Here is a 1,153,433-nt window from a genome sequence, read left to right on the forward strand (position 1 = left end):
CCCCAGGAAGACGTATCAGAATATTTCTCCCGATTTGAAACGGTGTTCTCCGACTACAGTGGCCAAGACATGACCACCGCGACCGGACAACACCTATTCGTACAAAACTACGTAAAGGGGCTATCGCAAGAGGTCTCCCAAAAGTTACAGACGAGCGAGAGTAGTTGGGGAGCCTCCAAACCTGCAGCTATCCTTCAGATGGCTCAGTATTACGAACACCAAAAGAACGAGAACGAGAGGGCGACTGAGAGAAAGAAAAAGGACTTAAAGGAACGAGTAATGATTGCTCAATTGCAGGGAGTGACTACAGGAAGGGAACGGTATAGGGGAAACTACCAGTCGAATGCCCCTAGGAATCCACCCCCTAGAGACCGCAACCCCACATCCGGTGCTCCACGAACTGACCTCGATGAGAACCAGTGTGCATTTTGTAAAGAATTTGGACATTGGAAGTCTCAATGCCTGGCCCTTCGGGAAATGATTAAAAATAAAGAGACAAGGGACATGACAAATGGCCTCAAAACTGGAGGGCATGGACGAGGACAGACCCACGACACCACCAATGACCGATCTGGCAGACCAAACACATTTGACCGCCCCCGACAGAATCAGTGCCAACAGTCCGACTGCAACAATGCTCACGACTCTGCATAGGACTGCCAGGGGCAAGGGAGGGATCCAGTCGAGCTCTGTGTTGACCAGCAAGGCCCTTACGTCACAGCTAAGGTCCTGGGTACAAAGTCTCCATTCTTGGTAGACACTGGAGCGACACGTAGTGTATTATCAAAGCGACTGATTCCAAGGGCACCCTTGTCTGGCTCACACATTACATCGATAGGTTTCGATGGAACGCCCTCCACTAATCCCCTGTCTGTACCTATCTCCTTTGACCTAGGAAACAATCCCACTGACACAACATTTCTGCTCTCCTCCAACTCCCCTGACGCCATTATGGGTATTGATTTACTGAAACATTTCCGAGCTACTATTAGGTGTTCCCCGGATGGAGTCCGAGTCATCCTGTACGACAACCCGAGCATGTCCAGACCCTACCCCGCACGACATATGTACACCATAACAGATGCTGACCTATCCTTGCTCGATACCCTAACCCTGTACCTATGGGCCAGAAACGACTCGGATGTAGGACGAATGATGATCGATCCTGTACACATAACTGTTCGACCAGATGCAATACTCCCGAAACTCCCACAGTACCGGATATCGCCCGAAGGCGAGAAGGCATTGGTAGCGATTATTCAGTCCTTGGTAGATGCAGGAGTGGTAGAGGAAGTGGTTAGTAATGTCTGCAATAGCCCTATCCTACCCATTATTAAAAAGCAAGGTGAGGGAGATGAGAAAGCATACCGCTTCATCATCGACCTGCGAGAAGTCAACAAAGTGGTGGTACCACAGTACCCCGTAGTCTCAGACATCGCCACCATTCTGACTCTCATCCCGTCCACTGCCACCACCTTCACCGTTATTGATCTTAAAAATGCATTTTTCTCTATCCCCATCCATCCAGACAGCCGTTATCTCTTCGGCTTCACTTTAAAAAACCGTTCGTACCGATTTTGTAGAGCTCCTCAGGGCTACACTGAAAGTCCCAGCATTTACAGCCAGGCCCTCAAAAGACAGCTGGACGCCGTCCAGCTACCAGATGGAGTGGTGTTGATCCAATATGTCGATGATATCCTTTTGGCGGCCGACACCACTCCACTTGCAATCACGGCCACTATCCAACTCTTGGACTTTCTTGCAGAGAACGGCCACAAAGTCTCCAAAAAGAAACTGCAGTTCTGCCAGCCTCAAGTGACTTACCTAGGCCATCTCCTGTCCAAAGAAGGGAGGAAACTCACGCCTGACCGAATCCAAACCATCCTAGACACCCCCATCCCAAAAACACAGAAACAAGTCAGTTCATTGGTAGGCCTTACCTCTTTTTGCCGACAATGGTTACCAAATTTCAGTCTCATCATAAAACCCCTGCTTTCCCTGCTGGCCGAAGATGTCCCTTTCCCCCTCCCTTGGACCCCCGAATGCCAAACGTCCTTTAAGGAGTTACGGGATGCCCTTTGCTCGGCACCCGTCCTAGGAACAACAGATTACTCCAAGCCCTTCTCCCTTTTCACTCACGAAAGGGAGGGATGCGCATTGTCTGTCCTAACTCAGCCCATCGGTGTCAAACAACGCCCTTGTGCCTACTTCTCTGCCACTCTTGATCCAGTCGCCAGAGCACTACCTGCCTGCCTTCGAGCAGTAGCCGCTGCTGCTGTCTCTATCCGCCAGAGTGAGGGAATTGTACTTTCGAACTCTCTCACAGTATTAGTACCCCATGCAGTTGACACCCTCCTGAACCAGACCAAGACTCAACACCTGACTAGTGCACGACTGACAGGGTACGAATTGACTCTACTTGCACCCCACATCACTCTGAAGAGATGCACGACATTGAATCCTGCTACACTGTTACCCTTGCTTGAAAATGACCCCGATGTGCCCCCTATGCACAACTGTGTGATCCTCACGGACGAACAGACCAGGAGTAGAATTGACCTCCGAGACATTGCTTTTACAGATCCTGATGGGGAGCTATGGGTAGATGGCTCTTGTATCAAACTCCCAGACGGCACTACTTCAGCTGCCTATGCGGTGACAACAGCTCGATCAGTAGTTGAAACAGCTCGCATCACACAACGATCCGCACAGGCGGCAGAACTGATTGCCCTCACACGAGCATGTATCATAGCAGCAGGAACCACGGCAAACATTTACACGGACAGCCAGTATGCCTTCGGGGTGGTTCACCATTTTGGGCTCCTGTGGAGGGAAAGGGGATTCTTGACGTCCCACGGCACGCCCATCCTTCACGGAGATCTAGTCTCCGCCCTAATTGAAGCAGTTCTTCTCCCCAAACGATTAGCAGTAATCAAATGCCAGGCACACAAGAAGGTGACAGACTTAGTCGGACAGGGAAACGCACTAGCCGACATCACTGCCCGAACCACAGCTGAGAATAGGACAACGACACGCATGTATGTGACCAGGTCACAAGCAGAAAAATGGACTGACGCTAGGGAAACAATTAGGGACATCCAGTCGGCCAGCACACCTCTCGAACTGACTGAATGGGCACGGGTGGGTCTAAGGGACGATGAAGGCTGCTGGCGGACAAAAGACACGAACAAATGGTTGCTGCCCGACTCATACTTGATCCCCATACTGACAATGGCACACTCCCCTGCACACATAGGTTCTGCCCCCATGATTGAACTTATTTCCAAAGTCTGGCACAACAACAAGATCCCCGACTCGGCCAAACGCCTGGTCCAGCAGTGCCTTATCTGCCTACAACACAACCCCGGGAAAGGAACTGTGGTACCCCGGGGAGGGTTTGGGATCCCCGACCACCCCTTTGAGGTCCTCCAGATGGATTACATCCAACTGGAGAGGTGCCAAAGCTTGAAGTACGTATTGGTCATTGTATGTGCCTTCAGCAAATGGGTGGAAGCCTATCCGACCCGTGATAACACTGCCATGACTACTGCCAAAGTACTACTGAAAGAGTTTTTCCCTCGCTACGGCCTCTGTCGAATTTTATGGAGCGACAATGGCCCCCACTTCATAGCTGAAGTTATCCAACTAATCCTGAAGGGGTTGGGGGTAAAACAGAGGTTCCATGCAGTCTTCCACCCCCAATCCGCTGGCCTGGTTGAACGACACAACGCTACACTGAAACTGAAACTGTCAAAAATAGTGGCCACCACAGGACTTAAGTGGCCAGATGCCCTTCCACTGGCATTACTATCGATGCGCTCCACTTCCACTAAGCACCACTTGACCCCCTACGAGGTTGTGTTTGGGCGACCAATGAACCTCTGGACTGCCCCCAAACAGACCTCCATTCACGACGTTCCTGATGTCCTGCTGTCAGATTATTTATACAAGTTAACTAAAACGTTGTCTGTCATTCATCAACAGGTGCAGCAGGCAATCCCCGATGCTTCCAGGGGTCCCGGTCACGATATCCAACCGGGAGAGTATGTCCTAGTCCGGAATTTTCAACGGGCAAAGAGTCTGGAACCCCGGTGGACGGGCCCCTGGCAAGTACTGATCACCACTCGGACGGCTCTTCGAGTGGAGGGGAAGAAGCACTGGCTGCACGCCCACCACTGCAAGAAGGTCTCCTCGACCCTGGCCACGACAGACAACGTCAGCACCCAAGAAGAGCTCCTGAACAAAGACCGACCATCACTGAACTGCTATCCTGACACCGAGGCACTTGAACTTGCAAAACACTCTGATCCCACTGTGCCATCCCGAGAAGGGTATTTCCTGCGTCGAAAGGAGGGAGCTTCGGCTAAGTAGGCCACTGACTAAGTTAAAAATCTCAGAACGGTGACCCAAAGCAACCAAGGGTTACCTGGAGAGAAGCTAAACAAAGTCTGTGGTTCTGCCCACTACCGAGCACCTTGAAGATGAAGATGATGGAAGCGCCAGATAAGAAGATGATGGAAGCGCCAGATAAGAAGACGTCGGAAGCAACAGGAAATACCCACTACAGGAACCCAAAGACTGACAATTTGCACAAATCAAAGACAATCGCTTTCTTCATTGTCCTCCTCTTTTGCCTCCTCCTCATGACTTCCTTCTGGATCTTGGAAGAAAGCACACCCGCTCACCAGATGTTGCCGACCACTGTCCAGCCAACCACCATGAAAGAGCACCACCTGATTACCCTTTAACCTCAGCTCCGAGAAAGGCGTAAGGAGTTCTGGAACAATTCCTTCGTACAGCTGTTGCACCAGCACAACCTTGCTGCAATTGCCACGAACTGCTGGATCTGTGGGTTGCTCCCACATGCTACCGGACACTCGATCCCCTTCATCCCTTCTCCTTTCTCAGTTCACGGCTCCTGCCTCGCCTGGTTGATCCTCATGCAGGAAAGCCACAAGGACAACGCCGCTTCTGGTCAAACAGTGTCACACTTCTACTATGGGTTCTGGCTGAACAAAACAGGAAAGACATCTGCCCCCTTTTGTCCTGCGATTTCAGGTTCAGCCTTCCTTACGAACATCCCTGCCAAAGAAAGGGTCGAAATGCAAGTGCTCCACAATCCAGCCAGACCCACCTTCTCCCACCTACGGAAACAAACGGCTGCCACCCTGACCGTGGCCCTGTCTGTCATCAATGTCACAGGACTCGTATGCCTTGAAGGACAGGGAACGCAGCTGGTGGGTCACAGTTCCTGTCGCATCACTAAAACATTGGTCTCAGCTGACCCCCCCTCCTTTGTTGCCTCCCCGAATATGTACTTTGTTTGTGGCACCAAAGCTTACACTTGGCTCCCGAAAGGCTGGAGGGGTACGTGCTACATCGCCTTCATTCTTCCTCCCACATATGTGGCCCCAGCCAACCATCACCGGCAAAAGCGCGCCGGGGACATTGGACAAGCCGACTCCACCGGAGCACAGTTCCTGGATGCGGCAAAGGGACTTGTTCCTTTGTGGGGCCCAATGGCAAATAGCCGCGCTATCCGACACCTGACTCAGTAGAAACAACCATTAACATCACCGCTGGCATCCTTGCTAACAACACGGCTGAGCTTCAGGCAGTCCGCCTGGTGGCTCTTCAAAAACCGCCTTGTCCTAGATGTAGTTCTGGCCGACCGTGGAGGTGCATGCCGCATCATCGGCTCCAGCTGTTGCACCTACGTGCCAGATAACTCACCTTCAGTCTACAAAGCAATCGAACACCTCCACAGACTGTCTTCAGAGGTTCACCAGGAGCAGGAAGGATGGTCGCTTGGAGGCTGGTTCTGGGACACTTTGAAGAACTGGGGATGGAGATTGTTCACGTTTATATTGATACCAATCATGATACTGTGTGGGTGTTGCTTAGGTATTCAATGTTTACCACCTTTATGTGCACTCATTTCCAACTGTATGTGCCCTAAGACTTTGGACTTTAAAAATGAGCGTATGAGTCCCCTATACGAGATAGAGGTGCGTGGTCTCATGGGGATCGATCTGAACTGACAAGCTGGCGAGACATGTTAAAGGGAGGACTGTGGAATTTTAGTTCGTGTACTGAACATCATCTACGCCATCTTGCAGACTCACGTACGAACATACACGACAGCCATTTTAGGTACCATGGTCTCCCTGTTCACGATCGCCCGCCAGCGCGCTTCCTTGAACCTTGCAAGCCTTCCCCGCGCACCCTGGCTGCCCCCGCACTCACATGCACAAGTCATGAACCCCCCCCTCCCATGGCTCTGTCTCAGGAAATCACACCCCGCGCCTGACCAACACCTCCTTTCCGTCCATGAATACCCCTCCTTTGATGACCCCTTCCTCTGAGCCCAATTGCCTGTATGAACCGCTGGTCATCCCTTAGCCTGAAGATACAGTTTATTGCCCACTACTGTATGCACTCGCCTCTCTTGACAGGAGCCACTATTGATCATCATGACCTCCCCGCCCCTGAGATCCGATCAGGCGCACACATTCCAAAGGAATCGGCAGAACACTCAGCTGCGTGATAGCCCCCTCCCATTGTATGAGGGGAAAGGGCCTCTACTGTTGTCATGTGTTGGAATGGGCCGGAGCTGGGGGGGGGGGTGCCGGGGATGTCATCCTCATACTTCACAATGTCTTTGTTGTAGTAAAGAGCGTTCACATGTCTTAAACCAGTGTATAAAAGACCAGGTCTCAGAGAGGCTGGGAGAGCACCTCGAGACGATACCTTTTTGTCCGATCTGATGTGTTCTACTCCGTCGGAATAAACTTGTTTCCTGTCTTCCTGTCTCCAGCGCCTGCCTCTTTATTGGATAACTTCGTATGGTATTAGAGGCGTCTAACGCCGGGCAAATTTAACTTAGGAAACATCAACTAAATCGCCTGACCATTTTGAATTGATCTTTATCACCATCACTGTGGAGCTTCTGCAGTTCTCAGCTTACTCACCTTTCACCGATGAAGTTGGCAGTAAGGTAGTTCAAGCACAGGTGCAGCAGCCTCTTGGCCCGCATGTTTGCGGATCTAGGCCAACTGCAAGGTCAGACTAGGACAGAAAAAGGCCTGAACACCAAAATAAAAGTTGCCCCCATTAGTGAATAAGATAGCTAAGAAAGTGTCCCATGTTTGCAAATTGGGGCGGTTTTGAACTTGTAAATATTGCAATGCCGTATAAGTGTTTTGTGAGGTATGGAAGACTGCATGGATTTGCGCTTGCTACAGACAATGTTTGTTTTATTGTCAGGGAAATCCACAAAAATATCTAGCCAGCAGACCTTAAAATTGACCCAACACATCCAATAAAATGACCCACTTCCTGACCTGTCAGACCAGTGTTGTAAATAAAAAGTCCATTAACCAGGTGGATAAAACAGCATAGGTTTATTCTGGCTTATTTCCAAGAGTAAGTTTAGTAAGTTTAGTAGAAGAAGATAGGTAGATGGAAGTATAGCCCCACCAGGAGAAGCCTCCCTGCTATTCAGCCTGCATCCACCAACTGACTCTCCACACGTATCCAGGCAACCAAGCATTCCGTGACATCATCACACATTCCAGCACTCATCCTGGCTGAGCTGTAGGGAAGACACAGATAGGGAAAATGAATGGCAATAAGTAATTTATAATACAGCCCCCTTACTTAGGAAAACTAAAAGCAAATTTGATTTCTCCCCCCTCACCCGCCACCCACACCCCCCTCCCCCCCTCCCTGCCCCACCCCCTGACCCCCCCCTCCTGCCACCCTTTGAGGCAACCTGGGTTTGGACTCACCCAGTTGAAGAGAGTTCGTACTGGTAATGTGATCATAAATGTAAGAGTAAATTTGAAACTAAGGATATGTTCCCATCATGTATGTACTAGCTACTTGGATAGGTTGATGAACTGGCAATATTTGATAACCAGGTATGCCTAAGTTAAGGATTGGATCTCTTAATATAGGAGAATTAAATGATTGGAAAAAGAGGGGGAAGTTTGAACAATATTTAAATATGGTGAGCCTAGACATAATATGTCTACAAGAGACCCACTTACCCTGGAAGAAAAAACATTGGTTAAACTTTAAAGGTTATGAACTGCTGTCATGCACATCCCAGACCTCCATGATAAGAGGGGTGGCCATAATTGGCAAAGTTGGGCTGGGGGGCCAAAAGGTGTAAGGCAGATTCACTAGGCAGATGGGCCATATGTGAAATGAATTTAGGTATTACTATCTGCTCGGTATATGGGTCTAACACAGATGAGTCTGAGGTCTTTAGTCGCATCGAAAATGAACTAACTGACTGGCATACCCCCATAGTATTATGTGGGGATTTTAACATCTCAGCTAATTTCTCGGATGGTAGCCCATACACAGGTAGGAAGCCGAGGGTGTTTAGAGCGATAACATCAATCATGCATTCACACGGTTTAGTGGATGTGTGGGGAAATCTAGTGATGGGTGACCCAGGGTTTACTTATTTTTCGCATCCCTTCAATAAATACTCGAAACTGGATTATTTCATGATCTCGACCACCCAGTTGAAGAGTGTCCAAATAAACAAGCTTCCTAAAATTTTGTCAGATCACAATCCCCTAGTCTTAATCATGGACATCAATAACCCATATAAGGTTCCTAGGCCTTGGACATTTGATAAAAAATTATTAGCAGATATGGATTATATTAAACATATGAAAATATGGTCACAGGCCTTTTTTGATGCCAATAGGTACAGTGCATCAAGGGGAGTGGTTTGGGACAGCTTCAAGGCAGGACTAAGAGGAGAGACCATAAGTTATACTACTCGGTTATGGAAAAAGATTAACAGGGAAAGGGAAGCATTGATGGGAAAGTTGAGTGAGGCAGAGACACAACACAGACAAGATATAATCTTAGGGATTCAATCTGTCGAGAGTCTACATAGAGTAAACTCCCTAAAAGCAGAGATCCAGAAACAACTAGCTATAAAGGCGGCAGCAAATTATCAGTCACATAGACACAACACAGACAAGATATAATCTTAGGGGTTCAATCTGTCAAGAGTCTACATAGAGTAAACTCCCTAAAAGCAGAGATCCAGAAACAACTAGCTATAAAGGCGGCAGCAAATTATCAGTCACATAGATCACGCATCTACGAAACTGGGGAGCAAGCAGGCAGAGCACTTGCACTACGAATTAGGCAGGTAACCACGAAGAACATAGTGACACAAATTGAATATCAGGGCCAAACATAAGACAAATCAGGTGAAATTTTGGAGGCTTTTAGGAAATTTTTTCAAGAATTATATCAGGAGGAGGCGGGTGTAGAGGTTCCTAATATAAGTTGGCTAGACATGGGTAGCAAGCTAAAACAGGCCCACATCGAATCTTTGGAACAAGATATTACTATGTCCGAGTTATTGGAAGCCCTGCAGGATCTGGCAAGCGGAAAGGCTGCGGGCCCGGATGCTATATCGCTAGAGTTGTATAAAAGCTTAAGGGAGGAAACAACACCGATGCTTTTAGATTTATTCAAAGGTGTCATGAATACAGGCATAATACCCGAGTCCTGGCAAGAAACCAATATAGCGATCTTTCACAAAAAAGGAAAACCAAAGACTAACCCTGGTTCCTACAGACCAATATCGTTGATTAACAGCGATAACAAGTTATATGCAAAAATTATGGCCGCACGCATGGGGAGGATCATTGCGTCCTTGGTTTCCCCCTGGCAGCATGGGTTTATCCCAGGAAGGGGTACTACCGACCACATTAGGAGAGCTATCACCCTATTTGACATCGGCGCTGCTAGGGGGGAGGGGGTCGCAATGATCCTCCTCGACGCGGAGAAGGCATTTGATCGCGTTAGATGGGGCTTTCTTTGGAAGGTCCTGGAGGCAAGGGGGTTTGGTCCAAGATTCTGCCAAGCCATTCAGGCTATGTATTCATCACCTATGGCAAGAATCCAATTAATGGGTGAAAGATCGGGTAAGATCAACATAACAAGGGGTACGAGACAGGGCTGTCCATGTTCACCAATCCTTTTTGCGCTTTATATAGACCCCTTAATTACACAAATAATGAACAGTGTGGCCATTAAACCAGTACTCACTAATGGGTATCAGACCAAACTTCTCGCATATGCGGATGATTTAGCAGTTATCACCAAAGACCCAGAGTCAGCTATGAGGGAAGTAGTTAATATAACTGGTCGGTTTGGAGATGTGTCGGGTTACCGATTAAATGTGGACAAAACACAAGTACTATGCTCTAAAAAAATAGCCAAGTTGGATGTTAGATATGTGGACTCTGTAGTTTACTTGGGTATAATAATAAATGCAGAACCGGGTAAAATAATTAATGATAATTACACACCGCTCTTGCATTCGATGGAAACAGAATTAAAAAGAATGGACTCACTACAGCTGTCGTTAATTGGGAGGGCTAACGTTATAAAAATTACAATGTTTCCCAAGGTTCTTTAGAAATTAAGGTCAATCCCATTCAAAATTGAAGAGAAGATTATTAAGAAGATCGAGGCTATATTCATGAAATTCCTGTGGCAATATGGCAAAACAAGGCGATCAAATAGATATATGTCACTACCACAAGAAAGAGGAGGGCTGGGATTGCCAGATGTAAAGAGCTATCATTTCGCATGTCTCCTTACAGATATGGCAATCCTATTCCATCCAGGGGGCCCAACCCTCAGGCAGGCGGTGATACCATCAATTTTTCAGTTATTATTGGAAAGTGAAGCAGCAGGGGTCTTATTGAGGAGAACCCAGAGGAGTTATTACAAGAAATTTGGGTATAGGACGCTTGAAGATGTATGGTATATGTGGAAAACTGTTAAAAAAAACCTAGATATACCCACTTTTCATCATAGCACACCCCTCTGGAATTCAACACTTTTTCCAAACCTTAGCAGGGATGGATTGTGGCGTCACTGGGAGAGTCAGGGTATTGTAGAGTTGGGGCAAATAATGATTAGAGATCAATGTAGAACAATTGAAGAACTTACGCAACATTATTCATTACAAGGTTATCAAGAGTTTAAATACTTACAGCTTGTCAATAGAATTAAATCAATTAGGCCACGTATCACTTTGACAGGGAGATATGAATTATTCGAGTATTTGAAGTCGGGGGGTCATAGAATTAGGGATTTATATAAAATATTTAGTGAAGCATCAATGGATGATATGGGTAAAATGGAAGCTGCCTGGTCCAAAAAACTGGGGGATCCGGAAGTAGATCTTGATAAGGCTCTAGCTATGGATAAAAGATTTCTGCGATCCTCGAATCTCAGGGCACAACACTATAAAACTTTATTCAATCTATACTATACGCCGGAAAAATTATTCTCTTGGGGGAAAGCGGCAGATAGCAATTGTCCCAGATGTGGAAATGGCCCAGCTGACATCATACACATGTTCTATGGCTGCGAAAAACTAAAAAGCATCAAAACTGAAATAGAGCAGTTTTTAGAGGGGCTGCTTGATGTCAAAATTAATCTATCCCCAACCCTGATAATAACTGGATGCAATGTGAAACTAAATATGTGCACTGAGGCCGAAGCTTTAGTTTTTATCTCTGTAGCAATCCTTAGGATTTTAATTAGTGCAGCTTGGAAGGATATGGAAGCACCTACGTTTCAAATGTGGATGTGTAGAATGTAGGATATCCATAATATTGAGGAAGCACTATATGAACTAAAGGGAGCAAAGATAAGGGAAATGGGTATGCGACTTTGGGCCCCAGTAGCTGCCTGGAGGGCAGCAAGAGTGTAAAATGAATGACTCATTGGTATTGTAGCTATTTAACCTGTCTATTATCCTTTTTATTAATGGTATATTTATATGTATGTATGTATGTATTTGTGAATTTGTAATTTACTGGCATGAACTCTCAATAAAAATATAAAAATAAAAAAAAAGGAAAACTAAAAGCAAAAGTGAACAAAACTAATGGAAACATCATCATATACATTACATCAGAAAAGATGGTAGGAATATTCCAAACTACAAATGCATGAAAAGGAACACTCCAACCAAACATGCATGAAATGTACATATATCATTACGTCAGGAAATATGAAAGGAACATTCCAAAATATACATGTAAAAACACATTCCAAAATATACATGCATAAACACGCCCCAGCCCCCTCCCTTAGGGAAAAATAAAGGAAACCTCAACATAATAGGGTACACACATCCCTAAAAATAGAACTAGGGCACTAACCACCCCACAACCTCACCATAATAGAGTACAAAACACCCTTGAAAACAGAACTGGGACACTCAGCTCCCACAACTTCACTGTAGTAGGGTACACACAACTCTAGAAAACTGGTCTGGGGTACTCAGCTCCCACAACTACACCGTAGTAGGGTACACACTGTTAGACCCGGGGTCACCGGTCCGTCTAGGGTAGCCTGGCACAAAGTGGGAAGGCTAAACTCCAAGGCTTTTGTGTTGCACTTGCGTCACTCTCAGCACAGCAACTCAGCGGCCCTCCACTCAAAAATGACACCACACTGTCTTTTAGAAAAGTAGAAAAGCTTTATCTTTCCTTTCAATTAGGTTCTCAGTTGCATCACATTTTTACGAATCAAAGTTCTAGACAGTACCATTAGATCTTCTATAGTGGTAAATACATGTCATGGGTTAAGGCACCATTACTTAAGCATTTCTTATTCAATCACAACTCTAAGAAGCAGGTTAAATGTAAGGATACGTTACTAATATGAGTTCATTATAATACCCCACTGGGAGAAAGCAGATCTGGGTCACAGTCCTGCAGCATTTGTACTTGGTAAAAGATTTTGACGGTTGAATACTTTGAGTGAGAAAAGCGAGCTGAGAAGAAAAATAACCATTTGATCAATTATGCCCTGGCTCGCACAGTAATCACTTCCTGAGTAAGCAGTTCAAAATAACATTAGATCAGGTATACCCTGGCTCGCACAGTAATCACTTCTTGAGAAGATGGTTCAACAAAACATTTGATCATGTATGCCCTGGTTTGCACAGTAATCACTTCTCCTGGGCCCAGCAGTCACTTTTTCACTTGGGGCCAAGGAGACTACTGAATGTCAGGGCCCCGCGAGGGTCTCCGGATGCAGGCCTTCCCTCCCTTCAGCCCCAATCCCGCTTACTTAGAGGGGAAGCTACGTTAATGTTCCGGTCGGCGCTACCAGTACTGGGCCTAAGCCTCTCCCCGACTCACTCCCGGAAGGCAGTTGCACGGAGACCGGCTCCTAGGCGTGAATCACGTCGTCTGCCAATTTCAGCCTCTCCGGCTGCTTCCGCGCCTCTTCACACCAGCCCACATCGCAGTCAGTCTCCTCCCTCGGCCCACTGCCAGCCCGCCTACCGCTTTATGGCGCTCTTTCCTGACAGCGCTGGGTCGGGACTTCACTCGGCCACGCACCAGCTTCCTCACCTCGGAAGCGGCACCTTCCTTCTTCACGCCGCTACCCCGGATTCCTCCCGGCAGGGTTCCGGCGACACAGCCACATGTTCTCCACTTCCTCTACTCCCCCTTGTCAGGGCTCCGGGCAGGCCAGCAGCGAACAGGTAAGATTCGCACCGGGGGTGCCGGTCAAGCCAGGGGGAGTCTAGCAGTCCGCACTGGGAGAAGGGGCAGGTTCCAGGGAATGCTGACAGAGTCAAGAGTCCGGGCCACCCAGAACTACAGGTGGCAGTCTAGCAAGGATGGGGGTGATGGCAGGAACCTTAGTCCCCTCCAGAAGATAGCAGCACTCACCCCTCACCTCTGCTAATTAGGATGCCCAAGTCAGCCCAAAGTTCCACCCACAAAAGATACCAGTGGGGTGATGAAGTCTCTCAGAGAAAAGGCTGGCAGGGCGAGGTCAACACATAGGGGGTAGCGTCAACAGAGAGGGGTTGCAGTCCCAAAGGGCAATCAAATCCCCCTCTTCAGTGTACCAACCTTCCCACTCAGTAGCCTCAACTCCTGACTGAGCTCTCTTCACACAATACCCCCACAAAATGGCCGCTCCACATTCTACCTTTTATAGCCTGTGCCCAGAGTGTCCAGAGTGGACCAGAAGGTTCTGGAACCCCTCATGTCACACTATGGCACCAAGCTATGAGGCAAAACTTGACAGGTGGCAGGCCACCATTTTGTAGATGACCTTCTACACTTCCTCCATTTTAAAGAAGCATCTGCGCCTCATTATCAATTAGTAACAATAGGGCGCCCAGAGACCTAAGGTCAATACCAAAAAATTTAGTGGACACGAAAATAGAAGGTAAAAAGGAAAAAAATTAAGGAGGGACCACCCAAAGGGCTGACAGGTCTAACACGCGTCCCCCCCAGCTGAAAGTGGGGAGAGCTACCCAACCCCTTGGGAGTTCTCGTCACTAAGGCGGAAGTACCTCGAGAGACCATCTGCGTTGGCGTGGTCCACTCCAGGTCGATGTTCCACCCTGAAGTCCATCCCCTGTAGAGAGATGGACCACCTTAGCAACTTGGGATTCTCACCCCTCATTTGCATCAGCCAACGAAGGGGCCGGTGGTCAGTCTGAACAAGGAAGTGCGAGCTAAACAGGTATGGCCGCAACTTCTTCAGAGCCCATACCACTGCAAAAGCCTCCCGCTCAATTGCACTCCACCTCTGTTCCCGGGGGAGCAGTCTCCTAGAAAGGAAAACCACAGGTTGATCCAGACCCTCCTCATTGAGTTGCGATAGCACCGCCCCAATGCCATGCTCCGATGCGTCTGTTTGGACGATAAACTCCTTGGAGAAGTCAGGGGCCGTTAGGACAGGAGCCACGCACATAGCTTGTTTTAGGGTGTCAAAAGCACGTTGACACACCTCAGTCCAGACTACCCGTCGAGGTTGTTTCTTGGATGTGAGCTCAGTCAAGGGAGCCACAACGGTACCATATCCTTTGACAAAGCAACGGTAATATCCTGTGAGGCCCAGGTACACTACCGACCCCTGCCCAATCGGCATTTGCTGGCCTTGATCGTCAAGCCAGCCTGCTTCAGGGCTTGAAGAACGGCATGCAGGTGACACAAATGGTCCTCCCAACTGTTGCTGAAGACACCGATGTCATCAAGATAGGCAGCGGAGAAGGCCTCCATACCGGAGAGGACCTGGTTCACCAGCCGCTGAAGAAGTGGCGGGGCGTTCTTGAGCCCAAAGGGCATCACACAGAACTGGTAGTGGCCCTCAGAAGTGGAGAAGGCTGACCTTTCCTTTGCTCCATCTGTAAGGGAGATCTGCCAGTACCCTGATGTGAGGTCAAAGGTACTTAGATATTGGGCAGCTCCCAACCGGTCAATGAGCTCATCCGCCCTAGGGATAGGATGGGCATCAGTCTTTGTCACAGAGTTCAGGCCCCCGTAATCCACACAGAACCTGAGTTCTGGAGTGGTGCCCGGCGGGGCAGCTTTTGGTACCAGAACCACCGGACTGGACCAGGGGCTGCTTGAACGTTCAATCACTCCCAGCTCCAGCATCTTAGTGACTTTACTGTGGATGCTGGCCTTCACCTTATCTGACAGCCGGTAGGACCTGGACTTCACAGGTGGGCTGTCCCCTGTGTCCACATCATGGGTACACAATTGAGTCCTTCCCGGGATAAGGGAGAACCGTGAGGAGTACTGCTCCAGGACTTGACGGCAGTCTCTCTGCTGTTCGGGAGTCAGGGATGGTGAGAGGATCACCCCCTCCACCGACCCATCCTTCTCTTGTGACGCAAAGAGATCAGGGAGAGGCTCACTTTCCTCTTCCTCTGTCCCATCAGTCACCATCATCAAGATGACCTCGGGCCTCTCATGGTGGGGCTTGAGGCGGTTGACATGGAGCACCCGATGGGGCTGCCTGGGGGTCTTGAGATCCACTAAATAAGTGACCGTGCCCTTCTTTTCAACCACTTCAAAGGGGCCTGTCCGGCGATCCTGGAGGGCACTAAGCTCTCCAGGCTCCATGACCCACACCTTCTGTCCAGGCTCCAACTCCACAGGGTGAGCGTTGTGGTCATACCACTCTTTCATGACTGCCTGGCTGGCTTCAAGGTTGTCAGAAGCTTGCTTCCACAACTTAGCCATTTGGCTACGGAAAGCCAGCATGTAACTCACCACATCCTGGGGAAGCCTCCTGGGAGTCTTTTCCCATTCATCTTTCACCAGGCTGAGAGGTCCTCTAACAGGGTGCCCATAAAGAAGCTCAAAGGGGCTGAAGCCCACTCCTTTCTGTGGCACTTCCCTGTATGAGAACAGCAAACAGGGTAGGAGGATGTCCCATTTCCTCCGCAGGCTCTCAGGCAGACTCCTGATCATGCCCTTCAAGGTTTTGTTATACCTTTCCATCAGACCATTGGTCTGGGGGTGGTAAGGGGTGGAGAATCTGTAAGTAACTCCACATTCCTTCCACATAGCCCGCATGTATGCTGACATGAAGTTGGCACCTCTGTCAGACACAACTTCCTTGGGGAAACCCACTCGGGTAAAAATCCGCATCAGGGCCCGAGCCACCGCAGGTGCAGTAACGGTCCTCAAAGGAATAGCCTCTGGGTACCGGGTGGCATGATCCACCAGAACCAGGATAAACCTGTGACGGGCTGAAGTAGGTGGATCTAATGGCCCAACAATGTCGATGCCCACCCTTTCAAAGGGGGTGCTAACGACGGGTAGTGGTTCCAGGAGAGCCTTCAGCTAAACCCGTTTTCCCACTTGCTTGGCAGGACACACACATCCTACAAAAAGTGTCGGACGCAACCCTCATCTGAGGCCAATAGAAATGGGGGACAAGCTGGGCAAAGGTCTTGTCCTGAACCAGATGTCCTGCCAAAGGAATCTCGTGAGCCAACTCCAAGAGGAAGGCTCGGTAACGCTGGGGAACTACCAAGGCCCGTGACGAAACATGCACCGGAGCCTTGGGTTCGCTGTAGAGGAGGCCATCCTCCCAGTAAATGTGAAAGTTCCCGGAAATTTTACCTGCTGCCTGGGCTTCTGCCAGTCGCCTCAGTCCCTCAAGGGTAGGGAACTCCTTCTGCCCTTGACAAAACTCTTCTCTGGTAGGTCCTCCCTCCACATGCCACTCTGTAGGGATAGGTAAGTCCTCCAGGGAGACAACATCCCCCTCCGTGGACTCCGGGACCCCTATCTCAGGGGCCCCATCCATCTCACGGGGTTTGGACGCCGAGGCAGGTTTCCCCCGTCCCCGGATCTTCCCTTTGTTGGCAGCTGGCTGTGCCTTTGTTCCAGGCTCCAGCCCTTGCGAACTCCCCCTCCGGGCAGTCGTGGACCGTGTGCTTGCACAGGTCCAATCAGGTGAAACCAGCATTTCTGTATGTGTCTGGAATTCCACCTCTTTCCAAGCATTGTGCTCCAGGTCATTAACCAACAGACAATCGACCGGCACGGCAAGGCTCACTGCAACTCGTAGAAGACCCGCGACCCCTCCCCACTCAAAGGGAACTTCGGCCACAGGGTAGTGACCTTTTCTGCCGTCAGCCATCACAGCTGGGTGGAGTACGTTTGGAATCACCTGCTCAGGGGACACCAGCTGACTCCTTACCATGGTCATACTGGCACCTGTGTCCCTCAGAGCCTCCCCTCTCTGTCCGTTGATGGTGACCCACTGCCCATACTTGGTGGTATTTGGGGGCACATGGATCTTAGGAACCATCTCGCTGTCTCCCAGGGACACTAGGGTTACCCCTGCCCACTCACCTCCCTTATCCAGGGACAATTCCTCCCCGAGCACTACACTTGCCACTCCAGGGATTTTTCCTCCAGTAGGAGGGTGTGGTCTCTTGGGGCACTTGGTATCCCCCTTATAGTGCCCAATCTCACCACACTCGTAATATCGGACAACCCTAGGCTGCTGACTACGGTCAGGATAAGGGGGTTTTTGTTGGGTAACCTTGGGAGTGAATCCTGACCCCTTCCCCTGCAAGCTATTTTGGGGGCCTCTCGAGAACTCCTTCTTTTTGTCCCCCCCATCTTTCTTCTGGGGAGCTCCCTGACCAGTCCTTTGGGAATCCCCTCCAGTTCCTTTTGAGGACACCCGGGTACTAGCCCAAATGTCCGCCTCCTCTGCAAGCTTCCTAGGATTTGTCAGCTTGCTATCCACCAGGTGTTGACGCAGCTCCGGAAAACATTTCTCGAGGAGATGCTCCTTCAGGAACAGATCGTACAACCCCTCGTAATCAGTAACCTCACTGCCTTGCACCCAGCCCTCTAATGCCTTCTTAGTGTACTCCAGAAAGTCCACCCAGTTTTGTGTAGTTAGTTTGTGGCTGTTCTGAAATTTCTGCCGATACTTTTCAGGAGTCAGCCCAAACTTTCTAAACAAAGCAATATTCATTGCGGAGTAATTTGTCTGTTCCTCCTGTTCCAGGGCTAAGAGAGCATCCCTCCCCACTGGAGGCATGTACTTATACAGGCCACCCCCCCAATGACTCTCTGAAATCCCATGGGCTCTTAGTGAGACCTCATAGGCAGCCAACCATTTGGCAATGTCATCTCCTACACTAAAACTGGCGACTACATGTTTGGGCAAGTAAGGTCTGGGTTCCCTGGTAACTTCCTTAGGTACACTGCCACCAATAGGATTACTGGAGGTCCCTATCTGTAGAGCTTTGAGGTCTAACTCCCTTAAAGTAAGTTCATGGAGAAACCTCCTTTCCTCCCACTCCTTCTCCAATCGGGCCAACTCCAATTTTAGTTGTCTCTTCTCCCTCCTGTCCGCTAACTCTGCTGAAGACAGGCTCCTTCCAGACACACTACTGATCGCCCTTGAAGGTGTCCCAGGGCCTGGTAACAGATTCCCCTCTCCGGTTTGGTACAGCATGTCCAAATCTGTGATGGTGTTAGGCTCCCCTTCTTCCTCACCCCTCCGCCCTTCTGGGTGAGCTGCTACCCATGCTCTCAAGCTGGTTTTGAGATCTGCTTTCTTCGCACCACGCTTAAAGAACACCCCTTTTTCCTGGCAAAATTCCCTAAGTCGCGCCACGGAGTAAGTTTCTAACTCATTCAGCTCAAACTCCATTTTGCCAGACGGGCCCTCAGATATTTGTTTGGGTTACTCAAGAGAGAGGTGTCAAATAAGAACTATTTATAACCACCACCAGAAAGGATTTTGGAAAAAACTAAAATATCCAATTAGGGAGACCAACTAGGAGAAAACTCCAATCAGGAAAAGAAAACAAAAAAAAAATTCAGGTGTAAGGTGCGTGGTGCACACTGGGTCGCTGTCAAGTAAACGTAAGCACAAGACCCGATCCCACCGCTGAACACCAATATGTTGGACCCGGGGTCACCGGTCCGTCTAGGGTAGCCTGGCACAAAGTGGGAGGCTAAACTCCAAGGCTTTTGTGTTGCACATGAGTCACTCTCACAACAGCAACTCAGCGTCCCTTCACTCAAAAATGACACCACACCGTCTTTTAGAAAAGTAGAAAAGCGTTATCTTTCCTTTCAATTAGGTTCTCAGTTGCATCACATTACCATTAGATCTTCTATAGTGGTAAATACATGTCATGGGTTAAGGCTCCATTACTTAAGCATTTCTTATTCAATCAAAACTCTAAGAAGCAGGTTAAATGTAAGGATACGTTACTAATATGAGTTCATTATAATACCCCACATAGAGAAAGCAGATCTGGGTCACAGTCCTGCAGCATTTGTACTAGGTAAAAGATTTTGACAGTTGAATACTTTGAGTGAGAAAAGCGAGCTAAGAAGAAAAATAACCATTAGATCAAGTATGCCCTGGCTCGCACAGTAATCACTTCCTGAGTAAGCAGTTCAAAATAACATTAGATCAGGTATACCCTGGCTCGCACAGTAATCACTTCTTGACATGGGCGTCCGCAGAAATTTTTCCAGGGGGGGGCAACATTTTTACTTCATCACCATCCTCCGACATGATTGAGCACAAGTATTAAATAAACAAATGAAAAAATCTAATAGGACAAAGAGCTTAAATAAACAAAGAAACCCATGGGGTGGGAGAAAAATCATGTGAGGCTTCACAGCAGATTACCTGGCAACCACAATGAAACAGAGGAAAAAACAAACAAGAATTGGCATAGCCAATAGGTCTCGCCTTTGGGACCTTATAAGTGTTTAGCCATGCATCACTTGAAGTTGTTGCACCAAGGATATTGTACTAGACAACTAAACACTTATAAGGTCCCAAAGGGGAGACCTATTGGCTACGTCAATGCTGTTTTTGTTTTTTAAAATGACAAGCTCCGGCTGCCACTTAGTCCACCACATCCCAAGTAGATGCTGCAGCCATCTTTGAATGGTTTTAAAGCCAATTCAAAAGCTGTCACCAGTGTATGTGAATCCCTATCTCAACTGTGAGACTGCTCTCCTGCTTCCCAATTCTCTTAAATACAAATGATGTAAAAAGAACATCCCTTTCTGAGCTGCACGGCTCATCCTACCCACGTTTCATGCACAGATTTGAAATACTGATGGTTTGGGCTTCCCGGAATTCAACTGGTTGAGAGGTAGACAGGTGTAGAGAGGTAGAGAGAGGTAGAGAGAGAGAGGTGTAGAGAGGTAGAGAGACAGAGGTAGAGAGAAGTAGAGAGAGAGGTAGAGAGAGAGGTAGAGAGAGAGAGGTAGAGGTAGAAAAAGGTAGAAAGAGGTAGAGGTAGAGGTAGAGGTAGGGAGAGAGGGAGAGGTAGAGAGAGAGGTAGAGGTGTACAGGTAGAGAGAGAGGTATAGAGATAGAGGGAGAGGTAGTGAGAGAGACAGGTAGAGAGAGGGAGAGAGAGAGGTAGAGGGAGAGAGGGAGAGAGAGAGAGGTAGAGAGAGAGAGAGAGAGAGAGAGAGAGGTAGAGAGGAAGAGGGAGAGGAAGAGAGAGAGGTAGAGAGAGAGAGGTAGAGAGAGAGGTAGAGGTAGAGTGGTAGAGAGAGAGAGAGGTGGAGAGAGAGAGGTAGAGTGAGAGGTAGAGAGAGAGGTAGAGGTAGAGAGAGAGAGGTAGAGAGAGACAGAGGTAGAGAGAGAGAGAGAGATAGCGAGAGGTAGAGAGGTGTAGAGAGGCAGGTAGAGGTAGAGGTAAAGAGAGACAGAGATAGAGACGTAGAGAGAGGTACAGAGAGGTAGAGAGAGAGAGGTAGAGAGGTAGAGAGAGAGGTAGAGAGAGAGAGGTAGAGAGAGAGGTAGAGGTAGAGAGGTAGTGGTAGAGAGGTAGGGAGAGAGAGAGAGGTGGAGAGAGAGAGGTAGAGAGAGAAAGAGAGAGAGAGAGAGGGAGAGGTAGAGAGAGAGGTAGAGAGAGAGAGGTAGAGAGAGAGGTAGAGGTAGAGAGAGAGAGGTAGAGAGAGAGAGAGAGATAGCAAGAGGTAGAGAGGTGTAGAGAGAGAGGTAGAGGTAAAGAGAGACATAGAGAGGGACGTAGAGAGAGAGGTAGAGGTAGAGAGGTAGAGAGAGAGGTAGAGAGAGAGAGGTAGAGGGGGAGAGGGAGAGAGGGAGAGGTAGAGAGAGAGTGGTAGAGGGAGAGGGAGCCAGGGAGAGAGAGAGAGGTAGAGAGAGAGGTAGAGAGAGAGAGAGGTAGAGAGGGAGAGGAAGAGGGAGAGGAAGAGAGAGAGGTAGAGAGAGAGAGGTAGAGAGAGAGGTAGAGGTTGAGTGGTAGAGAGAGAGAGAGAGGTGGAGAGAGAGAGGTAGAGTGAGAGGTAGAGAGAGAGGTAGAAGAGAGGAGGTAGAGAGGTAGAGGTAGAGAGAGACGTACAGGTAGAGCGAGAGAGAGAGAGAGAGTGGTAGACAGAGAGAGAGAGAGGTAGAGAGAGAGGTAGAGTAATAGAGGTAGAGAGAGAGAGAGAGAGAGAGAGAGAGAGAGGTAGAGAGGTAGAGGTAGGGAGAGAGAGAGAGAGGTAGAGGGGGAGAGGGAGAGAGGTAGAGGTAGAGAGAGAGTGGTAGAGGGAGAAGTAGAGAGGGAGAGAGAGAGAGGTAGAGAGAGAGGTAGAGAGAGAGAGGGAGAGGAAGAGGGAGAGGAAGAGAGACAGGTAGAGAGAGAGAGGTAGAGAGGTAGATTGGAGATCCTAGCATTTCCAGAGCATTAAAGGCACTACTCATTTGTAACGTCATTCCTTTCACAGCACATAACTAGGGCCCTCAAATACAAAAGGATGTTGTGGTCATAAAGCTTACAATTTGCAGCATCACAGTGGTTGCTACTGCAAAACCCCTTTTTAGAGTTGTGTATAACCTTCATGATTGACAAAAGGGGTTCTGCATCTTACTTCATATTGGAATTTGGAGGGGCAGTGGAAAGGGTGCTATCTTCAAATTGCAATTTACAATGACATATATCAATGGTTTTCAAACGCAATGGCAGTTGCAAACCGTTGATCTGATACCAACACTGAACTGCAGTTGGTACATGATTCAGAAAAGAAAAGTTGGGACAGTGGGACAGCTTTCCCTTCGTGAATCATATCAGGCGACAGTATAGACAGTGGTGCAGGGGCTACACTCGATACTGCAATGAACATGAGGGACTGCCCCTTTGGAGCTCAAGGCGTAAACTCTTTAATCCATCTCATATGCAGACCCTTCTGTAATACTAGTGCTTATGGTGCAAACAAGCATATTGTGTGTGGTGCAGACACTTCTGTTCAGTTTTAACTCTTTTTCAGTTGTCAACAAAATATTTTAATTCATATTTTGGTTTCCATTGTTAACTGTTTTTTAATATATCCATTATTTTATTTTATTTTAGAAATAATGGATATATTAAAAAACGTATAACAACAGTTAACAATGGAAACAAAAATATGAATTAAAACTGATTATTACCATGGAAAAGAAATTGATGAAACTTTAATGTTCGCTAAAAAGTGCACACATCCATCGGAACAGAAGTGTCTGCACCACACACAATAGGGTATACAAAAGGGCACCTAAAGAGTAGGTACCAGGATGTAGTAGCACCAACAAAAGAAAGGAATATAGCTTGAGTACGATTAAATCACGAGTGCACAGAAGGACTTTCTTAATTGATCTCGCAAAAAACAGGCAGACACACACATTACATCTCTGGGCGAATTGTGTAATTCGATGCTGGTGTTAATGACGCTTTGATGGTTTTCACCCCTTCCTAGGGCCCCTGGCTGCAGCTCCACTCTTCCTTAGCTTGAAAAATGTGACCCCCCCCCCGAAATTTGACTCTAGGTGCGCCTCTGCTTCAAGCTGTGGGAGCAGCCAGGCCTGGACCTTCCCTCTTGCCCATCAGCAGGACCGTCATTGCAAGCGCTTTCTCTCGCTTTTAAAAGTGACGACCCTGCAGACAAACACCACTGTGGGGGCTGTCAATAGTGGCGGACTGGTGTTCCAGGGGGGGGCAAGTGCCCCCCCTTGCCCTCCCCTGCGGACGCCCATGCTTCTTGAGAAGATGGTTCAACAAAACATTTGATCATGTATGCCCTGGTTCGCACAGTAATCACTTCTTGAGAAGATGGTTCAACAAGACATTTGATCATGTATGCCCTGGTTCGCACAGTAATCACTTCTCCTGGGCCCAGCAGTCATTTTTTCACTTGGGGCCAAGGAGACTACTGAATGTCAGGGCCCCGCGAGGGTCTCCGGATGCAGGCCTTCCCTCCCTTCAGCCCCAATCCCGGCTTACTTAGAGGGGAAGCTCCGTTAATATTCCGGTCGGCGCTACCAGTACTGGGCCTAAGCCTCTCCCAGACTCACTCCCGGAAGGCAGTTGCACAGAGGCCGGCTCCTCAGCATGAATCACGTCGTCTGCCAATTTCAGCCTCTCCGGCTGCTTCCGCGCCTCTTCACACCCGCCCACATCGCAGTCAGTCTCCTCCCTCGTCCCGCTACCAGCCCGCCTACCGCTTTCCGGCGCTCTTTCCTGACAGCGCTGGGGGGGACTTCACTCGGCCACGCACCAGCTTCCTCACCTCGGAAGCGGCACCTTCCTTCTTCACGCCGGCACCCCGGATTCCTCCCAGCAGGGTTCCGGCGACACAGCCACACGTTCTCTGCTTCCTCTACTCCCCCCTGTTAGGGCTCCGGGCAGGCCAGCAGCGAACAGGTAAGATTTGCACCGGGGGTGCCGGTCAAGCCAAGGACAGCGGCGGAGTCTAGCAGTCCGCACTGGAAGAAGGGGCAGGTTCCAGGGAATGCTGACAGAGAGTTAAGAGTCCGGGCCACCCAGAACCACAGGCGGCAGTCTAGCAAGGATGGGGGTGATGGCAGGAGCCTTAGTCCCTCCAGAAGATAGCAGCACTCACCTCTCTCCTCTGCTAATTAGGATGCCCAAGTCAGCCCAAAGTTCCACCCACAAAAGATACCAGTGGGGTGATGAAGTCTCTCAGAGAAAAGGCTGGCAGGGCGAGGTCAACACGTAGGGGGTAACGTCAACAGAGAGGGGTTGCAGTCCCAAAGGGCAATCAAATCCCCCTCTTCAGTGCACCAACCTCCCCACTCAGTAGCCTCAACTCCTGACTGAGCTCTCTTCACACAATACCCCCACAAAATGGCCACTCCACATTCTACCTTTTATAGCCTGTGCCCAGAGTGTCCAGAGTGGACCAGAAGGATCTGGAACCCCTCATGTCGCCCTATGGCACCAAGCTACGAGGTAAAACTTGACAGTTGGCAGGCCACCATTTTGTAGATGACCTTCTACACTTCCTCCATTTTAAAGGAGCATCTGTGCCTCATTATTAATTAGTAACAATAGGGCGCCCAGAGACCTAAGGTCAATACCAAAAAATGTAGTGGACACAAAAATAGAAGGTAAAAAGGGAAAAAATGAAGGAGGGACCACCCAAAGGGTTGACAGGTCTAACACACACCACCCTAGAAAGCTGAACTGGGGCACTAAGCACCCATATCCTCACTATAGTAGGGTACACACCACCCTAGAAAACTGCACTGGGGCACTCATCATCCCACAACCTCAAAGTAGTAGGGTACACACCACATTAGAAAACTGGATTGGGGCACTCACCATTCCCCAACCTCACCGTGACAGGGAACACACCACCCTGTAAAACAGAACTGGGGTACGGCACTCACCCGCCCCACAACCTCACCGCAAAAGGGTACACCCCACCCCAGGAACAGAACTGGGGGCACTCCCCTCCCCACAACCTCAACGTAATAGGGTACACACCTCACTATAAAACAGAACATCTTACGTCCCAGACCGAAAATACAAGACTGTACTACAAGCACACAAAAAGGAGCATACTAGAAAGGCACAGAATAAAACTGAACAAACCCATGGTAAGATAAAGGACTCTACAACCACTCATGAAAAATGCACACACCATTACACAACATGTCAAGGATTACAATAAATAGCAGAATGAAAGTCTTAAACTCCGCTGAGCGAACTCTCACCCGAATACGTCAACCAAAGTGAACACTAGACCAAAAGCTCCATGTAGCTACTGCGTCATCGCACTGTGGCGTGGCGAATTCCTTACAACGAGTGTGAAAAGTAATTAAAGATATACTGTGTCCTGCAGTCTAGATAAAAAAGGTTAACATTCCTTACACCTCCAAAATGCACATCACTCTCCATCCGACCGGCGTCCCCAGACGCACATGAAATGCCCAGGCAATCTTCCTTTTGTAAAGGAAACAAATTTTGTGCTGCCTTGATGCATTACGAGTTCTCCACAGATGCGGGTGACAATAAGCCATCTCCAACCTTAATATGGCTGCACGTAGTTGAAGCTGAGCCGGATGGCTCACTGTGCATCAACGCAGGAGAGCATCCCTCAGCAGCAATGAGAAGCGACGAAGAAAAGACGTCATGAAGGATTCCAGTGCCTCTCCGCGCGACATCAATTATCACCGCAAAGGCATGCAACGGCACAGGAAAGGTAATGTGTGCGTGAGTGCAAACGAAATGTTGCAGCCTTTTTAAAGTCGCGCATTTCAACGGCCAAAAATCTCCTCAAGATATTATGTGGCCACATTTCCCAAATCGTACACCTCAAAAGAACCGATGTGCCCAAGGTTTACACTTTTTACAACGACGTGCTGGCTTCATCTCATTGCCCAATTCCGTCAGTAGCAGCAACTCCGGGGACTCCTCACCCATGTTGTACACTGAGCCGGACACAGGAAAGTCAAGTGATGACACCCCTTTCCAAGCACTTGACTGTTGCTCCTCTTTATGTCAGACTGACACACAGGAAAAGCAGTCTTCTCTCTCACAATGGTCCTTAAGTAAAGAAGGTTGCGTTATCATGCGGACCCATTCGCCTGTTTTTAGCCCTTAGATATTCTGTGGCCTGGCTTTCCCTACTTGAATACAGAACTTGCTCGTATTGACACCATTCCTCTACTCGTGAATGGTGTCTCACCTACACTTTTTGTCGGGGCTTATATTATTCAATTCTTCTAGTCTTAACAATATACAGCGCCCACTTAGACTTTGATTACTTGATATGTTTGTGGATCACGACCAGTCCACTACAATAGCTTAGTTGTTTCCATTGGACGTGTTGGAACTGTCTTCTTTCAACACATTTGTTTTTGCGTCTATACTACCTCTTAGAAGACAGCTTTCCAGTGCTCATCGTCAATAACGGATTTGTTGTACCGACGAAACACGTGTTGGCTGTTTCTGTTGATGCTCTGATTATTTTCTATGGCGCTTTTTGAATAAATGGAACAACAAACATATATGAATTTCTTGTTGCGTTATCCTGTCCAAGAATGAAGACTCAAATTCAAATTCAAAATCTTCTTTATTCAATTTTCGTAGAAAACCATAAAAGTACAATAAAAACATGTTTTCATTATTATTAAAATTAATTAAAAAAGAAAAGGGATTCATCAATTTAACACGGGGTTCAATAAATCACAGAAACAAAATAACAATCAATCTGTTTCTGTGATTTATTGAACCCCGTGTTAAATTGATGAATCCCTTTTCTTTTTTAATCAATCACAGTTAAGATTGGGGCGGTGGTTAACACAGAATATTTCAAAACAAACAATGGATTTGGCATACAATTCATTTTACAGCATTTGCAAGGCTAATTAGGCTGGGCGGCAGGTTCGAAGCCCCATTATTCTCAGTATTGGAATTATCCAACGTCTGCGTGGCATTACATCGAACTCACAGAACAATACTATATGTATTGTGGATCGGTTGGCAATGGAGTCACAGGGGCAAGATGGCAAGGTCCTCGACCAGTCGTTCTGTATTGGGAACGAGATTTGCCGGTAAAAATTATCTAGTCTGAATCTAGTAAGTAGAAATTTTTCATATTGGTTCAGATTATATTTTAAATATGGCTGTTGCGAGAAAGTAGTTTGAATAGCCAAAAGATATTGTACTGAACTTTTCCCCGCTTCTTGAACCATACGGAGGTCTCCCAGATGGAGGAGACACAACTTTTTTAGCTCCCTTTTTGAAATTTTGGCGATTGTAGCTGGGTGGGTGTAAAAGCTCAGAAGACCCAGGTCTGTAAAAAAAGATTTTACATAGTCGAGCCATGTAAGTGTTGTCTAATGCCATACAGTCCTCAATGAGAGCGCGAGTTAGTAAACACTGCTCATTGGTCCAAATGCGTCTCCACATCATTATCGGTTGGGTCTTTAAGATGTCCAAAATATAGTCCAGGCCTAGTTCTAAGTGACACCCATATGTCGTGGTGGTTTTGGGGACAAAGAGGAGATAACGGAGAAAGGAATTCTCAACTTTCTGTAAATCATCTGTATTAGAATACCCCCATACACCCGAGCCATAACTGGCAACATTGACGCATTTCGCTTGGAAGATCTTAAGCATTTCCTCAGGAGGTCTCTTTCCTAGTTTTTGCGCAAACGCCGTCAGTTCTGATGTGGCCCTAAGGAAAGACAATATTTCTAGTTTGCTATCTACCATAATCCCTAAATAGGGATAAGATGTTGTGGTCTCTAGAATAGAGTTATTAACGAATATGTCCTTGTTTTTCCTTTTTTGTTTTGGGCGAACATGCATAGTAAAAGTCTTTTTTATATTTACTTTTAAATTCAGGGAGGATATATAATTGCAATATCTATTTACCGAGTGCTGGAGTTGGACCGGGGTTCTTGCCAGGATGACAGCGTCATCGGCGTACAGTAATGCCGGTATTGGTCGATGACGGATCGCTGGCAAATCTTGACTGTCTGTTACCATTTCTACTTCGAGCCCGTTGGTGTATAGAGTGAATAAGAAGGGGGCCAGAACACACCCCTGTCTGACCCCCCTCTCTATCTTAAAGGGCTTGGTAAGGTCCCCGTTGACACCATATCTCACCCTCGCTGATGCATTAGAGTAGAGTTCTCGCAGAAAGTTTACCACTGAAGGTTCAACTCCCATATCTGAAATTTTTGCCCAAAGTTTAGAATGACGGACGCAGTCGAATGCTGCAGTCAAGTCAACATACACCATATACAATGACCCTCCCTTCGCTGAAACATATTTCTCCGTTAACAGGGAGAGATTTAAAACTTGGTCAACTGTGCCCAGCCCGTCGCTAAAGCCGTATTGTAAATCTGATACAATACTATTTTCTATGGCCCAGCCTTGGAGGCGGTCTTAAAGAATACGGCCAGCAACCTTACCGAGAGCATCCAAAAGAGAAATGGGCCGATAGCAAGTAGGACTGTTACGGTCGCCTTTTTTAAAGATTGGGACCAGAATTGACGTGCACCAAGACTCGACAAGAACTCTCGTCAGAATGGGGGACCATAAATCTAGATTGTATTTGAACAGGTCCACCGGAACCCCATCTGGGCCAGGGGCTTTGCCAAGTTTTGACTTTTTGAGGGCAGTGATAACTTCGTTATGGGTAAAGTTTATCTGTATGGGGTAGCTTGATTGCTTTGAAGTCTCAACCGTGCCCAAAGTTAATTCTTCTTCTTGTCTAAAAATGGTTGAGAAGTGATCAACCCAAGGGTCAGCGTCTACAGCTACTTCTAGTTTTGGGAGGTCGGATTCTGCGCTGAGAAAATTGTTCTCCAGAAAGTAGTATAGTCTTTCGTGGAGAAGCTTTGATGTAATTGCTTCCATAGGGACTCTTTAATCTGGGTTTTGCGATTCATTTGCGCTAAGTAGTAGGCCTTCCTTAGTTCTATAACCTCATGTCTGTCCCTTACTTTCTTAGTTAATGCTACCTTTAGTCTAGTATAAGCTTTGGTGCATTCAGTTTTAAACCATCCCCGCGTGTTAGACTTTTTTAGTTTCTTAGAGCAGAATAATTCCTCTCTAATTATTTAGTAATGGCCTCATAACTAGAGAGAACTTGCTCGGGACTGGCATTCAGATCTAGGCAAATGTACAAAGCAGGCAATGTCTTTTTTAGTACGTTGGCAGATACTAATTCTTGGTCTACCTTGCCCCATTTTAGTGTGAAGCCATTGAGCCTTTCTAGAGTAAGGGATTGCTGGTCTAGAAGGCTCCAGTAGGCTTTTTCTATCCCTGAAGAAGGAATACTTAATTGAACACTGTTAGGGAAGTGGTCACTATGTGCATTTACAGTTGTTTCAAATTTGCGTATACTAGGTGTGATGCAGTTGAAAACTAATATATAATCGATTACGCTATTTGCACCTCGCCCATTGAAGGTACTTGAAAAGGAGACTGGGGGACTGACCTGTTCATTCGCAAATCCCAGATCTGCCATGATCATTATTTCGTTCATGCGGTCACCCACTACCGTGTGTATAAAGTGCGTTTGATTGTTTGCCTGCTCATCATGTATGCCACAGTTATTAGGGGTACTGTTTTTGCACAGATATAAGTTAAAATCACCGCCCCATATTAAATTTACAAACTTATTAGTGTGCCTAGCAGATTTTGAAAAAGTTCAAGGATAATATTTAAAACAACAATTAAATCAGCTGTGACCAAGTTGTTATATAAATTAATCACTATATAGATAAAAATCTCATTACAGGTTATCATAAGTGCCTGATAATTAGGTTCTAATCTCAGAACTCCAATATTATTGAGTTGAAGAACATTAAATAGATTGTAAGGCCTCCTCTTGATCTACCTGAGGGGGAAGGAACTGCTTCTGAGAAAAAGGTTTTATACCCCAAAATATGGAGTGGGGTGTGGAGCCAAGTTTCCTGTAGGGCTATGATATTATATGATGTTACTAGTGCTCTCCAATTGTTGTCTTTAATTTTGGTTTGTAGCCCTGCCACATTCCAAAAAATGATATCTAACATTATTGAGTTACTGCTTATATTGGGTGTTAAGTTGGTATTCTGCGGGGAATGGTCCATCTGGCGTTCTAATCCTGAATTTGGCTGTTCTTTTTTTCTAGTCTTATAAGTCAGCACTAAATCTAGTGCAGGTGTTACACTGGTCATATCTGATGCCGTGGGAAGGGGCTGAATAGGTAGAGCTTGAGTATCATCTTTCGCCTCTGCTATCGGTTTCATAGGAACGTTACTTTGGATATCTAGTGATGGGAGCACTAAAGCTGTAGTCAGTCATTCGTTTTCATCCAGAGTTGACAGTGCACTGAATCTGTTATAGGTGGGGATTGTATGCAGTAGGCGAGATGAATTGTAGGGCTTTTGCAGGAGCATGGGACCATATTTCGTATTTATCGGGGGGTAGAAATAGCCTAGTGGGAGAGCAATTATCCTGTTCATAGTTGGAATACGAATTCGCTCTATGTTTAAAATCTCCCTTACTAGGCGTGGTGATCTAAATGTACTAACTATACATTCCCCGTTCAGGTCCTTCTCCCTTGCCCCTACCCATTGGACTCTTCTGACCATCTTGAATTCATTGAATAGTTGACTATGAAGCCCTGTCCTGTTGCTAAGCCAGTGTAATGTCTTGTTTTTGAGAGCTGTCCAGGGTTCTTCTTGGGGAGAGTGGTTAGGTGGAACATTTCCAAGTATTACCACATAAGGGGAAGCCTCTGGTGGTAGGTGTAAATGTGAGTCTACAGGCCTTTGTTCCACAGGAGTCGGGGTGGTTCTATGATCTTGACTATACTTCTGCGGGGGTGGTGGCATTTGTGAGGCGAATCCCTGTGTAGGAGGGTTCAAATAATTGTTGGTATTCCTTGGTGGCATGAGTATTGGCGTTTTTCCAATTTGATTTGTGTGGGTCGTGGCTATGTTAACTGGGGGAAAAGTTGCAGGAATTATTGGTGCTGTTTTGTTTATCTCATGCCTTACGTTTTTTATTGCATTCTGATCTATCGGCTGGATGTTTGTAACCGTATTTAAACACGTATCGCTATTTGTACCTAAGTTCGATACGTTGGGTTTAGTCAGTAAAAAGTGTCTATACTGGTTACCCTGGTAGTTAATTGATCCAACCTGACTCAAGAACGATTCAAGTCTTTCGACTAATGCTGTTAGCTTCTGAATGTCTGAACGTGGCTGACTAATTCTGTTATCCTGCCTACTTGGTTTTTGTTTAGTATGTTGTTTAGTGGATACTACGTGTTTCATTTTAAGTGATGTGTTTGGTTGAGTTCTTGGCTCATCTGGGACCGGGGGAACTGTGATTAGATCAGAATCTTTGAGAGTTACGAGAATCAAAGATTCTTAATCTAGGTTTGCATTGCTTTTTCTGTGGGGGTTGGGTTGGCGAGTCACTACCTACTGACTGAATCTCGTCAATAGATGTTTGAATACATCCATTGGCTGGGATGGTATTCTCTTCCTCTGGATTTGATTTAACGGAATCATCGCTCAGGAGTGGTGGCTGACTTATCCCAGAGGAGGAACCCGCGATAAGAGAGAATATGAGAGAATCTGTTTGTCCAGAACGTCCACCGCCCCGGTTAAATAGCTTAGTAGGGTTTGCTGTTTTTCTATCGTTGGTCTGATTCCATTGGGGCTAGATAGTTTCCTTTTTCCCATTCTTCACAGTGAGAGGTGTCTGGATGATCGTAACAACAGAGGACTTACCCTCTCCAGCAGTCACGGTGGAATACAGACCAGTTTTAGAAACCTACTTTATATTAATAAAAAGGGGACGGGACCAAGAGACTGGGCCCAGCCCGGCCTCCTCCGGCCACTGACGGGCAAGGTTGGGCTCGCCCTTGGCCCGGGCTTCGCCCGGGGAAGCCCGCACATGTCCCGCGACGCGTTGGCCCGATCTGGGTTTAAAGATCCTTGGGGGGCGGGGCTGCTGCCTAGCACCTCTCGCGAGACCGCGCTGCCTGCTGGGTGTTGTGGTCAGGCAGCGCGCGGTCCCCGGGTGATTTGAGGCACGTTTGGCAGCTGGTCGCCCTAGGCAGTCGAACAGTCCCCCAGCAATGGATAGAACAATGGGCTGCAGCTCAGTCCAGAGCGCAGCAGGATTCGTAGCTCCACAACCTCACAGGTATTTACAGCATCCTGCGACGGGGGGGCGTGGCTGCTGCCTTGCACCACTTGCGAGACCACGCTGCCTGCTGGATGTTGTGGTCAGGCAGCGCACAGTCTGCGGGTGATTTCAGGCGCGTTTGGCAGCTGGTCGCCCTAGGCACTCGAACAGTCCCCCAGCAATGGAGAAAACAACGGGCAGCAGCTCAGTCCAGGGCGCAGCAGGATTTGTAGCTCCACAACCTCACAGGTATTTACAGCGTCCCGCGATGCATTGGCCCGGTCTGGGTTTAAAGATCCCTGGGGGGCGGGGCGGCTGCCTAGCACCTCTCGCGAGACCGCGCTGCCTGCTGGATGTTGTGGTCAGGCAACGCGCGGTCCGCGTGTGATTTGAGGCGCGTTTGGCAGCTGGTCGCCTTAGGCACTCGAACAGTCCCCCAGCAATGGAGAGAACAACGGGCAGCAGCTCAGTCCAGGGCGCAGCAGGATTCGTAGCTCCACAACCTCACAGGTATTTACAGTGTCCCGCGACGCGTTGGCCCAGTCTGGGTTTAAAGATCCCTGGGGGGCGGGGCTGCTGTCTAGCACCTCTCGCGAGACCGTGCTGCCTGCTGGATGTTATGGTCAGGCAGCGCGCGGTCCGCGGGTGATTTGAGGCGCGTTTGGCATCTGGTCACCCTAGGCACTCGAACAGTCCCCCAGCAATGGAGAGAACAACGGGCAGCAGCTCAGTCCAGCGCGCAGCAGGATTCGTAGCTCCACAACTCACAGGTATTTACAGTGTCCCGCGACGCGTTGGCCCGGTCTGGGTTTAAAGATCCCTGGGGGGCAGGGCTGCAGCCTAGCACCTCTCGCGAGACCGCGCTGCCTGCTGGATGTTGTGGTCAGGCAGCGCGCGGTCCGCGGGTGATTTGAGGCGCATTTGGCAGCTGGTCGCCCTAGGCACTCGAACAGTCCCCCAGCAATGGAGAGAACAACGGGCAGCAGCTCAGTCCAGGGCGCAGCAGGATTCGTAGCTCCACAACCTCGCAGGTATTTACAGTGTCCCGCGACGCGTTGGCCCAGTCTGGGTTTAAAGATCCCTGGGGGCGGGGCTGCTGCCTAGCACCTCTCGCGAGACCGCGCTGCCTGCTGAATGTTGTGGTCAGGCAGCGCGCGGTCCGCGGGTGATTTGAGGCGCGCTTGGCAGCTGGTCGCCCTAGGCACTCGAACAGTCCCCCAGCAATGGAGAGAACAACGGGCAGCAGCTCAGTCCAGGGTGCAGCAGGATTCGTAGCTCCACAACCTCACAGGTATTTACAGCGAATGAAGACTCTATGATGCTTGGAATTGGACTTGTGTTATTTCTTGCTACACAAATTGTTGTGATTTATAAGTCATTTGCTTCTATTTGTGCTTAGGATTGTGCTTCTCTTGACCCTTTTGTTTAGATGTATAGATTTGCCAACCTTTTAGATTGGCAAGAGTCACCCCTGGTAGTGAGTGACAGTGGTCCATGGAGCACTCCGTCTAAACTTGATGTTCCAACTCATATTATAAGCCCAGTATCACTTCTCTTTATACATAATAATTGAAGGTGCGGTTATTCCCATATGGGAAGCACCACTACCAAATTGTTCTATTAAGTAAAGAAGTACTTGTCAGTGGCACTTCAACCTTTAAACTCTGGGCTGAGACACTCTCCCAAGGCAACAGGACAGTGACTCCCCTTTCCCAAGGCAACAGGACTTGGACAACTCTCCCAATGCAGCAGGGTGATAGCAGGCTCTGCAGTAACCTGTTAGTAGACCAGTAGTAGAAAGTTAAACGCCCTAGGCTGCAGGCTGTCCAGGTGATGAGGGACACTGGTGGGGCTGACCAGGGAGTTGATTCTCAGTTGCGTTTCCTTTTCCTTACAAGTTTCAGTTCTTATGTTCCAATCTCTTTAGTAGGCTCCTTAGTTCCAATATCTTCAATAGGGCATTCACAGTCTTCCTTGCACAACGTGCAAGTTCTTTTCAAATCATCGCCAAAAATGTAGTAAATAGAAAGTTCATTAACCAGGTGTATAAAACAGGATAGGTTTATTCAGGCTTATTTCCAAGAACAAATTTAGTAGAAGAAGATAGGTAGATGGAAGTAGCCCCACCAGGAGAAGCCTCCCTGCTGCTCAGCCTGCATCCACCAACTGACTCTCCACACGTATCCAGGCAACCACGCATTCCGTGACATCATCACACATTTCAGCACTCATCCTGCCTGAGCAGTAGGGAAGACACAGCTAGGGAAGAGGAATGGCAACAAGTAATTTATACCAAACAGCCCATCGGGCACTGCCTGAATTCACTATAGACCAGTCCAACTCTTTGAAAATATAGTTTGTATATTTCAAAATGATACTATTTTTGTTGAAAAGAGGTAAAATGGTGATAGTGGTATATTGGTGGTGGGCATTTTTGCTTCTAACATCACAGCCACTTTAGATTCATTGTTGATTAGTTTCTTTCTACAGGGTGGCAGTGTAGTTTTTGCAAAATCAACAAAAATCAACACTGTTGTAGCCTCCTAGTGAGGCTGCTATCATGTAAAACCTGGAAGCCATGATATGTCCCCAAAGAGTTGCCCCAGCGTGAACAAACCCCTTTTATCTGTGGTGGTGATCTTTCCTGCACCAAATTAGAGTGACTCTCTGCAGGCCTCAGAAGCAACTAGAAACTATGGAGACTGCTCAGACAGTCATGCTCATTACAAAGATGCACCAGAAAAGAGATCCAAATGGATAACCCTTGATGGTGCAGAAATGGTCCCCCAAAGTATTTCTGTCTTGAAGAGAATAGTGCAAAAAACCTTAGGCATTTTGCCCTGTATGTCTTGAACACTTTGGAGATGTAGCTTGGTGCTTACCCATGGAGTTATTTGTATATCAGGTCCAAGGTTTTGAAACCAATCCTTATTTCAAAGACAACAAGCGGAGTTTTCTCGGAGCTGAAGTGATATGGCCCAAACCTTTCACGCCAAAATTATGGAGGACAGTAAATGTTTGTGCTCATTGCCGCTTGTTTAAGGTTTTGGCTGGTAATCAATACGAGATAGGATGCTTGCTGTGACTGAGGTGATGAGATCTTGAGTAGAAAGCAAACTGAGAATACCATGGAATTAATTTGACTATGGAAGGAAGGTTCTATGTTGAAGAGCACTTCTATATTTCCAAGAGAGTTAGTGGAAGGGGGAAGAGTGCCAAAGAGAGAAGCCTGATTCTGATGAGAATCACAGGATTCCTCAGGCCAAAGAGTAGGATTTTATTTGTTGGGGCTTCATTAAAGGGACATATCTTAGTGGGAGTGAGGTATCTCCCACAAAAAGAGTAAAGCTGAACTGCATCCGAAGGAACCCTGGCAAAACTGTTCAAACCAGACCCACATTGTATAATGTAAGCGAGTGGTCAAGCGAGGTACAACATTTATTTATTTATTTATTTGTTAAGCTTGTTAAGCTTATATTCTATAAGGCGCACAGCTACCCAAGAAGGGTTTTCCGGCGCCAAGACGGAGCATTCAGCAGAGCAGGACCTTCCGTAGATGTTACTGATCGAACAACCAGGTTTTTTGAGGTTTTTTCGGAAACGCGTATAGTTAGTTTCTTTTCGGATGGAAGTAGGAAGAGTATTCCAGATGGAGGGGCCTAGATAGGAGAACGACCTCCCACCCACTCTTGAAAGTTTAAACCTGGGCACACAAAAGTTTGCAGTGGTTTGAGATCGTAGATGACAAGCAGGTACATAGGGACGCACTAGCGCTTGAAGATATTTGGGAGCAGTGCCAGCTTTTATCCTAAACATATAGCTCAGGGCTTTGAATTTAATACGATTCTCCACCCTGAGCCAATGTAGGTCACGCAGGTAACCAGAGATGCTGGAAGTTTTTGGAACCCTACAAAGCAGCCTGACGGCAGAGTTCTGGATTAGCTGCAGTCTACGCACCACGGCCTTATTTGAACCAAGATAAAGAATGTTGCCGTAGTCAAGTCGCGATGTAATAAGAGCATTGACTACGGTCTTTTGGGTGGGAACAGGCAGCATCCATAAGATTTTCTTGAGCCATTTTAACATGGTGAAACATAGAGCAGCTACTTTACCAGTTTGTTGGTTCATAGACAAAGTACTGTCTACAATGACACCCAGGTTACGAACATGGCTGGTCGGGAGAGGGAGATTGCCCATTTGAGTAGGCCAGTGGGAGAACTTCCAAAGATCTTTATGTTGTCCTAGGATGAGAACCTCTGTCTTATCGCCATTTAGTTTTAACTGGTTGTTGGTCATCCAGTTAGAAATATTGGTAAGGCCCTGTTTGTGATGGGAAGGAGCTAATGGACTGGAGTCAGAGAGGGAGAAGATGATTTGGGAATCATCTGCATAAGTCATAAGAGTGAGTCCAGCTTGGTCTGCTATATCCGCTAAAGGTTTAACATACAGATTAAATAGCAGCGGGCTAAGAATTGAACCCTGGGGTACTCCATGGAGTGAGGTAAAGATTTTAGAGCAAGCTGAAGCTGACATGATAGAAAGGAACAAATCCATTCAAGTGCTGCACCACGTATACCAGCGTTTTTCAGTGTATTTATCAGTCTTTTGTGCGAGATGGTGTCAAAGGCTGCACTAAGGTCTAATAAAATGAGTGCAACTGTTTGGCCTTCCTCAAGAAGCCTACGGATCTTTTCCGTAACTCCCAGTAGTGCTTTTTCCGTGGAGTAACCGGCCCGGAAGCCAGATTGTGACGGATGGAGAAAATTATTGGTTTCAGTGAAATGTGTTAAGAGTGAGTGGACATGTCTTTCTAGGATTTTCGAAAAGACTGGTAAGAGAGAGATGGGTCTATAATTGGATAGTACCTCAGGATCAGCTATTGTTTTTTTTGATAAGGGAGTCACCATTGCATGTTTCCAAACAGCAGGTACAGTAGATTGTAAGAAAGAAGTATTAAGAGTATTGAGAATCACCTCCAGATGAGAAAATTCAAGTTGTTTCAGGATATTAATGGGAACTGGGTCCATTGGTGATCCCGATTTGATACTATTGAGGATGGTCTTAAAGTCATCCATAGTAATGGGAGGCCAACAGTCTAAGGTGCCCATAGGGGCGGGAACAGTTTCAGTGGTTTCTTGACTTAAGGATGTGGTGGTGTCAGGATTTGAGCTATTCATTTCCCGGATTAAATTATCAATTTTCCCTGTGAAAAATTGAGCGAGATTGTCGCACTGTAGCTCATTAAGAGGCCGAGGAGTTGCAACTGTTTGGGAACCTGCCAATTCTTTGACCATATTAAACAGAGTTTTAGAGCGGTTGGTAGCTTCTGTAATAGGTTTGGAAACATAAGAGGCTTTTGTTTTTATACAGGAAGTGTGATAATTATTTCTAGCTTTAGTATATATAATTTTTTTCTCAGGTGAGTAGTGTTTGCGCCATTGTCTCTCTAGTGCTTTGCAATTTGTCTTTTTTTCCATTGTCTATTTTGTCAATTTTAAGTAAGTCATTATACCATGGGGCTGGGGGACAATGGTTATTGAATTTTATGTGTGGTGTAGGCAGACATGAGTCAACGGCTTCAGAAAGCCAGATTTGAGTGGCCTTAGCTGCACTTTCCATTACGAGGCCATTTGGGGGGGAATTGCCACAGAGAGCTTTATTAAGAGCCGAAAGGTCCAGTTTTTTCCAGTTCTTCCTCGAAGTAATCTGGGAAGAGGGAGGAAGAGCAAATGGGACTGGTAGTTCAAGAGTGAATTTAGCTAAAAATGGTCTGACCAGCATATAGGGATTGCAGGGTAACATACCAACTCTGATAGACTCGAAAAAATAGGGACTAGTAAATGTCCCGCTTTGTGAGTGGGGCCAGAATTAAGAAGCTTAATATTCAGGGCTGCTAGGTCATCTATCAGGTTGTTACAAATATTGTTGGAAAGGTCTTCTAAATGAAGATTAAAATCCCCAATAAGAGAGAAATTTTTGGAACCCAGGTGGAGCGGGGTAATGTAGTTGGTGAAGGTGGTAGCCCACTGAGTTGGATTTCCTGGAGCCCGATAAATCAGCATGCCTGATAAAGTGAAATTAGGGGTCAAAGTTAGTTTGAAAGCGGCTGCTTCACAATCAGGGATGTTCAAGGGGTCGAAACTACATTTCAGGAGGTTTTAAAAAATAATGGCAATACCACCTCCTAATTTCAATGCTCTATCTCTCCGCATAATAGCATAGTTAGTGGGAAGAGCTGTCGCTATGTCAGGGCCGGCGCTGTCGTGTAGCCACGTTTCAATCAGAAAGAAAGCATCTGGCTGTTCTTCCCATAGAAGGTTAAAGATGTCCAGTTTATGTTTGGGCAGTGAGCGACAGTTTAAGCTAAAAAAACGAAAGTTATCGGCGGTAGGGGCAGTGTGAGGGGCATGCAGCATGTAATTTACTTTAGTGGGAGGATAAGGTTGTAAATTCAAGAGTGAAAATGTGCAGTTAGGGCAAATAGTGCTACCTGCGTGTTGAGCCCATAGTGTTGTACAGCCTTTTTGTTTAGGGGGCAGAAAAGCCAACAGTTGTTCAGATGACAATAGAGGAATGGTAGGCCTGGGCAGAATAATTTATTCTGCTGGCATAATCGGAGGATTTGTGTAATTCCGTGTTACTCTTGTAACGCAGAACTACTTATAAATTTTGTTGCTCCGCCGACAGAATTAATCCGTAGTGATTATTTGCTTCTTAGATGGTTGCAAGAGGGAGCAGTCCCTCTATTTTTTTTAATATTTCAGATTAAAGTTTAATCTGCAGTGGCTCTTAGACATAGATGGAATGCTCCCTCTTGTGGCTCTGTTTAGAAACAATAAACCACTGGAAACACACCACTTGGCACCCTTCCATACTCTGCAGTAATTATGGTGCACACCCCTAAGCACCCTTAAATACTCTGCAGTAATTACTGCGGAGTATGTGAGGGTGCTGAGGGGTATGCGTTTAAAAATATCTGCTGTGCATACCCCTCGTCGTCCTTACATACTCAGCAGTAATTACTGCAGAGTGTGTAATAGTGCTGAGGGGTATTCACTGCAGAGCGATATGCAGTGTTTTTTTAATGTTTAGAAACCACTGCATACCCCTTGGTGGCAGCACTCTTATATACTCTGCAGTAATCACTGCAGAGTATGTAAAGGAGCTGAGTGGTGTTTGCCTGCCCTCTTATCTTAGTGCAAAATGCATCCTCACATCCATTTTTGGATGCAAGTGTGCATTTTGCACTAAGAAACTAGCACAAAAGCCCACTCCGCACCGCTGTGGAATTTTGCCGAATTTTTATTGCAAAGAATTCCACAAAAGCAAATTGTGACAAAATGGGTCCAAGAGATACATTTTACAACACACCATTTCTGATATGGTCCAAAAAGCCACATACATTTGGACAATCATGACGGTGGAACTAATTAAATATGACAATACAGAGATACAGGCCAATATGTTATTGCCCGTATCTCTGTAATGGCCCATATCTACTTGTCTGCTGTCCTTTTTCATACTCTGTGTACCTTTTTCCTGTCTGCTGTCTTTTTCATACCTTGTGTGCCTTTTTCTGCCATTTCTTTTCATTCTTCTGCCTTCTACCACTTCCCGCTGCTGTGTTCCCTGCGGGCCCCCCTCGCTCGCCCATTCACCCCACACCCACCTCCCAGCAGCTCCTCCCTCCCACCTCCCCTTCTTAATGGCGGGCGCGCCGCACCGAAGGCGCGCCTAAGGTAAGCCCGTCAGCGCCTGGACCGCTCCAAGCGCCATACCCCCTGGTCGCCACGAGCGCATGACGCCGCTACGACAACAACACCCCCCACAAACTCAATGCTGGCCGATCTTCCACCTGCTACCAGGCCACCTCGAAGCTCACCCACGGACCCTTCTCCAGCCGAAGCTCCAGCTTCACCAGCCACCGAACACCTACGTGTCCTGCCCCTCCCGCATACTACTCAACACCCGCACCGTCCACAAGCACACCATCGAACTCTGGGACTACTCGACTCATACTCCGCGGACGTTGCCATCCTGATGGAGACCTGGATGAACCCCTCCTCAGCGCCCGAAACTGCCATAGCCAAACCGGACGGCTACAAGATCACCCACAGGTACCGCACCAACAGAACAGGAGGCGGAATGGCCATCATCCACTGGAATACCCTCAGAATTTCGACCAGCACTGAAGACACCCTCAGCGCTACTGAACACCCGGACTTCCAGATCCACATCAATCCCAACACCACCCTCAGAGGAAACCTCATCCTTGGACCCCGGCCACAGTTCATCAACTCGATCACCGACGTCATCAGCATGCACACCCTCGCATCCACAGACTACATCCTCCTCGGAGACCAGAACTTCCACCTCGAGAATGCCAATGACAGCAACTCCACCACCCTGCTTGACAACCTCGCCAACCTCGAACTCAAACAGCTCATCACGACACCCACCCACTCTGCTGACACACGTTTGACCCCATCGTTTACGCCAGCAACCACGTCACCTTCAGCCACACCACCGAACTTCACTGGACCGACCACCGCTGCATCCACTTCTCCTTCGGGAAACACACCACAACAACAACCCGCAACGAATCCCCCACTACAGCTGGAACAAGGCAACCGAAGACCAGCTAATCACCACCCTCGCCTGAGAACCACCAATTGACTACACCGGCACAGCCACCCGCAACCTCTGGCAATGGAACCCTCAAACAGACACACCAAAAGAAGGGCCATCTGGTTCACCACCGAGCTTCAGGCATCCATGCAGACTTGTCGAAGACTCTAGAAGAAGTGGCACCACAAACAGACACCGGACAACCACACAGCCCTCAAGAATGCCAACAGCAGGCACCACCAACTCATTCGAACTGCCAAAAGGACCTCCTTCAAGGAACGCATCAACAACGCACACAACAGCAGAGAGCTCTTCAACATCGTGAAGGAACTCACCTAACCCAGCTCCAGCTCTAACGACATCCCGCCGTCACAAGACCTCTGCGACTCTCTGGCCACCTTCTTCCACCGCAAGATCATAGACATCCACAACAGCTTCAACAGCCAGATCCCCCCCGGACAGGCGCCGACACCTCAGACTCACCGCTCCTCAGTCACACCGGCCTCCTGGAACCACGTCAACGACGACGACACCATCAAAATCATGAACACCATTCACTCCGGATCACCGTCCGACCCCTACCCTCACTACATCTTCAACAAAGCGAGCTCCATCATCGCATTCCAACTCCAGAAGATCTTCTACAGCTCCTTCGAAACCGTCACCTTCCTGGAGAGCTAGAAACACGCCGAGATCAACGCCCTACTCAAGAAACCCAAGGCAGACCCAAAGGACCTCAAGAACTTCCCGCCCGTCTTACTGCTCCCGTTCCCTGAGAAAATCATTCAGCAGATCATCTACAGGCGACTGACCCGCTTCCTCGAACAGAACAACACCCTGGACTCATCCCAATCGGGATTCCGCAGGAACCACAGCACCGACACTGCCATCATCGCCGCCATTGACGACATCTGGACCCTGCTGGACAACTGCGAAACCGCGACCCTCATCCTCTTAGACCTCTTTGCCGCCTTCAACACCATCTGCTACCACACCCTACGCACACGCCTCCACAACGCAGGGCTCCACGACAAAGCCCTGTACTGGATCACCTCCTTCCTCACCGGCAGAACCCAGAGAGTCCGCCTCCCTCTATTCCGATCCGAAGCCACCAAGATCACCTGCTGCATGCCCCAAGGATCATCCCTCAGCCCGACCCTTTTTAATGTCTACATGACACCGCTCACCAACATCGTCAGATGTCACAACCTCAACATCGTCTCATATGACGACACCCAGCTGATCCTCTCCCTCACCAAGGACTCAGCCAGTGCCAAAACCAACTTCCACGAAGGAATGCAGGCCGCTGCCGAATGGATGAAGAACAGTCACCCGAAACTGAACTCGAACAATACAGAGGTCTTCATCCTCGGCTCTACCCCCTACACCTGGAATGACTCCTGGTGGCCAGCCACGCTGGTAGCTGTGTCGACACCCACCAACAACGCACGCAACCTGAGGTTCATCCTGGACTCATCACTGTCAATGACCCAGCAAGTCAACACCGTCTCCTCCTCTTCCTGCTTCAACACCCTACGCATGCTTTGCAAGAGCTACAGATGGATCCCCACCAAAACCAGAAGGACGGTCACCCAGGCCCTCGTCAGCAGCAGGCTGGACTACAGCAATGCCCTCTATGCATCTATGCAGAAACCACGGCCAAACTCCAGAAAAGACTTCAACGCATACAGAACGCCTCAACACGCCTTAACCTCGACATCCCCCGCCACAGCCACATCACTGCCCACCTGAGAAACCTGCACTGGCTGCCCGTGATGTGTTTGTTCAGTTGGGCCCGATTCTTAGGATATACACGGGTCGAATGTATTTACAAGGGGTTCTCTTAAAGTAGCATTGATATATTGGATACATTAAGACAACATTATATAATATCGACTTTATATTCCTTCAGACCGCCCTTTTGGCGTGATGTAGCCAATATATAATATAACAGGTCTCCTAATCTAAGAACACACCTTCATCTATTTGCATGAGGTCGGTAACCTCCTTTTGCACTAACTGCTTCTCAATTTTCACCTGTCGTGAAACGGTCAATGAGGAAGCAAGCTTGGTACCACAATAAGAGCAGCATGCCAGCCCACAATGAAGGCACAGGCAACAAACAAATACCACTCCAAGTGCTCCAGCCAGAATCATAAACATTTTCCAGCCCCAAGTAGAGAGGAGGTCCCAGAACCACCCAGTTAAGGACCAAGTACCAGTGTCAGCATGGACTTCCGCAGCAAAGCGATGTAATTTCTGAATGGCCAAATGTATGGTTGGAGCAGAATCAGGAATATATACACAGCAGGAGCTGCCGATCACGCAGCATGCTCCTCCTCGGTCAGCTAGGATGACGTCAAGCACCATCCGATTTTGAAGTGATACAAGCCTCGTAGCCTGAAGCTCTACCATTAGGTTAGTCAAAATCCCAGTAGTGGTTTGAACTACATTTTCCACTACTCTAGAGAGACGTCTAACGTCCCTACTAGTAAAAATAGGACCCCATATTGGAAAGAGACCCTTTGCTATATCTACAAACTGCTGAGAAGCGGTGTCAGTCTGATCAGTGCCTTCAGTATCAATACTTCTGCTAACTCGGTAAGGACCTGAACTTCGTTTAGTCAGCTGGTGTGTCTTGTGATAATTAGAAGGAGCTATATACACCGGGGGCTAAAGGAAGGACAGGTAACATCGCCCAGCCCATCCTCTGGGGAGCCAAGTGTAAGCGTTCTCACCACATACAAAATATACATTAGGTGGAGTTATTAAAGGCGGGGTGCTGTTGGTATGCATAGTGTAGGTGTAGTTACATCTACTATCTCCTACTTTAACATGACCTTGCCCTTGTATACAAAAAGAAGCAGTACTATTCAGGATAGGAACTGGCATTGCCTTATCATCAGTAACATTACGGTCCTGGAAATGCTGAAAATATTGCGTGGAGTTAAATTGTTCAAAATCTAACATTTCTTCTTTTATCCAAGTAGTATTTTCATAAGTGGTATACACATTCATACAGGCATCTGAATGGATCTAAAGATCCCTCCCTTTGGTTCCCCTGAGCATCAAATTCCTGATGTTGTTCTATATACCTTAAAACAGCTTCATAATCATTTTCAGTGTATCTTTTGGCATCGGCTACAAAATGCAGATACATAAGAGATAATAACTGAACCCAGGCTTCACAGCTCGCTAAGTGTGATAATGGCAAAGAAATGAATAAATCATGGCGATGCATTACAGATGGCAAAAGGCCACATACCCAACAGTTAGTCTTATTCGTAGTGCTATGAGCCTTGTGTAAGATTTCTATGAACACATTTTTAGCATACGTTTCTCTATGTCTCTCTTTGTGGGGAGGCAAGGTACAAAAGAAATGCTCAGGTGGGGCTGCGGTGGTACCTAATACCTTATGCATAGGTTATTGAAATTCCAAATACATAAACACACTCATTAATATTATCATAAGTACTGCAATAGTTATTACAAAGGCTATCTTCACTCTGGTAGCCCAACCGGAAAACATGGGGACATTTTCGAGAAAAGGTCTGGGAGCAAGAGGTCTCTCGTCTTCAAGGGCAAATCGGGCAAAGGGATACATTCTAACTAAAAGTCCAAACTGAACTCGGGAAAAGGGTGCAAGCCAACTGCCAGAGGGTTTCTTCTCCCTGTGCCCATCTAGAGCCTCACAGGCAGACTCTTATTATTCATCCACAAAAACAATCTTCACTGTAATTTCACAGTTGCAATTTAGGCCCTTGATATAACACAGTCTTTCTTTCTGAACAGAGCAATATAACAATTCCAAGCTCTCAACAGGTTCAGTCCAGTGTCTTGCTCAATACCCCAGAAAGGAGCTTTCTTCAACCCTACAGCTCAAGTCTTTCCCTGTCTTCTACAATCCGAAACTGGGGTATAGCGTTGTTGTCAGGCCATAAATTGTATCGAAGATGGCCAGGTTGCTCCTGGTCATGGAACAACACAGCAGCAGGGACATTCGGTACAACACGTTTTTCAGAAGCCTCTGGGGGATCAGCCTTATCACGAGTTTCAGAAACTGAGGCTGATTCATCTCCTTGCGGCGTCAACAAGCCTTATGCTCTTGCACGATTTCAATGGCATCAGAGAAAGGCATGAAATTCAACCTCCGCTCTCCCTCTTGTGTTAGAACTCCGTCTCGGTTCTGCTGATCAAGAGGAAGCGGTAGGGGTAGTTTCTTCACATGTGAAACATGAATCCAGTTCTTTTTCCCTTCTACTTTCACTGCTGTTCGAGTGGCCAAAAGAATCTGATAGGGACGGCTCCACCTGGGATCCAAACTCGATTTTCGTTGATAATTTCGAACGGGGACCCACTGTCCTGGTTCCAAACGATGTCCTGGACCCTCCGTTAGCGGCTGCAGTACTGCTGACACCTGTTGATGAATGGAACGCAGATCTTTAGTTAAAGTGTACAAATAGCCAGTCATCATAGGATAATCAAGATCGTGGAAAGATCTAGGCCTTGGGACACCCCACACATTGGCTGGTCGACCAAAAACAACCTCATAAGGTGACAATCCAGCCCGAGAATGGGGGGTTACTATTATGGACATTAATGCTAGGGGCAGCACATCAGGCCAACTCAAACCCGTGCTTTCCTGAATCTTTGCCATTTCTAATTTTAATATGCCATTATATTTCTCAACCAGTCCTGCAGATTGTGGGTGTCGTGCTGCATGAGATTTCTGTTTTATCTGTAACCCTTTACAAATATATTTAACAAGTTCTGCATTGAAATGTACCCCATTATCTGTCCATATAATTCGGGGCAAACCAAATCGAGGCAGGAACTCTTTAATCAGGGCTTTTGCAGTCGCCAATGCAGTATTGTCTTTGATGGGGTATGCTTCAACCCATTTGCTAAAAGCACAAACTACCACCAGCACATACTTAAGGTTGTTTACCCTTTCAAGTTGTATATAGTCCATTTGTATTACTTCAAATGGTAAAGAAGGAAGCGCAACATTTCCACTAAGAACTGTCTCCCTCCCACCGGGGTTATGCTGTAAACAGACCATGCAATATTTAACCACATGGGCAGCAGTCTTCCACATTTCCACACTGGGTCTAATAATGCACAAATGCCCTTTGCTCCAATATGAGCAGGGCCATGGGCCATCACTACTACTGCGTACACCAGGGCATTGGGCAATAGCCATCTCTGTTTTTCAGTCAAATCAGTCCAACAATTGTTTTTGTCTAACCGCCCTATTTCCTGTTCCCATTTTGATAGTTTGTCAGGAGTGGCTTCTTTCTGCAATTCTCTAGCACTTTCAATGGTGTTATCAAATACTGTGGTCTCCGCCACGCATCGGGCTGATACACTGGGGAACATAGTGGATGTTTTAGTTTGTGCTGTTTCTTTCGCTACTTGATCAGCAAAGGCATTTCCCTCTCCTGTAGTATCAATGATTTTCTTGTGGGCACTACACTTAATAATGGCCACCTTCTCTGGCAAGGTTAAGGTATTCAACAATCTTTCAATCAAAGGGCCATGTTGTATTCTTTGACCATGGGAGGTAAGAAACCCTCATTCCCTCCACAGCCGCCCAAAACTATGGGCCACGCCAAAGGCGTACTGGCTGTCTGTAAAATTATTTACTCTTAAACCATCGCTTAGTTCACATGCTCTTAGTAATGCTATTAGTTCAGCTGCTTGTGCTGACTGCTGGGAAACCCGAGCAATCTCTAGTACTGTTCTAAGGGTAGTTATAGCATACGCAGCTGTTGTCGTGCCATCTGGTAACTTAAAACAAGAGCCATCCACATACAAATCACCTTGTGGTTCTGATAAAGGGGAGTCAGTGAGGTCTACGCATCCCTTCGTTTCTTCCTCAGTCCGAAATATACAATCATGGACATCGTCCTTTTGATCACTTGAAGGGAGGGGTAGTAACGTGGCTGGATTCAGAGTGGCACATCGTTTAATAATGATGTGGGGTGCAAATAAAGTTAATTCATATCCAGTCAATCGTGCACTTGTGAGGTGCTGAGTTTTTGTTCGATTCAATAATATGTCCACAGCATGCAGTACCATCACTGTGAGGCCAGTATTCAAAACGATCCCCTCCGACTGTCGAATGGCCAGCGCCACAGCAGCAGTGGCCCTTAAACAGCTAGGAAGGGCTCTGGCAACATTATCCAATACTGCCGAAAAATATGCACAAGGTCGTCGTTTTCCGCCAAAACCTTGAGTTAACACTGAAAGGGAGCAACCGTCCACCTCATGCATGTAGAGTACAAAAGGTTTTTGGTAGTTCGGAGTACCCAAGACGGGTGCAGAGCAGAGAGCAGATTTCAAAGAATCAAAAGCATTCTGACATTCATCCGTCCATGGCAAGGGTTCATGCACGTCTTTGGTAACCAAATGCAACAAAGGTTTAGCCAGAAGAGAAAAATTAGGAATCCATTAGCGACAGTAAGAGGTTATGCCTAGAAAAGTACGAACATCATGTTGAGTACGGGGCACAGACATATTAGTAATGACAGTTATTCGTTCCGGAGTTAATCTTCTCCCCGCTTTCGACAGTAAATGACCAAGGTTGGTCACTTCCTGTCGACAATACTGAAATTTGGATAAGGATACTTTATTACCATTAGCTGCCAAATGGGTCAATAATTTAACAGTGGCCATTTTACAACCATCCTCCGTATCCGACGCCACAAGGATATCATCCACATATTGGACAAGAACATTACCAGGAGTTAGGACTAATTCATCTAATACTGCTTTCAGAGCCTGGCTATAAATACTAGGACTCTCAGTATAGCCTTGAGGTGCGCGGCAAAATCTGAAGCTGCGGCCAGATAATGAGAATCCGAAAATATGACGGCTGTCAGGATGTGTCGGGATGCTAAAGAAAGCATTTTTCAAATCTATCACTGAGAAATACTGTGCAGTAGGGGGAATCATAGTCAGGATTGCAGTTATATCCGGAACCACAGGGTATTGAGAATCACTATTTTATTACCCTCTCCAAGGTCAATTACAAAACGATAAGTGTCCTTATAATCAGGGTCATCATCTAGAGGGGCCTTTTTTAAAATCGGTAAAATGGGGCTATTACAAACATTCACAGCTGTTTCTTCTACCACTCCCTTCTTAATCAAATCACGAATGACATGCAAGGAAGCCTGTTCTCATTCTGGCGAAATTCGATATTGGGGAATTTGTGGCAAGTGTGCGTTTGGCTTTAACGTTATTGATACGGGGGCATTTTCAACAATCCTACATCTGTGTCCCACTTTGCCCAAAGAGTCTGGGGAATTTCAGAAAGCAGGTGGGAGAGGTGCATCTTTGACTAAACATTGAGACATGCGTTCAGCAGGAGGCTGCAAGGTTAGATACACTCCATCAGGAGAACAATAAATACGAGCATGCAATTTCTTCAGTATATCCAATCCTAACAAATTATCGCCACAACTAGAAGTAAGCAAGAATGCTGAGTCCACAGTAACAGGGCCAATAGTAAAGGGAAGTGGCTTCGAAATGGGGCTTACCACGGGGATTCCTGAAAATCCCACCAATACGTTATTTTGCCCAGACAGAGCAGCCCCTGGGACCAATGTATGAGCAACAGAACTATTCATTCCTCCAGTATCCACCAAAAACCTCTCAGATGTCCCCATCAATTGCCCCTTTACATAAGGCCCCTGCTGGTCAACTGGTACTGATATGTGGCCCCTGCTCTGTCCGTGGCTGTCTCATGCATAACCGTTTCTGTCATAGCACTCTTCCCGATAATCCTCATTATAATACTGTCTTCCCTGAGGGTCATCAAAGTAGTTCTTACCTGACTCATCACTGGACCTGTCCCCACGTCTCATACTATTCCGATCAGTACCTCCTCGCCCTCGTCCTCTGTTGAAACCACCCCGTCCATATAATAATGGGCACTGGGCTCGCCAGTGTCCCTCCTGTCTACAATCGGAAGACTGATTTATTCCTATATTAGGAACCAGGCCCCCTCCTCCTCTCATCATTGCTCCTCTTGGGAATGAGCCCCTTCCTCCTCTCCTACCACTTTGTCCTCTACTAACCTGTTGCAGCAGTCGGGTTTTCAGCTCCTTAACCTTTTTATCTGACTTATCCTTGCTCTCGTTTTCTCTATGTTCATAGTACTGGGCCATGCTAAGAATAACTGAGGGGGTCGAAGTGGTCCATGTACTTTCAGCAGCCTGTAATCGTGCCTTTATTTCTGGCAACAAATTAGTAACAAATCTACTTACAAATAATCGTATGCCACCTTCCATGGACAGGTCTTGTCCGCTAAAGTCAATAAATACTTTCTCAAACCGAGTGAAGAATTCAGACACATTCTCATCTTTCTTCTGTTTACAGGCTGTTAATTTATCCCAATCCACCTTTTGCGGGGTAATAAGAGTTTGCATGCATGTAATGATTCGAGCGGGTATAGCTAAAATCTTGTCTTTAGGCTTATTCTCCGGTTTCCGCTCTTTGTCCCATGTCCTAATCTGATCCTAGGTCCCTCCAAGTTCTGCAGCGTGGTCTGAATCATGCACCTGTCTCCATATATCTACTGGGATCAAGAGGCCGAAAAATAACTCAATGTCAGCTAAAGTCATAACGGCCGAATTTGCGGCTTCTGTTAATTCTTTATATTAAGCCGTGTGATTTTTGCGAGGGTCAGGAAGTTGGGCTTTTAAAGTAAGAACCTAACTTCGCTTCCAAGGGGTATAAACCCACTGCTCTTGGAAACGTGCCTCTACACGATTTCTGGTCACTTGACCACCCCCATCTTCTACTTTGGGAATCTCTGGGTGGAAAAGAGGGTGCACTTCTCTGATGGGATACTGTGCCACTAAATCAGGACATTTCCTATTCATTCGGTCCCGATATTGTATCAGAGTTTCGACATTCTGAAATACTTCTTCAATCTGTAGTTCGAATTTAAAAGCTCAGTCCCTGATATCACATAATATCTGAGGGGTCAGCCCTTCCTGGAAACATTGTTCCCACACGGAAATCAATCTTATTGCCATGTATTCTAATGCTAATTGTTGCGTAACTGGTTCAAAATCTTTCATAGTACTCCAAATGTCTTCCAAAGTATAAATCGGATTTCTCATCCATTGGGACGCCCGTCTTTCTTCAGTTCCTAAAGATGATCGAGTAAAAACTCGTCGGCCTTCCAATCCTCCTACAGGGCGTCGTGGCGTGACATCTGTAGAGGCAGCGGTCATTCCCATAGGGGTAACCGTCGTTCCTCTAATTGGGGGCGTTAAAAGTATCTGGGACAAGGGAGAGGCACCAACCAGCCCAGGTAACAAAGTAATCAAATCTGAGGTAGTCGAACGAAGGGTAGGAGGGGCAGACAATGGAGCCGGAGGGTGCATGGCCACCGGTGCGGTAGCAACTGAAGGCACTAACGCTCCAGCTTTCCCTGTCCGATCCACTGGGACCGCCGGATATAAGCCTTGGGGGCATATGGAGGTGGAGGGCGAACCTCTAATAATTCCTCTATTTCGTCTTCTGCTCGGTTCGGGTCGCATAACTTTTATCTGTCTGTAATTGAAACTGCCTATCCAGTTGTTCAATATTCTTTTCTACTTTTTCTTTTTCATATGCCACTGCCTTTTGAGAAACAGTTTGTCCTGCTTTAGTCTTTCCCAACTTTTCTTCTCTTATTCAGCGACGTTTTGCCTCCTTCAAACATAAGTTCAAGGAGTCAAACATAGTCTGACGGCTTCTCTTCAAAAGCAATTTATTCTGTAAATAATTAATTTTTCTCTCATCAAAAGACCCTGTTAAAGGCCATTGTAATTCTGAGTTATCTTTAGTATATTTGTTCCACAGTGTATTAAACAAAATGGGAGAAATACCATGTTTAACATACATATCAAAACTAGGACTGCCTTCCGGGGGAGCAGGTTGTCTTTCTTCCAGCCGTCCACTCCATCGACGGCAGCATCCAAAACACAATTTACTAAAACAGGACATTTTTATGACTTCAATAACTCATACCATGCCAGCCAAAGTCACTCACATGGACGCGTCCACTCACCACATACTTTCTTTTACTTTTAACTCATACAGTTCCACTCACTTAACATACATAAAGTGCATAAGTTTCGATCGATGAAAAAATGCTCCGGTCATGCCTTTGCAATACCATATGACATGTCTTATACTCGAACAAAGCCCGTCGACTCCTGTTCTGGGAATCGATCTCCCTGGATTCCAGACCACTAAAAGAATTCACAAAAAGAGACAGTCCAAAGACTGCCCTGGGATCATCAGACAGGCGAACCACGAACCCTCTTACAGACTATCCCGTAGTCCTGTGCTGGTCGGGCCAGGCGTCTGGGCGTGTAGCTCAAGACCCCGCGCTTACCCAGTTGCTACTAGGACTTTCCCGAAGAGGATTCGGCCGAGTGAGCACCCCCCGTGCAACACTAAGGCGTCCGATGTTGTCCCAAAAAATCACCGAACAAGTCTGTGGGGCATCTGCCCGTGCAGTCACACCTCTGCCACGTCAGACCCCCAGATTCCCTGTGGTTCACTAACCACAACACTCCATACTCAGTTAACTGTTCTTCTGAGACACTTCTTCAAAGTGCTCGTTCCAAAGTCAACAAAAGACTTACAATACAATTCACTCACCTGGTGCACTCAGGTCTGATTGCGTGTTCTCCACTGCCGACTTCTTTTATAGACCAATACGGTCAGCTGTTCCCGGGTTAAGCCCGCAGGACTCCGGCGAAGTGTTATTTAGCAGCTGGGAAGGTCACTTGGCCAGAGAGTGGAATTTTCCTTTTCTACCACAAACTGGTTTCTCAATTAGGATCCTTTTTCAAACCACCCTCTCGACCAGAACCCTCCCAGTCCCTCTTCTCCTGCTTACAGGAGGTGACAACCCTATTGCGGAGTCCCGGCGGAGTCGCCAACTGAAGTACCCAAAAAATATACCATAGAGCTATACTTACCAATAGCCTATATACCTTATTTAACATGAATAAGTCAGTCGGCAATGGAGAAGGTTCAATCGTTTATTTTGCAAAAGCGCCCTATATAGGGGAGCCTCCCTCTCGCCACAGCTCTCAAAGGTGTGCAGAGGAGACTACTGGATTACATTCAAGACAGTGCATATATACTTTCGGCATACCTCATAGAAACCCCGTACATGGAAAAGTACCAGTTCTCGTGAAGCCAACAGGAAAACCCATATAAGGCACAATTGATTGATTCGAAACTCAGCTCAAGTTATTCCGGAGGTAGGTCAGTAAAGGTGCCCCCCTTTCATTCTGGTGCATGGGAGTACAGGCATAGCGCCTGCAAGAATGTGCTCATCCTACAAGAAAGACAGATGCGACCTTGAGTTTCCAAAGTTAGAATCAATGGTCTGTTCATAGCCCAGGCCGACCTTTCAGGCTCTCCTCTCGGCAGTATGTCACGTGTTTTCCTAACTAATGAAAGAGGCCCCGAGAAATGAAACCAAGATGGTGTTTGTTCAGTTGGGCCCGATTCTTAGGATATACATGGGTTGAGTGTATTTACAAGGGGTTCTCTTAAAGTAGCACTGATATATTGGATACATTAAGACAACATTATATAATATCGACTTCATATTCCTTCAGGGGATTGAAAGGACTTAGCAGCAAAGGAGAATTGACCAGAATCTACTTGGTCACCAACCTCCCAAGAATGGCACAGATGAAAGGAGCTTTTTGAACTTGCCATTTATGCTATGGTTGCATTAGCTGCCAGCTGCACACCCATTAATATATGGCAGAGTATTGTAGTCAGTAGCGGTCGGTGTCAGAGGAGAGTGGTGCGGCGGGGGAGGGGGAGGAGACGACAACAAAAAAAGGGGAAAAATAAAAGAACTTACTTGCCACCTGCAGCACGCCGTATCTACGGTCTTCTACTACTCTTGTGACTCCACTGCAGACACAAGCTCCCAGACTCTCCTGCGGCCAATCCTGAAGCTGCTCTCATGCATGAGAGCAGTTTCAATATTGGTCTGAGCGCCCTCGATTTGTGCTCCCAGGGAGCCTGGGAGCCTGTGCTTTACTGTCACCAACCCAGCAATGCTGCTGAGTTGGAGACAAAGCGATACAAAAGGGGATGATGGACGGAGTGTTTGAACAAATCAAACACTCACCCCCAGTCAACTGATCTGGGTTTAATCCATCACCATTCTTTAGTTCACTCAGCCACCCCAGTTCAGACATGGCTATATGCAAATCAGTCTGACCCTGTGCCTCCTGGGAACAGTCCAGCCCGAACTGCCAAGCCATGTCTTCACTGGACCGGAAACAAGCATCCGGGGACCGGTTTCGGATTCATAATCCTCATCAGCCAGGCTATCTTGAATCCAGTGGCCAAGTGAACAAGGGACTCACGTCTGAGCATACCCTGCCACACTTAGGGCGAACAAAGCGATACAAAAGGGGATGATGGACAGAGTGTTTGAACAAATCAAACACTCACCCCCAGTCAACTGATCTGGGTTTAATCCATCACCATTCTTTAGTTCACTCAGCCACCCCAGTTCAGACATGGCTATATGCAAATCAGTCTGACCCTGTGCCTCCTGGGAACAGTCCAGCCCGAACTGCCAAGCCATGTCTTCACTGGACCGGAAACAAGCATCCTGGGACTGGTTTCGGATTCATAATCCTCATCAGCCAGGCTATCTTGAATCCAGTGGCCAAGTGAACAAGGGACTCACGTCTGAGCATACCCTGCCACACTTAGGGCGAACAAAGCGATACAAAAGGGGATGATGGACGGAGTGTTTGAACAAATCAAACACTCACCCCCAGTCAACTGATCTGGGTTTAATCCATCACCATTCTTTAGTTCACTCAGCCACCCCAGTTCAGACATGGCTATATGCAAATCAGTCTGACCCTGTGCCTCCTGGGAACAGTCCAGCCCGAACTGCCAAGCCATGTCTTCACTGGACCGGAAACAAGCATCCTGGGACCGGTTTCGGATTCATAATCCTCATCAGCCAGGCTATCTTGAATTCAGTGGCCAAGTGAACAAGGGACTCACGTCTGAGCATACCCTGCCACACTTAGGGCGAACAAAGCGATACAAAAGGGGATGATGGACGGAGTGTTTGAACAAATCAAACACTCACCCCCAGTCAACTGATCTGGGTTCAATCCATCACCATTCTTTAGTTCACTCAGCCACCCCAGTTCAGACATGGCTATATGCAAATCAGTCTGACCCTGTGCCTCCTGGGAACAGTCCAGCCCGAACTGCCAAGCCATGTCTTCACTGGACCGGAAACAAGCATCCTGGGACCGGTTTCGGATTCATAATCCTCATCAGCCAGGCTATCTTGAATCCAGTGGCCAAGTGAACAAGGGACTCACGTCTGAGCATACCCTGCCACACTTAGGGCGAACAAAGCGATACAAAAGGGGATGATGGACGGATTGTTTGAACAAATCAAACACTCACCCCCAGTCAACTGATCTGGGTTTAATCCATCATCATTCTTTAGTTCACTCAGCCACCCCAGTTCAGACATGGCTATATGCAAATCAGTCTGACCCTGTGCCTCCTGGGAACAGTCCAGCCCAAACTGCCAAGCCATGTCTTCACTGGACTGGAAAAAAGCATCCTGGGACCGGTTTCGGATTCATAATCCTCATCAGCCAGACTATCTTGAATCCAGTGGCCAAGTGAACAAAGGACTCACGTCTGAGCATACCCTGCCACACTTAGGGCGAACAAAGCGATACAAAAGGGGATGATGGACGGAGTGTTTGAACAAATCAAACACTCACCCCCAGTCAACTGATCTGGGTTTAATCCATCACCATTCTTTAGTTCACTCAGCCACCCCAGTTCAGACATGGCTATATGCAAATCAGTCTGACCCTGTGCCTCCTGGGAACAGTCCAGCCCGAACTGCCAAGCCATGTCTTCACTGGACCGGAAACAAGCATCCAGGGACCGGTTTCGGATTCATAATCCTTATCAGCCAGGCTATCTTCAATCCAGTGGCCAAGTGAACAAGGGACTCACGTCTGAGCATACCCTGCCACACTTAGGGCGAACAAAGCGATACAAAAGGGGAAGATGGACGGAGTGTTTGAACAAATCAAACACTCACCCCCAGTCAACTGATCTGGGTTTAATCCATCACCATTCTTTAGTTCACTCAGCCACCCCAGTTCAGACATGGCTGAATGCAGAGTGGCAGAGTGGGCTAAAGAACGGTGATGGATTAAACCCAGATCTTTTGACTGGGTGTGAGTGCTTGATTGATTCAGATGCTCCGTCCATCACCACCCCCTTTTGTACCGCTTTTGGCCGCCATAAGTGTGGCAGGGTATGCTCAGACGTGAGTCCCTTGCTCACTTTGCCACTGGATTCAAGCAAGCCGGGCTGAAGACGGCTGGAATGCCAGAAACCGGTCCTCGGAAGCTTGTTTCCGGTCCAGGGAAGACATGGCTTGGCAGTTCGTGCTGGACTGTTCCCACTAGGCACAGGGTCAGACTGATTTGCATATAGCCATGTCTGAACTGGGGTGGCAGAGTGGGCTAAAGAACGGTGATGGATTAAACCCAGATCTTTTGACTGGGTGTGAGTGCTTGATTGATTCAGTTGCTCCGTAAATCACCACCGTCTTTTGTACCACTTTTGGCCGCCATAAGTGTGGCAGGGTATTCTCAGACGTGAGTCCCTTGCTCACTTTGCCACTGGATTCAAGCAAGCCGGGCTGAAGACGGCTGGAATGCCAGAAACCGGTCCTCGGAAGCTTGTTTCCGGTCCAGGGAAGACATGGCTTGGCAGTTCGTGCTGGACTGTTCCCATGAGGCACAGGGTCAGACTGATTTGCATATAGCCATGTCTGCACTGGGGTGGCAGAGTGGGCTAAAGAACGGTGATGGATTAAACCCAGATCTTTTGACTGGGTGTGAGTGCTTGATTGATTCAGATGCTCCGTCCATCACCACCCCCTTTTGTACCGCTTTTGGCCGCCATAAGTGTGGCAGGGTATGCTCAGACGTGAGTCCCTTGCTCACTTTGCCACTGGATTCAAGCAAGCCGGGCTGAAGACGGCTGGAATGCCAGAAACCGGTCCACGGAAGCTTGTTTCCGGTCCAGGGAAGACATGGCTTGGCAGTTCGTACTGGACTGTTCCCATGAGGCACAGGGTCAGACTGATTTGCATATAGCCATGTCTGAACTGGGGTGGCAGAGTGGGCTAAAGAACGGTGATGGATTAAACCCAGATCTTTTGACTGGGTGTGAGTGCTTGATTGATTCAGATGCTCCGTGAATCACCACCCCCTTTTGTACCGCTTTTGGCCGCCATAAGTGTGGCAGGGTATGCTCAGACGTGAGTCCCTTGCTCACTTTGCCACTGGATTCAAGCAAGCCGGGCTGAAGACGGCTGGAATTCCAGACACCGGTCCTTGGAAGCTTGTTTCCGGTCCAGGGAAGACATGGCTTGGCAGTTCGTGCTGGACTGTTCCCATGAGGCACAGGGTCAGACTGATTTGCATATAGCCATGTCTGAACTGGGGTGGCAGAGTGGGCTAAAGAACGGTGATGGATTAAACCCAGATCTTTTGACTGGGTGTGAGTGCTTGATTGATTCAGATGCTCCGTCCATCACCACCCCCTTTTGTACCGCTTTTGGCCGCCATAAGTGTGGCAGGGTATGCTCAGACGTGAGTCCCTTGCTCACTTTGCCACTGAATTCAAGCAAGCCGGGCAGAAGACGGCTGGAATGCCAGAAACCGGTCCTCGGAAGCTTGTTTCCGGTCCAGGGAAGACATGGCTTGGCAGTTCGTGCTGGACTGTTCCCATGAGGCACAGGGTCAGACTGATTTGCATATAGCCATGTCTGAACTGGGGTGGCAGAGTGGGCTAAAGAACGGTGATGGATTAAACCCAGATCTTTTGACTGGGTGTGAGTGCTTGATTGATTCAGATGCTCTGTCCATCACCACCCCCTTTTGTACCGCTTTTGGCCGCCATAAGTGTGGCAGGGTATGCTCAGACGTGAGTCCCTTGCTCACTTTGCCACTGGATTCAAGCAAGCCGGGCTGAAGACGGCTGGAATGCAAGAAACCGGTCCTCGGAAGCTTGTTTCCGGTCCAGGGAAGACATGGCTTGGCAGTTCGTGCTGGACTGTTCCCATGAGGCACAGGGTCAGACTGATTTGCATATAGCCATGTCTGAACTGGGGTGGCAGAGTGGGCTAAAGAACGGTGATGGATTAAACCCAGATCTTTTGACTGGGTGTGAGTGCTTGATTGATTCAGATGCTCCGTCCATCACCACCCCCTTTTGTACCGCTTTTGGCCGCCATAAGTGTGGCAGGGTATGCTCAGACGTGAGTCCCTTGCTCACTTTGCCACTGGATTCAAGCAAGCCGGGCTGAAGACGGCTGGAATGTCAGAAACCGGTCCTCGGAAGCTTGTTTCCGGTCCAGGGAAGACATGGCTTGGCAGTTCGTGCTGGACTGTTCCCATGAGGCACGGGGTCAGACTGATTTGCATATAGCCATGTCTGAACTGGGGTGGCAGAGTGGGCTAAAGAACGGTGATGGATTAAACCCAGATCTTTTGACTGGGTGTGAGTGCTTGATTGATTCAGATGCTCCGTCCATCACCACCCCCTTTTGTACCGCTTTTGGCCGCCATAAGTGTGGCAGGGTATGCTCAGACGTGAGTCCCTTGCTCACTTTGCCACTGGATTCAAGCAAGCCGGGCTGAAGACGGCTGGAATGCCAGAAACCGGTCCTCAGAAGCTTGTTTCCGGTCCAGGGAAGACATGGCTTGGCAGTTCGTGCTGGACTGTTCCCATGAGGCACAGGGTCAGACTGATTTGCATATAGCCATGTCTGAACTGGGGTGGCAGAGTGGGCTAAAGAACGGTGATGGATTAAACCCAGATCTTTTGACTGGGTGTGAGTGCTTGATTGATTCAGATGCTCCGTCCATCACCACCCCCTTTTGTACCGCTTTTGGCCGCCATAAGTGTGGCAGGGTATGCTCAGACGTGAGTCCCTTGCTCACTTTGCCACTGGATTCAAGCAAGCCGGGCTGAAGACGGCTGGAATGCCAGAAACCGGTCCTCGGAAGCTTGTTTCCGGTCCAGGGAAGACATGGCTTGGCAGTTCGTGCTGGACTGTTCCCATGAGGCACAGGGTCAGACTGATTTGCATATAGCCATGTCTGAACTGGGGTGGCAGAGTGGGCTAAAGAACGGTGATGGATTAAACCCAGATCTTTTGACTGGGTGTGAGTGCTTGATTGATTCAGATGCTCCGTCCATCACCACCCCCTTTTGTACCGCTGAGTTGGAGACAGCTTTAGTGCGCATGACCATTTGGTTGGCCTCAGACGGATGTCCAAACCGTGATGTGCACCACTTCCCATTGGTGCCTGTCATCACCCTAGCCACGCCCCAGCCGGAAACAAAATAAAAGGATAATAAACCTAGGTTTATTATAGTTTTTATGCTGCTGGCAGGAGGGGACGAGGCTCCTCCACCACAGCGAACGAGCCATCGCTGATTGTAGTGGCATCAGAAGGAGGTGCCGGACAGAAAGCAAGATCTCTTTCAGATTTATTTGGGGAGGTCTATGAAGCAGAGGGCTGGAACTGGTAGGATTACTTTAGGGGTGGACTTAGGTGGGAGTATGGTCAAGGTTGATGTGCAGCACCGCCTCTTTTGGCAAGGCATCCCAGCAGAACTGGAGCAGGGAGAGAAGTTTTAGATGATAGGCAGGCAGCGAAGGGGCTATTGGGGTAAGGTAGGAGAACATACAGTGGGAAATATGATTAGAGTGGCTAGAGGGAGGGAGGCCCTGAGGATTCTTCAGTAGGGGTGTGGAGAAGGCCTGGTTAATCCAGGGTTTGTGGTGTAAGCCTGGTTTGGCATCGGTTACAGAGGACGTTTTGACCTGTCCTTCACTGAAAGAAAAGATAAAATTGCTATATAGGTCTGTAATGACTAGGGAGATAGTTGGGACAACTATGGGTAGATCTCTGGGTTAGTGGCAAGAAGCGGGGTACACAAAACAGCGAGCAGGGACAAGGAGACTGAGGGGCATATATTTACTAATCTTTCATGCAATGCAGGGTAGCAAGAAAAGTTGTTGTGTTGCATTTCGTGAAAGGGAGAGAGCAATGATTCTCCATATGGTTGTATGACCATCCATCGCCGACAATTATCTCGCGGGCGTTTACATCGCGGCACTTACATCGTATGGGCGATCACAGCGGCATCTTTTTTCATCGAACGTTGTTGCAACGCAAATGCGGCCATGTAATTGGCCAGCATTTCACATCGCCGACTTTACATCGCGCCACATTTACATCGATGTAATGATGGATTTACCTTGCTTGCATTGGGTCTGAGCTCGCTAATGATTAAGGCGCTCTGAGAGGCAGTCCAGCTATTTCTGTGTTATGTGATGGGTGTTTCCCGTACTTGACAGAGAAATTTTGAAAACCATTATTTTTTTCAAATGTAAAGAGTCAGTCATATGTTTCATGACATTTGTTGCCTGATTTACATCTTTTGATGTCTCGGCTCGAGCTTTGGCTCTTGGAGCCAAGTCCTGCCCTGGCTCGGCTCTCCACAAGGCCTTCTGTCCGCGCCAGAAATGTAGTAAATCTTACACCTTTGTGCAGGTGTGAGAGGCCGCAGAGACATGGAGATAGAGGTGAGCGGAGACAGGGGAGGGCTGCTATGAGCAGAGACAGCGAGGGAGGGGGCAAAATCAGGCCGGGGGCTGAGGGAAGTGACGCAGCCATGAGACTGCTCTATAGGGGAAGAGAGGCCCAGGCGACAAGAGCGAGGGAGGCCAGAGATGAATAGTGACAACACGCGGAGAGCAGCCAGTGGGTGGAGGGTGGACAACGGCCGGGGCAGGGCACCAGAGATGACATGGGAGAGAGAGGACGTGTAGAGGTGATCCGACAGGGCAGCAGTGTGAGATGGGGCAGAGGTGTGACAGACAGTGAAAGGTGGGTTCAGATGCAAGAGGGGTCTACAGGGGGATGAACAGAAGAGACACAGGGTTATGAGGGAAGAGGGAACAAGAGGTGGGACAAGAAGATGTGGGTGGGGTCAGAAGTGAGAGGAGACAGCCGAGGAGGGGTGGTCAGAAGGCTATAGGTGAGATGGGACAGCGGGTGGAGGTGGACTACAGGAGGCTGTGAGGGAGAGAGGTGAGACAGGCCAGTGAGGAGGAACAGAGGATAACCTGGACTGAAGGGAAGGCGGTCAGATCACAAGGTGAGATGGGGCAGTGGGAGTACTGGGCGTGGGGTGAGGAGAACTACCGTGTAAGAGGAGTCCGAGGAGACACACTCTGTGAGGAAGGGGTCAGAGGTGCCACTAATCTTCAGGAGGGCTGTGCCAGGAGGTGGGATAGGATTGGGGTGAGGTGGGTCACAGGAGCAAGAGAGTGGGGGAGTGGGACTAGAGGTGAGGAGGACAGTGGTGGAAGGCAGCCGTAGGAGAGTCAGGGAAAGTGGGCAGCTTGCAATGTACACCTCTAAGGGAGAGGGTGTCTCTCTGTGACATGTGGTAACTGGGGAGGGGGGGGGGAGAGGAGAGAAAATGCTGAGGGGAGGAGTGGAGTCGGAGATAGGGCAGTTGGGATGGTGGTGCATAGCAGCTACAGAGGAAAGATGGCCAGACGTGAGGTAGGACAGCAGGGGGCGGGGGACAGATGACAAGGGACTTAGTGGGGATGGGGGCCAGAGGTGAGATGAGACAGCGAGGTAAGAGGGGCAGAGGTGTGGTGGGACCGTCGGGATAGAGGTGAGCTGGGGATGCAGGTGGAGAGGGGCCCATAGGTGAGACATGACATTGGCTAAGTGGGATCAAAAGTGACACTAGATAGTAGAAACATTTGAAGAACACCGATACACCCATCCATCCATCCATAAATCTTTTGTATGTCCACCCATACACCCATCCATCCATCCATCCATCCCCCAGCACCCATCCATGCATCCATCCACCCATACACCCATCCATCCATCCGCCAGCTCCCATACACCCATACATCCATCCATCCATCCGCCAGCTCCCATACACCCATACACCCATCCATCCGACAGCTCCCATACACCCATACACCCATCCATCCATTCATCCATCCATCCATCCATCCCCCAGCACCCATCCATGCATCCATCCATCCATCCATCCATCCCCCAGCACCCATCCATGCATCCATCCACCCATACACCCATCCATCCATCCATCCGCCAGCTCCCATACACCCATACACCCATCCATCCATCCATCCATCCATCCATCCCCCAGCACCCATCCATGCATCCATCCACCCATACACCTATCCATCCATCCATCCGCCAGCTCCCATACACCCATACACCCATCCATCCATTCATCCATCCATCCATCCCCCAGCACCCATCCATGCATCCATCCACCCATACACCCATCCATCCATACATCCTTCCATCCGCCAGCTCCCATACACCCATACACCCATCCATCCATCCATCCATCCGCCAGCTCCCATACACCCATACACCCATCCATCCATTCATCCATCCATCCATCCATCCCCCAGCACCCATCCATGCATCCATCCATCCATCCCCCAGCACCCATCCATGCATCCATCCACCCATACACCCATCCATCCATCCATCCATCCGCCAGCTCCCATACACCCATACACCCATCCATCCATTCATCCATCCATCCATCCATCCCCCAGCACCCATCCATGCATCCATCCATCCACCCATCCATCCATCCGCCAGCTCCCATACACCCATACACCCATCCATCCATCCATTCATCCATCCATCCATCCCCCAGCACCCATCCATGCATCCATCCACCCATACACCCATCCATCCATCCATCCATCCGCCAGCTCCCATACACCCATACACCCATCCATCCATTCATCCATCCATCCATCCATCCCCCAGCACCCATCCATGCATCCATCCATCCATCCATCCATCCCCCAGCACCCATCCATGCATCCATCCACCCATACACCCATCCATCCATCCGCCAGCTCCCATACACCCATACACCCATCCATCAATTCATCCCTCCATCCAGCATCCCCCAGCACCCATCCATGCATCCATCCACCCATCCATCCATCCGCCAGCTCCCATACACCCGTACACCCATCCATCCATTCATCCATCCATCCCCCAGCACCCATACATGCATCCATCCACCCATACACCCATCCATCCATCCATCCATCCGCCAGCTCCCATACACCCAGACACCCATCCATCCATTCATCCATTCATCCATCCATCCCCCAGCACCCATCCATGCATCCATCCACCCATACACCCATCCATCCATCCATTCATCCTAAGTGCTGGCTTTCAGTATGCATTTTGGAATGGCATTCGACTGTCTGATTTTTTTTTTAATGGTCTGCATAATAATATCTCGTCTTGGAAATAATATCCGCTGCATTTTCCCGTTTCCCGTTGTAATACCGCTTTAAAATATGAAACCGCTGCATTTAGCATCGCTAACATCATTTTGGAAATAATATCCGCTGCATTTCATTTTGGAAATTATATCCGCTGCATTCTCCCATTTCCCGTTCTATAAATGCATTTTCCTAAGGTAACATCGCTAACACATCGCTGCATTACTGAGGTAACATCGCTAACATCGCATGCGTTGTAATGGCATGCGATGTTAATGACATCGCGCAGTCCTAGCATGCGATGTGAACGACTATGCGATTTCAAAGTCGCGGTGCGATAGCACCGCGATGTTTTGACACCGATGCTCTGGGTGCTTCCCCTCCATATTGACAAAGATATTGAGCATTTCTGCTCTCGCCTTGCACTGGCGCACTGAGGGCCTCATTTATGAGGATTCAGCATAGGGCAGCGCAGCAGGTCATCTTGCTGTGTTGCCCTACGCCAAAGTGAAAGGGCAGGAATGCACCGTATTTATGCAATTCAGTGCATTTTTGTCCTTTCCCGCAGCGCTGGTGCCATTTCGGCATCCTAGCACCAATGCAGGCTCCCTTGTACCATGGTGCAAGGGGGCTTGAGTTGTTGGCAGGATTGATTTTGTATGTGTGCTGCATAATGCAGGACACATAGAAAGAGGGGGGGGGAATAAAGAAAGGTATTTCTCCTTGCTACGCCTCACTTCGGGAGGTGTAAGTATTGGCACTTCCCCAGGTTTACATAATCTTGTAAATCTGGGGCAGCTTCAAAATCCATGGAATGCTTCCCAAGCGCAGAATAAGGCAAAACAGTGATGCGCTGCCCTGCTTTACTCCATATCTATGATGCCATCCAAAGCCACGCATAGTGGCATTGTGTGGCCTCTTTGAGATGAATTTGAAATTTGCGCTGCAGGTGCGTCACAAAAAGTGATGCTCCGGAGGGGCAAAGGACTCGTAAATATGCCCCTGAGTAGGACGTAGTGCCAACGCACAAACCTTTGCACCATAGGGACACCTACCTGCATGAAACAATCCTTAGAGGCATTTTCCTCTTTGTGTGGTGCGGAATGTATCACACATAGAAAGAGGAAGTAACACTGCGCAAACCACTGTGTTGCGTGACATTCTTTACAAAGCCACGCAATATAGTTCAAATTGTCCCTGGCATGGATTTGTAAATATTACTGATGCATTCCATTGTCTTGTGCGACGCAAATATGTGCCTAAGTGTGAGGCTATGGCTAGAAGAGTGGCCCTGGTCAGCACATGCATGAGCAGTGGCGGCTGGCTTGCACTGAAGGTGGGTGGAGCGTTGCATAAAATAAATGCACTTACCTTCGTAGCGTGACCTCTTCCTCCCTTGGGTGTCTTCCAGGAAGTTCTCAATGAAGGAAACTGCACTGCCCAATCCTGGTGCAACTTCTCACAGCATGAAAGCAGCACCAGGATTGGAAAGATCTGCCTCTTCCAGTGCTCCTAGGAGCACTAGCGGCCTGCTCTTTCTCTAACCCAGCTGTCTAAGCTGTTCAACACTTAGTGCAGGAAAGGTTGCTGACAAATAAAACGTTAATAAATAAACTTTATCACCTTTTTATTTTTCAGCTCTGGGGATTGTGGGGGGACGCTCCTCCACTCAAATGGAGAAGCTGCCTCTGGCGGGCTGGATGAGGCATGTACTTAGCCGGCAGCAGTAGTGGTAGCCTGTCAGCTTCTTACCAATAACATGTTCCTCTGATGTGGAGTGTCAGATGCGGTTCGGGATGGTTCAGGGGCTAGTTGGGAGACTCGGTGGAGAAAAGACACACTCACAAGAAGGGAGGCAGGATAAAACATTTCCAAGCACAGTAAGGAAGGTGGGCGACTTATTGCCTCAACAAGAGCAGGGCTAGCAAAGAAGGAGGTTGTGGTAGTAGCTCGACCTGGGCAGCGCCGCATGAGTTTGTTGTGACAGTTGCAGGGTGCTGGGGCCTGGTAGCACTTATACAACACACCCTAAATGCTAAAAGATTTTGTTGTCAGATACACATGCTGAATACACATGCTCCTTCAACCTTATAAGATACAGATTTTAATTTTATAGTACATTTCTAGTGTGTTTTGGCTCCAAAATAGTTGCTTTGTGACATTCTTTTGCATTTACAAGCTTATTAACACGGCGTTCAGCCCACACTACATCCGGCAGTAAATATAAAACAGCAGATTGCTAGTTTATTAGTTTATCTAGGTGCCCTTAGCAAGTCCAGTTCCAGATCCATTTATTTTTGTAAATATATTTATTCAATTTAAAACGAAACCATCTGATATATAAAGAATATAAACATCCTCAGTCATCATTTTGGCATTTAAACAAGACCAAAGCCTCTAGCACGTTACATAGTCATGGGCTGCAATTGAAAATATCAGTTCAATCAATCAGCACATAATGGTGCCCACCCGCTCCGGAGTGACAGATGGTCAGAAATAACCGCTCAAATGCAATAAGGCCCACAATAGTGACGACTGAAGAACATATTTGAAAAATAACCAACCAAAAAGAGACCCCTCCCCCCCACAGAACACCCCTTCCCTACCCCTCAGCGTGGCACATAGAGCAGATAAAGCTAATAACAACAGCAATTGGGCACAGTGCATCCTTCCACTGGACAATAGTCATACATTACACTGGATGGCAGTTTGGCCTACAGTAAAACAATGAGTGACTACAGGAGACACCCGTACCCCAATGCGTGTGTTAACCAAGCAGTCATCAGTTCTGAACTTCCAGATCGCTAGTGGTGGAGTCCATATCCGAGTCTGTCTCTGACGTCTTCAACAATAGTGTTAGTGCTTCCCAAGCCCGTGCAGCTTCTAAAACTTTTTCACTATGCGCGTGTCCAGCCGCTTGCAGCCTAGCAGTATCCTCGCACTCCCCCCATCTGAGAAAGACAATCCTCCACCTCCGGAAACTTGGACACCACTTAGATTTCCAGTGTGCTGTAATCTCTTGTTTGGCTGACAAAAGGCCCAAATCCAAAAACTTGTTTGTGATCTTGGTTTTGGAGGTGTATGGAAACCAGTGGAGTAAGCAGGGGCCTGGTGCTGGTTCAACATTCCTCTCAGTGATATCACATACCAGCACTACCACTTCTCCCCAGTAAGTCGTCAGCTTGGGACAATCCCAGAGCATGTGGCGAAGATCCGCCCCTTCCTTGCTGCATCTTGGGCAGAGAAATGTGGTCACTTTAAAATATGTGTTCATTTTTGCTGGAGTCAGGTACGCCCTTTGCAAAATAAAAAATGGAACCAGCTGGAGTCGAGCATTTCTAGTGCATTTCCAAGGTTGTTGAATCAACTCAGCCCACACCTTCTCAGGGATCTCTCCGCTCAAGTCCTCCTCCCATTTCTGCTTCAGCTCCACCAGTGGAGCAAGCCTCTCTTGCGTCATCCGCTGATATAAACACGTGACTACCTTGATGGTACCCGCCTCTAATACTACATATTGGCAAACCATGGAAGTCTGTAGCTCAGAAAGACCCTCCCCCCATTGCTTTTGAATGGCCGCTATTAGGGCCGAATGGAGCACATAGTCCCCGCAAGGTAGATCATGTCGATCCCTCAGTGTCGCAAACAGTAAAAGGGCATTATCATCATACAGGTCGCCTAATGCTGTCAGGCCCAGGTCGCTCCACTGGCTAAGCGCTGACCAATTACCCCCGTGTGAAAGTATGATGCACATGGTGATGGGGATCTCGGGGGCATGGGCCGCTCAATCTGCGCCGTCTACTTGCTTCTATTCCAACACAACTGAAATGTTTTGAATTCAGTGGGGAGTGTTTTGAGACACAGCGGTTGCTGTAGGATAATGCAGGACAAAATTTGTCAGGGCACCCGTCCATCTTCCCTCTCACACACTCCCCGAAATTCCCGAGCCACCGCTTGGGTAAGCCATTGCAATTGGGCGGCCAAATAATAAGTCTCGAAGTCCGGTACCGCCAGTCCACCCTCCCCTCTCGTACACAATAGGGTCTTCAGGGCCACTCGTCCCCTAACAGCGAGCCAAAGAAAACCCATGATCATCGTTTGAAGTCGCTTAAAAATCGTCGCCGGGAGCCAGATGGGAAGGGTCCTGAAATAATAATACAGGAGCCTAGGTAGTGCCACCATCTTAAGCAGGGCCACTCGGCCCGCCACAGACAGCAGGAGTGTTCCCCAGAACTCTATGCTGCCCTGAAGCTCCCGGATAGCTCTACCCACATTGCCCTCTAACAGATCTGCCTGCGTATGATAAATACGGGTCCCCAGGTAAGTAAAACAATTGTATTCCCAGTGCACATCATTAGTAATCATAGGACCCTCCCTCACAGGGCCTATGGGAAACAGGCACGACTTCTCCCAATTCACCTTAAGGCCCGCCACCAGTTTGAGGTCTTGGAGCAAGCGTCTCGCCCGAGGAGTGCAACTCCCATATCCGCTAAAAACATGAGAAGATCATCTGCATGGAGCGCGATGTACTGAATACCGCCATGTACATCAAGGCCACTGTACCGACGTCTCTTCCTGGCATGGCTAGGGCTCAATAGCCAAAGCAAATAACAGAGGGGATAGTGGGCATCCCCGACGCGTCCCTCTGCTCACCGCACACGTGTCCGAGATCAAACCCCCGTCTTAACGCGTGCCGCAGAGAACCTATATAACAAAGCCATCCAGCTTACAAAGTTCTCCCCGTCCCAAATGTGCGCATAACCTGAAATAAATAAGGACATTCTAAGCTATCAAAGCCTTTTCTATGTCCACCGAAAAAATGGCAGCGGGTGTCTTCGAGTATGTGTCAGCTTCCAAAATGCGGAGTATCCATCTCACATTAACAGCCGTGTTCCGCTTCGGGATGAATCCCGCTTGGTCTTTGCGGACCAAATGGGGGAGCAACTGGGTCGCCAGTATCCGACTCAGGATCTTGCAGTCGGTAGGAAGCAGAGACAGTTGCCGGTATGCAGTTCTATCTGTGGGCAACTTCCCCGGTTTCAATAATTATTATTATTAATTAGCATTTATAAAGCGCATGGCTACCCCGAGCCATCCCAGAGCTAGCGGCAGTTAGAGCTGAAAAGAAAAAGCCAGCAGTGACTATTCTGGAAGAGCTTGCCCACATACCTGATTTCTGTTTTTTCTCCGTTCCGTTTAAGACAGGAGGGTTGCATCCAGGTGGCTACTTTTTCCAGGCAGATCTCCAGGTCTGCAGGGTCAGTTCGCGGATGACTTCGAGATATCACCAGCTTGGTGTCATCCACTTAGGTGGCCACTTTGATCCCATACGGCTGGATGACCTCAGCCAGTGGCCTCATATATACTTTAAAAACCGTAGGACTCAGGGAGGATCCCTGGGGCACTCCATAGTTCAGAGGAAGAGGGTTGGAGGTGGATTCCCCCACGAAGACATGAAAAGTTCTGCCACTAGCATTTCGTGCTACCCCGGCCCTCTTTAGCCGTTCAATAAGAACATAACATAATAAGGGGATTATTATCACTTCACGGGTAGTGCCAGGAAGATATCCTGTCTTCTTTGACTCGCTGTAGAGGGTCATTCATTTAGGTGCTATCAGATCAATATAGGTTAGATAGAACTCAACCGGCAACCCAACTGCTCCAGGGTCTTCTTACATGCCATATGTTTAATCGCATCTCTCACTTCTCCCAATGTAATGTCTTGGCCTAGTTGTTCAGCCTCTGAGTTATCAAGCTCTGGGAGATCAGCCACCGCTAGAAACTCCCAGAGGACTGCCTCTCTTGCTTCCAGCAATTCCCTGTGTCTTTGAGGTTGACCAGGTCTAGCACGTTCCTGGTCGCGTAAGAATTGATCTGCAATATCTATGTCCTAGATTAGAGTCTTCCGGACCCCAGCCACATTGGAAATGCTCAGACCCCTCACTACCACTTTAAAGGCCTCCCAATTCCACAGCGATCGAATATGCCATGCCCGCATTCTCTAGGAAATATTGAGTCACTCCAGTTCCCATTGTCTACCGAAAAAAGAAATCTTCCAAGAGCTCCGGGTTTAAACGCCAATTTGTGATTGCTGGGCACACCTGAGACCACTTAACCCTAACCAGCAATGGGTTCTGCTCTGAAAGTGTCCTGGTGAGATATTCGCTTTGCGTGATCGTAGTGTGTAGTTCTAGGGAGAAAAGTATAGCATCAATCCGAACATGAAGTTTGTGAAGTTCAGAGAAAAAAGAATAGTCTAGTTCAGTCGGGTGATGTGCCCACCATGTGTTCACCAGTCCCCAGTGTGCCTGCCAGTTCCTCTTAGCCCTAGCTATCTTTTGTGTAGGGCGGTAGAGTGGGGTGGATGAGATCTATCTAGTAGGACATCAGTGACCAAAATAAAATCCCCGCCTATTATTACAGCGCCGTTCAAGTAAGGCGCTAGTTTCGCAACATCCCTGCCATTAAGCCTACCCATCACCATCACATATCTACCCTCCGGGTCTGTGATCTGCTGTACAAGCTGGAAAGGGACCCCCGCTCTAACCCATATTAATACTTCACGTGCAAAAGCAGAATAAGCAGTATGAAGAACTTGGCCTCTCAATGCAAAGCAATACCCTCTTGGCCTTTGATATGTGTTTCTTGGAGGAAGGCTATTTGAATCCCCCTTTGCACCAAATAAGCATGTGAATTATAGCGGCGGTCCATTGTATGCAGGCCGCTGACATTCCATGATATATATTTTAAATCCAACAACGATCGTATGGTGAAATCTGTGACCAACAGTGGTACAGAATTCTAGCAGTGTCACGCTCGGGCCCCCACAGAATATCCCCAAAACCCCAACTCCCCCTCCCAAGGACAGTAACTAATAAATGAGCTCCCATCCAACCGTAATAAACTAAAACAAAGAGAAACCTCCTACTAATTCAGAGGCAGTAGTGGACTAGGTACGTGTACCCAGCTCGTAGGGCACCAGCTGCAAAGAATCAAAGCTAGCTCAGGGACCTTATACATAATGTGACAAATATGACGTGAAATAGAAAACAGCTATCAAGAGCTAATACCTTTTTCATACAATATCATCTACGCTTTGGGGTGTTACCACAGGTAGTTTCATACTGCTACCATTTGACGTGTCCGAGTCATTGTCTGCTAATTTCTTATCAGATCCTGCGTCATCATCTGGGATAGGGACACCACAGTTTGTAATGCCGTGGCCCGCTCCTTCGTAACCTGTGTTGTGTTGTGCTTCACCTGGCTCTCCTCCCTGACCTTCGTAGACCACGTGCTCCGGGAGTTCAGTTCTGCAAGCTTATCCCCTCACAGTTCACATCATTCGTCAGCCCACCTTTGTAGCTCACTAGCCAGTCCCACGCTTCAGAGGGAGAATCAAAATAACGAGTGGTGTTGTTGAGCGCAATGCGCAGCCAGGCCGGGAACATTAGGGAGTACTGCAGCACTTTGTCTCTCACTGCTTTCTTGACTTCCAGATAGGAAACTCGCTTCCGCAGAACCTCCAGAGTATAATCTGGAAACAGAGTGACCCTACTATTGCCCACCAGAAAGGGACCCTCCGCCCATGCTCTCTGTAGCAGCATGTCGCTGTCCCGGAAATGAAGCAAGCGGGCCACTATCGGTCTCGGGGGCCTTCCTGGAGCCAAGGGTCTAGCAGGCACTCTATGAGCTCGTTCCAGATTATAAAAGGAGGTCGGCCCCTTGGAGCCACTACTGATTTGAACCAGTGTTCTAGATAGAAACAATATCACTCCCTTCAGCTCCCTCCAGTAACCCAACCAGTCAGACGTTGTTCCGCCGATTGCGGCCTTCTGCATCCTCAGCCCTACATTCCAGAGCACTGACTCTGTCTGTGAGGGCTCCCATCTGTTGGTCTGTTGCTTTCTGTGCCGGTAACAGTTATGCCAGAGTGGTCTCATTATGTCTGTCTCTTTCCGATAGTTTCTTATGTTCTTCGCGTAGGAGACCCGGGCCCGGCTGCGAGTGCTCGGTCTCGCTGTCATCAGGATCCTGCACAGCCCCAGTGGTTTTATTCCTGGGCTTGCCCATGATGGGAGTGCAGCCCGCAGTGGGGGAAGCTTCGATCCCTATGCAGGTGTGAGCAGATGTGCCCCAAAACACCTCTGGTTGCAGCCTCCCATGTGGAGGTAGTCGGGGGCAACTGTACCAGGGGACCACCCAGGATAGGTTCTTAAACGTCAGGCGCCCCCCTTCAAGATTTGCCAACAGGCATGTAGTACGTGCCCCTCCAACCAACAGTCCATGTAAAAGGCAAAATATCAGGCTGAACAGTCAGTGTGCCTTTCAGGTGTATGTTGCAGCAATCAGGCGAAATCAGGGCATTGTCCAGTATTAGACTCTGCGAAGGAGAGAGCAGTCGACACCTCTCTCCAGTCCCAAACGATGTCAGGGTGCTGAAGTCTGATTGATTGCTTATAGAGCCTACACCCCCACCAGGAAAACAAGCAAGCCCAGTCCAGGAGTCAAGGCCCGTCCACAAGATGGCGGCCAGGGCGCGTTGTGCACTTTAATACAGTTCCTGAATACACACCGCTCTCCAGAGCCCAGGATCGTGTCCCTCCATTGCAGTCTTCCTCAATGATAAGGTCACTGCTACATCAAAAGCAGACGTCAGGCTTCTCCGAACGGAGCCTACATCCCCTCAAACCTCACCTCCGGGCAACACAGTCCTCAGCGCCCTGATCTCCTCCTCCGGCACACAGCGTGTCATCCCCTCGCTCAAGTACGTCTGATCTCTGCCCAGCAGGACGCCTCCGCAGAGCACCAGGTGGAAGTCTCTGGGGGTCGTTCAGCAGCATAGTCTGGGGCCTGCACGCAGTTGTGAGCCGGGGCATCAGGTAGATGCGGGGCCGCCTCGGTCATCCAGGAAAGCAGGCTCCTCCCCTCAAAGGCCACACCGGGAAGCGCCGCTCTCGAATCATGGCGCCAGGGATCACCGTGATCAGCTCCGTGGTACCCTACCACAGGTGTTGTGGCAGCAGCAAGGTGTATCGATACAGCCCCAATTAGCTCGGGCAACTGGATCTCCTTGTGTTTGCTTTGTTAGCACTAAGTTGGCAGAGTATGCCCAGATGTGGGTCCCTTGCTCACTTTGCCTCTAGATTCAAGCTAGTGTGGCTGATGGGGGGTGGTATCCCAAAACCGGTCCCAGGATGCTTGTTTCCGGTTCAGGGAAGACCTGGCTTGGCAGTTCTGGTTTGACTTTTCCCATGAGGCACAGGGTCAAGACTGATTTGCATATAGCTAGGTCTGAACTGAGGTGGCTAAGTGAGCTAAAGGACGATGATGGATTGAACCCAGATCTGTGACTGAGGGTGAGTGTCTGAAAAGTTTTAGTGTTCCATCCATCATCTCTTTGAGTTTGCTTTAAGATACCCTAGCTCAGTGATTCTTAAACGTTTGACTTCTGTGGACCCCCACTAATTCATTACTGTAATCAGGAGACCACCACTGAGTCATTATTGGAAGCCTGGGACCCCCGCTCTAGGCAATTTCTAGGAATTGAGTCTCAAAATAATACACAAAGATACAAAAACAAGTATACACTAAACACACGCTCCAATATTGAAATATTTTGCTGAAATTACAATCAAATATACAAAAAGTTTTCACGTTTTTGATTTTGTGTCTATATTTGTACATGCATTATTTATAAAAAATGTAGGTTTAAAGTTATTTAATTTATTAAAGACCTCACGGACACTAGGGGTTCTTGGACCACAGGTTAAGAACTCCTAACTGTCTGGGGCTGTAAGATGTTTGTGAAGTGATGATAGCCTTTATATTTGAGACTGTAGCCTTTAAAATACTTTTTACACTAAGGTGGAGCAATGTTGTCAGTAGCCTTAGCCTCGAAGTTCTGAGACATGAGGCACAGTTCTACTGATCAAGGCCTGGGGCTCTAAAATCTGAATAATCAAAGGAATAACTGTACTGCAAGATATATCAACTTGTAACATCTCTTGCCCTTTCGTTTCAGTCCTGAGCCTGTTGGATTTGTGGAATCCAATGGACAGTTTAGTTGTTAGATAGTGGACTAGGCCACAAGTAAAGCAGGAGAGTTCCCAGAGGGTCGCCGGAGTGGCAGGGCGGGAGGATAAAAAAACGAAAATAAAACACTTACCTGATAACGACTGCAGCTTCTCCTCCATCTGCTTCTCTTCATGGCTCTTGCAGCACACAGCGTCCCCCAAGCAAATCATGACGCTGCTGTCACCAGCATGACAGCAGCGGTGTGATTGGCCTGAGCGGCCTTTTTGGCAGCCTAAACATTGCCTGGAAGCCTTGAGACTGACATCCACCAGGCTGTTAAACACAACCAGGTGGAGAAATGCTCAGTGCACATGACTGTTTGGCCAGCCCAAGATGACCACCTAAACTTTCCTGTGACCCGAGCCCCGCCTGCCCTAACTCAGCCCGTAACCGGATTGAAAAATAAAATGATAAGAATGTTGCTATTATCATTTTATTTTTTATTTTTCCACTGCTCTGAGAGCCGTGGGGTGACACTCCTCCGCCTTAGTGGAGGAGCTGCCGCTGAGCTAGGGCCAGTTTTTTATCTTCACAGCAATAGTGCTCCAGGATACAAGGGAAGGTCCTGATCCAAGCTCACTGCTGAATTCTATGAAAGGATTTTACTCACTCTGTTTACATTGGGGTAGGTATTACTACTTTGTTCGGGATACCTTTGATTGACCCTCTAATCCTCCTAGCAAATGCCCGATCATATAAGATGTGCAAATCCATATAATAGATTTCCTGTTCCGCGCTTCGGCCTGCATGGTTTTTGTAAGCTGAATGAGAATGCCTCTCTAGCAGATCTTGAATTTGAAGATCTTTGCAACGTAGAGCAGTAGGTTGTTGTCCAAATTCTGTACCTGTAAGGCACTGTCTCATGATGAATAGCTTCGCTGTTACATGCCTTTGCCCGTAAGATCTATGTAACCTTCTGAGAGTTAGATCTCTTGTGATAAACTTGGACTTGTAGAATCTGAGTGACCCAACAGGTAGCATTGCTCTCTGGAGCCGCAAGCTGTACGAGCATGATAACCTGAAGAACAGCATTGATGTTAGATGCTAGTGCCTATAAAAAATGTGTAAAACAATGGATAGTTGTACCGTTGACATGCAATAAGGAATGAAATGCAGTACATGAAACCATGGAAAAATGTCAAAACGAGAATTCCCCTTTGGGTAGATATTCCTCAAGATACACAATCACACACACTACATTCACATCAAACAGGAGCAAAGAGGAAAATATAAAAATTATAATGACTTCATAAAAAGTATGCAGTTTATTCAGATGTCAATTAAAAACAAGTTATACAGTACAATTTGATAAAAAGTACAATAATGCACAAAATAATACATCAGTGGGAAACAAAAAAGGAAGGAAGATATGATTCCTATTTGGCTGAGATAGATACAATCATCCAAAGAAAGGTACAATCCCACTCTAACACATGTAATACTATCTTGGTTAGAGTTGTTGCTTCAAGGATTTAGCGTATAGCTACTCAGAGATTGCATTGACGCGTTTCGGTGGGCATATTTTTGCGGTGTTACTTTTGTTGTAATGGTGTTTTTCAGTAAAATTACAAGGGGAAGGCGATATACAATGGTAAAATATAGACAAGCATCAGGGTACAAAGAAGCCTTTAGCTCAATGGAGTTTGTGGTGACAAGGCACTAACTTGAAAGAGAATCAGGGAGGAAGAAGAGCAACTTCTATCACTTGTTTCTTTTGTTTTTAATTTTTTTTTATCAGAGGTCTGGATTTAAAACAAGATTAAACTACCCCAAAAGGACAAGGTAATTTCATGCAATTATGCCATTTCATACAATCTCATACCAGTCCAAACAATTTCACACAAATTCATACATTTTCATAAGGGGTATTCTAACAAAACAGGTTGTTTTACACTGTCCAGTATCTTTAGCACCAGTAATTACTTAACTCCATGAAGACCTGTAATCCCTTTCCCACCCCCCCACCCTCCACCAAAGCCTTTAATCATCCAAAAATTGGGCTCGAATTTTATTAAACCTTACACTCCATTCACATCAAGTGGCATATAATACCTCTTTCACTAGCATTTGCTTCATTTTCCCAATTTACTCTCCAATGAAAAATTGTGTTCCAGAAATCTTGAAGAGCTACACAGCACCAGATTACATGAGACCAATTTGCTACTTTAGTCATTTCACATCTAAAACATTGGCCCTGATTAAATCTCTTACAGAAATTGCAGGGTTCGATAAATCAGCCACTTCGCGTCGAACTGCATTCTTCTACAGTTGGCTCCTCTGAGTACTATGAAATTCAATGTATTCACTTTACTCCAGACTACTCTTTACAATGTAAGACCTTCATATTTTCCCCACTTCTTTACTGCTTTTTGGTAGATAGCAGTCTCTCTACTTAATGCAAGCAATTACTTCCACCCACCCTGTCATTTTGTGGTCAAGGTCTCTATTAAATTAATAACCAAATATTTGCCGTTCAATAATGAACTTATATTATAGATTGTCTATAGTTTTGTAATTCTGATATTATAAGTGCACTACTCTCAATAGTTTTCCCTGTTTGTGCCTTTATTTCAAGCCAGGTTTTCCACCTATCTTCTATAATAAAATTGATCACCATGGTGAAACCCTGTGCCACCCGTTTAGATACAATGATTAATCAACTCCCTTGCACCCCAGATTGGCTAGACATGTAGCAGCATTAATATAGGGAATCAAATAGCAACTATAAAAGTCCCTCTGCTTTTTAAGAAACCAATGAAAAAGTCTTATAGCAAAATATCAGTTATATTATATCCTTTTTAAACTTTTATCACTTGTTTGAAGGCAGAATGTAACTGATGATGGAACAAGTATTTGTAAAGCCAATAGGTTTGGCTGGCCACCTGCCTCTTGGCTTTGTCAATGTTTGGTTTGGTTTGTAATGGTTTTTGTATTTTGTTTATAGTTTTAGGTCAATATATTTAAAAAAATGGCATAAAGCAAAACAATTTATGGTCTCAGAAAATACATTAACATAGTACTCCCTGGCACTAAAAAGAATACTTTGTGCATGGATGTGCTCTTTGTGAAATAGCAGAATGCTGTCACTCACAGTGAGTGTACTCACTGGGTAAAGTGGGCTGACCCACAGCTCCATACAATAGTGGACAGATGTAAAAAGTGAATGAGGCAAGAACAGGATCAAGAGGGCTAGCTGACAGAACAGACTGTTTCTCTGTACCACACCAGAAAGCACCTCCATTTGAATTCATGGCCTCTTGTAGTGTTCACACATTCTGTATTACAGAAGGAATCATCAAAGTGTGGGACCAGCAGGCCAATGAACAGTCTTTTTCCTAGACCCTACAGGTTTAATAATATGGCCCCTGGAAAGGAGCAAATCACACTTATAGAGAACATGTGGACTATGAATTTGATTTTCCTTGATGTTATTCTCCATTTTCTAGGCTGCTGAGATGGTTCACCAAGCAAGGCGCTAATTACTGACATCCGCTGTTAGCCAGCAATCAGGGACTAATACATTTTATTACCTGGACCCAATTCAATACCCTACAAGTCCCTTTCACGCTGGGTGAGTGTAAACCAAACTTACCAAATTCTCATTATCATATCATATCATATCATTCTCGTATTATCCTCTGTGGTGATGCACATTTCTCACGAGAAATGCCTTTGCGCGGGCGGCCGCGCATGCGCATTGGTACCCAAGATGGCGGCGACGGCTACGGCGGCACAAACGAGCAGAAGGAGCCCTGGGACGCAGCGGACAAGGTAAGAGCCTTTTTATTTACTTTTATTTCAAAATTTACAAACATTAGGTATGTAGGGGAGGGGGGCAGGCGGCGCGTAGTGGGGCTACGCAAAGTGCGTAGGTGGAGAACAACAAGGACCGCAACACCGCTGCCCTGCTGGACAACCTCGCCAACCTCGGACTCAAGCAGCTGGTCAACACCCCCACCCACTACGCCGGCCACACGCTTGATCCCGTCTTCTCTTCCAGCAAGCACATCACCTTCAGCCACGCCACCGGACTCCACTGGACCGACCACAGCTGCGTCCACTCCAGCTTCAGAAGAACAACGAGCCACCACCACCCGCAACAGGTCCCTCACAGGAGCTGGAGCAAGATCACCACCGAGCAGCTCACCACTTCCCTCAGCCAGAACCCACCCGCCAGCACAACGGACCCCAACAAAGCAGCCCACAACTTCACGCAGTGGCTGACCGCCTGCGCCAACGACCTCGCGCCACTAAAGAACCCTCCCAGCAGACCAAGAAGCAAGAAGGCCTCCTGGTTCACAGACGAACTCAAGGACTCCAAGAAGAACTGCCGCACCCTCGAGAAAGCCTGGCTCCACGACCAGACCACAGACAACATGACCGCCCTCAAACACGCCATCCGCAAGCACCACCAGCTCATCCGCACCACCAAGAAGAAATCACTGAAGGAATGACTGGACAACAACACCCACGACAGCCAGGAACTCTTCAACATCGTCAAGGAGTTCTCCAACCCCAGCACCGGCAACAACGACATCACTCCTTCACAAGATCTCTGCGACTCTCTCGCCTCGTTCTTCCACCGCAAGATCACCGACATCCACAACAGCTTCGACGCACCATCCACGCACCCCACCGTCAAACCAACACCCCCACCACCGCCCTCCGCACCTGCACCACGGTGACCACCAAAGACACAGCCCGCACAATGAGCACCATCCACTCCGGATCTCCAACGGACCCCTGCCCCCACCACATCTTCAACAAGGCCAAATCCACCATCGGACCCCAACTCCGGGACATCATCAACACCTCCTTCAACACCGCCACCTTCCCAGAGAGCTGGAAGCATGCCGAGCTCAGCGCCCTTCTAAAGAAACCAACAGCGGACCCCACCAACCTCAAGAACTTCCGCCCCATCTCGCTCCTCCCTTTTCCTGCCAAAGTCATCGAGACGACCGTCAACAGACAGCTTGCCGCCTTCCCCGAGACGAACGGATCCCTCGACCCCTCGCAGTCCGGTTTCAGAGCCAACCACAGCACCGAGACCGCCCTCATCGCAGCCACCGACGACATCCGAGCACTGCTCGACAACGGGGAAACAGCGGCACTCATCCTCCTGGACCTCTCTGCCGCGTTCGACACTGTCTGCCACCGCACCCTAGCTCAACGCCCAAGCAACATCGGTATCCAAGAGAAGGCACTGGAGTGGATCACCTTGTTCCTCGCCGGAAGAACACAGAGGATCCGCCTCCCCCCGTTCCGATCCGAGGCCACCGAAGTCATCTGCGGCGTCCCGCAAGGATCATCACTCAGCCCCACCCTCTTCAACGTCTACATGAGACCTCTTGCAGCCATCGCACGCCAGCACAACCTCAACATCATCTCCTACGCCGACGACACACAGCTGATCCTCTCCCTCACCAGAGACCCCGACACCGCCAGAACTAACCTACAGGAAGGGATGAAAGACGTCGCCGAATGGATGAAGAACAGCTGCCTGAAACTTAACTCAGACAAGACGGAAGTCCTCATCCTGGGATCTTCGCCCTCTGCCTGGGGCGACTCCTGGTGGCCCCCCGCCCTGGGCACCACTCCCAAGCCAACAGACCACGCACGCAACCTGGGCTTCATCCTAGACTCCCCCCTCTCGATGTCCAGACAAGTCAACGCCGTCTCCTCATCGTGCTTCAACACCCTTCGCATGCTCCGCAAGATCTTCCGCTGGATCCCGACCGAAACCAGGAAGACGGTCACCCAGGCACTCGTCACCAGCAGATTGGATTACGGAAACACCCTCTACGCCGGAACCACAGCCAAGCTACAGAAAAGACTCCAACGCATCCAGAACGCCTCCGCCCGACTCATCCTGGACATACCCCGACGCAACCACATCTCCGTCCACCTGAGGGACCTGCACTGGCTCCCCATCAGCAAGAGGATCACGTTCAGGCTCCTCACCCACGCTCACAAGTCTCTCCACGACCTGGGCCCCAAATACCTCAACGACTGCCTGACCTTCTACACGCCCACCCGCCAGCTACGCTCTACTAGCCTCACCCTCGCCGCCGTACCACGCATCCGAAGAGCCACCGCCGGAGGCAGATCCTTCTCCTACCTGGCGGCCAAGACATGGAACTCCCTCCCCATCCACCTTCGGCTGACCCAGGACCATCTCGCCTTCAGGAGACTACTCAAGACCTGGCTGTTCGAGCAATAGCAGACCCCTTCCCCCTAGCGCCTTGAGACCCTTCCGGGTGAGTAGTGCGCTATACAAATACTATGATTGATTGATTGATTGATCGCCCACTTTGCGTAGCTTCGCGTAGCCCCACTACGCATACTACGCCCAGGGTTAGTTCTATGACATGCTATACAAGAAGCTTGTGAGTAGTGATGCTTGCTGTGGTGAGCTTATTTATACCCATTTAAGTTGCCTTTCTCTTGCTATCTGCTTATCTCACATCTCACTCCGTCACCCAATCACAAACACCCTAGGCCAAAACATATATCGTCTCTCCAAACATTACCCCTACAAGAAGGCAGTGAATGAAAGGGTCAAATACACATTTTTTGAAAAATCGTATCGGGTTTTGGGCAAACATTGACATCATGGGTGAGAACTCATTCTACTCCCTCATGGAACTAAGTGAATCCCACATACACTGACATCTGTTAAGCACTGGTACACATATTGTCCACTCATTGAAGTAAATAACATTGTGTCACACATCTTAATTCAAACACTAGAGCCACCCATCATTTATGCATGGGCTGATGGGATAGTACCTGGCCTGACTTATGTGAAGACATCCGCTGGGATAACCCATAGCTTGCAGGAATCAACCCTATGCAAGTCGATATTATGGATATGCAGGTAGAGAGTACAAACCATTTAACAACTACATAAATGAAGGGTACAGGAATAAATCAACACTGAGATGACAAACTCCTCACATATACACAGGGCTCTGACCCTGCTGGGTGGACATACTCCAGTTGGATAAATGCAAGATCACAGGAGTGCCTCCCACCAAAGGAGCATGTTTCATGGGATAATCTACAATCCACCCCTCCGCCGCACACAAAAGCTCCAAAAGAACTTCAACACAGCCTACGTCATAATAGTGTACATAAATAAGATAAATGAGGAAATCGTATGAAGTTTGCATGATTATGTTACTATGTTCTTGGAGAAATGTGGGGAAATATTGTGAACAGAATTGTTCTAAGACAAACAAAATTAACTCCTCTAGCTGCGGACAATGGTAGCATAGTATTGATGGTTGCTTTGGTGGGGCACACAGTCCTACTCTTAAGATGACAGAACATTGAGGCCCTGCCCTGATTAGTGAGTGAGTTATTGAAACAAAACATATCCCTTAATAAAACTATATTATTAGATCATTAGAATGGGCTCTCCATTGAAGAGGAGGAAGTGGCTAAGAACTAATAAAGCCTAGTGACGATCTTCTGCTCGAAGATTCTGATGCATGTCTTTGTTTTTCCTCTTATATTTTAGACTATTCTGCCCTTAGTATGTTGCATGTTCTCATAGCATTATAGCCCTTCTGCCTCTGGCTATAACGGTTGTCAAAGGTCCTATCCTGTGTTAATGGAATAGGACCTTTGACAACTGTTATAACCCTCACAAAAGGGCTATAATTCTCGGAATATGTGATCTTTTTCTTCTTTATCTTATTCAGCCCCTTTGTATTGGAATAAACTTCTGCTCTACTTACGTCATTGCACAAATCATTGTACATTTAGAAAACCTCATAAAACAGGGCAGTTTGTGGCTTAGTAGTTTTGATTCTGTTTATGCTGGGGGCTGCGCCGAGATACCCCTCCCGGGGTGATTTGTGCGCTAAACTCTGCACACTCCTTTACTTGTTCTCCCACATACTCTAAATCGCATGCTCACTCACTCTTGCACTCGCTCTCACTCCCCTACTCATTCACATATTTAATCTTTTCATCAACTAAAAATGTTTCTGTTTGATTTTAGAATATCACTTCCCATTTCTATTGCTTACATTCATAGAGGATACAACTGACAATGTATAATTCTACTCTCTTTGCAAAAGCTCTTGGGGCATATTTATCAAAGAGTTGCATCGCCCTTGCTCCACGCAAGGGGGGCAAGGGCGACGTAGCCACTAAATCGGATTTATCAAGCCTCGCAAACCCACCATCTGTGGCCCTGCATGGCCTGATAAAAATAGAGTAACGCAGTGCAAACCCTTGTGTTACATCACTCTGCCCATGGGAAGCATTCCATGGGGGGAGTGTGGGTGTTCACACACATCCACCTATGGATTTTGGTGCAATCCCAGATTTACCATTATTGGTAGCCCGAGGAATGCATCAAAATGCTACTCCTCCCCAGGTGAGGCTTGACAGGGGAAATATCTTCATTTCTATTCGGTTTTTCCTCTTTCTATGTGTGCTGCAGAACGCTGCGCACATAGAGGAAAATGCCTGACAGGGTTGTTTTTGTGCAGGAAGGTTTCCCTTTCTTCGCATAAACAATCCTGCTAACAATGCAGACATCCTTGCATCATAGTGCAAGGGTTTCTGCATTTGCACTAGGCAGTCAAACGAGCACTAGCACAAGGAAAGGACAGGAATGCACCGTAAAATGTTAAATATGGGCAATTCCTGCCCTTTCCTTTCACATGGTGCAACAAGGTGGCTTGCTGCGCTGCTTTGTTTGAAAGTTTGATATATGTGGCCCTATGTTTCTTGCTAGGGACTACTACTTTTCTATCATTTCCATTCCCAGAATAATCTGGCAAGGATTTACAAAGGTTTTGTGTTGGATTTGCATTACTTTTTTAGCGTAACTAAAATGTCCATTTACATTGTTTTGCAAAAAAGAAATGGAACACAGCGCATTGCCCTGCCTTGTGTTACTTTGTGTCAGGGAGGCATTTCATCTGTGGTTCAAAGATTTTTAGACATCGATTTGTGCCAAAGGCTGATTTTTTTTTAAGAGGAGAAACGTCTTTATTTCTCCTTATTATTTCCTCTTTGCATGTCTGCTGCACTCAGCATCTCACGTAAAAAATAGTATTTGTATAGGAAGATAGCCTTTCCTGTGCATACACTATCCTGCCCACAATGCAAACACCCTTGCACTATGGTGCAAAGGTGACTGCGTTTTTTTTGTTGCAGATTTATATAGCGCAAACTCGACCTGAAGGTATTGGAGCGCTTTACATGAGCGCCAGTTACTTTGCACAAGAATACATTAATTTTTTTGGTAGGCACGGGGAGATTAAGTGATTTGCCCATAATCACAGGATTTGGAGTCAACCCGAGGCTCGAACCTTGGTTTACCTGCTCCAAGGTCGACAGTCTAGCCATGAGCCACATCCTCTCCTCTCCTCTGGCACTAGGCAGCACAAAGTGTGCAAGTGGATGGAAAGATCAGAACTCCACCATTTCTTTGACGATATGGCGCACTTCTGTTCTCTCCAGATGAGGCAACGCAGCACAGAAGCTTTGCTTGCTGCCATGAGCCACTGGTTAGTAAATCTGGCCCTCTATTTCTAGGCATTTTGGAAAACTCAGAGCTTAGGTATTTTCCCAGTTTGTATTTAACTTAATTTCCTCTGCAGACAAACCTTTCCAAAATACAGAAATAACTGAGTGGGGCGACTCTGAAACAGATGTGACCTTTGGGAAATTAAGTCAGATCACAAGTTGCAAGGGCAATGAAAAATTGTGATCGATTTGACAAGATTTAATACGGTTTCCAGGAATTGCTCGTTGTGAATACATCATTGAATAATTTGAAGGTAAGGTTGATGAGCAGCCGAAAGACTCTGCAAGGCGCGGAGATCAAATGTTTAATAAATCAGCCGGGCCAACAGTTATGAGACAGAATCTGTTGGGACAGTTTTGTGGGTTCCTCCATTTCGTACAACTCTTTGATTAAAAATAAAAAAAATAAAACCTCAGGGCCTCTGTATCCTTGCCCAACCTCTCCAATGGAAACTTTAAATTACGAAATCTAGACAATTTTTACTTCAATGGAGGAATTATTAGGACATCCTGTTACAGGGCGTCTATAAACTCACCAACATGGTGTCATAATTCACACAGCCCTCCTGGTAAAATGATCTGATATCCTTTCCAAGCACGGCTCTTCCTGTTTCTATCTGCTGAGGGAGTGATTCATGGTTTGTTTTATGGGTTTAGTTTCTCTGCTCTCCCCTCCCGCTCCCTCTGCCGTCCTTCTTGCCCAGGGAATGGTTGCCTGAGTAAACTTTCTATGGTTTTGCTTTCATGAACAAAATGCAGTTCGACTGTATTCTATCTTAGGTATGTCAGGGCTCGTTGCATTGGCAGGTGCCTTCAAGTTGTACTTTGGTAAATAGTATTGCTGCCTTTTTCAGAGAACAATACTTGTCAGGAATTCACGTTTTCACATTTTGTGATTTGGGAATCGCCAGGAGCTGGTATACTTGAATCCGATTTTGTATAAAATCATATATATTTATTTTAACATCATAATGCGGCCTCTGTGTACTTACGAATCTTTTATGAATAATTTAAACAGCTCTAACTACGTGCTTTAAGTATTTTTTTCTTGTATCCACTTTTTATGATTACACGTTTAATTAGAAGAATAAATGCTTTTGTTTACATTTTAAAAATGTCCACTAATCCTGAAATGAAAATACCAGCTTTCATGTCCTTGTTTGAAGAAGGAATGAAGTCAGGTAATTGTTTTTCTGTGATTCTTTTCTTGTATCCAGTTTTTATGATTACACGTTTAATGAGAAGAATAAATGCTTTTGTTTACATTTTAAAAATGTCCACTAATCCTGAAATGAAAATACCAGCTTTCATGTCCTTGTTTGAAGAAGGAATGAAGTCAGGTAATTGTACCTCTGTGATTCTTTACTAGTTGTTCACTCTCTACCACTTGTTCCTCTACTTCTGGGGAGCTTATATCCACCCATGCTGTCCATACACTACCCCTTTCTAGAGTGCCCTGCCCCTTCCCAAACTTCCTGTCCAGGTGATGGAGCAGCAGATACCATTTTCGTGGCTATGGATCTGGGAGGACTCTGTTTTGTAGGGCCTCTGACTGTCCCTATGCCATGAAATCTCCTATCCCACCTAAAGATAAACAATACATATCTGATGTGACAAATTCCCCTTTTTTAAGAAGGGTGGCACAAAATCTCCCCCACTTGAGGAAAAAGACCTTCAGTGTCTTTCATGCCCCTGATCTTTCCAACTTGGTGTACGTTGAGTGAGTCAAGCTGCTCTTTTTGATGGGGATCATGTGATGTCAATGTTTCTGTGATGCTCAACCTGAGGTGGATCTTTGCATTCTGTAGGTGGTGGTTGAATTAAGTAATCAGAATCTGGTGTGCTGTTCTGTAACTGTTTGACAACCCTGTCCTGATAAAATGGCCTTTATGCAATATGGTGGTATGGCATGTGATTATTTTACGATGAAGGGACCCGGGCAAATTCGCGAAGAGCAGGACAGGACAGGGGATAGGTAGGGTTTAGGGGAAGGGGCGAGTGTTAGGGATAGTATAAAAGGAGTCAGGAGAGGCGGTCCAGCCTCTTCCTGACTCCTAAGCACCGCTGGGGGCTAGGAGAATAAAGCAGGGCCACACACCCAATCTACATAAGTTGGAGAATTGGTGGGAGGATTGCTTGGCACAGCGACTGCCTTCATAGGACAGGTTGCAGGGATATAGGTGGTATGTGGGAGGGTGGAGAGACACATGCAGACGTATCCACCCCTCAAGGGGGAGGAAAGAGCACAGGTGAAGGAAGACGGTGTCTGGAATTCTTTGAACAGGAAAACGAGGTTTAATTGGCGGATGTTTGGTAGGGGAAGTGAGAGAAAGATTGGGGTATGGAAGGAGGCCAGTGAGTGAAGGGGGAAAGAATGAAGCAAGGTATGGGGAATTGGGTTAAAAGTTTGGTGAGAATTGTTCAGTGTAGAAGGGCATGGTGTGTAGAGATGTTTTGATGTTGTGTTAATGTTGTGTTAAAGTTGAATTAGCTGTTTTGCAACCCTGTTCTAATACAACGGCATTTTATGCTGTATGGTGGTATGATGAGTGATTATTTCACAATGCCTTATGGCAGATGACAGACAAAAAAAGCATTTCTCACAGAGAAATAATATTGACCAATCTCAGGAGTCAACAGAAAAATTGCCAAAGTATACTGAAAATGTTTAGATGATATGAAAACAATATTTAAAATGGCATAAAAAGCAGCAGGCAAGATACAAGTGCCCCAATTACAAACAGTTCAGTAAATTGGAGGAAAAAGCCCTACTTGATAAATCCTTACCCTATAGAGCTGGGAATATTGCACAATTGTGCTTTTTTTACACTTGCCCTCTGAATCGTTATTCACAGGTAAGGAAAGCAATCATACACGGTGAATACTGCATGTGGAAGTTTTACTGGATGCGATATCCACCACATGTTAACTATTGTGTGCCGTATAAAACGTGACTGTGCAGTCCACCAGGAAATCGGCATTGTTAGTGTGTCAGAGTCCTGCATGCCCCTGTTCTCATTCCATTAAATCTATACCAGTCAGAAAAGAACAGCAATAAAGACAAACAGCAGGCCAAAGAACACATATAACAGTGGAGATCCACTGAAGCAAGGGGGTAGCCATATTGTGGGCTAGAACCAACCCCACACTCTGCTCACAGGATCCTTTGCTGTCCTCCCACAACATCCTTTCTGTTGCTTGCCTGCACACTGCACACTTTGTGAATGTGTGAGTTTAGAGCGGATGTGGCGTTACGGCCTGCGCGGCAACTTTGGAACATCCTGTGATTCTACCGACGAGATAAGGCCAAGGGAGGTAGCTTGCTGGTAGAGGAGATAACAATGCAGCAATCAGAGGAGCAATCATCCAACCTCATAATAACTGATGATTTTAATTTCTATATGCTAGGAACAACAGAGGACAATAACGTTGTAGCAAATCAGTCACTTACATGGCAGATCCCACCACATGTAGCAAATAAATGGGGAAAACAATCCAAGACAGCCAAGAAACGACTGGGGGATTGGAAACACCTCCCCTTTCAAGCATAAAAAAGGATGGTTACTGGAATGCCTCCCAGCAGTTGAGAGAGCGCAAACTGACCTAAATGTATGAGTGCATCACACTTACCCGTAGTAAGCACAAATCATGAGGAGAAATGCCATGAGTGCTAGTAGTATCTGCAATTATATTCTGAATGTATAGCTAATGTAGAGATTTAAGTAGAAGTGGAACTAATACAGAAATGTGTGACACTATATGATTTTATTAGATGTGATTATTCCTGAATCCATGTCGTGTAGCTGCTAAAATGTAAGATGGCATGTGGTTAAACGCAGAATGTGGTAGGCCTCAGGGCCAGAGCTAGAAGGGAAGGGGAAGGTGTTTCTTTTCACGATATGGATTGCACTAATGTTTTGGTCATTGCATTAATGGGCCATGATTTATAGATGTGTTTACTGAATAATAGAATAAAAGTATTAACATGCTTTAATTAATGAAGAAGTTGAATGCTATAATCATTATGAGAAATGCTGTAGGCCTGAAATGTTTTAACATTGATTTACACGTACTGGTCTGGGCCGAGAAATGTTGCGAACCTTTTTGGAAGTCTATGAGAGTTGGGATCTTGGCTGCAGATGTCTGTCTGCAAGAGAAAAGGGGGGGATCCAATTATAAATAATATGAATAGAGGTCTGTTCAGAAGACGGCCCAGACATGGAGGAGGGTTCCGGAATGTTTTAAGGGGTATCAGCGGGCCGGAGAAGAGTCTGAGAAGCAAGGTCAACTCCAACGTATGAGGCCCAACACAAAGCAGCATGGAAAAAGCCAGAAGCTACACCACGTGAGGGGCGTCTCACGAGGGGCGTCTCAAATGTTGTTGACTGTTTTGTATTAGGGACAGCACCCCTGGGTGGAGTTAGAGCAGATGCCTGAGGACCCTTTAGAGAGCGGATGGGTAGGCAGAGAGGGGTCATGACTGGAGAATTATAGGTTTTCACCAAGAGACTAAGAGTGAGTGACCTCCCTTGGGGGTCATTCACTGCTGACACCTTTTGTTAGGTTGAGACTTGGTTAAGTAGGGATACCATCTAGAGCAGGGTAGGGACAGCCTAACCTGTGTGTTTTTCCTCCAACTTAAATGAAGGAGAGATCTCAATATGCGTCAATGCTGATAGCTTTATTATTCTTAGAACTTGTGCTGGTAATTTCCGTTGCTCGTCTGAGGGCTTTCAGAGAGCACATGTATGTAGTTGGACCTGTGTATCTCGTGAATCTCATTCTGAGATGCCTGTATTTGCAGCTTATCCTAACCTTACAATAAACTTTTGAAAGCTAGAAGTTGTTTGTGATCTTTTGGAGCGGAGTCCTTTATTGGGTGAACTAACTTGGTAAGAGATGCACTTTCTTCCCTCAATGACAGGCAACAAAGGTTCAGTCGACCAGATCGGGGTTTAGATCAATAGTGATAAGGTATCGATCAAAATCTCGCCCTTCCAGTTGGTAGCTATAGAGGATGGTTGCCTTCTTGAGGACGGTGACCTAGGCCAGGTTAGCTTACCCCAAGGCCCCTAGAGATCGATGATCGGAAGAATCGCCCGCCGAAGAAGATCCGGATGACGTGAGACAGAAAAAGCAGCAGTATCGGTCGAGAGTGAGTATAAAGGGTCATGCGTGTTAGATTGCGGTGTTTTTGTATTGTATCTATGTTGTAATGTCTGGCGGAGTTGAATGTCTGTAGAGTGACTGTGGAACAGGTTGTGAGCGCGCGCAACCGGTGGAAATCTTAAGTTCAAGGAGAGCTTAAGTGGTTCGGGTGTATCGGACACCCAGAGTAATTGTCAACTAGTGTGAAGGGGGTCATGAGGTACCATTGATCACCCGAAAGACCGAGATAGGGGGAACGTAAGAGTGAGTGCGTGAGTAACGGACGCTGGTCGGAGGTTACTGTGTGTGTAAGCAACCTATCAGAGAGACGATAGACATTTCGTCAGTTGTGTTGACAATTACATATAGACTGTGGACGTACAGTCGAGGGAAGTGACCGCTTGGTCGGAAGTAGTCATTTTTCGGTGTATGAATGAGACGCATGCATGACCGGGAGACGAGTTGAGAAAGGAGGGGTGCTGCTGCGAAGCGGAGAAAAGTGACGTCAGGAAGTGTCGCGCTGTGATTGGCCGACCGGAGAAAGACCGCGCTGTGATAGGCCAGCTAGCAAAGACGTCAGAAAGTGTCGCGCTGTGATTGGCCGACCGGAGAAAGACCGCGCTGCGATAGGCCAAGTTAGCAAAGCCGCGCTAGGATTGGTGGATTGTCATCAGGAAGTAAACAGAGTAGCGAGGCTGGATATTGTGCGTATAATTATGAAGTGTTTTAAATGGCTGAGAGCGGCGTTTAAAAAAGAGAGGCGGGGATCGGATGAAGGGGAAGAAGCCCCGCCGGAGGGTACGCCGGCTCGTTACATGGCAGTGAATGTTGGGCTGCATACGATCCTTTGGATAACAGAGTGGAGTAAGATTACGGAAGGAAATGAGGAACTGACGTTCCCGAAGTACGGGACGTTCAGATTAGAGGTGTTACATCGATTAAAATCAGTCATGACCTCAATGAGACCCTTGCCTAGACCGACCCAGTTTGAAGCCCTTGATGCATGGATTAGGGCAGCGCATGAAAAGAATATGAACAGACGACAAGAAAGGGTGAAACGATCGGTAAGGGCAGTACAGGATGCCAGATGGGATGCGGATGCTAAAAGATGGAGAGTGCATAACATGGAAGTCAATAAACTGTACCCAGTGTTAGAGGTGCCCGGAAATAAAAGCCCCCTAGAAGAAGATGATGAGAGCGAAACAGAGGACAGCCTGATAAACAGATTATTGACAGACAGGCCACCCCCGTATAATAGAGCAGGGGGAGAGGTCGAGCATAGTGAAAGAGAAAAGGGGGGCAATGCAGGAGAGCATGGACCGCTTCCCAGTTCAGAGTGGGATCCTGAGGCAAAGAAAGAGCTGTCCCAGCCTAGTCAGGTGCAACAGGTAGTCGGGAGGTTTGTGGTACAAAGAGCGCCGGAAACGGAGTGCGCCACATCCTACGTATTACCAGATGCACTACAGGTACCTGTTACCATAGGTCCTATAATATCGATATATGACCCAGAGAGAGCAAGAGGGGAAGAACGGGTACGGAAGGACGGAGAAAGAGCAGAGACGGCAAGGAGGAACGATACGATCAATTTCCCAAGTCAGATGCCGATACCAAGAGAGTGGAGCACCCCGGTGCACACAGCAGGGGATCCAGGAGGGGATCCTGGGGGCCATAGATGGCCAGTGGATATGAGGGGATCTGGACGAAAATCCTTTCAAGAGCTAAATGAGTACATGAAGAAGTGGGATGAGGCAGTGGAGGCTCACAAGAGCATCGTAGCTGCGGAAGCTGAAAGGGAAAGCCAGGACAGCAGAGCTCGGACTCACTGCGGGGCTGGGGAGAGCAGCCCGGAGTGGGACTGGAGAGAGAGAGATAGTAGGGGAGTCACCCATTGGGCCCGGAGTGGTGATAGAACGGACCTGGAAAACGGGGGCCCCGGGAGTGGAGGGGTGTCGCGCCCAATACTCAGTGAAGGGGAGAGGAGAACGCAAGAGTATAGAAACAGCTTTAAGTGTACCCACTGTGTGCCCGGCACCAAAGAACTGAATGGGAGTTGTGAGAGGTCGCACCATAGTCCCTGTGATGACGGACACGAGCGCAGCCCAGGGAATATGGGGAACCAGGAAGGATCGTATCGGATACTGAGCGATACTAGGCAAAGGGAGAGTAGCGACCAAAGGGAAAATAACAGAGAGGCGTACGGTGAAAGGAGAGAAGAAGGAGAGAGTGGGCAGAGCAAGAGTGGGGGTAACAGGCCCGTGTTCCATCACCTTCCAAGATCGGATGGCCGAGCATGGGACCTGGAGAGATGGGAGCAAGGGAGAGCACTCATTAACTCTCCCGAGCCCAAACGTAGAGCTCGGAGTTGGGATGGTAGGGAGACCAGTGAGCCCCCTTCGAAAGACATATTGCGAGCTGAGATAAAAGCCAAGAGACTCGATGTCGCCAGCTTAAGGTCAGACCTGGATGACATGGTAGATGGTACCCTGCCTTTAGAAAGAATGGAAATGTATGAGCAGGATGAAATACTGTATATGGCAAAGGACATCACTCGAAAGGCGAGAGCAATCCATGAGAAGTTAGTCGAACTAGCAGGCAAATATATGGTGGACCTGTCAAGAACCAAAGCATTACAGGGTAACCACAGGCTACATTACACAGATCGAGACCTAGATGAGAGGAGAACGATCGGGCTGAAAACGCACATAAGGGAACTGATCACTGGAATAAGGACATGGAGGGCACTAGATAAGTGGGAAGAGAGGTGGTCCAAGAAAGGGACCGTCAGGAGAAGCACGCTTGGTACGACACCAGGAAGGCTGCAGGGAATAGGAGCATACCCTTTGCGTGAAGTCGCAAATGGGAACTATGTGCATGTCCCTTGGAGTAGGGGAGATTTAGCTGCTTTTACCACCTCCTTCCCCAAATTGCGGGAAAACCCAGTGGAGTGGTACAAGCAAGTTGAGAGATTTGTAAAAATCTCAAAGGTCCTATGGATAGATCTGAACACGCTGTTTGACATTGTAGTACCAGGAGATCTGTGGACAGCATGCAAGGTTAGCGCTGAGTGGCCCACAACGGAGCCGGAGAGAGATGCTAAGACTAATGGGCCGTCCGAGATTGTGATGGCAAAATTCGAGAGAGTGATGACTTGGCTGAAAGAGAAAGTGCCAATGCAAGACATAGATTGGGTCAGAATAGACCGAACTAGACAGGAACCCAAAGAGACAGTCCACGAATATTACGAGAGATTGCTGAAGGCGTTTAAACAGTATAGCGGCCTGGATGTAATGGATCCAAAAGACATAGGGCAATTTGTGTCCAAGTTCGTCCTGGGACTGAGACCGGATATTAGTTTAATGATTCAGCAACACTTGATTTGTTGGCAAAATAAACCCCTAGACGAAATACTGAGATATGCCAGGTACTGCTGTGATGAGATAGACTCCAAGGCTAAGAAACTAAAAGAAAAATTGATGGTGGTACAGATGCAGGCAGCAGGGAAGGGGGGACAGCAGCAACAGCAGCAAGGAACAGGTACAGGAGGAAAGAAGCAGTACAGTCAGAACAAGGGCAATGAGGAGAGTTCCACCTTTAGACCCAGAATAGACATAGCTGCCTTGAAGAAAACGACTAGGTGCCACCAGTGTAACGAGGTGGGACATTGGAAACGCGAGTGTCCCTACAATGTGGAGATAGGAGAACAAGAGGTAGAGGAGGAAGAGGTCCAGAGCGCGCCTACAAGAGGGGTGACGCCATACCAGGGAAAGGTGCTCAAAGGGGGGGGGTTTCCTCCCCGAGCCCAGTTCCCGCAACCTCCCCGAGTAGGGACTATGGGTAAGACCTATAGACAGATGCCCCTGTTTGTAGGAGGAGAAGAGTGCTATTATGTGGACCCATTAACCGGACAGAGAGTGGAAAGAGAAGACTGCACCCTCGGGGCAGCCTTGGAGGTGGACCAGAGGGGACCCTATGTCGAAGCAGAAGTAGCAGGGTGCCCCACGACATTTCTGGTGGACACAGGAGCCACTAGATCCACGATCAGATCAGCTGCAGTTCCAGACCTGCCCATGTCTGGAGAGACCATACAAGTGGTGGGGGTCGCAAACAGGAGAATAACCAGCCAATTGACAGAACCGGTACAGGTGAAAATAGGGAAGTACAGCGATGAGCACCAGTTTGTGGTTTGCGATTCAAGTCCTGTGTGTCTGCTAGGCAGAGACCTGTTGTGTAAATTGAATTGTACAATATACTGTACACCTCAGGGAGTGGAGGTATTGACCAATGATGATGACGCAGACTTCAAAGTTGCAAACTCAAGAATATGCGTGGAGCTGTACCCTACTTTGACAGTAGATGAGCTCCCCTGGGACTTGAGAGAGACAGTGGCACCAGAAGTATGGGACTTCACTGGGGAAGAGATTGGATTGGTCAAAGGGGTGGACCCAGTGAAAATTGTAGTGAAACCGCATGCTGAGTTCCCAAGAACACCCCAATATAAATTGACTCCAGAAACGATTGCAGGCATAAAACCCGTGATCGAGTCCATGATTAAACAGGGAATACTGAAAGAAATCGTGGGTAGTCCATGCAACTCCCCGATTATGGGTCTGCAGAAACCAAATGGGAAATTCCGGATAGTGCAGGACCTCCGAAAGATTAATAACATAGTCGTTTCGTGTTGTCCAGTGGTACCGAATCCATCAGTGATACTGTTTCAGATTCCATTCCAAGCTGAGTGGTTCACTGTGATTGATCTTTGTCAGGCTTTCTTTTCGATCCCTCTGGACGAAGAAAGCCATTTTCTTTTCGCATTTAAGCTGGAAGGTCGCGTCCTAACATGGTGTCGTATTCCTCAGGGGTATACAGAGAGCCCATCGATCTTCAACCAGCTTTTGAAGAAAAATCTTGAAAGTCTAGTGCTGCCCCAGAAGTCAGTTCTGGTCCAGTACATAGACGACCTCCTCGTGGCGTCAGAAACAGAAGAAGCTTGCAGGGAGGACTCCATTGCTTTGTTAAATCACCTAGCTGCCAATGGGCACAAGGTGTCCCCGGGAAAGTTGCAGTACTGCCTGACAGAAGTGCAGTACTTGGGACACCGAATAGAGAAAGGCAAACGAAAGGTGTCACCAGACAGGATAGAGGCGATCATGAAAATGAATGCGCCTAAGACACAGAGAGAGGTCAGGATGTTCCTAGGGATGGTGGGTTATTGCCGACAGTGGATCGCGAACTTTTCACTGAAAGCAAAGCCCTTGCAAAAACTGACGCATAAGGAGGTGAGCGATCCGGTACCATGGGACAAAGACTGTTTGATGGCATTCCTACAGCTGCGAGAGGACCTGTGTCGTGCTCCGGCATTGGGAATGCCTGATTACAATAAACCATTCTTGCTTTACTGTTGTGAGAGAGAAGGTTGCGCGTTGTCTGTGTTAGTCCAAATCCATGGGAATGCCCGTAGACCAGTTGCTTATTTCTCGGCTACTTTAGACCCAGTAGCCGCAGCGTTGCCCGGATGTCTCAAATCCGTTGCTGCAACGGGTGTCAGCATTGAGAGATGTGAAAATATCGTCATGGGGCACCCGTTAGAGGTGTACGTGCCCCATTCTGTTGAACTGTTGATGACCAGGACCAAAACACAGCATCTGACCAACAGCAGGCTCACGCGCTATGAGCAAGTTATTCTTGCGGCAGAGAATGTGACCCTCAGGAGATGCTCTGTTTTGAACCCTGCCACCTTGATGCCACTCCCAAATGATATCGAGGATGATGATGAATGTACAGACCATGACTGCCTCGATGTGACTGAACTATGCACCAAACCCAGACCCGACATCGTAGATGAGCCACTGACCGACCCAGACGAAATTTTCTTTGTCGATGGCTCATGTGTAAGAGACGAAGTTGGGCAGTTGAGAGCAGCTTACGCTGTTTGTACAATTACTGGAGTTGTAGAAGCTGGGTGCCTGGAAGGAGTACACTCCGCTCAGGTAGCCGAGATTATTGCCTTGACACGTGCTTGCTTGGCAAGCAATCAAATTCGAGTCACCATATACACCGACAGCCAATATGGTTATGGGGTGGTTCATGATTACGGGCAGTTATGGTCTCAAAGAGGGTTCATGACCTCTTCACGCTCTCCCATTCGCAATGGAGAGTTTGTGCGCCTGTTGTTAGAGGCGTTGCAATGTCCAGCAGGTATCGCAGTTGTAAAGTGCACCGCACATACCAGAAATGTGGACTTCGTCTCGCAAGGCAATAGATATGCCGACGAAGTCGCGCGGTATTGCGCGGAACAAGGGTACTCTTTCACAGAGGTGGAAGTGGGTGGAATAAATGTAAGGACTGAATTAGCCATGATATTGGAAACTGTTGATACTTGGGACGAACTGACAAACATGCAAGAAAATGCTCCTGATTTTGAAAAAGAAACATGGGAAAAGGCAGGATGTGTAGTGGGTGAGTCCCATTTTTGGGTCTCAGCAGACGGCAGAGCAGTGTTGCCCAATGAGATGGTGAGCCCAATGGCCAGACACATACATGGTCCCGTACACCTAGGGAGAGACGCTATGCTGAGAGTGTTTAGACAGACCTGGTACAATCCTAAGTTTAGAATAGCAGCAGAAGCAGTGTGCCAGCGTTGTGTGACCTGTCAGCAGCTGAACGTAGGGAAAAGAACACCAGTTGCACTGAGCCACATAGGAAGGTCTGGAGGTCCATTCAATCGAATGCAGATAGATTTCATTGAAATGCCGAGGTGCAACCGCCTCCGCTATGTCCTGGTGGTTGTTTGTGTATTCTCTAGATGGGTTGAGGCATACCCTACACGTAGGTGCGACACCCTCACAGTGGCCAAGTTACTGCTTAGGGAGCTCATTCCGCGCTTCGGGGTGCCGGCCTCTTTGGAATCAGATAGGGGAACGCATTTCAACAGCGAGCTTGTGAAGATGATTTGTGCGGCTCTGAACATAGATCAGAAATTGCATTGCAGTTACCGACCAGAAGCCTCAGGAATTGTGGAGCAGATCAATGGCACGATCAAAGCCAGAATTGCAAAAGTGTGTTCCTCAACGACCCTGAGTTGGCCTGACGCCCTGCCATTGGTCCTCATGAGCCTTCGTAGTACCCCAGACAGAAGAACGGGGTTGTCACCACATGAGGTGTTAATGGGAAGAGCAATGAGGCTGCCATCTGTCCCAACTACTGCACTGTTAAATATCACAGATGATATGATCCTGGACTATTGTAAGGGGCTGTCTGACGCCATTCATTCTGTGTCCCTTCAGGTGCAGGCTGCCGAGGTTCCATCGTGCCAGGGCCCGTGCCATGACCTGTATCCTGGGGACTGGGTCCTGGTGAAAAAACATGTGAGAAGAAGCTGCCTGGATGTTCGTTGGCGTGGGCCCTTCCAGATCATCCTGATCGCGAACACGGCTGTGAAGGTGGGAGGCCTGCCCAATTGGATCCACGCGTCACATACGCGAAGGGTTCCAGCACCTCTGGAAGAAACAGCTCCTCTCTCGGATAGACGTCCAGCAGAGGACCGAGAAGCCATAGAGGGGGCTAGCCAAGCTGTAGAGGTGCCAGCGGAAGCAGGGAACGAGTCTGACCAAGCTGAGGACGGTCAGTACAACAGCGAAACGGACGACGCTACAGAAGGAGAAAGTAGCTGGGAGTACGAGTCAGACACTGACAGGTCTGACAGAGAGCGAGAACAGACAAGAAGAAGAAGGAGTGGAAGGGCACGTGGAGAAGCTAATTGGCCGCAAAGAAGGAGCTCTAGCCTGAGGTCAACTCCAGAGATAACCCTTCCTCCGATATCAGAAGACTCAGACCCGGAAGAAGTTGCTCAGGGCGCTGAAGCACCGGACCGAAGAAGGTCAAGAAGAGTGCGTGTGCCTAGCAGAAGATACTCCACCCCTGAGTGGACATATCTGGCGACAAATGTCTTTGAAACAGGAGACAGGGAGGATCCGAGCGGTGGTGGTGTCCAGTTCTGAGCCCATCGTCACCGTGGAAATACGACTGTTGGTACCCGGAGTCGAACAAGAAGGGTCACTAACATTCATGCTCCCCAGACCTCCCCGCCTCAGCAAGTTAAAACACATGTTTCTCTCAGAATTGCAATTCCCCGACTTTGGTACAACGATAACAGCCCATGAAGAGCACAATCTTCGTTTGGAAATACTGAACTTTGCTATCGAAGCTGCAGGCACAAACCTGATAGTAGATGCTTAAAGGACTTTGTAAATAAAGCGAGCAGAAAAAGAAGATTACCTAGCGCCCAGGAAGCAGAGAATATTAGGGACCTTCCCTTGAGTTGATGGAGAAGGGCTAGGGTTGTCTTTATTGAACTGTTAAAGGACCTTTGCGAAGAAGGTTGTCAGCTTCCAGTTGTGTGGATTCTAAAGACAAAAGGAGTAAAAAGAGACTGTAAAGGAACGAGAAGAAAAGAACTTTGTGCCAAGATAAGAGAGAGCTATATTGTCTGACGAAATGGAAGCCGGCACCCAGAACCGCAGAGCTAAATGTATAATAGGTACACTAATAATAGGAGTGATAATATTAATAGCTTTAGTGGTAACAATTTCTTATGTAAAGGGACATGAGGAAGAGGCGAAGGTAACTGATGTGAAATCTGTAGAAACGCTTACACCCACTGTTGCTGGTGAGAAAAGGGAAAACACTCAAGAGAAAGCGTTATTAGCTGCAGAAGCCCGCAGGTTACACGTAGATGAGTCCCAAGGAGACTTTAGGTCAAATGCTTATGCTAAACTCTTATATGAATACGTGGATGCCATGGAGGTTAAGGACTGTTACGTCTGCATGCAGTTGCCGGCGTCTGTAGATGAAGGCATTAGATATCATCACCTCCCGCTGACATATGGCATTACATGTAGCTTATTGCTTAGTATATTTTATGGGAGAGATAGTTTTGAATACTATTTCTCCAACTATGATTCAGTGTTGCCAGAAGTCCCAAATTATAAGCAGATGAACAAATGGGACTACTGGAAGAGTGAAGACAGATTGGCCAAGTTCTTCATTCCTTGGATTACCTTAGATACTTCACATGCCCGTAGAAATAACCTGACATGCAAAGTGTCAGAAGTCGAGAAGAAGTTCATAGGGCAGGTGGATGATCGTTACAGGAGACAAAAGATTTTGAAAAAATCAGGACAATGGAAAACAGATTGGACCGAGGAAGAGAAGGCACACAAGAGAAAGGGTAGTAGTGGTCCAATAGCTTTAGATAAGACGCAGAGAGGAAAGCTATGTCTTCACCGAGCCAAAACGTATTACGAAAATGTATACGTGGGAGAAGTCAGCTGTGAACATGCTTTCAATATAGAGTACTATACTAAAGATTTCCTGAAGGGAATGCAAGTGATTCCAAATGTGTATTTTGTATGTGGAAGAAATGCCTACGTGAGACTACCTGACAACTGGTATGGATCATGTTACCTAGCAATTGTCTTCCCCAAAATATATCATGCACAAGACTTAGAGATCATCGAGGGCAAGACATCATCGAGGGGAAGGAGAGATATAGGAGAGGCAGAAATGGTTGGAGATGTCTTTGGAGCTGTGTTCCCTCTTTTGGGACTAATCCTTAATGATGTTAAAATTAGACGACTGGCAACAGTCGTCGACAGGTTGTCTGCCAGCACTGCTCAGTCCTTAATGCTGGTAGAAGGAGAGATGCAATCGATAAGGGCTATGGTTCTTCAGAACCGTCTTGCGTTAGACGTCCTACTAGCAAAAGAGGGCGGAGTCTGTAAGGCTTTGAAGGTCCAGGAATGTTGTACCTACATTCCAGACAATTCAAAGCCCCTTGAGAAAGTTATTAGGAACATAACTGATATTCACAAGGAGGTCGAAGACTTGAGTAGAGAAAATGTCTGGGAAAGGGTGGGCCACGGAATGAGTGAAGCTGGAGGGTGGATCTCCACCCTAGGCAAAAGCTTTGTGTGGTATATACTAAAACCTATCATCATAATATTGATCTGTGGGATCATATTGTGGGGATTGGTGAGGGTATTCAAATGGTACAGAGCAAAAAGGTCAGAAAGGGCCCAAAGAGAGCAGCTGCAGAGATTGGCTGCCATACAAGATAATCAGTACAGGAGTCTGAGGGCTCTGGAAGCGCAGAGACAAGTTATGCTAGCAATAACTGCAGTTTAAATGTTAGTGATGACCCCGAGAGGTCATCAAAGGGGGGAACTGAGAGAGCGCAAACTGACCTAAATGTATGAGTGCATCACACTTACCCGTAGTAAGCACAAATCATGAGGAGAAATGCCATGAGTGCTAGTAGTATCTGCAATTATATTCTGAATGTATAGCTAATGTAGAGATTTAAGTAGAAGTGGAACTAATACAGAAATGTGTGACACTATATGATTTTATTAGATGTGATTATTCCTGAATCCATGTCGTGTAGCTGCTAAAATGTAAGATGGCATGTGGTTAAACGCAGAATGTGGTAGGCCTCAGGGCCAGAGCTAGAAGGGAAGGGGAAGGTGTTTCTTTTCACGATATGGATTGCACTAATGTTTTGGTCATTGCATTAATGGGCCATGATTTATAGATGTGTTTACTGAATAATAGAATAAAAGTATTAACATGCTTTAATTAATGAAGAAGTTGAATGCTATAATCATTATGAGAAATGCTGTAGGCCTGAAATGTTTTAACATTGATTTACACGTACTGGTCTGGGCCGAGAAATGTTGCGAACCTTTTTGGAAGTCTATGAGAGTTGGGATCTTGGCTGCAGATGTCTGTCTGCAAGAGAAAAGGGGGGGATCCAATTATAAATAATATGAATAGAGGTCTGTTCAGAAGACGGCCCAGACATGGAGGAGGGTTCCGGAATGTTTTAAGGGGTATCAGCGGGCCGGAGAAGAGTCTGAGAAGCAAGGTCAACTCCAACGTATGAGGCCCAACACAAAGCAGCATGGAAAAAGCCAGAAGCTACACCACGTGAGGGGCGTCTCACGAGGGGCGTCTCAAATGTTGTTGACTGTTTTGTATTAGGGACAGCACCCCTGGGTGGAGTTAGAGCAGATGCCTGAGGACCCTTTAGAGAGCGGATGGGTAGGCAGAGAGGGGTCATGACTGGAGAATTATAGGTTTTCACCAAGAGACTAAGAGTGAGTGACCTCCCTTGGGGGTCATTCACTGCTGACACCTTTTGTTAGGTTGAGACTTGGTTAAGTAGGGATACCATCTAGAGCAGGGTAGGGACAGCCTAACCTGTGTGTTTTTCCTCCAACTTAAATGAAGGAGAGATCTCAATATGCGTCAATGCTGATAGCTTTATTATTCTTAGAACTTGTGCTGGTAATTTCCGTTGCTCGTCTGAGGGCTTTCAGAGAGCACATGTATGTAGTTGGACCTGTGTATCTCGTGAATCTCATTCTGAGATGCCTGTATTTGCAGCTTATCCTAACCTTACAATAAACTTTTGAAAGCTAGAAGTTGTTTGTGATCTTTTGGAGCGGAGTCCTTTATTGGGTGAACTAACTTGGTAAGAGATGCACTTTCTTCCCTCAATGACAGGCAACAAAGGTTCAGTCGACCAGATCGGGGTTTAGATCAATAGTGATAAGGTATCGATCAAAATCTCGCCCTTCCACAGTCATCTTTCACACAACAATAACAAGTACAGCAATAGAATGCACCTTTGCAACACTTTTTGTAAAATCACTGCTTATCATCTAGGAGTAAAGGACAATAGTGATCATCTCCCACAAGAAATCAAACTAACCGTGCAAGTTAAATTGCCAATTCAGGCAGTAGAAGCGCCCAATTCTATATATACAGTAAACAACAGAAGAATTACATAAAAAAATAGGCAACCAGAAAAACTGTTAGCTTTGGCGAAAAGCCTTCTGCAAGAACAGCATACAACAGGAATAAATGTGCTGTAAAAGCTTTACAAAAGAATTAGGGGAACTCCATTTAATCAATGGAGAGCCGTGACCAAGACAAAAAGACGGTGTTATGTCATGAGAGGTGTTCCAGCTCACAGAACGCGTAAAACAGGTTGCTCAAGAAAGCACTAAATAAAGCTCCGTGGAAGCTTCGCTATCATTGGCCCAGACAACAACCTGCAAAGGGAACTGAGGCAACTTAAAGCAGAATGAAAAAAGTTACACTGGCAAATAAAAAAAAAAGAGGCTGAAGAGAAGCTTTGTGTCAGGCTTCTATATGATGTGAAGAGTAACAACAGCACGTGATTTTAGAGCATGATTTATTTGTTCCAAAATCACACCAACCATGGAGTAAGCTCTCATCTAACAAAAATGGCTTGGGCAAGTTTCCTCTTGGAACACTTCAACAGCAAGCCAAAAGTAAAACCCGGTGCAGGGCCTTTAGAAGAGATAAGCAGAATGTCTGTAGAGTCCACAATTACGTTTTCACCTCAACAAATTATTAAGTAAATATCCAGAGGAAGACGAGAGGGAGCACCTGGCCCAAATGGCCTACCTCCAGTTTTATTGAAACTGGACCCGGATTGGTATTCAGACAAAATATAGACATTTTTATATCGAGTTGGAAATATCGTCGGACAGAAATATGGTCAGCAATAATATCATTGACAAGAATATCGATTTTAAGGTAAGTAATAACGATGCTAGAAAAATAGAAAGTGTTAAAACAGAATACAAAAATATCTATGGACCCAATTACGAGTTTGGCAGTCTGTTGACTGCCCTGCCGGTGGTGGCAGATTGACGGTGGTCCTCCCCCCACCCTATTACAAGTTGTAATATATGGCTCAGTGAAGCGCCGATGCCGTTCCGCCGGCACCACCTGCGCCGTCTGAGCTTGGTGGAGCAGAAGTGCAAAGAGGCTGTGGGAAGCAAAGCACGCCATGAAAATTACCAGGCCAATTATGACTTACCTCACAGCCGGCACAAGCTTGGAAGAAGAAGTGCCAGAGCACAGGGGGTGGAAAAGGAGGGATATAAGGATAAAATTCACCTTTACTGATCAACACACGTCCCCATGCTGCCATGAAGCCAATCTTACCCGTCCTGCCACTGCTTTACTTGATGGATCACTTCCAAAACAAAGCACGTGGCGGGCGCCATCTCCAGTAAGTCACAAAAACACATTTTTCCATTGCCTCGCTTGCAAAACGAAGTGTCACCAAGAACTAGTCAATGGAGTAGAATTCCCCAAGTGTGTGAATCTCATACAGGCAGGTGCGTAGCACTGGGGAGGGTGCTTGGGCTGTAACCCGACCACCCATAAAAAAATGTATCCTCTGTGAAATATCTGGGTCCAGGTGCCTCCAGGCGGAGCATGTTCTTGGCAGGAAAATGTACTGAAATATGGGTAATGCCACACTATATCGTCTCTTCCCTTCCAGTACACCTACCTATCACATACCTCCCTGTTTCCACGGATGTATGACATTACAATGCATGCTTTTACATCGCATGCCTTTACAACGCGTTTTTTACAACGCATGCCTTTACAACGCATAGTGCTTTGGGGCGCTGGATAGTGAATTGTTTAATTTACTATTCCAACTCCAGTCCCCGTGGATAGTAGGGAAGGTGTTGGATAGTACATTAAACCTATTCCCTATCCTAGAGCGCCCCCCAGCGCAATGTGTTGTAATGGTTTGCGTTGTAAAAGTTGAGTCGTAAAGGCACTGCGTGGTAAAAGTTGCGTTGTAAAGGTTGTTTACTGTTTCCACTGTCCTTTAGGTTTCTCTCTGGCACCCTGATTGTCTTTTCATGTATCACAATCTGTAAGGCAGATGTATTGTTGGAAATTCAGCCCCCCCCCCCTAATTTCAATGGCCTAACAACGACCCTGTAGACAGGGGGCCCTGCATGTTGATAGTATCCCAATGTCATGCCCAATCGAAGCCGAAGGGTGCTCTCACAGCCCCAAACATAGCCACAAGACATCCAACACAAACAGAAATGTGTCAGTCACTTATAAAATGTGAAAGTGTTGGCTGCAGTAAACAGCCATCCACACCACCACAACCAAGACATTTCAACTTGCAATGTTTCACACACATAACTTCACAACTAACACCACTAAGCCAGGTCCACATTGATAGTCACAAGTCCTGCACCTCACCAATACACCACACAGCACCAAGTCAGAATGACATCAACACACCTATCATGAGGCATTGCAACCATTAACCAGAACAAGATCCCATAGTCCCTATAGCCCGAGTACAATAGACAGGTCCCATCCCCTGTCCTCAGTACAGACCAACCACCAGTATGCATGTGTCCTCAAACTCTGAAGAAAGTAAATCGGATAGATGCACAGCTGTTTGAAAGTCGGTTTGTCTGTTCCGGGTTCACCGCAGGTGGCGTTATTACCCCTAAAAACGCCCTTATTCGATAATATAAACGTGATTCCAGCGGTTCACTGGGACCATCCCCGTGGGAACACCACTTTTTCCTCCTATGATATCAGAGGATTCCACACAATTTTTTTCATGATATTAATCAATTTATTTATATGATTTATGTATTCTTTTCAAAAAAGTTCATTAGTGATTTCATTGTTCATAAGGATAAGGCATCATCATTATAATTTGTATCCAATGCATTTCGGACTAACAAGTAGTCCTTCATCAGGGAATAATACTGTTAAAGAAAATAAAATAAAACGATATAACTTACATGCCTGTGACGTCACAGGCATGTAAGTTATTTTTATGACATAGTATTCCGTTTTTCCAATTGCATCCGTTTTTTCTGGTTTTCGTTATTAGATTTCACATGTACTCATTGTTCAAACCAATATGTTGTTATGTTTTACAAAACTGCATATATATCTGATGTGCTTGATACTTCACATCGTATACTTACAAATATGTGATATCGTTTTATTTTATTTTCTTTTTCTTTATTTTCTTTAACTATGTGATATCGTTTTATTTTCTTTTCTTTAACAGTATTATACAAAATATAATGATGATGCCTTATCCTTATGAACAATGAAATCACTAATGAACTTTTTTGAAAAGAATACATAAATCATATAAATAAATTGATTAATATCATGAAAAAAATTGTGTGGAATCCTCTGATATCATAGGAGGAAAAAGTGGTGTTCCCACTGGGATGGTCCCAGTGACCCGCTGGAATCACGTTTATATCCTCAAACTCTGAACCACCTACACAGCCACAAAGCAGTATCTGACTCACACACACATCCCACATAAAAGCCAATGTCACCTAAAGGGACAGCATAGAAGCAGCGGCATATACATCCAAGGGCACATCTGAAACACTTCATGCTGGATATCAATCCCACCATATAGCGTACAAATATCAGAGTTGGGGACAGTGAGACACAACGCAAGTAGTACATGCCTAAAAACAACATTTGCACCTGATATGGCGACTGAAGCATATCAGGGACAACAAATTGCATCACATACTACCACCCCTGTGTAGCCAATGGCCAGCAGCAAGTTAGGATAGCAAACCTACCTATAACAGCTACAGGTAGTAGCAAAAATGTACACACTCTCAGATGGACTCACTCTAGGCCAACCCATTTAACAAATAGATCACAGGAACTGGGAGATGGCCCAGCTCCAATTGGCAGACATCGGTCACGGTGAAATACTTACCCAAAACTCACACAATGCAATATTTCAACCAGTAGGCATATCTCCCACACCTCAGGTTCATGAAAATGTCTACTTATCCACTACAACTCTGAACAGGTGCAAAGATCAGGTCAAAAATACCACTGATAGAGGATCACCTATTCCTTTCTCAAAGGTATACTAATGTAGTAGAACCAACTGAAGTTTTGCATCACATCAGATTGCATGATAAACAATGGCTGAACCAATGCACAATTCAATTGCCAAACTTTGTTGTAACAAAATACCAAATCAGAGATAGGCCAATGACCAGTCCAAATTGTAAATGTCGTCAGCACATTGCTGCACCACTTAACTTGCCAATCATTACACTGCCAGTCAGATCTCCCTAGGAAGAGCATCAAGTGGGCAGTTCAGGCACCTCAGAAAAACAAATCAGGGAAGACTGGGGTCAGTACTGGGAGGAACTGGCTCAACCATGGAAGGAGGGGCAGCGGTTGGGGCAGAGGGAAAGACAGAGGTAACCTTAGGGACTTCCACTGGAGCCTGGGAAGGGTGCGTGGGAAGGGGTGGGCTTAGGGAGGAAAAGGTAGTGTCTGTCTGTGCCATGGATGTACCTGTTGCTGGTTTCTGTGGGTCAGAAGGTGGTGCGATTGGGCTGTGTCTCATGGTGGGTGCTCTGTGGGTATGTGTGTTGTGGAGCTGCTGACGGAGGCAAGTGTCTATTCGGTGATTACATGCATGCAAGTCACTGCGTTTTGGCTCCCGTGAGCCCCCGTAGCTGACGAGCTATTGGAGATGCACCTTCGCGCCCGAGAGGCAACGAAGCCTGTGACTGTTGTTTGGCAGCCTTCTCAGCCACCCCAGATCTGATCTCTACTGATGAGGGATATTATCCCGAAACATGAGCCATGTCTAGAGATACTGGAAATACCAAGTACTTACTTGCACCAACCTTGGTGAAACACTTACGAACTTTTTCCTAACTCTTCAAGTCATACGAACTGCATGTACCAGAATGCAAAGGGGTGATTCGGCGGAGAGGTTAGGAGTGTGCTCCCATCTTTGAATACTTTTAAGGGCTCCCGTAAGCCCCCGTAGCTGACGAGCTATTGGAGATGCACCTTCGCGCCCAAGAGGCAACGAAGCCTGTGACTGTTGTTTGGCAGCCTTCTCAGCCACCCCAGATCTGATCTCTACTGATGAGGGATATTATCCCGAAACACGAGCCGTGTCTAGAGATACTGGAAATACCAAGTACTTACTTGCACCAACCTTGGTGAAACACTTATGAACTTTTTCCTAAATCTTCAAGTCATACGAACTGCATTTACCAGAATGCAAAGGGGCGATCCGGCGGAGAGGTTAGGAGTGTGCTCCCATCTTTGAATACTTTTAAGGGCTCCCGTGAGCCCCCGTAGCTGACGAGCTATTGGAGATGCACCTTCGCGCCCGAGAGGCAACGAAGCCTTTGACTGGTGTTTGGCAGCCTTCTCAGCCACCCCAGATCTGATATATACTGATGAGGGATATTATCCTGAAACACGAGCCGTGTGTAGAGATACTGGAAATACCAAGTACTTACTTGCACTAACCTTGGTGAAACACTTACGAACTTTTTCCTAACTCTTCAAGTCATACGAACTGCATGTACCAGAATGCAAAGGGGCGATCCGGCGGAGAGGTTAGGAGTGTGCTCCCATCTTTGAATACTTTTAAGGGCTCCCGTGAGCCCCCGTAGCTGATGAGCTATTGGAGATGCACCTTCGCGCCCGAGAGGCAACGAAGCCTGTTACTGTTGTTTGGCAGCCTTCTCAGCCACCCCAGATCTGATCTCTACTGATGAGGGATATTATCCTGAAACACGAGCCGTGTCTAGAGATACTGGAAATACCAAGTACTTACTTGCACCAACCTTGGTGAAACACTTACAAACTTTTTCCTAACTCTTCAAGTCATACGAACTGCATGTACCAGAATGCAAAGGGGCGATCCGGCGGTGAGGTTAGGAGTGTGCTCCCATCTTTGAATGCGTTTTGGTTCTGTTGTGGTGCGTGTGGATGTTGGTGTCTGCGTGTGCCCATGTTTGCGTTTTTTGGGACAGGTATGGGTAAAGGGAAGTGGGATGTGGAATAAGCAAGTGGAGGGGTTGAAGGATGGCCTTGGTGGAAGGCTGCCGTCTGTGAGGAGGCCATTGCCTGAACAGATCTATATAGGGCAGACAGGCTACTATGAATGCCCTATAGGAACTCCAGCATCTGTGTCATGATGTTGGAATGGCCCTGGAGGGCACTCAGCAGTGCAGTCTGCCCTACAGAGATCTGCCTTAGGAGGGAAATAACCTACTCACCCAGGGCAGCTGAGGGCACCAGGCTGGAGATGAGGTGCCTGGGGCAAAGGAGACATCACGCCCCTTACAGGAGCGGATGCGGACAACTTGGTGGGGAGCCGCAGGGAGGGTGGATCTTGATCGGGACTTGGTGGACAAGGGTGGTGTAGACACAGTTCCTGTGGGGTCCATCACAGAGCTGTCACTGGAGCCTGACTCCGCAGAAGATGAAAACGATAAGTCTTTATCCTCCAGGGCACGCCCTTCACCCTCCCAAGACTGTGGCTCAGCCACTGTCAGTCACCTGACTGGAGCCACTCTGTTCAGCTTCCTCATAAACGCCATCTGCACGGTCTACTCTGCCTTGCTTAGTAGATGCTGAAGAAACTGTAAAAACAGGTATGAGACTACTGGACACAATCAACTCACTCACATTTCAACAATAACATCATCAATTTGGAATACACAAATGCACCTACATGGCCCACTACAATGTGTGGGCACAAAGAGGCTACCAGATGATTAACATAAATCCATTGTAAGAGACCCCTACCAAAGCCAGGGACATCCCCAGTACACATTGATCTTCTGGCAACACGATCACCACGTTCTTGCTCCGCATCACTGTCCAGTATTGCAAGGCCTAGAATGTACATCTACGCACACGTCCTTGAAACAGACGGACATTTGTGACCAACATAACAGGCACGTGTCAACCTCAGTGATTTGCACACACTAAAACTAGGCCACAACAGTTTCCAAAAACATACAGATAACCACACCACATTATCATGTCACATCCCACATGAATGTCAGCTCTATGTAAGCGCACCCTCTATATTGGACACATATACCTCACATAACTACACACTACGCTGATTCTTGACATGGTTAAAAACGTCTTCATGACGGAAACTATGCTAGAATCAGATGGGGAACTCAAGGCCAAATGACAGAGAGAATCGCGGTGGATAGGGGGGTCCGCCAGGGTTGCGTGTTGGCCCCCACCCTGTTTTCGTTATTCATTAACGGGGTGGTGGATTATCTTGGACAGGAACCAGCAGACGCCCCCACCCTGGCGGGCGAGAAGACACCAACCCTCCTGTTCACCGACGATACTCTTCTGTTATCTAAGTCACCGGGCGGCCTCCAGAGGCTCCTGAACAGGTTTGACCTTTTCTGTAAAAATCAAGGGTTGACAATCAATACTGATAAAACCAAGCTGATGGCAATCAACCCCTGCAAACGTTTCAGAAATGGCATCACCTTGAATGGCTCCCCTCTAGACTGCGTGGATTCCTTTGACTATCTGGGGATCCGCATCTCTAACACCATGAAGTGGGGTCCCCATTTAGCCAAAATGCACCTGAACCACAAGCGGGTCTCGGGGGCAATTGCTAGGGAACAGCGCAAGTCTGTGAGTAGGTTAGTAGCCCCGACCCTAAAGGTTTACAATGGGAAGGCGCTCCCTTCGGCCTTATATGGGGCTGAACTCTGGGGTTCTGAAAACGTAGGTGAGCTTGCCAAATTTGAAAACAAGTTTCTGAGAGACCTCACTTCCCTCCCTCCATCCACCCCGCTGAAACCCCTACTCTATGATATGGGGAAACGCTCCATACATGATATTGCCCTACTTCGCCCCCTACTATTCTGGGTTCGCCTAAGAAAGACCCCAGAGCTTTCTAATTATGTGGCGGCCCTTGAGGAATTAATACTTGCAGTCTCTGGAGGACGGATCAAATGGCTGGTTGACCTTCGTCATCTTTTGTCTGTCTTAGGGTTCAAGGAAGCTTGGGCCACCCAGATGCCTCCTACAAAGCAAGATCTGAAAAGAGCCTATTGGGACTGGGTGCAGACTCAAGAGCTTATGAACCCTAAGATGGGGAAATTGACTGAGGGGTTCTTTGACCATAAAATCACCTGTGTCCTGGAACCATATCTTGACCTCATCCAGACCTAATGAGACAGGACTCTGTACCTCAAGTTGAGATTTGGGACCCTTCCCGTTAACAGCGTGACAGCAAATTGGAAGGGGTCAAATCTATCATCGCCATCTTGCCCAGGTTGTAGTTACCACAATGAGACCATTGCCCATCTTTTCTTTGCCTGCCCGGCCTAGAGAAGAGCTAGATTCAAATGGCTGAAACCAGTGTGCAAATTGCTGGGCCCTATGAATCATTGTGCAGCCCTCCGCATCTTAAGAACTGACGCCTCATCTTCATTGATGATCTGTGGAGTGGCAAAGTTCTTGGGCATAGCCTGGTTGATACGGAGAAAGATGGCAGAAAAGGCGCGCCAGCCCAGATAATCCAGAGGCTTCCGATTAGGCTCCTTCGATTATGTCGGACCACCCAATTTAAACAACCGGTGTACAATAGCCTTTTGGGTCTGAAGTGACATTGTAAATATGAGCCACGGGTCACTTCCCCCTCCGTTTCCCTTTATTATCCTGCAGCTTACCTCTGAATTAAATGTTTTTATTCTGTGAATGTCTGGGCATCATTCTCTTTTTATATTCTGGTTTTAAAGTTGTTAGGCTAGTTGCTAACTTTTTTAAATGTTTAATAGGTGCTTAAGTATCATTCTTCTGTAATTTTATACTGTACAATTTTCCTCTTTTTTTATCATGGCACTGTTTCTTTTATTTTGCAAATGCTTTGATGATATCTTTTTATATCGAATAAAGCTAATAATAATAACTACACACTACCATGTCTTTGGCATTGATGACCTTGATGTAAGACACAACTGTGACTCCACATTCCATGACAAATATAGCCCAACAGTATGCCAGTATGAATGGAAGAGGACATTGTGACAATGTTGGTCACACAAACTCACACATGCCACACACTGTTTGGGTGCACACAACAGCCCACATACCCACAATATAGTAACATTTGCCTTTGCACATTGGCCAGCACATGCTAAGGCTAATCACTGTCATCATCAACATACATGCACATGTGCTTATCATTGAGCATGTTCTTGGCCAGAAGAAAGCAAACTTAAAATCACATGGTACACATGCCATCATGTAAACAGCAATACACATCTCACAGTGTTACAATGTCAAACATAACCACCATCACAAGCCCAAATCAGGAAATATGTCTGCTTCCACTGGATATGGTCAGCCATGGCACATGTAAGAACTTTCACTTGAAACAGCCCTCATCATTTGGGGAACAACTCTCATTACACAAAGGATTAAAGTGTCCTTAGTGGGGCATCTGTTACACACAACTTCACACATGTGTAGGCATCATGCTACATCACCAACCCATGTGTCTGTTACGAATCACTGACATATTATCGAAAGACACAATATTGTCCTACAAAAATATCGACAAAAATATCGGAAACAATAATATCGACATCCTATACATAACTAAAAACATACAAAAATATCGGATACACAATATCGACCTACATAAACATTGATCTCACTAAAATCGACAACATACATATCGAAATATTTAAATATCGACTACTAAAAAATATACACACTAAGTAAAAAATATCGAGAGTAAAATTATCGACAACAATAATATCGTTAATTTATTAAAATTGAAAACAATTAGGAATATATAATATTACTTTTTAACATTTAAAAATAAAATTAACACAAAAATACACATCTCTCATAACAAACTATAAATAGAATTACATTTCACAATTAAAATACATTAAAAACTATAGAAATGTAACTAAAACAATTTAAATAAATAATATAAAATTATTGCACCAAAATATTATTTAGCGTTTGCCTTATATGGAAAGTAAATACCCAAACATATTTCCAAAAATACAAACTAACCAATAAAAACACCGCAAATATAAATTGACCAATAGCAAACTAATTACTAACTCCAAACCACTATATAAACAATTAAACACTAAACACAACCCACATAAAAAAATAAACGACAGGAGAAAATACTGTGGATAAATTCGACTACACCTACAAGAACATCAAGATTCAACCTAAAATTCAGGATTAAAAGTAAGTAACTAAAATAAACTAAATTAAACTAACTGCTAAAATGTAAAAAATAACAAACATGATCCAATTACTAATGCATATCTACTTTTTATTTTCTCCTACCACTACAGAATACTCTACTGACAAAGAACTGAGAACAGAACTCAGAAAACCAATATACAACTGACAAAGTAAGTATGTCCAAAGATTTTTATAACAACATAAAATAAGTCTAAGCTAAAACTTATAGCACAAAATGTAACTGCAACCTAAAAAATATATCAGAACAATTAACGAAAATAGATGCATTTTTTTTCCAGCTGAAGAAAACACAGAAAATACAGACCACAACTAAACAGTGGATAAATTCGACTACACCTACAAGAACATCAAGATTCAACCTAAAAATCAGTGAATTAAAAGTAAGTAACTAAAATAAACTAAATGAAACGAACTGCTAAAATTTAAAAAATAACAAACATGAACCAATTACTAATGCATATCTACTTTTTATTTTCTCCTACCACTACAGAATACTCTACTGACAAAGAACTGAGAACAGAACTCAGAAAACCAATATACAACTAACAAAGTAAGTATGTCCAAAGATTTTTATAAAAACATAAAATAGGTCTAAGCTAAAACGTATAGCAAAAACTGTAACTGCAACCTAAAAAATATATCTGAACAATTAACACAAATAAATGCTTTTTTTTTTTCAGATAAAGAAAACACAGAAAATACAGGCCACAACTAAACAGTAAAGGACATCCAAATCAAAGACTGAATTTCCAAAAATGTAAGTATGTACAATAGAAATGTTTTTAAATTTAACTTAAAATACATACATCTATATTTTAAATAACTATAAAATATATTTCTTATAGAATAACAAACAACAAAATGACAGAAGGAGCTGAATTTGTTACCAGCCAGAAAGGAAAACTATTACTCTGCTACATGGGTTACACTTATACCCAAGAGAAACAATTTGGGAGAAAAGTTAATTAGAAATGTTGCAAATATTACTCCAACAAATGTTACGGAAGGGCAACAACTAGGGAAGCAACAGTACTTTATACTAGGGAACAAACCACCGACCAAACATAACAGAAATCGAAGTTAGAACAGCATTAGAAAACATAAAAGAAGCAAGTACAGGTTCCCAAAAACCAACAAGCGTCATCTTAAAAGAACAGATTCTCCAAATACCCAAAATAGCCACTACCCAAATGCCAAATATAGTTTCCCTAAAAAGAACAATATCACGTACCAAAAGAACAACTACCACTACCACTCCGCTTCCTAGAACATATAGCGATATAAATTTAAATCCTGACCAAACTATAACTTTAAACAAACGACCATTTGTCATTTACCACAACGAAAACAATGACAAAAGACTGATGATTTTTGGCACAGCTATTAATCTCATAAAACTCCAGCAAAGCCAATATTGGATGATGGATGGGACTTTTAACATCTGTCCCAAACCTTTTTACCAATTATACACGATACATGGCCTATATCAAAACTGCAATATACCTCTACTTTATGCACTGCTACCAAATAAAACTAATTCCACATATATGGAAATATTAAACACTATCAAACAAAAAACTAATGACTATTCCCCTGAAAAAATAATACTTGATTTTGAACAAGCAATGCTTTCAAGTATTTTAAAAATACACCCCCATACCTGTATCCAAGGCTGCTATTATCACTTTAACCAGTGTCTATGGAGACATTTACAAAAGACAACCCTAAGCATAGAATATTCAACAAATTCATCTTTTGCATATCAAATAAAAAAACTAACAGCACTGGCTTACGTTCCAGAAACAGACGTGGCAGAACACTACAGCATTTTAATTGATAGCACCTTTTACAAACAAAATGAAGCTAAATTAAGTCCACTCTTAAACTACTTTGAGGACACATGGGTAGGTAGACTCCATAGATCTGGCCACAGGAGAAATCCTAAATTCTTAATACCCTGGTGGAACGTTTACCGAAGCACCTTAAATGGGGAATCAAAAACAAACAACGCTGTTGAAGGCTGGCACAATGCCTTCCTCCAATCAACAGGCAGAACTAAACCAAGTTTAGAAAAATTTATTAAATGCCTACAAAAAGAACAAAGCTATCAAGAGTTCCGAATGGAACAATCCATTACTGAACTAACTCCAAAAACATCTAAACAAACCAAGCAAATGCACAAATACCTAACACAACAAGTATAGTTGTACCCTAGCACAAAAGGCATTCAATACCTCAACATAATAGCCAAAACACTACTCTAAATTACTCTAAATAACAAAGCAGTACTAAAAAAATACCAACAATACAATGTAAATCACAATAATATATTTTATCTAAAAAATAATTAATGTGTGTAATATATGTAATATTTTATAAAATATATATACACACAATAATAATATTTGAAATAAATAAAACATAATCATAATAACATTACCCACCCACAATAAATACAATTTAAAAAACTTAGCAAGCATATCCCAAAGGCTGTAGAATCCATTTTCACCAAAATAATCCAGTTTAGAAAATGTTTGCCCAAAAAAAAATGAAAAAATACAACTGTCCCAAAACTGAATAATCCACTCAACGAAGGTCCTTCGAAAAACCATAAAAAACCCGAAAAAATATAAAATATAGAACAAACGCTCCAGGAAAACCGAAAAATTTAAAGAAGTGTTAAAAATCCATTAGTTAATAAAACTAACAAACACTTCTTTAAAAAAAACGACTCGTTCGGATATCACGAACTCCTGCAACAAAAATACATAAAACATACATTCCCACCCACACAAAACAACACATAAACACCTACTAACAGTAATACTAACATTAGATGTCAACTAAATATACTTTAAACATCGAAACACTAACTCTACAAACAAGCCTAAACAACGCTAAAAATACGTACATCCACCATACGTAAATACAACATATCAAAACGTCTAATACAACTAATTTACTTCTAACCACACTAAATAGTACCAAACTACTATCAAAATTAATTTAAAACACACTTAAAACATATAAAACAAACCTTACCTTCAGCGACGTGAAGTGTCTCCCAACCGCGAGCTCGTCTTCATCCAAATAACACAAAATGACCTTAAGCTGTTACAAAATAAATGACCCAAAACTAAAGAAAAAGATTAACATTACAAACATATTATTTAATCTATTAAAATATTCCTTTACCGAATAAAAACGAAATACTATGTCAAAAAATGTGTTATTTTTTACTTGTATTAAAATACTTAACAAAATCTATATATTTTGTGAAATTATAAAAATAAATATTATAAAATACATAATATTTATTATTATAATTCTTAAAATCAGGAAAAATTGTACAAAATCCTGTAAAAATGTTTTTCAAAATGTATATAAATAAACCTGTGTTAAAATGTTTTCTTCATTTAAATATATCGTTGAAAAAAGTAATATTAATAGTTTTTGTATTAATATTAATTTAAAAATACTATGTACAACCAACATGTATAACAATATAAAAATTGTATATAATATGTGAAACTATTTAACTTTTTTGTTATAATTTCAAACAATACTTACATCTATATTTAATATGTTTTTTAATGAAATTTACTATTTCAATAAAAATTTAAAAATGTAAATTGACCATAAAATATTTTGACAAATATATGACTAAATATATTTGCATGGAATAAAAATGTAATACTAATGTTTTTTGTTCATTTTTTGTCATGTTAATGAAAGAAAAATATTCCAACTGTACAAAAATGGTATGAAATGTATTTATTATCAATTTCAAAAGCTTTATTCAACAGTGTGTCATAAAAGCACGCACTCTAAATATGTCACAAAACAGAATAAATAGTACATAACCATACACAAGATAAAAAGTTATTCAATTCCAATGATTACTGTCGATAAAAATCAAGTTAAAATACGTATAAGATCCAATAAAAATTATTCATAATAAAGGAACAACATTAATAGCATCATTCATCGTACTAATAAGCAGCGGGTGGCAGTAAAGAACGTGTACGGATAATCCAGGCCCACCTTAAAAATTTGACTACAGCAACAACTATGCAAGGGGTACAGTCTGACTCTAATATCCTTAAGGCTTCTATGTGAAGCCGGGTGCCCAGGTTTGAGCAAGTGGGTTTCAGCCATTTACCTCGTGGAACAACATAAAGGGGACATACAAAGAAAAGGTGGGCTGTTGTCTCAACCATGTCTAAACACTTATGACATTTGTCATCAGGGGGATGCACCCATTTATAAGTAAATGTAAAAAACAACAGGAGTATAACCCATAGACCAAAGTGGGATCAGGGTACAAGCATATATAGAACAATATCCCACAAGGTAATATTTAGAAAGACAATTAGATGCGCATGCTCACAGCATTACCAGCAAAGACAACAAGGAGACTCAATTAAATTGCATGAATGTGCATATAGCATCTTATAATAAAAGCTCACAATGTACAATTAATATAGTTAAAGCAGCACTGTATTGACATAAATGTGAAAAGCAACCTCAATTGCACTTGGTGCTCAGTGTGAGTGGGTGACACAAATGCGACGCAAGTGACAATTGTGCACAGCAGGGGACGGCACAGGTGAAGTGAGTGACAAAATATATACAGTGTAGTGAAATCCAATGGCTAACGAGTTAATTTCTAAACTGATTGATGGTTCAACATTGATAGTTCAGCTGGGCCATTGTTGAGAAAGCGCGCCGTAAGTTGCGCTGTGGGTAGTCAGCGACTGTTTCGATCCTCTTTAAATAGGGATCGTCTTCAGGACAGGGTTGCTTGGAATTGGAGCAGTGCTGCAGGGATAAAAAGGAAGGATGAGGGGGGAGAAGCAACAATCATCTAATGGATACAGGTAGGGTGCCTCCCGAGAACCTGATTCGCCATAGATCTACTCAAGTTGCACCCACATCCAGGTAACAGTTGGTACCTTGTCTGCCTGCCCCCGTTTTACGTATCCCTGTATGCTTCCTGATGTAATTCTCCTCCTTTCCCCAGTGCCACTTCACATCAGTTGAAAGCTACGGACCACTACCCGCTCCTTGTCATTGGCCCCCTTCAACCTGAAGTGTTCTGGCCAAGGTATTTGTAGTTCTCTTTCACCCAGTTCTCCCCCCTTCCCGCACGCCGCCTTCCACCCCTTCCACCGCCCTCCGCTTTCCCTCGCTGTAGTCCTTGTTTCCCTCCCTTAATTGTTTTAAAGTGACACTTCTCTGAGTAATTACCACGCTCCCCCACCCTGTATCCATTAGATGATTGTTGCTTCTCCCCCCTCATCCTTCCTTTTTATCCCTGCAGCACTGCTCCAATTCCAAGCAACCCTGTCCTGAAGACGATCCCTATTTAAAGAGGATCGAAGCGGTCGTCGACTACCCACAGCGCAACTTACGGCGCGCTCTCTCAACAATGGCCCAGCTGAACTATCAATGTTGAACCATCAATCAGTTTAGAAATTAACTTGTTAGCCATTGGATTTCACTACACTGTATATATTTTGTCACTCACTTCACCTGCGCCGTCCCCTGCTGTGCACAATTGTCACTTGCGTCGCATTTGTGTCACCCACTCACACTGAGCACCAAGTGCAATTGAGGTTGCTTTTCACAATTATGTTAATACAGTGTTGCTTTAACTGTATTAATTGTACATTGTAAGCTTTTAATATAAGATGCTATATGCACATTCATGCAATTTAATTTTGTCCGCTTGTTGTATTTGCTGGTAATGCTGTGAGCATGCGCATCTAATGGTCTTTCTAAATATTACCTTGTGGGATATTGTTCTATTTACATTTATAAGTAAAAGCTTTAACTGGAAGTGATCCTACCCTAAACTGAAAAAACAGTTTACGATCTAGTGGGCTCTCGATAATATCCCAATAAGCTTCACAAAAAGGCCGTGATTTATAGTTTAGAAAACGTCCAGTTAAGTTACTGTTCATGCAAGCTCTATGGGATGAAGTCAGAGCGGTTTCCCAGTATATGACTTTCAATTGATCTTTTGAGGGGAAGGTTGATGTGTCCGGTTCATCCTATAAAGGGGTTAGATCTAGCTTTATCAAAAGCTTCCTGAGCTCTTTGAGCCAGTGGATCTACCGAGATCACATCCTTCAGGGCCTGGACATAGTGTGTGAGTTCAGGGGTGGTCCAGATTCGTCTCCAGTACAAAAGTGGGCGTAACCTCCCTATGTCTACAACATTTTTCCTGCCTAAGTCAAGCAAAAGCGGAACAGTCGGGGTGCTTTGGGGAACACCGACTAAACTACGTAAAGTTTTATTCTCTGCTTTTGCTAATTGACTCAGGTTGGTTAGACCCCGTAGCTCTGATCCATACAGGGTAGCACTTAACACTTTCATGTTGTATATCTCCAAAGCTGGTGTGATTGGCTTTGTGAGAGAGGATTTGTGTTTAGACAATAGGGCACCTGCAAGCTGGTGAAATTTTAAAGTGGCCATGTCTGTGTGACGTTTCCAATGCATGTTACTCTGGAGTAGAATACCTAGGTAGGTGAAAGCCTCCACCTGCTCTAGGGGTGTGTTGTTCAGAAAAATTCTACCTTTAAAAGATTTATGCTGATTAAGGGACATGAACTTGGTTTTTGTTGTATTAATCTCAAGTCCACGCAGTTGGCAAAAGTCCCCGAAGGCGTTAACAGCCTTCTGTAGCCCACTCGGAGTCCGCGAGATTATCAGCATGTCATCCGCGAACATGAGAACAGGAACATGAACCCCAGCTATTACAGGGGCATCAGTGGGGGAAATACAAAGATGGTCAACTATTCCATTAATGTATAACGAAAACAGGATAGGGGCCAAGACACAACCCTGCCGAACACCACGCTCGACTGGGAATGTGTCAGTGACCTCACCCTGTGCCCCCCATCTGATTCTTGCAAAGTTGCTCTCATGTAAGCGGACGAGGATGGTCAGTTGCTCCGGGGCCATTCCCAACTCAGCAAGAACTTTCCAAAGTTTACAGCGAGGGACCAAATCGAAAGCCGATTTCAATTTGACAAAAACTGCGTAAAGTGACCCTTCAGTCAGGACCACGTTCCTCCAATATAGTGTAATAAAATAGAAGACTTGGTCTATAGAGCTAGTGCAGGGGCGGAAGCCGGCTTGAAAAGGGGATAAAATATTATGTTCCTCTATCCAAGTCTGGACTTTGTTTTGTACTAGTCGCCCAATATGTTTTTGTGCTGAGTCGATAAGACTAATGGGCCTGTAATCATTTGGGAGGGATTTATCACCCTTCTTAAAAACAGGAATTATTTCGGCTCCCTTCCACGAAGCTGGAATGGGAGCACCACTGGCCACTGAGTTCGCTAACAGTGCGAAATACTGGCACCAGGACGATCTGTCACTTAAAAAGACGTCGGCCGGGATACCATCCATGCCTGGAGCTCTACCACCGGACGCACAATCTAATGCTGTACTAACATCTTTAGTGGTAAAAATCTGGCTTTGGTAAAAGATGACAGGAGGTGGAGGGCACTCCTCCTCTACTAAACTTCGAGCATATTGGGGCTTAAAAAATTCTACCCCCTGGGACTGAGCAACATTATTTTGTGGAGGTTCTGCTAATCCTCCCCTATCCCATTTTATAATGTTCCAAAATTGCTTGGAATCATTCGCCTCACAAGCATGTTTCAAGTCCCGCCACCTATCCTCATCCCACTGTCTTTTTGCCACCTTCTGGGCATGTCTATATAGATCTCTAGCCTCTCTCACTCTGGTGGGATTCTTTGTCCTTAATTCCACACTCAGGTATTGGCGTGCAGATTTACATGACTCATTATACCATTTGGCCATTGACGACTTTGTGCCTCTATTTCCTGGGTTCCAAGCCCTCAAAAAGAAGGGTTAAAGCCTAGAAAAGAGGTGGGAATGTGCCTCTAGCATAATTAGAGGGAAATACAGGCTACTAATTTGGGGATTGAGTCGGGCCAATTCACTCACGACCTCTGCTTTAAGCGCGACCAGATTTGCAGGGTTCTCGATAAGTTTTTTCCATTTGACATGGCGCATGTTATTAGAAACAACGATCTCTAATGTAGTTAGCCCTACTCTTGGAGGCTCGTCTCTGACCCCCTTTTGGTCTTGGAATATCGAACAGAGAGGGTTATGGTCGCTTTCCAACCGGGTTTTAATGACCATATCTACTAGACAATGCCATAGTCTAATATCCACCAGAAGATAATCAATACAGCTGCTGTTCCGTCCATTGTCAAATGTGTTAGCACCCTGCAGGTCTGAAGGGGTTCTCTCGTTTGCTGCTCTAAGGCCTCTTTCTAGGCATAAGGCTTTTAATTGAATAGCTGTAGCTGTCCATCTTTTTATAGCAGGCAGTTCAAGTTTGGGGATACCCCATCTAAGATCCTGGTCTGCTGAGAGATCCTGATCCTCTTGGCCAAGTGGTTCATAAGTGGTGTTAAAATCTCTACCCACTATCGGGAGAATCTGCTCCGGGAGAGCCTCAAGCTGATTGTCGAGAGCGTACTATTACCTCAGAAGTATACCCCCCTGTTAGCCCCCTGGCATAGACATTAAAATGGCCATCCTTTGACCATGGGACCATTCAAGTCTATCATAAATAATGTACTATTCCCACTCCAATCTACATTAATTTGGGGTAGGTGCTGGACAATAATTAAATATAATGTACTATTCCCACTCCAGTCTACATTAATTCGGGGTAGGTGCTGGACACTAATTAAATATAATTTACTATTCCCACTCCAGTCTACATTAATTTGGGGTAGATGCTGTACACTAATTAAATATAATTTACTATTCCCACTCCAGTCTACATTAATTTTGGGTAGGAGCTAGACACTAATTAAAAATAATTTACTATTCCCACTCCAGTCTACATTAATTTAGGGTAGGTGCTGGACACTAATTAAATATAATTTACTATTCCCACTCCAGTCTACATTAATTTGTGGTAAATGCTGGAAACTAATTAAATATAATTTACTATTCCCACTCCACTACATTAATTTGGGGTAGGTGCCAGACACAAAATAAAAATAATTTACTATTCCCACTCCAGTCTACATTAGTTTGGGGTAGTTGCTGGACACTAATTAAATATAATGTATTATTCCCACTGCAGTCTACATTATTTTGGGTAGGTGCTGGACACTAATTTAACATAATTTACTATTCCCACTCCAGTCTCCATTAATTTTGGGTAGGTGCTGGACACTAATTAAATATAATTTACTATTCCCACTCCAGTCTACATTGATTTGGGGTAGGTGCTTGACACTAATTAAAAATAATTTACTATTCCCACTACAGTCTACATTAATTTAGGGTAGGTGCCGGACACTAATTAAATATAATTTACTATTCCCACTCCAGTCTACATTAATTTGAGGTAGGTGCTGGACACTAATTAAATATAATTTACTATTCCCACTCCAGTCTACATTAATTTGTGGTAGGTGCTGGATACTAATTTAACATAATTTACTATTCCCACTCCAGTCTACATTAATTTTGGGTAGGTGCTGGACACTAATTAAATATAATTTACTATTCCCACTCCAGTCTACATTGATTTGGGGTAGGTGCTGGACACTAATTAAAAATAATTTACTATTCCCTCTACAGTCTACATTAATTTAGGGTAGGTGCCGGACACTAATTAAATATAATTTACTATTCCCACTCCAGTCTACATTAATTTGAGGTAGGTGCTGGACACTAATTAAATATAATTTACTATTCCCACTCCAGTCTACATTAATTTGGGGTAGATGCTGGACACTAATTAAATATAATTTACTATTCCCACTCCAGTCTACATTAATTTAGGGTAGGTGCTGGACACTAATTAAAAATAATTTACTATTCCCACTCCAGTCTACATTAATTTAGGGTAGGTGCTGGACACTAAATAAATATAATTTACTATTCCCACTCCAGTCTACATTAATTTGAGGTAGGTGCTGGACACTAATTAAATATAATTTACTATTCCCACTGCAGTCTACATTATAATTTGTGGTAAATGCTGGACACTAAATATAATTTACTATTCCCACTCCAATCTACATTAATTTAGGGTAGGTGATGGACACTAATTAAATGTGATTCACTATTCCAACTTCAGTCTACATTAATTTGGGGTAGGTGCTGGACAGTAATAAAATATTTCTAATAATTTCAAATCCAATTTATACATTAAAATTAAATAATATACTAAAATAATATATAACTTTTTTAAAAATCTTTTTTTTTCTAATTTTTTAATCAATTTTCAAAAAATATTTAAAATATTTTAAAATTTGAATATTTAAATACATTATACATGTTTCCCAAAAATGTGCCACCATTATCCCTTATACCTACCACAACTCACTCCTAAATTATAATATATTTATTTTAATTTTAAAAAATTTACAAATAATTGATAAAATAAAATTTTAAATAAATTATATAATTTTTTACAATATTGGATAAAAATGTTAAATTATAAAATAAATCCCCACCCTTATCCACTATAAAAAATACAAATCAATAAAAATTATTACAAAAATTATTTCCAAATTTTAAAAAACTTTTTAAATAGGTCACCTTTTGACCAACAGTTCATGTAAGTTTTGAATAAACGATCTCACACTATTTGAGTAGATATGCTAAAATGAACAACTATTAGGTATATTAGGAATACCGCTGCAGGTCAATTGGACCTCAAGTATGATTGCAAAAAAACACCTCTAGGTGATGCACCTAAAGGATTGCCCGAATAGTAAATATGATGTACCATCTTTTACCTAGATTTGAAGAATCAAAAATTATTTTGTGACGATTGAACAAACACGACCATCTCTGTAGTAGCCTGGCTATCTATAAACAGGTAATGACAACCTCGTGTTTTGATTTTAAATGTGACAATATTTAATTTAGATTGGTCACTCATGATTTGCATCGACTTTGAATCTTAGAAACACCAGGAACCACTATAGAAACTTTCCTCTACACAGGTGGAGACCAACAAAATCATATTTGGACTTCTCTGTGAAGTAAGCCATTTACCACATGTATCAATAGGAAAGCCATAAATGATTTAAATGTTATGTAGGAAATGTCAAGTAATAAACATGATGGAATGATTGTTTGTTTTTTAACAGAACTTACCATAATTTTGTTGCTTTTGCACAATAGAACAACCGTAGAAATTGAAGATGTTTATAGACAAGGAGATTTTGATAATGTTGAAGAAGCTGTTTAAATTGAGCAACTAATTTACATGATATATGAGTAATTTCCTGTATTCATGTTTTTATGGGTCACAACCGTTGACATACTTTACTGTCCTGAAGAAGGTCTTACGGATTAACTCTACTGAAGACAGAAACGTTGACTAGATAGTCCATCTCCTTATTCTTTTGATTAATACACATTGATGATTATCTTATTCTAATGTAATAGATGTAATCCTTCTGATTTTTTTCGGATTGGACTTTTCTACAAATGAATTATAGTTTGATTGAACAATTCTCTTTTTTCATTTGTGTAATACTGTGTTTCTACCAGTAATTGTTGATCTGTACCCTATTTTTGACTTGAATAAGCAACACATAAACTAGAGAACTTTTTATCAAAAGATTTACTACTCAGTGTCGTTCTCATTTTCATGTCTGAGTATTTATACATTTAAGTTGGTTGAATGCTCTTTCCACTATATTTATTTTGAAAAGAAATCGTCACAGTTTCTGATCAGTCAGACAAGATTAAATGAATGTTGTAACATAGAATCTTGAACTGGAAAGCAATTTATTGAAACAAAGTCCCTTGCTGGCATTATTAACCTTATACAGCTTTCCCTCAATGACTGAATGGCTGTTAATGTTGTATGCCCCTTCCTAATGTGACTTATGCTAATGTGGTGATCCTAGTGCATTTATGCTAATGTGTCAATGCTAACACTTTTATGCTTATTGCAGTGCTGCTAAGGTTTATGCTTATGTCCAATGCAGTGAGGCGGATCTATGCACATTGTGATTAATGCCTAGTGACAGTATTGCCCCAGATTGGCTACCTAGAGGGTTCCTGCCATTTAGCCTATTGACATGCACTGATGTTCTATTCCAGGCCTCCCACACCCATGCATTGATGATAATGAGGGTTATGCCTATTGGAATGCCCCCTGCTTATGTCAGGGCCTACTGAGAGCCCACCCTATGATTATTACCCAATGAGATGCCCCAGGATTTATGCAAATAGGTAGATGCCCTTACACAGAAGGTTGTTGTGCATAATAAGCCCCTATGCTCACATGTTTATGCCGTTGTATTTTTCATGCAAATGCAGGAGGTGACTGATGCCCATCATTGTGCCCAATGATAAGGCACGATGTTCCAAGTGCTACTGTGTCTGCCCTGCTGTTACGGTGCATAATGTGATGTTTATGCTAATGGTATGACCAATGTCCTGCTAATGCGGGTATGCATAATGTAAGTGATGTCTAAGGATGGTTGATTCATGCTTATGTGATTTTCCCTGATGGACACGTTTTGGTGCTCACCCGTTTATACCTAATATTAAGAAGGTTTAATGCATAAGGTGCCTGATTTAAAGTGTCGGTGGCCAATGAGTCTACAAAGCTTGTGTCTCTATGTCTAAGGAGGTGTTCAGGCCTGCTCACACAGAGATTGAGGCCTATCGTGAGACACGGCTAAGTTCCTGACTTTGCTAGTAGGTACGGGCTGCTCTACGTTCATTATTGATGCTAATGGGATGTTCTTGCCTAATGCGTCATGCTAATGTGATTTATGCCACAGGTTTAGGCCTTATGACAATACTGTGGTGTTAATGTTGTTACAGCCATGCTAAAAGTTTGTTTCCCCTAAAGCTACAGCTGCTGGACTCTACATCTATTCCTTGCACCTACCTTTATTCCACATACTCTTGTGATGGTTCTGGCAGCGGCCCGAGTGTCCCTGCCCTTGTAAATAGTCCCCTCTGTACATGACTACCGAATCCCAGTTGGCACCGTGTTCACCCCTGTGATTACTTCTTGCTGTGTTGTGCATAATACATATTCTGTTTTTCACCTAAACTGGTGTGGTCTCTTTTTGTAGTGTGCCTTGTGTGTCGCCTGTGTGTACTGCATGGATGCTTTACACATTTCCTCTGGAGTTTGGTCCACCCGCTCTGCACCATCCTACCCTATTACTAACAGCTTGTTAAGAGTGTGCCCCCTTACATGTGTTCCCATCACCCACGTGGACAATGGTTAGGTACCAAGTCAAGACAGTGAATCCCAGCTCTTCACCAAAGTGCTAGAGATAATGCATAACCAGGCATTAGACATATTCACATACTTTGAAAAGCCTAGAGGGTGCGCCTCGTGCAGGAAGTACCCACACTGAGCAAACATGCTGGACAGAACGTTTCCGACATGCATTAATTAAAATGAAACAAACCGGACTTTGCCAGTTTCTCCAGCTTGTTTACAATAATCGAGAACCTAGACAAACAATATTCACTGTAAATATTTGTGCTTGCGTACGACGTCTGCTCACCAATGTAAATATGTAATAGGTTTGTGTTGTAGTAACAAGTTGTTCTTGTTCCTTTAAGAAAAACTTGTCTTCTCTGTGCATCTGTTCTTGGGCGCTGTTTATCTTCAATGTCCACTCCACATTATGGCGTTCTCGCCTTCCCTGCTGAAACTGTTTACTTCAGCAGTTACGACAGGAGCACTAGAATGAGCGGTTGTGGGTTGCTTACTCTCCCACGCATTTTGCTTAAATAAACAGATGTTACAAACATCTTCTGTCTCTGAACTTCACCTCAACATTTGGCGACAATTTGTTACCTTTTTCACCGCAAATCACAAACCGTCTCCAACCATTTTCGAAGTCCTTCACAGTTTCCTTCGACGTGCCTCTTCTTGTTTGAATCTCCTGTTGCGAGCTGCGCTACCCCTGCTGTGAGCTGTGCCTTCGTCGATGTAACGACGCACCGCGTACACAGAGGAGGGATTTCCGCATATTTGGGAACGAATTGCATACCCCGCTCATCTAGGAGTAACGGCGTTCATGGTTGCCTAGCAACCTGGCTTCACTTTGCCGCTTCAACGTTGGAGAGCATTTCATTGTGTGTTTATTAAACTTTGTTTTGAGTCTGGTAATCATTTGCCTGCGCTTCGGTGATAGGCACACCCTTTTATTAGACTTTAAGACTTTGTTTGAGTCCAATTCAAGTACAGGCACATATTTGCTCAATCTTTACTGTGTGATCTGTGTTTTTAAACCTACCAAACCTGCCTGCACATTCAGTGACAGGCACACTAAAAACTGTGGTATTAAACCTACCAAACCTGCCTGCACATTCAGTGACATGCACACTAAAAACTGTGTTATTAAACCTTCCAAACCTTCTTGCACATTCAGTGACAGGCATACTAACTACTTGATAATAAACATCCATTTGGTTATACTGCTCTCTTTTACTTGGCATCATTACTTTATTTCAATGGCTTCTAACAATCAGTTACTTACCATACCTAATTTCTTGGCTACACCAGGGAAACTAGCCATACCTTGGAAATATGGGCTCAATATGTTCCAGAACTATCTTGCTGCCAAATATGCAGTTCAATATGATGCCAAAAGAAAGTTTGCTTAACTATATGGTCATTTGGGGTTTTAAGGTCAACAAGTCTTTAACAATTTACCGCAGATTCAAGCACCATCAGACGCACAGGAAGGATGGAATGTATTTTCAGAAGGATTAGGTAGACTTACCAGAAAATGTGCAGAAGAACCTAGTTTTCTATTAGTACGCTTCAACTTCATGAAAAGGAAACAAAATATAGATGAGACTGTGGAGGATTACATATCTGCGTTGAGACAATTAGCCTCAACTTGTAACTTTGTTACTGTGTTAGATACTTGTTTAAGAGACCAATGTGTTTACAGTTGTTCTTCAAAGAAAATACAGGAAAGATTATTGAGATGTACGGATCCCACATTAAGTGAAACAATTGAAATAGCTAAAGGTATAGAGAGATCTATAACCTCTTCTAAAGCAATGTCTAATAATTTTTATTTTAGCAGTACTTCAGTATCAGTCATTTCAGATGAAGCTGATCATTTATCCACAATTGATACAAGGTGTAAACAAAATAGAGTGCCTTTTAAAAAACCTAACACTTTTTGTTACAGGTGTGCTTCTCGCAACCACATGGACAATAATACGAATTGTCCTGCCACTTTCAAGCGATGCACAAAATGTGGTAAGATGGGGCATTTTATGTCAGTTTGCAAAAGTTCAAGAAACACTGTTCGAATCAGCTTGGTAGAAACTAATCCTGATACTTGTGCATCAGATTTAGCTTAAGTTGTACCTACAATCTCTGACGATAACTCAGATAAGATTAGTATCAAAGGTCCATTCCGTCAGGCAATGGTAGCTCATGTTACCATAGAAACGATGGAGGACTCAGGTGCACCAATTACTATTATTGTAGATTGGTTATTTGCAGACAAGTGGAAAGAAAGACAGTTGTCTCAAACAGACATTCACCCGAAAGCTTTTGGTGATCAGGATATTAATATGTTAGGATATTTTATTGATTTTCTGTCTTGTTTGGGTAGACAAATTACAACCGAAATCTATGTGGCCAGGAAGGGTAAAAATATCATTGGATGGAAAGATTTGGCAAGGTTGGGAATCATTCTAATTCCCGGTGCAGAAAATCCCATTGTTCTTGCTGAACATTCAATTAATTTAATTGAAAGTGATGTGGAAATGAATGTACTCAATGTTGTTAACAAGCTCAAAAAAAAAATTTCTGAAAAAATTGATAACATTAATCAGTGTGAACATTTCATCAAGCTTAAAGAGAATGCCACCCCAGTTGTTCACAAGGTGAGGTCAGTCCCACTTAACGTCAGGCATGATCTCACACTTTTACTGGACAAACCTTGCAATGAAGGTGTCATTAAAGCGACAGACTCCTCTGAATAGGTTAGTCTGGTCATCATATTTAAAAACAAAACAGGCGAGATCCGCCTCTGTGTGGACTTACGCACCCTTATCAAAAACATAATCATCGACTGTCACCCCTTACCTAAAGTAAAGGACCTTTTAGCCAATTTGGCAAAAGCAAAAGTCTTTTCTTTGCTGGATATTAGTTCTGCCTACCATCAGATACCACTTGCTGCAGAGAGTCAAGACCTCACCACCTTCATAACACCTTTTGGTGCCTTCAAATTCTTGTGTACGGCTTTTGGTCTTGCCTCTGCAGCAAGCGTGTTCCAAAAATGTATGGACACCGTTCTCAGAGATATATCTGGTGTGCAAGCTTTCCAAGACGATGTCCTTATTTTTGCAGAGTGTTCAAGAGAACACAATCTCATTTTGGAACGAGTGTTATCTGTGTTTGAGAAAGTGGGCATTACACTCAGAAAGGAGAAATGTAAATTTATGGTGGATCAACTAGATTATCTTGGTCACTGCATTTCCAATCAAGGTATTAGCCCAAAGATGTCTATCATCTCTGCCATCAAAGACACTACACCTCCCACAAACAAAGTCACTCTTCGTTCATTCCTTGGATTGTGTGAGTACTACTCTGGCTTCATTCATGGGTATGTTTTAATTGTATAGCCTTTAAGGGACCTATTACGCACAGGGGACATTTTTGTTTGGTCTGATGTTGTGCAGAAATTATTTTCTGAGATTAAAACTTTAATCACCTCTGTACCTATTGAATCACCTTTTACTGCAGGTCAGTTGTGTTGTCTAACAGTTGATGCTAGTCAATTGGGATTAGGGACTGTTCTGTCGCAACGTGTTGGGATCAATGAACATACAATTGGTTATGCCTCACCCTCCTTAATGTCCTCAGAAACAAATTTCAGCACGATTGACAAAGAGGCACTTGCCTGAGCATGGGCAGTTGAAAAATTCAAAACCTATTTATGGGGTACTCAGTTCAAAGTTTTCACTGACCACAAGCCTCTCATCTACATGCTTTGCGGAAATGACACTGGTAAAGCTTCGTCTAGACAAGTGCGCATTCTTTCTAGACTACAGGAGTACAATTTTTCTATTCACTATGATGGAGCAAGGATTCGCACGTAACGCGACTTGCTTGTACTCAGTCCTCTCGACATAATGTTAATGTACTAATCAACATGTTTGTCTTATTAATATCGCATTACATGACATCTGAGGGAAGCTTGCATATGTGCTTTTACTAACAATAATCCGCTTGCAACAATATGGCTGCTGCTACGTGGGATTTCTTACTGCACATGCTTCTGTCACACTCACGTGACATGACGTATCTTTCGCTTGGAGGGAAACTTTTGCCTCTGCGCATTAAAACTAAGATGGCTGCTCTGTGTTACAGCATGCATGAAGCTTGCGTTGCTGCTTTTGCTAAGCTGTTCGTTCTGCCTAATTTGTAATGCAATAGTTAAAATAAAGTAATGGGAATAGAGTAGAGATAAGTGGTATACAGCGCATTCGTTTATTCTTTGTCCTAAAACTGTTTCTTTTCTGGTTTACTATCAGCTTTGCTTTTAATCTATGCATGCGTTTGCTATCAGGATTGCTTTTAATTTCCTCCTGAGGCTTGAGCCGGGAGGCTGCTTTTACTTTGTGTGCTGAATCTCTATTTTCTTCCCGTGTGTCCGCTCCCTCCCCCTCGCACTACATTTTAAAATTGAATAAGAATTTCCTACTACATTAGCGCTGCTTGCCTAACTGCGCTAGGACCATTTTCTTTAGTTAGATTCCTCTCCTTCCTGTCCTGGGAAGCGGTCGACTGTTAGACCGGCTCCTGGTGGGACACCAGATTGGCAGGGAAGTCAGGCAGCGGCCATCTTTGTGAGGGCTCGCGCTGCACGTCGCGCTTCGAGCGCTTAAAAGCAGGAAACACGAGCAGGAACCTTGATTGCTTTTAATTTCCTCCTGAGGCTTGAGCCGGGAGGCTGCTTTTACTTTGTGTGCTGAATCTCTATTTTCTTCCCGTGTGTCCGCTCCCTCCCCCTCGCACTACATTTTAAAATTGAATAAGAATTTCCTACTACATTAGCGCTGCTTGCCTAACTGCGCTAGGACCATTTTCTTTAGTTAGATTCCTCTCCTGCCTGTCCTGGGAAGCGGTCGACTGTTAGACCGGCTCCTGGTGGGACACCAGATTGGCAGGGAAGTCAGGCAGTGGCCATCTTTGTGAGGGCTCGCGCTGCACGTCGCGCTTCGAGCGCTTAAAAACATACGTCCATGGCTCCGCGCAGCGGACGCGCACTGCGTGCGCGCCGATCGCGCGCCGGAGTCAAGCCAGAGTCCTGCCCGTCTGCGCCCGTCCGCGACCAGACGGGACGAGGGGCAGGGGACTCTGGTCATACTGTCATCACGCAGGCATCCGAGATATCGCTCTCACACCAGCAATTCTGCTATACTCGCGAGACGCTACTTGAAATCGGTAAGATTCCCACTTACTCATGCCATCACTCCATAGACCCCAATGCGCTGCTATCTCAATGCAATTCTTGCAACTTTCGCTTTGTTAATGTTCCCAACGCTAACCATCCTGCACCTAGTCTTAAATTGATGCTACTTAACTGTAGATCCATGGTCAAACACAAACTGGAACTTCACGACCTATTACTACATCATGACTCTGATGTTTTGTTTTTAACTGAAACTTGGCTAGAAGAATTCTCATCCCCAGAAATACTTGAGGCAGTCCCGCTGAATTACAGCTTACTGAGAATTGATAGGCCTAAACAACGCGGTGGAGGTCTTGCCATGATCTTTAAAAAAGAACTGGAATGTACCCTCACTAACAAAGGCATCACTAATAGTGAAAGCGGCACTTTCACCATTAAAGTGACCCCTTACATGACCATTACTGGGCTTCTCATTTATCGGCCCCCTGGCAATGCCACTCCTTTTTGCAACCAGCTAATAGAAACGGCGACGCAGCTAGCTATCAAATATAACAATTTTATGATACTAGGTGACCTTAATCTTCATTTTGAAGATTTATATGCAAAGGAAGCTCAACTTCTAAAGACTGCCCTACATGCCCTGGGGATTACCCTGCTCTCCACTTCTCCTACACATAAACATGGCCATCTTCTCGATCCTATCTTTGCGACTTGGGAAGGCATTGACATACAACCTCCGGTCCCTATCATTTGGTCAGACCACCATATGATCATGTTCAACATACCCGAGATCAGGACCAAGAATAATGTCCACAAACCCTTGTATGCCAAGCGGCGCAACTGGAAAAACTATACCCCAGAACGTCTGATTGACGAATTAAAAATCCACCCTCCTCCCCAAGGTCAGTCTCTTCAAGACACCTGGAATTCTTATGAATTATGGTTAAGCAAGGCACTTGATAAAATTGCTCCTTGGACTTGTAAGCCCCCAGCTAGGAGAACAAAATCTGAACCGTGGTTCTCAGAAAAATTAAAGGTAGCCAAAGCCCGATGCAAAGCGATTGAAAGGAAATGGAGAAAGAACTACTCCACGGAACTGAAGGAGAGCTACAAACAAGAACTAAAGGCTTATCAGAGACTTATAAGAGAGGAAAAAAGTCTCTTTTACCAAAACAGAATTGAAGAGGCTATAAATCCATCTAAAGAATTATTTCGGATTTACAAAGAACTAACAGACACATCGAGCCTGGACACGCAGGACACGTACTCTAATGAGTTATGCGAAAAAATTGCAGACTTCTTTATTAATAAAGTGGAGAAAATTCATGCCACTTTCTCCACCCCCCCCACAGCTGGTAAGATAATACCCCCTCTTCATAAAACCACTCTCACACATTTTCACACTCCCGATAAAGAAAAACTGTCCAGCATAATTAACAGTATCCACTCTGGCTCCCCTAATGATGTGTGTCCATTAGATAAATGCAAAGACATCATGGACAATACTCTTATGGATCAAATAAGCCAACTCATTACCCTCTCTTTCAAAGAATGCCACGTCCCGGAGGCTTGGAAAAACGCCCAAGTCATTCCCCTGAAAAAAAAACCTAATGTTCCGATCACCCAATTCCAAAATCTCAGGCCAATATCTCTATTGCCTCAATGCGCCAAAATAATAGAAAAAATAGTGAACATCCAACTTATGGCGTTTTTGGAGGAAGAAAACATTCTCCACCCCACTCAATCCGGTTTCAGACCTAATTACTCCACGGAAACAGCTGTCTTGTATTCCACGGAACTTATCCGCAAGATGGTGGACGAGGGTGAAACAGCAGCGTTGGTCATGCTTGACTTAAGCGCCGCTTTCGATACGGTGCTACATGCCACGCTGCTGTCCCGTCTTTCAGATATCGGAGTGAAAGACTGTGCATTGGAATGGATTAAATCTTTCCTCACCAATAGAACTTTCCAGCTTCATTGCCCGCCCTTTAAATCATCTTCTCGGGTCGTGAGCTATGGGGTTCCACAGGGCTCTAGCTTGAGCCCTACTTTGTTCAACATCTATATGGAACCCCTGGCTCAGATCATAGAGAACTTTGGGGTTGGCATTGTTAGCTACGCCGATGACACTCAGCTTATGTTTAAGCTTACTCCTGATACCGAGAAGTATGCCTCAAACTTCTCGGAGTGTATGGCTGCTGTTGCCGGGTGGATGGACAGTAATTGCCTCCAGCTCAATGGAGACAAAACAGAGGTGTTAGTGATAGGGAACAAAACCTCCCTATGGTCTCAAGCGTGGTGGCCCACATCGCTTGGCGAATGCCCGCAACCTGTCGAGAAAGTCAAGAACCTTGGGATCATGATCGACTCGGATCTTTCAGGAAAATCCCAAGTTAACAAGATCATTGGTAAATGCATCGGCACTTTAAGAATTCTTAGAAAAATCATTGACCTGATACCTATCAAAGCCAGGAAAACCATCGTACATGCTCTTATTACACCTCACCTGGACTACGGGAATGCCCTCCTTCTAGGCATCAACCAAAAACATCTTCACCAGCTGCAATGTGTACAAAATGCAGCAGCCCGATTGGTATTAGGCCTTCCGAAAAGAACTTCTGCCAAGACAGCGCTGTCCAAACTGCACTGGCTCCCCGTTAGGGAAAGAATAAAATTCAAGAGCCTCTGCTATGCCCACAGGATAGCCCACAACAAGGGTCCTACCTACTTAAGAAGCCTCATGACCATTCACCGCCCTACTCGACACCTGAGGTCCTCAGGAATGTCCCTCTTCAAACTCCCCCGTGTCCACAGAGCAAAAATCGGTGGCCGCTCCTTTCGTTATCTAGGAGTGAAACATTGGAATGCTCTCCCGATTCATTTAAGAATGGAACCCTCTGAAACTCTTTTCAGAGCTAACTTGAAAACCCACCTCTTTCCTCAATAATTTCTGCTTCCCACTTCCCTTTGACTTGATTCTCGGATGAGAGTTTTCAGCAATCAGCGCGGGGATACATAGTTGTGCAGCCATGCGCTTAATAAATGTTTTATTATTATTATTATTATTAGCTCGTGTTAGGGCCTGAAATGTATCTGTGACTCCATTTTGAAACCCACTGCACTTCATATTGAAACCTTTGAGCCTGCGCACCAGAGTCTGAAATCCATCGAGCCATGTCATTGAATGAGTGCCAGGGCCAGTTTTGACCAAGATGCGCCTGGGAACTTCACCTCCTGTACTCTACGGAGGAAGCAGAATTCTCATATGAACTAAAATGTAACCAATATTGGAACGTTCATTGTCGGGTGGAATAAAATATACATGGGAAAATAAAATTTGATGGGCGGGAACGTTAATAGAATATTCAAAAGAAAAAGTGTCATTTTGGTATAGTGTGATGACCTCTCCTCATTCCTTGTCCAATCAAAATTGGGGATCCTTACACTTACAACATTGGGGGTGGTACACTGACCTGAAAATAGTATAACTAGGGTAGGCTTAGCAAGTTAATTTGCCCGACTTGTCTGAATAGCTAACGTGTCACTGACCCAACACACTCAACAGGGATCGAGAGCAGAGGTGCTGGCGGAGCACTCTGTCAGAAGGTTCGAAACCCAGATCGGGGTTTGCAAGCTGAAGTGCTGGCGAAGCACTTTGTCAGAGAAATCAACAACTCTTACCGGGTTCTGGCTGTTAGCTGCAGAGAGGGAGTAACGCAGGCGTTGCAACTTTACCTGCGGGTGCCGGTCTTAGCCTGTTGTGGTCCTGTCCTGATCCAATTTGGCTTTACCTGTCCTGATTCTGATCTACACCTGTTTGCCTTCATGGTGCCTGCACTTTCGGGGTTCTGTCCTTTAAACTGACCCGTGGCCAGGGTTAGTTCTTCACACCATTCTAGGTAAATATTCCATGCGGGAATGTCATTGATCTGATTCCTTCTGTCTTCCCACCCTAATGTTAAATGATAAAAGTTTTGCATATTGTCTTATGTCATTGCTCTGACTTTTTTTTTCCTCCCTACCCTAAATGACAAATGCGTAAAGACTGCCTTATAAAATCTATACATATTTTTATTCTAATCGCTATTTTCCTGATTGAGAATATTCTATTACTTAATGCTTGGATTAAGACATTTAAACAATTTTAGATAAAGAGTTTAAATACTACCTGAGTTTGTGGTTATTAAAGTGAGTACAACTGTTATTTTCCTATTATTCTAACACCCTTGATCCCTTTAGGGCTTTAGGTACCGACTACAAGGATTGGTAAGTCAATGGTATAGGTCCTAAATGAAATTCATAAATCACTGATTAGAGTAAAAGTGCACAGGTTACCTGGTTAGACTCACATACAAGTTTATGTTGTTTTATGGGCCCAGGTGAGTATGGTAAACCGAGTCGGGTGACCTGCGCGCTCTATCAGTATTTCTATTGGTAGCAGTAGTATGGTTAGGGTTTAGTTAAGATAGGTATTTAGTTATAGTTAGTTAGTTAAGGAAAAATATTTTTGCATATGTGAAATCGTATTATTGATTGTATTGATTTATGAATTAACCAAAATTGTTCATACCTGTTATATGTTTTGTCCGGAATCCCCAGGGGCAGAATAGCGGGTGGTAAATGGAAGCCACACTGCAGTGAGGTCACTTCCCTGAAGGGAATAAGTGCATAGTTAGGTAAAATCGGAAGCACTATTTAGGGATTTTCTGTATAAATGTGTGAATAAATGATAGCAAAGAGTTTGCTAGCAAAATTTTTTGTGTGATATCACCTAGAAAGAGTCACACGGAAGGAGTAGCAGGTTCGTCTGAACTTGATTGATAGCAAACGGGTGAAACTTTGGCCTTAGTACATCCCAGAAGGGATAAGTCTGAAGGAGTAGCAGGTTCTCTAATGCTTGCGTGAAGGGTAGACGGAAGGGATCTACTGGTAGTATTTGAAGAGTAAGCGGAAGGGATTTACTCGTAGGGAGTGAAATATATCTTTCCTTTGATTTAGTCACTCAGGTACAGTGGCGAATGTTTTTACGTTGTTGAATAATAAAATCTGAATTAAAAGTAAAAGAAATTAAGTTTCGTATTACCTTGCAAAGGAGGGAGTCAGTCGCGGAGCTGCGCTGACGTCACTCAGAGCCGCGCTGGTATTGGTTGAGACAGCGTGTGTGTAACTGAGGTAATAATTGTAAAAGAGGAGTGAGTACAGGAGCGTGAGAACTAGTCTAGCGAGAGAAGCCGCACAATTATTGGTTGGATTCTTTTGAATTTTAAATTTTGAATGGTCACTGAGAAATAAAAGACGCGCTGGTATTGGAATTAATTTTGTAAACAAATTTGAGAACATCCAGAAGATTTACGTTTAAAACATATGTAGCATATAGGTCCGCTTGTAGGAAATAGACCCGATTGGAGATATTTAGGGTTTACACAAGAACAGCATATAAGAGGAAGACTTTTTATCATGTACGGAGTAAAGAGGAAAATGTCATTCATTAAAAGAATTAAGAATTATTTCAAGAAAGATAAAGCAATTAAAACAAGAGAAGGGATTATTATTCCACCACCAAATACGCCCGCATCATACAGGATGGTAGAAAGGGGCTATCACACTTGTGTGTGGTTTGAAAATTGGAGGGAGTACACAAAAGATGATGGTGTTTTAGCATTTCCAGAAAATTGTACATTTAATGGCAGAGTTTTGCACATTTTGAGAACTCGCATGAATGAATTAGATCCCAGACCTAGATTAACGCAGTATGAGGCGTTGGAGGAATGGGAAACTGAGGCTTTTGAGCAAGACAGACCCAGAAGTAATGGTAATTGGAGTAAGTTTTATCCCGATTTCCAAACGAGACAAGAGACAAATAAATGAAACAATGGAGACAGTCTATGTTAGTGGAAGGATTGTATCCTGTATTAACTTTAGAAGAACCCACTGGAAGTAAAAAGAATGAGAAAACGAAACATTTAATGACTAGTGGTGAATCAGAGGATGAATATTTGGAAGATGTGTTATTGGAAAATCCACCACCTTATAATGAGGAACCAAGCACAGTTAATCCAAATGCTCCGTTTCTGAAACTACCTTTGATTCCGCAAGTTGTACATGAGACTTCGTTAGAAAAAGTATTATAAGACAGGGAAAGAGACGCATTAAATAAACAAAGAAGTGAGTTGATTCAGAAAATTTCCCAATTAAATACAAGTCCTGAAGCCCTAACAATCTCTGTAACTATTGGCCCAGTTGTCCCTTTGTACGGAGATAAGCAGGCTTAATAGTGGATGATCAAGCGAGCGAATGTGAGTCAGTGATTTCCCTGATGGATTTGCCAATAAGAGAACCAGTGAGTGACTCGGTCAGGAAAACCACTCCTATGAATTCTAGAGAAGTACAGATGGAAACATCTTCAGGTACAAGAAGTGCCACAGTAGTAACCCCAGAAGAAATAGAAAGATGGACATGAGAAATAGAGAAACCAAAGTCACAGTCAAAAGTATTGGATATATTTAAATTAAGAGTCGAATTAGAGGAAATGATGGCTGGAAATGTGGAATTGGACAGATTAAATACATTCAGTGAAGATGAGTTATTGTTCATATTTAAAAGCATTACTAGAAATACAAGAGTATTTCATGAAAAATTAATCGATATGGCAGTTACTATGGGAATTGACATTGGCAAATCTAAAGTGTTACAGAAACCATATCGAACTGAATTTTCTGACAAAGATTTGGAAAATATGAATGTGTCAGGTAGAAAAGTACAAATCAAGGAGCTTATCACATTATTGCAGAAATGGGGTGACCTAGAAAAATGGAAAACTAGATGGGCAAAGAAAAAAGAAGAGGCTCGATCAAAACAAACTGCTTCTGAATATGTATTAAAAGAGACAGAAAGGGTGGAAAGGTTATGTCCCATGAGAGAGGTACCAGGTGGAGGTTATGTACATGTCCCATGGTCCAGACAGGATATTTTGTCATTCACAAATGATTTCCCAAAACTTCGAGAAAAACCTGTAGAATGGTAGAGACAAGTTGAGAGATTTGTAAAGGTTTTGAAATGTCTTTTGAAAGATTTAGATGGGTTATTTGATATTGTTGTTCCTGTAGATTTGTGGAAAGAATGTAAAATTGCTATTTATTGGCCTAGTGATGAGTACCATAGAGACCCAAAGACGGGCACCTTCTGATGAGGTTATGAATAAGTACAACCAGGTAATACTCTACCTTAAAGGGAAAGTGCCTGCAAAAGAGACTGATTGGACTAGAATAGATAGAACCACTCAGAATAAAGATGAATCTGTGCATGCATATTATGAACGCCTATTACAAGTATTCAAACAGTATAGTGGTCTAGATAATATCGATATGAAAGACATGACACATTTCATCTATCAGTTTGTGTCAGGATTAAGGCCAGAAATTTCGCAATGGACTAAAGACCATAACATTTGCTGGCAGGCGAAGCCGATTGACGAATTTCTTAAATATGCAAAATATTGTGAAGATGAACTCGACAATAAATGGAAAGAATTAAAGGAAAAAGTAATGTGGGCACAAGTGAAATTAGCAGAGCAACAAGAGCTTCATTTGAGCCAAGTAAACAATAACCAGACTCAGGGTGATGGTAATTGGGGTAAGCCAAGGGGAAAATTCAATAGAGAGAAAGCCAAAAAGAAATTCCCTTGTCACAGGTGCGGCAAGTTGGGGCACTGGAAGAACGAGTGTAAGGCTGTGCAAAACGGTAACATGCAAAATAATGATTTGAATCCACAGACACAGAATGAGGTGCCACGGAAGCAACAGCAACAGGTAATACAAAACCAGTTACCCCTTGCACCTATGCCAAATTTTAGGAGCAAAGCACATCAGAGTGTGGATGCCACAAATTGGGAGGGAAGTGAAGGGAGAGACACAGCAACCTCACAATTTCTTTTGAGTGATACGTTTTTCAGTGAGGAAACCTACTGACGGTGCCTGAGAGGGGAGGACGAGGAGTGCGTACTTGGCGCCTCCTTGCCGGTAGATCAGTCAGGTCTATACATTGAAGGAAAGGTTGAAGGGAATTATGTCACCTTTCTATTGGACACTGGTGCTACCCGTTCTACTGTGAGAACAGCAGACGTTCCAAACCTACTCCTCTCGGGAGAAGCGATCCAAGTAGTGGCGTTTCTAATAAACAAATTAGTACCCCAGTTCCAGAACCAATGGAAATTACAATAGGCAATTTTAAAGAAATACACAGATTTGTTGTATGTGATTCAGGTCCAGTAAACCTGTAAGGCCGAGACTTATTGTGCAAAATGAATTGCACTATCTTTTGCACCCCAAATGGTGTTGGAATTCAAACCCCGGATCAAGACGGAGTTTATAAATTAATGTTAGCAAAACAGGAAACTGAAAATAAAACATTGACCATAGAAGATATACCAAAAGAGTTACAAGACACTGTAAATCCTAAAGTGTGGGATTTTACTGGAAAAGACGTAGGATTAATGGCAAATGTCGATCCAATAAAAGTAACAGTAAAAGAAGGTGAAGTTTACCCAAATATTCGACAGTACAAAATGAGCCCAGAGATAAAAGCAGGTGTTGCAGCAGAAATAAGGCGTTTGATTGATACAGGTATTTTACAAGAAATAATGAGCAGTCCATGTAACTCCCCCATAAGTGGCATAAGGAAACCGAGTGGCAAGTATAGGGTCGTACAAGACCTCCGCAAAATTAATAAAATTGTTGTCCCATGCTGTCCAGTTGTGCCAAATCCTGCAGTGATTCTGTATCAGATACTGTGGGAGGCTGGATGGTTCACCGTAATCGATTTGTGTCACGCATTTTTCTCGATTCCATTGCATCCAGACAGTAAATTTATTTTTTCTTTTGAATTCGACAGTCATGTGTATGTCTGGAACCGCGTTCCTCAGGGATATACAGAGAATCTATCGATTTTTAATCAGATTTTGAAAAAGTGCCTTGAGTCTTTGGTGCTGCCCGGGCAGTCAGTCCTGGTCCAGTATATAGACGACCTATTGGTGGTGTCTAAAACTCGAAATGACTGTGTTGTTGATACCATTGCTTTACTGAATCATTTGGGTGAAGGAGGACATGAAGTGTCACCTGAGAAATTACAGTTTTGTACCACATCAGTGAAATATCTGGGGCACCAGATAGAAAGAGGTGTCAGAAGGGTTACCTCAGAAAGAATCAGAATAATCAAAAATATGAATTTACCACAAACTCAGAAAGAGAATATTTCTTGGAGTTGTAGGTTACTGCAGGCAATGGATTGTGGGGTTTGCAGTCCTAGTAAAACCATTGATACAAATGACAAAGAAAAGAGCAAAAGACCCAGTAGAATGGGATGACGAAAGCATGACTGCTTTCTTGAAATTACCAGAATGTCTGTGTACAGCTCCAGCATTAGGGATGCCTGACTATTTGAAAGATTTTGCATTATTCTGTGACACACAAGATAATTGTGCACTTTCGGTTTTGACCCAAACTCACGGTCTGATGAGACGTCCTGTGGCATATTTTTCTTCCACACTAGACCCAGAAGCATCTGCATTTCCAGGATGCCTGAAAGCATTAGCTGCAACCTGCATGAGCCTTGAGCAAAGTGAGTCCATTGTTATGGAACATCCAGTGACAGTGTATGTTCCACATGCAGTTGTGATTCTGTTAACCCGGACTAAGACCCAGTATCTCACTCCTAGTCGGCTGACTAAGTATGAGCGAATCCTTGTGGGTGCAGGGAATGTACCCATTGCTATGTGTAATATTCTGAACCCAGCAACACTGCTACCTAATTCACACTTTGTCGAAGTGAAGGGAGAAGTCGAACATGATTGTATGGACTTGACTGAATACAGTACAAAACCACGTCCCGACATAAGGGAAGAGCCACTAATTGATTCTGAATATGAGCTTTTTTGTAGATGGCTCATGTATGAGACATGAGGAAGGAGGTTTGAGTGCTGCATATGCAGTGTGCACGTTGGGGGGGTCCAATTGAAGCATCCTATTTACCTGGAGTCAAGTCTGCACAAGTAGCCGAATTGATTGCATTAACAAAAGCCTGCAAATTTGGGAAAAATTAGAAAGTTACCATTTACACTGATAGCCAGTATGGTTAAGGGGTTGTGCATGACTATGGCCAGCTCTGGATGCAAAGGGAGTTTCTGACTCCTTCAGCTACTCCTATTAAAAATGGTCACTATGTAAAAGATTTGCTGGAAGCGATTCAATTGCCAAAAGAAGTGGCTGTGGTCAAATGTGCTGCTCACAAATCTGGAAATGGCAAAGTGACAGCTGGTAACCGATATGCTGATCAGTTAGCCCAACATTGCGCCAGATTTTGAATGGCCGTAAACAAGAAAATTAGAGTAGGCGGAAACAGCTGCCAACGTATGTTGCTTGAATGTGTGAGAACGTGGGAAGAAGTGATGGACTTTCAAAATGAAGCAGAATCAAAAGAAAGGGAAGAATGGAGAAAAATAGGTTGTCAGAGAAGGGTTGAAGATGGTGTCATTGTTTACCTCGATGGTAGGCCTGTGTTACCAGAGTGTTTGCTTGCTCCTTTGGCTAGGATGTTCCACTGAGATTTCCATTTAGGGCTAGATGCCACGATTAGGTTGTTCAGACAGAGTTGGTTCAATGTGAGGTTCAGGAATGTAGCAGAGAGTCTTTGCCAGAATTGTTTAGTTTGCCAACAAATGAATCCTGGAAAGAAAACTGTAGTGCTACCAGGAAAGATTGGGAAGGCAGAAGGTCCCTTCATACGATTGCAAATTGATTTCATTCAGCTACCCCCTTGTCGAAGACTAAAATACATTCTTGTCGTTGTCTGCCTATTTTCAAAATGGGTGGAAGCTTACCTCACACGTAGGAATGATAGCATCACTGTAGCCAAACTCCTACTCAGAAAACTCATACCACGTTTCGGTTTTCCAGTAACGATTGAATCAGACTGAGGAAAACATGTTAATAGTGAAATAATTAGTCTAATTTGTGAAGCAGTCAATGTTAAACAAAAGCTGCACTGTGCATACCGCCCAGAGGCTTCTGGAGTGGTAGAACAACTGAATGGCACAATCAAGTCGAGATTGGGAAAGATGTATGAATCTACCCGATTAGAGTGGCCTGATGCTTTACATCTTGTTCTGATGGGACTCAGAAGCATTCCAGACCGGAACACAGGCTTGAGTCCTCATGAAATACTAATGGGAAGAGCAATGAGGCAGGCATGGGTGCCAGGACACAAGCTGATAAATATAATCTGATGATTTAGTACTGGAGTACTGCAAAGAACTGGCTGACCAAGTGCGTTCTATCTCTCACCGGGTTGGGGTTGGGGAAGACACTGTCGCCAGACAAGCAACTCCAGCACATGACTGGAACCCAGGTGATTGGGTAGTGTTAAAGAAACACACTGGAAAATCTTGCCTTGCACCAAGGTGGGGAAAACCACGTCAAGTAATTTTGGTTACCACCACAGCTGTAAAGTGCAAAGGAGTTCCACACTGAATCCATGCCAGTCACACAAAAAAGAGTGACTGAACCTGAGGAAACTGAAGCTGAAGGTTGTGCAGCTGGGGGGTCTCATGATGTTGATCCTGAAGTAGCTAAAGAGGAACAACGGAGCCCCAGTCAAGATGATTGGATTCCAGTAGTTGAGATACCTGCCGAATACGTAAAAACCAGAAGTCAAACTTATCTAGACAGTCACAGTGATAGTGAGGATGAGACAGGTCTAGAAGAACGTACTCAGATTACAGAAATTCAAGCCAATGGTAATCTTGAGGAGGATCAGATAAGGGAAAATAAATATACTCCGACATTCCAGATACCTCACAGCTCCAGAGTCTGAGGAGGGACAGATAGATAATACGGCGGAAGCTCAGGCAGAAGGAAATCAAGGGTTCGAAGAGCTTGAGCAGGACCAGATAGGAAAAGAAAAATGTTTTCAGGAAAAGAAGGTGAATCAAATCAAAGTCAAATTCAGCAAACACCTGAACAAGGCCAGTTTAGTAACCAAGCAGAAGAAACAGAAATAAGACCTGGACCTTGTCAGATAGAGAGGGATACAGAAGACAGCATTGAAATAGATGTGCCACAACTGAATGAAAATTAAAGAGCCCTGGAAGAAGGCCAGAGCACAGTGCCAGCTAAAAGACTCAGGCCTAGGTTTGTCAAAAGACTGAGATTTCATCTAAAGACCATAAATGAAGAACTAGAACAAGTAAATGAAATAACAAGTCAAACTGAACAGTCTGCAGTACAACCAAGAAGGAGAAGTCCACGATTGAAAAGGCCGAATAACAAATTCCGAGGCCCTGAATGGACTTACATTGTACTTGAAGATTTAGAAAACTTAGAAATAAGTGATGAAAGTGATGACGAATTAGTTGTTGATCAGACTGACAGAGAAGTGAGACCCACTTGAAAATTTAACAGATTAAAAGACTGTGTAAAAGCTACAAAGAGGGGTTAAGTCTCCTTGGTTAGAAATGCCTGATCATACTGAAATTGAAGACCGAAAAGAAATTGTCTAAGAACATGCTGTAGAATATGCACATGTAGTATAGCGATAGTACTCATAGTATGGTTAGGACTGACAATAGCTATTCCTTACATAATGAGTAGAGACATTGAGAATAATACTAATGAGCTACAAGCGATAGATACACCTAGAAGAATACATACACAAGAGAAAGCACTTAGCATTAAACAACAGGAGGTAGATTCAGAAGCATCAGATGAGGAAGGACTATATTATACTGGAATTAAAAACAGAACTCACTTAAATGTATTTGCAAACCTATTAGTACACTATGTAGAAGCTATGGAAATAGAAAATTGCTATGTTTGTATGAAGTTTCCTACTCAGTAGCCGAAGGTGTGACATACCACCATTTACCACTAACATATGGTATTTCATGTAGTATTTTAGCTAGTTTATTCTATAGGAAAGGACCTTTGCAGTATTACTATTCTAATTCAGATGTGATATTTTCTGAACTTCCTATACGTAGTAACCTGAATCCTGTACATACTAAGAGTGATGTAACACATTATATGGGTGAATACTTTCTAACTATAGGTACAATAGATATAGCTGAAGCACACAAGAATAATTTACCATGCTTATTACAAGAAAAAGAGAAAATATTTTTGAATATGGTTGAGAAAAGGAGAGAGAATTTCCAAAGAAAGGCAAATGATAAGAATCATAAAATTCCTAAATGGGCTGAAAATATAGGGTTCATCCCAAATGGCAAGACTCATGCTGCTATGTTGCTGGATTTCGAAAAGAAAGGGAAACTCTGTCTCCACAGGGAAAGAACTAGTTATTATAACAATATAGTCATTGGTTCCAGTGAATGTGAACACAATTATAAGGTAATTGGGGTTTGGGGTTTCAAGGATGGAACTGAACCTCTGTTTTTTGCGGAAACAAAGCTTATTACAAACTGCCAGATCGTTGGTATGGAAGCTGTTATTTTGGAATAGTATTCCCAAAGATATATCATGTAAACAAAATCACTGGAAACAATGAAGAAACTAATGGATTAATACGTAGCAAAAGAGCTAGTTTTGGATAAATAGTAGGTGATATATTTAGTGCATTGATACCTACAGTGGGGCTGGCTCTGAATACGCAAAGAATTTGCAAATTGTCAACAGTAGTGGGTTGGTTATCAACTGATACTGCTGGAGGGTTCTTGATGCTCAATACTGAATTGGTTGCGATCAGATCAATGGTTTTACAAAATCGGCTTGCTCTTGATACATTATTAGCAAAAGAGGGCGGAGTCTGTAGAATGTTGAAAGCGATACATTGTTGCACTCACATACCTGACAGAAGTGTTGAAATTAAAGGGTATGTAAAAAATATTACACATTTGGAAAAAGAGCTCAAACCACTGGAGGTTAATAGTGCTTGGAAGAGACTTACCAATGGCCTCTCCTCTATAGGTAGTTGGCTTTCTAATATAGGAAAAAGTTTTGTAGGTAGAATACTGATGCCAATGGTGGGAATAGGCTTATTAATTTTAGGGTTAATAATTTTTGCAAATGCCGAAAGCACAAAAAGACATATACAGTAAACAAGAGAGGGAAAAAGAGAAATATTGATGAACTTGAATTAGAAGAGTTGAATGGAAATATATACAAGAAAGTGAAAAACGTTCACACAAACAATGAAAAGAAACAAAATAGAAAGTTTGAAGAGATTTGAGTTGGGTGAAATATGAAAAGTTGGCATGTGTTTCATTAATTGGTGATGATATAAAATATCATGAAAGAGGGGATTGATGGAGCAAGGATTTGCACGTAACGCGACTTGCTTGTACTCAGTCCTCTCAAAATAATGTTAATGTACTCATCAAAATGTTTGTCTTATTAATATCGCATTACACGACATATGTGCTTTTACTAACGATAATCCACTTGCAATAATATGGCTGCTGCTACGCGGGATTTCTTACTGCGCATGCGTCTGTCACACTCACGTGACATGACGTATCTTCCGCTTGGAGGGAAACTTTTGCTTCTGCGCATTAAAACTAAGATGGCTGCTCTGTGTTACAGCATGCATGAAGCTTGCATTGCTGCTTTTGCTAAGCTGTTCGTTCTGCCTAATTTCTAATGCAATAGTTAAAATAAAGTAATGGGAATAGAGTAGAGATAAGTGGTATACAGTGCATTCATTTATTCTTTGTCCTAAAACTGTTTCTTTTCTGCTTTACTATCAGCTCGTGTTTGGGCCTGAAATGTATCTGTGACTCCATTTTGAAACCCACTGCACTTCATATTGAAACCTTTGAGCCTGCGCACCAAAGTCTGAAAACCATCGAGTTATGGCATTGAATGAGTGCCAGGGACCGTTTTGACCAAGATGCCCCTGGGAACCTCACCTCCTGAACTCTACTGAGGAAGCAGAATTCTCATATGAACTAAAATATAACCAATTTTGGAACATTCATTGTCGGGTGGAATACAATATACATGGGAAAATAAAAATAGATGGGCGGGAACGATAATAGAATATTCAAAAGAAAAAGTGTCATTTTGGTATGGTGTGATGACCTCTCCTCTTTCCTTGTCCAATCAAAATTGGGGATCCTTACACTTGCAACATTGGGGGGTGGTACACTGACCTGAAAATAGTATAACAAGGGTAGGCTTAGCTAGTTAATTTGTCCGACTTGTCCGAATAGCTGACCTGTCACTGACCCAACGCACTCAACATGGATCGAGAGCAGAGGTGCTGGCGGAGCACTAATGTCAGAAGGTTCGAAACCCAGATCGGGGTTTGCAAGCTGAGGTGCTGGCGAAGCACTTTGTCGGAGAAATCGACAACTCTTACCGGGTTCTGGCTGTTAGCTGCAGAGAGGGAGTAACGCAGGCGTTACTCCCTCTCTAAATGACAAATACGCAAAGACTGCCTTATAAAATCTATACATATTTTTATTCTAATAGCTATTTTCCTGATTGAGAATTTTCTATTGCTTTTTTTAAAAATTGTTTATTTATTTTATTATCACAGTTCAGCGAGAAAAAACATAAGACCACAGCAAAAATTCACAAAAATAGATTACATACAAAAAATCAAATGTTTAACAGCCTACAGTTGTAAATTCGGAGAATAATCCCCATATAAGTTCTCCTAATTTTCGTTTTCTAATACCTTTTATGGAATACAGACTTGTTTCTAAATTTGCCAAATTAAACATTTTGATACGACAAGAATCAAAACTTGGAGCTTCTGGGGAAAGCCACTCAGAGGCTATAACTAATCGAGCCGCAGTCATTGCAACAAATAGAAAATAGTGCTGTTCATAAAAAACATTTCCCAAATTGACCTCTTGGCCAACCCCTAAGATCATCAAAGCTGGTGTAATAACAAAAGGTGTTTTGAACATCTTTGATAGATATCTTTCAATATCCTGCAAAAACGTATTTAATTTGATACAACTAAAAATATGTGCAAGGTATCTGCATCATCTCCCCCACAACAAAAACATTTACCGTCATATCTATCTCCCCATTTGTGTATTCGTGCAGGAGTATAGTACAGATTGAAAGCAGTTTTGAAAAATTGTACTTTCAGATTTGCAGATAAAAAAACTTCTTTGGACATATCAATTGCGTCTTCCAATGACATTTCCTCTCCCAATTTAGCAGTCGTTTCATAAACTTTTATTCGATTATAGAATCATATAATCATAAAAAGTACATTTTTTTTAAGAAAAGGAGAATTTTTTTTTTTTTTAACTTAAATCAGAGAATAAAAACAGTATGCAGATAAGATCACAAAGATGGAGTTTCGGGATGGTAATATAGTCTCTCTAAATTGAAAATAATACAAGTTTAGTGAGAAACTTTGCGACGTGTTAATATAACTACTTTAAGAAAGGTCGCTATCAGTTTCGCTTCTTGTGGGGATTTCGGGGATTGTAAATGGGAAAGTGCTGGATACGATTGTCTAAGTCCATTGGATCGGAGAATAGGAATGATCCATGTTTTTCTTGCTGATCTGTAATATTTACAAAAAAGGACTACATGGATCGTGGATTGTGCAGAAACTCCATCGCAGGGACAGCTCATCAGATTACGGGACCAGTTCTTCGTTTCCGGAAATGAGACCAGTCGGTAAAAAAGGTCAAACCGGAGCCTTGTGATTAGGAGCTTTTCATAGTTCGATAAGAGATATGTCAAATAGGGCTGAATGAGTTTCCCTGTCTGTAGTTTACAGATTTTTTCGTTTTGTATTTTAGTGATCTCTGCTTGGTTGCGAAGTTCCCTTAGATGGCCCATACATATTTGTTTCAACTGCTTCTTCGAGATGTCTTCAATTGAGGGTGGTTCAAGGAAGTAATGCTCACAGTCAAGATCTACAAAGAATTTATAGATATAGTTCAGCCACGGAATTTTCCGCCAGTGCGCTAGGCCAAGACAGTCGGAAATAAGGGAACGGGTAATGTGACTTTCAGGATTACACCATATTCGCTGCCACAATAAGATGGGCTGGCTTCTTATGGTGTCGACTATATATTCCATCCCAAGCTCCCGATGCGAGGCTAAAATCGGGGAACTTTGGGGGAGAGATAGGATGTATTTAATAAAGTCGTTTTCGGTGACCTGGAATTGATCGATACATCCATAGCCCCAGATACCTGCTCCATAGGTGGCCACACTGTGGCATTTTGCATAGTATATAGTTAGCAATTCCGCTGGGGCTGGTTTGCCTAGTTTTCTTGAAAAAGCGGTTAGTGCTGAGGTAGCGCGGCGAAAATTAAGATTTCTAGCTTCCACTGCCTTGCGCCAGGTCATTGTGTCGTCCACTAGGATGCCCAAGTATGGGTACACAGGTGCTTTTTCTAATCTGGTGTTGTTTATAAGTATGGGCTTGGAGACTCTTGGCCTTGGGCCAATGTTCATTGTAAAAGTCTTTTTAATATTAACTTTAAGGCCAAGTGAATCCATGAAACTCACATACTTATTAAGCTGCAGCTGGAGTTGGTTAGAAGTCCGTGCCAGAATTACAGAGTCGTCGGCATACAGGAGAATAGGTATCGGGCGGTGGTCTATCTGCGGGAGGTCCTGGCTCCCTTCCAGCATAGCCTGCTCGAGCCCATTTGTATATAGGTTGAACAGGAAGGGAGCCAGTACACATCCTTGCCTTACTCCTCTCGAGATTTTGAAGGGTCGTGAAAGTTCACCGCCGGTGCCAAATCGAACTCGACCTTCTGCATTGGTGTATAGTTCTCTTAGGAAGGCTAATAGAGGTGGGTCCACTCCGAGGTGTGCTAGGATCTGCCAGAGCTTAGCGTGTTGTACGCAGTCGAACGCCGCGCTTAAGTCTACATAGACCAGGAAGATGTTGCCTCCTTTAGCGCGCGCGTACTTTCCAGCCAGGAGGACGAGATTTAGGGCCTGCTCAACCGTTCCGAGCCCCTTCTGGAAACCATATTGCAGGTCGGTGATGATGTTATTCTCCCGGGCCCAAGACTGTAGTCGGTCCAGGAGTATTCGGCCTGCAATCTTGCCAGTGGAGTCCAGAAGGGAGATTGGCCTGTAGCACGCGGGGTCATTTCGGTCCCCTTTCTTGAAAATAGGCAGTAGTGTTGATGTTGACCATGAGGGGAAGAGACCGATTGAAACTACTGCAGCCATGACCCGTGTAATTATTTTCGACCAATAGTCGACGTCATATAGAAACAGGTCCATGGGGACCCCATCTGGACCAGGGGCCTTGCCTGTTTTTGAATCCTTAATTGCCTTCCTAACCTCATTTAGACTAAAACGTAGGTTGATTGGATAGATGTTTCTCTTAACCGGATCGGGTTTATGCATATGGGTTGTTGGTACGACATCTGATGCTATTTCAAAGATTTTTGAAAAATGGGAGACCCAGTCGTTCTCGGTTATTGCCACGTCGAGATGGTCAAGATCGCTGATTTTGGCCAAGAATGGTGATCTTATGGTCTGCCAGAAGGCAGTACTGTCTTTCCTTAGTGCAGTCTCATGTAATCGAAGCCATAGGTCTTGCTTAATCTGTTTTTTACAGTTTTTTCGAGCAGTGTTGTACTTTTTCCTCAATTGGGAAATTTTTTGAGGATCTCTCGGTTGCTGGTGTAAGGCTTCTTTGAGAAATGTAAGGGCCTTCCGACAGGCGGTATCAAACCATCTCGTGGTGTGAAGTCTGGGCTTATTTTTTGGATTAATGAATAGCTCGTCCCTTATTACAACCTGGATGTTTTGAAAAGAGGTGACAATTAGTTCTGGGGGTGTCTCGGGGGACAAACAATTGGTTAGCCAGATGTGTGTTTTTTCGAGAATCCTTTGAGTCATCTCTTTCGGGTCGATCTTGGTCCATTTAATTGCATACCCGTTCAGCTTCTTCAACGCCAGCGACTGTTGATCGAGGGAACTAGCTTTTGTGGGGAGTATCTCGACTTGTTTCATATGTATTTCCACACTAAGTGGGTAGTGGTCGCTGATTGGATTAGACCCAATCTTGTAGTTGCTTAGTTGCCCTTTATATGAGTTTGAGGCTAAAAGGTAGTCAATGGTAGACAAACATCCTCGCCCATGAAAGGTGGGTAGAAAAGCCTGTTCCGGGTTCACTAGTTCGTTTACAAAGTCAAGATCTAGAGTAAAGAGAGTTTCGTTTAATTTGTTACCACCTAGGGTGTGCACAAAGTGTGCAATGGGATTTCCAAGTTCGTTGTAAAGCCCGCAGTTCCCATTTTTGTGGTTTGGGCACAGTGCGAGATTAAAATCTCCACCCCAGATGAAGTAGATTGTGCGATTATTGTTGATTTTTTGGAATAAAGATAAGTATGTGACTATTTCGTCTAGATGTAAGCAACATTCCAGAGGGCATGAGTTATTGTAGTAGTTTATAAGGAGATAAAGGTTTCCTTTCAATGCTGTTGACTGTGTGATTTGTATGATTTGAAAAATGGGTGTTTCCTTTAACAGTTTCACAGTAAGGGGAAGGGTATTGGAAATGTAGGTCGTGAGACCACCTTTGGGTCTGCCCATGGTACCTGATAGTGCTTGAGTGAAGAAAGTTTTGTAGCCAGCTAAATGGAGTGGTGTTGTACACCAGGTCTCTTGTAGGCACAGAATTTGGTGACTCTTTGCTGTATCCAGCCATGAGGAAGAAGTTATTTTTGTGTTTAGACCTGCAACATTCCAGTAAGCGATGGCAAATCTCAAGGTTGAGAGTTCCGTCATGGTGTGTGCTGGTCTTATCGGGTTGTTAGCAGTCGTGCTGCCTGGTGTTTGTCGTGTTTTAACACAGGAATATTCGGATGTAACTTCAATGGCTGTGACTTGCTGCTGGCACGTTTTGTCCCTGAATGGTCAATCGACCATTTTGAGACAATCAAAACGGTTTCGGGTTGGGAGGCCCTGCCAACCTTCGTAGGTTTGATAGGGTCTTTCTTGCCAGTAGGGCCTCTGGTGTTCTCTAGGCCTATTTCTCGGTCCACCCCTACCTTCATAATCATATGGGTATTCCCTCTGTTTCCATGGCACTTGATACCATGGCTCTTGGTTCCAAGGTTCTTTAGGGAACTGGTGCCATGACCAAGGTGGGGGGTTGCGTTGTTGTTTAGCTGGGGGATAGAAGAAGGAGAGATGACGAGCGTCAATCCCCCCTTTTTTTTCAAGCTGAGGCCAGGCACAGATGTAGTCCACTGTTGAGGGATCTCTACATGTTACAATGATGCAGTCTCCGCGGATTGTTTTTGTAGTTTTGCCTATCCAGGCTACCCTGCGGGCTGTAGTGACCCCTCCGGATAGGTGGGATTCGAGAGGTCTATTGATGCTTAACCACTGCATGGCCTTGTTTTTAAGTGACCATGCCGTTTCAGGTGCATCATCTGTTAGCTCGGGTACACCTGTGAGAACTATTGTGTATGGAGTGGCTTCCGGAGGCAAGTGGGCAGGGCGTCTAGCTGCTACCGGTTTTTTGGATGTATCTTTAGGAGTCGGTTGAGAGGGCAGTGGTTTCGAAGGAAAAGTTTCAGCCCTATTTTCTGGGCAGGCTCTACTGGTGTCTGTATTTGTCGACGGACCTGGGGTATCTATCATGTCTGGGTCTACATTTACTGTTTGCTGGATGGATATAGGAGAAGGTTTCTCTCTCTGGAGTTGGGGCGCTTTGACTGCCGCCTTTGGGAGTGAAGTGCTTTGTTTGTGATTTTTCTGTGCTAGGGGCGTTGGGTTTACATGTTTCACTATTTTCTGTAAGTGTTCTTGATGTTGTTTTTTAGGTGGCTGTAGGGCATTCCGCTGACCCTTTGTTTCTATACGGGTGTTTGTATCTAGAAGGGTCGCCGAGATTATGGATAACTGAGCTTCAAGATTCCTAATGCTGAGTTGGATAGGCTTTAGGTATTGGTATAATAGATCTTTCGTTGTGGTAAGGACTTGCGAGGTAATTCTGCAAGTTTTACATTGGTTTTCGAGATGGTCGGTTGAAATTGCCTTGTGTGGTTGATCGGTTACTGGGAGAAGTAGTATGCTATGTGACGTAGTGAGATTTGAATGAGTTATCAGGCGTTCTGAGCTCGAGATATTAGTTCCTAATTCTTCAGTGATTTGTGGATGTGTATTTGGGATTGCTCCTTCCCTTTCATCTTGTTGGAGCGAGTTTTCATTTAGCTGGGCGGCCCCCTGAGTATGGCAACCGGCTAGGTCAGGAATGGTTTCCAGGTCGTCAAATGTTATGGAGAGATCTGACTCAGACTGTGTGACGGAGAGATTTACTACCGACGGTACTGTGTTTGAATCTGGTGCTAATAAAGTCATTGGAAGAGAACAGTTCTGTGTGCTGAGATGAATGGGAGAAGTAGCGTTTGCTATAGCACCCAGAGAGGAACGCTTCGCATTAGCGCTCATGAGATCTAGTGATACTCTCTTTTCCATTAGGGCTATACTCTGGTTTATTGTCTCATGGACCCGCGAAATGAATAGGTCGATTGGACCTGTTACTTGTGCTACCTCCTGTGCGTGTTTGGATTTTGGCTTAGTGGTGCTCCTTGTTTTTGGTGGCATGATGTTACCTGGTTTCGGGTTCAGTGATGGAAAAGAGATAGCCCGGTCCGGTCTCTATCGGGCACTAACGGGCAACAACGGGCCCGCCCTTGGCCCGGGCTTCGCCCGGGCTGCGACCCGCGCGCGTCCCGCGTTGCGTAAGGCGATCTTTCTTTTATAGCTGTGAGGTTGAGGGGGGGCGTGGCACTGGGAGGGGGCGCGGCTCCCTCGGGAAGAGGACCAGCTGTTGATGTTGCTTGCTGGTCCTCGCAGTCCCGGGGCCGCACCTCTCACCTCCTCTGCGGCCTCACTCTCGCGCTGCTCCTAGCGTCGGTGGAATGTCCTGGAAATCGGCAGGTATGGAAATGAGCTGCTCCTGCAGCAAGTAACAGAGTTCTGGGCACCAGGAAACTTGAAACCTCTTTGCGAGCGGCACCCGCGAAGCGGGGGCCGCGAGAGGTTATGGACGATGCAGGGGGCGTGGCACTGGGAGGGGGCGCGGCTCCCTCGGGAAGAGGACCAGCTGTTGATGTTGCTTGCTGGTCCTCGCAGTCCCGGGGCCGCACCTCTCACCTCCTCTGCGGCCTCACTCTCGCGCTGCTCCTAGCGTCGGTGGAATGTCCTGGAAAGCGGCAGGTATGGAAATGAGCTGCTCCTGCAGCAAGTAACAGAGTTCTGGGCACCAGGAAACTTGAAACCTCTTTGCGAGCGGCTCCCGCGAAGCGGGGGCCGCGAGAGGTTATGGACGATGCAGGGGGCGTGGCACTGGGAGGGGGCGCGGCTCCCTCGGGAAGAGGACCAGCTGTTGATGTTACTTGCTGGTCCTCGCAGTCCCGGGGCCGCACCTCTCACCTCCTCTGCGGCCTCACTCTCGCGCTGCTCCTAGCGTCGGTGGAATGTCCTGGAAAGCGGCAGGTATGGAAATGAGCTGCTCCTGCAGCAAGTAACAGAGTTCTGGGCACCAGGAAACTTGAAACCTCTTTGCGAGCTGCACTTTAGCAGTCAATTGTACATTGTGTTTCTCTAGATCATCCAGTCTATAAAAAAAAAAAATTATACAAAACACCAATCTTCCCACCAGCTCTAACAGCGTCAATTAATAAATTAGGCCTCAATTCCAGCTTCCTACGATTTAAAAATTCACGGATTTGGAGATATTTGAAAAACTGTAAATGGGATACTTGAAATTGCTTGACCAAATCTTCATACTGAATTACAAGTCCCTCATCCCCATATAGGTCACCTAACTGCCTAATACCCTTGTCTCTCCAACCCTTAACCACCCTATCGCTGAATATTGTAGACAGTAATTTCCACGCATTCAATGGGGTATAAATGTCAGGCTTTCCAAATGAATTAATTTGCGTATTCTCCTCCACATTTTAAAGGCTGCTTCCAAGACCTTGAACCTGGTCCTCTTGTAGTAGCTCCCATCAATTTCTCTAAATAAACAATAGTTTGCCTCAGATCCTAAGATTAACTGAAAAATTGATGGAGCTACCACCAAATTATGCTCTTTTTCTTTACACAATAACACCTGCATTTTTTGCAAAAAACAAACGTAATAATTAAACGTAAAATCAGGTATTGCTAGGCCGCCTCTTATAATAGGAAGCGTCAGAAATTTATACGCTCTCCGGGGTTTCCCTGGGGCCCAAAGAAACTTAGAGCAAAGCGATTGTAACCTTTGCAATTGAGTTGTTGTTACTTCAAGCGGTATGGACCTAAATAAATATAAAACCCTAGGTAATATACTCATTTTTAACACATTCCCTCTGCCTATTAATGTTAAATGTAACCGTCCCCATCTGTCCAATGAATTTTTAATATTATAATTTAACGCTCCCCAGTTGGATTCTACTAATGCTGTCATTGAAGTCCTAATTTTAATACCTAAATATGTAGCCTCAGCCACCACCCTGGAGTCTTGTATATCAACATTGTCTGTACAGACAAGTTGCGTCTTTGTAATGTTTAATTTAGCCCGACACCAGGCCAAATTCATAAGCCACCCGTTCAATTTCTGATAAAGCAGTGGCCGGATCTTCAGACATCACCGCAATATCATCTGCATACGCAAATACGAATAGGGGACTTAATGAACTATGAATGGAAGTATCACTCTACTCTTACAAAGCATTTCAACAAAAGGGTTAATATATAAAGCAAAAAGTAAGGGGGAACAGGGACAGCCCTGCCACGTCCCTCTAGTAATTCTTACTACCTCTGAGGTTCTACCCATTAGCGAAATTCTGGCAATCGGCGAAGCGTACAGAACCTGCAGAGCTGTCATAAATCCTTTCCGAAATCCAATGATTTCCATCAAGCTCCACAGGTACTCCCACTCCACCCGATCGAACGTTTTTTCTGCGTCTAATAAAATTAACCCTAATTGTCTCTTCTCTACTTGAGCAATATCAAAAAGGGTGATCACCTTGTTAATATGCGCTACTCTCCCCCTTCCAGGAATAAATCCATGTTGATTCTGTGAAACTATAGTAGATATAACCTTAGAAAGACAATTGGCCAGTATTTTGGAATGTATTTTCCCATCACAATTTAATCATGAAATGGGCCGATATGAGCTAGGTAACTCAGGGTCTTTTCCTTTTTTGCTAAAAACTGATATGGTAGCTTCCTCCCAAGATTGTGGCGCCCGCCCGCTTTGAGCCTCTCTAAACAATGCCAGCGTCACATCTTTAAGTAAACTGAAGAAAAGTTTATATATCTCTCCGGGTATATTAACAGGGCCGGCGGCTTTTCCTGATGCTAAAGTTTTAACCGCAGATTGCAATTCTTCCATAGTAATTGGATTATCGAGTTGAGCTGCCACCTCTGGATCTAGCTCTGGGACAACCCCAGCCAACAGCCTGTCTAATTCTAATTCTACATTCCCGCTCTGCTTTGTGTATAGCTCAGAATAAAATTGATGAAGAACAGTCAAAATCCCTTGCTCATCAGATATTAATGTTCCTAAATTATCTTTTTTTTCTTTGTAACTTTTTATTATAATAAAAGAAACATAGAAAAAACAGACAAGGCAATACAACAGTAGTACATCAGTCGGGCGAGTGCTCAAGGAGGACGGGAGTTACACAGTAGTATGATATTGGAGTTGTTGTACACAGATGAGGGGGGAGGGAGCAGGAAACTCAAATCAAAAAATAAAATACGCTATATTATACCAGGAATGTCAGGTCAGGGAGACGGGGGGACTCAAGATCCCTGTGAGAGGGGGCGTACATATATTCCCCCGGTACGAGTTCCATTGATTCCAAATTTTCCCCCATTTTCTAGGTCTGCCTCTCGCCACATATACAGTCTTCTCTCTAAACATGCACCAGTCCATGTTCTCTTTCCAGGCCGCCACAGTGGGAGGCCTTTGGGATCCCCAGAGCTGTGCAATGTCTCTCTTAGCAATCATATTACCAAGGGACGTCCATCGTAACTGCGACACATCATAGTCATTTGGCCCCCATACATTCAGCAAACATCGTCGGGCCTCTGGCAACATCATAACACCTGTTAAGTCATTTGTCACCGCATGTACACGGTTCCAGAAAAGCACCATCTCAGGACATTCCCATATTATGTGGAGAAAGGTACCAAGCAGACCACAACCACGCCTACACAAGCCATCGTCGAATAGCCCATATGGATCAGGCGGGGGCCGGTAACATAGATCCGATGAAGGATTTTGAGCTGGACAATGCGGAGACGGCCGGGATTGCGACCTCCCTGGGAGAGGAGATCGCAGATTGCCAGTCCTCGTCATCTAATTCAATACCATCCGCAGTCCAGGTCGCCCTGAGATGCTCGAGCAAGCCCGAGCGATCATTGATCATCCTTTTGTAGATCAAAGAAATAGTGCTATCCGGCACATGACCATCTAATATACGATCTTCGAGGGGGGAGGATTCCGGAATGTTGCTGCCCACTGGGAAAGCCGATTTCAACGCGTGGCGGACTTGAGCATAGCGGAAGAATTCCCTATCACTTAGCTTGTATTCCGCCTGTAGTTCTGTGAAAGTCTTTATCCTGCCTTTAACCCAGAGATCACGCACTTTACTGATGCCAATCATGTCCCACTTCTCGAACCCTTTCGTTCTCCACAGGCAACCCAGTCTCGCAGAGCCGTAGAGCGGAGTCGCGTGGGTCAATAGCTCCCTCCAGCCCATGGCCACGGTCGCACTATGCCACACTCGTACAGCTATCCCCGTGGGAACCGAAAGCTGTAAGCGAGAGGATCCAGAATAGAGCGCTCTGTTATAGTCACCACCCGGTAACAGCCATCTATCCATTTCAAACGCCGGATTCAATGCCGGGCCATCATCCTGTGGTTAATTGCAGCAAGCTGGGAAGCCCAATAATACCGCTTGATATCCGGAAGTGCTATACCACCGTCATACCAGGGAAGCGTTAACTTTGGGAGAGCGATACGCGAATGCCCGCCCCATGTCAATTGCCTCTGTAAGGATTCTACCTCTCGGAAGTACCTCGACGGAATCACATCAAGTGTATTCTGGAGTGCATATAAAAACCTCGGTAAGGACATCATTTTAAAGAGAGCCGCTCGCCCTAGTGGAGACAACGGTAATTTATGCCAACTCACTACGTCCGACCGTAAACGTTGAAGTGGGGGAAGTAGATTACACTCGTAGCGGACCGCAGGGTCCAATGTTATAAAAATACCCAGATATTTAAAACCAGACTGCGACACCTGGATAGGACAGCCAAGCGGTAGGAGAGGGACACCACCAGCGAGCACGTATATATGAGACTTGGTCCAGTTAATAACGAGGCCAGAGTTTTTCCGGAACGAGTTAAGCACATCGAACAATACATTTAACGATTTTTGAGGCGACGTGAGGTACAACAAAATATCGTCCGCATACAATGAAATACAGTCCTCAAAGTTCGGAGTCTAGCGTATACCTCTCATCGAGGGCTCCCATCGTAGCCAGGCAGCAAGAGGTTCCAGAGCGAGGGCAAAGAGAAGCAGAGACAGAGAGCAGCCTTGCCGCGTGCCTCTCCCAAGAACAAAGGGCTCGGAGACCCGGCCATTTACCACAACCTGTGCCAGTGGTGTCTCATACAGAAGTTTTACCCAACCAATAAATCCAGCGCCAAAACCAAACTTTGCAAGTGCGGCCCAAAGATACGGCCACTCGATTGTATCAAAGGCCATTGTGGCATCCAGGGACGCCAAGATGGCCGGTTCACGAAGTGACGCCGCCCTCGCGAGAACACCATGTAAGGGCCGCAAATTCAAGGCTGTGTTACGATTTGGGATGAAGCCCGACTGATCCGGATGGATCAGCTCACTGACTACTTTTATCAGGCGGTTTGCGAGCAGTTTAGCAAGAATTTTGGGTTCAGCATTTAGGAGTGAGATAGGCCTGTAGGATGCACAGCGGTCCCATGGCTTCCCCTCCTTATGGATCACCACAATGGTCGCAAGACGCTGATCACGAGGAAGGAAGCCAGTTTCCCGCGCAAACATATCTCGGAAATATGGCGCTAACGTGTCAGGGCACAGCTTATACAATTTGATGGGAAGTCCATTAGGGCCCAGAGCTTTTCCGGAGCGAAGAGAGTGCACTGCGAGAGCTACCTCGTCAATTGAGGGTGCAGCATCCAACCATTCCCTATCGGACTCAGACAAACAAGGTAACGCAATATCCCTCAGCAACAAGTGAGAATCTTCCTCGGGCCTATCAGATACCGGAGAATAAACTCCTCGGAAATAATCTGCAAAGCATTCAACAATGTCAACCGGGTCGGTCACTCGCACACCATCAGATCTCTCAATCACTGGGATCACATGGCTTGCCCTCTCCCTCCTATCTAGCCAAGCAATCAATTTTCTCGCCTTATCGCCCACATCATACAATCGTCCCTGCTGTTCCCTACTCATCATCTTAGCTGCATCGGTAACCAAATTCTTATATTCAAGTTGCTTGAGACTGAGGACGTGAAGCGTGTCTCGGGTAACATTCCGTTCCAAGGCACTCTCCAACTCAGTAATATCAGTCTCAAGACGGACAACTGCCTCATTTCTACTTTTCTTAGCACACCCAATTAACGACAATGCTTGTCCCCGGATGACCGTCTTAAACGCCTCCCACAACGAAACAGGCGAAGACACAGACCCCACATTTTCTGCAAAGTACAAATCCAACGATTTAATCAGTTCAGTACGGGTTTTGGGGTCATGGAGACACCATGGGTTAATCAGGGCCACCCTCCCTTCAGCGCCTATCTTCATATTGATTTGAAACCATAGAGGGGAGTGGTCCGATATACCCCAAGCTGGATGTCTAATCTCCCCAATTGACGAGGACTGGGACGCCGGTATTAGGATATAATCCAACCTAGAAAGACTACCATGTGCGCCTGAGTGGAAAGTGTACTGCGCCTGTTCTGGATGCATCAACCTCCAACAATCCAGGAGCCTCAACGCTTCTATAAAGTCACCCAACCAAGATTGTGCACTCTGGGGGGATAGCGATCCTCCCTCCCGGAGACAACTGAATTAAAGTCACCACCCAGTATCAGGACACCATCTGGGAGACCCAAAACAACTCGACCCAAGTCTGCAAATGTAGTGGTTTGTAAGCCAGGGGGGACGTATACCGATATCAGTGAGACAGTTTTCCCCTCCCACCTGCCTGTGAGTGCAACATATCGCCCCCTAGCGTCCAGAACTATGTCATCGATCTCCAGGGGAAGAGAAGTCCTGACCAAAATACCCACCCCTCTAGAACTAGAGGTGAACCTAGAATGAGCAGCAAGACGATATCCCCGCCTGTTCAGAGCGTAGCAAGCATTTCCAACCAAATGAGTCTCTTGCAGTAGCACAACATCGGGGGAAAGGCGTCGCAACATTTGCAAGACTACCCCCCGCTTTATCCGTTCTCCCAAGCCATTCACATTCCAGCACAATAGTTTTAGACCCCTACCCCCCATTCAAACCCACGATGGTCTCCCACCTCATAGCGAGCACCACACCAAAGTCCAAAGTCAGAATAGTTTGTTGCCTTGAAGAAGAGAGAAAATAAAACGTTCCCAACATACTTACCCCCCTCCCCCCACTATACCCCAGCACAACTCCCCCCACCCGGCACCCCTGCGTAGCCTCAACAGCCATCCCAACTTGCAGTGTGCCTGTCGCCCTAGCAAAAAACTAATCTACACAAAGAAACCCAGAGGAGGAAAGGGTCGCTCTGTCCCCGCCGCCTCCGGGAATGTACTCAAAAGCAGACGATCACAGAAGGCAGCAAGCCACAGTTGTCCATTGTGTTCATTGTCTGGGACTCGGGCGCCATTGTCATTCTTGTTCCAATAGTCCCCCTTCAGCACCACCTGTTTGGTCCTCGCGATCACGACGGGCAGGTAACTTATCCATCCAGTCACTCACTCCCTCTGGGCGATCAAAAAAGAGTGTCCGATCCTCATACTCCACACGCAGCCGGGCAGGGAACAGCATCGCATACTTCCATATCCCTGAGGTGCCTTTTCACCCCCTGAAATCCCATCCTTTGCTTCTGGACGGACTGGGAAAAATCCAGATAAAAGTTCACTGTGGTGTTTTCGAACTGCGTAGGTCCACTGGACCGCGCAGCCTGCAAAATGGCGTCCCGGTCTCTGAAATTAAAAATCCTGGCGATGATCGGCCGCGGGGGGAAACCTGGCTTCGCTTGTCCTCCCAGCACTCTATGTGCGCGCTCCACCGCAAAGAATTTACTCAGTCCCTTGGGGGCGAGGTGATTGAGGATGAGGTCCTCGACACGTAGATCGGTGGATAGTGATCCAGAGTTCTCCGGGACCCCAATAATACGCACGTTATTGCGCTGTGCACGGCCTTCAAAATCCTCCAGACGACGAGCAAAGAAGTCGTTGGCGGATCTCAAGTTGCGTACCTCCGTTTGCAAGTCCGACATGTCCGTCGTGAGGCTGGAGGTCTTCAAATCTAGAGATTTGACCTTCTCATTTGTCTTCGCCAAATCCGTTCTGATAAGATTAACGTCGATGGCCACCGTGTCTAGCTTCAGGGCCAAGGCCTCATATTGCTGGCCAATAGATTTCTTGATGCCAGCAATGGCGCCCATGATGGCTTGCAACGTTGGATCCGCCGACACAGTAGGGTCATCAGTCGTCTCGTCCCGGACCTTCGGTATGCCACTGGGGGATCCTTTAGGATGGGTGTAACATTCGTTTGGGATGCACCTCCTCGGAAGGTGGTCTTGGCTTTCCTTTTGTCACCCTCGGGCTTGCCTGTCATGGCGGACTGGGTGCCCCGGAGGGGCGCCCGATATCTGGTCCAAATGGATCCTCAAAAGTCACCCACGGGATCAGCAAAGGCAAATAAAAGCCAATGTAGTATCAAAGCCAAGCACTCGCCGGCCCCAGGTCCAAGCGATGAGCACTGGAGCCAGCTGCGCCCAGTGTCTGTCTCGGTGAGGAGGAACGCCAGGCAGCAAAAACGAAACCGAAAGTGAATTCGGGCCGTGGTTTGGACCCCTTTAGCCGGTGTTGTTGAATTACTGCCCGGGTACAGCCGCGACTCAAGGTCCAGGTAGCTCCACGGGGTAGGCCACAAAAGTGCAGGACAACATATCTCAGGAACCCGAAGTCCAACTCGATCCCTGAAAGCAGCTAGTACATCAGCTGGGCTGTGCCTTCAATAACCCATCTTCGTAATCAGGATATTATACAGGAGAGATGCGGGAGGCGGCGAGGGTCTCGGGAGCCCTGTGCTCACGTGGCCATCTCGGATGCGCGCGATGCTCCTCCCCTCCCTAAATTATCTTTTAAAGATGATATGCGTCGGTTAGCTTCCTTCATGCGTAATTTCAGAGCGAGACACCTCCCAACTGTTTCCCCATATTCCTGGCATTGCTTTCTATATGTCAAAAATCTCCTTGCGTTCTCCTTGTCCCACATACCCCTTATTTTAGCCCGTTTCCTAGCTACGTCCTCCTCTAACTCATGTATATTACCCTGTTGTACAATGCCTTGGGTCAATTGTTTCACTGCTTCTTGCAGATCCACATATAAACCCTGCAGCTCAATTTTAAGTTTTTTTTGATGGAACATTCCAAAGCTCAATGCTTCGCCCCTGAAACAGGCCTTAAATGTATCCCAAACGATGTCAATTCTGGCGGAATTCCTGTTGTTGTCAAAAAACTACTTCAACCACTTGGTGATGTGTTCTCTAAAATGATCATTAACACATAATTTCCGGTCAAAAGAAAACTTTATAGATCTCAAAACCTCTCCCCACCCAACTATCTCTAATACAATATGAGCGTGATCTGACGAGATTCTAGGATAAATTTGCATTCTCCCTCGTGCCAAAAGAGTGGAAGATAAAAAGAAATAGTCTAATCTTACCATTTGTTTATGGGGAAAGGAGTAAAATGTGTATCCTGGATCTGTTGGGGATAATTTACCCCAGGCGTCCACCAGGCCATGATCTTTTAACAAATTATACAAGGCCCTAAAAACTCGAGGTTTCCTACCCTTAAAGCCCTGAACACCCACCATAAGATCCTGATTAGTTAGATTAATATTAATATCTCTGCAGATAATCAACGGGGCTGGCCAAGTCGCTAACTCTAAGTTCAATTCATCCAAAATTAAAGCCTCATCTAAATTAGACCCGTAGATGGTACATAAGGTAAAAGTACAATTATTTCCTCTACATTTAGTTATAGCCCAGCGGCCAAACTTGTCGGCTGAGCTACGAATAAACTTGTATGTGTAAGATTCAGCTAAAATCGCTACCCCCCGAACCATTACTGATTGCTGAGAAGCAACGACAATTGAATATCCTAAGTCTTTTAGTAAAAAACGCTTGTCCCAAGGTAGATGCATTTCTTGCACACATACAAGATCTGGTTGGATATTACGGAGCTCTGCAGCTATTCTTTTCCTTTTATTGATATTATTAAGGCCAGAGACATTTAGAGAACAGATTTTACACCCACTAGCAGCCATCAACACGCAAACTTATAAACAATGACTGACAACCAAATGTCTCTTTGCCAAATAGATTAAAGAATGATTGTTTTAATATGTTAGTTTCTTTTATGTCGTTCTTTCTCGCTGAATCTGTGAAATGTTTTCCTTTTTACCCGACCTCCCACCCCAGCACCCCCACACCCCCCACAAAGCCCACCACCTCCCCCCCCCCACCATTAACAAGGTTTTAGGACTTATCGTCCTGCAGATGTCAGCTGCCCGGCGCCCCTACCCTTGCCTGTATATAATCCATATGCTCCTCTAACCCGAACAGAAAAATGCATCTCTCTCTCTGCTCACCCGACAAATATTCATTCAGTAAATAATATTCTTCCAAGAGGAGTGAAAGTGAGTGAATAACAAAGGAAGAAGAGAAGAAGAGAAAAGAAGAGAAAACCCAAAAATCAAACAATTGCTGAATGATTTGAACCAAATCCAACCCCACACCAAATGTACCCACTTGATACAAAAAAAATTACAGTATCACATTGCCTTATTCACTCGAAATATTATTCAAGTATTCTTTGGCCTAGCCCTCTGAGGTAAAAAACAGAGTACGTTCATGAAATATGGTCTTCAACTTTGCAGGATTCATCGAGTATGCCTGCGCCCCTTTGGCTTGAAATTGACTAATCAATTGTTGTAACTTCCAACGAGTTTCCATAGTATGTTTACAAAAATCGGGACGAACAAAAAATTCAAAAACAGGGCCAGCTCTCTTCTTATCCGGACGTTCCAACTTGAATACATCCTCTCTAGCTAAAAAACTGGTAAATGAAATTATAAATACCCTTGATCTAGCTTGAGATTGTCCAGCACAACTACAAGGATTGGTAAGTCAATGGTATAGGTCCTAAATTAAATTCATAAATCACTGATTAGAGTAAAAGTGCACAGGTTACCTGGTTAGACTCACATACAAGTTTATGTTGTTTTATGGGCCCAGGTGAGAATGGTAAACCGAGTTGGGTGACCTGCGCGCTCTATCAACTATTTACCTGGTGGCAAAAATGGACGTGCGGATTTTCTTTCATGAATGCCCATCAAAGATTCTTTTCTTCCTGAAGCAGATGAAGTAGAGTGTATTGTAGCTCTTATTGAGGATACTGTTCGGGAGAATGCTTCTTTTTTCAAAAGAGTCACGGTTATCAGCACTTGGTAAGGATGATCATCTCCAGCAGGTTAATACTTACATTAAACAAGGTTGGCCTCATGAAAGAAATCTTTCTCCTGATGTCAAACCTTTTGCACAAGTTTCAGATGATTTGTCAGTTGTGAATGGGTTTTTGCTTCGTCATGACTCTTTAGTCCCTCCCTCTAATTTTAGAGAATTGTCATTCAAGAAGAGTCATGAAGGTCACATGGGTGTTTCAGCTACCATTCGTAATTTAAAACAGTTCTACTGGTAGCCTGGTCTTGATTCTCAAGTAAAAAATAGGATTTCAGATTGCAGCACATTTTTAATTTCCGATAAACTTTGGAAAGTATCTGAACCCAATCTACACATGGTTCCCTTACCTGATTCGCCATGGAACAAAGTTGCCCTTGACTTTGCGTGGCCTTTCGAACTACTTCCAAGTAACAAAAGGCACCTATTAGTTTTGATTGATTACATGTCTAAATGGGTATACTTTGATTTCGTTGCATCACCAGATACCAATTATGTGATTACATTTTTTAAAGGTATTTTTGAAATTGAAAGTCCACCCAGAGAACTGGTAACTGACAATGGAACACAATTTAAATCTCACCAGATGCTGAAGTTTGTGCACGATTTGAGAATTAAACAGCTTACAGTTGTGTTGTATTCCCCTTCTTCCAAGGCCAGGTAGAACGAATCGACACATTTTTGAAGGAGGGAATCCAAACTGCTCTGTCTGGTGGTTTTCATGCGGAAGAATTTCTAAAACAGAAGATGTGGAATTACCATACAACTCCTCACAGCACCACCTGTGTTTCTCCTTTTAGATTATTACATAACAGAGTTTCTAGTTCACTTTTATGTCCTGTTCGGGTGAAACATTTAACTACTTCTCCTTGTGGTTTTCAGAGTAGTTTGGAAACACTAAAGGATTCTGTCAAACAGAAACATGCAGCAATTTCTAGTTATTATCAGAATTCAAGGAACACAAAATATGTCTTATTTACAAATGGTGACTTGGTTTTAATAAAGAACCACAAGGATTAAAAAAGAAGAATCCAAGTTCATACTACCTGTCAAAGTTAACAGAGATTCTAAAAGGGCAGTTCTTTTGGATGGTGGAGGGTGGTGGAACAGAAGGAATCGTGTGAGAGTTACACCTGAACAAGCTTCAAAAATCACATTTGCAAAGAAAGAGGTCTTTGCATGTCAGTGTGTTATGGGGAAAACTCTGGTTTGGACTTTTGTTTTGACAAAACCATTTCTCCTTCATAAGACTGTAATGTTCATGTTAATGGAAGTACGTGCACTAATGTTGTTACTCATGTTGCTTCCCCAAATATTGATTCCAGACAAAATGGTTCCAACAATTTGCAGTTGTTACCTGAAGATTGTTTAACTCCGGTGACTTCTCATAGATTGCCCCGAGATTAAGTGATTATTATTTAATGTAATGTTACAGCTCAACACATTGTTTTTATTCTTGACTTTATTCATATGTTACGTTCTTGTAATTTATGCTGTTACTTGTATTTTGCAACAAAATGACATGTTATTCTTTTCTGCTAAAACAAAGGGGATGATTTTGTAGGGACAAGTTGTTCTTGTTCCTTTAAGAACAACTTGTCTTCCCCGTGCGTCTGTTGTCGGGCGCCGTTTATCTTCAATGTCCACTCCACATTCTGGCGTTCTCGTCTTCCCTGCTGAAACTGTTTACTTCAGCAGTTACAATGGGAGGACCAGAATGAGCGGTTGTGGGTTGCTTACTCTCCCACGCATTTTACTTAAATAAATGGATGCTACAAACGTCTTATGCCTCTGAACTTCACCTCAACAGTTTGTCAACAACTTGTTTTCAGGCCCTATTTTATTTACCATTGACCTTTCATTGCTTTCGAACAAACAGCTTTTAGCAGAAAGAACTACATACATCAAACCAGAAGAGCAAGACTAGACATACAACTACTTCTCAAAGGCATGCAAGGAGGGGGCACTTCGGCAAGAACATCAGATAATATTTTACTGGTAGAGCTCATAACATGGGCAGCCATGTTGTCAACAGTGGTGTAGCAGGGATGCTAGGCGCTTTATTGCAAGCAAGCAAAATGGCCAGAATATCGTTGTTGGGTACAGATTGGCATGCATATAGAGCTCCTCATGCACCTGTGTGCTGGTGCCCCTGCACCTGCTCCACCATTAAGAGCCACACTTCAGGTTTTCCAATTGAGATACACTTTGCTTGGGATGTACGTCGTTACAACGTATGCTTTTACAACGCATGCCTTTACGACACAAGTTTTACAACGCAAGTCGTTACAACGACTTGCGTTGGGGGGCGCTGGATAGTGAATAGTTAAATTTACTATTCCAACTCCAGTCCCCGTGGATAGTAGGGAAGGTGTTGGATAGTAAATTAAAACTATTCCCTATCCTAGAGCGCCCCCAAGCGCAAGTCGTTGAAAAAGTTGCGTTGTAATGGTTGCGTCGTAAAGGTACTTCGTTGTAAAAGTTGCGTTGTAAACGCTGTTCCCTCTTTGCTTGCACTACATTTTGCACAGCATTGTATTGAATGAAATTATGAACAGCTCCTTAGATATGTTGTCAAGGATACTCAGTAAATAAAAATGTACCTTCAACTGATCTCGACAGCGATATTTTGATCAATCCATTGTGAATTATGAAAAAAACACACCATGTAAACATCAAAGACAGATTGTTCTATATACAATGTAATAAAATGAATCAGAAAAAAAATGCTAAATACAATTGATTCAAAACAAAAGAAATTAAAGGCAGGTAGGAATACATATATTTCCTTGCTTATCATTAGTAGTTGGGAATAAGATATCGCTTTATCAAAAACTGAAATTTATGCATTCTTATCCATTTTTTTATTCAATCTTCCTTGTCCTACTTCACCACAGGTAAGTTATTCAGGTGCACATGAATACAGGCACATGCTGAGTGGTACAATTTGAAACCATCCCTTTAGTTTTTCTTGAACCGATTTAAGTATTATCTGTAATTTTCTATCCCTTGAAACTATATAGCCAATGGAACCCAAGGGGACCTCGGTGCGAGACGGTGTCCTCCTGGGAGGTTTCACGCGGTGGAACAATCCACCTAGCGCGATTGGGCAAGGCTGTGGTTGGGGGCGGGATTAGGGAAAGGCATTTTTGGAAGCCGGTGGGCGGGAATGACGTCACTAGGGAAGGCGTCTTGAGGAGTGTGGCGACGTTTGTTTATGGTGACGGAGTTTTCTTCTGTCAAGAGGAGGCGTTTTGTACTCGGTTCCCATGGAGGGCGACCGAGTAGTTAGGGACGCAGTCAGAGCGCTCATGGAGGCGGGGCGAGGCGACTTGTTGCGTCTGGGCGTTCCTCTGGAGGTAGAGGCAGGCTCCAAGCACCTGAGGCGGTCTGCAGCTTTGGGGGTGAGTCAGGCGGTGGCGGCGTGTCTGCCTTCATCGAGCCACGACCCGCCGCCTGCTTTTGTTGCCCATAGTTTGCAGGTTGTAACACGGAGAACGCGCTCCTCAGGGGGGGCCCGCGTTAAGCAGGCGAAACCTCGCTCTTCTTCTGTGCCTGCTATGCCTCAGGGGCGGCTGGGGGCCTTAGTGTCACAGCGTCTGGGGCGGTCTGGCAGGAATGGGGGCAGGAGAGCCACCGGGGGTTTCAACAGTGTACCGGCTCCTTCCACTCGAGTTGGGAGTGTGTTAGGGGCAAGCCACGTGGGGGATGTGCATAATGTAAATGAGTCAGAGGCTGGTTTTATGCATAAAGATGGACAATTCACCGGCAATGTGCCTCAAAACTGTTTTAATTTTCCCAGAGATGCAACTATTATAAATATAGCCCCTCCTGTCATAGATGTGGGTCGCTGTGCTGCCCTGATGGACTACTCTACAGATAGTGAAGGGGAGGAGGAGGGCCATTCTGAGGAGGCAAAGGGTGCATTAACACACCAGGCCGAGGCTATTTTTCATAGGGGGGTGAGGACAATAGGGGTGTGGTTAGTTTTGAGCCTGTATTGACTCCCAGGCCTAGAGCCCCCCCCCCCCAGGACAAAAGCCACTGTTGAGCATTCGCAACTGTCTTTCACTGCAGAAATGTTTTTTCCAGATGCTGTTGCGGAGGATGATGTTATTTTGGGGCAGGATATAGAGGTATGGCCTATAAGGGAACATGCTCAGGAGCAGGTAGTAGACTGGGCATTATGCAGACAATGCTTCTATTTTCCCAGAATCTCGTCCCCCACCCTGCCACCCTCAGGTGGACTTTGACTCTTCGTTTGGGCCTTAGCGTGGACAATGGGTTTGGGAGGAGCATTCCGATATTTCAGCGGTGGAGGCTGCGGGTTCCATCCGGGATCCTTTTTTGGGTACGTTTTCTGCGACTTCTGGCAGGAGCGGTAAGAAGTTTGTAGCGGACCCAGCCCCTAGGTCAGGTTCTAGTGCTTCCATTTCAGCTTATGCGAAGCAGAGTGCAGCTTTTGGCAGGTCTATTTCTTCTCGAGGCGGATCCAGTGCGGATTTTGAGGCATCGGCTGGGCTCTCTCAGCGGAGACCTGTGACCTCTTGGACAGATTATGATGGTGGAGTTGGGGATGGTGAAATGCCGAGCACGAGTACTAGTATTCGGAATATATCCATGGTTCATGGTGATACAGTCTATGGGAATGATAATGACAATGAAGAGAATTTTATAGATGGTTTGGTCAACAATGCGACTCCTTCAATTTCTCATCAGGAGTTGGGTAACGGGGATCGGGGTACAATCACTTCTTCTAGTATTTTACAGAGATCAAGAGCGGATTTCTCGGCGGATCGAGGTCAAGCGATGATCCTCAGGAATTTCAGAAGCGTGCTACTAAACTAACGTCAGGTATGCCTAATTGGTGGACTGCTTGGTCACGACATTTGGCGAACAGCAATACTGTCGTTCCGGGGGGTGTCAATGTGGGGAGCGCAAAGCAACCAACGGGGTTAGAGTCTGTTACTGAGTTGACACCTGTTTCATGTAATGTTACAAAGGTAAATGATTTGTGTGAAGCCAGTCAAACGGCTGCTAAGAACGTCCCTACTGTTAGTCAAGTTCCAAGTACTAGTAAAATTAGGACAAAACTTCCTTATATGGGCTTGGCTATGCCTCTGGGTATGCATCTCTCGGAAAAGACTAAACAAAAGATTTGGAAACATGAATTTGTTGATGTATTTAAGTTACTGCATAGAGATATTCAAGCCAGAGAGGGTTCCAAGGAGGAGGAATGGGAATTTTCTCAACGCCCCAGAGTTCCCAAAAACATTCAGAATTGGACAGCTGCCTTTCTCATCTACGCTAGTGTGTACTGTGAAAGACATCCGGAAAGGGCTGTGGCAATGTTTAAATATATAGATATTATTCGAAGAGCACACTTACAAGTGGGTGGTTACGCTTGGCTCAATTATGATGAGGAATTTCGGGCCAGAGTCAGCATATTTAATGACAAACCTTGGGGGGGAGGTTGATCAAGAACTCTGGTTACAATGGATGTCGGCTAACCAGGCGCCGGCAACGATACATACTGCCAGCAGTCTGACCATATCTTATCAGCCCTTTCTACAGCGTCCCACCCAAATGGGGACGGGTGGATTGGGCAGAGCACAGTTGCCTGCGGCAGGCGCATCTTGGAATTTCAACCGCGGCGCCTGCACCAGACAATTTTGCAGATTTAAACATGAATGCTCGCAATGTGGAGGTAGGCATCCCATTACCCAGTGTTTCCCCAACCATGCTTTTGGTGACCAAGGGAGAGCACAGAGAGGCAGAGGGACCATTCCACCAGTTATTCCAAAAAGCTCATACCCCGGTTAATTTGCAGGCGATGTTGGCATGGTTGGATAAGTATCCCGATGCGGACGCCGCCTCTAAATTATTTGGGGGTTCTACGGTGGGATTCAGAATAGGTTATCAAGGGCCAAGCTGTCATCGTTGGGCTGATAACTTAAAGTCTGCTAAGGAGTTGCCTCATATTGTGCAACTGAAACTGGACAAGGAATTGCAAGCGGGAAGGATAGCGTGGCCATTTAGTCAGTATCCTTTACAAAACTTGATTGTGTCTCCTTTGGGTGTAGTTCCCAAGAAGGTAGCAGGTGAGTTTCGGCTAATACATCATTTATCGTGGCCGGAGGGCCAATCAGTTAATGATTTCATCTCCCCGACTGATGCCAATGTTTCCTATACTTCTGTGGATGACGCTTTGCGCTTGGTGCGTTTGGCTGGCACTGGTGCGGAGCTTGCAAAATGTGATGTGCAGTCTGCTTTTCGTTTGTTGCCTATTCACCCATTAGATTTTGAGCTGTTTGGCATGTTCTTTGATGGTGCATTTTACGTTGATAGAGTGCTACCTATGGGATGTTCCATTTCTTGTGCCCTGTTTGAAACCTTTAGCACTTTTTTGCAGTGGTGCCTGGTACAGAAATGTGGGCACACCTCTGTGTGTCATTATCTGGATGATTTCTTGTTCATTGGTCAGGCAAAGTTGAATCAATTTTGCAGTGTTTTAGACTGTTTCCAGGACATGGCGAGAGATTTTAGTGTGCCTTTAGCTCCTGAAAAGACTGAGGGTCCCTCTCCCAAGCTTACCTTCCTGGGTATCGAGATTGACACGGAAGTGATGATGGCTCGTTTATCAGCTGCTAAGGTGGATGAAATTAGGTCCTTTCTACTGGAAGTTCTGGGCAGACAAAAAATTTAACTCAGACAGGTGCAGCGTTTGCTGGGTTTTTTGAATTTCGCTTGTAGGGTGGTTAGGGCCGGCAGAACTTTTTGTAGAAGGCTGGGTTTGGCCATGTAAGGAGCTTCCCTTCCTCACCATTGGATAAGACTTACTAAAGCCATCAAGGACGATCTTTTGATTTGGCTACAGTTTCTGGAAGAATTTAATGGTGTTTCCATCTTTTTTTGTTGAAGATAACACAATCTGGCAGATACAAATATTTTCAGATGCGTCCGGGGCCCAAGGTTTTGGCCTTTTCTGGGAAGGACGTTGGTGTGCAGAGAGATGGCCCCACCATTGGGTTCAACAAGGCAGAAGTATTGCTTTCCTTGAGTTTTTTCCTCTCCTTGTAGCTTTACCGGTTTGGGGTGAAGATTTCAGAGACAGGTGTGTTCTATTTCATATTGACAACATATCTGTTGTGGATTTGGTCAATAAACAACGAGCACGGGATGTACGTGTTTTGCATCTTTTGAGATCTTTCATGTTGCAGTGTCTTAGACTGAATATTGTCTTTAGAGCAAGACACATTCCAGGCATTAATAATACAATCGCAGATGCTTTATCTCGCTTCAATTGGCAGAAATTTCGCTCTTTGGCGCCAGGGGCGGACAGCTGCAAAACTGCGATTCCTCAAGACATCTAGGTACTGGGGGAATGAGGATCATCGAGCTGGTTGAGCAATCAATTGCTCCTTCCACCAGACGCAGGTATCTCCAGGCTAAGGGGCAGATTATGATGGAGGATGTTCCGCATCCTCCGGGCTGGCGGATGCCACCGCCAGCCCGGAGGATGCGGAAAATCCTCTGCGTAGCCTCACAAGACCCACCGCCATCCTAATATGGCGGTGGGTCTAGAAATCTGTCCGCAGCTTTTCCGCCGCGGACGCCTTAAGAGCTGCAGCTCAGCGGGTAATTGGGGTCCTCGGGGGAGGGGGGCTGCAGAGCGCTAAGCAGTCTCCCCCGAGGATTTTCACCCGAATAGGACAGGCCAATGTTTCTGATTGGCTAATAGGCAGGGAGCAGCGCGAGCCAGGTAGGTACGGCAGTTGGGGCTAGGCGGCAAGCGCCATATTGGCTATTACTGTGAGGAGAATAGGCGGGCTTTTGCGCGAGGCAAAACAGCGGCCGCCGAAGTATACCATTTTTATAAAAATAAGCCTGGTGTCATGGTGTCACAAGAAGCGCTGAGAGAAGCGATTCGCGCTATTGCGGAGGCAGGGCAAAGTGACCTGCTGGTTGCCGGTATGGATGTCGTAGCGGCCCCGCAAGTAAGGCCGCCGAGGAGGACTGCAGCAAGAGGCGTCCAGTGCGCAGTGGAGGCTTGCCGGCAGGAGTCAGCATTTGGGAGAGGTCTGAGGAGGGCGCGCTCGGCGAGAGGCCAAAGGACGTCCGCAGTGTGAGGCGGCCAGCTTCCGTCTTCAGGAGGAAGGAAGACACATTCGCTTTCCCCGGCGTTGTTGAGGGGGAGCGGCCGGCGTGCAGGACTGCTGGGTGAGTCGAGCAAGAGCACTGGTAGGAGGGCGGCCTTCAAAGTGAGCCGAGTAATATAGTAGGAGGGAGGGCCGAGGAGCAGCAACAGGCTCTGTGAGGCTGACAAGACCCAGTCCTGTGGCGGTTTTTAGCGTGCCTTTGAACTCAGGCAGTGCACAAGAGCATGATGCTGGCAAGCAGGTCTCTGATAGCTGCATCCCAGAAGCAGAAGAGGTACATTCCCTGGCACTAGTGGATTATTCAAGTGGCAGCGAGGAGGACCTTTCAGAGCAGCGGCAGCAGATGGAGCCTTTTAGAATGCAAAAGACTACTGTCCCAACATTCTTCCTTAGTAAGGAGACAAAGGAAACAGGGGGTCTGGACAGAGTGGGTCAATTTAAAATTGTCAAGAATGCCAAAGACATTCCACAAGTCAGGCAGGCATATGACCAGGAGAGTTTGGGGGCACAGGATAGGGGTCACAGGGAGCAGGTGAGGGAGGGTTTATCCCAAGGGAGTCAACAAGAGGATTTCTTGGATTTCATGTACGACAATGGTTCGGAGCATACTCGTTTTAACATGGAAAACATTTTTCCTGTTGCGCGAGAGGCGCCTATGGGTTTTGGAGCGGAGGGGCAAGAGCTTGCGGAAAAGTTTAGATGGACAATGGGTGTGGGTGGAACATACTCCAGCGGTGGACAAGTCTCGCCGTAAGAACAGCAAAGGAGGCACTCGCGGAGGCATTTGTTTAGTAGGGAGACAGGAGGTTAGGTTGCTGTACAGTATACAGATCACTCTAAGGCTCAGTCAAAGACTGGCATGGACGGAGGATATAGCAGAGCAGCTGTGCACACAAGGGCGGCCACTGAACAAAGTGGTTCCAATGTTGGATTTTCAGCGGATTCAGCACAGGCGGGCAGGCTTTTAGAGCGAGGGCCTGCTTTGAATTGGAAAACATATGATGGGGGAGTAGGAGATGGAGAGCGACCAGGAAGAAGTCAACAAGTGAATTTTTCTCAGAGTTCGTGGGTAAGGGGTGATGATTTTGAGGTGGATTTGGGGGAGGGGGTTTGGGAAGAAGATGTTTGGGGTACTAGGGAGGTTATCCAGAATAAGGGAAAAGATAAGGGGAGGGGGAGTGGGACAACAAAATCTGCTAAATCATTTCAGGTTGCACAGGAAGACGCGGCACCCCTAGAACAACAGGAGAATCACAAGCGGATATCTCAAACGGAATTCCAGAGGAGAGAAGAACAACTACCAAAGTTTAAGCCGCAGTGGTGGGGGGCATGGGATGTGGAAGCAAAAAGGGGGGAGGGACACGAACAGGGCAACAACGAGCAGGGCATACTGCTGCAGAAACAGGTGGCGTGCCCACCAACAGATGAGGAGGTTGGTGGGGAAGGTCAGCAAAAGCAAGAGGTCTCTAAAGAGGGGGCAAACTTACCAAAGAGATTGCCTTATATGGGTCTGGCAATGCCTTTAGGTTCGCATTTGTCAATTAAAACTAAGCAGAATATATGGCAGCATGAGTATGTCGATGTTTTTCGTTTGCTGCATCGTGATGTGCAGGCAAAAGAAGGTTCAAAAGAGGAAGAAATGGAACTAGCAAGGCGTCCCAGAGTGCCTCGCAGAAAAGATAATTGGACATCGGCCTTTTTGATATTTGCCAGCATTTATTGTGAGCGATACCATGAGAGGGCGGTATCATTATTTAAAAACATGGATGTAGTGAGGAAAGCACACATGAATTTTGGAGGTTTCTCATGGTTAGATTATGATGAGGAGTTTAGGGCAAGGATGGGAATGGCTGGAGAAAGACCATGGGGAGACATAGACGCTGAGCTGTGGCTTCAGTGGATGTCGTCTTCTCGCACGCAGGGAACAACACACACGGCTAGTGGGCTGCCACTGACGTACCGGCCCTTTCTTGGGCGCCCCGCCCAGGGAGGGGCGGGAACGATGGCTAGAGGACACACAAGTGGATTGGGAGCATGCTGGAACTACAACAGGGGTTATTGCAACAGGCCATACTGCCGCTTTAAACACAAATGTTCACAATGTGGCGGTAGGCACACGCTCTCTCAATGTTTTACAGCAGCACCAGGTGCGATGGACCTAAGATTTCAAGAACAAGGACAACCAGCTAGGGGGAGAGGGGCATCACTTCATCCTTTATCAAAAGGCTTTTAGCCCAATTAAGTGGGAATTGTTTATCCCTTGGCTTAATACTTACCCAGACAGATTGGCGGCAGCCAAATTATATTGGGGATTTAAAGAATGTTTTAGAATAAGCTATCAAGGCCCTAGAGTAAAAAGATGGGCAGACAACCTGAGGTCTGCAAAAGAATTCCCAGAAGTGGTAACAAACAAATTGGAAGAAGAAGTAAGGTTAGGCAGGGTGGCAGGCCCCTTTCCTCAGATGCCTTTTGCAAATTTGATAGTTTCACCGTTAGGGGTCATTCCCAAGAAAAGACCGGGGGAGTACCGAATGATACAGCATCTCTCCTGGCCGGAGGGCATGTCTATTAATGATTTCATTGCGGCAGAAGATACCTCAGTTTCCTACACCACAGTGGACGAGGCAATGAGAATGGTCAGAGACTTAGGAGAGAATGCGGAGCTCGCAAAATGTGACATCCAGTCAGCATTCCGATTGATTCCGATACATCCGGCAGATTTCGAGTTAATGGGAATGCATTTTGAGGGATGTTTCTATTTTGACAACGTTCTCCCAATGGGATGTGCAGTCTCTTGTGCACTTTTTGAATTGTTTAGTTCATTTTTGCAGTGGATTTTCCAACAGTTATGTAGGACAGGTAAAATTTGTCATTACTTGGATGATTTTTTATTCATGGGGAAGGCACAGTCCAGGCATTGTGAACTCGCCTTGAATACTTTTCAGAACATGGCAAAGGAATTTGGGGTACCTCTGGCACCAGACAAAACAGAAGGTCCAGATACGCAGATTACATTTCTGGGCATTGAAATTGATACAACGAAGATGATGGCAAGGCTTCCACAGAACAAGTTGGCGGAGATTAGAGCATGTGTCACACAGGCGTTGCAGGTGGACAAGTTGCAGCTACGGCAGGTGCAGCGTATGTTAGGCTATTTAAACTTTGCGTGCAGAGTAGTCAGAGCAGGTAGGACGTTCTGTAGACAACTAGGTATGGCCATGTCGGGGGCGACTATACCTCATCACAGGATTCGACTGACAAAAAGCATGAAAGAGGATTTGAGAATATGGCTTTTGTTCCTCGAAGATTTTTATGGAGTTTCATTGTATTTCATTGAGGAAGGTATGATTTGGCAGGTACAGCTTTATTCAGACGTATCAGGTGCACATGGATTTGGGATTTTTTGGGATGGGCGTTGGTGCGCGGAAGAGTGGCCGGACCTGTGGAAGACACAGGGTCGTAGTATTGTGTTCCTTGAGCTGTTCCCTCTCTTGGTAGCACTGATGGTATGGGGCTCTGAATTTAGTAACAGGACGATACTGTTCCACGTGGATAATATGTCGGTGGTTAACTTAGTCAATAACCAAAAAGCAAAAGACCTGAGAGTTCTGAGTTTACTGAGAGCTTTTATGTTGTTGAGTCTCAGACTGAATATAGTTTTCAAGGCAAAGCACATCTTGGGAGTCAATAACACAATCGCTGATGCGCTTTCTCGTTCCCAGTGGGAAAGATTTCGGTTGCTGGCCCCTGGAGCAGCAGTCACGAAAACACCTATTCCTCCCAGCGTCTGGGCCCCAGGGGATTGAGGATCGTGCAGCTTGTGGAACAGTCCATAGCGCCGGCTACTCAACGGAGTTGCATGCTGGGATGGCACGAGTTTATAAGTTATGGCAAGACTTTCTACCATGTATCCAAAAATGAGATGTCCACCTCTTTTCTTTTAGACTTTGTCCTAGAGTTAGTCAACAGGGGGCTTTCTCATACGACGATAGCAGGAACATTAGCGGGGGTCTCTTTTTATGGGCAGCTGTACTGGGGGTTTGATCCAATTAACAATGTATTAGCAAAAAAATTTTTTTAAATGTTTGCAGAGGGAGAATTCAGCACGGCCAACTGTAAGAGCTCCGATATCGTTTGAGTTATTGCAGCAAGTGCTGCTAAAATTACCAGGAGCCTGTTATGATTTTCATGAAGTTAGAATGTTTAGGTTATGCATGATATGGCTGTTCTTTGGGGCATTTAGAGTCTCCGAATCATTGGGTTTAAGGGCGGAAATTGGTTTAGATAGCTCGGAAGTGTTTTTGGAGGGGAATGTTTTAAGAATCTGGTTAAGAAAATCTAAAACTGATCAGATGGGGCAGGGAGTGTGGATACATCTAACTTCAAGTCACACAAAAGGGTGTTGTCCTGTGGGTGAGTGCAGGGAGTTTAGGTCTGCAAGGGATTTTTCAGAAGGGCCAATCTTTGTACACAAGTCAGGGGAGAAACTATTGAGTCATCAGCTGCTGGCAGTTCTGCGGATGGCTTTGTTATTACTCGGGGAGGATCCCACGAAATTTGCAACACATTCATTTCGGATAGGGGCAGCGTCAGAGGCAGCAAGATTGGGGCTGGGTTGGGGAGTGATCAAAAAGATAGGTAGATGGTGTTCAGCTTGCTGTGCGCGCTATGTGCGGAAATTAAAAAAAAAAAGAAAGAAAACACAGTGATACATGGTTAAAATTTTCTGGTTTTAATAAGTTTTTTCTTTCATCTAGGTGATTTTCGGGGTTTGTGTCCGAGTAAAAGCAAATATGGATCATAGGTCATTCGTTCCTCAAGTGGGCCGCGATTTTTGCCGAACACCAGATATATGGACGAAATCTGGGCATCCCCAGCGCTGGACATGAACTTTACTGGTGCGGTAAAGGGGGGATGAGATCGGAAAGTTTATTTCCATTGCTTGCAAAAATCAGGTATGATAGAGGCGGCCCAGATCTGTTGCTACTCCATTTAGGAGAAAATGATTTAGTGGCATTGTCTGGGTAGGTTTTAATAAAGAAAATGCAACTAGACTTAGCGGTGATCAAAAACAACTGGTTGGGAACTAGGCTCATATGGACTGAATTTGTTTTCAGGAAACATTGGAGGAATGCTCGGAATCAAACAGCAATGGAGAAGGCAAGAAAAAAACTAAACAGAGCAATGAAAATGTTTTGTGTCTCCATGGGTATTCGGACTGTAGCTCATGATAACATCACTGGTAGTGAAGGCAAATTTTGTTCGAGAAGATGGAGTACATCTAACTCAATTGGGAATGGCATACTATATTCTAGAAATACGAGACATGTTGTCTAAAGAGTTGAATGTAGTTTTTTGTGGGTCTCTTCAGGAGTTGGGGAGAAAGCATAACATTTTTTTTTTTTTAAAACAACCACACTTCATAGCGAGCATATGACAAGACATTTTTGGGTGGCAGAAGAGGGGGAGGTCAATGTCTAGAGCGGACTTGGCCATCCTTCATGAGAGAGGGTGGGGGAGGATCAGGATGGGGAAAAGGAAAGGAAAAAGGAAAATTGAAATATGTTGGAAATATGGGGTGATTTCATGAAATGAAACTTATGGATGGTTTTGGTCAAAACAGTTACAATGGAATAAAGTTTGAAATGAAATATAAGGTTTTGGTTTAAAGTTCTAAATTGTACGGTTTCGAAGAAAGTGTAAAAACATGAGTTTAGATTTATGATATTAGAAAAATTGCCTGATCTTATTATTAAAGTGGCCTTTATGCTATCAGTGATGTTGTTTTGTTTTGTTGTGGTCTGGATTATTTTGGGCGATAATTTATGTGATCAGGGTTATAGGTTTAATGCAATTCCCGTGGGTGCTATTTTAAAATAAATCTATTGTGGTATTTCTCTTCTTGCTCATGAATCACAAACTTTTGCTGTTGATGCCTCAAAATTTTTTGGGATAGGACAAGTCATTGAAGACCCTTCACCAAGTCAGTCGGTCTTCCAGAGCAGTGAGAAGGCAGACACAGCCTGCAAAATGGACTGTCATGTGTTTAACACAACCACGCCGGCAAAAATTCCAACCACTCCAATGCCTTCAAACAATCGAGGCTTAATTCAGTTATGTTTTCTGTTCTCAAGTTAAAACAAATCGAATTTCTACATATCTTTTAAACAATCCGTGGTAGAAAGGAAGTTTCCGTGAAGAAAACAAAATCCAGTCACATTCTCCGTACCGTGCCAGTTGCAACATACAAGCCAACAGTGAGCACATGCACAGGAAGGAAACTTGTACTTCCATCTGCTACTTCGACCCCGGGGCCTAATTAATTTAACAAGGAGTCACGCGATCTCTTCCGTAAGGCTGCCGTACCACGCAGTGCACACGCTCTGCACGCTGCCCGCGTCATCGCAGATTTTGAAGAGTTCGGCAGGGGCTGGCAATACAATTGTGCAGGGCCATCATCGGTAGCGCTTTCGCGGGCTACTAGATTGAGGTCCCGGGGAACCAGTTCACTGCACGTCAACTACATGAACAACAGATGTGCTTGCAGTACACAAACTTGCTGCAAGCTTCAGTCAGTCCATTGCCCAAACATGCCCAGTCATTCTGCGCGCGCTGTACAGGATTGGAGGTAACCGCTAGTGTCTGTTTATCCAACGTGACAGCTCGCTCTGGTGAGTATGCTGAAATTAAATTTGGGGGAATATGTGAGGTCCTGAGGAGGTATTGGAGCACTTCATGGACGGGGCAGGGATCGTAAAAGCGATACCCTTCAGCAACATGTAACTCTCAGCCCATAATCCTCACACTCTCTCTTAGTGATAAGCAAACGATTTTACAATAGTTTAGAATCACGTACTTGGTTCTAGAGGAGCGATGCGAGAGCAGCAGGTGGACAGAAAGGGTATACAGTATAGAGGCATGGGCATAGCCTGACGTCAGGACTATTAATTAGCCCAAGTAAAGAGAAATGTGCTTATGGGGTGATGTTTACTTTTTGCTTCCTAACAGTCAAGACCATTGAAAAAAAAGCAATAATACTTCATTTTTTGGTGAATTTTCTAAGAAACTTTCAGTGTTTTTTCATTACATTTTCTCTGGTTTAAACTTGATGATTTTAGCACGTACATATCCACATATTTCTCTCAGATTTGAATAGCCTATAATTACAAGGCATCAATATAGGTCAGCATGTTAATAGACCAAATATATGAAGCTGTGCAGAGGTCAAATTGTAAAAAAACTTCCTAATGCCTTGAAGGCATAGCAGTGCCCGGTGCGACAAGCTTGGTGCCCCTCCACGTACATTTATTTATGTTTAGTTGAATCGTTTATTGGCCATATTAAAAATATACAGTGATGGGTATTCTCATATGCTATATAACAGATATATGGTATTTAAATGGGGAATGGATATTAAACACCATCACAAATATACTTGTTTTATTTCAGAGCCTAAATAACATTTTGCTTATAACGTAACACATTTTGCTTATATGAATACAACTGCAATTCAACTGCATTAAGTTATTTAACCATGGTATATCTTGTAGCAGTAGTACTGCTTGCAAGAACCTGTTGCCCGTCTTTTTCATTTATTGTCAGTGTTTAATATTTACATAATTTAACTTAAAAGTGTCATCATTAAACCGCCGATCTTCTGAATCCCCAAGATTGCCCTTATGAAGAACATTATAATTGTGAAAATAACATGTATTGGCTTCAGTTCTGCATATGACCAACCATAAAAAAAATGTCAATCTCGCAAAAAGTCTTTCTGTTTCATCACATATTGTTTACTCGCCTGTGAAAAGAACCTATGAACCTGTTTTTTAACATTTTAATTGACTAATAGTCTGAAAGGGGATTTATAATTCCAGTGGTCAACTGTGTTTTCGTCTATTTTTTGGTTGGTTACAGCATGTATGTTTTTATGTGTTTACAGCAGAGGTTGATGGTCGATAGCGCTGCAGAGTGTCATGGACCTTTAATTTGCCGCTGCCCACCCCCCATGGAGGTAGTCTGATGACTTACTCTGCCCTGGCCCTGACTGGTCTTCCAAAGCACATCATCTACCGATCATTTTGCACTATTTGTTTTGCAGGTTTACATAGCTCAAATTTGACCCAAAGGTATAGTTACTGCTGTTTAGATAGAGAACAGCCTCATAAACTATTTGAGACTTCATCCCTCTCGAGCCATGGTCCCTTGTCGCACACCACATCAGTAATAAATACAGTGTTATACTTGGTGGATCTTGCTTCATGATATTGTTAACAGATTGGCACTGTTTTCTATGGTTTCAATGACATTTGACAGCATCTCAGTTGAGTCTCAGATGTTGGGCCATAACCATCACCATCGCTGGTCCTGGTTCTTTTATCCATAGCTTGCCCTAGTTCTGATGATCGCTTGTGTGGGCATTCCTTTTTAGACTAAATGCTTCTCATAACGTGCGCCTCCCTCTGCACTTACCTGGAGGTTCCCCTTCTAATTACAGGATTATGCTTCTTGCAAGATATACCAGCTGCAAATTAGATATGCCGCAGCAGGCAGGCCTGACTTTACACCGTGCGCCACATTTGTTGTGACTCTTGATGTTTACACACCTTCTGAAACAAAGCTACAATTGCCTGATTAGCACAGGTTAGGTTAGACATGGTCTTGTCACACTTCCATTATAATGCATTGAAGTGACTCATTAAGAGGGGTAGGTAATATTTACTGATATAAACAAGGGGGCGAAGATACCTCCATTGACACCTATCAGGAATTCACAGGTAGGAGTAAATTGAATACTACTGAAAAAATAGAAAGTTGTAAATTCCACTCATCATGTGGTAAGTTAGTATACCAAGGAGTGGCTAGCCTAGTAAATCTGGGAACGATCTAAAACATGTATGTTTCTGGATAATACTCCATTCTGACCTTTTGCACCCTGCAAATGCTCTGACATTTTCTTCAGCCATGGCCTGGAGCCATAACTCCCCTCCAGGATTGGAAGTGTAGGAAATGACCATCTTTTGCTTAGTATGATCCTAGATGTGTGCCTTCAAACCCCTATTTTTGCTGAACCCATTTTTGTTGGCTTTATGACTCTGCACACTTCACTCCTGCTAACCAGTGGCAAAGTGCTTGTGCTCTCCTTTCCAAATATGGTATAATTGACATACACCTAATTGGCTCATTTAATTTACTTATAAGGGCATAGTGTATGATACTATGTGTCGAGAGACTGAAGAAGGTAGTAGCACTTATTTGTGCCACCCACTAGAGTAGCACTGCAAAACATGTCTACAGGCCTGCCCTTGCAGCCTCTGTGAACAGTTTTAAACTGGCATTTCTGCCTGAAAAAATAAACCTTTTGCCAGGCTTAATACTTCCTTTTTAATACTTAAAGGTCACCCTTAAGGTAGGACCTTACAGCTCATAGGCCAGAGTGCATGATATTTAAAAAGTACTACAATTATATTTCATGTTTTACATGCCCTGACAGTGAAAACATTGCAAAGTTGTGTTTCACTGCAGCAAAGCTAGCTCTTCTATAGATTTACACGGGTTTACCTTATTGTGTTTAATAAGTGCTAAATTCTGTTTGGAAACAGCTAGAGAGATACTTCTTCCAATCATTTTAATCATTGTTTAAAATCCTCTTTAGTGGTGAATTTGGATTTCAAAGATATTGCTTTGGAGGTGCCGCAAAGTTGGCATCTTAACAGACTGAAGTTTCTATGGCCTTTCTGTGAGTGGTCAATTGCTCTGGGCTGACAGCAGACAAACAGGCCTAGGTGTAGAGCGGAGTGGGTCTTTCTGACAAAATGGCTGGGAATGGGCTGGGCCCTGCCTTTATTACAATTCATAGGGTGGCCTGGGCCTGCAACCAGCCCCTTCCTGTCTTCAGATTTCTTAATCTGTTGGCGTAGCTCACATCTTTGTTCACTAGACAAACTGGAGCCAAACCCAGAGGAAAGGGAAGAACCAACTAAAACCAGTTTAGAGTTAGACAAAGTGGGTGCCCCTTGCACACAGGCAGGCACTGGTTAAAGTGGTAACCCCAGAACCTCTCCTGGACCTGAAAAGATTCAGAAAAAAGACTGCCCTGCTGTCTGAAGCATGAAGATTGGACTTGCTTGACTTGAGCCAATGACCCCTTAAGTGACTGGAAGGGACAATTGGCTGACTTCCTGTTTGATTTTGTGGGATGTAGAGAAAGGCCTTTCCACAAAAGGAAAAAATATTTTAGCAAATTGCGAAGTAAGAGAGAAAAATCTGTGTTTTTGCAGGGGACTCCGTTGTCACAAGATGATAAATCAGGATACAGTAGATGAGACTGGCTACCAGGGAGAAAGGAATTTCTCATAAAAATCACTTAGAAAGACAACACAGAACAGAATATATAGTATCAAACCTGGGTTGGATTGGAAGACATAGAGGACGTTCCTGTGGAGGCTGGGCTAAGAGTGAATTACAGGCAGTACGACTTGCCAACCAATCAGGGCTAGGTCAGGATAGGCAACAGGATAGGTCAGGTTCTTCATGTGACTTTAACAAGTGGCAGCAGTCTGTACCTTGCAACTTACAATTTTGCAAGGTTCCTGCTCTGCTCTGTTCGTTCACCATTAGTGTTTCTGCACCTTGGTAGTTTTCTCCCCTCCTCTTTGTGTCTCCTACCTCAAGGATTTGTGACTTGGTCACTGTGCCTAAGTTCAGTTATTGAGTCGGTTTCTGGCCTTTACACTACTGTCGCTTGTGCTCCCAAATTCAAAGAGGGTCTTCTGGTACATTTTGAGTTTGCCAATGACCTGATATCTGAAGCATTGGTTATGTCTATACACTGAACTATCAATATGCTGGCCTTGCCTAAAATAAAAGATGCTGAAGTTGTCTCTTTGCTCTATCATTTCAACTTTCTACTAAAAGCTGTATGTTGATGCATTGTTAAGAACTACCAGTAATTCAGGAGACGTGGTACCACAGCAGTGTTTTTCTCTTTCTGTGTCTATTCCTTTGCTTCGCTTTCCCCCTGTTGAGATCCTGATAGTGAACTGTTATATAAGTGTTTTGTTGCCTGCCCTTTTAGGGATGATATTGATGTGTTATCATGAGATCACTTTTTGACCTAGCCCTTTTGGCCGAATCCTCACATCGAGTCCACCTGTGCTTAAATCTACGCTGCGTAGATTGGCACACATAAGACATAGAAGGCAGTGGGATATGCCACATGACATTCCTAGTTGTACGCCTGAAAACCTGGGTCTGGCTAAGTGTTTCTAACATACTATTGGGAATGTTGGTGAAATAAGTAGTAAGTCTGCACCTGTACATAAGCATTTTCGAGGGGTGCTGATTTACAAAACATTTTGTGAATATGGACTAATTTTTAAAACGCGCTGTTTTGAGTACAAATGAATGTACTTCACCTCAGAAAGAGGGCACATTTATAGAATAACGTCATTCTGTCTCAATTCCTCCCTTTTTTCCTCCATTCATGATGGTGCATCAGTGCAAAATAGGTTAGTCATTTATCTTGATTCCAGCAAGATTATCCCATATTTGTGTTGTATGTTTTGTGTCCCACACTGAGCTAGTGTGGGATGCCAAATGGGCTGTTTTCAGCGCTGCTTTTCAAGCACAGCGGTGCATGTCAGTGTAATTGTTAATGCTATGTAGCCTGAGCTCCTAGTGCGCCTCAGGAGGTTGGGAAGCACTATAATTTGAGTGACTAATTCATTTTTGTGCAGTGATCCGGACAACCAGCACTAAAATGCCTTTGTCTAACCCCTGATGCATGGTACTGGCAAAGCTGCTAGTGGCCGAGTTGTGGTAATAAGTTTATTGTTGATTAAATAAAATCTTACAATATAAAAACCATAAAACACCATTTTATTAAACAATCAGATATACAGTTAAGCCAAGATTCTAAAATCACAGTAAAAAAAAAGATTCAAAAGGGATTATTAAATAATAAAAAATTATCAAGACACCGAGCAAGGTAATTGTCTCACATATATCTAAACAATTGCCTGATGTTCAAATACTCAGAAGCACCGCTAACAGTTGTTTCCACTCTACAACAATTATTCCTCAACTGCTAGCCCTTACCGAAGTTGAATAATACACATAGTGGTTAACCGGTCTTTTTTATAGCAGTTGAAGACTGTTTCATGCCAATTATAGTATTCAGCGGTATTCTTTTTCGAAATGCAAGTGTATGAAGACTACTATGTGAGTGATACTTCTTGAACAATAACAGAATACTAAGCAAACACATATTTGCTAATAATGTAGTCTTCATTTACAATGCATAACATTTAGTAAATACAAACAATATGAATACTACTTGACTTTAACCAAACTGCTAATAACATTCTACTCAAGTGCATGCTGATCGTTACAATGAATATGAACCTATTTATTGTGTTTACTGTTGAAATATTAAAAAGATGTTTATGCAAAGCATTTTTGTCCAATCTCTTAAAGTTAAACCGAATGGTATGGCTAGGTGAATAATATATCACAATATTAACAAATAAACGGGTACACTTGTGAATGCTTCCCAATTACACAATAGCATAGGTGGACGGGAACCAAGCTCACAACTTCTTCAATTAATATATTAGTATGAATTAATAGTCACAGTGTTATTCCAGCACTTATGTCCATTTGTTCATATGACTATTTAGTTTATCTTCAACAGTGAGAGGCAAAGTTTACAATAAAGTTAAAGAATACATGGGTTTTTAGCAGTAACACAATGAATAATCTCCACATACAATGACTGAGGCGCATAGAAGCCCACCTTAATTTTTCAATGGAAACTTTTTAGGCTTAAATCTTTTTTATTATGGAGCAACGCAAAAAAGAAGTGCAATACGATCGGGCCACGCAGGGCTAGGCAGATCCAATGTTAAATGTGATAAGGTATGTGAGCTCCATTGTAAAAAATACGTACCCACCACCAGCCCAAATAGAAAAGAGAAGATAAAACTAAAGGAAGAAAATACCAAAAGGAGAAAGAAAAAAGAAAACCACCCTTCACCCTCCCGAAGATAATTGTCTCTGAATAGCGCAGCATGGGACGGCGTGTTCGAGATAAGGCTGAGATGACTCATGTATGGGTGCCCAGAGTAGTGAGGTGCAGAAAGCGTAGATATTTGGGCAGCACAGTTCCCTAAATTCTGGAGCTAGTAGGGCTAAAAAGGGTTGCCAAAGGTCACTAAAGGAGGTGCCTTTGCCAGCCAAGGTGAGAAAGATCTTTTCCATGCCCAACACGTGCCGCAGACGCTGGTACCATCCTGTGTGAGTGGGAACCCGGTAATCTTCCAATGTATGAGTATGGTCTGGATGGCCGTGCCGAGGGCGATGGCTATCTGTTTCCCCCTCTTGGATTTCAGGGGGTAAGTGAGCGGATTTGGCAACCCCAACAGCACGTATGCAGGGAACCTGTGGAGTTCTGTGTCCAAATACTTATCAATCTCATCAAGTATGTGGGTCCAGTAAGTCTGAATGTGTGTGCAGTCTCATAGGAGATGAACCAACAAGCCCCTCTGTCCACAGCCCCTCCAACAATTGGGACTATTTGTGGGTTCAGCCTGGTGCAGCCTCTCTGGGGTGTAGTACCAGTGGTATACGAATTTAGTGAAGGTTTCGGTCAGGCCTACATCGGTTGCTGTGTGGCGTGCCCTGTAACATGCACCTTGCCATTCCTTGGAGCTAAGGTCAAGCCCCAGGTCTCTCTCCCATCGTGCCCATCCGGCGTGATAAGTGTGAGTAGATCTGGACAGGAGCAATTTGTAGAGATCCAAGGTCAGTTTCTTGGCTGAGGGACGCATAATGAGCCATTGCTCATATTGGGTAAGGAGCCGCGACGCCTGCGCCCGGTTACCGGGGTGCATGGCCCAGTGACAGACCTGAAGATAGCGCATGCCTTCCGATTCAGAGAGACCATTGTCAGCTCGGAGTTACGAGAAAGGAACAATCTCGCCTTTGTAGAATAGTTACCCTAGGGCGCGACAACCCGCTTCTCTTCACAGCGGGAAGGCCTGTGGGCCTATGCCAGGTCCGAAATCTGGGTTGTCAAAGAGGTGCATGGCCCAGTGACAGACCTGAAGATAGCGCATGCCTTCCAATTCAGGGAGACCATGGTCAGCTCGGAGTTGCGAGAAAGGAACGATCTGGCCTTTGTAAAATAGTTGGCCTAGGGCGCGACAACCTGCTTCTCTTCACAGCGGGAAGGCCTGTGGGCCTATGCCAGGTCCGAAATCTGGGTTGTCTAAGAGGGAGGTGAGTGGGGAGGGGAATGCAGTGAGGGCATGCCGTATGTTAGTCCGGTCCCAGACCTTAAGGGTGGATCGCATTACCTGAGAAACATACAAGTTGGGAGGGCGATGAGGTTTTGGCAAAAAGAGGATCTTCATAAGAGATGTGCCAGCGACAGCCCGGTCTTGAAAGAGCCAGTGTTTCTCAGATTCCGCTCTGCTCCATTCGACCAGGTACCGGAGTTGCAGGGCGTTTTAATAAAGCGTGAGGTCTGGGACTCCAAGGTCTCCCTCGTGCAGTGCAAGGGAGCTCACCAACCGCTTCATTCTCGGTTTACATCCCCGCCAGATGAAAGAAGAGAGGTCAGATTGGACCCTCTGTGTCCATCAGGTCGGGGGAGAAAGGGGTAGGGTCTTGAATAGGTACAGAATCTTGGGAAGAAGTTTCATTTTAACAGCTGCGATTCGTCCCAACCACGATATTGGGTAGTGTTGCCATTTCAGCAACGCAGCGCAGACGTGTGCCTGCATGAGGGAGTAGTTAACTTGTCTCTTGGCCTGCAGAGTCGGGCCAGCTATATGCCCAGATAGGGAACCGCCTCATCGGACCATGAAGAGGGGATCGGGCCTGCAGGCCCGCCAGGACGGTTGGCGGCAAAGACAGGTTTGGTGCCATGGATTTTGTCAAGTAGATCGTAACACTGGAGGCTCTCCCAAAAGCCTCTAGCTCCTCTAAGAAGCTCCCCAGGGCAATCGTAGGATTTGTGAGAGTGGCCAGCACGTCATCCGCATAGAGGCTTATTGTATGTGTGTCCCCTACAAAGCGGATACCGGTGATCTGGGGGTGGTCCCGGACTCTCTGAGCCAAAGGCTCCATGTAGAGTGCGAAAAGCAGGGGCGACAGAGGGCACCCCTGTCTAGTGCCTCTACGGATAGGGAATGGCACAGATGTGTGGCCATTTACTGGGACAGTACAGATAGGAGAGCGATAACAATTAAAAATGTGCATCGGCATCTTGTCTCAGACACCATCTCGTATCAGTGCCTGTTCGAGATATGGCCAGTGGACGTGATTGAAGGCTTTCTCTGCATCTACTGTTAAAAGCATGTATTCTACAGAAATGCGGGAAGCCTTTTTGATCTGGTGCGTGAAATGTTTGGCGTTATCGCTGGTTTGCTGCTGCTGTATGAATCCTGCCTGGTCAGGATCTACCAGCCCCTGCATGTAAGGGCCCAGTCGGGTGGCCAGGATCCCGGTATATACTATCAGGTTAATATTTCAAAATGAAATGGGTCGTTTGGATCCGCAGGATGTTTTATCTTTCCTAGGCTTGGGGATAAAGGCCACTGCCACCTCTAGCATGGGCGCAGGGATCGCTCCAGGCTTGGTGAAGTAGTTAAAGAGCCGGGCGACAAAGGGGGCCAGTGTTGCGCAGAATTGCTTATAAAATGCTGCGGTGGTCCAGGCGATTTACCCAATTTCAAGCGGGCTATAGCAGTTATGACCTCTTCCACTCTAATCTCTCTCTCTATGTGGGCCGCCTGGTCAGGCTTTAAGCTAGGAAGGTGTACCTGAGCTCAGTACAAATCGGTGTCCGCTGCCTCTAAGGGCTGTTCATCATAGAGCTACGTATAAAATTTGTGGAATGTCTCGGCAATGGCCGTGTTGTCTGAGCAAAGTGTTCCTGAGCAATCCCTGATCTCCCGAACCTCTTCTCTTTGATGGACTTGCCGCGATTTGTGCGCAAGTAGCCGCCCACACTTATCCACTCCCACATAGAAGAAATGTTGCAAGTGCATCGCAGCGTATTCTGCCCTGTCATGATCCAGGGCAGCCGGTTGCATCCTGGCTGCTGTTAATTGTCTCCAAGCCTGTGGAGCCCCTGTGCGTTGGTGCATCTGCTCCAGTTCTCGCACTTTAAGGGTAAGTTCCTCCCTCTTCCGTTTGTGCTCTATATTGTCAGCCATGGATATAGCTATGACTTCACCCCTAATTACCACTTTGAGGGCTTCCCACCTAGTGGAGAGGACAGTATCTGAGTTATCATTGTGTAGCAAATAATCGTCTAGCGCTCGCTGTAGCCACGTGACCGTGTCTGGCAGGTGTAGGAGAGTATCTCTGAATCACCAATGTCTAGTTGGGGCCTGCGCCTGCGGGAAGGCTAAGGTGATCCCCATGGGGGAATGGTCGGAAAGGGTCGCCACCAGTATGTTAGCTGAGAGTGTGTTGTCTAGGATGGGTTTAGTGCCCAAAACATAATCTAATCTGGCGTAGGTTTTATGTGCGTTGGAGTAAAATGAGAAGTCTCTTGTGCTGGGGTGGATGTGTCGCTACAAGTCTGTAAGGCCTAGGTCATGTAATTTGGCGTGTCCGGTCGGGGAAAGGGCACCGACCTGACTAGTGCGCTGCGCAGAGCGGTCCATGTCATTATCGAATACCAAATTGAGGTCACCCCCAATCCATATGTGGCGATCCTGAGTGGCCATTGCTTCTATCAATGCCTCATCCAGAAAGCGTTCCAGGCAGTCATTGGGTGCGTAAATGGATCCTACCGTGAAAGTGCGTCCCTCTGCAGTGAATTGGTAAGTATTTTAAACCCTTTTTGTGCCACCGTCCCCTGAAAACTTTTCGAAACTAATATGGCCACCCCAGCTTTCTTCACAGTCCAGAGGAGTAAAATTGGGTTGGGAAGGAGCCGGACCAGAGTATGTGGCAGTCCTTAGATAGGAGATGTGTCTCCTGGAGGAGACAATATCTGCCCGTGTTTTCAAGATAAGAGAGGAGTGCCCTCCGTTTGATCGGATTATTAAGGACCCTCACATTGAGAGGGAGGATCCTAATGGAGGAAGGTGGCATTCAGACCTGAGAAGGGTAAGGGTGCCACGCAAGAGTCCCTGCATGGCCCGGACCCGGGACTAGCTGGGGAAAGGCTATACACAGTAGTGGCCTTGCGGCTAAGAGGCGGGAGCGCCATGTGGGCCAGACGAAACCCTGTGCTAGAAAGAAGGTAAAGAGGGTGAAGAGTGCATAGAATAAAAGGAAACCCCAACTATAAAAGGAAAAAAATAAAGAAAAAAGAACCCCATAAGGCGCAACAGGCGCCAGAAATAGTTCAATGTTCGAACATTGTCCGTCATCCAGGGATGAACAGAGAGGAAGTCTATTGGGCGGTTGCGTGGCCATTGTCAGCTCTTCTACCTCCCTCCTCCACCCAAAACATGACAAAGAAAGCATACATGAAAGTTACTAGGATTGGTCAGTCAGTAAACGCCCTGGCCAAGGCCCCTGGCAAGACCTCTAGATCCGCTTGTTGTTCCATCTTGATCACTGTAGGATCCGGTCGGCGGGAAAGATGTTGTCGCCTCTGCTGTCTCCACTGTGGTCTGCCATTGTTGGACCCTTAGTCTGACCGACCCCCATCGTCTGTTTCCTCCGGGAGAGTGATCCCAAGGAGCTTGCTAGATTCAGACAAAGAGCGGAGTTGGAACAGTTTGCCATCGTGTCGGAACACCAGGCTGAACGGATGTCCCCAGGAGTAGGGGATGTTGCGTTGACGGAGGACTTCTGTGAAAGGCCAGAAGGTTCTGCGTGTCTGGAGAGCGATTACTGCAAGATCCTAATAAAGGGTGGGCGTCTGGTTGCGAAAGGTGATTTTTTGTAGGGAGCAGGCTTTGCGCAAGATCTCTTCCTTGGTATGGAAGTCCTGGACACATACCAGTATGTCAGCGGGGGGTGCTGTTGCTGCTCTGGGCAGGCCCACCCTGTGGGCGCGGTCCAACTACAACGGGGTGTCCAAGGGGTTACCCAGAATGGGGTTGAAAAATTCTCGTATATATTCAAAAATGTCCCCCGCTTCCTTATTAGTGCCTACTCCTCGGATCCTGATGTTATGACGCCGGGAGCGGTTCTCTAGGTCCTCCAAGTGGGACTGTACATCCACCTGTTGTTCGTGAATGCGGAGTACCTCCTGTTGAGGCGCCGCCATCTCAGTGTCCAGGGAGTCACTTTTGTCTTCTAGAGTCACCAATTTTTCCCCTATGTCTTCCACATCCTTCAGAAGTCTTTAAGTTCTCCTGTTAGATCGTGTTTCACAGTTTGGAGGTCCTCGCGCAGTGTGGCAAACAGAGATTCCAAAACGGCCCGCGTCACAGGCGCCTCCGTCGAGGCCGCCATCTGAGATGTTGGGCTCAGTCGACCCGTGTCGCCAGGCCCCCCACTTTGTGCTTTGGCAAACAGGTCCTTCAGCGAGTTCTTTTCTCTGGTGGCAGGCTTGCCCCTCCTACCCCTGGCCGCTGTCATGGTCAGAGTCTCATTTACTCCAGCTGTGGCGGCCACGGGAGGGATGGAACTGGGCCCTTTCAATGTCGTGACCAATGGGCCGGTGGAGAACTGGCAAGGATCCAAACAAACTGGAGCTAGGGATGTCCCAGGGCAGCCGGGAAGGGATCTTGAGGGCCGTCCAGTGCCTGCGCTTGTATAGCTGAGAGGAAGGCGCTGTCTCGATGTGGAAACAGGGCCTAGGTCGTATGAGGAGGCAGACCGCGTCCAATTGATATCAGGCTATCAACGATATCACACAACAAGCTCTGAAATCGCAGCACCGTGATCGGGCTGGCTGGTAACTCCTGGAGAGCCCACTATGGATATGACCCACCGGCAATGGTAGCGGGGGCCGGGTTCAACTGCGTCCCACAGAAGCGTCAGACCCGAGGCAGCCAAGATCCCAGAGTTGTGTTGCTGTCAACCTCTAGTCCCAGTCCGACCCGGGAGCCGCAAGGAGGCAGCGCAGCTCACCTAGGTAGGCTGCTAACAAGGGCTACAGTGCCGCACGCTGAAGTGCCTCCCGATTGGCTGCCCCACGATGCACCGGTTCCACCTCTGCACAGGGAAGGACGTGCGTCGCAGTCGAGCAAGTGGGGTGAGAAGTAGTCCAAGATGGCGCCCAGCGCGTGATCAATCGGCTTCCCTTTGCCGGGTTGAGTTAAGGGTCAGACGGCGCCCGGGGCTGGCCAGGTCCTGGGTATCAAATGAGGGCGAAGGACAGAAACTCAGGGATCAGGAGGGTTCCCGGTGTTATTCTGCACGTTAGATTCCGTGGGGGTGAGGCTCGGCAAGGTGCGGGGAGATCATCAGGACTCACCATCCAGGCCCTGGTGATTCCTTCCGCAGCGTCGAAGCTCTAAAGGCCTGCCTCACTCTCCAGCAACTGCAAACACAACAATGATGGACAGAATGTGGATCAATGTCACACATTCACCCCAGTCCAAAGATCTGGGCCCAAATCCATCGTTTTTCCACTCCAAACCACCCTGGGTTAGACAATGGCGATATGCAAATCAGTGCTGACCCTGTGCCCCATGGGAACAGTCCAGTCCGAACTACAAAAGCCATGTCCTTCCCAGAACGGAAACAAGCATCCGAGGACCGGCCCGGTTTCGAGGTAACACCTCTCTTCAGCCCGGCTAGCTTGATTCCAGTGGTGTGGAGTGCCTGGGACTCACGTCTGAGCATCCCCAGTACACTTACAGCCTGATTCATGTACGGGCCGTTTTGCGTGGCCCTAATAGCGAATCATAGCGACTCGCTATTGAGGACACGCAAAACGGCATTCATGTAGGAATTGCTAAATAAATAGCGATTCCTACATGTTCTCTATTTGCGAGTAGAAATATGCTACTCGCAAAAAAAGGAATAACTCCCCATTCATTCCTATGGGCCTTTTGGCCCATAGGAATGAATGGGGAGTATCCCTCATTTGCGAGTAGCAATTTGCTACTCGCAAATCAGATAGCGATTTTAAGGGTGCCAGGGGTGTCCAAAGGACACCCTGTAGCACCCCTAAAATGCACATTTGAACAGGTGTTGCGCACACACATGTCCAAAGGACATGTGTGTGTGTAACATGCAACTTAGAAAAATGCTTTTAACCCCTTCCACGCTCATGACGAGCTGGGCTCGTCATGAGGTAGCCTCCTCGCACGCTCATGACGAGCCCAGCTCGTCATGGGACATGTGTTTTTGCATTTTCCAGCACACAGCGGGAAAATGCACAGCATTGATGTGGTTAAAAGCATTTTTATGAGTTTTTGCTATTTACCGAGAGGTCTGACCTCTCGGTAAATAGCGGCCCAAAAGTGCAAAATCGCAATTATTTATTGTGTCATGAATAGCATTTGAGGAATCTCTATTAGAGATTCCTTAAATGCCATTCCTCGCAAATATGCGAATTCTTATATAGCGATTTTTGCATTTGGGATGATGAATACCAAATGCAAAAATCGCACTCGCAAAGGGCCAGATTCTCAGAATCTGGCCCTTTTGCGAGCGCTTTTAGCTACATGAATCAGGCTGTTAGAGCGGTAACTGCAAACACAACAATGATGGACAGAATGTGGATCAATGTCACACATTCACCCCAGTCCAAAGATCTGGGCCCAAATCCATCGTTTTTCCACTCCACACCACCCTGGGTTAGACAATGGCGATATGCAAATCAGCGCTGACCCTGTGCCCCATGGGAACAGTCCAGTCCGAACTACAAAAGCCATGTCCTTCCCAGAACGGAAACAAGCATCCGAGGACCAGCCCGGTTTCGAGGTAACACCTCTCTTCAGCCCGGCTAGCTTGATTCCAGTGGTGTGGAGTGCCTGGGACTCACGTCTGAGCATCCCCAGTACACTTAGAGCGGTAACTGCAAACACAACAATGATGGACAGAATGTGGATCAATGTCACACATTCACCCCAGTCCAAAGTCCTGGGCCCAAATCCATCGTTTTTCCACTCCACACCACCCTGGGTTAGACAATGGCGATATGCAAATCAGCGCTGACCCTGTGCCCCATGGGAACAGTCCAGTCCGAACTACAAAAGCCATGTCCTTCCCAGAACGGAAACAAGCATCCGAGGACCGGCCCGGTTTCGAGGTAACACCTCTCTTCAGCCCGGCTAGCTTGATTCCAGTGGTGTGGAGTGCCTGGGACTCACGTCTGAGCATCCCCAGTACACTTAGAGCGGTAACTGCAAACACAACAATGATGGACAGAATGTGGATCAATGTCACACATTCACCCCAGTCCAAAGATCTGGGCCCAAATCCATCGTTTTTCCACTCCACACCACCCAGGGTTAGACAATGGCGATATGCAAATCAGCGCTGACCCTGTGCCCCATGGGAACAGTCCAGTCCGAACTACAAAAGCCATGTCCTTCCCAGAACGGAAACAAGCATCCGAGGACCGGCCCAGTTTCGAGGTAACACCTCTCTTCAGCCCGGCTAGCTTGATTCCAGTGGTGTGGAGTGCCTGGGACTCACGTCTGAGCATCCCCAGTACACTTAGAGCGGTAACTGCAAACACAACAATGATGGACAGAATGTGGATCAATGTCACACATTCACCCCAGTCCAAAGATCTGGGCCCAAATCCATCGTTTTTCCACTCCACACCACCCTGGGTTAGACAATGGCGATATGCAAATCAGCGCTGACCCTGTGCCCCATGGGAACAGTCCAGTCCGAACTACAAAAGCCATGTCCTTCCCAGAACGGAAACAAGCATCCGAGGACCGGCCCGGTTTCGAGGTAACACCTCTCTTCAGCCCGGCTAGCTTGATTCCAGTGGTGTGGAGTGCCTGGGACTCACGTCTGAGCATCCCCAGTACACTTAGAGCGGTAACTGCAAACACAACAATGATGGACAGAATGTGGATCAATGTCACACATTCACCCCAGTCCAAAGATCTGGGCCCAAATCCATAGTTTTTCCACTCCACACCACCCTGGGTTAGACAATGGCGATATGCAAATCAGCGCTGACCCTGTGCCCCATGGGAACAGTCCAGTCCGAACTACAAAAGCCATGTCCTTCCCAGAACGGAAACAAGCATCCGAGGACCGGCCCGGTTTCGAGGTAACACCTCTCTTCAGCCCGGATAGCTTGATTCCAGTGGTGTGGAGTGCCTGGGACTCACGTCTGAGCATCCCCAGTACACTTAGAGCGGTAACTGCAAACACAACAATGATGGACAGAATGTGGGTGGTGGTGGTGTGGAGTGGAAAAACGATGGATTTGGGCCCAGATCTTTGGACTGGGGTGAATGTGTGACATTGATCCACATTCTGTCCATCATTGTTGTGTTTGCAGTTACCGCTCTAAGTGTACTGGGGATGCTCAGACATGAGTCCCAGTCACTCCACACCACTGGAATCAAGCTAGCCGGGCTGAAGAGAGGTGTTACCTCGAAACCGGGCCGGTCCTCGGATGCTTGTTTCCGTTCTGGGAAGGACATGGCTTTTGTAGTTCGGACTGGACTGTTTCCATGGGGCACAGGGTCAGCGCTGATTTGCATATCGCCATTGTCTAACCCAGGGTGGTGTGGAGTGGAAAAACGATGGATTTGGGCCCAGATCTTTGGACTGGGGTGAATGTGTGACATTGATCCACATTCTGTCCATCATTGTTGTGTTTGCAGTTACCGCTCTAAGTGTACTGGGGATGCTCAGACGTGAGTCCCAGTCACTCCACACCACTGGAATCAAGCTAGCCGGGCTGAAGAGAGGTGTTACCTCGAAACCGGGCCGGTCCTCGGATGCTTGTTTCCGTTCTGGGAAGGACATGGCTTTTGTAGTTCGGACTGGACTGTTCCCATGGGGCACAGGGTCAGCGCTGATTTGCATATCGCCATTGTCTAACCCAGGGTGGTGTGGAGTGGAAAAACGATGGATTTGGGCCCAGATCTTTGGACTGGGGTGAATGTGTGACATTGATCCACATTCTGTCCATCATTGTTGTGTTTGCAGTTACCGCTCTAAGTGTACTGGGGATGCTCAGACGTGAGTCCCAGTCACTCCACACCACTGGAATCAAGCTAGCCGGGCTGAAGAGAGGTGTTACCTCGAAACCGGGCCGGTCCTCGGATGCTTGTTTCCGTTCTGGGAAGGACATGGCTTTTGTAGTTCGGACTGGACTGTTCCCATGAGGCACAGGGTCAGCGCTGATTTGCATATCGCCATTGTCTAACCCAGGGTGGTGTGGAGTGGAAAAACGATGGATTTGGGCCCAGATCTTTGGACTGGGGTGAATGTGTGACATTGATCCACATTCTGTCCATCATTGTTGTGTTTGCAGTTACTGCTCTAAGTGTACTGGGGATGCTCAGACGTGAGTCCCAGTCACTCCACACCACTGGAATCAAGCTAGCCGGGCTGAAGAGAGGTGTTACCTCGAAACCGGGCCGGTCCTCGGATGCTTGTTTCCGTTCTGGGAAGGACATGGCTTTTGTAGTTCGGACTGGACTGTTCCCATGGGGCACAGGGTCAGCGCTGATTTGCATATCGCCATTGTCTAACCCAGGGTGGTGTGGAGTGGAAAAACGATGGATTTGGGCCCAGATCTTTGGACTGGGGTGAATGTGTGACATTGATCCACATTCTGTCCATCATTGTTGTGTTTGCAGTTACCGCTCTAAGTGTACTGGGGATGCTCAGACGTGAGTCCCAGTCACTCCACACCACTGGAATCAAGCTAGCCGGGCTGAAGAGAGGTGTTACCTCGAAACCGGGCCGGTCCTCGGATGCTTGTTTCCGTTCTGGGAAGGACATGGCTTTTGTAGTTCGGACTGGACTGTTCCCATGGGGCACAGGGTCAGCGCTGATTTGCATATCGCCATTGTCTAACCCAGGGTGGTGTGGAGTGGAAAAACGATGGATTTGGGCCCAGATCTTTGGACTGGGGTGAATGTGTGACATTGATCCACATTCTGTCCATCATTGTTGTGTTTGCAGTTACCGCTCTAAGTGTACTGGGGATGCTCAGACGTGAGTCCCAGTCACTCCACACCACTGGAATCAAGCTAGCCGGGCTGAAGAGAGGTGTTACCTCGAAACCGGGCCGGTCCTTGGATGCTTGTTTCCGTTCTGGGAAGGACATGGCTTTTGTAGTTTGGACTGGACTGTTCCCATGGGGCACAGGGTCAGCGCTGATTTGCATATCGCCATTGTCTAACCCAGGGTGGTGTGGAGTGGAAAAACGATGGATTTGGGCCCAGATCTTTGGACTGGGGTGAATGTGTGACATTGATCCACATTCTGTCCATCATTGTTGCGTTTGCAGTTACCGCTCTAAGTGTACTGGGGATGCTCAGACGTGAGTCCCAGTCACTCCACACCACTGGAATCAAGCTAGCCGGGCTGAAGAGAGGTGTTACCTCGAAACCGGGCCGGTCCTCGGATGCTTGTTTCTGTTCTGGGAAGGACATGGCTTTTGTAGTTCGGACTGGACTGTTCCCATGGGGCACAGGGTCAGCGCTGATTTGCATATTGCCATTGTCTAACCCAGGGTGGTGTGGAGTGGAAAAACGATGGATTTGGGCCCAGATCTTTGGACTGGGGTGAATGTGTGACATTGATCCACATTCTGTCCATCATTGTTGTGTTTGCAGTTACCGCTCTAAGTGTACTGGGGATGCTCAGGCGTGAGTCCCAGGCACTCCACACCACTGGAATCAAGCTAGCCGGGTTGAAGAGAGGTGTTACCTCGAAACCGGGCCTGTCCTCGGATGCTTGTTTCCGTTCTGGGAAGGACATGGCTTTTGTAGTTCGGACTGGACTGTTCCCATGGGGCACAGGGTCAGCACTGATTTGCATATCGCCATTGTCTAACCCAGGGTGGTGTGGAGTGGAAAAACGATGGATTTGGGCCCAGATCTTTGGACTGGGGTGAATGTGTGACATTGATCCACATTCTGTCCATCATTGTTGTGTTTGCAGTTACCACTCTCCAGCAACGCCACAAATCCCGCAGGAGCGCTCAAGTCACTAAGGCTCAATGGAAACTCTTTAAACTAAATGGTTAGCAGAAATATAATTTAATTAAGAATGTATCTGAATTTGATAATTGCACACAACTGTGTGAATTCCTAAGGATATAGGTGGTAAAATCTAGCTTTTAAACAACATTTAAAATGTACTTATAAAACCATTTTGTAAACGTAAACACATAATGCGGGTGTCCTGGTTGTTAACAATGGCGGAGAGGGTTGCAGTTAAAAGAGATGTATATTTAACATTTCCTAGTAATTACAGGGTGGAATAATACAATCCCAGATCAGTTTTCAAACCTGCCAAAATGTAACTATGGAATAGACCCTATAAAGATCTGGGCATGTAGATTTTGGTGTAGGTTATCACAAGAGCAACACGGATCAAGACCATTCAAAGTAAAAAAAATTGCAAGGCTGGGAACAGTGATTACTTTAATGTAGAGCATTATTTTTTAGAATCAAGTACATTGAAATAACTTTCTATTAAACAATTGCAAACATCCAGGTGACCACATACTGTGTTACAAAACAGACAATGTAGTTCAATCCACTATGAGCAGAAAGTGGCTCCAATTTCATGTTGTGGAACTGCTAATACAACAGTATCCACTAATCTCTCATAGTGATTTGGGAATTCACATACAAATTACCCTTTTGCGGTATAAACAAAGCAGCAACTTCCTACTATTTCTGAAATAAACACTGCTATTATCTGGTTCCAACTTTGATTAACTGGATGGACACTGCAGCCACCGGAATATGTGTTTATAGAAGGCATCGGATTTATTAGTGCCAGGTTGTGGGTTTTTCTATTTATGTCTCGGACCTGGATAAAGTTCAACACTCTTCCAAACTGCATCTCTGATTTTTCTAAATATTTTATTGTACTTTGGTCCCATCTGACTAGTTTGTTGTAGTTTACTACATACTCATAGCAATAACCCGTCCTTAAACTAATTTTATCATATGATGCTACTTTCCTTTTGAAGTATGCAGATACTTTCATCTTTGAGCTGCCAGGAACTCATCATCTGTTAAAACGTTTATAGTCGCTGTCTCCATTTGAAAGAATCCATCTGTTATCTCCATTCTTTCCACATGTATCGATGGATCCATAAGTCTGTTGATTGCATTTTCTATCTCGCCATCAATATTACAGGTTGCTTTTAGTGATGGTATCATTTGAATTGATGTCACAGTATTTACAATTTGCATTTCTACATTGTGTGTTCCAGAGATGTGGGACACTATGTAACCATTTAGGTCTTCAAAATGAAAGCAGTTATTTGAAGAGTGGGCCATTATGGCGTACACAGACTGAAAGATGCACTAAATGATGAATATTCATGGTCATAAACCTCTGATCATACAGGTCTCCAAAACATTTGACAAAAGTGAGCAAGCAAGACTCTGCTAGGTCGATTTCTGAAAATGTTAGACTTTCTTTATCAAGTAAATATATTCCTTTTAAACAGAGGCACAAATGTATAAAAAACTGGGTAATACATCATCTAGTACTGGAATTCCCCAGAAGAGCAAAATGTTTCTGTAATCAGAGGATTTCCATAAATGTTCTTCTCCAAGGCTACGAGGAGGTCTTGATATGTTAACTGGGGGTCTGATAGCCTGTAATCTCTTGCTAACAAGGCCTCTGCAAGAATGTGCTGAAAAGCATGTCTTCTCATATTGCTTCCCGAACCATAAGGTGAGCATTAATTTTATTACACCAGCGCAGACCCCATGCATATAATCTAAATGAAATCCCTTAATACATGGGCAGAGGGAAAGGAATAGAAACCGGAAAGGGCCTTTCACACCATGAACTGAATATTCATGTTCACCCTATTGTATTTTAGCTAATGTTTCATTTATATCATTCTTCAAATTTTCTGTTCTTTGTGGTGGTTCTTTAGGATCATCATCATTGTAAGGAAAACCATGACACTGCCCCATTCCCGACCTTGAAGTCATACCTGGCAGTAAACAGAACCAACAGCTAAATTATCCATTGAACTGCTTACTGTTGGTAACCAAACAATGAGCTGGTAGATCACAAGTGCATGAAAGTAGTGCAGCACGACATACAAAAACAGAGCCTGTGTGATCTGTGAACATAATTCAATTTTCCAACTGAGTCAATTCTTCTGTTAAAGGATGTAGGTATGTCCACATATATGGCTTTATTTGCCCAATCTACATTCCATAAAAAAGCATGTTTTCTTTTGCTTTGCATTTAGTTCTGGAGAGCTCATTAATCATCAAATACACAGGCCACATACTTAGCTTACTACTTTTAAAAATGTTCACTCCACCTGTGTTCAGAACAAAAGAGATATTTTTCTTCATACTTAAAATCCCCTTATCAAACAGGTTTTATATCTCATTCCATCATAAACATCACCTATTATAGTTTCCATTCTGTTTGTAGTGTTCATATCTGTGTGTTCGCACTTCCTCCTTTAACTCTCTCCACTTAAACAAAGTATTTAGCTGTTCAATTATGGCATGCTGGACAAAAAATGCAACAGCACCAGGATTTGATTTGATTTGATTTATTGACTTATAGAGCGCGCGAATGCCCAGGGGCGTCTTGGCGCTAGACCGAAAAAGGAGTTCTGAACGAATCAAGACCTCTAAGAGGCGGCCGTGAAGAGCCAGGTTTTCACTGCCTTTCTGAACGAGAGCAGTGAAGGACTGTTTTTTATGGAAATGGGGAGCAGGTTCCAGATCTTTGCTGTATGTAAGATGAAACTTCTGCCTCCCCATCTGGCTCTTTTAAATCTGGGCACCACGATCAGTTTGGCTTGACTAGATCTAAGAAGCCTGAAGGGTTCATATTGTTTCAGGCGGGTCTTTAAGAACTGAGCGCCCGACCCCTGGAGCGCCTTATAGGCCAGGCACAATGATTTAAATGGAATCCTTTTGGCAATGGGGAGCCAGTGCAGGGATTTTAGTTTATGGGTGATTGGCTCGTGTTTAGGAATATCTAACACCAGCCTTGCAGCCGCATTCTGCAAACGCTGAATTTTTTAAAGGACTTGCTGCTTGGCTCCGGCATATAGGGCATTCCCGTAATCCATCCTAGACAGAGCAAGGGCAGTTACCACCGTTTTCCTAGCGTCTGTTGGGATGAAGGGCAATAATTTTTTGATCATTTTCAGAACAGACCAAACTGCCGAAACTAGTTTACTGGCCTGGGCGAAGAAAGAGAGGTTAACGTCTAAGGTCATGCCCAGATTTCTAACCTTCTCTACAGGAACAGGACAGCTGCTCAGGCTATCCGGCCACCACTCAGGGGACCAGATAATCGGGTCACCCCCTAGCACTAAAACCTCGCTTTTGTCCCCATTCAATTTTAGACAATTGAAGAGCATCCATTGTCTGACCTGTACCATGCAGGATCTGAATTTCTCCGCCGTCTCTTTGACATGCTGGCTAATCAACACCACTATCTGGGTGTCGTCGGCATAAGACACCGGTGTGAACCCGGCTGCCCTAATGATTTCAGCTAGTGGGGCTACATACAAATTAAAAAGGGTCGGACTTAAAGATGACCCCTGGGGCACTCCGCAAGGGGAACAGAAAGTTTTTGATCTGGCTTCTCCTACCTCGACCGAAAAAATTCTGTTACACAGATACGAGGCTAGCAGGGCCCGTGCCGAGCTATGGACCCCAGCTTCGGCCAGCCAGATCAGGAGTGTCTCGTGATTGACCGTAGCGAAGGCCGCCGATAGGTCCAGAAGTACCAAGGCGGCCTTCCCTCCATCGTCCAAGACACCCCTGAGTTCTTCCACGGCTGTTAGCAGTGCCGTTTCAGTCCCATGACCTTCTCGGAAGCCAAACTGTGAGTGATCGAGTGTGTTTGCCTCCGAGAGGAAACATGCCAGCTGTTTATTTAAGAGTTTCTCCAAAATTTTGCCGGCGAAGGGTATCCTGGCAATAGGTCTGTCATTGCCCGGCTCATCGCCGTCTAAGTTAGATTTTTTTAATAGTGGCATCACTGAGGTAACTTTCCACGCGTCTGGGAAGGTTTCTGATTTTAATATTTGCGTAAACAATTTCTCCAATTGAGAGCTTAGCAGTTCCGGAAAGAGCTGCATAATTTTCGGCGGACAACGGTCCATAGGACTGTCTGACCTAGTAGACATCACTTCTTTCAGTATCTGCTCAGCAGTTGGAGGTCTAAATTGGAACCTTGGGTTCTGTGGCAATCCCTCAACTTCCCTAGTGAGTTCCAAAGCTGTCTGTGCAGGTGTAGCTAGAAGGAAGCTTTTAAAAGATTCGTATAATGATGCTACTTTATTAACAAAGAATTCGCCAAGCAGATTGCAGAAATCGGACGTCATTGCTATTGCGCTCTTGTTGTCTATTTTTGTTAGCTTCTTTACTGTAGCTAAGAGGGCTTTGCTCGAGTTTTTAGTCTCATTAATCTTTTTCGTAAAATAGCTGCTTTTTTCCGCCAATATCAAGTTTTTATACGTGGTCAATGCAGCTTTATAGTCTTCTCTTGGCCCTGCTTCATAGGTGGATCTCCACCTTTTCTCAGCTCTTCTGCATTTCTGCTTTTGAGCCCCAAGGGTTTCCGAAAACAATGGCTGGGAAGGAGACTTCCGCTTAAGGATGACCTGTTTTAATGGGACTGCGGCGCAAACTGCATCTTTAATCCAATCCCCGATTTGGTCATATGCAGCATTGCTGTCCGGGATCAGGGCTGGGCAGGATGACTGAAGATTATCTACCAGCTCCTGAGTGTTGATTTTTGACCAGTCCCGAAAGGAGACCTTCCTAGGGGGCTCCAGTGACCTGCCCGTATCTTCCTTAACTTCCAATAGAAAGGGGACCACCTTTTGTTCAGACCAGGGGACCTGAAGGATGGCCACTTTATTTAGACCTAGACAGGAAGAAAAGATTCCGTCAAGGGTGTGTCCTGCACAATGCGTGCCTTGGAGGACTCTTTGTTTTAAGTCAAAGTTGGCCAGTGAGTCTTTGAAAGCCGCAACCATAGGGTCCAGGCTTTTCCCTAAATGTATATTAAAATCCCCCAGAATGGTATAGTCAGAGCCTTTCACACTCGATTCTAGAAATGGACTAAGAGAGTTGATCAGAGGTGTTTTGGCTTTAGGAGGCCTGTAAATTAAGAGCCCGTTAAAGGTGTAGTTATTGGTGATTTCAATCTGAAAGGAGAGTGCCTCGCAGTCTCGATGGCTGCCTTTCTCCGAGCTTTTAACCTTAATACTGTCTCTAGAGATGATCGCCAAACCGCCTCCCCGTTTCCCTTTTCTGTCTGATCTACAAATGGCGAACCCTTCTGGAATAGCCAAAGCTAAATCAATATCCGAGGCCTCATCAGCCCAGGTTTCAGTAACAAACAACATATCTAGGTTTTGGCTCTCAATCAGCTCAGCCGTATGGGTATTGTGTTTGACTAATGATCTAGCGTTGATCAGTCCCGCATTTACAGTGTGGAGATTAGGTCCTGTTCTATTCGTCGTGGGTTAAAGGTGGACAGTTGAGCAATAGGGGAGAAAATGAAAGGATGTGAACATGTTGGACAGTTATTAGTTTCCAGGTGCATCTCCATAGTAGGGCATCTGGCCGGAGTTCTTAGGGATCGTAACTGTGGACCGGAATAGCTAATCCTCACCTGAGCTGGTTGAATTTGCCCAGGGGTTGTGGCCCTAGGCCCGGTCCCGGCGCGATGGGCGCAGACGGGCTTGCCTTTGGCGCGCCGCCGGCGCGCCCGCTGCACGGTCGGGTGAAAGCCGTCATTTATGCTCGGTAAGGGCGGGGTCTCCTGAACAGCTAGTGCACGCCGCAAATTCCTCTCAATATGGCCGATCCGCCCAATGCGTGTCCCGGCAGCACCTACTCGGCTGCGGGACCAGGGTTCGAGCGCGCTATGGTGTCAGGTGGCAGAAGGAGCGGAGGGTATAGATTTGACTTAAAAGGTGGAATAATGTCCAGAGCTGCCTAATTGGGAGGGGGAACATTGTGCAAGTCTGGGCGTCGGCACAATCCTGTGATTCTGGGCAAAAATCACTTAATATCCCTGTGCCTACCAAAAATGAATGTGTCATTGTGTAATGACACATTAAATCTTTAGGTGGGGTGCTGCGTTGCCCCCCTCCTCAGGCCTCTTATGGGCCCTAGGGACTCCATCCCCGGGGCCGTCTTTTTTTTTTTAAATGCCTTTTTAAAAAAATATATATTTTGTGTAGGGGGGCCTTGCGGCCTCCCTCCCGGGCCACTAATGGCCCCGGGGACCCCATCCCCAGGGGCCTGGCCTCTCGTTGGGGAGCGTAGGGGGTCCCCCAATCCCCCACGATTGGCGTCCCACCTTCTGAGGTAGCTGGCATTGCTTTTCCACATGGGGAGCTGCTAAGATGCAGCTCCCTGGGTGGAAAAGCAATTTGGTTTGCATTTTGAAAGAGGGAGCAGGTTTCCCTGCTCTCTCCTTCAAAATGCAAACTACAGTGTCCCGGGGGTGGGCACCCCGGGACGCTGCAGGAGCCGGCTATGTGGGGTGGCGGACGCGAGGGCCACGACAAGGCTCCAAGAGGCCCCACTCCCATCATTTTCAAATCCCTAGGGTTGGTGGTCCTCAGGGCTTGAGGGTCCATAACGGACCCGCAAATTTAAACTCTTAGTGCCCCGAGGAGGTGGCGGTCCCCTGGGTGTGTCGGGGGGCTCAAGCCCCCCACACAGGTTTATTTAAAAAAAAACCCTGGGGGTGGCGGTCCCCGGGGCTGCGGGGGGGGGCCGTGAGCCCCCACATATATTCTAATGAATCCCGGTGTGGCGGTCCCTGGGGCTTTGGGGGCCTTTGAGCCCCCCCTCACTTATATTGAAGCCCCAGGGGGTGGCGGTCCCCAGGGCTGGGGGGCTGTGAGCCCCCCGCACATCATTTTTGAAAGCCCCGGGGGGTGGCAGTCCCCGGGGCTTCACATAAAAACATTGCCCCCGGGACTTGCCCCCCCCCCCCCCGGGGCTAATTACCAACGATTTTTTTTATCAGCAGGATCTGTGCATTCTGCGTGGATTTTGCCGATTTAAAAAAAAAATAATAATACGTTTGGCCCTGGGGGTCCTTGTGAGACCTCCTAAGCAGGCCTAGGGGGTCAGGGTGTTCCTTTCCTGCCCCCTTTTTGCGTTTTGCGCGGTTTTCTTTCTGCTTTCTTGTGCCTCGGCTCTACAGAGGCACAAGATGGCTGCCAACACTTCCTGATTTGGAGTGTTGACAGCCAATTAGCATGAAGCTCGTGCTTGGGATGTTTTGCGCGGAGGGTGCGTGGATCCTCCGTGGCCATAGATATATATATGAGTTTACTTTTGATTTTCTCAGGAACTAATGAATGGATTTACACCATTTAACAAAAAGGCATGGCTCTGAGCCAAGGGCTACCTTTTTGCCAAATTTGGTGTAATTCCGTTCAGCAGTTCGGGCTGTAGCTGTGACTAAAGGTTTCTATGGAAAATTGCATGGGGAAAACACGTTTTGGGGCCCCCCTTTTTACTCGGCCCGCGCTTAACAAATCACCCCAAGACTTTCAGGATAGGAGCGGACCGGAGCGCCCCACGAGTTTAAAAAATTTCGTTAAGATTCCTCAACCGGCGCCAAAGTTATTGGGAATAGAATGTTGCAGATTTCCTGTGGGAAATAGGTCCTAACTAAAACTACCAACTGGCGACCGCCAGTAGGTAATATATATATATATATATCCCAAATGAAGTTTAATGAAGTACTCTCTCAGGATAAAAGGCAGGACACCAGTCTTGTTATTCCAAGTTTATTCCACAAAATTGTCCTTTTATCCTGAGAGCGTACTTCATTGGACTTAGCATTTGGGATAGTACTGCCGGTATGCTCTGCCGGCGTGTACGCCACCCTTCTCGGGTCCCTGCACTCCGGAAGGGGCTAAGTGTGTTATATATATATATATATATATATATCAGCTCCAACAACACCAGAGCGATGCACTCGCAGGCGGGTGCATTTAATGCGGGGGTGCACCCGCAAATCAATTACCGCTTCACTCTCCTATCTCAGATTTCCATCCACATGGAAAAAGCACTCGCAGGGGCTGTTTGAGTCTTTATTGACACCAAACCAACACAGCAAACAGACGCGTTTCGGTAAAAAACCTTTTTCTATGAACATAGAAAAAGGTTTTTTACCGAAACGCGTCTGTTTGCTGTGTTGGTTTGGTGTCAATAAAGACTCAAACAGCCCCCCGAGTGCTCTTTCCTTGTGGATGGAAATCTGAGATAGGAGAGTGAAGCGGTAAATATATATATATATATATATATTACCTACTGGCGATAGCCAGTAGGTATATATAGTTAGGATTGATTTCCATAGGGAAATCGCAACATTCTATTTGGAATAACTTTGGCGCCGGTTGAGGAATCAGCCTGAATTTTTCAGCAACTTTGCCTAGCGGCTCTCCGCTCCTTCCCTGAAAGTTTGGGGGGGGATTCGTCAAGCGGGGGCCGAGATAAAAGGGGGGTCCCAAAACGTGTTTTCCCCATGTTAATTTCCATGGGGCGGTCGGTCGCACTTTTAGCTCGAACGGCTGAATGGATTTTCACCAAACTTGGCAAAATTGTAGGGACTGGTAGCCCGATGTACCTTTGCTATGTCTCAAGATATGCGCTCCAGAGGATTTTGAGTAATTTAGGTTCAAAAAAATGTATATATCTAGAGCAGCTTACCCGTGAGCTTACCGGTACGCTTACGGTACGCGTACGTGCGCGTACGGTACGCGTACCTCTAGAGCGCGAGCTGCATTCTGATTGGCTGCCAATGTCTGTCAACACTCCAAAACAGAAACTGTTGGCAGCCATCTTGTGCCTTGGTAGACTGAGGCACAGGAAAGCAGAAAAACAAACGTGTAGAACTCAAAAAAGGGGCAGGGTAGAAGCACCCCGACCCCCTAGACCTGCTCAGGGGGTCCCACAAGGACCCCCAAGGCAAAAAATAAATTGTTTTTTTTTTAAATCGCGGGGTACGCGTACCGTACGCGCACAGTAAGCGTACCCCGACATTTACAAAAAAAAAAAAAATTTTTTTTGCCTTTGGGGTCTTTGTGGGACCCCCTGAGCAGGCCTAGGGGGTCAGGGTGATCCTACTCTGGCCCCTTTGCGAGTTTCACACCTTTGTTTCACTGCTTTCTTGTGCCTTGGTTCTAACAAGATACAATTATCACACAGTGTCCTGAAAGGTAAAAGTCAGTAGGCAGTTATAAATAGCATGCACATAGCATTACTAAGGTGAACAGGAAGGAGATTACTCATTTTTTGAATCAAAAGATAATTATTCATCTTTATGTTATAACATTCATTTTATGGTTGGAAGTACACAGATAAGAACAGCACTGCATAGAATGTAATGACAACCACAGGGAACTTGGTGCAACAAACGTGAATAAATAGTGCAAGTGGCGACGCAAGTGAGAGAGAACAGAGAACAGCGTGGTCGGCGCACTGTGTTTAACGTGCAAATTATGTACAGTGAGTGGCTAAAAACGGCACGTGTGACATAGTGATATCACGGAGGGCACAATTAATTTAATAGATTTGAAGCCACTAGAAAGAAGTGCGCCTGTTAATTAGGCTGTTGGGTCGACGGCGTTTCGATCCCGACCATTTCGGATCATCATCAGGACTGGTTGTCTGAATTGCCTAATTAACAGGCGCACTTCTTCCTAGTGGCTTCAAATCTATTAAATTAATTGTGCCCTCCGTGATATCACTATGTCACACGTGCCGTTTTCAGGACACTGTGTGATAATTGTATCTTACCTACCCAGTCCTGGCTTAGTCTATGGGTTATACTCCTGTCTTCTCTACATTGGGTCTAACAAGGCACAAGATGGCTGCCAACACTTCCTGGTTTTGAGTGTCGACAGACAGTGGCAGCCAATCAGTCATTTGAGATGTCATCAGTGATGTCATCAGTGATGTCACTGACCATGTCATGAATGATGTAATATGTGACATCATCAGCAGTGGATTGCGGGTGCGCGAAATATAGTTAGTCCAACTTACTATATAGGAGCAATTTCAATGGTTTTGTATGAGTAAAATGTCCAGCTAACTATAACACCACTAAAACTTATAGTTTTTTGAGTGAATTTCAATGGTTTTTTAATGCTAATACCTAACTATATATGACCTGAAACCTATGGTTTTTTCAGTGAATATATATATATATACAACAGCGGTGGTGGTTCTGGCTCTTTGGATTAAGTTAGCAGTTAAAATGCAATGGACTGCATGGATCAAGTCAGCGTGCAAGTAAAAGAAAAAAGTCCTTTGTTGCTGGCTATGATTTTATCCACCAATGAAATTGCCATTAAAACGCATTATAAACACAAGCAATGTGTTTTGCCAAAATGAATTTACTCTTTTAATCAGCGGCGTCCAGTGAGTGCTTCATGCCTCTGTTGTTCATATACTTACCGTGATTTCACCCTCAAGTTTATGGAGAAAAGCACCCATCTAGAGTTCAACAGGTTAGGTGACATCTGTGCATGTATTTGGGATGTATGACATTACAACGCATGCTTTTACCACGCATGCCTTTACAACGCTGTTTTTACAACGCATGCCTTTACAACGCATAGTGCTGTGGGGCGCTGGATAGTGAATAGTTTAATTTACTATTCCAACTCCAGTCCCCGTGGATAGTAGGGAAGGTGTTGGATAGTAAATTAAACCTATTCCCTATCCTAGAGCGCCCCCAGCACAATGCGTTGTAATGGTTTACGTTGTAAAAGTTGCGTCGTAAAGGCACTGCGTGGTAAAAGTTGCGTTGTAAAGGAGGTTAACCATGTATTTGTATTACTGCCAGAACCACCGCAGTTAAAATGGAAGCACTACTCTGTCGACCATGAAGGTTGTCAATTATTGAATTGATGGGGCAGTCATACAGTCTTAAACCTGCGGGGTAGGTGCCAAAATGAAATCTGCAGCAGTGACGAGGGACAGAGAGACTGTGGATTTGGCACCCTGCTCTTTGGATAAAGATAGCAGTTAAAACGAAAAGGACTGCATGGATAAAGTCAGCGTGCCAGTGAAGTTATTTTCAATTTTCCTTTTATAAGAAATACCATGAGTGTGTTCATTTGTGACCTGTATAACCTTTAATAATGGAGAAAAGAACTGCCTGCCATTAGCTTTTAACCAAACAAAGTGCACACAAATATGGCAGCCAGAGTTTCGGACATTCAGAAAGAACATTGGGGACAGTCCTCTGTTGCTGGCTATGATTTTATCCACCAATGAAATTGCCATTGAAACGCATTTTAAACACAAGCAATTTGTTGGGTATTCTGTTGAGTACTGAAGAAGGCATTGCTCCGAAATTTATTTACACTTTTAATCAGCGGCGTCCCATGAGTGCTCCATGCCTTTGTTGTTCCTATACTTACTGTGATCTTACCCTCACGTTTATGGAGAAAGGCACCCGTCCAGAATCCGGCAGGTTGAGTGATACCTGTGCGTGTATTCAAATTCCTGCCACAACCATCTCAGTTAAAATGGAAGTACTACTCTGTCGACCATGAAGGTTGTCAATTATTGAATTGATGGGGCAGTCATACCGACTTAAACCTGTGGGGTAAGTGCCAAAATTAAATCTGCAGCAGTGTGGGGGACAGAGAGACTGTTGATTTGGCACCCTGCTCTTCAGATAAAGATAGCTGTTAAAACGCAAAGGACTACATGGATAAAGTCAGCGTGCAAGTACAAACGCATTTTAAACACAAGCAATTTGTGGTGCATTCTGTTGAGTACTGAAGAAGGCTTGCGCCTAAATGCATTTACTCTTTTAATCAGCAGCGTCCCGTGAGTGCTCCATACCTTTGTTGTTCCTATACATACCGTGATTTCACCCTCACGTTTATGAAGAAAAGCACCTGTCCAGAGTTTGGCAGGTTGGGTGACACCTGGATGAAGAAACATTGCAGAGACTGCAGGTACAGTGCTAACGTCTGCTCCTACATTTTTAAAGAAGCTGTGAAAAAAATACATTTTCAAGATGTTTCTTCTTTCACAGGCTGATAAGTTATGGGCAAGTAATACAAGGGAAAGGAAACACTCAGGCTGACATTCTAGTAATTCCGATTGTTGGATTATTCTTCTCCAGAGTTACACATCTCTCAAAAACTGAATACCCAAGGTCATTGAGACCTATGAACAATCTGCTGAAATATCTTTTTCTGTTTTAGTATCCCTATTATAACTTTCACATATCTGCAGAGACAAGTTTCGACAAAATAATTTTTTTGCACTGGCAATAATATGAGATTTCATGAGTTAGACATTTTTTGTAATCCTCAGAAGTGAGAGTGCTGCAAGCAGAAAATACATGAGAGAACAGAAAAACCACAGCAGAGCAACATATCTCATTAAACCAGTCTACAGTCAGTATTTTACACAATTTTCACCTGAGAAACATATCCTTCAGGTCAACTGTCGAGTAGATACCTTTAAGAACATTTTGAGAAATTGCTCATCATTTTTGTGATTTCAATCAGCCCTAGTTGAGACATCGGTTCTGAGCTGCAAATCACATGCTTTGAAAATCCCTTAAGCCCAGGCACCCTGAGGTGTATTTCTACCAATACTGATGACCTGAAATAGCAATGAGCATACACCTGATTATTTTCCAAACGATTTATCTTTGCACCCCTCCTCATGTTTCTATTAATAACAAGTTTTTCTTATAGCTTCATACACTAGTGGGTTTCTAAGCAAATAAATAAAAGATGTTCCTACTAGTAAGGTAGCTTAGTTTTAGAATTGTGCAAAATGTGAAACCAACATGAAACTTTGCACAGGGCTTAATAATAAGGTAAACAGTAAGTGATGATATAGACCCCCAAAATCGTATTGCTACTTTGCCAGTATAAAATCATAAGAAAATGCTGCTATTATTTGTGTAGCGATTATTAATCTAATGTTAGGCATCCATCACATAATTTCACACATTTTTCTGGTTGGGAATGGCCAAAGTGTACAAATCTGAATTTTAGTTGACTCCTGATGAAGTATGTGAAAATGTTAACCCCTTGGGTGCTTCGGACAGCCCCCAGCCATCCGATGTCACGGTGGGCGTGTGCGGAGGACGGCCGAGGGCCGTCCGAACTCCGCCCACTTATTAATTCACCCGCACTGGGGGGGAATGTGCGCAGCGCGCAAGGGGTTAATGGATCCAGTAAGTAAATACCTTATGATGTAAATACAAAAGTATGTTTTCCTGCCCTTGTAAACTAAAAACATTATTTTCTTTGTTGCAGTTTCTGAAATTGTGAAAAGATTATCGGCTGCCAATGAGTAAAAATTTCTACCAAAAGAAGATATGAATTTGTAAATATTAATGAAGCGTTTATATCTAGTACACAAAATGATAGAACTGAGATCAATTGGGATCTGTGTGTATTGTGCAACAACATTTACCAGATGTTTTAGAGTGTCCAGTAAACGTTCTGATAAAGGAATTGGGTACAAAAGTGTGCTTGACGATCTGCTCACTTTTGACAAAATAAAAGGACTTCCATCAATTATCAAGACAAAATTGTTAAAAGATCATGACGTAGTTGAACAACTGTTAAATGAAAACTGTGGACAAATTCCATAAAACGTGTAGAAACAAATTTGACAAACACAAACTTGCAAGGTAATCCAAAAACCTAAATTGAGTTCAATACAGTTTTCAATAGACCACTTCAAAGTGAATTGAAAGATATGTGTTATCTTTGGGACAAAGAGTCAGGGGCAGAGCTTATAAATGTGCATATACTTGAGTTGAGTAATCGAGTTTGGGATGCTGCAGTTGCATTAAGTGACTCAAAAGTACTTGCCAAGTTAAGTGGTGGTGATATGGTTGCGAGCAATGCGAGGTACCACAAAAAATGTCTTGTTAGTTTTGATAACCGTTCAAATAAGGAACAAAGAAAAAAGCGAAGACAACAATTTTGAAAATTTGACAGTAATCTATGGCATGGTATTAGGTGAAATTCTAAACTATCTCAAAGTTCTGAAGTATTGCCAGTATTTACTTTATCTAACATCTAATCACGCATAGATTGTCGTATGACAGAATTAGGTGTAGAAAATACACACAAATATGTACATGCAACACAATTGAAAGAAAAGATTCTTGTGTTCATACTAGAATTACAGCTGAATCAAAAGGTAGAGATATTCTTCTAATACGCTTATAGGGCAAAATATATTCAGTATCTTCCTGGCCAATGCAGCTGCTATTATTAGAAAATAATTGTTTCAACTTGAAGTAGATGGATTTAGTGGACAGTTTGAGCAAAATTTTCAAGAAAAGTTAGAAGGGACTGCTTTGCTAAATCTAATACAAACGATTATGGAAGGTTGTAACATTTCAAATAACAGCACAATAAATGATAAGAGAACTGCAGCTTTGTCAGTCTCACAGCTTGCTCGGTATCATACCAGTAAGTGTAAGAAGGCAAATCTTAATAGAAACATTTGCCGGAAAAAAATAAACTCCATTACCTCTTTTTATTGGATTAATGGTGCATGCTAAAACTCAAAAATGAGAATTAGTTGACAAACTGCCCACATTTGGTGTATTTGTGTCATAAGAGCATGTTTCAAAAAGTGACAACAACAATAACTAACAAACAATATAAGCTATTTTGCAATGACAGGGTTGTGCGTCCAAAAGGCCTTCAACTCTCCACTTTCACTTGTGCTGCAATAGACAACATTGATCACAATCCCTCGTCATCATCATCCATTCAGTCATTCCACAGAACAGCCAGATCTCTGATGCAGAGAAAATCAGATGTACAGGTTATATTATCCCTCTTAAAAATTGAAAAATATGAGTGGACCAAGAAATGTACTTAATCCCTACCAGAGTGGTATTTGCAGTTACCATGTATGACAAGAAAAAAACAGTCAAATGTAACTGTAAGTAATATCACTGTCTTCCAGCCTTCTTGTATTCATATTGAACGCAAGTCAGAGGAATGGCTTCAGATGATTCAAACTCTTGATCGCCATAATCTAACCAATGTAAGCCACACCAGTTGGGTTGCTTTCCACTTCAACAGAAGTGGTTCTGTCACATAGTGTGTTGTTACCTTTAATAAATGAGTCAATACATATGGCCGGGATGCCCGCCACCCCCTCCCAACACATATCCCCAAGGATGGGAACTCGGACAATAGTTAAACTTTTGGAAGGCGGGAGGGAGTCACCCTCCCGGACGTATTTATTAAAATATGAAACAAAATTAAAAACATTAAATAAAAGTTTCATCATTATGCATTATGTACAATTTGTCATTTATTACATTTCGATGCAGTCATGTACTTTTGGCTAACATCCTGAAAATGCATACACTCTAACTCAAATTGTACATCCTAGCATTAAGGGCCAACGGCAAGGTCTTAACCGGTGTCAGATCCCTACTACCAGACTCCCGCCCTCACTGTGTGAGCGGCGCATGCGCAGAGGGCTCTACCCTCATTGCCAACTGTAACTTCCCTTGTCGTGGTGGGGGCCCCCTTACTACTCGACGCCATCTTAAGGGTCGTCCGAGTTCCCGTATGAGGTCTCTGTAGGAAGGACAGCGTGGACTCTCCCCCCATCCCCACACTCTCTATCCGCCGTCGCGGATATCCGGCCCCCGGGAAATTAGTAGGAGGGGCATCTAACCGCCTCCCCCCCTGGGAGGGGCCCATGGCCATCTCCCCATAGGCGCCCCATCCTTAGTGGGTGCCGCCTCCCCGTGGAAGGGGCCAATGGCCGTCTTCCCCCGGGCGCTCCCATCCATTGTGGGTGGCGCCCCACTCTAGGGACCTTGAAATTACTGCTCACCGATCATGACCTTACCGCCAGACAAATAAATACGACAGTTGTTTACCTACTAAGGAAAGAAAAATTCCACATCATCTTACTGTGTTATCAACTGCTCTTTCCTGCAAGAAGACATTTCTGCGATGCAAAAATCAAATCTTTATTCTCAACGTTCCTTCATACTCTCACCAAGGAAAAGAGGCCTATACTTTCATCACTCATAAAACTTTATTTCCTCCAAACACTTGCTATAAGGGGCTGGTGGGTGGGTCAAAATTGCTGCTTGTTCCGTCGAGGGCTCACGAGCAACGAGTGGGTGCAGCCTTCCGATCCGAGGAACAAGAGGACGATCTTCTGGATTCCCGCTCCTTTATTCTTCTGCGGGAGGGCGTGTACTCCTCCCCGATACGCCTACGGGGCGTGGTCTTCCATCGAGGTGTCTAGGACAACCCCTCTCGGGCGGGGGAAGGCGCGCCCCGGCTACGCCGCTTCGGGCATACCAGCCGGGCTACGCCCACCCCGCCCAAAATGGTTTCCCAGGAGGTTCGGGGCACCCATCCATACGTTCGGGGGGACCGAGCGGTCGCCCCTTTTCCATATGGCCGGGATGCCCGCCACCCCCTCCCAACACATATCCCCAAGGATGGGAAGTCGGACAATAGTTGAACTTTTGGAAGGCGGGAGGGAGTCACCCTCCCGGCCGTATTTATTAAAATATGAAACAAAATTTAAAACATTAAATAAAAGTTTCATCATTATGCATTATGTAAAATTTGTTATTTATTACATTTCGATGCAGTCATGTACTTTTGGCTAACATCCTGAAAATGAATACACTCTAACTCAAATTGTACATCCTAGCATTAAGGGCCAACGGCAAGGTCTTAACCGGTGTCAGATCCCTACTACCAGACTCCCGCCCTCACTGTGTGAGCGGCGCATGCGCAGAGGGCTCTACCCTCATTGCCAACTGTAACTTCCCTTGTCGTGGTGGGGGCCCCCTTACTACTCGACGCCATCTTAAGGGTCGTCCGAGTTCCGGTATGAGGTCTCTGTAGGAAGGACAGCGTGGACTCTTCCCCCCATCCCCACACTCTCTATCCGCCGTCGCGGATATCCGGCCCCCGGGAAATTAGTAGGAGGGGCATCTAACCGCCTCCCCCCTGGGAGGGGCCCATGGCCATCTCCCCATAGGCGCCCCATCCTTAGTGGGTGCCGCCTCCCCGTGGAAGGGGCCAATGGCCGTCTTCCCCCGGGCGCTCCCATCCATTGTGGGTGGCGCCCCACTCTAGGGACCTTGAAATTACTGCTCACCGATCATGACCTTACCGCCACAGACCGGATAGTTGACCGACTATCCGGTCCCCCCAACTCCTCCTAAAGGTCATGCTTCCTCAAACCCCTTAGCCATGCAATGAAGTCTCCTATGAGTAAGTCATTCCCCTCCCTGGACAGGTGAACCCCATCGTTCAGATACATATGATCACCACGAATACACCCATGAGGAATGTTATGCAACTGTGCGGAACGGAACAATCTACCAATTTTATTATTGACCCGTTTAACTGAATGGTTCAGTGCTGACACCGAAAGGCCCCCCTGCCACCTCCTTCTAGGAATCATGTGGGACCAGGCAATCGTGCACCCCGGGACTCTTTTAGCCAACCAGCTAACAGCCGACAAAACTCGTTCAAGTAATACTCGTCTACCCAGTGTCACCAAGTCGTTGCCTCCCAGGTGTACTATGACTACAGATGACGGTGACCTATGCCGCCCCAGAAGTCCCTCGAAAAATGGCTCAAAGTTGTCAAAATTGAGCCCACCCTTCCCATGGAAGGCCACTCTGAACCCGTATTCCCCAGGTGCGTGAATCGCGTCACCTTCCTTGAATACGTCACCGGCGCGCCTCACGTATGAGTGGCCCACGACCCATACCATCCTCTCTCCAGTCGGTGGCCTCTGACCGCTGGTCTCCTGATGCTGGGTCGACCTCCAATTCCGCCCCGCGTGGCAGGCTCGCGAAACTGTAAAGTAAACAAAAGACAGAAAACATGAGTGCAAGTCAATTGATCACTCACAACATGTGCAATCGCACATACCTCTTGAAGCAATTCGAGGACCAACGGCCCAATCGTTTCACTTCCTCAGCACTCTGACCCCCGGCTGTAGCCTCTGTAGCAGCCCCTATTCTAAAGGAGTGGGTCCCAAAATCGCACGGGTCCATGCCCGCGTCAGCGATTGCCAGTGCTAGCACCCTCTGAAACTGAAATCTCGTCAGTGGGGTGCCGTCCTCATGTCGGAGCAAACTCCCCCCCCATGCGGCCGCTCTTAGCGCCAAATAGTCTTCCACACACTTCAACGGGCAGATGGGGGACCCACGTTTGCGCTGTACGACAACACTATTTCCCATAGCTCCCTGGTCAGTCTTGGACATGGCTATCACGATTACCATCGAATCACCCCTTATTTGGATGTGATCCCTGCACAAGCCTCCCTCCATATCTTTCTTGTTCCTTGCGACAAGTTCGCTCACCCTCATAGCCCCATGGAATGCCAATGTGAACGCTGCCCGGAACAGAACTGCTTCAAAATGGGAGGAACACGTCTCATCCAGCTTTGCTAAAAGCAGAGACAGTCTGTCTAAGCCAATCGGGTGCCTCGTATCTTGCTTGCAACCCTCAAGGCGCTTCCAGCCGCGAAGGGCTTTCTTCACCAAAAAGGAACCTGTAGGGTCCCTTATTCCGTGTACCTGGGCCATGAAGGAAATGGCCGCCCTATGCCTACTGGCCGTCGCCACTGATCGGCCCTCTCTGTGCAGTGCAATCAGGTACCCCAGGAAGGATTCCTCCTGACCCCAGTTCCGACTCTCTGTGGGACCCAAATATGTGCAATAGGAACGAAACGCTCCTTCGTATGCTTTCCTTGTCCTGGGGGCTAGACTCGCTGCCACGAGGTCTTGTAATCCGGGGCACCGATTAGCCACATTGCTTCGGGGAATGGTGCTGCCTCAAGGTCCGCAGTGGGCAGATAACCCCTGAATGCCTGCATATGTGAACGAGAGAGTGCGTCAGCCGCATGATTCAGTACACCTGGCACATGTTTCGCCCTGAACTGTACATTCCATCTCATGCAAAGCAGCACAATTTCTTTCAACAATCTTAGGATCAATTTGCAGCGTGCTGCCTGTTGGTTAATACACTCGACAACAGTCATATTATCAGACCAAAACACAACCTAGCGGTCCCTGAAGTCGTCAGTCCATGTCATCAAAGCCACCCAGATGGGGAATAACTCCAAGAACCCAATGTTACCTGTGAGACCGTTGGAGTGCCACCATGTTGGCCATGTTTGTGCCGACCATCGATTACCCAAGATGGCGCCAAAACCCACGCTCCCAGCCGAGTCGGTCCATAGACCTAGTTCCTCCGAAGACTCTGGCGGGGAGTTCCACACGACTCGACCGTTGAAGTCCGCCAGAAATGCCAACCAAATACGCATATCCTGGCGAACCTCCCTCGATAGTCTCGTACGGTGGTGACCCTCCTTGAGACCTACCATTGCTTGCGCGATAGAGCGCGAAAAGGGGCGGGCCATAGGCATCACCCTTAAGGCAAAATTAAGCTGACCCACCGTTTGTTGTAACTGGTGCAGGGTCACTTTCTCCCCATCCATGCATCGCATCAAGGAAGCCCGGAACTTGACCACCTTTTCCATTGGTAATCGGAAACACCCCTCCACAGAATCGAGTTCAATTCCCAGAAACTCCAGTGAAGTAGATGGTCCAACCGTCTTACCTGGTGCCAATGGGACCCCAAATTTACTCATAAGAATGCAGAAATCATACAGCGCCTGTGCGCAGTTCGTATCACCAGCTGCCCCCAAGAAAAGGAAGTCATCCAGATAATGCATAACATGTCTATGCCCTGTAGCCTCGGTGAAGGCCCATTCCAAAAAACAGCTAAACATTTCAAAATAAGCACAAGAAATGGAGCAACCCATGGGCATGCATTTATCCATGTAATAACTTCCCTGAAATGCAAAACCTAGCAGGCGCTGATCCTGCGGGTGCACCGGAAGCAACCGGAACGCTGATTCGATATCACATTTCGCCATCAGCGCCCCAGGGCCTAGGTGGTTCAACATGGCCACGGCATCGTCGAACGATGCATATCGTACTGAACAAACTTCTGGGTCAATGGCATCATTCACCGAGGAACCCCTAGGAGCAGAAAGGTTATGTATGAGTCTAAACTCCCCGGGATCTTTCTTCGGGACAACCCCTAACGGGGAACAGACGAACTCGGCCACCGGCGGGCGATGAAAGGGCCCAGCCACTCTCCCTAAACTGACTTCTTTTGCTATTTTCTTTTCTGCCACAACTGGGTTGTGCTGTACCGATAACTGGTTTCTACAAAAGGAGTTCCCCCGAAAATCCCCCACTGGGATGTGGAAGCCATGTAAGAATCCCTTCCTCAATACCCCAGCGGATACATGATCAGGGTATTTGTTTAACCACAGAATCATAACCATGAGATCAACGGGTGTGGGCAATCGGTCACAAAGGTCTACCTCACTCCTGCTTAGACCCACCTTTTCCCCCCGTCCCGCCATTTTTTGATCTACATGCACTTTCCGGGTGTGAGGAATTCCCACAGCCGGCACACACATGCTTAAACTTGCATGTCCCCTGTGGTCTGTTACAGTTGCCTCGATTGAAGCCCCAACAGACCCCCCCTTTTCCACCATTCCCGCCAACTCTAGGCTGGTAGCCCCCACTTGTGCCTGCTCGAAAGGGCACCCCGGGCTTTTGGCGGACCACACCGGACCCGCTCCCGCCTGGCGAGGACGTACCTGTCGCCCCTGGCAGGAGTTGCTTGTGCCATGACACCGAGTCCAAACAATCCCAAGACAAAGAAGCATCATATTCTTTTGCTTTACGGAACTTCATGTCATAGCCTTTCCATTCTTCCCCCTCATACATTGAATAAAAATCCATAATACGATTCTGATAGCAAACCAACTCAGTCATAACCTCGGGTTTACGTTCCCCCATGACTGCGGTAAATATAGAGAAGGCCTTAACCCAGTTTGTCACTGTCTCGTCCACCCTGAACTCGGCCATCTTGGCGCGCCAAACACTCGGGTGCCACAAATCTTTCTGCGTTTTAGCATACTCCATCTCGCGATGGTCAGTTAACAATGAAAACATGTTGACATACTTGTCTCCCCACATTAACTCTTTCGTGGCCATGGGAATGTGCTGTGCAACCTTTTCCCGCCTTGAGGGTATTGAGCCCTCCCCCACCATCGGCAATGCGAGCTTACCCGGATCGGCCGTTGCTGCCGCCATCTTTTCTTGACCAGCTGCTGGTACTCCAGGTGCCACCTGTGGGGGAACAAGAGGAACACTCGCCTTTGCGACATCTCTCGATTGCCGTAACTGCTTCATTAGTACTCTGGCTTCTTTGGCCGGATCTCCCTGGGTCACTGTGCCCCCCACCTTCGATTTGAGCCATGCCGTCAACTGTGCGGCCAATTCTGGGGGCATCTCATCATCCTCGGCCGGGGTTATCACCACCGGGATCGGCTGGCCTAAATCTGGGTTCTCAGCCGGTACGAGGGAGGTGATAGGGGGTACCTCTGAGACTGGGACCCCCCCCGAAACAGCCCTCTCCTTTACCCGCTTCCCTCTAACCCCGGGGACGACTCCCGGCAAGGCCGGGCCTATTACCTTTTTCGGCTGACTTGGGTCAATGAATGCGGCCAATTGCTTCTTCACCTCCGCCAAACCTCTACCGAGTGATTGGACCTGACCGAGCTTTCGGTCCATACAAGCCATCCGGTTCGACAACAGGCGTAACATTCTTTCCGTCTCGGAACCCTTTCCTGCCTTCTTGCTAGGCATGGTTTCGAGTCCTCCGCCCTTGGTCGATCCACAAGGTCCTTCGAATACTGAAAGAGAAAAAACAGGATTACCACGTTCAAAATTGCTGCTTGTTCCGTCGAGGGCTCACGAGCAACGAGTGGGTGCAGCCTTCCGATCCGAGGAACAAGAGAACGATCTTCTGGATTCCCGCTCCTTTATTCTTCTGCGGGAGGGTGTGTACCTGTCCCCGATACGCCTACGGGGCGTGGTCTTCCATCGAGGTGTCTAGGACAACCCCTCTCGGGCGGGGGAAGGCGCGCCCCGGCTACGCCGCTTCGGGCATACCAGCCGGGCTACGCCCACCCCGCCCAAAATGGTTTCCCGGGAGGTTCGGGGCACCCATCCATACGTTCGGGGGGACCGAGCGGTCGCCCCTTTTCCATTCTCCTTCTATGGTACGCCCCTGCTTGATATACTAAAGCGTACAATTGCCCACAAGAAATCCTAGCCAGACTCTTGTGGTGACATGTGATCAACCAGTCTATGCAACATCGAAACAATTGCAGTGGTTACTTCCAGAATTGTATGGGGACGACAAATGGTAGTCATGATGGGAGCATTACACATTGAAATGTCATTCCTTGCAGTTTCAGGAGATTGGCTTAATGGTCAAGCTGAAAACAAGAATTCCAGATGTTCATGAAGAATTTTTATACAGATATTTTTGTTGCTTTTAAAAAGTGGTAGACCTTATTCCGGATGATCATCCTCATGATCAGATACATGAGCACTGTAACAAGAATATAAAATCAGTTGCATGGAAGTTGGTATTCTTGATAATCTTAGTGCATTGATTAAATTGATGGTGTCTGGACCTCTAGTTGCCAACTTACCAGGACAATTCAATTAAGAAATGGACTCTATGAAGAAGAAAATAGCTGTGTTCACCATGAAGACAACGTCTCTTGCAACACTCGATTTGTAAATGATGGTAAGGATCTTGCACAGGTGTTTTTGCATGATAACAGAAATTCTGATGCCTGTATTATTAGTGAAAATCTTATGAAAATTGCACCCACCTTAATCATGAGTGATAGTGCAAATAAATGTGTGTTTTGTTGATGACATGGGGAGTACTCCATAGGGAACGTTTGTGCAAGTACATCTGGTACTCTGCGAACAATCTATTTTTTAACCTATTCCTAGGAAAAAGCTATGTTTATTTCATAGGGGAGTCCCAAAATCAGTGAACCACAAAGCCTCCATCTTAAAAAGTGACTGCCCAACAGCCTATATATTGCTTGCAAAGATAGTGAAGGAGATTTAAAGGAATTTTTTGCACAAGAGAATCTTGACTAGCCCCCATCACTTTCTGAGGGAGGATTGCGAAGGAAAGGGACAAAGTCTGACATCATCTCTTGTTTGGAAACGCCTAATGGGACTGTAGATAACATGAATGACATTCCAGACACTGCAAGTGTGTTATTATGGATGGATCAGCAAAAATCTATTTCTTAAAACCCGACAACATACGCAATTTTCAAGAATACAGCCCCTCTATAGTCCAGCCTTATGTAATGAACATACTTAGCAAACCAAAACTAGTAGACATAGTATTTGACTGTTACACAGAAGGGTTTCTGAAAAAGGAAGAAAGAAATTGGCGAGGTTTTAGTCCATGCTATTGGGTAAATGGTTCAAAATATATACCCAAAAAACTGGGTGACCTTTCTACAAAATGAAGATAACAAAAATGATTTGTTTAAATTCTTGGCTTCAATTTTTTCGAGTCCTGAGATACCTGAGTGTAAAATTGCCGGACTGACAAAGGATGATACTGTTGTGAATATTCCTGAAAACCTGAATGAAACTGAACTCAGACCATGTTGTCAAGAAGAAGGTGATACCAGAATACTATCACATGCAAAACATGCTAGTGAAAATGGCCAAAAGTCTATAACTATACGTATAGTTGATTCTGAGGTAGCAGTTATTGCTCTTTATGCATTTATCAGCTTAAATCTTTCAAATTTGTGGATTGATTTTGGTATTAGGAAGTATCAAATGCTACTGCCTATTCATGAGTATGCTAATAAACTTTGCAAAATTGTTTGTGATGGTACTTTATTTTTCCATGTACTTACAGTTTGCTTCACTGTATCTGCATTTGCAGGTCATGGAAAGAAAGCCAGTTGGGAAACGAGGCTACTTTTTCAGGCTGTCAAGGAAATATTTATATTGCTCTCTCATTGCCCCAACATATTTTAAATGCCAGTTTCAGTCAGCTTCAGCTAAGTGCAGTAAGAACATTAAAACAGATTTGGTTAATGAGTATCAAAGAATGATGGTGGCCAAACTTAATCGCTCTCTAGAAAATGTGCCACAAGGTAAGGCTGCTCTTTTACAACACAAAAGAGAGCTATTTCCCAAGCGGGTTATGTTTGGTCTCAGTGGTGGAATATGTATCCTGATATACCTGATCCAGCTCAGTAGAGATGGCAGAGGGAAGATTCTGGTATGAACCTCTGCTGTCACTTTTGCCTGATGCTTCAAAATACTGCAAGGAACTAGTTAAGTTTGGATGTAAAACATTGAGTACCAATGCTTGTAATCAAAATAATTGTCTCTTTAGTGTATTATTCTTTGTGTTTGCGATAGACAATGCAATCAGGAGAACATGTTTTAGATGACTGTCCAAATGTAACTTTAAAAAAAAACTGTTGACTAAAATAACAATAAACATTAGTAACAATATCATTTTATTTTAATGTTTAAATGTTACAAATGCTTTTATATTAAAACAGCAAATGTAGCAAAAACAGGCAGGATGTAATTTAAAAATGTGTAATAGACTTTTAGTACACCCTGTATATGTTGCCCAAGTATCCCTAAAATAGCTACATCATAAACTAGACATTTTTTGACGAACCGTGATTTTTGTTTAGAATTTCCATCTTTAGCCGTTCAAAAGTTAAGGGGGGTGAGCACGCTTTGTGGAACACCCTATATATATATATATATATATATATATATATATATATATTCACTGAAAAAAACATAGGTTTCAGGCCTTATATGGTTAGGAATTAGCATTTAAAAAACCTTTGAAATTCACTCAAAAAACGATAAGTTTTAGGGGTGTTATAGTTAGCTGGACATTTCACTCATACAAAACCATTGAAATTGCTCCTATATAGTTAGTTGTACTAACTATATTTCGCGCACTCGCAATCCACTGCTGATGATGTCACATATTACCTCATTCATGACATGGTCAGTGACATCACTGATGACATCTCAAAAGACATCACTGATGACATCATCCAGTGAATGTGGTTTGCTTCGTTATTTAAATATGCATTATATATATAGCAATTTGCATTGAGGAATGAGTGGATATATAAAATAAATATTTGGATGGAGGATTTAGTAGCAGTGTAATTGACTGCTTACTTGACCAATTTATAGTGTCTCACTAAATATAGTGGATAGTGACTAAACTGTGTGAATATCTGTATCACTTTGTCGGTTGTTGTGTAAACTGGTTCTGCAGTTGGTTACTAGCTATGTGAAAGTCTTTATTAGTTATTGATTAGTTAACTGAGTATTTGTATCTGAGAGTGAATGTGTGTGTGGTTCGGTGGGGGGGGTGTGACTGCCCAAAGATGTGTGAATAGTTGATTCAGTAGATATATGAAGTTAAAACTACATATTCTAAAAGTTGGCAGTGTATGTGACAGTATAAGTATACATAAGACTCAATGATTGTGTGAGTGACTGTATACTTGTAATAATGATTTTATAATACACTAAGTATGACTTACTATGAAGTGGTGTTTGTATAAGTGTGTAGCTAAGTAAGTATGTAAGTATGATCGATTGTTTGCATAAGTGAGTAGGATAACTTCATATGTGAATAGGTTGTGTGCTGGTGTGTAATGTCGATATAGGTGTATAAGTATTTTTGATAGTGTTCTATTGTTCATTGACAGCATGTATGAGTGAATCTACAGGTAAGTGATTAGATGTGTGTATACATCTAGGAATCACTGAGTGGGTTTTTAGATACTTGTATTGCTGTGTCAATTTATTTCAAATATGATACTCTGTATTTTACAAAGAGTGATGAAAGATTTTACTAGAGAAGGTAAAGTTGTATATGATTGTCACGTGGATGATGTCATCAGCGATGTCATCAGTGATGTCATTTCAGATGTCATCAGTGATGTCACTGACCATGTCATGAATGATGTAATATGTGACATCATCAGCAGTGGATTGCGGGTGCGCGAAATATAGTTAGTACAACTAACTATATAGGAGCAATTTCAATGGTTTTGTATGAATGAAATGTCCAGCTAACTATAACACCCCTAAAACTTATCGTTTTTTGAGTGAATTTCAAAGGTTTTTTAAATGCTAATTCCTAACTATATAAGGCCTGAAACCTATGTTTTTTTCAGTGAATTTGCAAGGTTTTTTAAATGCCAATTCCTAAGTATATAAGGCCTGAAACCTATGGTTTTTTCAGTGAATTTCAAAGGTTTTTTAAATGCTAATTCCTAACTATATAAGGCCTGAAACCTATGGTTTTTTCTGTGAATTTCAAAGGTTTTTTAAATGCTAATTCCTAACTATATAAGGCCTGAAACCTAAGTTTTTTTCAGTGAATTTGCAAGGTTTTTTAAATGCTAATTCCTAACTATATAAGGCCTGAAACCCATGGTTTTTTCAGTGAATTTCAAAGGTTTTTTAAATGCTAATTCCTAACTATATGAGGCCTGAAACCTATGGTTTTCTCAGTGAATTTGCAAGGTTTTTTAAATGCTAATTCTATTAGCGGATAACGTTTAAATATATTAATATCCTAGTGGGACCACCTGAGCAGCCCTAGGGGGTCAGGGTGTTTCTACCCTGCCCCCTTTTTGTGTTCTACACGCTTTTTTTTCTGCTTTCTTGTGCCTCGGTCTACCGAGCACAAGATGGATGCCAACACTTCCTGGTTAGAAGTGTTGACAGCCAATGAGCATGCAGCTTTCTCGGGAAGGCATGCTGATTGGCTGCCACTGTCTGTCAACACTCCAAACCAGGAAGTGTTGGCAGCCATCTTGTGCCTCGGTAGAACCAAGGCACAAGAAAGCAGTGAAACAAAGGTGGAAAACTCGCAAACGGGGCAGGGTAGAAGCACCCTGACCCCGTAGGCATGCTCAGGGGGTCCCACAAGGACCCCCCAGGCCCAAAAAATATATATATTTTTTTTAAATCGCGGGGTACGCGTACCGTGCGCGTACGTACGCGTACCCTGCAACTTTTTAAAAAAAATAATTATTTTTTTGCCTTGAGGGTCCTTGTGGGACCCCCTGAGCAGGCCTAGGGGGTCAGGGGGCTTCTACCCTGCCCCCTTTTTGAGTTCTACATGTCAGTTTTTCTGCTTTCCTGTGCCTCAGTCTACCGAGGCACAAGATGGCTGCCCACAATTTCTGTTTTGGAGTGTTGACAGACAGTGGCAGCCAATCAGCATTCAGCTCGTGCACGGAGTGGTACGCGCACGTACGGATACGGATGCGCGTACGGTGCGCATATAGATATATATATTGTTTTTTAAGGTAATTTTCGTAAAAACCACTGGAGCAACTTTCACCAAATATAGAAAAGGCACTTCTGCGTACCAGTCCCTACAATTTTGCAAAGTTTGGTGTAATTCCATTCAGCGGTTCGGGCTGTAGCCTTGTCTATTCGTCCTATGGAAATTAACATGGGGAAAACACGTTTTGGGACCCCCCTTTTTTCTCGGCCCCCGCATGACTAATCTCCCCGAAACTTCAAGAGAAGAAGCGGAGCGGAGCTGGCGTAAATTTTGGAAAATTACACGCAAATTCCTCAACCGGCGCCAGTTATTCCCAATAGAATGTTGCGGATTTCCTATGGTAGCTAGGTCCTAACTATATATACCTACTGGCTATCGCCAGTAGGTTATATATATATATATGTGTGTATATATATATATATATATATATATATATATATATATATATATATATATTCACTGAAAAAACCATAGGTTTCACACCAGTTAGAGTTAGCTGAACATTTTACTCATACAAAACCATTGAAATTCCCACATTATAGTTAGTTGGACTCACTATAACTCGCGCGCCCGCAATCCACTGCTGATGATGTCACATATTACATCATTCATGACATGGTCAGTGACATCACTGATGACATCACTGATGACATCTCAAATGACATCACTGATGACATCATCCAGAAAATGTGTGTTCCTGAAAATTAAAAATGTGTTTAACATATTGTAGAATGAGTGTATGTATGAGTGTTTGGATAATGGATTTAGTAGGTGTATGACTGACTGTATGAGTGGGAGATTAAATGTGTCTTACTGTATGCATGGGTTAGTGACTAAACTGTCTGAATGTGTGCATCATTATGTCTGTTGTTGTGTAAGCTGCTGCATGTGTTGATCAGTAGCTATATGAGTGGCTATATGGGTTATTGATTGGTTGTCCAAGTATTTGTATATGAGAGTGAGTGTGTGTGGGTGGCTGGGAGGTGTGTGACTCTGTGCATATATGTGTGAGCAGTGGATTCACTTGGTATATGTGTTCAACAGTGCATGTGGAAAGAGCTGTATGGGTGGTTGACTGTCTGCATGGGTGTGTTGGTGAGTGAATAGCTAAATCAGTGCTCCATGTCCAAGTAAGTGCATATGTAAAACACAGTGCATGGGAGAGTTGGCATATATAAATGACTATACATGAGAGCCTGTGATTGCGTATGTGACTGTATGGATCAATGTGTACTTGTATCAGTGATTGTGAAAGAGAGTAAGTATGTGTTAGTATATGTTTGAATAAGTAAGGTTTAGTGTGTATAACTGTAGTTGAGGAAATGGGAATGTGATTGATTCTTTGCATAACTGACTAGGTGTGTGAGTAACTCTGTGGATGAGTGTCAGCGTGTGAGTGTCTGTATAGGTGTATCAGTGCATATGATAGTGTTCTATTGATGAGTGACTGTATATATGAGTGATTGTATGGGTGAATGAGTGGATGTGTGTGTAGACCTAGAAATCAGTGAGTGCGTATGTAGTTACGGGTATTGGTGTGTCAATAATTTCAGGAATGGTAGTTTGTATTTAACACTGGGTGTATCAAATGTTAGATTAGAGTGTGAGGAGGTGCATCGTATTTTCACATGGATGATGTCATCAGTGATGTCATCAGTGATGTCATTTGAGATGTCATCAGTGATGTCACTGACCATGTCATGAATGATGTAATATGTGACATCATCAGCAGTGGACTGCGGGCGCGCGAGTTATAGTGAGTCCAACTAACTATAACGTGGAAATTTCAATGGTTTTGTATGAGTAAAATGTTCAGCTAACTATAACTGGTGTGAAACCTATGTTTTTTTCAGTGAATTTTAAAGGTTTTTAAAATGCTAATTCCTAACTATAACGAGTGTGAAACGTATGGTTTTTTCAGTGAATTTCAAAGGTTTTTTAAATGCTAATTGCTAACTATAACGATTGTGAAACCTATGGTTTTTTCAGTGAATTTCAAAGCTTTTTTAAATGCTAATTCCTAACTATAACGATCGTGAAACCTATGTTTTTTTTTGTGAATATATATATATATATATGATATATCTACATACTCATCACAGTGTACTATGAGTCAATTAAATTGAAACATTTTTTTAATCCCTGACTAAAAAATATTACAATTATTTGCTGAAAAACTAATATTACATTTATAATAATTTACTGGCCCTTTCAATGGTTATTTTGCATTATGATATCACACGCCTAAAATAAGTGGTCAGATTTTCGGGGTCAATATCAAAAATAAATTTTTATATGACTACCTAACACTGTGCCAAGGCCATATTAGTATCACATTTTGCATGATTCTGGTGGTTTTTTACTCTAAGCTACCTCACTTTAATACCCACTCAAAATACACAATTATCAAACCTTCAGAAGGATGGAAGGCACAAAAGGTCTTGCTAGGATTTGAACTTGTGCTCTGCTATCCATGGCATTGTTGCAGCGGCAAACTTGCAATTTATTGAGCTATTCCTCCAGCTTATTACAGCTTTTTAAATCTCACGATGACAGTTTTTTAGATACAGTATTTTTACCTTACCAAAAAAATCATTTAATGGCACTCATCAATCAATGACCCCCTCCCAATATCCCTATTTTGACAAACCTGTATTGAGCCTAAATATCAGCCAAATTAATCAATATTGTACCCCTATTCTTGGTCTTACTGATAACTTGTCTTTAGAACTGATTTATTATAATCATAGGCAATTATTCTACAAGTCTTAGTAGCAAAGGGTGTATAGCTAGGAAAGTGTCCACCCATCAATAGTGTGGCTGCCTAGATACATTCTAAATGTAAACACAGAAAACCACATCACTCTAGTTCTGAAGCCTGCTCACTGGTTCCGAATAGCAAAAAAGATACTCTTCCAAACTACTGTGCACTACACACAGAGCAATTAATCACAATGGAACACAATTAATTCAGGGAGAAATCACAAAATACTACCAACATAACAACATACATTTCAGATTGGCACTACACCTACTAATACCTGCTTGCTGGGCGAAAAACATTGGTTGCATTACTTTCTTCATTCAAGCAGAAAAACTATGGAATTCTCTAACAGCAAAGTTCAGAGCTACTAAAAACCACTTAGGGCCTAATTACAAGTCCAGCGGTCCTAGGACCGCCAGACCCATGGTGGCGCGACGGTGGTGGTCCAGCCACAACCGCACTGGCAGTCCGACCGCCCTATCATGACTTGGGCCATCGGACCATATTTGAACTGCCGGCTCCGCCAGGGAACATGTGCCCCCTGTGTGCATGCACCTAGATTCCTGCACACCATGGACATTCGAGTCCATGCCCTGCAGGAACCCGGTGTGGCGTTCCCATAGCGGCGCCTCTTTCAAAGGCACTGCAGCCTGACAACAAAATTGGTCATAATCTGGTGGGCAGGCGGCAGTGACCTTCGGCGGAGCAGTGGCCACCAAAAGTCCTAATTAGGACCCTAGCTTTCAGGAGAATTTTTAAGACCTGGTTATTCCCAATGTGATCTAACACAGAATCCTAACAATTTCATTTTTTCCTAACGAAACATACCCCTCTTCACTTTATAAGATTAAGAAAGTGCTAAATCTGTAGAATCTTCCTTACAAACAACCTCTAATATCAGTTAGTACCATATCACCCTAGAAAAGTACCACCATGCATCTGTCTCTAACAAACATAATCCAAATATCAGTGCACACTTTAGGATTTGCATATTCCTCAAAATCTCACCAGATAAACCTAAACTACCAGCTATCTGAATATTCCACATAAGCCAGTACACCATATTATAAAAACAAGTACAAAGTCCATTTAAATAGTGTTCACTATCTATGTTTGAAACAAATGGGCAAACTGTATCAACACCATAAACAGTCAAACACTGTTAATACTGTTCACTATATATGTTTAAACAAAACGAACAAACTGTATCAACACCATAAACAGTCAAAGAGAGCAAACTAGGACTAAGCACCGATATCACCTGTCCACAGGTAATCAACGTTCAAATATTATTTTCTACTCTTTATAAGTCCCCAATTTGCATCCTATTTCAATACTACAAAATACCCTGCATGAAATTTAAACTGATTAAAAGCTAGGGATTATTCTATCTCCTACCTTTCTATTCGAATGATGTCATCCGCCCCCTGCCTACCTTAGATCCTCTGAGAGTAATCTACTCTAGCACTTCTGCCAACTTACCCTCTACCATACTTCAGTAACCTAACCATACCTTTCCTTCCTAATCATGCATTCTTCTTCTGAGTAATTGTTCCTCCAATACCTTCCGTCTTCTAACCTAGCTACTCAACCCACTCCCATAAATCACCATTGTTCCCTTTAGCGTAACCTCTCTTTTCAATCTCACAATATCTAACCTGCTCCACCATATTAAGCACACTCAAATAAGTATGCCTAACTCCTATTAACTTAATCCACCACTAGAAACCGATGTATCCACTAACCTTGGGTTATTGATTAGTATACTACCTGCCATAGAGTGCTTCAGTGCCTTTTCAAGGGTAGTAAGCTCTGTATAAATGTAATTACAATACAATACAATAAAGAAAAAGAAATACAAAAGACCTCATTAACAGACTATGGTTTAAAATGTGTCTTGTTACTTAACTGTTTTGCTGAAAAAGGCCCATGGAATGGCATGTTTCCCTCTACGATCCTCCAAATATTACCCTGAATTGACAACTCTTACAAAACCAAAGCTAAGCTTATGTAATCAAAAAAGCACTCAAAGTGTTAAAACTCTTCGAGATTTGCCCAAGATAAATATTGAACTACAAATAATAAAATTAAAAAATGAAAACGCTCTCAAATAATGTTGTTATAATATTTATTTATGTTGACTTGGGCTGAAATTCTTTTTCTTTCGATGTCTCATCTGGGCAGGACAAGCATATCTTCTGAGTGTACAGGGAAATGTAACCTGCAAAATATGTCAATAAAAAGGTATTATTTGCAGATTTACATATTTCAAAATGCCTCATGTTTTAATGCTAAAACAAAATTTTGACTATGACCTATCTGAGGAGAAAATGTTCCTTTGTGGTTTGGGGATGTACTGATGATGTCCTAAAGGGGCACAGGTTTTGTCAATATTTTAACAGCATAGACCTTAAAATGCACCAGACAAAATAAGTTTGACTCTACAGTTATTCAATAATTGCAAGGTCCAGGTGCCTCAATGGTTTTGGCATTAGGCTGTATTTTAAGAACCCACATTCACTGCCAAATATGTAATCATGCTTCATATCAATTCAACCTCTTCCTTGGGAATGAAACCTGGATGACAGTGGTCTATAAAAGGGAACACAGGATGTTGTCACTTTGTAAATGATGGTCCTATAGTCACATGGCAAGCATAAATTCAAGGCAATATGCGTGGTGCATAATGGCCATAGGGTATCCTCAGAAAGATAATGACAATGTTGTACAGACTGGAACACAAAAAAAACTGGCAAGAGTTTGCCCAAGAACTTTGTGATTAGTGGTTATTTGAATACTACACCGTGTTATGTGTATTATTGGCAAAATATGAAGTTTAAAAAAATACATAGGGTAGAAATAAATATGAAACTTCTAAATTCTACATGGCAACTTGAACTGAGCAGACATAAATGATGTGTGTGCTTGTGTATAGAGTCAATTTGATAGCAATCATTTTTCAATTTATTGTTCCGACTACAATTGGGTGTTTTTCATCTAATGCTACCTTTTCTTACATGACAGGTATACTACCAGGCCTAGCAAAATAATGTTGTTTCATTCTGCTAATTACACGACAGTTATATGTCTAAGTTAGATGTATTCTGTTTCTAACTAGTTGGCCAAAAGACTGCACTAAAATTAAATTTTCCCATTTTAAAAAATACCGCACCAAGCATACTGTACCACGGCCAGGCTCTTCCACGTGGTGAAAACAGACTTTGACAAATGCCTGCGAGGATGTGGACACTGTTACACAACCTGTGAGATTGCCCTTTGTTTCAGTCACACTAGACCTATGTGGCCCAATGCATCTTGGAGGTTGCGGAAGAAAACCTGGCCAGAGTAGGAATATGGGGGAGGGGGCAGAGCCTACCCAATTATACACTGATGTTCAGTAATGTGGATCTTATGGTAGCACGGAGAGATGCTGCCTAACTGTGGAAGAGTGTGAAACTTCCGAGCCTAACACTTTAGACAGTCGGAATGGATTGGTGAGTGCAAGGTGATCGCACTGTGTATAAAGCCTGTGGGTGTTCCCAGAAATTTGATATGTTGTGGGGCCCGTGGCGGGAATTTCACAATATGGACTAAGATCCCTGGGGCAGTGGTTGAGCCCATGGGGATTGCTGCTGTGGGTTCCTGATCATGGATTTGGCAAGAGGGAGAAGGGCTATGCAGGATGCTGGTAAAGACTGCTGAGCAGTTTTCAGAGAAGAGAACTCTGCCTTATCAACTGCCATATATATGAACAATGAGCAAACACGATGGTGAATGTGTGTTGTAATATTGTCAAACGTTTCATGCTAATGTTGAAGTTGTAACCATATGTGGTGTAAAATCACAATAAAAAGATGTAAAAGTTCAACATACGCATTTTGTTGGACGTAAGTTGAGTACCATTATCAGTGATCGAAACTGAGGGATACCCTTCATCATGAAATAGATCTTTCAAAAATAGGATCGTGCAATCAGTGGTAATTTCCTTAACAACCTTGATAGTAAGCCATTTTGAAAACATGTCAACCACAACTATGGCAAAAGGTTGCATAAGAGGCAACTCATCCATTGGTCCTATAAAATCAAGACAAACTCTATGCCAAGGCTGAATCACCTCTCATGAGAATACTGTTACCATAAACTGAAAGCTCATCTAACACTTTAATAATAGGGCGAACAGATGGTTGGACACAACTATCATGTTTTGTACACAATTTGATGAGTTCTATAACCTTACTGAGCACTACGTCTTCTCCCATGGCAACACACCATTCGTCCTTGGTAAATTTACCAACACTCAAGGCAAGACATCCTGAATAAAAGCCACAGCCCCCTCATCTTGAACATCTGAACAATCACAATTAGGATCTTCACTCTTTACTGAAAGTCTAGATAGACAATCCACCTGTACATTGCGCTAGCCTATATATAAGAAATATTATTATTATTATTATTATTATTATTATTATTATTATTATTATTATTGGATTTTATAAAGCGCGTAGTCACCCGTAAGTATCCCAGCGCTAAGATCCATACATCTGAGGGTCACTGGGGCGAAGGGGAAGTCAGATCAGAGGAAAAGGTGCGTTTTCAGCCGCTTCCTGAATCGGAGATAATCTGGTTCCGTTCTAAGGTCGCGGGGTAGTGAGTTCCAAAGGCGGGCAGTGTTGACAGAGAAGCGCCGTCCACCCGTACGCACCTTCTTAACTCTGGGGATGGTGATAAGGTATTCCTGATCGGATCGGAGGGATCTAGGGGCTTTGTAGGGCCTGATAAACTTTCTTAAGATAGGGGGGCCTTTGTCTTGTAGAAGTCTGTGAGACAGACAGAGAGCCTTGAACTTCACTCGCTCTCTCACTGGAAGCCAGTGGAGGAGCTTAAGGGCTGGTTTGGCCGAAGCTCTGGCCGGAGTATTGGTAAGGATCCGAGCCGCGGCATTCTGGATCCTTTGTAATTTGTCCAGGGTTGCCTCGGGAGCGCCTGGGTAGATGGTGTTACTGTAATCCAACCTTGATAAAATAAGGCCTTGGATTAACAGTTTCTGGGAGGCAGGAGGAAGTAATGGCAGAATCTTCCTGATCGATTTAAGGAGCCCAAAGCAAGTCCCCGCGATTTTTTTATCATCCTGATATTCTTGCAGCTTTGAAGCAAGTCTCGCTAATCTAGGAGAACCCTTGCCAGCACCACCTGGGGATAAAACTCGAACCAAAGATTTATGATCAGTCTTTAAATGAAACTTGTTACACCACAAGTATGTCCTGAAATATTGTACACCCCAAGCAGCAGCCAGAGCTTCTTTTTCTATTACCGAATATTTCTGCTCAGATTGAGAAAGAGTGCGAGAAGCAAAGGCGATTGTTTTTTTACCATCAGGATATTTCTGTAGGAGTACCGCACCCAAACCAGTGGCGCTCACATCCACCATTATTACAGAGGTATGTTTGATGTCAAAAGGAGCCAAGACTTTAGCCTCACATAACTCTTTCTTAATGGCATTGAAACAAGCATAATGGCTATCATTCCAAGAAAACTTAGCACCTTTTTTAAGTAAATGTTTTGTCTGAGAAGTTCTTCACAAATTTAAAGTAGAACTCTATGAGGCCCATAAAAGAACGTAGTTGGTCCTTATCGGAGGGACACGGAGCTAATTGTATGGACTCTGGAAGATTTTTCTTTGGTTTACCACCTTGGGCTGAAATCTCATAGCCTAAGTATTCTAAATGTTGAACAAGAAAGGCACATTTTTCTTTACGTAGGGTCAAACCCGCTTCTACAACTCTATGAAAAACAGATTTGAGAACTTGGTTATGATCAGCGATGGTGTCCCCAAAGACAAGAATATCGTCTGGAAAAAACACTACCTTTTTAATACCTTTGAAGATCTCTGTTACCATACGCTGAAAAACACTAGCAGCAGAAATGAGTCCAAAAGGGAGCCTATTAAACTGAAACGTACCCTCCGTAGTTATGAACGCAGTCAGATGTTTAGACTCATCATGCAGATGAATCTGATGATACGCGCTCTTAAGATCTAATTTTGTGAAGAACTTCGCACCTTTCAAGGTGGATACCAACTCTCCAATGTTTTGGAGAGGAAAAGTGTTTGCTACAACATTTTTGTTAAGTGATCATAAGTCCACACAGAATCTAATCTTGCCGTCCGCCTTCTGTGTAATAACAATCGGAGACACCCATGTGGAGGCCTCCACAGGCTCAATAACACCCGCTTGTAGCATTTCATTTATAACATTTTTAACTTCTTCTCTAACAGCAAGGGGAACTCTTCTCACTTTGTGTTGAACAGGGATAGCACCATTTTTAAACTGGATCTTATGTACATACCCTTTTATTTCTCCCAATTCATCCCTGAAAACTCTGTTTGCATCATGTAAAATATTGTTGAGTGTAATTCATCAATAAACATAACATGGTTAGGAACCCTGGGATTAACTATAATATGTAAGTCATATTGATGGATCCATCCAAGAATTGGGGTCAATCAACTGAAACATAGACGTTTCCTTTGGTAGACCTAGAAGATATTTCTATGTGCTCATCTTCAATAACCGCTACCTTGGACCGGCCTTTGTTTCTGCACATTCTTGAAAAATTACCTAACTTACTACACCTAAGACATTCTTATTATTAGCAAAACAAAAGTTTGCATTGGAAGAATGTGTATCACTACCACATCTTGAACAAAATCTAGTAGAAGATTTGCCAAAATTATTTTTCTTTTGAATACTTTTCCGTTTAGCTTTTATGATAGCTATGGCTTCATCATCACCAGGTTCACCCTCAAGAATGGTCTTTTCAGACACCTCTGAAATTTGGTGTTGTGAACTACACTTCTGCAACTCTTTCATACATCTTTCAGATTCTTTGACCACTTAAGCTAAATCTATAGCTAATTTTAAGGAAGGAGTCTTTGCCGCCCACAACCTCTCTTGTATCTTCCTATTATAACATTGAACAATGAGTTGATCACGGATCAACTCATCTGTCATTGTCCCAAAATTACATTTGACAGATAATTCTTGTAAAGGAGCAATAAAATCATCAATAGATTCTTCCTGACGTTGCTTGTGAGTGTAAAACTTATATCTATTCATTACTAAATTTTCATCTTTGGCAAACCTAACTTCAAGTCTAGAACAGCTTCTTTGTACTCATCAAGACTGGACTGCCCACTGGATTGCAACACCTGAGGAAGATATTTGAAGACTCGTTGACCTTCCTTCCCCAAAGCACTTAACAATAGTGCTTTTTTACGTTTGTAAGAAAAGTCTTGTCCATTGAGTGCGTCTAGATAGTTTTCAAACATAAGTATCCAATCTTCCCATGAAATTGAAAGTGTACCAGGTTCACTAAGAAACTGTGGAGGTAGAGCTACTATAACCTGTTGAGCCATAACAAATCACAAATTGCCAGCTTCCTTAAGTAGAAGTTAAAATTAAAATACTTGAAAACAAAATTACTTCCAAATGGCTGTAACTTATAAGCAAATAATTGCCAACAAATATTAAAGTGATAACACCATAAAAATGTGTACACAAGGAAATGTGGTTACACAACAGAAGTTCTACTTTGTGAGAAAACAAAATGATGACACTGAGTGTATCCTCGTGTAACAGAAGTACTCGAACATGTATTCTTCCAAACAAATGTTCCACAGCTGTTATTGCTAATAAAATAGTGTAAAATCCAAAGTGAATTAAAGAAGTGATGAGCGTATCCCAGTTTGCAATTACCCTCCTTGCAACTTTTGCAGGCAGTGATGAGATGCCAAACGTCAGAAAAGACTCCAGCGCATCCAGAATGCCTCCGCATGACTCGTCCTGAACATCCCCCGACACAGCCACATCTCCGGCCACCTGAGATACCTGCACTGGCTCCCCGTCAGCAAGAGGATCACGTTCAGGCTCCTCACCCACGCACACAAGGCCCTCCATGACCTGGGCCCCAAGTACCTCAACAACCGCCTGACCTTCTATGCGCCCACCCGCCAGCTACGATCGACCAGCCACGCCCTCGCCGCCGTACCACGCATCCGCAAGGACACCGCCGGGGGAAGATCCTTCTCCTACCTGGCAGCCAAGACATGGAACTCCCTCCCCATCCACCTTCGACTGACCCAGGATCACCTCCCCTTCAGGAAGCTCCTCAAGACCTGGCTCTTCGAGCAGTAGCGGACCCCTCCCCCCAGCGCCTTGAGACCCTACCGGGTGAGTAGCGCGCTATACAAAATACCATGATTGATTGATTGATTGAGATGCCAAAATAAATGTAAGTAATGTATTGGTGAGCGTATCACCGCCTGCAGTTACGTTTGTTAGTTTCTGTTGCTAAGAAATCGAGCACAGAAACAACACGGGTGCAGTCATTGTAAACGACGATATATTCTACTTAACCAAGATGGCCGTTGGACTTTGAGGTACAACGTCAGGACACTAGGCATGAAGTACTACAACAGCGCGATAAAGAACACGCTAGAGACAATTCCCGCTCCAGCCTGGAAACGTTCTACACGTCGCGTTGGAGTCTGCCGTGCAGGAACAACGCTGCTGCTTGGCCACACTTGACGTTACAGCTTATCTGCGCTGCCTAGCAACGTTCGACGTGTCGAGGGATAGTGTGTGGAATTCAGCAAGTGCGGGTTGACTCACAGTTTGCCTGCTGACGTCATCACCTTCTGAACTTCTCCCAAAATTGTCTCAAATGCTGACAAAAAGGAATCACAGTCCAGGTGGAATGGCGATCGCTCTGCACGCAGTAGATTCTTGTTGGGGAGGAGTCGCTTGTCCGTAAAACGCCCAGAAGCGTCTGCTCTGTCGGAAGCTCAAGCTCTTGTCTGGTCAGCACCAGGAATCATTGCCAAATTGAAGTAAACCTTTGTAAGGATAACGCTGGAGCCTCTTCACGATCAGGTAAGGATTTATTAGCAGAGAATAGACAAGACGTACTCCTCACCAGCTGACCCAACACCAACTAACAAGTCTGCAATCAGCTTGGCTCAGAGATAAACATGCAGAACATTGCTAGTATTCTAGAAGGCATGAAGGAAAGGACACAAAGGAAGGGCTATACATGATGACCATATTAAAAGAAGAACAAGTTTACAAAACACTGCCTGCCCCAAACATGTCTCATAGTACTGCCTAGGTGGGTGAACGGTTAGGTCCTCTCCATCCACTTTGATCGGTGAAGGGTTTGCTATGTTGCAATGCGTGACTTCTGATTTCTTCATGGTGATTTTAAGGCCCACTTGCTGTGCATATATTGTGAGGTGACATCTTTTCCTGGTGTGTGTGAGAGAGCATAGCTAAGTCATCTGCGTAGTCAGTTTTCTCCAATGTAGAGAATTAGGCCCATCTGATGTCTCTGGGTTGATGTTCATCTTGTAGGTCACATTAGCCAGTTCACGACTAGGTTGAAGAGCAATGCTGACATCACAAATTCCAGTCTTGACTTCAAAGCTATAAGCATTTTCTCCCAGGTAAAATGTAAAATTTTCATAGAAGCTCTTGATGAGGAGAATATCTACTGTGGTATGCCACAGGCTCTTTCTTAGTATATGGCAGAGGCTAGAGGCTAGCATGGTAGATACTGTCAGAGGCTTTTGCAAAATGAATGAAGTTGCTGTATAGTTGTTTATGCCAATCGGTGCACTGTTCTATGATGTTGTGTATACTAAGGATCTGATCAATACACCTCATGTCCTTGCAGAACTGAGCATGTTCTTCTCTTAACTGCTTCCCCATAGCATCAGAAATGCACTATATATTTATTTCCACAGGAACTTGTTACAGTTGGTTAATATGCCCTTCTTTGGAATCTTGATAATGATACCTTGGTTCCAGTCATCTGGAACCAAAGCGCCATCATCAATATTCCAAAGAAAGGTGAAAAAACAACATTAAATACAGCAAAAATGTATTCATATCTTCTATATTATCTCCCAAAATATTTTCAACAACACATTATTGTTTCCTCAGCCTTCCATCTAATACCTGCCCCAACTGTGATTTACAAATTCTCAGATCTTCTTTACTGTTATCTCCATCTGCAAGACGGGGATCAGATACAGCTCGTTCGAGGACCTTAATTCTTGCTTCGATCTGTGAGATTTGCGCCTTATATGCTTTATGTTTTGCAACCTGAAAAGCTAATAGCCGCCCTCTCAAAAAAGCTTTATATGTATCCCAGACAACCGGAAGTGTAGCTGTACCTAGATTAAGTTTAAAAAACTCATTCGATTCCTCGAGCAGTTTTTCTGTTACTTCTTCCTCCAACAGAATACTCCTGTCTATAGTCCATCTCTTGACCAACTGTGGACCTGACAATTTTAAAGTTAAAGTAACCGCAGAGTGATCAGAAATGTGAGCACCGAGGTGTTTCATCCCCTCCACTTGCTGACCTAAGTGTTCTGCAATTAAGAAAAAATCTAATCTAGATTTATGTCGTAATTTCTTGTTGTGGAATGTAAATTCTCTTTTTGTGGTATTTTTTTGTCGCCAAATATCCTTCCAACCAAACTGGTTGATCGCAATAAGTAATACTGCTCTGGTTTTATGGTTGTGAGAGAACCTTACAGAGGATGACTTATCCATCCGTGGGTCAAGTACTAAATTAAAATCCCCTGCAAAAATCACCGGGTCCTCAAAATCCAAAAGCTCAACGAAAAGTTCTTGAAGGGGAAGTGTATCATCCAAATTTGGACCGTAGTACCCTATGATCGTAAATTTATACGAGTAGTACTTTATATTTGCAATAGCCCATCTCCCTTTTTTATCAGACTTTGACTGTAACAACGTAATCTCAGAATTAGATTTAATCAATACAGCCAATCCAGCAACCGCCAAAATATCAAAACCCTATTTTTGGCAGTAATTGGGATAATTGGGATAATTCTCAATCGTATAACCCCAAGGATACCTGGAGCATACCTCTGGCCAATCTTTTTCACCCTTTTTCACAACTGGATGAAAATGAATGACTTCACGAGCAAGTTACAAGAAAAAAGCGACCGGAGGTGCCCCAGAAACATCTGTTTTCAACTATCCAATATCCTCTGGTAAGCCCATTGAAGGTGACTAGAGTTTATACGTGGCCAAGGGAAAACTCATCTGGAGATAGCCCGACGTTTAGTGTTGCTCCTTCCCACCTTCAAATAAATACCCTGAATTATTCCAGTGTCACTTCTAGGACCCCTTCTCTCACCACAAATACATCACCCCTGCGATCGCAAACTTCCCCATTTAGTGAAGGCAGTTCACTTGTGGTTGATAGCAGAGTACCTCATTTAAACACCCTTCTATCATGGAATGTGGCAGGGTTAGCAAGTAAAACCACTAACTCAGTTTGGCTGGATGTGATACATAAGCATGATATCCTGTGCTTTCAGGAGACATGGTGTAATGAAGAGCTACACTTGTTAGGGTATCAGACTTTTCATTCTCCGGCCAAGCTCTCAACATTGGGTCACAATAAGGGTGGGCTATGTATATATGTCTCAACATCTGCAGAGGTAAAGGTTAACAAAGTGCTTTCTAGCACGTTTTTCCAAATGTTATCTCTTACCTGGGGCTATAGAGGGAACATTGTATTGGTGAATTTTTACAACAATATCCCCAATGGCGAATTGGAGGTCACTATGACTAATATGTGCCGGCACATTGCTATAGCTGTTGACCTATCCAAGGGGGCAAGAATAATCTGGGTCGGTGATTTTAATTGTACCATCTGTCCACACACCGACTCGGGTTTATGCGGCTTGGATGACTATGGGGGGGAGGAACCGACACATTTTGTCCATACAAAGTTGGGGACATTGTTAAACGATATCGTCTTCAATTTTGATTTTTCCTTTGCCAATCAGAACTGTGTCCTGCCTGCATCCTTTGAGCCAACCTTTTTTGGAAGGGGTTGTAAATCAACCATCGATTTCATATTAATAGCACGTGCTAACCAAGGTTTTGTAACCTCGTGGGAAGTCGGACAAGATGTATCCAGCGACCACTATCCCCTGATAATCAGTTTAAATATAAAAGGACGTACTGAAAATAAGGGAAATACCTACTCGTACCCATATAGGGTCAATCTATCTAAAACTAATGGCTACGTGCTAAAATGGGAAAAAATTATTCCTAGTACGTTCTTACAGAAGCTAATCACTAATTGTGCAGCGGACGTGAACGTATGTCTGGATCAACCTGGGGCGCCAACCACTGTTATGGCAGCTTTTGCCAATATCGCTAATTATATTAAAAAAATGTTGACCCGTCCTCCCAAAAATAATCCCACTAAGTCCGAAGGATGGTTCACCGGAAAGTGCACAAAAGCTTTAAAAGCTTTAAAAGAGGCACTAGCCCTGAAACCAAGATCCCCCTGCAAAATTCGGGAGGCCAGGAAACTATATAAATCTGCAATGAATGCAAGAAGACTGGCCTTAAAAAATCAGGCCTGGGAAACACTGAGAGTTGCTTCAACACAGAAAAACAGCACTCAGTTTTGGAGGCTGGTCAAAACCCTTTACCAACCAAGGGATGACGGAAACAAAATAGACCTTGCTATAACTGCCGAAAGATGGTTTACCCACTTTAGACAGCTATACAACCAATCTAGCATAGTAGATATTCCCTTATCCCCGGGGCATAAATTAATAGTGGATAAAAGTATAATCAGCAGCAGAGGCTCTAACTCCACGCCCCACCCATTTCCGATAGACTTAACCTTCACATTAGGAGAAGTCCAAGAAGCCATTAGGGAAAGCGCACCAGGCAAAGCAGCTGGTCCCGATTGCACCCCAGTAGATGTTTACAAGGCCGAACCAGATTTCTGGGCCCCTTTGCTCACTAACGTTTTGAATTCGGGAAACCGTAATGGGTTCATTGAATCCTGGTCGGATGCCATAGTGGTACCTATTTTTAAAAAGGGCAGGCGAGATGACCCGACCTGCTATAGGCCAATATCCCTGCTGGATGGCCTAATGAAAATAGCAGGAAGGATCTTATTAAAAAGACTCCAAGTATGGGAGGAAGATAATAATGTTGTGTCACATTTGCAGTATGGGTTCAGGAAAGGTTTGGGGACACTTGAGCAGTGCCTAAACCTTTCTCTCCTCACCTCCAAGTATACTCAGGCTAGAGGGGAGCACTTTTTATAACTTTTGTGGACCTAAGCTCCGCTTTCGACTGCGTCGACCACACTCTTTTGTGGTCTACGCTGGTCGACCTGGGTATTGATGACCGAATAATCATCTTCATCAAGGAGCTGTACCGCAACTCGGGGGCAAGAGTTAGATATGGCAAAAAGGGGGAGTGTACGGACAAATTTGCACTGTCAAGAGGGGTAAGACAAGGATGCATCTTGGCGCCGCTGCTTTTCACGTACTACATAAACTCTGTGGGGCAATATCTTTCCCTCTTCCCAAATGACTACCCCACCGTGAAAGGCTCACCAACACCCATTCTCCTTTATGCCGATGACGCGGCAATAATGTCCCAAACGCAAGTGGGCCTACAGAGGGCGGTTACCAGGTTTGCAGGTTACATGCAGGAGAGAAACCTTAAAGTAAATATAACTAAAACATTCACCATGCCATGCACTAGTAAGTTTAATAGGGCCCCTTGCACCATATTCCTGGATAAACAAAAACTAGCTACCATCGATAGGTTTTGCTACCTAGGGGTCGTGCTCGACAGGAGGTGTGGCTGGAAGCCGGCGATTGCAGCCAGAAAGCTGGCTTTCACCCGTTCCATAGGTGCCTTGCGCGCCTTTTCTGACAGGCTAGGTGGTAAACCAATCAGGGAGCTGATCCAAATTTACCGGGCCAAATGCGTCTCCACAGCCACTTATGGCGCTGGCCTATGGGGCATTGAGAAGGACTCCACCCTGCAGACCAGTGAAAATCAATACATCTGCTATTTGCTAGGAGTGCCTAAAAGCACTTCTACGTTTTTGACGCATATTGAGACAGGTGTGAGACACCTGAGTGACATCATTAAGATGTCACCAATTCTTTTATGGCATAAGGTGTGGACAACACAGGAAGCTGGGTTCAACAGGGACCTCCTAGAAGATTGCTTAGCCCTAGACGGGGTTGCTAATTTTAGATGGCTATCCTACGTAAGATCATTTCTAACAGAGTTAGGACTACGGGAATACTTTGAAAATCCAAGTTCAATGGAGGATGTCTCTAGATCAACCCTCAAAAAAATAATAACTACACACCTGGATAATATGAGATGGAACCGTGAAAAACTTAAATCCACTGTTTTAAACTTTCAGGAAATTACCCCCAACGAAGGTTTGCAAACTTATTTGAAGGTCGATCCCAGTCCATTTAACCGAATGCTTTTGTCCCGCCTGCGCCTGGGGATCTTCTTCCGTATGGTAACCCTACCTGAAGCCAATAACTGGTCGCATACTAAGCTGATCTGCCCTTGTGATAACATCGCGGTGCAATCTAATATCCATATATTGTTCTTCTGCACGCTGTACTCTAACCCTAGAAAAGTATATCTGATACCTTTACTCAAACGGTGGGGTCTAAGAAACTGTAGGCCAGCTTTTTTGAAAATGTTAAGATTAGAAAATGACCATGTGATATTTTCTGTCTCATGCTTTTTAAGATTAGTCATAAAGTATCGCAAATCTATGTGATATAACATCTCTATCCTGGGTCTTATATAGATCCCTGCTGTTGTGTGTTGATATTTTATTGTAAATTTTTTAACGATGTTTCTTGCTGTGTTTTTGTGCTTTTATGATTTTATGTTTAAAATCGAATAAAGCTTACTTATTATTATTATTATTAATATAGCCACCCCCTTAGTAGAGGTTTGTTGCGAGGTAGTAATCACCTGCTGGATCCATTTTTCCTTAGTACAAATGTCTCTTAACTCTTGTTCGGTGGAGTGGGTCTCTTGTAAAATAAAAATTTTCTCAGGTGTATCCTTTAAATACTGAAGTATTCTCTCTCTTCTATGCTTAACCATTCACATTCCACGACAAATCTTAATATATGATGTGAGAGCTATCCTACCTTGCGCATTTTCTCCTTCCAGAGATATGAACAGCTAAATATCAGATATGGCGATTTGGACATTTTTTTTTGTTTTTTTTCCCCCAATGCACCCCACCCAGTGCCCTTACCTCCCCCTCCCCCCCCTGTCCTAACCCTCCCGTGCTCCCCCGGAGAACCCCCCTCCTTTTTCTTGGCCTAACTTAGGCCATTGAGACTCCTCCCCGGGCGTCTAATCAGTATATGCTAGGAGAGCCAGGAATATGTGACTGAAAATGTTAGTAGTGAATAGTAAATAAGCTATAATCACTAGTATCCTTAATGTTTATTGCCTTGCTCTCTTTTGTTATCATCAGTGAGTAATTGAAGATATTCTTCTGCCTCATCCAGCCTTTTTAGGACTCTCATTTTATTTATATACATCACTTTTAGTATGTATGTATGTATGTATGTATGTATTTATGGTGTATTTGTATAGCGCAATGACTGTCACCCGTCGGGTATCCTGGCGCTTCGACTTGATGCCGGAAACTTGAGCTGGGCAGTAGCACCCAGTTGTTTCAAAGGCTCAAGCAGCTTGCCAAGTTCCCACTGCCTAGACGCAGTGATTGGGGAAACATCAGATCTAATCTGATAAGAAAAGCCGTCTACCGACAGATCACTGCTTCTTAAAGCTCTATTAAGTATCTCCTCTTTTAAGGTGTAGGTTAGAAAATGCACTAAGATCTTCCTGGGTCTTCTTTTATTTGGGTTCAACCTAAATGGATCCCTGTAAACTCGTTGGATGTCTTTTGTTATTTCTTCTTCTGAGACATCAAGCTCAATGGTTTGTTTAATTAGTTTAGCCACAAACCCTTCAATATTTCCCCCCTCGGCCCCTTCCGGGACTTTCAAGAGGCGTAGAATATTTCTCCTTTGGGCATTTTCTAAAGACTCAATTTTTTCTTGAAGTCCTTGTTCCCGCTGTCTGAGATCCTCAAGCTTCCTAGTGTGTTGAGAGTCTAACACTTTTAAATCTTCTACTGAGGACTCCAGTTCGGCGGTTCTGGCAGCTAATGAATCAAATTTTTCCTTTATCTCTTGCTGATTGATTAGTGTCGCTTCAAAACCACTTTTTACCTCATGACTAAGGGCTTGTAGCATTAATATGACGGACTGATCTGTGGCTGATATATTCGAGGGAGTTACAGGTACATCATCCTCTCTATTAGTATTCATTGTTGTAGTTAATACTTCCCCTTCCAACTCAGATTCCTTAGTCTTAGAACTTTGCATTGTGTTATTTTTTAAAGTTTCTACCAGCTCAGGACCTTGCTCCACCTCAAAGTCCGCCTTTAAACCCACCAGGGGCTGATATTTATTGGCAGTGTGTACCCCCCTTAAAGACACCCCTGCAGAGGCCACCTCCGACAATTTAAGTTCCAAAACTGAAGGCACGGTTTTAACATAAGCCTTCAGAGATGGAGGTGGTTTAGCCTTTACAACTGGCTCCTGTGCTTTAGTGTTTTTTTTGCTGATTTTCTTTTGAGACTTTGCCTTAGATTTAGCTGAAGAGGGGGTATCTATGGAACCATTTAATGCAGGTTGCTTTCCTCCCTTGCTCCTGAGCGTATACCCGGAAGCCTGGGCCCCTTGAATCTCTCTTTCTGACATACGCAATGAAGGGATTGAGGGTACTGTTTCAACAGAAGTCTTAGCTAGCCCTTTGCATTGTGGTCTAGGTAGTTTTGGTTGCGTAATTTCTAAATCTCCCCTTAAAGAAAACAACCTGTATCCGGTTCTTCTCCCTTTCCTAAGCTCATACGCTGCTTTTGACCATCGATTCAACCCCTGTCCTGAGACATTTTGCAATCCTACCTTAGAAATGCAGAGAGAGGTTCATGAAAAAAGAGGAGTTACGGCTTTCGCCGTCTCTATGCAGGTAATCTTCTCCAGACTGCCTTGGCCACAGGATACCAGTACGAAAAAAAAATAATATGGGGCACCATAACAGCCGAGACCTGTCTCCCCCGTCCTCACACCGTGATGCTGGCGCTCAGCCCGCTGCCGCTGCCTCAACCGCCATGAACTGCTTGTACTGCGGGCTTACAGCCCCACCTTCCTTCCTCCTCCTCGAGTTGTTTGCGGGAGCCGGCTACACTGTAAGTCAACCACGTAAAGGCGAACAGATATCTATTCATTATCTCTTCGGTATCTGCTCGTGCACTTCGTACAATTCTCCTGCCCTCAAAAGTGAAAGAATCCAGGGCTTTCCGAGGCTTATTCTGCTTTGCCGCTGCACTCGCATCCCACGAAGTCGACCAGCCACCCGAGTCTCCGGAGACTCCCGACTAGCCACACCTGCTAGCCGCCATGTTCTCCCAGCTATTGTTCCAGGGGGGATATGTTATGAAGACCTGTGCACAAACTATTCCAATTATGAAAAACAGAACTCACCACTGGGAAATGGAGGACCAATATTACTTATGGGATTAATAGACTTCACCTTATTTGTGAGTTTAACAAGATGCTCTACTGAACCAAAGCTTAAGTCTGAAAGTTTAGAATTCTAATGTGATCAATTGGAATTTTATGAAAACCATCATCAGGTAGGGCTTATAGATAGTTTTATGCAGCATGTTGTTATTTTGTGAAGAGGGGAAGACCAACAGATTCTTGACGCAAAAAAATTACACAGTTCACTGTTATGATTGATTCTGTGTTTGTTCATTATCATAAAATGTTAACAAATAGGGGTGTAGCTATCATTTGCATAGCAGGAGCAGTGGCACCATAGGTGCCCAATATTGAATGCATTTTATTTAAATGCTGTCAAAGATGGCCACTCTGGATGCATTTACATTCAACTTGACCAAACTTGAAAGCATTTTGATTTATTTAAAAAAAAAATCCATTCAAAGACTGCAGCTGGGCACATCTTTGAAATTCATTTTTTACTGCTAAAACAAAACTCATTCTTAGATGCCCCCACACATGTGTGTGCATACGTGCTTACACTTTATCAGGGGAAGTGTATCTTGGAATGGTCAGGGAACCATTTTAAGATGGTGGCCTGCTCATAGTTCAGTGCCTGGTAAGGAAGGTAACACAATAGATAAAAAAAGAAAGAAAGAAACAATGGAGCTCAGAGGGCAAGAGGATCCTGGTTGTGAGTAAGGAAAGGGAGGAAGTGTGGGGGATATTGGAGGAGTGGGCAGGTTAAGAGAGAGAGAGAAAATAGTCGCTCTCAAAACACAAGGCTAGACATCAGCAGTAGAAAGATACATCATTCAATCAATATACTGAAATGTTGATGGTAGGGACAAACACAATAATATGCAAGAAAGGAATCCAATCAGAAGCAGACAGCATAGCTATTTACTCTTGAGCAAGGGGCTGGCCCAAATCCCAGTCTTTTTGTGTGAGATGTACTTCAAATAATAGATCTTGCCATCAGACCTAAAAACACAAGCTAGTCAAGGTGAAATGAGCTTGTTTTATGCAGATCCCTGCTGGTGGTAGACGTCAGCAATAATTGTTGACCCAGAGTAACATAGAAAGAAAGGTAGAAAATAAAATAAAAAATAATAATACAAAGATTGGGAAATAGTGACAAGAGGAAAAATTTGAAATGACTAAGAACTTGAAAGAATTAGATAAAAGCACAGAAAGTGTGGGGTGGTAGAAAAAACAGTCACAAAGTGGAATCAACCGTGGCTGATTTGGTGTCTGTTTAGCCATCCAAGCATTAGGCAACAACTCTTCAAGTATTTCCCAAAGAAAAACGCTGATTATCTCGTACGTGTTTCACTTGCGCTGTTTGAAACACTTTTGTGTTCACCCTGCACTTTAGTAAACAATTTTAAAAGCATGGTGGATGTTGCCTTTCATTCTATGTAAATTGTATATTGATACCTTTCTTTTCTTTTTTTCAATACAATTGCGCTGACATTTAAAAGTGGGTTGCATTGGGCAACTACTGTGGCGAGCGCCTAACGAAAACCTCAGGCCTTTAGTTTTGAGTTTGTTTCATTACAAATTAAGCACCTTGTGAAATGACTCCCTCAAATAAAATAATTCACATACAAAAAGGTATGACTTTAACAGAGTGACTCAGATAAAAAAAAAGAAACAGACCAATCACGTTGTACAGAGAGTTTGTTTTCTTTGTACTAAAAACGAGGATGGAAAACGACTTTAGTTGAGACCAGTTGTTGTTCTTTTGGCAAGAGATCAATCATTTTTTAGATCATAACCATGCAAGTTGAGTCTTTACCTAGTGTCCTTCTGAGAAACTTTGGCTGTCTTGAGGGAGGGAGGTGAACACAGAAGTAGTACACTGGAGCGCCAGATAGAACTACAGCTAACCCAACCAACGAATCAATGGTGTCGCTGTAGAGGGGGACCACAACCAAGACCACGCTGCAAGCACAGTACACAATCGGGAAGAAAAGACTCAGCTGCAAAGTAAATACAGGACACAGCTTCAGTCAGCATGAACGCTGGTTAAGTCACTCAAAACAAACACCTGAAATGCTAACCGACTATAAAATATAAAATGTACTACTAGTTAAACAATATTAATAATAAACTGAATGAAAAGAAAAGTGCATATTATTAAAAAATCAAACATATACGAATCATCTCTACATAAAAATAGTGTCCGACATCTCCATTTGCGTGATCGATTCATAATTACTGAGTGATCAAGGCTGGGCCTGTAAGAGGAATTTCTCACTTGTGCATCAATTTTCATGAATACTTAACAGTAAAGAAAGTAGGATCATGCAATGCAGAGGGTGATTATACTTGGGACACTCTGATGACCTCTAGGTTTCACTCTGTTGAGCAGTTCTTAGAATTAACCAGGATGATTTTTTAGTCAGGCTTCATTTAGAAGAACCTTCATTTTGAAAGATTGTTTTGTAGCCTTTCACATTTTGTATTTTATAAATTTGCTCTTTCTTAGATATACTCCTAACTTACAATTCCATCTTTGGGGTGGGGTACTAAAAGCTCATTCTCAGAATATCATCTGATATAAATATTGTGTCCTAAAAAACAAGTACAAAAATATTGTAACATTGGAGTTAATAATAAAATAACTTCACCTAATGGATTGATATTTTTGTAAATGATTAGAACGCAATTCTTATGATAGATAATATTTCTATATATACTATCCTCCCATACTACCCTTCTTTGGTGTTTGCATCATCCCTGTTGGCAAGTGATCCAGGAGAGCAGTAGAGAAAATCCAGGAGAGCAAAGGGATGGGTATGTGTAGGGGTGCTTGAATCTTTAGCTTACAGCTCAATCTGGAACCACCAAGTGGATCTGGGATGCTTCTTTGCTCATCTAACCCTTTCTATAGACTCCATTCAACCATCAAATGCCCTCTCTTCTCTCTTCCTCTCTTCACCTTCTCCAGGAACACTCCTGTGACCCTTAATCCTAGGTATCACTGTTCAGGCCCGAGCCCTCCAGATCTGGGACTGGACAGTCTGCAACCAGTAACATAAAACATTGATGTTAGTGATACAGCTGAGGGGGCCAACAGTGTTGAAGTTAGTTTGTGCATTTTTAACAACGTGCAGAATATGTATTCACTTTAGAATTTACAGGTTTACAGTGACATGGTACTATTGCCTTTGAAACTAATTTTATATGATATATAAAAGTCTCTTTTCCTGGCCTATGTTAACTAGAACTCAATTAGGTCTTGACACCATCTTGTTTAAAATGGATGTCTCTTCCTGTATTTTCACTCTTCATTATTTCTGCAGCACGCAGCTAAAGCTGCGTCATAATTTGTTTATTTCCATTGACGTTGTTCCTGCTTTTCTTGAAGAAACGTTTTCTAAATTAGACATAGGGTCTGATTTAGATCTCAGAAGAGGGGTTACTCTGCCACAATGGTGACAGATATCCAGTACGCCGAAATATGAATCCAATATTGTATAATGGGATTTATATTTCGACGGATAGGATATCCATCACCGTTGTGACGAAGTAACCTGTCCACCAAGATCTAAATCACGCTCACAGTAATGTATAATTTCCAATGTCCTTCCACTAGCACAATGTACTTAATTCATTCACAATAGTTTGCTGCAGTATTTCTAACTAGTTTGTCCTGCCATCTCTGGATGACATTATCATAGAGTTGGCAGTATCAATATTCATGTAGTGGGATAGTACTTAAATTGCAAGGCAATGTGATAGAACCGTATTCTGATTTGTAATTCATTTGCTCACACCATGACGAGTTTGCTGAATTAATGGTTTCCTATGCAAGAGAACTTTCCGAAAGACTCTTTGATGCTACTAAGGATGCTGACCGTTATCTTATTGATTTTGCTGATCACTTGGGACTAAGACTTTTTTCTGATTTCTATATTCTATAATTATTCTGTTTTACTGAGAGCCATCATAGCATTAATTCTTTGTGCATTTGCCCCTTATAATTTCTGTACAGCACCTTTTGCATTTTTGTAATCAATCTTCAAAATTTGTATTCGTGCCCTAGAACTCAGTTATTGAGTCTGTCCTTACCTAATTGACTGTATTTGATATATTCCAAGATGACTTATCTTGTGGACACATTGGCTCATGAAATTGAGGTTTTAGCACAGTCTCTGATTCATCAACCCATGGGTGTGCTATTGAGGTAATAATTTGGTGTTTACATTTTTAGGGGTTCCTCGCTCCTACAACAGTGAACAGAAGAAGAAGAGTTCTATTTGTCTATATACAGACATTTGAGACATGGATATTTTAAGATGGAGACGGTAACACAAATATGACGGAAAAGTATACAGGACAAAATGTGGACAGTACCACGTGGAGTTGTTATTTTCAACTTTATATTTTACCCAAATACATATATTTACAATGATTTACAGGGAAAAAAGTGATTCTCCCAAAATCACATTGTTATCAAGTCACAAAACCAAAATACCCAGCATCTCTCATGCATAAAGTTATAACCAAACAATGTATTTTAAAAGTAACATTTCCCACTCCTTTTTTCAAAAGAATCTTTACAATTTGCAGCATTTTTACAAACATTTTCTGTATATTGATAGCGCCTAACTCCCCCTGCACTCCCCACACATCAGGAAATCAGGAACTACCATGGACACACATATTCCCATGCATTCCTATGGGAGTGCAGGCCACTCTCACTACACATACACAGAGAGCGCACGCACTTTACACTGGTCCACAGTGAAAAAGTGCGCAGAGGCCTAAAATCACCAACACCAGGTTACAGAAACAGGCTAGGAAAATGCAAATAAGTTTCGAGGTGAACCTGCCAAAAGGGCAAGGTCCAACACCACCTATGTTTCTTTCTTTATTTATTTATAAAGAGCCTGAATCACCCCAACAGGGGTATCTCCACGCTATTACTGCCATTACCAACCAAGGAGAGATGAATCAGGACAGTGTGGTTTTCAGCAGCTTTCTAAACCCCAGGAAGTTAGTGCATTGATGCAAGTGAATAGGGAGTTGGTTCCAATAGAGTGGAGCAAGGTGGGGGATAGCTTTACCGCCCATGCAAGCCTGTTTAAAGCGAGGGATATGGAGGAGCGCTTTGGACCCTGACTGGAGGGGCCTAGATGGCATATATCTGGCCAACTTATCTGTCAGATAGCTAGGACCCAGGTTGTTTTTAGAGATTTTTAAACCATACAACAGATCTTAAATTTTATCCTCTTCTGCACCGGAAGCCAGTGTAGTTTTTGGAGTAGAGGAAGAGAGGCTGTTCTAGGAGGGGCAATGGCCACCAAGTGGGCAACCGTGTTCTGGACCACCTGCAATTTGTTTAAGGAGGTTTCCTTGGCTGAAATCAGCAAAGCATTGCAGTAGTCCAGGCAGCTTAAGACCAATGCCTGGATCAAGGTTTTCCCTGTGGAAAGTGGCAGGAGAGGAAAGACTCTTCGAAGGAGACTGAATATGATAAAGCAGGCTGCAGCAGTAGTGGTGGAATACTCCACCAATGTTAATTTATGATCTATCCGGACTCCTAGGTTCTTTACCGCCTGTTTTGGGGTTGGGACAGAACCTAGTTTCTCTGGCCACCAACTAGGAGACCACCTCACTGGTGATTCTCCAAACAACATTATTTCTGCTTGTTCTGCATTAAGCTGAAGAAGGTTATCTCTCATCCAATCCGCAATGACTTTCATACCCTCCGAAAAGGTGGTCTGAATGTTGGTGTTGGTTTTGTCAAAGTAGGGAAGACGTTGAGTGTCATCGGCATGACTTTTTTCAGTCTGGAAATTGAGAGAGTACCACGCTGTCTGAAGGCGTCTAGTGAACAGTGGGTACTGTTTCAGGGGGGGCTAGGAGGTCGACAGTGGATTTCATACTAGCATTGAAGGAGGCTAATTTCCTCCACACCATCAGAATCAGAATTCTGTGGTGGTATGAAAGTATCTTGAAACTGAGTAGGCGCGAGTCTGTGCCACTGTTTATACCTCTTTATAAGGTGTGTTTTGGAAGCTATATATTCTTTAGGGCCGCTAATTCGGAATTCGATCAATGAATGATCTGACCATGTCAAAGGACAGGTTGCTCCACAAAGAATGTTGGGGGAGTTGGTTAGAATTAGATCCAACATATGCCCTGCCAGGTTAGTGGATTCATTGTTTATCTTAGTTAGTTCAAGTGTGGACAGGTCGGTCAATAGTGAGGAAGCTTCTGGGTTAGCAAGATTTTCACTGTGCACATTGAAATCTCCGAGAAGTAAGAAGTTTCTGGTCGAAATAACATAAGGGGAGATGAGATCCATGAGTTGGGGGGCAAAGTTGGTAAGTGGTCCCGGGTATCGGTATACGAGAGCTCCTTTCCAACTAAGTTGTGAGTGGTGTAGGTCAATTCTGAAGACTAAAATTTCCAATATGTTTAATTTGCAATCTTCCACTGTCCATTTTCCCCTATTATTTTCTTCCCTACTCGACTTTAAAAGCATAAGATATTTTGTAGAAATGCAAGGCAATTTTCCCTTTTCTCTCTCTCTGCCTCTCATTCAAACTGATCAGGGATGCATAGACGCTATCTCTGACACCAAGCAGTGCTGGGGCTTGACGCGATGCTCTATTTCTCTCTCCTCCCTGTCTCTCTCTTTACACCCCACCGTCCATTTTCCACTGCCCACCAGTCTTCTTTAATGGCTTTGTGAATGCTAGATATTTTTAAAGTTACGCTGGCACTTCATAGGCACTGCCATAGCCAATAGCAACGGCAGCCATCTTGGAAATGTTTTCATACCTGCAAGTGGGCTACTAAGTAGTATGAAGCAATGTGACACAACTGGGTGGCCATCTTGGAATTGTTTTTTCATACATTCAAGATGGCACAAATATTGGCAGATGCAGTTTAGCATGACAACCAAATGTGATTTTGATATACTTAGGAGTATAAAAAATGCCAATCCAAGGTAACTGACTGCTGCTATTGGCTTCACCAATGTCAAGTGATTCTGACAAACAATGGCAAAGCAAAAAGTGGCTTTATGAATGCATTTTATTGCAAACTAGCTTACCCGTCGCGCGTTGCTGCGATCTCCGAAGAAAGGAAATTCAAGAAAACTCGTTATGATAACATTCAATTTACATTGTGTCATTTTTATTGAAACTTATTCATTTTAATATGGAAAACATTTCAAAGTGTTGTTTTAATTCTATTTATTTATTCGAGTGCTTGTGGATACACGATTTTTTGTTTTTCCGTCTGGTGCGTACATCAGTATTCGAAAGATTATGAGGGCCCTGGGGGGCCGATATTTAAAAACAATTATGCCAGAAATCTTTGCGGGAGTGTACTCAACAACTTCCCAAAGTTTCCTGGCGATCGGATAAATGCTGTTTTATTTCTATTAATTTATTTGAGTGCTTGTGGATACATGATTTTTTGTTTTTCCGTCTTGTGCATACATCAGTATTTGAAAGATTATGAGGGCCCTGGGGGGCCGATATTTAAAACAATCATGTCAGAAACCTTCGCGGGAGTGTACTCAACAACTTCCCAAAGTTTCATGGCGATCTGATGAATGGTGTTTTAATTCTGTTTATTTATTCAAGTGCTTGTGGAAACACGATTTGTTGTTTTTCCGTCTGGTGCGTACATCAGTATTCGAAAGATTATGAGGGCCCTGGGGGCCGATATTTTAAAAAAATGTATGCCAGAAACCTTCGCGGGAGTGTACTCAACAACTTCTCAAAGTTTCCTGGCGATCAGATGAATGGTGTTTTAATTCTATTTATTTATTCGAGTGCTTGTGGATACACGATTTGTTGTTTTTCCGTCTGGTGCGTACATCAGTATTCAAAAGAATATGAGGGCTCTGGGGGGCCGATATTTAAAAGAAATTTATGCCATAAACCTTCGCGGGAGTGTACTCAACAACTTCCCAAAGTTTCATGGCAATCGGATGAATGGTGTAGTAATGCATAAAGGACAGACAGACAGACATACTTTTGTTTTTATATATATAGATAATACACATGGGGTTGCATGGCACTTGAAAAAGAAGAGCTGCATTGCATGTGTCTGCAATTTCTGATTCCATGTTGAGATAGGGTGTGTTGTCCTCACTGTACAGAGTGGAGTAGTTGTACAGTTGTTTAGATAAACCATTGACAAATCCAGTGTGTGATAGCTATGTATTATAGATAAAAAAGACTGCTTTAGTTTCATAACATTGCAAAATGACCTACCTCTCTGTATCCCTCTTTAGAGTATTTACTATCTCTTTCATAATCTGTGAAATGTTCAAACCTTCAAAGAAAAACAATCCCTAGTTAATTTCCCAATTTCTTGTCGATCTCCTATTGTATGTGTGCACTGTAACGGAACCATGCCATTGCAAATCTGCCTTTAGTGAGAAACGTGGAATTCTGTAAAAAAGAGGAAACAACTTTTCTTATTGATGTAGCAGGGGGTACAAAATAGGATCATGTATGAATTTGCCTCGTGATCTATTTGTGATCTCTGATTCAGCTGGAGGCTGAAAGGATCCAGCCAAGCTAAGATTCGGGTTCTGCCTGATCGCATGATGCAGTGAGTATAATATGGGAGATACCTCAGCTCATGATGCCAATAACTGGGAAATGTGGGATTGTGGGCACATGACATTCACAGTATATAATGGGGAGTGGCTCATGTATGAAACTGGCTGGCATGTGATGGGACATTCTGTGCACATTAAAGCATTGGCTGGAAAATGGGAGCTACATGCCAGATTATGTCAATGATTTACATGATTTACATGTGCTGGAATTACTTGGATCATGATGACAATGACTACAAATATACATTTGTTCTTAAAATGAAACAATGGTATTGGGGCAACATTAATGTGCCTTTTTTAACTGAAAAGTTGTCACTTGTAGAAGACTTATATGCATTAAAAAGGAAGGTTTGGGCCTGGCAAAATGTTTATAGTGCACACACGGGCCCTGCAATGGCAGGCCTGAGACCTATTTAAATGGCTACTTAAGTGGGTGGCACAATCAGTGCAGCAGGCCCACTAATAGCATTTAATCAACATGGACTAGGGACATGTAGTGCAATTTACTAGGAACGTATAAGGAAACTAAATATGCCAATTGTATATAAGCCAGATAGCATGGTTTAAGCATATAGCACAAGCACTTAAGCACCAGTTAGTATTGGTAAAGTGTGCAGAGTTTTAAAGTCAGCAAAAACTGGAGGTCTGAAGGCAAAACGTTAGGGGGAACCATGCCAAGGATGCTACATCTAATAACTGCTATATGCCAATTACTATTTTCTTTTTAAACATCACTCATTTTTCCCTGCTCATACTGGAACACTTGATGGCATGGAGCAGCTATCAAGTCCCAACCTCCACACTTTATTTTGGATGGGGGAGAACCATTATTGCCCTGAGAAAGACGGAAGAAAATTTTTCATTCTTATCTGGTGGTAATTGGTGGTGAAATGTTTTCAGCTGCCAGAGAGCAAGTTGTCCTATTACACAATCTAGGTGTTGAAGGCAGCAAAATATATGACAGTTAGGAACCCTTACCCTTAGGAGAAAGGGAAGCGGAACCTATTGATGACTTTGAAATATCTGTGCCAATGCTAGAAAACCATTTCAACACTAAAATAAATGTAGTATTGGAACATCACAGATTATTTTCAAGAACTCAAGGAAAGACCGAAAGCATTTGTAACTATGCGGCATGTTTGATAACATTAGCATGCACCTGTGATTTACGTCCCTTAACAGACTCATTGCTTAGGGACCAATTGGTAAGGTGCACACATAATATAGAAGTTTAGGAGAAGATACTAGTGGAAAAACCGGATCCGAAGAAAACAGCTGCTAATATTGAGACTATGGAGAGCATAGACATGTGGGTATGGTAGATGTGTGATAATGGACCAGCAGTATCTGACAACCCTGTTGCTGAGATTGTTTGCGAGAACCCTGAGAGTGTGAACGAGAGAGCTTGGCTACATAAAGTAAAGACGATTGTTAAGTAGTAACAGAGACTTGAGTGACTAAAGTAAAATGCTATCGGTATGGTAATCATGGTCACTCTTCGAACAGTGTGAATTGTTATGCTAGAAATTCCTTTTACAGGAAGTGTGGGAAGAAAGGACACTATACTTGTATCTGTAAAAGTGACAAGTCCCACAATGTCAAGAATATTACAGAGATTGTGAACAAGTTCGTTTTCAATGTGAAGCCTAGTCTGAGTGAGGTGGATACTGATTCAATAATTAGCCCTTAATGTTTAATCAAGTTGGATATAAATATGTGATGGACCAAGCACAACGGTTGGAGATAAAAATTGGGAAAGGGGGCCCTAACGGGATGCCAGATGTATGATTTTAATGTACAGGTAATCGAAGGTAGCTGAAGAAGTTAAGGTTATATTTTCCCTCGCTCCCCAGGACTCCTTTACACCAGAAGATCAGATGAGATCGTGAAGAGGATTAGGGAGAGTCATGCACAAAATAATATGTAGATGGGAATTGTCAATGAAGTTTTTTCCCAAATTTGGGTTACAAGTGGCGTTATAAACAACTTGAGCATCACTCGTTTTCTGTTTGATGTCACTTAGAATCCCTCAGTGGAAAACAAACCCGTTTAAAAAAGCGGCTCACCTATAATTCAATATGTTTTTTGTTTTCTGAATTAGCAAATTATATTTTGGAATATATTCCCGCAATGGCGCTCTTGTAAAATTACAATTTTTCAATATTCGGATCATATAACTTTACAGTTTCAACTCTATAATCTCACGCTTTATTGCCACAAGCTCATAGTACAAATATTAAAAAGTAAATAAAATGCAGGGGAGGTTACTCACTGGCGGAATAAATTGCTCATGCGCTGATGAAAATATATATGCAGTTTTTTGCAATGATTATGTCGTTGTCACTTAGGCGCATTTTGTGCATGCAGATATATTTTATGGGTGCGGATCCTTTTGTGTCCGGAAAAATCTTTGCAGAACTACAATCCTTTCCCATGCAATATCTGTTTGTCCATGACAAAACAAACCTCTTCTTTGGGAAATCTTTTCATTTGAATCATGTTGCAGTAGTTTGTTGACCAATCTCATCACAACTGTGATCACCTTACAGAACATTTGTAGATTATAAGAAAGACCAAAGAAAAATGGCAATAAAAGGAAACGTCAATCAACAAAGTGAGACATCCATACCTTTATGGGCCTGTGGATACCAGGACGCTTCCATCGTAGGTAAATCTGACCAGCAACGGACAACCCAATAAAGAGCCAGTAAGTAAAGCTGAAGTAATCAATGAGTGTGTATATATCTTTCACACACAGGAAGACCATTGTTATGAACCCCTGTTAACAAAATAAATAGTGAGTCACAATATACGACAAACATTTGTATGAAGGAAGCAGTATAAATCTGCACTCATCAGTTTTCTTTACAAGTGAATTGGAATAAGTATTTAACATGAAAAAAGACTATCAAGAACACATGAAAATACACAGAAACAAGCATTTTGCTAATTTAAAAAAATGGACAACTTTGAGCACACATACACAAACATACACACACGCACCTGCATATGTGCACATAGGCACATTAGAGGAAGTGTACAAGTCACGCATGTATTACTACCGTGCAAACGCTAAATTCCATGTTACTACCACAGTACAGTGTAAATGAAGTGAAAACTGCTTACTGCCTCCATGAATATAATGCCTTTGTGAACGACTATTACACTATAACACACAATGCACAAACATGGTAGCATATAGTAATCTGTAGGGATTTATTGCCATTGATGAGGGAGAGGAAGGGCAGCAAAACAGATCCGAGGCTTTGAATCTTGTGAGTCATCAGAGTCAGATCAGGAAGGTGGGCAATGGGGTATTGGGCAGTGGTCTGCTGCCTAGGGTTTATGGGTGGTCCAGTTTTTTAGGGCCTCCGCTTCATTCCTTCCCTGCCAGGCCATCGCACTGAGTCTGTGGTAGGTGAGGATGTAGTGTTTCTGAGAATTGAGATTCTAATAGGTTTACTGTTCTTAGAATCGGGATTTTATTAAAGACAAGGAGGCTAGCATTATGCATATAACTTTTATTTCCCACTTCTGAGCAGGTCCTTTAAAGCTCATGGAATCTTTAAACATCACAATCCAAAAGAACTGTAACCAACATAAGTAACACGAGGCCACCATCTTCCTCCTCTTTTCGTTTGCTTCTTCCAATTCTTCTTCAAACAATCTCCTTAAATATCCATATGAAAAATATCCAACATTCAATTCTCTACAAAAGAAAAAATTCAATTCAATACAAATTCTAAATAAACACAACACTCTTGACTTAAATATAAAACTTTTTTTTTTTTAACCAAGAACAAAATAACTCAACTCTAAATAAACAAATTTACACCCAGGGAAGGGTGGGAGGGATAATGCTAGCCTCCTTGTCTTTAATAAAATCCCGATTCTAAGAACAGTAAACCTATTAGAATCGCAATTTTATGTCAAGACAGGAGGCTAGCATTATGCATGTTTAAAGCTTTTCTAAAACACATTTAGAAACATGATCCACTGATTTAAAATAGAATCTTTTAAAAGTAGAAGCAGACGACCAGTCCGCTGCCTTCATAATATCTTCCAACCTACCACCCAACATGCTTACCTTACTAGCCATAGCTCCGCGAACCGAATGCGCAGTAAACTTACTCACATCCACACCTGCCTCACTCATAACACATTTAACCCATCATGCAATAGTTGCATTTGAAACTGCCTTAAAAGTTTTCACATAAGAAATCAACACTTAATCTATCCCATCAGCCCTATTCTCCAACATTCTACCCTCATATTCTTTTAAACATCTACCCACACACAAACAGGAACAATCATCAAACGATGAGTAGAACACAGAGGGCGACATAGTCTTTGTCCTTTTACAAATTTCAAACAACACACCATTTGGCTGGTAAAACCTATGAGAAATCTCCAATGCTCGAACATCAGAAACCCTTCTAAAAGAAATGAGGCCCAATAAAGTTGCTAATTTCCAAGACAACTGCCTAGAATCCAAAAAAGCATTACTTGGCCAAGCCATGAATAACCTAAGAACCAAATCCACATCCCAGAGTGATTTATATTTTGATTCAGGTGGTCTCCTTACATGAATACCTTTCATAACCCTACAAACTAAAGGACTCTTACCAATAGTGGATCCATGAATTAAAGAATGGCCGGCCGAAATTGCTGACCTATAACAATTAACCGTCCTATAAGACATACCTTTTTCGAATAGACTTGCTAAAAAAAATTGCTATTTGTACATCATCGGCTTCCAAAGGGATCCAAACCCCTTTCCATGCACCAACACAGCCATACCTTCCATGATCCTCTATACCTTCTTCTTGTTCCTGGAGCCCAGGACTCGAATAATAACCCTGCAGCCGTTCCAGAAAGGTCTCTGAATGCTCTTGAACCCCTGATATCTTCCAAACCAGAAGGTTGAGAGAACCTGACTCCACCAAAGGATGTTCTTCCCCTTCCACATTCTTCAAAAGACCTCTGAAAGCCCAAATTACTAAAGGCTCCGACACGGCTAGTTCCATCCCCGAAGGAAACCATGCCTGACTCTTCCAAAAAGGAGTAACTAACACTAGCTGACATTTCTGTTTCCTTACCTGAACTAAAACTCTCTGAATCATTGAAAACGGGGGAAATGCATAACATCTCCACCTTCTCCAATCTTGTTGAAACGCATCCACTGCTATTGCTCCTGGATCCGGTCTCCAACTCACATACTTCTCTAGCTGATTGGTCAATCTCGATGCAAATAGATCCACTTCCAATGGACCCATCCTCTTCATCAACTGTGCAAAGATCTCCCCTCTCAGCTTCCAATCGCTGTAATCCATGATATTCCTTGAATTCCAATCTGCCATCACATTCCAGACACCTGGTAAATATTCGGCTTTCAATCCAATCTTGTACTCTAAACAAAACTCCCAAATTTCCCTTGCTAAATCTGCAAGATCCCTCGACCGGGTACCACCCAGTCTGTTTATATAAGAAACAGCAGATACATTGTCTCTTCAACGCAAATAACCCTGCCTTCATCTCCAAAGTATTGATATGAGCTACCTTCTCTGCTTGAGACCAAACTCCACCAGTCTCTTTCCCAAGACCAAAAGCGCCCCAACCTAAGTTGCTCGCATCAGTCTCTAAAACAAAATCCAGCCAATCACCAAAGATCGCCCTTCCATTCCATGCCTCCATGTTTTCCTTCCACCAAGACAACTCCTCTCTTGCTTCCTCTGAAACATCCACTATGTCTCCATACTATAAACCTCTTAACAACCCTTTTGTCTTTAATCTCTGTAAAGCTCTGTAATGAAGCGGACCTGGAAAAATTGCCTGAATCGATGAACTCAACAAACCAATTATCCTTGCCAAATTCCTCAAAGACAACTTTTCTTGTAATAACACTTTCTGCAACTCTTGTTTTATCTTCCTTACCTTCTTCTCTGGAAGACATAACTGACATAAAACAGTGTCTACCATGAAACACAAAAATTCCAAATTCTTCTTAGGCTCCAAAACTGATTTCTCTAAATGTATTAAAAAACCTCAATCCTGAAGAAAAAACATCACAAAATTCAACTCCTCCTTCAATATCATTAAATCCTGATTCATTATCAAAATATCGTCTAAGTAAACAATCATCCTTATTCCTCTCTCTCTTAAAAAACCCACAACAGTCCTCATTAACTTAGTAAAACACCAAGGCGCAGAAGAAAGACCAAAAGGAAGACTCTTGAATTGATATAACCGACCCTTCCATCTGAACTGAAGAAATCTCTGACTTCCCTTTGCAATCGGAATTGTGAAGTAAGCATCCTTCAGATCCAACTTCACCAACCAATCTCCTTCCTGTAAAACATCCCTCAACAAATGAATTCCTTCCATTTTGAAATGTCGGTACGTCACAAATTGGTTTAGACTTTGCAAATTTATCACAGATCTCCAACCCTTTCTTTTTTTCTCTACTAAAAAAAGAGTACTTACAAACCCTTTTACTTCCTCTCCTACTTCTACAATCATATTTTTCTCTAACATCATACAAACCTCATTCTCCACTATCAACATTAGCTCCTCTTGAAACCTCAGCTCCATAGGCTCTTTTTCCTTGAATTGGAACAGAAACAAACTCTACCTGAAAACCTTCTACTGTCTCTAGGACCCAAGCATCTTTTGTTACCTCTTTCCATTTTTCTTTGAAATATTTCAACCTTCCTCCTACTTCATTCGGGATAGAAAAAATACCAGTCCTCGTACTCACCCTGGTTTTGATTTTGTGACTGTCCTTGTCCTCTTCCTCTACTTCCACGTGACCTGCTTCTTCCTCTTTGCGAAAGAAGTTGTAATTATTCTGTCCTCTACCGTAACTTCCTCCTTGGCTTTGGTAATGGGCTCTGTTGTTTCCACGGCCGGCAGTTTGGCCCCTTCTACCGGCCCGTCCATAAAAACTTTTGTTGTGACTGAAAACTCTACGCATATTAAATTGCGCTCTGTCTAAACTTGTGAAAGTATTCACAAACTTCGATAATGACTTAACCATTCCATCTCCAAAAAGAAGGCCCTTAGCCTCTTCACCTGATTCTCTATAAGCCAGATTTCCCAATCTTGGATTAATCCTCATAAGGATCGTCTTCCTTCTTTCAGAAATGATGCCTGCGTTTGCATTTCCTAAAAAACATATTGCCCTTTGGCACCAGCCTCGCAATAAAGAAAGATCCAGATCAATCTTTCAAATATGCCTCCTCAACTGCATACATTTTTTTTGCCAAAGGACCTAATACGTCAAGAACCTTATCTTGACATTGTTTCAAAGAACGGTCCAAACCCTTTCTAGGGTCCTTCCCCATCTTAAAAAGATAAGTTATCAAATCAGGATCTATGTTTGGCGTCATCGTTATTTTATCCTCAATATTTGGTCTTGAACACTCCGCTCTCATAATATTTCTCTCCTCTATTTCTAGAGGCTTCCGCAATCTTGCCTTAATGTAATCAGCCACATGCTCAAGGGGCCACCAATCCTTACCCCTTGGGTGCCTGATCTCTTTCGGATTAAACATCATTTCACCATAAGGGTCAACCACAGCATTTTTTTACACTTTCCTTCACATACCCTTCTTTTTTATCTTCTAAATCATCTTTGTAATCCAAACCTAAGATATATTCATCTAATTCATCATCACTCTCTGCATCTCCCGATGCACACCCTCTCCTTCCAGTGAAAAACTGGCTCTCCATTGTACCGCTCAGGATACCCTTCTTCCTTGAGCCGCTTTGAACGCCACTCAAATTCTTTTTCTTTTCCAAATGCTTCTTTTTAGCCAAACATTTCCCCCCTGGTCCTCTTTCAACTTCCTCCTCAGAAATTGAAAAATACTCCTCTTCTTCAACATTCCTTCTCTTCCCTAATACTTGCTTCACTGATTCCTGAATTGACTCCTTTAATTCCTTACTTATCATATCCCTAATCATTTTTTCTTGCTCTCCGCCTGATGACTCAATACCAAAATACCTCAGTCACACTTAAAAAGGGGGAAACCTTTACTGAAAAACCTCTTAAAATAATTTTTCTCACCAAAAACACCACTTTCTTCTCAAAAACAGTCTCTTTCACTGATCTTTCCTACCACTCGGGAAAAAAACGATCTCCGTTTCTATGGAAACCTGCAAAAATGCCAAATTCCATTAGAAACAACCTCCGTCTGCTCAAGCAAGCTCCAATCCCTTTAGAAAACTGCCCAAGCGTAAGCCAATCAGCGTTCACGCCTCTTGCGTGAACGCGTCATAAATCATTCTACTCCTCTCGAGCCCACGGAAGAATTACCGGTAAGCGCGAGCTCGAATTCAAAGTAACTGCCTCCTTTACTAAGTGTGCAGCGACACCAATTTAATTAAATAAACATCCCGATTTCGATGAAACTCGCTTACATCCCAAAACAATCAATCGAAATACCGATGCCTGTAAAATAGAAAAACGATAAAAATAGACGCGACAATAAACACACTACAAATATCAAAACATTACCATCGTACCCATGAATAATCAAAAACGATGTTCTCTGATAATAAGCAGTTTCATCCATTAAACCCATGATTAATTTAAATAAATAATTTCAAAGACTTCCCTTTTAATAAATGAACAACACCAAATAAGAAACTCTTTAAAAACACAACATTTAAAAAAAAGTCAAACCATTACATAACTCATACACCCATAAATTGGTTATCAACCATTCCTTCCAATCATCCAAACATATACTTAAGTATACATAGCTAAAACCCAAGAATACTTATCTGCTCAGAAGCAGCAAACAAAAGAGGAGGAAGATGGTGGCCTCGTATTACTTATGTTGGTTAAAGTTCTTTTGGATTGTGATCTTTAAAGATTCCATGAGCTTTAAAGGAGCTGCTCAGAAGTGGGAAATAAAAGTTATATGCATAATGCTAGCCTCCTGTCTTGACATAAAATCAGCCTCAGTAGGTTTTTTTCTGGCAGTTCGGCCATCTTCAGTTCACCTGGGCCACAGTGGTGTAACGAACCTTGAGGGGGCCCCCCTGCAGGGTACGTGAAGGGGCCCCCTCCGGACTCAATCAAGACCTCCCTAGCAGAAGTGCGGTTCTGACAGGGCCCCCTGGAGGGCGAGGGCCCCCCCGCACCGCGGTCACTGCAGGGGCCTGTGTTACGCCCCTGCTGGGCCAGACTGTGGTCATTCTCCCCTTTCCTCCCCATTGGCCGACTGCCATGACGCAGGTTTTTTTTCAGACCCTACTCCCACTGAGCCATCACATTCAGGTCATAGTGGGGGAGGGTGAAAGTATGCAGGGGCAGGTGATGTTTTGCCCATGGGACACCTTCACCCCAGCCCCACACCCCTGAAGTCGCGGCATCTCTGAGCTTTTCTTGACCAGTCCCCTGCCAGGCCTTTGATCTAAGGCTATGGGTGATGAGGAGGGACTGAGAAAGCGAATCAACCTCGACTTTGCTGGGGGTCATGTGCTGTCCCATTGGCCCCCATGTTTCAGGCCTTGGTGGAGGGAGTGTGTGTATTTGTAAAGACCTCTCTTTGAGGCCATCTTGCCCAGGGAAAAAAACAGAGAGTATGTATGGTTAGGGCCAAAGCAGCTGACTTTGGAACTGGGGAACATGGTTCGGGTTCCAGCCATGACTGACTATCCTGTTATTCTGGGGAAATAATTTAGTCTCCCAAGGCCTCTGGTAAAAATTAAGTTAGTCTTCTGTAGGTAACTGGTGCATATGCAAATCGCTCCAATGCCATTGGGCTGAGTTCACCCAATATAAAGCTGCCAAACAAAACGCAGCCATTTGTCATATTTTAAGAATCTGCAAAGGCCCGCCCAATAATTAAGGAGGACCTTCGATATTCCAACATCCATATTCTTTTTTAACCCTTTCGGGGCCGTCCGAAGTCACGGTGGGCGTGTGCGTCGGACGGCCGTCAAAACCGCACACGCGTGGAATTCGCCTGCACCGCGGGAATTCCAGACGCGTTCAAGAGGTTAATATGGCATTTCTGCCTTTGTGTAGTTTAACTATCAGCCACGGATCAATAAGACACCTTTAGAACACATTTTAAAGTGCTTTCGCCTTATGTAGGGATTTAAGTACCCTGTTTCCCAGACCCAATAGTAATTATTATTGAAATGGGTCTCCATTGGGCCTTGTGTTTTTGTGTTTAACTGCTAAAAACAGTAATCAAATTCTGAAAAATGAATGTAAAATATAATCCATGTATGCAATTTAATTTCTATTTATATTTCACAAATGTAATACTCTTAGAGATGCAAGAATAAGACCAGGATGTTGTATTTCTGTAAATCTTGCAGTGTAGAAGATTACTCTTGTGTGGTGCATACTCTGAACTGAGTCACCACCAAGTGTTATAATGGGCCATGATCGAAAGCTCAGGAGTTGAGGCAGAAGGCAGTGAAATTTTCTCCCTGTGCCTGTCATTGGGTACAAAAGGTGTTCAGACTGCATGGTCGTCTAATCTTTGCCTTCTCTGCAGAGTGCAAGGGTCAATGTTCACGAATTCTCATTGCAATTGTGATTGTGTGTAAGTATGTGTGACGGAGGTACCCAGCTAACACCCATTGACAAAGCAAATAGTGCTGGCTGGCTTTAGATGAATGGCAGCTGTTATGTTATATATCTGGATGCCCTAGCAAAAAGCTCAGAGAGGAGCCAAAATAGTAGTTGTGTGGCACACTATGGAAATCACAGCTTTAGTTTAGGTGTTTAAGCCGATCCCTTAATTACATAGGCCACTCCCCCATTAGAGATCCTTCCTCTTTTTTTATCCCACTTAAAGCCCTGGCCTTACCTTTACTGTTTAAAATACATATTGATCAGATTGAAAAGTACCAACTTTTGGTGATATAATAACAGGCCAGGTGACACCCTTCCCGGATCAGATGTTGTGGCTCTTGAGTCCTTTTATTTTTCCACACGCACCTAGCCAAAATGCAATGCTTCTAGTTTTGATCAACATTACTGCTTTTATAGGTTTCAAAATGCTTAAGTTACAAAACATTTCTATAAAAATGAGTCCATTGAGACTAACTAAATGATGTTGCACGATACAGGAGTGTGGTACACTTTTTTAGGAGTGCCTGGGCCTAATTGTGATCCCAATCTGACTCAGTCAGTCCAGGCCACTGTAAACAATAGTAAAACTTCACATATCACACTATGTGCATCTGCATATGTACTACTCATACATGTATATAAAGTTTACATCTCACTTCAAAAGAAACATAACATTTTGCCGTCATTAATGTTTCTCAGCTGTTAACCAATCTGCACCAAAGTTGGAGGGAAAAATATATTGGAGGTCATCGAAGAGCATGCTAAATTTGGTGCAAATTGGAGAAATGGTTCAAATTTATATATACCCTCTTCCCGTAATTTGCCCAAGGACAAGGTTGGATTACACGAATGAATGAATGAATGAATTTAGGATTTATAGAGCGCCTAGTTACCACAAAGGAGGAATGAAGGCCGTCGTCGAATGGATGAAGAACAGTTGCCTGAAACTGAACTCGGACAAGACGGAGGTCCTCATCCTCGGCTCCACCCCTTCCGTCTTTGAAGACTCCTGGTGGCCGGCCACGCTGGGAGTTGCATCGACGCCCACCGACCACGCACGCAACCTGGGGTTCATCCTGGATTCATCACTATCAATGACCCAGTAAGTCAACGCCGTCTGCTCCTCCTGCTTCAACACCCTCTGCATGCTCCGCAATATCTACAGATGGAACCCCACCAGAAGGACAGTCACCCAGACCCTCGTCAGCAGCAGGCTGGACTACGGCAACACCCTCTACGCGGGAACCGTGGCCAAACTCCAGAAAAGACTTTCAACTCATACAGAACACCTCCGCACGCCTCATGGTCGACATTCCCCGCCACATCACTGCCCACCTGAGAGACCCACACAGGCTCCCCGTCAACAAGAGGATCATCTTCAAGCTCCTCACACACGCTCGCAAAGCATTCCACGATGCCGGACCAAAATACCTCAACAAACAACTCGCCTTCTACACTCCCAACCACCAGCTTCACTCCTTTGACCTCGCCCTCGCCACCGTTCCACGCATCCACCGAATGACCACCGGTGGAAGATCATTCTCCCACCTCGCTGCCAAGACATGGGACACCCTCCCCATCCACCTGCGACAGACCCAGGACCTGCTGACTTTCAGGAGACTTCTCAAGACCTGGCTGTTCGAGCAGTAGCAGCACCCCCCTCCCCCCCTTTAGCGCCTTGAGACCTTCATGGGTGAGTAGTGCGCTCCACACACATGTTTGATTGATTGATTGATGATTGAAAAGAGTGTCCCCGTGCTAAGGAATAGTCACAGATCAGGTCAGAAATAGTCAGAAGCAAGTAGGCACAAAGCTCCTTCTAACTCTGTCTAAAGAGCTAGGTCTTCAGATTGTTCAGACTGTTAAAGTCTTAGATTGAGTAGCATTGAGTTCCATAGCTTGGCTGCAGGGAGACCAAAAGAGCAACCCCCAGGCATGCACAACGCACTCTGGGAATCACTGCACAAGCTGCTTCACTAGATCTAAGTACTCTAGAGGGGGTGTGAGCACTGATCGAGGGGAAGAGATAGCTGGGACCCCTCTGATTCATTATCCTGTGCGTGAAACACAGAGCTTTAAAAGATATTCTGAGTTTTACTGGGAGCCAGTGAAGTTCAGCCAAACCAGCACTAATGGTGGTCCATTTTGGAATTCCTAATAGCATCCTGGCTGCTGCATTTTGTACTCTTTGTAGCATTGCCAGTCTACCTTTAGAAATCCCTAAGTAGAGCAAATTGCAGTAATCAAGCTGGGACACCAGCAAGGCAGTTATGTAAAGTCTGGTATTTGCCTTAAAAACATCCTTAACAGCCTCAGTACCCCCAAACAGGTACCCACAGTGGCCCTGATCAGACTTTCAAAAGATATCTGAGAATCAAAGAGGATGCCTAGATTTTTCACCTTGAGTTTTGGAATAGGGGTGGGGCCCAGATCAGCAGGCCACCACGCCAAGGACCAGCTTGGGGGCTGTGTCCCAACCACCAGCACCTCTGTTTTATCTGCATTTAACTTCAGGCAGCTAGTCTGCATCCTAGTCACTAGATCAGAAAGACAAGATTTAAAATTTACTGCAGCCCTATCGTCATCATTAGCTAGTGGGATAACTAGCTGAGTGCCATCAGCATATGACACCATTCTCACTCCATGGCCCTCGATAACGTCTGCCAGTGGGCGACGATATAGGTTAAAAAGTGTAGGGCTCAGCGGCGATCCCTGAGACACTCCCCGCTCTAAAGGGATAATATCAGAGATATATGGCTTCTGAATTACCTGGAAAGAGCGCTTATGGAGAAAATCTGCAATCCAATCAAAAGCTCTACCCTTTATGCCCTGAGTCCACAGTCTTTCCAGTAGCACAGTGTGCAATACTGTATCAAACGCTGCGTTAAGATCCAGCATAATGAGAGACACCATTTTCCCTTCGTTGGCCAACCTGCGTAGCATCTCTGAGGCCAAAAGCAAGGCAGATTCTGTGCTATACTATGGTCTGAAACCGAGTGAGTCTCATGAAGGAGATTGTTCTCTGTGATAAACTCCATCAATTGAGAATTGTCATGCTTTTCAGACAATTTTGCCATGAAAGGAAACAGGGAGATGGGGCAAAAATTCCCAGGTTTCAAGAGATGGTTTTTTGAGGAGAGGAATCACCATTGCTTGTTTCCACTCAGTCGGAAGTAAGCGGCCTTCGAGCGATAGATTTAGCAGAGAGCATAATCTGGCAGCAGGTGCAGTTAGCCCCAGTTTCAAAAGAGCCAGAGGCACAGGGTCCAGCAGTGAGCCAGATTTGATTTTAGCCACTGGGGAACATAGATTTTCCACTGAGATGTTCTCAATCTTAAAGGAGCCATCTGGGAAAGGATCGAACTTCCTATTTAAGGAAGGAAGATCATAACTATTCGCAGTTTCAGGAAAACATGCATATATCAATGAGATTTTATCACAGAAGATGTGGGCAATCTCATTACAACTTCTCATACCGTGTCCAGGGAAGGAAGAGATTCAACAATTTTAAAAATCTCTTGAGTAGCATTCTTAGCCTCATCAATCTTTTGTGAGTAAAATACCTTCCAAGCCACCTTAATCTTGTTATGTTATTCTTTTAACGCAAGCAGGTAAGTCTCTTTGTCTAGAGAACAGTAGGTCTTCCACCAATTTCGTTCTAGACGTTTGCAGGTCTTCCGTGAACCATCCTGCCGAAGGTCTGGAATGAGAGAAATTTTGCATTTTTCAGCTATCAGATCTAATTCTTCCTCTAATCCTGCCCAGACTTGCAGGTTAGCGGTCTGTGGGCAATTTTCTAGGCATGGAGGACGGCTGCTCAGAGCAGATAGAAAAGCCTCCTGACTTACCTTAGTCCAATTCCGAGTTTTATTGGATTGGGCCTGTAAAGGTTTCGGTAGGGGATTGGTGTCCAGAGTCTGAAAGGGGATAGTATAGTGATCGGACCAAGTAATGGGAATCGGGGACGCAACTATCCCCAATCACACGATTAGCAAAAATTGGGTCAAGAATATGCCCCTGAATATGTGTGGGTTCTTGTACCAAGTGTTGGAGCTGGAATGACTTTAAGTCCTCCATTAAGTCTACATTTGTAAGAGAGGCTGGATCATCAAAATGTAGATTGAGGTCCCCTAATATTAGGAGATTAGAATGTTGTAAAGCAAAAGCCGGAATAGCATCAAGGAAGACCCAAATGAAGGAAGCAGCCGCCCCAGGAGGCCTATAAATCAGCAGGCCATTGAGAGAACAGCAGCCTGTGATAGTTAAGGAGAAAATTGCAGCTTTGGTGCCACTAATCTGGATTCCGATAGATTGCAGTGCAGCTGTTGTTTATGTATTACCGCCAGCCTGTCTCCCCTCCCCTGAGGTCTATCCACCCTAGTAATTGCATACCCTGTAGGAATGACATCTAAAATGTCCAAGGAGGACTGAGCATGAAGCCAATTTTTCACCAAGAAGAGAGCAGTCATTTGTATAGCCACTATGAGGTCAGCAATTTCGAATCTCTGCTTGGAAAGAGAGCGACAATTTAGTAGAAAATATTGGGCAACCTTTGGACCACATGAAGAGCTAGAAAGACTCAGGTGTAACACAAACGAACACCCCAAGCAGGCGCTTTGCCCCAAATCAACCTTTACCGAGTGCTGACAGGTACTTTTATACTCGTAGTTCAGGGAGTGTAACTCATCTGATGAAAATTGCACCAAACCTGTGCTAAAAGAGGAAGGGTGTCTGGCCCCTGGAACCGTCCAGGCATGGATAGGCGCAGACAGGCTTGCCTTAGGTGTGCCTTTGGCATGCCAACGGCGCTGTCGCACCAGGGTTATATTTTTATAGCCTGTGCGACTAGAATGGACAAGCCCAAGATGGCGGCCCTGCTCCACCCTACGGGAGCCTTGAAGGACCCCACCACAGCCTCCCAGGTAAACCGGAAGATTTTGCTAGACAGACAATTCTAATTCAAAGGTACCAACATTACTCAAATAGTTTTAAAATATGCAAGTTAGAACAGTTTAAAAGTTTTCCAATTCAGTTTCATAAAAAGCGATCAGTCAGCCCCTGCCACTGACTTCCTGACAAATAATGCTTCACGATCGCGCCAGGCTTCTATTTGTAGCCTGGGCTAGAACGCCAAGCCTAAGATTTTGGCCCGCTCCACCCTACGGGAGCCTTGAAGGACCCCACCACAGCCTCCCAAGTAAACTGGAAGGTTTAGCTAGATGGGCTATTTGTGTAATGTTGGTACCTTTGAATTTGAATTACATATAACTGTCTTCAACTTACTGATGGCTGAAGTAAGAATAACACCTTCACCCCACCTAGGCTGAGGGCACATAAGAATGTCTCTTTGCCCCCTGAATTGCCCAAGTGTGGGGCGCTGTAAAATCAACACCCTCATCTTGGCTACCTTAAGAGTCCAGTGTCCTTCAAACTCGCCTGACCGAGATTACAGGCCCACCCGTCACTCCACGCACACTCCTCGTGGATCGCTATAGTTTTTTTCTTCCTGGCTTTCTACTACCACCAATTACCGGCGTTCTTACCCCGCCTCCCGCTCAGACACTGGACCCACACTTACTCAGCCTTGGGTGCCACACTCCCACCTGTCGTCACGGCGTACCCGCCTTGGCCTATCTTACTGATGCCTCAGCCCACAAGTTTATACTAGTACGGGGCCCCCATGGTCCACCCGCATCTTCTACTCGACGTGGGACATTCTAGTAGTATTCCCGACTCAGCGCCACCCCCACCGTCCATCTGTTCTTGCACACCTCACACCCCAGACCGGGTTGGAAGTGTCACCGGTTACATGGGGCCTGCTCTCATTTTGCTTCCAAACACGGAACAGCCGTGAAGAGTCACAGGATCACTCCTTGTGACGAAACACGTGTCGGCTGGTTGTTTGGTTTAATACAGTTGTTGCCTTGTGATAAAAAAAACTTTTGAAACCTACACTGGTGTCGACCGTCACTTTGTCAAATCGTGAAAACATTTATACTAACTCTGTAATATCCTCACCACGCGTGCCCAGGACTGTGCTTATTTTCCAGTGTGAATCCTTCGACTCAAACGAATCCGGGGGTTATCAGGTAAATCTCCCGACCTGGTAGCACCGTACTTACTCAGATCCATATAAAACACCACACGCATTAGTCTGAGCACCATTTTTCCTGTCTTTACTAAAAACCCCACCCCTAGCATTAAAAATAACAACTTGTCTGCTCCTTTTTGAGCTAGATGAAGCTTCATGTTTCTGCTGGTAAGGCTTCCGCTGGCTCTGTCAGTGGAAACCATAAACCTACTTAGGGTCGACGTCCTTACATTCTTTTCTTACAATTGGACACCACCAGAAAAAAGTGTGATGGTCTGAACAGAAAATATTAAAAATGACCCTTACTCCCTGTATCAGGGTCAATATTTTTAGTTTTTCAAACACAAACTCCTGTTCAGCGAGTTTGTTTTTGGGAAACAAAAAAGTTTGCTCAGCGGCCTTATGAAACATATCGGCCACTCAGCAAATTTAGAATGCATTCTGAGACACCACCATAGCAGCAGCTCCGCTGAAGGCACAGGGATCTCTGCTGGGCATTTCTAAATATGGCGAGTAGAAATCAGCTAGACTGGCAGAGGTTATGACCTCCGCCGCCCTGGAAGAAAGTGACCAGGAGGCATACCTCTAAATAACCCCCTAAATAATTAACTCAAATACTAAACACTAGCACTTACTCTAAATAAACACTGTACACCCTAAGCTTTTGGGAATGTAAACATCTGTGTACTCATTCTTGTACTTGCTTCTTGCAGTTAGTTCCCTAGCTTCACAGTGTTTCTTGAAGCCATTACCTTTGAGAAACACAAAGTATGATGTCATCAAATCTTCATATTTTCATCTTCACGGGTCAGGACCAGGGGGTTTCTAAGGTGATTAATCCTTGGTTGTTGCACTTTTCATGCTTCATATCTGGCATCACTGTGGTGTGCGCGACTTGGTATTACTGCTTGCTGTGGCCCATATAGCTATCATTAGTGGCTTTGTGGGCTGCCTTCTCTTTCATGTCCTATTTTCAGATGTTTCCTTTAGCATGATGTTGGTATAAAACAAATAATGTTTGCTGGTATGATTAGGCCATCACACCTTCCCCATTTTTTAAATGGTCCACAGGTCCTAGACCTACTGCCAATCCTTGGTGATTTCCTTAGTCTCTATGGCAGTTTAATATCCAGGATCTCATGAAGGAGCAATATTTCTTGCGACATGTGAATATATAATCTGAAGATCTGTGGCCCTATCTTGAACATGTGTGCCTGTCCTGGGCACAGTTGTTCACCTCTTTTTTATGTGATTGTACTGTTTAAAGGGCATACTTTTAATTTGGAATTTCTCTGAGAGAGTGTAGGAGAGACAAAAGACTAATAAGTGTTTCCGAGTTGTTCTGTGGGTAACTGAAGTACATTTTGAGTTAAATATATGTACTTTAGACAGTTCAATGGAATAGAAATAGGAGCCCAGCTGTGCCCTTTGCAAGCTCACAAATATATGACTTGGCTCCTTGGCTAATCCTCTTGATACCAGAAGAAACAATGTTCTATTTCTCTTATTTATTCTTTTTACTATGTTGGGAGTGAAATCCTTCCTTTTCAGGTCAATAGACCACAGTTGAATACAACTAAATTGAAGTGCTTTATTATGTCTACTATTGAGGTGTTATTGTTCATCACATTTTGGGAATGTAAGAACCTATAACCTTCTTCTACTGTTTCTTGTGGTTCCTTAACTTCATGATACTTCTTTGGTCTAAGTATGCGCAGTGTTTGATAGAAGTTCATCTCCACATTTCCCTCTTAAAGAGATAGCATTCCTGGCTCTTATTCCTCCTTATCACCATGCAACAGGAGGGTATTCTTCCTCTTCCAGACAGGTGCCCGGCTCAGTTTTGTTGCTTTTTGGTATATTCCATATGTTCTGTGGCACACTTTGTAAATACCTCTGTGTTTTGATGTTTTTCATCCATTTACAATAATAAAGGGGGATGAGATAGGAACAAACAATGTCCATGGATACTGCCTCCCTAGCCTAATCGATAAACCATAACAGTACCCTCAGACCAATGATTTACAACCTAATTATATGATTCTCCTAGCATCCTCGTTGTCAACATGTTTCAGTCATCTACTGCAGTGACTGAGGGTCTACAGCTTTCATCAGGACTAGTAAAAAACTCTATTGCTGTGTTGTTATCATCCCATCTCTACTAGTTCAGTGTACTTATAGAATATAGGAAATTTGTAATATGTATGCCACTGTAGTCACACACTGAAAATAACACAGTTTGTTAGAGAACCCCCCCCCCAGTCCTTAGGTATTATTTCGTTAAGGTGAAATGAGCCCTGGTGGTTTGGCCATTTCCCCTCCTGCTATAGCCTGGATGTTGATAAAATTGACTTTAATAATGAATCAAGGGGGAATCAACCATGTGTCATGGAATGCCAGTGTCAATGAGTGTTGTACAAAGGCCCTCATACACTCTAACTAGTTGGTAGCAGTATATCTTCATTGGGTCCTTTTCTGTCTGAGTTTCCCGTTCTCCAGGCAGTCAACTTTATCCTCCTGGAGGGAGATTATCTGGTTCTGTGACGGTCGTGATTATTACGTGAAAATTAGCGGAAAAAAGTGAGACGTGGTTCATTCCCCCTTGATTTATTACTATTATGCATGGAAGCTGAATGAATCACTACTTCTTTCTCCCCACCCTGATTTTTAGAGAAAAATTGACTGACATCTCTAAATGTACCTGGCGTCTGAAATAATCAGGTGTGTATGACAGTATGCATCCCATGCGTCATGCAAGTGGTGACGTGTCGAATGTGCCCCCTGTGTTGCTGTGAGGTGTAGTTTCAATCCACAAAAACAGCTAATTCATCAAAATTGCACACTATGTTACATGTCCCAAAATATCTTCCATTGCAAGCAAATATATGCAGAAAAATATGAATTCTTACTGTTAATATCCAAGACAATGTGCCAATAAATCCCACTTACATTGAAAAGTAGTGCAGGTATAGGAGTGAATCTGTAAATATGGACCAGGCATAAACAGTCTGGAAGATGACCTTCACGCGAGCCGACAAAAATCAATCTGAAATAAAATGATCATTTAATAGTCTTAAAGTACTTAATCTGTAGAATGAACGTTATGAAACGTTACTGCTTTTTTTCTTTGCAGTACAGGTAATTGTACTGGCAACAACAACAGGATTACATTGTGAAAAAGTGCAGTGTACACATTAATGTAATCTTATTTAAAGATGATAAAAGAAAAATATACAATTTACATATGAAAAAAAGTGACAATCTAGGCACTCGGTCAAACACTGTCCAAAATCTAGCTGACTTCACAGTGGCTGGTTTACCAAATGTCTTTAGAATTCGGCATTTCAATTATTCTTGTAATTAGACAGAAGCAGAAAGTGTGAATTTGATAGCCCATGTCTTTGCAAAATTTATTATTGCCACTGACATTGACAAAAACATAAACGCAGTGAACTTGAGCCTAATATCATCCTCTTGCAATGGTAGATGGTGCATCAAGACTTGGTAGGGTGGGCCCTCTGCTTTTCAGCCACTGCTCATGCAGACATTCAATGCATGTGGTCGGAGGGTGGCTCAGCCTTGGCCTTCCTACTTGATCAAATAACCTGCAGCTTTACCTGCTTATAGGGGTGTTTGTGCACCAGTCCTGGACGGACAAGTGCAAGCTGTCAATCATGAAATCTTCTACTCATTCTGCTGCTGTGATGTCTCAGGGTCTGAGTGGAGATGTTAAACTCCGACAACCAGAGGCTGAACACTGCCTGAATTACAGTGCCAATGAGTAGTAGGGTGGTTGTGAAAAACCTGAGTGTGTCAGTGTCCATTCCATATATGCATATTGTTAGACCTGGCATATCTTGGCGTGTTTACCCGAGCCTTTTTGCCTCTTCCCCCTTTGTTTTTAGATGCTTTGGGTACTTTCCCACTGCTGATCAGAGTCAAAGTACAAGTGTGCCCTATGTAAAGTGTAATATCAATTGGTTGGCTATGATTGGTATGTTTGCCTTACAAGTAAAGTCCCTAGTGATGTGCACTGTGTGGGCCAGGGCGAATAATGCAAAGGCGTGCAGAGAAGGGAACTCAGGCCTGCAGTGTAGGGCCTGCGCGCAGTTTGCTTAGTTAGCATGTTGTCCTGACAAGTGCAAGCACTTATCGGGCCATACTTTCCCTTTTGCATACACATTGGGCAACCCTGTAGTAGGTCCCGGGTAACCCCTGAGCAGGGCGCAGTGTAAGTAAAAGGCAGGACATATACTGAGGTTTGGGCTATGTCCTGACAGTGAAAAACACTCCATTTCGTTTTCGCTGGTGAAAGGCCATCCTACCCAAAGTACAGAATGGGGTAGGCTGGGTATTGCGTTTTGGTAGCCTAGTTTCCTATAAGTTTAAAATGGAGAGGTGAATTTTCGTATGTATGAACTCACAGTGTCATAACACATCTTTCTATGGAAGTGGTTTTGTCACTGTGTGTTCAGAAACCACTCTTTTAGTAAGTGGCTGAGTTTTAGGCTTTAAGCATTTCTGTGTGTCCCTGCTGAATGTGGATTGACTGTCTGGATCTGAGAGGTGAGAGGAGCTGGGGGAGGCCTTGACCCAAGGGAGAAGTTGAGATGGCACCAGGCTGATCTGCATCTAGTGAGTAGGTGAGGAGAAGCCCCGGGAGGTGAAGATTCCTGGGTTGCTGCTATAAAACAATTGACCCGTCTTCTGCTGAGTGATTAAGTATCCAGACCCCTAGTATCAATGGAAGAAAGGTGACACTGGGAGGGAGACACCCAGAACTGATTTAGGCAGGGGTCAGAGACCCCTGAGCACAACAAACTTCAAATACATGTAAGGGTATAACTATGAGAGCTGAGACCCCTGAACGTTGGAATGGAAAAGAAATGGATTAGGACTGAAAAGGCTTGGGCCCATTTCGTGGTCAAGCGGAACCTCGGCTAAGGAAGGAATAACTAAAGAGACTGCTGGGGAAGGACCAACCCTTGCTTTGTAATCTGGAACTGGTATGCAGTTTGCTTTTTTAAGCAAGGAAGAGGCTGTTGGGACTGTGCTTTGGGCACTGGATCCCCCTGCTTGACAAAGACTGTGCTTTGTGCTGTGTCTTGTTACCCCAAGGACCAGAGGTGAGCTGGCTCCCTGTTTGGAAACACAGGAACATAAAAGTTTCTAAAGAAGTACAAGCGACGCGGTGGGTAATTTTTGTGGCAGCTTGAGACCCTCAGAAGGTGTGCCCTGTGATCTTGGACACACAGGGGAAAAGTGAGACTTAGATGCGCTGGGTGCGTGTCGTGGTGCACAGGAGGCATGGGTGAAGAGTGCCTGGTCAACGTGGACATCGCAGGTGAAGTGAGTCTCGGACCCGCTGGGTGCGTGTCATGGGGCACCGCAGGCATTAGTGAATAGCGCCTGGTCAGCATGTGCACCGAAGCTGAAGTGAGACTCGGATGCGCAGGATGCGTGTCGTGGTGCATCGCAGGCGTTAGTGAAGAGCGACTGGTCGGCGTGTGCATCGGAGGTGGAGTGAGTCTCAAACGCGCAGGGTGCGAGTCATGGTGCACAGGAGGCGTTGGTGAGGAGTGCCTGACCAACTTGTGCGTCGGAAGTGGAGTGAGTCTCAGACGCACAGGATGTGTGTCGGGGGCATCAAGGCGTAGGTGAAGAGCGTCTGGTCATCGAGTGCACCTGAGGAGAAGTGAGGCTCAGACACGGTGAGCGTGTCGTGGTGCGGCCGAAGGCGTTGGTGAAGAGCGCCTGGATATAGGGGCACCGGAGTTGGAGTAAGTCTCAGTGAAACAGTGTGCGTGCTTTGGTGCAACCTGGGACTGTGGAGGTGATCGGCTGATCATCGTGTGCACCGGAAGACAGCGAGTCTCTGCAGAGTGGTGTGCATGTCTTGGTGCCAACTGAGACCGCAGGAAAAAGTGCCGGGTGAGCGTGCACTTGGAGTCGATGTGGAGTCCCATCAGCTTTGTGTGTGCGGCTGCGTGCCAGAGGAGACCCGGAGAGTGCTGTGGTGAACGTGTACCGAGAGTAAAGTAATCTCAGTGGTGTGGGGTACATGTGCAGTTGCGGCTATGACCGGCAGCCCTGGAGGAGCTGAGCTGCCAGGCCGAGACGCTGAGGCCCATTGAGAAAGTTCTGTACAGAAGGCCCAGTTCGTGGTAGGAGGAGAAGAGAGTGTGGTCGCGCCCCTAGGTTGTTGGATCACTACCTGGGTGGGGTGCTGGCTCGAAGGGACACTCTCTTGGCCTCCCAGTCCTTCTGACGACGTGAGCCTTTGCTTCGGCTCAGATTGGGGCCCATACTGACGAAAGGAGTGGCAGTACTGGGACCGAGTAAGAAGCTGTACTTTATGTCATTGTTGATATCGCAAATATCTGACCATAAAAACTGAGACATTAACTGAGCCTTATCTTACGGGGATTTTGTCCACCTACGAGCGTTTTCTTCTGTCTAGGTTCCGCCTTGACTATTTCCATCTTTTAATTGCGGTGCCGAAGGGGTTCAATAGAGGTCAGGTGTTAGCACCCTGTAGCTGCGACAATCTGTTTCCACAAGATCTGCTTCACTTCATGTTCTTCTGTAAACATTATGATGTGCCCCGGAGACATTTCTTACTCCCCCTTCTGAAGAGGCTTAACTTTAGCCAGGTGTGCCCAGCCCTTTTGTACCTACTGTTGTTGAAACCGGAGTGCATTATTTTTATTGTAGGGTACCTGAAATCATTGATGAGAACTAGGGCCTGTCTAGATCAATAGACAACTGTGGGAGAAGTGGTACCTACGGCTTTAAGCATGTTAGTATGTGGCTATTGTTTGAAATTATGACATACAAACTTTTAGTAATTGCACTGGTAGTACCTTTTTATGTCTTAAAGATATGAATTTTACACTTTTAATGTTTGTATTTAAGGACGGTGTACCTTTTTTATTGTGACTTTTATGGTTTACTTGATGTAAAACAGAAATAAAGTTTATTATGATGATGATGATGATGATGAATTGTGATGCAAAATTAGAATTTTGATTTGCAGCTTCATATTAATTCTTTACCTATGTCCAATGTCTAGGGACCAAGGGCCCAGTAAGAGCAGGGACTTTATATTCAGGTATGCTGGGACACAAATTCTGAATCATAAACCAAATATTTATTAAGGTCCCATGCTCCCCAAAAGTCTTCAGTACTAAGCCTTTCTGCTACAACTCATTGATATCAAGAGTATTTGTCGAATTTGTTCAATAGAAGCAAAACAGGTCTACAACATCCAGAATGCATTAGGCTACTAAACAAACATCCAAGTCTGGAAATAGTGTCTGTAATAAGCTGGAGGGAAGTCGTCACCCTTTCTACCCTCGTGTGTTGTTCTATTCATAGGAATGCATCATTTCCTTCTCCCTTTCTTAGACATATATTTATGTCTCTTATTCCCACCTTCTTGATTTGTAGCTTCTTTTCCTTGCCCACTACTTGCTATGATTATGGCCACCATATCTCTTACTCCTCACGTTTTTTAACTTCTGAGTTGTGCTGCCTTTTTTCTCTCCCTCTTCTCGTGTGGCAAGGCATCCATTCAGAAAGGTCACACTTGGCTACGTCGCAATCTCATTTCACTGTGAGTTCAGCGGCGATGTTTGTAATGAGGCAGGAAGGTGGCATGTGCTTCACTGTCTCCACAAGTCTGTGTGCAGTGCTGAGGTCGGAGAAGAAAAACATACTATCAACCTTTGAATGTTTTTGTAAAATGTTGCAGCAGGTAGGTCTTCAAGTACAAAACAATCTGTTGGAAGTTTCTATCTTAAAGAAACCTCATAACCCCAAATTTCTAATTATTTAAACCGTTTGTTTGCATAGATTTTTACCATGTTTTTAAAACAATGAGGCATGTCTGTATAGCTTGCAAACCTGGCTATTTAAGAGAATGGTTCCTAAGTATTAATTTCGGATTGGTTTTTGAGGTATTTAAAGTTTAGGATGAGAAACATAGATATTCTGTTCACAGTGGCTTTGAGAAAACAGTACATCGGTTTCATCGACTTCACAAGTGAAAGTGAATGAAAACCTTGTGCAATTCTCTTTAGAAACTCCTTGATATTTTGTAGATAACACCATCCAAGTAATCAGAATGTGAAAGTGTCCTTTGGGCAATATATAGGACTACAAAGCAATTGCAAATTGAGAAGACATTCTGATTGGACGTACAATAAATGAACACAGGCATTTAAACAAACAAGAAAGAGAGAAATGCGAGAAGGTGTTTGTACGAAAAGAAAAAAATACATTTGAAGGCAAACATAGTTGTGTGATTACTTTATCCCAAGAGGAACCGGGTTGGAGATTGTTTTGGTTCTGGTTTTAACATGCAAATTTGATTAAGGAGAATATACAGTTTCTGCTCCACCTTTATTTTTAGGCTTGCCCTGGAGAACCAAGTATTAAATGGTGCAAATTTAAAAAAGTATTTGTACAATAGCCTTGTGTGTGGTTCCTCACTTAGGGCCTGATTATGATGTCGGGCGGATTAACATCCGAATGACACTGACACGGAAGCAGGACTGCCCAACTAGCAGTTGGAGGGCCCACTGGCCGCATTATGGTACAACCACCTTCATAGCAGTCGCAATGTGTATTCACTTACCACAATATAAAAAAAACGCATCTGACATATTCCTGCACTATGTTGCAGGCACCATGCGGGCAGGGATATGTAGGGGGCCCCATAGGTGCCTTCTAGGACACATATCAGAGTGCCAGGGTGGAAGGGGGCCCACTACGTGCCCCTACGTCACCGCCATGAAACAGTTGGCGGAAATGGACATTGTAATCCCTACTGCCACTTTTGGAGGGATCGCAGTCCCTCCGACGGTCCGAAAACGAGTGGCCGTGGGTCTCTCCACCCGCCCTCCATCCACCCGCCATCATAATGCAGTGGGCGGTCCAGCAGGGTCCCTTGGCAGAGGGACAGCCACCAACGGCCTGGCAATGGCTGCCCCACTACCATCGTAATGATGCCTTTAGTTCCAAAAGGAAAGGAAAATAGGTCTTTTATTACATTGTTTGGGTCCCAAAGGCCAAGATGTTTTTGATCACCTCGCAGATGTGTCAGAGGAGGATGAAGTACATTTAAATGAATAAGAGCTATGTTTAAGGATTTTAGACAAGCATTACCTACCAAAAGTCAGCACTATTTTTCACAGGTACCATTTTGTGAAAAGAGTGCAGAGAGAAGAGGAGTCGGTAGAAGGCTACATCACTGATTTGAGGAAACTTGTTTCTTCTTGCAAATGTTTCGGTACTATTGAGGAAAGGATTAAGGATGAATTCATGTTGGGTTGCAACATTGATAACGTTTGGGATGAACTATGGCAAAGAGACGAAGTTTTAATAACTGAAAAGAAAATTGAACATTCAATCTAGTGCGTGGTAGATTCTATTAGAGAGGAGAGAATCAATGTTATTAAACAGAAAAATATTGTGCAGGAAAAAAAGCTGAATTAAAAAAAACTATGTTATCGCGTTGGGAGTAAAAAATCACTTGGCGTATCACAAAGAATGTCTGCTGTAAAAGCTCAACGTAATTGTAACAGTTTTTCTATATATATACCACTTTCTAACCCATTTAAGGCATTGAAGTGCTTTTCGGTGAGTAGCACGCTACTCCGGAACCCAAAAGTTTGGTGGTGAATTAGTATAGGGCAATATGAGTTAATTTGATTGGTCGACATGAGAGTCTGTTAGTTGACTTGAAAAGGATAATGGAGAGATAGAAGAAGGAAAATTCTAGAAAGTGTTTATTGGGAGATCAAAGTAGTAGTAGGAGGAGGTTTTGGATGAGTAAAGGAGAGATAAAGGAGGGAATGGATTAGGGAAATCCTAGTAGTAAAATAGATGAGACTAAGGAGGGATACATTAGGTAGAATTTAGAAGGGGCTGTTTGGGAGATCGTAGTGTTAGGAATCGGGTTAGTCCCTTTTTTATGATCATGCCTTGACATCACATGACAAAGGAAGTAGGATAAAAGGTGGTCCTACCTTTACTTCGATGCTTGATATTGCCAGTGTTTGGATTCCTACCCTGGTTGTTGGCTGCTGTTTGTTGCTGTGCTGAGACATTTCCTGCGATTTCGAAGTCCCTTTTTTGCCTTACTTTTACTCACGGGCTCGTGAGAAGGGTTTGCTTTTCCCTTTCCCCTCGTTTCTCCTATTAGTCAGTTAGGCTGTGTTGGGTTCCCGGGTTTCCCTTCCCTCATCCCTGTTCCTTTTTTTTGCCCCAGCAATTTTTCCCTTGTTTTAGTGTGTTCGGGGGCCCCCGTTCTCACTCGCGTTGCACGGAGATATTTTTCTCTCGTGTTGATGAAATAAGCAACGCGGAGGTCATACGAAGCTTCGGCGGTTTCAGCGCGTCTTTGCTGGGACTGCTCTTTGCTTCGTTTTGTGCGGAAGTGACGTTTTGGGTCACTCCGCGAAGGCATTGCTGGTTTAGTTTTGGGGCTTACGATAGGTTTCCCTCTGTCCCGGTCCCTCGGGTTAAAGACGAAGGGTTTTTTTTTAGGCGGTGGCAAATACCATAGTAAGACCTTTTTCCCCTCATTAGATATTATACTTTTTTCTGGACATTGTTACAAAAGCTCCCTCCACTTCCATACTACAGGTACTAAGTGCAGTTGCCGGAGTGTTACTTTCTCTAGGTTTAACTCCTTACCTTTACGAAGCAAAGCCTGCACATCACATCGGTAAGAGGGGTTTTGTATGTTTTGCAAGGCATGGTCATTGAGGGTTGGTGTTGATCTTACCAGTAGCGATACATGAAGGGATTGTTTTGTTCCCCCTTGTACATAGGTGCAGAAGCGTAAAGAAGGAGGGAGCTGTGTCCTATTCATCACAAAGGGTGGAAGACTTGGTGTCTCCTCAACATTACCACCCTCTTTTCGGGTCCGTTGGTTCCCTCATAGAGTTTAACCTGTGGGGGTCCAAGGGGCAAGTTAAGGGGATTGGTGCATGCTACGTTCCTGCAGTGCTTGGGCTGGTTGGAGTCTAACAGAATATCAAGCCCACGATATAACAGCACTGCCCGGACTAGCATGGATGAGGATGGCAATCCGTTAGGTGGGGGAACGGGTGGTCCTACAATGCAGGATATTATGGGAGCTGTACATACCCTCCAAGCACAGGTGCAAGAGCTGCAACAGGAGAATGTAGGATTGAAACAGGAGTTGGTGGCGTAAGAGCCCGAGAACAAGCATCGAGCAGGGGAACAGGCCCTGTCATACAGCCTGCTACATTTCAATATACAGGAGGGGCGGGAGCAAGTACTACGAGTGGCAGTAATCCCATAGCAGTAACAGTAACGGCCCCCGTGGCAGTACCCTTGGCCCCCCCTGAGAGATTTACAGGAGAGAGCGATAAATTCGGCACATTTCTGAATCAGTGTCATCTGCACTTTATGTGTAGAACGAATGCCTTTCCCGACGACTCTGCTAAGATTGCTTTTATACTGTCGTACCTGGCTGGCAACGCGGCCCAATGGGCGATTCCTTTGGTAGAAAGCAACGACCGTGTGCTGTACAATTATCAGGCATTTAAGGAATTGTTGCGGGGTCTGTTTGATAAGCACGCGTTTATGCAGGCTAGTGATGCTGAATTGTTGAAACTACGGCAGGGCAGGCAGGACTTATTGTCTTATATAGCCAACTTTAATCGATTAGTAGCCGAGACGCATTGGCCAACCGAGAAAAGGACGTCCCTGTTTTATCAGGGACTTTGTGAGGAATTGCTATGTTGTGGCAGCGGAACAGATCAACCCCTTGTCTTGTGCCATGATTGAAAAGAGTGTTATTCCTCCCCAGTACTCAGTTTATGGGGATGTGTTTGATACGGTGTGTGCCCAAGGCCTTCCACCGCATAGGTCGTATGACTGTAAGATCGATCTAATACCAGGAGCACCATTGCCGTGCAGTCGGGTTTACGCATTGTCTGAGCCTGAGGAGGCCCATTTGAAATCGTATATAGATGAGATGTTGCTTTTGGGTTACATTCGTCCTTCCTCCTCGCCAGTGTCATCGGCTATATTTTTCATACCGAAGAAGGAGGGGTCTTTGAGGGCATGCGTTGACTACAGAACGTTGAACTCGGCCACCATCAAAAACCGGTACCCTCTTCTGCTCATCTCCGTGTTGTTAGACCAGCTCCGCAAGGCGACGGTATTTACCAAGTTAGACCTGCGGGGCGCATACCATCTCATACGGGTCCGGCCAGGAGATGAGTGGAAGACGGCTTTTAAAACAAAGTACGGACTGTTTGAGTACACAGTAATGCCGTTTGGCTTGTGTAATGCGCCAGCGGCATTTCAGTTCTTTATCAACGAAGTCCTAGGCCAGTATCTGGATCAGACAGTCATAGTATACTTGGATGACATACTAATATATTCAGAGAAAGGGCTCGACCACACCAAGCATGTGTTACAGGTCTTGCAGACTTTGCAGGAACATCATTTATATGCTAAGTTGGAGAAGTGCCAGTTTAGTACTCCCGAAGTAGAGTTTTTGGGGTTTGTAATATCTGCAGCAGGCATCCGAATGGACCCGAAAAAGATTCAGGCTATAGAGACCTGGCCAGTACCAACAAATGTGAAGCAAATACAGGTGCTTCTAGGTTTCGCCAATTTTTATCGGCGATTTATACAGCATTTCTCTGACATTGTGGCTCCGATGACTCGCCTTTTGAGGAAGGACGTCCTTTTTGATTGGTCAAGTGAGACTCAGGAGGCTTTTCGTACGTTGCTAAGACAGTTCGTGTCTGCACCGGTATTGGTGCATCCTGACCCTGCCATGCCGTATTTTGTAGAAACCGATGCTTCTTCGTGTGCTGTAGGTGGGGTATTGTCACAGCGGGATGAAGCCACTGGTCACATGCATCCAATTGCGTTCTTTTCTAAAACCTTGTTGCCAGCGGAACGTAATTATACTGTGGCAGAACGAGAGCTGCTAGCGATCAAACTGGCGTTTGAGGAATGGCGACATTATTTATGGGGTGTCAGACATGTCATCACCATCTACACCGATCATAAGAACCTAGAATTCTTTCGTTCTGCCAGGGCCTTGACTCCTCGCCAGATGAGATGGGTTCTATTCTTTAATGAATATGACTTCATCATAACGTACAGGCCTGCAGCCCAACAGGCGAAATCTGATGCTCTTTCCCGAATACATGTGGAGGCAAAGGAAGAAGGTGTAGTGAAGGAGAACAGGGCGATGATAGCGGGGGAAAGGATAATAGGGGCTTTGGTTGTGGAAGACTTTCCTGCCCTCGTGAAAGAACGGTTGAACCAAGTAGATCTGGCGCCTTGGTTGTCTATACCCCAGATATCTATGAAAGATGGGCTTTTGTATAATGAGAATAGGTTGTTTGTTCCACCTGTGCTGAGAGAAGAGGTATTGGAGTGGTGTCATTCCTCTGCCTTGGCCGCCCATCCAGGAATAAGGAAGACCAAGGAGAAGTGTATGAGGTGGTTCTGGTGGGAGTCCATGACTAGGGATGTTCAGGGATATGTGAGTGCTTGCCCTGTGTGTGCGATCAGCAAGCCCTCGCATTGTAAACCCTCAGGACTCTTACAGCCGTTGGAGGTACCACCTGGTCCATGGCATACTTTAAGTATGGATTTTGTAACAGATCTACCCTTAGTTGCTGGTTGCACCGCCATATTGGTGGTGGTAGGTTTATTTACCAAAATGGCCCACTTCATACCGCTTCCTAAAATCCCTTCTGCGAAGGAGATGGCGGTGGTGTTTATGTCTTCGGTTGTGCGGTTACATGGGTTGCCGGTGGTGATTGTATCGGACAGGGGGGCGCAGTTCGTCTCACACTTTTGGACTGAACTGTGTCAGGTGCTTAAAACCGAGATACGTTTATCCTCGGCTTACCATCCTCAGTCCGACGGTCAGACTGAGCGCACTAATCAGACGATGGAACAATACCTACGGTGTCTGATAGCTTCCTTGTCCTGTGATTGGGTAACTGCTCTGCCCATTGCGGAATTCGCTTATAACAACAGTGTGCATTCCGCCTTGGGCATGACACCCTTTTACTGTTCACTTGGGTATCATCCTAGAGCAGTAGCTATACAGCCCACGGGTCGCGTGCCAGCCATCGATGACGTGTGTGAGCAATTGAGAGGCATATGGGAGTTAGCCAGGGACAGCCTCATAGAAGCAAAGGGGGCGAAGAAAGCACAGGCGGATAAGCATCGAGTCGATGCTCCGGCATACAAGATAGGGGATCTTGTATGGCTGTCTTCACACAACCTGAGATTGCAGGGATCTCGTAAATTGCAGCCCCGATTCGTGGGCCCTTTTTCCATACTACAGGTTGTTAACCCCGTAGCAATGAAGCTCAGTTTACCACAAGAATATAGGGTACACCCCGTTTTTCATACCTCCTTGCTTAAACCCTACATACCATCAGTCCAAGTCTTACCGCCTCCACCTCCTGTTTTGGTGGATGGGCAGGAGGAATTCGTAGTTCAGGCTATTCTAGATTCGAAGCGGGTCAGAGGGCGCCTTTTGTACCTGGTGGATTGGAAAGGGTACACTAAGGAGGACAGGACATGGGAACCAGCAGGGGGGGTGCACGCCCCGCGATTGGTTAGATTGTTCCACAGACAACACCCCTCGAAGCCCCGACCTGTGGGGAGGATCATTGGGGGGGGGTACTGTTAGGAATCGGGTTAGTCCCTTTTTTATGATCATGCCTTGACATCACATGACAAAGGAAGTAGGATAAAAGGTGGTCCTACCTTTACTTCGATGCTTGATATTGCCAGTGTTTGGATTCCTACCCTGGTTGTTGGCTGCTGTTTGTTGCTGTGCTGAGACATTTCCTGCGATTTCGAAGTCCCTTTTTTGCCTTACTTTTACTCACGGGCTCGTGAGAAGGGTTTGCTTTTCCCTTTCCCCTCGTTTCTCCTATTAGTCAGTTAGGCTGTGTTGGGTTCCCGGGTTTCCCTTCCCTCATCCCTGTTCCTTTTTTTTGCCCCAGCAATTTTTCCCTTGTTTTAGTGTGTTCGGGGGCCCCCGTTCTCACTCGCGTTGCACGGAGATATTTTTCTCTCGTGTTGATGAAAGAAGCAACACGGAGGTCATACGAAGCTTCGGCGGTTTCAGCGCGTCTTTGCTGGGACTGCTCTTTGCTTCGTTTTGTGCGGAAGTGACGTTTTGGGTCACTCCGCGAAGGCATTGCTGGTTTAGTTTTGGGGCTTACGATAGGTTTCCCTCTGTCCCGGTCCCTCGGGTTAAAGACGAAGGTTTTTTTTTTAGGCGGTGGCAAATACCATAGTAAGACCTTTTTCCCCTCATTAGATATTATACTTTTTTCTGGACATTGTTACAAAAGCTCCCTCCACTTCCATACTACCGGTACTAAGTGCAGTTGCCGGAGTGTTACTTTCTCTAGGTTTAACTCCTTACCTTTACGAAGCAAAGCCTGCACATCACATCGGTAAGAGGGGTTTTGTATGTTTTGCAAGGCATGGTCATTGAGGGTTGGTGTTGATCTTACCAGTAGCGATACATGAAGGGATTGTTTTGTTCCCCCTTGTACATAGGTGCAGAAGCGTAAAGAAGGAGGGAGCTGTGTCCTATTCATCACAAAGGGTGGAAGACTTGGTGTCTCCTCAACATTACCACCCTCTTTTCGGGTCCGTTGGTTCCCTCATAGAGTTTAACCTGTGGGGGTCCAAGGGGCAAGTTAAGGGGATTGGTGCATGCTACGTTCCTGCAGTGCTTGGGCTGGTTGGAGTCTAACACGTAGTAGTAAAATTAGGTTTTAGGTGATCCAAGGAGGGACAGAGGAGGGAAGAGTCTAGAAAGGATTATTTTGGAGATCACTATAGTAGAATGTGATTTGGGATAAGTCAGAGAGTAGAGGTAGAGGCTATATTGAGAGAGGTATAGAATTCTAAATTACATTCCAGACTGGACCTATTTGTTTGTTCTACGTCCCTCCATCATGACCTCCATTCACAATAATCCCTGAGTGTTTTCTGATCAAACTCTTGAGGTATGATAGTAGTCTGGGGTGCTCAACCCCCACCGATTCCCACTTAGAAACTGTCAGTTATGATGTTAGATGACCCAGTGTTCCGCCAACAGTGTTTGAACACATTGAAACCTTTTTTGAAGAGAATGCAAGAACCTCCTCCCCACCTTTGGTGGAGTGAGAAACATTTAAGATGTTCACAAGGGGTTTTGCTTTAAAATCCCAGATGGGTGCCGGCAGTGTGCTTATGTGAGATATCCAACAAGTCGAGCAACCCTGGCGGAGCTCGAATGAGCAGTGGTGCTCTCCTCTGACACAGTGGGTGAGCTGCACAAAGCACGAGCTAAGTACTTTGACACTGTTTAACTACTTCAAGATTGTGCTGCCTACCTGGCTAGAACCCGCGATGAGGGAGACAAGTCTAGGTGCTTAAGGGCCTTACACCTATCAACGCCACTTTTTACAGTTAGTTCAGGGACTTATAAGCTGTTCCACTGCTACAGTCTGAGTGTCGGTTGAACCATTTTGTTGCCCAACTTCCATTTCATTGTTTAACCCCAGAGGCCTGAATGTCTCTTGACATGCCCATTAAGGCACCTGAGATTCTCTTGACTCTGAAAGCTGTGCCTCGAGGGAAGATCCCAGGTACAGATGGCCTACCGGCTAAATTGTGTACAGTTTGCCCAGCAATTGGCACCACAATTACTGATATTATATTGGGCCATGTTTTCTAAAGGTTCCCTTCCCTCAACCCTTAGTACCGCATTCATCTCCACATTATTAAAACACCACAAGGATCCAACAGACTTGAGGCTGTATGGTCCGTACTCTATTTTAAATATAGACTGTAACAATGTAACCATATTTCTTATATGTCTATTGTTGCCGAAACTGCTGGACTTAATTCACAATGATCATGCGGGCTTTATATTAGGTCGAAACACCTATTTTTTTTATAACAATTCTTTTTATTAAAGCAAGCATCAGTAAAGGACACAGTACAGAAGAGTCTTGTCATAGCCAATATAACACCTTCGGGGGTACAGGAATCAAGAATACATACATGTCAGAAACCATTACGGGGATGGGGGTTCATCAAAAAAAGCATCTCTGGGTGGCACACAGATCTCACCTCTATATTTATTCCAAGGTCCCCATATTGAAGCCCACTATTGAGGGTGGCCTCTTGCCATGAAAACAGTCTTCTCTTGGAACATACACCAATCTAAGTTATTTCTCCAGGTCTCAAGGGTGGGAGGCTGCTTGGACCCCCACTGCTGGGCAATATTCCTTTTCTCTATAATGAAGCTTAATGTGGCCCACTGTGTCTGTGCAGCTTTAAAGTCAGTAGGTTCCCATATGCTAAGGAGGCATCTCCTCGCCTCTGGCAGCAAGGAGACCCTCAAGACCTCCTGTAAAGTGTTATGAACCTTACGCCAGTACTCAGTAATATATTGACACTCCCAGATGATATGGAGGAACGTACCCACAAGACCACATTTCCGTCTCCACAATCCATCATCAGACAAACCCATCTGTACAAGGCGGGCCCCGTGACATAGACCCTATGTAGTTTTTTTAACTGAACGAGGCGCAGACATGCAGGAATGGCAACCACTTTAGGAGAGGACACAGCCGACAGCCAGTCCTCGTCATCCACTTCTATTCCGTCTTGCACCCACTTATCCCTCAACTCCCGAAGTAGATCCGCCCTGTGATTAATTAATTTCTTATAGATCAGGGAGATAGTTTTTTCGGGGAGGTGACCATCTAAAATCCTATCCTCGAGAGGCGAGGCCTCCGGAAGGTCTGCGTCCACCGGCAGGGCCCCCTGTAGAGAGTGTTGAATTTGTGCTTAGCGAAAATACTCGGATCTCGTCAGCTCAAATTCAGCCTGCATTCCCTCGAATTATTTAATCCTCCCCATGCCCCAGATGTCTTTAATGGTGGAGATCCCTATCAGGTCCCACTTATCAAACCCTCTCGTCTTCCAAAGCCTACCCAGCCGCTCCGAATCAAAAAGAGGGGTAGCTAGTGTCAGTATGCCCCTCAATCCCAAAGAACTCGTAGCATCATGCCAGATCCGAACAGCATGTTTAGTCGGCCCGTCAAGTCCAACTTCGTTAGCTTAGAGTACAAAACCCTATTATAACTGCCTCCAGGGAGGAGACATTTATCCATGGCATAGCCGGGATCTGCGACAGGGCCATATGTTCCATGATTGATCGCGGCCAGCTGGGAAGCCCAATAGTACCGTTTAATGTCTGAGTGGGCAATGCCTCCATCATACCAGGAGAGCTTCAGCTTAGCCAAAGCAACACGAGGTCTGCCCTCCCATAGAAGACTACGCTGCAACCCTTCCACCTCACGGAGAAACACCTCTTTAAGCTTTCAGAGGGTGTGGCGTATTAACAGTAAATCGGAAGCTTCCTCTCCCAATGCTGTGTCCATTTCATTTGATTTGGAGAAAACACTTGATTCCCTGCACAGGGACTATATGCACAAAGTGCTGGGTTTACTCGGAGTAGGTCAGTACTGGCGGAAATGTATACAAATCCTTATACTCTGCCCCTTTCAGCTCAGGTTAAAATTAGGAAGGGTACCTCAACACCATGGCCTGCATGTAGAGGCATCAGACACTGTTGTCCCCTGGGGTCGAGCAGAAAGTCTCTTGCTTCACAGGCAAGAGCAAGCAGGTCTCAGGAAATATGCTTTTGCCCAGACCTGGGATTTGATCCTGGAGAAATTCAAGGCTGTTGCCAAAGATGATACTCAACCATCTTGACGCCCCCCTGACACGTTAGTAACACATTGTTATCTAAAAGTCAGAAGCAACGTCAAAGGTTTGGGAAGTAATGCAGGGATGTGAGATTCAGTTGTTTTGTGAGGTTGGGCCCAGAGTGGGCCGATAAGTCGCAATTTACATTTAAATTTACATGTATGACTCAGACAATGGCGGGGGGGAGTGTGGGTGAGTTATTATCTTGTTGTTTTGTTTAGAAAGTTAGGTTTTAAAGATCAAAATGTAAATGTACATAGCAAAAATTATTATTCAAGGCTTGAATAATATGTAGGAGTTGTGCACTATATGTTTTGTCATGCTCTGAACCTGTCTCTGTATCTGTGCCATTGCTTTAGACATCAATATAAACAGTCTAAAAAATCACAGGGAAAATAAGGAAATGTTACACATAAGGAAAATAAAAACGTGGCAGCTATGGGGCATACCTGCTCTGCATTTAACAGATGTTACTGCCCCTACTGAATTCAATACTATCAAATATATTATAGTAGGTCCCAGATATAAAGAGAAAGTGCTCATTAACAAAGCTTTGACTTTAATAAACTCTTTGGTAAGTGTCTCATCCTTCCTGTCACTAGAAATGCTTTTGCTCTTTGCAACAGTACTGAAGCCTTTCAGAGAAAAAAATATCTTTAGATGAATTGTTAATTTAACTCAACAAAACTTTCCACTTCTTGAAGTTATCCCACTGTGGATGCCATGTAGCTGTAAGGGTAAAGGCTATCTGTGAACCCTGTAGAGACAGACGGTGAAAACAGTGGGTGATAATTACAACAAAATGTCGGAATGCATTGTTACGCCAACACTGCATTTTTAAAAGCAAGAATGCACCGTATTTACAAAAATATCCTAGTGTTTCCCACAACGCTGGTGCTAATAAAGCTGCAGGGGCTATTGCTTTAGTGCAGGAAGGCACAATTTTGAAAGGCAATTTGCTCTTTCTATGTGTTATTCTGCAGCACACATGGAATGAGCAAAAAACAAGGAGACATTAATAATTTCTCCTCATATCACCAGGCTAAGACCAGGTATTACCTGGGTTTAGATTTTGATGCTGCCTCAGCCTTGTAAATATGGGGTAGCGTCAAAAAGCAATGGGTGTTGCAGCAGAATGCCCACAGTAACACCCATTGCACATCCCTTTCATGCTAAGTGAAGCATGAAAGGGGCCTTACTTACAAGGTGGAGTTAAGGGGAGAGGAGTTGGCCTAACAGCTATGGCGGTCCACCTTGAGTCTGGGGAACTGGGTTCCAGTCTCGGCAATGACGCTGAACATTCTGTGATTTGGGACAAATCACTTAATCTCCCTATGCCTAACAAAAATGAATGTGTCCTCATGTAATGCAACTGGTGCTATGTAAAGCGCTCTGATACCCGATTTGGGTCAAGTTTGCGCTATATAAAACTCTGTAAAAAAAAAGCCATTTAAGTGGCTTAAAGCCGCTTTGTAAATAAGGAGAAGGAGATATCGCCACCAGAATGTTGCTAAAAGTGACGTTCTGGTGGTGATATGCGCCTGTGTTTCTTCTGCTTCCCAACCACACTGTAAACTCATGTTTCAAAATAAAGTCAATTGTGTGTCTTTTGCTTTCTTGCTCAAATTAAAGATAGAGCATTAACATTTGATGAATATTGGGATAAATAGATAGCAATCTAGTGGCTGAATTGCACAGTGTGAAGCCTGAAAAACTGGTTATCAATCATGGCTTCCCAGCTTGACCAATTTGTGTTACCCTAGGCCAATAGTCTTCAAACTTTATAACCCTAACCTCGTCTGTGCAAACCGTTTTTGCATTGGGCCTCCCCGCAAGCTTCAGTGTGTGTGGAGTTACATTTTTGGTAGCACATATGTATAAATGGGGGGAGGGGGAGGTTCTGTCTACTGTATTGCACAGTGGGGATTGTACTGAGACATGAGGGGTATAGGAGTGAGTCTGTGCTCTTTTCACCTCTTTTATGATTTCTGCAGTCCTTTCTCACTGCTGACTCTTGCAATATTTCTGCCAACTCTGTGCAGTATCCTGCCTACACTCCTACACTTCATCTCCTGCAGCTTTCCCTCCCTACCTCGAGCCATTTTTCTAACCCTGCAGAATCCTGCAACACACCCTCCCCCATGACATACTGCTCAACTCACCCTCATCAAAGCATGTCTTTTGCAAGGGCTAATTTTAACCTTGAAACAACCAAAATATGTTGTATTAATCTGAATGGGATAATCCATCCTAAAAACCTTCCTCAACCCAAAAAAATGCTTTATCAACATCGATATTGATGGAATCTCCCTGCAAAACCTCTCAGACTCGCCAAACTCAGAGATGTATAAGGTTACGAGGTATGCTCCAAGATCCTGCAGCACTGACTGCTATATGTATCAAGCTATATAGCATTCGCAAAGGCCGAAATTCTGCGAATTTCGGCCTTTGCGAATGCTAAATAGACAAATGGAATGTATCAAACAAGTTTGATGCAAAATAAGGATTAGCAAAATTTGCTAATCCTTATTTTGCGATTGCACTTAAGGAATTGCAAATTTTGCGATTCCTTAAATGCAATGTATCAAACAAATATTATGGAAAAAATGCCATTAAGAATTAGCAAATTACCACCAACTTCTAGTTGGTGGTAATTTGCGAATTCTTATCAAAAAGCTTTTTTGAAAAAAAAACACAGGTGCCATATGACGCCCATACATGCCCTTAGGGCATGTATGTGCGCCATATGCCCCCAAATGTCTTTTTCAGGGGTGCAGCAGGGTGTTCTTGAGACACCCCTGCACCCTTGAAAAAATTCCTAATTTGCGATTAGCTAATTGCTAATGCAAATTGCACTTTCATTCCTATGGGCCTCCTGGCCCATGGAAATGAATGGGTAATTTGCGATTAGCAAATTGCTAATCGCAAATTAGGAATGCTAAGGAATCGCTATTGAAAAGCGATTTTGTACATACATACCATTTTGCATTTCCTAAATAGCGATTCCTTAAAATTCGCTATTTAGGAAATGCAAAATGGTTTGTTGATACATATAGCGGTTAGTCCTTTCATGCTCCTACAGCTTCTTTGCCCCATGCTCCCTCGGTCCATGTTCTAGCGGACCCCTCTTCCACCAAGATTTTGGAACTCTCTCTTGCTACTGAATCACGCACTTCACAATCCCTCCATGCTCTCCACCTACAGAACAAGGACATATCCATCAAATTACAATACCCCCCACTTTGAACCTAATCTTTTACAGTTACATCCTTCCATTCACACAATCATCATCTATGAATGCAGCCACACATATATCCATCTACCATCAATCCATCCTTTGAATTACACATCCATTAATAAAGCCTTTCATCCATAATTAATCCTTTTTGCCATTCCTCCATCCAATCACATTACCGTTTACTCTGTCATCCTTTCACCTGCCCATTGAGCCCCGCATCCACTCATTCATCCACCCACCTATCATTTTTCCTACCTTTTTTTCACGCTTCCTTATTTTCACCTTTCCTTCCATTCAGCCTTCCAGCCTTCTTTCCCTTTTCTATCAACCCATGTTTCTTTCTTTCTTTCTTACAGTGTTATTAATGACCTTTTGTCTGCAGAGGTGCAGGCAAAAGGGGCCTATAAAAAACGTCATCTCCACTGTAGCTGTTAAAGCAAGGTGGTTCGGGACTTCCTTGCTACAGAATTTACCACTACATTTGCACTAGCTCCTGCAGGGCCCCCTTCTTCGCAGTGCCCCATCCCTTAAGGTTCCTAAAGCTCTTCCTTCCTGCCCTGCCTGCTCCCTATGCGTTCCATTCTGCTCATTCCCACCAGCCCCCACAATGTTCCTTTACTCCAGAACACTGCACAACCCTAACCATGGGCGTTTTCCCTGCTACAACCACAACTGCACGCCCCCAAAAAAAGAACAACACTAACCCACAAAATGACACTGATAAACATATCAACATCACTGTGTAGTCTTTTTTCCTTAGGCAGTGATGCTAATTTGCATGTCCATTGTTGTTTATTAGAAAAGGAGAGCCATGATCCAATGTCTTTGATGTAGTTGCACACCCTACTTCAGACGAAGTTAGGCCCTCCAAGGGGGCGGCGGTGCCTCATAGTTAGGAGACCTATGCGAAGCATGTTTCTCAGCCCTGAAGCATGCGACTAGATTATGACACACTAGAGCTGCAGTTAAGCATTACTCTTCTCTAGTATTCACTCACGCACTGCGCATTACATCATACTTCCCATAACCCACCCCTGACACCTCCCCACATATCACGTTGTTCCTTTTCAGGGTTTGCTCCGGAAACACGAGGGTCCTAGTCCATATAACATCAATATGCTGGATCTCCCCTTTGATAAATAAAAAGTGGCAGGCATTAATAAAAATCACATTTCCTCAATTAGTCGGCGAGGTCCTCGCACTTGTCTGCTGGCTTGGGTATTCTGACGTAATCGAGGTACACCCTGATCGGGCAACAGGGACACAGGCTCAGGCGCTTGAGCCAGACCTACAGGTGGGTCACCTCAATCATGGTTTCAAGAGTCGATAAGTGTTGACATGGATGTTTAAAGATGGATGTGTCCAAAGTGAGGGATTTTCCAGGGCAATGTGCTGTCACTGTGTGTCCCTTGAACACCACAACCTGCAGTGGGTCAGGGGCATAAAGGGTGCCTAGAGGAATAAAGAAAAATGTTTGCAGGCCCACACCACTTCCAGACTCTCCTTCTCCAGCTAAGTGTAGATATGTTCTGTTTCAGACAGGCTTTGACAGGCATAGGCCCCAATATGTCTCTGAGCATTCGAGAGGCAGTTGTGATGAGCAAGAATCGCACCCAGCCCCACCAGGCTTGAATCAACTGTTATTTTGGTATGTAATTTGGAGTTAAAGTAGGCCATTTCAGTTGCATTCTCTATCGCATTTTTTTTTACGAAGTTTTATATAGCGCAAACTTGACCCGAAGGTATTGGGTCTCAGAGCGCTTTACACAAGCACCAGTTGCATTACATGAGGACACATTAATTTTATTTTTGTAAGGCACGGGGAGATTAAGTGTTCTCGAACCCGCTCCCCCAGATTCAAGATCAACCACCCTAGCCATTAGGCCAACTCCGCTCCCCAATGTTTTATTTCTTTGAAACTCTAGTCACCTTCAGGAGGCCACTGAAACGGGACATTTTGCTTTGTCAGGTCTCTGAAATGGACACTCACTGTAGCAAAGTTACGAATGTATCTTTAGCAGTAGCTGACCATACCTAGAAAGGATCCAGCATGGCAGCATCCTGGAGAGGGGAAGCTAGGGGGGGGGAGTGAATGACAGTGCTTGCATCTTGTCGGGGTCTGGAGTCATTCCTCTATCAGAGAATATGTGCCCAAAAACGTAAGTTTGGCTTTGTGAAACACATGTTGCTGCATTTAGAGTGAGACCTGCATCAACAAGTTGCTGGCACACTTGTATAAGGGCTTTGTCATGTTCTTTCTGTGCTTTCCCAAAAACCAGTATGTCGTCACTGTAATTGAAAACATGGTTGGATTATTCAGCTCATTAAATTGTAAAATATCTTAGAAGATACTCCACAACTCATTCTCTTATATCTGAACAAACCAAGTTGAAGTTAGAAGTTGAAGTTAAGGGAATTTATAGAGCGCACTTGTTGGACCTGGGGTAACCAGTCCACATAGGGTAGCCTGGCACAGAGTAGGAAGACCAATCCCAGAAGCTAACGTGTTTTGCTTGCGTCACACTTAACCCGTTAATGCAGCGCCCATCCACTAAAAGAAGACACCACACCTTTTTGGAAAAATAGATGCACTTTATAAAAATAATCTTTGGTTATGTTTCCTTTCAATTATGTTGTCATCTACATCACAATCCAGTAAATCAAGGTTTTAGACATTACCATTGGTTCACTTGTAAAAACATGTCAGGACATGAGATTTCATTACTTGAGCAAACCTTATTTAGTCATAGCATTAATAAGCAGGAAAATTGTGAAAAATCCTTCTCAATCAAGGACTCATTCCCATATCACAGTAATAGAGATAGGCTGTATAGGCAGCTCTGTAGCAATTCACAGTACAGAATCAAGCAGCTGAATGTATTAATAACAAGCAGATGAATGCCTAGGAGGAAAAGGCATGCCAATTCATTAACTCATATAAGCATTAAGTTATCACTCGCTTAATGAAGGCAATTCGGAATTAATTCAGCCATGTAGTGTGATTTACACTTTTAAACAAGTATAGCTTTACCCTAATTTGAGCCACCCCACATGCCCTCAGCTTGCTGTCTCGCCATGCGCTAACTCTAGGACAGCTGCAGACAACCAGTATCAGTCTCTCGGCATGTAGATCCCTCATAACAATCGAATCCCTGCAGTGTAACCCTGCTGGTCTCTTTTCCCTGGGCCCACCAGTCACTCTCTCTCCTTCCGGGGCCAAAGGGTCTGTTCAGTGAAGGTCCGGCCGAGGACTCTGTGTGCTGTGCTTCCCCTCCCACTGAGCCCAACACTCCGCTTACTTCAACTGCGAGATTCTGACAGACGAACAGCCGATCCCAGCAATCCGAGGGATCAGGGTTCTTCAATGACGGCTGTCACCTGAATCAATGGGGGCAAGTCGCGGTCTGTTTACAGCCTCTCCGGCTGTCTCCGCGTAATTCCCTCACACGCCCACACCAGAGGTTAACTCCTCCCTTGGCCTCCTCCAACCCCGCCTCACACCTTCCGGCGCACTCTTTCAATGCCGGGAGGGGGCTCTATTCCGGCCTCTGTAACCTGGCAACCAGACCTGAGGCAGCGCTCACTCTCTGTCAACGTCGGTTCCCGGATCCTTCACAGCAAGGGGAACCAGCGCACAAATGACACCCACAGTGCGCACTCCTCAGAGGCACGAACCAGGCTGGCAGTGGTGAGTTCAAGGAGACGTAGAGAGCGCGAGGGCTCCAAGCGTCAGCAAGGGTGAAGGCGGTATGGTGGAAGTCTTGGTCCCATATGGAGGGGGGGGAAAGGGGCAAATTCAGGCTAGTCTCTCGGACGCTGTGGGGAATCTCACTGCTCGGTCACTAAAGACTACCAGTAAGAGAGTTGACCCCACGGGAGTTCTTGTCTTCTTGGCAGTAATCCCCGATATAGGACAGTCCCTGCCACTCTTACTTGTAGGTTCTACCGGTCTTGTCCAGCGTTACTGGCTGGAGGAAAGGACACTCTCCACCGGTACCTCACAAAAGGCGTAAGGAGTCAGCTTCGCCGGGTCAGATCTACGGAGGAGGGGAGGCGTCAATCGGTGAAGGGAAAGCAGCCCCCAGAGGCTGTCAGATCTTCTTCCGCGCGCCCACCTCCTCACACCTCAGCCTGGACTCCAGCTCGCTCTTGACTCGTGTGTCTCCTTCCTTCGCTCTCTCCCCACAAAATGGCCACCCAACATTCCATTACTTATAGCCCAGGTCCAGAGGGTCTAGAGTGGACCAGAAGGTTCTGGAACTCCTCATATTACCCAATGGCACCAGGTTCTAAAGTAACAGTTGTGGCAGTTGTAAGCCACCATTTTGTGGGTCTTGTAAATTCAGTCAGAAAGGCATCCAGGGCTCAGGAACCTTATAGGGTCAAGGAGTACCTAACCCCTAGGACAACACATAAAAAGTCAAGTGGACATTAAAAAAACAAAGGCTAGGAGGCAAAAAGGGAACAAAAACAAATAAATGACAGGAGGGAACACCCAAAGGGCAGACAGGTCTAACACGCGTCCCCCCCAGCTGAAAGTGGGGAGAGCTACCCAACCCCTTGGGAGTCCTCATCACTAAGGCGGAAATACCTAGAGAGACCGTCTGCATTGGCGTGGTCCACTCCAGGCCGATGTTCGACCCGGAAGTCCATTCCCTGTAGGGAGATGGACCATCTCAACAGCTTGGGATTCTCCTCCTTCATTTGCATCAGCCAACGAAGGGGTCGATGGTCGGTCTGAACCAGGAAGTGCGAGCCAAACAGGTATGGCTGCAACTTCTTCAGAGCCCATACCACTGCAAAAGCTTCCCGCTCAATTGCACTCCACTTCTGTTCCCGGGGAAGCAGTCTCCTAGACAGAAAGACAACAGGTTGATCCAGACCCTCTTCGTTGAGTTGCGATAACACTGCCCCAATACCATGCTCTGATGCATCTGTCTGGACAATGAACTCCTTGGAGAAATCTGGGGCCCTCAAGACCGGTGCTGCACACATTGCCTGTTTCAACTTTTCAAAGGCTTGCTGACAAGCCTCCGTCCAGACTACCCGTCGAGGTTGTTTCTTAGATGTGAGCTCAGTGAGGGGCGCTACAATAGTGCCATACCCCTTCACAAAGCGATGGTAGTAACCTGTGAGGCCCAGGAAAGCTCGGACCTCAGTTTGGGTCTTGGGGGGCTCCCAGGCCATGATTGCCTCAATCTTTGCCTGGAGGGGCTGCACTGCTCCCCTGCCCACCAAGTGGCCTAGGTACACAACCGACCCCTGCCCGATCTGACATTTACTGGCCTTGATTGTCAAGCCAGCCTGTTTCAGGGCCTGGAGAACAGCTTGTAATTGACACAAATGGTCCTCCCAACTGCTGCTGAAGACGGCAATGTCATCCAGATAAGCAGCGGAGAAAGCCTCCAATCCAGAGAGGACCTGGTTCACCAGCCGCTGAAAAGTGGCAGGGGCGTTCTTGAGCCCAAAGGGCATCACCCAGAACTGGTAGTGGCCATCAGGCGTGGAGAAGGCTGACCTTTCCTTTGTTCCATCTGTAAGGGAGATCTGCCAGTACCCTGAAGTAAGGTCAAATGTACTCAAGTATTGGGTAGCTCCCAGCCGGTCAATCAATTCATCCGCCCTAGGGATCGGATGCGCATCAGTCTTGGTCACTGAGTTCAGTCCCCGGTAATCCACACAGAACCTCAGTTCTGGAGTGGTGCCCGGTGGGGCAGCTTTTGGTACCAGAACCACCGGACTGGACCAGGGGCTACTAGAAGGTTCAATGACTCCTAGCTCCAGCATCTTGGTAACTTCACTGTGGATGCTGGCCTTCACCTTGTCTGATAGCCGGTAGGTCTTAGACTTCACTGGTGGGCTGTATCCTGTGTCCACATCATGGGTACACAGGTGGGTCCTTCCCGGGACAAGGGAGAACAACGAGGAGTACTGCTCCAAGACCTGGCGGCAGTCCTCTCGCTGCTCAGGAGTTAGGGATGGGGAGAGAATCACTCCCTCCACCGACCCATCCTTTTCCTGAGACGAAAAGAGATCAGGGAGAGGCTCGCTTTCCGCTTCCTCTGCTCCATCAGTCACCATCATCAAGATGACCTCGGGCCTCTCATGGTGGGGTTTGAGGCGATTGGCATGCAGCACCCGTAGGGGCTGTCGAGGGCCTTACCCTTCTTCTCCATCACCTCAAATGGGCCTCTCCAGCAATCCTGGAGGGCAATTAGCTCTCCAGGTTCCATCACCCACACTTTCTGGCCAGGCTCCAACTCCACAGGGTGAGCGTTGTGGTCATACCACTCTTTCATCACTGCTTGGCTGGCTTCCAAGTTGTCTGAAGCTTGCTTCCACAACTTAGCCATTTGGCTCCGGAAAGCCAGCATGTAGCTCACCACATCCTGGGGAGGCTTCCTGGGAGACTTTTCCCATCCGTCCTTCACCAGGCTGAGAGGTCCACGCACAGGGTTCCCATACAGTAGTTCGAAGGGGCTGAAGCCCACTCCCTTCTGTGGCACTTCCCTGTAGGAAAACAGCAAACAGAGTAGGAGGATGTCCCATTTCCTCCGCAGGCTCTCAGGCAGACTTCTTATCATGCCTTTCAAGGTCTTGTTGAACCTTTCCACCAGTCCATTGGACTGTGGGTGATATGGAGTGGTAAACCGGTGGGTAACTCCACACTCCTTCCACATAGCCCGCATATATGCTGACATGAAGTTGGTCCCCCAGTCGGACACAACCTCCTTGGGGAAACCCACTCGGGTAAAGATCCCCATCAGGGCCCTAGCCACCACAGGTGCAGTAATGGTCCTCAGAGGAATTGCCTCGGGGTACCGTGTGGCATGATCCACCAGAACCAGGATAAACCTGTGACCAACTGTAGTTGGTGGATCCAATGGCCCCACAATATCGATGCCCACCCTTTCAAAGGGGGTGCTAACGACAGGAAGTGGTTCCAGGGGAGCTTTCAGCTTCACCCCTGTTTTCCCACTGGCTTGGCAGGATACACATGTCCGGCAGTATCTGTCGGATGCCACTTTCATCTGAGGCCAGTAAAAGTGGGGGACAAGCTGGGCAAAGGTCTTGTCCTGTCCTAAGTGTCCTGCCAAGGGAATTTCATGAGCCAGTTCCAAAAGAAAGGCTCGGTGACGTTGAGGGACTACCAAGGCCCGTGATGAACCTGGCAAAGGCACCTTAGGTTCACTGTAGAGGAGTCCGTCCTCCCAGTAAATATGGTAGTTCCCAGCAACGTTCCCTGCTGCCTGGGCTTCGGCCTGTCGCCTCAGTCCCTCAAGGGTAGGGCACTCCCTCTGGCCCTTACAAAACTCCTCCCTGGTAGGCCCTCCTTCCACATGCCACTCAGCAGGGATAGGTAAGTCCTCCAGGGAGACTACTTCCCCCTCCATGGACTCCTGGTCCACCACCGCGGGTGGCCAATCTGTCTCATGGGGCTTGGAAGCCGAAGCAGGCTTCTCCTGTCCTCGGTTCTTTCCCTTCCTGGCAGCGGGCTGGGCCATTGTTCCAGGCTCCAGCCCAGGCGAACTCCCGCTCCGGGTAGTTGCGGACCTTGTGCTAGCACAGGCCCAGTCAGGTGTACCCAGCATCTCCGAATGAGTCCGGTATTCCACCTTCTTCCAAGCATTGTGCTCCATGTCATTTCCCAACAGACAATCGACTGGCACGGTAGGGCTTACGGCAACTCGAAGTGAACCTGCAACCCCTTCCCACTCAAAGGGAACCTAGGCCACAGGGTAGTGGCCCAATCTGCCGTCAGCCATCGCGGCGGGGTGGAGTACATGTGGAATCACCTGCTCTGGAGACACCAGTTGACTCCTTACCATAGTCATACTGGCTCCCGATCTCCCAGGGACACTAAGGTGACACCCGCCCACTCACCCCCCTTATCTAAGGGCAACTCCTCCCCGAGCACTACACTAGCTACTCCCGGGGCTTTTCCTCCGGTGGGAGGGGGTGGTCTTTTTGGGCATTTGACATCTCCCTTGTAATGTCCAACACCACCACACTCAAAGCAGTGGACAACCCTTGGCTGCTGACTTTGGCCAGGATGAGGGTTTCTGGGTGGGTTAGCCTTAGGGGTGAATCCTGTTCTCTTTCCCTGGAAAATGTTTTGGGGGCCTTTTGAGAACTCCCTCTTTTTATCTCCCCCCTCTTTCTTCTGGGGGCGCCCTGTCCGGTCCTTTGGGAATCCCCTCCAGTCCCCTTTGAGGACACCCGGGTACTTGCCCAGATGTCCGCCTCCTCAGCAAGCTTCCGGGGGTTGGTCAGCTTGCTGTCCACCAGGTGTTGACACAGCTCGGGAAAACATTTCTGAAAACACATTGCTTGGACAATATTGTTGAAAGTTTTCTAAGGGATAGTGAACTGCAGACAGTCCTAAGGCAGACCATGAAAGTATTGCAATATTTGATTAATGTCTCTTCAGAACCTCTGGATTTTAAAATAATTTCTGTGGGAATTGTGCTGTAAAATGTGTCATATGCTGATGTCTTTGGGCATTTTGGTGAGATATGTTCTTTGACTTGCAAAAAACAATAGAATTGTTTATGAACAAAATGTGCCATTTGAACCTATATTTTCAAAATGTTGTAGGGGTAAAGAGCCTCTATTTCTGTAGCCAGACCTAAATATAGGAAGTAGGAGGACTTTGCAATTCCATAACCTAATTGATGACTACCATTGTTTTGTCATGGAACTACTTTACAGCAACAGAATTTAGACTTTCAAAAAAATATTAAAAACCTATATATTTTTAGGCTTTAAGTTTTTTATTTTCGTCACAAAAAGTTAATTTAAGTAATGCGCAAACTGCAACACTATCGGGCTTATTTATAAGAGCCCTGCGTCCCTTTTGCACTACGTAAAATGATAGATGTGTGACACAGGGCTCTCAATCAGATTTATGAAGCCACGAAAAGCCACCCTGTGTGGCTTTGAGTGGCCTCACAAATCTGGAGTAAGGCAACACTGCGATGCCTTACTGTGCACCCGAAAGGGGTTCCATGGGCGTTGTGTTGGGTTTTCCCATGCAACACCCATGCATTTTGAAGCTGCCCCAGATTTGCAAAATCATGTAAACACGGGGAAGCGCCACATCGGTACGCCTCCCGAGGTGAGACATAAGGAGGAGACATAGGTTTATTTCCCCTCGTTTTTTCCTCTTCCCTTAGAGAGAGGAAAACGCCTCTTAGGATTGTTTTTGTGCAGGAATTTGTCCCTTCCTGCACATAAACAATCCTGGATGCAACGGAGGCACCCTTGCACCATGGTGCAAAGGTGCATCTGTAGGCATTAGACTGCAGAAACGGTGTCAGCACACGGAGAAAGGACAGGAATGCTCCATATTGCAAAAATACGATGCCTTCCTGACCTTTCACTTTGGTGTGAGGGCAGCACAGCAAGGTGGGTTGCTATGCTGCTTTATGCCAAAATCCTGGAACTGAGGGTCTAGTTTTCCATTTTCGTAGTCTGAAGAAGCTAGCTTTTTTTCTATTGCCAGGCCCTAATTTCTTACTTTTTATTTACATGTAGATTTAACTATTGAGTATCGAAACAATACCACTTGTTGCAAATGGCAGATCCTGACACTCAAAATCTAGGTCTGAAAACATTTAAGACCATCAATAGAACATAATGTCAAAAATAAAAAAAAACAATCTGTACATTTAATCTTCGTTTCTTTGTTTACAGGCAGAGAGAACTTAGATGTTTCCATAACATGAACAGTGCAGTTGCTATTGCAAAGTCAATGAACACACAAAATCTTATCATTGTGCTGGCATTCACAAACGACTCCTATGGTTTTTACACTCAATGTGTGCACCTAGACTATGCCCAAAATGGCTGCCATGTGTTTGCAAACTAGCTGCAAAATAACCCAAACATCCCTTGTTTAATGGGGTTCTGGGAGTTGTTATTTTTCAAACAAGAAGAATATTTTTTCTGGTGGATACAAAAATAGAAAACATTTTTAATGTGATAATGTACATATCATCACACATGCACTCACGATTTGTTTGTCTTGCAGGCAATTCACAGAAGTTAGCGCAAAAGCGTAGTTGCGAAATTCTTTGGCCCCTACAGACCTGTTCAAATCATAGGAGGAATCCTACAATGACATTTCTGAATGTAAAATAAAGTTTGTGCATCAGCCCCATAAAGATAGGCTCTGACAATCACTTCTCTGTATTAATGCCAGTACTGTCCTACAAAACAACATTTTAGGTAACATTTTATGTCAATATAGAACACAACCTTGAAACTTTTTTCGTTTTACCTTGAGGCAGAAATAATGTAGGAATTCAGCCCACCGAGACAAGAAACTGCCACCGACAAGGGAATAATCCATTTAATAAATCCAAAAACAGTGTCCGCGAAGGTCTGAAAAAATATATATAATTAATTAAGGTACATAAAATTGAGGGCGACAATCAGACCGCATTTGCTTTCATGGTGATTGTTTAAACAGTAGAATTAATATCCTGTGACCTTTTTTTTCCCCAAAGATTATGCATATTCCCGAATGAGACATTGGTAATATTTGGAAGCCCTAAGAGTTATTTGCATTCCTAAAATCCGCTCCTGCAATTTGTAAAACGAACATTTGTTCTCATTCTATAATTTAGACCTTCATTACGAGTGGTCAGAAGTAATCAATTCACCATTTATCTCCCTTTACCAGCTGAATCATTAATAAAAACCAATGCGGTAAATCTGAATTCCTAATTTTTCTATCTGCGGACATTTGGCACTAAAAAGTTGCTGAAAGAGCGTGTCAAATGACACAAACTTAATTAGATACCACTTAACTGACTGCCATGTTCACCAATTCCCACTCCAATTCCCTCATTTCTTAGGGGACAACCAGGGCCTATGACATTCTGAATGCTGAAAATAGTAATTCTTGTGCCACTTGCAAATTCAACACCAAAACTATAGATGTAAAGATTACCGCATTACAATGATCTCAAAATGTTAGTGGCTACATGATTACAAATAGGATCGTGTTCTAACTGGTGTTGAACACTATTTAAGATTGTGCAAATGTATTGAGGTCCTGAAATTATGATGGGCCACTGGAATTATGCGTTGTTGCAAATGCTGTGTTGTCCACATAATTATTGACTTGTCACATATGCCACAAGATCCATCATCTGCTGCATAATCTATAGATTTAACAAATACAAATGTTCCCAGCGCGTATAGGTGAGGAAGTTGAAAAATGTAGACATAAATTAACTTCATGTCAATGTAGAAATGCGCCTCTGCAATAATGTAGAAAATGCGTAAGGAAATAGAAGTTAGACAAAATGTGCTTTTATTAAACGTGCAAAAGTGAAAATGCTGCTTATTTCAACAGAAAGCTCCCATTTCTGTTGTTTATTCACTGCTAGACTACATAATATAACTTTGTTATTTCCTGTCCCTTTAAATAAAATAAATGCCTTTTAGAAAATGCAGATTTAAAGTTAGAATTGAATTGCAGAACTTGTCCTCTTTGTGAAATGTGCTGCTTGCAGCAAACTTTATTTCTTTCCTTCCTCACACTGTATGATTTCATTATTGTTTAGATAGTTTCATCTGCCACATGCTTAAAATAAAAAAGTATAATAGAGAAAGAAAATGTTTGCTATAGATTTGAGTCTCATGATCTAACTAGGAGATGCTAGATATTAATGTTTCATTTAATATCAGCCCACTGTAACACAATAGAACACTGAACAGCTAATAGCATAGGCTTGCAAAGAATCTCATGAGAACCTTCCTAGATGTAACTTTTGTAAAACATTTTAGCAACATTTAGATAACAACATATCGATACGAGCGTTTACCGTGGGAATTGAGGGAGTAGACCATGGACCATCAGAAGATCCCTTTCCATTGGCTCTAGATGATCTAACATTCGGAGTTTGCAACATGTTTTGTACCTTTCCTATATAGTATGTGTTCCTAGTTAGAGAGTTAATGCATTCTATGCAAATTTCTCCAGCAATGCCCTTTAGCACTTGCCTGTGCTACGCTTAATCAAATTGCTGTAAGCTATTGATAACAGTGATTTTCTGATTCCTGATGCTCTTTAGGGGACTTACTCTCAATGCTGATCACAGCCCCTGCTGTGATTGCTTCCTTTAACCTACTGCAACTGTTAGGACACTTGGCTAAAACCAGAGATCCAGGACTTGACCCAGGAAGACTAGGGAACATTGGAGGATGAGAATTATGGCTAGTTATACCATGGAACCAGAATAAACAAGCATTTGCAATGCAATAGGTCTCGCATTAGGAAAGTTTGAGCCATTGGTATTGTGAATTACATTTTTTTTATTTATGTGTTGGTTGTGAAAATAGCTATAGTAATAGCTAAAGTAACAGCTTTGTCATTTACAATGCCAATAGTTTTAACTTTCACAAATGTGACACCTATAGCATTTGTAATGCAATATGTGTTGTATTTTCACGAAAATCCAAGAACAGAAGTGAAATATTAACATTTTTTGTGACATTTATAAGACAGACGTCATTGTTGTTCGTGTACTTTACGCTGGTGTTTGGATTCCTGTAAATCCCCAGTGTTGCAGGGTGTTTAAGAATTTTGTGATCACAGTGGTACTGTATTCCGGGCTACCTTTGATACTTGCACAAGTGCCAACTTGCCCATGTAACGCTTGTTCCTGAGCCTGAGTGTCTAGCACTTATTGCAGGACTATACCTCTAATCATACTCTGTTTTCTCTTATAACTGCACACTTGTCACTTTCATTTCCTCTGGTGCACTTTTGACTACCTCATGTATTTTGTTTGCTCACAATTGTCACTATTACCTTATGTAAGTAACGTATGTTTTTGCAACCTGTTCTTTTGTAATGTTTCTCATTATGTTTCATTTCTGTTCCTGTTGTGAAGCCTCCGACGCCTTCGGGTAAAGTCCGCGCTATATAAAAATGCATAAATACATAAATAAATAAATACCGCCTTCGGGTAAAGTCTGCGCTATATAAAAATGCATAATTAAATAAATAAATAAATACCGCAAAACATCCTCGTTACTCTGCCGGCCTGCGACCAGGAAGTCAGGCAGGCCGGCGCGACAACAGGAAACAGGAAGTAGGAGGGCGGGAGCCTACCCCGCCTCCCACGGAAGAGCCGCGATTGGAGCCGTGTTTGGAGGGGAGCACCAGAGCAGGCAGGAGCCTAGCCTGCGCCCCGGTGCCGAAGGAGGGAAGAAGAGTCCTGCTGCCGGGCCCTGCAGCTGAGGAGAGGAAGCCGGTGAGTGCGTTGCTGAGCTGCGGGCGGGCGGGTGAAGGGGGAAGCATGTACGCGCGCGCGTGCGCGTGCGGGGGGAGGCCTGTGTATGTGTGTGTGTGCGTGCGTGCGTGTGTGTGTGTGTGTGTATGTGTCTTGGAGTGCGTGCGTGTGACTGTGGGGGAGGGGGTGTGTGTGTGTGAGCGAGTGTCTGTCTGCGATGTGTACGGCGCGGGACGCGACGTGCGCGTTCGCGCACACCAATCCAGCTAGAAAAGCTCGCACACCCTCTGGTCCGTCCTTCCCCCCAGAGTGATCGCTATTGGTCTCCAGCTGGATGCATCCTTACGGATGCATTTCCAGCGAGACCCAAAAAGGAAGATGAGGGGATTATTAACAAGAATACCAGGAGGCCTGGAGCCAGAATGGACAGAATCAGAGCAACTAGGACTAGAGGGATAAAGACCAAGATGACCAAGAACAGTCCAAGGAGTGCCAGGGGACTATGACCTTAGGGCTTGCATGTCAATTTACCAAAATGCCACTGGTAGTGGTAGTGTGCTTTTTTCATTAAATAAATTGTCCTTTAGCATCACTATACCTATTTTAGGACACTTTCAATCACCACACCACACAATCCACACAACCACGCTTCACCTTACGGCATTGAAAAAAAGATCTCCGGCAAAGACCCCCTAGTCGGTGCCCATCGGGCATTGCAGCTCCGGCCCGACGAGGAGCATTTCCAAATGACGAAGCATGACACCTCTCGGTTGTGTGTGAGGGCACTTGCTACTATATGGAGCTCTTTTCTCTTTGACCTGGTACTCTCTTTTCTTTGCTGTCGGAGAGGAACTGCACTCCCTCATATAAAATTCACTGTAGGAGCAATTGTGCTGGACCTTTATAAGCTCCTGATTCCTCTTTTTTGAAAGATCAAGTCACAGAGGCCACAGAGATCAAGACCTGGCATACTATGACAAGGAAGACCTGGATGAGGAGAAAAAAGATGACCAGGACAAGGGGGCAGGATGACAGAAGTCAGAATGGCCAAGCCTCGTGGTAGGATGGCCTAAACAAGGAGGATGAGGATTAAGGGAGCAAGTTAGTACAGAACCAGGATTACAAGGAGTGGCTGGACCAGATCTGAGGTACTGGGTTTTTAAGAACCGGCACAGAACCGGAAACCCAGCGGTGCCAGGGGATCAACACCCAGAGACCTCGGGTTCTTCCTGATCCAGACCTACAGAAACTCGGAGTCTTCTAGGTGAAGTCAAAGATTAGTTTATTGGCTATAACCAAGGTAACAGGTGTCCTAGAAGTACAACACGGGTATATTCTCAGGAGACTGCACACTTTCATGAAATCAGGCTTCTCTTCTTATACACAGTTTTGGGCCTTGGGCAAAACATTCTTGGTTGTAAAGTAAATAGTTAACATATTTCCAATACAAAGAAAAAGCAGAGTCATGATGACATGTCCATATTTCACCTCGTGCTGCCTACAACAAATCATTTGGCAAGGCCCAACATTTCATCAGATAACACTGGACCCCTAATAAAAACGGGCACCTCCCCGTCATAAAGTAAGTGAAGCGAAGGAGTGGAGATAGATGCGAGCGAGATATGGCAGGTGTGCGTGCTGAAATGGTTTTATGGTTTGTTGAGCCTAGATGCTATCTTGCTTCGGCCACTGGGAGGGAGCTGACCTAACGCGTTCGGCCTGGGGCAATGGTTCTAACTTGTACTGAGGTCAGGAAGAAGTCGATTAAGGAGTATGTGTCCTTGTGGAATCAAATTCAACTGGATTAAGGCCTATGTAAAGGGCAACATATAAATGAAGCCAAGGGTCAGAACGCAAATGGCGATTTCGAGGTGAAATCGCCACTCAAATATGCTGAAAATATATGTACATGATGTACTCGTCATTCTCGGTCTTTTGATACCAACTTCGTCATATTTCGACGAAGTTTTAATTCTCGAGTAATTATACGAAATCCAGTTTTTCAGAACCTCAAACCCTCCTTTTGCCCTTACATAGACAATTAATCTATCCTCATGTTAGTCTGAGTCCAGATCGATATTCGTGAAGTCATTGAGATGTTGCTGTAACATCATTCTAGTGCTAAGTTCATCTCTTGACACAGGCTTCCTTACACATGATGTAGCACAGAGGCCACATATTGCAGGAGCGCACTCTATGCACAGACAGAACAGGAAAAGAATGGCTAAGACCATCCCAATGACCATTAGAATTTTCCATCCCCAGGCAGATATCAGTTCCCAGAACCATCCCATTAAGGACCAATCTCCTTTATCCACATGAATAGATTCAGAAATCTTATGTAGTTTGGAGATGGCCTTGTACACGGTTGGAGCATTATCTGGGATGAAAATGCAACAACTAGATTGGATCAATTTGCATACTCCACCTCGGTCTGCAAGTATTACATCCAAAGCGACCCGGTTCTGAAGGGTCATAAGTCGATCCGACTGGAGCTCAGCAGTCAAGTTACTAAGGGCACCCGCAGTTTCAATCACGGTGGACTCAACTACCCTTGTTAATTGCCTTATGTTTCTACTGTTAGCCATGGATCCCCAGAACGGCAGAAACCCCTTTGCAAAGTCCCCAAATTCTTGACCTGCAGTGTCTTCTTTACTCAAGACACCTCTAACTACCCTTGTCCGGTGGTAATCCGCCGCTGCTGTGTAGGTGGGAGGTAACAGGAATGAAACAAAACATGAGCCCGAGAAGTCAGGGGGCAACCATGTATAGGCTCTATCATGGCAGATGAAATAAGTACCCTTAGCGGCTAAAAACGCAGGGGAAGTCTGAGATCCAAAAACATAAGTTTCTGTACAGACACTCTTTCCTAGCTGAGCTCTGGGATTCTTGCCAATACCTTGCAGACACAGGTGACCTTGGTGGGGTACGATCCAGATAGGGGATGGTCTTTTGGCTTGCTGTTTCTCACTTAAGGTAGTGCTATACCCGGTCACGTTCCAACCTACATATGCCAGTATCTCATCATCCGGAGTATCTTCATACGAAGTTACTTCCTTGATCATGTCAACTATACCTTTGACTAGGGCGCTAGTTTTGAGGTTGTCTTTTACAGAACGTAGGGGTTGGATTTCTCGTGCATATATGAACATTGTTCTATATGCCCATACTGAACCATTGTGACTAAATGGCAGGACCAAATAGGGGATACCTTTATCCGTTGTGTGAGGCATGAGACCACACACCCAACAGTTAGTTGTGTTTATTACAAGTTGGTGTTGGTGTAATAACTGAACAAAGGAGTTATTAATGAACTCTAGTCTCCTATTCGATTCGTGGTCAGGCAGAGGGTGGAAAGAATGAGAGGAAGCAGTAGGAGGGGGTATGGGTGATGCTGTGGGCACAAATGTTACATGGAAAGAGAATAAAGCATAACTTATCAAAAAGATCATTACGCCAGATAGCATAAAAATACACAATATTATAAAACTTTTCTTTGTCATCGTTTTACACAGTCTCTGCTTAAAGTTTGTTTGTTTGGCAGGTCTCTCCACATCAGGAAACTCCATCCTCTCTAAGGTGCTGCCCGTGGTGGTAGGTTGCCTCTGCTAAAGGATGCTTCCGTCAATCTAGGGCAACTCCCTTGGACCAACCAGAACTACCGACCTAACGTCGTCAGCTGCACCCAAAAGACTTTAATCAACCGCGGCCCTAGCAGCGGAACCCGGATGGCGGTTCGAAAAACAAAAATAAGCAAGTTACCTAGATGGGAGATCTGCACTTTCAAAAATAGTACTTGGGAGGAAAAAGAAATACTTTTGCTTGTCCATAGGTCTTGGTCTCAAATCATACAAAGGAATCACTTTACTAGTCTGTTTTTCTCGGTCTTAGATTGTAGCGTCTTCTTCCTGGTATTGTCTGGTCCTGAAACAGCAGTTCAGGTTCAAAAGAGTTCGATTGTTCTGGTGGTGGCACAGTTCCTTGAAAAATGTTCTCGTTTCCACAATCAGGGTTAGTCTCTTTTACACGGTCATCGCTGACAGGTATGATACGTGGCACAGCGGCAGGCTCTGAGTCAGTGCCACCTTTCTGGACCCATTGGTCATAGGGCAGAGGGAAGGGTATTTTTTTACAATGGATCCCGTGGACCCAGTTGGCCTTCCCCTCCACCCGAACCGCTGACCTCATAGACAGAAGGACAAGGTGAGGCCCGGTCCACCTGGGCTGGTCGTTCTTTGTTCTTTGAAAGTTGCGGACGAGAACCCAGGAACCGGGGTCAATGGCGTGACCCGGAGTCTCAGAGACCGTAGGCAGGGTGTTGTGAACCTGTTGATGCAAAACACGCAATTTAGCCGTCAATTCATACAGGTAATCAAGCAAAATAGGGTGTTGTAGCTCGCTGAACTTTGTGGGCCTAGGCACTCCCCATATGTTGGCTGGCCGGCCAAAGACAATTTCATAAGGGCTGAGTTTCATTCGCGAATGCACCGTGTTAGACCTGGCATCATTGGCATGAGTCTCTCCTCCATTTTTTCTGTTTGCCTCCTCTGTTTACGATGTTTTTGCTGGTATATGCTTTGGGCACTGTGCCACTGCTGATCAGTGCCACAGTGCAAGTGCTCCCTATGTGAAATTGCTGTATTGATTGACTTCCATGTTTGGCTTATTTGGTTTACTATCAGTCCCTAGTCGAGTGCACCAGGAGTGCCAGGGCTTGTAAATACAAATGCTGCTAGTGGGCCTGCAGCACATGTTGTGCCACCCACAAGAGCGGCCTAGTAAAAGTATGTCTGAAGGTCTGCCATTGCCAGACCACGTGCAGTCTGACTGTCACGAGGACTGCGCAAGTACACCTACTTGCCAGTCCCTAAACCTTCCCTTAACTTCATGTTAGTCACCCCTATGGTAGGCCCACGGGCAGGGTGCATTGTAAGCATAAGGTAGGACAAGCCTGACAAGGTTGGCATGTCCTAATAGTGAATTACATCCATAGTCGTTTTTCACTATTGTAAGGTAGCCTGCTCTCCCTCAGTTAGAATGGGCTGCCAGGATTATTAATGTTATAATCCTAGCGGGCTCGGGGAGCATGGTGCAATGTCGAGTTTGATATCCCTGAACTCAGGGTTTAATAACGCATCCGTTTGTGTGGATGGTTTTTGGACTCTGTGTTTGAAAATAGCACTTTTAGAAAGTAGCTATTTTCTTGTCTAACTGTCTACCGGTCTCTGCTGGTTCTGGTGTGTGTGTGACAGGAGCTGGGTGGCTCCAGAGAGTCTGAATGAGTCAGTGTGGGATGAGTGGGGCATTTGCATTGAGAGTAGGGGAAGAGTAGCTCTTGATAGCCTGCCCTGCCTGATACAATGTTGGCTCCGCCCCCCTGCCAGGCGACTGATGACTCTGTGCTTGCCTGGGACTTTCCTGGCCCGCCTCCTGCCGGGCAGCTGATGGCCCTGCCCCTGCCAGTAACAATGCTGGCTCCGCTCCTGCTGAGCGGCTGAGGACTCTGCCCTGCCCAGTGAATAGGCCAGGTGCTCTGGCCTGGCAACACCCACAACAAACCCAGGATGGGGGGAATTTCCCCTGCATGGACAAAGGGATCAAAGCCAAAAAGGGGTATAAGAGAAGGACCCCTGAACCAAGAAATCAGATCACTTCTGACAAGGAAACCTGAACCAAGGACAAGAAGCCTGCTGATCTAAGGACTGCCTACCCCTTCTGCCAGAGTGCTGTTTGTTGGGGGAATCCTGCATTGCTTCTTTATTTTTGCCAAGGAACCAGGAGAGAGGAACTGTGTGTGTACTCTCACTCTTTGCTGAGAAAATCTCCAAGGGCTGGAAGAGTGCCAGTCTCCTGTTGAAGTCACAGGGCTAAAGGACTTCATCTGCTTAAAGTGCTATTTGCTGGGATTTGTGAATCCAGCACCTCTGAAAGAATCCAGCAATCTCGACGCCGACGGACGCCGCCGAATCCAGCTCGACATCGTGAGTAACGGCTCCAGTGTCCCGCTTCCTCGACGCCGGCCGCCGGGCCCGATCGACGCCAGCAGCAACGCCAGTGAGTAGTGAGTTCGGCTCCAGCTCCAAGTGACCCCGTGTCTGCACCGCCGCTGATCGCATCGACTTCGAGCCCTCTCGACGCCGTGAGCGCTGCTCACTCTTGCAACATCGACATCGACGACGTCGTATCCTGCTTCATCCCGTGAGCGCTGCTCCCGCCTGACTTCGGTCGACGCCGCTGCAGATCGCCCCGACTCCGAGGCCCGATCGACGCCGAAGACGCGACGCCGGACATCTCGACGCCGCTGATCATCGAGTGCTTCACTTTTCCAAGGTACTGTGTTGTTGGGGTCAGTGCGACTCCGGGCTCGACGTAGCGCTCCTCGCGGTCGACGCCGAACCTTTGGATTAACTTTGCCTCGACGTCGTGTGACTCCCGTGTGGGTTACATTGTTGCCAAGAACTTTGTTTTAGAGAAGAAGAGTTGCTTTTGATACTAAAGACTTTTGTGCTAAGAAGAAACCGTGCTTGAATTATTATTTTTCCTCCCAACAGTATTTATTAAGATTGTGGTATATTTTTGTCGTTATTTGGTCTTGTGCTAAGCCTTATATAAAAATACTTATTTTTATAATACTACTGTGTCGTGTCCATTTGTAGTGTATTCACTTTATTACTGTATGTGGTCATAAATGCTTAACGCACTGCCTCTGAGATAAGCCTGTCTGCTTTGCCAAGCTACCAAGGGGGTGAGCAGGGGTTATCTAAGTGTGTGATCTCCTTGCCCTGACTAGAAAAGGTGTGTCCCTATTTGTCAGAAGTGTATACCTCTGCCAACTAGAGACAGCCGCTTCTAACATTGGTGGGTCAGCGGTGGGATTTGAACTTTGCATTTATGACCCATGTGCAGTGATTAGTGTGCGCTACATAGTGAAAGCAGACCATAGCGCAGCCACAATCTGTTTTGGTTGGATATTCTATTTTTGTTCTCCGCTTTTCCTGAAGCTTGATTTTTGAAACTGCCAGTTTTGACCATGAGTACTGCTGGAAGCACTACACCTGTTGTTGAGGAGGAGTTTGATAGGAGTAAGATAAACGACTATCCAGTAAGGAAGCTGAAATCCTTTTGCAAGCAGTTGAAAGTTCCTACCACAGGCATTTCCAAGAGAGCAGATTATCTCAAAGCATTGGAGGCCTGGTTAGCGGCCAGAGACCCCTCTGCCCCGGTGGTGGTACCGACAGAGGAAGGGGAGGAGGAAGTGCCCGTGACTGGGCCTGTATCCCCTCCTGGCAGCAGTGTTTCCTCCAAAGGTCTTTCCCCTGAAGAAAGGGAAGAAAGGGCGAAGGAGCGAGCCTACAACGTGGAAATGGCAAAACTTAAGATAAATGGGCAGTTGGAGATAGAGAATGCAAGAGGCAGGAGAGAAGCTGATTTGGAGATCAAAAGATTAGAGTTTGAGAGAGAGAAGTTAGCTTTTGAGCATGAGAAAATGGTGAGGGACATGGAGCTCAAAGCTAAGGAGTTAGAATTGAATCCCTCTGGTGGCAGCGTCCCATCTGTGCCTGCAGAAAGTAGGTTTTATTTTCCCAAAGATGTGATCAAAGATTTTCAGAAGAATGAGGATATTGGTCAGTGGTTTAAAGCATATGAGTTAGCATTGTTGGCCCACCGGGTCCCTGAGAAGGATTGGGGAGCGGGGTTGTGGGGTCGCTTTGTGAATGAGGGAAGAGATACCCTGTTAGACATGCCTGTTGAGAATAGGACGTCTTATGCTCATATGAAGGATGCTTTAATGTTAAGGTATGGCCTAACCCCAGAAAAGTACAGACAGGCCTTTAGAGAATGTAAGAAGTTGCCTGGTACCACGTGGGTGGAGTATGTGTCATATTTTTGCAGAGCCATGGATGGTTGGGTAAAGGGCAGCAAAGTGGAAAGTTATGATGCTCTTTATGATTTGTTTGCTTGGGAGCACTTGTCTAATAACTGTTTTCCAGAGCTGCGCCAGCACCTTATTGATAGCAAGATATCTAACCCTAGAAAACTTGCTGAAGAGGCGGACCGCTGGGTCAGTACCAGGGTCCACAAGGGTCCAGTGGGAGACTCAGCCAAAGGTGGGCAGGGTCCCCAGCAGAAGAGTGGGGGGGACAAGGGTAAACAGAAGGAGTCCCAGAAAGGGCCCCAAAGTAATCCCCAAGGGAACCAAGGGAAAGGTTCCCAGCCTCCCCCTGTGAAGAAATCAGAGGCCCCGCCAGGTAAACCTGGTCATAGGGGCCCACTGACCTGCTTCGTTTGTAAGCAGGTAGGACACCGTTTTTATGACCCTCAGTGTCCCTTGAAGAAGTCTGGTGCACTACCCAGTGCACCACCCCGTCAGTTGGCTAGTGTAGCTCTGGGAGGGGAGGAGATGGTTGCCCATGGTGGGGAGGGTCCCGCAGAGATGTCCCTGGTCTCTCTAGGAGACATGGAATTGGTCCCGCCACCCCCTCTGCCTAGTAACACTAAAAAATATAGGCAGTGGGTGACCATTAATGGCCATAGAGTGGAAGCTCTCAGAGACACCGGAGCGAGTGTGACAGCTGTCAAGTGTCACTTGGTGTCCAGAGAGCAGGTTGTTCCCCGCGCATTCTACCCTGTGATAGCTGCTGACAACTCCCAGAAAGAGTGTGAGGTAGCTCAAGTTTCCTTTGAATGGGGGGGAGTTTCGGGTACTCTTCAGGTTGCTGTGAGGCCCGCCATGCCTGTTGATTGTCTCCTGGGCAACGATTTAGAAGACTCCCCTTGGGCTAAGGTGGAGAGGGAGACACATTTGAAAATGTTGGGTGTGCCAGAGTGGGTGTGTGCAACCACTCGATCCATGACAGCAAGTAAGGGGGTTGATGGGGTTCTGGAGCCTGAAAGTATGGCCCAGGACCCAGCTGTGAAGAGAAGAGGCAGGGGGCGCGGGAAACTGTCCCCCGTAGTTCCCGTGGTCCAGGAGGAGGCAGACCTCGAGGGGGATGCCCTGGAACCCACAGGTGAACAAGTTGCCGAACTGGGAGATCTGCCCGAGCTGACCCATTGGCAGCAGGATGGTGGTCCCTCCAGGGAGGAATTCTGTGCAGAACAGAAAGTGTGCCCTTCTCTTGTGGGTATGAGGCAGCAGGCCTCAGCCCAAACCTCAGGTGATCAGTCAGGGTCACATTTTGTGTACTGGGAGAACGACCTCCTGTATAGCGAGCCTAAGGCTGCTGAGCCTGGGTCAGCCCGTGTGCTGGTGGTACCCCAGCGCTTCAGAGCCTTCCTACTGGGTTTGGCTCATGACGTTCCTTTAGCTGGACATCTGGGGCAGGACAAGACCTATGACAGGCTTGTCACCCATTTCTATTGGCCTCAGATGCGAAGGGATGTAGACATCCAGTGCAAGACCTGTCAGACTTGCCAGGCAAGTGGGAAAAGCGGGCGGAAGCAGAAGGCTCCCCTCCAACCTTTTCCCGTGGTCAGTACCCCCTTTGACCGGGTGGGGATTGACATTGTTGGGCCACTGGACCCCAAGACAGCCCTGGGCAACAGGTTCATCCTGGTCTTGGTGGACCATGCCACACGGTACCCGGAAGCCATCCCTCTCAGAACAGTGACTGCCCCCGTGGTGGGACGGGCACTGATGGGTGTTTTCTCCCGAATGGGGTTCCCCAGAGAGGTGGTGTCAGACCGGGGCACCAACTTCATTTCCAACTATATGAAGTCTCTGTGGAAGGAGTGTGGGGTAACTTATAAGTTCACCACTCCTTACCACCCTCAAGGTAATGGGTTGGTTGAAAGATTCAACCGTACCCTTAAAGGCATGATCATGGGTCTTGAAGAACCAATGAGGCGTAAATGGGACGTCCTCTTGCCATGCCTGTTGTTTGCTTACCGTGAGGTGCCACAGAAGTCTCTAGGGTTCAGCCCCTTTGAGCTTTTGTATGGTCACCCGGTAAGAGGACCTTTGAGTCTGGTCAAAGAAGGCTGGGAGCAATCTCCCAGGAAACCTCCCCAGGATGTATACAGTTACATGCTGGCCTTTAGGAACCAGACTAGGCGCTTCAGGGATCTTGCTCAGGCAAATCTGGAGGCCAGCCAGGAGGAGATGAAGCGGTGGTACGACCAGAGGGCCACTCTGGTAGAGCTTCAGTCTGGACAGAAAGTTTGGGTCATGTCCCCTGTGGAACCTTGTGCGCTCAAGGACAGGTGGACTGGACCATTCGAGGTTGTGGAGAAGAAGAGCGATGTCACCTACCTGGTGGATTTAAAGTCTCCCAGGAACCCCTTGCGGGTCCTGCATGTCAACCGTTTGAAGCCCCACTTAGAAAGGTCCGAAGTGGGCATGCTCCTAGCTACAGATGCTGGAATGGAGGAGGAGAGTGAGCCTCTTCCTGACCTCCTGTATGCAAAAGAGCAAGATGGGTCAGTGGATGGTGTTGTCCTCTCTGAAACACTGACCCCTGAACAGCAGCAGGATTGTCGCCATTTGTTGGGGCAATTCCCTGATCTGTTTTCCTTGATTCCTGGTGTTACTCAGTGGTGTGTCCATGATGTAGACACCGGGGACAGCACTCCTGTCAAGCACAAGGCTTACAGAGTGACTGACAAGGTCAGAGCATACATCAAGGAGGAGGTCTCCAAGATGTTTGCCCTAGGGGTGGTTGAGTCCTCTAGCAGTCCTTGGGCCAGCCCCGTGGTCTTGGTTCCAAAGGCTGCAGCGCCTGGTGCTTCACCGGAACTTCGGTTCTGTGTGGACTACCGAGGACTCAATTCAGTCACCAAGACTGACGCGCACCCCATCCCCAGAGCTGATGAGCTCATCGATCGGTTAGGGGCTGCCCAGTACCTTAGTACGTTTGATCTAACGTCTGGGTACTGGCAGATCGCCTTGACCGATGGGGCAAAAGAGAGGTCAGCATTCTCCACCCCAGATGGGCACTACCAGTTCCGGGTTATGCCCTTTGGGATGAAGAATGCCCCTGCCACCTTCCAGAGGTTGGTCAACCAGGTCTTGGCTGGACTGGAGGATTTCAGTGCCGCCTACCTGGACGACATCGCAGTGTTCAGCGCCAGCTGGGAGGAACACTTGTGCCACCTCCAGGAAGTGTTGTTGGCCCTGCGCAGAGCAGGCCTCACAATCAAAGCCAGTAAGTGCCAGATTGGGCAGGGTTCAGTGGTGTACTTGGGGCACCAAGTAGGGAGCGGCAAGGTGGCCCCCCTGCAACCCAAGATTGATACCATCCTGGCATGGGCACCGCCCAAAACCCAGACTCAGGTGAGAGCCTTCCTGGGTCTCACGGGTTACTACAGGAGGTTTGTCAAGGATTATGGTAACATTGTGCACCCCTTGACTTCGCTGACTTCCAGGAAGCAGCCACGACTTGTGAACTGGACTGACGCCTGTCAGACGGCCTTTGACACCCTGAAAACTGCAATGTGCACAGCACCCATACTCCAGGCACCCGACTTTTCTAAAGAATTTGTTGTTCAGACGGACGCTTCAGAGCATGGCGTGGGGGCTGTTCTAGCTCAGGTGAATGAAGAGGGCCGAGACTTACCGGTAGCCTTCATCAGCAGGAGGTTACTTCCCAGGGAACAGAGGTGGAGTGCGATAGAAAGAGAAGCATTTGCTGTGGTCTGGGCACTGAAAAAGCTGAGACCCTACCTGTTTGGGACTCACTTCCGGGTGCAGACAGACCACAGGCCCCTCAGATGGTTGATGCAGATGAGGGGTGAGAATCCAAAGCTGTTGAGGTGGTCCATTTCCCTACAGGGGATGGACTTCACGGTGGAACACCGCCCTGGCACAGATCACGCCAATGCTGATGGTCTGTCCAGATTTTTCCGCCTTAGTGATGAGGACTCCCTAGGGTAAGGGTAGTTCTCCCCACATTTCAGCTGGAGGGGACACGTGTTAGACCTGGCATCATTGGCATGAGTCTCTCCTCCATTTTTTCTGTTTGCCTCCTCTGTTTACGATGTTTTTGCTGGTATATGCTTTGGGCACTGTGCCACTGCTGATCAGTGCCACAGTGCAAGTGCTCCCTATGTGAAATTGCTGTATTGATTGACTTCCATGTTTGGCTTATTTGGTTTACTATCAGTCCCTAGTCGAGTGCACCAGGAGTGCCAGGGCTTGTAAATACAAATGCTGCTAGTGGGCCTGCAGCACATGTTGTGCCACCCACAAGAGCGGCCTAGTAAAAGTATGTCTGAAGGTCTGCCATTGCCAGACCACGTGCAGTCTGACTGTCACGAGGACTGCGCAAGTACACCTACTTGCCAGTCCCTAAACCTTCCCTTAACTTCATGTTAGTCACCCCTATGGTAGGCCCACGGGCAGGGTGCATTGTAAGCATAAGGTAGGACAAGCCTGACAAGGTTGGCATGTCCTAATAGTGAATTACATCCATAGTCGTTTTTCACTATTGTAAGGTAGCCTGCTCTCCCTCAGTTAGAATGGGCTGCCAGGATTATTAATGTTATAATCCTAGCGGGCTCGGGGAGCATGGTGCAATGTCGAGTTTGGTATCCCTGAACTCAGGGTTTAATAACGCATCCGTTTGTGTGGATGGTTTTTGGACTCTGTGTTTGAAAATAGCACTTTTAGAAAGTAGCTATTTTCTTGTCTAACTGTCTACCGGTCTCTGCTGGTTCTGGTGTGTGTGTGACAGGAGCTGGGTGGCTCCAGAGAGTCTGAATGAGTCAGTGTGGGATGAGTGGGGCATTTGCATTGAGAGTAGGGGAAGAGTAGCTCTTGATAGCCTGCCCTGCCTGATACAATGTTGGCTCCGCCCCCCTGCCAGGCGACTGATGACTCTGTGCTTGCCTGGGACTTTCCTGGCCCGCCTCCTGCCGGGCAGCTGATGGCCCTGCCCCTGCCAGTAACAATGCTGGCTCCGCTCCTGCTGAGCGGCTGAGGACTCTGCCCTGCCCAGTGAATAGGCCAGGTGCTCTGGCCTGGCAACACCCACAACAAACCCAGGATGGGGGGAATTTCCCCTGCATGGACAAAGGGATCAAAGCCAAAAAGGGGTATAAGAGAAGGACCCCTGAACCAAGAAATCAGATCACTTCTGACAAGGAAACCTGAACCAAGGACAAGAAGCCTGCTGATCTAAGGACTGCCTACCCCTTCTGCCAGAGTGCTGTTTGTTGGGGGAATCCTGCATTGCTTCTTTATTTTTGCCAAGGAACCAGGAGAGAGGAACTGTGTGTGTACTCTCACTCTTTGCTGAGAAAATCTCCAAGGGCTGGAAGAGTGCCAGTCTCCTGTTGAAGTCACAGGGCTAAAGGACTTCATCTGCTTAAAGTGCTATTTGCTGGGATTTGTGAATCCAGCACCTCTGAAAGAATCCAGCAATCTCGACGCCGACGGACGCCGCCGAATCCAGCTCGACATCGTGAGTAACGGCTCCAGTGTCCCGCTTCCTCGACGCCGGCCGCCGGGCCCGATCGACGCCAGCAGCAACGCCAGTGAGTAGTGAGTTCGGCTCCAGCTCCAAGTGACCCCGTGTCTGCACCGCCGCTGATCGCATCGACTTCGAGCCCTCTCGACGCCGTGAGCGCTGCTCACTCTTGCAACATCGACATCGACGACGTCGTATCCTGCTTCATCCCGTGAGCGCTGCTCCCGCCTGACTTCGGTCGACGCCGCTGCAGATCGCCCCAACTCCGAGGCCCGATCGACGCCGAAGACGCGACGCCGGACATCTCGACGCCGCTGATCATCGAGTGCTTCACTTTTCCAAGGTACTGTGTTGTTGGGGTCAGTGCGACTCCGGGCTCGACGTAGCGCTCCTCGCGGTCGACGCCGAACCTTTGGATTAACTTTGCCTCGACGTCGTGTGACTCCCGTGTGGGTTACATTGTTGCCAAGAACTTTGTTTTAGAGAAGAAGAGTTGCTTTTGATACTAAAGACTTTTGTGCTAAGAAGAAACCGTGCTTGAATTATTATTTTTCCTCCCAACAGTATTTATTAAGATTGTGGTATATTTTTGTCGTTATTTGGTCTTGTGCTAAGCCTTATATAAAAATACTTATTTTTATAATACTACTGTGTCGTGTCCATTTGTAGTGTATTCACTTTATTACTGTATGTGGTCATAAATGCTTAACGCACTGCCTCTGAGATAAGCCTGTCTGCTTTGCCAAGCTACCAAGGGGGTGAGCAGGGGTTATCTAAGTGTGTGATCTCCTTGCCCTGACTAGAAAAGGTGTGTCCCTATTTGTCAGAAGTGTATACCTCTGCCAACTAGAGACAGCCGCTTCTAACACACAGTCATTCTGGTGGATAGGAGTGCTAAAGGTAGAGCATCTGGCCATTTAAGACCTGTGCTCGCTTGGATTTTGGCCAATTTAAGTTTAAGTGTGCCATTGTAACATTCTACTAATCCAGCTGATTGGGGGTGATTTGCAGCGTGGAACTTCTGCCTAATCCCAAGCCCTTCACACACTCTTTTCATCACACGACCTACAAACTCACTTCCGTTGTCAGACCAGACCATTCTAGGCATTCCGAACCTGGGGAAGTACTCTTTAACAAGGGCTTTTGCTGTGGACAAGGCAGTATTGTCCTTTAGGGGATAGGCTTCTACCCATCTTGAGAAAGCACAAACAACCACAAGCACGTATTTTAAGTTGTTGCACCTCTCCATGTGTATGAAATCTAGCTGCAAAACCTCGAACGGATACGTAGGAGGTGCAAAATGACCAGCTGGAGTTGGGGTTCCCCTACCAGGATTGTGCTTCAGACATACCATGCAATTCTTGACAACATTCTCTGCACACTTGGGAATCCCTGAATTCTTCCATACTGGGGCCAACAACTCGCAAATCCCTTTCACGCCGATATGAGCCATTCCATGAGCCATTATAACCACTGCAAGCACGTATGCATCGGGTAACAACCATCTCTGATGCTCTGCCAATTCAATCCAACAACCATTTGCATCCATTCTTCCTGTACTCTCTCTCCACGTGTTCAACTCTTTCTCTGTAGCCTCAGCTTGGATGGACTTCACACTTTCTATCGTGTCCTCGCATATTCCAACATCGCCAGTCCATCTTTCAGGGCCTGCAACATACATTCGGCTCATCACATTCTTCGCCGTCTCTTTAGCGGTCTCATCAGCGAATGCATTCCCACGACCAACATCATCAGTCACCTTCTTGTGAGCACTACATTTCACAATCGCCATTTGCAGGGGTAAGGTCAGTGATTCAAGAAGCTCATTCACCAACTGACCATGCTGAATCTTAGCTCCATGCGAAGTCAGAAATCCACGTTCTCTCCACAATCATCCAAAACTATGAGCCACTCCAAATGCATACTGGCTGTCGGTATAGACAGTCACTTTCATTCCTTTAGACAACACACATGCTCTCGTGAGCGCAATCAGTTCTGCAGCTTGAGCTGAACCATGTGGTATTCGTGCAGTTTCAACAACTGTGCGCAAAGTTGTGACAGCATATGCTGCGGTCACGTTGCCATTTGGGAGCTTGAAGCATGAACCATCCACCCATAATGTACCATCACATTCAGTAAGAGGAGTGTCAAATAAATCTATTCTCCCTTTTGTGTCTTCCTCTGTTGTGAGAAAACAATCGTGCTGTTCTAAAGCATCTGATTCTTCTGTAATTGGTAACAATGTGGCTAGATGTAAGGTACTGCACCTTTTTATGTGCACATGGCTCGCTAGCAGTGTCAATTCGTAGCTTGACAGTCGAGCACTAGTTAAGTGCTGTGTCTTGGTCCTATTTAACAATGTGTCCACTGCATGCGGAACCATCACGATTAGTGTATTATTCATTACTAGACCAGCAGACTGTCGAATAGAAACAGCTGCTGCTGCTGTGGCCCTCAAACAACTTGGCAATGCCTTAGCTACCGGATCCAAAGTCGACGAAAAATAGGCGCATGGCCGCTGTCTACCTCCAAATAATTGAGTCAGCACAGACAATGCACAGCCCTCCTTCTCGTGGACATACAATGTGAAAGGTTTACTGTAGTTGGGGGTACCTAACACTGGAGCTGAACATAATGCTGTGCGTAATTCGAGAAAACTTTTCTGACACTCTTCAGACCAAGGAATGGGATTGGGTGTATTTTTACACGTTAATGCCACCAAGGGTTTGGCCAATAATGAAAAATTTGGAATCCACTGTCTACAGTATGATGTAATGCCCAAGAAAGCACGCACTTCTCTCTGCGTTTTTGGCACACTCAATTTCGCTATTGCCTGGATTCTTTCTGGTGTCAGTTTCCTTCCCTCCTTCGATAAGAGGTGACCTAAGTAGGTCACTTCTTTTCGGCAATATTGGAGCTTGGAAAGTGACACCTTGTGATGCAGATCACACAGATGACGCAGTAATGTCAATGTGGCCTCTTTACAAATTTTCTCAGTATCTGCAGCAATGAGCAAATCGTCCACGTACTGTACAAGAGTGGCACCTTTTGGCAAAACAATCGTGTCAAGCTGTCTTTTCAGAGCCTGACTGTATATTGAGGGGCTTTCACAGTAGCCTTGAGGAGCGCGTTTAAAGCGGAAACTTCGACCTCCTAAACTGAAGGAAAAAATATCCCTGCTCTCCTCAGCAATTGGAATGCTGAAGAAAGCATTCTTTAGGTCTATTACCGAAAACCACGAAGCAGAAGCTGGAATCATCGTTAATAATGTGGTAATGTCGGGGACAACTGGAAATTGTGGCACAACTATTTTATTTACTTCCCTGAGATCAATCACGGATCTGTACACAGGTGGTTGAGAAGGGTCAGTTCGTTTTAAAACAGGCAGAACAGGACTATTGCACACGTTGCCTCGTGTCTCCTCGATCACATCTTTTTCAATCAATTCGTAAACAATCGTTAGCAAAGCTTTTTCACCCTCATTAGATATTCTGTATTGGGGAATTCGTGGCATTTTGACATTGGACTTCAATGTTACAACATATGGTGGAATTTCTAGAAGACCTACATCATTGGATCCAGTGGCCCAAAGAATATTTGGGAGAAGTGACAATTCTGCTGGAAGTGCATCTCTCGACAAATACATGGGAGAAACCACTTTCTTACCTAAAGTGAGTTGTACTCCTGAAGGAGAACAGTACAAAGTCGCATACAGTCTTTTTAGCAAGTCTAATCCTAGCAAATTTTCACCACAACCTGTTGTCAGAATAAGGGGTGCTTCGAATTCACAAGGACCAACAGAAAGAGATAAAGGGTCAGAAATCGGATTCCTAACTGGGGCGCCAGAAAAACCTACGGAAACGTTCATTTCGCCAGACAAAGGTGCGCCAGGGAGTTTGGAGTGCATAATAGAACTCTTTGTAGCACCAGTATCCAACAGAAAAGGTTCTGACACACCTGATGTAATCACCTCAACGTAAGGTCCACTCTGATCTACTGGAACTGAAAAAACTCCCTCTCTTTGTCTATGGCTGTCCTAGCAATCATTATTCTCCCACTGCTCATTTTCTGTGTAATAATCTTCAACATAGTATTGAGCTGTCCTGTCAGATACGTTATTTTGCTGATCAAACCTGTTCATAGAGTTGTGTGGTTGAAGGGGACGTGTGTCCTGTGGGGCGTTTCCATGCCCTCTACCTCTAGGTGCTTGCTGACTGCCACGACCTCTAACACCAGAAACTCCATTTGCACGCTGTGATAGGGCAGGGCAAGTATATTTGTAATGACCCTCTTGTTTGCAATATAAACACTGGTTGGGACCTAAACGGGGTTGAGTGTAATCGAATCTTTGCAAGTTTCTCTGACATTGTTGAGGCTGCTGAAAAGCATTTTGGTAGTGATTTTGACCATTATTATATTGATTACCACCACCACGTGGCGGATAGGCTTGCTGTAGCAAAACTTTCGTTTTTAATTCTCTAGTTTTCTTTTCTACTTTATCTTTTTCATCTTTGTCTCTATTCTCGTAATATTGTGCGGTAGCCAATATCTGGGCTGAAGATGAGACTGCCCAAGAACTTTCTGAATCTTGTAACTTTTTGTACAATTCTGGAAGCAGATTGTGCACGAATTTATCAACAAACAATCTCTGACCACCTTCTGTGGTCATATCTTGACCGCTGTGGTCAACGAATGTTTCTTCAAATCTGGTGAAGAAATCTGAGACTGTTTCTTCTTTCTTCTGTTTGCATGCAGACAACTTATCCCAATGTACGCGTATTGCAGGCATTATCGTTTTCATGTAATCTATTATTTTACCAGGGAGTTCTGCTATCAAAGGCTCAGGCTTGGCACCACCAACTTGTCGGGCATCTACAGCAGTGATATTAGCCCATGTGTCACCTAATTCCTGGTCATGATCTACATGACGAAATTTTCCCCATAAAGGCTGTGGAACAACGTTCCCAAATAACATATCGATATCGGCTAGATTCATTATACATGACCCAGCAGTTTGTGACAACTCTTTATAGTACCCTGCAGGATTTTTACGCGGATCTTGTAGTGTTTGCTTGAGTGCTAAAACTTCAGCTCGCTTCCATGGGACATGTACCCATACACGCTGGAAATGTGGCAGAATAGGTGGGACAGCAGTTGTGTCACCCTCTCTCCATTGTGGGGGAACTTCTCTCATAGGGTATTGTCGTGCCTTTTTCCTACTGGATGTATTAGATTCAGATGGCGACCCAGAACTACTTCCCTTACTTCGATATGATAACAACATTTCAACTGCTTTTTCCACATCTGGACCTACAATCATACCCTGTCCAAACTTAAACCGTACACAACACATCTCTTGTGGGAGGCAATCCTGATCATTGTCTTCTAAATCCTCGCAAAGGAAAACACACATCTGTTCGAAAACATATCTCTGTGTAGCTGTTTCCCATTGTTGGAAAACTTCCATGACCGACTGTACATCATATTTTACAGTGTCCATGACCCATTTCCGTGCTAAACTATTCAGTGAATCTCTCTCTTGATAATCAGGCAGTTGACTTCGCAACTGTCTTCTTCCAGTGTTAGGGGTCGTAGTAGGCGACCCGAAAAGAGGTAAAAGAAGATTAGTAACAGTGCTGGCCATTTTCTGCCGAATGGAAGGTGAAACTGAAGGACAAACAGATGGAAAAACGGGGTGAGATAAGACAGGGGTAGAGATAGTAGAAGAGGTATCAGGGAAAATAGAGGGGGCGCTAGGCAAAATCGTAGAGGGAGAACTATGAGCCGAAAAGAATACAGCAGGTAAAACCGTAGAAAACACAGGCGAAACAGAGGTGGTCGGTGGGCCTGGAGGAGGCTGCACCGAAGAAGTAGGAGCCAGCTGAAGGACAGCTGGTGGGTGCTGTGTAGGAGCAGGAGGCGCAGTTTGTGCAACTAAAGGTTGCTGGGGTGCTGTGGCATTCTGCGCATAGGGGGGTGGTGAGTTTAGTAACTGCGACATTAATGAGTCTTTTTCATGCTCTTTTGCTGCCTCTCGCTGAAGAGACGGTAGAACTGGATAACACTTATCTATTGCCATTTTACGTTGCCTGTGCAACTGCTCATTCATCTGCTCTTCCTCATTATCTTTTAAACTGCACAGCAGCTTGCATTACTGAAAGTCCCCCTTCTCTCTTATTTTTCTTAGCTAATTTAATTTCTTTTTGTTTGGCTTCTTTGCGCCATAGGCGGAAAGAGTCAAACATTGCCGGCCGGGCTTTCTTTTTAAAGAGCTTTACTTCGAGGTTGTCTAAGATTTCGGAGTCAAAGCTACCATATTGGGGCCATTTTAGAACACCATCTTTCCTGGTGTATTTAATCCATACTTCGTTGTAAGTGATGGGGCCTGCCCCATGTTTCACATATAGCTCGTAAGTCGGAGTTCCAACTGGAGGAACCGGACATGAGTCCTCCAATCGGGAGTCCCTATTATTACTACCAAGACAAAACAAATTCCCAAGTCTAAGACTAGGCATCCTCGCTCTCTAGTCTAGTTCCAAACTTCAAAGGATTATCGATTACGATATTTCTTGTGAATACACGAGTCCTTCGGTTTTGGTGCTTGCAAGTACCAATACAAAACCTTTGTATCCCAAGGATACCCAAAACTAGGTCCAACTAAGGACTGGGAGACGCTCCACTTATACTTAACTGAAATATCGATGACGTCACCAGGAGACTCGTCTCAGTGTTTCGCTCTACCAAAAACTTCAAGGGTCCAAATCAGGGCGATAGCCAGGGCAGCAGTCCTTGTAGCCGTCGGGAAGCGGGGAACCTCGCAGCAAAGACCTTCGGACCACGTCGACATGCAGGGGTCGATGAGGTGGTTGGCCGTCCTCTGGAATTTCCACACGAAGCTCCTCACGATCTTCTGGCTGACTGGTACCACTGGAATCGCCCCAAACGTTGGGCGCCAACTGAGGTACTGGGTTTTTAAGAACCGGCACAGAACCGGAAACCCAGCGGTGCCAGGGGATCAACACCCAGAGACCTCGGGTTCTTCCTGATCCAGACCTACAGAAACTCGGAGTCTTCTAGGTGAAGTCAAAGATTAGTTTATTGGCTATAACCAAGGTAACAGGTGTCCTAGAAGTACAACACGGGTATATTCTCAGGAGAGTGCACATTTTCATGAAATCAGGCTTCTCTTCTTATACACAGTTTTGGGCCTTGGGCAAAACATTCTTGGTTGTAAAGTAAATAGTTAACATATTTCCAATACAAAGAAAAAGCAGAGTCATGATGACATGTCCATATTTCACCTCGTGCTGCCTACAACAAATCATTTGGCAAGGCCCAACATTTCATCAGATAACACTGGACCCCTAATAAAAATGGGCACCTCCCCGTCATAAAGTAAGTGAAGCGAAGGAGTGGAGATAGATGCGAGCGAGATATGGCAGGTGTGCGTGCTGAAATGATTTTATGGTTTGTTGAGCCTAGATGCTATCTTGCTTCGGCCACTGGGAGGGAGCTGACCTAACGAGTTCGGCCTGGGGCAATGGTTCTAACTTGTACTGAGGTCAGGAAGAAGTCGATTAAGGAGTATGTGTCCTTGTGGAATCAAATTCAACTGGATTAAGGCCTATGTAAAGGGCAACATATAAATGAAGCCAAGGGTCAGAACGCAAATGGCGATTTCGAGGTGAAATCGCCACTCAAATATGCTGAAAATATATGTACATGATGTACTCGTCATTCTCGGTCTTTTGATACCAACTTCGTCATATTTCGACGAAGTTTTAATTCTCGAGTAATTATACGAAATCCAGTTTTTCAGAACCTCAGATCCAAGAGTAGTATGACAAGATAGAGGAGACCCAGGGGAACCAGTCAGATTAAGAGCATGAGTACAAGGGCCATAAGAACTAGGAACCAGATGGATGAGGATTGGGTGGAATAGATGGATTCGGATAAGTGTGATCCTGAACAAGGCTAGCAGGACCAGGGTGATCAGACCCAAGGGGACCAATACCTGAAGTAGCAACTGGAGCAGGAAGACTTTCAACTGAGATAGCAAGGCCATGGACCAGGGCAAAACAAGCCTCAAGGGCCAGTCGATCAAGACCAGGATTACAATGACCAGTCCCAGCCCAAGAAGACCTAATAAGAAGGACCAATGTCGATGGATGCAGTAAACTTAAAAAAGTATGAGCTTTTGTGGAGCACGAGACAGCTCCATAAAGGGCCTCTCAAGTCAGTGTCTTGGCTCATGGTGTAGTGGAGTTGCATTCTTTGTCATGTCTGTCAAAATATTTTGGAAACACTCAAACATTTGGGACCTTTGGACTAATGTCCTAGTTTTTAGGGTGCAGATTGCATGTAAGCCCGTTTTAAGGGTGTCATGTAATTAATCACAGAACTTGTGACCACAAAAGTGCTTATCATTATATACAAATGCCTTTTTTTAAGTTGGAAAATTCTTTTGACTCATAAAAGGACCTTTGCCATCCTTATTGCAAATAGGAGGGGTTTTAACAGGGGCATACCTTCACCCATTTCTTATTTGGAAATAAATGTAAACTATAGATTGCTACCTCAATTGCAGTTATAAACCACTGATGAGCTACTGAATAATGTTGGCAGCGTCAGATTCAATGGATCACTGCCTTCACCCCTGAAGTTTTCTAGAACAAAAATCTTTTTCTATTTTAAAAGCAACACTGGTTCTATCAAGGAACACAGGCTCCTTAAAAAAATAAGTTCTCAGTTTTGGAATGTAGTCATAGGGATGGTGGGTACTGTCCTAGCGATCCACCAACCCTGTGATTGCACCCAATCCCAGAGGGCTGCAAATTACCACCTGCCTAATGAACCTTAATTAAGCATGTTGTTCTCTGATACCCTGCTTCTTGGTATTTTGAGAACTGACCTAATAGTACATAAGTTGGTTTTAAAAATACTATTCCATTCACAAAACCTCTAAGCACAAATTACAGCCCCTTTTTGTGGATGGAATAATGATTCATCAAGATTCTAATTTGCAGAAGGAGATGGATTCCACCTGTGTTCACTTCTTGTTTGCAGTCCTACCTGATGGTAAGTGTCTGTTGAAATCTGCATAATGCATAATAATACAACATTGAAGTTGTTTAGAAAGCAAACGGGGAAGTAGTTAGATTTCTCTGCTATTTGAATGGCCACTGGCCATGTTTTGCATACTATCTTCTATTTTGTTAGCCACCATGTGAAAAATGAAGGTTCTTTTCTATTTGCAGAGCTGCTGGCCAAATAGTATGTAATTTCTCCCATTTAGTTAGTGACCAGGTATATCTTCGCTATTTTCATGGCAACATGGTTCATAATGTCTTCTATTTAGCCATTTACTGAGACAATAGTGAAAAGTCATTGCTATGTGCAAGGCCAGCAGTTGGCTATTTTGCCAGCATCTGGGTGATTAGTGAAATGTATTTGCTATTTGAAAGGTCACTGCCAAATGGTACTATTATTTACCCAGCAGCCAGGTAGATAAAGGCGTTTTATCGCTATTTGCATGACTGCTGGCCAAGATCTACATAATGTCTGCTCTTTTTTCAGCAACTGGGTAAAGACTGATGTTTCTTTGCTATTTGCTTTACGTCTGAACAAAATATACATCATGTCTATCAGTTAGCCACAGACCAAGAAAATAGCAAGGTTTATTTGCTGTTTGCATGGCTGCTGACCACATAGTGCTTAAACTCTGCTATTTAGACATTTGCCGGGTAAATAGTGAAGTTTTTGTGTTATTTGCACAGCTGCTGACAAAATGGGGCAAAATTTCAACTATTTAGCCAGTGGCCGGGTAAATAATGAAGTTTCTCTGCTCGTTGTAAGACCGCCGGCCAAACAGTAAATAATCTCTACTACTTAGCCAGTGGTCGGGTACATTGCAGAGAAAATTCACTATTTACACAGCAGCAGGCTAAATAGTCACCACATTTATAGACAACCACCTAATGCATCTTGTATCATAGGCAGAATTCTTACTGACTCATCACATGCCATCTCAATATCCCCAAAGCATGCATAAGTGAAGGCGAATGTTGGACACTTACAACAGCTACAGCACTGCTCTCCAGGATAGTTTCCATATCCAGCATTGTGTAATATGCCACATTGGTCATGATGTAGATTATAGTAACAACTGGCATGGAAATAATGACAGCTAATGGCAGATTCCTATGCAAAAGACAAATATAACACAACAAGCAATGCAAAGATTAATAATATGTTTGTTTAGTATTCTAGAAAACTCCAAGAAAAAAAGACTTTCACATCCAGCAATTTTGCTATTTTTTACTGATCAGTGCACAAATCTGGACAGGAAAGTATGTGTGTAGTAAAGGTGTTGTAGTCTATCGTAAATCGCCAGATCCTCTTCAGAAACTATGGGTTGCTGACCACAGCCAACTTCTGAATCCGAGGCCCGTGCAGGTAAGAGAGATGCGGCCGGATGGAGAGGATTTCGACAGACTACGAAGGACAATGAATGAATTATTTGATTTTCCCTTGTGGTCATCTGTCGAATACCCCCCCACCCCCAACCCGGCCCCACCGCTCTTACCTGTACAGGCCTCAGCTGTCTGTTCCATGTGCACACATTCATGTGTAACTGGCTACGTGAGATGGTCTGCTCAGCCTGGCAACTTTTATGTATCTGGCTAAGTATCTTGAACTTCAGCATGCATGCCCAATTTCCATTTCTACCAAGTGCTCAAATTGTTTTAAAGAAACACAGAAAAAGCAAAACCAGGGCAAATCATTCAGCCCCAATCAAAAGGGAAGGCGGTCAGTCTAAGTTGTGTTGATGCCTGAGGCACCAATGGAGGCTTTCAAATTTTTATGAAATCTTAAACGTTGGGGCAAATCAATGTGCATATGTATATTTATTTGTCTGCTTATGATGTTTTATATCATATGATTTATATCTTCCACACAGGATGTCAGGAAATCTGTATTTCTGCTTGTTCCATGGACCATGACACAGAGAGAAATCCGAATAAACAATTGTTAGATGACACCATTTAATTTGCACCTTTTTCTGATCCCTGGTTAGGAGAGCCTTATTAAAAAAGATGACATCTCTTTGAAAAGTCCCAGCTGGGCGAGGGGGGGGGGCGACAGAGATACATAATCAATACAGCACTAATTCCTAACCTGTGGTCCAGGGATCCCTGGTGGTCTGAAAAACCTACTCAGGGGGTCCACCACAGCTTTGAAAATTAAATAATATTATAAGATTGATAGAGTGTATATAGAAAAAGAAGGAAAATGTGCAATTACATTCTTTAAAACATTCTGTAAATGTGAAGAAATTTGAAATTGAAAGCTAAAAAGCAAGGAAGTATCCGCGTATTGATTCCTGGAAGCAGTGCAAGTTCAATTGGATTTGGAAAAGCAAGCTTCAACCTTCCTATTTAAATTTAGATTTTTTTAAACTATTTTTGAATTAAATTAAATATTTCATAATTTGTATATTTGTTTGATGAATGCTTGTTCCTGTATTGTTTTAACAACTTTATTTAAGTTTATTGTTATTGCCCATAGAAGTCTAAAGGTTAAGAATCCCTGCACTACACCATTCTTTTACAATTTGCTGGTCTTACTAAGACTGGTAAAAGAATACAACAAAGTTGTTGAATGTAAATGTCTTTGTTCTCATATATGTTGAAAATACTATTTTGATGGATTATACCAAACTAAGTTTCCATGGAGTATCACCATTTATCTGCCGGGCATACACGCTGCCGCAAAAAGGAAGGCTCATGAGACTAATTTGGCTGAAGTCTACTATTACTTCATCCGCATTGTGGGATCACTATCTCTATACGCTTGGATCCCTTTGTATATCACTCTCTGATTACTTTGCCGGGAATCTACTGTTACTGTTTACCATTATTTTCATACGTTTGGATCCCTTTGTATACCACTTTCTGATTATTTTGGCCGGATTCTACTATTACTTTACCCTTACTGTGGGACCGTCTACTATTCTTATACAGTTGCATCCCTTCACTGATAATATTTAGATTTCTTTGGCCGGAATGTACTGTTACTCTACCCGCATTGTGGGACCGCCTATTTCTTCTTTTTACACAGTTGGATCTTTTCGCTTACAATATTGTGCCCTGATGAAGTTCCTTTAAAAGGAACGAAACGCGTTGACTTTTTTCCTGTCATTCACTATATAAAACAAGAATAAAAGATATTGAAAAGACTATATTGAACAGAGTGTGACCTCATCCTTGGTGCTCCCTCCATTTCTCTTCAATCTAGGTTTCCATAGAGTACTTGGCACTGCCTCTTTATATTGGGAGAGAAATTGTATTTCTATTAGACTGACAAAGTCAAAGATCATTGTCACAATTCACGACGGCACGGTAAAGAATTAGTGAAATTATATTCTTACGTTTCCTCACCACCTCTTAATCATGAGCATGAGGGGGTGAGAGTGCCTAATTTAGAGTTAGAGTCGGACCTGGACAGAAAATAGGCCCGTACACCAAAATAAAAGGGTCCCTGCTAGAGAATCAGTTAGCTAAAAAAAGGCGTCCCCATTTGCACATCTGGGCAGTTTTTAACTTGTAATAATGCACCTTATAAATGTTTTTCAGGTATTGGAGACTGCATTCATTTGTGTGTGCTGCAGGCAGAGTTTGTGATAATATCACAGAAACCAACAGTAAAAGCTGAAGCTGCAGATCATATAACAGGACAACAAACAGCAAAAACTAGTAGCTACACTAATCTGTGAGACCAGTCTTTCAGGCAATTGCCCTATAGGCCAGTCTCACTGTGTTTAGAATTTGACGGCTGGGTTACTCCATCACAAACGTGACATTAGCTTTATTTCAAGTGCATTAAATCCTATTATGCTTGTGTTGTATTCACATATTACTTATGTTGTGCCTTTCTGTTGTATTCTCTGCACTTATGTTTCTCTGTACCTCTTTAAGTCCTACATTCCATTTTCCCTGATGTCATCTTCTCCTGTGTTCTGCCCTGTCAGTTAGCTCCCTGCTTTCTGATGGGAACACCAGTTGTTCTCTGTGGTGCTTAATAAATACCCTTTAAGCCTATTATATACCTCTTAACTTCATTTACTACACATGGCGACGATGAGCAAGGAGAGCTAAACAACCACAGAGGGAGGAGAACTCCACTGGTGAAAAGAACCACGCAAGTTTTCTAGAAAAGAAGAACCACGCATTTCAAGACAAGTAAAAGAAGAAACACGCACTTCAAGACAAGTAAGCACCTTTTAAGCTATGAGGAACTGAGAACAAGCAAAAGAAAAGTCCCTACAACTTTAAAAAAAAAACGGGAAGAAACTTTAAAAGGAAATCTGCTTATCTCTCAAACACCTAAAAAAAGAATTTGAAAGAATATTCGCCCGTTCATACCGTAAACTAGAATCGAACTGTGATCTGGTGTGTTTTAGGACTGTGCAAGGTGTAATTCATGTAGAAGAAACCAAGTGATTGCCAAATGGAGTAAACCGTTTCAGAGATGGTGCGCATCTTTCACAATTCTTGGATGTGAAAAGAATTCAAACGTGTCGTTTTGGAAATTGAGGTGAGCGCAAGGAGTAGCGGTGTGAATTTTGTGCGCTTGAATCACATTGACTGTTTGTATCCTTTAAAGTTGACCGGCATCTCCGGTACAAACGGAAACATTTTCAACATCGCGCAGCATTTTCAACAACGCGCATTTTTTAAATTTCTCTCGAGCAGAGAAACACGAGCTCACTCACCGTGGAATCCGAACGGAGTCATTGTGCTTATAATGGCCAGCGTCTAGAAGGAAGCATTGAGCACAAGAAAGGAAAAAGCGTCACAAGCTGTAGTGACGTAGCGGCAGTGATGCACTGACGCAACGTAACGTACGTAGTGGCCATTTTAAGAGTTTACATGGTAACTAGGCAACCGGTACTGATCAACGCGGAGAACAAACTTCGTGACAACTAAGAAAGGACGCTTTCTGTAGTGGATTTCTTCAAAAACGAGTGACTGAGAATATCAAAGAAGGCGATTCAAACGGTGAGGAAATAGTTTGGAAGTCGAGTTAGAAAAAGCTTAACTCTAACCAAAACGATAAGTTTCCTCTGACACAAGCAATATTACAGTAAGATTGATGGAATAATATGGTGATATATTGATATATTGAACAGTGGGATTGAAGGAAATATTCATTTCTTTTTAGTAGTTGCACGTGTGGATGAGTGAATACATCAATAAAAAAACTGACCACCTCTGTGTTTGGGAAAATAGTACCCTTACTATTTTCATTTAGAAAATAAGCAGTTAATTGAAAGACTGCAATTTGTTTTTAAGGAATTTTAAGATGGAGAATCTCAATGTCATAGTACCTCCTATGTTTCTACAAACTACTGGAGAACCACCCGTCGAGTGGGATGAATGGATAGACATTTTCGAGAACTACATTGAAGCACTTGATGGGAAGGATTTCAGTGCAACTAGGAAAAAAGCCCTCTTGCTAAGCGCATTAGGCAAAGAAGGTCAACGTTCTTTCAAATACCTTCCAGTAGGAATGAACCAAGATGGTAGGGCAATAACCAATGTATACACTGATGCTAAAGCTCGCATGAAAAAACAATACGCAAAGGAAGTAAACATCGTCATGGCGAGGCACAAATTTTACACTCAACCCCAAAGGAATGAAGAATCAGTAGACCAATTTGTGGCTAGGTTACGCGAGCTGTCAATTAAATGTAATTTTGGAGAGATAAGAGACGAAATGATACGAGACCAGCTGATAGTACAATGCCGGAATAAAAAGATGCAGGAAAAACTGTGGGCCGCAAAAAATCCTACCCTGCAAATGGCCATTGACATTGCAAAAGTTGTTGAAGAATCGAATGCATGCATGAGAGAGATGGAAAAGAAAGATAACACAAAGGAAAATGTTCAAGGGAATGGAGTTTCTTGTGTTGATCATGACGAAGTTGCTGCTGTGAACAGGAAAAGTGTAGATATGGGAGGAAGTAGTCAGAGGAGATTTAACAATGGGTTCTCAGGCAATGACAAGAGTAGATTTCAAGGAAGAATGTGTAGTAGGTGTGGGAGTACTTTTCATAGTTCGGACTTCAGGAGATGCTTTGCAATTGATAAGATGTGTAGGAAGTGTGGGAGGAAAGGACATTTTGCAAAGATGTGTAGAGGTGCAAACGCTGATAAAGTAGCTGTTGTAGAGACCAGGGAAGTAGTAAGTGACATTGTCAGGGTTGAGGGTGCCAACAAAATATTGTGTTTAGGTGGGGATGGTGTGAATGAAGGTGTACCTGGTAGAAGATTTAGACCAAAAGCTCTTTTTCTAATTGATAAAATTGAGGTCCAGTTGATGGTTGATCCTGGATCTTTGTGGACCATTATCCCCAAAGATATGTATTTAGCAAATTGGAAGGATGTACAATTGTTTGCTAGTGATATTAATGCCTGTGGTTTTCAGGGTGAAAGCATAGATGTGATTGGGTTTATGGTATGCGTAATATCATTCAAGGATCGTACTGCTGAAGGAAAGGTGTATGTAGCCAGGTCTGGTCCTGCAATCTTAGGATGGGGGCAACAGTATGACCTCGGAATAATAATAAATCCAAGGGCAGCACAACAAGTGATGGTGGTAGATAGTATAACCACGGATTCAATTGTGGAAGGGATGAATGGTTTGTTTGATGAGCATATTGGAGAGTTGAGAGGTTATGTTCATAAAATTGTCCTGCGGGATGATGCCATACCCATGCAACACAGGGTGAGAAAGGTTCCATTCATTGCACGGGATGAAGTGAGGAAGATGCTGAAGGAGATGCTAGATCAGGGGGTGATAGAGCAGATCGAAACGTCACCCTGGATTTCTCCCGTAGTTATTACGACCAAATCTGATGGTAAATTTCGTTTTTGTGTGGACCTTCGCACCCTGAACCAGAACATTGTGGTAGACAACTTCCCCTTACCGAACATCAACGAGTTAGTCCTATCACTAAAAGGGGGAAAGTATTTTTCTAAGTTAGACCTTCGCAGCGCCTATCATCAAATAAAACTACACCAAGACTCAAAGGCATTGACCGCGTTCATAACAACTGAGGGAATATACCAATTTACACGAATGCCTTTCGGACTTGCCTCTGCAGCGGGGGTGTTTCAAAGAATGATAGGGGCTGTACTGAAGGGTGTGAACAATGTTGTGTATTTCCAGGATGACGTTCTGATATTTGGAGCGACTGTTGAAGAACACAATGTCATTCTGAAGACTGTTTTGGAGAGGATGGAACAAGCAGGATTGACTCTTAAGAAAGAGAAATGTAAATTTGCGGTGGAGGAGGTTGAATATCTAGGGTATACTTTGTCTGTTGACGGGGTGAAACCCAAGAGAGACTTATTGGAATCCATTAGAAATGCACCAGCTCCGTGTGACAAAGATCAGTTGAGGTCTTTCCTCGGCCTCATCGAATACTATGCTAAATTTGTCAGAGATTTTGCAGAGAAAACTGAAAAGATCAAGGTGTTGCTGAGGAATGGATGCAAGTTTGTGTGGGGTGTGGAACAGGACGAGTGTTTTAAAAAAATCAAGGTTGAAATTTGTGAGGCAGGCATCTTGACACCGTTCGACACCAACCGCAAGTCAGTCTTGACAGTGGACGCGAGTGCTGTAGGTGTTGGTGCCGTTTTAGCTCAGGTACACGAATCTGGTCTTAAGACTGTGGCGTTTGCTTCAAGGACACTCACTACGGCCGAGAGGAATTACTCTATAATCGAGCGTGAAGCCCTAGCTGCAGCATGGGGTTGCGAGTATTATAGGATGTACCTGTGGGGGTTCAAATTCAGGTTATTGACGGATCACAAACCCTTAGTTAAAATTCTTTCACCTGGTGGTGCTGGCAAGGGTTCCGCCAGGTTAGCTAGACTCGCTGCTAGGATCCAAGAGTATTTGTACACTGTTGAGTATATTCCTGGTTGGAGGAATTGCCAAGCGGATGGACTCTCTAGGCTTCCACTACCTTGGGAGATGGTAGACAAGCTAGGAGTGGAATCTCTCAACTCGGAGGGCTCTGTGGCCGCTGTGGATGAAGTTGTAGATATGTGTGCTGGAGCAATTAGTAGGAGCTTATGGAATACCTCTATGGCTAAAGATGTGGTGTTGGGTGAGGTCAAAGACCTGATTGCGAAGGGTCCAAGGAGAGAGAGTTGCTTATCCCCCGCACTTCGTCCTTATTTGAAGGTCCTAGAACAATTGTCTGTCTTAGACAAAGATGGGTTCATGATTTTAATGGATGACAAATTCATTCCTCCACAAGAAGTGAGATTTACTATTTTTAAGTTAGCCCATGAGGGTCACCTAGGGCAGTCCCTCACCAAGAGGAGAGTCAGAGAGAATTTTTGGTGGCCCGGAATGGACTCCGAAATCTCTCAGTGGGTGGAAAGATGTACAGATTGCTTGGAAAGCGAGAAAAGACTTAAAGTGGGTAGTCATACTGGTTGTGGCTCAATAGAAGATCCAGGATGTCCATGGCACACCATATGTCTCGATTTTATTGGCCCGTTCTACCAGTTAGGTCAAGATATGAGGTTTGGATTAGTAGTAGTTGATGTCTCTTCCAAGTGGTTAGTAGTCAAATTCATGAAAGAGATCACTACTAACAGCACTATTGCTGTGCTGAGTGAGATCTTTAGAGAAGAAGGTTTTCCCACAAGGATCATTACCGATAATGGAACGCAACTCACCTCCCTGGAGATGGCAAATTTCTTGGGAAGGTGCGGTATTGCACACTCAAGGACCTCACTTTACAACCCCCAGGGGAATGGCATAGTTGAGAGGGCAAACCGGATGGTTAAAGGTGCCATTCAGATGGCGATTTCTTCTAGGACGGATGTGAGGTGTCTGGTTAATGACCTGGTTTGGGCCTACAGAACTACTGAAAATAGTGTGACCGGTATGATTCCATTTTCTGTTATGAGGGGACGTTCAGCGGGCACTAAGCTTGTTGCAGCATGGATGAAAGAGTATCTGAACGCTGACGTTCCTGTTGATTCTGGTAAGCTTGACACGGAGTGTGATCCAGATGGAGCGTGTAAATTTGCAGTGAATGATTGGGTGAAAGTCAAACCTGGTCGAGTCGGTGTTGGTTTGACGAAATTCAGGGGACCATTTAAGGTCAAGTCTGTCCATAAAAGATACGTGACTCTATTTAACGGCGAGAGTTGGAATTTGAGGCGCGTAGCACTGTATAAAAAAGCTGAGCGTGAAGGTGATGTGTCCTCCAATGAGACTAGTGCCAGTGGAACTAACCAAACTTGTGCCAGTAGAACCCCGAGAGTGAGAAAACCTCCGGGTCACTTACGTGACTTTGTTTGTAAGTAAGTTTTTTTTTTTTTTCCTGTAACAAAGAGCATGTGCTTAGCATTTTCTTTGTTTTAATTAGTTTTTTTTCTTTGATTTTCTATATGAAGGGAAGAGGATATGTTGTATTCTCTGCACTTATGTTTCTCTGTACCTCTTTAAGTCCTACATTCCATTTTCCCTGATGTCATCTTCTCCTGTGTTCTGCCCTGTCAGTTAGCTCCCTGCTTTCTGATGGGAACACCAGTTGTTCTCTGTGGTGCTTAATAAATACCCTTTAAGCCTATTATATACCTCTTAACTTCATTTACTACACTTTCCCTTTAACTTGTATGTTCTATTTAGATTCTTGTGTCATCTGTATTCTATATCTGTTGTAGGGGAAGATAGACTGCCACAAACGATTTGTGGCTTAATCATATATGTATTTAATAAGAGCTACAGAGATAAGTTGATGCTCCCATGAAGGCTAGCAGGAAACTGATCTTACAAACTGCAGACATAGAATACAGATGACACAAGAATCTAAATAGAACATACAAGTTAAAGGGAAAGGCACAACATAAGTAATATGTGAATACAACATATCCTCTTCCCTTCACTCATTAACTATACAAACTTTATGTAAGTAAGGATAAAAAAACAAAATGAACAAAGTACACAATGTACAAAGTCGAGCAGTTACGATAAAACCAAACCATTAATAAATAAGAATCTCATGGATGATAACACGAATAATCTTTTAAATAACTAGGAGGACGCCTGCATCTCTGATTAATATGATCTCTCCTCTTATCTTTATGCACCATGGTATTATCATCGGTACCATTTTGAAGATGTTTTGAACCTCTGTGTACCCCTCTATCATTTGAAGACACCATGGTATTACCTTTGTTATGAATTTGAGGATACTTTGGACCTACATTCACCTCACAATCCTTTTCTATTGTCTTATTATTTTGATATAATGCAACTCTTCTTAAGTTCCAATGTTCCCCATTGTATAAGGTTACAAATCCATTGTGCAGTGATTTAACTTTAAATGGACCCCTGAATTTTGTCAAACCACAACCAATTCGTCCAGGTTTAACCTTCACTAAATCATTCACAGATATGTTCCTAATCCTTAATTTGTTTTCATCTCTTTATGGTCTATCATTGCTTAAATTCTCTAAACCAATGCAATCTTTCATCCATGCCGGTATAAGTTTTGTACCAGCAGAACGTCCTCTCATCATTCTGAAAGGAACATCCCCAGAAATAATTTTCTCAGTGGTACGGTAAGCCCACACCAGGTCCTCCACCATTTCTTTAACAACACCACCAGTTGACACAGCCATTTGTATCGCACCTTTCACCATGCGATTAGCCCTCTCCACAATACCGTTTCATTGTGGGTTATACAAGGATGTTCTACAATGAACAATCCCACAAGAATTCAGATACCTGACCATCTCATCTGATGTCAATTGTGTTCCATTGTCAGTTATTAGCTTCACTGGAAAACCTTCTTCCCTGAAAATTTCTGACATTATTCTAATGGTACACCTGGTGGTTATCTCTCTACAAAACTTCACAGTTAACCACTTTGAAGTAACATCAATCATCGCAAGAGCACATTTTAAATCCAAACCCAAACTATTAAATGGTCCAATAAAATCCATGCACACCATATGCCAAGTTGATTCTGGATCCTCTATCTTCCCAAATGTCACTTGACTGCCTACCTTCAACCTCTTTTCACTCTCAAAACACTCAGCACACCTTTCAAGCCAGTCTGAAATCTGTTGGTCCATTGTTGGCCACCAAAAATATTCCCTCACACGCTTCTTTGTAAGAAACTGACCAAGATGCCCTTCGTGTGCTAACTTGAACAAAGCAAATCTTAAATCATGTGGTGGAATAAACGTATCCTCTTCGATCACTATGTTTTCTTCTTTTTCAAAAATAGACGAGTCATCCAAAACCTTTAAATATGGCCTAACAGCAACCGGAAGCGTGCTCTCGCGTCTTGTGCCCTTAACAATTAGTTCTTTTACATACTTCATAACCTCATCTTTAGCCATACTCTCATTCCATTGTGCATTCGCTATTGCACCACAACACAATCCCACAATTTCATCATTAGCTGCAACAGAGCCTTCACACTAAGATAGCTCCATGCCAGATTTATCTACCTCATACCACGGCAATGGAAGTCTTGACAAACCATCCGCTTGTGCATTCTTCCATCCAGGAACATAATCCATTTTGTAAATAAATTCTTGCATCCTAGCTGCCAATCTTGCCAATCTTGCCGAACCTTTTCCTGCGCCACCCGGTGAAAAAATTCTTAACAATGTTTTATGATCAGTTTGAAGCTTGAACTGAAATCCCCATAAAAAAATTCTGAAGTAATCGCAGCCCCAAGCAGCTGCCAATGCCTCCCTTTCAATAATTGAATAATTCCTCTAAGAACTAGTAAGAGACCTCGATGCAAATGCTACTGTCTTAATTCCAGAACCATGTTCTTGTGCCAAAACTGCACCTATCCCGACTGCACTGGCATCAACAGTCAATACTGATTTAAATTTTGTGTCGAACGGAGTAAGTATGTTTGCCTCACATATTTATTTTTTTATATTTTCAAAAACCTTTTCTTGCTCCGCTGCCCACTCAAATTTACAACCCCTCCTTAACAGTTTTCTTATATTCTCAGTTTTATCAGCAAAGTTTCGCACAAATTTTGCATGATATTCTATTAGTCCTAGAAACTATCTTAATTAATCTTTATCAACAGATGTAGGAGCTTTTCTTATAGATTCCAATAGGTCTCTCTTTGGTTTCACACCTTCTGCAGAAAGTGTGTAACCCAGGTATTTTACTTCCTCGACACCAAATTTGCATTTTTCTTTCTTTAAAGTTAAACCTGCACTTTCCATTTTGTTTAGTACTTCATTCAAGATCATATTGTGACGCTCCATTGTTTCTCCAAATAACAAAATGGAACCTCAGGTCTGCTACTGCAGTCTGTGTAAGCTGGTGCTTGCACCACTTATGAGAGATATAGGTCCACTATATCTATATATATCACTTCACTTAAAACCTTATAAGTCACCCCTAAAGCAGGCCTTAACAATCCTGAAGTGAGGTTGCTGGGTTTTATGTGAGAGGGTGCTCCTGCATGAGCAAGGTCCCTTTCCAGAGACCATTCTCCCGGGCTGTATGTGATACTACAAGACATATAGGTAGAGGTGCATTATAACCTTGCGGTAAATGCTATCTCGGAAACAACTGCAATGAAGTATGTCGTGTTTGGTGTCAAACACCTTGGAATCATACCTCCAAACCAGTAACTGGTGTGGGAGGCATGATTCCTCCTCTTGGCACTGCGGTCCTGCGGGTACCTAAGTCTACTGGTACCAACTTTCTCAAGCCTTACAGCACAAAATGAATGCTGCCAGCCATAGACACAAGTCTGCCCTCCTGCTGCTGAGCCAAGCTCAAGCAGGGGAAGGCAGCACAATAGGCATCCTGTCATAGGGAGGAGTGACCACCTCCCAGACAGGATTTAGTGTATTTGGGCTGGGTGGGTGCACTTTCTCAGTGCCAGAAACTTTAGCCCTGGGGCACATTTGGTGTCCCTATGCATAGTCCAGCTCAAACCAGTGCTGGGAGTCATTTGCTTTTGCTCTGGTGCGAAACTGGACAAAGGACATGGGAGTAGCCTCCCCCTTGTTCTGCCCCTACCCTAGGAGGGTCCCTAGAATCTTTCCAACCCTCTCCTGTGACTATAAAATGGGTTACCTGGCTACAGGGCATTAGATTTTATGTGGACAAGATTCTGAAAGAAGATACCACTAAAGTTTGACCATCTGGACACGCTGGACTTCGCTGGACCTCCCTTGGGTTCGACTTCATCTTCCTTTGCCGTCCCCAGTCTTGTCACTGTCCGTGATCCACACAGGCTCCGTGCAGGACCCTGTGGACATCCAAGTCAACAGAAAAGTCTACCTTGGGGTGAAGGAGTCACTCCCCTGCAAACACAGGCACCATAATGCATCTGACTGTTTGCTGATCTTGAGCTTCTGCGGACTCCAAAGGCTCCAACAACACAGGAGGTAGGTTTCTGAAGGTCTCCGAGGTTGATCTGACCTCTTACTGAGTTTGAGGCAGATATTCCTCTTGGGGACTGCATAACCTGTACCCCTGTGTACCGAGTCCATTCACAGCTGTACATGCTTGTTTTCATGCAACAATTTTGTGCATTGGGCCATTTGTAGCCCTGACCCCAGCACATCTTTTCTGACAAGGACTATGGCAGCTTCGCTCTCTGTGCCCTGCTAGATGGTATCCTGTGAAATTGCCTAAGGTGCCCTTGCGACTCGTGTGCCTTCGGCCTGTGGGCCAACTTGATGGTCAACTTTGCTTTATTTGGGCTCCCCTGGTTGCTCCAGGCCTGCCCTGACTTCCCTTGCTGTGGTGAGTCTCCTGGTCATTGCTGGGCCAGATCGACACTGAATTTGATCGTTTACGTTGTTTACCGCTGCCAAGGTTTGTTGGTGCTCCTGCCGGACACCGACCCCACAGCACTCGACATGCTTTGTAGGACAGCTCGTATACGGCTACTGGTTGTCCAAGACATCTCCTGGTCCGCACAGCTGAAGAGTGAAGATCACTGTCAACACACCTGAAGCACCCAACATCTGTGGACATTCGTCTACCGAGCCCCTGGTCACTCCAAAGTCACCCAGACTCTGTCCCTTCTGCTTTCAGATTCTTCTCATCTAGAATACATGTGTGTATTCCACTGGCCACTTTTTGTACTTCCAGCAGCAGCATTTCTTTGTCGACATCCATAGAGAACAACATGGGTTTCCTAAGCCACTTCCTGCCTATGCATCCGGCTCCTCTGGGATAGGTAACTCTGGTACAAAGGTATCCATGGGTGTGGTGGCTCTCCAACCTCTTAAGCTCCAAGGGTTGGCTTCGTAATCCGCTGGGAAAGGTCCTTAATCTCTAATTTTTCAACAGCGACTTTCCCATTGAATTTTACAGAGCACGCTGTCATGTCCTCACACTGCAGCCATCCTCTGTGGCGTCCCTATTCACTCACCTTGGGTGGTTCCTTGGGGTCCCAGCAATTCAACACCTTCTAGACTAGGTCTAGTCCCAAATTGTGGTTCTTATACCACTTATTTAGTATATTGTTTGGTCTCCCCCGGGATCCCACTGTGTATTGTGCTACTTACGTTTTATTCTTTGCAACTGTATTATTTGATTTGTGTTCTATCCTCGTGTAGGGGATGCTACAGAGTGTTATATAATAAATACATATTTTTATAACCACTGTGCGGTTTCCCTTTCATTTAACCAATACTATAAGGTTGTATTCTGGTAAAACAGGGTGCTTAACATTCCTTTAAGACTTAGCCTGAAGGCTGCTCTCCATAGCTACCACTAGGATAGCTTTCTATAAAGGTTATCTTTGACCGAATCACCATTAGGGTTGTTTAGACTGGTACAAGGTGTCCACTTTAATTAGTGGACAGCATATACCAGGCCAACTTCTCTCACTCTCCCACAGTAAAAACGTCAAAACTAGGTCATCGAAAAGTGATGAATCCAGGCGGATAAGATGGTCAGAACCTCCTCTTCACAGAAAGCATCAAAATCTGCATCCTATGCCTCTTTTTGTGTGTTGAACTTCTAATGGCTCATAATTATTGCAAATATTTTATCATGTGTGATAATTATTACAGAGGACTCTGGGGCACTCTTAATGAGACCCCAACTCTTTCTGTGACTTTTATGTAGTCTGCTTCCACTAATAATGGCTCTGCACCAGCACTTATGAGAGTCTGCCACAAGTTGGCGCTGTCTGACTACTTTAGAGACGACCAACCAGTTTTTTTTATTATTAAATATACAATAAAAATGACTATTTATTGCCATCCAAGTTATTCTTTGGGGACCTGGAATAGTCTGAATTGTCACACAAATTTGCATTTTTCTTTCTTTAAAGTTAAACCTGCACTTTCCATTTTGTTTAGTACTTCATTCAAGATCATATTGTGACGCTCCATTGTTTCTCCAAATAACAAAATGGAACCTCAGGTCTGCTACTGCAGTCTGTGTAAGCTGGTGCTTGCACCACTTATGAGAGATATAGGTTCACTATATCTATATATATCACTACACTTAAAACCTTATAAGTCACCCCTAAAGCAGGCCTTAACAATCCTGAAGAGAGGTTGCTGGGTTTTATGTGAGAGGGTGCTCCTGCATGAGCAGGGTCCCTTTCCAGAGACCATTCTCCCGGGCTGTACGTGATACTACAAGACATAGGTAGAGGTGCATTATAACCTTGCGGTAAATGCTATCTCGAAAACAACTGCAATGAAGTATGTCGTGTTTGGTGTCAAACACCTTGAAATCATACCTCCACACCAGTAACTGGTGTGGGATGCATGCTTCCTCCTCTTGGCACCGCGGTCCTGGGGGTACCTAAGTCTACCGGTACCAACTTTATCGAGCCTTACAGCACAAAATTAATGCTGCCAGCCATAGACACAAGTCTGCCCTCCTGCTGCTGAGCCAAGCTCAAGCAGGGGAAGGCAGCACAATAGGCATCCTGTCATAGGGAGGAGTGACCACCTCCCAGACAGGATTTAGTGTATTTGGGCTGGGTAGGTGCACTTTCTCAGTGCCAGAAACTTTAGCTCCGGGGCACATTTGGTGTCCCTATGCATAGTCCAGCTCAAACCAGTGCTGGGAGCCATTTGCTTTTGCTCTGGTGCGAAACTGGATAAAGGACATGGGAGTAGCCTCCCCCTTGTTCTGCCCCTACCCTAGGAGGGTCACTAGAATCTTTGCAACCCTCTCCTGTGAGTATAAAATGGGTTACCTGGCTACAGGGCATTAGATTTTATGTGGACAAGATTCTGCAAGAAGATACCACTACAGTTTGACCATCTGGACACGCTGGACTTCGCTGGACCTCCCTTGGGCTCGACTTCATCTTCCTTTGCCGTCCCCAGTCTTGCCACTGTCCGTGGTCCATACAGGCTTCGTGCAGGACGCAGTGGACATCCAAGACAACAGAAAAGCCTACCTTGGGGTGAAGGAGTCATTCCTCTGCAAACGCAGGCACTATAACGCATCTGACTGTTTGCTGATCTTGAGCTCCTGCGGACTCCAAAGGCTCCAACAACACAGGAGGTAGGTTTCTGATGGTCTCCGAGGTTGATCTGACCGCTTACTGAGTTTGAGGCAGATATTCCTCTTGGGGACTGCGTAACCTGTACCCCTGTGTACCGAGTCCATTCACAGCTGTACATGCTTGTTTTCAGTCAACAATTACGTGCATTGGGCCATTTGTAGCCCTGACCCCAGCACATCTTTTCTGAAAAGGACTATGGCTTCGCTCTCTGTGCCCTGCTAGATGGTATTCTGTGAAATCGCCTAAGGTGCCCTTGCGACTCGTGTGCCTTTGGCCTGTGGGTCAACTTGATGGTCAACTTTGCTTTATTTGGGCTCCCCTGGTTGCTCCAGGCCTGCCCTGACTTCCCTTGCTATGGTGAGTCTCCTGGTTATTGCTGGGCCAGATCGACACTGAATTTGATCGTCTACGTTGTTCACCGCTGCCAAGGTTTGTTGGTGCTCCTGCCGGACACCGACCCCACAGCACTCGACATGCTTTGTGGGACAGCTCGTATATGGCTACTGGTTGTTCAAGACTTCTCCTGGTCCGCACAGCTGAGGAGTCACGATCACTGTCAACACACCTGAAGCACCCAACATCTGTGGACATTCGTCTACCGAGCCCCTGGTCACTCCAAAGTCACCCAGACTCTGTCCCTTCTGCTTTCAGATTATTCTCATCTAGAATACATGTGTGTATTCCACTGGCCGCTTTTTGTACTTCCAGCAGCAGCATTTCTTTGTCGACATCCATAGAGAACAACATGGGTGTCCTAGGCCACTTCGTGCCTATTCATCCGGCTCCTCTGGGATAGGTAACTCTGGTACAAAGGTATCCATGGGTGTGGTGGCTCTCCAACCTCTTAAGCTCCAAGGGTTGGCTTCGTAATCCGCTGGGAAAGGTCCTTAATCTCTAATTTTTCAACAGCGACTTTCCCATTGAATTTTACAGAGCACGCTGTCATGTCCTCACACTGCAGCCATCCTCTGTGGCGTCCGTATTCACTCACCTTGGGTGGTTCCTTGGGGTCCCAGCAATTCAACACCTTCTAGACTAGGTCTAGTCCCAAATTGTGGTTCTTATACCACCTATTTAGTATATGGTTTGGTCTCCCCCGGGATCCCACTGTGTATTGTGCTACTTACGTTTTATTCTTTGAAACTGTATTATTTGATTTGTGTTCTATCCTCGTTTAGGGAATGCTACAGAGTGTTATATAATAAATACATATTTTTATAACCACTGTGCGGTTTCCCTTTCATTTAACCAATACTATAAGGTTGTATTCTGGTAAAACAGGGTGCTTAACATTCCTTTAACCCCTCCCCTGCTGATGACGGAACCGCTCCGTCATCAGCTGCGGTCGCGCTGTGCTGATGACGGAGCGGTTCCGTCATGGCCCGCTCGGCACGCCTGCGCGGCGCGGTTCCCGCGCCTGCGCTGAGCGTTCTATTGAGCGGGGCGGGCCATGACGGAACCGCTCCGTCATAAGCACAGCGCAACCGACGCTGGTGACAGAGCGGTTCCGTCACCAGCATGCGCCCGCCACTCTTCCGCCCCGCCCCCTTAGCACTGCGGCGGAATAGCCGCCGCAGTGAAGGGGTTAAGACTTAGCCTGAAGGCTGCTCTCCATCGCTACCACTAGGATAGCTTTCTATAAAGGTTATCTTTGACCGAATCACCATTAGGGTTGTTTGGACTGGTACAAGGTGTACACTTTAATTAGTGGACAGCATGTACCAGGCCAACTTCTCTCACTCTCCCACAGTAAAAACGTCAAAACTAGGTCATCGAAAAGTGATGAATCCAGGCGGATAAGATGGTCAGAACCTCCTCCTCACAGAAAGCATCAAAATCTGCATGATATGCCTCTTTCTGTGTGTTGAACTTCTAATGGCTCATAATTATTGCAAATATTTTATCATGTGTGATAATTATTACAGAGGACTCTGGGGCACTCTTAATGAGACCCCAACTCTTTCTGTGACTTTTAGGTAGTCTGCTTCCACTAATGATGGCTCTGCACCAGCACTTATGAGAGTCTTCCACAAGATGGCGCTGTCTGACTACTTTAGAGATGACCAACACACCAGTTTTTTATTAATTAAATATAGCTTAAAAATTACTTTTTACTGCCATCCAAGTTATTCTTTGGGGACCTGGAATAGTCTGAATTGTCACACTTGTGGGTGCTGGTTAGTAGTTGTGTTTTTTCTAATATTGCCAGCATAGCAGGGGCAATGTGTGGTGCAAGCTGCTGTGGCCTTCCGACGAGAACCCTGGTCCATGTTTCTTTTTATTTTTTTGTACAAATTATGTGCTTGTGTGGTGTATACATTTAATCAAAGATCTTATGCAGTTTTTGTGGCAGGACAATTGTTAACATTATAAAGTACATAGAACAGGTTACCTCTCAGGATTTTTCATTTCCTCAGTAACGAAGTTCAAAACATCCCAGCCAGCGAACGAATACAAAGCCGAGTACAGAGCCATAGACACTGCTCCTGCATTCAGCTGCGAGCCCTCAAAAGGTTTCTCAAAGTTCTGGACATTACCTGCAAAAGCCATAGAAACATAATTTGACTTGGCTGCATTCGATACTACATGGCAGGCTAGGGAAAAGCTCCATTACTCAAAACACCGCACTAAACAATAGAGTATTTTATTCAAACATATTTTAAACCATTCAGTATTATCTGCAAGATGAGGGCTGATTTCTGTGACATCGAAAAGAAACCATTTGGGGAATATCCAAGCAGAATACAAATATGGTGAATCTAGTCGTGGGTACTGGCTCCTGTAGATGTGAAATGAATGTACATATGTCACCAATGTGCATCAATACACCAGTAAGATATTTAAGGATGCCCAATGAAAATAAAGAAGGTATGTTAACTCCCTTAACTCCATTTCTGCCTTCCAGAAACTTGAGGAAGTGCCTTAAGAAATGTCGGAGTACAACCTTCCTCTTAGTACATATCTCTTGTACAAAATCCTGACAAAAGAATTGTGGAAGCAGCGTCAACCATTGAAATACCACTGTTATAGGTGCAGGCTATCTCCAGCATAGTGGCACTGTATAGTAGTTGGGCCTATAAAACAGCAGATATTTAGGGGCAGATTTACAATAAGTGGCGCATCCCTGCATATCAGCAGGTATGCGCCACTTATTGTGCGCCGCAGCTCCGCCACCATTGATGCACTGCATTTACAATGCGGCGCACCAATGGGCAAAAACGTGACGCATCTGTGCCGTAAAAGCGGCGCATTGCTGGAGTTGCGTCGCAAGTGCGGCGCAGCTCCAGCAAAGCTCTGGGGCCCTATCTTGTTAATGCTGCATCAATTCTTACGCCTGTTTCAAGCAGGTGCAGGGTTTAGACGCAGCATGGGTCCCAAAGTGACTGAGTGAAATCTTGTAGATTTCACTCAGTCACTTTTAGGAGGTGTTCCTGCGCCGGAACGTCCCCCCTGCGCAGGAATGCCTCCTTCTGGCGCAGGGCTTTCCAACGTGACGCATCTCTCAGATGCGTAACGTTGTAAGTACCCCGCACCATGGTGCTTCTTTTGCGTCGCAGCTGCATCACAAAAGTGACGAAACTGCGGCGTAAAAGGGGCGCAAGGGGCTTGTAAATCTGCCCCACATTATCTATAAGATCTGCGGAATCATTTAGCATTTTTCAATGGAATTTGTTATCCAGTTCCACAGCAGCTCCTTCCTTGAAATGTTTGGGTGATCTGTGAAAAGGGGGACAAGAAAAAAGGGGGGGTCCCAAAGCTAAATCTACCCATGCAATTTCCATAAGGATTTCTGGAACGCGCAACAGGCAAAACCGCTGAAAGAAATGATACCAAATTAGGCAGCGAGCTAGCTCAGAAAGCATGCTTTTGTGATTTGGTGTAAATTCATTCAGCATTTCAATATGTTTGCATATCTGGAGGTTTGGATTCCCGAGAGTTTTGCAAGAGTCCTGCAGTAATGCAAATACAAAAATAGAGTCATGGGATTGGTGAGAGGACATTTTTTCCATCTGCCAACTTGCTCTTGTGGGAGTGAGGTGTTTCCACATGTCCCATGGGAGCTCGCACTCTGATTGGCTGACTCATCGAGAAACAGAAATGAAATGGCTGCCATTACTGAATATGCATGAAAATTCCTGGTGTTATAAAAATAATCAGAAAAGGCTATATAAGTGGGCATGTTAAAGGCATCATGAGCCCTAAGTAATTGAGAACAGGTCTATGAGGCATTAATAGTGTGATGAAATAAACTGTAAATTCTTTTAAAAAACAAAACCACTGACTTTCCCCAGTTATAGTTATCTCAAGTAACTATAGCTCGTTCTACGTTGTGCAGCTCAGAAAGTTCCTTCTCTACTTCCAATTAATTTTTGGCCCATTCCTATGGCCACCCCATTGGTACCCTCAGAGACAGTGTGTAACCTGGGAGTTAGGTTTGACCATAAACTGAGCCTAGAAACTCAAGTGAACACAACAGTTGGGAGTTGTTTCTCCCTAATTAGAGTACTCTGGAAGATTCTTCCGATGCTACCAAAAGAGGCTAGAGCATTGATAGTAAGAAGTATTATCTTGAGCCGGCTGGATTATTGTAATGCTTTGCTGCTGGAGTCTCCAAGGTATTCGTTTGAGAGACTCCAGAGAATCCAGCTCTGCGCCATTCCGTGGGTGAAATGTATTTGTCCTTCTTCTATTTTCCCAAATATCCCATTTTTTTATCTCAAGATCTGGTCACCCTATCAGTAGGGCCCCGACTGCTCACCCGTGCACACCCACTCCGCCGTACCTCCACCGCCACCTCCTTCCGGCTCACTGCTTGCTGTGTTGCATCACGTCGCGTCTTGTTCTCTCGCTACTGCCTGGCCAGGGAATGCTCCTGAGGTAATATTAATGTAAATTTTACATTTATGTTTTAAAGTTATTGCACACCTGTACTGTTAAATGGTTACATTTAATGTATGTTCTGTAATCTATTTTTTTTCCTTTCTATGTTCCCACATTCCTGTCCTTTCTGCCGGCGTACAAACTGCAGTCCAGTGTAGACACAGGCACCCTGACTTTGTGTTGTTGGCATGATTGTTTTTGCACAGGAAGGGATGCCTTCCTGCACAAAAACAAAAACAATCAAAGGAGATATTTTCCTCATTCTATGTGTGCTGCAGAAAGTAACACACATGGAAAGAGGAAAAACGAGGAGAAATGTATTAATTTCTCCTCATTACACCTGCATAGGGAAGGCATTAGTTTTGGATCACTGACATAATATAGAATGCCAAAATATCGACCTACCAAAATATCAAGGTAAAAATAGAGAATACCAAAATATCGACCTCCTATCTCCAAACAGGTAAGTACAAAAATATCGAATCAAAAATATCGATGTAAAAAATATAGTTAGTCAAAATATCGAATTTTTTAAAAAGCTTTAAATTAATTAAAAAGTAATGAAATAATAAATGTAATTAACTTAAACATACTTAAAATACTTAAATATCCTTAAAATTAATAAATATTTAATGTAAGTTAAAAAAATACAAATTGATTTGTTAATATATATATATATATATATATATGTAAATGTAATATTATTAAAAAATGTACAATATTTTTACCGTAGTATAGCGAAAAGGTTAAAATTTACTACTACCACTCCAGTAAGTGCAACAGTAGGGAAAGCGTTGGATAGCGTAGGGGTAAAAAGTTTCTATTCCCACTCCAGAGAGTGCAACAGTAGGGAAAGCGTTGGATAGCGTAGGGGTAAAAATTACTATTTCCACTCCAGAGAGTGCAACGATAGGGAAAGCGTTGGATAGCGTAGGGGTAAAAAGTACTATTCCCACTCCAGAGAGTGCAACAGTAGGGAAAGCGTTGGATAGCGTAGGGGTAAAAACTAGCAATTAATTCAAAATAAATATCAACAAATAAATTAACATATTTAATTATTTATAATTAAATAACTTCCCACCCTATTCCCCTATAAACCCACAACCCGCTACAGAAAATAAATTACTAAAATTAACATATTTATCAATTAATCTATTAATAAAAATTAATTACCAATTATATTTTAATTAATACCAATTAATAATTCATTAACAATTAATTCAAAATAAATACCAATAAATAAATTAACATATTTAATTAATTATAATTAAATTACTTCCCACCCTATTCCCCTATAAACCCACAACCCGCTACAGAAAATAAATTACTAAAATTAACATATTTATCAATTAATCAATTAATTAAAATTAATTACCAATTATATTTTAATTAATTACCAATTAATAATTAATTAACAATCAATTCAAAATAAATACCAATAAATACATTAACATATTTAATTAATTATAATTAAATTACTTCCAACCCTATTCCCTTATAAACCCACAACCCGCTACAGAATTATATTACGCAAAAATTAAATACCATAAAAATAATTAATTAATATAAATAATAAAATAAATATACACTTTTCAAACACATACTAACATAAAAAACACTTTAAAATTTGATATTAACTTACTTACCTCAAATTCGATATTTTTGTAGTCTATATTCGGTCTAATCTATATTTTTGTTGTCTATATTCTGTCCATTCGATATTATGTCCATTCTATATTTTTAATTCGATAATAATGCTATCCTATTCGATATTTTCGTAGTCTATATTCTGTCCAGTCGATATTGTGTCCATTCTATATTTTTTAATCGATATCGATGCAAATCGATATTAAAAACTCGATATTTTGACTGTATACCATTAGTTTTGGCACTGTCCCAGATTTACGCTATGTGGTAAAACTGGGGCAGCGTCAAAATCACTGGCTGTTGCATGGGAACACTCACAGAAACACCCATGGAACACCCCTTCCATGCAGAGTAAGGCATTTCATTACGCCATCTTTACAAGGCCCTGAAAAGCCATGCACTGCAAATATTCCCCTTATTGACACAATAGCAACATATGGTCACTTATTGCAGCCGCTGTTCTATCATCTTTGTCTCTGGAGAGATGAGTGTCTCAGCACATAGAAAACTTGTGATGGAACAGTGCCAGCCACACCCGTAGTTTATTTTAGTGATCAGATGCCCCGTTTCTGGCTAAATTCGGCCCCCCAAAAACATTAAAAAAAGAAAACATGCTTTTTAGAGAGACGCTTAGACTGGTTTAACCCCTTCGCTGTAGCGGCAATTCCGCCGCAGCGCTAGGGGGGTGGGGTGGCCGCGCGGCGCTCCCATGCTTGTGACGGAAACGCTCCGTCACGAGCCTCAGGTGCGCTGTGCTGATGACGGAGCGCTTCCGTCACGGCCCCGCCCGCTCAACAGAACGTCCAGCGCAGGCGCGGAATCCGCGGCGAGCACAGCGCACCGAGCGGGCCGTGACGGAATCGCTCCGGCATCATCACAGCACGTCTGTGGCTGGTGACGGAGCGGTTCCGTCACCAGCATGGGAGGGGTTAAAATGACAAAAATGCCATTTTGTTTGTCATGCAGCTGTGTTAGAGAGTATGTCTGTGTGTATGTGTGTGTGAGAGTATCTGTCTGAGTGTGTGTATGTGTATCTGTGTGTGTGTGTATTTCAAAGTTTGAGTTTGTGACTGTGTGAGTGCATGATTATATGAGTGTGTGTGCATGTACGTGTGTGATTGTTTATGTATATATGTACGAGTGTGAAAGTGTGAGTGTGCATATGGGAGAGTCTGTGTGAAGATGTGTGTGTGTATTCGTTGTACGACAAAGCATCCTTGCACTGGCATCAGAGATAATTATTGGCATAAGAGAGGGCACCAATGGCAAAATGAAAACCATGGCACACTTGAGGTACACTTGGGGCATTGCATCTGAGGCAAAAGGCAGGCCCCTGGCATAATTAATGGAGGTGATTCTAGACACATGGGGGGGGGCATGGCATATTGGAGGCTCCCATGACAAAATGCTGGCGCTGACATACTGAGGAAAGTTATATTGCCATAATAACCCTTTGCATATTTTTGCAAGCTTTATTGGCACAGCATGGAAGTCCTTGAATATTCTGTGTATAGAGCTTTTCAGCATAGAACTAAGCGTTAAAATGCAGTACTTGACCCCAGTATTTAAAAAATGTTCCTAGTGGTGAAGGTGGGATGGGGTGGGGGCGAGGGGAGAACCTCCCCGAGCTTCCTTAGAAGATAATTACACTACCTTCACAAGCTGCTGGAAATCCGAGGCAACATATTATGCCACACCACATTCAGTGTTCAGAAATGTGTACAAAGGGACAGTGCCTTTATGATAAAAGGACACTCGCACAAGTTACTTGTCTGATCTATTTCGCGAACTCTTTATCACAAACATCTTGTATATCTTTTTTTGCTGTATAAAGGTGTTGCCACATATTTTCTATGGAGCAAGGGTGTCATCTAGTGGTTTCTAAAATAATAGCACGCTGTAGGAGAAACGTAATGAGCAGGGAAGCCTGAATGAAATTCGTCTGACATCTTGGATTGGTGCTTGGCCTCCCTTTTTCAAAGAAACAATTTACGCATATAATAAAAGATCATCCTGATTAGCAATATATTAAATCCTTTCCACCGGGTTTGCACTCTGATTTTAGAAGCAAGCCACATTTTACAGGATAAGTCTATCAGAACCAGGTATGGATGCCATAAACTTGAAAAATAACTTTTTCCAAAAGTTGATCAGACTAATAATCTGAGCCCCAAAAAGAGAATGAAGTAACAACAGTTGCAAACAGGCCGATTTTTCGAGATCAAAATCCTTAGCTGCCAATATTTCGGAAAGCATATGTGTGATATTTCCATGGTTTCTGCGTACTTATGAATGGACCAAATGTGTGCCACTTAGGCCCAGATTCTAAAGAAAACCACGGAATGAAGCGAAGCCGCCAAAAATACTGCGCTGCATTGCATGACAAGGAGGGAACAGGAGATATGGCTCTCTCGTCCCCTCTCCCTAGCGCCGTCACAGATTTAAGCTGCTGTGCGCTAGGCACACACCTTAGCACCATAGTGCTAGGGTGCATGCCTGAGTCTACCATAGGCATTGCACTGGAAAGGGTACCCTTCCAGTACCAAATACTATGCTTAGACACACTTTCAATCTTTTTCTACTTTGTATGTGTGCTGCACAGTGCAGCACACATGCAAAGTTGGAAAAGAAAGGAGAAATAAAAAAATGTCTCCATTTAATGTCTCCTTTCGAATGGCGTTAACTTTTGGCGCTAAACCCTGTCTACTATTATTTGTGGATAGGGTTTTGTGTCAAAAGGCATGGGTGGTTGCATGGGAATGTCCATGTAACTCCCCCATGGGGCTAAGTAACACAAAGTAGTACTTCACGCTGATTTGCATTACTTTTAGGGAACTTTCCAGAGCAAAACAAGTTTTGCACTGGACAGTGAATTAGGAAAAAAACTGTTTGTGCTGGTTAGTGTTACTTTTATGCAGCTAACCCAACGTATAATGTTTGAAAACCTACCCTTAGACTGACACTTTCTTGTGAGTAAAATCAAGCAATGAAGTGGATGGAAACATACATTTCAGAAATGACACGCGCTTGAGCAAATATTACTCTAAAAAGATTGTAAAACTGCTGAAAGAAACTTTGAAACTTACTATCCTCCTAGCCAAGCATGGCTCAAATGTGACAGAATTTGTCAAAAAGGCTCTGCAATAGCCCAGCACTGCACGGTGCACTGTACTACAAGTCAAAAGTGCAATGTCATCTTTTATGAAATGCAGCCATTTAGCCTTGAGAAGCTCATGGTAGCAGTGGTGCTACAATACATGATGGGTGATGCAGACATCAGCATTAAAATGAGTTAGTCTAACCCCTGGTAGAGTGGTAGTTGGTAGGCTGCAGGGAAATTAATAAGTCTCATTAAATTGCAATGCATTACATCGCATGCTTTTATAACGCCGTCATTACAACGACCGCGTTGTTAGTACGCAATGTATTTACATCGCAAGTCATTACAATGACTTACACTAGGAGGTGCACTGGACTTAGGAATAATATTAATTACTATTCCTGCTCCAGCTTGCGCAACAGTAGGGAAGGTGTTAGAATTCACCTTCCCTTATGCACTCCTTCGGCGAGAGACGAGCAACGACGTGGACCCTGCACTACAAGGATCCACTCCATACGGACGTACCCGCCCGTTTTAAATTCTTCATTCCCATACGGCCATACTACGGCTGTCTCGAAACCCGCTAACCGGGTTGGAATTATCACCGGTCCTTCAATACCCGCACTACGCGCTTTAAGCCCTGAAGAGTCACAGGCATTGACCTGTTGACGAAACATGTGTCGGCTGGCGTTTTGTTTTCCTCATGAACATCTTCACATAAACATCCCTTAAGAAAACCACCGGTGTCAACTGTATTACTTTTCAAAAATTGTATTAACTTTTGAGTCTATACGTGTGCCCAGGATTTGTTCATGTGGTGTAGCATACGTTTAGTATTCTTTTGCCAAGAATATATCCAAGATTTCTCTTAGGGTCTAAACAGCTCCGTACCTTGGTTTAGAATGAAAGAGGTCTGGTATATCTCTGTCTCAGGACTCGATTTCCCAACACCCCGCAAGGGAAGCTTGGAAACACTGGAGCTCAGTGGCTCCCCTACGTCGCATTTCAATCCGTCGACTTAAGGACTCCAATAGATGGTTTAATGACCACCTAAAAGATCTCAAACTGAGCACCCGACGGGCGGAGAGGCAGTGGAGGAAAGATTATAGCCTTTCATCTAAAACTCACTTCCTGGCATCACTGGCTAAATATAAATCAGCAATCCTGGCTGCAAAAACCGACCACTTCTCTACGAAAATAGCGTCTGCCGATAACAAACCCAGGGTAATCTTTGGCATTGTGAATGACCTGGCATTCTCGGACCGAACCTCGTCCCAAATCCCTCCCTCCCAGCCCCTCTGTGATCAACTCAATCACTATTTCTTGGACAAAATCACAACTATCAAGGCCAATATCCCTTCACCCTCGTCTGCTTTTGTTGATCCCCCCCCCCCCACTGTCCTAAACCCCCTCACCTTCATCCCTCCCTTCACTCAGGAATCTTTTCTGGCAATACTCCCTAAAGTTAAGTCGGGGTCTCCGGCGGACGTCTGCCCCGCACGCATCCTACAGCAAATATACTCTAGCTGCCCTGATCCCCCTATCGCCTTTCTCAATAGCTCTTTGGCTCAGGGTGTCGTGACCCCTGCACTCAAGGCCGCCACCATAGTGCCTCTGCTGAAGAAACCCGGAGCGGACCCGTCCATTTCGGCTAACTTTCGCCCCATCTCCCTGCTGCCCTTCCTGGGCAAGGTGATGGAACGCCATGTCACCGCGGTACTGAGCGCTCACACCGAGGCGAATGGGGGGCTGGCCTCTCGCCAGGCAGGTTTCCGCCCTAGGCACTCGACCGTATCGGTCGTAGTTTCAGTCCTAGACAACCTCAGAAAGGGCATGGATGACAACAACCACCAGGCACTGGTCCTCCTCGATCTCTCCGCCGCCTTTGACACGGTGGACCACACCATCCTACTTGCCCGTGTCAAGGCGGCCGGTATCGGGGGGTCAGCTCTGGTCTGGCTCTCCTCCTTTCTGAGGGACCGCACTCAGGCGGTCCGTCTGGGCGATTTCACCTCCACCCCTCTCCCTGTCACCTGTGGTGTTCCCCAGGGTTCCTCTCTCTCTCCCTTACTCTTTAATCTCTATATCTTTCCTCTTATCTACGCACTCCAGCAGCTGGAGGTCACTGTTTATAACTATGCGGACGACCTCCAGCTCATCTTTGATCTGTCCCCCTCTCCTCTCTCGGTCTCTAATTTTCAGTCGACTATGACATTTATCAGGGACTGGATGAACCACAACCACCTTAAACTGAACCCCGACAAGACCGAGTTGGTTCTTACTGGTGGTTCATCCAGCCCCTGGAATTCTCTTTTCTGGCCCCCCTCTCTTGGCCCGGCACCATCCCCCTCCACTGTGGTCAAGACACTGGGTGTTAAAATGAATAATCAGCTCACTCTTCACTCACAAATTAGTTCCGTGGTTTCCTCCTGTTTCCTCACTCTCCGAACTATCCGCTCTGTCTCCCGCTTTTTCTCTCCCCAGGCACTTAAGATCATCATAGCCGCCCTGGTAATCTCACGATTGGACTACGCCAACGCCCTCTATCATGGCATTCCAGCGTATAGCCTGCGTAGACTCCAAACCATCCAGAACCAGGCGGCCAGGCTGATATACGGCCTTCCACGCTATCACCACTCCACCCCCCTTCTAAAAGAGCTTCACTGGCTCCCCGTGAAACAACGCTCCCTGTTTAAGATAGGATGCATGGTTTTTCAGGCCCGCCAGGGCACTGCCCCCGCCTTCATCGCCTCACTAATTAAACCCTACGTCCCCGCTAGAAATCTTCGGTCTTCCTCCAAGTCCCTTCTTCAGATCCCCCGCTTCTCACGCAAAAAATGGGGCGGTTCTAACTTCTCAACTCTGGCTCCTACCTTCTGGAACTCACTTCCAGACAATCTCCGTTCTGCTACCCAGTATCTCTCTTTCCGTAGAGACCTGAAAACGTTCCTCTTCAGCCAGGCTTTCCCCGCCTAATACTTATCCCATCCTTCCTTGGTCTTTCTCCCTCAGTTCTGAACCTCCAGCGCCAAGAAACCGCAAGGTGTACGCCGCGCTCTACAAGTGTTTTAAATTAGAAATTAGAAATTAGCTGGATTTCTCGGCAAGAGAAAAGACAGCATCTCTCTCAGTGTGTCTACTGGAGGGTCGGCTTCCTTTGGCACTTGCTGTAGCAGGATGCGTCGGGCAAGTAGATAGTCGAACTGCTCCAAACCACCGTGTGTTTGCTATGGCAAGTGTGGGCATATTTATACATTGAAGGTGTCGAGTTTGATGTAAAGGTGGACATAATAACGTCATCAAAGAGTCTCAGTTCTTTGAAAACTCCATGAGTTTTTGGACAAATCAATATTCAAGCAAGGGGAAGTCCCTAGCTGCTGAAGCCGAGTTTTCCAAGAAATCGTTGTGGATTTTCGGAACTAGTGGAATTAGCCATGCTGTATTTGGACTGCATGAGCTATGTCTAAATATGGTTATGATTTCTATGCCTACACAAGGATATGGTGATTTATACATATATGAGGACATGAATCGGGAAAATAACACTAGGGTCCTAAAATGCTATACAACACCCACTCCACTTTTATTATGTTTAACATTACTAAGTCTCAGCACTAAAAACATATCTAAAGTATGTGTTTACAATCCCACCCAAAAATATATAAAATGCATTTAAAACCGGTTGTACACCAATTAGTGAGCATTTATACTGAACGCATTTGAAAAGCAATGATTTCATTTCAATCATGTAGCATGTTGTTAGTATTGCTAACTGAATGAATCATAAAAATTAAATATATGAAATGGCTCTAAATACAGAAAAAACGTCGAGACCATCCCATAGCAGAATATATAAACTGTTTTGGTTTCTGGATATGGTCAATATTATTTCTAAGAAGTTTTTAAAGAATTTTTGTTCCCTAAGAATAGTTCTACTTTAAGCAGATTGTTTTGTACCCAAGTTCATCATTTTTGGAAAAAGGTCAAATCAAATCATAGAAAAATAGAGTTCCAAAGTTAGAAGTGTTTGTTTTAAAAAAGCGAAGGTCGAATTTCAGAGTTGAAAGAACACTGTGTGCTAGCTTCAAAAGTTATTCTCGGTGTCAGGAGAAAACATTAAATCATCTAGGCTGGCAAAGAAACCGTCTACCAAAGTAGATGAAAGTTGAACCCCTTCATTAAGTAGATCAATCCTACACAGATGAGAAGCGTTGCCGTCAGCGTCAGTCACATTAGCAATGTTCGTAGTAGATGGTACCTGTGTGCCTGGTAGTCCGCGTATCTCACCCTCAGCTGGAATTGCTGGTGAATTGCTGGTGAATTGCCGGTGAGATCTCAATGAATGCTGTCATCAGGATTGGCAGCCGTTGGGGACAACACAATGCATGAGCCGTTACCAAACCAAGCAAAGCGTCAACATCCTTTGGCAGTGCTGATGGAAATGTTAGAAAGATATCCAACACGCATTCCTCTCCACAAGGCAGGCATCGTAGAACAGGTAAGATGCAAACTTGCCAGATTGGTCGGAATGACAGGAACCATGTGTTATTCACATATCTCAAATGAGCCAAGCCAAGAATCTATGTTATGCGTTCACGATACTGAATTGCCAGAAGAGCGTTCTCCATGGTAATCTGGGTATTACTGGTGAGCGGACTTGCCATAACGGAGCCGGAGGAATACAAATAGTATCCCTGCTACGAGTCCCAAGATGAGAGTCAGGCCGCTGAACACAGTGTGCACGAAGTTAGGAAAAATGCCTAGGACTGCTTCAAAGGGTGCTAACAGACCCGAAAAAATCGCTTAAATACATGTACAATACCATGTTTAAGATACAATCTAACATTTCTGCATAATGTATGGGGCAGTTTGTTGATAATAAGGCATGTATCTCCGCAGAGGACCTTCCAACTTGCACATCATAAGTCTCTCTGGACGAAGTCAGTGGCACAGTTTTTTGTAAAAGAATGGCTTTCATTCTGCTTAAAGTATCAATTCGTATAGAAGAGATGTTCAGTGAAGGCCGTAGTGGCGACTCCCCGTCTGTTTTCGTTTTCGGGAACAATACTTGCATTCAGCAATAGACCCTGCCTGACACACTAACGAGATAGGCTATTCCTGGCATCATTCCACAACAGCTGTGATCATTCAGCATTACGTAGCTCCCATTGGAAAGCTGCCTAAAAATTGGATCTATCAGTGCTGCCGGGGAACCCTGCAGGTGGCATGATAAGTTGTTTGAAGAACCATCGCAGGTTCCATGTAAATTAATGCCTTGACATAGAAGTGTACCGCTTACCTCCTTTTCCCCACTCCAACATTTGTGTGTGTATGGTAAATCCCAGGTCGACTTCATGTATTCTTTACCCAACCTTTCATACAGGCCGGCTGGTATGTGTTTTAAGCAATATTGAAACTGGAAAATACTGGTATCGTGATGGTGCCATGTATTATCCATTCAACGGCTGGTTTCTCAGAAACGGTTAATGGTAATCTTTCCAGTTTTTCTATGCTCAGCACCGTATAGTCTGCTCCCCTCTGTTCCAAAGAGATTTGTTTATCTGTAAGGTTAAATCCAGTAAACAATGACATGGTGTTGATTAGACGCCAAGGAACATAGCCTGAACGAAGGTTTTGTAACGTCCAGCCTAGCAGCATTATAGAACGTAACTGAGACTGGCCATGTTGTAACATTAGCAAGTCCTGTTCCATTATGTCTATGGCAGAGGATACAATGCTGTGCAAAGAATAAATTCTCGACGACAGAGTTGTTAACAATTGTCAACTACAGAGAGAGCTTTCTCCAAATTAATACAATCAATTTCTCATATTTGTTCTACAGTTTCCATTTGTGTGACTTTTCATGCTTCATTATAAGCAGCGTAAACACCAGCTTATATGAAATGTTTAAGACGTTGTTTGCAAGGTCCAAGTAAGAATTCTCTCAAATCAATACCATCTTTAACCCCTTCGCTGCGGGGCCAATTCCTCCGGGAGGGAGGAGGGGGGGAGCGCACAGTGCCCCGGTACTCATGACGAGCTCAGCTCGTCATGAGCCACGTTTCTCATGTGCTCATGACGAGCTGAGTTCGTCATGACCACGCCTGTTCCTTAGAACGCCCAGCACAGCAGGGGAATTAGCCCCGTGTGTGACGGTTCTAACGGTCATGACGAGCTCAGCTCGTCATGAGCACACGAGAACTGTGGGAGGTTAAGTAAAGTTAAGTGTTGTTTTATATCTGGGAGTGCAGATTTTTGTAGCCACTCAAGGCACAGTTTTCCTACACTGTAAGTTGTTATTATCCCTGGATGTTGTCTCTGGACATATCTTGGATCTGGCCTAGTTACTTTAAATCCTTGTGTCTTGTTCAGGAATCTATCTTGACAGTTATTCGTGTCTGTGGGCCAGATTTACCATTTTTTCCAATCAGGATTAGTTCTGTTTTGTTGTAAAATGTAATTTACGTCTACCTCCTCATCTGTAGTTCTATTACTAACAGGTGTGGGCTTAGGTATGGACGGTTTGTTTAAATCTTTTATCTTAGCCAGGCCAAGACAAGATGTCTGTTGTACAGTTTCCTTTAAGAACATTATTTGTTCTGGGATGATGCATGCTCTGAATAATGCTTCTGAACATTGTACCTGCCAGTCTTTTGTGCCCCAGACAGTTTTTGTCTCAATGTTGTCTTTCTAAAAGTCAAAACCTAATGTGGACAATTGAGCATAAAAGGCCGCAGAATAAATTTGCTTAGTATCAATGAACATACTTTTCATGCCTGCCTTACTAAATTTTTTAAAGTAAAATGTTTCTGGATTTGTGACATTAAAACCTAAAAAGTATGGAAATTTTTCATAAAATGTTTTTGAGCTACCCTTTGGTGGCGTTGGACAATGTTCCCATTGATTATAAGTTAAAACATTTCTAGGGTTTGCAGATTTGTGCAAATATTGATGACCAACATGATTGAAACAATACATTTCTTCATAATTTGATGAACCATCTAAGTATTCATGTTTTGCAAATTTTGCTTACATTTCTAAGTCTGCCATCATGTTATTAATATTTTCAAAGTCCCAATCATCAGAAAATGTACTCGGTGACACAAAATCACTCAAGGAAACCTTAAATTGGTGTGGAATCTTCAGCAGCTCAACAGGGCCACAAATGTCATAATCAGTTCTGTCCCATGCTATACCACCAGGTAGAGGAACGGCTGTGATGTTTACTGATGACAGGTCTCCTTGTTCATGATGAGATGATTTATGTGGCTTCAGGCGCAAGTTGATGTTCTTACTTGCTGTGTCCATTTTACTATATTTTCCATCTATCAGCTTTCCCAAACTTAAAACAAGAATGAGCCATAGTAGGAGAAAAAGTACACCTAACACAATCCAAAATTCAACCCATGGTGAAACCAGATATATATTTGCAAGCTGGTAAAAAAGTTCTGTTACTTGTTCCTTGAAAGTTTTGTTTGTTGGTGTCGTTTCTGGCTCACTTGGATAGTCAGAAAATGTATCAAAGTTGATGAAATAGCGAGAGGCAGTTTTGTCAATTTTTGGTATTGCATCCAGATTATTTGAAATCACTGGAGCTGCTTGTTCCCTTGACATATTAGTATAGTCAGATGCTACATCATTGTAGACAGGAGTTTCTTGACAAACTGATATTTGGGTTTCAAGAGGCACAAGTTCCATGACTTTATTGCATAGTACTTCTTTTCTCACTGCAGATTCTTCAAAGGTGATGAGTCTTTCAGTTTGAACCTCTTGGATGGTAGCAAGATTTGGTCGCCTGCTACATCTTTGGAGACTCGGCCTACTACCTATTATCGACCACATGGTGTGGTTTTACCAGGTCAATTGATACAGACCGGTTCTCCTTTCTTCCAGCAAGGGGCGGCAGTAACACTGTTCTTGATCCGTGGACTGCTAGTACAGGTACTGGTTTTCTGTAAGAAGGCCCAAATTCCTTCTTATCCGCTATTTTCTCTCTGACCAGATCCCCAATCTTTGGAATCCAGACAGGTCTTGCTGGGACAGGTGGTTTTTCTTCAGTGGTTGTTGGCTTTTGTACTGTGTTGCTTAGACTTCTTCTTGTTTCATTTAAGTCCTGCAAAACAGCCAAACGGTCTTTGATATCAAATGGTTTTTGTTCTACCACTGAAGTATGACGATTGAGGTCTTCGACCATCATTCTAGTACCAAAAAGGATTTCATATGGAGTGATTCCACCCAGAGAATTTCTTGGCAGGTTATTAAGACTACGTTCGGCACTGACCCACCCGTCACCCGAACCTAATACCCTCGCTGCTATAGATTGCTTTATGTCACTTTTTTTTTCTTTCCACAACTGAATTTCCCTCATGATGGAATGGACTTGAGTACCGCAATGCAATGCCCAAGCTGGCCATGGCCTCTTTGTAAGCTCTAGAGCTAAACGCAGGACCCTGGTCAGAATGTATGTGTCGATAAAGACTCGCAAATCTTTTATAACAGTCGGATGTCAGCCGAGCGCTGAGGCCACATCCAAATGAATCTTATCCTAATAGTTGTGGGACCGCTTTTGTCCATAGGGACGACTGGGACGACTGAGCGTGGATAGTCTAATGCTATCTAACAATGGTGTCTGTACTGGGCTGGCTACACTGTAGTCAGGAATCTGGCGGCGCTCTAAGCTGTGATATCTGTAACAGACATCGTAATTATTTCCAAATTTTGAGTAAATAGTTTAGAGGTAACGCTGCTCTGCTGCCATTGCTTGTGGCATTGACAGCTAGCATTGTTTTGGCGTCTATTATTGTTTTTGAACAAGTGATTGCAGCTACTAAATCCGTTTGCACAGCCGCCTTTGCGGCTTCATCAGCCAATTAATTCCCTGCAACGTGAACACCATCACGTTGATGGCTCAGTGAGTCTTCTGTAGTTCTTTCTGTAAAAGAACTACTTCTTTCCAAAGCATTTTATGCTTGATTGTGCCACCTTATGCATCTTTGAAACGTTTTGAACCCAATTCTGCAAGTATTCATTGTAAGATTGGACGCAGTAATACGAATTGCACACTATGAGTGTGGGGAATTTGCGATCGGTATTTTCAAGCGCCATCTTGAAAGCCAGTAGTTCAGCTCGCTGAGCTGTACAGTCTCCTAGTGATTGAGTTTTTGTGACCATCGGTCTGAATTTACCCTCGCACCAGCGACCTTTAACAATCGCGCATGGAGCACTATAAGCTTGTTTACCCCCAATTGCGGGCTGTGCTGATGCCTCTGTATAAATTATACATCCGTAAGGTTCTAGAGGTAGAATCTCAGTGGGCAGAGGAAATTCTTGTTCATATTGGAGAAATTCTTGAGTCTTCAAGTTGGGGTCAAAAACGCATTTAACGTCTGTTGCAGCAAGAGAATTAACCCATTGTATCCATCTTGGATGTAAGGCTTTCACATTTGGAATGCTTGCCTTCGTCAGGTACAGGCGTAATGATTTCTATGCATTTTCCGTGCACGGGGGCTCTCTGTTTTGCTACTGCAGTTTGAACCGCTGTCAGAATTCTTTCTGTTGAAGTGAATTTAATTTCAGCTTGTGTGTACAAGTGTTATTTGTAAGCTATTGGTACCTTTTCACCTTCATTAAAGGTTAGGTACGTGAATCCGCATCTCCCTGGGATGATTCGGATTACAAAGTTGCGTTCATTTACACATTTCTGTAAATGGGTTGTTGCTAACATGTCTGTTTGCACTGAACACAAAATTTCTGTGTGTTTTTGAGTCCAATTAGTAGGTTTGAAATCAGGTTTGATTAATTCGTAGAGAGGTTTAACCCTTTCTGCGTAATTTAGAATGTAAGTTCTTCTGAAATTCAGGAAGCCTAGAATTGACTGTAAGTTTTTCAGCGTTTTTGGAGGTTGGAGCAGCGCACATTTCGCAAAACGTTTGCTGCCAGGCTTTTGCCTTCACCCGAAAGTTCGTATCCCAAGAATAGGACGTTGAGGTGGGCAATTCTTGATTTTTTAAAGTTGAATTCATACCCTTCAAAGGCGAATCCAAGTATTATGGTTTTCACCCTGGTTAAGTGCCTGTCCAAGTCATCATCCGTAAGATAGATGTCATCTACATAAGATAATGCCTCATCATCATACGTTTGCAGTAACTCTGTTACTCTGGCTGAAAATAACTCAGGACTGTTCTTGAATCCCTGTGGGAGACGACAGAGTGAATCTGTGTCCCCATAATTGAGAAAGCTGTCAAGTACCTGCTTGCAGGTGTGATATTTTGACAGAAGAAACCGTTTGAAATATCTAATGTTGTTTTATATTCTTTGCAAACAATGTTAATAATCAGTGCTGCACTGTGTGCATTTTGTACTGCAAAGGTTTTGCAACAAAAATTTAAATGTCTGTAGTCCAAAACTAGACGATAAGTATTGTCTGGTTTGGAGACAGGAAACAAAGGATTGTTCATGGACGAGGTGCATGTTTCAATCACCCCTTGGTATTCAAGTTGATCTAGGATCTCCCTGACCTGCTTTTTAGATTCATGTTTAACCGGATACTGCTTCTGAGCAGTTGGTTGATTTTTTAACTGGATCTTATGGTGAGGAGAATCCTCATCCCATCCCACATGATTTTTATATAATGCTGGAGCCTGGGCCACAGCCCATTTTCTGGCATAGGTGTATTTTTTATGAAGAGGAATATGATTTGAGAAGGCTGGCATAAGGATTTCTTCGTCATGTGGGCACCCCCTGACAAATTCAGGTGGCCAGTCTTTTTCAGCCAGAAGAATGTCATAACCCTTAGATAGTTTTTCCCAAAATAGTGCTTTTATTTTCCTAGTTATGTCCCCCTCTATTCGGAGTGTTACTTCATATAACTTATGTGGTACACTAACCCTGGTATCTGCAGTTTCAACCTGAATGTATTCATTCAGGTCCACTGTCTCCAGATGATCCTTCAGGATCCTTCCAGCTATGGTAACCTCTGCTGCGCTGTCCAGCATTGTCTGGGCCCACTCCCTGTTCTTGAGTTGTGTCCTCAAAATCCTCGGCATGTCTGATTTTAAGACTTGCTACCTTCTTTTTGCTGAATTGAGTTTTTTTATTTTTCGGAACGTTTTGATCGTCTTTGGACTTTATGCGTTCTTCCTTGTGTTCTGATCGTCCTCTTCTTTTGGATTTCTGTGAGGAAGTCTGAAAGGTACGAGAGGAATGTGTATCAGTATCTTGATATCTATCAAGTTTTCTCAAATTATCCCTATTCCTGAGGTTATACCTCTTTTCAGAGAGCTCCTTTTTTAGGAGACATTCCTCTTGATTGAGAATGCTTCTCTTTAGGAAGTGTCTATCTAGTATTTTCCCACTTCTTTTTAGGAGTAGCGAGTGTGTTTTTAATTAAATTCTTTTTAGGATTTTTTGTCAGTTCGGGCTTTATTGGTTTCCCTCCCAAACTATCTCTTCCTAGTTCTTCATAGGATTTTTCTATTATTCTGGCCAGTTCATATGGTTGCTCAGTTACATCAAGTTCTTTTAGTTTTTGGTGGATTGCCACAGATGCTGCTTCACCTTTAATATTAGCTATTATAGCTAAGACCTGTTTGAAATCCTTCAGTAACTTCATACCGAGATTTAAAGCAGGCTCTGCCTCGTATTCATTTTAAATCTGATTCACGACATCTGGTATTACCGCCATAGACGGTACACCATGAGTTTTAGTGTAGATTGCAGCAAAGACTGTACCCCAAGTGTCACAGTCCTCCAGGTGTGGTGCGATCCCCATTGGTAAAAAGATTGTTAGAATCCTGTGTTTCTCATGAGGTGTACTATCGGGAAATACTGCCTTGATCTGAGTAATTTTTTGAGCTAACCAGAATGGAATTTGTTCCCTTTTTGTCGGTAATTTACCAATGACTGATTGTAGAGTAGTTTTGTTTGTGTTCCCTTGATGTTTGAATATATTTTGTTGCATTTCTTATTTGGATTGCATAACATATCAAAGAAATTTCAATGTAGACATATCTCAACAAGTCGCGATCATACAAAGGTATATAATTTAGCAACAACAGTTTGCTGTGATGACATTACTTGCTTTACGTCATTTGCGAGTCAAGCGTGTAGCCTAAGGCACTTATACCTATAAATCAGTTGGCCAAGAAATGGCGGCGTTACATAAAAGTAATAGGGAAAAACACCATCCAAAGTAAATCAATGCCACATTATCGAAGGTGCCGGAAGGCTCTAAGGTCACATGAAACAAGAAAAGTGCAGGGTATATATGACATCGCGATTCATCTAGTCATGTGTGCCAATAGCCGGTGATTCCGTTACAAAGGCGTGCTCTCTATCTTGTGCCTCTAAGAATGTACATCTCCATCTGGCCATAGCAACAATACTACTGAATCCACTCATATAGTTATCGGGACAGGCCCAAAGGAGTGTTCGTGTTATACGATATTCAGAACATTATAACCGTTCTTCAAAACTTTTTAACAATAACATGATAAACAATGACATCATAAAATGTGGAAAATCGAAAGAAAATAAACAAAAGAGAGGCTGATTGTTTGTGCAGTGCTATCGCTAATGTAGGATATCTAATACGCAGTGTGGCTGTTCTGGGAGACAGGGGGATACGCAGTCGGCGCGGGAAGGGGGGTGTGGCAGGGGGGCCGGCGGGAAGGCGCAAAGGATAAAATACGGCCTCCACTCCAGCACGGCAGGAGCCATGCCATCGGGTTGCACTGTGTGGGTATGTCCAGTTTGCTCCGACAGGGCCTCTCCCCTTGCTGTGATTCAAATGCAGGATGATAGTGCTGAACCACGTCTAATGCTAGTGTCACAGTCAAGGGCTAAGTCGGGGGGGGGGTGCGCCTAGGTGATTCCGCATTGAAGGCATGCCTGGTGAAAAGCGGCCAAGGTGTTATCCTATGCCTGTGCTATGGGATATGCGCGGAGTCCCGCCGATTCTTCCCTAACAAAAGGCTATGCTCTCTGCTCTTGCCCAATTATCAAAGGAGCTGCGCCAATGTGCCGCCTGCGGAGGTTCGCTATTCTTCCAACGTTTAGTGATTAGCCTTTTCACCGTTATCAAACCAAGGTCCCAACATCTAGTGGGAACTTTCGTCAGCTTTGTCCGTTTGTAGAGACCTAGTATACATGTTTCCCATGTGCGCTGCAGTTCCGTACCCACACCCGCAGCCAACGAGGCCGACACTGCGCGCCAGTAGTCGTGTAGTGAGGGGCAGGACCAGAGCATGTGCAAAAAGTCTGCATTGACTAGTCCACATCTCGGGCATGCAGAAGTGGTAAGCCCGAAGTAGCGCTTGATCTTGTCCGGGGACAAGTATGCACGGTGTATGATGTAGAATTGAATAATTTTAAAGCGGGAGTTGCGTGGTATATTTGTTGCGCCAGCCAATAGCACCGCCCATGTCCTGTCAGTCCATTCCATTTCCCTGTCCTCCGCCCACCTGTCCCGCAAGCGCTGGGAAGAAAATTGTGTATGGATGTGGAGGGCCTGCGCTAGCCAGTGCACCACATGGGACCCGTTCCCTATTACATGTAAGTATTGTACCAGGAAATGGGTTGGCAGCTCTTCAGAAAGGTCACCCCAGGCCTGTGTCAAGGTGCGTATGAGTGTTGCATGTAGCAGAAACTATCCCGCGGGGAGGCCCTTGTCAGCAGCCAGCATTTCAAATGGGACCAATACCACCTCTGCATATAGATCTCCTACAGTGTCCACCCCAGCTTGCGCCCAGCCACTCAGTGCTGCCTCTGTGAGCACACCATTGTCCCTGGGCATCCCTAACAGCGGTAGGTTCGGAGCGCGCGGTCTCGTGGAGCTAGTGAGCTTCAAACTTCTCACATAGCACTTACGCGCTACTGCTAAGTGCAACTGTGTTGGGCAGCGGATTTTGGCCAAAGGGTGGAACAGTGTATGTATTTGTGTGAGCGTCATGATAGTGGTGTCTGTGGCTGTATCTCCCAGGTTTTTCCCGCTCAACCAACTGGTGCCCACTGCAGCTGCGCTGCTAGATAGTAAAGCTCCTGATTGGGGACCGCCAGGCCCCCAGCCTCCGTAGAGGCATAAAGCGTCCTCAGAGACACCCGGGGCCTTCCCGCGTTCCAGATCAGGTTCCGAATTGAGGTCTCTAGTTTGCGAAATACACGCGTGGGGACATAGACCGGGAGGTTAGCATAGAAATACAATAATCTGAGCAACGCTATTATCTTTGTCAAAGTGATTCGGCTGGGCACGTTCAGAGGAAGAGTCTCCCAGAAAGACATCTGTGCTTGCAGGGAGGAGAGTGCCCGTATGAGATTACCCTCCAACACATCCTTGAGGTTTCGATACACATATATTCCAAGGTAGCTGAACGTGGTTGGATACCAGTCAAGCCTTTCGCCCTGGACGGTGATTGCACATTCCGGTGTGGCAGCATCAAAGGAATACATGCCAGACTTAGCCCAATTGGCCTTGAGCCCCGACATCGCCCCGAAGGTGCGGAAGATAGCAGTGAGCGCCAATGGGAAGCGAGTTAAGTCCCTGATATAGAGCAATAGGTCGTCAGCATACAGCGAATCTGCATGTACGCCATCGGCTAGGGGGATACCCCAATCCGCGCCAGAGGCCCGCAACTGTGCCGCCAGCGGCTCCAACACCAGTGAGAAAATTAAAGGGGACAGGGGGCATCCCTGCTGGGTCCCTCTGCGCACTCGAATAGTGTCCGAGAACAGCTTACCCGTGCGGACCCGTAGAGTGGGCCGCTGGTACAGAAGCTCCACCATTTGGATATAATCATCACCCAAGCCATACTTCTGCAACACCGACACCAGATAAGGCCATTATACGGAATTAAATGCCTTCTAAGGGTCAAGCACCAGACATCCGGAATGGGGCCATCGATTTGTGGCGAAACTCTGCACACTAAACAATCGCCGGATGTTGTGCGAGGTGCTATGAGCTGGCATGAAAACATTTTGGTCGGTGTGGACAAGATTAGGCACCAGGGGAGCTAAACGTTGGGCCAGCGTGGAAGCCAGGATCTTGTAATCTGTGTTGAGGAGGGCTAGTGGGCGGTATGATCCCAGTTGGGCCACGTCTCTGCCAGGCTTTGGAAGAGAGATCAAGTTTGCTTCGTTCAGTGTGGGCGGAAAGGCAGAATCGGCATTAGCCGCCTCGTATATCCGCAATAGTTCTGGAATCAAAATAATAGAGTAAGCTTTGTAAAACTCGGCGGGTAGCCCATCGGGCCCCGGGGATTTACCATTATAGAGGGAAAAAATGGCTACTCGTAGTTCCTCGGACGTTAGCAGCGCGCCCAGTTCGTCGCGTTGCGCATCGTCTATCTGAGGCAAGGGTAGAGCAGATAGGTATTCTGTTATATCAGCAATGGAAGCCTGCAGTCAGGACTGATAAAGGTCTGTGTAATGATCCACAAAGGCATCATGAATGGTTTTCTGCGTGTACACAGTGGTGCCCTGTTTAGTGCAAATTGATGTCACTGGAGTGGTCTGGGCGTCTTGCCTGATCAGCCACGTCAACAGTTTGCCTGGGTTGTCCCCAAGGTGATGGGTGCGCGCTGAATGGACTGCGTAATTCAAATTCTTTAGCCTGTCAAGCAGTCCCGCGTGTGCCTCTCTGGCCACTGATAGTGGCCCCTCATCACCCTCCATCGCCTCTCGTTCCTCCTGCAGTAGATCAGCCTCAGTACGCATCAACTCTCCGTCTATTTGCTTCTGCATGCCTGCCCGTGTGCCCAGACAGTGGCCCCTTGTGACAACCTTGAATGCGTCCCATTTGAGTTGTGGGGTGGAGGCAGTGTCGTTATTTTCCTCAAAGTATTGTAAAAGACGCATCGAGAGCGCGTCATGGAATGGGGCATCCAAAAGCCAATCAGGTTGGAGCCTCCAGGTGGGCACGGGCGGGTGTGGGCGCTCCCATGCCAGTTCTAGAATATGAGTGTTATGATCAGAGTGGGTGCGACCCATGTAATAGGTGTCAGTGACATGGGGGAGCAGGTCACTCATCAGCATGTATCTGTCCAGCCTAACATGTAGTGTGTGTGCGCCTGAGTAGTAAGAGTATATCTTAGTGTGTGGGTTGCGACTCCGCCAGGCATCATGCAAATCCCACTGTAGCGCCCAATTCCTGAGTGCCTTCATGGCACCAATTACCGGTGCGCTGGCTAGGGGCGGGAAGGAACGATCAAGGGCAACATCTAGGACACAGTTATAGTCACCCCCCAGCACCAAGGGAACTCCATGCCAGGGCGCCAGCACCGTCGACAGCCGTGTAAAGAAGTCTCCCTGCTCGGTGTTAGGGGCGTAAAGGGATGCAAGGACGATCAATTGGCCATCGAGCTTGCCGTGGATGACTACATACCTACCCTCCGTGTCTACCCTGCAATGGGAAAGTGCAAATGGAACCCCGGGGCGCACCCAAATGAACGTCCCTTGGGCATAGGCCGAATATCCAGTGGCGTACAATTGCCCCCGCCATCTACGGTGTAGCATCTTTGTTTCCAGGCCAGTTAAATGAGTTTCCTGCAAGAGGGCTATGTGTACACGGTGTCGTTTAAGGTACGAGTAAATTTGATAACGGCGCGACGGCGTGTGCATGCCGCGCACGTTCCATGTGCATAGTTTAACCACCGACATAACACATCCAGGCATTCCCCATCCCGCCGCCCCCCCCACCCACCCCCCACCGACAGCCAACACAGCACCCCGCCAAGCCACACACCCACAGCCACCATAAAAAAAATTGCGTGCACTCTCTGAGTGTGCGTGAGAGAAGTAAAAGGGAGAAACAAATCAACCAGCACTGAGAACAGAGAAAACAAAAGAACAATGCCAAAAGGTCGACAGCAGAACATGTTGTCGTCAAAACTCTCTAGTGAGCCAATAAAGTCTTAAGTTCAGGGGGGTTGCTGAGCACTAGGCGTGACTGTCACAGGAGCGTTTAACAGGCAAGTAGAGGATGCCTCCCCATACACAGGCGTCTCATGTCAGTCGGCTCAGTCAAATCAGATTCACGTCCGATCATGGGGCTTGGACCCTCTAGGTGCAGTGCTCCGCAGCCAAGCATCGCCCAAGGGCAGATCTTGCATCATCCCCCACTCCCAAAGTCAGGTCCATCTCCATCACTTGACTCCCCATCCACCAAACTGATCCAGAGTTTTCCCAGTGCCTCAGCATCCAGAACAGTACTCACTGCACCATTCCGGTCGAAGGCAAGGTTCACCCCGGGGTCAAAGTCCAGCTGTCTGCATCCAGCACGTGCCCTGGCATGGCATTAGGGGCGCACAGAGACAGGCAAAGCACTCCGGGTAGTCTGTCTCACCATCAGTGGATTAGATCAGCAGTCTGTGGGGTGACATCCGGTAGTTCCGTCGACACTTGTAAGTCCGGCAGCCCATAGATGTTTTCGTCATCGCTGGGCATCTTTGCGTGGACTGGCTTCCAAGGCGGCTTCTGTGTCCAGGGAGCCGCTGATCTCCGCTACCATCCAAAGGGCCTCCTGTTGCTCACTGTGAATGAGATCAGCCGGGGGGCCAACCTCCGTCTCCATATGCAGCTGCCTTGTCGGCAAGGACCTGTGCCTACGCCGGCGCCGGGGCCCCCGGAAGTGCGGCAGGGGCGACGCCGATGGCGCCGCGCTGGGATCCGCACCCGTCCCAGAGTCCAGCCATGCCTCAACCGGCTCAAAGGTGTTGAAGAAGTGAGTATTTTCCTGGGCCACCACTCGCAGCCGTGCCGGGAAAAGAAGGGAATACTTCAAGGCCAGCTGACGGAGCTGTTGTTTCACCGCCAAGAAGGAGTGTCTCTGGCGCTGTACCTGGATTGTGTAATCAGGGAAAAGTATGATCTTAGCATTTTCAACCCGTATCTCCTGCAGGTTCCTGGACTCCCGCAAGATGGCATCGCGGTCGCGATAATTCAGGATGCGGATGAGCATGGGCCTGGGGTTGGATCCCGCCGTGGGAGGCCGGGTCGGCACTCGGTGTGCCCGCTCCACCATGAAATGTTGTGAGAGTGCGCCATCCGGCAGCAGGCTCAGCAGCCAGTTCTCCATGTGTGCCTCGGATTCCCTGCCTTCCCATCGTTCCGGCAGCCCTACGATGCAGACATTATTTCTCCTCGCTCTCCCTTCCGCATCCTCCGCGCGATCTTCTAGGAATTCGACACGGATGAGGAGGTCCTGCACGTGTCTGTCCGTTTGTGCGACCTTGGACGCAATGTCACTTAGGGTGGCCTCCAGGGTGGTGGTGCGGTCCGACAGTTATCTGTGGACGGCCCGCAGGTGCGTGAGATCTATGGCGACGCTATCAATCTTAGTTTCCAGGGAGGTGCGGGTCAGCTGCATCGACTCCTCCAACCGCTCCATCGCCGCCAGCATCGTGTCCAATTTGGAGGCGGTCTGATCCTGGTCAGCCGATTTTGCCGCTTTCTCCATCTTCCCTTTTACCTGTGTACCACCAGCACCGGTGCTCGTTCTAGTTCCCCCAGACATGGGCAATGCGGCGTGTGTCGAGGTGGGAGCACACACAGTGGTCTCCTCGGGTCTTGGGGGGGCTAATCCATCCCGGGGTCAGGAGTACCAGGGCACGCAGGGGGCGCAGGACAGTGTCACCGCCAATCCATGTGGGCAGGTCCTGTCTCATGTTAGGCCAAAAAGCAGTAATGAGGCAGGAGCGGGGTAGGGCAGTGGGCGCCCTCTCCCAGCGCGGCTGGTATCTTCCGGCGGGTTTGGGCATATAACCTCCACCGTCAGCCCCGGGGGCAGGAGCGTGAAGTGGCAAGAAGGTGTACCCCATCTCAGCCGGCAGCTTCCCGGTCACCAACAGTCGCAGAGACCCCCCGGTCTGCCCCAGCGGATCAGCAACAGCGAATGGCGGCTGCGCCCAGGTCCCACAGCGCAGAGAGCGGCCCTCCCGCTCCGGGAAACATCCGCTGCAAACTCCGGGAAATGAGCCCCTCTCACCACAGGGCGAAGGATGCAGGGCTCGGGGCGCCGTTCCCCCTTCCTGGGGAGGTGCCGAAAGGCGGGCCCACCCGCAGCAGGGCAAAGAATGCGTGGCCCGGACTGCAGCCCCCCTCCCCAGGGGGAGTCCGTTGCAGATGCCAGGAGGTGGGCTCTCCTTAGAGCAGGATAATGGATGTCTTCTCGGTGGGCCCGTGTGAGGCTCTGTAGGTCCGCCCCAGGGGCTCTCAGGTTTGGGCCTCGGCGTCAGGGCCCCGCGGCTACAGTCCGTCCCCGGCCTCGCGTAGGTGTGTGCGCGGCCGGGGAACCAGCGAAGAAGGCAGCCAACCCACGTCGCGGCCGGAGCGGTCAGAAACGGTTCCGCAGCCCCAGATTTGGCAGGGCAGTAGACATCGTCCCCACGCAGCTCTGCTGCTATTTTGGGCCGGTTCCGGATAAACGAGCCGTAGTAATGGCCTGTGGAAGGGGAGCTCAGCTCGGAGCTCTACACAGGCACGTCCTCCGCCATTGCGTGCTCAGCCACGCCCCCTTTTGTTTTCCCTTGATGAAGGATTTATTGTGGAATTCTGATAGTCGGTTGGACCGTTAGAGTCCGCATGACATACTGAACCATTTGTCTATGTATTTTAATTAATTGTTTTAGCTGAGCTAACAGTTCTACATCTGTCTTTCTTTCAATGTATGGATGTGGTGTATAGCTGGCTAGTAACTGTAAATAGCAAGGACCCCCTGGGTAGTAACAATCTATAGACTCCTAGGGCAGGGTAACAACATATGCGAAAAAATTCTAGGACGTCTAGGTATATAGGTGTACAGATAAGACAGGCCAGTTATCAAGAAGGAACAGTAGGGGAGGATGAACGAAGTTGTATAAAAAGTATATTTTTATTTTGTATATTTAAAAATCATATTAGAAATGACTGGGGGTCAAACCAATATGACGGGTATTAAAATAGCTTTGTCAAAATTCCATACAATAATCATAACGAGTTAACATAAAATTCATAGTACAAAAAATAGAGAAATATATTAACAAAAGCATACAGATAATCACATCAATAATAAAACAAGCATATTGTAATCGTTATTGTAATAAACCAAGGTACGGGAGCCTTGAATGAGTCAGATACTGTACAATTGACAAAATATATTGCCCATCAAAGGCTTTAAGTGTACATAACAATAGTCAAGGTCAGTCCTCAAGTCAGGAATGGAGGCTTTTAAATTTATTTGTAATGATACCTGTATATGTTGTCATTATAAATCCTATGGATGTTTAGATAACATAGATTTTCTTTTAAATTGTGTTTCAGGAATTAAAATTGTGTCTCCTGAAGAAGGCGGTCCCCTGCCGAAACGCGCGTCGAGTTCCTATGCTTGTTTTATTATTGATGTGATTATCTGTATGCTTTTGTTAATATATTTCTCTATTTTTTGTACTATGAATTTTATGTTAACTCGTTATGATTATTGTATGGAATTTTGACAAAGCTATTTTAATACCCGTCATATTGTTTTGACCCCCAGTCATTTCTAATATGATTTTTAAATATACAAAATAAAAATATACTTTTTATACAACTTCGTTCATCCTCCCCTACTGTTCCTTCTTGATAACTGGCCTGTCTTATCTGTACACCTATATACCTAGACGTCCTAGAATTTTTTCGCATATGTATAGCTGGCTAGTACCGGCCATGTTGCTCCTGGTCTATCTAGTGGACCGAGCCTGGTAATGTGATTTTGATGTTGTAGGGCACCTTTAACCCAGAGCTGATGCTCTTTGGTAAGTTAGTGGAATTTCAATGTCCTCGAAAGGAGCGTATTCTTCTAGATGTTCCTCTATCGTGTAGAAGTGGAACACATGTGTTGTTGGATTTGCTTGTGGAAAGATAATCCATGAATAGAATACCTCTGTCTGCAGATATTCGTGTGCCTCTATGACAAATATAACCCTACCACCTCTCGGTGATAGGCCATTTTCTATGAGCTTTATAGCTATTGTTTTCCTTACGTTTTCCGGGATGATTATAGCATCTAGGTCATCTTGTTGGAGACCTGTAACGTCTGAACCTGGTCGGGCATTATTGCCTGCGGATCTACAGTTCTCTTCGCCGGCATCCGACATTTTGTTGAAAGTCTTGCAGAGCAAGTTTCAAGGAAACAAAGATAAGGTGCACAATATTTTGGAACACTGTATCCTTCAATGTTGAACAAAACCAAAGCAAATACATAGGATTTTTGTCCTACTTAGTTATGGCGGATATTTTATCCTTTAACCCACTCCAGACGTCTATTGGAGTATTTTACAGGAAAAAGGGGTCTCTGTGAAAAGCACGACTGAGTTACTCTAGTATCTAGCGTTACATTTGTGCCTTACCAAACGTTGGGCACCATGTAGTGTAGTACCATATTCCCAATAGGCTTTGCGCATTGGAATATTATATCCTATAGATGTGATGTAGGACTTATATCTACTAGGTCTCTATCGAATGTATTAAACTTAATTGTGAGTGCCAGCTAGCTCAGAGGTCACAAGAAACTTTCTCGAATTCACAAGAAGGGATTTAGTTTCTGACAACTACATAAACATGACAACTTTGTTTCCCCAAGATAAAACTGATCTTCAGAGTCGTGGAAACAATAGATAGATATTTTACTCAGTCATTCGTGCATGCTTCGTTTCACCAGAGGTGCAGAGAAATAGAGAGATGGGACAGTCTTCTTTCTCATGCAGAAGAAATTAACTGCTACAATCGTGATACTGGATGCAAAGTATAATGCGTACAGTAAGAAGAGTATTATAAAGTAATACTGTAAAAGCATTGTATGGTTCCTAGACCATAAATAAATAACAAAGGCTAAAAAGTACTCAACTGGTACCTAACCTAAGTCTAGTAGGAGGGAAGAAGTAAGTGTGGTGTAGCATAAGTTTAGTATTCTTTTGCCAAGAATCTATCCAAGATTTCTCCTAGGATCTAATCAGCTCCGTACCTTGTTTTAGAATGAAAGAGGTCTGGTATCTCTCTGTCTCAGGACTTGATTTTCCAACACACTGCAATGGGAGCTTGGAAACACTGGAGCTGGATTTCTCGGCAACAGAAAAGACAGCGTCTCTCTCAGTGCGTCTGCTGGAGGGTCGGCTTCCTTCGGCACTTGCTGAAGCCAGATGCGTCGGGCAAGTAGATAGTCTAACTGCTCCAAACCACCATGTGTTTGCTATGGCAAGTGTGGGCAAATTTATACCTTGAAGGTGCCGAGTTTGAAGTAAAGGTGGACATAATAACATCTTCAAAGAGTCTCAGTTCTTTGAAAATGCCTTGAGTTCTTGGACAAATCAATATTGAAGCAAGGGGAAGTCCCTAGCTGCTGAAGACGAGTTTTCCAAGAAATTGTTGTGGATTTTCAGAACTAGTAGAAGTAGCCATGCCGTATTTGGACTGCATGAGCTATGTCTAAATATGGTTATGATTTCTATGCCTATATAAGGATATGGTGACTTATACCTGTTAGATTTGGGGGTCTCTAGTTGGCACAGGTAGGTACTTGTGACAAGTAGGGACCCTCTCCTCTAGTCAGGACAAGGAGATTACACTCCTAAAATAACCCCTGCTCACCCTCTAGGTTGCGTGGTGCAAGCAGTCAAGGCTTATTCCAGAGGCGTTGTAAGTTAAGCTGTTGGGACCACATACAGTAACCCAGTGACAACACTACAAATGGACACCACACAGGTTTTATATAAAAAATAAGTAAATATATAGAGTTACCACAAGACCATAAACGACAAAAATACACACTATGATTACTTTAAGATGGTAGATTTAAGCTTAGTTCAGTTCAGTTCTTAGATGCAACACTCTGCGTCAATGTACCTTAAATTGCGTTGTGCTTCCACGACAAGCAACGTCGCAGCGATAGGAAATGCGGCAAAGTCAGGTGCAAAGAAATAAAGACGTGAAGATCTTCCAGATGCGGCACGCTTCTCGGGACTGCGAGAAGTCCGCGGTTCGATGCGTAGACTACAGCGGTGACACCCTCACAATGCGACGGCAACAGCTCCAGCGACTACGCTTTTCTCTCACGATGCATGATGCTTCCGCTCAATGCGATAACTACAGCGGCGACATCCAAGATGCGATGACAGCAGCTCCAGACTGTGGCCCGCTTCTCGGGGATGCGAGGTGCTCTTGGTCGATGCGGTGCAATGCGACAGTTCCAGCGGCAACACCCTCTTTCGGAGTTGCGTCGGCAGGCACAGCATCGGCGACACGCTTCGACCTCGTTGCGAGATTCTTCTCTTGATGCGGTGCAGTGCGACAGCTCCAGCGGCGACACCCTTCTTCTTCGGAGTTACGACGGCAGCAGCAGCGACGGCGACACGCTTCCTCTTCGTTGCGGCACGCTTCTCTCTGATGCGGTGCAGTACAGCAGTTCCAGCGGCGACAACCTCCTTTGGAGTTGCGACGGCAGGCACAGCGACGGCGACACGCTTCTTCTCGTTGAGTCGCGCTTCCAGCTCCTTGCGACACACAGTTCCTCAGAAGGCCCAAAATAGCATCAGGCACTTCCAAAAGAACTCTGGGGAGCTGGGGGGGGTTAAGTCTGTTGCCCCTGAGACCTCAGCAGTAGGCAAGCTCTTTTCCGAGCCCTTGGAGATCCTTCACAAGTTGAAAGCAAAGTACACAAAGTTCCTTTCTCCTTCCTTTGGCAGTAAGGCAACCACTGCAGGCCAATCACCCAAGCAGCACTTCAGCTTGGGAATAGTCTCTCCTCAGTTTCTTCAGGTTCCTCTCCTCAGTAAAGGTTTCTTCTTGTTTTCTAAAGTGATCTAATTTCATGGGATCAGGGTCCCAATATTTATACCCAGAAATCCTTTGTTCTCTGAGGTTAGAGGGGCCTTTGCCCAGTCCAAACCAGTTGTGAAGCACTCTGTTTACCAGACTTCTCCTTTCCTTTCACAGTGCAGGGCATGCACATCAGACGCCCCACAGGAGGTGGAGCCAGCATTGTGGAAGGCAAGTACAGTCCAGGAGCACTTTGTTTACAGGACTCCTTCTCTTCTTTCAGTGTGCAGGGCAGATACATCTGCCGCTCTCCAGGGGGTGGAGCCAGCATTGTGGAATGCAGGCACAGACCGATTCAAGGTTCAGGTGTAACTCCTCCCTCCCATCTAGATGCAGATCTCTCTATTCATCACTAGGTGACTCAGCCTGTCTCCTGGAATTCCCCAGCCCTGTCACTCACAAAACCAGACATAGGAATACACAAACAAGCAGAGGCAGGTTTGAATGGTTAGACAAGCAAATACCTACTTTCTAAAAGTGGTATTTGCAAACACAGAATATTAAAATAAACTTTACTAAAAATGTATTTTATTATTCTGAGTTCAGGTATACTAAACTCGAATTTCTACCATGTTCTCTGAGACAGTTAGGATTATAAAATGTAATAACTGTAACAGCCCATTCTGGCCTATAGAGAACAGGTAGCCTTGCAATAGTGAAAAACGAAAATGGCTGTATTTCACTATTAGGACATGCCACACACATCAGGGCTTGTCCTACCTTATACTTGCAATGCACCCTGCCCTTGGGCCTACCATAGGGGTCACTGATATGAAGAAAAGGGAAGGTTTAGGGACTGGGAAGTGGGTGCACTTGCCCAGTCAGCATGGCAACTATCAGACTGCACGAAGGCTCTGCAATGGCAGACCTTATACTCATTTTACTATGCTGCATCTGTGGGTGGCACAACTAGTGCCTCAGGCCCACCAGCAGCATTTGGATTACACGCCCTGGCACACTCAGTGACCTAGACTAGGGTCTGACAAGTAAACCAAATCCCCAAACATGGAACCACTGATTAGTACATCAATTTACAGTAGGGAGCACTTGCACTGTGGCACTGAATAACAGTGGCACAGTGCCCAAAGCATATAACACCAGCAAGAATACATGAGGCAACAGCAAAAATGGAAGGGAGACCCACGCCAATGGTGCCCGGTCTAACAATACCTATATAAGGACATGAATCGGGAAAATTACACCTGGTTCCTAAAATGGTATACAACACCCTGATGCAAGGTACTAAAAATCTGCAGTAGGAAAAATCTTATTTGAAATGGCTGATTTCAGGTTAACAGTGGATAATATAAATACTAGAACTTCAGAAACCCGAACATAATTAAAAAGACTGAGAGAAGAGCTTTTCAATTCATGGAGGGTAAATATCAGTAACAGCAGAAAGAAAGTCTAACATGGAAGATCAAGCAGTGGGACTAGAACATGTGCAAACAAGACTGTGTGACAATGTAGATGCCAATGATGAATAAGGTCAATGATGAAAGTTGGAGCCTGATTACCACAGTGCATTATGATGTATTGTTTGACTCATATCAGTTAGATCCAACAAAAATAGAGGGCGAAGAACCTTTTGGAAGAAGTACTTTGTAAGGATATTGCAAGACACTGGGAATATGGCTGAAAATCAGAGTTTCTATATTAGGTTAAAACATTAGGGTGCCATGCAATATCCTTATCTTGTACAGCAGGAGGTACTGTATTCCTTATAATACATGGTCACATCACCTCTTTTAGCACAAACCACTTAAATCCTTGGTGCATAGCTTTTTCATATAAAAGGGAGAGAGCATGTTTGCAAACATGAAGAATAAAAAATAAATAAAAATAGAATCTGTACTACAAAATTAAATACACAAAAACATCTGTTAGATGTTTTTTGCCAGAAGATATTACAATCAGTCTAAAAGGAGTAGCTACAAATATGTTAACACATGAAGAAAGGTTCTAACTTTTCTATCATTACCTAAGGAGTTAAAAAAAACATGTTGCTGTAAATATCTCCTTTCTGCATGTCAATGTAGATGCAAGTAATACAGAGCAGAATAAAGAAAAGCATGTTTTGTTTTTATTCTTTAAACAGCTGCTTTAAATATGCTGTGACCAGAGGGCGGAGCTAGCCGGCGTCAATGGTGGACGCTTAAGAGCGGAGCTCCGAGCCAGCGCCGACAACTATCCGGCATAGATCCTCGCACAGTGGTGCAAACTACGCAACAACAGCGGATATCGCCGCCCCTGCCCTTAACGAATCTCCGGCTGCAGTTTGGGCGGAAAACGGGCTGCGGAAACCTCACTTTGCCCGACTACCCTGCGGACGCCGGACCAGGCCCCAATCACCGGTCTTTCCTAGCTGGCGACGCCGGGCGACGTCACCCGACGTGCGGCAGCGACGAGCGGTCGCCTGGGGGTCTGACGGAGACCGGCGGAGGCTGACCCCCCAGCTGTCCCACGCGGTGGAATCACGCACTGGGGGTGCTACACGACTCATGAGAGCTGCGGAGGGCTGCGGGGGAGACACCGGCACAACAACGGAGCCGATTGCGATCCACGTGGCTATGGCGGAGCACCCCCGAAGGTAGGATCGGCCTGGGCGCCTGATAGACGGGCACGTCTGAGGCGAGAGGGGCTTTGACGTGGTGGCGAGTAAACACCGGAGGGCGGAGGATACTCCCCACGTGCACGGACATCCGTTACCGTCCTAGGCCGATCCGGGGGGTCTGGAGGGTGAATTACCGGGCATACCCAAAGGAGCCTGTGGACCCAAGTGGTGTCGACGGACCCTAGCAGGACACACGCACTACGTTGCCCCGTCTACAGCACCCCTGAAGTCACTTGCAGCCAGAGCGAGTGCACGCGCGGTGCTTCGGTCTCCTGTGGGGCCTCCGCCGGGGCAGGACACAGCCTCCCCCGAGAAGATTGTTCAAAATGGGCAAGGGGGACCGCACACAGCCGAAGCTGACGTTCGAGCAGCGAAGGAATAAGGACTCGGAGCAACAGGCTGCCCAGTCTTCCAGCACGGCTACTGACCCGGGTCCCTCCCTGTGTGCCGAAATCAAGGAAATGCTTAACACCATGGAGAAAGGCCTTCAGGAGGGCATGTCGGCCATTGGAACCAAGATTGATGCGTTGTCCTATCGGATGGATCGTATGTCAGAAAGGGTGGACAAGCACTCGGAAAGGCTGGATATGGCGGAACGCAGACTGACAGAGGCGGAGGAGGCGCAGACTGAATGGGACACTGACCGTAAACAATTTGGTAGACTGCTTCAGGTAATCCAGGAGAAGTCGGAGGACTTGGAGGCGCGGTCCCGGCGATCCAACATCCGCGTCACGGGTGTGGCCGAGTCAACCCAAACAGGCAAGATGGAACTGTTTATTGAGAAGCTCCTGAAGACGATGCTGGGGGATGACACCTTCTCGCCAATGTTTATAGTGGAACGCGCTCACCGCACCCTCGGACCAAGACCTCCCCCGGGCGCTAACCCTAGACCGATTATAGCGAAATTGTTAAATTACAGGGATAGGGACGCAGCCCTCAGAGTAGCCCGTGAGAAGGGCAAACTGCAGTACGAGGGAATGGACATATCGCTATACCCTGATTTCACGTCGAAAGTCCAGGAGGAGAGACGAAGATTTGTCCCGTACAAACAGCAACTTAGAACCCTGGGCCTGGACTATGCCATGTTATACCCAGCGAGGCTACGCGTCAACAGGCAGGGACACTCGCATTTCTTCACTGATCCCAAAGAACTGCAAAAATCCCTAAAGGTCTGGATGAAAGATTCCCGGGGAAGTCCAGCACCAAACACGGAGGAGCGGACCGGTAACGGGGACCTAGAGGAACAAGACTGAGGAGTAGAGGGCGGAATGCAGGACTCTAAGGACCTTTGTTCGCTTCAGCGCCACCGAATCCCCTCATTGGACTGAAGGGGAATGGCCTCTCGGAGTATCCTGCCACAGGCCCTGGGCTATTATAAGCGGAACTGGGGGTGAGATCTGTATGTTTTTGAATTAGGGCCGCTGGGGAGTTGCGCTTTCACTCCTGGAAATCCCCTAGGCGAGTCTTGGCTCTCAACTGCACGTTATGGGAGAGGACTACAGAAATTGAGGGCGGGGGAGTGGAGGGGTGAGACCTCACACACAAAGGTGAACTATTGCGTTTAGCGGACACTGCTGCATTCTATAAACGGGGCGCAGGCGTAGGGGCAAGCTAAAGGACTCTGTTTGGTAGTCCCAGAAGGGAAGTGGTCGGCTAAAGGATTACACAGGCTACCTCTGCCCCAGCGCTCACTGCGGCTTTGGCTCGGATAGAGCTGGTATGGGGAATTGTTGCATGGGTTTAAATGTGGGTGGGAGGGAGGGCCACGGGGACTTCGGTCATACCAGGTTGGGGTTGGTTGACTGTGGGAGGCGGGGGGAAGTGGGATTTTGGGGTTCCGATATGTTTGAGGGGGGGTTCTTAGCGTGCTCCACAATGTTACTACCCACTGTGATGTTTGGCAGTTGCTGTTTGCGACGAGAGGCAGGGAATACATTTGCTACGCATATGCAATGTTGCTGCACTACATATGGCAGACTCACCACATGATGATTCACTGACTGACACAGAGACACTGAGGGCCCTGACATGGAATGTGAGGGGCTTAAACGACTATCGGAAACTCCGCAAGGTGTTACACTATCTCCAAAGGCATCATATAGACTTAGCGCTGCTGCAAGAAACTCACTTACCCAACAACAGCAGGATGCTCACGCATAGGGGCCTTCAGGGTAATTCTACTTATGCTGGCTTCACCACACACGCAAGGGGGGTGCTCACTTGGGTCAACCCAAAGTCTAAATTGTCCCTCACACTGTTGAGAGCTGACCCGGAAGGGAGGTTCGTACTCAGCAAGTGTGCGGGTAAGGGGCATACTCTGCTGGTCATGAACGTGTACGGCCCGAATTACGACTCCCCGGACTTCTACGCAGCACTCGCGGGACACTGCACTGAGTGGCCCTCAGATAGACTGCTGTGGGGGGGAGACTTTAACTTTGTTTTTAGCCCGGAGCTGGATAGGTCGGCGGGGCCGCCTCGTCGTCCGGCCGCAGCTGCGCAGCAAATGCAAGCTGAAATGATGAGACTGGGGCTGGTGGATGTCTGGAGGGATAGACACCGAGATAGAGGGGGATACACACATTACTCTGCATACCATGACATACACACCAGAATAGATTATTGGTTGTCCACTCCCCCGTTGCTGGCGCAGGTGAAGGGCTGTAAGGTGCTCCCCCGTACGCTATCGGACCACTCCCCTATATTGTTGGAGTTTAGCACTCCCAGGCGGAGGATACCCCCGTTCACGTGGCGCTTCCCACCTTATTCCTTGCTGGATGACACGTTCAGGGCCGAGCTCGGGGAGGAAATAGATGTGTTCTTCGATACTAACCTAGGCACGGTAGACGTCTTCGGGACGATATGGGAGACTTTTAAGGTGTATGTCAGGGGGATAGTCATGGCTAAGCACTCTAGTGTCCTGAAGGACATCAGGCGCAGGCTGACACATCTGGAGGGGCAATTGGCAGAGTGCGAGCGACAACAGCTGACGGGTCAGACCCCCACAGGGGATGGGACACTGCAGGAGCTCCTGAAAGAGTACCACGAGGAAGCAGACAGAGAAGTTAAGCACCTAGGAAAGTATGCGGCGGCGCGCGCTTATGGTGAGGGAGATCGACCGGGCTCGCTGTTAGCTAGAATAATGAAGGGCGCCAGGCGTAAGCAGGTGATTACAGAGTTGCAATCAGCGGAGGGAACGCTGCTAACGGCGGAGGAGGACATTCTAGCGGAATTCAGGGGCTTTTACGAGGAGCTGTACACTAACAAGGTTTCCGGGGTAGAGGATCGAATTGACGACTATTTAAGCTATATTAAAATGCCGTTTCTCGAGAACTGGCAGCGGGACTTCTTGATGTCTCCCATCCTCCGGGAGGAGATATCGGACGCCCTGGATGACATGAGGTCTGAGAGCGCCCCCGGGACAGATGGGTTGACTGTGACCTTTTACAAGGCATACAAAGAGAAGTTATTGCCCTACCTCTCCACCCTATTTGATGAAATTGGTGAGACTGGCGCAATGCCGCCTTCTCTGAGAGAGGCCCTCATCGTTACGATATTGAAGCCGGGCAAACCACATGATCTTCCAGGCTCGTACCGCCCTCTGTCCCTTCTCAATGTGGACGCCAAGCTCTATGCTAAGGTGCTGGCGACCAGGTTGGCACTCGTGGCCCCTGAATTGGTGGCCCCAGAGCAAGCGGGATTTATTCCTGCTCGGAACCTCACGTACAACATTCGCACAGTGATGGGAGCCATCCAGCACACCAAACATGACACCAAGGCTATAGCAGTCTTTCTAGACATGGAGAAGGCGTTCGACTCTGTGGAGTGGGCATTCATGCGTAGGGTGCTTGTGAAGATGGGACTAGGAGACCCCTTTCTCCAGCTCCTGAGTGCGCTTTACCACAAACCCACTGCACGAGTTAGGCTGGGCGATGCAGTTTCGGAGCCGTTTTTCATCAGCAGAGGCACGAGACAGGGATGCCCCCTCTCGCCGCTACTCTACGCTCTTGTTGCGGAGCCTCTGGCGTGCGCGATCCGGGAGTATCACTCTTATGAGGCCATCAATTACCCCACGTACAAGATCGGCATCTCCACATATGCAGACGACACTCTGCTGTATGTCAGGGATCCCGGTAACAACCTTGCGTCGGTGCTGAGGGAGGTGGTCCGTTTTGGAGCCCTCTCGGGGTTGAAAGTCAACTGGTCCAAGTCGGTGGCCTTTCCCCTGACCCCTGTTACCGAACCCTTCGAGATGGAGTATCCGCTTCAATGGTCCACGGAGCCGATACGGTATCTGGGCATTTGGATACATACGGATCCCGAAACTCTGCTGAGGGAGAATTACGGTACTGCCTATAGCAAACTCGCAGATGACGTGGAACTCTGGATTAAGCTCCCGCTGTCATTGATGGGACGAATTGCTTTGATAAAAATGGTGGTTCTGCCGAGGTTTTTGTTCCTCTTTAATAATATCCCGATTGTCCTCTCCAGAACCTTCTTTAAAACCTTAGACAAGCTTCTAGTGCGTCTGGCCTGGGCCGGGAAGCAACCTAGAGTGCAGTGGAAGGTCCTCCAGCTGCCGTACGAGCAAGGGGGGCTGGCGGCGCCAGATATGGAGCGCTATTACAGGATAGCGCAGGCCTCGCATCTCCACACTTGGATTCATGGAAAACAGGATATACCGCATGTGATACTGGAGAGGTTATTTGCTGACCCCACCCCGCTCCCAGCGACGATCTGCGGCCCTAGGGACCGTAGGGTGGGAACACTGGACTCCCTACTGTCTACTAACCATGCCTGGCACTCCATAATGCAGAGGCAAGATAAAGAGCTGATGTACGCACCTAATATGCCGATACATTGGGCGCTGTGGCTCCCCACGCTGGCGGAACCAGGCGTTCACAGGGCCCTTAGTGAACTAGGCGCACATACTCTGGGGGACCTCTTCCAGGATGGCGCGGTTAAGACATGGGATCAACTGTCACAAGGGAGAGAGAATCTCTCGTTACTACAGCGCTTTCAGTATCATAGGGTGCGTAGCGCCTTTCTAGACCTTCTGGGCCCCGATATGGCAGAACCCCCTGAGATCCCAGAACTGGTATATGTAATCGCCACCGAGGCGCCGCAGAAAATGGTATCTAAACTTCATAAGATAGGGCACGGACACACGGCGCTACAATACACGAGGGCACGCTTGGCCTGGCAAGCCGACCTGGATACCCACATAGATGACGATATGTGGGCATACTGCTGTGCGGCCTCACGGCGGATATCGCTGAACGGGCGACACCGCCTGGTCCACTTTAAATTTTTACAGCGAGTGTATTATACGCCGGAAAGGCTACACAGGTACGGTCTTCGAGATACACCGGGCTGCGAAAGGTGCCGCGCCCCAGTGGCTGACTTCTTACATTTAGCATGGTTGTGCCCGGGCATTCAAAGATTTTGGTCCGGGATCTTTGCGGAAATGAGCACTATTGTGGAAATGGACCTAACCATGGACCCGGCACTCGCCCTGCTAGGATACACAAAGAAGGTGCCGGTGTCAGTGAGAAAAATGGTCAGCATGGGCATGTTACTTGCCAAACGTGTAATAGCATGTTGCTGGATGAGGGGCCCCCTCCCGACATTGCAGCGTTGGGTGCATAGCATGACATTTTGCAACACACAAGCAGAGATTTATAGTGAGCTGCTACCGCCCCGGAGTCGACCCAAGAACTTCTGGGGACTGTACCAAATTTACTTGACTTCTAGGACGGTCAATGATGACCCGACAGAGGAGGGTGGGGAGGAGCAGGGGCGCGACCCGCACATAGACCCGGGGTGAGGCAGTCAGGGTAGTCACTTACACAGCAGCGCGTCTTAGCCAGGTGGGAAGAGCGGTATCCCTGGGTGAGTGGGGACCTGGGAGGGATCGCTTGAAGCCATGAAAGGTAGCACGCAACGAACGCCACAACACCCCCTTAGCCTATACACTGCCACACTTGAGGAGCACTGATTGGGGAACTGTTGGGGAGGAGTGGGGAGTTTCGGGTAGGGGGGTAGGTTGGGGGAAAAAGTTAAAATTGTTTAAAATTGTCCATGTATCAGTAACGCACGACACACTGTCGAAAGTATTGGCTAGCCGGAAAGGGCCTGACCCTGGTTGGACACCTGGTTGATATGCCGTCGGATTTATTCTGTTGTTCCTGGCCAGGATTCGCTGATGAGATACTTTGTACTACTGCCGGCCCGAGAAGGGATGTAGGCGAACGGCTGTTTACGATATGTACTTTGCTGTTTTGTGGTAAATAAAATAAAAAAAAAAAATAAAAAAAAATATGCTGTGACCAGACCTGCCTTTCCCCTTGGCTGATGGCTCTGGCAGCAGCCATTGTGAAATCAAAACTCAACAGTAATAAGTTATTACAGTTGAGCGGTTGCATCATTTCTTTATATCAAGTGACTGTCACATGCCGTCTATTATAAAGAATTTAGAGACAGGTTTTTGTACAGGGATTGCAGAATCTCATCTATTGTATGTCTATAGTATATAGTTTTAATAGTAACTCTGTACTGAGAATTAGGAGAGCTGAATGAACTCCTTTTGAAGAAGTGAAAACTGTGGAAAATTGGTCTCCGATGCTATGGAAGAAACAAAATAGTCACCATCACATAACCATGTCATTTCATTTCATATTTATTTGAGTCAGACCTCAACTGAGCGCAACAAATACTTACATAAGATTATTATTAGTGAATTAAGATACAATTTTTAAAACTCTTTCTAAGATGGAGAAATAACAATGTATTGTGGTCCGCTTATACAGCATTTGATTGTATAAATGTATTAAAATTATTCACTTTGCCTTTAAAACAGCTTTAAAAAACTTTTCAAAAACTTAAACAGATTATAGCATACAAATTCATTAACTGGAGAATTACACTGCAAGATTAAATCATTTGATAAAATAGCATTGTACTTTAATTGAATTGGGATATGTATCGTCGTCGAGCCTCTACCATACTTGAATTAGGACAAAATAATAGAACATGAAGCAAATCTTGTTGTCTACTGTGACACAATTCAGATATGCCTTTAGGGTTGTTTGTACCTTCCCAACTGGCTAAAACTGTTGCTAAGGGGAGTATGCCCATACGTAAGAGTAGTATACAGTGCCTTATCCCATGTTCTAATTGGAATCGTAGCTAGGGTGCATGGTTTTAAATTCTTTATTTTCTGCGAACGCTTTGCAATGCTTTATCTGGCTGCAATATTCTTTATCCTTTGCATTACTGATTCTAGGGGCCAGATGTTTTAATAAGAGCTTCAGGTGTGCTAGTGACCACTCCTGTAACAGTGCTACAGTGCACTGTAAACCTCAGAAGCTTTTATCAAATTCCTATTAAAAGTATACCCAGATGATTCCTCTCTAACAGTTTCCAATTTTAATAAGTTTCTTAATGTATTTGGTTATGCATGTAGGAGGTTATACGCCCAGCTTATGATGATAGAGATTACACGGGCGAAAATTCCCATTAGAGATAACTCAAGGCGAAGATCTTGAACTGGTACCGAATGAGACACGTTTACCAGTTTTCAGAGTACGGTGCACTCCTTTACTTTTATGGCTTGCCATGTCTTAATTTGTGTGTATTCCATGGCATATGATAGAATATGTTGAATTTTCATACCATAGACTTCCAGCATTGGTATAAAATGTCACATAAACATGTGCTTGCAGGCAGGCTGTTGTCGGGGCAGGGGGTGATGAGTGAGCTTGGCAGGGTAAGAGAGTTGTGTCACAATTGTCTGTAGCAGAGGCATTCAAAAGATATCAGGGGACCCCTGAAGTACATGCCCAGAGTTCTGGAAGTCCATAATGTGTTCCAATGATGTGAGCACTCCAGTGACAAACACTCTGGGGTCTACGAGATGCATTATCCTGACATTGGCCAAGACCTAAACCTCTATGACTCCGGGTAGAGAAACTGTTGGAAATGGCCCCTTTTGCAGGGTTATCCCCAAACATTTTGCTTTTTCCTCCCTTGTTTTTCTGACCTGTGGCTGTTGGCTATAGGACTCTGGGCACTTTACCACTGCTGATCGGTGCTAAAGTGCATATGCTCTCCCTGTAAATTGTTCTTGTGATTGTTTATCCATGATTGGCATATTTGTTTTACCAGTAGGTGCCTAGTAAAGTGCACTGAGTGTGTCGTGACTGGTGACTCAAATGCTACTAGTTTGCAGTTGCTAACTGCCATGTTGTCCTGGCCAGTGTACACACTGGCCAGGCCTGACCCTTCCCTTTTCTTACACATTGGACAACCCTATGGTATGCCCTAGGTACCCCCCTGGGCACGGTGCAGTGTATGTGAAAGGTAAGACATGTACTAGTGTGGTTAACATGTCCTGATAGTGAAATACTGCTAATTTCGTTTTTCACTATTGAAAGGCTATCTTGCCCATAGGTTAACATGGGGAATGCTGTGTAACGCTGTTTACCTGCATATCTTCCGATAACGGCAAGTTAGACATATGGAATCTGGTACTGAACTCAGAATTTATAACTCATCTTTTGCTGAAGATCGTTTTCAAATTCTAAGTTTGGAAATAGCACTTTTAAAAGTAGCTATTTTCTTGTTCAGCCTTTCTCTGCCTGTTTGTGGATTGACTGTCTGGTTTGTGAGTGACAGGGGCTGGGGGTGGCTCCAGAAGGCTGGGGAAGTCAGCACTAGGCTTAATAGCACCATCTGCATGTAGAATGGTTGGGAGGAGTAGCACCTGAGTCTGAATAGGGCTGTGCCTGCCTGCCACAATGCTGGCTCCACCTCCTGCGGTGCGTCTGATGGCCATGGTCCATACTCACAAAGGAAGAAGAGGTGCACTGGCAGAGTGCACCCAGAACTGGCTTGGACAGGGTCTAGGACTCCTCACACAAGAAGAACAAAGACTTTTTTGTAAAATTAGATTAGAAAACTTCATGATCAAGAAGGAATCCCTGCCAAAGAAGAACAGCCAGGAAGACTGAGGAAAAGTGCTGCCATTGCTGAGTGTCTGGAAGCTGACCTACAGTCACTGTTACTACTGAGGAGAAGAACTAAGGGACTCTCTGCTGTGTGCAATTTCCCCCTTGCTTGAAGAGGAGCTGTGCTGTGTGCTTTGCCCCCATCTGAAGTGCATCTATCTCCAAGGGCCTGAGGAGAGCTGGCCTCTTGTTGCAACTCAGGGACATTAAAGTTGCCAAGAACCCCTACAAAACTCGCCCTACATCGTGCTCTGCTGTCCCTGCTGTCTCTGGGGCTGACCGTGTGTCCCCAGGAAGTTGTTTGTTCCGCCCGGCTTGCTGGCACACTTGGCTGCTCTCTACCCATGCTGAGAGCACAATGTGCCTCACTGCCACTGGCCCGAGATCAAGATAGAAGTCGAGGGCCGGTATACCTTCACCTCCTGCCCCCAATTGCCAGAGCTGTTGTTGGGCACTTACATTCACCGCCGCACCTCGAGCTGTGTGCCCGAGAACAGGTCCGCTGAAGAGCAAGAACCACGAAAGTATACCGTTGAGATTCCGGGAGTCCGTGCCGCGTCACTGCCGAGCCGTGCTGGGATTGGCATCCAGGGAAATACAGCACGAGGTGTCCCCTAGCAACCGGGGCTTCCTCACCCTCAACGTCGAGGGCCGAGCTGGACCAGAAGCCAGGGAGCACCGACGAGGAGAGGCTGCCCCCGCCGGAGATCTACATGGACTGCGGAGTCCCTCTTCACGTTCCACAAGTAACCAGTTCCGACCTGAGACCGAAGCCGGATCAGGGAATCGGGTGTGCTGACGCGACGTTGCCGGCCGCGCAAGGAAGCAAGGGGCATTTAAGAGACGGACGCCCCTTTTGAGATTAGTGCAGCACGGGCCGTTTTAAAGGACAGCACTCTTTTAGTGATTTGAACAGCGATATTTGGGGTGATTTGAAAAGCGCTCTCTTGGTGATGTGAACAGCGATCTTTGGGGTGATCTGAAAAGCGCTCTTTTGGCGATATGAACAGCGATCTTTGGTGATTTGAATACAGCGCTCTTTGGGTGATTCGCTGACTTCACGTAACATCCATATTCTAGAAAGAGAGGCGCACAGCCATACTGAGCCCACAGGTGTTTTGGTGTGTACCCATACATTCCTTTTTGCCATAAGAGAACAGTACTAAAATGAACATTCTATTTTTGCTCCAGAGAACCTTTATTTTTACAAAAAACACTTTTATTGTGTATGTGAATTGTATGTTGTTTTTGATCTGCCTAATCTATTTAAAGATAACTTTCTTTTTATAAATAACTTGTGTAGTGTCCTTTTGTGGTGTTGCATGATATCACTTTGAGTGTTGGTACAAATACTTTACACATTGCCTTGGGGATAAGCCTGTCTGTTCGTGCCAAGCTACCAAGGGGGTGAGCAGGGGTTATCAACAGTGTGATTCCCCCTTGCCCTGACTAGAGTGGTGGTTTCTGCCTGGCTTTGGTGCAAGCCTTAACCAACCAGAATTCCCATTTCTAACAGAAACTCACTGGGTTAGGACAAGATGCATGTCAGGCACTGGGAGACACCAGGGTCGACATTTCATACTGACCCACTGTGGCTCCTACACTTCCCTTGAAGACTTTCAGCTGATGGTGCTGCGTCAGGATCTTCTATTGTGTCTTGGTCATAGGGTCCCCATAGAGAAAGCAGATAAGTGGTGCGACATTCAAAGAAGGATAATGCCGTGGGCTCTCAAAAGCCACTCATCACCAAAATTGCAGTAAGGACTCACCCGAAAGGTAAGAAAAAACTCTATTAGCGAGAATACACACTGTACAGGTAGTAGAAAGAACAGGAACATATCTAAGAAGAATCAGAACACAATTTGAAAGTAAACAGAATATGAAACAGAGAATCAACTTGGAACAGAAGAACACTCATGTACTCAGTGCTAAACAGTAAACACAAACATAGTACACACAGCACTACAGTTTGCTTCGACTCCATCACATTGGGAAGAATTTACATGGAGCAAAGAAAGGAAGTCAATATTATTTGGAAGGAAATTCAAACGCAGTCAATGTTTTATTGCAATCTGCCTATGGGACTATAGCGGCGTTTCAACCCTTGCAGTTTGCGGTTGATGGAGCAAGGTGATGAACAAGATTTTGTTCAAACTTGCAAAGTTAGTCTCCCATAATAATAATAATTGAATTAATAAGCATGTGGTGTAATTACTAATCAACTTAGTATAAGAATTTATTCATCAGTACACACGGGATTAATTAAAGTGCTTTATGTTGCAAACGCAAAGAAAAATAATAAAATAACTTTGTCTATTCTCTTTGTCAGTATTAAATGCGGCTGTTTAACTAATGGCATGTGCTTATTTTGTGTGCTTATGTTATGTCTTTTCTGTGACAAAATGCTTGCGGAGATTCGTCCAGTTCAAAAGAAGAAAAGTAAATATAATGCTGCCTTTGCTAGGTAACATAATTAACGGGTTTAATTAGTATTGGGGGTGGGTAACAGAATGGGTTTCAATTCTTTAATTAATTGATGTCTTGTGTTTGTTTAATAATAGTTTCCAAAGTGAGGCCTAAAGATCGTTTAGAAAATGGCTGACAGAGTTGCAGATACGAAAGCTTGTCCAGAGTGGAGCCTTGCACATACGCAGTTGTGAAGATTTTTACCACGCTGTCATCAATATTTGAAAAAGCAGTTCTTTTGTTGTGCTGAACGTGCTCTCGGAGGAAAGGCTCAAGAACAGGAACCTGATGTGTCTGCCAAGGCTAGGAAGTTATAGATTGAAACTCGAGGAGAAAGTATAATTCTTGAGGAAGCCGAAAGTCATGGAAATGAGAGACAATAGGGCTTAAGAAAAGCCTGGACTTGGTCAAGAAACGGTAGTGACCTAATGCTTTTATCATGGACTGACATGGGACAGCCAATGAGAAGCTTGGATTTCTATGAAAGAATGTAAAATGTAGAAAGATTAGTCAAAAAGAAAGGTATAAAAACTGACATTATGAGCAGGAGCGCGCTGCTTCTCGCTTTCCGATTCCTGAATGACGTGACGTGCTGTTGGACTCTTTGGCGCACATAAGGACAGCAGACTTTAAATGATTTTTCCTTTCTAGGTGGAGTGAGAATTAGACAGGGAAATAGATATAGGGAATAGAAACTGTTATTCTGCTAATAATTCATGCTTTCTGATTTTGCTTTGAGAGTGTCAGTCTAATATGTCATTTCCTTATTAAAATGCAGCTTTCTTTTTTGTTAATAAAAAAAAGATTCTAAACGAAAATGCTCTTTCTTTGAAAAATAAAGCTAATAAAATTAAATTTGAAATGACAAGCTGGTCTTGTTTATTCATTGTCTAGTTTCCATCAGTTGATCCAATCGCCTTAGTGGCCTAATTATTAATGATATAAGATTAAAACCATGGTGAGAATTGATAAACTGCAGTTGTATATAATTATGTAAATAGTTTGTGAATAGATTTGAATAATTAGGTCACATGATTCAGTTGCTCAAAAATTGTCTTGTTGGTTTATGGGCCTTTATATGAGTTTTATGATTAATGGTAAGTTCTGAGGTGATAGATAGTATTTGTGAGACCGTGTTTCATTAGAAGCGCTGGATCAATTACTTGGTAGCAGAGTTCGGTCACTATGGTAACTGGCATGTTACTTGGTAAATACATAGGATTGATGACTAAAACATGTTAAAAGTCTGTTCAGTTGTTATATGTAGTCGAAAGGTTTTTTCCAGCAGTATGAAAATTCCTGGTTTGCCGGCGAGAGAAGTGTGACAGGTGAAGTTACACAGTGCATTTGTTCTGTTTCAAAATAGTGGAATCGCCGTATATCACTAGTGTTGTGGACGTACAGCACAAGTTTAGGAATTTTAGGTATGTAAGGTAAAATGTATAGTGAGGATTGTCTATGAAATCGTAGCTTTTGAGTATAGGGACCTATGTCCTGTTCTAAAACTCACTGTGAAAAGAGTAGTAGAATTTATCCAAGCTTTAGTGAAGGGTAAGGAAGCGTCGTCTATCTTACTGGCGAGTGAGTATTTCTATTGGTGGGTTAGAGTCCTACTAAAGATTCATGAATGCATGGTTAGGGATTTTTTCCGTTTGAATGTGCATAAATGAATTTGTAATATTCGATCAAGTGAAACTCTGAATTGTTTCTATTTGTGCATTCAGAGGGAAACGAGTTTATTAATACCTGCTAGAAAGGTAAAGTAGCCTTACTTTATCGACGAATTTAAATATTCTGTGAAAATAGCGTCGTCTATTTCACGCAAAAGAATACTTGAATGTTTGAGAAAGCTATCACTTTATTTTAGAGAAACAGACAAATGGTTTGTTTTTTGTGGAGTTACTAACTGAATTCAATTGAAAGATTTGTAAATATGGCGCTGTGAAAATATTTAGTAAAGGAGGTGTTAGAGCGGAGCGAGGGACAGAGAAGCTGCAGCGGCAGTATACGTCACAGGTGTCGTGCTGTGATTGGCTAACATATGTCACAGTATTTGTGCACTGATTGGCTCTTTCTGAAAAGCAGTAATTTTATTGGTTGAGCAAAATAGTGACGAGGCTTGACCTGATTGGCTTGTTGGTGAGTTTCGCGCATGGATTGGTTGAAATCGCGGAACAACAAGGAAGTAGTTACGATCTTTTCCGAAGTAAGGGAAATTGTTAAAAAACATGGATTATTATTACATAAAGGAGAAAAAGAAACTTTCATGGTTTCAGAAATTGAAAAATAAAATTAAACCTGACAAGAAAATTGAAACGCGAGGTGGAAGATTACTTCATAAGTACAAAACACCTGGAGCTTATATGTTAGGTGAATATGGCTATCATACTTGTCTTTGGATTGAGAATTGGATGAAGTATACCGAGAATGATGGTGCATTAGCATGGCCAGAAGGTGGATCATTTAACATAGGGGTTTTGAAAAATCTAAGAGAAAGGATGACAAACCTTGTACCAAAGCCTAGACCTACTCAATTTGAGGCTTTAGCTGAATGGGAGGATGAAATGTTTGAATTAGAACGAGAGAATAGAGGAATACCAAGAGGTACTGGATTAGGTTATAATAGGGAAACACATGAGGATAGAATGCGTCGATGGAGACGTGGAAACACATGTGAGGGTTTGTACCCAGCGAGAATGATTAATGAGGTGACTGGTCAAAAGAATGCCCAAAAGAAAAACAAAAATAGTGAAGAAAGTGATGTAGAAGATGTGGTTTTAGAAGAAATTTATACTAGAAAACCACCTTATCAACCAGTTTGTTCATGGCCTTCCCCAAGTACCACTCGAAGAGAAATTATTGATGAGACATCTCCTAAATCAAATTCGAATAATAGAAAAACACGTGAAAGAGTAGAAACAAGATGTAATTCAAGTATATTAGGTGAAAATAGAAATTATGCTGAAACCCCAGTTCAGAGAAATGAAACCCCAAGAAATGGAATGAGAACAGAAAGGTGTGAGGAGTTACCAAATACCTCAGAATATTTTCGTTCAAAAGATGAATTAATACAGCAGTTAACTAAAAACATGGAAGCAGTAACGGTACCTGTAACTATTGGACCTGTTCTTCCAGTATTTGATCAAAGAGAAGTTAGACATTCAGCTTTAACTGCTCCATTAAATGCAGAAATACAGAAAGTGGCTGAAAATTTTTATTCAGACTTATCTGAAATACATCGAGAGAAAACAATGATGACTGATTTAACTTTTAATCAAAGCCTGTCATGTAAAACTCCATCTGGTGCAGAATCTGATTCTGGAACTCCAGAAAAGAGCTTGAATAAAATAGATTTAGCACAAAGCCCTGAATCTAAACTACTTGATGTTGCAAAACTGAAAGCAGATATAGAAGAACTAATAATTGGAACAATTGGAACTGACAGTTTGAAAGCATATCAGGATGATGAATTACTATTTATTTGCAAAAGCATAACATGGAAAACGAAAAACAAATATGGCCAATTAGAAGAAATAGCTTTTGAATTAGAAGTAGATTTAAGTAAGCAGAAGGGTTTGCAGGAACCATATAGAGTGGATTTCTCTGAAAAAGACATTGAAAATTTGAATACCACAGGAAGAATAACTCACATTAAAGAATTGATCGTAATTCTGAGAAAATGGGGTGAATTAAGCAAATGGAGAATAAAATGGTAAAAGAAAAGAGAGGAAGACAGAACAAGCTTAGCTTTTCCTGCCAGAGAAAAGGAAGCAGTAGCAAATGAGTTTCCAATGAGAGAAATACCGGGAGGAGGGTATGTGCATGTTCCATGGACCAGACAAGACTTACTGTTTACAAATGATTTTCCTCGATTAAGAGAAAAACCTGTAGAATGGTATCAACAGGTAGACAGATTTGTGAAAGTTTCAAAAGTTTTGTGGGTTGATCTTGATGGATTCTTTGACATAGTTGTCCCATCAGATCTATGGACAGAATGCAAAATTTCTATAGATTGGCCTACAGAAGAACCTGCTCGACATAAAGTAACAGGTGCTCCTTCATCAGACGTAATGAAAGTGTACGAAAAGGTAATTGTGTGGTTCAAAAACAAGATTCCCCCAAAAGAGGTAGATTGGGTTAAAATAGATAGAACAACTCAAGAGCCAAAAGAATCAGTACATTCATTTTATGAAAGATTACTGCTAGTATTTAAACAATACAGTGGTTATGAAAATTTAAGTGAAAAGGATATGAGCCATTTTATATACAGATTTGTATATGGCTTGAGACCTGAAATTGGTGAAATGATAAGATCTGGAATAGTTGGTTGGCAATCACTCACAGTGGATGAAATTTTGAGAAAAGCAAAATACTGTAGTGATGAAATTGATGCTAAACAAAAGAAGCTAAAAGAAAAGGCTATGTGGGCACAGGTAAAAGTGGCTGAACAACAAATAGCAACTTTAGGAAATAAAAATGTTGATCAGAATCAAGGGAAATTTAAAGGTAATTATAATAAGCCAAAATTGATGGGTAATATTGAAGAGTTGAGACAGAAACTGCCATGTTTTAATTGTGGCGAAATTGGACACTGGAAGCGCGAATGTAAGAATCCGCCCAGAAATATGTTAAAAAATGCATCATTCAATCCACAGATGCAGAATGAGATAAATCAGCAGCAACAGCTACAGCGACAGGTAGTGATTCAGCGAAGTCAGATTCCACAGCCACCACTTCCAAACTGTGTAAATGTGCAGAGATACAGTGCAGAAACAGGATTCAGCGGAGGTGAACAGTTAAACAGATCATCAAGAGTGAATGTGCCAAATGTTTCTCAACAGTATTGGTTGAAAGAAGATGGAGGGAGTGAATCTGAGGATTACTTCTGACGGTGCCTGAGAGAGGAGGAAGAGTGTGTGCTTGGAGCCACTCTTGAGGTAGATCAATCTGGTCCATTTGTTAATGGTAAAGTGAATGATGTAGAAATTACTTTCCTAGTGGGTACAGGTGCTACCCGTTCCACTGTTAGATCAGTGGAAATAGAAAACCTTCCTCTCTCTGGTGACAAGATCCAAGCAGTAGTTGTAGCTAATCAGCAAATTAAAACAGATTTAACTGAACCAGTTGAAGTTGAAATTGGCAAATTTAAGGACATGCATAGATTTGTAGTTTGTGACAGCAGTCCTGTAAATCTGTTAGGTAGGGATATTCTTTGCAAGATGAATTGTAAAATATATTGTTCACCGGATGGTATTGAACTACAAACTCCAGAAGATGGGCTTTACAAATTAACAATGGTAATGGTTGAGGCAGAAGAAAGAAAATTATATCCTGTGTTTGATAAAAGTAATTTACCTGAAGAATTAAAAGAGACAGTGAATGTAAAAATTTGGGATTTCACTGGAGATGAAATGGGTTTGATGAGAAATGTAGACCCAGTTAAAATATCAGTAAAACAAGGAGCAGATTATCCAAACATTCCTCAGTATAAAATGAAAGCAGAAGTGATTGAAGGTGTGACTCCTGTAATAGACAAATTCATAAAACAAGGTGTTCTAAAAGAAATTGAAAGCAGTCCATGTAATTCACCGATTATGGGAATTAAAAAGCCAAATGGAACTTTCAGGATTGTTCAAGACCTGAGAAAGATTAATCAAATTGTTGTTCCATGTTGCCCAGTTGTACCAAACCCAGCGGTAATTTTATATCAGATTCCGCATGATGCAGAATGGTATACAGTTATTGATTTATGTAACACATTCTTTACTGTTCCATTGCATCCAGAGAGCCAGCAAATCTTTGCGTTCCGGTTCTAAGAGCATATCCTAGCATGGTGTCGAATCCCTCAAGGGTACACCAAAAGTCCATCTATTTTTAATCAGTTGCTAAAGAAATCCTTGGAAAATCTAAATTTACCTGGAAAATCTACGTTAGTGCAGTATTTTGATGATTTCCTTGTAGCTGCGAAAACGAGAGATAATTGTGTGACAGATACCATTATTCTTTTGAATCATCTGGCAGATGAGGGACATAAAGTGTCTCCTGCAAAATTACAGTTTTGTAAACAAGAAGTAAAATATCTTGGTCACAGAATTGCAAAGGGAGTCGGACAAGTGACAACAGAAAGAATAAAAAAGATTCAAGCAATGCAACCTCCAAAAACACAGAGACAGGTTAGAATGTTTCTAGGAATGGTAGGTTATTGTCGTCAATGGATCAGTGGATTTTCAGTAATTGCAAAGCCACTGCAGACACTGACAAAAGCAGACATAAAAGACCCAATTTGTTTAACAGATACTGAATTAGAAGCTTTTGAACAGTTAAAGAAAAGTTTGTGTGAAGCTTCAGCTTTGGGAATGCCTGATTATGAAAAATACTTTGAGCTGTATTGCAGTGAAAGAGAAGGATGTGCTTTATCAGTTCTGATTCAAAGACGTGGAAGACTGAGAAAGCCAATAGCATATTTCTCAGCTGTTCTTGACCCTGTTGCAAAAGCATTAGCAGGTTGCTTAAAAGCAGTAGCTGCAACAAGTGTAAGTCTGGAACAAAGCGAAGGAATAATAATGGGATTTCCTGTAAAAGTATATGTACCACACTCAGTTGAAATTCTTCTCACTAGAAGCAAAACACAGCATTTGACAAATAACAGGCTAACTAAATATGAAAAGACTATCCTTGGATCAGATAATGTCTCTATTGCAAGATGTGTGAATTTAAATCCTTCCACACTACTACCTGATGGTACTGAAACAGAAGTCAGGAATGAGGTTGATCATGAATGCCTGGATGTATTAGAATATTGCACAAAACCAAGGAAAGACATAAAACATGTCCCATTAGAAGAATCAGATTATGTTTTATTTGTTGATGGTTCATGCTTAAGAACAGATGAAGGTGTTCTGAGTGCAGCATATTCTGTATGCACAGTTGCAGTTGTAATTGAAGCTCCTGTCTCAAAGGAATTCGTTCAGCTCAAGTAGCAGAATTGATTGCTTTGATTCGTGCATGTGAAATGGGAAAAGAGCTAAAAGTTATCATAGTGACTGATAGTCAGTATGGTTATGTGGTAGTCCATGACTATGGCCAGCTCTGGTCTCAAAGAGGTTATTTAACTTCTGCGGGAACGCCAATCAGAAATGCAAAATTGATTAAGAGGCTGATTGATGGAATTCAATTGCCAGAGAAAATTGCAGTTGTGAAATGCACAGCACACCAAAAAGGTGAAGATTATATTACAAAAGGAAACTCATATGCGGACACAATAGCAAAATTCTGTGCAAAGAATAATATGTCCATTAATCGGGAAAAAGACAATGAACATGTTTTGAACTCACTTATGCTAACATTTGTAGTTGAAACTTGGCAAGGAGTAAAAGATTTGCAAGATGAGGCAGATGATGAGGAAAAAGACACATGGTTAAAAGCAGGATGCAGACAGAGAGGAGAAGATGAGATTTTGGTTTACAAAGATGAGAGACCAGTTGTGCCGGACAGCATGATTTCTGACATGGCTCGCATGTATCATGGTCCAGGACATATAGGTAGAGATTAGGGATCCATACGACGGGAGGGTGGTCCATTTACCAGATTACAGCTTGACTTCATTGACATGCCACCTCATAACAAGCTCAGATATGTCTTGGTGATAATCTGTCTGTTTTCGAGATGGGTGGAAGTGTTCCCAACACGTCACAATGATTCAGTTACTGTGCCAAAATTGCTTTTGAGAGAAATCATACCAAGGTATGGATTTCCGGTGATGGTCGAGACTGATCGTGGCACACATTTTGAAAACAGATTGCTAAAATTGATTTGTGAAGCACTGGATATAAAACAAAAGCTACATTGTGCATATAGACCAGAAGCATCAGGTGTTGTTGAGCAAGTGAATGGTACAATAAAGAACAGAATAGCAAAAATGTGTTTAGCGACAGGTATGAAGTGGACTGATGCACTTCCACTTGTTCTGATGTCTTTGAGAAGCATTCCAGATAGAAAAACAGGTTTGTGCCCTCATGACATCCTTATGGGCAGGGTCATGAGGCAAGCATTTGTTCCAGTTGACAAACTGTTGAGCATTAATGATAGTGTCATTATGGATTACTGCAAAAATCTATCTGATGTGGTAACTTCTGTGTTCCATCAGGTGGGAACTGAAGTGATTACAAAAGAGAAAGAACAAGCTCATGATCTGTTACCAGGAGACTGGGTGAGGACAAAAGTACACCGAAGAAGAAACTGCCTAGTACCAAGGTGGCAGAAGGCAAGACAGGTGATATTGTTCACAACAAATGCAGTACAGTGTAGAGGATTGAAGAGATGGGTTCATGCTAGCCATACCACACGAGTGCCAGCACCTGAAAATCCTGACGAAGGTGATACAACAGCTGGTTCAGATTCTGAAGAGGAACCTGAAAGAAATCCAGATACTGAAGATCGACAAGAAGGTCGACATCTTGAAAATTCTAATGCAAATGAGGCATTGAATGAAGAAAATTAAGACATTGTGATACAAGATTCTGAAAATGAAGAAGACGTGCTAGATCAAGTAGCAGAAAAAGAAAATGAACAAGTGGTGATTCAAGATCAAGATCAGGAGAGTATTGAAAAGCAGATTGGAAGCTCTGGAAGAAGGAACGAAAATTCTGAAACTGGTGAATTGGAAGTAATTGAAGAAGAAGAAGAAGACGAAATTCCAAGTACTAGCTATAAGGATGATGTTCCTAACAGAGTGAAACTGCCGAGTAAAGAAGTACCTGGATCTATAGCTGATAACACAGAAAGTGAAACAGATGAAAGTGGAGATGAAACAAAAGTGAAAAGTTCAAGAAAAAGAGCTTGGAGAGTGGAGTATAATCTAGCTGAACCGAAAAAGAAATTATCAAGAAAAGGAGATAATTGGCCAAATGGAAATGAAGACCTAAAATTTAAATTAAAGAATAAAACAAAAGAGCAGATTAATGAGATTTCAAGTCAAAAGGAAGAAAATTCAAACAAGATAAAACAAGCAGAAAAGAAAATTGAAGTGATAAATAGAAGAGCAAAAAGAGCAATAAAGCCAAATCAAAAGTATAAGTCACCTGAGTTGACTTATATAATTATTCCTCCAGTAGTAGAAGTAAATAATAGTCAAGACGATTTTGATGATGCAAGTGATAATGATTGATTTTGTTCTGACACAAGGTTGAAGAAATTGTGTTAGGTGACACAAGGTCGAAGAGAGTGTGTTAGGTGACACAAGGTCGAAGAGAGTGTGTTAGGTGACACAAGGTCGAAGAGAGTGTGTTAGCTGGAAAACACATTGATGTATGACATAAGGTCGAAGAAAAACTGTTCGACTAAAAAAAAAAATTTTTTTTAAAAGAGGGGTGTATATTTAGTAATTTTTAATTTTTAATTTTTATTTTTAAAAGTAAAGATGCCTTCTACTAATAATAATTCGAGATGCTCAATTTTCATAAGATGTTCCAAATTGTCTTCAATATGTGTAATCCTGATAATTCTAGTTTGGTTGATTTTAGCTGTCATTTTTCCTTTTGGAATAGATGAAGAGATGTATAAAACAAACATGACTAGTAAAGTTGTGGTTAATCATGATAATTATGATAAAGTTGACAGGACAAATACAATTATTGTACATAAACCAGAGATTCACCAAGATAGATCTGTAGGAGATTTTTCTAGTAATACTTTCTCAAGGCTTTTATCTGAATATGTAAAGGTGATGGATGCAAAAGATTGCTACATGTGTGTGAAATTGCCTACATCTGTTTCTGAAGGTGTAACGTATAATATGCTTCCTCTTACTTATGGCATAACCTGTAGTGTAATAGCTAGTTTGTTTTATCAAACAGGTCGTTTAGAGAACTATTACTCAGACTTTGATGAGATTTTTGCAAATCTAAAAGTTGAAAATAGCTTGAATAAAGTGAAACATGCTAAACAGATGAGGGAATTTTTCCTAGTGACCAGTGAACTAACTTATGAGTATGCTTTCAGAAATAATTTAATGTGTAAATTGAGAACGGAAGAGAAAACATTTTTAAATATGGTGGAAGAGAGAAGGGCAATTTACAAGCGAAATGAGATGTTGAAACAAACTAAATCTAAATTTTGGCAGAAGTAAGATGAAAAGCTTAATGGTAGAAATGAAAATGTTGCAATTCATATAGATGAACCTGTTAGTGGAAAACTTTGTATAAGAAGAGATAATACTTTGTTTGATAATTACTTTGTAGGTGCACGTCAATGGGAAGATACTTATCGTATATTAGGGGGATGGGGATTTAAAGGTAGGCAAAGATCCAATATTTCCTGGAATTTATTTTGTTTGTGGGAATAAAGCTTATTACAATCTTCCTGACCACTGGTATGGGACCTGTTACGTGGGATTAGTTTTTCCAAAGATTTTTCATGTAGATAGAAATGCAAAGGGGTCATTTGAAATTGGCAAACACCTGAATAGATTCAGGAGGGAAAGTTTTTCAGAAATGTTGGGAGATATATTTGGTGCAGTAATACCCATGGTAGGAATAACCTTGAATGCAAATAAAATCAGAAAAATGTCTACAATTGTTGATAGATTGTCTACGGATACTGCTAGTGGATTTCAATTAGTGAACACAGAGCTTATTGCTATGAGAACTTTGGTAATGCAGAATCGTCTTGCTTTAGACATTTTGCTAGCAAAAGAAGGAGGAGTCTGCGGAATTTTACATGTCCAGCATTGCTGTACATATATTCCAGACAAGAGTCAGAATATAGAAATGTATATTAAGAATATTACCGAGATACATAATGAGGTTGAACCTTTAGAAGATGATAGTTTTTCAGAACGTTTAGGCAAAAGAATTACAGCAATCAAACATTGGTTTCAAGAGATTGGTAGTTCAATTATAGGTAAAATAGTCTTTCCTTTAATAGTTATAGCTATAGTAATACTTTTGTTAAAAAATAGTTGCATGATACACAAGAGAAGAAAACATGTTTTAGAGGATTTACAATTTGAGAAAAGAAAAAGAAAAAGAAATAGAATTAGAAGAGTTTCGGAGAATTCAATATGAGAGTTGCAGAAAAACAGATGAATCTAAACTTTAGAAATACTAATATTAAGAAAGTCCAAAACATGTTCAAGGGTTGAAAATGTATACATTTTTGGGTATTGTTTGGTGATTTTGAAATCACCAGATGAGGGAGTTGATGGAGCAAGGTGATGAACAAGATTTTGTTCAAACTTACAAAGTTAGTCTCCCATAATAATAATAATTGAATTAATAAGCATGTGGGTTAATTACTAATCAACTTAGTATAAGAATTTATTCATCAGTAGATGCGGGATTAATTAAAGTGCTTTATGTTGCAAACGCAAAGAAAAATAATAAACTAACTTTGTCTATTGTCTTTGTCAGTATTAAATACGGCTGTTTAACTAATGGCATGTGCTTATTTTGTGTGCTTATGTTATGTCTTTTCTGTGACAAAATGCTCGCGGAGATTGGTCCAGTTCAAAAGAAGAAAAGTAAATATAATGCTGCCTGTGTGTGCTTTGCTAGGTAACATAATTAACAGGTTTAATTAGTATTGGGGGTGGGTAACAGAATGGGTTTCAATTCTTTAATTAATTGATGTCTTGTGTTTGTTTAATAATAGTTTCCAAAGTGAGGCCTAAAGATCGTTTAGAAAATGGCTGACAGAGTTGCAGATACGAAAGCTTGTCCAGAGTGGAGCCTTGCACATACGCAGTTGTGAAGATTTTTACCACACTGTCATCAATATTTGAAAAAGCAGTTCTTTTGTTGTGCTGAACGTGCTCTCGGAGGAAAGGCTCAAGGACAGGAACCTGATGTGTCTGCCAAGGCTAGGAAGTTATAGATTGAAACTCGAGGAGAAAGTATCATTCTTGAGGAAGCCGAAAGTCATGGAAATGGGAGACAATAGGGCTTAAGAAAAGCCTGGACTTGGTCAAAAAACGGTAGTGACCTAATGCTTTTATCATGGACTGACACGGGACAGCCAATGAGAAGCTTGGATTTCTATGAAAGAATGTAAAATTTAGAAAGTTTAGTCAGAAAGAAAGGTATAAAAACTGACATTATGAGCAGGAGCGCGCTGCTTCTCGCTTTCCGATTCCTGAATGACGTGACGTGCTGTTGGACTCTTTGGCGCACGTAAGGACAGCAGACTTTAAATGATTTTTCCTTTCTAGGTGGAGTGAGAATTAGACAGGGAAATAGATATAGGGAATGGAAACTGTTATTCTGCTAATAATTCATGCTTTCTGATTTTGCTTTGAGAGTGTCAGTCTAATATGTCATTTCCTTATTAAAATGCTGCTTTCTTATTTGCTAGTAAAATAAAGATTCTAAACGAAAATGCTCTTTCTTTGAAAAATAAAGCTAATAAAATTAGATTTGAAATGACAAGCTGGTCTTGTTTATTCATTGTCTAGTTTCCATCAGTTGATCCAATCGCCTTGGTGGCCTAATTATTAATGATATAAGATTAAAACCATGGTGAGAATTGATAAACTGCAGTTGTATATAATTATGTAAATAGTTTGTGAATAGATTTGATTAATTAGGTCACATGATTCAGTTGCTCAAAAATTGTCTCGTTGGTTTATGGGCCTTTATATGATTTTTATGATTAATGGTAAGTTCTGAGGTGATAGATAGTATTTGTGAGACAGTTTTTCATTAGGAGCGCTGGAGCACGGTCTACACGCTGATTGTGATTTCCACTGCGGCGGATTCCAGGAGAGTACATTTGTGCTCCCTGGACTATTATCTTTCGTACTTTGTGGAATTTTTTCTAAACGTGGTCCTGAGTAACCCTAGGAGTTTGGGCCTTGGGCCTGTGACCTTTCTTATTATAAACTGATAAAATATTTCATGGGTTGGGTTCTCATTATTAGTACTGATTCCCATGTAAATTTTTGCGTTTTCCATGCGGCCAGCAACATTAGTGTTTTTTGTGCTCCAATTTTGTTTGTCCTGAAGATGACCCATCAAAATATTAGGGTCGAAAAGCCATTGATGCCCCATTGGCAGATTAGGATAAAACAGGTTCTGCTATTTGTGGATCAACTAATTGATTTTGACACCCTCTGCCTCTGTTTCTTTGTTTAAACTGTACTTTGTCTGTGTATGTTTGCCTAGTGTAAAGTGGGGAGTCTTTATTGTATATTTGTAGTATATCATGAATCATAATTTTGATTCCTTTGCACATTTTGTGTTTTGGCACCGTTTCTAACATTTGTTTCTGTTAATTTATTTTATATTTGAAAATTTTCTACGGGAACCATTGTTGTCACTACATGTTTTTTTTTATATTTCTTTTTATTAATGAAAATAATAGCAAACAATACAGTGGCAGACGCCTTACATCGCAGTATAAGCAAGTCTCATGCAGAAAAATGGTGAGCAATAAACGGGGGATCCATACGGTGAAAGCAGATCTCAAGTTAAAATGGCGTACTATCTTACAATACACAATAATTAGCGATCTGACTCATCGTCATCATTGACCAGACCACTACTCATTAAAACAGGATTTTAAGAATACAAGAAAAGCAAGCTGTTGTCAAAGGCAATATGATAGAAACAATGAACGGATCTTCGATCATTATCAATAAGCAGCAATTAAAGACGCAACATTGCGAAGAGTCTAAAGGAACGCCAACACCCCAGGACCCGTCTGCCCACCAATCAGGATATTTCCACTGAAAGGCGTCTACTATCAGGATTTAAATAGGAGGTTGAGACATGAAAACACTAACTAAGACAGTAGAACAAACACCCCTCCCCCCTCCCTGCACCCCTGCATAAGGCTTCCGCCCAACCCCAACTAGCAGTGTGCCTGTCGCCCCATCTAACTAAATACCAAACAAGGAAAAGTGGAGGAGGAAAATGTCATATATGCTCCCGGTCTCCCCCCCCCCCGCCAAAAGCAACGACCCCTACAGTCAAAAAGAATGTTTATAAAAAGAGAAATTACTAGCAAACTAATAGGGGAAGTTATAATGACTACCCAGACCCCCGCTTCGGCAAAGTTAGTAGAATCCAGTGTCCAGTAAAGCCTTTTATATCAAACCCAGACAGTCAAGCTCATCCCTGGCCCTTACGATCTTTCATGCGAGCTCCCACCATTAGAACCACTGTGCTAGCTGCAGAATCAAAGTGTCGAAGGAAGTTCCCAGAAGTGCAGGAGAAACAAGTCAAAAATAGAAAGTCATGAAATGCTGCAGTCGCACTGAAATGTTCCCCCACCGACAATAAGTCTCGGCAATATTCCCTCGGGAAACGTGGTGAAGCTATACGGGGGGAAAAAGATAAAGGGTCAATCCAGGTGATAGTAGAGAAGTCTTCCAAACTGGAAAAGTCAAGTAGGTCCATATCAAGCAGCGATATCGTTGGGAGTAAGAAACTCGAAGAAATCTCGAGCTTGCAAGTTGTTGCTCGAAGGTCGATCAAGGGCTTCGGTTCTATTGTCTGCACGGGGCCATCTTCCTCATTGGAGCCTAGTTGTGCGGAAAAATCAGCTTGTTTCAGGGCTGGCAAAGGGTCAGAGTCCGGTCTCAGATAACTAGTCTCAACCATAGCGATCATTTTGTGGATGATGGAGTCCACTTGATGGGGAAGTGCTCCGATGGCGGCCATTACAATTCTGAACGACAACGGACTCTCCATCCGAGCCATCTCCTTACCCTCGATCTCAATCAAAGTTTTCTATCCTGGAGGTCCGGACAACTCCGGGGAAACAGACAAGAGAGGGGCGGACGGCAAGCGGGGACCCCAGCCCGTCAGACCCAGGGGCCGCAAGGTCTCCAGGAAAAGGACCCCCACCCACAGCCACATATGATCTTTGTCGCCATTCCTTCATGTCACTACATGGTTAATTACCCAGGCTCTGGGCTAGCAGGGTTGCTTCTGTTGTTGTCAAACCCCTACAAAATGATGAGTATGGCCGTGTCAAAGACTTTTTTATTATTCTTTAGCCATGCTGCACAGCATCAGGGATGCTATACAGCACTGCTAAAAACCAATGGCTAAGCCAATAGGTTGTAAAGGCGAGACCTTTTGGCTTTGCTAATATTCTCATTTATTGCTGTTTTGCTTTTGCTAAACTGTTTTTCGCTATTTATCGCTATAGGGTGGCTACTTATGCTTATACCGGGGTGAATCAGTGGGTGAAGACATTCTTTAATTTAAGTAATGTGCAAAACTAATATTGAAAAGTCGTTGCACCGTTAAGAAGAAATTAATGCTTTTAGTTTAGTGCTTAGATCCATATTATGAAGATTTGGTTTTGGTCGTTTCTGATTAGAATTCCATTTTCCACCCTGTTTACTGATGTACACTACTACCACGCTGATTGATATCTATTCATAACGTGTGCCCTGTTTCTCTCCATATCTATGTATCGTTATTTTTTTTAATAAAAATAAAGGATTGCTTATTCAGATGTAATCACTTAAACACCTTGGACAGAAGAGTTTGCTAACAAAAAGTTTATCGAGAAGAAATAAAAAAATAATAAGAAACAAAGCACATACCTTGAAAAAGCTTGACGACTCCAGCAATTATGATAAGTACAAGGGCTATAACTTTGGCAAAAGTTGCTCCCTCTTGTACTAAAACTCCCCATCTTACTTTTGCGCAGTTCACAGCTGTTAATAAACCTAGGACAAGAGAACACAACGTTTAAGATGGATTAGCATAAATGTACTGATAGTCAGACCTTATTTAGCGCCATACCTAAAGTCTTATCCATTTTCATTTTTTCTTTCTGTACCAGCATATTCAGTTAAGCAATTCTTAAAGAAAATAAGTTTTGATTAATTGATTGGCATGTTTGTGTGTATGAGTGGATGGGTGAGTAAGTTGATGTGAAAATGAGAAAGACTTGGGATGAATATGTGAGTGAGTTCATTTTTTTTACGGGTAAGTACATGGATTGCAGAGTGATGAGCGCTCGGGTGTGTGGGTGAATGATTAAAAGCATATATGGATGGATCAATAAGTGGTTGCATGGAGATATGACTGGAGTAATAAGAGGGTTCATCAACGGATGAACGGGTGAGTAATTTCACGGATTGATACAGATGTTTTCCCAGACTTACATGCTGAGGTCTCAGAGAGTACTAGTGATAATATCGTACAGCCATTACGCCAGTGCATAGCTCACACCAATTGTGGGTACCACCACATGAATAATGCCCACAACACATCAAGCATCATTTGCAATGGGCAACTGGAAGCAATTCACCATAGTTAAGCACCATTGGCTAAGAGTTTACACATCATGTCAATAGCTACCACCAGTACCCATGTTTTGATTTACAACGCATGTCTAAATTGTAACTCATAAATCTCAAGTGATGTCTTAGAGTTCCACCAGCACTTAGAGGACTTGGCTGCCACTCAGTAATGCTCTATTACTTACCGGTAATCTTCATTACTCTGGGTCCCGTTGTCCTCGTTCCATTGAGTAACAAAGTGGAGATAACCATCTCCAGAAAGAAAAAAACAAGAGGAATACTGGGACCCTAATACTGCCCCTCCATTCGGGAGTACATAAGCAGTACTTACCCAGCATCCCGCCTATACAACCAAGCCCACACAGGAAGGCTGGCCGTCCGGGAGGGAGGGAGCGGCATATGAATGGGACGAGGACAAGGGGACCCGGAGTAATGAAGATTACCAGTAAGTAATAGATCCTTACCCCCAGGTCCCTTATGTCCTCGTCCCATTCAGTAGCGGTACAAAAGGGGGTGGTGATGGACGGAGCATCTGAATAAATCAAACACTCACACCCAGTCAAAAGATCTGGGTTTAATCCATCACCGTTCTTTAGCCCACCCTGCCACCCCAGTTCAGACATGGCTATATGCAAATCAGTCTGACCCTGTGCCTCATGGGAACAGTCCAGCCCGAACTGCCAAGCCATATCTTCCCTGGACCGGAAACAAGCTTCCGAGGACCGGTTTCTGGCATTCCAGCCGTCTTCAGCCCGGCTTGCTTGAATCCAGTGGCAAAGTGAGCAAGGGACTCACGTCTGAGCATACCCTGCCACACTCATGGCGGCCAAAAGCGGTACAAAAGGGGGTGGTGATGGACGGAGCATCTGAATAAATCAAACACTCACACCCAGTCAAAAGATCTGGGTTTAATCCATCACCGTTTTTAGCCCACCCTGCCACCCCAGTTCAGACCTGGCTATATGCAAATCAGTCTGACCCTGTGCCTCATGGGAACAGTCCAGCCCGAACTGCCAAGCCATCTCTTCCCTGGACCGGAAACAAGCTTCCGAGGACCGGTTTCTGGCATTCCAGCCGTCTTCAGCCCGGCTTGCTTGAATCCAGTGACAAAGTGAGCAAGGGACTCACGTCTGAGCATACCCTGCCACACTCATGGCGGCCAAAAGCGGTACAAAAGGGGGTGGTGATGGACGGAGCATCTGAATAAATCAAACACTCACACCCAGTCAAAAGATCTGGGTTTAATCCATCTCCCATTCAGTAACAAAGTAGAGAATACCAAAGCAGAACACCGGTCTTACGAACCCACAATCACACCCAGGAAAACACACCAAACGCAGCAACCCAAGGGAGCACAGAAAAGGGGGGAACAACAGGAAGCAACAGGACAGCATTCCAGTACAGGACCGCAGGGACACAAACAAGGACCGACACAACTAAGGAAAAAACAGAAGGCCAGAGCCATGAAAAGGAAGCTCCCAACCAGGAAAAATTTAACCACCAGGAAGGCCCACAGGACCCGGCAGCCGCACAGACAATGAGCAAACCCCGACCACCAGGGAAAAGAGCAAAGAAAGAAGCCAAGGCCAGACAACAGTGTGCAGACACAAGCACCCAGACAAACAAGGAGGGAGGGAAGCATAGACCCGACACAGGTCCACTGCACCAAACTGAATGAACCAACCCACAGAGAGACCAGAGGATAAACCCAACCACGCAGAGGAGGCCCAGGTCCCATGAAAGAAAGGACTGCACCAATAGGACTTTCAAAGACCACCCCAGTCCAGAAAGAGGAGCCACAGCGAGAGCCCATGAGCCGCCACATCAACAGGGGCAGAGGAGTCAAACCCAAAAACCATAGTCCATAGACACCCCAGGAAAACCCCACAGACAGCCGACCAAACAACTGAGGCCAGCAATGACCTGGAACCAACCACCCAGACTTGAACTGGCACAACAAGGGCGGGGGCAGGGGCAACAGCCACAACCCGAAACTCCAATGGGAAGGAAAAACATGGCAGGGCGTAACCCAAGGTCAACTGGGAAACCCCGGCAGACCCCAAAGCAGGAACCAACCCGGTACAAACCTGCCGAACCCCAGAGGTCAGACAAGAACAGAAGCCAACAGGGCTGAGTACCAGAGAGGACCAAAGCCGGGGAAGAAGCAAAAGGACCGCACAGGCACCCAACACCCAGGCCCACACTCGGAAAGGGCAGGAGCAACAGAAAGGCCCCAGGGTGCACAGCCCCGGACCGGAACTCAGCAGGCCAGACCCCAGCCAACTCCGTAAAGGAGACAAAAAAGACGTTCAGATCCAGGGCAACAAAGCAAAAGGAACCAGGAAGCCATGACTGAAGCCAAGCAACTCACCAATGCAGGAGGACCCCCATGCCCAATGAGCACCAGAAGGAGCCCATGCCGCGTCCAGGCTGAAGCCAAGGACAGGGAGGCCATACAGGACCACCAGCACCCCACCGCTAGACCACACAAGGGGCCAGAAAAAAAAAAAAACAAACAGAGGAAACCGCCAAAGCGGAAACCAGAGGCAGCAGAGAAGCCAGAGGGCCAGGCAGCAGCAGACCCCGGACAACCGACAGCCAGGAGGGCAGACCCCACAGAGGCCGAACCGGACCCGAACCACGGAGGGGGGGAACCGCAACCCAAACAGACACATCGGGGGCAGAGCCCAGGGAACAAGGGAAGACAAGAGCGAGCCAGGACACCAGAACCAGCAAAGAACCAGGAATGCTTCACAAAATACACACCAGAGCCGTCAGAGAAGCAACAGCAGAGCCAGAAAACCAAGGAGGCACAGCCAGAGGCTACGCCGAACCAACACGAAGCCGGCAGACCAGGAGCAACAAGAGGCAACCACGGACACACCAACCCAGAAGCACCGAACACCAGGACCCCCACCGGCCCGAACAAGGCAGCCGCAGCCCAGGGGAAACAGGGAAGATGTCCAACGAAGAAGGAGCCCCGGGGCAATGAGGGAAACCCGAAGCCCAACAGTACCCAATGGAAACCCAGGACCAGGCAGAAACAGGGACACCCAAACAGAGGTTAACCAAGCCTAGGTACAGAACCGTCGGGAGGAGCAGGCCCAGAAGGACACAACAGGACACGGCCGGATAACAATGGAGCACCTACGACCCACAGGACAGCCCAAGGGGCACAGACAAGAACGCTGGGCCGAAGAAGGCAACCAACAGGCGCCAAAAACCGCAGGAGCCAGAAAGCCCCAGCGGACCCCCAGCCAGACACCCATGACGGAGAACAGACGAGACCAGTACCCCGCAGGAAGCAACAACCCTCGGTGCCCAGACAGACCCCCATCCAGGAGAACCGCAGGGCAGAAGAGAGGAAAAACAGGCACCAACGCCAAGGACACTGCAGCAGCGAACACAGCCAGGGCCAAACAGCAGCGGCACAAACCCCAGGGGTCAAACCGGCGAACCCCCACAGGGAAGCAAGGAAAGGAAGAGCCGGAGCCCAACCACACCGGCCAAGCACCAGAGAACAGGCGAGAGCACGAGCCGCCAGGGAGGGGAAGGCCAGACAATAAGCAAGCCACAGCACCCAGCAGGCCTGCCAGACACCCAACCAAACCAACCAGAACCGGCGGTAGAACCAGGAGGGGCGGCGAGGACCCACCAAAGCAAGCCCAAAGGCAAGCACCTTAAAACAGCAGGGGGTAGCAGAAGCAGGGGAACACAAGGACAACGCTAAGTAAACCCCAGAAGGCAGGAACAGCGCAAAGAGAGCACCAGAGCCAGAAGCAACCAAAGACCACAGCATCCAGCATGGAAGACAGCCTGAGACAGCAACATCCAGCCAGTCCCAATGAATCAAACCAAGCACACAGGAGGACCCTGGACAAACACCAGCAGCCCCAGACAGGCGTAAGGAGAACAGAACAGCCACAAAGGAGGCAGCACCAGGGAAAGACACAGTCCAGCAAACGTCAACCCAGGAAACACAGGGAGGCCAGCCCACAGGATGGGACGATGGCAGGGAAAGAGCCCCACACCCAACCGAAGGCAACAGGGGTAAAGCACAGCACAGAGCACCAGGCACGACACCCGGAAGCCCAGAGAGGAACCAGGCGCAGCCCACGGGAACCAGGAGGAAGTGACACCGCACCCCACCACGGGCCTAGTCTACCCAAGGCCAGACCACAGCACCCGCACCTGCAACACCCCAAGGACGCAGACTAGTAGACACAAAAGAAAAAGAGCGAGACAGACCCTGGCAGGACCAGAAGCCCAGGAGAGGGCAAGCACCAGCAAGGGGGATAAGATCAGCCGCAGCCGAAGAAAAACCCCCACCAGACAAAGGGCAAGGCGGACGGCAGCCACGCAGGCCCAAGAGGACCAAGGACCCAACTGCATCACCCAGGGAGGCCACCAACCTGCAAGCGCAGGGAAACCCAGGAGGACCCAAGTAAAGTGCCGCGGCCCCCGCGCAAATAGGGCAGGCACGAATACAGCACCAAGGGCAGGGAAAACAAGAAAGAACTGACAGTAGGGCAGGGGCAGGCGGGACGGAGCAAGGAAGCACCATGAAGCAAAGAGGCGCCAGGAACCAGGAGCAGAAAACACACACCACCAGGCACCCAGCACCCCACAACACATCGAGAGAGAGAGTGAGGTCGGGGAAAGAAGTGAGACGGGCCCAGGGGACCATACGGACACTCACCGACGCCGCAGCGCAGCACCACCCACCCCAGCCCTGTTCCGTCAAAGGCACAACCACCCCAGGAACTAAGAGCATCGAGCCACCAGTACCGGGCACGAAACAGCCAGCGACCTGCATAGGAGACGTAAAAAAAGAAACTGCATCATGAAACCCACAGCCCAGGCATACCAAGACGGAACCCCAACCAGGCATTAACAATGTCCGATGCACCACAACCAAAGAGAATAGAGGAGGACAGGGGAAGGCAGGCTGGAAAGGCTGAAGGCCACATACAACTGGACCGCCGCCCGAGCACCACCTGAGCACAACAAAGTCAGAGGAGCGGGCGAGCCGGGCACAGCTACAGAGCACCAGGAGGAAAAAACAGAGCGAAGCAAGAGAAGGCACCAACTCATACAGTGGAGACCCTCCGCGCGTCAGCTACCTCACTGCAGTGCATGCCCTCGCAGCATCGGCTTCCGCCAACGTCCCACACCACCACAACAGCAACCGAAAGCAGGAATCCAAGGGAAACGGCAGAAAAAACGCAAGCGAGGCAGATTCCAACCGGCCAGGCTCGGGAAGAAGAGCCCGCGACCAGGAAGACACCGGAAACCAAAGACCTAGCCGCAAAGGGTAGGGCGGGCAGGCAGAATTCCGGCACAAACAGAAACTGACTCCCAGCAAGTCCAGGAAATCCCGCGCCCGCACAGCCAGGCAGACGGGCGGAGGAAGGAGAGAAGCACCGCCACTTCAGTCCAGCAGGAGTAGCACCAGCATATCCATGTGCAACCTGTCGACAGACAGAAAAAAGAACAGGCGGGATGCTGGGTAAGTACTACTTATGTACTCTCGGTGGGAGGGGCAGTATTAGGGTCCCAGCATTCTTTTTGTTTTTTTCTGTCGGGAAATGGTTATCTCCACTTTGTTACTGAGTGGGACGAGGACATAAGGGACCTGGGGGTAATACTAGTGTATCCTAAGAGTTTCATAATCGCTCCGCATTTCTTGTGCATGTTAACATCTTTCCCATGATTTATTACTAGTACATGTTGATATTCACACTATCTCTCCCTAATCCTTTGTATGTGTGCGGATTTGCAGCATCACCCAATACTATGTGCAGATTTGCATAATCAACCATAATTGTCAGGAAGCGATATTTGCACCATGACATCACATCATAAATGCTTGCCGACATCTCCACCACTGCCTAGTAATCCTTCTTTCGAGTTCAATTTACAAATTTACCCAGTACTCGTTATTGCGCATTCAGATTTTACAGATTTCTCAGCACCCCTTTCATCGTGTTTATTTTTGCACCATCACACAGTGATCTTAGCACCGTTCCAGATTTGCTCCATCACTTTTTAACCCCTGCTTTCAGTTCAGATTTGCACAGGTACTCATGAATCCAAAATTTGCGTATGGATGTGCATCACCAGTTTATACGTGTTCAAATTTGCACCATCACTCATTAATGCGCAGTAGATCCCCAGGTTTTTACTTTCACCAAATAATGAGGGCCGGGATCTGGCCCTTCTTCCCATAATTGAGGGACAAGAGAATGTACCTAGAGTAATAACTGAAGTATAATTCATTCTTAATAAAGGTCTCTCCGCACAAGCACTCCTAAAGGACTAAAAATACATAGGGGCATATTATCAACAACTAGCAATATTTATCGCTAAATAAGCTTAGCAAATTTTTTTTTAGCGCCGCACATCGGCGGATTTTATCGCAGAGATAATGTGCTATTAGCAACGTTTATCTCCAAAGCGATAAAATATCGGCGATAGCGGCGAAATGCGTGAATATCGCTGGAAATCCAGCGATATTCAGGCATTATCGTTAATAGGGACTTAGCCTAATTATCCAACTCCCATTGGATATACAGGCTAAGAACTGGTGTGAGCAGGCGTTAGTTTTCAGCATATTCGCGCTAAAAAAAATGTTGTCGCTACGCCTGCGTTGATAATAGGCGATAGCGATGTTAGCGACTGCTTTCAGTGGCTAACAGGTTGGGTACGGCCACTTTGCATGTCATTAGCGATAAAAATCACTGACGTGCAAAGCGGGCCCCAAAACGCTCGCTATCATCTAAAAGCTGTCGCTAACTGATGTTACCGACAGCTTTCTAATAGGGCGATGAAATTATTGCCGCTTTGCGGACTAAAACGGCCGCAAAAGCGGACATAATTTCATTTCGCCTGCCTTGGTAATATGCCCCATAGGGAGCAGGAGATGAAGATGCGTGTGATGGGACTACCCAAGCGGTTTCTCTGTGGGTGGCAGCTTTCCTCCATGTTTATGCATTGTTTTACAAAAAACAGATGTTTGTAATCATCTAAAGGTAACCCTAGCCAAAGGAGCACCATAGACGGTTAGGTACCATTCCCCAGGCACACAGCTTCTGAGGTTTGGGATACATATTGCAAAACCTGTGCACATAAGATCACAAACAACCACCTTCATTGAAGAGGAATCCATGTGAAAGAACCATTTGCCACAGGCCACTGCACTTAACTGAGAGGAGCAGTCAGAACACATAAACTCTGGGTCCTGCTTCTACACCACATTCAACTTCTACTGTAACCAATGGTTGTAACTTGGACAAAGGGGTCCCTGAGAATCATCAGATCTGCAGTTTGAGGGGTCTCATGGAATTAGGGGCCCTGAAAAATGTGTTGAAACTAACAAATGCGGAAACCTCAAGAAAAATACAACATGGCATCTCTACAGCTGTAGTTCATGCATAGCTGATATCACAAATATTTAAGTAAAAAAAGTGGGGCATATTACCAACAAGTAGCGATAATTATCACTAAATAGGCTTAGCGACTATTTTTTTTCCGCTGCCTATCGCTGTATGTGTTAGTGGAGAAAACATGCTATTAGCAACGTTTTCCTCCATTGTGCTAAAATATCCAGCGATAGCGGCGAAATGCGTGAATATTGCTGAGAATACAGCGATATTCACGCATTAGCGATGAAATGCTCTTAGCCATGTTATCCACCTCCCATTGGATAACATGGCTAAGAACTGGTCTGAGCAGGCATTGGTTTTTGGCGATAGCGGTAATATTTCCATCGCTACGCCTGCCTTGCTAATAGGCGATAGCGACATTAGCGACTGCTTTCAGTCGCTAACAGGTTGAGTACACCCACTTTGCATGTCATTAGCGATAAATATCGCTGATATGCAGAGCGGGCCCCATACAGCTCGCTATCGCCTAAAAGTTGTTGCTAACATCAGTAAGCGACAGCTTGGTAATAGAGAGATAGAATTATCGCCGCTTAGCGGCCGAAAACGGCCGCTAAACCGGCGATAATTGGATCTATGACATAATATCGACAGACAAACAGAATAGAGACATACAAAAATATTGAAGCAAAAATATCGACGTCAAAAATATCGAAGTTCTATCTACATAAAGCTAAAAAATATCTAAAAAAAATATCGTAGTACAAAAATATCAAAGTAAAAAATATCGTTTTTTAAATGTATTAATAATAATGTAAAAATAATTTAAAAATACATATAATTTAACAAATTATAGATAGAAACATTAAAACATATTTAAAAAATAATAACTAATACATATACATTTAAAATAAATTTAAAACTCTACATATAAATTAATATATATAATTACTCTACATATTGCATCAGTAGTGAAAGCGTTGGATAGCGTAGGGGAAAAAATTACTATTCCCACTCCAGAGGGTGCAACAGTAGGGAAAGCGTTGGATAGCGTAGGGGTAAAAATTACTATTCCCACTCCATAGGGTGCAACAGTAGGGAAAGCGTTGGATAGCGTAAAGGAAAACATTACTATTCCCACTCCAAAGGGTGCAACAGTAGGGAAAGCGTTGAATAGTGTAGGGGTTAAAATTACTATTCCCACTCCAGAGGGTGCAACAGTAGGGAAAGCGTTGAATAGCGTAGGGGAAAAAATACTATTCCCACTCCAAAGGGTGCAACAGTAGGGAAAGCGTTGGCTAGCGTAGGGGTAAAAATTACTATTCCCACTCCAGAGGGTGCAACAGTAGGGAAAGCGTTGGATAGCGTAGGGGTAAAAATTACTATTCCCACTCCAAAGGGTGCAACAGTAGGGAAAGCGTTGGATACCGTAGGAGTAAAAATTACTATTCCCACTCCAGAAGGTGCAACAGTAGGGAAAGCGTTGGATAGCGGAGGGGTAAAAATTACTATTCCTACTCCAGAGGGTGCAATAGTAGCAAAAGCGCAGGATAACGTAAGCTTTATATTAACATACTTATCAATTAGATATTTTTTTTAACAAAAAAATATAATATTTTATTTACAAAAATATATTACTAAATACCAAATATTTATAATTAATATTTACTCAAATAACAAAAAATTACTTCCCACACTACTCCCCCTTTAACACACAACACACTACACATACAAAAAAACACAATTAATATAAATATCAATTAATCAATTAATAACAATTAATATTATTACATTGATATAATTATAAATGAACTAATTGACAAATATTAATTACCAATTAATAATTAATTACCAGTTAATAAGTAATTAACAAGATATTTACAAGAATAAACAAAATGTATTAATAGATTATTTATGATTAATATTCTAAAATAATTTTAAAAAACTAATGACCAATTAATTAATTAACAATTAATTAATAATAAATACCAATCAATAAATACAATCTCTTTAATTAATTTAATTTATTTATTTCACACCCTATTCCCCTATAAACACACAACCCACTACACATAAATAAATCACATAACAAATTTAATTATCATTTAATCCCTTAATAATAATTAATTACCAATTAATTATTAATTAACAATAACAAAAAATAAAAAATATTACTACATTAACTCTAATTAATGTAATTAACTAATTAATAATAATTAATTACCAATTAATTATTAATTAACAATTAATTATTAATCAAAAATATTAAGAAAATAATGATGAATTAATTATAATTAAATTACTTCCCACCCTATTCCCTTATAAACCCACAACCTGCTCTGATACTAAAACGCAAAATGTAAACAAAATTACTAATTTCTAAACATACATTAAAAACATGTTTAACAAACATATAAAATACATAATGAAATACATAACAGTAAACAAAATTTCGATATTAGTAACATAGATACCTTAAAATCGATATTCTGACCATCGATATTATTGCACTTTGATATTCTAAAACCATTTAAATTAAAGCATCGATATTATTGTATATCGATATTTTAATTTCGATATTTTGTCTCCCTACCAAGGGGCATATCACGCGTGAGATTGCATATCGCCGATATCTCTGGAAATAACGCCCTGCTAGCGCTGTATCAACAATGCATAGCGCAATGGCGATAATTAGTCCAGTGATAGCGGTGTTTTCCATGGAACATCGCTGGTTTTCCAGCGATGTTCCATGGAAAACAGCGATATCCTTGGTAATAGGGCCTGTGGTCTTAGTCGCACAATCCACCCCCCCCATGTTAGGTATGCCTTAGTCAGGAATTTAACAGATGTTAAATTCCTGCGTTAAGGCATACTTAACATGATTTTATATATCGCTAACCCTCGTTGTGAATATGATGAAGCTGGGTTAGCGATATTGTTCCATAGTGTTTTGTCAGGGGCGCTTCCTTTCCATCTCATTAGCAATGCGATGGGAGGCGTGCTGACAAGGGGTGCTAATGCAAGGAAACGCGCTAGCGTGTCCGTGTTGATAATGCAATAATATTATTGCCTCCTTTCACCCAAAAACGGGCTCTAAGGCAGCGATATTATTATCACTGCCCCTTGTTGATAGGCCCCTATATTCTTCTATTTTAATGAATTATCATGAATGCTCATCAGTACAATATATTTTCTCTATTAAATCGATCATTTGGAAAATCCAGACGATTCTTACTTGATCTTCAAAAAAGAATAGACAGTATCTGGCTCTTGTCTATGGATTGTTATATTCCCCCTTTTTAATATGATGATCTGTGCTTTTATGGATAAAATGCATCCGAAGAAAGATCTGAAACGGAATAGATGGTATGGCTCAGATTTATGAATGAATTGACCCAACGCAGCATCTAAAGTTATTGTGCTTCTGTGCATGAAAGGGTAAGAGCAGAACAGCACCCTAGATACAAAAATATGGGCCTCATTTATGGGGTTTTGCTGTGAGGCAGCACCACAGGTCTTCCTGCTGTGCTGCTCTACGCCAAAAGAAAAGGGCAGGAATGCGCAGTATCTACCAGATACGGCTCATTCCCGTCCTTTCCCTCTGAGCCGGCGCAGAATGAGCTGCTCTGCACCAACGCAAGCACTCTTGCACCGTGGTGCAAGGGTGCCTGCGTTTAGAGGCTGTTGGATTTTGTGTGGGAAGGGAAACCTTCCTGCACAAACTCAATCACAAGAAGCGTTTCCCACTTTCTATGTGTGCTGGGGAATGCAGCACACATAGAAAAAGGAAAAACAAGGAAAAATAAATATATTTGTCCTCCCCTACGCCTCCCCTGAGGAGGCGACCGTTTTTGGCACTGCCTCAGAGTTACGATTTCTTGTAAATCTGGGGCAGTGTCAAAAAAACATGGATGTTGCTGGGAAGGCCCCCAGCAACACCCATTGCACGCCCCTTTAACACAGAAAACTGTGTTGCACGGGCTGCTGGGCAATGTCGGGGGAGGCAGGGGTAGGGGAAGCCTGAATGCTCCCGGACAAGGTCGGGACGGGCTGCTAGTATATATATATATATATATATATATATATATATATATATATATATATATGTTTACCACAAATGCCCCTTGCATCAGAGACGCACACACGATGTCCTGCCCTCCGGCCTGGTTCATGCAGTCAGGTTTGCCAATGCGCGTTTATTTACAGCGAGCCTACGCGTTTCGGGGTCACCGCCCCCTCTTCTTGGGCAGTAAGAAAACACATGTGAGCACTGCTTGCTTTGTTCACGAACTTTATTAACAAGCTCAGCATGGGTGTGTCCGTTTGGCGCCCATGGAATTGTGGAGCTTGTAGTTCTAATGCAGGCAATTATTCTTCTTTTCAGATAGTTCAATTGGGTTTTCTCACAATTAAATTTGTTTTCCATCTCTAAGTGAGTGCGCATTGGAAGCGCTGACTAATTTGCATTTTGGGACAACGTACCGCTTGGCAGTTCTGAAGGTTCAGTTCTAGCGGCTTTCTCCTGCTGAGACATCCTTTCCTCTCGGCTGGTGACGGTGCCATCTCCCGCGGCTGGGACCGCCGCGTAGCTTATTTACCACAAATGCCCCTTGCATCAGAGACGCACACACGATGTCCTGCCCTCCGGCCTGGTTCATGCAGTCAGGTTTGCCAATGCGCGTTTATTTACAGCGAGCCTACGCGTTTCGGGGTCACCGCCCCCTCTTCTTGGGCAGTAAGAAAACACATGTGAGCACTGCTTGCTTTGTTCACGAACTTTATTAACAAGCTCAGCATGGGTGTGTCCGTTTGGCGCCCATGGAATTGTGGAGCTTGTAGTTCTAATGCAGGCAATTATTCTTCTTTTCAGATAGTTCAATTGGGTTTTCTCACAATTAAATTTGTTTTCCATCTCTAAGTGAGTGCGCATTGGAAGCGCTGACTAATTTGCATTTTGGGACAACGTACCGCTTGGCAGTTCTGAAGGTTCAGTTCTAGCGGCTTTCTCCTGCTGAGACATCCTTTCCTCTCGGCTGGTGACGGTGCCATCTCCCACGGCTGGGACCGCCGCGTAGCTTATTTACCACAAATGCCCCTTGCATCAGAGACGCACACATGATGTCCTGCCCTCCGGCCTGGTTCATGCAGTCAGGTTTGCCAATGCGCGTTTATTTACAGCGAGCCTACGCGTTTTGGGGTCACCGCCCCCTCTTCTTGGGCAGTAAGAAAACACATGTGAGCACTGCTTGCTTTGTTCACGAACTTTATTAACAAGCTCAGCATGGGTGTGTCCGTTTGGCGCCCATGGAATTGTGGAGCTTGTAGTTCTAATGCAGGCAATTATTCTTCTTTTCAGATAGTTCAATTGGGTTTTCTCACAATTAAATTTGTTTTCCATCTCTAAGTGAGTGCGCATTGGAAGCGCTGACTAATTTGCATTTTGGGACAACGTACCGCTTGGCAGTTCTGAAGGTTCAGTTCTAGCGGCTTTCTCCTGCTGAGACATCCTTTCCTCTCGGCTGGTGACGGTGCCATCTCCCGCGGCTGGGACCGCCGCGTAGCTTATTTACCACAAATGCCCCTTGCATCAGAGACGCACACACGATGTCCTGCCCTCCGGCCTGGTTCATGCAGTCAGGTTTGCCAATGCGCGTTTATTTACAGCGAGCCTACGCGTTTTGGGGTCACCGCCCCCTCTTCTTGGGCAGTAAGAAAACACATGTGAGCACTGCTTGCTTTGTTCACGAACTTTATTAACAAGCTCAGCATGGGTGTGTCCGTTTGGCGCCCATGGAATTGTGGAGCTTGTAGTTCTAATGCAGGCAGTTATTCTTCTTTTCAGATAGTTCAATTGGGTTTTCTCACAATTAAATTTGTTTTCCATCTCTAAGTGAGTGCGCATTGGAAGCGCTGACTAATTTGCATTTTGGGACAACTTACCGCTTGGCAGTTCTGAAGGTTCAGTTCTAGCGGCTTTCTCCTGCTGAGACATCCTTTCCTCTCGGCTGGTGACGGTGCCATCTCCCGCGGCTGGGACCGCCGCGTAGCTTATTTACCACAAATGCCCCTTGCATCAGAGACGCACACACGATGTCCTGCCCTCCGGCCTGGTTCATGCAGTCAGGTTTGCCAATGCGCGTTTATTTACAGCGAGCCTACGCGTTTCGGGGTCACCGCCCCCTCTTCTTGGGCAGTAAGAAAACACATGTGAGCACTGCTTGCTTTGTTCACGAACTTTATTAACAAGCTCAGCATGGGTGTGTCCGTTTGGCGCCCATGGAATTGTGGAGCTTGTAGTTCTAATGCAGGCAATTATTCTTCTTTTCAGATAGTTCAATTGGGTTTTCTCACAATTAAATTTGTTTTCCATCTCTAAGTGAGTGCGCATTGGAAGCGCTGACTAATTTGCATTTTGGGACAACGTACCGCTTGGCAGTTCTGAAGGTTCAGTTCTAGCGGCTTTCTCCTGCTGAGACATCCTTTCCTCTCGGCTGGTGACGGTGCCATCTCCCGCGGCTGGGACCGCCGCGTAGCTTATTTACCACAAATGCCCCTTGCATCAGAGACGCACACACGATGTCCTGCCCTCCGGCCTGGTTCATGCAGTCAGGTTTGCCAATGCACGTTTATTTACAGCGAGCCTACGCGTTTCGGGGTCACCGCCCCCTCTTCTTGGGCAGTAAGAAAACACATGTGAGCACTGCTTGCTTTGTTCACGAACTTTATTAACAAGCTCAGCATGGGTGTGTCCGTTTGGCGCCCATGGAATTGTGGAGCTTGTAGTTCTAATGCAGGCAATTATTCTTCTTTTCAGATAGTTCAATTGGGTTTTCTCACAATTAAATTTGTTTTCCATCTCTAAGTGAGTGCGCATTGGAAGCGCTGACTAATTTGCATTTTGGGACAACATACCGCTTGGCAGTTCTGAAGGTTCAGTTCTAGCGGCTTTCTCCTGCTGAGACATCCTTTCCTCTCGGCTGGTGACGGTGCCATCTCCCGCGGCTGGGACCGCCGCGTAGCTTATTTACCACAAATGCCCCTTGCATCAGAGACGTACACACGATGTCCTGCCCTCCGGCCTGGTTCATGCAGTCAGGTTTGCCAATGCGCGTTTATTTACAGCGAGCCTACGCGTTTCGGGGTCACCGCCCCCTCTTCTTGGGCAGTAAGAAAACACATGTGAGCACTGCTTGCTTTGTTCACGAACTTTATTAACAAGCTCAGCATGGGTGTGTCCGTTTGGCGCCCATGGAATTGTGGAGCTTGTAGTTCTAATGCAGGCAATTATTCTTCTTTTCAGATAGTTCAATTGGGTTTTCTCACAATTAAATTTGTTTTCCATCTCTAAGTGAGTGCGCATTGGAAGCGCTGACTAATTTGCATTTTGGGACAACGTACCGCTTGGCAGTTCTGAAGGTTCAGTTCTAGCGGCTTTCTCCTGCTGAGACATCCTTTCCTCTCGGCTGGTGACGGTGCCATCTCCCGCGGCTGGGACCGCCGCGTAGCTTATTTACCACAAATGCCCCTTGCATCAGAGACGCACACACGATGTCCTGCCCTCCGGCCTGGTTCATGCAGTCAGGTTTGCCAATGCGCGTTTATTTACAGCGAGCCTACGCGTTTCTTTTCAGATAGTTCAATTGGGTTTTCTCACAATTAAATTTGTTTTAAAAAGAAGAAGAATTGCCTGCATTAGAACTACAAGCTCCACAATTCCATGGGCGCCAAACGGACACACCCATGCTGAGCTTGTTAATAAAGTTCGTGAACAAAGCAAGCAGTGCTCACATGTGTTTTCTTACTGCCCAAGAAGAGGGGGCGGTGACCCCGAAACGCGTAGGCTCGCTGTAAATAAACGCGCATTGGCAAACCTGACTGCATGAACCAGGCCGGAGGGCAGGACATCGTGTGTGCGTCTCTGATGCAAGGGGCATTTGTGGTAAATATATATATATGTATATATAATATACATGTATACTGAAATCTATACTAATATTATAAAGAGAGAGCCCAAACCTTTGAGGCGGGTTAATCTCAGGAACCACAGCACCAATCACAACACCCAATACAGCATTGGAAAGGGCAGTTGCAGCAGAAGGACATAGGCTATACAGATGCCCACCATATACATTTGAAAGGTGAAAGAACCTTACCAGCAAAGTAGTCCCTTGTGGGCGTGGGCGGGGCGCGGCATGACGACAAAAAAAAAGCGTCCCTTAAACGTGTGCGTTGTGCTGGGGCGTATGCTGGGGGCGTGAAAAAGGCCAATGGGCGTGGCAATTGCAGCAAGGGGTGTGGCCAATGGGCGTGACAACCGGCAACAATCGCGCAGCACATCCCCCCTCCAAAAAAGTGTGCCTTGAGGGCGTGTGGAAAACAAACGTGTGCGTTGGGCCGGGGGCGTAGTCAAGGCCAATGGGTGCGGCAATTGCGTGGGAGCAAGGGGCGTGGCCAATGGGTACGGCAATTGCCGGGGCTTAGGCGGGGGCAGACGCGACTGATCGTGCCTGCGGGGACAATAACTGCACAGTATCCTGCGCGCTGTCAGCCAGTCAACTCTCTTCATAAAGGACCGTGCCTGCAGGGACACTAACTGCAGCGTCTCCTGCACGCTGTCACACACTCAACTCTCTGCATAAACAAATTGACACCAGGCGCACAACATCAACCAGGGCTGGAGCCGGGCTCAGGCGGCGGATGACGCGACTAAGCACGCCTGCTGGGACACTAACCTTTGAACTGACTGCACTTTCCCACACGCGCAGTGTCTCCAGCGCGCGCTGTCACCCACTCAACTCTCTGCATCAACGACTTTACACCACAAGCACAACATCAAACAAAACTGGAGCCGGGTCTCAAGCGGGGGATGACACGATTCAGCGTGCCTGCGGGGACACGAAATTTACAACTGAATGCACTTTCACACACGCCTACCTACGGAAGTAGAGTACATACACACTAGAGACATCTGCTAATACTTCCTACTCCGAGGTACACACAGTATCTGCACACACATGCCTAACTATTGTGACACTTCATGCTAAAAATGTTCTCTACCGCGAGATTTTAAAATACATTTCCCTTGCCTATTACACACATTCTATTTCATACCCGTACAACGTCGGGACGGGCTGCTCGTACATATATATAGATAGACATTGTTATATTTGTGGGTCTCTAGTTGGCACAGGTAGGTACTTGTGACAAATAGGGACAATCTCCTCTAGTCATGACAAGGGGATTACACTCCCAAAATAATCCCTGCTCACCCTCTAGGCTGCGTGGCGCGAACAGTCAAGGCTTATTTCAGAGGTGTTGTAAGTTAAGCAGTTGTGACCACATACAGTAACCCAGTGACAACACTACAAATGGACACCACACAGGTTTTATATAAAAAATAAGTAGACTTTATATAGAGTTACCACAAGACCATAAACAACAAAAAATACACACTATGATTACTTTAAGATGGTAGATTTAAGATTAGTTCAGTTCAGTTCTTAAATGCGACACTCTGCGTCAATGTACCTTAAGTTGCGTTGTGCTTCCACGGCAGGCAATGTCGCAGCGATGGGAAATGAGGCAAAGTTCAGATACAAAGAAATAAAGACGTGAAGATCATCCAGATGCGCACGCTTCTCGGGGATGCGAGAAGTCCTCGGTTCGATGCGACGACAACAGCTCCAGCGGCGACGCTCTTCTCCACGATGCGTGAAGCTTCCGCTCAATGCGACAACTACAGCGGCGACATCCAAGATGCGACGAGAGCAGCCCTGACGGCGGCGCGCTTCTCAGGGATGCGAGGTGTTCTTGGTCGATGCGGTGCAATGCGACAGTTCCAGCGGCGACACCCTCCTGCTTCGGAGTGGCGACGGCAGGCACAGCGACAGTGACACTTCGTTGCGAGATTCGTCTCCTGATACGGTGCAGTTCGACAACTACGGCGGCGACACCCTCCTTCCTCGGAGTTGCGACGGAAGCAGCAGCGACAGCGACACGCTTCCTCTTCGTTGAGGCACGCTTCTCTCCGTTGCGGTGCAGTGCGATAGTTCCAGCGGCGACACCCTCCTTTGGAGTTGCAACGGCAGGCACAGCGACAGCGACACGCTTCTTCTGGTTGAGTCACACTTCAAGCTCCTTCCGACACGCAGTTCCTCAGAAGGCCCAAAACAACAGCAGGCACTTCCACAAAAACTCGGGGGAGCTGGGGGGTGAAGTCTGTTGTCCCTGAGACATCAGCAGGGGGCAAGCTCTTTTCCAAGCCCTTGGAGATACATCACAAGTTGAAAGCAAATACACAAAGTTCCTTTCTCCTTCCTTTGGCAGTAAGGCAACCACTGCAGGCCAATCCCCCAAGCAGCACTTCAGCTTGGGATTAGTCTCTCCTCAGTTTCTTCAGGTTCCTCTCCTCAGTAAAGGTTTCTTCTTGTAGTCCAAAGTGATCTAATTTCATAGGATCACGGTCCCAATATTTTTACCCCTGTCCAAACGAGTTCTGAAGCACTCTGTTTACCAGACTTCTCCTTTCCTTTCACAGAGCAGGGCAGAAACATCAGACGCCACACTAGAGTTGGAGCCAGCATTGTGGAAGGCAAAGTACAGTCCTGAAGCACTTCGTTGACATGATTCCTTCTCTTCTTTCACAGTGCAGGGCAGAGACATCAGACACACCACAGGGGGTGGAGCCAGCACCGTGGTGGGCAGGCACAATCCTATTCAGGTTCCAGGTGCAACTCCTCCCTCCCATCTAGATGCAGATCTCTCTATTCACCACTGGGCTGACTCATTCTGTCTCCTGGAATCCCCCAGTCCTGTCACTCAAACTCAAGACAAGGAATACACAACTTAGCGAAGGCAGGCTTTGGATAGTTAGACAAGAAAATACCTACCTAAAAGTGGTATTTTCAAACACAGAATGTTAAAACCAACTTCACTAAAAGATGTATTTTATCATTCTGAGTCCAGGCATACTAAACCCGAATTTCTACCATGTTCCCTGAGTAAGTTAGGATTCTAAAATGTAATAATTCTAACAGCCCATTCTGGCCTATGGAGAACAGGTAGCCTTGCAATAGTGAAACACGAAAATTGTAAATCACTATTAGGACATGCCATACACACCAGGGCATGTCCTACCTTATACTTACAATGCACCCTGCCCTTGGGCCTACCATAAGGGGTGTCTGATATGACCAAAAGGAAAGGTTTAGGGCCTGGCAAGTGGGTGCACTTGCCCAGTCAACATGGCAGTACCAGACTGCACACAGGCTCTGCAATGGCAGTCCTTAGACACATTTTACAAGGCTGCTTCTGTGGGTGGCAGAACCAGTGCTGCAAGCCCACCAGCAGCATTTGTATTTACAAGCCCTGGGCACACTCAGTGCACTGTACTAGGGTCTGACAAGTAAACCAAACCAGCCAATCATGGATTCACTAATCCATTAATTAATTTACAATAGGGAGAGCATATGCACTTTAGCACTGATCAGCAGTGGTAAAGTGCCCAGAGTCATAAAACAGCCAACAACAGGTCAGAACAAATAGAGGAGGAAGGCCAAAAGTTTAGGGATGACCCTGCAAAAAGGGCCACGTCCAGCAGACATTAAATATGTGTATACTGAATATATATATATATATATATTTCAGCTGTAGGGATCGAATTTTATATAATTATGTATTATTGGCCTAATATGTCCAATATTGGTCTGTAACCCTATATCGACTAATTAACAAAATATATATTCATTCAGCAATTCAAAATTCACTTCTCGAAGTTGATAATCATTGTCACAACAGAAACCATCTTGTTTCGTTTCTCTATGGACCAAGGCTGTTTCACTAAAACTACGTGATTATGTCTTTTCCCCGAAACCCAGACGTCAGCCAAACTGCTTACAATGTCTGCTAACTGGTAGCTCAAGGGAAATTATTGCCGCTTTGCGGACTAAAACGGCCACAAAAGCGGCCATAATTTCATTTCGCCTGCCTTGGTAATATGCCCAATAGGGAGCAGGAGATGAAGATGCGTGTGATGGGACTACCCAAGCGGTTTCTTCTACTTCTACTGTAACCAATGGTTGTAACTTGGACAAAGGGGTCCCTGAGAATCATCAGATCTGCAGTTTGAGGGGTCTCATGGAATTAGGGGCCCTGAAAAATGTGTTGAAACTAACAAATGCGGAAACCTCAAGAAAAATACAACATGGCATCTCTACAGCTGTAGTTCATGCATAGCTGATATCACAAATATTTAAGTAAAAAAAGTGGGGCATATTACCAACAAGTAGCGATAATTATCACTAAATAGGCTTAGCGACGATTCTTTTTCCGCTGCCTATCGCTGGATGTGTTAGTGGAGAAAACATGCTATTAGCAACGTTTTCCTCCATTGTGCTAAAATATCCAGCGATAGCGGCGAAATGCGTGAATATTGCTGAGAATACAGCGATATTCACGCATTAGCGATGAAATGCTCTTAGCCATGTTATCCACCTCCCATTGGATAACATGGCTAAGAACTGGTCTGAGCAGGCATTGGTTTTTGGCGATAGCGGTAATATTTCCATCACTACGCCTGCCTTGCTAATAGGCGATAGCGACATTAGCGACTGCTTTCAGTCGCTAACAGGTTGAGTACACCCACTTCGCATGTCATTAGCGATAAATATCGCTGATATGCAGAGCGGGCCCCATACGGCTCGCTATCGCCTAAAAGTTGTTGCTAACATCAGTAAGCGACAGCTTGGTAATAGAGAGATAGAATTATCGCCGCTTAGCGGCCGAAAACGGCCGCTAAACCGGCGATAATTGGATCTATAACATAATATCGACAGACAGACAGAATAGAGACATACAAAAATATTGAAGCAAAAATATCGACGTCAAAAATATCGAAGTTCTATCTACATAAAGCTAAAAAATATCTAAAAAAAATATCGTAGTACAAAAATATCAAAGTAAAAAATATCGTTTTTTAAATGTATTAATAATAATGTAAAAATAATTTAAAAATACATATAATTTAACAAATTATAGATAGAAACATTAAAACATATTTAAAAAATAATAACTAATACATATACATTCAAAATAAATTTAACACTCTACATATAAATTAATATATATAATTACTCTACATATTGCATCAGTAGTGAAAGCGTTGGATAGCGTAGGGGAAAAAATTACTATTCCCACTCCAGAGGGTGCAACAGTAGGGAAAGCGTTGGATAGCGTAGGGGTAAAAATTACTATTCCCACTCCATAGGGTGCAACAGTAGGGAAAGCGTTGGATAGCGTAAAGGAAAACATTACTATTCCCACTCCAAAGGGTGCAACAGTAGGGAAAGCGTTGAATAGTGTAGGGGTTAAAATTACTATTCCCACTCCAGAGGGTGCAACAGTAGGGAAAGCGTTGAATAGCGTAGGGGAAAAAATACTATTCCCACTCCAAAGGGTGCAACAGTAGGGAAAGCGTTGGCTAGCGTAGGGGTAAAAATTACTATTCCCACTCCAGAGGGTGCAACAGTAGGGAAAGCGTTGGATAGCGTAGGGGTAAAAATTACTATTCCCACTCCAAAGGGTGCAACAGTAGGGAAAGCGTTGGATACCGTAGGGGTAAAAATTACTATTCCCACTCCAGAGGGTGCAACAGTAGGGAAAGCGTTGGATAGCGGAGGGGTAAAAATTACTATTCCTACTCCAGAGGGTGCAATAGTAGCAAAAGCGCAGGATAACGTAAGCTTTATATTAACATACTTATCAATTAGATATTTGTTTTAACAAAAAAATATAATATTTTATTTACAAAAATATATTACTAAATACCAAATATTTATAATTAATATTTACTTAAATAACAAAAAATTACTTCCCACACTACTCCCCCTTTAACACACAACACACTACACATACAAAAAAACACAATTAATATAAATATCAATTAATCAATTAATAACAATTAATATTATTAAATTGATATAATTATAAATTAACTAATTGACAAATATTAATTACCAATTAATAATTAATTACCAATTAATAAGTAATTAAGATATTTACAAGAATAAACAAAATGTATTAATAGATTATTTATGATTAATATTCTAAAATAATTTTAAAAAACTAATGACCAATTAATTAATTAACAATTAATTAATAATAAATACCAATCAATAAATACAATCTCTTTAATTAATTTAATTTATTTATTTCACACCCTATTCCCCTATAAACACATAACCCACTACACATAAATAAATCACATAAAAAATTTAATTATCATTTAATCACTTAATAATTAATTACCAATTAATTATTAATTAACAATAACAAAAAATAAAAAATATTACTACATTAACTCTAATTAATGTAATTAACTAATTAATAATAATTAATTACCAATTAATTATTAATTAACAATTAATTATTAATCAAAAATATTAAGAAAATAATGATTAATTAATTATAATTAAATTACTTCCCACCCTATCCCCCTATAAACCCACAACCTGCTCTGATACTAAAACGCAAAATGTAAACAAAATTACTAATTTCTAAACATACATTAAAAACATGTTTAACAAACATATAAAATACATAATGAAATACATAACACTAAACAAAATTTCGATATTAGTAACATAGATACCTTAAAATCGATATTCTGACCATCGATATTATTGCACTTCGATATTCTATACCATTTAAATTAAAGCATCGATATTATTGTATATCGATATTTTAATTTCGATATTTTGTCTCCCTACCAAGGGGCATATCAACAAGCGGCAGCGATAATTATCGCTGGCCGCTCTTAGCGTGAGATTGCATATCGCCGATATCTCTGGAAATAGCGCCCTGCTAGCGCTGTATCAACAATGCATAGCGCAATGGCGATAATTAGTCCAGTGATAGCGGTGTTTTCCATGGAACATCGCTGGTTTTCCAGCGATGTTCCATGGAAAACAGCGATATCCTTGGTAATAGGGCCTGTGGTCTTAGTCGCACAATCCACCACCCCATGTTAGGTATGCCTTAGTCAGGAATTTAACAGATGTTAAATTCCTGCGTTAAGGCATACTTAACATGATTTTATATATCGCTAACCCTCGTTGTGAATATGATGAAGCTGGGTTAGCGATATTGTTCCATAGTGTTTTGTCAGGGGCGCTTCCTTTCCATCTCATTAGCAATGCGATGGGAGGCGTGCTGACAAGGGGTGCTAATGCAAGGAAACACGCGCTAGCGTGTCCGTGTTGATAATGCAATAATATTATTGCCTCTTTTCACCCAAAAACGGGCTCTAAGGCAGCGATATTATTATCACTGCCCCTTGTTGATAGGCCCCTATATTCTTCTATTTTAATGAATTATCATGAATGCTCATCAGTACAATATATTTTCTCTATTAAAGCGATCATTTGGAAAATCCAGATGATTCTTACTTGATCTTCAAAAAAGAATAGACAGTATCTAGCTCTTGTCTATCGATTGTTATATTCCCCCTTTTTAATATGATGATCTGTGCTTTTATGGATAAAATGCATCCGAAGAAAGATCTGAAACGGAATAGACGGTATGGCACAGATTTATGAATGAATTGACCCAACGCAGCATCTAAAGTTATTGTGCTTCTGTGCATGAAAGGGTAAGAGCAGAACAGCACCCTAGATACAAAAATATGGGCCTCATTTATGGGGTTTTGCTGTGAGGCAGCACCACAGGTCTTCCTGCTGTGCTGCTCTACGCCAAAAGAAAAGGGCAGGAATGCGCAGTATCTACCAGATACGGCTCATTCCCGTCCTTTCCCTCTGAGCCGGCGCAGAATGAGCTGCTCTGCACCAACTCAAGCACTCTTGCACCATGGTGCAAGGGTGCCTGCGTTTAGAGGCTGTTGGATTTTGTGTGGGAAGGGAAACCTTCCTGCACAAACTCAATCACAAGAAGCGTTTCCCACTTTCTATGTGTGCTGGGGAATGCAGCACACATAGAAAAAGGAAAAACAAGGAAAAATAAATATATTTGTCCTCCCCTACGCCTCCCCTGAGGAGGCGACCGTTTTTGGCACAGCCTCAGAGTTACGATTTCTTGTAAATCTGGGGCAGTGTCAAAAAACCATGGATGTTGCTGGGAAAGCCCCCAGCAACACCCATTGCACGCCCCTTTAACACAGAAAACTGTGTTGCACGGGCTGCTGGGCAATGTCGGGGGAGGCAGGGGTAGGGGAAGCCTGAATGCTCCCGGACAAGGTCGGGACGGGCTGCTAGTATATATATATATATATATATATATATATATATATATATATATATATATATATATATGTATATATAATATGCATGTATACTGAAATCTATACTAATATTATAAAGAGAGAGCCCAAACCTTTGAGGCGGGTAATCTCAGGAACCACAGCACCAATCACAACACCCAATACAGCATTGGAAAGGGCAGTTGCAGCAGAAGGACATAGGCTATACAGATGCCCACCATATACATTTGAAAGGTGTAAGAACCTTACCAGCAAAGTAGTCCCTTGTGGGCGTGGGCGGGGCGCGGCATGACGACAAAAAAAAAGCGTCCCTTAAACGTGTGCGTTGTGCTGGGGCATATGCTGGGGGCGTGAACAAGGCCAACGGGCGTGGCAATTGCAGCAAGGGGTGTGGCCAATGGGCGTGACAACCGGCAACAATCGCGCAGCACATACCCCCCAAAAAAAGTGTGCCTTGAGGGCGTGTGGAAAACAAACGTGTGCGTTGGGCCGGGGGCGTAGTCAAGGCCAATGGGTGCGGCAATTGCGTGGGAGCAAGGGGCGTGGCCAATGGGCACGGCAATTGCCGGGGCTTAGGCGGGGGTAGACGCGACTGATCGTGCCTGCGGGGACAATAACTGCACAGTATCCTGCGCGCTGTCAGCCAGTCAACTCTCTTCATAAAGGACCGTGCCTGCGGGGACACTAACTGCAGCGTCTCCTGCGCGCTGTCACACACTCAACTCTCTGCATAAACAAATTGACACCAGGCGCACAACATCAACCAGGGCTGGAGCCGGGCTCAGGCGGCGGATGACGCGACTAAGCACGCCTGCTGGGACACTAACCTTTGAACTGACTGCACTTTCCCACACGCGCAGTGTCTCCAGCGCGCGCTGTCACCCACTCAACTCTCTGCATCAACGACTTTACACCACAAGCACAACATCAAACAAAACTGGAGCCGGGTCTCAAGCGGGGGATGACACGATTCAGCGTGCCTGCGGGGACACGAAATTTACAACTGAATGCACTTTCACACACGCCTACCTACGGAAGTAGAGTACATACACACTAGAGACATCTGCTAATACTTCCTACTCCGAGGTACACACAGTATCTGCACACACATGCCTAACTATTGTGACACTTCATGCTAAAAATGTTCTCTACCGCAAGATTTTAAAATACATTTCCCTTGCCTATTACACACATTCTATTTCATACCCGTACAACGTCGGGACGGGCTGCTCGTACATATATATAGATAGACATTGTTATATTTGTGGGTCTCTAGTTGGCACAGGTAGGTACTTGTGACAAATAGGGACCATCTCCTCTAGTCATGACAAGGGGATTACACTCCCAAAATAATCCCTGCTCACCCTCTAGGCTGCGTGGCGCGAACAGTCAAGGCTTATTTCAGAGGTGTTGTAAGTTAAGCAGTTGTGACCACATACAGTAACCCAGTGACAACACTACAAATGGACACCACACAGGTTTTATATAAAAAATAAGTAGACTTTATATAGAGTTACCACAAGACCATAAACAACAAAAAATACACACTATGATTACTTTAAGATGGTAGATTTAAGCTTAGTTCAGTTCAGTTCTTAAATGCGACACTCTGCGTCAATGTACCTTAAGTTGCGTTGTGCTTCCACGGCAGGCAATGTCGCAGCGATGGGAAATGAGGCAAAGTTCAGATACAAAGAAATAAAGACGTGAAGATCTTCCAGATGCGCACGCTTCTCGGGGATGCGAGAAGTCCTCGGTTCGATGCGACGACAACAGCTCCAGCGGCGACGCTCTTCTCCGCGATACGTGAAGCTTCCGCTCAATGCGACAACTACAGCGGCGACATCCAAGATGCGATGAGAGCAGCCCTGACGGCGGCGCGCTTCTCAGGGATGCGAGGTGTTCTTGGTCGATGCGGTGCAATGCGACAGTTCCAGCGGCGACACCCTCCTGCTTCGGAGTGGAGACGGCAGGCACAGCGACAGTGACACTTCGTTGCGAGATTCGTCTCCTGATACGGTGCAGTTCGACAACTACGGCGGCGACACCCTCCTTCCTCGGAGTTGCGACGGAAGCAGCAGCGACAGCGACACGCTTCCTCTTCGTTGAGGCACGCTTCTCTCCGATGCGGTGCAGTGCGATAGTTCCAGCGGCGACACCCTCCTTCGGAGTTGCAACGGCAGGCACAGCGACGGCGACACGCTTCTTCTGGTTGAGTCGCACTTCAAGCTCCTTCTGACACGCAGTTCCTCAGAAGGCCCAAAACAACAGCAGGCACTTCCACAAAAACTCGGGGGAGCTGGGGGGTGAAGTCTGTTGTCCCTGAGACATCAGCAGGGGGCAAGCTCTTTTCCAAGCCCTTGGAGATCCATCACAAGTTGAAAGCAAATACACAAAGTTCCTTTCTCCTTCCTTTGGCAGTAAGGCAACCACTGCAGGCCAATCCCCCAAGCAGCACTTCAGCTTGGGATTAGTCTCTCCTCAGTTTCTTCAGGTTCCTCTCCTCAGTAAAGGTTTCTTCTTGTAGTCCAAAGTGATCTAATTTCATAGGATCACGGTCCCAATATTTTTACCCCTGTCCAAACCAGTTCTGAAGCACTCTGTTTACCAGACTTCTTCTTTCCTTTCACAGAGCAGGGCAGAAACATCAGACGCCACACTAGAGTTGGAGCCAGCATTGTGGAAGGCAAAGTACAGTCCTGAAGCACTTCGTTGACATGATTCCTTCTCTTCTTTCACAGTACAGGGCAGAGACATCAGACACACCACAGGGGGTGGAGCCAGCACCGTGGGGGGCAGGCACAATCCTATTCAGGTTCCAGGTGCAACTCCTCCCTCCCATCTAGATGCAGATCTCTCTATTCTCCACTGGGCTGACTCATTCTGTCTCCTGGAATCCCCCGGTCCTGTCACTCAAACTCAAGACAAGGAATACACAACTTAGCGAAGGCAGGCTTTGGATAGTTAGACAAGAAAATACCTACCTAAAAGTGGTATTTTCAAACACAGAATGTTAAAACCAACTTCACTAAAAGATGTATTTTATCATTCTGAGTCCAGGCATACTAAACCCGAATTTCTACCATGTTCCCTGAGTAAGTTAGGATTCTAAAATGTAATAATTCTAACAGCCCATTCTGGCCTATGGAGAACAGGTAGCCTTGCAATAGTGAAACACGAAAATTGTAAATCACTATTAGGACATGCCATACACACCAGGGCATGTCCTACCTTATACTTACAATGCACCCTGCCCTTGGGCCTACCATAAGGGGTGTCTGATATGACCAAAAGGAAAGGTTTAGGGCCTGGCAAGTGGGTGCACTTGCCCAGTCAACATGGCAGTACCAGACTGCACACAGGCTCTGCAATGGCAGTCCTTAGACACATTTTACAAGGCTGCTTCTGTGGGTGGCAGAACCAGTGCTGCAAGCCCACCGGCAGCATTTGTATTTACAAGCCCTGGGCACACTCAGTGCACTGTACTAGGGTCTGACAAGTAAACCAAACCAGCCAATCATGGATTCACTAATCCATTAATCAATTTACAATAGGGAGAGCATATGCACTTTAGCACTGATCAGCAGTGGTAAAGTGCCCAGAGTCATAAAACAGCCAACAACAGGTCAGAACAAATAGAGGAGGAAGGCAAAAAGTTTAGGGATGACCCTGCAACAAGGGCCACGTCCAGCAGACAATAAATATGTATATACTGAATATATATATATATTTCAGCTGTAGGGATCGAATTTTATATAATTATGTATTATTGGCCTAATATGTCCAATATTAGTCTGTAACCCTATATCGACTAATTAACAAAATATATATTCATTCAGCAATTCAAATTTCACTTCTCGAAGTTGATAATCATTGTCACAACAGAAACCATCTTGTTTCGTTTCTCTATGGACCAAGGCTGTTTCACTAAAACCACGTGATTATGTCTTTTCCCCGAAACCCAGACGTCAGCCAAACTGCTTACAATGTCTGCTAACTGGTAGCTCAAGGGAAACTCAAGGTCGCACCTGCCTTCCTTGCGGGATGCGTACATTCCCACAAAGCCTGTTCTTGTACTCCCCGGCTCAAGATAGACTAGGAGGCACCCGGCTGACCTGCCCCTGGAATAGTTCAGGCTCAGAATACTAACAATCAATTGTGCCCTATATGGGTATTCCTCTTGGCCCAATGACAAACTGTGTTTTTCCTTGTAAGGTGTCATCTTAAATGTGTGAAACGTATATATGCTCTGTACTTTGAATATGCTAGCAGTCTCCTCTGCGCACCTTAGCAGTTGTGTAGACCGGGGCTCCCCTGTCAGGGTTTGTCTTTGATGAATAAACGATTGAACCTTCTCCATTGCCGACTGAATTATTGGTTATCCTCTATTGATAGATGGGTTATTGGTAAGTGTGACCCGTTAGAATTAATTTGATCCCTTCACAGCATACACGTATTTAATGTATTAAGGCACACGCACGTTCGAGAGAGGCTCTTAGTCATATGCATATACATTGACACATTAAATCAACAGCCATTTTAAAAAACAAAACGCTTTGTTTTGAGCCCCCTCCTGATGCAGCCTCCCCTAGGCAGTGTTCGGTTTGTGCTGCTGGCCGGCTGCCAAACAAAAGCAATTACGTGTAATAATAGCAAAATTAAGAGCAGAGTGGTACCGTTTTACAGCGGGCCTGGGCAGCAGCCATTTCCTTCTGCCGATGCTATCTTGCTTTCGCACTTTCATAAACACAAACACACTCGCACTGAGACCATTTCCTGTGGGCTTTAACTTGTGGTCACTAAAACCAGAAAAGAGGAAGAAAAAGGCCCGAAGGCGCATGAAAGCATGTAGAATTAATTAATTTTTTGGTGTGTTAAGTGGGTTTTAAAACTGAGTCTCTGTTTGTCCTTCATCTGCAGGTGTCCTTGTGGTGAATGTAACATGGTGGAGAAAGACGTATGTGGGACCCTGCTGGACTACACAAAGCCCGACGGGGCGCCTCCCAGGTACAGCCGGGTGAATTCTGTCTACTATGAGTGGGAAAAAGTGGGTTATAAGCTTGTCTTGGTTGTGCAAATGCTATATTTATTTGTTTTTTTTTTTGTTTTTTTGTATAGCGCTAGAATTGACCCCTGAAAGGGTATCTCTGCGCTTGGAGCAGACTGTGAGGATATGCAGTAATTCAAACTATGCAAACGTTTAATGTAGCAAGGCCTTGCAGAAACCTTGGTGTCTGTTTTTTTGTTCTAATCACTATTGTATGCTGCCAGCTTTACCTCACTCGTGCTTTTTTGTGTGACCAAAGAAGTTAACCGACCACAACATGTATGTTACTTTTACGTGTGATATACATATTAAAATATATTTTTTGACATAAATATATGCAAATTACTCATAATATCATAAGTGTTTTTTTTGGTGGTGAACTCCAAGGCAGAAGGACGAGTGCTTTTTAACAACGACTTTCAAGCCGAGCGGATGTGAAATGCTTTCCAGTTTACATTTTTCTCGTTTACATTGAATTTTAGGGACTTTTTGGCCTATTTATAAAAAAGCATGCTGACTTTACCAATTCCTGCCAGTTTGGCTAATGCGGCCCTGCTTTCAGACCAGAAGGTTGCATTGTTTCCTCATTTGGCGTGTCTTAAGCTAGTGCTCTGTCTGACAACCCTAGCCATACATGTCTTGTTGCAATTCCAGCTGTCAGAGCAGGGGTGAGTCTATCACACCGGGCTGGTGGAGGGAAAGCTGGCGATCTGCTCCCTGATGAGCAGAGAACAACCTCCCCGCACCCACGTGTGAAGTGTACACCAAATTTGTCACATTCGCACGAGTACAAATAAAGAGTAACAAAGAAAAGAGGATGGGGTGGAATGGGAAAAGCAAATGGTAAAATGATATGCAGCATGAACAGGACAGATAAGGAGAGTAATGAAGGACAAGAGAAAGAAATGCCAGAAAAGGTGCAACAGTGAAGGAAGAGTGATTTAAAAAAAAAATCAGCAAATTAAGCTGTAGAACGGTGAAAACGAAGGCACTAGGAAGAGAATGACAGTTGCAGAGCACATTAAACCCTGGAAAGAACGAGATGATAGGAGAAATAAAAGCAAAACAAGTGAATATTTCCTGCCTGGAATAGAATGTAAAAAAAAGACTGAAAAAATAAAAATACGCGGAAAATAAATGAAAGGAGGGACTGTAGATAAAAAAGGAACACACAATAAAAAGAGGAGTCTGCTAGGAGAGAAATGGGGAAACACAAGAAGAGTCAACAAGACGCGTGGCCGCGAGACGCGCTCTGTGGTGGGGGAGGGGGAGGAGCGTTGAAGTGCAAGCAAGACAGAGACGTGGAGCGAGGCGCGCTCTTGTGCGTGTAACCGCACGCTCTATGCCTCCCAAAAAGCTGTGGTCGGCTTTTTGAAGCCCAGTAACTAAAAGTCTCGCCAGAGCAGCGCAGGCTCAGGCGAGACATAAAAAGTAGCTTAATGCTGCCTCGCACATATGGAGCAGGCTCCTGCGCAGTGTAACGTCACAAAAAGTGACGTTCCGGCGGCACAAGGGTCTTTATAAATGAGGTCCATATAGTGTTGTTTTCATCTCTCCCTGCGCTAGCGCACTTTAGACTACCATGCGCCAATGCACACACCCTTGCAAGGGGATGTGCATTCTGTAAGACATCTTTTTTTGGACTGGAAGGGGCTCCTTCCACTGCACAAACCATCTTTTAACACTTTTACTGCTGTGTATGTGTGCTGTGCAATGTAACACAAATGCAAAGGAGGAAAAGAAAGTTGAAATGAAAACTTTTCTTCTTGTTACGCCTGCCTCGAGTAGGAGTAAGATTTGTTGCAAATCCCAATCTGTCAATGATTATAGATAGGGTCTGCATCAAAGTCCATTGGTAGCTAAACGGAAAAGACCTTGTACCACCCAAGGAATGGCCCCTTGATTCAAAGTAAGACAACACAATGCGTAGCGCAACCTTGCATTAGTTAGAGAATCTGTTCGGGGCACATACTTATTTGCATTGCATTGTAGCAGAACACTTTGCGTCAGGTTTGTATTACAAAAGTAATACGAACATGGTGCAAAGCATTGAGTAAGTCTAAGCATATTGTAGGCAAGTATGAATTATAGCTTCTTGACTCAAAAAACACAGATCAGCGTCAAGAGAGTAACACATTCCCCCACAGACTGCGCGGTGAGGGGGGCCCTGAGCTGCAGGGTCCCCCCTCAGCACATTAGTGAGGCATGATAGCTCTGGATTAAATCCGGAGCAAGGGCCCCTCTGTGTACACTGCAGGGGGGCCCCTTCAACTTTCGTTACGCCACTGATCAGGGTAGGGACAAAACCCACAAGATGGACATAGTTTTCTCCTTAATGTTTTACCCAGAATGACCAAAATGTGGAATATTAAATATTGAGACAATCAGCCCTTATACACGAAGACACATGCATTTGCAAGTCGTACACAGATTTTTTAGCCCAGATGGTAGAAGAAATAACTGAGTGTCCAAATAAGAAGCGTTTTGAATATAAATAAACACTATAGGGAAATTGACATTCAATCATGACAAGTATGGGCTATAATCAATTCTCGTAATATATTGAGGAACCAGAATTCGATCTGGGCCTAGTAAAACATATAGTTATTGTTAGTAATTAGCGTGGTGTAGCTATTACCCTGATATAGGGATTCAAAAAATAATAAGTCTGCACACATAACTGTTTAGGGATTCATGTACACTTTATCGCACGTTATTTCTCGCTACATGCAAGCACCGCTTGACTCAACCAGCGCCATTTTGTGGCCTAGTCTGCTTCCAGCACCAACGAAAACCTTCCATTTCTATAGCCGAACTGCGTTCCCCTGTGAAATAGTACAACTGTAGCAACCTGCTGCTCCTGCACGTTAGGCCTGTCAAGGTTATAGGTGGGGGTAGGTTGGGTAAGCACATTCCTGAGGAGCGCTGTACGGACTCTCTCGGAGCTAACGGAAGGAGTCACCCTCTCGACCTTGCTATAATGAGTTGAACTATAGTGAGGAGGTTTTTGTGTTCCATATATGGTTTTTCCTTTGCACGAACCTGTACCAGCCTGTACTTTTCCATCTTAGGTAACGGTTTCGGAATGTAACAGCATATATGTGGTTTGCTGATAATGTGCCAGCAGTCTTCTTGGCGGACCTCGTGGGGTTAGGTTGCAAGGAGCTCCTCTGGCAGAGTTTGTTTGTTATAATAAACGATTGGACCTTCTACACTGCCGACTGACTTATTATTGGTAACTGGTATATGGGCTATTTGTAAGTATGGCTCTAATTGGGTGATAATAGAAATTTCGGTACTTCAGTTGGCGACTCCGCCGGGACTCCGCGTTGGGGTTGTCCCTCTGTAATCAGAAAAGACGGGACATTGAAAAGGGTGATCTTGATCGGGGGGAAGGATCGACCGAAGAATTGGGGTCCACTCCGCTCTCCTGATCAAGAAAGCCCCGCTGCTAGTGACCCCACGCCGGAGTCCTTCGGGTGTAACCCAAGATTGGACCACGTTGGTCCACAGGAGTTGGCAGTAGAGCACGCCCAATCGGACCTGAGTGCACCAGGTGAGTGATTCGTCTTGTTTCATGTTGGATATCCTTTGGATTTGAATTTGGAATTTGGAATTTTTTGGCACGGAGAATTCGAAAAGGGGGTCTGACAGGGCAGTATTGAGGCTGCACGGGCAGACGCTCCTGTTTTAGATTTTGGAAATTACTAGAGATCAAGACCAGATGCCTTGGTGTAGCTTGTGGAAAAGTCCACACCCGGCCGGATTGCTCTCGGAAACGCTGGCGGCTGAGATTCGGTAGCACTCGGACAAATCTGGAGCGGCGCTTGAAAAAGCGGGCTTAGCCGGAATAGATCGGGAGGTGAACCATGAATGCCGTCGGATGGTCCATAGGTCGGTCTGTGGTTTAAAAGGAATCTGTGTGGCTATCTCTAGGCAGTCTAAGGACAAGACTGTTTGCTTTGTTTTGGGTCTTCTTGAGATTTGGAAAGAGTTCTCCATAGGTGGGAGTTGACGGGCTCCACCTTTTGTTTGACAAAGACGTCTGTTGTATTGTTTTACGTCAATGTGAAACTTTGGTAATTTTATTAGTGCAAGATTGTAAGAGTGAGTTTGTATGAAGAACATGGCCATGTGTATGAAAGTGTTGTAAATAATAACCTTTTCTTTTCAGCTACCAGTCTAGAAAAAGAGCAATTCCGTGCTTCAGTAAGCTATGCTGCGGCTGTATTGGCCGAGAAGGTACAAGGCAGGATGAAAGCCAGCCGGCCCCTCCGGAGGGAACTACTAGCCATGATATGTATTGCAAGCATGGTATTGGACCCCTGTTATTTAATACATTGTGGAATAAATACACTAAAGACAATGTAGACCTCCAGTGGCCAAAGACGGGACCTTTTGATGAGAAAAAGATCCAGTATCTGCAGGAACGCCTGTTCGCTAAACGGAGCAGGCAATCCATGTTTGATACTCTTAACCAATGACAGAAAGAGGCAAAACGGAGACTCATACGATCTGAGATATTAATGAAGATACAGCATGGGCAGACTGTAACTCAGAAAGCCGTTGCTCATGATAAACAGAAGACCGAACAAAATATCGAGTATGCAGACATGCAGTTTAGGTTACAAGTTGATAAAAGTTATGTGACTCAAAATGAAGCAGAAGATGAAATAGAGGATTTGTTAAATGTACGGCCCCCACCCCCTGTACGCGCCAAAGCGCGTGTATCCCGCTTTGCCTCTCCAATCGGCCACAGCTCCTCTAGCCTCGGCCCCGGAGGGAGACGTGTCTCTCGTTCCCCTAGGTACTCATAGTGCCACTCCTACCTCATCGGGAGACACAGCTACCCTTCCCCCTGACGCACGACTGCTCCCGGCAACTTCCCGAACAGTCCCAGCAGCCCGAGTCCCATTTGGACCTCTCAATCAGCTAGTACGACCCCCGGAGATAGGGAACGCACACCATTAGGGGAACATGGTAGTATGAAAGCTAGACGATTATTCACAAGAGGCTCTGTGGAATATGGTGACAAAGAAGCTGTAGCGGATCAGGCACCTAAATGGATGCGGAACAATATATACACGGTAGCTGATTTGTGGAGTACCATAAAAGATCTCGAGCCAATTATGCAGCAGCACGCGCTATACCAAATGTCTTGCTATCTTATCGAGGCTTGTGAACTATGCTTCCAGGATGGGATGCACCCCAAATACTATATAACATCCGAGACTGGACGCATAGGTTTAACCTGGACCCAGTGTAGACACCTTAGTGAAATTTCAAGGCAGAATGTTTGCGAAAAGCCCCAATTGGACATCTCAGCAGCCCATGAGAGTGGTACACCCTATTTTTCACCCCGAGGTCCCTGAGGTGCGTGATAATACTCATCAAGTTATAAGAGCTCGAGTAGACACCCGTTTTCAGGAGCAATGGGTGTACACTCCGTGGAAAAGAAGTGAGGTTCTTGCTTTGAAATCACAACTGCCTGATCCACGCAAGAACCCCACTGCTTACTACAAAGAGTTGACTGAAGCTGCAGCCTCGGCTGTAATGACATTAGCGGATATAGAATTATTTTTTGGGTTACTGGTACCGGTCGACATATGGCAGCAGGTGCACAATACTGATCACGCTGCAGAACTAGGGGGGACTTGGATTGAATTGAAAGACTGGGACCGAGACCGCAAACCCGGAGATAAGCCTAGAAACGAAATTATCACTTTGCCAGCAAAGATAATAGCTTACATGCATACTCTGAATCCCCCCGTAAGGTTGACTGGGACAAATTGACAGCAGGTAGACAGAAGAAAGATGAAAGTGTCTCCGACTTCTTCACTCGGTTCGAGGGAGTTTTCATTGATTTTAGCGGGCAGGATCTGGCAACGGAAGGTGGGGTACGGTTGTTTGTGAATAGGTTTGTGACCAATTTGACACCCGAAATTTCTGCGTGGTTGCAGGGTGCTGAGAGTACCTGGACTACCTCTACTCCCTCCGTGATACTAAGCATGGCCCTATATTATGAGCATAGGGAAAATGGGAGCAAGGATAAAATGGAGAAGAAGGCCAAGGATCTTAAGACTCGAGTATTGTTACAGCAAGTCGTTCGAGGACAAGGGGGAGGGAGAGGAGTCCGAGGGCCTGTATCCAGAGGGGAGGGGACTGGCCGAGGCGCAGGCAGAGGTGCAGGCAGAGGCGCGAGCCAGTCGTTAGGGTTAAATCAGTGTGCCTATTGTTAACAGGAAGGACACTGGAAAGCTCATGGTCCGTTACTACTCGCCCAGAACGGAGCGGTTCGGGGCCGAGGCCGTGGACGCAGTGGCCCGGACCGGAGTGATATGCACAGGGAAGAGGTGGCTCAAGGCAAGTCTGAACGGAATCATTTTGACAACCCCCAGGGTAGACAATACTATAATGAGGATTACGCATTTTGTGAGCAGGATGGGTATATCCACCCATAGGACAGCTGGGGACAGAGTAGGGGCCAGGTGTCGATCCCAGTCAACCAACAAGGACCCAATGTGAAGGGGGAATTGATGGGAACTTCTGAGAATTTTCTAATTGACACAGGAGCAATGAACAGTTCGGTTGCTCGATCATTTGTTCCAGGGGCGGCTCTGTCCGGGCAAAATAATGTATCTGTGGGATTTTCAGGAGTCCCAGTGGTAAGCCCCATCTCTAAACCTCTCCCCTTCACGATCGGTCCTGCTACTATTGATACACCCTTTCTGTTAACTTCACATTGTGGTGAAAATGTATTGGGTTTGGATATGTTGAAATAGTTGAATGCAAAAATCTATTGCTCCCCAGACGGTGTTTATTTAACGATACAACCCTATGCTGATAGTATGAAACAATGTTTTGCTAAAAATGAACCCCTCCCACCTGAATTTGATTCCATCCCCGCCACATTATGGGTCACAGGGGATGCGGAAGTCTGTAAATTAGACCTCCCACCCGTCCATATTATGTTGGCAACAGGTGCGAAATTGCCCCTTATACCCCAGTATAAGATTACATCGGCTGGTGAACGAGTTTTGCTCGATATCATTCAGGACTTGATTGATAAAGGGGTGGTGGAAGAAACAGCTGCAAACGTTTGTAACAGTCCGATTCTCCCGATCTTGAAGAAGTTACCCGAGTCAGGACCCCAAGGGAATGGCGATGCATATCGTTTTGTGATCAATTTGCGGGAGGTCAATAAGATCGTCGTTCCACAGTATCCAGTAGTGACTGACATCACCACTATACTTACTATGATCCCGCAAACTGCCCAATATTTTTCAGTCATCGATCTGAAGAACGCTTTTTCAGCATCCCTATCCATCCTGATAGCAGGTAGATTTTCGGATTCTCGTTATCTGGCCGAAGCTTTAGATTCTGCCGTCCTCCCCAAGGATATACTGAAAGTCCGAGCATCTATAGTCAAGCCATTAAGGCTCTGCTAGATAATCTAGTCCTGCTGGAAGGTAACGTGCTCTTGCAGTACGTGGACAACTTGTTGATAGCATCTGATGCTGAGGAAGGCTGTAAGGATGCCACGGTTAAATTGTTACACTATTTAGCAGCAAAAGGTAATAAGGTGTCCTTGTCCAAGTTTCAATACTGTCGACTGGAGGTGACCTACTTAGGTCATCTACTGTCGAAGGAGGGTAGGTGTTTGACTCCTGAACGTATTACTACTATCTCTAACATGTCTATCCCTTGCACCCAGCGTGCAGTTCATGCTTTTCTTGGCATCACCTCTTACTGCCGCCAATGGATACCTAATTTTTCTCTTCTTGCTAAACCTTTGTTGCATTTAACAACTAAAGATGTGCATGAACCTCTCCCTTGGACGGATGAATGTCAGCAGTCTTTTGACTCTTTGAAATCTGCTCTTTGTTCTGCACCCGTCTTGGGTACTCCTGATTACCGTAAACCTTTTGTACTATATGTGCACGAGGTCGATGGTTACTCGCTTTCAGTGTTAACACAGGAATTCGGTGGTAAGCAGAGACCTTGCGCTTATTTGTCGGCCACATTGGATAATGTGGCCAGAGCACTTCCTAGCTGTCTGAGGGCCACAGCAGCTGTCGCAATGGCCATCCGACAGTCGGAAGGACTCGTTCTAAATTCTAGCCTAACGGTGATGGTGCCGCATGCTGTGGATGTATTGCTAAATAGGACTAAGACACAGCATCTTACGAGTGCACGCCTCACTGGTTATGAATTGAAACTATTTGCTCTACACATTACGATTACGCAATGTGCCACCTTAAATCCTGCCACATTGCTACCACTCCCTTCGAATGAAAATACAAATGATGTACATGATTGCATATTTCGTACTGAGGAAGAAACGAAGGGTAGGATTGACCTCACAGACATTCCTCTATCTGACCCTCAGGGGGAGTTATATGTGGATGGGTCTTGTTTCAAGTTAGCAGATGGCACAACAACAGCTGCTTATGCAATCACCACACTGAAGACGGTAGTTGAGACTTCTCGAGTTCCCTATCGATCAGCTCAAGCTGCTGAACTGGTAGCATTATTACGAGCCTGTGAATTGAGCAAAGGACTAGAGGTCAACATCTACACAGACAGTCAATACGCCTTTGGCGTAGGCCATAGCTTTGGGCGGTTGTGGCGGGAGCGGGGCTTCCTCACCTCTCATGGTCAGAAAATACAGAATGGCCCACTGGTGCTACGATTGCTAGATGCCCTAACCTTGCCTAAAAAGTTAGCCATAATAAAATGTAGTGGCCATAAGGCACTGATGGACGAAGTGGGCGAGGGGAATGCTTTTGCAGATCAGATCGCTAAGCAAACGGCTCAGTCCACGATGTCTACTATGTTTGTAAGTTTTTTGCAAGATGGGTGGAGGATTCTGATTTGTTCGATAATACCATAGAAAGCGTGATAGAATTACAGAAGGAGGCTACCCCAGCTGAGTTGGATTGGTGGGAAAAGGAAGTGGGAAGATTGGATGAGAATAACTGTTGGGTTGATTTAACAGAAAACCAAAGGTGGCTATTGCCCAATGCCCTGGTGCAAGCCGTCGTAACTATGGCTCATGGCCCGGCCCATGTAGGAGCTAAAGGAATTTGTGCCATATTAGACCCAGTATGGAATAATCCTAACATACAAAGGACAGCTGTCCGTTTGGTCCAATATTGTATGGTTTGTTTGCAGCACAACCCAGGGAAGGCAGAAAGGGTTTTGAGTGGAAGTTTTGCACCCCCAACCTTACCGTTTGAAGTACTCCAGAAGGAATATTTCTACATGGAGCGTGTCGACAACCTAAAATATGTTTTAGTAGTGGTATGTGCCTTCAGTAAATGGGTTGAGGCCTACCCAACTAAAGAGAACACTGCTTTGGCTACAGCGAAGGCTCTTATCAAAGAGTTTATACCACGCTTTGGTTTACCCCGTTTGATCTGGTCGGACAATGGGGGGCACTTCCATGGGGCCCTCGTTAAACACATCTGCAATGGTTTACAAATACGACAGAAATTCCATGCAGCACGGCACCCCCAGTCAGCAGGGTTGGTGGAGAAGTATAATGGCATTTTGAAGCTTAAGATGGCTAAAATCCAAGAGAGTACTAGTTTAAAGTGGCCTGACACCCTACCCTTAGCTCTCATGTCATTGAGAGTTACCCCTCATTCCCGTTCTGGTCTATCTCCTTATGAGATCATCTTCGGGCGACCAGCTAACATATGGGGGGTACCCAGGCCGCGATCTTTTTCTGATGTTGAATATCCTATGTTTATCGATTACCTGTACACCTTGACTAAAGACCTCCGTTCTATTCACCAGCAGGTAGCATCCGTACTGCAACCTCCGCCAGAGGGCCCCGGACACCGATTGGAACCTGGACAGTGGGTCCTGATAAAGAAGTACGAGCGGGATACCAGCTTGGGCCCGAGGTGGTCTGAGCCACACCGGATTTCGCTGGCGACGCGGACGGCGGTAAAAGTGGATGGGAGGAAGCATTGGACCCACCTGAAGAGACTGCCGCTCCCGTTTCCTTATGATCAGCTGCAATCTGGTGAAATATTGACCCAGGAGACAGAGAGAGCCACTGCATTTGTCACTTTTTCCGAAGCCTGTGAAACAGGGCAAAGGCCAGAAAAAGGAGTGACAAGATCGGGCAACCTGGTCTCAGTTGAATCTGCAAGTGCCCTTAATTCTGTTGGTGATATCCCAGCAAGCGGAGGCTCTGATGAAGGAAAAGTGCCTTCTTTGCTATTTTCTGATCAGGAAACTCCGGGTCATGTGCCATACAATCTGCGGCCAAGAAAGCATCACTATGCCTCAGACAACACTGCTAGGAGATAAGGAAAGACTGGAGTAGAAAGGGTTTGCTAGATTCTAAGTCTGAGGTACTGAGCGAGACACTGGACTGAACACGTTGAGAGCTGGAACTTTGCTGTTGAGCTCTGTTCAGAGAGAAAGACTTAATTTTGAATACGGCCAGGTTGTGCATCAGATTCCCTCGGAAGCGATTTTCTTTGTTTTTCTTGAGATGAACAATAGGAGTCTGCCTGTGATACTCTGACTGACACAGGGAGAAGAACCCTCTGGGAGGACGGACTGCTGTGCCCGAGCTTAGTTTTGGACTTTTAGTTAGGAATGCACCCTTTTGGTCGCATTTTACTTGAAGAAGAACGTCCGATTGCACCACAATATTTGCCGTTTTATGAGCCAATGTTTTCTACCTGGACCATTGTGTGAAAATAGCTTATACTAGCCATTTTTATGGGTGTTTTTATATATTTAGAGTATAAGTATCCCATGCAAGCCATGATGCCCTCTACTATTGCCCCGCCTGAGCACTTCCTGCTCACCTTAACACTGCATAAAGAGAGACATCGCCAGACTTATGCCAAGAATGTATTTGTAGAAATGCTCCACCAAACCCACAGTACTACCAACAAGACTGATTGTTGGGTCTGTGGGCTCTTGCCATCGGTTATGCATAAACACAACTTATTTCTTTCTCTACCATTGTCCTACTTAGGTAGCTGTGAAGCCTGGTTTCAAATGTTTTCTGCTATATATAACCATTATGTGGAGAACCCCAAACAATACACAGAGAAGGATTATAGTATGATCCTAGCATACAGTGAAACACACCAGGGATTTGACCCAGCCGTAAATGGAGGGGAGGGATCACTGGACCCAGATGCCTGTATGAATTTGTATACTGCTAATGAAAACAGTACTTGGTTACAGGACGAACTGTATGATTTCGCTAATTTTAATCATTCCCAGTACTTCCAGCATTTCGTTGCCAGAAATGTCACCAGCGAACGCATTATGCCAGTCCCTATTTTAAACACTTCCTCCGATTTTTGTGTACAGGGTATGGGACATGTACAGGTTGGAAATAGCATCTGTAATTATACTTATAGAATGAAGATTTTCAGCAGCCCCCCACTGTTGACACCACCAAATGTGTATTTTGTTTGTGGAGAAAATGCTTATACTTGGTTACCGCGTGGATGGGCGGGGCAATGTTACCTATCATTCTTGTACCCCCCTGTCCACATAGCACCCTCACACTATCATAGAACACACCAGCTTCATGGCCCACGACAAGTTCCCAATAGACATCGCAGACAGCTTGACATGACTGAGGTTGATCAGACCGACATGTCCTTGCAACAGTTTACAGACTTCACGAAAGGATTGGTCCCTTTCTGGGGGCCGATCTTCAATAGTAGGGAAATAAGACGTTTGTCTAGGATAGTGGAAAACGTTATTAATATCACCACTGATATAATGACCAATATCACTGTAGAGCTTCAGGCCACAAGACTCGTTTCGCTCCAGAACCGGATGGTTCTTGGCGTTATCTTGGCTGATCGGGGAGGAGCCTGTCAAGTGATCGGCAGCTCCTGCTGTGTTTACATTCCTGACTCCGCGCCCACGGTTCATTTGGCTATCCGGAAATTACACCATATAGAAGCAGAAATACACACTGAGAACGGGTCCTGGTCGCTCTCTGGTTGGTTCTGGGGGCTCTTGTCAACTTGGGGTTGGAAATTATTGATGATAGTTGCTGGAGCAGCCAGTATCCTTTTCACTTGCTGCCTCTGTATGCAGTGTGGACCGGCTTGCTGCTCTTATTGTGCCACAAGATTGACAGCCATGTTCACCCCATCCTCTGTCCCCTCTAAGACTCAGATGCTCCAACAGGAGGTTCATGAGCTGATGGCCATCGATGAGGAAGTCTTCCAGGATTAGTACTTCCTATTAGTTAGCTACATCACGCTAAAAGGAGGGTTTGAGGAACCAGAATTCGATCTGGGCCTAGTAAAACATGTAGTTATTGTTAGTAATTAGCGTGGTGTAGCTATTACCCTGATATAGGGATTCAAACACTAATAGGTCTGCACACATAACTGTTTAGGGATTCATGTACACTTTATTGCACTTTATTTCTCGTTACATGCAAACACCTTCCATTTCTATAGCCGAACTGCGTTCCCCTGTGAAATAGTACAACTGTAGCAACCTGCTGCTCATGCACGTTAGGCCTGTCAAGGTTATAGGTGGGGGTAGGTTGGGTAAGCACATTCCAGGGGAGCGCTGTGCGGACTCTCTCGGAGCTAACGGGAGGGAGTCGCCCTCTCGACCTTGCTATAATGAGCTGAACTTATACTGAGGAGGTTTTTGTGTTCCATACATGGTCTCTCCTTTGCACCAACCTGTACCAGCCTGTACTTTTCCATCTTAGGTAACGGTTTCGAAATGTAACAGTATATATGTGGTTTGCTGATAATGTGCCAGCAGTCTTCTTGGCGGACCTCGTGCGGTTAGGTCGCAAGGAGCTCCTCTGGCAGAGTTTGTTTGTTATAATAAACGATTGGACCTTCTACACTGCTGACTGACTGATTATTGGTAACTGGTATATGGGCTATTTGTAAGTATGGCTCTAATTGGGTGATAATAGAAATTTCGGTACTTCAATATTTTGTACATCCTTTATGATTATAGGCTGCTCTTACATGACTTGTAAGATACTCCATAGTTAGGTTTCAATGAAATAGTGCCAAAGTTTATATATGCAGTCTGAAATGTTTTATATAAAATAGTAAATAAGGTCCTCATTACAAGTTAAGGTCTAGGTTTAGATACGGAATCACGAGTTGTGTGATATTTACTACACCCTCTTAGTTCTCCCCTGATAAATTAAGGCAAGTCACTTTTGATGAAATTTATTATGGATATTTTCCTGAAAAAGGGCAAAACATGCGGAATTCAGTGTCTTAAAATTGATTTAGCATGTTATGCCTAACTTTCTCGTTTAAAAGTCAGAATGAGAGGTTTTTACCACACATAGTAAATAACTTAACTTGGGGTAATGTTACTTACCATGGCCATGATTACAAGTATAGGTGTAATTTATCGCACCTGATAAGTAACAATACGATGGGGTACGTTAGTTATTGGGTACCACAAATAGCACCAATTACGAGTTTGTGTGAAATAAAGTGGATTTTGGTTTTTAAAGCACCAAAATCCACATAATAGGGTAAATTCTGTGGGGCTTATTTACTAAAAGCCCCTTGCCCCTCCGGTATGTCCCATGTTAAAAGTGAAGCATCAGTGGCGCGAGGCTTGTAAATAAGCCCCTATATGCTTAAAGTTCTGTCGGTTTGACCAAAATTTAACGAATGTTGAGGTATTTAACACACCCGATAGTTATAGGACTAGTTGAGTACCTTTCAACTTGTAAATCTGACCGGTGCTTAAATAGGGGTTTATCAATCAATCAATCAATCATTTGTAAAGCGTACTACATACCCGCGAGGGTCTCAAGGAGCTGGGGGGTGGGAGCTACTGATTAAACAGCCAGGTCTTGAGTATCCTCTTGAAGGTCAGCAGGTCTTGGGTCTGTCGTAGGTTCAGTGGGAGGGTGTTCCATGTCTTGGCAGCGAGGTAGGAGAAGGATCTCCCACCGGTGGTTGTTCTTCGGATTGTAGCTAGCGGTTGGGGATGTAGAAGGAGAGCCGTCTGTTGAGGTAGGCTGGGCCAGTCTTGTGGAGTGCCTTGTGTGCGTGGGTGAGGAATATAACTGCTTTTCAGTAGGCACATTAACACCTATTCTATGATAACCTCCCTCTATTACTACACTTTGTGCACATTTATATACGGTCATAGTAACACTGCTAGACCGTCTATTCTGCCTCCTGAGTAAAGGAGTACCCAAATGATGCAAAAGAGGGCGGTACAGTGTGGCCTCTGATGGGAATTTTTCCCTTTGCTCTTGAGCTTTTTTTCACTTAGTCACATTGTTTGTTCCCACTATATTATTACATGTAGGGTGTTGGGGTCTGGACCAACAGTTGAGTGACAGATATGCTTTGACCTCTAGGTACTTTTTGTGGTATGAGGAATATAACGACCAACTCGTTATCATGCCCTTTGTGGGGTAAATACCCCCATCCTAGTCCTACCAATTTTTAATGACGGCTTATGTGTAGTAATTTTCAAAGACGTATGTTGAACTGGTAGTGCTCATTTGTTTTTTCTAGTACTCTTTGTTTGCATATTTATTTACATATTTCCAACTTAACAGACTGGAACATTCCTACATCTAGACGGATGAGACCATTATCAACTAAGTTTGAGGTTTACCATTTACAGAAAAGTAATTCTTGTAATTCCTCATATCTGGTATGGAGTTTATGTATCTATGACATCAGTTGCATTGGTATTATGATAATTTTGCCAACTAGCCCATATGCCTTCATGCTTTAGCGGGAAGCCCCGAAGCTCATAAACTTGTTGCCACACAGTTCTACACCTCTCGAGGCCCGCCTTCCTTTTAGCAAGAACAAAAGGATCGGTAGATCTCTGTGTTTTCTCCATTCCTGTTAGCTTTCACCAAACCAAATCCCACAAAGAGTTTAATATTTCTAGTCACTTGTAGCTCTTCCATTATGTGTAGTGAAGCCCATCTCACTGGGTAAAATTTTTCACCTGTGTAATCTCAGTCAGAACATCCACAACTTCCCGTTGGTACCTTTGGAGTGTTCAGCATCCTTAAGTCGAGCACGGGAAAACATCACGGTCCTCTTTAGAATACCAATAAGAAGGCAGAGCCGTGTGGCCCTTTCCCCATAGTCTTTAGCTGGTGTTATATAAAAGTTGAATGATTTTGAACTGTATAAGTTTGGGCCATGACACCATAGCGATTTCCTTATGGGTTCGAAGAGCCAGTAAAATGCTTTTTGGCATTTATCAACCCTACTTTGCGAGTCAGGATCCTATTACCGACTCACAAAATAAAGTTTGTGAGTCTCTATTAGGAAGGGGCGTGTTAATAGGCGTCTGGTATGTAGGAATGTTTTGTGAGTGAGAATGCGGTCGCAAAATGTTTGCAGTTACCACCAACTTCAAGATGCTCATTCACAAAGGCTGTGATCCCACGAACAACTGCCTACTCTAAAAAATGAAAATATAGCTTTTCATTTTTACACCAAGTTTTCATTTAATGAAAACGGGCTACATTACAAAACAAATTGCTTTATTTAAAAAGCAATCACAGACATGGTGGTCTGCTGACCCCAGCAGGCCACCATCCCTGTAATTGTAGCCATTCACAATGGGTCACAAATTGTGACCTGCCTCATGAATATTGATGAGGCAGGTCCATTTGCGACCCAATGTTAATCGTTAACAGTGTCAAACACAATGTTGTACATCGCAGTTTGCGATGCTTTTAGGAAATTGCAAACACTCAATTTCGTACATTTGACCCCATCTGACTCCTGCTATTCACTATCTTCCACCTTTACCAAATAATTTTGTTTTATTGTTCCATAGGAACAATCTGGTTATAGCAGGAAAGTGTTTGAAGAATTTTGTTAGGGAATTCAGTGGCCCATTCAAAGCCTTTCATTTCCTTAAGTGTCCTGATGGTATGCTCCAGAAGCTTCACAGTCACTGCAAAAAGATGCCATAATAGTGGGCATCGCTGATGCTTTCCAGGTACTATAGGGAATGTCTTTGACAACCTCATTCACTAACACTCTGGTCCTCAGTTCCGTGCACAGGAGTTGGGTTAAGGAAACAAAGGTCGAGCCCAGTCCCAAGACCTGTAACAACATTAAGAGGTAGTTCCAGTTCAGGAAGTTGAATGCCTTCCCCATATAATTCTGGTAAATAGCGGTCTGCCCTTCTGAATTGGGTGCCAAGGCAATGTCATTAAATCATATTTAAATATTATGTCTGGTTGATCTATTTGGCATAAACCCATTTTGGTAACAATGTACCAGCCAATTAACAACAATATTCTTTGACAGTATCTTGTCCTCTTAATTCAACAAATAGATAGGAAGATAAAAATCACATCTGTTTGGGGGCCAGCCACTCCAAGGGAAGTTTGCAATCCCAGCCTCCCTAACATCCTCAGTCGGACATCCTGTAGCCTCTTAGTACATTTATAATAAATGTGGAGCTAAGGCAGATGAGCTTCCCTGATAATACTCAGTGGGTAAACCGTTTGGTCCTGGAGATTTCACATAATTCAGGAATCCAATGGCCTCTGTAAATTCTTCAATTGTAACTTCTTCATTCAAGGACTCACCCTCAGACTCAAATTAAATACTGAGAGGGAACTTGGCAATCTAATGTTGAGGTCAATTGGTAGAGATAATGGGTCTCCCGGTACAGTAATTCCTGCAATAGCTCCATCAAGTCGAATACATTTGACCCTCACTATTTGTAATGTTGAAGATCACACATGGTCGTTCTTTTCCTAGACAATAAACTAGCTTGTCTGCCTTGTCAGCCAGACCACAAACTCTGCTTTGGGAAGCTAAACAAGCTTTCTTGGCATCATCACGTAATGAAGTTTAGCTGTTTCGTTTTCAGATCTGAGTGACTTGGTGGCTGATTCTCTCTATTTATATTCGAGATGTAATATTGCTTACTCAGCCTTCCTGAGCTTCTTGTTCTTAATTCTATTTGGATGTGCGCTGAATGCTTTCAGGGTACCCTTGATCTTAAGGTTCTCGAAAATAATTATTGGGAGGTGTAGAGAACCTTTGTTAAGCTGGAGATAGTTTGAAGTTTCAGTTCTTAAAATGTCACTCAGTTCACGGTACATTAGTCATGTGGCATTCAACAGCCATATACCTGATATACTTATCTTATGCACAATCAGTTTGAGGGATGAGAAAATAATTGATACATGGCATGTATTTGTGAGTACCTAAGTAGCATGTGAAGTCTTTTTGGCACTTGTAGTTTTTAACCAAGCCAGTTGAATCCTTGTATCTGGAATCAAGCTGCAGATATCTATCAGCAGCATGGCTCATAACTACATTAAAATTAGGAGTGGGCTATAAATTCCCCTCCACCCGTGGAAATTGCAGAGTTTTGGTCACTCTGTGTTACACTTGTAATACAGAGTTCCTGCCAAACTTGAGAGTGGCTTGGCAAGTACAGGCGAGAACTGGCTTCCCCTCGTGCACTTTTTGGGGTGCTAGGAGGACACCCGGCAAGATTTTCTCAACGCAGGCAGTCGTAGGATCTTGAAAATATTCACGGTGAGAAAACCACCACTCGGGTAGAAAATCTACTTGAGCGGCAGCAAAGAAGCAGAGCCCTCTGGCACACCGAGAGGTGCTGTTCATGCTGATTTTGCAGTGCGGAACAAGCTCCTGCCGTTAAACAGCCAACGTACCGATTTACATCTGTTCATGGAACTCTGCAGAATCTCGCTGAGTTTTCATGTTCAGCCACCCCTAATTAAAATCCCCACCCATAGCCAATGTACCCAAGGGTACTCCACCAGCAATTTACAGATTATGTTGAAGAAATTTATTGACAGTAGTGCATAAATCTTCAGCCATCTAATTGTATTCCTTTCACCGTCCCAGATACCATTAAGCATCTATCAGCTTTGTGGATATTTATGGCAAACAGTTTTGTGAATAAGACTGAAAGACCCCTCAAACCTCAAGTACGCCCTGAATGCTGCCCTTGAGTAAAGCCATATCTAGAGAGAAATTTACAGTTGTTTCCCATCAAATGTGTTCCCTTTCACATTAATATATGAGGTGTTTGGCAAATTGAATGATCATTGTGCACTTAATCTTATCCAGCTTCCCGCTCACATTCCACAATATGCAGTGTATTGCTTCCCATTTTTCTGTAATCTAGCCTGAGTCATATTTGTGCATGTATATCCTTAGTCTCTGTATTGCAATGATACTCCCTTGAGACTAAATCCTTTAGAACTAGACACAACTGCACTATCCTCCTCCCTACATTTTGGAGAATTAAAAATCAGTTGTAAATAAAACCTGAGTAATGCCTTTGCCCCTTGATCATACAGTAGAAAACTCCTACTCTAAATCCAATTCCCAAATTTAAATAGGATCAGAACAGGCTAATAACTAATACAAAAGCATATCTTCCCCTAGAGTTGCACCCATTCCTGGTTAATAGTTGCCTTCCAGTATTACCATTGAGTGGAGACCTGCAAATGTATTATGTGACCATTACTAAAGGATATGAACATTTTGGCAATCATCTATTTTGTATAAATATCCTTCCCCATCCCTACCAATGAAGACTGACCAACCACAAACATTACTGTTCAAATTGATTATATCGGAAGCAGGGCTGTCTTGGTACAACGCATGTATGTCCCTTTTCCAATGGTGGACCTTGACCTACTCTCTCATATCTATCTGCGCTGATTCTGTTTCTATCAAAGGTGCCGCTGAGTCATCCAAACTCCCCTTTGGAGTCCAAACCTTCTTGGAAAGGTCTTCTCCTCCCTTTCTCTGTGTTCTGGTCCATCACTTCCTTCCTTGCATTGGTGTCTTTTTCAGTATTAGGTTCTTCTACCTAAGCCTACACCTCTTACAGGGTTTAACGAAGTGGGTCTCATTTTGAAAACAGGCGCATCTTGGCCAGCTACATCAACCTGCAATTCTGCCCCACTGCTTTGGTATAGTCCAGGAACCCTCTAACAAAAGAGAGGGACCCTGAAAACCCAAAGGGATAGGGCACCGAAAGACAAAATGTCAGTAAAGATTCCCCTTTGGGTGAACTTTTAAGTAAACCACAGTTTACCACTAAATATGTACCAAATATACACAATGACATAAACTAGGAGCAGATAATTATCAACATGAAGCAGTCATACAAAGCATGTACATTTTATTTTGGTAAATGTTAAAAACAAAAAAAATTTTAAAACATTCTCAACACATCAAAAAATCATGTTACAACACAAGGGACAACACAATTAGGAAAATGATTCCAATTAAAAATTGGGTGGGAGATCACTAGAACGAATAAATTGATAATTCTTGCTCAAATGTATACACTTGATTTCATAGTTACAGAAAAATCATTCCATAGTGACTTAGTGTTTCTCCACCCAAATAGGTTGCATCGACGTGTTTCGGTTAAGGCGTAATAATGTTCACAGCCAAAAACCTTCTTCAGGATTAAAAATAGTGTCCCAAATAAAATACAATCTGAAATAAAAATACACAATATAAGATATACATTGCTTGAATGAAAGAATACAAAACATTCAACATGCTATACAATACTGCTCCTACAAACATACAACTATTATTACAAACATTTGCAAAGAAAGTAACCATCATTCTTAACTAAAGATAAAAAGCTAAAACATAGGCTAAAATTTCATCACATAGTGAACCACAAATGCTGAATGGTGTTAGGGGCAGTAAGTACCACCCAAATGTGACACCTGATACCTAAGCTGATCATGTTCAATATCTATTGATGGCTAAAGGATAAAACGCTCAAAGGCTGGGCATTGCCACCCTAGCACATAGGATATATATTGGGTGTTTTACCTTCTTAGATCAGCAGATAGATATTTTCTGCGGCACTGCTGAAGTCAACCACCTTCGAAAAGTACCTACAAGGTTTAATTCGTGATTAGTGATGTCCTATATATTTTTGTTCAGAATTCATGGATACTCTCGTCATACAAGGTGTTGTCTAAATATACGAAAAGGCCATGTCCGCTATTGTGTGGGATCACAGCATTTAAATGCAGACCAATATACAATATTCAATAAATAGGAAGGAGCGGTCTGTATATAACACTCCTCGACGAAAGTTGATCAATAATCAATATGACGTAAATTAACTCACCGCTCCATATGTTAACGGGCCGTGAACGGTTCAACAATGCGTCCATTTTATAGTGCATTAATAATGGCATTTCCATTATAGACTAATTCGAAATGGCTGCTATTTTTACCTCAGAAATTTGTAATGTGCGTATATAAATATACTGCACTCTATCAACAGAAACAGCACAATCCCGTTCTTCATAAGGATGGCCAGAAGGAGCTTTTATTTTCGTCTGTGCCAGACCACCCACAGCCTCAAAGATAATTGTTAAAGCGAAAGGAGTCAGGTACTAGTAGGCATATATGATTAGTAACCCAGACCCTCCAACATTACGCATCATAAGAGTAGCTACTATCATTACCTCAGGAATATGTTTCCGATGTGCGTATATAGATATACTGCACTTTGTCAATAAAGACGGCACAATCCCGTTCTTCGTGGAGAAAGGCCAGAAGGAACTTTAATCTCGTCTGAACCAGACCGCCCGCAGCCTAAGGGATACATTCAGGCAGAAAAAAAGGTCAAGTACCATTCGGCATATCTACTTAGCCGCCCAAACCCTCCAAACTAGCGCATACCTGCTAGTATGGATTTACACGCCGCTACGTGGGATTCCGTGTCCTGTACACTCCGCTGTCAAGGAAGCGAGTGGGGACGATGGCTTTATATATACAAAAACCGCGCGAGAACGCAACTTCATGACGTATTGCTTAACCACATCGGTTTCCGCAACAGAAAGTGTATCCGGGTCATGCCTCAATAGTAAACAACTGAAACTAAATGACGGACTCGCTGAAAAGGTGGCGAAGTCACGTCTTTCACTGGTATGCTGGATTAACCTACTAATAACGTGTAGTAAACACGAGTACATGTCAATATGTTTTAGATACTAGGTTAGTTAATCCAGAGCTACATTTATTGATTTAGACTATTTTTATACTAGAAAAACTGTTGATATAGAAACGAACAATGGGAATCAGACGTCAAAAGTCATAGCATCCCTGGTTATATCACACCACTATTCTATATCAAAGAATTAAAATCCGTGTGATGTTAGTCACTTATGTTGCATGTACATAAACACATAATATGCATAGCATGCAGGCATTTTCTAAGGGTGCACATATTACAACATATAAATTTTTTTTTTTAAAACAAGTAGTTTTTATATAAATATCGGTACAGCATAAGTGCCAATCTTTGATAACAGACATGAATTGTACAGAAAAGTAAAATAAAAACTGTTTTTGGATAAGCAACATTAGTAGAAAAAAGATAAGATACCACATAGTTCTTATTACATCAAGAGTATCATTACCACAAATATTGCTTAACACCTAGATGTAGTGTAAACAAAAGGTCTTATGAATATGGTAAACACATGTCAAGTAGGTCTGATAAGACGCTCCCATTCTTCTTTGGAATTCAGACCCTCTCTAACGGTATTTAAAAATGAAATATACCATTGTTCACGCGCCTTACGTTTAGACTGCATGTTTCCTCCTCTTTTACCAATGACAATTTTCTCGAGGATGAACCATGTGAAATCATTTTCACCATGGCCAGCCTCGAGAATTTTTTTTAATTGGAATCATTTTCCTAATTGTGTTGTCCCTTGTGTTGTTACATGATTTTTTGATGTGTTAAGAATGTTTTACATTTTTTTTTTGTTTTTAACATTAACCAAAATAAAATGTACAAGCTTTGTATGACTGCTTCATGTTGAACATTATCTGCTCCTAGTTTATGTCATTGTGTATATTTGGTACATATTTAGTGGTAAACTGTGGTTTACTTAAAAGTTCACCCAAAGGGGAATCTTTACTGACATTTTGTCTTCCGGTGCCCTACACCTTTGGGTTTTCAGGGTCCCTCTCTTTTGTTAGAGATATTGTGAACAGCCCTGGTGGCTGGAGAGTTTCTCTCTTGTATTTTTGTGGTGATACATTGGGTCCAATGGATCAATTTAGAACCTTTGGGTTCAGCGAAGACCAACTCAATAGAATCATCAGTACAAAAAGTGGTAACAAAATCACAGTTCTTACTGGCAAAGGCGAAAATTGGGGAAAGCTCCTCAATCTTAAAAAGAAACTTATACGGACTGAGGCCCATGTGGACTTTCTATGTGAATATGTAAAATCGGGTATCATCCCAATAGGATTACAGGTACGGAATGAGCCCGGCCTGTTCTTTGAAAATAAAAAGTTTTTAGACACTTGGACTATGATATCCAACAGGTGTAGCCGTGATTGGATGCTTTTAATTATTGAAACAGCCCAAGGTTTAATTATTTTAGAGAAAGAAGAAATTGAGAAATTGGAAAATGAATTAAAACACGGTCCTGCTTTAGAAGAGGCAAAAAAGAAGCTGGAAGATATCAACAGAGATGTTGAAGGGTACAGTGAATATCTAATTAATAAGAAAACCAACAAATTAAAGAAAGATATAGAGAAATTCTCTGTTGAGAAGGTTTATCCATTTCTCCAAGAAGATTATTATCAGCAGAAAAATGAACCTTACTGGGATAGACCGAACAAACAAACATATAATAGAGGAGGGAGAAAACAAATCACCTTCTCGGAAACATCGGGTTCTAGTAGCGAAGATGAGTGTCCGCAAAGAGAAGAACAGATAGGCAGGAATTTCCCTAAAGAACAAGGATCTTTTTTAGGATCCCGCCCGAAGAGAGGGCAACGCTACAATGGGAACTCAGGGAGGGGTCAATACAACCGGGCCCCTCCACAGCAACAGGAGTATATGAGCACAAGGAACAAACGCTATTGGAGACCGGCCGAATACCTATAATCAACTTATCTGATAAAACACTTAGTGACACAGAAATAAGTGTTTTAAGTAGAGGCCTTAGTTTTGTACCTTGTGCCAATATAGATCAGTTCCAATTAGAAAAAGATATGCGTCTGTTCTTCCGGAAAATTAGATTGAATAGATTTTTTGAAGATAAAGCCCCCAGAGATCATGTAAACATTTCGGGTCTAAAACCAAAATCACTGTTCACTCCCTCGTTGTCCATGGTCAGTAGAAATATAGAAGCTTTTGAAAAAGCTGTGGAAAGTGATATTCACAATATTGTATGTAAAGCCAAGAAACCCAATATGAATAACATTAGCATACAGGAGAGATCTGCCCTGAATTCACTTAGAGATGACAGATCCCTTACGATTAAACCAGCAGATAAGGGCGGAGGCATTGTCCTCTTTAACACCACTGACTATGATAGAAAAATGTACAATCTCCTCGAGGTGAAAGAACATTATATCCGCATACATGAGAGTAGTATTTCGAGAATATCTAAAGAGTGCATAGATCTTCTGAATGAAGCGAGGAGTAATAATTGGATCTGTGATGAAGAGTTTAAGTTCCTTAATAACACTGAACCGAGAATTCCAGCGATATATGGTCTTCCGAAAGTCCATAAAGATCAAGTCGATCCTCCAATGAGACCGATAGTGAGTAGTATCGACTCTCTCCTTGAACCAATCAGTAAATATGTCGACCACTTTTTGAGGCCAATGGTATGTGGTTTAAAATCGTATGTGAGAGATTCGGCCCACATGATATCATTGATTGAAGGAAGAGAGTTTTGTGGAGAGACTCAATGTCTAGTTACGCTTGACATTGAGTCTCTATATACTAATATTCCACAAAGAGACACGGTGAATGTCATTGATGAGTTACTGGAACTCCATGACTTAGGTGGAGCTAACAGGGAATTCATTGTAAGATGCATAGAACTCATCCTCATGAACAATGTTTTTTTGTTTAAGGATGAATTCTTTAAACAGCTGAAGGGAACCAGCATGGGGGCCACATGTGCCCCAAGCTTGGCTTGCCTTTATGTAGGAGTTTTCGAGACCAAACACATCTACAATGAACTAGCGCCCTTTTTTGAGAATGTAGCGGGCTGGTACCGCTACATTGATGACATCTTTTTTATATGGGAAGGCCCTACTAACCTTCTTGAAGATTTTCTAAGTTGGCTGAACTTAGGTGATCCTAATCTACGATTTACATCATATATAGTACATCTAAGGTGGATTTCTTGGATATTACTATAAAAGATGTAGAGGGTATTTTAGAAGTTGAACTTTATACTAAACCTACAGCTAAAAATACCCTTTTACATTTTTCGAGCTTTCACCCTAAGTCCCAAAGAGAAAGTATCCCCTTTAGCCAGTTTCTGAGATTGAGACGGAACTGCTCCGATCTAGAAGATTTTTACAGACATTCTGAAATCCTAAAAAAGAAGTTTAGAGATAGGGGGTACCCGAAAAGGCTTCTCACACATTCTATGAAAAGGGCAAGATTTTACGACCGGGAAGCTCTTGTAAAAAACAAAAAAGAAAAGAAGGAGCCCCTTAAAAAAGTAGTATTTGTGAGAAAGTTCTCAAATCTTAGCAACCAAATTAAAAATGCCGTAAATAGGAACTGGCATATTCTGAATTACGATGAACCTAACAAGCTAGAGAGACCTTTGTTTGCTTTTAAAAAAAACAAGAATTTACTAGATGTTTTAGTGCACACATACAGAGAAGAATCACACCCTAGTCAGAGAACCCTTGACAACACTGTAGCGCTAGGTAATTATAAATGTGGCACATGTAATATGTGCCCACAATGTATACAGGCCAAGGAACTTATTTTTAATAATCATGTGCTAAAAGCAAAAAACTTTACAAACTGTAAGACTAAAAATATAGTCTATTTACTGCAATGCCCCTGCGGAATGGGCTATGTCAGGTAGACTGGCCGAGAAGCCAGAACTAGGTTCCAGGAACATAGGTCAGCTATAAAAACGAAAAAAATAACTGCACCCCTAGTTCAACATTTTCTCGAGGCTGGCCATGGTGAAAATGATTTCACATGGTTCATCCTCGAGAAAATTGTCATTGGTAAAAGAGGAGGAAACATGCAGTCTAAACGTAAGGCGCGTGAACAATGGTATATTTCATTTTTAAATACCGTTAGAGAGGGTCTGAATTCCAAAGAAGAATGGGAGCGTCTTATCAGACCTACTTGACATGTGTTTACCATATTCATAAGACCTTTTGTTTACACTACATCTAGGTGTTAAGCAATATTTGTGGTAATGATACTCTTGATGTAATAAGAACTATGTGGTATCTTATCTTTTTTCTACTAATGTTGCTTATCCAAAAACAGTTTTTATTTTACTTTTCTGTACAATTCATGTCTGTTATCAAAGATTGTCACTTATGCTGTACCGATATTTATATAAAAACTACTTGTTTTAAGAAAAATAATTTATATGTTGTAATATGTGCACCCTTAGAAAATGTCTGCATGCTATGCATATTATGTGTTTATGTACATGCAACATAAGTGACTAACATCACACAGATTTTTATTTCTTTGATATAGAATAGTGGTGTGATATAACCAGGGATGCTATGACTTTTGACGTCTGATTCCCATTGTTTGTTTCTATATAAACAATTTTTCTAGTATAAAAATAGTCTAAATCAATAAATGTAGCTCTGGATTAACTAACCTAGTATCTAAAAAATATTGACATGTACTCGTGTTTACTACACGTTATTAGTAGGTTAATCCAGCATACCAGTGAAAGACGTGACTTCGCCACCTTTTCAGCGAGTCCGTCATTTAGTTTCAGTTGTTTACTATTGAGGCATGACCCGGATACACTTTCTGTTGCGGAAACCGATGTGGTTAAGCAATACGTCATGAAGTTGCGTTCTCGCGCGGTTTTTGTATATATAAAGCCATCGTCCTCACTCGCTTCCTTGACAGCGGAGTGTACAGGACACGGAACCCCACGTTACGGCGTGTAAATCCATACTAGCAGGTATGCGCTATTTTGGAGGGTTTGGGCGGCTAAGTAGATATGCCGAATGGTACGTGACCTTTTTTTCTGCCTGAATGTATCCCTTAGGCTGCGGGCGGTCTGGTTCAGACGAGATTAAAGTTCCTTCTGGCCTTTCTCCACGAAGAACGGGATTGTGCCGTCTTTATTGACAAAGTGCAGTATATCTATATACGCACATCGGAAACATATTCCTGAGGTAATGATAGTAGCTACTCTTATGATGCGTAATGTTGGAGGGTCTGGGTTACAAATCATATTTGCCTACTAGTACCTGACTCCTTTCGCTTTAACAATTATCTATTAGGCTGTGGGTGGTCTGGCACAGACGAAAATAGAAGCTCCTTCTGGCCATCCTTATGAAGAACGGGATTGTGCTGTTTCTGTTGATAGAGTGCAGTATATTTATATACGCACATTACAAATTTCTGAGGTAAAAATAGCAGCCATTTCGAATTAGTCTATAATGGAAATGCCATTATTAATGCACTATAAAATGGACGCATTGTTGAACTGTTCACGGCCCGTTAACATATGGAGCGGTGAATTAATTTACGTCATATTGATTATTGATCAACTTTCGTCGAGGAGTGTTATATACAGACCGCTCCTTCCTATTTATTGAATATTGTATATTGGTCTGCATTTAAATGCTGTGATCCCACACAATAGCGGACATGGCCTTTTCGTATATTTAGACAACACCTTGTATGACGAGAGTATCCATGAATTCTGAACAAAAATATATAGGACATCACTAATCACGAATTAAACCTTGTAGGTACTTTTCGAAGGTGGTTGACTTCAGCAGTGACGCGGAAAATATCTATCTGCTGATCTAAGAAGGTAAAACACCCAATGTATATCCTATGTGCTAAGGTGGCAATGCCCAGCCTTTGAGCTTTTTATCCTTTAGCCATCAATAGATATTGAACATGATCAGCTTAGGTATCAGGTGTCACATTTAGGTGGTACTTACTGCCCCTAACACCATTCAGCATTTGTGGTTCACTATGTGATGAAATTTTAGCCTATGTTTTAGCTTTTTATCTTTAGTTAAGAATGATGGTTACTTACTTTGCAAATGTTTGTAATAATAGTTGTATGTTTGTAGGAGCAGTATTGTATAGCATGTTGAATGTTTTGTATTCTTTCAGTCAAGCAATGTATATCTTATATTGTGTATTTTTATTTCAGATTGTATTTTATTTGGGACACTATTTTTAATCCTGAAGAAGGTTTTTGGCTGTGAACATTAATACGCCTTAACCGAAACGCGTTGATGCAACCTATTTGGGTGGAGAAACACTAAGTCACTATGGAATGATTTTTCTGTAACTATGAAATCAAGTGTATAAATTTGAGCAGGAATTGTCAATGTATTCGTTTTAGTGATCTCCCACCCAATTTTTAATTGGAATCATTTTCCTAATTGTGTTGTCCCTTGTGTTGTAACATGATTTTTTGATGTGTTAGGAAAAGTTTTTAATTTTTTTTTTGTTTTTAACATTTACCAAAATAAAATGTACATGCTTTGTATGACTGCTTCATGTTGATCATTATCTGCTCCTAGTTTATGTCATTGTGTATATTTGGTACATATTTAGTGGTAAACTGTGGTTTACTTAAAAGTTCACCCAAAGGGGAATCTTTACTGACATTTTATAGTCCAGGAACACCAGGATCCTGTGCATTTTGAAACACACTTCCCCCTTTACTCTTGTCATTTTGAAGACCAGCTGACAGTCTTTGCAGCTTAGGTGGAACCTTGCGAGCAAAGGTCTAGTGGGGGCTCCAGTTTGTGGCCTAGAGTTACAAGATTGGTGTGTCTGTTCTATCAAGAAGCTGGAGGAAATCATACACTTAGATAGAAAGCATTGAAGGCATGAATGCAAAAAAAACCTCTGGGTGCAGGGCTTCTGCTCCCTACACAAAGTCCACGAGCCTGAGATTGTTGCCGCGAGCATTCCACAGCACATTCTGCTCATGTAGCCAGTTTGAGCGAGATCATCTCAAGTTATGAGACTCTGGATTTGAATTTTTTCACGGTGTCCTCTCACTCAGAAATATCGCCTCTACCTCTGTTACTCGATCAACTGCATGAGATCCCCTGTACTTCTCTAGAGGCTTAAATGGCTTGAAGGATGATTTCCATGGAGACAGAGGTATCTATTTTGCCATGGGGACAGGTACTTTATTATAGTTGTCCATCTTTCCCTGCTTGGGGACTGCCCCATCATTATTTTTCTCCCTCCAGGTTAACACAGTTGCTATTGTCAATTTCTTTTCCAAATAAATGCCGAGAAGAGTGTACCTAAAATTATTACAATGTCAATGTCAGGGTTTAATGGCCATTTCTCCTGTGGTAATTCGGCTAGCCTTAAATAACTTTGTTGGTATACCTTAACTATGAACCGCACTGACCATCTAGTGCGTTTCTCATGGGTAGCAAGTGCAATCAGGCTGTCTAACTAGGTTACTCTAGGTTATGGCAGTTTAAAACATGTCCAAAGCAAATGCAGGCTAATAGGGAGACAAAAGCAACATGGTGCCAATTCTGCCATCGCTGGTAGTCTTATATTGGACTATAGGTATGACTCAAATAGGTTATTGGGGAGCTCACAATATTCTTTCAAAACGTATTTGTCCCCATTTTAATACTGTCTTTACTTGGCATATGTGTTAATGTTCCTTCTGTGTCCTTTAAGGTATGGTGTGGTGCACTTTATTTGCAAACGGTCTTAACTTAGTTTTATTGGATATAATGCCACTGGAGAGTCTCCTACAACTTGCCCAAGCAAGCTGTTACACAAGTAGAAGCCCAGACTCAATCCGCTGTATAAGGAAGTCAAGGGCCCAGACCTTTGCCCTTGTTCTCATCCCTAAGGCCCGGATGTGCCACACTTTCCTTCCCTGGGCCGCAGCTGCTCCATTCACCTCTACATGCTGCTGTCCGTGTCACCACTCTCCCTCAAGCCTGCACACCTAATTGGTGCCCAAATCCAGGCTGCTTACTGCTTTCTGGGGATCTGGAGGAGGGGGAAAACGAAGAAACGAAAGGGGATGGAAGTGGGGCACCACACAGATGTCACTAGGGTGGACTGCAGCCCCAGGCCACTCCAGAATCCGAAGACATCTAGGGGTGTATTTATAAGTCCCTATCTCCACAGGAATGTCACTTTTAAAGAAGTTCCTGTGGTGAGAGGGCCTTCACTGTATTTTCAAGGTGGTGTTAAGCCTGCTTCCTTGTAAATAAGGAACCCTTTCACACTATACATATCGTGAAAAGGGTGGTCAATAGGTGTTGTGGTGGGCATTCCGCCGCAACATCCATTGAATTTGACACTACCCCATATTTACAAGGGTGGAGTAAATATAGAGTAGCTCTAAAATTAAGACCAGGGAAAACCTGGTCTCAACATGGCGAAACGAGGAGAAATGTTTAATTTCTCCTTGTTTTTACTGTGTTTATGTGTGCTGCATTCTGCAGCACACATAGAAAAAGCTAAACGGCATGAATGATTGTTTATGTGCAGGAAGGTGCCCCTTTCTGCACAGAAACAATCACTTAAAAAATTACGATTTGCTACTTCTAAGTGTGCTGCACAATGCAGAACACATAGGAGTCTCAAATTGAAATTCTGGATTTTTTATGCGCAGGAAGGGACACCTTCCTCCACAAAAACAATCAATCCTTAAACACAGGCCTTCTTGCACCATGGTGCAAGGGTGCCCGCGTTGGTGCTAGGCAGCTGAATTAAGCACCAGCACAGGGATAAATGCAGGGGTGCACTGTATTATTGTAAATACTGTGCATCCCTGCCTTTCTAAAGGGACAGACCGCAGTGTTAGCTATTTTGAAGCTCACCGGCCCTCAAACACTTTTGGTGTAAATATGCCCCCAAGTCTGATTTCACACTTAGGGTGGGTCACACACAGGCTCGCATTGTGCCCTCTGCACACCAATGCCACCAGCATCCAGACTGTCTTTTCACGCTGCTGCCCTTCCGCTAGCTAACGCCTAATTCTTTTGCAGCTGCACATGGCTCTTCATAGCGGGTGGCAGTACCTTCTTCAGGTCACTCAATCTACACCCATCGAAGTGCGGTGGAGGGCAGGATGGTAAAGGATTCAATTAGAGTGCTAATAAAAGGCAGCCGCCATCATGTTTCACTCCAAACCACAACCCCCAGGTAGTGCTCTTTTATTACCTGAAAGCAGCACCTCACCACCCATTTATTCTCCTGTGTTATTTTAATATTGTCAACAGACAAACTCAAGCACTCTCACCTTAGACCTTTCCTGTTTTCCCTGTATTCTAACTCCCTTGGAGACACTTTCTTTTCTTTTATCTTCTCCTACCACTTTGACATGATTGACAGACAGATATTTTTGACTCCCATCTTACTCTTCTCTCGTCCAAACTCATATCAGAGGGTATCTTGCAGTCAATCTGTGCTGTACTCACATCCTTTGAATTCCTTTGAAATGGCGTCTGCATATTGCCCTGTATTTTCTGGTCCATTGGCAATGTTTACTCCCATTCTCTCACTGGTTTTCTTCTCCTTCCCTCATTGGTACGAATCTTAACATGTTATTCTTTTTTAAATATTTCATGGGGGTGGAGCAGTGGTGTAGCATGGGCAGGGCCACAGGGGCCGTTGCCCGGCTCAGAATTCTTAGGGGCATTCTTTGGGGCACAACATTTTAAAGGAAAAGTGGAAGGATATTTTCTGGCAACCCAAGCTACGTGGCTGGGGTGGAGACTTTCATCTCACCCACTGCATCCACCTCCATGTTTCAGCTATTAAATATCAGGAAGTTTCACACTTGTTCCTAACTAACTGGCAGCCAAATCTCTCATTAACCAATGGAAATTAGCAAAACATGCAATTGCAAAACACCACCTGTTTTGTCTCCCAAAGCATTATTTTATTTGGAAATACTAGTTTACCTCTTTCTACAAATACCATGATGGCTGTTTGTTTATTTTATTTATTTATTTATTTAAAAGGTTTTATATAGCACTACTGGACCCAGGAGTATCAGAGCGCTTTACAGACAGATAAGAAGAATACAAATCAAGTACACATAATAAACATAAGAACAAATAAACCACTAAAACAAAATAGAACATAGTTACAGAGTGAATAAAAACTGGCATGTGAACAAACATATCAGTTCGAAGAGGAGATTGAGGGAAGGGAGTAAATTAGGGGTAGGTAGGGGGGATGAGGGTGGATAAGAAGATAGGAGGGAAAAGGGTAGTGTGAGAGGGAGGGGAGGTAGTATGAAAAGAAGAGAGGCGGGGAGGGTGGAGGAGAATGAAATGAGGACTGAATCAGAATAGGGACTATTAGGTGCCCCAATATTTATTAAGAAGAAGTACCTTGAGTCTTTTTTTGAAGAGAGGGTAGGAGGGGTTGCAGCGAAGATCTTTGGGGAGCGAGTTCCAAATCGTAGGGGCATTACCAGAGAATGCACGTGATTGTGTCTTTGTACAATTGAGTCTCGGGGGGATGAGGACGAGGGTGTTGGTGCTTCTCAAGGATCTGGAGCACGCAGCTTTTTGCAGTTTGTTGGAGAGGTAAGAGGGGGTGTTCTGGTGAAGGGCTTTGTGAGTAATACATGCCAACTTGAAGGTGGATCTACCTTCAATTGGGAGCCAGTTAAGGTTTTTGAGGATAGGAGAAATGTGATCGAAGCGTTTACAATCAGAGATGAGTCTAGCAGCCAGGTTGAGGACAGATTTGATCGGGGTAAGGTGGACTTTAGGGGTGCCGGCAAGGGTGGCGTTACCATAATCAAGTCTGGAAAGTACAAGAGATTGGACAACAATTTTGAAATCGTCTGCAGGGATGAAAGGTTTGATTTTTTTAAGGCGGAGAAGAGAGCACCTTTAGCGGCATTTTTAATGTGTGGGATGAGAGTAAGATTGTTATCAATGCTGATGCCCAAGGATTTGACCGAGTTAGAAGTGGAGAGGGAGCAGTTGAGTGCATTGATATCATTGATCCAGGTTTGAATGGGCAGAGAGCAGTTTTTGGGGGTGAAAAGAATGACTTCAGTTTTTTTGGGATTCAATTTGAGATGGTTGAGATGGAACCAGGCTTGGACTTTATTCAAGGTATCGTTGAGGAGATGGATGTCATGACGGGATTTAATCTTGTAGTAAAGTTGTGTGTCGTCCGCATATAGGTGATAACTAATATTAGCTTGTTTAAGGATGAGGGTGAGTGGTTCCATGAATAAATTAAATAGGGTAGGAGAAAGGATAGAGCCTTGAGGGACCCCAAGTGAGACAGGTTGAGGTTTGGAGAGGCAGTGACTGAGTTTAATTTGTTGGGATCTGTTTTGGAGATAGGAAGAGAACCATTGGTGAACAGTGCCCTCAAACCCGAAGCGGTCTTTAAGAATATTAAGAAGGGTGGGATGGTGGACAGTGTCGAACGCCGCAGAGAGGTCAAGGAGGATAAGGAGGGAGGATTCACCTTTGTCAAGAGAGCGATGAATGTCATCAGTGATACTGAGCATGGCAGTTTCAGTGCTGCAACCTTTTCTAAAACCAGATTGGAAAACGTCGAGGAGATTGAAGGAAGTGAAATGTTTGTCTAACTGGAAAAGTACACATTTTTCAAGGGCTTTGGAGAGGAAGGGAAGATTAGAGATAGGGCGTAGGTTGTTCAGGTCGTTAGGATCAGCGGTGGGGTTTTTAAGGATGGGAGTGATTTGACCAAGTTGAAGGGATGTTGGCACGCAACCCATGGCGAGGGAGGAATTGATGATATTAGTCCAGATGGGGGCAATGATGTGTTTAAGTTCCTGGACAAACTGGGCGGGTAGGGGGTCATTGGTGTGAGAAGATGGTTCGAGTTTAGAGATGATATTGAGGACAGTAGATTCTGAAACTGGCTGAAATTCCGTCCAGGAGGCATTGTTTTTGGGAAAGGTGTCTTTAGCGATAGGGTCTGGGTGGAGTAGAGTTGGTGGGGGGTATAGAGGGGTCGTGACATGGAGGGGCAGATGGGCATGTTGAGGTAGGAATGATAGGGGGTGTTGTTGGCTGATGGTAGATTGGGATGGGAGAGGTGGAGAAGAGAAGGATAATTCAATAGAGTTGACTTTGTTCGAAAAGAAGTTGGCGATTTCTTCACATCTTTCGGTAGTGGCTGTTATTTTAGGGGGGCCAGAGGAGGTTTGTTTTTTATTAATGCTAAAGAGTTCTCTGGGCCGGTTTTTAGCCTGGTCAAGCTGTGTGCAGAAGAAAGAAGCTTTTGCAGAGAAGATGTGTTTCTTGTAAATAGCTCTGGTGTGTCTAAGGGGTGTCAGGTTATCAGGGGAGGGATGATTCCTCCAAGAGCGTTCCGATTGTCTGAGGGCCCGTCTTTCGTTATTAAGGTCAGAATTAAACCAGGATTTGGGATGAATTTTTTTTTGTTGTTTCATTTTGATTGGGGCAATTTGGTCAAGCACTTGAAGGATAGAATTATTATAATGTTCAGTTAGGTCATTGGTGTAGCGCGAAGGGGGGAGGAGGAGAAAGCGAGATTTGATAGAGGATTCCAACTCACCGGGGGGAATAAGGTGAAGATTACGAGTAAGTTTCAAGGGTAAAGTGTCAGTAAGAGTGGAGAGGGGAATAGAGCAGTTCATAGTGAAGAGGATAAGGTGATGATCAGACCAGTCTACTGGAAGAATCTTTGAAAGAGAGGTCAGGTCCTTGCTAGTCATAATGGCATCAAGGGTGGCGCCTTTAGAGTGAGTAGGGGATTGGCAGAGTTGTGTCTGGTCAGTAATGGTAGGGGAGTCTGTAGCAGTAAGATCAACACACAGGTATTCAAAAGAAGAAGGGTCCTGTAGATGAACGTGAGTGAGATTCAGTTCTTTTTTATGAATTAGGGCAAGGCCTCCACCGATTTGCTTTATTCTGTCTTTTCTAATGATGGAATAGCCAGGAGGAATGAGCAGGTCAAGGATAGGAGTCGAGTGAGGGTTGAGCCAAGTTTCGGTAAGGAATGCAATATCAATGTTTTCGTTAAGAAGGATTTCAGCGATATCAGTCGCATGGCAGGAAGCGGATCGGCAGTTAATCAGCATGCAGCAGAGGGGTGCGGTGTCGGGGGATTGCGTGCTGGGATCAGGGAGGATAGAAGTTAGTTGTTGATGGGGTCTAGGAGATATTGGGTGAAAGGGGAGACGACTCGTTCCTAGGAGGACAGGGATAGTAGATTGAGGGAACTGGGGACTGGAGGGCGGTGGGGGAAGGGGGGAGATGGGAGGGTTAAGGGATAGGTTAATCTCCAAGGATGCTGGGTCTGTAAAATGTTGGGGAGTAGAAATCCAGGCATCCATAACAGGTAGGGGTGCATTGGTGGGTTCCATGGGTTTGGGTGAAGTCGGGGAGTTTGAAGGGAGGAGGGCGACAAGAGAAGAGTGCTTGATGATGTCTATAATAGGGGAGTTGTTGCTGTGGGAAGTAGAAGGGGAGCTGATGAGTGATGATGCGCTTTTAAATGAAGGGGCAGATGTGCATGTGTGATCCGAAGAGTGGGCTTTGGTAAGGAGAGAGACTTCAGATCTGAGGGAGGAGAGATCTAAAAGAAGGGGCGAGAGGAGAAGTTCGATATTAAGGAGTGATAGTGAAAGGAGAGAGGAGTGGAGTGGATCAAGCGTTTTTGGGAGGGGTGAAGAGTAAGTGTTAGGATTAGGTAGAGGAAGGGAGGTGTAACCATGGGAGGAAGGAAAAAGGGGTTATGAAGGGTTTGATCTTTCGTGGTAGGGGAGGGAGGGATCAGGGAGATAGGAGAGGTTGGGGAATTGGGTTTAATAAGATCATTAGATAACGGAAGGGGAGGGATAGTGCAGGATGAGGAAGTAGGTGTATTAAGGAGGGTAGGAGGAGAGACCAAGGGCGTGTGAGAGGAAGTGGTCAGCGGGGGAGTTGTCAGAGTTGCTTTGGGATTATGGGGGGCGAGGACACGGAGGGGGGGGATGTATAGCATCCAAGAGGTGGGCGATACAGAAGTCGGCGGTATCGCGGTGGTACTGGGGGATTGAGAGGTGAAGGAGCTAAAGAGAAGTGTAGGGAGATGGGGATGAAAGAGGGATTGAGGGAGGTGGGAGAGGGAGAGTAGGGTTGGGGGTCAAGGATGGAGGAGGGAGGGGAGAGGAAAGAGGGGGGGAGGGGGAGAGGGAGCCATTGGTGACGGTTGGTGAGAGAGAAGCAGAGAGGTTGGGAGATTGCGAGATAAGAGGGTCCGAGCAGTTTATACAGTTAGGGGTATGAGTGGTTAGAATTGGTTGAGAGAGAGCCTCAGGGATCATGGAGGAGGAGGGGGAGATGGTAAAGAGAGAAAAGGGGGAGAATGGGTGTATGGAATCAGAGCTGGTGGTAACGTGGTCAATTAAGGGGGACAGTTGCGGTTGGGTGGGTAACAGGGCTGGATGGAAGATTGGGTGAGTCAGAGAGGGGGGAACGTGAGGCTATGGGGAGTAGGGTGGGGAGACCGTAAGGAGAGATGAGGGGGAGGGGGAACAGGGAAGGATGGAAGATTGGGTGAGCCAGAGAGGGGGGAATGTGAGGCTATGGTGAGTAGGGTGGAGGAGACCGTAAGGGGAGATGAGGGGGAGCTTGGTGGTAGGGAGTCAGAGCTGGTGATAATGCAGGCCGCTATGGGGGACAATTGTGGTAGAGTGAGGGGAACAAGGCTGGCTGGACGATTGGGTGAACCTGAGGGGAGGGGACATGAGGCTGGGGTGGGTAGGGAGTCGATGCTGGTACCAGTATTGAGAGTTCGAGTAGACAGTGTAGGTTGAGAGTAGATGACACTGTTAAGAGAGGTTGTAGGAAGATCGGAGAGAAGAGTTAGAGAGGTAGGAGGTAAAGGGGGAGATAAAGGGACTGGGGGTAGCGTGGGTGGGAGGGGGGGTTCAAAGATTGATCAAGGGATTGGGATAAGACGCTAAGGTGGAGTTCGAAGATGTATAGGTGACTTTCAGACGATTGGATGAGAATTTTACCAGATTTGAAGATGGAAATGTCAATGTTTCCAGGAAAGGAATAGGAGGGGGAGGTGGAGAGTTTAACACCATAAGGAATATTACGGGAGTTAGAGATTGGGAGGTGTTGGAGAAATAAGCTTTTTCATTTAGAGGGGCGTTTGGAGAAGAAGATGTAGTTAGTGATTAAGGAGGAGTTGACTGAATTGTGGAAATCAGCAAATAGGGTTTCAGGGTGAAGGCTGAGGAGCTTGTGTTTGAAGTTTTTCTTGCCATGTTTGGTGAGATGGGAAGGGTAGAGGATAGACCAGGAATTGGGACTAATTTTCGAGATAGGATATACTGAGGATGAAGGGGAAAGATAGCGGTGAGGCATGATTGGAAGGGAAAGTAGAGGGCGAGGAGGCGTACAGATTAAGCCAATAGATAAGACACCGCAGGAAAAGGAAAGGTGGAGATATGGGAGAGATTTGTTAGGCCAGCATAAAAAAGTACTGGGAAGTGTGGGAGGGCACAGAATAGAGTAACTAATGGGGGAACGGCAAAGTCAGGTCAAATAAACAACAATAAAAGAACAACATAGTAATAAAAAGTATATTAAAGTAGTCAACAATAATAAAACACTTTGGAGGATAAGATAATAAAAGAACAACAAAGTAATAAAAAGTATACTAAGAATGACAACAATATTAAAACACTTCAGAGAATAAAATAATAAAAAGAAAACTAGGACAGAGGAATAAAAACGACAATAAAAAGAATTAGAATTTAGTGATAAAAAGTATACTAAAATAGACAACAATATTAAAACACTTCAGAGAATAAGATAGTAAAAGAACAACATAGTAATAAAAAGAATACTAAAATAGACAACAATATTAAAACACTTCAGAGAATAAGATAATAAAAAAGGAACAAAGGAATATCTGTGATGGAATAAGGATTATAACATAGTAATAAAAAGTATAATAAAATAGAATGGATAGGTATTACAACATAGAAATGGACAAGGAATAAGGATGGAATAAGGATTACAACATAATAATAAAAATATACTAAAATAGACAACAATGTTAAATACTTCAGAGAATAAGATTATAAAATAATGGGACAGAGGAATATCTGTGATGGAATAAGGATGGGAAGTATGTGAGTCAGCTAAGGGAGGCAAGGCTGTAAATTGAGCAACTAAATGTCAACTAAGTTGGGAATCTTACAAAGTACTATAGTCACTTGACCGTGACCTCATAATGAGTGCAAAGGGGCTTTACGTTAGAATAAGTAAATAGATAAATAAATAAATAAGGATATACAGGAAGGATAAAGACTTGTGAAGTGTATTTTCAATGTCAATTATAAAAATAAAAAAAATAAAAATAAAAATAAATAAAAATAAATAAATAAAATAAAAAAATTGTCGGGTCGGAGTCTGTTCAAAGATGGCCGCCACCTAGTCAGGCCTGGTTAAGGGAACTGCAATCGCCTCTTGTTTGTTTTTCTGGTGCAGTCCTATTTCAATTCCTGTTACAGGGGGGCATAATGGTATAGTCCTACCTCAGTTACCATTACCAGATTGCTGCCATTTTAGTGGGGAATAAGACGAGGCCGAGTGGGGGGGGGGGGGGCAATTCAATAGTCAAAATGGCTGAGGGCCATAGAAACCAAAATAAAGTATGACCACAAACTGTCAAAAACTGTTTGTCTGCCAAGGACATGAAATACACTTCTTTCTCTGGTCTACATGCAGAGGTGAAGCAATCATTAGTGCAGGCGTTGTAGTGGTACTTGGATCCAGGGGTATTAGGTGTCCACAGAACCACGTGGCTAGAGGTATTATCGCTTACTTTAATTAGGGCGCACAGTGTCCTTGCTATGATACTGTTTTCAGAGAAACCCACAGAATCTGTCCTCTGGAACCCTTTCATATTTCTTCCCAATAAATCTTTTTTACACAAGAAATGTGTTTTGCCACCCACCATGCTACATACAATAATCAGTGTCTGTTATGTCATTGTTAGCTGCCGCACATTACCCCCAATCACCACTTGTTGGTGCAAATTTTATTTGGATTTATTTTTTTGTAAATTGTACATTTATGAGGTTTATGCCTAGATGTGTTTTACATCTTTTTGATAGTAATTGTATCGTGTTTGTAATCATGAACTGCGCAAACAAAGTTATCGTTGTTTTTAGGGATTTTAGAATGATCCAAAATAAGCTTAACATGAATGCAAAATGTGGAAATTTTCAGTAAGAAATGCTCCTGCTCACAACCAAATACTTAAATATCAACTTTTTTTTACTAAATCATTCTATTTCAAAAATAGCTGGAGAATTTCAAATGTGGATCAAAATGATCAGCTATTTGATTCTGAGCAAACCATCCCGCTTCGCAAAATTTGTCACCCAGTAAAACTGACGTAGCAAACATCTGAATAACTCGCTGTTTAGTACAATTGAAATGTGATGAACATATGTGCACTAGGTATTCATTCCTTGGTGTCAAAGTCACCACAAGTTTGAATGTTCTTGTTATTTACGCCTTACCTCCATTTTTTGTAACAAATCAGACAAGAGTTATCTCATAATAGGTGTCTTTCCTTTGTACTTGAAAAATATTAATTAATATATGCAGTGGTGGCCGACATTGATTTAGAGTGGTAGGGTGGGTGGAGGGGGCAATGGAGAGGGTGGGGGAAACACACAGGAGGAGCGCGCATGGGGGGTTAATAAACTTAATTTTTTCATTTACCTGGTGCTGCTGGCCGCCTTGCGTTCCTCTGCTTCCACTTCCTGGTATCAAAAGTCCCTGGGCCAGCATCACGGACTCCCCATCTAATCCCAGCGCTGCTCTCAAGGATGAGCAGGCACCGGAAGTCTGTGCTGTTTCTGCAAAGTGTGCATGTCAGTTTGGCCGGGCTAAGATTGCCGGCCAAACTGACATGCGCACTTAATAGTGCACATCTACCACTCCTCCTCCCCCTCCCATGGTCCGGCCCTGATCCTCCTTGCACATGCTGGCTTAGCCAGCAGCTGAAAATTAAAACAATAATAAAATGCAGTTTTAATTTTCAGCTGCTGGCTTTGAACCAGTGGGGCGCCACTCCTCTGCAATTGTGGAGGAGCCGTCCCTGAATATATGACAAAATCCCTTGACAAGAACTTAGCTCTTCTTTATGCTCTGACACATTGTGACATAGTCTCACTTTAGCGATCATACAGCCATCACACTCCTGAGGTATTTAAAACGTAAAGGTCTTTGACAAGTTTGTTAGCCCACCTAAAGCTTGTTGTAATAGTTTGGATCTATTTGAAGAATAATTTGGGTATTTAGATAAGAGGCACACAAATAAAATAGATACTGTGGAAATTTCATCACTTTAATATCGTTTTTGCAACCTATTAAAATACTAGGAAAAGGTCTCTTCTGCAGTTTTATAATTGTCTCCTGTGTTAGTGATTCTAAATTAATCTTCAGTTGCATACAACTGTTCACACAGTATGACCCCAAAATAATCCACCTCTTACGATATTCTGATAAATGTGCATGGGTCTTCAGCGAAATAATCTGAGTTTTGAAACATTTAATTTTTGTGTGGAGCATGAACCGAGAGTTTTTTCTTCTGATAACACAGCCGTTAATTTGTTTGGGGGTATAGCGGTCAAGACAGGGATGTCATCAGTCAAACCCAGCATGTCAATTTGAGACTCACTGTGCTGAGAAAACAACAGATGTGCATTTGTCCTTTCATTCATTTGAGAAACATCTGTGGTAACAACAGAGGCCTCTACCCTCCCCCTTCCTAATGTCAAGCACAACAGATATGCTCTTCCAAAAACAGTTGTTGGATTTGTATGTGGCCATTGCATCATCTGGATAAACACTCTAGGAAGCCCCTACCATTCCTGAAGGTACAATAAACAAGAGCACTTAATAGGACCAACAGTGATTTCTGCATCTAGAGGTATTAAGACAAAGGGGAGTCACTTGAATAGGTAGTTTAAAATTAAATGACATCTAGGCTAGAAATATTGGTAAGAGATGACCTTTGGACTCCTTCCTCTATATGGTCATGGAACTCCTCAGTGACTTTCAGGATCTTCATAGTGTACAGCAACAGGTACACTTTACCTCATATATAAAGTGCAAGTTTCTCGCTACTTACTGACTGACTGAACTTTTCTGATTTTTATGTAAACATACTTTGAGCATTTGTACTTTATATAATGAATTACTCTCAGTATAGAATTGGTGCAGTAAGCTCACACTAATTTGTTAACAAGAACACAGAGTCACCACTGAGACTTCTTTTTTCAGTTGCTGTATGTTTTCTATGCCTATGATTGTTTTTCTTTAAAAACCTCGACACTCAAACTGACCATAACTGTATACTATGCTTACCCCAGTTCTCAATGTTCACAACAAATACCATCAGGCCCACGTGATTGAGCAGGATGTCACTGCGGTTTTTCGTGGATATTCTGAAAGGGATATGAGACGTGGACACACTTGTATTCAAGGGTTCCAAGTCCAGGTTACATTAATGGCAATCCTTCCATTATTTAGATTATTTTTGCTCCGTTTAGGGATTGTAAGTTCTAACAGTTCCTGTAAATACAATATGTCAGTATTGTTTCAAGACATGTTTGCTGTCTCTTTACATACAGGCTGTATTCCAGTGAATGTTCGAATTTCACTTTACATGTGTGCTGCATCTCCTCAATAAATTCAGAATAATACGATTGTAGAGGTAACCCCCGGGCAATCTATGATAGCGTCTAATTAAAGAAATAGAAGCACATTTTTAAAACCTTATTTTATGTATTCCACTAGGCGTATTTGTTTTCTCCACACCTGGACCTTAAGGACAGTGAATCATTTAAGAATAGCAATAGAATTATGTGACCCACCAGTAAGATTATCAGGTATCATGAAATAATGTTGCGATGAGGAAGGTCAGAGATGGTCGAGGTAATTGCATGAGATGTCCTTAACTATCTGTGAAAGGACACGTGTCTTGGCTGTGACTGTCAACTAGGCCTGGGTGTTAAATTCTGCTCCGCTCGCAGAGTTTGCAGAGTTTTTCCCACTCTGCGCTCCGTGTAGTGTGCAGAGTTCCCAAAAACTCGGGGAGGAATTTTTTCCTAACTCGTGCTCGCATTGCTAAGCGCAAGCGAGGAAAATCTTACTCCAGACCACCTCCTGGCGAGATTTCTCAACATGGGCTGTCACGAATGGCCACTACCACTACCACTCGCACCGAGAAACCTTACGTTTGCATTAAGGAAGCTACTGCTCGAGTAGAACATCTACTCGAGCGGCAGAAAGAAACTGCGCCCTCTTGTACTACGCATGGTGCAGTTCACGCTGATTTTCCAGCGCAGGACAAACACTCGGTGCAAAAAATAAGCACAAACGGTGCAACCTATCGCACTCCGCCACCTGCGGAACTCTGCGTAGCTCTACAGAGTTTTTGGGTCACTTTACAGAGTACCGCATAGAGGCACTCTGCCCAGGCCTACTCTCAAAGTGTTAGGAGAGAAGAAAGGCTCAGTTCAGCACATGAGACTGATTTGGTAGCAATCTGTTTGAAGTTTTTTGTCCATGGTAGAAAACTCATCCAGGGTGGAATTTACAAATGATAAATGCCTTCACAAATATTCCCTTATAAAAATAATATTTGTTGGACTACTTTATAAAACCACAATTGGCGAGTTATTTGTAAGAAAATAGGACTTTGAATATAAGAGGTTCCCTAATTTGTTTTCAGGTGCTGCAGGTATTACACCTTTGATTAAACCATACAAATATTTCCATGACTTTGTCAAATATAATGTGTTTTGCTCTTTTTTTCGCATAGTTTAAAAGCCCACGTTGCATCATTTTTAATATTTAATTTTACAAAGTTTGCAGACATTACGTCATTCCCCTCCATAATAGATTTCATCCAGTAAGAAGTCCAATTTTAGTTTCATTTCCTTCCCTGCAGCTATTTAGTTTATAGCGTGCACTTACATACTGAAAGCAAAACTCACACGGCTTAGTTTCACTGCTGGCCTTTTTTTCATCCAAATCTCTTCCTGAAGTCTAAACAAAATGTCAGCGTTCTTATTGTCGTTTGGGACTTTGTTATTTCTAATTAGCAGTCAGCAGCTGTAAAGCCTTTTCCACTTTTTTGGTGTTAGGCATATCAGATCCGAGGGCGAGGGATATTTCCAGATTCAGTCAAAAAAGATGTTTAAAGCAAATTTAGGAATTACAAGGTATCCAGAAGGATGAATCACCTACTGGATGTTTTGCCTACTAAAATCTGGTGAAATCTCTGGGTTGGAATGGGCTCAAAATTGGAGACTTACGGTGGGAATCATGTGCTGTAACTGTAATTCCAACAGTAACTTCCATTTGTCAGGGATGCCTGGCAGGGGGAACTCAGAATAAATGCCACTGTGCCCTCAATGCCACCAAAGCTACTGATACCTGCAGCAACTGATATTTTTGGACCGGAAATGCTGATGCTGTTTACCCACCATAGTTGTAATAGGGCCTAGAACATGGGGGCATAATAGCAAGAAGCTTGTTAAAATTATCGCTGTTTTAGTGGCAGGAAACTGCTGCTAAAACAGCGATAATGGGCTTGCTAATATGCATTATAGAATTCCAATAGAAGCCCAGGTTAGATGTCCTGCACAGAGTGACTGGTACCGCCAGTGACTGGTACCGTATTTGGGTATTCACTACGATTATGGTGTTTTATGGTGTTTTATGGTGCCTGGCTGCACATGCTTTGTTTCCCCATCTTGGCTTCACGGGGCTGTATGGGTGGGTGGTGTACAAAATCTACTTGAAGTATTTTTCTTTATTAAGCTGTTTAATTTCTCTTGCTGGTGGGGAACTATATTGTTTGATATAATAATTTACAACAAATATAGTTGAAGCCTAAGAAGATGGGGAAAAGGAAGAATCTTGATAAGGCTCAGGGCTTGGAAAATTTTAAAAAAAAGAAGTCACTTGGGGCTGTCTGTCATGACACTATGGACAGAATTGAGTTAATATTATCAGAGTGTCAGGAAATAGTGGAGCAGGCTCCATCAACTTCCCAAGTTATTGCGAATGGCGATGGCGAATCTGCATTAATACAGGTAAACACAACACAAGATCGGGTAGAGCCCAAAATTAGTACCCCTGGGGGGTCCCGTACTAAATGTATTCCCAATATGTTCATGCAGGGGAAGAAAACGAATAAAAGAGTTCAGGAGCCCCGACAACTATCACCAGATAATGACCAAGTCACACAAGCCCAAACAGGACAGGCAAAAGAGACACCAGTCCTAGCCCAATCAATTATGGTGGAATGTCATAACAGATTTGAGTTGCTATCGATAGACCCAGAGCCCCTGGGGGTGGCCACCACTGTGTCTGAGCCTTTACACAATATTCTCCCACTAGAACTAACAGTACTAAAACAAATTATTGAGACACTTAGAGATGAGGTTGCCGCACTTAGAAAGGAGGTTGCCTCTCTAACTGTAATGAAAACGGCACCAACCAGGAAAGAAGTTTGTCCTGGTCTGCCTGAGGCCCCTCAAATATTGACATATTCACAAATGGTCAATAGGAGGGAAAGGGTACCTGAGCGAGGAAACGGGGAGGGACTAATTACTGAAACTAATCCAAGCACTATTACGCATCAACAGAGAGACTTCCCCGGCTATCGCATGTATATGCCCCTCTATGCTGAGAACCAAAGAAATGCCCAGTCAGGTGTCTGTGGTAGGAGTAACTTAGGGGGATCAACAGTAATAGAGCATTACTAAATGGGAACATCGCATTGAGGCCGGTGAGAGATAGGATCTAAACAAGGCAGAAAGATCAGTGTGATGGGAATGTGATCTATCTTACAAATGTCCCAAAGCTTGCACAGGTGGGGACCCTAATTCTGTAAAAAATAAGGTTATACATTGGCTAAGATCTTTCCGATACTGCTCCTCTATAATTAGAGATGACATCAAATATGCAAAGAGATCTAATCAACCAGGGATGGCAAGGGACATGATTGAGGTGGGGTTCTACAATAATGATATAGTCACTGGTTTGCTATCTATGGAATCTCGTACTATTCCCTTGGAAAATACATCAATTGCTATTAAATACGAACAGCCCCTGGGTCCCGAACTGGTATGCTCAAGGGGCACTATGGGAGAAAACAGCTTAGGGAAGTACAGAGGTGAAACAGATGTAAAGTGACTTCAACTGACCAACTCTGGGGAAATGATACACCTACCTCCCTCCAAAATAATTATGACTAGCCAGAAGGGGGATGTAAAGGTAGATAGCTCAAGTACCCAAGCAGGATCAGACATTCCCACTGTAGATCAAAGCCTTAGTCCCATGGCCAGAAGGGTAATGGTTCCCCCTACCGCAGAAAATCCGCATGTAGGTGGTTCGCTCTGCGGCACAGATTTGGAAGCTGGGATAGTTCCTACATCTGAGCTACGTATCCTGGTGTGGAATATTGCTGGGAAATAAAAGTCACAATCAGACCCCAATTGGTGTAGCTTTGTGGACACTTTTGATTTTATCCTCTTCCAGGAAACATGGAGCTTGACTACCCCGCACAGGAGTGGTTAATCGGTATATGCAATTTAGGCAAAAAAGAAAAAAAAAGGTAGACCCTATGGAGGCCTGGCAACCTGGGTAAAAACATATTTGGGGACTAATATTAGGTTGTTAAAAGCCGATACAGAGAATATTCTGGCACTGGAATTGACTCTATACTGTGGCTGGAAGGCTAGAATATTTAATGTTTATAACAGAGTAGATTGTGCTACAGAGGAAACAGCTACCATGTTCAAGTTAGACGATACCATAACCAAATACTCAGATAGCACCCCTACTATAGTTGCAGGTGATTTCAACTGCACTTTCAAACCTTTTATTTCCACTCCCTGAGACCTCACTGAGGATTGGGATTGCCTATGGTCTATTGCCCCTTTAGATTTGCCCACAGTAAGGTGGTCAAAGAGAAGGGCACTGGTGCTTGCATTAACTCTACAACACGAGCTCAGAGCCACAAACGGCCGGACAAAATCTGACCCAAAAGGGGAACATACCTTTAACAGACCAGGCAAAACCAGTAGAATTGACTGTTGCCTAATTACCCCAAACATATGGCCCCAATTATTAGATATAAGGTGGTGAAAAGGATAGAAAGTGACCATCATGCTCTTGCTCTAACCCTATTAACTGAGGCCACTTTCCAGTCAACCCCCAGGGTTCAACCCGGTGTGGGTATACTATCTGTGGCAAATAATGAGAAAGCTTTAAAATGGACCTGGGTAGAGAAACATCCAGAAGCCCTAGAAATAGTAAAAACTAAAGCAAGGCAGCTGATTGAGGATCTGAGTTGTCTTTGCCCTAACGATGCTGTTATAACTCTAGGGCCCACACATGACCTCTTTTTCAGCGAGATAAGGAGTATACTGAGCCAACCATTAAAAACCAGGAGTAATGAGAGTCATCTTATCACCCCAAAGCATGATAACAAGAATTCCTGGTTTAACCAGGACTGTAGGAAGGCAAAGGGGACACTCATTGGGGCAATTAAAAGAGGGGTCCATGTAGAAATTTCTACTAGTAGAGCTGGTTACAAAAAAACATTGATAAAGCAAAAAAGCAGTGGGAAGACTCGCTCTCGGAATCTTTACATGTGGTCCTGCCGGAAGGCGACCCCAAAGGATTTTGGAGACATGTGGCATATTGGTAACAGGGGAAGGACCCACACTGGAGTACACTATACAACCGGAGGAGTGGGTTGCGCATTTTGGCCCTCTCTATGGAGATGATCCTTATATAGCTAGCAATACATCGGTGGACATGGACCTCTCCAGGGGGCATGCAGAAGGAAATTTGGTCAGGAAACACTAACAGCAATATCCTCTTGTGTGTTGGCACGTGCCCCTGGTCCAGATAGAATCCCCAATGATCTATTTAAAGAAGTTAAAATGTTATGGGGTTTATATATAAATTTGATATCTAACCTGATATTGGCTGGTGCCCCTATTCCATCTTCCTGGCAGATAGCTATAATGCAGCTAGGCTGGACGTTACCAAATCTTCGTTCAGGCTACGTGCCATGGTGTCTAATCAACACAACATCATTGATTGCTGTATTTAACCTTACAGATAAACAAATCTCTTTGGCACAAAGAGGAGCAGACTATACGGTGATGAGCATTGAAAAACTGGAAAGATTACCATTGACAGTTTCTGAGAAGCCCGTCGTTGAATGGATAATACATGGCACCATCACGATACCACTGACGATTTTCCAGTTTCAGTACTGTCTACAGCATATACCAGCCGCCTGTATGAAAGTTTGGGTAAAGAATACATTAGGTCAAGCTGGACTTTACCTTACACACACAAATGTTGGAATGGGGGAAAAGAGGTATTCCTTAGTGGAAAAAATTGCAAGAACTCACTAAGTGGTACACTTTTGTGCCAGGGTATTAATTTACACGGAGCCTGCGAAGGTTCTGTAAATAACTAAGCATGGGCGGATCTAGCGGATCTCGCGTACGCGAACTTGCGGATTTACGGATTCGCAATCCGCGAAGATCCGCGAACTCTAGCGGATTTGCGGATTTTCCCGTTTTTTGTGTTGGCGCGCGTTCGCGCCGATTTTGGGACAAGTTCGCAATTGCGACCTTACTTTTCGGCTCGCAACGGCCGCGACTATGTTGTTTCAACGTCTGGTTTATCATCACAGGTTCACAGCACCCTCTGTTTCACCACTGCCACCCTCTGGGACACCCATGCCACCCTCTGGTACATCCTCACTGCCACCCATTAGGTTTATTTATCACTGTAGATTATGGTGGTTGAAAAAAGCAAGCACACCTGCCCTTCTTCAACTGCCATCAATTAATTTGTGTTTCATTAATGTGTCAGTTATTTAGAAAGTTCCAGTCTGGCTGGCACCTGCTTCCTTCCTTATCTGTAATTTGCTTTTTGTTGCAGTGAAATTTTTTTTTCACAGGACCTTTATGGTCTACTTGTAGCTATTCTATGAGCCTGCTGTTTGGGTCATAGCAGGGTCATAGAATAGTTGCAAACTTTGGAGGGGCCCATCAGGAAGCACTACCTTGAATGTTACTAATGTTAAGTTTGAACTTTTGCACCTGCTCATTGCTTTCAGTTTAGCTAAAATCGTTTTTTTCTGCAATTTCGCGCGTTTTTTGGGGCGCGAATCCGTGCGAGATCGATTTCGGAAGCCGCGAATACGTGCGAATACAAAATTGTTTTTTTTGCGACGTGTATGTTCGCGTGATCTTGCGCGTGTTCGCGAGGCGCTTCTAGCTATACGTTTGCCAAGTTACCCTATCGGTCGTACACAGGCGCGGCCATCTTGTTGGCGTGACGTAATTCCGTTTCCGCCCGCTATGTGTAATCTCGCAAAGTGTGCTGCTCGCTAGTACAATTTCGCGCGTACTCGCAAGGAAAATCTCGCGCGAACTTACCCACGCGGTCGTGAACGGGCACGGCCATCTTGTTTCTCATTCATTGCTATGGTTCTGGGCATGCTTTCTCTATCCTCTCTCAATCTCTGCCATCCTTTGCTTGTTTGAAGTTTTTTTGATCTAATTTTACTTATTATCTATCCCTCTATTTTTCTAGCTCTATATTTTTGTGTTTTCTGCAGCTTTTAGTTACTTTTAAACTACTTTTTTAAACTCTTTTCTTTTCTTCTTCACTATTCTATTTCTTGTTTATCATTTAACTCTATTTCTGCCCAGACCATGGTAAAGGGAGCCGGGAAGCACCCTGAGAAGGGGAAGGGTCCCGCACCCCGTGCCCGGCTCCCGTGCGGGCGTTTAAGGGGGGAGCAAGTGGTCCCGAGGGAGATCTTCAGCGCGGAGGAAGTGGCGGCACTGATCTTCCATGTCCAGCGCCGCCTCCCCAAGACGATCCTGGGAGGCGGCAAGATCGCGACCGGCTATGGCATCCGGGAGCGTCGCAAGCGGTGGGAGAAGGTGTGCCGGGCCATGTACAAGATCTCTGGGGTCCGGCGCACATATAACCAGGCCACCCACCGCTGGACCGATGTCATGGACCGGGAGCGGGACTTGCTGGACGCGCTCGGCGTAGAGGTCCCCGGGCTTGGTGAGTAGTAGTAGCTATTCATCACTACTCTGTTTTATCCGGCTCTGTCATTTGCAAATCTTTGTTCTTTACCAAGAGCAATAATGCTGCCGATTACATTGAGGTAAATTATATTTCAAAATCTTCTATGCATTTCAGGTGCACTGCTCTCCTTCTCAGTAGCCTTGCTTGCTACTATGCTTCTTTGTTTTGTATGTTGTGTTCAGAAGCATTTCATTGGCCTGAGAAATTATGTATGAGTGTAGTGTAAAGAAAAGAACTGCGTAATGCTAGACAGTAAGGGTCATATTTTCAATTACCGGCGCATCCCTGCAAAGTAGCAGGGATGCGGCAGTAATTGTGTGCCATGCCACCACCACCCATTGGCCCAAAACGTCACAGAAGCCTTACGCATCTGTGCCGTAAAGGCAGCGCATTGCTGGAGTTGCGTGCCAACGATGGCGCAGCTCCAGCAATGCTCTGGGGTACCCTATCTCCCCAATGCTGCATCAAGCCGTACGTCGGCTTCAAGCGCGCAGGGTTTGAGTCATGCATCATTGTCCTAAAAGTGACTGATTGACATCTTGTAGATTTCCCTCAGCCACTTTTAGGATTCGTTCCTGCGCAGGTACGCCCTCCCTTGCGCCGGAACGCCCCCTGATGGCGCAGGGCTTTACAACGTGATGCATCGCCCATATGCCCATATGTGTTTTTTTTTAATATATACGCCGCACCAACACCATGGCGAGTCTTTTGTTCTGCCGCTGCGTCAGAAAAGGCACGCAACAATGGAGGAAAATGAGCCGCAACTTCCGCAAGGGACTTCTATCAGCCCCAACAGACTGAAGTCCAGTCCTTCCTTTAGACACATGGCTATAAGAAGAAATAGTGGCGGTGGTGGCGGGTGGATTGATAGTTTGAGTATTCACTGATCTGCAAGCAGGATGGACTTTGTCTGTCACGTGTTGCGCACTGCTGCCTGCAGTGCCAGGCCTAGGCAAACCTCTTTAGTAGTCTGTTTATTGAGTTACATAGGAACTTTCTAAGTCAACGTTCCGCAAATCAGGCAATACGAATAACGTAGTATACCACATGAGATAGATCCCGTGGAATAGTTGTCTATCTATTTCCTATTTTTCCAAAATATGTTGTTATTGTTCTTTTGAAATGTTTGATTTGGTTGAAAAATCTCATCCATGTTTTCTGGTTTTTCTTTCTTTCATGTTGTACATCAGCTCCCCCCAAGGGCAAGAGGACACAGGAGGAGGGTGCTGAGGATGCAGGCCAGGATCGGGCAGGCGAGGGCTCCTTTGCTGGCCCCAGTAAGTTTACATTTTAATAAACAGTACCTATTTTTTCCTAGCGTTCCTCATTCGATTTTTTCTAAATCGTCTTTGATCTTCTTGTAGACTGGATATAAATTCTTATCCTGCCTCGAATATGACTCCCTGTGGTATTACTAGACTATTCTTATTAGTCTGTCTGTGTAGCTAACTAAGATTGGACATTTGGCAATTCCATTGGACTCCCATTATATTCAGCAATACCTCTATGCACTGTCTCCTTACTGACTAGATAGTGTGGCAGAGTCATTCAGCTCCCGAAGTCACCGATTATAGATCCCCAATGATCTCTAGATTATCGTACGCAGGACAAGAGAGTAGTACGGAGTCACAGCACAGTCAAGAAGTGTCAGAGGCACTCATGCTTGCAAAAATTCCAAAACCTTTAGCTCATCCACTCTAGTCTAGAGGAACAAAAACCACAGAGTCTATTTAAGTTTAAAAGCTTTATTAAAAGTAAACACATTTATTAAAATCTACTTTGTCATAAAACTATTTAACTGAAAACGGAAAAGTGGTTAGTGCTGACGATTAATTGGACACATTTCTTGTGGTCGAGCCGAGCTCTCACCTGGTTTGAACTTGATCCTGGTCGTGTTCTTAGGACTCAGGAGTCAAGCTTCTGTCTGTTAGGAGAAAAAGTGGTGCGTGTTAAAAATCAAAAGCAAGCATTCATCAGTTGTGCATAAAAGTGCAGCAAGACAACAGCCTTCCCTGGAAAATGGGACATTTTTACTATGGAGTAGACAGTCACAAATTATTACATTGTATTCTGTTTTTTTAACATTTCTCCTAGACCAAATATTATATAGTAGTGAGTGGTGTATTCTAACATTCTTAAATGTACTTTGTAGGTGTAACATCTGGTGACGGGGCCAGCGCGGAGGTGGCTGTGTTGGACCAGGACTCGGAGGCCTCTGGGGAGGAGGCGGTACAAGAGCCGGCGGACGTTCCTGTGGGGGATCAAACGGTGGTGGCGGAAACAGGTAAGCTATATATTCCTTACTTATTGAGATTGAAGACTGCATAGTGTGCTTTCTGCACGGGTGTATTACAATTACAAATCAACCAGGTAGTAGCCTCCTCGAAATGTACTTCGACTTAGCTGTGAAGTTTTTGGTGAGAAGAATCCCAATAAGTTCTTAGACGAACGTGATGGATGGGATGAACGAAAAGCGAAAGAAGGGTGTAAGTAAGTGGGACGCGAACTTGTATGATGGCTGGCAAAGAAGAACGATATGTGTTTGCTTGGCCCCCGAGGTGGCTGGGAAGGAAAGAATATGGTATGGTGCATGGCTGGGTCAATGATGAAGCAAGGATGGGTGGAAGGACAGCAGCCTGGGTGGGTGAAACAGAAACTGTATGTGTGCGTATACTTTGACTGAATGGATGCCTGGAGCATGGTATTCTCTGACTCTTAGATAGCACATGTGTATCTAGAGAGAGTAGATGGTCGCCAGGTGAAGTAAGTGTTACCTTGAAGAGCATGTACCACCGCACCCGCACGTCCGTTCCAGTGCAGGGAAGGCAAGGAAAAGAAATTGTAAATGTGTCCAATACTACCATGAATAGTAGCAGTACTTTGTATTGCGTTTGCATTCACAGCATATATCTGGTTATTACGGTGGACACTCCGTACCTCTCTTAATAACTTTAGTTTACTCGTAATACGTCATTCATGTGTGGGTGTATCACTGTTCACTCAATATTAAGCAAAGCACCTAAAGTCATCTCATCTGTCATTAAATACGTCCCATGTGAAGTGATAGATAATCAAATTAGTTAGCTTCTTCATTTTCCTTTTCTAGTACTCATTTGCACTGTAGGATGAAAGGTAAATTAATTAAGCAGTAGCCCTTGTAACAGAGTATTCTCAGTGCCACCCGTAATAGAAAAGTAATAGCTTCACCACCTGCATGTACTGGACCGGTACAGTAACGCAAGTCTGTCTCACTCATCATGGTGTGCAACTTTTTTTCTCGGGTGCAAGTTCACTGTGCTGTCCATGTCATTCTGCCGGCTTGCATAAGATAACGTACCCATTTCCCTAAACAAGAGAGAAGAAGAAGAATAAGACTGGTGTACTGTCATAGTCGACTGTAATGGAAGTCCATAGTGGTCGTAGAATTAGTTCATTAAACTACCACTACTGTTAGAGCAAGGATGCAGAAGTGGGAGGTTACATAGATACTGTCCTCAATAGTTATGTACTGTGCTTTCAATTTGCTACTTGTACTCTGTGACCCAACTTTCGGCTCAATCACTTTGTGTTATTAATAAGGAGCATTGGTTACAGACTATGTCTTTCTTTCTTCATATAGTTGCTCCTTCCAAATCAACAACAAGGAGGGAGCAGGCTAGATTGGCCCGGCAACGGAGGCTGGAGGCCACAGTCGCCGAATATCGGCGGCTGGTGGCCCTGGAGGAGGAGGAGGAAACGCAGTCGAGCGGGGGTGCAACAACGACATCCTCGACTGTGACCACTGCATCCTCCTCCGTGACTAAGCCAGCGGGACCGAGCCGGGCTAAGAAAGACGACCGCCACCGCCAAGCAACCGAAATACCAGCTGCCCCCCACAGGAGCTGCAAGGACCGCCAACGCCGCCTACGAGTCCGCATGTCCAACCTGGAGCAGGAGGTCCTGAGGTATAAGAACTTGGTTAAGGGCCTCCGCTCCGAGCTTGCCACCCTCCGCAAGGAGTATGATGCCCATGCCGCATCATGCACCAGCACCAGCACCCTCCAGTAGTGGAGTGTCCCTTGCCCTTTTTTTATAGACTTTTGGGGGGTGGGATTTGGGAGTTGGGATCGTTTTGGGACGTTTCAGAGACAATCGTTGGGGTTAGGGTGGGTGAGGGAGATTATTTTCTTAGGGCTAAATAAATATATTTTTCAACTTTATCTGACCATACCTCTTTTTTACTGCTTTTCAGTCTGGTGGGTGGGGGGCGGGGGTGTAACAGTAACTTTGTTTTCCTGAACAGTCGTAGGACTTTAGTAGTACAACCGTCAATCTCTTGTCTACTCCGAAATAATACTCCATTATACTACCTCCCACCAAACGCTTATCTTACCTGTAATTTGTGTTAGAAATTAGGGCTAGGCCCAGGGCTGGCTCCAGGTGAAATGGGGATTAACGTTGTCAATCCTGGGCGGGTGACATTTCCTCATTGCGGTGGTACTAGTGGTGTGACACAGTGGCAGTTGCATGCCTATGGAAAAAAAGAAAACGAAACCTTGTTTGTCCTCCTTACTGTAGCATTACAACGGTTACGGTACGATCGAGAAAATAGCAGGTGACAGTACACTAGAACAGTGCCATAATGTAGCCTAACAAATGGTAAAGTATTTGCTTGCAAGTATAACTAGTACTTGCGTTGAATTTATTTGACATTGGCTACTACTACTAGAAGATATAGTACTGAAGCTGAGTAAGTCTAGAAGATATCCTCGTATTCCTTCACCAGCCTGTTGCTGCTATGACCTTATCCTCCCCAGCAAGTGTGTGGAATTATTGATGTCATTTTAGTCAGACATCAAGCAAAACAACACAGCCCGGGGGAAGAGGGTTAGGGTTTGTAAAATGGATGGGAATGGGGGTTTCTTTTTGGGTAGGTTTTGTTGAGAGAAGAAAAAAAAAAGCAGAGCATGGACAAACAATAATTGAAGATACAGACAATCTTTGGTTACAAACTAAAGGTAAGCACATGCAGTCACACTCATAGAATAAAAGACAACAATGGATACTGTATCTGTATTGCGTATGTTGTTGGAGTTGTCCTGTTGAATTTGGTAAGTAATAAGCATGCAGCAAACAATTCCTCTTATTGGCGGCACTCCTCCATTCCAGCTGACGCTTCGTCCATCAATGTGGTGACCACTGACAGAAGACACCCTGTCCACTGCCTGCCTGGCGGATGTTGACTGAAACCCGGCCTGTAATTATTGAACGGAAAACAGGAAGTGCTATTACAATACCACTGATAAATAAATAAAAGGTATGTACGCTGTGTGGTGCAAAAAGTCACACTTTGATTTCCCTAATAGACAGTACAATATTTTTGAAATTGCGTGCTCTGTCTGAGTCACCTTTTTAAGGATCAATAAGTATGGCCAAAATATTATAGCGGATCTTTCCCCTCAAGGTAGGTGTACTACTGTGTTTTAGAACAAAATTTGACCTTGAAAAAAAAGGCTGTTCCTTATGGATTTTGTCCAAAACACTTCTATCCGGTATTAGACCTTCCCAGGAATGCCCCAGGCAAGACCCGCCAACCCACCCGCAAAAAACCACCCGACAACACCCCCAAACAGCGAAAAAGCTAAATCTCATACTTACAATATCTCTCGGCCTTCGGTCCAAATGCGGCGCTGTTCAGCTAGGTCATCATCATCAATCATCATAACTCCTGTTTTCCACCACGGATTTCCTGAAAAGCAAATGCAATCAAGATTAGACTGTCGCAGCAGTGCTTCGACAGACACCAAAAATTACCCACAAACCCCCGGAACCCCGCCAAAGAGCACCTCAAAGGCAAGCAAGTCAGCAAAAACGGCAAGAAATTTCCACCTCATATTTGGTCCAAAACACTTTTGTCCATTATTAGAGCTTCACAGCAATGGGCCCAAATCCGTCAACTCACCCGCAAAGAAGTACAACACCCCCACAAGTGCTGAGTCTTTCTTCATTGGGCTTAATCCAGCACTCTGCTTGGAGGGAAATCGCAGTCTGGAGGAGGAGGATAGAGGAGCATGTTCTTCGGAACTTGTGAACCTGAGGAATGTAGACTGCGGCACCTTCAAAGCAATAAGCAAACAAGTGAAGACAGTTCTGATGATGGTCTTGTTTTTGGGATTAGGTGATTAAAGTTTGAATTTAATTAACTGTGCAAAACAAAGAAAGAGAGACACAAAGCACACAGGAATAAAAGTGAATAAGGACGAAAAAGAAAGTTCTTGATTGATTGTCTCATTTTCAGGGCTCGGTGTCAGGGAATAAGAACAAGATTTCGTCATCATACTCTGCGAATTCAGGCTGGATGAGGTCAGTGCCACCGAACAGAGAAAAAATCCCCTCATCTACGTTGCCGTCCTCCTCGTCTTCATGCGGCGTGCTTTCTCGTACTTTGTAATCTGGTGGTATGAGGTGCTGATTCATCTTGATCATTGTCAGCCGCTCCACATTTTTGGGCGAGAGGCGGCTCCGTTTGGGAGTTACAATGCCACCAGCAGCACTGAAAACACGTTCAGAAGACACACTTGCGAGTGGGCAAGACAAATAGTTTATAGCCAGGTTGTAGAGCTGTGGCCACAATTGTTTTTTGCCATGCCAATACTGCAATGGCTCCTCATTAAGAAAGACCACTGTTGAGTCATTCATATAGTCCTGCACCATCGACTCAAGGTCATCAACGGTTCCTCCACTTTGCTTACTTTTTGCTGTGGCTGTGACATTTTTTCGAGAACCATACCCAAGCAAACTTAGCCAATCCTCTACAACAGCCACTGTTTTTGTTGTGTGGGGTGCAGATGATCCAGTTGCCGGTGTCTTTAACGGCTGAGAGGTCACTTGTGCCCCAGCCACAGGTGCAGAAGTGGATTCTTGTGACTGGGGATGGCCTGCTGATGCTGATGCTGATGTACTGGCTTCTCCTTCAATAACCTGCCGTTCTTTTTCAAACCTCTTGGCTGACAAGGCTAACCAATGTTTGTACTTTTGAACATCTGCATCATCAAAAGGAAAGAATGCTTCGCCTGCCAGCGCCTTTTTGTAGCGTGGATCCAGAATAGTAGCACAAATGTAATGCTGATCTGACTTGATCTTTTGAAGACGTTCATCACCACGTAGGCGCTCTAATAATTTCTCTGACAAAATGAAATGGTTTTTTTTTTCTTCATCTTCTTTTTCAAACTCAGAAGACACCGCCATCAATTGGTGCTCCAGCATGCACAACAATGGGATAGCTTTTCCCAAATTACAGTCCTCCTGGCTGACTGCACGCGTGAAGAACTCAAAAGGACGAAGCATGTCTGTCAGGCTTTTAACTATGTCCCATTGCGCCGCACTCATCCGCAGGTCCTCCTTCTGAGATGTACCCTCTGTGAAGAAATATTGATCGAGTACCGTATACTGCTCATACAGACGCTCAAGCATGTAGAAGGTTGAGTTCCAACGTGTTGCCACCTCCTGGATGAGTGCTTTCACTGGCATTCTACGTTGAAGTAGCAGTCTCCGCAGATGCTTCCGGGCCTTAAAAGAATGGCTGAAATGGTTGCACATTTTGCGGCAGGTGGCCATTACCGCGAACGCTGCACTGTCTCTATCACTCAAGAATTTTTGAACTACCAGGTTGATACAGTGCGCCAAACATGGCACTCTGAAATAGCCACCCTCCGACATGGCCTTAACTACATTGGAGCCATTATCCGTGGAAACATAACCAATCTTGCGTTTTAGGGGGGATAGCATTGTCAAGACCTTTTTGTTAAACTCTTGCAAAAGGTTTTCTGCTGTGTGACTTTTCTCCAAGCCAAACATGGCTAGTGTTGCATGTTTCCGAGCAGCTTTGAAAACTTTGTCCGGGTCAACACCTGCGTTTAGCTTTGCTTTAACACCTGAAAAAGAGACCCAGTGTGCAGTGATGCACATGTAATCATGGCCTGGGCCACTGGTCCACATGTCTGTTGTCAGATGTATTGTGTGAACAGCACTCTTCTGCAAAGCTGCCCCAATCGCCTGCAGCACATCTTCATGTAGTGCTGGAACCGCAACTCTGGCAAAATAGAACCGGCTCGGAACTTTCCATTTAGGGCAGAGCGTTGCCACTAATTCAAGAAAACCTACCGCTTCTACAAAAGAAAAAGGTAGAAGGTCCACAGCTAGCATTTTAGCCAGCTTAGTGTTATACAGACGCGTCAGTGGGTGGTTGCGTTCATATGGCACGTCTGAAGTAAGCATTGTTCTAATGTTGGCCTGGACCAAGCATTTACGGGCTGATAATGACTTCGTTGACCCAATTTTGCTCGCTGGTGAACTTTTGTGCGTTGGTGTCTCACTCGCTCCAACACTCTTAGTGTGCCTCACATTGGGTGTGCTGCTGACAGGGGTACTGGGTGTAAGGGACGTGTTTGACACGTCTTCTTCCTGCTCGTCATCATCAGATGAAACATCAACGTTTCCTTGATTTTGGCCTTTCTTGATCGCATCTAGGTGCGCAAACCATTTGACAGCGTGCTTTCTCTCAAGATGACCACTCTGGCCGCCTGTACCATAGTTGGTACCTGACTTACCACGACTAACTGCAAGCTTACAAAGGGTACAAATGGCAAACTTTGGATTTTTGGGACAAACAGTAAATAAGTCCCAAACTGGGGACTTGAAGTGTCTGTGGGACCTGGAGGAGGCGGCGATACTGGTGGTGGTGGTCATGAAGCTAATGCCAGATGAAGTGGAGGATCTGGATTGCCCAACATTTGTACGTTTTGCACTTTCACCGCCACTAATTAAGGTCGAGGTTGACGGAGGTCTCTTCTTGCCAGAAAGAAATATGGAAGCGGGACGAGTTGGTGTACTACTTAACTCCAATGATTGTGGTGTTTCCACTGCCTCCTCATCGACAACATCATCATCATCATCATCACGCGCAGCAGCTCTTCGGGCTAGGGTCAAAATGTCTGTTTGCTGCATGCCCGCTGGGGCTGCAGTGACCTTTATGATGACTGGGTCGTCGTTGGCAGAGTCTTCATCAGCAGCAGTATCCGCCACTTCTTGTTGAGCCTCATCACACTCCATAACTCTGAAACTTTGGACGAGCTTCCTTTTACGCTTAACTACCTTTGTTGGATCATGGTGTGCCTCACTCTCAGACGGCTGTGGTGCTGGTTCCCAAGTTTGATCCGTATCATCAGAAGGAGGTGTGCTTGAAGAGGATGTAGACACCACCCTTGATCTCTTCCTTGCTAGGGGTGTGGAAGACAATGAAGGATCATCAGGAGGAGTGGCTTCCTCAAATGATACCTCGCCTTGATTGTCGATTTCCTGATGTGCCCCTACTTCGGGAGGAACAACTATTGTGGGCACTTGTGACCCTCCATGCACCTCTGCTTGCGCATCTCCTTGCGCTGCCTCTCCTTCCACATGTACTTGGGCTTGTACTTGCACATGTGATTGTTGTTGCGGCTGTGGTTGTTCAACACTCGTCAGATGAGCTACAACAACCTGTGTTGATTGAGGGACATTGCTGCTGCTTTCTTGCGATGAGCCAACATCACTGGTCGATGGTGATTGAAGAACTATACTGGCTGCCTCTGCAGCACTCAAGGGCTTGGACTTAAGTTGGCGTGGTGGTGGTGGTGGCACTGAGCCCAATGGAGCGGGGGTGCTGCTGCCAGCTTGGTCCCCAGCAGATCCCGCTGCTGCTGCTGCAGGCATACTTTTTTTTTTACTCCCAAAAAAAGGGGCGGGCGGCACACCAGTCTCCTTGGTAACTTGCTTCTTCTGCTCCTTACTGGCACCTTTCTTGCTAGAGGAGCTACGGGTTACTTTTTTTGGGGCCATCCTCTTCAGAGCAGGTCAGCAGGCAGCAGTTGCACGAGTTGCAGAGGGTTCTGTGTCCAGACGTGACGTCGCGTGACGTTATGCTGCACACACCGCTGCAGGACTTCTTCCTGGCACTGGTGGTTCTCTTGAGTCTTCTTGTGCACCTAAAAGCAATGGAAGACAGAGGAACATCAGTTCAGTTATACACCCCAAAAAATCGACAAAACACAGAAAAATGAGCACAATCCCATGCCATCCTTGATGTTTACATTGAAGACACCCCACAGAAAGACTACGGACATGCAAGTATGCAACACTCACTACCCCTGGGCATAATGGATGAAAAGTAGGCAAAATAAGTGCAGGCCTCAGACACTGCCTCTCCTCAAAATGGCCCCCTTACACCCCAAGCACATGTTGCCTGTACCAGCCAGCACTCAAGATGGCCACCACCACCACCCACATGGCCAGTCCACATCAACAGTACACCCCCAAAAAACAGAAAAACAGCCAGAAATCACCACAATCCAATGCCATCCATGATGTTTACATCAAAGAGAGTGAGACCACACCACAGGCACACTCAGTCCATGCACCACCACCACCCCTGGGCAAGCAAAAGGCCACACCAGCAGCCCCCCAAAAATGACAAAAAACAATAAAATAAGCACAATCCCAGCCCATCCATGGCCTCAATTATGTTTAAATTCAAGAAGACACCCCACAGAAAGACTAGGCCCATGCAACACTCACCACCCCTGGGCAAAGGGCCACACCAGCAGGCCCAAAAAAACGACAAAAAACAATAAAATCTGCACAATCCCAGCCCATCCATGGCCTCAATGGTGTTTAAATTCAAGAAGACACCCCTCAGAAACACTAGGCCCATGCAACACTCACTACCCCTGGGCATAAGGGATGAAAAGTAGGCAAAATAAGTGCAGGCCTCAGACACTGCCTCTCCTCAAAATGGCCCCCTTACACCCCAAGCACATGTTGCCTGTACCAGCCAGCACTCAAGATGGCCACCACCACCACCCACATGGGCAGTCCACATCAACAGTACACCCCCAAAAAACAGAAAAACTGCCAGAAATCACCACAATCCAATGCCATCCATGATGTTTACATCAAAGAGAGTGAGACCACACCACAGGCACACTCAGTCCATGCACCACCACCACCCCTGGGCAAGCAAAAGGCCACACCAGCAGCCCCCCAAAAACGACAAAAAACAATAAAATAAGCACAATCCCAGCCCATCCATGGCCTCAATTATGTTTAAATTCAAGAAGACACCCCACAGAAAGACTAGGCCCATGCAACACTCACCACCCCTGGGCAAAGGGCCACACCAGCAGGCCCAAAAAAACGACAAAAAACAATAAAATCTGCACAATCCCAGCCCATCCATGGCCTCAATGGTGTTTAAATTCAAGAAGACACCCCTCAGAAACACTAGGCCCATGCAACACTCACTACCCCTGGGCATAAGGGATGAAAAGTAGGCAAAATAAGTGCAGGCCTCAGACACTGCCTCTCCTCAAAATGGCCCCCTTACACCCCAAGCACATGTTGCCTGTACCAGCCAGCACTCAAGATGGCCACCACCACCACCCACATGGCCAGTCCACATCAACAGTACACCCCCAAAAAACAGAAAAACAGCCAGAAATCACCACAATCCAATGCCATCCATGATGTTTACATCAAAGAGAGTGAGACCACACCACAGGCACACTCAGTCCATGCACCACCACCACCCCTGGGCAAGCAAAAGGCCACACCAGCAGCCCCCCAAAAACGACAAAAAACAATAAAATAAGCACAATCCCAGCTCATCCATGGCCTCAATTATGTTTAAATTCAAGAAGACACCCCACAGAAAGACTAGGCCCATGCAACACTCACCACCCCTGGGCAAAGGGCCACACCAGCAGGCCCAAAAAAACGACAAAAAACAATAAAATCTGCACAATCCCAGCCCATCCATGGCCTCAATGGTGTTTAAATTCAAGAAGACACCCCTCAGAAACACTAGGCCCATGCAACACTCACTACCCCTGGGCATAAGGGATGAAAAGTAGGCAAAATAAGTGCAGGCCTCAGACACTGCCTCTCCTCAAAATGGCCCCCTTACACCCCAAGCACATGTTGCCTGTACCAGCCAGCACTCAAGATGGCCACCACCACCACCCACATGGCCAGTCCACATCAACAGTACACCCCCAAAAAACAGAAAAACAGCCAGAAATCACCACAATCCAATGCCATCCATGATGTTTACATCAAAGAGAGTGAGACCACACCACAGGCACACTCAGTCCATGCACCACCACCACCCCTGGGCAAGCAAAAGGCCACACCAGCAGCCCCCCAAAAACGACAAAAAACAATAAAATAAGCACAATCCCAGCCCATCCATGGCCTCAATTATGTTTAAATTCAAGAAGATACCCCACAGAAAGACTAGGCCCATGCAACACTCACCACCCCTGGGCAAAGGGCCACACCAGCAGGCCCAAAAAAACGACAAAAAACAATAAAATCTGCACAATCCCAGCCCATCCATGGCCTCAATGGTGTTTAAATTCAACAAAACAGTTGTATCATGCACCCATAACCAACCCTGGTCCTACTGGATACTGTGGCTACCCACAATATAATTTATTTAAATTTCTGAAAAAGTTCAAAAATTGTACTTGCAGCAACTGTAATGCCCCAAACAAACTTACTTGTGAAAGTTGATTTCTAATCCAAAAGTGATCCAAAGACAGTCAAAAAGGCCTCAAATCCAAATATCCAGCAGCACCCACAAAAAGTAATCTTTCCAGCTCCAGATCCAAATGAAAGTGACCAGGAGATGGAAAAAGCACTGGGAGGAGCCTGCTGGACAGGAACAGGAAGTTGGAGACTGTGGGGCACTTCCTTACTCCCCCCCCCCAAAATGGACTCCTTGCAAAAAAAAAGGCCATGCAAATGTCAACCTGAGGAGTGATTCTGATAAAAATCATAATTTTCTGAAGGTTTATCCTGTTTGCTGGTGATTTTCTTGTGCGAAATTGCAAAATCTCTATTTCGCAAGTGCGAGATTGTTCCTTTCCGCCGCAACTACGTGTTCGCAATTGCGAACTCTCGCGAGGTGTGCTGTGCAAGGTGGCAAGCCGCGAGTACGTATTCGCGGGCGACAAACTCCCGCGGGAACACGCAGCAAGATCTAAAATGGCGCTTCACTCGCAAAGAAAAACAACTCGGCAAACGCTAAAATGACGGAAAGTGAACGCCGTGCACCACGCCGCGCGCCGCAACCAAGCAAAAAATCCGCCGCGAGCGGATTCACGGATTTTCGACAAATTCGCGAGCGTTCGCGGATTGCGAATTTGCCGAAAATCCGAAAAATCCGCGAGCGGAGCGGATTTTACGCCCATGCTTACAAATAACCTCTCTTGCCACCTGCACTGTACACCCTCCACAGTGATAGAACCAATTTTCAGGCAGCTATTCAATGGCAGCTAAGTTATGCTCAATGACCACAACTGTTGTGGCATGTTGCCAGGAAAAGCGTATCTAGTTAGTGTGTCATCCAGGGTCACTTGTGGTATGCAAGTATTGTATCCAAAGAGAAAGACAGACAGGGAGACGACGTTATGGCCTTCACTGAATATCTCTTCTATACGAATTGATACTTTAAGCAGAATGAAAGCCATTTTTTGCAAAAAACTGTGCCACTGACCTTGTCCAGAGAAACATATGATCTGCAGGTTGCAAGGACTCCTGCGGAGATACATGCATTATTATCAACAAATTGCCCGGTGCATTTCGGGGAAATGTTAGGTCAAATCTTAAACATGTCTGATACCAGCGGTATCGCACATGTATTTAAGATGATTTTTTCAGGACTGTTAATACCATTTGATGCAGTCGTCTGCATTTTTCCAAATTTCGGGCACTCTGTGTTAGGCGGCCTGGCACTCATTTTAGGACTCGTAGCAGGTATCCTATTTTTATTCCTTTTGCTCCGATATGGCAATTCCAGTCACCAGAGATACCGAGACTACCATGCAACAAGCTCTCCTTGCCATGAGGTATCGTGAATGCATTACACAGATTCTTGGCTTGGCTCGTTGAAGAGATCAGAACACCACTTGGTTCCTTTCGTTCAGACCAATCTGGCAAGATTGCATCTTACCTGTTCTACGATGCCTGCTTTGCGGAGAGGAATGCGTGTTGGACAATTGTCTTACACTTCCATCAGTCCTGCCATCGGATGTTGACGCCTTGCTAGGTCCGGTAACGACTCATGCATCATGTTGCCCCCAACGGCTGCCAATTCTGATGACGGCATTCATTGAGGTCTTCATTGAGGTCTCACCGGCAAGTCTAACTGAGGGTGAGATACATGACACTACTGTGGACATTGCTAATGCAACAAACGCTGACGGCGATAATCCTCATCTATGCACATTTGAACTGCTAACTGAAGTGGTTCCACTTTCACCTACTATGGTAGGCGGTTTCTTTGCCAGCCTAGACGATCTGAAGTTTTCTCCTGACACCGAGAATAACTTTTGATTCATGCACACAGCGTTCCCAGAACTCTGAGATTCGGCCTTCGTTTTTTTCAAAACAAACCATCTAACAATTTGAACTTTTTCCAAAATAGAACTTTGGCACAGAGTAATCTGCTTAAAGTAGAACTATTCTTAGAGAACAAGATTTCTTTAGAAAAACTTCCTAAACTACAATATTTGGCCTTGTCCTAAAAACGGAACAAGTTTGTATATTATGCTATGGGATGGTCTCGACCTTTTTTCTGTGCCTCAAGAGACATTTCATGAATGTAATTTAATATTTGATAAAAGATTGGAATTTATGCTCTCATAATATGCTTCATATCTTGTGAGACCTGCTTTTCATGCAATTTATACTCATTTAATGTGAACAACCGCTTTTCAAATGCAATTTGTATTTTGGGTGGGATTGTAAACACTAGCCTTAGATATGTTCAGTGCTTATACATCTAGTTTTATTGAACTTAATATCGTGGAGTGGGTGTTATGTACGAATCTAGAACCCTAGTGTAATTTTCCCGATTCATGCCCATATATAGGTATAAATCACCCGATCCTTATATAGGCATAGAAATCAGACCATTATTTAGACTGAACCTATGCAGCCCAAATACGGCATGGCTACTTCCACTAAGTTCCGAGAATCCACACGATTTCTTGGAAAAACCCGCCTTCAGCAGCTAGGGACTTCCCCTTGCCTAAATACTAATTTATCTAGGAAATCATGATGTTTTCAAAGAACTAAGCCTTTGATGACGTTATTAAGTCCAATCATACGTCAAACTCGGCACCTTCAAGGTATAAATATGCCTACATTTGCCCAAACAAACACACGTCGTTTGGAGCAGTTCGACTATCTACTTGCCCGACACGCCCTGCAGCAGCAAGTGCCGAAGGAAGCCGACCCTCCAGCTGACGCACTGAGAGACGTTGTCTTTTCTGCTGCCGAGAAATCCAGCTCCGGTGTTTCCAGGCTACTCTTGCGGGTTGCTGGGAAATCGAGTCCTGAGGGAGAGATACAAGACCTCCTTCATTCTAAAACCAAGGTACAGAGCTGATTAGACCCTTAGAGAATTCTTGGAATAGATTCTTGGCAAAGAATACTAAACTTAAAGCTACACCTCACTTACTTCTTCCCTCGTACTAGACTTAGGTTAGGTTCACCGGGGTAGGCGTATTTTAGAAGCATCAGTTGAGTACTTTTAGTCATTATTTTATCACTGTATGTATTTTATGTGTTTTAGGTATTTTATTGTCTTAGAAACCATATCATGCTTTTACAGTACTACTTTATAATACTTATCGTATCATATACCTTGTACTTTATAACCAGTATTACGATTGTAGCAGTACATTTCTTATGCTTAAGAAAGAAGACTATTCAATAAATACTTTTTATTGAAAACGCCTGTCTCTCTATTTTCTCAGCACCTCTGGTGAAACGAAGCATGCACGATTAACTGAGTAAAATAGCTATCTATTGTTTCTGCGACTCTAGAGCTTGATTTCTTATTCTTGGGAAACAAAGTTGTCATGTTTATGCGGTTGTCAGAAACTAATCCCTTCTTGTGAATTTGAGAAAGTTTCTAGTGACCTCTGAGCTAGCTGGCACTCACAATTAAGTTTAATATATTCGATAGAGACCTAGTCAACCTCAGTCCTACGTCTAAACTATAGTATATATTATTCCAATGCGCATAGCCTATTGGGAATATAGGAACTACACTACAGTTGGAGGGGCTTCTCTCTTTGCTGCAGACCAATGGAATGAGAAAGGGGTGGGTTAAGGCCAATTTAGTGGTGGTCGAATGCAGGTAGGTCTGCCATATTAAGGTCAGGCATCTGGGGCAGGAGGGAGATTGGTGAGGAGAAAGGGCTTGATAGCATTAGGCAAGAAAAGGGCTTACTTGGGTCTCTTTGGAAGTAAAGTACCTGTAGATGCCCTCCCTCGAGTCAGGCCAGCTCCATTTCAAGGTCAGGCATGGGCCCTCCCCCTCCACAATGCCTAGGTTCACACGGTGGTCTACTCCTACTCATGCCTGCTCAAAAAACCTCCCTAACCCCGGATGCTGTCCGTAAAAAACTCAGGCAGCAGAATATTGGATGTCCTGTGCTGTAGCTGGAGTTATTATTGTCCAAAGTGGGTGCCATGTTGGAGTCAGGCTATCCTCTCCGGTAAGGTTGCTTTCTGTGGGACTGCTCCAGCCCCCCCCCCCCTCCGGGGTTCACGCTGGGGTAGAGGTGCCCCATTTTGGAGGATATTTCATGATATTTATTATTTTGTGCAGGTGTTAAAAAGGACTGTACACCGGGCATCAGACAGCTTCCATTTCTGGGCGCATCATCGGTGTAGGTTGTTTGTGTCTGAGCTGGGGCAGCTGAGCGCTATATAAGTAGTTATAACATAACCTAACATACATCAGTGGCACTCTGGTGAACTACCTTAGTGTCTCGGCGAGTGGCATGCCACATTTGCGGCAGAGTTGTGAGGTCTGGGGCTTCATGGATGGATGCGCTACTGAAGACATGCTGTTTTTCAGGGCAATATCGTCCCGGCACTGTTCCGGTGTACTTTACCACAACAGTCAGCCTATTTATATTGTCTGCAGCTGCGCTTATTTCGTGCATTCACTAGCCTGCTCCGTCTTTTGGGAGAAGTTGGATTGTCCAGCGCCCATCACAAGCTTCACGCTCACATCATTAGATCCACTCTGCTTCTCTCCGCAATCTTGCCAGCTCCAGTGGGACGAACTGTCCGAGCCTGTTTCTCATCAGCGCGGGCGAGTCAGCAGATTATAGTAGTATCAATCGATCACTCTCCGCTTCCGATAATCGAATCTGCTGTTAGAGTGTCACAGTGAATTGCATTAACACCGATATTTTGACAGACCGATACTCCGGCCAGCCGAGCTGCACTAGTGTATAAATGTGCCTGAAGTAAATTTTTTGAGGCTCCAGCATCTCAAGGCACCTGCTCTCTCTCTCTAACCTCGGTCTCCCTCTCTATGTCTGTGACTTTTGGGCCACTTCTCTCACTCTCTCTGCCTTTTCTCTCACTGTTACTGTAGCTTTTTGCAACTTTTTCACTTGCTCTTTGTGCCTTTATGCTCACTCTTTGCGCCATTTCGCTTTGTACCTTTTCTCTTCTTTGTGCCATTTCCTCTCCCAATTCCTGTGACTTTTATGTGCCCTTTTTCTCGCCCTTTTTGCCTTTTTGTGCTATTTCTGTCATGTTTCTGTGCTGATTCTCATACTCTTTTTGCCTCTGTGCCATTTCTTGCCCTTCTTTTTCTGACCTTCACCATCTCTCCAGGTTCTCTGCACCATTTTCCCTTCTCTCTGTGCCCCACCCTCCTTCCCGACTCCTTAACTGCTCCTTCGCCCCTCTCCCCTTCACCGCCATTACATTCCTCCTCAGCTCCATACCCTGCACTCCTCTCCCATCCCACGACCTACTTAATGATGGCCTCAGCACGGAAGCGGGTATTGTGTACGCCGCTGGGCTCACCAAAAGCAAGCCTGCCTGCACTTGCCTCTCCTGAGCCATGCCCAGTGCCAGAAACTCAAGTTCCCCTGACTCCCTACTACCTCGGCACTCTTCTTCATGTCTTAAACCCCAGACTCCCAGCTACTCTCTGCCAGTCCGCCACACAACATGGAACGATCCTTTATCTGCTCCTTCTGCCACTTCATCTGCACCACTGCACCAGCAACACCAACCAAGAACATAGCCACTACACCCACCCCTACATGCACTCAAATCCCTACCAACAAACAACCCCCCACCCCATACACGAAATCTGGGACCTGCAGGAAGAAGCCGCCATGGCCCTCCTCTTCCTCATAGAAACACGGCTGACCACAGCTTCACCACCAGACATTGCCACTGCCATCCCCGGTATACAAGATCTTCAGGCAAGACCGCCACCTAAACAGGCCCAGAGGTGGAATTGCCTTTGTCTAGAAAGACACCTTTATCTGCACCTTGTCCGCTGAAGCCGAAACAAACTACATTAAGCACCTAACTTCAAAATATAAAATCAGCAGACTCTACAGTGGATGGGACCCTAGTCAACCACCACCCCAGCCCCTGAGCCAACTTCGCACCATCAGGAACTTCATCACCCCCCTAGTCCTCAACGCTTTTGGTTTCATACTCCTAAGAGACCTCAGTTTCCATCTTGAAGACCAGACAGACTCCAACCCAGTTTCCCTGGCACTAACCAAATGCATCACGGAGCCCACCCATGCTGCTGGATCGTCCTAGATCCCTTTGTGAGGAAGACAGCGTAGGGCTCACCTTAGTACCGTCCTGGAAGTAACACTCCGGCGATGTCCTGGGCCCTCAAAGTGCACCCTGGGACTTGAAGGAACCATTGAAACCACAGCAGCCAACATTCTCGTATGCTGTGTCTTCCCAGAGGAAACCGGAAGTAGGCGGGGACGAACCAGGAAGGAATTGTCCTACGCCAATGAAAGAGTGGCGAGACAGGAAGGAGTCGTCTTGGATTAATCGCGGTGAGGGAGGAGTGAACGAAGAAGGAGGAGAGGACAGGAGACTCGGCGAGGACGACGCGGAGACCCAGGGAAACGTGGAGACCGAAGACGACCAAGACGAAGAAGACGAAGATTCCGACGAACAGTGGACTGAGGAGTGGTGGTGGCTACCGGAGGAGGCTCGAGAGCGGCCACAACTCAGGAGAGTTGCGGCGGTGCCGGTGAGTCCTTGTGTTTCAGGGGAACTGGGAGAGCGGGAGGCGGTAGGGGAGTACGGGAGGAGCACGGGCAGCATTTTGAACCGCTGTAGTTTTGGAATTGTGGATATTTTGGTTAAGAGCATAACAGGCACTTTTGAAATTCAGATACCTTGCTTTTGAATATTACGGGCATTTTTCCTTGAAAACCCCTATCGAGGAACAGTATTTGATTTCTCATTCTGTCCTTGTTGTTTACGGGCATTACATCATTTCGGACATGTTCTCCCCTTATCTTTTCTTTTCCCAACCTTACGACCTAGCACTTCCTCAACTCCTAGCCCTACTATAGTACACTGACCTTGGGCACCTCCTCAATCAACTCCTAATCACTCCCCGGTGTGGTGACTGGTAGACAGTAAATATACTCAATACACAGAGTATCTGACGGCTCCCTTTTTATTTCCTCTTCTATGAGCCTCCGGGGTGACACCAACAAAACGGAGGAAGAGCCTGGAACATCTGACCCGGAGACCCCGACCAGCTCATCACAGAGTGAAACTGGTGAAGACCAAGAGGAAATCCACCCTACATCAATGGCTAAAACTCTGTCAAATAATAAACCACATACTTTTGGAAAATATATTCAGCCTCCACGCTTGTTTATCAAACCCGCCCTCCCACACCCTTCTTTACATCTTTTGACAACATTACAATCAACACCCCAAGACTCGTCACCTGGTCAGACTACACCATAGTCAGTTTTACAATCAACATCCATCAACCCAGAAGAGGCGCCTAGCGGGTGCAGAAGCCTACACTGGAACACCTAACAGACGAGGACTGGACTACTAGCCTACACAAGAACAAACCAAAACCCACAGGTATCCTGGCACATAACATTGAGAAGTTCAAGAAGTGGATCACCAACTGTTCTGACACACTGGCCCCCTTGAAACGAAGCAACACAGTAAAAACCAGAACACAAGTCAGCTGATACCTGAAGACCTCAAAATGACCAAGTGCCACTGCAAACAACTAGACCCGAAATGAAGAACCAGCAAAGTGGAAGTGGAAAAAGACACATTCAAAACCGCCCAGAGGAGGTACCACCCACTCATCCGAGAAACCAAGAGGAAGGCCTGATAAAATGAATAAGTACCAGCTCCAACATCAGCATAGAAATCTTCGTAGTCATTAAAGATTTCACCACACCCACAGTTGTCACCGGAAATATCAGTCCATCACAAGATCTGTGCAAAGATCTCTCGAACTTCTATTGTGCAAAATCACAACCATATATAGCAGCTTCCCTCATAACCGGACCACTTGGCCCTCTACAGAAGTTTCCTAGTGGTGAAGGAAGTCAACACAATCACTGCATGGGACACCATTAGCCCAGATGAAACCATAGCAATCATGAAGGCCATTTACTCCAGGGGCCCGACAGACCACTGCCCCACCTATGCCTTTGACAAAGAAGTAAACCCTATCAGCAAGACCATCACCCCTATCCTCAGCACCTCCATCAGTGCAGCCACCTTCCTGGAACCATGGAAGCATGCAGCTGTGAACTCCCTCCTAAAATATCCCACAGCTACCCCTGACCAAACTCGCCAGTTACCAACTGATTTTGCTCCCTCACTACCCAGCCAAAGTCCCACAAAATGAATAAAACAAGCACCCAACTTGTCAAACACCAGCTTCTTGACACCACGCCATCAGGATTCAGCCCCAAACCACAGCACGAAAACTGCCCTTATTGCAGCAATGGATGCCATCCGGATGATCCTTGACAGGGGGGAAAACACAGCCCTAATCTGCCTAGACCTAGCAGCATTTTTCAGCACCATCTCCCGCCCTATCCTAATCCAACAATCCCAAGAAGTAGGCATCCAGGTGCTACCCATTGAGTGGATCAGCTACTTCCACACCAGAATGACCCAAACTGTCAATATGCCCCCTGAGATCTTATTCAAGGCTTATTTGCTACATGACAACATAAACATTCTCCCTTAAGTTGAAGACACACAACTGATATTGTGCCTCTCAGACCAAAACACCAAACACCAGGAACAAGTTCACAACAAGCATGAAAGAAGTGTCCACTTGCATGAAATCCAATTGCCTCAAATTGAACTTAGACAAGGCAGAGGTGATAGTAGTCTTCTGGAAGAACGCCTTGCATGGGACTCCCCTTGGTGGCCTACAGGCTTTGGACCAAGGTCCGCTCTTAAGCAAGAAACCTCAGAATCATAGACAACAAACTGGTCATGACTGCCAAAGTCAATGCAGCGATCTCCTTATGCTTCAGCACCCTAGGGCTGCTGAAGAAATGATCAAGGGCTACCAGACAAAACCAGGAAATCAATATTCGAAGCCCTTGTCACCAGCAGACTAGACTATGGAAACATCCAATATAGCCCTCAACCTCTTACGCCAAGCCCACATCACACAACACCTTAGGGAACTCCACTGGCTCCCTATACACAAGGGCGAACACTTAAGACTCATCACTCACAAATACCTACCTGACCAGCCACATTTGCTTCCACCAACCTTCCAGACACCTCCCACTCTGCTGGTCTCCCACTAGCACACACCCCATATATACACAAATGCGGAACAGAGGCTCTTGCCTTCTTGTACCTGGCCCCTAAAGCCTGGCATGACCGTCCACAACACATCATAGCCTCCTCCTACCTTTTTGACTTTTGCAAGAAGCTGAAAACCTGGCTTTTCAAGTATTTCCACAGGGCTGGCCTCAAAACCTGCTACACATTGCCTGGATACCCTCATGTGTGAAAGCCAAGATAAAATAACACCATTCTACCACCCGCTTTGATGGAAACATTACTTATTGCTATCCTCAAGCTCTGTAAAGCACCACATTTATGCAAATCATATAGACCACTATCATTGATAAATATGCATATGAAAATTCTAGCTAAACTTTTGACAAATAGAATATACCCATTAATACTGGACTTGGTTCTCCTATACCAGGCTGAGTTGGTCCCCTTCAGATCTACTTCGCACCTCAGAACAATATTTTCCATTTTGCCCAAACTGAACATAGAGGTAGAGGCTGCCGCTGTCTTGGATGTGGACAAGACTTTCAACTTGCTAGAGGGGAGCTTTATGTTCCTCATACTCAAATTCAAATTCAAATAACTTTATTTCGATTCCACAAGGAAATCATAAAAAGTATACATCAATATAAAAACACAAGCTACAATAAAAACAACGGTACATATTTACATAATGCTGATTTTCATAAACATTTACTGTCAGTGTCTAATAACAAGAGCTGATCTAATAAGGGTAGGGGAGTTGATGGTACCCCTACCTAGCAGATGTTTGTGTAAGGTTATTAGTCTTGGTAGGGGGGGATATATTGGGTACTCGGATAAAAATCATACAGATCCCAAACGGAGATGGAGCCCTCATTTTCATGGGGCTGGAAGGATCGTAAGTAGGGGACTGTGTGCCTGTCCCTAAATTTAACTAGAACTAGGTCCCCGGGAATTCCTTTAGGTGATAACCCTAACCAGCCTACCCTTCTAACACACAGAATGCCACGTCTTTGTTGGGGGGGAGGGGTCTATTTTTTGATAACCAACACAGGACCTTGGACAATAGGTCCTGATGTCTTTCAGGTTTCCCGGGGATAGGTGCAGGTACTCCTGCAAGAACAAGCACAAAGGGGGTGGCTTCGGGAGGCAAATCTATGCAAGCTACTCTGTTAGATTCTGCTCTAATCGCAGAGTATTTAGATAACGCAGGTTTACGGGCAATTTTGGTGGCAGTTGGAGGTTCTCTCTTGGGAGGTTGTCTATCGGTAGAGACATTTTTTGTGGTATTGAACACAGGTGTATGGGTGGTTTTGGTAACAGTATGAAGTAGGCAATTGAGAGATTGATTTACAATTGGGACAGTTTTTGTAATATGAGCCACTTTGGGAACAGTAGGGAGAGTAGAACAGTTAGATCTAGCAGTCTTTGCCGGAGGGCAAGAATTGGTTTTGATAATAGTCTCTAGGCTTGTCAGCCTATCCCCTAGGATATTGATTTGGTCGAGCAGTGGTGCTATTACAGATCTTAACATCAATTCAAACTGGGGCAATAGTTGCAAATGGGTGGATGCTGCTTCGTCTTCTAGAGTTTCGGTCTGCATCTTGGGTAAGATAGGATTTGTGGCAAGCGTTGAGGGATCAATATAGAGTTTTTGTATTTTAGCTTCTGTTTCATGATCATGAACCCCGTCCTGCTTCCTTTTCGCACTTTGGCCTTGTGACGGTCCACTAACTTGGCTGCTATCCTCCTTGGGTGATCGAGGTGGATCGCAAGGTCCATCTGCGCGAGGGTCGATAGTAAAGCCTGTTACAGGGGAAGGAGCCATAACAGGAAGAAAATTAGTCCCGCACAGAGCATTTAGTTCCTCCCAATAAGACATTTTTTCCGAACTGACAGGGATTTGTGGGAGGGTTTGGGTTGGATCTAGGGGTTGACGGCAATCATCGGTATCTGTTTCGCTGATGGTAATAAGGGTACTATGGCTCTGGGTGTACGTGTCCATTTTCTAACCCGAGCAACGCTTTTGAGTGACGATTGGATAAGCCCCCTTAGATGTCATGATTTATGTAATATGACTTATGTTGGTGAAACAGAAAGTCCGTAAGTCGTCTACGAATGCGAATAGGCACTATACCTTCTCTTGTAGGGATGCCTAGAGGTGTGGCCCGTCCCCGTCCTCCTCGTGCCGCTGAGGGCCGTAGAGGGCCCGCCCTTTGCCCGGGCTTAGCCCCGGGCGCTCCCGCGCGCTACCGCGCGGCGGTCTCCCCAAACAATTAAGTAGAGTTAAAGCGGGGGGCGTGACCGGCAGGGAGAGCGGCCTCAGCTGTTACGAGCAGGGACTCCTGGTCAATAGAGTCCCTGCCAAGCTGCTCGCAGCCCTGCCGGTGCAAAGAGACACAGTTCCACACAGTCTCTAAGAGCCCCACGGAGCCCCACAGAGGGAGGGGACAAAGTGGGACCCGCGCAGCGGGTCCGGCAAGGAATCGGCTTTTTTCAAGGTCCCACGAAGTCCCACGGAGATAAGCGGCAACAGATAGGGGCCTCAGCACAGTCCGTAGGGCGCTCCCCTCAGCAGAGTTCCTCATACTCAATCGTGTGAGCCTATCACGGTCCTTGACTGATCGGATCAAATTGCTTAATACTGATCCTCCAGCTAGAGTCAGGATTAAAAGTGATAGAACAGCTTCTACAGCAATAACACGTGGAAAAGGAGAAGGATGACCTCTCTTTCTGATCCTCTTTGCTTTAATGTTAGACCCACTACCATGAAAGTTGCAGCATCACTACTCTGTGCTCTTAGCTTCACCAACCATATGACTGTATGCTGATAAAGTAGTATATATCAAGAACCCCAGAGAAAATGTATTGACCATTATAAGAAAATTTACAAACGTTTAGCATTCTCTCAGGTTTGACTATAAACTGGGAAAAGTCGCTTATTTTCCCCTCACAGCTATCACAAATCAATGTTCTATAGAATATCCATCAACTTGGTGCGCGGACTCAGTGAAGTACTCGGGCATATGGATAGATTGAGATATAAACAACATAATTAAACAGAATTATGGCAATGCGATTATCAACATAGTGGAACGGATTGAGCGCTGGGCATCCCTACCCTTAGCATTGAGAGGGGGGGAGGGCAGAATGACAATAATGAAAATGATAATACTTCCCAAGTTCCTAGATTTATTTGACAATATACCCTTCCACTGACTGAGCACTTTTCCTGCATACCTGGATCACCACTAATTAAGCTTGCCTGGGCAGGTAAACAGCCCTGACTCTGGTGGGAAATATTTACCGTCCCATATGAGCAAGGGGAGTTTGAAGTCAAGATCTGGAACTCTACTTTGTGCTCAAGCACAACAGGTTCAGCGTTGGTACTTACCAACAGCATATCTACAGTACTACACAGTTGAGAGAGATCTAGCACAACCAATCTCACTAGCAGCCATGCTTCACCAGCCTGTAGAGCACCAGAGAGGCGAGATTAACACGATAAACAGTACTATAAAGGTATGGGAAGCCTATGGAGCATTGCTAAATAGGACATACTTTATTAACGTAGGCTACCTGTGTTACATCAGACCAAACTTTCCCTCACTAAAGAAGAGAAAGCACTAACGATAGTTATGTAGCCTTACGGCTAGAGTGGTCGACTTCACACCTGGGGAACCGCGTTTGTGTCTCGGCGACGACGCTCAACATCCTGTGATTCTGGGCAAATCACTCAATCTCCCATGCCTAACAAAAATTAATGTGTCCTTCTGTAATGAAACTGGTGCTCATGTAAAGCGCTCTGATACCCGATTTCTCAGGTCTAGTTCACGCTATATAAAACAAAAAAAACTAAAAAACTCACACTGGCCCACTTCAGTAATATTTTGCTGGGGATGAATTAACCCCACTTGAGAAGGATGACTTACCCTACCTTTCTATTAGAACAGGGATACTCAAAGTAGGGCCCGGGGGGCCGCATGTGGCCCTACTGACCTTCAATTGTGGCCCACTGGTGAACAGCAGCACTGGTCTGTTGTTCACTTGACAGAGGAGGAACATTCAGGAAGCTGGGAAACAGACATACTTTATTAGCAGGTTAGCTAAACTAAAGGTAAAGAAGCAAAGAATGTTTTCTAGACAGTTTATCATGCATCTGTTTTGCTTCCCCCTATGCCCCCCTTTCACCACCAACCCAACCGCTTCTGCCATCTATGCGGCTTTCAGGAAGCCACAGACAATGCATTGTGGCCCCCGTAGAAATGTTTGTCAGTACCCATGTATTAGAACAACCTCAATTTACAACATAAATGTTACTACTAACTTCTCCGCCTACCAAGCGTCTCATAGCACGCCTATACAATTCAATGCAATCAGATGGTCCCATAGTCATCACAACTATGAGAGATAAATGGAACTCTGAGGTGCGCAGCCCAATGTCAGACTGAGACTGGGACTATTGTTGTGCACAAACAGGGGTTCTCTCACCCCAAAAGTAGATCACGGATAATCCAATTTAAAATTCTGTGAAGAATTTACCTTACATCATACAGTTTAATGAAATGTGGCCCCAGTGAAGATGTGCTCTGTCATAGTTGTTAAGCTGCGGACACTGAGGGGGATTTGTACAACAGAAGTGGTGGAGTGAGGTGTTAGCCATCATGCCTTAACGCCTCACTCTGCCACTTCAGAAACGCACGGATGCACCATATTTACAACAATATGGTGCAGCCTTGTGTTTCCCCCTGCGCTGGTGCTACACTTAGCAGTGTAATGCCAACGGAGGCATCATTGAACCATAGTGCATGGGTGTCTGCGTGCAGGGAAAAATGGTTTATGTACAGGGCAATCTCGAAATGCCTTTTTTTCACTAGTATGTGTGCTGCTTAATGCAGCACACATGGAAGTCACAAAATGGCTTTTTTTTAAGATTGTTTATGTGCAGGAAGGGGGACCTTCCTGTGCATAAACAAGAAAATACTTTTTGCTTTTTCCAAATGTGCTGTACAAGGCAGCACACATGGAAAAAGCAAAAACGAGGAAAAATATAGCATTTCTCCTCGGTTCGTCAACTTCAGACCAGGTTTTCCCTGGTCTAAATTTTGGCGCTGCCTCCCATTTACGCTGCCCTTGTAAATAGGGGGCAGTGTCAAAATCAATGGGCGTTGCAGTGGAACGCCCACTGCAACACCTACTGCCCACCTCTTTCACACTAAACATAGTGTGAAAGGGGGCCTTATTTACAAGGCAGCATTAAGTCACATTAAGGGCCAGATGTAGGTAGGCTTTTACCGGGTGGTAACGGCCGAATTCGGCCGTTACCACCCGGTAAAAGCAATTTGACATGTAGGTCCCTGTAATTTACAGACTCGGTAAATTTACCGGTAGGTAAATTTACCGAGTATGTAAAATACCGAGTCGGTATCATTACTGATTCCGGACAATTGGTATGTAGGTGGGACTCTTCTGAGTCCCACAAGCAGTACCACATCGGTATTTTACCATCAAATACTACTTGATGGTAAAATACCGTTTCTGGTGTGCATGCACATGTGTGCATGCACACCTATGCCATATGACAGGCAGACCTGCCCTTAGGGCAGGTATGCCTGCCACATGGCACCCGAGCCTCTTTTGGGGGTGCCAGAGGGTGTCAAAGTGACACCCCCTGCACCCTTGTGACAGTCGGTATTTTCCGATGTGGTAAATACCGACCGGTATATGCCCAATCAATCCTATGGGCTTCAAAGCCCATAGGAATGCATGGGCATTAACTGGTCGGTATTTACCACATCGGAAATTACCGACTGTTTCCGATTCGGTAATTGCACATCTGCAATTACCTACATCTCGGTATTTTTATTTTCCGACCTCTTAAATACCGAGTCGGTGTGACTCGGTATTTAAGAGGTCGGTAAATAAAAATTACCTACATCTGGCCCTAAGTGTCTTAACGCTGCCTTGTAAATAAGGCAAAGCCCCTATCGCCACAGAATCGTTACAAAAAGTGATGTTCCTGTGGCGATAGTGGCTTGTACATATGCCCCTGATTTTCAACTTTTATCACGGATATACCCAAAGATAAAGGGATATTGGATAGAAGTCACCACAACTTTTACAGAGATGTTCAACTTCACAAAAGAGGCATAACCACATGTATGTCTCCTGGGGCTGGTCAAAGAGGGCCGGTTAGGCATCCACAAGTCCACAGCTGTGACCTTGCTGCTTGCGAAAGGACAGACTGAGGTGTGCTGGGGCAGAGGCAGGGCACCCACAAGGACAATTTGGATTGAAGACCTTGCGTAGGGAACAAATCGCTGAACTACTCCTTCAGATGTCTTACCCTAGGGATATTTGAGATCCTTTGAGCAGGCATTTAATCACACAAACTAATGACTCGCCCAGTCTGTAGTGGCGCGCACCAGCTTATGCACGTCACGTAGCTACGTGACGTGCGGCGGCAGTCAGAGGCGCGGCAGGCGCGAGAGAGCAGCGCTGGCTCGGCGCTCTTTAGGGAATAGCTGTAATTAAATAAAGGCACCAGTTATAAGTAACCTGAGTCAGCGACTTCATTGAGATTACCATCATTACAGTGGCGACGAGGTCGGGATTCGACCAGCACACCCAGAGAAAAAAAAAACGGGAAAAAAACGGAAGGCAGCTCACCCACCACGTGGTAGAGGGAGACACTGCAGAGCTCCACCCAAGCAGACCCAAGGTGCCAGCAGAGCTCCAAGCAACCAGTGGCATCCAGTGGGAGTGGAACTGGCACAGCAGAGCAGAAATCTTGGGCAGAGCAACTGGGGACCACCAGGACTGCAAGCACCACATGAGGTACCATACCCTAAAGAGCGCGGCAGAGCCAGTACCACCCACGCAATAGGAAAGTGGCACAGAGACCCATAGCGGCCAGACAGCGCGTCGCACACAACCCACGCTATCCACAAGGAGGTCAGACCTGGCTACCGTAAAGGAGGGTGAGGGGGCTGACACAGAGAGTCCCCAAGAACACGCCAAGAGAGAGGAGACGGACAGCACCCCAGGTAGCCCCACAGGGAAAGGAAGCAGAGCGTCGACGGTCAAGGAGGAAAAAATGAGCGCACCAGCAGGCTACGCTATTGCACCAGTCCTGTTCCTCCCGAAGCCAGGAGAACCACTGATGAAGTGGGAGGACTGGCGCGAATATATAAACAACTTCATAGAGGTCTTAGAGGACGAGAATGAAGAGACATTCAAACCCAACAGGAAAAAACGCATATTGCTACTCAATTTGGGGCCAGAAGGACTCAGAATATACAAAAGCCTGGTGCCCAAACAGAGAGATGGCTCTGACGACGATGTGTACGCCCATGCTATTGATGACCTAAACGAACATTATAGGCCCACGGTATGTGTGTCGGTCGATAGATTCAACTTCCAGCAGAGAAAACAACGGGCTGGAGAGTCGATTGAGGAATATGTGGCGGCTCTGAAGAAGCTAGCGGCCACGTGCAGGTATGCCCTGTGGGAGGAAGAGTTTATCAAGGACCAAATAGTAATGCACACAACCAGCACGAATGTCCAGGACAAGCTATGGGCGAGTGGAGACACCACACTCAAGGATGTAATGGTCATAGTCAAGAGGGCAGAACTCGCACGGAGGTGCGCCGACGCAACCAAGAAAGAACCGCCGACCGCAGCCATGGTGAACAAGATCCAGGATGAAGAACCTCGCAAAGATCTGAGGCACAGGGGCGCTACGCCGAAGAGATCAAACAATTGGCAGAGCAGCACAGGATCGCAGAAGAGACAGGAAGGCGGTGGCAGCAAGAAATCGTGCTACAGGTGTGGGAGTTGGTCTCATGAGGCTCACGACAGAAGATGCCCAGCGTTCAGGGCCAAGTGCTTACACTGTGGTATCATCGGACATTATGAGAAGGTGTGCCGGAAGAAATTGTCCAAAGGTATGGTAAAATACGTAGACCAGGAAGACGAGGTTCAGGAAGAGACGGAGGAGGAAGAGGTCATCACTGTCCTGTGCATATACGACCAAATAATGTGTATAGATGGAAAAAGGACAAACAAACCTGTGTTGGAAATGAAGATGGGAGGAGTAACCATCAGTGTAGTGGCGGATACAGGTTCCCCCTACACGATAATACAAAGAGCAGTGTGGGAGGAAACATTCAGACCGAAGATAGGACCAGAGCTGGAGAAGTTGGACATCCGACCGGTCACATATAACGGAGATCGCATCCCTATGGTGGGGTATAGACTCTTGAAGTTTGAGTTCAGAGGCAGATCAGCGTTATGCAAGCTGTACATCTCAGAGAGAGGACCGTCCGTCTTAGGGTGGCTGGACCAGGGTGACCTGGGAATCAAGTTAGACCCGGGAGGCAAAGAACAGATTTTACTTACAGAGCCAGACGCATGGCCCAATCTCACCAAATGGAAAGAGGAGTATCCAAAAGTGTTCGGAGGCACGGTGGGAAAACTTGAAAGATTCCAACATAAGATCGTGCTCAAGGAGGACGCTGTCCCAGTTGCCCACAAAGTGAGGAATATACCCATAGCGGTAAGAGAGGCAGTACAAAAGGAGCTTCAAGAATTGGAGAGTAAAGGGATAATTGAGCCCATCACCTGTGCAGAGTGGCTCGCGCCCTTGGTGGTAGTTACGAAGCCGAATGGAAAGGTCAGGCTCTGCGTCGACCTGAGAGAGCTAAATAAGAACATTGTCGTAGAGAAATTTCCCCTCCCAAGGATCGACGAAATGCTAGCAAAAACCAGAGGGGTCAAATGGTACTCCACCATTGATTTGACCTCTGCGTACCACCAAGTAGTATTGCACCCAGACAGCAGAAAACTCACGTCTTTCATCACCCCATTCGGATGCTACCAGTTCTGTCGCATGCCGTTCGGACTGGCCTCGGCGGCTGCGGTATTCCAAAGGTTAATGCACCAACTGTTTAAGAACTTAACTGGCATCCAGTATTTCCAGGACGACATTCTGGTAATGGGGCGGGATAGAGTGGACCACGATCAGAAACTTGGGAGAGTACTGAAAACCCTAGAAAGCAAGGGCCTCACAGCAGAATGGACCAAATGCCGCCTGGGACTAGAATCGGTGACTTACCTAGGTCACGAGATTGGGGCACAGGGCATTACACCAAAAGCAGACAATGTAAAAGCTATTGCTGAAGCTCCACCCCCCACCAACAAGGAGGAAGTAAGGTCGTTTTTGGGCATGGCGGAGTATTACAGTAAGTTTGTGGTACACTTTGCCTCCAAAACTCACAATATGAGGATGCTGACCAGAGAAAGCACCAGTTTTGAATGGACACCAGAGGCACAACAGGAGTTTGATACCATCAAGAGAGACGTCACGGGAGCAGTGCCGCTGAAAGGATATGACCCACAGGGCGCTACCGTGCTCACAACCGATGCCAGCGACAAGGGCCTGGGAGCAGTGCTCATGCAAGATCGAGGACAAGGTCAGATGGAGACGATCAGCTTTGCATCCAGGGCACTGACGGCCACTGAAAGCAAGTACAGCGTGATTGAGAAGGAGATGCTGGCGGTGGTGTGGGCCACTGCGAGATTCCGGCAGTTTCTATGGGGCACCAGATTCCTGCTCAGGACGGATCATAAGCCATTAGTGAAAGTGCTAACATCGAGTGGGCATGCCAACGCCACGCCCCGGATATCGAAGATGTCCCTGAAACTTCTCGAATTCAGATATGACGTGGAGTACATTCCAGGGAATCGCAACCGAGTGGCTGACTATCTGAGCAGGGCAGCAGCAATGGAGCCGGGAGAAGAAGACCCCACAGACCAAAGGGAACTGGTGGCCCTGGTGGGGGATCAGGGCAAGGTCATCAGTTACCAAGAGTGGACGGAAGAATACGAGGAGGACAGCGTGTTGAAGGAAGTGAAGAGGTACATTGTCAAGGGATGGCCGGACAAGAGGCATGTGAGCGAAGAGGTCAAACCCTACTATGAAGTCAGAGAAGAATTGTCAGTGGGGGACAAAGGAGTGTTCACATACAGAGGGGACAAGGTAATCCCTCCGAGAAGACTCGTAACCCAGTTACTGGACTTGCTACACGAGGGCCATCTAGGCATTGGGAAGCTGAAGCTAAGGGCCAAACAAAATTACTGGTGGCCAGGCATGGACATAAGAGCGGAGAGGCATGTCAGAGAATGCCCACAGTGCCAGGGAGCGGACAAATCACTCAAGCCACTGCGCCCTGCGCTAGGACAGTTCGAAACCCCGCAGAACCCGTTGGAAGAATTGTCAATAGACATATTGGGACCCATCCTTGACAGCCAGGGCACGCAGAAGTATGTATGTTTCCTCATGGATCGATACTCCAAATGGCCTGAGTTGAAGGTAGACGAGACCATGGACACGGAGAACATCCTGGGATTTCTGTCAGACACTTTCGTGAGGGAGGGCATACCCAAGTCTATCTTGAGCGATAATGGCCCCCAATTCACGTCAGAAAGGTGGAACAATTTCATGCAAAGGAACGGTATAGCCATCAAACACACAGCGATCTACCATCCCGCCGGGAACGGCTTGGTGGAACGGTTTAACCGAGTGGTGATGGGTGCCGTACAAGCAGCCATTTCCTGCAACAAAGATTGGGAGAAAGCCATTGAGAACATGGTATGGGCCTACAGGATTACGCCAACAGGTACAGGATACAGCCCTTTTCAGATCCTGAGAGGGCGAGAACCATTCACACATGACAATCGGATTTGGAAGGAGAAGGTTATCACCAGCGAATGGTCCCCGGCGGTGGTACGTGCAAACCTAGAAAAAGCACAATTGATATACACCAACCACTACAACAAACGGAGGAATGTAAAGGGGACAAGGTTGGAAAAGGATGAGTGGGTAAGAGTAAAGTTGGCAACGCTGCAGAAGAAGGGAGACAGCAAATACAGCAGGCCCATGCAAGTCAAGGAGGTGTACGATCGAGCGGCTTTACTGAGTGACGGAAACGTGTGGTCCCAAGATCGCATGGCCAGGTGTAACAAAGTCCTACAATGGGATCAACAGGGAGCTGAGTGGGACGATGGAGAAGAGCCGAATGCAGAAGGAGAGCAAGGAAATGGCGAGCAACATGGAGAAGGAAGTGGTAGAGACGAACCAAGAGAGGAGAGAAGAAGCATAGAGGAGAACACGACTGGACAGAGAGAGGAAAGAAGCGATGAGGGGCCGAGTCAAAGGTCCCAGGAGAATTCGACCCAGGTGACCAGGAGCGGGAGATCTGTGGTGAGACCAGCAAGGTTTCGAGATTTTGAATTGGACATTTGAACTGTAAGTGACTCTTATACTGTTTGGAAAAAAGGGAGATATGTAGTGGCGCGCACCAGCTTATGCACGTCACGTAGCTACGTGACGTGCGGCGGCCACGTTGGGGGGCGGACTGCGCGCGCAGGCAGTCAGAGGCGCGGCAGCCGCGAGAGAGCAGCGCTGGCTCGGCGCTCTTTAGGGAATAGCTGTAATTAAATAAAGGCACCAGTTATAAGTAACCTGAGTCAGCGACTTCATTGAGATTACCATCATTACACAGTCCAAGTCCATGATATGCATGTGTAATACTATGCTATGTCACAACGACGACGAGGAATGCACTAGATGATACTTAGAGGCCCCAAGGAATAAGGCATAGAACATCACTATTTGGTATACTTTGAAATCTCTGTATATACCAACACCTGTCGTAAACGAGATGCCACACAGATGCTCTGATTGAAGAGTTACATACAGGTGTGTTCTGCATTCTCTGTAAATTGCATAAAAAAATATTTGCCACTTTCTTCACAAATATTTTTGATCTTTCTCTAGTCTGAAAATGATAGTTTTATTATAATGATGTCTTATGAACGAAGTTGCACACTTCATGTTATCAGAATAATGTCTCTCATTGACTTATAACACTTTGAATTCCAAGTTAAATCTCGAATCTGCGGACGAAACGAAACACAGCTGCATGTCAGAGCTGGATTACGAAATTATGGGCCTTTTCCATCCTGTGTTTACAGTGGCTCGTTGTCTGGAAATAGCAGAATGTAACGCTTGAATGCTCATTACATTTAGGTAGAGACTTAGCTGTAAAATGGAAATCAAAGGGTATGACCGCAGATGGTTACGTAGATGTGGGAGGTAATCTAAAAGGCACGGTTGGATTGGCCACTTCTTCAATCGGGCATGTCCCCGTGGGGTTAGATCCATTAGAGACCAGTTTTGAAAGCCTTGACTGCAGGGGTTTCAGGAGAGTGGACTGTAGAGGGAGAAAGAGCATAGAGAGAGGTCAGACTGGAAGAAGAGACAGAACAGAGAAGGAGAGAGACAGAGAATGAATGGAGAGAGAGAGAGGAAGAGAGAGAGAGAGAGAGAGAGAGAGAGCGAGAGAGAGAAAAAAAAGCAGGCTGATTTGAACATTTAAGTTAGGGCTGTCTTTGGTTCCCAATCCATCCCTGTCATTAGATAAAATGGATTGCTGCAGAGATGCTAAACCACTTACTTAAAGCTATTCTATCAAATACTTCTTTCTACTAGAACATTAAAGAAATGTCAAGAACCAGCAGTTAAGTGTTTATTGTAATTGTATTTATGTAGCACTAACAACCCCTGATAACAATAATAAAGACATTTATGAAGCGCACAGCCACCTCAGCTGAGATGTCCCGGCGCTAGGACGGAAAACAACGAAGCAGGGCGAACGAAGTGCTAATCCCTATGCTTGGACAGTCAGGTCTTCAAAGCCTTTCTGAACTCCAGTTCAGAGTTCAGCACACATAGATGAAGAGGCAAGTCATTCCAGCGTTTGGAGGCTCCAACCTCAAACGATCTGCCCCCTAGCCTCGTTTTGGAACAGCGAGGGACGGCTAGGTAGCGTTTATGGGTGGACCTTAAGGACCTACCCTGCTGGTAAAGGCAATGTCTCTTCCTCAGGTAGTTAGGGCCTCTGCCCTGGTAGGCCCGAAATGCAAACCTGAGGGCCTTGCATTCAAATCTCTTGGCAACTGGGAGCCAATGTAGTTGTCTGAGGTGAAGTGAGATATGCTGGCAGAGTGGAACCTAACTGACCATCCTCGTGGCAGCATTCTGCACTATCTGGAGCCTTCTGATCAAGCAGCTAGGTAGGCCCTAAGGGAACTTGAGTGGACCCCTCTGCAAGGTACATGGAGTGAGCCCCCATGCTCTAGATCCAGTCTGGAGTACTCAGGCCAGGGTCCCCTGCCCATGCACAGTGTCGGAGGAGGCCCCCTGGAGCTGATGAGACCTCGAACTGCTTTTCGGCAAGTAGCACGTACCTCCGGAACCCAAAATGGATTTGTGGTGGATTGGTATAGAAAAACGTTGGGGCATATCAGCAACAGCCGGCGCTAATTATCGCTAAGTGTGCCTAGCGTGATGATAATTACCGCCTGCTATCGCTGGATTTTAATCCAGAGATAGCGCGCTGTCAGCAACGCTTATCTCCAATGCGATAATAAATCCAGCGATAGCTGCAAAATGTGCAACTATCGCTGGAAATCCAGCGATAATCGCACAGCGATAGGCGATAAGTTGATAATAAGGCAGGGTGGTGTCATCATTATGATCCACCACCCATAGACTATAATGGCTTAGTCAATTTACAAGCAGGCATAAGCAAACCTGCGATAAGAGCGGTTAGCGCTACTTTTCTAGTCGCTACACAGGTTAGTGATTAGCTTGATAATTTTTTTTTTATTTTAAAAACTTTATTTTTCAGGTTTGTAATTTAACAGTTACAAAAGAAAAATCCCCCCCAGATGGCATCATAACAAAACATGTATACAAATCGACATTCTCATTATGGCACTTTTTTTGGATATAGGCTTCACCTGGATATACTTAGACCCATGAGGAATAACAGAATAACAGACAAATAAATAGGTATCATCGTGAGGAAAGAACCAGGCCTCGCACCACGCCCTGTAATAAACATTAGGAGACCCCCCCCAGCCTCCCCATCAGATCCCGATCCCTGCTGCGAGAATAATTCGCCACTCGTCCCTTCAGAATCACTTTGGGAAGATTGCCCTCCCATTGCCAACCCCGAGATACACATGGCTCGCCAGGCAAGTAAGTCCTCTTGTAGTTTCTCATCCCTCCGGGTGCGCCGCATAGACATCTCTTCGGCTAGGGACCCTTCTCTCACGTCTCTAAGCCATGTGGGTATCTCTGGGGCCCTCTGTCCCATCCAAGTAATGGCTACCCTGCGCTTGGCCAGCACTAACATCAGTTGCAGTAATCTATAGGAAAGTTTCAGTTTCCTCGGCCTAGGGGCCAACGCCAGTAAGCAATGCAAGGGTTTTAGTGTGATCTGGAGGCCTGTAGTGGCAACGATGTGATCTACCACGCTCGCCCAAAAGCTCCTAATTAATGGACAGTCCCAGGCTAAATGCAGGCAGCCCGCCCCCTCTGCACTACATCTGGGGCAACTGTCCCCCCTGTCCTCAATGTAACGCCTCAGCGAGATCGGGGTGAGGTAGGTACAGTGCAGGAAGTTAAAGTGTATCAGTTTAAAGCATGCATTGCATGAGACCTTGCGCGTAAGAGCCCCTATTCGCTTGCGCTGCCCCTGTTCCAGCAGCGTGCCCAAATCCGCTTTCCAGGCCGCCCAGGCCGTTGGCACCGGTGGGGCGGAGTCCCGTTTCATAGCTGCATATAGCAGGGAGATTAGTCTGCGCCCCCTGCTGCAGGACAGAAGAATATGTTAGATGTGAGTCATTGGGGGTGCCTCCGGGCACTGAGGCCAGATCGACCGCACCACATCGTGCAGGCCCTGATAGAGCAGATACTGTCCTCTACCAAGGCCGAAGGTCTCTTCGGCCTGCTCATACGTCAAGAAGGTCTCGTGGGGGATAGATCGGCCAGGACCTCACAGCCCCCCTCCCGTCAGTCACGGAAGAACATATGTTGTTCCATTGCTACCAGAGGGGCCAGTATCCAGACCGGGAGTGCCCTATGGAAGGGCGCTGTTCGCAAGACCCTCTCTATAAATCGTTGCCAGACGCCTGCCGTGTGCCGTACAATGTAGGGCAAAGTTTTGTTTTCTTCCCTTCCCTGCATCAATGCCACCTGTAACTCCTGTACCGTTGCTCTACCCGCCAAGAGTCGCGTCTCCCAAACATCCGCGTCCGCGAACCATCTGGCCGCCAGTTGCAGCTGCGCCGTGTAATGGCTGATTACTGCTCCTAAGAAGCCCTCTATACGTCAGTTACTGCATACAGTGCAAGATTCCTAGTCTGGGATGCGACGCCCTTACCACGACTTTTGAATGACCCCTTGCTGGTCAATATAACGGCGACTATTGTGTGCTGCTTGAAGTAATTCCATCTGAACCCCCATTCCTGGTGGTGTCCCCCGTCCTCACAGATTTCCACAAAACGTCAGGTTTGGCCCCTTTTAATAACAACACAGCACCGGTACCAGACACGGTTCTACCTGTCAACAGTACGGTATCAAAAGACGCTTTCTATAGCGGACTGGGATTGCAACATCAGACGCTGTCGTTATGCTGCACCTTTGAGAACCTACCGTATCGAATGTAATCTAATGTACCGTCCTACTAAACCAACCTAAGATCCGTTGCCCCTCTCTTCACATCCCCCGTCCTGATGAAGACCTTCTAGCAAGGTTTATCGTACTCCTGCATCTATTTGGGTCGGAACGTCGACACTTCCTCCTGTGTTCAGCCTCTTCCCTGACTTATCATTTGTGATTTTATTGTATTTTGAGGCATGATTACTTAATCAATTGCTAAGTTATTGTTTTTCCATTGTGTTCAATCTAATATTATTTCTGATGTATTTGGGTCTTAGTGACCTCTCTCTGTAACTCCCATACCCTCACCATTCCACCACTACACCCCCTCTATCCCAACCTTTCGGGGCATTATATGTGATTTACTATGTACCAATTGTTTATGAATCATTTCTTATGATACACGTTGTGATTAAAAACAATGTTGTTATAAATGTCTTTGTACTCACTTATGTGATTTTATTGTTGAGTTAATTGTTCGTTCATCTGGGACCACTTTGTCTGTATCAATTGCTACCAGAGGGGGCGAGTATCCAGACCGGGAGTGCCCTATGGAAGGGCGCTGTTCGCAAGACCCTCTCTATAAATCGTTGCCAGACGCCCGCCGTGTGCCGTACAATGTAGGGCAAAGTTTTGTTTGCCCTCCTTCCCTGCATCAATGCCACTTGTAACTCCTGTACCGTTGCTCTACCCGCTAAGAGTCGCGTCTCCCAAACATCCGCGTCCGCGAACCATCTGGCTGCCAGTTGCAGCTGCGCCGCGTAATAATATAAGTCAAAGCACGGGGCCTCTAGGCCTCCCTCCTCGTAGGAGCGCGCGGCAGTATAAAGAGCTACTCTACTGCGCCGGCCCGCCCATAGCAGGGATGTGAGTAGCATGTTCAGGGTACGAAAGACCCTAGGGGGAGGACACAGCGTATTTTGGAGGACATAGAGCGTCCTAGGCAGCATTACCATCTTGGCGACAGCCAGCCGACCCATTAAAGATAGCGGCAGGGTATTCCAAAAGGACACTGATTGCTGCAGGAACTTAATCACCCGATCAATATTACCGGGCCAGTAATTGTGCCTCTGTTGAGGCCACTTGAATACCAAGATAACTAAGCCCTCCCATTCCCAGGGCAGCCCAAGCTCCGGCAAGTCCTCCAGGGGCACTGACTCAAGGTCCAACAGCGGAAAGATCAGGGACTTGTTGCGGTTGAGCCTCAGTCCCGACGCCTCGCCGAACCGATCCAGGTGGTACAACAATATCGGAAGCGATCTCCCTCGGGGCTTTCAAATAAAACAAGGCGTTGTCTGCATATAGAGAGATAACATTGCATGTGTTTCCCACCGGAATGCCCTAGGGTGACATCTCATTGCGGACCAGAACAGCAAAGGGCTCTATGGCCAGGGCAAAGAGTAGTGGCAAGAGGGGACACCCCTGTCGTGTACCTAGTCCCAGCTGCCACTCCTCTGATCGCGCGGGTACAAGTCATACCCTGGCACGAGGGGACTTATATAGGATGCAAATCCATTGGCAAAAATTGGGGCCCAAGCCCATCACTCGGAGGACCTCCTACAGATAGCCACAATCAACCGTATCAAACTCTCTGGCGAGGTAGATGGATACCAGCACCGTCTGTTCCTCATTACCCTGTACCTAATGTTTAATGTGATTCAAGCGCCGTAGGTTCATGGCTGTGTTGCGCCCAGGAATAAACCCACACTGGTCCGGATGGACCAGATGTGCCATGTAGGGTGCCAGGCGGGTGGCCAGTAGCTTGGTCAAGATCTTCACGTCAGTAATAATCATAGTGATCGGGCGATACGAAGAAGGGTCGTGCTTGTCACCCCCGGTTTGAGGATCATGCAAATTTCCCCCCGTGTCATACTCTGTGGGAGAGACCCGCTCTCAAACGCTTCGAGAAATACCTGTAAGAGGAGGCGAGACAGTGTACCCCTGAACTCTTGATAAAATTCCGGAGGGAACCCATCGCTTCCGGGTGACTTTGGGTGCCGCAAGCGGGCTGTACGCACCTCCCCCAGCATTAGGGCCACATCCAGTTCATCTCGAGCCGCCTCAGGAAGGGTCGGCAGGGTCAGTCCCTGGAGGTAAGGGAGATAAGGATTAAGCTGCACCTATGCAGTTAAAAAGAGCCTCCACAAAAATGTCCAATCCTTGGTATGATGGGAGCCTTAATGACGATAGACGGGCCATGCGAATGGCAGAGCGTACCTGGAGATCAGCTCCCTCCGCACTGCACTTAAAAACGCTGAAGAAAAAGAGAAATGCCTACTTCAGGAAAATAAAACGGTCAAAATCAGATTTCTTCAGCCGTCAGCTGGACCAAGCCAAAAATTGTCCTAGAAAGCTGTTTGAACTAATCAGAACACAATCCAAGGAACAACCCCAACCACTCAGTACTTTGGGCGAAGCACCCTCCTGTGAAGACTTCGCCTCTTTCTTTATCCAAAAAACATACAACATAAAGAACGATCTCCTCATTGACGTAAGTCTCTACCCCACACCCCAATGTACAGCACCCACTGAACCAAAAAACAACGCCACATGGTCATACTTTGTCACCTACTCGGAAGAAGAAATTGGTAGACTTCTCAGCACTGTGAAACCAGCCAATCACCTCACGGACCCCCTTCCTGCCAACGCTGTCAAAGACCTTACCCCGTCGCTCCTCCCACTCTGGACTAAAATTATCAACAGTTCACTTCAACAAGGGACAATCCCCGACTCCCTCAAAGTTGGACAAGTCACACCTCTACTAAAGAAACCTACAGCCGACCCCTCTGATCTAAATAATTACCGTCCCATTACCAATATTCCGACTCTTGCCTAATTATAGGAAAAATGCGCACAAATACAATTGACTAAACACATTAATCAGTTTGATCTACTCAACCCTCATCAATCAGGCTTCAGAGCAGATCACAGTACAGAAACTGCTATGACTCACATAATTGATGACGCCCTTCAAATCCTAGATCAAAACAATACCTGCCTCCTTATCCTTCTTGATCTCTCTTCTGCATTCAACACCGTCAAACATGAGAACTTACTGGATCTATTAAACACAAGAATGGGTATATCTGGAACTGTGCTCAAGTGGTTCACGTCCTTTCTACACAACAGATCGCAGAAATTCAAGAGTAACAACTTGATGTCTTCGCCAATACCTGTATCGCTAGGCGTCCCACAAGGATCCTCCCTATCCCCAACTTTGTTTAACCTAGTTATGGAACCTCTCACCACCTTGCTACAAGCATCCAATGTTCACTTCCACATGTACGCCGATGACACCCAACTTTATCTCAAATTACAATCACCCAAAGACATTATGCTTTTAAACTCAACGATCAGAAGCACCCAATCCTGACTGGCCGCTAATCATCTCAAACTCAATGCTCTCAAAACAGAGTTCCTCTTGATCTCACCTCCTGCGAAGCTCACTACCGCTCAAATCTGGCTTAAACACCTAACCGCACTCAATGTCCATCCCACCATCATGGACTCAGCAAAATCTCTAGGCATAACACTTGACACCAACCTCAACATGCAGGAACACATCAACAAAGCAACTAAGGGTGCGAACTACCAGATCAATACCTTAAGGAAACTCAAACCCTTCCTTCCAGCCAAAGATTTTCAAACTGCGGTACAAGCACTAGTCATCCCTCGAATAGATTACGGCAGCATCGCCCTCTGCGGTCTCCCCCTAACTACTACGGCACCCATAAGAGCTTCTCTAAACGCCGCAGCGAGACTCATCACTGGATCTAAAAAACACTCACACATTTCCCCTGACCTGAAAGCCCTGAATTGGCTGCCTTTTGAAGCCAGAATACATCTGAAAATCGCCTACATGACACATAAGGCTGTCCACCTGAGCTCACCCGGATACCTCGCCCAGAAGCTGACGATCTCTGGAGGCTCCAGAATCACTAGAGGCACAAACAATCTCTTGCTTAAGCCCCAAAGATTCTGCAAGGAAAAAACATATAAACGCTCCTTCTCAGGAATGGCTCATCTCCTCTACCACACTTTTTAAGAAAGAAGTAAAAGCTATCCTCATGGCTAAATACACTTGAATTATTACTGGGGATGATATTTACAGACACTGTACCATTCAGCTCTACTGATCTTTTCGCATTTTGGAATGACTCGTGTTATTGACCTACCTGAGTGTTTACGCTACCACGTATTTGTACTTGTATCTTTATTGATGTATCTGTCTGACTATGCTCCCGCATGTACCTTCCTCACCCCAATTGTTATTTACTCACAGGTTGCTCCTTTCGTCTGTAAAGCGCTCTGATATCTGCAAAGATCTTGTTCGCGCTATATAAAACTTTCAAAATAAATACATAAATAAATAAGAGGCCTCGGAGATATCTGGGTCTGCGGTATATACTCATTGTAAGTGGGACTGGGGAACACAGAGGATGCCCTGTTCCGAATGAACAATGTCCCCGGTTGGGTCCCGCAGGGCTACAATACGCTCCGGGACCTGATCCTTCGGAAGGATCCAAGCCAAAAGCCGCCCTGACTTGTCGCCCTTCCTTTGAAGGCGCGGCCTATATTGGCCTAGTGTATATTTGTTGAGCCGGTCAAGAATATCATGTACCCGAGCCCAGGCGGTCTGCGCCTCCTCCCGCTGCAGGGCGTCAGGGGCCGCTGAGGTTTGGACATTTAAAAGAATATCTTCTGCCTTCCGGAGGTCCTCGTGGAGCTGTTTCCGAACTCCATAGGTGAGACACATGCAGGCTCCCCTCACCACTGCCTTCAGGGCCTCCCACCTGGTGGCCAGGGAAAGACCCCCCTCCTCCCAGTTAAGGTCCACGTAATCCCCAAGCGATGTTTCCACATAGGCCCTCCCCACCTGGTCCTGAAGGATATCAATCGGGAACCTCCAAGTCCGAGGACGGGAAACCGGGGCTCCCATTGCACCATGCATGCTACCGGGGAATGATCAGATAAGAATCGAGCCTGGTGGGTAACCTCAATGGACATATTAAGCTCAGCGTTCGCCACTAAGACCCTATCTAGGCGACTGTACGTGGTATGGGTGAGGGAAAAACAGGTATACACCTTCTGCGTCTGGTTTTTCTGGCGCCAAATATCAACAGCTCCTATATTCTCCATAACCTCCCTAAACTGTGCAGTCATACGGGGCTTTGTGCCCTCTCGAGGTGGAGACCTATCCAGGGTAGGATCAAGAACACAATTAAACTCCCCGAACCAAAGGACTGGCGCACCTAGATCATGTATCAGAACGTCCTGGAGGGCCTGGAAGAAGAACAGGTCATCTGTGTTGGGTGCATAGGTGTTTAGTATAACAACTTCCCTAACATCCAGTTTCGCCCGAAGAAGCAGGTATCTGCCGTGGATGTCCGCCTCCACATATTGGATAGCGAATGGGACACCGGGTGCCAACCCAAATCAGTACCCCTCTAGCATACGTGGAAAATGATGAGTGGAATACTTGACCCCGCCACTTTTTTCCTAATTTCTGTGCTTCCTTATCTGTAAGGTGGGTCTCTTGGAGGCACGCAATGGAGACCCCATGTCTACGAAGAAAAGAGAGGACCCTATATCTTTTAGTGCATGTGCCCAGTCCCCTCACGTTGTAGCTCATAAACTTATACCTAAGTATGGGCGAAATTTGCGAATTCGCGGTACGCGAATTCACGTGAAAGCGGATTCGCGGTCCGCGAAATCCGCGAAAAAAAATGTGCGTGTTCGCGGGGCTTTTTGCATGTTCGCGGGGCTTTTTGCGTGTTCGCGGGGCATTTGCGTGTTCGCGGGATTTTTTCAGCGCGGCTACCGCGAGGTTACCCATGCGGTCGTACATGGGCTAGTTGCATGCTCGCTTTGTGCAATTGCGTGTTCGAGACAAAAAGTCTTGCAACCAAGCAAAAAAATCCACAAGCTTGCGAATTGTGAATTTTTTGACAAATTCGTGCGATTCGCGGAACGCAAATTTGTCAGAAATTCGCAAATTCCGCGAACGGAACGAATTTTACGCCCATGCTTACTTATACCCCATGTCTGACAATGTGGCCTACCCCACCATAGTGCTCTACCCACGGTGTCACTCAAATCCTGTGCCCGAAATGTAATACATACGATGCCTGAAACATTCCCCTTCAACAACCCTTTCCAAACCCCCCCCCCACCCACGAGCAATATACTTGCAACAACATAACTTGCCAATATGCCCTTCCCCTGCTGGTGCCAGGACGTGCACAGCCACCCCATTCCCCCAACAGAGCTAAACCACCCAAGAATAGAATAAAGGAAAACTCCCCTCCCCCCACCCAGCTCCCGGCTAGGCCAGCTATCACATCATTAACACAGGGCTCGGTCCGTCTTATTTAAAAAACACACAATTCTTCCCCCCCTGACTCTGCACTCCGGACAAGGAGCTATGTCCCCCCTATGCAATAACCTGAGTGTATACTCCCTCCTGGGAGAAGGCCCAGCTAGGCCGGCCACCAGTTCCGACGTCAAACAAACAATAGAGAACCACACCTGCCCCTCAAGACAGGGCCGCCGAGGTAAGCAACTGTACCCCCGCCGTCTCAGGAATCGTAGCACTGGTACCCTTCAGACTCCGTCCGTTCTAGGCGGAGAGCCCCATCATCCCCCACTGTAACGCGCCGCCTCTCCGTGCGCTCAGCCGTGTCTAAGCGACGTCTTCGTCTGCTAGTGCGCCTCCTCGGTGGTCGTGTCCCCCAAGTACCTCGGGCCCTCCCCCGCTTACCGGGGGGGAGGGCATCCCCCCTGATCTCCAACTACTCCCAGACTTCTTCCGGGGCTTCAGAAAAATGTGCCTTTCCCTGTGACAGAACCTTAAGCTTAGCCGGGTAGAGCAGCATATACTGTAGGTGCAACTCTTGGAGCTTCTGTTTAACTGCCAAGAAGGACTTCCGTTGCTCCTGTATCTGTTGGGTGTAGTCCGGATAGACGGAGACCCTAGCATTTTCAAAGGTGAGATCTTCAGTCTCCCTCACCGCTCTCAGGATACAGTCCCTATCCCGATAATTGAGGATCTTGGCAATGAGGGCTCGTGGAGGAGCTCCGGGTCTCGGCAGCAGAACCAACGCCCTATGGGCCTGCTCAATCACAAAGGCCTCCAACAGACCCGCTGGGCACAGTGTTGTACGAATCCAGTGCTCCAGAAAGTGCTCCGCATTGCCCGCCTCCACCCGTTCCGGAATGCCGAGAACCCTGATGTTACTGCGGCGTGCCCTCCCTTACACATTTTCTGCCCTCCGCTCCAATGCCCCCATCGTGGATATAAGTTGTGAGACTGTGTTTTTGAGGGACGCCACCTCTCCTTGCAACTGGACGATATTCCCCTCCGCATCAGAAACCTTATCTGCCACCTTTCACAGATCTGTCCGCAGTAAGTTCACATCTATGGACACCGTTTCGATTTGCAGGTCCAAGGCAGAGTGGGACCCCTGGATCGCCTTCAGCAACTCCGCCCTGGAAGGCTCGTCGGGAGCCTCACCCCCTCGTCCTGCCCCGACTGGCGCGTGATCCGCTGCAAGGGGAGTCGCTGAGTGGTGTATTGCGTTATGGTGTTTGGCTGCGAGGCACCGGACATCCTATCCTTACGCATTGCAGGCCTCCAATGGATCCACCTTTGGGCTTCTAGATGGCTAAGGAGTCTCTACCAGTCACACTCAAAGGCCTGCGTGTATGTAGATGATCTGCAGTCCCCCACAATGTCCGCACCAACTCACGTAGTGTCAGTCCCATACGTCATGGACCTTTCAAGGTATGCCCTAGATACCGGGGCACAATGTCGAAATCTCAACCGGGCCAATCCCAACGCAATCGTGATGGACCCCACAAGTGAATGGGGGCCACGTCAATGCCTCTGGCAGGCCAGGATTGGCTGCTAGCCCCCGGAGCCGCCATCTCTCCTCTGTAGCTCAACAGGGCGGCCGTGTGACCAAGGGAGCCCCGATGATCCAGACCAAGAGGAGCTGACCCTCACCCCACCATCGGGCCCTCGTCGCAAATGGTCCTCGGTAATCACACGCTGCAGTCCGGCTCCATACGGGAGGGCCCCAATGGCTCGGCCCCCCCCCCAAAACCGGACCACCACGCCAACGGACAGGCCCGCAGGGCACCAGTAGCGCGAGCCATGTCCCTCAATCCAGCGCCGGCCGGCACGGCGACTGCTCCGGGTTCCCCCTGCTGTGTCCGGCAGGTCCATAGGCGATCCCCTCCATGCTGGGGCCCCAGATGGCAGTGGGCCCCTCTCCTGTGGAAGTGCTCCCCTCGTCCCGGGGTCCCGATGACTGTGCGCGCTCAGATTGCGGGTCGCCTCCGTCTGGCGAAACTAGGCCGCAGACCCCGGCCTTGCGTGATCCCGGCCCCACCTCCACTCCGCACGGGCCGGCGCTCAAGACCACCGCTAGGCCCCGTCACAGCCGCAGAGCTCCAGTGTACACGGGAGGGCCCTGATGGCAGTGGGCGCCTCCCCAACCGGACCATCTCTCTAAGGGGTAGGCCCTGCCGGCCATGCTGCTTGGCCACGCCGATTAGCTTGATAATTGGAGCAATGTCTGTTAGCGACATTCCCCACGTTAGTTTAGCAGTGTATGCCCACTTTGCATATCATTAGCGTTACAAAGATGGGTGTTAGGGAAACGGGCGCAGAGGCATAGGAACACGTGTTAGCGTGTCCTTACTGACAGTGCGATAAAATTATTGCCGCTTTTCGCCCGAAAACGGATGCTAAAGCTGCGATAATTTTATTGCGGCGCCTTGATGATATGCCCCTTGGGGGCATATCAGCAATAGCCGGCGATAATCATCGCAAAGCGCGCTTAGCGCGAGCATAATTATCGCCGGCTATTGCTCGATTTTATCGCAGAGATAGCGCGCTATCAGCAACGCTTATCTCCAATGCAATAATAAATCCAGCGATAGCTGCAAAATGTGCGATTATCACTGGAAATCCAGCGATAATCGCACAGCGATAGGCAATACGTTGATAATAGGGCAGGTTGGTCTCATCATTATGATCCACCACTCATAGACTGTAATGGCTTAGTCAGTTTACAAGCAGGCGTAAGCAAACCTGCGATAAGCGCGGTTAGCTCTACTTTTCTCGTCGCTACACAGGTTAGCGATTAGCTTGATAATTGGAGAAATTCTCCATGTTAGTTCAGCAGGGTATGCCCACTTTGCCTATCATTGGTGTTGCAAAGATCGGTGTTAGGGAAACCGGCGCAGAGATTTAGGAACATGTGTCCTTGCTGATAGTGCGATAAAATTATCCGCGCTTTTCGCCCGAAAACGGACGCTAAAGCTGCGATAATTTTATCGCTGCGCCTTAATAATATGCCCCTACATTTTTTATTTCAGTGGTGGGCATGTGCATATATTATTTGAATTTAATATGATAAAGGAGGCATAGAGGAGGGAAGAACATAGAAAGTGTTATCTGAGAGATCATAGTTGTAAAATGAGGTTTTGGATGAGTCAAAGGAGGGTTAGGGAAGAAGTCTAGAAAATGTTATTAGGGAGCTTATAGTAGCATATGGAGGTTTGGGATGAGTAAAAGGAGAGATAGAGGAGGGAAGAATCTACTAAGTGTTATTAGGGAGATCATAGCAGTAAATTAGATTTGGGATGAGTCAAAGGACCGATATGGAGGGAAGAGTCTAGAAAGGGTTAACAAGAAAATCATAGTAATGCAATAAGGTTTGAGATGAGCCAGGGAATGAAGGTAGAGGATATATTGAAAGAAGTATAGAATGAGACATAGAGTAGTGAATGTGAGAAGTTGGTCTGGTATATGATGTCCACTAATTAAAGTGGGCACCTTGCACCAGTCCAAACAACCCTTATGCTGATTTAAGAAGTCAAAGATAACCTTAGAAAGCTATCAAAGTGGTAGCTGTGGAGAGCAGCCTTCAGACTTAGTCTTGAAGGAATGTTAAGAAGCTCGTTTTACCAGAATGCAACCTTATTGTATTGGTTAAATGAAAGGAGGACCACACAGTAGTTATAAGAATATATATTTATTATTATAACACTTTAAATACCTCACAGTATCTGCTACATGCAGATAAACACAAGGCACACAATACTGTAGCACAGAAACAATCGTAGGTAGCACTAATACACTATGGGATCCAGAGGTAGACCAAACCATATACCAAAATAGTGGTTTAAGAACCACGACTAGAGTCAAGACACTGTCTAGAGGATGTAGAATCGCTGGGACCCCAAGGAACCACCCAAGGTGAGTAAGTAGGGACCCCAAGGAGGACGGGTGTAGTGTGAGAACACGACGCACGCTACGTACAATTCAATTGGAGAGTCGCAGGTGCATTTTTAAAGTTTAAGGACCCTTCCCAGTGGATAACGAGGAAACCCTTTGGAACATAGAAGGTTGGAGAGCCACCCCACCCGTGGATAAAAAAGTACCAGAGTTACCTATCCCAGGGAAGACGAGTACATAGGGCTGAAGTGGCATCAGAAACCTCTGTCGTTCTCAATGGGAGTCTTCAAAGAAATGCCACTACTGGAAAGAAGCAAAGTGTCTGGTGGAATCCGCAATACACAACAACCAGATTTGTACTGTAGCAATGCCATATCACCTCACTTACATATTCAAAAATATGGTGAACACAACATTATGTGCTAAGCACACATTTAATATTTGGTTTGTTTGCAATTGAATTTCCCACACTAAGGGTACACATATTTCTCTTTTCTTCTCAGATGCTAATATATTAAGATTATTTCAGCAAAAATCAACTGTTGCTTCCAACATTTTGTATTCCCATGTAAAATAATATTTGTGAACTTCAAAGTTTTTTGTCAATAATGTGGCTTTTTTCTGACACTGTTCAAATCAATGTGAGTAATCTATGTGTGAATTTATTCTTGAGTGCTTTGAGATTCAGTATATGTTAGTTACCTTAGTCTGATTTTGATAGATGTAAAATAAAATATTTATTTTTTAATGACAATATTTCGATTGAAGCTTCTTTTCACTTTTTCCCTGCACCTTCGTAAAATTACTGAATACTTGCAGAATTTGAGCTCTATACCCTCATTAATCTTCCATCTCTTACCCATCACAACTTCACCATTTCATCCCCATTATGTATTACCAAAGTGTTCTCCATTCCTATGATATTTAAGGAATCTGTGTGATTATGTGTTGTTATTAATAAATTATTATATCAAGGTGCACACAAAGTATTATCGCATATCAGCTCAGCCAACAGATTAGATTGCCACTTATTCTTCCTTTTTCAAAAAATAGATCTTGTGTCCAACACCCACGCAATCCTTCCCAAAGTTAAAGAGATTAACACATTTAGATGCTCTGTTATTTCTCATCCAAATTATGAAGAAAGGTTTGTAACTAAAATCTAACATGAAAAGTAGATCATATGTTTCTCATTTCATTAATCTAATTTCAATGGTCTGTTTCGTTTAGCAAAAAGGAGACATTCCAAAGGCAGCAGAGCCAGAGCCACCTTTAAGAGGAAAAATGATTAATATGGTTAGTGAAAACAGCATTGATGTTCGTTTACAAAAAAATAAAGACTAACATTGCCATCACAGAATCAGTATGTTTTATCACAGAATCAAACAGCTAGAGGCATTGACTTTCCCTGTCCTACAGGAAAGTAAATCTAGGCCCCTAGTTGGGGTTTCCACCATCTAGATGACCTTGACGTTTCTGTATAATAAACGTTAGTGTACATAAACTGTTACGTATAGTGAATGGACTTTGTTGATTAGGGACAATTGTTAATGACTTTTATATTTAGGCAATCTACTGCTTCTCTTCAAATTTTCATGATGTTAAGATGTTTAATTTTTGACGGATATTTACTTTAAATGGATGTTATATTCTAGCATGCTTATGCCTTTACCCTACATATAGGCTTTCTTGGTATGTATTTGCAAATGTATTTACTCGGTTTGAAGAAATGTTACCAGAGTGGCAACCGACTCTAGGATATTCTTAATAGACTAATTTTAAGTGCAGGATTTCATTATTGTTTCTTTTTTTAGATTTACACACTAAGCTCTTTTTACAGATTCCCAGAAAATGTGTGAAAATTGCATACTTTAAATAAATATTAACTCATGTGATGTCCATAATATTAGGATATGGAGAAGAACATGGCGGCGGCAAGCTAGCTCGCCGCGGTGCTCCGTGTTGATCTCCCTGCAGGATCGTCTCCCGCTTTGAGGGGGAGAGTGTCTGAACACGGTGATATGAGTAAAGGTCTCGTGGACATGTGAGAGCTTTTCTTGGCTTAACTCCTGGCTTCTGTAAAACTATATCGCCGGATTTCATTACCGCACGGATGGTGGGTTCCTTGCAGAGTAGCTGGCGGAGCGCTAGAGTCCTCTTTCTGTCTCCATGGTGCCTCGGCCTCGGCCGAAGTGAGGGCGGTGTTGAAGACGGCTACGGCTACGGAGGACGCCGAGGTAGCGGGTGTTGTGGGGGGTATCGTGTGGATTCATTCGACGCAGGCAAGTGGGGTTTTGACGAGCTAAGCTCCAGGATTTGTCTGATTCAGAGTGTTTGTGTAGGAGGGAGGTTGGAAATTAAAATTAAAACGCCCATCAGTCCTACAGCCCATCTAGTGAGCAGCTGTTTAGCCCCCTTCTCTCCCCTCCTTGAAAAACGCTCAGAACCACCAGCTACTCCTATATCCAGCCCGAGGATTTGTGTAGCCGCGCTGGAGCTAAGGAAGGGTAAGAGATTAAGAAACCTGTTTTCTCCTCGAAGTGCTACAGAGTTAGAGAGCCACACTGACACAATTACAGTCTCAATCTCTAACGAAGGATTACAAGATCAGTCCCAATATTTACAAGATTCCGCTCCCTTTGCTGCAGTGGAGGGGTCTTTTGGGCATGAATTGGCCAGTAGAAGTCTTACAGACCTGTCATTGGTAGAAACCACTCCTACTCCACCTGATTCTACTATTGATGCTGTTGATGTTGAGGAACATTTACATGCTTTTTCAAGTAAGAATATTCCAAGTATCCCTGGCGCATTTAAGACTACTGGCAGCTTGCTTAATACTCCCAAAGGCGAGCCTAAACGAGGTCGAGGTCGTGGGCGTAAAAAGAAAATAGGACTAAATAAAGTCGGTGTCCCAGAAGGGGGAATAGAAGTTGGGAAAGGGGTCAATATATCATCCAAGAAGAAATCATCCTCTTTTTTGAACACTGAATTCAAGTCTAAAAACACAATTGTGAAGAGTAAAATCAAGGAGAAGACCAAGGACTCTAAAGCACTACATCCAGCAGGCTAAAAAATTACTCCTTCACTTCGTTACTACTTTAAAGCTGTTCCACAGATTTTACATCTTCCTGAAGGCATAGACGATCAAGGTATGGCATCAACCTTAGAGGCCAATTCCTTATTTTCTTGCCAACCTGCCATATCAGCGGATACATCATTATCTGGGCTGACAGACCAAGTTGAAAAGTGCCCTGGTCAAGTAATAGAAACAGTTGTAATTACTGATTCAGCAGCAATCCCACAAGGATCGCTAGACCCAGAAATAGAGCGACAGCCAGCGTTGTCCACGCAGCCCCTCCTGCCAGGACAATCTCAGCTCCAGTCTTCATCCATGCAGGAGCTGAGTTTACCTCAAGATCTTACTACAGTTTACTCTGAAGAGGCTGAAGAATTAGATTCTACTGAGTTGGGAGGCACATCTGGGGGTCTAGATGAAGATGAAGTTAACCCTGTCCAACTTGACATCAACTCATTATTGGCCCCTTACTCTTCCTCTCAAGCTCCGATGACGGCAGCCTCTGTTCTGGAGATGTTTTCAGCTCTTACTCTGGAGATAAGGAAAGGATTTGCGGAATCATCTGCTAATCAACTAGAGTTCAAAAACTATTGTGAAACACTCGACAATAAAATCGAAGGTCTCACTATAAGAACTGGAGTGTTAGAAGAGACAGTTGGCATTCATTCAGTTTATTTGAATCAGGCGAAGGAGGATATTAAGAAACTTACAAAGGAAGATCTGGCTCTCAGCGAGAGGATGGAGTCTCTTGAAAACAATGCGAGAAGGGGGAACATCCGTATTTTGAATGTTCCGGAAGGATCTGAAGGGTCAAATATTAAACAATACATCGTTTCATTACTGAAGGAAGCACTGTCTCTAGAATATACTCCCGCAGAACTGTTGGTCGATATTCAGAGGGTACATAGAGATCCCTTTAAACTGAATCCACAGAGGTCTAAACCACGCAAAATTTTAGTCAATTTTCACACTTATGTCTTAAAGGAACGCATCTTAAATATGGCCTTGAAACAAAAGTCTTTGTCAGGGAAAGGCTTTACTTTTTTGATAAGATCGGATCTTTCCCGAATAACACTCGAAAAGCAATGGGAATTTGGGATGCGCCTGGATGCCTTCTGAAAATTGGGCGCAACAGCTCAGCTCATGTTTCCGGCAGCCCTTAAAGTAATGCACAACAACAAGATGTATAACATCAGGTCCGTGCAAGCAGCTGATGAGCTACTAATGAATCTGGGCAAAGGGACCCGCAAGGTTTAATATTAGGCGGCCATTTATAAAATCCTAACTGCTTAAATAGGTCCTACTATTCAATCCTCCATGTTCTCAATATGAAAATAAAGAGGTAGATGCACCTATATATATATGCACTATATATACACTAGTCAAAAGGCTCATAGTTTCAATAAATTTTTCTCTTTGTTTCAAAATTTTTCATTCACTCTTTATTAGTCACTTGAATAGTTAGCGGTTGAACTTTCTTGCAGGGGCCCAACCGGTGGGACACTATCTACTGGACATTGTTCTGGTTAGATAATGCAAGGGTTCTTCACGGGGGGAGGGGCTCTCACCCTGAGGGGGTGAGTGCGAAGGGGTGGCAAAAATATAAAAAAGTCCTCAATAACCTAAATAGTAGTTTAAGGAATGGTAATTCATATTTCACACACAATTGCGGTACGCAAGTATTCAACATGACTATAAATATCTTCTTTGGTATAGTACTAAATCATTGTGTTCTACTGGTTAAGAGATGAGTAGTGTAGGTTTCCTTTCCTGGAACGTCAATGGCCTCCGCACCAAGCCCCGAGCCAGTAGAATTCTGCAATATCTGAAGGACTCGGATGCGCAGGTCATGGTGTTGCAGGAAACTCACCTTACGCATTCTGAACTGTCGGTACTTATTAAGAAGAATAGATGGATTGACTTTACGGTCTCTACCACTCAAACTTCTCATACAAGAGGTGTTGCGAATATTTTTAAAAAAGGAGATAAAGCTAAGTTAATCTCACAGGCTGTAGATTCTTCTGGCAGATGGGCCATACCCTCAGATCTTATGGCTGGGTTTTCAGTTACAATAGTCGGCTATTACGGTCCGAATCAGGACAACCCCTCTTCATTGGAAACAATTTTCTTGCAGTTACTCTCCATTTCTGGACCTATAATTTTAGCCGGCGATTTTAATATTGTGCTGGGCCCCATCTTGGACAAGTCCCATAATAATCGATCTATGGTTTTGTCTAAAACTAGATCCTTTCTACTAGACGCTATGAGGCAGCACGGGTTTGTGGATGTCTGGCGACAAAGGTCAGGAAAACAACAGGGGGTTTCCCATAGGAATTTTAAATATCACCATAAGTCAAGGATTGATTATATTTTGATCACTCAAAGACTGGTTGATTCTGTCAAAACAAAAGAATATTTTCCTTCGCATCTCTCAGATCATTCTGCGGTTAAATTGGTGTTAGGTTTCTGTAGTAAAAAAAACCCGACTACTTGGTCCTTTGATCGCTCTCTCCTCACTAATGAGGAGGATATCTTGTATCTAAAGTCAGAGACTCACAACTTCTTTTTGTCTAATAATGGCAGTGCCTCAAATAGAATTATTTAGGACTCGTTTAAGGCAACGTTGAGAGGGCTGATTGTTGCCAAAGTTGCCTTTCGGAGGAAGAGTTATAATGAAACGATTTACTCTATAGAATCAGATATGGCTCGTGTTCAACATGAGATCGACCTTAACAGCACAGCTTCGAGGTCTATTTTAGATCCTCTTCACAATCAACTGGTGATTCTGAAGGGAAGTTTGGCTTCAATCCTAAATTTGAGGGTCCAACAGAGATGGGAAGCCAGTAAGTTGGCTCACTTCGAATATAGTGAAGGCGCTGGCAAACTACTGGCTTGGAAGACCAAAGTAGATCAGGTCCGGAACAACATTGCATCTATAAAAGTAGGAAACATCAATCTCTCTTCAGATGATGAAATTAGGAAGGTATTTAGGGAATTCTTCCAGGAAATATATCAAGAGGACAAAGTAATATCGGCTGAGTCTGCTAAGAGTTTGTTGAATAATATTACTCTACCCTCTTTTTCTCTTGAAGAATCCCAATACTTGGATAAACCCATTACAGAGAGTGAGGTGATATCTGCCATTAAGAGATCTGAGAAGGGGAAGGCGTCGGGACCCGATAGGCTGCCAGCTGAGTTATGTAAGATCTTGGACTCAGAGATCGCTCCTTTCCTCACTAAGCTGTTTAATCAAATACTTTTAGAAGGAATGTCCCCTCCAACATCTTGGGATAACGCCTCTATCTCCCTCATTTTAAAACCGGGTAAACCTAAGGAAGAGTGTGGGTCGTATAGGCCAATTTCCATTCTGAATGTGGATTATAAAATCTTTACCACAGTTCTATCTTCAAGACTGGCCAACATCGCACCTTCTGTCCTTCATTCGGATCAAAAGGGGTTCTTGAAGGGCAGACAATTATATGAATTGACCTATGATTTAATTGGTGCCATAGATATCGCAACATCCAATAATCTTCCATTGGCGGCCCTTACGCTGGATGCAACCAAGGCTTTCGACAGGGTTAATTGGGTGTACCTGTCGGAGGCCTTGGCCAAGTTTGGTGTCGGGGAAAGTTTCCGTAGGGCGAGTGGCCTGTTGTACATTAATCCCTCTGCATTTCTTCTCGTTAATGGTGATCTATCGAGCCCTTTTTCTATCACTAGGGGAACCAGACAGGGGTGCTCGCTCTCCCCCTTGCTTTTTGATTTTTACATTGAGCCTTTTGCGCAATATCTAAGGTAGGAGGTCTCCATCAAACCTTTCTATTATCAAGGCTGGAAGAGGAAGTGGCATTATATGCCAACGACGTGCTTATCTTAACATCAGAACCCGCTACGGCTCTTCCGGCTATCGTGAAACTGGCTCATGCTTTTGGACAAGTGTCTGGTTATGAAATTAACGCAGCCAAAACTGAAATGCTTGTTTGGAATGACGAGAACCCTCCAACAGAACTCCAACCAGGCATCTGAATGGGATATCTAGGTTTGACAATAGTAAAAGATATTAATAAAATAGTCCAAGTTAATTTGTCTAATGTATTTAAAGACTGCCGCAAGCTTCTCCAATCTTGGTCACACCTCCCTCTGTCATTAATAGGTAGGGTCAATCTTATCAAAATGTCTATTCTCCCAAAAATTTATTTTCTATTTAACACCATTCCTTTATACTTCGATCAAAATATCTTAGCCAAATTTCAATCAAACATCTCATCTTTCATTTGGAACAATCATCTTCCACGGATCGCCTGGAAAAAACTAAGACGGCGACGTGATAAGGGTGGTTTGGCAGCTCCAGATCTAAAAATCTATGCTTGGGCCTTTCAATTATCCCACTCACGAATGCTGTTGAAGGGTCCCGTAGCCTCGGGGTGGGTCTTATGTATGCAGCTATGTTGGAGGGGGAAAACATTTACCATTCTGGTTTTCTTTTTAAGTTCGGAAATCCAAAGTTTAAAAAAAAAATTAAACTGAAGACTCTACAAGGTTTTGCTAGAATATGGGCTGTAATTATGAAATCCATAAAAGTAAATTACTTTTGTGAAAAAACTCCGTTGTGGGACTTGCCCGAAAATCCTGCCTGGCTTGATGACACTTTAGCAATCCCTCTGAGAGAGGCAGGCTTGGAAGTATGGGGTGACCTCTTTTATGAGGGAGATCTATTTTCGTGGGAACATCTGCAAGCCAAGGTTGGCCCTAATTTTTCACGTTTCAAATATATACAGATTCACAGTTGGACTGTAGCCTATAAAGCATCTCCTGCCAATAAGAATAAGTTTAAACTTGGAGGGCATAGCCCATTTATTTCTGACTTACTAAACAGAGGTCCCGCAAAGAAAGAAATATCTAAATGGTATAATTGTATCCTGAAGGAGTCAGATGGGGACTTTGGTTTGCCAGAGTCATTATGGGGTTCTGTTCTGATGGATCTAAATTTACAAAATCTTTGGAGGTCTTCTTTTGAGCTTCTGTGGAGCATTGTCAAGCCGTCCTGGCTTCGCAGGAATCATATTTTTACCCTGCATAGGGCGTACTATTCCCCTCTAAGACTTTCTAAATTCGCAGGAGGCCAGTCAGTGTCTTGTACTAAATGTGGTTTGATTGCTGCTTCGGCTACACATATGTTTTTTGAATGCCCAGTATTAACTACATTTTGGCAGGATATCAGCAATTCCCTTACAGAATCTTTAGGAAGACCTGTCATAATGGATTTGTCTCTAATAATATTTGGAGTCCTAGAAGGTGTACAATACCCACCCAGATGTCTAGTCTTTTATTCCATCCTGCTCGCAAGAAGAGAGATCTGCAGAATATGGAAAGACCCTTTACCTCCCTCTTTTAGAGATTGGCAAAACTCAGTATTGCAGACCTCAGTTATAGATCTGGCCAGATCTGGTAATCTCAGAAAAAGGGCCTTTTGGCATCTACTCTCATGGCTTCAGTGATTCATCTGGGGTTTCTCCCCCCCCCCCGAGTCCAATGATTGATCTCCTATGGTGCTTCTATATTTTGTACCAATGGAACAGCCGATATCCGGTTCATGCCCGGCCCCCACTTGGCCGCTAAAACTACCCCAAGGTTTGCCACAGATTGGCAAATCAAGGACTCTGTGCCTCTTTGGAATACGGTTGAAAGCTGAGGGAGAAGTGGCCCCCATAAGACTTGTGTCCCTTCCAGTTTTTCAGATAAACTGAGACAGCTATTCTTCGTTAATTCCTTTGGTACTTTGTCTATATGGTGGTTATGAGGACAAAAAAAAGGAAAGGAAAGGGAAAAAACAAACAAAAAAAATAAATATATATATATATATTAGGTAATGTTTTCTTAAAATTGGAAAGCCTTGTAAAAACTGTTTCTGCGTGACATTTTTTTAAAATGTAGATACAAATTATTAACATAAAATGTTTGCTTGTGCTTCCTGGTTTTACATTTCTGTTTTGCAGTTTTATGTAACTACAAACCAAAAACACAACAACCAGATGTTTACTGTAGCAATGCCATATCTCCTCACTTACATATTAAAAAATATGGTAAACATAACATTATGTGCTAAGCACACATTTAACTTTTGGTTTGTGTGTAATCGAATTTCCCACACTAAGGGTACACATATTTCTCTTTTCTTCCCAGGTGCTAATATATTAAGATTATTATATCCAAAATCAATTGCTGCTTCCAACATTTTGTATTTTCATGTAAAATAATTGTTTTCATTTTCAACGTTTTTTGTGAATAGACCCTACCAGTCAAAGATGTGGCTTTGTCTGACACTGTTCAAGAATGGAATGAACCTGAAAGCACAGGGGGCAGAGTCTGGGTCACTCAGGAGTGACCAGGGGCTTGGTAGACGAATGCCCACCAATGTCGGGTGCTTCAGGTGTAAGGAAGGAGACCTTAACTCTACAGCTACAGGGACCAGGAGATGTCGAGGACAACCAGGAGCAGGATATGAGCTGTCCCACGAAGGATGACGAGTGCTGAGGGATTGGTGTCTGGCGGGAGCACCAAACAGCCTTGGAGCGGGAACCCACTAAGAAGGTCAAGAAAGGTTACGGTCTAGCCCAGCAAGGACCAGGGGACGCACCACAGCAGAGGTAGTCAGGGCAGGCCTGGAGCAACCAGGGGAGCCCAAGAAAAGTAGTGTTGTCCCTCAAATGGACCCACAGGCCGAAGGCAAAGGAGTCGCGAGCAGCTTCACAGAACAACAGCTTGCAGGGCACAGAGTGTGAGAAGGCCAAAGTCCTTTGTACAAAATGTGTGCAGAGGTTGGAGCTATCGACAGCCCAATGCACTAAGTTGGGGATTACCAACAAGCATATGCAATTGCAAAAGTATGCAGTACACAGGGGTTCGGGTTATGCAGTCCCCACAGGGGATACTGGCCTCAAACTTGGTGTGAAGGCAGCTCGGCCTCAAAGAACATAGGAACCCACCTCCTATGTTGCTGGAGCCTTCGGAGTCTGCGGGAGCTCAGGATCAGCAGATAGATCAGTTGTCAGCCATGGCCCAGAGTGGGAGTTCCGTGGGGCAGAGAGGCGGGGCGGGCGAAGGGCAGGGTGGGGGTTGCTAAAAACTAGAATATGGATAATTGGAGGTAAGTAAACAATTTAATAAATACAATGAATTTCGTAGCGCACCCTGCATGTCATTTTGCAATGCAGGGTGCGCTACGAAATTCGTTTTATTTATTGAATTGTTTACTTAACTCTAATTATCCATATTCCAGTTTTTAGCACCCCCCACCCTGCCCTTCCACCGCCCCGCCTCTCTGCCCCACGGAACTCCCTCCATGGGCTGCAGCTGTCAATTGTGTTACGGTGCCTGCAAATGCAGGGGAGTGACTCCTTCACCCCAAGGGAGATACTTCAGTTGTCCTTGATGCTCCACAGGTTCTTCACAGAGCCTGTATGGTGCACCGGCACAGAAGATGCTTTGGACGGAGAGGGAGACGAAGTCAGGTGCAGTCGAAGTCCAGCAAAGTCCAGAGTGTGCAGACGGTTGAAGGTCAGTGGTTTCTTGTTCAGAATCTTGTTCACGTCGAATCTAGGGTCCTACAGCCAGGTAAGCCCTTTTGTACCCACGGGAGAGGGTTGGACAGATTTAGGGGACCCTCCCAGGGGAGGGTCAGGACAGTGGGGAGGTTACTCCCATGTCTTTTGTCCAGTTTCGCACCAGAGCAGGAGCCAACGGCTCCCAGAACTGGTTTGAGCTGGACTATGCAGTGGAACACCAAATGTGCCCCTCATGCAGACTTTCAGGCACTTGGGAAGGGCACCCACCCAGCTCCAGTACACTAAATCCTGTCTGGGAGGTGGTCCCACCTCCCTGTGACAGGATGCCTATTGTGCTGCTGTTAACGCGGGATCTCTGGTCTATATTTTTAATTCCAGATCCCAAATCAGGTCGACTAAATCATTGGTACCTGTCATTGAGTAAAAGGCAATCCACTACTAGGTTAAACAGTTAAGAACTTACACCACTCTAAAGAACCACTGACTACAGAAAAAGGTTTAAAAGTTTATTATAAAACCAAAGCTATCTGGAGATACAAACATCTCAGAATCAAATTCAAAAGATATACGGGTATCAGGATAAACATAAATTCTCTAAATGCTCTTAATCGGCAAAATAAGATGACCAAGACAAGCTCAAAGGTCATCAGCGTTGCAAGAATAGCTACAAGTTGCAACTTGAGAGTCATTTACAGAAAGGAAAATACAGGTTAAACTGTCCCTACTCTAGACTAAGTGACATCCCTACTTAACAAGATCTTTACCTAAAAAGGTGTCAGCCGTGGTGACTTCCAAAGAAGATCACGCACTTCTCTTAGTCCTCTGATGTAAAATCGATCTCTTCAGTAAATCTATCTGCCTACCCATCCGCTCTCTTAGGCTCCCCAGATCATCTGCTCTATCTCCTCCCCGGGGTGCTGTCCCTAATACAAAATCACATTTCCAATAGGAACGCCCCTGGAGACGCCCCTCACGTGGTGCTGGTTCTGGCGGCAATTTCCATGCTGGTACTCCTCTGGACCCTTCGTTAAAGTTGACCTTGCTTCCCAGGCGCTTCTTCGGCAGGGCGATACCCCCAGGAAATTCCTGAGCCCTCCTACAGGCCTGTGCCAGGCTTCTCTGAACAACGGTCCATTCATCACTTGCCTGATTAAACCCCCTCGCACCTGCAAACAGACACTTTCTCTGTAGGCCCCAAATTCCTGCCTCCACCATATCTTTAGGTCGTAAACCATGTAACAGGCTCTTCGTTCGTGCTTTGTGCGACCTCTCCTTAACGAGCACCTACAGATCAAAGAAGTGACTTTATCTATTCAGACCTACTAGGATTACATGAAACGGGCCTCTGCACTCTGCACATTTAATTTCTTCGTTTAAACAGTATTCTAACTAACACACATTACTTTAATAAAACACATCTATATAAAACATATATTTCCATTCGATGATTAATAATACTTTAGGTTAAACAATGTTAAATCCATGTCTCATGTCAGTGTAGCAGCACTTTACATTTACTGTGAATTACCATGTGGCCTACACATTCTCAATGGTTTGCAGAGTTTCGTTTCTTCTACACATAGTCACATAACATGAGGTTTCACATCATCCTAACATCACTACATTAGTTTCACACAGATATATGGGTCATTATTCTAGTCTAAACACTCTTGTGTATTTTCTCTCTATATATTCAACACTCTTGTGTGACCTATACTACGCTAATACAGTGTGCTTGTAAATATGGTGCACTTCTACAATTTTTCTCAAATTGTGCTCTCTCACTGCCTTCCTCTGCTCAAGCTTGGCTCAGCAGCAGGAGGGCAGAAATGTGTCTTTCGTCGGCAGCAATCATTTTGCGCTTTCCGGGTCAAGATGGCTGGTACCCGGAAGACCAGTGACCCCACGAAAGTTGCTTCTGAAGGGTTGTATCATACCTCTCACACTGGTTACCGGTGTGGAGGTATGATCTCAAGGTGTTTGATACCAAGCACAACATGGTTTGTTGAGGCCGTTTTCGAGATAGCATTTTACGCATGCATATAATGCACCTCTACCTATCAATCAATCAATCAATCAAGGACATTTATAGAGCGCACTACTTACCCGGAGGTAGTGCGGACCTATATGTCTGGCTGCAGCACCGACAACCCGGGACAATGGTCTCCGAAGGCTGCAGGGATGCTCTGCTCATGCATGGGCACCCTCTCATGGAAAACCCAGCACCCTGCCTTCAGGATTGTCAAGGCCTGCTATGGGGGTGACTTATAGGTTTTAAGTGTAGCGACCTTTAAAATTAGGAAACCCATATCTAAAGTAAGTGGTGCATGCACCATCTTACACAGGCTGTAATGGCAGACCTGTAGTTCCATTTTGCATGGCTTCTCATGGGTGGCATAATACATGCTTCAGCCCATGGGAGGCCTCTGGGGTACCTATGCATTGGCTACATGTGTACCATATACCAGGGACTCTTAAGGGTACCCCAGTATCCAATCTGGAGTGTACCTATGTACATGTCATTACATTTTAGAGAAAAAGCAGATAGACTGGGGTCCTGATTAGCAGGATCCCAGTCAGACTAATCAAAAACAGTGTAACATCAAGCAAAAGGTGGGGATAGCCATAAGAAGCAGATCCCACTTTCCTACAGTGAATAGGAGAGAGTTGAACACGATTTTCCCCCCACATTAGGAGTAAAGTTATAAATATATAGATACATAACTACATAGAAAGGTATGCATGAATATGGTAAATAATAAAGATATATACCATTGTATTTATAAAGTTTCATGTGTACAAGTAAGTATAATTAGTTAGAGACTCAGGTCCAGATTCACAAAGGTAAAGGTAGACGAAAGCCTAACTTTACGACTTTCGGTATTCACAAAGGGCATTTACTACTTGTATATAGATTATATATATATATCTATATCTGTATATATATATCTATATCTATCTATCTATCTATATATATATATATATATATATATATATATATATATATATATATATATATATATATATATATCTCTCTCTATATATATTACCTACTGGCGGTCGCCAGTAGGTAGTTATAGTTAGGATTGATTTCCATAGGGAAATCGCAACATTCTATTGGGAATAACTTTGGCGCGGGTTGAGGAATCTGCCTGAATTTTTCAGCAACTTTGCCTCGCAGCTCTCCGCTCTCTCTCTTCGTCAAGCGGGGGCCAAGATAAAAGGGGGGTCCCAAAACGTGTTTTCCACATGTTAATTTCCATAGGGCGGTCTGTTTCACTTTTAGCTCGAATGGCTGAATGGATTTTCACCAAACTTGGCAAAATTGTAGGGACTGGTAGCCCGATGTGCCTTTGCTATGTCTCAAGATATGTGCTCCAGAGGATTTTGAGTAATTTAGGTTCAAATTTTTTTATATATCTATGGCCATGCCCGGTACGCGCACCGGGGAGCGCTCCGGGCGCGCCACGCGACTTGCGCACGGGAAGCTGATTGGTTCTCGGGTGTCTGTAAACATTCGAAACAGTCCGTAGCGGCCGCCATCTTGTGTCTCGGTAGGATTGAGACACAAGAGGTGGCAAAATTCAAAGGGGGAAATGACCAAAAGGGGGCAGGGTAGACCCCCCCTGACCCCCTAGGTTTGATGTGGGGGCCATCAAAGGATCCCACGGGGCGAAATGTATTATTATTTTTTTTCGATTTTCGCGGGGTGAGCGCCCGGTACCCGCACCGGGGAGCGTACCACGGGGAAAACACAGTGAAACAGGAAAATAATGATTTAAAGTGATTAGAGGTAGGGTAGCTCTGCATAGAGTTGTTGTGTTGTTTGGGTGTTTTAAGTATCAACATGCAGGTACCAATGTAGAGTTTTAAATTCAATGTACACCTTTTTTTATGTAGATATCTAGCATGTTGTTATAGAAGTTATTGTGGTATATGGAATCCATACCATAGTCTGTCAGGAAAGCAGAAACAGATCCTTTAAGTACTCTCTGAGAAGACCTACGGGATCATGGGTAGTCTACTCTGTTCCCTTATGATGTTTTAAAATTTCACAGTATACTGTAAGTTTCACTTTATACTATAATATAAACATAATTATTTTGGTAGTACTTCATGAATTACATATAAAAATGAATAATGTCTCAAACAATTTTTAATCATTAAATAAAAATTTATTGGTCAGAATTTTCATAGTTCAATAAAACTTCCAGCATTACATCATCTGGAATCTCCTCAAACATGCATGTTTCTATGTCTTGTAAACATTCAATAAATTGTTCATCCAAAGACTGATCCATAAAATCTTCATCCAAAAAAATCTTCATTTAGAATTTCCTCAGATGTAATCTTGAAGGAAACATTGATATGTTCTTGCTCTCCTTCCATTTTTTTGCTGTAAATTGCATAAAAAATAACTATATCAGTAGAGTTAGGGCACTGTTGGGTTTATGTTCTGACAGGTAGTTCTGATTTTTTAACAGAGAAGTTAACTTTGGGTAGTGTATGGTAACATGCAGCAAGTAGAAATATAAAAAAGTGCCTGTGAAGAAGTGTAAGTAAATTCATAATTATAGCAGAGAAGTCTAAGTCAATCAATAAATATAACAGAGGAGCCTATCTGTATCTATAACTATAGCAGGGGGACAGTAAATAATTATCAAAAAACGTTTTTACAAATTAACTTAAAGTGCCCCTTACAAATTATCAACTTACTTTACAGAGAGGTGAAGAAGAAAAAATTTGAAAATCCTTTCAAGATGTACCTCAGGTAGTTGTAATCAAAATGGCCGTGTTTCCCTCTCAATTTTTCATTTATATTCATGTACATAACCAATCAAATGTCATGAAATAATAGTAGAAAATGAAAGTAACATTTTAATTGGTTGTCAATTCTAACACTTCAGATGTGTTTTTGCGAAGTAATTTACCTCAGGATATTTAGAGAGGTCTACAGGCTAAATGGCTCAATGGAATTCCACCAAATTTGGGAAAATGGTAGGGACTGGTATGTAGTATGGCCTATTCTATATTTGGTGAAAGTGTCTCCAGTGGCTTTTATGTAAATTAACTTTTAACATTTTTTGGGAGCGCTTCCCGGTGCGCGCCCCGGTACGCGTTCCGGCAGCGATACGGGAGTCCTCCATTTTGTGTTTCTGTAGATTGGAGACAGAAAATGGAGGAAAAACAAAGTTGGGAATGGGTATAAGGGGGCACGGTAGGCACTCCCTGACCCCCTAGGTTTTCTGAGGGGGTGTTAGGAGGCCCATATAGGCCAAAAAAAAAAATATTTTTAAATTTTCGCGGGGGAAGCGCCCGGTACGCGCACCGGGGAGCGTACCGGGGAGCGTACTTTGGTGAAAAATAGTGAAAAAAGTTACAAAACGATAATCATTTGGAGTGATCAGAGGTAGGGTAGCTCTGAAAAGAGCTTTTGGGTTCTGTGGCTGATTTAGGTACCTACAAGTAGGTACCAATGCACAGTTTTAAATTCAGGAGGAATATTCTATTCCCCTCATCTGAGAAGTGCACACCATCTCCTCTGTAGATATCTTGCATGTTGTAACGCAAGTTGTTGTTGTATATTGAACCCATTCCATAGTCTCTCATGTAAGCAGAAACAGATTTATTCACATGTTTCCGTGCTTTCTCAAATTGTGGAAAAAATTGGTTGGACCACTTCCATTTCTGTCTTTGGCATATATTGGAATATACCAAGGCAGTTTGTGGAAAAAGTGCCATCAATTGATCAAAGGTGTCCTTTAAAAGCATTTCCAGACCTACCCAGTCAAAGTGCCCAAGTCATTTCCTCCACAGTGCACAATTAAGAGGTCAGGGTGTGGCAAATGCAAAAAGGTTTTCACCAATGGAATCAATTGGTGACATTTCAATCCTCTCTGGTCAATCCATTTGATGTTCACATTTGATAAATCAAGGTTGTGAAAATTTCTGGTAGCTGCATACCTTTGAGCCCAGTGGATATAGCTATGTCCAATAATCCAGACAGAATACATGGTGAGAGGAGATTCTGGTGCAGTCAGATGAAGTGTGGGAAAGAAATGGCAGTTGGAACAATAGGAGTTTGCAAAAAAAACTGTAGACTTTCAGTGCTCTTGAATCACAAGCAATGATTGGTAGATTGAGATAGTTGAAAACTGAAAGTTAGGGTGCATGGTTGTGTTCTGTGTAAGAAGTAATTTGAATGGTTAAAAAAAGTCATTTAATGAAACATTGCACCAGATAAGCTGGTGTGTTCGCAGGTCAAACATCCTTGCTGAGGTGATTTGCAACATTGTAGAATAAACTTTTAAACCTAAGAGCTCAGTGAGGAGGGAGTTGCTATGGTAACAGGTAGAAAGGGCTGAGGGGGGGAAGGGTGTTGGATTGAAAATACAGAGGGAAGAGTTTTGATTGGTTACCATGAGCAATATGTGTGTATAATTAGAGGTTTTCTGTGCCATTAAGGTTTGCAGTGCCTGGAGAACATACCTTTTGCTCTGCTAAAGAAATATTGGTGTGTGTATCTGACACTGTTCTGAATCTCCCAAAGCATTTGTAAAGGTGAGTTATGATTCATTTAGATAGAGAATTTAGATTCAGAAGCACATTGATTTTCTTTGCTTTTGGTTTGTGTGATGCTTTTTAAAAATACATGGTTTCTATATTTGCAAAATAGAGGATTTGTATTTTGTGAAATAGTGATGTTTCAGTAGTGAGGTTGAATGGTTGTACATAGGACCTGTGTTCTGTTCCTAAAATGGTAATTGAAAAACGATTTTAGTGCAAATCAATGGGTTTCAGTAGTAAAAATGAATCCTTGTACATAGAACCTGTGTTCTGTTCCTAAAATGGTAATTGAAAAACGATTTTAGTGCACATCAATGGGTTTTAGTAGTGAAAATGAATGGTTGTACATAGGACATGTGTTCTGTTCCTAAAATGGTAATTGAAAAACGATTTTAGTGAAAATCCATGGCTTTAACATTTTTAAGAAGGAATAAATAGTGTGTGCTTAATTACATAAATATATTTGAATCTTTTACAAACATGTTATCTGTTTTACCTCAGATTGGGAAGCAGACTGAGTTTCTTTGCTGTTGGCTTGTTTCATTTTTATGGGAAATGCTTGGTAGGAATGTTTGCAAGAGATAGGAAATGTATTTTGTAAAATAGTGACTTTTTAGTACTGAAATGGAATGATTGTACATAGGACCTGCACTGTGTTTTTAAAATGTTATTGAAAAATCGATTTTGGGGAAAATTAATAGCTTATACATTTTTGAGAAAGAATAAAAAGTGTGTGCATGATTAAATAAAATAATTTGAAGCTCTCACAATCATGTCACCTGTGTTACCTCAGATTAGGAAGCAACTCCAGCAATGCATTCTTTCACATGGGGAAAGCCCCATGTGAAAGCCTTTGCCTCAGTCTTATGCCTCATGTGAGGCTGGTGCAAGATTTTGACGTAACAGTGTCCTAAAAGTGACGCAGTGATATCTCATAGATTTCACTGCGTCACTATTACGAGGCTTTCTGCGGAGAAATGACCCCTCAGTGTGCATTACACCTGATAAAGGTATAATGTGGCGCAGAGGTTTAAAAAGTGACGCATCTACCTACATGCGTCACTTTTTAAATATGGAGCAACAAGGCACATGTTTTATGCCGCCGATGCGTCACAAAAGGTGACGCATCAGCAGTGGAAAACTGATGCAGGGCTTTATAAATGAGGTTCATCTTTTTTTGTGCACTACTCCAGTTTAGTCCTGTCCACTGCACTGCTGGACAGAAGCCTCACCTTTTGTGCTCCCCTGTACAGGATTCATTACATCTGCACTCCTGGTTAGGCCTCATAATCTTTTTTTAGAATAAGATTGGAAAAACAGAGAATTGGTGATATCTATAAGCTTTTCATTACACTACTGAAATATTTTTGAGGCAAAATAATGTGTTTTATATTTTTGAGAAAGAATAAATAGTGTGTGAATGATTACATAAAAAAAATTTGACCTCTTGACAATCATGTCAGCTGTGTTTCCTCAGATTAGGAAGTAGATTGTTTAGATGAGGTGAGGAATGTTCAGAGAGACAGAGGAGGTGAGGCCTGTGTTCAAGACTGTAGTGGGAGAGAGGCTTTTCTTGGAGAGCGTAGGTGGTGAGACCTGTGTCTAAGAGTGCAGTGGACTAGGCTTCATGAAGCCTATCCCCCACTGCACTCTTAGACACAGGTGTCAAATTATTTGCACCCGTGGACAGATCTCTCTTCTACTACACTCTTCAATAGAGGCCATACCTCTTGTGCACCCCTAGACAATCCTTACCTCATCTGTAACCCTGAATAGACTACAACTAATTGGCATGCTTAGACAAGCCTCAGCTTATTTACAGCCTTGGACATGCGGTAGGATTGTTTGCAAGAGAGAGGAAATGTATTTTGAAAAATTGTGAGTTTTCAGTACTGAAATGGAATGCTTGAACTCCAGCAATGCATCCTTTCACATGGGGAAAGCTTCATGTGAAAGCATTTGCCTCAGTCTTATGTCTGCTCTGAGGCAGGCGCAATATTTTGACGTAACACTGTTCTAAAAGTGACACAGTGAAATCTCATTGCTTTCACTGCGTCACTATTATGAGGCTTTCTGCGGAGAAATGACCCCTCTGTGTGCATTACACCTGATAAAGGTATAATGTGGCGCAGAGGTTTAAAAAGTGACGCATCTACCTACATGCTTCACTTTTTAAATATGGTGCAACAAGGCCAGTTTAGTTCTGTCTACTGCCTCTTGGACACAAGCCTCACCTTTTGTGCTCCCCTGGACAGGGTTCATCTCATCTGCACTGCTGTTTAGGTGTCAGAATCCTATCACATGGCGAAAGCCCCATGTGAAAGCGTTTGCTTCAGTCTTATGCCTGCTATGAGGCAGGTGCAAGATTTTGATGTAACAGTGTCCTAAAAGTGAAGCAGTGAAATCTCATAGATTTCCCTGCGTCACTATTACGAGGCTTTTTGCGGGGGAATGCACCCTCTCTGTGTACATTACACCTGACAGAGGTATATTGTGGCGCAGAGGTTTAAAAAGTGACGCATCTACCTACCTGCGTCACTTTTTAAATATGGCGCAAAAAGATACATGTTTTATGCTGCCGATGCGTCACAAAAAGTGACGCATCAGCAGTGTAAAACTAACGCAGGGCCTCATAAATGAGGTTCATCTTTTTTTGCACACTAATCCAGTTTAGTCCTGTGTACTGCACTCTTGGACACAAGCCTCACCTTTTGTGCTCCCCTGGACAGGGTTCATCTCATCTGCACTGCTGCTTAGGTGTCAGAATCCTATCACATGGGGAAAGCCCCATGTGAAAGCGTTTGCTTCAGTCTTATGCCTGCTGTGAGGCAGGTGCAAGATTTTGATGTAACAGTGTCCTAAAAGTGACGCAGTGAAATCTCATAGATGCACAGTTTAAGTTGTGAGCCATTTTTTAATGAGGAGAGTTACTTCCAGGATAATGATTTAGTGCATGCAGTTGACACCAGTGGTCGAGCGTATGAAGTGAAAGACGGTTGTCCGATTGAAAAAGAGAAACTTGTGCCTAGAGAACCAGAAGAGGTGTTAACTGATGAAGTTTTAGGGAGACGTACTAAGGGTCCAGTGTACACTTGGAAGTGTAGTCGTATTTGTAGTGTGCAACAGGAATCAATTGATTTGTTTTGTAATTTCTTACGTACATATAGTAAGAAAAGTCTGAAGCAGAAATTGAAGTTGTTGCAAGATTTAGATCCTTGCAGACTGAGAGAAAAGACAGGTTTGCAAGGCCATTCACTGGCTTGTCTTTCTAGAAAAGTCTGTCAAAGTGTTTTTCATCATTTTAGGATGTTAGCAGTGCATCATACCAAAATGAGGAAATTAGTGAGAATGTTGTATTATGCAAAAAGTCCAGCACTTAAGCTTAAACAATTAAACAGTGCTCTTTTGCATGGAACTGAATTAGATGTGAAGAAGATTTGTGAAGAAATTGAGATTTGTTATTTTGGTGAAAAAGAGGACAGTGTAGAAATTGACACCGCAATTCAAGGTAATGTGGAAGACAATGTACAGATTTCAAATATAGAAAAGTTTGAGCAGGAAATTACCAGGTTTACCAGGTTTAAGGTTTAAGGTGAAATCAAGTGAAAGGCCGAATTTTACTTGTGTGTGTTGTCGACGAACTCATTATAAGCATCAAACTAGATTAGTTGATTTATACGTAAAAAGTGAAAAGATGAATAATTATGAGTGGAAGGATTTTGCTACTTATTTGTGGGTGGAGAATTGTTTTGATTTGAGTTCTGATCAGCGTATTTGTAAATATCGTTATGATAAATTAAATCAAAACAGAATGCCTGTTCATAATAATCTGGAGTTGGTAGACATTCCCCGTGAATTGATGGATTTAAATACATATGAGTCTATTTTGATTCAATGTGTCCATCCTTTTCAGGCAATTGTTCGCATGGAGCCTAAGATAGGGAAATTGCCTCCTACAGATTTGCAGAGAGGATTAAAGGGAAGAGTTGTTTATTTGCCTCTAGATTTCAAAAAAATATTGATACAATTGGTATAGAAAAAGTAGAAGAGGAACCTTTAGTTATTCTAGTTAATGGGGTTCCGACAAAGAGTAAAAAAATCTGGCAAGATTTAGTGGATGTTAGGAAAGTCAAAAAGGCAACGTTGTATTTAGTCAAAAACAATGAGTATTACAAAGATGTATGTGTTGCAGCAGAGGAAACAGCTGCAGATGAAGACAGTGATTGTTCAGGCGGCCAAATTGAAAAAGTTGATGTGTCTAGAAGTGAAGAAATATATGAACATTATACTGTTCATCCTTTGCATTCCAAAGCAGTAATGGGGAATGCAATTGAATTGTTTCAAATGAAAGCAGCAAAAGGAAGTCCCATTGGTGTATGGGAAGAAAGTTTGGAAGCTCGTTGTTTTCCACAGCTATTTCCAACAGGTCGAGGTGGATGATATGACGATCGACCACTTCAAATTCCTGCATCTGAATATCGAACTGTAAGATTATATGCTGAAGATCCAAGGTTTCGTCAATGCATTCCCTATTTGTTTCATCTACTGTATGAAAGTGACTTGTCTGGGCTTTCTTATGCAGTAAATCATATACTGAAAAGTGGAGCACATCTGCAAAATGTTTCGGCGAGGGACTTTATGGAGAAAGTGAATCTGCAAGATAATATTTTAGAATCTCATCTAATCAATCTCATGGTATGTCAGCGTGGTACAAACGAGTATTGGTACCGTCGTCATGGGGAATTGAAATGTATGCTAAGAAACTTAGGAACTCCTACATGGTTCCTCACTCTTAGCTGTGCCGAGTATGCATGGGACGACTTATTTCAATTTCTACGAGAGGCAAATGCAAATATTCAAAATATAGAATTCGAAACTGCTGGAGAACTGTGTTCTTTGGATCCAGTGAATGTATGCAGATATTTCAATCATAGATTTGAAGCTATGATGTCTTTTATTACCAACAAAAAAAATCCTCCCCTTGGAGAAGTTTTGGATTTCTTTTGAAAAAAGGAGTATCAAGCGAGAGGTGCTCCTCATATACATATGTTGTTGTGGATTAAAGATGCACCCAAATTTGGAACAGATTCGGATGAGACAGTGATGAGCTTCATTGAAGAGTATTCAACATGTGCTGTTCCAAAAACTACCAAAGAAAACAGTTTAAGGCAACAAGTTTTACGCTTTCAATCCCATCGTTGTGGAAAGTACTGTCGTCGAAAATTCAGAAACAAGGACAAGTTCTACACAAAATGTCGTTTCGGCTTTCCACGACCAGTGATTTCTAAAGGAAGAGTAAATAATTTGATGTCTTATCTGCGACATACTGTGACGAGGAAATCACCAAAAAATACATACAATTTAAAAAGAAACGAAGAGTCCAAGTACATCAACGACTACAACCCAGTGATTTTGTCCATGTGGAATGCTAACATGGATATTCAATTTGTTGCTGACAACTCTATTGCTGTGGCTCGATATGTGACGTCTTACATCACAAAAAAAGAAAAGACAGAACTGAAGGAAATGTGGGAGGACATTTCACATGAAAAGAGCCTAAGCAAGAAATGATACAGTTACAGTCTGAAGATGTGGTCGCATCGAGAAATTGGAGCATATGAATGTTCTGATCGATTGTCGTCAGCAAGTCTCTGTGCCAAATCTGGAACCATCATTTGGGTGAGTCTAGGTCTTGCTGCAACACGAAATCGAGTTTTGAAATCTGTACAAGAGATAGAGTATTTGGCGGAGAAAGAACGAGAAAGTACAGATATTTTAAAGACAAACATGTTGGATACATACTATCCAAATAGAAGTCCTCATCTTGAGAACGCTTGTCTCTATGAAGTTCTGCAAAGATATATTTAGAAGAGGAACATCAGAGAAGATATCAATAATGGAATATATGCTGTCATTGGATGTGAAGGATGTCTAGTGAGACAGAAAAAAGGTCATTTGATTAATCATCGAAAATTGAGTTGTGATAATCCAGATAAAAGAGAATTTTATTATTTGGCTCTTTTGCAACTCTTTAAACCATGGCGTGAAGAAGAGGAACTACTTGGAGATTTTCTCTGTTATGAAGACTCTTTTAATGCAACGAAGGATACCATAGAATGTCCTGTTTTTCCAAATTATCTGCAAATGTTGAATGAAGAAATAGAGCAAGAAGCAAAAATTGCTGCAGAGATTGCGAGAGACAGTTCTCAAGGCAGTCAGAGTTCTGCTTCATTGAGTCAGGATCCACTAGGAGGACCAATTATCCAAAATGAAGCTGCCACTGCCATGGATGAGGTGGAAAGAGCTATGGAGCAAGCTCAAGAGGATGTAATTAATTTAGAAGATTTGGTGAAACAATTAAACCTTGAGCAGAAACAGATATATGACAAAGTCACAGAACAGGTTGAACATGGATTGAGTCATTAGAAGAAAGAGTGCTCATGTACATCATTTAAGCCTGTCCGACTGTACGTGAGTGGAGAAGCAGGAACTGGAAAAAGTTTTCTGATTAAAGCAATTGCATCTTATCTGCAGAAAAGGACTGAATCACCGCTGTCTTGTGTTGTTACCGCTCCAACTGGGCTGGCAGCACATAATATTAAAGGGATTACTTTACATCGTTTACTGATGCTGCCAGTGGAGCATGATAACAAATTGCAATATCACAAGCTATCTGGAGATGCGTGTTCCGAAGTTTCAAGAGTCCTGAAGAAAATGAAACTTCTTATCATTGATGAAGTAAGCATGGTGTCAAATATAATGCTTGCTTTTGTGCATTTGAGAATGCAAGAAATTCTTAGAACAGACTATGATGTTTTATTTGGAGGAAAACATATTATTGTTTTTGGAGATCTCTGCAGTTGACTCCAGTGAAAGGACAACCTGTGTTCAAAATGCTCACGCATGAAGATACCAGGAAATGCCTAGGAAGCATTGGAAACGTTAATATATGGTTAAACTTCAAATATGCAGAACTGCTTCAAAATATGCGGCAGGCAAAGGATGAAGATTATAAAAATATTTTACAAGATGTAAGAGTCGGAAAAATAAGTCAGCAAGGGAAAGAAGCTTTACATGGACGGTTAATTTCAAATTTGTACCCAAATGAAAACATTCTTCCAGAGAATATTTTTAAGAAAATTAACGAGAAGAAATCTGGCATATGTTTGATGCCAACTCTGAAAGAATGTTCCATGTTCAACAACAAAATGTTAAATTTAGAAAATGAAGAGATAGTGAAACTGGAAGCTACAGATAAAATAGAGCATATGGGAGCAACAATTGTTTTGTCTGAAAATTTGAAATCAAAATTGGATTCATTAGAGAAGACTATATCTAAAACTGCTGGTTTTGAAAAGACTCTGAATGTGTGTTTGAATTGTCGTATCATTTTGAGAAGGAATTCAATTGTTGAAAGAGGTCTGGTAAATGGAGCAGTGGGTCATGTTGTTGGTTTTGTGAACTACAAAAATAGAGATGAAATTGAAATTTTAAAAATTAAATTTGATGGCATTGATGAAATAGAACAAATTTGTCGTTGTTCAGCTAGATTTTTGCTCGTGAAAGACTTATATGTTCGCCGAAAACAGTTTCCTATTTGTTTGGCATATGCAGTGACAATTCATAAATCTCAAGGTTTAAGTGTAGATAGTGCTTTGGTGAACATTGGAAGTTCTGTGTTTAAAGAGGGTATGGCATATGTGGCATTATCACGAGTGAGAACTTTATCAGGATTGTACTTGATTGAGTGTGATGAGACAAAGATTTGTGCAGATCTAGATTGTGTTAAAGAATACAATAGATTAAGAAGAGAGTATGCTCCACATTTTCCTCAATATCCTCTGTTTGAAAAACGTGTGGTAGGCCGAAAAAGAAGAAATGAGATTAATTGCAGTGAGGTATCAGCAAAAAGGCAAAAAGTAGATAAAAGTGTAATTGTAAAGAGAAAGAAAAAGGATTCTGTTGAAGATGTTGTTGGATTTCAGTTTGAAAACAGTTCTGGTGTCAACTGCTATGCTAATGTAGTAGTTAATGTTGTTTTTTTTCTTCAAAATTTACAAAAACAGATTTTCGAAAATCGGGAACAAACATTGTGATGTTTATTGAATTCTGTGTTAGAGAAATGTAGTAGTGATAGAGCAAAAATAGAAAGTGTTTCCGAAATTGGAAATCTTCTAGACATATGTTCAGGTCAAAATCAATTTTCACAGATAATTCAGCAGGATTGTCAGGAATTTTTAATGTATATGTTTGATGTATTGGAAGATGAAGGAGTAAATATAAAAAATCTTTTTAACCTTTCTTATCAACGGCAACATGACTGTGATAACTGTGCTTCATCAAGTACTACTAGAATAGACACTGAAAGATTTATATATTTGACTTTACCAGACTGCAAATCAGTGCCTTTTAATAATCTAGTTAAAGCAGCGGATCACAATATGGTGTGTACCCAATGTAAGTCTGCAATGCTGTCCACAATATTTCTACAAAATTATGGTCACTATGTCATTTTAATGTTCCAACGATGTAGACCTAATGGAACTAAATTGACAACTTCTATTAAAAATTTCGTGGCTTCTCAGTTATCGATATCAGGAAGAACCTTTACAACTGTAGCTATTATTTTTCATGACGGTCCTTCTACAACATCAGGGCATTACACATGCTATTTAAAAACTTCTAAAGGTTGTACCCAATGTAACGACACTCATTTGACTTTCAAACAACGTTTGCCTTTTGGCATTATAAATTCATACCTAGTGTTTTTACAGCCAAAATGTAGGTAAAAGTAATTGGCCTATGAAGACGGGAGTAGTTAATAAAGGTTATTTTGCTGTTTAAAAATATATTCTGAGTAAAAGTGATCCAGGCAATATAAAAAATTGACTTGTCATATAGGTACTGTAAGTGGATTTCATAGTAAGTGATATTAGTATTATACAAAATGATGAACATGAGTGAGTCAGAGATGGTTTTACAAATACTTAAATATTGTGAAAATGTTGTAGTGCTTTCTTTCAGAACGTCGGGAAAAAGGTCATTTCAGAGTGTCTGAGAATTAATTTGAAAATATACTCATACATCTGACACTATTTGGCCAAATGGAAAGGTGCAGGAATGAGTAAAGAGTCATGACTGAAAAAAAGGAGTATATGAAAATATTGAAAATATTCCAGATGTTCTTGGAGCTTTTCTTTTAGAAAGTCGATGAAATGGATTTTTAAGTGAACAGCAAAGTACTTTGCAACGAGAAAAGGACCTCCATGATATACTATTTGGCCTCAAGGAAAAGTAAGTCAATCAAAGATTAGCGTACATTTGTGATTTGTCAGTATCTAAGGTTTTTTTTAAAACACAATCTTTTAGATTGTGTTTTTTTTCCCCGCTGTCATATGATGAGTAATTTGAACTCACTGTTTTAAGTGAAATTCAATATATTCTGAGAACAGCAAAAATAAACTATGTAACATGTTGTAGAAGTTATTCTATACTTTGGATTGTGTAAATTATATTGTATTCCCATTCTCTGACACTCACTTTCCTTTTTCCATCCACTTTCAGCTCTTTTTACTCACTTATAATGTCTTTCTCTCACTCTCTGTAACCCCCGTTCCTTTACTCTACTTCTTTGACAACCCTTCATTCTCATTTCAACTGTCTGCATCCCCTGTCTCCCTTGCATAACCTTTCAGCTTTCAGTCTCTCTGCTTTACTTCTCTTTTCCGTATTTTCCTCCTTTGCTGTTTTAGTAATTTCTGTTTACTCACTCAGCAGTATTATTGCACTCTATCACTATAAATCACCCACTCTCCCTTGCTTATCTTTGTTTGCTCCTTACTTTTGACCTCTTCTCTCTATTTTTTGTTCACTACTTCTATGTCCTCAGTGCCTCACTCTCCTTGTCTATGTTCACTTGTGTTTATCTACCTTCTATCATTTCTTTTACAACAACTTCACTGCTCCTCTCTCATCGTTCTTCATCCCATTTCTTTTACTCTGGTTCTATTACTATCCCTCATTTTCTTTTTTTCAATGTCCTTCTCTTTACTTTCATCACCAAATTATTTTCTCTCAGTAACACTGTTTTAGTCGTCTTCTCCTCTCTTTCCTTTTTTTGCTCCCTTACTCATTTCCTTTTCTCACTCATTGTACTCCACCTCACTCAGTTTTTCTCTTAGTGTGTCTGACTACTAACTTCCTCAGTCCATTTCCCTCAATCGTTGTATATTATCCTCTCTTCCTTCATCCTTTCACTCTATGACTGTTCTTCACTTACTCTCAGTTATCTTCTATTCCTCATTCTTCTAAATGCATCCTTAATTAGACTGTTTTCTGTCTCAGTCATTATCTTTTTACTTACTACTGTTTCCAGATTTAGTTTTGCTAACTCACATTGTTTTAGTATCTTTCTTACCTTCAGTTCATTTCTCTGTTCTTCTCTTCCTCTGTGTCAGTGAATCTATAGGCCTTACTCTTAGTAATTTGCTCTCATTCTATTTCTTTTTTTCTCTTTTTATCCTTCTACCTTACTTTATTTCCCTTTCTGTGTCCTTCACTCTTACTTTATTTCTAAATACAATATTAACCTCTTCATTTGTATATTTTATTTTAAAATATACATTTTACTAATTATAACTTATTTTTTCTTCTCTCTTTCACAGATACAAAGTGTAGTAAAAAAAAAAGAATAATTAAAGTTACATTTATTATATGGTAAGTATGACTAAAAAAATGTAGTTTGTCATCACCCTTTGCTTAAAGCTTACTAATATTTTCTCAACCAACCTCACTCCTGTGTCTTTACTCTGCTTCCCTCACTTATTCTTATTCTCCATGTTTACTCCAATTTCCCTATTTCCTCTCTCATATTCAACTTCTTTCAATCCCTATTCTTTACCTCACTTACTCTCTGTTCCATTCCTTTGCTTTTTCACTCATTTTGTTTTTCCTAATTTTTTACCTTACTGCTACACACACACCTCATCCCCCTCTCAACACATACACACACCTCTAACATACACCCCACACACACACCATACACTCCTCACACATACTTCACACACCCTCACCTCCACCCACACCAAAACACCCCACATAGCCACACCCACAGACACACCTTACACACCCACACCCCGACCTACACCCACTGACTCCCTATAAGTCACACACACTGCATTACTTATCTTTCTTTGCTGTTTCACTCAAACCCATTGAGGGACTTTTTTCTTTACTCTCTTTGTCTTTTCTCTTTGTCACTCCCCATGTCTTATCCTAATTCAATTTTTCACCCTCTTTCACTCCTCTTTACTTACACTAACTGGTATTTTCTTACCCTCACTCACCGTTCTTCATTTATCCCGGTTATGCCACAACACTTCATTCTCAATTTGTAACTTTTCTTTTCTTTTTCTTTCAACACCCACTCATATTCCCCTACTATCTCTACTTTAGTCTTCTTCCTCTTTCTTCACTTCTTTTGCTCCTTTAGTCATTTTACTTTTCTCACTTTCAGCCTATTACACCTTCTCTGTTTTTTACTATGTATTAAATAATCCCTATGTGTTCATCCTGTAGCTCTCTTTCTCTTAACATTACTCTCTTTGTGTTCTTTCCTCATGCTAACTCCTTCATTAATTTTTTTCTTTTCTATTTTTTGGGGGGCGCGCCCCGGTACGCGTACCCTTAAAAATAAAAATTGACAGAGATTTATTAAAAATATAGGTTTATTTTTATAAATGGAAGGTAGTTCTAAAAAGAACTTTTTTTTTCTTCTTTTTGTTGTTTTATATTTTTTTAATGTTTTTATGAACATTTTGTACTTTTTTTGGCTTTTCTAAACAGTTTTATATTTTTTTGTATTTTTTATGGGGAGAAACAAAAAAAAGGGAATTGAAACTGGCTCACTGGAGCAAAAAACAAAAAACGGAAAAAATTACTTCTTTTTTTTGGGGCAATCGTGATTGTCACCAGCAAGGACGATGAGCTTTATACTCTTCTCCCCATAGGCCATAAGCTTGCCACATTCAGTACAAGTGACTTTAAAATCACCAAATCGTTCCTGGATACAAGGCATCACCTCTGATGTTTCTGGTCCCGATTGAGTGGATTGCTTTCTTTTGGAGCTGGTCCTTGTACACTGGGGGAGGTGACTGGCCAGTTCCCTGATCTCTGCACGAGAATAGTTAGCAGGATGCTTCCGGGTCATATGCCGAATCATGGTATTATTACCAAATGAATATTTTTTATCTGGGTTGCCCCTCTGCACCACAGATTCGACATGTTACCTTGGCCGCATTAACTTTTTTCTTGCCCTCTGGAAGTGAAAAAAACTCCCATACAATGTGTTCTTTTGGCTTGTATGGGGTATTTTGTTCAGGCAGCCATCTGCTCCCCTCCTCCTCTTCCTCTTCCTCCTCTTCTTCACCACCAATGTATTGTTGTGGTGGTCCTCTTGGTGGTTGTGGTGGTGGTGGTGGTGCAGATGCTCCAGCTGATGCTACAGTAGCCATTTCAAAGTACAAAAGAATTGTCTCTGTAGATGAAACAGGTCTTCTCAGTCAAAGGACAAAGTCAGAGTAAGGAATAAAGGTGGGGTTTTTTATCATTTGGGAAAAAAAACTGTGCTGAACCAATCAGAAGTGTTATTTTCAGGTCACAAGACCCAGGCTTTACTCATTTGGAAACCAAAACTGTTCTGCACCAATAGAAAGTGTTATTTTCAGGTCACAAGACCCAGGCTGGTCACAAGACCCAGGCTTTACTCATTTAGAAACCAAAACTGTTCTGCACCAATAGAAAGTGTTATTTTCAGGTCACATGACCCGACGCGCTTACGCTACGCGCCCCGGGGCGCGCCCGTAGTCGCGCTCCGGGGTGCGTATCGTAAGCGCGTCAGGACGTTGCGCGATCGTATGCGCACACGTGCATCCGGGTGCACTTACGCTGTGCGTCATATGACCCATCACGTGTCTACGCGGTACGTCACGATGTTGTTTTCGTTCTCGGGAATAACGCTCCCGGGACGCTCCCCGGTACGCGCCGTAATATTGCGCTTACCGGTGCGTTCACCGGTACGCGCCCCGGGAGCGCCCCGGGGTAAAAAATAAAAATAAAAATAAAAAAAATTACCATATTTATTCAATATAAAATTCGTTTACATTTTTTTTACTTTTTATACCTATAAAGATTTGCTATTAAAAAACCATTGAAATTCACTGAAAAAAACATAGGTTTCACACCAGTTATAGTTAGGAATTAGCATTAAAAAAACCTATTCAATTCACTGAAAAAACCATAGGTTTCACACCAGTAACAGTTAGCTGAAAGTTTTACTCGCATAAAACCATTGAAATTCCCACGTTATAGTTAGTTGGACTCACTATAACTTGCACGTGCAATGCACTGCTGATGACGTCACATATTACATCACTCATGACATGGTCAGTGACATCACTCATGACATCACTGATGACACCATCCTTGTGACAGAGTGACAGATCTCCTTCCACTGTAATGTAACCCTTGAAACACATATTCAAAAATAGAAACTGAAATTTTCAAAAAAATGGAGATACCCATACCACTTACAACAACCAATTCAATAATTCCGCCATCTATATACACATGCACTAATTCACCAACAGTTCTATATAGTCACTTATACATATACTCACTTATCATATGTAGTGATACACCTATACATGCTGTTACACACCAACAGTCATCCAAAAGTTACTCACACACATACTCACACATGCAAATAAACTATTGAACATCCATTTATTTGCATATACAGCTATACACTCACTACCACCTTACTTCTAAGGAAACCTACACATACTTACTCTCTTAAACAATAACTTATAGAAATACATACTTATTTCAACAGGAACTCTTACAATCTCTTACTCTCACATGTACTCACTTATATACATCAATATTCACATATACTAGATTAAAACATATTTAGTTACTGATAAAGATACTAGTGAAACACTCATTCACTCACTAACACACACATATACACACTCATCCACCCATATAGTCCTGCACATATGCTGTCTTCAAAAGACATACAAAGAGAGAGTCACTCATTCATGCATCTATGTGCTAAGTAATACCCCCACCAAACCATACAAACACTCATACTGATACTAAGACAAATATCTAATAACCCATATACATACACATGTAGCTACTCACCAACCCATGCAACCAATTATACACAAAGTGAAACACTAATACATATATTTAAATATTTAAACATTACTCATTAATATTTATTTTTCAGAAAGACAGACATTCACTGGATGGTGTCATCAGTGATGTCATGAGTGAGGTCACTGACCATGTCATGAGTGATGTAATATGTGACGTCATCAGCAGTGCATTGCACGCGCAAGTTATAGTGAGTCCAACTAACTATAACGTGGGAATTTCAATGGTTTTATGCGAGTAAAACTTTCAGCTAACTATAACTGGTGTGAAACCTATGGTTTTTTCAGTGAATATATATATATATATTCACTGAAAAAACCATAGGTTATACACCATATATAGTTAGGAATTAGCATTTAAAAAACCTTATTTTACTCACACAAAACCATTGAAATTCCATATATAGTTAGTTGCACTAACTATATATCGCGCACCCGCAATCCACTGCTGATCATGTCACATATTACATCATTCATGACATGGTCAGTGACATCACTGATGACATCTCAAATGACATCACTGATTAGATCACTGATGACATCATCCAGTGACTGTGTGTTTCTGTAAAGTTTAAATATGTTTTACATATTGAAGAATGAGTAGATGTATAAGTGTCTGGACGAAGGATTTAGTAGGTGCATGACTGAATGTATGAGTGAGTGATTAAATGTGTCTCACTGAGTGCATGGGTTAGTGACTAAACGGTCTTAATTTGTGCATCATTATGTCTGTTGTTCTGTAAACTGCTGCATGTGTTGATCAGTAGCTATATGATTAACTATATGGGTTATTGATTGATTGTCCAAGTATTTGTATAGGAGACTGAGTGTGTGTGTGGCTGGCTGGGAGGTGTGTGACTCTGTGCAGATCAATGTGTACTTGTATCAATGATTGTATAAGAAAGTAAGTATGTGTTAGTATATGTTTGAAAATGTAAGGTGCTCTATGTTTAACTGTATAGACAAGAAAATGGAAGTGTGATTGATTCTTTACAGGACTGACTAGGTGTGTGAGTAACTCCATGGATGAGTGGCAGAGTGTAAGTGTCTGTATAGGTGTATGAGTGCATATGATAGTGTTGTAAAGATGAGTGATTGTATGTATGAATGATTGTATGGGTGAATGAGTGAATGTGTGTGTAGACGTAGGAATCAGTGAGTACGTATGTAGTAACTAGTATTGGTGTGTCAATGGTTTCAAAAATTATACTCTGTATTTAACACTGGGTGAAACAGAGGTTATATTAAAACGTGAGGAGATGCATTGTATTGTCACATGAATGATATCATCAGTGATGTGGTCATTGATGTCAAATGAGATGTCATCAGTGATCTCATCAGTGATGTCATTTGAGATGTCATCAGTGATGTCACTGACCATGTCATGAATGATGTAATATGTGACATGATCAGCAGTGGATTGCGGGTGCGCGATATATAGTTAGTGCAACTAACTATATATGGAATTTCAATGGTTTTGTGTGAGTAAAATAAGGTTTTTTAAATGCTAATTCCTAACTATATATGGTGTATAACCTATGGTTTTTTCAGTGAATTTTCAAGGTTTTGTAAATGCTAATTCCTAACTATATATGGTCTATAACCTATGGTTTTTTCAGTGAATTTCAATGGTTTTTTAATAGCAAATATCATAAGCTGTCGAATGTCAAGTACGTGGTAAGTAAAAACATTTTCGTGTTTATGCACACTGATCTGCTTTGAATGCTGCCCCCCACCCCTCATTTCTATTAGGAGTACTCTCTCTTTGCAGATAGTGAAGGGTAGTTAACGCAGCCCTTTGCCCCCTTTGTAATCCGTCGTGCCTGCTTCTCTCTCCATTTGATTGATTGTTCTCTTTGGTTCATTCTCTATTTACAAACAAGCACAGAGTCGCAATACTCTGTTTAGTCTTTGCAGATAGCGAAAAATCGTGTAAAAAAACAAAAGGAATCGAGCAAAATCAGTAGGCCACTAATGGGATCTCTTTTTGACCTCGCTAAAATAGAAACATTAGGAACAACCTGTTGAAAATAGCAATGCGTATGTACATAAGCGGCATTCATTTGTGTTCACAGTACCCCTTGTTGATTGTTTGAATCGAGCATTGAATTGTTCGAAGTTAATTCTCTTAAGGATCTTCTCTGCCTGCAAACGAGGAAGAATAGGAATATTCTCTCTCCCTTTGCAGATAGTGAAGGGTAGGTAACGCAAGCCTTTAACACGTCGTACCTATTTCATTCCTCATTGATTGATTGATTGTCCTAACATTGACTGTTTGGGAATTTGTTCTTTTTGGAGGTATTCCCTGTTTGCAAATAAACGTAGGAAAATCTTTGCAAGTAGTGAAAGGGTACGTAATGCGGACCTTTCTACCCCGTTGTAATCTGTCATGCCTATCTACTCCCCACTGATTGATGCACCTGTTTCACCCGGACCATTTACTAGAGATACGTCATCTGGCCCGACCAGAGAGCACCCCTAGTGAAAAGGACATATGCAATAATAACGAAGTGATCACTGTATCCTGTTAACAGAAACTTTAGCATGAAACAACATGGAAAGAAAAGAATAGGAAAACGAAAATCAGTAGGCCACTGATGAACATGAACTTTTATTAAACAACGAACAAAGAAACGATAACGTAACGTAATGATAAAACCTATTAATGTCCTAGAAACAAGAAAACTTTAAAATATGCCAGTGGTGAGAGACCAGAAAAACAGTAAGAGAAACCAAATCACCCCTCGCTGTCCCACCGCCTGCCACGCCAAAAAAATCGATAGACTAGGGAAAATGCAAGTCAGTAGAACATCCGCCCCCACTCTGGAAACTTCCAAGGTGGGGCAGGGTTCCGACTACGCCCAGCCGGGAGCAGCCCATATAAGGCAGGTCCTGCTGCCACGCCTCGGCCAGGAGATCCTAACGTAGGGTGTAGCCGGAGGAGAGGCCGAGGCCAGCGGGACCCGGCCAGGGGATTGCCTTTACAACGCTGAACAGTTGCAGGGGGGGGAATGTCTCCTCGACCCTCCCCTCTCTCTCCCAGTCCGGCCGCGGTGGCCCTTGAGAGTTGCAGGTAGTCCCGCCACATGCTCTTCCGGTCCGGCCACCAACGGTCGGGGGGCCGAGGCCGACGGGATCCGGCTGCAGCCGATAAACCAAGAAACCCGTTCATGGGGCCAGAGCCAGGGGCGTCCGGCCGACATCTACCGGAAGCCCGGCCCGAAGACGGACGGGACACTTCTTCTTTCTTGAATAATGGCTGCGACAACACTGGGGGGGATGTCTTGCACATGCCTCCGACCCCCCCCCCCCCTCGTCCTCATCGCCTGGTCCGGCCATAACAAATCTCAAGCGAGACGCCGTGGGGTGCACTGGGAGGGAGAGACGGTGCGAACAGGCCTCTCCCGCCTCCCCAGGTGGAGGCTTCCCAGCTGCACCCTCAGCGCTCCAGGCGCCCGGAAAAGGGTTCTTCCACTGTGGCCATGCTGCAACGTCTCGCCCGGCAGGGTGGAGCCCGTCCGCTCATGTGACCCCGCGATCGCCGGTAGCTGCCGAACTCTCAAAATGGCGGTCGACCTGGCAAGAGCGGGCCCAGCATAAAGAAATGGCCCGGTCACTGGTTGACTCCACCACCGTAGTCCTCCACGACCTTGAAGATTCTAGAGGAGCCGCGGGAGTCTCCGACCCCCGATGGGGAATGACTGCCATGATCGCCCGTGGAGTGACGAAACTGTATCCGCGGGACGTCGGCGCTCCCATGCTGGCGCCAGCCTCACTTTGAATTACTAGAATCCTGCAGACCTCACTTCCGGTGAAAGCACGGTGTGACCCGGTAGGAAAAATTATTGCACCCCCTCCCCTTTTTGACTGATAGTTCAAACCACCGATCCTTTCCTTTGCCCTTTTAACGGAACTTTGGACTGCCTCCCCCTCTTTTACATTTTCTAGAGAAAACAAAACATTAACCACTACATTAGCATAGCAGTTGACACCAGAACTGTTTTCAAATTGAAAACCAACAACATCTTCAACAGAATCCTTTTTGTTTCTGCTGTGACCCTGCTACAGCACAGGCATTGTCCCCAGCAGTAATTCTGCAATGCCGGTAAGAATAGCTGTGGTGCCTACTGGACTCACTCACCCCCGCGGCGCCCCACGCCGTTATTTGCTGGGCGGCAACTTACTAGACATCACCTTCGTGCCATCTAGATTTCAGCGCGTTCTGCTGCCTTGGAACTATTCGCACAACAGACCGCTACTGACAAGAATATTTCATTATTGGTGCTGTCAATTTCAATAAATCTATTGGATAATTCAAAAGAAATTGCCACGGTCTCTTCGTTGTTTAAATGTTTTTACTGTTTTTGTTTTGTTGTATATATTTATATGTTATTAAAGTTTTATATTCCTACTACTTTGTTGGAGTGCTATATATTTTTAATGTGACACATAATTGTAAAAACTTTGATGTACAAAGAGTCATTCCTGGAATCTTCCGCTTCAGGCTCGGTCCCCTCCCCAATCACAATACAGGATGGTTTTCAGATAGTAGGAACACGTGTGGTGTGACGGATCTCATCGGGTGTGGGCCTTGATCTACTATAACTCCTTTGAAGAGGGGTGATTCTTTACAGCTGGGGCCATAAACTACATCTGCAGGGCTAGCTGATAGCCTGGACAATCGGACACAGAGGAAGAGGAGTGTCAGAGGGTGCGGTAGTGAATAGGGCGAAAGGGAGGTGTCGGGCGGGCACAGAGTGTGATTCTCAGGGAAGAGCAGCGCAGATGGGGGGAGGTTTATTGCCCATGCATAAGACAGAGAGCGGTGGTGACCAGTGCCTGGGGAAGATGCTTGCGTGGGTGAGGAGCCATGCTACGAATCGACAGCGTGCAGAGAGTGGGTCTGGTCAAGACATCTAAAATGGCTGCCGTGCACGACAAAAGTGTGGCATTTCAAAAAAGGCAAGATGGCGCAGACAATGTTTTTCAACACTTCCTCATTTCCTTCGAATCGAACGTTAACAGACGTTGGGGCATATTACCAAAGTTAAGCGATATTTATCGCTAACGATGCTTACCAACGAATTTTTTACCACTAAGCATCGTCAGAAATTATCGAAGATAAACCTTGCTATTATCAAGGTTTATCGCAAATGCGATAATAAACGGCCGCAATGCATGAATATCGCTAAAAACTCAGCGATATTCATGCATTACCGAGCTAATGCTCTTAGCCATGTTATCCACCTCCCATTGGATAACATGGCTAAGAACTGCTCAGGGCAGGTGTTACTTTTTGGAGATATTCGCGCTTAGCGCGAATATCTCCAAAGTTGGTAATAGGAGATAGATATCTTGCATGTTGTAATGCAAGTTATTGTGGTATATGGAACTCATACCATAATCTCTCAGGAAAGCAGAAACTGATCCTTTTGGGACCACCTAAAAAGGCCTAGGGGGTGAGGAGTACTCTACTTTGCCCCCTTTTCACGTTCCGAACTATTTTATTTTACTCTCTTCTGTAATTACACAAAATAGCAGCGATAAGATGCATCGGAGACACACAGTGAGAGAAAGGAGGCCGGAGATGAAGAAGAGATGTCAAATACACATTGGAGATAATATAGTGGCAGAAGGGAAGTAAATATGAGTAAACTTACCATGTAACATAAAAATGTTGCACTCTATACTATAAGTCTCATTTTATACTACAATCACTTCGCTACAACCTCATAAATTAAAAATAAAAATGAATAATGTCTCAAACAATTTTTGATTTCTAAATATAAATTTATTCTTCAGAATTTTCTAAATTTGAAAGAACTAGTAACATGTCCTCATCAGCAATGTCCTCATGAAAAGTCTCCAATGATGATTCTTGTAACTCTATGGTCTCCAAACACTCGATAAATTCGCCATCAAGAGATTGATCAAAAAAATCATTCAAGTCATCTCCTCCTTGTGACAATATTTCATTATTGGTGCTGTCAATTTCAATCAATGTAGTGGAATCATTCAAGTCATCTCCTCGTGACAATATTTCATTATTGGTGCTCTCAATTTCAATCAATGTAGTGGAATCATTCAAGTCATCTCCTCCTTGTGACAATATTTCATTATTGGTGCTGTCCATTTCAATCAATCTAATGGAATCATACAAGTCATCTCCTCCTTGTGACAATATTTCATTATTGGTGCTCTCAATTTCAATCAATGTAGTGGAATCATTCAAGTCATCTCCTTGTGACAATATTTCATTCTTGGTGCTGTCCATTTCAATCAATCTAATGGAATCATACAAGTCATGTCCTCCTTGTGACAATATTTCATTATTGGTGCTCTCAATTTCAATCAATGTAGTGGACAATTCAAAAGAAATTGCCACGGTCTCTTCATTGTGAGCCATTTTATTTTGAAATTGCTTGCTGTAAATTGCAGAAAAAAATAATCACTTTCATTTATCGTTTTTAGTAATACATAATATAAAACTAACTTTATCAAGTATTTAGTATAACAGAAGGACTGCAAATAAATAACAGAAAACATTTTTCAAATTATCTTCAAGTGTACAACATAGTTCCCCTTACAAATTAACAACTCACCTTTTTAAAAGTAGGAGAAGTGTTAGTACTGTGTAAATCAAACACCAGAAATTCACCACCAAAAATTCCTCACAAATGTACCTCAGACAGTAGTATCACAAAATGGCTGTGGTTTCCTCTCATTTGAAATATATACATAACCAATTAACTTTCATCACACACAAATACAAAACCAAAGTAACATTTTAATTGGTTCTAAATTTCAACACTTTCAAATGTGTTTTCCCCATGCAATTTTCCATAGGACATTTACATACGTCTACAGCCTGAATGGCTGAACGGAATTACACCAAACTTGGCAAAATGGTACATCAAACCTAAGAGGTCAGGAAGGATCTACTATGCCCCCTTATGGTCATTTCCCCCTTCGCTTTGGCCTCCTCTTGTCTCTCAATCCTACCGAGAGACAAGATGGCGGCCGCTACGGACTGTTTGGAATGTTGACAGACGCCGGAGAACCAATCAGCTTCGCAAAGCTCCGTAACGCAAAAAGTACGCGAAGCGGAGCGCTGTTACAGATATATATCTTTTTTTGAACGTTAATTTCTCAAAATCCACTGGAGCACATATATTGAGACCTAGCAAAGGCACATCGGGCTACCAGTCCCTAATATTTTGCCAAGTTTCGTGCAAATCCATTCAGCCGTTCGATTATTATTATTATTATTTTTTTTGCCCCGCGGGGCCCTTTTAAAACCTCCACATCAAACCTAGGGGGTCAGCGAGGATCTACTATGCCCCCTTATGGTTATTTCCCCCTTCGTTTTGGCCTCCTCTTGTCTCTCGATCCTACCGTGAGACAAGATGGCGGCCGCTACGGACTTTTTGGAATGTTGACAGACGCCAGAGAACCAATCAGCTTCGCTTCACAAAGCTCCGTTGCGCGAAAAGTACGCGTCCTGGGACGCTTCCCGGTCCGCTGTTACAGATATATATCTTTTTTTAAACGTTAATTTCTCAAAATCCACTGGAGCACATATATTGAGACCTACAAAAGGCACATCGGGCTACCAGTCCCTACAATTTTGCCAAGTTTCGTGCAAATCCATTCAGCCGTTCGGGCTAAAAGTGAGGCCAACCGCCCTATGGAAAACTCAATGTTAAAAACACGTTTTGGGACCCCCCTTTTTTCTCAGCCCCCCCTTGACGAACCCCCCCCAAATTTTCAAGGGCTGCTCAGAAACAAAATGTGCAATTTTCCTGAAAATTTCAGCCAATTCCGTCCACAAACGCCAAAGTTATTAGACATAGAATTTTCAAAAAACCCATAGAGAAAAAATCCTAACTATATATACCTACTGGCGACCGCCAGTAGGTAATATATATATATATATATATATATATATATATATATATATATATATATATATATATATATATATATATATATATAGAGAGAGATATATATATATATATATATATATATATATATATATATATATATATATATATATATATATACATATATATATTTTATATACGGGTAGTAAATGCCCTTTGTGAATAGCAAAAGTCGTAAAGTTAGGCTTTACGACTATATATATATATACCGTAAGTGATATATACATTTTTTAAGTAGACCTTCAATAATATTTATATATTTTTAAACTGTAAGTATTATGTATACTTGTACAAAGAAATGCATGTATCTAAATACATACATATAATCGAATTATACATGTTCACATGCACAGGCATCTGCTGTACATCGATGTTTCAGTATGGTGGCCATTTAGGAAAGAGCCAAGTCTTGAATAGTCTTCTGAAGATAAGGTAGTTATCCGTGGGTCTTATGTTTGGGGGTAATAAATGCCATAGTTTGGCTGCTTAAACAGAGAAAGATGTACCACCCATGTTTTCTTTCTTGTATGCTGGGGTTTTGAGGTGAAGTGCCAATCTGGAACTGAAGTTTCTTTGTTGTATGTATTTGGTGATATTGTACCTGATGAAAAGTGGTCCTGTTCCATATATTGCTTTAAGAGTTATACAAAGCAGCTTGAAGGTGAATCTTCTGGTAACCAGTAACCAATGTAGGGCCGTTATGGCAGGGGAGATGTGGGCTTGTGGCTTTATATGCAGAAGTAGACTGGCAGCAGAGTTCGGAATTCATTGTAGTCTTTTCATGGTTCATAAAGATGATCCGTGGTAGAGGCAACCGGCATAATTAAATTTAGACAGTGTAAGAAAGATATTAGCGTGAACCTTGTGTGGAAAGCCTAGGTCAGGGATGATGCGTCGCAGAATTTTCATAGTAATGAAGCTTGATCTTGCTAACTTGTCCACTTGGGCATTCATTGATACTTTGGAGTTTATCATAATTCCAAGGTTTCTTACTTCCATAGATGCTTTAAGATGTGATCCCAGATCATAAGGCGCGGAGTGGTTCACAAATCTTCCAGTCGCCACAGTATTTTAGTTTTGGAAGCATTCAATTTGAAATGGCTCCATGCCATCCACTGATCAACAACCGAGGATTTTTTAGATGCCATTCACTGATTAACAACCGAAGATGTTTTGGATTTTCAATGTCTTTATGGCTTTCCAATTTAAGAAGTATTTGTGTGTCATCTGCATTGTTATAGCATGTGAGCTGAAATGAATTCATCATTGCTAGTAACGACTTCATGTAGATATTGAAAAGCATGGGTGAGATGACAGAGCCTTGAGGGACTCCTGCTTTGGTGAAGTATGGTTTGAATGAGAAAGGAGGAGTATGGATGACATTAGTTCTGTTTTGAAGGTAGGATGTGATCCAGTCGAAAGCAGTACCCCTCTGCGGGCTTCCTAGAATCTTTGGATTAGAGTGTCATGGCAAACTGTGTCAAAGGTAGCTGGAAGATCCAAGAGAAATAGTGCAGCCACCCTGTTCTGGTCTACTAGACACAGTAGCCAATATTTATCTGAGTAGAAAAAGACCAAAACGACAAAAACTACAAAAATCCAACATACACAAGTTGAGTTATGAATTTTGCAAGATTAAATCAAAATGCAGTGCTTAGAGGTCAATAGATCCAACTGGGGCTATCTGGTCATGCTTGACTGGGGAAAATCCAAAAGTTCAGTTTTAATCAGGTTGCATAAAGATAATTACGCATGCATACAATAGGGACGGGATCAGACCCAGTTGACAGAAAGGATACCGGTCTCTAAAGGCGTTCGCCAGGGTTGTGTGCTGGCACCCACCCAATTTTCACTTTTTATTAATGACATTGTTTCCATTCTCGCACAACTAGAAGCAGATGCTCCATCTTTGGTGGATATTAAAAGTCTGATCCACCTATTTGCTGACGACACCCTGCTGATTTAAAAAACCCCGTCAGGCCTCCACAAACTCTTGTTTGCTTGAATGAATTCTGTGAGGATCAGGGCTTGGAAATCAAAACTTTGAAAACCAAGGTGATTTCCTTTTATCAGCATAGATCTTTTAAGAGCAAATTGATCTTGGGAGGACTCCTTGTAGAACAAGTAGATTCCTTCGCCTACTTGGGGGTTACCTTTGCAGAGGGTATGTCTTGGCAACCGCATATTATTAAGGCTACTACTGGGCTAAAACAGATTTCTGGAACAATACTCAAGGAGTTTTCAACATCTTGCTCCACACCCATCTCTCCTGCACTCAAAATCTACAAGGCCAAGGGCTTGGGGCCAGCCCTGTACGGGGCCGAGTTGTGGGGGTTCTCAAAACACAATGACATCATAACATTTTAGAACAAATTCCTTAGGAACTTGACTTCTCTCCCAACTAGTATTCCATTGCAGCCACTGTTTTGTGATCTAGGAGTTATTAGGGCTATGGAAAAATTTGCCTCCGGCCTTTGTTGTATTGGAGGCACCTGTGGACCACTCCTAAACGTGCCCAATATGCTGACAGATTAAAGGATGTTATGAAGGCTGATCAATTTAACAAAATCTCATGGCTCTTAAACATGAAGTCAGTCATGTACTCATTAGGACTCCATGACTTGTGAGGTCAACCAAATACATCTGTTTTTCCATCTAAGGCCGAGATGAAAATGAAATACTAATCAGTTGTGGAGGCTAAGGATGTTCAGAAGTCACCCACTGCTAAGTTTTTTACATTTTTTGTAATTTAAATTGTATTCAAATGTAATGACATAACACACACAAAAGTACAATCACATTGCTCTTACTGTACTCAAGGCATCTGAACATCACAATATTTGTCATACAGCAAAAATATATTCATGCAGGTGAGCAGGGAAGAGCTGAGATAATAAACGATCCGAGAGGTTGTCAGGCGAGTATTCACATTGGTTTGTCAGCAGGTATGCCATAAAGGGGGCCCAATTGTCTTTAGGTCTAGATGGTACTGGAAGTTCCTCGCAAATTGGGTAAGCTGATCTCCAAAATACGTAATATCCACTAACCGTTGTTGCAATTTTGGGGCACTTCTACCGTCCCAGTTTTGGGCCACTTTCCTTTTTGCTAACAGGAGTGCAATCGCTACAAGTCTCCGACTCTGTGACTTTAAGTGTCCACCGCTTTTGGCCGCCATAAGTGTGGCAGGGTTTGCTCAGACGTGAGTCCCTTGCTCACTTTGCCACTGGATTCAAGCAAGCCGGGCTGAAGACGGCTGGAATGCCATAAACCGGTCCTCGGAAGCTTGTTTCCGGTCCAGGGAAGACATGGCTTGGCAGTTCGGGCTGGACTGTTCCCATGAGGCACAGGGTCAGACTGATTTGCATATAGCCATGTCTGAACTGGGGTGGCAGAGTGAGCTAAAGAACGGTGATGGATTAAACCCAGATCTTTTGACTGGGTGTGAGTGTTTGATTGATTCAGATGCTCCGTCCATCACCACCCCCTTTTGTACATATAAGTCACAACAAGCACAAGTGTGGAGTACAAACCACCCGTTCCAGAACGATATAAGATAGCGCCCAGGTGACCTGTACCCAAATTCCTGAACTCTTTCACAGTACCCCAACAGGTGTATAAAGTCAGCATATGGCATTTTACATCGCTTACAGTCAGCAGACACTCTCAGACTATATCTATGCAACTGCTTCGGGGTATTGTACAGCAGTTGTATGTATTTAAAATGAATGGTGCGCAAATTGCAGTTAGCTGTTAGGAATCTTGTTAAAGCACAGCAGTATTTTGATTCCTTCTCTGTGATTGGAATGTCTAGTACATCATTCCAACTCTCATTCCTCTGCTATATTGTGGGGCAGTGTCTGCCTGCATCGCACTATATAATCGGTTGACCAATTTTGCCCTGGATGAGCTGGCAAGCATGGCCTGTAGTAGTTTCAATGTCATCATCATGATCATCATCAATCCACTTTATTCGATTATTTAAAATAATAAAAGTACAATATACACTATACAGATAACACATTCCAATATAAGCATTTGAGCGATATAAATATAACAATAGCTTATATCTGTTTCAGAAGACCTAAATATCTCATGGTTTAACAAATTCCATAAATAATAACTATAAAGTGTATTTACTCATTAACCTAGAGCATCTTTTTTCCTTAATTCGTACAGCAGCAACAAGAAAATAAGCAATGTTAAAAATATCCCAGGGGTTACTCAGCATTTTCAATGTCAGCGGTGCACCTGGGTGTAATGAGTTTAAGGTTTTGAAGGCCTCCTTCCATCTGTGATACGTGAATATCATCAGAGGGGTACAAGGTTTTCGTGCCTGAATATCCTCCAAGGTGATGAATGTACCTTTCAAGTATGCATCCCTCATTGTGATAATTCCTATAGAATAGAAAGCGCTTTAGGTTCTTGTGAAACGGAAATGTCAGGGTGGTGTGCTAGTGGAAGTGCTGGGGTTCATAGTGGTAATTTCCACACCCTGGACGCAGACGTCTGCAGGCTTTAACAGTACAATAGATTTTGCTAATTTCCTGTCTGGGGCTTAATGAATTGGGGGCCGATTAGGATTGCGGTGAATCCGCATCCTCCGGGCCGGCGGAAGCTACCGCAGGCCCGGAGGATGCGGATTCACCGCTGCGGTGCCTTCAAAGACCCTCCGCCAGATTAGGCTGACTGGGGGGTCATCGGCAGACGGGAAGACCGTCCGGCGCTTTTCGGCCGCGGTCGCCTTCCGACCGTGGCGGAAAAGCTCTAATATGGTGGCGGTGTCTATCAGACACCGCCAGCCATATTAGGATGGGGCAGAAAATATGCTTTTCCGCTGCGGCTTTTCCGCCGTGGAAAAGCATGTGGTCTTTCGTGTTTGGGGGCCCGTTGCGAGCCCCCAGGTTGTTGGGGGGTGCACATGGGGTGTACATATGGTACCCCCTGCTTTGGCATGCACAGGGTGGCAGGCACCACGCGGTGCCTGCCAAGTTGTGCATGCCAAGGCTACACATGCATATTTTACATTGCAGCGGGTGCTGCTTAAAGCAGCACCCGCCGCAATGTAAAATATATGGGATTTGACCGCCAGGGTGGTGGTCACATCCTAATTCGCACAGAGGGACCGCCACTGCCCCTGCGGACGGTCCCTCCACCTCGGGGGTGGCAGACGGATGCAGGTCCGTCCGCTATCCTAATAGGCACCTTAGTTTGTGGTAACAGAGCTGTAGGTGGTGCCGGATGAGCACCGCCTGCTTCTACCGCTAAATGGGGGAGGAAAAGTGGGGGATAATACCAATAGTGAGCGAAATGCGCTTGTGCACATAGGTACTACATGTAAAAGTCAGGAGCCCAAAAACGCCCCTGTGCGGATGGTCGGGTAAGTAAATCCAAACGGCACCGCAGTTGTTTCCCCACCCACACTAATCAAATTAGAGTGGAACGTAGAGTCGCAAAAACACTTGGGTCAGGCTGAGGGGAAAGTTAGTGATTAAATAAAGAAATCTTGGGAACGTTAGTGTTCAAATAAAGAAATCTTGGGAGGACTGCCATCTTTCAAACTGCCACCCTGTCTGCCAGTGACAGAGGTAGTTTGATCCATCTCTCTACCTTTTCCTCTAACGTCACTAACGTGCTGCCATAGTAATCTCAGGATCTTTAGGAATTCATATATCCAAGGGCTTGATTGGCGCACACTCTATTTGAACGGGTAATCCAGAGCATGGGGGGCCATTCTAGTTGTCAGGAAAAAAATAGTTGATTAATCCTAGTTTAGACTAAGACCAGAAAGCCGTTCATATGAAACATATCCCCCTGCTCTACCGAGTTCTGAACATAAAGCACCATATCGTCCGTGTAAAACGATATGGCGAGAGGCCGCTGCCTAAATCTGAGTGCTGCATCCGCATACTTCTGGCGCACTCTACATGCTAAGTGCTCCATTACAAGTGCGAACAGCAATGGGGATACTGGACTGTCACGTGGCCGCTGGGGACATTGTCGACATCACTAAATTAGCATTAGCCCTGCCACCATGATGCAGCTTTTGCACACGTTACTATATGGCTTTATATCTCCAAGACTCTGTTTATGCCTTTAACATGAGAACTGTCCACTGTGTTTGTTCTCTGCCTGTTCCTGGAGTTTAGTCTGAACATTGTGAGCAAGGTCAATAAACATGCCCCTTGCTATTCTGTTTTGGTCAGGTCCTAGCACTTAGACAAAATATACCAGTGCAGCTGCTGCTGGAAACTCGTACTTTGATATTATGGTGATGCATGTTTAGGTGAAACACACTTGGAGAGGGTCCTTTCCAGGGAAAAGAGCAAAACGCACCTATGCCGTAGAAATACCATCTATAGTCTAAGGCAGTATGCCATTTATGGTGTTTTACTTCCCTGTGTTCAAAGAGAGCCGGCCTGTCTGGAAGTGTGTGTACTGAAAGAAATGTGTACTTAAAGTACCTATGATTCAAGTACAAATGTCAATATTTAATAATACTTCGTGTGTTTAATAGACAGGCAACTGTACTTTCCTAATAACTTCCATTGGTGTAAAAATGCATTTGGAAAAAAATGAAATTATTAACAAGTCTAACAAAAAAAATCAGGCATCTTCTTGCGACTTTGGGAGTGTTGGAATGTGGGGATCCAGTGAAATATGGAGGTCATCTCCCTTGAGATGCCATTGATTAAGCACTATGTTTACAGCTTTAGGCATGTCACTTACAAATCATCAACATCATATGTTTAAGTCTAATTACTATAACTGAAGCCAACAACCTCTTCAACGTTAAATGCATTAAAGTGTTTGGTGCGCGGCTCCCCTGGCTAGACTTGACGGCTCCCCAGGGAGCAACGGTGCTCAGTTTGGGAACCACTGGTCTAAAGTATGGGGTCTGCTGACAAAGCCCAGATATCTTCTATTATATAATACTACTCTATTTTAGCAAGGGTAGGGGGGTTAGGCACTATAGTCCTTTCTCCATTTGCTATTTATGGTGACATCTCCCTTTATGATGTATGGACTAGCTGCAATGCTGACTATATTCGTGTTATGAATTTTCCTACTTGTTGTGGCACTTTTACTGCATGTTAGAGCACGTTAGTTAAAATAAATATTTGAAACTATATTCATGTCTCTGTCAGATCTTATTGTGGGCAGGTACAAGAGTGGGAGCGAAAAGGTGTGTCTTGTTACCGCAATTCCCGAGAGATTCGGGAGTGTTGCGTTCTGAGGTGCCTAATCATTTGCTTCTCTGTGAGTGAGTAGGAGAGTGAGTGAGACACTATAGCTAGTCAGTCCTGGGCTCGTGGGCACTAAGGTGGTAGGAAGGAACAGTCCCTATACACCGATGTCCCATAATCCTGCGCATAGTTCTGTGTATGTGCAGAATCCCTGCAACAGGACCGCCCTGTTGCGTTCCCCTGCGTATCGGGATCAGTGAGGAGTGACTTTTATTGACACATACTCTAGCTACCGAAGCTGTATGCATGAATTTTATCCATTGTGTAAATGCTTGCACTATCCCCATGCAATGCAGCACATCAAACATAAACCTCCAATGTATAGAATTGAATGCCTTGGCTGCATCTAGTATCACAGCCTCAGCCCTAACATTCGGGTCGAGTTGTTGCAGCATGGCAAAGAGCGTTCACAGATTGTGTGTGGTAGAACGGTCTGGGACAAATCCCAATTGATCCGGCAGTACCAGTGCAGGCAACAGTGATCACACCCTACACGCTATGATTTTTGCAATGATTTTCGTATCTATATTCAGAAGTGACAGCGGTCGATACGACTCACATCTCACTGAATGTTTGCCTGGATTCAGTAGGGTTATCACAAGTGCCTCCCGTAGCATTGGGGGGAACAGTTTTTCTCATACGCTTCTGCATACATTTTATGTAGGTACAGTGACAACAGATCTAACTAGGTTGTGTAAAATTCACCAGGTAGCCTATCACTACCTGATGCCTTACCACCATGCAGCATTTGAATGGCCTCCTTCACCTCCTCAACCGTGATTGGTTGCACAAAAAAATTATGTTGACCTGGAAACAACCAAGCAAGTGTTAGCTCCTTCAGATAGGCGTTAGTCTCGTCCCCAGTGGCTGCCTTGTACGGTCCATATAATGCTGAATAGTAGTCTACAAATTAGGATAATATTTCAGGCCTGCTATAGCATTTTGTCCTGTCCCGACATTCCAGTTCTGAAATGTATCTTGTGCATGTGGTGCCCTGATCTTGGAGGCCAGATTATGGCCAGGTCTCTCACACTCTCCTTAGGCTCTTGCCACCCAGCGCCTGGACATGTGTCTTATTTGTTGACCTGCCGTCTCATTATATTCGAAAACCAGATGTCTAATTTCTGCCAGGGTTTCCAAGCTTGCTTCATCTCATATTGTCTTTCCAACCCCCCTAATGTCTACTCAATTGTATGCATCCTGGAATGTAAATCTTTCAGTACTCCCACCTGCAATCCTATGCATGCCCCCATTATAGGTGCTTTAAAATCTTCCCAGCGTGTGTTTGCCCCATCCACGGTTCCCTAATTTTCCATAAAATATTAAATAATAGCCTCCCACACCCTCTCTTTAAAAATTGGATCCAGCAGTGATGTTGCCTGCAACCTCCACTGGAAATGTTGGGCAGAGTGTGTGGTGATTGCCAGGTCTAGCACCCCAGGTGAGTGATCCGATAGAGTTAGTGGAAAGTGGGTGACCTCTCTCACCCAGGTAGTTCCATCCTCGAATATTAACCAGTAATCCATTCTGGGCCACATTTTATGTACTGAAGAGGCATGAGTACCCTACCTTGATAAGGGATGACCTGTCCTCCATACATCGACTAGCTTATGAGTGTTCATAATTTCATGTATTACTCATGCTGCCCTTTTCCCCTGCCACTCAGTCTCCGCATTACGATCTATGCAGAGATCTAAGTAGGTGTTTAGGCCCCGAAGCAACAGTATTATTTCAGGTTGCAGGGCGTAGAGTTTACTCTCTAATCATCGATAAAATCAGGGTTGTCAACTTTTGGCCTATATGTAGTGACAACAGTAATTAGCGTTCCGCAGAGATTACCCTGTATTAGTGTAAAGCGGCCTGTATCGTTCGACGCCATATGAGTAAGCATAAAGAATGTGCCCTTTTTTACTAACATAAGCTCCCCTGGAATATGGGGAGTATGAGGATGCCACCCTAGCCACCACCCATTTTGACCCCACTTGCATTTTCACCCTCCTTTGAGATGGGTCTCCTGCAGTATTGCCAGTTGAATCGGATGCTTGTCTAAGTAGGCAAAAACCTGTCTAGTTTTTGGGGGGTTATTCAGCCCCCTGAAGTTCCAAGTCATAAGTCTAACCTGTTCTATCATTTATCTTTCATAGTCTGATCATGCACTCGCATCCTCCCTTGATGGTCAAACATCCCTACAAGCGTGACAGATCTGCTTGAATGCCTGTGATGTATTTTGCGTAAAACAAACAGCAAACATCCCTTAGTCCCCCCTCCCACTTTAGTATCCCAATCATGCCAAAGATATTCCCAGTAATACAGAACATTGAATAACTGTAGAATCATCCAGGTGTTACTGAGACTCCCCATTTTCATAAACCTTATTTACAGCAGCTATGGGTTATACAAGTGGTTCACAAACTTTTTCGACCCTCAGCTCCCTTGACCCATTGGCCATTGCCCGTGGCTACCCACTGTTACTTTTTTTGGCGGGCTTGGGGGGTGTAAGCCCTGCCTTGGGAGTACTTGCATTTTTCTCCCAAAAGATAATTGGGATGAAGCGGATGAATGAATTATAATCATATACGCAGGGTGTTTTGTATTACTAAGGCGGCGCCTCTAATAAAATATTCCTAGTTACACTTCTTCGCCCATGCCTTTTTTAGAGTACCCTCTTAAACTTGTTTATCCCACTTACAGTGTTAGATAGCACCCCTATGCATGTAGGCCCAATTGCCAAAGTGTTTCTGCGCTTGAAGAATATTTACATGCACTTCCATTTCTACCCATGTCATACGTGCCAACACCCCTGTCTCAGCAGGGTGTTTCACAATTTTTTAAACCACATACAGCTTTATTTTTGCTATCTCCTCCCTAAAATTGCCTATAAAGCAATGCAAGTAAAATAAATTCCTCTGATCTTTTTTTTCCTCTGATCTTTTGCTTCAAATGTTGGTATTATGCCATTTATGGCGTTTTACTTCCCTGTGTAAAGGAGAGAGCCAGCCTGTCTGGAAGTGTGTGTACTGAAAGAAATGTGTACTTGAAGTACCTATGATTCAAGTACGAATGTCAATATTTACTAATACTTAGTGTGTTTAATAGACAGGCAACTGTACTTTCCTGATAACTTCCATTGGTGTAAAATGCATTTGGAAAAAAATGAAACTATTAACAAGTCTAACAAAATAAATCAGGCATTTTCTGCCTACTTTGGGAGTGTTGGAATGTGGGGATCCAGGAAATATGGAGGTCATCTCCCTCGAGATGCCATTAATTAAGCACTACGTTTACAGCTAGGCATGTCACTTACAACTCATCAACATCGTATGTTTAAGTCTAATTAGTTTAACTGAAGCCAACAACCCCTTCAACGTTAAATGCATTAAAGTGCTTGGTGCGCGGCTCCCCTGGCTAGACTTGACAGCTCCCCAGGGAGCCACTGTGCACAGTTTGGGAACCACTGGGTTATACCCTCATAGGGGCAGCCAGAAGCCTTAAGTCCCACCCTTTGCGCTGGGTGGCCGGAAGAAATTTATAGTGGGTAATTATCAATACATTGTATTGCGTGTGCTGTTCTTTTACTAGTGAGTATTTGTTTAGCGCCATCGCTCCTTATGTATAACCCCCTGCTTGGTGAACCCTATCGGTCGGAAATTATAAACATATGACTATAATTCCATAAGCTACCGCCTAGCAGTACCCCTGTATATCCTACGTGCATAACAGCTGCTAAGGCTTACATGCGGTACAATCTCATTCCCCAATGCAACCTTAATCAAATTGCCTTCGACATATCCCTTAATTTGGAGTCCACCTCATTTACTACATCTCCAGTCAGTTATAGCCAGGGTGTATGCAGCTAGTCAACCAGTTCCATCTGGGGGAGCAGGGCATCAACACACGGAGCAGGAGCCATTCCAATCAGGTCACAACAGGCTTTGCAAGGTGCTTGTCCGGTCCCTGTTTTTCCGTTTTGCCATGTTATCCATTCACAACGTTAATGTGTCTATCTTGCCATCTATCGCCTGAAGGCTCTGCTGCATCGCCAGCAATATGGTCTCTAGTAGGGGCGTGTACGGCTGTCTGGCATCCATCTCTGTGTCTGAATGCGCAGTTGTGGAGCGCAATGAACGGCGAGATTCAAAAGTTAGTTTAGACTGTTGCTTATTAGTCTTTCCCATGTTTGCATCCAACTCAGTTCTAGTTGCATGGGGGGTGGTGTTCTGCATAAGAACTGCCTCGATATATTGTCCTGTGTTTAGCCCCCATGTACAAGCAAACAGGCCGGTGATGACCACACCCCTCAAGCGGCAAACATCAATCTCCTACTCTATCAGGCGCCCACACACCCCTTTTGTCAGTCTGTCAATGATCAGCATTCCCAGAACCGCATTGATCCTTCATTCATATCGTCTGCCCCTTGCTGCCTGTGATGCCACACACTCACCCCTGGTTCCACCAAGTGCTGCTTACTTTCGCCTGAGACGGGTGTGGGGGGAGCCTCCATTTATCATGGACCTCGATCCGTAGCCCCAGCGAGTCCCCTTTGCCGTACTCCCCACACTGCTGTCATATTTCGAGCCACTGAAGTGGGGGCTCTTTGCCCCTTTCTCCTCAGGCCACTTAGCATACACTAATAAAAGAGGTAGGTATTGCATGGGGGCGCGTCCAAGGTTTTCTGGATCACTCTTATGGCTGCCACCTGGGGGATATTGGTATACAACGACTCCACGTCCATGGTACAGAGGGTATCGGTAGTCGGATCAAACGGATGATGTTCGTTCGCCCCCATGCAATACCTACCTCTTTTATTTTACAGCTCCTTGAACTCTGCTTGACCAAAAACCTTTTCACCTTCAATGGCCTCTTTTACCAGCAAATAAAGGGGACCTCTATGGGCGCAATTTTCGCCCCGAACCTGGCCGTATTGTTCATGGATGAGATCGAAAGACAAGTGGTTTTATCACCATCAAACCCCTTCTTCTCTGGTATCATCATGTGGCGTAGATACATTGATGATATCTTCATGCTATGGAGATGTGACACCAATGATCTACGCCACTTTTTGCACTGGATGAATAACAACTGCTCTGGCCTCAACTTTACACTTACATCCCACAAATCCTCCATAGACTTTTTGGACCTTACTATCTTCCATCATGAGGGGGTACTCTTGACTAGGCTCTATAGAAAACCCACTGAACGGAATACATTGCTAGAGTATTCAAGCAATCACCCTAGAGCTCTACGTGATTCACTCCCTTTCTCCCAGTTCCTTAGGATCCGGAGAAACTGCTCCTGCAGGGAGGGTTATTTCAAGTAAAGTGCTATCCTGGCAATTAAACTCAAAGATAGGGGCTACCCCAGAAAAATTGTTAAAAACGCCCTCAAACGAGCCTGGTATAGACCACGAGAGACCTTGCTCACTCCCACTCCCAAAAAAAATCAGGAAAGGATAGCCTGTGTTACCACATTTTCCCCTCTGTCAAAAAATTTGAGAAAAATGATACTCCATCACTGGCCTATATCAATGTAGGCACTGTACAAATTGAACGACCTTTATTTTCTTTTAAAAAAAGTAAAAACTTGAAGGATCATCTGGTCCGGGCAGCCCTTCCTAATCCTACTCACCCTTCCACACTTGAGGATGTATGGGGTCTGTCCCCCATTGTTGGGCACGTGAAATGTGGCAGTTACAGCGTGTGTGATCTGACCATTGAGGGTAAATCCATGATTTTTAACAATGTCACCTTTAAAAGGTTCACCCTCTCTAACTGCAACACGAGCAATGTCATATATCTGATTCAGTGCCCTTGCAGCAAATTGTATGTTGGGCAAACATCACAGAAAATCAAGACACGCATTTGCCAGCATAGAAGCCGCATCCGATGTCGCACCCCCAATGCCCCACTAGTGGAACATTTCACCAATGCCAATCACAAGGAAGATGACCTCCGCTGGACCATTTTGAAAGTCTTGAAGTTGCCACCAAGAGGAGGAAACATGTCCCAATTACTCAATAAGGAGGAACTTAAATGCATAACTTTGTTGGACACAATTCAGAATGGACTAAATCGGACAGAGGATTGGGCGGGACTTCTCTGAATCCGCTCTGCCTAAAACTCTAACTGCTAAAATCCGTAATATGACTGCACTTCTGAGTTACGTACAGTAATTTAAAATGTTTCGGTTTTTCCAAAAATGACAAATGTTAGCCTTAACATGTGGAAATCTATGGTTTATATGTACCACGGTGTCACTTGTCAACCCTGTCTTTCACCCATCACTGTTTCCACCACGTCTGGCTGAACGGTTCGAAATACGACTCCATTCCAACATGGCCGCCGCAGGCACCCGGTAGTCCTCCCTCACTTTCCGCATGCTCCATAACCCGGCATTAACTCCCGGTGGCACCATCACACTCGGATTTCCCAGCTGTCGGATCTATTGGCCATTGAGCCCGCCGACGTCAGCTATACTGCTCGACTGAGGAGCAACTCTGCATTTGACCACTCTGAATAGGTAAGCCCCCGAGCCTCTAAATACAACTATCGGCCCCGCTGCACTGGGGTTACCACCCACTGACACATTTCTCATTGTTTCAGCGTGCATCGGAAACCTCGCCGACCTTGGCTTCCCCTCGATCTGGAGTTATTTTCTCCGTTAACCCTCCAAGGACTCCTCATCTGGATGTCCCCATTATCGACTCTGTTTAAGCATTCGTAGCTCGAGGTAATTATCGATACCCGGTCGAGTCACTACTCCAGCACATTTTTTTGCTTCCTCATTAATTCACAAATATAATCTCTTCAGGTCCTCCCCCTAAAACTGGTTCGCGCCACGAGGAAGTATCTCAACAATCCCAGACCTGATCTAAGCTCAATTACGGACCCCCACAGGTTAGCATACCCTCTTCCCCCCACCAAGGCACTGCGGCGAATTCACTGCCCGTCTTTCGACTGCACTAGGTACTATTTCGAAATTGGTCTATCCACATACCGTTTTTATTAGGGTAGCATGCTCACATGTTTATTTAGGCACTCGGTAATGAGACTCTGACCTACCGGTTTCTAAAGCCAGCATGTTTGCACCAAAAATACGCACTCGGTAATGAGACTTGAACCTACCCGGGACCTACCTTCACATGTGTTGTCTGGGCACTATAGCCAATTTGTCGAGTCGTTGTCACTATGGCCAAAAGTTATATTTGAGCTGGTGTTTTACAGTTAATGTGGCACGTAGCACTGAGTGAAAGCATGTTTAATCCTGTCAAAATGGACTGACATATTAAGTACGGTGTTCCTATTTGTAAATATGTGCCTTATTATTTTTGTTTTCTCTCTTCCTTTATCCTTATTTTCACAGGCGCTTTTATAATAAAACAGGCAACTTAACATCAAGTCCTGATGATGATCCCGGTTCATTAGGAGCCAGGGATCAAAACGTCGTCGACAGTCTAAACAATTCTGCAGTGCATTCATTGTGACTAATTTTATTGCATGAATTGTATGTCTAAACTTGCTTTATAGAGTACTTAAGTGCAAGGGACAGTTGGCTTCCACGTCTCTTTTTGCCTGATATTGTTTGCTTTCCTTGTCTCTATTCTTTCCTTACACTACTTTTTGGATAGGTACAGGCTTGTACCATATCAAATGCTGAATTTGACCCCTCCTGTGGTCTCTTAAACCTTTTGATATATACTAAATAAAATTTCCAGGCCCGGCTGGGTACTGAAATAATCGGATATAGCACTGATTTGAGTCTATATGTCTCATTGTAAATGTTACCAAAATATCCTAAGGACCTTTGTTCTCTAGAATAGATTGTCTGCCCATGGTCCATAGGTATCAATTGGGTTCCCTTGTTATAATTTAGAAGACTTGAGCGCAAACGCTGGTTTGCAAGGGCTCAATCGTGTCTGAACCATTTACTGGTTTGGGTCTCCCTAGTACTGTTCCCCATTTCCCCATTTCCTCTTAACTATTTACAGGATCTCGTCCTGTTTCTTTCCTTCCAATCTAAACGTGCACATTATGTCAGCCTTTGCTCCTCTCTATACAGATGACTACTTGAAACAACTATGTTCTGGCCCTTCATTACTGTCAGAAAACTCAGAAGTCCCCAGTCAGGCCAATACCACAATTCCTGAGCAATTAGAAAAACTAAAGAAAAAACAAGTGCGCCTGCAACTGATGGTGTTGATGCTGACTGACTATTTAAAAGTTGACGTGATTCCTTTGGGGCTACAGGTCCGGAACATACCAGGAATTTTTACAGACAATCCTAAGTACACTTCCAATTTCAGCTACATAGGGACTACTTGTTCTCGCCATTGGTTGGCATTAGGCATTGACATCGCCTCTGAAACATTGAAAACCCTTGAGGTTGAGATTTCTGATATTCTGAAACAAATTCAGGATTCCGGAACATCTATAGAAAATAAGAAACTCTTAGAACAGGTGGATAAAACCATAGCTGATTTCCACAGGATTGAACAGAATAAAAAGTCTAACAAAATCAAGAAAGACATAAAATCATATAACATCGAGGTCACTTACCCTTATCTACATGAAGATTGTTATACCAATAGGGCTTACAATAATCCTCAACAGTATAGACCCTGGGGTAGGTTCAATAGACGTCAGAACTTGGTAGGTTTTTCTGATACCTCAGCGGAATCGTCAGATAATTCCGACGCAGGTGAAGGTAGCAGTACCTCCAGGCGTGGTGGAGCACATCAAAACACTAACTCTTTTTTACAGAGAGGCCAGCAGGAGACACCACAAAGGGAAAGGGTCAAGAAAACCCAAAGATGGTTCAACCCCCCAGGAGAGCGGAGGACCAGGAACAATTACTATCAGTGGTAGGGTCCAGTTCCACACAGATTGATACCATCCCTATTTTTAACCTCTCCAATTACTCCCTGGCAGATGATGAGTTATCTCTACTCAGAAAAGGACTCACTTTTGTCCCCACAATCCCACCAAACTTCATGGAGATACAGACTGAATTGATGAGGTTCTTTAGGCGTATCCGCCTTAAGGCCTTTTTTCAACTCCATCCCTCCAATGAGATCAAGGCTCTTACCCCTTTTCGCCCTCCATCAACCTTTCTGCCTTCATCTGGCATGATCCCACCCGAAATAGTCACCTTTGAAAAAATGGTCCTAAAGGACCTTTCGACTCTCCAACACAAAAAAGATTTACTCCTTATAATATTACATTTAAGGAGAAACAGGCCATAACCTCCCTTAAAACGAATGACTCATTGGTCATCAAAAGTGCAGACAAAGGGGGTGGAATCGTTTTACAAGAACTTGATTCCTACACTGCAGAAATTCAAAGGCAGCTAGATAATAATGAACATTATCTAAGGCTAGCATCTAACCCCACCAAGGAAATCCAGGAATTAATACGCAAGGTCACCACTGATGCAAATGGTTGAAGGCTTTCTGACAAAGAAATAATTTAACTACTTGAATGTGAAAAGCCCGAGGACACCGGTGATATCCACGCTCCCGAAGGTCCATAAGAACCTTACCTCACCACCAGGACGACCCATTGTTTCAGCGTGTGGCTCGATCCTAGAACCTCTTGGGGCCTTTGTAGATTTTTTCATCAAAGAGTTCGTACCTCTCACCCCCTGCTATGTCCTAGACTCCATGTCCATGATCTCTCTGATTGAACTTCATCCGTTTGATCCGACTACCGATACCCTCTGTACCATGGACGTGGAGTCGTTGTATACCAGTATCCCCCAGGTGGCAGCCATAAGAGTGATCCAGAAAACCTTGGACACACGCCCACGCCCCCATGCAATACCTACCTCTTTTATTTTACAGCTCCTTGAACTCTGCTTGACCAAAAACTTTTTCACCTTCAATGGCCTCTTTTACCAGCAAATAAAGGGGACCTCTATGGGCGCAATTTTCACCCCGAACCTGGCCGTATTGTTCATGGATGAGATCGAAAGACAAGTGGTTTTATCACCATCAAACCCCTTCTTCTCTGGTATCATCATGTGGCGTAGATACATTGATGATATCTTCATGCTATGGAGATGTGACACCAATGATCTACGCCACTTTTTGCACTGGATGAATAACAACTGCACTGGCCTCAACTTTACACTTACATCCCACAAATCCTCCATAGACTTTTTGGACCTTACTATCTTCCATCATGAGGGGGTACTCTTGACTAGGCTCTATAGAAAGCCCACTGAACGGAATACATTGCTAGAGTATTCAAGCAATCACCCTAGAGCTCTATGTGATTCACTCCCTTTCTCCCAGTTCCTTAGGATCCGGAGAAACTGCTCCTGCAGGGAGGATTATTTCAAGGAAAGTGCTATCCTGGCAATTAAACTCAAAGATAGGGGCTACCCCAGAAAAATTGTTAAAAACGCCCTCAAACGAGCCTGGTATAGACCACGAGAGACCTTGCTCACTCCCACTCCCAAACAAAATCAGGAAAGGATAGCCTGTGTTACCACATTTTCCCCTCTGTCAAACAAATTGAGAAAAATGATACTCCATCACTGGCCTATCATCAATGTAGGCACTGTACAAATTGAACGACCTCTATTTGCTTTTAAAAAAAGTAAAAACTTGAAGGATCATCTGGTCCGGGCAGCCCTTCCTAATCCTACTTACCCTTCCACACTTGAGGATGTATGGGGTCTGTCCCCCATTGTTGGGCACGTGAAGTGTGGCAGTTGCAGCGTGTGTGATCTGACCATTGAGCGTAAATCCATGATTTTTAACAATGTCACCTTTAAAAGTTTCACCCTCTCTAACTGCAACACGAGCAATGTCATATATCTGATTCAGTGCCCTTGCAGCAAATTGTATGTTGGGCAAACATCACAGAAAATCAAGACGCGCATTTGCCTGCATAGAAGCCGCATCCCATGTCGCACCCCCAATGCCCCACTAGTGGAACATTTCACCAATGCCAATCACAAGGAAGATGACCTCCGCTGGACCACTTTGAAAGTCTTGAAGTTGCCACCAAGAGGAGGAAACATGTCCCAATTACGCAATAAGGAGGAACTTAAATGCATAACTTTGTTGGACACAATTCAGAATGGACTAAATCGGACAGAGGATTGGGCGGGACTTCTCTGAATCCGCTCTGCCTAAAACTCTAACTGCTAAAATCCGTAATATGACTGCACTTCTGAGTTACGTACAGTAATTTAAAATGTTTCGGTTTTTCCAAAAATGACAAATGTTAGCCTTAACATGTGGAAATCTATGGTTTATATGTACCACGGTGTCACTTGTCAACCCTGTCTTTCACCCATCACTGTTTCCACCACGTCTGGCTGAACGGTTCGAAATACGACTCCATTCCAACATGGCCGCCGCAGGCACCCGGTAGTCCTCCCTCACTTTCCGCATGCTCCATAACCCGGCATTAACTCCCGGTGGCACCATCACACTCGGATTTCCCAGCTGTCGGATCTATTGGCCATTGAGCCCGCCGACGTCAGCTATACTGCTCGACTGAGGAGCAACTCTGCATTTGACCACTCTGAATAGGTAAGCCCCCGAGCCTCTAAATACAACTATCGGCCCCGCTGCACTGGGGTTACCACCCACTGACACATTTCTCATTGTTTCAGCGTGCATCGGAAACCTCGCCGACCTTGGCTTCCCCTCGATCTGGAGTTATTTTCTCCGTTAACCCTCCAAGGACTCCTCATCTGGATGTCCCCATTATCGACTCTGTTTAAGCATTCGTAGCTCGAGGTAATTATCGATACCCGGTCGAGTCACTACTCCAGCACATTTTTTTGCTTCCTCATTAATTCACAAATATAATCTCTTCAGGTCCTCCCCCTAAAACTGGTTCGCGCCACGAGGAAGTATCTCAACAATCCCAGACCTGATCTAAGCTCAATTACGGACCCCCACAGGTTAGCATACCCTCTTCCCCCCACCAAGGCACTGCGGCGAATTCACTGCCCGTCTTTCGACTGCACTAGGTACTATTTCGAAATTGGTCTATCCACATACCGTTTTGTTAGGGTAGCATGCTCACATGTTTATTTAGGCACTCGGTAATGAGACTCTGACCTACCGGTTTCTAAAGCCAGCATGTTTGCACCAAAAATACGCACTCGGTAATGAGACTTGAACCTACCCGGGACCTACCTTCACATGTGTTGTCTGGGCACTATAGCCAATTTGTCGAGTCGTTGTCACTATGGCCAAAAGTTATATTTGAGCTGGTGTTTTACAGTTAATGTGGCACGTAGCACTGAGTGAAAGCATGTTTAATCCTGTCAAAATGGACTGACATATTAAGTACGGTGTTCCTATTTGTAAATATGTGCCTTATTATTTTTGTTTTCTCTCTTCCTTTATCCTTATTTTCACAGGCGCTTTTATAATAAAACAGGCAACTTAACATCAAGTCCTGATGATGATCCCGGTTCATTAGGAGCCAGGGATCAAAACGTCGTCGACAGTCTAAACAATTCTGCAGTGCATTCATTGTGACTAATTTTATTGCATGAATTGTATGTCTAAACTTGCTTTATAGAGTACTTAAGTGCAAGGGACAGTTGGCTTCCACGTCTCTTTTTGCCTGATATTGTTTGCTTTCCTTGTCTCTATTCTTTCCTTACACTACTTTTTGGATAGGTACAGGCTTGTACCATATCAAATGCTGAATTTGACCCCTCCTGTGGTCTCTTAAACCTTTTGATATATACTAAATAAAATTTCCAGGCCCGGCTGGGTACTGAAATAATCGGATATAGCACTGATTTGAGTCTATATGTCTCATTGTAAATGTTACCAAAATATCCTAAGGACCTTTGTTCTCTAGAATAGATTGTCTGCCCATGGTCCATAGGTATCAATTGGGTTCCCTTGTTATAATTTAGAAGACTTGAGCGCAAACGCTGGTTTGCAAGGGCTCAATCGTGTCTGAACCATTTACTGGTTTGGGTCTCCCTAGTACTGTTCCCCATTTCCCCATTTCCTCTTAACTATTTACAGGATCTCGTCCTGTTTCTTTCCTTCCAATCTAAACGTGCACATTATGTCAGCCTTTGCTCCTCTCTATACAGATGACTACTTGAAACAACTATGTTCTGGCCCTTCATTACTGTCAGAAAACTCAGAAGTCCCCAGTCAGGCCAATACCACAATTCCTGAGCAATTAGAAAAACTAAAGAAAAAACAAGTGCGCCTGCAACTGATGGTGTTGATGCTGACTGACTATTTAAAAGTTGACGTGATTCCTTTGGGGCTACAGGTCCGGAACATACCAGGAATTTTTACAGACAATCCTAAGTACACTTCCAATTTCAGCTACATAGGGACTACTTGTTCTCGCCATTGGTTGGCATTAGGCATTGACATCGCCTCTGAAACATTGAAAACCCTTGAGGTTGAGATTTCTGATATTCTGAAACAAATTCAGGATTCCGGAACATCTATAGAAAATAAGAAACTCTTAGAACAGGTGGATAAAACCATAGCTGATTTCCACAGGATTGAACAGAATAAAAAGTCTAACAAAATCAAGAAAGACATAAAATCATATAACATCGAGGTCACTTACCCTTATCTACATGAAGATTGTTATACCAATAGGGCTTACAATAATCCTCAACAGTATAGACCCTGGGGTAGGTTCAATAGACGTCAGAACTTGGTAGGTTTTTCTGATACCTCAGCGGAATCGTCAGATAATTCCGACGCAGGTGAAGGTAGCAGTACCTCCAGGCGTGGTGGAGCACATCAAAACACTAACTCTTTTTTACAGAGAGGCCAGCAGGAGACACCACAAAGGGAAAGGGTCAAGAAAACCCAAAGATGGTTCAACCCCCCAGGAGAGCGGAGGACCAGGAACAATTACTATCAGTGGTAGGGTCCAGTTCCACACAGATTGATACCATCCCTATTTTTAACCTCTCCAATTACTCCCTGGCAGATGATGAGTTATCTCTACTCAGAAAAGGACTCACTTTTGTCCCCACAATCCCACCAAACTTCATGGAGATACAGACTGAATTGATGAGGTTCTTTAGGCGTATCCGCCTTAAGGCCTTTTTTCAACTCCATCCCTCCAATGAGATCAAGGCTCTTACCCCTTTTCGCCCTCCATCAACCTTTCTGCCTTCATCTGGCATGATCCCACCCGAAATAGTCACCTTTGAAAAAATGGTCCTAAAGGACCTTTCGACTCTCCAACACAAAAAAAGATTTCCTCCTTATAATATTACATTTAAGGAGAAACAGGCCATAACCTCCCTTAAAACGAATGACTCATTGGTCATCAAAAGTGCAGACAAAGGGGGTGGAATCGTTTTACAAGAACTTGATTCCTACACTGCAGAAATTCAAAGGCAGCTAGATAATAATGAACATTATCTAAGGCTAGCATCTAACCCCACCAAGGAAATCCAGGAATTAATACGCAAGGTCACCACTGATGCAAATGGTTGAAGGCTTTCTGACAAAGAAATAATTTAACTACTTGAATGTGAAAAGCCCGAGGACACCGGTGATATACACGCTCCCGAAGGTCCATAAGAACCTTACCTCACCACCAGGACGACCCATTGTTTCAGCGTGTGGCTCGATCCTAGAACCTCTTGGGGCCTTTGTAGATTTTTTCATCAATGAGTTCGTACCTCTCACCCCCTGCTATGTCCTAGACTCCATGTCCATGATCTCTCTGATTGAACTTCATCCGTTTGATCCGACTACCGATACCCTCTGTACCATGGACGTGGAGTCGTTGTATACCAGTATCCCCCAGGTGGCAGCCATAAGAGTGATCCAGAAAACCTTGGACACAGGCCCACGCCCCCATGCAATACCTACCTCTTTTATTTTACAGCTCCTTGAACTCTGCTTGACCAAAAACTTTTTCACCTTCAATGGCCTCTTTTACCAGCAAATAAAGGGGACCTCTATGGGCGCAATTTTCACCCCGAACCTGGCCGTATTGTTCATGGATGAGATCGAAAGACAAGTGGTTTTATCACCATCAAACCCCTTCTTCTCTGGTATCATCATGTGGCGTAGATACATTGATGATATCTTCATGCTATGGAGATGTGACACCAATGATCTACGCCACATTTTGCACTGGATGAATAACAACTGCACTGGCCTCAACTTTACACTTACATCCCACAAATCCTCCATAGACTTTTTGGACCTTACTATCTTCCATCATGAGGGGGTACTCTTGACTAGGCTCTATAGAAAACCCACTGAACGGAATACATTGCTAGAGTATTCAAGCAATCACCCTAGAGCTCTATGTGATTCACTCCCTTTCTCCCAGTTCCTTAGGATCCGGAGAAACTGCTCCTGCAGGGAGGATTATTTCAAGGAAAGTGCTATCCTGGCAATTAAACTCAAAGATAGGGGCTACCCCAGAAAAATTGTTAAAAACGCCCTCAAACGAGCCTGGTATAGACCACGAGAGACCTTGCTCACTCCCACTCCCAAACAAAATCAGGAAAGGATAGCCTGTGTTACCACATTTTCCCCTCTGTCAAACAAATTGAGAAAAATGATACTCCATCACTGGCCTATCATCAATGTAGGCACTGTACAAATTGAACGACCTCTATTTGCTTTTAAAAAAAGTAAAAACTTGAAGGATCATCTGGTCCGGGCAGCCCTTCCTAATCCTACTTACCCTTCCACACTTGAGGATGTATGGGGTCTGTCCCCCATTGTTGGGCACGTGAAGTGTGGCAGTTGCAGCGTGTGTGATCTGACCATTGAGGGTAAATCCATGATTTTTAACAATGTCACCTTTAAAAGTTTCACCCTCTCTAACTGCAACACGAGCAATGTCATATATCTGATTCAGTGCCCTTGCAGCAAATTGTATGTTGGGCAAACATCACAGAAAATCAAGACACGCATTTGCCTGCATAGAAGCCGCATCCCATGTCGCACCCCCAATGCCCCACTAGTGGAACATTTCACCAATGCCAATCACAAGGAAGATGACCTCCGCTGGACCACTTTGAAAGTCTTGAAGTTGCCACCAAGAGGAGGAAACATGTCCCAATTACGCAATAAGGAGGAACTTAAATGCATATTTTTGTTGGACACAATTCAGAATGGACTAAATCGGACAGAGGATTGGGTGGGACTTCTCTGAATCCGCTCTGCCCAAAACTCTAACTGCTAAAATCCGTAATATGACTGCACTTCTCAGTTACGTACAGTAATTTAAAATGTTTCGGTTTTTCCAAAAATGACAAATGTTAGCCTTAACATGTAGAAATCTCGGGTTTATATGTACCACGGTGTCACTTGTCAACCCTGTCTTTCACCCATCACTGTTTCCACCACGTCTGGCTGAACGGTTCGAAATACGACCCCATTCCAACATGGCCGCCGCAGGCACCCGGTAGTCCTCCCTCACTTTCCGCATGCTCCATAACCCGGCATTAACTCCCGGTGGCACCATCACACTCGGATTTCCCAGCTGTCGGATCTATTGGCCATTGAGCCCGCCGACGTCAGCTATACTGCTCGACTGAGGAGCAACTCTGCATTTGACCACTCTGAATAGGTAAGCCCCCGAGCCTCTAAATACAACTATCGGCCCCGCTGCACTGGGGTTACCACCCACTGACACATTTCTCATTGTTTCAGCGTGCATCGGAAACCTCGCCGACCTTGGCTTCCCCTCGATCTGGAGTTATTTTCTCCGTTAACCCTCCAAGGACTCCTCATCTGGATGTCCCCATTATCGACTCTGTTTAAGCATTCGTAGCTCGAGGTAATTATCGATACCCGGTCGAGTCACTACTCCAGCACATTTTTTTGCTTCCTCATTAATTCACAAATATAATCTCTTCAGGTCCTCCCCCTAAAACTGGTTCGCGCCACGAGGAAGTATCTCAACAATCCCAGACCTGATCTAAGCTCAATTACGGACCCCCACAGGTTAGCATACCCTCTTCCCCCCACCAAGGCACTGCGGCGAATTCACTGCCCGTCTTTCGACTGCACTAGGTACTATTTCGAAATTGGTCTATCCACATACCGTTTTTATTAGGGTAGCATGCTCACATGTTTATTTAGGCACTCGGTAATGAGACTCTGACCTACCGGTTTCTAAAGCCAGCATGTTTGCACCAAAAATACGCACTCGGTAATGAGACTTGAACCTACCCGGGACCTACCTTCACATGTGTTGTCTGGGCACTATAGCCAATTTGTCGAGTCGTTGTCACTATGGCCAAAAGTTATATTTGAGCTGGTGTTTTACAGTTAATGTGGCACGTAGCACTGAGTGAAAGCATGTTTAATCCTGTCAAAATGGACTGACATATTAAGTACGGTGTTCCTATTTGTAAATATGTGCCTTATTATTTTTGTTTTCTCTCTTCCTTTATCCTTATTTTCACAGGCGCTTTTATAATAAAACAGGCAACTTAACATCAAGTCCTGATGATGATCCCGGTTCATTAGGAGCCAGGGATCAAAACGTCGTCGACAGTCTAAACAATTCTGCAGTGCATTCATTGTGACTAATTTTATTGCATGAATTGTATGTCTAAACTTGCTTTATAGAGTACTTAAGTGCAAGGGACAGTTGGCTTCCACGTCTCTTTTTGCCTGATATTGTTTGCTTTCCTTGTCTCTATTCTTTCCTTACACTACTTTTTGGATAGGTACAGGCTTGTACCATATCAAATGCTGAATTTGACCCCTCCTGTGGTCTCTTAAACCTTTTGATATATACTAAATAAAATTTCCAGGCCCGGCTGGGTACTGAAATAATCGGATATTGCAATGATTTGAGTCTTTATGTCTCATTGTAAATGTTACCAAAATATCCTAAGGACCTTTGTTCTCTAGAATAGATTGTCTGCCCATGGTCCATAGGTATCAATTGGGTTCCCTTGTTATAATTTAGAAGACTTGAGCGCAAACGCTGGTTTGCAAGGGCTCAATCGTGTCTGAACCATTTACTGGTTTGGGTCTCCCTAGTACTGTTCCCCATTTCCCCATTTCCTCTTAACTATTTACAGGATCTCGTCCTGTTTCTTTCCTTCCAATCTAAACGTGCACATTATGTCAGCCTTTGCTCCTCTCTATACAGATGACTACTTGAAACAACTATGTTCTGGCCCTTCATTACTGTCAGAAAACTCAGAAGTCCCCAGTCAGGCCAATACCACAATTCCTGAGCAATTAGAAAAACTAAAGAAAAAACAAGTGCGCCTGCAACTGATGGTGTTGATGCTGACTGACTATTTAAAAGTTGACGTGATTCCTTTGGGGCTACAGGTCCGGAACATACCAGGAATTTTTACAGACAATCCTAAGTACACTTCCAATTTCAGCTACATAGGGACTACTTGTTCTCGCCATTGGTTGGCATTAGGCATTGACATCGCCTCTGAAACATTGAAAACCCTTGAGGTTGAGATTTCTGATATTCTGAAACAAATTCAGGATTCCGGAACATCTATAGAAAATAAGAAACTCTTAGAACAGGTGGATAAAACCATAGCTGATTTCCACAGGATTGAACAGAATAAAAAGTCTAACAAAATCAAGAAAGACATAAAATCATATAACATCGAGGTCACTTACCCTTATCTACATGAAGATTGTTATACCAATAGGGCTTACAATAATCCTCAACAGTATAGACCCTGGGGTAGGTTCAATAGACGTCAGAACTTGGTAGGTTTTTCTGATACCTCAGCGGAATCGTCAGATAATTCCGACGCAGGTGAAGGTAGCAGTACCTCCAGGCGTGGTGGAGCACATCAAAACACTAACTCTTTTTTACAGAGAGGCCAGCAGGAGACACCACAAAGGGAAAGGGTCAAGAAAACCCAAAGATGGTTCAACCCCCCAGGAGAGCGGAGGACCAGGAACAATTACTATCAGTGGTAGGGTCCAGTTCCACACAGATTGATACCATCCCTATTTTTAACCTCTCCAATTACTCCCTGGCAGATGATGAGTTATCTCTACTCAGAAAAGGACTCACTTTTGTCCCCACAATCCCACCAAACTTCATGGAGATACAGACTGAATTGATGAGGTTCTTTAGGCGTATCCGCCTTAAGGCCTTTTTTCAACTCCATCCCTCCAATGAGATCAAGGCTCTTACCCCTTTTCGCCCTCCATCAACCTTTCTGCCTTCATCTGGCATGATCCCACCCGAAATAGTCACCTTTGAAAAAATGGTCCTAAAGGACCTTTCGACTCTCCAACACAAAAAAGATTTACTCCTTATAATATTACATTTAAGGAGAAACAGGCCATAACCTCCCTTAAAACGAATGACTCATTGGTCATCAAAAGTGCAGACAAAGGGGGTGGAATCGTTTTACAAGAACTTGATTCCTACACTGCAGAAATTCAAAGGCAGCTAGATAATAATGAACATTATCTAAGGCTAGCATCTAACCCCACCAAGGAAATCCAGGAATTAATACGCAAGGTCACCACTGATGCAAATGGTTGAAGGCTTTCTGACAAAGAAATAATTTAACTACTTGAATGTGAAAAGCCCGAGGACACCGGTGATATCCACGCTCCCGAAGGTCCATAAGAACCTTACCTCACCACCAGGACGACCCATTGTTTCAGCGTGTGGCTCGATCCTAGAACCTCTTGGGGCCTTTGTAGATTTTTTCATCAAAGAGTTCGTACCTCTCACCCCCTGCTATGTCCTAGACTCCATGTCCATGATCTCTCTGATTGAACTTCATCCGTTTGATCCGACTACCGATACCCTCTGTACCATGGACGTGGAGTCGTTGTATACCAGTATCCCCCAGGTGGCAGCCATAAGAGTGATCCAGAAAACCTTGGACACACGCCCACGCCCCCATGCAATACCTACCTCTTTTATTTTACAGCTCCTTGAACTCTGCTTGACCAAAAACTTTTTCACCTTCAATGGCCTCTTTTACCAGCAAATAAAGGGGACCTCTATGGGCGCAATTTTCACCCCGAACCTGGCCGTATTGTTCATGGATGAGATCGAAAGACAAGTGGTTTTATCACCATCAAACCCCTTCTTCTCTGGTATCATCATGTGGCGTAGATACATTGATGATATCTTCATGCTATGGAGATGTGACACCAATGATCTACGCCACTTTTTGCACTGGATGAATAACAACTGCACTGGCCTCAACTTTACACTTACATCCCACAAATCCTCCATAGACTTTTTGGACCTTACTATCTTCCATCATGAGGGGGTACTCTTGACTAGGCTCTATAGAAAGCCCACTGAACGGAATACATTGCTAGAGTATTCAAGCAATCACCCTAGAGCTCTATGTGATTCACTCCCTTTCTCCCAGTTCCTTAGGATCCGGAGAAACTGCTCCTGCAGGGAGGATTATTTCAAGGAAAGTGCTATCCTGGCAATTAAACTCAAAGATAGGGGCTACCCCAGAAAAATTGTTAAAAACGCCCTCAAACGAGCCTGGTATAGACCACGAGAGACCTTGCTCACTCCCACTCCCAAACAAAATCAGGAAAGGATAGCCTGTGTTACCACATTTTCCCCTCTGTCAAACAAATTGAGAAAAATGATACTCCATCACTGGCCTATCATCAATGTAGGCACTGTACAAATTGAACGACCTCTATTTGCTTTTAAAAAAAGTAAAAACTTGAAGGATCATCTGGTCCGGGCAGCCCTTCCTAATCCTACTTACCCTTCCACACTTGAGGATGTATGGGGTCTGTCCCCCATTGTTGGGCACGTGAAGTGTGGCAGTTGCAGCGTGTGTGATCTGACCATTGAGGGTAAATCCATGATTTTTAACAATGTCACCTTTAAAAGTTTTACCCTCTCTAACTGCAACACGAGCAATGTCATATATCTGATTCAGTGCCCTTGCAGCAAATTGTATGTTGGGCAAACATCACAGAAAATCAAGACGCGCATTTGCCTGCATAGAAGCCGCATCCCATGTCGCACCCCCAATGCCCCACTAGTGGAACATTTCACCAATGCCAATCACAAGGAAGATGACCTCCGCTGGACCACTTTGAAAGTCTTGAAGTTGCCACCAAGAGGAGGAAACATGTCCCAATTACGCAATAAGGAGGAACTTAAATGCATAACTTTGTTGGACACAATTCAGAATGGACTAAATCGGACAGAGGATTGGGCGGGACTTCTCTGAATCCGCTCTGCCTAAAACTCTAACTGCTAAAATCCGTAATATGACTGCACTTCTGAGTTACGTACAGTAATTTAAAATGTTTCGGTTTTTCCAAAAATGACAAATGTTAGCCTTAACATGTGGAAATCTATGGTTTATATGTACCACGGTGTCACTTGTCAACCCTGTCTTTCACCCATCACTGTTTCCACCACGTCTGGCTGAACGGTTCGAAATACGACTCCATTCCAACATGGCCGCCGCAGGCACCCGGTAGTCCTCCCTCACTTTCCGCATGCTCCATAACCCGGCATTAACTCCCGGTGGCACCATCACACTCGGATTTCCCAGCTGTCGGATCTATTGGCCATTGAGCCCGCCGACGTCAGCTATACTGCTCGACTGAGGAGCAACTCTGCATTTGACCACTCTGAATAGGTAAGCCCCCGAGCCTCTAAATACAACTATCGGCCCCGCTGCACTGGGGTTACCACCCACTGACACATTTCTCATTGTTTCAGCGTGCATCGGAAACCTCGCCGACCTTGGCTTCCCCTCGATCTGGAGTTATTTTCTCCGTTAACCCTCCAAGGACTCCTCATCTTGATGTCCCCATTATCGACTCTGTTTAAGCATTTGTAGCTCGAGGTAATTATCGATACCCGGTCGAGTCACTACTCCAGCACATTTTTTTGCTTCCTCATTAATTCACAAATATAATCTCTTCAGGTCCTCCCCCTAAAACTGGTTCGCGCCACGAGGAAGTATCTCAACAATCCCAGACCTGATCTAAGCTCAATTACGGACCCCCACAGGTTAGCATACCCTCTTCCCCCCACCAAGGCACTGCGGCGAATTCACTGCCCGTCTTTCGACTGCACTAGGTACTATTTCGAAATTGGTCTATCCACATACCGTTTTTATTAGGGTAGCATGCTCACATGTTTATTTAGGCACTCGGTAATGAGACTCTGACCTACCGGTTTCTAAAGCCAGCATGTTTGCACCAAAAATACGCACTCGGTAATGAGACTTGAACCTACCCGGGACCTACCTTCACATGTGTTGTCTGGGCACTATAGCCAATTTGTCGAGTCGTTGTCACTATGGCCAAAAGTTATATTTGAGCTGGTGTTTTACAGTTAATGTGGCACGTAGCACTGAGTGAAAGCATGTTTAATCCTGTCAAAATGGACTGACATATTAAGTACGGTGTTCCTATTTGTAAATATGTGCCTTATTATTTTTGTTTTCTCTCTTCCTTTATCCTTATTTTCACAGGCGCTTTTATAATAAAACAGGCAACTTAACATCAAGTCCTGATGATGATCCCGGTTCATTAGGAGCCAGGGATCAAAACGTCGTCGACAGTCTAAACAATTCTGCAGTGCATTCATTGTGACTAATTTTATTGCATGAATTGTATGTCTAAACTTGCTTTATAGAGTACTTAAGTGCAAGGGACAGTTGGCTTCCACGTCTCTTTTTGCCTGATATTGTTTGCTTTCCTTGTCTCTATTCTTTCCTTACACTACTTTTTGGATAGGTACAGGCTTGTACCATATCAAATGCTGAATTTGACCCCTCCTGTGGTCTCTTAAACCTTTTGATATATACTAAATAAAATTTCCAGGCCCGGCTGGGTACTGAAATAATCGGATATAGCACTGATTTGAGTCTATATGTCTCATTGTAAATGTTACCAAAATATCCTAAGGACCTTTGTTCTCTAGAATAGATTGTCTGCCCATGGTCCATAGGTATCAATTGGGTTCCCTTGTTATAATTTAGAAGACTTGAGCGCAAACGCTGGTTTGCAAGGGCTCAATCGTGTCTGAACCATTTACTGGTTTGGGTCTCCCTAGTACTGTTCCCCATTTCCCCATTTCCTCTTAACTATTTACAGGATCTCGTCCTGTTTCTTTCCTTCCAATCTAAACGTGCACATTATGTCAGCCTTTGCTCCTCTCTATACAGATGACTACTTGAAACAACTATGTTCTGGCCCTTCATTACTGTCAGAAAACTCAGAAGTCCCCAGTCAGGCCAATACCACAATTCCTGAGCAATTAGAAAAACTAAAGAAAAAACAAGTGCGCCTGCAACTGATGGTGTTGATGCTGACTGACTATTTAAAAGTTGACGTGATTCCTTTGGGGCTACAGGTCCGGAACATACCAGGAATTTTTACAGACAATCCTAAGTACACTTCCAATTTCAGCTACATAGGGACTACTTGTTCTCGCCATTGGTTGGCATTAGGCATTGACATCGCCTCTGAAACATTGAAAACCCTTGAGGTTGAGATTTCTGATATTCTGAAACAAATTCAGGATTCCGGAACATCTATAGAAAATAAGAAACTCTTAGAACAGGTGGATAAAACCATAGCTGATTTCCACAGGATTGAACAGAATAAAAAGTCTAACAAAATCAAGAAAGACATAAAATCATATAACATCGAGGTCACTTACCCTTATCTACATGAAGATTGTTATACCAATAGGGCTTACAATAATCCTCAACAGTATAGACCCTGGGGTAGGTTCAATAGACGTCAGAACTTGGTAGGTTTTTCTGATACCTCAGCGGAATCGTCAGATAATTCCGACGCAGGTGAAGGTAGCAGTACCTCCAGGCGTGGTGGAGCACATCAAAACACTAACTCTTTTTTACAGAGAGGCCAGCAGGAGACACCACAAAGGGAAAGGGTCAAGAAAACCCAAAGATGGTTCAACCCCCCAGGAGAGCGGAGGACCAGGAACAATTACTATCAGTGGTAGGGTCCAGTTCCACACAGATTGATACCATCCCTATTTTTAACCTCTCCAATTACTCCCTGGCAGATGATGAGTTATCTCTACTCAGAAAAGGACTCACTTTTGTCCCCACAATCCCACCAAACTTCATGGAGATACAGACTGAATTGATGAGGTTCTTTAGGCGTATCCGCCTTAAGGCCTTTTTTCAACTCCATCCCTCCAATGAGATCAAGGCTCTTACCCCTTTTCGCCCTCCATCAACCTTTCTGCCTTCATCTGGCATGATCCCACCCGAAATAGTCACCTTTGAAAAAATGGTCCTAAAGGACCTTTCGACTCTCCAACACAAAAAAAGATTTCCTCCTTATAATATTACATTTAAGGAGAAACAGGCCATAACCTCCCTTAAAACGAATGACTCATTGGTCATCAAAAGTGCAGACAAAGGGGGTGGAATCGTTTTACAAGAACTTGATTCCTACACTGCAGAAATTCAAAGGCAGCTAGATAATAATGAACATTATCTAAGGCTAGCATCTAACCCCACCAAGGAAATCCAGGAATTAATACGCAAGGTCACCACTGATGCAAATGGTTGAAGGCTTTCTGACAAAGAAATAATTTAACTACTTGAATGTGAAAAGCCCGAGGACACCGGTGATATACACGCTCCCGAAGGTCCATAAGAACCTTACCTCACCACCAGGACGACCCATTGTTTCAGCGTGTGGCTCGATCCTAGAACCTCTTGGGGCCTTTGTAGATTTTTTCATCAATGAGTTCGTACCTCTCACCCCCTGCTATGTCCTAGACTCCATGTCCATGATCTCTCTGATTGAACTTCATCCGTTTGATCCGACTACCGATACCCTCTGTACCATGGACGTGGAGTCGTTGTATACCAGTATCCCCCAGGTGGCAGCCATAAGAGTGATCCAGAAAACCTTGGACACAGGCCCACGCCCCCATGCAATACCTACCTCTTTTATTTTACAGCTCCTTGAACTCTGCTTGACCAAAAACTTTTTCACCTTCAATGGCCTCTTTTACCAGCAAATAAAGGGGACCTCTATGGGCGCAATTTTCACCCCGAACCTGGCCGTATTGTTCATGGATGAGATCGAAAGACAAGTGGTTTTATCACCATCAAACCCCTTCTTCTCTGGTATCATCATGTGGCGTAGATACATTGATGATATCTTCATGCTATGGAGATGTGACACAAATGATCTACGCCACTTTTTGCACTGGATGAATAACAACTGCACTGGCCTCAACTTTACACTTACATCCCACAAATCCTCCATAGACTTTTTGGACCTTACTATCTTCCATCATGAGGGGGTACTCTTGACTAGGCTCTATAGAAAACCCACTGAACGGAATACATTGCTAGAGTATTCAAGCAATCACCCTAGAGCTCTATGTGATTCACTCCCTTTCTCCCAGTTCCTTAGGATCCGGAGAAACTGCTCCTGCAGGGAGGATTATTTCAAGGAAAGTGCTATCCTGGCAATTAAACTCAAAGATAGGGGCTACCCCAGAAAAATTGTTAAAAACGCCCTCAAACGAGCCTGGTATAGACCACGAGAGACCTTGCTCACTCCCACTCCCAAACAAAATCAGGAAAGGATAGCCTGTGTTACCACATTTTCCCCTCTGTCAAACAAATTGAGAAAAATGATACTCCATCACTGGCCTATCATCAATGTAGGCACTGTACAAATTGAACGACCTCTATTTGCTTTTAAAAAAAGTAAAAACTTGAAGGATCATCTGGTCCGGGCAGCCCTTCCTAATCCTACTTACCCTTCCACACTTGAGGATGTATGGGGTCTGTCCCCCATTGTTGGGCACGTGAAGTGTGGCAGTTGCAGCGTGTGTGATCTGACCATTGAGGGTAAATCCATGATTTTTAACAATGTCACCTTTAAAAGTTTCACCCTCTCTAACTGCAACACGAGCAATGTCATATATCTGATTCAGTGCCCTTGCAGCAAATTGTATGTTGGGCAAACATCACAGAAAATCAAGACACGCATTTGCCTGCATAGAAGCCGCATCCCATGTCGCACCCCCAATGCCCCACTAGTGGAACATTTCACCAATGCCAATCACAAGGAAGATGACCTCCGCTGGACCACTTTGAAAGTCTTGAAGTTGCCACCAAGAGGAGGAAACATGTCCCAATTACGCAATAAGGAGGAACTTAAATGCATATTTTTGTTGGACACAATTCAGAATGGACTAAATCGGACAGAGGATTGGGTGGGACTTCTCTGAATCCGCTCTGCCCAAAACTCTAACTGCTAAAATCCGTAATATGACTGCACTTCTCAGTTACGTACAGTAATTTAAAATGTTTCGGTTTTTCCAAAAATGACAAATGTTAGCCTTAACATGTAGAAATCTCGGGTTTATATGTACCACGGTGTCACTTGTCAACCCTGTCTTTCACCCATCACTGTTTCCACCACGTCTGGCTGAACGGTTCGAAATACGACCCCATTCCAACATGGCCGCCGCAGGCACCCGGTAGTCCTCCCTCACTTTCCGCATGCTCCATAACCCGGCATTAACTCCCGGTGGCACCATCACACTCGGATTTCCCAGCTGTCGGATCTATTGGCCATTGAGCCCGCCGACGTCAGCTATACTGCTCGACTGAGGAGCAACTCTGCATTTGACCACTCTGAATAGGTAAGCCCCCGAGCCTCTAAATACAACTATCGGCCCCGCTGCACTGGGGTTACCACCCACTGACACATTTCTCATTGTTTCAGCGTGCATCGGAAACCTCGCCGACCTTGGCTTCCCCTCGATCTGGAGTTATTTTCTCCGTTAACCCTCCAAGGACTCCTCATCTGGATGTCCCCATTATCGACTCTGTTTACGCATTCGTAGCTCGAGGTAATTATCGATACCCGGTCGAGTCACTACTCCAGCACATTTTTTTGCTTCCTCATTAATTCACAAATATAATCTCTTCAGGTCCTCCCCCTAAAACTGGTTCGCGCCACGAGGAAGTATCTCAACAATCCCAGACCTGATCTAAGCTCAATTACGGACCCCCACAGGTTAGCATACCCTCTTCCCCCCACCAAGGCACTGCGGCGAATTCACTGCCCGTCTTTCGACTGCACTAGGTACTATTTCGAAATCGGTCTATCCACATACCGTTTTTATTAGGGTAGCATGCTCACATGTTTATTTAGGCACTCGGTAATGAGACTCTGACCTACCGGTTTCTAAAGCCAGCATGTTTGCACCAAAAATACGCACTCGGTAATGAGACTTGAACCTACCCGGGACCTACCTTCACATGTGTTGTCTGGGCACTATAGCCAATTTGTCGAGTCGTTGTCACTATGGCCAAAAGTTATATTTGAGCTGGTGTTTTACAGTTAATGTGGCACGTAGCACTGAGTGGAAGCATGTTTAATCCTGTCAAAATGGACTGACATATTAAGTACGGTGTTCCTATTTGTAAATATGTGCCTTATTATTTTTGTTTTCTCTCTTCCTTTATCCTTATTTTCACAGGCGCTTTTATAATAAAACAGGCAACTTAACATCAAGTCCTGATGATGATCCCGGTTCATTAGGAGCCAGGGATCGAAACGTCGTCGACAGTCTAAACAATTCTGCAGTGCATTCATTGTGACTAATTTTATTGCATGAATTGTATGTCTAAACTTGCTTTATAGAGTACTTAAGTGCAAGGGACAGTTGGCTCCCACGTCTCTTTTTGCCTGATATTGTTTGCTTTCCTTGTCTCTATTCTTTCCTTGTACTACTTTTTGGATAGGTACAGGCTTGTACCATATCAAATGCCGAATTTGACCCCTCCTGTGGTCTCTTAAACCTTTTGATATATACTAAATAAAATTTCCAGGCCCGGCTGGGTACTGGAATAATCGGATATAGCACTGATTCGAGTCTATATGTCTCATTGTAAATATCCTAAGGACCTTTGTTCTCTAGAATAGCAGATCCACTAGTAGCATTTGATTTATAGACCCTGGGCACATGTAGTGCACTGTATTAGGGACTTATCAGTAAATCAAATATGCCAATCATGGAGAAACCAAATGCCATTACATTTTAGAAACAATGCATATGCACTTTAGCACTAGTCAGCAGTGAGAAAGAGCACAGAATCCTAAAGCCAGCAACAATGAAGTTTGCACACTGTCAAAAACAGGAGGTCATAAGGCAAAAAGTCACGGGAAACCTGCCAAAAGATGCCAGGTCTAACAATGTGCTTTTATGTGTTTTAACATTTATATGTAGGTATTAATAAAAGTGAAACAATGGGTGTTTGATTTCTTTTCATTTTTTCAGATACACAAAGCGTTTAACATAATGAATTTATTTGCACGTCAAAATCAGGTAACTGAAGATGCAAGGGCAACATTAAGCAATCCAGCAATAGCTGGCTGGGTTGCAGGCTAAAAATATTTGCAGAGCTTGTTTGAACTTGCAGAGTGTTAGACTTGGGATCTTTGGCGTGGTTCCCTCGATGTTTTGCCTCTACCGCCCGTATTTTTTATGCTGTGCTTGATTTTAGTTTTAGCTGGCTTAGATGCTTGGGGCACTTTGCCACTGTTGATCAGTGTCAAAGTTCAAGTGCTTCCTGTGTAAATTGTTATTACAGTTGGTTCTCCCTGATTGGCATATTTGATTTACTGGTAAGTCCTTAGTAAAGTGCCCGGGCCTGTAAATCAAATGCTAATAGTGGGTCTGCAGCACTGATTATGCCACCCACATGAGTAGCCCTGAAAAGGAGTCTCAGACCTGCCACTGCAGTGTCTGTGCGCAGTTTTATAATGCCATGTCGGCCTGGCAAGTGCACTCATTGTGTGGCAGGACTGTACGTCGACCACCTTGACAAGCAGAAAATCTTACACCCTAACCACCCCCATCTGGGCCACGTCCACCTATGGAAAAGATACATAGATGACGTGTTACTCATTTGGGAGGGAGATGAAAGTGGAGTCACTCATTTCTTACATTGGCTAAACTTACAAGACCCCTTTCTGAAATTTACATAAACAATGGGCAGGTCACACCTCGTGTTTCTGGACCTCAACATACAAGCTCATGATGGTAAACTAATCACAACTACGCACTTTAAGCCTACAGCTAGGAACTGTCTTCTGAGATTCGACAGTTTCCACCCCAGACAATTGAGGGAGAACCTTCCTTTTGGGCAGTTTTTACGTCTCAGACGGAATTGTTCAGAGAAAAGTGACTTCAACATACAAGCATAGGATCTGAGTACCAAACTCCTTTAGAGAAACTACACTAAACATGTTGTGTCACAAGCTAGAAAAAGGGCTTCAAATAACAACAGAGATGCCCTTCTTGAACACAAAACAACTGATCAGACTACTAAAAGTAAAAGACCCATTTGCGTAACTACTTTCAACGTAGCCTCAGACAAAGTAGCAAAAATTGTTAAAAAACACTGGAGAACCCTGAATAGTGGAGGTTTGAACTTTGAACAGCCAATGTTCAGCCACCGAAAAGGCAAAAATCTCAGGAACTTTGTGGTCCACACACGACCCAAAGACATACACGGCTCAGAAGGCACAGTACGCCTTTTACACCCCCTGCCTGAAGGGCACTACCCGTGCACAAACGGTAACGTCTGCCATCTGACCACAGCGATGAAACAAGTCATTTGTAACAATGGGGTAGTTTGGGACCTGAGATCATTTTCCAACTGCAATATGACAGGGGTGGTCTACCTGATCACCTGTACATGTAATTTACACTATGTGGGAATGACCACCAGGAAGGTTAGCACACGCATAGTAGAGCACCGCAGCAGCATCAGGTGCAAACGATTCAATACTAAAATGACTACACATTTCTTGGAGAAACAGCATACCCCGAATGACATGAGGTGGGTTGTCCTTGAAACCATGCAGAATCACACACACATGGACAATAAATTGTTTGAAAAAGATCAACGCTGGGTTTTCAAATTACATTCTGATACCCATGATCTTAATGATGACATACCATGGGGACATTTCACGTAATGATCACAATACAACGTCTGACCTTTTTGAAATATCTTTGACCTCCTGCTGCTAACAAGTTATCCAGCATTTATATGACTTTATGTCCAATACATCAATCCATGAGGTTATAAATATGCCTGTGGTCCTTTTCCAACATTAAGGGCCTTGAATTCAGCTTTTTTCTTTCCTTAATGGAATATTCGCACAGACACGAATTATCCCCTGCGTGAATCGCAGTTTTCCAAAATTTTGGGTAAAATATTCTAAATTCACTTTTTATGATGCTTTCACTCCTGCCGCCTCCCAAAAATACTTTTTTTTTAAAAACCGACCATTATTTACTAAATTAACGCTATTAGAAGTGGGCGACATACACCTAAGATGCCCACCGCTATTTCCATTGGAGTAAGCCCACCGCGAGTGGTCTATACCTTCCGCGATGACAATGCGGAAATGCGAGCACAAAAGCAACAACCGGACACACACTCTCCAATATGCGGTCCGGAGGTTGCAGTGCAGGTGATTTAGCCAGCATATCTCTATACCAAGTAAGTGCCAGTTCCAACCCCCACAGGTGCCGAGAGACGGCGGACTGCAGGCAGAACCAGCAATTACCGCTTGCTTTTTTCTAACATTACCAGCCTCTAACATGGCATTATTTTCCCTCATTTTTTCTTCCGAATTACTAGATTGAAGGGATACCACCAACTCTACGCGACCATGGGGAAAAGCTAGGTCCCCATTTATGTATGTAACTGTCTGTCGTTTTACATATAGTGTGTGTGTGTTATGTCACTGAGTGCTTCTTTCACGGTTTTAAATACACGCTAGTCGGCTTATTTCGAGTATTCTGTGTCTTTTGTGTGTAGAAACAATGTAAATACTTTTGGGGCCATGTAACCCCTTAACCATATTGCCAGTGCTTTCTTTTCCCACAGATGAATTGTGAATATCAATTTATGTATGTACTAATGCATGCCTTATCCGCATGCGCGCTAGCGGGTTTTCCCGCTGCGCGCTGGATTTTTAAAAATCCCGCGTTACATGACAAAGCCAGCTCGTCATGCGCGTAGCGCAGGTAACGCCCATGACGAGCTGGCTTTGTCATCAGCGCCGAAGGGGTTATTATTGCAGCATTTAACAAATTTTTAACCTCACTTGAGCACAACTAGGAGTGGCGAACACAGGGCTGGTCCCTGTGTAGTCCTGAAGAAGAGCTTGGGGAATGCTTGAAACATGTTCACTCGAATTACTAGGTAAACCTAACTCATTGTAACTAGGACCCCAGTATTCTACCCCGTTTTTAATTTTTCCTCCTGGCAGCAAGTATAAATTATTATAGCCCACTAGGTAGGTAGTTTTAACCCACTTAAAATAATTCCACTCCACTTCACGACACTGATTGCACTACACATAGTCCATCACTTAAGTGCTCCTACGTAGTTCGCAAGTCATAGCACGCCTCAGTTTGTAGAGGACTGGGATGGCCCCAATGATGAAGCATGTCACCGTGGGGAAACCCTGGTGAGTGAGGGGACTCAAGAAATAAAACTTTTTCTTTCTAAAAAACATAACTATTCCAACCCCAGTGAGCGTTGTGAATACTGGTTACTTAACAGCTAGGTTCCTGATCCCTTGTTCCAGGGGTTTATTGTCTAAGTGCACTCATTTGCCAGGCCCTCACTTTCCCTTTTCTTACATGTAAGACACCCCTCAGGTAGGCCCATGGTACCCCCATGGGCAGGGTGCAGTGTATGTGAAAGGTATGACATGTACTGGTGTGTGTGACATGTCCTGATAGTGAAATACTGCCACTTTCATTTTTCACTATTGTAAGGCTATCTGTCCCACAGGATAACACAGGATTTACTTTGTAACATCCTACAAGTATAACTTCCCATTAGAGAAATAAAGTTTAGGCTCTATGAACTCAGAATTTATTAACACATCTTTGAGTAAAGATAGTTTTTAAATTGTGTGTTTGAAAATCCCACATTTAGAAAGTAGGCATTTTCTTGGTTAACCATTCTGTGTGCCTCTGCCTGTTTGTGGATTGAGTGTCTGGTTTTGATGTGACAGGGGCTGGGGATGTGCATTCACTTTAGCCAGCCACTGGTAGGGTTGAGGTGTGCCTGGTCCTTCCTGGATGACTCAGAGATTAGCTGAATAGACCTTGGCTGCATTTAGAGTAGTGGGAGGAGTTTTCCTTGCACCTGAATAGGGCCTGTCTCCCTTGCACAATGCTGTCTCCACCCCCTGTGGGAATACTGCCCCAGTGAGGACAATATTGGTTCGGACTGGGCTCAGAGACTGTGCACAACAAAGAAAAAAGACAAAATGGGGTATAAGTAGTGGACCTTAAAACCCAGAACTTTAGATCTTTTCTGGACTCAAGAGGAACCCTGTGCCATGGTCAAGTGCTGCGGCTCTAGGGGCGCTGTCACATGTGGCAGACTCGCCTGTTACAAAGACTCTTCAATCGCAAAGTCTGCGGCAAAATGCATCATGCTATCCCTTCTTCACGTTATTGGTGGGTTTGCCATAAAAGCTGAACATCACGAAAAGAAGCTTGTGTTGCATATTGAACTTATGTTCCTGAGTTCCAGAAAAAAGCCTTACGAACTTTAGTTCTGGCCTTCTTATGCCCTGTCCTTTTTTATGTATGGTTATTGCCTTGTTTTCATTTTAGCAGCCGTTATAGTCAAAGCTGCACTTAAACCACACTCCTCCCCCACAGACGTCCTTCAGCATGCCTCTTTGCCTGGGCGGGTGCCTCCTATAAAAGGGAACCACACCCAGATGTACAAGCTTGTTATTTTCCTGCCTTCCTGAGCATCGGAGCCTGGCGTCAAGAATTCATCTTCGCTCCGATGCAGCGACAGAGCAGCTGACTGTCACAGAACAAGCCCAGAGAATAATGTGAGCAGCAGCACCTCTTTCACTGAAGACTCGGGTAAGAGCGCTGTACTTTCTTTTATCTCTTAAGATGAAAGCTTTTGGTTAATTTTTGAACACTTTACTTTCTGGCCTGATTTTGAAACTTTGAACTTGAAACTCATTGAATATTATCTAGAAAGGACACGATTCAGACACTTTGAATTTAATATTCATTGACATTTACCCTTATGGAAAGTTTCTGAACTTTGACAAGGACAATTTTTGGGGGGTTCATCTCATTGTTTTTTTTAAGTTAATTATGAGAAGGTTGCGAGGCTGGTCCCGCTTTCATCCCAATACTGAACAGCTTGAAATATGAAGCTTTAGTGGCAGAAACATAGATAGGTCACATTCCTTTTCTTTTTAAAAATAGATATTATTGTTGTAGCCTATGTACAGAGTCTTACATAGTGTCAGGTCCTCTTTAACCCTGTGTATACTCTATGTGATTTTCTTTTGTAGTTCCACCACTAACAACAAATCATCTGATTAAGTTATAGGGAAATAAAGGTGATTATCTTACTGAAAGACAGAATATGTTATAGGAAATTCCAATTAGACTAATGTCTTGAATATTTTATTACATATCTACTTCCCGGCTGTTCCCTTCCCAATACCCTTTCCCCCACCTGGCCACTCTAACAATCTGTGTCATTACTACAATCAGATTTGGAGCTGCCTGGAAGAGGACCATTCTAGCATTGAGCAAGTCCCGAGGAATTGCATCCCTGACACCTTTGCCAAGGAGAAGAGCTGTGAGGAGGAGTTCTGCCCCTTTGCTGTGTGCTGTGTGGGCTGGCCTGCAGTTGCTGCTTCTGCCAAGAAAGGTACAAAGACTAGAACTTTGCTGTGAACCTGCTTGAAGAAGAATCTCCAAGGGCCTTTGTGTGCTGGTCTTCTATTCTAAAATCTCAGGGACACAAAGACTTCACCCCATCTCCTCTGAACTCCATTGCTAAGAGTTCTGACCTGCCAGGAGGTGCCTATTCCAGTTTTGGGCCTCTGGAGGTTGTCCCTGCTGTTGGGAGCTTGAAACGACTTGAAAGAAGCAAGAAAACCTGTCTCCGATGCCGTCAGCGACGCCGCTGTGACCACATGACTTGAACCGAGGCCAGGGGCACCACTAGTGAAGTGCACAACGCACCTTCCGGCTTGCACTGCACCTCCGACACCCTTCGATGCCTGCAATTATCTACATCCCCCGACGCCAGCGTTCGCACCGACTCCGTCATTGCCAGCACCTGACTCCTTTCATCGCAGCACCGATAATTGCAGAGTGTGACTCCACGAACCCACCGTATTCGCATCACTACACCGGAACGGATGCCTCACCACCGACGCAACCAACTTCCCCTGTCCTGGATTCAACGTGTCCTCCACGAGGACACGGGGTCTCGCCTCCCCCAGGGTAGCCAGGGAGCAGGCCTTGAACTCGGCACCGACGCTTCACCTCCATGACGCTGTGCATCGTGATAGACTTTGTTATCCAAAGGTACTGTTTGTTTGGGGGTCCGTGTGACTCCGTGCCTGATGCCGTGCACCTCACAGTCGGGGCTGTACTTGGGATTTATTGCTGTCATGATGTCAAAGTAACTCCAGGTGGAGTTATTTGTTTTCTACGAGTTCTATTTTTGAGATAACTGTTTTGAAGTGTTGGATTTTTGTTTGTTTGCTATTGTTGAGTTTAGATAAAGATTCTCTATTTTTCTAAACTGGTGTGCTGTCCATTTGTGGTGTTATCACTGTATTACTGTGTGTTTTGAGCACACATACTTTACACATTGCCTGCTCATTCCCAGCTACCAAGGGGGTGAGCAGGGGTTATCTAAAGTGTGTATCCCCTATACCCTGACTAGAAGCAAGGGTTCCTATTTCGACAAAGGTACCTACATCTGCCAACTAGAGACCCCCATTTCTAACATTGGTGGTCAGCGGTGAGGATTGAACCTGTATTTGCACTTTACCCACAGCGATTGGTGTATACCACTAGTTTAGGGCAGACCACTACTCATACCCCATACTGTGTTTTATTTATGGTTCTATTTTTGATCTGACCCTTGAAGTACTGACGTACCATGTCTCTAAATGGTAAACCAGCAAGTGAGGCTTCAGAATTGAAGTTTGAAATTTAAATGTTAAGTAGTTACAAAGTCGAACAACTCATGCAGTTCTGCAATAGTTTTGGATGTCCCATGAGGAACAACTCAAGGAAAGAAGAGCTACAGAAGGTCTTGAGTGCCTAGTGGGAGGCCAGGGAAGCCAAGGAGACAGATGAGGCATATATGGATGGGGTGTGCCTGAGGTCAGCTTCAGATCCCAGTATTTTCCTGTTGGGTGAGCAGCCTTTGCGGCTGGGAGCAATTGTTCATCCAGGAACCCTTCTCCAGAGGAATTGGAGGACAGACAAAGGGCCAGAGATCATTAATTGGAGGTTTTGAGGCTCCAGATGAAGCAATTGGAAATGGAGAACCAAAAAGCTGCCACTGAGAAAGAGAAGATGACAGTGGAGAGGTAGAAAGTTTGTGCATTGGAGGAAAATAAATTGATCTTGGCACATGAATTGAGCATGAGAAAGCTGGGCATCAGGGCAAAACAGGCTGACTCCAATATAAATGGTGACAGAGTACAGTCAGTGCAAGGTCCAACGACCTAGTACAGTATTTCCAGAAGGGGTAGGATATTTATACATAGTTTGCATCTTATGAGGCAGTACTGCATATGAATGAGGACCCTGAGAAGAACTGGGGGGGCGGGCCTGTGGAGACACTTTGAGGCCAATGGTAGGAACACCCTGACACCTTTGGAGGAGGCGAGTGCTCTGACTTACCCCAATATGAAGGAGATTTCATGCCTCAGGTATGGGCTCACACCTGAGCAGTACAGGGAAAGTTTAGGTCTTTCAAGAAGCTTGATTCAAATACATGGGTTGAACATGTGAATCTTTATTGCAGAGCACTGGATGGTTGGATAAAGGGCAGCAAGGTAAGTGATTACCAGGGTTTTTTTCAATCTGATTGGTTTGGAGCATTTGAGTAGTCTTTGTGTTTCAGAGCTGGGCAAGCATGTGATGGATAGTAAGCTGAGTGAATATAAGAAGCTTGCTCAGGAGGCGGAACGCTGAACAAGTACCAGGGTCCACAAGGGGTATGTCGGGAGCCCAGCCAAAGGTGGGCAGGTTCCCAGCAGAAGAGTGGGGGGCAAGGGTAACTAAATGGAGCTCTCTGAAGGGCCCTAAAACTAATCCCAGGAATAGGGCAGATAACCGGGGTCTACACAAGTGTTATAGATTTTGTCAAGTGGGTCACATGCAGAATGATCCCAAGTGCCCCAAAGCACCACCAGCACCCACTGGCGCACCGTCACTGGGGTTCGTTAGAGTAGTGCTGGGGGAAGAGTTGGTTTCTAGTGAGGGTGGGGAGCCGGATGTGATGATGCTTAACTCATTAGGACATAGAGGTATGGTCCAGGAAACCTGTCTGCTGGATAACAATAAAAGGTACCTGCAGCAGCTGAGAAGGGTTCGAAGGTGGGCAAGATGGCCGCGGACCGATCCACTGAGTGAGAGGCTGCTTTTCCTCTCCCCTCTCTTGGAGTGAATAGCGGAGATATGCAGATGCAGACGAGAGTTTTTCAAGTGCACAGATGTTGAGTAAAACTGGGAATAAAGGAGACACTGCTGTAACCTTCTTACAGCTGGGAAAATCAATCTATAATCGAGTCGTCTTGGCAGAGCGGCTACTAAGGTTTATTGCCAGTTACCTCAGGACCGAGGTAGTGGCTGAAGACATTAGGGAAGCGCTACTTCCAGTACTTCCAGAACGCAAGAGCAAGCAGAGTATGCCCTCGCAGATTACAACGAGAAAGCAAACCACCAGAATCAAGAATCTGGATACAGATGCCGAGATGGACTCAGCCGCCAAGAAAAGAGAGCTGAGGAAGAAAGAAAAGGAGCGCAAGGCTGAGTTGAAAGCCGAGCAGAGAGCGGAGCGCCGGGCGATTGCAGCAGCCGCCAATGCAGGTCGCGCGGAGAAAAAAGCACACAAAGCGGAGGCAGCTGAGAAAGTGACGGCGTCAAAGGAATCAACACCCAGAGCAGGAAGAGGTGCTCTGAGGCAGCCTACCTTGGTCGAATCCTTTGGCAGGGAGACATCCACAGACAGAAACAGGACCCCAACCCCGGCTGATGCAGTGGTTAACAAGACGCCATTGCCATCACCACGAGACACGGCTCCTGGAGAGACAGAGAAGGAGGTGGCAGAGTCAGAACAAGTCGGGTCAGCGCAAGTGCCGAGGGAAGCCGGGTCCAGCATAGACGATCACAGGGCAGAGGGCGTTACAAAGCCAGACACAGAGGTACTGTTAAGTGGCCCTAGGATCCAGACGGAGACCGAATCCGGTAAGGATCTGCCTGATTCTATGAAGATAAGAGTGGAAGGGGAAAATGCAGGACTGGAGGGGGGAATCCCAGTAAAAACATTGGTGAACACAGTTCCAAATCAAGGCAAGAATGCAGGTGATTTAAATGAGGCTAAGGAGTCTGAGGGTAACATGACTGAGCATAATAACCAGAATAACAGTGGAGCAGGATCTGGCACTCCAGGAGAAAACGTTTTTATTAATATTAATATTAATGGTGCACCACTGTCAGTCAATTCCGCCACTACCTCAGGGCTCAATCAAAGTACAGAAACTACAGCTGCAGCTGATTCAGCAGACACCCCCAACAGCGTCACTCCTCAAGAAGACAAAGTAGATAAGGTATATGAGCAGAGGAGGCTTGAAGGGAGGGGTAAGGCTCCAGCACTGACAGAGGGGGCAGCAGACACATTGCCGAGTTTTCTACCAGGGACCCCAGGAGACGACATCTTCTTCTCTCTGAATGAGGAAACTGTTGAAATAGGCAAGACAACGGAAGTACATAAAAAGAAGGGGGACATACTCAGCTCTGAAATAACTGATTTAGATGGAAGCATAGAAGAGTCGGAGGTATCTTCCTCAGATCAGGGAACTGAGACGGACACCGAGTCAGAGACAGGTCATACAGGTCATACAGGTCATACAGGGTATACTCAGTCTTCCACGGATGATAGTGTCGAGAAGCAGACAGTTGTAAGAAGGAAACAACAGAATATTAGGAAAACGCAAAGAAGATGTAGTACCAGACTTACTGAGAGACCGAATAATCTGATATGGGACTACTCAGCTACCTCAAGGATGTACCAGGAGGAAGGGGGAGCTAGGTCTAGGCATAATAGACCCTCAGGTTCGGGTTCTCAATCCCAAGGTCAAGGACAGGGCCCCACTATGGAGATGCTTTACGCCACTCTTAGGCAAATGCAGGAAGAGGTGAGGGCTGAAGCTAAAAGAGCAAAACGGACAAGTAAGAAGATCGAGGGGTCATTGTGTAAAGTAAATAAGTTATATGCGGAGATATCAGGCAGAATGACAGAAGTGGAAGAGAGAACTGGCCAATTGGAGGATGAAGTCTCACAGTGGAAAGAGTTTAAGACGGCACAGGAGAAATTTAATGAGGATTTACAATGGAAGGCTGAGGATGCGGAAAATAGACAGAGGAGGAACAATATAAGATTACTAGGGATTCCGGAGGGGGTAGAGGAGCAGAATCCCAGGGCCTACGTAGTCACACTGTTAAAAGAAGCATTTCCAGAGCTCACCACTTGGAATTGGGACGTTGAGGTACAACGGGCACACAGATTTCCGCTGACAATCAAGAAGTCCTATGGTGCCAATCAGAGTGAGAGACCAAGAGCTATGTTGATATACATAGGGAACTTCCTGGCAAGACAAGCCATTATGGATAGTGCAAGACCACAAGATCGCCGGGCCTTCAAAGGGAACTCATTCTTCGCTCGCCCGGATTTTTGTCATGCCACAGTGGAGAGGAGGTGGAGGTTGCGACAATTGATAGATCCATTTCAGAAAGCTGGGTGTGAGGCATACCTCCTGTACCCCGCAAGGCTGAAAGTAATAATAGAAGGCCACACGAGAATGTTCTTCTCAGAGATTAAAGCACAGAGTTTCCTGTCTGAGTTAAAGGAGAAAAGAAGAAGATAAACAATATCCAAAAAGTGAAAAGAAGGAAGGGGGGGGAGGGAAGGGAAGGGGGAGGAGAGAAGGGGGGGATAAGGCTGACGACCCTAGATGATATGGATTTATATGGTTTGTACTTGGCCTGAGTTGTATTGTATTGTACTAAATAGGTCTAGAATCCAAGAGGTGAAGGGTTAGATCATTCTGTATTTTTTTTCTTGTATAGACTCAGCAAGATTCAGCAAGAATCGGTTGTAGGTGGGACATTGTTTTGGACTAAGCAATGAATTCTTAGAGGTGAATAGGTGGAGCGCAGAGGGGGTTCGCTTTGTTCCACTTTCTCTCTTTCCTTTTTTTCTTTTCTTTTCTTTTCTTTCTCTTTTTTTTCTGCAATCACATTTATTACTATAGGAAGAGAGGGGAGGGGCGGCTCCACTCAAGGGGATCGGGAACCAGTCATACATAGGTCAGGATTGACCTAGTTGCCCGTGGGCAGGGGAGGGGGGAGGGGAGGGGGAAGGGGAGCGCCAATAAGGGGGAGACAGCGACGAAACATGGAAAAGAAAAAGTATGTAACTCAGATGATACAATTAGCACAGCAAGCTCAACTAGCACTGCAAAATGGTGTAGCACAGGTAGAAGGAGTAGAAGAAGTAAACACATAACAAAAAAACAAAAAAAAAAGTGGGAAGAACTGAAACAAACAAAAGAGCATATCGACTATAACATTTGTAAAAAAAATACAATGGGATTACGAGGTCGTATGGAAAGCTTACATAACCCTCCATGAGTGGGAGTATTAAAATTATTACTATGAACGTGTGCGGGCTGAATGACAGATTAAAAAGACAGCGTCTGGCACTGTTGTTAAAGAATACTGGGGCTGATTTTATATGCTTACAAGAGACACACGTAGAAGGGAATAGGTTATTCTTACTGGAACAACTGGGATTCAGGGTACTAGCACATTCAAAACAAGGGGCGAGAATTAGGGGAGTGGCTGTACTAACCAAACATACAGACATTAAAACAAGGAAGAGGTTCGAGGATGAGTGGGGGAGATGTGCCCTGATTGAGTGTTTTATAGGGGAGGAGTGGGTTACCATAGGCTCTGTTTATGGATCAACCGAGGATGACCCAGAGTTGTTCCTCTTTTTGGACACTGAGTTGCCTTCTTGGGCGTCACGGGTGATCCTGGCAGGAGACTTTAATATTGACGGGGCCAAGGGGCTAGATATAGATACAACAGGGCAATATAAGGGAAGAAAGAAAAGAGTCTGCAGGGCAATACAGAGTTTAGTAAGAAACAATGGAATGTATGACGTATGGGGGGTCAAGAAACAGTCAGATCCTGGATATACATTTTATTCAGCACCTCACCACAAATGCGTTAGGTTAGATTATTTTTTTATAACCCGGGAACTATTAAATAATGCAACAATTGAGAGATTACCACGTATATTGTCAGATCACAACCCTCTAAAATTAACAATTGAAGGAGTAGGTTTTAAGAAGGTGGCGGGATCATGGACGTTCGAAAGGGGTTTGTTGAAAGACGATGATTATGTTACATACATGCACGCATGGATTAAACAATTCTGGGATATTAATAGAGGGAGCACCAACGTTGGGAATGCTTGGGATACATTTAAGGCCTGTATTAGAGGGGAGACGCTTAGCTATTCCATTGCTAAACAGAGGAGGGAATAAATAGAAAGGGATCGGTTGAACAACGCTTTGATTTTGGCAGAAGCACGCCTTGAGTTAGCTACCATAGAACAGCGGGGACTCACTGAACGACTTCTAGAAGTAACAGCAGCTAGGGCAGCAGCTCTGGAAGAAGTGGCGATTAAGGCCGCTAGATTGTATGACACGCAGAGAGAGAGGAGTTACGAATTCAGTGAAAGAATAGGACGCACGCTAGCTGCACGAACAAGACAAAGAGTAGCTAAAAGTGAAATCAAGGAAATTAAAGACGAAACAGGTCAGATAATCACTGATGATAAGGGAATCGCTGAGGTATTTAGGGCATATTATAGCAGGTTATATAATGAGGAGTTAGTCCGGGATAGGAGTGAAATAGAGCAGTATCTAGAGAACATCCCGGGTAAAGTACTTAGTGAAGAGGATAGAGATTATCTGGATAATGACATAAGCGATGAGGAGATAAACGATGCAATACTGGGCTTACCAAATGGGAAAGCAGCTGGACCTGATCTGATTCCAGGAGAATTTTATAAAATATTCTTACCCTCAATATTCAAAGAATTAGCGAGAACTTTCAAAGGAATTCAGCAAGGGCAGGCAATCCCAGGCAGCTGGGCGGGAGCAGACATTGTAATCTTACTAAAAAAAGGGAAGGATCCGACAGAACCTGGATCATATCGACCCATCACATTAATCAATGCAGATACCAAAATATTCTCAAAGATACAGGCAGCTAGATTCGCCAGGGTAATTACTCAACTGGTGAGTGACAATCAACACGGGTTCATACCTCACAGAGATACCACAACACATGTAAGGAAAATGATAACACTGTTTGATATTCAGGAAGGGGAAGGGAAACCAATGGCCACTTTGTTACTCGATGCTGAGAAAGCATTCGATAGGGTAGCATGGGAGTATTTATGGGTTGTTTTGAGAAGAGGCGGAGTGGGCGAAACATTTATCAAAGTAATACAAGCACTCTACTCAAATCCAACAGCAAGTGTCAGGATAAATACAGGTCGCACGAAACCCTTTAATATTACCAGGGGCACAAGACAGGGGTGCCCCTGTTCACCTTTATTGTTTGCAATGTATATAGACCCTCTAATATATAAATTAGAACAAAACGCAAGAATTGAACCACTACTTTCTAAGAGGGGAGATATAAAGGTTCTTGCGTATGCAGACGACATAGCGGTTATAACACCCAACCCAATGGATGCGATAAGGGAAATAGAATTAGAGGCAGAGCTGTTTGGGCGAATAGCGGGTTATGCATTGAACAAAAATAAGACACAAATTATTAAAAACGCACACGCAGATTGCACAGATGCACGGGTGGTTAACGAAGGTAAATACTTGGGTATTATTATCACAGCAGATTTAGGAAAGTTGGTGGAAATCAATATCACTCCTATTCTCACAAAAACGAAAAAAGACCTGGATAGGATACACAATCTGCATATGACACTTGTTGGAAGGGTTAATTATGTGAAAATGAACCTGCTTCCCAAAGTGCTATACTTGTTTAGAACAATTCCGCTGTTTTTTAATTTGATATGGTTTAAGAAATTAGAGAATATGGTAAATCGCTTCGTATGGGCACAAGGGAAGACAAGGAGGGCACTGAAATACATGTCCCTACCTTATGATAAGGGAGGATGGTCTCTACCAGACCTCAGGATGTATTACTGGGCAGCGGCTCTGCAACAAATGACCTGTTTATTGGGAGGAATCGAAGGAGAGGAAGAATTACATACAGGGTCTTTAGAAGTGTATGGCTTAATTTTGGGAGATGAAGCTAATAATGCTTTTCTGAGATATACGGAGCCAAGCTACTTCAAGCGAACTAGGTTTAAGACATTGGAAGCCGCCAATAAGATCTGGAAGGCATTTAAGAAGAGTTTTGGTTTGGGTAGACTCCATGGATATACAAGATTAGTAGGGGACACAACATTACCCTCGGATATTTTCTCGGATGTAATCTTTAAAGAATGGGATAGACAAGGTATTAGAAACATGGGAGACTTGATGGGGGAATTAGGGGTACGGCAATTTGCAGAGCTTCAACAGGAATTCGGGGTTAGTAATAGGTCTTTTTTCAAGTACTTACAGATAAGAAGTTTTTTAGGTAATAAACGTGGCGGTCAGGCGGGATTTAAGGAGAACCCAATACTACAGATGATCGAAGCAGAGCGGCCATGTACAATTAAACGGCTGTATGCTGCATTAATAGAACATAGAGGGGACGACTTAGGGAAGTATGAGATCAAATGGATGGAGGCACTAGGAATTTCTGAAGGGATATTTACAAAATCACTAACCTTGGGGCATGAGGTACTATGTCTGGCATCATTACAAGCACAACATTACAAAACTTTGTTTAGACTTTACTATACCCCAGCTAGGATCGCTCAGTGGGGAGGAACACAGGGGGTGAGGTGCCCGCGATGCGACAGTTCAGAGGCAGACATAATTCACATGTTCGCAGGGTGCCCAATCCTCTCACCACTCATAAATAGTATTGAAATGTTCTGTGATAAATCATTGGCTTTCAAAGTGAAATTGACACCTGATGTAATAATGTTAGGCCTCGAGGCACCCAATATACAACAACATAGTGCAGGTGGTTTCATATTTGTGGCAATGGCCGTACTACGTCTTTGCATAGCGTCTGTATGGAAAGATAAATTGGCTCCCTCTTTCCAGCAGTGGCTGGCTAAGCTATTGTATATGCACAACCTTGAGAGGGCTATTTATGCTAGAAAGGGGAAAAAAGGGAGAGCACTGGGGCTACAGTTGTGGAAGCCGATATCCGATTGGAAAGACAGGATGTTAAATGTATAAGGGGGTAATACAAGGTAGTAGGCCCTGAAGAAGCGAATGTTAAGTTTTTTCTTCTTTCCCTCCTACTTTAAATACTTAAAGTTTTAGTTGGTAGTCTTAAATTAGGATTTCTTTGTCGATTCTGTTATGTTATATCGTATTTTGTAAGAAATGTTAGTACTGCAATATGTATCATCTGTAAATGAGTAATGAGAAATGAAAAAAAAAATGTTATGGCGCGGGGTGGGGGGCAAAAACTGTTGTAAAATGTCAATAAAAATATTTTTAATAAAAAGGTACCTGCAGTGGGTGACCATCAATGGGATGAGGGTGAAACTCTGGTAGACACGGAAGCCAGTGTGACGTCTGTCAGGTGCCAATGGGTGTCTGAGGAGCAGGTTATCCCCAATGTACTTCACCCTGTAGTTGCTGCAGACAACTCTGAGCACCTGTGTAAGGTGGCACAGGTTCTCTTTGAGTGAGTGGGTTCTCAGGTTCCTTGAAGGTCATTGTAAGTCCATCCATGCCTGTTGACTGTTTGCTTGGCAGTGACCTGGACAGTTCCCCTTGGAAGGAGGTGGAAAGTCACACTCATTTAAAGATGTTGGGTCTGCCTGAGTGGGCCTGTGTGACCACTCGGTACTCAAGAGGATCAGGAGCCTGCAGCAGTGACCCTGGTGCCTGTCAGAAAGAAGAGGGGCAGGGGCATGGGAAACCTGCCCCAGACGTTCTCACGGTCCAGGAGGAGGCGGACCCTCAGGGGGATGCCCTGTAACCTACAGGGGACGAAGTGGCAGAACTGGGAGACCTGCCTGAGCAGACCCGTTGGCAGCAGGAAGGAGATCCCTCCAGGGAGACGTTCTGCAAGGCAGAGATAGAGTGCCCTATTCTTGTTGGCTTGCAGCAACAGCCTGCAGACCAGGCAGCAGGTCGTCCGTCTGGATCACATTTGATTTACTGGCAGAATGGTGTCCTATATAGTGAGCTTAAGGTTGCTGAGCCCAGGAATGCCTGTGTGCTTGTGGTATCCGAGTGCTACAGGACCTTCCTACTGGGTCTGGCTCATGATATACCTTTGGCAGGACATTTGGGGTGCGACAAGACCTATTACAGGCTTGTCACCCACTTCTACTGGCCACAAATGCATGCTGGCACACATTGTCGGTCTTGTCAGACTTGCCAGGCAATTGGCTAAAGTGTGGGAAAGTGTAAGGCCCCCCCATCCAACCCTTTCCTATGGTGAGTACCCCTTTTGAGCGGGTCGGCATTGACATTGTGTGGCGCTTGGTACCCTAGACAGCCTTAGGCAACACGTTTATCTTGGTCTTGGTGGACCATGCCACCCGGTACCCAGAAGCTGTCCCTCTCAGGACAATCATGGCCCCTGTGGTGAGTCATGCATCAACGGGGATTTTTTCCCGTGTGGGTTTCCCCAGAGAGATGGTCTCTGGCAGTGGTACAAACTTCATATCTAGGTATATGAAGGCATTGTGGGAGAAGTGTGGGTTAATGTGAACATTCACTACTCCTTACCATCCCCAAGCAAATGGGTTGGTTGAGCGATTCAACTAAAACCTGAAAGGCAGAATAAAGGGTCTTACACAACCCATGAGATGTAAGTGGGACATCTTCCTACCATGCCTGTTGCTTGCCTACAGGGAGGTAACGCAGAAATCCTTAGGGTTCATTCCCTTTGAATTACTGTATGGGCACCCTGTGAGAGGACCTCTGAGTGTAGGAGCGCTGGGAGAAAACTCCTGGTAAGAACCCCGAAGATGTGTTCAGCTACATGCTGGCCTTCAGGAACCAGACTGAACGCTTCAGGAAAATCCCTCTGGTGAACCTGGAAGCCCTTCAGGAGGAGATGAAATGATAGTACGACCAGAATACCTCTCGGGTTAAGTTTCAGCCTGGCCAAATAGTATGGCTGATGGCACCAGTGGAGACTTGTGCGCTCCAAGACAAGTGGACTGGTCCATTTGAGGTTGTGGAGGGCAAGAGTGAAGTGACCTGCTTGGTTAACTTGCAGACTGCCAGGAACGCTTTGAGAGTCCTGCACGCGAACTGCCTCAACCCTCACTTTGAGATGTCTGAAATAACAATGCTCCTGGCTACAGATGACGGAATGGAAGAGGAGAGTGAGCCACTTCCTGACCTCCTATCAGCTGAGAAAACTGTTGGGTCAGTGGAGTGACTTAACTTCTCTCCTACCCTGGCCCCAGAGCAGCAGAGTGTCTGTCACCAGGTGCTGGGACAGTTTGCCTCGCTGTTCTCCCTAACTCCAGAAATCATCAATGGGTGTGTTCATGATGTGGACACCAGGGTCAGTTTACCTGTGAAACATAAAATTTACAGAGTAACTAACAAAGTCGGGGCCAAGATTAAGAAAGACGTTTCCAAGATGTTGGCGTTAGGGGTGATAGAGCCCTCTAGCAGCCCCCGGGCTTGCCCAGTGGTCTTGGTTCCAAAAGCTGCTGAACCTGGTGTCACTCATTAACACCGGTTCTGTGCGGACTACCGTGGGCTCAATGCCCTCACCAGGAATGACGCGCACCCCATCCCCAGAGCTGATGAGCTCATTGATCGGCTAGGAGCTGCCTGGTACCTTAGTACATTTGATCTAACGTCTGGGTACTGGCAGATTGCCTTGACTGATGGGGCAAGAGAGAGGTCCGCGTTGTCAATGCCAGATGGGCACTACCAGTTCCGGGTCATGCCCTTTCGGTTCAAGAATGCCCCTGCCACATTCCAGAGACTGGTCAACCAGGTATTGTCCGGGCTGGAGGAATTCATCCCTGTATACCTGTATTACATTTCTGTGTTCAGCTCCAGCTGGGAGGAACACTTGCAACACCTCTGCTAAGTGCTGAAGGATCTGCAGAAGGTAGGCTTCACTGTCAATGCCAGTAGGTACCAGATAGGACAGGGATCTGTGGTGTACTTAGGGCACCAGGTAGGAGACAGCTAGGTGGCGCCCCTACAGCCTAAGATCAATACCATTCTGGCATGGGAGCCTCCCCAAGACCCAGACAGAGGTGAGAGCCTTTTTAGGTCTCTCCGGGCACTACAGACGGTTATCAAGGGATATGGAACCATTGTTGCCCCTTGACAGAGATGACTTCAAGGAAGCAGCCAAGGAAAGTGAGCTGGACCGATGCCTGTCAGACCGCTTTTGATGCCCTGAAATCTGCCATGTGCACGGCGCCTATGCTCAAGGCACCCAACTTCTCCCAAGAATTTGTTGTGCTGACAGATGCTTCATAGCATGGTTAGGGAGCACTACTCTTACAGTTGAACAAAAAGGGCTTGGACCAACCCATAGCTTTCATTGGTAGAAGGCCACTTCCCAGGGAACAGAGGTGGAGTGCAATTGAAAGAGAAGATTTTGCTGTGGTCTGGGCGCTGGAGAAGCTAAGACCCTGCGTGTTTAGGACTCACTTTGGGTTCAGCCAGACCACAGGCCTCTCAGATGGTTGATGCAAATGAGGGGTAAGATTTCAAAACTGTTGAGGTGGGCCATATCCCTACAGGGAAGGGACTTTACAGTGGAACACCACCCTGGTACAGAAAACGCCATTGCTGATGGTCTGTCTAGAATCTTCCGCCGTAGTGATGAAAACTCCGAGAGGATGGGTAGTTCTTCCCACTTTTCAGCTTGGGGACACATGCTAGGCTTGGTATCTTTGGTGTGGTTTCCTCTGACTTTTTGCCTCTACCTCCTGTATTTTTGATGTTGTGCTGGATATAATTTTTGCTGGCTTAGATGCTTTGGACACTTTGCCACTGCTGATCAGTGTCAAAGTGCAAGTGCTCCCTGTGTAAATTGCTTTTACAATTGGTTCTCCCTGCTTGGCATATTTGCTTTACTGGTAAGTTCCTAGTAAAGTGCACTGAGTTGCCAGGGCCTGTAAATCAAATGCTACTAGTGGGCCTGCAGCACTGATTGTGCCACCCATATGAGTAGACCTGAAAAGGTATATCAGACCTGCCACTGCATTGTCTGTACGCAGTTTTAAACTGCCATGTCGACATGGCAAGTGCACCAACTTGCCAGGCCCTCATGTTCCCTTTTCTTAAATGTAGGACACCCCTCAGGTAGGCCCAAGGTACCCCCATGGGCAGAGTGCAATGTATGTGAAAGGTAGGACATATACTGGTATGTGTGACACGTTCTGATCGTGAAATGTTGCCACTTTCGTTTTTCACTATTGTAAGTCTCTCTGTCCCATTGGATGAAATGGGAGATTCTTTGTTCGATCTTACAAGTATAACTTCCCATTGGGACAAGATGGAGAATTAACTTTTAGAACTCTAAACTCAGAATTTAATAACACATCTTGGAGTAAAGGTGTTTTTAAATTGTGTGCTTGAAAATGCCACTTTTAGAAAGTAAAAGTCACACAATTGGTGTGGTGAGCAAAAAACCGATGGCTTTAGGCCCGGATCTCTGTACTGGGATGAATGTATGAAATTGTTCTGCATTCTGTCCATCAATAGTTCTTTTTGCAATTGTCACCCCGAGTGGGATGGGTATGCTCAGACGTCAGTTCTGTGCTCTCCATGCCACTTGAATCAAGCTATCCTGGCTGAAGAGGGGTGAAACTCCAAAACCGGTCCTAGGATGCTTGTTTCCACTCCAGGGAGGACCTGGCCTGGCAGTTCGGGCTGGACTGTTCTCATTGCGCGCAGTGTCAAGACTGATTTGCAAATGGCTGGGTACAAACTGGAATGGCATTGTGAGCGAAAAACAATGGATTTAGGCCCAGATCTCTGTACTGGGGTGAATGTATGACATTGTTCTGCATTCTGTATATCAATAGTTCTCTTTGCAATTGTCACCTGAGTGGGACGTGTATGCTCAGACGTGAGTCCCGTGCTCTCCATGCCACTGGAATCAAGCTATCCTGGCTGAAGAGGGGTGAAACCCCAAAACCGGTCCTTGGATGCTTGTTTCCAAACCAGGGAGGACCTGGCCTGGCAGTTCGGGCTGGACTGTTCCCATTGGGTGCAGGGTCAAGACTGATTTGCATATGGAGGGGTCCAAACTGGAATGGCAGGGTGAGCAAAAAAACAATGGATTTAGGCCAGGATCTCTATACTGGGGTGAATGTATGACATTGTTCTGCATTCTGCCCATCAATAGTTCTTTTTGCAATTGTCACCCCGAGTGGGACGGGTATGCTCAGACGTGAGTCCCGTGCTTCCCATGTAACTGGAATCAAGCTATCCTGGCTGAAGAGTGGGGAAACCCCGAAATCAGTCCTAGCATGCTTGTTTCCAGTCCAGGGAGGCCCTGGCCTGGCATTCTGAGCTGGACTGTTCCCATTGGGCGCAGGGTCAACACTGATTTGCATATGGCTGGGTCCAAAATGGAATGGCAGGGTGAGCATAAAAAAATGATGGATTTAGGCCCAGATCTCTGTTCTGGGTTGAATGTATGACATTGTTCTGCATTCTGTCCATCAATAGTTCTTTTTGCAATTGTAACCCGAGTAGGACGGGAATGCCTAGACGCGAGTCCCGTGCTCTCCATGCCACTGGAATCAAGGTATCGTGGCTGAAGAGGGGTGAAACCGCGAAACAGGTTCTAGGCTGCTTGTTTCCACTCCAGTGAGGACCTGGCCTGGCAGTTTGGGGCTGGACTGTTCCTATTGGGCGCAGGGCCAAGACTGATTTGCATATGGCTGGGTCTAAACTGGAATGGCATGGTGAGCAAAAAAACTATGGATTTAGGCCCAGATCTCTGTACTGGGGTGAATGTATGACATTGTTCTGCATTCTGTCTATAAATAGTGCTTTTTGCAATTGTCACCCTGAGTGGGACAGGCATGGTCAGACGTGAGTCCCGTGCTCTCCATGCCACTGGAATCAAGCTATCCTGGCTGAAGAGGGGTGACACTCCGACACCGGTCCTAGGATGCTTGTTTCCAGTCCAGGGAGGACCTGGCCTGGCAGTTCGGGCTGGACTGTTTCCATTGGGCGCAGGGTCAAAACTGATATGCATATGGCTGGGTCCAAACTGGAATGGCATGGTGAGTAAAAAAATAATAGATTTAGGCCCCGATCTCGCTACGGAGGTGAATGTATGACATTGTTCTGCATTCTGCCCATCAATAGTTATTTTTGCAATTTTCACCCGAGTGGGATGGGTATGCTCAGACGTGAGACCTGTGCCCTGCATGCGACTGGAATAAAGCTATCCTGGCTGAAGAGGGGTGAAACCCCAAAACCGGTCCTAGGATGCTTGTTTCCAGTCCAGGGAGGACCTGGCCTGGCAGTTCGGGCTGGACGGTTCCCATTGGGCGCAGGGTCTAGACTGATTTGCATATGGCTGGGTCCAAACTGGAATGGCATGGTGAGCAAAGAAACAATGGATGTAAGCCCAGATTTATGAACTGTAGTGAATGTATGACATTGTACTGCATTCTGTATATCAGTAGTTCTTTTTGCAATTGTCACCCGAGTGGGACGGGTATGTACAGACCTGAGTCCCGTGCTCTCCATGCCACTGAAATCAAGCTATCCTGGCTGAAGAGGGGTGAAACTCCAAAACCGGTCATTGGATGCTTGTTTCCAAACCAGGGAGGACCTGGCCTGGCAGTTCAGCCTTGACTGTTCCCATTGGGTGCAGGGTCACGACTGATTTGCATATGGAGGGGTCCAAACAGGAATGGCAGGGTGAGCAAAAGAAAATGGATTTAGGCCCAGATCTCTATACTGGGGTAAATGTATGACATTGTTCTGCATGCTGCCCATCAATAGTTCTTTTGCAATTGTCACCCTGAGTGGGACGGGTATGCTCAGACATGAGTCCCGTGCTTCCCATGTCACCGGAATCAAGTTACCCTGGCTGAAGAGTGGTGAAACCCCGAAATCTGTCCTAGGATGCTTGTTTCCAGTCCAGGGAGGACCTGGCCTGGCATTCTGAGCTGGACTGTTCCCATTGGGCGCAGGGTCAAGACAGATTTGCATATGGCAGGGTTCAAACTGGAATGGCAGGTTGAGCAAACAAATGATGGGTTTAGGCCCAGATCTCTGTTCTGGGGTGAATGTATCACATTGATATGCATTCTGTCCATCAATAGTTCTTTTTGCAATTGTAACCCGAGTGGGACGGGCATGCTCAGACGTGAGTCCCGTGCTCACCATGCCACTGGAATCAAGCTATCCTGGCTGAAGAGGGGTGACACTCCAACACCGGTCCTAGGATGCTTGTTTCCAGTCCAGGGAGGACCTGGCCTGGCAGTTCGGGCTGGACTGTTCCCATTGGGCGCAGGGTCAAGACTGATTTGCATATGGCTGGGTCCAAACTGGAATGGCTTGGTGAACAAAAAAACAATGGATTTAGGCCCCGATCTCAGTACTGAGGTGAATGTATGACATTGTTCTGCATTCGGTCCATCAATAGTTATTTTTGCGATTGTCACCCGAGTGGGATAGGTATGCACAGACGTGAGTCCTGTGCTCTGCATGCCACTGGATTCAAGCTATCCTGGCTGAAGAGGGATGAAACCCGAAACCGGCCCTAGGATGCTTGTTTCCAGTCTAGGAAGGACCTGGCCTGGCAGTTCGGGCTGTTCTGTTCCCATTGGGCGCAGAGTCAAGTCTGATTTGCATATGGCTGGGTCCAAACTGGAATGGCATGGTGAGCAAAAAAACAATTGATTTAGGCCCAGATCTCTATACTGAGGTGAATGTATGACATTGTTCTGCATTCTGCCCATCAATAGTTCTTTTTGCAATTGTCACCCCGAGTGGGATGGGTATGCTCAGACGTGAGTCCCGTGCTTCCCATGTCACTGGAATCAACCTATCCTGGCTGAAGAGTGGTGAAACCCCGAAATCAGTCCTAGGATGCTTGTTTCCAGTCCAGGGAGGCCCTGGCCAGGCATTCTGAGCTGGACTGTTCCCATTGGGCGCAGGGTCAAGACTGATTTGAATATGGCTGGGTCCAAAATGGAATGGCAGGGTGAGCAAAAAAATGATGGATTTATGCCCAGATCTCTGTTCTGGGGTGAATGTATGACATTGTTCTGCATTCTGTCCATCAATAGTTCTTTTTGCAATTGTAACCCGAGTGGGACGAGAATGCTTAGACACGAGTCCTGTGCTGTCCATGCCACTGGAATCAAGCTATCCTGGCTGAAGAGGGGTGACACTCCGACACCGGTCCTAGGATGCTTGTTTCCTGTCCAGGGAGGACCTGGCCTGGCAGTTCGGGCTGGACTGTTCCCATTGGGTGCAGGGTCAAGACTGATTTGCATATGGCTGGGTCCAAACTGGAATGGTATGGTGAGTAAAAAAACAATGGATTTAGGCCCCGATCTCGCTACGGAGGTGAATGTATGACATTGTTCTGCATTCTGTCCATCAATAGTTATTTTTGCATTTTTCACCCGAGTGGGACGGGTATGCTCAGACGTGAGTCCTGTGCTCTGGATGCGACTGGAATATGCCCAACTTGTCACTTACACTTCCCCCCAACTCCTCAGTCTACAAGGTTCATGGTCTCTACCCGCCTCCGTTCGTTCCCTTATATCCTCTCTTGACTTGTCCCCTCCCCCTCTTCCCCCCGAAGGAGATACTAGCCTAGCATCACCTAGGACTCTCTCAGCTTACTACCTCAATACCCGGTCAGCAGTGGCCCATTCGCACGAACTGTCGGTGCTGTTGGATCTCCACGCACCGGATCTTCTTTTCTTAACAGAAACTTGGTTTAGAGACGACTCCCTCCCCGTTTTACTGGCCACTCTCCCCGCCCCATATTATGCCCTACGTGCTGATCGTTCTGCTGGTAGGGCGGGAGGTGGTGTAGCGGTCATTGCCCGGGCTGACCTTCCCTTTCAATTACTATCTTTGCCAGGTATTGCCACTACAGAGTATCTGGCCATTCGTACCACATCTACCACTCCCCCCCTTACTTGTTTTCTTACTTACTGCCCCCCCCAATCACCTTTATTGTTTCTCCCTGAGTTTCAGGAAGTATTGGCCACCCTTATGGTTAATAACTCCTCCATCTTATTACTGGGAGATTTCAATTTTTGGCCTACAGACCCAGCAGAATGTTCGTCCTCTAGAGAGTTTTCTGATATCCTCCAATCCCTTAATTTTGTATCCCATGTCCACTCCCCCACTCATGTCAAAAGACATATTTTAGATCAGATCTGGTCCCTAAATTGTCCGGTTAATTTCCTATCTATCTCACCCTGTACCTGGTCTGACCACCATCTGATCTCATTTTCCCTTCCCATTAACCCTTTTATTAGGCCCCCGCTCCCCAAGAATGTGTGGATCCGATCATGGAGCCGAGTGGATCTCGAAAAATTATCCACTTCACTAACCTCTTCCTACCCCACCCTACATGGTTTATCCACTTTCTCTCAGGCCACTGCCATTGAACACTGGCTCTCCTCAAGTTGTGACTCCGTTGCCCCGTTGAAGCGGGTAACTTCAAAGCGGGAGAAGGACGCCAACTTGTGGTTCAATGAAGATCTCAAGACCTCCAAACTAGCGGTTCGCCGAGCCGAGCGTGCCTGGAGGAGGAATTATTGCCCCTCTCTCAGATCTGAGTTTATCAATACTCTGGCCCTATACAAGAAGGCTATCTTGGCTGCCAAAACGGCCTACTTTTCCTCTAAGATCCTTGCTGCGGAGAATCAATCGAGGGAAATTTTCTCGATTGTTCACAATCTGGCATTCTCCGACAGGACATCTCTCAAGCCCACTCCCTCCCTGGATCTCTGCCACTCCCTAAATAATTTCTTCATAGAGAAGATTGAAATTATTAAAGCCAATATTCCCCCACCGTCCCCATCTTTTGTTGATCCTCAGTGCCCTCCTCCTAAGGGACAACTTAATGCCCTTCCTTCTCTGACCAAGGAATCCCTGTCCACGATAATTCCTCTTGTTAAATCTGGCTCCCCATTAGACATCTGCCCTGCACACATCCTCCGTCATATTTTCACTTCGTGCCCGGACCCAGCTCTCCACTTCCTAAATATTTCTCTTACTCAGGGGGTTGTCCCCAGCACCCTGAAGACAGCGGTCATTGTCCCCATTTTGAAGAAACCCGGCGCAGATCCCTCGGTTCCCTCCAACTATCGCCCCATCTCTCTTCTACCATTTCTGGCAAAAGTGCTCAAACGTCATGTCACCAGTTCTCTGAGCACTTTTGTGGGGAACCATGGAGTCTTAGCCCCCCGCCAGGCTGGCTTCCGCCCCGCACACTCTACTGAGTCCGTTATACTCTCGGTCCTCAACAACCTCAGGGAGGGTATGGATACCGGCCAGACCCAGGCTTTGATCCTCCTCGATCTCTCAGCCGCCTTTGACACGGTTGACCACACCATCTTGCTTTCCCGTGTCGGGGCGGCTGGGATTGGATGGACAGCCCTGGTATGGCTGTCCTCCTTCCTGAGGGACCGCACTCAAGCCGTCCACCTGGGTGATTTTTCTGCGGACTTCCAGAGAGTTCAGTGCGGGGTCCCCCAAGGCTCCTCCCTCTCACCCCTTTTGTTTAATCTTTATATTTCCCCTTTAATTTTTTCACTACAGCAAATGGAGGTCGACGTATACAACTATGCGGACGACCTCCAACTTGTGTTCAATCTATCTTCTTCCCCTGCTTCCATCCCTAACTTTCAGACTACTATAATTTTTATCCGGGACTGGATGAGCCATAATCATCTGAAACTTAATCCGGATAAGACCGAGCTGGTGTTGACGGGTGGTTCATCCAGTCCCTGGTCCTCACTTTTCTGGCCCCCTTCCCTTGGCCCTCCCCCTGTCCCTTCTACCTCAGTTAAAACATTAGGCATCAAACTCAATTCTGAGCTCACCCTTCACTCCCAGGTCAGCGATGTGGTGTCCTCTTCCTTCCTGTCACTCCGCACCATACGCAAGGTATCCCGCTTCTTCTCCTTTGACGCCCTGAAAACGATCATCTTGGCAATGGTTATCTCCCGCCTGGATTATGGCAACGCCCTATATGCAGGCTTACCTGCATATAGCTTAAGGCGTTTGCAATTGATACAGAACCAGGCGGCACGGCCGGTATTCAACCCCCCCAAATTCCATCATGTAACACCCCTTCTCAAATCCCTTCACTGGCTTCCTGTTCGTGAACGTGTCCAGTTTAAGCTTGCTTCTATCACCTGTCAAGCACGACTGGGCACGGCTCCGGCCTTCATTACATCAGAGCTAGTCCCCTACGTTCCCACCAGAGCACTACGTTCAGCTTCGCAAGCCCTTCTGGCAGTTTCCCGCTTCCGGAGGAAGAAATGGGGAGGCTCAAAGTTTTCCACCCTCGCACCTATTCTATGGAATTCCTTGCCTTTAGAGCTTAGGTCCACACCCCTCTACCCTCAATTTCGAAAAAAGCTTAAGACCTATCTATTTACCAAAGCTTTTAATTAGACCCCTCGCTATTTCTGTTTCGTTTGTTTCACCCTCTCTCTTTTTCCACCTTTTGAGGTTTGTTGCAGCGCCATGAAACCACTGGTGAAAGCGCGCTTTACAAATAATTTTAAATTCAAAATTCAAATTCAATAAAGCTATCCTGGCTGAAGAGGGGTGAAACCCCAAAACCGGTCCTAGGATGCTTGTTTCCAGTCCAGGGAGGACCTGGCCTGGCAGTTCGGGCTGGACTGTTCCCATTGGGCGCAGGGTCAATACTGATTTGCATATGGCTGGGTCCAAACTGGAATGGCATGGTGAGCAAAGAAACAATGGATTTAGGCCCAGATTTATGTACTGTAGTGAATGTATGACACTGTTCTGCATTCTGTATATCAATAGTTCTTTTTGCAATTGTCACCCAAGTGGGACAGGTATGCTCAGACGTGAGTCCCGTGCTCTCCATGCCACTGGATTCAAGCTATCCTAGCTGAAGAGGGGTGAAACCCCAAATTCAGTCCTAGGATGCTTGTTTCCAGTCCAGGGAGGCCCTGGCCTGGCATTTTGAGCTGGACTGTTCGCAGTGGGCGCAGGGTCAAGACTGATTTGCATATGGCTGGGTCTAAACTTGAATTGCATGGTGAGCAAAAAAACAATGGATTTAGGCTCAGATCTCTGTATTGGGGTGAATGTATGACATTGTTCTGCATTCTGTCTATCAATAGTTCTTTTTGCAATTGTCACCCCGAGTGGTACGGGTATGCTCAGACGTGAGCCTGTGCTTTCCATGCCACTGGAGTCAAGCTATCCTGGCTGAAGAAACTGGTCCTAGGATGCTTGTTTCCAGTCCAGGGAAAACCTGGCCTGGCAGTTCAGGCTGGACTGTTCGCATTAGGCGCAGGGTCAAGACTGATTTCCATATGGCTGTGTCCAAACTGGAATGGCATGGTGAGCAAAAAAACAATGGATTTAGGCCCAGATCTCTGTACTGGGGTGAATGTATGACATTGTTCTGCATTCTGTATATCAATAGTTCTTTTTGCAAGTTGTCACCCGAGTGGGACGGGTATGCTCAGGCGTGAGTCCTGTGCTCTCCATGCCACTGGATACAAGCTACCCTGGCTGAAGAGGGGTAAACCCCAAAAACGGCCCTAGGATGCTTGTTTCCTGTCCAGGGAGGACCTGGCCTGGCAGTTCAGGCTGGACTGTTCCCATTGCGCGCAGGGTCAAGACTGATTTGAATATGGCTTGATCCAAACTGGAATGGCATGGTGACCAAAAAACAATGGATTTAGGCCCATCTCTCTGTACTGTAGTGAATGTATGTTATTGGTCTGCATTCTGTCAATCAATAGTTTTTTTTGCAATTGTAACCTGGGTGGGACCAGTATGCTTAGACATGCGTCCCTTGCTCTCCATGCCACTGGAATCAAGCTATCCTGGCTGAAGAGGGGTGAAGCCCCGAAACCGGTACTAGGATGCTTGTCCCCAGTCCAGTGAGGACATTGCATGGCAGTTCGGGCTGGACTGTTCCCATTGAGCGCCGTGTCAAGACTGATTTGCATATGGCTGGGTCCAAACTGGAATGGCATGGTGAGCAAAAAAACTATGGATTTAGGCCCAGATCTCTGTACTGGGATGAATGTATGACATTGTTCTGCATTCTGTATATCAATAGTTCTTTTTGCAATTGTCACCCGAGTGGGATGGGTATGCTCAGACGTGAGTTCCGTGCTCTCCATGCCACTGGATTCAAGCTATCCTGGCTGAAGAGGGGTGAAACCCCGAAAACTGCCCTAGGATGCTTGTTTCCAGTCCAGGGAGGACCCGGCCTGGTAGTTCGGGCTGGACTGTTCCCATTTGGCGCAGGGTCAAGACTGATTTGCATATGGCTGGGTCCAAACTGGAATGGCATGGTGAGCAAAAAAAGATGGATTGAGGCCCAAATCTCTGTACAGAGGTGAATGTATGACACTGTTCTGCATTTTGTCTATCAAGAGTTCTTTTTGCAATTGTCACCCCAAGTGGAACGAGTACGCTCAGACGTGTGTCCCGTACTCTCTATGCCACTGGAATCAAGCTATCCTGGCTGAAGAGGGGTGAAACCCCAAAGCTGGTCCTTGGATGCTTGTTTCCAGTCCAGGGAGGAGCTGGCCTGGCACTTTGAGCTGGACTGCTCCCATTGGGCGCAGGGTCAGGACTGATTTGCATATGGCTGAGTCCAAACTGGAATGGCAGGGTGAGCAAAAAAATGATGGATTTTGGCGCAGATCTCTGTACTGGGGTAAATGTATGACATTGTTCTGCATTTTCTCCATCAAGAGTTCTTTTTGCAATTATAACCCGAGTGGGACGGGAATGCTCAGACGTGAGTCCTGTGCTCTCCATTCCACTGGAATCAAGCTATCCTGGCTGAAGAGGGGTGAAAACCCAAATTCGGTCCTAGGATGCTTGTTTCCACTCTAGTGAGGACATGCCCTGGCAATTAGGCCTGGACTTTTTCCATTGGGCGCAGGGTGAAGACTGATTTGCATATGGCTGGGTGCGAACTGGAATGGCATGGTGAACAAAAAAACGATGGATTTAGGCCCAGATCTCTCTGCTGCGGTGAATGTATGACATTGTTCTGCATTCTGTCCATCAATAGTTCTTTTTGCCACTGTGACCCGGGTGGGACCGGTATGCTCAGATGTGAGTTATGTGTTCTCTATGCCACTGGAATCAAGCTATCCTGGCTGAGGAGGGGTGGAACCCCAAAACTGGTCCTAGGATGCTTGTTTCCAGTCCAGGGAGGACAGGCCTGGCAGTTCGGGCTGGACTGTTCCCGATGGGTGCAGGGTCAAGACTGATTTGCAAATGGCTGGGTCCAAACTGGAAAGGCATGATGAGCAAAAAAACGATGGAATTAGGACCAGATCTCTGTACTGGGGTGAATGTATGACATTGTTCTGCATTCTGTCCATCAATAGTTATTTTTGCAATTGTCACCCCTAGTTGGACAGGTATGCTCAGACGTGAGTCCCGTGCTCTCCATTCCACTGGAATCAAGCTATCCTGGCTGAAGAGGGGTGAAAACCCAAATTCGGTCCTAGGATGCTTGTTTCCACTCTAGTGAGGACATGCCCTGGCAATTAGGCCTGGACTTTTTCCATTGGGCGCAGGGTCAAGACTGATTTGCATATGGCTGGGTGCGAACTGGAATGGCATGGTGAACAAAAAAACGATGGATTTAGGCCCAGATCTCTCTGCTGCGGTGAATGTATGACATTGTTCTGCATTCTGTCCATCAATAGTTCTTTTTGCCACTGTGACCCGAGTGGGACCGGTATGCTCAGATGTGAGTTATGTGTTCTCCATGCCACTGGAATCAAGCTATCCTGGCTGAGGAGGGGTGGAACCCCAAAACTGGTCCTAGGATGCTTGTTTCCAGTCCAGGGAGGACAGGCCTGGCAGTTCGGGCTGGACTGTTCCCGATGGGTGCAGGGTCAAGACTGATTTGCAAATGGCTGGGTCCAAACTGGAAAGGCATGATGAGCAAAAAAACGATGGATTTAGGACCAGATCTCTGTACTGGGGTGAATGTATGACATTGTTCTGCATTCTGTCCATCAATAGTTCTTTTTGCAATTGTCACCCCTAGTTGGACGGGTATGCTCAGACGTGAGTCCCGTGCCCTCCATGCCACTGGAATCAAGCTATCCTGGCTGAAGAGGGGTGAAACTCCAAAACCGGTCCTTGGATGCTTGTTTCCAAACCAGGGAGGACCTGGCCTGGCAGTTCAGCCTGGACTGTTCCCATTGGGTGCAGGGTCATGACTGATTTGCATATGGAGGGGTCCAAACAGGAATGGCAGGGTGAGCAAAAGAAAATGGATTTAGGCAAAGATCTCTATACTGGGGTGAATGTATGACATTGTTCTGCATGCTGCCCATCAATAGTTCTTTTTGCAATTGTAACCCGAGTGGGACGGGCATGCTCAGACGTGAGTCCCGTGCTCACCATGCCACTGGAATCAAGCTATCCTGGCTGAAGAGGGGTGACACTCCAACACCAGTCCTAGGATGCTTGTTTCCAGTCCAGGGAGGACCTGGCCTGGTAGTTCGGGCTGGACTGTTCCCATTGGGCGCAGGGTCAAGACTGATTTGCATATGGCTGGGTCCAAACTGGAATGGCTTGGTGAACAAAAAAACAATGGATTTAGGCCCCGATCTCAGCACTGAGGTGAATGTATGACATTGTTCTGCATTCTGTCCATCAATAGATATTTTTGCGATTGTCACCCGAGTGGGATGGGTATGCTCAGACGTGAGTCCTGTGCTCTGCATGCCACTGGATTCAAGCTATCCTGGCTGAAGAGGGATGAAACCCCGAAACCGGCCCTAGGATGCTTGTTTCCAGTCCAGGGAGGACCTGGCCAGGCAGTTCGGGCTGTACTGTTCCCATTGGGCGCAGAGTCAAGTCTGATTTGCATATGGCTGGGTCCAAACTGGAATGGCATGGTGAGCAAAAAAACAATTGATTTAGGCCCAGATCTCTGTACTGGGGTGAATGTATGACATTGTTCTGCATTCTGTATATCAATAGTTCTTTTTGCAATTGTCACCCGAGTAGGACGGGTACGCTCAGACGGGAGTCCCGTGCTCTCCATGCCACTGGAATCAAGCTATCCGGGCTGAAGAGGGGTGAAACCCCAAAACCAGTCCTTGGATGCTTGTTTCCAAACCAGGGAGGACCTGGCCTGGCAGTTCGGGCTGGACTGTTCCCATTGGGTGCAGGGTCAAGACTGATTTTCATATGGAGGGGTCCAAACTGGAATGGCAGGGTGAGCAAAAAAACAATGGATTTAGGCCCAGATCTCTATACTGAGGTGAATGTATGACATTGTTCTGCATTCTGCCCATCAATAGTTCTTTTTGCAATTGTCACCCCGAGTGGGATGGGTATGCTCAGACGTGAGTCCCGTGCTTCCCATGTCACTGGAATCAACCTATCCTGGCTGAAGAGTGGTGAAACCCCAAAATCAGTCCTAGAATGCTTGTTTCCAGTCCAGGGAGGACCTGGCCTGGCATTCTGAGCTGGACTGTTCCCATTGGGCGCAGGGTCAAGACTGATTTGAATATGGCTGGGTCCAAAATGGAATGGCAGGGTGAGCAAAAAAATGATGGATTTAGGCCCAGATCTCTGTTCTGGGGTGAATGTATGACATTGTTCTGCATTCTGTCCATCAATAGTTCTTTTTGCAATTGTAACCCGAGTGGGACGGGAATGCTTAGACACGAGTCCCGTGCTGTCCATGCCACTGGAATCAAGCTATCCTGGCTGAAGAGGGGTGACACTCCGACACCGGTCCTAGGATGCTTGTTTCCAGTCCAGGGAGGACCTGGCCTGGTAGTTCGGGCTGGACTGTTCCCATTTGGCGCAGGGTCAAGACTGATTTGCATATGGCTGGGTCCAAACTGGAATGGCATGGTGAGCAAAAAAAGATGGATTGAGGCCCAAATCTCTGTACAGAGGTGAATGTATGACACTGTTCTGCATTTTGTCTATCAAGAGTTCTTTTTGCAATTGTCACCCCAAGTGGAACGAGTACGCTCAGACGTGTGTCCCGTACTCTCTATGCCACTGGAATCAAGCTATCCTGGCTGAAGAGGGGTGAAACCCCAAAGCTGGTCCTTGGATGCTTGTTTCCAGTCCAGGGAGGAGCTGGCCTGGCACTTTGAGCTGGACTGCTCCCATTGGGCGCAGGGTCAGGACTGATTTGCATATGGCTGAGTCCAAACTGGAATGGCAGGGTGAGCAAAAAAATGATGGATTTTGGCGCAGATCTCTGTACTGGGGTAAATGTATGACATTGTTCTGCATTTTGTCCATCAAGAGTTCTTTTTGCAATTGTAACCCGAGTGGGACGGGAATGCTCAGACGTGAGTCCTGTGCTCTCCATTCCACTGGAATCAAGCTATCCTGGCTGAAGAGGGGTGAAAACCCAAATTCGGTCCTAGGATGCTTGTTTCCACTCTAGTGAGGACATGCCCTGGCAATTAGGCCTGGACTTTTTCCATTGGGCGCAGGGTCAAGACTGATTTGCATATGGCTGGGTGCGAACTGGAATGGCATGGTGAACAAAAAAACGATGGATTTAGGCCCAGATCTCTCTGCTGCGGTGAATGTATGACATTGTTCTGCATTCTGTCCATCAATAGTTCTTTTTGCCACTGTGACCCGGGTGGGACCGGTATGCTCAGATGTGAGTTATGTGTTCTCCATGCCACTGGAATCAAGCTATCCTGGCTGATGAGGGGTGGAACCCCAAAACTGGTCCTAGGATGCTTGTTTCCAGTCCAGGGAGGACAGGCCTGGCAGTTCGGGCTGGACTGTTCCCGATGGGTGCAGGGTCAAGACTGATTTGCAAATGGCTGGGTCCAAACTGGAAAGGCATGATGAGCAAAAAAACGATGGATTTAGGACCAGATCTCTGTACTGGGGTGAATGTATGACATTGTTCTGCATTCTGTCCATCAATAGTTCTTTTTGCAATTGTCACCCCTAGTTGGACGGGTATGCTCAGACGTGAGTCCCGTGCTCTCCATTCCACTGGAATCAAGCTATCCTGGCTGAAGAGGGGTGAAAACCCAAATTCGGTCCTAGGATGCTTGTTTCCACTCTAGTGAGGACATGCCCTGGCAATTAGGCCTGGACTTTTTCCATTGGGCGCAGGGTCAAGACTGATTTGCATATGGCTGGGTGCGAACTGGAATGGCATGGTGAACAAAAAAACGATGGATTTAGGCCCAGATCTCTCTGCTGCTGGTGAATGTATGACATTGTTCTGCATTCTGTCCATCAATAGTTCTTTTTGCCACTGTGACCCGAGTGGGACCGGTATGCTCAGATGTGAGTTATGTGTTCTCCATGCAACTGGAATCAAGCTATCCTGGCTGAGGAGGGGTGGAACCCCAAAACTGGTCCTAGGATGCTTGTTTCCAGTCCAGGGAGGACAGGCCTGGCAGTTCGGGCTGGACTGTTCCCGATGGGTGCAGGGTCAAGACTGATTTGCAAATGGCTGGGTCCAAACTGGAAAGGCATGATGAGCAAAAAAATGATGGATTTAGGACCAGATCTCTGTACTGGGGTGAATGTATGACATTGTTCTGCATTCTGTCCATCAATAGTTCTTTTTGCAATTGTCACCCCTAGTTGGACGGGTATGCTCAGATGTGAGTCCCGTGCTCTCCATTCCACTGGAATCAAGCTATCCTGGCTGAAGAGGGGTGAAAACCCAAATTCGGTCCTAGGATGCTTGTTTCCAAACCAGGGAGGACATGCCCTGGCAATTAGGCCTGGACTTTTTCCATTGGGCGCAGGGTCAAGACTGATTTGCATATGGCTGGGTGCGAACTGGAATGGCATGGTGAACAAAAAAACGATGGATTTAGGCCCAGATCTCTCTGCTGCGGTGAATGTATGACACTGTTCTGCATTCTGTCCATCAATAGTTCTTTTTGCCACTGTGACCCGAGTGGGACCGGTATGCTCAGATGTGAGTTATGTGTTTTCCATGCCACTGGAATCAAGCTATCCTGGCTGAGGAGGGGTGGAACCCCAAAACTGGTCCTAGGATGCTTGTTTCCAGTCCAGGGAGGACAGGCCTGGCAGTTCGGGCTGGACTGTTCCCGATGGGTGCAGGGTCAAGACTGATTTGCAAATGGCTGGGTCCAAACTGGAAAGGCATGATGAGCAAAAAAACGATGGATTTAGGACCAGATCTCTGTACTGGGGTGAATGTATGACATTGTTCTGCATTCTGTCCATCAATAGTTCTTTTTGCAATTGTCACCCCTAGTTGGACGGGTATGCTCAGACGTGAGTCCCGTGCTCTCCATGCCACTGGAATCAAGCTATCCTGGCTGAAGAGGGGTGAAACTCCAAAACCGGTCCTTGGATGCTTGTTTCCAAACCAGGGAGGACCTGGCCTGGCAGTTCAGCCTGGACTGTTCCCATTGGGTGCAGGGTCATGACTGATTTGCATATGGAGGGGTCCAAACAGGAATGGCAGGGTGAGCAAAAGAAAATGGATTTAGGCCCAGATCTCTATACTGGGGTGAATGTATGACATTGTTCTGCATGCTGCCCATCAATAGTTCTTTTTGCAATTGTAACCCGAGAGGGACGGGCATGCTCAGACGTGAGTCCCGTGCTCACCATGCCACTGGAATCAAGCTATCCTGGCTGAAGAGGGGTGACACTCCAACACCAGTCCTAGGATGCTTGTTTCCAGTCCAGGGAGGACCTGGCCTGGTAGTTCGGGCTGGACTGTTCCCATTGGGCGCAGGGTCAAGACTGATTTGCATATGGCTGGGTCCAAACTGGAATGGCTTGGTGAACAAAAAAACAATGGATTTAGGCCCCGATCTCAGCACTGAGGTGAATGTATGACATTGTTCTGCATTCTGTCCATCAATAGTTATTTTTGCGATTGTCACCCGAGTGGGATGGGTATGCTCAGACGTGAGTCCTGTGCTCTGCATGCCAATGGATTCAAGCTATCCTGGCTGAAGAGGGATGAAACCCCGAAACCGGCCCTAGGATGCTTGTTTCCAGTCCAGGGAGGACCTGGCCTGGCAGTTCGGGCTGTACTGTTCCCATTGGGCGCAGAGTCAAGTCTGATTTGCATATGGCTGGGTCCAAACTGGAATGGCATGGTGAGCAAAAAAACAATTGATTTAGGCCCAGATCTCTGTACTGGGGTGAATGTATGACATTGTTCTGCATTCTGTATATCAATAGTTCTTTTTGCAATTGTCACCCGAGTAGGACGGGTACGCTCAGACGGGAGCCCCGTGCTCTCCATGCCACTGGAATCAAGCTATCCGGGCTGAAGAGGGGTGAAACCCCAAAACCAGTCCTTGGATGCTTGTTTCCAAACCAGGGAGGACCTGGCCTGGCAGTTCGGGCTGGACTGTTCCCATTGGGTGCAGGGTCAAGACTGATTTTCATATGGAGGGGTCCAAACTGGAATGGCAGGGTGAGCAAAAAAACAATGGATTTAGGCCCAGATCTCTATACTGAGGTGAATGTATGACATTGTTCTGCATTCTGCCCATCAATAGTTCTTTTTGCAATTGTCACCCCGAGTGGGATGGGTATGCTCAGACGTGAGTCCCGTGCTTCCCATGTCACTGGAATCAACCTATCCTGGCTGAAGAGTGGTGAAACCCCAAAATCAGTCCTAGAATGCTTGTTTCCAGTCCAGGGAGGACCTGGCCTGGCATTCTGAGCTGGACTGTTCCCATTGGGCGCAGGGTCAAGACTGATTTGAATATGGCTGGGTCCAAACTGGAATGGCAGGGTGAGCAAAAAAATGATGGATTTAGGCCCAGATCTCTGTTCTGGGGTGAATGTATGACATTGTTCTGCATTCTGTCCATCAATAGTTCTTTTTGCAATTGTAACCCGAGTGGGACGGGAATGCTTAGACACGAGTCCCGTGCTGTCCATGCCACTGGAATCAAGCTATCCTGGCTGAAGAGGGGTGACACTCCGACACCGGTCCTAGGATGCTTGTTTCCAGTCCAGGGAGGACCTGGCCTGGTAGTTCGGGCTGGACTGTTCCCATTTGGCGCAGGGTCAAGACTGATTTGCATATGGCTGGGTCCAAACTGGAATGGCATGGTGAGCAAAAAAAGATGGATTGAGGCCCAAATCTCTGTACAGAGGTGAATGTATGACACTGTTCTGCATTTTGTCTATCAAGAGTTCTTTTTGCAATTGTCACCCCAAGTGGAACGAGTACGCTCAGACGTGTGTCCCGTACTCTCTATGCCACTGGAATCAAGCTATCCTGGCTGAAGAGGGGTGAAACCCCAAAGCTGGTCCTTGGATGCTTGTTTCCAGTCCAGGGAGGAGCTGGCCTGGCACTTTGAGCTGGACTGCTCCCATTGGGCGCAGGGTCAGGACTGATTTGCATATGGCTGAGTCCAAACTGGAATGGCAGGGTGAGCAAAAAAATGATGGATTTTGGCGCAGATCTCTGTACTGGGGTAAATGTATGACATTGTTCTGCATTTTGTCCATCAAGATTTCTTTTTGCAATTGTAACCCGAGTGGGACGGGAATGCTCAGACGTGAGTCCTGTGCTCTCCATTCCACTGGAATCAAGCTATCCTGGCTGAAGAGGGGTGAAAACCCAAATTCGGTCCTAGGATGCTTGTTTCCACTCTAGTGAGGACATGCCCTGGCAATTAGGCCTGGACTTTTTCCATTGGGCGCAGGGTCAAGACTGATTTGCATATGGCTGGGTGCGAACTGGAATGGCATGGTGAACAAAAAAACGATGGATTTAGGCCCAGATCTCTCTGCTGCGGTGAATGTATGACATTGTTCTGCATTCTGTCCATCAATAGTTCTTTTTGCCACTGTGACCCGGGTGGGACCGGTATGCTCAGATGTGAGTTATGTGTTCTCCATGCCACTGGAATCAAGCTATCCTGGCTGAGGAGGGGTGGAACCCCAAAACTGGTCCTAGGATGCTTGTTTCCAGTCCAGGGAGGACAGGCCTGGCAGTTCGGGCTGGACTGTTCCCGATGGGTGCAGGGTCAAGACTGATTTGCAAATGGCTGGGTCCAAACTGGAAAGGCATGATGAGCAAAAAAACGATGGATTTAGGACCAGATCTCTGTACTGGGGTGAATGTATGACATTGTTCTGCATTCTGTCCATCAATAGTTCTTTTTGCAATTGTCACCCCTAGTTGGACGGGTATGCTCAGACGTGAGTCCCGTGCTCTCCATTCCACTGGAATCAAGCTATCCTGGCTGAAGAGGGGTGAAAACCCAAATTCGGTCCTAGGATGCTTGTTTCCACTCTAGTGAGGACATGCCCTGGCAATTAGGCCTGGACTTTTTCCATTGGGCGCAGGGTCAAGACTGATTTGCATATGGCTGGGTGCGAACTGGAATGGCATGGTGAACAAAAAAACGATGGATTTAGGCCCAGATCTCTCTGCTACGGTGAATGTATGACATTGTTATGCATTCTGTCCATCAATAGTTTTTTTTGCCACTGTGACCCGAGTGGGACCGGTATGCTCAGATGTGAGTTATGTGTTCTCCATGCCACTGGAATCAAGCTATCCTGGCTGAGGAGGGGTGGAACCCCAAAACTGGTCCTAGGATGCTTGTTTCCAGTCCAGGGAGGACAGGCCTGGCAGTTCGGGCTGGACTGTTCCCGATGGGTGCAGGGTCAAGACTGATTTGCAAATGGCTGGGTCCAAACTGGAAAGGCATGATGAGCAAAAAAACGATGGATTTAGGACCAGATCTCTGTACTGGGGTGAATGTATGACATTGTTCTGCATTCTGTCCATCAATAGTTCTTTTTGCAATTGTCACCCCTAGTTGGACGGGTATGCTCAGACGTGAGTCCCGTGCTCTCCATGCCACTGGAATCAAGCTATCCTGGCTGAAGAGGGGTGAAACTCCAAAACCGGTCCTTGGATGCTTGTTTCCAAACCAGGGAGGACCTGGCCTGGCAGTTCAGCCTGGACTGTTCCCATTGGGTGCAGGGTCATGACTGATTTGCATATGGAGGGGTCCAAACAGGAATGGCAGGGTGAGCAAAAGAAAATGGATTTAGGCCCAGATCTCTATACTGGGGTGAATGTATGACATTGTTCTGCATGCTGCCCATCAATAGTTCTTTTTGCAATTGTAACCCGAGTGGGACGGGCATGCTCAGACGTGAGTCCCGTGCTCACCATGCCACTGGAATCAAGCTATCCTGGCTGAAGAGGGGTGACACTCCAACACCAGTCCTAGGATGCTTGTTTCCAGTCCAGGTAGGACCTGGCCTGGTAGTTCGGGCTGGACTGTTCCCATTGGGCGCAGGGTCAAGACTGATTTGCATATGGCTGGGTCCAAACTGGAATGGCTTGCTGAACAAAAAAACAATGGATTTAGGCCCCGATCTCAGCACTGAGGTGAATGTATGACATTGTTCTGCATTCTGTCCATCAATAGTTATTTTTGCGATTGTCACCCGAGTGGGATGGGTATGCTCAGACGTGAGTCCTGTGCTCTGCATGCCACTGGATTCAAGCTATCCTGGCTGAAGAGGGATGAAACCCCGAAACCGGCCCTAGGATGCTTGTTTCCAGTCCAGGGAGGACCTGGCCTGGCAGTTCGGGCTGTACTGTTCCCATTGGGCGCAGAGTCAAGTCTGATTTGCATATGGCTGGGTCCAAACTGGAATGGCATGGTGAGCAAAAAAACAATTGATTTAGGCCCAGATCTCTGTACTGGGGTGAATGTATGACATTGTTCTGCATTCTGTATATCAATAGTTCTTTTTGCAATTGTCACCCGAGTAGGACGGGTACGCTCAGACGGGAGTCCCGTGCTCTCCATGCCACTGGAATCAAGCTATCCGGGCTGAAGAGGGGTGAAACCCCAAAACCAGTCCTTGGATGCTTGTTTCCAAACCAGGGAGGACCTGGCCTGGCAGTTCGGGCTGGACTGTTTTCATTGGGTGCAGGGTCAAGACTGATTTTCATATGGAGGGGTCCAAACTGGAATGGCAGGGTGAGCAAAAAAACAATGGATTTAGGCCCAGATCTCTATACTGAGGTGAATGTATGACATTGTTCTGCATTCTGCCCATCAATAGTTCTTTTTGCAATTGTCACCCCGAGTGGGATGGGTATGCTCAGACGTGAGTCCCGTGCTTCCCATGTCACCGGAATCAACCTATCCTGGCTGAAGAGTGGTGAAACCCCAAAATCAGTCCTAGAATGCTTGTTTCCAGTCCAGGGAGGACCTGGCCTGGCATTCTGAGCTGAACTGTTCCCATTGGGCGCAGGGTCAAGACTGATTTGAATATGGCTGGGTCCAAAATGGAATGGCAGGGTGAGCAAAAAAATGATGGATTTAGGCCCAGATCTCTGTTCTGGGGTGAATGTATGACATTGTTCTGCATTCTGTCCATCAATAGTTCTTTTTGCAATTGTAACCCGAGTGGGACGGGAATGCTTAGACACGAGTCCCGTGCTGTCCATGCCACTGGAATCAAGCTATCCTGGCTGAAGAGGGGTGACACTCCGACACCGGTCCTAGGATGCTTGTTTCCTGTCCAGGGAGGACCTGGCCTGGCAGTTCGGGCTGGACGGTTCCCATTGGGCGCAGGGTCAAGACTGATTTGCATATGGCTGGGTCCAAACTGGAATGCCATGGTGAGTAAAAAAACAATGGATTTAGGCCCCGATCACGCTACGGAGGTGAATGTATGACATTGTTCTGCATTCTGTCCATCAATAGTTATTTTTGCAATTTTCACCCGAGTGGGACGGGTATGCTCAGACGTGAGTCCTGTGCTCTGCATGCGACTGGAATAAAGCTATCCTGGCTGAAGAGGGGTGAAACCCCAAAACCGGTCCTAGGATGCTTGTTTCCAGTCCAGGGAGGACCTGGCCTGGCAGTTCGGGCTGGACTGTTCCCATTGGGCGCAGGGTCAAGACTGATTTGCATATGGCTGGGTCCAAACTGGAATGGCATGGTGAGCAAAGAAACAATGGATTTAGGCCCAGATTTATGTACTGTAGTGAATGTAGGACACTATTCTGCATTCTGTATATCAATAGTTCTTTTTGCAATTGTCACCCGAGTGGGACGGGAATGCTTAGACACGAGTCCCGTGCTGTCCATGCCACTGGAATCAAGCTATCCTGGCTGAAGAGGGGTGACACTCCGACACCGGTCCTAGGATGCTTGTTTCCTGTCCAGGGAGGACCTGGCCTGGCAGTTCGGGCTGGACGGTTCCCATTGGGCGCAGGGTCAAGACTGATTTGCATATGGCTGGGTCCAAACTGGAATGCCATGGTGAGTAAAAAAACAATGGATTTAGGCCCCGATCTCGCTACGGAGGTGAATGTATGACATTGTTCTGCATTCTGTCCATCAATAGTTATTTTTGCAATTTTCACCCGAGTGGGACGGGTATGCTCAGACGTGAGTCCTGTGCTCTGCATGCGACTGGAATAAAGCTATCCTGGCTGAAGAGGGGTGAAACCCCAAAACCGGTCCTAGGATGCTTGTTTCCAGTCCAGGGAGGACCTGGCCTGGCAGTTGGCGCTGGACTGTTCCCATTGGGCGCAGGGTCAAGACTGATTTGCATATGGCTGGGTCCAAACTGGAATGGCATGGTGAGCAAAGAAACAATGGATTTAGGCCCAGATGTATGTACTGTAGTGAATGTAGGACACTGTTCTGCATTCTGTATATCAATAGTTCTTTTTGCAATTGTCACCCGAGTGGGACAGGTATGCTCAGACGTGAGTCCCGTGCTCTCCATGCCACTGGATTCAAGCTATCCTAGCTGAAGAGGGGTGAAACCCCAAAATCAGTCCTAGGATGCTTGATTCCAGTCCAGGGAGGCCCTGGCCTGGTATTTTGAGCTGGACTGTTCGCAGTGGGCGCAGGGTCAAGACTGATTTGCATATGGCTGGGTCTAAACTTGAATTGCATGGTGAGCAAAAAAACAATGGATTTAGGCTCAGATCTCTGTATTGGGGTGAATGTATGACATTGTTCTGCATTCTGTCTATCAATAGTTCTTTTTGCAATTGTCACCCCGAGTGGTACGGGTATGCTCAGACGTGAGCCTGTGCTCTCCATGCCACTGGAGTCAAGCTATCCTGGCTGAAGAGGGGGTGAAACCCCGAAACTGGTCCTAGGATGCTTGTTTCCAGTCCAGGGAGAACCTGGCCTGGCAGTTCAGGCTGGACTGTTCCCATTAGGCGCAGGGTCAAGACTGATTTCCATATGGCTGTGTCCAAACTGGAATGGCATGGTGAGCAAAAAAACAATGGATTTAGGCCCAGATCTCTGTATTGGGGTGAATGTATGACATTGTTCTGCATTCTGTATATCAATAGTTCTTTTTGCGAGTTGTCACCCGAGTGGGACGGGTATGCTCAGGCGTGAGTCCCGTGCTCTCCATGCCACTGGATACAAGCTACCCTGGCTGAAGAGGGGTAAACCCCGAAAACGGCCCTAGGATGCTTGTTTCCAGTCCAGGGAGGACCTGGCCTGGCAGTTCAGGCTGGACTGTTCCCATTGCGCGCAGGGTCAAGACTTATTTGCATATGGCTTGATCCAAACTGGAATGGCATGGTGACCAAAAAACAATGGATTTAGGCCCATCTCTCTGTACTGTAGTGAATGTATGTTATTGGTCTGCATTCTGTCAATCAATAGTTTTTTTTGCAATTGTAACCTGGGTGGGACCAGTATGCTTAGACATGCGTCCCTTGCTCTCCATGCCACTGGAATCAAGCTATCCTGGCTGAAGAGGGGTGAAGCCCCGAAACCGGTACTAGGATGCTTGTCCCCAGTCCAGTGAGGACATTGCATGGCAGTTCGGGCTGGACTGTTCCCATTGAGCACCATGTCAAGACTGATTTGTATATGGCTGGGTGCGAACTGGAATGGCATGGTGAACAAAAAAACGATGGATTTAGGCCCAGATCTCTCTGCTGCGGTGAATGTATGACATTGTTCTGCATTCTGTCCATCAATAGTTCTTTTTGCCACTGTGACCCCGAGTGGGACCGGTATGCTCAGATGTGAGTTATGTGTTCTCCATGCCACTGGAATCAATCTATCCTGGCTGAGGAGGGGTGGAACCCCAAAACTGGTCCTAGGATGCTTGTTTCCTGTCCAGGGAGGACAGGCCTGGCAGTTCGGGCTGGACTGTTCCCGATGGGTGCAGGGTCAAGACTGATTTGCAAATGGCTGGGTCCAAACTGGAAAGGCATGATAAGCAAAAAAACGATGGATTTAGGACCAGATCTCTGTACTGGGGTGAATGTATGACATTGTTCTGCATTCTGTCCATCAATAGTTCTTTTTGCAATTGTCGCCCCTAGTTGGACGGGTATGCTCAGACGTGAGTCCCGTGCTCTCCATGCCACTGGAATCAAGCTATCCTGGCTGAAGAGGGGTGAAACCCCGAAACAGTTCCTAGGATACTTGTTTCCAGTCCAGGGAGGACCTGGCCTGGCAGTTCGGGCTGGACTGTTCCCATTGAGCACAGGGACAAATATGATTTGCATATGGATGGGTCCAAACTGGAATGGCATGGTGAACAAATAAATGATGGATTTAGGCCCAGATCTCTGTACTGGGGTAAATGTATGACATTGTTCTGCATTCTGTCCCTCAATAGTTCTTTTTGCAACTTTTAGAAAGTAGGCATTTTCTTGTTTAACCATTGTGTGCCTCTGCCTGTTTGCGGATTGATTGACTGGTTTTGGAGTGACAGGGGCTAGGGATGCGCATTCACTGTAGTTAGCCACTTGGGTGGGTGGGGGTTAAGGTGTGCCTGGCCTTCCTGGATGAATCAGACCTGAACGGAATGGACCTTGGCGGCATTTAGAGTAGTGGGGGGAGTTTTCTTTGCACCTGAATAGGGTCTGTCTTCCTTGTACAATGCTGCCTTCTTCCCTGTGAGTATATTGCACAAGTGAGGACAGAACTGGTTTGGACTGGGCTCAAAAACCCTTGCGCATTGAAGAACAAAGACAAAATGGGGTATACGTAGTGGACCCTAAACTCTAGAATCTTAGATCACTTCTGGACTCAAGGAGCTTTTGCCAAGGAGAGAAGCTTTGGGGAGGAGTACTGCCCCTTTGCTGTTTGCTATGTGGGGTTGGTCTGCAGTTGCTGCTTCTGAATCCACCTCCCATGTTAGGTATGCCTTAGTCAGGAATTTAACAGACGTTAAATTCCTCTGTTAAGGCATACTTAGCGCAATTAAAAGAATCGCTTCCCCGCGTTGTAAATATCGCGAAGCTGCCTTCGCGATATTTACCCATGTTGTCTACTTGCATCCCATTAGCGATGCGAAGTTCGGCGTGCTGGAAACAGGAGCAAAATCAGCAAAACACGCGCTAGCCTGGCCATGCTGATATCGCAATATACTTATCGCCGCTTTTTGCCCGTAAACAGACGCTAAAGCGCCGATAAGTTTATCGCCTACTCTTGCTAATATACCCCTAAGAAGTGTAGAAAGGGTAAAGACAGACAGCAAGCCTATTTAGCTACGACCTGGAACAACATCCCCATATCCATCAGGACCACCCAACTCTGCTCTACGTTAGGTAAGAGCTGAAGACTTGCCTCTTTAAAGAGCACTATATCACAGTGCATTAACCATCCATATCTCAGCTACCTCTTCTATCACACATTGACTTTATGATTGCTTTAACCCTGTACAGCGCTCCGTTGCCCTTTGGCTAAGATTGCACCATAGAAATACCATATACATACTTATCTCCCACTCCATCTGCCCAAAGTTAATTGAAGCAGGCACAGGGTTACTTTAGGAGAGAGAAAGATCGAGCTGAGAGACAGAAGTGGAGAAAGATAAGAGAGGCCAGGAAGGCAGCTAGACTAGTTTGAGCTCTTTTTGCCAGGGCTGTTTTTATTTCCCAATCTGGTCCTGGTGCTGTTCGCCCTCCAAGGCCTCCTGCATTGCCTCTGCTCCAGGGCCAACAAATGATAACATCTGTTTGAGGTTGCAACTAACATAGATGCTTCAATTAAATATTTCCATAAGTACAGTAAACTGGAAAGACTTACCGACACACATGGCAGCTACCATGGACACAGCAAGTGATGGTGGGGTACAAGATGGGAAGAAAGGTTCAATTAAGTAACTGGAGAAGGTGAGAGCCAAAATTGCCCCACTGGCTGGACAAATAATTAGCAGATCAGACCAAAGGTTTAAAAAGGCTATGAATCCTCCAAAGGCCTCCATGATATAGATGTAACTCGCTCCAGATTTAGTGAATGTTGTCCCAAGTTCTGCATAGCAAAGAGATCCAATCACAGATAGAAATCCTCCAAGAGTCCATATGATGAGCGAGAGTCCATAGGAACCTGCGTGCATAAGAACGCCCTTGGGGGACACAAAAATACCAGCCCCAATGGTAGCTCCCACTACTAGACACACGCTATGCAACAGTGAGATCTCTCTCTTGAGGTGCACTGATTGAGTGGATTCATTTTCCCCATCTCTTTTCATTTTTGGCTTTTGGAAACTTCTGCTTCGACCTGAGGCAACTAGTTGTTAAAAAATTATATGAATCAGAAGGATGATGCAAGACCAAAAGAATAAATACTCGGGGTCTGAAAAAAAAAACATGTTAAAGAATTACAAAAATCTGTAAAGCTCAATATTTCCAAACATAGGTTTATAGATTCTATGCTATTTTGATCAAAACATAGGTTGATATCTGTTATATTAATCATGAACCAACATGGTAATTTATTAAAGATATCGACTTATATATAATTTTCCAGGACTCCCACATTATTGACCCATATGGCCTCAGTGAAATTCTTTTCTTTACTACTTTGAATGCCCATACCTTTTTATGCTTTGTATGTTCCTTAATATATGTCTTAACAACCACTGCACACATACAGGACTTACTCAATCACCTTGTAAAATGGGTTGTCTTTTCTCCTAGTCTTCTCTAATCCACTACATTGTCAGTGTGGCCATTTATGAACATTCTCACTTGATACAGACGTGTTACCTTGAGTAAGCAGCCCTTTAAACGCCACTTTGCATGTCAGCGATGAATATCGCTAATGACATGGAAAGTAGGCATTCCCTTACATTTCTTCTCGGAAATCGGCGCCGACACAGGAGCGCAATATTAACAAGCCACGAGGAAAGCCACATTAAAATAAAATAAACTGCGCTAACCGCGATTATCGTGGGTTTGCTACGCCTGCATTTTAACTGACTTAGCCATACCTATTATGGCAGGTGGATTGTGCGACTAAAGTCTTATGGGCATATCATCTAGGAAACGCGATAAGTATCGCATTTCCCGCTTTCCTCAATTCTGTTTTACGCTGCTATCGCAGGATTTTTTCTCCGTGGAGATATGCCTTGGTAATAGGGCGATATCTCGGCCATTAAACCCAGCAATCCGCAGCGTTAAACAGAATCGCGGAAAGCGGAAAATTTGATATTTATCTCGTTTCCTAGATGATATGCCCCCAAGAAGGTGTATCTGTTTCCAAGGTTTTCAATTCGGCACTCTGGGGTGGGGGACAAGGGGATCATTTAATGTTTGGCGTGTGGCTTGTCAGCCTGCCAAGTCAGCCGTGGCTTTAGGAACCAATACCCTGTAGGAGGGCCGCCCTTCATAATTAGAGGCTGCCATCTGCTGTGCATTCTGTGCACCCACTGGTGGGACAAATCCACCGAAGGTGGAACAGTTTCAGAAGGTGGTGCCATGTTTTTGGCCCTGCTCAATCAACTTTATTTGCTTTCCTGAAACGTAATCACACTTTGGGACACAAAAAATCATAGCTCTGATGCAAAGGGAATATTTCTGTGCATCAGGTCCATTGCTTGTTGACACAAGCCAGGACTTCCTTTCCTGGTATGGCAGATTAAATGACAGTGATACTGTACTAATGAAGGAGGGGTTACCCTCCCTGTGACATTGCAGCTCATTGGTGGATGGGCTCCTGGGTCAAGAATTCCAACAGACACCCTCCTATTCACCCAACTCTAAATTGGGTGGGACAACAACGGGTTTGGCAGCCAAAGGCAGCAATTCATGGTTGTACTCCAATGTAGTCAATCTCTAAATTAATCTCTTTGTTTTTCATGCATGCCACACTCTATTACTATGTTCATGGTCTATATTTTACCTTAGGGCACTTTCTATTATTGTTAGAGGTTGTCATGGAGCAATAGATTTCTTGTCTGTTAACTCCATCAGGTATCCTTCCTCTGGAACACATTTGCCCTTTCACCATCCTTATGCATAACTTTCAAACCTTTGCAGCAAGTATATCCGATCCTGTTGCAGTTAATGAGAAAGAATAGACCACTAAAAAATCTAATTGCCTCAATTGTTCCAGAGATGAAAAAACAAATGCACAGAAAGCAGAGTGTTGGTGCTTACGAACTATTGCCCCATCTCACTGCTCCCCTTTTTGGCTGAGGTGTTGGAAGCCCAAGTTGCCAACTGTCTCTGCTCTTTTACTGAACAGTCCCTCGCGCTCAACTGAGGTTATAATCCTGACCGTACTAGACGAAATGAGGAAAGAAGCAGACAAGGGCACTACTCGGGCTTTGGTGCTAATTGATCTATCTGTGGCTTTCAACATGGTCGACCATGAACTATTGGTGAACTGTGTAAGGGAAGCGGAATCCAGGGATATGTCCTCCAATGGCGTACGTCCTTTCTAGATGGTTGCTCCCAATTGCTTCGTCTTTCTCAAAGTTAAATTGCCCTGCGGTCTGCCACAGGGATCTTTCCTGTCCCCGCACGGTTAAATTTGTACCTTCTTCCACTAATTCAATTATGCATATGATTAACAATTGATCTGTACCATCGACAATACTCCTGACTCCATCTTGAATTTCCAGACAACTACGTTGTCAACTGCACCTTCTCTTTTGTGACAAGGTGAAATATGCTACGATGTGTTTTAGGAAAAACTTTGGGACTTGTCGTCTACACCATTCAATATGGCTGTATCGCACATTGTGCTTTTGAATACCTTGGAGAAGTTGTTGTGTGTTCTGGCCCAGCGATGGAGCCAACAAATCACGATTCGGATCTGGTTGTGTCGGAAAACGTAAGTCGGCATTTTTTATTAAATTCAAAAAAGTGATATTGTAATTGCAAAAAGTCCAAATGATCCAAAAACAAATATCTGTAAAAGAGTAATTGGTATGGAAGGAGACAAAGTGTGCACCAGTGGTCCTTCAGATCTCTTTAAAAGGCATAGCTATGTACCGAAAGGACATGTCTGGTCAGAAGGTGACAATCTAATGAATTCCACAGATTCTCGCACTTATGGCCCTGTTCCATACAGACTGATAAGGGGGCGCATTTGTCTCAAGATCTTCTGCTGGTGTGCCACCTCTTTGTCACTTATATCAACCAACAAAGTGCACAACAGGTGCCGATGTCATTTAGGTGCCGAGATGACCCTGCATGGTGTCTGTTATTGGCAATGGAACGAGTATCTTTGTGGACCCACCTAGGTTTTGGTCCCGTTTGCTTGAACTGTTGGGCCCCCATGAGACACTTTTCCTCCATGCCGGTCTACCAAAACTGATCTGCTTCCCTGACCCCTGTTTTTCTTCTCCCCTTCCTTATTTCCTCCTTCCTCTACTGGGGTCTTGCTCTCCTATGTTTGATTATGCAACTGTTAACTAACGTAACCATGCAAATCTGTTATCCTTGTTATACCATGGGCGAAAAACCGAATCTGTTTGTAATTACCGCTGAACCCAAGTACCATTGGCCGTTAGCCGGTGGAGCTGTCCTATGCAGCTATAGAGGAGTCGGGCCATGGTTCACCCCCTCGGTCGTCACCTACCCAGCCAGACATCTGACATTGTTTTTGCTCACCTCCCCGTTATGTTTCCTTCCCTCTATCTTTCTCTGAAGTCTATACTTGGAATCTGTAACTAAAGTAATTATGTAATCATTAACTTACTGATCCTCATGTAAAGCGTTCTGATACCTACGGGTCTAGCCCCGCTATATAAAACTTTGCAAATAAATAAATAAATAACTAAATAAATCAACCACTTAAAATTGAACCTGACAAAACAGAACTTGTCTTAGTCTGTAACTCTTGAAATCTTTGGAACTCTAATTTCTACCCTCACCCAGAGGTATGTGCCCGCCCGGAACTTGAGGTCATCCCACCTTAACCTCCTGGTTATCCCCACCTTTAAACAGAAGAGATTAGGTGGATCAGATATGCTGTTCTGGCCTCTTATTAGGTCGAGCATTAGCGACCTCTTGTATATACTTTAGGGACTTTTTATTCTGTTCAACTGCCTCTAATTAACTGTCAGTAAAATACCAGAATTGCTTTCTGCTGAGGGACTTTATTTTTATTTTTTTTGGCAACTTCCTCTATTTAACTTTCTTGATAGAAAACAACCAGCAGAGGTTAGTAAAATACCAGAATCACTTCAGCATTCTCTAGATTCCAGTCCATAGAAATTGTCTTCCATGAGCACCCGTAGACAATAATATTTTTTTCAAATCTTGTATTTTCAGTGATATGATCACCGAAGGCCCTGATTTTATATTAAAAACAGAGCTTTGGACTCCACCATTTCCAGCTGAAAGGCAATGTTTCTCTCCATGTGTTCCCATACCTGGCATGTCACACAGTTTGCTGCTTACTTTCCCTCCATGTTAAAAAGCAGTAGATGTTTCAGCACCCATGCTAATGTGCTGCATAGCTAAATACATATAGGGTCCCAAAGGTGAGACCGAATGCATTGCAAATGCTTGTTTTTGGAATTCTCTCCCTTTCAACATCAGATCCTAAACTAGTTACCCTCAATTTAGGACACTCCTAAAAACTTAGTTGTTCTCCGAGGCACATGAATGAATCAACGAGCAGCAGGCTACCCCCTATATCCAGCGCCAAGAAACCGTATTGGTGTACGTGCTCTAGAAATATTTTTTACATAACATAATCTAATGCTTTTGCCAATGTTGTTTAAGGAGACTGAGCTCAGAGGCCTGCAGAAGTTAACTGTGTCGATAATATGCAACCTTTGATGGGAATACAGTACTTAGTGAAGAGATGACTTTGAGGGTGTTATACAGTTCCTACAAATGTAGCAGGACTGTGTGTTAGACGAGACCAACATGAACTTCACAATATAGAGACTCAGTCCACATATACCATTAGTACGTGTAGGTGGGTTTCTGCTAGCTCACAGTACCACATCCATCCCCTAAACCAACCAGTGTAACAGATGTCATTGGCAACCTTGAACATGACAGTCTGATTCCAAAGGAATCTGCAGAAACAGATTTAACCCTTTCGTTTGGTCCCTCTTGCATGCCCCCAGGTAAACAGATGAAAAGATACAACAATGCATTTTCAAGCATTTATTGAAATGATGGTTTTCTTGGAAAGAAAGCATGCACTGTGATTATGAGAAAGATGAGACATGTTACTGTAATCAGCATTACTAGAATGGTAAACAATATGAACAATTAAAGCATGTTAATTGTTGCTAATGTTTGCTTACTCCTATCAAGGTACAATACTAAAGAGAGCATAGTGAAAACACCAGTCTGCCACATCAATTTGGGTAGTCCTACCCCCATACTTTGGCCTTAGATGTCAGGAAGCCAGTGGCAGGCCACAGGTTATCTTCTTTGGCAGGATGGTGATCGGAGTCAGCACAGCCGGATCTCAATCACAGTTTGCAGCTGTTCTGTGATAATCCCATCATGGAAATGCTTCACTCAAATAGCTTTTTCATGGAAGCTCTTTATATAATAAAGTACTGTTATAATCAACTGTGGCAAGGGTGCGGAGCAGCTTATTTGGGTTTGTCTAGCTCAAATGAACTGTCTTCTAATGAGCACAGAAAGAATGGGAAACAATGGTATTGCGTTCTTCATGTACGACTGGAAATAACTGTACAGACTAGAGGACGCTAGCACCTATCAAAGATGCACATACAGCACATTAACGCATTAGCAGAAAGTGGGGCAAAGGGCACCACGAGAAAGAGATGTCAGCCTAAGTAGTTGAATATATAATTGTAGAATACACATGAGCCAAGCTACAAGGGGAGGTTCTGGAGGAAAGCTTAGCAATGACACTATTGAATCGGACACACTTCTTAAATTGTACTTGTATTTGCCAGGGCTTACCACCAGGTTATATTTTGAAACACTGGTACTTATTTATGATGGACTACCACATAGTGGTGCACCCTACTATGTTTTGGCTGAGTTTTCTAAAAGTATTCAGCACTTCTATTAGTCCAAAAGTCACACTTGTATTGTGTGGTTTACTAGAATTTAGCTGGGATGGAAGGGACAGAGGATAGGGCCAACCACAGTTGCCTCCTGAGAAATACTTCGGCTGACAGATGTACTTTTACAGATTAAGCGCAGGGTGGATGGACTGTAGGTGCTGAGGAGTTTGTCAGATGCAAACCCGTCTATTCCGCCGCTGCCTCCCTGCAGCCCCGTCCCCCGCTCTCCCCTTTGCCACCTCACTCCCTCCTCCCAACTGCTCCTCCCTCCCACCTTCCCTATATGGCTGGATGAACCCCGCCTTGGCACCTGACATCGCCATAGCCATCCCGGAAGGCTACAAGATCACCCGCAGGGACCGCAACAAAGGAGTAGGAGGAGGAATCGCCATCATCCACGGAACACTCTCAGAGTCACGACCAACACCGAGGACACCCTCAGGACTGCTGAACACCTGCACTTCCAGATCCAGGTATGGAACACTGCATGATTTGCGCCTGCTGCAGGAAATGTTTGTGGTAATATCAGGAAAATCAGCTGCAAAAAAAAGGCCCCGGTACCATAAAACAGGCCCCACGAATAGCCAAAATACCAGCCCACACACAGACCTATCAGACCAGCCCTACTGGCACTGCGAGATTGACCTACAGGCGAGTCCGTCCCTAGCATGAAAACAGCAAGATCGCCATAGCCCTTCTGAGCTTCAAGTGGTTAATATTTGTCTACATTTTCCCTAAGAGCATGTTCTAGACCGTGCTAGTTTGTACAGGGAAAGGTCAGCAATGCATTTGGGTCTATTCATAAGGGGATGTGGGGGATTAAGTGCTGTGCCATTCTTGATATGAATATTTTCCTTTGGCTTTAGTAGATCATCAATTTTGATTAAAGAGAGATGGGTCTGGGTATGTGGATCACATAGTTGGTGATGTAGAGAACTTAGAAAGAGATTCTCTCAGCCACAGGCAGCTAGTGCCAAGAGTTAAGGGTAAAAGTGATGTAGTCGTACCTACTGATGTGTAGGACCAATGTTCCCTCTAATTTTTTTCCTCTGTGTGCGGCACTGGAGGGTCTCTGTGCACTGCAACCATGGCTATGTGCGCCAGGAACCAAACCGCGTGTGTCTGCGGCACCAAATGGCACTCAAAACGTTTACTTTAAAAATTGAAAAGATAATGCATTTTCACACATACAGAGCCACAATAAGGGTCTTAAGGGCAGTTTGCAAATGTATTGTATTGCCTGTATTTTCATTGTTGTGTCTCTGACTGCTGTTGTCTGTCTTCCCCGCTGCCTGTACGTGGTCCATGCCCCGTTTTCTTCCCTCTATTCCCCTCGCTATCCCCGTGCTCTCTCTGCACGGTCTTTCCTTCTGTACTCCTCGCTGCCCGTGTCTCTGCCCAGTTTTCCCTTCTGTTTCCCTCGCTGCACCCGGGCCTCTCTGCCCGTTCTGCCTTCTGTTCTTAACTGCCCCTATATTTCTGTATTCTGCCTCTATGCCATTAGTTTTTTGTGCCCGTCTGCCCTCTGTGCCACTCGTTTTTGTGCCCTTCTGCCCTCTTTGCCACTCCTTTTTTGTGCCTTTTAGCCCTTTTTCACTTCGTTTTCCCCTCGTTTTTTGTGCCCTACTGCCCTCTGTTCCACTCGTTTTTTGTGCCTTTTTAGCCCTCTGTTCCACTTCATTTTCCCCTCGTTTTCTGTGCCCTTCTGCCATCTGTTCCACTCGTTTTTTTGTGCCTTTCTGCCCTCTGTCCCACTCGTTTTTGTGTCCTTCTGCCCTCTGTTTCACTCGTTTTTGTGCCCTTCTGCCCTCTGTGCCACTCATTTTTTGTGCCTTTTAGCCCTCTGTCCTAGTCTTTCTGCCCTCTGTCCCAATCGTTTTTTGTGCCTTTAGGCTATCTGTCCCACTCGTTTTTTGTGCCTTTATGTCCTTGTCCTACTCGTTTTTTGTGCCTTTATGTCCTCTTTCCCACTCGTTTTTGTGCCCTTCTGCCCTCTGTTTCACTTGTTTTTGTGCCCTTCTGCCCTCTGTATCACTCATTTTTTGTGCCTTTTAGCCCTCTGTCCCAGTCTTTCTGCCCTCTGTCCCAATCGTTTTTTGTGCCTTTATGCTCTTTGTCCCACTCGTTTTTTGTGCCTTTATGTCCTCTGTCCCACTCCTTGTTTTGTGCCTTTATGTCCTCTGCCTGTGTCCCACTCGTTTTTTTGTGCCTTTATGTCCTCTGTCTGTGTCCCACTCGTTTTTTTTGTGCCTTTATGTCCTCTGTCTGTGTCCCACTTGTTTTTTTTGTGCCTTTATGTCCTCTGTCTGTGTCCCACTCGTTTTTTTGTGCCTTTCTGTCCTCTGTCTGTGTCCCACTCATGCCTTTATGCCCTCTTGCCTTCTGTTCCGCTCGTTCCCCAGCGGCTGTGGCCTTTTGTTTAAATATTGCTGTGAATCGGAGCCCCTTCACAGGCTCCGATTAACAGCAATACTTAAACAAAATGCCACAGTCTGCCCGCGCTTTACTAACAAAAGGTAGACACTTTCCAAACACAGCGTGTGCTCGTGCTGTGTTTGGAAAGTGTCTACGCTTTTGTTAGTAAAGCGCGGGGCAGACTGTGGCATTTTGTTTAAGTATTGCTGTTAATCGGAGCCCGTGAAGGGGCTCCGATTCACAGCAATATTTAAACAAAAGGCCACCCCGCTCGCACAGCAGCAAGCGCCATAATCCCCACCAGCCCCCCGCCTCCTAACCTGCATTCCTCACGCCCGCTCCACCGCCTTCACTGGAAAAGTGCTCATGTTCGCGCCGCTCGCGTTTTAAAAGCGGCGAGCGGCGCGACTCTGTAGCGACGTACTGTGTGCGCGCTCCACGCTAGGTAGTGCGCGCTGACTTGGGGGGAGGTGCGCGCGCGCGCGGCCTAGAGGTAACTGTGTGTAGGACTCATCTTCCCACAGCATTCTGAATCTTTTGTAGCTTTTTGATGAGGTCCAATTAAGTTTTACTTTATTTAAATTGTTTTTAAACCATACAGACAATAATGACATGTGATTCATGAACATGGCACTGACGGAACTGGTGATGGAGTAACAAGACGTACAGTCAGGGGTACAAGAAGACAATCATGGAGCATAACAATGAAGATGGCATAAAAATTCTCCTGCACAACCCCCACGTTGGTCCCCACAGCCCTCTAAGTGGGGTGAACACACAGTCCTCTACGTAGTAGAGCAGAACAGCATGTGCAGACAGACAAGCTCAATGCCTCCACAAGTGAAGCAATGCACAGAATCGCGCACACGCTAAGTAATGCTGATGTTCTATGCCGCCTGTTGTGGACCCGCCTACGAGTCTGCTAGATCACCCTCCCTCAAATTTGCAGTTAGCAGCTCAGTAGGCTAAGTCAGGAAAGCCTGATAAGGCCCCCATATATCCATTGGATGGCTGCAGCGGGGTAGCAGTTTACGATAAATAACCGACTGTGTGTTTCAATATGCCATATCCACATGCCAGTCCTTCAGAGTCTGGAGCAGTCCTTGAACCCAGCACATCAGTATTCTATGCCTTGCCAGCAGCAATCCAATTTCCACCAGTTGCCTGGAAGCTGTAGGGACGTCCTTGTCACATCCCAGCAGTGCAACAAGGAGGTCATCACAATGTTCTCACCCATTATTTTCATAAATTCCTAAAATACTGTCTCTGAAAAACCTATGTACTCCCGGGCAAAACCAAGCTACATGAGCAAACCCTGCTTGCTCTTCACAGCATCAGGGGCCGCAAGTGATATCACGCAAACCATACCAGTAGCGATGAGCTGGTGTCAAATGCACTCTGTTGAGGTATTTGAAATGTAGCAACTGGTGGCAGCTATTCAGAGGGACAAACTTCACAATGGAGCTGCAATAGGCCCATTGTTTGTCACTGATGGTGATGCCCAGATCCCACTGCCAGTCAAACCTCACCCTCGTAATTCCTGGCTGCCGCGCCTCCTGGGCAAACACAAAGTTTTACAATAACCATATGTTATAAGTGTGTCAGTGCTACTAATTCCAGGGGCTCCTTTAAATTCACCCCCGGAAGAGCATGCATCACGCAGCGCACACTATAATAACAAAATTGAACCAGGACAGTAGGCGCATCACTGTGCATGTGAAAGTGCTCCCAGCTACACATCACCCCATCCTGGAAGAGGCCTCCCATATTCTACAATCCCAATTCATGCAGACCATGGACCACATTCCTCTCCTGTTCCATGGGAAAACAGGTACACCAATTAAGCGGCACTCAAGGCAAGTAAAGCAACAACCCGGTTTGCCGCTCAATGAGGAAAATGCTGTAGTGTTTAGCAGGGAAAAAGCACTGTATAGCGCTGTGCTGGTTTCACAAATAGCATTGGGAGTAGCGACAGTAGAGCGGCTGCATCATGCTCTGGCCACAAATGTGGCAGGTTCCTATGACCTTTCAGCCAATAGTGGCCAAGCATGCGTGGGCAGCCCTGCAGTATGCCTACAGAACTGGAGCATTCAATCCTCCTGTTAAAAATGGGTTTCCAGTAGGATGGGCCGTAAACTGCACTCCGCCAGCAGAGTTCACAGAGTTTTGCCACTCTGCGCTCCGCTTGGAGTGCGGAGTTCGGCGATACCTCTGCGAACCGCCGCTTGACGGAGTGTGCCAGTGCTCACCCCTAACACTGTCAATGGGAACATGTACTCATACTGGGGGTACAAAAATGAGGCTTGGATGGGGGATGCGTTCCAGGCCTCGAGATCAACAGATAAGGAGACTGATCCAGACGGATGTAGGTGCAGACACATACTGTCTGCAAGTGCTGATTAGGCCTGGCCAGTTGGCTTTCAGGTTGGTGGTGTACCACTTTGCAGCCCATACAGACAGTGACCAGTGAGTTGCAACAGCCTGCCCTGGATGTGATTTATGTTATTTATTTTGATTGAGACCAAGCCAATATTTTCCATGCCCAGCTACCAAATGTGTGCTTAGGAGGCTTTAAGCACGAGAGGCATAGCTAGGGCACAGTGAGTTCTTTCCATTTCTGTCTGCTCACCTTTGAAAGTTGGACTCTCTTCAACCCCAGGCTCTGTTATTCTTTGTTTTCAGAGGTTTTCCCAGTCTCTGGCTTTAGATTAATCAAAGGCAATTTAAAGCTAATGTATCCTCAAAACTGAAGCAAGTCTCACTGCACAGCCAAATGCTCTATGTCGTAGCCGGCTTGTTCAGAGATTACTGCCTCTAAAAATTCCCTCCTGTTGGAAGTACAAAAAAGGTTGCAATCCTTCATGACAGACAGAAAAAAATATCTTTGTGCATCAAGGCACGGGATTACTGGAAGTGGAAAATGTGTTGCTCTTTTTAAACAATGAATTAAGGTGAAAATAAAGAATGCATTTCCAAAATGCTTTGATATTAATTTTTGACAGTGTGGAACGCAACGTTTTCTAAGCGCACCAAATATCTGATACCCCCCATCTCTGGGGTTTTGTGGCATTGTATTTCCATCAGATATCTATTGCACATTAACATTTGCATAATAGCCTCTGCAAGATAATGAACTCCAGGCCTCATCCTGAGCACGCAGCATGCTGCAGACGTTTCTCGAATCCTTGCTAGGACTCAGCGGCGCACACTGTCACTGAGGATACCGGAACACTGTCACCGCACTCTCACCAAGGATAACCGCAACCATCATAAGATCCACCAACTGCAGACCTCTGCCTTGACCACACTTTCTAGCTCGGCAATCAACTCATCAGCAAAGCACTCACCAAGGTCCTCAACTCCTCAATCACCACTGCCACTTCCTCCAGAACTGGAAACACACCGACGTTAAACCTGTGCTGAAGAAGCCATCCGCGGACCCAGGAGAACTGAAGAACTACAGTCTCATCTCTTTGTTCCCCTTCCCAACCAAGGTCGCAGAGAAGGCAATCAAATCCAGCTCACTAGTCATTTAGTGAGCCATGTCCTCCTGGACCTCTCCCAATCCGGCTTCAGAACAAACAACAGCTCTAGTTTAAGCATGGGCGAATTTTGCGAATCTGGCGTTTGCGAACACGCAATCCGCAAAATCCGCGAACTCTCGCGAATTTGCGGATTTTTTTTTGTGTTCGCAAGGGTTTCTGCGAGTTCGTGAGGGTTTTGTACCAGTTCGCAATTGCGAACTTACTTGTCGGCTCGCAACGGTCGCGACTTTGTTGTTTCTACGTCTGGTTCATCATCACAGGTTCACAGCACCCTCTGTTTCACCACTGCCACCCTCTGATTCACCCATGCCTCCCTCTGGTACATCACTGCCACCCTCTGATTCATCACTGTAGATTATGGGGGGGAAAAGCAAGCACACCTGCCCCGCTTCAACTGACATGAATTAATTTCTGGTTCATCACTGTAGACTATGGGGGGGGAAGCAAGCACACCTGCCCTGCTTCAACTGACATGAATTAATTTGGGGTTGATTATTGTGTCACTGAATTTAAACTTCCTGTCTGGCACCTGCTTCCTTATCTGTAATTTGCTTTCTGTTGCAGTGCATTTTTTTTCCCAGGACCTTTGTGGCCTACTTGTAGCTATTCTATGAGCCTGCAGTGAGGGTCAGAGCAGGGTCATAGAATAGTTGCAAGTAGGCAACTGAACTCTGGAGGGGGCCCTCAGGAAGCACTACAGGGAATGGTTACTAATGATGAGTTTAAACTTTTGCACCTGCTGAGTGCTTTCAGTTTTGCAAAATTAGTTTTTCTGCAGAAAAGCAACTGTAATGCCCCAAACAAACTTACTTGTGAAAGTTGATTTCTAATCCAAAAGTGATCCAAAGAAAGTCAAAAAAGGCCTCAAATCCAAAAAAGTGCAGGCAAATGTCAACCTGAGGAGTTATTCTGATAAAAATCATCATTTTCAGAAGGTTTATGCTGCTTCCTGGTGGATTTCTTGTGCAGAATTGCAAATTTTGTAATTTCGCGAGTGCGAGATTGTTGCTGCCCGCCGCATCTACATGTTCGCAATTGCGAACTCTCGCGATGCGTCGCCAAACTCCCGCGGGATCCCGCAGCAAGATCCAAAATGGCGCAGCACTCGCAAAATATCGAGAAAAACAACTCGGCAAACGCTGAATGACGGTAAGTGAACGCCGCACGCCGCAATATTGTATCACCAAGCAAAAAACTCCGCTGCGTGCGAATTTGCGGATTTTCGGTAGATTCGCGAGAGTTCGCGGATTGCAAATTTACAGAAAATCCGCAAAATCCGCGAGCGGAACGGATTTTCCGCCCATGCTTACTCTAGTTGCAGCCACAGAGGACATCTGAATGCTGCTAGACAAGGGAGAGCTGTGGCCTTCATCCTCCTAAACCTCTCAGCAGCTTTCAACACCATATTCCACCACACACCAACAGGCTCCACCAGATCAGAATCTAAGGAGCAGCCCTCAAGTGGATCGCATCTTACCACACAGGAAGAAGGCAGAAAATCATCCTCCCTCTCTACACCTCGCTCACTAAGAACATCACCTGCGGGGTACCTCAAGGCTCATCCCTCAGCCCAACCCTCTTCAACACATAAATGACTGACCCCGGTGGTCAACGTTGTCAAAAGCCACAGACTCAACATCTTCTCCTAGGCCAACGACATACAACTCATCCTCTCTCTGACTAACAATCCAAGAATCATCAAAGACACATTAGAAAGTTGCATGAAAGATGTTTCAGACTGGAAGAACAACAACTTTCTCAACCTCAACATTGACACGGCAGAAGTACCCATCTTCAGGAAAGGCAAGGACACATACTGGAAAAACGAATGCTGGCCCCTGGAGCTGGGCCCGACCCGAATACCCGCTAAACATGCTTTCAACCTCGGCATCTTCCTCGACAGCCACTTATCCATGAGGAAGCAAGGCAACGCCGACTCCACCACCTGCTTCCTTATGTTTGGTATGCTCAGGAAGGTTTTCAGACAGCTCCCAACCAACACCAGGCGAACTGTCGCTCAGACTCTCATCACCAGCAGACTCGATTATGGCAACTCCCTCTACATAGGAATAACAGTGCAACTCATGAAGAAGCTCCAGACCACCCAGAACACTGTGGCCAGATGGTCACACATAACCCCTCACCTCAGAGAACTAAACAGGCTACCAGTCATGAAGAGATGCCAATACAAGCTACTCACCTATGCATACAAGGCATTACACAATGAAGGATCTTTGTACCTCAACCAATGCATGACCTTTCACCAGCCCACCAGGAAACTCAGATCTGAATCCCTTGCTCTAGCTGCCACCTGTCATATTCACATGACAAACAGGGGAGGCTGCTCCTTCTTCCATCTGGCGGTCAAAACCCAGAAAGACTTCCCACTTCACCTCAGAGACTCACCATCGCTCCATCAATTCAGGAAGGAGAACAGGCAGAACTATCCAAGAGTGCCTCGAGACCATCACAGGTGTAGCAGCCGCGTTCTACAAATCCTGATTGACTGATTGATTGATATTGTTCTCTGAGGTATAACTGATGCCTGTGTAGACAGAACAGACTTTACCCCTTGGCAAACGTTGGCTGCCGCGGTGAACAACCCCATGCCTCGGCAGCAATCTCGTACTCTAGTGCCACAGAAATCTACTGCTGCTTGTCACTGTGACAATAATGGAGTAATTTGAGAGACATTGGCATTGATAGTATTGGCTTCAGAGGTTCAAGCATAAACTACCCCTATGTCTCCAGCAAGGATGCCATGGTACCTAATGCAATCAAGGAAACTGCCCACTCTAGTTCCTTTTTCTGTTTTAACAGATCCGGGCCCGGCGCAACAGCAACTGCTGCACAATTGATAGCTTTTATCATTCTCTGAGCACATAAAAAAAGTTCAACAGAAGCCATTCACTATGAGTGTTTCATGTCGACTAGCTGGAACGGCCTAGCTTTAACCCTTTTAGTAACTTGAACATCAGTCCAATGGAATGCCCTTAACCAGTGTGCTATATTTAGATACAGTGGGGCTGTCTTTAATATGTCTCATAGATCATGGCAGATGCAGTACTCAAGAATAAACATCACAGCGCCTCGCACAAACAATAATGTGCTGCATCCTGCACAGAAGTTTTAAAGAGCTTGGAGGTGTTCCATGTGCAGCATGGCACTATATTAAACCAACACACAGTGAAAAACTCCTGCGTGTGTACTCCACTCACAGGTTTGCAAAGAATAGGGGGTTAAAAGGATCTACATTACGGCCTTGTGACTGCTTGATTTATACACTACCTTTTCAACATAAATATCTATCAACGATCAATGGAAGTAATTTTCGCTGCAGATATTAACAGCAGGAAGAAAGCGTGCCAAAGGAGTTGGCAGGTGAGCATGAGTGATGTTGCTGCAGAGCTGGGAGAACGGCTCAAGAACAATCAAATTGCAAATTCCGCTCACTTGTTGAACTCCGTGGAATCTTGCTGAGTTTTTTGGAACTCTGCAGAGCTCCATGGAGTGAAACACCTCAAGTTCCACACACCCCTAGTTTCTGGTTCGGCTGAGGTATGCACCCTTGCCAGGCAATAACCACCACTTTAGTCAGTTTAAGCTAGATACACACCTGTGCTCACCCACTTGTAGCTTGGCACAGAGGAGTCAGGCTTATATAAAGAGGCAATGTGTAAAGTATTTGTGCAACGCACAGTAACACAGTAAATACAGCACAAAACAACTCCACAAAGGATTAGTAAAATAGAGAATATTTATGTGAGCAACATAAGGCCAAAACAACAAGAATCCAAGCAGTAGAAGTGCAGATATGAATGTTTAAAGATTAAATGCAAAAGTAATGCTTAGATTTCACTAGCGGTCAAAAGTTTACTTGAGATCGCAAGGGAGCGGTGCAAGTTCAAAGTTCAGGCTGACCGCGATGGAGGGCAGGCTGGCTACAAGGCCCACAGAAAGTACCTTGGATGCAGCAAAACATTGATGCTGAGGGCAGAGTGCATTGATTTTTTTCCATGCAGTTGGGTCACTGCGTCATTGTTGAGCTTCTCTGAACTGAAGGTAATGCATCGTCATCAAGCCGTGCAGAGTATCGTAGTCAGACCACACAGGCTGTAGAACAGATATTTTCGAACAGCCTCTGGGTCAGCGTCAAAGGGCGATGCATCACTTCTGACCGGAGCAGTGGTGACAATTCATCGGTTTTGCAGAAAACAGTTGCAGAACCCACTTCTGAGGCCCAGACCTTGGCGAAGGCACCTCAGGCATGGGTTGAACTCACAAAAGGCAGAGTCTAGCAGCACCAGCAGATTTGCAGGAAGTCTTTTGTATCCCTGAGACTTCAGAAAACAGACAGCAAGCCCTTGGAGATCACTTGGAGAAAAGGCAAAGTCTAACTCTCCTTCAGTAGCAGGCAGCAGGGCAGCAGGCAGAAAAGCAATCCTTCCAGAAAAGCAGACTAGTTGACTCCTTTAAGCGACATAGCAGTCCTTCTTAGAGAGGTTCGTTTCAAGATCCAGAAGTGCCTGATTTTAGGGGGACAGAGACCCAGAACTTCAAACCAGCTCTCTGAAGTGCACAAGGTTCCTTTCAACCCAGTCCTGTGTGCCAGGCTGTCTGTGAGGGGGAAATCAGTGCTTTGTATGTTGACAGGACACTACCTATTGACGTGTAAGTGTCACACCTTCCCATTCTTACCTGCCGAGGAAGACCCACCAAAATGCATATGAATACAGATGAGTGCTCAGGGTGCAGATGAGCCTCACCTTCCTGTGTTTTTAGCTGTCTAGAGGGAATTCACAAATTGTAGCTTTTACCCAACCCCAACATGTATTGGAGGCAGGCTGTCAGGCACAAAGAGCAGTAAGTACAGACAAATGTCCACTTTCTAAAAGTGCAATTTCTAAAACAGTAATGCTAAATTCAAATTCGCCAGTAAAGATGGTTTATCATTACAATTCCAAAGATATGAAACATGAAAAAACTACTCCTCTCTGATCAGGCATTACAGCTTAACCCGTTGACCGAGGCGCAAATTCTGCAGTGGTGCTGGCAAAATAGTGAGTGGGCATGGTACGGACGGTTCACGGCCGTCCTCCACACATGTCCTCTGTAAAGTTGGACGGTCGGGGGCCGTCCGATGCATGCAAAGGGTTAAAGTATGTATTAAGGAATTCCCAATGCTGGCCTATGAGAGGGGTAGGCCTCACAGTAGTGAAAAATGAAATAGGCTGTTTGTCACTATTAGGACATGCCAAACATACAAGTACATGTCCTGCCTTTTGCACATGCACTTTAGCACTGATTGGCAGTGGTAAAGTGCACAGAATCCTGAAGCCAACAAAAAGAATCAGCAAACATTGGAGACAACAATAAAAAGGTCCAGGGGAAGAGCAGCCTAAAGATGCCATGTCTAACACTTCCTATATCGTAGTGAAAAGCCAGTGTGTCCCAGCTCACCCGTGGTTGTTTCTCGCCCAGTCCAGACAGACCAATCAAGCCTGTATGTTATCAAACACAGTACTGGCAATAGAATTGTGATGTTTGCAAATGAAAATAGAAAGAGGGCAACACCACCATCTTCATGATGGATATATGCCCACTGAGTGACAGTGGCAGCAGTATCCAATGATCAAATGCATCCGATAGTTTCTGCACCGCTTTGGCATAATTATCCAGTAATACCACCAATGGATCAGAGTGGACCTGTATCCCCAAATATTGGACTGAGTCCATTGTCCATTGTTATAGATACTCTAGCTGCAACCGTGTCATGGCAGCATTAAGTTGTTATATCAGGGACTTCACGCAGTTAATGCACAGGCCAGAATGCCCACTATCCCTCGGAAAATCGAGGAAAAGTTATGCTCGGAATCTCGCACGTCTAGCAGTTTCATTGGTGTATGCAGAGATAATCAGATTGTAGTGCAGAAAGTGAAGCCCCCTGTGTGAATGATATTCCCGGAGTGCAAAAGCCAGCGCCTAGCCCACCAGGGCATACAATGACAGTGACAGTGGGTAACCCTGTCTAGTATCCCATCTCCTATCTATGGCACCTGTTACCATTCCATTAACCCTGAAATGAGCCATCGGTGACATGTAAAGCACTCAGACAAGATACCCTAGCCTGATACGCTTCAGTACTGTCAGCATAAACCCCCACTCTACCCAATCAAACACTTTTTCGGTGTCCAAAAATACAGCCGTGGCACGCACATCAGGGTCCATATAGGAGATTGCAGCAAAGAGCATTTGATGCTTGTATATCAAGGACCGGCAAGGATTAAATCCAGCCTGCTCAGAGCCAACAATGCCCTGGAGTAATGGTGCTAACTGATTGGCTAAGATTTTCACACTTTTTTTGTGTCTATGTTTAATAGTGACAGTGGTCTCTAGGACAAACAGCAATCCACCGGCCTACCTGGTTTTAACAATGTGACCAGTAGAGCCTCACACATTGTGGGAGGCATACAACCATCCTTCACGATCTTGTCAGAGCTTGTGACCAGATGCGGGACAACCCTGTCTTGATAAGCCCTATAAAAAGGCCACCGTCAGCATGTCAATGCCAAGCACTTTCCCACTCAGCATGTCTTTCAGTGCTGCCACTATCTCCGACAGATGCAACAGGGCCATGAGGTATTCCTTATGCATCACCGTTAGCCACTTCATGGTGATATGTTCAGATACCAGCCCCGCCGTGCATACTGGCAACCCCTGCTCATCCTGTATCGCCAGGATGGTATGATCATCATGCCAAGGGTGCAGGAGCATCACCAGAGTTACACCCGGCCCTCACAGATCCCAGAACTTTCCATCACAGAAATGTGAGGAAAATGTGTGTTTTTTAAACTAAGTATGAGGTTTCCAAGGGATTCTGGGTAACAGAACCTGGTGAGAGGCACACACGTCACCCCATGCTGGATTCCCCTTGGTGTCTAGTTTTCGAAAATGTAGAGCTTTGCAAGCTTTTCCTATGTGCCAGCTGCGCTAGGGCTCAAAACCCACAGGTAGGCACAATGATAAAAACAAATCCGGGCAGAAAGACTGTGGCTATTTGTTTGGTGGGTGGGGGCATAGGTATGCCCATTCTGGGCAGCCCCCATCCCCCGCATAAAAAAGCCAGCCTAATCGCTGGTGCCTAGTGGGCTCTCTGATGCCCCCATCATTCTCCTAGGGGCGCGGAAAGACTGCAGCATGTTTGGAGGCATGGTGGAGGCATTGGCATGCCCATTCTGGGCAGCTCACACACCTGAATAAAAAATAAAAATATTCCCTGATGCCTATTGGGCTTTCTGCCCTCCAGGGAGGCAGATAAGGTGCGTTTGCCCCTATTTGCCTCCCAGGAGGGGGCAGAAAGACTATGGCAATTTTTTTTGGGGTGGGGGCATTGGCATGCCCATTCTGGGCAGCCCCCAAAACCTACGTATATATAAAAAAAATCCCTGGTGCCTTGTGGGCTTTCTACCCCCGTGGGGCAGATCAGAGGCTACTTCCCCCATCTGCTTCTAGAGGGGGGCAGAAAGGCAGTGGCATTTTTTGGAGGGAGTGGGGGCATTGGCATGCCCATTCTGGGCAGCCTTTACCCCGACTTTGGAAAAAGAAAAATCCCTGGTGCCTAGTGGGCTTTCTGCTCCCTCCGGGGGGAGATAAGGGGCTATTGCCCCATCTACCTCCCAGGGGGGAGAAGGACTGTGCAATTTTTTTGGGGTGGGGGTATTGGCATGCCCATGCCGGTCAGCCCCCACCCTTACGTATAAAAAAAACAAAAAATCCCTTGTGCCTTGTGGGCTTTCTGTCCCCCGGGGGCCTATCAGGGGCCATTGACCCCATCTGCCTCCTGGGGGATGCAGAACGTTTTTGCCTTCTTTGCGGGGGTAGGGTGGGGGTACTCCTGCCCTCTAAAGGTATCCTTGTGTAATGTAACCAGTGCTCATGTAAAACCTCCAATACCTTCAGGTGGAGTTGCCACTATAGAAAAACTGCAACAACAAAAAAAGTCTTTCCTCTTAAAGAATATATCAGGAGCCAGTAATAAATCACTTAGGGCCTGATGTAGGTCGCAAATTACTGGTCGGTAACGGCCGATTTCGGCCGTTACCGACCGGTATTTGTGATTTGACATGTAGGTAGGCTTAATTTACAGAATCGGTATATTTGCCGATTCAGTAAATTTACCGATTCTGTAAAATACCGAATCTGTAAATTTACCGAATCGGTAAATACAGATGTAGGTGGCACTGAAAACAGTGCCACAGGCCATTACCGATTCGTTATTTACCATGTAATACTATTACATGGTAAATAACCAATTCCAGTGTACATGCACATCTGTGCATGTACACCTGTGCCTTATGGCATACAGACATGCCCTAAGGGCATGTATGTGTGTCACATGGCACACAAGCCAGAAACAGGGGTGCAACAGGGTGTCATCTAGCCCTAAATGAGTTCATGATTAATTTGGTGATGTCACTAAATAGTTTCTGTTACTTCTTTTAACAGTTGATTTAAAATGATGGATAAAAGGTGAGCCACCGTAAGTATCACATGGAGGGTGGAGGTGGCGGGAAGCATATTGACATACACTCTAACGCAGTGTTTTTCATCTCTTTCATTGAAAAATTTGGGTGTAAAGAATTTGGATTTCCTGACGTTTTACATTACATTAATAATAGCTCTGATGATGATCTCTTGCAACTTGAGGTTCCCATGTGAGATCAAAACCCATAAGCATAAATTAGGAGTGCCCACATGCTATGGACATACAGAACATCCCACCACAAATTAAATGGGGTTATCAATGGGCACTGTAACCTAGATTTAGAAAGGTTTTGCGCCGTGTTTACATTACAATTTTAACGCAGACCCTATGAAAAATCTTGTTGGGCATTTACAATACAAAGCAAATTGGTATTTGCGTTGGTTTTTAAGAAAAAGTAATGCAAATCATTGTCAAGCAATGCTTTGTGTTACTCTGCGTCAAAGGGAATTTCCATGGGTGGTACATGGGCACTCCAGTGCTACCACCCGCGGTTTTCGAGGTAAAATCTTTTCTACTAACAATAGTAGACAGGGTTTTGCTATAAAAATGAATTGGTCAATTTCACACAATGGGCATGGCCAACTTTAATCTCTGCTGCTGCCTCCCTCATTATCTTCCATTCCTAATCTGATTGCTACCACAACTTTCTTTGCTCTACAGTTTATATTCACTCCACTTTATTCCCTCTCTCTTTCCTTTGTCACCTGTCAGCTGTCACCTTTCTCCTTCTATTTCTTATTTCTCCCTACTATTCTACTTCTGCTGTCTTTCCACTCTCCCTCCGTCCATGCTCCGGTCTTCCCACTCTACCCCAACTCTTTTATGTCTCATCTCTAGCCCGCATGAGTTATCTCTCTCTCTCGCCCTGCAGTGCTCTTTTCTCTCTAACTGTCCTCCATTCTTTTTCCTCCCTGTCCTCTCTGCTAATTTTATTCCTTTTTCTCCCTCTATTTCTGTCCGTCTAGTGGCGGCTGGCATGTCCCGAGGAGGGTGAGGCAGATGGCACAAAAAATTACATTAAATTACCTTCCTGCAGCAAACGCACATTTCTCAATCATCTTCTCTACTTGAGGCAGACTCCCAAGCCAATCCTGGCCTGCCCTCATGCTGTGCATGAGAGCAGCGCCTTGATTAGAGGGAGAGACCTGTATCAGCGCTCCACAGCGCACTGGAAGCCTGCACTTACTCTCAACCCAGCTGTCTTAAGACAGCTGGGTTGAGAGATTTAAAGGGCACCTATCTGGCTGGCCATCGCAAGATGGGCAGCCAATGAGTCATGCACACTTTAAACAAGTGAAAAGGAGACCCACACTCCTCCATAATGCTGCTGCCATTCAGAAGGCCCTTCCCCGTCCTGACAATCCGTTCAGGATGGGGTGATGAATAATAAAATGGTAATGAATTAAGTTCTCTGGGGGCATTTCAGTTGTGCGACCCTTGTCCGCTATTACGGAGGAGCTACCCCTATGTCTGTCGCTCTCCTGAACTCTCTGTTTATAACTGACTTGCTCTCAATGTGAGGAAATTGGTTTAATTTATGGTATGGTTGTGCGACCACACTGTGTAGTAAACTCACAAACCTCGGTCCAGTGAGGCTTTTTTGCAAAACCTTAGCCCCAGCCTTAATAGCTGTTGCTTCGAGCGGTCAGGGTTTGTGCAAAGCATTTAGAAGTACCAAAACAGTTGAATAAGAAAGGAACACAACACAAAGCAAATCTGACACGAATTTATAAAAATAACTCTTTTTTAAATGACATGTTAGATACCAAGACACACAAAATCCACAGAGGGTGCTGGAGATTTAAATTAGCAAGCAAACAATAAATCACTGCTTTTCATTTAAAATGCAAACAAGCATTGGAAACTACAGCAGTCAGCAGTTAATTAGAAAACGTTTGAAAACGATTGTAAAGTGGTGCTCGGTTACTCTGGCCTGGTTTGGGCAATCAATTCTGGAAGGTAGCAAGTCACAGGGACCAATAAAGCTTGGCTGGACAGTTTACCTGCAGTCAAAGCAGTCTCCAGTCAAGTCTTCCGGTCTAGGGGCAAACTGCTATATACATCAATTGAGTGATCCTGATGCAAGGGATACAGGATGCTGAAGATGCTGAAGGATTCTGTGGGTGCTGATCGAGCTTCCTGGGGGCCCCTCTTTGTCCACCAACATGGTGGGGGAACTTTGGCCACATAGTTCAATGTGCCTCAAAGCCCTGTTGAATGGCCAGTCAAAAATCAGTTGCTACTTGTCTACTGGGCTCTGGTTACAGCAAAACCAGTGGTTCTCTGTAACTGAGGCTAGTGTCCACCACAGGTGACCAAACCGCTCTCAGACAATTCTCCTTGGGCCAGCAAACTCAAGTGCAACTTTTGAATATTGAAGCTTTGTCTCCCATGCTGTGCTGCAGTGGTCAGTGGTGATAAAGCGAATGTGGCTATCAACTCGCCAAGCGAGGCTTCTTTAGATTCTCTGGCCCTGGAACTGTAACAGGAAGTCAGCCAACTGACTCTTGGAGTCACTTTTTCTATCTGGGACTTGAGGATGGCTTTTGCTCGAGCATGGGACCACAGGCACAGTCCTCTCTTTGCTCAATCAATCAATCAATCAAGAATTTGTAGAGCGCACTACTTACCCGTGAGGATCTCAAGGCGCTGGGGAAAAGGGGGCAGGGCGCTACTGGTTGAACAGCCAGGTCTTGAGTAGCCTCCTGAAGGTCGGCATGTCTTGGGTCTGTCGTAGGCTCAGAGGGAGGGTGTTACAGGTCTTGGCCGCGAGGTGGGGGAAGGATCTGCCGCCTGTGGTTGTTCTTCGGATGCGAGGGAACGGTGGCGAGGGCGGCAGAGCGGAGCTGGTGGTTGGGTATGTAGAAGAAAAGTTGTCTGTTGAGGTAGGCTGGGCCGGTCTTGTGGAGTGCCTTGTGTGCGTGGATGAGGAGCTTGAAGGAAATCCTCTTGTTGACCGGGAGCCAGTGCAGGTTTCTCAGGTGGGGGGTGATGTGGCTGTGGCATGGTACGTCGAGGCTCAGGCGTGCAGAGGCGTTTTGAATGTGTTGCAGTCACTTGATGAGCTTGGCCGGGGTTCCCGTGTAGAGGGCGTTTCAATAGTCGAGTCTGCTACTGACGGGGGCCTGGGTGACTGTTATTCTTGTATCTGTCAGGATCTACATGTAGATCTTGCGGAGCATGCGGAGGGTGTTGAAGCAGGAGGAGGAGACTGCGTTGACTTGCTTGGTCAAGGAGAGTGTTGAGTCGAATATCACTCCCAGGATGCGGGCGTGCGTGGTCGGTGAGTGTCGGGGCTGCCCCCAGTGTCCTAGGCCACCAGGAGTCGTTCCAGGCTGAAGTGTTGGAGCTGAGGATGAGGACCTCCATCTTGTCCGTGTTCTGCTTCAGTCGGGTGATCTTCATCCAGTCAGCGTACGGCCTTCATTCCTTCATGGAGGTTGGATTTGGGGGTGAGGGGATCCTTGGTGAGGGAGAGGATCAGTTGAGTCGTCGGCGTGGGAGATTATGTTGATGTCGTGCTGTCGGGCGGCTTGTCCGAGCAGGGCCATGTAGATGTTGAACAGTGTCGGGCTGAGGGATGATCCCTGGGGTACGCCGCAGATGATCTTGGAGGCTTCGGATCGGAATGGGGGAGGTGGACGCTCTGGGATCTGCCGGAGAGGAAGGAGGTGGTCCATTCCAGAGCCTTGTCTCGGATCCCTGCATTGTGGAGGAGTGTGCGTAGTGTGCGGTGGCAGACAGTGTCGAATGCGTCAGAGAGGTCCAGGAGGAATGAGGGCCGCGGTCTCACCGTTGTCCAGCAGGGTCCTGATGTCGTCGGTGGCGGCGATGAGGGCAGTGTCGGTGCTGTGGTTGCTGCGGAACCCTGACTGGGATGGGTCCAGGATGCTGTTTTCTTCGAGGTATCGGGTTAGCTGTCTGTTGACGATCTTCTCGATGACCTTGGCTGGGAACAGAAGCAGGGAGATGGGCCGGAAGTTCTTGAGGTCTCTCGGGTCCACCTTGGGTTTTTTGAGTAGGGCGTTGATCTCGGAGTGTTTTCAGCTCTCTGGGAAGGTCGCGGTCTCGAAGGAGAGATTGATGACGTTGCGCAGGTGGGTGCGATGGATCTGCTAGCTTTGTTGAAGATGTGGTGTGGGAATGGGTCTGACGGGGAGCCAGAGTGGATTGTGCTCATGGTCTTGATGGTGTCATCGATGTTCACGTTGGCCCAGGCTGGCAGGGGGTTGTGGTCGATGGTGTGCAGAGAGTCTGGAGTGTCGATGTCTGTTGGGGCTTTCTGGGTGTTGAAGCTGTAGTGGATGTCAGCGATCTTGCAGTGGAGGAAGGTGGTGAGGGAATCGCACAGGGCTTGCGACGGCGGGATGTCGTTGGTGTTGGAGGTGGGGCTGGAGAGTTCCTTTACGATGTTGAAGAGCTCCTTGCTGCTGTGTGCGTTGTTGTCGAGGCGGTCTTTGAAGGAGGTCCGCTTGGCAGACCTGATGAGGTGATGGTGTTTGCGGATGGCATCTTTGTGGGCTGCGAGGCTGTCTGGTGTCTTTTCATTGTGCCGTTTCTTCTCTAGTTTCCAGCAGATCGCTTGGAGGCTAGGAGTTCTGGGGTGAACCAGCTAGCTCTCTTGCTGGTGTCTCTGTGGGTGGGTTTCTTCAGTGGGCGAGGTTGTTGGTGCAGCCATCAATCCAGTGTCTGAGGTTGCGGGCAGCGTCGTCGGTGTTGGAGGGGTCAGTAGGTGGGCTGAGAGCGAGGTTACCGTGTAGTTGGTCTTCGATGATTTTGCTCCAGCAGCGGTGGGGGATCTGTTGGGTGCGGTGGTGTGTGGTGGGTTTCTGGAAGATGAAGTAGATACAGCAGTGGTCGGTCCAGAGGAGCTCGGTGATGTGGCTGAAGGAGATGTGGGAGCTTGAGGAGAACACAGGGTCGAGCGTGTGGCCGGCAGAATGGGTAGGCGTTGTGACGAGCTGCCTCATTCCGAGGTTGGCGAAGTTGTTGATCAGGGTGGTGGAGTTGCTGTCGTTGTTGTTCTCAAGGTGAAAGTTCAGGTCACTGAGGAGGATGTAATCGGTGGGGGTCAGGGCATGCGTGCTGATGAAGTCAGCGATGTAGTCACTGAACTGGGGTGTGGGTCCGGGCGGTCTGTAGACGAGCGTGGTGTTGGGGTCTGTGTGGAACTGGAAATACATGTGTTCAGCGGTGCTGAGAGTGTTGTCGGTGCTGGTCGAGACCCTGATGCTGTTCTTGTGGACGATGGCGATTCCTCCTCCAACTCCTTTGTTGCAGTCTCTGCGGATGATCTTGTAGCCTTCTGGGATGGCTATGGTGATGTCGGGTGTGGCGGAGTCGTTCATCCAGGTCTCTGTCAGGAAGGCAACGTCCAGGGATGATGTGTCGAGCAGGTCCCAGAGCTCGACGGCGTGTTTGAGTGCGGAGTGGGTGTTCAGTAGGATGCATCGGAGGTAGCTGAGGTCTTTCTTGGTGGGTGGTTCGGCAGCTCTGAGGCGGGCGTAGCTGCAGTTCCGGCAGGTGAAGCGACCATGTGTGCGTTTCGGGGCGGCCTTGATGCAGGTGTGGGTCCGTCCGGAGTTGAGAGTGTGCAGTGTGCTGGCATCGTAGCGGCGGCGGTTGTCGTGACGGGCACGGGGACCAGGGGTTCTGGCGCTGGGAGTGGACGGGCGCAGACGTGCTTGCCTTAGGCACGCCAGCGGCGTGCCCGCTGCGTGGCCGCACAGCGCCCACCATATATGGGGAGGTGGGAAGGAGGAGCAGCTAGGAGGCGGGACACAGCGGCAGCGAATGGGCAGTAAGGGGGGCGGGGATGCAGCGGTGGGAACGGGAGCGGCGAAGGGAACGGAAATTAGGGGCACAGAATCCCAGGAGCAACGATGGGAACAGAAGGAAAAAGGGCACAGAATCACGGGGGCAACAATGGGAACAGAAGGAAAAAAGGGCACAGAATCACGGGGGCACGATGGGAACAGAAGGAAAAAAGGCACAGAATCACGGGGGCATGATGGGAACAGAAGGGAAAAAGGGGACAGACTTGCGGGGGCAACAATGGGAACAGAAGGAAAAAGGGCACAGAATCGCGGGGGCAACGATGAGAACAGAAGGAAAAAGGGAACAGGAGAAAATACAGGCACAGAGGGAAGGCAGACAACAGCAGTCACAGACACCAAAAAACAATAAGGGCAATACAATGAATGACACCGACAATAGAACAAACCAAAGGCCTACCACTGGCCACCAGGGATGAGGCGCAGGTGGTAGCCTGCGGGAGGAGGAGGGTCTCAACTTTCCTCTGCAGCAGCAGCTGGGGCAGGGTCAGGTTTGCTAACCAAAGGTTCAGCAAATGCAGTCCCGTATTTGGTTAGGGTAGTGCAAGGCAGTCCTTCTTTGGTCCTTTATCTGGTGCAGACCTGAACTGAGTTCTGAGTGCCACAGGTCAAGAAGACAGTAAGAAACGTTGGGCTCAGCTCTTGATCTGCTTGATTTGAAGGCAATGTCCATGGATCCCAGCACTATACAAAGCATTGCGAAGGCAAATACAAGGGCTGATATCATACTTGCAGCTCGTCAGTGCCCCAGCTCAGCCATCAAAGCTGCTGTTAAATGGGACAACAGTAGAGGGAACTGACTGGTGAGTCCCTCAGTTTACACCTAGCATTGTTTGCACCAGTATCACCACAGTATATCACTAGGGGCACAGTCCCACACAAACAGGATTCCATGAATGCCTGAGCTTTGGCGGGTCTAGATACATAGGCAGCTTGCACCAGCCCAGTTTTGAAAGGGCTCAAAAAAGGGTTTTGAAGTCACTGCCCATGGGAGAGACTAAAAGAGTTCTGGCCGCTGAAATAAGTCCTGGTAGGGTCTGCCAAAAAATAATTCACTGGATGAGAAGTTCAAGCATGCATGCTTTCACACTAAGCAGCATAAATACTGATTTGCATATGGCTGGGTCCAAAATGGGGTGGTGTGGTGAGCAAAAGAATGATGGATTAAACCCAGATCCTTGTGACTGGGGGTGAATGTTTGCATTGTCCAGCCGTCCGTCCATCAAATGTTTCTTTTGCATACTCCGCCCTAAGTGGGAAGGGTATGTCCAGGCGTGGGTCCAGTGCTCACTACACCACTGGATTCAAGCTAGCCTCGCTGATGAAGGTTGATGCCCTGAAACCAATCCCAGAATGCTTGTTTCCGGTCCAGGGAGGTCCTGGCTTGGCAGTTCGGGCTGGACTGTTCCAACAAGGAACAGCGTCAAGACTGATTTGCATATGGCTGGGTCCAAAATGGGGTGGTGTGGTGAGCAGAAGAATGATGGATTAAACCCAGATCCTTGTGATTAGGGGTGAATGTTTGCATTGTCCAGCATTCCATCCATCAATTGTTTTCTTTTGCATATGTCGCCCTAAGAAGGAAGGGTATGCGCAGACGTGGATCCTGTGCTCACTACACCACTGGATTCAAGCTAACCTGGCTGATGAAGGGTGATGCCCTGAAACCAGTCCCAGGATGCTTGTCTCCAGTCCAGGGAGGACATGGCTTGGCAGTTCAGGCTGGACTGTTCCCACAAGGAACAGCGTCAAGACTGATTTGCATATGTCTGGGAACAAAATGGGGTGGTGAGCAAAAGAATGATGCATTAAACCCAGATCGTTGAGACTGGGGTGAATGTTTGCATTGTCCAGCATTCTGTACATCAATTGTTTCTTTTGCATATGTTGCCCTAAGAGGGAAGGGTATGCACAGACATGGGACCCATGCTCACTACACCACTGGATTCAAGCTAGCCTTTCTGATGAAAGGTGATGCTCTGAAATCGGTCCCAGGATGCTTGTTTCCGGTCCGGGGAGGACCTGGCTTTGCAGTTCGGGCCGGACTGTTCCCACAAGGAACAGCGTCAAGACTGATTTGCATTTGGCTGGGTCCAAAATGGGGTGGTGTGGTGAGCAAAAGAATGATGGATTAAACCCAGATCCTTGTAATTAGGGATGCATGTTTGCATTCTCCAGCATTCCGTCCATCAATTTTTTCTTTTGCATATGTCGCCCTAAGAGGGAAGTGTATGCGCAGATGTGGGTCCTGTGCTCATTACACCCCTGGATTCAAGCTAACCTGGCTGATGAAGGGTGATGCCCTGAAACAGGTCCCAGAATGCTTGTTTCCGGTCCAGGGAGGACCTGGCTTGGCAGTTTGGGCAGGACTGTTCCCACAAGGAACAGGGTCAAGACTGATTTGCATATGGCTGGGTCCAAAATGGGGTGGGGTGGTGAGCAAAAGAATGATGGATTAAACCCAGATCCTTGTGACTGGGGGTGAATGTTTGCCTTGTCCAGCATTCCGTCCATCAATTGTTTCTTTCACACTAATGGCACAACTAACCAACACATTTTAATAGTAAATAAAGCATGCAGCACAAAACTCAACAGCCGCTGTAACTCCTCAGGCCTGGACAAACTTGTATTTACATCTGAGTAATCAGAGTAGTTACGGTAATTTTACTCTTTTGACACAAAAGTACCAGAAATTACACGATTATGTCAGTACGATAATTATGAGTCATTTGACACAACAATCCTACCACAGGCGCACAGGAAGAACTAATTTAGTGTGTGAGAGCAGCAGCCAGCTGACCCTATTCATGTTTTGTTATATTTAGGGCAATTATCTTAACACAAAATGTAACCTCTGGCCCATTTGAAAGCAAGGGTGCATTCTGCGCTAAGAAAATGATACAAAATGCTGGGTTAGGGTCCTTATGTAATTCAGAGTAATCTCATTTAATTTTGCTGTAATTTCACATAATTACACTACAGCAAATTATGCCTTTATGCGAAGTACACCCACACCTAGAAATAACAGGGGCCAGAAAATTAGCTCCTCTTTCTCAAGACATAATAAAGACATAATAGTGCAACGTCATAGTACTTCTGCTATCCACAGGCACTGACGTCTCCCGTTGCCTTATACATTCCAGCTATGGTTTGCAATGTGATTCCCAGTTAGGGATTTCTATGTGGTTAGTGGGTTAAACACATATTCTTGTAGATCATTCTGGTCTGTGCTCTTGGCTAAAGCGCACGTTAGCAGACTTTTCTTCATTGTACATATTGGTTTTACGGACAAGCGGGTTCTGCCTATCGATTGTATGGACAGTGACTTCAGATGATACAGATTTTCTTTATCTTTCCCTTTCAATACGCATTGATGTTCCCATCCGTTTAGAATTTCGGCCTTCTACACACTAGACGTCTTCCCTGAATGCATGAAATGCTTGCCACATGCCCTTACACCACATCCTTTCCTAATGTGATTCGTATATGGATGTGGATAGTGGCATGCCAGTCTTTTTGATGCATGCCCTTACATGTATTCTGTGTTAAAAGGAAAAAAAGACCATCACCAGGGAGGTAGCTGAATGAAATGCCCTTAGTCAAGGGACTACACATACCATGTCCATAAGGACACTACCACTTGTTTCCATGTTTTCCAATTTCTCTTTATACACCTTGCTTGCGATTTTCTTGAATGGGGAATCATGCCCCCCTGACTAATTGCATGGATTTTCCTTCATCATCACCCAAAAATATATTAGTGGGATTATCTTTGATTTGAACTTGCCCCTGATTTGTCGGGCTAGGCGATTACCACATGTCCATCCTGATGAAGACCCCAGATGAATTGTCTAATAGGGGTGAAACATCGACTTTACCTTCGTCTACCCATTTCATTCAGTGCTAGATACTCAAATTCAAATGTTCTTAACATTGTGTTTGTATTGTTTCAATCTTGAAGTCCGTGTGAGTTGTTTGATTATATTTTTTGGACACCTAGCTTGCCACTAGCCTGTGGCCTCCAGGTCCGGCTTGTTTCATACTGATCCAGTGACACTGCAGCTGTCTTGGTTTTCTGCTGGATTTTTCCTGCTGGGGTTCTCCCGAATGGGTTTTCCCACTTACTGTTCTTTCTGCCAACAGAAGCCTGCCCACCCCAGGACCTACTTAATGCAGGCTGCAGCGCAACTGCGCAGAGGACGTGTGCTGGGGGTGTGCCACTTGTGCACCGAAGGCGCACCAACGGCAATCCGGTCTATGCCCATTCTTGCCTGGGCCACACCTGGATCGTGCCCTGCGCTACGACCCCTGGCTTTCCTGTCTACCGAAGATATACCATTGCCAAGCTCTTCACCCTCGACCCTGGATGCCACAATAAACACTGCCACTGTGCTGACCCATGCTCCAAGATAGGACCTTTCAGCTGCACCCACAGCCACTTCACATGCAACTGCACACACCAGCCCACCGATCAGCCCCACCTCGAACACACCACAGACTCCACCTGAACAAAAACACCAACTCGCATGCACCCTTCTCAACACACGTGCACTGTGCAAGCATTCGAATGAATTATGGGACCTCATCACCACCCTTGCATCTGGCACCACCTTCCTCACTGACACCTGGCTCAAACCCACATCTGCCCCAGACATTGCCATAGCTATCCCTGATGGATACAAATTCACTCACAAGGACTGCACCAACAAGCCAACAGGAGGAACAACCATAATCCACAAAGAGATCATACAGTGTACCAGCACCACCGACAACACCACCACCCCATAGAAAATCTCAAGTTCAAGCTCTAAACGGACAACAAGACAACCATCAGAGACACCCTCGCACACCGACCCCCAGTTCCATGTCCCAACGTCTGCAACACCATCGCAGACTTCATTGGGCCCCTAGCCTTAGACTCCAAGGACTGTATCTTCCAAAAGCAAGCTTAATTCCCAAATCAATTACCCCAATGGCAAAAGCAATGCACACCTCTTCGACAGTATGAGCAGCCTCGGATTGACCCAGATCGTCTATGACTCTACACACATCGCAGGCCACACGTTGGACCCAATTTTCACGTCCAGCAACACCGTCAAATACAGGAGAGGTGATAGGGCAATAGTTCATGTAACAGATGGTAAGATGGGTTCAAAGTGAGTTGGGGTCAGAGCCACAGTCTCTGAATAGCCTGCTCTGTTGTTTTACTTAACTTATGTGTCTGTTTGGTCTGATTACCCCCTCTTACAAGTCCTACCAGCCTTTCAGCTTCCTGTGCCACAAAGTCTAACAGCTCAAGACAACATTATGCACCCAGTCATCTGGTCATTCACTAACCCACTCATTCATCCATGCAAATACTTATCTCTCCATGCACTCCTTAGCTCATATATAGGCATGAATTGTCTCATCTACTTGCTCACTCATTTGTCCAATCCACGCACTCATATTATCTTAATAATCCATTGATCTACTCATGCTCTTAGGGAGAGGAGTTGGCCTAACGGCTAGGGCGGTCGACCTCTAATCTGGGGAACTGGGTTCGAGTCTCGGCAACGACGCTGAACATCCTATGATCTGTGCAAATCACTTAATCTCCCTGGGCCTAAAAAAATAACAAGCATTTGCAATGCAATAGGTCTCGCATTGATGCAAGTTTAAGCTATTGACATTGCAAATAACAATGCCTTTTCTTGTATTTTCTTTTTAAAAACATAAATAAAAGGCATTGTTATTTACAATGCCAATAGCTTAAACTCTCCTAACAGCAGGACCTATTGCATTGCAAATGCTCTTTTTTCTGAATGAATCCGGAGAAACCGGTCCTTTAGTGATTTACAAAAACACACAGGCACATCACATGAATGTACAATGCAGAAACAGAAGCATACAAAGACACACATAAAGGCAACTCGCCCCAAGAACAAGAACACATTGTATGCCCGGAAACAGGTAACATACGCACGTACAAGCATCCTTCAGGAAGACGCCCGCTGACCCTCTGCGCACCACGGAGGCGGGAAGGGCCGGGCACACATGCCTGGGGGGATCTGTAACTCACAGCCGGTGCGGCCTGTGCACGTATGGGTCTGATTAACAGCATGTGTCAGCGCCTCCGTGCCCACAACACACCACCGTCATTAGCTGGCACAGGGCGTGGGCAATGAAATCACAACTTTATTTCCTGCTTCCGCCGGCCTAGGCGCATGCCCCGGCAGCCCAGAGCATCATTAAGGGGGCGCGCTGGTTATTAGTGCACAAATACAACTCCACGGCCACCACCCACGGGCCATCTGAAAGGTAACTGCCCGGAGGTATGCAGCATTCAGTGTCAGCGGTTAGAAGCCAGTGTGGTACAATAAATCATAAGAGCATGTTTGTGGCGTGGGGGCCCAACTGAGCGGTTCAAGCATTGAAAAGCGTGTGTGTGTGTGAGGGGGGGGTCTTTGAATAGGCAGGTGCACAAAGCTAGAGAGATCAGGGACAAAAAACAGAGAAATCCCACTGTTCAGACAACATGTTTAAATGTAATCTTTTGACATGCAAGTGACAGGGCTCCAGAGACCCGAGAACAGGTGTTTTTATTTCTTATTTTAGCAGGTAGGTCTTCAGCACGAGCTGCTGTGCACAGAGTAGGAGAGCTGACCCCTCCCCCTCCAATCTACCAATCCCGTGTGCGGCCTAAAGCCTGGAGGATGTTGTGAGTTTTACTGTAATTCCGTGTGATCTCGTGAAATTTTTAGATAATTGTTGGAAATGGGATCCCTGGCTGGCCAGGGCTTGCGCCAAAGCCAGTCAGAGACCACCACTCCCAAGTCAGGGCAAGGGAGTTACACGCCAAGATAACCCCTGCTCACCCTCTAGGTAACGTGGCGCGAGCAGCAAGGCTAAACTTGGAGGCGATGTAAGTTAAGTATTTGCGCACGCACCCCAGCAACAACACCCAGGACCCACCACAAAGGAAACTCCACACAAGGTTATATAAAAATAGCCTTTGTATTACACCAAAACACATTAGATAAAACACACACTTTACAATGTGCCAGAGGCACGGGCAGAATTTACAGGGGATATGTACAAGACAGGGCCACCTGGACCACTGTCAAGAATCAGAAGTAACACTTTCAGAAATAGCACTTAGAATGTAAATCACTGTAGCACAAAATAGCACACAACCAGTAATCACTGGTAACCAGGACCTCACTAGCACCACCTGTACTAGGGAGAAAACAACCACCTAAGTATCACAATACCTGTAGGGGTGTAAGAACATAACACATGATGCAATGCATAACATTCATTCAGAGGTGTAAGGAAGGAAAACACATGATGCATCAACAATACATTCAGAGGTGTAAGGACAAGGCACATGACGCATAAAAACACATTCAGAGGTGCAGAACAATTGTGCCAAACTCACATAAGTCACCACCTGTGACTTTCCATAGGCAGGAACACCAGAACTGTCCCAATGTCAGGGGGCCTAAACGTGGCAGCTACCCACGAAGTGCTGGGCAGCTGTGTAACAAAGGGTGGGGGCAATGCTGGAGCCTTGCAGGCTCTGAGACCAGAATGGGGGCTGGGAGCCTCTCCTGGGCTCTGAAAGCAAGATGCGCCCCTTGAGCCTCTCAGGCTCTGAAAACAAAATGCAGCGCCTTTCTATGGGAGTCCCCTCTCTGGGGACTCAAAGTGACAATGCCTGCCAAGAGCCTCGCTGAGCTCTAAATCAACTGATGCCCCCGGGGCACCTCGTGGCTCAAAGGAAATGCTCCCACTCGTTGGAGCCTCTCTTAGTCTCGGGAACAAGATGCAGCCCGAGTGGAGCCTCTCGGGGCTCAAGCGACCCTGCAATGCCCCCGGAGGTCGCGCTAATGAGAGGGGGCGGGCGGACACCGGCAATGTGTCCCGACGCCCCCCTCTCCTCTTTCAAAGCACCAGCACTCACCGGGCTCTGCTGCGGGGGCTCCGAGGTCGCGCTGGGTTCCTGCGGCGTCTCCCTGCCGCCAGGACTCTTCTCTCTGGTTTCTCCGGGGCTCTCCCTCGTCCTCGGGAGCCCCGGGGGAGGGACAAGGAAAGACGCCGGCTTCTGCCCTCACCGGAGCGCGGGGTGGCCTCCCGTCCGCTTCCGGTTGCTTCTCTGTCCTGCCCCCGGCCTGCCTGACTTCCGGGTCACGGCTGTGGGGGGCGGGACTTCCGTCGGGCCGCGCTCGGATTGGACGGCCGGCAGGAACACTTCCGGGTCGTCGCGGGCAGCGCGGCGGCCCGTCTCCGGCACTTCTAGGCGGGGGATCAATTTACCGAGGGGTGGGCTCCCTCGAGGTAAAATCTAAAAATGTCGGCAAGGTCCCTGGCAGGGTGGGCACCTGCCAGGGGACAAAATACTCAAAAATAAGCGAGGTGGCATCCGCTTGGGGCGGACAATGCCGGGTGGGCACTGGCCTCTGCAGACAAAGCGCTCCCAGCGCTAGAGGGGTGACCACAGCGCTCCCAGGCGCTACAGGGCAACAATGCAGCGCTCCCAGGCGCTAGGGGCCAACAAGCCCAGGCAAAGTCCTTCAGCAAGGCAGGGGGGGCAAAGCTGGGCCCAGAGCCAGCTCACTGGGTCTCCAGGCAGGGAGACCGTCCAAGTGGCGGTCCTCTGGCCCAGCAGCAGCCTCCTCAGGATCCTGGAAGAGAACAACTTCTGTGGGGACACAGCCCCATTTTTATACACCATTTTCCTTTGTCTGAGGGCAGGGTGGGGGCAGAACCAGTCGCAGCTGGTTCTTGAGTACTCTGTTTACCTCAACCACCCTCTCTATTCACTGGCAGGGCTTGGGTCATTAGACGCACCACAGGGGGGCGGACCCAGCATTGTCAGGGGAAAACCCAGCCTCATTCAGGACACAGGTACACTCCTCCCCAGCCATCAGCATGCTAATCTCCCACTCACCACCGGGCAGAACCATCCAGCCTTCCTGGAGTCTGGCATGCCAGCCAGCTCCAGCCAATCACACGCCAGCACCCTCACAGCACACGTACAGCCATGTCTAGGAATGTCACTTCCCCACTAGACACATACAAGCCGCACATACTGTTGCGCAGCATTCATTCCCACGAGTTCACACATACCAAACTCGAGCCCGCACTCCCCACGCATAAGGAACTACCAGGGACACAGACATTCCCCATGCATTCCTATGGACGGGCAGGCCTAGCTCAGCACATGCACTCAAAGTGCGCACGCACTTTCCACTGGGACACAGTGAAAGTGCGCAGAACCCCAAAAATCACCATTGCCAGGTCACCATTTAAAAGCAAAAAGTCTAGGGGTGAACCTGCCCTAAGGGCCAAGTCCAACACGACCCCCTTCCAGCCAAAACGCAGGGGAGAACAATCACCACCGTGATGGACTTCCCTGCTTGGGGCGATAGAACACGGACGCGGGCCCGCAACTGCAGGGACACCCTCCTGTTCTACGCCACGGTGAACCCATGGGATTCCTTCTCAACGCACTGTCTGGACCAACTGGGCTACCCCACTGGTACTCCCAAGTTGTCCGCGGCCAGGACCAGGCCCTGGGCCACCCAGGTGCCACCGGTCCTTGCCTATTCGCAGAGCGGGGGGTAGTAACCCCTGGCACATAGCGGCCATTTTCCACTCTTCCTGTCTGCAAGACAGGACTAGACTGCCACTGGTTCTCCAGCCTAGGGTCTACACCCTCAGGTGGACCAGGAGTCTCAGGGAAGGCTCTCCTCCCCCTACCTCTTCTTCTAGGGTTCCTCCTCCCTCTGCGAGGGGTACCCTTACAACGCCACTCCAACCCAGGGTTTAACCCCTCAAGTTGCACCGGGGTCAGAGGTGGGCTCTCCCACCCTCTGCACCCCCTTCCAGAGGTCTGCCCTCTCCCACCTGGAGAAGCTCCTCTGGAAGAAGAACCGGTCAGGACACTGGTTACAGTCATCCTACCCTTCAGGTCAGGCTGATCCTGAACCTGGCCTTCCAACCTCTGGTCTAAAACCTTCGGTGGAACAATTGCCTGGCACTCCAGGACTTCTGGGGACTTACACTCCATCCCCCTGAGGCCAACAAATGAGACATATGTTGTGTGACTGTCTGTCTGGCGCAGATCTCCCGTCCCCTGTCCACCTGACAGTGCGTGACGATGCCCAGACCAGAAGTGGCGCCACCCGGGTCCCCCCAAGAAGATCTAGCCCAACTGGCTAGTCCCTGGTCCACTGGTGCATCCACTGGGAAACTCATCCCCCAATCACTCCTCACGCTGGACTCCTGTACCCTCCCTACCGGAGCGGTACTGCCAGACTCTAGAACCACAGGAGCTCTGGTTACAGACGCTCCAGGTCCTCTACTCACTAGGAGATCTTCCTCAAATGGACTAACAGGACAGCCTAGGTCCCCAACCTGGTGTTCCCTACAGAAACCATCCAAGTCCTGAGGCAGGGCTTCGGGCGTCTGGGGAACCTCGGTCTCCCCCTCACTCCTGCTCCACTGAGCCAGGCAGTGAGCCCCTACACCCTCCTCGCTATCCTGGGACCTAGCTGGGCTACACTGAGCCTCTTCCACCACACTGGGCTGGAAGATACCTGAACCACTACTTTTGGAGTCACTCCCTAATGACTCTAGAGAACCTCTAGCACTTTCCAATCTGTCTGCTTCCTTTGCCAGCTCCCAAGGATCAAAGGTCTCCAACCTCAACAGGTGTTGCCGCAACTCTGGCCAACAACAACTGAGCACCTGCTCCTTGAGAATAAGATCAAACAGCTTGTCAAAATCAGGTCCCGTGGGAACCTCTAACCACTCAATCAGTGCACACTGACAGTCCCCTGCAAACTCCTCCCAAGACTGGTGAGACAGTTTCCTACTGTCCCTGAACTTCAACCTATACTCCTCCTCTGGGGAAACAGGTACCAGACTGTGGGAACTGGGGGTGGGACTTCTTGCACTGGGCTCTATATAGCTGCCACCACTGGACTCAACCCTCCCCGGGGAATCCAGAAAATTAAAACTGCGCGCAGGGGATAGTCTACCCTCCAGAGCTACTTTGCCTCTGGTGGAGGCCCTCTCAGCCTCCTCTATCCTTTCCTGCGCTAAGACCCTCTCGGTCTCTAGCTGTTGCTTCCTAAGCTCCAGCTGCGCCATAGCCTGGGCATGCTCTAACCTGAGCTTCTCTAAAGCAAGCTGGTGCTCCCTTTCTCTCCTCGTATCTTCCAGCTCCTCTGGGGACAGGGAAAGGGATGAGGCGCCGCCTCCTAAACTGGACCCAGCAAGGGACTCCCTATCTATGGGGTCCTCACTCTCTACTGGCATCCAGGTGCTGTCATCTTCTTCCTCCTCTTCTGAATCTTCAGGGCTCCCCACAGACCTACCACCCTCCTGGTGTGGGGCCCCGGCCCTTTCCTCACTGCGCTCAAGATCCCATTGATCCTCTTGCCATCTGACTAGGCGGTCCCTAAGTTCGTACCAGCCTGACTGATCCGCCCCTATGCCTCTCTCTTCACCGAACCGTCTCAGCTCCCACACACCGTATGTGGCTAGATCATTGAAATCAAAAACAAGCTCCATTCTGGCAGACGTACTGGTGAAAAGATTACAGAGGGAACCCAGGGGTCTGAGCTTAACAGGAGTTCACAATTCACAAAGGTATCTGCAAGCTCTCTATCCCAGGGAACTCACACTCGCTTGCCTAGTGCCACACACCATTCATCCAGACACAACCCCCCCCCCCCCTCGGACTAGTAAGGCAGTTTCTACCACCCCTGACTTCTCAACCTGACCACATGTGACACAGGTACCAGACTCTGGGCGCGGGGCGGGGGAACAAATGCACTGGACACAATTGCACAATGATACCTTCAGGAGAAGAAAATATGAAACTTCAAAAAAACAATCCCCTAAAATTTGGTAATCTAAAATGCAGAGCTTTGTAGTGTGGCCAGTTGCCACTGTGGTACAACACAAACACAAATCCTTATCCTCACCGCTTGCCGCCAATGTTGGAAATAGGATCCCTGGCTGGCCAGGGCTTGCGCCAAAGCCAGTCAGAGACCACCACTCCCAAGTCAGGGCAAGGGAGTTACACGCCAAGATAACCCCTGCTCACCCTCTAGGTAACGTGGCGCGAGCAGCAAGGCTAATTTTGGAGGCGATGTAAGTTAAGTATTTGCGCACGCACCCCAGCAACAACACCCAGGACCCACCACAAAGGAAACTCCACACAAGGTTATATAAAAATAGCCTTTGTATTACACCAAAACACATTAGATAAAACACACACTTTACAATGTGCCAGAGGCACGGGCAGAATTTACAGGGGATATGTACAAGACAGGGCCACCTGGACCACTGTCAGGAATCAGAAGTAAAACTTTCAGAAATAGCACTTAGAATGTAAATCACTGTAGCACAAAATAGCACACAACCAGTAATCACTGGTAACCAGGACCTCACTAGCACCACCTGTACTAGGGAGAAAACAACCACCTAAGTATCACAATACCTGTAGGGGTGTAAGAACATAACACATGATGCAATGCATAACATTCATTCAGAGGTGTAAGGAAGGAAAACACATGATGCATCAACAATACATTCAGAGGTGTAAGGACAAGGCACATGACGCATAAAAACACATTCAGAGGTGCAGAACAATTGCGCCAAACTCACATAAGTCACCACCTGTAACTGTCCATAGGCAGGAACACCAGAACTGTCCCAATGTCAGGGGGCCTAAACGTGGCAGCTGCCCACGAAGTGCTGGGCAGCTGTGTAACAAAGGGTGGGGGCAATGCTGGAGCCTTGCAGGCTCTGAGACCAGAATGGGGCTGGGAGCCTCTCCTGGGCTCTGAAAGCAAGATGCGCCCCTTGAGCCTCTCAGGCTCTGAAAACAAAATGCAGCGCCTTTCTATGGGAGTCCCCTCTCTGGGGACTCAAAGTGACAATGCCTGCCAAGAACCTCGCTGGGCTCTAAATCAACTGATGCCCCCGGGGCACCTCGTGGCTCAAAGGAAATGCTCCCACTCGTTGGAGCCTCTCTTAGGCTCGGGAACAAGAATGCAGCCCGAGTGGAGCCTCTCGGGCCTCAAGCGACCCTGCAATGCCCCCGGAGGTCGCGCTAAGGAGAGGGGGCGGGGCGGACACCGGCAATGTGTCCCGACACCCCCTCTCCTCTTTCAAAGCACCAGCACTCACCGGGCTCTGCTGCGGGGGCTCCGAGGTCGCGCTGGGTTCCTGCGGCGTCTCCCTCCTGCCAGGACTCTTCTCTCTGGTTTCTCGGGGCTCTCCCTCGTCCTTGGGAGCCCCGGGGGAGGGACAAGGAAAGACGCCGGCTTCTGCCCTCACCGGAGCGCGGGGTGGCCTCCCGTCCGCTTCCGGTTGCTTCTCTGTCCTGCCCCCGGCCTGCCTGACTTCCGGGTCACGGCTGTGGGGGGCGGGACTTCCGTCGGGCCGCGCTCAGATTGCCCGGCCGGCAGGAACACTTCCGGGTCGTCGCGGGCAGCGTGGCGGCCCGTCTCCGGCACTTCTAGGCGGGGGATCAATTTACCGAGGGGTGGGCTCCCTCGAGGTAAAATCTAAAAATGTCGGCAAGGTCCCTGGCAGGGTGGGCACCTGCCAGGGGACAAAATACTCAAAAATAAGCAAGGTGGCACTCGCTTGGGGCGGACAATGCCGGGTGGGCACCGGCCTCTGCAGACAAAGCGCTCCCAGCGCTAGAGGGGTGACCACAGCGCTCCCTGGCGCTACAGGGCAAAAATGCAGCGCTCCCAGGCGCTAGGGGCCAACAAGCCCAGGCAAAGTCCTTCAGCAAGGCAGGGGGTGAAAAGCTGGGCCCAGAGCCAGCTCACTGGGTCTCTAGACACGGAGACAGTCCAAGTGGCGGTCCTCTGGCCCAGCAGCAGCCCCCTCAGGATCCTGGAAGAGAACAACTTCTGTGGGGACACAGCCCCATTTTTATACACCATTTTCCTTTGTCTGAGGGCAGGGTGGGGGCAGAACCAGTCGCAGCTGGTTCTTGAGTACTCTGTTTACCTCAACCACCCTCTCTATTCACTGGCAGGGCTTGGGTCATTAGACGCACCACAGGGGGGCGGAGCCAGCATTGTCAGGGGAAAACCCAGCCTCATTCAGGACACAGGTACACTCCTCCCCAGCCATCAGCATGCTAATCTCCCACTCACCACCGGGCAGAACCATCCAGCCTTCCTGGAGCCTGGCATGCCAGCCAGCTCCAGCCAATCACACGCCAGCACCCTCACAGCACACGTACAGCCATGTCTAGGAATGTCACTTCCCCACTAGACACATACAAGCTGCACATACCGTTGCGCAGCATTCATTCCCACGAGTTCACACATACCAAACTCGAGCCCGCACTCCCCACGCATCAGGAACTACCAGGGACACAGACATTCCCCATGCATTCCTATGGACGGGCAGGCCTAGCTCAGCACATGCACTCAAAGTGCGCACGCACTTTCCACTGGGACACAGTGAAAGTGCGCAGAACCCCAAAAATCACCATTGCCAGGTCACCATTTAAAAGCAAAAAGTCTAGGGGTGAACCTGCCCTAAGGGCCAAGTCCAACAAGAATTCCACCTGATTATACTACATAGAATGACGCCCACCCCTAGTGCTGATGGTGACACAGGGAGGTGTTATAGTGTTTGGCGGTCCCACTGAGGTGCTGTGTGTCTGATCTAGGTGAGTGTGCTGAAATGCCTTGGGAGAGAAAGCAAAAGCACCCCAGGTGCTGACAAGATCCTGAGCTGAGCATGCGTGCTGGCAACATTGCCTGGGACAAGGGCGGGGCATGGAGCGCGGGCCAAGAAGTGTCCGGGGCTCCCGTGAGCTGAGGGAGCCCCGCGTGTTGCAGCTGGCGTGAAGGAGCCCAAACCACAGAGAGAAGTCCGGCGGGAGACATGAAAAGCCGTCCGCAGAGCAGCACAGAGTCCCCCGGTGAGTGGGGTTGAACAGGAGGCATGCTGCAATTTGCATGGCTTGCGAGTACGGAAGGGAGACAGGAGATGTGCACATTGCGTGACTGTACATGCGTGTTCACACGCGCGTTCACATTTCCAGTCCGTCCTGAGCATGCCCATCTCCTGTCTCCTTTCGGAGGCAAGTCAGTGACAATAGATCTTGCTGGCTGACGACAGCACTTTCGCGCTGCGGTCGCCAGGCGAGACCAAAAAAGGACTGAAGAGGTGCTTGGCACCCAGCTAATATTTCAAGCACTGCACAGGAGAAGCACTGCATCTTTAAGAGGCATGGAGGATATATCCAGGTACAAAATGGTTGTACCTGCACCGATACTGCACGTGCTAGGCACTGCTAAACATTTAACTGTAGTGATTTGACAAAATAAGCTTCGCCAAGAAACCCAAGGCCATCCAATAAACTGTATAAATAGGGTCTAGCTGACTTTGCGCACACCTGTATGACTAGCAAGGTAGATTGATGGGTATGTGATAAATTATGCCTTGTTCAAAATAACCTAGAAGAGTGAGTCACCTGGCTGAGAGCTGTGAAAAGACTGCCGGAAGAAAGTAGCTTTTCAGGAGGCCAGTCATTCCCACCTCTCAGCGTGCATCCTGGAGTAAGTACTGCTACTAAAGCTCTCTCTACTCTACTACCCCAATAGTCTAGGTGCTAAAGCAGCCTAGAGGAGGGGTGGTCTAGAATTATGTATAATTATAATTGACTCTGAGCTAATATCTGTACCTGCCGAATTGGTGATATTTAGTATGATTCTCACATCTTTCACCCTCTCCATGGTTGTTATCCAAGAGTGAGTGCCTTCATTGTGTCGTCAACGACAGCACTCAAGCTGTAACTTGTCCAATAAAGGAATTTTACACACATGTACTATGTTTGTCACCTTGGGAAAGCAACAACTGATCTATATGTAGCTGCAGGACTGCCGCAACACCAGGTGGAGGTCCTAAATACAAGGCACTTGGGACCCTACATGTAGTTTACACACTCTATCATGCATGAGTAACACTATCCTATATAGAATCACAAATTCTGCCACCTTTGCAAGAGGGTGAGGAAAGAGTAGGGAAACGTACCCTCCCTTTGGCCCACAGTCCCACTAAAGACCAAAGGAGGGGGTAAGAATAAGGGACTACAGGTAGTTCAATTATATTTAATGCCATACATGTAGCCTAAACATTGCATTTTCATTCACAAATATCATCCTCAGATTCTTCAGAACTGGTTGCACACCAAGTCTCATTATTACCCAGATATGTCCTTGCTATTGTTACACTGAATTCACAGCTGTGAAGCGATCTATGTCACCATTTGTTTCACACGTTAGAAAATCCAATTGTGCTTTTTTGGTCAGATCACCCAGGAAATAGACCAAAGCATAGTGGAAGGTGATAACTATTTGGATTTGAGTGACAAATATTTCCAAACAAAACAATGCCCAAATCAAGCTAAACAGATTTAGAATGGAACCTATTGTGGAAACTCTGCTAGGAGCAAGCTAGACAATAGGCTGTATTGTGCTAGTCATTAGAGTTTTTAGAGAGAAGGTGGGCGGCAAAGTATGCATATTTGTGGATGACGCTGAGATTTGTGGAGGACAAATAGAAGCAGAACAGCAGTACATGACCAGGTGTTAGCTTTTAAAAACCAAGCAGTAATTGGTTATCCCTCTAGGTTAGCTTGAAGCATTTAAATATTGTGACAAAGCACCAGAGGTGCGCAATGCTAGGACCTCGATAATGAGCGAGGCAGAAGTAATAGTGGCTATAAAAACAGCCTTCTCATCGAAGGAGACCATGTTTTTGAAGGATTTGTGTATCTACTGGCCAGGTCCAGATTCGAAGTCTAACTTTCTCAGGGATGCTTGAGGGGGGAGAAATGTGAGGAAGGCCAATTGCTGCTATCGGCAGATCTTTTTGGCATAAGAAAATGATTACCTGGGCCTCTTCCTGTAGGTGGCAATGGGAATGAGGTACATTTTATAGGTATTCACCCGAATTCCTGGTATTGTTATATCTTTGAAAAATTCCATGTAATTTTTCACTGAATGACTGAATGGAGTGATCTTATTGGACATTTCACATTAGCAGAACCTCAGCTGTTTGCTCTTATGCTTTGGGTTTGGAGAAGGAATTCCTTGATTCAGCCATGACTGCATGTTTTCAGTGGAGAGGTCAAGAATGGGTACACATCAATGTCTCCGTAACATGGATCTCACGATGACAATAGGTAGGGAAGGAGACAGGCCAATACCTCCTTCCATGGACAGCACTGCCACTCCCCTCCACTGTGGAGCTGGATGTGATAACTCTGAAGAAGATGAAGGATGCCTGACAAACCACACCAGGTGAGTTCATAACGGGCGCATCCAATTGACACTGCATCCGAAGTGATTCCATGACCTTACTCAGGACCGTTGCAAATGGAGTAATCAAAGGAAAAGGGTATTGGAATATACTTCTTCAGTTGAACATTAGGCCATCCTTTAGGTAAGCCTGGATGCCTGCCATTCAAGGAGGCATACTGATTTCACCTGAAGTTGTATTGGGTCATGAACGCAGATTGGGCGCCCTGATGTCTAAAAGATTGCATTAGGACTTTGTAATGATTTTCTGACTTCAAGGAGTGAAGCCTTTCAAATTAGGTCACTGTAAAGTATGCAAGAAGTTACAACTATGACAGATTATTACATAAGTGTGCAGGAACGTGTCTAAAACAATTTTTTTCTAAAAATAATTAATTGATGCCCCCACGGAAATTATATTCCATTTTTCCCAAAAGACTGCAAAGTCCATGCAAAGATCTTTTGCTAAGGGCCAGGGCCACGGGTACAGTGCAGCGACCATCAGCCCATAAAGAACAAGGCATGTCTTCCGTTACGCTCATGTCAGGAGCTCTGGTGACATTGCTGCCCAGGCAAGTTCCTTGGAGGAGCTGCTACCTGTCTGCCACCATCCCCAGGAGACAGAGCAGTCTCTAAGACAATAATGGGAATACCGTTCACTGTCTGGTACTTACTGCCCAAACATTTTAAGATAAATGGTGCAGAGCGTGGCAACTTCCAAACAACCAGAAAAAGATAGCTCGCAAGAGTGCCCACCTGCTCAGCAGCACAACAGTGTGAACAGATTGTACTGGGTGCTGAAGCTCTAAATTATCAGCTTGGATGCAGTTTCCAATCCCACCACAAACTGAAGAAGCACCCAGAGGTGGAGGAATAGGAGTGATCCAGGATGCAGGATATTTAGGTAACTAAAGTCCAATGTGGAATAAAAATAAGAGAGGAGACAGCTGTTCTTCAGCAGATTATTAACCTGTAGAAGAGTGAAAATGATAGTAGAGCGGGGTGACTAAGTCTTCACTGAAAGTGCAGCTTATGCATACACACAGATGGGAGGAAAGCATCCTACCATAGATGCAATGGTGGAAATTGATGATAAAGAATGTGTAAAACTGGAGACCAACTAACGAATTTACAACAAAGACAGTAACAGGCCACTCCATCAACCCACATCATCACCAGGCAGACCTTGCCACCAGCGTCAGTTTTATTGAGGAATTGGGCACAGATTACAGGAACGATTTAGATATAACAGGCTATTTGTGCCACTAGAGACAGTCATGCTTGGGGTTCAGAGCCATGCAGGAAAATGTGCTAGACCTCATCAGGTAGGCCAGTGGTCCATCTAAAAGAAAGGACTATACATGCTGGGGCATCCCATAAAGACCGTAGTCTCCACCATGAGAACCAAAATAGTGGCAGGTGCAGTCTACCTGCAGACACCACCTCTTTCATGGTCAGCCTACAGCTAGCTGAGGAGCCCAGCATAGTACACAGGCCAATACCTCCTTCTATTCTATGGGAATGCATGAAAGGAATCTTGGGGCATATTATCAAGAAAGGGCGATACATTATCGCCACGTTTATTGGCAGGAAACTGCCGCTGAAGCGACGATAATGGTCTGGATAATATGCCCTTGTGAATTCCCATAGACGCCCAGCTTCTGGTGTTAACCTGGGCTTCTGTGGGAATTCACAAGGGCATATTATCATGCCCAATTTTGCCGCTTTAGTGGCAGTTTCCTGCCGATACACGTGGCGATAATATATCGTCCTTTCTTGATAATATGGCCCTCAGAGTCTATCCTGAAAGTAGTGCCAAGGTTGGCACAGCATGGTTGTCTGTAACCCTTAATCCTCTAGCTGCCACCGTTAACTCCCTCCGCCTCACTGTCTGGACATCTGGTCACCTTGTACACAGCAAGAGCTCCCACATCCTCACCCCTATCATGCCTCTCTCCTTGGGTATGGAAGCAAGAATGGGAAGTTACATCTGGTTAATTCCTCAGGCATTCCACCTTTGTCATGCCAAATTCACTAATACCTCTACTTGAAAAACATCATGCAAGCATCTCCACACATAAAAAGCCCAATAAAGACATACAAATCAATAAGGTCGCTCCAACCTCTGCTTCTGAATTGAGAAGTTTTGATATAGATTATTTGAGAGCAAACCGGTGGCCAACTGCAAAGGAGGTGGAGGATGCCCATTCTTTAGATATTAAATAACTAGGAAGATTAGCTCTGGAGCAAATGGCTAACTCCAGTTACCAAAAGAGGAGGAGGTTATATACTTTAGATATTACATAAGCAGTTTGTTATAATTTGACAGTTAACACCGACATAGGAAATGTTGCATTGGTAGATGGTAGTGATGGGGGAGGGGGGTGGGAGGGGTTAATCGTGATTAGCATCATTCCATTTGTTCCATGAGCTAAAAAACCAGTAAAGCCATCCGATGGCCATCTAGGTCAGGGGTACAAAAAACACACACTAATAAATCGAGTTTAACTTTGAAAAAAACGTATTACAAATATCTCAATGTACTAAAATAAATTAAAAAAAGAAATTAACTTCCTGCAGTGACAATACAAACTAAAAAGCTCTCCAAAAATTATTGTAGACACTGTATTGAGGCATGAGTCAGCATTAACAGTGCAGCTGACACCTGGAAATGTTGGGGTGAACAATACTTTCTTGGGACGACACAGGTCTATTGTCAAAATCGCAGACTTACACGTTTTGTGTACATGTGCAAGCCTAAACAGAAGCTTAAAGCGCTTCACTTCCATTTGCACGCAACGCAGTACACAGGCACTGTTTATGAAACAGATCGTAGGAGGACAGCAAGGCCTCTTCAAGAGGTCTTGTCTGGGCACTGCTCTGAAGTTTTAAGACATTTCCCTAATGTTCTCTATGATGAGATTACATTCTTTTCAGCGGGAGTCCCAAGAGTGCCATTAATATTTTGCTGCGCATAAACACATTTCAAGAGGACATGGCAGACACATTTTTAGTCAGCTATGCCTCTACAAGTTCGCGCAGATCAAGGGTTAGAGCACATAAAAGCAGCAAGGCCACCCAGAAAGTTAAACAAGCATTGGCCGCACGGCAGTGAAAGTGGCAGCAGGGGGAGGGGGCATGGGCGATTTTCTTTCGGGAGTGTGCGACCATATGGCGCCACCATATGGCGCCGTGCGCTCCCGAAAAGAAATCGGCAAGATGTGCATTCGTTGCATTACAAGCAATGCACTGCTTGCACTTCTTTGCTGAAAAAGCTCTGCCGATGGCATTAGGGGCCAGATGTAGGTAGGAATCATTTACCGATTTTTAATTACCGAATTATACCGATTCGGTAATGTAGAATCGGTAAATAAGAAGGGGGGTATGTAGGAACATCCAGATGTTCCATTTACCGACTCGGTAAATATCTGTATTTACCGATTCGGTAAATACCGACCGGTAATGCTCCATTCATTCCTATGGGCTTTGCAGCCCATAGGAATGAATGGGGCATTACCGGTCGGTATTTACCGAATCGGTAAATACCGATTTTGACAAGGGTGCAGGGGGTGTCACTTTGACACCCTCTAGCACCCCCAAAAAAGGTTCGGGGGCCATGTGGCAGGAATACCTGCCCTAAGGGCAGGTCTGCCTGTCATATGGCACAGGTGTGCATGCACACATGTGCATGCACACCTGAATCTGTATTTTACCATCAAATATATTTGATGGTAAAATACAGATTCGGTAAGGGTTGTGGGACTCAGAAGAGTCCCACCTACATATCAAAAATATCGAATAGGTAAAAATACCGATTCGGTATTTTACAGAATCGGTAAATTTACCGATCGGTAAATTTACAGATTCTGTAAAATATGTGTCCCTACATACCAAAGCTCAAATACCGGTCGGTAACGGCCGAAAATACAGATTTTCGGCCGTTACCGACCGACCTACATCGGGCCCTTGGTCCCCTCCTATGCAACGCATGCGCGTTGCGTAGGACGAAACCTAACTATGCAACGCATGCGCGTTGCGTAGGACAAGACCTAAAAATGAATGTGTTCTCATGTGACGCACCTGCTGCTATGTAAAGCGCTGTGATACCCAATACCTTTGGGTCAAGTTCGTGCTATATAAAAACTCTTTAAAATAAAAAATACATTAAAAAGTCACTCCATGAATTCACCCTTTCCATGATTCATGCATTCTTTTATTCATCCACTAACCTACCCAAGCAGCATTCGTTTAAATGTACTTACTTATCCATCCACTCAGCCATCCTTTCATTCATTCATGTACTCACACACACTCATACTTCATCTACTCTTGCAAACACGCAACTATCCATTAAACCATCCATCCATGAATGATGTGCTCAAATATCCATCTCTGCACACCCATTAATAGATTCTCACAACCATTCACACATTCCCCCAAAGACACTCACATCCACAAACTCGCCAATCTATGAAAACACCTTTGATTAAAAAGGCAGACTTGTGGTCTTTGCTGATCAGTACATTATTTTAATTGCCATTTCATAAATCAGCAATATCTCCCTTCTTTGGTCTTGTTTTGAAGTGCGCATTGTTCAGTCAAAGATATGTTGCTCCAGCTAGCAAGGGGGCGACCAAACAAAACATGCTCACCTTGATCACGGTCATTAGCTGCCAAATCGTTGACAGGCTTTGAGGGAAAAGAATGGAGACCAGGGCACATTCCTCATGACCATCCTTCCTTCGGAGAGCGGCCAGTCTGACCACTCAAGCCCCAGCTTGAAGGAAGCTTTTCGGAGAGTTACAAGTACTCCTGCTTCCGATATTGAGCTGGGGATGGGGAGCAGCTTCTTTGCTATCAGTCCGGTGTCCGGCTAAGCAGCTCAAACATCAAAATGAGACGCAATGCACCGTTCAGTGAGCTCGCGTTATTGGCTTACCTCTTCATAAAGCAGCGCACCAATACCTTCAGGTCGAGTTTGTCTATCAAGCTGCACAAGACGTGGGCCTACTCTGGGAGCAGGATGTCAACCAGAGGCCCCGCCCCTGGGCCAAGCTTACTCCCGGATCTTGGAACGTTAGCACATCACAAGATACAAACTGGTAGAGCCCTTTTCAGATTTTTACAGGTGATAATGTTATTCAGTCGGTAGCCCCCCGGCGCGTACGGAGTTTATTCAACCTTGAATGGTGTGTGAAGACTTACTAAAGAAGTAAATAGGAGCGAGATGCCGACATATTTGTGCACCGAGCTTATTCTCGTCTTGCGCGCACAGCGCACTCCATGCCAGCGTGCTTTCTGCTTAAATGCGGCTCCCATAGATGCCAAGGTTTCAGATTGCTTATGTGTGACGTTTTCATAATTTCAGTGTAATTATGAGTGACATTCAACGACTATGAGCGACCCTTTCTCACTAGAAAAAATCAAGCAATAAAGACCAGGGAAACATATAAATATCAGAAATCACACCCAATTGAGCGATGCGAAACCATAAGAAGATCCTAAAATTGCTGCAAAGCGCCAGAAATGGAAGGGCACTTAGCTGGGGCGCTTGTAACCCGGTCGTACTGTTAAACCAATGCATAGCTGCCACGTTTTCAGACTGCTTATGTGTGATATTTCTATGGTTTCCGTTGGAGTATGAGTGACAATCCCGTATCAAATGTGTCACACTTGCATTGACACTTTTTTATTACTAAATGAAAACAATGATGAGTATTTGAGTTCCTCTCTGTGAACTGTCTGTTACTGCATCCAGACATTTCACACAATGAACATATGGTGAAAACAAGCCAATGCCTACTGGCGTTGCCAATGCTTGTTAGCAGCATCACACCGATGAGTAAAAACTATGATTTCGTTGTGACTAAATAGAATTGAAAATGTTTCAATTCTGACAATATTAAATATTGGCAAATCTGTGGAAGCGGTAGCTGCCTTCAGGGTTCCTCAAATACTTGTGTTCTCTTGACACCACTTTCACCTGTAGTCTCTCACTCTGACACCAATATCCCAACATCTTTCTGAAATCCTATGTAGACAAATCTCATGCGTCCTTCCTGTTCGACACTCTCTTTTCACTCTCTCTTTCTGCATACACTTTCTTGCATCACCCCCTTCCCTGTTCTCTCTCTTTCCCCTCCCCTCTTGTAAATACATATTGCTGTTAGTATTTCGACAGCCAGTGTGTGGTAATTACAGTTGCAAATGTGTGACAATTGTTCTGTGCACTGTGCCAAGAGGCTAAAGTTCGAATGGTCATGTAATCAAATCCTTTTAGGACCCAGTGATAGGCAATAGGAGAAACACTAACTGACTTTAAAGAAAGTAAAGTAAACTACTTAGCTGTTAGGCGAATATACTTAACAATGAGACACCTCTCATCAAACTACAACTGCTTGGAAGAGGTGTGGCGCCGCCGCCAGGGCGACTGACTCCGGAATCTGGGGATCACGGTTCGATCCCCGGCTCCGGTGGCAGATTAGCCCAGCACCATGTAACTCTGGGCAATAGCTCGCTTAATCTTCCTGACGGCCCCCACCGCCTAGAGACCCTTACGGTTACTGTGCGCATTACAAATGTGGATTTACTTGGGGCAACAAATCAAGCTCTAGCTGCTGAGTTTACTTAACCCCACTGAGCCACAGTTCCTGGTTGCACATAGAGAAGCTATAATTATATAATAACATTATATATTTTTTTTGTCAAACTTGTTTTTAATAAGCATTTTAGCAAGGTACATCATAATACAATACCATCGCAGTCTTCACATATGCAATATTGAGAGAAAAAAGGGAGTACAAATATTGACAGTGTGAAGAGTCATGGGAATCATTGGGGACAGAGCCCTGCCCAAACATATTGGGGTACAAAAGGGGGTGGTGATGGACGGAGCATCTGAATCAATCAAACACTTTTGTACCGCTTTTGGCCGCCATAAGCGTGGCAGGGTATGCTCAGACGTGAGTCCCTTGATCACTTTGCCACTGGATTCAAGCAAGCCGGGCTGAAGACGGCTGGAATGCCAGAAACCGGTCCTCGGAAGCTTGTTTCCGGTCCAGGGAAGACATGGCTTGGCAGTTCGGGCTGGACTGTTCCCATGAGGCACAGGGTCAGACTGATTTGCATATAGCCATGTCTGAACTGGGGTGGCAGAGTGGGCTAAAGAACGGTGATGGATTAAACCCAGATCTTTTGACTGGGTGTGAGTGTTTGATTGGTTCAGATGCTCCGTCCATCACCACCCCCTTTTGTACCACAAACATATTGGGGTGCACATTTAAAGAGAAACAGCTTCTAGTGTAATAGTATGTATAGTAAAGATTGCCAGCAAGGGTTTTATTTAGTGATGAATTATTCAGCATATAGAATCTATACTTCAAGTTTAAGATTCAAACTGTAAACATCAGTAGCTGTGACAATTTCAAATATTCTGTGATTGAAGGTACATGTAAATAGCTACCACACTAGCTAAAAGAAACAAATAAAGGCAACACAAGCACATTTTTATCAAAAATGTTATTATTTGTTGTAAAATCATAAGGGGTTCTAGATCAGTCATGAGACTTAAACAGACAAAAGAAATCTGATGTACAAGGAATACAGCCGTCTTTCCTATAGTACACAAGACAAAATCCAAACTGTTACATACAAAAACAATGACTACAGCTACAATAGAGGTAAGTCACTGGTGGCAAAAATGTCATTTAGCACAGAAATGGACGTGTAGGTCGACGTTTCGGTCTTATCAGGTCAATTCACAAGACCATCATCAGGACGGATGATTACACATGTAATGATGACCCTTGAGGAGAGAACTTTATGTGACCAGTTCAAACTGAAGTAATTTCTTTAAGTTCTAGTTCTAACTGGAGAAGTCCGCTGGGCACTTCGTTATTTAATCGATGTGTCTTTGTTCACTGATCTTCTCTTGAGAGATTTCTGCTAATTCTTTTAATTCGGTTGTCGAAATCGTATCAACGAAAAGGATCCACCGGCAGAGTCACGGCAGGAAATTCCATTCTAGTGTAATAGGGCCCAAGGCTCATCGCATAGTGCTGCAATCAGTTCTAAAGATTTCCCAGCAACTTTTGTGGCATCTCCACCTGAAAATCTTCTGAATTGGGGAATCATGTAGAAAGTGCCACAGCGGAGTTAAAACAGCTCCCAACCATGGAGCAATACACAGAAAACAAATAAATAATATCCCAACCAGTCCCACCCCCACCCCCCTGCCATTACATAGTGGCGGCCAAAAAAAAAAAGACAGATAAAGTATGTACTACATAGTGCTTGGTAGGTTGCATCTCACAACTGGAAAAGGTGGAAGATCCTAAAGGACGAAGGGCAAACAGCGGATGGGAGACCCCGGGAGAGAAATGTGACCAGAGGAGCCCATTTAAATTCAAAATGTTTAAAGTCATCCCTAAAGATATCCGACATTCGCTCAAAAAATATTATATTTTGACATGCGGACAGCAGAACTAAAATGCATTAGTCTGACTGCTGATGAGTGGTAGCTGATAGAGCAATAGTTCATGTAACAGAGGGTTATAGATGAGTCCAAAGTGAGTTAGGGTCAGATCCACAGCCTCTTAATAGCCATCTCTGTTCTTTTACTTAACTTATGTGTCTGTTTGGTATGGATGGCCCTATCCTACACGTCTTACCAACCTTTCAGCTTCCTGTGTAACACCGGGTATCAGATCAGGACAACATTATGCACCTAGTCATCTGTTCATCCACTCACCCACTCATTCATCCATGCACTTAATTATCTCTCCATGCACTCACTATCACTATCTCATATATAAGTATCAATTGTCTCATTTACTTGCTCACTCATTTGTCCAATCCATGCACTCTCACTATCTTATTCATCCATTGATCTGCTCATGCACTTAAAAGTCACTCCATGCATTCACCCTTTCCATGAGCCATGCATTTTTTCATTTATCCATTAACCTACCCAATAAGCACTCATTTAAATTTACTCACTTGTCCATGCACACAGCCACCCTTTCATTCATTCATGTACTTTACTGGGATTTGAAAATTTGGAAAGTATTTAGGCACTCAAGTACACATGCCAAGTACTTTTAACAGTAGAGACCTTTCATCCAATATTGATTTCATGTTAGCCTCAAGCATCTGTGCAACATGGGTGCTTTCTTTTAAGGTTGGGGACTTTCCCATAAGTGACCATTTTACGCTATGCTTATCGGATAAATTGCCTATATATAGGACTAAAAGGGCCAAAAAAATAAACCCGGTTATTGGCAATATAGAATTTATTAAAACTAACGGTTATTCTTTACGGTGGGCTAAAGTGGATTCAGAAGTGTTATTAAGGCAATTAATCAGGATTTGTAAACCCACCTTTGATGCTTGTCTGAGTGAGCAAACCCCTGTGAGGACATAGTGCAGTCTTTTGTTGAAATCTCAAAAGAGGTTAGGAATCAGCACCTGGCCAGACGAGCTGTCTTCCTGGTGTATAAAAAGCCAACCTCTTCTGCAAGTAGATGGGACCAAGCCCATAGGGCTCTATGTGCAATAGTTAGCATTTTACATTTAAGTCGGGATTCTACTGGAAGCCAGTGTAAAGAGAGCAAATAGGTGCGCACACTGTGCCTGGGTGTTAGGCCCAGAAGCAATCTGACCGCTGAATTTTGGACAACTTGTAGTTTCTTGGTAAGGGAAACCGGGCTGCTGACCAAAAGGGCATTTGCGTAGTCCAATTGGGAAAGGATAAGGGCACGAACCACAGTTTCTATGGCACTACCAGGCAGAAGGGGGAGAAACTTCCTCAAGGTTTCCAGGATGCCGAAACAGGTACCGGCCAGTCTCTTTACTTGTGTGGAGAAATCCAGGTTTTCGTCAAACCAGATGCCAAGATATTTGGCGGCGCCTTTGTCCACAATAGGTTGCGGAAACCCAGGGGGACAAAGCCTATCCTTAAAGTCCGTTGAAAACGAGCCATAAAGAAGCACCTCGGATTTACCCTCATTACATTTCAGCTGAGCATGCGCCAGTCACTAAAAGACCGAGGACAGACAGTGTTGGGCCTCCACTACTGAGTCATCATCCTTACTCCAAGAAAACAGAAGCTGGGTGTCGTCCGCATAAGCCATCACCTTAACCGCAAGATAAACTAGCAGAGTCACATAGATGTTAAAGAGCAAGGGGTTAAGTGATGACCCCTGCGGCACACCCGTAGACACCGACATAGGTACAGAGGCACAAGGTGGAGCCACACCTGCTGAGACCGCCCCTCCAAGAAGGACCTGATCCACAGCAGGGCTGAGCCCGAGATGCCTATCTCTGCCAGACGGTCAAGAAGCAGAGAATGGGGAACAGTGTCGAATGCCGCCGAGAGATCCAGCATAACCAGAGCAGCTCTCCAACCGGCATCCAAACAACCCCAGATCGCCTCTGATACCTCTAACAAAGCAGCCTCCGTGCTATAAGAAGCAGGGATGCCAGATTGTGCCGGGTGGAGCAGACCTGATACCTCAACATAGTTGGTAAGCTGAGAGGTTACCACCTTTTCGCAGACCTTAGCCAAACTTGCTAAGAAAGGTGATAGACTGCTTACAAAATTTTACGGGATGGACGATAACACACACTGTGAAGGAGGTAATACTGGGACTCCTCTCCAAACCCAAAGCTAAAAAACTCACAAGGAAATTCTCCAGCTGGGGCTAATGCTATCCAAACGGTGAATAGCAATCAGATGGATGACTTCGCCCCCCCCCTTCCCATGGTAGTGAGCTGGGCCAAAGATATGAGGAATGGGCAATGGCTGAGCTAATCTGAATCAAAAGTGTCAGAAGGGATGAAAAACTGGAAGAAGAAGGGAGGGCTTGGTACACCATGAAAACAGACATAACATAGAGAGATGACCTCCCTCCGGAGGAAACAGAGGAGACACAGGCAGATCAAGACGGGTCTGAGACAGTAGTGACATACGGGAGTCCACCAGCACCTATGAATGGTGCAGATGCATAGAACCCATAGAAAGTGGTCAGACTCTTAGAATCCGGAACTGTTATGGCACGACCAACACGACCCTGGGGGAGTAAGGGGGGGTTACATCAATTGTTAAGGTTTATAAAGTCAGTAAAACATTCTTTGCGTCCAGAACCTGTAATACGCTTTAATAATGTAAGTTTGATATTGTGAAAAAGTCCTTTCTTGGAAAGGAATATACTAAATACATTGAGTAACAATTTGAATTGTATAACCCCTGCTATGACCTTTTTGCGATTTTGGAAAATGCGAATAAATATATATTTTTTTAAGTTGGTCCATGGAGATCTGTAATTGATCATCTACTACTTCTTGAGTTAATTTGACCGTTGCAGGCCGACTGGTGATGTAATGGTAGTTACTCAACATATTGCCATCTAGATTGCTTTTATGACAAAGAAATAACTAAGCATACTTTCCTAGAAGTAGGTACAAATCCATCTGGATTTGTGAGGCTAATGATGTTCACATTTAGAGACCAAAGGAAGGAGGCCCGTTTGTTTAAGAGCCAGGCTGGACTAGCTGTCTGGAAATTGATCATGAGGTCAATTTTGGTAGGTCTGTTAGTGGCCCTAGGGAAATTAGAGCAATCTGTTGGTGAATATGGTGAGCACAAAACAGTGACAAACTGATTAAGTAAGTATTGCATGCATGTTGAGTCTGTTAGTAGAGATGTTTTGAATGACAAACTGAGGGATTTCAGAGAGTATAATAGTAATTTAACAAGTTAGTGTAATTACTGTAAAGTGATTTATTAGTGAGAGACATTTTAATACCTACATTGCCGGAACTAATATGGTTGCCTGTAGAAAGACTCAGGAGATTTCAATTTAAACAGTTTCTTTCCATCTCACTTTTGAAGTCACATGCATTTTTGGAGGAAAGGAAAGTGTTCTTGGAGGATCTCCAAAATAACAGTCACCCAGCTTTGAGCATCAAAGGGCTCAAAAAGACCAGCACCCGCAGTTTCTGCCATCAAAGTCTAACATAAACCAAATGGTGTTACATCATGAGCCCAAACAACAGCAGCTCAAGTTCTGTTTACTCATCACACGGAACGGTCTCCTATTGGGCAGGGAGCACGGGCAGCAACAAAGCCAATGGGCCTATCTCTAAAAACAGATCTCTGCCAATAAGCAGGTCAAACTAGGACAGAAGAATAGACCCTCTCCTTACTATTCGACTATGTGTAACTGTTGGTAACAGGCGTATTACCAACATATGCGATGGGTAAGCAATTGGTAGAGCACTCCATCCAACAGCAAGCCATCCACCTTTAGTTCAGAGAACAAGAAATCTTTTTTACATGATCCTCATGTCCAACATCTCAAATGTCGCAATGCATCGCCAACTCCAACTAGAACCCACCCGTGTTAGTGGTCTGTGACCTCTCAGCCTCGATGGAATTATATATCTGACTTTACCTAAAAAAGGCAAGAGGAGCTTCAGAATTCTCAGAAGAGTGTGTGTCACTTTCTGGATAAATAAACAATCCTCGTTCTCTGACTATTCTCAGACACCCCTTGATCCTCTTATATGAGTTGGCCTAGCACGGCTTGGGAGTCTAGTTTTTCTGTTTCCTTCAATCTGTCAGTACCTTTTTTACAATGTACTTCCCCTCATGCTCTTCCTGAGACATGCCCTCTCCCCTGTCATGCCCATGCCCTCCATGTTGTCCTCATCCACTCTTGCAGTGTTTGGATGGACTCTTCCATCCTTCCTGGATTTCCCATTCAGTCTTCCCCAGCCCAGTCATACACACCCTGTTGTCTTCCCCTTTAGATTCTCCTGAAGCCTTTTCACTTACTTTTCATGAATCCACCTAGGTTCCACCCTTACATCTTCACAGCCTTGACAGCAATGGCCAGCTAGAGCTTCTTCAGATGCAACCCTGACTTTATTTTGAAGCGGGTGTAAAAGAGAAGACTCCCCAGTCACGAGTCCCAAATTATGTTTGATCTTCCGGTTCCTCATGTGAAAGGGCTGGTAGAATATCAGCTAGTTTAAGCAATCCTTTCTCCTAAGTATAGACAGCTACCTCACCTACCTAATTAAATGTTTGCATTGTCAGCAATGCTTGCACAGAACTGACTAAAATCCAACAGAACACAATTGGCAGAAAAACACTCATTTGCAACACAGTACATGGTGGCCATATTGTCGACAATGGGTTCGACTCAAAGAACACTACTAACTAAATATCTCAAACAAATACACAGCAGATCACACTAGAGAATGGTACATGGCACATCCATCATATCCTGTGAAGTTTGTATGCACATCAGTTAAGGGTCAGAGGTTGTAGCTGCAAACACTGACTTGCCCTTTGAACACTGGCTCTGCCTTTGCGACCCCCATGTCCTGCAGTGGTGGCAAAGGCAATGCCAAGAAATGAAGGTAAACAGTGCTCTGATGAGCACAGTTTACTCTCTGCAGCTTCCACTGTGAGCCAGGACATTACACTTTTAGATCTGTAAAACAAATAAATTCAGCAGTGCAATGTTCTCTCTCCTGAATAAATTATAAAAAATTAAATTATTTAAATACACAGTTGTAAACATGTCAATTTACATTCTTTTTTGAACACTTGCAACATAATGTTTTTGAATAAATTAGGCCTTGGGAAATTTAAATGATGTCGGCGTAATTTTCATAATTTCCGGATTTCCACATTACACTTGTTATGTGTAATTGTAGAAATTACTCTATAACACCACTATGCATAACTACGCACCATTCGCTGTAAAAATTTACCACAAATGCACAATTGGCAGTGAAAATGTGCCACCAATGCACAGAAATAACAGAATGCGAATGGCTGTTGATCATAGCGCTTTTGTTTAAATGCATACCCATTCCAAAGCATTTCAATATATAGCCTATATGTATTATTGCAGATAGATAAAATCGTTATTGTTGTTTTTTATTTCTTTTTGGGGATTTGTCCTTTTTCTTTGCCTGTGACCGGACCTTGGACGCTGCTGTAGCGCACCGGCGCTGTGAAATCCCGAGTGCCCTTTTTCACCCTGATAGCGCCACCTCTCGCCGGACCCGCTTTGCGGGTCCCGCTTCGAGGCGCTAGACTCCAGTGGGTGTAAGAGTCACTAAAGACTGTTGTGGGCGCAAGTGTGAGCAGGGCTGCGAGCGTGCTGGCAACTGGACTCCGTTTCCCAGGAGTCCCTGCTGTTGCTGTCCTGCCCGAGCCACCTGGGCAGCTCTCCCTGTTCAGACACGCCCACATCCTCACGGCTAAAACCACCAGGCCTGCCTTCATCGTGGGATTTGTCCTTTTTCTTTGCCTGTGACCGGACCTTGGACGCTGCTGTAGCGCACCGGCGCTGTGAAATCCCGAGTGCCCTTTTTCACCCTGATAGCGCCACCTCTCGCCGGACCCGCTTCGGGGGTCCCGTTTCGAGGCGCTGGACTCCAGTGGGTGTAAGAGTCACTAAAGACTCGTGTGGGCGCAAGTGTGAGCAGGGCTGCGAGCGTGCTGGCAACTGGACTCCGTTTCCCAGGAGTCCCTGCTGTTGCTGTCCTGCCCGAGCCACCTGGGCAGCTCTCCCTGTTCAGACACGCCCACCTCCTCACGGCTAAAACCACCGGACCTGCCTTCATCGTGGGATTTGTCCTTTTTCTTTGCCTGTGACCGGACCTTGGACGCTGCTGTAGCGCACCGGCGCTGTGAAATCCCGAGTGCCCTTTTTCACCTTGATAGCGCCACCTCTCGCCGGACCCGCTTCGCGGGTCCCGCTTCGAGGCGCTGGACTCCAGTGGGTGTAAGAGTCACTAAAGACTGTTGTGGGCGCAAGTGTGAGCAGGGCTGCGAGCGTGCTGGCAACTGGACTCCGTTTCCCAGGAGTCCCTGCTGTTGCTGTCCAGCCCGAGCCACCTGGGCAGCTCTCCCTGTTCAGACACGCCCACCTCTATCACTTCCCCTATAAACAGCGCACGTCATCCCCGCTGCGCGGGACGTGCGCGGGACGTAGCCCGGGGCTAAGCCAGGGCAAAGGGCGGGCCGTTTGAGGCCGTTAGAGAACGTTAGAGACCGGACCGGGCCTCTCCCCTTGGCTCTATTATTGTTTGTCTAACTTTTGCCTTTGTCTCCTACTAGTCCTTGAGGAATTCTAAGTATAGACACAATGTCTGTGCGCGAGTGTAGAAACAGGGCAGCCAAAGGGAAGAAGATGAATGGGACTCTCGATGATTTTATAACTAGAACCAACACTGCCATTGATGTAGAAATCAACAAAATGCAGCAGAGAGTCTCTATGGACCTTGATGCAGCTAGAAGAATATCGCAGGAATTGTCCTTAGTGAGGAAGTCATCCTTAGGCCATCTTGCTTTAGCCAAAACTCCCGATCGTCGGGTAGGTATTGCTCCTACCCTGACGCAGGCAGTTGTCCACCAGATCCCGGTTTCCCCACTCCCCGTCCCGATGGGGGGGCTACCTCTTCCATCAACCCCCAACCGTACCCCATCCATGGGTGTGTTGGAGCCGGTAAAGGGATCTCCAATTGACATATCATCTGACCCTAAGGGGGAGGGAGGGAGGAATCCTTCCTCACTTAAAGAGGGTATTGTCCAGAAACGTAAGCGCCACACTACATCTGCCTTCTCTAGGAAGAAGGCGAAGGTTGTAAAGGCCCAGATTCTCATGAGCGCTAACCCTATAGCAGGAGGGGTGTCTACTATACTCTCCCACTCTCCTCCCCAATCCTTACCACCTATGGCCCTTAACAGTACAACCAATGTAGAAACTAGTCGGGCGGGCTCAGAGGGGGAGCAGGATCTAGTAATAGATGGTGAGAACGAAGGGGTCCCTGTGTGTGTGATAGGGGGAAGAGATGTGGAATTCTTAACGATTGTCTGGGAAACGCTAAAGAAACTTCTAGCCCCCCTGGAAGTCAGACTATCGCGTATAGAAAACCAACTGCTTGAGACAGAAAAAAACATATTAAATTTAGCAACTCTTACCATAACTGATCATAAATCGAGCAGCACACCTGGCCCAATCCACCCCATATTACCATCCACAGTCCCCACACCCTTGGTCCCTGTAACCAAACCCATTCCTAAACCCCGCTCTAAGGCTACTATAAGTAATAACACTAATGGCATAAAGGAGCTACCCAAGCAATCGCTTGCGCAATCTGTTCCACCCATAAAGGCCACAGCACCCACAAGGGCTAAGCAACAAAAGTCTTACTACCCATAGACACAGGGGGCAAAATATAAGGAGAAGCATCGCGGGTGTTATGTCGACCTCCCCCCGGACGTTAGACCTTATGTGGTGGTGCTGACAGGTGTTCCGGAAATTGCATACCACCAGCAGGAAAACTTTGGGTCACTGAGAAACAAGGTAACACATTGGCTAAACGAAAACAGGCCGCTACCCGCTCACCTGAGAAGTAAAATTCTCATGGTACGTAGGGTACCATGGATAGGCACCTCCTTCAAATCAATCCCAGGTGACTGTATAATTGTTTCTTTTGATGACCCCTATACAGCACACCACATATGCACATGGAACGATCACGGGGGGAACTTGACCATAGTAGCTAGACCCCTAACCTATTTCTATCCCCCGCCTTCACGTCCTAAAAACGGGGGGAATTGGCCATTGTCTAGAAAACATGCATGGGATGATCCAGTAGATTGTTGGCAGGGCGCACAAGGGAGGTGGGATGGGGTACCTACCTACAATAGATTCGGCTGTCTCGAAGATATCGATTGACTCATTAATAATGCGCCTTGTACAGCTTTTCTTGAGGACTTGCCCCCATCTCCACAGCATTTTATTGCTGCGCAATCTCAACGTATTCCTGAAAACCACAATGCATCGAAAAATAGGGCTTTGCCTAATGAGGGTAGAGTAGCCGAATTCCGACTAGCTGATATAATCCTTGAGCGCCTTAACAACAACAAATTAAGCCAGGTAGTCCCATCTCACGACAACGCCAAGTGTAACCCCCTTTCCGGGGAGCTGTTTGTAACAGGTAGGCTACAGTTAGAGGGATCTATTCCCCCAGAACCTCCCTCACCCGAACTGGCCAACCGTCACATCCCATCACTGCTGTTGATCACGGGGGGAGAGCTATCTTGTTCTCCGGTGGCGGAGCCCGAAACTGAGATTGTTGCCCTAACTACGGCTGAGTCCTCTAGTGCTGTTCCCAGCACATCTCCTAGTATTGTTTTGGTCCACCCCGCAAACGACCAGGTGCAGGCCCTAAATAGAACCGATGGGGAGGGTCTGAAGGTACTCAGTTGGAATATAGCAGGCCTTGCCCGGAACATAGACATACCCGATTGGAATTCCTTTATTGAACACTTCGGGTTGTGCCTATTCCAGGAAACCTGGTGTTTGGAACCATATCATAAGGTGGGGTTTACCACCTATTTTGTTCCTGCAACACAATCACAGGGAGGGAAAGGCCGTCCTTCTGGCGGTCTCCTTATTTGGCCAAATATCTCGTTAGTTCTTACTATTAGGCATATAGCTAATAAGTCACCGGATCTACAGAGAATTTCTGTTAGAATGCCACAGGGGGGGAGTAGCCTCGAAGTCTTTAACATCTATGTTAGGGGGGCAAGGGGTGGAACATCATCAACACTGTCTACTACGGGTATTGAGGAGGGCCTTAGTTCTTGCGCGCCCGATGCCTTAGTGATACTTGCAGGGGATTTCAACTGCACATTTGAACCCCTGGCTAGCTAAGATATATTGGGCACTTGGGAGGATGATGCCAGGAGAGGCATTCCATCCCTCTCACTGGCCCCTATTAGAAGCTGGTCCCAAAATGCTATTGACCTCAATGTACTCTGCCTGGAACATGGCCTTAGGGCCACCAATGGTAGAACTAAGTCAGACCGGTTAGGAGCTCATACGTACAATAGAGTGGGTCATTCCTCGCGAATTGACTTCATTCTGTTGAACTATAGACTCTGGGCACACTTAACCGATATGGAAGTTATGCAGTCCCCTGTCAGTGACCACAATCCTCTACTCCTGTCCTTGTCTTCCCTCATGAAGGGTGCTCCCTCAGCCCTAACCCCTTGCGTCTGGAAAACAACACATGAAGTAATTCCTTCTAATTGTGCCAGACGGTTAAAATGGAATACCTCTGTAGCAAATGATGCCAAGATCTGGGAGGCCAAATCTATAATGACTAACATCGCAACGCGGTTAGACTTATTAGGACCCATTGACCGTAACCCTGAGGTTCCTAATTTGTTTTCTGAAGCAACCACCACGTTGGGGGAACTTTTTGTGGCTCACCCCTCAGGCTCAAGGCGCAGCGCAAATGGTAGACCGATGCGCAACACGGGCTGGTATTCGCACGCCTGTAGTGTCGCCAAAAAAGAACTGATCAGGGCGGTAAAAGCTAAGGATGGGGCGCAGATTAGTTGCGCTAGGCGTCACTATAGAAAGATCTTGGCAAAGGCCAAGGCTGAACATGAGAACCAGTTCTGGCAGGATCTACTGGCAGCCAGCCTTAGGAAGGACTCCAAAGGCTTTTGGGACTTAATAAGAAACAAGGACAAACCCACGGACTCGCTCATAACGTGTAACATAACTGAGGGAGCATGGCTTGATCATTTCTCCAAGCTTCATGCAGTGAGCGAGGCCTATGTCCCTATCGAGGTGGGTCAGCACGCCCCGGGTAAATCGGAGCCCAATGAGGACTCCCAATTCACATGTAAAGAAGTAGAATGGGCGATCAAGCGCCAGGTCCTGAATAAAGCGGCGGGCCCGGATGGCCTTCCAGGGGATCTACTCCGTGTCAATTTGGTCGAGTGGGGGAGACTTATTGCTTCCGTTATGAATGCTGGCTTGGCTGGTGCGGCCTTACCAGATTCTTGGAGGGGAGCTGAGGTCGTCTCTATCTTTAAGAAAGGGGACAGGGACGACCCTGCCAATTATCGCCCCATAAGCCTCCTTGACAGTTCCCAGAAGGTGGCAGGCAAGGTTGTCTTAGGAAGAATCACGAAGTGGGTTGAAGAGAACCATATTTTGTCAGACTTCCAAGCCGGTTTTAGAACTGGCACGGGGACGATCGAGCAAGCACTCCGCTTGCTGATGCTCTATTGGAAAGTGGTTGTACTGGGCAAAGGCAGCCTGTACCTGGCATTTATAGATCTTAGGACTGCCTTTGACCTGGTCCCACGAGAGCAGCTTTGGAGTGTTCTCGATACACTGGGCATTCCCCCTTACCTGCTGGATATGCTGATAAAATTCCACGCAGACAACTTTGCCCAGATCAGGTGGGGAGTCCAGGGACAAAAAACATCACGCATCCCTGTAAATAGAGGTGTCCGCCAGGGTTGTGTGTTAGCCCCCACTCTGTTCTCGTTATATATTAACGGAGTGGTGGAGCATCTGCTACAACATCCAGCAGATGCCCCCTCCCTGGCGGGGAAGAAAACACCTACCCTCTTATTTGCAGATGACACCCTCCTGATCTCTAAGACACCAGCGGGCCTACAGAGTCTGCTAAACAGCTTTAAAACCTTCTGTGACTCAAGAGGTCTGGTCATAAACACGGGGAAGACAAAGTTCCTGGCTTTAAATCCCCCAAGGAAATTAGTCAAATCACCTACACTTGATCTAGTCCCACTCGAGAGGGTCAAGGAGTTCGACTATCTTGGCATCCGTCTCTGCGACTCCATGAGTTGGAAATCCCATCTCCAAAAGATGTTGCTATCCCATAAGAGAGTGACAGGTGCCCTTCTTAAGAAACATCGTGGCTCCTCTCACAAACCAATTGCACCGGCCCTGGACATTTACAGGGCACGGGGTGTTAGTGCAGCTCTCTATGGTGCAGAATTATGGGGTGTGCAGAACGTGGACCATCTGGCCCGCTCCAAAAATAAATTCCTCAAAGATTTAATGGCCCTTCCTCATAATACTCCAACGATTCCCCTTTTACTTGATATGGGCATTTGTTTGATTAGTGATCAAGCGAGGTTGCGCCCGCTCCTCCTATGGGCCCGTATCTGGAGAGTCCCTGAATTGTCCAGCTATGCAGATGGCTTAAAAGAGATACTTGCATCGCCCGGCTGGGCCAAGATTCAGTGGCTAAGGGAAGTCAAACATCTCTTAATTAACTTGGGCCTTGAGGATGACTGGTACAACAGATCTGCCCCGCCAAAGTTAATGTTAAAAAAGTTATTCTGGTCTTGGGTGTCTGAGGGTAGAAAAAAGGACGCTAACCTGTGGAGGTCATCGACACAATTTCTCTTGGTAAAAGATGTGCACTTACGGGAGCCATATTTGGATTCTATCACAGTTCCTTGGGATATGGCCCTTTATTACAATTTCAGGGTAGGCGTCCTTCCAGTGGGAACTGTGACTGCCAACTGGAAGGTCCCGGCACAGACTTCTCCCTTTTGCCCTTGCTGTTTACACAGATTAGAGACAGTTCCCCATCTGCTGTTTGTATGTTTGGCCTATGCAGCACCCCGTAGCAGATGGCTGAAGCCACTCTGTAGAGTCCTGGGGACTAGGTCGCACAGGGAGGCCTTAGGAATTCTTAAATCGGACCCTCGTCCCCTGTTCGCTATTGCAATGGCTACATTTTTAGGCTGGGCATGGCGCATTAGACTTAACAGACTATCCTACCTTGTTTGAGTCCATCCTACACTGTTTTATTGAGTTAAATATCTAAAGTGTTGCATAGAGCTATGTATTTTACAATGTTCACTTTTTAACTGTTTTAATGTTTATGTAATGCTTTTATGATATCAATTGTAATCGAAATAAAGCTATTACTTACTTTATTTCTTTTTAGTGTGGTGTAGTGTGTTTTCATGAAATTTCCCAGAACATTGTATGCTTGGGGTGTACACTAGGGGAAATATTAAGCCATTGCTGTTTGTAGTATAATTAAGCTGGCTTCCCAGTTTTCTTCTCTTGGAATAAACACATGCTTTATGTATAGAAAAGAGAAATGTGTAATGTTTCTATCATGTCAGCACCCTATTTAAAATGTAGGTGGTATGTGTAATAGACATGTATCTGTGTTAATAATTGTAGTGTTGTTTTATAATTATGCACTTAAGAGACTCTTTAACTTCAGCAGTCTCAGTTATTGTGATGTCATCAGTATCAAGGTTGTGTGAGTTCACTTCTTAGGAGGATTCAGTGTCAAGGATCATACGATGCCATTTCCTACTATGTCATTGGGTCAAAGAGTTGGTATGTAATGTCACTTCCGCTAACCTTGGAATTTTGGTGAATTGACACCTATGACAGTTTTGACACAGCCAATGACATCACTTGCAAATGCACTATTCACTGAGAAATCCCACTCCCACACACAGACATAAGAACTACTTATGCACAACATGGCTCTGAAGCCGTATAGCTAGTAAAGTGATTCTCTAGTTCTGTCATTCTCCTCCTCAAATTCAACCGTGGCATCCACAGATAAGATAAATATTACAACAAAAAGCCTGGTCTTTATGAATATAACACTCTTCCAAAACTATATGGTTGGCACGACAATGCCCCAGGAAGAAACCTTCCAGCTGTTGCAACAGTGGTGTCTCAGCCACCTGAGCTTTCGAGAACCACAACAGTACCTTGCATGGTTCCGTAGTTCCAGAGTACCAGTAAATGTTGCATGAAGTCCGCAGTTCGGGCTATGAGTTTCATTCACCTGGGCCTGCCTTCCCTCCTGGGATCCTGGCTGCTGCTTCTTGCTCCTCCAGATTCAAAATGGCAAGCACCTCTCTGAGGGTTTGCAGCTGCCTTTAAAAGGTGCTCAAAAGCTAGTCAGGTTTTAAAGTCTTTATTTCGATGATAATATCATAAAAGACTAAATTTAAAACATTTTAAGACATTTTAACCACTGGACAATCGATTGGGAGAACAATAACCATATTGTCATATTTCATTTCAGTTACACTAAAATCACAACTAAAAATAATTATTAAACATCTAAAAATTGCAAAGACAAAGATAAACCTGGCCGTAGAAAAGCTAAAATGTACAGATTACAAATTACAGGTTAATAAGGTCATACACATTACAGCTTACAATATTCCTTAAAAAGAACATTGGGGCAAATATCAAAGTTAAACCTGCTAATGATGAGAGTTCCTTCTAGCCCTTATTGCCCACGCCCAGCCTAAAAATGTAGCCAAGCATACCACAAATACTTCTGAGGTATTAGTTTTTAGAACCCAGATCGCCTCAGAAGACCTTCTATGTGAGAGGCGCTGAAACAGGGGTTTTATCCATTTAGTGCGAGGCTCTGAATACAGCTGGCAGGCAAACAGGAGATGACCCTCAGTTTCCTTTTGGCCTAGGCACCAACAACAGGAGCTTGCTGTTCCTTTAACCCAAGATGATGTAAAGGAATTCAGCGGCAAGGCACCTACTCGAAACTGGTGATAAAGTTTCTTGTCCAGTGGTCTGGTGATGGTATCCCAATAAGTCTCATGGGAGGGGTCCAGCTTAAAGCTTAGGAATCTTCCCGTAAGACTACCAGAACTTGAAGCAGTTACCAGGGATTGGCGGACCGAGGCCCAATACAATTCCTTGAATTCCTTTTTTGAGGGAAAGGTGTTGGTACCAGGAGAAGCCCACAAGGGTTCTAATCCCATATCTTGTAGGCTCTTTTTTACAGAGCGAAGCCAAGGGATTCTTCCAGAGCCCCCCATCGACCTCACTTCTACTAACTCTTTTGCAAAAAGGGTGAGATCCGGGGAAGTCCACAAACGCCTCCAAAGAGCCACTACTCTAAATCTTGCCATATCGTTGATTGGAAAGCAGCCCAGATCTTGGCAAAGAGGTATCGATGGAGAGGATTGAGGTAACCCTACCAAGTTCCAAAAGAATTTACACTGGGTTTTGTAGAGACTCGAGAGATCCATGAATCCCCATAAATCAGCGCCATAAAGTATGGCAGCATTTATTTTGGTATCATAAATTTTCAAAGCTGGGATAACCCGTTTTGTTATGGATCTCTTCTGCTCTCGCAAAAGACAGCCAGTGAGTTGAGCAAATTTTAGCTGTTGAGCAGCAATTTGCTCTTTCCATAGCAAGCGGCGGTCCAAAGTGACCCCTAAATAGGTCATGGTTTCAACTTGTTCTAGGTTGACCCCACTCATAGTTACATTGCTACGGACAAAGTTATTCCTAGTTAGGACCATGAACTTGGTTTTCCCCACGTTTACCTGAAGGTAATTTTTCACACAAAACTCCTTAAAGCAGTTCAGGGCCCGCTGTAAGCCTTTCCGTGTTTTAGATAGGAGTAGAGTGTCGTCGGCGAAGATAAGCATTGGGAATCTTGTCCCTGCCAACGATGGGGCATCGGTATGGGTAGCTGAGAAAAATTTGACTACCTGATCAATAAAGAGCAGGAAAAGTGTGGGCGCAAGGACACACCCCTGGCGAACTCCACGAGTGACTGGGAAAGAATCTGTACGTTGTCCTTGGCCTCCCCACCTCACCCTTGCAAAGTTCTCTTCATGCATTTTGATAATTAACTCAAGTAATTCTCCTGGTAACCCAAGATCCCTCAGTACCCGCCACAATTTGCCCCTAGGCACTAAATCGAAGGCTGACTTCAGGTATATAAATGCGGCGAAGATGGTACCACCGCCGAGCAAAACGACCTTCCAGAAAATTAAACAGAATCGAAACACCTGGTCAATGGTGCTCGTCCCCGATCTGAAGCCTGCCTGCATAGGTGACAGTATATTTTCCGATTCCATCCACCCTTGCACTCTAGCCAAGATCATTCGTGCGATGACCTTTTGGAGGCAGTCAATTAAGCTAATCGGGCGATAGTTGCCCGGATTTGACCTGTCACCTTTTTTGTATATTGGGAGAATCTATGCCCCCTTCCATGATTTGGGTATACTTGCACCTTTTGCTATCGCATTGGCTATGTTGGTTATATATGGCACCCAGAGATCGGTATTTGCTTTGAACAGGTCTGCAGGTATAAGATCCAACCCCGGTGCTTTCCCCCGCTGAGTCAAACCAAGGGCAGACTCCGCCTCAATGTTAGTGAAGGTCAGTTTTTCCCCGCATGTGGGCGTTATATACAACTTATACAGCATAGGAGGAGGATCAGAGCCCTCCCTACTAAATTGGGTCCAATAGTGTTTTACCCAATCTTCCGGGGGCACATGATTGGTTGGAGTACGGGAATCAACATCCTTTCCCCATTTTACTATATCCCAAAATTTGGTCTGATTGTTCATCTTGGAAGCATCCAAGAGATCGGCCCAATAGCCATCCTCCCACTCCCTTTTAGCTTCCCACTGTGCTCTTTTATACCGGGCCCTAGCCACCTTTACAGCACACATATTTCTAGATTTAACAATGTTAACAAGATTGCTGTGAGCCTCCCTACATTTTTTGTTGTACCACTTTTCCCGAATACCGTGTGGTCGTACTGTACCCTTCTGGCATGGCTTAGAAAGAAGAAGCTTGAGCTGGTCAAAACAACGTTCATGCAGATCCATAATGGTGTTAGGTTCTAAACTGCCCCTCCCTGTAACCTCCAACATCATTTTGTTTAATGCATTCAAAACCACATTCTTAATATTGGTCTGTAGGGTCTCATCTCCTGATAGGTTTGACCATTTCAGCCTCCTGCGATCATTAGACAGAACAGCAAACCCTGACCCTAAGGGAACTGGGTCTTCCAATCTTTCCATACCATGCAGCCTTAATTTCAGTGACAGGGGATTATGGTCGCTTTCCGGACAAGGGACAACTTCCATATCGACCATCAATGCCCAGAATTCCATTTTCAAAAGGAAGTAGTCTATACGACTCTTCCTCAGTCCATTGTCAAAGGTATAGTTAGCACCAAGATCTGAGAGAGAGCGTCCATTTACTGCCCTTAACCCCCAAGTGAGGCATAGTGCAGTCCAGTTCAAGGCAGCCTCCGTTGCTTTGACAGTTTTACTGGTCAATAAGTCCGGTATGTTCCATGTTGCATCCTCAACGGACCCCCAACTATCCCCTGCAACATAGAGCGGCTCAATTGTACAGTTCAAATCACCCGCTAGAAGAATTAGAGTGTCCTTGCTCAATCCAGCTAGATGTCTGTCCAGGACATCCACAATGGCTGGGCACCGACCACCTGGGAGGCCACGTGAATAAATGTTAATAATGATCATATCCCGTCCGCCTCCCTTACTTAGTTTGATGGCCAGTAGGTCAGGACTATCCTCATAAAGTTCGGTGATGTTGTATCCCGATGTCTGTTTTACCAACGTTATCAGGCCCCCTGATGCTCGCCCTTTACTACTCTTAATTGCGGGTTTAAAAAAAGTTTATGAAGCCTGCCTTATGAATTGGTTCAGGTGCCCAGGTTTCTTGTAGTACCACAACATCATATTTATCAACTAACTCAAGCCAATCCTCAGAGTGCATGCGACCCTTGACCCCCGCAACATTCCAGGACACTATATTAAATGTTTCTGGAGTGGGTTCTGTTGTATTCTGTGCGAGATTAGCCATGGACAGGGGAGTCACTGGAGTAATCTGTGTAAACATGTTTCTCTCCCCTCTTTCTTCTATATCAATTTTATCCAGGCTTTCCCCCTCTGACATAGCCACAGTTATTTCCACTACACCAGGTACAATCTGATCACTGGATTCAAGTGCCATTGGGGCTTGATGTGATAAATGTGCCTCATTCCCACCAACATCAACGGGCTTATTCTTCCTGCTTGGTGCATGCAGTCAATCTATCTGTTCCAAGTGAGACAAGGGCCCAAAATGGTTAAAAAGTATGGGGTACTGCTGTGTGTGAGATGTTCTTAACCCTTGATACCTCCCATCTCTTACTCTCAAATGGGTTGGGCCTAGGGGGTAGTTGCTATGTCTATGTGGATAAAAATACGCAAGACCCAGGGATTGTACATCACCCTGCCGGGCAAATCTGGCTTTCCGTCGTATAAAATCAGCCACCCAGAGATCTTTAAATGAAATTAAGATACAGTCACCTTCCAGATCTTTGGTACCATTACCCACCCAATCTATTCTCCTTACATAGAGAATTTCTGTTGGAGATGATGGTGGTAAGGGGCGGTTCTTATTTAGCCAAAATATCGCCTTATTACGCAAATCCCCATGTGTCTCCTTAATACCATCTTTTAGGGGAGCAACACCAGTTAAAACTATGATGTATTGGGTTGCCTCCGGGGGTAGGTTTACGCGAGGAGCTATGCTCATGCTTTGTTTGCCCACAAACGGCGTCCTGGTAGGCTGATGGTTGGTTTTTTGCCTACTAGGTGGCTGAGCTGGGGTACTATATGATGGTTTTGCCATGGCATCTGGCGTAGATGGTTTCCCTCTATCTAAATTAAATTTAGCTAGGTCTTTTTTCTTAGGAGCATGTGTCAGGGACCCTCCACTTGCAGTGCTAGGTGTATCATCTGACCTTGCCCCTACTATAAGTTTATTAATAGCTACCCCTGTTGGTACTGGCTTAGTTACCTTATTTACTGGGGAATTACTGGCTGGTTTGGTTTTACTTAATGTCTGATTACGAGCCCCTACAGCAGAACTAGGGGTAGTTAGTTTTTGCAATAAGCCCAGATTTGTATTAACTGCGGTCTCCAGAGCATCGATTTTGGAGGTCATCAACCTTGTTCGCTCCAAGACTGGAAGCAGAATTGTTTTGAACATAGCCTCAATTTTGACCAAAAGAATTTCATCACTATTGAGGCATGTTGGACAAGGATTAGATGACCCCAAAGGGGTGAAGGGGGGGGGCAATACACATTAGGAAAACCCAAGGGTGGGTGTGGGACTGATAAATGGAAACTATGTATATCGTTCAATTTAGGCTGTTTTAAGTCTTTTGCCCCCTGGGGACTTGAATCGAGCTTTATCTTGAGAGATTTCGATCTCGGTCCCATAAGATCGTCCTCAGGCGGGGAAAATGAAGTGGAATCATTAGATTGGGAAAGCATGTCCATACTATGTTCGTTGTCCCCATTATTCTGAGTTTTGTCCCCCTCACTTGGCTGGCAAACATTTGATTTCGGGACATCAATGACCGGAGAGGTAGGTAGGGCCACCCCCTCTCCATCCACTTGGACTATTGCCTCGGTCTTCATAGAATAAATGCAGTTAAATGCTGCATGGGGAACGGGACTTTTGGCTATTGCCAAGCCACCCAACGAAGAGCGCTTACCAGTAACTAAATCTAAGGACAACCTTTTTTCCACCATTTCTATTTCTTTCTCTAAAATCCCTGTTGCTCTAGTGATGAAAGCGTCCAGTGGACCAGAAACAACTCCCTTGGATGTTTGTAGCTGGACTTATCGTTCTTTCCCTGATCTCAAAGGCATAGTGATTTCCAACTTGTTTTACCTACTACCGTTAGAGTACAGTGCGTCGCCCTCCCTTTCAAAGACAAGCAGTCTCAAAGTGCCTTCGGGTCCCAAACAGTAAGGGGATCGCACCTAATACCTGGGAATCGATTTTGCCAGGGGTTCAGGCCCAACCCAACCTTGTCCGACACGGACGGCCACAGACGGTCCCGCCCTTGTCCCGGGCTTCTCCCGGCGCACTCCCGCGCGCTCCCGCGCAGCGGGTACACGACAATCTTATGATAGCAAGGGGCATGATTGGCGGGTGGGCGGGGCCGGCAGGGAGAGCAGCCCAGCTGGAGGTGATAGGGCGCGCAGGGACTCCTGGTCCATGGAGTCCCTGCCTAGTGCTCGCAGCCCTGCCGGTCGGGAAACAGCAGCCCCTTTAAGAATAGCAACTCCCGCGGTTAGAGCCGCGCTGCGGGACCCGCGAAGCGGGTCCGGCGAGTTGCTGGTGCAGCCTCCGGTGTCTTTGGGCAGGAACTTGTGCAGCAAATGGCCGGTAAGCTTGCAGCGTGAAGCGTAAAGGAAACATTCCCACCTGGAAACCAGTCAAACGCCCCTTTATCTCCGTGGGCGGGGGGGGCGGGGCCGCAGGGAGAGCAGCCCAGCTGGAGGTGATAGGGCGCGCAGGGACTCCTGGTCCACGGAGTCCCTGCCTAGTGCTCGCAGCCCTGCCGGTCGGGAAACAGCAGCCCCTTTAAGAACAGCAACCCCCGCGGTTAGAGCCGCGCTGCGGGACCCGCGAAGCGGGTCCGGCGAGTTGCTGGTGCAGCCTCCGGTGTCTTTGGGCAGGAACTTGTGCAGCAAATGGCCGGTAAGCTTGCAGCGTGAAGCGTAAAGGAAACAATCCCCTAGTCCATTTCAGGTGTTCAGTCCTTTTTTACTCCCTTTTCCATCATGACTATTTATTCCTCATTCCTTTCTTGATTCCCCACTCTGTGTTTCCTGCCATGTGATGTTTGATTTCATTTTCTTTTCCTGTTCTTTTACCGCCTCAGACTGGTTGAAGCGTGCGTCGCAACAAAGCTGTGTTGCTGCCCTTGTTTCTTTGTTCCATTCACTGGCTGATCCTGTCACCTTCCTGAAGAATTCCACTATTGATTTCCAGACTTCTGGGTTCTAGTTTTCAATCCTTTGAAGTCTTTGTACACCTACAGCTATTTCCTCGTGCAAAGGTGGCAGCTTCTCAAGGGCACTTGCCTACCCCATATGCCAATGTTTGGTGACATTGTGGCTTCCGGAAACGGTCACTCTAGCATCGGACAGCAGAAGACCCAGATTGCATTACTGGTAAGCATCCCAACCGGATTATCGTAGCTTCCATCCTCGCAATCAAAAGGACAGCTTTCCTTTCTCTCAATTTTTGAGAGTGAGACGAAACTGTTCAAACCTTGTAGATTTTGATAAACAAGCAAGTATTATGAGATCTAAATTTATCAACAGGGGGTACCCTCACAGACTCGTGAGGGACTCATACAAAAGAGCGCGTTACTATGATCGAGACTGCCTCTTACAAACTAAACCACCTAAAGAAACGAAACAAGTAATCTGTATAATTAAACATTCCACCTTAAATGCCAAAGTAAAACAAATCATCAACTCAAGTTGGCACATTTTAAATAGTAACTGTACAGAAGAGAAAAAATTAATGAAACCCCTTTTTGCCCATCGTCGTAATCGAAACATTAAAGATCATATTGTACACTCTCGCTTTAATGATCCTTGCACTCAACCTAAGTTTATACAGAAATCAATTGACACCAATCAACCAGTGAGAGGGACAAAACCTTGCTCCTCATGCAAATCCTGTGGATCAATTATTCTTGGTGAACATTTCACATATAATGGTTTCACTACCACTGCTAACCAACTATGGAATTGTAAAACCTCAAATGTAATATACTATATCCAATGCCCATGCACACTTGGGTATGTAGGTGAAACTTCCAGAAGTATTCAAGTCCGTTTAACTGAGCATCGCTCAGCTATTAAAACAAGAAAGCTGGCGGCACCCATGGTTAAACATTTTTTGGACCATAACCATGGTCCTGATGAGTTTAAATGGCGAATCCTGGAAAAATTCTGATCCCTGATTCTAAGGGAGGTATGACAGTTAGGAAGAAACGTGAGGTTTATTGGATCTTTGTGTTAGATACGTTTAGAAACGGTCTTAACAGTGACTGTCCTTGGGAGAATGCGATACACTGAAATTGACCTCTTTTTCTATCCTGAACTTCTGGTGAAATCCCCTGAAATAAGAACTGAATTTTCACAGAAGATTCCCTCTTTTACTATCTGTCTGATGATATTGAATTCATTTATAAATGTATATCCTTTTTATTGAACAACTAGTACTTGATCATTGTACCTGTTCGGACACATCTCCTAAGATATTCGTAACATTCGTTATTTTTCACCACTCTTCAATCTTCTGGTGAAATCTTTTGAAATATGAACTGAACTTATACAGAAGATTCCCTTCATACTACCATTCATAGACTTATATTTTTGATCTAGTAATTAGTATTGAATCACTGTACCTATTTGGACATATTTTCTAGTATATTTGTGAATTTTCACCACATTCTAGTGCTCATTTACTCTTTTTTACTAGATCTGGTTGATGTAACTGCGTTTGCCATTGGGAGTAACATATCCATCTGATCTGGTCGCGCTATTTTGGTATATTAAGTTTGGAAATTTTCCGTTTTTGTAAATTGACTAATACACATAGAGGATTAAAATATCACTGGTGAAAATTAGGCTTTAGACCGGTGAGTCTGTCTTTTCAAAGCCTTCTGGTGGAAGTATGAAATGTTTTTTAAAGTGAGTGACCGGCTGTCTAGTCCGTCATTTATTTCCAGTGCCCCAAAGACCTTACCGACAGACCCTATTAGTCCATTTTTTATTTTTGTGGTAGGTCACATGATCCAACTAGGCGTGGTGTCCGTAATCAAGTAACGGTTTAAAAACGCCAGGTTATCGAGCGGCAAACAACATAAATTGAATATCCGAGGCTTGCACCGGTCGCGGCCCCTGGTCCACACATTTCCCTCTCTAATCTAAAGGTAAGCGTATGAGAATCCATGGGGCCTTATTTGAACCCGATCCTCGGCTATCTTTGGAGGAAAACTAGCATTAGAACTAGCTATATCCATGAACTTACTATTCCATTTAGAATATATACATAGTTGATAGACCATGGATATTGAGTTTGTCATTTATCAAAGGTTTCAAAGTGCCTTTATTTTGAGGTGTTTATATTTTGAATACTCCTAAGTTTGAAGGTCAAAGTGCGGTCAATGTAATTGAAGTATTTTTTGTTATTTAATTTATCGCGGTGACCAGATTGTTGCGCCAGGATTGACTACCCGGTTACAAGTATATTTTATTTAACTATACAGAGAGAATATCCGAATTTCTACCACATCAGGAGGATATCGGGCAAAATATATTATTAGAACATCAAGTCGAGATAATCTCCATTATCCTTTTCCACGGACCAGGTGGCAATTTTGAATATCGCAAATCGCAGGTACTACTATAGCGTTAAAAAGCAACCTAGAAGTTATAGCGTAGATCTAAAAATTGCGTCGGAAGTGAATGCACATATATCTGCAACTAATTGAAATGTTATCTTTTTCATTTCCCTTTATCTGACCTCATAGATTTTAGATTGTTCGAATCTCCTTGAGATCGACTGATTAGGAGCACCGTCGCTCGCGTTATATCTTTTTGGACCAGGTAAATCCGAGAGTAAGGGTTACCTGAAAACACTGATCCATTGATAAAAACTCTTTCATCATTTTAAAACATGTCTTTTTTATTGTCTTTTATTTTCAGTTAACCTGCTTGGCACTCGCAATATCATGTTGAGCTCCATATATAGAACATAACGTCAGGACTGGATTGTTAGTAATCATCATAAATTAAGGTAAAGACGAATAACATGCTCCTGTACGCAAAAAATTAAAAGATTAGATATACAAGTACTATAATAACGATATCTTCTGTGATATTTATAAACCCGCTATAGATCAGTGAGGACTTTAATAGTATCTGCCAAGTCAACAAGGATTTCATCGACTTACCTCAGTGATACTGAAATTGATTGAAAAAATACGGTAAATATATTTAAAATAAGAAAGGGAATGAATTGAACTGAATAAATTTATTTGTTACTTAATAAGTATCCCTCTGTGTATCAAATCCGGTCACTATCTAAATGTACCTCTATATGATTCTAAACCCAATCTATCTTAAAAACACCGTGAAATTGTATTAATTGGAAAGTTATGGAGTCTCTTCTCTTTTGCTCCACTCCCCACATCTTCCCCCCCCCCTTCTTGTCAGTATCAAAGATACTCTGAGCAATGAAATGTTCTAAAAAGAGGCAAATATTGTTGTCCTTTTCTTGCTTGTACAATGAGAGGTTAGATATTAAAAGAATTGCTTTTTGTTATAACTGAATCATTATATCTTTGAATTTAGTTTTTTTCTTACAGGAATTATATAATGTTCATAATAAGTTGTTGAATCATATTTTTGTTATATTCACAGATAATACGTGGCTACTCTTGAGGAAGGCGCTGGTCGCCGAAACGCGCGTCGAGATAACAATACTATGCCACCTACTTCATTCTATATTAAAAAAAAATCTTTTTGTTAATATAACTGTATAAATTTGTGAATTTTATTGTTTATTGCACCTTATTTTGTGAATAGGTCAATATTTTTATAAAGTATAATCAGTTTTAATGTTTTATGTGTTTTCCAAATCTATGGAACTAATAAATAAAAAAGCAAGTATTTTTTATGTCATTTGATTCTTGCCCTCTCACTTTTTATTACTTACAAGCTCATTGTTAATGGCCTAGGTTGTTACTCTCACAAGCATCCAAACCGGAACACCTGCACCCTCACAATCCTAATACTGCCTGCTGATATTTCTCCCTGCAGTGGTGTGGCAAGGGGGCCATGGGGCGTGGCACTCTTTTTGGGGAAGGTGGAGGTGAGCAAGTCGTGCCTGTCAACTACCACCATCCCCTCGCCCCGAGAACAAGTTGTCTATTTACTGACAGCCCCTCCCCCATCGCTCTTACCTGAACCCAATGGCAATTTTAGGGTCCGCCCCTGATGGCAGTAGGTCCAGCTACGCCACCGTTCCCCTGATAAGGCAGGAAGCTACCAAAGACTCTCTCAACTGTCTCAGAGCTTCACATAGAACAGTTACAGTTTTTGGATAGTCACAAGATGGATCCAACAAACAATTCCAAATTCTGATCCACTACTGCAGTGCTCATAGAGTATGATTGGGCGCTGGTAGTTAACACCACATACATCTTTCCTCTCCTCAAGCGATAGGACTCGCCTATATCAGGTTAAATGTTTCTGAGGAATATCTGAAGTTGCAGGTTTTTTCCGCACCTCTTGTAATACCAGTTTGAGGAAAAAACCTCGTTTCTGCCCCATATGGAATTTCTGTAACCTATAATGGGGCCCTTTCTTAGCTTGAGATCTTGTGGCCGCAAGATCCTTACTGGCACAGCCTACAAAGTGTGTACAGACCCAAGCTAATCCTACACTTTATTATATAAAAACCAAATCTATTGGCTTCATGAGCACTAGTGTTGTTTTTGTTCTCCCTGATGAACGTTGTATTCTTAGAAGAACGAATGTCATGCGTTATCATTTAACCTTTCCTAAGGTATTTCCTTTGAGTGACAGTTATTTGCATATTTGAATATTGCGAAGAAAGATCTAGGCATACCCTAACATTGCTGTATGTGAATTGGCGGATGAGTCTTTTTATCTAGGGCTTCAGTGTGATAATTAACTCTGTGGTTCTAGGTTAACACTGCAGCTTTAATAGAATCTTAGGATGTCACTAGTCATGTCATCTCATGTTAACATTGAGTGTTCTGATAACAGTCAGTTAATGTCTGCTGGCATTGTATGTGGATGGGATCTTCATTCCTGGATTAAACTTCATTTAATCTACCTTCCTGTATCCTGGATTTATTTATGGAGATACTTCACTGGCGTAGTCGGCATTGGAAACTTTTTAAAAAAGGAATGAAAAGATCCCAACATCAGTTTTGTGAAGAAAAACCAACTGAAGAACTTATCCTTCTCTAACTGGCAACCAGCGTTTATTCTACACAGTATTCAACATCAACGACCTTGACTGTGAGTAAGAACTGTTCTTGTGTTAAGCTTTGACTTTTGACCCTATCTTTAAACAAGCTTTCGAAATCTTCACGCAGCAGCCTAAGACTTTGGAAATTAATCACGAGCTAAACGACAGAAAAACAATTATGGGCTAAATGACAGTGAATTAACTTTTATTCTGTTTAGCCTTATCTTTTGCAACCAGCCGTGTAAATTCTACCGTTTACAACTTGAGTTATATGCAATCTGGCTAAGCGCAAGCAGCATCTGTCATCTGTTTTGTTCAAACATCGTTTATCTGCTCGTCATATGCCCTTCATATGCGTAAGGCTTCAATTTCACCCTGCTCTCATTAATTAATGCTTTAATGCGAGCGAGCAGTCAAGTGTGATGCAGCTTAATTGGTAACTTTAGCCAAGCCGAGCGTCAGACACCATTTGGAAAGAGACATTCTCATGCTCGAAGAGCTGAAGTCTAGCGCGTGCAGCCAAAGTCTAGCGCGTACAGTTTTCAATTGTAAACAATCACCGCCCAGTGCGTGTGTAGCTCGCGTGCAGCCCAGCGTTCAATTATAAACAAACAATCACCGCCTCGCACGAAGACCCGAAGCCGAGCGCGTCCAGTGCCTGAGTCAAATGTAAACACTGGCATGCGCGAGCGCGAGGAGGAACGTGAAGCGGCTGTCTTTATCTCGTATCTTGCCTAAGGAAAATAAACACGGAACTCAATCACATTCACGCGCGCTGATCTCAAAACGAGTTTAAACGCGAGCAACTTACAATTTCTGATACAAGCGTCTTCAATTAGTGCTGCTGCTCTATAAATACATATGAACACTGAAATCTTCTTCAACAAGAGAATTTTAGATTCTACCTTTGCATTTCTTTCCACTTTTGACCAGTTCAATTCGTGAGGAAGGAAGGATTCCTGCATGTCATCTCAAATCAAACCCTTTTTCAATTGAATTTCAAAGAACGAATTTGATTTGATCTTAAACTCCGCATTTGATTGGTTCATTCTCATTTTCTTATAAGCATTTTGATTGGTTGTTTTATATTTCCTGTATTTTCTCACAGGTCTATAGTATTCCTCAACATTTAGGAAAATGCAAAATGTTACAGCTGCACCGTTTTTTCTATCTTGTCCTGGTGAACCTCCAATCAGATGGAAAAAATGGAAAGTAGTTTTTGAACGCTATGCTAAAGTTTGTGGGACCAATCTCAGCGCTGAGAGAAAATGCTCATTATTACTTCACTGTTTGGGATCTGAGGGCCAGGATATCTTTGATGATTTGCCTGATCTTCCTCCTGCAGAAGCTAATGGCTTAAATGAATATGAAATTAGGATAAAGAAATTGGACCTACACTTCTTACCCAAAGTTAGTACTATTCTTGAAAGGTACCAATTCACCAAATGCATGCAAAATGATGAAGAAACTGTTGAATCTTACGTGACTCGTTTAAGAAAACTTGCATCTTCTTGCAAATTTGGGGCTTTAATTGATGAACGCATTCGTGATCAATTTATGTTTGGTTGTGGAATAGAAAAAGTTCGAGACGAGTTGTGGCTAAAAGATGATCCTTCACTTGATGAAGTTTTATCTGTTTCCAAGCGCATAGAGCATTCTGTTAAATGTGTGGCTATAATAAAAAAGAGTACTGAAAAAGAGAATAAAGTTCAAATAGTAAGGTCTAAAAGTGATAAATATGTTAAGGATCCTGCCAAGCCAGATTCCAAAAGGAGTGGTTATGAACTTAAATGTTTTAGATGTGGCAAACCTGGTCATCTAGCCAATGATAAAAAATGTCCTGCACTCAAACAAACCTGTTCTAAATGCAAATTAAAAGGTCATGTCACTGCGTTATGCAAAACAAAAAGTAGATCTAAAGTGAAAGAGGTAGAAATTTTTGAGAGGATTTCTTCAGGGTCTGATTGTGACATTGAAGTGGTTCAAACCATTGGCGATGGTGGGGAAATCACGCGTAAAAGACCTGATCCTATTGATTAAATATCAGTTGAGGGCAAAAAGACCAAAGTGTTGTTTGACTTTGGTGCAAAAATCACAATTGTTTCTGATGATTTTTTCTCTAAGAAATTGAAAGGTAAGGTGTCTCTTTTAAAACCTGACATCATTCCTTTAGGGTATGATAAGAAGCCTATAAAGTTACATGGTTATTTTATAGGCCTTATAGAGTATAAATCTAGACTAGCGTCTGGAAAAATATATGTCTCAAAAAGGGCAGACAGCATTATCAGCTGGATACATCAGGGTGACTTAGGAGTATTTTTAGACCCCAATGCTAGTCCTTGCATTCAATTGAGAGATAATATTCTTAGTGTTTTAGATGTGAATGAGAAATCAATCGAAGGGAAACCATTGGAAGACAAATTTTCACATGAATTAAAAATGAACTTTCCCAATGTGTTTAAAGAAACTCTTGGGTGTCTCAAAGGTTATCAACACAAGATACGAGTAAAGAATCGTTCCATTCCAGTGAGTTGTAAAGTCCTGAGTGTACCATTAGCAGTAAAAGATGATATGAAAAAAGAGCTTGAAAAACTCATTCAAAATGATATAATTGAGGAAATAGAAGGTTGTGAATGGATGGCTCCTGTCGTCGCAGCGCGAAAACCTAATGGTGATTTGCGTTTATGCATTGACCTCAGGCAGCTTAACAAGTGTGTAATTGTTGACAGGTATCCCCTACCTAATATCGCTGAATTGTTAGTATTGTTAGGAAAGGCTAAAGTTTTTAGTACAATAGATCTTACTTCTGCATACCACCAGATTGAACTAGAGGAATCTTGCAGAGATTTTACGTCCTTTATTACACCTTTTGGTACGTATAGATTCAAGAGGATGCCATTTGGATTAGTATCTGCTTCCTCTGTGTTTCAACGAGTGATGGAAAAAGTTTTAAAAGATATTCCTAGCGTTTGTATTTATCAAGATGATGTGTTAATTTTTGCAGAAAATGTATCTGATCATGATGTGACTCTGAACATGGTATTGGAAAGATTCAGCAAACACAATCTCACGATAACAGCAAGCAAATGTAGATTCAGATCTGACTCTATAAACTACTTAGGGCATAATATTTCTGGTGTGGGAGTGAAACCAAAACCTGAATTGGTGGACACTATAAACAAAATGGTGGCACCAGAGAATAAAAATGAACTCATGAAGCTTTTAGGCATGATTGAATATTATGCAAAATTTATAAAGGGTTTTGCTGAATTAACAGTAAACATGAGGTGCTTGTTATGGAAAGGTGTGGAATTTCATTGGTCTGATCAATGTGAGAATGAATTCATCGAAATTAAGCGAAGATTAAACAGTGCTCCTGCGTTAAAAAGCTTCAACCCTAGGGTTAAGTCTATCTTAGTTACAGATGCAAGTGAAAAAGGGTTGGGTGCTGTATTGAAACAAAATGGTCCTGATGGCTTACAAACCATAATGTTTTTATCTAGAAGTTTGAGAGACGCTGAAACTCGTTATTCTGTTGTAGAGAGGGAGGCTTTGGCTGTGTTTTGGGCGGTGAGAAAACTGAAGAAATTTCTTTGGGGTCAAGTTTTTGACGTCCACACTGATCATAAACCCTTAGTGGAAATCTTTAGTAAGAAAGGTTTGGATCTAGTATCTGGGAGAATATCAAAGTGGATTATTGGCTTGCAAGAATATAGTTTTGGTGTTCAATACATTCCAGGTGTTGATAATGGAATAGCAGATGTTCTTTCACGCCTTGTTTCTAAAAGTGATTTGGATGATGATGATCAATTGGAGTTAGATGATGAATTGGTTTGTTCTGTTGATTATGAATTTCTGTCAGAGAAGAAATGGTCTGAAGAATTAGGAAGAGATGATACATTGTGTGAGGTCATGTCTTTGATAAAAAAGGGTTGGGCTAATAGCAAGGAAGGTTCTTCTTCAACTAAGCATTTTTGGACGGTACGCATTGAATTATCTGTTGATAGTGATTTGTTGTTTCGAGGGACAAGATTGATTCCCCCAACCAGTCTTAGGAAAGATTTGATAGATTTGGTTCATGTTGCTCATTCAGGATTATCCAAGAGCAAAGAGAGACTTCGCATGTCTTATTGGTGGCCAAGATGGTTGAAAGAGTAATTAGAGAATGTATACACTGTAATGTTAGTGATAAGTCTTATAATACACACACACAACCCATGTGTTTAAGGAAAAGACCTAATGGTCCTTGGCAGGATATAGCTCTGGATTTGGTGGGTCCTATACAACATAAGGATTCTCAGATATTTATACTGGTGGTCATTGATATGTACTCAAGATGGCCAGAGATTTTCTTTTTGTCAGGAATTGATTCTGGTAAGATCATTAAATGCTTGGGGGAGTAATTTTATAAGGAAGGTCTTCCTGCAACCATTTTATCAGATAATGGGGTACAATTTGTTTCCAAAGAGATGGCACATTATTTATCTTCTAAAGGCATTACGCATAAAACCTGTTCTCTTTATCACCCTGAGGCCAATGGTATGGTCGAGAGATTCAACAAAGTGATCAAAGATACTATCAGTTTAGCAAAGAATTTGTCATCTGACTGGAAAAAATGTGTTATGGAAAAGATAGAGGAATACCGATATACTCCTCATGCTACAACTGGAAAGACTCCATTTTTGTTGTTTCGTGGGAGAATTCCTAACACACAAGTGGAACCTTTTTGGGTTAATAAGTATGAAGTGTTGAAGGGTAAAGAATGTGTGTGTAACAAAGATGACATTGTTAAAAATGAGATGGATAAAGCTGTACGTAGGAAAGCATATTTTGATGTTAAAAATAGTGCTAAAAAAACTGTTGTCTGTGTTGGTGATATGGTCATGGTCAGACGTCCTGGCTTAGTGGGTAGTGCAGAAACAAAATTTATGAAGCCTATCAAGGTGATCAAAATCTTTAACAATGCAGTGCAAACTCAAGATCATCGCATATGGAATCTAAATAGAATTGTTGTTGTTAGAAAGAAATTGCAAGGTGGTGAAAGCTTGGATTCCAAGGAAGAGAATCTGACTAGTGGCAATACAATTAATCCTGAAAATATTAGGTCTTCCAAACGTGTGTCTAGGAAGCCTTCTTATCTTGCTGATTTTGTATAGTTATGTATATGTGTTATTTTTCATGTATATTATTCATCTTATTTTGTTTTTGGAGGGAAGGAGATGTGTGATAATTAACTCTGTGGTTCTAGGTTAACACTGCAGCTTTAATAGAATCTTAGGATGTCACTAGTCATGTCATCTCATGTTAACATTGAGTGTTCTGATAACAGTCAGTTGATGTCTGCTGGCATTGTATGTGGATGGGATCTTCATTCCTGGATTAAACTTCATTTAATCTACCTTCCTGTATCCTGGATTTATTTATGGAGATACTTCATTCAGGCTGCAATTCTGCGGTGTAAAAGCACGCTGCTAAATAACTGACTCTAAGAAAAATACATTTCTTACTCTTTCGACCGCGGAAGCAAGAAACACACCTTGGGGGATTCGAGCTCGTGACTTTCATAACTCTCGCGAGAACAAGAGGCGGAATTAATTTGCCGGGTTATTCTGCCACTTTATGGGGCAGGTTAATCACATTTTGTTTGCAGCTAGTCCTTTGTCTGACGCAGAAAGTGACAGGTTGCCCAGGAAGTTGGTTAAAGTAGCAACTCTGTTCTAATAAACATAACACAATACAAACTAGGATTCGCACAAAAAGCGCATTCTCTCGCACAAGCATGGGGCACACATCCAAAGCTGTTTTGCCTGTCAGCAGACCAGGATTCCCGTGAGGTAAAATGCAGTCACAGTCCCTTTGTATTTATTTTTCCTTCCAAAGGCTGTCTATGTAAAAGCAAACACACCAGATCTTGTTTAGAATCTCAGGCCCAGCTCTGTCATATGCTTTTTTAAAGCTTCACGTGTCTCCACACTTGCCATTGTCCACTGTGCCTTTAAAGCACCCTGAAGACATGATGTCCTCAAAGTTTTACTCAGGCACATGACAGAGCTGGACCTGCGATACTTAACAAGAGATATGTTTGGTATATGAATGGTTGTTCAGACGGAAAGATCTTTCGCATGGGCATGCTTGCTGATGGACGTTCAGCCCTGCCTTGAGTGCCCCAGCAGTAATGATGCCTGAATTCCTAATGCTGATTTTTGTTGTCATGGACAAACACGGATCATGCATGTGTGCCATGACATAGGCCTGTCTCACGGATTGCAGTGTTTTTGAACTGGAAAGGGGGCCCAAAGCGCCGCCGTCATAGTGGTGAAATCCTACTGCCTTTACCAAGAGTTAAGCAGCCTGAGCGGGGGATGGCAGGATAGCATGTAGTGATCAATAGTAGTGAAGAGTTGCTTTTTACCGGTGTCACTGGAGTGAGTCTTGGGGACTCACTCATTTAAAGTTCTGCTGCTGTGTGCTTAACTCACCCTTGGCCTACATCGGTTTGGTGCGTAGAGCTGCACAGTGTGTGTGTGTGTGTGTTTGCAGGGCCGGACTGGGAACCAAAACCGGCCCTGGCAAAGTGCTCGGCCGGCCCCCCTCCCCACTTGGGGGGGTTGGAGGTGCCGCCAAGCGCTTTGCCAGGGCCGGTTTTCGGACGATTATGTTGCAGGGCCGATTTTGCAGCTATGCTGCAAAAACGGCCCTGTAACAAAATCGGCCCCCAGGGGCTCAACACCGGCCCCCACCCTTGCGGCTCACAGGGGGATTGCCCGGTGCCTGCGATGGCCAGTCCGGGCCTGTGTGTGAGTGTGGACCAAATGTGCTGGGTGTATATGTTTGTGAGTAGTACAATACAGGGATAATGCAGTGTGTGTATATTATATGCATGCACTGGGTGTATGCATGCCTCTGAATGGTACAATAAATAAAGGATGTAGTGCTGTGCAGCGAATGTATCCTATGAGCATGTGCTGGGTGTATGCATGCCTGTGAATCATACAATACACGTGAGACTCTGGGTTCCATTTTAGTAGATCCAGGGCTGACCAGACGAACATGAGGAGAGGAGGTAAACGAATACCCCCAGAGAGATTTGTGGTTTGCTGCATTCCTGGAATCTGGGTGGGACACACTGGAGGCAGGGAGCGTCTGGCTCTTCGGTCATAGCTGCCAAGGTTTCAGATTGCTCAGGTGTGGCATTTTCAGGATTTTTTTTTTTTAGTTTGTCTAGTTAAGCCCTTTCTGCTGATCTTAAGTGCCTTTAATTTGAGCAGTAGTAAAATCTGTTATTTACAGCACCTAGAAGTGACAATCAAAGTGCTATAAGCATGAGAGAAACCCACATTATTGTTATTATGAGTAATAACATTTCTTTAAAATGTCACTCAGCAGGAGTAGGGTTCCCTCTATAATTCTTCCACCCCTGGATCAGGTCTCTCTGTACGTCCTTGGTAGCTAGTGTTGAACTTCAATTTGCGCATGTTGCGATTAACAGAGCCTCCAAATTTGTATCACTAGTTTTATCATGATTTTCTTTTTATTTAGCAGCTGCCCCAAGGGGCAGGTCTGAATTGCCATTCTTATATGTTTTTGTAAATGTCTCCTTCTTACAACTCTTGAGAGTCTTAAGAGAAGATTTTGCTCTTTAGTAACCAAAATTTCACACTCATAAACTCAAGTAATGCTGGAAGGTATTGTTCTTGGTTGCCGAAGAGTAAAAGGTAGCAGGTGGAATTGCCCAAAACAGTTAATTTTCCTTTTCACTCATGCTCCCTCCCCTTCAATTTAGGGCCCATACATTTTGAGCAGGCAGTCAACTGCAGTTGACACCATATGCTGACGTTGTTGATGTACGTTAGCACTGAGGAGTGAGTGGGCAATAAGGGGTAACCATGTGTTGGAATTGCTATTTTTATGTTTTGTGATGCCCTACTCTCTTTTCTTGCTCCTAAATACAGGTTTCTATCATGCCCAAAGTTCCTGTTTTTTCCCACTAGCCGTTTCTCAGGGGGCTGGTACCTTTATAGGCTCTTTCTTACTACAGGGACTGCTACTGCCCAGGCTCAGACTGGGATCCAAAAGGTAGCCCTGGCAAATTTTATCAGACCAGCCCTCATACTGCACGTAATAAGCGAGCACACCACTTGAGCTGAACACTCGAAAAGGGCCCTTGGGGAGGGTTGTTGTCCCAAAAGAAGTGTTTCAAAATAATCCAAATATGCTGTGTTTGTCCTTTAAAAGAGAGAAGGTGGATTAGTCGTTTGAGCCTGGGTGTTCCAACTATGTAGTGAGAGGTCCCCAGATGTCTAGCCCCTTCTTGCGCCCTTTGCAACCTTTTTTAGCATAAACAGCCTTTTCCAGGTGGTAGGTCGCAACTAGCCTAGCCAACCATTGGGAGAACGGGGGGATCGTTCAACAACCATGATGAGGCAACACAGTACCTCCACACTGTCATAGCAACGAAGATTAGTGCTCCACCTTTGTTTCTGTTGGTTTCCATCTGTGTCCCCAGTAGAATGATTATGGGAGTCAGCACTGTAGCCTGAGAGGTGACCTTCCCCAGAAAGTCCTGTACTTTAAGGTGGACTGGAGTAAGTTTTGGGCAGGTGGCAAACATGTGTACTGAGTCGGCGCCAAACCCCGAGCACCGAGGGCACAGTGTCCCTTTGCCTGCTCCCAATTTAGCGATTTTACTGGGGGTAATGTATAGAAAGAAAATCGTTTTGAAGTGTTGTGCCTGTAATTCAGCTGACAATTGCAAAAAACGCAGTGGATGGACAGAATGTAGAACAATGTCATACATTCACCCCAGTACAAGGATCTGGGCCTAAATCCATCGTTTTTTTGCACTCCACACCACCCTGGGTTAGACACTGGCTATATGCAAATCAGCTCTGACCCTGTGCCCCATGGGAACAGTCCAGTCCGAACTACCAAGCCATGTCTTTCCCAGACCGGAATCAAGCATCCAAGGACCGGTTTCTGGCTATCAGTTATCTATACTGTTCCCATGAGGCACAGGGTCAGAGCTGATTTGCATATAGCCAGTGTCTAACCCAGGGTGGTGTGGAGTGCAAAAAAACGATGGATTTAGGCCCAGATCCTTGTACTGGGGTGAATGTATGACATTGTTCTACATTCTGTCCATCAACTGTGTTTTTTGCAATTTTCACCCCAAGTGGGCTGGGTATGCTCGGACGTGAGTCCCAGGCTCTCCACACCACTGGAGTCAAGCTATCCAGGCTGATGAAGGCTGATAGCCAGAAACCGGTCCTTGGATGCTTGATTCCGGTCTGGGAAAGACATTGCTTGGTAGTTCGGACTGGACTGTTCCCATGAGGCACAGGGTCAGAGCTGATTTGCATATAGCCAGTGTCTAACCCAGGGTGGTGTGGAGTGCAAAAAAACGATAGATTTAGGCCCAGATCCTTGTACTGGGGTGAATGTATGACATTGTTCTACATTCTGTCCATCAACTGTGTTTTTTGCAATTTTCACCCGAGTGGGCTGGGTATGCTCAGACGTGAGTCCCAGGCTCTCCACACCACTGGAGTCAAGCTATCCAGGCTGATGAAGGCTGATAGCCAGAAACCGGTCCTTGGATGCTTGATTCCGGTCTGGGAAAGACATGGCTTGGTAGTTTGGACTGGACTGTTCCCATGAGGCACAGGGTCAGAGCTGATTTGCATATAGCCAGTGTCTAACCCAGGGTGGTGTGGAGTGCAAAAAAACGATGGATTTAGGCCCAGATCCTTGTACTAGGGTGAATGTATGACATTGTTCTACATTCTGTCCATCAACTGTGTTTTTTGTAATTCAGCTGACAGCAAGATGCTCAGGGAAAGTTCTAGTGAATTATTAAACGTGTTGTGTGGGGCCTCCAGTTTAGTAAGCCACTTGGCCGCTATTCTAGGTAGATCGTCTGGAGTTTGGCTGTTTAATGCAGAGTATATAAGACCTATCCGAGGAGTCGCAGGGTCCCGTAATGTTTTGATGAGTTCTAGTTCTGAGAACCCTGCGACTTCCCCCAGCCTTTTGGGAAAGAAAGTCACGTATAGTAAAGTATTTAAAGGCATCTTGGTTTTTCAGGCCATATTTGTTTTGCAAATCTTCAAAGGATTTAACTCCTTCGCTGGAAATTAGGTCTCCTAGCTTTGTGATACCAGCTTTATACCAGTCTAATAAATAGGACCTAGCAAAGATGGTGGGGAGATTACAATTTGCGCTGGTAGGAGAGTAGTAATTAAATCTTCCCAGCCCAAATGTTCTGCAAATATTATGAAAGACCTTAAAGGAGTTCATCAGTGTCTTAAATCTCACGTGTTTGTAGTATCCAAAGGATACCTGCCTGAAAAGACAGCAGCGAGTTTCCTCGCCCAGTAAGAGCTGAAATGGTGAAGGAAGCCCAATTGGAGGAGGGAAGGAGTGTTCCTTCACCAGTTCGGTACTGTATTGCAGAACTGAAGCCCAGTAGTACAGCACAATGTTGCGGAGAGCCCAGCCACCCTGCTCCCTGGGGAGAGATTTTGCTTTAGAGCCCACCTAGGTTGTGAGTAAGCCCAAATAAACTGCGTAAATATTTGCTGAAATTTCTGTAGCTTAGTTTTACTGAATTCCAGTTGTATTGTATGGAAAAAGTATATCAATTTTGGGAAATAGGTCATTTTAATTACATTGCACCTACCAACAAGAGTCAGTTGTAAGTTGTCGATTTGTTCCAGGGCTCTCTTTGTTTCCGCTGCCAGAGGGGATAGGTTCTCGGTTACAATTTTGTCAATATTAGCAGTTATAGTTACCCCCAAGTATTTAGCCTTCGGGACTATCCGGCTATCAGTCCAGGTAATTTCTTTGTTCATTCTTATTTGTGTTTTCTTTTTATTCAATGCATACCCAAAGATTTTTCCAAATTTCTGTGCCTCCAATTCCAGTGCCAGAATGGCTCTCTCGGGTTCAGGGGTAGTTATGGCCAGGTCGTCAGCGTAGGTCATAATTTTGGTGTCACCACCCTGCCTGCTTACTGCCATGATAGCTGGGTTCTTTTCGATTTTCTTGATGAGTGGGTCTATGTAGAGGGCAAAAAGCAGAGGGGAGCAAGGACAGCCTTGCCTGGTGCCCCGGGAGATGTTAAATTGTTCCGTAAGCATCCCATTAATTGACACACAGGCCGTCAGACTTTGATACGGAGCCTGTACAGCCTGTGTAAGATTTGGTCCGAAGCCCATCCTACTCTTGACACCCCACAAGAACCGCCAGGAGACCCGATCAAATGTTTTTTCGGCATCTAATAGTATTAGTGACATCGGGTCTCCTGCTACCTGTGCTGCGTCAAATAGAGTGATGGCCCGCCTAATATGTTCAGTGGTACTTTTCTTCAGAATAAAGCTGTGTTGCCATTCTGAAACTAGGGACTCAACTACTGAGGATATTCTGATTGCTAGGATTTTAGAAAAGACTTTAGAGTCACAGTTTATAAGTGTAATTGGCCTGTATGAACCCATCTCTATCAATCAATCAATCATGCCATTTGTATAGCGCACTACTCACCCGGGAGGGTCTCAAGGCGCTTGAGGGGAGGGGTATGCTACTGCTCGAACAGCCAGGTCTTGAGTTGTTTCCTGAAGGCGAGATGGTCCTGGGTCAGCCGAAGGTGGATGGGGAGGGAGTTCCAAGTCTTGGCAGCCAGGTAAGAGAAGGATCTTCCTCCGGCGGTGGCTCTTCGGATGCGTGGTACGGCTGCGAGGGCGAGGCTGGTGGACCATAGCAGGTGGGTGGGCGTGTAGAAGGTCAGGCGGTCGTTGAGGTACTTGGGGCCCAGGTCGTGGAGAAACTTGTGTGCGTGTGTGAGGAGCCGGAACGTGATCCTCTTGTCGACGGGGAGCCAGTGCAGGTTCCTCAGGTGGCTGGAGATGTGGCTGCGTCGGGGGACATCCAGGATGAGTCGGGCGGAGGCGTTCTGGATGCGCTGGAGTCTTTTCTGTAGCTTGGCTGTGGTTCCGGCGTAGAGGGCGTTTCCGTAGTCCAGTCGGCAGGTGACGAGCGCCTGGGTGACAGTCTTTCTGGTGTCGGTCGGGATCCAGCGGAAGATCTTGCGAAGCATACGCAGGGTGTTGAAGCACGATGAGGAGACGGCGTTGACTTGTCTGGTCATCGAGAGGGAGGGGTCCAGGATGAAGCCCAGGTTGCGTGCGTGGTCGGTTGGCTTGGGTGCGGTGCCCAGGGCTGGGGGCCACCAGGAGTCATCCCAGGCGGAGGGCGAAGATCCCAGGATGAGGACTTCCGTCTTGTCCGAGTTCAGTTTCAGGCGGCTGTCCTTCATCCACTCGGCGACGTCTGTCATCCCTTCGTGTAGGCAGGTTCTGGCGGTGTCGGGGTCTCTGGTGAGGGAGAGGATCAGCTGGGTGTCGTCGGTGTAAGAGATGATGTTGAGGTTGTGCTGGCGTGCGATGGCTGCGAGAGGTTTCATGTAGATGTTGAAGAGGGTGGGGCTGAGTGAAGATCCTTGCGGGACGCCGCAGATGACTTCGGTGGCCTCGGAGCGAAACGGGGGGAGGCGGACTCTTTGTGTTCTTCCGGCGAGGAACGAGATGATCCACTCCAGTGCCTTCTCTTGGATACCGATGTTGCTGAGGCGCTGGACTAGGGTGCGGTGGCAGACCGTGTCGAACGCAGCGGAGAGGTCCAGGAGGATGAGGGCCACTGTTTCCCCCTTGTCGAGCAGGGTCCGGATGTCGTCGGTGGCTGCGATGAGGGCGGTCTCGGTGCTGTGGTTGGCTCTGAAGCCGGACTGCGAGGGGTCGAGGGATCTGTTCGTCTCGAGGAAGGCGGTCAGCTGTCTGTTGACGATCTTCTCGATGACTTTAGCAGGAAAAGGGAGGAGCGAGATGGGGCGGAAGTTTTTGAGATCGGTGGGGTCCGCTGTAGGTTTCTTCAGGAGGGTGCTGATCTCGGCGTGCTTCCAGCTCTCCGGGAAGGTGGCGGTGTTGAAGGAGGCGTTGATGATGTTCCGGAGTTGGGGTGCGATGGTGGAGTCGGCCTTGTTGAAGACGTGGTGTGGGCAGGGGTCGGTCGGTGACCCGGAGTGGATGGTGTTCATCGTGCGGGCTGTGTCTTCGGTGGTCACCGTGGTCCAGGTGCGAAGGGTGGCGGTGGGGGGCATTGGTTCAACGGTTGGGTGCGTGGGTGGGGTGCCGAAGCTGTTGTGGATGTCGGCGATCTTGCGGTGGAAGAACGAGGCGAGGGAGTCGCAGAGGTCTTGTGATGGAGTGATGTCGTTGGTGCCGGTGCTGGGGTTGGAGAACTCCTTGACGATAGTGAAGAGCTCTTTGCTGTCGTGGGCGTTGTTGTCCAGTCGTTCCTTCAGGGATTTCTTCTTGGTGGTGCGGATGAGCTGGTGGTGCTTGCGGGTAGCGTGTTTGAGGGCGGTCATGTTGTCGGTGGTCCGGTCGAGGAGCCAGGCTTTCTCGAAAGTGCCGCAGGTCTTCTTGGAGTTCTTGAGGTCGTCGGTGAACCAGGATGCCTTCTTGCTTCTGGTTCTGCTGGGAGGGTTCTTTAGTGGCGCGAGGTCATCGGCGCAGGCGGTCAGCCACTGTGTGAAGTTGCGGGCTGCTTCGTTGGGGTCCGTTGTGTTGGCGGGTGGGCTCTGGCTGAGGGAGGTGGTGAGCTGGTCTGCGGTGATCGTGCTCCAATTCCTGTGAGGTACCTGTTGCGGGTGGTGGTGGGTCGTGGATCTTTTGAAGCTGAAGTGGACGCAGCTGTGGTCGGTCCAGTGGAGTCCGGTGGCGTGGCTGAAGGTGATGTACTTGCTGGAAGAGAAGACGGGATCAAGAGTGTGGCCGGCGTAGTGGGTGGGGGTGTTGACCAGTTGCTTGAGTCCGAGGTTGGCGAGGTTTTCCAGCAGGGCGGTGGTGTTGCAGTCCTTGTTGTTCTCCAGGTGGAAGTTGAGGTCCCCGAGGAGGATGTAGTCAGTGGAGGGGATGGCGTGCGGGCTGATGAAGTCTGTGATGTCTTCGCTGAATTGTGTGCGTGGTCCCGGGGGTCTGTAGACGAGGGTGCCTCTGAGGGTCGTCTTAGGGTCGGTGTGAATCTGGAAGTGGAGATGTTCGGCTGTGGCGAAGGAGTCGTTGGCGTCGGTCATGATGCGGATGGTGTTCCTGTGGACGATGGCGATGTCACCTCCGGTCTGGTTGATGCGGTCCCTCCTGATGATCTTGTACCCGTCCGGGATGGCGATGGCGATGTCGGGTGCAGAGGAGGTGTTCATCCAGGTTTCCGTGAGGAAGGCGACGTCCAGTGATGTAGCGTCGAGGAGGTTCCAGAGTTCCGCGGCGTGTCTGTGGACGGAGCGGGTGTTGATCAGGATGCACTTGAGGTGGTTGCTGCTGGTGTTTGTCTTGGCGGGTGCGGGGCAGGTTCGGAGGCAGGTGAACTTGCAGGTGCAGCAGGTGAAGGGTCCGTGGGTGCGTCTCGGGGTGGCTCGGCAGCAGGCGTGGTTCCGGCCGGCCTTGAGTGCGTTGAGAGTGGCGGCGTCATAGGTCAGTCGGGTCGTCTTGTCTCGGCGGGGAGGGCCAGAGGTCCTGGCGCTGGGCGCGGGCCAGGAGCGGACGGGCGCAGACGGGCTTACCTTTGGCGCACCTTCGGCGCTCAATCGGCGCTCCCGCTGCGCGCGTCCGCTGCGCGGGCGCTCTGGGGGCGTCATAAGTAAGGAGCCGGGAGGGAGGAGCAGCTGGGTGGCGGGAGCGGGGCGGCGAATGGAATCACAGGGGGGCGGGGCCGCAGGGAGGCAGCAGCGGGAAATTCCAAGAAGCAGAGGGCAGCGGGAAATTTCCAGGAGCAGCGGGAAATTCCCATGAGCAGCGGGCAGCGAGCGAAGGAATCTGCAGGCAGGAGGCGGCAAAGGCAGGCAGGAGCGGCAGCAGTGAGTGGGGCGACCAAGCCCTGTGGAGGGCTGAGCGGTAAGGATGATTTGTCATTTTTTGGGAATATGGAGATTTTGGCATTGGACCAGGAGACAGGAGGGGGAGCCCCATTAAATATGGCAGTTACTACGTCAGTAAAGATGGATTTTATTTGAGGAGCAAAGATTTTATAGAATTCCACAGGAATGCCATCCATTCCTGCGGCTTTCCCGTCTGGTAGGCTGGCTAGGGCTTCTGTGATGTCATTTGCAGGATTTCTGTGCAATTATGAGTGACATTCAACTTTCTCACAATCAAAAATCAAGAAATGAAGACGAGGGAAACATATAAATATCAGAAATTACACCCATTAAAGCAACGAGAAACCCTAAGAAGATCTTAGCACTGCTGCAAAGCACCAGAAATGGAAGGGCACTGACCTAATGCCCTTGTAACCTGATAGTACTGTTAAACAAAGGCATAGCTGCCAATATTTCAGACTGCTTATGAGTGATATTTCTATGGTTTCAGTTGGAGTATGAGTGACAATCCAGTGTCAAATATGTGACACTTCGAATGACACTTTTTCATGAATAAATGAAAACAATGATGAGTGTTGGAGTCCCTCTCTACCATTTAACTGTTACTGCAACCAGACATTCCACACGATGACCATATGGTGAAAACAAGATAGACCTACTCACGGTGCCAACACTTGTAAGCAGTATCAGCCCCATGATTTTGTTGTGACTAAATAGAATTGAAAATGCTTAAATTCTGACAATATTAAATATTGGTAAATATGGTTAAAGGGTAGTTCCTTTGGAGTGCCTCAAATACTTGTGTTCTCCTCTCAAGCTGACACTTGTATCCCAACATCTTTTTGAAATCCTATGTTTGCAAATCTCATTTGTCCTTCCTCTTCAGCACTCTCTTTTCACTCTCTCTTTCTGAATGCACTTTCTTGAATCACCCCCTTTCCTTTACTCTCGCCTTCTCCCTTCCACCTTGTAAATATGCATTTTCTTTTCTTGAATTTGGTGCTGTTAGTATTTCGACAGCCAGTGTATGGTCATTACAATTGCAAATGTGTGAAAATTGTTCTGTGCACTCTGCCCAGAGGCTACTGTTCGAATGATTATGTAGTCAAATAATTTTATGACCCCGTGATAGGCAATATGAGAAACATTAAGCAACCTTCGTGAAAGTAAATTAAACTACTTAGCTGTGCCCATGCCAATTTCATTAGCAATGAGACTCTTCTCCTCAAACTACAACTGCTTGAGGCAACACATCAAGCTCTGGCTGCTGAGATTTTGTAACTCCACTGAACTACCATTCCTGGTTGCACACAGATAGGCTATAATTATATCATCACATTATATTTTAGCATGTTAGTGTGGTTATGGGGACAGCAGCATTGAAATGCATTAGTCTGACCTCTGATGAGTGGTAGTTGAAATAGCAATAGTAATGGAGGTTTGAAGATGAGTCCACAGTGGGTTGGGATCAGATCCACAGCCTCTGAATAGCCTGCTCGCTTCTTTTATTTAACTTATATTTCTGTTTGGTCTGGAATGCCCCCTCTTACATATCCTATGAACCTTTCAGCTTCCTGTGCCAGAAAGTGTAATGGCTCAGGACAACAACATGATGCACCCAGTCATCCAATCATTCAGTTACCAATGTTTTCATCTATGCACTTACTTATCGCACCATGCACCCACTAACTCATATATAAACATCAACTGTCTCATCTACTTGCTCACTCAATTGTCCAATACATGTACTCTCATTATCTTATTCATCCACTGTTCATGCACATAAAAGTCACTCTGTGCAATCACCTTTTCCATGATCAGTGCATTCTTCCATTCATCCACTAACCTACACAGGTAGCACTCGTTTAAATTTACTCACTTATCCATGCACTCAGCCACCCTTACATTCATTAATTTACTCACACACACTCATACCTCATCTACTCTTGCAAACACTCAACTGCTCATTGAACCATCCATCCATGAATGATGTGCTCAAATAGCCATCTATTCACACCCATTGATAGATTCTCACAACCATTCACACATTCCCCTAACGACAGTCACATCCACAAATTCGCCAAGCAATGAAAAGACTTTTGATGAAAAAGGCAAACCTACAGTCTTTACTAATGCATGCATTATTTTAATTGCCATTTTGTAAATCAGCGCTATCACCCTTCTTTGGGCTTATTTTGAAGTGCGTATTGTTTAGTCAAAGATCTGTTGCTTCATCTAGCATGGGGCAAGCAAACAAAATATGCACACCTCGGGCACGGTCATTATCTGTCAAACGTTTACAGGCTTTGAGAGCACCAATTGGAGACCAGGGCACATTCCGCATGCCCACCCTTCCTTTGGAGAGTATCACGATTCACTCCCTGCGCTCTTATGCCCACCACCAGGGGGCGGCATAGTGTGAATTCCAGTTTTCAATGCAATTACAGACACTCCCCTGCATGCATATCCTGACTTCTAGCCATTTGGACAATATTTAGGAATTGACATAGATTCCGAATCCATGCCGGGTTTTGTGGATGCCAGTCTGCTCATGCTGAAAATTCCATTACCTATATTCCTTTGCTCACTGCTTCGTCTCTACTCCTGCAGGCCGAGGATGGGTGGAGGGATTCAGCACACCTGTGACTGGCTGCTGCTAACATTAAATTGTACAACAAGATGTTATTCATCATGGCTTCCTGATGAAGGCTGCAGAGCCGAAACGTGCGTAGGTCAAACTCTTCAAGCCATGCTGTATTTGCACATGTTGCTATTTAACTATTTGACTAGCTGAGCTGAATGGATTTTCCTCTATCCTGTTGTGGACAAGCCATGAAGACCCAATACATGTATTTTTGGCAATTAAACAATTGTCATCTATGTTGAGCTAGTACATTGTGATGCATCATTAAAAGAACGATTTGGCACATATTACCCACAAGCAATAGAATGCAAATATATGTACATATCACATAGGTCTGGGTCCCACAAAAATCTATAAATGTCTTGCATCTTTTCTAGAAGCATGATTGTGTGATTGTGCGAGTGTGGATGAATAGACAGGCTTGTTTTATCATTCTCAAGATGGATATATACATATCGCTCTTTTAAGATTTGTATAATCCTGAACATTGCACTTTAAATATTTATTTATTCAATTTATGTTGATCACTCCTTTTGCATCATTTGTATTTTTGATACTTCTGACATTATTAAAGGATTTCGATATAGACTATGATCTGGGTTTTCCTCTTCCTATTTGCTTGCCTCATCCAGTTACAGGGGGTACCCTCTTTTTTGTAGAATTGCTGCTAGCCTGCTCACACCTGATGCCCATGATTGCTGCGATCTCTTTTAAGCCCCAGCTCCCTTCAGTCCAGCATTGGTCATTGTAGCTGTGTTCCAGCGAGACTGACCCTGGTTTCCTGAGCTTTTTCTCGTTTCCAGAGTTCCTGAGCTATAGTTTCGCCTTGTTCCTGTGCTACAGCTCTCCCTTGTTCCTTATTAGCACTGCTTGCAGTGCTCTTTTGAGTCCTGAGCTGTATATATTTCCTGATGCCTGAATTAGCAGTGCCTGCCAGGGCTACCTTGATTCATGAGCTTTAGCAATTCCTTGATTCCTGAGCTGTAGCTATTTCCAGTTTCCAGAGCTAGCACTACCTGCAGTGCTACCTAGATTCCTTGATTCCAGAGCTATTGCTATTGCTTGTTCCTGAACCTCACTGTCAACCATGCTACCTTGTTTTCTTTGATTCAGTACTATTCTAGTGCTCCCTTGAGCCTCCTTCCTTATGTATTTACCTTTTCCCAGAACCTGCTTTTTTCCCCATTACCTTTGTAATAGTTCATAGTTTACTATCTTCCCATTCCTGCTGTCTTGCTCTTAGTTTCCTTGTATGTTTGTTACTTGTTTTCTGCCATGTCTGCACTTTGTTTTCCCTCCTTTCCTGTTAAGTACTCATCCTTGCTAGCTCATTGTCTTTCGTGGGTGCATATTTAGTACTACACCCTTGTTGTTACAGCCTTGCATGTTACTGTTTAATCGCCAGGATCCGTGGGCTCAGTTGACAACCTAGGTGGTGTCTCTTGTCCACTATGAGTATTGTCTTTGAGTTACTTTTATAAGATCCCGTTAGGTATCAGCTACACAGACCCCGCTTTTGCATGTATATCCAATATATGGATTTTCACAGTCCGGATCTGGAACAGCAATTGTGAGTGAGGAACTTACTGAGCTTCAGTCCTACCGTGTGGAGCTCCTAAGTGCTTTACCCCACGTTCTCTTCATTGTTATTGATGTTATATATACATATATACCTTGCACTTTCATTCTGGGGTAGTTAGGCTGAATGCCACATGACCTCTTGAGTGTCTGTCCTTTCTGAGCTTTAACTCTATTATTAACTTGTACAGAGATTCCCCTTTGGATTCCTTTTCTCCATTGACTCTCTGTGTGATCTTGGACAGTTCTGAACCCTATATTCTGCCTACTTTGTCTTCCCTGCCATCAGTCTTTGCCAGAGTCCCTGACACATGCTGGTGTCCCGGACTACGTCCTGACAGAGATTAGCAGTAATCTGATCACTCAAGCCCCATGTTGAAGAAAGCTTTTTGGAGAGCTAAAAGTACTCCTGCTTCCGGTATGATCCTGGGGATGAGGATTTGCTTCTTTCTTAACAGACCAGTGCCCAGCTAAGCAGCTCAAAGATTAAAATGAGGCACAATGCACCTTTCAGTGAGTACACATTACAAACTTACCTCTTCACAAAGTAGTGCTACAATACCTTTGGGTCAAGTTTGTGTTATCTATAAAGCTGCAAAAGACGTAGGCCTACATTGGGAGCAGGATTTTAAAATGAGAGTAGAAATATTCATGCCTCCAAGTTAGTTGTCTAAGTTGAACCCCCTAGATGGCTTAGAAAAAGACCACTTTGTACCCATTGGAAGCGCACAAAGAGAGACTGCGACACTGGAGAGACTGCACCTGCTGCATTTTGGGCTTGTGATATTTGGACCCTGTTTTGCATGCCTGGCTTGGGATAACATTCATTCCCTGACCCTAATTTGAAGCAGGGTCAGTTAGCTGATCTCCCAGACTGGCACTAGAGACAATAAAACTGAAAAATCCCAAATTGCATTTCTGGTAGCCACCGCAGACGTTTTGCCGCTATCTGACATCAGACACCCCAAATGACAATTCAGAAATAGCCCCAAGGTGGACCTGTCTGCTGGACCTGTGAGTGTTTGTTGTGACCGGATTCATCACCCACTGTGACCACCAGCCTCAACCAAAGATTTGCACTGTGGCCACTTTATTGCAAAAGCGCAAGGTTTGCATAGGCAACCCTTGGAACCGTGCACAGAAGACTGAGTGGGACCTTGAGATCCATGGATAGAGTCTCCCCTACTCCTCTGTGAACCGAGGACTCGACCTGACTTCATCCCATGTACTGCACACCATCAGCATCATTAAGCCTGCATCCCTAAGCTTCAGGACCACGTTATTGACTTCTATGGTAGTTGTCCTATAAAGTTTGTAACTTGCTTCAAAAATGCTATGGTCATTTCCCAAAGTATCCAATCTGGCCCGCTAGATCATGTCCCTGAAAGATTTGGTAACCCAAGGCGGGCCGGAACACTTGCACTAACTTTTCCAAACTGTTCAAACGTTTTCAAATGTTATGTTTGCCGATGCTTGTTTGCGGTTTCATTCAAAAGTGACAAAAAGTTCCAAAATCTGTATCTCTAGAACACTCTAGTAGATTGTAATGATTAAGATCTCTAAAAATTCATTAAAAAATACTCTGTTCTTATAAACTGACGTTGTGTCTCTTTCTAGGCTGGTGAATTTCTCATTCTGTTCTTTGGTGCTATTAAATGCTCTACACATTATTCCTTTGCTAAGTCCTGCTGCTCTGTGTCATAGCTACCAAAGGTCTGAGCTGAATGTTAAGTAAATAACTCTTACTGGACCAAAGACGATATCTATGTGTGTAGACCATGATAAGGCCCCACAGCCATATCATATAGTACACCAAGATCCTCACATAGACCTGGCAGGATCCACAAGGCTGTGTTGGAGCGGTATCTGGGATTTAGGATAGGAAGCATACTGCCATATTCTTAGTGTATCTGCCCTCTTGGCTACAAAACCCAAATTTAGACAAATCTGCCTAAAAAATGTTACTTATGTCTAAAGGGAAGATAGCTATTGGTTTTGATGATGTGAATCTGGTGATGTCAATGAAACTAAACAGACTGTAGTTAGCGCAAAGGTTGCAAACTCACATGAATCCTTAAATTCATCAAGGCATTGGTGCTGATTGATCTGTGCAGAGACAAAATCAATGGGGAACAATATTCTTACCATTCTGCAGTACCCAGTACACTTTGCAGAATAGACACTTTTCTCACATTCCCAAGAGATGGTATATTCCTCTTGAGGGGTGAACTGCTTTGCTAGGGATTGTCAGATCACACCCCTATATTGAAGGCCGGGGTAGCATCACTTACAGGGTTGTAATTTAGAAGCCTAGGAGTGAAGAGATGAAAAGATGCTTGGCAAACAGAAGGACTGCATGGACGCCTCCTTCAATGACAATACAGGATCAGTGCAGTCAGACGTGATCCTGTCGGAGGCATTTAGGATAATTGTTAAGGGTAGGCCAATGACCTATGCAACAGGGTGAAAACATGATAGAGCTAACCTTGAGATTAGCGGAGGATGAACTGCTGGCTCTAGAGGGATGCTTTCTAATAAGTGACGATTCCAGGATTAGGGAGTAGATACAAAGAAAGAAACATACATTCTATTTGAAATGCTCTCAAGAAGCTAGAACAGACAGTAATATATGAAATGGAAAATAAGGCAGGGAAACTATCACTGTGACCTGGCAAGAAAGAGGAGAGTCGTAGAAGGGTGGGAGCGATACTTGGTGTGGAGGGAGTCCCGCAGACTGGAATTCCTAAAATAGCATAACCATATAAAAAACCCTTAGAGCTTTAGATTAGAAAGTGGAGGATTCTGAAAGGATGGGTATAGTTCTGGATTTCCCAGCCCTAGAACAATCTTTAATGTATATATGCAAGAGCTGGTGACAAAGTTGGCATTGGAAGAGATTTCAGATGCCATTGCACAATTGGAAAGTGGAAACTTTCCTGGACCTAATAGATTTCTTTTGGAATTTTCCATGTGCATCTTCAGCAACCTAGTGCACCCCCACCTTACAATGTATAGAAATACGAAATATGTAGGTACCAAGCATACAATTTAAGACTGATGTATATAATACTCATACATAGGGAAGGGAACCCAGGTTGAAATGTTAATCTTACATAGTAATATCACCAATAAATATGCAATTTAAGATAAAAATGTGCTGGTCAATTGGCTACACAACATCATAACATCGATAGTGCCCCTGATCAAAATAGGTTCATGCCATGTAGGAGCACTAGACTTAATCTCAGACGTCTTTATGGGTGCATGTAATATGCATCCAACTTATCGGATCTGGGTGCAGTGTTATCTTGAGGCACAGCCTAGGCCTCTGACTCTTTTGAATGGCCCTACTTAGTGGCAATGCTCGGAAAATGGGCTTCAGACCCCATTCTCCGGTATGGGATAAACTTATGTATATTGCCTTCCAAGAGTAAGCAGGGCACGATCCAATGCATTCTTTCTAAGGAAAGATATAGGGCATGTATCTTGCCTCTTGCAAATTCTGTTCACATTGGCGCTGCAACCATTGTCATGTTGGATCCACAACAACACCATGTCTATGCCCTATCTATGTACACAGACACCATACTTTTATTTGTCAGAAGTCCTGAGGCCACAATGAAAAGGACCTAAATAATATCAGCACTTTTTGGAGAGTTGGTTAGTCCTGAAGGGTTAAAATAATCAGGAATGCATGGGTCACAGGATGAGAATATTGTACACACATCCAGTATGCATATGATAGTGGAGGAGTTACAGAGTGATGTAACACATTGGAGAACACTGAGACCCTCTCAATACTTGGTAGGGCTGCACTTTATAAGGTGGCCTTTCTCTCAAGTTTCTTCACATGCTTCAGAAAACATGATAGAGGGTGCCAGAGATCTTCTAAAAGATTGATGACACAATGCATACACTTGTGAGCTAGCATTCCGCCTAGGGTAGTGAGAGACATCGGCCAGTGTGAATGGGGGAATCTCACACCCTGACTTACTTCAATGTTACTGGGTGTCACATATCACAATAATAAATGAATTGGCCTTTTGGCCACAACTTTAAGGAAAGTTCAAAGGGAAAAACTAGCTACCTGGCTGTACTACATGGTAGAATCCAAATCTGATGCCTGCCTTCTCACACAAATGCAGGGCATAGTACCTTTACGATCACCACAATGAAAATACGCTTTGGTCTATAAAATCTCAGTCTTAGAAGATGTGTGGAGGCACAGTGACTGAAAACATTTGCTCATTGGCAAATGGAATACAGATGGAATACAGCTCAGCAAATTCAGAATCTTACTGATACTTACAGCTTCAGCATGTGCTACAGATGCATTTGCCCAATGATGTGTAGGTCCTGGTAGGAGAAGAATATCTCTGTAGATGGCATCCTACATTTACCTGTCATTGGTTAATGATACAACTGGATCTCTTAATACATTGAGAATTATATTGGAAAGAGATATAGGGGAACTAGACAACATGGAGTGGGAAGAGGCTTTGCAATATCCACTTGATGGACCGTTAGAATAGGATTCAAGCGGTACAGATTAAATTGTTACATAGAGTACACTATACTTGACACAAATAGAAGAAGAAATTGTTGCCTGCGTGAGCTACCTGGGTTATTTTTTTTACAATGTGTAGGTATTACCAGAATTTAAGTTCTGTGAAGAGATAGGTAAATGTCTGAGCTCTGTGGTGGGAAAACACCCAAGTAAAGCCAAACTTAAGTGGCTGAGGGTATGAGACCCAACGACTCGATGCAGTAAGATGTTTTGAGACCTAGGGCCTGGTGGCCTGTTGCGATGTAGGAAAACTAAGAAGCCATGTGGTGCTTATCATGGGAATAGAGTACACAGGCATGGACAAGTGCATGCATGTAGACAGATCTATATATGACAGTAGGTTTTGCATTAAAAAATGTGAAAATCTGGATCCCGAGTGGACTCTCTATAGATATAAAGCAGTAATAGGGGAGAGACTTAGGAAGCGGTTAATGTTTACTGTACATGATATGATGAGTAATGTGATAATTTATAACTGTCACTAATTAAAACAAGATTGTGCTTGCTGATGGTATGAAGGGGCAGTTACCAGTGTGCTGTGGGGTCCTGTACTCTGAGATCCTGTTGGATTGTGGCTTGTGTCTTTTATTTATTGTAATGTGTATTTTATTTTGTTTTTCTAAAAAAGAAGAATAATAGTTTTGAGGAACAAATATATAGATCTACGTTTATTCCCCTGATGCCCAAAGATGCCATTGATACTTTCAATGATATGATCACTGAGGACCTAAAAGGATTGCAAATCAAAACATCTAGAAAAATCAAAAGAATCAAGTACATGGAAAAACAATACTTGACTTTGATGAAGAAATTAAGAAGCAATTCCAATCTTATAATAAATAGAGCTGACAAAGGAGGCAACATCGTGATCTGGCCTAAAAACCTCTACATGGAAGAAGCACAATGACACTTGTCAGACATTTCCTGTTATAGGAAAGGCAATTTCAGTGAAATTCGCAATCTCAAGGAACGAATACACAAGGAACTGAATCAGTGGAAGAGAGAAGGCCTTCTACCCAAACAAGAACTAGGATTTTTGAAGATAGATAATCCGCTAACACTTACCCTTTATCTTATCCCTAAAATTCATAAACTGGTCTCTCCTGTTCCTGGCCGACCTATTATTTCAGCCCAGGGGAGCCTCATGGAGGCTATTTCTAAATATGTTGACTTTTTTCTTCAGCGTTTTGTGGTTGAGTTACCTTCATACATAAAGGACACGGGACACTTCCTAACTAAACTGAATGAGGTGGAATGGAGTGAAGATTATATTCTGATGGCTCTTGACATCAGTGCCTTGTACACCAGTATTGAACACACAGATGGTCTCAATGCTATTAGATATTTCTTGAACCAACGTAACCTTAGTCTTAAAAAACATAATGACATGTTGATAACAATGACTAAGTTATGTTTAAACAACAATTATTTTTTGTATAATAGAGAAGTCTATCAGCAACAGAGAGGGGTTGCCATGGGGGCATGTTTCTCCCCCACCTACGCGTGTTTACACGTGGGGTGGTGAGAGGAACATGTCCTCAGGCACATCCCCGGTTACACCAGTAACATTATACATTACTGGAGGTTCATCGATGACATCTGTCTGGTGTGGAAAGGAGATGAGAGGTCAGCAAGAGAGTTTGTGAGAGCCATGAATGATAACATCCTTAACCTCGCTTTCACCTGTCAAATAAGTAAGACCAATATACAATTCTTGGACGTTGACATCTACGTCCAAGACAATGCCCTAGCAACCAGACTTCACCGGAAGAGCACGGCTGGCAATTCTATTTTGCACGCCACCAGTGCTCATCCGAAACACCTAATAAAAAGTATCCCCTATGGGGAATTCATACGGATGCGCAGAATATGCAGCTCTGAACCTGATTTAGTTAGCTGTCAGAATGAGGCCATTCAGAGATTCTTGAAACGTGGCTACCATATTAACGATCTATTGGCAGCCAAAGATAAGGCCAACAGCAAAAACAGAGAAGAATATCTGGTTAAACCTAGAGAGGTGGTGAATTCAGTGGAGGAGACTCCTCCTGCCTATGATAACAACACCATCAGTCTGATAACCACCTATAATACAGAGGAAAGGAGAATAAGGGGCATTCTTAAAAAACATTGGCCTATACTCCATACTGACATCAATTTGGCGCCTTTACTCCCAACAGAGCCTTCCATTATTTTCAGGAGAGGGCCCTCTATGAGAGACTCCCTAGTTAGAACTAGCCCAGAGGTTAATGACAGTAGAGTGTGGGTTTACAACAAAAAAGGCTTCCACAAGTGCATCTCGTGCAGGGCATGCAAGTTCGGGGTCAATACTGCTGAATTTCAATCGCCATTTAATCCCACCCCAACACCAATTAGAGAGCTTTACACTTGCCGCACCGATCACGCGGTATATGTCTTGGAATGCTCTTGCGGGTTAAAATACGTGGGCAGCACCAAGTTGCAGGTGTTTAATAGAATACTTCAGCATTTAAGGGCGATCGTCAATTCGGATGTCACTTATCCTGTTGCCCGCCATTTCGAACTAGTACATGCCAAAAATTTAAACCACTTAACATACTTTGTGATCGATTCCGTACCGAAAAACATCCGTGGTGGGGATCGAGAGAAGCTTTTAAGACAGCTTGAGAGCAAATACATTGTACTCCTCGATACCAGGATACCGAACGGGCTAAACAGAGGGGAAGATTTACAGGTCTTCCTTTGAGATTTGGCTCCCAATAGGTTGTGAGTATTAGTTCACTCAGAGGGTCGATGTTTATTGCCTTGAGAATAGTCTCACACACACTGTACACGCAATTCATTTTTTGAAATATGTAAGTAATGTCTCTAATCCATCAGCTTAGTCTTCTGTGATGTTAGTCTCATGATTTTAGTTTTCACCCTAACTGTATATGAAATACCAAGTCCATTATCATTGACTATTCTTGATATGATTGCTTCTTCTTTCTTTTTTTACTTGGTTTCTGTACTATCGTACCGGGGCAATTTGATACATGAATTTAGTGCACCATAATTCATTTAGTCACTATCGCTATAGTTGGTTCTCAGCAACAGCAGTTATGCTTTATATGTTTTTTTGACTGTGTATATTTCTATAAATTCTCGCGCAGATACAATGATCTAGAAATCGATTGTGATGATCATGATATATTGTAAACCATCATTTTGTACATATTGCGCGCTATCTTTGCACATCTTTTTAAGCACTTTAGCACTTTTTGGATAACATCAAATTTGATGGGTTTGCCTTATAATTTGGACATGGAAATATAGATTGATTTATATAATTTTTTCGTTCTTGAGTGCACATGTTAATATTAACATTTCATGTGTAGTCACCCAAGATACGAATGGGGTGTCAACAATAGAATTTTTGTATGCACTAGCACTTTATTGCAATTTGCACATCGGGTCTGACAGAGTTTCCTAATGTAGATATCATTACAGATCTTGTTTGGGAAAATGATAGTTTGTAAATAGCTTATCAAACTGTTCCTTGCAATTTTGTTCTACTTTGTTGCACTTATCGTGATTTTAAGCTTGAGTATTTCCTTTATGTCCATTACCCATGTAATTTGACGTTTCCTTTACTGAGCACAGTATTTAAACACCCCCATTGGTCATTTGAAGCCATGTGATCAAGGCCGTTTTTTACGGCCGAAACGCGTCATGCTGATGGAGAGGGAAAAATAAAACCACTTTGAAATATCACTTTTGGTGTCGAGAGATCTGTACCTGAGGAGGAGAGCGTGTGGGGAGCCACACTCACAGGACTTTGTTCGTATATATATATATATATATATATATATATATATATATATATATATATATATTCACTGAAAAAAACATAGGTTATAGACCATATATAGTTAGGAATTAGCATTTAAAAAACCTTATTTTACTCACACAAAACCATTGAAATTCCATATATAGTTAGTTGTACTAACTATATATCGCGCACCCGCAATCCACTGCTGATCATGTCACATATTACATCATTCATGACATGGTCAGTGACATCACTGATGACATCACTGATGACATCTCAAATGACATCACTGATGACATCTCAAATGACATCACTGATGACATCACTGATGACTACATCCAGTGACTGTATAATTCTGTAAAGTTAAAATATGTCTTACATATTGAAGAATGAGTGGATGTATAAGTGTCTTGATGAAGGATTTAGTAGGGGCATGACTGACTGTATGAGTGACTGATTAAATGTGTCTCACTGAGTGCATGGGTTAGTGACTAAACTGTCTTAATTTGTGCATCATTATGTCTGTTGTTCTGTAAACTGCTGCATGTGTTGATCAGTAGCTATATGATTAACTATATGGGTTATTGATTGGTTGCCCAAGCATTTGTATGGGAGACTGAGTGTGTGTGTGGGTGGCTGGGAGGTGTATGACTCTCTGCATAGATGTGTGAGCAGTTGATTGACTAGATGTATGGGTTCAAAAGTGCATGTGGAAACAGCTGTATGGGCGGTTGACTGTGTGCATGAGTGTATTGGTGAGTGAATGGATATCTCAGTGCTATATGTCAAAGTAAGTACATATGTAAAATACAGTACATGTGAGAGTTGACATATATAAATAACTGTGCATAAGTGCCAGTGAATGTGTGAGTGGCTGTATGGATCATTGTGAACTTGTATCCAGGATTGTATAAGTGAGTAAATATGTTTTAGTATATGTTTGAATAAGTAAGGTGTGTATAACTGTATAGTTGAGGAAATGGAGGTGTGATTGATTCTTTGCATGACTGACTAAGTGTCTGAGTAACTCCATGGATGAGTGACAGTCTATGAGTGTCTGTTTACACTGAGTGTATCTAAGGTTATATTAGAGTCTGAAGAGGTTCATCGTATTATCACATGAATGATGTCATCAGTGATGTGATCAGTAATGTCAAATGAGATGTCATCAGTGATGTCATCAGTGATGTCATTTGAGATGTCATCAGTGATGTCATTTGAGATGTCATAAGTGATGTCATCAGTGATATCATTTGAGATGTCATCAGTGATGTCATCAGTGATGTCATTTGAGATGTCATCAGTGATGTCATCAGTGATGTCACTGACCATGTCATGAATGATGTAATATGTGACATGATCAGCAGTGGATTGCGGGTGCGCGATATATAGTTAGTACAACTAACTATATATGGAATTTCAATGGTTTTGTGTGAGTAAAATAAGGTTTTTTAAATGCTAATTCCTAACTATATATGGTCTATAACCTATGGTTTTTTCAGTGAATTTTCAAGGTTTTGTAAATGCTAATTCCTAACTATATATGGTCTATAACCTATGTTTTTTTCAGTGAATTTCATTGGTTTTTTAAAAGCTAATATCTGTAGCTGTAAAATGTATTCTTCTTTAAATCCAAAAATATATTTTATATGTTTATTAATAATTTTTTTTTAAATATTTTTTTTTGTTCGCTCCCGGTTCGCGAACCGGGAAGCTTCCCGTTAGCTCATCTTGATGCCGCGACCCAGTCCGCGAACCGGTAAACGTTCCGTTTGCGCAACTGCCGCGTTAGAAATCAACATCGTGACGCGTCGCGGAAGCGCGACGTATCACGTTGTCGCGTAATGCGTCTTATGACGCGCCGCGTTAGCGCACCCGGAAGTGCTCCGGTACGCAAACTGAGACGCGAAGCGCAGCTCCCCGGAAGCGATCCGCGGCGCGTCGCGAAAGCGCGACGTATCGCGTTGCCGCGTAATGCGTCTTATGACTCGCCGCGTTAGCGCACCCGGAAGTGCTCCGGAGCGCGAACCGAGGCGCGAAGCGCAGCGTCCCGGAAGCGATCTGGGGCGCGTTCCGCAGCACGTAACTTAAGCGTAAGAGGTCATGTGACTTGTTAATAAAACTTTTCATTGGTTCATTTCACTTTTGGTTTCATAATGATGTAAGGCTAGGTCAGGTGACCTAAAAATAACACTTTTCGTTGGTTTAGAACTGTTGTTTTTCCCAAATGATGAAAACCCATCCTTCTTTCCTCACTCTGACTTTCATCTTTGTGAGAGAAAGACCTTTTTTGTGAGTTGAGCAATGGCTTCATTAGTTGCTTCAGCTGGTGCACCCCCACCACCACCTCCACCTCCTCATGGGAAGAGAGGACCACCTCCCCAGTTCATCAGCAACACAGAGGAGGAAGAGGATGAACTAGAGGAAGAGGAGACAGAAGGACCACAGTTCTTACAAGAGGTGCCCCGGGTTTCCCATCGGAAAGCCAGTTTTATTTGGCAGTTTTTTTCACTCCCTCGAGGGCAGAAGAAAGTAAATGCTAGGTATGTCACCTGCCTCATTTGTAAAGACCGGTTATCTAGAGGCACTGATAAAAAATATAGCTTCGGTAACTATACAATGCATCGTCACATGAACAGGTGGCATCCATTGAACTACAGCCAGGCAGAGATACGTGACATGCAGGATAACCCAACAACAACTCCTGTGGCCAGGTCAACATCACAGATATCGTTGACAGGAGCAGAGGCACGGGAAACCGTGCCAAACATTCAGGAGAACTTTGCTCATATCAAATTTACCTGTATGTATTGCGGTGCATTGCTGTCATGTGGTAACATGAGCATTACGTTAATCAACCTAGCTTATGTAAATCACAATTGCCCTAACCGCCCCAGACAGTAATTTTTTTTTTTGCTCCTGTTGAGCCCTTTTCAATGCCTGTTTTTTGTTGTTTCCCCTCCATCAAAAACAAAAAAAAACATAAAACTGTTCAAAAAATACAAAAAAACCAAAAAATGTTCAAAAAATAAAAACAAAATATAAAACAACAAAAACATTAAAAAAAAAGTTATTTTCAGAACTACCTCCCCTTTCAAAAAAAATTGCTAGAATGTTTAGCACACTGGCAAGCTCTATTTCTTTTATTTCGCTTCCCCGTTCGCTTCCCGGTTCGCGAACCGGGAGCGAACCAAAAAACTTTAAAAAAAAAAAAAAAAGAAGAGTAAGTATAAGGGAAGTAAACAGAGAGTAATGTTAAAAGAAAGACAGCTATAGGGAGTAAACCAGAGATACTGTTTAATAGATCTATTTACCGAAGAAAAGATGGAAGAGGGTATAATTGTGAAAAACAAAATAGATAAGGAAGTGAAAGAAAAAAAAGAGAGTAGAACAATAACAAAGAAGAGTTTCTTGGAGAATGTGAGTGAATGTTCAAAATCAGATTAAAACATGTGGAATAACAGAGAGAAAAAACAGAAAACAGAAAAGAAAAAATAACAGAAAAAGATTAATTGAAACAGCAAAGAAATGTAAATAACATAGAGCCATATCATCAACATAGGCAATAAAAGTTTTGCAGCTTTTATCGGCAGAAATGTGTCGCTAAAGCCGCTTTTGCGGCGGAAAACTGCCGCTAAAACCACTTTTGCAACAGTTTTCTGCCAATAAAAACAGCAATAATTTTATTGGCTGTGTTCATAATATGCCCCTTAGTGTGCTTCAACTACACAGAAAAAGCATAATGAACAAGTAGTGAAAGAGTGATCAGTCAAAGACACTAAGAGTAATAGAGACGGAGTGAGTGAACAAGAGTGAGGAACTATGAGAAGAGAGGGACTGAGAAAAGGAGTGGAAGGAGTAGAGTAAGTAGGTAATAGAGAAAGGAATGAGGGAAGTAGCAAAGGCAGGAAACTGAGGGTTAAAGAAATGAAGCTGTCGAACTACTAGTAGGTGAATGTGATAGAAATGTAACGAAAAGAGTACAAAACATTTACCTTATAATTGTCGTTAACTTACTCACTTTTTGTTTTTATACTTTCAATCTGTGAAAGAGAGAACAAACATTTGAAAAATATTAAAACATGTATTTAAAAATTAGAAAAGACAAGGGAAAAGATTGAAGGACAAACAGTTTTTCAACAACTTTGACACTTACAGAAGCTTCTGCTTCTCCAGGCCCCCTACACAGTCCTAAAGATATACATTTTAAACTAACAGTATCTTGATGCAGATGAAGTGAGGCCTATCTTAAAACATGGTGCATCTTTTGCACTGCTGTTGTCTCACAAAAGTGTCGCAAGACACTAACATTTTAAATGATTGTTTCAGGATGCCAATAAGATGTGTCCTATCCAGAGGTTTGTTTGAGGTGAGGCCTACTCAGGGTTCCAAATGAAATTTCGAGTTGTTGAAGAGAACAGAGGACATAATACATGTGAAAGCCTACCAATGAAGTAAGTCATGTCCACTTCACTCTTGAACAAAGGCCAGACCTCTTCTGTGTCCGTGGACAGACCTAAACTTCATCTGCACAATGTCATTCGTAAACTTAGGAAACACAGGTGATGTAATTGAAAAATGTGGAGTTTCTTTTCCTCATTTCACAATCACATCACCTGTGTTGCCTTTGGTTAGGTATCTCATAGTGCAGATGGAGTCTAGCATATCAAAGAGTACATAGAAGTTGAGCAGTATATACAACAATTTTGACATTTACAGAAGACTTAGCTTCTTATCTTGTTGGAGATGAAATGAGGCCTGTCTTGCAACATGGTGCATCTTTTGCATCACTGCTGCATCGGTTTCATGTGGCACGGGTTTTTACAGCATGACACATCTGCCTAGATGCATCAATTTGTAATTTTGTCGCCTCATAGCAAATCTTTTGCACCGCCGCTGCATCACAAAAGTGACGCACAGTGGCGCAAAAGAGGCATACACCTATCATAAATCTGTCCCTAACATTTGAAATGATTGATTCAGGATGACGATAAGGTGTGGCCTCTCCAGAGGTTTGTTTAAGGTGAGGCCTACTCAGGATTGCATATCAAATTTATGCTTGTTGAAGAATACAGAGGAGATAATACATGTGAAGGCCTACCAGCGAAGTAAGTCATGTCCACTTCACTCTTGAACAAAGGCCAGACCTCTTCTGTGTCCGTGGACAGACCTAAACTTCATCTGCACAATGTCATTCGTAAACTTAGGAAACACAGGTGATGTAATTGAAAAATGTGGAGTTTCTTTTCCTCATTTCACAATCACATCACCTGTGTTGCCTAGGCTTAGGTATCTCATAGTGCAGATGTAGTGCAGCATATTAAACAGTACCCAGAAGTGCAGCACTGCATGCAACAACTTTGACACTTACAAAAGCTTCAGCTTCTGCATGCCCCCTACACAGTGCTAATTATATACATTTTAAACTGATGGTATCTTGCTGGAGATTTATTTATTTATTTTATTTATTTTTAATATTTATAGAGCGCTGCATATACCCGTGAGCGTCTTGGCGCTAAAAACCATTTATCTGAATAGGACTGTGAGCTGATGAACCAGTTAATTAAAATGGACTGTGAAAGAGAAGATGATTATTGAGTGAACAGCCAAGTTTTCAGGCGTTTACGGAACTGAAGGAGCGTAGCACTTTGCCTGATATTAAGAGGAAGGGTGTTCCAGAGTCTGGGGGCCGCCACCAAAAAGCGTCGGTCACCCCAGGTGACCGTTTTGGTGCGGGGGACAACCAGTTGATTGAGAGTAGCTGATCGTAAAGCTCTGGTGGGTTTGTAGTGTTGTAGTTGATCTTTTAGGAAGTATGGTCCTTGATTATTAACTGCTTTGATGAACTGAAACCTATCTTGCAACATGGTGCATCTTTTACACAAAAGTGACCCACAATGGAGCAAAAGAGGGGCTCGGCCACCATAAATCTGACCCTAACATTTTAAATGATTGTTTCAAGATGCCAATAAGGTGTAACCTATCCACAGATTTGTTTCAGGTAAGTCCTACTCAGGGTTGCAGATGGAATTTAGGTTTGTTGAAGAATACAGAGGAGATAATACATGTGGAGGCCTACCAACGAAGTGAGTCATGTCCACTGCACTCTTGAACAAATGTCAGACCTCCTCTGTCTCCAGGAACAGGCCTAAACCTCATCTACACAATGTGATGTGTAATGTTAGGAAACACAGGTAATATAATTGAAAAACGTGCAATTTTTTTTGCTCATTCCACAATCATATCACCTGTGTTTCCTTTGCTTAGATATCTCATTGTGGAAATGTAGTCTATCAAATGAAAGACTACGTAGAATATGAGCACTGTATGCAACAACTTTGACACTTACAGAAGCCTCTCCTTCTCCATGCCTCCTACACAGTTCTAAATGTACATCATAAATGCAAACAGTACAGAATTAATTATACATGTTAAATGGTTTATTTTTGCTGTTCTCAGAATGTATCAAATTTCACTAAAAACAGTGACTTGAAGGTATTCATCATATAACAGCGGGGAAAAAAAAACACAATCAAAATGATTGTGTTTAAAAAACCCATACAACATAACAAATCAGAATTCCGAACTCCTTAAAGTTAACTTACTTTCCATGACGTCGAAGGATGTCCTATGAACAGCTTACACTCTGTTGTGCTGTTATTACTTTCAGACCGCCACTTTCTGAAAGAAAACCTCCATCGTTTTTAAAAACATGTTACATACAATAAATGACTTCTTGCTCTCTACCACACGTTTCCACAAGGCCAAATCATGTCAGAGCCATTTATAACTCTTAGAATTCTTGTAAGCCAATCCCGTCATGTTGTATTTCCGCAACTTTCACAATTAAAATGTTGAAGATCATTTTCACAATCCTGGACTAGTAAGATCTTCCCCTTCTTGCTCAGTCATGTTCTACATTTCCTATGACACTGATACTGCTTACTATGAAGCAGACTTACACTATCTCTATGACTACTACAATTATTTAATTCTCTACATCACTTTTAATCACAAAGCAATATAAAACAGTAGACAGCATTGCAGACTTACATTCCCTCTACTCCATGTTTTGATTGGCTGCTTCAATTTGCTTATAAAAAGAAACAGTTTTTCTGAATTCATTCAAAGTGCAGTTATTTCTCCATGACGTCCAGTGTTATGGTAAGAAGTTATGTCTCTGTACTACACTTATCCTCAAGGCCAAATCGTGTAGGAGCCATTAGAACTTCTTGAAATTCCTCAGAGCACATCCCGAGATTCTTTCCCTAAAATTTTGGTTTTAAAAACACCAGGTAAGAGTTTTTAAGGTCATACGGCAATTTTTTTTTGAAAATTAAAACAGAATCATTGCAGAATGACCAGCCATTTCTAGACTTTAAATAAGCTGTGTAATGTCCTGATGTTATTGAAGGACCGTCATGATATATAATTGCTGCAGTTACAAAAGTCCTTCCTGATATTGACAACTGTGAAGCCACAACATTTTTTATTAAAGTTGTCAATTTTGTTCCATCAGGGCTACATCGTTGGAACATTAAAATAACATACTGGCCATATGTTCGTATAAATAATGTGGACATCATTTCAGATTTACATTGGCTACACTCCATGTTGTGATCAGCTGCTTTTACTAGTTTATTAAAAGGGACTGATTTACTGTCTGGCAAAGTTAAATATATAAATCTTTCTGAGTCTACACTAGTAGTACTTGATACCCTACAGTTCTCACAGTCATGCTGCCATTGATAAGAAAGCCCAAACAGGTGATCTACATCTACACCTTCAGCATGCAATACATCAAGCATATACATTAAAAACTCCTGACAATCTTGCTGAATATTTTGAGAGAATTGTGTTTGGCCTGAACATCTGTCTAACAGATTTCGAATTTCAGACACACTTTCTATTTTTGTTCTATCAGTGCTACATTTCTCTAACACAGAATTTAACAAACTGCAAAATCTTTGATCAGAATTGACCACAATCTCTTCTTTTACATTTTCTAGAGAAAACAAAACATTAACCACTACATTAGCATAGCAGTTGACACCAGAACTGTTTTCAAATTGAAAACCAACAACATCTTTAACAGAATCCTTTTTGTTTCTGCTTATAATTTCAGGTTCATCGACTTTTCGTCTTTTTGCTACAACCTCCCCAGTATTGGTCACATTTCTTCGTTTCCGGCCTACCACACGTTTCTCAAACAAAGGATATTGAGGCAAATGTGGTGCATACTCTCTTCTTAACCTATTGTATTCCTTAACACAATCTAGATCCGCACAAATGTTTGTGACATCACACTCAATCAAGTACAATCCCGATAAAGTTCTAACTCGTGACAATGCCACATATGCCATACCCTCCTTGAACACAGAACTGCCAATATTCACCAATGCACTGTCTACACTTAAACCTTGCGATTTATGGATTGTCACCGCATATGCCAAGCAAACAGGAAACTGCTTACGGCGAACATATCAGTCTTTTACAAGCAAAAATCTAGCAGAACAACGACCAATTAGCTGTACTTCCTCAATGCCATCAAATTTAATTTTTAAAAATTCAATTCCATCTCTATTTCTGTATTTTACAAAATCAACAACATTACCCATTGATCCATTTACCAGACCTCTTTCAACATGTAAATTCCTTCTTAAAATTATACGGCAGTTCAAGCACACATTCAGAGTCTTTTCAAAACCTGCAGTTTTAGATATAGTCTTCTCTAATGAATCCAATTTTGTTTTCAAATTCTCAGATAAAATAATTGTTGATCCCATATGCTCTACTCTGTCAATAGCTTCCAGTTTCACAATCTCTTGCTTTTCTAAATGCAACATTTTGTTGTTGAATTTGGCACATTCTGCAAGAGTTGGCATCAAACATATTCCAGATTTCTTCTCAGTAATTTTCTGAAAAATATTCTCAGGCACAACATCTTGTTCTGGATATAAATTTGACAGTAATCGTGCATGTAAAGCTTCTTTCCCATGCTCGGTCACTTTTCCAATTCTAACATCTTGTAGAATAGTCTTGTAAACTTCATCCTTCGCCTGACGCATATTTTCATGCAGTTCAGCATAATTGAAGTTTAACCATATATTGACGTTGCCAATGCTCCCTAGGCACTTCCTGGTATCTTCATGCGTGAGCATTTTGAACACAGGTTGCCCTTTCACTGGTGTCAGCTGCAGAAGATCTCCGAAAACAATGATGTGTTTGCCACCAAATAACACATCATACTCTGTTTTGAGAACTTCTTGCATTCTCAAATGCACAAAGGCAAGCATGACATTGGAAACCATGCTTACTTCGTCAATGATAAGAAGTTTCATTTTCCTCAAGATTCTTGAAACTTCACAACAAGCATCTCCAGATAGCTTGTGATATTGTAATTTGTTGTCATGCTCCACTGGCAGCATCAGTAAACGATGTAAAGTAATCCCTTTAATGTTATGTGCTGCCAGTCCAGTTGGAGCGGTGACAACACAAGACAGCGATGACTCTGTCTTTCCTGCAAATAACATGAAATTGCTTTAATAAGGAAACTTTTTCCAGTTCCCGCTTCTCCACTCACGTACAGTCGGACAGGCTTCAACGACGTACATGAGCACTCTTTCTTCTCATGACTTAATCCATGATCAATTTGCATGGTAACTTCGTCATATATTTTCCTCTGCTCAACGTTGAGTTGTCTTTCCAACTCTTCTAAGTTAACCGCATCCTCCTGAGCATGTGCCATGGCTCTTTCCACTTCATTCATAGCAGTGGCAGCTTCATTTTCGATAACAGGTCCTCCTAGTGGATCCTGACTCAATGAAGCAGAACTCTGACTGTCCTGAGAACTGTCTCTGGCAATCTCGGCTGCAATCGTTGCTTCCTGCTCAATTTCCGCATTCAACATTCCTACATATTTGGGAAAAGCAAGACATTCTATGGTCTCCTTGGCAGCATTGAAAGAGTCTTTGTAACAGAGGAAATCTCCAAGCAGTTCCTCTTCTGCACGCCAAGGCTTGAAAAGTTGCAAAAGTGCTAAATAGAAAAACTCCTTTTTTTCAGGAGATTCGCCACTCAATTTTCGATGGTTTACCAAGTGGCATTTTCTTTGCTTGACCAGACATCCCTCACTTCCTATTACAGCATACACTCCTTTCTCAGTATCTTCTTTGATGTTCCTCTTGAATATGTAATTTTGAAGAACCTCATACAGACAAACATTCTCGAGGTGACTGCTTCGATTTGGATAATATGTATCCAACATGTTGGTCTTCAAAATGTCGGTACTGTTTGGCTCCTTTTCCGCCAAATACTCAATTTCCCGCACAGGTTTCAGAACTCGATTACGCGTTGCAGCAAGACCAAGACTCGCCCAAACGATACTCCTGGACTTGGCATAGAGACTTGCTGAAGACAACCGGTCAGAACATTCGTAAGCTCCGATTTCTCGATGCGACAACATCTTCAGACTGAAACTGTACAACTTCTTACTGAGGCTCTTTTCATGGGAAATGTCCTCCCACATATCCTTCAATTCTGTCTTCTCTTTTTTGGTGATGTAAGATGTCACATACCGAGCCACAGCCATACAGTTATCAGACACAAACTGTATATCCATGTTAGCATTCCACATGGACAAAATCACCGGGTTGTAGTCGTTGATGTACTTGGACTCTTCGTTCCTCTTCAAATTGTATGTGTTTTTAGGTGATTTCTTCATCACATTATGTCGCAGCGAAGACATCAAACTGTTTACTCTTCCTTTAGAAATCACCGGTCGTGGAAAGCCGAAACGACATTTGGTGTAGAACTTGTCCTTGTTTCGGAATTTACGACGACAGTACTTTCCACATCGATGGCTTTGGAAACGTATAACTTTTTCTCTTAGGCTTTTCTTCTCCTTGCGTTTGGAACAGCACACGTAGAATACTGTTGTATGAAACTCATCACTGAGTCTTCTGGATCCGTTCCAAATTTAGGTGCATCCTTGATCCACAGCAGCATATGTATATGAGGAGCACCTCTTGCTTGGTACTCCTTTCTCCAGAAGAAATCCAACACCTCTCCAAGAGGTGGATTCTTCTTATTCATGATGAAAGACATCATAGCTTCAAATCTATGATTGAAGTACCTGCATACATTGACTGGATCCAAAGAGCACAGTTCTCCGGGTGTCTTGAATTCGATGTTTTCGATGTTTCCATTTGCCTCTCGTAGAAATTCAAGTAAGTCTTCCCAGCCATACTCGGCACAGCTCAGAGTGAGGAACCATGTGGGAGTTCCTAAGTTCCTCAGCATACATTTTAAATCACCATGACGATGGTACCAGTACTCATTAGTACCACGCTGACACGCCATGAGTTTAATCAGGTGAGAATCCAAAATACTGTCTTGGACATTGACTTTATCCATAAAGTCACTTGCCGAGATGTTTTGCATGTGTATACCACTTTTCAAGATGTGGTTCACTGCATATGACAGTCCAGACAGATCGCTTTCAAACAGGAGATGAAACAAATAGGGAATGCATTGTCGAAACCTAGCATCTCCTGCATACAATCGCAAAGTCCGGTATTCAGAAGCAGGAATTTGATGAGGTCGCTCATCATATCTTCCTCCCTGACCTGTTGGAAAAAGCTGTGGGAAACACCGAGCTTCCAAACTTTCCTCCCAAACACTAATGGGACTCCCTTTGGCTTGTTTCATTTGAAACAACTCAATAGCATTCCCCATGACTTCCTTGGAATGCAAAGGATGAACACTATAATGTTCATATATTTCTTCACTAGTACAGGGTTCTACTTTCTCAATTTGACCAGCACACAAATCGCTATCCTCTTCCTCACTTACTTCCTCTTCTGCAACATATACATTCTTATAGTATTTATTATTTTTTTTCAAATACAATGTTGCCTTTTTAACTTTCCTAACATCCACTAAATCTTGCCATATTTTCTTATTCTTTGTCGGAACCCCATTAACTAAGATAACCAGAGGTTCCTCTTCCACTTTTTCTACTCCAATTGTGTTAATGTTTTTCTTCAAATCTAGAGGCAAATAAACAACTCTTCCCTTTAATCCTCTCTGTAAATCTGATGGAGGCAATTTCCCTGTCTTTGGCTCCATTCTTACAATAGCCTGAAAGGGATGGATACTTTGAATCAAAATAGATTCATAAGTATTTAAATCCTTCAATTCAGAAGGAATCTCAACCAATTCCAGATTATTATGAACTGCTCTAGCAGGCATCTGGTTTTGATTTAATTTGTTACAACAATAAGTACACACACGTTGATCCAATCCCAAATCAAAACAATTTTCTACCATCAAGTATGTTGTGAAATCCTTCCATTCACTATTATTTTCCCTTTCACTTTTTGCATATAAATCCACTAACTTAGTCTGATTCTTATAATAAGTGCGTCGACAACACACACAAGTGAAATTTGGCCTCTCACTTGATTTCACCTCAAACGTCGCAATTTCCCTCTGGAAATTATCTGTACTGGAAACCTGTACACTATCTTCCACATTACCCTCTTCTTCTTGGTCAATTTCAACATTCTCCTCTTTACTTCCAAAGTAACAAAACTCAATTTCTTCACATATATTCTTCACATCTATTTCAGAACCATGCAAAAGAGCAGCGCATAATTGTTTAAGCATAATTGCTGGACTCTTAGCATAATACAACATTCTAACTAATTTCCTCACTTTATTATGATGCACTGCTAGCATCCTAAAATGATGAAAAACACTCTGGCATACTCTCCTGGAAAGACAAGCCAGTGAATGACCATGCAAACCTGTCACTTCTCTCACTCTGCAAGGATCTAATTCTTGCAACAACTTCATTTTCTGCTTCAAACTTTTCTTATTAAATGACCGTACAAAATCACAAAGCAAATTGATGGAATCCTGTCGCACACTGCAAATACTACTACACTTCCAGGTGTACACAGGACCCTTAGGACGTCTTTCTAAAACCTCATTACCTAACACCTCTTCTATCTCTGTTGTCACAAGTTTTTCTTTTTCAACTGGACAACCATCTTTCACTTCATAAGCTCGACCACTGGTGTCAACTGCATGCACCAAATCATTATCCTGGAAATAACTCTCCTCATTAAAAAATGCCTCACAGCTTGAACTATGCATCCATTCTCCAGAAAAAACTTCACAAAAATTACTACGATTAACTATTCTCTTCCATCTACTATTTCTTTTGAAATCATAAATTGCCTTGTTTAGCTTCCTAATTCTATTGATTATCAAAATAAATAACTTACGTTTAATTTCAAATGCCTGATCAATAACTTTCTCAACTATTTTTTTTCTCTTATAAAAAACCACTTTCTGTTGACCTTTCTTAATATTTTTTAACAAATTGCCAATTATCCTGTTGCGAAACATTCGTTTACGAATGTCCCTAAACTGTTGTTTCCTTCTACTATCATGCACAGAGTTATCTCTTGCTCTAGCAGTAACATTTTTCATTGGCCTTTCCTTTCCGTTTGAATTGCTTCTCTTTTTCTGGACTGAAACATTTTCTGTAGTAATATTTTTTTTACTACAGATATTTCTTATGAATGTTTTTGTACTCTTACCCGGTGCTTTCTTGGTGACTTGACAAATCTTTTTGTTAGAGGACTGCTGCTTTTTTTCATTGACCTGCTGTCTTTGACGTTTTGCAGCCTTTCTCAGTCTTTCTTTGGTTGGCATGCTGAAATCTTGAAATGATCTGCAGTTGAATCTGTGGTAAAATATAATAAAAAATGTTATTAACCACTATTACCCAACAGTAAATCAATAACAGTCATCAAAAACTTAACACACTACTTGACATTTTTACATAGAAGATTTTTTAGTGCTTGGCAAATTTAGAATACAGAAATAGCAGAAAAGAAATGGAATTTATATTCATTTTACCTGTGCTGTTTTATATGTGAATCTGATCTAATTTTATGAGCATATTTTAATATTTTATTGAAGACACTACACATAACCTGTTTTTGAAGGTGTCTTTATTTTTAAATGAAACGGTTTACATTTTTACTTTTCATTTATTATAAATTTTTAAAATAAATGTTTATAGTTCCATAGGCTCAAGCACGTCAGCTTCCCATCCTATGTCATACAATTCTGACAAATCTGCATCCTCATCACGTTCTTCTTCATCCTCAGGATTTAAATCATCCAAGGGATCAACATCCACTGATGTTTCAATAACGAGTTCAATGATGAGGTCGAAATCAACTGATTGCTGATTGTCACTCATGTTGATGTTGTCTTTATCTTTAAAGAAAGATAACAACAATGAGATGTTGCAGAGTAAGAGACAAATCTCAGAGATTATAATAGTAAAATTGTTTAACAAGAGTAACATTTTGCAGCTATTATTTAGCCATGTCCAGCGATGCTGAGGAGGTGAAGCCTATGTCCAATTTTTCAGTGAACAGGACTCATCTCTTCTTAACCTTGGATAAGCCTCACCGACTCTGTGTCCCCTGCACATACTTAAATGTAAAGGGGCAGATTTATGTTAACTGGCACATCCCCAGGGATGCACCAGTTAACGTGCACCGCTGCTCTGCCACCCATGGTGTGCCGCATTTACAATCAGATAGGACAAAGCTGCGTCAAAACCCTGCGCCTGCTTGAAGCAGGCATAGGTCTTGACGCAGCATTGTGGAGATGGGGCACCCCTGAGCCTTGCTGGAGCTGCATCGCACTTGCGATACAACTCCAGCAATGCGCCACCTTTACGGCACAGATGCGTCACGCATCTGTGCCGTTTTTGCCCCATGGTGCGCCGCATTGTAAATGCAGCACACCATGGGTGGCGGAACAGCGGCGCAGGATGACTGGCACATCCCTGGTGATGCGCCAGTCATCATAAATCTATCCCTAAGCTTCTTATCTTGTTAGAGATGAACCGCCATATGTATCATCAAACTATTTTGCATTTCCTTAATAGCGAATTTTAAGGAATAAATAGCGATTCTTTACCATTCCTAATTTGCGATGAGCAAATTGCTAATTGCAAATTACCCATTCATTTCCATGGGCCAGGAGGCCCATAGGAATGAAGGTGCAATTTGCGATTAGCAATTAGCTCATCGCAAATTAGGAATTTTTCCAAGGGTGCAGGGGTGTCTCAAGAACACCCTGCTGCACTCCTGAAAAAGAAATTTGGGGGCATATGGCGCACATACATGCCCTAAGGGCATGTATGGGCGTCATATGGCACCTTTTGTTTTTTGGAAAAAAAGCTTTTTGAAAAGAATTTGCAAATTACCACCAACTAGAAGTTGGTGGTAATTTGCAAATCCTTAATGGCATTTTTTGCATCTTTTTTGTTTGATACATTGCATTTAAGGAATCGCAAAATTTGCAAATCCTTAAGTGCAATTGCAAAATAAGGAATAGCAAATTTTGCTATTCCTTATTTTGCATCAAACTTGTTTGATACATACCATTTGTCTAATTAGCATTCGCAAAGGCCAAAATTCGCAGAATTTCGGCCTTTGCGAATGCTAATTAGCTTGATACATATGGCCCAAAGTGAGGCCTGTCTTGCAACATGGTGCATCTTTTGCATCACTGCTGCATCGGTTTCATGTGGCACGGTTTTTTTACAGCATGACACATCTGCCTAAATGCATCAATTTGTAATTTTGTCGCCTCATAGCAAATCTTTTGCACCGCCGCTGCATCACAAAAGTGACGCACAGTGGCGCAAAAGAGGCATACACCTATCATAAATCTGTCCCTAGCATTTTAAATGATTAATTCAGGATGACGATAAGGTGTGGCCTATCCAGAGGTTTGTTTAAGGTGAGGCCTACTCAGGGTTGCAGATCAAAGTTACGCTTGTTGAAGAATACAGAGGAGATAATACATGTAAAGGCCTACCAATGAAGTAAGTGATGTCCACCTCATTGCGCCAGTCATCATAAATCTATCCCTAAGCTTCTTATCTTGTTAGAGATGAACCGCCATATGTATCATCAAACTATTTTGCATTTCCTAAATAGCGAATTTTAAGGAATAAATAGCGATTCTTTACCATTCCTAATTTGCGATGAGGAAATTGCTAATTGCAAATTACCCATTCATTTCCATGGGCCAGGAGGCCCATAGGAATGAAGGTGCAATTTGCGATTAGCAATTAGCTCATCGCAAATTAGGAATTTTTCCAAGGGTGCAGGGGTGTCTCAAGAACACCCTGCTGCACCCCTGAAAAAGAAATTTGGGGGCATATGGAGCACATACATGCCCTAAGGGCATGTATGGGCGTCAAATGGCACCTTTTGTTTTTTGGAAAAAAAGCTTTTTGAAAAGAATTTGCAAATTACCACCAACTAGAAGTTGGTGGTAATTTGCAAATCCTTAATGGCATTTTTTGCATATTTTTTGTTTGATACATTGCATTTAAGGAATCGCAAAATTTGCAAATCCTTAAGTGCAATCGCAAAATAAGGAATAGCAAATTTTGCTATTCCTTATTTTGCATCAAACTTGTTTGATACATACCATTTGTCTAATTAGCATTCGCAAAGGCCGAAATTCGCAGAATTTCTGCCTTTGCGAATGCTAATTAGCTTGATACATATTGCCCCAAGTGAGGCCTGTCTTACAACATGGTGCATCTTTTGCATCACTGCTGCATCAGTTTCATGTGGCACGGTTTATTTACAGCATGACACATCTGCCTAAATGCATCAATTTGTAATTTTGTCGCCTCATAGCAAATCTTTTGCACCGCCGCTGCATCACAAAAGTGACGCACAGTGGCGCAAAAGAGGCATACACCTATCATAAATCTGTCCCTAGCATTTTAAATGATTAATTCAGGATGACGATAAGGTGTGGCCTATCCAGAGGTTTGTTTAAGGTGAGGCCTACTCAGGGTTGCAGATCAAAGTTACGCTTGTTGAAGAATACAGAGGAGATAATACATGTAAAGGCCTACCAATGAAGTAAGTGATGTCCACTTCATTGCGCCAGTCATCATAAATCTATCCCTAAGCTTCTTATCTTGTTAGAGATGAACCGCCATATGTATCATGAAACTATTTTGCATTTCCTAAATAGCGAATTTTAAGGAATAAATAGCGATTCTTTACCATTCCTAATTTGCGATGAGCAAATTGCTAATTGCAAATTACCCATTCATTTCCATGGGCCAGGAGGCCCATAGGAATGAAGGTGCAATTTGCGATTAGCAATTAGCTCATCGCAAATTAGGAATTTTTCCAAGGGTGCAGGGGTGTCTCAAGAACACCCTGCTGCACCCCTGAAAAAGAAATTTGGGGGCATATGGCGCACATACATGCCCTAAGGGCATGTATGGGCGTCATATGGCACCTTTTGTTTTTTGGAAAAAAAGCTTTTTGAAAAGAATTTGCAAATTACCACCAACTAGAAGTTGGTGGTAATTTGCAAATCCTTAATGGCATTTTTTGCATATTTTTTGTTTGATACATTGCATTTAAGGAATCGCAAAATTTGCAAATCCTTAAGTGCAATCGCAAAATAAGGAATAGCAAATTTTGCTATTCCTTATTTTGCATCAAACTTGTTTGATACAAACCATTTGTCTAATTAGCATTCGCAAAGGCCGAAATTCGCAGAATTTCGGCCTTTGCGAATGCTAATTAGCTTGATACATATGGCCCCAAGTGAGGCCTGTCTTGCAACATGGTGCATCTTTTGCATCACTGCTGCATCGGTTTCATGTGGCACGGTTTTTTTACAGCATGACACATCTGCCTAAATGCATCAATTTGTAATTTTGTCGCCTCATAGCAAATCTTTTGCACCGCCGCTGCATCACAAAAGTGACGCATAGTGGCGCAAAAGAGGCATACACCTATCATAAATCTGTCCCTAGCATTTTAAATGATTAATTCAGGATGACGATAAGGTGTGGCCTATCCAGAGGTTTATTTAAGGTGAGGCCTACTCAGGGTTGCAGATCAAAGTTACGCTTGTTGAAGAATACAGAGGAGATAATACATGTAAAGGCCTACCAATGAAGTAAGTGATGTCCACCTCATTGTGCCAGTCATCATAAATCTATCCCTAAGCTTCTTATCTTGTTAGAGATGAACCGCCATATGTATCATCAAACTATTTTGCATTTCCTAAATAGCGAATTTTAAGGAATAAATAGCGATTCTTTACCATTCCTAATTTGCGATGAGCAAATTGCTAATTGCAAATTACCCATTCATTTCCATGGGCCAGGAGGCCCATAGGAATGAAGGTGCAATTTGCGATTAGCAATTAGCTCATCGCAAATTAGGAATTTTTCCAAGGGTGCAGGGGTGTCTCAAGAACACCCTGCTGCACCCCTGAAAAAGAAATTTGGGGGCATATGGCGCACATAAATTTTAAAAACATTCCTTTACCTCAAAAACGATTTTCAAGTCATAATTTGAAAACACTGCCCACGGGGAAATGACTTAAAATGTCCTTAAGACACATGAAAGTGTTTTTTTAAAGCCTTTGCAACTTTTTTGGGTCACTTTTAACATGGCTATGTAACTCAAACAATCAAAATCTAAATTTACCATGCACAGGTGAGAGCATATTTACAAGGAATTTGCTCCACGGGGAAAGGTCTTTTAATTTAATATGGGAAAAATAACATCAGAGACACTGAAATGCCTTATAAAGAAGCATACACCATTATGTCCTTGTCATAAATTTTAAAACCATTTCTTTTCCCCAAAAACGATTTTCAAGTCATAATTTGAAAACACTGCACATGGGGAAATGACTTAAAATGTCCTTAAGACACATGAAAGCGTTTTTTGATTGCCTTTGCAGCATGTTTGGGTCACTTTTAACATGGCTATGTAATGCAAACATTCAAAATCTAAATTTGCCATGCACAGGTGGGAGCATATTTACAAGCAATTTGCTCCACAGGGAAAGGTCTTACATTAAAATGGGAAAAATAACATCAGCGACACTCAAATGCCTTATAAAGAAGCATACACCATTATGTCCTTGTCATAAATTTTAAAACCATTCCTTTTCCTCAAAAACGATTTTCAAGTCATAATTTGAAAACACTCCACAGCTCCTATGCAAAAAAACACCCTGTCAGTACTAATACTTCACATTTTCTCCAATTACAATTTCTCAAAGAAACAAAATCTATTTGTAAAACACTTGAGACAAAGCAACATTTGAAAAACACAACTTTCTTCATAATTTTCTCCTTAAAGCACACTATTCTCTATCTAAATTAAATAAATCTTTTCTCACCTTAGCAAATACTTTATGAGTTTCAAAACAGTCTCAGAAACACACCAATTTGTCTTCAGCAGAGCAAGAGGTATGCACTCCAGAGTCTGCAGCTATCAAAAGCACAGAAATGCTGTAATTCTTCACACATATCTCTCATGTCACCCAATCAAAACTCTTCCCTCACTTTTTTCAAATCAAAACCCTTCCCCCCTCTGCCCTCTCTGCCTTTTTTGCATAGCAACCACCTCTTGGAAGACCTCTGGTGTTTGCAAGTTCACACAACAATGTTTCAATTGAACTCTGAACTCTCAGTGCACCTGCATATCCAGTGCAATCTTTCATTTAATGATTTTTTCTTGACCACTCAAAATACATCTTTCAAAGAACTCATCCATGCACCCTAACTTTCTGTTTTCAGCAATCAAAATCCACCAATCACTGTTACTGCTTCATTAACACAGAAACTCCACAGTTTTTTTCATTTTAAACTCTTATTTTTTCAACTGCCATTTCATTGCCACACTTCATCTGACTGCAGCAGAACCTTCTCTCACCATGTTTTCTGTCTGGATTGTTGGACATAGTTACATCTATTGGGCTCAGAGGTATGCTGAGAACAGAAATTTACCTAACCTCAATTTACAAGATGTGGAAATTAAGTGGTTTGGCCACAGAGGATTAAAATGTCACCAATTGATACCATTGGTGAAAACCTTTATGCATTTGCCAAAACCTGACCTGTTAATTGTGCACTGTGGAGGTAATGATTTGGGCACTTTGACTGGGGTAGGTGTGGAAATGCTTTTAAAGGACACCTTTGAGCAATTGATGGCACTTTTTCCTCAAACTGCCTTGGTATATTCAAATATATGCCAAAGACAGAAATGGAGGTGGTCAAACCAATTTTGTCCACAAATTGAGAAGTCGAGGAAGCATGTAAACAAATCTGTTTCAGCTTACATGAGAGACCATGGAATGGGCTCCATGTACAACAATAACTTGCGTTACTACATGCAAGATATCTACAGAGGAGATGGAGTTCACTTCTCAGATGAGGGCAACAGAATTTTAATTCTGAATTTAAGACTGTGCATTGGTACCTACTTATAAGTACCTAAATGTACCATAAACCCAAAAGCTCTTCTCAGAGCTACCCTACATCTGATCACTCACAATTATTATTTTTCTCTAACTTTTCTCACTAATTTTCAACAAAGTACGCTCCCCGGGGCGCTACCCGGTACGCGAACCGGAAGCTAACCTCGCGAAATGTAATTTTTTTTTTTTTTTTCGCACATATAAGCCTCCTCAGCCACCCTCAGAAAACCTAGGGGGTCAAGATAAGTCTACCATGCCCCCTTCTACCCATTCTGAACATTATTTGCCCTCCATCTTGTATCTTAAGTCGACCGAAACACAAAATGGTGGACTCCCGTAACGCTTCAGGTTCGCGTACCGGGGCGCTCGCCAGTTCGCGTACCGGGTCGCTCTCTGGGAAGCGCACCATCAAAAAAGGTGGGAAAGTAATTTACAGAAAAACGACTGGAGGCACTCTCACCAATTATAGATTAGCTCATACTACATACCAATCCCTATCATTTTCACAAATTTGATTGAAATTCCGTTTAGCCATTTAGCCTGTAGACCTCTCTAAATACCGTGAGGTAAATTACTTCTCAAAACACATCTGAAGTGTTGGAATTGACAACCAATGAAAATGTTACTTTCATTTTCTACTTTTATTACCTGACATTTGATTGGTTATATACCTGAATATATATAAAGGAAGAGAAGGAAACACAGCCATTTTGACTACTACTTCTTGTTGTACATTTCAATTGGATTTTCACTAATCACTTCAACTTCTTTGTAAAGGTAAGTTGTTATTTTTAAAACTGAAGTATATTGTGCACTATAAGTTAATATGGTAAACTTTTTCTGATAGTTATATACTATCCCTCTGTAGTAGTTATAGATTTAGATAGACTTCTCTGTTATAGTTATGGATGGAGTTAGGTTTCTCTTGTATAATTATGAAATTACTTACGTTAAATCACATACACTTTTTTATATTCCTACTTCCACTCTGATACTATACACTGCCCAAAGATAAATTCACTGATAAAAACTGCCTATCTAAAATTAATCCCAACAGTGCCCTATCTCTACTAATATATATTTTTTTTATCCAAATTTCAGGCAAAATGGAAGGCGAACACAAAGTTTCATTTCAAATTGTCCTGCAAGAGAGCAGCCAAGAAATAATTGATCCAAATTATATAGAATTTATGGATGAAACTTGGGACCAAGAACTACTGCAATGTGTGCAAGCAGTAGATGACCTCCTTCAAAATGAGGACATTTTACACCCTCAGAGATTACAAACTATGTTCAATGAAAATAATGACATTTCAGACAGTGAAATGTTAGAAAGTTTATTAAATTTTGAAACACAATCACAATAATAAATAATTGCTTAAAAAATAAAGAAATTAAAAAATAATCAACAAAACCAACAATCAATTAACATACAGTATTTGAAAAGTCTATCATTCTTTTTTCCTTATAGTACGCTCCCCAGAACGCTTCCCGGTTCGCGAACCGGGCGCTCCCCACGCAAAAAAAAAAAAATATATATTTTTTTTTTTGCCCTGCGGGGCCCTTTTAAAGCCTCCACATCAAACCTAGGGGGTCAGGGAGGATCTACTATGCCCCCTTATGGTCATTTCCCCCTTTGTTTTGGCCTCCTCTTGTCTCTCGATCCTACCGAGAGACAAGATGGCGGCCGCTCCGGACTGTTTAGAATGTTGACAGACACCGGAGAGCCAATCAGCTTCGCTTCGCGAAGTTCCGTTACGCGTCAAGTACGCGAACCGGAGCGCTGCCCAGAGCGCGCTTACAGATATATATCTTTTTTTGAACGTTAATTTCTCAAAATCCACTGGAGCACATATATTGAGACCTAGCAAAGGCACATCGGGCTAACAGTCCCTACAATTTTGCCAAGTTTCGTGCAAATCCATTCAGCCGTTCGGGCTAAAAGTGAGGCCAACCGCCCTATGGAAATTAGGCCCCCCCTTGACGAACCCCCCCCAAATTTTCAGGGGCTGCTCAGAAAAAAAATGTTCCATTTTCCTGAAAATTTCAGCCAATTCCGTCCACAAACGCCAAAGTTATTAGACATAGAATTTTCAAAAATCCCATAGGGAAAAAATCCTAACTATATATACCTACTGGCGACCGCCAGTAGGTAATATATATATATATATATATATATATATATATACATATTCTTCTGCTCTTCGAGGAAGAAAGGATTCGCACTCCCGGGTACTTTTCAGAATATTTCGCTTTTATTTAATTATTTCAGAGAAACATTGCACAATCAACGCGTTTCGGTGACTGCTGCCACCTTGGTCACGGTCGGAGGTTATCTCTTCTGTTTTCACATATATACAAGTTTAAAATTAGTAATCACATGACTTCCTGTTTCCTCACAGGTAGGATTCTGGTTTATGTAGTTAAAGGGACTTAGTGCGTTTCTGCCCGTTTGTCATTACATTTAAACCATTTCTTACTGAGACTTTACATTGCATTTCACCTCATTTAACCCTTTCTTTTTTACATTTCTACCACCTCTTGTTAAAGCCAATCAAATTACATTTTAAACATGATTTGCCAAATATACAATCCTCTTTGGTGACTCTAAATTTAGTTAAATAAACTTCCTGATTAAGCCCTCCAGTGGGATTACAAACTTATAACGGTAGAGGTGGTGGTTCCGGTAATTGACAAATTAGATAATAGTCTTATTCAGAATGTCAATATTTCATAAGAGGTCCCTTCCTTAGTTTTTTTTTTTTTTTAAACTGAAGAATTTATCCAGAAAGTCTGTTTCACTGCAGTTTTGATTCCATAGGAAATCAAGCCAGATGATTATGGGTATGGATAAAATTGTATTGTGTCCGCGAAGCTATTTACATGTGCTGTCTATAGGAGATGAACATACATCTCTTCATCCTGGCTCAGGCCATATGGAGTATATGTTCTTAATGCTAAAATCCATCGTGACTCGCATTGTCGTAGTCTTGTTTCACGATTACCACCCCTTGCATGCTTGTTAACACTTTCAATTCCGTAGAATTTTAAAGCCTTCCAATCACTGTTGTGTTTTTCTTCCATGTGTTTTGCCACCGCGTTGCTCCTGTCCTTATTTGTGGTTGCTCTCACATGTTCAAGAATTCGAAGTTTTGTTTCTTTTATAGTACTGCCCACGTACTTCAGAGGGCAAGGGCATTCGATAATATATACCACATATGATGTCTTGCAATTTATTAGCTGTCGGATGTTCCATTTTCTTTGATTATAGCCTGTGAATGTTTTGGTATTTTTTGTGATTTGACATGGCTTGCAGCTTGAGCATTTTACAAAACCAGATGGCTTGAGCCAGTGTTTCTTCTTGCTTTGATTTTTCCAATAATGGCTTTGTACTAACTTGTCCTTTAAATTGCCTGCTCGTCTGTAAGTTATTTCGGGGTGAGTTCCTACAATCTCTGCCACCGTGGGGTCCATTTTTAAGAGTTTCCAGTTTTTTCTCAGAATTTTCGCTATTTCCCCCGATTCCTGCGAGTAAGTTGTTATGAATCTTATTTTTCTTTCTTCAGGTGGAGGTATTTTTTCTTTTAGGATTTTATCCCTTGTTTTTTCTTTTGATTTTTCAAGGCCTTTTTCAATTACTGCTTTTTGGTATCCTCTACGCTCAAAATGTTTTGCTGTTTTTTGGCTATGTTTCTGCCATTCATTGTCGTCTGAACAGATTCTACGAATTCTTAAGAATTCCCCAGAGGGGATGCTGCGAATTAGTGAGTTTTGATGGAAGCTGTTTGCATGCAAGACCAAATTGGTCGTGGTTATTTTGCGGTGTAGTGTGGTTTGGATTTTTCCTTCATTGATATAGAGCTCTGTATCCAAAAAGGTTACACGTTCTTTGCTCATTGTATGAGTGAATTTGAAGCCAGCTTCTGTTGTGTTCAAAATGGAAAAATAGTCTTTGAAATCTTTTTCTTCTCCGTCCCATATGATTAGCAGATCGTCTATATATCGTAACCAGACGATGGTTTTATCTGTATGTATGTCATTGCCCCTGTGCCAAGAGAGGTGTTGCTCCCACCACCCCATCGCTAGGCACGCATAACTAGGACTTGAAGAAAAACCCATAGCAGTTCCGCTTGTCTGGTTATATATTTCCTCACCAAAGAGGAAAACGTTATGGGTAAGGCATAGTTCAATCATTTTTAACACCATTTCATTGTGTCTTGTGTATTTGATGTTACGTTTTTGGAGGAAATATTCACAGGCTTTAAGACCTACATTGTTTTTAATGTTCGTGTATAATGCAATGTCATCCATCGTTATTAAGTAGTAGGAATCCTGCCATGGTAGATCTGTCAGATGTTTCAAAAGGTCACTCGTATCTTTTATGTATGATGTCAAGTTAAGAACAAAGGGGATCAAAAAGTAATTTACATAGTTTGCCATTGGTTCATACAGGGACCCCTTTGCAGAGACAATCGGTCTTCCAGGTGGTTTGGTCTGATGTTTATGGACCTTGGGTAGAAAATATATCGTCGCCATTACTGGATACTCTGTTTTTAGATATTTCACTTCGTCGTCATTTAGTAAGTTCATATCTTTCCTTTTCCCAAGATATGTGTCAAGTTCTCTTTTGTAAGATTCTGTGGGATTGTCCTTTAGTTTAGTGTAGTATTCTGTGTTGTTTAGTTGTCTGTGAGCTTCCCTCTCATATTCCGTTCTTTCCAATACCACTACGTTTCCACCTTTATCTGCTATTTTCAAGACTATTTGATCATCTTCCGTTAAATTTTTCAAAGCCTGTCTCTCCATTTCATTCAGATTGTCTTTATATTTTTTATGTTTGATTTTGTACAGATCATGAATAACATTTTCACTGAAAATGTCAATTTTGTTGCCTGGTGGGAGATGTGGCAAAAACCGGGATTTAGATTTCAGACCACTCAGACCTGCGCCTAATTGTTCTTGCACTGTTTCCAATTCGATATGATCCTCTTCATTTGGTGTATCTAAATTTAACAAAGTTAGGTAAATAGATGTTTCACCTACTGTGGGTGCCATAACTTGTTCAATTGTTTTTTTTAGTTTGTTCTGCGTGTTGCCGCATGCGATCATTTTCTTTAAATACCTTGGCTAGTTTGATTTTCCTTATGTATTTGTACAGGTCTATCCTGGTCTGAGCTAGATCCATGCTACTCTTTGGACAAAAATTTAGACCACGTTGCAAAAGAGTTTTTTTCTGTTTCGGTTATTTCCCTTTTTGAGAGATTTATCACATTTAAATCTTCTAGATCATGTTATTCTGTGATATTGTTTATGTTTTTTTTAATCTCATGCTGCGTATCTGTGCTCCAACTTTTTCTTGGCTTCCTTTGTCTTCTCCCTCTCCTTGTTTGTTTATTCCACGGCCTCTTCCCCTGTTTTTGCCTCTTCCTCGATATTGTTGCGGCTGGCTGCTCATGTTTTGTTCCCATTGACGTTGTTGGAGCACCAGCCGCATATCCACTAAAAAAGACCTCATTTGTCTGGCCTCATCTGTGTCAGCTGCCTCTTCACCTCTTCCAGTTGATACTAGTGATGAGGCACTAGTGGAGGCATTGGAGTCCCATTCTTGGTATTCCCGTTGTTTTAAGTTGTCATATTTTCTGGAGAAGGTGAAGATTCGTCCTTCTGTGTAGTCTCGTTGGTCTCTCAAAAATGTGGCTTGTTTTCTCTCCTGTACACTATCTTCATGAATTTCCAATTGTTTTTCCATATCTTCTTTTAATTTCAACATTTCGGTTTTCAGAGTTAATCAGTCAATTTCTGTTTCCAGGATTTTCAGTTGATCTTTAATTTTACTCAGGGCTAATTCTAGATGTTTCACCAATATTTCTATTAATCCTCTTGATGAATTTAGGATGAATTCGCCCCACTCATTCAGTAATTCATTAATTGTGTCCTGGTGACTCGGCATTAAAGTTATTCTTAAGTTTCTCGGAATTCGATTCACTTCCAGATATTTCTTTAGCGCCAAAATTTCCCACCACTTATTAATTTCTTAGCGTGATAGTTTTGCCCAATTTCTTAATTTTGTTTTCGTGTCTGTTTTTTTTAGCTTTGTGTGCTCCCTGTTGCCTGATTCGCACTTGTTTTTGGATCACAAAAACTTTCTCCCATGACATTTCTTCTAGCTTCGCGTTTCTCCATTGTGCAATGTTGTTTAATTTTATCGTCTGTTTTTGTTAATGACTTTTAATTTCAGTCTGCCAGAGGGGGTACCCATTCGTGTATTGTCGTTATGTTCGACAGCCCATTATTTTCTGCCTCACAGGCTGTGCTGACTTAGTGGCTTGATATTACGGGTGTTTATCTAACGTTCACACGAGCAAAAACCGGCAAGCACAAATGCACTTGAACAGTTGCTTCTTACCTGCCGGTGGATTCGGCAGTCCTCCTTCTCCCAGTTGGTTACGGAAAACGTGCTTTCCACTCAGGTTACATTTTCCATTCTGCAATTCTGCCGGTGTTCGCCACTCCGAATATGTTAAACTCTTTCCTTGATGGCTTGATTTTCTTCCGGGCTTGGCGCCTCTTTCAGTGGTGCATAATCCACGGCGGAGCCCAGCCATACAATATTCTTCTGCTCTTCGAGGAAGAAAGGATTCGCACTCCCGGGTACTTTTCCGAAAATTTCGCTTTTATTTAATTATTTCAGAGAAACATTGCACAACCAACGCGTTCGGTGACTGCTGCCACCTTGGTCACGGTCGGAGGTTATCTCTTCTGTTTTCACATATATACAAGTTTAAAATTAGTAATCACATGACTTCCTGTTTCCTCACAGATAGGATTCTGGTTTATGGGACTTATTGCGTTTCTGCCCGTTTTTCATTACATTTAAACAATTTCTTACTGAGACTTTACATTGCATTTCACCTCATATATTTTATAAAGTATGCAAAAAAGGGAGCAGGGAACTCAGTGGTCCCTAAGTTTAGGTAGAAAGCAGCTCCTGTATTGGGCCCCCCTGCAACAACACCAATGCTTTGGATCTGCCTGATTCAAATGTCTGTTTCTCTAGCAGAGTTTTTAGCATAGGACTAGGAGTAGCCAAACACCACCCATGTGGAGCTAGAGAGTAATATAGCATTTTGCCATTTTTACATCAAAGTCCTTAAGCATAGGATTAGTAATTGCCATCCATGCCATACAAATCTTTGCAAAACATTTCAGAAAAAAGCTTCATCCACCTCAACTCCAGCCTGGAAATTAAGAGGGTGATCCATCAAGTGAGGACTGGTAAAAACAGGGGCTCAAAACACAATTTCCCAAAGGTACTTTCGAACAGTGCTACACCCAAAACAAAATGACACAAAATTCAGTAGACAGCAAGATCTTTACCCAGAGATTGTGCTGTTTGTGGTTTGGTATAAAGCTGCTAAGTATTTTTTGAGAAATTAAGGTTTAAATGAAAAATATTTCTCAAGCTGTGGTAGTACAGCAGGACCGGCAGATCAAAAGATAAGATATGATTGGCTTCCACCAACATCTACAAAGATGTTTGGTAGCCATTTTAGGACTTGTGTTGTAGAAAGGAAAATAAATATATATATAGGGGCTGAATAGGGATACCCTGCCCCAGTAGGACTTGTGGGGGAAGGAGTAGGGCCAAAAACAGAAACATTGAATTTACTGTAGTGAACATTTAAAACAGAGTGGGCCTACTCTTTTCCATTATAAACCCCACAGGATGGGTCAGGTCCCGGCGGACAGGGCAGTTATTTATTTTTAATATTGGGCGAGAGGGCATCCCCGGGGACCATCCCACTTCTTTTTTTTACAAACAAAGAATTCATTGGGGAAAGGAGCCTGAGTTTAGCTTGCCTTGCTGATTTAGATATTGACCACAAGGCCCCATCCCCGGGCCTGACAAATAGGGAGCAAAATGGCTCCCTCTGGGTGGGAGCAGAACATAACCTCCCTGCTGATGCTGACAGAGAACAGTGAATGTGTTCCTGCAGCAGGAGCAGAAATTAAGTACCCGCTAGGCAGGAGCACATTCACTGTTGTAGCCTCCCATCAGCCCCCATGATGGTTGCTGGCGGGGGGGGGGGGGGTCATCAGGGTCATGGGGTTCTTGTGGCTCATCCAACAGCCAGCAATAAAACAATGTGTTTTGGCTGCTAAAAATTAAATAAAAATGAAAATGTGGCTGGCTCCCGCTGGCAACCAGTATGGATGCTGGCAGTGGAGCCGACAGGGCTCTCCCACGGTTCCCAACAAAACAATCTGGTATGGGTGCACTGGATGGGACTAGGGTACCCATTAAAATAAAATAAAATAAAAAAGAATGTGTCAGAAGACCGATTAAACAGCTCAGCCACTCATCAAACCACCAACTGAGTAATGTACTTCCACAAATGCCAAAGTGCACCAACATACAAAGCACAGTGCACAGCTACCTCAAAACAGTGGACGTTAGGTTTAATTTATAAATAGTCCAAGTAATTAGTGGATAGGAAGTCACTCTACCTCAGGAGAACATTAGACTGGCATGATATTCTGGCAACCAGTGCAGTAAGTAATATTTTTAGAACAATGCAGTCTGCTGTAGTTTCTCACTTCCTTTTTGATGATTTGAGATTTTTCAAAATATGTTTCCTGGCCTTAAAATGCGAACTGGATCACACCAACACAATTTATGTGGAGATTGAAGGCTGAAGTACTTCTAGACCCAGTATATGGGCACACAATTAGACAAGCCATTGTTGAATATTTTGATATCACTAAGGACTCGGGCAGCGGAGCTAATACTCTATGGGAAGCATTTAAAGCTATTATACTGTGGTAAATAAATAAATAATACCCTATTTTTGACTAGGCATATATCATAACAGATAGCTCAATAAATAAGAGTCAAGATTCGAGGTAGTAGGAGTTGTTGCAGGTTTATTACAGCATAAGGACAGGAACAGGACGACCTGCATAGGAACAGGATGACAGGGCCCGGCAGGATAACCGGGGCCCAGCAGCTGCCGGGGCTCGGGTCTGGGATGAGCGCGCTAACTTTTAATAATAATACATGAGCTTATATACAAAACGCAAACACATAGCATTACATTGCAGTAGGCGTAGCAGTGGGTGGAGCAGAAGGCGTGACGCGTAGCAGTCGCGAAAGATAACAGTAAAAGTAGGTGTAACTGGGCGTATACATAGACATGTGGTGCAGACGTAACAGAATATGTCATGAATGGGCGGAAACATAGGAGGGGGCTACCTAAGGAGCCGGGACCTCTAACCTGGTGGTGCGCGCAAACTGGCAATGACGTGTTACTAGGAGAAGCTGGGGGCTATGAACTCTGTGCTAGGAGCAGAGACTAAAGTCTGGAGGGTCGGAGCGACATGTACCTAAACCCTATCTAGTATCTGATGTTTAGGGAACATGTTGATATAAACTAGAAGTCAGGAGGGGAAAGGCTAACTTGATTCTAAGACTGGACCATGCATTATTCTACATGTAGTGCGTGATGAGGAATATTAAATGACCAGTAAATACAGTATTTCTCTAACGTGGAGACGAGAAGGCTAGACAATGACGGAAACTATTGATGCAGTTCAGTAGCTTTAGGAATGCAGAGAAGGAGGACTGAACTGATAACTGGAACTATAACATAGTCTTGGCAGACTCAGAGGCAGAGCCAAGCTGCACCGGGCACTGCGAAGCAGGAAGTAAGTGAAAGGTCGAGGATACAGGTGGGGGCTGCATCGCTCCTCAGCGAGGCTTCAGGAGACAGGAGCTGAATCTGATGTCCGGGCCCTTTTGAGGCCTGGAAACGGGGACTTTATAATGGAATAACGTGCACACTGAGAAACGTGGCAACGTAGCTTTACATAGGCCTGATATCCGTAGTATTCACGAGGCCTGGAAACTGGCATACTAGAGGTGGACACAACTGTAATTGCGTCATTAATCAGACATGGGGAATAACATATGCATATTGGTCATGCACACATAACATATGATGGATGAGGCGTAGGGACACAGAACATGGCAAAATTTACTTTTCCACATTCCCTCCTTGTCACTACGTTTCCATCAGGAAACATCAATATTCATGATACCATCTATCATTTCATACAGTATCATTTGCTCGTCTCGAATTATCTTGGAACGAGATTTAGAACGGGGCTTGGGACTAGGAATACAAGAGGTAGCACAAATGCCGCAAATCGCAGGGCCACATTGTATACAGAGGCAGCAGCTGAATATGATCGCTACTGCAATACCTAGAAAGGTCAGGACTTTCCATCCCCATGCGGAAATTATATTCCAGAACCAACCGGACCATGTCCAGGTGCCTGGATCTTGGTGTAACAGATGGGCAATTTTATGGAGTCTGGTTATAGCTGAATAAACAGACGGCGCGTTATTTGGAATGAAAATGCAGCAACTAGATCCGAGGACTCTACAGGCCCCGCCCCTATCGGCCAGTATGACGTCAAGGACGAGACTATTCTGTAAAACGACAATTCTCATAAAGGATTGCTCTTCGGTTAAGTTACCTAGAGCGGAGGCAGTCTCATCTACTACGGCTTCAAGGGTTCTTGTTAACCTACGAATTAGCTTACTATTTACAACTGTACCTAAATAAGGGAACACACCTTTATCAATATCAATGAATTGTTCTGCGGCAGTTTCAGTATAATCGACAATCGGGAGGTTTCTCTTGTGTCTAGTATGTACTAGGAAGGAATTCCTATGGTAGTCAGGTGGGGCTAGGAAAACAGGTGGCAGTAGGAAGGCAATGTAACAGGTTCCCTCCCAATCGAGGGGCAGACGAACATATGCGGTCTGACCACAAACAAAATAAGAATGACGTGAAGCTTTGAAAATAGATTTCCCACTGTCACTATACTTGACAATAGTAGTACAATCACTATGTCCTACGTGTACGGAACCCTTATTTCGGACACATAGTTCGCCTTTGACTGGTAGTACTGAAATAGCAGGTAAGTCTGGAGTAGTATCAGACTGAACATTCAGGACCATGAAATTCGACGAATAATTACCTAAATTATATACTTCATTTTCTAGATCTAAACCTGTTCTGTGGGGAAGACCTTGCTTGTCTGGGAAACATGTGCTGTTAAGAAAAGACATATCTGTTGAGGATGACGTTAACGTGGACCATGCTCCACACGAACCATTATGTGAGAATGGATAAGGAAAGAGTGGCAGGACTCCCTTCGGTGTCTGGAAAGGAGGGAGTCGACCACACACCCAACAATTAGTGGCATTGCTGGTCTGGTGTGAGTAATGTAACATGCGGATAAATGAATTGTTACGCATAGCGAGGCGGTAGGAGAGTTCGTGAGGAGGCAGATCACTAAACGTGTGCTCTGCTGTAGCATTAGCAGACTTATTTACATGAAGAACTGGGAAATATAGGAAAAATGCGTAACTAGTGCAGGAAATCATTATGCTGATGAATAATATGAAACTTAGAAAAACGATACATCGAATTGAGTTTTTACTAACTCTCTCACTATGGGGGTCTATTTTATACATGTCAGAAACAGTCTAACCATTTCACCTAGGGGAGGACTTATACAATCAAACTGGCTGACTTATTTTACTAGACCGGAGCTTTAATTTATACTCCTGCTGCGGAGATTTCTCTACCAAGGGAGGGGTTGTATCAATGTCATTAGCGGGACAGTCCTTAAGAGCAATATTTTGGCAGTCCTTAAAATCCTGGGAAATGTTCTTAAAAACGGGTTTCAGTCCTTTAAAAAGTTTAACGTGAGAAAGGTGTATCCATCCTTTTCGGCCTTCCAACTTCACGGCTGTACGGGTGGTGAGGAGGACCTGACGGGGCTCTTTCCATCGAGGCTCCAGCGGACTTGATCTGTCAAAGTTTCGGATCATCACCAGCGAACCTGGAACGATTTCATGCGGTGCCACCTCGGTATTGTCTGGAAATGCGGCAGCAACCTGTGAACGACATGAGTTGAGGGCAGACATCAAGGAAGCTAGGTAATCTGTCAGCATATTACATGAAACATCGGTAATACTTCGGGGTCTAGGAGTACCCCACATGTTAGGGGGGCGGCCGAATACGACCTCATACGGGGACAGACCTGATCTGGAATGTGCGACCATGCGCATATAAAACAAAGCGACTGGCAGAGCTACTAGCCAGTCCACACCCTTATCTTTACATACTTTGGCGATTCGGATTTTCAGAGTCTGATTATGTCTCTCAACTAGACCGGCTGCTTCAGGATGGCGTACACAATGGAACTTCCACTGGTACCCTAACAACAGGGAAACGTGCTTCATTAATTCAGATGAGAATGGCTGACCGTTATCAGAATATACGACTCTAGGGAGTCCATATCGAGGGAAGAATTCACGAACCAACTGCTTGGCAGTGGTCGCGGCTGTGTAATCTGGGACTGGATATGCTTCTGTCCACCTGGACAAAGCGCATACAACTACAAGGACATACTTGAAACCTCGACATCGCTCCATCTGAATATAATCCATCTGGAGGACTTCAAAAGGGTGGTCAGGAGGCTGGAAACCACCTTGTTCCACCGGGACACTTTTACCTGGGTTAAACTGACAACATATCATACAGGTACGGACTTTCTGCTTGGCTGCAGCTCGTAAATGCTTGTTGAACCAAATGTTCTGGATACTGTCTAACATTGCTTTTTCTCCTAAATGTGCTGGACTATGTGGGGTATTAATAATGACTTGAACCATAGAGTCGGGGAGAAACCATGTGGCTCTACCCTTTGTTAACCATCCTTGATCTGTCTGGACCCCTCCTTGTTCAGACCATTTCTTGATTTCATCGGGAGTAGCATGTAACTGGATATCTATGACATCTTGTGTAGGGTCCTTAACTGTCATACATGTAATCGGATCTGGAGTGTGTGTCATGTTAACTGGAATGTCTGGAGTCTGTGCTGTAAGCTTGGCTGTGCGATCTGCTAGATCGTTACCTTGGGAAATAATGTCAGTAACTTTCGTATGTGCTTTGCACTTCATGATAGCAATAGATGTCGGTAAATGTATGGCATCTAACAGAGCTTGAATAAGGAGACCATGCTGAATCTTGGTTCCATGAGAAGTCATGAAACCTCTCTCCTGCCAGAGCACTCCGAAGTCGTGTACAACTCCAAATGCGTAACGTGAATCTGTATAAACATTAACTTTCAGGTTCTTGGCGTGTATACAGGCTTGTGTCAGAGCAACTAGCTCTGCTGCTTGAGCGGACAGGGTGTCAATACGGTGTGTTTCAATAACTTCGGTGTCAGTAGTCACTGCATACGCGGCGACTAGTTCTCCTGTACTAGTTCTCATACATGAACCATCCACATAAAGTGTCAGGTCAGGATCTGGTAACGGAATGTCTGTCAGGTCTTGTCTTGGCTTTGTCATAATGTTGACTACTTCCACACAGTCGTGTGGGTCAGGATTTGAACTAACTGATGGTAACAGTGTAGCAGGATTCAGGACGTTGCAGCGTCTAATATCTATGTGTGGCTGGAACAGTGTCAATTCATAACCTGTTAAACGTGCAATTGTCAAGTGCTGTGTTTGTGTTCGGTTTAGAAGAACTTCTACTGAATGTGGGACTTGTACTGTCAAGGAGTGTCCTAAAACTATGGAATCACTTTGTCTGATAGCTAGTGCTGTGGCTGCAACTGACTTGAGGCACGCAGGCAACGCCTGGGCGACTGGATCTAATGTGCTCGAAAAATAAGCACAGGGCTTGTATTGTCCTGCTTGATCTTGTGTGAGAACAGATAATGCTGTACCTTCGCGTTCAGTGACGAAAAGTGTAAAAGGCTTACTGTAGTTCGGTGTAGCTAGAACTGGAGCTTGGCATAGGGCTTTCTTTAACTCGTTGAAACTAAGTGTATGTTCAGATGTCCAAGGGAGAACAGTCGATACGGCTGCCTCCTGTGTCGTTAACTGTATCAGTGGCTTGGCTAGAAATGCATACTGGGGAATCCATTGTCTACAATAAGAAGTAAGGCCGATAAAGGCACGTACCTCCTTCTGGGTTCTGGGCTGGGGAAGACTCGCTATTAACTGGATACGGTCTGGTGTCAACTGCCTACCCCTCTTGGACAGCAAGTGTCCTAAGTATACCACTTGCTGGACACAGAATTGAAGCTTCGAAGGGGACACCTTGTGCCCCATCTCGGCTAGGAAATACAGAACCGTGAGTGACGCTCGCTCGCAGTCACGTTCAGAACGGGCTGTGATCAGTAGGTCATCGACATACTGGAGCAGGGCAGTGTCAGTTGGCATGTGAATGTTGTCTAGTTGTCTCTTGAGTGCTTGACTGTAAATACTAGGGCTTTCTGTGAAACCTTGAGGAGCGCGTGTGAACATATAGCTCCTTCCATTTAAACAAAATCCGAAAAGAAACTGGCTGTCTGGATGAATTGGAACACTAAAAAATGCATTCTTGAGGTCAATTACAGTGAAGAACATGGCTTCCGAATCAATGGCTGTCAATAGGGAAGAGATGTCTGGGACAACTGGGTACTGCGGAATAATACATTTATTAAGCTCTCGTAAGTCAATCACTAATCGATATACTGGGGGTGCATTAGGATCAGTACGTTTCATGACTGGAATGATCGGAGAATTACATACATTGGAGTCAGTTTCTACAACTACTCCTTGAGCGATGAGCTCGTCAATAATTTTGGATAAGGCTGCTACAGCCTCGGGTGGCAATCTATACTGTCTGATTCGTGGTAACACTACACCTGGTTTGAGAGTCACACGATAGGGTGTGATTTGCATGTAACCTACATCAGTTGGACCTTGCGCCCATAAATGCTGCGGAACTTTAGACAGTCTGGAATCAAAATCTCGTAATACATAGTGACCCTTAAAGTCACGTAGGAACAGACGTATTCCCTCCGGGGAACAGCATATAACTGCACCTAATTCTTTCAGTGTTTTAATGCCTAATAGGTTTTCTGGACATGACTTAGTAAGTAACAGGTCAGTAGTGCGGGACAATGGACCTACTTCTAGAGTGACTGGCTTTGATATCTCGTTAACGATAGGCTTTCCTGAAAATCCAAGGGAAACATTTCTTGAGCCTGAGAGCGGAGCCCCTGGAACTTCGGCATGACTAATTGTGGTCCTACTTGCCCCTGTATCAATCAAAAACTTTCTGTCTTTCCCTAATACTTGACTGTGAACATAGGGACCTTCTTGATCTACAGGTATCTCGATGAGAGGCAAGCCTACCTCCCTCTCTAGGCTGTTTCATGAATATGGCTGATACTCTGGATACTCAGACTGTGCATACTGGTACATCTGCGATGTAACGTGCTGTGTTGCAGCAATAGGCTGCGGTGCTGTAACTGTCTGTGGTGCATTCTGTGACTGCGGAGTCTGTGAAACTTGTTCTTGTCTAGGCGGACGTGGTCTTTCTTTTGTCTTACCAGTAGCTATGTTGTGTTTCAGAACTGCACACTCATTTATAAAATGACCTGGCTGTTTACAATAATTGCAATTCCCTTTAACGGGAGCTGCAGGATGACTGGCTTGATTCGGACCCCTCTTCTGACTGTCTTGAGGAACAGATTGTGCAACTAGCACTTTCATTTTCGTGTCTTTCATACGTTTTCTTTCGTGTTCTTGCTCTTCCCTGATTCTATTCTGGTGATACTGGAGCATCTGGAGCATCTGGGACGGAGTATTAGCTTGCCAGGTGCTTTCGACTTTCAAAACTCGGTTTTTAATTGGTGGACTTGAATTCTCGACTAATTTAGTAACAAAAAGGTGAGGGTATGACTCACTACTTGTCTTGAGACCACTGTTGATACTGAAACATTTTTCAAATCTAGAATAAAAATCACTAATATCTTCGTCTTGTTTCTGTTTACAGGCTGAGATTGCATCCCAGTCTTCCTTTCTAGTTGTCAATAATCTGGGTAAAACTTGAATCAATAATTCTGGTAATTCTTTACATTTATCTCCAAGACCGGTACCTGGTACTCGTGCCTTGTCTTCAGCTTCTAGAACTGCCCAATCGATCTTTTTCTCTCCCACCTCCCATTCTTTTTCCTTTAGCTTTTCATACACCCCTGCGGGCAACAGGACCTTTAACATTTTAATGATATCTGGGTAAGTGTATTCTCCCATACGGAGCATGTCTTTTAATTCTCTATGGAACCCTGCTGGATCTTTGTCATGACAGGGAATTAATTTCTTCATTTCAAGAAGTTCCATCTTTGTGATTGGAGTGTATACAAACACTCGCTGCATTTCGCCACCCGTTCCTTTAACTGGGTGGACTTCTCGTAACGGATTCTGTCTGTCTATGTAGAATGGTTTACTTTCTGGGGGTGAGACATGAACAAAATGCGGATTCAGAAACGTTCTATATTTGTGACGCTGTTCTAGAATGACACTAATTAAATCGGTACCTAGACCTCTCCATCTGTACTGGAGTAACTCGTTCAGAATATCGTGTAACGGACCTGGATCAGAGTGCTGACCCTCATACAAAGTAATGAGGTGCTGGATCATATACATACCCACCAGTCGTTGCTCGGCTGGGGGCAATTTCAGAAACATTTGTGCCACTATTTCGTCTGGAAAAGTGGTAGAATCAGTAATCCATCGGACTGCTGATCGGACTAGTTCTTGTTCATGCATAGTACTTAATTCACTGTAACCGATTCGTGATTTCAGAATGTGATCGGTAGCTTGAAATACTTGTTCCAGGGAACCTTGTTCTGGTGCTGGATGATGGAAAGTAGACTTGGGTTCTAGACGTAAATGGCGATCTAGAAATCTAGATTTTCCTACATACGCTATTCTGGCGGTATTCTCGTCGTCTTCCTCTTCAGGATCAGAGGTACTTTCTTTCTCGCTTACTTGTGCTGCTTTACGCTGTTCGTGTATCTTTATTATCTCTCTACGGATTTTCTTGTACATACTTTCCATGGCACTATTGGTATTGTGCTTACCCTCGGCTATATTATCACTCCACTTTGTCAGGATTTTCATTTCGGCTGGATCTTTAGACGGGTAATCTTGTTCTCTTATTAGACAATTAATTAAGAACTTTAATATCATGCGCTGAATCTCGGCTTTCCTTTGAGACATGGCATCACTAATACTTTCTGGATCATCCCCTGTACGGATGAAACGGTATATTCTGTCTAGATCTTCTTTCATATTCGGCAGGGTGACTAGATACTCGGTCACCCTCCTTACGCGTACGGAATATAAAACCATATTAAACTCGCCTGGAACTGGGTCATAGGCACATTCGCCAAGGGTTTGCCTGATTTCTGTAACAGACTTATTACTTTTAGGAGTACGCTGTGATGCTTGAGCATGTAATTCGAGTGCTGATAAACGCTTGTGTGGCGGCGGGGTTTGAGGAAGACCTCCCCCTGCGGCCCCTAAACTAGAATCATCAACTGATGCTTTCCGACCTGGCAGGGTCGGTAATTGTAACGTGGGCTGGACTTGTATGGCGGGCTGACCCGGGGGAGCTGTTAAGGGCACCCCGGTGTCTGGAGGAGCAGGAATTACCTGATTCACAGGGACTGGCGGAACGCGAACAGGATTTGCATATTCGGGGACTGTGTCGTCCAGATAGGACGAAATAAAAATATCAGCTGCGGTCTGTTTGTGACGTAGCTTGGTCGGAACTAATGGCGGCGGGAAATTACTGGATGCCTCTGGGGTCGCTTTTGGCAAGCCTTCGGCAAGAAGAGGATACATACCCTTAATGAGGGCATGCCTCTGTCTATCTGACTGTTCGGCTTTGACTCGTTCACCTATCTCGATTAATTCTCTTTCTTGGGCTCGTTCTTGGGATTCTCTACTTAACTCTGACTTTCTGATTTCTTTTTCGGTTCTCTTATGAGCTTCTTTGCGCCATAACTCGATGGCATCTTTCTGTGACTGTCTGGCTTTCTTTTTCCATAATGCTTCTTCTACTCGCATGATGCATTCGGGATCCCATGTACCCGATACGGGCCATCTATACTTTTCTTCTAACTGTTTGGTATAATCTACCCATAAATCTAGATATAATATGGCGCTTATGCCATGTTTCTGATACATAAAATGACCTGGACTGTCCCTAGGCGGAACAGGAACTGCTTCTTCTAACAAACCCTTTCTAGTTTTTAACTGACGTAATCTCGAAAAGAGAGACATTGTAAACTTAAATCGGAACACAATACAATACACGAAAAACAATAACAATTGGGAAAACAATTCAGGCATACCACGACATTGGAAATACATTGAACAACATCAGAACATAACAGTTCGGACAGAATATTACCTGGAATACTAAGAACAGAAACAGAACAGAATTTCTCGAGAACGGAACAGACTAGAGTTACTGGATGCACTGCTGAAACAGTACGGAACATACCGGTCCCATAAAGGGACGCATCAAGACCCGTATCCACCTAGGTGAACACTTCGTTAGTGGGCCTGGGTACCACCAACCCACGGACCAGGAGTCAATTTAGACTGACCCTGTCTAGATACTACCCCAGTAATGGTACTCACCGGGCAGCAAGAACGGGAGGCCTCGGACTGGACTGGACGGATGACGAACTTCGGACTTCAGTTACGGGTGGGCCTCCGGATACCTCGGACCTTGGACTCTTGGCTTGGGCTCTGGTCGGGACTCGCCGCGTTCCTCCACCGTCTCGTTTGGATGCTGGACCGCCTCCTCCGTCTCCTCCGTGGGCCTGAGGGATACTTGAAGCAGAAATATCTGCCGGTGCACGGTATGGTTCCGTCACGGCTGCAGAGGGTCAGGGGGTCGGCGTGGCTTCACCGACGCGTGGGGAAAGGGCAAGTCCCTATTCGGGCGCCATTATGTGGTAAATAAATAAATAATACCCTATTTTTGACTAGGCATATATCATAACAGATAGCTCAATAAATAAGAGTCAAGATTCGAGGTAGTAGGAGTTGTTGCAGGTTTATTACAGCATAAGGACAGGAACAGGACGACCTGCATAGGAACAGGATGACAGGGCCCGGCAGGATAACCGGGGCCCAGCAGCTGCCGGGGCTCGGGTCTGGGATGAGCGCGCTAACTTTTAATAATAATACATGAGCTTATATACAAAACGCAAACACATAGCATTACATTGCAGTAGGCGTAGCAGTGGGTGGAGCAGAAGGCGTGACGCGTAGCAGTCGCGAAAGATAACAGTAAAAGTAGGTGTAACTGGGCGTATACATAGACATGTGGTGCAGACGTAACAGAATATGTCATGAATGGGCGGAAACATAGGAGGGGGCTACCTAAGGAGCCGGGACCTCTAACCTGGTGGTGCGCGCAAACTGGCAATGACGTGTTACTAGGAGAAGCTGGGGGCTATGAACTCTGTGCTAGGAGCAGAGACTAAAGTCTGGAGGGTCGGAGCGACATGTACCTAAACCCTATCTAGTATCTGATGTTTAGGGAACATGTTGATATAAACTAGAAGTCAGGAGGGGAAAGGCTAACTTGATTCTAAGACTGGACCATGCATTATTCTACATGTAGTGCGTGATGAGGAATATTAAATGACCAGTAAATACAGTATTTCTCTAACGTGGAGACGAGAAGGCTAGACAATGACGGAAACTATTGATGCAGTTCAGTAGCTTTAGGAATGCAGAGAAGGAGGACTGAACTGATAACTGGAACTATAACATAGTCTTGGCAGACTCAGAGGCAGAGCCAAGCTGCACCGGGCACTGCGAAGCAGGAAGTAAGTGAAAGGTCGAGGATACAGGTGGGGGCTGCATCGCTCCTCAGCGAGGCTTCAGGAGACAGGAGCTGAATCTGATGTCCGGGCCCTTTTGAGGCCTGGAAACGGGGACTTTATAATGGAATAACGTGCACACTGAGAAACGTGGCAACGTAGCTTTACATAGGCCTGATATCCGTAGTATTCACGAGGCCTGGAAACTGGCATACTAGAGGTGGACACAACTGTAATTGCGTCATTAATCAGACATGGGGAATAACATATGCATATTGGTCATGCACACATAACATATGATGGATGAGGCGTAGGGACACAGAACATGGCAAAATTTACTTTTCCACAATACGGGCATCTGTATTAGTAAGAGTGTAGGGTACTCAAAGATGTCGAAACAGAATTAACAAACCTAGAATGCACCTTACAAAAGTTACAAAGCGAATATGAATTACAACTTTCCACAGCCACGCTGGCTGATATACGTGACCGGACCACAGAATATAATGACGTAGCACAAAGGGAAGTACATCACATCTCTCGTAGATATATAGCAAGAGCATATGAAGAGGGAGGAAGACCAGACCATGCTCTGACCACTAGACTGAACGGACTATTCATAGGGGGAGATAGCTGCCTACTGGGTGACATTGCGCTACCTTTGTTGTGCGGGCACAGCAGTTGTATCTCATGCAACAGATAGAGGGGGAAGAGATATGCAAAGCCATACGATCTTTACCAAATGGCAAAGCACCAGGCCAAGATGGACTGACAAGTGAATTTTACAAATAACTTATTGATGCACAATCTTTAAAAGATGTACACAGAATCATACGAACTTAGAACCCTGCCACCAACTCTCCGTGAAGCCCTTATTGTCACCCTGTTAAAGCCCAACAAACAAACAACTTTGTGCTATTCATCCCTTCCAGCCCCTGTCTCCTACAAACATAGATGCAAAAATAATAGCCTGAATCCCAGCCTCTAGACTACAACCGTTATTATAAAATATGGTTTTACTGGTTTAGTCTGGATTCATACCATCATGTTCCACTACACATAGCTGGTATTAGCACGAAAATTGTGCGCAGGTTGAGTCAAGACCTTATCGCTGCAGCGGTATTGTTAGATGCGGCCAAGGAATTTGATTCCATAGAATGGAACTATTGCTCAATATTCTGAAGAGAGTAGGGATCCCTGACTCCTTCCAGAAATGGGTAGGTCTACTGTATACAGCACCAGTGGCAAGAGTGTGAATAACGCCCCCTTTTCCAGATTTTGTATACATTGGCTTTAGAACTGTTGGAATGTGTCCTCAGACAAAGGGATGCGGAATCGGCTTTGAGATTCCGGCAGAGACCAATAAGCATTTCGATGTACGTGGACAACATGGTACTATATGTTCTCGATCCCGAGCTGAACTTGGTACCATTCCTCAAGGAATATGTTTGTTTGAAACAACATTTGGGCCTTAGTATTAACTGAACGAAGTCAGTGTAAATCCCACTGACATTATGTACTACACTGCACAAACTGCAATATTTCCTAGAGTGGAATAGGGGGCCCGTGAAATATCTGGGAATGTGGATACATATGGATCCAGAAGTCATAACACAGGAAAGAAATGGTAGGGCAATTGGGAAACTGAAGGAACGAGTGCTGAAATGGATCAGGATGCTGCTTTCACTGGCTGACAGGATCGCCATCATGAAAATGATAATACTACCACCAGGCCAGGGCCGGACTGGGAACTAAAACCGGCCCTGGCAAAGTGCTCGTCCGGCCCCTCTGGGGGCTTGGGGGGATGGCAGAGCTATTTGCTAGGGGCGGTTTCAGCCGATTTTGATACAGGGCCGATATTGCAGTTATGCTGCAAAAACGTCCCTGTAACAATAACGGCCCCCAGGGGCCCAAAACCGGCCTTTACCCTGGCAGCCCACCAGGGAAACGCCTGGTGCCCGCTACGGCCAGTCCGGCCCTAACTACCACGTTTTCCCTATTTATTCAACAATATACCTATAGTACTGCTGAAGACACCAATCTTCACAATACGCCTGCATCTGCTCAGACTGGCATGGGCAGGTAAACTTTACTGGGTTTACTGGGGTGAATGTATGACATTGTTCTGCATTCTGTCCCTCAACTGTTGTTTTTGCATTTGTCACCCCGAGTGGGATGGGTATACTCAGATGTGAGTCCCATGCTCTCCACATCACTGGAGTCAAGCTATCCTGGCTGAAGACGGCTGATAGACAGAAACCGGTCCTAGGATGCTTGATTCCGGTCCAGGAAAGACGTGGCTTGACAGTTCGGGCTGGATAGTTCCCATGAGGCACAGGGTCAAGGCTGATTTGCATATGGCCATGTCTGAACTGCGGTGGTGTGGAGTGCAAAAAAACGATGGATTTAGGCCCAGATCTATGTACTGGGGTGAATGTATGACATTGTTCTGCATTCTGTCCATCAACTGTTGTTTTTGCATTTATCACCCCGAGTGGGATGGGTATACTCAGACGTGAGTCCCATGCTCTCCACACCACTGGACTCAAGCTATCCTGGCTGAAGACAGCTGATAGCCAGAAACCAGTCCTAGGATGCTTGATTCAGGTCCAGGAAAGACGTGGCTTGGCAGTTCGGGCTGGACTGTTCCCATGAGGCACAGGGTCAAGGCTGATTTGCATATGGCCATGTCTGAACTGCGGTAGTGTGGAGTGCAAAAAAACGATGGATTTAGGCCCAGATCTCTGTACTGGAGTGAATGTATGACATTGTTCTGCATTCTGTCCATCAACTGTTGTTTTTGCATTTGTCACCCCGAGTGGGATGGGTATTCTCAGACGTGAGTCCCATGCTCTCCACACCACTGTAGTCAAGCTATCCTGGCTGAAGACGGCTGATAGCCAGAAACCGATCCTAGGATGCTTGATTCCGGTCCAGGAAAGACGTGGCTTGGCAGTTCGGGCTGGACTGTTCCCATGAGGCACAGAGTCAAGGCTGATTTGCATATGGCCATGTCTGAACTGCGGTGGTGTGGAGTGCAAAAAAACGATGGATTTAGGCCCAGATCTCTGTACTGGGGTGAATGTATGACATTGTTCTGCATTCTGTCCATCAACTGTTGTTTTTGCATTTGTCACCCCGAGTGGAATGGGTATACTCAGACGTGAGTCCCATGCTCTCCACACCACTGGAGTCAAGCTATCCTGGCTGAAGACGGCTGATAGCCAGAAACCGGTCCTAGGATGCTTGATTCCGGTCCAGGAAAGACGTGGCTTGGCAGTTCGGGCTGGACTGTTCCCATGAGGCACAGGGTCAATGCTGATTTGCATATGGCCATGTCTGAACTGCGGTGGTGTGGAGTGCAAAAAAACGATGGATTTAGGCCCAGATCTCTGTACTGGGGTGAATGTATGACATTGTTCTGCATTCTGTCCATCAACTGTTGTTTTTGCATTTGTCACCCCGAGTGGGATGGGTATACTCAGACATGAGTCCCATGCTCTCCACACCACTGGAGTCAAGCTATCCTGGCTGGCTAAAGACGGCTGATAGCCAGAAACCGGTCCTAGGATGCTTGATTCCGGTCCAGGAAAGACGTGGCTTGGCAGTTCGGGCTGGACTGTTCCCATGAGGCACAGGGTCAAGGCTGATTTGCATATGGCCATGTCTGAACTGCGGTGGTGTGGAGTGCAAAAAAACGATGGATTTAGGCCCAGATCTCTGTACTGGGGTGAATGTATGACATTGTTCTGCATTCTGTCCATCAACTGTTGTTTTTGCATTTGTCACCCCGAGTGGGATGGATATACTCAGACGTGAGTCCCATGCTCTCCACACCACTGTAGTCAAGCAATCCTGGCTGAAGACGGCTGATAGCCAGAAACCGGTCCTAGGATGCTTGATTCCGGTCCAGGAAAGACGTGGCTTGGCAGTTCGGGCTGGACTGTTCCCATGAGACACAGGGTCAAGGCTGATTTGCATATGACCATGTCTGAACTGCGGTGGTGTGGAGTGCAAAAAAACGATGGATTTAGGCCCAGATCTCTGTACTGGGGTGAATGTATGTCATTGTTCTGCATTCTGTCCATCAACTTTTGTTTTTGCATTTGTCACCCGAGTGGGATGGGTATACTCAGACGTGAGCCCCATGCTCTCCACACCACTGGAGTCAAGCTATCCTGGCTGAAGACGGCTGATAGCCAGAAACCGGTCCTAGGATGCTTGATTCCGGTCCAGGAAAGACGTGGCTTGGCAGTTCGGGCTGGACTGTTCCCATGAGGCACAGGGTCAAGGCTGATTTGCATATGGCCATGTCTGAAGTGCGGTGGTGTGGAGTGCAAATAAACGATGGATTTAGGCCCAGATCTCTGTACTGGGGTGAATGTATGACATTGTTCTGCATTCTGTCCATCAACTTTTGTTTTTGCATTTGTCACCCCGAGTGGGATGGGTATACTCAGACGTGAGTCCCATGCTCTCCACACCACTGGAGTCAAGCTATCCTGGCTGAAGACGGCTGATAGCCAGAAACCGGTCCTAGGATGCTTGATTCCGGTCCAGGAAAGACGTGGCTTGGCAGTTCGGGCTGGACTGTTCCCATGAGGCACAGGGTGAAGGCTGATTTGCATATGGCCATGTCTGAACTGCGGTGGTGTAGAGTGCAAAAAAACGATGGATTTAGGCCCAGATCTCTGTACTGGGGTGAATGTATGTCATTGTTCTGCATTCTGTCCATCAACTTTTGTTTTTGCATTTGTCACCCGAGTGGGATGGGTATACTCAGACGTGAGCCCCATGCTCTCCACACCACTGGAGTCAAGCTATCCTGGCTGAAGACGGCTGATAGCCAGAAACCGGTCCTAGGATGCTTGATTCCGGTCCAGGAAAGACGTGGCTTGGCAGTTCGGGCTGGACTGTTCCCATGAGGCACAGGGTCAAGGCTGATTTGCATATGGCCATGTCTGAAGTGCGGTGGTGTGGAGTGCAAATAAACGATGGATTTAGGCCCAGATCTCTGTACTGGGGTGAATGTATGACATTGTTCTGCATTCTGTCCATCAACTTTTGTTTTTGCATTTGTCACCCCGAGTGGGATGGGTATACTCAGACGTGAGTCCCATGCTCTCCACACCACTGGAGTCAAGCTATCCTGGCTGAAGACGGCTGATAGCCAGAAACCGGTCCTAGGATGCTTGATTCCGGTCCAGGAAAGACGTGGCTTGGCAGTTCGGGCTGGACTGTTCCCATGAGGCACAGGGTGAAGGCTGATTTGCATATGGCCATGTCTGAACTGCGGTGGTGTAGAGTGCAAAAAAACGATGGATTTAGGCCCAGATCTCTGTACTGGGGTGAATGTATGACATTGTTCTGCATTCTGTCCATCAACTGTTGTTTTTGCATTTGTTATCCCGAGTGGGATGGGTATACTCAGACGTGAGTCCCATGCTCTCCACACCACTGGAGTCAAGCTATCCTCGCTGAAGACGGCTGATAGCCAGAAACCGGTCCTAGGATGCTTGATTCAGGTCCAGGAAAGACGTGGCTTGGCAGTTCGGGCTGGACTGTTCCCATGAGGCACAGGGTCAAGGCTGATTTGCACATGGCCATGTCTGAACTGCGGTGGTGTGGAGTGCAAAAAAACGATGGATTTAGGCCCAGATCTCTGTACTGGGGTGAATGTATGTCATTGTTCTGCATTCTGTCCATCAACTTTTGTTTTTGCATTTGTCACCCGAGTGGGATGGGTATACTCAGACGTGAGCCCCATGCTCTCCACACCACTGGAGTCAAGCTATCCTGGCTGAAGACGGCTGATAGCCAGAAACCGGTCCTAGGATGCTTGATTCCGGTCCAGGAAAGACGTGGCTTGGCAGTTCGGGCTGGACTGTTCCCATGAGGCACAGGGTCAAGGCTGATTTGCATATGGCCATGTCTGAAGTGCGGTGGTGTGGAGTGCAAATAAACGATGGATTTAGGCCCAGATCTCTGTACTGGGGTGAATGTATGACATTGTTCTGCATTCTGTCCATCAACTTTTGTTTTTGCATTTGTCACCCCGAGTGGGATGGGTATACTCAGACGTGAGTCCCATGCTCTCCACACCACTGGAGTCAAGCTATCCTGGCTGAAGACGGCTGATAGCCAGAAACCGGTCCTAGGATGCTTGATTCCGGTCCAGGAAAGACGTGGCTTGGCAGTTCGGGCTGGACTGTTCCCATGAGGCACAGGGTGAAGGCTGATTTGCATATGGCCATGTCTGAACTGCGGTGGTGTAGAGTGCAAAAAAACGATGGATTTAGGCCCAGATCTCTGTACTGGGGTGAATGTATGACATTGTTCTGCATTCTGTCCATCAACTGTTGTTTTTGCATTTGTTATCCCGAGTGGGATGGGTATACTCAGACGTGAGTCCCATGCTCTCCACACCACTGGAGTCAAGCTATCCTCGCTGAAGACGGCTGATAGCCAGAAACCGGTCCTAGGATGCTTGATTCAGGTCCAGGAAAGACGTGGCTTGGCAGTTCGGGCTGGACTGTTCCCATGAGGCACAGGGTCAAGGCTGATTTGCACATGGCCATGTCTGAACTGCGGTGGTGTGGAGTGCAAAAAAATGATGGATTTAGGCCCAGATCTCTGTACTGGAGTGAATGTATGACATTGTTCTGCATTCTGTCCATCAACTGTTGTTTTTGCATTTGTCTCCCCGAGTGGGATGGGTATACTCAGACGTGAGTCCCATGCTCTCCACACCACTGTAGTCAAGCTATCCTAGCTGAAGACGGCTGATAGCCAGAAACCGGTCCTAGGATGCTTGATTCCGGTCCAGGAAAGACGTGGCTTGGCAGTTCGGGCTGGACTGTTCCCATGAGGCACAGGGTGAAGGCTGATTTGCATATGGCCATGTCTGAACTGCGGTGGTGTAGAGTGCAAAAAAACGATGGATTTAGGCCCAGATCTCTGTACTGGGGTGAATGTATGACATTGTTCTGCATTCTGTCCATCAACTGTTGTTTTTGCATTTGTCACCCCGAGTGGGATGGGTATACTCAGACGTGAATCCCATGCTCTCCACACCACTGGAGTCAAGCTATCCTTGCTGAAGACGGCTGATAGCCAGAAACCGGTCCTAGGATGCTTGATTCAGGTCCAGGAAAGACGTGGTTTGGCAGTTCGGGCTGGACTGTTCCCATGAGGCACAGGGTCAAGGCTGATTTGCATATGGCCATGTCTGAACTGCGGTGGTGTGGAGTGCAAAAAAACGATGGATTTAGGCCCAGATCTCTGTACTGGGGTGAATGTATGACATTGTTCTGCATTCTGTCCATCAACTGTTGTTTTTGCATTTGTCACCCCGAGTGGAATGGGTATACTCAGACGTGAGTCCCACGCTCTCCACACCACTGGAGTCAAGCTATCCTGGCTGAAGACGGCTGATAGCCAGAAACCGGTCCTAGGATGCTTGATTCCGGTCCAGGAAAGACGTGGCTTGGCAGTTCGGGCTGGACTGTTCCCATGAGGCACAGGGTCAAGGCTGATTTGCATATGGCCATGTCTGAACTGCGGTGGTGTGGAGTGCAAAAAAACGATGGATTTAGGCCCAGATCTCTGTACTGGGGTGAATGTATGACATTGTTCTGCATTCTGTCCATCAACTGTTGTTTTTGCATTTGTCACCCCGAGTGGGATGGGTATACTCAGACGTGAGTCCCATGCTCTTCACACCACTGTAGTCAAGCAATCCTGGCTGAGGACGGCTGATAGCCAGAAACCGGTCCTAGGATGCTTGATTCCGGTCCAGGAAAGACGTGGCTTGGCAGTTCGGGCTGGACTGTTCCCATGAGGCACAGGGTCAAGGCTGATTTGCATATGGCCATGTCTGAACTGCGGTGGTGTGGAGTGCAAAAAAACGATGGATTTAGGCCCAGATCTCTGTACTGGGGTGAATGTATGACATTGTTCTGCATTCTGTCCATCAACTTTTATTTTTGCATTTGTCGCCCCGAGTGGGATGGGTATACTCAGACGTGAGTCCCATGCTCTCCACACCACTGGAGTCAAGCTATCCTGCCTGAAGACGGCTGATAGCCAGAAACCGGTCCTAGGATGCTTGATTCCGGTCCAGGAAAGACATGGCTTGGCAGTTTGGGCTGGACTGTTCCCATGAGGCACAGGGTCAAGGCTGATTTGCATATGGCCATGTCTGAACTGCGGTGGTGTGGAGTGCAAAAAAACGATGGATTTAGGCCCAGATCTCTGTACTGGGGTGAATGTATGACATTGTTCTGCATTCTGTCCATCAACTGTTGTTTTTGCATTTGTCACCCCGAGTGGGATGGGTATACTCAGACGTGAGTCCCATGCTCTTCACACCACTGTAGTCAAGCAATCCTGGCTGAGGACGGCTGATAGCCAGAAACCGGTCCTAGGATGCTTGATTCCGGTCCAGGAAAGACGTGGCTTGGCAGTTCGGGCTGGACTGTTCCCATGAGGCACAGGGTCAAGGCTGATTTGCATATGGCCATGTCTGAACTGCGGTGGTGTGGAGTGCAAAAAAACGATGGATTTAGGCCCAGATCTCTGTACTGGGGTGAATGTATGACATTGTTCTGCATTCTGTCCATCAACTTTTATTTTTGCATTTGTCGCCCCGAGTGGGATGGGTATACTCAGACGTGAGTCCCATGCTCTCCACACCACTGGAGTCAAGCTATCCTGCCTGAAGACGGCTGATAGCCAGAAACCGGTCCTAGGATGCTTGATTCCGGTCCAGGAAAGACATGGCTTGGCAGTTTGGGCTGGACTGTTCCCATGAGGCACAGGGTCAAGGCTGATTTGCATATGGCCATGTCTGAACTGCGGTGGTGTGGAGTGCAAAAAAACGATGGATTTAGGCCCAGATCTCTGTACTGGGGTTTATGTATGACATTGTTCTGCATTCTGTCCATCAACTGTTGTTTTTGCATTTGTCACCCCGAGTGGGATGGGTATACTCAGACGTGAGTCCCATGCTCTCCACACCACTGTAGTCAAGCAATCCTGGCTGAAGACGGCTGATAGCCAGAAACCGGTCCTAGGATGCTTGATTCCGGTCCAGGAAAGACGGGGCTTGGCAGTTCGGGCTGGACTGTTCCCATGAGGCACAGGGTCAAGGCTGATTTGCATATGGCCATGTCTGAACTGCGGTGGTGTGGAGTGCAAAAAACGATGGATTTAGGCCCAGATCTCTGTACTGGGGTGAATGTATGACATTGTTCTGCATTCTGTCCATCAACTTTTGTTTTTGCATTTGTCACCCCGAGTGGGATGGGTATACTCAGACGTGAGTCCCATGCTCTCCACACCACTGGAGTCAAGCTATCCTGGCTGAAGACGGCTGATAGCCAGAAACCGGTTCTTGGATGCTTGATTCCGGTCCAGGAAAGACGTGGCTTGGCAGTTCGGGCTGGACTGTTCCCATGAGGCACAGGGTCAAGGCTGATTTGCATATGGCCATGTCTGAACTGCGGTGGTGTGGAGTGCAAATAAACGATGGATTTAGGCCCAGATCTCTGTACTGGGGTGAATGTATGACATTGTTCTGCATTCTGTCCATCAACTGTTGTTTTTGCAATGAGCAGGAAAACAACCACATATACAATGGGATGTCATTACTAAGCCCTATAAAAGGGGAGATTTGTTTCACTGGACATGTATCTATATTATCTATGTGTGCAAGGGCAAATCACACATTATTGATATCACCCACACCCTTACACACCTTATTTACCAGTAGAGGAGGGAGATGCACAGCCCACTCCGCTTCAATATATTTTACCGCACAAGCGCACGGGCATAACACGCACAGAAATTAATACGATACACTGCACAAACTTCGCAAGGCAGGTCTTGGGAGCAAGAGCTCATAAGCTGCCAATACATGCTCCGTCTCTTCCCCTGGGACACCATGCAGCCCTCTCGGTGCCACAGGAGCCAGGTGGGATCAGGGTGTTGGAACAGGCGGGTATTGAGAAGATGAAGGATGTCTACCTAGATGAGAAATTCCCGACTCCAGCAGATTTGGGTTTCATCCAAAATATAACACCTCTGTTCATATTCATATATAATCGTCTTCGGTCGGCCAGGCAGGCACCACACCCGTTGTTCCCGGATGAAACCCCCCACACAGTTTCCACCCTAAAGGAGCTGTTGACTACCATACACAACATCATATGGTCACTATACTATATACTGCAGGAGAAGAAGACAGACCACAAACACCAATACTAGTGCTTTACTGATGGAACACCTCCTTAGATCCTCAATTAATGCTGGAGAAATGGTGATTCTGTTGCAATTTAACAGCTATGTAACATCAAACTGCAATCTGCGCATCATTCATTTCAAATATATACAACAAATGTATTACACGCCTACTGGATTGTACAAATATGGGCTGAGAGATAGAGAAAATGTAAGAGGTGTGGAAAAGGAGTGAGCAGATTTTCTACCTTTAGCATGGAAATGTGAACAAGTTCAGAAATATTGAATTGATGTAGTGCATGACTTAAGGACTATGACGTCGGCGAAGGAGATATATACCACACATATGTGTTTGTTGACGATTAACCAAACGCTGAAACCTGGAGTGCTCAAATTTATAGCAAGAGCACTGCTGCTAGCCAAACATAGAGGAGAGTTGTATTGGGGGAAAAGATCTGCACACAAATATGAACACTGGATAAAATATATGGGGTCTCATTTACAAGCCCCTGCTCCACCCGTACGTCACTTTTCCCATGTTAAAAATGACGCAAAAGTGGCGCAAGCGGCTTGTTAATAAGCCCCATTGTGTAATGTGAAATAAATAAGAAAACTTATGCTGCAGAATCACCACACTCCTCGTGCCCAAAAGCTATCTGGGGTCTTCTTGTGGAATATTTGAGAGAGACGATGCAACTGATCGTGATGAAACCTAAATATACATTAACATCTGAATAAAATGGAGGACGGTATTGGTAGATGAAGATGCATTGTAATAATTGCAAGTGCTGTTGACAAATGTTTGGTTGTTATTGTTACGACTGTAACTCCTTAACTAATATTTAATAATAAAAACAAAATGCTGAGATGATCTGAACTAATGTCTGCCTTCTAATGAGATGCAGCTGAGAATGCTGCTGAGCCCAGTACAAGAGTCCTTTACAGGAAAGGGAAGTGGTCTTTAGGGCTTTGATAGAAGTAGGAGGACAACCCCAATAAAGATGGGGTAACATACTATAACAATACCTCTGACAGGATCCAAGAGTTGCCAGATACTCACAGTGATTTTACCAATAGAGGCCTAGAGAGCACAGCGAGTGCCCGAAGGCCTGCAAAGAATTTCAAACTAACTTTGTTTCTCACAGATCTTCATGGTATCTACAAGGGTATCAGGTAGCATACGTCCATGCCAGAACCCTTTTACATCTGGCAAATAAAGCAGGTTGCAGTAACAGATGCTAATACAGTACACATTTACGGATCTATCCATCCTAACACCCATCCATCCATCCATCCAGTAATTCACCCAGACACCCACCAATGCCCATTCATTCATCCAAGCACCCATTCATCAATCCAGCCATGCCTGTACCAATCTTCATTTATCGACCCATCGTGCCAATCACCCATATCCATCCACTTACTTATCCACCCATTGCCACCTAACCCCACTTTCATCCATCCACCTATCCTCACACTCTCCACCCATTCATCTGCACCCTCTTAATTCACCCCAAAAACTATCCTCCATCCACCATCTACACCCTCTTCACTCATTCCCACTCTCTCCATCATCCAGACATCCTTCTTTCCAAATATTGCAGCCATCCATACACCAATCCACTCATCAACATAGTTTTGGCCAACACTAAAATGTTTATGGAAATGTTCACAGGCCATTTGAAGTTTTGAGGGCACCCAGCACTGTGAAATATTTTAGAGCTACACAATAAACAGTGAAGCATCTCAATGCAGTAATGAGTGATTGTGTTTAAGCTAATTATAACACAAAATATAGATGAGCTCTGCTTTTTTAAAAGAAGGGATCCTGTAATACAAAGCAAAGCCGGGCACCAGAAACCTAACCTAAATCATCATAAACTTGGCCACCTTATATAAAATGAACAAGTAATTTTGCAATGTTGGTTTACTGAAATAAAACAGGCTGAAGAGGAAATGGTTTGCTTCTCTGGAAATGTACAACACATTGACATGTGGAGAAATTTTGGAAAAGTGGAAACTTGCCCAGGAATTTAAATGACCTCCTGTCCTCAGTCTGTAGTACATTTGCTGATGGAGGGGTTGCACAAATCAAAGGAGCTTGCCCTGTTTTCAGCTGTTAATATGGTGTCAATGTGAATTTCTTCAGAGTGTGTGCACTACTCTGAAGACCACACCTAGCATGCTTTGCTCCAGGTCCTTATGTAGGGTCAGCTTGGAAAGAGGAACGAACAGGCTCTCTCCCTTATTCCCATTCTCTCTGCTCAGTTGTCTGCACAAAAAGTACTCCAGGTAGTAGTTACTGCTCTCTAAAGAGCATTTATAATGTTTCAAATCAATGGCCACTTTCACTATTTGAGCCTGTGCAGCACCGATGCTTGGACTTTACAGCCCCTCGTTAGAGCATGCATTCAAAACCTTTTCAAAGAGGTTGGCACATATGTTGCTGTATGGAGAATAATCAGGGTGTATCTGGGCTGCTTCAAATAGAAATGACCTTCCAGGCAATGCCTACTTCTCAATATGTGGAAAAGCACAGAATGAACACAAGCAGCAGGTCTCTGGAGTAACAGCAGCCAGGCTTCCAGGATGCAAAGTAGAATATCACCAAGTGAGAATGATGTCAGAACTCACAATTCACTCACTCCTCCGCCTATACATTCCTCTGAATGAGAGATATGTCTGTAACCTACATGTCAACCATGCCTTAAATGCAGTAGCGGTCGGCAGTAGGAGTTACTGCAGGGCGGTGACGTGGGCAGGGGGAGGGGCAGGGTGGGCGGTAGTAATGTATGGATTACGGAGTTTTACAGGTAAGTAAACATTTAAATAAATAAAACGAATTTTGTTGCACGCACTGCATCACCAAATGTGATGCAGTGCGCGCAACGAAATGTGCTCGTCATACAAAACTTCATAAGTGTGACGAGGTGGAGAGTTATCATCTAGTCCTTCTCTTTATGCCTCGATTTATCCCGAACTGCTCCATGGACACCCTCTAAAGAGGGTGTTTGTAGTGGTTGTTTGCTCATAACCCAGCACTTAAGAACATAACTACAGAGGACCTGGATTGGGTCAAATTCAAACCATCTTTGTTAAAATCAACTGGGGATGTAAATAAGACAATTTGAAAAAGAAGGACCCAGTGGAATGTCGTATGTCCCGAAAGGGCTCCTTTAGAAGAATGGGGCATTGATCTTCATATTCCTGCAATATTGAAATATCCATATGTTCTCTTAAACCCACACCCAGCACAAATACCAGTTTGTGTGTTGAAGGGCGCATTCGGGGGAAATCATTGCAGGTCCCCAATTTCAGAGGGCCCAAAGCCTATTACCATCCATCGAAGGCACAATCGGAGTGAGGTTTGCTTTGGCACTCCAAGGAATGACTTTAGCACACAAGGGAGGTAGCGGACACCTGAGTCAAACACATAAGACCCCCCTGGAATTGCTTTATACACACATGAATATCTGACAATGTATTCTTGGAACATTGTGGGGATGGGCAGCAAAAGCTTGTCCAAGAGGACTGGCGGGAATTCATAAAAACAGCTGACATAATCATGTTTCAAGGAACTTGGGGGATCTCCCCTTTGCATTGGCAGGGCTTTAAAACCTTTCACGTTCCAGCATGTAAGTCTAAATCAGATAGACCCTCTGGTGGGTTGCTTATTTGGTTTAAGATCTCATTGGGAACCTGTGCTAAATAATTATCTATTGTATGTCCATATCTGATGGGCATTGAGATCTCCCCCTCCGATAAAACAAAACTTCTTCTCTTTAATGTATATAGCAGGAGTGTTCCTAAAACTGCAGATTCCCCTATCTTCTATTGTAGTGTAGTTCCTATTATCCCAATAGGCTCTGCGCATTGGAATAATACCTTCAATAGTATAGGCCTAGACCAGAGGTTAACTAGGTCTTCTATTGTCGATATTAGACTTAAAGTTTTGGGTTTGCCAGCTAGCTCAGAGTTCACTAGAAACTTTCTCGAATAGGCAAGGAGGAGTTGAACCTCCCTGGATAGACAAGAAGGGATTTAGTTTGAGTGAATCTCTGCAGTCGTCCTTGCGACTAGGACATCATACGTTTCTTTTGATGACGTGAGTCTGGTCGGCGTCTGAAGAAGCACTGTTTTCATTCTGCTTAAAGTATCTATTCGAATAGAAGTAATTTTCAAGTTAGGCCATGCCCTTGCCTCCCTGTCTGGAAAGGAGCTGGGGAACAATGAGTGTCCACAGCACATGACCTTCGCAGTCGTAGTTACGAGATAAGGAGTCCCGGGCATAAGACTACAACATCTGCGATCCACAATTAGAATGTAACTCCCGTTATAGAGTCTTTTAAGGAATGGTTCTATCTCTGTTGCAGGTGCGCCTAGCTGGTGACATGAAAGGTTATTTGAGTTCCCTTCACAGGCTCCATGCAAACTAATTCCATTACACAGAAGTGTACCGCTTAGTGACATCGCACAATTATTGCCACTAAGAAACACTTTCTGTCCTTTATTACTGACACATGCATGTGAATAGGGCAAGTTCCATGTTGTCTTAATGTACCCTTTTCCCAATTTTTCGTACATGCCAGCCTGTATATATTTTTGGCAGTATTGAAACCTGAAGGTTGATATTGGAATATTAATTATCCCATGTATTATCCATTCACTGACAGGTCGTTCTGACATTGTCACTGGTAATCTCTCGAGTTTCTCAATGCTCAGGATTGTATAATCAGCACCCTTTTGTGCCATACTGATTTGTTTATCAGTAAGGTTAAAGATATTGAATAGTGACGTTGTGTTGATTAAACGCCAAGGCACATAGCCTGAACGCAGATTTTGTAACGTCCAGCCAAGCTGTACAATAGAACGCAATTGAGACTGGCCGTGTTGTAACAACAGTAAGTCTTGCGATATTATGTCGATTGCTGAAGACACAATGCTGTCCAAAGAAAAAATTCTGGAGGACAGAGTCATTAACCCATTGTCCACTACAGAAAGTGATTTTTCCAAATTAATACGGTCAATTTCCCGTATACTTTCTGCTGTTTCAATTTGAGTTACCTTCCAGGCCTCATTGTAAGCTGCATATACAGAGGCTGCTATGAAGCATTTTTGACGCTGTTTGCGCGGTCCCATAATGAAATCACGCAAGTCAGCACCATCAGCAAGTAAAGTTAGGTGTTGCTTAATTTCTGTCAGTGTGGAAGTTTGTAGCCATTGAAGGCATAATTTGCCCACACTGTAGGTGGTTATTATCCCTGGGTGTTGTCTTTGGGAATATCTAGGGTCTGGCCTGGTCAATTTGAACCCCTGTTTTTTGTTCAGGAATCTGTCTTGACAGTTATTAGTATCTGTGGGCCAGATCAACCACTGTTTCCAATCAGGATGTGTTCTGTTTTGGTTTAATATATAGTTTACGTCTATCTCTTCATCTGTGGAGCTATTGCTGTCCATTGTTGGCTTTGGAATAGACGGTTTATTTAAGTCTTTGAACAGTGTCATTTAAAAATATAATTTGTTCTGGGATCATGCAGGCTCTAAACAATGATTCTATACCTTGTACTTGCCATTCTTTTGTACCCCAAACACTTTTAACTTCAACATTTTTGTCCCAATAATCAAAACCAAAAGTATTCATTTGTTCAAAAAATGAGTCTGAATATATCAATTTCGTGTTTGTTAGCATGGTCTTTGTCCCTGTCTTATTTGACAATTTGAAATAAAATGTTTCAGCATTACTTGTGTTGAACCCTGAAAAGTATGAATATTTGTCGTAAAAGGTTCTTGAGCTTCCTTTTGGAGGGGTTGCACAATGTTCCCATTGATTATAATTTAAAACATTTCTAGGTTGTGCAGATTTATGTAGAAAATGGTTACCATAGTGGTTGTAACAGTACATACTATCATAATTAGTCGAACCCTGTAAATAATCATGTTTGGTAAATTTAGCAGACATCACTAAGTCAGACATCATATTATTTATACTTTCAAAGTCCCAATCATCAGCAAATGAGCTTGTTTTTACAAAGTCACTCAACGAGATCTTAATTTGGTGTGGATATTTCAGGATCTCAACCGGACCATAAATTTCATAGTCAGTATTGTCCCATGCTACCCCACCCGGTATAGGATTGGCTGTGAAGTTGACTGAAGAAAGTTCTCTTTTCTCGACGTGTGAAGATGTGTGTGGCTTGAGGATCAAGTTGATTTTCTGACTTGCTGTGTCCATTTTAGCATATTTTCCCTCAATGAAGCGTCCCAAAGTTAGTACCATGATGAGCCAAAGTATGAGGATAAATGCACCAAAGCCCACCCAAAATTCAATCCATGGAGAAATCAGATATGTTTCTTTCAGCTGTTTCAAAAGTTCTTTAGCTTTATCTTTAAAGGTTTTTGTTGATGGCTGTGTTTTTGATTCACTTAGGTCTTCAGAGGAATCATCGAAGTTTATGAAGTAGCCGGATGCAGTTCTGTCAATTGTTCCAATTGCTTCAGGATTACTGTTTCTTGCATATTCGTTTGTTACTTCATTGTAGGTTGGTCTGTCTCTACTAAATCTTTTTATTTGGGTTTTCAGAGGTTTAAGTTCCAATGCATTGTTGCATAGTCCTTGTTGTTCTTCTGTAGGCGTTTCGAATGTGATTAGCCTCTTAGTTTGGACCTCTGTATTGGTAGCAAATCTTGGTGTTCTACTACTTATCGGGAGTCCACTTGGCCTACTGTTTGTTATCGGCCACATGATTGTGGTTTTACCAGGTCGATGGATACAACTCGGTTCTCCTTTTTACCAGCAAGCGGCGGTAGTACAACTGATCTTGTCCCGTTGATAGACAAGACAGGAACGGCTTTTCTGTAAGAAGGTCCAAATTCCTTCTTTACCGCGATCTTTTCTCTGACTAGATCCCCGACTTTTGGAATCCAGACAGGTCTTGCTGGGACAGGTGGTGGTTCTTCAGTGGTTGTTGGCTGCTGTTTCAACTTTATGTTGCTCAGGTCTTTTCTTGTTTTGTTTAAGTCCTGCAAAATAGCCAAACGATCTTTGATATCAAAGCTTTTTTCCTTTACCACTGAAGTCTGACTGTCAAGATCTAAGACTAACATCCTAGTTCCAAACAATAATTCGTACGGACTGAATCCCTTCAGAGAATTTCTTGGCAGGTTATTTAGACTACGTTGGACACTTATTAAATGTTTGACCCACCCAGCTCCCGAACCTAATATCCTTTCTGTTATAGATAGCTTTATGCTTTGGTTTTTTCTTTACACCATCCCGTATCCCTCAGGAAGGAAGTGAGAAGAATCCCGCATCTCTATGCTCATTTGGCCGTGCTGCCCCACAAGCTTGAGGGCTAAAGTGAAAACATTGGTCAAACGTAGCATGCTCCTAGCGTATATGCCATTTAGACTCGCAAATCTTTGTATAACAGTCCAGACGTCAGCCGAGTGCTGGGGATCTACATTATAAGTGGAAACTAGCCTGTATATGTTAATCGGACGCTTTGCTTTTTACTGCTGATCCTTTCTGGAGTGAAACGCCACGGTAGTATACCGTTTCTCTCGCCACTGCGATCTCTGTTGCAGTCCGGGCATTTTTTTACAAAAATGTGATGCTGCAGGCTCATGCCTGGCCACCAGTACACTGATTGTAGTTCTTCCAGAGAATCTTTTAGTTTGAGGTGTCTGAGACCCTCGCCCATATGTGCGTCTGCAATTAACAAAGTTCTCCTGTCCATCTTTGGAATTACTCTATCCCCCACTCCAGGGATTCGAGCAAAAGGGACGGAGTTTGCATCGATTATGTATGTATAATTGAGTGGATAGTTGATCGGTAGCGCTGAGCAGTCGCCTTTTGATGACATTTTTACCGCCAGCACTGTTTCACCGTCAATGTATTTCATTGTACGCTTTTTTCTAGCTACGGAAGCCGATTTAGTTGCTACCGCTGTGGCTGTCTTAGCCAATGAATTCCCTGCAACGTGAACGCCATCACGCTGATGACTCAGTGAGTGTGTCACGTGAGTCTTTGGTAGTTCTTTCTGTAAAAGAACTATTTGTTCCCAAAGCAGTTTTTGCTTTATTGTTGCACCTGTGTCATCTTTGTAACCGTTTTGAATCCATTTCTGCAAATCGCTGTTATATGATTTGACGCAGTAATACAAATCGGACACTATAAGTGTCGGGAATTCGCGATCTGCATTATCTAGCGCCATTTTCAATGCTATTATTTCAGTCTGTTGTTCTGAATTGGTTTCTACTGAGTGTGTTTTTGTTAATAGAGGTCTTAGTTTATCTCCGCGCCACACTTCTTTTGTAATCTCACATGTGGGGTTGTATGCTTGTTCTCCCGAAACGGAGGGTTGAGCATGTCCGTCTGTATAGATTACACAAGCGTACTGTCGGAAGGGCAGAATGTCGATTGGCAGAGGGAATGTTCTTTCATATTCTAGATTTTTCAATTCTTTTAATTCTGGATCAAAGTAGTATTTTACTTTGTCCGTTGTAATTGAATTCACCCATTGTATCCATTCCGGATTCAATGCTGTTGTTGGTAAATTACACGGTGTTGTTAATGCCTCAAAGGCCGATTCTGCTGTTCTGACTGTGATGTGTCTACCGTCAGCTTTATCTTTTTCTCTAGCTATTGCGGTTTGAACTGCATGAACAATGTTTTCTTTAATGCTGAATTTCTTTTCAGCTTCTGTGTACAAGTGTGATTTGAATGCAATTGGTACCTTTTCTCCCTCGTTAGAGGTCAGGTATGTGAATCCGCATCTTCCTGGGATGACTCGAATCACAAGATTGCGTGTGTTATCACGTGTTTCTAATTTTGTTTTAATTAACATGTCTGTTTGTAAGGATCTCAAAATTTCTGTGTGTGTTTGAGTCCAATTGGTTCTTTTAAAATCTGGTTTTATTAGATCATAAAGGGGTTTGACCCTTTCTGCGTAATTTGCAATGTATGTTCTTCCGAAATTTAGGAAGCCTAGAATTGACTGTAGGTTTTTTAGTGTTCTAGGTGCTTGGAGTACGGCACATTTCTCTAGGAAATTGTCAGCCAGGCTTTTGCCTTCACTTGATAATTCATATCCTAAGAACAGGACTGTTAGATGGGCAATTCTAGATTTTTTAAAGTTGAATTTGTAACCCTCTGCTGCGAACCCAAGTATTATGGTGTTCACTCTCTTCAAGTGAGTATCCAAGTCATCATCTGTTAGGTATATGTCATCGACATAAGATAATGCTTCGTCATCATATGTTTGTAGTAATTCTGTTACTCTCGCTGAGAATACTCCTGGGCTGTTCTTGAACCCTTGGGGTAACCAACAGAATTGTTTTTGAGCGCCATTTATTGAGAACGCAGACAAATATCTGCTCTCTGGTGCTATATTTTGACAAAAGAATCCATTAGAGATGTCTAATGTTGTTTTGTATTTTTTGCGCACTATGTTATTCATTAGCGCTGCACTATGCGAGTTTTGCACTGCAAAAGTTTTGCAACATGAGTTAAGGTGTCTGTAATCCAAAACTAGACGATATGAATTGTCTGGTTTGGAGACAGGAAACAAAGGGTTGTTCATTTGTGAGGTGCAAGTTTCAATCACCCCCTGGTATTCTAGTTGATCTAGGATTTCTTTTACCTGTTTTTTAGCTTCTTGCTTAATTGGGTACTGTCTTTGTGCAGTAGGTTGTGATTTTAACTGGATTTTGTGAGGAGGAGAGTCCTCATCCCATCCTACGTGATTTTTATATAAAGCAGGAGCTTGAGCTACTGCCCACTTTCTAGCAAGTGTGTATTTTTTATGAATTGGGATATGATTTGAGAAGGCAGGCATAATTATTTCTTCGCCATGAGGGCAGTCCCTGACAAACTCTGGTGGCCAGTCTTTTTCAGCTAGAAGGATGTCATAGCCCTTGGAGAGATTATCCCAAAATAGTCCCCTTATTTTTCTAGTCTTATCCCCTTCTATACGTAAAGTTATTTCATATATTTTGTGAGGTTTGCTAACTCTGGTGTCTGCAGTTTCCACTTGAAGGTATTCATTCGTGTCCACTGTCTCCAGATGATTCATAAGGACTTTGCGAGCTATGCTCACTTCTGCTGCGCTGTCTAGCATTGTCTGAGCCCATTCTCCGTTTTTCAGTTGTGTCCTCAGTATTCTCGGCATTGTTAACTACTTTAATACTGGCTACCTTCTTTTTTGGAAATTGTAATTTCTTATTTGGATGAGCAGGTTCCTTGTCTTTGGACTTGACGTGCCCTTCCCTGGGTTCCGATCGTCCTCTTCTTTCCGATTTCTGCGAGGAAGTCTGAAAAGATTGAGAGGGACGTGTATCAAAATCTTGATATCTATCCGGTTTCTTTATATTATCCCTATTTCTAAGGTTGTATTTTTTCACAGAGGGCTCACTTTGGGGAGACTTGGGTCCTTGGTCCGGAGATCTTTCTCTCCGCCGAGGAGACCTTCCTCTGGACTGGAATTTCTTTTCTTTTGGATTGGATTGTTTGTTTCCATCCCAGTTCTTCTTTTGACTGTTTAGATGATTTTTAATAAATATTTTTTCAGGACTTTCAATCAGTTGGGGTTTTACTGGTATTCCACCTAAACTATCTCTACCTAGTTCCTCATAGGATTTTTCTATAATTCTGGCAATTTCAGCTGGTTGGTCTGCTATATCTGTTTCTTTTAACCTTTGGCGGATCGCCACGTTTGCTGCTTCTCCCTTTATATTGGCTAGTAATATAGCCGAGACCTGCTTGAAGTCTTTCAGTAATTTCATACCAAGAGTTAAAGCGGGTTCTGGACCGTATTCGTCTTGAATTTGTTTTAGCACATCTGGTATTACCGAGATGGATGGAACACCATGCGTTTTTGTGTGGATGGAAGCAAAGACTGTACCCCAAGTGTCACAGTCCTCCACGTGTGGTGCGATTCCCATTGGAAGACAGATAGTCAGAATCCTGTGTTTATCCACAGGGGTGGTGTCTGGAAACACCGCCTCTATTTGGGTGATTTTTTGTGCTAACCAGAATGGTATTTGTTCCCTTTTAGCTGGTACTTTACCTAGGCAGGACTGTATGTTCTGTGGTGTAATTTTATTTGTGTTCCCCTGATGAGGGGTCAGCTGTGGAATTTTAATTGCTGGTTGGATTGTTGAAGTCCGCATTACATATTGGACTAATTGTCTATGTACTTTTATTAATTGTTTTAGTTGTATTAGAAGATCTGCTGCAGACATTCTTTCGATGTCTGGATGTGGTGTGTATCCGGCTAGGACCGGCCACGTTGCTCCTGGTCTACCTAATGGACCGAGCCTGGTGATGTGATTGTTGTGTTTTAGGGCGCCATTAAACAAGAGCAGGTGCTCTTGAAATTTAAGTGGTACTTCCACCTCCTCGAAAGGAGTGTATTCTTCAGGAGGTTCCTCTGTTTTGTAATGGTGGAAGTGCTTTGTTACAACGTTTGCTGCTGGAAAGTTTATCCATGAATAGAATACCTCTGTCTGCCGATATTCGTGTGCCTCTATTACGAATATGACTGTGCCACCTCTAGGTGTCTGTCCATTTTCTATAAGTTTTAAAGTTATAGATTTTCTTATGTTGACCGGGATGAGTATTAAATCCGGGTCTGCTTCTTGCATAGTATTATCAGCTGCTACGAGTTCAGCTGCTACTCTAGCTATCTCTCTTTCTTCTTCAGTGTCTGACATTCTACTGTCAGGAAGGTTATTTTGTTTGTTTGCAGATCAGGTTTCTTATGGAAACAAAGATTAGATGCACAATATTTTGGAACAGTGTATCCTTCAACGTTGACTAAACCAAGAACCATACATAGGAGTTTCCTCCTGCGAGGTTTGGCGGATATGACCTTTCACCCACTCCAGACGTCTTTGGAGTATTATGGGAAAAAAAGGGGTCTGAGTGAAAAAGCACGACTGAGTTACTCTAATGTCTTGCGTTAGTTTTATCGCCTTTCCAAACGTTTGGGCGCCATGTAGTGTAGTTCCTATTATCCCAATAGGCTCTGCGCATTGGAATAATACCTTCAATAGTATAGGCCTAGACCAGACGTTAACTAGGTCTTCTATTGTCGATATTAGACTTAAAGTTTTGGGTTTGCCAGCTAGCTCAGAATTCACTAGAAACTTTCTCGAATAGGCAAGGAGGAGTTGAACCTCCCTGGATAGACAAGAAGGGATTTAGTTTCTGACAACCATAGAACATGACAACTTTGCTCTCCCCTAATCAAGAGTGTATCTCTAGAGTCGTGTGAAAACAAAAGACAACTTATTTTACTCAGTCAGTACGTGCATTCTTAGTCTCACCAGATTGTAGAGAAAAGGAAGAGACGGGCGTGTTCAATAAAAGATGTTATTTATTGATCAGTCTCTTTTCTCATACAAGAGAAATGGATCGATATTATCGCAATACTTATGGTTAAGTAAAGTGCATACAATAAAAGCAGAAGTATAAAATAATACTGTAAAAACATTTATATGGTTTCTAAGCCATAAGGTGGTTTAAAATGGATAAAATAGATACATACACATATACATTTGACTAATCGTACTCAACTGGTGTTTCTAACTACGCCTACCCCGGTGTACCTGACCTAAGCCTAATACGTGGGCGGGAATAGAAAGTAGCAGTTTAAGTTAAGTTTGTTTTGCCAAGTGACTGACTCAAGAATTCTCTGCAAGGGGTTATTCAGTTCTGTACCTGGAATCTAGGATGAATGAGGGATGGTATCTCTCGTCTCTGGTCTCGATATTCCAGGCTGCCTGCGAGGGCTACCCGGAAGCGCCGGAGCTGGATTTCTTGGCAGGAGAAAGCAGCGTCTCGTTCTCAGCGCGTCAGGAAGGCGGGGCTGCGCCAGCGGGGTCTGCTCTGCTCTGGGCTTCGGCAAGTCTGGCTGCTCCGATCTCGTCACCACCGCGTGTGTTTGCTTAAGGCAATACCGGTAATATTTATACCTGTAAGGTGCCGAGATTGACGTAAGGATGGACATAGATACGTCAATAAGGATGTCATACGACTTGGTCGTTAGCACATTCTTTTGCTGAAGTTCTCGATGAAATCAAAACAATGGCCGCAGGGTTTTTCCCAGGTTGTCATAGGTTTGATTTGTTTTGAGAACTCCGTATGCCTTATCAGGGGCTGGAGGAATATCGCTTGTCTAATTAGATGGCAAGCGTTATGACCTAATCAGATAACACGTTCCTGTGCCGTAGTGTGGCTTAATCAGATAACGGTTTCTGCATCATGGGATGGCTGCTAGTTAGCTTGTTAACCAGAACAGGGTCAGGAATAGGGGGATCGATACAGAACCTATAAGAATACATCACACTATCTTTTGATTGATTATGTCTCCACATTATCACGGAAAGAAGCAGTTGAGATTGTGGCTGGGGATTTCAACATATGCTTTGAACTCTTGGCAATATATAACAAAGTAGCAGGAGAGTAGGATCAGTACTGGGGTATTCCACACATTTTAAATCCATTGTTATCCTCACTCCCACAAGCTGCGTTGCAAATGCTGAATCTCTGTATGAGTTGTCGCTTAAGGGCATGTAACAGTAGGACTAAATCTGATTTGGAGATGTGTCCCACCATAAAAAGGAATATCTACTAGAGTCGTATTGAATACATTTTACTGGATATCCAATTCTGGGGATATCTTATTGATATCTTTGTTGAGGTGGCAAAGGGGTAAGTAGGACCCCTCAACTGCCCTTAGGTGTCCTTTCACTCAGTAATTGCCAGAGGAAAATAAACTGGGAGAGAATCATGGACAATGATATCAATGAGCTTAAGACCTAGTTTTAATTTTGTCCAACATGACTAACTACAGCACCCGACAAGATTATGGATGTCTACTTCTAATGGTTTGAAAATCTGTAAATTTGTTTTTGTTACTAAACCTCCCTCATGTAAGAAACTCTCCTGAATGCAGACCCCACATGGTACGATAGGGATTGCAGGTCATCTAAGAGCAGTCTTTTTAGTGCTCTTAAAAGCAGGTTCCCACAGGCCATAAAGTCAGCTAGAGCAGGCTACAAACTAGCCTTAAAATTAGCAAAATCCACATTGGATACAGCAATTTTTAATGACATTTTGTCAGTGATGGGCTCAGGGGACCAGATAGCTTTGTGGCACATAATAGCACATTGCCCCAAGACACATAGGATAAAGCCAGAATCGCACATTCTTACCCAAGACTGGGTGAACCATTTTGAATATCTATATAGTCGTTCCCCTTCACAACCAGCAAATACTGATTTCTTGGTTTCATGCTTACCACTGCATCCTGTACGATCTCCTTTAAACCAGATACTATTAAAGATGGATGTGTATTCACAGTGGCTCAAGTGTCTGAAGTCATTAGGTCTCAGAAGGCAGAAAAGGCACTGGGGTCAGATCAAATACTTGTGAATCTGTTTATGTTTGAACCGGTAATCTGGGCACCCTACCTTACTCTCTCTTACAATGTCATCTTAGCAGGAAGTGAGATCCCAACCTCATGGAATGGGGCAGAGCTTATTACAATTCACTAGAAAGCCAACTACCGCCCAATTAGACTTATTAATTCAAGCCTCAAAAAACTGTGTAACCTTGTATTAGATCGACTCCTTACTTGGGTCGATAAAAATAAAATGTGAACACAGTTTCCGGCCGGATACATCCCAAAACTAGCACAGTCGATCACGCTTTTCTGATCCAATTAATGAGGGTGATAGAAGTAGACATGAAAGGTGTAGCCTATATGTTGATTTTGTCGACCTCAAGGCAGTGTTCGACTTTGTCCTTAGGGATACGTTATGGCACACACTTAGGGCCAGATGTAGGTAGAACTTATTTACCGATTCTTAATTACCGAATTTTACCGATTCGGTAATTAAGAATCGGTAAATAAGAAGGGGGGGTATGTAGGAACATCCAGATGTTCCATTTACCGAATCGGTAAATATCTGTATTTACCGATTCGGTAAATACCGACCGGTAATGCTCCATTCATTCCTATGGGCTTTGAAGCCCATAGGAATGAATGGGGCATTACCGGTCGGTATTTACCGATTCGGTAAATACTGATTTTGACAAGGGTGCAGGGGGTGTCACTTTGACACCCTCTAGCGCCCCCAAAAAAGGTTCGGGGCCATGTGGCAGGCATACCTGCCCTAAGGGCAGGTCTGCCTGTCATATGGCACAGGTGTGCATGCACACATGTGCATGCACACCTGAATCGGTATTTTACCATCAAATTGAATTTGATGGTAAAATACCGAATTTGTAGGTCTTGTGGGACTCAGAAGAGTCCCACCTACATCTCAATTTTACCGATTCTGTAAAAATACCGGTCGGTAAAATTACCGAAATGGCCTGTTGCAATCCCTCTACATCTCAAAAGCCAAATACCGGTCGGTAACGGCCGAAATCGGCCGTTACCGACCGGTATTTGGCTACCTACATCTGGGCCTAGGTGAGCTAGGGCTTCCCCACCCACTTCTCAATTTATTCACGAGGCTCCACCAAGATAGTTTTGCACAAGTTACATGGGGTACAAATAGGGAAAATACAGATCCTTTTAAGGTTGCAAAAGGAGTATGGCAAGGATGCATCCATGCCCCACATTGTTCCTGCCGTTTATTAACTGCTACATCGACTACCTCTTGGGCTTTGATAACAACTCTCCAGTTCTAGGTGGAACTATCCCAGGAGTACCCTTATACTTAAGGACAGGGTAGCAGCCAGCCTACAAATTGCAAACAAGACCCTGTTCCACTCAATTTTCCTCCTTCTTGAGGTTTGGAGGGCCACAGCTGTAGCCGGTGCAATATAAAGGGCAGAGCTCTGAGAATACATTCATCTAAAAGCCCCAGAGGTGGCAGAGAATACAATTTTATGACGAGCCCCTAAATTATCCCAAAACACGCCATTGATTTTTAAACATGACATATGTTTTTGGTCTGTTGCACCCCTAGCACATTTGAAACCCATCCTGTATTGGCTACAGATTTAGTCTATGCCCAAGCTGGATGAATATAGGATGGGTTTAAAAGAGGTTTTAGATAAATCTTGTGAGGAATTTTGCCACCCTATTTGGACTATGTAAAACAGTCCTTATACTCCATAACTCATACTCCATGGATCATACATGAGTATTAATTATCCCGTGAAACCATTCCCTCTTTCACAAATAGGAAACTGAAGACCATCTACTGGAAGCCTGAGAAGGCTAAATTTACCTAAACACATAGGCGAGGGCCAAATGACTGAGTGTTTCATGGGATTCAAGCTTACCTTGTACTTTAAAAATAATGTGAATGATATTGATACCTCATTCACAAAAACTCTTAATATAAGGTTCTGTTTAAGTACATTACCGCTATCTACCTTCACTGTTAAATGGAGTGATCAACAAGGAGGTAGCAAAATATGTCCTGTTTGTAGAAGTGCTAAAGAAACCGATGACCACCTCCTATTTGTTTGCCCAAGGTGCCATAAGCAGCGCAGGCTCCTTTATGCTGCCTTTTAGGCGTTGCCTAATACAGGGTAACGATAAGATTATGTAGAGCTGACACGCCTCCGGTCAATGTTTTCTCAATTGCTAAATATTTAGAGAGAATATGGGCAATTGTGAAAAAAGTGTCTCTCCTAAACTTATTTCACCCTCAGCCTAATGCAAATCCCTTCTGTATTGTGTGTACGGTTCTATTGTTTTTAGAACATGTGTTTTCAAATCTACTGCAAACTGGAGCATTTGCACTTTACTCAGTTAGGCCGTCCTACGAGACAGGGTAGGGCTGTAAATCCAGCAGTATCCCTGTTTCTACTCCTTCTCTGTTCAGAAGGGATCAATTAATATGTTCAGTGTGTTAAATGTAGTGGGCCTTATTTATGAGGCCTGGCGCCACTTTTACACCGTTGGTGCATCACTTTTTGTGACGCACCAGCAGTGTAAAAAATGTCACATGTTGTGTGTTAACTACTAGTTAAGTGACGCATCTAGGTAGATGCGTCACTTTGCAAACCCCTGCGCCAGGTATAATGCATGCAGGGAGGGCGTACTGACGCACGAAAGGGCTGTAGAAGTGACGCAGTGAAATCTATGAGATTTCACTGCGCCACTTCTAGGACACAAATGCGTCAATATCTTACGCCTCCCTCATGGCAGGCGTAAGACTGCCGCAGGCACATTTCACATGGGACTTGTCCATGTGTAATGACCCATTGCTGGAGTTGCGTCACTTTTGCGGCACACTCCAGCAATGCGTCATTTTTGTGCCTACAGATACATCAGAAATACTGATGTATCTGTAACTCCTTGCACGATGATGCGTCATACTGTAAATATGACACATCATTGATGTTGCAGGGAAGACGCAATGAAAAGTGACGCATCACGGTTTTCTCGCAGCGATGAGTAACTTTTCATAAATGAGGCCCAGTGTGTATACGCCTAGTAATGTCTCTTATGTCACAAATTCATGTATTACAGCATGATATGTATAAACTGTAATTTCAGGCATGACGGACCACATTAGGTTTTTGTTTATAGTCAAGCTTTTTACTCATTTGATTTGCGTTTTAGGCCTAGAGTGGATACCTCTATGAAAATTTTATGAATGGTAGCTGTATACTTTTCTCTGACATTGTATAATGTTTCTTTTTAAAATATTATAATTGTACTTCTTTTATGGCATTTGGTCGAAATAAAGTAATTGTAAGTTGGGAGGAGTCTTCCTGGTGGACATGCTCCCAGCATGGATGTACTGAATGAATGAATGAATATTGAATTTATAAAGCGCTAAACTTAGCCCAAGAGCGTCAAGGCGCTATTACAGAACTAGTAGGCAGACAACCTGGCACGTTTATACTGAGATCTGCGAAAAAAGCCGGGTTTTTAATGCTTTATGGAAGAGCGAAAGTGACACCTGACCCAAAAGCTCTTCCGGGAGCGAGTTCCACAGCTTGGCAGCAACAGTCAAAAAGGTTCTGCTTCCCCATCTAGCCATGTTAAATCTAGGTAGTATTAACAGATTCTTATCTCCAGACCGAAGCTGTCTAGTTGGAACATAGCAATGAAGTATTGCCTTGATACCCTCAGGGCCTGCGCCGTTAAAGGCATTATGAGTTAGGCAGAATGATTTGAAGAGGATCCTACTGTCCAAAGGAAGCCAGTGTAGCATTCTGGGAAAAGGCCGAAACTGAGTGAAATTTTGAAAGACTCATCACCAGTCTGGTCGCAGCGTTCTGCACCAGCTGCAAATGTCGCACCAGACCTTTATTAATGCCCAAATACAGGGCATTACAATTGTCCAGTCTGGATGTTATCAGGGCAATATCAGCCTGTTTGCGTGAGTCAAATGAAAGAAAATGGGAGATTTTTCTGAGGACTCTAATAATCCCAAAACAGGTGGACACTGTCCTATTGCCCTGCCTGCTCAAGGAAAATGAACTGTCCACTAAAATCCCTAAGTTTTTCCCATGGAATGCCGGGCAGGGACAGGCGCCAAGTGTGTCCGGCCACCAGTCGCTGGACCAAATGTCCAGTTTGCTGCCAAAGATCAAGACCTCAGTCTTCTCCCCATTCAGTTACAAGAAATTGGTCATCATCCAGGAGGACACTGCCTGCATACAATTCCTGAAGTTATGGGCAGAGTCTTTGATATTATGAGTGATGGACCCCATGATTTGGGTGTTGTCCGCATAAGACAACACCTCCAACCCAAAGGACCTCACCACTTTAGCAAGCGAGGCAACATAAATATGAAAAAGTGAAGGGCTCAGGGAGGAGCCCTGAGCAACACCACAAGACATAGAATTAGAGGCCGAGTAGAATTCGCCAAATTTCACAGTCTGTACCCGGTCACTAAAGAAGGAGGCAAGAAGCCGCAGAGCCCCCGATCCCAAAATCTCTGAGAAGCTCAACCAGTCTCAGAGGAGACAGGGTATCAAAAACTGCGGCGAGGTAAAGTAGAACTAGCAGGGTGGTCTGCCCTAAGTCCACTTGGGTATGGATGTTGTTAAATACAACAGTTAAGGCAGTTTCCGTACTGTGATGACTTCTAAAGCCATGTTGTGAGATATCGAGAAGTTGGTGCTCCTTCAGGTAGGCGCTATGGTGGGAGTTTAGATAAGTTTCCAAGATCTTAGCTGAAACAGGAAGCAATGAGATCGGACGATAGTTTCTCAATTCTGAGGGGTCCAAAGAAGGCTTCTTTAAAAGTGGCTTTACCACTGCCGTCTTCCACAAGGTGGGGTACTGTCCCTCTGCGCAAGCTATGTTTAATGCCACAGTAAGGTGAGGAACAATGGCTTCTCTACCAATTTTAAACACCTTAAGGGGGCAGGGATCCACTGGAGAACCAGATTTAACTCCTTCTAGAAGCCGATCAGTAACATCAGGCGATAAACAAGGAAAGGTGAGTAGCCAAGGGGAATCCTCCAAAACCACCTCTTCATTAAGAAGGGAGATAGACTGAGCAGGTAACCTCGCGTTGGAGGCTTCAAGCAAGGAGGAAATATCCATGATTTTGTTATGAAAGAAGTCGGATATTTTATCACAGAGCTCCTGAGAAAACTCTGAAGGGTCAGTGACTGGGGGGAAGTAAGGGAGTTAATGATATTAAAACGATCCCTAGAGGATTTAATTGACTCAGTGATCTTTGAGTAATATAACCCCATTTCTTCCTTCATGGCCGCTTTATATTTCTTCAGACACTGTTTGTGCAATTCCCTACCTGACGGCGCTACATTAATATGCCACAATCGTTCCTGTCTGCGGCATGCCTGTCTCATCTTACTAAGTCTCTCGGAAAACCAGGGAGCAGAGGGCTCTTGTCTAGCAGAATAATGCTTACTCACTGGCGCCAGTGTGTTTATTGCTACTGACAGTTATTGCGATAGTTCGGCTGCTGCCAGATTCGCATCCTGGTTATGCAAGAGGTTGGTGAGTGCCTCATTGTAATGAGACTAAGGTTTCTCCTTTACTCCTGTTGGACTTCGCCCTTTTGGCAGGTTCACCCCAAAACCGTTTGCGTTCTCCTAGCCTTTTTCTGTAACCTGGTGTTGGGGATTTTAGGCCTCTGCGCACTTTAGCCCTGTGGCCCAGTGTAAAGTGCGTGGGTTCTCAGTGTATGTGTGGTGAGACTGGCCTGCCTTCCCATAGGAATGCATGGGGGAGATGTGTGTCCCTGGTAGTTCCTGGTATGAGAGGTGTACAGGGGCGAGATTAGTATGTGCGAACTTGTGAGAATAAATGCTGTGCAATGGTGTGCGCAGATTTATTGTGACTAGTGGAGAAGTGCCACTTTTAGAAGTTGGCATTTCTGTGTGCAGTGTGTCTGCCTGCCTGAATTGCTTGTCTGGCTTGCGATTGACAGGGGCTGGCTGGTGTGGTTGGCTCCAGGAGCCAGGATGGGTCTGCCCGGTGGTGAATAGGGAGATCTGCATGTAGATGGGAGTTAGGAGTTGCACCTGGGACCTGAATAGGGCTGTGCCTTCCCTCCACAATGTTGGCTCCACCTCCTGTGGTGCGTCTGATGTCCCTGGCCTGTCCTGTGAATAGGAGAGAGGAGCTGATCAAAACAAAGTGCTCAGGAGCTCCCCTGAATCAGTTGTATCTGGTTCTCCCATTGCCGGCACCTTGTAGACAAAGGAAAATGTGGTATAAAAGAAGGGGCTGTGACCCCATGAAAAGGTTCTGCTTGTGGGTGCTGATTTTGCAGGGCGTGCTGCTGCTGGGGCCCAGGAGGACTTGCCAGGAGGCTGCCTCCCTGGGCCCAGCTATGCCCTGGACCATTTTGCTGGACTGCTTGTAGCCCTGGGACTTTGGGGCTGCCCCAGCACCTTGTGAGTGCTGGCTTTGTTCTTTAAATGCACCTGGGTCTCGCTCTGCGCACTGGAGCGCTCTGCTTGAATTCCCTGCGGCGCTGGAGCTTCGCTGCCCTGGGGCTGCATGACAATTAGGAGGGAGCCTACACCTCATTGCTGTTTTTGCAGTGGTCACGAACCCCGCTTATTTTTATGTGAGTTGCTGGTGCCCACCCCGCATGGTCGCTGTGTTTATTTTATTTAAATTGTGGGTGCCCATCCCACGTTTTTCTGCTGTTAAAAGCACCGCTCCGGCCTGAGTCGCGGACAGGGCGTAAATCAGGCAATGCTGTGCCTGTCGGCGGGCTGGACTTCCGGCTTTGCAAGGGAAGTCCCACGCATGGGGCTGCCACCTGAGAAGCCACCCAGAAGGAAGTTGATGGCCCCTGTCTGTGCCGGGCTCCCATTGGTGAGGGAGAGCCCTGCAGGCACCAACCAGTGGAGACAGAAGGCAGAGGGGGCTCGAGGCACATTGCCAGTGCCTGCCCCCACCGCGTGCACTAGAGAGAAAAGCGCTGCTGCCGCATGGAGAGGAGTCCAGGTGAGAGGAGCTGGGGCGGAGGGGGCATGAGGCACATTGTCGGTGCCTGCCCCTCCGCGCTGAGATCATGAGGTCCTACCCGAGGCCCGGTGAGTGGGGCTGAGGGGGAGGCAGCCTTGATGGAAGTCGGGAGTCCCCATGGTGGGGAAGGGGAAGCTCCCTGTGTACCACGTGGGGCCTTGTAAGGCACAAAGCCGGATGCCTTGTTCTTAAGCGGGCCCGCCTCGGGGGTCCCGAGGGCTAGTGGTGCCCGTACTTTACCCGTGTTGTGTCCCACAGAAACAGTGAGTAATGGCTCCTTGTAATAGAGGGCCCAATAGGGCCTGTGCTTTTATTGTTTAAGGAGCCACTAGTTGTCTAAAGGGCCAATGGGGCCTGTGCGCATTTTGTTAGTGCCCCCAAGGTGGGCCAGACCTTCACAGCGGCCCCACAGTTGCGGGCCGCTGCAGCGCATCTGGGGCATGTTTATTTTCAGAGCCAGAGGGCTCCAACGATGGACATAATTATTTCCTGGAGGGCCATGTTTTCCCCTGTGGTGTGGCACAGTGGTGCCCATGCTTTTGTAGCTAATAAGAGAGTCCCTGAGGGGGACAGATGCAGCACAGTGGTGCCAGGCCTCATGTGGAGATCCCCAGCTGCCCAGCAAGTAGTGGGCAGCTGCAACGTTTAGGACTCTCTTGACTTTGGGGACATGTCTGAGTTAGGAGTGAGATGCACTCCTTTGCCCCTGACACAGCTGCGCGGCACTTAGTGCCAGCTGCACCGTTTAGGTTTGCGCAGTGGCGCAATTGGATTCCGCTGCTAGGCAGCGCGCCCTGACTTTGGGACACAGGGCATTGGATCCCCCTTTTTGGATGGCCCGTGGGCCAGGGGGATTGTTAGATTTGTAGGGGGCCAAGCCCTAATGCGATGTGGTGCTAGGAAATGTATTACATTTAGTATGTTTGACGCACCCTGTTTGATACCTCTAAATATGGTTTATGATTATGAGGTTGTTCTGCATATCATGGATTATGCTAGTGAGATTATGTTTCACTGTGTGATTTAAGCCTCTAAGGTGAGTTATACTTAGGACGTTAGGGTCTAATGTGTTTAGACTTGTGAGGTGATTGAATAATGTGTTTATGCTGGTGAGGTTGGCGCAGAATGTAATTTGTGCCTGATGTGACTGTGCATAATGTAGTTTATGTTACAGGCTGATGCTAAGTACAGTGATTACCAGTGTTTACTGGTTGTACGTTTATGATCTGTTTTACTTTTACTAAGTTCGCTTTGTGATGGTTCTGACAGTGGTCCATGTGGCCCTGCCATGTGTATATATTTCCTTGTGAATATTGCCCGTGCCAGTAGGCACAGTGTATGTTATGTGTTTACTATTCTAATGTGTTATGAGAATACAAAGGCTATTTTTTATATAACCTTGCGTGGAGTTCCTTTTGTAGTGTACCTTGGATGTTGTTGCTGTGTGCATGCGCAAATGCGTTACATATGGCCTCCGGGATAAGCCTGACTGCTCGTGCCAAGCTACCAAGGGGGGTGAGCAGGGGTTATCTTTGGCGTGTAACTACCCAGCCCTGACTAGAGTGGTGGTTTCTGCCTGGCTTTGGCGCAAGCCTTAGCCAACCAGAAATCCCATTTCCTACAACTCCAAATTCCTGTTTTCAGAAATACTACTTCGTAATGTCAAACTGCGTATGTCAAAAGGGATGGCAAAATGATCAGACCAGGCGAGGGTCATTGGTACTCCCACCAGGATTCGAGGGTCATTGGTAAAAATGCCATCTAGGTTATGCCTCGCCCGATGGGTGGGACTCCTAACCAGCTGTGTGAAGCCACAGCGCTCAAGGTGTCGAAAAGAATTTGAGTGTCTTTGCATAGTGTGTTATCTAAATGGAAATTAAAATCACCCAACAGAGTGAGATTAGATTTGATTGTGCTGTGCAAGGTTATATGTAATACTCCTCTATTTTGTCAGATTATTTTCTGATGCTCTTTGAGGAATAACAAACAAAGGATTAAGCAGGTGCATAGGCACACTTCCCCATGGACTTACCTGTGACCAGTCCTTTGACCATTCAAGACCCTTGTGGGTCTGGCTCCAGCACCTCAATCACCCGTATTCATTCATTCTCTCTGTCTCTCTTTCTCTGTCTCTCTCTCTCTCTCTGACTTTGGTGCCACTTCTCTCACTCTCTCTCCATTTTTTCTCATTCTTACTGCAACTTTTGTGCTTGCTCTTTGTGCCATTACACTCATTCTTTACGCTTTTTTGCTTTGTACCTTTTTTCTCTTTGTGCTTTTTCGTCTAACCCTTACTGTGACATTTAACAACCTCTTAGCAAATGCACACTGCTCATTTAAGACAAACAAATCCAGAGCTAGTTACCTTTTGAAGGATTACTCCAGTCACATGGTCAGACCACCATCTGGGAGCTTTCCAACACAAATCATGGATGTGGATGGGTTAAGGTGGTGCGTGGTAAATGGTGAAAAGAGCAACATTGCTAGCCCTGGCCCAACTCGGTCCAAACAGGCAATCACCCTTATGCTCTCCACCCTCATCCTCGATGCCTGGGCTTAGACGCCCTGATCACTAGGAATAAATGTACCTAGTGATCAGGTAAAACCTGCATCCAAAGGGATCCCTTGCCAATCAGAACCCTAGCCCTAAACCCTAGCACCAATGGAAGTGCTGGTTTTAGTAACCAATTACAACCCTAGCCCTAGCAACCAATCAAAACCCAAACCCTGAACCCTAGCTCCAAAAGAACCCTAGCCCTAATAACCAAACAGAACTTAAGCCCTATCAGCCATTCAAATCTTAAACCATAAACCCTAGATCCAATAGAAATTCTATCCCTAGGAAACAACCTGACCCTTAGCCCTATCAGCCAATCCAAACTCAAGCCATAAGCCCCAGGTCCAATACAAACTCTAGCTCTAGGAAAAAATTAGAACCCTAGCCCTATCAACCAATCAAAACTCAAAACCCTAATCCTAAATCCAATAGAAACACTAGCCCTATGAACCAATCAGAACACAGGTGTAACAGCCAATGAAAAATCCAATTAAGAGGGCATGTGGCTTTAAAATGAAGGAGCAGTGTAGGAAGGGCAGAGGCCCTGTCAGGTGCCCTATGGGCCAATCAGTAAAGCAGCAGATGATGTGCAGGGGGTGCTAGGAGCTGCTCCCGAGCACATAATCCCATTGGGCCAATACACACTTTGCAGGTCCTGTTCAACCCTACAGGTAAGACCCAAATTTAAAATGACTAAATGCTGCTTTTCGCTTTTATGTGTGTTAGAAATTGGGTTTCTGGTTGGCAAAGGTATGCACCATGTCAAGCAGGAACCACAATCCTATTCACGCTAAGCGTAGTACACATGACAAGTTTACCTGTGCTCACCCTCTAGTAGCTTGGCACAGAGCAGTCAGGCTAAACTAAAGAGGCAATGTTTAAAGTATTTGTACACACATAAACAAACACACAGAGAGTAACCCAGTGAAAACGCCACATAAGTACTCTACACCACTTTAGTAAATTAGCCAATATTTATCTGAGTAAAACAAGACCCAAACGAGAAATATCCAACATACACAAGTTAAGTTATGAATTTAACAATGTTAAATCAAAACGCAGTGCTCAGAAGCCAATAGCTCCAACTGGGGCTATCTTTCACGCTTGACCGGGGCAAATCCAAAAGTTCAGTATGACTGTGATGAAGCGCGGGTCGGATACAGGAGTCATGCAGACCTGCTGATAGTACCTTGGATGCGCCAAAGCTTGGGAATGATGAGTTGAAAAACAGAGGGGATCCATTGCTGTTGAATGTGATGTATTGGTTCCGATTTCAGGAACGTCATTGAGGTATCAATGTCAAGAGCGACATGCGTTGGTTCCGAGGTGTTGATGTCAACCTGCTGGGCTGTAAGCGAAAAGTTGGCGCACTGCTTCCCAGGGCTGGTAAGATGTCAGGAACGGTGCATTGCAGACATCGGATATGCAGTGTCCAAGACTCATACAGCAGCAGTGATTCGGAGGTGCTGGGTCAACAAAGTCGGGCTGCACTGTAAGTTGGGGTCGTTGCATTGCAAATTCGACCTTAACCAAAGCGGTGTCCCCGGCTTTGGTTAAGGTAGCAGCAATGGATAGATATCGCAGGGAAATGCGCCGGTTCGAATGACGCTTCAGTTTCTTAGGTTGCAGCACCAACCACTTACTTCTAAGGGCCCTTAACAGCATTTGGCAACACTTGGCAGAGCAGGACTCACAGCAGAGGAGCCCAACAGATCTTCTTCCTGGTAGAATGTTCTCAGTTACGTTACGTTACGTTATGGAAAATTTTGAAAGCACACTATAGCTCCAAGGAGCATCTTGGTGCTATACGAAAAGGAAAACAGAGGAGGCTCCAGGCTAATATGAACCTATACAGGGATCAGATTAGAGAAAAGCATAGGGAGTCCGGTGCGGCAAAGACCCAGGTTTTCCACAGTTTCCTAAAGGCGGGTTCAGAGTACGTGTGTCTAAGATGTTCAAGAAGAAGGTTTCAGGCTTTAGCTCCAAGAACAGCAACTGATCTATCGCCTTTGGTTTTGCATGGGAAAGGGGGCGGAATGAGAAGATTTGCCGAAGAAGATCTAAGCAGTCAAAATGTGACATATGAAGTAAACCTGGCCACTACATATTTAGGACCTGATGCTATTTTCACTCTGAAGGTGATAGGAAGAATTTTGTCATAGAGGATCAACGAGGTAAATTCAGCACCAGGCGAGCTTCAGCATGTTGTACTGTCTGTAGTTTTTATAGTTTTGTAGAGTTGTCCTATTGGTCCCCGCATAGAGGCTATTATAGTAGTCCAATCACAAAGTTGTATGGGCAATGGCTACTGAATTTCTCGCCCTAAGAGGAAGTTAGTTGAATTTTTCTTTGAGTTTCAATCAGCTGGAAACACCTCCCAGCTACTGCTAGCACTTGTGGATGAAAGGAAAATAAGTTAGCAAATTGTACTCCTAAATTCTTTACCACCTCAACCGTACCCAGTGGAGGGGGGATATCTTTTGGCCACTATAGAATGGGGTGAAATAGTTGGTCTTGCCTAATAACACAATCTCAGTTTTCTCAGTATTACATTTAAGATGGTTAAATTGCAACCAATGAATGATTTCCGTGAGACATAGTTGAAATTGCTCTTCTGGCAGTACTAAGATCAACTGAGTATCATCAGCACATGAAGTTATTTCAGTTGTAAAGGATGATATTAATTCAATGAGGGGAGCTATATATACATTTAATAAAACCGGGCTGAGGGAGGATCCCCGTGGAACACCAGATTTGAACAGCTTTTCAGTTGACAGGTAATGACCAAGCGTAAGCACTTGCCTGCGATCAGTATCAAAGGACTTTAGTCAGGCAAAGGCTAGATGGGAAATGCCACACATCTTCAGGTGGTGCTCTAGAATATCATGGGAGATTGTGTCAAATGCAGCTGATAGATCTAATAGGATCAGAACGTCATTTTTCCCCACATCCAAAGCAAATTTGAGGGTCTCTGATTTTTTGAAGAGTGGTTTCGGTGGAATGATTAGGTTGATTACCAGACTGGTGGGGTACAAAATATTGGTCACTTCCAAGAAAATGGTCAATTGACTATTGACCAATTTGTCCATGATCTTACTAAGGCAAGACAACAAAGAGAGTGGCCGTAGATTGGCGAGAGTAGTAGGATACTTTAACTGTTTTTTCTGAAGGGGCTTTACAGTAGCATCATTCCAATCAGTGGGAAAATCTGTAGTTAATGGGGAAGAATTGATTATATCATTGATAACCGGGTTGACAACATCAATGACAGCGTGAATTACTTCCGGCGGGCAAGTGTGGAAGGGCGACACCGACTTCCGGGAGAGTATGGCTAGGCAAATGGTATGGAGGTTTGAAGATTTGAGATGGCCTTATGAAATACAGAAGATATGGCTATGGGGGGAACATATCCCACATTAAAGCCTATTTATAACTTTTTGATTTTTTGTTCAACAAAGTTAGCGATATTGTCACATAATGTTTAAGAAGGGGGATATCTTAATTCAACACTTTACGATGGGTGAATGATTTCACAATTTTAAAATTAAAATTTTGATCTGATTCAGCTGATGTAATTAGATTTGTGTACTATGCTTTTCCTTCACTATAATTTGTTCATGATAATCTTTCAAAACTGTTTTGAACTGAGTTAAGCCTTCTGAATTGTATCCTTTCCGCCATCTACGCTCAGATTGTCTACACTGAAGATGTAATTCAGTCGGTTCCAGAAGTGTTCTAAGTTAATGGTGTCCGAAGTCCAGTACTTATACCCATTTCAGCCTTTGAAGTAGGGAGACTTCAAAGAAAGGTCTTTGGAGTGCACAAGATCCTGCCCTTTCCTGTCCTAGCTCCAGACATATTACAGGGGAGTATGCAGCTTTTTATGTAGGGACAGGCACAGTTCTATTCAGGTGCAAGTATCATCTCCTCCCTCTCACTGTAGCTCAGAAAGACCCATAAGCCTGGTGATGGGTCATCAGGATTTGAAGGGCACACCTCATCTCCCTTTGAGTGTGAAAGACCAGTTGTCACCAAACCCACACATGTATTTCAGAGAAAGGCAGAGGCAGAGAATGGTTAAAGTTAGAAAATGCCTACTTCCTAAATGTGCCATTTTCAGCCCTGCAATGTAAAAACCAACTTCACTAAAAGATGTGTTTTTAAAATGTGAGTCCAGAGACACCAATTGTACTATATTATATTTTCCTAATTTGAAGTGTCACAAGGCAGCTCCATTGCTAACCTATGGGAGAAATGTGCCTTGCTATAGTGAAAAGGGAATTTAGCAGTTTTTCACTACCAGGACTTGTAAAACTCCAAATTACATGCCCTACCTTTTAAATACACTGCCCCCTGAGGCTACCTAGGGCCTACCTTGGGGAGGACTTGTATGTAAAAAAGTCACAGATTGGGCCTGTTAAGTGGGTGAACTTACCAGGTCGAAATGGCAGTTTAAAACTGCACACATAGGCTCCGCAATGACAGACCTGAAACATGTTTGAAGAGCTACTCATGTGGGTGGCATAATAAGTGCTGCAGACCCACTAGTAGCATTTGATTTACAGGCCCTGGGCACATTTAGTGCACTGTACTAGAAACTTACCAGTAAATCAAATATACCAATCATTGAGAAACCAAATACTGTTACATTTTAGACACAGAGCACATGCACTTTAGCACTGGTCAGCAGTGAGAAAATGCACAGTGTCCCAAGGCCAGTAAAAACAAAGCTCAGCGCACAGTCAAAAACAGGAGGTCAGAATGCAAATGTGTTTGTATTTGTATTTTTTATTTTGTATTTTATATAGTCAGGAGGGGAAACAACCTTTACAATGCAACTTTTACAATGCACTACCATTACAACAAAACTTTTACAACGCAACATCCATTACAACGCATGCCATTACAACGCAACCATTACAATGCATGACACTACAACGCACACCACTACAACGCACATCTTTACAACGCAGTCATTACAACGCATACCATTACAACGCATAACATTACCATCCAACACGTACCCTACTGTTGCACCCCCTGGAGTTAGAATAGTAATTTTTACCCCTACACTATCCAACACTAACCCTACTGTTGCACCCCCTGGAGTTAGAATAGTAATTTTTACCCCTACACTATCCAACACTTACCCTACTGTTGCACCCACTGGAGTTAGAATAGTAAATTTTACCCCTACACTATCCAATACTTACCTAAACATGCAATGTAATGTTATGCGTTGTAATGGTATGCGTTGTAAAGGTATTATGCGTTGTAATGGAATGTGTTGTAAATGTAGTTTTTACATTTTTGTTGTAATGGTATGCGTTGTAATGGAATGCGTTGTAATGGATGTTGCGTTGTAAAAAATGTGTTGTAAAGGTATGCGTTGTAAAAGTGTGCGTTGTAGTGACATACATCCAGTCAGGAGTAACCACGCCAAAGGATGCCAAGTCTAACAATGTGCTTCTATGTGTTTAACATTTATATGTCGGTATTAATGAACTGAAAAAATGGGTGTTTGATTTCATTACATTTTTTGCAGATACTAAAGCTTTTAAAATAATAAATGTATTTGCAATTCAGTGGTTAAAATCTTACATACCTCTGTAAACATACACAGCCATAAAACAAATGTGTTCATCATAACCCAAAATAAGACTTAAGTGACTGAACTCTGCACAAATCAGTGCATGCAATTTACAATTCAGTGGTCCTGTATTATAATGCAGTCACAGACTGACAATGTTAAGCAATCCTTGGTGGCTGGGTGGGTTTCAGGTTAAAAACAGATGCAAAGCTGTTTTGAACTTGCAGGGCTTGTTTCATCTGAATTACCCCTTTCACTCTTTGTTGGCCCCTCGATTTGGAAGGCCCATCACTCACCTGTCATTCATAGGCAAGATCGTTGAAAAATCAGACTACGTTAAACCAGAAGATCACCTCATTGTTAACCATCTTCTGCATGACTACCAGATCATGCTGCAGCATGGAGAGCATTACCGTACACATTGTAGACAATGCCCTCCAGACCACAGCTGAAGATGGCCGCTGACTACTGATATTGCTGGCTTTTTACAGAGTCGACCATCCCACACTCTGGTCCTCCCTTGAGCATCAAATGGAATTTACTGTCAATGACATTCACTGGTTCTTCACCTACTTTTCCAATAGGCACCAGTTTGTGAACATGATTATTCCTAGGTAACAAAGATCTCTATTATCTGCAAAGTCCTCTAGGCTTCCGTTCCGTCTCCTGTCATCTTTAACCTCTACACAGAGTTGCTTGGTGCTTTACTCACAAATAACAGTATCAAGAGTCACCAATTTGCTGATGATACACAACTCTGCTTTAAATCCTCCTCTGCTTTAGACATCCAACTCTTCAAAAAATACCTGCGTGTCACTCAGACGTGAATGTCCAGCATCTAACTGAACTTCAACCCAACCAAGACAGAGTGTGGGGAAACGGTTCTTGTTGCAGTGCCCTCCCCCACACTGTTTGCCTGTTTTTTATGCTACTTTGACTGAGCTGTGCAGGGTCCCTGCTAACTAGGTTCCCAGTACCAGTGTTATTTTGCTAAACCTGTACTACAATTGGCACAACTTCAGCAACCCAGATAAGTCCCTAGTAAATAGTACGCCTAGTACCTAGGGCACTGGTACTGAAGAGGGTCCACTAGGGCTGCAACACAAATTGTGCCACCTAGGGACCCCTCACCAAGACCTTGCAACCTGCAATTGCAGGCTGCATGTCTTGGTGCAGAGAAAACCGAAGAATCGACATGGCATACAACCGTGTGTGTCATTCCAAATACACTACATGAGGTTTAGGCAAGTCACCCCTACTGCAGGCCGGACAGCCCTAAGGCAGGGTGCACTACATCCTATGTGTGGTCATATCTGCATGAGCAGATATGACCCTGCAATATCTGAGCCATTCTTGGATATTGTAAGTGCACAGGGAAGCCATAGAGAGTAAATAGGCTGTATATTTGTTATCACTAGATTCCGAGCTCCATAATGGGCTTCACTGTACCCTGATATGTTTGGTACCAAACATTCTTCTTAATAAATCCTCACTGATGCCAGTGTTAGATTTATTAATAAATGCCCCCAGGAGACCCTTTTAGAGGGCCCCCTGAAAACCTACCAAGCACTTGTGTGGTCTCTGATTAGTATTTGTCAACCTGCCACCACCAGACATGTTTCTGGCCTCATGGGGTGGGAACCAGTGCTCTCAGAGGCCAGGAACAAAGCCTGCTCTGGGCGGAGGTGCTTCACACCTCCTCCAGGCCCATATGGCCTGCCAGGGTGGGAAGGTTAAAAGGCGATGCTGCCTTTGAAATGCAACCCAGGCATCTCCAGATAGTGGAGGTTGCCAACATTCCTGTCCTACTCCACTTTTGGTGGGGGAACAGGCAGGAAAATAAGTTAGATTAGGAGGTGTGCCTACATTCAGCAATCACAAACCCTAAGGTGGGGCAGGCGCTGAGAACACTACTTTTCCTATCCCTCCATCTTGAAATGGTTGGAGTTTAACCTATCAGGGCTAGGGTTTTGCCCCTTCCCACAGGAAGGGGTCACTTAGAGGTGGCAGACACCCAAAAGGAAGGTAGCCCATTGGCTACTTCCTGTCGCCCCTTTCACTACCCTAAATCTAGTATTTAAGTGGCATCCCAGGACCCTGAACTTAGATTTGACGGACCCAAGAAAAGCAATGGACAAAGAAGAGTTGCTGACCTGGTCCCAGGATGCTTATTTCCGGTCCAGGGAAGATATGGCTTGGCAGTTTGGTCTGGACTCTTTCCATGAGGCACAAGGTCAAGACTGATTTTAATTGGTTGGGTCTGTACTGGGGTAGCGAAGTGAGATAAAGAACGATGATGGATTCAATCCAGATATGTGACTAGGGGTGAGTGTCTGAAAAGTTTCAGTGCTCCGTCCATCATCTCCTTTTGTTTGCTTGGTGCATTCTAAGTTGGCAGGGTATGCCCAGATGTGGGTCCCTTGCACACTTTGCCACTGGATTCAAGCTAGCCTGGCTGATGAGGGGTATTACCCTGAAACCAGTCTCAGGATGCTTGTTTCTGGTCTAGGGAAAACCTGGCAAGGCAGTTTGGTCTGGACTGTTCCCATGAGGCACAGGGCCAAGACTGATTTGCATATGGCTGGGTCTGAACTGGGTGGTGAAGTGAGCTAAAGAATTATGATGGATTCAACCCAGATCTGTGACTGGGGGTGAGTGTCTAAAAAGTTTCAGTGCTCCATTCCTTGTGTTTGCCCCAAAAACCGAAGACCTGCTGCAGAAAATTGGTGCTAAACCCTGCTGGCTGCTTCCAGGATTTAACAAATGTGGTGTGCTGTCTTGTCCTACAACTTTGAGGCCACCGAGAACCCAGGGTCACCTCCAGCCTTCGACAATTGCTGAGAACCTCCCTTAGAGTAGAGGAGCTACACCCCTACAGCCTGAGGTACTGAACTGCAAAGTCCGGTTTACCGACTTGCTGCTCCCCAGCCACTCTGCCACAGCACCCAAGCCAGAGGAGGTACATCAGCTCCTGAGGGTCGGATCTGTCCCCCACCAAGTGAGAGGGCACCAGGACCTACCATACCTGTGCCATACCAATACCCGGGGTACCAGACCCCCAGCACAGAAAAGATCAAGTACAATCCGGATCCCAACTACCCAGGACACAGACACCCATTGAGGGACTGCGAGACCCCTTAGTCACAGTTCGTGAGTGACCTAGTTGTTCCGGAACCGTCCCCACAACTTGCGCGCCCCAGGCTGCGAGTATCATCTTGAAGCATGACGCTTGGCTGCCCTATCTGCTCTGCACCCCGCCCTGGGTAACAATGAACCAGCTCTGCTCCAGTGGTCCTGTGGCCCTTGCATCCTGCTCCCTCGAGTGGGACCCCCTGGACTTACCTTTAAGTCCATCTGTGCAGCGTGTTTTCAGGTGGCCCCCTTCTTAGTAGCACGCCTGCTACCGACGACCTCAGCACCCTGCTCCCAGATGAATCCGGGATGCTCCTGATCTTCAGCTGCTAAAACGTTGGACCTGGCCTTGCTACTTACCCAAATCCAGAAGCTGAACCTCGAGAACCCACTGTGGAATTTTATATGCTCTTTCCTATTTTCTACCTTTGACTTCTACTGTGCGTAAATGCGCACAGCAGTGATTTATTTTGCGAACTTTGTAAATTAATAACATAAAAAGTACTCAACTTAGAGCAAGTTTTGGGTCAAAAATTTTATAACATTCGGTTATTTTTACAAATTGTATCAGATTTATTTTTGAGTGTGTGTCTCATTTAATACCTCTGTAAGTACAACAAATGCTTAGCACTAAGCCAAGCTGCTTGCTCTTACTACTGCAAAAAGTGTATTAGTATATTAATATTTTGCCTCTGAATACCAATAAAAGATCGACTGGACTTTCTGCACAGTCTACTTCGTTTTAGTACCCTATAATGAGAGCCAGCTTCCCAAACAGAGTTCCCGTTCTTTGCAATGAACAGCAAATAAAGAACAGTACAAACCTGTCTCCATGATATGAACTTCAGACCCCAACTTTCATCAAATGCCAAGTCACTTGAATTCACATTGGGAACCAACCTAACCCTCAAGGAACACATCATCAAAAAACATCAAGACATTCTGGTTCCTGCGTTTTCTTCTAAAGAAAGTCAACCCCTTTCTTCCAGAAAGAGACTTCAGAACTGCTATTTAAGCCCTGAGAGTGATGCACATGGATGGTGGTAACAGTCTGAGTAATGGTCTTTCAACCTCCAGATTGGCACCCCTTGGGGGCATCCTACATCCTCCCCTTGCTAGCTCACATTACCTCCAAACTATATGATCTGATTTACAAAGCCATCACAATCACCCTGCTTATCTTACAGAAAAGCTCTCCATCTCTGGTGATTCTCCACACACCAACAGTGAGGATGTAATCAGACTGCAAACTAATAAGTGTAAAAAGGGAAAAAACAGATAGCAAGCCTATTTAGCCAGGACCTGGAACAACATCCCCATATCCATCAGGACCACCCAACTCTGCTCTAAGTTAGGTAAGAGATAAAGACTCACCTCTTTAGGGAACATTATATCACAATATAATCCATATCCCAGCTACCTCTTCTATCACACACTGACTTCATGATTGTATTTGACCCTGTATATCACTCCTTTGCGCTTTGGTTAGGATTGTGCTATAGAAATGGTTATGATGGAACCACGCATGCAATTACCACACATGCCTTGACTACGCTGTCAGCATACCGCATGAATCATTATAACGAAGGCATTTACAACAAACATTTTTACAACACATATACCTTTACCACGTATGCCTTTATCACAAAATTTTCATTGCCAAGGCATGGGTATTAAAGGCATATACGTGCTCCAAATTTGGCATACATGGTAATGGACGGGTTAGCCTGCACAGTGAAGTAGAGAAAGCATAGGAGGTAGCAGGGTGAAGGATGTGGTTGAATGGGGTGACTCTGGGGATGCAGACCCCAGGGAGACAGAAGGGTACTGACGTGGTCGGTTTTCCCTAGACCACGTCAGTACGGGAGTCGGTTTTCCCTCACGGGGTTTAGCCTCCTGTGGAGCCTGCACTTTTTGGCCAGGGAATCGTGGCTCTGCAAGGGATGCTGAGAGTACCCCGCAACCCCAGAGCTCTGCCTGAGGCGCTGCTGCTGCACTGGGTCAGTAGTGACACTTCTTCCCAGGGGCTCCTCTGCACTGTCCCCCAATACCAAACAATTACTATTACTCTGGAAGTAACGGAGTGAAATAGGAGGTGAGTGTGTGCAGTGAAACTAAGTTGTGCAGTCTTTTGTTCTCACGAGCCCAGTCTCCACTTCTGCATTTTCCAAATTCTCCAGGCCCTTCGAGTGACCAGCATACCTCTCTCTCCTCTCTCAGCTCATAAATCTGGCTATCAGTGGCATACAAATAGCTGTCAAGAGTTTTAAAGGAAGCAAGGAAAATTAACCACTCTACCCTTTTTTTTTTGTGCGCGCTTCGCAGGACATCATAAGGAGCTCTTACTGCGTTTCAACGGATGCGGTCTGAGCACATACTTCTGGTGGACATCTTACCAAGGAGCTCTACTGAACCATTCTACTCTTTTGTTTGTTTCTGTGTACCTTTTAAGACATCATAGGAAGGAACTCTTACTGCACTTAACCAGATGCGGACTGAACCCAGACTTCCGATGGACATCTTAGCAAGGAGTTCTTATTACTGTGTTACTGTATTTGCTGGTATTATTACCTGTACTTGCCTTTACCAAGCATGTGCCTACACCTTTACCAGGCATATGCCTTTAACATTCATGCTTTTAGAATGGAATTTGTTGTAAAGGCCTGCGTGGTAAAGGCATATTCAAGGTAAATGCATATGTGCAAAAGGCATGTTTGCTAAAGACATATGTGTGGTAATTGCTTCGTGGTAACGGTCATGCATGGTTATAACTGCATTGTAATGGATGTTTCCCAAAGAAATACCATATACATACTTCTCTGCCACTCCAGCTGCCCCAGGTTAATTGCATCAGGCACAGGGTTATTTAAAGCAGGGGCGTAACAAACGCCCGCGCAGCCCCCGCAGAGCGAGGGGGGCCCCCAGCTTCAGGGCCCCCTGCAGGGCACAGTACACTAAGGGTCCGTCGCTGGGGCCAAGGTTTAATGTTATGCTCGTACCTATTATATGGTGCATTCAGCGCACGCGCTTCAGTGCTGTCTTTAGCCTCAGGGTGGGGGCATAGAGTGGGGCAGAGACTAAATTGTCATGAGCAGACTAGTCAGTGTAAACTACGTGCGGGGGCCGATGGGGCCATTTCGGACATCGAGAGCAAAGCAAAATGTTATTGCCAGCTGTGGTCTCCTGCTGCCGGCCCGTGCCTGACACCGAAGCTGCAGGTCTCAGGCGAGTTGATGAGAGAGAGTGAGGCAATGGCATGACTGGTAGTAGTAGTCCAGTTGCTTACTACTGTGTTAAGTTTAGCTATGTTCTTTCTTCACTTCTCTGCATTCGGGGTGCTTTTACTCAGGGTCCCAGGCTAGGCTGCTTGGTACCGTTGCGAGGCTTGAGCCACACATAATAATAAGCTATTTAGTCCTTACATGAAATATTATTAAATGCCAGCCTGCGGCCCTTCGAGGTCATTGTTGGATTCATTGATGATTTTTTATTACAGGGTGGGTCACTCTCCAGTAGCTGCAAGGGGGAGAGGGGTGGGACGCATACCTAAATAAAAACCTGGTAAATGACAATTTATGCAGCTGCTGCAGCCATTCTTAAGGATTTTAGGCAGCAATTCCATTGCACCCTGGCGGAAACTATGAAAGCGGGCAATTGACAAGTCTAAATTGTTTTCTATGATCGCATGCTTCCTCTAGAGGAGCGGTGTGGTGTTCTTTTGATATGGCAATGTTCATTTTAAATTTTGCTAAACATACCCAATCGTGCTTCGCATCCTTACATTCAAAGTAAATTACGCATGCCCCCATTCCTATTTTCTCTGTAACTGTGTGAAAATTAGACAATATGATGACGTTCGGCAACCACTTGCTTGCTTTATTTTCAATTTGGGTAGTATGTGAGTGTCTATTGCAGACATGTTGTGGAGAAATGTTGTGTTTATGTTACATGCAACAGCCATACAAAAAGTTTCTTTAAGATCAAATTAGTACCTCAAATATGAGAAATGTCTGAGTGTCACAGAGATTATTTGGAGTTAATATTAGTGAGATGCTTCTGTGTTACTGTATTAAAAACACACATCCCCTATCACTGAATATTGCATGTAAACATAATTTGAATTTGGACCAGTGTGCCTGTGCACTGTCTCTGACATGACCAACGAGGACATGAAAGAGCTGAAACTGGATCATGAATTTAAAACTGTTCCTAACAGGGGCCCCCAAAATATGCTTGGCCCTGAGCCTCCAAAAACCTTAAAATGTCCCTGGGGCCATCTGTGAATATGATGGTCATAGTTACCACGTGTGCTGGCACGTCTAGGCCCATCATGGAAAGACATTTCAATTTCTCTTTGTATTACAAGTGTGCTCACGTCCCATTTCCTCAACATGAAAAATTACCTTACTGAAAGAGTATCATGCTGCAGAAAAACAAACAATACATCTAGAGATGTATTTCATCCATTCAACTCTGGGTAAATTAAGATGGCCAAATTCTGAATTGTCCGAAATTCACAGAATTGGGATTTGGTTGAACTCACAAAGCATTTTTCGAATGCAAGCTTGTGGTTTGTGGGTTTGTGCGATGTATAGTGGGCAGTCTGGCATTTATTTCAATGAGCACTACACTACTCCAACATGTAAGAGAAATTAGTAGTAGTCAGAAGCACCACAGATGATTGCAACAACCTCCTCTTCCGTAGACTGCCTAGTGTCAAAATAGCAAATATTCTCGCTTTATGTCATCAAGAATGGTACAACAAGATGAGTAGCATGACAAAGCCTACATTTTAATAAAAATGCATGTATTTTTAAAACATATTATTCATTCACATTGGAGGTAATAATGCCTGTCTCCTATGTTATTTACCACAAAACTCATGAAAAATATGTTGAATGAACTTGGGACCTCCTGCAGCGGGTAACATAACGTAAATAATGTCATCCTAGCGCAGTGGCCTGGAATTCTGAAGTCTATTAGGTGGTAATGATGGAACACCATACTGCCTGGCTTCCTTGAATTTGAAATACACTCCGGGCATTTTTATCAACACTTGGCATTAATGATGACACTCACTTCCTTGGAGCTGCTGGGGGTTGACAGTGATGTGTGGTTTTCAGAGCTGCCTCACTCACGGTACTCTCGAGATAGAGAGGGTCAGCCTGAATCAACGCTGTGTACTTTTGTCCTCTGGTCACCATTATTTCAGCTTTTAATGAGACATTAAAGAGTTTCTAATTCCATCAATGTGTCTCCTACATGCAAAGTAGTAAAGAGGGAAGCTTATTTTCTATTAGAAAGTCTCAGCTATCTTCATTTTTTTCCTACAGTTGGTAATCAAGAAATTTCTTAAGAAGGCAGTGTTAAGAACAACTTGCACTTTGCAATACTTTATGTCAAGGGGGTGTACTATAGGTAGTCCATGGGCAGTCCCATGCAAGAAGTGCTTTAAATGGGCGTGTGATGTCATGTACTGAGTGCCTGCTCTTCTCAAATTTGAAAGGGAGAGTACCTGCCCTTCTCAGCACTGATGCACTACATTAATTGAGAGAGTACCTGCTCTTCTCAGCGCTAGTGCATTACTTTTAATGGTACAGTGCCAGCACTTCTCACACAGGTACTCCAGATGATAGAGTACTCACACTTTTATATTTCCATTTCAAGCATTACAAGCAACCAGCCATGTTTTTGTCGCAAATCACTATATACTAACCTATATGTGGATGGGTAACAACCTCGAAACACGTGTCCAGGGATGGCCAACGCGACAGTGATTTTTTGCTCAAGACCCTGGCAGAGGCGCACCCGCTGATGCTTACTTCATGGACCACAATGCTTTGGGGCAACACGCTGATAGGACAAGCAGTGTGCGACCAATTGAACTTTCTTTTATATTCAAGCTCCCTTGAGCTGATGGGGCTGACGAGCCCGGGTTACGCACCTGCGTGCCATGAGTGGTACCGGACCTGAGGATATTTTTTGGCAGCCTACGCAGCACCCCTACATATATGCCTATTCCCTGCTGACGAGAGGTAACAACCTCGAAACACGTGTCCAGGGATGGCCAACGCGACAGTGATTTTTTGCTCAAGACCCTGGCAGAGGCGCACCCGCTGATGCTTACTTCATGGACCACAATGTTTTGGGGCAACACGCTGATAGGACAAGCAGTGTGCGACCAATTGAACTTTCTTTTATATTCAAGCTCCCTTGAGCTGGTGGGACTGACGAGCCCGGGTTACGCACCTGCGTGCCACAAGTGGTACCGGACCTGAGGATATTTTTTGGCACCCTACGCAGCACCCCTACATATATGCCTATTCCCTGCTGACGAGAGGTAACAACCTCGAAACACGTGTCCAGGGATGGCCAATGCGACAGTGATTTTTTGCTCAAGACCCTGGCAGAGGCGCACCCCCTGATGCTTACTTCATGGACCACAATGCTTTGGGGCAACACGCTGATAGGACAAGCAGTGTGCGACCAATTGAACTTTCTTGTATATTCAAGCTCCCTTGAGCTGGTGGGACTGACGAGCCCGGGTTACGCACCTGCGTGCCACGAGTAGTACCGGACCTGAGGATATTTTTTGGCAGCCTACGCAGCACCCCTACATATATGCCTATTCCCTGCTGACGAGAGGTAACAACCTCGAAACACGTGTCCAGGGATGGCCAACGCGACAGTGATTTTTTGCTCAAGACCCTGGCAGAGGCGTACCCGCTGATGCTTACTTCATGGACCACAATGCTTTGGGGCAACACGCTGATAGGACAAGCAGTGTGCGACCAATTGAACTTTCTTTTATATTCAAGCTCCCTTGAGCTGATGGGGCTGACGAGCCCGGGTTACGCACCTGCGTGCCATGAGTGGTACCGGACCTGAGGATATTTTTTGGCAGCCTACGCAGCACCCCTACATATATGCCTATTCCCAGCTGACGAGACGTAACAACCTCAAAACACGTGTACAGGGATGGCCAACGCGACAGTGATTTTTTGCTCAAGACCCTGGCAGAGGCGCACCCGCTGATGCTTACTTCATGGACCACAATGCTTTGGGGCAACACGCTGATAGGACAAGCAGTGTGCGACCAATTGAACTTTCTTTCACATTCAAGCTCCCTTGAGCTGGTGGGGCTGATGAGCCCGGGTTACGCACCTGCGTGCCACGAGTGGTACCAGACCTGAGGATATTTTTTGGCAGCCTACGCAGCACCCCAACATATATGCCTATTCCCTGCTGACGAGAGGTAACAACCTCGAAACACGTGTCCAGGGATGGCCAACGCGACAGTGATTTTTTGCTCAAGACCCTGGCAGAGGCGCACCCGCTGATCCTTACTTCATGGACCACAATGCTTTGGGGCAACACGCTGATAGGACAAGCAGTGTGCGACCAATTGAACTTACTCACACTTTTATATTTCCATTTCAAGCATTACAAGCAACCAGCCATGTTTTTGTCGCAAATCACTATATACTAACCTATATGTGGATGGGTATTTGCACCAAAAATGTATATACCTCCTCAAGGCATCACTCGCACACATCTTGAACTCACTCATCCTGCGCAGTACAGAGCTTACATACTCCTTATTCAATCTCACTTTGAGTAATCTCAGAGGCAGTCAGCTAAACCTGCTGCAGAGGTGTGATGCAGCACAGAGACTATTCTGATCTGATCCAACTAGCTACATACTACCACTGGCGAACACAATGACAATGAGATATGGGCTGCTTTTAACAAAGTCCATTCCAGGAGATATCTCCACAAATCCCTACTCTTTAATCTATGCCTGCTCAGAACCATTAACTTTAAACAGTAGACATAGCATCTCAGACTGGACGACTCCGTGCAGTAACCACTAAAGTGGGATTATGAGCAAAAGAAATAGCATAAACGGGCCTGCAGAACGATGAAAAACTAAATAGTCTGCATATTTCTCACACCTAATCAATCAGATTGCTTAGCACTGTGCACTATTGCACAATAAACTGCACACACCCCACTCAGCATGGAAACACTTCCCACATAAAACACACTCGAACAGAGGGGTGAGAGGATATATACCCCCTTCAACCTCCTGCTCAGACTTATATCACAAAAATAAGGGGAAACAATTATAAAACAGGAAGAAAAAGTGGCCAAGAGTGAGTCAAGGAAAAAGCACCTTGCTTTTAAAACTGTCCTCACACACAGCAAGCTGTGTCATGCTTCCTCATAGGGCTGCTAACACACCTCTGTGTTTACCCAACACTGGAGGTGGAGCAATAGGGAGGGGAAGACAATACAACATACAGTGCAGAGTTAGTGAGAACTCAGAGTTGAGAAAATAGTGCAGGATCAGTGGAATTAAAAGCTGGTCCCAGGGTATCCTTATTACAGTTTTAATATCAGGTCCCCTGTCCCGGGTATAAAAGGAAAATGCTGGGTAGAATAACTTATTATGAGATTCCACCTGCTCCACCCTGCTTTTGGTGTGTTTTGAACAATAGAAAATTGTTTGCTTCCCTTGCAGAGATTGCTAATAGGAAGCTCTTCCCCTCCCCCGCCATTTCGAGTTTTTTACTAATATAAACTCGGTAAGTGTTGGGTCTTGACAGCTTGGAGGGCAGTGGTGCCCCGTGGGTATTTTCTCGGCCCGTTTTGATTTTGGAGCTGAAGATATTGAGTGTGATATCCATCCAGTATCTTTTGCAAATTGGTGATTAAGGCCAACTAACCAGGCAAAGGCCACCACCATAACCATGAATTCTGAAGGGGGTGAGGTCAGTCCTAAGGTTTATTAGAGGGTGTCCTGAATGATGGGATTTTTGGGGCACGAAATAACTTGTGTTTTAAGATTAATGTCTGCCAGTTGTTACGTTGTTTACGAAAATGAACAAGGACCACTGACAGCGTATTGTATTGTTCTTTGTTTTTTGTTCTTGTTTTTGTTTTTATTTGTATAGGTTCCCCTTCACATAGAGAAGGGCTCTGCTGAAAGGTGATTATCACCCCTTTTCACTTCTGATTTGGTAGAAGGGTAAGGGGTGTCACCCAGGTTCACAAAGGTGGGAGTCCTGAAGAAAGCCGGGCACTGTCATTTGCCGGCTGAAACATGTCGACACTTAAGCAGGGTGGAGCAGGTGGAATCTCATAATAAGTTCTTCCACCCAGCATCCACGTCTTTTCCTTTTAAATCCTGGAGAGGGGACCTGATATTAAAATTTTAATAAGGATCCCCGGGGACCAGCTTTTAATTCCACTGATCCTGCACTATTTTTTCACCTCTGAGTTCTCACTAACTCTGCACTGTTTGTGGTATTGTCTTCCCCTCCCTATTGCTCCACCTCCAGTGTTGGGTAAACACAGAGGTGTGTTAGCAGCCCTATAATGAAGCATGACACAGCTTGCTGTGTGTGACGGCAGTTTTAAAAGCAAAGCGCTTTTTCCTTGACTCACTCTTAGCCACTTTTTCTTCCTGTTTTATAATTGTTTCCCCTTCTTTTTGTGATATAACACTTCCCACATAGCATCAAAACAAATACAACACCCTTCCAATTACACACCCCACACATAGTATAGCTTGCTACTGATGTAGGCAAGCGGCAAGCGCTTCAGAGCACCACATAGGGGTAGTAAGCCCTCTATAAATATAACAATACAATACATTCAAGATAGCTCCAGCCTCTTATCTCCTGTCTTCTTGGCTCTGTCCCTTTAGCTCCAGCCTCCTTGCAGCCGTCCATTTAGTACATGCTTTAGCTATCCCTTTAACTCCTGGCTCGTATCGTCTTCATCCAAATGTTGAGTGATTACCTCCAAATCCCATCCGTTCTGCTACTTCCTGTTTTGTATCTTTCCTTTGAATACTCGCCTTCTTGCATCTATTCCTTGATGCAAGAAGAAAGGAGGATTGTTTTACAAAAAATGCTTGATTTGTGTATATTGCTGGACTGTTGGTTGTTTTATTTTGCACTTTGAGCATTTGCACTTTTTCCTTTGCTTTACCAACTACAGTTTGTATAGATTCTGTCATTAGGTACTTTCTGATATGGTCTGTAAAACGTGTGCCTTAACCCCTTCAATGCTCATGACGAGCTCAACTCGTCATGAGGTATACCTCTAGGGTGGTCATGACAAGCTGAGCTCGTCATGACCACACCCATTAACATTAGGGCCCAGCACAGGAGAAGGATCTCTCAAGCAGCCAAGGTGTTAAATCTTGCAATTAGCATTGTTTACACTACAGCAATGATAAACATCTGCAACAACGTTCTGAAGCATCCAAGCAGTTTTCATCACCAGCCTTGTTTGCCTGCCTGTTTTTGTTCTGTTTTTGTTCTGTTTACTAATACAGACATGATGGTAGGAATTAAAATTGCTTCTTCCGTTCACGTTATTTTCATGTTCACCCTTGACAATCGCAAGTGTGTGGAATGCAGATAATTCACTAGTTTATCTCCCTTGGAGCTAGCATTATACTGAGTTATATCTTGTGTACTCCTCATGTATATTGTCAGTCAAGTCTGTAAATTGCAAGATTGAGTTTGTCTTTCAAAGTTTCAGGTTATTGTCTATTAATGTAAATTCTAATTCAGACCCTAAAAAATAGCTGTTCTTTGTTCTTCAGCGATAGGCAGTTCCTAAGACAATAGGACCACTCCTTAGCATTGCTCTGAATGCTGTCTCAATTAAATAATCTGCTCTTGACAATAATGTTACAAATGGCGTAGTTTATATATTAAGAGTGTTTCCAACTTTCTTATTAAAACATTGAACTAGACAATATAGAGGCATTTCATTACATGTTGGAGGTTTCAAATCAAAATATACCAGATTTATGGGTGGTGAGGCAAAGTAGAAGGTGGTAATCTGTGCCGCTAGGAGGGCACCCCCCATGTATTTTGCAGGGGGGGCACCCTCAAGTTTCGTTACGCCACTGACTTAAAGAGAGATATAGATAGAGTGGAGAGTGAGAAGTGAACAAGGAGATGAGAGAGTTGGAAGGCAGCTGGAATGGCTTGAAATTTTTTGCTAGCCCTACTTTTATTTCCCAACCAGGCAGAGATGCTGTTCACTCTCTAAGGCTATCTGCATTGAAAGGCTAGCCTGGCATTAGCGGGCATTGGGCATTTTCTTGAGAGGCTCGAAGGGTAGTGGCCAGTTTTCACAGCGATGGGGGCCAGAATTGTTACTGGGGCTGCAATATCAGTCCCTGTAACAAAAGCAGCAGTGTTTTAAACATGACCCCCCACCACCACCCCTCCCTCCCCAGGGCTAGTCCAACACAATTGCCAGGGCTGCTTTGGGTTCCCAGTCCAGCCTTGTGCATTGTCTCTGCTCCTGAGCCAACAACTGATAACATCTGTTTGAGACTGATACCAACATACAGGCTTCAATTAAATATTTCCATATGTACTGTAAACTTGAAAGACTTACCTACACACAGGGCAGCAACCAGGTACACTGCAAGTGGTGATGGAGGACAAGATGGGAAGAAAGGTTGAATTAGGTAACTGGAGAAGGTGAGAGCCAAAATTGCCTCACTGGCTGGACAAATAATTAGCAGATTAGACCAAAGGTTTAAAAAGGCTATGAAACCTCCAAAGGCCTCCATGATATAGACGTAACTTGCTCCAGACTTAGTGATTGTTGTCCCAAGTTCTGCATAGCAAAGGGATCCAATCACAGATAGAAATCCTCCAAGAGTCCATACGATGAGTGAGAGTCCATAGGAGCCTGCGTGCATAAGAACGCCCTTGGGGGACACAAAAATACCAGCCCCAATGGTAGTTCCCACTATTAGAACCACGCTATGCAACAGTGAGATCTCTTTCTTGAGGTGCACTGATTGAGTTGATTCATTGTCCTCATCTCGTTTCATTTTTGGGTTTTGGAAACTTCTGCTTCGACCTGAGGCAACCAGTTGTTATGAATTGTTTATATCAGAAGGATGATGCAAGAACAAAATAATAAATACTCGGGGTCTGAAAAAAAACAAAATGTTAAAGAATTAATGGAATCTGTAAAGCTAAATATTACAAAACGTAGGTTTAAAGTTACTATGCTATTTTGATCAAAACATATGTTGATATCTGTTATAATAATCATGAAATATATAATTTTCCAGAATTCCCAGATTATTGACCTATATGGCCTGAGTGAAATACTTTTATTTACTCCTTGAATACCCATACCTTTTTTATGCTTTGTATGTTCCTTAATACTTGTCTTAACAACCACTGCACACATACAGAGATTTGTTCAATCACCTTCTAAAATGGGTTTTCTTTTCTCTTAGTCATCTCTAATCCAGTACATTGTAACGATGCCCATTTATGACCCTTCTTGCTTGATATGGGCTTCCTGAAAGTTTTGTCTCTCTTTTACTAAAGTACCAAGAAGGTGTATCTGTTTTTAAGCTTTTCAATTCTGCACTTTGGAGCAGGGGACAAGAGAGATCGTTTAATTTTTGGCATGTGGCCTGCCAGCCTGCCAGGTCAGTAGTGGCTATGGGAACCATTACCTTGGTGGAGAGTCGCCCTTCATAATTAGAGGCCGCCAACTGCTAGTTAGGGATTTCCATGCATTCTGTGCACCCACTGAAAGTGGAGCAGTTTCAGAAGGAGGTTCCATATGTTTGGGCCCTGCTTGATAAACTTTTTTTACTTTCCTGAAACTAGATCACACTTTGGGACAAACAAAATCAATGGATCCAATGCAATGAATATTTCTGTACATCAAGTCCATTGCTTGTTGACACACACCAAGACTTCCAGGATTCCTGGATTGGCAGATTAAGTGACAGTGATACTGTACTAATTAAGGAGGGGTTACCCTCCCTGTGACCTTGCAGCTCAGTGGTGGATGGGCTGCCGGGTAAGGAGTTTCCAACAGATACCCTCCTATTCACCCACCTTTAAATTGGGATTGGACAACAACGGGTTTGGCAGTCAAAGGCACCAATTCATGGTTGTACTCCAATGTAGTCAATCTCTAAATGAATCTCTTTGTTTTTCATGCATTCCACAATCTATTACTATGTTCATGATTTATATTTTACCATAGGGCACTTTCTTTCAAATATAGCCTTTGTCTCTTTGTTTCTAGTTCTAGTCAACAGGAAAAAGAGGGTTGTCTGCTAACCCAATTATGTAAATGAGGCCTGGAACACATTTGCCTTTTCACCATCACCATGCATAATTCTCAAACCCTTGAAACAAGTAGATCTGATCCTGTTGTAGGCAATGAGAAAGAATAGACCACTCAAAAAACTAAACGCTGCTATTGTGCCAGAGATGAGAAAGCAAATGCATTGAAAGCAGAGTGTTGGTGCTTTTCATAATGCTTTTTCCAATGGTGTTTATTGAGACTGAGCTCAGGGGCCTGCAGAGGTTTCTACAATATACAGCCTCTGGTGGGAGTACAGTACTTAGTGAAGCGATGACTTTGAGGTTGTTATACAGTTCCTACAAATAGAGCAGGACTGTGTATCAGACCAACTAGAACTTCACGATATAGAGACTCAGTCCACATATACCATCAGTACATGTTGATGGGTTTCGGCTAGCTCACAGTTCCACATTCAGCCCCTAAACCAACCAGTGTAACAGATGTTATTGGCAACCTTGAACATGACAGTCTGATTCCCAAGGAATCTGTGGAAACAAATCTAGCCCTTTTGTTTGGTCACTCTTGCATGTCCCAGGTAAACAGAAGAAAGATACAACAATGCATTTTAAAACATTTACATAAATGTTCGTATTCTTGTAAAGAAAGCAAGAGGTGGGATTATGAGAAAGATGAGATATGTCACTGTAATCGGCATTACTAGAATGGTAAACAATATGAACAAATCAAGCATGTTAATTGTTACTAATATTTGCTTATTCCTATGTGTATCTTCTACTATACCAAAGACAGCATAGTGGGAGCACCATATTGCCAGATAAATAGGGGTAGCCTAACCCCTATACCTTGGTCTTAGGTGTCAGGAGGCCAGTTACAGTGCACAAGTTATCTTCCTTTGCAGGATGGAGGTCGGAGTCAGCACAGCTGCATCACAGTCACAGTTTGCAGCAGTTCTGTGATAATCCCAGCATGGAAATGCTCCTCTGAAAAAGCTTTTGCACAGAAGATGTTTATATAATAAAGTACTGTTATAATCAACTGTGGCAGAGGTTCAGAGCAGCTCATTTGGTTTCATATAGCTAAAATGAAGAGTCTCCTAATGATCACAGATAGATAGGAAAACAATGGCATTGCGTTGTTCGTTTCTGACCCAGGAATTTACTGTACAGACTACAGGACGTCAGTGTCTAGCAGAGATGCACATACAGCACATTCACGCATTAGCAGAAAGTGTGGCAATGGGCACCACGAGAAAGAGATGTCAACCTAAGGAGTTAAATATAAATTGGAGAATTCTTGTGAGCCAAGCTACAAGGTGAGTTTCTGGAGGAAGGCTCAGCAAGAACAGTATTGCTTAAATTGTGCCTGTATTTGCCAGTGCTTTGCACCACGTTTTATTTTGAAACACTGGTACTTACTTATGACGGACTACCACTTAGTGGTGCAGCCTGCTATGTTTGGGCAGAGTTTTCTAAAAGTATTCAGGATACTCTTAAAAAATAAACTCAAGCTGTCCAAGTCATCCTTCTAGCTTGAGGTGACTTCTAATAGTCTAAAACATCACACTGGTGTTGTGTGGTTTACTAGAATTTGGCTGGGCTGGCGGGGGCAGTCGTTAGTGCCAACCAGGGTGGACTCCTGAGGAATACCTCGGCTGATACTTGTAGTTTTACATATTAATCATTGGGAGGACAGAGTTTCGGCCCTGGGGAGTTTGGCATATTTAAACACCTGAAGATGCGCAGATTGCAAACAGCTTCAGCACCTGCAGCTCCTGGAAGCTGATTAACTGAGTGCACTGATTCGTATTTAGTGGAAAAGAATGTACTTTGTCTTCAATAGGTAAAGATTTCCTCATGGGATTCATGGCAATATAACTGCAGAGGAATAGGAATTCAATGAAAGATTGAGCCTTTGGCTAAATCCTTGGGCCCAGCCAAGGAATTGTTGCACAAGCTAGCACGTTCTACCAATGTCTACATGTCAACATATAAAAATGTGACAATTTTTACACGTTATGTAGGTCTGCCCTACTTTTCTGCCCTACCAGGACTGCTTCTTACAGTTAAGATCACTTTTACATAAGAAACAGTAATGGTTTACAAATATGTCTATATAACTTCAAACCGTTGTACAAGAGTCTGAAGTACTGTTCATACCACAACTGTTTGGGTCGCTCTGTTCTGTTTCCTCATGTAGCTATCCTACAGTTACCATGAATTGTAAATCGTTTATGATTACATTGCAATATATTGTTATTTGCATGCAAATATTGTCAGCCCATATAAAGCCCAAAGTGCTTTCTGAGTGGTTGAGTAAGCAGCTACTCCATTCGTATCACTTATGTAGCCCTTTGTACCCCAAACAAGGCCAGGAAGTGCTCCAATTTGCATTGAGTTTTCGAGGGCCCTTCTGAGTGGATTGTTGCCAGTATTATGATTGTAGGTAGGCTTATATGGAATGTCCTGGGTGATGTCTTTATGGTTTAGAATTGTGGTTGTGAGTATGCATCGAGCATCACAAAGTATAAGCAAGGGAAGGTAGGCTGCAGCACATTATAATGACTGTGTAGTCAAATGAGTGTGAGAAATAGGATTGTAGTGATCTAGCTGGTTACCAGCAACAGGTAATCTAACACCACATACTCACCTGGGCCCATAAATTCATTCACAACACACTGGTAATATTCACCGAGGTCATGTTTTGTAAAATTCTCAATTTTAGTTATCTCTAGTACCTAACCGACCTTTCACTGATCATAAGTTCTTTCCTCTTGTCAATGGACCATTTTAGTTAGAACTAGTTGATGGTGAAATGACATAAGCTTTTAATATACTTACATATTAGAAATGATCACAGAGTCGGGATGTCTTTTACAATTTTATCTTAAAGTAAAATTCAAGTGAACCATTTACACAGCACAGAACAAACTCCGTCGCTCAGAGGAAGGAAGATCCAAATAATCAATCATATATTTTCATTTATACTTTGCAATGACGCTGTTTGAAAAGGAGAGGACAGAGAGAAAAGCACATAAGCGCATACACAATTGTAGAAATATTTACCAAGAATGGTGTAAAAACCAACTCCCAGGCATAGGAATTGGGAAGGATCCCCCAGGAAAGATCTGGTGAACAAAGGCTTCAGGACAGAATCAGGACAGGACAGACAACCTCTCTTGCGTAGCACCCCTTCCTGACACTCTCTTCCTCCTCAAGATTTTTCCGCGATCTTCTTCTAAATTAATTTGCTTAAGATAATTGGTTTAGTAATTCGTTTCTTCATCAGCATCTAAGTCTGGGACTTCTCTAGGCTCTCCGAGAGCATCCTGCCTCTGGCATCTCAAGTTTCCAGTCTCTCTTACTAACTAAAAACTACCTTAATTATACTTTGCTGTATGCAAGTACCACCCATTAATGTTTCAAGTTTATGAAACTCCTAATTCTGATTGAACAGGCAAGGGTAGGGGATCATCACACCATGCTTATTTCTCATTATTTTCTTTCAGTTCCTTGGTGTGTGAGGGGAACTGTCCTTAAAAAGAAAATCCCCAGCTTACACACTTAGATATCCTGAGTCACACACTAGACCTCTTGACAAACCCAGACCCGGGGCTTCTTTTGTGATGTGTTAGAACGAATGGGAAGTTGGTTCCCGCTGGTCCTTAAATCTCCTCTAGCTCCCCCTTGTATGATTACATTAAAGCAAACATTGCCTGCAGCAAACTCAAATCAATGCAGTTTTCCATACCTTACAAAAACTTATAGAGCATGTCTTTACAAGTTGAAAACTGTCCTAGTTTGCAAACATTAGGCACTTTTCTAGCTAACTGTCTCACTAATGGGGCCCCTTTTATTTTGGTACTGGGGCCTATTTTCTGTCCTAGTCTGACACTGCATATTACGCAGGGCCACTGGAATTATGCAATTGTGTGGCAGGGCGATTTTGCATAATTATACATTTGCTGCATTTGCCACATAATCTATTATCTGCTGCACAATCTACAGATTTTAACAAAAAAAGGTGTTTCTAGCTCAAACACTTAAAAAGTTACTAGAAATGCAGCAACACATCTTGCTGCATGTTGAAAGGACCTTTGCAAAGCTGGAATAGTCAACTTTCTGTTTCTCACTGCAAAATTTTGGTCTGGGTGTTAAATTGGTACTAATGGGGTGCAACCAATGCCAAAGAGTGTTACCAAGTTTAAAATTGGCAAATAAATGAAGTAATACTATTTAAAATTGTGCCACATTAACATTATGCCGCATATCGTGCCTTTCTCCTGCCACATAATTTATTCCTCTCTTGCCGCATAATTCCAGAGGCCCTAATGTTAGGGTAATCCATGGCAGTGATTTTGTTCCTGTTTATATTTCCCATGCTTTCTAAATCTTGCATTCCCCAAGAGTGCTAGCTATTTTCAGCATGTGTGTTTCTGTATTTCATTTCACAGCATATTACTCTTGGATGATGCACACTTTGTACTGAGTCCCCTCCAGGTGTTTATAACAGACTACATTTGAGCATTTTGGAGTTGAGGCTGTCACACTGTGCCTGTCTGTGAGTCACAAGGTGTTCAGATTCCATGATCATACAATAAAGGCCTCTCTGCAGAGCGCAACGAGCAATGGTCCTGTGTTCCAGTTGTGATTCTATGCAAATGTGTGTGAAGGAGCTACTTATTGGTCGAAACAGTGACATGGTGAAAGTAAAATAATTTATTGTTGTTACTTTTATTTAGCTTAAACAGTTAACAACAATAGACAAAACCAATACTTCTGGCTGTTTTTAGGTGTATGTCAGTTGTTGTGTTACATTTCTGGATTCAATCACAGAAAGCACAGAGAGGAACCAAAGTGCCAGTCATATGGAACACTATGGGAATCACAGAAATGTAAATTATGTGCTTAGGCTATGCCCTTAATTACATAGTCCACACCTCTTTTAGAGACCCACCCATTTTTGTCAGCCCACTTAAAGCCCTGGGCTGGTGAAAATGGAGACAGGGGAAGCAGAGAGATAGATGTAATGTGCAGAATTTATGTAAACAAGGTGGTAGAGAGATGATGTTTAGGGAATTGCATGTAAAAGACAATGATGTAAGAGGAACATAATCTACACAAAAAAAGGTAAGAAGCAGGGAGACTGGTGAACTTTGAAATGCAGGGGTCCCTAATAAAACATACAATAATTTGTGGTGTGCCGGGCAACCTTCAGCCTTCCCAGTGGTTTTGGGTATTAACCCTCCCCAAGAATACTTTCAAAAGTGGCAGAAGATATTAATTGTGTCTCAAATTCCATAGATATGTGATGCTACATGTGTGATCTATTCAAACCAGTCTGCACCACTTTCCTGTGCCTCATTCTCATGTAAGAACTGCACTCCTGTCTTTTCCCTTCCTCCTTCTGTAATCCCCACTTTCCCATGTGCTCCATTTCTATCTATACACCTTCCTGTGTGCAACATTCTCCCCCAGTAATCACCTGTCCTTATTGTGTACTGTTCTCTACAGGGGTGGCTCCTCCACTAGGGTGGAGGAGCATCGCCCCACTGCTTTCTTGCAGTGCGAGAAGCAGAAACATAAAATGGTAATAACTACCATTTTATGTTTCTGCTTCTTGACTGCGAGAAATCAGAAGGGTTTGGTTGGTGGCGGGCGGGTGGACGGGGCTTCCCTAGGGCAGGGGAGGAGTTGCTTGCCCACTCCTGAGGACGCTGACAGTTTGGTCATCCCTCAGGGGCCACCCAAATCAGTGATGCACACTCTGCCCTTTCTCCATGTAGGCTGCACTGGAACAATTCACTCGCCACCTATTTCTGTTATGTACTGAACCTCTGGCTTGTGGATTTTATTGGCTCTCCACTATATAATCTTTATCATCCCCAGTTAGCCTTACTCATACAGTCCTTTGGTTTCTTGCTGATGTCTTGTGCATATTGATACCCAAACATGATTTCCCTCAGTGGCAATCAGGTCTCTACCAAATAATATGTTTGTACGTGCATGCTAGGAGTTGATTTCTGAAGGAAGACAAATTCATTAAAACCTATAGTGACACATCAAGGTATTAAATGCACGATGTACAAGTTGTAACTGAAATTCGTTGGTTTATTGTCAGGAAATACAGTTGAAGCACAGCACATCAGTTAACATCCAGGTATCTTCTTACTAACCGTAATACATGGAATCTGGAACCCAGGATGTAAGATGCAGGCACGCATCATACATTCCAGGTGTCAGATCCATGCAAAACAGTAAACATAGAAAACATAAAAGAAAAGGAATAAAGGAATGTAACACATCTTACCCCTAAACAAAAGTATATTAATCCAAATATCTGCTAGGAACTTTCTTTTGTCTATTGCAAACTTTGACTCTAGAAGCAACAGATAAATCATTTTGAACCAAACTCTGAGAACATTTTGAGAAATCAATATTTGGTCCACTTAGGCTATTTCCAGGAACAGCAGTTGGAGAATTATGTACATTTTCTAAATTACTACATCTTGCCACTCTACGAATATTCCACACTCTACCATCCTGCGTGACCACACTACTTTTAAAAACTTTGACTACTTTGATGGGAGGGAAGAACTTAGAAAAACCTTTAACAAGAAAACCAGGTTTTTTTATACGCACCCATTCCCCCACCACAAAATCATTAACCTTGGATCTCATCCTGGAATCAAACAAAGTCTTCATTTTCCGTTGTTTGTCTTCAACACGTTTGGCCACACACGCAAGATCCACAACAGAATCATTTTTGTCAAGTTTTTTAATCCACCAGGGACACATATCAGAAGACGGCTCTCTTCCTTTAAGCAGCTTGAAAGGACTGACACCAGTAACAGAGTGAGGTGTAATGCGATATGTCCATAACCTTTTTCTTACCACATCCAACCACCCATCATCAGAGGAATGCATACCATTAATACAATCTTTAAGAACACGATTAAAACGTTCAACCTGGCCATTTTCCCTGGGTTCATACAAGGACGTAGTATAATGTTTAATACCACAACCGCTTAGAAACTTCTCAACATCAGCAGAAATAAGTTGAGCACCATTGTCCGTAACAAATGTTTCTGGAAAACCCTCCCTCGCAAACACTTCTTTTAAGAAAAGAACAACAGCTTGAGAAGAAGCCGTGCTAACAAACTTCACCTCAGGCCATTTCGAGTGGTAATCCACTAGGACCAAAGCATAACGAGCATTGCAAGGTAACTGTTTGAAAGGGCCAGATATGTCAAATGCCACCTTCTGCCAAGGAAAATTTGGCCAACTCACAGGCTTGAGGGGGGCAGAAGTCAAATGAAGCATTTTATCACTATTGATACAGTGTGAACAATCCCTTACTAGCCTGTCGACCATCTTGTCAACGCCAGGCCACCAGAAGTTTTCTCTAATAAGGCGTTTCATTGAAGACATGCCAATATGACCCTGATGAGAGAGTAGCAAAATCTTCTTCTGTAGCGACTGGGGAGGGATCAATTTGCCAGCCTTAAACAACAGACCACTAAACTCTTCAATCTCAGATGACACCTGACAATATGAAGCTAAGTCAGCTGAGATACCTCTATTGGCTGGCCAACCTTTTCTTACAAAATCAAAAATCTGTTGACAAACTAGATCCTTACTTAATTCCGCAAACCATTCTTCTTCACTTAAAGTAAGAAATTCCTCAGAAACACAATCACCTATAGAAGCCACAACATCAACTTCGTCATCCACACTATGAACATTGTCACAGGGAAATCTCGACAGAAAGTCAGCCGTGACATTCCTCTTACCAGGAACATACACAATGTCAAAGTCATATTCTTGAAGACGTGAAGACAAACGAGCTATACGCGCTGTAGAATTCCATCCACCACCAGGAGACAGGATCCCTACCAATGGTTTATGATCTGTCCTTAGCGTAAACCGATTGCCCCACACATAATTCCTGAAGTGCTCAACAGCCCAAATGCAGGCAAGAAGCTCCTTTTCTATAACAGAGTATCTTCTTTCTGTAGATGACAAAGTCCTTGAAGAAAACGCAACACACCATTCATCCTTACCCGATGACTGACTCAAAACACCACCAATGCCATACAAACTAGCGTCAACAGTAATGATACATTTCTTATTAACACAGTAAGATTTTAATGTAGGTGCACTAACAATCTCCTCCTTAATCTGCTTAAAAGCCTGTTCCTGTCTCTCCGTCCAAATGAACTCAGCAGAACTCCTTGTTAACTCCCTAAGAGGCTCCATTTTGCTAGCAAAATTCTGAATGAACTTGCTATAGTATTCACATAATCCCGCAAACGAGAGTAGTTTTTCCTTGTTATCTGGAGAGGGGGCTTTCACAATTGCATCCACAAGGTTCTTTTTAGGTACAACACCCTCTCCTGAAAGAGAATGTCCTAAGTACTCTACAGTTTTGCAAAAAAACTTGCACTTACTGGCCTTAATAGTCAAACCATACTTTTCCAACCTGGAACACACTTCATTAAGATGAACATCATGTTCTGCAACATTTTTTGAAAAAACAAGTATGTCATCCTGGAAACACTTAACGAAAACACCTAAATCCTTAAATATGTGGTACATTGCCCTTTGAAAGACCGAAGCAGCTGAAGCCAAACCGAATGGCATTCTCTTAAACTGAAATAACCCATGAGGAGTGATAAAAGCTGTAAATTGCTTAGAGTCTTCCGTGAGTTCGATCTGATGATATGCAGATCTGAGATCTAGTGTAGAAAATACGCATGCCCCATCCAACATACACAACATTTCATTGATGTTAGGTAACGGGTGACAGTCTGTAACCAAACACTTGTTCAGGGCTCTCAGGTCCACACACAACCTAATAGTTTTGTCAGGTTTAATTGCCAAAACAATAGGCGAAACCCACTCTGAGGACTCTACCTCCTCGATGACGCCATCCTTCACCATAGTATCCAACATAATCCTAAGTTCCTCCCTAACGCTGATGGGAACACCTCTTAATCTTTGTTTAACAGGAACTGCATTGGGTTTGACTTTAATCCTATGAGTAAAACCACACAATTTTCCTAGTTTGTCAGAAAAAACATATGGGAAAGAGTCTGAAATCCTCTTAGACATGGATAAAATATCACATTCCCCATCTGATATAGCAAGGACAGACACTGGATCTTTTAATCTGGGATTCAAGGTAATTCCTAATTTCGCTTGATCCCTCCATCCTAATACATTCACACCTTCCCATGCAACATACATCTTGATAATAGCAGAATTACTTTTTATAGTAATGAGAACCTCCTTAAAACCCATAACATTGATTTCTGATTTACTAAAATTATAAGCAATGATATCTGGTTTGCATAAGGAATTTAAATCTACCAAGTCTCCAAATGATTCCAGACAATAATCACGAGTGATTATAGTCCATGGAGAACAGGAATCTACCATGAGTTCAAGGACTTTACCCAAGATGTTCACCAAACTTTTTGGAGATGGTAAATTATCAGTTTGTGTCATATCAAATGGAGTTTGTACAGAGACTACAATCCCTGATTCTTTGAGACAAGAATCATCATCCTTCCCTTCTTCAGTAACATAGGATACATTCCCACTAGAACGTTTAGAACTAGTAAAAGAAGGCTTTTTATAATCTTTAAAAGGTTTGGTAGGAGTTTTACACATTTTTGAAAAATGTCCATTACGTCCGCATTTATTACATTGTCTATTGATAGCAGGACACTGTGGAAAAGAGGCAATATGATCAGGATTCCCACATCTGAAACAATAAAATTGCTTTCCTTTGTTATCATACTTATTAGGACCTTGAGTCCTTGCTCCTTGCGCATTAACAATGCAAACCTCACTGCTAGAAGTAGAAGGAACAGTATTAACAGAAACCTTATCCAAAGATTTGATCCACTTATCAGATTGTTCCAGAGCTTTAGCTGTACTTATTGCTGTCTCTAAACTCGGATCCCCCAAGATCCATAACTGTTCTTGTACCTTCTTGCTCTTTACATGCACAACAATTTGGTCTCTGATCATCTCATCAGTTATCAAACCGAAATTGCAATGTAAAGAAAGTGCACGTAAAGCAGTCAGAAAATCGTCAAAACATTCATTTTCATCCTGCACCCTAGTATAAAATTTAAACCTATTCAAAGCAACACTTGTTACAGGTTTAAATCTACCTTCTATCCTCTGTACCGCTTCATCATACACGTTGATGTCACCCCCAGACCTAACAGGAGGCAAAGTTCTAAAAACAAGCTGTCCTTCTGACCCAAGACAATGTAAAAAAATATTATTATTTTTTTCCGCTGACATTCTTTCTCCATCCATAGCCTTAAGGTACGTAAAAAATTCTTCTTTCCATCTAGTCCATGGAATTTGCGGATCTCCTTTCGTCTGCAAAAACTTGGACGGGGGGTCAAATTGCATGTTTCACGTCAAAACCTTCCAATTACCAGTTTTAATTTAAAGTTGTAGTTCTTCAGAGGAAGACCAAAAAAATATAAAACAACATAAAATTGTAAATAAACTGTAAAACTAGTGAATTTCTTGCAAAACTAAAATCTTAAATAAGCACAAATAACTTTTTCCAAATGGATACCATAAAGATCCACAAGGTGGCAGTCATATGACAAACTTGTACTCCAAGATTCCCTTTCACGGTTTGAATAAGTTAATCAGAATGAACTCGCAGGTTTTCATTTTCCTTTCTCTGCGTAAAATTTGTCACAAATTCAAAACGTTTTTAGAATGAATAGATTTCCGGCGTGAAAAATAGTACCTATAGTCTGTTGCGCACAACTGTGCACATTTTTTAGCCTTTCTCAGCGCTTTTAAATAAATAGATTTCCAGCATATAAAATAGTACCTTTTTGCCTGTCACGCACCACTGCGCACTTTAATTAGCCTTTCTCAGCGCTTTTAAAATAAATAGATCTTCTGCATATAAAATAGTACCTTTTTTCTGTCACGCACAACTGCGCACATTAATCAGCCTTCCTCTCCGGTAACTCCGTGTTGACAGTTACCATGGAGACATAGAATGGCGCTGCAACTAGTGCGTAGTGACAGTGCAGAACGTGATGACACAATAGCGCATTCACGCGTGATGACAATACCGTCACAGGCAATGACGCTTTACCCGGTCTCGAGTTCTTTACAGGATAAATCGGCTTAAACGATAAAAATCAATAACTTTTGATTCTTATGTCACACCTCCGCCGGAGCAGGACGTCCCTTGATAGCACAACACCGCCCTGTTGGTGAAGGTAAAATGACTCGTTTTCAATCCTTTTTTTTTCTGGGTTCGTGAAGTCTTCCAATTTCTGCTCCTGTGCTTCCTTTAAATGTGGCAGAAATTGTCAGATGTCCTCGTCGCCAATATTAAATGCACGATGTACAAGTTGTAACTGAAATTCGTTGGTTTATTGTCAGGAAATACAGTTGAAGCATAGCACATCAGTTAACATCCAGGTATCTTCTTACTAACCGTAATACATGGAATCTGGAACCCAGGATGTAAGATGCAGGCACGCATCATACATTCCAGGTGTCAGATCCATGCAAAACAGTAAACATAGAAAACATAAAAGAAAAGGAATAAAGGAATGTAACACAAGGGTTCTCATTTTTAAAGGATCTCATACCATATGGTGTTCTGTTTGGTGGCTGAAGTAAGTAGGTCAATCTCCCACATTGGCAGATTCAGCACAAAAAATCTTGGCTTCAATTTCTAGCATCCATGTTTCATCCACTTCCTTTCACTACCTCCATAAGCAACAGAAAATCATTCCTTTTCTGCCCTCTCACTACGGTGATGCTGTTGTACAGTCAATTATCTTCTCACTAGATTATGCAAATACCCTCTTTGTTGGGCTTCCTGCCTTTTTGCATTCAGTACCATTCAGATCATTCAGAACCGTGCTAGGCTCCTCATCTGAGATGGCTGCATCGCTATGCCATTTCTTCTCACAGTTATGCTGTCTGCTGGGGTTTTGGTCCAAAACCCTGTATCGGCAAGGCACTATACATTTGTTGTTGTGCACTGCATAAAAAAGGTTCTCACTTTCTGTAGCACTCCTTACGTTCAGTCCAGAACCCCATACTCTGTGCCAACCAAACTCCTATGCCATTCTAAAATTTAGATGGCCCTGATTGGAGGCAGATCCTTCTCCTTTCTAGTTGTGCAGGACTGGTAGTATCTCACTCTTGAGCTATGGTGTAGCTCCAGTCTTTTGGTAAAACTCTTAAAACTGTCCTTTCTCCACATGCACCTCTCCTTTTGCCATCTCGTAATGTCAGAATCGGAATGCCCGGTTAGCACATCATTTTCATTCATCCCTTTCAATAGAACAATAGCCAAACTACATTTCAAATTCATTCAATTTACTTAATAGTGATTAATATCTATGTCCATTTTATTAGGATTATTAATGCTATTTTAACAATTTTACTGATATCCAAACTAGGTAAATAGCTTCTTGCAAAGCATCTTCGTCAATGCCATATAAATTATGGCCAATTTTTATTACTTCCTATGATGTCACCTCTTGTGAGGTTAAATTGTATGCAAAGTATAGGGGCCTCACATGTTCCTATTCTGCCCGGGGCCCTACATATCCTAGGACCTGCCCTGGGAGCATTTACTCACACTTGGAATGCACTCTGAATAATGGTACAAAAATTAAGCTTGGATGCGGGATGCGATCCAGGCCTCGTGATCAACAGATAAGAAGACTAATCCAGTGTTGTATCCTATGTGTTTAATTCTGTAGATTGCTTGTATTTGCATGTATTCTGTGTTCAGCATTCTATGTTCTCTTTGAATGCGTTGCTGTTTGGGCATTCTTCTCCTGGACACGGACTGAACAGCAACTCATTCAAAGCTTTCTTCTTTTGATCATTTATTGGAATTTCAACTTTATAATATAATAATAAATTCCTCATTTAAACATTGAAGTTTATGTTGTTCCTTGATACAACATAAATTTGGCGACGATTGATGGTGAATGAAATACCCATTGTTTTGAAAAGGAATTTGGCTGATTAAATATTAGAAAATTTTTGAAGAACTGCTTGAAATCATCACCGGAAGAAAGAACATTAATGCGGTCGAGAAAACTAGGGTAAGATTACTTTACCACATGATTTTTTCCAAAGATCGCAAGAAACGAGTATAGGTTGGTTCGATTTCATCGTTTGAAATTAGATTGCACAAGTAATTGATGCGCGAGAGAATTGCTTGAATAGGAGAGTATTGCGCGAGTCAGGAAGCGCGAAAGGAATGTTGCTGTTGTGACGTATTAGCGTGATGACGATAATACGTTAAAGGTCACGCAGCGTAACCTCAACAAGTGGCCAACTTAGAAAATTTGAGCATCATAGTTACCCTGCTTAGCAACCGCTACGGAACACGGAAGATGACGCAGGAGTAGTTAAGCATTATTTAATGGTACAACATTTTACAGATTTCAAAGAAATTAAAGAGGGTTGGTAATAATTTGTTGTTGTTCCAATTTTTTTTAATTTTTATAATACAATCGGAACTTCATTTTAAGAGGATAGTGAATACTTCAAGTCAAGAAATTATATAAAGAAAAATTTGCACATTAATTTTCATTTACAAATATGGCATATCAAATACAACCTTACCAAATAAATCCCTTTTTGCAAAATCCAGGAAAACCACCAGTAAGATGGCAACAGTGGTATAAGTCTTTTGTGAGTTACATCATTGCAATTGCTGGAAAAAATTACTCAAAGGACAGAAAAAAAACTGTATTGTATGGTTTATTAGGAGATGCAGGCAGAGAAATTGTTGACAATATTCCAGAGGGTGAACCTCCACCTGGCCAGTTTATACCGTGGGATGTGTATACGGAGGCAGTGAAAAGATTAGAAAAAAGGTTCTATGAACAGCCAAACATAATGGTAGAATGACATAGCTTTAATAAAAGAAAACAACAAGCAGATGAAAGCATTGAGTACTATGTATCCAATCTACGTATATTGGCATCAAAATGCGAATTTGGAGAAATGCTTGATATATATCTACGTGATCAACTTGTTTTTCAAAAAAGGTGCAGGAACGTCTTTTGGCTTGTAGGAATCCTACATTAAGTGAAATCATTGATATAGCTGTTGGAATAGAGAGATCATCAGTTTCAACAAAAGTCATTTCTGGAACTGACAGTAATGTAGAGTCAGTATGCACAGTTTCTAGTAAGCCTAAATCTAATGAGAATAGCAAATCTAAAGGACATTTCACAGTTACATTTTTTTTATTTTGCTATCGTTGTGGATCAAGAACACATATTGGGAACAATCCAAACTGTCTAGAACATGGAAAGAGATGTAACAAATGTAGGAAAATTGGACACTTAGAAAATGCATGTAGAAGCAACATTAAGTATAAAAGCTCATCTTCAACGACTGTAAATGCAATAGAAGAATTCGAAGAAGATATGATTAATAATCTTATTGTGAATGTCAATGTTATTGATTCTGATGTGTCGTTTAAGGGGCCTCTTGGTGAGGAATCTATTGGAAAAGTGAATTTAGAAGTCATGGCTGATTCTGGATTTCGAATTATAATTTTGAATGATGTTACTTATTATAAGAATTGTTTTCCTAATGAGCTTTTGCTTACAGATTGCAGTCCAAAAGCTTTTGGAGGTCAAGACATAGACATGGTGGGCTATTTCGTTGAAGATGTTGAACTTTCGGGAAGAAAAATTACAACAAAGGTTATGTCACAAGAAAAGGTCAAGAAATAATTGATTGGCGTGATTTAGGTAGGATGGGTATTATGCCTAAACCAGGAAGTGATACTCCCATTGTTCTTGGTGACATTCCAACTTCAATTTCTACACTGGGTTTGTGCACAAAAAATAATACATCTATTCAGTTGGATAACATTTTAGACAAATACAAAAATGTTTTCGAAGACAGAATTGGTTGTGTGAAAGGTGTTGTACATGACACAAGATTAAAAAAAAATGCTTCACCTGTGAAACACAAGGTAAGGAATGCTCCGCTAAGTGTTAGGAAGGAGTTGAAGGAGCATTTACAAAGCCTATGCAAAGATGGTATTATTAAACCAGTTGACTCTTCGGAATGGGTTTCGGCTGTTGTTTTGGCTAAGAGGAAAAACTGTAAGTTGCGCATGTGTGCGGATTTACATTCTTTAAATAAGAACATATTGGTAGACTGTCATCCTTTGCCGTTAATTCAAGAAATGTTGATGGCTATTGGTGAGTCTACTCATTTTTCTCTTATAGATCTGAAATCAGCATACTATCAGGTTGCTCTTACCGAAAAATCCCAGGAACTCACTACCTTTGTTACACCCTTTGGTGCCTTCAAATATTTGAGACTCTCATTTGGATTAGCTTCTGCAGCTAGTGTTTTTTAGAAGCTAATGGACTCGGTATTTGGACACATCAAAGGGGTACAAGCATTCCAAGATGACATACTCATATTTGGAAATGGAATTGTAGAACATAATAACATTCCTGGAAAAGTTCTTCAAATTCTCAGTGATAGGGGTATGAGAGTTTCAAAAGAAAAATTTCATTTCTTGGTGAACGAGCTAGAGTATTTAGGACATTCAACAACTAAGGAGGGTATCAAACCTAAACAGAATCTCATTGATACTATAATTAATGCACCAGCTCATGCAGACAAAGAGTCACTGAAATCTTTTTAGGACTCAGTGAGTACTATGCACGTTTTGTACATGGATATGCGTTTTGTGTTGAACCACTTAGGATACTGACAAGAAAAAATGAGAAATATATTTGGAACAAAGAGCATGAAGATGCTTTCTGTAATGTAAAAGAAATTATTAAGAAGGCTCCAGCATTACAACCTTTCACTTGTGGTGTGAAGTGTACAGTCACAGTTGATGCTAGTTTGATTGGGCAGATTGAAGACAGAATTGGTTGTGTGAAAGGTGTTGTACATGACACAAGATTAAAAGAAAATGCTTCACCTGTGAAACACAAGGTAAGGAATGCTCCGCTAAGTGTTAGGAAGGAGTTGAAGGAGCATTTACAAAGCCTATGCAAAGATGGTATTATTAAACCAGTTGACTCTTCGGAATGGGTTTCGGCTGTTGTTTTGGCTAAGAGGAAAAACTGTAAGTTGCGCATGTGTGCGGATTTACATTCTTTAAATAAGAACATATTGGTAGACTGTCATCCTTTGCCGTTAATTCAAGAAATGTTGATGGCTATTGGTGAGTCTACTCATTTTTCTCTTATAGATCTGAAATCAGCATACTATCAGGTTGCTCTTACCGAAAAATCCCAGGAACTCACTACCTTTGTTACACCCTTTGGTGCCTTCAAATATTTGAGACTCTCATTTGGATTAGCTTCTGCAGCTAGTGTTTTTTAGAAGCTAATGGACTCGGTATTTGGACACATCAAAGGGGTACAAGCATTCCAAGATGACATACTCATATTTGGAAATGGAATTGTAGAACATAATAACATTCCTGGAAAAGTTCTTCAAATTCTCAGTGATAGGGGTATGAGAGTTTCAAAAGAAAAATTTCATTTCTTGGTGAACGAGCTAGAGTATTTAGGACATTCAACAACTAAGGAGGGTATCAAACCTAAACAGAATCTCATTGATACTATAATTAATGCACCAGCTCATGCAGACAAAGAGTCACTGAAATCTTTTTAGGACTCAGTGAGTACTATGCACGTTTTGTACATGGATATGCGTTTTGTGTTGAACCACTTAGGATACTGACAAGAAAAAATGAGAAATATATTTGGAACAAAGAGCATGAAGATGCTTTCTGTAATGTAAAAGAAATTATTAAGAAGGCTCCAGCATTACAACCTTTCACTTGTGGTGTGAAGTGTACAGTCACAGTTGATGCTAGTTTGATTGGGCTTGGTGGTGTGCTAACTCAGTTTTGCAAGGGAAAGGAAAAAACAATTGCTTTTATCTCACGTACTTTAAGCAAAGCTGAATCAAACTATAGTACCATAGAGAGGGAGGCTTTAGCCTGCTCATGGGCTGTGGAAAAGTTCAAAAATTATTTATGGGGAAGTAATTTTGATTTATTAACCGATCACAAACCTTTGATTTTTTAATGAATGACAAAGGAACTGGTTTAGCCTCTTCAAGGTTAGTAAGGATAATATCTAGGTTGCAAGAATATAATTTTGATATTAACCATATATCAGGAGGAGCTAATTTTAGAGCAGATTGCTTGTCCAGACTACCTATAAATGTTGGTGAGCATTTTTCTAATTTGAATGATGATGATGAATGTGTTGTTGTCTCTGCTATTGATGCCTCTGAAAGCTCTAATGGGGTTATTTCTGAAGATGATTGGATTAGTGAGTATGAAAAGGATGAAGAACTGATCAAAATAAAAATGTATATTACAAAAGGTTGCCCACCGTTGAGAAATCTGGAAAAAAATGTAGTGCCTTATCAACAAGTATCATCAGAATTGAGCATAGAACATGATTTTGTTACAATAAATGATATGTTCATTCCACCAAAAAATCTTACTACTTGTTTAATTAAGAAAGCACACATTGGGCATCCTGGAATGTTAGGAACAAAGAAATTATTAAGAGAATATTACTGGTGGCAATGCATGGATTCACATGTGGATCAGTATGTGAACAAATGTCCAGAATGTTTATTGTCGGATAAACATTGGAAAAGTAAAAAAAATGTTTGTTCAACTAAGGTTTTACCTGACCAACCTTGGGAAAAATTGGCCATAGATTTTTCAGGGCCTTCCAACATTTTAGGTTCTGATATGAAGTTTCTGATTGTTTTGACAGACTATTATTCAAAGTGGATTGTATATGATTTTGTGAGTTCACCTACTACTGATGTTGTAATTAATTTCTTGGAGAAAGTCTTTTGCAGTGAGGGTTTTCCCAAGAAATTGGTTTCTGATAATGGAACACATTTAATTTCAAAGAAGATGGTTGATTTTTAGAAAAAATATGATATTACACATGAAAAGACACCATTGTATTTTCCAGCTGCTAAAGGTCTGGTAGAAAGAGCTAATAAGTTCTTTAAAGAGGGAATTCAGACAGCTTTATAAAATGGATTAGATGAGAGAAGTCATATTAAAGAAAAAGTTTGGAGTTATCTAAATACACCGCACTCAATTACAGGTTTAACACCTTTTTTCGTATTGAAGGGTAGAGATGCTAAAGCTGTGTTGAAACCAGTGTTTAAAAACAGTTTTAAATCATTGGAGAAAATTGACAAGGATAAATCTGAAAAATCTATTTCAGATTGTGTAAAGGATAATTTTGAAAAAAGGTACAAACTAAATTCAAGAAAAACTGTCATTGGAGAAGAGAAATATGCTATAGGAGATTGGGTTATCATTAAAAAACCTAAAAAGGTTTATAAGGGAGAGTCTATATATAGTAAACCATAACAGGTGGTTAGAGTTACGCATTCATCAGTAATGATAAATAACAAAGGCTGGTTGAACAAGAGTGCTGTCATTAAAGTTGAGCATTTTCAAAAGGACATAATTGATAAAAAAATATCTGAGATGGAAAAGATGAAGAACTCATCATTGTTATGTTTTGAAAAATATCCTTCGGAAGAAGTAAATAATTAATCTATAGATTCTAATGAATTTCATAGTTTTGATTGTAATGTCAATGAAAGTTTGGAACAAGCTTCTAATTCTACTAATCAACAAGTTGTATGTGATGAGTTTAATTCTAGTTCAAATAGTACTCAAGAAAATGTTAATTGCAATTCAAGTCATAGTTCAGATTTGAATAATACAAAAATAAATATTGTAATGCATGCTAAATATAAAGATTTTTATTTATATTGATCTTGTTTTTGTTATGGAAGGAAGATGTTGTATCTTATGTCTTTAATTCTGTATATTGCTACTATTTGCATGTATTCTGTGTTCTGCATTCTATGTTCTCTTTGAATGCGTTGCTGTTCGGGCATTCTTCTCCTGGACACGGACTGAACAGCAACTCGTTCAAAGCTTTCTTCTTTTGATCATTTATTGGAATTTCAACCTTATAATATAATAAAAAAATCCTTATTTAAACCTTGAAGTTTATGCTGTTCCTTGATACAACATCCAGACAGATGTAGGTGCAGGCAAATACTGTCTGCAAGTGCTGATTTTGGCCTGGCCAGTGTCAGGGAAGAGTTCACTTTCAGGTTGCTGCTATACCAATTCCCTGCCCATGCAGACAGAAGCCAGTGAGTTACAACAGCCTGCCCTGGATGTGATTTATGTTATTTATCTTGATTGAGACCAGGCCTGTATTTTTCATGCCCAGCTTCCAAATGTGCCTCAAGAGGCTTCAAGCTCGAGAGGAAGAGCTTGGACAGAATGAGTCCTTTTGATTTCTGTCTGCCCACCTGTGAAAGTTGCACTCCCCTGTCTCTCCTATTCTTTGTTCTCAGATGTTTTCCCAGGTCTCTGGCTTTAGATAAATCAAAGGCAATTTAAAGCTAATTTATCCTCAAAACTGAGCTGATAAGTTCCACCGAAGTAAGTCTCACTACACAACTGAATGCCTTATATCATAGCCGGCTTGTTTAGAGTCTGAACTGGGGTGGTGTGGAGTGCAAAAAAACGATGGATTTAGGCCCAGATCTCTGTACTGGGGTGAATGTATGACATTGTTCTGCATTCTGTCCATCAACTGTTGTTTTTGCATTTGTTACCCCGAGTGGGATGGGTATGCTCAGACGTGAGTCCCATGCTCTCCACACCACTGGAGTCAAGCTATCCTGGCTGAAGACGACTGATAGCCAGAAACCGGTCCTAGGATGCTTGATTCCGGTGCAGGAAAGACATGGCTTGGCAGTTCGGGCTGGACTGTTCCCATGAGGCACAGGGTCAAGGCTGATTTGCATATGGCCATGTCTGAACTGGGGTGGTGTGCAGTGCAAAAAAACTATGGATTTAGGCCCAGATCTCTGTACTGGGGTGAATGTATGACATTGTTCTGCATTCTGTCCATCAACTGTTGTTTTTGCACTAGAGATTACTGCCTCCAAAACTCCCTCCTGTTTGGTCGTACACAAAGGTTGCAATCCTTCGTGAGAGACAGAAAAATATATCTTTGTGCATCAAGGCACGAGAATACTGGTGTTAGAAAGTTCGTAGCTCTTTTTAAACAGTGAATTAAGGTGAAAACAAAGAATGCATTACAAAATGGTTTGATATAATGTATTTTAGAGTGAAATCCAATTTGTTTCTAAGAGCACTAAATATTTGATATCACCCATCTATGGGGCTTTGTGGCATTGTATTTCCATGAGAGATCTATTGCACATTAACATTTGCATAATACCCTCTGAAAGATAATGAACTTCAGGCCTCATCATGAGCGCACAGTAGACTTGCTGTTTCTCGAGTGTCTACTAGGTGTCAGCGGCGCACAACTTCACTGAGGATACCAGCACACTGTCTCCGCACTGTCACCAAGGATAACGGCGACCATCATGAGATACACCCACTCCGGAGCCACTGCAGACCCCTGTCTCCACCATGCTTTCAACCTCTGCAATCAACTCATCAGCAAAAAACTCACCATGGTCCTCAGCTCCTCAATCACCACAGCCCACTTACCCCAGATCTGCAAACCAGCTGAGGAGAAGCCTTTGCTGAAGAAGCCATCCGCTGACCCAGGAGAACCGAAGAATTACAGTCCCATCTCTGTGCTCCCCTTCCCAACCAAGGTTGTCGAGAAGGCAATCAACATCCAGCACACCAGACATCTAGTGGTCATGTGCTCCTGGACCCCTCCCAATCTGGCTCCAGAACATAGCACAGACCTGAGACAGATCTAGTCGCAGCCACAAATGACATCCGAATGCTGCCAGACAAGGAGGAAACAGTCACTCTCATCCTTCTCGACCTCTTAGGAGCTTTTAACACCATATCCCACCACACGCTGATCAACAGGCTCCACCAGATCGGATCCAAGGAGCAGCACTCATGTGGATCGCATCTTACTACACAGGAAGAATGCAGAAAATCATCCTCCCTCCCTACTCCTCGCTCCCTAAGAACATCACATGCAGGGTACCCCAAGGCTAGTCCCTCAGCCCAACCCTCTTCAACACATACATGACCCCACTGGCAAACATTGTTAAAAGCCACTGATTCAACGTCAACTCCTAAGCCAATGACACCTAAGTCATCCTCTCGGTGACTAACAATCCAAGAATCTTCAAAGACAAGTTCTAAAGTTGCATGAAAGATGTTGCAGACTGGATGAACAGCTGTCTAAAACTCAACACCGACATGGCAGAAGTACCCATATTCAGGGAAGGCAAGGTCACGCACTGGAACAATGAATAGTGGCTCCCGGAGCTGGGTCCAACCCTGATATCCACCCAACACGCCTGTAACCTTGGCATCATCCCTGACAGCCAGTTATCCATTAAAAAGCAAGTCAGCGCCGTCTCCACTACCTGCTTCTTCATGCTCCATGTGCTAAGGAAGGTTTTCAGATGGCTCCTGACCAACACCAAGTGAACTGTAACTCAGGCTCTCTTCACCAGCAGACTTGATTAGGACAACTACTTCTACATAGGAATAGCAGCCCAACTCATAAAGAAACCCCAGACAATCCAAAACACTGTGGCCAGGCTTATCCTTGACGCACAAAACCCTTTACCTCAGGGAACTCCACTGGCTACCAGTTATGAAGAGATGCCAATACAAGCTACTCACCCATGCATACAAAGCATTACACAACGAAGGACTTCTGTACCTCAACCAACATGTGACCTTTCACCAGCCCACCAGAAAAATCAGATCTGGATCCCTCGCCCTAGCTGCCACCCATCACAACCGCTAGCCAAACAGCAGAGGCCGCTCCTTCTCCCATTTGGCTGCCAAGACCTAGAACAACATTCCCTTGCTCCTCAGAGACTCACCATCGCCCCAGCAATTCAGGAAGGACTTCAAGACATGGATGTTCAACCAATTAGAAAACAGACAGAACTATCCAAGAGCACCTGGAGACGCTCACGAGTGTAGCTGCTGCGTTCTCCAAATCCTGGTTGACTGATTGATTGATATTGCTCTCTGAGGTATACCTGATGCCTGCATCAACTGAACAGACTTTATCCTCTGGAAAACAACGCCTGCCGCAGTGATCTACCCCAATCCATCTCGTCCTCTGGTGCCTCAAAAATTTGCTGCTGCTTGTCATTGTGACAATGATGGACATTGGACTGGATGACGTTGGCTTTTGAGATATCAAGCATTAACTACCCCATGGCCTCTGAACCAACCAGAGGCATAACAAGGATGCCATGGTACCCAATGCACTCAAGGAAACTGCCCACCCCTAGTTCCCTGTCCTGTTTCAACAGATCCGGACCTGTCACAGCAGCACCTGCTGCACAATTGATAGCTTTTATCTTTCTCTGAGCACGTGAAAAAAGTTCAACTGAAGCCATTCGCTATAAGTGTCTCATGCTGATTAGCTGGAAAGTCCAAGCTCTACCCCTTTCAGTAACTTACACATGCCATTTAGCTACATTGGGCTGTCATTAATATGTCTCATAGATCATGGCAGATGCAAGACTCAAGAATGCACATTACAGCGCCTCACACATACAACAATGCACTGCATCCTGCACAACAGTTTTCAAGAGTCTGAACGTGTTTTCATGGGCAGCATGGCACTACATTGAACTGATACACAGTTTACGAAAAATTCCCCTTGCGTGTATGCTCCACTCAGTTCTTTGCAGAGAAGAGGGCGTTAAAAACAAAAAGGATCTACATCGCTGCCTTGCGTTTGATTAATACACTACGTTTTCAACATAAATATTTACTGAAGAAATTTTCTCTGGGGATATTAACAGCAGTAAGAAAGTGTGCCTAGGGAGTTGGCAGGTAAGCATGAGTGATGTTGCTGCAGAGCTGGGAGATTGGCTCAAGAGCAATCAAATTGCGAATCCTGCTCACTCATGGAACTCCGTGGAATATCGCTGAGTTTTAAGGAACTCCGCAGAGCTGCACCGAGTGAAACTCTGTGAGTTCCACCCACCACTACTTTTTTCCGGTTGGCTGAGGTATGCACCCATGCCAGGCAAGGACCACCACTCTAATCAGGGTAAGCTAGATACACACTAAAGAATAACCTGTGCTCACCCTCTGGTAGCTTGGCATAGAGCAGTCACGCTTATCTAAAGAGGCAATGTGTAAAGTATTTGCGCAACACTCATGGACCGTAACACAATAAATACACCACAAAACAGCTCCACACAGGTTTAGAAAAATAGAGAATATTTATCCGAGCAAAATAAAGCCGACATTACAAAAATCCAAGCAGAAGAAGTTGAGATATGAATTTGCAAGCCACTTCCACCACTTTTGCGTAATTTTTCCCATGTAAAAAATTACGCAAAAGTGCCGCAAGGGGCTTGTAAATCTGCCCCTAAATACAAAAGTAGTGCTTAGAAGTCACTAGCAGTCAAATGGTTACTTGAGGTCGCAAGGGACCGGTGCAAATTCAAAGTTCAGGAAGACCGCGTTGGAGGGCAAGCTGGCTTCAGGACCCACCCAGGGCCTGCTGAGAAAGTTCTTGAATGGAGGAAAGCATTGATGCTGAGGGCATGGTGCATCGATCTTTTCCATGCTGTTGGATTTCTGCGTCATTGTCAAGCTTCTCTGAACTGAAGGTAATGCATCGTCATCAAGCCGCACAGAGTATCTTCACCAGGCCGCGCAAGCTGTCGAACCGATGTTGTCGAACAGCCTCTGCATCAGCATCAAAGGGCGATGCATTAGTTCCAACCAGAGCAGTGGTGACAATGCATTGGTTTTGAAGAAAACAGTTGCAGAACCCACTTCTGAGGCCCAGAACTTGGAAGGGGCACCTCAAGCATGGGTAGGACTCACAGAAGGCAGAGTCCAGTAGCACCAGCATATTTACAGGTAGTCTTTTGTATCTCTGAGACTTCATAAAACAGAAGGCAATCCAGCAAGTCTATGGAGATCACTTGGAGAGAAGGCAGAGCCTAACTCTCCTTCAGCAGAGTCAGGGAGTAGCAGGCAGCAGGTCAGCAAGCAGAGAAGCAATCCTTCCAGAAAAGCAGTCTAGTTGACGCCTTAAAGCCACAAAGCAGTCTTTCTGAGAGAGGATTAGTTCAAGATCCAGAAGTGTCTGCTTTTAGGGAGACAGCAACCCAGTACTTATACACAAAAATGCCTTTGATGTAGGGGTGACTTCAAAGCAGCTCTCTGAAGTGCACAGGGATCCCTTTCCACACAGTCATGTCTGTCAGGCTATTTGTGTGGGGGGATATCAGTGCTTTGTGTGTGGACAGGACACTACCTATTGAAGTATACATTTCAGGCCATCCCATTCCTCCCTGTCCAGGAAGACCCACCAGGGTGCAGAGGAGCCTCACCTTCCTGTGTTTGTGGATAAATTGTAGCAGTCACACAACCTAAACATGTATGAGAGAAAGGCACAAAGACCAAAAGTACAGACAAATGTTCCCTTTCTAAAAGTGGCATTTCTAAAACAGAAATGTTAAATCTAACTTCACCAGTAAAGAGAGTTTATCATTACAATTCCGAAGATATGAAACATGAAAAAACTACTCCTCCCTGATCAGGCATTACATCAGTTTTAAAGAATTCCCAATGCTGGCCTATTAAAGGGGTATGCCTCACAGTAGTGAACAATGAAATAGGCTATTTGTCAAGGACGCACTACCTTATGCCTTTTGCTACTGGCATCAAACATAATAGAAACGTATAAATAGATATATACCTGTGTTTTATAGGTTTTAGATCTTCCCATACATAACACGCATAAAAATACATGTAGAAGTATAGACATACCTCAGCAAGGTCAGATTGGTAAGACGGATCCTCGGGCAATGTACAATGAGCCGGTATGTAAATTGCAACTGTGTGCTGCTTTTTTTGTGCAGCATGGAAGCCGATTGGGACTTTATCTGTGCTGTTAGGATGCCGCCAGCAGCCCACTGAGGATCTAAGTGGTATTTTTCGACCTCTGTTACCTTCCTTTTACAAACGGGGAAGGAGGAACCTTTGGGTAGGGGAGGAGGGGCGGCGAGTTGAGGGAGGTGAAATTGCCAGTCTCTTGATGTGCAGGCCCTATAAGGTATGCAGATTGGGCAGGGTGCCTGAGAATTACCTACACTTTTATTCAGGTGTGATTCACCAGTGTGAACAAATCCATCCACAGAGTGTGCAGGCAACATTTGCATTTCTTTTTTATCTCCCTGAACTTACTATAACATATCTTTTTTTTTAAAACAGTATTTTACGACAACGAGCAACCAGCAAATGTGGGCCATTTCGTATACATTTCGAGGGGCGATATTGGATCCCAATTCAACCCTGTACCTCAGTCACTCACAAGACCATGCAGTCCTTTCAACATGACAGACGGCACTCCTCATTTCACCAACACACCTAAATAGATACAGCGTACATAAAGCGTACCTTTCCACAGAGTCATACAAAGTAGCCTGATCACTAATACCTCTGCCAGCATGTCTTAAACCTCACTTTTCTCTTACAGCTTGACTATTCAGCAACTACTTAAAGAGTCTTTGTACATTTCGTAAGATATTTCTAACAGCACACTTTTATAATAATTGTTAAATAATTTAAAAAAAATATTTTCAAACTTAGAAATATCACTAAAAAGACTGAACCATTACTACACAATAGATAACACACCTTACAAATGTGTAACTCTCCTCTGTAATAGTATTGCAGAATAGCAAATATCAGAAACGCATGAACATTTTTCATTCTCACAATAAATGTAATGCAGCACTCTCACCAAGGTAAAACCAGTAATGGCAAACTTTCCCTCTCATTCTCCACAGAAATAAATGTAAGTAATAAATCAAATTCGTTCCTTCATTATTGTGAACACATTTCTATTGGTTACTCATATTAACCCTTTCCAACTCTCTTCTAAAAGTGCCCAAACGTGTTCTGTAAATTTGTGGAGTAGTGACTCCACCACGCTGCTGCATCGCCATAAAGCCCTGAACTCCTACGAGAGTTGAAAAACCTATCTCCAATAATACTACTGCTAATTTTGAAACAACACACTTCTTCTAAATATACTACTGATTTAGAAAAACTAACCTTAATAGCTTATCACTTGTATTTAAATCTGCCTTTATATTTTAATACCACAGTTGTTTCCACCCTTCCCCCACTCTCCTTAATGCCTGTTTCCATAGCAACAGTTTCTGCAACATTCAATGGTCAAAAGTACACCATATATTTCAGTTCAGAACAGTAGCTTCTAAATGCAAATAGGAGGTGTGGTTGACTTATGCATCAAGTTATCTTATCCTATCTTTTGTAACTTTCAAATATTTTTTATCAACCAATCAGAAACATACTTTTTCACAAAAGTAACTTGAATCCTATTTTTTCTTGCACAATTTTGATCATCAGCCAATCAGTTATTGGTTTTCTCTAAAAAAAAGCTTGTTCTCCACCTTTTTACATATCTCTCATTCTACCAATGGACTACATCAGCTACAGACATCTTTTGATTCCTTCAAGACATCCCTTCAAAATGCTTACTGTATGGATCGTAGGGCACAGCTATGTTTTCTGGTGCAAAAGGTATAGTGAACACAGACGTATTGACAAAGACCTAGTTTTGCAAAATGTAGATATTAAATGGTTTGCACATAGAGGATTTAAGTGGCACCAATTGATGCAGTTGGTTGAAAACCTTTTGCATCTCTAACACTCCTGACCTCATGATTGTGCACTGTGGTGGCAATGACCTAGGCACATTGATCGGGCGGGGCTGGAAATGCTAATGAAGGATACCTTTGCACAGTTGATGTTGCTTTTGCCTCAAACTGTCGTTGTATACTCTAATATATGCCAAAGACAGAAATGGAAATGGTCAAATCAATTCTGTCCTCAGATTGAGAAAGCTAGGACGAATGTCACTAAAGGTGTGTCTTCTTACCTCAGAGATCATAGAATAGGGTCAATCTTTATTAACAATCTACGTTTTTTATGGATGACATCTACAGAAGGGATGGAGTTTGTTTCACAGATGAAGGAAACAGAGTTTTTCTCAACAACCTGAAGCTCTGCATCGACGCTTACATGTAGCTCCAACAAAGTCATAATGAAAACAAGGGCTCTTTTTAGAGCCACCATATCACCCAGACTTCAATCCTATTTATCTTTTAACATACATAATCTGTTGAAATATTTTTTGGGATTCGCGAACCCGTAACGACATTACACAAGGCTGCGCTGTGAACCGCAATGGGATCGCCACTCCTATCACGAAACAAAAAAAATATTAATGAATACCCCCTAGTTACATTGGTTGATATCGGACACGGGTACCCCATCCCCCGCGGCCCGGCTAATTGTTTTTTAAAAAAGGAAGGGAGACCACGTGGCCCCTTCACGGGCCATTCTAGGGCCTGGTGACCCCATCCCCGGGGCCTGGCCTCAATGTTTTGAGGGCGCGGGGGAGCCCCAATGCCCCCACAATCCCTGCTGGCTCTCCGCCTCCTGTGGGAGCCGGCATTGCTTTTGGGCAGAGAGAGCTGCTGACATGCAGCTCCCTTTGCCCAAAAGCCAATCTGCTTCGCTTCATGGAAGCGAGAGCAAATGTCCTCCTCTCGCTTCCATAAAGTGAGGCAGAAGTTTGCAAACTGCAATGTCCCGGGGCTTGGCATCACAGGACATTGTTGGTACCGGCCCCCGGGGGCAGCCATTGCCAGGGTCATGAAAAGCTCCTCAAGGGACACTGTGAGATCCGCCACCATCAAATTTAAAGCCCTGGGAAAATCGTGATTCCCAGGGCTGGTAGTCCGCAATGGACCCCCGTATTTTAATTGATGAAAGTCCCAGGGAGGTAGCGGGCCCTGGGGCAATGTGGGGAGGCTTGAGCCCCTCCACACTGAAATTTTACATGCCCCCTGCATATCATTATATTTGCGCGGGGGAGATACGGTGCCCGCCGCAGAAGTAGCCCCAGCATCATAACTAAGCATTTGTCCCGGGAAGTGGCCCACCCGGGGGCTTAAATAAATGAAGCACGCTAAACTGCACTTTGTTTTTGGGTCTATTGTTAGCGTGATTTGCGAATTCTGCCTACAATATAAACAAAAATGCTTTTTTTTTTACCTTCGGGGTCCTTGTGGCACACCCTGAGCAGCCCTAGGGGGTCAGAGTATTCCTACCCTTTCCCTTTTCTTCTTTTTTTCCCCTTTTTTGTGATTCAGCTCAACGATTAATAAGATGGTTGCCAACACTTTCTGGTTTGGAGTGTTGGCAGCCAATCAGAAACAAGCTTGAGATCAGTAGGGTTCAGCCAATCAGATCTCACAATCCTCAAATGTCGATATCGGTAAATGTTTACATTTCTCAAAAACCTACTGAATGGATTTACACGATTTAAAGAAAAGAGGGTTTTCTGGACCAAACGCTACCTTTTTCATGAAATTTGGTGTAATTCTGTTTAGTAGTTTGGGCAGTAACTGTGTCTAAAGTTTCCTATGGAAATTAACATGGAGAAAACACGTTTTGAGACCCCCTTTTGTCTCAGCTCCTGCTTGACAAATCACCCCAAAACTTTCGAGCCAAAAGCTGGCCAGAGCGTCCCATTCGTTTTGAAACTTTCATGAAGATATTTCAAACGGAGCCAAAGATATTGGTGAAAGGAAAAACGCTTTTCGAATAGAAAGAAGGTCCTAACTATAACTACCTACTGGCGACCGCCTGTAGGTAATATGTATATATATATATATATATATATATATATATATATATATATATATATAGATATATATATCACCTCCGTGCTCTGATACTGCCGCCGCTTCTCCAAGCCAGAGGGTGCGTCGTCGCTCAGACCATCAGAGCAAGGTCCGTTTCAAGGAAAACAAACTGTAGAGACCACAACAGAGGCAAATTTATCACCTGTAACTGCGAGCCAGGTGCTTAATGTTGCCATGGAGAAAGAAGTTGAAATCAGCAATAGTGCACCAACATCTTTTAGACCAGCTTCCAGATATATACCAATGACTGGGAGGGATGCCATTAATGTGTACAATGATTTGTAAATTGTAAAAAAATGTAAATTGATACTTGTATAGCGCACCACTTACCCGCAAGGGTCTCAAGGCGCTTGTACGAATACCGCTGTGGAACCCATCCTGGCTTTCCCTGTGAGGTGTCCACTCCTGGGCACCCCAAGGTGGAGGCCAGGCATCCTTAGCATTGTAGGGGCCGTTGTGGAGATTAAGCAAGCTATTGCCCAGAGTTGCAGAGTGGGACTCCATGATTGGAATAGGCACCGAGGCGAGAATTATCAGGTCCGTGGAATTTTGAGCCCAAGACCCGCCGAGGCGGGTAATTGAACCCTGGTCTCGGGCTAGACCTCTGCATCAGGTTCTGCCGCTCTAACCATTGAGCCACACTTCTCCACTTTGTTTATAAATGACTTGAAAAACTTGGAAAAAATGTCCAAGTATAAAACATAAAGTTTTGACCCAGCATGAAAAACAGTATTCTGCCCTGGTTCCTAAATTAGCATCTAATGATAACTGTATTGTACGCAATGCGGACAAAGGGGGAAATGTGTTGTGGGATAAGGGCAGTTATCTAACAGAGGCATACAAGCAACTGAATAACCGGAGCAATTATGCAAGGGTCACAGAAAAGCACATGCACATGAGCTTCAGAATATTTAATAAATAACTAGAGGGATGGTATAACCAGTGTCTACTCACACATGATGAATTTCGTTTCCTAAAGATTGAGAATCCAGTAACACCGGTATTTTATTTGATTCCGAAGGTTCACAAGAGTCTTGAAAATCCACCTGGGTGCCCAATCATTTCTGCAATTGGTGAGGCATTTGAAAAAACGTCCAAATTCATAGACTCGTTTCTGTGTCCTTTAGTGCAATTACTTCCATCCTATATCCAAGATACAGGGGATTTTCTGAAAAGAAATTACGATCTACCCTGGGAGCCTGAAATGTTGCTGGTGACAATTGATGTCACCACTTTGTATACCAGCATCAGGCATGAAGATAGTCTAAAAGCCATAAAATACTTTCTCAGTATTCGTTCCATCAAATTATGGTCACATACACAGATGTTGCTAACAATGATTTCTACCTGTTTAAAGAACAATTACTTTCTTTTTAATGATGATCTGTTCCAGCAAATCTGTGGGACAGCGATGGGCACCTGCTTCGCCCCCAGCTATGCGAATCTGCATATGGGCTGGTGGGAGGAGCAGGTGGTCTGGGTGAAACATCAGGTAGAATGGGAAAACAATGTACTGCATTGGAGTCATTTTATTGATGACCTTTTCTTGGTATGAAAAGGGACAGGAACTTCAGTGAAGGAGTTTATTAAAAAACTACAAGACAAAGAGTTAAATCTAAAATTCACTAGTACAATAAGTAGCACTTCAGTGAATTTTTTGGATTTGACAGTCTATGTCAAAGACTCCAAGTTACATACCAAGCTGTACAGAAAACAAACCTCAAGCAACACAGTATTACATGCCACCAGCTTACGCCGTCAGAACCTCACTAGAAGCATTCCGTACGGGGAATGTTTGAGAACAATCTATAATTGTAGCGAAGACACAGTCTTAAATCAGGAACTGTTGTGCCTGCAAGATCGTTTTCAGGCAAGAGGCTACAAGGCAGATAATGTACAAACAGCAATCTTTAAAGCCAAAAAGAGAACTAGAGAAGACATCCTCTTTAATAAAAATCAGAGTAAATCCAAAGCTAGGAAGGATGCGAGCAATCAAGTCAGAATGATTACCACCTTCAATCGACAGCATGGGAAGGTGAGAAGCATTCTGTCCAAACATTGGCATCTAATACGCAATAATCCTCAATTAGGCAGTATGGTAGCTAAACACCCTGCCATAACATTCCAGAGAGCACGCTCTTTCAAACAGATGCTTGTTAGCAACATGATAACTAAAAAGAAACAGCAAGGAAACCAAACTACAACATGGTTAAAGAGAAAGGCAGGATTCGTAAAGTGCACAAAGTGCAAAGCATGTAACCATGGGAAGAATACCCTTTCCTACCCTTAAGGTCTCTCGAAAAGAGTAAACAAAATTAAGGGATATTATTCATGCAAGACTGAATTTGCTGTGTATGTTTTAGAGTGCCCGTGTGGAATGAAATACGTGGGCAGCACAATTCACCCTGTGCACAAAAGAGTGCTACAGCATCTGCGAGCCATACGTAATGGAGATCGAACTTATCCAGTGGCACGCCACTTTGAGTCACATCATGAGAAGAATGAGCAAGGTCTAACATACTTTGTGGTAGACAGTATACCACTTAGTGTACGAGGCGGAGATCAAGAAAAGCAATTGAGAAGATTAAAGTCAAATTACATACTGGCACTTAATACACGTACCCCGGCAGGTCTGAATATGGATGAAGACTTGATTACACATTTGTAAGCATAGTAGGGTACCCTAATGAAGTAAGAAATGATATGAAGCATCCTCCGATCTGTTTTTTTTTGTAAAAGTTGTTTTTATTGTATTTAAAGGAAGAGACAGAGTTAGGAAAAAGACAGAAAAAAGAATAAGCGGCATTATAGCAGTAGTACATACACAAGCCCAGCAGGAACGTCCAGCACATCCATGGAAAAGTCTCACATACCAGCGAGACGCTCTAAGCGGATGCTGGGAGAATAGCGACCGGTAAGAGATCCAGCCACCAGACAGTGCTTTATGTCTCTGCAATTTCTACCCTGAGGAAGGGTAATCCAATGAAACGAAATGGCACGAGAATACCCGTGCAAGCAGGTTCTTCCTCAGTCCAGCAGTGCCGCAACAAGAACAGAACCCCCCAACTATATTCCCTCCCCACCTCCCTCACCGTCCCCTCCCTTCCCCCCCCCCCCCGGGTGGTGGCTCCAGCTCACATTCGCATTCATCGCGACACATTCATAGCAGTCGGGTAATTAGACTTGGAAAAGGTGGAGCGATCGTAAGGTCGATGGACACACAGCAGATGGCAGACCAGTCGACAAAAACCTGACCAAAGGTCCCCACCGGAACATAAAGTTCTTAAAGTTGCCCAAGAATATGTCCGCCATTCTCTCCATGCTTATCAACCTCCATAACTTAGCGTGCCAAAGGGACATAGCCGGGGCTGTCGGCTTTTTCCAGGCCGCAGCCAGCGTTAGCTTAGCCGCCCCCAAACACAGCCACATGAGTTGTTTATCTGCTTTCGTCTGATGTTCCAGTAACGGATCTCGGAGACCCAAGATAACAAAGGACAGGGAGTCCGGAATCGGATATCCCAACATATCTTTGATATGGGATAGAATTTCGGTCCAAAAGGGTCGAATGACTGGACAGTCCCACCAGATGTGGCGGAAGTCGCCCAATAGGCCACATCCCCTCCAGCAGCGATCCGAAGTCGCCGGGAATATGCGATGAAGTTTGGAGGGGTAGAGATACCAATCAAACATAGTTTTGTAGTGGGCATCTCTGAGGTCTGCCGAGTGATTGTGGGTCTTAATGTCTCGCCAGAGACCCTTCCATTCTGCTTCCGCTATATCCCTACCCAGCTGACCCTCCCAGTGGTCCATATAGCGGGGACGAGGGGAGACCTCTGTGTCAAGCAACAGCTTATATAGAAAGGAGATCGTTCCCCTCATTGTGGCTGTCCGCAAAAGAAAAGCTTCAAAAGGCGAGGGTGGTCTCGTAGCCGCCTCTCTCAGGCCGGGCGAGGTGGCCCAGTGGATCAACTGGGCATACCGGAAGTGTTCCGTGTGTAGCAGGCCGTAATCCCGCATGCAATTAGGGAATGTGAGAGGCCCCGTGCCATGGAAAAGATGCGTAAGGGCCCTACAGCCGCCCTCCCTCCAAGGCCGAAAGGGTCCCTCCTGCAGTGCCGGCGGAAAAGCCGGATTGAAATGCAAAGGAGTGAAGGGGGAGGGGAACGACGTCCAGCGTTCGTCTCTCGAAACCGTGTCCCATACCTTCAGCACAGTGCCTGTGGGAGTACTGATGTAAGCATTCCTGGGCCTGTCAGGTTTAGGTTTCCAAGCCAGGTCCCAGATCGACCTCCCAGCCACACTCCTATCCATGTGCAGCCAGTGCTTTTCAGATTCCTGCTGCGACCACTCCACCAAGACCTGCATTTGCGCGGCCTTATAGTACAGGTGCATGTCCGGGAGGCCCACTCCTCCCTCTTCCCTCGGGCGCCTCAGAATCGCATAGGAGAGACGTGCCTGGCCACCCTGCCAGATGAGCTTCAGCAGGAGGGTCTTCAGCCGTCGGAAGAAGTCCATTTCCATCGGTATAGGGAGGGCCTGGAAAAGGTACAGAAACCTAGGGAGGAGGACCATCTTGATGGCATGGATCCTGCCCAGCCAAGTAATGTATTTCGGTTTCCATTTATCCAGTTCCCCCCTTACAGCTGATAACAAAGGCGGAAAGTTTGCTGCGAACAGGGAGCCAACAGAAGTTGTCATTCGGACCCCTAAGTAAAGCAGGGAGGTTGGCGCCCACACCAATGGCGTCAGCGGTCGCAACCGCTCTAACTCGGCCGGCGGAAGCTTCAAGTTCAAGATGTATGATTTATCAAAGTTAATCTTGAAACCGGCCACGTCCTAAAATGTAGATAGCAGGGTTTGAACGTGCGGCAGAGATTGCATCGGGTCCGCCACCGAGAGGAGCACATCGTCCGCAAAAAGGGAGATCTTATGTTGTTCCCCCGAAAAGGGAAGGCCCTGTATCAGCTCCTGTTCGCGTATCGCGATGGCCAGAGGCTCAATGCTTAAGGCAAAGAGCAAAGGCGAAAGAGGACAGCCCTGCCTCGTACCTCTGGTGTGAGCGAATCCGGCGGAGCGGTGTGCATTAATCATCACTCTGGAGCAAGGGGTGCTATAGTTCGCGCGAATCATGGTGATGAATTGGTGCGAGAAGCTGAAGGCCTCCAAGGTGCGGAACATGAAGTTCCAGTCCACCCGGTCAAAGGCCTTCTCCGCATCTAACCCCACTAGCACCGCTGGGAGACGAAACCTCGTGGCCTTCTCAATGAGGTGAATCACCCTCCTCAGGTTATCGTGCGTTTGACGCCCCTTAATAAATCCTGATTGATCAGGGTGAATGATAGCCGGCATCAGATCTCGAAGTCTACGAGCAAGAATAGCAGAGTATAGCTTAGCATCTACGTTGAGTAGAGCTATCCGGCGGTAGGACGAGCAGTGGGATGGTTCCTTCCCCTGTTTGGGAATCACGGAAATCAAAGCCTCGGCCATGGAGCCCGTAGTGCGACCCGTGACCGCCATTTCGTTGAAGAGGGGCACCAAAAATTCACAGAGTTCCGTGGCAAAGGATTTGTAGAACAGCGCCGTGTAGCCGTCCGGACCGGGAGACTTGTGAAGTTTAAGGTCCCCGATAGCCTCCAACACCTCTTCCCTAGAAATAGGGGCCGCCAGTAAGTCATTCCATTCTTTTGAAACCCGTGGAATGGGGAGATCAGCCAGAAAGCGATCCTGAACGGCCTGGTCCAGGGAGTCACCCTTGTAACGTGTCTCGTAGATCTGGCCAAAGAGGAGTGCCTTATCTGCATCACTATGGTGAATCGTCCCCGAAGGGTCCAAGATACCACCTACATACTCTCTTTCTCGTTTATCTCGCAGTTGCCGGGATAGATGTCTACCTATTTTATTTCCCTGAGAGTAGGAGACGCGTCGAAGCCGAAGCAGGGTAAATTACGCACGGTTGGTATAGTGGGCCTTCAATTTACCCCTTACTGCAGTCAGTGGCCTCAAAGTGAGCCTAGACGGGTTGGCTTTGTGAGCCTGCTCTAGGGCAGTCAGCTCCGTCTCCAGGTCCTCCCGCTCCTTCCGCCTCAATCGATTAGGGTTGGCGTTAAGGTGAAGGCATGTACCCCTGATGGAGGCCTTACACGCATCCCAGGTGTTAAAGAGGGAGGTGTCCGATGCCGAATTGAGAGTTCGGAACTCCCCTATCTCCTTGCGCAATTCCTTGCAGGAAATGTCGTCCCTGACAAGTGCCGGTGTAAAATACCATTTCTTCACTCCGTCCCCCCCAGACGACCAGCGCAGTCCTAGTACCAGTAAGCTGTGATCCGATACAGACAAAGGGAAAACGCTGGAGTCTCGGATATCCACTCGGAGGGCCTGACTCGCAAAGATATGAACAAGCCTGGAGTAGGAGTGATGGACATGGGAGAAGAACATGTAGTCGAGCGATTGGGGGTGCAGAAATCTCCAGCAGTCAACCAAGCCAAGTTCACCAATCATTCCCTGAGTCTCAGTGGAAAACACCCCTGCCCCCGCCCTCTGTGCCCGAGAGCTGTCCAGATCTCCGTCCCAAATCATATTAAAGTCAACCATTAGTACCATAAGATCCTCAACAAAGTCCCCCGCCCTGTCCAGCAGGTCCTGGAGAAAAGCATTCTGTCCCGAATTGGGGACGTACACCACCACAAACGTACATGTCACTCCCCTGAGCACTCCCTTGACCATTAGCCATCTTCCCTCCTTGTCACAGCTAATCCCCAAAGGCTGGAAGTGTAGGGACGCTCTAAAAAGAAGCGCCACTCCCCTATGTTTAGTGGGTGCAGAAGATCTATAGATCAGGGGGAACTGCCTATGGCGCAGCCGGAGTTCATCTTTACGCACCAAGTGGGTTTCCTGGAGTCCCACAATATCCAGGCGATGATCAGTAAGATATTTCCAAACTTTCTGGCGCTTCTGAGGGGAGTTAAGGCCTTTGACATTCCATGTCCCTATACTAAGCGGCATAAGGGAAGCTCAAAATCCCCCTCCAGCTGTGTAATGCAGATGCCCCCTTCCCCAGGATACAGACCGGCCCGGTCCGACACTTTCCTCACCACTCGGCCCTCACTGAATCCTGCATCCCCTCCAGTGTCCAACAACTCAAGATCATGAACAGCAACCATCCCATCGATACTCCCACCTAGAAGCCCACCCACCAGGAGCCCCCGGAAACTGGACACAGCGATAGAGAAGCATTCCGTACATTCACACCAGGCACCACCACCCCTCCTCCCACCCAACCCCTTCCCACCCAGCCCCCCACAACAACTCCCGAGCCCCTCCCACAACCCAACCCCCAACTCAAAAACACATAGATATACTTAGCAGTCTCAACGAGTAGTCCCAGAACAGTGCAGCGCACCGTGTAGTCACTGGGGGGGGGAACGGGAGACTCCATGTGGGACTCCCAAGGCCACGGTCCGGGGTGTCTTCTCACAAAGTACCTTCATACCCACGGAACCGGAATACATGAGCCCCTCTGGCGCCGAACTATCAGCGGTTCAGGGATCACGCCGCTCCAGAGCTTTGCTGAGAATCCGCAAGCGTGGCTGAGGCCACCGAAGCCACAGCGTCCCCTCTTTCCTGCAAGCTAGCAGCGTGATCCGGCCGCCTCCGTTCCGGAGACGCACCCACTCTGTGCCAGGAGGATGACCGACGTCGTCTCATTGAGGGTGAGGTGTGTGCCTCTTGGGAGGGCGTGACATCATCCAGGCCTAATAGATCTTTCGCCACCTGAAGAGAGTGAATCTGCACCAGCCTATTGTGCCAGCGAAAGATGATACGGAACGGATGGCCCCATGAGTATGAGATGTTACGCTCCCGTAGGAAAGACGTTACCGGACGGAACTCCCTTCTCTTCTGGAGTGTCGATGCCGCCAGATCCTGGTAGAGCTGGGGGTGATGCTCCCTGAATTGCAAGGACGGGATAGCTCTGGCCTTCCGCAAAATGCGCTCCTTTACCTGGAAGTCGTGCACACAAACGAGGATGTCCGGAGGGGGCCCCCCTCCTCGCCTGGGTAACCCAACTCTATGCACTCTGTCCATTCTTATGTCCTGAACATCTTCCTCATCTAGAATCTGCAAAAAAAGGGCCTGGACATATCCACGCAAGTCCCCCGCTTCTCCATCCCATGGGACCGCGCGTATGCGGATGTTGTTCCTCCGTGAACGGTTCTCCAAGTCTTCCATGTGGGTCTGCAGGTCCAGGTTCTGTTCCGTAAGACGGATGATGTCTTGCTGCAGCTGGTGCACGTCATTCGCCACACTCAGGTCGTGATCTTCCAGCGTCGCCACCCGTTCGCCAATGCCATCCACATCTCTCCGTACCTCCCGGAGGTCCGATGCCAGCTGAGTGCGGAGTTCAGAGATGTCCTCCTTGATGGAGGTGAATAGCTCAGTCATGAAGGCCTTGGTGGCAGGTGCCTCATCATCTGATTGCCTGGACGATCCACTGGCTCCGGGAGAAGCTGGCTGCTGCGATGATTTAGAGGTACCCTCTTTCCCTGGTCTCCCCTTACGAAGCGTATTGGACATCGTGGGGCCCTTTTCACGGTTCGAGGCCAATGCGGCCCCCAAACTACTCCGGACTGAAAGGTGGAACTCCGCTATGAGGTCTCCGGGACAGCCGTCCAAACGGCACCCCCCTCTAGTCGATCCCACCAGGGATTATGTCTTCTCCTCCTCTGCCAAAGAACACCTCCAAGCTTCTTGCTGCAGGTGGTACCTGTACGGCTGTACGGAGGCTCCTCCAACGCACACGCTACTCCAATAGAAGAGGGGGGGGGTCAAGCGTCGCGAGTTCCCAATGTTGATCCAGTCATAAGCATCCAGAAGCAGTGCAGGGCTCCCCCGTATCCAACCCAGTTCGTGCGTGAGCGGGTAGGCCACCGCCCAGCCCAGCCCAGATGGCGCAGCAGATGGTTCCCGCCAGGAGGGTGCTCCTTCAACCTGCAATACTGCGCCTCCGGAGTGAGCAGCTCAAGGCCGCAGAGTGCGCAAAGTCTGGTCCTTCCCCGCTCCACTGCAGCGGGCCCCACCACCGCCTGAAGCCAAAGAGCCCAGTTCCACTGTCACCATAGGCTGGGGAGTCTCAGGCCTCGAATCCCTGATTCTCGCAGTGTCCCTTCTCACCCCCTCCAGGGCTAAAGCACGTCCCTCAATGGGAGAAAAAGGCCGGCCGGGAGGCCAGTGTGAACAGCCCAAGCGGCGACGTGGGCAGCACCGCCGCTCTTGCCCACGGTGGGTCCCGGTTGCCGGCCTCCCCAGTGGCTATCCTCCGGTCTCTTCAGGTCACCCGGGGCAGCCGCCCCTCCCAGGTAGCGTATCCCAGCGTCCGTTTGGAGTGGATATGTCCAGAGAGCCCAAGGCTGCTGCGGTACGCCACACAGCTGGGTCTGCGACGCTGTGGAGCCTAAGGTCCGGCCCCTCCTCCAAGCAAGGCCTGTGCTCACTAGGCTGGAATCCGCCTCACCTCCACCATCGGCTCCAGGCGCCGTCTAGACCCGCCGGTAGCTCCGGGTCGTCGCTCAATACCGGGTCCTGTTCACTCCGCCACCGGTTGCTCCAGGCTCCACTCGGCCCTGCCAACAGTCCGGACCGCACTCCACTGCGTCAGGTCCGACGCCTCAGTTGTCGCCCACCGGTCGCCACAGGTGCCCCGGGGGGGCAGTCGCCCCTCTCTCGATTGCTCGTCTCAGCCCCCACAGGCAGTGGGCGAGACCGGGGAGACTCGAGGTTGCACTCCGCCCCGCAGAGTCCGGGCGCTGTGGATCGCAAGGCCGGCCCCCTCCTCACGCAAGGCCGGTGCTTCTAAGGCCGAAATCCGCCGCTCCTCCACCGGCTGTCACAGGCGTCTCACCGTCCCGCCGGAAGCACCGGACCGCGCTCCCCGATATCAGTGACCTCCGCTGGTCATCCGGAGTCGGCCAGCACCCCGGGAACGATGCTAGACAAGGCTATGCTGGGTTAGGCGCCGGAGGGGACTCGAAAGAGCGTCCTACTCCGTCGCCATCTTGGCAACGCCCCCCTCCTATCTGTTATTAACCACATTCTTTTTTAAATACCACATTTCTTTATTAACTTTTTGAAGGACAGTGTAGTAGTAATGAAGTATAGCTTGTGGAACACTTTGCCCACTTGGGCTTGATAATGAGCATTAATATAAATGTGAAATGTCTTGACATGAAGGTATTTTACCGTACAAATACACCGCATGCCGAAGTTGATGTTGACACATAATAACCATGCATTTGTCTATAACTGCAAGGGAGTCATTTTAAAATGTATTTTACAATTTATACTAGGCGCTAGATGTGTGTTGTTTTAATCAATTGTGTATTGAAAAAGCGCCATGCCACAAGTTAGTAGAAGAACTACAAGTCTTTCTTTTAATGCACTAAATTTGTAGTGACATCACATGACTGATGATGAGCACGATGGTTTAAAAATTGTGATTTAAACAAAATGCATTGTTAGTGAGCAAGCGTGCACGGCACGCGAAGCGCGTCTTTCTTTGAGCTGAATTAAAAAAACTTTGTTGAGCAAGCACACGGCGTCGTCTTTCCTTGTTTACGAGGGGCTGTACATATATATATATATATATCTATATATATGTATTTGTATATGTATATATATATATATATATATATATATAATGCATGGCATACGTTGTAAAATTATATGTGTTCTAAGAGAATGTGGGGTGAAAAATGTGTGGTAAAGGCATGCAGGCATGCAGAGTATATCCCTGAGTTGTTCCGTCATACAACCGTGTAGAGAACGTTGGACCTTGCAAAAGGTGATTTACGATTGTAGAGATAGGACCTTGTTTGGAAAGCCCAGAGAAGTAATTGCATGTAGTTTACCAGATACTAACCTGCTGTTTATGTGTGATCAATTAAGCTTTCACAAGTGTTTGTCTGTATTGCTGGCTCTTTTACGGTGTTCCTGGTGAAAGTGGGAACTTATGGGCCAAAAGTAGCATCCTGGGGAGGGACAGCTGTTCAAATGTTTGTCTGAGAGGCTGGAAAGCAGGAGAAGGTCTTGCACTTAGGCTAGACAATGATAGCACTTGATGGTGGTGGAAGCCATGCAGCAGCCTTGCCCTTCTTAACACTCTGAGCATAGTTTTCCTCCATGAAGCTCTTTGGAGCACTGTCTCAACAACACCACTTCAAGCGCCACCTTTGCACCATAACCCCAACTGAACATCTTGTTCGACACTTTCTATCCGGAGGTTTCACTTAGTTGCCTATTTTGTGCTTCAGCTCTCTAAGCCATTGCCTACAAGTGTCCCGGGACAGCACAGTTTATTCAGCAGAAGACACGCTTTCCTGTGTGTATCACTCCGCCTACACAGTAGGCAACTAAGAATACAGAGTGCATCAGCCAGCAAAGGTTTCACATACACCTGCATCATATTATTTGCTTCAGTTCTCCAAGCACTTTACAGGCTAACTGTGATTAGGAAATAAATGAGTTTTACAACACGGGCTGAGCCACGTGTACCGTTTCCCTGCAAGCGAAACCACACTTACCTTAACCATGCATATGCCTTAACATTGCATATGTGTGGTTAGGGCAGTGTGCGATCTAGCTGCGCGAGTGGGCAGGCCCTGGAGCATGAAGGATCGGAAGAGGGAGCTCTGGAACATGGTCTGGTAAGTGGGGCTGGGGTCAGGTCTTCTTTGTTTTAAGGGGTGGGGCAGTTCTTAGGGTTTAGGGACTTGGGAAATTTTCAGGGCCCAGGGGGTTGGTCAGGGTTGTTTTTAGGGCTCAGGGTTTGGGTTGTTTTTAGGGCTCAAGGGGGGGTTGGGTTATTTTTAGGGCTCAGGTGGGGGTCGAAGTTGTCTTTAAGGCTCGGAGTTGTATTTGGTTTTAGGGCTCAGGTTGTTTTTAGAGCTCAGGGGGGTAGGGTTGTTTTTAGGGATTGGAAAGTCTGGATTGTTTTTAGGGCTCAAGGGGCTCTGGGTTGTTTTTAAGGCTTAGGGCAGGGGGACTGTGGTGTGATCTTTACCACACAAATCCCTTTACTGGCCATGCCTTTGCCATGAAATTGCGTGGTAAAGGAATGCGTTGTTAAGACGCATTTGTTGTTTGGGCAGCGTTTTAAAGGCACATGTGGTTTAGCCATGCATCCCTGTCATACAATGCTTGTGAATAGATGCTCATCCTCTAAGGCACTATTCATTGTCCACAGGGACACCCATGAACCTGGACCACAAAAGTTCCAAGATACATGAAAGAACAGAACCCTTTAATGCCTCTCCCATAAAAAGATGCACATTGGTGGAGCTTTGTACTCTGTGCAGGAAGCAAAATTCTGGAACGTTTTCCTTACAAAGATAAGACACACTCAAGATCATCTGTATTTCATGATGGCAGTAAGGGCCTGGGAGTTCCTTAATAGATTACTTTACCAGAAGCACAGTCATTCCCTCCTGTACGAGCAAGCAGAAATAAGTCTCACACTCATTTTTAGGTCCAGCATTCGAGACATATTGTAATTTCCTATGTTGTGTTAAAGCCATCCTCCAGCTTTTGATTTGTTTGTTTCAGTGTCCTTCAAAAATCCTTGCTTGCCAGTGGTCAGGCCTGCCTCTTTGTCCCTCCTTTCTCTTTTCCATTCCACTCATGCAGTAAGGTCTAAGTACTGTCTCATCACACTACAGTTCTTTGTCTGTTCTCTGGGGGACTAGTTTTTTTCTTGGATTCCTTCTCTGTTTCTGTTTGCTTGTGTGTAGTTTCGGCACCATAGCTGATTAAATTTAAATTAAATATCGTTTTCCTCCCTCCCACCTCCTCCTAATTCTACAGTTGTATTGGGGGTACTCTTTCGCCATGCCTCCTTTCTCATTGGTTATATTTTTTAGACTTTTAGCGATTTCGATGTCAACCGTCATTTGGTCTTTTTTAAGTTGGATGTTAGTTGGTTTTGGGCTTTCTTTTAAGGAGGATTGGGCTTGTATTATACGTGACGACTGAGTGGGCAGAATCAAGGCTGCTCGCCTTAGGTCCATGATTCCGGTTGCCTCCCACTTCGTGTATTGTTTGCCGCCAGGGGAGGCTGCCTCGTCTTCAGAGGGGCAGGCGCATAACCATTCTGTGACCTCGCCACCAGACCCTGAAAAAACCTGTCAGTTAATTGCATTTTTTTATGTTTTATTTAGCACAAACTTGATATGTAGGTATTGCACCGCTTTGCACACCACATACGTTACAGATGGAAACATTCATTTTTGGTAGGTGTGCGGATATTGTTATTCCTGATGACTGTGCAGGCAGAGTCAAGGCTGCTCTCCGTGACTCCAGTTGCCGTGGAGCTAATGGCGCCCTGCGGTGATGGTGCAGGGCCCATGGCCAAGCAGGTTCTTGTCCTGACCGAGGCATCTGCCCTGGTGCAGCTGCTAGAGGTACGGCCCTCAGGGCTGTTGCATTTTTCTGTGGAAACTCTTTGGGGCATGACCCAGGGCAAACTGGAGGCGGCGAGCACTGTGGTACCTGCGGCAGGCGTTTCACACCCTGAGGTGCGGAGGGTTAGGAGGAGGGGATCCCTGATGTAGCAGCACTGAGCATGCATTAGTTCGTGGTATGTTTATTGTTGGTTGTTTCCCTTATCTCTGCCTTTTCCAAACTTTTCTAAAGTATGAGGCTTTTTGGAGCACCACAACCTCAGGAAGCGTGAAAATCAATGTATTTCTCTTGTTTAACTGTGCCTCAGTTCGCAGCCAATACTGTAGCTGCAGACGTCTTTACTCCTGAACATTAATTTGTTCTTTTTAGAAAAGCAGTCCTACAACTGTGTGTTTACCCACTGAATAATTTAATGTTTCAAACCACTTTCAAAGTGAAAAAAAGCCAAGCGCTTCTGTTACATGCTTCAGGCTGGTATTATAACACTTTTTTTGCCTTCTTTTTTTTTATATGCGAGTAACAACCTCACATTATTTTTTATGTAAGCAGTCTTAGGCTCATATAACATCCCCTAAGCAAGACTCGCCCCCAAAACATAGCTGCATTCTCCTTTCTCCTACTGCACCCCATGCCTCATACAGCATGGACAAGTTGTGCCATTACAGCCTGAGCTTCCAACTTTGCAACTGGGGAACCACATTCACCTGTTTAACGTTTTGTGATTCTGCAGAAATAACTTCCTTGCCCCGTAAATAAAAAAAAGTGACATTGTGTAATGTAACTGGTGCAAATGGGAACTGGCACAATATCTTTGGTTTGGGTTTGCACATTATAAAACTGTAGAAAAAAAATATGTAAGGACTACCACCAGAGTCAAGTCTGCAGCCATTCACACAAAGCTGTAGGGTAGTGGTAGATGTTATGCCATTTTTGTATGTGTGTGGGGCCTGTCTGCGGTGTGTGTGTGTGCGTGCGTGCGTGCGGTGCCTGTCTGTGCGGTGTCTGTGTGCAGTGGCTATCTGCAGTGTGTGTGTGTGTGTGCATGCGTGGTGTGTCTTCTGTGTGTGTCTGTGGTGTGTGCGTGCATGCTCGAATTTGCATAGGCATCAGAATGCCAACACTGTCAAAGGATTTGAAGTAATGCCTGGAAGTAATAGACCCAGAATATCATAGATGATTTACCACAAACTTTAATGTCTTTAATGGCTAATGTAATATAATGGATACTGTGCTGCATGGCTAAACATTTAAAAGGTCCCAAAAGCGAGACCCATTGGCTTTGCCAATGCTTGTTTCTTGACGCCATGGTAAAGCACACCAGCAAAATCACTTCAACATGATTAGCGAGCCCCTCAGTTCAACATATGTGAAAACAAAATACTGCCTTCCTGCTGTAAAACCTACACTCAACAAACCAAGTACAACAATGGTATGTATATAAGGCTGGAGGTTGGGCTCATAAGCGAGGAGGAATGTAGATACTTAACAGTTTTGGAAACTACCTTCCCCTGTATCTATATTTTGCCTAAAATCCACAAGGGTGGCCCCTTTCCACCGGGCCACCCTATTATTTCTGGTGTCGACTCACCCACGGAGAAACTCTCAGAATATGTGGATCATTATATACAACCCTTAGTGCAAAATCTACCCGCATATATTAAGCCACCAAAGATATTTTGGGTATATTTGAAGGCATCAACTGATCAGAAACTTTAACCTTTCTGACTCTGGATGTTACTAGCTTATATACGTGCATCAAAAAAGGATTTGGGTTTAAAGCCCTACAGTTCTAGTTGGGGCAAAAGACGGCGAACCATTATTCATATAACAAGGTCCTGCTGGAAATTACAGACATCATCCTATCAAACAAGCATTTACAATGCAATAGGTCTCGCAGTTGTTAGAGTTTGAGCTATTGGCATTGTAAAGGGCAATGTCTTTTATTTATGTGTTGGTTTTTAAAACATAAATAAAAGGCATTGTCATTTACAATGCCAATAGGTTAAACTCTCGCAAATGCGAGACCTATTGCATTGCAAATGCTTGTTTTTGATGTAGTTGTCTGTGAAGTTCCACTTGCAAGTCATGGAGCACGCCCAGGTCAAGCAGAATCTGTGGTGTTTCTAGACAACTGAAACAGCCAATTGTTTTATGGCCATTTCTTGCAGGGGTTTCCCAAAAAACAACCACGAGGACTGACAGGGGAGACCCCTCAGCAATCCTGCATATTAATGTTTTAGGAGAAAAGATAGTTGTAAACATACTAGGCGTGACCGTCTGGACAAGATTGGACAAAACCAAAGAAAACAAGCATTGAAAATGCAATAGGTCTCGCAATAGAAGAGTTTAACTTTTTTCGTTTTGCAAATGGATGAGTGGGTTGCGTGGATGAGTGGCGTTGCGTGGATGAGTGGCGTTGCGTGGATGAGTGGCGTGTGAGAGTGGCGTTGCGTGTGAGAGTGGCGTTGCGTGTGAGAGTGGCGTTGCGTGTGTGAGTGACGTTGCGTGGGTGAGTGGGGTTGGAATGCAATAGGTTTCGCATTAGAAAAGTTGTAGTTATTGGTCTTGTAAATGACAATTTATTTATTTTTTCGTTGTTAAAATTGCTAAATTGATGGCTTTGTCATTTACAATGCCAATAGTTATAACTTTTGCGAATGTGACACCTATAGCATTTGGAATGCAACATGTTTTGTATTTATGTGACTTATATGGCAGCTCTGGTCGTTATGCTACATCTCTAGATAGTTTTATCTTTCGCAAATGTGACACCTATTGTAACACAATATGTGTTGTGAGTGAGGGTGAGGGGTTGAGGGTGAGTGAGGGTGAGGGGTTGAGGGTGAGTGAGGGTGAGGGGTTGAGGGTGAGGGTGGGTGAGGGTGAGGGTGGGTGAGTGAGGGTGAGGGGTTGAGGGTGAGTGAGGGTGAGGGGTTGAGGGTGAGGGGTTGAGGGTGAGTGAGGGTGAGTGAGGGTGAGGGTGAGTGTGGGTGAGGGTGAGTGAGGGTGAGTGAGGGTGAGTGAGGGTGAGTGAGGGTTTGAGGGTGAGTGAGGGTGAGTGAGGGTGAGTGAGGGTGAGTGAGGGTGAGTGAGGGTGAGTGAGGGTGAGTGAGGGTGAGCTTCGAATCCAACCTGGCCAAGCTGTGTTTGAGAATAAATGGGCAGCCAACCTAAAGCAACAGAGGACCTCTCTATTTATTGATCAAATACTTTGTGAAAGCCAAAGAAGGCAACTTCATATCAAGGGAACTACATCAAGTCTTTATGAATTCCCAAACGTAAACTAATGTGATAACATTAATGCGATGTGCAATGTTTAGTCATTGGTAAGCTAACATTTCTGAAAAAAGGACATCTTTTTAAAATTTATTTTTATTGACAATTAGAAGATAGGATCAATCTACATACTCTTTTAAGATACAGGTTAACATATGTTCGCCCTGCATGGGCAACGCATTCACAACTACTACAATTATAATTTGGCAAGGTTAGGTATATCAGGTACACAGAACATTGTTGTACCCCAGCACATCTTTAATTGCCATGACCAATGCCCGGTTTCAGTAGTTATCGAAGGATATGTACGAGCAACAGATATATGGCGAATTTGTGTTTTGCAATTTGTTGTTCAGCATGCCAAATATGTTATACACTTATAAAATTTCAATTAAATGAATTCGATTTTATATGCTTTCTAAGCAATGTTTTGAGGTTTAGTTTAGTATTTATTAACTCACAATTGGGAAAGCTTTCAAAGTAGAGATTAACATTAAAAAGTGACATTGTGATCAATTTACCACATTTTTTAACAAGTAAAAAATAGAGCACTGCTCTGTAGCTCATTATTTATAACAAGCAAAATAAATATGTCTGCTTTGTGACTAATGCAAGACGTTTATAGCGCATGAGGGTGATAAGCTATATTCACGGCAGGGTGTGCTCTGCTCGTGCATGATCTGCCTCCGCTTGTGCCAAGGGTACAAACGCACCAAGAAAGACACTTAAAATGCTCCTATTAATGTAGCTTGCTCTACAACTTCTTTTAGGTGGGGTCGCACAGAGGGCGACATGCGACTACAGCATCAAGAGGGTCTCAAGATTGAAACCATTGCTGATGTTTAACTGTATCGAATATGTTTAAAAATCAATTAAAGCAGCCTAAAGGGGAGAAAGGAGGGGTGAGTGTAAGCCGAGGTCACACGGCGGGCAGGGGAGGGGGCGGAGCGGGGAGAGCGAGAGCGGCATGTGGGTGTGAAGAAGCCGGGCCGGGCAGGGGAGGGGGCGGAGCGGGGAGAGCGAGAGCGGCATGTGGGTGTGAAGAAGCCGGGCCTTTGAAGTGAAGCTAAGCTTCACTTCAAAGGTGTCGGAGGAATGCGGGCACATGCGCATTGAGCTTAAAAGTCACGGGCACTGCAAGGAATCGCCAGGATTCCTTGCTTCGTAGTTAAAGGTTGTTTGAGCCGCAATAGGCTCGCAAGCTCGATGCGCATGCGCATCGACAGGCGAGACCTAAAAAGCAGTCTTTTCCACGATTGGGGTGTCTTTAAAGCCCTAGCCTAGCAACATTTTAACTGCTCTCTGCATCTGCACTCTAAATCTGCACTCTTGAATCTGCACTCTGAATCTTGAATCTGCACTCTGAATCTTGAATCTGCACTCTGAATCTGCACTCTGCATCTGCACTCTGCAACGGCACTCTGCAACTGCACTCTGCAACTGCACTCTGCAACTGCATTCTGCATCTGCACTCTGAATCTGCACTCTGAATCTGCACTCTGAATCTGCACTCTGAATCTGCACTCTGCAACTGCACTCTGCAACTGCACTCTGCAACTGCACTCTGCAACTGCACTCTGCACTGACAATCTGCACTCTGCACTATGAATCTGCACTCTGCACTCTGCATCTGCACTCTGAATATGAACTCTGCACTCTGCACTCTGAATCTGCACTGTGCACTCTGAATCTGCACTCTGCACTCTGAATCTGCACTCTGAATCTGCACTCTGCACTCTGAATCTGCACTCTGAATCTGCACTCTGCACTCTGAATATGCACTCTGAATCTGCACTCTGAATATGCACTCTGAACTCTGAATCTACACTCTGCACTCTGAATCTGCACTCTGCACTTTGAATCTGCACTCTGAATCTGCACTCTGAATCTGCACTCTGAATCTGAATCTGCACTCTGCACTCTGAATCTGCACTCTGCACTCTGCACTCTGAATCTGCACTCACAATCTGCACTCTGCACTCTGAATCTGCACTCTGAATCTGCACTCTGAATCTGCACTCACAATCTGCACTCTGCACTCACAATCTGCACTCTGAATCTGCACTCTGCACTCTGAATCTGCACTCTGCACTCTGAATCTGCACTCTGAATCTGCACTCTGAATCTGCACTCTGAATCTGCACTCACAATCTGCACTCTGAACTCTGAATCTGCACTCTGCACTCTGCACTCTGAATCTGCACTCTGAATCTGCACTCTGAATCTGCACTCTGCACTCTGAATCTGCACTCACAATCTGCACTCACAATCTGCACTCACAATCTGCACTCTGCACTCTGAATCTGCACTCACAATCTGCACTCACAATCTGCACTCTGCACTCACAATCTGCACTCTGAATCTGCACTCTGCACTCTGAATCTGCACTCTGCACTCTGAATCTGCACTCTGAATCTGCACTCACAATCTGCACTCACAATCTGCACTCACAATCTGCACTCTGCACTCTGAATCTGCACTCTGAATCTGCACTCACAATCTGCACTCTGCACTCTGAATCTGCACTCTGCACTCTGCACTCTGAATCTGCACTCTGAATCTGCACTCTGAACTCTGAAGCTACACTCTGCACTCTGAATCTGCACTCTGAATCTGCACTCTGAATCTGCACTCCGAATCTGCACTCTGCAACTGCACTCTGCAACTGCACTCTGAATCTGCACTCTGCACTCTGATCTGCACTCTGAATCTGCACTCTGCACTCTGCACTCTGCATCTGCACTCTGCACTCTGCACTCTGAATCTGCACTCTGCACTCTGCACTCTGCACTCTGAATCTGCCCTCTGAATCAGCACTCTGCACTCTGCACTCTGCACTCTGCACTCTGCACTCTGCACTCTGCACTCTGAATCTGCACTCTGAATCTGCACTCTGAATCTGCACTCTGCACTCACAATCTGCACTCTGCACTCTGAATCTGCACTCTGAATCTGCACTCTGCACTCTGAATCTGCACTCTGCACTCTGAATCTGCACTCTGCACTCTGAATCTGCACTCTGCACTCTGATTCTGCACTCTGAACTCTGAATCTACACTCTGCACTCTGAATCTGCCTCTGCACTCTGAATCTGCACTCTGCACTCTGAATCTGCACTCTGAATCTGCACTCTGCGCTCTGAATCTGCACTCTGCACTCTGCACTCTGAATCTGCACTCTGCACTCTGCACTCTGAATCTGCACTCTGCACTCCGAATCTGCGCTCTGAATCTGCACTTTGCACTCCGAATCTGCACTCTGAATCTGCACTCAGCACTCTGAATCTGCACTCTGCACTCTGAATCTGCACTCTGAATCTGCACTCTGAATCTGCACTCTGAATCTGCACTCTGCACTCTGAATCTGCACTCTGAACTCTGAATCTACACTCTGCACTCTGAATCTGCACTCTGAATCTGCACTCTGCACTCTGAATCTGCACTCTGAATCTGCACTCTGAATCTGCACTCTGCACTCTGAATCTGCACTCTGCACTCTGAATCTGCACTCTGAATCTGCACTCTGCACTCTGAATCTGCACTTTTCACTCACAATCTGCACTCTGCACTCACAATCTGCACTCTGCACTCACAATCTGCACTCTGCACTCACAATCTGCACTCTGCACTCACAATCTGCACTCTGAATCTGCACTCTGCACTCACAATCTGCACTCTGCACTCACAATCTGCACTCTGAATCTGCACTCTGCACTCTGAATCTGCACTCTGAATCTGCACTCTGCACTCTGAATCTGCACTCTGCACTCTGAATCTGCACTCTGAATCTGCACTCTGCACTCTGCACTCTGAATCTGCACTCTGAATCTGCACTCTGAATCTGCACTCTGAATCTGCACTCTGAACTCTGAATCTGCACTCTGCACTCTGAATCTGCACTCTAAATCTGCACTCTAAATCTGCACTCTGAATCTGCACTCTGAATCTACACTCTGCTCTCTGAATCTGCACTCTGCACTCTGAATCTGCACTCTGCACTCTGAATCTGCACTCTGCACTCTGAATCTGCACTCTGCACTCTGAATCTGCACTCTGAATCTGCACTCTTAATCTGCACTCTGCACTCTGGGTGACAATACAAACTCAGCCACAGGCAGGACAGAGCCGAGATATATATATATGTATATATATGTATGTATATATATATATATATACATATATATAGATATAGATATAGATATATATATATATATATATATATATACTACGTGTAGAAAACAAAAAAAAGCGTGAACTCCGATCCCAATAGTTCCTGCCCACCTCGACCTCCGCCTTTGACCTACATTTACCTTCTGAGCATGGTACATTTAGCTGCTGACGGGGTAGAAAACGGGTTCCATCCTATTCCTGACGCTGCCTTCATGATCCCTAAGACCAGGGGTAGCAGGAGTATTGCTAGGGGTACAAAAGAGCATGCAAAGGGTAGCAGCTGCTTCTCCTGGCTGCATTAATTGGCGTTAATCAGGCGTGCCAGCTGCAGGCGATTAATGCTGAGACAAGAATCCTTCCAGCCCTGGCCTCTCAGAGTCTGGCAGCTCTTAATACAACATTAGGCTTTTAACTCCGGCCCCTAATGCAATGGTGCCTTGTCAGCCTGCATCGGAAGTTCAAGGGTTGCAAGGAAGTAGAAGCATGCAATTTCCTGGGTTATTACCGTGCCCGAAAGCAAAGACCCATCCCACTTAGTACTCACTTAGGGCTGGCACACTGCGTGACTCAACAAGCCTCCCCAATGAACTGAACTTCTACAAAAGCAAGATGGAGGGCGAGGGAGAGGAAAGCGTGCAATCTTTCCTTAAAGAAATAGTCAGAAAAACATATAAACAGAGATTGAAGACAGTGCGAAGAAGGCTCTGCCACTCAAATGAAGGTGTAGGGCATGATTTCAGTCTATTTTTGTGCAACATACAGTACTTACAACTCTTACCTCTGGGAAAAATAAGTTTGCGCAAGCACATATAAAACAAGACGTCACGGTTGTTTTGATTTAGTTGCTCGCCGTGAAATGGATCCAAAAAAAACACAAGTCTGCCTGGAGCGCAGAACAGCCTTCTAAGAGATGCGGGAGGACAGGAGCGTGACGCTGTAAGCGTGCACGTTGGCGTTCCCTGCGGCTCGTGCCAGTGGTGGCTCCTGAAGTCTTCACCTCCGTGTGTCTGAGAAGCGCGTTCACAGACCGGTGTCTGCTTGTGCACCGGTCTGTGCCGCTTGGGAGTCAACAGAGCGACAATAAGGCTCGCTGGCGGCAGCGCGCTTCGCGCTGCAACACCAGCGAGCCCTAACAAGTAAATAGCATAGCAATTATCACAGCATGCCGCCAGGCCCCGAAGCACGTCTCCCAGAGAGATGCTAGACTAAGTAAACAAATGTAAGGCGCCTGCTCACCAGTGTTCAGGACAGGAGCACTCACCCATAATTAACGCCCAGCAGGTCTTCCAGCGAGGACCAATGAAATGCAATTGAACGTGCAAAAGCTATCCTTGGGAGGCGCGTTCCCATTTTAGAATCGGCTCGTGGAAGCGCGACAACAGAGCCGATTGTGCTCGTGGCACTTGTCTGTCTCTTCCGCCCTTCACGCTTGTCCTACTTGTCTTTCACACCTCGGTTGTTATTAATCTCTACCGATAAGGGTAATTTATAATGTTATTGTGAGGTGAGCAAAGCGCCGGGTCCAGCATTTGAAGTTATGTTGGCCTAAACTTCGTCCAATTAATGGAGGCCTCTTTTCACTGTTTTTTTTTTTTGTTGAGTTTTTGACCCATCTCCCCCCACTCCCTTTGGCGCCTTTTCTGTCTCCCACCCCTTTTACACTTTTTTTGCGCCCTGTCACCCCCCCTACCCCCAGCCCAAACCTAGTACAATTTCCCCGAGACAGCGCCCAATGACATCCTCTGCATCCGTAGCTCTATTATTGTCCTACAGTCTCGGCAAGCTGGACTGTCTCACTTGCACTCTGCTGGGCGCCCTTCATGACCCACTAGTTCTGTATCGCACAAACTACGCCTAATTCCTGCATTATGCCATTTGGGTTATCCACGATTTCCTCCTGTAATGCACCATTTGCTACCTCTTGTATTTTGTTGGTTCACGATTGTCACTTTTGTAATGCACCGTTTGCTACCTCTTGTATTTTGTTGGCTCTCGATTGTCATTATTGCCTCATTTAATGTAACGTTTGCTTTTGTATTTTGTTCACTGGTAATGTTCTCATGTATCATTTCTGTTCCTATTGTGAAGCGCTCTGACACCTTCGGGTAAAGTCCGCGCTATATAAAAACGCACAAATATATAAATAAATAAACGAGTGTCATCCACCCAATATGTTGTTTCATGTCCGCAATATCTCTTCGTAATTCTTTCCCCTTTGCATAGACCCCACCACCTTTTGTCCCCTCCCGAGACCTCCCTCCGAAACAGAGCCCCAAACCCTCGCACGCCCCTCGGCAGACCGATGCGCACCTCGCCACACCTCTCCTGCAAACCTGCCCCCCTCCGTGTCCAGCATGCCCAACTTAACTGCAACTTCACTACCTGGCTCGCGTCCCTCCCACCCCCTTATTGTCTTTGAGTCGCGCAGCCAGCCTTCCTCCTGAATCACTCACCCCCCCCCACCTGTTGCAGCTGTCCTTTGCTTCTTTGTTAATGGTGTGGCAGCATAGGGTGAAAGGGAGACGGCCAAGAAAAAAGAGGGGGGGGAATGGTGTGATAATGCCATTCTTGCAGCCCTGGGGCCATGCTTCTTACGCTTCTCTAGCAGTAAACCGAGCTCCACCGCGACCGCCCCTGAACTGCCCCCACTACCCCCTCCACCCCCGCCTCAAGTATTGCTGTGAACGTTTTAACTGTGCAGGTGATGGATTAAAACCATGATCTCTTGACTTGGTAAGAGTATTCTGCATCATTCAGAAACTCTGTCCATCACCACCCCCTTTTTTCCAAAATCGTTTTAACTGTGCAAACATCCAAGCTTGCAAAGTACTGTTGGGTCGCAAACAGCAATTGACAAAGATGTCCACATTTACGTTGCTACATAACTACCTAAAGCTAGCAGCGACCGTGACCATTTTATAGTAGTTCAATTGGAGAAAACGGACTCTGCAGCTCCTGAAACTTTTAAAGTTATGCAATGAGAAAATGTGTGACCTACTACCTAGAGTGAGTTAGCAACCCACCTTGTAGATGTATGTTTAATTCGTTAATTTGCTCGATATTGTAGATTCAATGTTATGCATATGGCTTGTCTCTGAAATGGCGCAGGGGTGTGTGTGTGTGCCTGCGTGTATGCCTGCATGTATGTGTGCGTGTGCTTCCGAAACTTTTAAAGTTATGCAATGAGAAAATGTGTGACCTACTACCTAGAGTGAGTTAGCAACCCACCTTGTAGATGTATGTTTTATTCGTTAATTTGCTCAATATTGTAGATTCAATTATATGCATATGGCTTGTCTCTGAAAGGGTGCAGGGGTGTGTGTGTATGCCTGCGTGTATGTGTGTGCTTCCGTGAGTGTAGCTGTGTGTGCGCACGTGAATGAGAGAGGCTGATGCTGTGAATGTGGAATGTAGAGCATAAGATGTGCACGGCTCCGGGGGGCTGGGCATGCGTGTCCACGATGTGAAATCGACGCGCGTGCCCAGCCCTGTGTCCCTTGAGAGCCGACTCAACTGCAATAGGTCTCCAGCGAGACCTAAAAATTATGTTATAATGCTTTGGGATGGACCTGCCTCGGAACTCATGGCTTACCATGTCTACCTAAATGACAATCCTTTCAATATTAAATTCACTATTATTACAGTAAGCAGGAAATTGACTTCTTGGACGTCACTTTCTTCATACAGAATAATCAGATTCATAGCCGCACACACAGAAAAAGTACTGCCTGCAATAGTACATTGCACTTTCCGAGTGCACATTCCCAACATGTGATCAACAACATCCCTTATGGGGAGATGATCTGGATGAGACGGAATTGTAGCACAGAGGAGACCTTCCTAGTGAATATAGGCGGTTTCTAGAGAGAGAATATCCAGAGGCCACTTTAACTAAAGCACACAGTAAAGTGATGAAAGTCTGTCTCTAGGACAGTCACCCTGAAAGTAAATCAGAGGGATAGGGCCAAGAGAGTTCCAATTGCTTTCAACACACAATACAATGAACGGAGTAGCAGGGTATATAATGTGCTTAGAAAGCATTGGCACCTATTGACTGACATACTTAGCCTATGTGAGATGTTGACTGCCAAACCTAAGGTGACGTATAGGAGGGGTCAAAATTTACAAAACATATTGTGCCCCAGCTATGTGACCACTCCCAAACCTCAGACTTGGCCTACATCAGCTACAACGGGGTTCTACACATGTAATGAGTACAGTGTCTGTAAGGTAGGTAGGAATAAGACCAAAAACTTCTGTTTTAATACCAATTGCAGATATACAATCAACCATCTGATTAACTGTAATTCCAAATATGTGATTTACATATTGGGCTGCCCATGTGATAAGATTTTATGTGGGCAGTACAAAAAGAGCACTTAAAATTAGAGTGCAGGAACATGTGCGAGCACGCCGCAATGGGGATCTTAAATATCCCCTTACTTTTCATATGCAAGAAAATCACAAGGAAGATGAGGAGTTATGGTTTATGGTTCATGGGGATAGACCATATCCCGGCCCACCTGAGAGGTGGGAATAGAGAATTAGCCTTAAGAAAGAAAGAAGAAGGATGGATCTGTAGATTGCATTGGGTGGAACTGGGTCATAATAATGACAAGGAAATGCATTACTTCATGTAAGTTCATTATTGAACTGAACCTTCAAGATCTCTTCTCTGAATAGAGATTACTGTCTCCTTCTATTGTACATGTTGTACTTACTAAATCTCAATTTTGTATAGAAGATGTTGCCTCCTTTTACCTTATATGATATGTTAAGATCTAATGTGAAGCAAAAAAGAAAACAGGATAAAAAAGGGAAGAAGAAAAAATAGGAATTATTAGGTGTTATGTATCCATAAATTGTATTAATCTGTCTCCTAACTTTCTAATCTGTTCATCTCTGTCTGTCACTTTTTTCATTAATAACCCCTTTACCCTTTGGTGGCATTTGTCCAAGGTGAGGTCTGATTAGAAGGATCTTACTTTATTCCTTCTTTTCTCTTCCAGTACAACAGTTAGAAATGCGCATTTTGCAGTTATAGCTGTTGCTCGCCCGTGCCGCTAACAGATTTTGCAAGTGTTATTTTTTTCCAATAATGTATATTTCTTATGTCCATTTTAAGACTAATAGTGAATTGTTTTTAACCAGGAGAAGTACAATTGGCTATCTCCCCTTCAAGAAGCGAGGTTTGTGAAGATTTCACCTCAGGCCTTAGGCATTCGTTGTATCAGTTTTACCATTATAAGATGGCCGCCACGATAGAGCGCCTGACTGGACGTTATCTGGAACGCCCTGATCATGTGACGCGAGTTCTCCGAGCTCATGGCATGTCCCAGTGTTATTTAAAATGGATGCGGACAAGGCTAAGGTTTCTTGCCCTGTTGCTGTATGTCCCACAGCGCCCGTTTCGACTGCAACAGCCTTATTTCGGTAGGTCGCATGGTGTTATCAGCCTTGGGACTTTACCTTCTTAGGTGCTTATTGGAGTCTCTCTGACCTTGGACGCGAGTGCTCTGGCCCCTTGTGGTGCCATTCATGAGTTTATAACCCTGTGTTTGTCTATACCTGCTTATCCAAACATACCGACTTTGGGGGCTATGTGGGTATACCTCAGACTGTTCTGCTTTATGATTATGCTTTAATGTCAATGTCACACTCGGGGACTCCCGCTGGCGTGTTTGTTTTCTGCTTGTACAACATGCAAAATTACTATCCTGCTACTACCCACATGTGTATTTTTTCCTAATATATTGATCTACTGCCATTTTAGTCAGACGTTTGGCGTTTTACTAATGATCACATTATCGTGCCAAATAAGAGACTGTTGGATGGTGTATTAAACTTGTTTTGTGTGACCTGTCTCTCGTCTTTTGATTGATGATCTATGCTTGGATTCTGCCCGCCTATGATTAATTTGATCATAGTGTGGTGTGATGTGATGGAGTGCAATCTAATTTGATGTCTTGATTTGATAATAGGCTGTTATCCTGTTGGGTTGTTTTTATGTTCACAACTATCAAGTTGTATTGTAATGGGACATCTGTTCCTTACGGATGCTATGGAGGTAAGCTGGCATATTTCATTCCCATTGCTCAAGACCTGGGGCAGTTTTATAAGACATGTAGGCCTCATGGTATGTTCTGATAGTTTGCTTATTGGCTGATGTAGCCGTGAGATAGCATTGGATGACCTGGTAGGGAGTTTCTACTTAAATAGAATATATAATTATTTTACAGGTGTAGCGATTGCTTAACACAATAAGGGTTTTATCCTTTATTAAGGGTGCCCTTAGCTTCGCCACCAGACGTTGGTGTCCAACTTGAAAGGTATGCTTCAGTTTATTAGATCGTATATAATGGCCACAATAGTAATTTGACTACAGCAGTTTTAATGAGATCTGCTGATTAGGAGTGCTTTGATATAATAAAATGATGGTTGTTACTCTCTCATTATTTATTTTATTGCCTGTAAATTTTGTTTGACTTTAGATAAACCTTTTTTAATTCCTATATTGGCGGAGCTGGACATCAGTACAGTGGGACGTGTCTATATTGACTATTGTTTATCTATTGCCCAGATATATAGGGTGCAACACTTTCATAAAATGTAAATACATTTGTGACTTTGTCTTATATGGTTATTGCTTGGCTCTAATAATCTTTTCTTGACTTGTATCTCACATATTGTAGACTCAACTAGTTGGTGAAAACCTCTCTGAAAGGAACCTTATATCCCGAAATCTTATGGAGAGATTTGACTTCTTTTCAATCTAGTGGTGGGTATCCCCTTGCCCCCCCCCTTTCTTTAACATGTTAATGTTAATGTTATGGATATTTTTTTTTTTTTTTTTGTTAATGTTATGGATATTTGTATAGCGCACGGCTGCCCCAGCCAAGGGGCGTCCCGGCGCTGCGAACGGACAGAATGCAGAGAACAAATAGCAGGGATAGATGACAGATTATTGAAAGAGATGAGTTTTGACGGCCTTTCTGAAGGCTAAGAGGTCTTGGATCCCCCTTATGACCTCGGGCAGACTGTTCCATAGCTTGGCAGCCAGGAAACGAAAGGATCGGCCACCGACTCTGGCCAGTCTGGTACGGGGAATGGTCGCGAGATGTTGTCCCTCTGAGCGGAGTGATCTTCTAGGGGTGTACACAGACAGGAGGGGACTCAGCAAGGGGGGAGAGGCGGTTTAAAGAATGTTAAAGGCTAAGCATAGAGCCTTGAACTGGATCCTTTTGCCCACCGGGAGCCAATGCAATTTTTTTAAGGCTCCAGAGACGGAGGAATGGCGAGGTAGGCCAACCAGAGCCCTGGCTGCCGCATTCTGGACTCTCTGTAATCTGGTGGTTTCCGCCAAGTTCGCTCCTACCAGGAGGGAGCTGGCATAGTCCAGTCTTGAAAGGATCGTCGCCTGAACAATGAGCTGGCGGGTGCGACAGTCAAAAAACTTCAGAACTGGCCTGAGGTTACGTAGAATGCCAAAGCACGTGGCAGCCACTTTCTTAGTATGGATGGTAAACTTTAAAGCCGAGTCGACCCATACTCCCAAGTTTTTAACACAATCTTTTGGCTTAGGGGGTGGGCCTAAGATGTCAGGCCACCAGTTGTCTCCCCAGGATGCGGTGTTTTTCCCCAGTAGCAGAATCTCAGTTTTTCCGGCGTTTAATTGGAGAAAATTCGCCGTCATCCAGTTGGTGATGTCAGTGAGTGTCTGTTTAAAATGATGGGCTTCCAGACCACTGTTGTTATTCAGAGCCACCACCAACTGGGTATCGTCTGCATAGGATACCAGTGCCATTCCATTCCTTCTAGCCACCTCCGCTAAAGGGCGAACATAGACATTGAACAGGGTAGGGCTAAGGGACGAGCCCTGCGGCACTCCCTGTCCAATGCTATGCTCCTTCGAGATGTAAGGAGGGGTAGAGACTCTGAAGGACCTGTTAAACAGAAAGTCCCTGAACCATCCCAAGGCTGCCTCTGTGACTCCAATTTCCTCCAATCTCGTCAAAAGGACCTTGTGTGACACCGTATCGAAGGCAGCACTGAGGTCCAGCAGGACCAGTGCTGCCGTACCGCCGGTGTCAAGAATGGAACGGAGGTCCTCAGAGACACTGAGCAAGGCTGTCTCGGTGCTGTGACCAGCTCTAAACCCGTGTTGGGAGTCATCCAGAATGTTATTGGTAAGGAGGAAATTGGACAGAACATTGTTGACGTGTGCCTAAAGTCATATGTTGTTCCATGAATCATCCCCTCAACATGGGGTTTGGGTCCTTTTGATTGAGCAAGGGAAGTTATATATATATATATATGATTTTTCTGTAGGCTCCCTGTTACTGATAGGTTGTAATGCCTTGGGCTTTACAATCATTGTTTGTTATGCCGTCCACTCTCTCTTGTCTAGTTTATTTGTGCCCCCCCCTTCTCCCTTTCTGTCCTTTTCTCTTTCAGGCCCACTTTTGTTCATCTCAATCTTACTTTTATTCTGTTGCTGTCCTCTTCTTTGAAAGATTTGAGAATGATCTTCTTTTCTTTCCCGGATTTATTGAGAATGGATTATGATCAATCCATTATGAAGTGTGCAGTTATAACAAACCTGGAAAGAAGCAGAAATGAGGTTGTCTTTGTACAACTTAGTCCCGGCTGGGATGCTTGACATGCATCCTTGTGCTTACTAGCATCATGCTGTAATGCTTTGCTTGTTTGAGATGAATAGGAATTGTTACAATTGAATAAATATGCCTGTAGTCTGTCTTGTACTGGGCAAGAAATCAGCCCGCATAATTTTTTGTCTTATATTTGTTGTAAAAGTGTTTTATATATGTATATTTATTTGTTTGTATTTAACAGCCCTGAAGAAGTCCTGTATAAGGACGAAACGCGTCGGCTGTTCGTTGTGTTTTATCCAAAATGAAAACGAAACAATAAAAGAGAAAGGAAAAAAAAGAAAAAAATTGAAGAACTCTTTGTTTCTTGGACATGGACATTTTATTTGTTCCTTTTGATAACATTTCTGTTGAGTGGTGAACCTTTGCTTGCTTTTTGTAAATTTGTATATAAGCGTCTCTATCTCTGTCTTTTTCACTTAATTCTAATATTCAGTGTTGCTACATATATATCACTTCAGGACAGGATCGCCATGCATATTATCGAAGCTGGCACGAATGTTCTTTCCACTCAGGCTACTCTATAAACCCACAATATTCCAATCAAGGCAACCACCGTAAAATCATGTTACCTGACTGCTGACAATCAATTTGGGATTTCCTCAGGGTTAGGAAGCTGCATACAAAAGCAGTTAGGTCACACAGATTGAAGCACTCCACAATAATAGCTCCAATTAGCTCAAATAATTAAACCATCCAAGGACTTTTGAAGATTTTCTTCTTTAATTCCAATTCCAAATCCAATCCCAAACCAACGCGTTTCGCCGAGGTCTTTAAACACCTATCGGCTTCATCAGGGCTGGAAATAACACAAAGGTTTCTATCTTAGCAATATATACAAATATTTACAGGCACAAATTTGAACAGAAAATAGAGCCCCATTATGGCCCATAGAGAAAACCTGTGCCACTCAAAGCTCATTATTTAGTGAATGCATGCACATTACTCCTGATCAAAAATACTTTGTTATAACAATATTATTGAAAATATTTCCGAGACTGCATCCATCATGTGAAAAACATAGTCCCAATACGTATCACAGTGGTGTCCTAAAAAGACATATACCAATTCATGCATAATTGAAAGTGAACATCCTCTTGTGACATTGCTTGCATAAGTCTACTTATAGCCCCAAATTTTTCATATTGACTCTGACAAAATTTTACCTTGTCTTCATACATACAATTTCCTGCCTGAAGGGAGAAACATTTTCCTTACTTTTAAGTTTCGACATGAAGGAAGACTGATCACACACGCAACATTAATAAATGCTGCATTCTCAAAAAATTAAATTTCCTACCTCTTAACTTCAGGGAGGATGCTCTCTATATTTTCTCGCTATAATCCACTGGTTGGAGAAAAGCCTCCTATATGTCTGTGATTCCTATAAGAATAAATAGTTCCCACATCTCAAACCTCCTGCATTCATTTTTTTCTTTACAAGCCTTTTCAAACTATCAGCAGGAATAACTATTTACCACTTCACTGATCTCACCTGCAGTATTGTTCGGTAAATCGATTCGATCCAGTTTCCCTTATTTCCAAAATTCAATTTCAAACCCGCTTCTATCTCGCTTGTATACCTGAAAATTAAAGTTCACGATTACGCTTCCACTCATCATTACACGGCCACTGCCTATGTTCCTCATTCTTCCAAACTCCAAACTCGTACCTTAGTCAGTAAGTCCACTTCATATCTCTTCCTTTTCTTTCCCTTTTCTTTCCTTTTCCTCCGCCCTTAGTACTGCACCTCTCCCTGTTAAACAAAAACGGCACAACATGCCATTACTATTTTAAAATCTCAGACCTGCTTTTTCATAGCATTACGCCCCTCTATTCTGGATGCTTACCCTCCACGTTGTCTTGGCGTCCCGAGTACAGGCAACACCTCCACTACTTCCTGATTCCGTTATGTTCCCCAGCTAAAAATAGAAAGCGGACTCACCAATAGCATTCTCCCGGCCGCCATCTTTGAGTGGGGATTTATCAGGTAGCGTCACGAGTATAGAAGCCAACACCAATACTTCCTGGTTTCATAATTTTTCTTAGTTGACAATAAAAACGGACTCATCATTAACGCTACCCCGAACCAAGGTTTTGATCATACTGTAACAGATTTCCAACGAATACAATATATTTCTATTATAATTACAGATACCACATTGTCTTTATTTCTTAATCGCCCAGGAAAAATTCTAACTCCCGGTCATAATTTAGGCCGTCCTCCACAGCCCGCAAGCGCATGATCCATCTTGCCTCCTGCCACCTTAATTTCAGTTCTCTGTTTCCCCCTCGTGCATCTATATACACGTGATCTATTCCATAGAATTTAAAACTTTTACTCTGATCCTGCTTGCCACATGTGTGTATATGCTCTGCTATTGGGTATCGCAAATCATTGTTTTTGACAGCTCTCAAATGCTCACCCATTCTGTCTTTTAACATGCGACTAGTGCTGCCTACATAAATCTTTAGACATTTACATTCAATAATGTAGATCACATATTTCGTGCTGCATGTTATATTCATTCTTATTTCATATTTTTTCCCATTCGATACCTGGAATTGTTTAGTCTTGTCCTTAGCATGTCTACACATTCCACAGTAACCACACTGGTAGAACCCCTTCGAATACCTATCCAACCAGGTTTCTGTACGATCAGTTATCGGATAACTTGAACTCAGTAGGGTGCCCAAAGTCTGGCCCCTTCTGTAAGTTATCTGAGTCTTCCTCCCACATATATACACAGTATTTTGTCCATTCTTAACACATTCCAGTGTTTAGTCATACTCTGTTGCAATAGCTTGCTCATGGGAGTGTAGTTTGTGATTAATCTAACTACTTGTTCCTCTTTTTTGTCCTCCGATTTGGGTTTCAGAGTCATATTTCTTTCTACATTCATTACCCTCTGCTTTGCTACATAGATATTCCTTTTGCCGTAACCCCTTCCAATGAATCTCTTTTCCATGTCATATATACAGTCATTAAATTGTTGAACCTCACTACAGTTCCGCCTTGCTCTTAGCATTTCACCAAATGGAATAGCTTTAATCTGGTTATGCGGATGGGCACTCTTCGCATGTAAAATCGTATTGCACGAAGTCGGCTTACGATATAATCTACTCTCTATGGAGTCATCCTTTACGTACAACTCCACATCTAGAAACACAATACTAGTTGTACTGTCATTGGTGGTGAATCTGATATTCATATCATTGTTGTTAAGATAATCATAAAATTCATTCAGAGACTGCTTGGACCCAGTCCATATCATAATACAGTCATCAATGAACCTTCCCCAAAATAAAATGGATCCAGTCCATTTATTTGCTCCTGGACCCCAAACAACCTTTTCTTCCAGCCACCCCATGAAAATATTTGCATATGCTGGAGAAAACTTAGAGCCCATGGCCACACCCGGTTTCTGCTTGTACCACTCATTTTTTAACAAAAAATAATTATTATCCAAAATTAGTTCCGTCATAGCTAAAGTCATTTGTGTATGTTGCCAATGACTAGCTGGTTTCTTAGAGAAAAAGTATTCCAACGCCTTTAATCCTAGTTCGTTTTTAATACTGGTGTACAGTGAGATTACATCCAGGGTTACCAATATCATCCCTGGTTCCCACTTAATATCACCCAGGATATTCAAAATGTGTTGTGTGTCTTTTATGAAAGATGGCAGATTGATCATGATCGGTTGAAGAAAGACATCCACAAATTGTGAGAGTCGTTCTGTTGGCCCTCCTATGCCAGATACTATCGGCCTCCCTGGTGGAAATGGCGGGCCTTTATGAATTTTCGGTAAAGTGTATAGACACGGGTATCTCTGACGATTCACTCTTAAAAAGAAATATTCATCATCGTCCAGTAAACCCGTGTCATGCCAATGTTTCAGATGAGTATTAATCTTGTCGCTGAGGGAGAATATTGGATTATGAACTACTTTCTCATAGCAAGTTCTGTTACTTAACTGAGAATATATTTCATGCTCATAGTCGTCCCTGTTCATCAACACTATATTCCCTCCCTTATCAGCTTTTCTGATAATCAGTTCTGAATTCTTCCTTAAGGTATCCAAACCCTCTCTTTCATGCTGTGTTAAATTATCATTCAAATAGCCTCCTGGGAAGGCTTTCTGCGCCTGTTTATCCAAATCAGAGATCACTAGCTTGTGAAATATCTCTATGCTACTGCCACTCGCTATATTCGGTGACCATTTGGACTTACTCTTAAGGCCACTCGATATCGATAGATCAGGCCTAATCTCTAAATCTTCCAATAGTTTAGCCATTGTTACAGGATCCTCCTCCAATTCTGTAATTGATAGGAGAGAAACTGTGTCTTGAATATTACTAATTGTACAGCAATCAGACACAATACCAGTTCTTTGCAAACTCTCATCTTTATTACTTTTAGGGTTCAAGGTAAAATGCTTTTTCAGTTTCAGCCTTCTGATATATTTGAATAAATCAATTTTAACATCACAAATATCACCCTTTGCTGATGGGCAAAAACTTAAACCCTTAGTAAGTAAACTAGTCATGTGATCAGTAAGATAAATGCTTGACAAATTCACCACCCTAACTTCATTATTCGTTTCTGTTACTACGTTTTTTTGTCCCAAGATCTCAATTTCATTCCTGCCCGTCCTCCTACGTCTGCCTGCTTTCCCTCCTCTTCTTGTTTTTTGGGTACTGGACGCCTTGTTTGTTCGCGATTCCCTCTTTTCATCCTGCTTACTTCCAGAGAGAATGATGAATTCCCTAAAGGGTGCGCTTGTCTTACCGATGAACCAGAAGCCCCTTCATTTTCACTACTGCTTGTAGGGATGCTACTTAAGGAAGTACTACTCGAACTCAAAGGAAACGAACGAAGGCCCCTTGGTATTCCCAAATTATGCCCACCTTCGATGACCTCGATGAGGATCTATTGGGGGTTTGGGAAAAGGAGCTCACGTCGAGCTCAATGAAGTTAATGGATATTTTGATCGAGAACTCTGAAAGAAAAGTGGCAAAGTTTCAAAGTGAGATTGCCCAATTAGAAGCAGAGATTGTAGATCTTAACCTTCCTGACCCAACTGCAAAAAACTATGAGATACTGAAAGGCATTCTAAATAATTTTCAAAATGATATCAAACAAAGGAAAGCGCGCAAGCTGAAGCGCGATGAGGTGGACTATACTAACGGAAGGATTTTCACGTTTTCCAAGAAATATGATTATTTAATGCAAGGGGATAAAAACAAGCAGCAGCAGCAATCTGTTTCTTTGAGTTCGAGTAGTACTTCCTTAAGTAGCATCCCTACAAGCAGTAGTGAAAATGAAGGGGCTTCTGGTTCATCGGTAAGACAAGCGCACCCTTTAGGGAATTCATCATTCTCTCTGGAAGTAAGGAGGATGAAAAAAGGGAATCGCGAACAAACAACTCGTCCTGTACCCAAAAAACAAGAAGAGGAGGGAAAGCAGGAAGACGTAGGAAGACGGGCAGGAATGAAATTGAGATCTTGGGACAAAAAACCGTAGTAACAGAAACGAATAATGAAGTTAGGGTGGTGAATTTGTCAAGCATTTATCTTACTGATCACATGACTAGTTTACTTACTAAGGGTTTAAGTTTTTGCCCATCAGCAAAGGGTGATATTTGTGATGTTAAAATTGATTTATTCAAATATATCAGAAGGCTGAAACTAAAAAAGCATTTTACCTTGAACCCTAAAAGTAATAAAGATGAGAGTTTGCAAAGAACTGGTATTGTGTCTGATTGCTGTACAATTAGTAATATTCAAGACACAGTTTCTCTCCTATCAATTACAGAATTGGAGAAGGATCCTGTAACAATGGCTAAACTATTGGAAGATTTAGAGATTAGGCCTGATCTATCGATATCGAGTGGCCTTAAGAGTAAGTCCAAATGGTCACCGAATATAGCGAGTGGCAGTAGCATAGAGATATTTCACAAGCTAGTGATCTCTGATTTGGATAAACAGGCGCAGAAAGCCTTCCCAGGAGGCTATTTGAATGATAATTTAACACAGCATGAAAGAGAGGCTTTGGATACCTTAAGGAAGAATTCAGAACTGATTATCAGAAAAGCTGATAAGGGAGGGAATATAGTGTTGATGAACAGGGACGACTATGAGCATGAAATATATTCTCAGTTAAGTAACAGAACTTGCTATGAGAACGTAGTTCATAATCCAATATTCTCCCTCAGCGACAAGATTAATACTCATCTGAAACATTGGCATGACACGGGTTTACTGGACGATGATGAATATTTCTTTTTAAGAGTGAATCGTCCGAGATACCCGTGTCTATACACTTTACCGAAAATTCATAAAGGCCTGCCATTTCCACCAGGGAGGCCGATAGTATCTGGCATAGGAGGGCCAACAGAACGACTCTCACAATTTGTGGATGTCTTTCTTCAACCGATCATGATCAATCTGCCATCTTTCATAAAAGACACACAACACATTTTGAATATCCTGGGTGATATTAAGTGGGAACCAGGGATGATATTGGTAACCCTGGATGTAATCTCACTGTACACCAGTATTAAAAATGAACTAGGATTAAAGGCGTTGGAATACTTTTTCTCTAAGAAACCAGCTAGTCATTGGCAACATACACAAATTACTTTAGCTATGACGGAACTAATTTTGGATAATAATTATTTTTTGTTCAAAAATGAGTGGTACAAGCAGAAACAGGGTGTGGCCATGGGCTCTAAGTTTTCTCCAGCATATGCAAATATTTTCATGGGGAGGCTGGAAGAGAAGGTTGTTTGGGGTCCAGGAGCAAATAAATGGACTGGATCCATTTTATTTTGGGGAAGGTTCATTGATGACTGTATTATGATATGGACTGGGTCCAAGCAGTCTCTGAATGAATTTTATGATTATCTTAACAACAATGATATGAATATCAGATTCACCACCAATGACAGTACAACTAGTATTGTGTTTCTAGATGTGGAGTTGTACGTAAAGGATGACTCCATAGAGAGTAGATTATATCGTAAGCCGACTTCGTGCAATATGATTTTACATGCGAAGAGTGCCCATCCGCATAACCAGATTAAAGCTATTCCATTTGGTGAAATGCTAAGAGCAAGGCGGAACTGTAGTGAGGTTCAACAATTTAATGACTGTATATATGACATGGAAAAGAGATTCATTGGAAGGGGTTACCGCAAAAGGAATATCTATGTAGCAAAGCAGAGGGTAATGAATGTAGAAAGAAATATGACTCTGAAACCCAAATCGAAGGACAAAAAAGAGGAACAAGTAGTTAGATTAATCACAAACTACACTCCCATGAGCAAGCTATTGCAACAGAGTATGACTAAACACTGGAATGTGTTAAGAATGGACAAAATACTGTGTAAATATGTGGGAGGAAGACCTCAGATAACTTTCAGAAGGGGCCAGACTTTGGGCACCCTACTGAGTCCAAGTTATCCGATAACTGATCGTACAGAAACCTGGTTGGATAGGTATTCGAAGGGGTTCTACCAGTGTGGTCACTGTGAAATGTGTAGACATGCTAAGGACAAGACTAAACAATTCCCGGTATCGAATGGGAAAAAATATGAAATAAGAATGAATATAACATGCAGCACGAAATATGTGATCTACATTATTGAATGTACATGTCTAAAGATTTATGTAGGCAGCACTATTCGCATGTTAAAAGACAGAATGGGTGAGCATTTGAGAGCTGTCAAAAACAATGATTTGCGATACCAATAGCAGAGCATATACACACATGTGGCAAGCAGGATCAGAGTAAAAGTTTTAAATTATATGGAATAGATCATGTGTATATAGATGCACGAGGGGGAAACAGAGAACTGAAATTAAGGCGGCAGGAGGCAAGATGGATCATGCGCTTGCGGGCTGTGGATGACGGCCTAAATTATGACCGGGAGTTAGAATCTTTCCTGGGCGATTAAGAAATAAAGACAATGTGGTATCTGTAATTATAATAGAAATATATTGTATTTGTTGGAAATCTGTTACAGTATGATCAAAACTTTGGTTCGGGGTAGCGTTAATGAGTCCGTTTTTATTGTCAACTAAGAAATATTATGAAACCAGGAAGTATTGGTGTTGGCTTCTATGCTCGTGACGCTACCTGATAAATCCCCACTCAAAGATGGCGGCCGGGAGAATGCTATTGGTGAGTCTGCTTTCTATTTTTAGCTGGGGAACATAACGGAATAAGGAAGTAGTGGAGGTGTTGCCTGTACTCGGGACGCCAAGACAACGTGGAGGGTAAGCATCCAGAATAGAGGGGCGTAATGCTATGAAAAAGCAGGTCTGAGATTTTGAAATAGTAATGGCAAGTTGTGCCGTTTTTGTTTAACAGGGAGAGGTGCAGTACTAAGGGCGGAGGAAAAGGAAAGAAAAGGGAAAGAAAAGGAAGAGATATGAAGTGGACTTAGTGACTAAGGTACGAGTTTGGAGTTTGGAAGTATGAGGAACATAGGCAGTGGCCGTGTAATGATGAGTGGAAGCGTAATCCTGAACTTAAATTTTCAGGTATACAAGCGAGATAGAAGCGGGTTTGAAATTGAATTTTGGAAATAAGGGAAACTGGATCGAATCGATTTACCGAACAATACTGCAGGTGAGATCAGTGAAGTGGTAAATAGTTATTCCTGCTGATAGTTTGAAAAGGCTTGTAAAGAAAAAAATGAATGCAGGAGGTTTGAGATGTGGGAACTATTTATTCTTATAGGAATCACGGACATATAGGAGGCTTTTCTCCAACCAGTGGAATATAGCGAGAAAATATAGAGAGCATCCTCCCTGAAGTTAAGAGGTAGGAAATTTCGTTTTTTGAGAATGCAGCATTTATTAATGTTGCGTGTGTGATCAGTCTTCCTTCATGCCGAAACTTAAAAGTAAGGAAAATGTTTCTCCCTTCAGGCAGGAAATTGTATGTATGAAGACAAGGTAAAATTTTGTCACAGTCAATATGAAAAATTTGGGGCTATAAGTAGACTTATGCAACAATGTCACAAGAGGATGTTCACTTTCAATTATGCATGAATTGGTATATGTCTTTTTAGGACACCACTGTGATACATATTGGGACTATGTTTTTCACATGATGGATGCAGTCTCGGATATATTTTCAATAATATTGTCATAACAAAGTATTTTTGATCAGGAGTAATGTGCATGTATTCACTAAATAATGAGCTTTGAGTGGCACAGGTTTTCTCTATGGGCCATAATGGGGCTCTATTTTCTGTTCAAATTTGTGCCTGTAAATATTTGTATATATTGCTAAGATAGAAACCGTTGTGTTATTTCCAGCCCTGATGAAGCCGATAGGTGTTTAAAGACCTCGGCGAAACGCGTTGGTTTGGGATTGGATTTGGAATTGGAATTAAAGAAGAAAATCTTCAAAAGTCCTTGATGGTTTAATTATTTAAGCTAATTGGAGCTATTAGTGTGGAGTGCTTCAATCTGTGTGACTTTATAGGTGTGCCTAAACATTCTGATTACGCGGGGAGGGATGTACGTTGTTACAACGCAGGTTGTAACAACGCATACCTTTACCACGCGGCCGCTACAACGCAAGTCGTTACCACGACTTGCGTTGGAGGGTGCGGATTTAGGATTTTTATAATTTTATATTCCAACACCAGTCCCCGTGGATACTAGGGAAGGTGTTGGAATATAAATTTATAAAATTCCTTATCCCACAGCGCCCTCCAGCGCAAGTCGTGGTAACGACTTGCGTTGTAACGGCCGTGTGGTAAAGGTACCACGTTGTAAAAGATTTGTGGTAAACGTTGTTTACCCGCAGGGAGGAGTAGGGTGTTTTCCTCCCCTGAACATTGTAAGCACCCAAGTAACAGAATTTGTAGAGAGCTAATATAAGTGTATATTGCTTCTTGAGCGCCGTTGTAAACTCCTTGAGCACCCAGGATTATAATACAAAAGCAGTTACAATACAGTAAAAAAACTATCTGTGTCAGGTTGAAAGGGCCATAATCAAATGTACAGCTATTCTAGCCACTCTACATTTAGATAAACAATTCTAGATTAATTCTAGCTGAAGTACATGTCAGCCTACAAAGTACATTTGAACTGATTATGTAGAACCATACAAAGGAATATGCATTTATACCAGTGGATATGCATTAACAGAATTGAAAGGTGCATTCTTACAGTATGTAAATATCACATTTACAACAGGTAACTAACTATCTACGAAGATCATAAAATTCTTCTTCATCGTCTTTATTTAAGGAGAAGCACATTATTGCATGCACATGCCCTCTGCATAAGGACGGAAAAGGCTTCTTATTCGGGCTGAACAAGTCTTATGTGGTTCACATAAGTACTGTTGAAAGGCACCTATACTCACATATTACAAAATGTGTAAACTGTGGTTAACGGTACAATACATATAGACTAGACTACAACACTTTAAAAAAAAGCCCGGATACATTGTTCACCTAAATCTGTGTTTATGGTAATGGCAGTATGCTTTATGATGTGTGTGGATGAAAAGCCAGAAAGGCTCGAGGCGAGCACATTCAATACAAAGTGAGGTATCGGCGCTGCTCCAAACACACACATGAAGGCCTAGAACCCAACAAGGGGCTATTTATAAAATGCAAAACGTTTTCAGTGAAAGAGGTCAACGCAACTCTAGCAATGTACATAAGCATTCGCGCGCCTCTCAAACATCACAAACCTTGGGTGCACTGCCCGCTGGCCAGGCCCCCCTCTCTGAAGCAAATAAAAGCAACTGTACGCATATTAGTGCTTATATAACCTCAGGCTGTCTTCACTTTAAACAAAGATTTTGGTCAGCTGACCAGGAGGCTCTGCGTCAAATGCGAGCCCGAGTAATTTTGTCTCCCAGCGGTGATACGAAGTGCACGTGGAGCTAAGAAAATAATACAATTGGAAGTGGAAATTAAGCTTTAAAGAATCGGTTTACACTGGGTCTCCCATTAGTTAGTTTAGAGAAGAGTAAATCAGTGAATAAAGAAACCATTTAACTCTTTATGTCATTGGCATTCTATGATTTTTTTGAACATCCCTGTTTTGTATTTTACAATTACCAAGAGCAACAAACATCGCACCACATTTCTACAGGAACACTCGTGTGTTCAGAGTAGTATTCAGTAATTGCGACAGAATAATGTAGCAGGATATATTGTAGAAATATATTGTTTACAAAAAATGTTATATCCAGTATATCGACTATAATAATATCGTAAACGTAAGTATATATAGGTACGTAAACGGCTAAGAGGGGTCGACCTCGAAGCGGGGATACGGGGTATGAGTCTCGGCAGTGAACCTCAACATCATATATATATATATATATATATACTAGCAGCCCGTCCCGACGTTGTCCGGGGGCAACAGGCTTCCCCGACCCCCGCCCGCTCCGACATTGTCCAGCAGCCCGCCCCCGCCCGGCCCGTTGCCCGCCTGCCCTGACCCCCGCCTGCCCCGACATGGGTCCCCTTACCTCAGCCGCCGCTCCTCCCGCCTGTCCGCTGCTGATATACTGCTTTAAATATGTCTGTTCTTCTTTGCAGAGGTGTGCAGCTGACCAATCCGTTCTACAGAGTGTACATTGGCTGGGAAAGCTTACATCATAGCTAATATTTTTGGCCTAGAGGTGGGTTAATGATTGCTTTTTCACCATCAAAACACGGGATAATTCTCTTTCCTCCTGCAGCCCGGGCCCCTGCCCAGCCCGTCCCCCGCCCAGCCCGTCCCCCGCCTGCCCCGACATGGGTCCCCTTACCTCAGCCGCCGCTCCTCCCGCCTGTCCGCTGCTCGCACCGCCGCTGGCCTGTCCGCTGCTCCTCACGCCAGCGCTCCTCCCCCGCGCCATGTCCGCCGCTCCCTTATCTCAGCCGCCGCTCCTCCAGCCTGTCCGCTGCTTGCACCGCTGCTGGCCTGTCCGCTGCTCCTCACGTCACCGCTCCTCCCCTGTGCCATGTCCGCCACTCCTCGTCGCGCTCCTGGACGCCGCTCCTCCCCGCGTTCCTGACGTGAGCACGCACGTCGCGACCGGCGCTACTTCGGAGGGACTACTTTTTTTTTTTACTGTACATTTTTTAAATTACGTTTTTAAAAAAACAATTATATAGTCTATAACCATCTACACACCCTGACGATTCCAACAGTGTATCGGGTGTGTGGATTGACGCTGTGGTTCCCGAGTTTACCCGCCTCAAAGGCTGAAAGTTCTTCCTTTATTATAGTAGTATAGATATATCAAAAAGAAGACCTGTCCGCTATGACTGCGGATTTGGAAAGGTGCCGACCTCTCTCCCCCACAACGAATCTTGTCTTCAATAAAACGCCATCACAACGTTGAAAGTTGTAGCAGTGGAATAATTTATTGTGCAAATCATAGAGCAAGTGCTCTCCCTGACACGTTTCACTCCGCGGACGGAGCTTGATCACATATATATATATAAATAATTTCCTAACTCCCTGCCTACCTATCGTGAACAATTAAATATCGGCTGCAAGATTTTCGTAGCTTAATATTTTTCTACACAATATTCTGGTAGAATATACAAAGAAGTCGCGCAATTTCAAGGCGTTAAACATCTCACATAAGGATACACGCTGCAGGCAACAATATGAATGCATATAAGCAAAGCTACTTGCGCAGTGCACTCACAAGCGCATTGAAAGGCAAACAACGCCGCATGCAAATTCCACCCACAAACACTTTGAGAAGCAACGAGATTATCAGCTAGATTCATCATAGTTCCGTTTTGCGAGTCTGTAATAGCGATTCATAAGGAATCGCTATTAAGGACTTGCAAAACGGGATTCATGTAGGAATTGCAAAAAATATTGCGATTCCTACATCTTCCTTATTTGCGATTAGCAAATTGCTAATCGCAAATAAGGAATATCTTCCCATTCATTCCTATGGGCCTACAGGCCCTTAGGAATGAATGGGGAGTTATTCCTTATTTGCGATTAGCAATTTGCTAATTGCAAATAAGGATGCGATTTCAAGGGTGCCAGGGGTGTCCAAAGGACACCCTGTAGCACCCCTGAAATGAAAATTTACACAGGTGTTGCGCACACACATGTCCAAAGGACATGTGTGTGTGTAACATGCAACTGAGAAAAATGCACTAAAGTGCTTTTTTCTATTTTTTCGCTATTTACGACGAAGTCAGACTTGGTGGTAAATAGCGGCCAAATATTGCGAATTTGCAATTTAAAATTGGTTAATGAATTGCATTTAAGGAATCTCAAATAGAGATTCCTTAAATGCAATTTCTCGCACAATTGCGAATTCTATAATAGCGATTATTGCATTTGGGATGATGAATCCCAAATGCAATAATTGCGCTCGCAAAGGGCCAGATTCTCAGAATCTGGCCCTTTGCGAGCCGATTTTCGTTTCATGAATCTGGCCGTATGTCTGTAGTATACACGCAGTAAGCCGCTGAAGTTGTTTAGGCTCCCTAACGCATTTTACTTTCCCGAAAATAATGCTAATTGTAAAACAAGTGCTGCTGAACAAAAAGGGGCGTGATAGAATTGAACTGTGACATCCGAAATTCAGGGACATACCAATAAAAATGATTACTTGCACCATATACCTTTGCATGTACTCCACTAAAATGACATTTATTGAGAATAATATATAGGAAGCCGGTGAGATCTACTTTAGTAAGTCTGTGTCCATTTAGTTAGTTAAGCTATATTTTAGTGCATGCTGTTGTACTGCGCTAGAAGTGATTTTGCAAGCTTGCAATGTGTACACGTAGACAGTAGGGGGAGCAGCAGGGGAAGGCACACGATCCCAGTAATAATATTGTTCAGACCAGTTTATTTACACAGCTGCACGCTCCTTGAAACAAAGGAGAAACATGCAGGTGTTCAGACTATGATTCTAACATTTACCGAGTATTTTATGGGCATACGAATGTCAAAGTGACATGGGTGTGAGGGCTTCGGGCTGTCCGCCTGAAACATCCTTTCATGGTCCGAATTAAAAGGTGCCAGTCTTGCCGGACTGCGAACAAAAAAATCATTGGCAAATTATAAAGACCTGGGTTTTGCTGCCCCCCCCCCCCTTCTCCTCCCTGGGGCCATTTCAGTGAGGCTTGTTTGCAAAACCTTAGCTCAAGCCTGGGTAGCTGTGGCTTCGAGTGGTCAGGCTTTGTGCAAGGCATTTAGAAGTACCAAAATAGAATCAGAAAGAAACGCAACACAAAGAAAATCCTACACCAATTTATGAAAATAGCTCTTATTTTTATGAAAAATCTGATACCAAGTCAAACAAAATCCAAGAAGATTTCCGGAGAAATAAATGATCAAGTAAATAATAAATCACTGCTTTTCATTTAAATTGCAAACAAGCATTTGCAACTAAAGCGGTTAGTAGTTACTTTGAAAACTTTTGAAAACGTTTGTAAAGTGTGCTCGGTTACTCTGGCCTGGTTTGGGCCATCAACTCTGGCAGGTAGCAAGTCACAAGGACCAATAAAGCTTGGCAGGACAGTTAGCCTGCAGTCAAAGCAGCCTCCAGTCCAGTCTCCCGGTCTATGGGCCAACTGCTATACACATCAATGGATGGATCCTGATGCAAGGGATACAGGATGCTGAAGAGGAAGGATTCAGTGGGTGCTGATCGAGTTGAAGGGGGCATTCTGGGGCCACCTCTTTGTCCTGTACAAGGTGGGGCAACCTAAGCCACAGAGTTCAATCTCCCTCGAAGTCAGTTTGAAGTCCAGTCAAAAATCAGTTGCCACTGGTCTACTGGTATCCGGTCACAGCAAAACCAGCGGTTTTCTTTAACTGAGGCTAGTGTCCACCTCAGGTGACAAAACTGTTCTCCAACTATTCTCCCTGTCCAACAAACTCGAGTGCAGCTTTTGGGCATTGAGGCTTAGTCTCCCATGCTGTGCCGCAGTGGTCAGTGGTGATAAAGAGATTGTGGCTACAAACTCGCCAAGGCAGACTTCTCCAGCTTTTGTGGCCGAGAGTTGTAACAATAAGTCAGCCAAATCACTCTTGGAGTCACTTTTTCTTTCTGGAGCTTGAGGATGACTTTTGCTCGAGGCGGGCACCACAGCCACAGTCCTCTCTTTGGTAGCCGAAGGATCAGCAGATGCAGTCCCATCTTTGGTGTAGCTTCTCTTTGCCACGTTCAGGGACTGCAGTGCTATCCTTCTTTGGTCCTCTCTCTGGTGCAGACATGAACTGAGATCTGGGTGCCACATGTACCACTTTTATGCCCCCCAACTTGCCCTTGTGGATGCAGTGACTACAAGCCAATGGGCTACCAGGTTCCCTCCCACCTGCAAAGTGTGGCATGTAGCTATCCCAGAATGCAATATTCTGCCTCCCAATCCCAACATGGCAGAACCGCTCTCTCGATGTATGACGCTTGGAATCCCCCTCTAACGGTTTAGTAGAAACCTGATGGCCACACACTCAAGGAAAAACTGGTTTAGCTTCTGTTTCCCTGTAGCCAACCTGTCTTCCAGAGCAAAGGAGCAGCCCCTCTTATGTGCGTCCACCATTTGCCCGCCAAAGGTAGCTTTCCCTTTGAAGCTTGACTTTTGGGTTCACACCCTGTATGACCTTCCAGCCAGGTAGAGGTAACATCTCTTTCAATGGAAGGCGCTTTGTGTTCCTTCCTGGGAGTTGGTCACACATCTTCCTAGAAGGGCAGACATCTGTTTTGTGGCCAGCAGTTACTGGAAAACTTTGGCAACAGAGTAGCAACTTTCTAAAGTTGCCATTTAAACAAAAGTTACATTATGTTCCATGGACAAAACTGGACCTATTTTCACTACCCTCAGGATATAGCAGACGGGTTTGAAGAACACTATAGGCACCTATAGTCACCGGTGGCAACAGCTACTATTGAGGAAGCGACGGAGTTAATAACTGACATACAAATCCCCACATTGCCCCCGGAAGACCAACAGTTGCTTGGTATGATATTACAGTGTAGGAAATCACAGCAGTTATCCTTTCCATACAGTCAGGGAAAGCGCGTGTGCCCACATGTCTCCAAATCAAACTCCTCAAAGCAACGGCGTCTGAGGTAGCACCACACCTACTTGAAATGTACCTTGAGAGTAAGCCTGTTGGCATATTACCCAAAGATCAGAGACTGGCATCCATTGCTGTAATACACAAGGCTGCGAAACCAGCGAAAGAATTTACCTCATATCGACCAATATCCTTGATAAATGTTGAAGCTAACATTCTTGCAAAACTACTAGCCAATAGATTACTCCCTATAATACCAAAGCTGACCACCAGGACCAATCTGGGTTTATGCCTGGCCGTAACATCGCCATAAACCTTCGCCTGCTAAAGGGAGTGCTTGCTAGGAAGCACACTGTCGAAGAGAATGTGGCCATACTTTCTTTGGATGCGCGTATGGCACTAGATACGAGGCAATGGCAATATATGTTCACAGTCCTCGAACGTATGGGCAGTGGGAAAACATATCTCGATTGGATAAATCTCCTGTAAACAGAACTGCTTGCTCAGGTGGTAGTAAATGGCCATGTGTCCACCACATTTGCCCTGGGTCGTGGGACAAGACAGGGCTGCCCATTATCCCCTCTTATATTTGCTCTAGTTCTCGAGATCCTTGCCTGCTGGATACGTGGGGACCCAGTGATACGGGAACTGAGGTGGGCAAATGAATGGTAGGATAGAATCATGATCTATGCGGATGACATTCTACTTTATGTCGCCTCCCCTGCCGCCTCTGTAGGAGAGTAGGATCTGCTTCTTATAGTTACCCCCACTTTTTGCTGATGTTTCACTGTTTTCAACTTTGACTGTCTGGGATCCTGCTATCCAGGACCCCAGCATAGCTGCTTTCTCCTCTAAATTGATTGCATGTACTTTAGGTACACTCCAGATTGGATTCTGGGGTACCCCTATAAGTCCCTAGTATATGGTATACTATATATCTAGGGCATAGTTACCCCAGAGGCCTTTCAGGGGCTGCAGCATGTATTATGCCACCCCTGGGAGACCATTCAAAATGACACAACAGGTTTTCTACTGCAGCCTGTGTAAGGTGGTGTATGCACCCCTTACTTAGATACAGGTTCACTATATCTACCTCATATCACTGCACATATAAACCTATCAGTCACCCCTACGGCAGGCCTTATCAATCCTGAAAGCCGGGTGTTGAGTTTTATGTGAGAGTGTGCTCATGCATGAGCAGAGCCCCTCTGCAGCCTTTGGATCCTATTCTCTGGGGTTGTTTGTGATGCAGCCAACCATATACTCCTAAGTGCATTATAACCTTGTGGTAAATGCCAACTTTAAAACAGCTACAAGAAAACATGTCATGTTTGATGTCAAACACCTTGGAATCATACCTCCCTGCCAGTAACTGGCAGAGGAGGTATGATTTCACCCTCCTAAATTGACATATGCAACACACCGGTACACCTGGTACAAGCTTTCTCGACCTGGGCATCACAAAATGAATGCTGCCAGCCACAGTCAAAAGTCTGCCCTCCTGCTGCTGAGCCAAGCTCGAGCAGGGGAAGGCTTGACAATAGGCTTCCTGTCACAGGGAGGTGTAACCACCTTCCAGACAGGCTTTAGTGTATTGGGGCTGGGTGGGTGCACTCTGAGAGTGCTTTGATGTCTGCACTGGGGGCACATTTGGTGTCCCTATGCATAGTCCAGCTCAAACCGGTTGCAGGAGCCAGTTGCTCTGTCCTGACCCTCCCATAGGTGGGTCCCCAGAGTTTGTCCCACCCCTTCCTTGGGTATAAAGTAGGAACCCCTGACTAAAGGACTTTAGATTTTACCTGGACTAAACTCTGCTCCAGAAACCAAATACTTCGACGATCTGCACGATGCTGGATGACTGAAGAATCTCCCTTGGAGTAAAGGCGTTACTCCCCTGCAAGGCAGGCACATAAAACGCATCTGACGGGTTTACATCTCCGAAGCTCCTGAGGACTCTGAAGATTTCTGCAACACAGGAGGTGGGTTCCCATGGTCTCTGAGGTTGATCTGTGCTCTCAGCTAATCTGAGGCCTGTATCCCTTGTGGGGACCATGGTACCCGAACCCCTGTGCACCATTTGCTTTGGGCTACTTATAGTCCTGACCCCAAGCAGTATTTTCAGTGAAGATTTTCTGCCTACACTCCACGAGTGTTCCGTGGGCTGGTATTTCGTGATTCATCTTGAGGTCCGTTCACGATCCCTGGCCCATTGCCACTGGGTCCCTGTGAAGGTAACTTTAACTTTCCATGGGCTTTCTGGTTGCTCCAGATGTGCCCTGACTCTCCATTGCTTGGAGAGTTCCCAGGACCTTGCTGTTCCTCACCGAAGCTGATTTACTCTAACCGTGTGGGTTGCAGTTGCCAAGGCTTGTTGGTGTTCCATCCGAACACTGACCCCCCCAGCACTCAACATACTTCATGGAAAAGCTCACCTCCGGACTTTTGTTGTCGTCGATGTCTCCTGGTCACCGTGGCTGCAGAGTCAAGGATCATGTCAACTCACCTGAAGCATCCAACATCAGTGGGCATTCGTCTACCGGGCCCCTGCTCACCCTGAAGCCACCCAGACTCTGTACCCTCTGATTACAAGTTCTTCTTACCTCGAATCCAGGCTTGGATTCCACCGGACACTTTTCACCTTCCCGGCAGCAGCACTTTTCAGCATCACGCCATTGAAAACGCCGAAGATTCCCGACATCACTTGACACCTATGCACCCGGCTTCCCTGGGTTAGGTAACACGGGTAGGTACTCCAGTACTCACAAGGGTGCTAGCCTTAGAACCTTCAATGTTTGAAAGGGTTTGCTAAAAGTCCTCTCCGAAGTGCCCTTAATCTTTAAAATTCCAACCGCGACTTTCCCATAGAGTTATACAGAGCTCGCGTCTATGTTCTCACACTGCACCCGTCCTCCGTGGGTCCCCTATGTCACTACTTTGGGTGGTTCCTTGGGGCCCCAGCGATTCTACGTGCTCTAGGCACTGTGTCTAGTCAAGTCGTGGTTGTTATACCACTTTCTTAGTGTATTTTTTGGTCTCCCCCTGGAGCCCACTGTGTATTGTGCTATTTACTGTTGTTCTACTGATTTAATATTGCGTGCTTTGTTCTTTAATCTCATAAAGAGGTTAGTAGAGAGTGTTTAGTAATAAATACATATATTTTATATATTCCTTGTGTGGTTCTCCTTTCATTTGGTAATTCAGGAGGGTCTGATCAGGTAAAACAAGCTGCTTTACATTCCTTCGAGAGTTAGCCTGAAGGCTGCTCTCCATAGCTACCACTAGGATAGCTTTCAATGAAGGTTGTCTTTAACCTAATCATCAGTAAGGGTTGTTTGGACTGGTACAAGGTGCCCACTATAATTAGAGGTCAGCATATACCGGGTCAACTTTTCACATTGGTGTACAGCGGTTGGGATTCAAGCTTGCTATTGTTTTACCAGATAAATCTCATTGAGTGATAACCGAAAACCACTAAAGGTATTAGGTACATATAAATCAAGACTAGAATAAGTAAGTTCTACTGAACTTAGAGTTGGGTAGTCAAGGGTATAGCACACCTTTTCTCTAACCCAAGAGAGTTTAGTAGCTCCCACAAGGTTAGGTAGGTGCTTACACCACATACCTCTAGTATGTGTTCTAGGCCTCAAGTCAGTGGCTACTTGCGAGCTAATTATGACCATCTCTCATTTCAGGAATTGAGAAATATGTGTACATCTAGGAAACTGAAGACAGGGAGACATGCAAGCACTCAACGTCTCATAGAGACTTTACTTTTAGATGACCTCAGAAAGACTCCAGGGTCTGATGAGGCAGGCAAGTTGGGTGGGGCAGTGGAGGAGGAAAGGCCAGGAAGTGAAAACTTCTATGACATGGAATCTAATGCTGACCAGAAGGATCAAGATGATTCTAACCTGGATACTCCAATTCTTCCTTTACGTGAGGGAGAAGGTCCCAGTGGCCCTCTTTTCACCACTCCAGGAAGAGTTAGCAGTTTACAAGAAGATCAAGATCTCCTTCTCAGGAATCTGGTCATTCTGGTACTTCTGTAGGGACCTCAGCTTCTTACAAAAGAGAATCCTCTTATGAGAAGAAGTGCAGACTGCTTGAGTTTGAGAGAACTAAGCTCAGAATCAAGAGAGAGCACTTGGCCCTGGATAGGGAATCCCTAGAGCTCCAGAGAGCTTCCAGAAGGCTGGGGCTAGAGCCCCACGGTGGCAGCAACAGTGACCCTAGAAGTAGAGAAGGTACTCATGACCGTAGGAACCTGTACAAGATTGTCCCTTCCTATCAGAGTGGGGATGGCATCCAGAAATGGATGACAGCACTAGAGAGGGCCTGTAAAGTACAGAGGGTCCCTCAAGAGCAGTGGACAGCAGTTGTGTGGCTTTTCTTAGCAGACAAAGGTAGAGACAAGCTCCTCACTGTGAGAAGAGGATGCTGATAATTACAAAGTCTTGAAGAGTGCTCTGATTGATGGGTTTGGCTTAACCACTGAACAATACAGGATTAGGTTCAGAGATACCCAGAAGGCACAGACTCAAGACTGGGTTGACTTTGTAGATTGTGCCACTAAGGCTATGGAAGGCTGGTTACTTGGCAGTAAAGTGTGTGATTTTAAAGGATTGCACAATTTGATTATGAGGGAGCAGACCCTTAATAAATGTCAAAATCAGCTGTTGCATCAGTACCTGGTGGACTCTGATCTGACTCTTCCCGAGAATTGGGTCAGAAGGCAGACAAATGGGTCAGATCCAGGGTGAGGCAGAAGGTTCAGGACCAAGGTAGTGACTCCCAAGAAGCAAGATTCAAAACCCTCAGACAAGGGTGGGGAGAAGGGTAAAGACCAGAAGTCTTCTCAAGGGCCCAAAACTCTTCATCTGGTGGGGAGTCACAATCCAACAAGGGTAAAGGCAAGAAAAAGCCATGGTGTCAAATCTGTACACAGAAGACCCATTGGACATGTGATTGTAACAAGTCCAAAGACCCAACTCCAACCACCACTGGCCCTAAGGCAACCGTTCTCCCTAGTTCTGCTCCAAGTGGTGGTACTCAGAATAAGGGTGTAGTAGGGTTAACCCTGGGATCTGAGATGGACTCTGGCCTAGTCAGAGTTCAAACTCAGGCTGTGTGTTGGTCTGTGATGAAGGCATGGATATGTCCTACTTATTTGTCAGTCCCAGTAATCTGGTCAAATACAGGCAGCAGCCTTTGAGCAATGGAAAAGAGGCATTGACATTCAGGGACACAGGTGCCAGTGTCACAATGGTGACAAAAGATCTTGTGGCCCTTGAGCAAATCATACTTGGTGAGATGTACCAAGTGGCCAATGCTAGCAATGTCAGGACAGACCATACCTTGGCAGTTGTTAATTTCACCTGGGGAGGGGTAACTTGCCCTAAGAAGGTTGTGGTAAATGCAGACCTCCCTGTTGAATGCTTGTTGGGCAATGATTTAGAAACTTCATCTTGGGCTGAAGTGGAACTCAGGACTCGTGCAGAAATGTTGGGTATCCCTGCAGATGTATTTGCTATGACTAGGTCACAGGCAAAAATGTCTTCCACTGAACAGGCCCTGGATCCTGGAAAAATGGACCATGTGCCTTTCAAGAGAAGGAGCAGTAGGGGTAAAGCAGTGTCTTCCCCCCTGACTCAGAGTACAGATCCGTCTCTTGAGGGAGATGATCTTAGCCCTGAAGAAAGAACTGTCACAGAGGAGCTTGATCCTGATCATGTTGAGTTCTTGGGGACAGGGGGCCCTTCCAGGGCAGATCTGAGCCAGGAGCAGCTGAGCTACCCCTCTCTTGAATACCTCAGGTGAGCTGAGGTTACTGGGAATGTCAGTGGGTCCCATAGGATCTACTGGGATGATAGACTTCTATACTCAGAGAGTAGAGACCCCAAGCCTGGAGCTACCAAGAGGTTGGTTATACCTCTGAAGTTTAGAGGCTTCCTATTGACCCTGGCACATGACATCCCATTAGCAGGTCACCTAGGCCAAAACAAGACATGGGACAGGATTGTCCCTCACTTTCATTGGCCTCACATGTCTGAAGACACCAAGGAGTTTTGTCACTCCAGTGTCACCTGTCAAGCCAGTGGTAAGGCATGTGGTACTACAAAGGCCTACCTACTACCACTACCTGTGGTGGGAGTTCCCTTTGAGAGGGTTGGGATTTGCATTGTTGGTCCCATGGATCCTCAAACTGCATCTGGGCACAGACTCATACTAGTGGTGGTGGACCATGCCACTAGGTATCCAGAGGCAATTCCCCTTAGAACTACCACAGGAGGGGTAGAGTCTAAATATACCGTTCTCTCTTTTTGCTATATAAGTTCTTGCTCTCTATGCCCGTAAAACATTTGCTAAACTTGTTACTATTTTATTACCCCCTTTCATAGAACATACTTAATTTTCAACATATTTCTTTCCTATATAGATAGGAAAGATGGATTTGCTTCGCCAATGCTTGTTGATCTTTGCCCCATTCTCATGCTAATCCGGTGTATGTACAAAGGTCTAGTCTTGTCCCATGATAGGTGTGAGGTCCTGGACCTCCCCTGGATCTGGTGGGGTGCACCAAGCAAGCCCTCATTTCTCTGAAAGGGGACTACCACTGCCATCCCAGTAATGGGCTTAGTGTGTACAGCGACGAAGCCAAGGTATCGTGTGTTGTGAATCAGTAGCTGTGACCAGACTTTGTTATCTGTGTCAGCAGAGTGGATGTCTACAGGCCCACTCATGTAGATTTCTGCTTCTAAGTGCTAACCAAGATCCTAGCTCTAATATTCGCCGTCAATGCTATAGATGTGCGTGGATGTGTCCTGTTTGGTACATGCATTGTGACTACAAACGGATGTATGTTGTTACAACGCATGCTTTTTCCATGTATGCCTTTACAACGCAGGTTTTACAACACAAGTCGTTACAACGACTTGCATTGGGGGGCGCTGGATAGTGAATAGTTTTATTTACTATTCCAACTCCAATCCCCGTGGATAGTAGGGAAGGTTTTGGATAGTAAATTAAACTATTCCCTATCCTACAGCGCCCTCCAGCGCAAGTCGTTGTAACGACTTGTGTTGTAATTCCTGCGTTGTAAAGGTACTGCGTGGAAAACGTTTCGTTGTAAAGGATGTTTCCCCTACAAACGAGCCAAAGTAATGCAGAATTGTGGGTTGCATTTTGGAAGCCCCTCACCTGTTCCTACTCACAAGATGGAGGTGAGATCGGTTTCAAAGAAAGTGGGGGGATGCATTTTGTTTTTGTGGCCCCAAAGCAGGGAAATGAATAACTCTTGAGAGAGGAATGCAAGTTAAGCTTTCAGTGTGACAACTTAATTGTGGTAAATAAAATGCACATGCCTCCATGCAGGAGGGAACAAGTCCTTGTATGGGCCCATGAGCACCACCGAGGCTAGCATCCTACCTACAGAAGATCATATGGACATACTGCTGACCAGGAAATGATTCAGAAATTGAAAGTGTAATACAAGTGTTTGGCTTGTGCTGTCAATGAAAAAACAATTGGTGTTGTAATCCAATTCTTCACTGACATTCATGTGGATGATGTGGGTTCCCTGGACTTAAAATGCTGTCACGCCACAGGATGTGTATGGTTTTCTGGAAAATCATCAATTACTCGAGTGAGTACTGAGAGCTTTATCTTTTGCATAACCATAAGATAATTTAAGAGATCAATCAGAAATGGAAAGAAAGCATACCACTGGTTTTCACTGTTTTGTAGCAATGAAGATGTCTTTTGCAAGAACTTATGTTTGAATTTTGTTTCACCAAATGTACTGCATCCTTGGTGCCTTCTTTTGTCATCAAGGGAAAGGGACACTGGAAATAAGATGAAGGCAGTGTGGCTACGGACATTTGGCAAAGGATAGGTGTACAAGATTTTGCAGTGATTAAGGGGATCAAGATTGGTCAAGGTGTGCAGAAGTGAAGCTATAGTACATATAAGAGAGTTTGAGTGGCCATACGTGACATGTCAATAAAGGGTGTTTGGTGTTTCTGAAACATATTGAAGAATCTAGGTGAGTGGACTGGTAGCAAAGGGCTGCTTGACAACTAAGTGGGTGTGTGCGTGTTCAAGAGTACGTGTGTGCGCATGTGTGTGACAGAGAGTGAGTGTGAGAAGTCTGTTTGTAAATCTCTTTCTGGGGATTTTCGAATTTGTTTTCTATCTTTGGTTGTGGTGTTATTTTTTGTTGGTTGTTTTGCTTGTTAGGCCGAGGTATATGGGAATGCATTGGACTTTGGTTGATTGCCAGCATGCAGAAATCTGAGTTAATACAGCCTGTTCTGGGAGATGATGTAATGAGTTGAATGCTGAAGGGGAGCTATGATTATTACTCAGATCTGGGAGAACATGGGAGATTGGATCTGTTGGTGGATTGCTGGAACCATCTTTCCTTAGAAGATTTTTCTGTTTTATACTACCAGTGTCAACATGCCAAAGAATCTAAGACAAGACCAGTTTCATGCCAAATAATCTAAGACAAGACCAGTTTATCTCCAAAGTGGCATGAATGGATCATTGCCACCAGCGAAACCAAAGTACTGTGGCAAATGTGTCTACCTCTTGTGCCAGGGAGTGTAAGGTGCAACAGACATGTTCTGCAGAGATTAAGTGTTGTGTGTGTATCAGGATAAAGCCAGCCAAAGGCTTGAGTCATCTGTTAACAGTAGTTTCTGCAGTTTCTTGGAGCTCTGAAGCTAAAGGCTCTAAAGGTTAGATTGGTGTTGATCGAGGGCACACCTTACACCAAGCCAGGCTGAAGTTAGATCAAGGCCAGATTATTTATTAGCATATGGGGTAATACTATTCAAAATAATGCGAACTTAAAACTGCTTAAATGCCAGTCAGTCAGCCAATTAGCTTTATTCATTACTTTTCAATACCATAGAAGTACAGTACGCAGGAAAAAACAGTCTATCGAACCAATAAAAATATAATTCATGTGTATAAATATATAAAATACATTCTATCGGCCAGATTTAATCTTTACAATGAATTTCCCGAAATTGTAGCACCCCGCAAACTTTTCCTCATCTTCAAAACTTTACACAAATAGGAAGATATTGCACAGCATACAAGGGAGGTTTGTAATTGTAATACAAATAAAAGAGCTGGCCTACATTTTTTAGTTTTAAAAATCAATAAAATATATATCTTCCTTGGTATTACATCAAATTTACAAAAGAATGTAATGTGAAAATTAATTATGGAGGACATATTGCCACACTGGTATAATGATAGCTCAGACAATTATCTGGAAAGCCCATCATCAATGGGAGCTTATTTACCCTAATCAGGTTAGGATGAATCTCTGCTGATCGTTACAAACCACTGTTAAATATGGTTTCAAGCCTTCTTGGGGAATCAGAGTTTTATAAAAAGGAAACAGATGGTTTTATAGCCTCTGCCAGTTCTCTCTTTTCTATTAGCTTACACTGAAAATGTTGTTTCAGCTGATCTTTCCCGATCAATTTGCTGTTTTCAGGGCCGAGGAAGAGTTTTGGTAGACCGATCAGCTCACATGCGGATTTAATATATCCCAACCATGGAATTTTTAGCACTTTGAATCACGGATCACGGCGTCACTAAGCATCGCTTTATTCAGGCCTGTGTCCTCATGTGACCAGATCGAGTGCCAGAGCATTATAGGGGCTATCTGAAATCTGTCGGAAATAAACAGCATACCCAGTTCCGCATGAGCAACGTAGTTTGACGTGCTGGGCTGGGGGGGGGGGGAGAGAAAGAATGGACTTTAAAAACGAGTCCTCAAGTTTTTGAAAATTTTGTGTACTGGCTATTCCCCATACCCCTGCACCGTATTAGGCCACAACACTACCATGCTCCTGTATATATGAAGAAGTTCCCTCATCGCTTTAAAACCTAATTTCTTTGTAAATAAGCATTACCCATTTATAGCCTTCTCCATTTGTGCACATCCGTTGACTATCATTGGGGTCCACAAGTTCTTGTTATCAAAAAGTATCCCCAAGTAGCAAAACATTGGAGTTTCAGTCAACGTTTGCCCTACTGCATAAAAAAGTGTGTTTTGTCTTTGGTTTAGCCCCAGTTATCATAATATAAGTTTTGGAGCTATGTACTCTGAAGTCCAAGACCGCCATGAAATGATGTAGTCATTTATAAATGCTTGCAAGTCCCTCCCGGTTCTGGTTGCTAATACAACGTCGTCAGGGTATAAAACAACCAGGAGGGGATGAGATCCCATCATTACTGTATCTCTGGTGGATAGGGTTAGGCAGGATTTCACCCAGTTGATATAGAGGTCAAATAAAAACGGGGCCAGGACGGTTTTCATGGGCATCCGCAGGGGGTCAAGGAGGGTCGCTCCAGGGGGGGCAAGCGCCCCTCCTTGCCCCCCCTGCGAAAGCCCATGGCCAGGATGCAACCCTGCCTAACCCCTCTAGTGATGGTAAAACTACCTGAGCACTCACCCCTCCTGCCAAAACGGACCTGGGCCTTTGCTTCCCTATAAAGTTGCCTAATGACACTAATGATCCCTAGCTCAATCCCCATCTCCTCCATGATTTTCCACAGACTTGAGTGAGAAACGCAGTCAAAGGCTGCGGAAAGATCCATGAAGGAGAAGTACAGTGTCCCCTTCTTCATCACTTGATATTTCCAGATGATAATGTTTAAGTTTAAACATTGGTAGACAGTACTCAAACCTTTTTTAAAACCATATTGTGTATCTTCCAGAATATTATTTTCTGCTGCCCATTCTTCCAACCTGTTGAGTAAAATGCTCCCCATGACTTTGGCATTGGCGTCCAATAAGGATATTGGGCGATAATTTTGTGGCAAGGACTTGTCCCCCTTCTTGTAAATTGGGACTATAATTGAAGTTTTCCAAGAACTAGGTGGTCCTAGGGCTATCGAGGCATTAAAACTGTTTGTAAGAAGGGGGCCCATATATCAAGCTGCTCTTTATATAGGTCTAGGGGGGAGCCTTCTCTTTATTACTCTCCTCCAGAGCTCTTTCTACTTCCAACAGGGTCACAGATTGAGGAGAATAGTACAGAATTAAACTATACTGTAATTTTACATTTTGTATACTATACGGTGCCACATAATCTGCTCCTTTTGATGGTTGGGCTTCATATATACCCGAAAAATAGTTTACCCAAGCCTCTTTCGCGACATGGACCTCCATAGATGGCTTGTTCTCGTTCGTAGCTATTGTTAATTACCCTCCAGAATAGTTTACTATCCTTTAGGGCACTGGCCCGTGTCAATTCCTCCCAAACTTCTTCCTATCTGCCAGTCAGTTTAAAGTGTGTACAAGCCAGTCTAACAGCATGCACATCCCTGGGATTCTGTTTTAGTACTTGCTGGAGGTGTTTTCTTGCGGGTGTACACTTTGAATCAAACTACCCTCCCTTGCATGCATTGGATGGAGGTTTGCTACAGATCAGAGCTTGTTTCATGCTACGAGTGATTGCAGAATATGAATTAATGTTTTGGGGGTCAGCCTCCGGGTCAAGGCATTGGGTAATCCCTGGCTTGGTCGGCCGAATGACACATGGTAAAAAGGTAGGGAGATCAACTTTCTCCCATTTAATTGTAAACACGTTTCTTTTCGAGATGATTGGATCAAAAACTGTCTTAGTTCTCTCCATTGGTGTCATGGGTAACAGCACTAGGATACCTATCATAGCATGGTCACTGTAACCTGAGAATACAACCTTGAAGTCACTGATTTCTAAATCTAGTGGTTCTGACACCAAAATAAAATCTACAGTAGACACATAGTCGTTCCTAGAGAAAGTAGGGACTAGAGTATTACTCCCAATTATGTCCCTATTTTGTATTCTCTGGCTTAGTTTTATCATTAGAGCTATGCGATAATGATATGTGTGGTGAACAAAATGCGTAAGGGCTTCGCCTTTTGTGTATGGGATATCTATCACAGATTGATTTACCTGAATGTGGGCAGTGACGAATGTTAAAATCTCCAACCCAGAGAAAACGTACTGGGTTTGCTTGGATAGCAAGATCCAGGTCAATTACAACTTGACTTTTCGTATTATCAAAACAATTATTATAAAACTGAATTAGTAATACGTCCCACCCTTTGCCCATGGTGCATAATAAGAGCTGACAATATGGTGATTAATTAATGAATTCCAAAACTTTCCATGGGGTGGTGTTCTCTACAGAAGTTGCAAGCCCCCCTTTTGCCCTGCCTCTCACGGAGGGTACTTTTGGTGAAAAAAAAACTAGGTAGGCATCAATGTGGTGATCTGTCAATTCCCATGTTTCTTGCAGGCAGAATTCATGAACATCTGTTAGCAGGCTATGCCAATCTGGGAGCCCGATCTTACTTTTAAGGCCTGAGATGTTCCAGGATTTGAGCCCTATCCTGTATTTAATTATTTCAGGTGCCCACTTGCACATGTCTGTATGGTGCTTCACCCCTGGGTGCAGAACAGTCTTCCTTTGAATAAAACCAGTATTTAAAATTAGAATTTCACCCTCTACTACTAAAGAAATGGTGGTGGATTCCTAAGCTTGTAGGTCGTCAGTCCTGTACATTTAGTTAAGAAAGGGACTCATATCTAATACCCACCCTCCACAACTCCTTCAAGGTTCTATAGGCCTTTGCCCAAATGCTACCTCGCAAGCCCCTAATGACTTACTCTCACATTGTGTTAGCCAATGCCCGACTCTTCAGGTCTATGGAAAAATCCCAATGGGACCCCAGCGTTTCTATTAGACTCCAGGGCCGTCATACTGCACGCCTATGGACCCTCCCAGGTGTTATGGGGGAGCAAAAATGTAAAACCACAACACACATGCTTTCAACACACAATACAATGAACGGAGTAGCAGGGTATATAATGTGCTTAGAAAGCATTGGCACCTATTGACTGACATACCTAGCCTATGTGAGATGTTGACTGCCAAACCTAAGGTGACATATAGGAAGGGTCACAATTTACGAAACATATTGTGCCCTAGTTATGTGACCACTTCCAAACCTCAGACTTGGCTTACATCAGTTGCAACGGGGTTCTACGCATGTAATAAGTACAGTGTCTATAAGTTAGGTAGGAATAAGACCAAAAACTTCTGTTTTAATACCAATTGCAGATATACAATCAACCATCTGGTTAACTGTAATTCCAAATATGTGATTTACATATTGGGCTGCCCATGTGATAAGATTTTATGTGGGCAGTACAAAAAGAGCACTTAAAATTAGAGTGCAGGAACATGTGCGAGCACGCCGCAATGGGGATCTTAAATATCCCCTTACTTTTCATATGCAAGAAAATAACAAGGAAGATGAGGAGTTATGGTTCATGGGGATAGACCATATCCTGGCCCACCTGAGAGGTGGGAATAGAGAATTGGCCTTAAGAAAGAAAGAAGAAGGATGGATCTGTAGATTGCATTGGGTGGAACTGGGTCATAATAATGACGATGAAATGCATTACTTCATGTAAGTTCATTATTGAACTGAACCTTCAAGATCTCTTCTCTGAATAGAGATTGCTCTCTCCTTCTATTGTACATGTTGTACTTACTAAATCTCAATTTTGTATAGAAGATGTTGCCTCTTTTTACCTTATATGATATGTTAAGATCTAATGTGAAGCAAAAAAGAAAACAGGATAAAAAAAGGAAGAAGAAAAAATAGGAATTATTTGGTGTTATGTATCCATAAATTGTATTAATCTGTCTCCTAACTTTCTAATCTGTTCATCTCTGTCTGTCACTTTTTTCATTAATAACCCCTTTACCCTTTGGTGGCATTTGTCCAAGGTGAGGTCAGATTAGAAGGATCTTACTTTATTCCTTTCTTTCTCTTCCAGTACAACAGTTAGAAATGCGCATTTTGCTGTTATAGCTGTTGCTCGCCTGTGCCGCTAACAGATTTTGCAAGTGTTATTTTTTTCTAATAATGTATATTTCTTATGTCCATTTTAAGACTAATAGTGAATTGGTTTTAACCAAGAGAAGTACAATTGGCTATCGCCCCATTCGTTGTATCAGTTTTACCATTATAAGATGGCCGCCACGATAGAGCGCCTGACAGGACGTTATCTGGAACGGCCTGATCATGTGACGCGAATTCTCCGGGCTCATGGCCTGTCCCAGTGTTATTTAAGGTTTCTTTCCCTGTTGCTGTATGTCCCACAGCGCCCGTTTCGACTGCAACAGCCTTATTTTGGTAAGTCGCATGGTGTTATCAACCTTGGGATTTTACCTTCTTAGGTGCTTATTGGAGTCTCTCTCACCTTGGACGCGAGTGCTCTGGCCCCTTGTGGTGCCATTCGTGAGTTTATAACCCTGTGTTTGTCTATACCTTCTTATCCAAACATACCGACTTTGGGGGCTATGTGGGTATACCTCAGACTGTTCTGCTTTATGATTATGCTTTAACGTCAATGTCACACTCGGGGACTCCCGCTGGCGTGTTTGATTTCTGCTTGTACAACATGCAAAATTACTATCCTGCTACTACCCACATGTGTTTTTTTTCCTAATATATTGATCTACTGACATTTTAGTCAGACGTTTGGTGTTTTACTAATGATCCCATTATCGTGCCAAATAAGAGACTGTTGGATGGTGTATTACACTTGTTTTGTGTGACCTGTCTCTCGTCTTTTGATTGATGATCTATGCTTGGGCTCTGCCCGCCTATGATTAATTTGATCATAGTGTGGTGTGGTGTGATGGAGTGCAATCTAATTTGATGTCTTGATTTGATAATAGGCTGTTATCCTGTTGGGTTGGGTTTATGTTCACAACTATCAAGTTGTATTGTAATAGGACATCTGTTCCTTACGGATGCTATGGAGGTAAGCTGGCATATTTCATTCCCATTGCATAAGACCTGGGGGAGTTTTTTATAAGACATGTAGGCCTCGTGGTATGTTCTGATAGTTTGCCTATTGGCTGATGTAGCCGTGAGATAGCATTGGATGACCTGGTAGGGAGTTTCTACATAAATAGAATATATAATTGTTTTACAGGTGTAGCAGTTGCTTTACACAATAAGGGTTTTATCCTTTATTAAGGGTGCCCTTAGCTTCGCCACCAGACGTTGGTGTCCAACTTGAAAGGTATGCTTCAGTTTATTAGATCGTATATAATGGCCACAATAGTAATTTGACTACAGCAGATTTAATGAGGTCTGCTGATTAGGAGGGCTTTGATATAATAAAATGATGGTTGTTACTCTCTCGTTATTTTTTTTATTGCCTTTAAATTTTGTTTGACTTTAGATAAACCTTTTTTGGGTTCCTATATTGGCAGAGCTGGACATCAGTACAGTGGGACGTGTCTATATTGACTATTGTTTATCTATTGCCCAGATATATAGGGCGCAACACTTTAATAAAATGTAAATACATTTGTGACTTTGTCTTATATGGTTGTTGCTCAGCTCTAATAATCTTTTCTTGACTTGTATCTCACATATTGTAGACTCAACTAATTGGTGAAAACCTCTCTGAAAGGAACCTTATATCCCGAAATCTTATGAAGAGATTTGACTTCTTTTCAATCTCGTGGTGGGTATCCCCTTGCCCTCCCTCTTTCTTTAACATCAGGCCTAAGGTCATTTGTTGTTCCATGAATCATCCACTCAACATGGGGGTTGGGTCCTTTTGATTGAGCAAGGGAAGTTATATATATATATATATATGATTTTTCTGTAGGCTCCCTGTTACTGATAGGTTGTAATGCCTTGGGCTTTACAATCATTGTTTGTTATGCCGTCCACTCTCTCTTGTCTAGTTTCTTTGTGCATCCCCCCCTTCTCCGTTTCTGTCCTTTTCTCTTTCAGGCCCACTTTTGTTCATCTCAATCTTACTTTTATTCTGTTGCTGTCCTCTTCTTTGAAAGCTTTGAGAATGATCTTATTTCCTTTCCCGAATTTATTGAGAATGGATAATGATGTATCCATTATGAAGCGTGCAGTTATAACAAACCTGCAAAGAAGCAGAAATTAGGTCGTCTTTGTACAACTTAGTCCCGGCTGGGATGCTTGACATGCATCCTTGTGCTTACTAGCATCATGCTGTAATGCTTTGCTTGTTTGAGATGAATAGGAATTGTTACAATTGAATAAATATGCCTGTAGTCTGCCTTGTACTGGGCAAGAAATCAGCCCGCATCATTTTTATGTGTATATTGTCTTATATATGTTGTAAAAGTGTTTTATATATGTATATGTATTTGTTTGTATTTAACAGCCCTGAAGAAGTCCTGTATAAGGACGAAACGCGTCGGCACTTCGTTGTGTTTTATCCAAAATGAAAACGAAACAATAAAAGAGAAAGAAAAAAAAGAAAAAATTGGAGAACTCTTTGTTTCTTGGATATGGACATTTTATTTGTTCCTTTTGATAACATTTCTGTTGAGTGGTGTACCTTTGCTTGCTTTTTGTAAACATGTAGATAAGCGTCTCTATCTCTGTCTTTTTTGCTTAATTCTAATATTCAGTGTTGCTATATATATCACGTCAGGACAGGATCGCCCTACATATTATCGAAGCTGGCACGAATGTTCTTTCCACTCAGGCTACTCTAAAAACCCACAATCTTCCAATCAAGGCAACCACCGTAAAATCATGTTACCTGACTGCTGACAATCACTTTGGGATCTCATCAGGGGTAGGAAGCTGCATACAAAATCTGTTACAATACAGTAAAAACTATCTGTGTCAGGTTGAAAGGGCCATCATCAAATGTACAGCTATTCTAGCGACTCTACATTTAGATAAACAATTCTAGATTCATTCTAGCTGAAGTACATTTCAGCCAACAAAGTACATTTGAACTGATTATGTAGAACCATACAAAGGAATATGCATTTATACCAGTGGATATGCATTAACAGAATTGCAATGTGCATTCTTACAGTATGTAAATATCACATTTACAACAGGGAACTAACTTTCTACGAAGATCATAAAATTCTTCTTCATCGTCTTTATTTAAGGAGAAGCACATTATTGCATGCACATGCCCTCTACAGAAAGACGGAAAAGGCTTCTTATTCGGGCTGAACAAGTCTTATGTGGTTCACACAAGTACTGTTGAAAGGCACCTAAATTCACATATTACAAAATGTGTAAACTGTGGTTAACGGTACAATACATATAGACTAGACTACAACACTTAAAAAAAAGCCCGGATACATTGTTCACCTAAATCTGTGTTTATGGTAATGGCAGTATGCTTTATGATGCGTGTGGATGAAAAGCCAGAAAGGCTCGAGGCGAGCACATTCAATACAAAGTGAGGTATCGACGCTGCTCCAAACACACACATGAAGGCCTAAGACTCCACAAGGGGCTATTTATAAAATGGAAACGTTTTCAGAGAGTGGTCTACGCAACTCTTGCAATGAGCATAAGCATTCACGCGCCTTTCAAACATCACAAACCTTGAGTGCACTGCCCGCTGGCCAGGTCTCCCTCTCTGAAGCAAATAAAAGCAACTGAACGCATATTAGTGCTTATATAACCTCAGGCTGTCTTCACTTTAAACAAAGATCTTGGTCAGCTGACCAGGATGCTCGACCTCAGATGTGAGCTCGAGTAATTTAGTCTGCCTGCGGTGATACGAAGAACACGTGGAGCTAAGAAAATAATACAATTGGGAGTGGAAATGAAGCTTTAAAGAATCGGTTTACACTGGGTCTCCCATCAGTTAGTTTAGAGAAGAGTAAATCAGTGAATAAAGAAACCATTTAACTCTTTATGTCATTGGCATTCTATGATTTTTTTTGACATCCCTGTTTTGTATTTTACAATTACCAGGAGCAACAAACATCGCACCACATTTCTACAGGAACGCTCGTGTGTTCAGAGTAGTATTCAGTAATTGCGACACAATAATGTAGCAGGGTATATTGTAGAAATATATTGTTTACAAAAAATGTTATATCCAGTATATCGACTATATCGATAATAATATCGTAGACGTAAGTATATATAGGTACGTAAACGGCTAAGAGGGGTCGACCTCGAAGCGGGGATACGGGGTATGAGTCTCGGCAGTGAACCTCAACATCATATATATATATATGGAACAACTACTTCCCACGAAGAGAAACAGCGGAGGCCAGAGGGGGTACAATGTGGAAGAACTTTGGGGCATATTATCAAGGGGGTTTATCTCCGCTTTTTGGGCTTTAAAAGCCAAGAAAGCGGAGATAAAATTATCTCCCTATTACCTAGCTGTCGCTAACACCAGTTAGCGACAGCTAGTAGGAGATAGCGACCATCTTGGGCCCCACTTTGCATGTCAGAGATATTTATCACTAATGACATGCAAAGTGGGCGTGCCAAGATGTTAGCGACTGGAAACAGTCGCTAACATCGCTATCTCCTATTACCAACTTATGGAGATATTCGCGCTAAGCGCGAATATCTCCAAAAGCTAACACCTGCCCTGAGCAGTGCTTTGCCATGTTATCCAATGGGAGGTGGATAACATGGCTAAGAGCATTAGCTCGGTAATGCATGAATATCGTGGACTTTTTAGCGATATTCATGCATTGTGGCCGATTTTTATCGCATTTGCGATAAACCTTGGTAATACCAAGGTTTATTTGCGATAAAAATCGCTGCAGCTCCGCGGTAAATTTTTATCTCTAACGAAGCAATAGCGATAATTATCGCTATTGCTTGGTAATATGCCCCTTTATTCCCTAGGTTGAACAGGAAGGTAACGGCGAATGCATTTCGGCAACAACAATGCCTTCCTCAGCGCCCTGCAACCTACAGAGTCTCGCACTGCATCCAACTGTTCTGCTGCCTATATTGAGGCGTTAACGGTAATGGGCTCCTCCCCAATTGAATCCTTTTCACCTGTGAAGTGTCCTGTGCTGTAGCAGACTCACACTCCCAGAATGCATCAATCCTGGCATCCGGGTCGGTGGAATGGGGAGTAGATCAATTGTCCCAAAGTCCGTAGCAAATCTGGATGGCATGACTCCGGCCCATCACCCCAAGGTCCAAAGCGCCTCCTCATGTCCCCTCGCACCGCAAAAGCCACACAGCAGGAAAGTTCAATGTGCGGGGGCAGCCATGAGGCTCATAGCACCCAAGCAGAGGTAAAATACCTCCTACCACACGCGGCTTCCCACTGAGATGGCGGACACCGGACTTCCCAATCCCTCGAGTCTGTCTTGCGCTGCGGAGCAGAGCGTTGCCAGTAATATATATTTATAGGGGCAGATTTATGAGTTCTGGCGCATCTCTGCAAATCAGCAGGGATGCGCCAGAACTGATGCGTCACGCAATTCCCCCCTTGCGGCACCACAGATGCGCCGCATTTACAATGTGGCGCACCATGGTGCAAGGAAGGGCAGATGCGTGACGCATCTTGTGGTGTACGGGCGGCGCATTGCTGGAGTAGCGTCGCAAGTGCGACGCAACTCCTGCAATGTACAGAGGACACCCATACATAACGTGGTGCGTCACTCCTTACGCCTGCTTCAAGCAGGCCTAAGGATTTGACCCAGCAGCGTCGTAAAACTGACTCAGTGAAATCTTGTAGATTTCACTGCGTCAGTTTTACGGGGCTTTCCTAGGAGGGAACGCCCACCCAGCGACAGAACGCCCACATGAAACCTGAGGCAGGTTTCATGTGGCGCAGGGCTTTACAACGTGACGCATCTGCCTAGATGCGCCACGTTGTAAATAGGTCGCAGGGATGCGCCACGTTTCCGCACCGTTGCGTGACGAACGGCGGCGTAAACGTGGCGCAAGTCCGACATAAATCTGCCCCATAATTTCTTAACTCCACGCCTACCTATCGTGAACAATTAAATATCGGCTGCAAGATTTTCGTAGCTTGATATTTTTCTACACAATTTTCTAGTAGAATATACAAAGAAGTCACGAGATTGGACCGATCACCTCCTAGTCCCCTTCTCATGGGAAGCCCCTTCTGTGCCTATCCAGCCTGCAAAAGTTAAAACCAAAGACAGACGATGGCATAAACTCATACCATCAGAATGGACTGACATCCTCGCTAAGACTACCCCAGTACTGTCCTCCGACGCCATAACGGCCGACGAACAGTTCTGCTCCTGGATTACGTCCTCCCTGGATATCCTTATTCCCAAGACCACCACCCTTAGACACAATAAACGTGTACCCTCAGCCCCATGGTATACGCCAGAGCTCAAGTCACAGCGGCAGGACTGCAAAAGAGCGGAGCGGTCATGGAGGAAGGAAAAATCCAATGCTAACAAGGACGCCTATTCCACCGCCCTATCAGCATACAAAACCGCGATCGACAAGACAAAAAGTCGGTTTTTCCAGGAACGAATTGAAAAAGCTGCCTGCTCAAGCAAAGAAACCTACACCATCTTGAAAGAACTGCTTAAGGTCCCTGACCCCGCCCCCAGAAACCCACCAGATCCAAAGGCGGACCAGGAAAAATGTATTCAGCTAGCGAGCTTCTTCCAAGAAAAAATTCAAAAAATTCTTGACTCCATCCCCTTGACTGATACTGGTGAGACAGACGAGCCCTCCGACACCTCGATCGCCCCTCGTCTAACTTCGTGGGGACAAATAACCCACGAAGAAGTAGAGATCACGCTCACATCCATCAAAAGCGGATCTCCTAGGGACCCCGCACCGCTACGGACCCTTAAGGAAGTCGCCCCAACTATCATCCCTCCCCTCACTAAGCTCATCAACGCCTCTTTTCAACAGGGAGTCGTCCCCCCTAGCTGGAAAGCGGCCGTCGTTAAGGCGCTGCTAAAAAAACCTTCCCTAGATCCAGCTGAACTGGCCAACTACCGACCAATATCCCTCCTCCCCGGGACCAGTAAGGTTGCCGAGAAACTGGTGAATAAGAAACTCTCCCAGTTTCTCGAATCCAACAAACTGCTAAAAAACTCGCAGACAGGCTTCCGCCCTGGACAGGGCACCGACATCGCCCTCCTGGCTGCAGTGGAGGAGGCCAGAACGCTCTTAGACGAAGGAGGATCAGTGGCAGTGATCCTCCTCGACCTGAGCGCGGCCTTCGACACTGTCAACCATCAATTGCTGGTCAAACGGCTCAAAAAGGTAGGAGTAGAAGGTACCGCTCTGTCCTGGCTTTCCTCCTTTCTGGCCCATCGTTCCTTCCAGATCTGGGAAAATAACACCTGCTCCTCCGACACTCCCCTCCAATGTGGTGTGCCTCAGGGCTCCTCCCTGAGCCCCACATTGTTTAACATCTATATGTCCCCATTGGAGGAGATCGTCACCCCGTTCGGAGTGAGCATTGTCAGCTATGCGGACGACACACAACTAGTCGTCTCCCTTTCCCACCCTAGCCAGCAGCCAGTGGACCTATTCAATTGCTTGAAGGAGATCCAAGGGTGGATGAACTATTCAGCCTTAAAACTGAATGGTTCTAAAACTGACATTCTTCTTCTGGGCCAGAAAGGACTCACCTTCCCTGTGAACATCTGGCCACCCTGTCTAGGACCCCCCCCTGTCCCTAAACAGGAAGTAAAAAGCCTGGGAGTATGGATCGACACGGACCTTACATTCACCACGCAGGCAAAAAAAGTAGCAGGCACATGCTTCGGCCTACTCAAATCGATGAGAAAGATCCTGCCCCTCCTTCCATCCACTTCGCAAAGACTTCTCATCCAAGGCCTCATACTGTCCAGGCTTGACTATAGCAATGCTATATACCTGGGCGCCCCCGAAGCAACCCTAAACAAATTGCAGAAAATTCAAAACGCGGCCGCCCGGATTCTCACGCATACTCCCGTCAGAGCTTCGGCCAAACCTGCCCTGAAATCCCTTCACTGGCTCCCAGTGAGGGAACGAGTAACATTCAAAGCCCTAAGCCTGGCCCATAGGCTACTGCAGAATCAGGGCCCCCCCATTTTGAGGAAATTTATACAACCCTACAAAGCCCCCAGATCTCTTCGATCAGACGAGGAGTCCTTCATTACCGTGCATAGATTTAAGAAGGCCCGCACGGGTGGTAGACGTTTCTCGATCCATACAGCGCGTCTATGGAATGCCCTTCCTCGAGACCTGCGGAAAGAACCGAACTACCTGAGATTTAGGAAACTACTCAAAACCCACCTGTTCCCTTAAACCATAACCACCCCGATCCAATATCGCCTCTGCTTATATTGATTATGTTTAAAATTACTCATGCCTTCTTTCTCCCCCATGCCTCCTCTGGTGTAGGGTTCTTCAGCGCTGGGATACCCCAGGGTGACTACGCGCTTTATAAAATTTTTTAATAATAATAATAATAATTTCAAGGCGTTAAACCTCTCACATAAGGATACACGCTGCAGGCAACAATATGCAGGCATAAAAGCAAAGCTACTTGCTCAGTGCACTCACAAGCGCATTGAAAGGCAAACAACACCGCATGCAAATTCCACCCACAAACACTTTGATTACTAGCACCATATGCCTTTGCATGTACTCCACTAAAATGACATTTATTGAGAATAATATATAGGAAGCCGGTGAGATCTACTTTAGTAAGTCTGTGTCCATTTAGTTAGTTGTGCTATATTTTAGTGCATGCTGTTGTACTGTGCTAGAAGTGATTTTGCAAGCTTGCAATGTGTACACGTAGACAGTAGGGGGAGCAGCAGGGGAAGGCACACGATCCCAGTAATAATATTGTTCAGACCAGTTTTATTACACAGCTGCACGCTCCTTGAAACGAAAGGAGAAACATGCAGGTGTTCAGACGATGATTCTAACATTTACCGAGTATTTTATGGGCATACGAATGTCAAAGTGACATGGGTGTGAGGGCTTCAGGCTGTCCGCCTGAAACATCCTTTCATGGTCTGAATTAAAAGGTGCCAGTCTTGCCGGACTGCGAACAAAAAAAAAATCATTGGCAAATTATAAAGACCTGGGTTTTGCAGTAAACAATAATTAATTAATTAATTTCACACAATGGGCATGGCCAACTTTAAACTCTGCTGCTGCTTCTATCTTTATCCTCTATTCCTACTCTGATTTCTACCTCTTCTTCCCCCTCTCTACAGTTTATATTCACTCCCCTTTATTCCCCCTCCCGTTTTCCTTTGTCAGCTGTCACCTCTCTCCTGCTTTTCTTATTTCCCCTACTTCTGATTTTCTCTCTCTCTCTCTCTCTCTCTCTCTCTCTCTCTCTCTCTCTCTCTCTCTCTCCTCTCTCTCTCTCTCTCTCTCTCTCTCTCTCTCTCTCTCTCTCTCTCTCTCTCTCTCTCTCTCTCTGTCTCCCCCCCCCTTCTCCTCCCTGGGGGCATTTCAGTGAGGCTTGTTTGCAAAGCCTTAGCTCAAGCCTGGGTAGCTGTGGCTTCGAGTGGTCAGGCTTTGTGCAAAGCATTTAGAAGTACCAAAATAGAATCAGAAAGAAACGCAACACAAAGAAAATCCCACACCAATTTATGAAAATAGCTCTTATTTTTATGAAAAATTTGATACCAAGTCAAATAAAATCCATGAAGAGTTCCGGAGATATAAAGGATCAAGTAAATAATAAATCACTGCTTTTCATTTAAATTGCAAACAAGCATTTGCAACTAAAGCGGTTAGCAGTTACTCTGAAAACTTTTGAAAACGTTTGTAAAGTGTGCTCGGTTACTCTGGCCTGGTTTGGTCCATCAACTCTGGCAGGTAGCAAGTCACAAGGACCAATAAAGCTTGGCAGGACAGTTAGCCTGCAGTCAAAGCAGACTCCAGTCCAGTCTCCCGGTCTATGGGCCAACTGCTATACACATCAATGGATGGATCCTGATGCAAGGGATACAGGATGCTGAAGAGGAAGGATTCAGTGGGTGCTGATCGAGTTGAAGGGGGCTTTCTGGGGCCACCTCTTTGTCCACGTACAAGGTGGGGCAACCTAAGCCACAGAGTTCAATCTCCCTCGAAGTCAGTTTGAAGTCCAGTCAAAAATCAGTTGCCACTGGTCTACTGGTATCCGGTCACAGCAAAACCAGCGGTTTTCTTTAACTGAGGATAGTGTCCACCTCAGGTGACAAAACTGTTCTCCAACTATTCTCCCTGTCCAACAAACTCGAGTGCAGCTTTTGGGCATTGAGGCTTAGTCTCCCATGCTGTGCCGCAGTGGTCAGTGGTGATAAAGAGATTGTGGCTACAAACTCGCCAAGGCAGACTTCTCCAGCTTTTGTGGCCCGAGAGTTGTAACAATAAGTCAGCCAAATCACTCTTGGAGTCACTTTTTCTATCTGGAGCTTGAGGATGACTTTTGCTCGAGGCGGGCACCACAGCCACAGTCCTCTCTTTGGTAGCCGAAGGATCAGCAGATGCAGTCCCATCTTTGGTGTAGCTTCTCTTTGCCACGTTCAGGGACTGCAGTGCTATCCTTCTTTGGTCCTCTCTCTGGTGCAGACATGAACTGAGATCTGGGTGCCACATGTACCACTTTTATGCCCCCCAACTTGCCCTTGTGGATGCAGTGACTACAAGCCAATGGGCTACCAGGTTCCCTCCCACCTGCAAAGTGTGGCATGTAGCTATCCCAGAATGCAATATTCTGCCTCCCAATCCCAACATGGCAGAACCGCTCTCTCGATGTATGACGCTTGGAATCCCCCTCTAACGGTTTAGTAGATACCTGATGGCCACACACTCAAGGAAAAACTGGTTTAGCTTCTGTTTCCCTGTAGCCAACCTGTCTTCCAGAGCAAAGGAGCAGCCCCTCTTATGTGCGTCCACCATTTGCCCGCCAAAGGTAGCTTTCCCTTTGAAGCTTGACTTTTGGGTTCACACCCTGTATGACCTTCCAGCCAGGTAGAGGTAACATCTCTTTCAATGGAAGGCGCTTTGTGTTCCTTCCTGGGAGTTGGTCACACATCTTCCTAGAAGGGCAGACATCTGTTTTGTGGCCAGCAGTTACTGGAAAACTTTGGCAACAGAGTAGCAACTTTCTAAAGTTGCCATTTAAACAAAAGTTACATTATGTTCCATGGACAAAACTGGACCTATTTACACTACCCTCAGGATATAGCAGACGGGTTTGAAGAACACTATAGGCACCTATAGTCACCGGTGGCAACAGCTACTATTGAGGAAGCGACGGAGTTAATAACTGACATACAAATCCCCACATTGCCCCCGGAAGACCAACAGTTGCTTGGGATGATATTACAGTGTAGGAAATCACAGCAGTTATCCTTTCCATACAGTCAGGGAAAGCGCGTGTGCCCACATGTCCCCAAATGAAACTCCTCAAAGCAACGGCGTCTGAGGTAGCACCACACCTACTTGAAATGTACCTTGAGAGTAAGCCTGTTGGCATATTACCCAAAGATCAGAGACTGGCATCCATTGCTGTAATACACAAGGCTGCGAAACCAGCGAAAGAATTTACCTCATATCGACCAATATCCTTGATAAATGTTGAAGCTAACATTCTTGCAAAACTACTAGCCAATAGATTACTCCCTATAATACCAAAGCTGACCACCAGGACCAATCTGGGTTTATGCCTGGCCGTAACATCGCCATAAACCTACGCCTGCTAAAGGGAGTGCTTGCTAGGAAGCACACTGTCGAAGAGAATGTGGCCATACTTTCTTTGGATGCGCGTATGGCACTAGATACGAGGCAATGGCAATATATGTTCACAGTCCTCGAACGTATGGGCAGTGGGAAAACATATCTCGATTGGATAAATCTCCTGTAAACAGAACTGCTTGCTCAGGTGGTAGTAAATGGCCATGTGTCCACCACATTTGCCCTGGGTCGTGGGACAAGACAGGGCTGCCCATTATCCCCTCTTATATTTGCTCTAGTTCTCGAGATCCTTGCCTGCTGGATACGTGGGGACCCAGTGATACGGTAACTGAGGTGGGCAAATGAATGGTAGGATAGAATCATGATCTATGCGGATGACATTCTACTTTATGTCGCCTCCCCTGCCGCCTCTGTAGGAGAGTAGGATCTGCTTCTTATAGTTACCCCCACTTTTTGCTGATGTTTCACTGTTTTCAACTTTGACTGTCTGGGATCCTGCTATCCAGGACCCCAGCATAGCTGCTTTCTCCTCTAAATTGATTGCATGTACTTTAGGTACACTCCAGATTGGATTCTGGGGTACCCCTATAAGTCCCTAGTATATGGTATACTATATATCTAGGGCATAGTTACCCCAGAGGCCTTTCAGGGGCTGCAGCATGTATTATGCCACCCCTGGGAGACCATTCAAAATGACACAACAGGTTTTCTACTGCAGCCTGTGTAAGGTGGTGTATGCACCCCTTACTTAGATACAGGTTCACTATATCTACCTCATATCACTGCACATATAAACCTATCAGTCACCCCTACGGCAGGCCTTATCAATCCTGAAAGCCGGGTGTTGAGTTTTATGTGAGAGTGTGCTCATGCATGAGCAGAGCCCCTCTGCAGCCTTTGGATCCTATTCTCTGGGGTTGTTTGTGATGCAGCCAACCATATACTCCTAAGTGCATTATAACCTTGTGGTAAATGCCAACTTTAAAACAGCTACAAGAAAACATGTCATGTTTGATGTCAAACACCTTGGAATCATACCTCCCTGCCAGTAACTGGCAGAGGAGGTATGATTTCACCCTCCTAAATTGACATATGCAACACACCGGTACACCTGGTACAAGCTTTCTCGACCTGGGCATCACAAAATGAATGCTGCCAGCCACAGTCAAAAGTCTGCCCTCCTGCTGCTGAGCCAAGCTCGAGCAGGGGAAGGCTTGACAATAGGCTTCCTGTCACAGGGAGGTGTAACCACCTTCCAGACAGGCTTTAGTGTATTGGGGCTGGGTGGGTGCACTCTGAGAGTGCTTTGATGTCTGCACTGGGGGCACATTTGGTGTCCCTATGCATAGTCCAGCTCAAACCGGTTGCAGGAGCCAGTTGCTCTGTCCTGACCCTCCCATAGGTGGGTCCCCAGAGTTTGTCCCACCCCTTCCTTGGGTATAAAGTAGGAACCCCTGACTAAAGGACTTTAGATTTTACCTGGACTAAACTCTGCTCCAGAAACCAAATACTTCGACGATCTGCACGACGCTGGATGACTGAAGAATCTCCCTTGGAGTAAAGGCGTTACTCCCCTGCAAGGCAGGCACATAAAACGCATCTGACGGGTTTACATCTCCGAAGCTCCTGAGGACTCTGAAGATTTCTGCAACACAGGAGGGGGGTTCCCATGGTCTCTGAGGTTGATCTGCGCTCTCAGCTAATCTGAGGCCTGTATCCCTTGTGGGGACCATGGTACCCGAACCCCTGTGCACCATTTGCTTTGGGCTACTTATAGTCCTGACCCCAAGCAGTATTTTCAGTGAAGATTTTCTGCCTACACTCCACGAGTGTTCCGTGGGCTGGTATTTCGTGATTCATCTTGAGGTCCGTTCACGATCCCTGGCCCATTGCCACTGGGTCCCTGTGAAGGTAACTTTAACTTTCCATGGGCTTTCTGGTTGCTCCAGATGTGCCCTGACTCTCCATTGCTTGGAGAGTTCCCAGGACCTTGCTGTTCCTCACCGAAGCTGATTTACTCTAACCGTGTGGGTTGCAGTTGCCAAGGCTTGTTGGTGTTCCATCCGAACACTGACCCCCCCAGCACTCAACATACTTCATGGAAAAGCTCACCTCCGGACTTTTGTTGTCGTCGATGTCTCCTGGTCACCGTGGCTGCAGAGTCAAGGATCATGTCAACTCACCTGAAGCATCCAACATCAGTGGGCATTCGTCTACCGGGCCCCTGCTCACCCTGAAGCCACCCAGACTCTGTACCCTCTGATTACAAGTTCTTCTTACCTCGAATCCAGGCTTGGATTCCACCGGACACTTTTCACCTTCCCGGCAGCAGCACTTTTCAGCATCACGCCATTGAAAACGCCGAAGATTCCCGACATCACTTGACACCTATGCACCCGGCTTCCCTGGGTTAGGTAACACGGGTAGGTACTCCAGTACTCACAAGGGTGCTAGCCTTAGAACCTTCAATGTTTGAAAGGGTTTGCTAAAAGTCCTCTCCGAAGTGCCCTTAATCTTTAAAATTCCAACCGCGACTTTCCCATAGAGTTATACAGAGCTCGCGTCTATGTTCTCACACTGCACCCGTCCTCCGTGGGTCCCCTATGTCACTACTTTGGGTGGTTCCTTGGGGCCCCAGCGATTCTACGTGCTCTAGGCACTGTGTCTAGTCAAGTCGTGGTTGTTATACCACTTTCTTAGTGTATTTTTTGGTCTCCCCCTGGAGCCCACTGTGTATTGTGCTATTTACTGTTGTTCTACTGATTTAATATTGCGTGCTTTGTTCTTTAATCTCATAAAGAGGTTAGTAGAGAGTGTTTAGTAATAAATACATATATTTTATATATTCCTTGTGTGGTTCTCCTTTCATTTGGTAATTCAGGAGGGTCTGATCAGGTAAAACAAGCTGCTTTACATTCCTTCGAGAGTTAGCCTGAAGGCTGCTCTCCATAGCTACCACTAGGATAGCTTTCAATGAAGGTTGTCTTTAACCTAATCATCAGTAAGGGTTGTTTGGACTGGTACAAGGTGCCCACTATAATTAGAGGTCAGCATATACCGGGTCAACTTTTCACATTGGTGTACAGCGGTTGGGATTCAAGCTTGCTATTGTTTTACCAGATAAATCTCATTGAGTGATAACCGAAAACCACTAAAGGTATTAGGTACATATAAATCAAGACTAGAATAAGTAAGTTCTACTGAACTTAGAGTTGGGTAGTCAAGGGTATAGCACACCTTTTCTCTAACCCAAGAGAGTTTAGTAGCTCCCACAAGGTTAGGTAGGTGCTTACACCACATACCTCTAGTATGTGTTCTAGGCCTCAAGTCAGTGGCTACTTGCGAGCTAATTATGACCATCTCTCATTTCAGGAATTGAGAAATATGTGTACATCTAGGAAACTGAAGACAGGGAGACATGCAAGCACTCAACGTCTCATAGAGACTTTACTTTTAGATGACCTCAGAAAGACTCCAGGGTCTGATGAGGCAGGCAAGTTGGGTGGGGCAGTGGAGGAGGAAAGGCCAGGAAGTGAAAACTTCTATGACATGGAATCTAATGCTGACCAGAAGGATCAAGATGATTCTAACCTGGATACTCCAATTCTTCCTTTACGTGAGGGAGAAGGTCCCAGTGGCCCTCTTTACACTACTCCAGGAAGAGTTAGCAGTTTACAAGAAGATCAAGATCTCCTTCTCAGGAATCTGGTCATTCTGGTACTTCTGTAGGGACCTCAGCTTCTTACAAAAGAGAATCCTCTTATGAGAAGAAGTGCAGACTGCTTGAGTTTGAGAGAACTAAGCTCAGAATCAAGAGAGAGCACTTGGCCCTGGATAGGGAATCCCTAGAGCTCCAGAGAGCTTCCAGAAGGCTGGGGCTAGAGCCCCACGGTGGCAGCAACAGTGACCCTAGAGGTAGAGAAGGTACTCATGACCGTAGGAACCTGTACAAGATTGTCCCTTCCTATCAGAGTGGGGATGGCATCCAGAAATGGATAACAGCACTAGAGAGGGCCTGTAAAGTACAGAGGGTCCCTCAAGAGCAGTGGACAGCAGTTGTGTGGCTTTTCTTAGCAGACAAAGGTAGAGACAAGCTCCTCACTGTGAGAAGAGGATGCTGATAATTACAAAGTCTTGAAGAGTGCTCTGATTGATGGGTTTGGCTTAACCACTGAACAATACAGGATTAGGTTCAGAGATACCCAGAAGGCACAGACTCAAGACTGGGTTGACTTTGTAGATTGTGCCACTAAGGCTATGGAAGGCTGGTTACTTGGCAGTAAAGTGTGTGATTTTAAAGGATTGCACAATTTGATTATGAGGGAGCAGACCCTTAATAAATGTCAAAATCAGTTGTTGCATCAGTACCTGGTGGACTCTGATCTGACTCTTCCCGAGAATTGGGTCAGAAGGCAGACAAATGGGTCAGATCCAGGGTGAGGCAGAAGGTTCAGGACCAAGGTAGTGACTCCAAGAAGCAAGATTCAAAACCCTCAGACAAGGGTGGGGAGAAGGGTAAAGACCAGAAGTCTTCTCAAGGGCCCAAAACTCTTCATCTGGTGGGGAGTCACAATCCAACAAGGGTAAAGGCAAGAAAAAGCCATGGTGTCAAATCTGTACACAGAAGACCCATTGGACATGTGATTGTAACAAGTCCAAAGACCCAACTCCAACCACCACTGGCCCTAAGGCAACCGTTCTCCCTAGTTCTGCTCCAAGTGGTGGTACTCAGAATAAGGGTGTAGTAGGGTTAACCCTGGGATCTGAGATGGACTCTGGCCTAGTCAGAGTTCAAACTCAGGCTGTGTGTTGGTCTGTGATGAAGGCATGGATATATCCTACTTATTTGTCAGTCCCAGTAATCTGGTCAAATACAGGCAGCAGCCTTTGAGCAATGGAAAAGAGGCATTGACATTCAGGGACACAGGTGCCAGTGTCACAATGGTGACAAAAGATCTTGTGGCCCTTGAGCAAATCATACTTGGTGAGATGTACCAAGTGGCCAATGCTAGCAATGTCAGGACAGACCATACCTTGGCAGTTGTTAATTTCACCTGGGGAGGGGTAACTTGCCCTAAGAAGGTTGTGGTAAATGCAGACCTCCCTGTTGAATGCTTGTTGGGCAATGATTTAGAAACTTCATCTTGGGCTGAAGTGGAACTCAGGACTCGTGCAGAAATGTTGGGTATTCCTGCAGATGTATTTGCTATGACTAGGGCACAGGCAAAAATGTCTTCCACTGAACAGGCCCTGGATCCTGGAAAAATGGACCATGTGCCTTTCAAGAGAAGGAGCAGTAGGGGTAAAGCAGTGTCTTCCCCCCTGACTCAGAGTACAGATCCGTCTCTTGAGGGAGATGATCTTAGCCCTGAAGAAAGAACTGTCACAGAGGAGCTTGATCCTGATCAGGTTGAGTTCTTGGGGACAGGGGGCCCTTCCAGGGCAGATCTGAGCCAGGAGCAGCTGAGCTACCCCTCTCTTGAATACCTCAGACAGCAAGCTGTTGCTGAGGTTACTGGGAATGTCAGTGGGTCCCATAGGATCTACTGGGATGATAGACTTCTATACTCAGAGAGTAGAGACCCCAAGCCTGGAGCTACCAAGAGGTTGGTTATACCTCTGAAGTTTAGAGGCTTCCTATTGACCCTGGCACATGACATCCCATTAGCAGGTCACCTAGGCCAAAACAAGACATGGGGCAGGATTGTCCCTCACTTTCATTGGCCTCACATGTCTGAAGACACCAAGGAGTTTTGTCACTCCAGTGTCACCTGTCAAGCCAGTGGTAAGGCATGTGGTACTACAAAGGCCTACCTAATACCACTACCTGTGGTGGGAGTTCCCTTTGAGAGGGTTGGGATTTGCATTGTTGGTCCCATGGATCCTCAAACTGCATCTGGGCACAGACTCATACTAGTGGTGGTGGACCATGCCACTAGGTATCCAGAGGCAATTCCCCTTAGAACTACCACAGGAGGGGTAGAGTCTAAATATACCGTTCTCTCTTTTTGCTATATAAGTTCTTGCTCTCTATGCCCGTAAAACATTTGCTAAACTTGTTACTATTTTATTACCCCCTTTCATAGAACATACTTAATTGTCAACATATTTCTTTCCTATATAGATAGGAAAGATGGATTTGCTTCGCCAATGCTTGTTGATCTTTGCCCCATTCTCATGCTAATCCGGTGTATGTACAAAGGTCTAGTCTTGTCCCATGATAGGTGTGAGGTCCTGGACCTCCCCTGGATCTGGTGGGGTGCACCAAGCAAGCCCTCATTTCCCTGAAAGGGGACTACCACTGCCATCCCAGTAATGGGCTTAGTGTGTACAGCGACGAAGCCAAGGTATCGTGTGTTGTGAATCAGTAGCTGTGACCAGACTTTGTTATCTGTGTCAGCAGAGTGGATGTCTACAGGCCCACTCATGTAGATTTCTGCTTCTAAGTGCTAACCAAGATCCTAGCTCTAATATTCGCCGTCAATGCTATAGATGTGCGTGGATGTGTCCTGTTTGGTACATGCATTGTGACTACAAACGGATGTATGTTGTTACAACGCATGCTTTTTCCATGTATGCCTTTACAACGCAGGTTTTACAACACAAGTCGTTACAACGACTTGCATTGGGGGGCGCTGGATAGTGAATAGTTTTATTTACTATTCCAACTCCAATCCCCGTGGATAGTAGGGAAGGTTTTGGATAGTAAATTAAACTATTCCCTATCCTACAGCGCCCTCCAGCGCAAGTCGTTGTAACGACTTGTGTTGTAATTCCTGCGTTGTAAAGGTACTGCGTGGAAAAAGTTTCGTTGTAAAGGATGTTTCCCCTACAAACGAGCCAAAGTAATGCAGAATTGTGGGTTGCATTTTGGAAGCCCCTCACCTGTTCCTACTCACAAGATGGAGGTGAGATCGGTTTCAAAGAAAGTGGAGGGATGCATTTTGTTTTTGTGGCCCCAAAGCAGGGAAATGAATAACTCTTGAGAGAGGAATGCAAGTTAAGCTTTCAGTGTGACAACTTAATTGTGGTAAATAAAATGCACATGCCTCCATGCAGGAGGGAACAAGTCCTTGTATGGGCCCATGAGCACCACCGAGGCTAGCATCCTACCTACAGAAGATCATATGGACATACTGCTGACCAGGAAATGATTCAGAAATTGAAAGTGTAATACAAGTGTTTGGCTTGTGCTGTCAATTAAAAAACAATTGGTGTTGTAATCCAATTCTTCACTGACATTCATGTGGATGATGTGGGTTCCCTGGACTTAAAATGCTGTCACGCCACAGGATGTGTATGGTTTTCTGGAAAATCATCAATTACTCGAGTGAGTACTGAGAGCTTTATCTTTTGCATAACCATAAGATAATTTAAGAGATCAATCAGAAATGGAAAGAAAGCATACCACTGGTTTTCACTGTTTTGTAGCAATGAAGATGTCTTTTGCAAGAACTTATGTTTGAATTTTGTTTCACCAAATGTACTGCATCCTTGGTGCCTTCTTTTGTCATCAAGGGAAAGGGGCACTGGAAATAAGATGAAGGCAGTGTGGCTACGGACATTTGGCAAAGGATAGGTGTACAAGATTTTGCAGTGATTAAGGGGATCAAGATTGGTCAAGGTGTGCAGAAGTGAAGCTATAGTACATATAAGAGAGTTTGAGTGGCCATACGTGACATGTCAATAAAGGGTGTTTGGTGTTTCTGAAACATATTGAAGAATCTAGGTGAGTGGACTGGTAGCAAAGGGCTGCTTGACAACTAAGTGGGTGTGTGCGTGTTCAAGAGTACGTGTGTGCGCATGTGTGTGACAGAGAGTGAGTGTGAGAAGTCTGTTTGTAAATCTCTTTCTGGGGATTTTCGAATTTGTTTTCTATCTTTGGTTGTGGTGTTATTTTTTGTTGGTTGTTTTGCTTGTTAGGCCGAGGTATATGGGAATGCATTGGACTTTGGTTGATTGCCAGCATGCAGAAATCTGAGTTAATACAGCCTGTTCTGGGAGATGATGTAATGAGTTGAATGCTGAAGGGGAGCTATGATTATTACTCAGATCTGGGAGAACATGGGAGATTGGATCTGTTGGTGGATTGCTGGAACCATCTTTCCTTAGAAGATTTTTCTGTTTTATACTACCAGTGTCAACATTCCAAAGAATCTAAGACAAGACCAGTTTCATGCCAAATAATCTAAGACAAGACCAGTTTATCTCCAAAGTGGCATGAATGGATCATTGCCACCAGCGAAACCAAAGTACTGTGGCAAATGTGTCTACCTCTTGTGCCAGGGAGTGTAAGGTGCAACAGACATGTTCTGCAGAGATTAAGTGTTGTGTGTGTATCAGGATAAAGCCAGCCAAAGGCTTGAGTCATCTGTTAACAGTAGTTTCTGCAGTTTCTTGGAGCTCTGAAGCTAAAGGCTCTAAAGGTTAGATTGGTGTTGATCGAGGGCACACCTTACACCAAGCCAGGCTGAAGTTAGATCAAGGCCAGATTATTTATTAGCATATGGGGTAATACTATTCAAAATAATGCGAACTTAAAACTGCTTAAATGCCAGTCAGTCAGCCAATTAGCTTTATTCATTACTTTTCAATACCATAGAAGTACAGTACGCAGGAAAAAACAGTCTATCGAACCAATAAAAATATAATTCATGTGTATAAATATATAAAATACATTCTATCGGCCAGATTTAATCTTTACCATGAATTTCCCGAAATTGTAGCTCCCCGCAAACTTTTCCTCATCTTCAAAACTTTACACAAATAGGAAGATATTGCACAGCATACAAGGGAGGTTTGTAATTGTAATACAAATAAAAGAGCTGGCCTACATTTTTTAGTTTTAAAAATCAATAAAATATATATCTTCCTTGGTATTACATCAAATTTACAAAAGAATGTAATGTGAAAATTAATTATGGAGGACATATTGCCACACTGGTATAATGATAGCTCAGACAATTATCTGGAAAGCCCATCATCAATGGGAGCTTATTTACCCTAATCAGGTTAGGATGAATCTCTGCTGATCGTTACAAACCACTGTTAAATATGGTTTCAAGCCTTCTTGGGGAATCAGAGTTTTATAAAAAGGAAACAGATGGTTTTATAGTCTCTGCCAGTTCTCTCTTTTCTATTAGCTTACACTGAAAATGTTGTTTCAGCTGATCTTTCCCGATCAATTTGCTGTTTTCAGGGCCGAGGAAGAGTTTTGGTAGACCGATCAGCTCACATGCGGATTTAATATATCCCAACCATGGAATTTTTAGCACTTTGAATCACGGATCACGGCGTCACTAAGCATCGCTTTATTCAGGCCTGTGTCCTCATGTGACCAGATCGAGTGCCAGAGCATTATAGGGGCTATCTGAAATCTGTCGGAAATAAACAGCATACCCAGTTCCGCATGAGCAACGTAGTTTGACGTGCTGGGCTGGGGGGGGGGGAGAGAAAGAATGGACTTTAAAAATGAGTCCTCAAGTTTTTGAAAATTTTGTGTACTGGCTATTCCCCATACCCCTGCACCGTATTAGGCCACAACACTACCATGCTCCTGTATATATGAAGAAGTTCCCTCATCGCTTTAAAACCTAATTTCTTTGTAAATAAGCATTACCCATTTATAGCCTTCTCCATTGGTGCACATCCGTTGACTATCATTGGGGTCCACAAGTTCTTGTTATCAAAAAGTATCCCCAAGTAGCAAAACATTGGAGTTTCAGTCAACGTTTGCCCTACTGCATAAAAAAGTGTGTTTTGTCTTTGGTTTAGCCCCAGTTATCATAATATAAGTTTTGGAGCTATGTACTCTGAAGTCCAAGACCGCCATGAAATGATGTAGTCATTTATAAATGCTTGCAAGTCCCTCCCGGTTCTGGTTGCTAATACAACGTCGTCAGGGTATAAAACAACCAGGAGGGGATGAGATCCCATCATTACTGTATCTCTGGTGGATAGGGTTAGGCAGGATTTCACCCAGTTGATATAGAGGTCAAATAAAAACGGGGCCAGGACGGTTTTCATGGGCATCCGCAGGGGGTCAAGGAGGGTCGCTCCAGGGGGGGCAAGCGCCCCTCCTTGCCCCCCCTGCGAAAGCCCATGGCCAGGATGCAACCCTGCCTAACCCCTCTAGTGATGGTAAAACTACCTGAGCACTCACCCCTCCTGCCAAAACGGACCTGGGCCTTTGCTTCCCTATAAAGTTGCCTAATGACACTAATGATCCCTAGCTCAATCCCCATCTCCTCCATGATTTTCCACAGACTTGAGTGAGAAACGCAGTCAAAGGCTGAGGAAAGATCCATGAAGGAGAAGTACAGTGTCCCCTTCTTCATCACTTGATATTTCCAGATGATAATGTTTAAGTTTAAACATTGGTAGACAGTACTCAAACCTTTTTTAAAACCATATTGTGTATCTTCCAGAATATTATTTTCTGCTGCCCATTCTTCCAACCTGTTGAGTAAAATGCGCCCCATGACTTTGGCATTGGCGTCCAATAAGGATATTGGGCGATAATTTTGTGGCAAGGACTTGTCCCCCTTCTTGTAAATTGGGACTATAATTGAAGTTTTCCAAGAACTAGGTGGTCCTAGGGCTATCGAGGCATTAAAACTGTTTGTAAGAAGGGGGCCCATATATCAAGCTGCTCTTTATATAGGTCTAGGGGGGAGCCTTCTCTTTATTACTCTCCTCCAGAGCTCTTTCTACTTCCAACAGGGTCACAGATTGAGGAGAATAGTACAGAATTAAACTATACTGTAATTTTACATTTTGTATACTATACGGTGCCACATAATCTGCTCCTTTTGATGGTTGGGCTTCATATATACCCGAAAAATAGTTTACCCAAGCCTCTTTCGCGACATGGACCTCTATAGATGGCTTGTTCTCGTTCGTAGCTATTGTTAATTACCCTCCAGAATAGTTTACTATCCTTTAGGGCACTGGCCCGTGTCAATTCCTCCCAAACTTCTTCCTATCTGCCAGTCAGTTTAAAGTGTGTACAAGCCAGTCTAACAGCATGCACATCCCTGGGATTCTGTTTTAGTACTTGCTGGAGGTGTTTTCTTGCGGGTGTACACTTTGAATCAAACTACCCTCCCTTGCATGCATTGGATGGAGGTTTGCTACAGATCAGAGCTTGTTTCATGCTACGAGTGATTGCAGAATATGAATTAATGTTTTGGGGGTCAGCCTCCGGGTCAAGGCACTGGGTAATCCCTGGCTTGGTCGGCCGAATGACACATGGTAAAAAGGTAGGGAGATCAACTTTCTCCCATTTAATTGTAAACACGTTTCTTTTCGAGATGATTGGATCAAAAACTGTCTTAGTTCTCTCCATTGGTGTCATGGGTAACAGCACTAGGATACCTATCATAGCATGGTCACTGTAACCTGAGAATACAACCTTGAAGTCACTGATTTCTAAATCTAGTGGTTCTGACACCAAAATAAAATCTACAGTAGACACATAGTCGTTCCTAGAGAAAGTAGGGACTAGAGTATTACTCCCAATTATGTCCCTATTTTGTATTCTCTGGCTTAGTTTTATCATTAGAGCTATGCGATAATGATATGTGTGGTGAACAAAATGCGTAAGGGCTTCGCCTTTTGTGTATGGGATATCTATCACAGATTGATTTACCTGAATGTGGGCAGTGACGAATGTTAAAATCTCCAACCCAGAGAAAACGTACTGGGTTTGCTTGGATAGCAAGATCCAGGTCAATTACAACTTGACTTTTCGTATTATCAAAACAATTATTATAAAACTGAATTAGTAATACGTCCCACCCTTTGCCCATGGTGCATAATAAGAGCTGACAATATGGTGATTAATTAATGAATTCCAAAACTTTCCATGGGGTGGTGTTCTCTACAGAAGTTGCAAGCCCCCCTTTTGCCCTGCCTCTCACGGAGGGTACTTTTGGTGAAAAAAAAACTAGGTAGGCATCAATGTGGTGATCTGTCAATTCCCATGTTTCTTGCAGGCAGAATTCATGAACATCTGTTAGCAGGCTATGCCAATCTGGGAGCCCGATCTTACTTTTAAGGCCTGAGATGTTCCAGGATTTGAGCCCTATCCTGTATTTAATTATTTCAGGTGCCCACTTGCACATGTCTGTATGGTGCTTCACCCCTGGGTGCAGAACAGTCTTCCTTTGAATAAAACCAGTATTTAAAATTAGAATTTCACCCTCTACTACTAAAGAAATGGTGGTGGATTCCTAAGCTTGTAGGTCGTCAGTCCTGTACATTTAGTTAAGAAAGGGACTCATATCTAATACCCACCCTCCACAACTCATTCAAGGTTCTATAGGCCTTTGCCCAAATGCTACCTCGCAAGCCCCTAATGACTTACTCTCACATTGTGTTAGCCAATGCCCGACTCTTCAGGTCTATGGAAAAATCCCAATGGGACCCCAGCGTTTCTATTAGACTCCAGGGCCGTCATACTGCACGCCTATGGACCCTCCCAGGTGTTATGGGGGAGCAAAAATGTAAAACCACAACACACATGCTTTCAACACACAATACAATGAACGGAGTAGCAGGATATATAATGTGCTTAGAAAGCATTGGCACCTATTGACTGACATACCTAGCCTATGTGAGATGTTGACTGCCAAACCTAAGGTGACATATAGGAAGGGTCACAATTTACGAAACATATTGTGCCCTAGTTATGTGACCACTTCCAAACCTCAGACTTGGCTTACATCAGTTGCAAGGGGGTTCTACGCATGTAATAAGTACAGTGTCTATAAGTTAGGTAGGAATAAGACCAAAAACTTCTGTTTTAATACCAATTGCAGATATACAATCAACCATCTGGTTAACTGTAATTCCAAATATGTGATTTACATATTGGGCTGCCCATGTGATAAGATTTTATGTGGGCAGTACAAAAAGAGCACTTAAAATTAGAGTGCAGGAACATGTGCGAGCACGCCGCAATGGGGATCTTAAATATCCCCTTACTTTTCATATGCAAGAAAATAACAAGGAAGATGAGGAGTTATGGTTCATGGGGATAGACCATATCCTGGCCCACCTGAGAGGTGGGAATAGAGAATTGGCCTTAAGAAAGAAAGAAGAAGGATGGATCTGTAGATTGCATTGGGTGGAACTGGGTCATAATAATGACGATGAAATGCATTACTTCATGTAAGTTCATTATTGAACTGAACCTTCAAGATCTCTTCTCTGAATAGAGATTGCTCTCTCCTTCTATTGTACATGTTGTACTTACTAAATCTCAATTTTGTATAGAAGATGTTGCCTCTTTTTACCTTATATGATATGTTAAGATCTAATGTGAAGCAAAAAAGAAAACAGGATAAAAAAAGGAAGAAGAAAAAATAGGAATTATTTGGTGTTATGTATCCATAAATTGTATTAATCTGTCTCCTAACTTTCTAATCTGTTCATCTCTGTCTGTCACTTTTTTCATTAATAACCCCTTTACCCTTTGGTGGCATTTGTCCAAGGTGAGGTCAGATTAGAAGGATCTTACTTTATTCCTTTCTTTCTCTTCCAGTACAACAGTTAGAAATGCGCATTTTGCTGTTATAGCTGTTGCTCGCCTGTGCCGCTAACAGATTTTGCAAGTGTTATTTTTTTCTAATAATGTATATTTCTTATGTCCATTTTAAGACTAATAGTGAATTGGTTTTAACCAAGAGAAGTACAATTGGCTATCTCCCCATTCGTTGTATCAGTTTTACCATTATAAGATGGCCGCCACGATAGAGCGCCTGACAGGACGTTATCTGGAACGGCCTGATCATGTGACGCGAATTCTCCGGGCTCATGGCCTGTCCCAGTGTTATTTAAAATGGATGCGGACAAGGCTAAGGTTTCTTTCCCTGTTGCTGTATGTCCCACAGCGCCCGTTTCGACTGCAACAGCCTTATTTTGGTAAGTCGCATGGTGTTATCAACCTTGGGATTTTACCTTCTTAGGTGCTTATTGGAGTCTCTCTCACCTTGGACGCGAGTGCTCTGGCCCCTTGTGGTGCCATTCGTGAGTTTATAACCCTGTGTTTGTCTATACCTTCTTATCCAAACATACCGACTTTGGGGGCTATGTGGGTATACCTCAGACTGTTCTGCTTTATGATTATGCTTTAACGTCAATGTCACACTCGGGGACTCCCGCTGGCGTGTTTGATTTCTGCTTGTACAACATGCAAAATTACTATCCTGCTACTACCCACATGTGGTTTTTTTCCTAATATATTGATCTACTGACATTTTAGTCAGACGTTTGGTGTTTTACTAATGATCCCATTATCGTGCCAAATAAGAGACTGTTGGATGGTGTATTACACTTGTTTTGTGTGACCTGTCTCTCGTCTTTTGATTGATGATCTATGCTTGGGCTCTGCCCGCCTATGATTAATTTGATCATAGTGTGGTGTGGTGTGATGGAGTGCAATCTAATTTGATGTCTTGATTTGATAATAGGCTGTTATCCTGTTGGGTTGGGTTTATGTTCACAACTATCAAGTTGTATTGTAATAGGACATCTGTTCCTTACGGATGCTATGGAGGTAAGCTGGCATATTTCATTCCCATTGCATAAGACCTGGGGGAGTTTTTTATAAGACATGTAGGCCTCGTGGTATGTTCTGATAGTTTGCCTATTGGCTGATGTAGCCGTGAGATAGCATTGGATGACCTGGTAGGGAGTTTCTACATAAATAGAATATATAATTGTTTTACAGGTGTAGCAGTTGCTTTACACAATAAGGGTTTTATCCTTTATTAAGGGTGCCCTTAGCTTCGCCACCAGACGTTGGTGTCCAACTTGAAAGGTATGCTTCAGTTTATTAGATCGTATATAATGGCCACAATAGTAATTTGACTACAGCAGATTTAATGAGGTCTGCTGATTAGGAGGGCTTTGATATAATAAAATGATGGTTGTTACTCTCTCGTTATTTTTTTTATTGCCTTTAAATTTTGTTTGACTTTAGATAAACCTTTTTTAGTTCCTATATTGGCAGAGCTGGACATCAGTACAGTGGGACGTGTCTATATTGACTATTGTTTATCTATTGCCCAGATATATAGGGCGCAACACTTTAATAAAATGTAAATAAATTTGTGACTTTGTCTTATATGGTTGTTGCTTAGCTCTAATAATCTTTTCTTGACTTGTATCTCACATATTGTAGACTCAACTAGTTGGTGAAAACCTCTCTGAAAGGAACCTTATATCCCGAAATCTTATGGAGAGATTTGACTTCTTTTCAATCTCGTGGTGGGTATCCCCTTGCCCTCCCTCTTTCTTTAACATCAGGCCTAAGGTCATTTGTTGTTCCATGAATCATCCACTCAACATGGGGGTTGGGTCCTTTTGATTGAGCAAGGGAAGTTATATATATATATATATGATTTTTCTGTAGGCTCCCTGTTACTGATAGGTTGTAATGCCTTGGGCTTTACAATCATTGTTTGTTATGCCGTCCACTCTCTCTTGTCTAGTTTCTTTGTGCATCCCCCCCTTCTCCGTTTCTGTCCTTTTCTCTTTCAGGCCCACTTTTGTTCATCTCAATCTTACTTTTATTCTGTTGCTGTCCTCTTCTTTGAAAGCTTTGAGAATGATCTTATTTCCTTTCCCGAATTTATTGAGAATGGATTATGATGTATCCATTATGAAGCGTGCAGTTATAACAAACCTGCAAAGAAGCAGAAATTAGGTCGTCTTTGTACAACTTAGTCCCGGCTGGGATGCTTGACATGCATCCTTGTGCTTACTAGCATCATGCTGTAATGCTTTGCTTGTTTGAGATGAATAGGAATTGTTACAATTGAATAAATATGCCTGTAGTCTGCCTTGTACTGGGCAAGAAATCAGCCCGCATAATTTTTATGTGTATATTGTCTTATATATGTTGTAAAAGTGTTTTATATATGTATATGTATTTGTTTGTATTTAACAGCCCTGAAGAAGTCCTGTATAAGGACGAAACGCGTCGGCACTTCGTTGTGTTTTATCCAAAATGAAAACGAAACAATAAAAGAGAAAGAAAAAAAAGAAAAAATTGGAGAACTCTTTGTTTCTTGGATATGGACATTTTATTTGTTCCTTTTGATAACATTTCTGTTGAGTGGTGTACCTTTGCTTGCTTTTTGTAAACATGTAGATAAGCGTCTCTATCTCTGTCTTTTTTGCTTAATTCTAATATTCAGTGTTGCTACATATATATATCACGTCAGGACAGGATCGCCCTACATATTATCGAAGCTGGCACGAATGTTCTTTCCACTCAGGCTACTCTAAAAACCCACAATCTTCCAATCAAGGCAACCACCGTAAAATCATGTTACCTGACTGCTGACAATCACTTTGGGATCTCATCAGGGGTAGGAAGCTGCATACAAAATCAGTTACAATACAGTAAAAACTATCTGTGTCAGGTTGAAAGGGCCATCATCAAATGTACAGCTATTCTAGCGACTCTACATTTAGATAAACAATTCTAGATTCATTCTAGCTGAAGTACATTTCAGCCAACAAAGTACATTTGAACTGATTATGTAGAACCATACAAAGGAATATGCATTTATACCAGTGGATATGCATTAACAGAATTGAAATGTGCATTCTTACAGTATGTAAATATCACATTTACAACAGGGAACTAACTATCTACGAAGATCATAAAATTCTTCTTCATCGTCTTTATTTAAGGAGAAGCACATTATTGCATGCACATGCCCTCTACAGAAAGACGGAAAAGGCTTCTTATTCGGGCTGAACAAGTCTTATGTGGTTCACACAAGTACTGTTGAAAGGCACCTAAATTCACATATTACAAAATGTGTAAACTGTGGTTAACGGTACAATACATATAGACTAGACTACAACACTTAAAAAAAAGCCCGGATACATTGTTCACCTAAATCTGTGTTTATGGTAATGGCAGTATGCTTTATGATGCGTGTGGATGAAAAGCCAGAAAGGCTCGAGGCGAGCACATTCAATACAAAGTGAGGTATCGACGCTGCTCCAAACACACACATGAAGGCCTAAGACTCCACAAGGGGCTATTTATAAAATGGAAACGTTTTCAGAGAGTGGTCTACGCAACTCTTGCAATGAGCATAAGCATTCACGCGCCTTTCAAACATCACAAACCTTGAGTGCACTGCCCGCTGGCCAGGTCTCCCTCTCTGAAGCAAATAAAAGCAACTGAACGCATATTAGTGCTTATATAACCTCAGGCTGTCTTCACTTTAAACAAAGATCTTGGTCAGCTGACCAGGATGCTCGACCTCAGATGTGAGCTCGAGTAATTTAGTCTGCCTGCGGTGATACGAAGAACACGTGGAGCTAAGAAAATAATACAATTGGGAGTGGAAATGAAGCTTTAAAGAATCGGTTTACACTGGGTATCCCATCAGTTAGTTTAGAGAAGAGTAAATCAGTGAATAAAGAAACCATTTAACTCTTTATGTCATTGGCATTCTATGATTTTTTTTGACATCCCTGTTTTGTATTTTACAATTACCAGGAGCAACAAACATCGCACCACATTTCTACAGGAACGCTCGTGTGTTCAGAGTAGTATTCAGTAATTGCGACACAATAATGTAGCAGGGTATATTGTAGAAATATATTGTTTACAAAAAATGTTATATCCAGTATATCGACTATATCGATAATAATATCGTAGACGTAAGTATATATAGGTACGTAAACGGCTAAGAGGGGTCGACCTCGAAGCGGGGATACGGGGTATGAGTCTCGGCAGTGAACCTCAACATCATATATATATATATGGAACAACTACTTCCCACGAAGAGAAACAGCGGAGGCCAGAGGGGGTACAATGTGGAAGAACTTTGGGGCATATTATCAAGGGGGTTTATCTCCGCTTTTTTGGCTTTAAAAGCCAAGAAAGCGGAGATAAAATTATCTCCCTATTACCTAGCTGTCGCTAACACCAGTTAGTGACAGCTAGTAGGAGATAGCGACCATCTTGGGCCCCACTTTGCATGTCAGAGATATTTATCACTAATGACATGCAAAGTGGGCGTGCCAAGATGTTAGCGACTGGAAACAGTCGCTAACATCGCTATCTCCTATTACCAACTTATGGAGATATTCGCGCTAAGCGCGAATATCTCCAAAAGCTAACACCTGCCCTGAGCAGTGCTTTGCCATGTTATCCAATGGGAGGTGGATAACATGGCTAAGAGCATTAGCTCGGTAATGCATGAATATCGCGGACTTTTTAGCGATATTCATGCATTGTGGCCGATTTTTATCGCATTTGCGATAAACCTTGGTAATACCAAGGTTTATTTGCGATAAAAATCGCTGCAGCTCCGCGGTAAATTTTTATCTCTAACGAAGCAATAGCGATAATTATCGCTATTGCTTGGTAATATACCCCTTTATTCCCTAGGTTGAACAGGAAGGTAACGGCGAATGCATTTCGGCAACAACAATGCCTTCCTCAGCGCCCTGCAACCTACAGAGTCTCGCACTGCATCCAACTGTTCTGCTGCCTATATTGAGGGGTTAACGGTAATGGGCTCCTCCCCAATTGAATCCTTTTCACCTGTGAAGTGTCCTGTGCTGTAGCAGACTCACACTCCCAGAATGCATCAATCCTGGCATCCGGGTCGGTGGAATGGGGAGTAGATCAATTGTCCCAAAGTCCGTAGCAAATCTGGATGGCATGACTCCGGCCCATCACCCCAAGGTCCAAAGCGCCTCCTCATGTCCCCTCGCACCGCAAAAGCCACACAGCAGGAAAGTTCAATGTGCGGGGGCAGCCATGAGGCTTATAGCACCCAAGCAGAGGTAAAATACCTCCTACCACACGCGGCTTCCCACTGAGATGGCGGACACCGGACTTCCCAATCCCTCGAGTCTGTCTTGCGCTGCGGAGCAGAGCGTTGCCAGTAATATATATATATAGGGGCAGATTTATGAGTTCTGGCGCATCTCTGCAAATCAGCAGGGATGCGCCAGAACTGATGCGTCACGCAATTCCCCCCTTGCGGCACCACAGATGCGCCGCATTTACAATGTGGCGCACCATGGTGCAAGGAAGGGCAGATGCGTGACGCATCTTGTGGTGTACGGGCGGCGCATTGCTAGAGTAGCGTCGCAAGTGCGACGCAACTCCTGCAATGTACAGAGGACACCCATACATAACGTGGTGCGTCACTCCTTACGCCTGCTTCAAGCAGGCCTAAGGATTTGACCCAGCAGCGTCGTAAAACTGACTCAGTGAAATCTTGTAGATTTCACTGCGTCAGTTTTACGGGGCTTTCCTAGGAGGGAACGCCCACCCAGCGACAGAACGCCCACATGAAACCTGAGGCAGGTTTCATGTGGCGCAGGGCTTTACAACGTGACGCATCTGCCTAGATGCGCCACGTTGTAAATAGGTCGCAGGGATGCGCCACGTTTCCGCACCGTTGCGTGACGAATGGCGGCGTAAACGTGGCGCAAGTCCGACATAAATCTGCCCCATAATTTCTTAACTCCACGCCTACCTATCGTGAACAATTAAATATCGGCTGCAAGATTTTCGTAGCTTGATATTTTTCTACACAATTTTCTAGTAGAATATACAAAGAAGTCACGAGATTTCAAGGCGTTAAACCTCTCACATAAGGATACACGCTGCAGGCAACAATATGCAGGCATAAAAGCAAAGCTACTTGCTCAGTGCACTCACAAGCGCATTGAAAGGCAAACAACACCGCATGCAAATTCCACCCACAAACACTTTGATTACTAGCACCATATGCCTTTGCATGTACTCCACTAAAATGACATTTATTGAGAATAATATATAGGAAGCCGGTGAGATCTACTTTAGTAAGTCTGTGTCCATTTAGTTAGTTGTGCTATATTTTAGTGCATGCTGTTGTACTGTGCTAGAAGTGATTTTGCAAGCTTGCAATGTGTACACGTAGACAGTAGGGGGAGCAGCAGGGGAAGGCACACGATCCCAGTAATAATATTGTTCAGACCAGTTTTATTACACAGCTGCACGCTCCTTGAAACGAAAGGAGAAACATGCAGGTGTTCAGACGATGATTCTAACATTTACCGAGTATTTTATGGGCATACGAATGTCAAAGTGACATGGGTGTGAGGGCTTCGGGCTGTCCGCCTGAAACATCCTTTCATGGTCTGAATTAAAAGGTGCCAGTCTTGCCGGACTGCGAACAAAAAAAAAATCATTGGCAAATTATAAAGACCTGGGTTCTGCAGTAAACATTAATCAATTAATTAATTTCACACAATGGGCATGGCCAACTTTAAACTCTGCTGCTGCTTCTATCTTTATCCTCTCTCCCTCTCTCTCTCTCTCCCTCTCTCTCTCTCTCTCTCCCTCTCCCTCTCTCTCTCTCTCTCTATCCCCCCCTCTCCTCCCTGGGGACATTTCAGTGAGGCTTGTTTGCAAAGCCTTAGCTCAAGCCTGGGTAGCTGTGGCTTCGAGTGGTCAGGCTTTGTGCAAAGCATTTAGAAGTACCAGAATAGAATCAGAAAGAAACGCAACACAAAGAAAATCCTACACCAATTTATGAAAATAGCTCTTATTTTTATGAAAAATTTGATACCAAGTCAAACAAAATCCACGAAGAGTTCCGGAGATATAAATGATCAAGTAAATAATAAATCACTGCTTTTCATTTAAATTGCAAACAAGCATTTGCAACTAAAGCGGTTAGCAGTTACTTTGAAAACTTTTGAAAACGTTTGTAAAGTGTGCTCGGTTACTCTGGCCTGGTTTGGGCCATCAACTCTGGCAGGTAGCAAGTCACAGAGACCAATAAAGCTTGGCAGGACAGTTAGCCTGCTATACACATCAATGGATGGATCCTGATGCAAGGGATACAGGATGCTGAAGAGGAAGGATACTGTGGGTGCTGATCGAGTTGAAGGGGGCTTCCTGGGGCCACCTCTTTGTCCACGTACAATGTGGGGCAACCTAAGCCACAGAGTTCAATGTCCCTCAAAGTCAGTTTGAAGTCGGGTCAAAAATCAATTGCCACTGGTCTACTAGTATCCGGTTACAGCAAAACCAGCGGTTCTCTTTAACTGAGGCTAGTGTCCACCTCAGGTGACAAAACTGTTCTCAAACTATTCTCCCTGTCCAACAAACTCGAGTGCAGTTTTTGGGCATTGAGGCTTAGTCTCCCATGCTGTGCCGCAGTGGTCAGTGGTGATAAAGAGATTGTGGCTACAAACTCGCCAAGGCAGACTTCTCCAGCTTTTGTGGCCGGAGAGTTGTAACAATAAGTCAGCCAAATCACTCTTGGAGTCACTTTTTCTATCTGGAGCTTGAGGATGACTTTTGCTCGAGGCGGGCACCACAGCCACAGTCCTCTCTTTGGTAGCCGAAGGATCAGCAGATGCAGTCCCATCTTTGGTGTAGCTTCTCTTTGCCACGTTCAGGGACTGCAGAGCTATCCTTCTTTGGTCCTCTCTCTGGTGCAGACATGAACTGAGGTCTGGGTGCCACACGTACCACTTTTATGCCCACAACTTGCCCTTGTGGATGCAGTGACTACAAGCCAATGGGCTACCAGGTTCCCTCCCACCTGCAAAGTGTGGCATGTAGCTATCCCAGAATGCAATATTCTGCCTCCCAATCCCAACATGGCAGAACCGCTCTCTCGATGTATGACGCTTGGAATCCCCCTCTAACGGTTTAGTAGAAACCTGATCGCCACACACTCAAAGAAAAACTGGTTTAGCATCTGTTTCCCTGTAGCCAACCTGTCTTCCAGAGCAAAGGAGCAGCCCCTCTTATGTGTGTCCACCATTTGCCCGCCAAAGGTAGCTTTCCCTTTGAAGCTTGACTTTTGGGTTCACACCCTGTATGACCTTCCAGCCAGGTAGAGGTAACATCTCTTTCAATGGAAGGCGCTTTGTGTTCCTTCCTGGGAGTTGGTCACACATCTCCCTAAAAGGGCAGACGTCTGTTTTGTGGCCAGCAGTTACTGGAAAACTTTGGCAACAGAGTAGCAACTTTCTAAAGTTGCCATTTAAACAAAAGTTACATTATGTTCCATGGACAAAACTGGACCTATTTGCACTACCCTCAGGATATAGCAGACGGGTTTGAAGAACACTATAGGCACCTATAGTCACCGGTGGCAACAGCTACTATTAAGGAAGCGACGGAGTTAATAACTGACATACAAATCCCCACATTGCCCCCGGAAGACCAACAGTTGCTTGGGATGGATATTACAGTGTAGGAAATCACGGCAGTTATCCTTTCCATACAGTCAGGGAAAGCGCGAGTGTCCACATGTCTCCAAATCAAACTCCTCAAAGCAACGGCGTCTGAGGTAGCACCACACCGACTTGAAATGTACCTTGAGAGTAAGCCTGTTGGCATATTACCCAAAGATCAGAGACTGGCATCCATTGCTGTAATACACAAGGCTGGGAAACCAGCGAAAGAATTTACCTCATATCGACCAATATCCTTGATAAATGTCGAAGCTAACATTCTTGCAAAACTACTAGCCAATAGATTACTCCCTATAATCACAAAGCTGACCACCAGGACCAATCTGGGTTTATGCCTGGCCGTAACATCGCCATAAACCTACGCCTGCTAAAGGGAGTGCTTGCTAGGAAGCACACTGTCGAAGAGAATGTGGCCATACTTTCTTTGGATGCGCGCATGGCACTAGATACGAGGCAATGGCAATATATGTTCACAGTCCTCGAACGTATGGGCAGTGGGAAAACATATCTCGATTGGATAAATCTCCTGTAAACAGAACCGCTTGCTCAGGTGGTAGTAAATGGCCATGTGTCCACCACATTTGCCCTGGGTCGTGGGACAAGACAGGGCTGCCCATTATCCCCTCTTATATTTGCTCGAGTTCTCGAGATCCTTGCCTGCTGGATACGTGGGGACCCAGTGATATGGGAACTGAGGTGGGCAAATGAATGGTAGGATAGAATCATGCTCTATGCGGATGACATTCTACTTTATGTCGCCTCCCCTGCCGCCTCTGTTGGAGAGTAGGATCTGCTTCTTATAGTTACCCCCACTTTTTGCTGATGTTTCACTGTTTTCAACGTTGACTGTCTGGGATCCTGCTATCCAGGACCCCAGCATAGCTGCTTTCTCCTCTAAATTGATTGCATGTACTTTAGGTACACTCCAGATTGGATTCTGGGGTACCCCTATAAGTCCCTAGTATATGGTATACTATATATCTAGGGCATAGGTACCCCAGAGGCCTTCCAGGGGCTGCAGCATGTATTATGCCACCCCTGGGAGACCATTCAAAATGACACAACAGCTTTTCTACTGCAGCCTGTGTAAGGTGGTGCATGCACCCCTTACTTAGATATAGGTTCACTATATCTACCTCATATCACTGCACATATAAACCTATCAGTCACCCCTACGGCAGGCCTTATCAATCCTGAAAGCAGGGTGCTGGGTTTTATGTGAGAGGGTGCTCATGCATGAGCAGAGCCCCTCTGCAGCCTTTGGATCCTATTCTCTGGGGTTATTTGTGATGCAGCCAACCATATACTCTTAAGTGCATTATAACCTTGTGGTAAATGCCAACTTTAAAACAGCTACAAGGAAACATGTCATGTTTGATGTTAAACACCTTGGAATCATACCTCCCTGCCAGTAACTGGCAGAGGAGGTATGATTTCACCCTCCTAAATGGACATATGCAACACACCGGTACACCTGGTACAAGCTTTCTCGACCTGGGCATCACAAAATGAATGCTGCCAGCCACAGACAAAAGTCTGCCCTCCTGCTGCTGAGCCAAGCTCGAGCAGGGGACGGCTTGACAATAGGCTTCCTGTCACAGGGAGGTGTAACCACCTTCCAGACAGGCTTTAGTGTATTGGGGCTGGGTGGGTGCACTCTGAGAGTGCTTTGATGTCTGCACTGGGGGCACATTTGGTGTCCCTATGCATAGTCTGCTCTGGTGTGAAACTGGAAAAAGGACATGGGTGTAGCCACCCCTCTGTCCTGACCCTCCCATAGGTGGGTCCCCAGAGTTTGTCCCACCCCTTCCTTGGGTATAAAGTAGGAACCCCTGACTAAAGGACTTTAGATTTTACCTGGACTAAACTCTGCTCCAGAAACCAAGTACTTCGACGATCTGCACGACGCTGGATGACTGAAGAATCTCCCTTGGAATAAAGGCGTTACTCCCCTGCAAGGCAGGCACATAAAACGCATCTGACGGGTTTACATCTCCGAAGCTCCTGAGGACTCTGAAGATTTCTGCAACACAGGAGGTGGGTTCCCAAGGTCTCTGAGGTTGATCTGCGCTCTCAGCAAATCTGAGGCCTGTATCCCTTGTGGGGACAATGGAACCCGAACCCCTGTGCATCATTTGCTTTGGGCTACTTATAGTCCTGACCCCAAGCAGTGTTTTCAGTGAAGATTTTCTGCCTACACTCCACGAGTGTTCCGTGGGCTGGTATTTCGTGATTCATCTTGAGGTCCCTTCACGATCCCTGGCCCGTTGCCACTGGGTCCCTGTGAAGGTAACTTTAGCTTTCCTGGTTGCTCCAGATGTGCCCTGACTCTCCATTGCTTGGAGAGTCCCCAGGACCTTGCTGTTCGTCACCGAAGCTGATTTACTCTGACCGTGTGGGTTGCAGTTGCCAAGGCTTGTTGGTGTTCCATCCGAACACTGACCCCCAGCACTCAACATACTTCATGGAAAAGCTCACCTCCGGACTTTTGTTGTCGTCGATATCCCCTGGTCACCATGGCTGCAGAGTCAAGGATCATGTCAACTCACCTAAAGCACCCAACATCAGTGGGCATTCGTCTACTGGGCCCCTGCTCACCCTGAAGCGACCCAGACTCTGTACCCTCTGATTACAAGTTCTTCTTACCTCGAATCCAGGCTTGGATTCCACCGGACACTTTTCACCCTACCGGCAGCAGCACTTTTCAGCATCACGCCATTGAAAACGCCGAAGATTCCCGACATCACTTGACACCTATGCACCCGGCTTCCCTGGGTTAGGTAACACGGGTAGGTACTCCAGTACCCACAAGGATGCTAGCCTTAGAACCTTCAATGTTTGAAAGGGTTTGCTAAAAGACCTCTCCGAAGTGCCCTTAATCTTTAAAATTCCAACCGCGACTTTCCCATAGAGTTGTACGGAGCTCGCGTCTATGTTCTCACACTGCACCCGTCCTCCGTGGGTCCCCTATGTCACTACTTTGGGTGGTTCCTTGGGGTACCAGCGATTCTACGTGCTCTAGGCACTGTCTCTAGTCAGGTCGTGGTTGTTATACCACTTTCTTAGTGTATTTTTTGGTCTCCCCCTGGAGCCCACTGTGTATTGTGCTATTTACTGTTGTTCTACTGATTTAATATTGCGTGCTTTGTTCTTTAATCTCATAAAGAGGTTAGTAGAGAGTGTTTAGTAATAAATACATATATTTTATATATTCCTTGTGTGGTTCTCCTTTCATTTGGTCATTCAGGAGGGTCTGATCAGGTAAAACAAGCTCCTTTACATTCCTTCGAGAGTTAACCTGAAGGCTGCTCTCCATAGCTACCACTAGGATAGCTTTCAATGAAGGTTGTCTTTAACCTAATCATCAGTAAGGGTTGTTTGGACGGTACAAGGTGCCCACTATAATTAGTGGTCAGCATATACCGGGTCAACTTTTCACATTGGTGTGCAGCGGTTGGGATTCAAGCTTGCTATTGTTTTACCAGATAAATCTCATTGAGTGAAAACCGAAAACCACTAAAGGTATTAGGTACATATAAATCAAGACTAGAATAAGTAAGTTCTACTGAACTTAGAGTTGGGTAGTCAAGGGTCTAGCACACCTTTTCTCTAACCCAAGAGAGTTTAGTAGCTCCCACAAGGTTAGGTAGGTGCCTACACCACATACCTCTAGTATGTGTTCTAGGCCTCAAGTCAGTGGCTACTTGCGAGCTAATTAGGACCATCTCTCATTTCAGGAATTGAGAAATATGTGTACATCTAGGAAACTGAAGACAGGGAGACATGCAAGCACTCAACGTCTCGTAGAGACTTTACTTTTAGATGACCTCAGAAAGACCCCAGGGTCTGATGAGGCAGGCAAGTTGGGTGGGGCAGCAGAGGAGGAAAGGCCAGGAAGTGAAAACTTCTATGACATGGAATCTAATGCTGACCAGAAGGATCAAGATGATTCTAACCTGGATACTCCTATTCTTCCTTTACGTGAGGGAGAAGGTCCCAGTGGCCCTCTCTTCACTCCTCCAGGAAGAGTTAGCAGTTTACAAGAAGATCAAGATCTCCTTCTCAGGAATCTGGTCATTCTCGTACTTCTGTAGGGACCTCAGCTTCTTACAAAAGAGAATTCTCCTATGAGAAGAAGTGCAGATTGCTTGAGCCCCACTGTGGCGGCAACAGTGACCCTAGAGGTAGAGAAGGTACTCATGACCATAGGAACCTGTACAAGATTGTCCCTTCCTATCAGAGTGGGGATGGCATCCACAAATGGATAACTGCACTAGAGAGGGCCTGTAAAGTACAGAGGGTCCCTCAAGAGCAGTGGACAGCTGTTGTGTGGCTTTTCTTTGCAGACAAAGGTAGAGACAAGCTCCTCACTGTGAGAAGAGGATGCTGATAATTACAAAGTCTTGAAGAGTGCTCTGATTGATGGGTTTGGCTTAACCACTGAACAATACAGGATTAGGTTCAGAGATACCCAGAAGGCACAGACTCAAGACTGGGTTTACTTTGTAGATTGTGCCACTAAAGCTATGGAAGGCTGGTTACTTGGCAGTAAAGTGTGTGATTTTAAAGGATTGCACAATTTGATTATGAGGGAGCAGACCCTTAATAAATGTCAAAATCAGTTGTTGCATCAGTACCTGGTGGACTCTGATCTGACTCTTCCCAAGAATTAGGTCAGAAGGCAGACAAATGGGTCAGATCCAGGGTGAGGCAGAAGGTTCAGGACCAAGGTGGTGACTCCAAGAAGCAAAATTCAAAACCCTCAGACAAGGGTGGGGAGAAGGGTAAAGACCAGAAGTCTTCTCAAGGGCCCAAAACTCTTCATCTGGTGGGGAGTCACAATCCAACAAGGGTAAAGGCAAGAAAAAGCCATGGTGTCAAATCTGTACACAGAAGACCCATTGGACATGTGATTGTAACAAGTCCAAGGACCCAACTCCAACCACCACTGGCCCTAAGGCAACTGTTCTCCCTAGTTCAGCTCCAAGTGGTGGTACTCAGAATAAGGGTGTAGCAGGGTTAATCCTGGGATCTGAGATGGACTCTGGCCTAGTCAGAGTTCCAACTCAGGCTGTGTTGGTCTGTGATGGAGGCATGGATATGTCCTCCTTATTTGTCACTCCCAGTAATCTGGTCAAATACAGGCAGCAGCCTTTGAGCAATGGAAAAGAGGCGTTGACATTCAGGGACACAGGTGCCAGTGTCACAATGGTGACAAAAGATCTTGTGGCCCTTGAGCAAATCATACTTGGTGAGATGTACCAAGTGACCAATGCTAGCAATGTCAGGACAGACCATACCTTGGCAGTTGTTAATTTCACCCGGGGAGGGGTAACTTGCCCTAAGAAGGTTGTGGTAAATGCAGACCTCCCTGTTGAATGCTTGTTGGGCAATGATTTAGAAACTTCATCTTGGGCTGAAGTGGAACTCAGGACTCGTGCAGAAATGTTGGATATCCCTGCAGATGTATTTGCTATGACTAGGTCACAGGCAAAAATGTCTTCCACTGAACAGGCCCTGGATCCTGGAAAAATGGACCCTGTGCCTTTCAAGAGAAGGAGCAGTACGGGTAAAGCAGTGTCTTCCCCCCTGACTCAGAGTACAGATCAGTCTCTTGAGGGAGATGATCTTAGCCCTGAAGAAAGAACTGTCACAGAGGAGCTTGATCCTGATCAGGTTGAGTTCTTGGGGACAGGGGGCCCTTCCAGGGCAGATCTGAGCCAGGAGCAGCTGAGCTACCCCTCTCTTGAATCCTTCAGACAGCAAGCTGTTGCTGAGGTTACTGGGAGTGTTAGTGGGTCCCATAGGATCTACTGGAATTTTATTTTTTTTTAAACATGTTTTTATTGCAGAGTTATAAATAAGGCATCCATTAAGTCAACCTGTACACTCATGGCATCTCAAAGCACATCTATCGTTATGAAATTGCACACAGCCATTCAGCCCACATCCCGGAGGCCGGGCGGCGTGCCAGTACAGTCTCTCAGAGTACCATGGCGATCACCTCGTTGAGATTGCAGGTCAACAGCATAATATAGTATCTGCTTTTATACCCATCAAACTCCCTCCCCAAAAACCCCGCCAAGTATAGTGGGTGACACCAGTATTGTCCGTGTCTGCTACATCAGGACCACACTAATGCCCTCCCACGGTAGCAGTCCCTAAGGCCTATCGATAATCACATTACAAGTGCCCAAAGAGCGCTGCCCCGGAACCCCGGTCCCTAACAGTCATCGGTCCTAGATCCTTTCCGCTGGCGCTCCTCTCAACACTACAGCGATACCCCATGAACTCCCCTCCTCCCTTCCCACCCCCCAACTGCTGCTTATGTAGGTGACAACCGTGGGTTCTGACGCTAAAGTTTGCCATTAGTCGGATTTTGCATGTGGTCTTCCAAGCCTCATGGAACCCCTCCCTCCGAGTGTTCGTGTTCTTCACACTCCAGCAGGTAATCTCGCAGAGCCTGTACTATCATCTCCCAAGCCCTCGCCAACTCCAAGCCTTGGCAGCCTGTCGCATTCTGAGCACACTTTCACACCTGGACCATTTCAACAGCTCATTCATCCATCTCCTAACTGACGGGCCCTCCCTAGACTTCCAGTGCCAGGTAATCTCTCTCTGGGCCAACATGAGACCCAGGTCAATGAATTTGCTCATTACTTTCGTCCTAGCCGTATGAGGGAACCAGAGCAGTAGACATGCCGCCATGTCGAACTCCACCTCCCGGTCAGTAACTTCGTTCAAAAGCTCTCCTACCTCAGCCCAATACGTCCCTAGCTTCGGGCACCCCCACAGTAGATGGTCCAGTTCGGCCCCAAGCGCTGAGCATCTCGGGCATGCTGCATCCTGCACCTTAAAGTATTGTCCAATCTTTCCAGGGGTCATGTAGGCCCTATGTAGGATGAAGAAGTGTACCTGCTGAAAGCGGGCATTCGTGCTACCCTTCCACGTCCTTCGTAGAATATGGCTCCAGACCGTGTCTGGAATGGGTTTGCCTATGCTTTCCTCCCATTTCTATTTCAATGCTGTGAGCGGCTCCATTCCTTCATGTAGCATTCTGGAATGGATGCAGGTCACCGCCTTAATCGTCCTCGCAGCCATCGCCACGTACTGGCAGGCTATGGCTGTGGTAGGTTCCGCCAGCCCTTCCCTCCAGTGCTTTTGTATCGCTGCAGTCACCGTCGCATGCAGGAGGTAACTCCCATCCGGGAGGCCAAACTGATCTTGCAACACCCTGAAGGGGGCAAGCATCCCGTTGACATAGAGGTCCCCTACCATCTGTAGCCCCAACTCTTCCCAATCCGCTAACGGGGACCAGTCCCCACCATGCGGCAATGCCGTCAGCATCCCCAGAGGGATCTCCGGTGCATATGGTCATGCTGCCTTCGCTCTCTTCAGGCTCCTGTGCCAACACAGCCGAAGGGTTCTCTCCTCTATGGATAAGCCTCTCAGATCCAGTTTCTGTTGCATGATTATGTAGGATAAAATGTGCCCCTGGATACCGATCCCCCTCTCTTGTTCTGGGCCTCTAAACACTTTAGCAACGTTCTGCGTTAAAACTTGTAGCTGCGCGGCCAGGTAATATAATTCAAAATCAGGGACCGCCAATCCTCCCTCGATTTTGGGTCGCATCAGAGTAGTCAAGGCCACCCTACGCCGTCCGCTCCCCCAAAGGAAGCCAATAATCATCGTCCTCAGGTCTTTGAATATCCGCTGTGGGATCCAAATTGGCAGGGTACGGAAATAATAGAGCAGCCGAGGCAGAGTCACCATCTTCAACAATGCAACACGGCCCTGTACCGATAACGGGAGGGAGGCCCAGAAGGTCATGCATCCCTTCAGGGCTCTTATACATCGCCCTATATTACCATCTAACAGTTTTGCGACGTCATGATAGATTCGGACCCCCAGATAGGGGAAGCATGTATCCTCCCAGACCACATCCACCGTGAGAGGGGGATACGGCGTATCTGCCCGCAGCGGGAAAACACAGGTCTTATTCCAGTTCACCTTGAGACCCGATAGCCTGCCAAAGCCCGACAGCATCCCTACAGCCCCTTCCAGAGCATCTACAGTATTTTCTAGGTACAGCAAGAGGTCATCAGCGTACAATGAGATATGATGAGTCTCCTCGCCGCAGCCAATCCCATTGTACATCGTCCCCGTCCTCGCCTGTGCCGCCAAAGGTTCCATCGCTAAGGCGAACAACAGGGGAGACAGCGAGCAACCTTGCCTCGTCCCCCTGCACACCGGATAATCTGAGGATATAACAGACCCCAATCGTACTCTGGCAGTAGCAGAGGAGTAGAGAACCCTCGTCCATCGCCCAAAGCCGTCTCCCAGACCAAACTTCTCTAACACCTCATCGAGGTACCTCCATTCCAGGCTGTCTAAAGCCTTTTCAATATCTACCGATAATACTGCTGGTTTCTGATCGAAGTTCCAAGCGCTGTCTATTATGCGAGCCAGGCGGCGAATGTTGATAGATGTGCTCCTGGTGGGAATAAACCCGGCTTGGTCCCCATGAACCAGCATAGTCATGTGTGGCAGCAATCTGGTGGCTAGAATACGACTCAGAATTTTATAATCCACCGTCAACATAGACAATGGTCTATATGACGTTACATCGGAGGCCTCCCTGCCAGGTTTCAGCAGCGGCACCACTAATGCTTCCCTCATCGACTGGGGCAGACGCCCCAGCGTCATGGCTTCAGCGTAGACCGCCAGTAACCTGGGCGCCAGAACATCAATATAATGCACATAGAATTCAATCGGTAGGCCATCTACCCCTGGTGTTTTGTTTCTAGCCATCTGTTTGATGGCCATCCGAATCTCTGCCAGCGTTATGGGTCCTCCCAGTCCTTTCGCGGTCTCGACATCCAACATTGGGAGATGAATAGTCTCCAGAAAGTTGGCTATTGTAGAGACCTCCACCCCTAATTGGCTCTCATATAGGCCTGTATAATATGTCTGGAATCGCTTCAAGACCGCAGTCTGCGAGTAGACTACCTCCCCTGTGTCTGTTCTGATGCTCATGATCGGGCTACCTCTGGGTTCTGGGTTAGCTAGCTTAGCCAGTAGCGTCCCTACCTTGTCCCTTTCCGCATGCACTCTGGTGACATACAACTTGTAATCAAAACACCGCAGTCGCTCTGTTTCAATCGCAACCAATTCCTTCGCCTCAAGCAGCTTGTCCTGTAAGTCTGGCCGCTCAGGCCTGTGCCGCTCTAAGTCCCGCAGCATACATTCCCCCTTTTCCAGATCTGCTAGGACCGTTGTCCGTTCATTCGAAAATCTGCCCATACAGATGCCCCTGGCCACCACCTTCATTGCATCCCATTCTACCGACCTCGAGGCAGTTGAACCCTCGTTCTCCCCAAAGTAGTGCTCAATGCCCTGAAGGACCTTATCACTAAACACCAGGTCCTCTAACGTGTCAGGCCGCAGCCTCCATGTTGGGACCACCGACATTGGCCGCTGCCACTGCACCGTCAGCAGCAATGGGTTATGGTCTGAGATGGTTCTAGTTAGATACTCCGTGTGGGCCATCGTGGGGGCTAAGGATCCACTACACAGAATGGAGTCTATCCTAACATGCAGCGCGTGTAAAGCTGAAAGGAAGGAATAGTCCCTGATACCAGGATGTTACTCCCTCCACACATCTATGAGGCCCCACCTCTCTCTTGCCAGTCTGCCCTATGTGTTGCTAACCTAGGCACTGGAGAGTCGGCCAATGGTGGATGTGACCTATCCAGCGCAACATCAGTGATCGAATGAAAGTCCCCTCCTATCAAGATAGGGCCCGCCAGGAAGTGCGCCAGCAAACCTGTCAGGCCATCTAAGAAGCGGGCCTGGTCAGCATTAGGAGCATATATACTGCACAGGACCACGTCCTGACCATATAGTCTCCCCTCCACCGCCACAAATCGACCTTCAGGGTCCACTAGCTGGTTCGTGGCCTGGAATGGGACCCCGCTCTCACCCACACCAACGCCCCCCTGGCGAACGCCGAGTACGTGGTGCCAAACACTTGACCATGACACCTCTTCTGCAGGGCAGTGCATTCCTGCTTGGTTAAATGAGTTTCTTGCAGTAGTGCAATTTGGATGCCTCGCCTCACCAGATGGGCGTGTACCTTATATCGTCTCGACATAGTTCGAAGTCCACGGACATTCCATGTGAGGCATTTCAAATTAGGTAATGTCCCCATTGCAGCCAGTACCCCACAGTCTCACCAGTGTCAATTGGCCACCCACAGCATTGCAGTGTAACCCCCCAACCAGAACACCCCAACAAACTCCCCCCACCCTTCTCCCCAGAACAGGACCCAATAATGCAATATCAGCCCCCATCCAAACCTGCAACACTACACACATTCCCCTACTCTGTAGTCGTCACTACAGAAGGCCTTAAGGGCCACGAGAGGGTGATTTAGAGCCGACCCGGAGCAGGCAAGGCCCCCGGCCCCGAGCCCATGATCCCATGTGGAGTCTCAACACAGTACCTGCTAGTCCACAGAGCACCAGGGTATGCAACTGGATCAGGAGCCGTGAATCTGGGCCTCACTCCCAGTGTCATTCGTTAAATAGGCCATCGGCCATCTGTGGGGTGACCGCCGGCCCTCCAGCACTATCAACATCTGAAAGGTCTCCGCCAGATTTTCCTCCATCTTCTCCAGAGTCCGAGCCCACTGACGCCCTCTCCTGTTGTGAGCCCGTGATGATCGCCGTTGCAGCCAGCGCTCCCTTTCTGTCTTCCACCATCTGGTCGTCCCGCATCGCCCTCTTGAGTTTATTACGTTTGCGGATGCGTTGAGATTTTCGCACCTGGGCCGGCTTCTGTCTCTCTTTCTCACATTTCCCTTTGTGGTCCGTGCCAGCACGATACAACTCAAGCCACGACCACACCTCATCAGGGGTCTGAAAGAATTGGGTCGTTCCATCCAAGATCACTCGTAACTTTGCCGGAAAAAGTAAGGAGTATTGTATGCCCTCGTCCCTCAGTTCTTTTTTCACAGCCAGAAAAGAAGCCCTGTTTTTCTGCACCTCCTGTGTGTAATCGGGGAACACCGTGACTGAACTATTCTCCACCTGAAAGGGGCCCATCGAGCGCGCCTTCTGTATCAGTAGGTCTCTGTCCCTGTAATGCAATAGTCTGACCACCATTGGTCTGTGTGGGCGGCCCTGCATGGGCGGGCGGGCCGGAACCCTGTGCGCTCGTTCCAGGGAGAAAAATGAGGAGAGGCCCTCCGGGGCCACGACCGTTGTAAACCAGTTCTCCATGTAGGCCACCGCATCATCCCCTTCAACTTTTTCCGGCAGGCCCACTACCCTCACGTTGTTCCTCCTATTTCGACTTTCGGAGTCCTCTGCCCGTTTCTCCAGTGTCGCCAGGCGGCCAAGGACATCAGCGACTTTGTGTTCTGCAGTCACTACCGCCGGTTTGAGCTCTTGAAGCAGTAGCTCATTGTCCTTCGCTCTATCTGTAAGTTTGGCATGATCCGCTCTCAATAGTCCCAGTCCGGTGGCGACCTGCGCTATGTCTTGATGCAGGGCCTCCTTGGTCGCGGTTATCGCCTCCAGTATTCCATCCAGCCGTTTATTCAAGCGGCGTTCCTGCGCCGAGCCCTCCGAGTCATTGTGGGCCCCGCCAACCGTAGTCGGCACCGCCACCTGGTTGTGCTCATGAGTCAGTTGCGGTTCAGAGCCCCTCGGGGCCATCTTGGCCTGCTCGATTGCCAGAGCAGGGTCACCTCTGGGGGACGTGCCGGTTCCAATTTCCATCCACCACGTGGGAAAGGGTACCTGATCCCACCCGCTGCACAATGGTCTCAGTGCCTCCCTCAAAGCACGGCCTCCGCACCCGGGGGTCAATTTATTTGTGGGCAGCACGCTCCACTCTCATACGTAAGATGGCCGTCTACTGGTCAGTACATCTCGTTTCGGGTGGGGGCGGCAGTCACATCCACCTGTATTCCAATGAACGCCCCGTGGGCCAGGGGCCTCCCGCTACACCGCTCAGTGTTGCCCGCAGTGTGGGCTCACCTCGTCCCCAAGACAAGGCCGCGGAAGACCCAGCCCGACAAACTTGGCGAGGCCAGTAACGTACCTCGGGGGGGGGGGTGCTGCTCCGCAGCAGTCCGGCGCGCCTGCCCCCAGTGCCTCTGGATCCTAATGCATCCGATATCCCATCGGGCCGACAGTGTCAGCGCACAGCCGCCGAGTGCCGATCTCTCGTGCCCCCTGTCAGCCCTTGGATCGTGCCTGGGCCTGCCCCCCCCCACTGCTCAGAAAGCACTCTCGATAGTCATGTCCCTACATAGGGAACTGTGCCTCACTGGGGTCTCCGCTGGGGACAATAGAAATGCCTCGAGGACGGAAGAAGAGTCCACCAAACTTCTCACCCGCTCCGTCCCCGCTCCGTCCCCGCTATGCACCTCCGTGTGTGGTCTCTGTGGCTTGACGCCGTCAGGCTTCTGGCAGCCGCGGAGGTCCCGGGCCGCAGTTTAGGAGCGGGGCCCATCACGCAAAGCCGCCATGTTTGGCGATGGGGGAGGGGCGTCTCAACCGCACACGTCCGTTGTGGCGGACAGTGCTCCTCACCTCCGCCGTGGTCGTGGAGTCATGTACGGCAGGGGACTTGCTCCTCTCAGTGCAGCAGGAGATGATCCGCACTACGCCCCAGCCGCGGTCCGCCGCTCACCGCAACTCAGGATCCGTTGTTCGGGCCGCCGCCATCTTGCGTTCCAAACGCTGCACCTCCCAGCTCCGAGATCGGGCTCCAGCACTTCATACGGCCCCTCGTAGCCCCGCATTCATACTCCACTGCAACCCCGGTGCTCTGCGCGGCAAGCCCGCGCCACCCTCAGTGTATTTCCGAGGATTTACAGGATAAATACGGGATCTGGCACGGAGCTGCAGGCTCACGCCGCCATCCCGATTGGCGTCCAAGCCACGCCCCTCCTAGGATCTACTGGGATGATAGACTTCTATACTCAGAGAGTAGAGACCCCAAGCCTGGAGCTACCAAGAGGTTGGTTATACCTCTGAAGTTTAGAGGCTTCCTATTGACACTGGCACATGACATCCCATTAGCAGGTCACCTAGGCCAAAACAAGACATGGGACAGGATTGTCCCTCACTTTCATTGGCCTCACATGTCTGAAGACACCAAAGAGTTTTGTCACTCCAGTGTCACCTGTCAAGCCAGTGGTAAGGCATGTGGTACTACAAAGGCCTACCTAATACCACTACCTGTGGTGGGAGTTCCCTTTGAGAGGTTTGGGATTTGCATTGTTGGTCCCATGGATCCTCAAACTGCATCTGGGCCCAGAATCATACTAGTGGTGGTGGACCATGCCACTAGGTATCCAGAGGCAATTCCCCTTAGAACTACCACAGGAGGGGTAGAGTCTAAATATACTGTTCTCTCTTTTTGCTATATAAGTTCTTGCTCTCTATGCCCGTAAAACATTTGCTAAACTTGTTACCATTTTATTACCCCCTTTCATAGAACATACTTAATTTTCAACATATTTCTTTCCTATATAGATAGGAAAGATGGATTTGCTTCGCCAATGCTTGTTGACCTTTGCCCCATGCTCATGCTAATCCGGTGTATGTGCAAAGGTCTAGTCTTGTCCCTTGATAGGTGTGAGGTCCTGGACCTCCCCTGGATCTGGTGAGGTGCACCAAGCAAGCCCTCATTTCTCTGAAAGGGGACTACCACTGCCATCCCAGTAATGGGCTTAGTGTGTACAGCGACGAAGCCAAGGTATCGTGTGTTGTGAATCAGTAGCTGTGACCAGACTTTGTTATCTGTGTCAGCAGAGTGGATGTCTACAGGCCCACTCATGTAGATTTCTGCTTCTATGTGCTAACCAAGATCCTAGCGCGAATATTCGTAGTCAATGCTATAGATGTGCGTGGATGTGTCCTGTGTGGTACATGCATTGTGACTACAAACGGATGTATGTTGTTACAACGCATGCTTTTTCCACGCATGCCTTTACAACGCAGGTTTTACAACGCAAGTCGTTACAACGACTTGCGTTGGGGGGCGCTGGATAGTGAATAGTTTTATTTACTATTCCAACTCCAATCCCCGTGGATAGTAGGGAAGGTTTTGGATAGTAAATTAAACTATTCCCTATCCTACAGCACCCTCCAGCGCAAGTCGTTGTAACGACTTGCGTTGTAATTCCTGCGTTGTAAAGGTACTGCGTGGAAAAAGTTTCGTTGTAAAGGATGTTTCCCCTACAAACGAGACAAAGTAATGCAGAATTGTGGGTTGCATTTTGGAAGTCCCTCACCTGTTCCTACACACAAGATGGAGGTGAGATCGGTTTCAAAGAAAGTGGGGGGATGCATTTTGTTTTTGTGGGCCCAAAGCAGGGAAATGAATAACTCTTGAGAGAGGAATGCAAGTTAAGCTTTCAGTGTGACAACTTAATTGTGGTAAATAAAATGCACATGCCTCCAGGCAGGAGGGAACAAGTCCTTGTATGGGCCCATGAGCACCACCGAGGCTAGCATCCTATCTACAGAAGATCATATGGACATACTGCTGACCAGGAAATGATTCAGAAATTGAAAGTGTAATACAAGTGTTTGGCTTGTGCTGTCAATGAAAAAACATTGCAATGTACTGCCAGTGCGGCACCACATTGGTCTCTACTAAAAGTTTCATTCAGACAATGGGATCAGTTAAACATAGACATCATAGATTTGGCTTGTGCTTTGGGGAGGGCAGAAACTAAATGTTGGTTTTGGTGGAGTATTATTTTAAATAATTCATTGTTAGGTGCGTGAGTTACGGATACAATTGGTGTTGTAATCCAATTCTTCACTGACATTCATGTGGATGATGTGGGTTCCCTGGACTTAAAATGCTGTCACGTCACAGGATGTGTATGGTTTTCTGGAAAATCATCAATTACTCGAGTGAGTACTGAGAGCTTTATCTTTTGCATAACCATAAGATAATTTAAGAGATCAATCAGAAATGGAAAGAAAGCATACCACTCGTTTTCACTGTTTTGTAGCAATGAAGATGTCTTTTGTAAGATATTATGTTTGAATTTTGTTTCACCAAATGTACTGCATCCTTGGTGCCTTCTTTTTTCATCAAGGGAAAGGGGCACTGGAAATAAGATGAAGGCAGTGTGGCTACGGACATTTGGCAAAGGATAGGTGTACAAGATTTTGCAGTGATTAAGCGGATCAAGATTGGTCAAGGTGTGCATAAGTGAAGCTATAGTACATATAAGAGAGTTTGAGTGGCCATACGTGACATGTCAATAAAGGGAGTTTGGTGTTTCTGAAACATATTGAAGAATCTAGGTGAGTGGACTGGTAGCAAAGGGCTGCTTGACAACTAAGTGGGTGTGTGCGTGTGTGCGTGTTCAAGAGTACATGTGTGTGCGTGTGTGACAGAGAGGGAGTGTGGGTAGTCTGTTTGTAAATCTCTCTCCTGGGGTTTTCGAATTTGTTTTCTATCTTTGGTGGTGGTGTTATTTTTGGTTGGTTCTTTTGCCTGTTAGGCCGCGGTATATGGGAATGCATTGGACTTTGGTTGATTGCCAGCATGCAGAAATCTGAGTTAATACAGCCTGTTCTGGGATATGATGTAATGAGTTGATGATGCACTGGGCCAGGGACAGACTAATTTGCATATAGCCAGGTTCTGAGCTGGGATGGGGCAGTGAGATAAATAACGGTGATGGATCAAGCCCTGATCTTTGGACTGGGTAAGAGTGGTCTGCTTAATTCAGACACTCTGTTCATCACCACCCCCTTTTCTGAATCGTTTTTGGCCACTATAGGTGTGGCAGGGTATACTCAGACATGAGTCCCTTTCTCACTGCTCCATCAGGATTCAAGCAAGCCGGGCCGAAGAGGCTGAAATGCCAGAAACCGGTCCCCGGTAGCTTGTCTCCTTTCTGGTGAAGAATTGGCTTGGTAGTTTGGTCTGCCCTGTTCCCATGATGCACTGGGCCAGGGACAGACTAATTTGCATATAGCCAGGTTCTGAGCTGGGATGGGGCAGTGAGATAAATAACGGTGATGGATCAAGCCCTGATCTTTGGACTGGGTAAGAGTGGTCTGCTTAATTCAGACACTCTGTTCATCACCACCCCCTTTTCTGAATCGTTTTTGGCCACTATAGGTGTGGCAGGGTATACTCAGACATGAGTCCCTTTCTCACTGCTCCATCAGGATTCAAGCAAGCCGGGCCGAAGAGGCTGAAATGCCAGAAACCGGTCCCCGGTAGCTTGTCTCCTTTCTGGTGAAGAATTGGCTTGGTAGTTTGGTCTGCCCTGTTCCCATGATGCACTGGGCCAGGGACAGACTAATTTGCATATAGCCAGGTTCTGAGCTGGGATGGGGCAGTGAGATAAATAACGGTGATGGATCAAGCCCTGATCTTTGGACTGGGTAAGAGTGGTCTGCTTAATTCAGACACTCTGTTCATCACCACCCCCTTTTCTGAATCGTTTTTGGCCACTATAGGTGTGGCAGGGTATACTCAGACATGAGTCCCTTTTTCACTGCTCCATCAGGATTCAAGCAAGCCGGGCCGAAGAGGCTGAAATGCCAGAAACCGGTCCCCGGTAGCTTATCTCCTTTCTGGTGAAGAATTGGCTTGGTAGTTTGGTCTGCCCTGTTCCCATGATGCACTGGGCCAGGGACAGATTAATTTGCATATAGCCAGGTTCTGAGCTGGGATGGGGCAGTGAGATAAATAACGGTGATGGATCAAGCCCTGATCTTTGGACTGGGTAAGAGTGGTCTGCTTAATTCAGACACTCTGTTCATCACCACCCCCTTTTCTGAATCGTTTTTGGCCACTATAGGTGTGGCAGGGTATACTCAGACATGAGTCCCTTTCTCACTGCTCCATCAGGATTCAAGCAAGCCGGGCCGAAGAGGCTGAAATGCCAGAAACCGGTCCCCGGTAGCTTGTCTCCTTTCTGGTGAAGAATTGGCTTGGTAGTTTGGTCTGCCCTGTTCCCATGATGCACTGGGCCAGGGACAGACTAATTTGCATATAGCCAGGTTCTGAGCTGGGATGGGGCAGTGAGATAAATAACGGTGATGGATCAAGCCCTGATCTTTGGACTGGGTAAGAGTGGTCTGCTTAATTCAGACACTCTGTTCATCACCACCCCCTTTTCTGAATCGTTTTTGGCCACTATAGGTGTGGCAGGGTATACTCAGACATGAGTCCCTTTCTCACTGCTCCATCAGGATTCAAGCAAGCCGGGCCGAAGAGGCTGAAATGCCAGAAACCGGTCCCCAGTAGCTTGTCTCCTTTCTGGTGAAGAATTGGCTTGGTAGTTTGGTCTGCCCTGTTCCCATGATGCACTGGGCCAGGGACAGACTAATTTGCATATAGCCAGGTTCTGAGCTGGGATGGGGCAGTGAGATAAATAACGGTGATGGATCAAGCCCTGATCTTTGGACTGGGTAAGAGTGGTCTGCTTAATTCAGACACTCTGTTCATCACCACCCCCTTTTCTGAATCGTTTTTGGCCACTATAGGTGTGGCAGGGTATACTCAGACATGAGTCCCTTTCTCACTGCTCCATCAGGATTCAAGCAAGCCGGGCCGAAGAGGCTGAAATGCCAGAAACCGGTCCCCGGTAGCTTGTCTCCTTTCTGGTGAAGAATTGGCTTGGTAGTTTGGTCTGCCCTGTTCCCATGATGCACTGGGCCAGGGACAGACTAATTTGCATATAGCCAGGTTCTGAGCTGGGATGGGGCAGTGAGATAAATAACGGTGATGGATCAAGCCCTGATCTTTGGACTGGGTAAGAGTGGTCTGCTTAATTCAGACACTCTGTTCATCACCACCCCCTTTTCTGAATCATACTACCAGTGTCAACACGCCAAAGAATCTAAGACAAGACCAGTTTATCTCCAAAGTGGCATGAATGGATCATTGCCACCAGCGAAACCAAAGTACTGTGGCAAATGTGTCTACCTCTTGTGCCAGGGAGTGTAAGGTGCAACAGACATGTTCAGCAGAGATTAAGGGGCCCATTATGATGTTGGGCGGATCACCACCGCCATAGTGGCGGTGGCAAACCGCCTGACATCCAAGCCCGCCCGCCACCCAATTCCCCCGCCATATTACTATGGCTGTGGGGACCGCTGTGGGTATAAGGATGCGCCGCCACTGTGGTGGGCGCATCCTAATACCCCCCACGGGACCCCCACCCTTATGGCGGGTGGTCCCAAATTCCGATAGGATGGCGGGCGGACTAAGTCCGCCCGTCATCCTAATGACCCCCTAAGTGTTGTGTGGGTATCTGGATAAAGCCAGCCAAAGGCTTGAGTCATCTGTTAACAGTAGTTTCTGCAGTTTCTTGGAGCTCTGAAGGTAATGGCTCTAAAGGTTAAATTGGTGTTGATCGAGGGCACACCTTACACCAAGCCTGGCTGAAGTCAGATCAAGGCCAGATTATTTATTAGCATATGGGGTATTACTATTCAAAATAATGCGAACATAAAACTGCTTAAATGCCAGTCAGTCAGTCAATTAGCTTTATTCATTACTTTTCAATACCATAAAAGTACAGTACGCAGGGAAAAAAAGTTTATCAAACCAATAAAAATATAATTCATGTGTATAAATATATAAAATACACTATATCGGCCAGATTTAGGGCCAGATGTAGGTAATTCCGATTTACCGACTCTTAAATACCGACTCATACCGAATCGGTATTTAAGAGTCGGTAAATTGGAAGGAGGCAGATGTAGGTAAAAAATTACCGATTCTGTAAGAGTCGGTATTGACCGATTCTGTAAATACCGGATCGGTATTTCCCATTGATTCCTATGGGCCTTGAAGCCCAGAGGAAACAATGGGAAATACAGATTCGGTATTTACAGAATCAGTAAATACCGAATCCTGCAAGGGTGCAGGGGGTGTCACTTTGACACCCTCTAGCACCCCAAGTACAGGCTTGTATGACATGTGGCACACATACATGCCCTAAGGGTATGTCTGTGTGTCACATTGCACAGGTGTGCATGCACAGATGTGCATGCACACCTGAATTCGGTATTTTACCACCCAATAGGATTGGGTGGTAAAATACCGACTCTTAAGGGCCTGTGGCACTCTTAGGAGTGTCAGCTACATATGGATTTACAGAATCGGTATGTTTACCGATTCGGTAAAATACCGAAGTGGTAAATTTACAGAATCGGTAAATATAACGACTCTGTAAATTCCGACCCACCTACATCTCAAAAGCCAAATACCGGTCGGTAACGGCCAAAATCGGCCGTTACCGACCGGTATTAGGCTACCTACATCTGGCCCTTAATCTTTACAATGAATTTCCCGACATTGTAGCACTCCTCAAACTTTTCCTCATCTTCAAAACTTGACACAAATAGGAAGATATTGCACTGTATACAAGTGAGGTGTGTAATTGTAATAAAAATAAAAGAGCTGACCTACATTGTCTAAATTTTCGAGCTTTAAAAATCGATAAAATATATTTTTTCCTTGGTATTAAATCAAAAAATTGGTTGTGGAGAACATATTGTCACACAGGTATAATGATAGCTCAGACATTTATCTGGAAAGCCCATCATCAACGGGAGCTTATTTACCCTAAATCGGGTTAGGATGAATCTCTGCTGATCGTTACAAACCACTGTTAAATATGGTTTCAAGTCCTCTTGGGGAGTCAGAGTTTTATAAAAACGAAACAGATGGCTTTATAGCCTCTGCCAGTTCTCGCTTTTCTATCAGCTTATACTGAACACGTTGTTTCAGCTGATCTTTCCCGATCAATTTGCTGGTTTCAGGGCCGAGGAAGAGTCGAGTGGCAGAGCATTATAGGGGCTATATGAAATCTGTCGGAAATAAACAGCATACCCAGTTCCGCATGAGTTACGTAGTTTGACGTGCTGGGCTGGGGGGGGGGGGGGGAGAGAAAGAATGGACTTTAAAAATGAGTCCTCAACTTTTTGAAAATTTTGTGTACTGGCTATTTCCCATACCCCTGCACCATATTAGGCCACAGCCACTACCTTGCTCCTGTGTATATGAAGAAGTTCCCTCATCGCTTTAAAACCTAATTTCTTTGTAAATAAGCGTTACCCATTTATAGCCTTCCCCATTTGTGCACATCTGTTGACTATCATTGGGGTCCACAAGTTCTTGTTACAAAAAGTATCCCCAAGTAGCAAAACATTGGAGTTTCAGTCAACTTTTGCCCTACTGCATTCAAAATTGGGTTTTGTCTCTGGTTTAACCCCAGTTATCATAATATAAGTTTTGGAGCTATTTACTCTTAAGTCCAAGTCCGCCATGAAAATGATGTAGTCATTTATAAGTGCTTGCAAGCCCTGCCCGGTTCTGGGAGCTAATTCAATGTCGTCAGCATATAAAAGAACCGGGAAGGGATGAGACCCCATCATTACTGAATCTCTGGTGGATAGGGTTAGGACGGATTGTACCTGGTTGATATAGAGGGCAAATAAAAACGGGGCCAGGACGCAACCCTGCCTAACCCCTCAAGTGATGGTAAAACTACCTGAGCACTCACCCCTCCTGCCAAAACGGACCTGGGCCTTTGCTTCCCTATAAAGTTGCCTAATGACACTAATGATCCCTAGCTCAATCCCCATCTCCTCCATGATTTTCCACAGACTTCAGTGAGAAACGCAGTCAAAGGCTGCGGAAAGATCCATAAAGGAGAAGTACAGTGTCCCCTTCATCACCACTGGATATTTCCAGATGATAATGTTTAAGTTTAAACATTGGTACACAGTACTCAAACCTTTTTTAAAACCATATTGTGTATCTACCAGAATATTATTTTCTGCTGCCCATTCTTCCAACCTGTTGAGTAAAATGTGCCCCATGACTTTGGCGTCCAATAAGGATATTGGGCAATAATTTTGTGGCAAGGACTTGTCCCCCTTCTTGTAAATTGGGACTATAATTGAAGTTTTCCAAGAACTAGGTGGTCCTAGGGCTATCGAAGGATTAAAACTGTTTGTAAGAAGGGGGCCCATATATCAAGCTGCTCTTTATATAGGTCCGGGGGGGGAGCCTTCTGCTTATTACTCTCCTCCTGAGCTCTTTCTACTTCCAACAGGGTCACAGATTGAGGAGCATGGTACAGAATTAAACTATACTGCGATTTTACAATTTGTATATTATACGGTGCCACATAATCTGCTCCTTTTGATGGTTGGGCTTCATATATACCCGAAAAATAGCTTACCCAAGCCTCTTTCGCGACATGGACCTCCATAGATGGCTTGTTCTCGTTCGTAGCTATTGTTAATTACCCTCCAGAATAGTTTACTATCCTTTAGGGCACTGGATTGTGTCAATTTCTCCCAAACTTCTTCCTATTTGCCAGTCAGTTTAAAGTGTGTACAAGCCAGTCTAACAGCATGCACATCCCTTGGATTCTGTTTTAGTACTGGAGGTGTTTTCTTGTGGGTGTACACTTTGAATTAAACTACCCTCCCTTACATGCATTGGACGGAGGTTTGCTACAGATCAGAGCTTGTTTCACGCTACGAGTGATTGCAGAATATGAATTAATGTTTTGGGGGTCGGCCTCCAGGTCAAGGCACTGGGTAATCTCTGGCTTGGTCTGCCGAATGACACATGGTAAAAAGGTAGGGAGATCAACTTTGTCCCATTTAATTGTAAACACGTTTCTTTTCGAGATGATCGGATCAAAAACTGTCTTAGTTCTCTTCATTGGTGTAATGGGTGACAGCACTAGGATCCCTATCATAGCATGGTCACTGTAACCTGAGAATACAACCTTGAAGTCACTGATTTCTAAATCAAGTGGTTCTGACACCAAAATAAAATCTATAGTGGACTCATAGTCGTTCCTAGAGAAAGTAGGAACTAGAGTATTACTCCCAATGATGTCCCTATTTTGTATTCTCTGGCTTAGTTTTATCATTAGAGCTATGCGATAAGGATATGTGTGGTGAACAAAATGCGTAAGGGCTTCGCCTTTTGTGTATGGGATATCTATCACAGATTGATTTACCTGAATGTGGGCAGTGACGAATGTTAAAATCTCCAACCCAGAGAAAACGTACTGGGTTTGCTTGGATAGCAAGATCCAGGTCAATTACAACTTGTCTTTTCGTATTATCAAAACAGTTATTATAAAACTGAATTAGTAATACGTCCCACCCTTTGCCCATGGTGCATATTAAGAGCTGACAATATGGGGATTAATTAATGAATTCCAAAACTTTCCATGGGGTGGTGTTCTCTACAGAAGTTGCAAGCCCCCCTTTTGCCCTGCCTCTCACGGAGGGTACTTTTGGTGAAAAAAAACCTAGGTAGGCATCAATGTGGTGATCTGTCAATTCCCATGTTTCTTGCAGGCAGAATTCATGAACATCTGTTAGCAGGCTATGCCAATCTGGGAGCCCGATCTTACTTTTAAGGCCTGAGATGTTCCAGGATTTGAGCCCTATCCTGTATTTAATTATTTCAGGTGCCCACTTGCACATGTCTGTATGGTGCTTCACCCCTGGGTGCAAAACAGTCTTCCTTTGAATAAAATCAGTATTTAAAATTAGAATTTCACCCTCTACTACTAAAGAAATGGTGGTGGATTCCTAAGCTTGTAGGTCGTCAGTCCTGTACATTTAGTTAAGAAAGGGACTCATATCTAATACCCACCCTCCACAACTCCTTCAAGGTTCTATAGGCCTTTGCCCAAATGCTACCTCGCAAGCCCCTAATGACTTACTCTCACATTGTGTTAACCAATGCCCGACTCTTCAGGTCTATGGAAAAATCCCAATGGGACCCCAGCGTTTCTATTAGACTCCAGGGCCGTCATACTGCATGCCTATGGACCCTCCCAGGTGTTATGGGGGAGCAAAAATGTAAAACCACACAGTCGCTTGTAGTTTTTTTAGGGCCTGTACCCACCCAGCTTGTTTGTCTAACCATTATCACATCATCAGAGATCTCGCTGACCACCTTTCAGCCCATCTTTCCCCCAATCCAGTGCACACATTTATTTTTTTCAATGCCCCCCAAGATTCCTCAACATCCCTCAGGAAAGTGAGGACCCCTACAATAACTACCACGTATGGGGCACAGTCTGGAGGTTGGTCTATTGTTCCTTCAGGGGACGACCTGAGTCCATATACTCGTTGTTGATTCAAAACGGGTGGAGACCTAGGGCCCGATGTAGGTCGGTCGGTAACGGCCGAAAATCGGTATTTTCGGCAGTTACCGATCGGAATAGAGACAACGGGATGTAGGAGGCCGAAATCCAGCGAAATCGGCGATTTTACCGATTCGGAAAGTCACCGAGTCGGTAGAATTCCGAATCGGAAAAAAGTTGGAATCGGAAAAATCTCCGAATCGGTAGAATACCTAATCGCAGATTTTTCTGATTCCTAATTTTTTCCGATTCGGAATTCTACCGACTCGGTGACTTTCCGAATCGGTAAAATCGCCGATTTGGTATAAATTCCGAATCGGTGAAAATCCGATTCGATGCGAAAAGCTGAAGATTGAGATGTAGGTAAGCACTGAAATACCGAATTTGCTTCAAATTCGGTATTTCAGAGTCGGAAATTACCATGGATTGGAATCAGGTGGTAACCAGGTGCAACCTATAAAAAAGGACCCAAAATGCAGTTCTACTTGCAACATGGCAGCTTTCTATGTCATAGCAAGACGGCTACGGCTACAGCAGGAAGGAGAGAGGGAATGGCTGAGACAGGAGCAGGTGTATAGACAGCGTATCACCCTGTGCATTCTGACAGATCCAGAGATCCTACAGAGGTACAGGCTGGAGGCAGAGACCATCAGAGACCTCATTAGGAACCTCCAACCCCTGTTGCAGCACCCCACCCCAAGGGCACACGCAATCCCTGTGCAGGTGCAGGTGCTATGCTGCCTACACCTGCTGGCGTCTGGCAGCCATCAAAGTGTAGTTGCTGTGGCAGGAGGGGTGACCCAGAGCAGCCTGTCAAGGTTCTTCCACAAGTTCCTTGATGCCATGATCCAGAGGATGGACCACTACATTTCCTTCCCTTCCACCCATGCAGAACTGGCACAGACAAAAGCTGAATTCTATCAGATGGCAAGATTCCCCCACATCATTGGCTGCATAGATGGCACACACATTCCGATTTGCCCCCCTGCTGACACGGAATACGTATACCGCAATCGGAAGTCACGGCACACCATAAATGTGCAGGTGATATGCAATGCTAAGTGTGTCATCACTGACCTGGTTGCAAAGTTTCCGGGGAGTACCCACGACTCCTATATCTTCCAGAGTAGCGGAATTCATGCACGGCTGATGGCAGGGGAAGTTGGTGAAGGATACCTCCTAGGTAAGACACAGTGTCAGACCCCCATAACCAAAATTGCAGTGTGAAGTACATGTATGCATGTGAGTAATGTTACCCCTTTTCCTTCTAGGCGACAGTGCATATGCCCTACGCTCGTTCATTCTCACCCCCTACCTCATCCCCTCAACACCCAGCCAAAGGAGGTACAACCGTGCCCACAAAAGCACGAGGAATGTAGTGGAAAGGACCTTTGGCATCTGGAAGAGCAGGTTCAGATGTCTGCACAAGAGCGGAGGTGCAAGGCAATATACCCCCATCACCTGCTGCAAGATTATTGCTGTCTGTGCAATGTTGCACAACCTTGCAGTCAGGAAAGGCACTGAGGTTGAGTTATCCGACTACGAGGACCCTGACGATGACTATGCTGTGCCACTACCACAACCTGCTGGAGTCTCTGCACCAACTGACGGCAGATACAGGCGTCAGGAGATAACAGACAACTATTTCTGAGTGAGTACAGATGCACAAACAGGTCAATGTATGTTTTCAGAAATTAAATTTAATAATGTTGCATCAACGTTACTGCACTGATGTGCAACAAAAGAAAAGTTAAACAAGAAGGGGTAGAAATGTCCATTGTCCGGGTTGCCTCACCCGCACTGGCAGTCTTATTTTTTGCTGCGCTTAGCAGGCCCACTAGGATGAGCCTCACCCCCTTCTGAATGCCCTGCAGCCTCAGCTGAGCGCCTGCTGCTCCGGCGCGGCTCTGACACTGCGCTGGCCGGGCTGCTGCGGCTGCTGCTGTCCCCAGCCTCGCCCAGGACGGGATTCACTACGGTGTTGGCGATCAGTAGTGTCTCCATGGCGGTGGTAATACGGCCCATGCCCCTAGTGACCTCTGACATGTTCTGTGTGAGGCTGGCCTCCATGTTTGCCCCACGTTGGCATAGCTGGGCAGTCGCAGCTGCAAGGCGGTTGAGTGACCTGTTCTGTATTCGTGCATCCCTGCGACGACATAGCTCATGGTCATCCAATCTGTTGCAGAGCTGGGTGATGGCAGTGGTCATTCGGCCAATAGATGTAGCTATCTCCTTGTTGCTGTCAACAAAGGTCTTGAAGCCCTGTGTCATTTCACCCATCTGCAGGTTGTGCAGGCGCAACTGGCGATGGCAGGCCAGGATGGATTTTGCCTGCATCCTCTGTATCGTAACCATACTGGTCTCCAGCCCTGCGAAGACGCTGCCTCCCGGTGCTTGTATTGGGCTGCTGGTTGCACGTGGCCTCCGTGGATTTCTGCTGCCCTGCTGTGTGTGCTGGGGTGACGCTGGTGTCACAGGGTCTTGTGCAGGAGCCTGACCCGCTGCTCCCTCCATGATGACTAATGGAGCAATAATTCTCCTCCGGGCCGGGGATGTGGCAGGTGCAGGGTGGCTCTGTGGTGGTGTGTTCTCCGGGGAGAATAGCAATGTGGGCGACTGAGACAGACACAGTCGGGGGGAGTGTGGATTAGTGAGGGAATGTCCAGTGTCTTCCTCATTGCCCAGGGCACAGCTGTTGTCCTCCTCCTGTGCTGCTGCACTGGTGCTTGCCACCGCCACCGCACTGGCTGTTGGTGCTGGAGCTGGTGCTGGAGCTGATGCTGCTCCCCCGCCTGATGGTGCCCCTAGGTACAAAGAAGCATTTGTCAACTGGGTGCTAATGTGTTCCAATCACTACTATTAAAGCATTGCACATCTCATTACAAACACGTTGATGCTGTATTACTGTTATTTTTCTTATGCTTCTGCTGTGGCATTTTTGGGTACTTTTGCTGACTACATTTAGCAAGATGCATTGCTCATGTCTGTTGCTAGCAGTACTGGCCTGGGGTTTGGCTGTGCATTGGGTCTATAGGGGAGGTGTCTGGTATGGTGTGTCAAGTTGCGCATGCTTCTTACCTGTAGCTGTTGCTCGGAATGAGCTATCCAGGTCCCCAATTCCCACGACACTCGCCCTCTCGATGGTGGTCGCCACTAGTTCCTCCAGCTGAGTGAGGGGTGGCGCCCGGTTTGTTCCTCCTCCAGTAAGTCCAGCCTGCTTGTGCAGGTCAGCCAGTTTACGCTTTGTCACGCCACGGATATCGTAAAACCTCTTCTTGAGGTCGTCTAGGCTCCTGTGGGTGACACCAACAGCGTTGACTTTCTCCCCGATGTCTATCCACAGCCTCCTCTTGGTGCTCTCCGGAACAGTGAGGGACAGCCTTCCATAAAGCTGCGTGTGCACCCTCACCACCTCCTCCACCAAAGTTTGCAGCTCCATGGTGCTGAATTTTGGATTCCTCTTGCGCGCTGCCTTCTGGCTAACAGTGCTGTTTGCCATGTCTCACAGGGATCCTGCTAACACTGCTGCTCACTGTGTTTGCTCAGCTCAGGCAGCTTTCCAGAAAGTTCTGATGAGTTGCACCTGCCTGGGTTGCCACTCCCTGTGGGGGAGGGTGCTTCCAGCTCATTGGCTGATGTCTTCAGTGTCACTCAACCTGCTCGACGAATCGGCATTCTCCGAATCGGTATTTTCCGATTCGGTATTTACCGAATATGTTCGGTAAATACCGAATCGGTATGTATAATGCGTTCCTATTGGCCTTTCGGACCATGGGGCGTATTTCTATTTCCGATTCGGCGTTTACCGAATCGGTTGGATCCGCATTTTTAATTACCGAATCGGACGTGTCCGACCCGGCCTATACCGATTCGGTACTTGGCGATTCGGTACGTATCGACTCTCGATACCGATTGCTACCGATTCGGTATTTTTCCGACTAATTTTTCCTACATATCATTTTCCGATTTTGAAATACCGATTCGGTACGGATCGGTATTTTAAAATCGGTAAATGCGTTTTACCTACATCGGGCCCCTAGTCATTCCATTTGTATTTCTGGTCACCACAGGTACCTCGGTGTTGCCACTTGGTCTCTGGGTGTCCTTCTTCGAAACCGTATCCCCTGGATCCCCTGGATTCCTCCTATTCATGTCTGCAGTCAATTTCTGAGCTTTCAGATTGCAGGAACAGTTATTTTTAGGGCCTGCAGTAAGTCTAATGATAGATTGTATTAAGGACTCAATCTCTGAAAATTTTGTGGCTAAAAAAGCAATTAGGGCGGTCATACTCCGTTCCATATCTGCCATTAAGTCTGTGATGATATTGCTAATACATATCGTGATGTCCTTATCCTGATGATTGCCTTCTGCCCCTCCCTTACTTGTTTTTGCTTTAATTTCTTTCTTGCGGGTGATGCTGTGCTCTTCCCTGGTGAGGGAACTTTTAAAATGTAGGTGGGAATATCTATCCCCAGTGAGCAAATTTTGGAAGAATTAGAGACAAGTGACGCATTTCCTGGGGGATCTGAGTTAGTCATGTCATCAGGTCTTGACAGCAAGGGGGTATCCTCTAATGTTGCTTTGAGGATTGCCTCAAGCTTAGCCTCCGTGTCTTTAATTTCATTTTTCAATGTTCCTATAGCCCTTGTTAAAAATTTCACCAGGGAGCCAATCGTCCCCCATCAGTCATATTCATCTTGCGCTTCCCCATTCTCAAACATTAAACATGAAAAGGACCAGGTACTTTCAGCGGTGAGGTGAAACCACGGGCGGTGGCCCAGCCCAGACTCTTCCGGGCAATGATGGGCCTGCCCTTGGCCCGGGCTTAGCCTGGGTGTCGCACGTGCGCGTCCCATGACGCAGGACCCACGGCGTTGTTTTATGCGCCTACGGGGGTGGCAGTGATGACGTCCCGCACTCAGTGCAGCCTGGGAGGTGAAGTCCTCAGTGGCAACTGTAGGCGGTGCAGGCAGTCTGGAGCGGGTTCCCGGCGATGCGGAACCCACGGTGTTTTATGCACCTCCAGGCACGGCAGTGATGACCTCTCGCACTCAACGCAGTCTGGGAGGTGAGGTGAAGTCCTTAGTGTCAGCAGCAGGGCCGGACTGGGATCCACAACGGGCCCTGGCAAAGTGCTCGGCTACCCCCCTCTCCCCACTCGGGGGGTTGGAGGTGCCGCCGAGCTCTTCGCCGGGGCCGGTTTTCGGCCGATTTTGGTACAGGGCCGATTTTGCCGCTATTCTGCAAAAACGGCCCTGTAACAAAAATGGCCCCCAGGGGCCCAAAACCGCCCCCCACCCGTGCGGGGCACCCGGGGATTTCCCGGTGCCCACTATGGCCAGTCCGGCCCTGGTCAGCAGTAGGTGTTGCAGGCGGTCTGAAGCAGCTTCCAGGCGAGACAGGACCCACTGCGTTGTTTTATGTGATGACCTCCCGCACTCAGTGCAGTCCTCAGTGGTAGAGGTAGGTGGTGCAGGCATTCTGGTGCGGGTTCCAATGCAAAAAAACGGTTTCATAAACAAATAAAATAAAAAATACAGAGTGCAAAGGTAACACATAATAACATGCTGACACAATTGATCCAAAACTTTACGGCACAATTTGTGACGATCATATAGTTCCCCCAGTCCAAAGAACCAAAATGATCTCCTTAAATATACAGATATGAGATTCTAAATTAATCACCAACATAGTTTCTCAAGCATTTTTGTACCAAATTTTACCACTCAATAAGAACATTGAAGTATAACTTCAAGGCTACAAAATGGGTACTTCTATATTGCTTTAACACCAAGGACAAAAACGCCTTATCAGTTGCAAATGCCTCAGTCATATTGTAAATATATGAGCTAAAGGCCCTTTATAAAGTGAAATGAGCCCCGCACTCTTCGATTCTCTGGAAAATATTAGGAAAGAGATGTGCGTGGGTTAAAAAACAGTTTTTAAACATGATGGGGCATATTACCAAGCAATAGCGATAATTATCGCTATTGCTTGGTTAGAGACAAAATTTTACCGCTGAGCTGCGGTGATTTTTATCGCAGATAAACCTTGGTATTACCAAGGTTTATCGCAAATGAGATAAAAAACGGCCGCAATGCATGAATATCGCTGAAAAGTCAGCGATATTCATGCATTACCGAGCTAATGCTCTTAGCCATGTTATCCACCTCCCATTGGATAACATGGCTAAGAACTGCTCAGGGCAGGTGTTAGCTTTTGGAGATATTCGCGCTTTGAGCGAATATCTCCAAAAGTTGGTAATAGGAGATAGCGATGTTAGCGACTGTTTCCAGTCGCTAACATCTTGGCACGCCCATTTTGCATGTCATTAGTGATAAATATCACTGACATGCAAAGTGGGGCCCAAGATGGTCGCTATCTCCTACTAGCTGTCGCTAACTGGTGTTAGCGACAGCTAGGTAATAGGGAGATAATTTTATCTCCGCTTTCTTGGCTTTTAAAGCCAAAAAAGCGGAGATAAACCCCCTTGATAATATGCCCCGATGTTTTTAGAGAGAGAGGCGAGTGAGATAACGAAATCCACGGTGAGAGCATACCTCTTATTAAAAACATCTCCACGGAAAGCACCCTTTTTGAAAATTGTCACTAAGCCTTATCATCACTTTCTTTTAATCAGACTTCGTTTTAACTTTATGCATTGTCGTCTAGAAGAACCTCAGGGTTGGAGAAGGGTGAATGACCTAGGCCCATGTAAATGTGATAATTTCTCTCCCGAGGACACTATGCACTTTACTATGTTTTGTGATCATTTTAGCGATATGCGTAGAAAGTATTTAATACCTATTTTAAAGGGAAAACGCTTTACTCGGGTTAGACCTGCACTATTATACCTGCAGATGCTGAATGACCTCTGGGAGACTTTTAATATTGCTAGTTATTTAGTGGCCCTCGTTAGGCAAAGGAAACGAAGTCACTTTATGTTAATTACTCCGGTTGCTTCTGTATGAATAGATGAATTTTGTTTTAATGTTTGTATTTCTAATCGGAGGAGTCTCGCTGTATAATATGTAACTTCGATCGTTTGCCTCCTCCAGAGATTTTATAGAGACACTTTTACTCAGATTTTCCCTTTTAATGTGAATTAGCTCAAGCTCGTTTAACTGTCTCTTCATGAATTTGGTGATGAACTGTTTTATGGTGCCTAAGATTATTCATGATTTTATTTCATTCTCATTGTTGTGGTATATGTTGTACGCTGTGTACTTTTCTGGTTTTTATTAACAGAATAAAGTGGTTTTGACTGACCTTCAACAGAAAGCACTCTCTTACAACCTGTATTTCTCAAACAATTTTGTAACAAATGTTACCACTCTATAAGAACCTCGAAGTATAACTTCAAGGCTACAAAATGGGTACTTCTATATTCCTTAAACATCAAGGACAAAAACGCCTTATCAATTGCAAATGCCCCAGTCATATTGTACTTATATGAGCTAAAGGCCCTTTACAAAGTGAACTGAGCCTACGCTTATAATCATATGTCCTGTTATTCCATAATCATAAATGACACATTAATATAATCTGCTGTAATCTTATCTTCACATAGCTCTTCATATGACAGGATTTAGAGTAGTAAGCAAATAACGCTGAGAAATAAGTAAGCCATAAACTCCTCTTTTAGAACACAAACAATGGTAGGTTGACCAAAGAATTTTTTTGTCTTCTTTATAAAACTGTATTAACTTTTCTCGAAGAATTATCTAGTTGAGCTGTAAGTGTATACTAACATCTGAAGGCCAGATATCCAAGCACATACAGCACTTAAAACAAGTGCCAAAAGCTTATTTTAATTCAACATTATTGTACCGAAGTTCATTCTAGATTAAAGCAGCAAGAGCGTTAGACAAACTCATCCTAAATGTAAACATATAAATATTAAGGGGCTTATTTGCAAGAGCTCTGCGCATGCCAGGGTGCCACTTTTTTTGAAGCTCCTGCGGTGCAGGCCTCTCAATCAAATCTATCAGGCAACCCAAAGACGCCTTGTGTGACTTCGCATGGCCTCACAGATATGGAGTAAGACAAGGCAGCTCAAAGTGCTGCACTGCCTTACTGTACATCAAGGAGGCATTCCATGGGCATTATAGTGGGGTTTCCTATGCAACACCCATAGGTTTAGACATATTTCAAGATTTACAAGGATCTGTAAACCTGGGAATGCACTTAAACTGTGTGCCTCCCCAGGGGAGGCTTTTCTTTTTCAAAGAAGCAAAACACCTCCATTGGTTTTTTTGTGTGCAGGAAAGTGTACCTTCCTGCACAAAGACAGTTGTGCCAATGTTGCTTGAATATGAATTTACCTTGAAAAAAAGACAAGAGGCATTTGAGAAAACAGGACCAGTTGGTTTAAATAAATGCTTCGGCCAGGAAACAACCACAGAAACAGGTCTGAACTGTCTCAACATACATTAGTTCTGAGTGCCATTATATACAGTCTTAGGAGCATCGTAAAATGATTTAGATCTTATTTTAGACAAAGGAATGGGGTTGTAAATCAGGCCACCTGATAGTGAATGTAGGTGGGTCTCAACCTTGCATGGACACAATGAGGACCAGGGAGTGAAGTGCCCAGATGTCCATTATGGTGAGTACATGATCGCTGTGTGTACTGTGTTAGATGTGCTCTGACTGGCTGAGTGTTCCTAACTTAATGTGGCATCTAACTTTAAGGAGTTTTGGGACACAAGCCCACCCCTCCGGCCATATGTTTTTTACTGGGGCTAATCTCCTGGCACCATTGTAGTGTTGCTGCCTATCAGTGGGACTAATCTGGGTTTTTCCTGTTTGCGTGTTTGTCCGGCTGGTTACATGCCACCCCACCTGTGATCTGTCAATTTACAGCCTCAGGCCTAGGTTGAAGGCCTTGCCTGGCCACTTATTTCCGACTCTGGGTTTCATGGAGAGGTCATCTCGGTGGACTTCGATAACAGTGACTTGAACTTGTATTTTAATATACATGTATCATTGTTACATCAATATTTACAACAACAACACAAACCTGGGTGCCTGCATTGGAGCTAGGCACACATTTGTGTGTCAGCGAATGCAGGAAGAACAGGAATACACTGTACTTCATTAATATGGCACATTCCTGCCTTTTGCTTTTGGCGCAGGGCAGTGCAGCACGGCACTGCCCTGCACCTAAAAGTTATAAAGGAGGCCCTAAGTGCTTTACCAGCACTTTTAGAAGATGACAGAATAACTAGTTCAAGTCTTACCAAGCGATGAGGGGTAGAGGGGCTGCAAAGCAGTAGCTTATGTAAGTTACTGCATTCGATTTATCAAGCACTTTTAACAAATTTTCAGAATAGGTAAAAGAGAAGACCCTCCAAAGTAGGATTACGAGTGAGATATTCCTAAGCAACCCCTCATAGTACAAATAACAGAAATAAGTGTTTCAGCTTAACTGCTATCTAGGATGATGCCATAGTATTTGAAGTCTTACCTTCCACCCCCGGAAACCAAGAATATCGACAGTGACCCTTCCCAAAATTCAAGTCAGTTTCATGCTCAAAAAATGTATCTAATTATAATTAAATATTAGGCACTATAGTCTTTGTAATCCAGTATGTACCGGATCAATACGAATTAAATCATCAGAATAAACTGGTAAAGAAATATATGTAGAAACAAGTGGAGGACGAAAGCTACAAACAACATTTAAGAAATTGGGTTATTGGTTGAGGGGAGTTGACCCCACTCGGTGGAGAAGTGTGGCTCAATGGTTAGAGTGGCAGACCCTGATGCAGAGGTCTAGCCCGGGGCCAGGGTTCAATTCCCCACCACGGCGGGTCTTGGGCTCAAAATTCCACGGACCTGATAATTCTTGCCTCGGTGCCTATTCCAATCATGGAGTCCCACTCTGCAACTCTGGGCAATAGCTTGCTTAATCTCCACAACGGACCCCACAACGCTAAGGATGCCTAGCCTCCACCTTGGGGGTGCCCAGGAGTGGACACCTCACAGGGAAAGCCAGGATGGGTTCCACAGTGGTATTCGTACAAGCGCCTTGAGACCCTTGCAGTTGAGTAGTGCGCTATACAAGTATCAATTTACAACTAACCCCAATCCTTGTGAGGGTGAACCACAAAAAATTCGCAGCACACAAACTGTTATAAAGTGAAAACAAAACACAAGAAAAATCACAAACCAATTTAGAAAAATAGTGTACATTTTATTAAATTAAATGATATAAAAAAATATTTAATTCATAGTTTCAGGCAAAGATAATGCCTAGAAGCACAAAGCGCCACTTGTCATCCAGTCGTGCTAGACCGGGGAATGGTCACAATTTCAGGTTGACAGTAATGGAGTGAGGCCTGGATACAGATACCAGGTTAGTTCAGCTGAAAAGTTCACCTTCTCAAAGTACAGAGCAGAGAGTTTCAATTGCGGTGGAGGAGGCCGCGAGGAGGAGGGAGAGTGTTGTGATTGGTTGTCGCTGTAGCACAAAAATCAGGCCTGGCAGCACGGACTGTGAATATTATATCAAGAAGAGCCAGTTGGGAATCACGGACAGTTGTTGCAGGAGCTTTGTATTGGGGATCACCGATAGACAACTGTGCTGGAGCGTGAAGTGCAGATCTCACATTGCTCCTTGTCGCTAGCAGTTGATGTAGAACAAAGAGTCAGGTTCACTAAAGCTTTGCATTAGCGGTTATTAGAAATTGGGTCTCTAGTTCGCAGAGGTTTACACCCTGTCTAAGAAGGGTCCACAATTCCAGTCAGGGTGAGTCAGATACGCAACCTAAATTAACTTGTGCTCACCCTCTGGCACCTTGGTACAGAGCAGACAGGCTTAACTTGAGAGGCAATGTGTAAAGTATGTATGTAACACTTAATTACAATAACAAAGTGTAAACACCACGAAGAGAATCTACACTAGTTGAGAGGAATAGAGAATATTTATCTGAGTAAAACAAGACCAGAAGGGCAAAAGTAGAACTCAAGGTATACAATTTTAATGATTAAATCCCAAAACAGTGCTTAGAAGTCAATAGCGCTGAAAGGTTTCTTGAGGTTGCTCTAGACTCGGGTGAATCCAAAGTTCAGGCCAACCATGATAGAGGGCAGGCCGGCTACAGAACCCATATAGGTTCCGCTTAAAAAATACCTTGGATGGAGCAAGCGTCAGCGACGAAGAGTCAATGCGTCGCTTCTGATTCAAGCAGTCGGGTCAATGCATCGAAGTCAGCCCTTGCAGACGGGTCCTGTGTCATTTTTAAACCCCTCATGATGCAGGTACTGCATCCTCGTGGAGCCTCGCAATAGGGTCCGCATTGTCATCAAACCCCTTATGATGCAGGTGCTGCATCATCGCCGAGCCTCACAGTCGGGACCTTGGTTCGGTCCTGCGTCATTGTCGGACCTCGTAGTCAGGTCCTCCATCTTCATTGAGCCCCATAGGGATGTCTTCAGAACGGCACTGCATTGGTTCTGATCAGCGCAGAGGTGACGATGCGTCAATTTTGGAGCATAACGGCTGCAGGACCTACTTCTGAGGCCTAGGACTGGATTAGGCAACTCAGGCAAGGGAGGACTCACAGATGGCAGAACCCAGCAGCTGAATCAGAGTTGAGGGAAGTATGTGATGGCCTTGCGACTTCAAGAACAGGGGGCAAGCCAGCAAGCACTGGGAGAATCTTACGTTCAAAGATGTAAAGAGCAGGTCCAGTCCTTCACCTTCCCAGCCAAGAATTAGGAGGCCAACACAGCAGTCCAGGTAACAAAGTGGCTGTCCCTCGTATAGCACAGCTGTCAATAGGCAGCAGGCCAACACAGCAATTCAGTTAGAAAAGTGGCAGTGCCTCCTACAACACAGCAGCTCTTCTTCCAGTAAGAATGTCCTTTGTTCCAGTAGAGTTCTGGTGTGGTGGTGTCAGGGGTCTAGTACTTATACCCAAATATGCCTTTTAAGTGGGAGAGGCTTCAAAGAGGTCTTTTTAGATCATAAGAACCCTGCCTTTCCATCCCGGGCTCCAGACTCACTACAGGGGGTATGCAACTCTTTGTGTGGGGACAGGCACAGCTCTATTCAGGTGCAAGTGTCATCTCCTCCCTCCCAATCTACCTCAAGAAGGCCCATCAGCATGCTGATTATGGGCCATCAGGATGCAAATGTCACACCCCAGCTCCCTTTGAGTGACTCTCTAGAGGGAATGCATAAAGCCCGGCTGTCACTGAACTCAGACGTGTATTCAGAGACAGGCAGAGGCACAGAATAGTTAATGTAAGAAAATGCCAATGTCCTAAATGTGACTTACAATTTACAACACAACATGAGTTCACCATAAGTTGTGATTTTAAATTGTGAGTCCAGAGACACCAAACTTCCAATCTCCATCTTTTTGCAATTAGAAATTACACCTAAAAATGTTTATGGCAATTCCAATGTTAACCTATGGCAGAGATAGGTCTTGCAGTCGTTAAAAACGAATGTAGCTGTTTTTCACTAACAGGATATGTAAAACTCAAAAGTCCAGTCCAACATTTTAAATACACTGCACCCTGCCCATAGATCTGCATAGGACCTACCTTAGGGGTGACTTATATGTAATTAAAGGAAAGGGTTGGCCCTGGCAAGTAGGTTAACACGTGTCTGCAAAAGGGAGAGACTTAGGGCTTTTTTACCAGGTCCAGCATACATGCCCAACAACTAATCAATGCAGAAGGGTATGCAGTTCCTGACAGGATAGGACAGAACAGGTTGCTTAAGTGAAACTGAGCTCAATTAATAGCTAGATGGAGGAGGAGAATTCCTAGTGTTTGAATTGGGACCCTCACACACCCAGCCAGCTAGGTGTCATGCTTCATCATAGGGTCTGCTCCTCGTCGGGTTGGCGCTGCAATACCCGACGGGCACCCTAGAAGGGGCTCTATAGTGGAGATCGTTTATTCCTTGTCCTTAGGTGCAGTGCGTGTGAGGGGCTTAGTGAGTGTAGATGTGGAGAAAGTGAGGCTAAAACAGTAGGTAGAGGTCCAGTCAGAACTATTTTAATGAGGGTAGGCCCTATCCTGATTAAAACTAAGTGTGGCACACCCCTGCAATGTTACAGGATACTGCACTCCAAGGTCAACATGTTTCTTGCCTAAATGTCAAATAGACGGCAATTAATCAGGACCAAAAACAAGTTCTATCCACACTGTCAATGGTGGTTCAGTGTAATGAGAGTGATAGACCACACACAGCACCCTAAGTGTGGTACCTGTAAATCTAGGCGTCAACCTGTAAAAACAAAGATAAACTCAGAGCATAGTTATGTGGATAATCATGACATTTGTCGCACAAATTTATAAATAACCGTGCAGCACTCAACCTGTGAGGAAAGCATGTTTCACGCTGTAGTGTTCTGACCATGCATAAGGTGACAATGTTAAAATTAGAATAAAAACATTTGAATCGCATGGTCTCAGTGTGGCAGAGTAATTGAAAATAAGCGAGAACTCACACCACTGGGGTCAATAGCTCATGTCAACATGTTCCGGCAGGTGTTGACACTGAACACTGAAAGATGTAGTGTCCTACAGAATGGAAATGAGGTAGTAAATTTGGTAGTAAAGTGAAATGCAGGATAATACAACTGGTCAGTTGGAGTCCCCACCTGTAGCAGTGGCCAAGGATTCAACGGACACCGTCGGACCATGGTGTCAATTAAGCTTGGTTACGAGTGCCAAAACGGGGTGCACAGGGTGGAGCCATGTCTGAATCATAGAACCGCGTGGCACGGCACGAGAGGGCAAAGCACAGCCAAGATCCCAAATAAAGTGCACCAGGATGGGACGGGGTCGTACTCAGCATAGATGCAGAATGGGGCCATGGCAGCTGCGTCACTCTCTGTGCAATACAGCAGCGTCGACCCGATGAGGAGTAGACCATATGATGAAGCATGACACCTAGCTGGCTGGGTGTGTGAGGGTCCCAATTCCAAAAGGAGGAATTCCCATCCGCTATCTAGCTATTAAATGTGCTCAGTTTCACTTAAGCAACCTGTTCTGTCCTATCCTGTCAAGTAGGTTAACACGCCGGGTCAAAATAGCAGTTTAAACTGCACACCAAGAGGGGCTATGTACAAAGAAGTGGCGGAGTGAGGCGTTAGCCGTAATGGCATAACACCTCACTCCGCCACTTAAGACACAGAAGACTGCACAATATTTACAAGAATATTGTGCAGCCTTGCGTTTCCCCCTGCCCTGGCGCTACACTTAGCTGCCAAGTGTGAACGCAGGCACCCTTCCACCATAGTGCAAGGGTGTCTGCGTGCAGGGAAAGATATGTGTAAGAAGGTGTCCCTTCCTGCACATGAACAACCTTTAAATTATGTTTTGTCACTTATATGTGTGCTGCTTAATGCAGCACACTTGGAAGTTACAAAATGTCATTTTTTTAAGACTGTTTATGTGCAGGAAGGGACACCTTCCTACACATAAACAATTCAAGGTGTTTTGTTTCTTTCATGCGTGCTGCACAAGGCAGTGCACATGGTAAAAGCAAAAACTAGGAGAAATAAAGTATTTCTCCTCATTTTGCCAAGTTAGGACCAGGTTTTCCAATGGTAAATAGGGGGCAGCGCCAAAATCAATAGGTTTTGCAGTGGAACTCCACTGCAACACCTACTGCCCACCCCTTTCATGCTGGGTATAGCGTGAAAGGGGGTCTTATTACAAGTCAGCGCAAAGCCACGTGAAGTGGCTTAACGCTGCCTTGTAAATAAGGCAAAGGCCCTAGGCCCCAGGAACGTTGGAAAAAGTGCTGCTCCCGTGGCGATAGGGGCTTTTACATATCAAATCAAATCAGGTCACCCGTAAGGGTCTCAAGGTGCTGGGGGTGTGGAGGGGTTCGCAGGTTTCAGTCCATCAAGAAGGGGGTCTGTCGAAGAGCCAGATGAAGGAGCAGCCTCCCGATCTGGTCTTTCTGGTGTGGGGGACCACGACGTAGGAGAGCTAGGCTGATCGTAGGGTCCTTTGGGATGCATGGAATTTGGGTCGGCTGTTCAGGTATGCTGGTCTAGTGTCGTGGAGGGCCTTGTGAGCGTGAGTTGGCATCTTGAAGGTGACTCTAGCTTTGATGGGGAGCTAGTGGGGTGTGTGCAGGTGCTGGGAGATGTGGCAGTGGCTTGGCAGGTTGAGGACCAGTCTTGCGGCGGCGTTTTGGATGTTCTGTAGCTTGCAGGTGAGGTTTTTGTTTACTCCGGCATAGAGTGCGTTGCCGTAGTCGAGCCTGCTGGTGACCAGTAAGCATGAGTGACGGTCTTTCTGTGTTTGAGGGGGATCCATTTGAAGGTCTTACGTAGGAGGTGGAGGGTGTGAAAGCAGGAGGACGAGATGGAAATGATCTGGCGGTCCATTTTGAGCTCTGAGGCTAGTATGATTTCCAGGTTGCGTGCGTTGTCCATGGGGTTGGGCGGGCTTCCGAGGGCGGTGGGCCACCCGGTGTCGTTCCAGGCGTCTGGGTTTGGGCCCATGATGAGTACTTCTGTTTTGTTTGTGTTTAGTTGTAGGCAGCTGTTTTGCATTCATTTGGTGACAGCTTCCATGTCTTCTCGAAAGTTGTGTCTGGAGGTGTTGGGTTTGTTGGATAGGGATAGGATGAGTTGGGTGTTGTCTCCGTATGACGCAACGTTGAGTCCGTAGGTTCTGACGATGGGGGCGAGCGGAGCCATGTAGACTTTGAAGAACGTACGGCTGAGGGAGGACCCCTGGGGGACTCCGCAGGTGGTAGGTGTAGGGTCTGAGAGGAAAGGGGGAGTCTGACCCGCTGCGTTCTGCCAGAGAGGAAGGAGCGGATCTAGTCAAGGGCCTTGTTTTGGATCCCTGCGTCGTGAAGTCTGGGTATTAGGGTCCGGTGAGAGACTGTGTTGAGCGCCGCTGAGAGGTTGAGGAGGATGAGGGCTGCTGTTTCTCCTTTGTCCAGTAAGGTAAGGATGTCATCTGTTGCGGCAAGGGGGGCGGTTTCTGTACTGTGTTTTTTTCTGAAGCCGGATTGGAAGGAGTCGAGGATGTTGTGCTCTTCAATCAATGTGGCGAGTTGGCTGTTGATGGCTTTCTCTATGACTTTCGCTGGGAATGGGAGCAGGGAGATGGGTCTGTAGTTTTTTAGATTGATGGGTCCGCCGAGGGTTTCTTCAGGACGGGGTTGATGTCAGCGTGTTTCCAGTCATCACGGAACGAGGCGGTTGCCAGGGAGCGGTTGATGATGTGGCAGAGCATGGGTGCCATGGTGTTGGCAGCTCGGTTGAAAATGTGGTGGTTTGGGGTCCGTGGGGGCCCCGGAGTGAATTGACTTCATCGTCTTCAGTGTGTCTTCGGTGGTGAGGGCTGTCCAGTTGTCGATCGCTGGCTTCAGGGTGTCGGGTGGTTGGTGAGGGTTCAGTGTGTTGATTGTCTTCGTCGAAGTTGTAGATGCTCTTGATTTTGTGGTAGAAAAAGGTGCTGAGTTTGTCGCAGAGGTCTTGTGAGGGAGGGATGTCGGTGGACTCGCTGGTGGGTTGGTTCGAATTCCTTGATGATGTTGAAGAGTTCTTTGCTGTTGTGTGCATGAGTGGAGATTCTGTCTTCAATCGCTTTTTTCCTCATTTTTCTGATGAGTTGGTGGTGGACGTTGGAGGCGGCTCTGAAGTTGTTGTGGACTTCTGTGGATTTGGTGTTCCTCCAGGCCAATTCGAGGCGGCCGCAAGTGCGTTTGGACTCTTGAAATTCGGTGGTGAACCATCTAGCTTTCTTGGCATGGGTGTTGTTATTTTTCTTGAGTGGGGCTATGGTGTTGGCGCTGTCAGAGATCAATCCGTGCAGGGTTCAGGCTGTGGTGTTGGCATCGTTGGTTTCCGTGATGGTTGGGGTGGAATTGCTGAGTGATGAGGTTAGCTGGTCGTCGGTGATTCTGGTCCAGTTTCTTCGTGGGAGCAGGTGCTGGTGTCTGTGGATATGGTGCAGCCCTCCGTATGCTCCAGAGTGTGCAGTGATTGGCAGGCCTGAGTCATGTTCAAAGTGCTACTGAAGTGGGTGGCACAATCAGTGCTTCAGTCTCACTTCTGGCATTTAATTTACAGGCCGTGGGCACATATAGGGGAACTTTACTACAGACTTAAAAGTAAATTAAATGTATGAATTGTGGATAAGCCCTTGTTGCCATGTTTAGAACACAGAGCGTATGCACTTTAGTACTGGTTAGCAGTAGTGAAGTAGTCAGAATCCTAAAGCCAGTAAAAATAAAGTCAGCAAAGCAGGAGATCAGAAGGCCAAAAGGCAGGGACCCATGCCAAGGATGCCAGGTCTAACAGAGGTAGTTGCTGGTCGGAGAGTCTTGGTGCAGATAAGCACAATTGCCAGGGGCGGCTCCTCTATTAAGGTGGAGGAGTGTCGCCTCACTGATTTCAGAGCAGTGGAAAAGGGAAAAATGTAATGAGAATATCAAGGTTATTATCATTTTATTTTTTGTTGCTGCGGGGATGGGTTATTGCAGGTGGGGCTAATGGCTCAAGGAGGACTGTGCACACTATGGGGAATATTTACAATGAAGTGTCGGAGAGCGGCATTAGCCTCCTTGGCTTAAGGCTGTGCTCCACCACTTCAGAGAAGCAGGGCTGCACCATATTTACAACAATATGGACCAGCCCTGCGTTTCACCCTCTGTTGACGCTAAATTTAGCAGCCTAGCGCCAACGCAGGCACCCTTGCATCCCAGGGCAAGGTTGTCTGCATTAAGGGGAAGATTGTGTATGTGCAGGAAGGTCTCCCTTCCTAAACATAAACAATCTTTATAGACGTTTTGGAACATTTATGTGTGCTGCTTAATGCAGCACACATAGAAGTTGCAAAACGTAATTTTTTTGTGATTGTGTGCAGGAAGGGTCCCCTTCCTGCACATAAACAATAAATGGAAATGTGCTGTTTCTATGTGTGCTGCACATCGGAGCACACATGGAAACAGCAAAAACAAAGAGAAATAAAGCATTTCTCCCTGTTTCACCTGTTCAAGATCAGGTTTTCCCTGGTCTTAATTTTGGAGCTGCCTCCTATTACGCACCCTCATAAACAGGGTGCAGCATCAAAATCAATGGGTGTTACGGGAAAACACCCATCACAACACCCATTGCCCTCCCCTACATCTTGAAAGAGTGCCTTATTTACAAGGCAGCTTTAAGCCACTTTAAGTGGCTTAATGCTGCCTTATACACCTATTTCCACCACAACATCACTAAAAGTGCCCCGAAGTGCGCACGACTGCTTGGCCGGCCGTCTTGGCCCGACCAAACCGTCAAGTGTACTTTGCATGTTTCCCAGCAGGCTGCATTACACAACCTGGTGTAGAACATGCCCAGGCCCCCAGTCCCCATCTGAGCACCAATCCACGGCACCCAGACCAATCACAATGCTACATTGCAGCGTTGTGATTGGCTATGGGGAGCCTGTGTGCTTACTGACTCTTAAGGAGGCGAGACCGTTGTGGCCACAGTGCGAGGAGGTAAGTGTTTTGTATTTTTATACATATTTTGCTCCCCCCACACCCTCCTGCCTCACCCCATCCCCTGCCAGCCACCGCTGCCAATTACGTTTGTGGGGAGCCTAAACTGCAGGATTTCCTTTTTCGTCTTAGGAGGAGTTCAACTGATGCCAAATAAAGGTCCAGGATCTAGGGAGGCACCTCTTGGGGATCAGTAGCTCTCACCTGCAGAGGCCAGCAGGACTAAGGCAGAGACAGTTGCAAGTCCAGGCAGATCTAGTGAAGCAGATCAGGTGGACGGTTGCAGGGAGTCATCTGGAGGGTGTTGTGTCCCTGTAGCTTAGACAGAAAGTCAGCCAACTAACTCTTAGAGTCATGCGGGTTAGCCTGGGAGGGAGGGAACAGGTCTATTTATCAGCAGAAGCTATGTGTTGTGCATGTGTTTAGCTAAAGCCAGCCTATATCTTGTATCATCTGTTGCTGGCATTTTCTGCAGCTTCTTGAAGCACTGAAACTAATAGATCCAAAGGATGGATTGGCCTCATGCAGGGTTATACCTCACACTAACTTCTGCTTAATAATGATAGTTTTAGACTTTGTCATTTCAGTGTCAAAATCTGAATGCCAATAGTTGGCTATCAAGTACCCTAGAATTGATTGCCATGGGATTGGAAGAGGCAGTTGTTTTTTCTGCAATTTTGCTGAGCCTTTCTTTTGAAGTAAACACTTTTCCTGCTAACCAAATATTTCTGTTATGCCCTGCATAGGTTACTTATATCAGGTAGTTTTCTATTCTCCTACTGCTCAGCGAATGTGTGTTTAGAGTAGAATGTTGGGAATGCAGTGATGCGTGGAATGTTGGGTGCCTGTGTGGGTGAGGAATGACAGTTAGAAATGGGCTGAGCAGCAGGCAGGCTGCTACTGGTGGGGCTGCTGTTGCATGGGACTAAGGGCTGACTACCAGGCTGGCCTACATCACCATCACCTGTCTACCTGGATTACCTATCTGATGTACTTGTATACCATCTTGATGTACTTGGACCAGCTACTGAATAAAGGTACTTATGACCTTTACTCGGCTACCAGCGTCTACTTGTGTCACAGGGCACAACATATTTTTAGCGACGAGTTGGAGACTTTCCCACTTGCCTACTTGTCTCCAAAGTTGGTCAAGGAAGTAGAAGATGACATCTTCAACCAGTCCACAGGGTGAGAAGGAGCCACATGTCTTACTAGAGCAGACAACCGGCTCTGACCCTCTTGTTATGTTTACTTAATTGCACATCCCTGGGTTTTGAACTGTTTATTGCGTTTGTAATTTTTCTTGTGTATAGTTTTTCTCTTAATCTTTACCTGCATTTGTAATTTTCGTGTGTCATTTTAAAAGGAGGGGGATGTGTTATGCCCTACATAGGTTACTTATATATTGTGTAGTTTTCTATTCTCCTGCTTCTCAGCGAATGTGTGTGTTTAGAGTAGAATGTTGGGAATGCAGTGATGCATGGAATGTTGGGTGCCTGTGTGAGTGAGGAATGACAGTTAGAAATGGGCTGAGCAGCAGGCAGGCTGCTACTGGTGGGGCTGCTGTTGCATGGGACTAAGGGCTGACTACCAGGCTGGCCTACATCACCATCACCTGTCTACCTGGATTACCTATCTGATGTACTTGTATACCATCTTGATGTACTTGGAACTCAACTCGGCTACTAGCGTCTACTTGTGTCACAGGGCACAACAGTTTCCTATTCATAGCCATGGACGCCTGCTAACCTGAAAGATAGCTGGCATTATCTGCATCATTGGAATCAGGAAGTAGGGCATCGCCTAACGGTCCTATCCAAGAAAGTGTGCACTTTTCGTCACTAGGTTTGACTATATTGGTCACCTCAATGAATTTGAGAAGATTTAATTCTAATCTAGTATTTGAATGGCGCAACAAATCATCACCAGGGAATCTCTCTGCGCCCGGGTGGCAGACAGCTAATGACAACATGGATGGACAGTGCTCATTGAAATAACCAGGTTTGAAGACGTTTCTTAAATTGTGCCAGGTTGGTACATGCCCGAATATCTTCTGGCAGACTATTCCAGTGTTTCGGGGCTAGGTGGGAGAAGGCACCGCTCCCCCCATCTTGACTTTTTTGATTCTTCGGAGACAGGGCAGCTTTTTTTTTTTTTTTTTTTTTTTTTTTTTTAGAGAGTTTTTATAGCGCGAACTTGAACCGAACCAAATCAGTTATCAGAGCGCTTTACAGAGCACCAGTTACGTTACATGAGGACACACTTTCATTTTTTAGGCACGGGGAGATTAAGTGATTTGCCCAGAATCACAGGGGTTTTTGGCGTCGTTACCGAGACTCGAACCAAGTTCCCCAGGTCCGAGGTCGAGCGCCTTAGCCGTTAGGCCAACCCCTCTCCCCTTTTGACTGCTGGATCTCAGCTGGCATCCTGGAGTATACCATTCTAGTTTTTTAGTTAGATATGCTGGGCCTAGCCCATGGAGAGATTTAAATACCAGGCATAAGAGTTTAAAAACTGATCTTTTCCTAATGGGGAGCCAGTGCAGTTCTCGTAGCAGAGGCCATGATGGGGTTCATGCAGGTTTGTTAAGGGCAAGGCGTGCTGCTGTGTTTTGGACGACTTTCAACCTTGATGACAAATCTTCCCTAATCCCTACCAGTAAAGAATTCCCATAGTCTAGTCTACTGCTAGAAGCGACTGAATAAGAACCTTTCTGAATGAGAGGGGAATCCAAGGGAAGATCTTGCTCAGCATGCGCATCATGCCGAAGCATTTACCAGAGAGCGTTTTAATATGCACTTCCATACAGAGTCTGTCGTCTATTATGATGCCCAAATCTTTCGCCTATTTGTTAGGTGTAGGGGCTTCTCCCAATTGCACAGGCCACCACTCCATGGACCATAACTCCTCAGCTTTGCCAATATCAAGATTTCTGTTTTATTGGAGTTCAGCTGTAGGAAGTTCTTACTCATCCATGTGGCAATTTTTAACATGCTGCTCTTGAATTTTTTGTTGTAAATAGGTTAGGTAGGCAGCAGTACACGTCTTCAGGTTATTAAGATATATTTATTAAGTTAGACAAGATAAGACAGCAGAGCAGTAAAACCCCACAGCTGACCAGACCAACTGCCAGAGCTGGAATCCTCAACACACCAGATAGAACACACATAGGTAATATGGGAGATAGAGAAGGTAGGAACAATAAGAAAGGACTACAGACACCAAGTTGCCATATTGTGCAGTTCTAAGTCTGTATCCACATCTGGGGCTCAGGATATATGGTTACGGAGGAAACGGCGGACGCGGCCTGTGTCAGCTCACATCGTCTCCAAGCCACGCCCCCAAGACCTGGCTCTATGGATGACCCCAGCACTCAAAGGAGCCGCCTCCCGTTCACCCCCAGTGCCTTGAGATCCTCACAGGTGAATAGTTTCACTTTACCAACCCTGATTGATTAAGGGACCCCAACTGACACTGTCTGCAAAGTGTCTACAGACCCCAGCTAATCCTACACTTTACTATCTAAAGACCAAAACTATTGGCTTCATGAGCACTGACTAGTATTGTTTGTGTTCTCCTCAATTAATTTGTGCATCCTTTAGAAGCACAGATGCCCTGTGTTATCATTTAACATTTACCAAGGTATTTCCTTTGAGTGACAGTTATTCGCATATTTGAATATTGTGGAGAAACATCTAGGAATGCCCTAATATAGGAGTATGCGGATTAGAGGATGAGTAATAATTACCTCTTTATATAGCGCTTCAGGCTGCAATTCTGCGGTGTAAAAGCACGCGGCTGAATAACTGACGTTAAGAAAGTAAAAGTGCTTACTTTTCAGACCGCGGAAGCTGGAAACACTGAATGAACATGCTTTGGAGTATTCGAGCTCATTACTTTCATAACTCTCGCGAGAACACGAGGCAGCATTAATTAGAGGTATTCTGCCACTGTATGGGGCAGCTTAATCACCTTTTGTTTGTAGCTAGTCCTTTGACGCAGAAAGTGAGGTTGCCTAGAAAGTTGGTTAAAGTAGCAACTCTGTTCAAATAAACATAACACAGTACAAAATAGGATTATGGTGCACATTCATGATCACTTGTCTGTAGTTAGTTATTTGTGTCACTCAGAAATTGACAGGTTGTCTAGAAAGTTGGCTAAAAGTAGCTATTCGGTTCAAATAAACATAACACGATTAAAAAATAGGATTCTCACAAAAAAGCGCATTCTCTCGCACAAGCATGCGGCACACATCCGAAGCGATTTTGCCTGTCAGCAGATCAGGATTCCCTAAGGTAAAATGCGGTCACAGTCCCTTTGTATTTTTTTTTTTCCCAAGGCCGTGGAAGTAAAAACAAACACACCAGCTCTTGTTTTAAATCTCAGGCCTAGCTCTGTCATATGCTTTTTTAAAGCTTCACGTGTCTCCACACTTGAATTGTCCACTGTGCCTTTAAATCACCCCGAAGACAAGATGGCCTCAAAGCTTTACTCAGGCACATGACAGAGCAGGACCTGCGACACTTAACAAGAGTTAGTATGTTTTGCATGTGAATGATTGTTCAGACGGAAAGGTCCTTCGCATGAGTATGGTGATGGAAGTGCACCCTGCCCTGAGAACTCCAGCAGTAATTATGCTTGGATTTCTAATGCTCATTTTTTTTTTGAGTTTAAAAAGCTTTATTGGAATTAGTACATATACATTAATAAACCGTAAAAGAAGCAGGCAAAATACAACCAATAGTATTACAATATTAAAACTGGAACATAATAACAGGAGAGAAAGCTATTTAAATTATTTTTGGAAGGATAATAAGTGGGGAAGGGAAGGGGGAAAAAGGGGAAATTGAAACCCATGAGGTATATGACTTAAGGCAAATAATAAATGTAACTGCAAGGAGTGAAAAAGGCAATCACAAAAACAAAATAGAACTATTATACAGTAAGATTATAGAAATCAAAAGACCCTGTATTCCTAATGCTGATTTTTGTTGTCATGGATGAACACAGATCATGCATGTGTGCCATGACATAGGCCTGTCTCACATATTGCGGTCTTTTGGGACTGGAAAGGGAGACCAAAGCACCACCCTCATAGTGGTGGAATCCCACTGCGTTTTCCAAGAGTTAAGCAGCCTGAGCGGGGGGGGTGGCAGGATACCATGTAGTGATGAGAAGTAGTGGACAGGTGCATTTTACCGGTGTAAAGTTCTGCTGCTGTGTGCTTAACTCACCCTGCGCCTACATCGATTTGGTTTGTAGTGCTGTGCAGTGTGTGTGTGGATCACACGTGCTGGGTGTATGTGTGCCTGTGAGTAATACAATACCAGGATAATGCAGTGCTTGTATGTTATATGCATGCGCATGGTATATGTGTGCTTGTGAATGGTTCTATACATAAAGGATGTAGCGCTGTACAGCTCATGTATGCTATGTGCATGTGCCGGGTGCATGTGCTGGGTGTATATGTGCCTGTAAATAGTACAATACATAAAGGATATAGTGCTGTACAGCGCATGTATGCTATGTTCATGTTCTGGGTGTATGTGTGCCTATGAATTGTACAATACATGGAAGACTCTGGGTTCCATTTTAGGAGGCCCAGGGCTGACTGGAGGAACATGAGGAGAGGAGGTAGAGGAATACCCCAGAGAGATTTGAAAATTGCTGCATTTCTGTAATCTGGGTGGGACCTACTGGTGGAAGGTGGAGCCAGGCTCTTCAGTCATAGCTGCCAAGTTTTCAGATTGCTTATGTGTGGCATTCATTTATTCTGTATTCTCAAACTGTTTCTTTTCTATTCTTACATGTAAATCAATTTGGGCCTGATGCCTGTCGCTAAACTCCATATTGAAAGAAACTGCGTCTGCGCAGAAGAAACACACACCCTGAAGCACTGGCATTGAAACCCGGCCAAGTCATGACTTGCTAGAAGATGTTCCTGGGAAAGTCAACTTCTGACCCCTGTGAAGGAAGCTAAACTAAATTATGGACCACATTGTAATCATTATTGATACATTCACTGCCGGGTGGAATAAAATATGCATGGGAAAATAAAATTTGATGGACGGGAACGTTAATAGAATATTCAAAAGAAAAGTTTCATTTTAGTATGGTGTGATGACCTCTACTCATTCCTTGTCCAATCAAAATTGGGGATCCTTACACTTGCAACGTTGGAGGGTGGTACACTGACCTGGAAAATAGTATATCTGGGGTAGGCTTAGCTAGTTAATTTGTCCGACTTGTCCGAATAGCTGACCTGTCACTGACCCAACGCACTCAATAGGTGACCAAGAGCAGAGGGCTGCGGAACACTCTGTCAGAAGATTCGATAACCCAATCGGGGTTCTGGGAGCTGAAGTGCTGGCGAAGCACTTTGTCGAGGAAATCGATAACCCAATCGGGGTTCTTTGTTGCAGAGAGGGAGTAGCGCAGGCGTCGCAACTTAACTGCGGGTGCCAATCTTACCCTTTGGTGGTCCTGTCCTGATCCAATTTGGCTTTACTTGTCCTGATTCTGATCTGCACCTGCTAGCCTACTGGCGACTGCAACTTTCGGGGTTCTGTCCTTTAAACTGACCCGTGGCCAGGGTTAGTTCTTCACACCATTCTAGGTAAATATAAAATCCATGTGGGTTCGTCATTGATTTGTTTCCTTCTTTTTACCCTCCCTATCGCTACATGTTTGAAAATATTGTGTTCATATCATGTTCCTTCTCTTTACCCTTCCCTACTGTTAAATGCTCGTAAACAGTTTAATACATCTTTTGCATAGTTACATGTTGATTCTAATATTCAGAATTGAATGTCTCTTGGTGTTTAATCTTTGGATCATGACATTTAAAAGATTTTAGATAAAGAGTTTAAATCTTTCCCGAGTTTGTGGTTATTATATGAGTGCAAATGTTATTTTCCTATTATTCAAACACCCTTGATCCCTTAGGACTTTAGGTACCAGTGACGTGGATTGGTAAGCTAAGGTATGAAAAGGTCAAAAGTCCTAAATGAATAAAATACACTGATAGTAGAGTGAGGGTTACCTGCTTAGTTTTTTTGAGTTTATTGATTATGGGCCCAGGTTAGTATTGGTAAAGGACTGGTCGGTGACATGCGCGCTCTAGCAGTATATTCTTTTGGTAGCAGCATGATGGTTAGGGTTTAGTTAAGATAGGTAGTTAGTTAAGTTTTGATTATTGACTGTAATGATTAATTTTGATTTGTATTGATTTTATGTATTAACCAAAATTGTTTGTACCTGTTACATGTTTTGTCTGGAATCCCCGGGGGCAGAATAGCGGGTGGTAAATGGAAGCCACACTGCAGTGAGGTCACTTACCTGTAGGAAATAAGAGCATGGTTAGGTAAAACCGGAAGCACTATTTAGGGATTTTCTGTATGAATGTATGAATAAATGATAGCAAAGAGTTCGCTAGCAAATCTTTTGGTGTGATATCACCTAGAAAAGGTCATACGGAAGGAGTAGCAGGTTCATCTGAGCTTGATTGATAGCAAAGGGGTTCGCTGGTGAAACTTTGGCCTTAGTACATCCCAGAAGGGATAAGTCTAAAGGAGTAGCAGGTTCTCTAATGCTTGCGTGAAGGGTAGACGGAAGGGATCTACTCGCAGTATATGAAGAGTAAGCGGAAGGGATTTACTCGTAGTAAATTAAATATATCTTTCCTTTAAATTAGTCACTTAGGTACAGTGGCGAATGTTTTTACGTTGTTGAATAATAAAATTTGCATTAAAAGTGAAAGGAATTAAGTTTTCGTATTACCTTGCAAAGGAGGGAGTCAATCGCAGAACTGCGCTGACTTCACTCAGAGCCGCGCTAGTATTGGATGAGACAGCGGGCGTGTAGCTGAGGTAATAATTGTAAAGGAGGGGTGAGTACAGGAGCGTGAGAACTAGTCTCACGGGAGAAGCCGCACAACTATTGGTCGGATTATTTTGAATACTAAAATTCGATTGGTCACTGAAAAATAAAAGACGGGCTGGTATTGGAAGTAATTTTTGTAAACACATTTGAGAACATCCTAAAGAGTTGCGTATAAAATATATGTGGCATATAGGTCCACTCCTAGGAAATAGACCCGATAGGAGATATTTAGGGTTTGCACAAGAACAGCATATAAGAGGAAGACCTTTTAATATGTATGGAGGAAAAAGAAAGATGTCATTTATTAAAAGAATTAACAATTATTTCAAGAAAGATAAAGCAATTAAAACCAGAGACGGGATTATTATTCCACCACCAAATACGCCCGCATCATACATGAGGGTAGAAAGGGGCTATCACACTTGTGTGTGGTTAAAACATTGGATGGAGTACACAAAAGATGATGGTGTTTTAGCATTTCCAGAAAATTGTACATTTAATGGTAGAGTATTGCATAATTTGAGATCTCGTATGAATGAATTAGATCCCAGACTTAGATTAACGCAGTATGAGGCATTGGAGGAATGGGATACTGAGACTTTTGAGCGAGATAGACCCAGAAGTAATGGTAATTGGAGTAGGTTTTATCCCCGATTTCCAAAAGATACAAGAGATAAATTAATGAAGCAATGGAGACAGTCTATGTTAGTGGAAGGATTGTATCCTGTATTAACTTTAGAAGAGCCCACTGGAAGTAAAAAGAATGAGAAAACGAAACATTTAATGACTAGTGGTGAGTCACATGATGATTATTTGGAGGATTTGTAATTGAAAAATCCACCACCTTATAATGAGGAACCAAGTACAGTTAATCCAAATGCTCCATTTCTGAAGCCACCTTTGATTCCGCAAGTGGTATATGAAACTTCATTAGAAAAAGTACTACAGGACAGGGAAAGAGAAGCATTAAATAAACAGAGAAGTGAATTTATTAAGAAAATTTCCCAATTAAATACAAGTCCTGACGCCCTAACAATTCCAGTAACTATTGGCCCAGTTGTACCTTTGTACTGAGATAAGCAAGCTAGTCCTAAAACTCCCGTTCTGACTACACCTGTAGTTCACCCAAGAAAAGAACCCTTAATAGTTGATGATCAGGCGAGTGAATGTGAGTCAGTGATTTCCCTGATGGATTTGCCCATAGGAGAACCAGTGGGTGACTCGGTCAGGAAAACTACTCCTTTAAATTCGGGAGAAGTACAAATGGAGACGTCCTCAGGTACAAGGAATGCCACAGTAGTAACACCAGAAGAAATAGGAAGATGGACGAGAGAAAAAGAGAAGCCAAAAACACAACCAAAAGTATTGGATATATTTAAATTAAGAGTTGAATTAGAGGATATTATGGCTGGAAATGTGGTATTGGATAGATTAAACACATTCAGTAAAGATAAGTTACTGTTCATATGTAAAAGCATTACTAGAAACACAAGAGTGTTACATGAAAAATTAATGGATACGGCAGCTAATATGGGAATTGACATTGGCAAACTAAAAGTGTTACAAAAACCATATCGAGTTGAATTTTCTGACAAAGATTTGGAAAACATGAATGTGTCAGGTAGAAAAGTCCAAATCAAGGAACTGATGTCATTATTGCAGAAATGGGGTGACCTAGAAAAATGGAAAACCAGATGGGCAAAGAAAAAGGAAGAGGCTCGATCAAAACAAAGTGCTTCTGAATATGTATTAAAAGAAACAGAAAAGGTGGAAAGGTTATGTCCCATGAGAGAGGTACAAGGTGGAGGTTATGTACATGTCCCATGGTCCTGACAGGATATGTTGTCATTTACAAATGATTTCCCAAAAGTTCGAGAAAACCCTGTAGAATGGTACAGACAAGTCGAGAGATTTGTGAAGGTTTCAAAATGTTTTTTGAAAGATTTAGATGGATTATTTGACATTGTTGTTCCTGTACATCTGTGAACAGAATGTAAACTTGCTATTGATTGGCCTAGTGATGAGTACCCAAGAGACCCAAAGACAGGGGCACCTTCTGATGAGGTTATGAAGAAGTACAACCAGGTAATACTCTACCTCAAAGGGAAGGGCCTTCAAAAGAGGCAGATTGGACTAGGATAGATAGAACCACTCAGAATAAAGATGAATCTGTACATGCATATTATGAACTACTATTACAAGTATTCAAGCCGTATAGTGGTCTGGATAACATTGATATGAAGGACATGACGCATTTCATCTATCGGTTTGTGTCTGGATTAAGGCCAGAAATTTCGCAATGGATTAAGGACCATAAAATTTGCTGGCAGGCCAAGCCAATTGATGAAATCCTTAAATATGCAAAATATTGTGAAGATGAGCTAGACAATAAACGAAAAGAATTAAAGGAAAAAGTAATGTGGGCACAAGTGAAATTAGCAGAGCAAAAAGAGCTTCAATGAAGTCAAGTAAACAATAATCAGAATCAAAGTAATGGTAATGGGGTTAAGCCAAGGAGAAAATTCAATAGAGAGGAAGCAAAAAAGAAGTTCCCTTGTCACGGGTGTGGCAAGTTGGGGCACTGGAAGAACGAGTGTAAGGCTGTGCAAAATGGTAATATGCAAACTAAGGATTTGAATCCACAGAGGCAGAATGAGGTGCCACGGAAGCCACAGCAGCAGGTAATACAAAACCAGTTACACCTTGCACCTATGCCAAATTTTAGGAGCAAAGCACATCAGAGTGTGGATACCACAAATTGGGAGGGAAGTGAAAGGAGAGATACAGCAACCTCACAATTTCTTTTGAGTGATACGTTTTTCAGTGAGGACACCTACTGATGGTGCCTTAGAGGGGAGGACGAGAAGTGCGTGCTTGGCGCCTCTTTGCCGGTAGATCAGTCAGGTTCATACATTGAAGGAAATGTTGAAGGAATGATGTCACCTTTCTATTGGACACTGGTACTACCCGTTATACTGTGAGAACAGCAGACGTTCCAAACCTACCCCTCTCGGGAGAAGCAATCCAAGTAGTGGGTGTTTCTAATAAACAAATTAGTACCCCAGTCACAGAACCAACGGAAGTTAGAATAGGCAATTTAAAGAAATGCATAAATTTGATGTGTGTGATTCAAGTCCAGTGAACTTGTTAGCCAGAGACTTGTTGTGCAAAATGAATTGCACCATCTTTTGCACCCCAAGTGGTGTTGAAATTCAAACCCCAGATGAAGACGGAGCTTATAAATTAATGTTAGCGAAAGAGGAAACTGAAAATAAAAAGTTAACTATAGAAGACTTACCAGAAGAATTACCACAGACCGTAAATCCTAATGTATGGGATTTTACCGGAAAAGATGTAGGATTAATGGCAAATGTCGATCCAATAAAAGTAACAGTAAAAGAAGGTGCAGTTTACCCAAATACTCGACAGTACAAAATGAGCCCAGAAATAAAAGCAGGTGTTGCAGCAGAAATAAAACGTTTGGTTGATACAGGCATTTTGCAAGAAATAATGAGCAGTCCATGTAATTCACCCATAATTGGAATCAAGAAACCGAGTGGCAAGTATAGGGTCATACAAGACCTCCGCAAGATTAATAAGATTGTTGTCCCACGCTGTCTAGTTGTGGTAAATCCTTCAGTAATTCTGTATCAGATACCGTGGGAGGCTGGATGGTTTACCGTGATAGATTTGTGTCACACATTTTTCTCGATTCCATTACACCTGGATAGCAAATTTATTTTTTATTTTGAATTCGACAGTCATGTGTACGTCTGGAACCGCGTTCCTCAGGGTTATACAGAAAGTCCATCAATTTTTAATTACATTTTGAAAAAATGCCTTGAGTCCTTGGTGCTGCCCGGACAGTCAGTCCTGGTCCAGTATATAGACGACCTATTGGTGGCGTCTAAAACTCGAAATGACTGTGTTGTTGATACCATTGCTTTACTGAATCATTTAGGTGAAGGAGGACATAAAGTGTCACCTGAAAAATTACAGTTTTGCACCACATCAGTGAAATATCTGGGGCACCAGATAGAAAGAGGTGTCAGAAGAGTTACCTCAGAGAGAATTTGAATAATCAGTAACATGAATTTACCCCAAGATCAGAATGTTTCTTGGAGTTGTAGGTTACTGCAGGCAATGGATTATGGGATTTGCAGTCCTAGCAAAGCCATTGATACAAATGACAAAGAAAAGAGCAAAAGACCCAGTAGAATTGGATGATGAAAGCATGACTGCTTTCTTGAAATTACGAGAATGTCTGTGTACAGCTCCAGCATTAGGGATGCCTGACTATTCGAAAGATTTTGCATTATTCTGTGACACACGAGATAATTGTGAACTTTCAGTTTTGACCCAAACTCACTGTCTAATGAGACGACCTGTGGCATATTTTTCTTCTACATTAGATCCAGTGGCATCTGCATTGCCCGGATGTCTGAAAGCAGTAACTGCAACTTGCATGAGTCTCAAACAAAGTGAGTCCATTGTCATGGGACATCCAGTAACAGTGTATGTTCCACATGCAGTTGTGATCCTGTTAACCAGGACCAAGACCCAGTATCTCACACCTAGTCGGCTGACTAAGTATGAGAGAATCCGGTGTAGGTGCAGGGAATGTAACCATTGCTAGGTGTAATATTCTAAACCCAGCAACACTGCTACCTAATTCACACTTTGCAGAAGTGAAGGAAGAAGTCGAACATGATTGTATCGACTTGACCGAATACAGTACAAAACCACGTCCTGACATAAGGGAAGAGCCATTAATTGATTCAGAATATGAGCTATTTGTAGATGGCTCATGTATGAGACATGAGGAAGGAGGTTTAAGTACTGCCTATGCAGTGTGCACATTGGGGGGTTCAATTTAAGCATCCTATTTACCTGGAGTCAAGTCTGCACAAGTAGCCGAATTGATTGCATTGAAAAAAGCCATATACACTGATAGCCAGTATGGTAACGGGGTTGTGCACAACTATGGCCAATTATGGATGCAAAGGGAGTTTCTGACTTCTTCAGGTACTCCAATCAAAAATGGTCATTGTGTAAAAGATTTGCTTGAAGCGATTCAACTGCCAAAAGAAGTGGCTGTGGTCAAGTGTGCTGCTCACAAATCTGGAAATGACAAAGTGACAGCTGGTAACCGATATGCTGACCAGTTAGCCCAACATTGTGCCAAATTTAGAATGGCTGTAAACAAGAAAATTGAAGTAGGTGAAAACAGCTGCCAACTTATGTTGCTTGAAGGTGTGAGAACGTGGGAAGAAGTGAGAGACTTGCAAAATGAAGCAGAACCAAAAGAAAAGGAAGAATGGAGAAATATAGGTTGTCAGAGAAGGGTTGAAGATTGTGTCATTGTTTACCTCGATGGTATGCCTGTGTTACCAGACTGTTTGCTTGCTCCTATGGCTAGGATGTTCCATGGAGATTCCCACTTGGGAAGAGATGCCATGATTAAGTTGTTCAGACAGAGTTGGTTCAATGCGAAATTCAGGAACATAGCAGAAGCACTTTGCCAAAGATGTTTGATTTGTCAACAGATGAATCCTGGAAAGAAAACTGTAGTGTTATAAGGAAAGATTGGGAAGGCAATACGATTACGGATTAATTTCATTCAGTTACCCCCTTGTCGAGGACTAAAATACATTCTTGTCATTGTCTGCCTATTTTCAAAATGGGTAGAAGCTTACCCCGCACGTAGGAATGATAGCATCACTGTAGCCAAACCCCTACTCAGAGAACTCATCCTGAGGTTCGGTTTTCCAGTATCGATTCAATCGGATCAAGGCTGCCATTTTAATAATGAAATAATTGCCCTAATCTGTGAAGCATTCTATGTTAAACAAAAGCTGCACTGTGCATACCACCCAGAGGCTTCTGGAATGGTAGAACAACTGAATGGCACAATCAAGTCAAGATTGGTAAAGATGTATGAATCTACCCGATTAGAGTGGCCAGATGCTTTACCTCTTGTTCTGATGGGAGTCAGAAGTATTCCAGATCAGAACACAGGCTTGAGTCCTCATGAGATACTGATGGGAAGAGCAATGAGGCAAGCATGGGTGCCAGGACACAAGCTGATAAATATATCTGATGATTTAGTACTGGAGTACTACAAAGAACTGGCTGGCCAAGTGCGTTCTATCTCTGACCAGGTTGAGGAAGACGTCGTCGCCAGACAAGCAACTCCAGCACATGACCTGAACCCAGGTGACTGGGTAGTGCTAAAGAAACATACTCGAAAATCTTGCCTTGCACCGAGGTGGGGAAAACCATGTCAAGTGATTTTGGTTACCACCACAGCTGTAAAGTGCGACGGAGTTCCACACTGGATCCATACCAGTCATACAAAAAGAGTGACTGAGCCTGATGAAACTGAAGCTGAAGGTTGTGCAGCTTTGGGGTCTCGAGTTGTCGATCCTGAAGTAGCTGAAGAGGAACAACCAAGCACCAGTCAAGATGATTGGATTCCAGTAGTTGAGATACCTGCAGAATACGTGAGAACTAGAAGTCAAACTTATCTAGACAGTCAGAGTGATAGTGAGGATGAGATTGGTCTAGAAGAACGTACTCAGATTACAGAAATTCAAGCCAATGGTAATCTTGAGGAGGATCAGATAAGGGAAAATCAATATACTCAGACATTCCAAATACCTGTCACAGCTCCAGAGTCTGAGGAGGGACAGATAAGAAATAGGGTGGAAGCTCGAGCAGAAGAAAATCAAGGGTTCAAAGAGCTTGAGCAGGACCAGATAGGAGTAGAAAAATGTGTTCAGGAAGAAGAAGGTGAATCAAATCAAAGTCAAATTCAGCAGATATCTGAACAAGGCCAGATTAGTAACCAGACAGAAGAAACAGAAATAAGACCTGGACCTAGTCAGTTAGAGAGGGATACAGAAGACAGCATTGAAATAGAGGTGCCACAACTGAATGAAAATAAAAGAGCCTTGGAAGAAGAACAGAGCACAGTGACAGCTAAATGACTCAGAAAAGGAGACAAGTGGCCTAGGTTTGTCAAAAGACTTGGATTCCTTCTAAAAGCAATAAATGAAGAATCAGAACAAGTAAATGAAATAACTAGTCAAGCTGAACAGTCTGCAATACAACCAAGAAGGATAAGTCCATGACTCAAGAGGCCGAATAATAAATTCAGAGGCCCTGAATGGACTTACATTGTTCTTGAAGACTTTGAAAACTTAGAAATAGGTGACGAAAGTGATAAAGAACTAATTGCTGATCAGACTGACGGAGAAGTGAGACCCATTTGAAAATTTCACAGGGTAAATGACTGTGTAAAAGCTACAAAGAGGGGTTAAGTCTCCTTGGTCAGAAATGGCTGATCATACCGTTAATGGAAGACCAAAAATAAACTGTTTAAAAACATGCTGTAGAATATGCACAGGTAGTATAGCGATAGTACTCATAGTATGGTTAGGACTGACAATAGCTATTCTTTACATAATGAGTAGAGACATAAAAATGATACTAATAAGCTACAAACGATAGATACACCTAGAAGAATAGATACACAAGAGAAAGTACTTAGCATTAAACAACCGAAAGTAGATTTAGAAGCATCAGATGAGGAAGGACTACATTATACTGGGATTAGTAAAAGAACTCACCCAAATGTATTTGCAAACCTATTAGAACACTATGTAGAAGCTATGGAAATAGAAGATTGCTATGTTTGTATGCAGTTACCTACTTCAGTAGCTGAAGGTGTTACTTACCACCCTTTACCACTAACATATGGTATTTCATGTAGTATCTTAGCTAGTTTATTCTATAAGAAAGGACCTTTGCAATATTACTATTCTAATTCAGATGTGATATTTTCTGAACTTCCTATACGTAGTAACCTGAATCCTGTACATACTAAGAGTGATGTAACACGTTATATGGGTGAATATTTTCTAACAATAGGTACGATAGTTATAGCTGAAGCACACAAGAATAATGTAAAGAATATGGTTGAGAAAAGGAGAGAGAATTTCCAAAGAAAGGCAAATGATAAGAATCATACAATTCTTAAATGGGCTGAAAATATGGGGTTCACCCCAAATGGCAAGACTCATGCTGCTATGTTGCTGGATTCTGAAAAGAAAGGGAAACTCTGTCTCCACAGGGAAAGAACTAGTTATTATAACAACATATTCATTGGTTCCAGTGAATGTGGACACAATTATAAGGTAATTGGGGGTTGGGGTTTCAAAGATGGAACTGAACCTGTGTTTCCTGGAATTTATTTTATATGCGGAAACAAGGCTTATTACAAGTTGCCAGATCTTTGGCATGTGAGCTGTTATTTTGGAATAGTCTTCCCAAAGATATATCATGTGAACAAAATCACTGGAAACAATGAAGAAACTAATGGATTAATACGTAGCAAAAGAGCTAGTTTTGGAGAAATAGTAGGTGATATATTTAGTGCATTGATATCTACAGTGGGAGTCGCTCTGAATACACAAAGAATTTGCAAATTGTCAACAGAAGTGGATCGGTTATCAACTGACACTGCTGGAGGGTTCTTGATGGTCAATACCGAATTGGTTGCGATCAGATCAATGGTTTTACAAAATCGACTTGCTCTTGATAAATTATTAGCAAAAGAGGGCGGAGTCTGTAGAATGTTAAAAGCGCAACATTGTTGCACTTACATACCTGACAAAAGTGTTGAGATTAAAGGGTATGTAAGAAATATTACACATTTGGAAAAAGAGCTCAAATCACTGGAGGTTGATAGTGCATGAAAGAGACTTACTGAGGGTCTCTCCTCTATAGGTAGTTGGCTTTGTAATGTAGGGACATAGTTTGTAGGTAGAATACTGATGGTGGGAATAGGCTTACTGATTTTAGGGATGATAATTTGTTGCAAATGTCAAAAGCACAAAAAGACATATACAGTGAATAAGAGAGGGAAAAAGAGAAATATTAATGAACTTGAATTAGAAGAGTTGAATGGAAATATATACAAGACAGTAAAAAAATTTCACACAAACAATTAAAAGAAACTAAATAGAAAGTTTGAAGAGATTGAGTTGGGTGTATTGTGAAAAGTTGGCATCTGTTTCATTAATTGGTGATGATATAAAATATAATCAAAGAGGGGATTGATGGAGCAAGGATTCGCACGTAATGCAACTTGCTTGTAATCAGTCCTCTCGACATAATGTTAATATAATAATCAACATGTTTGTCCTATTAATATTGCATTACATGACATCTAAGTGAAGCTTGCATATATGCTTTTACTAACGATAATCCGCTTGCATCAATATGGCCGCTGCTACGTGGGATTTTCTACAGCGCATGTGTCTGTCACAATCACATGACATGACGTACTCTTTGCTTTGGAGGGAATCTTTTGCTTCTGCGCACTAGAACTAAAATGGCTTCTCTGTGTTACAGCATGCATGAAGCTTGCACTGCTGCTTTTGCTAAGCTGTTTGTTCTGCTTAAGCTTAACGCAATAGTTGATTATAAAATAATGGGAATAGAGTAGAGATAAGTGGTATTCAGTGCATTCATTTATTCTTTATTCTCAAACTGTTTCTTTTTTATTCTTACATGTAAATCAATTTGGGCCTGATACTTGTCACTGAACTCCATGTTGAAAGAAACTGCGTCTGCGCAGAAACAACACAAACCCTGAAGCACTGGCATTGAAACCCAGCCAAGTCATGACTTGCTAGAAGATGTTCCTGGGAAAGTCCACTTCTGACCCCTGTGAAGGAAGCTAAACTAAAATATGGACTACATTGTAATCATTATTGATACATTCACTGCAGGGTGGAATAAAATATACATGGGAAAATAAAATTTGATGGGCGGGAACGTTAATAGAATATTCAAAAGAAAAGTTTCATTTTAGTATGGTGTGATGACCTCTACTCATTCCTTGTCTAATCAAAATTGGGGATCCTTACACTTGCAACATTGGGGGGTGGTATACTGACCTGGAAAATAGTATATCTAGGGTAGGCTTAGCTAGTTAATTTGTCCGACTTGTCCGAATAGCTGACCTGTCACTGACCCAACGCACTCAATAGGTGATCAAGAGCAGGGGGCTGCGGAGCACTCTGTCAGAAGATTCGATAACCCATTCGGGGTTCTGGGAGCTGAAGTGCTGGCGAAGCACTTTGTCGAGGAAATCGATAACCCAATCGGGGTTCTGGCTGTTTGCTGCAGAGAGGGAGTAGCGCAGGCGTCGCAACTTAACTGTGGGTGCCAGTCTTAACCTTTGGTGGTCCTGTCCTGATCCAATTTGGCTTTAATTGTCCTGATTCTGATCTGCACCTGCTAGCCTACTGGCGACTGCAACTTTCGGGGTTCTGTCCTTTAAACTGACCCGTGGCCAGGGTTAGTTCTTCACACCATTCTAGGTAAATATAAAATCCATGTGGGTTCGTCATTGATTTGTTTCCTTCTTTTTACCCTCCCTATCGCTACATGTTGGAAAATATTGTGCTCATTTCATGTTTCTTCTCTTTACCCTTCCCTACTGTTAAATGCTCGTAAACAGTTTAATACATCTTTTGCATAGTTACATGTTGATTCTAATATTCAGAATTGAATGTCTCTTGATGTTTAATCTTTGGATCATGACATTTAAAAGATTTAAGATAAAGAGTTTAAACCTTTCCCGAGTTTGTGGTTATTATATGAGTCCAAATGTTATTTTCCTATTATTCTAACACCCTTGATCCCTTAGGACTTTAGGTACCGGTGACGTGGATTGGTAAGTCAAGGTATAAAAAGGTCAAAAGTCCTAAATGAATAAAATACACTGATAGTAGAGCGAGGGTTACCTGCTTAGTTTTTTTGAGTTTATTGATTATGGGCCCAGGTCAGTATTGGTAAAGGACTGGTCGGGTGACCTGCGCGCTCTATCACCATGGCCTGTGGTTTGGAGTTGTCTGCTTAAGTGTTGCTCTTGCTGTGATAGACTGCTTTCTGGAGGAAGGAAGAAAAGAGGAGAGGGCACTTCAAAAGGAAACAGACCCCCAACATCAACTTCAAAGACTCAGACTATAAATCACATTTGGTGTCTGAAAACATTTTGAGACTGCAAAAATTGTCACCTGTCAAGCAGCTTGTGGGAATAAGCAAGGAGGAAAAGCTCGACAAGACTTCTGCCTGTGACGAGGACTGGGGGCCAAGACCCACTACTAGTCTTCGAGCTGCATGAGGGGACATCACCCAGGGAATCCAAGGCCACCTGCCCTTGGAGCCTTGAGCACCAGTGCCTGCCTGCTTGCCAAGACCAAGCCAAGACCAATGTGCCCTGTGAGGGAGAGCAGAACGCTGGTTGAAGCACAGTCCAAAGAGGGATCCAGGCATTTTGATCCCTTTAGCGAGGTGTGAGACGACCATTGCTGAACTGATGGGGTCATTGTCCGTGTGCAGGAAAAATTCGGGGATCCCGTATGCCAGAGGAGGGATGCCGCATAGTGAGCCATGACCATTGCTGCACGGAATGGGTCCTCGTCCATGTCCAGGTATGAAGACGATGACCCCATATGCCAGGTGGGGCCACTGTGAAGATTGCCGCTGTGCCAATCAGGCCGTAGCCCATGTGCAGTACTAAGTCAGCGACCCCGTATACCGTATAGATTGCTGCTGTACAGATCTGGTCATAGCCTATGTGCAGAGGAGGGGCAATGACACTTTGTGTTTGGGGGGCCATCGGGAATAGGCAAGGGGTGCAATCTGGTCATGACCATTGACATAGGAAGAAGGCTATCCTGAAGTCCTGCGAGGGCCCAGGCTGTAACTGAGAACTAGTAGCGTCGCCCCACCTACCTGTTGGGAGGACCCATAAAAACATACCAAGCATCAAAGGAGCATAATCAACCCTAGGTCCCTGCATCTGCAGAACCATGTGTGAGGAGCTCAAGGGTATCTGATTACAGCCCTCCTTAACTGCGTGTGAAAGACACTGGAAGTAGTTGTTGCAGCTTCAGCGCCTACAAAGGGAGAGCGCTCAGAGACTTCGGTCAATCAGACCGTGCTTGTGTGACTGTCGAGTGGGACGCACCATGAGAAATTGCCTGCGGGATAGCGCTCCAGAGCTGAAAGACCTTTGAGTTTAATAAAGAATTGGACTGGGAATCCTGAGACTCGGACTACTAGTGGGACTAATCCCCCCTGAGAAGCCTTGGACTGCTCAACCTGCTCTACCACAGAGAGTCAAGTGCTGAAGGAGTACTTGACCCAGTTGCTCAGGATCTATGGTAGGTCAGCCCCAGGACATCAGGGGTAAAAGGCCACAACCCCTGCAGTTTGACACATTAGCTCCTGCTTGCCCCATGGCATGTTGTTTCCCCTAGACAAGGTAGAGCCAGGGCCAAGGAAGAGAAAACCAGTTTCAGAACCAGTTTCAGTGTGTAGCCCATGGTAGCCACACCCCCGGGAGTGGACTACCAAGGTCCCTACATTTATGGAAGACTTCAGCCATTTTCTTTGTGACATGCAAGATGCACTCTAGAATAACCAGATGCCACACATCACTGGAACTGTGTCACCAGATAGGAGGGTACCTACTAGCCCATTGGCTAGTGACCACTTTGTCCCCTCAGGGCAATTTACTGGGGTATAATTGGCACATCTGTCATACACGACTTCAGTACTCGCTGGACTTGGAAGAAGGAAGAGAAGAATCAATCAATCAATCAGGTCATTTATAGAGCGCACTACTCACCCGTAGGGTCTCAAGGCGCTGGTTTGGGGGGTGGGGGGTGCCGTTACTGCTCGAACAGCCAGGTCTTGAGGTTCTTCCTGAAGGAGAGGTGGTCTTGGGTCAGGCGCAGGTCGGTTGGGAGTGAGTTCCAGGTCTTGGCGGCCAGGTATGAGAAGGACCTTCCTCCTGTTGTCGCTCTTCGGATGCGGGGGACGGCGGCGAGGGCGTGGCTGGTTGATCTGAGGAGGCGCTTGGGGGTGTGGAAGTTGATCCGGTTGTTGAGGTAGCTCGGGCCTTGGTTGTGTAGGGCTTTGTGTGCGTGGGTGAGGAGACGGAAGGTGATTCTCTTGTTGACCGGGAGCCAATGCAGATCTTTCAGGTGTCCGGAGATGTGGCTGCGTCGGGGGATGTCGAGGATGAGTCTGGCCGAGGCGTTCTGGATCCGCTGGAGTCTCTTCTGGAGCTTGGCAGTGGTTCCGGCGTAGAGGGCGTTGCCGTAGTCCAGTCGGCTGGTGACGAGGGCCTGGGTGACCGTCTTCCTCGTCTCGGTGGGGATCCACCGAAAGATCTTGCGTAGCATGCGCAGGATGTTGAAGCAAGACGAGGAGACGGCGTTGACTTGTCTGGTCATGGAGAGGGAGGAGTCCAGGATGAAGCCCAGGTTGCGTGCATGGTCCGTCGGTTTGGGTGCGGTGCCCAGGGCGGGGGGCCACCAGGAGTCGTCCCAGGCGGAGGGTGCGGAGCCCAGGATGAGGACCTCCGTCTTGTCCGAGTTCAGTTTCAGGCGGCTGGTCGTCATCCATTCGGCTACCTCTCTCATCCCTTCATGCAGGTTGGCTCTGGCGGTGGCGGGGTCGTTGGTCAGGGAGAGGATCAGCTGGGTGTCGTCGGCGTAGGAGATTATGTTGAGGTTGTGTTGGCGTGCGATGGCCGCGAGGGGGCTCATGTAGACGTTGAAGAGGGTGGGGCTCAGTGAGGATCCTTGAGGGACGCCGCAGATGACTTTGGTGGCCTCTGACTTGTACGGTGGTAGGCGGACTCTTTGTGTTCTTCCGGCGAGAAAGGAGACGATCCATTCCAGTGCCTTGTCCTGGATTCCGATGTTGCCGAGGCGCTGTATTAGAGTGCGGTGGCAGACAGTGTCGAAAGCCGCGGAGAGGTCCAGGAGGATGAGGGCCGCTGTCTCTCCGTTGTCCATCAGAGTTCGTATGTCATCGGTGGCAGCGATGAGGGCGGTCTCGGTGCTGTGGTTCGCTCGGAAGCCAGACTGTGAGGGGTCGAGGGCTCCGTTCGTCTCGACGAAGGCGGCCAGCTGTTTGTTGACGGTCTTCTCGATGACTTTGGCCGGGAACGGGAGGAGCGAGATGGGACGGTAGTTCTTGAGGTCGGTGGGGTCTGCTGTGGGTTTCTTGAGAAGAGCGCTGAGTTCGGCGTGCTTCCAGCTCTCAGGGAAGGTGGCGGTGTCGAAGGAGGTGTTGATGATGTCCCGCAGGTGGGGTGCGATGACAGCGTCGGCCTTGTTGAAGACGTGGTGGGGGCAGGGGTCAGTCGGAGATCCGGAGTGGATGGAGTTCATGGTGTGGATGGTGTCTTCGGTGCTGATCGGAGTCCAGGTGCGGAGGGTGGAGGTGGGTGGCGTGGTTGCGGTTGTGGCTTGCGTTGGTTGGTTGCTGAAGCTGTTGTGTATGTCCGAGATCTTGTTGTGGAAGTAGGATGCGAGGGAGTTGCAGAGGTCCTGCGACGGGGTGATGTCATTGTTTCCGGCGTTGGGGTTGGAGAGCTCTTTCACGATGTTGAAGAGTTCCTTGCTGTCGTGTGCGTTGTTGTCCAGCCGGTCCTTGTATGTATTTTTCTTGGTGGCGCGGATCAGTTGGTGGTGTTTCCGGGTGGCGAGCTTGAGGGTGGTCATGTTGTCCGTCGTTGGTTCCCTTCTCCAGACTTTCTCGAGGGCTCGACAGTTCTTCTTGGAGCTCTTGAGTTCGTCGGTGAACCATGGTGTTTTTCTGCTGCAGAGTCTGCTGGGCGGGGTTCTCAGAGGGGCGAGTTCGTCCGCGCCGTTGTTGATCCACTTCGTGAGGTTGTCGGCGGCCTGGCTGGGGTTCGTTGAGCTGGCGGGAGGGTGCTGGCTCAGGGAAGCGGCGAGCTGGTCGGCTGTGATCTTGTTCCAGCTTCTTCGGGCAACCTGTTGCTGGTGGTGGTGGGTCGTCGTTCTTTTGAAGGTGAAGTGGACGCAGCTGTGGTCCGTCCAGTGGAGTCCTGTTGTGTGGCTGAAGGTGACGTCTATGCTGGATGAGAAGACAGCGTCGAGTGTGTGTCCGGCGAGGTGGGTGGGGGTGGTCACCAGTTGCTTGAGTCCGAGGTTGGCGAGGTTGTCGAGCAGGCTGATGGTGTTGCGGTCGCTGTTGTTCTCCAGGTGGAAGTTGAGGTCCCCCAGGAGGATGTAGTCGGCGGAGGGGAGGGCATGCGGGCTGACGAAGTCGGCGATGTCCTCGCTGAATCGTGTGCGTGGGCCCGGGGGTCGGTAGATCAGGGTGCCTCTGAGGGTGGTCTTCGGGTTGGTGTGGATCTGGAAGTGCAGGTGTTCAGCGGTGGTTAGGGTGTCGTCGGTGTTGGTCGTGATGCGGATGGTGTCTCTGTGGATGATGGCGATGCCTCCTCCCGTCTGGTTGGCGGTGCGGTCCCTCCGGATGATCTTGTAGCCCTCCGGGATGGCGATGGCGATGTCTGGGGCTGAGGAGGCGTTCATCCAGGTCTCGGTGAGGAAGGCAACGTCAGGGGCAGTGGTGTCGAGGAGGTTCCAGAGTTCTACGGCGTGTCTGTGGACGGAGCGGGTGTTGAGCAGGATGCACTTGAGGTGGTTGCTGCTGGTGTTCGGCTTGGCGGGTGCAGGGAAGGTCCGGATGCAGGTGAACTTGCAGGCGTGGCAGCTGAAGGGTCCGTGGGTGTGCTTCGGGGCGGCTCGGTGACATCCTGGGATGCGGCCGGTGTTGAGTGCGATGAGATCGGCGGCGCTGTAGGTTCGGCGGGTTGGCTTCCGTCGGTGGGGGCCAGGGGTCCTGGCGCTGGTCGCGGTCCGGTCGCGGCTGGGCGCAGACGGGCTTACCTTTGGCGCGCCTTCGGCGCACAATCGGCGCGCCCGCTGCGCGTCAACGCTGCGCGTTCGCACGGTCGCCATTTAAGGCGAAGTGCGCGGGTGGGCGGAGCAGCTGGGAGGCGGGAGCGGGGAGGGAACAGAAGAAAAAAGGGGCGTGGTCGGCGACTATTTTGCACGCGTTGGAAGCGTTGGAAGCGCACAAAGAAAGGCTGAGATGTTTGAACAACTCCACCTGCCGCACTATGGGCTAGCTGAGTTGGGAACCTGTTATGCATGGCTGGGTTTGGAAAATGTTGATTCTGGGCCCCAATTCGAAACAGAGATTCCAAGGGTCCGTTTGCAGATCTCCCAGACCGGCACTGGGGACATTCAATCTGAGAGAGCCCAAGCCTCATCTCAGGTAGCCACCACTGATGTTTTGCTGCTCCCGCACATCGGGCACCACACAGGGCAATTTGAAATACTCAAAAGGTGCACCCATGTCTGCTGGACCCATGAGTGTTGGTTATAATTGGACTCCTCACCCAAGGTGGACACCAGCATCCACTAAAGATTTGCACTGTGACTGCTGTGTTGCAAAAGCACATGGTCTGCATAGGCTGCCCTTGGAACCCTGCACAAAGGGCTGAATGGGACCCAAAATCTATAGACTGAGTCGCTCCCACTTCCCTGTGGACCGATGTCTTGATCAGACTTCACCCCCGTAGACCGCACAGCATCAGAAGCTTACTTGAGCATCTTTAAGTCTGCATCCCTCAACATCAGGACCACTTCTTTGACTTCTATGGCGGTTGTCCTGTAAAGTTTGGAACTTGTTTCAAAAATGGTATGGTGGCCAGGTAACTGCCCAAAGTATCCTTTCGTACCCCTTAGAACTTGTCCCGGCTCGATTTGGTCACCCAAGCTGGGCCGAAAGAACTCACACTATAAAATTTTACATTTGCTAATGCTTCTTTGCATTTGCATTCAAAAGAGACAACGTTTTCTAAAATCTGCATCTCTCGAACCCTCTATTAGATTGTAATGATTAAGATCTCTAAAAATGCATAAAAATATGCTCTATGCTTTTAAATTGTTGTCGCGTCTCTCGTTTGGGGAATTTCTTTTATTGTTGTTTGGTGCTGTTCAATGCTTTACACATTATTCCTTTGCTAAGCCTTGCTGCTCTGTGCCATTGCTACCAAAGGGCTGACCGGAAGAAAGTAATTAACACTGACTGGACCCAAGATGATATCTGTGAGGGTAAACATCCTTCACCCCGCATCCGTAACCCCGCATGCTGTTACAACACGGTCGTCACAACGACTGCGTTGTGACAACCATACCATTACCCCGCAAGTCTTTACAATGACTTGCAGAGGGGGGAGGTGGTGTTGGATTTAAAATTCAACACCTTCCCTAAAGGTCCGCACAGACAGGAGTTGGAATAGCAAATGTTACTATTCGAACATCCAGCGCCCCCCCCCCCCCCTCCGCAAGTCGTTGTTACGACTTGCAGGGTGATGGAATGCATTGTTACAATGCAGTCGTTATAATGACCGCGTTGTTATAACATGCGTGGTAATGGTATGCGGGGTAATGCGGCACATTCATCTGTGAGTGTACTCCACGATAAAGCCGCACAGCCGTATCTATATAGTACACCCAGATCCTCACAGAGAGCGGGTAGGATCCACAGGGCTGTGCTGCAGTGGTATCTGGGGTTTAGGATAGGAAGCTTAATGCTATATTCTCAGTGAATCTGCCCCCCTGGTTACAGACTATAGTTAGATAGCGTAATGGTTGCACAATCACATGAATCCATACATTCATCAAGGCATCAAGCTGATTGATATGTGCAGAGAAAAAATCAATGAAGAACAACAGTATTCTTACTATTCTGCAGGACACTCTGCAGAATAGACAATGTTCTCACATCCCAGGAGATGGCATATTCCTCTCGAGGGGTGGGCTTCTTTGCTAGGGAGTGTCGGATCATACCCTTATAATTATGACACTGGAAGGTTGGGGCAAGCCCCACCTTACAGAGTTCTAATTTACAGAGTTGTAATTTAGAAGCCTAGGAGTAAAGAGATAAAAATATGCTTGGCAAACAGAAGGACTGCATGGACTGCATGTACGCCTACTTTAATGACAATGCATGATCAGTGCAGTGCAGTCGGAGGCCTATAGGATAACTGTTAAGGGCCCACCAATGGCCTGTGCAACAGGGTAAAAAATGAGAGAGAGATAACTTTGAGATCAGTGGAAGAAGCACTGCTGGCTCTAGAGAAATGCTTTGCAATATATAATGATTCCAGGATTAGGGAGTAGAAACTAAGAAAGAAACATAAATTCTATTTGAAATGAACTCAAGAAACTAGACAAGAAAGGAATATATGAAATGGAAAATAAAACAGGGAAAATGTCAGTGTGACCTGGCAAAAAAGAGGAGCGTCGTAGAAGGATCTGAGCAGTCCTTGGTGTGGAGGGAATGCTGCAAAACGGAATTACTAAAATAGCATAACCATATAGAAAATCCTTATAGCTTTAGATGGGAAGTGGAGGATTTTGAAAGGATGGGTATAGTTCTGGATTTCCCGGTTCTGGAATTATCTTTAATGGAAATGCAAGAGCTGGTGACAAAGTTGGCAGTGGAAGAGATTTCAGTTGCCGTTGCACAATTGGAAAGTGGAAGAATTCCTAGATCTAATAGATTTCCTTTGGAATTTTTCATACGCATCTCAAGCAAGCTAGTGTACCATCCCTTACAATGTTTGAAATTATGAAACATGAGGGTACTTAGCATACAATTTGAGATTAATGTCTATAATATTCATACATAGGGCAGCGAACCTAAGTTGAAATGTTAATCCTACATAGTAATATCACCTTTAAATGTGGAATTTAACCCCCAGATGCATCAAGAACCCATTTTGCTATTCCTTAATAGCGAAAAATAACGATTCGCTATTAAGGAATAGCAAAATGCAATGCATGAAGAAATCACTAAAAAAATAGCGATTTCTTAAAATTCCTTAATTGCGACTCGCAAATTGCGACTCGCAATTAAGGAATACCTCCCCATTCATTCCTATGGGCCTAGAGGCCCATAGGAATGAATGGGAAGGCATTCTCAATTTGCGAATCGCAATTAGCGAATCGCAAATTGAGAATGCGATTTCAAGGATGCAGGGGTGTCCAAATGACACCCTGTTGCACCCCTGAAATTAATCTGTGCACATATGTTGCGCACAGACATGCCCTTAGGGCATGTGTGTGCGCAACATGAAACTATGAAAAATGCACTTTAGTGCATTTTTCAACGTTTTTGCAAATTACCATGAAGTTCAACTTGCGAGTTAATTTGCGAGCCCTATTAGCGAAATTGCTATTTTTTAAACTGTAATGCATTGCATTTAAGGAATCTCAATTTGAGATTCCTTAAATGCAAGTAATCACAATTTTGCGATTTCTTAATTTGCGATTTTTGCATTTGGGATGATGCATCCCAAATGCAAAAATACTGGTTGCAAAGGGGCAGATTCTGAGAATCTGCCCCTTTGCGAGCGGATTTGACCTTGATGCATCTATGCCTAAGGTACTGGAAAATGTGCTGGCCAATTCGCTACACAACATCATAACATCGATAGTGCCCCTGCGTAAAGTAAGTTCATGCCATGTAGGAGCACTAGACTTAATTGCAGGCATCTTTATGGGTGCATGTAATATGCATCAAACATATCAAAACTAGGTGCTGTGTTGTCTGTAGGCACAGCCTAGGCCTTGGTCTAATTGGTGGAAATGCTCGGAAAATGAGCTTCAGCCCCCAGTTTATGATATGGGATAAACTTATGTATAGTGCATTCCAAGAGTAAGAGTGTGCAGGGCACAATTCAATGCATTCTTTCTAAGGAAAGATACAGAGCATTTATCTTCCCTCTTGCAAATGCTGTTCACCCTGGCGCTGCAACCATTGCCGTGTTGGATTCACAACGACGCCATGCCTATGCCCTATCTATGTACACAGACAACATACTTTTATTTGTAAAAAATCTTAAGGCCACAATGGAAAGGACTTATATAATATCAGCACCTTTTGGAGCTGATCGGGAATTACCATTCATTGGGAAAAATTGATCTTGTGTCCATCAAGGGCTCAGGACCAGATGACACATACTTCCTCACTTTTCAGGGTTAGTTCTGAGGAGTTTAAGCAATTAGGAATGCTTGGGACATATGGTGAGGATATTTTACACACATCCTGTCTGCACACAAAAGTGGAGGAGTTCCAGAGTGATCTAACACACTGGAGTACACTGAGACCCTCTCAATGCTTGGCAGGACTGCACTTTATGGGTGGCCTTTCTCCCAAGTTCGCTCTGATATCCTTTGGGATCAAGTTTGCGCTATATAAAACTTTATAAATAAATAAATGAAACCAATATGATTCTCAGGTGTCATTTATGCAGCCCAGGATAAAGGGGTGTTGTAACCTTGAAACGCGTCGGCAAATTGATTGATTAAATGGAGCGTGAAGGCATGCTGAATTTCAGAGCTGGAGGGCAGAGCACTGTCGAGTGATTTCCTAATGCTCAGGGCATTTTGTTGATTTTACATATATATATATATGTATATATATATATATACATATATATATGCATGGCGGGGCAGGACATTTAACTCTGGGATACTCACCTGCTCTCTGACTGTTATACCCACGGCGCTGAAGAAGGCAAAGGACGCCGAAATGCATTCGCCACAGCGGGTGTTTTGAACTTCATTTTGCCATCTGTTCTGGAATAAAGGTGTTTCCAACGTTTCCCCTGCTGTGGCCTTTTCTTCTTTCAGGAGGAGATTTGTGGACATATATATATATATATATATATATATTACCTACTGGCGGTCGCCAGTAGGTATATATAGTTAGGATTTTTTTCCTATGGGATTTTTGAAAATTCTATGTCTAATAACTTTGGCGTTTGTGAACGGAATTGGCTGAAATTTTCAGGAAAATGGAACATTGTGTTTCTGAGCAGCCACTGAAAATTTGGGGGGGGGTTCGTCAAGGGGGGGCCGAGAAAAAAGGGGGGTCCCAAAACGCGTTTTTCCCATGTTAATTTCCATAGGGCGGTTGGCCTCACTTTTAGCCCGAACGGCTGAATGGATTTGCACGAAACTTGGCAAAATTGTAGGGACTGTTAGCCCGATGTGCCTTTGCTAGGTCTCAATATATGTGCTCCAGTGGATTTTGAGAAATTAATGTTCAAAAAAAGATATATATCAGTAAGCGCGCTCCGGGCAGCGCCCCGGTTCGCGTACTTGACGCGTAACGGAACTTCGCGAAGCGAAGCTGATTGGCTCTCCGGTGTCTGTCAACATTCTAAACAGTCCGGAGCGGCCGCCATCTTGTCTCTCGGTAGGATCGAGAGACAAGAGGAGGCCAAAACAAAGGGGGAAATGACCATAAGGGGGCATAGTAGATCCTCCCTGACCCCCTAGGTTTGATGTGGAGGCTTTAAAAGGGCCCCGCGGGGCAAAAAAAGAAATACAATTTTTTTTGTTTTTTTTGCGTGGGGAGCGCCCGGTTCGCGTACCGGGAAGCGGCCCGGGGAGCGTACTATTAGGAAAAAAGAATGATAGACTTTTTAAATATTGTATGTTAATTGATTGTTTGTTTTGTTGATTTTTTTTTTTTTTTTTTTTTAAACAATTATTTAATATTGTCATTGTGTTTCAAAATTTAATAAAATGTCTACCATTTCACTGTCTGAAATGTCGTTATTTTCATTGAACATAGCTTGTAATGTTTGAGTGTGTAAAATGTCCTCATTTTCAAGGAGGACATCTACTGATTGCACACATTGCAGTAGTTCTTGGTCCCAAGTTTCATCCATAAATTCAATATCATTTGGATCAATGATTTCTTCGTTGGTCTATGCAAGGACAATTTCAAATGATACTTTCGGTTCGCCTTCCATTTTGCCTGAAATTTGCATAAAAAAAATATATATTAGTAGAGATAGGGCACTGTTGGGATTAATTTTAGATAGGCAGTTTTTAACAGTGAATTTATCTTTGGGCAGTGTATAGTATCAGAGTGGAAGTAGGAATATACAAAAGTGTATGTGATTTAACGTAAGTAAATTCATAATTATAAGAGACAAGCCTAACTCCATCCATAACTATAACAGAGAAGTCTATCTAAATCTATAACTACTACAGAGGGATAGTATATAACTATCAGAAAAAGTTTACCATATTAACTTAAAGTGCACAATATACTTCAGTTTTTAAAATAACAACTTACCTTTAAAAAGAAGTTGAAGTTATTAGTGAAAATCCTATTGAAATGTACACCAGGAAGTAGTAGTCAAAATGGCTGTGTTTCCTTCTCTTCCTTTATATTTAGGTACATAACCAATCAAATGTCAGGAAAAAAAAAATGGAAAAGAAAGTAACATTTTCATTGGTTGTCAATTCCAACACTTCAGATGTGTTTTGTGAAGTAATTTACCTCAGGGTATTTAGAGAGGTCTACAGGCTAAATGGCTAAATGGAATTCCAACCAAATTTGTGAAAATGGTAGGGATCGGTATGTAGTATGAGCAAATCTATATTTGGTGAAAGTGTCTCCAGGGTTTCTTCTGTAAATTACTTTCCCACCTTTTTTAATGGAGCGCTTCCCGGTGAGCGCACCGGTACGCGAACCTGCAGCGTTACGGGAGTCCACCATTTTGTGTTTCGGTCGAATTAAGATACAAGATGGAGGGCAAATAATGTTCAGAATGGGTAGAAGGGGACACGGTAGACGTATTTTGACCCCCTAGGTTTTCTGAGGATGGCTGAGGAGGCCCATATGTGCGAAAAAAAAACATTTTTTTTAAAAATTTCGCGCGGTTAGCTTTCGGTTCGCGTACCGGGTAGCGCTCCGGGGAGCGTACTTTGTTGAAAATTAGTGAAAAAAGTTAGAGTAAAATAATAATTGTGAGTGATCAGATGTAGGGTAGCTCTGAGAAGAGCTTTTGGGTTTATGGTACATTTAGGTACTTATAAGTAGGTACCAATGCACAGTCTTAAATTCAGAATGAAAACTCTGTTCCCTTCATCTGAGAAGTGAACTCCATCTCCTCTGTAGATATCTTGCATTTAGTAACGCAAGTTATTGTTGTACATGGAGCCCATTCCATGGTCTCTCATGTAAGCTGAAACAGATTTGTTTACATGCTTCCTCGATTTCTCAATTTGTGGACAAAATTGGTTCGACCACCTCCATTTCTGTCTTTGGCATATATTTGAATATACCAAGGCAGTTTGAGGAAAAAGTGCCATCAATTGCTCAAAGGTGTCCTTTAAAAGCATTTCCAGACCTACACCAGTCAAAGTGCCCAAGTCATTACCTCCACAGTGCAAAATTAACAGGTCAGGTTTAGGCAAATGCATAAAGGTTTTCACCAATGGTATCAATTGGTGACATTTTAATCCTCTGTGGCCAAACCACTTAATTTCCACATCTTGTAAATTGAGGTTAGGTAAATTTCTGTTCTCAGCATACCTCTGAGCCCAGTAGATGTAACTATGTCCAACAATCCAGACAGAAAACATGGTGAGAGAAGGTTCTGCTGCAGTCAGATGAAGTGTGGCAATGAAATGGCAGTTGGAAAAATAAGAGTTTAAAATGAAAAAAACTGTGGAGTTTCTGTGTTAAGGAAGCAGTAGCAGTGATTGGTGGATTTTGATTGCTGAAAACAGAAAGTTAGGGTGCATGGATGAGTTCTTTGAAAGATGTAATTTGAATGGTCAAGAAAAAATCATTTAATGAAAGATTGCACTGGATATGCAGGTGCACTGAGAGTTCAGAGTTCAATTGAAACATTGTTGTGTGAACTTGCAAACATCAGAGCTCTTTCAGGAGGTGGTTGCTATGCAAAAAAGGCAGAGAGGGCAGAGGGGGGAAGGGTGTTGATTTGAAAAAAGTGAGGGAAGAGTTTTGATTGGGTGACATGAGTGATATGTGTGATGAGTTACAGCATTTCTGTGCTTTTCATAGCTGCAGACTCTGGAGTGCATACCTTTTGCTCTGCTAAAGACAAATTGGTGTGTTTCTGAGACTGTTTTGAAACTCATAAAGTATTTGCTAAGGTGAGAAAAGATTCATTTAATTTAGATAGACAATAGTATGCTTTAGGGAGAAAATTATGAAGAAAGTTCTGTATTTAAAATGTTGCTTTGTGTCAAGTGTTTTACAAATAGATTTTGTTTCTTTGAGTTACATAGCCATGTTAAAAGTGACCCTTAAAAAAACGCTTTCATGTGTCTTAGGGCATTGTAAGTCATTTCCCGATGAATGTAGGTATATAATTGATTTATATGATGTGTTTAAAATCGTTTTTTGAAAAATATTAGGTTTCTTGATATGTACTGCTAGAGCTTCATAGGTTGCTTGGGGCATATTTATAAGGCATTTGAGTCTCTCTGATGTTATTTTTCCCATTTTAATTTAAGACCTTTCCCCGTGGAGCAAGGTCCTTGTAAATATGCCCCCATCTGTGCTTGGCAAATTTAGATTTTAATTCTTTGACTAATATAGCCATGTTAAAAGTGACCCAGAAATGGTGCAAGGGCCTTAAAAAAACGCTTTCATGTGTCTTAGGCCATTTTAAGTCATTTCCCCTTGAATGTAGGTATATAATTGATTTATATGATGTGTTTAAAATCGTTTTTTGAAAAATATTAGGTTTCTTGATATGTACTGCTAGAGCTTCATAGGTTGCTTGGGGCATATTTATAAGGCATTTGAGTGTCTCTGATGTTATTTTTCCCATTTTAATTTAAGACCTTTCCCCGTGGAGCAAGGTCCTTGTAAATATGCCCCCATCTGTGCTTGGCAAATTTAGATTTTAATTCTTTGACTAACATAGCCATGTTAAAAGTGACCCAGAAATGGTGCAAGGGCCTTAAAAAAACGCTTTCATGTGTCTTAGGCCATTTTAAGTCATTTCCCCTTGAATGTAGGTATATATGTAGGCTGGCTCCTTGTCAGGCTGGGTTTCGGCCCAAGCACTCGACAGAGTCAGTGGTGGTGTCAGTACTAGTTACCCTCAGAGAGGGTATGGACGTAGGCAGATCTCAGGCGCTGGTCCTCCTTGATCTGTCTGCCGCTTTTGACACGGTGGATCATTCCATCTTGCTTTCCCGTGTCAGGGCGGCGGGCATAGGAGGCTCAGCCCTTATTTGGCTCTCGTCCTTTCTGAGGGACCGGACCCAGGCGGTTCATCTTGGGGAGTTTTCAGCTACCCCCTGCCAGGTCCAGTGCGGTGTTCCCCAGGGTTCTTCTCTCTCTCCTTTACTGTTCAATCTTTATATCTCGCCTCTTATCTTTGCCCTACAGCAGCTGGAGGTCACGGTATATAACTATGCCGATGACCTCCAGCTCATCTTTAACCTGTCCTCTTCCCCTGACTCCATCTCTAACTTCCAATCTATTCTATCTTTCATCAGGGACTGGATGAACTTCAACCACCTGAAGCTCAATCCCGATAAGACGGAACTTGTGGTGACGGGTGGTTGCTCCAGTCCCTGGAATTCTCTATTTTGGCCCCCCTCCTTTGGTTCTCCTCCTACCCCAGTTCCCTCTGTTAAGACTCTTGGCATTAAGCTAAATGACAAACTCACTATGCACTCCCAGATTGGTTCGGTGGTTTCTTCCTGCTTTCTTACTCTCCGCACTATTCGCTCTATCTCTCGCTTCTTTTCCTTCTCTGCACTTAAACTAATTATGTCCGCACTGGTCCTGTCCTGCCTGGACTACGGGAACATCCTGTTCAATGGCATCCCTCAGTACAGCCTGCGTAAACTGCAACTGGTGCAGAACCAGCCGGCCCGCCTTGCCTTCGGTCTCCCCAAATTTCATCATACCTCTCCCCTCTTGAAGACCCTCCACTGGCTCCCCGTGCGGGAACGCGCCTTGTTCAAATTAGGCTGCATGGCGTTTCAGGCCAGGACGGGCCTGGCCCCTCTCTTCATATCTTCAGCCATCAAAGCTTATGTCCCTGGCAGAGACCTCCGCTCCTCGGCACAACTTCTTTTAGCAGTCCCTCGCTACCGGAAAAAAAAACAGGGCGGCTCGAAATTCTCCACTCTTGCCCCCATGTTCTGGAATTCTCTCCCCTTCCACCTTAGGTCCCTCACCCAGTATTCCAGCTTCCGCAAAGCTTTGAAGACTTTTTTATTCACTCAGGCTCTTCTTTCTTAAGCTCTGCTCGCCTTTTCAGTCTATGTCTTAGCGACTGATTTTGCCCAGCTGGCTGCCTGCTATCTTAGCGCCAAGAAACCGCCCAGGTGTATGTTGCGCTTGATAAATATTTTAAACTTAATAATTGATTTAGATGATGTGTTTAAAAACGATTTTTGAAATCAATTAGTTTACTTGATATGTAGTGCTAGAGTTTCATAGGTTGCTTAAGGGCATATTTATAAGGTATTTGAGTCTCTCTGATGTTATTTTTCCCATTTTAATTTAAGACCTTTCCCCGTGGAGCAAGGTCCTTGTAAATATGCCCCCATCTGTGCTTGGCAAATTTAGATTTTAATTCTTTGACTAACATAGCCATGTTAAAAGTGACCCAGAAATGGTGCAAGGGCCTTAAAAAAAAGCTTTCATGTGTCTTAGGCCATTTTAAGTCATTTCCCCTTGAATGTAGGTATATAATTGATTTAGATGATGTGTTTAAAAACGATTTTTGAAATCAATTAGTTTACTTGATATGTAGTGCTAGAGTTTCATAGGTTGCTTGGGGTATATTTAAAAGGCATTTGAGTCTCTCTGATGTTATTTTTCTCATTTTAATTAAAGACCTTTCCCCGTGGTGCAAGGTCCTTGTAAATACGCCCCCATCTGTGCTTGGAAAATTTAGATTTTAATTCTTTGACTAACATAGCCATGTTAAAAGTGACCCAGAAATGGTGCAAGGGCCTTAAAAAAACGCTTTCATGTGTCGTAGGCCATTTTAAGTCATTTCCCCTTGAATGTAGGTATATCATTGATTTAGATGATGTGTTTAAAACGATTTTTGAAATCAATTAGTTTACTTGATATGTAGTGCTAGAGTTTCATAGGTAGCTTGGGGTATATTTAAAAGGCATGTTGCAAGACAGGCCTCATTTCATCTCCAACAAGATAAGAAGCTGAATCTTCTGTAAATGTCAAAATTGTTGTATACACTGCTCAACTTATGTGTACTCTTTCATATGCTAGAGTCCATCTGCACTATGAGATACCTAAGCAAAGGAAACACAGGTGATGTGATTGTGAAATGAGGAAAAGAAACTCCACATTTTTCAATTACATCACCTGTGTTTCCTAAGTTTACGAATGACATTGTGCAGATGAGGTTTAGGTCTGTCCACGGACACAGAAGAGGTCTGGCCTTTGTTCAAGAGTGAAGTGGACATGACTTACTTCATTGGTAGGTCTTCACATGTATTATCTCCTCTATACTCTTCAACAAGCGTAAATTTAATCTGCAACCCTGAGTAGGCCTCACCTTAAACAAACCTCTGGATAGGCCACACCTTATCGTCATCCTGAATCAATCATTTAACATGTTAGGGACAGATTTATGATAGGTGTGTGCCTCTTTTGCGCCGCTGTGCGTCACTTTTGTGACGCAGCGGTGGTGCAAAAGATTTGCTATGTGGCGACATATTTAAAAATTGATGCATCTAGGCAGATGTGTCATGCTGTAAAGTCCCGTGCCACATGAAACCGATGCAGCAGTGATGCAAAACATGCACCATGTTGCAAGATAGGCCTTATTTCATCTCCAACAAGATAAGAAGCTGAATCTTCTGTAAATGTCAAAATTGTTGTATACAGTGCTCAACTTCTGTGTACTCTTTGATATGCTAGAGTCCATCTGCACTATGAGATACCTAAGCAAAGGAAACACAGGTGATGTGATTGTGAAATGAGGAAAAGAAACTCCACATTTTTCAATTACATCACCTGTGTTTCCTAAGTTTATGAATGACATTGTGCAGATGAGGTTTAGGTCTGTCCACGGACACAGAAGAGGTCTGGCCTTTGTTCAAAAGTGAAGTGGATATGACTTACTTCATTGGTAGGCCTTCACATGTATTATCTCCTCTGTACTCTTTAACAAGCGTAAATTTCATCTGCAACCCTGAGTAGGCCTCACCTCAAACAAACCTCTGGATAGGCCACACTTTATCGTAATCTTGAATCAATCATTTAAAATGTTAGGGTCAGATTTATGATAGGTGTATGTCTCTTTTGCGTCACTGTGCGTCACTTTTGTGACGCAGCGGCGGTGCAAAAGATTTGCTATGTGGCGACATATTTACAACTTGATGCATCTAGGCAGATGTGTCGTGCTGTAAAGTCCTGTGCCACATGAAACCTGCGTCAGTTTTCATATAGGTGTTTTGTTGCAAGGTATGCATTAATTTGCATGAAAGCCCTGTAAAACTAACACAGTGAAATTTAGAAGATTTCACTGAGTCAGCTTTATAGCATTGCTGAATCAAATCCTTATGCCTGTTTGAAACAGGCATAAGAAGTGATGCACCATGCAATGTGAGGGTTCCTCCTGTGCATTGCAGTAGACATGTCGCGCTTATGACGTGATTCCTGCAATGTGCTGCTTTTGCGGCACAGATGCGTGACGCATCTGTGCTGTTTTTGCTCAATGGTGCTCCACATTGTAAATGCGGCACACTATGGGTGGCAGAGCAGCGGTGCACATTAACTGGTGCATCCGTGGGGATGCGCCACTTAGCATAAATCTGCCCCTGTACATTTAAGTATGAGCAGGGGACACAGAGTCGGTGAGGCTTATCCAAGGTTAAGAAGAGATGAGTCCTGTTCACTGAAAACTTGGACATAGGCCTCACCTCCTCAGCATCGCTGGACATGGCTAAATAATAGCTGCAAAATGTTACTCTTGTTAAACAATTTTACTATTATAATCTCTGAGATTTGTCTCTTACTCTGCAACATCTTATTGTTGTTCTCTTTCTTTAAAGATAACGATAACATCAACCATGAGTGACAATCAGCAATCAGTTGATTTTGACCTTATCATTGAACTTGTAATTGAAACGTCAGTGGAAGTAGATCCCTTGGATGATTTAAATCCTGAGGATGATGAAGAACATGATGAGGATGCCGATTTGTCAGAATTGTATGACATAGGGTGGGAAGCTGACGTGCTTGAGCCTATGGAACTATAAACATTTATTTTTAAAATTTATAATAAATGAAAAGTAAAAATGTAAACCGTTTCATTTAAAATTAAACACACCTTCAAAAACAGGTTATGTGTAGTGTCTTCAATAAAATATTAAAATATGCTCATAAAATTAGATCAGATTCACATATAAAACAGCACAGGTAAAATGAAGAAGAATTCCATTTCTTTTCTGCTATTTGTGTATTCTAAATTTGCCAAAGCACTAAAAAATATTCCATGTAAAAATGTCAAGTAGTGTGTTAAGTTTTTGATGACTGTTATTGATTTACTGTTTGGTAATAGTGGTTAATAACATTTTTTATTATACTTTACCACAGATTCAACTGCAGATCATTTCAAAATTTGAGAATGCCAAACAAGGATAGAATTAGAAAGGCTGCAAAACGTCAAAGACAGCAGGTCCATGAAATAATGCAGCAGTCCTCTACAAAAAAAACTTGTCAAGTCACCAAGAAAGCACCGGGTAAGAGCACGAAAACATTCATAAGAAACATTTGTAGAAAAAAAAGTAGTAGTACAGAAAATGTTTTAGTCCAGAAAAAGAGAAGCAATTTAAACGGAAAGGAAAGGCCAATCAAAAATGTTACTGCTAGAGCAAGAGATAACTCTGTGCATGATAGTAGAAGGAAACAACAGTTTAGGGACATTCGTAGACGAATGTTCCGCAACAAGATAATTGGCAATTTGTTAAAAAATATTAAGAAAGGTCAACAGAAAGTGGTTTTTTATAAGAGAAAAAAAAAAGTTGAGAAAGTTATTGATCAGGCATTTGAAATAAAGCGAAAGTTATTTATTTTGATAATCAATAGAATTAGGAAGCTAAACAAGGCAATTTATGATTTCAAAAGAAATAGTAGATGGAAGAGAATAGTTAATCGTAGTAATTTTTGTGAAGTTTTTTCCGGAGAATGGATGCATAGTTCAAGTTGTGAGGCATTTTTCAATGAGGAGAGGTATTTCCAGGATAATGATTTGGTGCATGCAGTTGACACCAGTGGTCGCGCTTATGAGGTGAAAGATGGTTGTCCAGTTGAAAAAGAAAAACTTGTGACAACAGAGACAGAAGAGGTGTTAGGTAATGAGGTTTTAGGAAGACGTCCTAAGGGTCCTGTGTACACCTGGAAGTGTAGTAGTATTTGCAGTGTAAAACAGGATTCCATCAATTTGCTTTGTGATTTTGTACGGACATTTAATAAGAAAAGTTTGAAGCAGAAAATGATGTTGTTGCAAGAATTAGATCCTTGCAGAGTGAGAGAAGTGACAGGTTTGCATGGTCATTCACTGGCTTGTCTTTCCAGGAGAGTATGCCAGAGTGTTTTTCATCATTTCAGGATGCTAGCAGTGCAGCATAATAAAGTGAGGAAATTAGTTAGAATGTTGTATTATGCTAAGAGTCCAGCAATTATGTTTAAACAATTATGCGCTGCTCTTTTGCATGGTTCTGAAATAGATGTGAAGAATATTTGTGAAGAAATTGAGTTTTGTTACTTTGGAAGTAAAGAGGAGAATGTTGAAATTGACCCAGAAGAAGAGGGTAATGTGGAGGACAGTGTACAGGTTTCCAGTACAGATAATTTTCAGAAGGAAATTGCCACGTTTCAGGTTAAATCAAGTGAGAGGCCTAATTTCACCTGTGTGTGTTGTCGACGCACTTATTATAAGAATCAGACTAAGTTAGTGGATTTATATGCAAAAAGTGAAAGGGAAAATAATAGTGAATGGAAGGATTTCGCAACATACTTGATGGTAGAAAATTGTTTTGATTTGGGATCGGATCAACGTGTGTGTACTTATTGTTGTAACAAATTAAATCAAAACCAGATGCCTGCTAGAGCGGTTCATAATAATCTGGAATTGGTTGAGATTCCTTCTGAATTGAAGGATTTAAATACTTATGAATCTATTTTGATTCAAAGTATCCATCCCTTTCAGGCTATTGTAAGAATGGAGCCAAAGACAGGGAAATTGCCTCCATCAGATTTACAGAGAGGATTAAAGGGAAGAGTTGTTTATTTGCCTCTAGATTTGAAGAAAAACATTAATACAATTGGAGTAGAAAAAGTGGAAGAGGAACCTCTGGTTATCTTAGTTAATGGGGTTCCGACAAAGAATAAGAAAATATGGCAAGATTTAGTGGATGTTAGGAAAGTCAAAAAGGCAACATTGTATTTGAAAAAAAATAATAAGTACTATAAGAATGTATATGTTGCAGAAGAGGAAGTAAGTGAGGAAGAGGATAGCGATTTGTGTGCTGGTCAAATTGAGAAAGTAGAACCCTCTAAAAGTGAAGAAATATATGAACATTATAGTGTTCATCCTTTGCATTCCAAGGAAGTCATGGGGAATGCTATTGAGTTGTTTCAAATGAAACAAGCCAAAGGGAGTCCCATTAGTGTTTGGGAGGAAAGTTTGGAAGCTCGGTGTTTCCCACAGCTATTTCCAACAGGTCAGGGAGGAAGATATGATGAGCGACCTCATCAAATTCCTGCTTCTAAATACCGGACTTTACGATTGTATGCAGGAGATGCTAGGTTTCGACAATGCATTCCCTATTTGTTTCATCTCCTGTTTGAAAGCGATCTGTCTGGACTGTCATATGCAGTGAACCACATCTTGAAAAGTGGTATACACATGCAAAACATCTCGGCAAGTGACTTTATGGATAAGCCTATGGAGAGAAGGGGTTTTTGGGGTACAGGGAAATACTAGGCGCACAGCGCACGTTAGTGTACAGGATGGGTGGGTCCGGGTGCAAGTAGGTGAGGGGACAAAGGCCCTAAACCCCTCCAAGTGTGTGTGGAGCACACGCAATACAAAGCAAGAACAAATACCAATTGCACACCAAATTACAGTAGAGAGAGAGATGCCTCAATGGACATAAAGGTACAGTCAACAGTGGTCGAAACAGAGGAAAATGGTTGTTGGATGAATCCTCTTTTATTGCATGAATGGCCAGCCGACACGTGTTTCGTCGTCAAGCGGTAACAATGCTTGCACGACTCATCAGGGCTGGGGAGGATACAAAGTACAGAATGGAATCCGATGTCCACACGATATTACGTAAACATGTTTGAATAAGTTCAGGTGATTGGTTAACTAGTGCGCGGGTGAGTGCTGGTGGGAGACGTGTAACAGTTTAATTATTTCAGATTCGTTGCAAACAGCAAGGTGGAAACACACTGTGCCACACATGGTGATGGTGAGAAAACTGTATGTAGGAGACCAGAAGTGACTATATGGTGGTGCGTGAAGAAGTGCGGAGAAAGTGAAAACCATGCGCCAAGTGTGTGTAGCTATCACTGGGGAATGGCGGTGAGAGTATCCCGTGAGAAAATCGAAAAAATTCTTATTAAAATAATTGTATGGGGACGGTGGTACAACAACAAAGGGTGGGTTAATCCCTTAAGTATCTACTTCAAATGGTGGATAACTGCCTGGAAGGGCTGCAGGTGAACAGTAGAATAAGGCTAGTGAAAAAAACAAGCAATCTGCTGGAGAGGGGCGGCGGGATACTCAGCGTTTCCTACCTGTGACGAGAAGAAGAAGGACCACAGGTCTATAACATGGGCAGGAAGAAGGAAACAAAAGGGCAAACAACGTATCATGACCAGTACAATCGTATAGTAGAGCACTGCACACCCATTGTGGGGTACAGATACAATCAAATAATAAGAGGTGGACACAACAAGAGTGAAGACTCACCGCTTAGTCGGTGATACTTCCGACCCGGCCCTTGCTCGGGACCAGGCTTAAAGGTTGGTAAATGAATGTAGCTCCAGATCCAGTGGACGGATGTGATGAAGGGAATGCTGGAAAGGGAGCATAATAGAAGTACTGAATATGTGGCCCAAACGTACTGAGGAAAAGTTTGATTACAAAGGCACACTAAATCTGGGCGGCGGTTTGGAGGGGTAAAGAAGCCGCTCTGAGTAAAATTATTAGGCAAGTGTGGAAGAGTCTCACCTCAACGACGGAGACAGTGCTCCAAAGTCCTGAAGTGCGTAGTGCCAACCAATAATACAGAGCATTCACATCAAGATACAGGAGTATCAGAGTGTTGAGTCCGATAGTGGCAGGCGAGAGATCGCTCGGTTTCAGCGGGATCTGTGGATAATAAGGGATTGTGAGCGGGAATAAATAGAAGACCGAAAAGCGCGGTCTTAGTCGGAATGCTGCGGGGATCGGAACAATGTCTTTCCAGAGAAAGGCACAAAGCAGGGGGTGCAGAAGTGGCAATCACTTACCCGAAATCAGGTTGACAGTCGGCGGGGAGGGTGCTCCCACACAGAAGTTCCGGGTACGGACACGTGGTTCCGACCCGGAAGTGGTTTTATGTTGGAGGGCGCGGAGCCCGTATGTAAGAGACTAGAACGGCAAATACACCTCGTCGGTGGGTGTGTTCGAGAAATAATGATTGCGCGGCGGGATGCCCGTGGGTCAGGGCGGACTCTCAGTAATTGTCGACAATATCGTAATCACGAAGCATAACCCGATGAAATAAAAAAATTAGAAAATAAAAAATAAAACAATGTAAAAAAAAATTGTGAAAATAAGACAGAATAAATCTCCGTGATCCGTTTTGAATATAACTCAGAAACCATAGGGTAATTGAGACTACGGATATTTTCAAAAGCATGCAAAAGGTGATCATGCATCCGATCCACAACATGCCAAAGTGCTTGGTGATGCATAAATAGGCGATAAGCACGTTTTACAATATATAAATCCTATTGCAAAATTCAAATGTACATGATAAGTTAAATACAAATTTCATCTCAAGGCTCCTATAAGTCTTTTCACACTGCTGGGTAAAGCATGGAAACAAATAATGGGTTTTTAAACATGGCAAAACATTAGTAGAGGTCAAAATCACAGTGTGAAATCCATGGTTAGATGTGAGAGAAAATGACACAGTGAATGCAGTATCATTAGTGGCATAATGTCATTACTCATATGTACTGATGGTGTATAATGTAACAGTTATATCAAAAACCCATAATAACCTCATGTAGCCCCATTGAGAGATACCATCCGCAAGGGTGGTATCAGAGGACATTGTAGAGAGGTCTAGTGCAGTATAAACTACAGATAAGGACAAGATTACAGCAAAAGTCATAGCAACATATGCAGGCAATGGATACAGGGGTTCAGTCCCCCAGGAAAAATTGCATCTCCTGGTCAAAATTTAGCCCCTGAGACACGGTACGAAGGCAGAGGATCCATGTAGCCTCCAGGCGTCTTAATTTAAGTTCTCTGTTACCGCCCCGTACACCAATAGGGACAGAGTCTATCCCAAAGAACGAGACTTGTTTGTCCATAGACTGTTCCCCGCACGCAGCCGCGTGTAGAGCAACCGGATATCTAGGATCCTGTTTATGTATCGCTCTTATCTGTTCTGCTATCCTTTCTTTGAGCGGACGGATAGTACTCCCCACGTAGATTTTTCTGCATTTGCATTCGATAATGTATACTACATAGCGTGTAGTACAGTTGATGTTCGTTCTGATAATGTAGGTGTTGCCCTTGGTGTCATGAAATTCTGTAGTTTTGTGTTTGGCCCACCGGCACATGGAGCAGAACCCGCATTTGTAGAAGCCAATGTTGCGTTTGGTCAGCCAGTTATCATCTGTGTTGCTTCGTGGAATTGTGGGGCTGAGTCTGTTCCTCAAAGTCCTGCCCCTTCTGTAGGTGATCTGGGGGTGTTCTCCCACGTAGTTCGAGATGTTCTTGTCCTTCTTGAGGATGTTCCAGTGTTTGCTGAAGGTTCTGCGTAGTGCTTGGTGGTGGTTGCTGTAGTCAGTAATCATGCGGATGGTCCCAAGATCATCTGTCCTTTTGTTGGGTTTATCCTTCAGGGTGTCTTCTCTTTTGATTTTCATGATCCTAGAGGTTGCTGATTTGAGTAGGTCGTCAGAGTAGCCTCTTTTCTTGAAGCGTTCCTGCATACTTATTAGTGTGTTTTTAAAATCTTGATCGTCACTGCAGTTTCTGCGAGCTCTTAGGAATTCTCCAAACGGTATGCTGCTGATCTGGTGGGATGGGTGAGCGCTGTTGGCATGCAGAATCGCATTACAAGCAGTGCTCTTCCTGAAAAGTTTGCTGTTTAATTTGTTGTCTAGGATGTATATCTCCAGGTCCAGGAACTCAATTCTGTCCAGGCTTGACGTCATGGTGAACTTCATGTCCCACGTGTTGTTGTTGAGATGTCTGTAGAATTCCATCAGATGTTCATGTGAACCAGACCAAATCAGGAAGCAGTCGTCGATGTATCTCCCCCAAAATACTATAGAGTCTATGAAACTTGCTCCTTTGGCGCCCCAGATGAGGTCGTTCTCCAGTGCGCCCATGAATAGATTGGCGAACGAGGGGGAAAATTTCGAGCCCATGGCGACTCCTTTCGTTTGTCTGTACCATGCGTTATTAAACATAAATGCATTGTTATTCAAGATGAGTTCCATCATGGAGATAAGCATGTTAGTATGTTGCCACATGGTGGCTGGGCGTTTTTGTAGAATTTTGGTGACAACGTCAAGTCCAAGATCCGGTTTGATGCTGGTGTACAGGGCTACCACATCCATAGTGACCAGGAGGTTGCCTGGTTGCCATTGTAGATCAGAGAGAATACTCAGTATGTGCTTTGTGTCCTGAATGAAGGATGGTAGGTTGCGTACCAAGGGCCCTAAAAACAGGTCAACGTACTCCGCTAGTCTTTCCGTGGGACCCCCAATCCCGGAGATGATGGGGCGTCCAGGAGGGAAGGGGAGATCTTTGTGTACCTTGGGAAGGGTGTACAACCAAGGGAACGAGGGTTTGATTACTTTCAAGTAGAGATATTCGTCTTCATTAATTAGACCACTTTCTTTCCAAGTGGTGAGAGATCTATTGATGTTGGTCGTAAGTTGTGCTGTGGGATTGTGGTCAAGGTGTTGGTAGCACGTGTTGTCCTGTAACTGACCGAGAATTTCCTCATCATAGTCTTTGCGGTTCATGATGACAACGTTCCCTCCCTTGTCTGCTTCTCTTATTATGATCTCCTGGTCTTTGATGAGGCTGTTCATGGCTGCTCTTTCTCCTGTAGTTAGGTTGTCTTTGTATTTGAAGATACGTTTAGTGTCTTTTAGTTCCAGTTTGTCAATATCCTCCAAAACTCTTTTGTGGAAGTTGTCTATGGAGTTGCCTCCAGGTAATGTAGGAATCCATTTGGATTTTGATTTGAGCCCACTGACAATGCTAAAGTCTGATTCGATGTTGAGTTCCTCCAATAGGGTGTCCATATCCTGAGGAGTTCGTTCTAAGTCCGTAATAGAAAGAAGGAGGTGTGTAGCTTGAATGTCATTAATGGTCAAAACATCAGGTTCAAACTCAGTAGGGATGTTAGTAGAACTTTTATTGGACATGATCTTATTAGAGAAGTGCTTTTTCAGTTTCAATTTACGAGTGAATTTAAACAGATCAATCTTAAGTCTACATACATCAGTATTGGAAAAAGGGTTGAAGTTAAGACCCTTACTGAGAAGGGAGATCATGTTAGGAGTGAGTGTTTTGGATGAAAGGTTAATGACCTGGACCTCCCCCTCCTGTGTGTCGTTTATTGTCGGAGGTTCCCGGACCTGAGTTTCTTCCGGTAATCTTCTGCACCTCCCCCTCCTGCCCCTACGGGTTTTGGTTCTAGTGTACGGATGCCCCTTCTTATCCGCTGGATTTCGCATAAAAAAGGAGTTGTTAGGTTGTCAGTTCTATTGGACTCATCTTCGCTGACACTGATGGTGCTCAGTGAAGTACTACTAGAGGAGATAGAGCTAGCATCAGTGAGATTCGCTCTGTCTCTGGTCTTAGATGGTGGTTTGTTAATCATGTAATCGTATTTCCTATCGTAGGTGAAGATTCTGCCGTCAGTATAGTCAGCCTCATCCCTTTTCAACTGTCTAGCTTTACGGCTTTTTATCTAATTTTGGTGTTTGAGAAGAATCTCATCTAGTGTTGTATAGTTTTTTACAGTAGATTCAGGACGATTCAGGTCTTTGATCTCCTGCTCCAAAATGGCAATCTCGGCTTGAAATTTAGCGACCTTACGGTCAGAGCTCTCAATGAGAATGTCCATGAGGATATTGGAGTTGTTGGTCAAGGCATCTTCCCATTTACTTAGAAGATCTGTGTCTAAGTTGTCGTAAGTGGGGAAGATCTGTGCTCGCAAACCTCTCGGTATGCGCTTCAGTCTAACATATTGCTTCAAAGTGATGCCATCCCACCACTTTGAATTCTCTAATTTCTTCAGTTTCTCAAGTCTCACAAACTTGTCCCTCAGACCTTCTTCCTTGGTGCTGCTAGGGGCATTGCTGGAAGTGGCTCTATGTGTGGACATGCCTTTGGCGAGATTGTCAAAAAGCTCTTCGGCAGCTTTATCTCTGTTCATGGTTAGGAATAGAGAGTGCTATCCTATATGAGGTAGTTAGAATGAGTGGCGGCTGCCTCCCTGTTCTGTACAGAAAAGCCTATGGAGAGAAGGGGTTTTTGGGGTACAGGGAAATACTAGGCGCACAGCGCACGTTAGTGTACAGGATGGGTGGGTCCGGGTGCAAGTAGGTGAGGGGACAAAGGCCCTAAACCCCTCCAAGTGTGTGTGGAGCACACGCAATACAAAGCAAGAACAAATACCAATTGCACACCAAATTACAGTAGAGAGAGAGATGCCTCAATGGACATAAAGGTACAGTCAACAGTGGTCGAAACAGAGGAAAATGGTTGTTGGATGAATCCTCTTTTATTGCATGAATGGCCAGCCGACACGTGTTTCGTCGTCAAGCGGTAACAATGCTTGCACGACTCATCAGGGCTGGGGAGGATACAAAGTACAGAATGGAATCCGATGTCCACACGATATTACGTAAACATGTTTGAATAAGTTCAGGTGATTGGTTAACTAGTGCGCGGGTGAGTGCTGGTGGGAGACGTGTAACAGTTTAATTATTTCAGATTCGTTGCAAACAGCAAGGTGGAAACACACTGTGCCACACATGGTGATGGTGAGAAAACTGTATGTAGGAGACCAGAAGTGACTATATGGTGGTGCGTGAAGAAGTGCGGAGAAAGTGAAAACCATGCGCCAAGTGTGTGTAGCTATCACTGGGGAATGGCGGTGAGAGTATCCCGTGAGAAAATCGAAAAAATTCTTATTAAAATAATTGTATGGGGACGGTGGTACAACAACAAAGGGTGGGTTAATCCCTTAAGTATCTACTTCAAATGGTGGATAACTGCCTGGAAGGGCTGCAGGTGAACAGTAGAATAAGGCTAGTGAAAAAAACAAGCAATCTGCTGGAGAGGGGCGGCGGGATACTCAGCGTTTCCTACCTGTGACGAGAAGAAGAAGGACCACAGGTCTATAACATGGGCAGGAAGAAGGAAACAAAAGGGCAAACAACGTATCATGACCAGTACAATCGTATAGTAGAACACTGCACACCCATTGTGGGGTACAGATACAATCAAATAATAAGAGGTGGACACAACAAGAGTGAAGACTCACCGCTTAGCCGGTGATACTTCCGACCCGGCCCTTGCTCGGGACCAGGCTTAAAGGTTGGTAAATGAATGTAGCTCCAGATCCAGTGGACGGATGTGATGGAGGGAATGCTGGAAAGGGAGCATAATAGAAGTACTGAATATGTGGCCCAAACGTACTGAGGAAAAGTTTGATTACAAAGGCACACTAAATCTGGGCGGCGGTTTGGAGGGGTAAAGAAGCCGCTCTGAGTAAAATTATTAGGCAAGTGTGGAAGAGTCTCACCTCAACGACGGAGACAGTGCTCCAAAGTCCTGAAGTGCGTAGTGCCACCCAATAATACAGAGCATTCACATCAAGATACAGGAGTATCAGAGTGTTGAGTCCGATAGTGGCAGGCGAGAGATCGCTCGGTTTCAGCGGGATCTGTGGATAATAAGGGATTGTGAGCGGGAATAAATAGAAGACCGAAAAGCGCGGTCTTAGTCGGAATGCTGCGGGGATCGGAACAATGTCTTTCCAGAGAAAGGCACAAAGCAGGGGGTGCAGAAGTGGCAATCACTTACCCGAAATCAGGTTGACAGTCGGCGGGGAGGGTGCTCCCACACAGAAGTTCCGGGTACGGACACGTGGTTCCGACCCGGAAGTGGTTTTATGTTGGAGGGCGCGGAGCCCGTATGTAAGAGACTAGAACGGCAAATACACCTCGTCGGTGGGTGTGTTCGAGAAATAATGATTGCGCGGCGGGATGCCCGTGGGTCAGGGCGGACTCTCAGTAATTGTCGACAATATCGTAATCACGAAGCATAACCCGATGAAATAAAAAAATTAGAAAATAAAAAATAAAACAATGTAAAAAAAAATTGTGAAAATAAGACAGAATAAATCTCCGTGATCCGTTTTGAATATAACTCAGAAACCATAGGGTAATTGAGACTACGGATATTTTCAAAAGCATGCAAAAGGTGATCATGCATCCGATCCACAACATGCCAAAGTGCTTGGTGATGCATAAATAGGCGATAAGCACGTTTTACAATATATAAATCCTATTGCAAAATTCAAATGTACATGATAAGTTAAATACAAATTTCATCTCAAGGCTCCTATAAGTCTTTTCACACTGCTGGGTAAAGCATGGAAACAAATAATGGGTTTTTAAACATGGCAAAACATTAGTAGAGGTCAAAATCACAGTGTGAAATCCATGGTTAGATGTGAGAGAAAATGACACAGTGAATGCAGTATCATTAGTGGCATAATGTCATTACTCACATGTACTGATGGTGTATAATGTAACAGTTATATCAAAAACCCATAATAACCTCATGTAGCCCCATTGAGAGATACCATCCGCAAGGGTGGTATCAGAGGACATTGTAGAGAGGTCTAGTGCAGTATAAACTACAGATAAGGACAAGATTACAGCAAAAGTCATAGCAACATATGCAGGCAATGGATACAGGGGTTCAGTCCCCCAGGAAAAATTGCATCTCCTGGTCAAAATTTAGCCCCTGAGACACGGTACGAAGGCGGAGGATCCATGTAGCCTCCAGGCGTCTTAATTTAAGTTCTCTGTTACCGCCCCGTACACCAATAGGGACAGAGTCTATCCCAAAGAACGAGACTTGTTTGTCCATAGACTGTTCTCCGCACGCAGCCGCGTGTAGAGCAACCGGATATCTAGGATCCTGTTTATGTATCGCTCTTATGTGAGCCTTGAGATGAAATTTGTATTTAACTTATCATGTACATTTGAATTTTGCAATAGGATTTATATATTGTAAAACGTGCTTATCGCTTATTTATGCGTCACCAAGCACTTTGGCATGTTGTGGATCGGATGCATGATCACCTTTTGCATGCTTTTGAAAATATCCGTAGTCTCAATTACCCTATGGTTTCTGAGTTATATTCAAAACGGATCACGGAGATTTATTCTGTCTTATTTTCACAATTTTTTTACATTGTTTTATTTTTTATTTTCTAATTTTTTTATTTCATCGGGTTATGCTTCGTGATTACGATATTGTCGACAGTTACTGAGAGTCCGCCCTGACCCACGGGCATCCCGCCGCGCAATCATTATTTCTCGAACACACCCACCGACGAGGTGTATTTGCCGTTCTAGTCTCTTACATACGGGCTCCGCGCCCTCCAACATAAAACCACTTCCGGGTCGGAACCACGTGTCCGTACCCGGAACTTCTGTGTGGGAGCACCCTCCCCGCCGACTGTCAACCTGATTTCGGGTAAGTGATTGCCACTTCTGCACCCCCTGCTTTGTGCCTTTCTCTGGAAAGACATTGTTCCGATCCCCGCAGCATTCCGACTAAGACCGCGCTTTTCGGTCTTCTATTTATTCCCGCTCACAATCCCTTATTATCCACAGATCCCGCTGAAACCGAGCGATCTTTCGCCTGCCACTATCGGACTCAACACTCTGATACTCCTGTATCTTGATGTGAATGCTCTGTATTATTGGGTGGCACTACGCACTTCAGGACTTTGGAGCACTGTCTCCGTCGTTGAGGTGAGACTCTTCCACACTTGCCTAATAATTTTACTCAGAGCGGCTTCTTTACCCCTCCAAACTGCCGCCCAGATTTAGTGTGCCGTTGTAATCAAACTTTTCCTCAGTACGTTTGGGCCACATATTCAGTACTTCTATTATGCTCCCTTTCCAGCATTCCCTTCATCACATCCGTCCACTGGATCTGGAGCTACATTCATTTACCAACCTTTAAGCCTGGTCCCGAGCAAGGGCCGGGTCGGAAGTATCACCGGCTAAGCGGTGAGTCTTCACTCTTGTTGTGTCCACCTCTTATTATTTGATTGTATCTGTACCCCACAATGGGTGTGCAGTGCTCTACTATACGATTGTACTGGTCATGATACGTTGTTTGCCCTTTTGTTTCCTTCTTCCTGCCCATGTTATAGACCTGTGGTCCTTCTTCTTCTCGTCACAGGTAGGAAACGCTGAGTATCCCGCCGCCCCTCTCCAGCAGATTGCTTGTTTTTTTCACTAGCCTTATTCTACTGTTCACCTGCAGCCCTTCCAGGCAGTTATCCACCATTTGAAGTAGATACTTAAGGGATTAACCCACCCTTTGTTGTTGTACCACCGTCCCCATACAATTATTTTAATAAGAATTTTTTCGATTTTCTCACGGGATACTCTCACCGCCATTCCACAGTGATAGCTACACACACTTGGCGCATGGTTTTCACTTTCTCCGCACTTCTTCACGCACCACCATATAGTCACTTCTGGTCTCTTACATACAGTTTTCTCACCATCACCATGTGTGGCACAGTGTGTTTCCACCTTGCTGTTTGCAACGAATCTGAAATAATTAAACTGTTACACGTCTCCCACCAGCACTCACCCGCGCACTAGTTAACCAATCACCTGAACTTATTCAAACATGTTTACGTAATATCGTGTGGACATCGGATTCCATTCTGTACTTTGTATCCTCCCCAGCCCTGATGAGTCGTGCAAGCATTGTTACCGCTTGACGACGAAACACGTGTCGGCTGGCCATTCATGCAATAAAAGAGGATTCATCCAACAACCATTTTCCTCTGTTTCGACCACTGTTGACTGTACCTTTATGTCCATTGAGGCATCTCTCTCTCTACTGTAATTTGGTGTGCAATTGGTATTTGTTCTTGCTTTGTATTGTGTGTGCTCCACACACACTTGGAGGGGTTTAGGGCCTTTGTCCCCTCACCTACTTGCACCCGGACCCACCCATCCTGTACACTAACGTGCGCTGTGCGCCTAGTATTTCCCTGTACCCCAAAAACCCCTTCTCTCCATAGGCTTTTCTGTACAGAACAGGGAGGCAGCCGCCATTCATTCTAACTACCTCATATAGGATAGCACTCTCTATTCCTAACCATGAACAGAGATAAAGCTGCCGAAGAGCTTTTTAACAATCTCGCCAAAGGCATGTCCACACATAGAGCCACTTCCAGCAACGCCCCTAGCAGCACCAAGGAAGAAGGTCTGAGGGACAAGTTTGTGAGACTTGAGAAACTGAAGAAATTAGAGAATTCAAAGTGGTGGGATGGCATCACTTTGAAGCAATATGTTAGACTGAAGCGCATACCGAGAGGTTTGCGAGCACAGATCTTCCCCACTTACGACAACTTAGACACAGATCTTCTAAGTAAATGGGAAGATGCCTTGACCAACAACTCCAATATCCTCATGGACATTCTCATTGAGAGCTCTGACCGTAAGGTCGCTAAATTTCAAGCCGAGATTGCCATTTTGGAGCAGGAGATCAAAGACCTGAATCGTCCTGAATCTACTGTAAAAAACTATACAACACTAGATGAGATTCTTCTCAAACACCAAAATGAGATAAAAAGCCGTAAAGCTAGACAGTTGAAAAGGGATGAGGCTGACTATACTGACGGCAGAATCTTCACCTACGATAGGAAATACGATTACATGATTAACAAACCACCATCTAAGACCAGAGACAGAGCGAATCTCACTGATGTTAGCTCTATCTCCTCTAGTAGTACTTCACTGAGCACCATCAGTGTCAGCGAAGATGAGTCCAATAGAACTGACAACCTAACAACTCCTTTTTTATGCGAAATCCAGCGGATAAGAAGGGGCATCCGTACACTAGAACCAAAACCCGTAGGGGCAGGAGGGGGAGGTGCAGAAGATTACCGGAAGAAACTCAGGTCCGGGAACCTCCGACAATAAATGACACACAGGAGGGGGAGGTCCAGGTCATTAACCTTTCATCCAAAACACTCACTCCTAACATGATCTCCCTTCTCTGTGGTAAATAAATAAATAATACCCTATTTTTGACTAGGCATATATCATAACAGATAGCTCAATAAATAAGAGTCAAGATTCGAGGTAGTAGGAGTTTCTGCAGGTTTATTACAGCATAAGGACAGGATCAGGACAACCTGCATAGGAACAGAATGGCAGGGCTAGAGTGGCCCGGCAGGGAAAAAGGGGCCCAGCAGCTGCCGGGGCTGGGTCTGGGATGAGCGCGCTAACTTTTAATAACAATGCATGAACTTATATACATAACGCAAACACATAGCATTACATTGCAGTAGGCGTAGCAGTGGGTGGAGCAGAAGGCGTGACGCGTAGCAGTCGCGAAAGATAACAGTAAAAGTAGGTGTAACTGGGCGTATACATAGACATGTGGTGCAGACGTAACAGAATATGTCATGAATGGGGCGGAAACATAGGAGGGGGCTACCTAAAGAGCCGGGACCTCTAATCTGGTGGTGCGCGCAAACTGGCAATGACGTGTTACTAGGAGAAGCTGGGGGCTATGAACTCTGTGCTAGGAGCAGAGACTAAAGTCTGGAGAGTCGGAGCGACATGTACCTAAACCCTATCTAGTATCTGATGTTTAGGGAACATGTTGATATAAACTAGAAGTCATGAGGGGAAAAGCTAACTTGACTCTAAGACTGGACCATGCATTATTCTACATGTAGTGCGTGATGAAGAATTTTAAATGACCAGTAAATACAGTATTTCTCTAACATGGAGCCCTGAAGGCTAGACAATGACGGAAACTATTGATGCAGTTCAGTAGCTTAGGAATGCAGAGAAGGAGGACTAAACTGATAACTGGAACTATAACATACTCTTGGCAGACTCAGAGGCAGAGCCAAGCTGCACCGGGCACTGCGAGGCAGGAAGTAAGTGAAAGGTCGAGGATACAGGTGGGGGCTGTATCGCTCCTCAACGAGGCTTCAGGAGACAGGAGCTGAATCTGATGTCCGGGCCCTGTTGAGGCCTGGAAACGGGGACTTTACAATGGAATAACGTGCACACTGAGAAACGTGGCAACGTAGCTTTACATAGGCCTGATATTCGTAGTATTCACGAGGACTGGAAACTAACATACCAGAGGTGGACACAACTGTAATTGCGTCATTAATTAGACATGGGGAATGCATATGCATATTGGTCATGCACACATAACATATGATGGATGAGGCGTGGTGACACAGAACATGACAAAATTTACTTTTCCACATTCCCTCCTTGTCACTACGTTTCCATCAGGAAACATCAATATTCATGATACCATCTATCATTTCATACAGTACCATTTGTTCATCTCGAATTATCTTGGAACGGGATTTAGAACGGGGCTTGGGACTAGGAATACAAGAGGTAGCACAAATGCCGCAAATCGCAGGGCCACATTGTATACAGAGGCAGCAGCTAAATATGATCGCTACTGCAATACCTAGAAAGGACAGGACTTTCCATCCCCATGCGGAAATTATATTCCAGAACCAACCGGACCATGTCCAGGTGCCTGGATCTTGGTGTAACAGATGGGCAATTTTATGGAGTCTGGTTATAGCTGAATAAACAGACGGCGCGTTATTAGGAATGAAAATGCAGCAACTAGATCCGAGAACTCTACAGGCCCCTCCCCTATCAGCCAGTATGACGTCAAGGACGAGACGATTCTGTAAAACGACAATTCTCATAAAGGATTGCTCTTCGGTTAAGTTACCTAGAGCGGAGGCAGTCTCATCTACTACTGCTTCAAGGGTTCTTGTTAACTTACGGATTAGCTTACTGTTTACAACTGTACCTAAATAAGGGAAAACACCTTTATCTATATCAATGAATTGCTCTGCGGCAGTTTCAGTATAATCGACAATCGGGAGGTTTCTCTTGTGTCTAGTATGCACTAGATGTGTGTTTCTATGATAGTCAGGTGGGGCTAGAAAAACAGGTGGCAGTAGGAAGGCAATGTAACAGGTTCCCTCCCAATCGAGGGGCAGATGAACATATGCGGTTTGACCACAAACAAAATATGAATGACGTGAAGCTTTGAAAATAGATTTCCCACTGTCACTATACTTGATAATAGTGGTACAATCACTATGTCCTACATGTACAGAACCCTTATTTCGGACACATAATTCGCCTTTGACTGGTAGTACTGAAATAGCAGGTGAGTCTGGAGTAGTATCAGACTGAACATTCAGGACCATAAAATTCGACGAATAATTACCTAAATTATACACTTCATTTTCTAGATCTAAACCTGTTCTGTGGGGGAGACCTTGCTTGTCTGGAAAACATGTACTGTTAAGAAAAGACATATCTGTTGAGGATGACGTTAACGTGGACCATGCTCCACATGAACCATTATGTGAGAATGGATAAGGAAAGAGTGGCAGAACTCCCTTCGGGGTCTAGAAAGGGGGGAGTCGACCACACACCCAACAATTAGTGGCATTGCTGGTCTGGTGTGAGTAATGTAACATGCGGATAAATGAATTGTTACGCATAGCGAGGCGGTATGAATATTCGTGAGGAGGCAGATCACTAAACGTGTGCTCTACTGTAACATTAGCAGACTTATTTACATGAGGAACTGAAAAATACAGGAAAAATGCATAGCTGATGCAAGAAATCATTATGCTGATGAATAATATGAAGCTTAGAAAAACGATACATTGAATTGAGCTTTGACTGACTCTCTCACTATGGGGGTCTATTTTATACATGTCAGAAACAGTCTAACCGTTTCACCTAGGGGAGGACTTATACAATCAAACTGACTGACTTATTTTACTAGACCTTAACTTTTGCTTATACTCCTGCTGCGGAGTTTTCTCTACCAAGGGAGGGGTTGTGTCAATGTCTTTTGCGGGACAGTCCTTAAGAGCAATAGTTTGGCAGTCTTTAAAATCCTGGGAATCCTTGGAAATGTGTTTAGAAACGGTTTTTAATCCATTGAAAAGTTTTACATGAGAAAGATGTATCCATCCTTTCCGGCCTTCCAACTTCACGGCTGTACGGGTGGTGAGGAGGACCTGACGGGGTTCCTTCCAACGAGGTTCCAGCGGACTTGATCTGTCAAAGTTTCGGATCATCACCAGCGAACCTGGAACGATTTCATGCGGTGCCACCTCGGTATTGTCTGGAAATGCGGCGGCAACCTGTGAACGACATGAGTTGAGGGCAGACATCAAGGAAGCTAGGTAATCTGTCAGCATATTACATGAAACATCGGTAATACTTCGGGGTCTAGGAGTACCCCACATGTTAGGGGGGCGGCCGAAAACGACCTCATACGGGGACAGACCTGATCTGGAATGTGCGACCATGCGCATGTAAAATAAAGCGACTGGCAGAGCTACTAGCCAGTCCACACCCTTTTCTTTACAAACTTTGGCGATACGGATTTTCAGGGTCTGATTATGTCTCTCGACTAGACCGGCTGCTTCAGGATGGCGTACACAATGAAACTTCCACTGGTACCCTAATAACAGGGAAACGTGCTTCATGAGTTCAGATGAGAATGGCTGACCGTTATCAGAATATACGACTCTAGGGAGTCCATATCTAGGGAAAAACTCACGAACCAACTGCTTGGCAGTGGTCGCGGCTGTGTAATCTGGGACTGGATATGCTTCTGTCCATCTGGACAAAGCGCATACAACTACAAGGACATACTTGAAACCTCGACATCGCTCCATCTGAATATAATCCATCTGGAGGACTTCAAAAGGGTGGTCAGGAGGCTGGAAACCACCTTGCTCCACCGGGACACTTTTACCTGGATTAAACTGACAACATATCATACAGGTACGGACTTTCTGCTTGGCTGCAGCTCGTAAATGCTTGTTGAACCAAATGTTCTGGATACTGTCTAACATAGCTTTTTCTCCTAATTGTGCTGGACTATGTGCGGTATTAATAATGACTTGAACCATAGAGTCGGGGAGAAACCATGTGGCTCTGCCCTTCGTTAACCATCCTTGATCTGTCTGGACCCCTCCTTGTTCGGACCATTTCTTGATTTCATCGGGAGTAGCATGTAACTGGATGTCTATGACATCCTGTGTAGGGTCCTTAACTGTCATACATGTAATCGGATCTGGAGTATGTGTCAGGTTAACTGGAATGTCTGGAGTCTGTGCTGTAAGCTTGGCTGTGCGATCTGCTAGATCGTTACCTTGGGAAATAATGTCAGTAACTTTCGTATGTGCTTTGCACTTCATGATAGCGATAGATGTCGGTAAATGTATTGCATCTAACAGAGCTTGAATAAGGAGACCATGCTGAATCTTGGTTCCATGAGAAGTCATGAAACCTCTCTCCTGCCAGAGCACTCCGAAGTCGTGTACAACTCCAAATGCGTAACGTGAATCTGTGTAAACATTGACTTTCAGGTTCTTGGCGTATATGCAGGCTTGTGTCAGAGCAACTAGCTCTGCTGCTTGAGCGGACAGGGTATCAATACGGTGTGTTTCAATAACTTCAGTGTCAGTAGTCACTGCATACGCGGCAACTAATTCTCCTGTACTAGTTCTCATACATGAACCATCCACATAAAGTGTCAGGTCGGAGTCTGGTAACGGAATGTCTGTCAGGTCTTGTCTTGGCTTTGTCGTAATATTGACTACTTCCACACAGTCATGTGGGTCAGGATTTGAATTAACTGATGGTAACAGTGTAGCAGGATTCAGGACGTTGCAGCGTCTAATATCTATGTGTGGCTGGAACAGTGTCAATTCATAACCTGTTAAACGTGCAATTGTCAAGTGCTGAGTTTGTGTTCGGTTTAAAAGAACTTCTACTGAATGTGGGACTTGTACTGTCAGGGAGTGTCCTAAAACTATGGAATCACTTTGTCTGATAGCTAGTGCTGTGGCTGCAACTGACTTGAGGCACGCAGGCAACGCCTGGGCGACTGGATCTAATGTGCTCGAAAAATAAGCACAGGGCTTGTATTGACCTGCTTGATCTTGTGTGAGAACAGATAATGCTGTACCTTCACGTTCAGTAACGAAAAGTGTAAAAGGCTTACTGTAGTTCGGTGTAGCTAGAACTGGAGCTTGGCATAAAGCTTTCTTTAACTCGTTGAAACTAAGTGTATGTTCAGATGTCCAAGGGAGAACAGTCGATACGGCTGCCTCCTGTGTCGTTAACTGTATCAGTGGCTTGGCTAGAAATGCATACTGAGGAATCCATTGTCTGCAATAAGAAGTAAGGCCGATAAAGGCACGTACCTCCTTCTGGGTTCTGGGCTGGGGAAGACTCGCTATCAACTGGATACGGTCGGGTGTCAACTGCCTACCCCTCTTGGACAGTAAGTGTCCTAAGTAGACCACTTGCTGGACACAGAATTGAAGCTTCGAAGGGGACACCTTGTGCCCCATCTCGGCTAGGAAATACAGAACTGTAAGGGATGCTCGCTCGCATGCACGTTCAGAACGGGCTGTGATCAGGAGATCATCGACATACTGGAGCAGGGCAGTGTCAGTTGGCATATGAATGTTGTCTAGTTGTCTCTTAAGTGCTTGACTGTAAATACTAGGGCTTTCTGTGAAACCTTGAGGAGCGCGTGTAAACATATAGCTCCTTCCATTTAAACAGAATCCAAAAAGAAACTGGCTGTCTGGATGAATGGGAACACTAAAAAATGCATTCTTGAGGTCTATGACAGTGAAGAACGTGGCTTCGGAATCAATAGCAGTTAACAGGGAGGAAATATCTGGGACAACTGGGTACTGAGGAATAATACATTTGTTAAGTTCTCGTAAATCAATCACTAATCGATATACTGGGGGTGCATTTGGATCAGTACGTTTCATGACTGGAATGATCGGGGAATTACATACATTGGAGTCAGTTTCTACAACTACTCCTTGTGCCATGAGCTCGTCTATAATTTTGGATAAGGCTGCTACAGCCTCAGGTGGCAATCTGTACTGTCTGATTCGTGGTAACACTACACCTGGTTTGAGAGTCACACGATGGGGTGTGATTTGCATATAACCTACATCAGTTGGACCTTGCGCCCATAAATGCTGCGGAACATTAGACAGTCTAGAATCAAAATCTCGTAATACATAGTGACCCTTAAAGTCACGTAGGAACAGACGTATTCCCTCTGGGGAACAGCAAATGACTGCACCTAATTCTTTCAGTGTTTTAATGCCTAATAGATTTTCTGGACATGACTTAGTAAGTAACAGATCAGTAGTACGGGACAATGGACCTACTTCTAGAGTAACTGGCTTTGAAATCTCATTAACGATAGGTTTTCCTGAAAATCCAAGGGAAACATTTCTTGAGCCTGAGAGCGGAGCCCCTGGAACCTCGGCATGACTAATTGTGGTCCTACTTGCCCCTGTATCAATCAAAAACTTTCTGTCTTTCCCTAATACTTGACTGTGAACATAGGGACCTTCTTGATCTACAGGTATCTCGATGAGAGGCAAGCCTACCTCCCTCTCTAGGCTGTTTCATGAATATGGCTGGTACTCTGGATACTCAGACTGTGCATACTGGTACATCTGTGATGTGACATGCTGTGTTGCAGCAATAGGCTGCGGTGCTGTAACTGTCTGTTGTGCATTCTGTGACTGAGGAGTCTGTGAAACTTGTTCTTGTCTAGGCGGACGTGGTCTTTCTTTAGTCTTACCAGTAGCTATGTTGTGTTTCAGAACTGCACACTCATTTATAAAATGACCTGGCTGTTTACAATAATTGCAGTTCCCTTTAACGGGAGCTGCAGGATGACTGGCTTGATTCGGACCCCTCTTCTGACTGTCTTGAGGAACAGATTGTGCAACTAGCACTTTCATTTTCGTGTCTTTCATACGTTTTCTCTCGTGTTCTTGCTCTTCCCTGATTCTATTCTGGTGGTACTGAAGCATCTGGAGCATCTGGGACGGAGTATTAGCTTGCCAGGTGCTTTCGACTTTCAAAACTCGATTTTTAATTTGTGGACTTGAATTCTCGACTAATTTAGTAACGAAAAGGTGAGGGTATGACTCACTACTTGTCTTGAGGCCACTGTTGATACTAAAACACTTTTCAAACCTAGAATAAAAATCACTAATATCTTCATCTTGTTTCTGTTTACAGGCTGAGATTGCATCCCAGTCTTCTTTTCTAGTTGTCAATAATCTGGGTAAAACTTGAATTAATAATTCTGGTAATTCTTTACATTTATCTCCAAGACCGGTACCTGGTACTCGTGCCTTGTCTTCAGCTTCTAGAACTGCCCAATCGATCTTTTTCTCTCCCACCTCCCATTCTTTTTCCTTTAGCTTTTCATACACCCCTGCGGGCAGCAGAACCTTTAACATTTTAATGATATCTGGGTAAGTATATTCTCCCATACGGAGCATGTCTTTTAATTCTCTATGGAACCCTGCTGGATCTTTGTCATGACAAGGAATTAATTTCTTCATTTCAAGGAGTTCCATCTTTGTGATTGGAGTGTATACAAACACTCGTTGCATTTCGCCACCCGTTCCTTTGACTGGGTGGACTTCTCGTAACGGATTCTGTCTGTCTATGTAAAACGGTTTACTTTCTGGGGGTGAGACATGAACAAAATGCGGGTTCAAGAACGTTCTATATTTGTGGCGCTGTTCTAGAATGACACTAATTAAATCGGTACCTAGACCTCTCCATCTGTACTGGAGTAACTCGTTCAGGACATCATGTAACGGGCCTGGATCAGAGTGCTGACCTTCATACAGAGTAATGAGGTGCTGAATCATATACATACCCACCAGTCGTTGTTCGGCTGGGGGCAGTTTCAGAAAAATTTGTGCCACTATTTCGTCTGGAAAAGTGGTAGAATCAGTAATCCATCGGACTGCTGATCGAACTAGTTCTTGTTCATGCATAGTACTTAATTCACTGTAACCGATTCGTGATTTCAGAATGTGATCGGTAGCTTGAAATACTTGTTCTAGAGAACCTTGTTCTGGTGCTGAATGATGGAAAATAGACTTGGGTTCTAGGCGTAAATGGCGATCTGGAAATCTAGATTTTCCTACATACGCTATTCTGGCGGGATTCTCGTCCTCTTCTTCTTCGGGATCAGAGATACTTTCTTTCTCGCTTACTTGTGCTGCTTTACGCTGTTCGTGTATCTTTATTATCTCTTTACGGATTTTCTTGTACATACTCTCCATGGCACCGACGGTCTTGTGCTTACCCTCGGCTATATTATCACTCCACCTTGTCAGGATTCTCATTTCGGCGGAATCTTTAGACGGGTAATCTTGTTCTCTTATTAGACAATTAATCAGAAACTTTAATATCATGAGCTGGATCTCGGCTTTCCTTTGAGACATGGCTTCGTGAATACTTTCTGGATCATCCCCTGTACGGATGAAACGATATATTCTGTCTAGATCTTCTTTCATATTCGGTAAGGTGACTAGATACTCGGCCACCTTTCTTACGCGGAATGAATATAAAACCATATTATCCTCGCCTGGGACTGGATCATAGACACATTCGGCAAGGGATTTTCTTATTTCTGCTACAGTCTGATGTCTAGGCGTACGCTGTGACGCTTGTGCATGTAATTCGGCTAACGTTAAACGCTTGTGTGGCGGCGGGGTTTGAGGAGGACCTCTCCCTGCGGCCCCTAAACTAGAATCATCGACGGACATTCTTCGTGGCGGAACGGGAAGTTGAAATGCTGGCTGGACCGGGGGTACCGTAGCAGGTACTCCGGTATCTGGAAGAGCGGGAAGTGCCTGATTTACAGGGACTGGCGGAGCGCGAACAGGATTTGCATATTCTGGGACTGTGTCGTCCAAATAGGACGAAATAAAAATATCAGCTGCGGTCTGTTTGTGACGTAGCTTGGTCGGAACTAATGGTGGCGGGAAATTACTGGATGCCTCCGGGGTCGCTTTCGGCAAGCCCTCAGCAAGAAGAGGATACATACCCTTAATGAGGGCATGCCTCTGTCTGTCTAACTGTTCGGCTTTGACTTGTTCACCTATCTCGATTAATTCTCTTTCTTGGGCTCGTTCTTGGGATTCTCTACTTAACTCTGACTTTCTGACTTCCTTTTCGGTTCTTCTATGCGCTTCTTTACGCCATAACTCGATGGCATCTTTCTGTGACTGTCTGGCTTTCTTTTTCCATAATGCTTCTTCTACTCGCATGATACATTCGGCATCCCATGTACCCGATACGGGCCATCTATACTTTTCTTCTAACTGTTTGGTATAATCTACCCATAAATCTAGATACAATATGGCGCTTATGCCATGTTTCTGATACATAAAATGACCTGGACTGTCCCTCGGCGGAACAGGAACTGCTTCTTTTAATAAACCCTTTCTAGTTTTTAACTGACGTAACTTGGAAAAGAGCGGCATTGTAAACTTGAATCGGAACACAATACAATACACAAAGAATAATAACAATTGGGAAAACAATTCAGGCATACCACGACATTGAAAATACATTAAACAATATCATAACATAACAGTTCGAACAGAATATTACCTGGAATACTGAGAACAGAAATACAAGAATTTTCTCGAGAACGGAACAGACTAGAGTTACTGGATGCACTGCTGTAACAGTACGGAACATACCGGTCCCATAAAGGGACGCATCAAGACCCGTATCCACCTAGGTGAACACTTCGTTTGTGAGTCTGGGTACCACCAACCCACGGACCAGGAGTCAATTTAGATTGGTCCTGTCTAGATACTACCCCAGCAATGGTACTCACCGGGCAGCACGGAACGGAAGGCCTCGGGCTGGACTGGACTGATGACGACAAACTTCGGACTTCGGACTTCAGTTACGGGTGGGCCTCCGGATACCTCGGACCTTGGACTCTCGGCTTGGGCTCTGGTCGGGACTCGCCGCGTTCCTCCACCGTCTCGTTTGGATGCTGGACCGCCTCCTCCGTCTCCTCCGTGGGCCTGAGGGATACTTGAAGCAGAAATATCTGCACTTGGCCAGTATGGTTCCGTCACGACTGCAGAGGGTCAGGGGGTCGGCGTGGCTTCACCGACGCGTGGGGAAAGGGCAAGTCCCTGTTCGGGCGCCATTATGTGGTAAATAAATAAATAATACCCTATTTTTGACTAGGCATATATCATAACAGATAGCTCAATAAATAAGAGTCAAGATTCGAGGTAGTAGGAGTTTCTGCAGGTTTATTACAGCATAAGGACAGGATCAGGACAACCTGCATAGGAACAGAATGGCAGGGCTAGAGTGGCCCGGCAGGGAAAAAGGGGCCAAGCAGCTGCCGGGGCTGGGTCTGGGATGAGCGCGCTAACTTTTAATAACAATGCATGAACTTATATACATAACGCAAACACATAGCATTACATTGCAGTAGGCGTAGCAGTGGGTGGAGCAGAAGGCGTGACGCGTAGCAGTCGCGAAAGATAACAGTAAAAGTAGGTGTAACTGGGCGTATACATAGACATGTGGTGCAGACGTAACAGAATATGTCATGAATGGGGCGGAAACATAGGAGGGGGCTACCTAAAGAGCCGGGACCTCTAATCTGGTGGTGCGCGCAAACTGGCAATGACGTGTTACTAGGAGAAGCTGGGGGCTATGAACTCTGTGCTAGGAGCAGAGACTAAAGTCTGGAGAGTCGGAGCGACATGTACCTAAACCCTATCTAGTATCTGATGTTTAGGGAACATGTTGATATAAACTAGAAGTCATGAGGGGAAAAGCTAACTTGACTCTAAGACTGGACCATGCATTATTCTACATGTAGTGCGTGATGAAGAATATTAAATGACCAGTAAATACAGTATTTCTCTAACATGGAGCCCTGAAGGCTAGACAATGACGGAAACTATTGATGCAGTTCAGTAGCTTAGGAATGCAGAGAAGGAGGACTAAACTGATAACTGGAACTATAACATACTCTTGGCAGACTCAGAGGCAGAGCCAAGCTGCACCGGGCACTGCGAGGCAGGAAGTAAGTGAAAGGTCGAGGATACAGGTGGGGGCTGTATCGCTCCTCAACGAGGCTTCAGGAGACAGGAGCTGAATCTGATGTCCGGGCCCTGTTGAGGCCTGGAAACGGGGACTTTACAATGGAATAACGTGCACACTGAGAAACGTGGCAACGTAGCTTTACATAGGCCTGATATTCGTAGTATTCACGAGGACTGGAAACTAACATACCAGAGGTGGACACAACTGTAATTGCGTCATTAATTAGACATGGGGAATGCATATGCATATTGGTCATGCACACATAACATATGATGGATGAGGCGTGGTGACACAGAACATGACAAAATTTACTTTTCCACATCTCAGTAAGGGTCTTAACTTCAACCCTTTTTCCAATACTGATGTATGTAGACTTAAGATTGATCTGTTTAAATTCACTCGCAAATTGAAACTGAAAAAGCACTTCTCTAATAAGATCATGTCCAATAAAAGTTCTACTAACATCCCTACTGAGTTTGAACCTGATGTTTTGACCATTAATGACATTCAAGCTACACACCTCCTTCTTTCTATTACGGACTTAGAACGAACTCCTCAGGATATGGACACCCTATTGGAGGAACTCAACATCGAATCAGACTTTAGCATTGTCAGTGGGCTCAAATCAAAATCCAAATGGATTCCTACATTACCTGGAGGCAACTCCATAGACAACTTCCACAAAAGAGTTTTGGAGGATATTGACAAACTGGAACTAAAAGACACTAAACGTATCTTCAAATACAAAGACAACCTAACTACAGGAGAAAGAGCAGCCATGAACAGCCTCATCAAAGACCAGGAGATCATAATAAGAGAAGCAGACAAGGGAGGGAACATTGTCATCATGAACCGCAAAGACTATGATGAGGAAATTCTCGGTCAGTTACAGGACAACACGTGCTACCAACACCTTGACCACAATCCCACAGAACAACTTACGACCAACATCAATAGATCTCTCACCACTTGGAAAGAAAGTGGTCTAATTAATGAAGACGAATATCTCTACTTGAAAGTAATCAAACCCTCGTTCCCTTGGTTGTACACCCTTCCCAAGGTACACAAAGATCTCCCCTTCCCTCCTGGACGCCCCATCATCTCCGGGATTGGGGGTCCCACGGAAAGACTAGCGGAGTACGTTGACCTGTTTTTAGGGCCCTTGGTACGCAACCTACCATCCTTCATTCAGGACACAAAGCACATACTGAGTATTCTCTCTGATCTACAATGGCAACCAGGCAACCTCCTGGTCACTATGGATGTGGTAGCCCTGTACACCAGCATCAAACCGGATCTTGGACTTGACGTTGTCACCAAAATTCTACAAAAACGCCCAGCCACCATGTGGCAACATACTAACATGCTTATCTCCATGATGGAACTCATCTTGAATAACAATGCATTTATGTTTAATAACGCATGGTACAGACAAACGAAAGGAGTCACCATGGGCTCGAAATTTTCCCCCTCGTTCGCCAATCTATTCATGGGCGCACTGGAGAATGACCTCATCTGGGGCGCCAAAGGAGCAAGTTTCATAGACTCTATAGTATTTTGGGGGAGATACATCGACGACTGCTTCCTGATTTGGTCTGGTTCACATGAACATCTGATGGAATTCTACAGACATCTCAACAACAACACGTGGGACATGAAGTTCACCATGACGTCAAGCCTGGACAGAATTGAGTTCCTGGACCTGGAGATATACATCCTAGACAACAAATTAAACAGCAAACTTTTCAGGAAGAGCACTGCTTGTAATGCGATTCTGCATGCCAACAGCGCTCACCCATCCCACCAGATCAGCAGCATACCGTTTGGAGAATTCCTAAGAGCTCGCAGAAACTGCAGTGACGATCAAGATTTTAAAAACACACTCATAAGTATGCAGGAACGCTTCAAGAAAAGAGGCTACTCTAACAACCTACTCAAATCAGCAACCTCTAGGATCATGAAAATCAAAAGAGAAGACACCCTGAAGGATAAACCCAACAAAAGGACAGATGATCTTGGGACCATCCGCATGATTACTGACTACAGCAACCACCACCAAGCACTACGCAGAACCTTCAGCAAACACTGGAACATCCTCAAGAAGGACAAGAACATCTCGAACTACGTGGGAGAACACCCCCAGATCACCTACAGGAGGGGCAGGACTTTGAGGAACAGACTCAGCCCCACAATTCCACGAAGCAACACAGATGATAACTGGCTGACCAAACGCAACATTGGCTTCTACAAATGCGGGTTCTGCTCCATGTGCCGGTGGGCCAAACACAAAACTACAGAATTTCATGACACCAAGGGCAACACCTACATTATCAGAACGAACATCAACTGTACTACACGCTATGTAGTATACATTATCGAATGCAAATGCAGAAAAATCTACGTGGGGAGTACTATCCGTCCGCTCAAAGAAAGGATAGCAGAACACATAAGAGCGATACATAAACAGGATCCTAGATATCCGGTTGCTCTACACGCGGCTGCGTGCGGGGAACAGTCTATGGACAAACAAGTCTCGTTCTTTGGGATAGACTCTGTCCCTATTGGTGTACGGGGCGGTAACAGAGAACTTAAATTAAGACGCCTGGAGGCTACATGGATCCTCCGCCTTCGTACCGTGTCTCAGGGGCTAAATTTTGACCAGGAGATGCAATTTTTCCTGGGGGACTGAACCCCTGTATCCATTGCCTGCATATGTTGCTATGACTTTTGCTGTAATCTTGTCCTTATCTGTAGTTTATACTGCACTAGACCTCTCTACAATGTCCTCTGATACCACCCTTGCGGATGGTATCTCTCAATGGGGCTACATGAGGTTATTATGGGTTTTTGATATAACTGTTACATTATACACCATCAGTACATATGAGTAATTACATTATGCCACTAATGATACTGCATTCACTGTGTCATTTTCTCTCACATCTAACCATGGATTTCACACTGTGATTTTGACCTCTACTAATGTTTTGCCATGTTTAAAAACCCATTATTTGTTTCCATGCTTTACCCAGCAGTGTGAAAAGACTTATAGGAGCCTTGAGATGAAATTTGTATTTAACTTATCATGTACATTTGAATTTTGCAATAGGATTTATATATTGTAAAACGTGCTTATCGCCTATTTATGCATCACCAAGCACTTTGGCATGTTGTGGATCGGATGCATGATCACCTTTTGCATGCTTTTGAAAATATCCGTAGTCTCAATTACCCTATGGTTTCTGAGTTATATTCAAAACGGATCACGGAGATTTATTCTGTCTTATTTTCACAATTTTTTTACATTGTTTTATTTTTTATTTTCTAATTTTTTTATTTCATCGGGTTATGCTTCGTGATTACGATATTGTCGACAATTACTGAGAGTCCGCCCTGACCCACGGGCATCCCGCCGCGCAATCATTATTTCTCGAACACACCCACCGACGAGGTGTATTTGCCGTTCTAGTCTCTTACATACGGGCTCCGCGCCCTCCAACATAAAACCACTTCCGGGTCGGAACCACGTGTCCGTACCCGGAACTTCTGTGTGGGAGCACCCTCCCCGCCGACTGTCAACCTGATTTCGGGTAAGTGATTGCCACTTCTGCACCCCCTGCTTTGTGCCTTTCTCTGGAAAGACATTGTTCCGATCCCCGCAGCATTCCGACTAAGACCGCGCTTTTCGGTCTTCTATTTATTCCCGCTCACAATCCCTTATTATCCACAGATCCCGCTGAAACCGAGCGATCTCTCGCCTGCCACTATCGGACTCAACACTCTGATACTCCTGTATCTTGATGTGAATGCTCTGTATTATTGGGTGGCACTACGCACTTCAGGACTTTGGAGCACTGTCTCCGTCGTTGAGGTGAGACTCTTCCACACTTGCCTAATAATTTTACTCAGAGCGGCTTCTTTACCCCTTCAAACCGCCGCCCAGATTTAGTGTGGCTTTGTAATCAAACTTTTCCTCAGTACGTTTGGGCCACATATTCAGTACTTCTATTATGCTCCCTTTCCAGCATTCCCTTCATCACATCCGTCCACTGGATCTGGAGCTACATTCATTTACCAACCTTTAAGCCTGGTCCCGAGCAAGGGCCGGGTCGGAAGTATCACCGGCTAAGCGGTGAGTCTTCACTCTTGTTGTGTCCACCTCTTATTATTTGATTGTATCTGTACCCCACAATGGGTGTGCAGTGCTCTACTATACGATTGTACTGGTCATGATACGTTGTTTGCCCTTTTGTTTCCTTCTTCCTGCCCATGTTATAGACCTGTGGTCCTTCTTCTTCTCGTCACAGGTAGGAAACGCTGAGTATCCCGCCCCCCTTCTCCAGCAGATTGCTTGTTTTTTTCACTAGCCTTATTCTACTGTTCACCTGCAGCCCTTCCAGGCAGTTATCCACCATTTGAAGTAGATACTTAAGGGATTAACCCACCCTTTGTTGTTGTACCACCGTCCCCATACAATTATTTTAATAAGAATTTTTTCGATTTTCTCACGGGATACTCTCACCGCCATTCCCCAGTGATAGCTACACACACTTGGCGCATGGTTTTCACTTTCTCCGCACTTCTTCACGCACCACCATATAGTCACTTCTGGTCTCCTACATACAGTTTTCTCACCATCACCATGTGTGGCACAGTGTGTTTCCACCTTGCTGTTTGCAACGAATCTGAAATAATTAAACTGTTACACGTCTCCCACCAGCACTCACCCGCGCACTAGTTAACCAATCACCTGAACTTATTCAAACATGTTTACGTAATATCGTGTGGACATCGGATTCCATTCTGTACTTTGTATCCTCCCCAGCCCTGATGAGTCGTGCAAGCATTGTTACCGCTTGACGACGAAACACGTGTCGGCTGGCCATTCATGCAATAAAAGAGGATTCATCCAACAACCATTTTCCTCTGTTTCGACCACTGTTGACTGTACCTTTATGTCCATTGAGGCATCTCTCTCTCTACTGTAATTTGGTGTGCAATTGGTTTTTGACTTTATGGATAAAGTCAATGTCCAAGACAGTATTTTGGATTGTCACCTGATTAATCTCATGGCGTGTCAGCGTGGTACTAATGAGTACTGGTACCGTCGTCATGGTGATTTAAAATGTATGCTGAGGAACTTAGGAACTCCCACATGGTTCCTCACTCTGAGCTGTGCCGAGTATGGCTGGGAAGACTTACTTGAATTTCTACGAGAGGCAAATGGAAACATTGAAAACATCGAATTCAAGACACCCGGAGAACTGTGCTCTTTGGATCCAGTCAATGTATGCAGGTACTTCAATCATAGATTTGAAGCTATGATGTCTTTCATCATGAACAAGAGAAATCCACCTCTTGGAGAGGTGTTGGATTTCTTCTGGAGAAAGGAGTACCAAGCAAGAGGTGCTCCTCATATACATATGCTGCTGTGGATCAAGGATGCACCTAAATTTGGAACGGATCCAGAAGACTTAGTGATGAGTTTCATACAACAGTATTCTACGTGTGCTGTTCCAAACGCAAAGGAGAAGAAAAGCCTAAGAGAAAAAGTTCTACATTTCCAAAGCCATCGTTGTGGAAAGTACTGTCGTCGTAAATTCAGAAACAAGGACAAGTTCTACACCAAATGTCGTTTCGGCTTTCCACGACCGATGATTTCTAAAGGAAGAGTAAACAGTTTGATGTCTTCGCTGCGACATAATGTGATGAAGAAATCACCTAAAAACACATACAATTTGAAGAGGAATGAAGAGTCCAAGTACATCAACGACTACAACCCAGTCATTTTGTCCATGTGGAATGCTAACATGGATATACAGTTTGTGGCTGATAACTGTATGGCTGTGGCTCGGTATGTGACATCTTACATCACCAAAAAAGAAAAGACTGAATTGAAGGATATGTGGGAGGACATTTCCCATGAAAAGAGCCTAAGTAAGAAGTTGTACAGTTTCAGTCTGAAGATGTTGTCACATCGAGAAATCGGAGCTTACGAATGTTCTGACCGGTTGTCTTCAGCAAGTCTCTATGCCAAATCCAGGAGTATCGTTTGGGCGAGTCTTGGTCTTGCTGCAACGCGTAATCGAGTTCTGAAACCTGTGCGGGAAATTGAGTATTTGGCGGAAAAGGAGCCAAACAGTACTGATATTTTGAAGACCAACATGTTGGATACATATTATCCAAATCGAAGCAGTCACCTCGAGAATGTTTGTCTGTATGAGGTTCTACAAAATTACATATTCAAGAGGAACATCAAAGAAGATATTGAGAAAGGAGTGTATGCTGTAATTGGAAGTGAGGGATGTCTGGTCAAGCAAAGAAAATGCCACTTGGTAAACCATCGAAAATTGAGTGGCGAATCTCCTGAAAAAAAGGAGTTTTTCTATTTAGCACTTTTGCAACTTTTCAAGCCTTGGCGTGCAGAAGAGGAACTGCTTGGAGATTTCCTCTGTTACGAAGACTCTTTCACTGCCGCCAAGGAGAACATAGAATGTCCTGCTTTTCCCAAATATCTAGAAATGTTGAATGCGGAAATCGAGCAGGAAGCAACGATTGCAGCCGAGATTGCCAGAGACAGTTCTCAGGACAGTGAGAGTTCTGTTTCATTGAGTCAGGATCCACTAGGAGGACCTGTTATCGAAAATGAAGCTGCCACTGCCATGAATGAAGTGGAAAGAGCCATGGCACATGCTCAGGAGGATGCGGTTAACTTAGAAGACTTGGAAAGACAACTCAACGTTGAGCAGAGGAAAATATATGACGAAGTTACCAAGCAAATTGATCATGGATTAAGTCATGAGAAGAAAGAGTGCTCATGTACGTCGTTGAAGCCTGTTCGACTGTACGTGAGTGGAGAAGCGGGAACTAGAAAAAGTTTCCTCATTAAAGCAATTTCATGTTATTTGCAGGAAAGGACTGAGTCATCGCTGTCTTGTGTTGTCACCGCTCCAACTGGACTGGCAGCACATAACATTAAAGGTATTACTTTGCATCGTCTACTGATGCTGCCAGTGGAGCATGACAACAAATTACAATACCACAAGTTATCTGGAGATGCTTGTTGTGAAGTTTCAAGAGTCTTGAGGAAAATGAAACTTCTTATCATTGACGAAGTAAGCATGGTTTCCAATGTCATGCTTGCCTTTGTGCATTTGAGAATGCAAGAAGTTCTCAAAACAGAGTATGATGTGTTATTTGGTGGCAAACACATCATTGTTTTCGGAGATATTCTGCAGCTGACACCAGTGAAAGGACAACCTGTGTTCAAAATGCTCACGCATGAAGATACCAGGAAGTGCCTAGGGAGCATTGGCAACGTCAATATATGGTTAAACTTCAATTATGCTGAACTGCATGAAAATATGCGTCAGGCGAAGGATGAAGATTACAAGAATATTCTACAAGATGCTAGAATTGGAAAAGTGACCGAGCATGGGAAAGAAGCTTTACATGCACGATTACTGTCAAATTTATATCCAGAACAAGATGTTGTGCCTGAGAATATTTTTCAGAAAATTACTGAGAAGAAATCTGGAATATGTTTGATGCCAACTCTTGCAGAATGTGCCCTCTTCAACAACAAAATGTTGCATTTAGAAAACCAAGAGATTGTGAAACTGGAAGCTATTGACAGAGTAGAGCATATGGGATCAACAATTATTTTGTCTGAGAATTTGAAAACAAAATTGGATTCATTAGAGAAGACTATATCTAAAACTGCAGGTTTTGAAAAGACTCTGAATGTGTGCTTAAACTGCCGTATAATTTTAAGAAGGAATTTACATGTTGAAAGAGGTCTGGTAAATGGATCAATGGGTAATGTTGTTGATTTTGTGAAAAACAGAAATAGAGATGGAATTGAATTTTTAAAAATTTAATTTGATGGCATTGAGGAAGTACAGCTAATTGGTCGTTGTTCTGCTAGATTTTTGCTTGTAAAAGACTTATATGTTCGCCGTAAGCAGTTTCCTGTTTGCTTGGCATATGCGGTGACAATCCATAAATCGCAAGGTTTAAGTGTAGACAGTGCATTGGTGAATATTGGCAGTTCTGTGTTCAAGGAGGGTATGGCATATGTGGCATTGTCACGAGTTAGAACTTTATCGGGATTGTACTTGATTGAGTGTGATGTCACAAACATTTGTGCGGATCTAGATTGTGTTAAGGAATACAATAGGTTAAGAAGAGAGTATGCGCCACATTTGCCTCAATATCCTTTGTTTGAGAAACGTGTGGTAGGCCGGAAACGAAGAAATGTGACCAATACTAGGGAGGTTGTAGCAAAAAGACGAAAAGTCGATGAACCTGAAATTATAAGCAGAAACAAAAAGGATTCTGTTGAAGATGTTGTTGGTTTTCAATTTGAAAACAGTTCTGGTGTCAACTGCTATGCTAATGTAGTGTTAATGTTTTGTTTTCTCTAGAAAATGTAAAAGAAGAGATTGTGGTCAATTCTGATAAAAGATTTTGCAGTTTGTTAAATTCTGTGTTAGAGAAATGTAGCACTGATAGAACAAAAATAGAAAGTGTGTCTGAAATTAGAAATCTGTTAGACAGATGTTCAGGTCAAACACAATTCTCTCAAAATATTCAGCAAGATTGTCAGGAGTTTTTAATGTATATGCTTGATGTATTGCATGCTGAAGGTGTAGATGTAGATCACCTGTTTGGGCTTTCTTATCAATGGCAGCATGACTGCGAGAACTGTAGGGTATCAAGTACTACTAGTGTAGACTCAGAAAGATTTATATATTTAACTTTGCCAGACAGTTAATCAGTCTCCTTTAATAAGCTAGTAAAAGCAGCTGATCACAACATGGAGTGTAGCCAATGTAAATCTGAAATGATGTCAACATTATTTATACGAACATATGGCCAGTATGTCATTTTAATGTTCCAACGATGTAGGCCTGATGGAACAAAATTGACAACTTTAATTAAAAATGTTGTGGCTTCGCAGTTGTCAATATCAGGAAGGACTTTTGTAACTGCAGCAATTATATATCATGACGGTCCTTCAATAACATCAGGACATTACACAGCTTATTTAAAGTCTAGAAATGGCTGGTCATTCTGCAACGATTCTGTTTTAATTTTAAAAAAAAAATTGCCGTATGACCTTAAAAATTCTTACCTGGTGTTTTTAAAACCAAAATTTTAGGGAAAGAATCTCGGGATGTGCTCTGAGGAATTTCAAGAGGTTCTAATGGCTCCTACACGATTTGGCCTTGAGGATAAGTGTAGTACAGAGACATAAGTTCTTACCATAACACTTGACGTCATGGAAAAATAACTGCACTTTGAATGAGTTCAGAAAAACTGTTTCTTTTTATAAGCTAATTCAAGCAGCCAATCAAAACATGGAGTAGAGGGAATGTAAGTCTGCAATGCTGTCTACTGTTTTATATTGCTTTGTGATTAAAAGTGATGTAGAGAATTAAATAATTGTAGTAGTCATAGAGGTAGTGTAAGTCTGCTTCATAGTAAGCAGTATCAGTGTCATAGGAAATGTAGAACATGAGTGAGCAAGAAGGGTAAGATATTACTAGTCCAGGATTGTGAAAGTGATCTTGAACGTTTTCTTTCTGAAAGTTGCGGAAATAGAAAATGACGGGATTTGCTTACAAGAATTCCAAGAGTTATAAATGGCTCTTACATGATTTGGCCTTGTGGAAACGTGTGGTAGAGAGCGAGAAGTCATTTATTGTATGTAACATATTTTTCAAAACGATGGAGGTTTTCTTTCAGAAAGTGGCGGGCTGAAAATAAAAACAGCACAACCGAGTGTAAGCTGTTCATAGGACATCCTTCGACGTCATGGAAAGTAAGTTACTTTTGAGGAGTTCTGATTTCTGATTGGTTATGTTATATGGGTTTTTTAAACACAATCATTTTGATTGTGTTTTTTTTTCCCCGCTGTTATATGATGAATACCTTCAAGTCACTGTTTTTAGTGAAATTTGATACATTCTGAGAACAGCAAAAATAAACCATTTAACATGTATAATTAATTCTGTACTGTTTGTATTTATGATGTACATGTAGAACTGTGTAGGAGGCATGGAGAAGGTGAGGCTTCTGTAAGTGTCAACGTTGTTGCATACAGTGCTCACATTCTACGTAGTCTTTCATATGATAGACTACATTTCCACAATGAGATACCTAAGCAAAGGAAACACAGGTGATGTGATTGTGGAATGAGCAAAAAAAATTGCACGTTTTTCAATTATATTACCTGTGTTTCCTAACATTACACATCACATTGTGTAGATGAGGTTTAGGCCTGTTCCAGGAGACAGAGGAGGTCTGACATTTGTTCAAGTGTGCAGTGGACATGACTCACTTCGTTAGTAGGCCTGCACATGTATTATCTCCTCTATACTCTTCAACAAGCCTAAATTTCATCTGCAACCCTGAGTAGGACTTACCTGAAACAAATCTGTGGATAGGTTACACCTTATCAGCATCTAGAAACAATTATTTAAAATGTTAAGGGCAGTTTTATGAAGGCTGTGTGCCTCTTTTACGCCGCTGTTCCGTCACTTTTGTGTAAAAGATGCACCATGTTGCAAGATAGGCTTCAGTTCATTTCCAGCAAGATACCGTCAGTTTAAAATGTATATAATTAGGACTGTGTAGGGGGTATGGAGAAGCTGAGGCTTCAGTAAGTGTCAAAGTTGTTGCATGCAGTGTGTACTCTTTCATATGCTGGACTACATCTGCACAATGAGATACCTAACCAAAGGAAACACAAGTGATGTGATTGTGAAATGAGCAAAAGAAATTGCACGTTTTTCAAATACATTACCTGTGTTTCCTAACATTACGAATCACATTGTGCAGATGAAGTTTAGGCCTGTCCAGGGAAACAGAGGAAGTCTGAACTTTATTGGTTGGCCTGCACATGTATTATCTCCTCTGTACTCTTGAACAAGCCTAAATTTGATCTGCAACCCTGAGTAGGCCTCACCTGAAACAAACGTCTGGATAGGACACACCTTATTGCCATCCTGAAACAATCATTTAAAATGTTAGGAACAGTTTTATGATGATTGTGCACCTCTTTTGCGCTGCCATTGCGTCACTTTTGTGAGACAACAGCAGTGCAAAAGATGCACCATGTTCCAAGATAGGCCTCACTTCATCTGCATCAAGATACTGTTAGTTTAAAATGTATATCTTTAGGACTGTGTAGGGGGCCTGGAGAAGCAGAAGCTTCTGTAAGTGTCAAAGTTGTTGAAAAACTGTTTGTCCTTCAATCTTTTCCCTTGTCTTTTCTAATTTTTAAATACATGTTTTAATATTTTTCAAATGTTTGTTATCTCTTTCACAGATTGAAAGTATAAAAATAACAAGTGACTAAGTTAACGACAATTATAAGGTAAATGTTTTGTACTGTTTTCGTTACATTTCTATCACATTTAACTTCTATTAGTTTCACTGCTTCATTTCTTTAACCCTCACTTTCCTGCCTTTGCTACTTCCCTCATTCCTTTCTCTATTACTTACTTACTCTACTCCTTCCACTCTTTTTCTCAGTCCCTTTTTTCTCATAGTTCCTCACTCTTGTTCACTAACTCCGTCTCTATTACTCTCACTGTCTCTGACTGATCACTCTTTCACTACTTGTTCATTATGCTTTCTCTGTGTAGTTGAAGCACAGTAAGGGGCATATTATCAACACAGCCAATTAAATTATCACTGCTTTTATCGGCAGAAAACTGCTGCAAAAGCAGCTTTAGCGGCAGTTTTCTGCCGCAAAAGCGGCTTTAGCGGCAGATTTCTGCCAATAAAAGCAGCGAAACTTTTATCGCCTATGTTGATAATATGCCCCTATGTTATTTAGATTTCTTTGCTGTTTCAATCATTCTTTTTCTGTTACTTCTTCTTTTCTGCATTCTGTTTTTTCTCTCTGTTATTCCAATGTTTTAATCTTAATTTGATCATTCAGTCACATTCTCTAAGAAACTCTTGTTTGTTATTCTTCTACTCTCCTTTTTTTTCCTCACTTCTTTATCTATTTTGTTTTTCACAATTATACCCTCTTAAATCTTTTCTTCAGTAAATAGATCTATTAGACAGTATCTCTAGTTTACTCCCTATAGCTGTCTTTCTTTTAACATAACTGTCTGTTTCCTTCCCTTATACTTCCTCTTCTTTTTTTTAAAAAAAATTTTGGGTTCGCTCCCGGTTCGCGTACCGGAGAGCGAACCGGGAAGCGAACTAAGAGAAATAGAGGTTGGCAGAGTTCCAAATATTCTACCAATTTTTTTATAACGGGGAGGTAGTTCTGAAAAGAACTTTTTTTTTATTGTTTTTGTTGTTTTATATTTTTTTTATTATTTTTCTGAACATTTTTTTACTTTTTTTGTATTTTCTGAACGGTTTTATATTTTTTTGGGGGTTTTTTTTGGGGGGGAAACGAAAACGATTCATTGTAAAGGGCTCAACAGGAGCAACAAAAAAAAAAGAATTTATTCTCTGGGGCGTTTCGGACAATCATGATTGTCGATAGCTCTGTTGATTAGCTTGATGCTACTTTCTCTGTAGCAAATCAACTGACCGCAACGCACGCACACTTGTTTGATTTCCCCGAACCTCATCTGTATATTTGGGACCGTCTCCCTCGCCTCTGGTCCCGTCACTTCCTGTACAACTGATCTTCTGGCCATAGAAGGGGGATTATCTTGCTCGTCACGTAACTGCGCAGCACTGTAGTTGATAGGATGCCACCTACTCATATGGCGATGCATTGTGTAGTTGCCGTAACTGTACTTCTTCTCGGTCCCTCTGGACAGTCTATCTTTACATATAAGGCAAGTTACGTACCGTGCATTGACTTTTTTTTGGCCCCGGGGATATGTAAAAAATTGCCAAATATAATTTTCTTTGACATGAGACCTCCTGGGCTCCTCACGCAAAAAAATGCCTCTCTTCCTGCTCTTCCTCTTCTTCCTCTTCTTCCTCTTCTTGCTGAATGATAACTTCAGCAGGTGGTCCTCTCTTCCTTGGATGTGGTGGATGTGGTGGGGAAGAACCAGCTGAAGCTACTAATGAAGCCATTGCTCAGTGATCACAAAGGGTCTTTCTCTCACAAAGATGAAAGTCAGAGTGAGGAAAGAAGGAGGGGTTTTCATCATTTGGGAAAAACAATAGTTCTAAACCAATGAAAAGTGTTAATTTTAGATCACATGACCTAGTCTTACATCATTAGGAAACCAAAAGTGAAATGAACCAATGAAAAGTGTTATTACCAAGTCACATGACCTGTTGTGTTTACGTTACGCGCTTTGCGCCGCGTCCCGGTTTGCTTCTGAGAAGCTGCGCTTCGCACCTCGCTTCGCGTACCGGTTCGCTTCCGGGTACGCTAACGTGGCGCGTCATATGACGTATCACGCGACAACGCGATACGTCACGCTGACGCGACGCGTCACGATGTTGTTTTCTAACGCGGCAGTTGCGGAAACGGAACGTTTACCGGTTTGCGGACCGGGTCGCGGCACCAAATTGAGCTAACGGGAAGCTAACCGGTTCGCGGACCGGGAGCGAAACAAAAAAAATAATTTTTAAAAAAATTGTATTAAAAACATGTAAAATATATTTTTTGATTTAAAGAAAAATACATTTTAAAGCTTTTGTTATTTGCTATTAAAAAAACATTGAAATTCACTGAAAAAACCATAGGTTATAGACCATATATAGTTAGGAATTAGCATTTACAAAACCTTATTTTACTCACACAAAACCATTGAAATTCCATATATAGTTAGTTGCACTAACTCTATATCGCGCACCCGCAATCCACTGCTGATGATGTCACATATTACATCATTCATGACATGGTCAGTGACATCACTGATGACATCACTGATGACATCTCAAATGACATCACTGATGATATCTCATTTGACATCAATGGTCACATCACTGATGATATCATTAATGTGACAATACAATGCATCTCCTCACACTTTAATATAACCTCTGTTACACCGAGTGTTAAATACAGAATATAATTTTTGAAACCATTGACACACCAATACTAGTTACTACATACGCACTCACTGATTCTTACGTCTACACACACATTCACTCATTCACCCATACAATCATTCATACATACAATCACTCATCTTTACAACACTATCATACTCACTCATACACCTATACAGACACTCACACTCTGCCACTCATCCATGGAGTTACTCACACACCTAGTCAGTCCTGTAAAGAATCAATCACACTTCCATTTTCTAATCTATACAGTTAAACATAGAGCACCTTACATTTTCAAACATATACTAACACATACTTACTCTCTTATACAATCATTGATACAAGTACACATTGATCTGCACAGAGTCACACACCTCCCAGCCAGCCACACACACACTCAGTCTCCCATACAAATACTTGGACAATCAATCAATAACCCATATAGTTACTCATATAGCTACTGATCAACACATGCAGCAGTTTACAGAACAACAGACATAATGATGCACAAATTAAGACAGTTTAGTCACTAACCCATGCACTGAGTGAGACACATTTAATCACTCACTCATACAGTCAGTCATGCACCTACTAAATCCTTCGTCCAGACACTTATACATCCACTCATTCTTCAATATGTAAGACATATTTAAACTTTACAGAAACAAAAAATCACTGGATGTTGTTATCAGTGATGTCATCAGTGATGTCATTTGAGATGTCATCAGTGATGTCATCAGTGATGTCACTGACCATGTCATGAATGATGTAATATGTGACATCATCAGCAGTGGATTGCGGGTGCGCGATATATAGTTAGTGCAACTAACTATATATGGAATTTCAATGGTTTTGTGTGAGTAAAATAAGGTTTTGTAAATGCTAATTCCTAACTATATATGGTCTATAACCTATGGTTCTTTCAGTGAATATATATATATATATATATATATATATATATATATATATATATATATATATATATATATATATATATATAGGTTGTTGTTAATCGTACGGAAGGTGATCCTTTAAAGCTGTCATCAATTAAAACAAGATTGCGCTTGCTGATAGTATGAAGGAGCAGTAACTAGTGCACTGTAGAGTCCTGTATTCTGAGATCCTGTTGGCTTGTGTCCTATGTTTATTGTAATGTGTATTTTGTTTTTGTTTTCCAAAGAACAATAAAAATGGTTTTGAGGAAAAAAATATATGTATTTATATATTGATAAATTATGCCAAAAAGTAAGCAGGGAGCTCTGGGTAGTGCTCAAGTTTAGGTGTAGAGAAGCTCCTGTATGGAGCACCCTACAACACCACCGACACTCTAAATCTTCTCATCTCAAATGTCTGTTTCTCTAGCAGAGCTTTGAAGCATAGGATTATCACAGTGCCATTCATACCAAGCTATATAGTGTTTAGCCTTTTGCCATTTTTAGATCAACGTCTTTAAGCCTAGGATTAGCAAAAGTGCCATCCATGCTGGACAGATCTTCACAAAACTTTCCCAAAAAAATCTTCATCCACCTCAGCTCCATCCTGGAAAATTTCAGGGTGAACCGTTAAGTGGGGACTGGTAAAATGAGGGGTCCTAAACACAATTTCCCCATGCATTTCCCATATTAAATTTTGAACAGTGCTACACCTAAAATGGCTGAACAGAATTACACAAGTTTGGTAGACAGCTAGAGCTTTACTCGGAAAGTGTGCTTTTTGTAGTTTGGTATAAATCCTCTCAGTGGTTTTTGAGAAATTAAGGTTCAAAATTAAAAGATATTTCAGCCTGTGACAGCACAGCAGGACCAGCAGATCAAAAGATAAGATATGATTGACTTCCATCAACATCTAAAAAGATGTTTATAATCACCACAGGGTGAACCTGGTCCCAGAAGACGGTGCTTTTTTTTTGGTGGGGGGTGTGGGCATGCCTTAACCCCCTTCCTGAACTAGGTATTGGCCCATGGGAACCCATCCCCACTTCTTTTTTTAACAAACAAATAATACATTGGGGAAAAGGGCCTGAGTTGGGCCTGCCTTGTTGACTCAGGTATTGGCCCGAGGCTCAATCCCCCGAGCCTGACAAATAGAGAGCAGAAAGGCTCCCAGAAGATATCCTCCCTGCCGGTGCTGACAAAGAACAGTGAATGTGATCCCGCAGCAGAAGTAGAAATTAGGCTCTGGCCACGCAGGAGCAAGCTCACTGGTGCTTTCTCCCAGCGGCACCCAGCATGGTTGCTGGCTGAGGGTGGCATGCCCCCCCAACCACCAATAAAACGGTGTGTTTTGGGTGCTCCTGGTGGTACTGGGGCACTGACTAAAAATGCCACTGACGACATCCGAGCCCTGCTCGACAACGGGGAAACAGCGGCCCTCATACTGTCTGCCACCGCACCCTAGTACAACGCCTCAACAACATCGGAATCCAAGAGAAGGCACTGGAGTGGATCATCTCGTTCCTCGTCGGAAGAACCCAGAGAGTCCGCATTCCCCCGTTCAAATCCGAGGCCACCGAAGTCATCTGCGGCGTACCACAAGGATCATCACTCAGCCCCACCCTCTTCAACGTCTACATGAGCCCCCTCGCAGCCATTGCAAGCCAACACAACCTCAACATCATCTCCTACGCCAACGACACCCAGCTGATCCTCTCCCTCACCAACGACCCAGCCACCGACAGAACCAACCTACACAAAGGGATGAAAGACGTAGCCGAGTGGATGATGAACAGCCGCCTGAAACTGAACTCAGACAAGACGGAAGTCCTCATCCTTGGATCATCACCCTCTGCCTGGGACGACTCCTGGTGGCCCCCTGCCCTGGGCAGCGCACCCAAACCAACGGACCACGCACGCAACCTGGGCTTCATCCTGGACTCCTCCCTCTCGATGACCAGACAAGACGACGCCGTCTCATCATCGTGTTTCAACATCTTACGCATGCTCCGAAAGATCTTCCGATGGATCCCCACCGAAACCAGGAAGACGGTCACCCAGGCACTCGTCACCAGCGGACTGGACTAGGGAAACACCCTCTACACCGGAATCACAGCCAAACTGCAGAAAAGACTCCAACGCATCCAGAACGCCTTCGCACGACTCATCCTGGACATCCCCCGACACAGCCACATCTCCGGACACCTGAGAGACCTGCACTGGCTCCCCGTCAGCAAAAGAATCACGTTCCGACTCCTCAACCACGCACACAAGGCCCTCCATGACCTGGGCCCCTGGTACCTCAACAACCGCCTGACCTTCTACACTCCCACCCGCCAGCTACGATCGACCAGCCACGCCCTCGCCGCCGTTCCACGCATTCGAAGAGCCACCATGGGAGGAAGATCCTTCTCCTACCTGGCAGCCAAGACTTGGAACTCCCTCCCCATCCACCTCTGTCTTACCCAAGACCACCTCTCCTTCAGGAAGCAACTCAAGACCTGGCTGTTCGAGCAGTAGCGGACCCCCCTCCCCCAAGCGCCTTGAGACCCTCCGGGTGAGTAGCGCGCTATACAAATTTCTTGATTGATTGATTGATTGACAAATTTGGCTGGCTCCTGCCGGTACCCAAGATAGATGCTTGCTCTGGTGCCCACAGGGCCATGGGAGCCACGGGCCCCCCAACAAAACAATATGTTATGAGTCCCCCAGATGGGACTGTGGCACCTATTAAAATAAAATAAAATGAAAAAGTACGTGTCGCAAGACCGATTTAACAGAGAAGAGCAACTCGGCCGCTCATCAAATATTCACTGCTCTAGAGAGCAGCGCCCCATAATGCCACCCGAAGGCTTTATCTTTGCATTTTTTAAATTTGTTGTGTGACCCAAGAAGGGGCAAGGGAACACCAATTGTTTTTTTATGTTGTAGGAGGCTGTGGGAAGCGCAGCAGCACCCCAGAAACATTTTTAGGTCTTGCTAAACTTAGCGCATGCGCTGGGCTGGCGAGACAGTTAGTAAGTGGGTTTTTCAAGTGCTGCCACAGGCTTTTGCCGGCCACCAGCTTGCTAATACGCGCACAAGCGCGCGCCTCTCCAATGTTCTGATGCTGATCTCTTTCACTTGCACGCACGCACACAACTCCTGTTCATGCCCGCACGTTTTGTTTACACAAACATTACCGGCTTCTTTAACTTGCAGTGCAAGGCGCGCGCGCTCTTGTTTTTGCTTGTGTGGTCCAGCCCAAGAGATCCTGTTGAAAAGTGTCAAACTTAAACTCAGAATAAGAAGGTAACCTGATTTTGCGCAGCCATATGCCATTCTTTATTCATATGAATGTACTTTGCTTCCGCAGCACGCTGGCAGGCGGTGCGTAGTGTTCATTCACGCAATTAGCTTGTCACTCCTACAAGAATGTTTTCGAACTGCTGTCAAACGTGTGGAGTCTGGTCAGAAGTGCATCACGAAATGATTTCCATTGAACTTTGCCCTTCCTCCTCTTTTTTCCAAGGCACGTGCAGTCTGTGACCCGAGTTACTAGGGAAAATACTAATGTAGACATCAGGTTCCAAAGAGATGACCACGCTTTCATGTAGCTACGCACTCAGGTCCCAATAAATAACATTGAATAAACTTCAAAGACAAGTTTATGTGTGTACTCTGATCATACATTACGCCATTCCATGGATTACGACACCGCTGCTCGATAGGCGTGCCCACTGTTGCTTGGTAACGAGTGAGCATGGCAGGCGATAGCAGAGGTGCACGAGCGGTACTCATGGACAGCATGTGGCCCCTCTGCAATAGATTGAAGGGAGAGGAAGGTACGCAAATGCAAGTGATAAGCAGTCATGTTTATTTTCGTGAGTTTCAGTGTTTAGCCAGGTAAAGAGGCAGTGTTAATTTAAGCTCGTAGCCCAACAGGTAAACTCTGTTTGTGTTTAAAGGCGGCAACTTCAGTGGGTTACTTTTCACATATTCGCCTATTATTTTTTTATTTATGCTATATGGTTGTTCAAAATGTTTAATCTTTTGTTCCCGAGTGTTAACCCAAGTCCCTACTCTTTTGCCAAATTCCGGATAGGGCCCATTCTATTTGCATTGATGCATGTACAGCGCTGTGAGGCTGTTAGATATCTTACGATGTAGTACTTTTCGGGTCAGTGGCTCACGCAACACTTAGGGGCATATTATCAAGGGGGTTTATCTCCGCTTTTTTGGCTTTAAAAGCCAAGAAAGCGGAGATAAAATTATCTCCCTATTACCTAGCTGTCGCTAACACCAGTTAGCGACAGCTAGTAGGAGATAGCGACCATCTTGGGCCCCACTTTGCATGTCAGTGATATTTATCACTAATGACATGCAAAGTGGGCGTGCCAAGATGTTAGCGACTGGAAACAGTCGCTAACATCGCTATCTCCTATTACCAACTTATGGAGATATTCGCGCTAAGCGCGAATATCTCCAAAAGCTAACACCTGCCCTGAGCAGTTCTTAGCCATGTTATCCAATGAGAGGTGGATAACATGGCTAAGAGCATTAGCTCGATAATGCATGAATATCGCTGACTTTTCAGCGATATTCATGCATTGCGGCGATTTTTATCGCATTTCCGATAAACCTTGGTAATACCAAGGTTTATTTGCGATAAAAATCGCCGCAGCTTTGCGGTAAATTTTTGTCGCTATTGCTTGGTAATATGCCCCTTAGTTTTTTCCCGAAAATTGTACCCCTCTCTGCCTTCCCGAAGATATTCATCTCTACTTTCATCTACCTTTTGCAAAGCCTTCTAGACACCCATCTGAGCGAGTGCTCCATACAACCCTCCCAATAGCAAAGCAATAATGAAGAACATTTTGTAGTACCAGAAGACGAGTGACGGAGAGCTATGACTGAGATGCAAAATTAAACCCATATTATGAACCATCACACGTGCAGGAATATTGCCTCTCTAGTTATAGTTACATGCATAGAACATATCAAAAGTGTTTTTTCATGTCCTAATAACTGACCACTCTTGGAAAATTTTCACTAAACTTTTCACAAAAATGTATCTGACTGAATCATGTGTCTGTCTGCCCTCCCTTTCTTGCTTTCTATCCCCGTCCTTCCTGCCTTGCCTTTTACCATTCTCCAGCCCTCCCTTTCTTTGCTTTTATCCCCCCAAGCACTCCCTTTCTTTGCTTTTATCCCCTGCCCGCTGTCCCTTTCTTTGCTTTTATCCCCTGCCCGCTGTCCCTTTCTTGTCTTTTATCCCTCGACCGCCCTTCCTTACTTGCCTTTTATCTCTTCCTTCCTCGTGCCCTCCCTTTCTTGCCATTCATCTCTCCCTCCTGAACTCCCTTTCTTGCCATTTATCCCTCCCTCCTGCCCTCCCTTTCTTGCCTTTTATTCCTCCTGCCCGCACATTCTTGCATTTTATCCTCTTGCCCTATCAATCAATCAATCAATCAATCAATCATCGCATTTATGTAGCGCGCTACTCACCCAGAGGGTCTCAAGGCGCTGGGGGGGTCCGCTACTGCTCGAACAGCCAGGTCTTGAGTAGCTTCCTGAAGGTGAGGTGGTCCTGGGTCAGGCGGAGGTGGGTGGGGAGGGAGTTCCATGTCTTGGCGGCGAGGTAGGAGAAGGACCGTCCCCCTGTGGTGGCTCTTTGGATGCGGGGGACGGCGGCGAGGGCGTGGCTGGTCGATCGAAGCTGGCGTTTGGGAGCGTAGAAGTTGAGGCGGCTGTTGAGGTATCCTGGGCCTTGGTTGTGTAGGGCTTTGTGTGCGTGGGTGAGGAGACGGAAGGTGATTCTCTAGCTGACCGGGAGCCAGTGCAGGTCTTTCAGGTGTCCGGAGATGTGGCTGCGACGGGGGATGTCCAGGATGAGTCGCGCTGAGGCGTTCTGGATCCGCTGGAGTCTCTTTTGGAGTTTGGCGGTGGTTCGGGCGTAGAGGGAGTTGCCGTAGTCCAGACGGCTGGTGACGAGGGCCTGGGTGACCGTCTTCCTGGTCTCGGTGGGGATCCACCGGAAGATCTTACGTAGCATGCGCAGTATGTTGAAGCACGACGAGGAGACGGCGTTGACTTGTCTGGTCATGGAGAGGGAGGAGTCCAGGATGAAGCCCAGGTTGCGTGCGTGGTCTGTTGGTTTGGGTGCGCTGCCTAGGGCGGGGGGCCACCAGGAGTCGTCCCACGCGGCGGGTGAGGATCCCAGGATGAGGACTTCCGTCTTGTCTGAGTTCAGTTTCAGACGGCTGTTCTTCATCCATTCGGCTACCTCTTTCATCCCTTCGTGAAGGTTGGCTCTGGCGGTGGCGGGGTCGTTGGTGAGGGAGAGGATCAGCTGGGTGTCGTCGGCGTAGGAGATGATGTTGAGGTTGTGCTGGCGTGCGATGTCTGCGAGGGGGCTCATGTAGACGTTGAAGAGGGTTGGACTGAGCGAGGAGCCTTGAGGGACGCCGCAGATGACTTCGGTGGCTTCAGATCTGAACGGAGGGAGACGGACTCTCTGTGTCCTTCCGGCGAGGAAGGAGATGATCCACTCCAGTGCCTTCTCCTGGACTCCGACGTTGCTGAGGCGCTGCACTAGGGTGCGGTGGCAGACAGTGTTGAAGGCCGCGGAGAGGTCGAGGAGGATGAGGGCCGCTGTTTCTCCGTTGTCGAGTAGCGCTCGGATGTCATCGGTGACTGCGATCAGGGCGGTCTCGGTGCTGTGGTTGGCTCGGAAGCCAGACTGCGAGGGGTCGAGGGATCCGTTCGTTTCGAGGAAGGCGGCCAGTTGCTTGTTGACGGTCTTCTCGATGACTTTTGCTGGAAACGGGAGCAGCGAGATGGAGCGGTAGTTCTTGAGGTCGGTCGGGTCGGCCGATGGCTTCTTGAGTAGGGCGCTGAGTTCGGCGTGCTTCCAGCTCTCCGGGAAGGTGGCGGTGTCGAAGGAGGTGTTGATGATGTCCCGCAGGTGGGGTGCGATGACAGCGTCGGCCTTGTTGAAGACGTGGTGAGGGCAGGGGTCGGTCGGAGATCCGGAGTGGATGGAGTTCATCGTGCGGACGGTGTCTTCGGTGCTGATCGGAGTCCAGGCGCGGAGGGTGGTGGTGGGGGGTGGTGGTTCAGTCGTGGCGTTCGTCGGTAGAGAGCTGAAGCTGTTGTGTATGTCCGCGATCTTGTTGTGGAAGTAGGAGGCGAGGGAGTTGAAGAGGTCTTGCGAAGGGGTGATGTCGTTGTTTCCGGCGTTGGGGTTGGAGAGCTCTTTGACGATGTTGAAGAGTTCCTTGCTGTTGTGTGCGTTGTTGTCTAGTCGTTCCTTGAATGCAGTTTTCTTGGTGGCGTGGATGAGTTGGTGGTGTTTTCGGGTGGCGAGCTTGAGGGCAGTCATGTTGTCCGGTGTTGGGTCTCTTCTCCAGGTTCTCTCGAGGGCTCGGCAGTTCTTCTTGGAGCTCTTGAGTTCGTCGGTGAACCATGGGGCTTTCTTGCTACCGGGTCTGCTGGGCGGGGTCCTCAGGGGGGCGAGCTCGTCTGCGCAGTCGCTGATCCACTTCGTGAGGTTGGTGGCCGCCTGGCTAGGGTTCGTTGTGCTGGTGGGAGGGTTCATGTTCAGGGAGGTCGTGAGCTGGTCGGCTGTGATCTTGTTCCAGCTCCTGCGTGCAACCTGTAGCTGGTGGTGGTGGACCGTGGTCCTACCGAAGCTGAAGTGGACGCAGCTGTGGTCCGTCCAGTGGAGTCCGGTGGCGTGGCTGAAGGCGATGTCCTTGCTGGATGAGAAGACGGGGCCGAGTGGGTGGGGGTGGTCACCAGTTGCTTGAGTCCCAGGTTGGCGAGGTTGTCCAGCAGGGTGGTGGTGTTGCGGTCGTTGTTGTTCTCCAGGTGGAAGTTGAGGTCCCCTAGGAGGATGTAGTCAGCGGAGCAGAGGGCGTGCGGGCTGATGAAGTCGGCGATGTCTTCGCAGAATTGTGTGCGTTGTCCCGGGGATCTGTAGATGAGGGTGCCTCTGAGGGTGGTCTTGGGGTTGATGTGGACCTGGAAGTGAAGGTGTTCGGCGGTTGTCAGGGTGTCGTCGGTGTTGGTCGTGATGCGGATGGTGTTCCTGTGGACGATGGCGATGCCTCCTCCGGTGTTGTTGATGCGGTCCTTTTGGATGATCTTGTAGCCGTCTGGGATGGCGATGGCGATGTCGGGCGCTGAAGAGGCGTTCATCCAGGTTTCCGTGAGGAAGGCGACGTCTGGTGAAGTTGTGTCGAGCAGGTTCCAGAGCTCGACGGCGTGTCTGTGAACGGAGCGGGTGTTGAGCAGGAGCCCTCCCTTCATCCAGTCCACCCTACCACTTTTGCCTTTCATCACCTACCGGCCCACCCTTTCTTGCATTTCATCCGCCACCCGCCCACCCATTTTTGCCTTTTATGCCCCACCCGCCCAACCTCTCAAGCCTTTCATCACCCACCCGCCCGCCCTTTTTTGCATTTCATCCACCACCCACCCACCCTTTCTAGCCTCTCATTCCCCACCGGCTCACCCATTCTTGCCTTTCATCCCCCAACCTGACTACCCTTTCTTACACATTGTTTTCTGTGGGTATTCCCTGGCAAAAATCAGTAAAAACAATGAAGTGTGGTGCCGTTCCTAAACAAACCAATCACTTGATCCTTTAATATTACAATATTTTAATTCGTAACAACTAGCTTCATAAATATGTTTTTCCAAATCTATTAGCCCAATCTTCCCTGGTAATTCTTCGCCAAGAAATAGTCACCATTGTATTGCCAAACAACTATAAGATTTCACTTTAAAGTGCCAATTATTATGAATTCATGAGCTAAAAATAAAAAATATCCCAAAAGTAAAATGTACACAATAGAATTCCTATTCGAGATCCTCAGGTTATATGCTAGCCTCCAAAGAGTTCATAAACTATTTGCGCTGCTTATGGAATCTTTAAATTAAAAATCAATGTGCAGCTGGTGCTTATCTACAAAAAGCGGCCACACAGCTGTACATCCCTCATTTATAAGTGAAAGAACGCATCACCCACAGTCACTTTCCACCAACACAGGCCAAACGCCGCAATCTGTTGGTCACTCAGTAGTGATCCATGGCTCCTCATTGTTCTTAGTGACTCGTTACAGTTATGCAGGCAAATACCAAGGCTGAAAGCATGTTGCATTTGTTTCACAGCTCACAAAACAGCTTACCATCAAAAAAGTTAATTGTCTTTCAAATCACACATATAACAAGAGCCCCTCTTGACCAGGCAGCACTATTCTTCATGGGGGACCACCAAGAATTAGAGTGGCCAATCAGGAAATTCCCCAGTAAGTCATGTGTGAGGGGCTGGGTAGAGTCAGTTCCATTTTGGGTCGAGTCAGTTCCACACTAGGCAAACTCGGTGCTTAATTTGTAATATTGGTTGCAGGTCTCAATTTTGGGGACTAGGGCCTATTTTACATTATCAGAATTTGCCCCCAAAAAATCCCGAAAATTGAATAAGGAGAGCGAATGAGGAAGAGAAAAAGGAAAAACAGTGACAACGGGAACAAGCATTGGCATAGCGAATAGGGCTCGCTTTTGGACCTTATAAGTGTTTAGCCATGCAACAGTTGATTTTGTTGCACCAAGGATATTGTGCTGCATAACTAAATACTTATAAGGTCCCAAAAGCGAGACCTATTGGCTATGCCAATGCTTGTTGAACATTGCAGTAAGTCTCTTGGTGAATACATAACCACAAGAAAGCTTGCTATCAAAGTATTCTGAGCTGTACAAAACACACTAACAGAGGTCAGGGGCTACAGAAACAGCACCCAACAGATGGAATTGTGTCCTAAAGTAATAAAAAAAGGTGCAAGAAACCAAGGAGTACTTCCCTCTATACTCCACACAATATGGAACCAAGTACCACAACAAATTATACTGCAAAAAGGATTCAGCACTCTTATGCATACGTTTTGCTTTGATATATTACAGTCCACAAATTATTAGCACAATGAAGAATTGTCCAACTCCCGTGATGTGTGTTTTCAAATGCAGTTTTCACTTTATTATTTCATCAAAGGATTCACTCCACAGTTCCAAAAAGCATAGCCAACGCGTTTCGTCTACTGTAACGGGGAGGACTGGGGACCGCCAGGCTTACCTGTCTCACCTCTTTTTGATCAGCATACAGGGGCCTGGAGAGACACAGACGCCCTAGACGACCCGGACACGGAAGCCAGAGGCGAGTCCTGCTTCTTTAATTGGGCGGAGTTGGACCAGGAGCCCGTCACAGGACACGCCCCCTCCTACCAGGTAAAGAACGCCCAGGACTCCTCACAGGTGTGTTTTACACTCGGAGGTGAAGGAGGCGAGAGAGACAGCAGGCGAGGAGAAGAGGAGGACGAGTGCGGAAGGGAGTGGAGCTGGAGAGCGGAGATTGAGGAGAGGCGGGAGCTGAGCGACGACGAAGAGAGAGCAGAGATTGAGGAGAGGGGGGAGCTGAGCGACGACGAAGAGAGAGCAGAGATTGAGGAGAGGCGGGAGCTGAGCGACGACGAAGGGAGAGCGGAGCCGAAGCAGGAGGCGGAGGAAAAAGAACAGCGGAGGACGGAGGCGGGGACGAGATCGGAGGAGAGAGACCAGCGGAGGAGAACAGAGGCGACTGTCAGAGACGAGGAAGGAGAGAGAAGCAGAAGCAGGTCGGCGGGAGGCGACACCATCAAGCCAGGAGGCCAACAGGAAGGCGCTTCGCCCAGCCACACTTCATCGAGGGAAGTGTGGCTACCAGAGGTACGATCAAGGCTTTCGGGCTAGGCGGCCTTTAAGTGGCGTAAAACTCCCTAAGAACGCCTGACTCCCATCCAGTGCACTTCCCCGTCCCTCACTCCCCTTGCACTTTGGACCCTAGCCGATTACGTGTGCACGTGTGTTCCCTCACTCCCTACCCTGTGCTGTGGTGCAGAACAGTACCTAAAGCTGCCTTGTCTTTCCTCCCTGCACGGACGAGACGCCGCGACATCGTGGAGGAAGACGAACGGACCACCAGTCCCAGAAGACACCAGGGCGAGAGACGGAAGGCGATTGAGAAACGCCAACAAAGACTAACGGAGGAGACGGAGACCCCTCTGCCGTACTACAGAAAGACCATACACCGAAAAAGAACTCTAAAAGTAATAAAACCTGCATTACCCAGAATACCGGTGTCTGTACATCTATTAGGGGAGTCACTACCTTCACTCACACCTCCTCCGGATAGACAGGTCGACCTCGAGGCGCCACATCTACTTTGAGACTTCTTCAGGGCTTGACAGTATGGCGACAAAAGTATTGCATCACATCTTGTAGTGTTTCTATCCCCGAAAAGATTCATTCTTTATTGTTTCAAAATTTCTTTAGCAGCCTGATAACTGCTCCTCACTCCCGTCAAAATGTAATGTGCACATTTTCAACATGTGTAGCACCAATGCTTGGACATTACAGCACCTGGTTAGAGCATTCATTCAAAACCCTTTTGAAAGAGGTTGGCACATATGTTCCTGTATGGAGAAAAATTAGGGTGTATCTGGCTGCTTCAAATAGAAATGACCTTCAAGGCAATGCCTACTTCTCAATACGTGGAAAAGCACAGAATGAACACAAGCAGCAGGTCTCTGGAGTAACAGCAGCCAGGCTTCCAGGATGCAAAGTAGAATATCACCAAGTGAGAATTATGTCAGAACTCACAATTCACTCACTCCTCCGCCTATACATTCCTCTGAGTGAGAGATCTGTCTGTAACCTACATGTCAACCATGCCTTAAATGTTCATGTTCGGTGTGTGATGAAAGCTTGAACAAGTGCCCAGCTGGATCTGTTCTGCAGGGAATGGAAGATTGCACTTGCTGCCTTCTGTGAGAGAGGGAAGCATGCTTTCCTCCTGCCGTGCTGTATCTGTGCTGTGAGGAAGCAAAGCTTGCACTGTTGCTGACCAATGTGTCAGTTTCCTGTGATTGGCAAGTGTTTGTGTTCCTGTTGCCCTTCTGGTACCTGTCCTCAGAACTAGGGAGGTTTGCCGTGTTTTCTGCCCAAGGTGTAGCTGTTCTATAAAGAAGTGGTGACTCCATTGCTGTTGACCCAGCTTATGAAAAAATATAGGCGATCTTGATTGTGCTTCACAGTCTCATTTTAAATATTCTGATAGGGAAATGACAGTGCAAACATTTGTAGCTCACCCACATAATTTTAATACAGCTTTATTAGTATAAAAAAAGGAAAAAATATAATTTTGCCATAACCTTATCCATACTAGGGAACTGACAAGTAGAAGACTGTACCACCAGTGAACAGTAGTAAGATTGATGTTTCCCGGTGGCAGATGTGGAAACCACTGATGAAGCTTAGCATGCTAGATAGGGAAGTATCGTAACACTATATGAGGACATGAATCATTAGTAATTCCATAAGAGGTTTTGGATGTTTAATTAGGGTTTTTTTCACGTCTTGTAATTTGCGTCTGTTTACGGAAAGCATACAGCAGTCCTTTAACTCCTCTTACTCCTTCTTTAATGTGTTTGCTACACATATTGTACCTGTCCTTGATGTGTGAGAGAATCATGTGAAATTCCTCCTGCTACTACCTTCTGCCTATACTCCTTCTTTGTTTCAGAGATGGTTTTACAGAAGCTGTCTATGTTGTACAATTGCCGTTCTTGCTTCCTCGTGGCCTACCCTCCTGTGCAGCTCTTGCATCCTCACGACCCCTTGTCTGTTTGGTCCCTCAGTCTCTCCTGCCCACCCTCTGTTGTCTGTGTGTTTCCTAATCCCCTCCCCCCAACCTCCAGTTTCCATGTGCTTCTGCAGCCCCTCCTGCCAAAACTTATACCGTCCATGTTCACACCTGCCTTTCCTGCCCACTCTTCACTTCCAGCTTTCTGCTGTGCACCCCCACCTACCATCCATTGTCAGCTTGCATCCCCAGTCCCTTCTGCCCGCCCTCCATTGTTTGCTGATCCCCCAGCTCCTACCACCCACCCTCTATTGATAGTTTGCTGCCCAAGCCCCTCCTGCCTGTTCTGTTTTCAGATTGATATCTTCCCACCCATCCTTCATTGTCAGCTCGCTGCCACATCCCCTCCTGCCCACTCTCCACTGTCAGCTTGTTGCTCACCCCCTCCCATCCACCCTGTGTTGTCCATTTGCTCCCCCATGCCCTCCTCCCCACCATCCATATTCCATTTGCCTCCTGAGCCACTTCTGACAACCCTCCATTGGCTGTGTGCATCCCCACTGTCTCTTGAGTACCCACCCTCTGCAATCATGTCCATCTACACCTTATAAGCATCCTTGCTACAAAGAATTTGTGTTTAGCACTGTATTACAACTAGTTCATATAGGCACATGCCCAGACAACCACTATATACAATCTATTGTTACCAAAAGCTGAAACCTTTTCACAGCTTTTTAGACCAGGTTTTGGCTTTAAGCCATGACCTACTTTACACCATACCTTGGCAAACGACATCAGGCATGCTCTGCCTTTAGCTTGTTGAGCATGGAGTAATACTTACCCCAAACCTTTGTGTGATTAGTAAATATTGCACCATACACCTTTCAACATGCACAATCATACTTACCTGTAGGGCTTACCTCATCTCAGCTTCTGACGACATCTAAGTCGTACTCGATTGAGGAGAGACTGTGGCTCTGATGCTCCTCTTGGCAGCCATCGATATGGTCTCCTACCACACACTCATCACAAGGCTGTACAACATTGGCATCCAAGGAGCCGCTCAGATGGATCGCCTCTTTCCTCACTGAGAGAATGCGAAACATCCACCTTGTCTCCTTCATCTCTGAACCCAAGGAGATCATCCGTGGAGTAGCCCAAAAGTCCTCATTCAGCCCCACCCTCTTCAATACATATTTGACATCTCTGGACAGCATTTCCAAAACCCATGGACCCAACATCATATCCTATGCCCACCACACACAACTCACCCTCTCCTTCTCCGAAGACACCACCAAGACCAACTTCCACAACTGCATGACAGACGTCTCCAGCTGGATGAAGGACAACTGCCTGGAGCTCAACAAGACAGAAGTGCTGATTTTTGGAAACAAAAGCTTCCCAGAGGAACATAGGAATCATTCTGGACAAGCTTTCCATGATGACACAGGTCAACTCTGTTGCCTCATTCTACTTCTTCATCTTCTGCATGCTTGGCAAGATATTCAAATGGCTACCCCAAAACTCAAGACACACCATTACCCAGGCCCTCATCTCCATCCGACTGGATTACAGCAACCTTCTCTATGCACAGATCGCAGCTCACCTCCTTTGACAATGTATCATGCCCCTGCCAGACTCGTCCCAGATGTCCCTAGATGAGTATGGACCACCCTCCACATTTCTAATTGCCCCAAGGACTCTCGCCTCCCTGGGGCACAAAAGTAGTGAAAAGAAGGGAGGTAAGCCACGTGGCCCCCGTCCTAGGCCCTGATACTCATTTGCCAGAAATTAAACCTCAACGGGAAGCACTCACAAATATACACATAGTAGGTGCCCCTGTTGAAGCTCCACTTCTGCAAAGGGCAAACTATCCCAACTTCCTGTGCTTGGTGAAGGCAAAGCAAGTGTGAAAAATGACCCGAAATCCTTGGTGAAGGTGAATGCATCATTGATCTATCAGAGCACAATCTGTGGTGACTCTGAGTGGGTTCTTTCTTGGCCTCTCCTGGTGAGAGCAGAGTATATGGTTCTATCTTTAAATGACCACAAGTATTTAAATGAGCATAATCACCTGATGCTCCGCCTGCTTGGCCCGCCCCTTTCACATTAGTAGTATCATACTACTAGTATGCTGAGGTGTTCCTGCCTTTTGCCAGGAGGATGGACAACTTACCAAGAGGCCCCCTAACACGTTTTTCACTGATTTTGATGACGCATTATTTGAACCGAAGAAAATGAGGGTTTCTCCACAAAACAAAGATGCACTTGCTTAATGCCGTTAAGGGGAAGTACCCTTGTTTAGTGCAGATTCACCTATTTGTAACCTTGTTGTCTTCTCTATAGGAAAATTCATGCTCTTAGAGATTTCTGAATGAAGACTGCCTAAATGGACACAAGGTCACTGGAGACATTTCACTCTGGTCCATTACGTAGCTGCAGTATAGAATATGCACTAGTTATTACCCAATGAGGTAGCACTTACTAATTATTACATCACATGAGTGATGTAATATGGAAGTTATAAGCAGTGCATTGCGGGAGCGGGAGTTATAGTTAGCTCAGGTAACTATAACTGCTGAATTTCACTGGTTTTGAACAAGCGAAATCTAAGCCTATGTCTAACGTTCCTGGAACCTTTGTTCTTTTCTGTGAAGTTAGTGGCACAAGTTATGTGTCCAAAATTGTTTTTTTAATCACGTGCAATATTCGCTATGACGCAGAGACTGCCAGCATGGCACCCCGTGGAACATCACAGGGACATTGCGACTATCGCAACATCTTCATGAATATTGGTGGAAATATAAAACAAAAAGTATCTATATCAAAGTCAAAGTCAAAAAGCTTTATTTCGATAAAATGTCATTATCATAAAAGCAAGTTAAAAAGAATTGGTGTTAATAATAAAATTAGCAGCACATATCCATTTAATAACAAAGAGTATAACATTTACTAGAATTAATATTGTTTAAAAAGAAATTAAACAGAGTATTTAAGCTTTCTGGCTCGAATAGCCCAAGCCCAGAATAAAAATTTTGCTAGGGCACAGGCATAGGGTACATAGCTGTCCGAAACAAGTATCCTAATTGCCACATCATGGCTCCTAGTTCCCAGTTGCCGGCACAAGTTCTTCAGCCACGCCCTTCTTGGATTGGCATATTCCTTGCAGACAAATAAGAAATGGGCTAATGACTCTGGGTGGGCTAAACATGATGGACACAAGTCAGTTTTGTCTGTGCAGGATTTCCATGTTTTGGTGAAAGTGTTCAATGGCAAAGTACCCGTTCTAAATTTAAAATACAAGGACCGGGCAAAGGGTTTCCCGATTATGTCTAGGTAGGGTTCTCGCCTGGGACAGTCTTTAAACATCAAAAAGTCCTCTGTAAGCCTGCCAATGGATATGCTGGAATGCCTTTGGGAGCAAGTCCAATCCCGATAAAGATTTTTAAGTACTTGTTTTGGAGGAGAGGTTCTGCTTGACCAGGAATCCAATAGGCCCAAGTTCAACAATAAGGTTTTCATATCTGTTAGCCATTTGACTCTGGCCCAGTGTGGTGATGCCATTATTTCTTCCAGACCTCTGGCGTAGGCACTGAGTTCCTCTACCCGCCAAATACGGGCCCATAATAGGAGAGGACGAAATTTCGCAATTTCGCCAATCTGGGTACAGCCAAGGTCCATAAATAAGGGCAAAAGTGGGGTGCTTTGAGGGAGGGACATTATTTGTCTACAGAAATTGTTCTCAGATTTTTGTAAAGCTTGAGAAGATGCGAAGCCCCAAAGTTCAGCTCCATAAAGTGCAGAGCTGGCACCCTTGGCAGCGTAGATCTCTAGGACTGTTCCTATTGGTTTGAACGAACTGGAACGTTGCTCCCTTAATAGGGCACCTGTGATCCTTTTATGGTTCAGTAGCATCTTATCTAGATGGGGAGTCCAATCCATTTTGTCTGAAATGCGTATCCCTAAATAATCAAATTCTTTTACCCTTTCCAGGGACTCGGTGTTTAAAATAGGGGGACGCACTTGCTGTTTAGGGGGATTAAGGACGAGGTATTTTGTTTTATTGGTGTTTATAACCAAGCCTCGGTCAGTACAAAAGGATTGGAAATTGTCCAGGAGTTTCTGTAGTCCCATTGGGGTTTTGGAGATTAGGAGCGTGTCGTCCGCGAAGAGGAGGGTCGGTATGCGTACCCCCCCCAGGGATGATTCGTCAGATGGAGATTTAAGTAAGTGCTCAACCACCCCATTGATATACAAGGAGAAAAGGGTGGGAGCCAGAACACATCCCTGGCGGACCCCTCTCTCGACTGGAATACAGCCCGTTTTCTCCCCACCAGAGCCCCACCTGATTTGGGCAAAGCTGTCCTGATGGAGCCTGACTAGTAGGGATAGTAGATACTGTGGGAGCCCCATGTTGGCCAGAACCTTCCATAGCAAGTCCCTGGGGACAAGGTCAAAGGCAGTCTTTAAATCGATGAATGCGAGATAAAGACTGCCCTTGCCTATCACTACCACCTTCCAGTAGATCATCATAAGCCTAAAGGCCTGCTCTATCGTTCCAGTGTCTACTCTAAAACCGGCCTGAAAATCGGTAAGTATTTTGTTTTCATCTACCCAGTGGAGTATCCTGAGTAGAATGACTTTACCGACAACTTTTTGGCTTACGTCTAGTAAGCTAATCGGCCTATAATTTGACGGATCATCCCTAAGGCCTTTCTTGTGGATGGGAACCACCTCTATATCTATATACACACCCTCGCTGGTCACAGTTTCAGATTCATGTAACTTCAAATATCCACTCAGACACTCATACACCCACTCACATACCCGCTCAGATACTAATGCACCCACTCACCAACACAGTCAGAGACGCATGTGGGTACTCACATAAGCATTCAGAGGATCATCCACTCACTCACAGATGTACTCAGAGACTTATGTGCCTGCTCACATAGATAGTTAAAAACGTACACACAGACTCATAGACTCATTGAGAGACTCATACTCCCAGTCACAAATTCACTCAGACACTCACGCAATGGCTCACAGACCCACTGAGAGACTAATACTTATACTCACACACTCACTGATAGACAGACCCACTCAGACACTTATGCACCCACTCATAGATTCAGTCACAGACTCATGTACCCATTCACATTCACACTCAGACACTCATACACCGATTTACATACCCACTGGGACACTCACACACCCACTCACATGCTCACTCAGAGACTTATGCATCCAGCTGTAGACTTACTGAAGGACTCATGCAACCAGTAACAGACCCTCTTGGAGAGTTGTGCCCCCACTCACATAACCCAGTGAATCATTAATACACAGTTGTGTAGAGATATTGAGAGACTGATACATTTACAGAGTTATTTAGATAGTGATTTCTCTATTGTGATGGTTAGAATGAATTATATAGTTATACATTTTGAATGTGGTGGTGGCTATTGGAGTTTTGCTTTTGCTTTGCGTTTTCATGACGTATCTGCGATCGTAGCGGGCACCAATATCACTGCGACTCTCGATGTCACCGCAAACAAAGAAAATGCATTTTAGATGTTTTTTTTCACAAATTATTGTAAAGGGGAACATTTAATTTATATATTACTAAACTGCTAGACTGAAATTTGATGTAAAGTATGTCAATATATATGTGAAAAACATGTGGTATTTGCTGTGCGCCCTCGACGATTGCTACGCCATCACGAAAATCAAAAATATCTTGAAATAAGATGATTACTTTTTAAATAAATAGATGACAAATACAACAATATGTGGTGAAACATGCAGATGTGATGTTCAATATCGAACTATAGAAAAAAGTACAGGGACGTTATAGTTATGAAATAGAATAAAAAAATGTTTGAAATTCACTGAAAAAAACAAAGGTTACAATGACGTTATAGTTAGGAATTAGCATTTAAAAAAGCCTTAGAAATTCACTGAAAAAAACAAAGGTTACCGGGACATTATAGATGGGAAATAGAATTTAAAAAAAACTTACAAATTCACTGGAAAAACCAAAGGTTACAGACATGTTATAGTTAGGCTGACATTTCACTCGTACAAAGCCAGAGAATTTCAGCAGTTATAGTTACCTGAGCTGACCTCTAACTCACCCCCCCCCCGCAATGCAGTGATTATGACCTTGCATATTACATCACTCATCACTCATGACATGGTCAGTGACATCACTGCTGACATCTGAAATGACATCAATGATTACATCATCCAGTGATTTTGAGTGTTTTCTAAAAGTTACTGAGTGTTAAAGATTTATACTAAGGTAACTGCTGTTGAAGTGTCTGTATGGGTACGTCAGTGGGTGTGTAAGTGCTGACTAGAAGAGTGACTGGGAATATAAGAGACTGTATACATGAGATAGTGGGTGTGTGAGTTTTTGTATAGGTAAGCATAAGGTATAGGTTGGCTGTGGACCCAGTATACTTGGGTTTTATTCCTGACTCTCTCACTTGACTATATATGTAATCTTGGGCAAATCCGATGATCTTAATTAATTGTATTGTATTGTAAGGTAAGCATAAGGTGTAGGTTGGCTGTGGACCCAGTATACTTGGGTTTTTATTCCTGACTCTCTCACTTGACTATATATGTAATCTTGGGCAAATCCGATGATCTTAATTAATTGTATTGTATTGTAATTGCATTTATGTAGCGCTTAGTACCCGTGGCGAGGCGTTGAAGTGCTTTTTCAACAAGTAGCATGCTACCCATACAGCATCAGTGGTCAATTAGAATAGTGGAATATGAAAGTAATTTGAGTGGTGGATACGTTAGTCAGTGATTTGGATTGGGAAGGATAATGGAGGGATAGAAGAGGGAAAAATTTGCATTTATATTGTGCTTGCTACTCCTGATGAGGTGTTGAGGTGTATTTTCGGCGAGTAGCACGCTACCCCAGAACCCATAAAAGATTAGCGGGAATGAGTATAGGGAAACATTATTTGGATTGAAAACTAATAGTGGAGGGATAAAAGAGGGAAAGGTCTAGAATTTAAAAAAGAGGAGGTGGATAGAAGATAGTATAGGGAAATATGTAATTAATTTGAATGATGGGCATGTTAGGGAAGTAGGAATAGAAGAGGGAAAGGTGAAAAAAAAAAATTGGGGGGGTTCATAACAGTAGGAGGGGGTTGGGCTGAGCAAAGGGGAGGTGAAGGGGGAAGAGTCTAAGGTAAGGGTTCAGAAAGGCTTATTTGGAAGATCTGAATAGTAAAAGAGGTATGAGATGATGCAAGGAGGGGTAGAGGAGGGAAGAGTCTAGAATGGGTTATTTTTATTTAGTACTGGTACAGGGTTTGGGATGAATGAGAAAGTGGAGGCAGAGGATATATTGATAGAGGTATAGGGTGAGAAATAGGGTTGTGCATTGGAAAAAGTAGTAGAATGAGGTTTGCGATGAGTCGGAGAGTTTAGGTGGAGGATATATTGAGAGCGGTGAGAAATAGGGTAGTGCATTGGATAGGCTAAATCAGAAGAAAAGTAATAAATATATAGATACATAAGTAGATGGAACGTATGTATAAATATTTATATATATATCCACGCTCCTCTACACCAGCAACACGAGTCACTCTGGTAGCGGGTGCTGGTTACGCGGCGGTGTCCCACGATAATAATGACAGCTCCAATTCCTCGAAAATACTCAGCCGGGTTGGAAGAATACAGCACTCTCGGGGTTTTTAGCTTTGCAGCACGGGTTTATTTAAAAAACAAACGCATTTTGGGAGAAACTCCCTTCGTCAGTGTTTACAATTGAACGCATTACGCGGATCCATTATATGGAATAACTCTGGGTAATTGAGACAAACATAGGACTACTACAACCATTGGTTTTTACGTGCCATCTTTGAATATGCATTTCGTTTACAAAGATACTGTTTTTGCAATGTAGAATTTCAATCATGCTTTTCGCCCACAGTTGATCATGCCAAACAGAAAAATCTCAAGAGATCCCTGTTGCTGTCATGTTTTATTTAAAAATGCCGGGCAACCGGGTAGGAAAAGTCTCTATTAGCGATCGCCCGCATATGCTCTAGCACCCTTAATTTTACTGGATTGATAGTGCTGCCAACATACCTTAGTTGGCAGGGACACATTAAACAGTAAACGGCATGATCTGTGTGGCAAGACATAAATTTGTTTATTCTCTTGCCCCCTTTGCAACCTCTCACATCATAAGTTAAAGTTCGTTTGCTGGATGCGCAGGCTTTGCACTTCCCGCAGGGGAAGAAGCCCTTTGCATCCTTTAGTGTTCCCCTCATCTTAGGTATTGGATTTAAATGACTTTGAACTGTATGATCACGTAAAGATCTCGCCTTTCTAAAGGTTATGAGCGGGGCAGCTGGTATATCAGGACCAACAATGTGGCCAGTTTTTAAGATATGCCAATGTTTAGATAGATCTTAATTTGAAGGAGTTAGCTGAATAGGGTGTGATCATGCGAAATTTGCCATTGGTGTTAGAACGTGTCTTTTTCTCAAAGAGAGAGTCCGAGGACAATTTCCTTACTCTATTTAGGGCATCATGTAAGAGATTTCGTTTATATCCTCTGTCAGAGAATCTGTTCATACTCTCACTAGCTGCCTTTTCAAAATCTTCATCTTGTGTACAATTGCGCCTGAGTCTAAGCAATTCCCCATAGGGGATACTGTTAATGAGTCTCCGGGGGTGGCTGCTGGAAGCGTGTAACACGCTATTTCCAGCCATAGGCTTCCGGTACAGTAGGGTACAAATCTTACCATCTCTCACCCTCACTTCAAGGTCCAGATAATTGACCTTCAATTATCAAGAAAAAAGTTATTGTCGAAACGCGTAGCGTGTCGCCAGGACAATAAATCTGTTATGCTGCAATTTTCCCGAGTGCTTCTTCTTGCTTTCATGCAACCTGTGGATTTATGACTTTTTCGGCCGGTGTGGTCCGCCGAATTCGAGACGCCACCTGACTGGGGAGGAAGGATCCCGGAAGGACCCCTTTGTTTTGTGAAATATATATATATATATATATATATATATATATATATATATATATATATATATATATATATATATATATATATATATATATATACATATATATATATATATATATATATATATACATATATGCATAAGGAAGGTAGTCTCAACCCAGGTCGCAGCAGCCAATCATGCAGGAAGCCCTAGGCCCTATGTCCAATAGATACCTTAACCCCAAGAACCAATCAGAAACCCTACACCTATCCACCAATCAGATCACTGACCCTAAATCCTACATCTAACAGAATCACTGATCCAGGAACCAATCAGCACCCTATCTGTTTCTAATGATTTAAAATGCCATTCAGCAGTGTTTGTGCACACAGGATTGTGGGTATGCAGATTATGATCAGCGGAGCTTGTTTTATTCTAGAGGAGCCTGCTTTATTGCGTCAAGGAGGAGCATTGCACCTCCCCCGGTCATTTGTGGCCTGTAGCACCTCAAACTGTGTTTCTGCAGCTTCACACGTAAATCTGTCAAATGTCAGTTCATTCAGTGTCACCCAAAACCTGTGCTGACTCCTTCCTGAGTGAACTAGGCTGTAACCAACTGCACACCACGATCGCCCCAGATACATTTTAGTGAAAACAATAAACTGAATATTTCATATCCTTCAGTGATTTGTGTTTTAGTACCTATTCTTAATGTATATATTGCAAACTTTGCAAAGGGTTTTCTTGATATTTAACTCCCCAAAAATTAATTTAGTAACTTGGGGCCCGATGTAGGTAATCTCGATTTACCTACTCTTAAATACCGAATCATACCGATTCGGTATTTAAGAGTAGGTAAATTGGAAGTAGGCAGATGTAGGTAATTTTTCTTTTTCAATTACCGAATCTGTAAGATTCGGTATTTACCGATTCGGTAAATACCGAATCGGTATTTGCCATTGATTCCTATGGGCCTTGAAGCCCATAGGAATCAATGGCAAATACCGATTTGGTAATTACCGAATCGGTAAATACCGAATCCTGTCAGGGGGAACGGGGTGTCACTTTGACACCCTGTAGCATCCCAATGTCAGGCTTGTGTGCCATGTGGCACACATACATGCCCTAAGGGCATGTCTGTGTGTCACATGGCACAGGTGTACATGCACAGATGTGCATGTACACCTGAATTCGTTATTTACCATGCAATAGTATTACATGGTAAATAACGAATTCTTAGGGGCCTGTGGCACTGTTTTAAGCGCCACCTACATCTGCATTTACAGATTCGGTATTTTTACCGAGTCTGTATTTACCAATTCGGTAATTTTACCGATTCGGTAAATACAGATTCGGTAAAAATACCGAATCTTTAAATACATGCCCCCTACCCTGGAAAAGGCATTTACCGGTTACCGACCGGTAAATGCCTACCTACATTGGGCCCTTGGTGTTTATCATTGCTATGCGGAGTGCAGATGAACCTCAACATCATCTTCCTTTGCGTTAGTCTGCTGTCTTGTTTTCGCCTGTCAGATTCCCCTCTGCCTATTGTTATTATGCATATAACGTATGAATATCACGGCAACCGAAAAAACATGTAACATTGTCCGGTATATAGACCTACATAACCCTACTTCCAATTTTCAGTGCTAAAAATTAATAATCTTTTACCTGAGACAATGAAATGGACCTACTTATGGCTTTGCAGTGGCTTCTGGGTATGCAAATTACCCAAAATAGACAGTTGGTTGTTGTGAGGCAGCCTGCCCTCTAGTAACAGCAGATGATACTGCACCTGCTGCTTGGTGGACACGTTCATTCCTGTCCCCGCCCCATACAGATACACACCTATGAACAGCAAAGTAAAACAAACAGTGGCATAGCCAGTGTTTTGGATTTTTAAATGACACAGATCTTGGTAATTCTTTGGTGTTTTTTGTGCTCTGAATATAATCTGTTAACATTCCCACAAGGTAAATTGTAATCTTGTGAGAGATGGGAACATTACAACTGTTTTGGCAAAGTCAAACAGGCAAATAAAGAAACGGGAGGGGTGCCAGACCAAATTAACTAGTAGGAGAAACTAAAGGAGTGGTTTTGTGTTTTTACCTTCGGAAATATTTTTAAACACACACGCTGCCACTGCAATTCGGATACACATTTGTGTGATAACAACATATGAGGCACAATGCATGCAAACAACATTTTTGAACGCTCGAATTTACAATTGTTGGTAAAATTAAGGCAAAACCTATTGCCTTTGCCAATGCTTGTTGTATGATCTGCTGGGCTCTGAGCCCCTATCAATTGCACACTTGCGCAATCAGACCAGATGGCTCTCGTCTGCTGAAGCCCACTCAATGGAGCTGCGTTGCTTATGAAGCTAGGAGACATAGGAAGACACACACGTTCATGACACAAGGTACGGGTCGGGCGGCTCTCGTATTCAGAATTCTGGCCACACACTTGCGTTACTCATGAATGTGAGACATTCATTAATGTGAATTCTAATAAAATAGCCTAAAAAAGATGCTAAATAAACAGAATCGCTTTACTTGCCTGGGTATGTGACATACAACACCACACAATTACTCACCATACGATTCACCGCCACACAATTTAATTGCACTCCATATACATGATTCAACTCAACATAATTACACTCTATTCAATACCAGATAAATACACTTCACATAAAACCACGCTTTTGCTAAATAGCAACAATCCACATAAATACACTCCACCCACACCATGACACATAATTTCAATTAGCATAATTTCACTCAATGTCATACAGTTCCTTGCCACACAATTCAACTCAACACATTTCCATTCCACCACATAATTCGACAACAAACCACATAATTCAACTCAATAACTCAATCACACAACACACCACATACATCGAAACCACACCACTGAATTCTACATCATGCCACAAAGATCCACAGCACACCACATAAAGAAACTCCAATGTATACCATTCCACAACACAAAATAACAATCCACAAAATTATGCTCCACACTCAATACCGCATAATTACTAGCCACAAAGTTCCACTACACACCATGCCACATAATTGCACTATGCAAACACACTCCAAACCACATTATTCCAAGCCACACAATTCCACAGATAACAACTCAAAATCCAAACCACATAATTCCACTCCAAACCACATACATTCACACAGGGCCGGCTCTAGGGCGGTGTGATTGGTGCCACCACACCAGGCGCTGACTTGGGGTGGGGGTGTCATTTTTGAAAAGTATATTCTCATCTTAAGAGAACCTGCTGCCCTGTTCACCTCCAGCAATTTTCAGGCATTTATTAAAATATCAAGGTAACTCTGGTGATTAATCGTCTTCCTGGAAAGTGACCGAGGTTTGTCTAGTGGATGTTTTGATTCATTTTAAGGTAGTGCAGAGGGTTAAAATGCCTGCTGCCAAGAACATGTACCATGCAGATAACAAAGTGTATATAATGTAAACAGGTCAGTGGATTACTGCTTCTGTAAGAGAGCTCCTTTTGTTACTTTTTGTTTATATATAAAAATCCTAATGTAGAACATCCGTGCAAACTGCAAGGTATATGTTAGAGCTATATATTTTTTGCCCAGTCTTTTATTATCCTAATCTTGCCAAAAGGGTTCATTTGGGTAGAAAACAATTATTATTAAAGAGAACCCCTAACAATGATATTATGTTTTACATTCTGAATGTGTGCTTTTCCTGAATAAGGACTCTTAAACTATTATTGCCTACCAGTATCGATGGTATGTCACTCCTACACTATACCTTGTAGTCCTGTCTGATGTAACATTTCCTATGCACTGATTTAAAAACCTATGATTGTGCAATGTATGTGTGATGTAAAATGCTCTGACTGAGAGACAGTGGTTATCGTGATTTAGGGGTACCAGTAAGATAAACTGTGGTAATTGGGGCGGATGGGGGGGGCGCCAACAAACATTGTCGCACAGGGCCCCACCGGTGTTCAAGCCGGCCCGGCATCCACGCCACTCCAAGCCAAAACACCTGGGTAGAGGACATTGTCATTTACAACGCCAGTAGCTCTTACTCTCAGACCTATTGGCATTATCAGTGCTTGTTTATTCAACCCCCGGAATACGAAGGACCTGTGAAGTACCTCACGCAAAGCAACTTTAACTACTAATCTTCTCACACAAAACAGCTCAGTCAGCACATGCTCGGCCAACTATTAAATTCCTAACATTCGTCTTATGCCAGGCAGTTAATCATCTTAACACATTTTAGCAAAACTACAAGAATTTTAAGAACAGAACAATCATTTACCGTTGATCGGGTGAAACAGTGAAGCAAATGTCCGAGAGACTTGAGGGGAAAGATCCAGTCCCGCAGGCGTCGCCACACGACTGACCACAGCAGGACTCAAACAGTGACTTACAACTAACGTCCTGCAGTCATTAACCATGTGAGGGCAAAACTACAAGCTGCGATTCTGTTTAAAGAGCCTGCCGCCGTAGCTTCTTCTTGTCAATGGTTTTCAGTGTTTTTACAAGCGTCACTGATCCTGCACACTGCACGGTATCGTATGAGCACAGTATGGACACTAACCCAAAATACCAGAGCAGCAATTGCCAGTGTGACACTCTGACATGGCTGCTGCATGGGAAGGTGCTTTCACAGCAGGGTGGGCTGACGTAACACAACCAGACGTCTTGGGCCCCATTCTAATCTCCCTGCACATTGTCGGGTTGGTTGAACGTTTTTGCCAGGGCTGAATTGGCTGTTACTCTAGTCCTGCACAACTTTGCACTGCTTCGTAAGTGCACCATACTACACTGTATCCTACGGGCTTTAACCCACCATGTTGCACTGTGTCCTAGGAATGGTAACCACTAACACTGTAGTTCATCCTTGAGCGTCAGTCACCTTTGGTACTGGTATTATAGTGTCTGAGAGCATTGCTCTGCACTGCATCCCAGGCAAAGACATTCTTCACACTGTAAACCGTTTATAGTACACTATCCAACCATGTGCAGCCTAGAAAGATTAACCTTCCAAACAGCACTTCAACAAAGGAACTCTTACCCAACACACTGTACACAGTGGTGGCCGCCACAAACAAAGGGTGGTGGGGCGGGTGAAGGGAACAAGTGAGGGGGAGCATCCTGGGGGAAGGGGTGTTTGCAATAATGTATATTAAAAAAATAACTTAACTGAAGGTGATGCCCGCCTCCCGCATCGTGCCTCATGTCCTCTTCCTGGGCCCAGCAGCCCCTGGGACAGACTTCTATCCAATCCCTGTGCTGTTCTCATCGTATGACAGCAGCATAGGGATTGGCCAGAGCAGGCTGAAAAGACGCTCCGCTCAGGACAGGGAGTCTGTGGAGTTTCTCCAACCGGCTACATTGAAAACCAAGTGCACAAGTGTGTTTGGCCAGCCTGAGATGGCTGGCCAGTGCACATAGCATTCCTCCTCTCATACCCTGCCCCTCTCTTCACAAGCTGGCTCAGAGCCGGCAGATGAAAAATAAAACGATGCTAGTAAATCGTTTTATTTTTCATGTGTTGGCTCTGAACCAGGCAGTGGGGTGACGCTCCTCCGCGACTGCTGAGGAGCCAACGCTGACTGCACTGCTTGTTATTGCGGCACAATGCAACCTAGGGTTACTACGATTAAATCCTGTGAAGATATTCTTTAAGAAAGTAAATTATTAATTGTTATGGATGATAGTCCACCATGAGTAATATTTTCTAACCTGTTAGTTCTAGTCAAAGGTTTCTGTAATTTAAGCCTGAAACTCCTGGTGGCAATGGCACAGAGCAGATAGGGTTCAAAGATAGGGTATGAAAACCGGTAAAATATCAAAGACACAACACGATAAAAATCCCACTCCAATTTATAAACAAAGAAAATATATAATAAACAAAATGGCACCAAAATGACAGGAATCCAATAAGCGGAACCTGAGCTATCACTTTTCAGAGGTTATGTTATGTTATTTTAATTTACAAAGCGCACGTATACCCGGAGGTGACTTGGCGCTATGGACAGCAGGGGTCTGCACTGACAACTATTTCTGGAACAGCCAGGTTTTCAGGCCCTTTCTAAAGGAGATGAGGGTGGGGGCGCTTCTGAGCTCGGATGGAAGAGAGTTCCAGAGCTTGGTGGTGTAGAAGTGGAAGCTGCGACCGCCCCATTGTAAGGTGCAGATTTTTGGCACCCGCAGAAGTTTTGTGACGGAGGAGCGAAGGTGTCTGGTAGGTTCGTACCAGGTGAACAAATTCTGCAGAAAGACCGGACTTTTTTGGCTCAAGGCTTTGTAGGCTAGAGAGAGTGTGTTGGAACTGGTCCTTCTTGCAGGGTCATCCCCAAACTTTTTGCTTCTTCCTCCCTTATTTTTCCTGACCCATGGCTGTTGGCAATAGGACTCTGAGCACTTTACCACTGCTGGTCAGTGCTAAAGTGCATATGCTCTCTGTGTAAATGGTTATTGTGATTGGATATACCTGATTGGCATATTTGTATTACCAAGAAGTCCCTAGTAAAGTGCACTGGGTGTGCCAGGGCTGGTGATGACAAATGCTACTAGTGGGCCTGCAGCAATGATTGTGCCACCCACATGAGTAGCCCTAAAATGGTGTCGCAGGCCTGCCACCGCAGTGCCTGGTTGCAGTCTGTGAACTGCCATGTCCTCCAGGTCAGTGTTCCCACTGACTAGGCCTAACCCTTCCCTTTCTGTGCACGCTGGTCACCCCTATGGAAGGCCCAAGGTTCCCCCTTGGGCAGGGTGCAGTGTATGTGAAAGGTAGAGCATGTATTTTGTGCAGGTGACATGCTCTGGTAGTGAATTACAGCCATTTTCATTTTTCACTATTGTAAGGCTATCTTGCCCCATAGGCTATCATGGGGAAGGCTGGCACAGTGGCTACCAGCATATCTTCCCATAGGAACAAGATAGGACATAAAAGTCTGGTATCCCTAAACTCAGAATTTAATAACACATCTTTTAGTAAAGGTGTTTTTTAAATCCTGTGTTTGAGAAGGTGAACAGCGTTTACAATGCAACTTTTACAAAGAACTACCTTTACCACGCAATTTTACAACGCAAGTCGTTACAACGACTTGCGCTGGGGGGCGCTCTAGGACACCTTCCCTACTATCCACGGGGACTGGATTTGGAATAGTAAATTAAACTATTCACTATCCAGCGTCCCCCAACGCAAGTCGTTGTAACGACTTGCGTTGTAAAAGTTGTGTGGTAAATGCATGCGTTGTAAAAGCATGCGTGCTAACGACATACATCCATTTGAGAACAGCAACTTTAGAAAGTAGCTGTTCTCTTGTCTGACCTTTCTGTGTGCCTTGGCCTGTTTGTGAATTGACTGTCTGGTTTGAAAGTGACAGGGGCTGGGAAGCCCCCAGGAGGCTGGCTGAGTCAGCCCTAGGCTGAATGCCTGCATCTGCATCTTGAGTGGTGGGAGGGGATAGCACCTGGGCCTAAATAGGACTGTGCCTGCCCCCCACAGTGCTGGCTCCACCCCCTGTGGTGCGTCTGATGTCTCTGCCCTGCACTGTGAAAGGAGAGAAGGAATCATGTCAACAAAGTGCTCAAGGGCGTGCTTTCCCTCCACAATGCTGGCTCCACCTCCTGCTTGGCGGCTGACGACCCTGCCCCCTCTCTGAAAGGAAAGGAGAAGCCAGGAAAACAAAGTGATCAAGGAACACCCAGAACTGGTTCAGACCGGGCTCAGAGCCCTCCTGCACAAAGGGAACAAATACTTTTAGGGGTATAAGTACAGGACCCCTGACAACAGAAAATTAGATCATCCTGGAATCAAGAAGGAACCTCTGCCAAGGAGAAAGCTGAAACTGAAGAAGGAAGATTGTCCCGCTGTTGCTATGCTGGATTGCCCTGCTGTTGCTTTGCTGCCAAGGAGAGGGGAAGGACTTTGCTTTGTGCTGTGTCCCCTTGCTTGAAGGAATCTCCAAGGGCCTGAGAAGAGCTGGCTCCCTGTTTTGAAGTCCCAGGAACAAAAGGACTTCACCCCCAGCTTCCCCTGAGCTCTACTTAGAGATTTCTCTCCTTTCTGGAGTGCGTGGCCCATGTGTGGTGCTTGTGGAAGTTGTACCTGTGTTGGGAAGCTGGAAACCAAGCTTTAAAGACTTTGCTACAAAAAAGTTATCGCATTGCTCGCTGCGGAGCGCATCCCCGACAATGCGAGGAAATTCCCGCCACTATGGAGGTTGGGATCGTCGCAGCGCCTGTTGCTGCTGCCAAAGACGTTGCATCCTTTGCTTGCGGGAAGATCGCCATCGCTGCGAGTATCATCGCAGAGCCTGTCATCGCTGGGTGAGATCGCCGCACCGCTTGCTTGCGGACTGCATCACGTCGCTGCGAACTTCGCCGCAGAGCCATCGCATCGAGGAGCTGCGAGAGAGAGATTGCCGCTGGATCGCGCATCGTCGCCCCGGAGATCGTCTCAGCCCCTACGAGGTCGTCCCATCGTGCCTTTGCGAGAACAAACTTCCTACGGAACCTACGCACCAGAATCCATACAAGTGGCCTTCCTCCCCATACAGACCGGATTCGTCGCAACACGCCTGCTGCTGCAGCGGGGCTGTCGCAAACGCCTCCCCAAGGTCTCAGGAGCAACGCATTGCTTGTTTTCCACCGCTCCAGCTTCTGCTTTTGGAACTTTGTCGCATCTAAAGGTACTGTTGGCTAAACGTGACGCAACTGTGAACTTTTCACGCAACTATGGATTATTTTTATCGCAACATTAAGAAGTCTTTTGCAACCATATTCTTGAACTGATTATGTTGGATTTTTGTCGTTTTGGTCCTGTGTAGTTTAGATTAAATACCTTTATTTTTCTAAACTGTTGTGGAGTCAGTTTGTGGTGTTTTCACTGTGTTACTGTGAGTGTTGGTACATATACTTTACACATTGCCTTTTGATTAGCCTTGACTGCTCGTGCCAAGCTACCTAGAGGGTGAACAGGGGTTATTTCAGAGGGTTTCCTCCCTACGCTGACTAGAAGCAAGGGTCCCTATTTGGACAGTGGTACCTACCTCTGCCAACTAGAGACCCCCAGTTCTAACAGAGTGCCTTTAATTTAATCCGTTGCTCCACTGGAAGCCAATGCAACTTTCGAATTTTAGCGGTGATCAAGTTGTTCCTGGGGATGGTAGATAGTAGCCGTGCAGCTGAATTCTGTACCCTTTGAAGTTTTGTCAAGCATTGTTTCTGTGCGTTTCCCAGTAGTCCGTTACAGTAGTCAAGACGGGATTAAGGATGTCAGTACCGTTTTTCTTGTTTCTACCGGAAGGTATGGAAGGATCTTACTTACCTTTTTAATGAGAAAGTGACTGGCCAAAACCGTTGCATTAGTGTGTTGGATAAGAGAAAGTTTGTGGTCCAGCCACACCCCCAGATTCTTAACTTTTTCCACCGTTTTTTTGGGGGCTCACTCATCTCCGCTGGCCACCATAGGTTGCCCCAGCTCTGTAGCAAATTGCCAAAGATCAAAATCTCTGTTTTGTCAGAGTTTAGTTTAAGGCAATAAGTATTCATCCATTGATTAACGGTACACATGCAATTTTGAAATTGTAGGGTGGGGGGGTCTCATTTGTGTATGCTGTTACCACAATCTGAGTATCGTCGGCGTAAGATGTGAGGCTGAAACCAAAACTCTGAATTAGTGGGGCCAGCTCCAAAACATACACATTGAAAAGTAATGGGCTCAGCGAGGAGCCCTGAGGCACTCCACAAAGAAGGGTGTAAAAATCTGAGTTGAATGCATCGACCGAGACCGTTATCCTACTATCTTTAAGAAAGGAGGACAGCAGGGCCAATGCTGAACACCCGACCCCTAATCTCTCAAGCCGCTTATGCAAGAGAGAATGGTCAACCGTATCAAAGGCGGCTGACAGATCGAGGAGTATCAGTACCACTGTGCCACCCCGATCCATCACCGCCCTTATCTCTTCCGTGGCTTTGATAAGTGCTGTTTCCGTACTATGTTCGCGGCGAAAGCCAAACTATGAGGAATCTAGCAAGTCATTCTCATTTATGAATTGGGTCAGCTGGGAATTCATAATTTTTTAGATTATTTTAGCCGGCAGTGGTAGTCGGGTTATGGGCCGATAGTTATTGGGGTCTGAAGCATCCAGCGAAGGTTTTTTCAGCAATGGTAGGGTGGAAGTATCTTTCCAAATGGGAGGGAAGGTTCCAGAAATAGACATAGAGTAAAACATTTCTGTGAGACCTGGACTAACCAGGTCGGCAATTTCTTTAAGAATTTTGGGTGGACAGGGGTCAGTAGGAGACCCTGATTTAGAATCATGAATAAATCTGGCTACAGTGCCCGAAGAGATAGGTGAAAACGCGAGAAGCATATTAGTGTTGGGCTCTCTAGTGGCAGATTCCCTTGGGGAGGGATGGGTTGAGTCCTGAAAGTTTTTAAAGATGTTCATCGCTTTTGTTTTGAAGGCGGCTGCAATGTTGTCACATAGCTTTTGGTCACTCTTGATCCCCAGGGTCTTTGCAGTGGCGAGTTTGTTCACCACTGCGAAAGGTTCTTTGGATGAATTTTTAGCTTCTTCAATTTGTTTGGTGTAAAAATCTTTTATTCCCGCTATCAGATGGCATTTGTATTGTGATAGGGCTGTTTTGTAGGTTTTTTCTTGTTCGGGTAGTAGTTGGCCCGTCAGCGTCTTCCTAATTGCCAGCAAATCTGTTTTTCTTTCCAAAGATCTTCGGAAAACCAAGGTGCTGAAGGGTTTTGCCTATTTCCTGATATTTTTTTGATGGGTACGACGGTATTGAAGGCGTCATTTAACCATTTGAAATATTTAGGGGCTGTGGTCTCGGGGAGCCCGAGTAGTTGCAGATGTGAAGCCTCTAGCTGGGAGTGGAGAAAATTTCTATCCATCAAATCCCAGTTTCTTTTTGTCGCCACAGGGGTCTTGGCCGTCTCGATAGGTCCAAAAGAGGTAGTTGGTAGGGTGAATTTAATAAACGAGTGGCCGGACCAAGTTAGAGGCAGGGTTTCAGTAGGAACAAGGCTGTTTACTGATGTAAAGATGCCATCTAACGTGTGACCAGCTTCATGGGTAGGGGTCTGAACTTTTTGCTTGAGACCCACTGCTTCCAAAGTATCCAGTAGAGCCCCTGTCTCTCTGTTATTCCTATCTTCGAGATAATAATTAAAATCTCCTAAAATGGTGAATTCATCGTTTTGTAGAGTGGGCTATCTAGGTTAGATGTGAAATTGCTCCTGAAGCCAGGTGGCCGATATAAAAGAATACCCTTAAAAGTCTGCTTTGTGCTCAGCTCGATTATAAAAAGTAAGGCCTCATAGCAAGGTGTGGAGGCTGAGTAAAATCTGACTGGGAAGTGTTCCCTTAAGATAATGGCCAACCTTCCACCTCGTCTGAAAGGCCTGTTAATGCTTAGAGCCTGGTAACCTGCCAGGGTAACGGTCACAAAGTCTGGGTCAGATGCTGTGTCTGCCCAGGTTTCAGTTAGACACAGTAGGTCCAGTTCATGGTCTGAAATGAGTTGGGAGATTTCATATTTATGTTTGGCTAACGATCTAACATTTATAAATCCACTCTGTAAAGTAGTGTTCTTATTAAATAGGGAAGGCTTGCTATTTTCGGGGTTCTGGGCCGGCTGAAAAGCCTTGGTCCTCTGAGGTTCAGGGAGGGCAAAGCTGCAAGAACCGACTAATTATTCATTGCCAGGTATTAGCTTGCAACAGTTATCTTCAAACCTGTTAAGGCGAAGTAGGTCTTTGGTGTTATAACGGAATATACGTGTTTCTGGAGGGGCAGGGGTCCTGGCCCTAGGCGCGGTCCAGGCGCGGACGGGCACAGACGGGCTTGCCTTTGGCGTGCCTTTGGCGCGCCCGCTGCACGCTCCCGCTGCGCGAAGCTGCCAGCGTTTGGATTTATGTTACTCAAAGTCCACTTAGACACCGCCAAGGGAAGCAGGACCGCAGGAACAGTACTTGGAGGTCAATACTCACTCCATCAGAGGCCACCAGCAGGGTTCAGCCCAGGTCCTGCAGCTACTGGTCAGCTGCGCACTTCAGGGTAAGGCATATCTCTGTTTGTTGTGTTCCTATATTCACACACATGGTCAGTAAACTGACCCTTCGAGTCCACTTCTTTGTCCTGGGTGCAAGCAGGAGCAGGTTCAGCCTTTCATGTCTCCTCACAGGTCTCAAACAACAGTGTGCAGTCCTTCCTCTGTTCTTCCACAGGCCCAGAAAGTGTTCTGAAAATGGTGCCTTGGAGTGCCACATTTATGCTTGGCATTAGCTAGTCAGTGGGGGTGACTCCTTGCTCTTCCCTAACCAATAGGGTAAATGTTCCCAGGGGAAACTTTTCTCAAATATTCAGCAGCTCTTGATTGGCCTGCTGAAAACATTCCCACAGTGCTCCTTATTCTCAGACTCCAAGATGGGGAAACCCTTCTCCCATTTCGCAGAGCCGGTGTGATCGCCCAGAGGTGGGGCCAAGGCAATGAGCAGTTTCCTCCTCTATTGTGTCACTCAAAGCCGATTCTGGGTGTAGGTCTCCTCCCACTGAGGTTAGTGCCAACCTGACTGTGGGGGAAGGGGCAAAGGCAGGTCAGCTCAAGGTGTCACCTGGCATGTAGTTGTGATGAGGCAGGCCCTTTTTAACGTAATTACGTTTGTGGGTCCACTCCAACTCTTCTCCTTCCCAAGGGAAGAAAAACTCCTCCCCACATCCAGGCCATTGTCTTGGCAAGATGGTGGCCGGGTGAGTGCAGTTGTTTGGCCATCCTCCCTTTACAAATCCATTGCGGATTACTGCCTGCTCCCGCCTTCCTCCCCAGCGATAGTGAACACAGGACTTTCAGCATTTGCCCACTGCCAGCCCTTTGCTGCTATTACCTAAGGAATGTGTTGGTGTCTAAAGCCTGCATCATCGGCACTGCTGCGACTAACGGAGAGACTGGGGCATGCTGGGCAGATACCCCTGGTAAAAAGTCCATGTGGAAGCGCATTGCATGATGTAACCGGTGTGATTGCAATTGAACCTGGGAGCACCATAGCTTTGGACCTGACTTTGACACCATCTGCGGGTGCACTGCTCTCAATATCTCTTTAATCCTCACAACTGGAGAGTCCAGCTGGGCTGGCAGCACTGATAGGTATGGCTACGAAAAGCTTGCTAGCCAAGCCAAAACTATCTGGTACAATCCCAGGGGACAGTATTGTCACTACTGGTCATCTTTGGAAGGGGTGGCCCCTCAAAAGCTCTGTGTGTCAAGTGGTGATGGGAACTCGGTAGATGCCACACACAGCACAGTTGGTAAATTCAGCAAAACCAGGACAGAATCATTGCAAGATCCCAATCGCTCTCAGATGAAGGTTTGTGACACGGATTCTGGGCAACATTGCCTTTCTCTCTCCGATCACTCAGACAGGTCTGAGGAGGGTTTAGAATCTTCTGTGTTACGCCACAGGGGAAATTCGCTGAGTAAGATTTCAAGTGACTCATCCAGCTTAAGTAACAGGTGTGGGTCCCCCTCCCCTAAGGCACAGTCTGACCTCTGCAGCACAGTAAAGAGAAAAAGCACACAACAAGGATCTGAGAATTTGACAACCACAGTCATGAATTGAAATGGTATTGCTCCTAATTGCCTCGTTTGGAGGAAAATCCCCCAGAGGTGAAAAATCTTGGCAGGGTCATTGTCTCACTCAAGACAATATACCAAAGCATCATGGCTCATCACGAGGAGACTCGGGCAGATAGCCGCAGAAATCAATCGCATGACAGAAGCTACAAGGTGCCATTCGCAAGTGGCTAAAACCTGCTCTGAATTCTCTAAGAGGATGGTTGAAGTAGAGAACAGAGTTGCAACCTTGGAGAGTGAGACCGTGGATCATAAAAAAATGACAGAGTCACTTGAGGCACAGATGTCTAATACCTAGTGGAAGCTGGAAGGCTTCGAAAATAGACTCAGGTGGAACAATCTTAGGGTGCTAGATATTGCGAAAGGGTTTCAAGGAGCGGATGCTCGTAAATACATTGTGTTATGTTATGTTACAAGGTATTATATAGCGCTCTATCACCGGTCAGGTTTCTTTGTGGTGGGTAATCGACACAATGCACTACAGGCAAAAAGTTAATAATACTCTTGTCTAAAGAGCCAAGTATTCAAGAGTTTCCAGAAACTCATATAGTTGAGTGAAGATCTCAACTCAGGGGTAAGGGAGTTCCAGATGCATGGGGCAAGAACATCAACTCTGGAACCTCTCAATCTCTTCTTTTTAAATGAAGGGGCTGTGACGAAGTACTTATAAGTGGACCTTAAGTTGCAATTAGGGGTGTATTTTTTGATTCTTGATTTTATGAAAGAAGGACTTTTACCATGATTTAAAAAGCATACAGCCCAATTTACAAATAGAACCATGTTCCACCGGAAGCCAGTGAAGTTTTCTCAACATGGGGGTGATATGGCAGTGCCTCAGCTGTTGAAAAATAGGCCTGACAGCCTAGTTTTGAACCAAATAAAGTCTATGGTGCATGCCTTTAGGCAGCCATATAGGTACACACAAAGTCCCACAGCATCAGCCATATATACATTTGATTTCTTTACAAAGAAATGGATCTTAAATTGCTTACTGTGGACCCAGTAGATTTAGGTTTTAATCCAGATTCTCTAACTTGACTACATTGTGTAATCTTAGGTAAATCTGATGATCTTCATTAATGTGAATCCTAACTGAATAGTCTGAACAAGATGCAAAATAAACAGAATTGCTTCACTCACCTGGGTACCTTGTGGCATACCTGGATGTTAATTGTGACATACAACACCTCACAATTCCTTACCACACAATGCACCACCAAACAATTTAACACCACCCAACATAATTAAACTCCATATAATACCACTCAACGCAACATGATTCAACTCCACAAAATTACACTCTACTCACTACCAGATAAGTACACCCCACATAAAACCACCCTATGCCACCTAGCAACAGACAGAGAGTTGGCATAATCTAATTTAGAAATGACTAAGCTTCACAATTACCTGGACAAAGGCATCAGATGTAAGGAATTTGCAGATTATCTTGATTTTTCGGAGTTGTACAAAACAAGAGGACGTGGCTGCTCCAAGTAGAGGTTTCATGGATAGATTCTTATTGATGAGACTCCAAGACTCTCTACTGAGTTCTTAGGCTGGGAGGAGCCAAAAGGGAGAATTCTACAGATCGATCTTATTGTGAGTAATAACAATCTCTGTTTTATCAGAGTTGACTTTAAGGTGATTATAATTAAGGCTCCCAGTTTTCTGTTTTTACTGATTTTTTAAGATAAATACAGACCAAAAAAATATATTTCCTCTATGTTTTTATGTTTGAAATCAGAAAAATACTGAAAATTGTGCTTTTTGGGAAATACTCTGAATGCTTTATTTCATGAATTCCAGGCAAAAGCTGAGCTGACAGATAGCATGGGGAGTTACAAAATAGGATCATATTTCCTTAAATACAGGCATATGTTAACATATATTTGTAGTATAACGCTAATATGCACCTAAGGGCATAGTGTTTTCTTGCATATTGTTATGTGGCTGCTTAATTTGTTGAAATGTGACAAGCATCCACGTATGAGTGCACATCTAAGAGTTAAATAAATGTGGAAATATACCATTTTATGATTTCATTTATTCAGAAAACACAAAAAAATATGGATAAATACAAATAAGATGGTCAAAAAATAGATATGGGTGAATACAGACGGAAATGTTAAAACATAAATACCATAAAACCTGGAGACCTAATTACAATTCATTCAATCTTGGATGTGCACCATGGTATTTGGGAAGGTTTCCAAAGAACCTGGGGAACGCTCAATGGTAAACAACAGTTGCAGATCATCCGCATAGTTGTACACTCTGACTTACATATCTTTCAAGGAGTTAACCAGCAGACAAATATACAGATTAAAAAGATGGGGGGACAAAGAAGATTCTAGAGGTACTCCACCGGTTAAATGGACCATGGGGAAATTAAAGGGGGATAGCTGACAGATTTCAAGCAGTCCTTTAAAAAGGAGATAAGCTAAGACACCACAGCTGACTAGATGTCGAGCACCTCAATCATTCAGTCCCGAAAGAGTATCAAGTCCTGTGCCAATAGCCTCCGAGACCTGCTGTGGTTGGGTCCCACTGGAAATCCAGAAACAAAACTTCAAAAACATGTGTGGAGGCAGCACCAGGAATGAAGTCAAAGATCAGCCAGTATATTATATTTCAGTCTCTTAATTCTTCTTTAAATATTCAAAATAGGACAACGGCCAACGTGTTTCGTTCCAAATATGGAAACTTCATCAGGGCTGCAAACAACATAAATCAACATATAAATAGACACATATATATATTTTAAAATATATACAAACATCAACACATAAGAAAATAACAAATACAAAAAAAATGTACAAATATATGACATAGGAAAAAACATGACATAGAAAAAGACCTTGATGAAACGGCACCACAATAAAATAGACATATACTTCAATTTCTAAAACCACATTAACATTTATTTCAGTCAATGTCCCCATTGACACCACAAACAGTCCGCACATTAAAAAACCTTAAAAAGGAAGCAACCCATGCTAAGGCTGAGTCCTGTAGTCCCGCTGCCCGACATGGCGGATCAAGAGCTCATGGTCGACTGTGTCGACGGCCGCAGACAGATCGAGAAGGACCAATTCCTGGGTAACACCTCTGTCTGCTTCTTCCTGCATATCATCTATGACTGAGAGAATGACTGCCTAGGTCGAAGGAGCTGGCTGAACTCCTGCCTTATGGGTTCAAGGAAATTAAGGGGCTTATTAGCAAGAACCTCGTTAAAATGTGCAGGACATCTAACCTGGGCTTCTATTGGAATTCTATAATGCATATTAGCAAGGCCATTATCGCCGTTTTAGCGGCAGTTTCCTGCTGCTAAAACGGCGATAATATTAATGAAGTTCTTGGTAATATGCCCCTAAATTCCTCTAAAAAGGACATGAGGTGGCTGGCAACATGAGCCTTCAGCACTTTCATCAAGAAAGGCAACAAGGAGATTGGCTGATAATTTTTCAAGATCAATGGGTCCACGCCCATTTTCTTTTGGAGCAGGACCACTAAAGCCTCTTTGAAGTTGTTGGGTACCATACTGTAGTAGTTATTACTGAATGCCGAGCTCGGTTCGGAATTTCACTGTGGTAAATAAATAATTAATTACCGGTACTATTTTTGAATATATTAACAATAACAGATAGCTCAATAAATAAGAGGCAGGATCCGATGTATCCGAGTTGAACAGGCTTTATTCAGGCAAAAGGGAAGGGACTGGAACGGGACAGCCTGAAATAAAATAGGAAGGAAGGAAGGAAGGAAGGAAGGAAGGAAGGAAGGCAGCTGCACCCGTTTCATCACAATTCAACATATATATAGTAAGACATTTCTATTACATTACATACAGTAGGCGTAACTATGACAAACGTAAGATAAGAAGACATGGGCGTGAAGAGAAGGCATGCACAGGGCGTGCACGTAGACATGTGATGTGAACGTCACAGAAGTGTCATAAAGTGGGCGGAAACATGGAGGGGGCTACCTGAGCAGCTGGGACCTTTAACCTAGTGGTGCGCGCAAACGGGCAATGACGTGTTACCGGAGAGAACTGGGGGCTATGACTTCTGCACTAGAAGAGGAGACTAAAGTCTGCGGTGTCAGGAAGACATGTACCTATAACATATCTGGTATCTGGTGTTTGGAGTACATGTTGATAGAATCTAAAAGTTATCAGGGCAAAGGCTACTTGACACTAAGGCTGGTGCATGCATATATTCTTCGTGTATTGCGTGTGCTATGAATCTTCTATGAATATTAATACAGTAATTCACTTGCATGGAGACAGAAAGACTAGACTATAGCTAAAGCTGTTTATGCGGTTCAGTAGCTTAGGAATGCGAAGACGAAAAGCTGAACTGATAACTAGAAGCATAACATATTCTTGGCAGACAGGCAGGCAGAGCCAGGCACCGCGCTGCTTGGCAGGAAGTAAGTGAAGGGTCAGGGATGCAGGTGGGGGCTGCATCGCTCCTCGGAGTGGGTTCAGGAGACTGGAGCTTGAATCTGGTGTCCGGGCCCCTTTTGAGGCCTAGAAACGGGGACAATGCGGTGAATTAACGTGCATAACGTGCATAATGTAAAACGTTGGCAACATAGGCCTAATACTCGTTGCTTTCACGAGAACTGGATACTGGCATACTAGAGTTGGACACAACTATAATTGCGTCTTAAATCGATCATAGGGGGATATATGCATATCGATCATGCACATATAACATAGGATGGGGAACACGTAGGCACATATAACAAGGCAAAATTCAATTTTCCTCATTCCCTCCTTGTGCCCTACGTTTCCATCAGGAAACATCAATATTCATGATACCATCTATCTGTTCATATAGCATAATTTGCTCGTCTCGAATTATCTTGGAACGGGACTTAGGACTAGGAATACAAGAGGTAGCACACAAGCCGCAAATCGCAGGGCCACATTGTAAACAGAGGCAGCAACTGAATATGATCATTACTGCTATACCCAGGAATGACAATACTTTCCATCCCCAGGCAGATATTATACTCCAGAGCCAACCGGACCATGTCCAGGTGCCTGGATTCTGGTGTAACTGATGGGCAATTTTATGAAGTCTGGTTATAGCTGAATAAACAGACGGCGCGTTATTAGGAATGAAAATGCAGCAACTAGATCCGATGACTCTACAAGCTCCTCCCCTATCGGCCAGTATGACGTCAAGGACGAGACGATTCTGGAGCACGACAAATCTAATAGCAGATTGTTCTTCAGTTAAATTACCTAGAGCGGAAGTAGTCTCATTCACTACTGCTTCAAGGGTTCTGGTTAGCCTACGTATTAATTTACTATTCTGGACAGGGCCTATGAAGAAAAAGAAACCTTTATTGAAGTCTTGATATTGTTCTAAGGCAGTTTCAGTTTGATCGACAATTGGGGACTCGATCTCCCTTCTATGTCTAACGTGTACTAGATGTGTGTTTCTGTGATAATCGGATGGGGCTAGGAAAACTGGTGGCAGTAGGAAGGCAATGTAACATGTTCCATCCCAATCTAGGGGCAGACGTACATATGCGGTCTGACCACACACAAAATAAGAATGACGTGAGGCTTTGAAAATAGATTTCCCACTGTCACTATACTCGACCATAGTAGTACAATCACTATGTCCTACATGTGCAGAACCATTCTTTCTGACACATAATTCGCCTTTAACTGGTAGAACTGAAATAGCAGGCAAATCTGGAGTAGTCTCGGACTGAACATTCAGAACCATAAAATTCGAGGAATAATTACCTAAATCATATACTTCATTTTCTAGATCTAATCCTGTTCTATGGGAAAGACTTTGCTTGTCTGGGAAACATGTTCTATTCAGAAGGGACATATCATTTGAGGATGACGTTAACGTGGACCATGCTCCACATGAACCATTGTGTGAAAACGGATAGGGAAAGAGTGGCAGAACTCCCTTCGATGTCTGGAAAGGGGGGAGTCGACCACACACCCAACAATTAGTGGCATTGCTGGTCTGGTGTGAATAGTGCAGCATTCGGATAAAAGTATTATTACGCATAGCAAGACGATATGATAACTCGTGAGGAGGCAGGTCACTAAATGTGTGCTCTACTGTAACATTAGAAAACATATGTACATGTGAAATAGGAAAACATAAATGTAAAGCATAACTTATGCAAGTAACCATAAGACTCAGAAATGTCAGAAAAAACAGAGTAATGATACATCTCTTAGAGTTTTGACTAACTCTCTCACTGTGTGGGTCTATCTCATACATGTCAGGAACCTGTCTAACCGTTTCACCCGAGAGGGACTTAGACAATTAAACTGGCTGACTTACTAGACCTCAACTTTGTTTTATACTCCTGCTGCGGAGTTTTCTCTAACAAGGGAAGTTTAGATTCAGTGTCTGGGCAGTCCTTGAGAACGGGGCAGTCTTTGAGAAAAGTTTTTGCTTTAAGTCCATGGAATTTCTTGACGTGGCTCACGTGTAGCCACCCTTTTCTGTTTTCGACTTTCACTGCTGTCCGGGTGGTGAGAAGAACAAGGCGGGGCTCCTTCCAGCGGGGCTCCAGCGGACTTGAACGATCAAAATTTCTCACAAGGACGAAGTCACCTGGAACGACCTCGTGCGGTTTCACTTCGGTGTTGTCTGGAAATGCAGCGGCGACCTGTGAACGACAAGATTGTAGTGCAGACATCAAGGCGGCCAAATAATCTGTCAGCATATTACTGTCAACATCGGTAATTGTACGTGGTCTAGGTGTACCCCACATATTTGGGGGACGACCAAACACTATCTCATATGGAGATAGACCTGAACGGGAATGAGCAACCATTCTCATATAAAAAAGGGCGACTGGCAGTGCTACCATCCAATCTACGCCTTTTTCTGCGCATACTTTGGCGATGCGGATTTTCAGAGTCTGGTTATGTCTCTCTACGAGACCGGCTGCTTCAGGATGGCGTACACAATGGAACTTCCACTGGTACCCTAACAGAAGGGAAACTTGTTTCATGAGCTCGGATGAGAATGGCTGGCCGTTATCTGAATACACGACCCTAGGCAATCCATAGCGGGGGAAATACTCACGAACCAACTGCCTGGCAGTGGTCGCAGCTGTGTAATCTGGAACTGGATATGCTTCTGTCCACCTGGACAAAGCGCATACAACTACGAGAACATACTTGAAACCTCGACATCGCTCCATCTGAATATAATCCATCTGGAGGACTTCAAAAGGGTGGTCAGGAGGCTGGAATCCACCTTGTTCCACCGGGATACCTTTACCTGGATTGAACTGACAACAGATCATGCAGGTACGTACTTTCTGTTTGGCTGCTGCTCGTAAATGCTTGTTGAACCAGAGGTTCTGGATACTGTCTAACATGGCTTTTTCTCCTAAGTGTGCTGGACTATGTGCGATGTTAATAATGACTTGAACCATAGAGTCGGGGAGAAACCATGTGGCTTTTCCCTTTGTCAACCATCCTTGATCTGTCTGGACCCCTCCTTGTTCAGACCAATTCTTGATTTCTTCTGGAGTGGCATGTAACTGTATATCTATCACATCTTGTGTTGGGTCCTTAACGGTCATACAAGTAGTCTGATCTGGAATGTGTGTCGGTGTCGTGTTAACTGGAATGTCTGGAGTCTGGGCTGTAAGCTTGGCTGTTCGTTCTGCCAGATCGTTACCCTGGGAAATGATGTCAGTGACTTTCGTATGTGCCTTGCACTTCATGATGGCGATAGCTGTCGGTAAATGTATTGCATCTAACAGAGCTTGAATGAGGGGGCCATGCTGAATCTTGGTTCCATGAGAAGTCATAAAACCTCTTTCTTGCCAGAGTACTCCAAAGTCGTGTACGACTCCGAATGCATAACGTGAATCTGTGTATATGTTAACTTTCAGGTTCTTGGCACGTATGCAGGCTTGGGTCAGAGCGACAAGCTCTGCTGCTTGAGCAGACAGGGTGTCTATACGATGTGTTTCTATAACTTCGGTTTCAGTAGTCACTGCATACGCGGCGACTAGTTCTCCTGTACTTGTTCTCATACATGAACCATCCACATAAAGTGTCAGGTCGGGATTAGGTAATGCAATGTCTGTCAAGTCTTGTCTTGGCTTTGTCATGGTGTTAACAACTTCCACACAGTCATGTGTGGCAGGATTTGAAGTAACTGACGGTAACAATGTAGCTGGATTTAAAATGTTGCAGCATCTGATTTCTATGTGTGGCTGAAACAGTGTCAGTTCATAACCTGTTAAACGTGCAATTGTCAAGTGCTGGGTCTGTGTTCGGTTTAAAAGAACTTCCACGGAGTGTGGAACTTGTACTGTCAGGGAATGTCCTAACACTATGGAATCACTTTGTCTGATAGCTAGTGCTGTGGCTGCAACTGACTTGAGGCACGCAGGCAGGGCCTGGGCCACTGGGTCTAATGTGCTAGAGAAATAAGCACAGGGCTTGTATTGTCCTGCTTGATCTTGTGTGAGAACAGATAATGCAGTACCATCACGTTCAGTAACAAAAAGTGTAAAAGGCTTACTGTAGTTCGGTGTTGCTAGAACGGGTGCATTACATAAGGCTTTCTTTAACTCATTGAAAACAAGTGTATGTTCCTGGGTCCAAGGGAGGACAGTCGATACGGCTGCCTCCTGTGTCGTTAACTGTATCAGTGGCTTGGCTAAAAATGCATACTGAGGAATCCATTGTCTGCAGTAAGAAGTGAGGCCGATAAAAGCTCGTACCTCCTTCTGTGTCTTGGGCTGTGGAAGACGTGCTATTAACTGGATACGGTCAGGTGTCAACTGCCTACACCTCTTGGACAGTAAGTGTCCTAAGTAGACCACTTGCTGGACACAGAATTGCAATTTGGAAGGGGACACCTTGTGCCCCATCTCGGCCAAGAAATACAAGACTGTAAGTGACGCACGTTCGCAGTCACGTTCAGAACGGGCTGTGATCAGTAGATCATCGACATACTGGAGCAGGGCAGTGTCAGTTGGCATGTGAATATTGTCTAGTTGTCTTTTAAGTGCTTGACTGTAAATACTAGGACTTTCTGTGAAACCTTGAGGAGCTCGTGTAAATTTATAGCTTCTTCCATTTAAACAGAATCCGAAAAGGAACTGGCTGTCTGGATGAATGGGGACACTAAAGAATGCGTTCTTGAGATCGATAACTGTAAAGAACGTAGCTTCGGAATCAATGGCAGTCAATAGGGAAGAAATGTCTGGAACCACTGGGTACTGGGGTATGATACATTTATTAAGTTCTCGAAGGTCAATCACTAATCGATAAACTGGAGGTGCATTGGGATCAGTACGTTTCAGAATCGGAATGATAGGAGAATTACATATATTGGAGTCAGTCTCTACAACCACTCCTTGAACAATAAGCTCGTCAATAATTTTAGATAAGGCTGCTACAGCCTCAGGTGGCAATTTGTACTGTCGGATTCGTGGTAATACAACACCTGGCTTCAGGGTAACACGATGGGGTGTGATATGCATACAACCTACATCAGTTGGACCTTGCGCCCATAAATGCTGTGGTACATTCAATAATCTTGGATCAAAATCACGTAATACATAATGACCTTTAAAATCTCGCAGAAACAGTCGCACCCCTTCTGGGGAGCAGCATATGACTGCTCCTAATTCTTTCAGAGTTCTAATGCCTAATAAATTTTCTGGACATGATTTCGTGAGTAACAAGTCTGTAGTTCGGGACAATGGACCGACTTCTAGAGTAACTGGTTTCGATATTTCATTAACAATAGGCTTTCCTGAAAATCCAAGGGAAACATTTCTAGAGCCTGAGAGCGGAGCCCCTGGAACCTCGTCATGACTGATGGTAGTCCTACTTGCCCCTGTATCAATCAGAAACTTTCTGTCTTTCCCTAATACTTGACTGTGTACATAGGGACCCTCTTGATCTACAGGAATCTCGATGAGAGGCAAGCCTACCTCCCTCTCTAGGCTGTTTCATGAATACGGCTGATAATCTGGATACTCTGACTGTGCATACTGGTACATCTGCTGTGTAACGTGTTGTGTTGCAGCTATAGGCTGCGGTACTGTAGCTGTCTGTTGTGCATTCTGCGGTGGCTGGGAAGTCTGTGAAACTTGTTCTTGTCTATGCGGACGTGGTCTTTCTTTCGTCTTACCTGTAGCTATGTTGTGTTTCAGAACTGCACATTCGTTTATATAATGACCTGGCTGTTTACAGTAATTGCATGTCCCTTTAACAGGAGCTGTCGGATGACTGGCTTGATTCGGACCCCTCTTCTGACTGTCTTGTGGAACAGATTGTGCAACTAATACTTTCATTTTCGTGTCTTTCATACGTCTCTTTTCGTGTTCCTGCTCTTCCCTGATTCTGTTCTGGTGGTACTGTAGCATCTGGAGCATTTGTGACGGAGTATTAGCTTGCCAGGTACTTTCGACTTTCAATACTCTATTTTTAACTTGTGGACTTGAATTCTCGACTAGTTTGGTAACAAAAAGATGGGGATACGACTCACTACTTGTTTTCAGACCACTATTAATAATGAAACATTTCTCAAATCTAGAATAAAAATCACTAGTATCTTCGTCTTGTTTCTGTTTACAGGCTGAGATGGCATCCCAATCTTCCTTTTTCGTGGCTAGTAATCTTGGCAAGACTTGTATCAGTAACTCGGGCAAAGCTTTAGCTTTATCCCCAAGACCGGTATCTGGTACTCGTGTATTATCTTCAGTTTCTAATGCGGTCCAATCTATCTTTTTCTCTCCCACCTCCCATTCTTTTTCTTTGAGTTTTTCATATATGCTCGCAGGCAACAGGACCTTTAACATTTTAATGATGTCAGGATACGTGTATTCTCCCATTCAGAGCATGTCCTTTAATTCACGGTGAAACCCTGCTGGATCTTTATCGTGACAGGGAATTAACTTTTTCATTTCCAAGAGTTCTATTTTTGTGATAGGGGTGTAAACAAATACTCGTTCTAGACCACCACCCTCTTTCTTGACTGGATGTACTTCTCGTAACGGATTCTGTCTGTCTATGTAGAATGATTTATTTTCTGGGGGTGAGACATGAACAAAATGTGGATTCAGAAACGTTCGGTACTTGTGGCGCTGTTCTAGAATGACACTAATTAAATCGGTACCTAGACCTTTCCATTTGTTTTGGAGTAACTCGTTCAATATATCATGTAGAGGACCTGGATCAGAATGTTGTTCCTCATACAGTGTAATGAGGTGCTGAATCATATATGTGCCCACCAGACGTTGCTCGGCTGGGGGCAGTTTCAGAAACGTTTGGGCCACTATTTCATCTGGAAACGTGGTAGAATCACTAGTCCATCGGACTGCTGATCGGGCTAGTTCTTGTTCATGCATTGTACTAAGCTCACTATAACCTATTCGTGATTTCAGAATTTGATCGGTGGCCTGGAATACTTGTTCAAGAGAACACTGTTCTGGTACTGGAGGAGGAAAAACTTTCTTGTAATCTAGACGTGAATGTCGGTCGGAAAGTCTAGTTCTACCTACATACGCTATTCTGGAGGGATTCTCGCTGTCTACCTCTTCACTGGAAGAGTAATTCTCTTTCTCGGTTGCTCGGCTTGCTTCCTCTTTCTGGTGTATACGTATTATTTCCTTACGAATTTTCTTGTACATACTCTCTACACTACCTTGTGTCTTGTGTTTTCCCTCGGCTATATTGTCACTCCACCTGGTCAGGACTTTCATCTCGTCTTGGTCTTTATCTGGATAATCTTGTTCTCTTATTAAACAGTTAATCAGGAACTTTAAAATCATAAGTTGAACCTCGGCTTTCCTTTGTGACATAGCTTCGTGAATACTTCCTGGATTCTCTCCTGTACGGATAAAACGATATATTCTGTTTAGATGTTCCTTCATATCAGGCAGGGTGATCAAAAAGCTGGCCACCCGTCTTAAACGTACTGAATATAAGATCATGTGATCTTCGCCTGGAACTGGATCATATATACAGTCAGTAAGAAGTCGCTTGAGATCTGTGTATGTCGCCACTTTTGGCGTACGCTGTAACGCTACGTCATGCAGCGTCAGTCGTCTAACTTGAGGCGGGGTGATAGGAGCACCTCCTTCAGCCCCTCCTGAGCTGGAATCGTCAGTTAATACTGTACGGGCTGGCAGAGTGACTGGTAAAACGGGAACATTTACTGTGGGCTGGTCCGGGGGTGCTGGAATATGAACTTGACCCCCGGGAACAGTAGTTGGCGGGACAGGAATTACATTATTAACGGGAGCAGGCGGAACAGGATTTGCATAGGCTGGGACTGTGTCGTCCAAATAGGACGAAAGAAATATGTCAGCTGCGGTCGGTTTATGACGTAGCTTAATCGGGACCAATGGTGGCGGTAAATTACAGGGTGCTTCCGGGGTTGCCTTCGGCAAGCCCTCGGCAAGAAGAGGATACATGCCTTTAATAAGGGCATTTCTCTGTCTGTCTAACTGTTCTGCTCTAACTCGTTCACCTTCTTCTATTAATTCCCTTTCTTGGGCTCTTTCTGAGGATTCCCTACTTAATTCTGTTTTTCTGAATTCTTTTTCGGTTCTTTTATGAGATTCTTTGCGCCATAACTCGATGGCATCTTTCTGGGACTGTCTGGCTTTCTTTTTCCATAATGCTTCTTCTACTCTCATGATGCACTCGGCATCCCATGTACCTGATCTCTTCTAGATCCTTGGTATAGTCCGCCCATAAGTCTAGATATATTATGGCATCTAAGCCATGCTTGTGATACATAAAATGTCCTGGACTGTCCCTAGGAGGGACAGGAACTGCTTCTTCGAGTAACCCTTTTCTGGTCTTTAACTGACGTAATTTCGAGAACAGAGGCATTTCGGTAATACACTTGGAACACAATACACAATAATCACAGTAATAATATGGCAAACAAATTACTCATACCACGACATAGAAATACATTAAAAACAGTTCGAACAGAAATACTACCTGGTACACTGAAAACAGAACACATGAATTTCTCGAGAACGAAACTTACTAGAATTACTGGATGCACTGCTAAAACAGTACAGAACATACCGGTCCCATAAAGAGACACGTCATACCGTACCCACCTAGGTGAATACTTCGGACTGGATCTGTGTACCCAAACCCAACGGACCAGGAACAAACTAATGATCCTGTCTAGATACTTCCCCCGCGAAGGTACTCACCGGGAAGCAGAAACTGGAAGGCCTCGGACTGGACTGGACTGCTACGACGTCGGACTACGAACTTCGGACTTCAGAAACAGGTGGGCCTCCGGATACTTCGGACCTTGACTCTCGGCTTGGGCTCTGGTCGGGACGAACCGCATTCCACACCGCTTCGTCTGGATGCCGGACCGCAGTCTCCGTCTCCTCCGTGGGCCTGAGGGAGACTTGAAGCAGAAATATCTGCCGGTGCGCAGTAGAGTTCCGTCACGGCTGCAGAGGGTCAGGGGACCTGCGTACATCGCCAGCGCGTGAGGAAGGGGCTCGTCCCTATTCGGGCGCCATTTTTGTGGTAAATAAATAATTAATTACCTGTACTATTTTTGAATATATTAACAATAACAGATAGCTCAATAAATAAGAGGCAGGATCCGATGTATCCGAGTTGAACAGGCTTTATTCAGGCAAAAGGGAAGGGACTGGAACGGGACAGCCTGAAATAAAATAGGAAGGAAGGAAGGAAGGAAGGAAGGAAGGCAGCTGCACCCGTTTCATCACAATTCAACATATATATAGTAAGACATTTCTATTACATTACATACAGTAGGCGTAACTATGACAAACGTAAGATAAGAAGACATGGGCGTGAAGAGAAGGCGTGCACAGGGCGTGCACGTAGACATGTGATGTGAACGTCACAGAAGTGTCATAAAGTGGGCGGAAACATGGAGGGGGCTACCTGAGCAGCTGGGACCTTTAACCTAGTGGTGCGCGCAAACGGGCAATGACGTGTTACCGGAGAGAACTGGGGGCTATGACTTCTGCACTAGAAGAGGAGACTAAAGTCTGCGGTGTCAGGACGACATGTACCTATAACATATCTGGTATCTGGTGTTTGGAGTACATGTTGATAGAATCTAAAAGTTATCAGGGCAAAGGCTACTTGACACTAAGGCTGGTGCATGCATATATTCTTCGTGTATTGCGTGTGCTATGAATCTTCTATGAATATTAATACAGTAATTCACTTGCATGGAGACAGAAAGACTAGACTATAGCTAAAGCTGTTTATGCGGGTCAGTAGCTTAGGAATGCGAAGACGAAAAGCTGAACTGATAACTAGAAGCATAACATATTCTTGGCAGACAGGCAGGCAGAGCCAGGCACCGCGCTGCTTGGCAGGAAGTAAGTGAAGGGTCAGGGATGCAGGTGGGGGCTGCATCGCTCCTCGGAGTGGGTTCAGGAGACTGGAGCTTGAATCTGGTGTCCGGGCCCCTTTTGAGGCCTAGAAACGGGGACAATGCGGTGAATTAACGTGCATAACGTGCATAATGTAAAACGTTGGCAACATAGGCCTAATACTCGTTGCTTTCACGAGAACTGGATACTGGCATACTAGAGTTGGACACAACTATAATTGCGTCTTAAATCGATCATAGGGGGATATATGCATATCGATCATGCACATATAACATAGGATGGGGAACACGTAGGCACATATAACAAGGCAAAATTCAATTTTCCTCAGTTCCATGCCGAGCGTTGGAGGCTGTAAGAGTTGGTGTCAGTCTCTGTTGTGCTCTGCCCTGAGTTAGTTCAGCGACGCTTAAATAAACCAACTAAATCTACTTAGCATGGCTGCGTGTCCTGATTACTAACTTTTTCGTGGCGACGAGTGCTGAGCCACCTACATGGACCTGCATGCCTTGCCGTTGTGGTCACCCTGTTCTCGATGCAAGCTCCAGATCCTTCCTCAGCTATATCGATGACATTGGATTTTGGCTGTTGCTATTTCAGGTTGCCGGCTGTTGCACTGGGCATCGGTCACTCATCGTGGTGGTTTAAAATGCTTGAGAGCAGAGAGTATGATTCCTGTGAGTCAATGCAACAGATGTGGAATGCAAGCAGGGCTGTGCCTTTCAGCTCCGATTACGACAGCGTGACAGAGCAGGCTCCTCGTCAAGAGTCATCTGTTCGTCAATCTCTACGCAGCGCTGGAACACAGTGTATGCTGAGCGTTCCAGTCCTAGGCAGGGCGTGGTGACACGTTGGAACGCAGTATATGCTGAGCGTTGCAGTCCCAGGCAGGGCGTGGTGACGCCACCTACACGTCAGACTTCATGTCGGAGCCATCTTGGGTGTCGTGCAGTCCATTTTCTGTTTTTTGCTGGCCTTGCAGAACCCTACGGAGGTTCCGCGTTCAGGTGCCGTTTTGTGGGGGCTTTACATGTTCGTCACAGCCCCGGAGCCGTGTGCTACGTAAGAGAGAGAGCTGGGTTACAATAAGTGCGCTTCCGCTGAACACTTCTTGTTCAAGCTCTGGTTCCTTGATTTTCTTATGACAGTTACCTGTCCTGAGTCCCATGCCTATGTTATGTGTAAGGGAGTGTGATTACAGTAACTGCGCTCCATTGTATGCTTCTGCTGGCTATTATTGTACACCACTTTTCTTCATGAGGGGGGCATTTGCTACACTGTTGTGTGGGGCTCTGTCCTTGGGAGTAAGCTGCACCTGGTACCTGACTGCTCGCTGTGTGTGCCTTTGCTTAAACAGTTCCACGCAGGTTAGTGAGGCGCAGGTAGCTTCCCCACACTGTTCACAGGGTCAGTTTGCGCATCAGCCAGTACATCAGTCAGTCTCCAATTCTTGTACCTTTTTGTACTATGTGCGTTTTAGTGGTGAAACCCAGGGCTTTAGGAACTCTCATTTAGAAACATAAAGGCTGTTGCACCCCACCTCCATTTTTAGAAACACACGGTGAACCCCCATCAAGTGGAAACAACGGTTTGATGGGTTGGAAACGTACTTAGGTGCAATTGGGGCAATTTGTTTCAGGGCTCAGAGGATAGAAATATATTTTTCCTTATCCTTTGGGCTTTGAAGGGAGGTGCCATCTTGAAACATTTCACTGAACCAGTTCTTGAAGGTGGTGATATCCTTGACGAGTACCAAGATACAGTAAAAAGATTCCAAGCCAGGTTCGATGTTCAACCATGTTTGGTTGTGTCGCACGATAAGTTTTTCTTACGAGTTCAGAATGCTAGCGAGGATGTAGACACCTACATAACTGCATTGAGAAGGTTAATTGCAGAGTGTTAGTTTGAAAATTTGGCAGACCAATTGGTAAGAGACTGATGCAGCGCTCACCCAGACATATCACCAACCCAGGGTCATGGTCACTCCGGTGGGGCCCATAACACTGAAGTACAACACACCAAGTCACACACACTTTACCCCAGACCCTTGCAAATATATATATAAAAATAATGGGTTGAGTGAATTCTCTCCTATGACAGGATACCTTTTAAGCACAGATTTTAACACCAACATTTGTTTTCCTCAATAACTTCACTAAACTAATCTATGCATCAATGTACCCCGCCAATTAGGTAGATGGACCAAATAGTTGAGTAAGTTGATGGTGATTATCAAGACCAGCTTAACCTCACTACAACAATACATTGATTTGCATAATTATTTGACTCTAAAAAATCACAAACACCTGAAATCATTTAAAAGATTTTATGTAATTAATTTGCATAAAAGACAATTAACATCTATTCTGTTATTGTTAATTCTCACTAAGCATTGCCATTTATTCAGGAAATAAATCAAGAAAACTGTTCAATAAAATCATGAAGAGAAAAATCAGGTTCACGTTAATTCCATTATTCTCTGAAATAAAAAGATTAATCAATCCTTGGTCATGTAACTGAAAGAGAAATTCTTCATGAAAAAGATCAGAGAAACCATAGTTAAAACATGCATTTAATTCTAAAGATTTCTACACTAAAACCTTACTACCCAGCACTAAAACCCCATCTATACTTACTAACCCAGGCCTCCTTGGACGCAGTCTCCCAGGCTAGTGTCCCGTTACGATCTCCAACCTACAGGGGTTACAAGTGAGCCTTCTGGCATAGTTTCAGACTCCCAGCACCTCTGCAAACAGCTGCAGTGCAACCAGCATCTCTCTCTGCGATCAGCTTCTGTTACATTAAACCCCAATTTTGCTCTGATATTTATACAGTATTTGCTGGCTCTTTACCCTCAAATGTTTCAAGGCTTGCCGTTTTCCTTTCTCTGATTGGTCATGACATTGCAATTATTAGCTTTCAGGATGTTCGTTAATCGACAATGTATTTGTTAATTTTCAGGATGTCCATGAATAACTTCCTGATTAAAAAGCTGACAGATACAAATTCAACTGTCTGTGCATTTCTTAACTTCCCAGATGTCCGTGAGCAACTTTGTTTGAAAAACTGATGAAAACACGTTCGACAGTTCCTGTTCCTCATCAGGCCTTTTTAAATGTTCATTTTCAGTGATTCAGCTGTTTCCACGTGGTCATTTTTTGAATGCACTTGGCTTTTATCCTTGGCAGACATTCAGCTGTTCTCGTGGTTATCATTTTGGCCCACAGCCACTCACCAGCGTTCATATCAAATGACCTCGAATATAGTCAGCTGAAGTTGCAAAATGTTCTCAGTGAAGACAGAGCATGGATGAGCTTCTTCTCAGCGAAATGATCTAAGCTTTTTCTACTGCGCAGAACCGGGAAAAGCGAAGCCATTTTGGAATTGGCAACCAACCAAAACTACGATAAACACAAAAAGAAAATGTAAATACACAGAACATATGTGTTTGCTGTCCCCCCACCCACCAGTGCTAATATTTATCCTTTCAAACTGTTACCTAGCAGAAAAGCATCAACTGCAAGCCATTAAAAAATGAAGCAGAAAGGCAGCATGCATAGCACAATGTACATAGACATGCATTATTATACCACTTAAAAGCACAAAATAGATGAGACATGCATTTTACATCATTAATTAATATGTTAAGCAAACCTGTTAGTGCAAAGCATTTCCCACATATAATGTGTGTGTTTTGGTTAAACACAGCAATCAAAATTAATATATTACTTTGTTATGGGGGGTGATTGATTTGAATGGGGTACACACAAAATCTTCTGTACTTCACTCCATCAATTTCCCTCCTTTGATGATCACAAATCCTGAATACCTTAAACGATTTGTGAATCATCACCAAATCCCAAAACCACCCATATTTTCCACTAAATTTAATTCGATCAGACACTTCTTCTCAATAATTTTTGTTAGTTCAGCAATTCTATCTACTGGTGGCAACTATTGGTACATTGTTAACAGTCTCATTAGAAAAATGATACAACATAAACACATCTTATACCTAAGGCAAACCATGTTATATTTACTATGGTATCTAAGTTATCCTATGATTCAAAACTAATAAATATGTACTGTCTGTACAAAGTGTGTTTTTCCACACTTGAATGACTTTCAGTCCTCTGCCCCTTCTTTTATTTTAAATACCTAGAAATTGTTCATCAAAAATTGTCTTCGTCTTGTGTGCTAAAACCCAGAAATGTTTTCTGTAACACTGTTATGGTGACCTTAAGTAATCCCTACATTCATGTGTATATCATCCCTATCTATAGGTTCACAGTCTTTGTTTAGATTTTCCTGATCATCCTTTCCTCCTCTAGTGTCAGATAAGATAACTCTCAGTTTTTCCAAATTTTCTTCTTCCTTGACCACCTCTCGTACAGTCACATCCAGACTTATCTGGCTACCCGCTTCCTCATGTATATCAGGAAGTGCCATGTATAGCCATTTCAGTGACTTGTACTTCAGATTTGGTCTCTGTGTCTGTTTTCCAAGTTCTGTTAAATCATTGTCAGGTGAAAAATCATTAAGTCCTGCACCATGCTGTACACTCTCACAGTCTGTTGGTCTTAAATCACTAGTTTTACAGTCTGTTTCTCTTGTGTTAACAGCTTCTGGTTGCTTAGCACCTGATTCTGAACATGTATCGAAAATCTGCATTCTATTTCTCAGTTGCTTCTCTTGTTGATCAGGTATATGTGCTTTTCTCATTGCATGTCCCATTAGTACCTTGTGGGAATTTAAATCTGTCCTTCTATTGTTTGTATTTCTCATGGTCACTAGAACTAGGGGCAAAACATCCAGCCAATTCAAGACAGTGGAGTCACACATTTTTGCTAATTTGATTTTCATTGTGCCATTCACCTGTTCACCAATTCCAGAAGCTCCTGGACAACAGGCACAATGCAGTTTCTTTTTAGTTCTCAGAATTCCATAAATCAGACTGATAACTTTGTTGGCGAAATGAGTTTCCCTATCTGTGTGTGCCTATCCATGATACATGTGTGCAAAATGAGCAAACACACTATCGGGCATAACAGCTCTTACATCTTGGAAGGCCCTAACATCATTCTCTTCTTTTTGTGTGCAACCTTCTCTTACCAATGTTTCCTTTTCCTCATCACTTGCCTGATCCTGCACTTTCCTCACTTCTTCCCATGTTCCTACTGTGTTAGTAGGCATGTGATATTGGGAAAAAGTGTCTTTCTTCGCCCATGTCTGATTCAAAGAACAATCTTGTTTTGTGCAATATTTTGCCAATTCATCTGCAAACCAATTCCCTCTGGTAATGTAGTCAGTTTCACATTTGTGAGCAGCAGGAACTGCTAATGACCCCCTATGTGCTATTCATTTTTTCTTCTTTCTCCACCTGCTTCTCCATTCTTCAACTTTCTTTCTTTTTCTCAGCAATTCTTTAGTTTGAGCTTTTCTTCCAGCTTTGTTGACATTTTCTATGCCCTTCTCTGTGAAGTTTGATTTATATGGTTTTTGCAAATCCCTACATTTGGAAATATCTACTCCTGTCTCACTGGTAGCTTCTTCAAGATTTTCCTGCACATTTTTATTTTTCCGGGTAATGTTTTTACTCATAAAGAGTATCTCTTCATCCTGGTAACATTTTAATCTGTTCATACTTACCTTTCCAGAATGTAATTCCTCCATGTCTACCTTTAATTCTGCAATATCTATCTGTTGGCATTCTGCATCTTTTCTATAGCCACTTTCTACCCACTCTCCGAACTCCTCATTTGTCAGACCCAAAGAGACTTTGTTTAATATTTCTCTAGGTTTCATTCCCTGCAACCATCCAGTCTGTTTTTCAGCTAGTATCTCAGTTCCATTTTTGTAAATCAGAGTTTTTATCAGATCTGTCGTTGTATCTAATTGGTACACCTAGGCAGTTTATTCCTGACACTTTCAGATAATAATTCTCTTTTAGGATCTGGTTTTACCTCATTTAACGGTATGGTCAGTGAATGTTCTTCCTTTACCTTGTTTTTGCAAACAGGAATTTCATAATCTATATTTATTGGTACTGTTAAAGCTTCCATATTCATGGGCAGTTCTTTTAAACTTTCAGACAATTCTCGTGTTTTGGCTGCTAATTCATTTTCTTCTTCTTCATTATTTGACCTATTTATCACTTGTCTTTCTTGCCAACTACTCATTGGAAGGAGTTCTGACTTTGTTACTGTATTATTAATTTGAACAGATTCCTGTCTATTTATTGCATTACTCCCTATGGGAACTGGAACAGTTTGGAAAAATTTGTAGTTTCTGCAGGCGGTACCTTTGGCACCACTGTTGCAAACTCCCCTTGATATGGAGGTGATCTGTTATCCAGAATGTCATCTAGCAATTCATCTTTTGTGTCACTGTTTCTACAGTCTAAAATGTGAACATGCTTCTCTTCCTCTTTCTTTTTATCTCCTGTAGATCCTCCCATACTCCTGACAGGAAACAAATCATTTCGTACATCTACCTGCTTCCATCTACCATCTACATATTTTGTCCTCAATATTCTCATTCCGATATTTATCCAAACCAAAATCATAACCTCTTCCTGATTTTTGTTGTTCTCTCTTATACACCTCACCTTCCCATTCCATTAACACTTCAAATTGTGACGGTTTAGGTGTAGGCTTAAGTTTCATCATTGTTTCTCTCAAATTTTGTAAAACATCTATTTTAAAAGAACCTTCTGGAGGAAATGCAAGCTCACCATCACCTTTCGTGTATTGTACCCAATTCTCAACTCATAAACAAGTGAGACAGCCATATTTCATTAGCATGTGAGATACAGGTGTTCCCATGGAAAAGACTAACTTCCACTCCGGTTTTACTACAGGCTTGTCTTTCACAAACAATCTTTTTACCTTTCCAAACAGTGAAACTTTCTTCTCTTTACCAATATAATAACATTTTCTGTTAATTTCCTGCCTTTCAAACGATTGCGCTCTCTTCTGTTGCTGTTCCGTAACACCAGCCTATCACAGCACGCTTTACACTAGCGTACCATTTAGAACAAGATACGTCTTCTTAGTGCTTAACCAATTACTTTGCTGCTTTTGTTGATGCACCAATAAGCCCTTACTCTGTCTTGGTCACAAGGACCAATCCCTTCGCGACACTTTTGACGTGACCAGCGCTCCGGCTTCTGCAGCGCCGACTGACCCCTCCTTTACAAGGTTTTTCAAGAAGCCGTATTTGCCAGATATACAACTGAATCGGTTAGTAACTTACACAAAACAACCCAATTTGTCTGTTTCGCTAAATAAAGTGATAGAAATTTCAATCATACAAGTATTCTGTATTTCCAGTAGACAGGGCTTACCTCTTCTCTACCACAAAATTTTTAGACTCGCCGATAGAGTAGCACCACTTCCTCTACTTTACCCTTCTCTCAAGCTCGGGTTAAGCTCTATTACTCTCCCAGCAGTACGTTTTAAATCAGGATACACAATGATCCCTATACTTGAAGGCTAAGATTTTATAGACTGTCCTCGCTATGCATTTATCCTTTCACACGTAGGTTCCCTATACTTGTGATGTACGACGACACCACTTGTGATATACGACGATACCACTGTAATATACGACGATATTACCCTTTTAAACAGACTATGTGATGTGTGACTTCACTTGCCACACTTCCTCTGCCTGCCTGCTTCACGCAATCCTCGGAAGCCTTTTCAGGACTACATATAACATAATACGAACTCAACAGATGTTAGTCATAAATTCTGTACATCAAACTCTATATACATTAACCTTTGAATATAGGGGTTTTATATACACTAAGCTAGTAAAAATAACCATAACTAATCACCAAACTAGTCAATAATAACCATTAATCTGCTACCAATTTACCTGATGCAGCGCTCACCCAGAAATATCACCAACCCATGGTCCAGGTCACTCCTGTGGGGCCCATAACACCGAAGTACAACACACCTAGTCACACATACTTTACCCCAGACCTTTGCAAATATATATATAAAAATAATGGGTTGAGTGAATTCTCTCCTATGACAAGATACCTTTTAAGCACAGATTTTAACACCAACATTTGTTTTCCTCAATAACTCTACTAAACTAATCTATGCATCAATGTACCCCATCAATTAGGTCGATGGACCAATTAGTTGAGTAAGTTGATGGTGATTGTCTAGACCACCTTAACCTCACTACAACAATACATTGATTTGCATAATTAATTGACTCTAAAAAATCACAAACACCTAAAATCATTTAGAGAAAATTCAGGTTCACGTTAATTCCATTATTCTCTGAAATAAAAATTAATCAATCCTTGGTCATGTAACTGAAAGAGAAATTCTTCATGAAAAAGAACAGAGAAACCATAGTTAAAACATGCATTTAATTCTAAAGATTTCTACACTAAAACCTTACTACCCAGCACTAAAACCCCATCTATACTTACTAACCCAGGCCTCCTCGGACGCAGTCTCCCAGGCTTTTGTCCCATTACGATCTCCAACCTACAGGGGTTATCAGTGAGCCTTCTGACATAGTTTCAGGCTCCCAGCATCTCTGCAAACAGCAGCAGTGCAGACAGCATCTCTGCAAACAGCTGCAGTGCAAACAGCATCTCTCTCTGCGATCAGCTTCTGTGACATTAAACCACAATTTTGCTCTAATATTTATACTGTATTTGCTGGCTGTCTACCCTCAAATGTTTCAAGTCTTGCTGTTTCCCTTTCTCTGATTGGTCATGACATTGCAATTATTAGCTTTCAGGATGTTCGTTAATCGACAATGCATTTGTTAATTTTCAGGATGTCCATGAATAACTTCCTGATTAAAAAGCTGGCAGATACAAATTCGACTGTCCGTGCATTTCTTAACTACCAGGATGTCCGTGAGCAACTTTGTTTGACAAACCGATAAATACACGTTTGACAGTTCCTGTTCCTCATCAGGCCTTTTTAAATGTTCATTTTCAGTGATTCAGCTGTTTCCACGTGGTCATTTTTGGAAGGCACTTGGCTTTTATCCTTGGCAGACATTCAGCTGTGCTCGTGGTTATCATTTTGGCCCATGGACACTCACTAGCGTTCATATCAAATGACCTCGAATATAGTCAGCTGAAGTTGCAAAATGTTCTCACTGAAGACAGAGCATGGACGAGCTTCTTCTCAGCAAAATGATGTAAGCTTTTTCTACTGCGCAGAACCGGGAAAAGCGAAGCCATTTTGGAATTGGCAACCAACCAAAACTACGATAAACACAAAAAGAAAATCTAAATACACAGAATATATGTGTTTTCTGTCCCCCCACCCACCAGTGCTAATATTTATCCTTTAAAACTGTTACCTAGCAGAAAAGATTCACACTGCAAGCCATTAAAAAATGAAGCAGAAAGGCAGCATTCATAGCACAATGTACATAGACATGCATTATTATACCACTTAAATGCACAAAATAGATTAAACATGCATTTTACATCATTAATTAATATGTTAATCAAACCTGTTAGTGCAAAGCATTTTCCACATGTAATGTGTGTGTTTTGGTTAATACACAGCAATCAAAATTAATATATTACTTTGTAATGGGGGGTGATTGATTTGAATGGGGTACACACAAAACCTTCTGTACCTCGTTCCATCAAGACCACTCCATTTGTCATTGTACTGATAAGATGATCAAGCAGAATCTGTTGTCGATGGGCAATCCAACATGGAGGACACCAATGGCCAAGAGCATTGAAACTTCTCAGCTGTCAGCCAAGGAACTATAAACCAAGAACAGTGAACCTGTTTTGGTGGGTAAAGTGAGTGGTGTAAAGGAGAGTAGGGATAGGAAACTGGTTGATAGGCCATGTGTTGGTTATGGTGACAAACAAACCTCGTTTTTTTTCACAGCAAAATAGTTGTTTCAGGTGTGGGTACAAGACACATCTGAAGGGTGGTAAGTGTCCAGCAAAGTTTGTGACCTGCAGGATTTGTAATGGAACTGGTCACTTTGCTAAGGTTTGTCAGTCCGCCAGAGGTAAACAGTCTTCTTCTGTCAAATGTTTCATGGATGATGATGATCTTGTTGATGAGGGTGACGTTTCCATCAGCAAAGATATCAGGGACATGGTCATGGTGGTGCATTTCGAGGAAGTCAAAGTGGGAAATCCTGAGGTACGTGTGGATCCGTATTTAGCTGTCTTGGTCTGAGATCATGTTTTAAAGCTGTTGGTAGATTCTGGGGCACGCATCTCCATGATCACACAAGAGCTCTCTGACAGTACATGGTCTACTAGACCACTCCTATCACCTAATCGGAAGGTGGTTGCCTATGAGGGACGTAAAATCAATTTGTTTGGGTTCATTGAGGAAATTATGCAGATTAGATATAGGAAGATAGCCGGAAAGGTGTATGTTGCGCACAAGGGGTTGAACATATTGGGCTGGTTTCACCAAGGGTTATTTGGGATTGTGCTCACAGCTGGGACTAGTGAACAAGTGCTGGTGGTGAGCGACAATTTGGATCTGGAGAGTGTAATTACCAAATTTCCCCATGCGTTCTCAGGTGAATTGGGGAGAGTCAAGGATTTCAAGTACAGGATCATTGTGAAGGATGGGGCTAAGCCTGTTAGGTACAAGCTCAGGAACGTCCCTTTTAGCACAAGGCCAAATTTGGAATAGCAGCTTGATTCCCTATGCAAAAAGGACATATTTGAACCCATTGATTCATCCTTGCCGCTTTTGCTCTTGGTGGTTGCCCGCAAACAGAATTAGGAGTTGAGGGTTTGCGTTGACCTCCACTGCTTGAACAAAGGGATTTGGGTGGATTCCCACCCGCTTCCTAACATCAACGAACTGTCAGGTCTGAGCAGCATTGTTTTAAATCAAAACGTTCTTTACCTAGTTATAGAGTTAAGCAGGGTTAAGGCATCAGATTAGGTCCATTAGGTTGGAGTCAGCTGGTGGCCAGAAAGTTCATTCCATTGCCAGAAATGCAATGATTCGCAGCAGCGGAAAATTCAAGATGGCGGACCACAATGCTCACATGTTTGCGCTCTAGTGTTTCTGCGCATTTTCCTGAACTGCCGGTTATCATGCTCGCGCATCTGTGGTGGGTTGCACTTCAACCGCCTTTTGTTCGTGTGAAGCAGCGTTTTCAGGATATTCTGCGAGTATTTTTTCCCTGCTCGCATTTCCAGTGCTCAATCATCTCTACAGCAATTTCTGAGGTTTGGTTGCTGTTTTCCTTTGGCTGCCGTTGAGGGATTAACCAGGTATTTCTCGGGCAGTGAGAGAGTCTCTTTCTTGGGGGCTCTTTCAGCTGCTCTCCGTCATAGTCCTTACTCAGTCTCGTCATGAACCAATTTGCAGAGAAAAGTAAAACAGTTTAGGTTTCAAGTGAAGTTAAAAGTGGATGAAGGTGACTATATAAAATCTTTTGACTTGTAGTCTTCAATAGTGAAATTAGAGACTACTCTTCTACAGTGTCATTGAGACTGAATCAAATTGCAGAACTATTTTGCAGTAGAAGTAGTTTTCAAACAGTGTTTCCACCAGCTACTAAGCCTCCCATTATCTAGCTATTTTTTTACCACGCTGCTCTAACTGTGCTGCTCCTATCCAGAAGACTTCAAGTAAATAAAAAAAAATATATATATATATATATCTACTTACAACTCTAACTGGCGCAGATACCAACTACTTCTCCTAGAGCAAGAAAAGAAGAGGAACAGTTAGTGCATATTGCTGGTGATACCGAACTATTAAAAAAGACTAACTTACTAATTCAAAAAGAGAAGCAAACACACAGCGTAAACAGGTATAAAAAGATTAGAGTAAATTAGAGTAGAATTTAAGGTACATTTCTGTCTATGTTGTATACAGAGTGATTGTGTTTGTAATTACAGGTGCTAGGAGACCAGAATAGAAGAGCTCCAGTTTGGCACTGCCGTGGCAGTCTCTCTTATCTTCCCATTCCCCTTTACCCCTCCCCACCGCAAGCAGATAGTCATTCTGGTGCGCATTGGGATTAGAGAGTTGGGAAAAAAATCATACAGTCTGCTTCAGCTCTTCTGCTCCTGTGGAGGCACAAGTTCAGGTATCTGTTTCCGATACAAACTATTGACAGGGTTAAAGGAGGCCAAGGTTTTCTCCAAGTTAGATTTAGCCTCGGCCTACCAGCAAGTTGAGTTGGCTCCGGAGTCTAGGCATCTGACCGCCTTTGTTTCTACCTTTGGTACTTATCAATATGTTCATATGCAGTTTGGCCTTGCGTCTGAGCCATGGGTCTTCCAGCAATTAATTAACAATATGCTCAAGGGAATCAAAGGGTTGTCTGTTTTTCAGGACGACGTTTTCGTTTTTGCCCCGGATAGGGCAACCCATGATGCCACTCTCCAGGAGGTCTAATCTAGATTTCAGCCTAATAGTGTGGTGTTGCGGATAGACAAGTGTGTTTTTCTTACCAAGGAAGTTGAGTACTTATTTGGTTACAAGCCAAGATATTCTACCGAAGTCGAGTCTGGTTGATTCCATTACTCAGACCAAAGCTCCCTCAGACAAGGCTGGTCTCAAATCTATTTTAGGGCTGTGCGTATTTTATTCATGATTTGTACAAGATTTTGCTACCAAGTTGAGGCCTTTGTCGCAGATGCTTATGAGGGAAGCTGTGTTCGAATGGAATACTGAGTGCCAGGAGGTGTTTGATTGGGTAAAGCATCAGCTCATCACACCAAAAGTGTTGAAACATTATGATCTGAAACTTCAATGCACTTTGATTGTTGATGCACCTAATGTCGGGTTTGGTGCTGTGTTGAGTCAAACTAAAGGTGGGGAGGTGAGAACCATTGATTATGCCTCGAGAATGCTGTCAGGGTCAGAAAAAAAGTACTCTGTCATCGAGAAGGAGTTATTAACCTGTTGGTGGGCTGTGATGAAGTTTTGCAACTTTGTTTGGGGAAGGAAATTTCGTCTTCAAACTGATCACAATCCCCTGATTTGTATCCTGAGTGGGAAGAATGTTAGAGGTTTCACTCCATGCAATGCACGGTTATTCACTAAATTGTTGCCGTTTGACTTTGTGCCAGAGCACATTCCTGGCAGTAAGAACAGGCGTGCAGATTACCTATCACGTTTGTCTGAAACTGTTGAACATGATACTGATGTGAGTGATGATGACAAGGAAGAATTTATTGTAGCATCTGTTGACCTTCCGCAATTGTGTGTGATCTCTGAAGGTAAGTGGCACCAAGCTCTAAGCAATGATTGTTATTATGTTGACAGACATGAGATATGTGGAGACGGGTTGGCCGAGAGAGAGAAATCTTAGCTTTGAATTTAAGACGTATGTTCAAGTGGCCGATGACTTATCTATTGAGGATGGTTTATTAATGAGAGCTGGCAAGTTGATCTCTCCTGTGAGTTTGAGAGCTCTCATCATTCTACGTGCCCATGAGGGGCATTTGGGGGCGACCATGACTAAGAAAAGGGTCAGGCTGTCCTTTTGGTGGCCCTCCATGGATAGGGAGGTTGATGATGTGTTCAAGGAGTGTGTTATCTGCTCTAGCTGTGTTAAATCTGTGAAATTACGCATTCCACCTCTTTCTCCCATTGAGCTGCCGTCCGCACAATGAGTGAAGTTAGGGCTCGACATTGTGGTTCCTTTCAATGAGCTTGACACATCTTCGAGGT

General features: G+C 44.6%; 1 protein-coding gene across 3 annotated transcripts; it reads right to left on the reverse strand.

Annotated features, from left to right (window-relative positions):
- Nucleotides 1–225,691: 225,691 nt before the first annotated feature.
- LOC144829100 (Y+L amino acid transporter 2-like) lies at nt 225,692–940,947 on the reverse strand. 3 transcript variants are annotated; one of them, XM_078687904.1, is made up of 10 exons: nt 940,910–940,947; nt 847,331–847,878; nt 403,722–403,847; nt 343,028–343,172; nt 325,136–325,259; nt 298,686–298,789; nt 269,305–269,401; nt 252,294–252,443; nt 242,864–243,047; nt 225,692–225,801 (listed from the first exon to the last, which is right to left on the reverse strand). In XM_078687904.1, the coding sequence occupies exons 2-10, from the start codon at nt 847,773–847,775 to the stop codon at nt 225,713–225,715; spliced, it is 1,464 nt and encodes a 487-aa protein (XP_078544030.1). In that variant the 5' UTR covers nt 847,776–847,878; nt 940,910–940,947; the 3' UTR covers nt 225,692–225,712. The 3 variants fall into 3 exon arrangements, with proteins under 3 accessions (XP_078544030.1, XP_078544029.1, XP_078544028.1); XM_078687903.1 differs by lacking the exons at nt 847,331–847,878; nt 940,910–940,947 and adding exons at nt 647,906–648,454; nt 696,731–696,795; XM_078687902.1 differs by lacking the exons at nt 847,331–847,878; nt 940,910–940,947 and adding exons at nt 647,906–648,454; nt 696,444–696,706.
- Nucleotides 940,948–1,153,433: the final 212,486 nt, after the last annotated feature.

Source organism: Lissotriton helveticus, chromosome 4_1 (genome assembly GCF_964261635.1).
Source record: "Lissotriton helveticus chromosome 4_1, aLisHel1.1, whole genome shotgun sequence".
In the NCBI taxonomy this organism is placed as follows: Eukaryota; Metazoa; Chordata; class Amphibia; order Caudata; family Salamandridae; genus Lissotriton; species Lissotriton helveticus.

Bases quoted from the DNA above. Each gene is read 5' to 3' on its own strand.
- LOC144829100 (XM_078687904.1), bottom strand. From the start codon at position 847,775: ATGAAACGAGATGAGGACAATGAATCAACTCAATCAGTGCACCTCAAG. The intron at 343,173-403,721 runs GTATGTGCTTTG...TGGCTTTTGCAG, and splicing joins AGTCGTCAAGCTTTTTCAAG to GTAATGTCCAGAACTTTGAG. The intron at 225,802-242,863 runs GTAAAGACTCAA...CATATTTTGCAG, and splicing joins GTTTCTCAGAAGGACACTAG to GTTACATTTCCCTGTACACT.